Source organism: Geotrypetes seraphini, chromosome 5 (genome assembly GCF_902459505.1).
Source record: "Geotrypetes seraphini chromosome 5, aGeoSer1.1, whole genome shotgun sequence".
NCBI lineage: Eukaryota > Metazoa > Chordata > Amphibia > Gymnophiona > Dermophiidae > Geotrypetes > Geotrypetes seraphini.
This window is the reverse complement of record NC_047088.1, coordinates 16,006,215-17,159,647: the sequence shown is the minus strand read 5'-3', so window position 1 is coordinate 17,159,647 and position 1,153,433 is coordinate 16,006,215. Positions and strand designations below refer to the sequence as shown.

The following is a 1,153,433-nucleotide window of genomic DNA, read 5'->3' as shown; positions in this document are numbered from 1 at the left end:
GGGTCCACTGTCCGTTTCGGATCATTGCCCAATCTGGATTTACGTTTTATGCGGTGATGGCCAGGCCAGGGGGGGGACCTGGAAATTTCCAACCTATTTGGCTTCCAGTTCTGATTTCCAAAAATACCTTGCCCAGAAATGGGAGGACTATGTAGCTTTTAATTCTCAACATCAGGACACACCGCTTTTATTTTGGGAGGCAGCGAAATCGGTCCTTAGGGGAGATATTATTTCCTATGTAGCGGCGCAGCGAAAACGTCTTTCCAGGGGCCTGTTGCACCTAGAGAGAGAGTATAGGAGGTTGAAACGTGCATATGTTGCGAATCCAACCCCCCCTTCTCGGGAGGCGATGGTGGCTGCTCAAGTGGCATTGAATACTTTATTGCATGAGCGTGCTTTAAAATATCGCCATTACTCTCGCTTTCACTATTATAAATTTGGCAATAAAGCAGGCCGGTTACTGGCTGGACTGACGAGACCTCGGCGACCTCCTCGTTATATTCCTACCCTTGTGTTGCCTTCGGGCAGGGAAGTGACCTCCACTGATGAAATTGCCCATAGTTTTTTGAGTTACTACAGGGATTTTTATGCCTCTAGAGACCCACAGGGGGGACCTGAGGTGGATGATTATCTCGCGGATGCTGGGGGTCCCTCGCTTGACTTCACCTGACAGGCTCACACTGAACCGTCCGATTCAGGGTAAGGAACTCCAAACCGCGATTAAACAACTTAAATGCGGAACCTCCCCTGGCCCCGACGGTTTCTCTCCCGAGTTTTACCATTTGCTCTCTGCCTCTCTTTGTGGCCCCTTGGAAGCTTATTACACTGCCGCGCTAGCTGCGGGTCACTTTCCGGTGGGAGCTAATCATGCATTCATAACTTTAATTCCTAAGCCGGGTAAATCTGGAACGGATCTTGAATCCTATAGACCTATCTCGTTAATTAACGTGGATATCAAAATTCTTGACAAAATTTTGGCTAACCTACTGGCTGCGTTGTTGTCTGCCCTGATTATCCCCAAACAAGTCGGATTTGTCCCGCACCGACACTCTGTATTGAATGTCCGTAGACTACTTACGGCAATACAACGATCACGGGATGCTGGCATTAGGGGAGTTCTGGTGGGCTTAGATGCAGCTAAAGCGTTTGATCAGGTGAACTGGGTCTATCTTTTTCGAGTACTTTCCTTTATGGGGATTGAGGGGTGGTTTTCAGATATGGTACACCTGCTTTACACAGATCCCACAGCTTGCGTGTTGGTTAACGGTTCCAGGTCACCTACTTTTCCTATAGCCTGGGGTACCAGACAGGGTAGTCCGTTATCCCCCCTGTTATTTCTTTTATACTTGGACCCTTTTCTCCGCACACTGTTGAGGGATGATATATTACAAGGGCTGCCGGAGGGTGACACGCAGTTGCGGGTCCTGGCATATGCTGACGACCTCTTGTTGACTCTGGGGACCCCCACTATATCTCTCCCAAGAGCGCTGGACTTACTGGACGAATTCAGTATGTACTCGGGCCTGGCCTTAAATACACCAAAATCTATGGTACTGCCATTGTCCCCTGAGGTTCAGGCTCAGTGGCAGGGGCCGTTTCCGTTGACTTGGGCTCCAGGTGCTCTTGTATATTTGGGTGTTACAATATCCCCTGACCTTTCAGCATTGTATACACTTAACATAGAACCATTGGTTCGCTCCACTTTACACAAATTGGAGAACTGGAGGGTGTATCCACTATCTTTGTTAGGGAAAATAGCATTGTACAATATGGTTCTGGTGCCTCAATGGCTGTATATGTTTCAGATGCTACCTGTTTTGTTAACAGCTAAACACGATAAACTAATTGGAAAACATCTCCAAAAGTACCTGTGGAATGGAAAGAGGGCACGCATGTCCTTGACACATTTGGCACGTCCGAAAGATCTGGGGGGCCTGGGATTGCGCAGCCTTCGATTATTATCCCAGGCGTGCCAGATGAGACATGTCAACGACTGGTTCCGCAGGACTAGCTATTTCTCAGCTTCTCGACAAGAAACCATGCTCTGCGCTCCCTTTCATTTCAGCTATCTGCTCCACGCACAGAGTCTACCGCCAAGGACTTCCTCCGCGAGGGACCTTTTCTTGCGACCCCTGCGTCGAGTCTGGAAACTTCTCTGCCATCATCTTCATATTCCGCCACATGTGACTCCATACTTGCCCCTGCGGGGAAATGGGGGTTTTCCCTGGGGCTTGCTCCTGCTCCATCTAGTATATGGACTGCCGATGCTAACTTGTATATTTTTCAATTGGTCAGTTCTGATGGATCCTTGAAATCTTTTGCTGATCTCCAGAGGGACCACGGATGGAGAGCTTGTGATTGGCTCTCATACTTTCAACTATCTTCTTATATCCGCACCTTGCCCCAGAATTTTCTTACTGATCGGTGGATGGAGACCATATCTGAGGCCTTGAGTTTGTCTGCTCAGGTTTTGATCCCGATGAGATTTCATTACCGGCACCTTCAGGAGAGTATGGGCGAGATTTCCTATGAGACTTATGCTACTAAGTGGTCCATGGAGCTGGCTTGTGTGGTTACAGCCCCTATGATTAAGAGAGCGATCTCTGCAACAGCTCGGGCGACAATTAATGCAATATTGATTGAAATGAACTATAAATTTTTGCTGCGTCTTTATCGCTCTCCATCATATATGTTTCGGGCAAAGATGTGTACCTCAGCCCAGTGCCTTAAGTGTTCCCACTCTCCAGCTACACTTGGACATCAATTTTGGACCTGTGTGAAAGTGCAGACATTTTGGTTACAGCTTCAGGGACATATCCGGAAAATGTGGACTTACAATTTCACTTTTAGTCCAGTCATGTTATTCACGTTGGATCGCCTCCTGCTTGCTTCCCCAAGAGGGTTTCGGAGCTTCATGGCCCGTGCAGTATTGATGGGGAAAAAAGTGATCTTACACTGCTGGATTTCCTCAGATTCCCCTACTTTATCTCACTGGCGCACCTTGATGTTACAGCAGGCTTCCATGGACCGTTTGCGAATTGCTTCTCTGGATACATCACTTGGCCGGACTTTTAGTCATTGTTGGGAACCCTTCTGGCTTACATTGACTTCTAGAGCTCGAAGTCATCTGCTTAATGCCTGATTTATTACCCTGACATTGTTCTTGGAATGGAAAATGTATGTTTTGTACTGCTTTGGGATGGACTGGGGGGTGGGAGGGAGGGGATTTGGGGTGATGGTGAAGTTCGGAAGATTGTTGGTATTCATGTATTACTGTGAACACCATGTTTCTCCTTCTGTTGTGCTTTTTCTGAAACTTTAATAAAAACATTAAAAAAAAAAAAAAAAAAGTAGCTGCCACAAGTTCCCATGTCGGTCTCGTGAGTTCCCGCTGTTTTGCGAGACTGCTGCGGGAACTTTAAAGGTAAGCTGGGGGGGAGGGGTTTGGGAGGCGGGAGGGAGTCAGGTCGAAGGCCCTAAAATTATTCACGATTTTTTAATATTCATGAAGGAATTGTGCCCTTAACCCCTGTGAATATGAAGGGAGATAGATGGTTTATTTGCAAAATAAGAAATTTAAGCATTATAATATTTGAATAACGTACAATTTAACTCCAATGGAGTCAGCACAGTTTCACTGACTCCGACTCCACAACTCCGACTCCACAGCCCTGCTTAAAAGTTAGGAAGCCCAGCGATACCGTGGCCGGCGCTTAAAAACACGTTACGGTTTTGTAAAAAGGGGAGTAACACACTTTAGAAAAATGCCCCCTGCGTTACCTAAACGATTGTTTGCTTACAAGTTACTCAACCAAGAATTGCCCTAATGACTTCACTGTGCACAAAACATTCAAGTTCTCAGATTCTTCTGAACCAGCTAAAAGCGTAAAAGGTGCGTGGTTTAAAGCCTGAAATGTTCGTAATTGCTATGAATTTTTGTCACATAAATATTCCATCTCATACAATGACTAACAATAAATTTAAGAGAGACTGAATGAGCCCAGGGTGGGAGGAACGTAAGAGGTGAGAGAACTGGGTACAAAGTGTGACTGTTTGAGAAGATGATGGGAATTATAGATCAGAGGGTGGTGGAAGATGTAATAGGACTACATTAAAGGATTTTAAAGAGGGACTAGATAAATTTCTTAAAGATAAGGGGATTGAAGGCTACAGATAAAGGAGGACACAGGAGCAAAAAGGGCATATATAAAAGGGAAAAAGGGGTTTTTTTAGGATATAAGGGAATAGGAATCAAAGGGTTAGACAAAAGATCACTTACAGGTCATGGACCTGATGGGCCGCCGTGGGAGTGGACCGTTGGGCTTGATGGACCCTTGGTTTGACCCAGCGGAGGCAAATTCTTATGTTCTTATGAATTACAGTATTGCAGTATATAAGCTGTTATTGTTATTATTATTATTAAATGGAAATTTAAAAAGGTTATGGAAAAAATAGAATTTACCTAAAATGTATCTAAAATTGAATCTTATGATGCAAAATCACCAATACGTACAAGACTTTCAGGTCCCTTCCAAAGCCTCTAATTGTCTCGAAAATAACAAACAAATTTACAATTATAAAATCAGAAACCCTAATTATGGAGACCTAAGTCATTGAGTGGAATCCAGGCAGGGGCTGAGCAGGCCCAGCAAAATGCACAGGGAAGCTAAAAGCTGCATGCACCTGACACCGCCCACTCCTGGGTCCAGCATCGCTCTAGGCTCCACCCCCCTTCCCCTCCCAGGACTCTATAGATCAGGGGTGTCAAACTCAGGCCCGCGGGCCAAATCTGGCCGGCAGTGTAATTATATTTGGCCCATGAGACAATACCAAATGTGTACTAGAGCTGGCCCGCCGGTAGACTGTTTTTGGACCCAATCGGCTCACGTCCCCAATAGGCATGTCATCACATTTGACGGTTTTACAAGTTCCTGTGGCGTTCTCAGGCTCTCTTCATAGTCTCACACTGCATCGCAATTGCTTTTTTGGTAAGTATTGATTTTTTTCATCATTTTTTCATTCTTTTTAATCCCTCGTCGTATATAATCTTTTGATCACGTTCTAATTTTGGCGTTTTGTTTTCTGGTACTCATTCTTTTCCGGTGCTGGTGTTTTTCCGTTTTCTCTGCTTCACGTAATGGTTTTTATTAGAATTATATTTTTATGCTTTTTCTCAAACATATGTTGCTAATTCACAGGGTATTTTATTTTGTCCCTTTTTGGTTTTAATCCCTTTGTAGTTTTTCCATTTTAAGTTTGGCTCAGCTATTTTACATCATGGGCTCGTTGTACCTTGCGTCATTATTTTTTAAACATATTGTTTTAAAAAATATATTGTTTTCTTTTGGAGTTGTACACATTCTTATCAAGGTTGGCCCGCGACTTTGTCCAAGTTTTTAATTTTGGCCTACTGTGTATTTGAGTTTGACACCCCTGCCATAGATTGGGACAGAGAGAGCACTGAAAGCTATCACTTTGGCCAGCAGAGGGCGCAAGTCACAGCAGAGAAATTGCTCCACCAGTCAGGGTGGCACTTTCTCTGTCTCAATTCACTGCAGCATTTGGAGGTCTGGGGAGGACCTGGACCTGGGGAGTGAGATGGAGAGCTGCCAAGCTGGCAGGTGACAGGAGGAGGAGCAAAGGGAGAGAGCTGCTGGTCTTGGGGGGAGCAGAGAGAGAGACCTGGAGCAAAGAGAGGGAGAAGAATGGGCAGATTCTGGAATGGGAGGCATGGAGAGAAGAGATAGAGACTGGACCAGAGGAGAGAGAGGGACAGATGATGGACCAGCAGAGGGAGGTAATGATGCCAGAACACAGAGGATTGTTGGTTAGGGGGTGCAGGAGGAACTGAAGAGAGAAATGACATGGGGAGGGACAGGGACACAGTATTGAGAGATGTAATGAGTATTTTGGAAATATATTTTGAAGAAATGAAAGATATTTGATGGAAATTAATATGATGAATTTCAATTTACTGATAATGACTATTTTATTGTATTATATTATTGTATATTTACTGATTTCTTCAATAAAAATGTTATAAATAAAAATGCTTCATCCTTGTCCAAATAATACCCCCCCTTGGGGATTCCACTAATTGAATATTCCATAATGAACCTAAAAATAATAGGATGGCAGATCTTATTAACTGGAGTGGCCCCTTCATGAACCTTTGGTCTGACCCAGGGTGGCAATTCTTATGTTCTTAAGCAGGGGTAGCCTGGAACATTCCTGAAACTCCCAGAATCTCCTGCAACAAGTAGTTTTCTACACAGCTGCAGCAAGAAATACAGTACAAATGTCTGGAAAGGCTTCTGCGTGTCCTAGGATCAATAGCATGGAATCTGGCTACTACTATGAATTATTTCTATAGTGCCACCAGACGTGCACAGTGCTGTACAGAGTCACAAAGAAGACAGTCCCTGACCCAAATAGCTTACAACTAAACAGACAAACAGGATGTCATGGATACAGTTAAGGAGAATGCTTAATCAGCAGGCTGGGTTGGAGGGCAGAGGAATAGGGTTAAGGATTGAAAGCTATATCAAAAAGGTGGCTACCAAATAAAAGCAGATGAAATCATGAAACTAGTGATGGATGAACTCTAACAGGTGTCATTACACTTTATTTTAAAAGTATTTGCATATATGTCATATAGCAACCTGTGAACGATTAACACAATTACAGCCAGGGCCAGCTCAGGAGAATATATGCAAGATCTGAAGGCAAGTGAGCTCAAGGTAATGCTGGGAGATGTAGTCCAGGAACAGTAACTAGCCAGAAGTATGTCAGGATGGAGCCCACCCTGCCCCCACATTCAAATTAATACTTTGGTTGTCAGAGATCCTCAAGTTCCATCAGCTAAAGAGGTCCTCTGTGGAGCTGCCCCCTTCCCCTGATGGTGCTGGCACCCCCACATGCATGTTTAGCATAGGGGTGCCAGTATCAGTGGTCAAAAGCACAGTTGACTTACTCGCTGCTCAGGTGGCCTGGAGGGGAGGACACAGAGGACCTCTTCAGCTGGTGGAGTTTGGGAATCCCTGTCAGCAACACCTGCAATGTACAACTCTGCTGGGTGGGCCCCCGACCTCTTGGGCCCACCTGACCTTGACAGCAGCATGGAAAGATGTGGGAGTCCCTTGTATTTATAAATGGCTGGCTGGCTCTGCTACGCCGTTACCTATGAGATGGGAATAATAACTGCTATGACACATACAACCACGAATAAATGGGGAAAAAAGTGTGGATCATTTCTGGTTAAATCTACAAGAAACTTAAAGCTAAATGGTTATCTATTGATTAAATATATATAACAAAAACCATTAAAGAAGTCAAAATGAGCTGTAGAACATTTTTATACTTAAACAAACAGGGACAAGCCTCAGATTATGGAGTGAATTTATTTCTTCCAAGAGAAAGAAGACTTCTTTTCTTTTACTCCTGATACCATCCTCCCTACCATAGTTAAAACATTAATTAATTACTTATTTATTTAATATTGCTTTTATTAATTATTTTTTCCTTCAATTCATAAATTAGATAGTGAAATTTATGAATTGAAAGAATAATTAATTAAATCAATATTAAATAAATAAGTAATTAATTAATGTTTTAACTATGGTAGGGAGGATGGGTTCAAGCCGGTGATGTTATTTCTTTTCGACTTCCTTATTGATGCTTGCCAGTGCTTCTGCCGCTTCCTGATTTCTTCATCCAGAGCCTTCTCCCATTTTTGTAAGATGTTTGGTTGGCGTTCGATAGCCTCTTTCATCTCACTTTTTAACCATGTTGACAGTCATCTGACCTTCCTTCCTCCTTTTCTAGTGTTAAATTCTTTTATTAACAAAGGTTGAATGAAATACCAAAATAACATGTTATGTAACTATAAACAATACCATCGTTCAACACAAACCCAGACTACTTGCGATATCCCTTTAATCGTAAGGAGCAGAATTCCCTTTTTATATTAATGCCCTGGAAAATAATGTTCCTTTTCCCCAATTAATCTTGACACCATCCAGAACATTGCATATTAAAGTTTTATCGTCAGGAAGATTAAAGATGTCATTAGTTTGCTCTAGTTCAACAAAATGTCAACATGCTAGTTTTTTTTAGCAACCAAAATTTCTAGACCAGACCAGACATTTCTAGAACTGTCAGATAAGTATATTTCACTTATAGTTTTCACCCTTGTTCAATTAAACTAGCCCAAGGAAGAACTAGACACTATGGGCCAGATTCTGTATAGGACGCCCGGTCTCAGGGGCTTTTGAGAATCACACATGGACATCCTATATAGAATCACATCTGTCCCTAAGCCTCCTTAACAGCACAATTCTCTACTCGACAACCATGTCACAGGCACCAGTTAGAAAATCGGGATGCCTCTGAGCTGATTAGAGCAAGAGAATCTCCCTGCCATGATCAGTTTAGTAACCACAGCAGGGCACCCCCCCAGCAAAGATGACCAGCAGGAGGGATGCACTCTCTCATGCTGGAACCCCCAAAGCCCCCCACCACACACGTCGGTAGCAAGAGTGCCAAATTCTTCCTGCCGCCACCACCCTGATACATCCCCTGCCAGAACCCCCCTACCCCGAGACATCCCCTAGCACCCCGATCCCTCCAAGCCCACCCGGACCCCACCCAGTACCTTTTTTAGATGACCAGCTGGAGGGATGTTTACTCTCTTTGGCCAGCAGGCTCGCTTCCACTGAATGGCGGGCCTTCCTCTTCCCAGTGCATCGTGGGATGCACTGGGGAGGGGCCTAAGGCCCTGATTAGCCCAGGCACTTAAGGCCCCTCAAATAGGAGGGGCTTAAGTTCCAGGGCCAACCGGAATCTTAGGCCTCTCTCCCAGTGCATTCTGGGATGCATTGATTGTAGCCTAGGACTCTGGTCAGATCCTTTAGGCCAAGGATCTAACCAATCAGAATCTTAGGCCACTCCTAGAGCATCCCAAAATGCACTGGGAGAGAAGCCTAAGATTCCATTTGTCCTATTTGAGGGGACTTAAGCGCCTAGGCCAATAAGGGCCTTAGGCCCCTCCCTGGTGCATCCCATGATGCACCGAGAAGGGGAAGGCACACCATTCAGTGGAAGCGGGCCTGCTGGCCGAAGAAAGTAAGCATCCCTCCAGCCGGCTAACTAAAAAAGTACTAGTGGGCTTGGGGGGATGCATTGGGGTGGTGGTGGCAGGAGGAATGCGGCACTCCTCTTGCTGCATTTTTTTTTGGGGGGGGGCTTTGGAGGTTCCAGTAGGGAGTGGGCATCCCTCCTGCTGGTCATTTCCCTGCCTTGGCCGCTAAACTGATCGCGGCACGGAGATGCCATTGCCACAATCAGTTCAGCGGCCACGTCTATTTGAAATGTAGGCCAGCATTTTGTTGGCCTACATTTCAGGCGCCTATCGTGGTCCTAGGGAGATGTGTAGGGCCACCTAAGCTTGCCTAAGGCTACATCCGGGCAAAACCACGCCCCTGCCTAGCCTTGGGGGAGCTTAGGCAGGCCTAAACGCCTCCCTAGGCTCACAAAAATGGCTACAATGTAGGCAGCTTGCCTCGGGGTGGTGGGTTGGTTTGTTGTTATTTTTTTTTTTTTAACATGCTAGTTTGATCAGTACACTATTTATAGAATTTGTCCCTAAAGATTTTCTACCTTAATCTTTCGGGTGTCTCCAGGATTCTAATGTATTCCCTTATCTATAGGGATTTTATACCAGTTTTTTTCTTTTTGGCGTGCTGTGGACCACCAGAAGAACTAACAAATTGATTTTGGAAGCGATCAAACTGGTTATGTCACTATAAGCCCAAATGATGACATTACAACTATCTTATTTTGGTCACACCATCAGAAGAGAAGGACATTATATTTGGGATCGAAGGAAGCAGGCGAAGAGGGCGACCTGCAATCAGATAGCTGGACACGTTGAAAACAACCCTGGGGATGATGCTGGAGGACCACACTAGACTAGCCCAAAACCAATTTCTTTTTAGATCTATAATTCATCAATTCGCTAAAACTTGAGCACAAGTCAACGGCATCTATTTTTTTCCTTATCTTTCTTTTATTTCTAACTCTTTTCATATCTGTGCGCACACCTTTGTTCTTGTAGTCAATCACGTCATTTTCATTTGCTTCTTCTCTTCTTCCTAGGGCTCTCTGACAGCAAGTGCATCTCCAACCATCCCTCTCAGGCAACTGATTCTTCTGTTCTACACCCTATTATTGACTCAACCAAATCGGCAAAGAAAATCCTAACTCCTTCAGCACGTTAGTGTGTTATTGTGTTACTTGGGGTAAGTGGAATTTTTTGCTTTTGCTCTATGACTAACATATATAGTGATACCTTGGATTACGAGCATAATCCGTTCCAGGAGCATGCTCGTAATCCAAATTGCTCGTTTATCAAAACAAAGTTCCCCATAGAAAATAGTGGCAACAGCAACGATTCATTCTAGAACCTGGGGTCTATACCTGTCGGGTGCTGGGTGCTGCAGCGCCATCTCCTCCGTCAGTCATCTGAAGAACCCCACAGTGCCGCTTAGGGGGGGGGATGCCAGCCACCGGAGAACCCCACAGTGCCGCTTCAGGGGGGGATGCCAGCCGCCGGAGAACCCCATAGTGTCGCTTCGGGGGGGGGGGGGATGCCAGCCGCTGGAGAACCTCCAGTGCCTTCAGAGGGATGCCTCCTCCATCCGCCGGCCAGCCCTCCAAGTCAGATGCCCCTCGCATGCTGGAGAGCCCCCACCCGAGCCCACGCAGCCGAGCGCTGCTCCACCCGCACGACACGCTGTGACACCCACACGACCCGTGTGACACGCTCTGCGCGTCACACGCAACACGCAGGCAGGACAGCACCCGGCCGCGCAGGCCCAGATAGAGGTCCTCCAACCTGCGGAAGGCACCTGATGTAGAAGTCTGGCCGGAAGAGGAATCCCCTGTAAATGCTCGTTGATCGGGGCAGTGCTTGATTTGCGAGTCAAAAGTTTGCCCAGTGTTTTGCTCGTCTTGCAAAACACTCGCAAACCGGGTTACTCACAAACCGAGGTACCACTGTATTCTCCTTTGTAGCTAATTATCTCAATAAACAAAACAAAATTGTAGCTCTCCTTCCAAACTACAACTACTTATCACTTATATAGCGCTGAAAGGCGTTTGCAGCACTGTACATTTTGACATTTAGACAGTCCTGCTCAGAAGAGCTTACAATCTAACTTGGTCAGACAGACATGACATATAGGGTTGGGGATGCAGAACCCAAGGTGAGAGGAGTCAGGAGTTGAAAGAAGTCTAAGCTCGGTTATATTTGAGCGAGCAACGGGTAATTTACTCATTGATAAAAGCTTTCAGAGCTTTTCAGTTTCTTCTTGCTTACTTAGGCCTAGATTCACTAAACTCACCTTTCTGATCCGATCCATGGGCAATTCGTGGCCAAGTCTCGCCATGCAACTGATTCACTAAACAGTCCTCATGCAAATTATTTGATTGGAGGCACGCCCCACACCAACCGCTGCAGAGCAATCCAGGCGCATGCGCAGACCACACAAACAAGGTCAAAACAAAAGGGAGGAGGTGGGGGTGTGGCAGATGTTTTGAGTGGACAGAAGACGCTTTAGCCAGGACAGAACACGCAGCAGCCAGATGAAACAGAATACGCTTTAGCCAGGACAGAACACGCTTTTAGCCTGCAGGTTCAAACCATGGGCTTGCACTGCAGGGAAGGGCGACAGATAGCAAGAGAGTCGGCAGAGCTTGCCTTCTTGTGCTTTTTGCACACGGGAGATGTGTTTAAAATGTTTTATTTTTGTTTTGATGCTGGGATTTCAGGGCGGCAGAGAGCAGGACAGTCGGCAAGGACGTGATCGACTGGTCCTCAGCAGTCGCTTCTTTTTGGATCGGCCAGCCAAATCGGTGTTCCTTCTTCTGTTTAGTGAATCCAATCGCTGCCTTCCTACTTTGCATGCCATTTCCCCTCATTTGCATACACGGATCGGCTGGGGTGGCAGCTTGATCAGCCAGGAGGTTAGTGAATGGGGTCAGAGAAGGCTCGCAAAGCTTAGTGAATCTAGCCCTTACTCTTTTGGGGAAAAAATAATCTTCCAATTGTTCTAAGTAGTTTACAAATTTTAGACAAGAGATTTACGCAGCTAAGACAGACTAAAAACTTTGATCACAGCAAATCTGTCTAGGATTAAGCACAAGAAACACATTTTAAATTCCTTTTCTTTTCTATACTGTTACACATTGTATTTCTATTTTCCATTATACGTATTTTTAAATTTTAGTTTAATATGTAAACCGTATAGATGTTACTACCGATGTGGTATATATCAAATATAAATGAAACTTGGTTTAGTGTACATACAGAAAATATTCCTTTGTATATTACTTATACTCGGCTGACAGAAAATAAAACTTCAAGAGTTTTTGGGGTTATTTTGGATTCTGCCTTAACTATGAATGCTCAGATTAAATATCTATCTCAGCAGATGGTGGTTTGTTTGTTTTTTTTAATTAAAACAACTTCAACTAGTTTGCTCTTATTTTATTCCCATCTATTTCAAAGTATTGGTGCAACAGTTAGTTCTGTCACGGTGTCATTCCTTATATATTGGTCTTACTCAAAGGCAAATGCAGTTTGCAATCGATTCTGAACACAGCAACAAGATCTATTTTTTTGCATAACTAACTCTGAGCATGTCTCTCTCCTGTTCATCGACTTGCATTGGCTTCCGGTGAAAGCACGACCAATTTTTAAGTGCTTAACCACTAGGCAACTCCTCCACTCAAGCAGGGCTAGTTTAAGGGATTGGGGGACCCTAGACTAACTTCCCTCAGCACTCTCTCTTCTTGCAGATTCAGCATATGATGGTGGCGATGGATCATTTATAGCCTGCTTTATCCCTAAATTAGGTTCAGGGCAGATTAACAATACATGAAAAGGATACATAAATCACAGGGGTAGGCAATTCCGGTCCTCAAGAGCCAAAGGCAGGTCAGGTTTTCAGGATATCCACAATAAATGTGCACGAGATAGATTTGCATCTCAAGGAGGCAGTGCATGCAAATCCATCCCATACATATTCATTGTGGATATCCTGAAATCCTGACCTGCCTGTGGCTCTCGAGGACCGGAATTGCCCACCCCTGCAGAATTACAATAATCAGTGGCATACCTGGCTTGGCGGCCACCTGCCAGAGCAGGGCAAACCCCTCCCCCCATTCTCCCTATAATGAGGGCAATTTCAGAAGAGTTGGTAAAGTACGCAGCCACTTTAACACTGCACACTCCTTCATCCACATGACTTTGGACTGTTACCTCCACCTTCTATATCTTAGCACCACTATAAATTGGACTAGTTTCTCTCTTCTTGTATTGTACCATCTCTCAAACTGCTTGGTAATGTATTTCCTGTAGCATCCTTGTACTGTACTAAATTATAAGTCGTCTTGAACTTATTCGGGCATAGTGTGACTCATAAATCCCAGATGAGATTAGATACTCTAGTCATTTATGCACAGATGTGCCATATATGTCCATGCTGACTTCGCTTTGCTGGTGGGCAAGCACTTGGGTAGTGTGTGAGCGGAGCATCCATGTAAGAACATTATAAAAGATAATACGGGCACTTTGACTATTGTGATGTTAAACTGTTAGGCCCGGATTCTCTGAATGCCTTTGTCGGCGGCCACCTCATAAGTGGCCGCCGATTGCGTGTCAATCACGCCGTTTCCAGAACTGCGCCTCCAGCAAAAGGTAGGCACCAGAAATCTAGGCCACAGCTTCTTTTCCCTTCATTACTTTTTCCCCTGGGTCATTTAATAAAATAATGTTTCAAGACCCAGGCATCCAGCTAAGGAAAAAAAAAAAAAAAAAAAGGTATCACCACTTGCTAAATTTTATTTGCTTTTATTTTGCAGCTCCCGTGGTCAACCTGTAAAACAGAACTGGCATAGTGTATGCCTTTGCCTGCAAACCATTCACAGAAGGGGTACCAAAAGCCAGATGGAGCAATCTACCACAAGAACCAGGGGTACAGTTAAGAGATTTTAGCTCTCCGGGGTTAAAATACAATATACATACTCTCTGAAATGACAAGATATTGAATACAATACAGTAGTCACTTGAAATGGGACGAGAAAGGGATACGTCCCATGAAATGTAGAACCGAATCCATCCACTAACCGTTTCTTCCCAGCTTGCACAGGGAAAACTTGCTTATTTTATGGATGGATTGAAATGTTGCAGTTACCAGACAGCTGTATACATGTACGATGGTGAAGGAGGCATTCGTTCCTTAAAGACTGCTCAGAGCATCTACCCCAGGGAGAACTTTACCTGTTAGACGAGAAAAAGCAAATTAATTTTGCAGCTACTGTACATTCAGATTTAAAAGTTCCAGTTACTACCCAGCAGCAACACCTAGTGGCCAGACTCAGGATATAGGACTGCAAAGTTTCAGAAGGGCCCCTGGGCTACATGTGCTGTGAAAATAAGGGACCCCCCCCTTCCCTACCTGAACAGTCATGAATGCAGGTATATGGTGCCCAAGTTCCAGCCCCCAGCCTCCTACGGTACAAGTTACAGATTTCTCCACTTGCAAATGCCAGATGCAGTATCATCATCTCCCTCATGGCTTCCATAGCCATTTGCCTGAGGAACGTCTCTTTAAAGTAGAAAGTATCTCCATTCTTCTAATTGTGCAAATGGGATATTTCAGTCTTCAACTGGCACATTAAAATCTCCATTTCAAAATTCAAGCATATTTTTTCCACCTAATAAATCAAATCAAATCAATAAATTTGGTACAAAAAAGCACAATTACTTACCGTAACAGGTGTTATCCAGGGACAGTAGGCAGATATTCTCTACATGTGGGTGACGTCACTGACGGAGCCCCCTAGTGGACATTTTCGCAAGCAGATTTGCTTGAAGACCTTCAAGCTCGCGATTGGCCCGTGCATGTGTGCGTGCCCCTCCCGCCCGGTCTAGGGCATGCGTCTCCTCAGCGCGGCCTCAGTTCAGATAGCTAGCGAAGAAGCCAACCACGGGGAGGTTGCGAGAATATCTGCCTGCTGTCCCTGGATAACACCTGTTATGGTAACTGTGCTTTATCCCAGGACAAGCAGGCAGCATATTCTCTACATGTGAGTGACCTCCAAGCTAACCAAAATGGGATGGAGGGAGAGTTGGCAATTAAGGAGAACAGATTTTGCAAAACGGACTGGCCAAAATGGCCATCACGCCTGGAGAAAGTATCCAGACAGTAGTGCGAGGTAAAGGCAAGCGCAATGCCCATCTCCTCCAGATATTCCTGGGTATAACGGGACTCAGACTGGAGGTCCAGTTTCAAGGCCCTACCCATGTCAGAGATGAAACGAGTAAAGGAGGAGTTTCGAGAAGAAGACTCATCCTCCTGAGGAGACCCTGAGCGAGATCTGGGGGCAGCCGAGAAAGAGGGAAAAATTTCCCTCGAATCGTAAGCCAGGGCCTCAGAGTCCCGCGAATGGGAGACTGAAGAGGCTCTACTAAAGTGTCTGGGGGCGTCGAGGAACGACCCCGTGTTAGGTGGGCCAGGGAAGACCCCGGGGTCCGAGTAAGTAGCTGGCGACGCCTCGGGGAAGACTGGGTAAAGGAAAAGTCCTCTACCGGTTTCGAAGAAGGCCCCTTAGAGGCTGGTAGCTGTCTCGATGGGAAACACAACCCAGAGTCCAACTCGAGGACAAACGTGTGTCTAAAAGGTTTCGCAGTCGAAGACCGGCCCCAAAGGGCGGAGAAGCCCGGGGCTTTTTAGGAGGGGCAAACCTCGACAAAGTAGCGGGGGAAAAACGGCCCCCTGGTTTGGATCCCCAAAAAGTCACAGGTGATTCGGGGGATGAAGAATCGCTCGAGGGAACCCGGCGAGTCTTGCGGGCAGGGTCTCGAGAAACGAGGGGACGCTCAGGCTGGTCAGACCGAGGAGACTGGGTCGAGACCGAGGTCAGAGGCCTAAATCGGGACCAGTTGGCTCACCACCGAGGAAAGCTGCGTGGTAAGAATAGCCTTAAGCATGTCCTCGAACATAGGCACCGAGACCAAAGGTGATTAGGTCTTAGGTGCAGCAGTGCGCTCCTTCGGGGGCGACCTCGAGGAAGAGTATTCCCTACGTGAGGAGGCACGCTTAGAGTCTCGAAGATGCCGACGAGGCGGCACTGACATGAGACTCGGAGGTAGGCTTCTTTGCTGGCACACCTGAGGAGGAAAGAGGAGACTTACCTGAGACCGGAGTAACAGGAGGGGCCGAGGCCGGAGCCTTTGAGGCCGAGCTCAAGGCCTGTCCCGCAGGATCCATGGGACCAACGAGTTGGAGAATCTTGGCCACTCTCTGACGAAGAGCTCGCGGTTGCAAAGTCACACAATGGGGACATGACTCAGCGCGGTGCTCTGTACCCAGGTACTCCACACACCAACGATGAGGGTCGGTGATGGAGATAACCCGGTTGCACTTAGCACAGTTTTTAAACCCAGAACGAGGCTGGCACATAAGAAAAAATACGGCCGTGGCCCCGCGAGGCCAGGTGGCCAGAGTAAGACCGGGAATCCGGTCAAAAAGATATGAACCGAAAAACAAATAAAAAGAAGGAGAAAAACACAGACGCGAGCACAGTGACTCAAAAGAAACTAACCAAACAAGCCGCGGTGCAAGAGGGACAACGATATCGCGCGAAGCAAGGGAGCAGTGCTTCTGGCTCCGCGGAAAACAGAGAACTGAGGAGACGCATGCCCTAGACCGGGCGGGAGGGGCACGCGCGCATGCGCGGGCCAATCGCAAGCTTGAAGGTCTTCAAGCAAGTCTGCTTGCGAAAACGTCCGCTAGGGGGCTCCGTGGGTGACGTCACCCACATGTGAAGAATATGCTGCCTGCTTGTCCTGGGATAATATATTTTGTGTGTAGTGATAGTCCCATATTTGTTCTCTAAGCGCCTCTAATTGCAGGAGACAAAGGGCACTGAGCACTTTTCACTACACTGACTAGTCAGCATCGATTTGCTAGACACCATATGTAGAATCAGGGTCTATGTGCCTAATATTGAAAATCGGTACTGTTCTCTGCCCTACCTTTCTCTCATAGCCTTCTATTTTTAGATCCTAAATTTCAGTGCTTACCCCTACTAATCCAAAGAGGACAATTTAGGCTCAGGAAATGGGTTATTATAAGTATTTTAGGAACAGGTGGATTTTATCTCCCTGTCCTTCATTTTTCATGTGATATGTATTTTCCCTTTGCTTCATCGTGTCCCACAAAATGGGGACACGATGAAGCCATAAGCCTACGACTGTAAACAAAGTCACAGCAGCCTACATGTAACAGAAATGCACAAATTAAAGTTCCAAGTACATAAGCAATCTCATTTTCAGGCTGAGGGGCAGCAGGAAATGGCCCGGCCTTTACAATAGAGAAGAATTTCCTTCACTCATCCATGGAATTCTATAGAGAGCAAGAATTCCATGTCTCATCCCCTCCTTATTGATGCAGAACACAAGTGACCCACCATACAGCACAACCTATATCAAGGAATTTTAAGAACCTGTTCATTACAGGAAACAAGTTTTTCTATGGGGAAAAAAACCCTTTTCCCACATTGGCGAAACCCTTACCTACAAAATTTCACCACATGGCCAAGAGTAGTCACATACGTGAGATCCAGATTTGTTAGACTCAGCTAGAACCTGCCCCAATTTGGATTAATATGCCATGAACTTTTGTGGCCGAGGTTCTCCATCTGACCTGTAAAAACTGAAGCCCCTGTTTAATATATTTGTAAAAGTGCTTCTGGTTGGATTGTTAGCAGTACAGAATTATAACATAACATGCTTAACCCAGCCAGTAGGTGTCGCCACTGTGACTATCACCCCTAAGGGTTTTAAATTGGACAGCTGCAAGCACCTCCAGTTCTGGCTAGTTGGTGGGGCAGGAGGCAAGCATACAATACATACACTGCTCTTGCAGCTTTAAACAGATTACAGAGTATTTGACTTTCTTCAATATAAGTATATACTTATTTTGTAATTTCTCAAGCATTCTTTTATAGAGCTGCTCTGTTAGGCCTATTATGAAAATATTTATTCTGGGTTTTGTAAGAGAAATAATATTTTTTTTAAAAACAGCATTTAGTCTAAAGATGTCTGTAAAACTGATTATTATTTTTAAAAGACAGAAGGGCAAAATGTAAAACCAGAGTGACTGTTTACTGAAAAAACACCATACAGCAGGCCCCAGCACCTCCCGCTGGCTCAGCTCCTCAGTTAACAGCCCCAAAGAAATAGAGGGGGCTACAAAAAAATAACCTTTCCCACAAGAAGCAGACCTTTTCCCGCACCGACACACCACGATTGGCTCCAGTCGGTAAGAGAGACGAGTTTTACTATGCAGTGCCAGTATGTTCCTGCTCTGACACAGCTCTGTGTACATGAGTCAACTGCATCCATGACATCCTGTTTTGTCTGTTTAGACTGTAAGCTCTTTGGAGCAGGGACTGTCTTCTTTGTGACTCTGTATAGTGCTGCGTGCGTCTGGTAGCGCTATAGAAATAATTCATAGCAGTAATAGTGTGAAGAGTTTCAGTCTTTGGGAAGCAGAGCTGAGATTGTGATGTCATAAAGCCTCATTCCACCAATAAGAGCCCACCTCATCAGTGATGTCACAATGGCTTGATTGTCCTGTACTCCCCTCTGCCCTCTAACCCAGCCAGCAGATTAACCGTTCCCCTTAACTGTATCCATGATATCCTGTTTGTCTGTCTTGTCTGTTTAGATTGTAAACTCTTTCGTGCAGGGACTGTCTTATTTGTGACTCTGTACAGCGCTGCGTATGTCTGGTAGTGCTATAGAAATAATTATTAGCAGTAGTAGTAGTGTGTTAGCTCATCCCTGCCTCACAAGGCCCATGTATGTTAAGAGTGATACAGGCTCCAAGTGAACATTGTAAGTGTTTTCGCTCATCTATATAATAAAATGCTAAGCGCGCATGCAAACTCTTACCGTGCGCTTCCCTGATCTGTCAGGCTGTGGCCGCAGGAGTGCGCATGTGCGCTTAGGGGCTTTTTTTTCCTGTAAGACAGTTCGCCTACGGCGGCGGCGTCTTGGCCCCCCCACCCCCCTCCCCGGCACACCCAAACCCCCATTCAGCCTCCCATCTGACCCTCCCACCGTGGTATGACCCTCCCTTCCCACGGTCTGGCCGGCTCCCTTAGTCCCTTGCCGCCACCCCTCTTTCCTTTCCGTGGTCCTGACAAACCTCCTGATTCCAGCAGCGGCCGCAGCACTCTAAACACGCTGCTTTGCAGCCTTCTACTGCCCTGATTTGCTCTGCCCGTCTCTGATGATGTCATCAGGGACACGGCAGAGCAAATCACGGCAGTAGAAGGCCGCGAAGCAGCGTGTTTAGAGTGCTGCGGCTGCTGCTGGAGTCAGGAGGTTTGTCGTGACCGTGGGAAGGGAAGGGGGGGGCGGCAAGGGACTAAGGGAGCCGGCCAGACCGCGGGGACGTGTAGGTGGGTGGCGCGTGAAGGAGTTTGAGCAGTGGTGGCAGTTTCGCCCAGAGGAACGGCTGGAGGGTATCGTGCCGGTGCTGCAGGTGTCCCATGCAGGTAAAAATTCTCAAAGGAGGGGAAGAGGGAAAGGGGGCTGCTTTGGGGGAGGGGTGTGCTGGGAGGCAGACAGCTTTGCTTGGGGGGGAAGACAGAAGGGGGGCCACGGAGAGACAGTCAGGGAGGAACTGGAGGGGGAGAGAGAAAGGGGGCTGCTTTGGGGGAGGAGTGTGATGGGAGGCAGACAGCTTTGCTTGGGGGAGGGGAGATAGAAGTGGGCCACGGAGAGGCAGTCAGGGAGGAACTGGAGGGGGAGAGGGAAAGAGGGCTGCTTTCTAGCAGCCGTTAATGTAACGGGCTTAAACACTAGTATTATATATATTACATACACATACTGTAGATATCTATATTACACACACACATATCTGGGTACATGTGCATGTGTAGGTAGACGGAGATAGCACCAAGCAAATATATATTTTGTCAAGGTCCATGCTGTTTCACTGATAGCCACAAGGGGGTACTCTTTATTTAGAGATGGAGTGCTGGGACACAATTTTAGATGAGTCAGCGCACATAAAACGTGCCATCTGATTCTAGTTTCAAAACAGCGAAGTTGCTTACCTGTACCAATTGTTTTCTGTAGAGAGCAAGAGAGTGCAGCCACACTTGTTGGTGAAGTGCTCAGACTGATCCTGTGTGTCGGTACTCTCCCCTAGCAATAGTCGGCTTATGGCTTACTGAGCATGTGCAGGAACTTTCGCTTTCGGCTGCTGTCTACAAAGAACCCCTGTTACAGGTAAGCAACTTCACTTTCTCCAGAGACAAGCAGGGGAGATGCAGGCACACTAGTTGGCAAGCCCCTGGCTACGCTCTATAAAAGGGTGGTGGCAACTGATCAAGATTCTAGATGACAGACTGATGAAACAGCACTTCCATTGCCGTAATCTGGTCTTAGTAGGGAAGGTCAGTAAAAGTGTGAACTAAGATGCTCTGTTTCAGGGTGCCACTGAAGAAGTTAATTGCCCTGAAGTGGTGTGCATTAATTCCATGAAAAAACGATCGATGTGCTTTACAGATTAGTAACAGAACACTGTGTAATGGTGAAGCTGTGTGGAAATGGTTGCTTGGAAACCGAAGATCCTAGGTTAGCCAGGTTGCAAATGAGAATATACTGACTGGTTTGATGGAGGAATGCAGTTTCCCCCGAGATAGAACCTAGAGAATGACATGGTGGATGTTACCCGCGGCTAGCCACGAGTAACCCGCCAAAACGGTGGAGGGGGGAAAGGTGCTCACCGCAGGTACAGGGACAAGGCCATCCACCGCAGTTAAGGGAGGGAACGCACCTGATCGCATGCAGCCCCCTCCCTCCTTCCTACCTACACGAATCTATCTATTTCCCTTATCTTCGCAGCACATTTTAAGGTTTGAGATATGTTGAAAGCCAACGGAGCGTACGTGCAGTCGTGTGCGTGTGGGCAGAAGCTTCTCCTCTGACGTAACTTCCGGTTGCTGTAGGGCACCGCAGGTAGGAGTGCAGGTAGGAGTGCGCATGCGCGCAAATCTCTCTCTCTCTCTCTCCCCCAAGCCGGAGCAAGTGTGGATGGCTGAAGCTTAGCTGGAGGAGGACGAGGAGGAGCTGCGAGAGCTCCGCAGAGGCCAGGGGAGGGAGTGGGAGAAGGGAGAGATGTTGGACTCAAGTGAGGAAAGGAGAGAGAGACAGATGGATGAGAAGGACAGAGGGGCTACTAGGGGGACCAGGAGAGATGGTAGGGGATAGAGGGGGACAGGAAAGGGAAAGATGGCAAAAGGGGTGAAACAGGGCCAGAGAGAGATGGTAGAGGGTGTGAAAGGGGGAAAGGGAGAGATGGAAATGGTAGGACCACTGCTGCTTTGGGGCACTGAGGGAGGAAAGGTTGGTACGTCAGGACTGCTGCTGCCGCCTCGGGTAAGTAAAGACCGGGTCAGGTGATAAATGAAATGGAGGATCTAAGAGGGCCAAAAGGGTACAAAGGAAATGGTGAAAGGCGAGGTGGTGGGACTGGGATCAGTGGGAGGCAGGGTACGGGCATGATAGAGGCGGGGCATGGGTGGGGTCAGAGTCAGGGTCAGGGTATAGGTGGTGCTATTCTAGCACCCGTTACTGTAACGAATGTAACGGGCTAAAACACTAGTTATAAAATAATACAATCTTATGAGTGCACTACAGTTGGGACAGTATAAGAAATTTAAGGAGGTTTGGGACCCATTGACAACATTTTGTAAAGATTGATTGTTAGTTCTGCCCATTGATTGTACACATCCAGAAAGGATGGGGAATATGTACTTAATTTGTTTTTAAATTGTAATTTGTTTATCTTGGTCATTTGTCTTACTCTTGATTGTTTTTATACTGTATGAATGGGTGGGTGGGGGAGAAGGGATATTGGCTTATATTAACTGATGGAATTAGGTGTTGTTTATTTTGTAAACTGTTGCACTTGATGTTGGTTATTAAAATGAATAAAGATTAAAAAAAAAACCCCAAACACCACATATGAAAGACCTTTAAACCAACACATACCTAACTACATATATTTCAAGAAACAGAATCGTATTTTGGAAAGCTCTTCAAGACCCATAAGAGGGAAAATACATCTTAACTGAATTGGAATAGCATTGCACCGCCTTGCTGCTAAATAGGAAAAGGTAGCCGAGTGCAAAGCTTTCATATCTAGAGAACAGAGAAAATGGAAAGCAGATAAAGTGGCCTATCTAGTCGGCCTAACCATATAAAATCTCCCTTAGAGATCCAACGCACAAGTCCCAAGCTATCTTGAAACTCTGTCTCCACCTAGAGGCCACTCCACGCATTCAGTACCCTTTCTGTGAAAAAAGTATTTTCTCAGGTTGCTTCTGAATCCATCCCACCTTCATCCCGTGCCCCTATGGACCCAGCATTGCTAGAATTTCTTGACTGAAGCATAGCATGGAAAGGTGGCCATCCCCATTTTTGGGGCGCGTTTTAACAGGAAAGTAGAGGAGGGCGTTACCTTCAAGTAGCTCTAAGCTGGCCCCACCGCCAGTGCTCACGTGACTGACTTTATCCTCTGTGTTCCACTTGGCACAGCACGTAGCTGTGTCACCACCACCTGTAAGAGAGCAGAACGAGGAACAAATTGAACAGGTTTTTTTTTTGTTTTTTTTGGTGCTGCTTAAAAGCCCCAATCCCACCAGAAGACCTCCACAGATTTGCATTCGTTATTTGGCTTCTCTCTTTTTAGCAGCAGCAGCTCATGGCGAGATACATTCAGATACAATACACTTCTCCCTCGTTATTCGCGGGGGATAGGGGCAGAGCCGGACCGCGAATGGTGAAAAACCGTGAATATCCGGATCTGACCCACCCCCGCCTCCCTTCCGCCTTCCCCTGGCATCCCGGCCTTATCTGGTGGTCTAGCTGGTTTTTGGGGCAGGAGCGATCTTCCTACGCTCCTGCCCCGTGCAGATAGTCATTAAGTAATGGCTGTGGGGAGTTCCCGTAGTCTCTCAAAAGACTACGGGAACTCCCCACAGCCATTTCCTAATGGCTATCTGCACGGGGCAGGAGCATAGGAAGATCGCTCCTGCCCAAAAAAACCAGCTAGACCACCAGGTAAAGCCAGGATGCCGAGGGGAAGACAAAAATATGGGTGGTTTTTCCCTCCCACCCAAGAAAAAATTGCGATTATGTGAAATTGCGAGTACGGAAACCGCAAATGGGGAGGGGGAAGTGTACAATGTTATTTTTCTACATCTGGACAGCTCACAGACTTAAAAGTTTGTGCCTTTATCGGACAAAGAACAAATAATAACAACAACAACTTTGGGCTCCTTTTAGGAAGCCACGGTAGCTGTTTAATGCGCGTAATAGCGCATGATAAACCGCCGGACGCGCAAGCCGCTACCGCCTCCTCTTGAGCAGGCGGTAGTTTTTCAGCTAGCGCAGGGGTTAGCGCGTGATTAAAAGTCACGCGCGTTAAAGCCACTACCGTGGCTTCGTAAAAGGAGCCCTTTATTTTGTATACCGCAATACCACAAGCAGTTCAGAGTGGTTTACAGAAGAAGAGACTGTACACAGACAGAACGGAAAAACTTAAAAACTTATTATAGCTTGCAGATCCTTTGCTACCAGACAGATTTATTAGGACATCAGGCCGCCCAGTGGTACAAATTAATTTCTGAATTTTTGAATAAGAAGCCAAAAAATAGTCTTAGAGACTTGGAGCATCGAGATAAAACAGTATATTTCTGTATCTCGTTGGCCATGAATTTGGACTTGGAGGTTGAAATGTACAGCATCAGCATCTACGAGACAAACATAGTTATTTTTATTACATAGGACTTTTTGGACCCCAGTTTGTTTACAAAAACTAGACACGCCTGATAAAAGGGATGGAAAATCTTTCATACACTGAGAGATTGGAGAAACTGGGACTCTTCCCTGGAGAAGAGGAGACTTAGAGGGGATATGATAGAGACTTACAAGATCATGAAGGGCATAGAGAGAGTAGAGAGGAACAGATTCTTCAAACTTTCGAAAAATAAAAGAACAAGAGGGCATTCGGAAAAGTTGAAAGGGGACAGATTCAATACAAATGCTAGGAAATTCTTCTTTACCCAACGTGTGGTGGACACCTGGAATGCGCTTCCAGAGGACGTAATAGGGCAGAGTACGGTACTGGGGTTCAAGAAAGGATTGGACAATTTCCTGCTGGAAAAGGTGATAGTGGGGTATAGATAGAGGATCACTGCACAGGTCCTGGACCTGTTGGGCCGCCATGTGAGCGGACTGCTGGGCACGATGGACCTCAGGTCTGACCCAGCGGAGGCATTGCTTATGTTCTTAATAGATACTGCCATTGTCATATTAATATAGGGACTCTGGATCATCTGTTATATTTTTGTCCATTGATACTTAATTTCTGGAGGTCAATTTGGGGACAAATATATCTTATTCTTGAGTCATCTATTCCCTTAACTTATGAAGCCATAATTCGTGGTACGTTACTACACGTTAAGCCTACTTTGGATAAATATAAAAGCCGTCTTGATCATGACGGGAATAGCCATCCAAATGGTCACAAGTAACTGGAAGAGCCATGACAGACTGGTGGGCAATGAATGCGGAAGGTTTGGGGTTTAGTAGTTCATTTAATAAAGTGTGGAGCCCATTGACTACATTTGTTACCTCGCAATAAGGGTCATGTATCTCTCCTTTTCTTAGATTTCCTTACACATCCAAGGGGGGGAGGGAACTGTATTTTGAGGATTAAAATTACTTAAGTATAATATTGTAATCACATCATATGTCTTATTGTATTAATAATTGGGAGGAGGGTGGGAGAAAATGATTGTTTTATGTATTACTTGTGTAGTTAATAGTGCGTTTTATGCAGTATTTTATGTTCAATTAATTGTATTGCACTGTCAAAGTTTGAAAATCAATAAAGATTTATAAAAAACAAAAAATAATAACTTTATTTTTTGTATATCGCAATACCACAAGCAGTTCAGAGTGGTTTACAGAAGAAGAGACTGTACACAGACAGTGATGTTACAGAAAAAGACTTTCAAATTACATTAGCAAGCCGAGAGCAGTCAGGTATATCTGGAAGTATTTCAGAAATAAGACAAGGCAGGAAAGGAGTCAGAGAAATTTATCAAAGAGATAGGTTTTAATTGATTTCCTGAAGGTTTGGTAGGAGGGTACATTTGAAATGAGGGTGGTTAGACATTTATTCCATTTGCCTGCTTGGAACGACAGTGATTTACCGAGATCACTGCAAATCCAGCAGATCTGCAGTGAGGATGCAATAGGACAAAGACCAGAAAAGAACCGAAGAAGGATGTACAAGACGCAGGCAAAGTTTATTTAAAACCAGATCTATCACCACACTGCATGCACTCTTTTCTACGGCCTACGCAATGGCTTGGGTTTCACCATATCCACTTGCTCTTCACTTTTAGCTGTTTTTCAGTGATTCATATACACCTCCTTTGTCATTACAACACACACCACATATCTGTATTTGTTCCAAGCAAACAGACAGCAATCCTGGCTGGGAAACCACATAAATAAAGCCAGACAGACCTACAACGCATTCCGAAAATCAATTAAAACTGCTCTATTTGATAAATTCCTTGCCTAAGCAGAAGACCTGTCTCATGGATTCTTTCCCTATGTAACTTCAATTTATTATATAACATCTTTTCTTCATGCATTCTATAATTCGCTGATTGTCCAGCCTTCTTTCAATGTGAACCGCCTAGAAGTCATTTGATTATAGTGGTATAGAAAAATAAAGTTGTTGTTATTATTAATATATGCATATTATCTTAGTGATCATACTTACATTTCTTTATTAGGACCCCTGATGAAGACGTGTTGATCGAAACATGGACCGTGTTGGGTCCCATAATCTGCACCAAGTGGTTTGTTGGTTTTAAATAAACTTTGCCTGCTTCTTGTACATCTTAAAAGTTTGTGCCTACAGCCACAGACCATTAAGTGATATTGTTTATTGAGAGTTTATATACCACTACTAATGACTGGGGGGAGTCAATTCAGAGCCTCTGCAAACAAACTGCAATACATGAGCTTCGGTAAAGGTGTTACAATACATGGAGCTCTATGGTGGTGTTACCATACAGAGTTATTAATACCAGGATGATTATGCCATAATCAAACATCCTACTTAAATATAAGAACATAAGAATTGCCGTTGCTGGGTCAGACCAGTGGTCCATCGTGCCCTGTAGTCCGCTCATGTGGCGGCCCTTAGGGCAAAGACCAGTGCCCTATTTGAGTCTAGCCTTACCTGCGTACATTCTGGTTCAGCATGAACTTGTCCAACTTTGTCTTGAATCCCTGGAGGGTGTTTTCCCCTATAACAGCCTCCGGAAGAGCGTTCCAGTTTCCCACCACTCTCTGGGTGAAGAAGAACTTCCTTACATTTGTACGGAATCTATCCCCTTTCAACTTTAGAGAGTGCCTCTCGTTCTCCCTACTTTGGAGAGGGTGACCATGTTTATACCAAATCACTCATCTTATGTATATACACATGTAATAAATACTAGGTTTACTATTGCAGCTAAACATTCTATACCAGTGGTTCCCAACTCTGTCCTGGAGGACCACCAGGCCAGTTGGGTTTCAGGATAGCCCTAATGAATATGCGTGAGAGAGATCTGCATATAATGGAGGTGCCAGGCATGCAAATCTGCTCCACGTATATTCATTAGGGCTATCCTGAAAACTCGACTGGCCTGGTGGTCCTCCAGGACAGGGTTGGGAACCACTGCGCTATACACTATGCATCTGTTCAATCTGAATCCTAGCTTTTCTAGTAGAGAATGACACAGGGACAAATTTTTCCCCATTACCCATGGGAACTCATTTTCCTGTCCCGTCAAGCTCTTTTCCTGTCCCTGCCCCCTTCCTTCAAGCTCCGTCCTCATCTGCACAAGCCTCAAATGCTTTAAAATCCTAAGTAGCAACATTCTAGAGCTCAGACTGTGATGTCATAATGCCTCATTCCACCAATGCCTAAGCTCCGTCCTCATCTGCACGAGCCTCAAACACTGTAAAATCATAAGTGTTCGAGGCTTGTGTATTTAAGGCAGAGCTCAGGGACAGGGACAGCAATAAAACTCAAGGGGACAGGATGGGGAAATTGAGTTCCTGCGCTTCTTAGCCACTAGGCTATTCCACCACTCATGACCTCTCCCACCCCATCGCCATCCCAGTTATAGCCACCACAAAGAGTCCTTTCCCTCTCTCTCCCAATCAGGCAAACCATTCAGAGCCTGTCTACATTCCACAACTACTCCCCTGCCAGACAAATACCGTCCACCTTCACATCCTGCAAGGAACCTCTCCTCCAGCTATAGCAGGCCTGGGATAGAAAGATCAGCCCCTATCAGCCGCTTCGAATTCAGAGGCAGCTTCCATACTACAGGAATCAGGAAAGCAATGCCCAGCATGTTGAGGTGGGAGGGACAGATTTAGTAGCATATGGTCGCTCAGATATTTGAGCTGTAACTCTAGATCTGTTCCCAGATATGCATTAGGTAGTGCCAGTCTTCTGCAGAGAGGGGTTAGATGGCGGACACCTGCTCAACGATCACATCTTTCACAACATATTATGAGTTATTTTCACCTCTGAATGGCTAATCACCAGAAAGTAATTATGATCTATTACAAAAATTACAAAGACTAGGGGGGGGACACTCGAAGTTACAGGGAAATACTTTTAAAACCAATAGGAGGAAATTTGTTTTTCACTCAGAGAATAGTTAAGCTCTGGAACGCATTGCCAGAGGTTGTGGTAAGAGCAGATAGCGTAGCGGGTTTTACAAAGGTTTGGATAAGTTCCTGGAGGAAAAGTCCATCATCTGCTATTGAGACAGTCATGGAGGAAGCCACTGCTTGCCCTGGATCAGTAGCATGGAATGTTGCTACTCTTTGGGGTTCCGGAATCTTGCTATGCTTTAGGATTCTGAATGGAATGTTGCTACTCTTTGGGTTCTGGCCAGGTACTAGGGACCTGGATTGGCCACCATGAGAATGGGCTACTGGATTTGATGGACCATTGGTCTGACCCAGTAAGGCTATTCTTATGTTCTTATGCTCTACAGCCACCACAAATATCATCTGACTCTTCATCAAAGCAATACAAGGTTAAGCTACTTACCACCCAGGAAAACACACCAGAAACTCAACAGAGAGAGAAACTTCTCACCTATAATAGTGATACATTTCTTGCCAGTGACTTCAACCACTTTGTCCATGACAGCTTTGGTTCCTTTTGCGAATTTATCCCATTCAAACACACCGACTGGCCCATTCCACACAATCTGTTTGGCCCGGCCCACGGCCTCCACAAATTTCTTTACACTTTCTGGGCCGCAGTCCAAGCCCTGATGAAAGAAGAAGAACATAAACGCATCCAGATCCCGCTTCAAGACAAGAGTCACGATTTAACCTGTTGAAATCTAGTACCATCTACTCTAAACCTATCATTGTGAGTTTATCTCCTGATTTGCCCTATTGATGCGGTGTAGGAGAGCACATGAGCACACGCATGTTTCCCAGCTCGATGTAAGTAGGCCCTGGAGTGTGTGCAAGCTATTTCTTTTCTATAAATTATTGTAGCTCTTTTCCCTCTGATATAACTATTTCTTGTAAACTGCTTTAAAAATAGATTAGGTTCTTATCTTGCTAATATTTTTACTAATAGATGGGTGTGTCATTCTGGGTAATATCCCAATGCTCGCAAGCCATGCAGGAGGAATACACTCCAGCTTTTGAATCCCTCCTCCTCCACTAGAGGGCTCTGCTGCCCCCTTTGGTTTGTACCAAAGCAGGCGATAGCCCCATATAGAACTCTGTTCTGTTCTGAAATCATAACAAACATGTTAAACATTGCCATTGAACAATCAAATGGCAAAACAAACATGCTAAACAGAAACATTTAGAGCTCAAGAATTACCCCAATGTGTTATAGCAATAAAATATTTTTTATACCCAAGGTCTGACATCCAAATTTCAGTTTGGACTCGGAACATTCTGAGTGAGACAACAGGCAGGCACAGGAGATAACTAATAGGGTGAGGCACCAGAATAACACAACCATCTACTAGAAAAGATATTAGCAAGGTAAGAACCTGATCTCTTTTTCTAGTGCAATAGGTGCATCATTCTGGACGGATGAGAAGTACAAAAGCAGTCCCAGAAATCTAGGGTGGGACCACTGCATGGCTCATAACACTGAGGTCCCAAAGGTGGAGTGCTCCTGTGCTGCTACATCCATCCTGTAAAACTTGGAAAATGCCCTACAAATCTCCTCGCTAGAGAGCTCAGCTTCCGCCCATGAAGAAGCCACGCTTCTAGTCGAATGCACCTTTACAGAGACTTTGGACTAGTGAGCACAAAAAAAAAGGTCTGATAGCCAGAACCCATTGGTGACCTCAAGATATCATAGAGGCATTCTTCTCACATCCAACTTTTTTAGAATCCAGTCCTACTTAGAACCTTTGGACTGGAATGCCGACAATCTGACTTCTTGATTGACATGGAAAGCTGAAACAACCTTTGATAAAAAGGACGGAGTGGTGCACAAAGAAACTCTGGCCTCTGTGAATTTGAGGAAAAGCTCTCTGCAAGAAAGAGCCTGTAGCTCTAAGACTCTTCTTGTTGAGGTAATAGCTATAAGAAAAAACATAGTGTGTGTCAGATCCATTAAGGACGCTTCCTGCAGTGTCTCGTATGGAGCCTGAATGAGGTCTTGCAGGTTCCATGAAGGAAACAGGTGTTTTACTGGAGGCCTGAGTCACAGTGCCCACTTAAGGAACCTGGTTTTGTCCAGACGACACGCCAACGAAGTCTTACAATCTCGAGTCCTGAAAAAAGAGAGTCCCACCACTTGGAATCTGAGGGATGCCACTGTAAGCCTCTTGTCAAGGCTAATTTGGAGGAAGGCTATCACCATGGAAATCAGAGCTGAGAAAAAGACTCTGCCTTCTTTTTAATGCACCAGTGCTAAAAAGTTTCCCATAAGCAGAGACTGTCATGGGCTTTTTGGCTTTGAGCAGAGTAGAAATGACCATTTTATGAGTATACCTAGCGCATCATCCAAAATTCGGCAATCTGACTGATCTTCGGGCTGAAAAAATGGGAACACATATCTCCCTACTACCAAAAACTCCACTGGCTACCCATGGAAGCAAGAATCCAGTTCAAGTTTGCCTGTATCTGTTTCAAATCCATTCTTGGTATGGCCCCCTTATACCTGGTTCCCCATTTCTCCTTAAACTGCCCTTCCAGGCCCACCCGCAGAGCCCACCTCTTCAACCACCCAACTCTAAAGGCCTGCTGATACAAAAGTCACCTAAACAGAACACTTGCCTTCCAAGCAGGTCATCTAAAGGATTGGCTGAGCAGAATTATCTCGCACTCCTCATCCTACCTAAACTTCAGGAAATGATTAAAAACTTAGCCTATTCAACCGAACTATAACCTAGCCCTCTCTCCCTCCCCTGCTCCCCAAGTTCTCTTTCCCTACCCTTCGCCCTGCCCACCTTACTTTTGTCCCTCATATTTTACCCGTTCCCCGCACACGCATATTTATTGTATCTGTATTCGCTGACTGCCCTGCCCTTCTCTGTTGTAAACCGTATTCGCTGATTCTCTGTTGTATCTGTATTCACTGATTCTAACCATTTGCTGATTGTCCAGCCTTCTTTATTGTGAACCGCCACGGCTTTGGCGGTATATAAGAAATAAAATAATAATAATAATGCTGTGTGCTCAAGAGTCATTCCATAAGAGCAGAGTCTTCTATGACCACTGATCCCTGAGAAAGAAGGTCTGGTTATACTTGCAATCCAAGACTTGTGCCCCTCTGCAACTCTGAAGCCAAGAGAATGACTGTTCTGCGATGGCTTGCAATCCTGTGGAGTATGTGGCCTATCATGGGCCATGGAGGACACACGTACAAGAGCTTGCTCTTCGGCCACAGCTGGATCAGAGTGTACACTTCCAGGCTCAGATCTTTGACTGAAGAATCGGTTCACCTTCTTGTTTCTTGCCATCACCATCAGATCAAATATGGGCGATTCCAATGGATTGGAACAATGGCTGAACAATGGATTGGAGGCTGCCACAGTGTCCATTCTCCCGGATCCAGTGTCTGTGTGCTGAGGAAATCGGCCTGTACATTGTTCACTCCCACTGCATGTGCCGCTGAAAACGCCTGAAGATGAATCTCCGCCCACCTGAATAGTAAGTAGGTCTCCAGACTCAGCCAGGAACTCTTAGTGCCTCCTTAGCGATTGACATATGCCACCGCAGTAGCATTGTCTAAGAAGACTCTGACCGCTTGTCCCTGCAGACTCTGCAACGCCAATTGAATGTCACGAAGTTCCAATCTGTTGATCGACCACTTCCTTTGGGAGGCTGACAACCCCCCCCCCCTGGATTGGGCATCTGATGCAGTGAGCCCCCCAGCCAAACAGGCTGGCATCTGTTGTCACAATTGCCCACAAGATTAATCTGAGGGGCATGCCTTTGATAACACCAGTGGACATAGTCACCAATTCACACTGGCCCAGGCTTCTGGAGTCCACGGCAGAGACATGTGGATGGGTTCCATCCAATTGAGAGGACCACCTCAACAGTAACATGCTCTGTAGAGGACGCATGTGAGCCTTTGCCCAGGGAACCACATCTATCATGGCTGCCATGGAGCCTAGCACTTGAAGGTAGTGTCACATGGACAAAGCTGGTTTGGCCAATAAGCTCATTATCTAGGTGCAAAACTTTTATCTACGTGCCTCTGGAAGACAGATACAAACTTCTGCTGCATTGAAGACTCCCAGGTATTCCCAGGATTGGGATAGAACCAGCTGGCTCTTTCGGAAGTTCACTATCTAGTCCAAGCTCTGCAGAACATGAACCACGTGGGCTACCGTTTGTTCTCTTTCAGGGAACGACGAAACCTTGATCAGACAGTCGTCCAGGTTTGGGTAAACCTGCAAGCCCGCCTTGCATAGATGGGCAGCTACTACCACCATCACCTTGTCAAAGGTGTGAGAAGCTGTCGCCAGCCCAAAGGGAAGAGCCTAGAACTGATAATGGTTTTCCAGGACATGAAATCTCAGGAACCTCATGCTCCAGAAAGATGGATATGTGCAGGTAGACCTCCATCAAATCCAGCGAGGTCTGAAATTCCCCTGGTGCCACCACTGCTATGTCAGATCAAACTGTCTCCATGCAAAAGAGCGGCACTTTCAACACTGTATTGATGTAAGATCCAGAATGGGTTTTCAATCACCTGAGCCTTTCTTGGGCACAACGAAGTATATGGAGTATCTGCTGAAGCCCGAATTTCGGGTGGCACAAGAAACTCTATCTAACAGCTTCTGAACAGCAGCTATGAACTTGCTTGCTTTCTCTGGTCACCTAGCCAGGGAGACCACAAACCAGTCTGTTAGGGGCTGGGTGAATTCAAGCTTGCAACCACTCTGAATAATCTCCAGCACCCAACGGTCTGACGAGATACGTGCCCAGGCCTCCGCATACTCCAAGAACCGTTCCCCTTATCTTCAGGGGAACTGCTCTGGACCTGGCGTCATTGTACTTTCTTGGAGGTTGAAGCGGAATGAGAACTGCAGGCTTGGCTCCACCAGGGAGCTGAGAATCTGTCTGCAGGGAGCAGAGGGAACCTGCTGAGAGTCCACGTTTAACTCCCACAAAGAGTCTGCAATAAGCTCAACCAAAAGCTGAAGGTCTGAACATCTGGCAGACCATAGGATCATCCCCTTGATCAAATAGGCTCATCATCATCTGAGTATCCCCCGTAAAGGCCCACCAGATTCTGGCCAGGCTCTGACACTGAGGTAGATGTATTCTTGGAGCCCAAGCCACCCCCACTCCCCCATGCACCTCTTAGTGTGCAGCCAGACTTCCCCTGGAGATCTCATCCATCGAGGTAAGCTCTTCACATCAATTGACAAATTCTGGAGAAAATGCCACATTAGGCAGCGCGGAGTCTCCTTTAAATGACTTCAGCTTGAGTCTCTTGAGCTCCACGGCCTCCATGCTCCTGCGTTTCAAATGACTGCCACTTTGGGGCTCTGGAAGATATTTACTCCCAACCAAAAGACCTCTTGACTCTTATTCAGCCCTAAAGAGTAAATGGGAGGCTAAGCCAACCGCTCCTGCCCCCTTCACGTGTTGTGTGACATGTGCTCTTCAGGCACCCATCTAGCACAAGCCTGGTATGAAATAGGGGTAAAAGAACCTAAGGGAACTATCCCTGCTAATTTTGAGGCAAAACAAGTTGATTTGAAGCTTCTGAAGAATTTTTTTAAAATAATCATGGCAGCGTTTTGGAACCAAAAAACAGTTCCAAAACACTTTAGCTAAAACAGTGATTTTAGGATTTGGGAGATGGGGAAACCTAGGGAAAGGGGCAGAAACCAGAAAAAAAAAAAAAAGTTTTAAAGACTTCTGTAACAGCCTTACTCACTGTCCAGAAAATGTGCTGCAGCCTGCCTCAGCTGCAAAAGGTAGCTGGATCTGGGAGGAAAAAAATCACTGCCTCAAACAGATCACTCCTCTAACGATGAATCTTCAGGCTGCCAGTCGGACCGGTGCCTGACTAAGCCTGAGCATGAAAGGGGGATGCAAAATGCAACCGACACCCTGAAAAACCCGCCAAGCTCCCTAAGAGGGCCTGACAGCCTGCGCTCAATCCCCTGCAATGCAGTAAGCAAGCAAATCTACAAAGGGAACGGACCCCGAGTTCCAAAAAAGTTTCAGCAGGCTGGCCAAATGGTGCCACAGAGGGATTGGCTTGTTAGCTGCAGACCTCAGTCTGCTTTTCCTCCACGTAAGTAGAGCTGAACCCTTGAAGAGGGAAGCTCTGAGCACCGAAAGTCATCGAGAATTTGCAAAAAGACTGAAAGAATTAAAGAAAGAAAACAGAACAGATCAGGAAAAAAAAAAAAAAAAAAGAGTCCTTCCAGCTCGCATTTAGAAGGAAAAACTGAAGGAGGCAGCAAAGCCCTCTAGTGAAGGAAGAGGGATTCAAAACCTGGAGTGGATTTCTTCAGCACAGCTCACAAGCATGGAGATATTACCCGTCCATCCAGAAAGATATACCTATTGCACTAGAATAAGTTCTCCCTCCAAAATGGTATATTAAAATCTGAATAAACTTAAAGTAGGGATATATTACACAATACCTGCTGGTACAGGAGGACTAGAAGTTAGTATTCAGCTCAGTGTGATGTGAGCTAAAGCACAGGAACTCCTCTTGGCAAAGTTCAGCTCTGAAGAGGCAGGTCTCCCAACTTTTAACCAGAAAGGAGGCCTGAAATTGCTTGTCTTGGGAGACCAAAAAGTGAATAATATGGATAAATAACTTCAAAATTAAGATTAAATAAATAACTCTTATAAGTACCTAGGGCTTCCTGGTGAGTGAATGACTAGCTCTGAATCTCAGTGTTTGCTTTACTGGCTTTGCACTTGGACAGAGGACTCACCAGCCAGCCAGCAGGGATGCCAGATTTCACACTTGCTTCTTTAGTCGCGGCATGCTCATCAAATTTGTCAGCGATGGTAAAGTCCACTGGCAGTGTAATGACCACCCCGTTCTTCTCTGCCTTGGCCATCAGATCCTTCACGATCTTTGCCCCTTCTTCATCATACAGGGAAGAGCCAATCTGTGGGAGGGGATAGCAATGGGAAAATGATTTATCTAGAGGAAGGGGAAAAGAGCAGTGAACCTCCTACCCTTAATCCCAAGCATCACGCAGACCCCAGGGGCGGAAGCAGGACCCCCAGCCGCCTGAAGATAAGCCTTACACAAGGCAAAAACAAAATCAGGGGAAAAACCCCTGGCGGCCCAATGGGACTCACTGCCAAAGCAGAGGATCCAGCAGAAACCTCTCCAATACAGGGGGAAGGTCACCTGAGGCTACAGACAAAATGGAGGCACTTATTGCCGAAATTGGAGCAAAGCCCGCTGAAAAACATGCCCCCGAGGCCTGTAGCACCTGAGAAGCCTGAACCATCCCAGCCGCTAAAGCAGGCAAACAAGCAGCAGTGGTAAGGGAGTCCCCAGCAGCATCGGCTGTAAGGGAAACCTTATTTCCCTGACCATCGGCAGCTGGGGGGAATCCCTGTGTGGGCGGTGAGGGAAGCCCGGGCTTCCCCACTGTCAACTACCGGTGTGCGAGGCACTTGCGAAGGGGATCCCTGGAAGCTGGTACCCAAAGCCAAAGAGGATTCCCCTTTGTGGCGGCCGGCACACCACGAGCACAAACCAGCCACATCAACCTCTCGTCTGGAGCACGAGTACTTTTTCCCTTTAAAAGTGCTCATTGTGCAATATGCGACCTAGCTAAAGAAAAAGGTGCCAGTTAATAATAAAAATACAAGTACAGAGAATAGAGGGCTCTCTTCAGACCAACACTGCCTTGGGATTTTTTTTCCCAAACAGACTCTACTGGCTCTCTAAGCCATATATATGCCTTACCAGTATCAGTGGCAAGGCTTACACCTCTACAAAATTTTGGGGAGGTGGAGGAAAGGGGGGGGAGGGACTCAACTCGTGACCCGTTGAGTGTGACACCCCCGAGATCAGACGGACCCCCAATGAATCCCCCCCAAGCTCAGTCTGGCACCAGACAGGGACAAGGAGCACTACACAAGTTCCAACAGCCCTGCACTAACCAAGGGAAGACTGGCACAGCTTACCAACCACCTGCTGGAGACTGAGAACAGACTGGTTTTATAGAGGGAAGCACAGCTATTAGTATTACAGCCAAAAGTTTTGTCTCAGTCTCCACCTGCTGGTCATGGTAAGCTATTACCCCATCAGTGAACTGTATCAGTCTGGAGAGATACTAAAGAAGTGGACATTTTATGTAGACATAAAGTCACATATGTGTATTTAAAAAGTGCTGTGGAAATCACGAAGCAAAAAGAAGGGTATCCAACAAGACTGCAGTAGACGTCGAGCAACAGAGAACCAAGGAAAAATACTGCCGAGACGATGTACTCGATGCCAAGTCTTTTATTTCAATCAATGAAAATGGTTTTAATGTGGTCCACCTTAGGGATAAAGGAACACGGACCCGACATTTTGTCTATCAGGCACATACTGATACGCAGCTCTCTAAGACACTCATGCTCTAACATGAGTTTTGGCTCACCTATATGTTTTTGTGGCCCATCAAGGAACTATTTGAATAGGACTCCTGAGGAAGATGTGTTAATTGAAACACAGACCGTGTTGGGTCCCTGTTTCTTTATCCCTAAGGTGGACCACATTAAAACCACGTTCATTGATTGAAATAAAAGACTTGGCATCGAGTATATCATCTTGGCAGTATTTTTCCTTGGTTCCCTGTGGAAATTACGAACAGGCATGAACATTTTGGACATATTTTATAAGATGTGTTCAGTGGTCACAACTCCATCCACGCTCTGCCCAAAACCCATCCCTGAACACAATCACACCTGCGACACATAAAATATTTACTTCCTCTCGATGTCATGCATTCTTTTGCCAGGGGGAGGGGGGGATTTTTAAAAACAGCCTTTTACATGTATATACTGTCATAAACTCACAAAAAAATGCCTTTAAAAAAAAAAAAAAATTCCCTAAATGTCATCCTTAAGCTATGTACCACAAAAAAACATGGAAGAACTCTTGCTTGAAAAACTCAAGAAAAGTTGAAGCAAAAATATATAGTACAATCCCTTCGGCAAAATAGTTACTAGTAATAACCTGAAAAATACTGAATGATATATACCTTGAACAAAATTGTGCTCAGAGAACAATGTCCTTTCTATGTCTCTTATTTAAATCATTGCACATTGTTGTTAAGTTGCAAATAAAGTCCAAATTCTCTCTTTTCAATATAACAAAAAAAAAAAACAACCACCACAAAACCTTATCATGAAATGAGCTACGATTTGCCTCGGCCCCTATGTACAACTGCAAACCCTTCTCCACAGTGTCCTCAGAACTGAACCCAGGTCCCTCTTCATATCAGAGTATAAGACTATTACCCACCTCCAGACTGGCCCCACAGTTTGCTTTCTTCTTACCTCCATGTTGTTGAGTACTTTGAGGAATGTGAAGGCCATTCCACCCCCGATGATCATCTCATTGACTTGATCTAACATGTTGTCGATCAACTGGATCTTGTCTTTTACTTTTGCTCTGGAAAACAAAACACACACCAAAACAAAGCAGAAGTTGTTCAAAGGGTTTCCTCAGAGTATAGAGCTCATTATGAAAAAGATACCCCCACCCACAGCCTCCACGTGCAGAACTCACTGTGATGGACACTAGGACACACTTCAAACTGGTTTAGAAAGGGTGAATCTGACATAAAAGCTTTTTCAATCACTAAGAGTCAAGCTGTGTAATGCAAACTATTACAAAACACCCAACCAAAGTGGAACCAAAAATCTGGATGGAAAGCAGTTCATTCAACAAACAATAAATCCAGTCCAAATGAAGTTTGGTGTTATTGGGGATACACCCAACACAGTCTGTGTTTCGGTACCAATGCCTTCCTCACGGGTCCTTCTCTAAAGTACCCAATAAAATACCGTATTTGCCGGCGTATAAGACGACTTTTTAGTACCTTAAAATCCTCCCCAAAGTCGGGGGTCGTCTTATACGCCGGGTACTGTTTACATGCCCTTGTTGCATGCACAGCCGGCCAGGTTCCCTTACTTTTGTGGCACTTCCCCGACCGACCGACAACAGCCCGGGTCCGACAAACCTCCCTGCCCTTAACCGCGAATCTAAATTACCTTCTTACAGCTGCTGTAAGAAGGTAATTTAGATTCGCGGTTAAGGGCAGGGAGGTTTGTCGGACCCGGGCTGTTGTCGGTCGGTCGGGGAAGTGCCACAAAAGTAAGGGAACCTGGCCGGCTGTGCTGCAACCGGGGCGGGGCGGCCGCCCCTCTCTCTTGGTACCGCGAGGCTACTCTTCTTCTCCCTACCTTCTCTGCTTGCAGCACAGAGCCGAACGGAAGTCTTCCCGACGTCAGCGCTGACGTCGGAGGGAGGGAGGGCTTTGTTTAAGCTTTGTTTAAGCCCTCCCTCCCCTCCGACGTCAGCGCTGACGTCGGGAAGACTTCCGTTCGGCTCTGTGCTGCAAGCAGAGAAGGTAGGGAGAAGAAGAGCCGCGTACATCCAGAAGACTGAGCATCCAGCCCCGCAGGAGCCCCGTGACCCTCGGAGGCGTCCCCATGGGATCCCCGCGACCCTAGGGGGCGTCCCCACAGGATCCCCGCGACCCTAGGGGCATCCCCGTGCAGCTCTCTAATGCTGTTGTCGGTCGGTCGGGGAAGTGCCACAAAAGTAAGGGGACCTGGCCGGCTGTGCTGCACCCGGGGCGGTAGAGAAGGTGTGCGGAAGAAGGGGTAGTCTTATACGGCGAGTATATAACAAAACTCTATATTTTAACTAAAAGTTGGGGGGTCGTCTTATACGCCCAGTCGTCTTATACGCCGGCAAATACGGTATACTAATTTGGGAGCAAAATAAACTACCTAATGCAACCCATGAGACATAATGATGAGCCAATGACGACTTACTTGTGCTTGTAACTACCGTGCTTCCTCGAGACTACGACGGGAACTCCCCGCAGCCATTTTGTAAGAGTGACCCGCATGGGGCAGGAGCGTAGGAAGATCGCTCCTGCCCCGAAAGCCCGCTAGACCACCAGGTAAGCTCCAGGATGCAGCATTTCGTTTAAAAAAAAAAAATTGCGAATAACCGAATCAGCGGATACGGAGGGAGACGTGTATAAAAGTTGTTGAAAATAATAAAAAGAATTATAAAAATTTAAAAGATAAAGGCAAAGACTTTTTACATGTTAAACAGAAACAGAATGGGTTAGAAGACATTGAGCTTCTATTAATTTTTTTTTTTCGGCAGTGGAATGATGCTTGTTCTATTGCAGTGATAGGCAAACTCATTAGTCAAAAGAGCCAAAATCGGCTGTACAACAATTAAGATTTTTGTACCCCATGCCCGCTTGCGCTAAGATGACTACGTCAACCCGACTGACACCCCACTCACCCGCATGTAGTCGAAATCGATTTGTGAGAGCTTAGAGAATGACACGGGGAAAAATTTGTCTCCGTCCCTGCCCCGTCCCCGTGAGCTTGGTCCCCATAAACCATCTGATCCCATCCACACAAGCTTCAAATAGTTTTATACTGAACTTATTATATTAAAGTATAGAAAGAAACAATATTCTGTACAATTGTCAATTTATAAATCAGCGTCTTCTCCCCACTCTCTCTTCCCCATTTCTCTTCAGCGTCCTCAGCCCACTCTCTCCACTTCCCTTCAGCGCAAGCACATAAAAACAAGCAAGCAATTTTATATCAATCCCTTTGTCCTCCAGGTACCTATCCAAACCTTCTTTGAAGCCCTGTAGCGTGCTCCTGCTTATCACGTCCTCCGGTAGCGCGTTCCATGTATCCACCACCCTCTGGGTGAAAAAGAACTTCCTGGCGTTTGTTCTAAACCTTCCCCCTTTCAATTTCTCTGAGTGCCCCCTTGTGCTTGTGGTTCCCCATAATTTGAAAAATCTGTCCCTTTCTATGCCCTTCATGATCTTGAAGGTTTCTATCATGTCTCCTCTAAGTCTCCGCTTTTCTAGGGAGAAAAGCCCCAGCTTTTTCAGTCTATCAGTATATGAGAGGTCCTCCATACCCTTTATTAGTTTAGTCGCTCTTCTCTGGACTCTCTCAAGTACCGCCATGTCCTTCTTGAGGTACGGCGACCAGTACTGTACACAGTACTCCAGGTGCGGGCGCACCATTGCATGATACAGTGGCAGGATGACTTCCTTCGTCCTGGTCGTGATACCCTTCTTAATGATTCCCAACATTTTGTTCGCCTTCCTTGAGGCTGTGGCGCACTGCGCCGACGCCTTCAATGATGTGTCTACCATCACTCCAATGAATGCAAGGAAGACCAAACCGCAGCTTTACAAATGTTCACTGGAGGCACGAGCGAAGACTCAGCTCAAGAAGCTGACTGACCCCAAGTGGAATGAGCCTTGAGAAATTCTGGAACAGGCTTTTTCTGAAGTACAGTGGAACCTTGGTTTACGAGCATAATTCGTTCCAGAAGCATACTCGTAAACCAAATTGCTCGTATATCAAAGCGAGTTTCCCAATAGGAAGTAAGGGAAACTCGCTTGATTGGTTCCACCCCCCCCCAGGAGGCCACCGATGCTGCTCCCCCTCCCCCCCGAGAACCGGCATCACTCTTCCCTGCCCGCAAACGCCCCCGAGAACCGGCATTGCACCCCCGTGCTGGAAGCGGCATCCCCTGCCCGCCCAAACAAGCCCTTTACCCCATCTGGCACCGGCACGCAGCACCAACCCACAGGACATACCGGTACCAGTCAACGAAGATCCCACCTCTTACCCAGGCTGGGCCTTGAGCATCTGCGCATGCTCAAGGCCTTCTGGCTCTCGTTCCCCCCTGAAACCCCCTGGGCGCACATGGGACTCCCCAGCCACCTGAAAATAGGCTCTGCACAAAGAAAAAATTAAATCAGGGGAAAACCTCTTTGGTGTCCCATGGGACTCCCTGCCACAGCAGGGGACCCAGCTGAAACCTGCCCCTGTTTTTCCAATACAGGGGGAAGGTCACCTGAGTTTGCAGACAAAATAGAGGGGCCTGTCTGTTAAAATGGCAAAGTTCCTGCCAAAAATAACCTCTCCAGGGCCTGTAGCGGCTAGGAAGCCTGAACTGACCCAGCCGCTAAAGCAGGCAAGCCGGCATCAGCTGTTAACAAAAATCAGCTGAGAGGGAATCCTTCCAGGGGCGGTGGGGGAAGACCGGGCTTCCCCACTGCTCCCTGCCGACTCGCGAAGCACTAAGGCCGGGGAGCTCTGGACGCCTGCAGCCGCTGCCGACGGAGCTACACGATCGTACTGGCCCAAACAGCTGTTTTCAGGCCAGCTGCGAGTGCCTCGCACCTGGACCAAATTATTCACCTCTTCCCGAGAAGTGCTCAATTGCTCCATATGCGATCTAGCTAGAAGAAAAGTGCCAGTTAGTCAAAAAATGCAGTAATTTACAGCATAGTTAAAGGGAAAGCAACCCTTCAGACCGGCACTACCTCAGGATATTTTTTTTTTGTATAGAACAGACTCCACAGGCTCTCAAAGCAATATGCCTTGCTTGATTTAGGGGGCAAGGCTTATTGCTGAGGCCCCTCTAAAAAAATGTGGGGAGGTGGAGGAAATGGGGGGAGGGACCCAGCACGAGACCCGCTGGGTCTGACACCCCCGAGGTTGGAAAGACCCCCAAACAGGGCCCACTCAAGCTCAATCCGGCCAAAACCGGGGACTAGAAACCTCTAAACAAATTCCAACAGCCCTACCAAGGGAGATGGGTACAGCTCACTCAACACCTGCTGGAGACTGAAAGAAGACTGATAAGAATAGGGGAAGGTCTCTCTTATATACTATTCCACAGTTTTGTGTCAGTCTCCACCTGCTGGTCATGATGAGATATATACCCACTTGTAAGATTTAACCTCTACCGGTCTGGAGAGCGCTAAAGAATACAATACTTTGAAATAAGACAAAGTGTAAAGGATGCTTACCCTCCAAGAATGGCCAGGAAGGGTCGCTCTGGGTTCTCCAGAGCCTTAGCAAAGTAATCCAGTTCCTTCTTCATCAGGAAGCCAGCAGCTCTCTGGGGAAGGTGGACACCCACCATAGAACTGAAGGGCACACAAGAACAAAAAAGTTCAGAAATTTGGACAAAATAAAAAAGTTTATTCAAAACTGGGTCACCCTTCCACTAGGTTCCCAGCGAACAGACACAGCAGGAGGGAAAGTTGAGAAATGCACTGGGGGAACTTTAAATTAGTGTTTTATCAGTTACATCCTAAAATCAGAAGCCCTAAATATAAACTGGTTGAATAAACCTGGATGTTTGCACTGTAAATGTTGCCCCCACACTTAGAAGTTATAACTTAAACAGTTGCTTTTATTATGACCTGGCAGCTTCCTCTGCTCCGTAGGCCTTCATTTGCAATATTTGGGTTTCCTCCCCTCATTTTTATGTATTCAAGTTTCTATACCGTTCTCCCAGGGGAGCTCAAAATGGTTTACATGAATTTATTCAGGTATGCAAGCATTTTTCCCTGTCTGTCCTGGTGGGCTCACACTCTATCTAATGTACCTGGGGCAAAGGGGGGATTAAGTGACTTGCCCAGGGTCACAAGGAGCAGCGTGGGTTTGAACCCACAACCTCGGGGTGCTGAGGCTGTAGCTTTAACCACTGCGCCACTCTCTCCACATTTTAATCTTCCCCAACTCAAACCAGCCACTGCAGTGACTATTCTCAACCAGAGGCCACAAAACCAGGGCTCTTTCCATGTCTCTGCAGTTATGGAAATTTACTCCATCCACCCCCCCACAGCAATCAAACCTAAGTCTAGCACACAGAACATATAATCCCGCCGATGAGCCAGTCCTGGTCCTTGTATGCTTAGGTAGACAACATGAAGGCAAGGTAGGCGTCTTTTCAACCAAATGTTCAAGTCTTTATTCAAAATTAGGTAGTCCCAACAAGGATCCTAGTTTCGACCTATGGTGTACGCCTTCCTCAGGGGGTACTTGGCTGGTGGATACTAAGTCCAAAATACGCAAAGAGACTTTCTATCCTCTCAGAACTGAAGGTCTAGGTTTTGAGTACAATGGAGTTCTCACGGAACATGAGCATGAGGACAGGACAGAGCATGAGGAGTTCCGAGAGGATAAATTTTAGACATATGCACTTATTGAGATGGATAGGAGGAACAGCAATATAGTACGCCTTTCTAATGGTTTATGCAGTGATTGGATGGTAAGACTTTACATGTAGGGCTCCCGCACGGTCTCCGCGTCTCTGAGCATAGACTTAAGTGGTGGTGCATACTGATATCTGTTTAAGCCATTTTTCAAGCATATGGTTCAATGTTCTGGGGGGTTTTAAATGATATGTGTTCTTTCCCAGATAGTATAGAGAAGTGATTTTTTCGCAAAGTATCCCGGTATCTTTACAGACTCTAGTGCTAAACCAGGACAGTTCACCACCCAGCCCAATTAAGAAAGATGACAAAAGGTGACACTGAATAGGAGGTAGGAAGCAATTCCCAGTCTAACACTGCTCAATTATCACAGGCACACACGGAGAAGTATTTAATTAGGTACAGATAAATGAGCCCTGGGATTTCTCAGCCAGTAATGAGAGGAGCTGCAGGCTTTGAAGTGTTGGACCAGGTGGTGATGTATGTGAAGGTCCCACCTGGGACATCTGCTCCGATTATGGCTCTCTCTGATGAGGAATTTGGCAGTTAAAATTGAATAATCAAAAATGGACAGAAACCTCAAAAAATGTGAATAACAAACCGAACATACAGGTTTCAAGCACAACTGTGTTTAGATAAACAAGAGGAAAAGACCTCAGAAGCCTGTACCACAAAGAATATGAAATTCCGAACGTGGATAACAGCAGGACAGGTTCTCTATCATAGGTCTCCAAAAACCTCTTGTAGCTGATTAGCAAACTAAATAGGCTAAATATTAACGTGTATTAAGCACTTAATAATAATAATCAGCATAAAGCACACTTATTTCAAAAGAAGATAAGAGCCCGACGGGACCCGTTTCGCCAGAATTTTGGCTTCGTCGGGGGATTTTTTTGAAAAATGCATTCAGTATGAACCGTCTTGCATATCAAAAAATGGCGCCATAAGTGTGCCTGACTTTACTACAGGAAGAGGCGGTCGGAGCAGACCGCGAGTGATTTTCTTCACCTGCCGGTGCTCCAGCTGGCCTCTCCTGCCTCTTGACAGGCATTTGCATTTTTTTTGAAATTTGCGGGGGTTCCTGGAACAGATCCCCCGCGAATTTTGAGGGAGTACTGTACATAGCAAACGCTACCTGTTTGTCACTATTTCATGATGCATGTCTTTATGTAACCTGCTCAGAACTGTGGATGTGGTAGGATATCTTTTTTTTTTCAATTAAATAAATGTAAGCATTTAAGAGAACCTAGTTATCAGTAGCCCACAGTCATGCTGCCTGCTCCAATGGCTCCTTCTCTTGGAAAGCCAGCCCCGGATTACATTTACACGTACCTGTGAGCACGATGGGCTGTTCCAAAGGCATCGTTCACATACACATCTCCTAGTTTGGAAAGGGACGCTCGGAAAGCCTCCACGTGTGCTGCATCAGCCTTGATCTGAAACAGACAAGACAATTTCATCTACAAAAGTGGCACTTCAAACCGCGGGGGGGTCAGAGGCAGCTGACAGCAACCTTGTGGACACCATGCAGCTCTAACAAGACCTCTCTGCAGAAAAGACCAACTGCTATGCCACAGACCGAAGCCTTTCTATGTAAGGCCTCTCTGTTAAGAGCTTTGCTGTGTTAACATACGACTCCTTCCAGGAAGATTCTTCCATTTTGTATTAAAAGAAGTTTGGGGGGGGGGACTTGGAAAGGGCATAAAGCCACACTTTTTTTTTTAATTGTGACTTAGGCGTTTCCTCACGCTTTTACTGGTGAAAGCTATGTTGCTCTGTGGGATGATTTGCTAGGGATTATCAATATTCAATATCAATATAAGAAGGTCCAGAAACCAGCAAATGCTGCCTTGTAGGTTTTCACGCAACAGCCTCCAGTGGGAAGCAGGACAGGACCCAAGTCCTCCACTGAAGTGCTGCTCCAGATATTCCCCACGCCATCATTTTGCCACAGACAGCACAAGGAATGCCTAGGCCAACTCAGCCATGTAAAGGGAATGGCACTTGTATACCGCTTTTTCTGTGTGGTTTACACAATCGAAGCAGTACTTATTTTGTACCTGGGACTATCAAGTGTTAAGTGACTTGACCAGAGTCACAAAGCGGTGCAGTGGGAATCAAACTCACAACTAGAGAATGACATGGTGGCTGTTACCCAGCCCGCCGAAACGGGGGAGAGAAAAGAAGTGGTCGCTGCTGGTACGGGGAGAAGGCCATTCACCGCCCTGTGCAGTGGTGAATGGCCTTGTCTCCGCAGTGAAGGGAGGGACCGCGCGCGCTCATCGATCGCGGTCCCTCCCTTCATACTGATAGCTGCCACCGTCCGATTGCCGTCGCCGCCCAAACATCTCCCTCCCTCCATCCCTTCTGCTCGCTGCTGTCTGATCGCCACTGCCGTCTGAGCATCTCCCTCCCTGCTCCTTTACTTTGCGGCAGGCAATTTCTCTAAAAGCGCTTCCTACCAACAGCAGGAGCGTTGAAATCGCGTGTGGCTGCCATAAAGGTCATCCCTGATGCAACCGGAAATGGCATCAGAGATGACCTTTCCTGCAGCCACACGCGATTTCAACGCTCCTGCTGCTGGTAGGAAGCACTTTTAGAGAAATTGCCTGCCACGAAGTTAAGAAGCAGAGAGGGAGAAAGGTGGGGTGGAGAAGACGCTGAAGGGAACTGGGGAAAGTGGGTTGGAGAAGAACAGACACTGATTTTGATTGAATTATATTGTAAACCACTCTGATCCTTTCTTGGCTGTATATGCGGTATATAAAGATTTTAATAAACATACACAGAGGGAGTCATAGCACATTCCTGGGGTGGAGAACAGTCAAAGAGGGAGGGGACTGGCACCTATGCACTTAGGTTTATAAACTCAGCACATATGCAACAACTCTCACTAGCACAGTTATGCTTGCCAACTTTCTCTGGCACATTTGTTGTACTTTTATAAAATAGACGCAACACTTGCATTTTTGTGTCCTGTGGTAAAGATTACCCAGAGGGTGGTAGAACACTGGAACGCACTTCCGGAGTCTGTCATAGGGGAAAACACCCTCCAGGGATTCAAGACAAAGTTAGACCAGTTCCTGCTGAACCGGAACGTACGCAGGTAGGGCTGGTCTCAGTTAGGGCGCTGGTCTTTGACCAGAGGGCCGCCGCGTGAGCTGCTGGGCAATTCTTATGTTCTTGTAGTGCCGAATCCCCAACAAAATGACATAGAAAGTTGTTTCAAACTAAGCAGCTGGATACGAACCCCCCCCCCCCCCCAAAAAAAAAAAATCAAGTCATCCTAGAAGAAAATTAAAACCAGCATCTGGCACTATAAGACGCCTTTGAATAGCAATTGCTCTCTTAGAGACGCTGTTCAAAAGCAACTGTCCTCCTAAGGACATCTCATAGTAACATACATAGTAGATGACGGCAGATAAAGACCCGAATGGTCCATCCAGTCTGCCCAACCTGATTCAATTTAAATTATTATTTTTTTTTTTTATTTTTTTTCTGCTTAGCTATTTCTGGGCAAGAATCCAAAGCTTTACCCGATACTGTGCTTGGGTTCCAACTGCCGAAATCTCTGTTAAGACTTACTCCAGCCCATCTACACCCTCCCCTGCCCATCCTCCACCAAACGGCCGTACACAGACACAGACCGTGCAAGTCTCGACATCCCTTCTCTTGGACTTTTCCCTCACCTCTTGTTCTTTCCTTCAGTGTCTCTTTCCTCTATAATTTTGTAGTTCTACCCCTCTTTTCCTTTTGTTCAAGTCTGTCCATTTGGTTAATTGCTCCCCCAATTATGTTTATTTTACTAACTTGACTGTTTTTATCGATTGATGTACACCGCCTAGAAGCCTGATTAGGTGGTATAATAAATTTTTAAATAAATCTACTTTTATTAGTTAAGGGGGGGAGAAAATGAGTGTTTTTCAAAATTATTTGCATATTTAAAGTGCGTTTCTTGGTTTGTTTATGTTTAAATTCATTGTATTGCACTATTCATATTTAAAAATTAATAACGATTTACAAAAAAAAAGAAAGAAAGAAACTCGATAAGGCAAAGTTTCTGCTGCGCTCACAGGTCCGTGCTGGTCTAACCAGATCTGGATGCTATGGCGGCAGCAAAGATTCGGATTGGAGCACAATCGGCTGCAAGCCAAGGCAGCAAGAATTAACACCGCTGCCACCGCTCATGCTGTCCTTTACAGCGCTGGCCCTTGGAAGGAGGAAATGAATGCAGGTTTGCTAGTTTACTTCAACATGCAGAAAGAAAAGGTTTGGGGGGGGAAAGAAACATTAGAAATCTAATATGATAGAAATCTTGGATATATCAGAAGAATTGCTTCCACCTTTAACTCAGGTCTATTACCTGCCTACTCGGAAAATTGAAGGACAACATCAAGAACCACAATTACCTATACAGGTCCAACAGGACCTAAATGTTTCATTGATATTAGAACAGTCGGACAAGGAAATTGCGACACCTGCAACTTTACTTCTCACTGTTGCCTTAGCACCGGATAAAAACTGGTTGCTGAGACTTTACTTCAAAAATAAGTCCAAAAGAATTTTTGGGATTTAAAATACAAATATTTCCGGATCTGGCTCGAGATACCCAGAGGCGTCGTGGTGAATTTTTGATTTTGAAGCCGGGAGTTGTCGCTCTTGGAGCCTCCTTCTTCTTAAGACACCCATGTAAATGTGTGATTATATATCAAAAGCAAAAATATGTTTTCTTTGACCCTATACAACTGACAACCTTTCTGTCAGCTGCACACCGGAAATCTGGGATAAATACAACATGCGTGTTCATTGTTTGATTTGGTCACTTCCTTCAGCTAACTGTGTCCCTGTTTTCTTTTTTCGATATACTACTAAGATTTTTTGTTAGGCTCACTGTTTTACATCTCGGATCCATTAATTTGGGTGTCAGGTCAAAAGCGCGCCGGGATAAAGGCGCGCCCAGACAATTGAGCGCAGCGCGCGCCACCGCGCCGCTCTAAATTACAGTTTTTAGGGACTCCGACGGGGGGTTTTGTTGGGGAACCCCCCCAGTTTACTTAATAGACATCGCGCCGCGTTGTGGGGGTGTTGTGGGGGGTTGTAACCCCCCACATTTTACTGAAAACTTAACTTTTCCCCTGTTTTTAGGGAAAAAGTTCAGTTTACAGTAAAATGTGGAGGGTTACAACCCCCCAAACCCCCCATAACGCCGGCGCGATGTCTATTAAGTAAACTGGGGGGGTTCCCCAACAAAACCCCCCCGTCGGAGCCCCTAAAAACTGTAATTTAGAGCGATGCGGCGGTGCGCGCTGCGCTCAATTGTCCGGGTGTGCCTTTGTCTTTCGCGCCGTTGTCTATGAACCATTAATTTGAGGACTTGAGGAGGAGATTATGATTATTTTTGCTATGATTATAATTATTGCTTTGCTTGGAATGTGTTTTTTGTTGGGTTTTGTTTTTTTCTTTCTTTAATGCTTCTCCTTTCTGTACAAGTGTATACTTGATTGTTTATTTGAAAATTAATAAATAAATATATAAGAAAAAAAAAAAAAAAAAAAATGAAATCTAATCCCAGCATTGCAGGTTGATGATTAGTATTATTATTATTATTATTATTATTAGGTTCTTATATCCCGCCATACCCAAAGAGTTCTAGGCGGTTTACATTCGTTACATTAGGATCCGGTCTGAACCCGGATTTACAAAAAAAATTTTTTTCGGAATTGCAGGTAGCGCGGAAGGAGGCACAGGTTTATCGTAGTTGGGTTAGAGGATAAAATGGAGGGAGTGGGAAACCAGAAGAGGGGGGGGGGAGAGGGAGGTGGGGGTGGGGGGGGGGTTGGAGTGTATGCGGGGAGTAAGGACTAAGAGTCTTGTTCGCGGAAGAGGTGTGTTTTGAGAAGTTTTCTGAAGTCTAGGTAGGTCGGGGCCTCTAGCATCATTTGGGCTAGCCAAGGGTTCAGCTTGGCCGCCTGGAAGGCGAAGGTTTTGTCGATGAATCTTTTGAGCTGGCATGATTTTATGGACCTTACACCGAGTCTGTATCTTTACAAGCGCCCTGGTAGACTCAGCTTTTCGCGTGGGCTAATGAGAGACGATATTACAGTATAACTAAGATCAGAGGCACACAAGCACTGCAGGTCCATTACAGTAAGCAGATGGCATTCTTGAATGCACCGAGTACAGCACGGACAGATAAAATGGTTCCAGGTTTCTGCAAGCCCTAACAGGGAGCTCCAAAACTTTAGGTCCTTCTTCGCCAGCGAAATGCTAGGGAATCTTATCTCAGCAAAAAGCTATACGGATCGGGATGGTGCAGATGAGTTTGAAAAGGGGGGGACTTTTCTTGAAGCAGCCCAACGGCGAAACATGTCGATATGACAGGTCCCTTCCCGATAGGATAAGAAAAACAGACAAACGGAAATATTTAAGATAAGTTTTAAAAGATTAAGTTATTGATATTAGCATATACCACATTAAAGGTTTGGAAAAAATAAAAAAACATGGAAAAATAAGTATATAGAGGGGCTAGTGAAGAAGCCATAGCCATAAAGAAATATTTGGCAGCCATGAAGACCAAATGGCATGTCTGAAGCCCTGAAAAACTTAGAAAAATTAAGAAAAGAAGATATAGGACATTGAATGGTGTATATTACAGGGAATCTTATCTGGCATCATCTCCTTTCCAACCTTCCAGTGGACATGCAATACGCTCTGGCACACTGCCATGCTCCTTTTAGAAACTAAAGTGATCACAGCCAGGAGATTCCAGACGCAAAGATGTTAATGCTGATGGTACAGCGAAAGCAAGGGCTGCTCATGCCACACTTTCACCTTTCAAAGCAGGCAGCTAAAAAACCACAAGACCATCTATCACTTTCCTACTGCTAACTGTTCGCTCCTATGCTGCCCAGAGTGATGTGACCCAGGTTCAGGGTGTCTCGTGTCTTTCTTGTAAAGGTCACTTGACTTCATGTCAGCGTTCGGCCCTGCTCGTCTGAAAAGTGGCCTGAAGGCTGGAGATTAGGTGGGGTCAGCAGTGCTAAGAAAAGCACTCCCCTGACCTTCAAGAAAATGTCAGAGATAGAAAGAGGGAGGGAGGGAGGCCAGATTCCCACTTCATGCTGACCTAAAATTAAAATGAACCTAGTTCACATCAAACCCCTTCCTTTCTGAGGACAGTAGCCTTCAAACTGAGAAAAATAACACGCCACAGAACACGATTTAGCCTAAATCAGACCCATCAAGATACTCAGGCTACGTAGAGAAAACGATCAGTCTTTATAAAATGAATGGACTTCAAATTAGCTAAGGCGTATACGGTTCAAATCTGCCTTTAGCTACTATGTCATTAGTCCATAACTGCGCAGAAGTGCTTTAACCCTTTCAGGACCAAGGGACATATTTGTCCCATAACTTTAAAATCCTATAAATTTTGATTGGGATAGTCTACAGTTCTAAATTTGATATGTACGGATTCCATATGATACTGCCTTTATGTAAACAAACTGGTTCCGACATTCATTCATTAGCGTCGTTGCCAGATTGACGAGAAGATTCACTTGCCACACTGTCCATAAGCCAGAAGTGTGATTTTTTAAATAATAATAATGATATTTCACAAAAAAAAAATCAATTTTTTGGCATCTGCAAGCCCTTTTTACCATAAAAATGTCGTCAAAACCACAAAAATTGGCCTACGATCCTTATGGTCCTGAAAGGGTTAAAGTGTTCAATGTCTTTTGAACATCAAAACAACTCTTCAGCTTATCAAACAACGCTCAATTAAACCTTTTTTTCCTAAGAATTTCATCCGATGAAATGTACGGACGCTGAATGAAGAGTTCTTTGCTTCCTAGTGCAGAAATCTAAAACATGATCACGTCAAAGCTGAGGCTCTGCTTTAAAAAACACACAGTGATTCTTGAAGTAAATTAGAGTAAGAATTTCAATTCCCTCAAAAAAATATTTGACTGAAGGAGGCCACTGAGCACTTTAAGTGCCGCTGAATTGTATACGCTTTGATTAATTTAAGGTCCATTCTATTTACAAAGCCCGTTTGATCAAGTGTTACAGGGAAACACTTTTAAAACCAAAAGGAGGAAATAAGTTTTCACTCAAGAGAATAGTTAAGCTCTGGAACGCGTTGCCAGAGGATGTGGTAAGAGCGGATAGCGTAGCTGGTTTTAAGAAAGGTTTGGACAAGTTCCTGGAGGAAAAGTCCATAGTCTGTTATTGAGAAAGACATGGGGGAAGCCACTGCTTGCCCTGGATCGGTAGCATGGAATGTTGCTACTCTTTGGGGTTCCGGAATCTTTTGTTACTCTTTGGGATTCCGGAATCTTGCTATTCATTAGGATTCTGAATGGAATGTTGCTACTCTGGGGATTCCGCATGGAATGTTGCTACTCTTTGGGGTTCCGGAATCTTTTGTTACTCTTTGGGATTCCGGAATCTTGATATTCTTTAGGATTCTGAATGGAATGTTGCTACTCTTTGGGGTTCCGGAATCTTTTGTAACTCTTTGGGATTCCGGAATCTTGATATTCTTTAGGATTCTAAATGGAATGTTGCTACTCTGGGGATTCCGCATGGAATGTTGCTACTCTTTGGGGTTCCGGAATCTTTTGTAACTCTTTGGGATTCCGGAATCTTGCTATTCTTTAGGATTCTGAATGGAATGTTGCTACTCTTTGGGGTTCCGGAATCTTTTGTTACTCTTTGGGATTCCGGAATCTTGCTATTCTTTAGGATTCTGAATGGAATGTTGCTACTCTTTGGGGTTCCGGAATCTTTTGTAACTCTTTGGGATTCCGAAATCTTGATATTCTTTAGGATTCTAAATGGAATGTTGCTACTCTGGGGATTCCGCATGGAATGTTGCTACTCTTTGGGGTTCCGGAATCTTTTGTAACTCTTTGGGATTCTGGAATCTTGCTATTCTTTAGGATTCTGAATGGAATGTTGCTACTCTTTGGGGTTCTGGAATCTTTTGTAACTCTTTGGGATTCCGGAATCTTGATATTCTTTAGGATTCTAAATGGAATGTTGCTACTCTGGGGATTCCGCATGGAATGTTGCTACTCTTTGGGGTTCCGGAATCTTTTGTAACTCTTTGGGATTCCGGAATCTTGCTATTCTTTAGGATTCTGAATGGAATGTTGCTACTCTTTGGGGTTCCAGAATCTTTTGTTACTCTTTGGGATTCCGGAATCTTGCTATTCTTTAGGATTCTGAATGGAATGTTGCTACTCTTTGGGGTTCCGGAATCTTTTGTTACTCTTTGGGATTCCGGAATCTTGCTATTCTTTAGGATTCTGAATGGAATGTTGCTACTCTTTGGGGTTCCGGAATCTTTTGTAACTCTTTGGGATTCCGGAATCTTGCTATTCTTTAGGATTCTGAATGGAATGTTGCTACTCTTTGGGGTTCCGGAATCTTTTGTTACTCTTTGGGATTCCGGAATCTTGCTATTCTTTAGGATTCTGAATGGAATGTTGCTACTCTTTGGGGTTCCGGAATCTTTTGTAACTCTTTGGGATTCCGAAATCTTGATATTCTTTAGGATTCTAAATGGAATGTTGCTACTCTGGGGATTCCGCATGGAATGTTGCTACTCTTTGGGGTTCCGGAATCTTTTGTAACTCTTTGGGATTCTGGAATCTTGCTATTCTTTAGGATTCTGAATGGAATGTTGCTACTCTTTGGGGTTCTGGAATCTTTTGTAACTCTTTGGGATTCCGGAATCTTGATATTCTTTAGGATTCTAAATGGAATGTTGCTACTCTGGGGATTCCGCATGGAATGTTGCTACTCTTTGGGGTTCCGGAATCTTTTGTAACTCTTTGGGATTCCGGAATCTTGCTATTCTTTAGGATTCTGAATGGAATGTTGCTACTCTTTGGGGTTCCAGAATCTTTTGTTACTCTTTGGGATTCCGGAATCTTGCTATTCTTTAGGATTCTGAATGGAATGTTGCTACTCTTTGGGGTTCCGGAATCTTTTGTTACTCTTTGGGATTCCGGAATCTTGCTATTCTTTAGGATTCTGAATGGAATGTTGCTACTCTTTGGGGTTCCGGAATCTTTTGTAACTCTTTGGGATTCCGAAATCTTGATATTCTTTAGGATTCTAAATGGAATGTTGCTACTCTGGGGATTCCGCATGGAATGTTGCTACTCTTTGGGGTTCCGGAATCTTTTGTAACTCTTTGGGATTCTGGAATCTTGCTATTCTTTAGGATTCTGAATGGAATGTTGCTACTCTTTGGGGTTCTGGAATCTTTTGTAACTCTTTGGGATTCCGGAATCTTGATATTCTTTAGGATTCTAAATGGAATGTTGCTACTCTGGGGATTCCGCATGGAATGTTGCTACTCTTTGGGGTTCCGGAATCTTTTGTAACTCTTTGGGATTCCGGAATCTTGCTATTCTTTAGGATTCTGAATGGAATGTTGCTACTCTTTGGGGTTCCAGAATCTTTTGTTACTCTTTGGGATTCCGGAATCTTGCTATTCTTTAGGATTCTGAATGGAATGTTGCTACTCTTTGGGGTTCCGGAATCTTTTGTTACTCTTTGGGATTCCGGAATCTTGATATTCTTTAGGATTCTGAATGGAATGTTGCTACTCTTTGGGGTTCCGGAATCTTTTGTTACTCTTTGGGGTTCCGGAATCTTGATATTATTTAGGATTCTGAATGGAATGTTGCTACTCCTTGGGTTTTGGCCAGGTACTAGTGACCTGAATTGGCCACCGTGAGAATGGGTTACTGGGCTTGATGGACCATTGGTCTGACCCAGTAAAACTATTCTTATGTTAACCATTTAGCCTGGATATTATGAGTCACTATATCCTTAGCAAAAAAAAAAAAAAGGGAAAAGACAGCTGAAAATTCAGTTGCCACGTGCTTAGCACAATCATGACCCCAAGTAGCCTATACAGAACCAATGAATGCTGCAGAATTAAAACAAATAAAAAAAAAGTTAAAACAGAGATCCCCCTGCTGCTAACATATAAGCATGAAGCCTTACCTTGTTCCCAGATGCATCTTTTCCCTTCCCCTCCTCCTCCACGTGGAAACGCAGGTTTTCCAGAAGAATGACGGCACCGGGAGCAGGATCCGCACACGTCTTCTCTACCTCTGGCCCCACACAGTCTTTCAGGAAAATGATTTCCCTGAGGGGGGTGAAGAATTGGTTTAACGACCTGAAATCAGCTACAAAGCACTCGGCCCATAACCCACCACACGACCCACTCACCTTTTCAAAAGCGTCTTCAGTTCAGCTGCCACTGGAGCTAGGGAGTATTTGTCAGGCATCGGCACCCCATCGGGTCGGCCCAGGTGACTCATCAGAACCACAGACTTGGCACCATGGTCCAAACAGTACTGAATGCTCGGAAGAGCTGCCTTGATTCTGTCAGATCCAGCGGAAAATATACAGTCAAGATTTTTTTTTTTTTTAAACCCATTTTTATCTGTAACACCTGGTGAGGGGAACAATAAGAATTTGGGTCCACCTTGTTGTGGAGCCTGATGGGATTTCTGTGGCGTTCTTGTTTGCCTGTTGTGCTCAATTTCTTCAATAAAAGAGAACCAACTTAAAACCCATTTTTAAAGACCCTGAGGCCCGGATTCTACAAGCGGCGCCTTAAATGAGGGGCCTAACTTAAGTTGAAAACGCCATTTAAAACTGATTGAAAACGTTTTTTGGTTTGTTTTTTTTAATGTGGCACCTACCAGCACCTAAAAAAAAAAAAAAGGCACCGGAATCGCACCTACGGAGGTGTTTTACAACACCTAACACCACTGTAGGCATGGCTAATGCTGGAAGTGGCGTTAGGCGTCGTAAAACGCCCCCGTAGGTGCAATTCACGTCAAACATAGGCTGGAAACGTAGGACTTGAAAACCCTGGTCTACATCTTTTTGTACATCGCTTAGATTTAAGCAATTGACAAATTTTTTTAAAATAAACCAACTGCTTTGCTAAGCATGCTACGGCACAGTGAACAATTCCTCTAACACTCGGGATTAGGGGCTGTCCTCTATCACGAGCATGAACTGGTTCCAGACCAGCTGAGTTTTCAAGATGGCCAGCACCAGTATGGAAATCCTTTTTTTGATCGATACGGTACCCTCCTCTCCACAGCATCAGGAGCAGTTAGGCCAGGGTTTGTGAAGAAATCGCCCACCCCACAGCACCATCCTGCCACTGGATTTTCAAAGGGAAACCCTGCAGCGAGTTCCCCTTATGAAAAGTGACTAGCAAGCCAGCATGTGCTTTGTACACTAGAGCCTGTAGGGAGGGCAGTGTTTAGTTAAATGTGCAGACTGGGTCCGAATAAAGGACTTTAAATGAACTCTCAATACCCTGGAGGACCTTCTAACTCAGACCTGGCACCCTTGGAGGACATTTTTATTGTATCCATAACTGGAAAAGGCACAATCTCTTCCCATTGCTGTGTTATTGACTCAAAGATGCTCCACAGTTTATCACACTGCTTTCCTGTACATGAGAAAATGCCCTGTAAAAATTCCAAATGTATTAGCCTGTCATGGCTTGCCTACATGAAACCTTTTAAGGAGTGGTGCTCACCTTTGGTTGTTTGTGATCTGGTTATTTTTCATTGGAACATTAAAGTCGACCCTGAAAAATAATAAAAATGGAAAATGTGATTAAGCTGCAGAATCTCTAGCTGTTTCCAATTGACAGCAAAGCATCTGGTGATCAGAAATGCTGGTGACAATTTAACGATTACAGTTTAGAACTGAAGAACTTGGACTGTTTTCTAAAGCTCAGTTGTACAACCTTTCATGAGGTACCAAAGACTTCAAACATTAAAACACAAAGGGCCGGATTCTATAAACGGCGCCGGTTATCAGTGGCCACCGAAAAACAACAGCTGCCAATCGTGCATTATGCAACGGCGCATATGTAGAATTGCGACAAAGTGGAAGTTAGGCGCTGGAAACATAGGCCAGGATTTTAAAGGTCTACATTTCCAGCGCCTACCTTAAACGAGAATCACACCTATGGAGATGCCTTATGACCCCCTAAGGTGCAGTGGTTAAAGCTACAGCCTCAGCACCCTGGGGTTGTGGGTTCAAACCCACGCTGCTCCTTGTGACCCTGGGCAAGTCACTTAATCCTCCCCCCCCATTGCCCCAGGTACATTAGACAGATTGTGACTCACTGGGACAGACAGGGAAAAATGCTTAAGTACCTGAATAAATTCATATAAACTATTTTGAACTCACCTGGGAGAACAGTATAGAAAATTAAATAAAGTGTGAAAAGTTGTCTCTGGTAACCAGAGCTGAGATTGTGATGTCATAATGCCTCATTCCACCAATGCCTAAGAGCCAACCTCATCAGTGATGTCACAATGGCTCGATTGTACTATACTTGGCTCACTTTGAATACATTTTGATTTCTAGAGTGCTGCAGTAGTTAAAGCTACAGCCTCAGCACCCCGAGGTTGGTTGTGGGTTCAAACTCACACTGTTCCTTGTGACCCTAGGCCCCCCCCCCAGGTACGTTACAGGGATTGCGAATCTGGGAGAACAGGATATAAAATTAAATAAATATGATGTGGAGCCAAGAAACTTACAAGTTATTCTACACTAGAGAATGACGCGGGGACAAATTTTTCCCTGTCCCTGTGGGAACTCATTTTCCTGTCCCGTCCCAGCGAGTTCCACCAATGCCTAAGCTCTGTCCTCATCTGCATAAGCCTCAAACACTTTAAAATCATAAGTAGCAACATTCGAGAGCTCAGATTGTGACGTCATAATGCCTCATTCCACCAATGCTTCATATTGTGATGTCATAATGCCTCATTCCACCAATGCCTAAGAGCCAACTTCATTGGTGATGTCACAATGGCTTGGTTTCCCTATACCTCTGACCATTTACTAGATTCACTTGTGTGGAATAGAGAATGACATGGGGACAAATTTTTCCCCATCCCCACAGGAACTCAATTTCCCCGCCCTGTCCCTGCGGGTTTTGTCGCTGTCCTTGTCCCATTCCTGTAAGCTCTGCCTTAACTGCACAAGCCTCGAACACTTATGATTTTAAAGTGTTTGAGGCTTGTGCAGATGAGGACGGAGCTTAGGCATTGGTGGAATGAGGCATTCCTTTACTTCTCTCCCTCCCACCACCCTCTGCACCAGTCACAAACATGGACTTCTCTGTAAACTTTTCCATCTTAACACCAGTTTAGAACAGCTTCCAGTTGCATTTCATGACCGATTATAGCAATCTAAATCTGCAGAGACACCAGCAGCCCTCCCTGTAGAAGAACACCATCTTCCCTGTATAAAAGGACCAAGGGAGGATAGAGGACAGGTTCGCCCTGGGGTGCTGACAAAAGAGGCCCCACACTGCAAACTGAGCTGCCAAGGAAATTAATGTCAAGTATTCTGGCTCATGCACTGTACAAAAGAAAAAAACTCAACCCCACGCAGAGCAGAGCAGAACAAAAAACAAGAGTAGAAGGGATTGTGCACATCAACCTCTAGAACAGGGGTCTCAAAGTCCCTCCTCGAGGGCCGCAATCCAGTCGGGTTTTCAGGACTTCCCCAATGAATATGCATTGAAAGCAGTGCATGCACATAGATCTCATGCATATTCATTGGGGAAATCCTGAAAACCCGACTGGATTGCGGCCCTCGAGGAGGGACTTTGAGACCCCTGCTTTAGAACAATTATAATTTATTGAAAATGATCATAAAAACATATCACATATAAAAAAACACCAAGCCTTATATAGAGTTCGTTTGCTTATATCTTTGGACCCAACACGGTCCGTGTTTCGGCTTCCTCTAAAAAGCCTACCTCACGGGTATTCTTGTGATCCAATAGATGGCGCCGATATAATGTACACTTCTCTTTCTGTGTTCGCCGTTTCGGCAATTGCGGTTTCGATTATTCGCGGTAGAACCAGTATGAGGCAGACTTCTATGGTCTCTGCCCCAAAATCGGCAGGGAGAGAGAAAAATTAAGTAGAGTACACCAGCGTTTAATGATGATGAAGGGGAACCTGTGCAGAATGCCAGATTGAAGTCTGGCTAACTTGTTGGATAGAGTGGATGGACTCTGCTGACAGTTACTATGTCACTCTGAAGGAAGCCTCTTGTGAGAGCACGCTGTATACTTTGGATGAAAGTCAGGAGAGGGGAGATATGATAAGAGACGTTTAAATACCTATGTAATGTAAAGTGCGCACGAGTCATAAGAACATAAAAATTGCCGTTGCTGGGTCAGACCTGTGGTCCATCATGCCCAGCAGTTCGTTCATGCGGCGGCTCTTAGGTCAAAGACCAGTGCCCTATTTGAGTCTAGCCTTACCTGCGTACGTTCTGGTTCAGCAGGAACTTGTCTAATTTTGTCTTGAATCCCTGGAGGGTGTTTTCCCTATGACAGATTCTGGAAGAGATTTCCAGTTTTCTACCACTCTCTGGGTGAAGAAGAACTTCCTTACATTTGTACGGAATCTATCCCCTTTTAACCCTTTCAGGACCAAGGGACCTATTTGTCCCATAACTTTAAAATCCTATAAATTTTGATTGGGATAGTCTACAGTTCTAAATTTGATATGTACGGATTCAGCAATGTTACTTACCGTAACAGTTGTTATCCAGGGACAGCAGGCAGCTATTCTCACTAGTGGGTGATGTCATCCGACAGAGCCCCGATACGGACATCTTGCAAGCATGTCTTGCTTGAAGAAACTCAGAAGTTTCGAGATGCCCGCACCGCGCATGCGCCAGTGCCTTCCCGCCCGATGTACCGGGCGCGTCTCCTCAGTTCAGGTAGCTAGCCTGAGAAGCCAACCCAGGGGAGGTGGGTGGGACGTGAGAATAGCTGCCTGCTGTCCCTGGATAACAACTGTTACGGTAAGTAACATTGCTTTATCCCAGGACAAGCAGGCAGGTATTCTCACTAGTGGGTGACCTCCAAGCTAACCCCAATGGGATGGTGGGAGAGTTGGCAACTTAAGAGAACAAATTTTGTAACACTGTTTGGCCAAACTGTCCATCCCGTCTGGAGAAAGTATCCAGACAATAATGAGAGGTGAATGTATGAACCGAGGACCAAGTGGCAGCCTTACAAATCTCCTCAATCGGTGTCGATCTGAGGAAGGCTACAGAGGCTGCCATTGCTCTGACCTTATGGGCTGTGACCTTACAGGGAAGGGATAATCCAGCCTGGGCATAGCAGGAAGAGATACAAGCCGCCATCCAATTGGAGATGGTGCGCTTCGATACCGGTCGTCCCAACTTGTTTGGATCAAAGGAGACGAAAAGTTGAGGAGCAGTTCTGTGTGGCTTTGTGCGATCCAAGTAGAAAGCTAGAGCACGTTTACAGTCCAGAGTGTGCAAAGCAGATTCCCCAGGATGAGAATGAGGCTTTGGAAAGAACACCGGAAGCACGATGGATTGGTTGATGTGAAATTCAGAGACCACTTTAGGTAAGAATTTTGGATGAGTACGGAGAACCACCTTGTCATGATGGAATACGGTGAACGGTGGATCCGCCACTAGGGCCTGAAGCTCACTGACCCGACGAGCTGACGTGAGGGCCACTAGAAAAACCACCTTCCAGGTGAGATACTTGAGTGGAGCCGTGTTGAGAGGTTCAAACGGAGGCTTCATAAGATGAGACAGGACAACATTGAGATCCCAAACCACAGGAGGAGGTTTGAGAGGAGGGTTGACATGAAAAAGTCCTTTCATAAATTTGGAAACCACAGGATGAGCAGACAAAGGTTTCCCTTGTAGAGGCTGATGGAAAGCCGCAATAGCACTCAGGTGGACTCGTATAGAGGTAGACTTGAGGCCAGACTGGGACAGGTGTAGAAGATAATCCAATACAGAAGATAGGGAAGCTCGCTGAGGTTCCGTGGCATTGGAAATACACCAGGAAGAGAATCTAGTCCATTTTTGGGAATAGCATTGTCGAGTAGCAGGCTTCCTGGAAGCCTCCAAGACCTCCCTCACTGCTTGAGAGAACTGGTGAGGAGTTATGTTGAAAGGAACCAAGCTGTCAGGTGGAGGGACTGCAGATTGGGATGAAGTAGTGAACCTTGATGTTGAGTGAGTAGTGAAGGAAACACTGGAAGAAGTACTGGCTCCCTGCTGCTGAGTTGAAGTAGAAGGGAGAACCAAGGTTGTCTGGGCCACCGAGGAGCAATCAGAATCATGGTGGCATGGTCTAATCTCAATTTGACTAGAGTCTTTTGAATGAGAGGAAAAGGAGGAAACGCATATAGGAAACGTTTGCTCCAATCCAGCAGAAAAGCATCTGCCTCTAGGCGATGAGGAGTGTAGATCCTGGAGCAAAATTGAGGCAGCTTGAAGTTGTGGGGGGCTGCAAAGAGGTCTATCTGAGGTGTCCCCCACTGAGCAAAGATCTGATGAAGGGGGTCGGAGTGGAGCGTCCATTCGTGAGGTTGAAGTAGACGACTCAATTTGTCTGCCAAGACGTTGTCCTTCCCCTGAATGTAGACTGCTCTGAGGAAGGTGTTGTGGCGAACCGCCCAATCCCAGACTCGAAGAGCTTCCTGACAAAGAGGGGCCGAGCCCGTGCCCCCTTGTTTGTTGACATAATACATGGCGACCTGATTGTCTGTGCGAATAAGGACCACCATGTCGTGAAGCAGATGTTGAAAAGCTTGGAGAGCATTGAAGATGGCCCTGAGCTCCAGAAGATTGATTTGATGGAGTCGTTCCGCACTGGTCCAGAACCCCTGAGTGCGAAGACCATCCAGATGGGCCCCCCATGCATAGTTCGATGAATCGGTCGTTAGAACTTTCTGATGGGGAGGAGAATGAAACAGCAAACCTCTGGATAGATTCGAAGAGGTCATCCACCAGAGAAGAGACTGCCGTAGAGCAGGAGTGACCACAATGTGACGAGATAACGGGTCGGACACCTGAGTCCACTGAGATGCCAGAGTCCATTGAGGGATCCTGAGATGTAGTCTGGCAAAAGGCGTCACATGAACTGTAGATGCCATGTGGCCTAAAAGGACCATCATGTGTCTCGCTGAGATGGATTGGCGAGAAGACACTGACTGGCAGAGTAGAAGGAGAGCATGTAAGCGTGGAGGAGGAAGGAATGCTCGAAGTTGAATGGTATCCAGGACAGCCCCTATGAAGGGGAGAGACTGGGTGGGCTGAAGATGGGACTTTGGAAAGTTGATCTCGAAGCCCAAGCTCTGCAGAAAACAAATGGTAGTCAAGGTCGCCGAAATGACCTTGGGAGCGGACGGGGCCTTGATGAGCCAGTCGTCGAGGTATGGGAACACCTGGAGACCCATGTTCCGGAGTGCAGCGGCCACCACTACCAGACACTTCGTGAAGACTCTGGGCGACGAAGATAGGCCGAAGGGAAGCACTCGATACTGCAGATGCAGATGTCCCACCCGGAATCTGAGGAACTTGCGGGAGGCCGGATGAATCGGGATGTGAGTGTAGGCCTCCTTGAGATCCAGAGAGCATAACCAATCGTTCTGCTCGATTAGGGGATAAAGAGAGGCAAGGGTCAGCATGCGGAACCGTTCCCTGACCAAAAACTTGTTGAGGACCCGAAGGTCCAAAATGGGACGCAGATCGCCCGTCTTCTTCGGGACCAGGAAGTACCGGGAGTAAAACCCCTGGTTTTGTTGATCCACCGGTACCGGCTCGACGGCCCGAAGCCGGAGCAAAGCCTGAGCTTCCTGGAGAAGAAGAGCGGTCTGTGTGGAGTTGGAAGGATACTCTCTTGGAGGATGGTCCGGGGGGACCCGTTGGAAATGAAGAGAGTATCCCTCTCTTACGATGGAGAGGACCCAGAGGTCCGTGGTGATCGCCTCCCATCGATGACAAAAATGATGGAGGCGACCCCCTATGGGAAAATATGGGGTAGACAGAACGAGATCGGTTATGCTCCCTGGAGGAGAGTCAAAAAGGCTGAGTAGCCTTGGGAGCAGCCGGCATCTGAGGCTTTTGCTGAGTCTTCTGAGGCGGCTGTCGCTTTGCAGGCTGTCTCGCAGGAGGGGCCTGCCTCGGTTGATAACGCCTTTGGTAGATTATAGGCGGTCTAGAAGGACGAGACTGTTGTGGTTTAGGCTTAGGCCTCATGATAGACTGGAAAGATTTTTCGTGGTCTGACAGTTTTTTAGTAACAGTCTCGACAGACTCATCGAACAGATCCGCTCCCGCACAAGGCACATTTGCAAGTCTGTCTTGGAGATTCGGATCCATATCAATGGTGCGAAGCCAAGCCAGTCGACGCATGGCGACCGAGCAGGCCGCAGCACGAGCCGAGAGCTCGAAAGCATCATAGGAGGATTGCATCAATTGGAGGCGCAACTGGGACAGGGTCGCCACCACCTCCTCAAACTCAAACCGAGCCTCAGCATCGATGAAAGGTGTGAACTTGCGGAGTACCGGCAAGAAAAAATCCAAATAGGACGAGAAGAAAAAATTGTAATTGAGCACTCGAGTCGCCATCATTGAATTTTGATAGATACGTCTACCAAACTTATCCATCGTTCTCCCTTCCCTGCCAGGAGGCACGGAAGCGTAGACTTGGGAGGGGTGCGAACGTTTAAGGGAAGACTCGACTAGGAGGGACTGATGAGAGAGTTGAGCTCCCTCAAACCCCTTGTGGTGCACGATGCGGTATCGAGCATCCAACTTGCTAGGTACCGCAGGTATGGAATACGGTGTCTCCAAACACCGCATGAGAGTCTGGTCAAGTAACTTATGCAGGGGAAGCCGAAGTGTCTCCGCCGGAGGATGAGGTAAATGCATGGTGTCCAGATACTCCTTAGAGTACTTCGACCCAGTATCTAAGGTCACATCCAAGTCATCCGCCATCTGTCTGAGAAAGGATGAAAAGGAAAGTTGGTCCGCCAAGGCCGGCCGGCGAGACGGACTAGAAGACGTGGAAGCCTCCGGTTCCAGGGAGAGCTGGGAGCGGCATGGAGAGTATGAGGTAGATGGTTCTTCATACTCCGGTCCCTCTGGCTGGGATAAATCTGAGGATGAGTATCCCATACACTGCATTTTCTTCTGTGGAGACACCTCTGAATGACGCGAGGAGTGTCTAGAAGAATGTCGAGATCGATGCCCCTCCCGATGCCGGGATGGGGAACGTGATCTTCGATGCATCGATCGATCCCTTGAAGCCTCGAAGGAATGGATTGGACTCGATGCAGTGGAGCGCATGGGAGGCAACGATGCCGACTCACGCAGTGCCACCCAAGTCTGGTATGGAGTGCGAAAGAACTCCTCCTGCGATGCAGTATGCCCAGGACTCCGATTATCAGGGGCCGATGTAGTACCCTGGTGACGTGGAGGTGTAATGGGCTCTAAAGGCGGCATGTCAGAAAGGGAAGCCCGCCTAGTGGGTTCCGCCGCCCTCCGCCGCTCCCCCTCGTCGAGCAGGGAAATCGAACGACGAGGAGGAGGAGGAGGGGGCGGACCGCTCTCCGGGACCGGGACCGTAGTATCGCCCTGAATATTAGCGATAAGCCTCGGTCCCATCGTCCGCATGAGCTCAACAAATTGAGCTTCGAGCAGGGATTTAAGCGATGCCGATATGGAGGGATCCGCACCGAAAGGGGGTCCTCCTGCACGGTCATCGCGTTCCTTCGTGGTCGAGTGCTTCTGCTTGGTAGCTTTGGGCACTTTTATGACCACGGGAGGAACAGTGGAAGGCGGTACCTGAACCGAGGAGACGGGAGCAGGAACCGATGCTGAACTCGATGCAGAAGCCGGTGTGAACGATGCTGGCTTCACGATGCTCGATGCATGAGTCGCAGATGCAGGCTTCGAACAGACCGGTGAAACATCTGTCGAGGTCGAAGCAGATGGCTCCTTAGAAGACTCCATCTTAAACATGGACTCCCAAAGTAAGCAGCGCCGTTTAAAAGAGCGCGCTGTGAGCGTGGAACAAGGCCGGCACGATTTCGGAACGTGTTCTGGACCAAGACACTGAAGACAGCGCCGGTGTGGGTCCGTCAACGAAATCGCACGCTGGCACTTGCTGCACTTTTTAAAACCGGTGATAGGCCGGGACATAGGCTGGAAAAGTGACGTTGCTAGGTCGAAGGAGCTAGGTCGCAGCCACGAGGCCGGCCCGGCCGAACCACCGGACGAAATAATTGTAACTTTTTTTTTTTTTTTTAAATAGAAATAAAAGTCAAAGAAAGTAAGTAAAACAATAAAACGCGGGGAAAGAAGGCAAAATACTGAAATTTCAGTCAGCGCAGAATTGAAGAGAACTTCTCAGCTCCGCGGAAAGAAAAGAACTGAGGAGACGCGCCCGGTACATCGGGCGGGAAGGCACTGGCGCATGCGCGGTGCGGGCATCTCGAAACTTCTGAGTTTCTTCAAGCAAGACATGCTTGCAAGATGTCCGTATCGGGGCTCTGTCGGATGACATCACCCACTAGTGAGAATACCTGCCTGCTTGTCCTGGGATAACATATGATACTGCCTTTATGTAAACAAACTGGTTCCGACATTCATTCATTAGCGTCGTTGCCAGATTGACGAGAAGATTCACTTGCCACACTGTCCATAAGCCAGAAGTGTGATTTTTTTAAATAAAAATAATGATATTTCACAAAAAAAATCAATTTTTTGGCATCTGCAAGCCCTTTTTACCATAAAAATGTTGTCAAAACCACAAAAATTGGCCTACGATCCTTATGGTCCTGAAAGGGTTAACTTTAGAGAGTGCCCTCTCGTTCTCTCTACCTTGGAGAGGGTGAACAACCTGTCTTTATCTACTTTGTCTTGAGTCCCTGGAGGGTGTTTTCCCTTATAACAGCCTCTGGAAGAGCGTTCCAGTTTTCCACCACCTTCTGGGTGAAGAAGAACTTCCTTACGTTTCTACAGAATCGATCCCCTTTAAATTTTAGAGAGTGCTCTCTCGTTCTCCCTACCTTGGAGAGGGTGAACAACCTGTCTTTATCTACTAAGTCTATTCCCTTCATTATGTTGAATGTTTCGACCATGTCCCCTCTCTGTCGAGCCTCTTTCATTTGAAAGGAAGCCCTGGAATGAGAGGGCATAGGATGAAGTTAAGAGTAAACTAAGGAAATACTCTTTTAGAGAAAGGGTGGTAGATGCGTGGAACAGTCTCCCAGAAGAGGTGGTGGAAATGGAGACTGTGTATGAATTCAAGAGGGCCTAGGATAGGCAAGTGGGATCTTTCATAGAGAGAAAGAGATAATAGTTACGGCGGATGGGCAGACTGGATGGGCCATTTGGCCTTCATCTGCCGTCATGTTTCTATGTTCTATGTTTCAGTGCTGACTAGGCCTCCCACATAGCAATTCAGAAAAGACTAGGGAGCAGGTCACACATATATATTGGCATGTGGTACAGATCACACCCTAAGGAAACTACCTTTCACAATACTGACAAACTTTAGTCACAGGATGTGAAAACCCCCAAGACAAGGAACCAGAAGCAAGATGCTTTCATTCTGGAAATGATTTTAGTAACTGTGCACAACGGTACTGTACAACTTCTGCCACAAGCTCTGATTACTGCACATCCCTTTTTCCCCCATAGTTTTTATTAATTTTTTTCATTTCAATGACTACCAAGGTACCAAAACATACTCCAATCCAGCCAGCATGACAAACAAGAGACCACCCGCTTTATAGACAGCCCTTTTTAAAAATTGGTTTTCATCATTTGTACAGAATTCTCCTGAGCAACCTTCTGCACGGAAACCAAGCAGGCCAGTCAGTTCAAATTGCAGATGAGTCAACACGGCTGTATTTCAGCAAAACACATGCCTGTATCAGGAGTCCAAGAGCACTAAAGATGATTGGCTAATAAGTAGAGTCAAAAGATGAGAAGAAAAAATGTCAGACCATGCTAAAAGTGAAGCAATTGGAACCCAAATGCAAATAAAAACCATGGGCGAGTACAACCCTTTGCACCATGAAAATACCGTACCATATATTTTCATACTGCCAAGGATTGTACTCATGGGTTTTTTACACAGTTAGTTTCCAGTCGCTTCATTTTACCATGGTTTGCTTCTCATTATTTGACTCTACTTATTAGCCAATCATCATTAGTGTTCTTGGACTCCTGACAGACATATTTATTCAGTTTTCTATACCATTCTGAGCGAATGGTTTACATCAGAGTATCGCAAACTGTGTGCCTCCTGAGATTTCAGGTGTGCCGTGAGACACTGGGGAGGAGGAGAGGTGGAGGCACTGTCTACATCACAGGTGTCAAAGTCGGTCCTCGAGGGCCAGAATCCAGTCGGGTTTTCAGGATTTCCCCAATGAATCTGCATGAGATCTATTTGCATGCACTGCTTTCAATGCATATTCATTGGGGAAATCCAGAAAACCCGACTGGATTCCGGCCCTCGAGGAGGGACTTTGACACCCCTGGTCTACATGCTTCTCGTGGCGAGAGGCACATCCTGTAGGCAATCAGCCAACGTGTCTCCTTATCTCCACATGTCTTCCCTGCTGCACCTCCCCCCGCCCACCCCGGGCAGCTCTGGGCCCATCTGGAGGGCCTTTGTGCATGCGCAGATGTCAATATGATGACATCACATATGCGCATTTAGCGTGCCACAGTTTGACAAAGTTTGCGGGATACTGGTTTATATGAATTTATTCAGGTACTCAAGTATTTTCTCCCCTGTCTGTCCCAGTGGGCTCACAATCTATGTACCTGGGGCAAGGGGGGGGATTAAGTGACTTGCTCAAGGTCACAAGGAGCAGTTTGGGTCTGAACCCACAACCCCAAGTGCTAAGGCTGTAGCTTTAACCATTGTGCCACACTCTCAGCCGTGTCGAGTCGTTTGTAATTTGAACTTTCATTGATATTGGTATTAAAGTTGTTTTGACTTCACCACTGGACCATTTTGTCTTTTTTGGAATTTTCTTCCACTCTTTTGCTTGAAATCTAGGGAATCTCACTTCTTTTATTGATTTTATCATGTCTTCTGACCTAAGGAAAGTAACTTCACCTTCCAAATGCCTCGGGTAGAAACATTTAGATTTTTATGTCCTCTGGGATAAGGAAATTCATGCCGTTATCCAATTTAAAATGTAAAAATCCAAGCTCAAATCTTTATTAGACATGATTTATTGAATTTTAGAATGGTTAAGCTTTGTTCAGGAGAAATTTATCATCTGAAGTCAATATAACCTTAGATCTGGCTGTTTTGTGAACAGATCCTATTCCTGGTGGAGTTCTATGCAAAAGGTTTGAAAAGTTCTGTTAAAAAAAAACCTGACATGTTTTTATGTGTAACTTTTGCAGTGTGAATTTCTCCAGTTCAAAAGCCTGGCTCCTTTGAGCCCCAGATGCACAACCTAGCTTTTTTCCAGCTCAGGCTCATATCCCATCCTTACTCCCCAACTAGCTTGACCCCTCCTGGGAGGTTCAAATCCCAGTTTCCTCTTTGCTCTCTCTACAGAGGTTTCTCTTTTTTCTCCCTCTATCGAGGTTCACTCTCTCTCTCAAATGTTTCCCTGGCACACACATCCTTATTGCTCTCTCCACTCCCATCCCATAGAGACCTCTAAAGTTCTTTCTTACACTTCCTCCTCCAACACACAGTTTGGCTCTTTTTCTGAAATCCCTCTTGCCTCTCTGGCTTTTTCCTCTCTCCATAATTCTTGTGAATCCTTCCAATACCCCCTTCCCAGCTCCCTGTGTGCCCCCCCATAGTATCCCTGGCACGTGTATAGACAAACACCTCACTGGTGGCATCCCTCCCTCTTTCTGGCCCATCTTCTCCCCTCTTCCCATGGTATATCACCTGTGCAAACATGCGCTCTCCCATAGCAACTTACCCTGTTAATTTTCTCTCTCTCCCCCTCCCTCTCCAGCACTGCTCACAGTCGGACACTGTAGAGCCTCACACTTCAAATTCAGTAGTGAAAGCCAGTGTGTAGAAAGGACATGGCTTGACATGAAGCTTCTTTCTCCCTGTGATGATCAACACTAGGGGGAGCAAGGGGGAGGATGGGACCACTTCCCTATGAGGAAAGGCTAAAGCAGCTAGGGCTTTTCAGCTAGAAGAAACAACTCAGGGGTGATATGATAGAGGTCTATAAAATACTTGAGTGGAAAGGGTAGATGTGAATTGCTTGTTTACTCTGTCCAAAAATAGTAGGACTAGGGGACATGATGAAATAACTAAGTAGTAGATTTAAAACAAACCGGAGAAAATATTTTGCTGCCGGAGAATGTGGTGAAATCAGTTAGCTTAGTGGGGTTTAAAAAGGTTTGGATAAATCCCTAAAAGGGAAGTCCATGGCTTTGGGAAATCCACTGCTTATTCTTAGGATAAGCACCATAAAATCTGTTTTACTACTTGGGACCTAGCCAGGTACTTGGTTGGCCACTGTTGGAAACAGGATACTGGTCTTGATGGATCTTCGGCCTGCCCCAGTATGGCAATTGTTGGTTCTTTTGATGGTTCATGGCACACATAAAATCCTTCTCCAACACCAAAGCTCAAATGAGTCAAATCTTCTTTCTGTCTTGTTTCTAGCACATGGAAATCTCAAGTATCTGATGGATAGTACAGTGGTCATGCCAACGGCACATAAAAGACTGAACAGAAAATAGCTCCCAATGTCCCAATGTAAAAAAAAAAATCTGTGATGAAACTTAGCATTTTTTAATTTACCTTTTCCTTAATGCTAAATCTTTGTCAACTTGCTACATGAAGACAAAAGCTGCCATTTTCCAAGATGGTATTACTGGAGGTGCACAGAAGGGGTGGGGGGGAGGTTGCAGAGAGATTCACTGGATACTTTTTGTGGGACATTTGTGAGGATCAATGGGACTGTCATGATTATCTGGGAGGAGGGAATTCAGAGGAGGTCTGGTGCAAAAGTACTCCAGTTGACATGAGTGGTGTCTGGTACCTACGTACGCTATGCATCCATTGTCAGTGCACTTGTTTACGCTTGGCCCATATGCATACCATTTGGCTCCTGTACCAGGGAGGGAGATTTGGGTTATTAAACTTGCATTAGAAACCCGTGCACCGAGCTTTGGTGCACAGCTATAATGCAAGGTTACCGCAACAGCCCCTCAGAGTCAGAGCTGAGAAACCGTGAGCTCTTCCCAGCTATGCCGCCTAATGGCTGCTACTATGAGACCAAAAATACAGTGTGGCAAGCTGCATTTTTGGTCTTTTAGGCTTACTGCATTGTCCAACCTCTGACCCCCCCTCCCCCCCCATTGATAAGCATAAGAGCCAACTTTTCAAAGCTATTAGGGGTGCTAAACCCAGATGAAATTACCCCCCTCCATGGACACAAAGATTTTGCTCAATATTAGCGGTGCTGAAGCACCCACAGAGGTGGCTCCCCAAGTTTACAAGAAGCACCTTAAGCCAAAGAGAAATATCACCTTTTCTGAGATCCCCAGACCTTGGATCAAGGGCACATTGCCTTCCCCCCCACTTCACACAGGAAAGAGTCCCAGGGCAGCACTAGCAGCAGGGGAAGAAGATTCATTAGGGCAGGGAATGAACAGGTAAAGGGGAGGAGCCCAGGCCACGCCCACCCGTCACTCACACGCTTCCGCAAAAGCAGCAGCAGCCGGGCACGCCGCCAGCCCATTGGTCGGAAAGCTGCGCGCGCCGGCATCGCCGCTGCAGCGGGCGCGTGAGGGTATCAAAAGCGGGGAAATCGCCCCCAGCTCAAACCTGGGGGGGGGGGTGGGGGTGGAAATAACGAACCGCCATGGCTATTACGCCTCACCTCGAGGGAGGAAAGGAGTCGGCGCCAAGCAGCGCGCGCTAAGTAACGCGACAGGCGCGCGCGAGCCCTGTCCCGTGCGCAGAAAACGCCGTGGGGGGTGGGATCTCTGTGGCTGTCATGCGATGCAATACGTTCGAGCCTCACCTCATGACCACCCTCTTGCCCTTCACGTCCACCTTGTCCAGCGTGAGCTTGTTGGAGAGAGACATGGCTGCGGTGCTGCTTCTGCCGCCGGGACGCTGCAAAGTGCGGGTCACCTTTGCCTCAGCCCAGCCCGGCGCGTCCAGAGCCCGCCCCCGCTGCCGCACCATTGGGTGGCCTGGGGAGGAGCATGCGATTGGCTCTTGGAACTGTCATTGGACGCTGGTGACGTTAGCTGGAGAGCAGGTCACGTTGCTCACGCAGCCAGGGGGGAGGGGGTAGAGAAAAGGGATGATTCCCCCCCCCCACACTCTTCATGTGGCTAAAAAAATAAACCTATGGGCAAATAAAGTAGTAAAGCTCCTGGACACCTAACATGGCCTAGTTTCTTTCTGGAAGGGCTATGGTAGAAATATGGAATAGATGATTTTAAAAAAAACACAGCTTTTATTGTACACATAAAATGATAAAAAATACAGTTAAACGTCAATAAACTAAAACAAAACCAAAATTTGATTTGTAGACCCAGTGGTAGACATCTGGGACTATTTGTTGTTTTTGTTTTATTGACTTTTAATAATGTGTTTTTATCATTTTATGTGTACAATAAAACCTGAGTGTTTCCAAATCATCTTTACTGGCTTTTGGGCTAGATTCACTAATGCTTGGAGCGATCCGATCCCGATCATCCCATGCAAATTAGTAAAACCCCATGCACTAACAATTGCTTGGCTATTTTGAGTCGGGTTTTACTATTGCCAAACCCGACTGCTGCAGACCTGGGGGTAACTGAGTTACCATCAGGTCTGCAGGCTTTTTGACAGGCCTGCCTGTCATTTTTATTCATTTTTTTTTCCATGGTCCAGATATTTTGCATGTAACATAGTAACATGTTACACATGCAAAATATCTGTCCCATTAAAAAAAAATAAAAAAGACAGGCAGGCCTGTCAAAAAACTACCCCCCTCACTAAAACGCGCCCCCCACCCCTGACTGGAGAAAAACGCAGGAGGGATGCCAATTCCCTCCTGCAATCAGCGTTTAAAAAAAAATATATATATATATGCATGCAGAACTCCCCCTGACCGGCATGGCCCTCACCCCCCTCACCCCGCCGACCAGCACGGTCCACCCCTGGCAGTAAAAAGTTGTGAGCAGGAGGGGTGCTCAGTCCCTCCTGCTCCTAAGCCAACCACCCCCCCGACACACCCCTGCTCGGGCCCAACCCAGCCCACCCACCTGGTACCTGTAAAATAGTTGGGAGCAGGAGGGGTGCCCGGTCCCTCTTCCTGCTCCTACGCACCACCAAAATCTTCAGGAGCAGGAGGAAAGTCCACCTGCTCCTACTCTTCGACAGGCCGCCACCCAATAGCGGCCTTAGGCCCTCCCCGCCACATCATTTGATGCATGGGGAGAGGCCTAAGGCCCTGATTGGCTGAGGCGCCTCAGGCTCCTCCCTTTGGAGGGACCGGGGCCCCCCAGCCAATCAGGGACTTCTTTAAGGAGGAGTCTAAGGAAGTCCCTAAATGGCCATTTTGAGATCTTTTTTAAATCCCTTACCAGACTTAAAAGCTGCTACAGTCTTCTTTCTGAAGGCCTCAGGCAGTTCTTTTGATCTCACCATGGTGTTCACTCAGCAGTCATGAGCACACCAAACTAAATGTCTGAGGTTTTAGTAGGGCAAACCTCCTTCAAAATGCTGAGTAACGATGTTCTAATCATATGCACCTGATGTGATAAACCTGTGTGTAATTTGAGCCACTTTAAGTGGGAGGATATGGGGAGGCATCCTAATTTATTCCTCAGTTACAATACATATTTTTGTGGATATCTTTTGTTTCATGAGTAAATCAAGGAAAAGTTTTGCTGTTTACCTGCAATTAATTACATCACTTTCTTTTCCAGAGATAAAAAAATAAAAAAAAGATTTGACAGTGATATGTGAATATTTCTTAAGAAAGAACTCAATATTTCACGGAGTGTCCTAATTTTTTCACATGACTGTACATGTACTGAAGGATTCTTGATTTCTGCAAGAAACAGATTTAAACAAAAATATATGTAGTCTTTATTGGCATTCATACAGATTCTGTATTTCAGTACATGTCTGATGTACGCACAATGAACAGAGCAGGCTAATATCAGATTAGGAAGATTTCAATATGGATCTTGGAAACATGTCTCATTGTCACAGTGGCCCTTCACTACGCCACTGCCATAAATAAAACCAGGCTGGGAATGTGTAAGCAGATTGCCATTAGAAATGTAATTTCTCAGCCTCATGTCACCAACAGCAGTGCATCAGACTGGCAAAGAGTCATGTGTTAAGGTGAACGGTGAAAACTTAACAAGAACTACTGCAGAAAGGGACTTAGGAGTACTCATCCGGGACAATATGAAAGCTGCAAATCAAGTGGAGAAAGCTTCAGCAAAAGCTAGACAAACGTTGGGTTGCATCAGAAGGAGCTTTATCAGCCGAAAGCCTGAAGTCATACTGCCATTGTACAGATCCATGGTGAGACCTCACCTGGAGTACTGTGTCCAGTTCTGGAGGCCGCATTATCGGAAAGATGTGAAGAGACTGGAGTCGATCCAGAGAATGGCCACACGGATGGTCTCGGGACTTAGGGATCTCCCTTATGAGGAACGTCTGACCAGACTGCGCCTATATTCTCTCGAGGAGCGCAGAGAAAGGGGGGGGGGGGGGACATGATTGAAACATTTAAATACATCACGGGCCGCATCGAAGTGGAGGAAGATATCTTTTTTTCTTAAGGGTCCCACGGCGACAAGAGGGCATCCGCTAAAACTTAAAGGGGGAAGATTTCATGGGGACACCAGGAAATACTGCTTCACCGAAAGGGTGATTGATCGATGGAATGGCCTTCCACGCCAAGTGGTCGAGGCCAGCGGCGTGCTCGACTTCAAGAGACGTTGGGACAGACAAGTGGGGTCGCTGCAGAGTCATGCTTAAACGATGGACTCATGGGAGAGAGGACTCTAGAGTAGAGAAATTAGCTGAGGGAGGGTTCTTGAGTGGGCAGACTTGTTGGGCCACAGGCCCTTTTCTGCCATCAAACTCTATGCGGAAAAGAAAGCAATTCAACCAGCTTGGCCTGTTCTTAAATCATCCTAGCGCTGCTGAAGGAAAATAGTTAATGAAAATTATAATATGGCATTTTGTCTAAGGACCAGGTCATGCAATGTCCAATGATTAAAATACAAAGAATTAAGCCGTAGATATATATATATATATATTTTTTTTTTAACACAAACCAGAAAACTTGCATAAAGTAGCTGCTATCATGAAACATTAAAATAAATAGAATGAAATGCATTTTTTTAATACATAATTCCAGGTAAAACTGGATTTAAACATAATTTTATGTCAAATAAGGCGATTCTATACATTTAAGGCTCCTTTTACGAAGCCGCGTTAGCGGTTTAACACGCGTAATAGCGCCCTCTAAACTGCTGGGCCGCGCTAGACGCTAACGCCAGCAATGAGCTGGTGTTAGTTCTAGCCGCGTAGCGCGGGTTTAGCACGCGCTAAAAAACTGCGTACGCTAAAACCGCTAACGCGGCTTCGTAAACGGAGCCCTTAGTCTGCTAGAAAGTTACAACTAAACATTTAGCCCACTAAAAAGTTAACAAATCAACATTTAGTTTAACCCTACAACACATTCAGAGATAGAAAAGAAATCTGGTACTTTGGTTCAAAAACATTTTAAGCAAGCACACAGTATCTGCTCTTCATAAGGCATCAGGAGAATAGTAATGGCAAATACAAATGTCACAGAAAAGAAAATTCAGTTAAATACTTCCAAAACAGGAGCTTTCTTGCCATCTAATCCACCAAGACATTTGGCAGACATGATCTAACAGGAATTTGCTGGAGCTTCATCGCTCTTAGATTTAAAAATCTATTTAAATTATACTTTTAGGGGCCAATTTAATAAAATCGCTAAAAAACTTAAGAAATCAAAAATTTGGGTGCTCAGGTAGTGTTCTGTAATGGAACATTCTTGTACAACCACACTATCCCTGAACCCTCGGGTAGTCAATCCTGTCTAACGAGATTTTTTAATGGGTGCGTTACGGCTCTGCCCTATGCAAATGAAGCTTCTTACAAGAGATCTTGTAAGAAGGGATTGACTACCCGAGGGTTTAGGAATAGAGTGTGGGTTTTACAGGAAAGAAAATTAATGAGGTAAGAACCTAATCTTTCTTTTGTGCCACTGTTCCTTCTAAGCTGAGGAGCCCTCCAATTGCGAGTGACACTTAAATATTATGTTTTCAGTCACTAGGGACACAAATCCCAAAGGACAGCTAGCATCACCAGCAAAGATGTTCTTGAGCATATAAACCCAGAGTTGTCCCTGGAAGGCAAGATTACCAGACAGAAACGGACCTGTTTTGGACATGTGATGAGGGCAAATTCACCAGAAAAGGAGGTGCTACTCAGAATGGTCAGTGGTAAAAGGAAGCAAGGGAGACCATGAAAAAGGACACGGGAATGAACATCAAGCGGTTGAAAGAAGCCGTGGAAAACAAGGAAGCATGGCGAGGACTGGCCTACAGAGTATCCAAGGGTCAGACATGACTGATTGGATAGTAGTAGTAGTAGTAAGAGGGACATGTAGGCCTTCCTGAAGTGCTGCAGAGCTTCCTTGTCCCTCAGTATTGAAAATGTGATAGTGAAACAGCACCCCCCACTGGCAGGACTGTATATGGAGGACTCCCGATCAGCTTAGAGAGAATAATGGTTTGCACATCAAATCTGTCAAAGAATACTAGTAGCATAAGTACCCCATTACGTGCCCGACTTTAGGAGATACCTTTATGCCATGTCTATGGCTGGCATAAATGCAGCAGTTGCATGCATAAATGCAGGACTTCTATAAAAAAAATGCATGTAAAAATAGTGGCAGTGCCCATGCCCTACCCCTTTGGAGTTAGACATAAGTTCACTCAGGCGCCCAGTTACAGAATGGCCCTTAACTATTGTTATCTGCTTAACTTATGGCATATTATATAGAAACACCCCCTTACTGTGTCCTCCCGTTGTTTCCTTGGAAGCAGGTTCTAGTGAGAACTGCTTGCCCTTCACGCCAAGAAGTCATGACCATGTGAAATGAAGATCTACTAGTGAAAAACTGGAGAGAGCCAACTAAGAAAAAGATTTACCACACACACACAGGAACAAGATCATTTCCAAACTTAGTACATAATGGGGTTAGAGGCACTTGTGTGGGAGCAGCCTCCAGAAAGGACAGGCATGAGCTATCGAATACCACTCAGACTTTTTAACCATATAGAAATGAGGTCTTCTGAAACTCCAAAAGCTGTAAGCGTGTATGTCACAGATCATTCTAAACTATGTAAGGATCCCAATAATCCAGTATTCAAATAATGCATGGGAGTACCTTATGCTTGAAAACTGGCTTGATTTTTTTAGGGGGAGGGGGGGCTTAAAAGTATGAGTATCCTTCTTACTGTAAAAGGTGCCATATTAAGAATTTAGTAGTTAAAGCAAAGGCTCAAATCCCACTTCTCCCACTGAAGATCCTTTTTACCTCGGGGAAGTCACGTCACTCTCCACTGTCTCAGGTACAAAACTTAATCTACTTACTCTATCTCAATCAATAAAAACAAAAAACAGAACAGAGGTTAACCCCTAAAGGGTGCTACAAATCAGTCAAGTTCATTCATTTGACTGAAACAATGGTATTACCATCTAAAATCCAAAAAGGAGAGGCCAGTTGTGTTGTAAGTCTAAGCAATGACTATTATTCAGTGCTGTGGCAAACATGATGCCATCCATATCATATCTATTTTACAGCACCAAGGCAAGGTTTTGTTGGGTTTGTTTTTTTTTTGGGGGGGGGGGGTAATTTTAACTAGGTGCCTCCATTTAGGCGCTCTGAGGCTATATAATAGGAGCCTATTTTAAAACAGAAACAAGGAACTTATTCCATTATAGAGTACAAGCATAACATCTGGGCACCCGCACTTGCCGTAGCTCTAGTGCAGGGATAGGGAACTCCGGTCCTCGAGAACCGTATTCCAGTCGGGTTTTCAGGATTTCCCCAATGAATATGCATGAGATCTATGTGCATGCACTGCTTTCAATGCATATTCATTGAGGAAATCCTGATAACCTGACTGGAATACGGCTCTCGAGGACCGGAGTTCCCTACCCCTGCTCTAGTGTAAGTACGAGCACCTAAATGTGGCTGTTCTGTACGTTAGGTGCATAACTGGAAGTCCCGCCCCTTGCAAATACACACTAAGCAAGATAGGAGGCTGTTTACAGAACACCACTTAGGGGGAACATTGGCACGTGTGCACGTGTCAGTATTCTAAACATTTATGTGCGTCGATGTTAGCATCTCTTTTATAGATTTGCCCCTCACATGTCATGATTTTTTCCTAAGTTTGTTTTCTTTCCTCAGTGCTGGTTTGTGCATTGACAGTTTGCTTTTTCACTCATTTTTAAAGCACATCACGCAGTGCAGTCACTAGACAAGGCCCTATCTGAAAGCAAATGGCTCCTGGTAGTAAAAGTCATAATGGCTGGACATGTGTGATAAAGCATTAATCATTACTGGTCCTGTTTATATTTCCTACGGGCAGACTGGAGGGGAGCCTTAAGCCTCATTCTTACCGACATTTCAACTGACTAGAAATTTAAACTTTCCGAGGTCCATTTGATTCCTAACACCTACCTGCTGTTGGATCTGTTGGAGCAGGAATACCGGCCAAGTAGTCTGGCTCACGACATCCAAAGTCTGCTGTTTCTGGCCTCTGGGAGAAAGTTCACACCCCAGTGCACCACCAAGGTCCTGATCTCACCAGAAGGTAGCAGGGGAGCTTTGTAGAACCGGAGAGCGAGAACGATAGCAACATAGCGAAATCTTTCTGCTTCTACCTCCCTCTCCTATTTATTAAGCGCATTCGTTATTTCAAGTGTGCACAGATTGTACAACATAAGGCTGATGCTCAGCCAGATTTACTCAGTGAACTATTTGGCTATTCAGCCTAAAGTCATCACATCAGGCAAAGTTGTCCAGTTAACCCTTGGCCTGCTATTTGGCTGGCCAGTGTTGAATAGTAGTGCAGTCTGGCGGCCAAAGAAGACCAATGTTCCAGGAAACCCCCCAGCCCCTCTTTCCTTTTCAGCTGGGTAAAATTTGGCCAGGCAAGTATCTGCCTGGATAAAATTCCCTTAGTGATCTGGAATGCAGAATTACAGAAAAGCTAAATGACCATTGTCTTTCTCAGGCACTTTCTAAGCTAGAATAAATTAGATCCTTCAAGAGAGTTTACCGTTCTTTACTGGTCGTGTGCAACAGGTCTAATTTCCCAACAGAATATGTAGGTATGGAATTCAGTCTGGTTGTCCTAATTACCTTGAACCAAACTACATTCAAAGCGAAGACAGCGCCCCAGGCTCCGGTTCTGAAAGTAGACCTGCAGCATTACCCTACAATAACTCCACATGCTTGTTTGTATGGGTCCACGTTGATCCGGTTCCCTTTACCCTCCCTACTGTGGCTGCCTTTATTACAATACTGGAAGGTTTATGTTTCCATTACAGGCAAACTGCTTTCAGCATGCCAGAAGTGCCCTGAAATCCCCCCCCCCTTCCCCCACTGCTTCCTTTTTCAATCGAGCTGCTCAAATTTAAACATTTTGTCATTAGAGCACACAATCAAAATAAAGCTTTGAAAACCACCACAATCTAACAGTGCGTCATTTAGTGCATATGGAAATTCATGTCCCGACTCCAGTATGACTTGGAAGCTTCATACCACGGAGTCCCGTTCAGCGCCGAAATCTCCCATGAGCAGCGAGTGTTTATCTGGCTCAGTGAGAGCAATGCTGTTGTGTGAGCGTTTATCAGAGAGCAGGGAGTTTATCGAAGCCTGGCTGTAATTGACGAGGCGATCCAGCAGACTGAGTTTTGGGGAGCTCCGTACTGTTTCACTAATACCAATGTGCACGCTGATTTCGGAAGGAGTCCTCTGTCTCATTTGGTTGAAGGCACGAAGTTCTAAAGCTTCACGTGTTGGCTTCTGGTAACTAGAATGAGAAAAGCCCTTTTTAGCTTGAAGTAACCATATGGCATTGAATACCAAATCTCATTTTAGATTTTTTAAAATGCAAAGCAATCCTTAACATTTCCAGCAGTTCAAGACTAGAACCACCTCTATGTGCATTTTACATAAAATGAACTCCTAAAAATGATCAGTAATTAAACTAAACTTTAAGTTTATATACCGCATCCTCTCCATAAACATAGAGCTCGGCACGGTTTTCAGGAACTTTAAGATAAGGAAGGAAAAACATAATAAGAATTAGTGATTATAAAGAGGGTAGCGAGATTTACATTTTTGAGAATAGCCGAGTTTTCAGATGCTTTCGGAATAGTTGGAAGGAGCCCAGATTCCGCAGCAGGGCAGGAAGGTTATTCCAAAGCTCAGTGATTTTGAAGAAAAGAGATTTCCCTAATTTTCCAGCATAGATAATGCCTTTTAACGAGGGGAAAGATAGTTTGAGTTTTTGGATGGATCTGGTAGTGTCAGGTCTTGTAGAATTCCAAGATAGTGGAATTAGAGGAGGAAGAATGCCATGCAAGATCTTGAATGTTAGGCAGGCACACTTAAAGTGAACCCTAGAGATTACTGGAAGCCAGTGAAGTTTTGACAGAAGTGGGGAAACATGATCAAATTTACTTTTTGCAAAGAGAATGAGTAGAAATAAGCAAAAGCGATGGGGGTCTTTGCTAGAGTGCCAGGTCACTTTTCAAGATGTCCACAAGATAAATTTGCATGCACTGCCTACCTTGCATGCAAATTTATTTCATGCATAGTCCAAGTTTATTAAAGAATTTACTTGTCAGTGGGTATATGTCTAGGCGTCTTACAGGCTAAAATTAGAAGTGAACTTCTTAGCAGACAAGACAGTGACGGTGAAGGGGTAGGGGTAAAATAGGTCAAAAAGGATAGGGGGAGACAATACATTAGGAAGGGCATTGCAATGTAGCTTCACTGTGTGTAGCCTAAAAACCTAGCTGGCTGGGTTTTTGCCAGGTATTAGTGACATGGATTGGACACCGTGAGAACGGGCTACTGGGCTTGATGGACCATTAAGGCTATTCTTATGTTCTGAGATATTCTTATACATAGTAAAGAATCATTTCGCACAGAATGCTGATACTAATACTCAATAATAAATTAATATCTTGCATTTGAGAATATATATTTCTATAGAAGGTAATCCTAAGAGATGGTCTCCTTCCGGCCACCTCTAAAATACCTTCTATTTATTTTTTATATATATTTTATATATATTTTACCCGTCAGACCCTCAGAAATGTCACCAGGTGTTCAATAGCATTTCATAAAACAACCTAAAAAAGGCTAAATCATAAGTAGAAAGGGATTCTACTCAGAGCTCAAGGAGAGTGTTTTTGAAAGGGTCTCAAGTGCTCACGGTTAAGAGCTCGATATGTCTTACAAGCTAATAACTTTCGGGTGAGCTATCATCGATCTTTTATTCACTACTCCAATTTATGCTCTGTAGTATCAGAAACCCTCTATAAATAGTTTTAGTATTCAGAAAAAAATTTTTTATTTTTATTTAAATGTAATACTTCTATGAAATTCTAAAATAGAACTGTCGGAATTGAACTTCACTTAGCTATAATAGCAAGATATCAAAGTGACCTGTCGGAGTTAATAACTTCCATATATAGGTCTTAAATTACTTAGCTTCAATAGCAAGATGTCATAGTGGCTACGGAAGATCTCCGTTTCGCTCTTGTTAACTCAAACAGAGCTTCATCAGGAAAAAGCCGACATTCACACTATTTGTATCGGCTCTGGTTCTAACAAAGGGAACCGTTTAGGAGACACAGCCCAATTCAGACTTGTCTGAATTGGGCTGTGTCTCCTAAACGGTTCCCTTTGTTAGAACCAGAGCCGATACAAATAGTGTGAATGTCGGCTTTTTCCTGATGAAGCTCTGTTTGAGTTAACAAGAGCGAAACGGAGATCTTCCGTAGCCACTATGACATCTTGCTATTGAAGCTAAGTAATTTAAGACCTATATATGGAAGTTATTAACTCCGACAGGTCACTTTGATATCTTGCTATTATAGCTAAGTGAAGTTCAATTCCGACAGTTCTATTTTAGAATTTCATAGAAGTATTACATTTAAATAAAAATAAAAAAATTTTTTCTGAATACTAAAACTATTTATAGAGGGTTTCTGATACTACAGAGCATAAATTGGAGTAGTGAATAAAAGATCGATGATAGCTCACCCGAAAGTTATTAGCTTGTAAGACATATCGAGCTCTTAACCGTGAGCACTTGAGACCCTTTCAAAAACACTCTCCTTGAGCTCTGAGTAGAATCCCTTTCTACTTATGATTTAGCCTTTTTTAGGTTGTTTTGTGTGTTTCACAATTTTTTGAGGATATTTAACAATAGCATTTCATAACAACTGGCTTTACGCATCAGGTCTTCACCAGGTCACTTATAGATACTTTCAATAATTATGATATAGACTCCAATAACATGGATTATATAAATTGAGGCAGCGTAACTGCTTTCATACTTAACTTAGGTGGTGATAAGGGACAAATGCGCCAACATGTTTCACCCTTAGGGGGTTTCCTCAGGGCTACAATCCCTTAGTTAGGATCTGTTTCACGACACGCGACCACCCGGTATGCCTCAATTTATATAATCCATGTTATTGGAGTCTATATCATAATTATTGAAAGTATCTTTAAGTGACCCGGTGAAGACCTGATGCGTAAAGCCAGTTGTTATGAAATGCTATTGAACACCTGGTGGCATTCCTGAGGGTCTGAAGGGTAAAATATATAGAAGGTATTTTAGAGGTGGCCGGAAGAAGACCATCTCTTAGGATTGATACTAATACTCAGACATATGAATTACAATTCTATCAAGGCACCTACAGCTCCACGCCCCTTGTGGGGAGTGTGTGGCGCAGTGGTTAAAGCTACAGCCTCAGTACCCTGAGGTTGTGGGTTCAAATCCCACGCTGCACCTTGTGACCCTGGGCAACTCACTTAATCCCCTATTGCCCCAGGTACATCAGATAGATTGTGAGCCCACCAGGACAGATAAGGAAAAATGCTTGAGTACCTGAATGTGAACCACTTAGGCCATAAGTGGTATATAAAGACTAAAAATAATTAATGTATAAAACAGTAGCCCAAAAATGGCAGTGGAGCCCCTAAGCACCATTTTGTGTTGGCATGCATACATGGAATAACTCCTAAGTGCAAGGGGCGGGACTCCTATTACTGCGTATCATGCCCCCTGTCTCGTTTACATGACAACTGTTACACTAACCAATACTGCCTATAGTCTAGAGCAGGGGTGTCAAAGTCCCTTCTCTAGGGCCACAATCCAGTTGGGTTTTCAGGATTTCCCCAATGAATATGCATGAGATCTATTAGCATACAATGAAAGCAGTACATGCAAATAGATCTCATGCATATTCATTGGGGAAATCCTGAAAACCCGACTGGATTGGGGCCCTCGAGGAGCGACTTTGACACCCCTGGTCTAGAGGTTACTGTCGTATAAATCTGAATCAACTACCCACCCATTTGTGGACATTAGGGAACCTATGGCCATTTCTATAAGAACTGTGAGTCACACCAAACCTCTGACAGAGGAAAGCAGCTGTACTAAATCTATTATAGCTCCATGTACACACTAAAAAGTAAAAAGCCAGAACACTTACAGTTTCAGAAGCAGAGAAGAAAGTACCACAGAAACAGATGAAGCCGCCATTGCTGCCGACCCCATCCAGGGCTGCAAAATCAAGCCAACCGGCAGGAAGACACCTGTACAATGCAAACGTTCTACTGTCAGATCAGATACTTAAGGACATTAACAAGATGGAATGGTCTACAGACCCTGTACTGTGAAATGGCATGTCAGAACCTCGGGAGGTATTAACGTAGAACAAAATCTATTCCAGAGAAAGGAAAACGGTAAAACCAGAGGGCATAATTTGAGGTTGAGGGGTGGTAGATTCAAGACTAATGTAAGGAAATTCTTCTTTTACGAAGAGGGGGGTTGATTCCTGGAATGCGCTCCCGAGGGAGGTGGTGGAGAAGAAAACGGTGACAGAGTTCAAACAAGCGTGGGATGACCACAGAGGATCTCGAATCAGAAAATAATGGGTATACATTGAAGGAACTAAGGCCAGTACTGGGCAGGCTTGCACGGCCTGTGTCCCGTATATGGACTATTCAGTTGAGGACGGGCTGGGGAGAGCTTCGATGGCTGGGATGGTTAAGATGGGTTGGAGTGAGCTTTGATGGAGACTCCAGTAGATGGAACCTAAGCACACTACTGGGCAGGGCTCTGGATTTCTGGCCCAGAAATATCTAAGAAATAGGACCATTTCAACTAAATGAATTCATGGAGCATGTATGGTTGGGCAGACTGGATGGACCACGCGAGTCTTTATCTGCCGTCATTTACTATGTTACTATGAGAGGTACTTTTCGGTGACATATAAGATCAGCAGTGACCTAATATACTAGCTTGTAGGACCAGGACATTTTCTGTGCTTTAGTTGAAGAGAATGCAGAGGTTTCCTGAGAATGTCTGCAGTCCCTGATCTCCTGTTACTTTTATTAATAGAACTAGTCTTTAAGCCCGTTAAATTAACGGGTGCTAGAATAGATGTCTGTCTGTCTGTCTTTCTTTCTGTCTGTCTCTCTGGCCCCCTGTCTGTCATTCTTTCTTTCTCCCTCTCTATCCTTGGCTAGTGTTTGTCTGGGGGGGAGGTTTCTTTCTCTCTTTCTCTGCTGTCTGTCTGTGTTTATTCTATCTGTCTCCCTGGCCCCCTGTCTTTCTTTCTGTATGTCTCTCTGTCTTTCTCCCTGGCCCCCTGCCTACCTGTATTTATCTGTTGTTCCATGCCTGACTGTCTCTCCGTGGCCCCCTTCTGTCTCCCTACCCCCTCCCGAAAGCAAGCCCATTACATTAATGGGTGCCCTGTGCAGCAGCATTAGCGTTTCCTCTACCCCCTTTCCCTTCCCGCGGTCCCGACTACAAAGCTGGTGATTCCAGCAGCGTGTGCAGCAGTCTACACACGCTGCTTCGGCCTCTTCTACTGCCCTGATTTACTCTGGCACGTCCCTGATGACATCATCAGAGATGCGGCAGAGCAAATCAGGGCAGTAGAAGGGCCCAAAGCAGCATGTGAAGACTGCTGCACAAGCTGGAATCGCAAGTTTCGTAGTCGGGTCCGTGGGAAGGGAAGGGTGGGGTGGCAAAGGACTCGTGTCCCGGGCGGCGGGGTCAGTTTTTCGGTTCGTCCCGGGGGGGGGGGGGGGGGAGGAGGCGCTCTTTGTACCCCAGTCCCGGCTTGTGGGGGCGATCGTCGGCTGGCTGGGAGCAGGCTTGTGGAGGCGATCGTCAGCGTGTAAAGAAACTTCCGTATTGTGAGGTGGAGAGCAGGGAAGCTTGTCTGGCGCGCATGCGCACTCATGCCATCGCGACGGATCAGGGAACATGACTTTTGAGTGCGCATGCGCGGCCTAGCATTTTATTATATTAGATATGAAAACACTGGTACAAAAGCATGCAAATTAAAAAAAAAAAAATCCATAACAAATCCAACTGTACTACACTTTAATGTTTTCATTTACATACCAGCAGCTATAGGTACCCCAACCAGATTATAAATCAGGGCAAAGACAAAATTGATCCGGATTCTTTTGACTGTCTGCCTTGACAGGTCTATACTTGCCACAACATCCAACAGATCGTTCTGTAGATAAAAATATAATGTAGGTAATTTATATTTCTGCTTTTTGTTTTCTCTCTCTCTCCATACTTCTGCTTTCTGCCCACTAGCCCCAAGCACTCACAACGCTGCCTGGATTCAGTACACCTGCTATCTCATCCCAGGGACAAGCAGCCGCTTCTGGACCTGCCATGGAAGCAAGCCTTCCTTCTTTTCAACGCCCCCGCTAATGTATTTGTGCGCATGTGTAGAGGGGGTTGTTCCCACCTTTATAAACAAAATGTTGCCAATGAGCGCAGGGGAAGCAGGGGAGGCCTGTGCAAGAGTACCGGGTGCTCTGAGCAAATCCATCTTCAGCCATCTCTTCCCCCCCCCTCCCCTCACCCAAGTCCAACTTCTCCTCTTTCTCAACATGGTACCGTGAGCAGGTTCAAATTAGGTGGCTGTGGGACCGGCTGTTCCTGATGCTCTTCTCATAACGCACGAGATCAGCTTTAGGAAGTGCTGGGTTTGCAATTGCATATTTTTAACCCAACCCCTCCCCAATAGCACCACCACCATCAAGACTCAAAGCTAGCACTCTTAAGAGGCCTCCAACCCAAACCAGTCTGATAAGGTAGCACCCAAAATTGATCTTATATACAATCACAGTGCACAGACCACTGGGCCAATCGCTTATCTATAATAATAAAACACTAAGCACGCATGCGCACTCGCGCCGCATGTTCCCTGATCCCTGATCTGTCGGGATGTGGCGGCACGAGTGCGCATGCGCTAGATGGCACGGAGTGAGGGGCTGGGACTTAGGGGAAGGAGAGCAGGCCCGGGAGAGCGAAGGAAGCCTCAGTGACACTGAGCCGCGAGGGAGAAGGGGAGCGGAAGGGGGAGCGGCGGGGCCATCCGAGAGGGACCCAACAGGGTATCATCCTCCTTGGGGTCACCGGCTTGGGGGAGAGAAGCTATGGGCACCCGGATAAGCCTCCCTGCTCTCCACCTCGCTCCGCTGCAGTGGGTCCTCTCACGAGACGCGGCTGCCAGGAGGAGGGCTTCGAGGCGAGGCGGCTGTCGGCAATTTGCTTTTCATTGTTTCCTGTTGGAGCTCTCACATGATTTCTCCCCTCCGACCAATCCCGGCAACTCGCCCGTCGCTAGCGTTTTCGGATTTGACAGACAGAAGATGGCGGCGGAGCAGGAGCCTCCTCCGCTGGGGGATGGGGCAGCCGGACTTCGAGGAACTGGAAGACGGTGAGGGCCTAAGACCTTTTTAAAGCTGCAACTAGGGAGTCGCACGGAGTGAGGGGCTGGGACTTAGGGGAAGGAGAGCAGGCCTGGGATTCGGCCGGCCCCGGCCAGGCAAGACCCCCCCCCCCCTTCCCCGCCGCACAGCTACTCTTAGATTTACCCTTCTCCTTCACTGCCAATTCCATAGGGGACAGGTGAGGGAAGGAGGCTATACTAGCACCCATTAATGTAATGGGCTAAAAAACTAGTATATTATATGCCTTTGTACTAACCCCATGGAGCATCACACTGAAAAAGCCCCTTCTGCACTCAAGTGGTCCAAATAAATCCTTCTGTGATAAACAGAGGATTCCGTGGTATTTTCACAAATGCTTAGGACATAACAGAACACAACCCGCATTTAAAGGATTCAAACATATACGACACAAAAGGAATTGTTATGCATTCATTTCCAAAAGGTGAAATACTATACAATTAGTGACAGAAAGACAGACTGTATGGATGTAAAGAGAGAGACAGAGACAGTACAGACTGCATTTAAGAATGAGGAGGAAAGGAGTGTGTCTGTCTGTACGTCCACACTGCACTAACTTTAGGTTAAGATAGAATACTGGTCAGTGCTATACAAGGTTTCAAGGTTTTATTAAAATTTGATTTACCGTATTTTCACGTAGATAACGCGCACCCATGTAAAACGTGCACACGGGTATAGCGTGCGGGAAACCGAAATATGTAAAAAAAAATTTGTATACCGCGCATACTGCCCCGACTCTTCCGTCGCCGCCCGACTCTCCTTTCGCCCGCCCCGACTTTCCTCTGGCCACCCCGACTCTCCTTTCGCCTGCCCCGACTCTCCTCTCCCCCTTGAAGTCCTGTCCCCACCCAGAAAGCCTGATGCCCCCCCCGACGTCCGATTCACCCCCCCGCAGGACCGCTCGCACCCCCACCCCGAAGGACCGCTCGCACGCACTCCCACCCGCACCCGCACCCTGAAGGACCGCTCGCACCCCGACAGCCTCCCGACCCCCCCCCCCATCATGTAAACGCTCCTACCGGTGTCCTGCTGCTTCCTCTTGGCGGTCCCGGCCCTTCTGTGAGCCCTGCGCCTGCACTGCTTCCTCTTCCGGCGGTCCCGCCCTTTCTCTGTCAGAGAAAAGGCGGGACCGCCGGAAGAGGAAGCAGCGCAGGCGCAGGGCTCACAGAAGGGCCGGGACCGCCAAGAGGAAGCAGCAGGACACCGGTAGGAGCGTCTACATGATTGGGGGGGGGGGGGGTCAGGAGGCTGTCGGAGTGCGAGCAGTCCTGCGGGGGAGGTGAATCGGACGTCGGGGGGGAACTATGTAAAAAAAAATTTGTACAACGCGCTCACGTGTATAACGCGCAAGGTTATGCACGGTTTGTAAAATCGTGTATAACGCGCGCGTTATATGCATGAAAATACGGTAATTGCTTATCTAATTTCTAAGCGAGTTTACAATATATGTATAAAAAGAGCATGAACATAATAAAAATGCCATTAACAATACCATTAATACTTACAAAAAGAAAACAAATTAAAAGAAACATCAACTAATAATTGGCATATTAAAAAGGGATAAATGAGACAGACGGGAGACAAAAGGAAATAGGGTTAGAAATACAATTTGGATAGGGACGAAAGACAAATAAGGAAAAAAAAACCCAAAAGGAAAAGGCTCGTTACTGCTTAATTCCTTAAGGGAGTTAAAAAGGATCCTGTAAAATTTAAATGAAATGTTAAAAGCTTCTTTAAATAAATGACTCTTGAGTAAGCTCACATTCCCCTGTTCTATTTTGTGGCACTTACCCTAATTAAAACCACATCAGCTGCTTCAATAGCCACATCGGTGCCAGTGCCAATAGCGATGCCAACATTTGCCATGGCGAGGGCAGGGGAGTCATTGATGCCATCTCCCACCATGGCTACCCGTTTGCCTTCATCTTGTAGTTGCTTCACTTTGGCCACTTTGTGGGATGGAAGGACTTCAGCAAACACCTTGCTGATACCAACCTAAAGGAGAAGCAGAACCAACAAAAATGCAATTTTTTTTGGCTGTTTCTCAGCATGCTAATGTTAGTTTCAAATTTATTTAAAAATTTGATTTGATTGCAATATCATATTCCAATGCAATTAAAAAATAATAATAAAAACAGGGTTTAATTTAAAAAACACATACTTTAACACTGCGACACTACATGAAACGAGGAAGACGGGTTTAACTACAATGTATTAAAAAAAAATAAAGTGAACATAGAGGTTAAGACAATAGGAAAGGGAATTGTTACCCACTTAATTTTCATTTAAACTTGCAGGTGTCCAACCTTTTGGCTTCCCTGGACTGCATTGGCTCAAAAAAAATTTTCTGGGGCCGCACAAACACGCAAACGCTACAGCAAGACAGAGGAGGGAGCCGGCAAGACGGTAAACACCCGGGGGCAGCAGAGGAAAACACTGCATCGCCCTCGACCGGGGACGCACAAAATACTTCACGGGGCTGCATGCGGCCCTGAAAGGATTTTAGTCTACTGTAGAATGTCAGCTGAGATGGTGCAACCGAAAAACTGGTAATTATATCAAAGGAATTGAGAACATCTATCTATCTGTCCAGGGGCAAGACAACTCTGAAATTTAATAGAATGGGATGAAACTTTTTTTTACTGGTTTTTACCACGTAGCAAGACGGTCTGAAATTGAGCCAGATCAAAGCAGGCTAGGATTAACAACTGGCTAAGCTTTCTTCAGAATCCCGTCCTCCCCACAGAGCTCAGAACGGGTTGGTGACGGGACTAAATCGCGCGAGACAACGGCGCGCCGACAACTGAGCGCAAGGTAGTCGGCGCGCCAAAGAAAAGCACTATTTTAAAGGGCTCCGACGGGGGGTGTGGGGGGGGGGAACCCCCCCCCCACTTTACTTAACAGACATTGCGCTGGCGTTGTGGGGGGTTTGGGGGTTGTAACCCCCCACATTATACTTAAAACTGAACTTTTTCCCTAAAAAAACAGGCAAAAAGTTCGGTTTCAAGTATAATGAGGGGGGTTACAGCCCCCCAAACCCCTCCCCACAACGCCAGCGCGATGTCTGTTAAGTAAAATAGGGGGGTTCCCCACCAACACCCCCCGTCGGAACCCTTTAAAATAGTGCTTTTCTTCGGCACGCCGTCAACCTTGCGCTCGGTTGTCGGCGCGCCGTTGTCTCGCGCGATTTTGTCTATGAACCGAACGGGTTGCAGGGTCAATAGTCATAGCATTACAGTGTGTCATCACATAAGATTACTCTTAGAACCACGCATGGAGAGGCATCTTATCTTACAAGGAGTTACGACTATACAAAATCACAGTTACAATATAAGTTCTATCGGAGATTCTTGACCCTAGCAAGTGATCATACATTTTGATATTTGTGTTCAGAAGCTAGAAGGATAGCTAATATTTCTGAATATTTTTCAGAGTTTAACAGTTCTATCTGTAGTTCTCTAGTCACCCCCAAGTGAATGAACTGCCTTGCCCATTTCTAAGCAAGGTCCCTAGAAGCGATAACTTGTTGTTAGAATGCTACACAAGGCAGTGTCTCCATGCGGATTAGTTTTGCACATATCATGACAGTAACAAACCTCGCTCTTAAGTTAGGGTATGTGAAGTAGTTCTGAGTTACACATAGGCCTTACGATATATACAGAAAGTAAACATGTGAATAATGTTCTTTTTAAAACAAAATGGATTTTCAATCTTTGCTGTATGCAAAAGTTAAACTGGCCAGGAGCTTGCCATCAGGGGGAGAGTGTGGTGCAGTGGTCAAAACTACAGCCTCAAACCCATGCAGCTCCTTGTGACCCTGGGCAAGTCACTTAAGGCCCCATCGTTAGATAGATTGTGAGCTCACCAGGACCGACAGGGGAAAAAAATGCTAAAGTACCTGAAAAAATTCATGTAAACCGATCTGAGCTCCCCTGGCAGTAGGGCTCTGGATTTTTTTGTAGCCTGAACTGAATACTGCTGGCTAACTGATAGAATCTCAGGAACCAATTACCTTTTAAATAACTAAGTGTGTATAGCAAATTTAGTGGGTAATTTGCACACGCTTTGGTCTCTAGTGGAATAGATAGTGATTTCAACTACCCCAACATTGACTGGATAAATTTTACAAAAAGGAATGCTAAGGAGGTAAAATTCCTAGATTTGTAATGAATGCTTCTTGGAACAACCGGTCCAGGAACTGACAAGAGGGGGAGCTATTTTACATTTGGTCCTTAGTGGAATGCAGGACTTTGTATGGGAGGTAACTGTGTTGGGTCCGCTGGGAAACGTGATCAAATTGGAGCTGATGACTGGCGTGACATTGCTAAAGAAATCTACTGTAGCGGCATTTACTTTTCGCAAGGGTGACTACGATAAAATGAGGAAAATGATTTTTAAAAAGCTAAAAGGGTCTGTGGCAAAGGTCAGAAGTGTAAACCAGGCATGGATGTTGTTTAAAAAAACCATTATGGAAGCCCAGACCAGATGTATTCCATGTATAAAAAAAGATGGAAAGAAGAGAAAACGAGAGCCGGCATGGTTAAAAGGCAAAGTGAAAGAGGCTATTACAGCCAAGAAAACATCCTTTAAAGAATGGAAAAAGGATCCCAAGAAATAAAATAAGAAGAGACATAAGAAGTGGCAAGTTAGATGCAAAGCACTGATAAAGAAAAGCTAAACAAGAATATGACGAACAACTTGCCAAAGTGGCAAAAAAATAGTAACAATTTTTTAGGTACATCAAAAGCAAAAAACCTGTGAGGGAATCCATGGGACCATTGGATGAACAAGGAGTAAAATGTGTGCTCAAGGAGGATAAGGCCATAGTGGAGAGACTGAATGAATTCTTTGCTTCAGACTTTACGGAAGATGTAAGAAATCTTCCTGAACTGGAAATGGTTTTCAAGGTTGATGAGGCGTAGGAATTGAAAGAAATCTTGGTGAACCTGGAAGACGTACTAATTCAAACTGACACGTTAGAGTGATAAATCACCTGGACCGGATGGTATACATCATAGGGTACTGAAAGAACTCAAGCATGAAATTGCTAATCTGTTGTTAGTGATCTGTAACCTGTTGCTAAATTGTTTGTAGTACCTGAAGATTGGAGAGTGGCCAATGTTACGTCAATTTAAAAAAAGGGTTCTGGGGAGATCCAGGGAATTACAGACCAGTAAGCCTGACCTCAGTGCCTTTTATGTCATCAGTGACGCGGTACAGGGAAGGCTCCAGCGGGGTAGGCCACAAAGCAGCCCGTTCAGAGCTCTGCTACCGCTGCTGTTTGTGGAGGCCTCAGAGCAGAGGCATGTTGGTCTCACGGTGGGAGGGTCGGTGCACAGGGGGATGAGTGGGATGGAAAGATGCTGCAGAGGGAAGGCCCGGTCCTGGTGAGGAAAACCGCGAAGCAGCCCATTCAGAGCAATTCTGCCACCGCTTCTGTTTCTGGAGGCCTCGGAGCAGAGGTATGTCAGGTCTCACTGGGGTGGGGGGTTGCTGAATTAACGAGTCTGGTTTTTTTCAGTGAATCAGGCAGCACTAGTGTCAGGGATGGAGTCGGGAGGGGCTTCAGGGGTCGACCTTAACTAGGGCTTATTTTCAGGATAGGTCTTATTTTGGGGGAAACACGGTATTACTATATTGCACTGTAATCCACACTGATTCCTATTTGTGTGTATGTGGAATATAAATGCAATTTTAAATCATTTCTTTGGATTTTTTCATTATTATTTAAAATTTGTGTTGCCCCAGGTATAGTGTTTTATTTGTTATTCTTTTTGACCTAGAAGTTTCCTCCTGTTTCACTGAGTTCCAAGCTCAATTGAAACTAGAACTGGGGTCTGGTGCCACAAGACCATTCACAAATACTCAGCGATTTTTATACTGTATCCCTACACACATTAAAGTGACAGTCTAGCTCAGTGGTCTCAAACTCGCAGCCCGGGGGCAAGATGCGGCCCACCAGGTACTATTTTGAGGCCCTCAGTATGTTTATCATAATCACAAAAGTAAAATAAACAGTTTCCTGATCATATATCTCTTTAGCTATAAATGATAATATTATTATTAAGACTTAGCCAAAAGGAAAGATTTATAAACCATAAAGAGTTTTATCTCATGCAAAATTGTCATTTCTTTAATAAGACATTCACTATTTTTTCTGAGGCCCTCCAAGTACCTACAAATCCAAAATGTGGCCCTGCAAAGGGTTTGAGTTTGAGACCACTGGTCTAGCTGGAGTGCCTACATTTCACCACTAGGTGGCATGACTCCCTTTCTCATAGGAGTGTGAACGTTGCCACTGCAGCATCTGCAGTTCACCTAAGAAACCCAGGTCCCTCCGTATCATCTCTCTCTCCTGTTTTCTGATACTTTTTTTATTCCTGGTTTCCCCCCTTCCTTCCCTCATCCAATGTTCTCTCAGCTGACTCTGCTCCCTACCAGTCTCGTTCATGAATCGGTGGAATTGGGAAAGCAAGGAGCCTTGCCGAGACAATTGTGCAGGAGCAGTACAGTAAAATAAAATACCTGTGAGGCGATTGTTCTGGCAGTTTTGCTGTTGTCACCCGTCATGAGAACTACCTCTAATCCCATTGAGCGCAGAGTGTGAACCGCTAGTGCTGCCTCAGGCTTTACGGTGTCAGCGATTGCTACCAATCCGCAGAGTTCTCCTAAGAGAAGGATGCATTCACAATACAGAGCGTTCTTAATGCAAGTTCCAAACTCCTAGTCATGTAAACAAAACTCACAAGCAGACAAAGGGTGATGGCAGGAAAAGCAATCAGAAGCAGAAATCAAGATCAGCAGAAGTAATCTGTTTTAACTAAGCCATCATGCAATATTCAAAAGGGTTTAACTCCTGCTGAGCTGACCACCTGCTGTTTCAGCAGCACCTAATTGAGCAGTGGAGAAGCAATAAGAGGAGAGATGCAGGGGAAAGGGTCAGAAAGCAGCCAAGAATTTTTCAGGTGCTGACAAAATTCCGTGCCAATGGCTGCATAACTAAATGACTTGATAGGACTGCACATAACGCTAACCTGACTCTGGTCACTTAGCTATGTGGGTGTTGCCAATGAATATCAACTGGCACCCATATAACTTCCAGGTTCTCCACTCCCTCCTCCTCTCTATTAAGATCAGGCCTCCTTCCCAAAATCCTCTCCAGCCCACTCTGGGACCTCCCTCCCACCTCACAATAAAGCTTTTTGTGGAACCACCCCTGTTCCACAATAAGGCCTTCTTTGCCCCCCCCAAATAAGGCACTCCATCCTCCCCCAACCTACCTTGAGGTCCCTGGGGGTCCAGTCGCTTGTCTATGTTTTTTGTTTTTTAATATTAACAAATAATGTGGAACACTGAATGTTACATATAATGTGAACTTAAAACAGAGGAGAAAAGACCTCAAAAAACCCCTGGACCATAATCAAACAGATCATAACCTATTGGGGTTGGTTTTCATCACTGGTCAAAAACCCCTGTATATAAATTATTTTAATTTTTAATTTTTATGTGAATAAATTTTTCATGATTCAATGTGTGTAATTATAAATTAAGATAATAATTTATTTTCAAAATCTCTCTCATTTGCAATTGAGCATCAAAAAACCAGCTTCTTTGTGCTAAAACTCTCAAATGGTGTTATATATGGCTTTATAGTATCAGGCACTTATCTTAATGACCCGACGGAGGCCCCATCCGTTTCGCTCCAACGGGCTTCGGGGGTATTGATAAGGCTTATTATAATGCTGGACAATCTAATTGTGCTCAAAAATTCTGAAAAATGCTGATGTGTGATCACTGCTAAATTGCAGAATTTTTGAGCACAATTAGATTGTCCATAAGAACATAAGAACATAAGAAGTTGCCTCCACTGGGTCAGACCGAGGTCCATCTCGCCCAGCGGTCCGCTCCCGCGGCGGCCCATCAGCATTATAATAAGCCTTATCAATACCCCCGAAGCCCGTTGGAGCGAAACGGATGGGGCCTCCGTCGGGTCATTAAGATAAGTGCCTGATACTATAAAGCCATATATAACACCATTTGAGAGTTTTAGCACAAAGAAGCTGGTTTTTTGATGCTCAATTGCAAATGAGAGAGATTTTGAAAATAAATTATTATCTTAATTTATAATTACACACATTGAATCATGAAAAATTTATTCACATAAAAATTAAAAATTAAAATAATTTATATACAGGGGTTTTTGACCAGTGATGAAAACCAACCCCAATAGGTTATGATCTGTTTGATTATGGTCCAGGGGTTTTTTGAGGTCTTTTCTCCTCTGTTTTAAGTTCACATTATATGTAACATTCAGTGTTCCACATTATTTGTTGATCTTAGGATTTATATCTTGGACACTTGATTACGTTTCCATCTCTTTTTCCTTGTTTTTTAATATTTACATATCACTTATAGTCAAAGTGGTTTACATTCAGGTACTCAAGCTATGTATGAGTGATCCCCACTTGCTCTTGCCCATGATGGTTCCAGAGGATAAACATCAACTACGACCTCTAGTGGTGTTCTCATGATACTACTTCTAGGAGTTGGCCTTCACTGGAAGGAGAGGCGGTAGTGGGGATCCCCACCATGTCCTTCTTGAGAGGGGCTGGAAAGGGTCCTCTTATGGGAAGAGGGATTTCAGGAAGGTGTCTGGGAGGTAGATTTGGACAAATGTAAGATTAGGGTTCCTGCTCAGTAATCCTCTTTCTAAGTCATAGGATTCTGTACTGAAGTTGTTGTCCTCCTTTAGTCATGAACTTGGCAAGAGGATGTCACTCATATCTTTCAACTCCTCCCCTTCACCAGTGGAGAACAGCCCCTTCTTCACTTAGGCCCAGATTCACTAACCTGCCCGATCGGGCCTGATCCGGGCAGGAACGACGAATTCAGGAAAGACAAATATGCAGATGGGGGCGATCGGAGGAACGCCCCCATCTGCCTGCACAGATCGCTCTTGTGCGATCCACGCGCATGCGTGGACCATCTGTAGATGGTCTGCACATGCCCGTCTGAGTCGGGGCCGGGGTTTTTTAAAAAAAACTTTTGTTGAACAGACTGTGCTTTTGCAGACTAGCATGGCACCCTTCTGAACTAGGGCACACCTACTACGAGACACCATGCCAAGGATCACAATAAAGAAAGAACTTTTTTATTGTTTTTAGCCATGGGAGCCCGTGGTTTTAACCTGCTTTAAACCCGCGGGTTAAAACCACAGGCTCGCAGGCTGGGGAAGGGCAGGAGGGATTCAGGGAAGATTGGGGCAGAGCAGGGCGGCATTCAGCTCAGAGCTAAAGAGGTTCCGCATCCCCACAAGTTCACTGGAAATCTCCAGGCAGGAAGTGGGATTAGGAAGTGGGCCAGGAAAAAGACTCCAGGCAGACACTGCCGTATGTCGAGTTTTCTTTATAGCTAAGGGTGCATCAGTGCAGAGCAGGGCGGCATGAGTGGCGAGTAGGCAGGACAAATTGCAGGGCTTCCAGTTGGAAAGACATTTTCGACTGGTCCCCAGCAGTCGCTGCTTCAGTTGATCGGCCAGCCCAGTCGGATCGGATTGATTGTGTTGTGAATCGTGTCCCTGCCTACTTTGCATGCGTTTCACCTCATTTACATGCACGGATTCAAAGCGGATCACAGGAGAGGTAAATGAATCAGGCCGGAGGGAAATTTTCTCATAAAGGGGTCGCAAACCGATCGGTACACGATCGGTTTGCTTTGTGAATCTAGCCCTTTGTACCAAAGCAATCAAACTCAACGGAAACAGAAGAAAAGAGGAGGGGCACAGGGAACTTACCTGGAGACAAACTACATTTCTGTTCTGCTCTGTAACTCATGCACAGAATTGCCACACCCCTCCCCTTACCATCTACAGCCACCAGCACTGCAGTCCGACCTTTCTTCTCATGTTCAGCCATGCTGTCCTCAACATCATTTCTAAGGATGAGGCCATTCCTGTTCATCCACTCGCGGTTTCCAATGAGGACTGAGTAGACCTGTGAAGGATGGAGATCTACCCACAAATCAACAGATTCCTTTTTAGGTTATGCATCAATCATCATTTACCAATATTTATTCATAAATCATATGGATATTGCTTATTTATTGAGACAAGATTTATTTACACATCTTTCAGCACCAGATTTTTTAAATTAGAACAAAAGGTATTTTTTGTTAAAATTTGGTCTAGTTTTGCCTATTCCCTTTTTAAATTCAGTATATCCAAGAGTACTTGAAATAAGCCACAAAATTTATTAACAATATCCTGTTCTCTGTAAGTATGACCATAGTTACAGGGCTATAGGAAATTATTTTATCTACTTTATGTACTTTTTAAAATTTTATTTCATCTGTTCCCCTGATGAAGGTCTATTGACTGAAACGCTCATGTAAAAATAGAGTGTCGGGCAGTTACAATCTAACAAACCAACGTTGGATCAGCATTGTGCTGTTAAAAGATAAGTGTTGCTGATATAAATATAAATTTGAGATTTCACAATAGATACATAGATAGAGAATCAATTGATAAACATCACAGTAATTAATTGTTGATATTACATTAGAATTAATTGGGAAGAAGTTTCATTAATTTATATTTTTTTTAAAAAAAAATTTTAAATAATAATAATAAAATTTAAATAAAGGCAGTAGTTAATTAATTAAGGGAAGGAAAGGAGGTTTTGGTATAAATGATGATTTGAAACTGAACAGAATACGGACCTGGGATAATGTATGTTATGGGAGCTCCTATGAACTGAGATCTGTTTACATTGTATAATGTAATGTAATTTATTTGTAATGTAATTTATTTCTTATATACCGCTAAACTCCGTTAGGATTCTAAGCGGTTTACAGAAAATAGATAATAGGGTGCATTAAAATTATAAGTAAAATAGGTACTTAGAAATTCCCTTACTGTCCCGAAGGCTCACAATCTAACTAAAGTACCTGGAAAAATGACAATTAGTAGAGTAATGAAGAAATAAAATAGAGATAGATGAGAAAAAAATAAGAAAATAAACATTCTAATAAGACTACAAAGATCTAAAGGACTTTGAAAGGTTGAAAAAAATAGGGGAGATAGGGATAGATGCAGAAGGGAGGAACCGTTAAACAATAGAATTCTGGGGAAATTTAAATAATAAAATTTAAAAAAACAAAACAAGGGGCAAAACAATGAATGAAATACCTAGTTTACGTATTGAGGGTTTTTATGTTTAATTAAAGGTTTTTGCATTAATGATATAGTTCATGAAATGATGAAATAAAATTTTAAAAAGTACATGTGTGACTAATTTAAATAATTTAAAATAGATAAAATAATTTCCTATAGCCTTGTTACTATGGTTACCTTTTCTTGGGTAGGAACTTTTTGGAAAAAGATCCGTTTGTTTGTTTTTTGAATCTCTGTAAGTATGACGGCATTTAATGACTCTTCACTTTTACATGAAGGATCTTTCCAAAAATAAAAAAGTGTGGAAACTCTTTGAGCACTATTTATTAAATATCTCATAAGCAAATTACATCACTTGCCTGACTAGTCACATGACATCCTACAACACGCCTTCTTACCACTTATCCCGCCCCAACCATTTCCCATGAAAATATGAATGTCTGGAAACTTTTTGAAGAACCCTCATATATCAAATTAAACTCTTGCAGATTCCTACAAACTGGGCTAAGCGGAGCATCAGAAATACTCTCTCCAGGGTAAGTGAATTTTTAAAACTTACTAGTATTTAAGCCCGTTACATTAACGGGTGCTAGAATAGATGTCTGTCTGTCTTTCTGTCTCTCTCTCCTTGGCCGCTATCTGTCTGCTGTCTCTCTCCTTGGCCGCTGTCTGTCTTTCTTTATTTATTTCGGTCTCTCTCCTTGGCTGCTGTATGTCTGTCTGTCTTTTTTTGCTGTTTGTCTCCTTGGCCGCTGTATGTCTGTCTGTCTTTTTTTACTAATTGTCTCCTTGGCCGCTGTATGTCTGTATGTCTCCTTGGCTGCTGTCTGTCTTTCTTTATTTCTGTATCTCTCCTTGGCCACTATCTGTGTGTCTGTCTATTTTCCCTCTCTCTCTCTCTCTCTCTCCTTGGCAGCTGTCTGTCTTTTTATTTTCTGTCACTCTCTCCTTGGCCGCTGTCTGTCTTTCTTTATTTCGGTCTCTCTCCTTGCTTGCTGTATGTCTGTCTGTCTTAATTTTCTGTTTGTCTCCTTGGCCACTGACTGTCTGTCTTTTTTTCTGTGTGTGTCTCTCTCTCCTTGCCTGCTGTCTGGTTTGTTTTTTTTTCTATCTCTCTCCCTGGCCCCCTGTCCTTCTGTGTGTGTCTTTCACTCCCACCTACCTGTCTTTCAGTGTGTGTGTGTCTCTATTTCTGTCAGTCTGTCAATGTCCCTGCCCACTGCCTGTCTGTTTATCGTGCCCCTTCTCCCACCTACCTTTTTTTTTTTAATCCTGCGTTGTGTTGAAGGCAACCGGCACACAGTAACCTTGCTGGATATAGTCAACTGCCACCACTGCGCACACGATCTGAACGTACGCACGCGCTGAATGCGCACGTGCTGCACTCTTTAACATTTCCCTGCCGGCCATGGAGTTACGGATCATGGAGGCAGGGATCACGCAGGTAGGAGTGCGCATACGCGCTTAGGGTTTTATTATTAGTGATGGGCATGGTTGAAAGGGGTTGGAAAAAACAGTCTTCAACCTTAATTTGGGCCTGCAAGAGACAGCTGTGCAATCCTTGGCCCAACATGGTTCACAGTAGAAAGCAGCAGAGGTGGGGAAATGCAAGAGGAATGACTGTAAGGGGGAGTTGTTTATATGTAATCTGATGGAGCAAGCGGTGGGAGGAAAGGCCGTGAAAACTGCACTAGGAAATCAGGGGTGGCTGGCAGGAAAGAGAAAGGGAGAGGAGAGTATGTGGTATGCAAGCTATGAGACGGATGAGGGGAGATACGATTGAAGTCTACAAAATCTGGAGTGGAGTAGAACAGGTACAAGTGGATTGATTTTTCATTCCGTCAAAAATTACAAAGACTAGGGGACACTCAATGAAGTTACAGGGAAATACTTTTAAAACCAAAAGGAGGAAATTTTTTTTCACTCAGAGAATAGTTAAGCTTTGGAACACGTTGCCAGAGGATGTGGTAAGAGCGGATAGCATAGCTGGTTTTAAGAAAGGTTTGGACAAGTTCCTGGAGGAAAAGTCTATAGTCTGTTACTGGAAAAGACACGGAAGAAGCCACTGCTTGCCTGGATCGGTAGCATGGAATGTTGCTACTCTGGGGATTCCGCATGGAATGTTGCTACTCTGGGGATTCCGCATGGAATGTTGTTACTCTTTGGGGTTCCGGAATATTTTGTTACTCTTTGGGATTCCAGAATCTTGCTATTCTTTAGGATTCTAAATGGAATGTTGCTACACTTTGGGTTTTGGCCAGGTACTAGGGACCTGGATTAGCCACCGTGACAATGGGCTACTGGGCTTGATGGACCATTGATCTGACCCATATTCTTATGTTCTTATGAAGGAATTTTCTAATCTCTGAAGCTAATACAAAATGACATTGTTTACCACCAACTACCTTACAACTGAGATGTAATTACTTTTAGAGATAACTGTTTAACAAAGTGCCTCAAGGAGAAGCCCAAAAGGAGCCTGTTTTGTAAAAGTAACGCAGGCGCCTATTTGCCTTTTCTACAACAGGCTCCTAGAACCAGCCCTTGCGATGCGTAAAAGCCAGCGCATACATTTACATAGAAAGAGGCACATAGTAAATGACCTGTACAGTCCATCTAGTCTGCCCATCAAGGCAGCCAGAGTTGTTATTTGCTGTTTTATGCAGTTTAGACCTCTCTATACCAAGTTTAAAGTGCAACGGTCATTTAATTTTGCTTTCATTCCATCCTCTTTCCATACAGTACAGTTAGGGGGGTGAAGAACTTATGTGCACGACAAAAGAGCGGGACTTGGGTGAGATTGTTTGTGATGATCTTAAGGTGGCCAAACAGGTTGAAAAGGTGATGGCGAAAGCTAGAAGGATGCTAGGGTGCATAGGGAGAGGTATGGCCAGTAGGAAAAAGGAGGTATTGATGCCCCTGTATAAGACTGGTGAGACCTCATTTAGAATATTGTGTACAATTCTGGAGGCTGCACCTTCAAAAAGATATAAAAAGGATGGAGTCGGTCCAGAGGAAGGCTACTAAAATGGTGCGTGGTCTTCGTGATAAGGCGTATGGGGACAGACTTAAAGATCTCAATCTGTACACTTTGGAGGAAAGAGGGGAGATATGATAGAGACGTTTAAATACCTACGTAATATAAATGCGCATGAGTCGAGTCTCATTTGAAAGGAAACTCTGGAATGAGAGGGCACAGGATGAAGTTAAGAGGTGATAGGCTCCGGAATAATCTGAGGAAATACTTTTTTACAGAAAGGGTGGTAGATGCATGAACAGTCTCCCGGAAGAGGTGGTGGAGACAGACTGTGTCTGAATTCAAGAAAGCCTGGGATAGGCACATGGGATCTCTCAGAGAGAGGAAGAGATAATGGTTATTGCGGAAGGGCAGACTGGATGGGCCATTTGGCCTTTATCCGCCATCATGTTTCTATGTTTCTATATAGAGATCGTCTAAGGGCTCCTTTTACGAAGGTGCGCTAGCATTTTTAGCGCACGTACTGGATTAGCGCACGCGTTAACCCCCCGCACTGGATTAACGCATGCATTAACCCCCGCACTGGCCTAAAAATTACCGCCTGCTCAAGGGAGGCGTTAGCAGCTAGCGCGGCCGGTGGTTTAGCACGCGGTATTACACACATTAAACCGCTAGCGTGGCTTGATAAAAGGAGCCCTTAGAAGGGTATGCCAACTGAAAATTGGCCCCCAAATCCTTTGCTTCCTGCCTCATTGCAAGAAAAAGCTTCCTCCTTGCTTGGGTTTCCTTGTTGACATCAGTATATACCCAGACACGTTGTCCCAAGAAGGGAGTTTGTGCCTTTCTAAATTACATTCTCATTACAGCGTTGAGGTCTTGTGAAAAGACTAATGAGACAAGTAAAGTGTCCCTCTCATCAATTGCTGACAATGTCTCCAGAATCTGAAGAAATATTGCCAAGATCCATTGAGGCCTGCTGAGCTTCATTTATTGCTTCTGCTTCAGTCCCTCTTTTCTTTACAGGACTAGGCAGATAATAAATTTTGTTTAATAGAGGAATAGTGTCAGGGGTGAAACATAAATTTTCTATCAAATATTTTCTAAACAATTCAACTGGAGAATCTAATCTAATCTAATCCTATCCTTAGGTTTGTATACCGCATCATCTCCACGTTCGTAGAGCTCGACGCGGTTTACAGTAGGAGAAAGAGGAAGGAACTACAACAGAGGGTTAGAGGTAGAAGTGGGAAGAAAATTTAGAGGACTTGGGATGCCAAGATATAAGAGTTTCCTTGATTCCTAAGTTGGAGGGAGACTCATCAGGTGATCTTGGAAAATTTAATATTCTTAGATTTAACCTTTTGTTAAAGTTTTCTAATTGTTCAATTTTCCTATGAATCAGTAATTTATCTTTGACCAAAGTTTCATTAATAGTTTTTAAGGCTGTAATTTCTTCATTTACCGTCAAAAACTTAGATTCAGTGTCTTTTTTAGGACTTCAACTCTCTAATTATTGTTAAACACAAAAAAAAAGTTTTATAAAATTTTCTGCATATTTAATAGAGTACATACAACCCACAACTCCTTGAACACCCCTGTGTGGCAAATACATACAAGTATACCGATGCACAATTTTAGGAAAATAATCTAACACAGGAGTGCATTTCGCTTTCAAAGTCTAGATGAACTTGCCTGGAGGCCAGGAGTCCATAATCTTAGGGTGATACGCTGAGCTCTCTGCTAGTCCATCCATTTGCACCAGCACTGCATTCCGAGCATTTTTTTCCAGAGTCTTCCTGTCACTTCCATACAGCAGGGTTTCAATGCCCGTCACTTTGCAGCTGATTCCACAGCCTGGTACAGCCTGAAAATCGACACATTTACCAAGGGTCTCTGTGTCCAGCTCCTAATCAAGGAGGGAAAAATAGCAGAAAAAGTGACTCTTCCCACTTCTGAAGGAGGTGCTTAGAACTGCTTCCAATTTGCAAAACTGAACAAGGCAAAGGCCTGTTCAGTTTGACTGTTAACAGATTTGTCACTATGCGTGCCGCAAAGGAGAAAAAAATGGAGGGAGTTACTGCTTATTAATAATCTTCTTACCCCTTATAATCCTTCCAAGACTCTAAGATTGACAACCAAAAACCTTTTCTCTATTCCGTCACTGAAGTATATAAATACAATGAGGTCTACTATCTTCTCTATCACCACCCCCTCTCTTTGGAACAGTATCCCAAATTACTTACGCGAAGAATCAATTCTTAATAATTTTAAGACGAAGCTAAAGACATTTCTCTTCCTTGATGCCTTCAAGACCTAACATTATTTATAGCAGTCCCTCCTATTGTTCTCTTTTACTTTGACTATTGTAGCTCTTGCCTTTTGTTCCTGTTTGTCTTTGTTTTTAAAAGTCTTCGAAAGTTACTGTTACTGTTTGGTGATGTAATGTCAGCTTACATTTGTATTTTAGCTAACGTATGTTTTATGTTTTTATGAATTTGTACACCGCCTAGAACAGGGGTAGGGAATTCCGGTCCTCGAGAGCCGTATTCCAGTCGGGTTTTCAGGATTTCCCCAATGAATATGCATTGAAAGCGATGCATGCAAATAGATCCCATGCATATTCATTGGGGAAATCCTGAAAACCCGACTGGAAGACGGCTCTCGAGGACCGGAATTCCCTACCCCTGGTCTAGAAGGTTGATTGGGCAGTATAAGAAATTTTAAATAAACTTGAAACTTGAGCTGTATGGAGATAATTTGAGATATTCATGGCCTTTCACCCTTTTGAATCAGGTTCACAAAATATCTCGGGCAGTGTCTCGCAAACATTCCGGCCGGATGGAAGGCACCCGGACGTCGATACGATGACATCACGCGCGTGCGTGACATCATCGTGTCGACGTCCGGGCATGCGCAGAGGCCCATCTGGCCACAACCCCGCCGGTGGAGGGACCCGGGAGGTGCGGGAAGAAGAGAAGAGATGCTGGCCAGGAGGAGAGTCATCTGCGCCGGCTGACTTCCTACAGGTCGTGTAGGCAGGCAGCCAGCGTGGATGACTCTCCTCTTCGCCAGTGTGTCGCGGCACACCAGAAATCCCAGGAGGCACACTGGTCTATGGCATGAAATTTGGCAGGGTGCAGTCTAGGGAGCCTAGAAGTCACCGATGTGGAGGCGGATTAGAGACTTAGCAAACCAGCAAAGTGGCAGCTTGTGGCGAAGAGAGATGGAAAGAAGTTCTCCCTTAGCACAGTAAGACTTATGGCTTATCTGTTAATTTAGACTTAGGGCTCCTTTTACTAAGCTGCGTTAGGGCTTTAAGGCGCGCTACATTGCCGCGCGCTAGACCTTAACGCCAGCCTTGAGATGGCGTTAGTTCTAGCCGCGTAGCGTGCGGTATAGCGCGCGGTAATTTCCTGCGTGCGCTAAATACGCCAGCGCACCTTAGTAAAAGGAGCCCTTAGACTTTGGAAAAGACCCATAGTAACACAGTAGATGACGGCAGATAAAGACCCAAATGGCCCATCCAGTCTGCCCATCCTGATTCAATTTAAATTTTTTAATTTTTTTCTTCTTAGCTATTTCTGGGCAAGAATCCAAAGCTCTACCCGGTACTGTGCTTGGGTTCCAACTGCCGAAATCTCTGTTAAGACTTACTCCAGCCCATCTACACCCTCCCAGCCACTGAAGCCCTCCCCAGCCCATCCTCCACCAAAGGGCCATACACAGACACAGACCATGCAAGTCTGCCCAGTACCGGCCTTAGTTCAATATTTAATCTTATTTTCTGATTCTAAATCTTCTGTGTTCATCCCACGCTTCTTTGAACTCCGTCACCGTTTTCCTCTCCACCACCCTCTCCGTAAAGTAGAATTTCCTAACATTGCCCCTGAATCTACCACCCCTCAACCTCAAATGATGTCCTCTGGTTTTACCATTTTCCTTTCTCTGGAAAAGACCCACAATGGTATCAACTGTTTCCCAGAAGATGTCTGCAAAATTTTAAGCCTTAGGCAATTTATTAATTTAATACAATATTTCCTTTACAATGGTTGAGTCCAGCCCCACGCTCGACTTCAAGGGACGATGGGACAGACAGGTGGGGTTGCTCCAGAGGAATGCTTAAAAGATGGATTCTCGAAGGAGGGAGGGTTCTTGAGTGGGCAGACTTGTTGGGCCGTCGGCCTTTTCTGCCGTCATACTCTTTTTCTATGTTTCTATGTTAAAGTGACCCCAACACAGCTTTCTTAATTCAGTTAGCAAAAAAACAAAACAAAACCAAAACACCCAACCCAAAATATAAAACTCCTTTACCACACCTTATATGTGTCACAGCAAATAAATAGACAGTCTGGCGCCATCTCAATTCAAGTCCGCAAATGGGACATTTTTCTGCTACTAAACTCTTAGTGCACCGACTCCCACCTTCACTCATTATTCCTGGCATGTTCTTAAGAAAACATGAATACAGTCAAATCTCGGTTTACGAGTGCACTGGTTTGCGAGTGTTTTGCAAGTCGAGCAAAACATTCGCAAAATCGGCACCTCGGAAACCGAGTTTGACTTGATTTACAAGCGCCATCCCCCATGATCCACATCCCCCCCCAGCGATCCAGCATCCCACCCCCACGCAATTCTACATCCCCCCCCCCCGAGCACCGAAATGAAATCCCTTACCCCGATTGGGCACCGGCACCAGCACCAATGCATAGGACATGCCGGTGCCGGTGCCCGAAGATCCTCCCTCTTCTGGGCTGGGCGGTGCATCAAAGGAGATCCTCCCTGTTGCCTGGGCTGGGCTGGACTGGACTTTGAGAGAGCGAGATCAGAAGCGCAAATGCTCAAAGCCCAGTCCAGCCCAGCACAGGCAACAGGGAACATCTCCTTTGACGCACCGCCCAGCCCAGAAGAGGGAGGATCTTCGGGCACCGGCATGTCCTATGCATTGGTGCTGGTGTTGGTGCCCAATCGGGGTAAGGGATTTCATTTCGGTGCTCAGGGGGGGGATGTAGAATCGCGGGGGAGGGGGGGCGATGAGAGCGGGGGAGGGGGGCGATGGGAGCGGGGGGGGAGGATGCCGGTTCACAAAGGGAGATGCCAGATCGCGGGAGGGGGGTATGGAGCAGCATCGGTGGCCTCAAGGGGGGGGGGGGAACGGAGCAGCGCCGGTAGCCTCAGGGGGGTGGGACAAGGTGGAACGGATCAAAGCGAGTTTCCCTTACTTCCTATGGGGAAACTCGCTTTGATATATGAGCAATTTGGTTTACGAGCATACTTCTGGAACGAATTATGCTCGTAAACTAAGGTTCCACTGTACCAGGTGACCAAGTAGTAACTATGTCATCGACCAACATAGTTTCATCTTGCTTATATGGCCAGCTAGCTTGCCAAGCCTCTTGATTCAAGGTGGCCGAGTGCCTACACCCAGGTAAGAGAGACACCAAACTAAGCTTCCTGTAATGTATAAGAGCGATCATCCAAGGAAGTGGTTTTAAGAACGTTTTGGACAAGTTCCTGGAGGAAAAGTCCATAGTTTGTTATTGAGAAAGACATGGGGGAAGCCACTTCTTGCCCTGAATCGGTAGCATGGAATGTTGCTACTCTTTGGGGTTCCGGAATCTTTTGTTACTCTTTGGGATTCCAGAATCTTGCTATTCTTTGAGATTCTGAATGGAATGTTGCTACTCTTTGGGGTTTTGCCAGGTATTAGTGATCTGGATTGGCCACCGTGGGGACGGGCTACCAGGCTAGATGGACCATTGGTCTGATCCAATAAGGCTATTCTTATGTTACAATTTGATGCAAGGAAGTCAACACATTGATCCCCTAAGGTGAAGGAAGAAACGTTAGATTCAAAATCTATTTGCTCGATTTATGAGGGTCAGTGAAAAAGTTTTCAGCCTAATCAAGAAAACAACATTTTTTTGGGGAAAAATAAATTTACTTTCAATATAAACATAGAAACATAGAAGATGACGGCAGATAAGGGCCATAGCCCATCAGGTCTGCCCATTCTACTGACCCACCCCCAAGTCTACTATCCTAGGGATCCCACTCCTGGTGACAGGTTCCCTTGGCTTAACCCTCTAAGGGATCCCACATGGGCATCCCATTTGCTCTTAAATTCTTGCACGCTGTTTGCCTCGATCACCTGCACCGGGAGCTCGTTCCAAGGATCAACCACTCTCTCAGTGAAGAAATATTTCCTGGTGTCGCCATGAAATTTCCCGCCCCTGAGTTTGAGCGGATGCCCTCTTGTGGCTGAGGGTCCTTTGAGAAAGAGAATCTCTTCTTCCATCTCGATACGGCCGGAATATACTTAAACGTCTCGATCATGTCTCCTCTCTCCCTACGTTCCTCGAGTGAGTACAGCCGCTAATTTTTCAGCCTTTCCTCATACGATAAATCCTTGAACCCCGAGACCATCCTGGTGACCATCCGTTGCACTGACTCTACTCTCAGCACATCTTTTCGGTAGTGTGGCCTCCAGAATTGCACACAGTATTCCAAATGAGGTCTCACCATGGTTCTGTATAATGGCATTATGACTTCAGGCTTCCGGCTGACGAAACTCCTGCAGATGCAACCTAACAACTGTCTTGCCTTAGATGAAGCCTTCTCCACATGATCAGCAGTTTTCATGTCTGCGCTGATAATCACTCCCAAGTCTCGTTCTGTTGAAGTTCTAGCTAAGGTCTCACCATTCAAGGTGGAAGTTCTGCACGGATTTCTGCTGCCGAGGTGCATGATCTTGCATTTCTTAGTGTTGAAGCCCAGCTGCCAGGTCGAGGACCAAAGCTCCAACAAATGTAGGTCCTGTGTCATACTATCGGGTGAATTGCCATCTCTCACTATATTGCATAGTTTGGCGTCATCAAAGAATAACGTTACCTTACCTTGAAGCCCCTGAGTTAGGTCACCTATGAATATGTTGAAAAGGAGCGGACCCAAGACTGAGCCCTGCGGTACTCCACTGGTCACCTCCGATGTTTTAGAGAGGGTACCTTTAACTACCACCCTCTGAAGTCTGCCACTCAGCCAGTCATTGACCCATGTAGTTAGTGTTTCTCCCAGCCCCATTGATTTCATCTTGCTCAACAGCCTGCAATGCGGGACACTATCGAAAGCTTTGCTGAAGTCTAGGTATACGACGTCCACGGATTCTCCCAAGTCTAGCTGTTTTGTTACCCAGTCAAAGAAGCTGATGAGATTGCTCCAACATTTTCATGCCTTCTGTAAAGTGCGCCTAACTTTAGGCATGGTTTAGGCATCTGATTTAAGTGGATAATGAGTGAATTAAGGGTCTTAACAAGCGTTAATTGGGACTTAGACAGAGTTAGGTGTCAGGTAGGCATTCTCAGAATATAGACGCGAGCTGGATGTGAGTTTTGAGAAAACTCGCATCCAAGTATGTAAATGAGGACGTAACGTGGGCGTGGTTAAGGATAGGCACCACATAGATGCTAGTTGAGCGACAGACAGTCGCAAAAGTCATTCTCATTGTGCTTAAGACACATTTTCGAAATGTCCAATTGAGCTAGTTTTTGGTCGTCAGTTAACAAACAAGGCACCCATCGCGCGCTCAACTTCCTCATGCCTAAATATTTGTGTAGGTTGATGTGTACATGTTCTAATGATTAATTAACCATTCTGTCAGTTGATGAAGTTCACTGAATCGAGATGGAGGTTCAACCATTTTGTCGGTTATTGCTGTTTTTGGACATCTAGAGCATTTTCCATCAACAACGCTTGCCCAGTCATGTTTAAACTCAGCAGCCCACGCTTTCAACATCTTTATAAGGGACTTGGCAGAAGGGCTTCGAGGTAAAATAACATTATTCGCCGATGACGCCAAACTAAGTAATGTAGTGGGCAAATGCACAACAGACAAAGATTCAATGCCCGACAACATGATGCACGACCTACTCCTGCTGGAGCGCTGGTCTAGGACATGGCAACTCAACTTCAATGCCAAAAAATGCAAAATTATGCACCTGGGCAGCCAAAATCCATGCAAGTCTTATACCCTTAATGGCGAGATCCTAGCAAAAACGGTAGCAGAACGAGACTTGGGGGTAATCGTCAGTGAGGACATGAAGTCTGCCAATCAAGTGGAGCAGGCTTCGTCCAAGGCAAGACAAATCATGGGCTGCATACGAAGGGGTTTCGTCAGTCGTAAGGCGGAAGTCATTATGCCATTGTATAGATCCATGGTGAGGCCCCACCTGGAATACTGTGTGCAATTCTGGAGGCCGCATTATCGCAAGGATGTGCTGAGACTGGAGTCGGTGCAGAGAATGGCCACCCGGATGGTCTCGGGACTCAAGGATCTTCCATATGAAGAACGGCTTGACAAATTACAGCTATACTCGCTCGAGGAGCGCAGAGAGAGGGGAGACATGATCGAGACGTTCAAGTATCTTACGGGCCGCATCGAGGCGGAGGAAGATATCTTCTTTTTCAAGGGTCCCACGACAACAAGAGGGCATCCGTGGAAAATCAGGGGCGGGAAACTACGAGGTGACACCAGGAAATTCTTTTTCACTGAAAGAGTGGTTGATCGCTGGAACAGTCTTCCACTACAGGTGATTGAGGCCAGCAGCGTGCCTGATTTTAAGGCCAAATGGGATAGACACGTGGGATCTATTCACAGAGAAAGGTAGGGGAGGGTCATTAGGATGGGCAGACTAGATGGGCTTTGGCCCTTATCTGCCGTCTATTTCTATGTTTCTATGTTTCTATGTTTCATGATTGAAAAAGAAGGAGATGCATACACTGTATCTAACTCAGATTTAATTCCAGTAGGCGATTTTCCCTTCAAATGAAGGATTAATATCATGGCACGTTACTCAATTTTGTCTATTTTTTATAAAGTAGAGCAGTTGTTCACATTAAAAGGCTGACAAGACAAAACTAGATGTCAGACTGACTTGAAAACCTAGCCATAGGCCTTTGTCAATGCCATTTGTCAGATATTTATAGAATTGTGATGCTAATCTTGATTTTTCTTGGCCAGGCCAGAAACTTTTCAATTGACCTTCATAATTATTTATAGTCATTTGCTATACTACTTATCAAGCTAATTTAGACATTACCCAAATATAATCTACAGAGGATACTGAACTAATCAAATCTAACCCCCTGTTTTACTAAACGCTAACTAGAGAAGGACATGGTGAGCGATCCCCGTGGGAAGCTGCGGTGGGCTGCGGTTTGCCCGCGGGCCAAGGAAACTCTATAGCCAAATTGCCGCAGACACGGGAACAAAACTTTCACCGCCCGCAAGAACGGTGAAAAGATTTGTCCCCACATACCCCCTTCTTCGTGACCGCGATTTACCATGACTGATATTCAAGTTTCTCCGGCGGCCATGCTGTCTCCAATTCTCCATCACCGACTTGTGCTGTTGCTGCATTGACTCCGCCCCCTTTAATGTACCGACTCCTGATTGGTCACTTCTTCCTGCTCAAGCAGTGAGGGGACCAATTGCTACTGCCACACATGATTTGAAAACCCCATTTAATTGAGTTGTAGTGGCACAGCAGTAGCAATTGGGAACATTTCGGAGCTGCGAGCAGGAGGACAGGTTGCTGCCTGGACTGGAGTCACTGCGGACTCGGAGCTGAAATTTTGTCGGCGCTAGAACTAGTTCATTCTTTGCTCTGGTCGTCGGAGTCCGGTTGAGCTGCTCTTCCAGCACGGAGCTGGTTCTTTTTTTTTTTTTTTTTTTATTTAATCTACTAGTGTATCCATTGCTGCAGAGGAGGAATCCAGCCCGAAACACATTATCTGTATTTCGGGCTGGATTCCTCCTCTGCAGAAAGTTCAGCAGTTTTGCAGCAGCTCATAGAGGACAGACACTGCTTTCGAGTTTCGAACACGTGGTGGATGGTGACGGGGCAGTGAATGGGATGGCGGTGGTGGTGGTGACGGGACGGTGAAAGGGATGGCGGTGATGGTGATGGGGGGGTGAAGGGAACGGCGGTGACGGGGCGGTGAAGAGGACAGTGGGACGGGGACGGGGCAGTGACGGGGGACAGATTTTTTCCCCTGTGTCGTTCTCCAACGTTTGCATGTTAATCTATGGACGCGTTAGCGTTTAGCGTGCGCTAATTCAATTAGCGCTCCTTAGTAAAACAGGGGGGAAGTGTTCCAGTATGAACAGCACATTCAGTGTGTATATTGAAATCACTCAATACAAGATTTGACAAGTTTAAATCAGAAGGCATCAACTACTCGACAAATTTGGAATGCCTACTTTAGAATGATCCAGCAGGATATACAGTAAATACTTCATATTCCCAGAAGTTATTCATTAAATATTTATCTCAGCAAATTCAGAAACTAGAAATGAATTTGTCACAAATTAAACCTAGTATGAGCAATAGGACACCGTTCACTTTTGACCAGGATTGATACACTGATATATAACTACAGTAGATGGACAAAACCCTTTGTGAATAATACCAGCCAAGCTTCGGTCATATCAGTTTGCTCAGATTCAATTAAAAAAAATCAAGAATGAAACCTTACTATGGGCACACTTAGGACCTGTTTTACAAAAGCTGCACGGTAACGACCCCGAAGCCCATAGAGATTTAAAGGGCTTCGGGGCTGTTGCTGCGTGGCTTTGTAAAACAGGTCCTTAATAGTGATAGAATTAAGTTAAATTATAACATTTTACTCAAGTTGGATGAATGAGAGTACATGGGCCATACTGCTAAAATAACTAAAAATTGGATTCAAATTGCTGTAAATGCCTCTCTCTGCGATAACAGGAATAACATAAGATCCAGACATCTGCAAAACTAACACAGAAAAATCCAGTAAAACAAATGAAGCAAACTGTAAAAAAATACACAAAGCCTGACAATTTGCTTCATGGGCCACCCAAAAGGGCATACCCCCCCCCCCTTTCATCAGTGTGCCTACGGCAGCTCGCCATAAACTTCCAGCAACTTCAAGGTATGAGGATTGCAGAAAATAAGATCAGAGAGGGAGCAGAATTAATCAAACCTCCAACAATTAAAGGGCAACGTGCTAGCAGGGAACTCACATAGTCTCAATCGCAGCAGAGTAAAAATGTTCCTTTCTATGAGCTGCAAGGGTAGTCAATTCCGGTCCTCGAGAGCCAAAGCCAGGTCAGGTTTTCAGGATATCCACAATGAATATGCATGAGATAGATTTGCATCTCAAGGAGGCAGAGCATGCAAATCCATCTCATACATATTCATTGTGGTTAGCAGATCAGGTTCTCAGGATATCCACAATGAATATGCATGAGATAGATTTGCATCTCAAGGAGGCAGTGCATGCAAATCCATCTCATACATATTCATTGTGGATATCCTGAAAACTTGACCTGGCTCCGGCTCTCGAGGACCGGAATTGCCTACCTCTGCCTTAGACCAGACATGGGCAACTCCAGTCCGCGAGGGCTGTAATCCAATCGGGTATTCAAGATTTCCCCAATGAATATGCATGAGATAGATTAGCATCTCAAGGAGGCAGGGCATGCAAATCCATCTCATACATATTCATTGTGGATATCCTGAAAAGCTGACCTGGCTCCGGCTCTCGAGGACCGGAATTGCCTACCCCTGAGCTAAAGGAAGCCATAAAATACTCTTGAAAATAAAAATCTCTGTATCCAAGTTGCCTATCATGTCAAAGAAAGCATTTTCTACAAAGACACCGAGTACTGCAATATGAATGTTGTTACCTGCTTGCAATGTTTTGTTATTGCCGCGCCTAGCGGGTGTTCGCTGTTACTCTCTGCCGTCCCCACAATTGCCAGGATCTTATTCAGCCTCATGTCCTCCTTCTCCACTAGGACCTTCATTTGCATCACTAATGGTGTTCCGTGGGTTATGGTTCCTGTTTTATCAAACATCACAGTTTTCACCTGAAAAGAAATAGCAAGGGACATCAACATCAAAGTATGAGTTTGTCAGTTAAATCAATAAAGATCCCTCCAAATCGACATTCTAAAATGAGGCACAGTTGGTGCTGCTGAATATAGCAGGTCAAAGTTACTCATAACTGCTGATTGTGCAGTCCAGTTTAACCAGTTATCTTTGATTGTTCCGATACTATTTCATGTTAGGCCTATTACTAGGTTTCAATTCACTGTTTCCAAGTTTACCTCCTTGACTGTATTTTTTGTTTATATTTGGACATTTTACTATTGTTATACTGTTAAAAAATTGTAAGGAAAGATTAGGTTCTTACCTCTTAAGAACATAAGAATAGCCTTACTGGGTCAGACCAATGGTCCATCAAGCCCAGAAGCCCATTCAGGTCCCTAGTACCTGGCCAAAACCCAAGGAGTAGCAACATTCCATTCAGAATCCTAAAGAATAGCAAGATTCCGGAACCCCAAGAAGTAGCAACATTCCATGCTACCAATCCAGGGCAAGCAGTGGCTTCCCCCCATGTCTTTCTCAATAACAGAATATGGACTTTTCCTCCAGGAACTTGGACAAACCTTTCTTAAAACCAGCCACACTATCCGCTCTTACCACATCCTCTGGCAACGCGTTTCAGAGCTTAACTATTCTCTGAGTGAAAAAGAATTTTCTCCTATTGGTTTTAAAAGTATTTCCCTGTAAATTCATTGAGTGTCCCCTAGTATTTGTAATTTTTGATCCACTTGTACCTGTTCTACTCCACTCCGGATTTTGTAGACTTCAATCATATCTCCCCTCAGAGTTCACTAACTCAACTCTGCAGTCCTCTCTGTGAACCAGACACTGACTCTCTTCTCACTGTGCATTCCAGTAATAGCAATTATTCCACTTACCATATTATACCATTTTGAGGTACTGGATTTTTCTTAAGACGCAAAGCTGCCATATGTTCTTTGTAAACTGCTTAGGTTTTAAGCGGTGTATAAATTTTTAAAATAAATAAATATCCTGTGTCCCTTGTCCTCCTTTTCTTTTGTAATATATGAGGTGAATGTGGAACAGAGAATCCTTCACTACTGACCAATGGAAAAAAAACATAGATAGGAACAGCCAAAGCACCAATGTCTCTGGGAAAGACTGATTTCAGCATGAGACTATGATAGGGAGGAAGCCTTTAAACACGTTTACTCTCACTTCTTGCTCAGATTGTGGAATGAAATCCCGCCAACCATCAGATCACTGGCAGGATTAATAAACTTCAGGAAAAAGGTAAAAAGCCATCTTTTTACTTAATTACCATCTACAAAGATAACTCCTAACTCTAAACCAGTGGTCTCAAACTCGTGGCCCAGGGGCCACAAGCAGCCCACCAGGTACTATTTTGAGGCCCTCGGTATGTTTATCATCACAAAAGTAAAATAAAACAGTGTCTTGATCATATGTCTCTTTAGCTATAAATTACAATATTAAGATAGCCAAAAGGAAAGATTTATAAACTATAAAGTTTTACCTCATGCAAAATTGTCATTTCTCTAATAAGACATTAACTATTCTTTCTGAGGCCCTCCAAGTACCTACAGATCCAAAATGTGGCCCTGCAAAGGGTTTGAGTTTGAGACCACTGATATAAACCAACTTGACTCGGGAACCATCCCCGATGATTTATAAAGAACTGTTATAAGTGCCTTACTGCTCTAATAAGACCCAACTCATATGTTAAGATTTCTCTCACTATGTATAGAAACTCCTCCTACTGTAAAAAGTCTGTTCCTATACTGTTAAAAATTTATCCTATCTTTAATTGAAATCCTTACTCCAACTAACACTAACTTATATCATGTCTGTAAACTTGTAACCCGTTCTGTGCTCTTTTGGGAGGACGGGCTAAAAAAATTTGAATGAATGAAGAAAGAAAGACACTTTGCAAGGTGCATATTGAGATGGGAACACAATACAGTAAAACCTTGCATTGCAAGTAACTTGGCAAGCAAGTGTTTTTCAAGACAAGCAAAACATTTTATTAAATTTTAACTTGATATACAAGCAAGGCCTTGCAATACAAGTACATACAGTATACACACATCACAACTGGGCCGATGGTTCTTTTCTCGCTGACATGCAAGAGTGTGGTGACTGTACTAAACAAGCAAAGTCTTGCAATACGAGTACATACGGTATACACGCGTCACGTCATCACAACTGAGCCGATGGTTCTTCTGTCTCTGATGCTGCGGGAGTGTAGTGGCTGTCTAAACGAGCGAGGTCTTGCAATACGAGTACATACGGTATACATGCGTCACATCATCACAACTGAGCCGATGGTTCTTCTCTCTCTGACGCTGCGGGAGTGTAGTGACTGTTCTAAATGATCGAGGTCTTGCAATATAAGTACATATAGTATTTTGTATTAAAGTTTTTGGGTTGTGGAATGAATCGTCTGAGTTTCTATTATTTCCTACAGGGAAATTTGTTTTGATATACGAGTGCTTTGGATTATAGGCATGCTTCTGGAACAAATTTTGCTCGCATAATGAAACTCAGTTTACAGAATTTCCCAAAAGAGCTGAAAGATTCATTAACAACAAGGTAAAAATCCTTTCTAGCTTACCTTATGTGCCATCTCCAGAGGCTCTCCTCCTTTGATCAGTATCCCATTCTGAGCACCTACCCCTGTGCCCACCATAACTGCAGTTGGGGTTGCCAATCCCAGGGAGCAGGGGCATGCAATGCATAGGACTGTGATGGAAGCTTGGAAAGCAAAGCGGACTATCACCTCTCCTCTTGAAATGCTCTTATTGTACCCCTTAAAAACAAACAGAACATTCTCTGAATCCAAACAGTACAATCTCAGCGTAACATGCATGTATGACTTAAGTATTCTTGAAATAATCTTTACTCAAACTAGGAGTTTTAATAACTGTCATAAGAACTACACATAGGTGATAGTGGTTTGGTACAGAAGAATCTCCAGTTTTCTTTGTTTTTGGTTTTCAATATCATTCATCTAATATAAGGTTTGTAGACCGGGTCATCACCAATAGGAGCTCGACTCGGTTAACAATAAGAAAAATAATACATGGATGAACCACAGAAGACGAGAATAATCTAATTAGAAAAAAGGTTAATAAGATTAATTTTCAAAATATTTAGCAAACAAGATTGTCTTCAGAGCACCTCCGAAATGAAAAGAAGGGGCTTAAACTCCTTAATGGAATTCCAAAGTTCTGTCAATTTGAAAGAGAGAGAAAGTGGCTAAATCTTTGAATGGAATTATTTTTACCCTTAAAAGAGGGAAAGGAAAGTTTCAATTTTGGAGAGCTTCTGGCCTTCATTTGCAATTACACTTCCCCCTCCAAACCTGCGGTTTCAGCATCCATGTATTCGGTTAGTCACGATTTTTTTTTTTTTAGGGAAAAAAAAAAAGGTTTGAATCGGACCTTTCCCACCTCCCTCCCACCTTCCCCCCGGCCTTACCTGGTGGTCTAGCAGGGCAGTCGGGGCAGGAGCGATCTTCCTACGCTCCTGCCCCGTGCAGATCGCCAAGAGGAAATGGCTGCCATGAGCTGCCCCGAAAGTCCCGTTAGACCACCAGGTAAGGCCGGCACAGGCTGCCCAGCCCAGAGAGGAACGATCTTAGCTCTGCCTGGCCCGGAGCAGGGAAAGGAGACCGAAGCACCCGCACTGGCCCCTGCAAACACGCAACACACACGGAAGGAGGCGATCGGAGGCGGAGACCACCAGGTAAGGTCCGGGGGTGAGTCAGAACAGGCACAAAGTTATTCACGATTTTTCACACTTTGTGGTCTGGCTCTGCCCCTAACCCCCGCGAATACCGAGTAGGGATTTTTCCCACATTTGCAACCCCTTCCCAACCCAACTACTGCAGTGACCACAGCTCCCACTGGCACTGCCACTGTGCAACGGCTGAATTTCCCTTCCCCAGGACAGAGAACGCTACTTCCTAACCTCTCCAGCCATGGCTAGCTGAATAAGCAGAAGCATTTTTATTCAGATGGGAAGACACATTCTGCAAAGTGAGAGAACATAGTAATCGTTCATCCTTATGTTTCAAATGTGTTTCTTGTACTAAACAAATCATAGCTGAAAGTCTTTTAATTTGTTTACTTAAACAATGCCTCATAAAAGGAGAGTTCAAACCTCTAGCATTAAGGGTAATTACCTTAACATCTACCATATTGGAAATACTACCTCACTGATCATATCTATAGGAATACTTCTAAAGCACAAGAAAAAACCCCAAACCATCACTCTTGAACCCCCCCCCCTTCCATCTCACTTCCATAAGAACATAAGCAATGCCTCTGCTGGGTCAGACCTGAGGTCCATCGTGCCCAGCAGCCTGCTCACGCGGTGGCCCAACAGGTCCATGACCTGTGCAGTGATCCTCTATTTATACCCTTCTATCTCCCTTTCCATCAGGAAATTGTCCAATCCTTTCTTGAACCCCAGAACCGTACTTTGCCCTATTACGCCCTCTGGAAGCGCATTCCAGGTGTCCACCACACGTTGGGTAAAGAAGAATTTCCTAGCATTCGTTTTGAATCCATCCCCTTTCAACTTTTCCGAATGCCCTCTTGTTCTTTTATGTTTTGAAAGTTTGAAGAATCTGTCCCTCTCCACTTTCTCTATGCCCTTCATGATCTTATAAGTCTCTATCATATCCCCTCTAAGTCTCCTCTTCTCCAGGGAAAAGAGACCCAGTTTCTCCAATCTCTCAGCATATGAAAGGTTTTCCATCCCCTTTATCAGACGCGTCGCTCTCCCCTGAACCCCCCATATCCCTCTCCCTCCAACTCCCTCTATTACCCTTTCAACAATCAACCTCAAGCAAGAAACAACAGTTGAATGTAAGAAATTTGGAGGAAGGTCTTCATGCCACCAGGAAATAAAAATACACAATAAAAACTTTAAAAAATAAATGCTCATTAGAACATAAGAATTGCTATACTGGGACAGACTGAGGGTCTATCAAGCCCAGTACCCTGTTTCCAGGGTCAGCCCAGGTCCAAAAAGCACAGTTATTTACCGTAACAGGTGTTATCCAGGGACAGCAGGCAGATATTCTTAACGTATGGGTGACGTCACCGACGGAGCCCCGGTACGGACCTTTTTAACTAGAAAGTTCTAGTTGGCCGCACCGCGCATGCGCTGGTGCCTTCCCGCCCGACGGAGGAGTGCGTGGTCTCCAGTTAAGATAAGCCAGCTAAGAAGCCAACCCGGGGAGGTGGGTGGGTCGTAAGAATATCTGCCTGCTGTCCCTGGATAACACCTGTTACGGTAAGTAACTGTGCTTTATCCCAGGACAAGCAGGCAGCATATTCTTAACGTATGGGTGACCTCCAAGCTAACAGAGAGGGAGGGGGGATGGTTGGCCATTAGGAAAATAAATTTTGTAACACAGATTGGCCGAAGTGTCCATCCCGCCTGGAGAAGGCATCCAGGCAGTAGTGAGTAGTGAATGTGTGAACTGAAGACCAAGTGGCCGCCTTGCAGATTTCCTCAATAGGCGTAGAGCGGAGGAAAGCCACAGAAGCAGCCATAGCTCGGACCCTGTGGGCCGTGACAGCTCCTTCCAGCGACAGGCCAGCTCGAGCATAACAGAACGCAATACAGGCAGCAAGCCAATTGGACAGCGTCCGTTTAGATACAGGGTGACCCAGACGGTTAGGATCGAAGGTCAGAAAGAGTTGAGGAGAGGAGCGGTGAGCCCTGGTACGGTCAAGGTAGTACGCCAGGGCACGCTTACAATCCAGCGTGTGAAGAGCCTGTTCCCCAGGATGAGAATGGGGTTTAGGGAAGAAGACAGGCAGTACGATGGACTGGTTGAGGTGAAAGGCTGAAACCACCTTAGGAAGGAATTTAGGATGGGTACGCAGAACCACCTTGTCATGGTGAAAAACAGTGAACGGTGGATCGGCGACCAGTGCATGTAGCTCACTAACCCTCCTGGCAGAGGTGATGGCAATGAGGAAAAGCACCTTCCATGTGAGAAGTTTGAGCGAGGTAGTAGCAAGAGGCTCAAAAGGAGGTTTCATGAGGGCTGACAAAACCACATTGAGGTCCCAGACGACGGGGGGAGGCTGAAGAGGTGGTTTGATATTGAAGAGGCCTCTCATGAACCGGGAAACCAGAGGATGAGCCGTGAGGGGTTTTCCAAGAATAGGCTCATGAAACGCAGTGATGGCACAGAGGTGCACTCTGATTGAGGTCGACTTGAGGCCAGCGTCGGAGAGAGAGAGCAAATAGTCCAGTACAGCTTCCACCGCCAGGGAGGTGGGATTGTGATGATGAAGGAGACACCAAGCGGAGAACCGGGTCCACTTCTGATGGTAACATTGGAGTGTGGAGGGTTTCCTGGAGGCATCCAAAATGCGACGGACCGGCTGAGACAGGTTCGCTGGAGAGGTCAGCCCGAGAGAAACCAAGCTGTCAGGTGGAGGGAAGACAGATTGGGATGTAGCAGAGACTGATGTTGCTGCGTAAGCAGAGAAGGAAATACAGGAAGAAGAATGGGCTCCCTGGCGCTGAGTTGAAGCAGGAGGGAGAACCAGTGTTGTCTGGGCCACCGAGGAGCGATGAGAATCATGGTGGCCCTGTCCTTGCGGAGCTTGAACAGGGTCCGCAACATCAGAGGAAGTGGAGGGAAGGCATAGAGGAACCGATCCGTCCAGTCGAGTAGGAAAGCATCCGGGGCCAGACGATGTGGAGAGAAGAGTCTGGAGCAGAACTGGGGCAGCTGATGGTTGTGAGGAGCTGCAAAGAGGTCCACCTGTGGAGTGCCCCATCGAGCAAAGATGGAGTGGAGAGTGGGAGGATCCAGGGTCCACTCGTGAGGTTGAAGGATGCGGCTGAGTCGGTCGGCCAGGGAGTTCTGTTCGCCCTGGATATAGACGGCTTTGAGATACAGATTGTGGGCTGTGGCCCAGGTCCAAATTCGGAGGGCCTCCTGACAAAGGAGACGAGATCCGGTGCCTCCTTGCTTGTTGATGTAGTACATGGCGACTTGGTTGTCCGTGCATAGGAGAAGAACTTGAGGATAGAGAAGGTGCTGGAAGGCCTTGAGAGCATAAAACATGGCTCTGAGTTCCAGGAAATTGATGTGATGTTGACGCTCCTGAGGGGTCCAGAGTCCCTGGGTGCGTAGATCCCCCATGTGAGCTCCCCATGCATAGGGGGAGGCATCTGTGGTGATGATCATGGAATGAGGGGGCGGATGAAGAAGGAGGCCCCTGGAAAGATTTGAGGAGTTCAACCACCATTGAAGAGATTGCTGAAGAGACGATGTTACAGAGATGGGATGAGAAAGAGGATCCCTGGTCTGTGACCATTGGTTGGCGAGGGTCCATTGTGGTATTCTCAGATGGAGTCACGCCAGAGGAACCACATGGACTGTCGAGGCCATGTGACCCAGAAGAATCATCATCTTGCGAGCAGGGATGGATGGTTGGAGGAGTACCTGTCGACAGAGGTGAAGCAGTGTCCGGTGCCGGTCGGCAGGAAGGAACGCTCTCATGGAGTTGGTATCGAGAAGAGCTCCGATGAACTGAAGGCGCTGCGTGGGAAGCAGATGCGACTTGGGATAATTGATCTCGAACCCCAGGAGATGGAGGAAAGAGATGGTGTGGTGAGTGGATTGCAGCACAAGTGGAGCGGTTGTTGCTTTCACCAACCAATCGTCCAAGTAGGGGAACACTTGTAGGTTGTGGGACCTGAGAAAGGCCGCTACCACAATCAGGCATTTGGTGAACACCCTGGGCGATGATGCGAGACCAAAGGGCAGCACCTTGTATTGATAGTGGTGATTCTGAACCTGGAATCGGAGGTAGCGACGTGAAGCCTGATGAATTGGAATGTGGGTGTAGGCCTCCTTGAGGTCCAGGGAACATAGCCAGTCGTGTTGAGAGAGAAGAGGATAAAGTGTGGCAAGGGAGAGCATTCTGAACTTCTCCTTGACCAAACACTTGTTGAGGTTCCTGAGGTCGAGGATAGGACAAAGATCTCCCGTTTTCTTGGGTACCAGGAAGTAGCGGGAGTAAAAACCTTGACCCCTCTGGTCTTGCGGAACTTCTTCGATGGCATTGAGGAGGAGAAGGGATTGGACCTCCCGAAGGAGGAGAGGAACTTGGGAGGAGTGAGAAGCAGACTCTACGGGAGGATGATCTATGGGTAGAGTTTGGAACCTTAGTGAGTATCCGTGACGGATGATGTTGAGAACCCACAGGTCTGACGTGATGGCCTCCCAGCGGTGGAGGAAGATGGTGAGGCGGCCTCCGATAGGCTGAGGAAGAGGCATGGAAGGTTGGAGACTGGCTATGCCCTGGAGAAAGGAGTCAAAAGGGCTGAGGGTTTTTAGTCGAAGGGAGAGGCTTGGTCGCCTGGTGGGACTGAGAACGAGCCTGAGTGTGTTGTTGTTGTTGGTGGCGAGGCCGGCGGGATTGTTGCTGAGGAGGATTCAGCGGCCTGGCAGAGAATCGACGTTGATAAGAGGACTGAGGCCTGTATGGTCGTGCCGGTGGAGTCTTCTTCTTCGGCTTAATGAGGGTGTCCCATCTGGTCTCATGAGCCGAAAGTTTTTGTGTTGTGGTATCAAGAGATTCCCCAAAAAGTTCATCACCAAGGCAGGGCGCGTTGGCGAGACGGTCTTGGTGGTTCACATCAAGGTCAGACACCCTCAACCAGGCTAGGCGTCGCATGGCTACAGCTAGTGCAGAGGCTCGTGAAGTAAGCTCGAAGGAGTCGTAAATCGAGCGCACCATAAATTTTCTGAGCTGAAGGAGGCTGGAAATCTGCTGTTGGAAAAGTGGGATTTTACGCTCAGGTACATACTTTTCCAAAGCAGAAAGTTGTTGGACCAGGTGTTTCATATAAAATGAAAAATGAAACGAGTAATTGTTGGCTCTGTTAGCCAGCATGGCATTCTGGTACAGGCGCTTTCCAAATTTGTCCATAGTTTTTCCCTCTCTGCCAGGAGGGGTGGAGGCATACACACTAGATCCCTGAGATTTCTTCAGAGTGGACTCTACGAGGAGGCTCTCATGGGGCAATTGGGTTTTATCAAATCCCGGGATCGGGATGACCCGGTATAAACTGTCCAGTTTTTTAGGGGCACCTGGGACAGTCAGTGGGGTTTCCAAATTTTTATAAAATGTTTCCCGTAGGATATCATGTACGGGGAGTTTAAGAAATTCCTTGGGAGGTTGGTCGAAGTCCAAGGCTTCTAAAAATGCCTGGGACTTCTTGGAGTCGGACTCAAGTGGGATGGAGAGAGCCGCAGACATCTCCCGAAGGAATTTCGTGAAGGAGGATTGCTCGGGCTTGGAAGTGGTTTCAGCCATAGAGGGTTCCTCATCGGTAGAAGAGGCATCCTCTTCGGTACCGAGTGGGGATTGCTCCCACAGGTCTGGGTCCCTGACAGCCGGTTCAGTATGGCGTGTTTTAGAAAGGGACTTGCCAGATCGCATGGATACGGTGCCGGGGGATGAAGACCGGCGTCGATCCCTGTCCCTGGAGGAATGGTGTCCATCCCGGTCCCGAGATGACCGGCGTCGATCTGGGGCCTGGGTCGGGTCCTCTGCCGAGCAAGTCTGAAGTACAGGCTGAGCAGATAAGACCGGCATGGATGTGTTCAGCGGTACCGAAGGGGTGGATACCGGTGGGGCGGTACCAGGCTCGGTCTGGACTGGTACCGGAAGGAGCGGTGCCAGTATGGTTGGAAGGAGCTGTTGGAGTTGCTTCTGTAGCTGCTCCTGAAGTTTGTCCTGGAGGATGGCCGAGATCCGGTCCTCCAATGGGGGCACCGGTACCGCTTTAGATTTCTTCGGTACCATAGGTGCTGCTCGACGCTCCGGCGATGAGGAGGCCGATGAGGAGGCACTCACCGTGATCGGAGCGGAGCGTTTACGGGATCGGCGGGACGTCGGAAGAACCGGTGTCACCGCTGTAACAGGAGGTCGCTCAAGGGAAGTGGAAGGCTTCTTAGCCGGCTTACCTGGCGCTATCGACCCCGAAGGAGGATCAGGCGGTGTCGATGTGGCCGGTGCCGATTTAGGCGGTGCCGTCGACGTCGGGGCCTGCTCCATGGTAGAACCGGCACCGAAAAGAATATTTTGCTGTATTTGCCGGTTCTTAAGTGTGCGTTTCTTGAGAGTTGCACAGCGGGTGCAGGTGTCAGCCCGATGCTCTGGACCCAAACACTGAAGGCACCAGTTGGCATGAAGGGAAACACGGCCTCTGCGAAATCAAACCCGGAGGCTTGTATGATTACAACAGGCCCCGCCGGGGCCGGCTGCAAAAAAGCAAAGAAAAAGACACGAGTTTTTTTTTTTTTTTTTTTTGAAAAGGAAAGTAAAGTCAAAAGACAAAGTATAGAACAAAAAGGATCAAAAAATCGCGAGCGGGAAGGCAAAATAGAGTTTTCAACGGCCGTTGAAAGCACATGCGTCTTCTTCGCTCCGCGGAAACGAAGAAACTGGAGACCACACACTCCTCCGTCGGGCGGGAAGGCACCAGCGCATGCGCGGTGCGGCCAACTAGAACTTTCTAGTTAAAAAGGTCCGTACCGGGGCTCCGTCGGTGACGTCACCCATACGTTAAGAATATGCTGCCTGCTTGTCCTGGGATAACAGATTTTATGCTGCTTATCCTAGAAATAAGCAGTGGATTTCCCCCAAGTCAACTCAATAATGGCTTATGGACTTCTCTTTTAGGAAATTAGCTGAAGAAGCTACCTGTGTATCATCCAAAGTGGTCCTTGCATTCACAAGAGAAACGATTATGTACTTCCTCTGTGTAAATACTTCATCTAGAGTTTGCCTACCCCCAGTTTGTGACTAAGATGTGGAACCAACTCTCTTGCATCAGATCGCTAGACAATTTGATGTTTTTTCGAAGAGCTGTTAAAACACATTTGTTTGATTTCTAGATAAAGTGGCTAAAAACGACCATTAAGACATGCGGGTCACTGTGGGATGATTTTTTAGCCGATTTCTAAACAGCGATTGATGTTCAAATGGCTGCCCATGTAAATGAGTTTTGTAGAGGGCAGTTGTAATCCCATCCGATCACTCGCTTAGAAGCCGGCTCTCACACATGCACGAAGCCGGTTTGGGGAAGCCCGAACAGCTGAGTGGCAGGGGAAACTCCAAAGCAGTCTCCTGCCACTCAGCTGTCGGGGCTTTTTTCTTGTTTTTTAATGGCACAGTGTCACAGCAGCTCCTGATTGGTGAGGCCCGACTTTAATACAGGAAGAGGCGGTCGGAGCATACAGCGAGTGATTTCCTTCATTCGCCGGCGCTCCGGCTACCCTCTCCTGCCATCCTCTCCTGGTCGGCGGTTCACAGTCAGAAAATACCACAAATGACCGGGACCGCGAACCACCGACCGCGAATTCATGGGGGAGCACTGTATATTATATAAATATGTAAATATAGCCTCAGTGCAATAGTTAAAGCTATGGTGCTCTGGAATACCAGTGCTCCAGGCTTAATAAATTGTAGCCGGGCTATTTTTCAAGCCCCGCTGTGCACCATCACAGACCTACATACGTGCACAAATGATAATTATAAAGTGATACAAAAATCAATTAAATTTTCACAAAGTAAACATGAAATTGCAGTGCTACCAACGTTTCAGGATTAAGGCTCAAAAACCAGCGAGGTACGTGAAACTTATCTGCGGTAAATGCCTGAAAAGATCACATCCAGCGTTGTTCAAAGTGTCCCCTCAATTTCCAAACGAGGCATAATCAAATGGCCAAGTTCTCAGCTCAACCGGCCCAGTTTCAGGTATAATACCCTTCGTCAGGCGCTCAGGAAAGGATGGCACAAAATCACTTTTATCAAGCAGTGGCAGAGCTTTTTACCATGGGCCGTCGAGGTAAATTTTCCAACAGTCATTCAATTCCTATGAGCGTCGGAGTATTTACCTTGTCAGCCCCAGTAAAATTCTCTACCTCTGCTTGATAAAAGAAACCTACAAACTTTTCTGCATGTGTAAAGTCTGTTTTACATGCAGAAAAGGGCTCATATAAAGGCTGGCAATGGTCACACATTTGTTCATTTTAAAGAATGTGAATAAACTGAAGGTCACCTACAGGAAAATATTTCTCCACGATTTCAAAATCGAGATATCCTATCACAAGCCAAGCAATTAAGGTAATAACTGAGACAGCGACGATAAAAGGAACAAAATAGCCACTGATTTTGTCTGCAAACTGCTGGATAGGAGCCTGGAAAAGAACAAAAAAAAAAAGAAATAATTACAATAAGACATTCTACTTATAGGCCCTGTTTTCATCCACCCTTGCAGCTGCAAAGTGGGTTTCCTTCCTAAAGCATATTACTGCTCTCTGGTGTCCTCTACAGGTGAACCGCTCTCATATCTCCAAATTCTCTCTTTATTCTAATACCTTACATTCTTGATTAGAGAACAAACAATTAAAAAAACATTTGTAATTACAATAAATCCAAAAGAAACTTAGAAGAAAGTAGAAAAAAAATAGTCTGTTTGCAGGTTATGATGGTTTTCACTGGAGCAACATAAGAAAAAGATATTGCATGGTATTTTGAAATCATACGTAGGTCTTCCAAGAAGAATGCGATCTTCAACGCTTCTGTTCATCAACCTACAGAGAATGGTATTTATTATGGCACCAAGGTGGTGAAAGGATCTCCACTCTTTCAAATTTTTATTATGTATGTTTAATTGTTCTCCGCTCTGGATAAGGGTGGGCCACAAAATAATAAACTATAAACTTTCCTATTACAGCAGTGCTTATTGATTGTTTTGTGACCAAAAGCTGACAATCCCCGAATGATGTGAACTAATTATATCTTATCCAGGTAGCTACCGTGTTTCCCCGAAAATAAGACACTTTTTTATATTAATTTTGGGCCCAAAAAGGCACTAGGTCTTATTTTCAGGTAGGTCTTATTTTTTTTCAAGTACAATGATCATCTCTCCCTTCCTCTCCTCCACCTCAATTCTTCTTATTTCCTTTCCCTTCCTCTCATGTGCAACATCTTTCCTCCCCTCTCACCCATCCCCTTGTGCAGTATCTTTCTATCCATCCCTCCCATCACCCAGTGCAGCAGAACCTTTGCAGCTTCTATGCCTTCCATCCCTCCCTCCCTCCCATCCCTTGTGCAGTAGAACCCTTGAATCTTCTATCCCTTCCATCCCTCCCTCCCATCCCTTTGCAGCAGAGCCCTTGAAGCTTCTATCCCTCCCTTCCTCCCATCCCTCTGTGCAGCAGCTTTCTATCCCTCCCATTCCCCCTGCCACCGCCGCGCACCCCCCCTGCTGACCCTACCATCTCTCCCTCCCATGTGAACCCCAACCAAGAGCCAAAATGCCTGTAAACAAATGGCAGTGTCGGCAGCACAGGCTGAATCATGGCCTGCCCTTCTCACGTCCGGACGTTCCTCTGCCGCATCACTGATGATGTCATCAGCAACACAGAACGGCCGGGCGCGAGAAGGGCAGGCCACAATCTAGCCTGTGCTGCTGACACTGCCGTTTGTTTCCAGGTATTTCGGCTCATGGTCGGGGTTCACATGGGAGGGAGAGATGGAAGGGTCAGCAGGGGGGTGCGCGGCAGTGGCAGGGGGAATGGGAGGGATAGAAAGCTGCTGCACAGGAGGATGGGAGGAAGGGAGGGATAGAAGCTTCAAGGGTTCTGCTGCACAAGGGATGGGAGGAAGAGAGGGATGGAAGGCATAGAAGCTGCAAAGGTTCTGCTGCACAAAGGGATGGGTGAGAGGGGAGGAAAGATGTTGCACATGTGTGGTCGGGGTTCGCATGGGAATGAGAGATGGAAGGGTCAGCGGGGGGTGCATCAGAGCCACATGTTTACTGCTGTTTCAGAAGCCTTATAGTTTGTGAGGAAACTCGGGTCTCGTGAAGAACCTGCAGGAGACCCATCAAGTTCTACGACAAGGCAACTATGTACCCCATTATGAATGCTTGTGTAATAATATTGTTGACTTTCACAATGAGGAATGCGTGTTTCATCACATCATGTGAAAAGCATCCGAGAGCTGACAAATTTGAGTTTTATAGTGGAACTTTTTTTTATAGTAGTCTTTGGTCACCTGATGATCTTTCTTCCTATTTCAATGTTTATACCACTTATTCTAAGACTTCTCTAATTGATCCCTCAGTATACCAACACTTGGATCTCTACTTTTAGTGTAGAATAAATTACAATTCTACAGTGATGGGATTTATGCTATGGAGCGGCAAGCACAATGTTTGGCTTCTATTGTCCTTACTGGTAATGGATTCTATGCTCAATATTGTATGGGGATGTTTAGGTACTTAAGATGGGCATCAAATCTGAATCCTCAACAAGACCACGCCAGGTGCTACCTATGGGATATTCATCTCCTGCCCCAGAAACATTCTTATTTTCCTTCAAATTAATGCACCCTATGCCAAAAAACATAAAAATACCAAAACCTTTTGGGGGATTCTAATTTTCAAGAAATCATGAAGTCGATATTCAAAGTGATTTAACTGGCCAGAAATGGCTCCTGGACAGTTAAATCACTTTATTTTCAGCAGCATTTAGTCAGTCAGTGCCACTGAAAATGTCCAGTTAGCACCTATCTCAAAACCAGCTATTTTGTGGGTGTTCCGGGCGGAGTCCTCACTTAACCAGCCAAGGCAACCACATAAAGGTCAGTCCTATCTTTACGTGGTTCGCCATAGCCAGTTAAGCACTGAAAATCACACTTAACCGACTATGGTTTTGGCCTACTCAGTACACCTGGAAATTCAATGCCAGGAGCCTGGTCATGGCACGGCATTGAATATCTGGGCTTAATATTGGTGGCAGTCAGCAAAACACTGAGTGCCACCAGCTGAATACTGGGCCTGATGAGGGTACCACCCATTCTAAATGTATATGTGGAAGAGAAGTGCCATGAGCCACACAAACCAAACCACGCCCTTTTTACGTGTTTCTACAGAGCCAATCCACACAATCAATGCCACAGTGAAAAGACAGCTGACCTTGGATGTCTGAGCCTCTTCCACGAGTTTGACTATCTGGGAGAGGGTTGTGTCTGCTCCCACATGGGTTGCAGCGATGAACAGAGACCCGTTCTGGTTGATGGACCCAGCGATTACAGAACTACCAGGTTTCTTAGTGACTGGCATCGCTTCGCCTGAGAAATAACCGCAGTAAAAAAGATCAGTAGCTCAATAGGACTACCGTATGTCTTTATCCATTGCACATATTTTAATATACTGTACAATATATACATTATATTTCTAATCTCTCCTCAAACGATGGGATTTAAATGTTGATCCTGATTTGTAGCAAGGTTTCCCAGTCAGCCCGTATAACAAAGACATCTGACAAAAAGCCTTATTCTACACATAAAATAGGAGAACAGTTCAGTCCTAATTTTTACAACCAGGAAAATAAAATCCTTTAGAGTACAGCCCCAGATTGGCTGGGGCTCAAGATTCTGGTCCAGGGGCTGGAATAGGAGGGAGAGAAGAAATTGGCAGAGGAAGTCACAGTCGTCATTTTTATGTACCGTAGGTTTCTCTCATACCTTGCACATATTTTAAATATATTACTGGTAACAACTGTTAAGCAAAATTAGAGCTCATGATATAGAGTTCTAGAAGAAGCCCACTGTGTGTGCTTCTATAGCAGGGTGAATTTTTGGATCCAACAGTCACCTGGAGATCTGATCCTGGCTGCAGGGACAATGAGGGTCTGAAAGCCTGAGGAATGGGGCGGATCTCTCTAAGCTAAAGGGATGTGAGGAGGAGGTTTTTGATAACTTCACTTTCTACTAATTATATTTTTCAGATAGGCTGAAAAAATAAATAAATGCTCTAAGTTATCTTGATCTATACTTGAATTTTCCATTGATAGACCATCATATCAAAAAGTGCTTCATATATCAATCAATATGGCTTTTCAAATCAATATAATGTTCATTCTTTACCTTGCAAACAGAGATACATTTGGATAATCTCTCCCAATTTATATACAAGGCAAAGAACAGACATTCCCCTGATATTTAGAGACAGGAGATCGCCATCTCCCATGTTCCGCGGCAAACCCGGAAATTCAATGCCAGTGTTGTATCCGGCGACCAGCACTAAATTTCTGGTTTAGATTTGGCTAACTGAGACACAGCCGGCTAAGTCTCAGTGACCAAAGATCTTTTTAGGTGGCTCAATCTGGCGAGTCATGGAATGTCAACGGTGATTGGCTATGTCACGCATCACAGCTGGTCACCAGCCAATCCACTAAGCCAGATTTTCAACAGGAAATAGCTGTCTATCTCCCAGGATAGCTGGCTAAATCGAGCTGAATATCAGGCCCATTACATTAAATTAATACATAGGCCAAGAGTATCATTTTGAACTTTGATTGATGTCTCTTTTGTAATCAGTAGAATCCTAGATTTGATTTTTTTTTCTCAGTAAGATATATAAGACATTCATTCCGATCTTCCTGCAAAGAAACTACTTAGTACTGTTTGGTGGAGGATGGGCTGGGGAGGACTTCAATGGCTGGGAGGGTGTAGATCAGGGTATCCAACCTGCGGCCCCGTGAAGTATTTTGTGCGGCCCAGGTCAAGGGCGATGCAGTGTTTTCCTCTGCTGCCCCCAGGTGTTTACCGTCTTGCCGGCTCCCTCCTCTGTCTTGCTGCAGCGTCTGCACATTTGTATGGCCCCAGAAACATTTTTTTCGGCCAATGTGGCTCAGGGAAGCCAAAAGGTTGGACACCCCTGGTGTAGATGGACTGGAGTGAGCTTTGACGGAGACTTCAGTAGATAGAACCTAAGTACAATACAGGGCAGAGCGTTGGATTCTTGCCCAGAAATAGCTAAGAAGAAGAAGAAAAAAAACCCCAACAAATTTTTAGATTGAATCAGGTTGGGCAGACTAGATGGACCATTACATCTGTGTTACTACGTATAACAAATAAAGAAATCCATAAGAAAATGCAGCAAACTCTCCTTGCCTGTGATAAGAGACTCATCAACCAGAGAATGTCCTTCAACAACTCGTCCATCTACAGGGAATTTAGCTCCTGGTATCACTTTGACTATGTCACCACGTTGCACCAACTCAACATCCACCTGTTCTTCACTGACGCACCATTTAGGAAAGGGAGTTCAGGAATACGAGGTTGGGGGGGGGAAGAGAGAGAAAGAAATTTTTGGTACACAAATTCCAACTCTTACAGCAAACAGCAGTGATTCTCAGTACCCTTCACCATCTTAATGGCTGCAGAGGCAAAAAAAAACCCCAACCCTGCACGCAACAACATAGCAAAACAAAAAAAGCAAAAGATTTAGGCCTCCTTTTACGAAACTGCGATAGCAGTTTCTAGTGCGGGGAGCTGCACGGAATGGCCCGCGCTGCTCCCGACGCTCGTTGAGTTCCTAGGAGCGTCGGGAGCAGCGCGAGCCATTCAGCGCGGCTATCGCAGTTTCGTAAAAGAGGGGGATAGGCTCCAAATAGTCTTCTATTAGTAACATAAAACAGGTGGTCCCAGGTAGATATATCCAGACTTCAAAATAAATTTGAAAACTTGTCCAACATGTTTGACACATGCGTCTGGAGCATTAATTATGAATTAAATCTTGAGTCTGCTCTACAGTATATACATCCACCTCTCAAACTGCACCACTCCTTACATGAAAGCGCCTTTTCAAGCACTTAAAAAACAGCGTTTTGGGCATTTTGAGGGCTGCTTGATTATGATTTTTATTTGTTTGTTAGATTAAGATCTTTTGGTTTTGTATTTGTCTTTTTCGGATATAAAAAAAGTCACAAGAAAAAAATATTACATTATAAATTGCTTAATACCTGGTTGTCAATAGCAGTAAATTAAATTAAATCCAATCTAAAATATTTATGTAGTGCAACCCAGTACTTAATACAAAGTTATGTAAAATTCTCCATATGGATCTTATCTAATGCACTAGGAGTGCAATTTTCAAAGCTGACAACCCATGCAAAATTCTCTGCTAAAAACTGCCCTCTCTCTCTCTGCAGGTAAATCTCTGGCTTTACCCCACGCAAATAAGTGGGGAAAATACACAGCATGGCTTATGAAATTCTTTCAAATCCCTCGATGCAGAGAGGAGGACGGGTGCCAGCACCCGGGGCAGACTGCGCCCCTTTACTATGCCACTGGGTGGGGCAGTTTGCAAGGGGTAGCTTATGGGGATGAGGCAACATGAGCATTAAGGGGCAGTTGCAGGGGACAGTCTCTTGGGACTGGGGCAGTTTGCAGGGTGGAAAATTGTGTGAGAGGATAGTTTTTTGGGATAAGGGCAGTTAAAGGGAGTAGATTTTAGGGTGGCACAGTTTGTGGGGAATAGTTTACGAAGGTGGAGAAGTTTGAAGTGTGGAGGACAGCTGTAGGGGTAGTTCTTGGGAGTAGAGGTACTTTGCAAGATTGTAAGCTCTTCTGAGCAGGGGCTGTCTATTGTATGTTAAAATGTACAGCGCTACATACGCCTTTCAGCGCTATAGAAATAATAAATAGTAGTAGTGGTAGTTGCAAGATGGTGTGGCAGTTCTGAGGGGTGTCGTTTTGGGAGGCTGGAACTACTGTAGAGATAGTTTTAGAGAGTGGGAGTGTAGAGAAGGGGAAAGAGGTAGAATTCTTTAACTGCTAAGTTTCATTCTATCGAAGTTTCTTTGCTACATGCAGGAACTTGATTTCTCGTAGATATGCACTCAGGGGTTGGTTGGTGTTTTGAGGGGGGTGTTATTTCTCTGGAACCCTCAGTTTGATTTGGCCCATTTCAAAACCTGAGGTGTCTTTTTACTGGCTTTTGCCATCTTAAATTTTCAATTATTTTGCTCTGACAGACAGGTGGACATTTCTTGACCCTTTATTGTACAATTCTTTCCAACTTCTGTCATGCTGGAAAGAATAACAAGGGGCGAGTCCAGATCTGGGTGAGGGCGGAGCCAGTTGATCACGCACAGGAATTTCATTTGGAAATCACCACAGGTGGCTGATGCCATGGACTCAGGTAAAACAATTCCACAGGTAAATTAAGTGGTAGCTGTAGGCATAGCCGGCTCATTCACTCACTTCACTTCAAAATTGCCCCCGTTGATATTACACCCAAAGCACAGTCCAAATTGCTGAAATCCTCCTGCTGAAGAAGTTAATCGGAAATAGGAAAAGGTTAGAAATGCAACGTACCTCACAACACTGTTGTCAGCTGTGTGGGTGACAATAGTCGCTTCTGTAGCCTGCAGTGAAATTAATCTCGATAGAGCTTCAGATGTTTTGCCCTGTATAAAAACATACAAGAGCTGCAACACTGACAATAAGTTTTTTTTAAGTTTTTTAAAGTTTTTATTAGGATTTTATATACCGCCTATCAAAGTTATCTAAGCGGTTTTACAATCAGCATTTTCCCTATCTGTCCCGGTGGGCTCACAATCTATCTAACGTACCTGGGGCTGTGGAGGATTAAGTGACTTGCCCAGGGTCAAAGGAGCAGCACGGGGTTTGAACCCACAACCTGTCTTTATGTGGTGCCTCACAGCCGGTTAAGTGCTGAATCTGCATTAGCCAGCAATGTAAACCAAAACGTGGACATGGCCTGACATTGAACTTCCGGGCAAAACGCTGGTGGTGGTCAGCAAAATGCTGAATATTGGGTCCACTGATTTTTCAATGCCACCATATGCACGTTTAAATATCACAAGTCACATAGGGAGAAATTCTAGAAAGTGCCTAAACTTAGGCACCCCTATTGGAACCTAAGTTGGTTGACAAATGCCATTTAAAACAGCAAAAAAAAAAAAAAACCCCAGCAAGGTTAAAGCGCCTACCGACATCTAAATAATAGGCACCAGAAGGGGGATTGGAAGGTTCTGGCACTTAGTCACGGATAGGATAAGTGAGCTTAGGTGGGGGGAGGGGGTGGCGCGGCATCTTCGGGGCTCATAAGAGTCCAGGGCCTCGGAGTGCCTTTCCGCTCGCCCTGTGTGGAGTAGGATAGTGGGGGAGGGTTTGGTTGATGCTACTCTTCTTTTGTCCATGCTTGTTATGTTATTGTATATGATGCATCATTGTTTGTGCTGTGCACCTTTGGAGTGCCCTGGCGTTGTGTCTGCTGTTGTTGGCATCAATAAAAATGGTTTGAACCTAAATAATAGGCACCAGAATTGTGCCTATGTAGGCACTTTACGGCGATTAATGGCACTATGGGTATGGCTAACACCGGCTACGAAAGCTCAATTCATGACAAAGATGGTGCCGAAATGCAGGCCTGGAAACCCTGGCCTACAGTTCCGGCGTCTATCTTTCCCAGAGACGCAATTCACTATATGGTGCTATCACGTGACGGACACGTGATCGGCAGCTGCTATTATCAGCGCCATATAGATAATCCGGGTCATAGATTTAAAAAGGCAGACTCTGAACCTGCTTTGAGCAGTGCAAAAAATATACAGTACGGTAATCCCCTGATATTCGCGGGGGTTCCATTCCAGGAACCCCGGCGAATGCCGAAAACCCGCGAATATGTTTTTTTAGCGGGGGAGACAGGAGAGGGCAGCCAGAGCGCCGGCGAGGGAAGGAAACCACTCGCTGTATGCTCCGACCGCCTCTTCCTGTACTAAAGTCGGGCCTCACCAATCAGGAGCTGCGTGTCAAAGCAGCTCCTGATTGGTGAGGCCCGACTTTGGTACAGGAAGAGGCGGTCGGAGCATACCGCGAGTGGTTTCCTTCACTCGCCGGCGCTCCGGCTGCTCTCTCCTGCCCGATCATTCGTGGTCGGAAAATACCGAATGATTTTATATGGGAATACACATACATATACAGTCAAACCTCGGTTTACGAGTAACCCGGTTTGCGAGTGTTTTGCAAGACGAGCAAAACACTCAGCAAACTTTTGACTCGTAAACCGAGCATTGACTCGATTTGCGAGCCCCCACTCGACCCGACCCGACCACGGGAACCAACAGTATTGCTCCCCCCGAGGCCACCGGCGCTTCTATCACCTCTCCCCCCCCTCCCCGACTGGCCCTATCCTTACCCCTGCACCGCCGGTGATAAAAGTGCCTGCCGCCAGTCTGCTGCTGAGCCTTGAGCATCTGTGCATGCTCAGGCCTTCTGGATCTCACCCTCTCCGAGATTCTCATGAGAGGGGAGGGGAAAAGGAGATAGAAGCGCCGGTGGCCTCGGGTGGAGCATGGGAGTCGGGGTGCGTCTGGCAGGAGTGAGCCAGCACTTGAGAGTCCAAGCAGAGGGGTAGTGGCATCTGGGGGGGGGGTGCAGCGTCCGGGAGCGGCAGAGCCAACAGTGTCCAGTCGGGCTCTGTGGCGGCGGTGGCGGCATTTGCTTAGCGAGCACCACTCACAGTGAGAGGCAGCGAACAGCAGCAGAGGAGGAGAATTGGAGGAGCCGCGTGGATGGCAGAGGCAGCGGTGGAGGCGTCCCTAATGGTAATTAAGTTTTTGGGGATGTGGAACGAATTGTTCAAGTTTACACTAACTCTTATGGGAAAAGTTGCTTTGATATACGAGTGTTTTAGTCGAATTATGCTCGTAAACCAAGGTACCACTGTATTAAGAACATAACATAAGAACATAAGAAGTGCCTCTGCTGGGTCAGACCAAAGGTCCATCGTGCCCAGCAGTCCGCTTGCGCGGCGGCCCAACAGGTCCAGGACCTGTGTAGTAGTCCTCTATCTATACCCCTCTATCCTCTTTTCCTCCAGAAAATTGTCCAATCCTTTCTTGAACCCTAAAACCGTACTCTGTCCTATCACGCCCTATGGAAGCGCATTCCAGGTGTCCACCACCTGTTGAGTGAAGGAAAAACTTCCTAGCATTGGTTTTGAATCTGTCCCCTTTAAACTTGTTCTTATATTTTTTTAAAGTTTGAAGAATCTGTCCCTCTCTACTCTCTCTATGCCCTTCATGATCTTGTAAGTCTCTATCATATCCCCTCTAAGTCTCCTCTTCTCCAGGTAAGAGTCCCAGTTCCTCCAATCTTTCTCTCTCTCTCTCGCTATTTCTGTCTCTCTCTCTCTCTTTCTTTCTATCTCTCTCTCTCTCTATTTCTCTCTGTCTCCCTTTCTCTCTCTCTTTCTGTCCCTCTCTACTCTCTCTATGCCCTTCATGATCTTGTAAGTCTCTATCATATCCCCTCTAAGTCTCCTCTTCTCCAGGGAAAAGAGTCCCAGATTAGCCAATTAGCTTATGTGCAACTCATAGGAGGTACATAAGTATTAGCAAAGTGCTCACTATTGAAGAGGCAATTGTGCTTAATGGTCTGGTATTTAAAATGGCCTGAAAAAATGTAAACACTGGACTTTAGGAGCTTGGCATCAGTTAATATGTGTAGCTTTATGAAACTCATGGTACTTGCATGTCTAGGTTGCCAAAAGATTAGCACTTACACGCCTAATTACCCACACAAAACGTCAAATGATGCTGCTCTTTTTTTCTTCACACATATATCCTTCCAAAATGGTTGTTTCTACGTAATGTTTGCAGAAATACACACGTAGTTTACAAAGGCTCAGTTCCAAGTGAAATTTAAAAAAAAAAAACAGGCTGAAAACTGCAATTGTCTTGGCTGCCCTATCCAAAATTGAGCTTTTTGTAAAGTAGAAAGGTTTAAAAATCCAAACTGAGCAGCTTTCTACTTTTCTCTGCAACACACAGGGCCTAATATTCAGTGATTTAAGTGATCCACTTAAATCACTGTCCACTTGTCCACTTAAATCACTTCAAGTTTCAAGTTTAATGAGGTTTTGATTAATCACTTAATCATAATTCTAAGCGATGTACATAATAATAAAATTACAAAATTTGGGAAACAATACAATACTAGCAAAAGCTACGTCCTGTAGGACTATAGACAGACTTGACAAAACTAAAAACACAAGGAAAGGAAGGGAAAAGAACTACAAGTTATTTGAAAGAAAACAAGACGTTCAGGGGGAATACATGAGGAAAGGGAAATTTAAAATACTTCAATAAGATTATACAGTAAGGTTAAAATTGGCTAGGAAACTAGCTAGCTAATTATCAAAGGCATCTTTAAAAAGAAAGCTCTTTCATTTACTCTTGAATCTTTCCAAGTTGTTTTCTTCCCTCAAGTAGATAGGAAGCGAATTCCATGTGACGGAAAAAATAAATTGCCGTCTTGCATTGATAATTTTAAGAGAAGGAATCGTCAGCAAATGCTGTTCATTAGATCTCAACTTCTGCTGCTCAGTGGGAATATTTTGAAGCACTTAACCAGAGAGTGCCACTGGATATCCCCACAGACCGCCTAACCGGAAAGTGGGCGGGTCAGGAGTAGTGCTGCCCAATTCACCAACTCACTTTGGCGAATTGATTCAAATTGGTTTGTTGTTCAAAAAAGTCAGACTCGCCCATTCAGTGACTAACCCTCCCACCGTGAGAACTAACGGACCTCCAGGACTCCTAAAGCAGCAGCAATGGTGGCAGTGGCCAGCCATGAAGAGGCAGTGCTCTGAATGGGCTGCTTGCAGCCTGCCCTGACGGGACCTTCCCTCCGCCATGTGGTGCGGCAGAAGGAAGGCCCCCTCCAGGGCAGGCCGCAAGCAGCCCGTTCAGAGCACTGCCTCTAACGACCACCGCTGGACCACCAGAAATAAAGGATGGCCTGGGGAGATCTATCTGGACAGCTGAGGAACAGGGAAGGTGTTCCTGGGGGGGGCCTTTCTTATTGCTGCGGGCAGAGAAGGAGGGGGTCATTGTCGGGGTAGCTGGGAGGGGGTTCAGCTTATGTCATAGTCAAGAAAGGTGGGAATTCCTATGTTTATTTCTTATGTAATAGATTGCTCTAAGACTTAGAATGTCTGTGTGCGACATCTGATTTCCCACTTGCCACAGTTTGCTTATTGTGGTTTGGGGAGGGTTTGGGGTGTTTTTTTTTCTATTTTTCTTTTACAAATTCATTCACTTGTAGCTTCTGTTAAATGATTTTCTTTATCTTGCATCTCTCTTGAATTTCAGCACAGACTGCAGTCCCTTCTGCCAATTGAAACGCGACTAGACACGCCATTACCTTCGCCACATGCTCTAACCACCGGCCCAGCGCAATGAAGACAAAGAGCATGGGTGGAGTGTCAAAGAAAGTGATGGGGTTCACTTTCGCCTTCTCGTACATAGCAACCAACAGAATGACGAGAGAGTACGCAAATGCGATGGTGGTGGCCAGGACAATCAGCACATCCATGTTGGCCGTCTTATGTTTCAGCGCTCTGTACGCTTGAATGTAGAAGTACCAGCCTCCTATAATCTGCACCAATAAAAACGAACAAATTAAAACGTTGTTTTTTTACGCTACAGCTTCATCACTCCAAAGTACAACTAACTTTACTTTATTCAAAATGTTGACAAATCGCTCAATCGTGGTACAACCAAATCTAGCCCCCTCTTTTATAAAAGGTGCACTAAGCTTTATATTAGCGAGCGCTAAATGCTAACGCGTGCATGTTATCCTATGGATGTGATAGCGGTTAGCGCCCGCGTTGATTTAGCACAAAACACTTAGCGCGTCTTTGTAAAAGAGGGCCTAAGCAATAATAATTATAATAATTATTATTATTTTATTTTTTTATATACTGCCTAACCCAGTGGTTCTTAACCTTGTTGGAGGTACTGAACCCCACCAGTTTCATATGCGTGTTCACCGAACCCTTCTTTATTCCCTTAGTTTTGCCGGAGCTAGACTAGAATTACTCAAGTGGAAGATGATATTTTCTTTCTCAAGGGACCCTCGGCCACAAGAGGGCACCCGCTCAAACTCAGGGGCGGAAAATTTCATGGCGACACCAGAAAGTATTTCTTCACAGAGAGAGTGGTTGATCATTGGAACAAGCTTCCAGTGCAGGTGATCGAGGCAGACAGCGTGCCAGACTTTAAGAATAAATGGGATACCCATGTGGGATCCCTACGAGGGTCAAGATAAGGAAATTGGGTCATTAGGGCATAGACAGGGGGTGGGTAAGCAGAGTGGGCAGACTTGATGGGCTGTAGCCCTTTTCTGCCGTCATCTTCTATGTTTCTATGTAACTTGGCATTGCAAATCATGCAATTAGGACGCTGACTCCCATCACGTTCCGTTATACATGTGAATCCATATTGTAAATATTCGTCCGACCACTTTCGTACTTTGCTCGACATAGTTAGTAAGGGATTAAAATATTATGATAGGTATCACACGACGTACCATCACAACAGTTACAATTCGACTACTGTGCGCATCAAATCCCCTGCAGCACAGATAGGCCAAGCGATGTTGCGTGATCACCTGCAGCCAATTATGGACAAGCGGGGCGTATCATCACGAATCATAAGCGCTTCGGTCACGTTCAATCATCTATCAGTTAAATCACAAATTTTGATCAGGAATTGATTGATGTATATAAGGCGTTAGTTACAGATTGATAGATCAAGAAACCGAGTACACGATCAGTCTTGATCAAAATCACTGAATAACTGATAGATGATTGAACGTGACCGAAGCGCTATATGAGTCGGAGGTGTGTTTTGACCTCCGCCGAACCCGCGAGACTGACTCACCGAACCCCTGGGGTTCGGTCGAACCCAGGTTAAGAACCACTGGCCTAACCAAAAATGGTTCTAGGCGGTTTTACAACAAATAAGCACTAGTCATACAGTGAAGAATATGGTAAAATAATATATATAAAAATTCAACACAATTAAAAAGCAAAGCACGTACATATCAAGGTCATTCACACATATAACACTATCTAACAAAAACTATAAACCCTAACTAATATAAATCAAAAGCTAATGAAAATAAGAGCTTTTAAAAATTCACTTTAAACCAGGGGTGTCAAAGTCCCTCATCGAGGGCCGCAATCCAGTCGGGTTTTCAGGATTCCCCCAATGAATATGCATGAGATCTATTAGCACGCACTGCTTTCATTGTATGCTAATAGATCTCATACATATTAATTGGGGGAAATCCTGAAAACCTGACTGGATTGCGGCCCTCGAGGAGGGACTTTGACACCCCTGCTATAGAGGGAGGAGTCTGGACTGGATGGAAGCAGTGTGTTTCTTTAGAACTGCTGGGCTTAAAGGCAAGTTCAGAAGGTCTTGGGGGGGTAGGAGAGTGAGTTGCTGGAGTACGTGGGGAGGCCGCAATCGAGTATGCATAAATATGCATGAGATCTATTTGCACACACTGCTTTCATTGTATGTTAATAGATCTCATGCATATTCATTGGGGAAATCCTGAAAACCCGACTGGATTGCGGCCCTCGAGGAGGGACTTTGACATCCCTGCTTTAAACTGTTTCAAAGATGTCTCTAGAGCAGGGGTCTCAAAGTGCCTCCTTGAGGGCCGCAATCCAGTCGGGTTTTCAGGATTTCCCCAATTAATATGCATGATATCTATTTGCACGCACTGCTTTCATTGTATGCTAATAGATCTCATGCATATTCATTGGGGAAATCCTGAAAACCCGACTGGATTGCGGCCCTCAAGGAGGGACTTTGAGATCCCTGCTCTAGAGGGAAGTGAGAAAGGAAGAACTTATCTGTTTAATGATGAAACTTTCAGCTCTGAAATGTGGCAGATCAGGGACATCCATCTACAATGGAGAGAGGCCTGCCTTCATGATCTCTGTGACTCTGAACTGGACCTTTTGTATTAGATACTCTGCGTCATGGTGTGTGTACTACCACTGTGGAGTTATGTATATTTAGATACCAGAGGGGAAGTGGGGGGGGGGAGTTAAGTGGGGGAATGGGTTTTGCTGATATTGAACTATTTGAAGTGTCTGTATTTCTTTTTGCATCGTGTATTGTGTGATTTTTGGAAAATAAAAATATAACTGTGAAAAAAAACCAACAAAACTATTTTATTTTTTTTTAAGTGGGCTGGCGAAGGGAGAACTAATCTCTGATCATTTAATGATCGAAGTACTCTGGAAGGGGAGTAAGGAATTGTACAACGGGCAAGGTAATCTGATGTGCCCTCCCAAAGTGCGTGCAAAGTTAATAGCAGAACCCTAAATGTAATGCAGCATTGTATTGGCAGCCAGTGTAATTGTTTGAACAAAGGAGTTACTGAATCGTAGCTTTTAACACTATTCTGTAAAGATTAATTGTTTTAAAGATGATTTCGCTAAGGCTGCATAAATAATGTTACTAATTCATCATAAAAGAGTGTGAAGGGCTTTCTTATTTAGTAATAGGGGGAACATAGATGGGTTTAGAATATATAAGAGGGAATAGATCGATCTTTATTCTAGAGAGTTATAAGAATCAAAGCTCTCTACAAAGTGGGATTTTTTTTAGGATTACTGTTACTTAGAGGAATAAAAGGAAATGTTTAATTGTTGGAGATTCATCTTATATTTTTAGCAACACTTTGGTTGTTTCATAGAAACATGATGGCAGATAAAGGCCAAATGGCCCATCCGCAATAACCATCATCTCTTTCTCTCTCCAAGAGATTCCACGTGCTTATCCCATATATGTTCAACTGCAAGTCAACTTCATGCATAGGTCACAAGGCAATTTTAGACCTAAATATCATTACAAATCCCTTAACCCTCCCCTCCAGCCCTCACTTTGGTCAACAATGCTCTCTCCCTCCCTTCCCTCCAACACCCCATGGCAGCAATCCTCTCTCCCTCCCTCTTTCCATACCAGTACCTTACTTGTTTTGGCTGCAAGCAGCCAGCAATCCCTTCGAGGCTTCTTGCAGCCTGTCCTGGAGCCATCTCTGGCATACAATCATAGAATCCAAAAACTGCTCCTTCCCTCTATTCATTAATTCTGGACCTCAGCAGTGTCACTCAAAGGATACACTTCATTCACCTTGTCATAGGCCCAGTGTTCTTTATAATCAAGTGACTCTTTATTCTCTTCTCTATTAACATACCTTAATATTGTTTCATATTCAAAATCATTAAGTATAATATTTAAATGTTCATCTTATCTTCATATTCTCGGTTTCGAGCATTTTTGAAGACTTACCTCTTTGAATGTGCTTTCTCTTAATCCAGCAAATTAGTAGAGAACACTTTTTTTGCTGTGATGGACTGTGAAAGGTTTTATGTTTCTGTATGAAAGTGGTGCACTATCCTATCCTTTTTTATTTTTTTTACGTTTTATTTTATGTATTTTATTGTAAACCGCCTTCAATTATGCTGCAACAAAGGCAGTACCCGTATTTCCCCATGTATAGGCCGTGGCCTATACATGGATTTTAGAATCCCCTGCAGTAGGTGCAGCTTCCTTAAATGGGACGGCCTATCTAAAGACATCTTAGATAAGCTACCCCATTGGAAGAACAGCTGCGGAGTCCCCCATACCTGCAGCTCCCTCCTGGATGGCTGCCGGCTGCCTCATGGCCAGTGGTGCAGGGCAGGAGCAATCTTTTCAGCATCCAGCCGGCCACATACTGCTTCCTCAATGCCTGCACCAGTTTTCGAGTCCCGCGAGAACTGACGCAGGCAGTGAGGAAGCAGCACGGTGCTTGCTGGATGTTGAAAAGAATGCTCCTGCCCTGCACCGCTGGCCACGACGAGGCAGGAAACAGCCGGCGAAGGTATTTACTGGGGGAGGGAGGGATGTATAGGCCGCCCCATTGTATAGACTGTTTCAGGTCTATACAATGCTTAGATAAGCCACGGCTAGTAACATGGGGCAGCTTATCTAAGAGCTTTAAAATCCAAATCAGCATTTCTTGCCTATACATGGGGAAATACGGTATATCAAGTTTAATAAATGATAAACAATCTTATTGTGAAGATGCATTACTCTCTTACTAAGTCAGTCATCCCAAGGATTCCCCTTAACTTGCCATCCTGACTGATACACCTCCACTCTTCAAAACTCCCCCTACAAATTTTGTGTGTATATGCCTAAGTGCCAATTCCTCTTCAGCAGGACCTATTCTCTGCCCTACAAATGTCTGAAAGACTGTATTGCAAATTCCAACCTTATATTAACCATACACAAATCTCTCACAGAAGTACGCACAACTCATCAGTAGGCCATACCTTTGTGTGGGTATATCCCTAGAGAAATTTTGTAAAGGTTTACTTAAATGTGTAGAAAAGTACTCTACACACTTCGGTCGTTTATAAAATGATTGCCTAAACAATGGATTTGACTTGCCTAGACAGTACCTAAAACCTTTGGGGCCTAGTTATCAGTGTGGCCTACCATTAAGAGGTGTCATTCTACCACTAACTTATGCAATGGGATCTAGTTACCAATATCTGGGATTCATAGTAAAATAACACATCTTAAAAGTAGCCCCTTTTGACAGCTTCACCCCTCCCCCTTACCCCCCTTTAGAATATGTCCAACTTGCCTGCACAGGAACACAGAGTAGAAAAGACAGCAAGTTCATGATGGACAATCCCGGGAGAACCTGGCGCTCCAAGAACATGGAAGGGTGAAATTCTTCAATATCTTCCATGCTCATATTATGATGGTGAACTGGCTGATGACTGTCCATAACCATCATATATATCATTAAGCCCATTACAGGAATACAGAAACATAGGCTCACTAAGAAGGATCTTTTCCACCTTAAATGGGGGGGGAAAAAAAGAATACATTAGAATTCAGGAAGGTTTTCTTAACGTACATTATTCCAAAAGGTAAACCATATATGCCATAATTCATGGTTTCAGGATTTATTTGAATGAGAACCTGATTTACAAACAGAAGGTGTTTTCTGAGGCGCATCTAATCATAGGAGCCTAAAAACACAAGAACCACTGTGTTTCCCCGAAAATAAGACAGTATCTTATATTAATTTTGAGTTCAAAAAACGCACTAGGGATTATTTTCAAGGATGTCTTATTTTTTTCATGTACAACAATCATCTCTCCCTTCCTCTCCTCTACCCCAATTCTTCCTCTTTCCTTTCTCCCCCCACCCCATGTACAGCATCATTCCTCCCCTCTCACCCATCCCCTTATGCAGCAGAACCCCTTTGCCCCTCCCACTGTGAGACTGACCTACCTCCGCTCCGAGGCCTCCTTAAGCAGCAGGGGTGGGGGTTGCTGAATTGACGAGTCTGATTTTTTCAGCGAATCGGGCACCACTAGTGTCAGGGATGGAGTCAAGGAGTGTCGGGGACATTTTGGGGGGGGCTTCAGGGGTCAATCTTAACTAGGGCTTATTTTGGGGGCAGGGCTTATATTAGGAGTATCTTTATAAATCATACTAGGGCTTATTTTCGGGGAAACAGGGTACTATGTTAGAACAGGAAGCTTGGCTCACTGAATAATGACCAGACTGGCTCACTTAGAAGCATCTCTTTATATTATAAAGATTCATAGACCTCAGTGGTGTAATTGTGTGAAAATCCAATTTCAATACACACAGTATTCTACACCAAAATCGTCATCGGTCCAAAGGATTTTTTCAAAAGTGCTTAAAGTGCGATTTTCAGAAATAAGTTTGATAAATAGGAATACTCATCTCAAATGTGGAAGAAAACGCCACTCAGAGGTATATACTCCGACATAGAGCTATGTTTCGCCAGGATGGCTGTATCAGGGATTCCCCCTTTAAGTCGGCTGGGTCTATGTCGGAGTATATACCCCCGAGTCACGTTTTCTTCCACATTTAAGATGAGTATTTATTTCTGAAAATCGCACTTTAAGCACTTTTGAAAAAATCCTTTGGACCGATGACGATTTTGGTGTAGAATATGCTGTGTGTATTGAAATTGGGTTTTCACACAGTTACACCACTGAGGTCTATGAATCGTTATAATATAAAGAGGTTATTCTAAGATCTTATTCTGAACAAATGTGAATGCCTTGCTGACCTTAGTTAAGATCTTATTGGCCTGACTATTGCTGCATATCACTTAAAAGCAGCCAGCAAAGTCCATTTCCTTAGAGCTAATTTGAAAAGATGGATTACATTACATTACATTACGGATTTCTATTCTGCTTGTACCTTGCGGTTCTAAGCGGATTACATTGGAAGACAGCTGGACATTTCCAGGAAGATACATTGGAAGATAGTTGGACATTTCCATGAAATTACATTACATTAGAAGGTAGTTGGTTTCAAGTTACATAGTGAGGTTTCAGGTTATTTTGTGACATAGAGAAGAAGATTCCAGCATGATGGGATTCATGTTAGCTTAGGTTAACCGAATATGTTTTTTGAATAGTAGTGTTTTTATTTCTTTTCGGAATGCTTTTTAGTCCGTTGTTGTAGTGAATAGGTTGGATATGGAGGGGTCAAGTTTCGCTGCTTTAGTAGCTAGGAGGCTGTCGTATAGTTTTTTGCGTTGGGTACCTTTGAGTGGTGGGTAGGAGAATGGGGTCTGGGTTCTCCTAATTCTGGGTGAAAGGTTTCGATTTAGGCGATTGTTTAGGTAGGCATTGGTGATGTGGTCAAATGGATCAGTTGAAACGCTCTTTTTTATGTATATGACTAAATTGAAGCACTATATAGTGTTAAAATGCACACCTGGCTTCCCTCTACAGCAATCAGGGAATGACTAATGAAGCACTGAAACATAATTTCAGCAGGACCTATAGGGCTGTCCGAACAGAAACAGCTGCATTCTGTTTACCACACTGAATTGCTAATCATCATTTTCTCTTTCTGTTTTAACATTACATGTTCACATGAACACATTAATTACACCAGTACTCAGAATTAGCTGATTCGAGATGCATCTTGAAAGCAGTGCAATATGAAATTCTTTCAAAACTATTTTATTGCATCAATGCTAAGCGCACAGTTCAACCAACGCAAAAAAAAAACCCAAAACAAATACAGTGGTACCTCGGTTTGCGAGTGTTTTGCAAGATGAGCAAAACATTTGCAAATTTGGTGCCTCGTAAACAGAGCTTGCCTCGCTGTACGAGCGCCCCCCCCCCGAGAACTGGCACCCTTCCCCCCGCCGCCATTGGGCACCCCCCCCCCCCGCCGCCACCTGAGATCCCCCAACCCGGCATTGCTCCCCCCGAAGGCCCCCCCTCCCCGCGAACGGGCACCCTCCCCCCCGCGATCCGGCACCCCCCCGCCGCCATCATGCACCCCCCCGCCCCCATCGGGCACCCCCCACCGCCACCTGAGATCCCCCAACCCGAACCCTCTTCTTACTTCCCTCCGTATCGGCATCGCCGGCATCAGCATGTCCTGTGCCCGAAAATCTGCTTCCTGTGCCAGGCCTTGAGCAAGCGCGCATGCTCAAGGCCTGGCACAGGAAGCAGATTTTCGGGCACAGGACATGCTGATGCCGATGCGGAGGGAAGTAAGAAGAGGGTTCGGGTGGGTTGGGGGATCTCAGGTGGCGGTGGGGGGTGCCCGATGGGGGCGGGGGGGGGGGGCATGATGGGGGCGGGGGGGTGCCGGATCGCGGGGGGAGAGTGCCCGTTCGCGGGGAGGGGGGCCTTCGGGGGGAGCAATGCCGGTTCTCGGGGGGGGAGGGGGAGGGGAAGGTTTGGGGTGGGAACATATCAAAGCAAGTTTCCCTTACTTCCTATGGGGAAACTTGCTTTGATATAGGAGCATTTTGGATTACGAGTATGCTCCTGGAACGGATTATGCTCGTAATCCAAGGTACCACTGTATTTTAAAGATTGGGCTCCAAATGTGTGTTTTGGGCTTTGCATTCAACTTTCGTATGTTACAGAAGCATCACTCACTGTCTTATTTCGTGCCGATGGTCTAGGTGACTTGCCGATCTATCCTTCTTAACCAAAGTCGTTTCATAACCTAAATCCTGGAAAGAGTAAAGAATATCACACATTCAAGTTCTCATTCCACATGTCTCCATCACAGACAGACCCGAAGAAAAGATTCAGCAATTATGAAGAGCTAATGAAGAGCCTCTAGAACAGGGCTGCCCAAGTCCGGTCCTCGAGATCTACTAGCAGGCCAGGTTTTCAGGATACCCACAATGAATATGCATGAGAGAGATTTGCCTGCACTGCCTTCCTGGTATGCAAATCTCTCTAATGCATATTCATTGTGGATATCCTGAAAACCTGGCCTGCCTGTAGATCTCGAGGACTGGACTTGAGCAGCCCTGGTCTAGAAAGCTTGCAGAGTGGGTTTGTTTTACAAAACATCTACACTTCTCCCTCCGGATTCGCGGGGGATAGGGGCAGAGACAGACGGCGAATGGTGAAATACCGTGAATATCTTCTGGTCCAGCTCTGACCCATCCCCGCCTCCCTCCTGCCTTCCCCCCGGCATCCCGACCTTACCAGGTGGTCTAGCGGGCTTACAGGGCAGGAGGGATATTCCTACGCTCCTTCCCCGTGCAGATCGCCAATAGGAAATAGCTGCCGTGAGTTCCCGTAGTCTCGCGAGACTACGACGGGAACTCCCCACAGCCATTTTCTATTGGCGATCTACATGGGGCAGGAGTGTAGGAAGATCGCTCCTGCCCCGAAAGCCCACTAGACCACCAGGTAAGGCTGGGACGCCGGGGGGAGGCTAAACTGTGGGGGGTTTTTTTCTTTCTTTTTTCCCCCTCCCAAAAAAATCGCGAATATGTGAAATCGCGAATGCCGAAACCGCGAATGCCAGATTTTAAGAAAAGATGGGATTGGCATGTGGGATCTCTTCATGGAGGTAGTTAGGGAGTGGGCCATTAGGGTGGGCAGACTAGATGGGCCGTGGCCCTTTTCTGCCGTCATGTTCTATGTTTCTATTTGGCATGTGGGATCTCTTCAGGGAGGTAGTTAGGGGGTGGGCCATTAGGGTGGGCAGACTAGATGGGCCGTGGCCCTTTTCTGCCGTCATGTTCTATGTTTCGATGAATGGGGAGGGGGAAGTGTAGTGAAAATAAATAAATAAAATGCAGACAAGAACTGTGTCTTTTGGGTTAAAACACATATGAAAGTATTATTTAGCTATTTTTCTTTCTCTCGTTTCTATGCAACTAAGGGCCTGTTTTGCAAAGCCACGCGGCTACAGCCCCGAAGCCCTTTAACCTTTTCCTATCGTAATAAATTTTAAGTTACGCCGGTTCCAATCGTAACTATTGTAGCAAAGTTTTGTATTATTCACTGTTATCGTTTACGGCTATTGTAAACATAATGTAAATAAGTCATAAGTCTGTAAATTCAAATATTTTGTGTTCTTGGCTCTTTATTAGTCCATGCGGACTGTTTATCCACGATGGCAATGACATTTTTGGAATGTCCCGTCAACCGGGACGCACGATAGGAAAAGGTTAAATCTTTATGGGCTTTATGGGCTGTTACCACCCAGCAGCTGCAAGTGCAGCTTTGTAAACAGGCCCTAAAAGTCTTGTGCTGTTTTGATCTTGGCTTTATTTATTTGCCATGTTATAACTTCAGCAGGGACTAGATTGCTAAGAGTCGGAAAAAAAAGCACTGAACTATAAGAAAAAAAAAACAGACTGACTCAATAGTATACACAGCCTAAGAGGAGGGCTCGCTATACAAAAAACTTAGCTCAGAGAAATAAAACTCTGAAGAGGGAGAGGTTACCCCCTCTTGGGAAAAGAGTTTGTCTTCCAATCATTGCTTAATCAATGTTAAAAGCGAGACAGGCTCAAAGGTGTAAAAGTGTATCAACTAAGTTTGTAACACTTGATTACTTAATTGAAACTACTGTATGCAAATAGGTCAAAAGAAACTTTCTTGCAATTCAGGTTGCCACTAATACTTTCAACTTAGCTTAAGAGCTTGACTTGATTCAAATAGCAAAAGCTATGTGGGGTCCCGACGCGGCCCCGTTTCGGTGTCTGCTTCAGGAGACCCCGCCAGAAAAAGAAACTTGATTCTGAAGACAGGTAATAACCATAGCACTCAAAAAAACGTGCTATGGTTATCATATACAGTATACCATACAATACTTAGTCCAGCATCATTAAACCACAAAACATATAAACATCAATATCCACAATTAAACTAAAAGAAACAGTCAACCCCCAATTCCATAATCACAAAAATCTAACCAATTGGAACAACTAAGCTTTCCATAATTTGCTAAATTTCACTAATTCAGTAATTAAGAGGGTAATATTTAGCCGTGGTGAATCCGCAAAGTTTTCTCAATATCTTTACCTGGATTTTCAAATGGATATGCCTATATCTCAGCTCAGGAAAGAAGGTACCAAGCCTCGAACTACAGTAGAGCAAACAACACATAGAGGCACTGGAGATGTCAAATCCAACTCGTGGTCACAATGTCCTTTGTTAATGGTTAACATCATGAAACAATGCTAAAAAAATCTTAAAACAAAACAAAGTCCCGACTAGGATCCAAGTTTTGGCGACAACCATCGCCTTTCTCAGTGGACAATAGTAAACTTAAAACGTACTGCAAACAGCTCGTGTAAACGCGTCGGCATCTCTACTTCATGAAAGAAGCTGAAACTTGGATCCTAGTCAGGACTTTGTTTTAGGATTTTAGCATTGTTTCATGGTGTCAACCATTAATAAAGGGCATTGTGACCACGAGTTGGATTTGACATCTCCAGTGCCTCTATTTGTTGTTTGCTCTATATCTCAGCTCACACACACTTATATCTGGGTATCTTTTAGGCCTGCTATAACTATGGCTATAGTACCATAGTAAATGACGGCAGATAAAGACCTGAATGGCCAATCCAGTCTGCCCTGCAATCACAATTTCACGATTAAATTAAAATGTCTTTTTTTCTTGGACTTTAGAAGTCTACCCAACTACTAGCTCACTCCAGCCTATCCAAACCATCTCCTTTGCCCATTCATATTCTAATCAGCGATCCTCTGTGTTCATGTCATGCTTTTTTGAATTCCATCACCGTTTTTCTCTCCACCACCTCCCTCGGGAGGGCATTCCAGGCATCTACCACCCTCTCCGTGAAGAAGAATTTCCTAACATTTCTCCTAAGTCTATCACCCCCTCAACCTCAAATTATACCCTCTAGCGCAGGGGTCTCAAAGTCCCTCCTTGAGGGCCGCAATCCAGTTGGGTTTTCAGGATTTCCCCAAAGCCGTGCATGCACATAGATCTCATGCAGATTCATTGGGGAAATCCTGAAAACTTCGACTAGATTGTGGCCCTCAAGGAGGGACTTTGAGACCCCCTGCTCTAGTGTTACCATTTTCTCTTCTCTGGAAAAAAATTGGTTCTATATTAATACCTTTCAAATATTTAAATGTCTGCATCATGTCACCCCTGTCTCACCTCTAGAGTATACATGTTGACATGCAGCTCTTGATTGGCGAGGCTCGACTTTAGTGCACGACGAGGCGGTCAAAGCATACCGTGAGTGATTTCCTTCACTCGCTGGTGCTCCGGCTGCCCTCTTCTGCCCGGTCATTCGCGGTCGGAAAATACCGCAAATGACCGGGGGAGCACTGTAGTTTCTTGTTGTTCCATGTATTTCTCCATCCTCCTATGTACCTAAAGCCTGCTTGATGACACCAGGCTCTGAACCATCTATTGAAGATCTCAGTATTTTGTACTCTTTCCTCTCTGAACCTAAATTTTGCGCGTGGGTCCAAAAGTGGAGGCACAGCAACGAGAGGGTCATGGGTGGATGAGGGGCGTTTCTGCAATTTACATGCGTAGTTACAGAACGAGGGAGGGATCCACGCCTAATTTAGGTGCAAGGATTTACACCATGGCCAGGTCTAAAGTTAGCTGCGATTCCCAGTGCTATTCTATAAGCCAGTGTATCGCAAACCGTGTGCTGCAGCGAGATTCCATGTGTGCCGTGAGACTCCAGGGAGGAGGAGAGGCGCCGGCACTGGCTGCCTACGGCGAGAGGCACGTCTTGTAGGCAGTCAGCCGGCACCAGTGCTTCTCCTCGCCTCTTCTCTTCCAGCACCCCGTCACTGGTGGCTCAGGGCCCCGTCTGGAGGGCCTTTCTGGAGGGGAGACATGATTGAGACGTTCAAATATGTCACAGGCCGTATCGAGGTGGAAGAAGATATCTTTTTTCTTAAAGGACCCACGGCCACAAGAGGACATCCGTTGAAAATCAGGGGTGGGAAATAGAGAATGACATGGTGGCGGTTACCCGTGGCTATCCGCGTTTAGCCGCAGGTAACCCGCCAAAGCGGTGACCAAAAAAAATGGTCACCGCAAGTTCGGGGACAAGGCCATTCACTGCCCCTGGAGCGGTGAATGGTAGCACGGGGCGGTGAACAATCTTGAACGTGCGGTGACCGAGCGTTCGAACCGGCAGCCCACTCTCACCCGCCGTCCGTCCATGTATCTCCCTCCCTCCTTTTCCCTTACCTTTTCTTCTTAAAATGGCGATTTCTATAAGGCTACGAGCTGTATTACAGCCGGAGCCTTGAAGTCGCGTCGCGTTGCCTGCTGGTAAATGTCTCCTCTGACACAACTTCCTGTTTCCGGTTGCATCGGAGGAGACTTCTAGCAGGCAACCCAACGCGACTTCAAGGCTCCGGTTGTAATACAGCTCATAGCCTTATAGAAATCGCCATTTTAAGAAGAAAAGGTAAGGGAAAAGGAGGGAGATGCACGGCTGGCCGGCAGGAGGGAGCTGCTGGACCGCGTGAAGGGTGCTGGGGGTGGGGGGATGGAGAAGAGAAGACGCTGAAGACGGGGATGGGGACGGGGCGGTGAAAGAGACAGCAGGGTGGCGGCGGGGCGGTGAAGGGGACGGGGCAGTGAAAGGGACAGCGGGGACGGGGCGGTGCAGAGGATGGTGGTCTATGGATGGGTTGGTGACGGGGACAGAATTTTTCCCCGTGTCATTCTCTAGTGGGAAACTTCATGGCGACACCAGGAAGTATTTCTTCACCAAAAGGGTGGTTGATCATTGGAATGATCTTCCACTGCAGGTAACTGAGGCCAGCAGCATGCCTGATTTTAAAAGAAAATGGGATAAGCATGTGGGATCTCTTCAAGGAAGAATTTAGGGGGGTGGGTCATTGGGGAGGGCAGACTTGGTGGGCCGTGGCCCTTTTCTGCCGTCATTTTCTATGTTTCCGCATGCACAGACATCAGTGTTATGGGGTCACGTCATCGCGTCGACGTCTGCACATTTCTGGATGCCCTCAAGCCGCGGCCCCCAGTTTAGTGTGCCGTGGCTGCGCAAAGCTTGCGAGACGCTGCTATAAGTAGTGCCTGACTTTAAGCACCATTTATACAATAGCGCACAGCCCGACTTACAGAATTCAGTTCTAACATGCAACCAAAATGAAAACAAAAAGGGAGACTTGGTTCTGGTTACCTGTATTATTTTCATAATGTCCCGAGGACCAACGATCTCAGGGTCATATTTGATATGTGCTTTGTTGGTTGCAAGTGCGACCGAGCTGTACAGCACACCTTTGGTTTTCATTAGGGTGGATTCTATTTTGTGCACGCAAGAGGCGCAGCTCATTCCTCTCACCTGTTTCAAAGTGCAACATGAACATGAAACACATCAGAAATTTCTAAAAGCTGGGAAAACATTCTACCTTACAGCAGCAAAGGCACTGAAGCAAAAATAAATAAAACATGAAAGGAGAATTTGGGCATTTTATTTGAAATATGGTGTCTTTTGAAATAGCAGCAAAAATGAAATATGTTCCAACCTGTTCATTTCCTTTTCTTGAGTCCTGTTAGACTAATCCAGACAAGTAGGTTGTGCCCTCCAACTACCGAGTTTCCCCGAAAATAAGACAATGTCGTATATTAATTTTGGGTCCAAAAAACACACTAGGGGATGTCTTTTTTTTAAATGTACAATGATCATCTCTCACCCATCCCCTTGTGCAGCATCTTTCTATCCCTCCCTCCCATGCAGCAGAATCCCGACGACCCTCCCAGTGCGAGGCCGACATACCTCCGTTTCAAACAGCAGCGGTGGCAGCACTGAACAGGTTGCTTCACGGCCTTCCCCTTCGGGGCCTTCCCTGTGCTGCATCATCGATGACATCATGTGGCAGGGGGAAAGCCGCGAAGCAGCCTCTTCAGTGCTGCCGCCACCACTGTTTGGAACGAAGGTATGTCGGCCTCGCGGTGGGAAGGTCATCAGGGGTTCTGCTGCGCACGATGGGAAGGAGGGATGAAAAGATGCTGCACGAAGGGGGGTGGAGAAACACCACCGCCGGCGAATTGTGGAGTGTCAGGGACATTCGGTAGAGGCTTTGGGGGTCGATCCAACTAGGTCTTATTTTTGGGGAAACACAGTAGCAGACAGAGACAGAGAACATTGACTTTCAAAGGTATCATCACCGACAGAAGCACTGGTGCAGCCTTGGAATTCACCAGTATCCTATTGACAAAGTAGAGCTTCAAATCACACAGATCTAGGAATTCATTTTTTTCAGCAACAATTTTTTGGCACCATATACAGTATCTAGCCCTGTGTGTTTTATATTTTTTTCTTGATGTTTTATTGTTTTAACTGTAATTTGTTTCTGTATATGTATTTTATTATTATTTGCTTAGGTCGAATTCCCATTTCTGTCAAAACTTCACTGGCTTCCGGTGATTTCTAGGATTCACTTTAAATGTACCTGCCTAATATTCAAGATCCTACATGGCATTCTTCCTCCCCTAATTCCACTATCCTGGAATTCTTCGAGACCTGACACTACCAGATCCGCCCACAAACTCAAACTATCTTTCCCCTCGTTAAAAGGCATCATGTATGCTGGTAAATTAGGGAAATCCCTTTTCTTCAAATTCACTGAACTTTGGAACAACCTCCCTGCCCCGCTGCGGAACCTAGGCTCATTCCAATTATTCCAAAAGCATCTGAAAACCTGGCTTTTCTCCAAAACGTAAACTATCTATTTAAAATGTAAAGCTAGCTATCCTCTTCATAACCTCTAATTTCTTATTATGTCCTTCCCTCTTTTATTGAATTACCTGTAAACCGTGTCGAGCTCTGTCTTTATGGATATGATGCGGTATGCAAACTTAAGGTTTAGTTTAGTTTAGTTTCTCTTCCTGTTGTTTAATGTATTCATAAACGACCTAGAAGCAGGGACGAAGTGTGAAGTTATAAAATTTGCGGATGACACCAAACTCTGCAGCAGGGTTAGAACCACGGAAGAATGTGAAGACCTACAAAGGGACCTAAACAAACTGGAGGAGTGGGCAAGCAAATGGCAAATGCGTTTTAATATAGAGAAATGCAAGGTCATGCATTTAGGAAAAAAAACCCTGATGTTCAGCTACAAAATGGGGGGGTCAGTGCTAGGGGATAGTAATCTTGAAAAAGACTTGGGTGTACTGGTAGATAATACAATGAAACCAACGGCACAATGTGCAGCGGCCTCCAAGAAAGCAAACAGAATGTTGGGTATTATTAAGAAGGGCATTACGACCAGGAAGAAGGAAGTCATCATGCCGCTGTATCGTGCGATGGTTCGTCCGCATCTGGAGTACTGTGTCCAGTACTGGTCACCGTACCTCAAGAAGGACATGGCGATACTTGAAAGGGTCCAGAGAAGAGCGACGAAAATGATAACAGGTATGGAAAACCTTTCATACACAGACAGGTTGGGAAGGCTGGGGCTCTTCTCCCTTGAAAAGAGGAGACTCAGAGGAGACATGATAGAGACTTTCAAGATCATGAAGGGCATAGAGAGGGTGGAAAGGGACAGATTCTTCAGATTATTGGGAACCACAAGCATCAGGGGGCACTCAGAGAAGCTGAAAGGGGACAATTTTAGAACCAATGCTAGGAAGTTCTTCTTTACACAGAGGGTGGTGGACACCTGGAATACGCTTCCGGAGGTAGTGATAGGACAGAGTACACTACGGGGGTTCAAGGAAGGTTTGGATAAATTCCTGAACGATAGGGGGATTGAAGGATACAAATAGGGGTAAAGATAGGTTTTAGACAGAGTATAGATAGAAGGATAAAAGGGATCAGAGAAGGATCACATTACAGGTCATGGGCCTGATGGGCCGCCGCGGGTGCGGACTGCTGGGCACAATGGACCTCGTGTCTGACCCAGCGGAGGCAACTTCTTATGTTCTTATGTTCTTATGTTCCTCTCTCTCTTTTTTCTCTCTCTCCTTTTTTTTTCTCTCTCTCTCTTTTTTCTCTCTCCTTTCCTCTCTCTTTTTCTCTTCCTCTCTCTTTTTTCTCCCTCTCTCTCCCTCTCTCTTCCTCTCTTCCTCTCTCTCTTTTTTTCTCTCTCCCTTCCTCTCTTTTTCTCTCTCTTCTCTCTCTCTCTTCCTCTCTCTCTCTCTTTTTTTCTCTCTCTCTCTTCCTCTCTCTCTCTCTCTGTTTTTTGGCTTTTCTCCAAAACGTAAAGCTATCTATTGAAAATGTAAAGCTAGCTATCCTCTTCACAACCTCTAATTTCTTATTATGTCCTTCCCTCTTTTATTGAATTACCTGTAAACCGTGTCGAGCTCTGTCTTTATGGATATGATGCGGTATACAAACTTAAGGTTTAGTTAAGTTTAGTTTCTCTTCCTCTCTCTCTCTTTTTTCTCTCTCTCCTCTTTTTTTCTCTCTCTCTCTCTCTTTTTTCTCTCTCCTTTCCTCTCTCTTTTTCTCTTCCTCTCTCTTTTTTCTCCCTCTCTCTCTCTCTCTTTCTCTCTCTCTTTTTTTCTCTCTCCCTTCCTCTCTTTTTCTCTCTCTTCTCTCTCTCTCTTCCTCTCTCTCTCTCTTTTTTTTTCTCTCTCTCTCTCTCTGTTTTTTGGCTTTTCTTCAAAACGTAAAGCTATCTATTGAAAATGTAAAGCTAGCTATTCTCTTCATAACCTCTAATTTCTTATTATGTCCTTCCCTCATTTATTGAATTTACCTGTAAACCGTGCTGAGCTCTATCTTTATGGAGATGATGCGGTATACAAACTTAAGGTTTCGTTTAGTTTACTGCAGAATGCGCTCAGGCATCTTGTGGTAAGTTCCAAATCAGCATGCTATTTTTAAAACATTTTTCTGGGAGGGGGTGTGTCTAGTAACGGACAATAAGCATCCACATCATCGCACATTAACATTAGTACATGAGTTCTTACTGCCTACAAAATAGGTGTTGGCAAGTGCTCAAGCAATAATTATTTCAATGTCTGCAGGCTAATGGCAACAGAAAATAACCATTAATAGAAATAAATAAAAAAGTGGCCCTTTTCCTGCTGCAGTAAAAATGGCCTTAGTGCACATGAAAAATTCACGTAAAGGCATGCCAAGACCACTTTTTGCTGCAGCTTAGCAAAAGGACCCTTGTATGAATCGATGCATCTTTGTATAAACACAGATCAACTTTTTTTCTATCCGACATACTTACAAGAAGTTCTAGAACGCCATCTCCTTCATTATAGTTCTCCAGTACCGTTGCTCCAAAACCCAATTCTTGGATTAATGTCGCTATTGCTGGGGGATTTACGAGAGCAGAGTTGTATCGAACCTCTGCCTTTCCTGCCATCAGAGCCACGAGGACAGAGTATATTCCTAGAAATTTGCCATGCAAAAACAAAGAGTTAAAGGAGACCGAAAGTGCCTAACCCTCAACAAGCCACTTCCAGTAAAATACAGCACCATTCCAAGCCATTAAGATAATGAAAGAGGTGTAATCCACATTCCTTAAGCAGAGCCGGGGTCTTCCATCTCCAGTCCTGCCAATAGGGGGTGCTGTTTCACGATCACATTTTCAATAGTGAAGGACAGACAAGTTCTGCAGGACTCCAGGGAACACAATATTAAAGCACCATGCCCCACTGATAGCAATGCGGTTGGAGGACACCCGCTCAGCTTAGAGCAATGGTCTCAAACTAGTGGCTCGGGGGCCACATGCAGCCCGCCAGGTACTATTTTGAGGCCCTCATATCATATCATAATCACAAAAGCAAAATAAAACAGTTTCTTGATCATATGTTTCTTTAGCTATAAATAAAAATATTATTATTAAGACTTAGCCAAAAGGAAAGATTTATAAACTATAAAGAGTTTTACCTCATGCAAAATTGTCATTTCTTTAATAAGACATTAACTATTTTTTTCTGAGGCCCTCCAAATACCTACAAGTCCAAAATGTGGCCCTGCAAAGGGTTTGAGTTTGAGACCACTGGCTTAGAGGGAACAGTGGCTGCAATACATGGCCTTAAAACAGATCAAATCATAGTTTCTTCCAAGAAGAATCTGAGAGTGTGGAAAAAACCAGACAACTGAGGAAACTGATCTTGGTTATTGCAGCACTTCAATCAACAAGGCTGAAATGCTACCACTAAAATACAAACTATATTGTGCGATGAATCCACAGAGATGAAAATGAGAGAATGTTCAACTGCCGCTGGAAGAGGAGGTAAAAAATAAAAATAAAAAAATATGGATATTCGACACTACTATCCAGATAGTGGATGATGCTAAATATCTGGATAATATAGCCAGCACTAGAATTATCTGGACAGCGGGGATATTTAGCCTGCTATCCAGATTAGAGAATGACACGGGGATAAAAATGTTTCCCCGTGGGAACTCATTTTCCTGTCCCGTCAAGTTCTTTTCCTGTCCCTGCCCCCTTCCTGCAAGCTCCGTCCTCATCTGCACAAGCCTCAAACACTTTCAAATCCTAAGTAGCAACATTCTAGAGCTCAGATTGTGATGTCATAATGCCTCATTCCACCAATGCCTAAGCTCCGTCCTCATCTGCACAAGCCTCAAACACTGTAAAATCCTAAGTAGCAACATTCTAGAGCTCAGATTGTGATGTCATAATGCCTCATTCCACCAATGCCTAAGCTCCGTCCTCATCTGCACAAGCCTCAAACACTGTAAAATCCTAAGTAGCAACATTCTAGAGCTTAGAGTGTGATGTCATAATGCCTCATTCCACCAATGTCTAAACTCCGTCCTCATCTGCACAAGCCTCAAACAGTGTAAAATCCTAAGTAGCAACATTCTAGAGCTCAGATTGTGATGTCATAATGCCTCATTCCACCAATGCCTAAGCTCCGTCCTCATCTGCACAAGCCTCAAACACTGTAAAATCCTAAGTAGCAACATTCTAGAGCTCAGAGTGTGATGTCATAATGCCTCATTCCACCAATGCCTAAGCTCCGTCCTCATCTGCACAAGCCTCAAACAGTGTAAAATCCTAAGTAGCAACATTCTAGAGCTCAGATTGTGATGTCATAATGCCTCATTCCACCAATGCCTAAGCTCCGTCCTCATCTGCACAAGCCTCAAACACTGTAAAATCCTAAGTAGCAACATTCTAGAGCTCAGATTGTGATGTCATAATGCCTCATTCCACCAATGCCTAAGCTCCGTCCTCATCTGCACAAGCCTCAAACACTGTAAAATCCTAAGTAGCAACATTCTAGAGCTTAGAGTGTGATGTCATAATGCCTCATTCCACCAATGCCTAAGCTCCGTCCTCATCTGCACAAGCCTCAAACACTGTAAAATCCTAAGAAGCAACATTCTAGAGCTCAGATTGTGATGTCATAATGCCTCATTCCACCAATGCCTAAGCTCCGTCCTCATCTGCACAAGCCTCAAACCCTTTAAAATCATAAGTGTTCGAGGCTTGTGCAGTTAAGGCAGAGCTTACTGGGGCAGAGACAGGGACAAGATGGGGAAATTGAGTTCTTGCGAGGGACGGAGAAAATTTGTCCCCGTGTCACTCTAATCTGGATAGCAGGCTAAATATCCCCGCTGTCCAGATAATTCTAGTGCTGGCTACATTATCCAGATATTTAGCATCATCCACTATCTGGATAGTAGTGTCGAATATCCAGATTTTTTTTTTTTTTTTTACTTCCTCTTCCAGCGGCAGTTGAATATTCTCTCATTTTCATCTCTGCAGATTCATAGCACAAATTTGTTCCCGTGTCATTCTCTAATCCAAATCTCTTATCTGGATAACTCAGGACAGTCCTTTTACGTCCTAAGTAATCTGTCCAGCAGACCGAATATCGCCTCTACCTAGACACATTCATGGACTGCCCTGTCTCCATTCATGCTCTGTCCTGGCACTATTCAGATACTGCCAAGGTGTTTGGATAGTGCCTCTGAATATCCAGACATAAGTTACTGCTATCCAAATATGTGCTTTTGAGTAGCGAGTCATAATGGTTTTATTGAAAAGATCTTCTCTGTATTAGAGGTCTGCGTGGGAACGGGGATCGGGGATCATAGAAACATAGAAACATAGAAATAGCGGCAGATAAGGGCCACGGCCCATCTAGTCTGCCCACCTTAATGACCCTCCCCTACCTTTCTCTGTGAAGAGAACCCATATGACGATCCCATTTTGTCTTAAAATCGGGCACGCTGCTGGCCTCAATCACCTGAAGTGGAAGACCATTCCAGCGATCCACCACTCTCTCGGTGAAAAAGTACTTTCTGGTGTCACCGTGCAGCTTCCCTCCCCTGATTTTCCACAGATGCCCTCTTGTAGCCGTGGGACCTTTGAAAAAGAAGATATCTTCTTCCACCTCGATATGGTCCTTCTCTCTATGGGTTAGAGACCCATAGAGAGAAGGACCCATGCCCATAAGCCCCTGTAATCACTGCATTGATACTGAAACATGTGCACTGCCCTATACACCCTCAAAACCCTTTTTTACTGGCATATAAGTGGCTCCTGCAGCCATAAGGGCTATTGGGGTGGTAGATAAGTGGGTCTAGGGGATTCTGGAGGTGGTTTGGGGGGCTCATCATCACCTATAAGGGATATTTGAACGTCTCGATCATGTCTCCCCTCTCTGCGTTCCTCGAGAGAGTATAACCGCAACTTATCCAGCCGTTCCTCGTACGGGAGGTCCTTGAGTCCTGAGACCATCCGGGTGGCCATTCGCTGGACCGACTCCAGTCTCAGCACATCTTTGCGGTAATGAGGCCTCCAGAATTGTACACAGTATTCCAGATGGGGTCTCACCATGGATCTATACAATGGCATAATGACTTCAGGCTTATGATTGACGAAACCCCTACGTATACACCCTATGATTTGTCTAGCCTTAGATGAAACCTGTTCCACTTGATTGGCAGTCTTCATGTCTTCACTGATGATCACCCCTAAGTCCCGTTCTGCTACAGTCCTTGCTAGGATCTCGCCATTAAGGGTGTAAGTTTTGCATGGATTTTGGCTGCCAAGGTGCCAAGGTCCCCTAACCCACGGGACTCCCACGGGGACCCCCTTCTGGCCCACAGGACTCCCACGGGGATGGAAGGCTTTGGAAGCAGGGTTCGCCAATATAATATAATGGACACGTCAGCCTTAGTAAAAGAGGGGGTTTATAAGTTAATTATCTGAACAGAAAACAAAAAAAGGGTTTCACCAAAGAGATTCCACAAGGAAAACAGCAGCGCAAACACAAAAGAAACTGTAGAATTGATGATCCTGTCAGAAGTAATTGCTGCTTTTTATGGGGACAGCAGGGATGGAGGTAATTCCTTGTGGGGTTGGGTGGGGACGGAGAGGATCCTGGCGGGGACGGGTGGGATTTCTGTCCCCGTGCAACTCTCTACTCTGTATTTTGTTATTAATAAAGGTGTTTGCACCTTACTCTTCTAACTCATCTTCTCACCTCTTGGGCCTGCCAAGAAGCCCACATTCCCTGAAAGGCCCAGAAGACAGTTCCAAGGCAACATGGGTGGGTGTCCTCCTAGAAGAATCACCCCCATACATTACCCCCCTCATTACAGACTTCAAGTATTAACCCTGAAAATGTTCACGTTACCAACCATTATTGTGAAATTTGACCACAGGAGAAACATTGACTGCATGGGTCAATGATTGGCTAAGCGGTAGACTTCAGAGAGTAGTGGTAAACGGTACCCCTTCCAAAATGTTGGAGGTGACCAGTGGAGTGCCGCAGGGCTCAGTCCTTTTCAACATATTTGTAGGAGATCTGACTCAGGGGCTTCAAGGTAAAATCACATTATTCGACGATGACGCCAAACTATGCAACATAGTAAGTAAGAGCACTTTGCCCGACAGTATAACGCAGGACCTACTTCTATTGGAACAGTGGTCCTTGACTTGGCAGCTAAGCTTCAATGCTAAAAAATGTAAAGTCATGCACCTTGGCAGCAGAAATCCGTGCAGAACTTACACACTAAATGGTGAAACCTTGGCTAGGACTAAGGCAGAACGTGATTTGGGGGTGATCATTAGCGAAGACATGAAAACTGCCAATCAAGTGGAGAAGGCTTCATCGAAGGCAAGACAAATGATGGGTTGTATCCGTAGAAGATTTGTCAGCCGGAAGCCCAAAGTCATAATGCCGTTGTACAGATCCATGGTGAGACCTCATCTGGAATATTGTGTACAATTCTGGAGACCACATTACCAAAAAGATGTGCTGAGAGTTGAGTCGGTACAACGAATGGCCACCAGAATGGTCTCGGGACTCAAAGATCTCCCGTATGAGGAAAGGCTGAATAAATTGCAGCTATACTCGCTCGAGGAACATAGAGAGAGAGGAGACATGATAGAGACATTTAAATATATCACGGGCCGTATCGAGGTGGAAGATGATATCTTCTTTCTTAAAGGTCCCTCGGCCACAAGAGGGCATCCGCTGAAAATCAGGGGTGGGAAATTTCATGGTTGTTTGCACTGGTAAAATCCAGCATGGGTGTGTGTGCTGCAGTGGTTAGAGCTACAACCTCTGCACCCTCGCTGCTCCTTGTGACCCTGGGAAAGTCACTTAATCCCCTCACTGCCCCAGGTACTATAGATAGAGTTTGAGCCCTCTGGGACAGATAGGGAAATATGATAAAGTACCTGATGTGAACCACTTACGATATAAGTGGTATATAAATTATAAAATTAATAAATAAAAACAAAGACCACAACAATAAAACCTTCTGTAAGGGATCCACATTTCTCCTGCAGCCTAATTAATTTCCTTAACTCATTGACTCCAATGATCAAAACATAAATTTCCAACACTCAGGCCCCCTTTTACAAAGGCACGTTAGCGTTTAGCGCACGCGTGCGTAGATTTAGTGCTCGCTAAAACAGCTAACGCGCCTTTGTAAAAGGGGGGCCTCGGTCTATACTCTCCCTCCACAAATTTTTTTTCAGAACAAATTTAATATGCAACTACAAATTGAATTATATTCTCACCATCTTCTCCCTTTAGATTTCTTTCAATGTTTGCCACACACGATGCACAAGTCATGCCTGTGACCTGAACGAAGCACTTGGATGGCGTCTTCACCCCTTCCTTCTCATGCACTGGGGAGGTCTTAAACGAGAGCGGTCCCGTCTTGCCCAATGAACTGTCCGGGGATTCTAACAGAATTTCTGACGAGAGGTCAATCTGTAACAACAATGGGTCTGACTTCGCTGAAACAAATGCACGTAAAAAGTAGTTAGTTGCAATTAATGCAGATATCATAGGGCTGAGCATTTATGAGACCAACTAAAGACATAAAATTCAGACCACTAATGGTTAGAAATAGCCATGCAAGGAAGAGGGAAAAGATACATTTTACCAGAGGCCCAACCTGGCCCAGGCTGCAACCTTATTGTCGGGGAGGGGGGGGGAGGGAATCTAAGGCTAAATGTTAGCTCCCGCTTAAGAATACTTATGCATTCAGTTAGATTTATTAATCGTCCATGTTAAAAGGATTGATCCAGGCAAGGACAATTCTAACATATTACAACAAAACAAAATAAAACGATCGAGCCAAGAATAAAATTAAAATTTACAATAATGCTCTGGTTTAGGGCTTTGTCCGATGTGTGAATTTGTGCTTTATTTGAAAATCAATAAAAAATAGTTCTACCTTAAAATTTACAATAAAAATATTAAAACTATAAAATGAACCTAAACAAACAAATCTTAAATCAATATGCCTAGGAAACATAATTAAAATAATTAGGCTTTCACTTGTTTCCCAAAAACAAAATATTCCCCGTCAATCAAGCCAAACTTCAATTCTTAAAAAAAAGTAGGGAGTGTCAAAAGTTTATTAGCAGAGAAAGCGCAGCTCCTTACTTGTTACCAGGTGTTATCCAGGGACAGTAGGCCGATGTCTCACCATTTAAAGCAATCAATGGAGACAGCCCAGCCTACTTGAACAACCGCCTTATCCAAAATGACACAACCAGGCAAAGGAGAACCCAAACACCATTCACGCACCCCCCAATCAGAGGCGTCAAATGCAAAAAAAAATGTACGACTGGCCTCGCAGGCAGCGAAACTTGACCACCAATTATACAATCTACTGCCGACGACACCAGACTACAAAACCTTCAAAAAAGGAATTAAAATCAATCCCCAAAAGTAACCCGCTCAACTATGTACTCTCTTCTGGAATTGTCCAGATAACCTCTAATGTAATCCGCCTTGAACCGCCAAGGTAATGGCGGAATAAAAGTCACTAATGTAATGTAATATCTGAAATGTTAATTGCCATCTTGAAGCTATAGCATTCCTGTGGATGGCTGCAGATGTCAAAGTTTTGCTAACAGCTATAATCTCAAGGAATATGTTCTAAATAAAATAAAACGGAATTAACTGGGCATTCTCTTTATTTATCCACATTCACTTTTCTTGGAATCAATGCTGTTATAACATACAGGCCTAGATTCACTCACCTGTCCGATCCGTGGCCGATCCGAGGCAGGCCAACTGATTCACAAATGGGGGTGATGGGAAGAACGCCCCCTAGGATCGCTGGAGAGCGATCCTTGAAAATGTGCAGACCACCTTCTTTGCCTGTAGATGGTCTGCACATGCTCACCACGAAGGAAGAGCTGGAAACTTTTCAGAACCTGTGGTTTTAACCCGCAGGTTGAAAGCGGGGCTGCACTGCGGGTTAAAACCACAGAGTTGGGGCAGAGAGCAGGAGAATTGTGGCAGAGAGCAAGAAACTCACACTCCACTTAGGCATTCAAGAAAAATAATACTCCTAAATATCACTTGTAAAATCACTTCCTTAAACTATATCATGCCTCTTTGTAACTTAAATAGACTTAAAACACGTGGGGAATCTCAGAATACCACCTGTCCGATCTAGCACAGTGTGGTAGCAGTCGTCACTGGCTCACCCAATCTTGCATTTACTAACTAAACCTATATTTTCAAGATTTATTTTTCTTTTACCTATACTTTTATGTATAGTTTAAGTGATATTAGAGAGCAGGAGAAGGAGAAGCAGAATCAGGGCAGTCGCTTGTTTTTTGATCGGGCAGCCCAGTCGGTGTTCCTGAAATTGTTTTGTAAATCACGTCCTTCCTACTTTGGATGCCGTTCCCCCTCATTTGCATGCGCGGATCGGATCGGATCGGAGGATGATCGGCACAGAGGTTAGTGAATCAGGTCGGTACATGATCGCAAACACGATCGGGAGGCTTAGTGAATCTAGGCCACGGTATACTAAAACATTTGTGGTTGTTGATGTCGCACGAGTGTTTCCGCGCTAAACTTGTGGAAGGAAGAAGATTTTAACAGATAACCACAGGTTGGAGTGCATGTGTTAGTACTATACATCCAGTTATTTGCAAGACATTCCACAAGCACTGGAATATTTTCTTGAAATAAGTGACAGAGCTGATTTAAATGTCTCTGATTGAGACATTTAAATACATCACGGGACGTGTCGAGGTGGAAGAAGACATCTTCTTTCTCAAGGGACCCTCGGTCACAAGGGGGCATCCGTTCAAACTCAGAGGAGGGAAATTCGATAGTGACGTAAGGAAGTATTTCTTCACAGAAAGGGTTGTAGATCACTGGAACAAGCTTCCAGAGCAGGTGATCAAGGCCACCAGCGTTATTGACTTTAAGAATAAATGGGATGCCCTAGTGGGATCCCTACGAGGGTCGAGTTAAGGAACTAGGTCATTAGTACTCAGACTTAATGGGGTGGGTCAGTAGAGTGGGCAGACTTGATGGGTTATAGCCCTTTTCTGCCGTCATCTTTCTATGTTTCTATCATAACTGGAAATATCATTTTCATGCCTTTTGTTGGCTAGCTTTCGTTACAAACTTCTCTCAAGCAGAATAACAGACACATGATTTTGTAAAGCAAGGAAACTTCTCGTGAATCAGAAACAGCTTTCACTGCTATTACAGAGCGGCAGAAATCACGCCTTGTAACCCAATATACAGAGAACATAAGGGTGGCCCAGGCAGATTAAACCGAAGCCAACTGTTGCATCGAGAGTTGATGATGCCATCCTAGGAGGTCAGTTTCAGGCTGGATTAAGCCACACCTAAACTGCATCATTCTCCACTCACAACTGACTACACTGCTCTCAATAGGCAGCTGCTCTGCTGCTACCATGTTTCCCTGAAAATAAGCCCTAGCATGATTTTCGGGATAGATCCTAATATAAGCCCTAGTTCAGGGGCCTCAAAGTCCCTCCTCGAGGGCCGCAATCCAGTCGGGTTTTCAGGATTTCCCCAATGAATATGCATGAGATCTATGTGCATGCACTGCTTTCAATGCATATTCATTGGGGAAATCCTGAAAACCCGACTGGATTGCGGCCCTCAAGGAGGGACTTTGAGATCCCTGCCCTAGTTGGATCGACTCCCGAAGCCCCTCCTGAATGTCCACGACACTCCTCGATTCACTGGTGGCAAGCGCTTCCCCCCACCCATTTGCATCATCTTTCCTCCCCTCTCACATCTTTCCATCCCTCCTTCCCATTCCGCAGAAAAACCCTGCTGAACCCTCCCCACCGCGAGGCCAACATACCTCTGTTCCAAACAGCAACAGCACTGAACAGGCTGCTTCACGGCCTTCCCTGCCGGGGCCTTCCCTCTGCCACATCACTGAGAAGCATGCAAACAGCAGAGAAAATACAGCTAACCCAAATAATTGATAAGAAGCCAAAAGAAGATCAATGACATTTCAGAACTGGGTGAAAAGAGTGGGATCAAACTGCTGGCATCTTATTCTTAAATAGAGCAAAATAAGACAATGCTTCAAAAGGGTGAACAACAGAAAGAACATTGGAATGATCTAGCAATTGCAAAATGAGGCTCTAAAATCAGTCTCATCCTGTTCTTTTAGCTGGTATATATAAATAACAAATTAAAACAGCAGAGTGTGCAGTACAAGACCAGGCCTAAATTCAGATCCTCACTTCCTCTTCTTATGTAAAATAAAAAGTTGAAATAAAACACACCAACCCAACCAGAAACCACCAGCTGCCTTAAAACTCTTTTGGTGTAGTGGCAAAGCTTGAAAGTTAGCTTTGGATCTATTTTGAGAGGCCCTGCCTTCCACGATACAAAATCTGCCCTTCGGCAGAATCCCAACAAATAATAGTCCTCTTATAAAGACCTGGACAATCCGTAATTTCTTCCCTGAGCATTGTGTAACAACCCTTGTGCAGTATGACTTATCTGTAGTTCCTCATCTAAGCAGAAGGAAAAGCGAATGTCATTTTGAGAGTTGCTTGTATTATCGTTGACTGTATACTGTACAGTCTCTTCCTCTGTAAACCACTCGGAACTATTTGTGGTATTGCAGTATATTAAAATAGTTATTAGTAGTTATTATTATTAAATTCTGAACTACACTTCTCCCTCCGTATTCGCGGTTTCAGCATCTGCGGTTTCGATTATTCACGGTTTTTAGCTTGCTGGATCCTCCCCCAAATTACATCAGCTTGCATGGAGAAATCTTTGATTCCCGGCACTTTCTTCAGCGTGTTTTGCCTCTCCTTTAGGAACAGGCCAGGTCTCCCACCATGTTGTTCACGGTTTCACTATATTCACAATGGAGTCTGATCAATATTCCAATCCCCTCCAGAAAATAGATAACCACCTGCTGATGTGAGGAGGGGTGGCTGTTCCTGGAGGCTGAGCCACTGCAATGGAGGTTCCTGGAGGTTGAGCCACCAGCGAAACAGCTGTTCGAGAGGGATTTGGGATGGCGAACTGGCGCAATGACCAAGAGGTTGTCTAAATATTTGCCAAAAAGCGTCTGCCCCTGAACGGTAACTTGCTGAAGAGTGGCCTTGGCTGCCACCAGAAAATTTGCGCCAAATATAGCCCATTGGAACTGAACTAAAAAAAATAGTGAAAAGGGGGTTTTGGAGGTGGGGGAACTAACCCCAGAAACCCTCAAATATGATTTTTTATTCCCATATGTAATAATGAGAGAACTCACTGTGCCTGTCAACTCTCAGCAGCTTACTTGTAGGGAAAGGATTTCTGCCTCAAAGATAGCCAGTACAAGTCTTCTGATGGAGATCTTAGGGCTGCCGGTCAAGTGAACCCCCAACCATGAACTCCCACCCCTGGAAATCCACACATCGGGGGGAGAAACTTTGCAGCTGGCTCCCTGTTCCACAGAGACCACACAGCGTGCACTCAAGCCTCCTAGGGGAACGGACCCTGCGCTCCTGAAGGGACTCAAAGCAGGCCGGCTCCACAAGTACTCCAAGAGATTGGCCTGGGAGCAGCAGTCTACTCACATGGCACTGCATCCTTTCTCTGGCGGAGTAAGCCCTAGAAGGGGGTCCTCCGAGCAGAAAAATCCGAAGACAGAACACACCTTCTGAATTCACTTTCAGAAGGAAAAACTGAAGAGGGAGTGGTTCTCTACTGCAGAAAGGGAAGAAGAAGTCAGAGATTTAAAGTGATACCCTTCTGCAGATTTGCGACTGTTGGGAAGTTAACAGTTAACGTATGGCATCCCATGTCTTCGCTAAAGAATTTGTTTTTGAATGTTCATTTGTTCTTGTTTGTAACATTTACTGGATCACCCTCTTTCTCTTTTCCTAAGAATCCGGATTCTGATTTTAAAGGGTATGGATTTGCAGGTGGTTTCAACTTTTAATAAAATTTGATATATAGCCTATAAAACTTCTAGGTGATTATACATATTTAAAACTATAAAATTTGGGTAACAAAGATTATGAGAAAAAAGACATACTGCGACGATGGGGCTGGAGGTAAGAAGTACATTTCAAAATAGGAAAGAGAGCCATTTAAGGGAAGTACAAAAGGGAAACCGAAGCTAGAGCAAAGAGCAAAGCTCTAGAAAGGAAAGTCAATTAGAGGTTAAAAGTATCTTTAAATAGAAACGTTTTTAGTTTTCCTTTGAAATATTCGAATACAGTTTCATCCCGTAGATCAATCGAAAGCTTTCAATCCATAACCCTACTCCCCACTGCCCTCCAACCCAGCCAGCAGATTAACCGTTCCCCTTAACTGTATCCATGACATCCTGTTTGTCTGTCTAGATTGTAAGCTCTTTTGAGCAGGGACTATCTCCTTTGAGACTCTGTACAGCACTGCGTGCGTCTGGTAGCGCTATAGAAATAATTCATAGTAGTAGTGTGAAGAGTTTCAGTCTTTGGGAAGCAGAGCAGAGGTTGTGATGTCATAATGGCTCTTCCACCAATAAGAGCCAACCTCATCAGTGATGTCACATTGGCTTGATTGTCCTGTACTCCCCTCTGCCTTCCAGATTAACCGTTCCCCTTAACTATATCCATGACATCCTGTTTGTCTTGCCTGTTTAGATTGTAAGCTCTTTCGAGCAGGGACTGTTTTTTTAACTCTTTGTGACTCTGTACAGCGCTGTGTGCGTCTGGTAGCGCTATAGAAATAATTACTAGTAGTAGCAGATCATGGGGCATTGCATTCCAGAGAGAAGGTGCTATAAAAGAAAAGTTTGTTGTTCGTGTAGTACTAAGGATGCAGATAGATGGAATGGCTGGAAGATTTTGTGACTGTGATCTGAGCATTCTAGTAGGGGTATAAGGAATTAAGATGCTATTCAGGGATTTGAACGTTAAGAGAAAGATTTTGTAAGTTATTCTGCAAGGTATTGGAAGCCAGTGTGCTTTGATTAGGAGAGGTGTAACCGTCAAATTTGTTTGCATTGTCTATGAGTTTTATTGCACTATCCTATATAATAATACCCTTAGCGCGCATGCGCACTTCAATTTTCGTGGCTCCGTGCGTCTGTATGTCCGTGGCCGGCAGAGAAATTGTAAAGCGTGAGGCGCATGCGCGCACGACGATTTGCTTTGAGTGGCGGTTTAACCTAATCCAGCAGCGGTTAGTTACTGTGTGCCGGTTGCCCTTCCCAATACAACGCATGATTAAAAAAAAGGTAGGATGGGGCACGATAATTGGCAGGGAGAGAGATTGAAAGAAAAAAACAAAACAGATGGGACACTTAACAGACTGACGTACTGAAAGACAGATAGGTGGGAGTGAAAAACACACACAAAAGATCAGGGGGCCAGGGAGAGAGATTGAAAGAAAGAAAGAAAGAAAGAAAAAAACAGACAGTGGACAAGGAGAGAGAGACACACAGAAAAAAAGACAGACAGAAAGCGGCCAAGGAGACAGACAGCAAAAAAGAAAGACAGACAAAAAGCGGCCAAGGAGAGAGAGAGAGAGAGAGATTGAAAGAAAGAAAGAAAAAACAGACAGTGGACAAGGAGAGAGAGACACACAGAAAACAAGACAGACAGAAAGCGGCCAAGTAGACAGACAGCAAAAAAGAAAGACAGACAGAAAGTGGCCAAGGAGAGAAAGAGAGAGAGAAAGAAAGTAAGAAAAAACAGAGAGTGGACAAGGAGAGAGAGACACACAGAAAAAAAGACAGACAGAAAGCCGCCAAGGAGACAGACAGCAAAAAAGAAAGACAGACAGAAAGCGGCCAAGGAGAGAGAGAGAGAGAAAGAAAGACAGACAGACACATCTATTCTAGCACCCGTTAATGTATCGGGCTTAAAGACTAGTTTTGTATAATTTGCAAGCGTCTGATCTCTTTTGTGCGATGCCTTTATATAGTGAATTACAGTAATCTAAACATGAAATAACCAGAGAATGGAGCAGAGGGTTCAGTGCAGAAGACTCGAGAACTTTCTTTGGAGAGCGAGCGTATTAGGCGCAGCCTGTGGAAACACTTTTGAATGGAGGAAATGATTTGTACTTGTCCTGTATATACCTTCTGCCAAACGAGAGAGCGGCACAAGCGATGAAAGCAATATTGGGGAGGGGAACATCTTACACTGAAACTTAGCGAGTAAAATGAGTAATTATTGGTTTGTTACCTTGAGAATGAATGTGACTGTTGGGCTACACAGGACTCTTTATCTGCCGTCATTTACTATATGTTACTAGGTAGCAGCCTGCCTAGAATCCAAAGGACAGCGGTATGGCAGGTAAGCCAGATGAAAGCCTACCGAAGGGCTGCTGGGAAGTGGAGTAGGCTAATGCAGTAACATGGAAAAAATCAGCTATGCGACAGCCTAGCTGGCCAATGCAGTAAGGATGCAAGCTTTCGTTGAGTCCATATTCACCCACAGTTTTGTGATGGGCTCTTTCTGCTAGTTTAAGCCTTCCCAATTTTACCTGAAAGTGGTTTAAGAACATAAGAATTGCCGCTGCTGGGTCAGACCAGGGGTCCATCGTGCCCAGCAGTCCGCTCACGCGGCGGCCCTCAGGTCAAACACTAGTGCTCTTAAATGAGTCCAGCCTCACCTGCGTACGTTTCAGTTTAGCAGGAACTTGTCCAACTTTATCTTGAATCCCTGGAGGGTGTTTTCCCCTATAACAAGACTCCGGAAGAGCGTTCCAGTTTTCTACCACTCTCTGGGTGAAGAAGAACTTCCTTACGTTCATACGGAATCTATCCCCTTTCAATTTTAGAGAGTGCCCTCTCGCTCTCCTTACCTTGGAGAGGGTGAACAACCTGTCCTTATCTACTAAGTCTATCCCCTTCAATACCTTGAATGTTTCGATTATATCCCCTCTCAATCTCCTCTGTTCAAGGGAGAAGAGGCCCAGTTTCTCCAATCTCTCAGTATACGGCAACTCCTCCAGCCCCTTAACTATTTTAGTCGCTCTTCTCTGGACCCTTTTTGAGTAGCACCGTGTCCTTCTTCATGTACAGCGACCAGTGCTGGATGCAGTATTCCAGGTGGAGGCGTACCATGGCCCAGTACAGCAGCATGATAACCTTCTCCGATCTGTTCATGATTCCCTTCTTTATCATTCCTACCATTCTGTTCGCCCTTTTCGCTGCCGCTGCGCATTGCACAGACGGCTTCATCAACTTGTCGATCAGAACTCCCAAGTCTCTTTCTAGGGAGGTCTCTCCAAGTAACGCCCCAGACATCCTGTATTCGTGCATGAGATTTTTGTTACCGACATGCATCAGTTTACACTTATCCACGTTGAACTTCATTTGCCATGTCGATGCCCATTTCTCGAGCTTGATTATGTCGCGTTATAATATTTTTCAGGTAGGATAACCTTAATGCTGTAGTTGTGTCCAGAGGAAGGCTTAAGAAGAAAGGAGCATTATCATTTTTCATTACTGAACAGAGCTGTAACTATTTCAGTTTCATAGTAAAAAAAACCTTCTTGGTTTAGCTTGATATATGAATTTTGTATCTTGCCAATCTCTAGCAGTGGGTTAGAGGCACTGAACTGTATGATGGGAAAAAAAGGCTGCGGGAGCAAAGAAACAAGAAATGAATGATAATAAGACAGGGAAGGAAGGGATTTTTGAAACCAACATGTAGCAGTGAAGCTGAGGAGTTCTACGAGATTTTAAGTTTGTGAAACCGTCAGTTATATGGATAAAAGCCTAAGATGGAACCGGTCTTGGCACAGTTATGGACAACCGTTATGACAGGATGAGTCTGTTGAATGTCAGCCATGCACCTTTTTCTCCAAATATTGTCTTGTCCGTTTATTTATTGCCAGCAACGGAAAGCAAAGCATCTGGTTTATGAGCGGTTGAGTTTTCCATTGCCTGTCTGACATTATAGTGTTCATTCCAAAAAAGAACTTACCAATTCTAGTGAAATTAACAAGTATTATAAATGCTGCAGTGGAGTCATAAAGAAGACAAAAAAAAAAAAAAAAAGAGCTATGATTCACTATCTCACGGCATAAGTTCAATCCAAACATTTCACTTGAAATGAACTATAGCCCTGGAATAATCCTGCAGCCAGAGAAACACTACAATGGCACCACCCTTTCAAGAATTATTTGGGGATCATAATTCATTTCAAAGAAAATGTGGCCTCTTTGAGCAGCTTAAAGATGAAACGTGATATTGCCAGAACTTGTTTCATACTGGCAGAACTAGAATTATAAATCATATCCAAATATAACAGAACTAGTGCTCTAAAGCAAATATCAGAAAATATGTTTTCTAAAAATGCAGAGTTGCGGGAAGAGACCTCAAAATATATTTATAAGCCAACATTTGACGCCATTCCAGTTGCAATAAATGACTTGTAAATCCTCTATAATAAAACCATAAGTGTGCATGCGCACTTACGATGCTGTGATCCCTGCCGCCGTGATGTGTGCTTCCATGCCGCACATGCACACATCTGTCTGTCTGTCTTCTGCCCCAATCTCCGATGCTGGCTGACTTCCTGTGCTGCAGCTGCCGGACACCTCTTCTCACCCCTGGACTGCAAAACGCAGCAGCCGTGGTTTCATCTTGCAGCCACGGGGCATTTGCTAGGCCGGCCCACTTCGATAATGCGAGGTGGGCCGGCCTTGCAAAAGCCCCGAAGCTGCCTGGGCTAGCGGATGCTGGACAGGGGGAGCAGGGAAAGGATAAGGGGTACTACTGGACAGGGGGGGGAAGTAAAACGAAGGGAGAAGGGCTACTGCTGGACAGGGGGAGCAGGGAAGGGGTGGTGGTGGACAGCCGAGGAAAGAGAGAGACAGAAAGAAAGAAAGACAGACAGATTGTGGCCAAGGAGAGAGAGAGAGAAAGAAAGAGACAGACAGAAAGCAGCCAAGGAGAGAGAGAGAGAGACAGACAGAGAGAAAGACAGACAGATAGAAAGCGGCCAAGGAGAGAGACAGAAAGAAAGAAAGACAAACAGACAGAAAGCGGTCAAGGAGAGAGACAGAAAGAAAGACAGACAGAAAGCGGCCAAGGAGAGAGAAAGAAAGAAAGACAGACACACGCATCTATTCTAGCACCCATTAATGTAACGGGCTTAAAGACTAGTACTGTATAAGCCTATGTGTAGCTTTACTTGTGTTACAAATTATGGCTACTCCATGATCTCAGTCCCAGGAACACTCCCCTGCTCCCCAAATATTCAAACAAAGGTGCTCCAAACTAAACCAAATCTCTAATACAGTCTCTCTCAAACTTTCTCAAGCCGGGGCACACTAAAGGTAGTGGCCACGGCTTGAGGCACCCAGAAGTGCGCGAACGTCGCCGTGATGACATCACGCTTATGCCTGACATCATCACGTCGACATCCGCGCATGTGCAGAGGCCCTCCAGATGGGCCCCGAGACGCCAGTAGGGGGTGCCAGCAGTGAAGAGGGCCGGAGGGAAGGAGAGGCACTGGCGCCAGCTGATTGCCTACAGCAGTGTTTCTCAATGTCTTCGAGCTAAGTACCCCCTAAGTCTAACAAATATCAACCAAGTACCCCAACCGCAGTCCTCCCTAGGCCCACCCTAGCTCTGCCCCAGATCCCATCCCTTTTCCTAACTAATGCAATTTTTTCCATTCATTTTTCAAATACACACAATATACACAGCAGATATAAATTCTCAAAACTGACATATGTCAATCACTATATTGAAAATAAAATCATTTTACCTACCGGCGATCCTCTGCAGGCTACTGTCATTAGCTTTAAAGGTGAGGCCAGGGAAGAAGCTGGAGGATGCTAGAGAGAAGGGGAAAGCATGCAGGCATTTGGCGAATCGGGCAGCGCTGGCGCTGTACCACGTAGGGAAGTCAGCTGGCAGGCTCTTCCTCCTCAGTGTGTCGCTGCACACTTGGAATCTCAGGAGGCACACTTGGACACAGTTTGAGATACACTGATCTAATGTGTTGTGAATCTCCAGTATATTATGCCATATAAAAGTGTCTGAGATTAGCACTATATAAACTTATCTCTTTTTGCATTTCAGTTTAAAAATCTGTTGAAGAGTTTATGGCTGTTGACACAAAATAAATACTCTTCAAAGCAGTCACACTTATTTAGCCGAATAACATAACAAAATCACAACTTGTACATCTTTTCAAAACATCAAATAAATCATTTGGCAGAAGATGGGGGTCAGGGAACGAGGAGGGAGACTGTGTTAAAGGAGTGTGTGGTATGTTTGGGATGAGAAAGACCTGAGGGAATAACACAATTTGCACGGGAGGTGGGCAAATGAGAAAGAGAAAATTCAAGTTTAATAAAAATTGGATTTGATTGCAAAATCGTAATTCAATGCGATTTACAAACAATGATAAAATTGGGATAAGGAAAAAAAACAAAACACAATCAAACCAGACGGTTAATACAACTGTAGACCAAGAAAACACAAAAGGAAAAAAATAAATAAAGGGTTAAATACAATTAGTAAACTGAAAAAAAAGGGCAAGGTGATGAAACAATAGGATAGGGAAAAGGTTACTAGCAAGCATCCTCGATATATAAAGTTTGCGTAACTCAGTTAAAAGCAACCTTAAAGAACCAGCTTTTCAGGAGACTTTTAAACTTACTAAGTCATTTTTCTTCCCTTATATTGATTGGGAGCGAATAATATTGAAACCCGGGTGCCCAAACCTCCCTTCATGTATTTTCATTTGGCAATCTGCTAACTATGGACGGTGTTGTATAGCCCCAAGTCAGCACTACTTGCAGCTCAGGGCCCCCCCCTGGACTCAGTGGATTGCTGAAAACAGGGATTCGGACTTCCAGCGATTCCTAACTATACTCCCGGGGAATATCTACACTGAAAACTTTAAAAGTTTACATCTTTGACCAAGAAATTTATAGTTTCGAAGTTGAATTACTAATCACATAAGAACTGGGTCAGACCAATAACATAGTAACATAGTAGATGACGGCAGATAAAGACCCGAATGGTCCATCCAGTCTGCCCAACCTGATTCAATTTAAATTTTTTTTTTTTTTTTTTTTTTCCTTCTTAGCTATTTCTGGGCAAGAATCCAAAGCTTTACCCTATACTGTGTTTGGGTTCCAACTGCCGAAATCTCTGTTAAGACTTACTCCAGCCCATCTACACCCTCCCAGTCATTTAAGCCCTCCCCTGCCCATCCCCCACCAAATGGCCATTCACAGACACAGACCGTGCAAGTCTGCCCAGTAACTGGCCTAGTTCAATATTTAATATTATTTTCTGATTCTAAATCTTCTGTGTTCATCCCACGCTTCTTTGAACTCAGTCACAGTTTTACTCTCCACCACCTCTCTCGGGAGCGCATTCCAGGCATCCACCACCCTCTCCGTAAAGTAGAATTTCCTAACATTGCCCCTGAACCTACCACCCCTCAACCTCAAATTATGTCCTCTGGTTTTACCATTTTCCTTTCTCTGGAAAAGATTTTGTTCTACGCTAATACCCTTTAAGTATTTGAACGTCTGAATCATATCTCCCCTGTCTCTCCTTTCCTCTAGGGTATACATATTCAGGGCTTCCAGTCTCTCCTCATACGTCTTCTGGCGCAAGCCTCCTATCATTTTCGTCGCCCTCCTCTGGATCGCCTCAAGTCTTCTTACGTCTTTCGCCAGATACGGTCTCCAAAACTGAACACAATACTCCAAGTGGGGCCTCACCAATGACCTGTACAGGGGCATCAACACCTTCTTCCTTCTACTGACTACGCCTCTCTTTATACAGCCCAGAATCCTTCTGGCAGCAACCACTGCCTTGTCACACTGTTTTTTCGCCTTTAGATCTTCGGATACTATCACCCCAAGGTCCCTCTCCCCGTCCGTGCATATCAGCTTTTCTCCTCCCAGCATATACGGTTCCTTCCTATTATTAATCCCCAAATGCATTACTCTGCATTTCTTTGCATTGAATTTTAGTTGCCAGGCATTAGACCATTCCTCTAACTTTTGCAGATCCTTTTTCATATTCTCCACTCCCTCTTCGGTGTCTACTCTGTTACAAATCTTGGTATCATCTGCAAAAAGGCACACTTTTCCTTCTAACCCTTCAGCAATGTCACTTACATACATATTGAACAGGATTGGCCCCAGCACCGAACCCTGAGGGACTCCACTAGTCACCTTTCCTTCCTTCGAGCGACTTCCATTAACCACCACCCTCTGGCGTCTGTCCGACAGCCAGTTTCTGACCCAGTTCACCACTTTGGGTCCTAACTTCAGCCCTTCAAGTTTGTTCAACAGCCTCCTATGAGGAACTGTATCAAAGGCTTTGCTGAAATCCAAGTAAATTACATCTAGCATATGTCCATCAAGCCCAGTAGCCCATTCATGGTGGCCTATCCAGGTCCCTAGTACCTGGCCAAAACCCAAGGGGTAGCAACATTCCATTCAGAATCTCAAAGAATAGCAAGATTCTGGAATCCCAAAGAGTAGCAACATTCCATGTGGAATCCCCAGAGTAGCAACATTCCATTCAGAATCCTAATGAATAGCAAGATTCCGGAATCCCAAAGAGTAACAAAAGATTCTGGAATCCCAAAGAGTAACAAAAGATTCTGGAACCCCAAAAGTAGCAACATTCCATGCGGAATCCCCAGAGTAGCAACATTCCATTCAGAATCCTAAAGAATAGCAAGATTCTGGAATCCCAAAGAGTAACAAAAGATTCCGGAACCCCAAAGAGTAGCAACATTACATGCGGAATCCCCAGAGTAGCAACATTCCATTCAGAATCCTAATGAATAGCAAGATTCTGGAATCCCAAAGAGTAACAAAAGATTCCGGAACCCCAAAGAGTAGCAACATTCCATGTGGAATCCCCAGAGTAGCAACATTCCATTCAGAATCTCAAAGAATAGCAAGATTCTGGAATCCCAAAGAGTAACAAAAGATTCCAGGACCCAAAGAGTAGCAACATTCCATGTGGAATCCCCAGAGTAGCAACATTCCATTCAGAATCTCAAAGAATAGCAAGATTCTGGAATCCCAAAGAGTAGCAACATTCCATGCGGAATCCCCAAAGTAGCAACATTCCATTCAGAATCCTAATGAATAGCAAGATTCCGGAATCCCAAAGAGTAACAAAAGATTCCGGAACCCCAAAGAGTAACAAAAGATTCCAGAACCCCAAAGAGTAGCAACATTCCATTCAGAATCCTAAAGAATATCAAGATTCCGGAATCCCAAAGAGTAACAAAAGATTCTTTAGGATTCTAAATGGAATGTTGCTACTCTGGGGATTCCGCATGGAATGTTGCTACTCTTTGGGGTTCCGGAATCTTTTGTTACTCTTTGGGATTCCGGAATCTTGCTATTCTTTAGGATTCTGAATGGAATGTTGCTACTCTTTGGGGTTCCGGAATATCAAGATTCCGGAATCCCAAAGAGTAACAAAAGATTCCGGAACCCCAAAGAGTAGCAACATTACATGCGGAATCCTCAGAGTAGCAACATTCCATTCAGAATCCTAATGAATAGCAAGATTCTGGAATCCCAAAGAGTAACAAAAGATTCCGGAACCCCAAAGAATAGCAACATTACATGCGGAATCCCCAGAGTAGCAACATTCCATTCAGAATCCTAATGAATAGCAAAGATTCTGGAATCCCAAAGAGTAACAAAAGATTCCGGAACCCCAAAGAATAGCAACATTTCAAGCTACTGATCCAGGGCAAACTGGCTTCCCCCATGTCTTTCTCAATAACAGATTATTCCACAGGAAATTGTCCAAATCTTCTTAAAACCAGTTACTTTAACTGCACTTACCACAACCTCTGGCAATGTGGTGCAGTGGTTAAAGCTACAGCCTCACCACCTGGGGTTGTGGGTTCAAACCCACGCTGCTCCTTGTGACCCTGGGCAAGTCACTTAATCCCCCTGTTGCCCCAGGACAGGACAGACAGGAAAAAATGCTTGAATATCTAAATAAACTCATGTAAACCGTTCTGAGCTCTCCAGGGAGAACGGTATAGAAAATTGAATAAGTAGAAATAAAAAAATATTCTCTGAGTGAAAAAATGTTTCCTCCTATTGGTTTTAAAAGTATTTCCCTGTAACTTTGAGTGGCCCCTAGTCTTTGTAATTTATGACAGAATGAAAAATCGATCCACTTCTGTAGACTTCAATCCTATCTCCCTTCCGCCATCTCTTTTCCAAGCTAAAGAGCCCTAACCTTTTTAGCTTTTCCTCATATGAGAGTTCTATCCCCTTCATCATGTCGGTCGCTCTTCTTTGAACCTTTTCAAGTTCCACTATATCTTTCTTGATATATGGCGACCAGAATTGAACGCAATACACAAGATAAGATATGTACCTATATGTATGCATGCAGGCTCTCTTTCTTTTTGGCTGTCGCTGCACATTGGGCAGAAGGTTTCAGCGTATTTTCTACAATGACAATCTGCCGATGTCCAAGATGGACCCTGGCATGTGGTAACTATGATGTGGGCTATTCTTCCTAATGTGCATCACTTTGCATTTGTCCACATTAAATTTAATCTTACAGAAACTGGTTATGCTGCTATTTGATAAATAAAATATGCAGAATTATAAAATATTGTGCACAGAGTTTTTAATTTTTTTGCACAGCAATCCCCCAGGCAATGAGCATTTGGACTACCTTATTTGGATCACAATAACAGATTACAAATACTGCACCAAAGTGAATGAACACTTTTTTTTTGCACATCTTTGAGATTAAATGGGTCAGACCACCATCAAAATCCAGGGTGTCATCTTGGACCGAAGCTTGACTTTTGAAGATCACTCTATGGAAACTTCATACCATTAAACATTATTTTGATTTCTTCTCTTTTCGACTGCTGGTTCAACCTTTGATCTTAAGTATCTTAGACTACTGCAATATTATATACTTGGGATCTTTTAAGAAAACCATCAAACGTCTGAGAATCGTTCAGAATGCTGCAGTCCGTCTCATCTACGGTCTCGAGAAATCGGATCACGAAAGCCCTTATAACAAAAAACTTCACTGGCCGCCCGTGGAAGCGAGGGTTATTTTCAAGTTCGCTTGCCTTTGCTTCAAAACCATAACAGGTTCATCCCCAATCTATCTATCCCATCATTTTGAATTTCCAGGCACAACTTGTACACGTAGGCCCTGATTTTGCAAAATGCGTCTAAAATTAGGCATTCTTTGTAGAATCGCGCTTAGCAGAGTTCAGCACCGTTTAGGCATCTAACTTTTTAGGCGACCTTTAGAGAATCAGGTTTTAGGTGAGATTTAGACATCCAATGTCCTTAATCTATCTATATATATATATAAAATCGGAGGTATGTATGTGTGTAGTATGTATGTGTGTGTGTGTGTATGTGCCGCGATCACGCAAAAACGGCTTGACCGATTTGAACGAAACTTGGTATGCAGATCCCTCACTACCTGGGGTGATATGTTCTGGGGGTCTCGCGGCCCACCTGCACACGTGGCGGAGCTACAAACATAAAATCAGATTTTAACCATTCATGTCATTGGAAAGGATGTAAAAAGCTGCCATTCTCACAGTAATTCCAACTATAAAACACTTTCTATGACACTATAACCACTAGGGACATCGTTTCTATTCTACCACGGACACCATACATATAGAGTTTGTATGTTCTAACTGTGTTTGTAACTGTTTCCTTCATGCACCCCAGTTCATAATGTTATTACATTACATGAGTACTCACATATGCTGAACTAGGAACACAGGTTCCATTCTGAACCGGGAAAAAACTCCATGGAGTTTCTTTTCAACCTGAGTTTCCACATATTGAGTTGTTTAAATCAATACTGAAACTTTTGGATGCCACTTATTCCAACAGATCTTCCTTTTCAGTTTAAGAGATTGCTAATTCCAGTGAGACTTGCATTCTCTATCACAATCAACAAATCACAGGGACAGACTATTACATACTGTGGAGTGGATTTAAGATCCCCCTGTTTTTCCCATGGACAACTCTATGTTGCTTGCTCAAGGGTGGGTTCACCCAAGAATTTATATGTTCTTGCTCCTGAAGGTGAAACTAAAAATGTTGTTTATAATCAAGTTTTGTGTTAGTTGTGTTGTATTCATTTTGTCAAATATTTCACATTATAATTTGAATATTGTACTTTTTATAAAGCTGTTAAAAAATAATTTCATTCACCACTATAAAGTATCTTTATTTGAATCCATTTACTGTGTTATTGCTATAATTAAATACCCGTGCAACGCCGGGGCATCAGCTAGTGTTATAATATTTAATTGGCTCATTAACTACTTAGATTGGACGCCTAAAGCATGCATAACTTTAGGCATGACTTAGACGCCCTTTATAAAATCGGGACCGTAGAGCCTCGATGTTCACCTTTCCATCCTTAAAGAGATTCCTCGACAGAACATACACCGAGAGGCTGGATAAACTGGGGCTCTACTCTCTGGAAAAGAGGAGGCTCAGGGGGGATATGATAGAGACCTTCAAAATACTTAGGGGCATAGAGAGGGTGGACAGGGACAGGTTCTTCAGACTAAAAGGGACGACAGGTACGAGGGGGCACTCAGAGAAACTGAAGGGAGATAGGTTCAAATCAAATGCAAGGAAGTTTTTCTTCACCCAAAGGGTCGTGGACACATGGAATGCGCTCTCGGAGGAAGTGATCCGGCAGAGTACAGTACAGGGATTTAAACAGGGATTGGACAGATTCCTGAGGGAAAAGGGGATCGTGGGGTACTGAGGGAGGTGCTGGGATGTTGCATAAGTATAGACAGCTCACCAGGTCGTGCAGGTGTAAGGCCGGAGGGTTAGGACATTGATGGGAAGATAGGACTTCGATGAGAAACCTAGGGGGCAAGGGGGCCCCTTCTGGTGATTAAGGCAGGTCATGACCTGTTGGGCCGCCGCGGGGGCGGACTGCTGGGCGGGATGGACCTGTGGTCTGACCCGGCAGAGGCACTGCTTATGTTCTTATGTAACATTATCATTCCAAGCAGGCAAATGGAATAAATGTTTAACCAACTTCATCTCAAACACACTTTCTTATCAAACTTTTAGGAAGTCAATCAAAACTTATCTCTTTGATAAATTTCTCTGACTCCATTTCTGCCTTGATGCACTTTTAAAACACTTCCAGGAAAATTTGATTAATCTTACCATGCTAATGTAATTTTGAACGTTTTTTGCAATATCACTGTCTGTATGCAGTCTCTTCCTCTGTAAACTGCTCTGAACTGTTTGTGGTATTGCGGTATATAAAAATAAAGTTATAATTATTATTATCATCTTGTTTTTGAAGTCAGTTTTGCGCTATTCTGTTCTTTAAGCCTTCTTAAAGCCGAAGGTCTTGCAACAAAAGAAGTATCTTTCATTGTACCCCTGGTAAAGGGATTCATCATGTTAAAACTGTCTGTCCCTTACTCAGTCCAGTATGTGGCTTCTGGCTCACGTTTGAGTTTTTTATATATATATATATTCTTTATTGAATTTTCAAGTTACAAATTGTCAGCAACAAAGTCAAAGACATAGAAGCTGAAAATACTTTCCAAATAACAACTCTCTCACCTTAAATACCCCCCCACTCCCAAGACAGAGTTAGAGAACATGACAAGAGATTAAACCAAATCACAAAAAATATATGCAATACCACTTATTCAAAACAGTACACACCAGTGTTACTAGCCCTTAAAACTTTCAGGCTTTTTTTCGGCTTTTTTGGGGGCCTCAGAATCGGAGCCTACGCACAGCTGTTAGATCACAGACTGAGATGATCCGCGTAGTATTACCACTCCTGCTCCAATCATTGGCCTGCTTATAGTTGCTTTAAACAAAATAGCAACTATAAGCAGGCCAATGATTGGAGCAGGAGTGGTAATACTACGCGGATCATCTCAGTCTGTGATCTAACAGCTGTGCGTAGGCTCCGATTCTGAGGCCCCCAAAAAAGCCGAAAAAAAGCCTGAAAGTTTTAAGGGCTAGTAACACTGATGTGTACTGTTTTGAATAAGTGGTATTGCATATATTTTTTGTGATTTAGTTATTCTTACCGCTGGGTTGAGTGGTTTTAGGTTATATAAGAGATTAAACCAAACACATGAACATAATCTAGGCCGCTGCTACCTTCTCTGGTTTCCTCAACAAAACCCACATGTACTTTGTGCTAGAAAAGATCATTTTACCCTCAAGAATCACCGTTGACCATTGGTACAGTAAAATATTACATTTATCACATAATGCCAATCTCCAGTCACTGGAGCTAGCAGACTTAGGGCTCCTTTCACGAAGATTAGCGCATACTAGCCGAAAAACTACCGCCTGCTCAAGAGGAGTCGGTAGCGGCTAGCCCGCTCGGGGCATTTTCGCACGCGCTATTCCGCGCGTTAAGGCCTTAACACACCTTCGTAAAAGGAGCCCTTAATGCTGATCTTCAGGCATCAGAACCAAAGGACCTGAACCAACCTCCAGTCTCCTTCCACAGCTATGCTGAAGAGTTTTCAGGAAAAATAGTCCCAATTTCTATAACGAAAGAAGATTGTTTCTGAGGAACCAAAATTACTCCACACTCTATCCACTTACAGGGGCACTTGGGAACCACAGATATTTGCAAGAGGCATCTCAAAATGCCTCTTGCAAATATCTGGAGGCACACGACTTCTTTCCTTATACCTGTGTATCGCAAACTTTGTGCCGTGGCACACCAGTGTGCTGCCGGAGATTCCAAGTGCCACGAGACGCCGGCAAAGAGGAGAGGTGCCGTCTGACTGCTTACAGTGGCGAGAGGTACATTCTATAGCAGGGGTAGGGAAATCCGGTCCTCGAGAGCCGTATTCCAGTCAGGTTTTCCCCAATGAATATGGATTGAAAGCAGTGCATGCAAATACATCTCATGCATATTCATTGGGGAAATCCTGAAAACCTGATTGGAATATGGCTCTCGAGGACCAGAGTTCCCTACCCCTGTTCTATAGGCTTTTAGCCGGCGCCTCTCCTCCACCAGCAAAGGGACAAGTTCAGGATCCAGCCGTATGGCCTTTCCACATGTGCAGACGTCAACATGATGAGATCACGCATGTCATCACGTTAACGTCTGCACACTTCTGGGTCAGCCTTCCGGCCACAGCACCAGGTTTAGTGTGCCCCGGTGTTGAAAAGTTTGCGGGACACTGACTTATACTTTAATCCTGCCCTGATCACATGCATTAGAACAGGGGTAGGCAATTCCGGTCCTCGAGAGCCGGAGCCAGGTCAGGTTTTCAGGATTTCCACAATGAATATGGATGAGATGGATTTGCGTGCACTGCCTCCTTGAGATGCAAATCTATCTCATGCATATTTATTGTGGATATCCTGAGAACCTGACCTGCTAATCACAAGTTTCAAGTTTCTTGACTTTTAATATACCGACCATCAACAAGTATCTGGCCGGTTTACAAAAAAAAATTTAAAAAAAGATAAATAATTAAAAAATAATGAAAGTGCACACCAAGGACGTTAACTGGACAGACTTGAAAGTGAGGGAAGAAGGGAAAAAGGGGGGGGATAGTTACATATTAGAAGAAGAAAGGAGAAAGAGGGAAGAGGGTAAAACATATGGGGTGGGATTGCTTTATAAAAGCGGTTGGCTGAATAAGAAAAGGAAAAAAAAGAAGAATGAAAAAAAATTAAAAAATTAAAAAAAATGCTCTAAACACAGGAAAAGGCGTCGCTAAATAAAAAAGTCTTCAGGCTTATCTTAAATTTATCATGTATGTATGAGATGGATTTGCATGCACTGCCTCCTTGAGATGCAAATCTGTCTCATGCATATTTATGATGGATATCCTGAAAAGCTGACCTGGCTCCGGCTCTCGAGGACCGGAATTGCCTACCCCTGCATTAGAAGATTTGCTTACCGAGAGGGAAATAGACAGGAACATATGTCCTAGTAACCGCGGGAGTGGGCTGCTGGGCGCGATGGACCCCTGGTCTGACCCAGCAGAGGCAATACTTATGTTCTTATGTTTTTATAACACCAAACAAGTTACTTACAAGTTAGAAGAATGGAATACGTGATAAACAGTAGTTTGCGACTTACCTGCCAAGGAAGCATCAAATCCCATATCATCTACAAAGCCTCTTAAAGCTTCAGGGTTAGTCAGTGCTGGGTCATATTCTATTGTCCCACTGTGATTGGCCAGAGATACAGCGATTGATTTCACACCTGGCTTTTGAGAAATGACTCCTTTGATATTCTGCACGCAAGAATTGCACGTCATTCCTTCAATATTTAAAACCGTAACTTCCATCAATGGCTCTGGACTCGTGTTGTTTAGTGAAGCGGCTGTAGACTGTGCGTTGTCTGTACACTCAACGGAAAGTCGGACCCTATACTTTTCTGGCAACGCTGTTTCTATGGCTTCTCGGAGCGCATTTGGCGTGATAAGTTTTGAATTGTACTTCACCGAGGCTGAACTCTTCTCCAAGGAGACTCTTGCACTAGTGACCGAGGGCAGGGTAGAAATGCAGCTTTCAACGTTTGCAACGCAGGATTTGCAACGCATTCCATCCAGCCCAAATACTGCCATCTTTAAGTGATTCACATTGTCGGGACTCTTTGGCTGCACTTCCTCTGAACCTTTGGCTTGTGTGTTCTTCAGACGCTCCACATCAATTGACCCCAGTTTGAGAGGTTTTGGCTTGTTTTTAACAGATGCTGTAAAACCAGCACCTTCAATTTGATTTTTTATCTCTCCAACTGTAATGAGGGGAGGCCGATAGACAATAATGGCTTCTTGGCTGTCCAGAGACACTGAAAATGCACAAGAAAACATGAAAGGGTCATTTTCATTAAAACATTTTACAAACTTGAAGATCTAAAGCAGTGTTTCTCAATAGAGAATGACACGGTGACAAAATTCATCACTGCTCCCATCCCCGCGGATAACCATGTCATTTTTTAGCGTCTATTTCAACCTCAGTCCTTCTACACCAGCATTCTTCAAAGCAAAGCTTGCGGGTCAGTGGTTGTGGCCATTCATACTCTGATTCTTCCCGCTCTCCTTAAAGAATGACATGAAGATGGTTTCCCGCGGTTATCCACGGGGATGGGAATGGTGATGAATTTTGTCACAGTGTCATTCTCTATTTCTCAACCCAGTCATCGGGGAACACCCAGCCAGTTGGGTTTTCAGGAGATCTACAATGAATATGCAGGAGACAGAGGTGCACAAAAAGCAGGCAACACTTGCAAATCTATCTCATCCTTATTCATCATTGTGGGTACCCTGAAAACCTGACTGGCTAGTTGTGCCCCAAGGACCGACACTCAATCATACCGGTCTTTGCTGCTTCCTCTAAATCTGATTTGTGGCTCTGCTTTCTTTGTTTTAATAGATTTTATTTCTTCTATTTAAACACTAGTGTTATAGCCCGTTACATTAACAGGTGCTAGAATATATGTGTGTGTGTCTGTGTTTCTTTCTTTCTCTCTATCTCTCTCTCCTTAGCCACTTTCTGTATTTCTGTCTTTCTTTGTGTCTTTATTTTTCCTCGGCTGTCCACCCATTCTCCCTTCCTTTTACCTTCCCTGTGTCCATCACCACCCCTTCACTGTTCCCCTTATCCAGCAGCAGTCCTTCTCCCTTTTTTTATCTCCCCCCTGTCCAGCAGCACCTCTTTCCTGTCCCCCTGTCCAGCAGTAGACCTCCCTTCCTTTTTCTTCCCCCCGTCTCTTCCCCTGTCCATCTGCACCTCTTTCCTGTCCCCCTGTCCAGCAGTAGGCCTCCCTTCCTTTCCCCCCCCCCGTCTGTTCCCCTGTCCATTAGCACCTCTTTCCTGTCCCCCTGTCCAGCAGTAGACCTCCCTTCCTTTTTCTTCCCCCCGTCTCTTCCCCTGTCCATCTGCACCTCTTTCCTGTCCCCCTGTCCAGCAGTAGGCCTCCCTTCCTTCCCCCCCCCGTCTGTTCCCCTGTCCATTAGCACCTCTTTCCTGTACCCCTGTCCAGCAGTAGGCCTCCCTTCCTTCGCCCCCTTCTGTTCCCCTGTCCATCAGCACCTCTTTCCTGTCCCCTTGTCCAACAATAGGCCTCCCCCCCGTCTCTTCAGAGTTCCTGCTGCAGAGAAAGGCCCTCCCTCTCTAGCTCACCCACCACTTCCCCCACCAAAGCGCAGCTTCCCAATCTCTTACCACCTGAAGCCGACATCCGGGAGAGACAGTGAGGAGATTCGTGCGGCCATCAGAAGACGACAGCCTCCGCGCCGCCTGAAGCTGACATCGGGGAGAAATTTGGAGCTTCGGTCTGGCCTGCTCCCTGCTCGCCTTGCCGTATTGTACTTTTTAGTAAGATGCGGTGGCGGCTCCTCTCATGATCCCCACCTGCGTCGGAAGTCCGACGCAGGCGGGGATCATGAGAGGAGCCACCGCCGCGTCTTTCAACTTAAAAGTACAATATGGCAAGGCGAGCAGGGAGCAGGCCAGACCGAACAACAAACGATAAACAGAACCCTAAGCGCGCATGCGCACTCCTACCTGCGGGGCCCTACAGCTCACGGAAAACCGGCACACGCAGTGGGAGTGCGCATGCGCGGCTAGCCTTTTATTATATTAGATGAGGTGTGCTTTAAACCCCCTGTTTCTAAGATCTCCATTCTAGCGATACACTTTGAAAGTGTTAATGTGACGGTCGTGTGGCACTCTGGCACCTCAATTTACTTAAAAGTCACGTTTGCAGTCCTGCGGCACCTGAACGCTAAGGGCTCCTTTTACAAAGCCGCGTTGGTGGGTTTAACGCCCGCGACTTTTCGTCACACGCTAACCCCCCGCGCTGGCCGAAAAACTACCGCCTGCTCAAGAGGAGGCGGTAGTGGCTAGCACAGCCGGAAGTTTAGCGTGCGCTAATATGCGCGGCTTTGTAAAAGGAGCCCTAAATGTTACTTCATGAATTACACACACAAAAAAAAAAAGAATCAATGGTTGTTTTAATATCCAAAGCAATTATCCACAGAAATTGTTGCTTCATCTTTCACCTGACATTTTCCCTATTTCCACAAAGTATGAACAGTCTGAGCCAAAGCCCACATCAGCGCTCAGAAAGAGTTTTGACAACAGAAAGCCACTGTAGTTGCTGCCAGCATGAAGCATATCATGCGGGCAAAAAATGTTAGCCATTCTTATGTTATGTTGTTCTCCCTGGAACTCCTTGCTGGGTCGGATACGAAATTGCTGTGAAAATGATTAAAGACGCAGCTATTCGTACATTGCTAAAGTTGATGAACTATCCATGATCTTTATTATCCACACCATGCTATTTCTTTGAAGGTCATTTGTATGTTTATTTTATTACTAGTCTATAAGCCCGTTACATTAACGGGTACTAGAATAGATGTGGCTGTCTGTCTCTCTCCCTGGCCCCCCCTGGCCCCCTGCCTACCTCTCTCTGTTGCGCCATGCCTGCCTGTCTCTCCGTGGCCCCCTTCTGTCTCCTCCCCTCCTTCTCGGAGAAAGCGTGAACTCGCAGGCCTTGAGCATGCGCAGATGCTCAAGGCCCAGCAAAGAAGAGGACGCAGGTCTTCGGGCACCGGCACCAACGCACAGGACATGCCGCTGCCGGTGGCCAGATGGGTGTAAGAAGCATGTTCGGGTGGGTCTGAGGGATTTCAGATCGCGGCGGGGGGGGGGGGGGGGGGGAGGTGCCACGCGAACAGGGGGTGCTGGATCGCGGGGGGTGCTGCTCACAAATCGAGGCAAGCTCGATTTCCGAGGCGCCGGTTTTGCGAATGTTTTGCTCTTCTTACAAAAACACTCGCAAACCGGTGCACTCGTAAACCAAGGTACCACTGTATATTCATTTTAAATACTGCTTATGTAAATGATGCAGACCATTTAGTTTTAAACGGTATAGAAATTTTTAAACTAAATAAATGATGTTAGAGACTATTTCTTACTCTCATCCCCGTTGAATCCTTTACTGAAAAATGTGAAATAATAGATCACAGGTACAAATGAGGAGTATCCCCCTAACAGTAGTGCTACAGGCTCAGAACCAGGGAGGACAGGATTTAAATCCCATTTCTATTGGGTACTTTCTACTAAGAATGGCCCTCAAAAAATACAGACTTATGGCTATGGGATTTTTCTACATTTAAATTTTTCATCAACTTAAAGAGTTTCTCTTGAACTTTAACCATAACCTTATGTTTTGTGTAGGCCGGCCAGCAAAGCAAGCGGGGCATGAAGGTGGCCATAGCTAGAAAACCATCCGAATGAGGAGGCAGTAATTTAATGTGAGACCTGACACAGCCTGTGTTTCGGCAGATTGCCTGCATCAGGGGTCATAGAAAGGTTTCACTGATTAAATGTTTCCTACATCAAACAATATTGGTAGAAGTCATTCCAAAAAATAAGTACCCAATGAAAACACAGGCCCATGTCGGGTCTCTTAATCAAGAAATAAAACTTATGTTAAGCAAGTGTTTCTCTACTGTATTGTCTCTCTCGTTCCACCTCTAGCCAACCACACTTGCTTTGCTGGTTTATTCATACGCATTGCTATTTTCCCCTCTGTTTTGTTCAACTTGTACAGAATGGCAAGTCAGACGCTTTATATTTATAGCAGATTTTGCTATACCATCCTTTGTTATATGGGCTTATATCCACTAAAGATAAAGCCAAGAGGGCCATACTCTTTGCACTCCTGAAAAATTAGAGATCAGTATGTAGTGAAAGCGAATTACACTAGTCTGCCCCTGCCCTCCCTCCAAAAAACTGGTGTAATTCTAGATGGAACCCTGACTATGAAAAATCAGGTTGATTCGTTGGTTCAAAAGGGTTTCTATACTCTATGGAAACTAAGAATTATTAGAGCATTGGTCCTTAGTCAGTTGGATTATTGTAACATCGTCCATCCTGCTGGAGCTCAAAAAAATCTTCAAAGACTGGGCATAATACGGAATGCAGCAGTTATGATCTCTATTGTCCACTGCATTGGCTTCCGGTTGAAGCACGGATTAAATTTAAGTCTGGCTGTACTTGAAATAGCAGGCCCCTCTCGCACACGAAACGCCCATTTATTCACCTTTCCCTCCCTAAAAGGCTGCCTCTATAAGAGATTCATTGATAGAACCCTAGCATTCCAAGCGGGCAAATGGAACAATTGCCTAACTGACCTCATCTCCAACTCCCCGCCTTATCACCTGTTCAGGAAGTCACTAAAAACCTTCCTCTTCGACAAATTCCGCTAACTCTGCCTTCCCTCCTTCCCTGCTCCCTCCCTACCTCGATATGACCCTCTTACCCAATCTCAGTTTTGATCTAAAGGCCCCTCAGGCCTCCATAGCATATGCCTTTTCACGGCCTTATATTCAACATCGCTGTAAATGTAACACCGTTATAATTTGTAACATCGCGGTAAATGTACAGCCTCTTCTTAGCACATGCCTTTTCACTGCCATATATGCAACATCGCTGTAAATGTAACAACGCTGTAATATGTAACTTCGCTGTAAATGTACAGTCTCTTCTATTGTTAACCGCATAGAACTTCCATGGTATTGCGGTATACAAGAATAAAGTTATTATTATTATTATTATTATTAAGGATATCTTATGGAATCTTTCATCATCACAAATTCTAAACATTCTAGAAAATCTCACTCGCTATTTTCGTTTCCTTCTGCAAAGGATGCAACTATAAGAAATTCCAGGAACGATTGAAATTCCAGGCAACCTCATGGATTAGGGATCTGACTCACATATTTACACTTTCAAATTGGTATCAACAATATTGATGTGCTTTAAAGACGCTTCTTTTTATAGAATCTTTTGGAAGTTAGATACGGGTTGTTTATTCATTTGTATTGCTAATCTCTGTGAACCGCATCGAACTTAACGGAATTTGCAGTATACAAGTGAGTTTTTATGTCATGTTATGTTATGAATCATGGTATAGCTCTACAGTCAAACCAAGGCCTTCTGGTTCTCGCTCTCCTGGGCCTTGAGAATGCGCAGATGCTCAAGGCCCAGGCAAGAGGCAGGAACTTCTTTCACCGGCACTGGCATGTCCTGTGGGCTGTGTGCCGGTGCCAGATGGGATAAAGCTGAATGCTGTTCGGGCAGGCGGTGCTGGTTCATGCAGGGGGGGGGGAAGCGATGCCGCTGGCCGTGGGGGGTGGGGGGAGGTGGGAACGTATCAAGCGAGTTTCCCTTACTTCCTTCCACTTTGATATATGAGTAATTTGGTTTACGAGCATGCTTCTGGAACGAATTATGCTCGTAAACCAAGGTTCCACTGTATAACCATAATTTTTAATATGAGCACATCAAAAAAGCAGAAATCTATTAAAATGCAGCAATACCTTTAATTCGCTGAATCCCTTGCAGCTTGCCCACTTTTCCTTCAATAGTGCTGGTGCAGGAATGGCAGGTCATCCCTTCTATTTTCATCTTCACCATCACATCACTCGCGGAGGATAAGCGAGGGTCTTCCGAGGAGGATGGAGATTTTTTATCCTGGGCTGGAGAATCCAGAGCTAGGCCCGGGACCTGCTGGATGAGCTGACTGGTGCTCACAAGGGAGGGGATGAAAGTCACAACGGCAACATTTTGCTCAAGGGATGTTTTGACATTCAGAACCCCCCTGACATTGAGCAGTGCACCACGAATCTGATCAGCTGGGAGAGAGGATGGAGCAGAGATGCCGAGGGCAGCAGTGCTGGTTAACACAGGCTGGGGCGCTGAATTAGGAAGAGTAGCATCGAACCCCATGTCATCCACAGCCTCCCGCAATGACTCTGCTGTTTGAATGTCTGCATTATAAATAATGAAAGCAGTTTTTCCTTCTAATGTCACCTAGAAACAAGAGTAGAAATGTAAGAAAATAAGTAAGAGCCGTTAAAGTGGGATTCTGACAGAGCACAACAGTGTGATAAGAAGCATAATATGAAAAAAGTTAATAGGACTTAAATCATTACCAATTTAGCATCATTTATGCTATATACTGTGTTTCCCTAAAAATAAGCTCTAGCATGATTTTTGGGGTAGGTTTGAATATAAGCCCTACCCCTGAAAATAAGCCCTAGTCATAGGCAGCCACATTACTGATGGCGTCATGAGTACACAGAAGGCCCCAGCGAGAAGGCCGCAAAGCAGCCTGTGAGTGCCACTGGCCCGACGCTCCTCTGCCAGAAGGTATTTATGGTCACGGTCGGCGGGGATTGGTTGGGAGAGAAGGATGGAGGGTCAGTGGGGGTTCGGCTACGCAGTGGGGGGGGGGGGGGGTGCGGTTGCTCAAGGGTTCTGGTGCAGGAGGGATGGGAGGGAGGGAAGGATGGAAGCTGCCCATTCAAGAACCCTCCCTCCCTTGAGAATCCATCTTTTAAGCATAACTCTGTAGCAACCCCATCTGTTTGTCCCATCGTCTCTTAAAGTCAAGCACGCTGCTGGCCTCGACCACCTGGCGTGGAAGACCATTCCATCGATCAATCACCCTTTCGATGAAGAAGTACTTCCTGGTGTCACCATGAAATCTTCCCCCCTTAAGTTTTAGCGGATGCCCTCTTGTCGCCGTGGGACTCTTAAGAAAAAAGATTTCTTCCTCTTCTTCAATGTGGCCCGTGATGTATTTGAATGTTTCTATCATGTCCCCCCCTATCTCTGCGCTCCTCGAGAGAATATAAGCGCAGTCTGCTCAGACGTTCTTCATATGGGGAGATCTTTAAGTCCTGAGACCATCCGTGTGGCCATTCTCTGGATCGACTCCATTCTCTTCACATCCTTTTGATAATGTGGCCTCCAAAACTGGACACAGTACTCCAGGTGCGGTCTCACCTTGGATCTGTATAACGGCAGTATGACTTCAGGCTTTCGGCTGATTAAGCTCCTTCTGATGCAACCCAGCATTTGTCTAGCCTTTGCTGAAGCTTTCTCCACCTGATTGGCAGCTTTCATATCTTCCCGGATGATTATTCCCAAGTCCCTTTCTGCAACAGTTCTTGTTAAGTTTTCACCGTTCAAGGTGTATGTTCTGCATGGATTTCCGCTTCCAAGATGCATTACCTTACATTTTTTGGCATTAAAATTTAGTTGCCAAGTACTGGACCATTGTTTCAGTAAAAGTAGGTCCTGCTCCATAGTGTTGGGCCTGGTTGCGCTGTCAGGTTCTGATGCCCTGTCCACAACGTTGCATAGTTTAGCGTCATCAGCGAATAATGTCATTTTGCCTCGAAGTCCCCGAGTCAGGTCCCTTACAAACATATTAAACAGCATCGGGCCCAAGACCGAACCCTGCGGCACTCCACTGGTCATGTTCGACGTTTTTGAGGGAATACCGTTTACCATCACCCTTTGAATTCTGCCGCTAAGCCAGTCTTCTACCCATGCTGTCAGTGCTTTTCCTAGTCCTAACGTGTTCATCTTGTTCAGTGGCCTAAAGCACCTATGGAGGCGTGATTCACATCACAGGTAGGCGGCCGGAAATGTAGGCCAGTACCCAACGCCGTCGCGTGATTGACGTGCAATCAACAGCCATTTTTAAGGCAACCACAGGTTACAAAATCCGTGCCAAAATGTCCTGGCTCTTAAAAACGTTCTATTTACAATTGAAGGGCTTATTTTCCTATTGTTTTATGTTGGTCAAATATTGTTCAGTGGGTATTTGTTTATTGTCTCCCCCTTTTTAATACAAATTGTAAAACGCTTAGAAGTCTTCATTTGCGTTTTATCAAAATTTTAATCAACTTGAAACCTTCTAAATCCAATGCAACCGATATGGACTCAGCAGGTTTTTTGCTCACCGAATTCCTTTAGCTTCCCATAAGGCAGGGGTCGGGAACTCCGGTCCTCGAGAGCCGTATTCCAGTCGGGTTTTCAGGATTTCTCCAATGAATATGCATGAGATCTATTTGCATGCACTGCTTTCAATGCATATTCTTTGGGGAAATCCTGAAAACCCGACTGGAATTTGGCTCTCGAGGACCGGAGTTCCCTACCCCTGCCATAAGGTCTAACTCAGGACAGCAAACCAGTCGGGTGGACAATGGGGAACCCATAGACATCATTTACCTCGATTTTCAAAAGGCTTTCGACAAGGTGCCACATGAAAGGCTGCTTAAGAAGCTGTGGAACCACGGGGTGGGAGGGGATGTGCACAGATGGATCAAGCACTGGTTGTCGGGCAGACTGCAGAGGGTCGGAGTAAAGGGTCAATATTCTGACTGGCGGGGAGTCACAAGCGGTGTGCCACAGGGGTCGGTGCTGGGGCCGTTACTCTTTAACATATTTATCAATGACCTGGAAAAGGAGGCAAAGTGCGAGGTTATAAAATTTGCAGACGATACCAAACTGTGCGGCAGAGTTAGGACCAGGGAGGAGTGTGAGGACTTACAAAGAGACCTGGACAAGCTGGAAGACTGGGCAAACAAATGGCAAATGCGCTTTAACGTGGACAAATGCAAGGTCATGCATATAGGGAAAAAGAACCCGTTGTTCAACTACAAATTGGGGGGGGTATTGTTGGGAGACAGCAGACTTGAGAGAGACTTGGGTGTGCTGGTGGATGCATCACTGAAGCAATCTGCACAGTGCGCAGCAGCCTCGAAAAAAGCCAACAGGATGCTTGGCATCATAAAGAAGGGCATAACAACCAGAACACGGGAAGTCATCATGCCATTGTATCGAGCGATGGTGCGTCCACATCTGGAATACTGCGTTCAGTATTGGTCGCCGCACCTCAAGAAGGACATGGCGGTACTTGAGAGAGTCCAAAGGAGAGCAACGAAAATGGTAAAAGGGCTGGAACACTGCCCATACGACGAGAGGTTGGATAGGCTGGGGCTCTTCTCTCTGGAGAAAAGGAGGCTCAGGGGAGATATGATAGAGACCTTCAAGATCATGAGGGGCATAGAGAGGGTGGATAGGGACAGATTCTTCAGGCTGAAGGAGACAGCAAATGCGAGGGGGCATTCGGAGAAACTGAAGGGAGATAGATTCAAAACAAACGCAAGGAAGTTTTTTTTCACCCAAAGGGTCGTGGACACTTGGAATGCGCTACCTTAGGAAGTGATCAGGCAGAGTACGGTACAGGGATTCAAACAGGGATTGGACGGATTCCTGAAGGATAAAGGGATCATGGGATACTGAGGGAGGAGCTGGGATGTAACACAAGTATAGAAAGCTAACCAGGTAATGAGTATAGAAACCAAACCAGGTCGTGCATGTGCAAGACCGGAGGGTTAGGACTTCGATAGGAAGACAGGACTTAAATGAGAAACCAAGGTGGCAAGGGAGCCCCTTCTGGTGATACAGACAGGTCGTGACCTGTTTGGGCCGCCGCGGGAGCGGACTGCTGGGCAGGATGGACCTATGGTCTGACCCGGCGGAGGCACTGCTTATGTTCTTATGTTCTTATGTTTTCACAGTAACAAAATACGTCATATAATTCAGTTCTTTAAATCAAATACTGTATAAGCAAACCTTTTTCAAAACTTGTCTTAGAAAAAAAGAGGGCTGTTGACCCTCTAAAGACCCCTGGCTTGGTGCTTAACATATAAAACTTTAATATGACAATAACAATTCAATTCGTAACAAAACGCCTAGAGACACAGTATAATTTCAATATCCAAAAGGTCAAACTAATATACATGAAAAACAGTCCCATTATGATCCAATCTTACCTTTACCAGAGGCAAGAAAGCAGATTGGAAATCATTCTTCATTAAATTACGTATCCATTTAATCACTTTAAAACCACAAGTCCCTTCTGATCTCTGTTGCACAGCCAAATTAGTAAAAGACACCATCGTGTCATACTTTATTTGAAAAAGCAGGCTTAGAAGATTTGAAACATACTGAACATTCAGAACCAGAAAAGAAAATAATTAACTGAACTTAATTTATTTGCTACAGTTTTACAGGGAATCTTCTTCATATCTTAATGCATTCTGCTTCATTTTTTCAATCACGTTCCTTATATCTGTTCTATGTATTACTTCTTTCCCTGCCATGCCAGTATTTTCTGCATTATATTGTAAATGCTTTCTGTCTTTATCTGTTTTTAAGTCCATTATTCTAATTTGTATTTTATCTGAATCCCATGTATTAGTTCACCTTGTTGTGAACCACCTAGAACTTTTTCGGTATGGCAGTACATAAGAATAAAATTATTATTATTCTTTGAGATTCTGTATGGAATGTTGATACTCTTTGGGATTCTAGAATCTTGTTACTCTCCAGGATTCCGGAATCTTGCTATTCTTTGAGATTCTGTATGGAATGTTGCTACTCTTTGGGATTCTAGAATCTTGTTACTCTCCAGGATTCCGGAATCTTGCTTTTCTTTGAGATTCTGTATGGAATGTTGCTACTCTTTGGGATTCTAGAATCTTGTTACTCTCCAGGATTCCGGAATCTTGCTTTTCTTTGTGATTCTGAATGGAATTTTCTACTCTTTGGGATTCTAGAATCTTGTTACTCTCCAGGATTCCGGAATCTTGCTATTCTTTGAGATTCTGAATGGAATGTTGCTACTCTTTGGGATTCTAGAATCTTGTTACTCTCCAGGATTCCGGAATCTTGCTATTCTTTGAGATTCTGAATGGAATGTTGCTACTCTTTGGGATTCTAGAATCTTGTTACTCTCCAGGATTCCGGAATCTTGCTATTCTTTGAGATTCTGAATGGAATGTTGCTACTCTTTGGGATTCTAGAATCTTGTTACTCTCTGGAAGCTGGAATCTTGATAGGCTGGTATCTTAATGCATTCTGCTTCATTTTTTCAATCAAGTTCCTTAGATTCAACTTGATGTATTTGATCTGTTCTATGTATTACTTCTTTCCCTGCCATGCCAGTATTTTCTGCATTATATTGTAAATGCTTTCTGTCTTTATCTATTTTTAAGCCCATTATTCTAATTTGTATTTTATCTGAATCCCATGTATTAGTTCACCTTGTTGTGAACCGCCTAGAACTTTTTCGGTATGGCGGTATAGAAGAATAAAATTATTATTATTCTTTGAGATTCTGAATGGAATGTTGCTACTCTTTGGGGTTCTAGAATCTTGTTACTCTCTGGGATTCTGGAATCTTGCTATTCTTTGGGATTCTATATGGAATGTTGCTACTCTTTGGGGTTCTAGAATCTTGTTACTCTCCAGGATTCCGGAATCTTGCTATTCTTTGAGATTCTGAATGGAATGTTGCTACGCTTTGGGATTCTAGAATCTTGTTACTCTCTGGAATTCTGGAATCTTGATAGGCTGGTATCTTAATGCATTCTGCTTCATTTTTTCAATCAAGTTCCTTAGATTCAACTTGATGTATTTGATCTGTTCTATGTATTACTTCTTTCCCTGCCATGCCAGTATTTTCTGCATTATATTGTAAATGCTTTCTGTCTTTATCTATTTTTAAGTCCATTATTCTAATTTGTATTTTATCTGAATCCCATGTATTAGCTCCCCTTGTTGTGAACCGCCTAGAACTTTTTCGGTATGGCGGTATAGAAGAATAAAATTATTATTATTATTATAAAGCAGAAAAGGAGAAACAATTTAACTAGCATTTCTGTTGGACCTACAGTCACCCAATAGGATAATTTCATAACATTTTCAAACAAGTGTTTGATTTACAAAGCTAGAGTACTGAGCTGCATTAAGCACTACCATATGCTTTACACAGCTTAACATGGTGTTGCTTAGAAATCTCGAGTGGTATAGTAGAGACATATCTCCACAAGGCGACATACTGTTGCCACCCCATCTTACTCTTATTGTAGTAAGTATGAATCTTGCATCTTGGAATATCAGGGATGACCCAGAACAGCATCTTGTGTGGCCCAATTACGTAATATTATTTTCCTAATCAGTAGTAAAGCCACATATGGAAAGGTTCTAGAGCAGTTCTAGAGCACTAATCTTGCAGCCACAGCTGGAAGGCACCTAGATATGTGCGGACGTCAACAGGATGATGTCACGCACATGCATGTCATCATCACACTGACATCTGCGCCTGCCCTCCAGCCACAGCACTGAGTCTCCTATTATCGCTGGTGGGGGGGGGGGGGTGGGGGTGCTGCAGAAGGAGAGGTGAGGAGAAGGAGAAAAGGTGCCAGCGACGAAGAAAGGCACAGGTGCCAGCTTACTGACTACACGACGTGTAGTCAGTAAGCTGGCACCATGAGGCACATCATATAAGCAGTCAGTCGATGCCTCTCTGCCTTGCCAGCATCTCGCGGAATACCTGGAATTTGCCAGAGCACACAGTTTGTGATACAGTGTTCTAGAGCAGTGGTTCCCAACCCTGTCCTGGAGGACCACCAGGCCAATCGGGTTTTCAGGATAGCCCTAATGAATATGCATGAAGCAGATTTGCATGCATGTCACTTCCATTACATGCAAATCTCTCTCATCAAGCAAATCTTTACTCTGTATTTCACTTATTGTATATGTTTTAAAAAGGAATAAAGAATTTTGAAAAAAAAAAATCACGCACTAAAAAATATATGTATTTTTTTCTTGGAGGGGTGTGTCAGGAGGTAGAGTAGGCATTCCTGCGCTAAGCAATTAGTGCATCTATATTAACGTGGCTTTTACAAAATGGTAGCACGGTTTTTAGCGCCAGTCACGGCAGTAACAGCTCTGATTTCCTATGAGTATTGGAGCTGTTACTGCCTGAAAACCAGCTTGTTAGGGACTGAAGGCCCAAAAATGAAAATTTAAACAATTTTTTTTTAAAGGGAAGAAGGAAATTAAAATTTAATGAAAAATACTGAGGAAAATAAACATGGGAAGGCACCAAAAAAACCTCGAGATTGATGCCTTTGGACTGACTCCAAAGAACACAGCTTCTCAGCTCTGTGAAAAACTGAGAACTGATGGTCTCGCACACCAACATCAGACGGGAAGGCACTGGTGCTTTTACAGTACGGGTAGTTGAGACTTTCAAAAGATTTAAAGTGACAGTACACTTTTTAAATTGTCCGTACCGGGCAGTCACCCACATGTAAGAATATGCTGCCTGCTTGTCCTAGGATAACCAAGGCTATTTGCCACTGAAAACTGAATGACAGGACAATAATGGAGCTACGAAATGCATGAATTTTCATATTCTTCACTTTTATATTAACAAGAATTTGTCACATATTTAATTGTTCCCTGGTTATCAGATTCATTATGAACCTATTATATTGCAACCAAGGAGGCCACTTTAACACTTTCTTACCCATCAATATTCAGTTAATAATTTGCTAATCTTGCTTCCTCTGCATTTTTCTTTAACCTTCACCCCCTTAAATGTTTGTCTTTCATTTACCCAGTGTATCAGTCCGTAAGTCTGCTAGTTGTATTCATTGTTTAAACATTTTTTTAAATCATATCTATTGTTTAAACTATTTCTGCTTTTTTGTTTTCTGTTCCTTCTTTTTTTTTTTTTAATACCATGTTAAATTATATGTGTTACTCTTATATATTGTAACTCGCTTAGAAAATTTTAATTAAGCGATTAATCAAATAAAAATAAACTTGAACTTGAACTATTTTACAATTTATTTCAAAGCACATCTTTAGAGGATCACTTACCTTAATATGGTACACACCATTCAGTTTCCCAATCTTCTGCTCTATGGTCTCAGTACAGGAGGTACATGTCATCCCCTCCACAGAGATAATTATAGAGCTTATCCTGCTAGCCATGTTCACCTTGCCCCAATCTTCACATTCCTGTGCAATTTAATAACAATAATACTTCATGTTTGAATGGCTTCATCAAACAATATCCCAACTGAAACATTTCAGAAACAGGTCACACTTTCAAGGAGTAATGTCTGGCTATGTACTTTGGTTCTTGATCTGCAACGATGCAAGGTTTAAAGAATAAAAAGATAAAATAAACCAGGTTCCTAGACGATAAGGGGATTGAGGGGTACAGATAGGAGTTGAGGCAGGTTATAGGAATAGTCAGGGACCACAGCACAGGTGATAGACCTGAAGGGCTGTCGCGGGAGCGGACCGCTGGGCAGGATGGACCTCTGGTCTGACCCGGCGGAGGCAAATTCTTATGTTCTTATGTTCTTAATTTACATAAATTATTTAGAGTGCCATAGGGCTTATTCCTGGCTCAGTATGCAATGCAACAGAGACACAAATCGGAAACCGTGATCAACAGGATGATCCAACACAAATGGAAAGTCCAAGGTGAATAACCAATGATGGAAAGAGCAAAATGTGACACCCAACACCGCCATGTTTGGGCAATTGCCTGCATCAAGCATGCAATTTCCACTTTTTACAGCACTGAACTAACCAATGTAGATAAATAAACACCTCAGTCTACCCATGCGTCATACTGGCATCACAACGTGCCCTTCCATCATTGGTTATTCACCTGGACTCTGTGCTGGCTCATCCTGCTGATCACTATTCCTGTTCAGGTCATCTGCTCCCCATGCCAGCCAGAAATGTTGAAGAGGTAGCGTGATTGGGGCAACAGTCATCTCAAAATGCACCGGGAAGGAGCCTAAGACTCTTATTGGCCCAGACACATAAGGTCCCACCCACAGGAGGGCCCTTAACAACCTGGGCCAATCAAAGTCTCAGGCCTCCTCCCCAGTATCTCCCAGGATGCACCGGGGAGGGGAAGGCCCACCATTTTGAAGAGGCAAGTTAGCTGGCCAGAGAGACTAGGCATCCCTCCGGCCAGCCATCTAACCAAGGTAAGGAGGAGAGACTGTGGGTCGTCATAGGCGGGTTAGATTGGGCATCTCTCCTGCTGCCAGGGGTTGTATGGGGTTAGTGTCGGTGATGTGGCAGGAGAGAGTAGGCAACTCTCCCGCCAAAACTTCAATTTGGGGTTCTTTTTATTATTATGATTTTAATTTGCGGGGGTTGGGGGTGGGGTGTCTGAGCTGTCAAACCTTACTTTCCTGTCATCGTCTGAGCCAATCAGCACTCGGGCACTGATCAGATAGTAAGGCAACGAAAGCTCAGACCTGTTGGTAAATTTTGTATGCAAATGTGGCACAACCAGGTTAGAGAATCACTTGGCAATTATAGAGAATCGCTTGGAGTGATTATTTCAATATTAATGACCTGGTTGTACTAAATTTGCATGGCAGTATCGGAGACTGCAAGAAAACTCAGAAAAGATCTCCCTAAGCCATTTTGATAATCCACTGCTAAAATATGGGCATGCTAAATCAGCTGGGGGCCTATTTAGCGAGCACCTTTTTGTTTTGAGAATCCTTACTCAGATGCTTGATTCCCTAGAAAAAGCAGGGAGTAAAAAACTGCTGAGTGAATTATAGTACTTGGTTTTATGTTAAATTTGTACTGAATGTGTTGAAATTTCATTTGTGTTATGAATTATTATTAATAATATTTTGAAAAACATTTTAGGTTTTGGCTAAAGATAGATACATCAAGCAAAACCTATAATAAATTAATCAGTTTGAAAACAGATTGTCAGTTGGGCTAGGTTTCGCCACATTCACCGAGTGGTAATCTCTTGATGCCCATAATATTCCTGCTGCTAAGTAATGCTATTGAATGTTCAGAAATATACACTTAGGTATTGCATAATATGTAAAGATCTATTTTACAAACTTCTCAAAAAGTGCATTTGCAACAATAGTATTCATGTAGGAAGAAAAAGCAGGCCCTCTCTCAGCGATTATTGCAGGTTTAGAAGGATTAGCCAAACAAACCAACAAGCTGCATTATCCTGAGAAATCTAATACTGCCTTGGCATGACAATCATCAGGTCTCTTCAGTCAAGGATGTGGGGTTAGTGTTAACTGAAACGGGAAGGCTTGGCTTAAGGCGTGCTGTTAACAGTCTTTGTCAAGAACTTTGTCAGAATCTGTTTTACCGGTTCTCTTCTGGCTCGAACCTGGCCCACTGGCGTCAAGGAGTAGCCTAGTGGTTAGAGCACTGGGCTGACAACTGGGGAATCCTGGTCCAGATTCTGTTGCTGCTCCTCGTCATCTTGAAAAAGTCATGTAACCCTCCATTAGCTCAGGTACAAACTTAGCTTGTAAGCCCTCTGGGGATAAGGAAATACCTAGTGTACCTAGAGCTACTACTGAAAAGGATTCTCTCATTTGGAGCCTTCACAAACTTAAGAAAATGACTCTACTTGATAACAATTTTCACTTGCGTTGTAAGAAGCTGGATGAAGAATTTCATGCTTCTGCGAACTGAGGTAGTGTAAGACAAGAGCACCTGTTGTCAGCCTTCCTCCCAGGGTCCAAAACACATTACCTGTGCTCTCAGAATGTTGCATTTAAGGTGATGTTTCCCATGATCTTATTAAATCTTACTCTGAGCTAGATTCCCATGGTCCATGCAGTTTCCACTCAGCTTTTTCTTCTTTGTGGTCACTCCCCCATCATAAACCGTTTTGCATCCTGGAGCTTCCAGCATTTCAGCAACTCCATTTGATTAATTACATGTCTTACTACTACTTATCATTTCTATAGCACTATACATTACATTAACCATGTAAGAGACAGAAGATCCGGCTCAACCAGTTTCTAGCAAAAGCTACAGTTACGCAAGAAAATGGAGTAGGAAAGTATTTATGAGCAACTTGAAAAACTGAAAGTGGACAAAGCGATGGGACCGGATGGGATGCATCCCAGGATACTGAGCGAGCTCAGAGAGGTTCTGGTGGGTCCTATTAAAGACTTGTTCAACAAATCTCTGGAGACAGGAGTAGTTCCTGGAGATTGGAGGAGAGCGGATTTGGTCACAGAGATGAAGTGGGAAACTACAGGCCAGTAAGCCTCACTTCGGTTGTTGGAAGTGTTGCTGAAAGAAAGGATAGTGTACTTCCTTGAATCTAATGGGTTACAGGATCCGAGGCAACATGGCTTTACTAAAGGTAAATCTTGTCAAACGAACCTGATTGAATTTTTTGATTGGGTGACCAGAGAGTTGGATCGAGGACATATGCTAGATGTAATTTGCTTGGATTTCAGCAAAGCCTTTGATACGGTTCCTCATAAGAGGCTCTTGAACAAACTTGAAGGGCTGAAGTTAGGACCCAAAGTGGAGAAATGGATTAGAAACTGGTTGACGGAGGGTGGTGGTTAATGGAAGTTGCTCAGAGGAAGGAAAGGTGAGTAGTGGAGTCCCTCAGGGTTCAGTGCTGGGGCCGATCCTGTTCAATATATTTGTGAGTGACATTGCTGAAGGGATAGAAGGAAAGGTTTGCCTTTTTGTGAATGATACCAAGATTTGTAACAGAGTAGACACTGTGGAGGGAGTGGAAAACATGAAAAAGGATCTGCAAAAGTTAGAGGAATGGTCTAATATCTGGCAACTAAAATTCAATGCAAAGAAATGCAGAGTAATGCATTTGGGGATTAATAATCAGAAGGAATCGTATATGCTGGGAGGTGAGAAGCTGATATGCACAGGCAGGGAGAGAGACCTTGGGGTGATAGTGTCCGAAGATCTAAAGGCAAAAAAACAGTGTGACAAGGCAGTGGCTGCTGCCAGAAGGATGCTGAGATTTTTAAAGAGAGGCGTAACCAGTAGAAGAAAGAACATGTTGATGCCCTTGTACAGGTCGTTGGTGAGGCCCCACTTGGAGTATTGTGTTCAGTTTTGGAGACCGTATCTGGCAAAGGACATAAGAAGACTTGAAGTGGTCAAAAGGAGGGCGACGAAAATGATAGGAGGTTTGCACCAAAAGACGTATGAGGAGAGACTGGAAGCCCTGAATATGTATACCCTAGAGCAGGGCTGCCCCCAAGTCCGGTCCTCGAGATCTACTGGCAGGCCAGGTTTTCAGGATATCCACAATGAACATGCATGAGAGAGATTTGCATACCAAGAAGGCAGTGAAACCTGGCCTGCCAGTAGATCTCGAGGACTGGACTTGGGCAGCCCTGCCCTAGAGGAAAGGAGGGACAGGGGAGATATGATTCAGACGTTTAAGTACTTGAAAGGTGTTAATGTAGAACAAAATCTTTTCAAGAGAAAGGAAAATGGTAAAACCAGAGGGCATAATTTGAGGCTGAGGAGTGGGAGACTCAAGAGCAATGTAAGGAAATTCTTATTTACGGAGAGGGTGGTGGATGCCTGGAATGCGCTCCCGAGAGAGGTGGTGGAGAGGAAAACAATGACGGAGTTCAAAAAAGTGTGGGATGAACACAAACGATCTAGAATCAGAAAATAATAGTAAACATTGAAGAAGTAAGGCCAGTACTGGGCAGACTTTCACAGTCTGTGTCTGTATATGGCCGTTTTGTGGAGGATGGACTGGGGAGGGCTTCAATGGCTGGGAGGGTGTTGATGGGCTGGAGTGAACTTTGACGGAGACTTCAGTAGTTGCAACCTAAGAACAGTACCGGGCAGAGCTTTGGATTCTTGCCCAGAAATAGCTAAGAAGAAGGAAAAAAAAAATTAAATTGAATCAAGTTGGGCAGTCTGGATGGACCATTCAGGTCTTTATCTGCCGTCATCTACTATGCTACTATGATAAATAGATAAGAGCACGAATCCTGTTTCTTTCCCCTCGTGGTGACACATCGGAGGTAGGTCCTCAGAACCGTGCTGTACAATTTTTTTATTCTTTGTTAAGGAATGCTTTCCAATTGGATTTATAATTCTTGATCAGTTGCTCCTGTACATGTAAATTAATGGTCACTCTCTACAGCGTTTTTGAAAGCTGCATCACTTATTTAGTAATTAATATATAAATCACCTTTTTCATGCAACATACCTCATCATTAAAACAGAGTTAAAGTAATATTTCAATAATATGAACACAATACAATCATACAACACCATTATAAGTCTACATCATCATAAAACATTCCAATATTCAAAAATAGCATAAAAATGGCATACAGTACAAAATAATGTAAAGTAAACCAGGAAAGATTCAGCCGCACTACTCCGATAGCATCTGTTCCTGGATTAAGTAAACCTAAAACACTAATGGGGTCATTTACTAAGAGGTCTGGAATGACAGGGCATAGGATGAAGCAATGAAGGGATAGGCTCAGGAGTAATCTAAGGAAATGCATTTTTTACAGAAAGGGTGGCAGATGCGTGAAACAGACTCCCAGATGAGGTGGTGGAGACAGAGACTGTGTCTGAATTCAAGAAAGCCTGGGATAGGCACGTGGGATCTTAGAGAGAGGAAGAAATAATGGTTACTGCGGATGGGCAGACTGGATGGGCCATTTGGCCTTTATCTGCCATCATGTTTCTATGTTTCTGATAGTAAATGCCCCCTTCAGAGATGTAAATATATAAGAATAAAGAAAAACCATTAAAGGACCCCTTATTATATTTTTCTCTTCTTTTTTGACTTCATGTCTATTTTCTTCTCCCCAATAAAAAAATTGTATTTCCTTTTTAGACCAGTGGTTCTTAAACCTGTCCTGGGGGGATCCTCAGCCAGTCGGGTTTTCAAGATATCCCTAATGAATATGCATGAGAGAAATTTGCATGCCTACTACCTACTTTATAGGCAAATCTTACTCATATTCATTAAGGATATCTTCAAAACCCAACTGACTGGGGGTCCCCCAAGACAGGTTTAAGAACCACTGCTGTGGACAGTAAACCATCCTGATTATTCTATAGAAGAGCTATATTGAAAGAATCAAATAAGCAACAAAACCATCTATCAGTATAAAACCGCGTGAATCAAAGGACTAAAATAAGAAAACGAAAGACCAGAAGACAAAAGAAAGTCCTAAAAATCTGCTTGAATATCCCATCTAAACAGTGCATCTGAATCTCGCCTCTGTAATAATATGCTTAGGGAAGGGCTATGGCAAGTCCACTCAATTAAACTAAACTAAAGCTTAACTTTATATACCAAGTCGTCAACCTAAGGAAGCAACAATTAGAGCTCAAGATTCCTCATAGCAAAACTTGAATATGTGTTTCCAAAGGACAACAGCACAACAATACCCATTCCTCCACCATACCCCTTTTCTAAGTGCTTCAGCATGGATATGCAGGTCTAGATGGTATAGGAGTCTCAAGAGCTATCATGGTTTCCTCCTACCTGGTCTGGTTAGAGATTAGGTCCATTCCACTCATCAGGAAGGTAGATCCATTCCATGCAAGGAAGGTAGAAAAAGGGAAATTTCAACTTACCTATTAATTTCCTTGCCTTGAGTCCTGCCAGACAAGGCCAAAACCCATCCAAGGAATTAAGGGCTCTCAATCTGGCAAATCAGAAAGCTAAACATTAAGTAGTATATTGTAGTTATACCCTTGGTTTGTGGAATTCTTGTTCCCGGGTTGGTAATCCTGAAAACAGTACTTCTGGCTTAAACATAGAAACATAGAACATGACGGCAGAAAAGGGCCATGGCCTATCTAGTCTGCCCACACTAATGGCCCATCCCCTAACTACCTCCCTGAAGAGATCCCACATGCCAAATAGAAACATAGAACATGACGTCGGAAAAGGGCCACGGCCCATCTAGTCTGCCCACACTAATGGCCCACCCACTAACTACCTCCATGAAGAGATCCCACATGCCAATCCCATCTTTTCTTAAAATCTGGCACGCTGCTGGCCTCAATTACCTGTTGTGGAAGATTATTCCAGCGATAAGGTTTAGCTATTGTGTTGAACTGGAAACCCAAAATATAAATCGCCTTTGGTTGTTTTAGCTTTGACATAAGATACCAAGAAGATGAAGGCAGCACCAGCCCTCTATAAGGGCAGGGTTAGTTCTGAGCTTTTTTCTCTGGTTCCATCTGCTGTTGACATAACCCACTTATCTGAACTGGTCTGGAAAAAAAAAAAACCTCTCAATGAAAAAAAAAGGAAATTAACAGATAAGTTCAAATCTTGCCATGTTTCTGTGTGGTGACTATTAAGGCTCCTATAAAGATTGACTACCAAGTATACATAAACCTCAACTAAAAGATGATACACTGAGCTAGCTTATACTATTGGCTTAGTTCATGAAGGACAGATTTATATAATACGCTGTTTTTGTTCTTCCTCATTCCTTCATTTTCACATGACACAGATGTGGTATGACTAGTCAGGTGATGTTTTATGAAACATGCTGATTGAGAAAAACATAGCAAGTGGAAACCAATCTTAACGTGAAAAAAAAATAATGGAAAATCACATATGATCGCTTTAGTTCTGTTTTAAAACTCACTTTATAAAAATATTTGGGGAGGGGAGAATAATGAGCAGGGCAGGATTAACCTGCTGGTGGACCCTAGACAGACAAGCATGTTGGGCCCCCCTTTGAAGTATAAATATATTTTAAAACTCCCCAAAATTCTTTCCCTCCCCCCTTGGTTCTAACTGCTGAAGAAACCCAGCAAAAGAGGAGTCTTCAATCCCATTGTCTTATGAGGTGGTTATCTGTGGTACATTGTTGTCACCTAAACCTCCATTGAATGGATATAAAAGCAGACTATTTGCCATAATAATAATGATTTTTTTTAATAATAATTTTATTTCTTATATATCGCCTTGGTAGTTCTAGGCGGTTTACAGTAAGAAGAGCTGGACAATCAGCGATATAGTTACAATGTAGAATCAACGAATACAAGTACAAAGAATGCAAATGCAATAAGAAAGCTGGACAATCGGCAGCAATGTTACAATGTAGAAGAAAGTAGGAGAGGTGATGAACGGAAAAGGAGAGGGGTCATGAACGGACAAATTCTTAGGTAACAAATCGGTTGAACAGTTTCGTTTTTACTAATTGTCTAAAACTAAAATAGGATGCGGAGTGGGTGATAATGTTTCCCAGCCAATCGTTCAGTTTGCCTGCCTGGAAAGCTAGAGTTCTGTCCAGAAATCTTTCGTAACGGCAGGACTTTATTGTTGGGTGAGTAAATATGTGGATTCTGCGTGTGGGCCTGGTAGTATAACCCAGATTAAAGTGGGAAACCAGGTACATAGGGGCCAAACCAAAGATTGATTTGAAACAAAATTTAAACAAAATTTTTGCTTCGAGGGGCAGCCAATGGAGTTTTTGAGAATAGGGACTTATGTGTTCCCATTTTTTTAAACTGAAAATAAGGGCATACTGCCGAATTTTGAATAATTCGGAGTCCGTGAACCAAATCTCGGATATCGCCACCACATCTAGGTCGGCATTCCTCATTTCCGTCTCTAATTCCAGAATCTTATTGCCCAAACTGTAAGCATTAACGTACATAGCCCTCCATACCTTATGTTTGCTATGTCCCTGTGTAGATATTCCTGCTTGAGCTAATTGGACTCCTATAATACTGTTTGCAATGTGTGTACTTACCTCTGACTCGGAAATGCAGTGTGTACTTACCTCGGACTCAGAAATGGATTGGCAACTTACCTTGCCAAGTTGGTTACTTGCGCCAGCACGTGAATGGGTACCCTCCCCCAACTTACCTACTTTAAAGCCCTACGAAGTAGGCGGGCTAGTCGATGTCCAAAGACGTTCTTTCCCCTTCTGGTCAGGTGAAGTCCGTCAGGTCCCTGTATTCCTTGCAGCACCTCTCCATGGTTCAGGAATCCTAAGTTCATCTCCCTGCACCATCCGTGCAGCCAGTCGTTTGTCCTCTGGATACGATCCTCCCTGGCTCCCCTTGCCTCTCACTGGGAGGATAGAGGAGAAGACCACCTGCACTTCCATCCTCCTCAGCTTCTCACCCAGGGCTCTAAAGTCTACAGATATGTTCTCCGTGGTGTTCCTGGCAGTGTCGTTTGTTCCAACATGGATGAGAAGCATGGGGAAGTGGTCATGTGGCTTGATATGTCTGCTAGGCAGGCGGTTACATATCGGATCCTGGCTCCTGGCAGACAGCAAACCTCTCTGATTGCATATCTGGTCTGCAAATAGGTCCCTCGGTGCCCCTCAGCGGGGAATCCCTAATGACTACCACTCTGCGCTTCTTTGGGGGGAGCTGATCTGTTGTCTCCAGAACTGGAATCGTCTGGTGGACAACTTCCTGTACCTCATTGGCAGGTTCTTCGTGTAACAGCTGGAATCTGTTCCTCAAGGTGATTAGTGGGGTCAATGTTAAACTGTCCTGTGAACGCGTTCTACTTGCTTCCCGACTCAGAAGCGCCGAGCAGACCAACTTCTCCCACCTGACGTCAATTCTGACGTCGGAGAGGAAGTTCCAGGCCAACCAATTGCTTCCTGGCTGGCCCGGAACTTCCTCTCTGACTTCAGAAATGACATCGGGTAGAGGAAATCTGGTCGGCCCGATGCTTCTGTGTGGGGAAGCAGGGAGAGCTTGGGGTGGCAGTGGTTTGGAGGCCTGTTCCCCGATGGCGGCGATAGTGGCTTGGGAGCAGGCAGGGAAACTGAAAGAAGGGAGAGCAGGGAAACAGAAAGAAAGAAGGGAAAAAGAAAGGGGGGCCAGGAAGACAGAAAGAAAGGGGGCATGGAAAGAGAAAGACAGACAGAAAGAAAGGGGGGAAGGGAGACAGAAAGAAAGAAAGAAAGGGGAGGGGGGGCAGGGGGAGAGGAAGAAAAAGTTGGCTGAGGGAATGAGGTCTGCAAGCAAACAGCAGGCTGAAAGAAGGGAAGAAATATTAGATGCACAGTCAGAAGAAGAATGTGCAACCAGAGACTCATGAAATCATCAGACAAAAAGGTAGGAAAAATGATTTTATTTTCAACTTAGTGATCAAAATGTGTCAGTTTTGAGAATTTATATCTGCTCTCTATATTTTGCACTATGGCCCCCTTTTACTAAACCGCAATAGCGGTTTTTAGCGCAGGGAGCCTATGAGCATCGAGAGCAGCGCAGGGCATTCAGCGCAGCTCCCTGTGCAAAAAAACGCTATCGTGGTTTAGTAAAAAGGGAGGGGATATATTTGTCTATTTTTGTATGGTTGTTACTGAAGTGACAGTGCATAGAGTCATCTCCCTTGACCTCTTTGAAAAACCCCCGGAATATAAATGATAATTAACATTTTTCTCTGTGTACAGTGTGCTTTGTGGTTTTTTAAAAAATTTTATTGTTGGTAGATCATTTTGACTTGGTCATTTTAAAAGTAGCTCGCAAGCCCAAAAAGTGTGGGCATCCCTGAATTAGAACATCTCAAAATGGTCTATCCCAGTGGTCTCAAACTTCAACCCTTTGCAGGGCCACATTTTGGATTTGCAGGCACTTGGAGGGCCGCAGAAAAAAATAGTTAATGTCTTATTAAAGAAATGACAATTTTGCATGAGGTAAAACTCTTCATAGTTTATAAATCTTTCCTTTTGGCCAAGTCTTAATAATAATATTGTCATTTATAGCTAAAGAGACATGTGATCAAGAAACTTTTATTTTACTTTAGTGATTATGATAAATATACCGAGGGCCTCAAAATAGTACCTGGCGGGCCGCATGTGGCCCCCAGGCCGCGAGTTTGAGACCACTGGTCTATCCTAAACATTTAGAGTGTAGACACATGCCTAATTTACCAATGTTTCAATCCTGTCCCAGTAATGAGATGAATAATATGTAACTAAGTATGTGTCCCTGTATAGGGGATGCTTTTTTAAGCTTAAAGAAAAATCTAAGTGGTGGTAGATGCTACAACAGAAACTGTAGGAATAGTGTCTTTAGATTATAAACTCCTATATGAATCTCCGAAGTGATAAGTACATTGTTATTAGATGGAATAAAAGATTTAAAGTAAAAGGTATTAATAGATGGCAAAACTAAAAGAATTCTTAATAGAAAAAAGGGCTGCTTTTGAATTAAAGAGGGACTTTTATTTTATTTTTTCCTCTTGGAGGACAGACGAGAAAGGAATAGGCCAGCCTATGTGATGTCTTGCTGCTCTTAAAGGGAGTCAATTATCCTACTTAGGACAACAGGTGAACAAGTTATTACATATTCCTATTACATTTCATTACTTGCTAAGACTCAAACACTAAATAAAGCGTACAAATTATTTTGAGGATCTCCATACCAGTCCAACATACTCAGAATCTTAATAGGATTGCATTAAGCAGCTCAATAATAAGATGCAGACAGTAGTCCAGCAGCAAGAGGGGAGCTATCCAGTCTTTTGCACTGAGTGTCACATGTATGGTTATCTCCCAGTTGGTGAGAAATTATGTGTGTGTACTCATTGCAAAGAGCTCCTGGCTCTCAGAGAACAAGTCCGTTCCTTTGAGGCTAGAGTAGCAGACTTGGAGAAGCTGAGGGAGACCTATAGGGACGTTGTAGAGAAGTTCCACCTCCAGTCTGGCTTGGAGGAGGGAGGTCTCCTAAAAGTAGCTGGTGCATTTGTTGCTGCAAATTTCATAGGCTGTGAAGTGGAAGGAGAACGATATTGGAACATTGATGAGAGGCTTGGCTTGGTGTGAGAAAGACGCCATCATGCGGTTCGATGGGGGGTGGAGCCTAAGACAGAAGAGGAATCACATTGGCTGGATGGAGTGTTTCTGCTAAGTGATTTTTTTTTCTCTTTTTGTTGCCGTTTGGGTTTTGTTTTTGCGTTTTGGGGGGAAGTTTTGTTTTCTTGATTTTGTAAATTCATTTTTTTAAATCTGAATTGATGGGCCATTTGGCCTTTATCTGCTATCAGGTTTCTATGATGTAATAGCTCTTAAGATCTGAGATACTCAGGACCCCCAGTTTTTTGTGAATCAGTACTCCTTTAACTAACCTGGATTTTTCCCTCTATTAGTTAACTAAAATGAAGAAGCATGAACTGCCATTTGTTTAAATAGCAATCAGTAGGGCATGGAGTGTCTTGGTAAGAAATTCATTTTGATTATAGCTATTCTGCTCAGTCATGAAAAGGAGCTGAGATTCCAATCCTGGAAATTCTCTTGGATTTTCTCGAGCAGTGGAATACAATAAAAATGAAATAACAAATCTAGATCTCGTGATATCTTTACCCCTAAATATTTCAAATGACTGGAAACTCACTTGAAAGGAGCATGTTGTTTGATTAAAGAACTGAAAAAAAACACAATTGGGGGAGAGGGTTTGGGAACCACAAACCTAACATCTGGACTGAGTTTTGTGTATAAATGGAGCAAGCCACATCTTGTATATTAATGTTGAGAAAAGGGAGCAAGCTCGATGGCATTCTTTTGTATTTCTTATCTTTATAATGATTAGCTCAGGTGCTATTATCTAAGAAAGTCAGTGATCACCTTGAAGGTGGAGAGAACTTAAGGCAGGCAGGGAGTAAAGAGGCCACTGGTGTGTGAGGGAGATGGTACCAGTGAGGGAATGAGTGGTGGGAGTGCCACTTCTTCCATATCATTACATAACTGGAAAATGTCACTTCATGGTTAATATTTACACTGACGAGGATCAAAGTCGAAGTTAAAGGAAAGTGTACAGGCTGGAATAATTCTTGAAAAGAACTACTGATGAGATAAAGTACAATATGTCTACTGATTTTTCACACACTAGGTAGGTGAGAGAAGCTCTAGAGGGGGTTTATGCAAGATCAATTCTGTAGAAGGAACAAAGTAAAAGGGTTCTGGTGGGTACGAGAGGCAAACAGTCAATGTCTTCAGGAAGGAAAAGCAATCAACAAAAAAGCTTCCATAGAAGGAAATATTTTGTATAAAAATACCTTTATTTTGGGTATTCCCCAAAATAAATGGAAAAAGGTAGAGATAGAAAACTAAGTCAACTACCAAAGCAAAAAAGGAACAGAAGAATAGCCTTACTGAGTCAGACCAATGGTCCATCAAGCCCAGTAGCCTGTTCTCACGGTGGCCAATCTAGGTCCCTAGTACCTGACCAAAACCCAAGAAGTAGCAACATTCCATATGGAATCCCCAGAGTAGCAACATTCCATTCAGAATCCTACAGAATAGCAAGATTCCGGAACCCCAAAGAGTAGCAACATTCCATTCAGAATCCTAAAGAATAGCAAGATTCCGGAACCCCAAAGAGTAGCAACATTCCATTCAGAATCCTAAAGAATAGCAAGATTCCGGAACCCCAAAGAGTAGCAACATTCAATTCAGAATCCTACAGAATAGCAGGATTCCGGAACCCCAAAGAATAGCAACATTCCATTCAGAATCCTAAAGAATAGCAAGATTCTGGAATCCCAAAGAGTAGCAACATTCCATTCAGAATCCTAAAGAATAGCAAGATTCCGGAACCCCAAAGAGTAGCAACATTCCATTCAGAATCCTAAAGAATAGCAAGATTCCGGAACCCCAAAGAGTAGCAACATTCCATTCAGAATCCTACAGAATAGCAGGATTCCGGAACCCCAAAGAATAGCAACATTCCATTCAGAATCCTAAAGAATAGCAAGATTCTGGAATCCCAAAGAGTAACAAAAAAGATTCCGGAACCCCAAAGAGTAGCAACATTCCATTCAGAATCCTACAGAATAGCAAGATTCCGGAACCCCAAGGAGTAGCAACATTCCATTCAGAATCCTAAAGAATAGCAAGATTCCGGAACCCCAAAGAGTAGCAACATTCCATTCAGAATCCTAAAGAATAGCAAGATTCTGGAATCCCAAAGAATAACAAAAAGATTCCGGAACCCCAAAGAGTAGCAACATTCCATTCAGAATCCTACAAAATAGCAAGATTCCGGAATCCCAAAGAGTAGCAACATTCCATTCAGAATCCTACAGAATAGCAAGATTCCGGAACCCCAAAGAGTAGCAACATTCCATTCAGAATCCTACAGAATAGCAGGATTCCGGAACCCCAAAGAGTAGCAACATTCCATTCAGAATCCTAAAGAATAGCAAGATTCTGGAATCCCAAAGAGTAACAAAAAAGATTCCAGAACCCCAAAGAGTAGCAACATTCCATTCAGAATCCTAAAGAATAGCAAGATTCCGGAACCCCAAAGAGTAGCAACATTCCATTCAGAATCCTAAAGAATAGCAAGATTCTGGAATCCCAAAGAGTAACAAAAAAGATTCCGGAACCCCAAACAGTAGCAACATTCCTTTTTTTTGTTTGATTTCTTTATTTTTTTTTTATATTATTTATTTATAGAATTTTTTTACAAAATTTCCAAGCATATACATCTTGTACAGTAAAGTGAGATCACACAACATATTAAATTAACATTCCAAAATTAATATTACTACAAGGAACTTCTAATCTAGCTGATCTCACACTAGTCCTCAATATTATTAGATCCATAATTAAGAGTAGAACAAATATAATTCAAATTAGTTAAATAAGAAAAAAAATCCTTTTCTGACTAAAGTGCAGGGAATTAACCTTAAATAGACGTTATGTTGTTATTATTCCTTTTTCTAGACGTTTCACTGAGATAAAGCTAATCAGCTGAGATGGCTCTGTAAATATATACTTAAATGATAAATATCTAACTACACATTTACATGGATATCTCAAAAAGAAAATACCCCCTATTTGAGTTACTCCAGGCTTAAGAATTAAAAATTCTTTCCTTCTTTTCTGAGTCTCTCTAGAGACATCAGGAAAAATCTGAATATGCTGCCCCAGGAAGTCTTTGGATCTGTTTTTGAAGAAAAGTTTTAATATCCAATCTTTGTCTGGAGCCAAAGCGACAGACAACAAGAGAGTAGCTGGAACAGCCAGTTCCCTATCTGATTGTTCCAGTATTGCCGAAATGTCCATTGATCTCTCCCGGGGTTCCTCAATTTTCCCTTCTTCTTTGAATATGGGCTTAGCAGGTAGGTAATACACTCTTGTAAGAGGAGGTAAGGAGTTTTCAGGAATTTCCAAAATTTCCATAAAATATCTTTTCACCATTTCTCTAGGAGAAGTTGACAGGATTCTTGGAAAGTTTATAAATCTCAAATTATTTATACGACCATTATTCTCCTGCACTTCCAACTTCTTCCTGAGTAATATATTATCTTTAACCAACATATCTTGATTTTGTTTCAGTAAGATTAACTCCTTATTTGTATTTTGTGTCTCAGTTTTAAATTGTAACATATCCTGCTTTAAAACTTTTATTTCTTCCTTTTGTTCTTTTAATTCTTTATCCAAACTTTTTATTTGAGGATTTAAGGAATTCCCCAAATTCACTACCAAGTCCCATAATGCTTCGAGTGTGACTGTAGGAGGTTTTGTAGGTGAAAAAAGTTGTAATGGTGTAGTATCTAAATGTTCAGAAATTAGCTTTACCTCAGTGTGGTCTTGTATTCCTCCAACCTCTGTTGTTGTCCCGGTCGCAAGTCCCGTTGTCATATTCAGCAAGCCCTCCATACTAGCCTCTGTGGACAAAGAACTAGCCACCTCCTCAGGTGGATTCTGGTCCCGTGGAGAGCTAGTAGCTTGCGGCGTGGGTTGGAGGGGTGGCGTCCTAACGTCGGGGCTAAGAGTGACTTCATGCTCAGGGGAGCCCACCGTACTACTCTCCGGGGGTATCCCCAATGAGCTAGCACCCGACCCTTCTTGTTCCCGTTGTAGGCGTCGGAGAAAATCATCAATAGTAACCACTGGAGTTAGGGGTCGCCGGGAGGCTCCTCCGGCGTTCCTTCCTCGTCTTTTTGGCATTATTAAGAAAAAGAAGAAAAGAGAAAAACTTCAACGCCGTCCTCACTGCAGCAGTTAAGGAATATATACTTCTTGGATCCAATAATAGGGAGCAGGATCTGATCCGGATCTAAATAATCCATATGAATTTCCCACTACCGGCTCCCGGTCTCCACGTGGCTCCTAAGGGGCTCCCAAGGGGCCTTGCGTGCCCCTTAGGGCACGCCCCTTCGGCCACGCCCTGCGGCCGCGCGGCTGCGGCCGCAACCACGGCAGCGGCTGCTTTAAATAATATCGGAGACGGACCCGGTGACGTCAGGGGTCCGTCTCTGTTAGTGCCTGCATGCACCGCCAGCCAGCCAGCCAGGAGAAAGGAAAAGCCGTCGCCGTTCACTCCGGGGTCAGCACGGGACACCCCACAACTCCTCTCCGGTCCAGTAAGCTGCTCCCAGCACAGTCACAGCAGCGGCTGCTTTAAATAATATCGGAGACGGACCCGGTGACGTCAGGGGTCCGTCTCTGTTAGTGCCTGCATGCACCGCCAGCCAGCCAGCCAGGAGAAAGGAAAAGCCGTCGCCGTTCACTCCGGGGTCAGCACGGGACACCCCACAACTCCTCTCCGGTCCAGTAAGCTGCTCCCACTTGATTTCTTTATTTATACAGTAGCAACATTCCATGCTACCGATCCAGGGCAAGCAGTGACTTTCCCACGTCTTTCTCAATAACAGACTATGGACTTTTCCTTCAGGAACTTGTCCAAACCTTTCTTAAAACCAGTTCCTCTCTGTTTTAGCTCTTGAGTAGGCTCTTCTACTCTATTTTTCTTGGATCCTGGAAGCATTTCCACTTTATTATGTATCTACAGGGTCCCAGACTAGATATCCTATGCTCTCTAAAGTGATCCTGTAAGACTCACAGAAGAACACTTAAAAAAATAAATATCTTTTGCACCCTAGTGCTAGCATTCCTTAGACTCTCAACAGAAAAAAATCAAGTTTCAAGTTTATTTAAAATTTACTATACCGCCTACTCGAGACTTCTAGGCGGTGTACAAACATGTCATAATAATATACCGAAAGTAATTGCGGTGGGAAGGAAAAATCAAAATGGGCAAGTATGCCCCCATGAATCCAGAGTCAGGAGGAGGCAGCTTCAAAACAGAAGTGACGTGTCAGAGGAAAGGCCCTCCCAGGGTTGGACGCAAAGCAGCTTGTGCCTCCTGCTGATCGCTGCGCTTCAAGTAAGGAAGAGAGGGAGGGTGGGAGCGAGGGGGTTCACAGCTCAGGACCACCGTCTGTTTCTTCCACTTCAGGGCTTAAGGAAGAAGGGGGGCTTGGCGGCTCAGGATCACCGCCGCACTGGTGCTTCGGGGCAGGAGAGGGGGGGAATTGAGAGTGTGTTAGACAATGTTTCTAGCACACTCTCAATTAGCCAGAAAAACAATTATTTGGTATCCACCAATCCCAGTGGATGCTGGATAACTGAGATTCTACTGTATTTTGTTTATGTTAATCTTTCCCAGATGAATGTAGGTGTTTTTACATACATCCTTAACAGCCTGAAGGTAAGAAGCACAGGTGGCAAGAAAAGAATCTTGAGTTAGGCTTCTCCAAGCTTATTTACTGTATCGGGGCTGAGGGACCTTCGAGAGCTCAAACTCCATGAAATGTTAAACATCTCAGGCTGCTGGCTGATCCCATCAGAAGAACTTCATTCTTTATTGTCTGGGAGCTGTGCCTCTTTTCTTGGACACCTGCCAGTAGCAGTGGCTGGCAGTGCTACTCCAGGAATTAATGATATAGGTTCCCTTTATTGTTGTAACAACATTGTACAGCTCTGATAATGGTTACTAGGCATTAACCTTTATGATGGAACACCTCCAAAGTCTCCAGAGTGGGAATACAGGCAACAGTGAACATGATCCTTGAAAACAAAGAGTCATTGAAATGTCCTAAACATAGGGGGGGAAAAAGATTTTGAAGGGTGGACTTACAATCTCCTGGGCTCTTTCTTAAACAAGGAAGCAACTAGAAGGGAAGAAATACTCCACAGAATAGCACTCTTCAATGAGGGCTCTCGACAAAGGCAAGGAAATAGCACTCCAAACGAAAATCAGACTTGTCCACGCACTCATTTCTCAGTGGTCAAGTATAGATGCGAAAGGTGGACACTACGGAAACAAGACAGAAAGAAGACTGACTCATTTAAGATTTTGGTGCTGGAGAAAGATTTTATACTTGCTGTGGACTGCCAGAAGAACTAACAAATCGATTCTGGAAGAGATCAAACTGGCTCTGTCACTCAAAGTTATGACTGTCTTAGTTTGGTCATACCGTCAGAAGAGAAAGATCACTGGAGGAGGACATCATGTTTGGGAAGATTGAAAGGAACCAGACGAAGAGGGCTGGACATGTTGAAAACAACCATGGAGATGACACTGGAGCACCTTACTGGACTAATACAAAACCGAGTTCTTGTTAGATCTATAATTCATCAAATCGCTAGGATTCTAACATGTGTCAATGGCACCCAACAACAACTCACAGGCCAATATTCAAAAGTTTTTGTTTGCCAATGGCTGGTGAATGAAAAACTCCTCTAGTTGCTGATATTCAAAACGGATAGTGCTGGTGAAAAATTACTCTAAGCACTTTGCTTTTCAGCAGATTCTTTAGAGTAGGTGTGGTCAGCATATGACATGTAAATTCAGCCCTCTGAATATTTGTGTTCTTTTAAATACTAAGAACATAAGAATTTGCCGCTGCTGGGTCAAACCAGTGGTCCATCGCGCCCAGCAGTCTGCTCACACAGTGGCCCCCAGGTCAAAGACCAGTGCCCTAACTGAGACCAGCCCTATCTGCGTTCGTTCTGGTTCAACAGGAACATGTCCAACCCTGTCTTGAATCCCAGGAGGGTGTTTTCCCCTATAACAGCCTCCAGAAGAGCGTTCTAGTTTTCTACCACTCTGGGTGAAGAAGAACTTCCTTACTTTTGTACGGAATCTATCTCCCTTTTATCTATCCCGACAACCATGGTTCAATACTGACACAAGAATTTATAAGTGAAGAAATGTGTTTTCAGTGTACAAGAGTTATGTTTGATTCTCAGAGAGCTTTTATACCAACAATTTTTCCTTTCCGGAGCACTTCACATAATTATAACCCCTGGCATCAAATATTTAGGGTCTGCTCTCAGCCAGGGCTAGAGAGTGCGGTTGCCTCAGAACCCAGCACATATGGGGTCTGGGACTGTTTGAACAGTGACCGACACTCTCAATCCCCAGAAGCTTCAAACTCGGGGGTCTCCGAGAGGACAGCATCACAGTCCTCTGAATGGGTGGTATATCAAATATTGGATAAACTTGAAACAAACTCAGGAGTAGGTAAGTTTTGGGGGTGAGAGCAGTTGGCAGAATGCTGGGGCAACTGAGAGGTGGAATTTTTAGAGTGAGGGCAATTGGCAGGATAGTTTGGAGAGGTTTATAGGTGGTTTGGGGCAGTGAGGGAATTTCTCCTTTTAAACTGGTGTGATCTTCAGCTTCGCTTTGGACACAAGTTTTTTCACTGCTCCTACAGACGTCTCACCAGCGCTTTACCTAGAGTGTCAATACGCACTGTGCTAGACCTTCAAGACAGACTCTTGAGAAAGGCACAGACGCTGAAACACTGCCAGTGTCGAGTCTATGAGCTCTTGTAGCATATCCTATATAATAAAACCCTAAGCGCACATGCGCACTTAGGATTTCGTGTTCCCTGCCGCTGTGGCAGCCAACCCAGCGGCAGGGAACATTCTGGCCACTCCCCTCCTCCTGCCCTCACTCACCCTGGAAGCCAGGCAATCTCTCTCCCTGCCTGCGTCCTCGGCAGGGAACACACCTCAGCCCACACTCGCCGCTGCTGCCGCCACCTGTAAAGAGCAGCCTGCGTTGGTGGCCGGCTTTAGCGAACCTCGCAGGCCACTCTCCAACTCGGTAGCACGTTCCCTCTGACGCGATCCCGTGTGTCAGAGGAAACGTGCTACCGAGGTTGGAGAGCGGCCTGTGAGGTTCGCTAAAGCCGGCCACCATCGCAGGCTGCTCTTTACAGGAGGATCAGCAGTGTGAGAGGAGCCGCCGCCGGCACTTTTAAAACTTGAAACAAAAACCTTCGGCCGCAGCAGGCCAGCCCGCGGGAAGGGAAGGGGGAGGGGCCGAACGGAGCAGGCCAGATCGCATTAAGAGAAGGGAGGGCCGAACGGAGCAGGACAGCTCATGGTAAGAGAAGGGAATTGCTTCACAGGGACCTGGAGGGGAAGGGAAATACCGCTGCTGCTTCTGCAAAGGAAAGTGGGGGGGTGGGGGAAAATGCTGCTATTACTTCACAGGGACCTGGAGAGGAAGGGAAATACCACTGCTGCTTCTGCAAAGGAAAGTGGGGGGGGGAGGAGAGACAGAAAGAAATACAGACAGACAAAGGAGGTCAGGGAGAGAGACAGACAGAAATAAAGACAGACAGGGGACCAGAGACAGACAGACAGACAAAGGGTGCCAGGGAGAGAGAGAGAAAAATAGCAGGAAGGAGAGAGACAGAAAGAAAGGAAGAAAGAGACAGGAGCAGGGAGAGAGACATAAATAAAGACAGACAGACAGGCATATATTCTAGCACCCGTTAATGTAACGGGCTTAAACACTAGTTTATCAATAAAGTAACTTTTGAACCATATACCTGTGGCTGATTACTTGACATCTTATCCTCACGACTGCATCATTGTGTGAAAGAAGTCCATGAGCCATTCTCTGTATGCTATCACCTAGTTTGTTTTAGGCCTTGTATTGGGGGGGGGGGGGGGGGTAGAATAATAAAAAAAATATGTGAACAAATTTCTGCTTCAGACTGCTGGCAAAAGTCATTCCCAGCAGTACAAAGTCAGCAGCTCTACACACTTCACCAAAAGAACACCAAGGACAAGGCATGAAGCATCCACCCTATATCTCGGCAGTCTGGGTGCTGTGTGTACATGGATCAAGTGGAGTTGCGGAGTTAAACTTGAAGTTGTTTGTGCTTAATAGACCCATGAAACTTGTAGCCTCCTGAGATCTGCTCTATATTCCATTCCCAGAAGAACTGGAAGCAGGTGTGACTTGAAAAAAAAAAAAATTTGCTCAGCTTTGATGAGTATTTGAAAACATGTATGTACAGTGATAATGAAACAGCATAAATCTGCATTAAAAGGCCTTGGGCAAACTTTTATAGACGGGCTCCTTGTACCAATATTAAGGGAGAAGCTATCAATGTAGGCTACTCTTTTTTTTTTTTTTTTTTTTTTTTTTAATATGGAAAAATATTTTAATAACAAAAACAATCAGAAAACCCAATACACCAAATACAGTAAAACCTTGGATTGCAAGTTACTTGGTTTGCAAGTGTTTTGCAAGACAAGCAAAACATTTTATTAAATTTTAACTTGATATACAGTACAAGCAAGGTCTTGCAATACAAGTCCATTCAGTATACATGTGTCACATCATCACAACTGAGCCGATGGTTCTTCTCTCTCTGACGCTGCGGGAGTGTAGTGACTATTTTAAATGAGCGAAGTCTTGCAATACGAGTACATACGGTATACACGCGTCACATCATCACAGCTGAGCTGATGGTTCTTCTCTCTCTGATGCTGTAGTGTAGTGACTGTTCTAAATGAACGAGGTCTTGCAATAGAAGTACGTATAGTATAGTGGGAATCTCTGTGCTACATTTTTAAAATGGAACGTTCCATGGCCATACAGCAAGGGCGTTCAGAAAGTTTATGGATGTTTGGGAGCCATTGGCTAAATTTTGTAAGGAAAAATAATTGATTTTGCTTTATAGACTTATAAACGTACACATCCAGGGTGGGTTGGGGGGTGGGGAAAGGGAGTTGATTCAGGGTATATATGGATAGTTTCTTGTGGGTTTTATTTTATTTGAGTATTGGGTGGGAGAGTGGGGAAAAATTTAATTGTATATTAATGTCTGAAAGTTTATTGTGCTTGAATTACTTGTTGCGCAATTGTAGTTTGAAAATCTAATAAAGATATATAAAATTTTAAAAAGTATTTTGTATTAAAGGTTTTGGGTTGTGGAACGAATCGTCTGAGTTTCCATTACTTCCTATGGGGAAATTTGCTTTGATATGCGAGTGCTTTGGATTACAAGCATGCTTCTGGAAAGAATTATGGTCGTATACCAAGGTTTTACTGTATGTACCTTGGTTCTTCAACACACTGCTTATAATCAAATAAGATTCTCTAATTTCGCCTCCCCTGACTTCTCCATCCACTAAAACCGAGTAGGCCATGGCTGAACTTTTCACAACAAGGAATGTGGGCTACTGTTAAGTTGAGTTATTTTACCACAAGTCAGGCTAGCAGTAGCTCACGTTGATCATTTTTCCCGCCAAATGCATAATGTGAGATCTATCAAGTGGGCTGATATATCACTTCTGCCTTTTTTCCCCCCTTTTAGTTATTGCTTTAGGGGCCCTGCATTATGGATCCCCTGTTTTGCAGGGGGGTCTGGATCAGCTTTGGAGGGGTAGCCTAATGGTTAATGCAGCAACCTGGGAATCAGGGAAACTGCTATAAAGTTGCTTTTGGATTAGCTCCATCATATCTAGTTGATATATTTTTTATAGCACCTTACAATAGTAGAAAGTCACATGCTCTGTTCGAGTCTGCATCAGTTAAAGGATGTAAAAGAAAGAAATATCTTGACCACACGCTGGCCTATCAAGCACAACATTATGACAAAGATTTTCAATATTTAATACGTACATCTTTCTCCGACGAACAATTTAGAAAACAACTGAAAACTTTTTTTTTTTCCTTCAAAATTTCTTATGAATAATTTAGAACATAATTGAAAACTTTCTTTTTTCTAAAATTTCTGATCCTATATTTTCTATTGTATCTTTTTGGTAATATTTTGTAAACCGCATAGAACTTTTGTTGGTTATGCGGTCTAGAAGTCCGATGTTATGTTCTTGTTCCTTGTGACCCTGGGCAAGTCACTTAACCCTCCAACATAAATACCTGTATATAATATTTGTAACTACAGAAAGGTGGAATATCAAAATCCATGCCAAATCCCCTTCCATTTCTTGCATACAGTATTTCCACTAGCCAGGACTGCAGCAAGCTAGAAAGAGCATGCCGATGTCAGTCCAGCACGTAAAACCACCCTTCGCCATTAAGATTCACACCCGTTCCACCTTCACAAAGGACAGACAACGGCACAAGCTGAGTCAAGCAGAAAACCATGCATATTGTTTCATTTAAACTTAGAGAAATTCTTTTTAATAATAAAAGCATTTAGAGCAGTTTATTTACTAGGAACTGGGAGACATCATTTTTCTAAAACCACCTTATACTACCTAAACGTTTTGAAAAATAAGCAACCTACCAACAAAAGCTGAGAATACAGTACAAATGGTATTGAGAATGTTTGCATCTCTGAAAATTTCATGGAAACATGAGCAACATATGTATGTTTTATCCTCAATGAAGACCTTATTTCAACTTAATCGCTAACCTATATTATGAATGTGAACTTGTAACCCGTTCTGGGCTCTTTTGGGAGGACAGGCTAAAAAAAAAAAAAAAAAAAAAAGGAGTCAAATAAATAAACAGACATATTGAGTTTGAAAATGGGCCAAATTGGACTGGGGGGTTCCAGAAAAATATGTCCCTAAAAATTTACTCTATACATTTCCAGCTAACTTGGCATAACAATATAAACAGAACTAATGTAGTAGTTAGAAAACAAGGCAATTACCAGACGTGTCCTTGTCGGTGTCAGGTCAAAAGCGCACCGGGACAAAGGCACGAGCAGACAACTGAGCGCAGCGTGGAGGTGCATGCCAAAGAAAAAGACTGTTTTTAGGGGCTTTGACAGGGGGTGTGGGGGGGAACCCCCCCCCACTTTACTTAATACAGATCGCGCCGCATTGTGGGGGGTTTGGGGGGTTGTAACCCCCTACATTTTACTGAAAACTTAACTTTTTCCCTGTTTTTAGGGAAAAAGTTACGTTTTCACTAAAATGTGGGGGGTTACAACCCCCCAAACTCCCCACAACACCGCGCAATATGTATTAAGTAAAGTGGGGGGGGGCTCCCCAACAAAACCCCCCGTCACAGCCCCTAAAAACAGTCTTTTTCTTCGGCGCGCGCCTCCGTCTTGCGCTCAGTTGTCGGCGCGCACCTTTGTCTTCCGCGTTACTGTCTATGAACTGTCCTTGTCTTAGAGGAATATCCAGGTGCCCAGAGGGATTTACAAAAACCAGCAGTTTGTTCAGGTTTTTCAAGTCCCCGAGCTCGGGGCCACATCTGGAGGCCCTATGTGCATGCACAGACGTCATTATGATGTCATATGTGTGCTTGCTTATATATGACATCATCGTGTTAATGTCCATGCATGCACAGAGGACCTCAGGGAAGGAGACAGAAGGTTCGGCTGGGGGAGGAGGGGAACGAGACGGGGCCCTATGTCCTCTTTTTTTTTCAGAGAGGAAATCTGGCAACCCTACTCTAACCTTCCAAATCCCCAAACTGCTTCTACTGCCCAACCCCACTCCCATTTGCTTCCTTAGAACAAGATCTACTCACTTGCAACTTCCCCATCAGCCTGCCCCCCAAACAAAAACTATCTCCCTTACTAACCCCCCCCCCTTTTTTTTTTTTTTTTTTTTTACAAAAGTGCAGAAGATTTAAGCGCCAGCCAGTGCGTTGCTCCAACCCTCATAGGAACTCTATTACCACTGGAGCAGCACAGACCATTCAGCACGCCAGCTGGCACTAAAAACCTCTTACTTCCAAGTGGACTCTATAGGAAAGGGGGAAACACATAGATATATGATGTTGAAATTAAAATGGTTAATATCTTGATCCTTAACCCTTATGGCCACCTCCTCCTCAATGCTGTGCAAAAATCTTACTGTTGCTAATTTATGATTGATTTTGAATAAAGCATTGTTACAATAAGTTTTGTCACTTATCGCCAGCCCGATGGGACCCATTTCGCCGTACAATGGCTTATCAAGGGTTCTCGAGGACCTATTTGTATGTACGTTAATAACAGAAAGTATATTCCACCTCTCCCATCCCAAGTGAGTGAGCCTGTAGGATCCAGCCAATGGGAAAAGCAGTGGGGGACGGAAACTAGGAAGGCAGCTCCAGTCCCAGGAAAGGAGGCGTGATCTAGAGAGATGACTCCTCTTTCCTGCGAGTCCATTCGACTCTCTCTCTCTACACCAGGTGTGTCAAAGACCCTCCTCGAGGGCCGCAAACCAGTCAGGTTTTCAGGATTTCCCCAATGAATTTGCACGAGGTCTATTTGCATGCACTGCTTTCATTGTATGCTAATAGATCTCATGCATATTCATTGGGGAAATCCTGAAAACCCGACTGGATTGCGGCCCTCGAGGAGGGCTCTACACACGCCCCTTATTCCATTTGTGAATCAGCAATTGCCATCCCCCTGCAACTGTTTATCTCTTCCTTCTGAGCTAATGTAACCCCTTTTCCCCATCGCCTTATCTACCCAGGATGGCCAATGTTATACCAATTTTTAAAATGGGTTCTAGAGAAGATTTGGAAAATTTGCAGCTTGGTAAGCCTGACCTCTGTGCTGGGCAAAATAGTGGAAATAATTATAAAAAATATAAAATTGTGGAACATGCATAGGTTCATCCGAGGGAGGTCTTGCGTCGCCAATTTGCTTGACTACTTTGAAGGTTTGAGCAAACGTGGATAAAGGCGAGTTGGTTGATCTTAGTGTATCTAGATTTCTAGAAGGCTTTTGACAAAGTTCCTCATGAGAGGCTCCTCAGAAAATTAGAGTCATAGGATAGGAGGCAATGTTCAATTCTGGATTAAGAATTGGTTATCAGACAGAAAACAGGGTAAGGTTGAATGGCCATTTTTCTCAGTGGAGGAGGGTAAATAGTGGTGTGCCATAGGGATTGGTGCTTGGACCGGTGCTATTTAACTTTATTTATAAACGAACTAGAAATTGGAACTATGCGTGAGGTGATTAAATTTGCATGTGACAATAAACTGTTCAAAGTTATTAAAATGCATGCGGACTGTGAAAAACCTACAGGAAGACCTTAGGAAATTGAAAGACTGGGCGTCCAAATGGCAGATGAAATTCAATGTGGACCAATGCAAAGTGATGCACATTGGGAAGAATCAGTTGACCTGTACATCTCTTTCCCCTCAATAACGGTTCCCTTGACCTCTTAACCACTTTTCCTCACCTCCTTTAAGCTCAATCAATTTGTACCTTCTTTTAATCTTATGTAAACCGCATAGAACTTCACGGTCCTGCGGTATATAAACTGTTGTTATTATTATTATTATTATTACCCACAACAAAGACAGCCCAATCTACCTGAACGACCGCCTCATCCAAACTACCTCTACCAGGCATAGAAAAACACACACCCCATTCACTTACCCCCCAATCAAAGAAGTAAAATGGAAAAAACTATACGACGGCCTATTAGCCACTCAAGCTGCAAAAATAGATAACCAAATCTCCAACCTACTGATAACTACCCCAGACTACAAGATGTTCAGAAAGGAAATAAAAAACTATACTCTTCAAGAAATCCCTTAACAAAGCTTAATACCATGAATACCCCTTCTTACCTTCCCTTCCCCAACCCCTGATCCTTCTTATCCCTCTCTTGGAAATGATCTCTGATCTAACTTTGTAACCCTTCTTCCATAACTCTTTTTGTAATCCGCTTTGAACTGAAAGGTAATGGCGGAATAGAAATCTGTAATGTAATGTAATGTATCTTATGCTCATTGATGTGATGTAACTACTATTCCCCAAACTTCTTTATGGGCCTCGTAACTTGTAAATCACCTTGAACTTGTAACTGGATAAGTGCAATACAGAAATTCAGATTAGATTAGGGCATTTTTGTGCACCTGAGAGGGGGGGGGGGAGACAGATGGGCAAAGAGAAGAGAAATACACCCAATACATTTCACTGGGAGAAGCAGTCCCAACAGCTGTAGTATACATACATCGATTCACTACAGCTTAAGGAACTGCACCTTTCAAACGGCCTTCCCTCTCATCTCCTCTCCTGATCAGACACACATACATGCAAGCAAGCATGTTCAAACACAGATGCACTCACCCCAATGCCTTCCCCCCAAACACATATACATGCAAAGGGGTTGGGCATGCTTTACCCACTTGCAACACCTGGTCGGGGCTTATCAAACTTGCCTTACGGACCTCACAACTAATGGGTCTTCAAGATATCAACAATGGGTGGACGACATGTAAAAATATTTGAAAACGACAGATATTAGTGTCTAGCCCATAGTTTTTGGCCTCGCTGAGATGAATATTGACACTCACGATGCCGTTTAAGTACAAGTTGAGCTCCATACAGAGGGCCATTGGGATAAATAAATAGCCGAGTAATGCCGGGTGCTCTGCAGTGTACAAAAAACTCAGTAATATTAGACAGAGGGAATCAAGAGGCAACAAGATTAGGCAGGTGAATTCACACAATACAATTATTCTAACGGATTTGGCCAACAGCCCAGTGCAGCACTGTTGATACACTGAAAACACAGCTGGCTCTGGGAATCATAGACTAAGTTATAAAGCCCTGGCCAGCTGCACTGCCGGCTCACACAGCTGCGGAGGAGGGGGTAGAGGTGATGTCCTTTTATAAGAAAGTGGAAGAGTTAGACCTTACACTATAGTTTTATGGACTGAAATATTCCCTGTATCTAACTCCTTATCTTCTTTCTATTTTCTTTTTCACTAAACCCCTCCCCCCATCCTTTTACAAAACCGCAATAGCGGTTTTTAGCGCAGTCCAGCGCAATGAATGCTCTGCGCTACTCCCAACACTAAAGAGTTTCTATGAGCGTTGAGAGCAGTGTAGAGCATTCAGCGTACTGGCCTGCGCTAAAAACCGCGATTGTGGTTTTCTAAAAGGGCGGGGGGGGCGGGGTAAGAATACAACTGGCAGAATCTATATGGATTTTTAAGGTAAATAAATAACTGTGTTTCTCATCACTGTCAAGAAACGGTGTTTTAACCAGTAAGTGCTCTCTAGTAAACCACTGTTAATTTTTTCCAAGGCTGCTAATCAGCAATTAATAATTCAATTATGGTTAAAAATTGGTAAAATCCAACAGAATAATCCTGAAATTTATTGAACATAAGAAATGCCTCTGCTGGGTCAGACCTGAGGTCCATCGTGCCCAGAAGTCCGCTCACGCGGCGGCCCAACAGGTCCAGGACCTATGCAGTAATCCGCTATCTATACCCCTCTATCCCCTTTTCCAGCAGGAAACTGTCCAATCATTTCTTGAACCCCAGTACCGTACTCTGCCCTATTACGCTCTCTGGAAGCACATTCCAGGTGTCCACCACACGTTGGGTAAAGAAGAACTTCCTAGCATTCGTTTTGAATCTGTCCCCTTTCAAGTTTTCCAAGTGCCCTCTTGTTCTTTTATTATTCGAAAGTTTGAAGAATCTGTCCCTCTCTACTCTCTCTATGCCCTTCATGATCTTATAAGTTTCTATCATATCCCCTCTAAGTCTCCTCTTCTCCAGGGAAAAGATTTCCAGTTTCTCCAATCTTTCTCTATCTATCTTTCTTTCTCTCCCTTTCTCTCTCTCTCAATATTTCTGTGTCTCTCCCTTTCTCTCTCTCTTGCTTTCTATCTCTCTCTCTCTCTCTCTCTCTCTGTCTTCCTGTCCCTCTCTACTCTCTCTATGCCCTTCATGATCTTATAAGTCTCTATCATATTCTCTCTAAGACTCCTCTTCTCCAGGGAAAAGAGTCCCAGTTTCTCCAATGTTTCTCTATGTCTCTCTCTTTCTCTCTCTCTTGCTTTCTCTCTCTCTCTTTCTCTCTCTCTTGCTTTCTCTCTCTCTCTATTTTTATTTCTCTCTGTCTCCCTTTCTCTCTTTCTGTCCCTCTCTCCTCTCTCTATGCCCTTCATGATCTTGTAACTCTCTATCATATCCCCTCTAAGTCTCCTCTTCTCCAGGGAAAAGAGACCCAGTTTCTCCAATCTATCAGCGTATGAAAGGTTTTCCATCCTTTTTATCAGACGCGTCGCTCTCTTCTGAACCCTCTCGAGTAACGCCATATCCTTCTTAAGGTACGGCGACCAATATTGGACGCAGTACTCCAGGTGCGGACGCACCATCGCCCGATACAACGGCAGGATAACTTCTTTTGTTCTGGTTGTAATACCCTTCTTGATTATACCTAGCATTCTATTCGCTCTCTTAGCGGCCGCTGCGCACTGTGGGAAGTATCAGTACAACCTGAATGAAAGGGCAGATACACAGTACATCAGTCTGAAGAGTGATTTCCCACAGGGGCAGTTTTTTGTATCGGTGAAATCCTGTCAGGACTGTCAGACTGTGAGCTCACGAGGGACAGAGAAAGCACCCGCCTATCAGAGAAAGGCAGTAGAGCAAATCCATGACCCTTTCTATAAATCACTAACCCCCTCTCCCTTTTTACAAAGCCAAGCCAGCGGCTGCCACTGCGGTAACTGCCCCAAAGGGCTTCAGGGCTTTTGTCCCACGGCAGGCCCTAGCACAGCTTTGTAAAAGAGGGGGTAACTCTCATGGGCACAGATGGATCACAAATTTGTGGGCCTTTGGACCATCTAGCACACAGGGCTCCCCCTCCCCCTTCCCAGACACAACTGTCAAGTACATGGTTTTACTGTCCATCCATCACACAAAGAACATACTATACATGCAACTGTATTAATGTCATCCAAGTAAGCATATAACATTAAGTCATGTTTTAACAAAAAAAAAAAAAAAATCTGTATAACATCGAGGATGTAGCTCACTGGCTGTCATAATTAGTAATTGCTGTCTTACAGATTAATAGTAGGCCTATTGCTCAGGTAAACATAGGGACGTTTAACACTGCTGATTCTTTCTTCTTTTTCTTTCCAAAGTTTGTGCTTAGCAGCGCCACTTAAGATCAGTTTCAATAGACCTACTGGACGTTCCATCTTTTCACTCTGTGAAACTGAAGGGATAGAGGTCCTCTATTTTCTCTATAGTAGGGCCATAGTTATAGAATTTACTACCTTTACTCAGAGCAGAAAATAAAACTGCAAATATTTAAGAACATAAGAATTTGCCTCCGCTGGGTCAGACCAGAGGTCCATCCCGCCCAGCGGTCCGCTCCCGGGGCGGCCCCTCAGGCCTATCACCTGTGCAGTGGTCCCTGACTATTCCTATAACCTACCTCAACTGCTACCTGTACACTCAATCCCCTTATCCTCTAGGAACCTATCCAAACCTTCTTTGAAGCCCTGTAACGTGCTCTGGCTTATCACGGCCTCCGGAAGCGCGTTCCACGTGTCCACCACCCTCTGGGTAAAAAAGAACTTCCTAGCATTTGTTTTAAACCTGCCCCCTTTTAATTTCTCCGAGTGCCCCCTTGTACTTGTGGTTCCCCACAGTGTGAAGAATCTGCCCCTGACTACCTTTTCTATGCCCTTCAGGATTTTGAAGATTTCTATCATGTCTCCTCTAAGTCTCCGCTTTTCCAGGGAGAATAGCCCCAGCTTTTTCAATCTATCAGCATATGAGAAGTTTTCCATACCCTTTATCAGTTTAGTCGCCCTTTTCTGGACTCCCTCAAGTACTGCCATATCCTTCTTGAGGTACGGCGACCAGTACTGGACACAGTACTCCAGATGCGGGCGCACCATTGCACGATACAGTGGCATGATGACTTCCTTCGTCCTGGCAGTAATACCCTTCTTAATGATACCCAACATTTGGTTTGCTTTCCTTGAGGCCGTCGTGCATTGTGCTGACATCTTCAATGTTGTGTCTGCCATCACCCCCAGGTCTCTTTCAAGGTTACTTACCCCTAGCAGCGATCCCCCCATTTTGTAGCTGAACATCGGGTTCTTTTTCCCTACATGCATGACCTTGCATTTCTCTATGTTAAAGCTCATTTGCCACTTCTTTGCCCACTCTTCCAGTATCGTTAGGTCCCTTTGCAGGTCCTTGCATTCTTCCGCGGTTCTAACCTTGCTGCAGAGTTTGGTGTCATCCGCAAATTTTATAACCTCACATTTCGTTCCCGCCTCCAGGTCGTTAATAAATATATTGAACAGGAGTGGTTCCAGCAAGCCTTTGGGAAAAAAATGCAGGGTTTCTGTTTTGTTTTTGTTTTCCCCCCCTCCCCCCCAGATGTCCTTGATTCAGTTACTGCATTAATTTGATTTTAGAGGTCTTCATTCCCTCCCCCCCTTTTTTATCAAGCTGGTGGTGCATATTTTGTAGGTGGAGTGTACATGGGCTAGGCTTTGGCTGGGGCATGCATATAGTATGGCTGGGGATATAAATTAGAGAATTTTTTAATTTATATGCATTCTGGATAATATCTAGGTAAAGACATTTCTACTAGCTCTACTTTCCTTTCTAGAACAAGTATGAAACAGGTGCATACATATCCCGACTGCTCCGCTGTAGAATTATCTTCTGAAAACATTCCAAAAGAAACAGATTAAGACTAAGCTGTGTGAGCATGATAAGCTTTCCAAATACAGTGAGAAAAAGTGTTTTTGTTATAAAAAGGCATTATCCATGACTGTTCCAAAACCTGAGACTCTGTATGGTAGATTAAAGTTATCTTTTAAGCCAGTGGTTCCCAACCCTGTCTTGGAGGACCACCAGGCCAATCGGGTTTTCGGCCTAGTCCTAATGAATATGCACGGAGCAGATTTGCATGCCTGTCACGTCCATTATATGCAAATCTCTCTCATGCATATTCATTAGGGCTAGCCCGAAAACCCGATGGGCCTGGTGGTCCTCCAGGACAGGGTTGGGAACCACTGCTTTAAGCTATTTAAGCAATAAGAAGAGCTGGTGGAAACAAAGCTTGTATCTGAATTTTTAAAAAAGCTTAGGACAAGTATTACGCCTGGTGAAATTCTATGCTACTCCACAAAGTAAAATTTGCGCAGAATTCCCCGAGGTCTGCACAGAACTTGGTTATCGGGTCGCACTCTCTCTGAATCACTACCCGCAACAACTCTGGGCAGCCTAAATGGAATCGGCAGGTTTCTCTACCGGGCACCCCTGAGCTAGAGCGTTGAAGCTGTGCATTTCTATTTTATCCCCCCTTTTACAAAACTGGAGCGTTTTTCAGCGCCAGCCGTGGCGGTAGCAGCGCTGATGCTCAGAATTCTATGAACGTCAGAGTTGTTACCACCCTGGCTAAAATCCACACTACAGTTTTGTAAAAGGGGGAGGGGTTAGTTTGTGATGACATATTCCATACTAGGCGAAGGTATTTTCTGTGTTCGGAAGACATGGTTTTCGGTTAGGATTGACGGTGTAGGATTGATCTGTGCTGGTCTGGCTTGTTTAGTTTTTCAATGGGTGTATTGATGTTGTACTGCTCACCGCAGTATGTAAGATGCTGCCTTTTCCTAGGTACTCATGTGTGACATGTGGCTTGTTACTAAAAATCATGTTTTTCATACATATGGGGGGGGGGTGCCAAAAAATGATGGGCCCCGAGTGTCACATATGCTAGGTACGCCACTGTATGTAAAGATACCAGAAAGCTGGCGAAGCAAAAACTTTAAGTAAATTGTTATTCTTCTAAGTTTTGAGTATTTAACCCTCCCACAATCTCACGGGCACTCGTCCTCCGCGCCTGCTCATAAATTTGTGGAGTATGTAACTTGTTGCTCATGCATATTTTTTTTTGCACATACCTCATCAATCCTTAGAGGGAACATTGGTCTCACCCTCAGTGACGTCACTTCCTCTTTCTTTGGCAGGTCCGTGGTAGAGGGAAGCCTGCAGAGCTGGCAGCAGGCTGCCATTGACTGGAATAGGCGTCACTGAGGTAGTGGACTCAGGGGTGAGAGAGATGCTGGCTGGGAAAAGAGAACTGGTTCAGGGGGACAGAGAGAGCGTGAGATTCTGGCTGGGGATGTTGGGTGGGGCAGAGAGAGACGGATTCTGGCTTGGGGGAGGATAGGGGAGAGTGAGAGGGATGAGTGAGAGATGCAGACTTGAGGGAAGAGAGGCTGGCTCAGAGGTGGAAGATCCTGCACAGTGAGAGGCATAGAAACAGAGAAGATGTCCTAGATGGGGATTGAGCATAGAGACAGGAACAATGAAGCAATGCTGGGCATGAAGAGAGACAGACATCGATGGGGAGACATCACTGAGATGGGGGCATAGAAGGACTGCTAGACACAAGGACATTGCTTGAAAAAAGAGTGAATCTGACAGAAGGATGATGGATGCCGGGGAATGGAGAGGGACACAGAAAGGAGAAGCTCAGGATAGAGACAGGGGGGCACAGATACTGACCAGGACATATAGGGACAAAATGTAAAATGGATAGATGACCCTGGGAGAGACAGTTACAAAAAAAACCCCAAATAAGCCCCAAAATGCAAAAAAAGGACTGTGGGACCTAACTGAATTTTGCAGAATTTTTTGAAAATTTTATGCACAGAATTTGGATTTTTTTCTGTGTGTGTGTGTGTGCGCGCGCGCAGAATTTCACCAAGAGTAAATAAAGTATGTAGATCTCTAAGGGAGAGGTAGATTGTATGGATGGGCAAATTGGATAGGTCACATGATCTTTATCTGCTTTCAAAAAAGGTTCAAATAAGAGCAACTAAGATGATAAAGGGGATGGAACTCCCCTCGTATAAGGAAAGACTGATAAGGTTAGGGCTCTTCAGCTGAGGAGAGATATGATTGAAGTCTACAGAATCCTGAGTGGAGTAGAACGGGTACAAGTGGATCGATTTTTCACTCCGTCAAAAATGACAAAGACTAGGGGACACGCGATGAAGTTATAGGGAAATACTTTTAAAACCAAAAGGAGGAAATTTTTTTTTCACTCAAAGAATAGTTAAGCTCTGGAACGCATTGTCAGAAATTATGGTAAGAGCAGATAGCGCAGGTGGTTTTAAGAAAGGTTTGGACAAGTTCCTGGAGGGAAAGTCCACAGTCTGTTATCGAGAAGTACATGGGGAAGCCACTGCTTGCCCTGGATCGGTAGCATGGAATGTTGCTACTCTTTGGGGTTCTAGAATCTTGTTACTCTTTGGGATTCTGGAATCTTGCTAGTCTTTGGGGTTCTATATGGAATGTTGATACTCCTTGGGTTTTGGCCAGGTACTAGTGATCTAGATTAGCCACCGTGAGAATGGGCTACTGGGCTTGATGGACCATTAGTCTGACCCAGTAAGGTTATTCTTATGTTACATAATATATACTTGATATGTAACCGTTCGGTTTAAACGGGATAGAAATTTTTAAAATAAATAAATAAATGCATAGATGGGGAAACCAAACAGGCAACTGGAAAACTGAGTAAGACCACTATATGTATGGGACAGAGTGACTAAGGGTGAGAATGGTATCGATAGCAAATGCCTTAAGAACATAAGAACATAAGCAATGCCTCTCCTGGGTCAGACCTGAGGTCCATCATGCCCAGAAGTCCGCTCATGCAGTGGCCCAACAGGTCCAGGACCTGTGCAGTAATCTCTATCTATACCCTTCTATCCCCTTTTCCAGCAGGAAATTGTCCAATCCTTTCTTAAACCCCAGTACTGTACTCTGCCCTATTACACCCTCTGGAAGCGCATTCCAGGTGTTCACCACACGTTGGGTAAAGAAGAACTTCCTAGCATTCGTTCTGAATCTGTCCCCTTTCAACTTTTCCGAGTGCCCTCTTGTTCTTTTATTTTTCGAAAGTTTGAAGAATCTGTCCCTCTCTACTCTCTCTATCCCCTTCATGATCTTATAAATCTCTATCATATCCCCTCTAAGTCTCCTCTTCTCCAGGGAAAAGAGACCCAGTTTCTCCAATCTCTCAGCATATGAGAGGTTTTCCATCCCTTTTATCAGACGTGTCGCTCTCCTCTGAACCCTCTCGAGTAACGCCATATCCTTCTTAAGGTACGGTGACCAATATTGGACGCAGTATTCCAGATGTGGGCGCACCATCGCCCGATACAACGGCAGGATAACTTCTTTTGTCCTGGTTGTAATACCCTTCTTGATTATACCTAGCATTCTATTTGCTTTCTTAGCGGCCGCTGCACACTACTTGGGGGTAATGGTGGACATGACAATGAAGCCGACGGCTTCATTGTCGGCTTCATTGTCATGTCCACCATTACCCCCAAGTCCCTTTCTTGGGTACTCTCATTCAATAACATCCTTCCCATCATATAGTTGTACCTTGGGTTTCTGCTTCCCACATGCAATACTTTACATTTCTCAACGTTGAACTTCATCTGCCATCTCGCCGCCCATTTCCCCAGTTTGTTCAAGTCCCTTTGCAATTCTTCGCATTCCTCTTTAATTCCAGCTCCACTAAATATTTTTGTATCGTCCGCAAATTTTATTATCTCACACTTCGTCCCTGTTTCTAGATCATTTATGAATATATTAAGTAGCAGCGGCCCGAGCACCGAGCCCTGCGGAACACCACTCGTGACCCTCATCCAGTCCGAGTAGTGGCCCTTCACTCCTACCCTCTGTTTCCTACCTGCCAACCAGTTTCTGATCCATCTATGTACGTCTCCATCCACCCCATGATTCTTCAGTTTCCGGAGTAGACGTTTGTGAGGGACCTTGTCAAAGGCTTTTTGGAAATCAAGGTATATGATGTCTATGGGGTCTCCCCTGTCCATCCTTTTGTTAATTCCTTCGAAGAAGTGCAATAAGTTAGTTAGGCACGATCTCCCCCTGCAGAAACCATGTTGGCTTGTTTTCAGAAGTTCGTTTCTATCCAAATGTTCATCGATGTTTTCTTTTATCAGTGCTTCCGCCATTTTCCCCGGAACCGAGGTCAGACTCACCGGTCTGTAGTTTCCCGGGTCACCTCTTGATCCCTTTTTAAAGATGGGCGTGACGTTGGCTATCTTCCAATCCTCCAGGATCATGCCTGTTTTCAAGGATAGGTTGCAAATTTGCTGCAGTAGTTCAGCTATCTCCTCCTTTAATTCTTTCAAAACCCTTGGATGGATTCCATCCGGACCAGGGGATTTGTCAGTTTTAAGTTTTTCTATCTGCCTGTGTACATCATCAAGGCTCACTTCCATGGATGTTAATTTTTCTGCTTGATTTCCATTGAAGATTTGCTCAGGTTCCGGTATGTTGGTTGTGTCTTCGTTTGTAAATACAGACGAAAAGAACATGTTAAGTCTTTCCGCGATTTCTTTCTCCTCCTTCACCGCTCCCTTCCTGTCTCCTTCGTCCAGCGGTCCCACCTCCTCCCTAGCTGGCTGTTTCCCTTTAACATATCTGAAGAACGGTTTGAAATTTTGTGCCTCCCTGGCTAGCCTCTCTTCGTACTCTCTTTTGGCTTTTCGAACCACACTGTGACATTCTTTTTGATACTTCCTATGCTCTTTCCAGTTCTCCTCAGTTTTGTCCTTCTTCCATTTCCTGAATGAATTTTTCTTATTGGCTATCGCTTCCTTCACTATTTTAGTCATCCATACCGGGTCTTTTGTTCGACTCTTTTTGCACCCCTTTCTGAATCTCGGGATGTACAGATTTTGCGCCTCGCCCACCGTGTCCTTGAAAAAAGACCAGGCATGTTCTACCGTTTGCCATTTCTTGGAAGTGTTCCTAATTTTCTTCCTTACCATTTCCCTCATTGCTTCATAGTTTCCTTTCCTGAAGTTGAAAGTTGTCGCTATGGTTCTCTTTCCGTTCGGTATTCCTACTTCAACCTTGAACTTGATCATATTATGATCGCTATTTCCCAACGGTCCCACTACTTCCACTTCCTTTGCAGGTCCCATTAGCCCATTTAGGATTAGATCCAAAGTTGCATTTCCTCTCGTCGGTTCTCTAACAAGCTGCTCCTGAAGCAATCTTGTATAGCCTCCAGGAATTCTGTCTCCCTGGCGCATCTTGAGCTTCCAAGACTCCAGTCTATCCCGGGGTAGTTGAAGTCTCCCATAACAACCGTGTAACCTCTTTTGCATTCTCGCTTCATCTCGGCATCCATTTCTTTATCAATATCTCTGGTTTGCCCGGGTGGACGATAGTATAAGCCCATCTTTATTTCATGCCCTTTCCTCCCCGGTATTTTAACCCATAGCGATTCCAGTTAAGAGAAAAGAGAGAAAAATGAACATGGAAGTTCTTTTCTGTAGGTTCTCAGCCTTCCTTCTGTTGCAACATACCCGACAGATAACATTCATGTATGTGACACACCGAACACTGAACAAAGGGCTCCTTTTGCTAAGCGTGCTAGACGCTAACGCCTCCACTGAGCTGGCGTTAGCTTTTCCGCTTAGCACAGGGGTTAGTGCGTGCTAATCTGCAGCGCACGCTAAAAACGCCAGCGCAGCTTAGTAAAAGGAGCCTTAAGTTTAGTATGAATTTGTCTATTCCACAATAAAAAAAATTAATGCAACACATCAGCTCCAGATTTCTCACTTGTCATACAACAAAACAAATACATATTCAAATGGTGATGTCACCACCACAAAATCCCTCCACTGCCAGATGAAGCGACACAAAAACCTGTAAATACGCTACTCAGAAACTAAATAGCAACATTTTTGGTTTGGGCTGGCGGCAGAAGGGACCAATATAAGGATTTCAAGAACCTGACTCTCAAGATTCCTGTCTTCCCAGATTTCAGGCACTGATGGTTGTAAAGGAAACACAGGCTTGTAGTCTACACCAAATTTGTTGTGACATTGCACTAGGAGGTCCATACCTCTCGTATATATTTAATATCTATTATGAAAGTTGGGAAGCTTCATTATTCCATCCAAGACATCGTTTTAGTTCAGTTGCTGAATGGCTCGGGAACCGGCAGAAGAAAGCTCTTCCAGAGATGCAAAACGAGGTCCACGCATAGGTTGTTTCAACTTTGGAAAAGGTCAAAGTCTGGTGGACTCGTGTTTGGACCGTAGGGAGCGTCAGGTAAACACCTCCCAGCCGTATTCGCGTAGTTTTTCAATGACGACATTCCCTAAGTGCGGACAAGCGTTGTCGTGAAGAATGAGTGGCCCAGCCAAAAGCAACTGAGGTCGGGTTTTGTGCATTTTTCTGCACATTTTTTGCAAAAAAAATCACAATAATACACTGCTGTGATACTTCTTCCACATGGAACTTTGTCTGTGATGATGATGCCTTCATGATCATAAGCAAAAATCATCATTTGTTTATCTTTTGATTGAGCTCATTGAAATTTTTTTGGCCGTGGGGAAGATGGAGCTCTCCACTCGTCATTGAAAAACTACGAGAATACAGCTGGGAGGTTTGACCTCACGCTCCTTACAGTCCAGACATGAGTCCACCAGACTTCGACCTTTTTCCAAAGTTGAAACAACCTATGCGTGGACATCGTTTTGCATCTCTGGAAGAGCTTTCTTCCGCCGGTTCCCGAGCCATTCAGCAACTGAACTAAAACAATGTCTTGGATGGAATAATGAAGCTTCCCGGACGTTGGGACTCAATCATTGCAAAACAGGATTGTAAAGAAATACTTGAAAAAACATGTAAATTTTTTTAAAATAGTGTGCATTATTTATGAAATGACCCTCGTATAATCTTTAAGTCTAGCTCTGTTCACTTTCTTCTTTTCTGCACTCTGCTTTGTAACACCTGTGTTGAAGTTTGAAACATAGTGGGGGCCATCGGCATGTTCACAAAATACCAACTACAAAAGCTTTATTTCCAGAAGGAGAACTTCTAAACAAAAGAAATCATGTCACGTTGATTACCATCAACAGAGGCTAAATTGTTTTGCATTAAGTTATCTCCACAACCAAGGACAACCTTGGTAGCTCCCTGGCAGGTGTTGAACTCTGCCATGCTGAGGACCTGAGTTAGGTCTTCCACTCCATGAGTTTAATGAAATAAAAACAGACAAAATAAGTCACATAGAATATAAAGTGATAACTCCAAAAACTAGTAGTCCCAACAAAAAAGTTAAAACCTCCTTCCTCAGGCACTGACATCTTTTGCTCCCAACTGCCCAAAAATGTATTAAGGTAATCCAATAAAAATGGTAGCAGCAGATATTCTCGGGTTTATTTATTTATTCTGTTTTCATTTGATAAAACTTTAAAAGTGAACTAACTTGCACCCGACACTACTTTATTCCTCGATTTGGCAAACTTCTTTAAGCTGGTCAGGTATGTAGAATTCCAGCTCTCTCCTGAACAGGCAAGACAGCCGTCACCTAATCCTGGCTTACAACACAGCAGTAAGGCTTGAGGGGTTCAGCATTAACCCAATTATATTCTGTCCCAGTTAGAGTGCTGCACGGGAATGGGGACGACGGGAATCCCGTAGGACCTGCAGGGATCCCGCGGGTTCCCCCTTCGGGTCACGGGGATCACGTGGGGACGCCCCCTAGGGTCGCAGGGATCCCGTGAGGATGCCCCCTAGGGTCACGGGGATCCTGCGGGGTTCAATGCACTCGAGCCGCGAGACTCGTCTTCTTTTTCTTACCTGCCTTGTCGCAGCACACAGCCAACTGGAAGTCTTCTACGATGTCAGCGCTGACATTGGAGGGAGGGCTTAAGCGGCTATGTGCTGCGGCAGGGCAGGTAGGAAAAAGAAGACGAGCCTCGTGGCTCGAGCTCCATTTTGCTTGCAGATGAGGGCTGGGAGGCGGAACACAAAAGGGGGGAGGGAGAGCGTTTTTGGCACAAGGCATGAACTTGGGAAGAGAGGATGGAGGAAGGGAGGGAAAGAGGTGGGGGAGGGAGTGCGTTTTGGACACAAGGCATGAACTTGGGAAAGAGGATGGAGGAAGGGAGGGAAAGAGATGCTGAGGTGGGAGAGGGAGTGCGTTTTTGGACACAAGGCATGAACTTGGGAAAGAGAATGGAGGAAGGGAGGGAAAGAGATGCTGAGGTGGGGGAGGGAGTGCGTTTTTGGACACAAGGCATGAACTTGGGAGAGAGGATGGAGGAAGGGAGAGAAAGAGGTGGGGGAGGGAGTGCGTTTTTGGACACACAGCATGAACTTGGGAAAGAGGAAGTCCTCAGCTGACAGCTTGGGGGTTCTCCTCAGCTGAGTATTTATATTTTAGATTTACATTAGAGGCTCTGGTAGAAACCCGTTTACAAAGTATGTATTCTTCCCCATTAATATTTCCAAATTAATAAAGTCTCTTTGCTTATTTGTAAATGGGTCTCCACCAGAGCCTTTAATTAACTATTTCTGAAGTTTATAGGGACGGGTGGGGACAGAGGGAATTCCTCACGGGGACAGGTGGGGACGGAGGGAATTCCTCACGGGGACAGGTGGGGACGGAGGGAATTCCTCACGGGGACGGGTGGGATTTTGGCGGGGACGGGCACAACTCTCTAAGTCCCAGTCCTATTACACTGCTGAAAATCAAGTTGCTCACCGTCAGGCAGTCCAAAGGTAAAAGACGAAGAAAGATGTTGACATGAGCTATGGAAGGCATCCTGTCCCGAGATCCCTATGTCTCATAGGGGCTCCTTTTACGAAGTCGCAATAGCGGTTTAACGTGTGTAACAGCACACGCTAAACTGCTGGACGCGCTAGACGCTACCACCTCCACTTGAGCAGGTGGCAGTTTTTCGGCTAGCACGGGGGTTCGCACATGATTAAAAGTCGCGCACGCTAAAGCCGCTAACGCACCTTCGCAAAAAAGAGCCCATAGTTTCATAGTTTATTTAAATTTTGATTAAACACTTATCCAAAGATACAAAGCGTTGTACAAAGTAATTAAAAGTAGCTGGGAAACGAACATTTTTAAATTATTAGACATACACCAATTAAACAAACATGCTTATGACCTGAAAACAGTGGGAAAAAAGGGAAGAACTACAATTTCTTAGAAAGAATACATAAAAGGAAAATACAATAGGAGAAGGGAAAAGTTTAAAAAAAAGTGCAAAAGTAAGTATATGTGTAAAAAAAAATCAGCTACTGGCATCTTTTAAAAGCAAGCATTTTAGGCTGATTTTTAATTTTCTAACATGTACTTAATAAAGCTGCGACAAAAAGGACGGTGCTGTTTTAGGTCTATTCAGTAGAGTCAGAGATACTCATTTTTTTTTCTCAGAAGCACAAAAGGGGAAACCTCTACATCTGGCCCCATATATGTATCATTTCTTCTTGTAATAAATGGGAAAGAGCCAAGAATGAGACCTATAAATGCTGAAAACTCACCATGCCTGCAGCCAGACACTCACTTTCTGCTTATTTCACTTCCAGTCCTCTGGAGAGAGAGTGCTGCGCCACTGTGCTGGGCTTCTGGTGTTTAGTCCTTCCCTCACTTCCTGCAGACAGAAAAGTGGAACCCAGCTGCTAAGTGCCTCCTTTCTTCCTGCAACGAAAGGAAGGTGATGCTGACCTAGCACTGCCCTCTAGTGTTCAGGTTGTGAACTGGTCATACGTTGCAACTGGTGCGTGTAAACGTGTGAGCTATAGCAGAGATGCCAATGTGTTGCAACGTCTGACCAGTTTACAATTGTCCCCTGAGAAAGGCGACTGAGTTGCCAAAACTTGGATCCTAGTCGGGACTTTGTTTGTTCTGCATTTTAAGGATTCATCAATGAACTTTTGTATAAACTTTCAATAAAGCCATTGTGACTGTAGGATGAAATTGACATCTCCTGTGCCTCTTTGGTTTTTGTTCTGTTTTACTCCGAAGCTTGGCACCTTCTTTCCTTTATTTTTTTCCAACGTGTCCAGCCATCTGATTGCAGGTCGCCCTCTTTGCCTGGTTCCTTCGATCTTCCCAAACACGATGTCCTTCTCCAGTGATCTATCTCTTCTGATGGTGTGACCAAAATAAGATAGTCGTAACTTCATTATTTGGGCTTCAAATGACATAACATTATTTCATTTATTTTATTTTTATTTATTGTTTTCTCGGGTACTTTAGCTAGATTGTGAGCCTTCGGGACAGCTAGGGAAATCCAAAGTACCGTTTTTATTTATTTTAATGTATCTTTAATCTATCTTCATTGTAAACCGCTTTGAACCTCACGGTATAGCGGTATATAAGAAATCAAATCAAATTAAGTCAAATAACCAGTTTGATCTCTTCCAAAATCGATTTGTTAGTTCTTCTGGCAGTCCATGGCATGCAATAAATCCTTCTCCAGCACCAAAGCTCAAATTTGGCGATCTTCTTTCTGTAGTGTCAGTTAGCTTAGCAGGGTTTTAAAAAAAAGTATGGATAGCTTCCAAAAAGGGAAGTCCATATGCCATTATTGAGATGGTTTGGGAAAATCCAATGCTTATTCCTAGGATAAGCAGCATAAAATCTGTTTTACTCCATGGGATCTTGACAGGTACCTGTGACCTGGGTTAGCCACTGTTGTAAACAGGTTACTGGGCTTGAAGGACCTTTGGTCTGTCCCAATATGACAATTCTTATGCTCTTCTCTTGGCCGTCCCTTTTCCAAGTTGAAGAGCCCTAACTTCTTTAGTCTTTCTTCATACGAGAGGAGTTCCACCAATTTATCACCTTGGTCGCTTTTCTTTGAACCTTTTCTAATTCCACTATACCGAAACCAGAATGGAACGCAATGCTCAAGGTGAGGTCACACCACGGCGTGATACATTTATTCATTCAATTTTCTATACTGTTCTCCCAGGGGAACTCAGAATGGTTTACATGAATTTATTCAGGTACTCAAGCATTTTCCCTGTCTGTACCGGTGGGCTCACAATCTATCTAATGTACCTGGGGCAATGGGGGGATTAAGTGACTTGCCCAGGGTCACAAGCAACAGTGTGGGTTTGAACCCACACCCCTAGGGTGCTGAGGCTGTAGCTTTAACCACTGCACCACTCTAGAAATCAAAATGTACTGAAAGTGAGCCAAGTATAGGACAATTAAGCCATTGTGACATCACTGACAAGGGTGGCTCTTATTGGTGGAATAAGGCATTATTATGTCACAATAGCAGCCCTAGTTATCAGAGGCTGAAACTTGTCATACTATTTATTTATTCAGTTTTCTCTACTATTCTCCCAGGGGAGCTCAGAACGGTTTACATGAATTTAATCAGGTACTCAAGCATTTTTCCCTGTTTGTCCCGGCGGGCTCACAATCTATCTAATGTACCTGGGGGGATTAAGTGACTTGCTCAGGGTCACAAGGAGCAGCGTGAGTTTGAACCCACAACCTCAGGGGGCTGAGGCTGTAGCTTTAACCCCTGTACCACACTCTCCCCCTACAGAGGCATAATATTCTTGGTCTTATTTACCATTGTTTTCCTAATCCTAGCATCCTGCCACTGCACAGCGAGCACAAGATTTCAGTGTACTATCAACAATGACACCTAGATCTTTTCTTCGGTGCGGACTCCTAGGGTGGACCCTAGCATCAGATAACTATGATCTGGATTATTCTTCCCAATGTGCATTACTTTGCATTGGTTCACTTTAAATTTTCAAATCCAGAACACCAGGGCAGGGGGAGGGATTCCCTCAGGCAACTTTCCGCCATAACAATTACAGTACAAAGGAACATAACTTTTTATTTCAGCATGTTTTAGTTTGAAACAATTTTTATTGATGACAAAACAGAGCCAACAAGCAAAACAGAGAAGCAAATCAATACAGATCAGGAAACACAGGAGAAAATGATCAACCCAGAAGTCATCCAGGTTTCACTAAGTCCACCCCCAACCCCTCCCCCCCAAACAAATAGCAACACGTCCCTGGAGAAACCAAGAAAAGCCACAAGGTACTTACACTCTTAGCACCTCATGACAAACCAAAGCCCATAAACCCCACCTTCCCCCCAACCCCAAACTAACCTACCCCAGGTGGATGTGCACTCAGTTGCAGTTTGTTCAGAATGCGACTCCGGGCTCTCGAAGGCTAAACCTGCAAATAGCGAGACCAAATCTGCACAAAATTATAGCTTTTCCCACAAGAATAGGATGCCATAAGCGCTTCCCAACCCATCAACCCAATACCAAACCGTGGGCGCCTCCCCCGAAGTCCATTGGGTTAGGATACATTTCTTCCCCAATATAAAACATTTACCCAGGAACTTCCATTCGGAAGAACCAAGCATAGACCACGCAGAAAACTGAGAAAATAAGATAGGAATGGCAGCCACCGAAAGTGGCGTCTGTAATAGCCTCCGCCAAAAGGAGGCCAAAGCGCACCAAAAGTCCTGAATACAAGTACAAGACCAGAGCCTATGGAAATAAGAGTTCCCAACAACAGAGCATTTTTGGCATAATTGGATCTCCACACAGACCATATAATAAGCCTGACTTTAGGAGGCGTAGGCTGTCAACAAGGTTCGATAGTGACATTCCCAAAGCTCTGCACTGTACACTAGCCCAGGCGTCCCCTTAAGGGCACAAAGAAACAGATCAGCTGACAATACATGGCCCAGATCCCTCAGCCACAACAGTAAAATAGCAGAGAAATCAGGGAGGTGTCCGCAAACCAGTCAACTGCTTCTACCGAGGGCTCCCCCTCCGCCTCCAAAAATGAGAGAAACTGATCCCCGAAGGTCACCGACAAAGAGCCTGGGGGAAGAGACCCCACATAATGGCTCAGCTGACACCGGGCAAAAGAAAGTCCCAAGGGCGGCACCCCACGTTGCAACAAGGGTGCAGAAAGAAGCGTGCCACTCGCTCAAAACATGCTGGAACTGTCTCATCCCCCCCCCCCCCCCGGTCCTCCACTTATTTCATCATGTTTTAAAAGTACATTATTTAAGTTGGTTAGCAGAAAATACAATAAGAGCACTGACAGAATTTTTTTAAAAAAACACTAACCCAACCTTTGAAAACCTAGTACTGCAAATATGATATCATTTTTGGTAAGCTGGTAGGGAGGGGGATAACTGGGTTTAGATCAGGGGTCTCAATGTCCCTCCTTGAGGGCTGCAATCCAGTCGGGTTTTCAGGATTTCCCCAATGAATATGCATGAGATCTATGTGCATGCACTGCTTTCAATGAATCACTAGGCAATCTACTACTGAATATGAAAGAAGAATATTCGTATATACTCTCAGACACAATAGGACGTAATCCCACTGCTAACAATACTTCTTTCAGAGATGCTTACGTAATTATGTTTAGGGTCCTCAGAGGGCCACCACACACTCAAATCATTTCATTGTGTGGGGCTTTATGCTCCCATTCGTCACTGGGCCCATATTCCTTACTTTAACTTTTTAGGGTAATTTTAAATAGAAATACTAAAAGTACTTAGCTTTAGGTTGAACGTTAGTCGGGGGGGTAGAAATATCCGCCAACATGTTTCGCCCATACAACTCAGGGCTTATCGGGGGACGAAGGTCATCAACCCCTGAGGACACAGAACACCAGGTCCAGGAACAGAGGACGCGGTCAGGCGAGAGGCAGAGGAGCAAAAACCAAACCACCTCCCTAGTCACTAATCTCTCCCCCTCGACTATATTAACACCCAGCCAAATGGAAGTCTTGCAACTTGGACTTGGTTATGTGATTCAGACCAAACCAGACTTTTTCCAATTAAAAATAGCGTTTCACAAGTTCATCAGGAAATTGAGTCTCAAAATATTTTTTCAATCTACAACAGAGACCTTCACAGATACAGACTCTTCAATCATTAAAAAGGAATCCAAATGGGTTCCTCCTGGAACAATGGACCCTATTCTGACCACTTTTAAGGATCTGGTGTTGGAAGGTATCACCAAATTTGAAAAATCATCTAAGTCTTCGAAAAACCAATATAATCTATCCTATCAACAACACCTAGCGATTTGTCAACTTAGAGACATGGATCAGATTGTGATCACGAAAGCCGACAAGGGGGGCTCGATAGTAATTCAGGACATTCAATACTATCAAGCGGAAGCAGAACGACAACTTAATGATGCGGTGGCGTATAATAAGCTATCTGAAAATCCAACGGGTTCACTCATGAAAGAGATTTTCACTTTTATTACCCAACATTATGAAATGCAGCATATAACTCTTAAAGAATATCAATTCCTGTTGGAAAGACATCCGAGGACTCCCTCCATTCGCTTTGTTCCTAAAATACATAAAAAACTTGAAAACCCCCCTGGTAGGCCTATAGTCAACACCAGAAATAGTTTGCTTGAACCTTTGTCCAAATTTTTGGACGTTTTTCTTAGGGAAGAAGCTGTCAAAGTTGTCTCTTATCTTAAAGACTCCTCCCATCTACTAAGAATTCTTCAGGAGAGTAGAGTATCTGAAGGAGAAATTTTTCTGGCCACTCTCGATGTGGTATCACTTTATACAAAAATACCACAGGATGAGGCTTTAATGATTATCGAGGGGATAATGAATAATAGAGTTAAACATCTTAGAATACCTAACTCTTTTCTGAACCAATTAGCTAAATGGGTTTTAAAAAATAGTTTTTTCCAATATAATGGTCTCTTTTTCCAACAGGTAGAGGGGGTGGCTATGGGGGCCACTTTGGCCCCTTCTATAGCCACCCTTTACATGGCTAAATTTGAGGTAGAATATATATACCCCTCGGAACCCTTCAAACGCATTCCCTTATGGAAACGCTATTTGGACGACATCTTCTTTTTATGGGAGGGTACAGAGACAAGTTTGCAAGATTTCTTTGCTTGGATCAATACTAAAAACCCTAATTTGCAGTTTATTCCACACTATAGTACTGATAAGATCGAATTTTTGGATATACTAATAAGTAGACAACATCTGAAATTTGAAACCACCCTATATAGAAAGGAGGTGGCTCGCAACACTCTACTACACTTTGACAGCTATCATCCCTTTCATCTCAAGTTTAGCCTTCCCATTAGCCAATATCTTAGAGCTAGGAGAGTTTGCTCCACATTGCTGGAGTTTAAAAAAACAGCCAAGGACTTAGAGGGACGGTTCCTTGAGCGGGGGTACCCTAAAAGATTGGTTAAACAGGCCTACTGTAGGGCTCGTTATGCACAAAGGGAACTGCTCCTCATGGATAATCCTAAGACACAGGAAGAGGGACGAATTGTCTGTGTCCTTCCGTACTCAAGAGCGTCAGGGATACTGATTTCGTACATTAAACAATATTGGCATATATTAAATCTTCATCAATGTTTTATGGAACTTCCCCTGTTTGCATACCGTAGAGGTAAAACCATAGGTCACGCCCTGCGGAAACTCGAAAACCATTATGATAATAAGAAAGTGTTTAAACACACTAGATATCATCAGTGTCAATGGTGTGAATCCACGTTTGAAGGGCCCCAATGGAGAGACCCCCAACTAGGATATATGGTAAAATCTAGGTCTGACACTACTTGCAAAACTAAGAGGGTCGTATACGTAATTGTGTGCCCATGTAACCTTGTATACGTGGGACGCACTAAAAGAGCCATTAGCATGCGGTTAAACGAGCATAAATCTCGTATTAACACTGGTACGATGCAAGCCCCCATAGTCCAACATTGGCTGGATAAAGGACACGGAATTGAACACATTAAATGGAGGATTATAGATCATATATCTGAGACAGATTTAGAAGGAGATTGGGAGGGTAGGCTGAATCATATTGAACAACGATGGATTTATCGTCTTAATACAGTGGTACCATGGGGACTTAATAATGAGTTGGAATGGGCTTCCTTAATATGATGAGTGCCCCTGGGGGTTTTTCTGTTTATCATCCACTATTATATTCATTAGAACATAGATATAACTGATTGGAATGACCCGAGTACGACGTCAGTCCTCAACGTCTCTATGGTTGAGACGCTGACGTCTGGCTCACGTATAAATCAGCTGACACTGAATAAGTCCGCCATTACGCTAGCGACGTGATGGTGGCAGTAAAAAGATTACTAAAGATAACGAACGGTAAGAGTTTGGACTTATATTTAATTGACTATAGGCTTTATGGTATATTCGATACTTAGGTTTGTACCTTTTTTTATCTATTTAGAGTGAGTCTTGATAAAGCCCTGAGTTGTATGGGCGAAACATGTTGGCAGATATTTCTACCCCCCCCGACTAACGTTCAACCTAAAGCTAAGTACTTTTAGTATTTCTATTTAAAATTACCCTAAAAAGTTAAAGTAAGGAATATGGGCCCAGTGACGAATGGGAGCATAAAGCCCCACACAATGAAATGATTTGAGTGTGTGGTGGCCCTCTGAGGACCCTAAACATAATTACGTAAGCATCTCTGAAAGAAGTATTGTTAGCAGTGGGATTACGTCCTATTGTGTCTGAGAGTGCACTGCTTTCAATGCATATTCATTGGGGGATCCTGAAAACCCGACTGGATTGCGGCCCTCAAGGAGGGACTTTGAGATCCCTGGTAGATGATCCTGGGAGGTTACAAGAGTAACAGCCTCCTGTATAACACTGCTACTCTTCTTCTTCCTTTAATAGAGTTGAGATGCAGGGATGGGGATGTCGGGTGTGGGGGTTATTGGGTTAGGAGTCCGATATTGGTATCTTTCTTTTGGCGAGTCATACTCTCCTGTCTCTGATATGTTTTGGGCTTTGCAGTCCTCATCTGCATTTTTGCTTCTGAGCGCATAATAGATACAGCTGTGTTATAGGTAGGATCGTGGGGATTATGCTTTTTTGATAGCTGAACCGCCTTGTGATACCTGCAATATTCTCTCATACCACTGATATGTTTTGTCTATTTTGTTATGTAAGTTTAAGACATGAGACACTGTATTGTTTCCATGTTGTTTATTATTTTTGAATAAACACAGGCAAAAAGGAAGCAAACAAAGACAGCACCTGTCTTTATCTTACTAATACAACAGCAAACCAACACTAAAAAGCATCCCTCCCCACCACAGGGGCATCAACAACACTGCAAACTCTCATCTAAACCCCCTCTCTCCCCCAGCCTGCCACACTTAAACCGCATGAGCCTCAAACCTCCCCTTCACCTAATACACATTGTATACTATTCTGTTTAATAACAGACTGCGTCCTCTAGGACAGTGTTCTTCAACCACCGGTCCATGGACCAGTGACGGTCCACAGAAATTTCCTGCCGGTCCACAGGGCCAGCACGTGCATCAGGCCCAAAACAGTGTACTTCAACCGCCGATCCACGGTGCGATCGATGCGGCGTTATCTTCGAGCCAGCTCCCTCTTCCTCACTGATTCAGTGCACAAAGCCACGGGCAGTGGCTCCTATGGGCATCCTGCGCCTGAATCGGAACCCTTCTCTCTGACGTTGCAACGTCAGAGGGAAGGCTTCCAGATGAGGCACGGGACGTGCAATTAATACTATTATGGAGGCGGGGTCTGGGGTGGAGAATGGGTAGAGATGGGCGGGGTCTGGCCCACAACTTAGCCCAGTGTTCTACAACCACCGGTCCACGGACCGATGCCGGTCCACAGAATAATTCTTTTATTTCTGCCGGTCCATAGGTGTAAAAAGGTTGAAAAACAGTGCACAAGGAGGCAAAGATTGCAGATAGGGGTCCCAGGTTTGCAGGAATAAGAGGTTTTGTTTCTGGGTCCCCCTGGCACTCCAGCTCACCAACTGATGTAACAAATTAAGCCAATGCCAGAACATGGGAGAGTCCGCAATTGTCCATTGCTGCGAAATACATTTCTGAGCAATCAGACACATTTTACGGCACATTAGGCAGTGTCTGCTATACATAGGGATGTACGCCATGGGTATGTCCAACATGAGCTGGAGTGCCAAGCCCTGAATAGACCTGCCCATATAGGTTATCACTCGCATCCAAACCTGCTTGATTTTAGGACAGGTCCAAAAGGCATGCCCAAAGGAGTTCTCCATCAAACCACACTTAAGACACTATAACACAATTGCTTCTGTGTAAAATAGGCTCGCAGCAGAGTCAAGCACTCTACGTCAGACAGGCCGTTTTTTTATCTTACTCTATTTATTGTTTTTTTACCCAGTGGTGATTTTCTTAAAATCAAAATGAGAGGGAAGGGCTAATCTAATCTAATCTTTGATTTTTTATACCAATTCATCCCAACAGGAGGGCTCGACTCGGTTAACAAAATATTAATAAAATTATACAGGAGATTAGAACGGAAACTATTTCTTTTAGGCCAGAATGTTATCTTTTATGATTGATTATTTGAAAAAGAAGGATCAGTTAACGTGCCATTCTCTATGGAAGATTTGAATGCATAAGTTGCAGGAAAGGATGTGGTCTGAGAGACTACTTATAATCGGAGAATAGAGCACCAAGCTCAGAATCACTCAAGATTGTGGATGCACTTCCTATGTTAATAAGCAGGAATATATCTAATCAGGAAAGTACACTAGCACAATTAATATTGAAAATCTACAGGGTCACAGTTCACTCCTTATCTGACTTGTGAGATTCTGATTAGAGAATGACACGGTGACAAAATTCATCACCGTCCTCGCGGATAACCACGGGAAACCATCTTCATGTCATTCTTTAAGGAGAGAGGGAAGAATCAGAGTATGAATGGCCACAACCACTGACCCACAAGCTTTGCTTTGAAGAATGCTGGTGTAGAAGGACTGAAGTTGAAACAGACACTACAGAATGACAGTCTCTGGTATCCAGAGCAGATATTGTGATGTCATAATGCCTCATTCCACCAGTGCCTAAGAGCCAATCACATCAGTGATGTCACAATGGCTTCATTATCCTTGGCTCACGTAAGAATCAGAGTATGAATGGCCACAACCACTGACCCGCAAGCTTTGCTTTGAAGAATGCTGGTGTAGAAGGACCGAGGTTGAAACAGACACTACAGAATGACAGTCTCTGGTATCCAGAGCAGATATTGTGATGTCATAATGCCTCATTCCACCAGTGCCTAAGAGCCAATCACATCAGTGATGTCACAATGGCTTCATTATCCTTGGCTCCCATAAGAATCAGAGTATGAATGGCCACAACCACTGACCCTCAAGCTTTGCGTTGAAGAATGGTGGGGTAGAAGGAGTGAGGTTGAAACAGATACTACAGAATGACAGTCTCTGGTATCCAGAGCAGATATTGTGATGTCATAATGCCTCATTCCACCAGTGCCTAAGAACCAATCACATCAGTGATGTCACAATGGCTTCATTATCCTTGGCTCACATAAGAATCATAGTATGAATGGGCTCAGCCACTGACCCTCGAGCTTTGCTTTGGAGAATGCTGGTGTAGAAGGACTGAGGTTGAGACAGACACTACAGAATGACAGTCTCTGGTATCCAGAGCAGATATTGTGATGTCATAATGCCTCATTCCACCAGTGCCTAAGAGCCAATCACATCAGTGATGTCACAATGGCTTCATTATCCTTGGCTCCCATAAGAATCAGAGTATGAATGGCCACAACCACTGACCCTCAAGCTTTGCGTTGAAGAATGGTGGGGTAGAAGGAGTGAGGTTGAAACAGATACTACAGAATGACAGTCTCTGGTATCCAGAGCAGATATTGTGATGTCATAATGCCTCATTCCACCAGTGCCTAAGAGCCAATCACATCAGTGATGTCACAATGGCTTCATTATCCTTGGCTCCTATAAGAATCAGAGTATGAATGGCCACAACCACTGACCCGCAAGCTTTGCTTTGAAGAATGCTGGTGTAGAAGGACCGAGGTTGAAACAGACACAAAAAAAATGACATGGGATTATTTCCCGCGTTTATCTGCGGGGACGGGAACGGTAATGGTAATGAATTTTGTCACCGTGTCATTCTCTAATTCTGATTAGAACGGTTACTTAGGCTGGAGCTTCCTGAAAGGTAGTCATGAATGAACCTACCCTTGAAAGATTTGATTTCTGTCGCTTTCAGTTGATCTAAAACAAGATGTGGTTATAAATGCTAGGACACTGACTTTAGTTGAGAATTTTTGATTAGTTGATGGTTTTAGAAACTACTTTATAACACTCCACTGCAGAGAGGATTTGAAAGAAAAAAAAAAAGCTCATAGCCAATTGAGCAGGTTTATTTTTCTTAAATTATGCACTATGAAGACTATTTTCAAAACCTAAATGTACCCTCTATCCCTGCTGACTGGAGTCAATGGAATCTGCAAATACCTCAGTGTCACCACAAGATCCAGGAAGAAGTGACCTAGTGGTTAGAGCTACAGCCTCAGCACCATGAGATTGTGGATTCAATCCCAATGCTGCTCCTTGTGACTCTGGGCAAGTCACCCAATCCTCTGTTGCCCCAGGTAGGTTAGATAGATTATAAGCATGCCAGGACACATAGGGAAAAATGCTTGAGTACCTGAATGTAAACTGCTTAGACAACCTCCATTGATAGGCGATATATAAATAACTTAAATAGATAAACAGATCTAGCAAGAAGTAAGGAATAGCCATCTAACTCACCATCTATAACCTGAAACATGAGAGGAATCTGCAGCTTTAAAGGATGCAATGACTCAAGCCATATCCAGAACCTACTTACACCAATCTCCATTGTAGTAGCCAAATGAAAAGTGGCTTAATCAACTGGGAATCCTTCAGAAGTATGAGAGAGAAACAACAAACTTGCCTTCAGGTTTGCTCGTCTTGGATCCCTTATTTCTAAAGCAGCAACAAACTACTGTACATTTTCTTTTGTATACTGCCGGGCTGCAGCATTACTTGAGATCATGAAACTGGTTTGGTTTTGTAACGATTCGTGTTTCGTTTTGGTTTTAGAACTGACCTGAAGGGAGCTAATGATAACCACAGGAGCCAACTTTTCCCAAAATGATTGGTGGCGCTAAACCGAATAGACACCATCAATGGGTTTACTCAATATTGGGGGTGCTCCAACACTCACAGAGCTGTCCCCTATGATACAAACCTCAGTAACACCAGGAAAAATACTGCCCTCCAACCCAGCCAGTCGATTAACCCTTCCCCTTAACTGTATCCATGACATCCTGTTTCGATTGTAAGCTCTTTGGAGCAGGGACTGTCTTCTTTGTGACTGTACAGTGTTGTGTGCATCTGGTAGCGCTATAGAAATAATTCATAGTAGTAGTGTGAAGAGTTTCAGTCTTTGGGAAGCAGAGCAAAGACTGTGATGTCATAATGCCTCATTCCACCAATAACAGCCAACCTTATCAGTGATGTCACAATGGCTTGATTGCCCTGTACTCCCCTCTGCCCTCCCTGATTAACCCTTCCCCTTAACTGTATTAATGACATCCTGTTTGTTTGCCTTGGCTGTTTCGATTGTAAGCTCTTTGGAGCAGGGACTGTCTTCTTTGTGACTGTACAGTGTTTTGTGCGTCTGGTAGCGCTATAGAAATCATTCATAGTAGTAGTGTGTGTGTCTTACCTCAGCACAGACGGTTGCTGCTGGCATACTGGTCATTTCTGGAAGGACAACTTAAGCCAAATCTCAGCCGCGTCTCCTCCTCTCTCTCTTTTCCTTTGTACAGTCAGAACCGTCCAACCCACAGCAACGCAGGAACAGCTGGTGCCCTTGATAAACAAACCGGACGGCAACCAGAAACAATAAGAAACGTTCCCCGCTAAGGTGGGGGGGGGGGACACTTTAAAGGAGAACACCACTGACGGGAAGAAGTTTAATTGCCAAAATAAAGACCGGGTTGAAGAGAAAAAGGACCCGATGACTGGCAAGAAGGCAATATAAAGCAGGAGGAGAAAGGAAGTCCTCTCCGCGAAATGGGAGCGTCCCCACCTAAGACTGTCTCTGCTGCAGGAAGCAAGGTGACAGCCACCCCCAAAAAGTGCTAAACAAGTGCCATTCTGCAAGGGAGCAGTTCTGTTTTCCTTCTAGGTCTCCAATATTTTGCAAGCATGTTTCTGTGCAGGGATTTGTAGCAATCCTGTTTTTGTGGGGTGTGGTTTGTTTGTTTTTTAAACTAACTGATATATTGTTTTTAGGTCCCTGGTGTCATATTTACAGTGCTGCCTTTTCATGGATAACATAGTTGCACTTTGAGCCTTGGGAGTTAGTGCTGTTCTGTTGCTCCAGTGTTGTGTTGCATTCAGACTAGAGGTCTGCATGGGAACGGGGATTGCAGGGGTCCCGCGGGAATCCCCCCCCCCCCCCCGTAACCCACGGGACTCCCACGGGGATGGAAGGCTTTGGAAGCAGGGTTCGTCTATATAATATAATGGACACGTCAGCCTTAGTAAAAGAGGGGGTTTATAAGTTAATTACCTGAACAGAAAACAAAAAACGGGTTCCACCAAAGAGATTCCACAAGGAAAACAGCAGCACAAACACAAAAGAAACTGTGGAATTGATGATCCTGTCAGAAGTAATTGCTGCTTTTTATGGGGACGGGCGGGGATGGAGGTAATTCCTTGCGGGGATGGGTGGGGACAGAGAGGATCCGGGTGGGGACAGAGAGGATCCGGGTGGGGACGGGCGGGATTTCTGTCCCCACGCAACTCTCTAATTCAGACTTTTCAAATTTCCTACTTCAAGTTAGTGGTTGTTTCTCCTGTATTGGAGGCTCTCTATGTTTCACAGAAGTGAGGTAGTTTGCTGCTGCTTAGTATCTGTATATGTAGCAATCTGGCTCATTCAGTTTTTCCAGCATGAAGTGTATTGGTATTTTAGGGAAGAGGCGCAGAATGGTAAAAGTCATTTCTGTAGCAAAGTCACAGGATTCTGTACCGTAGCTGTTGCTTTCATTAGTTTCAAAACTCTGAACTCCTCTCCTGCAGAACAGCTCTTCAGTTTTTCCTTGTGCAAGCAAACTCAGAAGGTGCTTCCTGGGCAGAGTCCCAGGCTGTTTTGCCTGATGACATTTGTAGAGCAACTACTTGACTATTCTCCATACTTTACAAGGTTCTAGAGTGGATATGACGGCTTGAGAGGATGCCACTTTTAGGTCATTGGTACTGCAGGCAGGTTTATCTGTCCCTCCCTAGACATCTGGCTCAGCTATGATACAGAATCCTATGTCTTTGCTACAAAATGGAAGATTATGTTCTTACCTTGCTAATCTTCATTCTGTTATAAAACATAGGATTCTATAAGGCCTGCCCTGTGCAGTCCTTTGATTTGTCTGATTTCTGCCTCAAACATTGACGGTGTCTGTCTCGGGACCTCTTCTCCTGTTTCTAAGATTTAGCAGAGACAAAACAGAAACGTGTGGGCTCATATTCCCTTTTTCCTTTGGGGGGGGGGGGGATTATGGCTTCTACTAGTGCTGCCCAATTCACAATTTGAATTGATTCACCGATTTAAATCGATTCAATTTTTTTAAAAAATCTGCCTCCCGATTCAGTGGCTGACCCTTCCCCCATGCCTTCCTAAAGCAGGATCTGCAGCGCTGCCTCTTGTTGGCCATCTGCTGCTGCTCCTGCTTGAGGGGGGAGGGTCGGTCAGAAAAGCCTCCCCCAGATTGCCCGCTCTTACCGCTTTAGGCTAATAGGGCAGCTTGCAGGCTCGCTGGTGTTATAGCGATCCCTGCAGTTGCCCGTGGTCCTCAGCGGCCCATTCTCTCTGCCACGATCCTGCCCATGCCGTCAGAGAAGGGCAGGACATAGCAGAAAGAACATGCCGCTGAGGACCACGGGCAGCTGCAGGGTTCGCTATAACACCAGCGAGCCTGGATGGATAATGGTACTCATTCTGTATTGTTGTCCACCGTTGCATTTCTGTGAGTTGGTAACTCTTTTTCGAAAATCCAATAAAATATATTTGCAAAAAAACAAACACACCAGCGAGCCTGCAAGCTGCCCTATTAGCATAAAGGAGGTAAGAGCGAGAAGGTGCAGGCTGCGGGGGGAGCAGGCGTTCGTTCGTGGCAGGGGGGGGGGAGGAGAAAATGTGCCTTCGTGGCGGGGTGGAGCAGGCCTTCAGGGCAGGGAGGCAGGCCTGTGCAGAGGGAGGAGCAGGCAGAGTTCCTTTGGCGGTGGGGAGGCAGGCCTGTGCAGAGGGAGGAGGAGGAAGGAGTGAGAGGGGAGGGGAGATGCCAGACCTGGGGGGAAGAGAGAGACCAAAAGAGGGGGAGGAAAGCAGAGGAGAGGTGCCGAACTAACGGAGAGAGAAATGCAAGACCATAAGGGGAAGGGTACAAGAGGGACGGATACTGCTCCAAAGTAGGTGGGCAAGGATGGCAGGAGCAATAGTAGGAGAAAGCCTGTACCTGGGGAAGGGGATACAGAAGGTAAGGAAGAGAGAAAGAAGAAGCTGGATATGGGGAGACATAAGATGCTGGGCATGGAGGGAGCATAGGAGCAGGGACAAAGAAGAGAGATGCTGGATGAAAGGGTAGATGAGAAAAGGAGATATGGTGGATCTGTGTATGGTGGGATCCATCGCTGCAGCTGCGGGGGGATGGAAATGAAAAAAAGGAAAGATGCCAGACCTCCGGGGGAGGAAAGGGGAAACAGAAGGGGAGAACAGAGATGGAAGATGGATGGTTAGCACGGAGAAAGAAGGAGAGCCTGATCAGAAGACAACCAGACCAACATGGGACCAACAAGATTTGAAAAATGACCAGACAACAAAAGGTAGGAAAAATAATTTTATTTTCTGTTTTGTGATTACAATATGTCAGATTTGAAATGTGTATCCTTCCAGAGCTGGTGTTGGACCGCAAACGTGAGCTAGGATTTAATAGAGAGAGGAAAAGTATTTTTTGTTTGTTTATTTTGTTTACACCACAGGACCAGTGTGGGTAGGAGAGGGCAAAGAGGCTATAAAATAAACCCACCAGGATGTTTGGAAAAAACCACCCACTTAGGCAGAAAAATCGATTCAATAAGCTGAATCGAATCGAAATTTTTTTCCTGAATCGGGCAGCACTAGCTTCTACTAGTTGCACTTAGCAAGTTGGTTTCTAGCTACTCATGTGCTTAATTTGTTCAGTACTGTTGTTAATCATTTTTCTTTTCTCATAAGTTACAGAACAGACCATAATATAGTTTGTCGCTGGGGAAGTTCCCCATGCCTCTCCTTCTCTTTTCTTCTGTTTCAGTGGAGTTCAATTGCTTTGGAACCTACTGAAGAGAGAACTGTTAACTGCAGAAGGGGAGGCGTTCAAGAGGGGAGAGTGTGGCACAGTGGTAGAGAATGAAACGGGGACAAATTTTTCCCCATCCCCGCGGGAACTCATTTTCCCATCCCGTCCTCGTGAGTTCTTTTTCTGGCCCGTTTCTGCAAGCTCTGTCTTCATCTGCACAAGCCTCAAACACTTTAAAATTATAAGTGTTTGAGGCTTTTATGGTTAAGGCAGAGCTTACAGGAATGCAGGGTCAGGGACAGTGACAAAACTTGCAGGAATGGGAAAACTGAGTTCCAACAGGGAAAAACTTTGTCCTCATGTCATTCTCTATAGTGGTTAGAACTACAGTCTTAGCACCGTAAGACTGCGGGTTCAAACCCATGCTGCTCCTTGTGACCCTGGGCAAATCACTCAATCCCCCCCATTGCCAGGTACATTAGATTGTGAGCCAACCATGACATGGAGAAATGTTTGAGTACCTGAATAAATTAATGTAAACAATTCTGAGCTCCCCAGGGAGAACAATATAGAAAATTGAATAAATAAATAACCCCATTATGCAGATTCACAACTAATGGGAAGCAACAGCTATGGTACAGAATCATATATCTTATAACAGAAAGATTAGCAAGGGAAGAACCTAGTCTTCCATTTTATTAACATAAGCCTGATATGGTCACATTTCAACCAAGGGATAATGAAACTTATTGTCACTGAAGCCTCATGTGGCTTGAGTTTGTTCTTCATCAAGTGTTTACTATTTGAACATGTCTGTTAAATAATGAGCTAAATTTGCAATACGTAAACAATTTTTCAGATCGCAGTGAGAATGAAAACATCAGACCCAGAAGACCTGTCACAGGCTTTAAAAATAGAAAAAGCTGTTATGTAATTTGTTCCCTACTATTAAAGGCAAATAATGTGCTGCACATAAATATTCAAGAAATATATCTATCTGACCAATGTATCTACTCATTTCATTTCTTTAGGGCTTCAGACATGCCAAACGTTGTTCGTTGATACTTTTCACGAAACAACCAAGACCTTTTTATATGGTTGGCTATGGCTGTGGCTTCTTCATTTGCCCATATAATTTCTCATACATTCATGAATATCATTTAAATAATTTTTTATAATTTTTTTAATTTTATAGAAAGTGCTTTGAGTGCTTCGCAATAAATATTTATAAAAGTAACTTAGCTTAGCTTAGTGCATTCTCCTTAGTTGGATCGGGTCGGGGCTTGTCACATCGACATGTTTCGCCTTAACGGCTTTTTCAAGATATCAACCCCCTATTGTTCATTTTAACAGACCATCCCGATATCTGCTGCTTTTGATCTATCTTGGATAGATCAAAAGCAGCAGATATCGGGATGGTCTGTTAAAATGAACAATAGGGGGTTGATATCTTGAAAAAGCCGTTAAGGCGAAACATGTCGATGTGACAAGCCCCGACCCGATCCAACTAAGGAGAATGCACTAAGCTAAGCTAAGTTACTTTTATAAATATTTATTGCGAAGCACTCAAAGCACTTTCTATAAAAGTAAAAAAATTATAAAAAATTATTTAAATGATATTCATGAATGTATGAGAAATTATATGGGCAAATGAAGAAGCCACAGCCATAGCCAACCATATAAAAAGGTCTTGGTTGTTTCGTGAAAAGTATCAACGAACAACGTTTGGCATGTCTGAAGCCCTAAAGAAATGAAATGAGTAGATACATTGGTCAGATAGATATATTTCTTTGATACTAGACTAATGTGAACGAGATGACTTAAATTGGCACATAAATATTCAAACAGCTTATGGAGGAAAAGACCCTGCGTTGTACTATGTAATGTGTTATGGGCTTAAAAAAAACCCAAACCTAAATAAATATGTTAACTAACTAGTCTTGTTTTGCAATATCTACCATGTCAATGCAGTGTCCTCAGTTGGGATCTCTAGCATGAAATCTCCAAGTCCATTAGCAACAGCCCCTAGGCCAGAGGTGTCAAAGTCCCTCCTTGAGGGCTGCAATCCAGTCGGGTTTTCAGGATTTCCTTAATGAATATGCATGAGATCTATTAGCATACAATGAAAGCAGTGCATGCAAATTCATTGGGGAAATCCTGAAAACCCAGCTGGATTGCAGCCCTCACGGAGGGACTTTGACACCCCGGCCCTAGGCGTTCCAACACTCCAGGCAGCATTGATGTGCACTGAAGAGAAATGAAATACAGTACTGTAATTTCTGCTAGAACTCATAAGATAGTTGTGCGCCTGAAGCAAATAGGGCTCCTCCTTTTGGTGGGATAGAAGTCATAACACCAAGGAGTTCAAAAATTGATGCGTGCCTTTGACACGGGGACTCTGGGTGATGACAACAGACAAGACAGCTGGAAAGCTATAGGAATCAAATATTTATTTCATGTACTTAATGAAGAGGGAAAATGTAAGCCTGTCTCTTAGTTGAAGAGTATTCCCTTTCTAAATGAGACTTTTTGTGCACATTCAGCTTTAAACTTTATACAGCTAAATTAGACTCCGCTTCATGAGTCACTTTCAACTGCTTATACCAGGGGTCTGCAACCTTTAAGACATAAAGAGCCACTTGGACCTGTTTTCGAAAAGAAAAAAAACAACTTGGAGCCGCAAAACCATTATAAAACAAATCTAACACTGCATATATTGTTTCTTATCTTAATGCTATATACAGGATCACTAAATTGAAAATAAAATCATTTTTCCTACCTTTGCTGTTTGGTGATTTCATGAGTCTCTGGTTGCACTTTCTTCTTCTGACTGTGCATCCAATCTTTCTTCCTCCAGACCTCATTCTCTCCCCCAACTTTTTCTTTCTGTCTCCCTGTCAGCCCCCATTCTTTCTTTCTCCGTGCCCTCCCCCAAGCCACTCGGTTTGCTGCCACCGCCATCGGGGAATAGCCCCCAAGCCACCGCCGTCCCAAGCTTTCCCTGCAGAAGCGTCACGCTGACCAGCATTCCGCTCCCTGACGTCAATTCTGACGTAGGAGAGGAAGTTCCGGGCCAACAAGGCATTTCTCCTCATTCCATCCAGCCTGAGCCCCATCTCTCCTTGATCCAGCATTTCCCTTCTGTGTTTGACAGAATTATCATTCCACCTATTTTCCAGCATCACCCTTCTTTGTGTCCATCTCACTATATCTTCCTTTCTTTCAGCCTCCTGTATGTTTCCTCTCCTCCAGACCTCATTCTCTCCCCCAACTTTTTCTTTCTGTCTCCCTGTTCTCCCTGGCCCACGGGGATGCCCCCCTGACCCACGGGACTCCCACGGGGATGAAAACAGCCTACCTAAATTCTGGCGATGCAGGCATGCAGCTTACAAGTCCGGCGTCGCAGCAGGAAATAGCCATGCTGAGCAGTGAGCTCAGCACGTACACAGATGAAAGCCTTGCTTGCTGATTGGTCCGGCGGCACGGCGGGGCGGGGCCGCCGGACCAATCAGCAAGCAAGGCTTTCATCTGTGTACGTGCTGAGCTCACTGCTCAGCATGGCTATTTCCCGCCGCGACCGGACTTGTAAGCTGCATGTCTGCGTGACACACTACTGGAGCCGCAGCAAAGGTGGAAAAGAGCCGCATGCGGCTCTGGAGCCGCGGGTTGCCGACCCCCGGCTTATACCATCACAGCTGAAGATTTCCTTAAAATTTCACCATAAACAGCTCCAGGAACCCACCTCAATAGGTCCATCATCTCAGCCTTGGGTATTGGTTCTTGATACAGAAATGGATGAAAATTTATTTTCTATTGGTCACAAAGGACTGCGTTCTCATAAGGTCAATTTTAGTTGCTAGGAAATGCAGCATAAAATATCTCTGTGATTTTATGCATCTTCAAAGAAGGCATACCTGTTGAAATTGCTATGGTACCTTGGGTGTCTAAGTGCTTTAAAAATGAGCCCCATATTGTCTTAAATCTAGTCAATCAGAAACTATTTTCATAAATGTTTTGTAATTAGCTGATTCAAGTATTCTGGCAACATATACAGACTTCTATTTCTAATATTTGTTCAGTGTGATTCCAAATGAGCCCCAGAATGGTGTTTGGGGTCTGTCACAGGCCACGGGCTTGAAGAAAAGGATCAGTTATCTTTTTAAAGTGTTCCATTTTGATTGCTTTGAAGGTATACTACAGTTCTGGATGTTTTCAGAAACACCTGAATCCATCTGGCATTCTTACATGATTACCATTTATTCTGTAGAAAAACATAAGATAAACGACTTGACTTTTTATGGAAGGTGTTGCATTTCAAGCAACTTCGGAACGTATTAACAGTTGTTTGCTGTAGGATCCTTAACAAATAAAATGAGTAAAGAGATCAGCTAGAGACAGTGGGAAGGGGTAGAAATACGGTAAAGTTTAAAATTTGCATTTTTCTTCCTGCCTGTGGAAGAAGCAACTTACTCCATTTGAGGGGGTGGGAGTTTACGGGATAAAGGACTAGGAGATTTGTTAGCTAATTACTTAGTATAGGAAGAACCATGTCACAGGTACTGCTGCCGCTTATATTGGGCTAGCCCTCCAAGATGACATCATGGTGTGGCTATACAGAGCTCACCATTCCTTCCAAGGTGTCAAACAAACCACACATCAGCAAAGCTGCTCTCAATACACCACAGGGACTGCTCCGTCTTAAAAACTCAGCCAACCCTCCAATCTATTTAATTTATTAGCTGTCTTTTTGGTGATTCATCCGATTAATATAAGCTATACAGTACAGCACATACAATTTAATTAATTAAATCTTTACATGCCAGTCGGGCTTTATGAACTATTCCCAAAGAAAACTGGGGAAAAGACAGCAGTGGGACTTGTGGATTTTGGAATATCTATCTATTCATGAAGGCATCATGACTTGCTCCCTAGTGCACTTAAAACTTGCTATTAATTCTGACCATATTAAAATTTAGAATACAGTATAATGATACACAGTTGCAGCAGGACAAGACATGAAACAATGATATCTAGACGAATTAGCAAAATTAAAGATGTTAAAATATTTATTACACTTTCATATTAACAACTATGGCATGGTGCTAAGGAAGTAATGCCTTTATCTAAACAGCATAGTCAAGTTTGATTTTAACAGACAAGACAGTGCAAAATTGCTCCAGCACCAGAAGAGATGAATTTACTGATCCTTCCATTCCTTTGGTGTAACTCTGCCAACAGGGGACAAATTCCAAGTAATTCCAGTCTGTGTTATAACCTGAAAAACAAGAAGCCAATTTAATAGTCCTCAACCATACTGATGTGGACCATAAGTTCCATCCAAACAGCCCAATTCACTCCTAGTTTGGGTTTACAGTATTGCACTGATCTTGGTTCTCTGCCTCAACATTGTAAATCATTTGTGCTTATTTCCCATTTTGAGCAGACTTACCATCTATCTCTCCAGATCCCTTGGGAGACTTCCATGCACCTATCGCTACTTTTGCATGATGAGACAACATATATTATCCAGAGAAACCAATAGCTTAGTAACTTGCATGCTGTACTCATCTATGAGGATTAATTAAGTGGATAGCTCTGAACATATTCTCATAACAAAATTAATCCAGGCTATATTACTGCTGGCCTCAAGACTCCCTGAACTGGTTGGAGGGTTCCAAAATTATACAGGATATTTATTTTTTATTGGTACTTTCTATACCACCTTTAACTGCCCTGTTGCAGATCAAAGTTTACAGTCTAAAATCCAACATAAAGGAAAGCGCTACACAAAGTATTTGATAGGAAAGCCTAGGGTCAACCACATGAAGGTCACACAATACCTACAGTCAGGTACTATCATTCCAATATCAACCTTAGCAATGCATTTAAGCTACATAATAATAAATAATAATAACAGTTTATATACCGCAAGGCCGTAAAGTTCTATGCAGTTTACAATAGTTAAAAAAACAAATTGAATAAAACTAAAAAGGTAAAAGCCAATAACTAAAAAAACCCCTAAAAAGATCTGATTATTGCATGATAAAATTCTACAAATCAGCTTCCTAAGAATCTGATCAAGATGCAAGGCTTTTTCACCTAACTGCCAGTCTCTAAAATGCTCTGCAAAAAACAACCACCAAAAACAACAACAATCAGAGCTTAGACTTCTGTTCTACCACCTTATTCTCAGGTGTTTGCCTCTAAACATGTAATTATTGTACCTCTGAAGAAAAGAAATATCCAGGGAAATCTGCAAGTGTGTGTATTCATATATATTTAACTCAATTTAAAAATCAAACATTAACTTGCTTAGAAGATTAAATATGAAAGTGACTGCTGAAAGAAAGCAGGCACAAGATTAAAAAAAATAATAATAAATGGTTTAGTTGCCACACATCTTGATTTCTAAAGGTAAACGCATATCAGCACAACATTTGTTTAGCAAGTGTAGAGAATTTTTATTTTCTCTTGTTAGAACAAAGGGCTATAAATGGGTTATAGATAGATAAAAATAATTACAAAATACTATGAACCACCTTGATGAGTCATGCAGGCTTGTCCAACCTTTATCAGGGGCCACATTTTATATTTTCTACCATTCGGAGGGCAAAAACATGCATTTTTGTATTCTGCCATATGCTTTGTCAAATAGTGGCAAAATACAATAGTTTGTTGTACCCTCACAACCAGTCTCTCATCTTATCCACATCCTTCATTCAGTCTACCTGCTCTCGCTCATGTACCCCCTCCCTAGAGAGAGAGAGGACCACACCATTGTATTTTGCCACTATTTGATAAAATGAGTTTTGGTCCTCTGAATGTTACAAAATATAAAATATGGCTCCCAGTAGAAAAAGGTTGGGCAAGCCTGGTTTAAACATTTAAAGTAATATTGCACATGGCAATGTCTGAACTGAGTTCCATGGATGAAATCACCAACATATGAGAATATATGCTTGCAGTCCTTGGCGAACACTTGCTACAGGTAAGTAAGTATCTTTACTTTTTTATATTTATACAGATTAGAATAGTAGCCCATAATCTAGTTAGTAATAAAAAAAAAATATGTATTATAAAAGAGACAGGTTTTCCTTAACCATGTTTGTGTGCTGTTAACTTGGTATTCCAGGGAACTGTTCAGTAAAACTTTGTGCATACAGGGTAAAATAAAATCCACCGAGTGAAAAAATGAAGTACTGAAATACAGCAAGATGGAACCGACAATGAAGTCAATTCACAGCAGCAGAAAATGTTAAAACAACTGAAGAATTTACTGACTCAGGGGGTTATTTAACAGTTAACAATAAAACAGGCCCTGCAACAGAGTACATACTGTGTGCTGTCAGTAAACATCTCAAATCAGTGTCACATCTACCAAACATAAAATAGTGCAACCACTGAAAAAATTTAAAGACTAGACAGTTAAGCACAAAGCATAATTTCTATACTTTTCCTTACAAGATGGCAGATAAAGGCCAAATGGCCCATCCAGTCTGCCCATCCACAACCTGCGAGGGATGTCATGACAGAGGTAGTGTACACTGTCCCTAGTTTTGTGGAACACAGACACATACTGGGCTAACATCATTGACATCCAACCTAGCCATTTAAAAGCAAAAGTGTGTACCGCGGAACGCAGTAACAGATGTGCACACAAAGAGGAATGCCCCTTTGAGCATGGAAATGGACAAAAAAGGGAAATAATCTAGGAAGATCTGCTGTGGGGAATACTCAAGGTCTTATGGACCAGCATCAAGTCCCCTTCCAGAGTAAGTAGATCTTCCCTAATAGAGACATCTAACTTCAGTGAACAGACCAGTAGATTGCACGTAGGCTACTGTTACTATTAATGAGGCTAGTGGTTTTGTCTTTTCTTTGTGGAAACAGGTAACTGCCTCCATTCGGTTCTCTACAGCTAGTCAGCCTAAGAAATGTTAATTGTGGGAGGAAATAAAAAGGACTCCTAACATCTAAAGTTGGTGGCCGGTTTAGTAAAAAGGGAGGAGATTATGTGGAAGGATATTCTATTTCCCCAAATTGAAGCTTCATTATATGGAATTCTAACATAATTGAAGAGCACTTTTCCAAAACTCACTGTATTTTTTGTCAATTTTCAGCCATGCGATTAATTTCATCCATCAACGCAAGATTAATTTATTGTAACTTATTCCTGTGCCAAAACTCATGGATTTAGCCAGTACAAAAATGGGTCAGCTGATTAATTTTGATGTATTACTGTCTTATTTGTTCCAATTGGAAGTTGAAACATTTACATTAAAAGGTCAAGAGTATTTGTCCATAGATAAAAATTCCTCCAAAAAATTAACAGAATGGGATGAAACTTAGGATGTATGTAAAATGAGTTAAAAAATAAAGTTCCCTACAAAAATGGCCCAGTGCATTTCTATGGAAGCAGGCACTCCAGGATGCAAGCTTACATACTGTAAAAGTATAGTTTATCTCTCCTTTCAAACTGCCTCTGTTCTCTACTATCCCCACCCCCTGCAACTGCCCCAACCACAAGACCTACTCCCCTTGCAAATTGCTCTAAGCCCCCCAAACTACCCAATTTACAACATATACTTTAACACTGTCACATAAAGAGCATCAATAACACAAACATGCAACCACAACCAACACACAAATAGCCCACAAGCAACACGGATATGTGTACGTGGAGAGACATTTTCGATTGGATGCCCAAGTCTGAGTTTGGATGTTTTAGAAAAGGCGTCAAGAAATCCAATAGAGAAAACATCAAATTTTTAAAACAGCAAGATGTCCATCTTTTTCTTTTGAGAATGACCTATGTAGACATGAAAAACACAGAAAAGCAAGTTCTTAGCAAACTGTTCAGCCAGCTAAGCATAGCAGAGGGGCCCTTCTAAGAAGTACTGTACTGAATTTCACATTAAAAGTCCTAGGTACAGATGTCACATTTTACTTATATTGTATGGAGAGCCCTCCAAAATCCACCCAAAATCTACACCACATTATCCCTTATGTCTGCAGGTGTCATCTTAATGTATGTACATATGATTGACACATGACTGGTAGCTGCCAACAGCGCCGGTTACAGAATCCAGGCATACCCCCTATCAATTTATGCCAATAGTACTTACATATGCCCAGATTGAAGTACAGAATACTGCCCCAGAAACAAGGATCAGGTTGCCATATTTAGCATGGAAGTCATGTTCATTTTGGTGGTGGCACTGTCTTGATGCAATCCGTTGAACACTACGAGCTAAAAATGAAAGAATTAGAACCTTTTCACAATTAAACTTTATAAAACTATGTCCATTTAGCAAGCTTCAAGACAATTTGGCAGTTTATTCTTACTTATATGATTACAATAGAATCCCAATTAACTGTTAATCAAGCAACTGGCAGAAATTGTCCCCAAAGCAGCAGCGGCACTGAGCCGCAATCCCCCCTCTCTCCAGCTCCGAAGCAAGGCAACGGTCATCAGCCGCAATACCCCCCCCTCACCAAAGCAGAATCGACAGCTGGTCAGCTGAAAACAGGCTGCTGATGGCCAGCCCTGGCAGGGCCTTTCCTCTAAGATGTCACTTCCAACGTGTCAGCAGAAAGGAAGGCACTACCGGGGCTGGCTGTAAGCAGCCTGTTTTCAGCACTGCCTCTGCTGACCGGCTGCTGCTTCGGTAAGTGAGTGGGATCCAGGCTGCCAGACCCACACAGATGGAGGGAGAGAAAGCAGACTGTTTGGGGGAGGGAGGGTCCAGCAGGATGCAGGGGAGGAGAGATGAATGGATACAGGAGCCATAAGTGGGGGGAGAAGGGAGGGCGAGAAAGTGTCAAAAAGAAGGGAAAAATAGAAGCTTGACTTACAAGTGGGGGTGGGGGGGGGGATAATAGATTAAGGTGGGAAGGGAGTGAAGTGGGAAAGGAAACAAAACTTTACAATAACTCAAGCATCCAAAAACTACAGTTATCCAGCATCCACCAAACCCCATGGGTGCCAGTAACAGTTTACTGTATTACCAATGAAGGCAAAATAGGTTTACGTCATTGTGCAAATAGGAAGTTAAAACAGTGCACAGCACACTCTGGTTGATACATGGCTGCACATTTCAACTTTAATCACCAATAAAATTAAACAGGCAATCTGTGACCAATTTGGCCTTAACTTACATGTACATCTGTGGAAAAAAAAAAGTTTATTAAAAAAAAAAAACCCCAAAAAACAACAATGTACCTGCGAGAAGCAGAAATTAACCTCAAAGATCACTAAAGGAACTGCTCGCAATCTGTTTTTACAGCTAGACAAATACCCTTTTGCAAACTTTCTTCATAGTAACATAGTAAATGATGGCAGATAAAGACCTAAACTGTCCATCCAGTCCACCCATTAGTTATATCCATTAAAAATACATGATTAAATTAACTTGTCTTTTCTTTTATATTTCTAGGTCATAGACTGTAAAGTCCACCTGGTATTGGCTTAGGTTCCAAATGCTGAAGTTTCTGTCCAAGCTCACTCCAGCCTATCCAACCATCCTGTTTGCAGGATATCTACCATAAAGTCTGGCCAGTAACATCCTCAAGTTAGTGGAGTTCCCATTGATGCCCTTCCCAACCCATCCTATACCAAATCACCACACGTAGGACACAGATCAGGCAAGTCTGTCCAGTACTGGCCTTAGCTCTTTAATTTACAACCTTCGTTTTCTAATTAGAGATCCTTTATGTTTATCCCACCCTTACATCATGGGTGCTTGTCCCATACCTAAACCAGCAGTGGTATTATAAAGATCCAGAGGATCCTGCTTTTATCCAGGTCCGAATAGCAGCTTCTATTTCGTTTGTACACCCGGGGCATTGCTGACCTTCCTAAGAAAGCAGAAACGTCCTCTGTAATGCCTGGCAGGTAGGAAGTAAAACGAGCACGAACCTCATGGATCTCCCAAGCCCGCATTTTTGTCCTACAGGAGGGGCGTCAAAGTCCCTCCTCGAGGGCCGCAATCCAGTTGGGTTTTCAGGATTTCCCCAATGAATATGCACGAGATCTATTTGCATGCACTGCTTTCATGGTATGCTAATAGATCTCATGCATATTCATTGGGGAAATCCTGAAAACCCGACTGGACTAGGCCCTCGAGGAGGGATTTTGACACCCCTGACCTAAGGGAAGAACGCATGTTAGACCGATTCAATTGTAAGTTGAAATGCTTTCTTTTCAAAGATGCCTTGAACTGCTAGTATTCTTGTTCTGAATCATTCCTTAGGGCAGGGTGCCTAAGTCCCTCCTCAAGGGCCGCAAGCCAGATGGGTTTTCAGGATTTCCCCAATGAATATGCATGCATGAGATCTATTTGCATGCACTGCTTTCATGGTATGCTAATAGATCTCATGCATATTCATTGGGGAAATCCTGAAAACCCGACTGGACTAGGCCCTCGAGGAGGGACTTTGACACCTCTGACCTAAGGGAAGAACGCATGTTAGACCGATTCAATTGTAAGTTGAAATGCTTTCTTTTCAAAGATGCCTTGAACTGCTAGTATTCTTGTTCTGAATCATTCCTTAGGGCAGGGGTGCCTAAGTCCCTCCTCAAGGGCCGCAAGCCAGATGGGTTTTCAGGATTTCCCCAATGAATATGTATGCATGAGATCTATTTGCATGCACTGCTTTCATGGTATGCTAATAGATCTCATGCATATTCATTGGGGAAATCCTGAAAACCCGACTGGACTAGGCCCTCGAGGAGGGACTTTGACACCCCTGACCTAAGGGAAGAACGCATGTTAGACCGATTCAATTGTAAGTTGAAATGCTTTCTTTTCAAAGATGCCTTGAACTGCTAGTATTCTTGTTCTGAATCATTCCTTAGGGCAGGGGTGCCTAAGTCCCTCCTCAAGGGCCGCAAGCCAGATGGGTTTTCAGGATTTCCCCAATGAATATGTATGCATGAGATCTATTTGCATGCACTGCTTTCATGGTATGCTAATAGATCTCATGCATATTCATTGGGGAAATCCTGAAAACCCGACTGGACTAGGCCCTCGAGGAGGGACTTTGACACCCCTGACCTAAGGGAAGAACGCATGTTAGACCGATTCAATTGTAAGTTGAAATGCTTTCTTTTCAAAGATGCCTTGAACTGCTAGTATTCTTGTTCTGAATCATTCCTTAGGGCAGGGGTGCCTAAGTCCCTCCTCAAGGGCCGCAAGCCAGATGGGTTTTCAGGATTTCCCCAATGAATATGTATGCATGAGATCTATTTGCATGCACTGCTTTCATGGTATGCTAATAGATCTCATGCATATTCATTGGGGAAATCCTGAAAACCCGACTGGACTAGGCCCTCGAGGAGGGACTTTGACACCCCTGACCTAAGGGAAGAACGCATGTTAGACCGATTCAATTGTAAGTTGAAATGCTTTCTTTTCAAAGATGCCTTGAACTGCTAGTATTCTTGTTCTGAATCATTCCTTAGGGCAGGGGTGCCTAAGTCCCTCCTCAAGGGCCGCAAGCCAGATGGGTTTTCAGGATTTCCCCAATGAATATGCATGCATGAGATCTATTTGCATGCACTGCTTTCATGGTATGCTAATAGATCTCATGCATATTCATTGGGGAAATCCTGAAAACCCGACTGGATTGTGGCCCTCCAGGAGGGACTTTGACACCCCTGGCTACAGTGTCACATTTTTATCCCGCCTCGGTTTGAAAATCATCGCGCGACCCTCAGACTTTGCCGGCTCCTTTGCGCGCGCGCCTCTTAAAGCTTCGGCGAGGGCGAACCGCAGGCTGCCAAACACCAACCCAACCCATCACCCCCCTCAGTAAAACTAGGAAAGGCACGGCTAAGAGGATGCCCAAAAGCTCTCCTGGCAGCCGGCACCCCCGCCTCTCGCTTATAGGCGTTCTCCCCGTTAGCTGGCCTTACCGGTGAGCGCGAGCGCCGACTTGGCCAGAGGAAACATGATAGCCGCGCAAAAGGAGCCAAGGGCAGCAACGGTATCCTTGAGAGCGCGAGAAGAACCAAAGCAAAATGGCTTCCCGTACGCATGCGCCCTAGCACTCGCGCGGCACAAGGAGGAGCTAGGGAGCGCGCCCTGTCCGCTTATAGAACGTGCAGAGGACGCAAAGAAGGCGGGGCCTGGGGAAAAAGACGGGACTTGTAGTTCTTCATCATAGGTCTTTTTGACATCGTAGCTGAAAGTTGTAATGGTAAATTTTTCCAAACGCGATGAATTATGACGTTTTTCGATCAACCGGATACATTTATTTAATCAGAATGGTTTTTTGGTCAGGGTATATTGTACTTTTGCGCAATCAAGTAGGAGCCAAATAGGAGCGATTCTTTAGCCTTGGAATAAGCCGCCTGATAACAGCGTTTGGGAGAGCGAAAAGCAGACTATGCTTGTAAGGAAATGTAGACGTAAATTATTCAAAAAACAAACAAACATGGTAATAAAACCAGCCAGCATACCCAATTTAAAATCTTTAGGTAGACAGATTGAAACCATTTGCTCATCAGTGTCAGGATGGCCGAGTGGTCTAAGGCGCCAGACTCAAGGAATAAACTCCTTCCCCTGTAGGGTGTTCTGGTCTCCGAATGGAGGCGTGGGTTCGAATCCCACTTCTGACACGTCTCATTTTTTATATTTTACGTAAATGTTTGATGCTTACAATATTCTTACATTGTTTATTTTTTTTATTTTAACATGTTTCTAATCTGCATTTTAAAGCATTTTTACCTAACTATCGCCTTGCACTATCTATACCTAATAAGAGAGGGAAGCTACGTTAAAACACAATACAGGTACTTGAACGCTTTCATCTGAAAGCAGATTTGTTACCACAGCAGCTACACTGGGTAGAAAACGTTTTTCAATATTGCTTGTTTTTCATTTAAAGCAACAGTTCTACTAATTACAAAACTAATTTTTTGCAAATGATTACAAGCAGAGATAGTAATGTTGCAACTCTTATATATATATATATACTTCCCCCCTCCCCATTCGCGATTTCCACACTCGTGGTTTCGCAAATTCGCAATTTATTTTGGGCGGGGGCCCATATTTTATCACATTCCCACCTCTCTCCAGCCTTTCTCCCGGCATCCCGAGAGCCTACAGGAACTCACGGCAGTCATTTCCTATTGGTGATCTGCACGGGGCAGGAGCGTAGGAAGATCGCTCCTGCCCCGAAAGCCTGCTACACCACCAGGTAAGGCCGGGATGCCAGTGGGGAAGGCAGGAGGGAGGCGGGGGTGGGTCAGAGCCGGACGAGAAGATATTTGCGGTTTTTCTCAATTTGCAGTCTGGCTCTGCCCCTATCCCCCGCGAATACTGAGGGAGAAGTGTAAAGTGTATTCCTTTATTCATAACACAAATCCAAGGGCTCCTTTTACTAAGGTGCGCTAGCGTTTTTAGTGCACGCAGGAAATTACCATGCACTACACTTCTAGAACTAAAGCTAGCTCAATGCTGGCATTAAGGTCTAGCGCGCCTGGCAATGTAGCCACACTATTCCGTGCGTTAAAGCCCTAACATGGCTTAGTAAAAGGAGCCCCAAGTTTTCCCAACCCATAACATACCAATCACAGAGGATCAACTTTTGAACTACACAGCAGCAGTGGCATTGAATTTAATAATACAGAGCTGTACTGTGTCATAATTACAGAAGTACAGTCTTCAACATTTCTCCATGTTACTATACAAGTCTATTCTATCGTATTATAGAAAATATTGTGAATTTTGTGCAGACTCCCACAGCCTAAAGTATTTGTGATCAAGGTCTGGGGTTCAAGTTTCAAGTTTATTAACTTTTTAATATACCGACCATCAACAAGTATCTGGCCGGTTAACAATAAAATTTTAAAAAAGAGAAAATAATAGATATTTTAAAATGATGAAAGTGAACATCAATGACATTAACTGGACAAACTTGAAAGTGAAGGTAAAAGGGAAAGGAGGGGAAAAGTTACATATTTTGAGAAGAGAAGGAGAAAGTGGGAGTAGGGTAAAACATATGGATGGGGTCGCTTTTTTAAAGCGGTTGGTTGAATAAGAGAGGAACAGAAAAGAAAAAGAGAGCGAAAAGAAGGACAAAATAGAAAAATAAAAAAAAAAATTTCTACATCACAGGCAATGGGCATGGAATGTTGCTACTATCTAAGTTTCTGCAAAGTATATGTGATCTGGATTGTCCATTGTTGGAAGCAGGATACTGGTCTACACATACCATTGTCTGACCCAGTATGGCTTTCCTTATGCTCTTATTGTAACCCTGGTCCCATGCACACGGTCCTGGATGCCAGCTAAGCTTTTTGGGTTGAGCATCTAGACCAGGATCTACATAAATGTATTAAATCTGTTGAGGTGGGCACAAGCCGGGCTAAATCCCGTTAGCCGGGGGAGGGGAATTTGCCACCACCTTTCTGCTTTCTCCAATATAGTCTAATCACAAAAAAATTCTACATACCCTATACTTTTTATAAAAATACTTAAATTTTATTTAAAAAAAACTGGTCCAACAAATTACAACATTCACTGTAGGATAAAAAAAAAGTCTTCAAAGACTCCAGCTAATCCAGAATACTGCAGCCAAGTTGATCTTTGCAAAATGCAAGTCTGACCATGTCTCCCCACTCCTAGCCAAACTTCACTGGCTCCCAGTGATTTCCAGAATCCATTTCAAATGCTCATGCCTGGCTTTTAAGATCATTCACGGCATCCTTCCTCCCTAATCCCACTATTTTATAACTCCTCGAGTCCTGACTCTACCAGACCCGCCCAAAGGTATAAACCAGCGGTCTCAAACACGCGGGCCGCGGGCCGCATGTGGCTCTCCAGGTTTTATTTGCAGCCCGCGGTCTGGAGGCATCATTTTCTTCCTTTTGGAGCAGCAGCCGGCTCGTTCATTCAAAGCCGCGGGTTGGCGGCTCCTTGCGCTATCCACTCCTGCATTGGAAGCCTCTCTGATGTCACAACATCAGAGAGGCTTCAGACGCAGGCGCGGATCTCACAAGGAGCCGTCACCCGCGGCTTTGAACGAATGAGCCGGCCAGACACGCTGCTGCTCCAGTGGCGTACCAAGGGGGGGGGGGGTGTCCAGTGTTCTCTTCCCTGCAGGGCCGACCAACTCTGGCGGCCCGACATCAATTCTGATGTCGAGAGGACGTTCTGGCTAGCCAATCGTTGCCTGGCTGCTCGGAACATCCTTTCCGACATTAGAATTGACATCGGGCAGTGAGAGTTGGTCGTCCCCGTGCAGAAGAGAAACAGGAAGATGGCCTGTTCCCGATAGCAGCAGCAGCAGCAGCCTATTCCGTGGTGGCGGTGGCATGGGGGAGGGCAGGAAGGAAGGAAGAAAGAAAGAAGGTGGGGTGGGGACAGGGAGCCAGAAAAAAAAGCAAAAAATGGGGCACAGAGGAAGGAAGGAAGAAAGAAAGAAGGAGGGGGGACAGGGAACCAGAAACAAAGCAAAATATGGGGCACGGAATCAGAGAAAGACAGACATAGAGAAAGAAAGAAAAAGTTGGGGGAGGGAATGAGGTCTGGAGGAGAGGAAGCATACAGGAGGCTGAAAGAAGGGAAGAAGTATTGGATGCACAGTCAGAAGAATAAAGAGCAACCAGAGATTGATGAAATTACCAAACAAAGGTAGGAAAATGATTTTTTCAATTTAGTGATTGAAATGTGCCAGTTTTGAGAAAGAAAAGATATTGAACTTTAAATGTGAGTGCTGCAGAAAAAAATAGAGTACTTGGAGGGCCGCAGAAAAAATAGTTTATGTCTTATTAAAGAAATGATAATTTTGCATGAAGTAAAACTCTTTATAGTTTATATATCTTTCCTTTTAACTGTTAAAGGAAAGTTTTATAAACTATAAAGAGTTTTACCTCATGCAAAATTGTCATTTCTTTAATAAGACATTAACTATTTTTTCTGCGGCCCTCCAAGTACCTACAAATCCAAAATGTGGCCCCGCAAAGGGTTTGAGTTTGAGACCACTGGTATAAACTATCCTTCCCCTCTCTACACGGTATTCGCTATGCAGGCAAACTGGGAAAATCCCTTCTCTTCAGAATCATAGGTCTTAGGAACGACCTTACTATCCCGCTGCGGAACCTGTGCTCCCTCCAATTATTCCGCAAGCAAGTGAAAACCTGGCTTTTCACTAAAATGTAATTCTATCCCCCCTTACTCTTCTCTTCTATATATAAGTTCATGTAAACCTTTTTTTTCCCTTCTCTTCCTATATTTTAAGTTCTTGTAAACCGTGCGTGGAGATGATGCGGTATATAAACTTAAGGTTTAGTTTAGTTTAGATAAATATAGGCATAAATCACAGTAGTTACAATTTTCCAGTCCATCTCAACTTCTTGTAGTCCTCCCCTTTGTCCAATAACATCAACCCATGCCACCTAACATTCCCCCTCCAGCACCGACGTTCAACTGAGTGAGTTTCTGGAGTGTCCACCTTTTGCATCCGTAACTGACCACTGAGAAAATGAATGCATGGCCGTTTGCAGTGTTACCTCCTTGCCTTTCATTACCCCCCAGCAAGCAACACTGACAGATCCTGCTGTCCAGCTAAGTAACTTTACTAACCCGCTTGCCCCACCCATCAACTCGACTCCTCCTGCTCGCCGGAGAAACGGACCAATGGAACAGCAGCAGCACGCGCCCATTTTGATTGGTTGATAAGACGGAAGCGAGCCGACTCCGAGGCGCGTCGGGCTGGGGCAGCTACGTCACCACCCAGGAAGCGACCCGAGAACTTTGCGGCCGCTCAGGAAAGGCTCGTCATCTGAGCGTGACGTCACGGCCCTGTGGGCGCCTTTCCCGTTTTCCCGTGCGCGCGAGGGAGGGGGGTGAGGGGCGATGACTGGGCCGCGGGTGCTTCCTGTTCTTTTGGTGGTTTTGGTGATGTGCGGAATGCCCTCCCTCGGGCAGAAGAAGAAGGAGGTAATGGGGGGGGGTAGGGAAGGGAAGGAGTTTGAAAACTTGTGTGCGGTGCGCGCGGAACCGATTCTGTGGTAGGCTGGGCCCGGAGAGATGGACTAAGGCAGAGGTAGGGAACTCCGGTCCTCGAGATCCGTATTCCAGTCGGGTTTTCAGGATTTCCCCAATGAATATGCATGAGATCTATTTGCATACACTGCTTCAATGCATATTCATTGGGGAAATCCTGAAAACCCGACTGGATTGCGGTCCTCAAGGAGGGACTTTGAGATCCCTTAGTCCAGGGGTAGGGAACTCCGGTCCTTGAGAGCCCATATTTCAGTCGGGTTTTCAGGATTTCCCCAATGAATATGCATTGAAGCAGTGTATGCAAATAGTCTCATGCATATTCATTGGGGAAATCCTGAAAACCCGACTGGAATACTCCCAGGACTAAGGGATCTCAAAGTCCCTCCTTGAGGACCGCAATCCAGTCGGGTTTTCAGGATTTCCCCAATGAATATGCATTGAAAGCAGTGCATGCACATAGATCTCATGCATATTCATTGGGGAAATCCTGAAAACCCGACTGGATTGCGGCCCTCAAGGAGGGACTTTGAGATCCCTGGAACGAAGTCTGGTTTTCTCCCTTGTTCTTTCACTTCTGTTGAGCGAATGGAAGTCAGGCTTTGAGTTTGTGGAAAACCCAACCTAAAATGCATTGATGATGTCGACACCTGGATGCGAGAAAGGAGTGTGTCTTTGAGGGGACGTGTTATGTGTCCTCAAAAAGAAAACTCCTACCTCGTTTCCCTTGCCATGCTCGCCTGCTTAATTCATTGCAGTGGTGGTTCTCGGCTGAAGACACTAGTTTCTTTTGGCATTATTCAGTCATGGGTACTAAAGTCTGGTATCTGCAGCATCTCCAGTCAACCTAGGGGATGGAAGATATGAAAGAGGTGTTTAAAATGAGTGTTGCTGAGTTTGCCATTCAGCCTTTTTATAAATTTCAGATAGTAAAAGATGAGTTGGCCCATTCTGTCCTCCCAGTTAGATTGCACTACAAGGCAAGGGCATATGTGTATATATATATATATATATATAATCAGTTGCCATCTGTAGAACTGTACCTCACCATTTAGCAATAAAACTAAATAATGCATAGGCATTTATTTCATATGCTCAGCTTTTTTTAATGTTTTTGTAGCTGGTGTGTGTGTGTTTTTTTAGTAGCAGAACATCAGGTAGCGGTGACAGTTCTATAGCACACCATTGTGCTGGTTTGCTGTGTGGGAAATGCTGAATTAAACACCTACTGTTTTAACCAGTTAGGAGAGATTTGGCTTGGTCAGTGTTTCATCCTGTGGCACTCCCCTCCAAAGATCTCCAAAGTCTGTGAGATTGGAGAGAAATTCAGTGTTGTCAAGACAGGTTGCATTGGTTAAAGTCATGTTTTCCATTCTTGGTCTATACATTTTGGTGAATGTAATGTGTTTATATAATTGCAGATATTTATTGTTTTGACTTTATAGATGGTTTTATCAGAAAAAGTTGGTCAGCTGATGGACTGGGCCAGCAAGCGAGCTGTTATTCGAATGAATGGTGACAAATTCCGTCGTCTGGTGAAGGCTCCCCCAAGGAATTATTCTGTTATTGTAATGTTTACTGCTTTACAGGCTCAGAGACAGTGTATGGTGTGCAAGTAAGTGCTTTATCTTTAATACTTTCATCTTCAATATACTATTATCAGGATTTATGTGAACTATCTTTCATTAGTGAACAGAAGCAAAACAAACTACAGTTGACTGCAGACACAGAACAAAGATATCAACGTTGCCAAAATTGTTGACGTTCAATATACAAGGGGCTTTCAATAATTTATCTACCTTAGTAGGAAAGAAAAGTTTTCAAAAATGTTTTTGTTTTATTTTTTTTTTCAGTATAGTCCCCTGATAGCTCCATACACTTCATTCACTTTTCCTGCAAAGGGGACTGGTGGAGTAGTGTGGCGGATGCTGGGTGGACTTTTACGCCTGTGTTCCATGTGTGGCAATGTAGATCAGGAACAAGAATGCACACTTTTGCTACATTCATATATCTAGAGTACAAGTCTTGGCTGTCTCAGGGGAGAGGGCAATAACATCTAATAGTGGAACTTTGTAAATAAAATGGAACTTAGCAATTAAAATGAATAATTACTGGATTATTGGTTTAACATTGCCTCAGAAATGAATGTGACCATTGGGCAGATTGGATGACCACACAGATCTTTATCTGACGCCATTTACTATGCATGATACAGGGCAGGGTTACCATAGAGACTGTAAGCATACAAGCACTCATTCTGCACCCAGCACAGTGTTCCTGCTGGCTGCAGTCATTGCACCAAGCCCATTTCATATCTCAAGAATACCACCTGCAAGTTGCACACGAGTGGTATCCTTCAGGCTTGGGCAGTACACCTGGCTATGCTATGTTAATGATATAAAGCTTAACGTAATTGATATGTATCTGTTGTCATTAGTATGCCTTTGTGTTATGTGTGCTAACAGACAAGCAGATGAAGAATACCAGATCCTGGCAAACTCATGGCGATATTCCAGTGCATTTACCAACCGGGTATTTTTTGCCATGGTGGATTTTGATGAGGGGACAGATGTATTTCAGATGGTAAGATTCGGTTCCCTTTAGTTCTTCCCAGTTGTAGGGTTCCTTTTACAAAGCTGCGATTGCTGCTGCGGTAATCACTCCGACGCCCATTTAATGGGCTTTGGAGTGTTTGCCACACAGCAGCTGCTACTGTGGCTTTGTAAAAGGAGGATTAATTGGATTGAATTTGTTGCTTAAGAGAGTGGGTCTTCTAATGGTTGAAATAAAGGACTAGGGCGCAGGAGACCTGAATTTAGATCCAGCTTCTCCCACAGACGTTCAGATCAGTGTTCCCGCTAAGCTGCGTTGACGTGCGCACGCGCACAAAATATTACCTCGCAGCGCACATGTTTCTCGTCACAGCGCACACAGTGTAGAGCACAGTTCTTCAACCGCCGGTCCGCAAACAAAATCTTGCCGGTCCGCGAAGGATTCGGTCCCCGCCGCAACGAAAGGCCGGCGTCAGCTGACTTGCAACTTCCTGTTGCAGTCGCTGTGCCGGGACTCCTGCCTTCCACCGCGTTTGCCTCCTGCCTTGTCTCCGCACCTCCAGACCAGCAGCGGCAGCTGTGTATGCTTTTAACTTCGGCACAGAGCTGCCCCTAATCAATAGTTTAGCGCGGTTTCATAAGGCAGCCTCGGGGCCTTTGCTAGGCCGGCCCACATCGCATCATCGAAGCGGGCCGGCTATCAAAGGCCCCGAGGCTGCCTCATGAAACCGCGCTAAACTATTGATTAGGGGCAGCTCTGTGCCGAAGTTAAAAGCATACAGAGCTGCCGCTGCTGGTCTGAACTCTTGGGCCGCTGAAGGAGGGCAAAAAGCAGCTGTCCTGGAGGTTTCCCTTCCTCTCGCCTTTACAGGTTCCTTTTTTCCACCTTTTTTTTTTTCCTTCAAACGGCAACGGGCCCCAGCATCGACATCAATCAAGTAAGTTCCACTGTCAATCAAGCGGTTCTGCTCGGCCAAAGCTTCCCCTGTGACATGAGCCACCCTCAGGGGAAAGAAAGTGACCCACAAAGGTGAGGGGAAGGGGGGCAGATGATGGAAGTTGGGGGGGGGGGAGAGAGAGAGAGAGAGAAGGGGCAGATGATGGAATGGAGGAGATGAGAGAGAGAGAGAAGGGGACAGATGATGGAAGTGAGAAGAAGGGAGAGAGAGCAGAAGGCAGATGGATGTCAGTTGAGAAGGGAGAGCAGATGCTGAATGGAAGTGGGGAAAGAACACATACTGGATGGAAGGAGGAGATAAATAAAGGGGGAAGAAAATAGTAAGATAATGGAGGGGTGAGGGAAAGGGGTGACAAGCTGTGTGTAGACACAGTGAAAAGAGGGAAACGGGACTAAATAGTAAGAAAGAATTTAATTTAGATGGAGGCAGAAAATAGAGAAGGAAGACCAGAGAAGAAAAGGGAAGAGAGAGCAGAGAATGATCAGATCTGAGTGGAGGAAATGAGAAGAGAGATATGCTAAAAACCACAGGGGGGAGGGAAGGATAGAGATGCCAGACCATGAGGGGAACAGAAGGAAGATGATGGATGCTAGACCAAATTGGGGGGTGGGGGGGGGCAGGAGGAGAGATGGCAGGGAAAGACAGACAGTGAATGGAAGGGGCAGATGCTGGACTGAAGAGACAGAGAAGGTTATCATGCTGCTGTACCGGGCCATGGTACGCCCTCACCTGGAGTACTGCGTCCAGCACTGGTACTTTAAGAAGGACACGGTACTACTCGAAAGGATCCAGAGAAGAGCAACTAAAATGGTTAAGGGGCTGGAGGAGTTGCCGTACAGCGAAAGATTAGAGAAACTGGGCCTCTTCTCCCTTGAGCAGAGGAGATTGAGAGGGGACATGATAGAAACATTCAAGGTACTGAAGGGAATAGACTTAGTAGCTAAGGCAGGGAGAACGAGAGGGCACTCTCTAAAGTTGAAAGGGGATAGATTCCATACAAACGTAAGGAAGTTCTGTGGTAGAAAGCAACATATTTATTTGGCTCATAACTTGCTGGCGCCCGATATTTTTAGCTCACAGTGAAAAAAGTTTGCTCACAACACCCGCCCGCTTAGAGGGAACACTGGTTCAGATTATAAATTTTTGGGGGCAAGGAGTCATTGCATGTAGTTTAAAAGCAGACTGCAAACCCACCTTTTTGATATAGCCTTCAATCCTTAACCCTACTCCTCTGCCCTCTAACCCAACCAGCTGATTAACCGTTCCCTATAACTGTATCCATGACATCCTGTTTGTCTAGATTGTAAGCTCTTTTGAACAGGGACTGTTTTCTTCTTTGTGACTCTGTGCAGCGCTGCATGCGTCTGGTAGCGCTATAGAAATAATTAAGAGCAGCAGTAGTAGTAGTAATTTATATAAAGTGCTCAGGTTGAAATAATAATAGGCTTGGAAATTTATGTTTAAATGTTTCCCCAAGTGTTTCTTATTAAAATACAGTTCCATGTACCATTCCAAAGAGACACTAGCTTTCTGGGTAATTGGAAAGAGATTTCTAAATTGCAACAGAAAACAAAGTGGAGTACTAAACTGATTAGGTAGAGAGATTTTAAGTGGCCTGTTTCACTACATGTATAGATACTTATTTTTATAGTACTATTTGGAAATATGCAGTGATCGATAGTGGTGATAAGTTTTCAGGTACAATACGACCTGTCTAGAAAGCTTACAATCTAAGTGGGTACCTGGGGCAATAGGAGATGAAGGGACCTTTTTACTAAAGCTTAGCACACACTAAATGCTAAGCAGTCCATGAGTTTAAACTGATTTCTTAGCATTTAGTATGCACTAATTCTGTTAACACATGCTAAATTTTAGTAAAAGGTACTACTACTATTTATTATTCCTATGGCACTGCCAGATGCACTCAGCGCTATACATTAAACAAGCAAGAAATGGTCCCTGCTAGAAAGAGCTTACAATCTAATTACAACAGACACTCAGGACACAGGGTGGATCAATAATATATACTGTTCCATAAAGGGATGAAGAGGTAGAGAGTGTAGGGGCTGCAGAAGAAATGAGAAACAGATACACAGTGTATTACAAGTTGGAAGGGTTAGAACCTAAACACAGCTTTGAAAAAGTGAGCTTTGAGCTTGGATTTCACTTATCTAAGGTCACAAGGAGTGTCCCTGGCAAAATCAGGATTTGAACCCTAGCTTATTTGGTTCTCAACTCATTGCTATACTCCATAGGCCACTCCTACTACCTTTAGTCTCCATTTAGCAAGCTGATAAGATCAGCTACATCAGGCTTTTAATTCATGCTCACTTGTGCACTGCCCTGTTTTCTTCCATAGCTTTATATAATGTTTAGGCAGAAAATATGCTTGCCTAGAGTAGAACAGAGTGTATTTGCAGAGTTCTGAGTGCCATGTTGCAGGCCTCTCTCTGGGCTTCAGTAGCAATAGGTTGAACACTGCACCATCACCACTTCTCCAAGAAGACATTAGTATATTGTATAGTTTTCCATTTCATAAGCTGTTATATGTTTACCTTTTTAAAATACTAAGAAAAGAACTTTAAAAAAAGAGCTTTCCCTTGGAAGGCTGTATACTCCCATATACTCTTCAGGAAACAACTTAGCCTAAATGACTTTTGTGTCAACAATGTGTGGCGGTGGCCAAAAAAGCAAACAGTATGCTAGGAATTATTAATAAAGGGATAGTTAATAATAATAATAATAATAATAATAACTTTATTTTTCTATACCGCCATAGTCAGGCGACTTCTAGGTGGTTTACATTGTAAGAAGGCTGGACATTCAGCGAATAACAAAAGGTCTTAATACAATACAATAAGTCTACTTACAATACCGAACAATGAGTCTAAGACTAAGACTAAGAATGTTATAATGCCCTTGTATTGCTCTTTGGTGTGACCTCACTTGGAGTATTGCATTCAGTTCTGGTCTCTTTATCTCAAGAAAGATATAGCATCACTAGAAAAAGTTCAAAGAAGAGCGATCAAGATGAAAGGGGATAGAACTTCTCTCATATAAGGAAAGACTAAAGGTTAGGGCTCTTCAGCTTGGAAAAGAGACAGCTGAGGGGGAGATATGATTGAAGTCTACAAAATCCCGAGTGAAATAGAATGGGTACAAGTGGATCAATTTTTCACTCTTGTCATAAATTACAAAGACTAGGGGCCACTGAAAGTTATAGGGAAATACTTTTAAAACCAATAGGAGGAAATATTTTTTCACTTGGAGAATAGTTAAGCTCTGGAATGAATGCCTAAGGTTGTGGTAAAAGTGGATATTGTAGCTGGTTTTAAGAAAGGTTGGGAAAATTTTCCTGGAGGAAAAATCCATAGTCTATTATTGAGAGAGTTATTTATTTAAAATATTTTTAATCCGCCTTTATTCAAGGCGGCTTACAAGTTTCCATACACAATAAAATTGCAAAGTAAAAAGACATACATTTAAGTAGAGTAAAATACAGTTACAGTAATCTTATTTGCATTGTCACAATATGAATGCATTCAAACTGTTCTTGAATACCATTGGTCTTCACTTTAATAAACCATTTACCTGTTCAAACCACTGTTATGTATTCACTTAAAAAAAAAGCTTGAACAAATAGCTTGATGGACCATTGGTCTGACCCAGTAAGGCTATTCTTATGTTCTTATGTTAATGCTGTTTTAAATATTTTTTTGGGAGGGAGTGGGGGGTATTGATCTAGCTGTGTAGCTTGACCACATCATTGCTTACTGTGGAATGAGAGATCTGGAGTTGTGACTCATCATTTGTTGGACAGAAAGTCTCACTTTTGTTAACAGAAGAATAGCCTTACTGGATCAGACCAATGGTCCATCAAGTCCAGTAACCTGTTCTCACGGTAGCCAATCCTGGTCCCTAGTACCTGGCCAAAAACCCAAGAAGTAGAAACATTCCATGCTACCGATCCAGGGCAAGCAGTGGCTTGCCCCATGTGTTTCTCAATAATATATGGACTTTTCCTACAGGAACTTGTCCAAACCTTTCTTAAAACCGCTCTTACCACAATCTCTGTTTTTGATTTATTAACCTATCGCCATTTTTTAATTTTAATTTTTCTTAATTTGAGCATAACCACCATCTGATATACAGTTTTCAGTATTAACCTTTGTTTCTGTGCATTCAAGTGTCTACCACACTACTTCATCAACTGGAGGCAGGCCTTAGATGTGCTGCGGAGGTGGTATGATCTCTTTTGGGAGAGGGTGGGTGGAGATGGTTACAAAATTTCTTTCTTGTTTAGATCTTTTGATACTGTAATGAAAAACCCTTGTATGATTTTTTTTTAAATGCTTTTTTTAATGTTTTTATTCTAGTTAAACATGAATTCAGCTCCAACTTTCATGCATTTCCCTGCAAAGGGGAAACCCAAAAGGGTGGACACGTATGAGCTGCAGTTGCGAGGTTTTGCTGCAGAGCAGCTGGCCCGCTGGATAGCAGATAGGACAGATGTCCATGTAAGTACCATGCAGTAATAGCATCCTATTTGCTACAGTGGAACTTTTCATAGTTGAGTCAGGGTTGAGGACACTCTAGTAGATTTACTCACTGTTGTGTCCTTTAGAACTTTATCTATTCATTTAGCAATGCTAAGACAGCACAATTTAAATTGAGATTCCTTTTTAAAAATAGCAATACTAAATGTAATTTTTCTTCTTTCATTTATAATGATATATATTTTTTTTATACCCAGTGAGACATTTTTCTTTTTCATTTTTCACCTGCTCCTGCAATAGGGGACTTTTTCATACGGTTCATAGACAAAACCGCGGAAGACAAAGGCGTGCGCCGACAACTGAGCGCAAGATGGAGGCGCGCGCCGAAGAAAATGACAGTTTTTAGGGGCTCCGACGGGGGTTTTTGTTGGGGAGCCCCCCCCACTTTACTTAATACAGATCGCGGCGGCGTTGTGAGTGGTTTGGGGGTTTTAACCCCCTCAATATACTGTAAACTTAACTTTTTCCCTGTTTTTAGGGAAAAAGTGAAGTTTTCAGTAAAATGTGCGGGGTTACAACCCCCCAAACCCCCCACAATGCAGCGCAATCTGTATAAAGTAAAGTGTGGGGGTTCCCCCCAACACTCTCCCCGTCGGAGCCCCTAAAAACAGTTATTTTCTTCGGTGTGCGCCTCCGCGCTGCGCTCAGTTGTCGGCACGCGCCTTTGTCTTCCGCGGTTTTGACCTGACACCGTTTCATACATCCATGGACAATGTCACTACTACTAATGCATCTATTTGGTTAATCACCCTTTTCCATTCTGTGATGATGTATTTCAGAAGTATTCTAGTTTTGCCTTAGCCCAAGGGATAGAATTGAGCCTAGTAAGAATTTGCCTGCCTGTGTATATGTTAACTACTGCATCAACTGTTTGCAGGTTGACGATTTTGGATGATGTGCCATGTTATAACTTTTTAAAAATGTATTTTATTTCTAATATTTGGATATTCATCTATTATAATGGTGCTGCTCTAATGGTCTTGCAGCCACAACCTTACGTTCACAACTGCAATGCCACCAAGGTACATCATAATGACACCAATGTATGCCTGTCAGGTCATGACCCCATGTGGAGTCACAAACCATAGTTTGGGAAGTACTGTACTATAGAAAACATTGAGGGGAGGTAGAATTAGAAACTGAATAAATAAAAACAGCAGCAAAGAGGTAGTGAAGCATAACAAAATAGGCAATGAATTGCCCAACCACAAATTGTCTATGGCCTAAATTCACTAACAATAGCGACTCAATCGCTGATGGCTGTTTTTATGGCTAATTTTCCAATAGCGATTCATTCACTATTAAGTTTGCATGCAAATGATTTGCATGCAAACCCACTGACTCAATTGCTCAGCGAGCAATTGAGACATGTGCAGAGCCCTATTCCTGCTGTCAGGGCTTCTGCTGTTTTTTTTATTTTCATTATTTTTTTATGGCACAGATATTTTGTGTGTATTACACATGCAAAATATCTGCCCAATGAAAGAAAAAAACCTCCCAACACAGCGCCCCCTCCCTCCCTGAACCAAAAAAAAAAAGGGCAGGAGGGATGCCCACTCCCTCCTGTCATCGCCCCCCCTCCCCCCGGTGTACTTAAGTCTGGAGCCGGAGGGGTGCTCAGTCAGTCCCTCCTGCTCTGCCAATGACCGCTGTCAGCAGTGCGGGCCTCAGGCCCCTCCCCGGTGCCAAGGTGCCCTTGTCAGGGGCCTGAGGCAATCGGGGACTTCCTTAGGGAGGAGCCTGAGGAAGTCCCTGATTGGCCAAAATGCATCTATACACAGTGTCCAGGTGGGAGAATTACAGAGGGAATGATAAGACAGATATTGGTGCTAGAAGGTGGGTTGGAGTTTGGAACTAAAAGCAACTTCTAAGAAGTGGGCTTGAATCTGGATTTGAACACTGCTAGAGATGGAGCTTGACATACTGAGTTAGGCAGTTTATTCCAGGCATACAGTGCAGCAAAGTAGAAAGGATGGAGTCTGGAGTTGGCTGTAGAGGAGAAGGGTACAGATAAGAGACTTACTTGATGAGCGGAGTGCCTGGGGGAGAGATGAGAGATACTGAGGAGTTGCGGAGCAAATACACTTGTAGGTCATTAAGAGGAGTTTGAACTGTATGTGGAAATGGATAGAGAGCCAATGAAGTGACTTAAGGAGAGGGGCAATGTGGCCATAGGGACATTAGTGAAATATGAGGTGTGTAGCAGAGTTCTGAACAGATTGAAGGGGAAAGAGACGGTTTAGCGGAAGAAATCCTCCCTGTTTACCATTATTTTCCCTCATCCCTTATACTTCCTCTACCCCATTATAGCTAAATTCCCTTCTCCTTTTTGACATAAATGGTTTTGAAATGGATGCATTCTTTTCTGTTAAATTTTGTAGTTCTTTTCCAACTCTGATTGATTGATTTTATATTAGAATTGTGAACCACTTTGATCTGCGAGATAGCAAAAATAGTATAGAAAATCAATAAACTATAATTTTATCAACATCCAAAGCAGACACTGATATCATGGATTATAGGGAAGACTATAACACTGAAATAGGCTTATACCTGATCAATAAAGCAGTCAAATATTGCAGACAACCCTTCTGTAAACATGTAAGATCACTCAGAATTGGCAAAATATGATTATTCTTGGGTCTTTGATCCACAAGTGCTGCTGTACTTTGAAGTAGCTGCAGTCATTTAAGGCTAGCTCCAGGCAAGGCATGATGCAATAAATTACAGTAATCAGTCCTACAGACTATTAGATCGTTGTAAGGATCAATTAAGGTTATGATTGCTGGAGCTGCATTAAACAGAATGAGGCTTGCACCACTAATGCATCTTGTCTGATTGTTGTCTGATATCACCCCATAACTGTCTGTATCTGAATTGTCACTCTAAAAGCATTAGGGAATTATAATAATGGTCTGTCTTTTTGACTGAACCAGAACAACGCAAGATTCAATTTTAGATATCTGTGTTCCAATGAGTTTGGGACTGTGTCTAAGCAACTGTTTGTATTTGCTATATGTGAAACTTGGTCTATCCCAATGTAAGCTAATTGTGTACAAAGAAATAGTATACATTGCCATGTCCACATCCACCAAAGAGCCAGGTATAGATTGAGATATTTGGCAAAGCAGGGGATGGGCTTCTAATTAATCATGCTTCTAATGGACTAAATGGTTCCTTCCACTAAGAAAAGAAGCAAACCACGTCGCTATCACATCTGCCAGCCCATCCTCAGGTCAAGTATTTTGAACATGATAGTAATAACATAACAATTGCCATACTGGGATGGACTGAAGGTCCATAAAGCCCAGTATCCTGTTTCTAACAATGGCCAACCTAGGTCCCAAGTAGTTTCAAGTTTATTAGGTTTTTATATACCGCCTATCAAGGTTATCTAAGTGGTTTTACAATCAGGTACTCAAGCATTTTCCCTATCTGTCCTGGTGGGCTCACAATCTAGCTAATGTACATGGGGCTGTGGAGGATTGAGTGACTTGCCCAGGGTCACAAGCAGTGTTCCCTCTAAGCGGGCGGGTGTTGTGAGCAAACTTTTTTCACTGTGAGCTAAAAATATCGGGCGCCAGCAAGTTATGAGCCAAATAAATATGTTGCTTTCTACCACAGAACTTCCTTACGTTTGTATGGAATCTATCCCCTTTCAACTTTAGAGAGTGCCCTCTCGTTCTCCCTGCCTTAGCTACTAAGTCTATTCCCTTCAGTACCTTGAATGTTTCTATCATGTCCCCTCTCAATCTCCTCTGCTCAAGGGAGAAGAGGCCCAGTTTCTCTAATCTTTCGCTGTACGGCAACTCCTCCAGCCCCTTAACCATTTTAGTTGCTCTTCTCTGGATCCTTTCGAGTAGTACCGTGTCCTTCTTAAAGTACCAGTGCTGGACGCAGTACTCCAGGTGAGGGCGTACCATGGCCCGGTACAGCAGCATGATAACCTTCTCTGTCTCTTCAGTCCAGCATCTGCCCCTTCCATTCACTGTCTGTCTTTCCCTGCCATCTCTCCTCCTGCCCCCCCCCACCCCCCAATTTGGTCTAGCATCCATCATCTTCCTTCTGTTCCCCTCATGGTCTGGCATCTCTATCCTTCCCTCCCCCCTGTGGTTTTTAGCATATCTCTCTTCTCATTTCCTCCACTCAGATCTGATCATTCTCTGCTCTCTCTTCCCTTTTCTTCTCTGGTCTTCCTTCTCTATTTTCTGCCTCCATCTAAATTAAATTCTTTCTTACTATTTAGTCCCGTTTCCCTCTTTTCACTGTGTCTACACACAGCTTGTCACCCCTTTCCCTCACCCCTCCATTATCTTACTATTTTCTTCCCCCTTTATTTATCTCCTCCTTCCATCCAGTATGTGTTCTTTCCCCACTTCCATTCAGCATCTGCTCTCCCTTCTCAACTGACATCCATCTGCCTTCTGCTCTCTCTCCCTTCTTCTCACTTCCATCATCTGTCCCCTTCTCTCTCTCTCTCATCTCCTCCATTCCATCATCTGCCCCTTCTCTCTCTCTCTCTCTCCCCCCCCCCCCAACTTCCATCATCTGCCCCCCTTCCCCTCACCTTTGTGGGTCACTTTCTTTCCCCTGAGGGTGGCTCATGTCACAGGGGAAGCTTTGGCCGAGCAGAACCGCTTGATTGACAGTGGAACTTACTTGATTGATGTCGATGCTGGGGCCCGTTGCCGTTTGAAGGAAAAAAAAAAAGGTGGAAAAAAGGAACCTGTAAAGGCGAGAGGAAGGGAAACCTCCAGGACAGCTGCTTTTTGCCCTCCTTCAGCGGCCCAAGAGTTCAGACCAGCAGCGGCAGCTCTGTATGCTTTTAACTTCGGCACAGAGCTGCCCCTAATCAATAGTTTAGCGCGGTTTCATGAGGCAGCCTCGGGGCCTTTGATAGCCGGCCCGCTTCGATGATGCGATGTGGGCCGGCCTAGCAAAGGCCCCGAGGCTGCCTTATGAAACCGCGCTAAACTATTGATTAGGGGCAGCTCTGTGCCGAAGTTAAAAGCATACACAGCTGCCGCTGCTGGTCTGGAGGTGCGGAGACAAGGCAGGAGGCAAACGCGGTGGAAGGCAGGAGTCCCGGCACAGCGACTGCAACAGGAAGTTGCAAGTCAGCTGACGCCGGCCTTTCGTTGCGGCGGGGACCGAATCCTTCGCGGACCGGCAAGATTTTGTTTGCGGACCGGCGGTTGAAGAACTGTGCTCTACACTGTGTGCGCTGTGACGAGAAACATGTGCGCTGCGAGGTAATATTTTGTGCGCGTGCGCACGTCAACGCAGCTTAGCGGGAACACTGGTCACAAGGAGCAGCGCGGGGTTTGAACCCACAACCCCAGGGTGCTGAGGCTGTAGCTCCAACCACTGCGCCACTCCAGAGATTGTGATGCCATAATGCCTCATTCCACCAATGCCTAACTCATCAGTGATGTCACAACAGCTTGATTGTCCTATACACTTCTCCCTCCGTATTCGTGGTGGATATATTCCAGCTATAGCCGCGAATATGGAAAAACCGCAAATAACTATTGTATATGTTGTTCGCATTTTTTTGTAAAAGATAGCATGGAAGCAGAGTGAATATTGGTAAAAGTTAAACTTTTTTTACATTATAGCAAAAGGAAAGGAACTTTAATAATGACGTGCACGCTGTGAACCAGTGATTTTCAGGGTGAAAGTTTTGAGACTTCGATTTTGTAGGAAAAAGCATGGAAGCAGAGTGCATGTTGGTAAACACTAAACTTTTTTTTACAGTACAGCAAAAGTAAAGGAACTTTAATCATGATGTAATTTTGGGGGGTGAAGTCACCCGATGAAAAATCGCGAATATGTGAAACCGCAAGTGCCTAAATCGTGAATACGGAGGGAGAAGTGCACTTGGCTCACATAAGAACATAAGAGTTGCCAAACTGGGATCAAGCCCAGTATCCTGTTTCCCAAGTACCTAGCTAGATCCCAAGTAGTAAAACAGATTTTATGCTGCTTATCCTGGGAATAAGCACTGGATTTCCCCAAGCCATCTTAATAATGGCCTATGGACTTCTCTTTTAGGAAATTATCCAAACCTTTTTTAAAGCCCGCTAAGCTAACTGATTTCACATTAAGTGGGATAAAAATAAGGAGCATTAAATAGCTAGGTCAAGGAGAATCAGGAGGATCTTTCACTTAAATGTACCTGCATCTTAACATTATGCAGTAAACTCAAGAGGTACAATGTACTTCATGATGTTTATGAAACCCAGGTTGTGTCAAGATCGGTCATAACACTCTTTATTTTTGATAACTGTTTAGAAATGGAAGATTTCAGTACTGGGTGGTAATGCTTCAAATGTTTTGGATCTAGCCCTCCATCCGACAGAAGCTTTTCTAAAGAATTGAGCCAGCTCTCCCTGCTCTAAAGTGAGAGTAACAATCTGAACTAGATCTGAATAAACCTCATAACAAAACAACTTTAATAACTTGTGATGGGGGCTGTCTTGACACTTGTCATATTCCTTAAAAATATAATGATGTAACCAACCAAAAATTAAATAAAATATCTCCAAGGAACATCCTAAGAGTTCTGAACATTGTGCAGCTTTAAAGAAAAAGAAGGCATAATTTAGCAAATCATATTCCCAAGCACATCAGCAAAACTTGAATCTGATCAGAACCATTCATTGATCACATTGATGAACAGGAGGGTGACCTTTATGTATGTCCCTGGGAACTAGACTTTAGGTGAAGTATGTGCCCTATCAGTAAGGAAGACAGAATGAGAAAATTAGGGAGTCAGGATGGGCAAAGTTTGCCCAAGAACACAAGCAATTAGAAGCAGTGCAACTAGAAATTAGAAAGTTACTGAATATATAGAAACACAAGTGTAGAATTGTACTTCAAAGAGATAAAACTGTATAAATATGTATGCCTTTGTGCTATAGGAAACTTCCTAGAGTGCTCTTCCAAAGCTGTGTGCATCTATAATTTGTAATGGTAAACTGCAGACTGACATTTCTGTTTTATTTAGCTGGTTTAGGACTAACCAACTAATAAAGAACTCAAATAACTCGCTTTAAGAATTTTTCCTTAAATCTTTGTTTCTTCAATATGTTTAAATCTGTTTATTGAAAATTTTTCAAACAACCATCATTCTCAATACAAAGCCAACAGACATAGTGTACAGAACATCAGTGAACTTACCCATAATCCCAGCCACCCCCCTCCATATCCCAATAAAATAAATCCACTCTCTAACTTAGGGTACCATGCTCAGATGCCAAGACAGGCCAGAGTGCTATGGTACAATCGTAACCGGAAATAAAGCATAGGATACAATCACATAGTCTACTACCCGGAGCAGAATGCCCAGTCTTCATGTACCCCACCAAACCCTCAAAATGATAAAAACCATGAGTGAAATCCAAGAAAATACAGAATTTAGACCAACAATGAGAGCAATGATTGATCTCAGATCTTATTGTTAACTGCAGTAAATCCTTGTTGACAATTATGGGGTATAAGAATCTGTACTTGGTATGGTATAATATAGTAAAATCACTGAATTCTAAAGAGGAGGATGGTAGAGGTGGACAAGGAGATTAGGCAGTTGACTAAAACGAGAGGTTATCAGAGTAAAACCCTAATTGATTGTGTATTTTTACGGGGTGGTATGGGAGATAGAGTTAATGGGGTAGACTTTTATAATGAATAATTGTTGGTTTACTGGATTTATACTGTATAAATAACTTTTCATTCCACAAGAAAAGCTAGGAGATGATCTAGAACAGGGGTGCCCAAAAGGTCGATTGTGATCGACCGGTAGATCGTGAAGGCAACGCGAGTCGATCGTGTTGCCTTCGCGTTCTACTTGCTTCCCGACTCAGAAGCGTCGAGCCGACCAACTTTCCCCACCCGACGTCAATTCTGACGTCGGAGAGGAAGTTCCAGTCCAGCCAATCGCTGCCTAACTGGCCCGTAACTTCCTCTCCGACTTCAGAAATTATGTCGGGGAGAGGAAATCTGGTCTGCCCAATGCTTCTGTGTGGGGAAGCAAGGAGAGCTTGGGGCGGCGGTGGTTTGGAGGCCTGTTCCCCGATGGTGGCGGCAGTGGCTTGGGAGCAGGCAGGGAGACAGAAAGAAGGGGGAGCAGGGAGACAGGCAGGAAGACAGAAAGAAAGGGGGCATGGAGAGAGAAAGACAGACAAAAAGAAAGGGGAGGGGGGCAGGGAGAGAAGAAGAAAAAGTTGGCGGAGGGAATGAGGTCTGGAAGCATACAGCAGGCTGAATGAAGGGAAGAAATATTGGATGCACAGTCAGAAGAAGAAAGTGCAACCAGAGACTCATGAAATCACCAGACAACAAAGGAAGGAAAAATGATTTTATTTTAAATTTAGTGATTAAAATGTATCTGTTTTGAGAATTTATAACTGCTGTTTATATTTTGCACTATGGCCCCCTTTTACTAAACCGCAATAGGGGTTTTTAGCGCAGGGAGCCTATGAGCGTCGGGAGCAGCGCGGGGCATTCAGCGCAGCTCCCTGTGCTAAAAACCACTATCGCGGTTTAGTAAAAAAGGGAGGGGATATATTTGTGTATTTTTGTATGGTTGTTCCTGAGGTAACATTGCATAAAGTCATCTGCCTTGACCTCTTTGAAAACCCGCAGAATATAAATGATGATTAACATTTTCTCTGCGTACAGTATGCTTTGTGTTTTTTAAAATTTTATTGTTGGTAGATCATTTTGACTTGGTCATTTTAAAAGTAGCTTGCAAGCCCAAAAAGTATGGGCAGCCGTTTGCAGTAGTCTGAATGCCACCAGGGAGAAACATAAGAATTGCCGCTGCTGGGTCAGACCAGTGGTCCATCATGCCCAGCAGTCCGCTCACGCGGGTCATTAGTATGGGCAGACTAGATGGGCTGACTAGATGGGCTGTGGCCCTTTTCTGCCGTCAGTTTCTATGTTTATGTTTCTATGTTAACTGAGACTAGCCCTATCAGTGTACGTCCTTGTTCAGCAGGAACTTGTCTAACTTTATCTTGAATCCCGGGAGGGTGTTTTCCCCTATGACAGACTCTGGAAGAGCGTTCCAGTTTTCTACCACTCTCTGGGTGAAGGAGAACTTCCTTACGTTTGTACGGAATCTATCCCCTTTCAACTTTAGAGAATGCCCTCTTGTTCTCCCTTCCTTGGAGAGGGTGAACAACCTGTCCTTATCTACTAAGTCTATCCCCTTCAGTACCTTGAATGTTTCGATCATGTCCCCTCTCAATCTCTTCTGTTCAAGGGAGAAGAGGCCTAGTTTCTCTAATCTTTAGCTGTACGGCAGCTCCTCCAACTCCTTAACCATCTTAGTCGCTCTTCTCTGGACCCTTTTGAGTAGTACCGTGTCGTTCTTCATGTACGGTGACCAGTGCTGGACGCAGTACTCCAGGTGAGGGCGCACCATGGCCTGGTATAGTGGCATGATAACCTTGCCTTTGTTACTGCTATTATCATTTGTGCTGAAACTGAAGACTTATCTGGTTTAATTTTAGATCTTTCAGTTCATAAGAGCCATTGATTCTTAAGTTTAAGGCTTTATTTTATTGAACACACAAAAAAGGAAACAGTCAAGCAAACATTTGAGCTACTCAGTATTTTACAATATTATTCCTTGTCCAAGCTCCTCCCCCACACATTGACTCTTTTTATTGATCCCACATAAAAAAAACTTTCACCTTGATGGCTAGCAAGATGTGTACTACCCAATCTCTCCACATCCATAAATCATCAACAAATGGCAGCTGTGACACGCTTGTTCTTTGAAATCTCTTCCTTCACCTCAGTTGGTGATAAGTCTGTTTTGCTATTGCTTGTGAAATGAAAGCATACACTGAGTGCTTGTTGGTGTGATTTAAGTAACGTGCCTCGATAGAATTTGTCTGTTGAAGGAGTCCCTCCAATTGAAATTCAGCACTGCGGAGGAATGTTGCTCACAGTGATGACTATGTTGATGTGAGTGCTTTGCGTCGCTGGACAAAAAATCTAAAGATTGTGGACTTTCCTCATGTGAGACTCATCTGTGCTATCATCCCCTTAATTTTTGATCACACAAATCATTCAGCTCTTCCCATTCAGTCTTTTTATGTTTTTAGCCTGGTGATGCACTGCACTCGCATCAACACAGTCATCATCATAAACTGCATGTGGTGGTGAATTTCATTTGGAGGACATTCAACAGTTGAGACATTTTATTGTGGCACAAATTGTACCAGCAAAGTACTCGCTGCATGCTTCCATTTTACAAGCAGTAGCAAACCAGTCTTTTCACACAGACATTTCTCATCAACTGAGGTACATGAAGAGATTTCAGAGGACATATGTTAAAGTATCAGTGCTACCAATTTATCAATTGATAAATTATGGAGATGGAGACATTACTGTCATTCAACCATCATATAAATACGAGATAACAGAAGGAATGCTCAAGGTCCAGCAAGAAGAGGAGGCAGATCTTCAGGCACTGGCACCAACCCACAGGACATGCCGGTGCCGGTGCCCAGGCCCAGAAGACGGTAAGAAGCGGCGGGGGGGGGGGGGGGTGTGCCGGATCGCGGGGGGGAGGGTGCCAGATTGCGGAGGGCGCTCGTAAATCGAGCCACGCTCGGTTTCCGAGGCACCGATTTTGTGAATGTTTTGCTCGTCTTGCAAAACACTCGCAAACCAGTGCACTCGTAAACCGAGGTACCATTGTATTATTAAATGAAGCAGGATAAAGCTAGAACTGGAGTACCTAACAGGTTGTGTTGGAACATAAGAACTGCCATCTCCAGATCAGACCTTCGGTCCATCAAGTCCGGTGATCCGCACATGCAGAGGCCCTGCCAGGTGTACACCTGGTGTAATTTTAGTCACCCATATCCCTCTATGCCTCTTGTAAGGAGATGTGCATCTAGTTTGCTTTTAAATCCTAGAAAGGTGGATTCCGCAATAACCTCCTCTGGGAGAGCATTCCAGGTGTCCACCACTCGCTGCGTGAAGCAGAACTTCCTGATATTCGTCCTGGACTTGTCCCCCCTCAACTTCAGTCCATGTCCTCTTGTCCTTGTCACATTGGACATTGTAAACAACTTTTTTCCTGCTCTATTTTGTCGATTCCTTTTAGTATTTTGAAAGTCTCAATCATATCCCCTCGCAGTCTCCTCCTCCCAAGGGAGAACAGTCCCAGACTCATAAGAACATAAGAACATAAGAAGTTGTCTCCACCGGGATCAGACCAGAGGTCCATCGCACCCAGCGGTCCGCACCCGCGGCGGCCCATCAGGTCCATGACCTGTCAAAGTGTTCCCTGCCCTAAAAAAAACCCTATCCTTACTTCTATCTGTATCCTTCAATCCCCTTTTCCTTCAAGAATTTATCCAAACCTTCTTTGAATCCCTGTAGTGTCTTCTGCCCCACCACAACCTCCGGGAGTGCGTTCCATGTGTCCACCACTCTCTGGGTGAAGAAGAACTTCCTGGTGGACACATGGAACGCACTCCCGGAGGTTGTGGTGGGGCAGAAGACACTACAGGGATTCAAAGAAGGTTTGGATAAATTCTTGAAGGAAAAGGGGATTGAAGGATACAGATAGAAGTAAGGATAGGTTTTTTTTTAGGGCAGGGAACACGTCTCTGCACCCTCTCCAGCAGTTTTATATCCTTCTTTAGGTTGGGAGACCAATGTTGGACACAGTATTCCAAGTGTGGTCTGACCATTGCTCTATAAAGCGGCTTTATAACCCTCTCTGATCTACTCGTGATTCCCTTCTTTATCATGCCTAACATTCTATTTGCTTTCTTTGCCGCTGTCCAGTTAGCTTCTTTGTAATCCTAATGCCTAAACTGTAATTTTCCTGGAAATGTCCAGTTAGCTTCTTTGTAATCCGCCTAGAACTGCAAGGTACGAGCGGAATAGAAGCCACTAATGTAATGTAATTGTGCCAATGGTTTCAGGGTCCTATCTATCAGTACACCCAGGTCCTTTTCTTGTTCACTCTTACCCAGAGTTGCACCTGACATTCTATACTCGTGTTCCTTGTTCTTTCTGCCTAAATGCATTACTTTGCACTTTTCAACATTAAGCTTCATCTGCCATTTCTCTGCCCATTTCTCTAACTGACACAAGTCACTCTGGAGTTCCTCGCTATCCTTCTGCGATCTGTAAGCCCGACGTAGCTTTGTGTCATCTGCAAACCTGATGATCTCACTGGATGTTCCTTCTTCTAGGTCATTGATGAAAATATTAAATAATATGGGCCCAAGTACCGAGCCCTGGGGTACACCGCTAGTCACTTTCTCCCAGTCTGAGAACTTCCCATTTATGCCCACTCTCTGCTTTCTGTTCTCTAGCCATTTGCCTATCCATCTCAGTATATCTCCCTCTAATCCATGGCTTTGTAGTTTCCTGAGAAGTCTTTCATGTGGAACCTTGTCAAACGCCTTCTGGAAGTCCAAGTATATTATGTCCACCGGTTCTCCACTATCAATGAGTCTTCTGGTTCCAAGTAACAGCATGCATCTTCCTTGCTGGAAACAGAACCTGAGCTGAGGCAGAGATGTTGCTGGCTGGGTGTGCAGGAGGGGTGACTCTGCTTTGTTGGTGAGAAGATATATTTCAGTTTGGGCTGTTAGCTTGGTTTATTGTGTATTTACCTAATAGAATTCTTTTTTTTTTTTTAAATATCTTTATTCATTTTTACATTATACAATCAAGTGTAAAAGAAATCAAGTCATACTGTACATTCTTCACTTGAAACTCTGCAATCATTTTATACCATAGACTATCTCCCCTCCCTCCCTTTTCATATATTACCCCTCATAATATCATAAAACCCACTCATTCCCCTTCCCTCTACACATATTTAATGGGGATAAATACAATTATTTATTATAATACTCAATTAATGGTCTCCACACCACTTTAAATTTCTTATAAAAACCTCTCTTAGTTGCCAATGTTTTTTCCATTTCATACACCTGACAAACCGAACTCCACCAAAAACAGTAATTCAATCCCCTATAGTCTTTCCAATTATGTGTTATATGTTGGATGGCAACTCCTGTTAAAATCATTAACAGTTTATTATTATTCGATGAAATTTAACTTTTGGCCCTCATAGATATTCCAAACAAAACTGTGTCATATGATAGGGCCACAGGATTCTCTAACATACAATTTATTTGACCCCAGATCAATTTCCAAAAATTATTAATAAACGGACAATAAAATAATAGATGATCTAGAGTTCCAGCCTCAAGATGACAATGCCAACATCTATTAGACTTAGAGCAATCCAATTTTTGTAAACGAACAGGGGTCCAGAGTGCTCTATGCAACAGGAAAAACCATGTTTGCCTCATAGACGCAGACATTGTACATCTTATCCTCCAAGACCAAATACGTGGCCATTGAGATGCATTAATTTGATGCTTAATCTCAATGCTCCAAATATCTCTAAGTACAGTCCTTGGTTTTTTATTTAAATATCCAGATAATGTTTTGTACCACTGCGCGGCCTGGTGACCCATAAAATCTGCCTGGAAGCATAAGAATTCTAGAGTAAAATGAGTATTTAAAGATTTCCATTCAGGGAACCCTGCCTGAATGGCCTGCTTCAATTGCAACCATTTATAACTTTGTTTTTTATTAAGTCCAAATTTATGTTGTAATTGTGAACCTAATAGAATTCTTGGCAATTACAATTCTACTTATTACACATTATGGGGCTCATAATCGAAACTTAAAACACGTCTAAAAACCTGCCCAAGTCAGGACTTGGTCTTCCAAAAAGACAGGTCATCCAAATGCCGATAATTGAAATGGCTTTTTGGATGTATCTAGGGAATATTTAGGCCTCTGAATCCCACTGTACGCTCAGAGCTGAAAGGGTCATTTCTGGAGGAGTGGCTAGGGCTGGATGTGGGCCGACCTAGACTTAGTTGTTCTGCAGGGATAATAAAATGTTTGGCGAGACTTCCTAGGCGAAACTTATACGTTGTGAGTTAGACGATGTAAAAGCAGGTATAAGTGCCAAAAAAGTTTCAAAGGTGACCAGATAACCACTGCAGGGACAAAGTAAAGACCCCCACACACGCCCTCCGTGTTCATTAAACCTGTTGCACCCCCCACAAAATTCAGAATAAAAATGTACATACCTGCCTCCGGAACATCAGCACCTGCTATAGGAAAACCTAGTAGAGCTGCACAGAGGTGGCTTAAGTAGTCTGGGGGGTGGGCTAGTGAACCATAGAGAGAAGGACCCAGGCCCATAAGCCACTCTAACCACTACATTAATGGTGGAAAATGTGAGCCTACCAAAACCCTACTGTACTGCCATATAGGTGCCACCTGCAGCCATAAGGGCTATTGGGGTTGTAGACAGGTGGGTATATTGGGTTTTAGGGGCTCACCATAACCTATAAGTGAGTTCTGGTGAGATGTTTATGTGGCACCCTTTTTGTGAAGTTCACAGCAGTGCCCTATAAGGTGCCCCTCTGCTCTGTTGCCATGTCTGGGTAGGCATTCCATCACAAGGCAGGCCCCTCCCATGTCCAAAAGGTCTTGTTCTGGGTGTATGGGACTTGGACAGTTTTTTAGACGAGAATGTGATATAAAGATAGATGTAGTGGCAGTCTGGAAGAGATGACTTTTGAAAAAAAAAAAAAAATTTTTTTTGATGTACTTTTTGAGAATGGACCTTTTGCCACTGCTGACTTGGGGCAAATAGCGCCCTATGTCCAAATCGGTCTTAGATGTTTCTTTTGATTATGACCATCCACATATTTTAATGGAGAATGATCAAAAGGAGCTGTTATCTGCTGTTTTTTTTCCTCAGAATTAGCGCATGGTTATGATTAGATATGAACTTCATTAAAATTGATTTTTTTTTCTTCTTTTATATATAATTCTAAAAAGTAGGACTTTTTGATTCCTTCATAGCTGTTTCAAATTTCGATGTGTGCATATGCCATTTCTGTATATTTACAGATCTTTTTCTGGTTTCTTAAAGATTCGTGTGATGAGGCCTCCAAACTATGCAGGCCCCTTGATGCTGGGACTGCTGTTAGCTGTGATTGGTGGACTTGTGTATCTCAGAAGAAGTAACCTTGAGTTTCTTTATAACAAGACTGGCTGGGCCTTGGCCGCTTTGGTATGTGCAATAGAATTTTAGTAGCACTTTTAATATAACATGAAATGAAAAGGATTGAAGAATGTGTTAGTATACACTTCTCCCTCCGTATTCGCTGTGATAGCGGATTAACAGAACCGCAAATACAGAAAAACCGCAAATAACTTTATCATATGTTATTGGCTGTTTTCTATTAAAAACCATCGTGAATATAGTGAAACCGCGAATAACATGGTGGGAGACCTGGTCTGTTCCTGAAGGAGAGACAAAACATGGTGAAGAAAGTGCTGGGAATCAGCAATTTCTCTATGCAAGCTGATGTGATTTGGGGGGAGGAGCCAGCAAGCTAAAAACCGTGAATAATCGAAACCGCGAATGCTGAAACCACGAATATGGAGGGAGAAGTGTAATTCATACAGAGAAAGGGAAAGAGGATGGGTCTTGATATGTTTGTTTGTTATTATTTGATGAATTGCCCTTTTGACAAATATATCGCCTTTCCGTGGTTACAGTCAGTGGTTTACTTATTTCACAGCTGGGGCAATGGAGGGCGAAGGGACTTAATCAGAATCACAGGGAGCTGCAGTTTCCCAGGTTCTCAGCTGCTGTACTAACCATTAGGCTGCTCCTCCACTCGAAGCATATATTTAGTGGAGATTCATTTTGTCTACTTTGTGAATTTTGTGCAAAAAAATAAGTAACAGCATATAAAACATGATTCAGACATTCAAATACTTGAAAGGTATTAACATAGAACAAAATCTTTTCCAGAGAAAGGAAAATGGTAAAACCCGAGGACATAATTTGAGGTTGAGAGGTGGTAGATTCAAGAGCAATGTTAGGAAATTCTACTTTACGGAGAGGGTGATGGATGCCTGGAATGCGCTCCCGAGAGAGGTGGTGGAGAGGAAAACGGTGACGGAGTTCAAAGAAGCATAGAATGAACACAGAGGATCCAGAATTGGAAAATAATAGTAAATATTGAAGAACTAAGGCCAGTACTGGGCAGACTTGCACGGTCTGTGTCTGTGTTTGGCCATTTGGTGGAGGATGGACTGGGGAAGGCTTCAATGGTTGGGAGGGTGTAGATCAGGGATCTCAAAGTAGAGAGCTGCACGGGGACGATGGGAATCCCGCAGGAATCCCGTGGGTTCTCCCTTCGGGTCGTGGGGATCCCGTGGGGACACCCCTTGTGGTCTTGGGGATTCCGCAGGGTTCGATGCAACTCGAGCCAGGAGGCTCGTCTTCTTTTCCTACCTGCCCTGCAGCAGCACACATAGCCGACTGGAAGTCTTCCCCGATGTCAGCGCTGATGTCGGAGGGAGGGCTTAAGCAAATGGGTATTTGTATATTTGTAAATGGGTCTCTACCAGAGCCTTTAATTCAGTAGCATAATTAAATGAAATAACTATTTCTGAAGTTTCTAGAGAGAGATAGGGACGGAGGGGATTCCTCGCGGGGACGGGTGGGGATGAGTGGGATTTTGGAAGGGATGGGTGGGATTTCTGTCCCCGCGCAACTCTCTATGTCAAAGTCCCTCCTTGAGGGCTGCAATCCAGTCGGGATTTCAGGATTTCCCCAATGAATATGCATTGAAAGCAGTGCATGCACATAGATCTCATGCATATTCATTGGGGAAATCTTGAAAACCCGACTGGATTGTAGCCCTCAAGGAGGGACTTTGAGACCCCTGGTGTAGATGGACTGGAGTGAGCTTTGATGGAGACTTCAGTAGTTAGAACCTAAGAACAGTACAGGGCAGAGCTTTGGATTCTTGCCCAGAAATAGATAAGAAGAAGAAAAAAAAACCCAACAAATTTTTTGATTGAATCAGGTTGGGCAGATTAGATGGACCATTCGGGTCTTTATCTGCTGTCATCTACTATGTTACTATGTTAACATAATGTATGAATAACATAATTTCAAGGTAAGATCTATGATCTGCTTGTACATGCCCCTAGATATATTTACATATTTGTTTTGTTCATCTTGTCGCTATTCAGTATTCTAAAATGCTCATAACAGCCTGTGCTTCCACAGATATATTTTTTTAAATTGTCGGTAACTCTGCAAGTCATCCAAGCTTTACAGAGCAAGAACCTTGCTGTGTTTCTTCTTCACACATGTCTATGGGCAGTAGTACAAGTTCTACTTTATGTTCCATCGTCGGACCACAGAATTGACACTAGGCTTTTTAGATATCCTGTTTGGAATTTCTTATCATACAAAAATCCTTCTGTAGAATAACATGGAAGCTGCCATTTCCTGCATTTGGTTTTTTATCAGCTTGAACAGCAGGTGACCCTTATATTAAAGAATCCATTCTGGCAGTTAAAGCAGGTGAACTCTGCAATCTGTTCAAAACTCTGCTGCATGACTCATCTTTTACCAGCCTTGCTACACTCATGTTACTCCTCTACTTAAATCACTTCACTAGCTCCTTATCCGCCTTCGCATACAGTTCAAGCAACTATTGCTGACCTACAAGTGTGTTTATTCTGCTGCCCCTCAATATCTCTCCTCGCTTCTCTCTCCTTATCTACCTCCCAGAGAACTCCATTCCTCAGATCAGCTGCTCTTAGCTGTACCCTTCTCCTCCACTGCCAATTCCAGACTTCGTTCCTTTCATCTAGCTGCCCCCTATGCCTGGAATAAATTACCCGAGTTTGTCTGCCATGCCCCTTCCCTTACCTTGTTTAAAAGCAGACTGAAAACCAACCTTTTTGATATAGCCTTCAATCCATAACCCTACTTCCCACTGCCCACCAAACCTGCCAGCAGATTAACCGGTGTCCTTAACTGTGCCCATGACATCCTGTTTGTCTGTCTTGTGTGTTTAGATTGTAAGCTCCTTTGAGCAGGGACTGTCTCCTTTGACTCTGTATAATGCTGCGTACATCTGGTAGCGCTATAGAAAAAAATTAATAGTAGTAGTAACTCTCTTCTGTTGTGTGTATGAATAACTCTACTTTATTAAGTAGTAGATGAAATCTGGTGTGCTTGCTGCTTAAGCGTATTTCCCCTCCATCCACCACCTTTTTTTCTCCCCTCCACAGTGTTTTGTTTTGGCAATGACATCTGGCCAGATGTGGAATCATATCAGAGGACCACCATATGCCCATAAGAACCCACATTCAGGACAAGTGGTAAGAAACATATACCGGTGCTTAACAAGGTTATTCTAACTATTTTATTTTCCATTAAAGCATAAAAATACAACCACATCAACATCCCACTTGTCAGTGTGTGTTTGTTTCTAACACTCAGTGCCATATACAGACCAATATATAATCTGCTTTCTTTCTGCCCCAAAACTGAAACAGTTAGTGGTATATACAGTAAAATATGAAAATACATCAGAGTATAATGCCTACATCCAAAACGCCTTCTCTTCAACTTAGTTTCCCTTTCTCACAGATACTGAGAAAGAACTAAAACTCCCTAACTGCCCTAAACCTCAAAATATAACCATATTAGATGGAAACAGAAGCAGTGTACCCCCCAAACTAACAGATCCACTTAGAGTAGACTTCTCAAGTCCTACTGGGACCAATGGGGTGTTATGTTCAATCTCTTTTTCCCAGGGGCTGCCTGCTTGCCACCAAGCTGCGAAGCTGGCTGAACATCAATGCTCTATTCCCTCTCACTTACATGGGCTTCCCTTCAGTGAGGCAGGAGGTCTCCAAAGGGGCATCTCAAATGGACTTTCCTCAAGGGGAGCAATGAGAGGTGTGCTGTTCCTTGCTAGGGCAGTAATACAGCATGACAGGGTGCTATCTTTGTGTTGGTTTGTCCTGTTTATTGCTTTTTGCTCTTTTTTATGGCAGTAGGCTTACTGTAATAAAAAGTTGCATTTTAAGTTTAAATTTTAACTCTCTTAACTCATCCCTAGTTAGAGTGACATATATTTGGGGTGCCAGGGTTTTATTTGTGTTAATCTTGTTGTGAATTGTGACTTATTAGAATTTTGAATTCTTAGTAATTTGATTATTTTATAAATTAAAACTATGAATGTTATACTGTATAATCTATGTTATGAAATGTAAGCTGACTTGGGACCAGGAAGATCTCGGTATAAATTAGGGCAAGCCTTCTTTGGTGACGACCCCTTCTTTTCCCCCTCCTCTGCCAAACTGGCAGTGATATAGCTAGAGAGCAAGCAGGAACGTGGGACCCCTCCCTTTCTCTCCCATACACACACACTTGCCTTTGTTTCTGGCAGTGCCCCTGGGATGTTGTCAAATAGTAGAACAGCTCTTTTTCTTGCCTAATCAGCAGTGACAGTTGACATGACACTATATGGCCGGGGAAAAAAAAGAGAGATTTTATTCAAGATTTGGAACATTTTTATTTCTGTAAAAGTCTTAGGTCTGGATGGCGCTGGATATTTTAGCACCTATCCTCAGCTTTCCTCAGAACAAAACCCAATTAAAGTTAGACGTTCTCGACCTCTTTTATAATTCTTTCCAACTGGGAGCAAAATAACTTTCCAAAAAATGAACAGAATGGCATGAAATTTGACCCATCAGGAATAACCAGTAAAAATGACAGATCGAGTTCCAAAGTGGGCAAAATAGATCTAGGGCAGGGATCTCAAAGTCCCTCCTTGAGGGCCGCAATCCAGTCGGGTTTTCAGGATTTCCCCTATGAATATGCATTGAAAGCAGTGCATGCACATAGATCTCATGCATATTCGTTGGGGAAATCCTGAAAACCCGACTGGATTGCGGAGACCCCTGATCTAGGGGTTCTAAAGAAATAAGTGGTAGTCCACTGCATGTTTATGGGAAAAGGAGTTCAGCTGCTGTAGCATACACCTAGCATGCAGTAGACCAGAGCAGTTAAAGAAGTCCTCCTTTCAAACTGCTTCTCCCTGTTTTGTACTACTGTCTGGACCTGTCCCACCATACCAAAAAATGCCCCCAACCCAAAAAATTTATGCCCTGCATACTGTTCCAACCCGAAAAATACCCCCTACAACTACCCAACTCTCAAATTATACCCCACCCCACCAGAAACCAAGCATTTATAACATATACTGTAACACTGCAACACAAAGGGCTGCACTAAGGTAAACATACAGCCACAGCTTCCATGCATGTATACCCCCCACAACCAACAACCCATAGGCTAAATACATATATAGCAGGTTTGGCAAGAGCTACATGAGCCATGCTTCCCCACTTATTTTGCTTTGCATTGCTTATTCATTTTATTTTCTCTCTTATTTTTCTATGTTGCTAGTTTATTATATTATATTGTATTTGAATCTCCTCATGACTTTTTTTAACTTTTTTTTTTTTTTTTCAGAACTATATCCATGGAAGTAGTCAGGCACAGTTTGTAGCTGAAACCCACATTGTTCTATTGTTCAGTATCCTTTCTAAGAACTTGTGCCTACCCATCCAGTTTTACTGTCTTTCCTTATTTGCTGCTATTTCTTCAGTTCTGGTTTTCAGGAAAACTCTACCCCCCACCCCAAGTTATCAAGGTGCGATTTAAAGGTGAGCTTTTACTGCATCTTGATTTATCACAGGAGTCTGCAACTTGCAGTATAACGGTCCCAGTTGTTGCTGACTCCTGAGGTAAATGAATAACGTTGCTTGTGAGCCACCTCATAAGCAGCGTTATTCCAGCAGCCCAGGAACATTGGGCCTCAAAGCCATAATTCCTAGTGGTCGTTGGGCAGAAGTAATTCTCCAGTTGTCCCTGCCCTGCCTGCACCTTCCTTAAAATGGCAACCTAGTCATTGGCTTTAAAATGGTGAGATTGTGGTTGGGAAAAATTAAGCCATGTAGGTGATGGGTGAGGGAGGGAAACTTTGCTTGGAGAAAGGCCTCTGAAGAGCTTAATGAGAAGCACAGCCATTGGAGTGACTGAATGAGAGAGGTAGGGTGTATCTGTAAGTCAGATCTTTAATTTGCATGAAGCAATTACAATTAAAAATTATTTTAAAAATGTAAATTATCTTCTTAAACCAGACATCTAAAGAGCAAATGACTAACTTGGTTAATGGGATAGTTTTGTTTTTCATGAGCTCCTTTTACATGGTTTTGCAAATGAGTACATTTACCTACCTGTCTAACATAATGTTTGTGAATCTGTGTCTCGGGTTGAATGTTGGGAGACATATCTGCAAGATGAATCTTTAACAGTTTTTTCAGATGGTGGAGTTACTCTGGGAATGGTTCTTCTACATGAAGCTGCCACGTCCAACAGGGATGTTGGAAAACGCAAGAGTGAGTATGTGCTCCATATGTGCTAAGAGGTGAGAGGTTGATATGCACAGATGGGGAGAGAGACCTTGGGGTAATAGTGTCTGAGGATCTAAATGTGACAAAACAGTGTGAAAAGCCAGCAGCTGTAGCCAGAAGGATGCTAGGCTGTATAGAGAAATATGTAACCAACAGAAGAAAGGAGGTGTTGATGCTCCTGTATAAGTCATTGATGAGGCCCCTCTTGGAGTATTGTGTTTTTTTAGTTTTGGAGGTGAAGCAGTCCAGAGAAAGGGACAGAAATAGTCTGGGGCTTGTGCCAAAAGATGTTCAGAAAGAATATGTAGAAGAGGGACAGAAGAGATATGATATAGATGTTTAAATAATTGAAAAGTATTAATAAAGAAACAAACCTTTTCCAGAGAAGGGAAAATGGTAAAACTAGAGGGCATGAATTGAGGTTGTGGGGTAGTAGACTTAAGAGTAACATTAGGAAATTATTTTTCATGGAGAAGGTGGTTGATGCCTGGAATGCCCTCCTGAGGAAGGTGGTAGAGATAAAAACGGTGACAGAATTTAAAAAGGTGTGGGTTGAACACACAGAATCTCTAATTAGAAAATGAATGGTATAAAAAAAACCTAAACTTAAATGGTCGCATGTAGGTTTGATGTGCTGACTGGTGCTTAGATGGCATCTCCCGGCTGTGAAGAACTAAGGCAAGTACTGGGCATGGTTTGTGTCTCGTATATGGCAATTTGGTTTAGGATGGGCTAGAAAGAGTTTCGATGGAAATGCTAGCAATTTGGAACATGAGGACGGTGCTTGGTCTGAGTCCCACAAATGACAAGTTAGTTTGGATAGCCTGGGGGTGAGCTTTGATGGCAACTCCACTGGTTCAGACATAAGGTCAGTCCTAGCCGGTCTTCTATGGTCTGTCCCAGAAATGCCAAAGAAAGACTAATGATTGTGACTGTTTGGCAGACTGGATGGACCATTCAGGTCTTTACCATTATTTACTACTAGTGTGTAAGCCCGTTACATTAATGGGTGCTAGAGTAGATGTCTGTCTGTCTGTCTGATTTTTTTTCTTTGTCTCTTTCTCCTTGGACGCTGCCTATCTGTCTGTCATTTTTTCTGTCTGTGTCTCTCTCTATGTCCTTAGTGCCCTCAGTGCCTCCTTCCTATGCCCTTAGTACCCTCAGTGCTTCCTATGTCCTTAGTGCCCTCAGTACCCCTTTCTATCCTTAGTGCCCCTAGTGCCTCCTTCCCATGTCCTTAGTGCCCTCAGTGCCTCCTTCTCGTGTCTTTAGTGCCCCCCGTGCCTCCTTCCCGTGTCCTTAGTGCCCCTTCCTATGCCCTTAGTTCCTCCTATGTCCTTAGTGCCCTTAGTGCCCCTTTCTATGTTCTTAGTGCCCCTAGTGCCTCCTTCCCATGTCCTTAGTACCCCTTCCTACGTCCTTAGTGCCCTCAGTGCCTCCTTCTTGTGTCCTTAGTGCCCCTAGTGCCTCCTTCCCATGTCCTTAGTACCCCTTCCTACGTCCTTAGTGCCCTCAGTGCCTCCTTCTTGTGTCTTTAGTGCCCCCAGTGCCTCCTTCCCATGTCCTTAGTGCCCCCAGTGCCTCATTCCTGTGCCCTTTGTGCCTCTGTCCTGCTTAGTGCCCCCATTGCCTCCTTCCTATGTCCCCATCACTATCTTCCAGACTTTGTCCCCCCCCCCATGCCAGCCTGCCTGCCTCCATCACATCCTCCTAAGCATCATGTTTCCATTTAACCCCCCCCCCGCGCTGACCCTACCCGGCACACCTGAAATCCCCGTTAACCCTCCTAGCCGACCCTCCCACCGCTAGACGGCCGACAAACCTCCCGGCTCCAGCAGCATCTGAGGCACAGTAAACACACTACTTCGCGTTCCGTCTACTGCCCTAATTTCCTCTGCCGCGTCTCTGATGATGTCATCAGGGATGCGGGAGAGGAAATCAGGCCAGTAGAAGGACACGAAGCAGTGTGTTTACTGTGCCTCAGAAGCTGCTGGAGCCAGGAGGTTTGTGTTCGTCTCGTGGTGGGAGGTTCGGCTGGGAGGGTCAACGGGGGTTTCGGGTGTGCCGGGTAGGGTCAGTGGCGTGTTACCTGCCGCCGGTCGTTAGACTAGAATCCTAAGCGCGCATGCGTACTCTTACCTGCCAAGGACATACAGATCAGGGATCAGGGAACATGCAGGTAAGTGTGCGCATGCACGCTTAGCGTTTTATTATAGTGGATGTTGCTATGTAAACCCCTGTAGCAGCATGTTAGATAAGGTACTAGTGATATTAAACAAACACACCTAACCTTGAATAAAGGTGGTCTAATATCTAAATATTCATTAATTATAACAAAACCCACCTTTTTAATGACTAGTGATACTCTTTCCTTTTTAGGGGTGGAAAAAGCCTCAGAAATGGAGCTTAACACCCAATCAGGAGTCAAACGTGGTACATCACAGTGCTCCTACTCAAGTCATTGGCAAAAAAACTCCCCCTCTTCAAGTGTCAGTCTAAATTCTGTCTATCATTCATTAATAGTTCTAGCTTATTTGATTATCCTTATATTTCTTCACCAGTGCAAGCTTTCATTTCACATTACAATGTATCACAGAGTTAGGGAGCTCAGCAGTATTAAATTATTAAGTTAATAATAACAGAGTCCACTTATATCAGAATGAATCTTTTTTTCAGTCAAAATGCCAAACAATATCACGGCATGACCTCCTGCCACTTCTTCATCTAATGCATACTTGATCTTTGCTGCCGCTGTATTACTGCTGCCGCAGCCCATGTTTCATGTAAACATGTTAACACCGCTGCTTTGGGGTATGTATCCAGCAGCAAAGATCAAGTGTTTCACTCAAACCATGCTGTTTAGCAGTAAGTATACTTTTCAATATTTTTGTTCTTAATCACCCTTTGTAAGCCGCTTTGAATCCAGTAGGAGATATAGTGGTATATAAGATACCATTAGCATTTATTGGACTATTGTATTTGGGTTTACCAGTGTGCTTTGCAAATTGCACAGAATACAACAGCACACCTACTGACAAATATGCTTTGTTCTTTCTCATATTATGCCCATTTTGAAAGATCTGCATTGGTTACCGATTCAGTGGAGGATAAAATTAAAGATTTTAGTATTGATTCATAAAGCATTGAATGATGATGCACCTCTGGCTCTTGCCAACTCATTAAGGATCTACAGCCCTACTCATGCCTTATGCTCTGCAAATAAACTTTTGCCTGAAGTTCCTTCTTTCCATCAAACAAGACTGAATGAATATTGCTCCTCCATATTTTATATTAGGGATGCTATTTTGTTGAATACCCTTCCATTTGAATTGCATAAAATCCCCTTAATAATCCAGTTCCAGAAACAATTGAAGACACATATAAGAATAGCCTTACTGGGTCATACCAGTGGTCCATCAAGCCCAGTATCCTGTTCTCACGGTGGCCAATTCAGGTCACTTGGCCAGAACCCAAGGAGTAGCAATATAGCACAGTTACTTACTGTAACAGTTGTTATCCAGGGACAGCAGGCAGATATTCTCAACATGTGGGTGACATCACCGATGGAGCCCCGCAGCGGACAGCCTCGCAAGCAGACTTGCTTGAAGATCTTTTAAGAGCTTACGAGTGCTGCACTGCGCATGCGCGAGTGCCTTCCCGCCCGAGTTAGGGCGCGCGTCTCCTGTGAGGTACCTCAGTTCAGAAAACTAGCTAAAAAGCCAACCAGGGGAGGTGGGTGGGTTGTGAGAATATCTGCCTGCTGTCCCTGGATAACAACTGTTACGGTAAGTAACTGTGCTTTATCCCAGGACAAGCTGGCATTCTCAACATGTGGGTGACCTCCAAGCTAAGCATAATGGAATGGAGGGAGAGTTGGCAAATTAAGAAAACAAATAATTTGTTTGAATTAAAGAAGACACTGCTCCTCAAGAGCCAGGAAAAAGTTAGGCATTATTTTGAGGAAGTGATTAAAATAAGCAGTGAAAATGTAATTATAGTTGAGAATTCTATTGGTAATCATGGAATTTTGATAGAGCCTGCGGCCAAACTTGTCCATGGTACGGCCCTCCCTGCCTGGAGGAACTGCAGCGTAGATTTTAGATGGTTGAGCTTTCTTTAAGGAAGATTCCACAACTAAGGACTGGTGAGATAATTGGGATTTCTCAAACCCCTTACAAGGGACGGTGCGATACCTGGACTCCAGTTTAGAAGGTATAGCTGTAATAGAGTAAGGAGTTTCCATATTCCTAAGGAAAGTTTGTCTTAAGACAGGAGTCATGGGAAATCTCAATGTCTCCTTGGGTGGATGCTGTAACTCCATGTCGGCTAAGTACTCAGGAGTGTACTTAGAGTCAGAGTGGAGATCCAGCTGAAGAGCTTTCCCCATGTCAAAGACAAATTTTGCAAATGAGGCAGAGGTAGACGGTTACTCCGGAGAAGAAGAGTGAGACTTAGGAGCCGCAGAATAGGAGGGAGAAGCCTCTCTGGAATATTGAGAAGGAGTCTCAGAGTCCAGCATCATGGTCACTGAGGAAGCTCCACTATCTGCAATAGGAGGAGTCAGAGAGTGTTTGCGCTTGAGAAGCCTCGATGGTGAAGTCCACGGGGTCCGAGGAACAGAATGGGTCGAGGCAGGAGGAGAAATCTCCCTCGAAGGTGGTCTTGATGGAGGAGTCATTGACCTGGACGGGCTTCGAGGCGAAGCAGCAGGTGTAGAAGCTTTGCAAGACCGAGACTTATGCTTAGGTTTTGAAGGAGTCTCAACGGCCTTTGATAAATGAGGCATAGAAGACTCAGTACTGGGAGGAGGAGAGCCCTTGTGCTTGAAAGAAGAGTCCTGATTCTACTTGGTAGCAAGATGCCTCGAATGCCTCGAGTGATGCCTCGATCGAGGTTCAGGAGACTCTGTCCCAAGAGGAGGCAAAGAGTCACTGGATGATAAGCAACGAGACTTCCGAGGCTTGCCTCGAGGTGCTTCAGGAGGGTCGAGGCCGGGAGAAGTTGAGCCATGACCAAGGAAATCTGAGTGGTCAGAATGGCTTTCAACATGTCCTTGAACATAGGCACCGAGACGAAAGGATCAGGTCTCAAAGGTGCAGCAGTGCACTTCAAAGAGGGCGACCTCGATGATGAGTATTCCCTATGTTTGGAGATACGCTTACTGGAGGTCTCTTAGAGGCTGGCAGGACCATAGGCATGGCCTGGGATGCCTGAGACTCTGGAGGCTTCTTAGGAAGGGTACCTGAAGGAGAAACAGGAGACTTACCCACAGATGAAGACTTAGACGGGACTGCAGCTGAGGCCTTTGATGTCGAAGTGGTCGAGGCCTTGGTCGAGGCAATCACGGGTGTCGGGATCGAGGTCTTGGAAATCGAGGCCGTCCCCGAAGCTGAGGTCGAGACCCTCTTAGCAGACTGCTCCATAGTGCCAAGTAGTTGAAGAATTTTAGTACGGCGTCTGCAAAGAGCTCGAGGTTGAAGGATAGCACAGTGCGAACAAGTGTCAAGGCAATGTTCGGGACCCAGGCAAACAATACACTAACAGTGAGGGTCGGTGATTGAAATTACCTTGCCGCACTGGCTATACTTTTTGAACCCGGTAAGAGGCCGGGACATAGAAAAGAGAGAGACCGGTGAAAGAATGAGGCTCAGCGGCCAGGCCTAGGCCCAAGTGCCGCTGGCCGAAATAAAAGCAAGTTTAGAAAACTTAAAAAAAAAAAAGAAAGCGCAGGCACAGCGACTAAGAGAAAATAACAAAGCTGCGGTGCGAGAAGGCAACGGAGAGCTGAAGTGAAGAGGACTTCTCGGCTCCGCAAAAAATGTTGAATTGAGGTACCTCACAGGAGACACGCGCCCTAACTCGGGCGGGAAGGTACTCGCACAAGTGCAGTGCAGCACTCATAAGCTCTTAAAAGATCTTCAAACAAGTCTGCTTGTGAGGCTGTCCACTGCGGGGCTCCGTTGGTGACATCACCCACATGTTGAGAATATGCTGCCTGCTTGTCCTGGGATAATCCCTGCTACCGATCCAAGGCAAGCAATGGCTTCCCCCATGTCTTTCTCAATAGCAGACTATGGACTTTTGCTCCAGGATATTGTCCAAACCTTTCTTAAAACCAGCTATGCTATACCACTCTTAGCACAATCTCGTGGCCCCGTGACCCAGAAGTGATTTCAGAGGGAGCCAGGCTAGCATGAGTGACAGGCTAGAGTAGTTGCTCATGCTGGTGAAGATTTTATGGTCAAATATTTTTTATTGATGACAAATCCCAAACAAAACCAAACAAATCCAAAACCACTCTGCAGGAATACATACAAAGATAACAAGCAAGGAATAATATAAAACAAAGAGGCAGTCACCAAGAATTTTCAAATGGTAAGTGCCCCCCTCCACACCCTGCAACACCACCCCAACCTCCCCCCACAGAACCCCCCCCCCCACAAAAGAACCAGAGACCCCCCCAACAAACACAATAAGGTGGAACAGACCCAGAACAATGCTTGTCCCCCCCAAGATCCAATAGTAGAAAATATCCCCCAGAACGAACCTCAACCCCAACCCTCCAGATAGAAGAAAACCAGCAGGTACACTCGTCGGCAAGCTGTACTCTGATACTCCCTGGCAATCAATGAACGAAGACCCCCCCTTCCCCCCATGAGCTGGTGAAGATTTTAAAGAAGTACCGGGGGTGGGGAAGGGAGGACGCGAGTGTGGTGTGGGAGCCTAAAGGTGCCAGTGCCCCCACCAAGACGGTGCCTGGAACAGTCCACCCTCCTCCCCTTACTATGGCACTGATTGGAGAGTCTTGAGGAAGAGAAGATATTTAAAAAACCTATAGCAAATGTATGAAATCTGTGTTTGTTATTTCATTTCTTTCTCACACAGAGGACCAAAATGAAATCTTCCTTTAATGTTAGTATTGTATTCACATTTTGCCTTGAATATGTCTGAATAATGGTTGTATTGTGATATTATCCTACAGTAATGTGTGTGGCTGGGATAGGCTTGGTGGTGGTGTTCTTCAGCTGGCTGTTGTCTGTCTTCAGATCCAAATATCACGGCTATCCATATAGGTAAGATAACAGCTGACTTTTGAGTTGGTAATTTTTGGATTGTATTTTAAATCTTGTACACTGCTTCAGGTAGGTCCACTGTGATCTGGGAAGGTGGTTTATAAATTAGTAAATGAAATGAAATAAAATATATATAATCCAGTGACCTGCAGTAAGAAGAAGTACGGTGTTTGAATTTTTACATTTTTTGGGTGGTTAAAGGTAATTTCTCCATTTGCCCTCACTTTGTGCCAAGTAAACCATAATCTGATTGCTGACAGACCTATAAGGGAAGCTATGATCCCCTTGCTTTCCACTATAGATCACTGTTGGACATCAGCCCTTTCCCTGGAGCATGAGAATGCTCCTCCTTGTCTTGAATCCCACTGTCATTCAAAGAGCAATCCTGCTAGAAAACATGAGTTTGAACCAGGAATTAATTTTAAAAAAATTAAATTATATACCACTTAAAACAGTTTACAACCTCCAATCGTTTCCTTGTGTTTCATTTTTCCCACTTTTGCCTGCCTTCTTTCTTGACCTACCCTCACCCCACCCCCTTGAGAGAAAGGAGGAAGGGGTGATTTTTTTTTCCTGTTAGTGACCATTGGTGGTTGTTGTTGGTAGAGCATTCTGTATTGATTTTGCAAACCAGTATTATTTGTTGTTGAAACCAAAGATAGGAATGATTTTCTGTGGAGTCCCGGAATAAAGTTTTTTAGAGTTCTGTCCCATCCTACTAGTCATAGCACCTGCTAAAAGAGGTAGCTAGAGGGGTTACACCACATGAAAATATTGACCATACGGGTTGTCTCATGTTCTAGAGTCTAGAAGAAGAAACTGCTGACTGACAAGCAAAAATGAGAGTCCTAACCAAATGATTTTGTTTTGTTTTTAGCTTTCTGTTAAGTTAAAATTCCAAGGCACGTATCTGAAGTCCTACATGTGAAGATTTTCAAGCGTTAAATGGTCAGGATTCCATACTACCTCTGTTTAAAACAATTGAGAGAGTTTGAAACGAAACGTTGAACCAAAGAAGATACACAGTGCCTTATCAGAACAGCAAGCAACTTTTCCACTAAGCCACAGGAAGTATTTTCTCCAGAGCCTTTTACATTTTGTAGCAATGAACCAATTTACTTCAACTTTCAGTATGTTTTTCAAAGTTTTTCTTTCCCAGCCTGTTCACCTATATTGTGGTGTTAGAAACAGTATGCCTAAGTGCTTCAATGATAAACCGGCTTGAATATTCCAGTGTGTCTAATAGGAGACTCTAGAAGATACTCACAGGACAGATGTATAAGCCTAACATGATTATAACATCTGTGGGTTAAAAGGTAGACTAATATTTAGAGCACAGGACCTGGTAAACTGGAAATTAGAAATCTGCCTTTTTCTGGATAATATTGTATATATACATACTGTATATGTTAAGTGAAGTGCTTAAAACTGTAACAGTTGCTGAGACTCTGGATCGTTAAAAGCATAATTTAAGGATAGGTTTAACATTAGTTGTAATTTATCTTCCTGATTGGGCCATAATGTGTTTCCAAGGACCTAGGTAGTATGTGTCATGGAGGTGGTATCAGGTACAGGCCAACCTTTGTAACCTGTGATGCTGAAATGGTATTGAAGATTTCAGTTTTTTGTCAGTCTTTTGCGAGATGATTATTGGAAGGTGCAGAGATTAAAACAAAGAATGGGCTTACTATCTTGCTCTCTTCAGTGTTCCAGCAAGGAATCGTCTATTCTTTAATGTTGACTTGGCTCCCTGGGTGTGAAAGTGGAGGTGCTGCTGCTTTTGTAGCTTGCTGTCTCTGTGGCAGACTTGCATGTGATATTTTTAAAACAAGTTCGGTGACTCTTTCCATCTCTGGTGCTCCTGTAAAACAGTAGAAATGTACTCTTTGGTAACTTAAATAATAGCAAACATAATTGCAAGCAGGAGAATCTGAGATTATAAAGTTAAGATGGAATTGTGATAGATGAAGTAGTAATGGATAACATGCAATCCTTTTATTTGCCTTTACAATACAATTTGAATGTTTTGAACTGAATATTCTATATCAAATAGAATGTTATAGCAATGTTATTTTTATTAAAATTTGCTAAGTTTACTTAGATCAGAAGTGCCTTAACTGCACAACACTTTTAGTTTTGGATTGAAAGCCTTAAATTGAGCATCTGTTGGTAAGATGCATTCTTATATGGTTCCTATATAATCTGTCCTTGTGGCTTAGATAATCAAGTGATTTGAATGTGGAAATTTTTCAATAAAACATTTTACATTGTGTTTCAGGCTGTGTTATGTTGACTGCATATGTGCCTTTTTTTCCTGCTTCTGTATTCCTATATAGACTCACTCATGTTTATCCCTTTCTGTCCTGTGTTCATTAGAAATCCAAATAAAGCTCTACTCATTGAGGGGATGGTCCCAGTTAAACATTTAGCTATCTGATAAAGAGAATGTATAAGCAATATACACAGAGTTGGGGAGGATATTCCAGCAGCTATTGCAAGTCTCCATAGCGAGTAACTTGGTAGAAAATGGGTACAAGATGTACCAATGGATTACACCCCAATGCAGCTACAGTACATAAGATATATGGGGCTAGATTCATGAACCTATCACAATCAAAAGAATTGGTGAGTGACATTCCAGTCATCAATCTTTCCTCTGTTCAACTATCAGAGACACAGGTGAATGTGTTACAAAAAGGACTTTCTTTCATCCCTACCACTCGATATGATCCTTTTCAGACAAGGATAGATCTCTTCAAATTTAAACATAAATTACACATACACCATTTCTTCAATAATGATCAAACCATCAATCACTACATAGATTCATCCATACTTAAGAAGAAATCAAAATGGATCCCACCAGGCCCTTGCGATTCAACTATTATAACTTTCTATGAATGCATCCTTAGAGACAATGGAGAAAAAGAACAAATATGTTAAGTATAAACACAACTTAAGTCGTTTAGAATCTAGAGCCATTGACGAGCTTAGAAATAATAATGAACTAGTAATAAAACCTGCAGATAAGGGTGGGAGTATTGTCAACATGGACCGAGATACATACATTAAGGAAATTCAGGGACAAATTAATGATATGACATTCTACATGCCCTTAGATAACAATCCAAAACTAGACTTAATGGAAGACATTAAAGAATTGGCCAACATTGCGCATGACACAGGTCACATTACCCAAAAAGAAAAACAGTTTCTCATTAATGAACATCCGGTCACCCCCCACCCTGAATGTCTTGCCAAAAATACATAAATCATTAGACGATCCTCCAGGGAGACTTATAATCTCAGCCAATGGCTCAGTTTTAGAACCCTTATCAGATTTCACCGATTTCTTCTTATGTCCTTATGTACCGCTTATACTCTCGTATGTACGTAATTCAACCCACATTATCAATATGTTGGATGAATTTGATGGGGACCTAGAAGATCTGATATTAGTCGCACTGGATATAAAATGGAGGCCATACAGGTTATTAAAAATACATTGAGTGGAAGAGAAACACATGCTCGCATACCAAATAGATTCACCGTAGCAACCATGGCCCTCACACAAAACTATTTTTGTTTTCAAGAAAAATAGTTTTTGCAAATCAAGGGAACCACCATGGGAGCTTCAATGGCCCCAGATATAGCTAACTTATATGTGGCAGCATTTGAAGAGAAATTCCTCAGTGTTCATGAATTCCAAGAAGAGGTAAGGCTATATAAGTGTTATATAGATGATATATTCATCTTATGGAAAGGTAGCATTCATAAGTTACACTTGATTTTAGCATGGCTCAAAACGTGTGACAACAATCTTAAATTTAAAATGGAGTTTCATGACCACCACATTGCGTCCCTTGACATCATGATTTCTAAAGACCGTTACAGTGTCCGAACCACCATTTACAAGAAACCCACGGATAAAAATTATTATTTGCACTATACGAGTTTTCACCAAAAACCACTTAAGAGGAATCTTCCTTATAGTCAATTCCTAAGACTTAAAAGATTGTGCACCACACCAGAGGAATTCGAAAAACAAGCCCCGGTCATAGCCCATAGGTTTGCCAGAAGGGGATATCCCTTGGAAGACATACACAATGGCTATCACCGCTCCAAATGAAAACACCAAGAGGATCTACTTCAAACCAGGAACAAGGTCCGCAAACCACCAGACTTCACTTGTGTCCTTAGACACTCTAATTTATCAGGTGAGGTAAAACGCATCGTTATGAACAATTGGCGGATTTTGGAGCTACACCAGTGTTTCAGAGGAGTTAGACCCACGATTGTGCTCAATAGGAACCAGAATTTTAGAGACAAATTGGTGCCATCAGCTCTCCCCAAGCGTCTACATTTCAAGTCAACCACACAGGTCATCAATCCTGCTCTTCATGCAACGTTTGCCAATATTCTATTAGTTCCACCGTCTTTACACATCCCAGAATGGGCAAGAAGTACCACCTTAATTTCAGTGGTCTATATTATTATGTACCCTTGTAAATTCCTTTACATTGGCAAAACAAAGAGGAAAATTAAAACAAGAATTAATGAGCATCGAAGTTGCATATTGAGGGAAATTGCGACAGCACCTCTAGTAACACTGGAAAGAACCGGACCATACTATTAATGATTTATGTTTTTTTGTCTTCAAGACTTTTACACTGAGATGGAGAGGGGGAAATACTGATAATATTCAGATAAAAGCTGAACAAAGAGCAATATTTGAACTCAATACCATTACTGGACTGAATCTGGAAATTGATTACCGTTCCTTTTTATAGCTTGTCAATTTCATGTATATTTTACTCTTTTTGGACAATGAGATCCCTCCTACTGTCACATCTTTATAGTATTGTTTATAGTATTGTTCTAAATACATGGATATGTGTGCTGCTTTTTTAAGTTATGCTGTTTTTACTGTTAATCATATTTATATGATGTTTTTTTATTTAGAAATCCATTTCCCCTTTGATAGACTTTTAAGTTCATACTATCATCTAGATAAGATTTTTTTCACGCCTTTATGACTTATTTACAAAGTGTGATTCGTGATAAGATTGTACATATATTTTTGACACAGTGCCTCTTAGATTGTTATAAGTCCAGATTTTATACTTATTTTAAGTCTAGCTGTCAACATACATTCATGTATTAGTTTTAATAGTTCGTTTAAGGCGCTATACATGTTTATGCGACTACTTATTTTCTGTGGGATGACATTTTGTATATGATGCCATATTTTGTTACTTGCCAGCACATATAGATGTAACAAGCAATAATGGCCCATTTATGTATGTGTGGGGCTTATATATTCTCTTCACTCACAACCTTTTTTTGCTTTTCTGTCTTCAGTCAGCACACATCCATGCACCAGAGACATTCATTGACATCTAGCCCATCTTTCCTGAAACATTCTTTCTTAGATTTCTTAAGTTTTCAATTTCCATCTTTTTTACTATATCTTTTTACAGTTTTTTATTTTGTATTAAGATTCCTGCACTGTTACGATTTCCTACCTATCCAATGTAAGCATGGCCTGTCTGTCATTGAAAACACGCCCCTCAACTTCCTGCCGGTCCACGCAGGGCCGGCAAGATCAACATCTGAAGTCTGCGCTGGGCCGGAAAGATCTTGGGGAGCCTCTGACAGTGGCTTTCTCCCTTCTCTGCAGCTCTCCTTTACTTCCCAGCACAGCGATTCACGAAGGCAGCCTCGGGGCTTTTGCTGAGTCGCGGCTGCCTCTGATGATGCAACTTCCTCTTTCCTCAGAGGCGGCCTTCCTGAATCGCTGCACTGGGAAGTAAGAAGAGCTGCTGGGAGGGGAGAAAGCCACTATCAGAAGCTGCTGGGCAAGGGAAAAAAAGGGACAGCTGCTACTGGAGAGGGAGAAGAAGGAGAGATGCTGCTGGGAGGGGAGGAGGGAAAGGAATCTGGGAAGCTGCTGGGCAAGGAAAAAAGGGACAGCTGCTACTGGAGAGGGAGAAGGAGAGATGCTGCTGGGAGGGGAGGAGGGAAAGGAATCTGGGAAGCTGCTGGGCAAGGGAAAAAAGGGACAGCTGCTACTGGAGAGGGAGAAGGAGTGATTCTGCTGGGAGGGAAGGAGGGAAATTAATCTGGGAAGCTGCTGGGCAAGGGAAAAAAGGGACAGCTGCTACTGGACCTGGAGGGAAGGAGAAGGAGAGATGCTGCTGGGAGGGGAGGAGGGAAAGGAATCTGGGAAGCTGCTGGGCAAGAGAAAAAAAGGGACAGCTGCTACTGGAGAGGGAGAAAGAGAGATGCTTCTGGGAGGGGAGGAGGGAAAGGAATCTGGGAAGCTGCTGGGCAAGGAAAAAAAGGGACAGCTGCTACTGGAGAGGGAGAAGGAGTGATTCTGCTGGGAGGGGGGAGGGAAATGAATCTGGGAAGCTGCTAGGCAAGGGAAAAAAAGGGACAGCTGCTACTGGACCTGGAGGGAAGGAGAAGGAGAGATGCTGCTGGGAGGGGAGGAGGGAAAGGAGTCTGGGAAGCTGCTGGGCAAGGGAAAAAAGGGTCAGCTGCTACTGGAGAGGGAGAAGGAGAGATGCTGCTGGGAGGGGAGGAAGAGAAGAGAGTTACTGCTGGACAGGAGGAGGAGGGAAAGGAGAATGAAAAAAGGAAGGAAACAGCTGGCAGAGAGATTAGAGGAGGGGAAGGGGAGACACAGGCATGAGAAAGTAGAGAGATTGATGATAGGAAGGGGTCAGCAGAAAAATAAGCAGAGAGGGACAACTATGATAGATCTGGTGTAGGAGAGATAAAAATGAGAGCAATGAAGCTGGAATGAATCATGTAAAAAGGAGAGAGGGGTACAAGCTGGATGGAAAGGAGAGAGAGGCATAGAAAGAAGACAGATACCATATGGAAGGGGGCGAGGACAGACAGTGGATGGAAGGGGCAGATGCTGGATTGACGAGACAGAGAGGGCAGACGCTGGAAGGAAGAGAGTGAAAAGAAGATTGAAAGCAGAAACCAGAGACGACAAAGGGTAGAAAAAAATAATTGTATTTCTATTTTGTGATTAGAATATAACAGATTTGAAATATATATCCTGCTAGAGCTGGTGTTAGACATAACTGGGGACTGCAAAACCCAGGAAGTGCTTCTTTAGCTTCCAGCTGGCTTAGGACGCTCTCTGACCAGGAGGTAGTTGCCCTAGTTGCACTCCCCTAAAACCATTCCTGTCATGTGTGACTGCAGTATTCTGTTAGCATGATATTTCTGTGTAGCATTCTGTAATAATTTGGCTTGTTCAGTTTTCTTGATAGTAGAGGGGATATATGTGAAGGGGAGGGGAGACAGGGGTTTTGTTGATCCTTGCTCTGAATTATTTGTATTTATAAAATTGTACAGAATATTGTTTCTTTTTATACTTTAATAAAATATATTCAATATAAAATCATAACTGAGGCTTGTGTGGATGGGATCAGATGATTTGTGGGGACCGAGCTCGCGGAGATGGGGCGGAAACGGGGTTTTTAAATTTTATTCCTAGTAGTTTGCCGGTCCACAAAATAATTCTTTTTTTTCTGCCGGTCAACGGGTGTAAAAAGGTTGAAGAACACTGCTCTAATGGATGTAGATTTAAGACCAGAGTCAGACAAAGACAGTAGATAATCCAACACCAATTCCACTGCCAAGGAAGTTGGATCATGATGATGAAGAAAACACCAGAAGAAAACAGAGTCCACTTCCGTTGGTAACATTGCTGTGTGGCCAGTTTCCTGGAGGCATCAATAATTTGACGAACAGGCTGAGAGAGGATAAATTGAGAGGAACTCAGCCCGAGAGAAACCAAGCTGTCAGGTGTAGAGACTGGAGGTTGGGATGCAGAAGCGATTCCTGATTCTGAGTAAGCAGAGTAGGAAAGATTGGCAGAAGTATGGGTTCCCTGGAACTGAGTTGAAGTAGAAGGGAAAACCAATGTTGTCTGGGCCACCGTGGAGCAATGAGAATCATGGTGGCTGCTTCTCTCTTGAGCTTGAACAGAGTTCTCAACATGAGGAAGTGGAGGGAAGGCATATAGAAATCGACTCGTCCAATCCAGAAGAAAAGCATCCGCCGCTAGACAGAGAGGAGAGTAAAGTCTGGAGCAAAATTGGGGCAACTGATGATTGTGAGAGGCTGCAAATAAGTCCACCTGTGGAGTGCCCTATTGGACTGGAGAGTTACATGATCGAGAGTCCATTCGTGAGGTTGAAGGATTCTGCTGAGGTTGTCCGCTAGTGAATTTTTTTCTCCTTGAATGTAGACAGCCTTCAAGAACAGATTGCGAGCTGTCGCCCAAGTCCAAATTTTTTGGGCTTCCTGACACAACAGGAGAGAACCTGTGCTTCCTTGCTTGTTGATGTAGTATATTGCTACTTGATTGTCTGTGCAAAGGAGGAGGACTTGAGGACAGAGAAGATGTTGAAACGCCTTGAGGGCATAAAACATTGCTCTGAGTTCCAGGAAATTGATGTGAAATTTTGCACTCCCTGGCAGTCCAAAGACCCTGAGTCTGCAGATCGTCTATGTGTTCTCCCCATGCATAAGGAGACGCGTCTGTTGTGATGATCATGTGATGAGAGGCAAATGAAAGAGAAGACCTCTGGAAAGATTGGATGAGGTCAACCACCATCGAAGTGACTGCAGAAGAGACGATGTTACAGATATGTGTTGTGAAAGGCGGTCCGTCACCTGAGACCACTGAGAGGCCAGAGTCCACTGAGTACGCAGATGGAGTCTTGCCAATGGTGTGACATGAACTGTGGAAGCCATGTGGCCTAGAAGAACCATTGTGTCTGGCAGAGATGTTCTGAAGTGGAAGCACTTGTTGACAGAGACGGATGAGAGTCTGAAGACAATCCGGTGGGAGGAACGCTCTCATGAGAGTGGTGTCCAGGATTGCCCCAATGAACTAAAGGCGCTGAGTTGGAATGAGAAGCGATATGGGGAAATTGACTTCGAATTCCAGAAGCTGAAGGAAAGAAATGGTCTGAGATGTTGCTTGGACCACTTCCTGGGATGAAGGAGCTTTGATCAACCAGCCGTCCAGGTAAGGAAAGATTTGGAGGCCGTGAGAATGGAGAGATGCAGCCACTACAATCAGGCCCTTCGTGAATACTCTGGGAGAGGATGCCAGACCGAAGGGGAGTACCTTGTATTGGTAATGACAACGATTGATTTGAAACCTGAGGTATTTCCTGGAAGCCGGATGAATAGGTATATGTGTGTAGGCTTCCTTGAGATCTAGGGAGTATAGCCAGTCGTTCTGATTGAGGAGAGGATATAACAGGGCAAGGGATAGCATTCTGAATTTCTCTTTCACCAGAAATTTGTTGAGATCTCTGAGATCAAGGATGGGTCTCAGTCCTCCGGTCTTCTTGGGAACCAAGAAATAACGGGAGTAAAATCCCCTTCCCCGCTGATCGAGAGGAACTTCCTGCAGAAGAAGGGAGGACTGTGCAGGGTTCAAAGCAGACTCTTTTGGAGGACTGTCTGGTGGAAGAGTCTGAAAATTGAGAGAGTAACCCTGATGAATGATGTTGAGGACCCAAAGGTCTGAGGTGATGAGTTCCCAACGATTGATGAATAACTGAAGATGACCCCCGATGGGCTGAGGGCAAGAGTGTGAAATGAGAAGACTGGCTACGCCCCACAGAAACATGTCAAAAAGGCTGTGCAGCTTTGGGTTGCGCATCTTGCTTGTTCTGCTGCTGCTGATGTGGTTGCTGTTGCTGTCTTGGTCTACGAGGTTGAGGCTGAAAGGTCTGCAGAGGACGAGCAGTAAAACGCCTCTTATAAGAAGACTGTGGTCTGAAAGGACAAGCAGGTGGAGGCTTCTTCTTGTTTTAATCCAAGTATCCCACCTGGTTTCATGAGCCCAGTAACCATTGTTGGATGCCCATGAGCTGGAAGCAGCAGTGTTATGGTCTGGGGAATGTTTTCTTGGTATGGTCTGGGTTCCTTGATACTTCTGGAAGGTGCTCTCAACCAATATACTTGTTGATCAAGTACACCCATCTTACCTATGGCCGATGGGATCTTTCAACAGGACTTGATGTCATACCACCAGCATTGGTCGGGAATAGTTCACATTCTACTACTTCCCTGGTTTTCCAATTCCCCAGCCTTAACCCAATTAAGCACATTGGGGACCACTTTGATTGATGTGTTCGACAACTGAATCCACTGTCACACACATGTCAGCAACTGTCAGACACACTGCAGTCTGGCTCCAGATATTGAGTCACTCTCACTGTGTCTGGTTCCATCTGTGCTGCCAGAGGTGGTTATTCTGGATATTATTAGGTGGTCATAATAATGTGATTTGACCATGTAATACTACTAGCATAACACTTGGTCCTAAACCATGGTAATACTGTGGGTCTCCACCAATTTCTAAAGTTTGTAAATGCTCCTCTGTCTCTTGCCCCCTCCATCCAGCATTGCCATCTCTCTCTCTTCTATCTGTAACATGCAGCATCTTTCTGCCTCTATTTCTTTCCTTGCATCATCTGTTTCTCTCTCTCCCCTTCCTGCAGCATCTCTCTTCTTATCTCTGTCTCCTCCCCACTCCAACAGGCATTGCCTATTTCTCTCCTCCCCTTGCTTCTATCACCAATAAGCATTACTTTACTATGACTTGGAAAATCATGCTGGCGAGAACCTTGGATTCCAAGGTGCTACCACTGTGGCTAAACTTCATATTCAGTCATAGCTTTGCAAACCATGCATATTTCTCATAATGTTCAGGGCAATCATTACTGCAGGCAAAATTCTGTGCATGTGAAAGAGTGGTTCACATAAATAGTTAGGTCTAAGCCAACAAAGGAGGAGGTGCAGCAGTTACTTCCTCCTGTACTGCTGTGCAGAATTCTATGCATTCTGAGGGGTTGAGGAATTCTGCTAGGAATAAATCATGCATTCACAGCATTAGTTGGAATTCTTGTACCCAAAAGGCCACACATCACTTTGGGTTGTGGAACATTGATCTTCTTCCTTCCTCTCCCCTCTTGAGACCATGGAATTGTGTATCACTTAAAATAAGGCCTCTCAAAGCAAGGCCTAACAGGTGGCATTCACCACCCAGCATTGATCCTTACCATTCTGGCACTCAAAGAAGCTGACAAAGATTCTCTGTTCTGGACCGGTGTGGGATTTTGAGCATCTGCACATGCTCAAGGCCTGCCAACTAACACCTCTGGGATTCTTGTGTTTTAGTAAAACTCTGCTGTGGTTTCCACAATTCTGTGAATGAAAGTGTTTCTCTAGCTTTGCCATATTACTGCAGTACACATGCATCTAAATATGAATCCTGACCGTCGACCTGTCCTATGGCCCCAATGTACATAAGGTTCAGGCATAGTATGTCCTGCCTCTGCCAGTGCATACACCAGTTCTTTTTCCAGACATATGAGGTTTCTTTTCATGGCTTTGTGAAAGGGGCCCTTAATGCACTCTCCCAACAGGCAAGATTGAACTTAATGAACTTGCAGGACCTGGCGTTGAAGATCACTGTTTTAGCCTGTCTAGTATAGGCTGTTTTTGCTGCATTCAAAAACGCGTCAGCACTTAACCCAGCTTAGTTTTTGCATATTATAAATGTAAACCGCTTTGTTTGTACCATAGAAATGCGGTATATGAAAACCATAATCCTTTACCCTTTAATAAAAGGACCATGTCATATCAACTGTCTTCAAACCGATTCCACCTTGTCCTAATCCCCATTTTAGGAACACTCGATACAATAAAGCAGCCATGGAAAATACCTTTTGAGACTAGGCAGAATAAACGAATCGTGAGCCCAACCCCGCTAGTCCACCACATATAACGGTGGAGAAAAGGGGAGACTATACGTCAGCTCTCCTAGCGACAGCATTCGCGAAGACAGAAGGGCTGGCCAATGAGAAAAAAGGCTGAGAGAAGCCGGTGGCCAATGGGAAAGCGGATGGTGGTGGTGGAAGGACGCGCCAATTCAATAAGCCTGCCCGTTCGGTCCTCGACAAGATGGCGCTGCTGCTTTGTTTCTTTTGCCTCTGAATCATCAGACCGTATTTTCACTATGCGGTAGGCACGAAGCATTCTGAAGGAAACCCCCCTCCCCTCAGTTTCTCCTTTTTTTTCCCCTCCGTTTTGCTTAGTTTTCTCCTCTTTTTTTTTTTTTCTTGTGCGGTTTGGTAGCCCTCGGTGGAAGGTGCCGGCGATGAGCGGCCGAGCCGGAGCGTAGGGGTGCGCCGGAGCCGAGAGAGATGACAGCGGAGCCCATGAGGTAAAATGCGTGGAGAAGGAGGGGGGGGGGGGCGGGAATGGAGAGCGTTGGCTGGCAGCAGCCGTACCGCGCGCGCTCGTTTACCTCGCGCACCCCCTCCCCCTGCCGGCGGGACCTGGTCTGGTCTCCCGTGCGTTGTGCCTCCGCCCGGCTCCTTCAGCAGCAGCTCGCGCCGCCGCCATTGCTGCGGGAGCCGCCGGTGTCGGCTTGACGTGTTTTTTTTTCCTCTCTCTCTCACCGCTCCCTCTCTCTTTTTACCGGGACTCTTTATTCACAGCACCCACCCCCTTCCCTCCCTCCCGGGCTTTCCCTTTAATCCTGAGGGATCGTCGTTGCGTCTTCCTTCTCCATCCTTCCTTCCCTGTCTTTAGACGCGTCTCGTGTCGCCGGGAGGAGCTCTCAACCCCCCCCCCCCCCTGACGAAGCCCTGTTGAAAAGTAATTAGCAATTGCCCTGTCTTCCGACTGTAATCTCGGGGGATGGCGCGGATATAACCCGGAAGGAGGGCGTCTCGCGTAATCCGTTCGTAATTCTAGAGAACCGTATTGCCGACGGGAAGAAGCAAGTGGCGCTTCTCCTGAAAGGCGGACGGTTTTATTTTACTTCTCCTTAAAGCGTTTTCGTTTTAGTATTACGTGACGGGTCTTGGAATGTTGTATTTAACGCCTTCCATTAAGTAAACATTTGTAGCTCTATTTGAGGATAAGTGTGCGCGTCTTTTTTTTTTTTTTTTTTTTTCTTGTGTGTTTTGCCTTTCGGAGGTAACTTTTGTTCTTCGTCGGCGTGGCTCCTTTCCCATTCGACTTTTATTTTAGCGGGTCGCGTCTTCCCTTGACAGTTGTACATTGGAGCACAGACGAGGAGAAGAATTTTGCAACCAGTAAAGGCCCATATGCTCAAAACTCGCCATGTCTTTAATGATCGCGGCTATAAACCAGTTTTAACTTGTTTAGCGTCGAAGTAGTTAAGCGATCAAAATCGTGGTTTGTAGCAGTGTCTGATAATAGTATGTAAATAGATTATAACGAGTTTATCAGTGTTAAAATGAGCACTCGGATCGATGCCCGGATGCACAAAATGAAGCGCCGGTTTTTAACGCTCCGAAATCTCCGTCAGGTCTGGAGGTGCGGGTAGTGTTAAAAGCGCACAGTTGTGCTTTTACTACACATGTACAATATATATCTCCATTAATAATAATGGAAAAAGTTGTGCTGGGATTCCTCCCCCCAATGACATCCTACACCCCCAATCAAACAAAAAAAAAAATAAATTGGCAGGAGGGAAGCTCACTCCCTTATCGTTCAGCCACCTGAACCCCAACCTCCTGAAATTGAAAGTCAGTAGGAGGGATGCCTATTTCCTCCTGCTATCAGGCCCTTCTTCAAAATGGCAGGCCTTTCCTGTGCATCCTGGGATGCATTGGGAAGGGTCTAAGACTCTGGTTCATAGGCCTTGGGACTCTTCCTGGTGCATCCTGGGATACATTGGGAGGGGCCTAAGACTGGTTCTTCCCAGTAGAGAGTTGCGCGGGGACAGAAATCCCACCCGTCCCCACCCGTCCCCGCCAAAATCCCACCCATCCCCACCCGTCCCCGTGAGGAATCCCTCCGTCCCCACCCGTCCCCGTGAGGAATCCCTCCGTCCCCACCCGTCCCCGCGAGGAATCCCCTCCGTCCCCACCCGTCCCCGCGAGGAATCCCCTCCGTCCCCACCCGTCCCCGCGAGGAATCCCCTCCGTCACCATCCTTCCCTATAAACTTCAGAAATAGTTATTTTATTTAATTATGCTACTGAATTAAAGGCTCTGGTAGAGACCCATTTACAAATAAGCAAAGAGACTATTAATTTGGAAATATTAATTGGGAAGAATACATACTTTGTAAATGGGTTTCTACCAGAACCTCTAATGTAAATATAAAATATAAATACTCAGCTGATGAGAACCCACAAACTGTCAGCTGAGGACTTCCTTTGCAGTTGGCCTGGGGTCCCTTTTGCCAAGCTTGGCAGGCAGCAGTAGCGTCCCTGAGTCACAGATGCTGGCACCTCAGTGGCTCATGGATGCTGCCAGCGACTGCTGCGCTTGGTGGAGGGGAGTTCTGACCATCTCTAGAGGAGGTCCTCTGCTGGCGGTGCTTGGGGATCCCCACCAGTCACAGCAAGGGCCAACAAGTACTTCAACACTGTAGAAATAAAACCAGAAATGCATTTCCTTTTCTTTTGAACACAAAATAAAGATATCTGCCATATACATTTCCCAAGGCAGATGACTCTATGCAATGTCACCTCGGTAACAAAATACAAAAATAGACAAATACAACCCCCTCCCTTTTTACTAAACCACAATAGTAGGTTTTAGCACAGGGAGTTACGCTGAATGCCTCGCGCTGCTCTCAATGCTCATAGGCTCCCTGCGCTAAAAAACAATATTGCGGTTTAGTAAAAGGGAGCCATAGTGCAAAATATAGACAGCAGATATAAATTCTCAAAACAGACACATTTTGATCACTAAATTGAAAATAAAATCATTTTTCCTACCTTTGCTGTTTGGTGATTTCATGAGTCTCTGGTTGCACTTTCTTCTTCTGACTGTGCATCCAATCTTTCTTCCTTTCTTTCAGCCTCCTGTATGTTTCCTCTCCTCCAGACCTCATTCTCTCCCCCAACTTTTTCTTTCTGTCTCCCTGTTCCCCCTTCTTTCTGTCTCTCTGTCTGCCCCCTTTCTTTCTTTCTCCGTGCCCTCCCCCAAGCCACTCGGTTTGCTGCCACAGCCATCGGAGAATAGCCCCTAAGCCACCGCCGTCCCAAGCTTTCCCTGCAGAAGCGTCGCGCTGACCAGCATTCCGCTCCCTGACGTCAATTCTGACGTAGGAGAGGAAGTTCCGGGCCAACAAGGCATTTCTCCTCATTCCATCCAGCCTGAGCCCCATCTCTCCTTGATCCAGCATTTCCCTTCTGTGTCTGTCAGAATTACCATTCCACCTATTTTCCAGCATCACCCTTCTTTGTGTCCATCTCACCTATATCCGTATCTCACCACTTTTTCAGAATCTTCATTTGTCTCTGTCCTTGTCTTTACCCCATATTCACCATTTGCCCTTTCAATGTCTTTATCTCCCCCCCCCCCCCCACACACACACTTTTTCAGCATTACTTCTATGTCTCTATTTCACCTCCTCTTCATGTCCCCTCTGTATCTCTATCCTTATTCAGAAGGTCCTGCTTACCCTTTCTCTTCTTTGTGTCACTATCTCCATTTTCAACTTTCCCCCCTTTTCCTTTGTTAATGCACCCTGTAGCCAGAATCTTTCCACCCTCTCTCCACTCCGGCCCAGCCCAGTATGAAATATTTCCTTTTGTTTCTCTCCCCTCTCTCTTCTCCTCCCTCACCCACGAGTCCTGCATCTGGCCCTCTCCCTTCTACCTGCACCTGGCAACACCCCCCTGCTCCGCGGCTCTCTTCAGCAACTCGTCAGCAGCGGTGATCAAGACAAGCTGCCGACATCGAGGCCTTCCCTCTACGAGTCCCACCTTTGTGGAAAAAGGAAGTTGAAACAAGCGGGACTCGCAGAGGGTAGGCCCCGACGTCAGAAGCTGCTGCTGAGTTGCCGAAGAGAGCCGCAGGTAGAAGGGAGAGGGAGATAGGAAGGCTGTAGAAGCTCCGGAGCATGACACCGAACCCGGCCAGGATGATTTCTTTTTCAGGCTGCTGCTGCCGCTGCCATCCCCCACCCGAAATGACAAAAAACAGCCTAATGCCCGCGTCGGGAAATAGCCATGCTGAGCAGTGAGCTCAGCACGTACACAGATGAAAGCCTTGCTTGCTGATTGGTCCGGCGGCACGGTGGGGCGGGGCCACCGGACCAATCAGCAAGCAAGGCTTTCATCTGTGTACGTGCTGAGCTCACTGCTCAACATGGCTATTTCCCGACGCGACGCCAGGCCAGACTTGTAAGCTGCATGCTTGCATCGCCAGAATTTAGGTAGGTTGTTTTCATCCCCGTGGGAGTCCCGTGGGCAAGGGGGCGTCCCCGTGGGAGTCCCGTGGGTCAGGGGGGCATCCCCGTGGGAGTCCCGTGGGCCAGGGGGCGTCCCCGTGGGAGTCCCGTGGGCCAGGGGGGGAACCCGCGGGATCCCCGCGGGACCCGCGGGATCCCCGCGATCCCCGTTCCCGTGCAGACCTCTACTTCCCAGTGCCCCGGAAGGGGAAGGCCCCCACATTTTGAAGAGGTGGGCCTACTGGCAGGAGGAAGTGGGCATCTCGCTTGCTGATCTTCAATTTAGAGGGTGTATGTATGTATGGGAGGGGGATCGGCATCAGGAGGGAGTGAGCTGATCTTCAGTTTAAAGGTAGAAGGGGGAGTATCCAAGTGGCCAAGGCAGGAGTGGAGTGAGTTTCCGCCCTGATGATTTTTTTTTTTAAGTTCGGGGTGGGGGGTGGGGTTGCTGGCAGGCACTATATATATGTATGTATGTATGTATATATACATACATACAGTGGTACCTTGGTTTGTGAGCATAATTTGTTCCAGAAGCATGCTCATAATCCAAAGTGCTCGTATATCAAAGCAACTTTCCCTGTAGCAAGTAATGGAAACTCGGACGATTTGTTCCACAACCCAAAAACTTTAATAGATTAATTACCATTAGCGACGTTTCCACTGTTGTCTTGGCCACAGACCTATACGCATAGCTGTTCCAGTTCTCTTGGGGAGGATTCTGCCTCTTGTTCGCTGCCTCTCCAGGCAGACGATGAAGGTCTCGCTCCCGTGGAGGACCCCCAGCACCCGGCCTCCTCGTCGCTCTCTGCATCCCAGTCCGCCATTGTGTCCATGCTGTCGTCCAAGCTCCACCCCCCTTTTGACTGCACTTCCTGTTTCTGGCGGAGCTGGATGCGTCATATGCGGTGGTGGTGGCATGGGTTGGTGGTGTCCGCTGGAGGTAAGGGTATGACGGTGGACTGAGTTCACTTATTGAGTCAACATTTGTTTTACGACTTAAAGTTTGCTTGAGTGTTTGCTCGTCTTGCAAAACACTCGCAAACTGATTGGCAGGAACTGCTTCAGGATTTCCTCTGCTGCCCAACTGTTAAGGGGTTTTCTTTGCCAGCTCTGCGCATGTGTCGGTCGCTTTCTCCAATGATTGATCGGATGGAATTATGGCGGACTTCAGTGAAACTCATTTGCATGTGAAATTGTTTCAATATTGATCGCCGTTTTCAAATCAGACCATTTACCAGCATCACAGCGACCCACAGGATTTTTAAGGACAATTTTAGAGCATCCGGCCCCCTAAGAATTTGTATAATGAATTGGTTAAAAGTTAAACCCTAACCAATATTTGATTGCGTCTTTGAGCCTGTGCTTAGCAAAACAGCTCCCAGTGACACACTTATGTTTGTTTAGACAGTTGTCAACAAAATTAATTTGTCAATGAAAATGATGTGGATTGTAGTTCCAAGGAAAGCTGGTGGTTACTGCATGTTATACCTAATTGCTGTAGGCAAGATTTGGACTTTACATGTTTACTTTTTATATTTTATGATTCCTTAATTTCTGCTTGTATGCCTACTTGAGTTGATGTTGCACATCTTAAGATGAGCACAGTCAGCAAACATGAGCAACTACACTATGTATATATCAGAATCTCGGAGAGAGCATGAACTCGCAGGCCTTGAGCATGCGCAGATGCTCAAGGCCCAGCACAGAAGAGGAGGCCGATCTTCGGGCACCAACGTACAGGACATGCCGGTGCCGAGGCCGATATGAAAGTAAGAAGCGGGTTCGGTGGGTCTGGGGGACTTCAGATCGTGGCGGGGGGGGGGGGCCTTCGGCGGCCCAACCCGACCATGTGCCTCAGGCCGCGCCCCCAGGTGGGACCTAAGGCTCCAGGGCCTATTCTGATTGGCCCACGCGCCTTAGGCCCCACCAGTAGGCGGAGCTTTGGGACGGATGGGCCAATCCGGCCTCATTCCGTCGTTGGCTGCCTGCCGGACAGGCGGGTTTGGCTCCCGTCTGTCCGGCCAACTACCAAAGGTACGGGGAAGGGGGGTGGGGGTGTCGTGGGGGTCGGCCAGGGGGGTCGCGGGTCGGCTGGGGGGGGCGGTCGGAGGTTCTTGGGGGGGGCGGTCGTTGGAGGGAGGGGGGTTTGCGTCGAGGGCAGGAGGGCCTGGGATACCTCCTGCCCGTAATGTAGTGCGGGGTGGGGGTAGGGGGTCGCCGTGGCCAGGAGGGTTTGGGCTCCCTTCTGGCCCGATATTGTCGGGGAGTCGGCGGTCCTTCGGGGTGGGGGGTGCGAGTGGTCCTGCCGGGGGGGGGGATGTATCGGACATCGGGGGGGGGCATCAGGCTTTCAGGATGGGGACAGACCTTCAAGGGGGACAGGCAGACCTTCAAGGGGGGACAGCGCACGGAGAGGCGGGGCAGTGCACGGAAAGTCAGGGCGGGTGAACGGAGAGTCGGGACAGCGCACGGAGAGGGGGCAGTGCACGGAAAGTCAGGGCGGGTGAACGGAGAGTCGGGACAGCGCACGGAGAGGCGGGGCAGTGCACGGAAAGTCAGGGAGGGTGAACGGAGAGTCGGGACAGCGCACGGAGAGGCGGGGCAGTGCACGGAAAGTCAGGGAGGGTGAACGGATAGTCGGGACAGCGCACGGAGAGTCGGGGAGAGCGAAAGGAGAGTCGGGGTGGCCAGAGGAGAGTCGGGGCGGGCGAAAGGACAGTCGGGCTGCATGCGCGGTATACCCGTGAGCGCGGTATACAAAAGTTTTTGTACATAAAATCGTGGTTTCTGCGCGCTATACCCGTGTGCGCGTTTTACACGGGTGCGCGTTATCTGCGTGAAAATACGGTACAGTGGGAGTTGGTGGTAGGGGGAGGTGGAAATTTACATTTTTGAAAATAGCCATGTTTTCAGGTGTCTTCGGAATAGTTGGAAAGAGCCTAGGTTGTGTAGCTGGGCAGGAAAATTATTCCAAAGTTCTGTAGTTTTGAAGTGAAGAGATTTCCCTAGTTTTCCAATGTAGGTGACACCTTTTAGTGAGGGGAAAGATAATTTGAGCTTTTGGATAGATCTGGTGATGTCAGATCTCACAACATTCCAAGATAGAGGAATTAAAGGGGGAAGAATGCCATGCAGGATCTTGAAAGTTAGGCAGGCACATTTAAAATAGACCCTTGAAATTACTGGGAGCCAGTGGAGTTGTAGCAAGAGCGGCGAAACATGGTCAAATTTGCAAAAATCAGCCTAACTGCAGTATTCTGGATCTACTGAAGTGTTTGAAGACTTTTCTTGGTCAGACTTAAATAGACCGAGTTGCAGAAGTCCAGCCTCCAAAGAATGATTGAACAAGGACAGCAAAATGTTCATGGTGGAAACAGGATCTCACTTTCCTCAACATATGGAGGTTAAAAAAGCATTTATTTACTAGAGACTTAAGATGATCAGTGAATGAAAGTGTTGAGTCTATAATGATGCCCCAAAACTTTGCTTGAGAATTCAATCTGCAGTGAAGGTCCAGAAGGCAGTGGAATAGAGGTTGCTGATCTAACTTTGAGCTAAGCCAAAGTAGTTTTGTTGTGGACTCATTTAGTTTCATTTGTATAGTAAGGGCCCAAGATTGAAGTTTCGTTAAGAGAATAGGGGACAGAGGTGATCCCTGTGGGACTCCGCCTTAACGGCTTCCAGGGTGATGACCTGGTGCCATTAATATTAACAGTGTATTAGCGAGATGGTAAAAAGTTTGAGAACCAGTCTAAGACAGTAAAATCAATACCTTTCTCATAAAGCTGGTAGATCAGAATGTTGTGAACGACGTCAAAGGCTGCAGATAGGTCAAATTGTAATAGAATAGCAGACTTATTACAAGAGAGTAGTTGCCGAACCTTTGAGATTAGTGAGACTAGTAGAGATTCGGTACTGAAGTTAGGTCTGAAACCATATTGGCAAGGTAATAGAATGGAAAATCTCTATAAATATGATGAAAGTTGAGCAGATATGATAGACCAGGGGTGCCCACACTTTTTTGGCTTTCAAGCTACTTTTAAATTGACCAAGTCAAAATGATCTACCAACAGTAAAATTTTAAAAAACACAAAGCACACTGTACGCAGAGAAAATGTTAATTATCATTTGTATTCAGTTTTTTTTTTTCAAAAGTCAAGGCAGATGATTTTAAAATATGCAATGTCACCTCTGTAACAAATATACAAAAATAGACAAATATACCTCCTCCCCTTTTGCAAAACCGCAATAGCAGTTTTTAGCCCAGGGAGCTGTGCTGAATGCCCCTCGCAGCTTCCAAGCTCATAGGCTCCCTGCGCTAAAAACCACTATCGTGGTTTAGTAAAAGGGGCCATAGTGCAAAATATAGACAGCAGATATAAATTATCAAAACGGAAACATTATGATAACTAAATTGAAAATAAAATCATTTTTCCTACCTTTTTGTCTGGTGATTTCAGGAGTCTCTGGTTGCACTTCCTTCTTCTGACTGTAAATCCAATATTTCTTTCTTTCTGCCGCCTCCCTTTTCTTTGTCTCTCTTTCTCTCTCCCCCTGCCTGCCTGTCTTTCTTTCTCTCTCCCCCTGTCCCCCTCTATATTTCTGTCTTTCTCTCTCCCCCTGTCCCCCTCTATATTTCTGTCTTTCTCTCTCCCCCTGTCCCCCTCTATATTTCTGTCTTTCTCTCTCCCCCTGCTTGTCTTTCTTTCTCTCTCCCCCTGTCCCCCTCTATATTTCTGTCTTTCTCTCTCCCCCTGCTTGTCTTTCTTTCTCTCTCCCCCTGTCCCCCTCTATATTTCTGTCTTTCTCTCTCCCCCTGTCCCCCTCTATATTTCTGTCTTTCTCTCTCCCCCTGTCCCCCTCTATATTTCTGTCTTTCTCTCTCCCCCTGTCCCCCTCTATATTTCTGTCTTTCTCTCTCCCCCTGCCTACCTGTCTTTCTTTTGCCCCCTGCCCTCCCCAAGTCATTGCGCCAATTTCTCCACTTACCTGATTCTTTCTCTCTTCCTGCCCCCCCTTTCCCCAGCCACCATGCCAATTTCTCCCTGCTTCACCGAGCCAGGCCTGGTGTGTACAAGCACTGGCCCACAAGCCTTCCCCTCCCCCGACGTCAATTCTGATGTTGGAGAGGAAGTTCCAGGCAGGCAGCAAGGTGAAGGCTTGTGGGTCCCGGCGCTTGTACACACCTGGCCTGGCTTGGAGAGGCAGGAAGAACAAGATCGCAAAGGCAACGCGATCGACTCGCGTTGCCTTTGCGATCTACTGGTCGATCGCAATCGACTATTTGGGCACCCCTGTGATAGACTCTTAACATTTTGATCAGGAGGGGAATGTTCGCTATGGGTCGGCAGCTAGATGGTTAGGAAGGGTCTAGGTCAACTTTTTCAGTAGTGACGACCCATCTCTTCAGAAAATAGACCTGACAGTAAGGCTGAATTTATAAGTCTGGTGAGCGATGAGATAGCCTGAGTGGGAATTTTCTCATATAGGTATGAGGGAAATGGATCCAAGATGCATTTACAAGATCTTAATTTGTGACACAGTTTTGAAACCTGAGCCTCAGATATATACTCAAAGGTAGTCCAGGATCTGTCTACTGGGGTAGAAGTGGTGTCGCTGGGCACCAGAGAGTCGTAAGAAACCAATGATGGAAAATAGATTGTTATAGTAGCAACCTTGTCATTAAAAAATTTTGCTAGATCATCCGCTACTGGGGAGGAAAAATGTATGGATGAATCATTGTTAGAAGTTAAGGAGCACCAGATGTTAAATAGAGTACTACTTTGATTATTGGATCTGGTAATTTTGTCACCATAAACATTTTTTTCTAGCTTTTTTTAGTACTGTATTATAGAACCTGATACTGTCCCTCCAAGGCTGTCTATCCGTAGGAGATTTGGATTTTTTCCATTTCTGCTCCAGTACTCGGCATTTCTGCTTCAGTTCTCTGTGGTAAAGAAGGTACCAGGGGGCCTTGCGGGAATAGGAAACAGTCTTAGTAGATAGGGGGGCAGTTGGTCCTCAACCTGGCAGCTAGGCTTCAATGCTAAGAAATGTAAGGTCATGCACCTCGGAAGCGGAAATCCATGCAGGACGTACTTCTTGAACGGAGAAACTTTAACTAGGACTTCAGCAGAACGAGATTTAGGAGTATTCATCAGTGCAGACATGAAAACTGCCAATCAAGTGGAGAAGGCTTCATCTAAGGCAAGGCAGATATTGGGTTGTATCAATAGAAGTTTCGTCAGCCGAAAGCCTGAAGTCATAATGCCGTTGTACAGGGCCATGGTGAGACCTCATCTGGAGTACTGTGTGCAATTCTGGAGGCCACATTACAGTAAAGATGTGCGCAGAATTGAATCGGTTCAACGGACAGCCACCAGGATGATCTCGGGGCTCAAGGGTCTCTCGTACGAAGAGAGACTGAACAAATTGCAGCTCTACACTCTTGAGGAACGTAGGGAGAGGGGAGACAATGATCGAAACATTTAAGTACCTCACGGGACGTGTTAAAGTGGAAGATGATATTTTCTTTCTCAAGGGACCCTCGGCCACAAGAGGGCACCCGCTCAAACTCAGGGGCGGAAAATTTCATGGCGACACCAGAAAGTATTTCTTCACAGAGAGAGTGGTTGATCATTGGAACAAGTTTCCAGTGCAGGTGATCGAGGCAGACAGCGTGCCAGACTTTAAGAATAAATGGGATACCCATGTGGGATCCCTACGAGGGTCAAGATAAGGAAATTGGGTCATTAGGGCATAGTCAGGGGGTGGGTAAGCAGAGTGGGCAAACTTGATGGGCTGTAGCCCTTTTCTGCCGTCATCTTCTATGTTTCTATGTTCTATGAGATCAGTAAGAAAATGAGAAAATGGGATATTCACGTGGGATCTATAGGGGAGTAAAAGTCGGGGAGTGGGTCATTGGTATGGGCAGACTCGATGGGCTATGGCCCTTTTCTGCCGTCAATTTCTATGTTTCTAAGGAGATTTGGAGAGGGTTACCCATTTTTGCCAGTTGACTTCTGAGGCATCGGGCTTAGGGCAGAGAGGGAACTGCTCAAGAAATTGGGCCCAGAACTGATCACTTGCAGTTTTTTTTGCAGAAGGTAATAGGTTTTGAGGAACAGGATTGAACTCCCAAGTTGAGATGTAAAAACAGGAAGATCTAAAAGCACCTAAAAAGTGGTCGGACCAAGGGACTTGTTCCCAAAGAACATTTTCAACTAAAGTTTTATAATCGGTAAGGTTGAGAAAGCTGATAAAATCAAGAGTTCCCATTTTCATGGATTGGAGAGGTCTTAAGAGAGGGAAAGCCCAGAGAAGTAAGAAAACTGCTGAATTCAATTACATCCTTACTAGTGTTATCTCTAGATGGAGGTTAATATCACCAATAATCAGTAATCTGAAATTTTAGAAAAGCGCTTGTTATGATTTCAAAGACAAGTTTGGAGGATTTATTCCAAGCAATTGGAGGACGATAATAGTACCAGAATACCCAATGGGTGACGGTGGAGTTCAACATTGACAGAAGCTAGCATATCCGCTATAATAAAACCTTAAGCGTGCATGTGCACTTCAAACTCCTTGCGTCTGTGGTTCCGTGCTGCACATGCCTGCCTCAGCTGATTTCCTGCCCCGATCTCAGACGCCGACTGACTTTCTGCCTTCTGACTACACTGCTGCTGCCAGGACGCCTCTTCTCACCTTGGACCAGCAGCAGCAGTGGTTTCATCAAGCATCCGCGGGGCATTTGCTAGGCCGGCCCACTTCGATAATGCGAGGCAGGCCGGCCTAGCAAAAGCCCTGAGGCTGCCCGACCTAGTGGACAGGGAGCAAGCATTTCGCTCTGACCCCACTCTTCTGTGTGTGTGAGCGCTTTCAGCGCTGATTACAAGGCTCTTCTTCCCTGAGACAGCCATGAGGCAAAATGCTTGGCCATTGTCAGTGGGGTCGGGAGCCTGTGTTGGAACATAAGATAAGTCCCTGTTTCTGACAGTGTTTAGTAAGTTGTAATAACTTTAAATATTCTCAAGACTGTTCAAACAAGCTTTAAGAATTGCTTATTTCAAACCTTACGTGATGTAAGGAGATTTTTATGCCAATGAGGTTACCTGCCCTTTCCAGTTAGAGGAGCATTCACCCTGATGGGGTTCTGAGGCTTTTCCTCTTGTAATACATCGAAGTTTGTCTGTTTTGTTGTTCAGTTTTCAACTACCGTATTTTCACGCATATAACGCGCGCGTTATATGCGTTTTTACCTACCGCGCATACCCCTTGCACGTTATACGCGTGAGCGCAGTATACAAAAGTTTTTCTACATAGTTCCCACCCCGCCCGATGCCCGATTCACCCCCCCAGCAGGACCGCTCGCACCCCCACCCCGAACGACCGCTCGCACGCGCTCCCACCCGCACCCGCATCCACGATCGGAGCAAGAGGGAGCCCAAGCCCTCTTGCCCGGCCGACTCCCCAACTCCCCGACAATATCGGGCCAGGAGGGAGCCCAAACCCTCCTGGCCACGGCGACCCCCTACCCCCACCCCGCACTACATTATGAGCAGGAGGGATCCCAGGCCCTCCTGCCCTCGACGCAAACCCCCCTCCCTCCAACGACCGCCCCCCCCCAAGAACCTCCGACCGCCCCCCCACCCCCCTTCCCCGTACCTTTGGTAGTTGGCCGGACAGACGGGAGCCAAACCCGCCTGTCCGGCAGGCAGCCAACGACGGAATGAGGCCGGATTGGCCCATCCGTCCCAAAGCTCCGCCTACTGGTGGGGCCTAAGGCGCGTGGGCCAATCAGAATAGGCCCTGGAGCCTTAGGTCCCACCTGGGGGCGCGGCCTGAGGCACATGGTCGGGTTGGGCCCATGTGCCTCAGGCCGCGCCCCCAGGTGGGACCTAAGGCTCCAGGGCCTATTCTGATTGGCCCACGCGCCTTGGGCCCCACCAGTAGGCGGAGCTTTGGGACGGATGGGCCAATCCGGCCTCATTCCGTCGTTGGCTGCCTGCCGGACAGGCGGGTTTGGCTCCCGTCTGTCCGGCCAACTACCAAAGGTACGGGGAAGGGGGGTGGGGGTGTCGTGGGGGTCGGCCAGGGGGGTCGCGGGTCGGCTGGGGGGGGCGGTCGGAGGTTCTTGGGGGGGGGTGGTCATTGGCGGGAGGGGGGTTTGCGTCGAGGGCAGGAGGGCCTGGGATCCCTCCTGCCCGTAATGTAGTGCGGGGTGGGGGTAGGGGGTCGCCGTGGTCAGGAGGGTTTGGGCTCCCTTCTGGCCCGATATTGTCGGGGAGTCGGCGGTCCTTCGGGGTGGGGGTGCGAGTGGTCCTGCCGGGGGGGGGATGTATCGGACGTCGGGGGGGCGCATCAGGCTTTCAGGGTGGGGCAGGACTTCAAGGGGGAGAGGAGAGTCAGGGCGGGCGAAAGGAGAGTCGGGGTGGCCAGAGGAGAGTCGGGCGGGAGAAAGGAGAGTCGGGCAGAATGCGCGGTATACGGGTGTGCGCGGTATATAAAAATTTCTGTACATAAAGTTGTGTTTTTCGCGCGCTATACCCGTGTGCGCGTTTTACACGGGTGCGCGTTATCTATGTGAAAATACGGTATATGTTCACGGCTTTTTGTTATTAAATAGTGGGGTTCCCAAGTGGTTTGTGCTGGAACCGCTGGTTTTTTTTACATATTTATGAATGATCTAGAGATGGGAATAACTTGTGAGATAATTAAATTTGCTGATGACACAAAGTTGTTAATTCACAAGAGGATTGTGAAAAATTGCAAGAAGACCTTGAGACTGGGCATCAAAATGGCAGATAATGTTTAATGTTATCAAGTGCAATGTGATGCACATTGGAAAGAAGAACTATAGCTAGGTTCTATGTTAGGAGTCACTGCCCAGGAAAAAGATCTAGGCACCATCGTTGAAGATACTTTGTAACCCTCAGCTCAATGTGTGGCAGCTAAGAAAGCAAATAGAATGTTAGGAATTGTCAGGAAAGGAATGGAAAACAAAGATGATTTGAACATAAGAATAGCCTTACTGGGTCAGACCAATGGTCCATCAAGCCCACTAGTACCTGGCCAAAACCCAAGGAGTAGCAATATTCCATGCTTCCGATCCAGGGGAAGCAGTGGCTTTCCCCATGTCTTTCTCAATAACAGACTTTTCCTCCAGAAATTGTCCAAATGCGTTCCAGAGCTTAACTATTCTCTGAGTGAAAAAAAATTTCCTCCTATTGGTTTTTAAAAGTATTTCCCTGTAACTTCATTGAGTGTCCCCTAGTCTTTGTAATTTTTGACAGTGAAAAATCGATCCACTTGTACCCTTTCTACTCCATTCAGGATTTTGTAGATTTCAATCATATCTCCCCTCAGCCGTTTCTTTTCCAAGCTGAAGAGCCCTAACCTTTTTAGTCTTTTCTCAAACGAGAGGAGTTCCATCCCCTTTATCATCTTGGTCGCTCTTCTTTGAACCTTTTCTAGTGTCACTATAGCTTTCTTGAGATAAGGAGGCCAGAATTGAACGCAATACTCCAGATGAGGTCGCACCATGGAGTGATACAGGGGCACTATAATATTATTTAGTCTTGTTAACCATCCTTTTATTAATAATTCATAGCATCATGTTTGCTTTTTTAGCTGCCGCACATTGGGCAGAAGGTTTCATCGTATTGTTTACGATGACACCCAGATCCTTTTCTTGGGCGCTAACTCCTAAGGTAGACCCTAGCATCCAGTAACTGTGATTCGGGTTATTCTTCCCAATGTGTATCGCTTTGCATTTGTTCACATTAAATTTCATCTGCCACTTGGACGTCTGCCTGCAATTTTTCACAATCTGCATATGTTTTAACAAATTTGAACAGTTTAGTGTCATCTGCAAATTTAATCACCTCCAATTTCCAGATCATTTATAAATAAGTTAAATAGCACTGGTCCCAGTACAAACCCCTGCGGCACTCTACTGTGTACTTTCCTCCTTTGAGAAAAATGACCATTTAACCCTACCCTCTGTTTTCTATCCGATAACCAATTCCTTAACCACAACTGAACTTTTCCACCTATCCCATAACTCTCTAATTTTCTCAGGAGCCTTTTATGAGAAACTTTTATCAACTGACTCACCTTTATCCACATGTTTATTCACATCTTCAAACAAATCGAGCAAATTGGTGAGGCAAGATCTCCCTTGGCTGAACCCATGCTGACTCAGTCTTATTAAATCATGTTTGTCTACGTGATCCACTATTTTATTTTTTATAATTGTTTGCACCATTTTGTCCAGCACTGAAGTGAGGCTTACTGTTTTGTAATTTCCCGGATCTCCCCTGGACCCCTTTTTAAAAATTGGTGTAACATTGGCCACCCTCCAATTTTCAGGTATGTTTTCATCTCTTTGTATCACTCTATGGCAGCTCTGACATCGGAGAGATTTCCGGGTCAGCTAAGTGCAGGCATGAACGCTGTTTGTGCGCCCCTGCAATGATAGCTGCTGAAGGCAAAAGGAGCGAATGCGGCTCAAAGGAGGTAACTGGGAACTCCCCCCCCCCCTACTGATCCGTAAGGCTTTCCTCTGATGTCAGCTCTGACATTGGAGGGAAGCCCTGTGGGTTGGCTTTGGAGGGGGTGCAGGGATCCTTGGCAGTGGTTTCATAAGAGGGAGCGGACAGGAAGGAGAGATTCCTTGTGGCGGTGGCAGCTTGGACGGGCAGGTGGGCAGGGAATATCCTCTGTGTACCCCCCAACAAGTGGCCCGTGTACCCCTAAGGGTACACGTACCGCATGCTGAGAAACACTGCTCTATGGTATGGCCGCACCTCGAATACTGTGTGCAGTTCTGGTCACCATATCTCAAAAATGTTATACCGGAATTAGAAAAGGTACAGAGAAGGGCGACAAAAATGATAAAAGGGATGGGATGACTTCCCTATGAGGAATGGCTAAAGCAGCTAGGGCTCTTCAGCTGGTAGAAGAGATGGCCCAAGGCCCAGGGTTGATATGATAGAGGTCTATAAAATACTAAGTGGAGTGGAAATGATAGATGTGAATCGCTTGTTTACTCTTTCTAAAAATACTAGGGCTACGGGGCATGCGATGAAGCTACTAAGTAGTAGATTTAAAACAAACTGGAGAAAATATTTCTTCACATAACATGTTATTAAACTCTGGAATTTGTTGCCAGAGAATGTGGTGAAATCAATTAGCTTAGCAGGGTTTAAAAAAGGTTTCTTAGAAGAATAATTTCCTAGAAGAGAAGTCCATAGGCCATTATTGAGATGGCTTGGGGAAATCCACAGCTTAGTCCTAGAATAAAAAGCATAAAATTTGTTTTAATACTTGGAATCTAGCTAGGTACTTGGGACCTGGGTTCTTATGTACATTAAACCAAATGTTCAAATAGAAATTTTTGAAGCTTTAAATGCCAAATCAGCAAGTTGTTTCAGTTCATGAATGAACTGTAGATAAAATTTGAAAGATAATTATCAGGATTATATGGTACTTGCTGTACATTTGCCTTGGATAAATTTCTTCTGAAAGGAAGCACATTTATCTGTATTTTATGGCATTCAATGCTAAATGTACATAGAGATGAATGTGACAATGTTTTAAAGCATAGCCTGTCATTTGAACTGATGTATACTTGTGTGTTTGACAGTGAAAGCAAGTTGAATGCTCTTGTTCAGAAGCTTCATGAATTCTTAGCTCACTCTTCTGAAGATTCTGAAGAGACAAATTCTCCAACTGGGCAGTCTTTGAGCAAAGATTTAGGTAAGAAATGTTGTGATCAGCATACACAAAATACTTGGCTTGAGAAACTTTTTTAAAATGACTACTGACAATGTAATAATGTAGGTAAACCCCGTCAGTTTGCCTCATTATTTTGGTCTATATGGCTACTGTAGAAACTTGACTACTTGTAGCACATTGTTCATTAGTCATATATTATTCTCTCTCTATGTGGTTAGATGATGATAATACAAGTTTCCATTACATTTATATCATAGCAGAATGAATTATGTCCATCTACCTGTGGATAAAGACAGAGAAAAAATAGACACAAGAGCTTCACTCTTTATGGGTTTCATGCAGTATTTTCTGTCTCCATGCGGATGGTGAACGGATCACGCAGGTCTTTCTTGGTGCTTGTCTGATAGATCCTGGTCTAGTTAATTCCAGGTGGCAGTTGAGCAAGTGGTTATGCTGGTTATCTTTGTTCAGGTTATAATCTGGACTTTCTCATGAGCTTGGACGACACCCAGAGCTTCCGAGTCCCTCATCCCTCAGCTCGGGTGACATCTGGTGGTGCCAGTTTCCTCCCCAGTCCTCCTTTCAGATCCATTCCTGATCAACGAGGTGATTTTGGAGTGTGACATGAAGCTAAAGATTGTAACATCTGTTTTCCTGCTTCTAATTTTATTTCACTGAGGCAAGTCCCTATATATTTTTTTCTTGTTTGCTGGTGGACAAGAAGCTTCCATGTCTGTAATTTAAATTTTTAATTGCTGGTAACCAAAAAGAATTATTCTGTTGCTGTCTTTCCAGTATCTGTGTTTTCAGCTTGGCAGTTTTATTTTCTCCTCAGGACGGCTGGTTTTATTTTTTTTCCCTGCCATTAGCTGCTTCAAGTTTTGGCAATTTTCTTTCTGGCTGAGGGGTAAGTTGCCTCTCACTCTGTGGCAATTGTCTCAAACTTAAACACTTTGCAGGGCCATATTTTGGATTTGTAGGTACTTGGAGGGCCTCAGAAAAAATAGTTAATGTCTTATTAAAGAAATGACAATTTTGCATGAGGTAAAACTCTTTATAGTTTATAAATCTTTCCTTTTGACTAAGTCTTAATAATATTGTAATTTATAGCTAAAGAGATATATGATCAAGAAACTGTTTTATTTTACTTTTGTGATTATGATACTGAGGGCCTCAAATTTTACTTTTGTGATTATGATACCAAGGGCCTCAAATTAGTACCTGGCGGGCCACATGTGGCCTCCGGGCCGCAAGTTTGAGACCACTGGTCTGTGGTGAACATGATTTTGCAAATTTTTTAAAAATCTGCTTATTTCTAATGAGAAAATCATTTCTTGAGCACATGTTCTGTCTGAATGGTTTATTCCAGTTTTATAGCTGGGAGTTCAGTGAGCTGTCTCATCTGCACAGATTACCCACTTTCACGCTGTTTGTATGTTTTCTCTGCCTTTTGTCAGTAGTGCTCAATTACATTTGCTAATTCTCTCCTTAATGTGACAGTTAATGCTAAGCCCTTTTGTATTGTGCAAATAGAAGCTGTTTCTTCTGGAGTCCTTGGTCCAGTTTTGAGCTCTTTTGATTTACTGCTAATATCATTCTTAGGACTTTTGTTTGAATTTCTAGGCAGAGGTTTAGAAGTTTTGAATTTGTCTCACTGCCTTTGGCTAGTACTGTGGGATTATATTGTCCTGTGTGGGTTTATGGCTCGTGTCACTGAGATCCCACTCGAGTACCGTATTTTCACGCATATAACGCGCGCGTTATACACGTTTTTACCTACCGCGCATACCCCTCGCGCGTTATATGCGTGAGCGCGGTATACAAAAGTTTTAAAACATAGTTCCCACCCCGCCCGACGCCCGATTCACCCCCCCAGCAGGACCACTCGCACCCCCACCCCGAACGACCACTCGCACGCGCTCCCACCCGCACCCGCATCCACGATCGGAGCAAGAGGGAGCCCAAGCCCTCTTGCCCGGCCGACTCCCCGACGTCCGATACATCCCCCCCCCCCGGCAGGACCACTCGCACCCCCACCCCGAACGACCGCTCGCACGCGCTCCCACCCGCACCCGCATCCACGATCGGAGCAAGAGGGAGCCCAAGCCCTCTTGCCCGGCCGACTCCCCGACGTCCGATACATCCCCCCCCCCGGCAGGACCACTCGCACCCCCACCCCGAACGACCGCTCGCACGCGCTCCCACCCGCACCCGCATCCACGATCGGAGCAAGAGGGAGCCCAAGCCCTCTTGCCCGGCCGACTCCCCGACGTCCGATACATCCCCCCCCCCCCCGGCAGGACCACTCGCACCCCCACCCCGAACGACCGCTCGCACGCGCTCCCACCCGCACCCGCATCCACGATCGGAGCAAGAGGGAGCCCAAGCCCTCTTGCCCGGCCGACTCCCCGACGTCCGATACATCCCCCCCCCCCGGCAGGACCACTCGCACCCCCACCCCGAACGACCGCCGACTTCCCGACAATATCGGGCCAGAAGGGAGCCCAAACCCTCCTGGCCACGGCGACCCCCTAACCCCACCCCGCACTACATTACGGGCAGGAGGGATCCCAGGCCCTCCTGCCCTCGACGCAAACCCCCCTCCCCCCCAACGACCGCCCCCCCAAGAACCTCCGACCGCCCCCCCAGCCGACCCGCGACCCCCCTGGCGACCCCCCCGACCCCCCCACCCCCCTTCCCCGTACCTTTGGTAGTTGGCCGGACAGACGGGAGCCAAACCCGCCTGTCCGGCAGGCAGCCAACGAAGGAATGAGGCCGGATTGGCCCATCCATCCTAAAGCTCCGCCTACTGGTGGGGCCTAAGGCGCGTGGGCCAATCAGAATAGGCCCTGGAGCCTTAGGTCCCACCTGGGGGCGCGGCCTGAGGCACATGGGCCCAACCCGACCATGTGCCTCAGGCCGCGCCCCCAGGTGGGACCTAAGGCTCCAGGGCCTATTCTGATTGGCCCACGCGCCTTAGGCCCCACCAGTAGGCGGAGCTTTAGGACGGATGGGCCAATCCGGCCTCATTCCTTCGTTGGCTGCCTGCCGGACAGGCGGGTTTGGCTCCCGTCTGTCCGGCCAACTACCAAAGGTACGGGGAAGGGGGGTGGGGGGGTCGTGGGGATCGCCAGGGGGGTCGCGGGTCGGCTGGGGGGGCGGTCGGAGGTTCTTGGGGGGGGCGGTCGTTGGGGGGGGGGGGGGTTTGCGTCGAGGGCAGGAGGGCCTGGGATCCCCTCCTGCCCGTAATGTAGTGCGGGGTGGGGTTAGGGGGTCGCCGTGGCCAGGAGGGTTTGGGCTCCCTTCTGGCCCAACTACCAAAGGTACGGGGAAGGGGGGTGGGGGGGTCGTGGGGGTCGCCAGGGGGGTCGCGGGTCGGCTGGGGGGGGCGGTCGGAGGTTCTTGGGGGTGGCGGTCGTTGGGGGGAGGGGGGTTTGCGTCGAGGGCAGGAGGGCCTGGGATCCCTCCTGCCCGTAATGTAGTGCGGGGTGGGGTTAGGGGGTCGCCGTGGCCAGGAGGATTTGGGCTCCCTCCTGGCCCGATATTTTTGGGGAATCGGCGGTCCTTCGGGGGGGGGGGAGGGATGTATCGGACGTCGGGGGGGGGCATCAGGCTTTCAGGATGGGGACAGACCTTCAAGGGGGGACAGTGCACGGAAGTCAGGGGGGGTGAACGGAGAGTCGGGACAGCGCACGGAAAGTCAGGGCGGGCGAAAGGAGCGTCGGGCAGCATGCGCGGTATACCCGTGAGCGCGGTATACCAAAGTTTTTGTACATATCATCGTGATTTCTGCGCGCTATACCCGTGTGCGCGTTTTATACGGGTGCGCGTTATTTGCGTGAAAATACGGTATCATCTGCACGGGCTGCCTGTGGTGCTTGTCTCCTACTACTACTATACTACTATTAATTATTTCTATAGCACTACCAGACGTACGCAGCGCTGTACAGAGTCACAAAGAGTAAGAAACAGTCCCTGCTCAAAAGAGCTTACAATCTAAACAGGCAAGACAGACAAACAAGATGTCATGGATACAGTTAAAAGGAACGGTTAATTAGCTGGCTGGGTTGGAGGGCAGAGGAGTAGGGTTAAGGTTTGAAAGCTATATCAAAAAAGTAGGTTTTTAGTCTGCTTTTTTAAACAAGGGAAGGGACTTGACAGACAAACTCGGATCAAGGACATACGCTAGATGTAATTTACTTAGATTTCAGCAAAGCCTTTGATACGGTTCCTCATAGGAGGCTCTTGAACAGACTTGAAGGGCTGAAGTTAGGACCCAAAGTGGTGAACTGGATTAGAAATTGGCTGTCGGACAGATGCCAGAGGGTGGTGGTTAATGGAAGTCGCTCGGAGGAAGGAAAGGTGAGTAGTGGAGTCCGTAAGGGTTCGGTGCTGGGGCCGATCCTGTTCAATATGTTTGAGTGACATTGCTGAAGGATTAGAAGGAAAAGTTTGCTTTTTTGTGGATGATACCAAGATTTGTAACAGAGTAGACACCGAAGAGGGAGTGGAAAATATGAAAAAGGATCTGCAAAAGTTAGAGGAATGGTCTGATATCTGGCAACTAAAATTCAATGCAAAGAAATGCAGAGTAATGCATTTGGGGATTAATAATCAGAAGGAACTGTATTTCCTTAGCAACAGCAGCAGATGAATCCAGAGACCAATGGGATAGCACACATCTACCAGCAGGCGCAGATAGAGAAACTGATTAACAGGTGGTCCTATTGGCTGGCACTCCTCCTGTATCCCCAGCATGCTCTATCTTCTAGTAGGGGATGATCGCTATTCATCTAGCTCCTGGATTCTGGCTGTCTCTGGCTCCTTCTTTTCTCCTGTTGAGGTTTTTTCTCTTCAGTGAGCCCACAATGTTATTTCTCCTGTTGAGGTTCTCTCTTCAGTGAGACAGGGGTGTCCGGCTGAATGGTGCCGGCTTTAGAGGTTACACTTGGGCCCCCCCTTGTCCCTGCCTCACTTAGTCCCTGTTTTTTCTTCTGTTCCTTATTTAAAAAAAAAAAAAAAAAAAGGGGACGACACAGTTACATTTCTGCCCTGCTTGTGCTGAGCAACTGGCATTTTCCAGCACTACTAACAAGGTTGTGAGTACAGTGGTACCTTGGATTACGAGCATAATCCGTTCCAGGAGCATGCTCGTAATCCAAAATGCTCGTTTATCAAAGCGAGTTTCCCCATAGGAAATAATGGAAACTCGCTTTGATAGGTTCCCCTCCCCCCCCCCGAGGCCAGCAGCACTACTCCCCACCCCCCATGAGAACCGGTACCCTCCCCGTGGCCATCGGGCACCCCCCCCCCCGCGGCCATCGGGCACCCCCCTGCTGCGACCTGAGGTCCCCCCAACCCACCCGAACCCTCTTCTTACTTTGCTGTAGCCTCCGCACCGGCACCAGCATGTCCTGTGCGGTGCCTGAAGATCTGCTTCCTGTGCTGGGCCTTGAGAGTTCACATTCGACGTGAGAGTTCACGTTCGAAGTGAACTCTCAGGCCTTGAGCATGCGCACATGCTCAAGGCCAAGCACAGGAAGCAGATCTTCAGGCACCGGCACCACGCACAGGACATGCTGGTGCCGGTGCCGCTGCAGAGGCTACAGCAAAGTAAGAAGAGGGTTCGGGTGGGTTGGGGGGTGCCCGATGGGGGGGGGGGGGGCTCGCAAATCGAAGCGCGCTTGGTTTCCGAGACGCTGATTTTGCGAATGTTTTGCTCGTCTTGTAAAACACTCGCAAACCGGTGCACTCGTAAACCGAAGTACCACTGTATATGTTTACTTCTCTTTGTATTTGAGCTGTGGGGCTGTTTTGTGCTGGTCTGAGCGCTGGTGGTTCCCCTTTGAGTAGTTCTTCTTTTCTTTTGTTATACGCTGTTTTGTTGGGTTGAAAAAAAATAAAAAATAAAAAAATTTAGTTTTCTGCAGGGTGGCTTTGGTGAGGGACTACCCTCAGTTACAGGCGTGGGCGCCTTCCCGCGTGGCAGCAGCACGAACTTCTTTTCTTGCCCGGGACACGGGAGCTGCAGTGTTTGTGAGTTCTGGGGCTGTTCATTCGCGGAGTTGCTGCGGCCAGTGAGGGAGGCCGTGTTTGGATGGCTCCCAGTGTTGACTTGGGGAGTTGAATGATTGCACGACTCCCAGTATGCCCTCGGGGAGGTGTGCTCGGCTCCGGGGTGTTCTTCGGTCACCGGCCAGGATCCGGGTCTCTGCTGAGCGCAAGAGGCTCACGCTGGTTCTCAAATGCTGTTTGAGACCGCACAACTTTGATACTTTCTTCTCTGAGGTGCATTTTTCAAATTTGGGCCACGGCTGTGTGTCTGTATTTGTTTCATTGCGGGCTCCGGGGCTGTGTTTGCAGCGCTGTTCTAGGAGCCGGCATATTTTGGCGCAAAACTTCCCGCGCTTGGGTCTCCTACGCGAGCGGGACAGCCGCAGCGTTCAGGGAGCTATTTTATACTGGTGATTTCTTAGCGTGTACCACGGCTTCTACTTTTCAGAGTATGCTACATCGGGGCTGTTCAGACAGCTTGCCCTTTGTGGCGGTGCTCAAATTTGGGGTGTGTGTGTGTGTTTTCCACTTGCTTCCCTTGCAGATAAGCAGCTAGTTTTCTTGGGTATATTTTGTTATGTATCAGGGGACTTTAAGAAGGAGATTCTGCCTGCGCTTCGTTTTTTTCTACGTCATGGGTTGTCAGTAGGCACAGGGCAGTGCCCGGAGAGTTCCCGTGTTTCCTACAGGTAGTTCATTGTCTCTCTCGGGGTCCCTGAAGGGTGGATCTATGTAGGTTGGAGGTTTCTTTGATGTTTCTTCTTATGTGCAGCGCTGCGTGTGTCTGGTAGCGCTATTGCCCTACTTATTTAACAAATTTTGTCTGGTTTCCCAGTGAGGGGACTCTTTTGGGGCCTGTTGACTCTTCACTTTTTCCTGTGGGTATGGGTGTCTTTAAGTTTATTGCGTGCAGGTCGCCTTCTACTCCTGGCGCGTGCTAGGCAGTCCTCCTGTCTTGCAGACTGGTCTTTGAGGCTGCTGCTGACAAGGGGCAAGTTTCCTCTTCTTCCACATGCTTAGGGTGACACATACTATATACCTGGTGATGTCATCTCTGAGACTCTCTTTTGGCTTGGGGGAATTGTCTGCTATACGTCATGGAGCAGATCGTTTTCTTTTAAGAGGTGAATGCTCCTTATGGATTACGCCTAGGGCGTCTTGCCTTCCTGTGGCAGGCATGAAGTTGCTGTTTGCGGGCTTTCGACATGCTCCTTTTTACTTCGCCTGCTGGGGTCTTGTTAGAGAGAGTTTCTTTTTCTGAACTTTACCGCTCTCGACCAGCCCATTTCTTATTTTCCTGCGCTTCACTTTGAAGGGGTTTTGACTTCCTCTTATATCGCTTTAGGCTTCCTCGCGGAGGGGGGAATTCTCTGTTGTCTGGTCAAAGGCTTTGGCCATTCATCAGGAGGTTTACAACCTTGAATCCTCTTCTTCCCTTTTAGATTCTTTCTTGGGATCATGATGTTTTGGGCTTCCGACGATTATGTTGGTACGAGACCCCCATTTGCGTGTAACTGGAACTTGGAGCCATAGTTTTAGTTCTTCCGGAACTAACAAAATCATTCTATTTACTTCTTACTGCCCGAGGAGATGAAGTTGATCAGCTTTGGACTTGGTTCTCATACTGATCCATATGTTTTTCGGAGTTAGACATTTCCGCCCTGAAACAGTGAGTTTATTTCCTTCCTGGTGGCCACGGCATCAGCAATGTCTCCGCTTGTATGTTCTTGGGCAGCGCTATCTGTTTTGGCGCATACCATTTGTCCTAGCCACGACTCCAAGAACTCTTTATAGGTTGTGGCCCGTAGAGATGGCTTTTTGGCAAACGGGGAATTCAGGGGTTTGTTTTCTTGGACGTCTGCTTCTTAGGCCGTCTTGCCGCCAAATTTATTTGGTTGACGCCATCGGAGGATTTCCTTTCTTCATTCTATTTCCAAGGATCTCTCTTAACCTCTGCCACTTGTTGGCATGTCTGGCTTTGTTATTAGCCTAGTGGGGGCACGGTGTGTTTCTTCACAGATACTAGGGGGGTACAGGGTACGGTCTGAGGTTTCCCCTCTTGTTTAGTCACCTGAATCTACATTCTGCATTTCTGTTTAGGTGTTGGACTCTATAGTGATGTCTCCGCTGTCCCCTTTGGCTCGCCTTTGCATGGGCCTGCTGCTGCAGCCACTTTGGTTCCGGTGGTTTCCGGTATCTCAATCGTCTAGTGGTGGTACTTAATAGGCTCCTCACACTTTGCTTTGTGTAGTTTAGAGGCTCAGCGAGATCGGTGTTTTCACTTAAGCACATAAGCATTGCCTCTGCTGAGTCAGACCATAGGTCCATCACGCCAAGCAGTCCGCTCCCGCGGTGGCCCCCCAGGTCAATGACCTGTAGTGATCTATTACTCTACTATTCTATTACTTTACAGCCTTCTGTACTGTATAGTAACCCTCTAATTGTACCCATGGATCCCCTTTTCCTTCATGAACTCGTCCAATCCCCTTTTGAACCCCAAAGTCGTACTCTGCTCTACCACCTCCTCTGGAAGCGTATTCCAGGTGTTCACCACCCTCTGTGTGAAGAAGAACTTCCTAGCATTTGTTCTGAACCTATCTCCCTTCAATTTTTTTGAGTGCCCTCTAGTTTTTGCTGCCCCTGCTAGTCTGAAGAATCTGTCCCTCTCTACCTTCACTATACCCTTCATGATCTTATGAGTTTCTATCATATCCCCTCTAAGTCTCCGCTTTTCCAGGGAAAAGAGCCCCAGCTTCTCCAGCCTCTCAGCATGTCATGTTATGGTCTTTGCTGGTTTGTTACCTAGTAGCCCACTGTACCAAGCTGTCGGGTTCGGGGGTGCAGGTCTTTCCGTCCTCAGCTCCAGGGGGTCTTACGAGGCGCCTCAATACTTGTTCTTTTTCTTCTCTGGAACATGGTCAGGCGGTTTCGGGATCTTCGGGCCATTCTTCCGGAATGACGCTGCAGGTCCTTTCAGTCGGTGTTATGATGGGGGTATTTCGCTACAGCCGGGGCAGTACGTGCTATGTTCAGTTGGCGGTTAAGGTTGTGGTTCTACTTCAATGGGTGGACCTTCACCTTCCTCTTCTGTTGACAGATCATTTTATGGGTCAGGTAAGGAGTTTGGATAGACTTCTCTCCGTGACATCTGAGCATGGCCCATTTATTGTATGTTACAATGTCCAGTTCTGTGTACGCCCTAGCTTAATCTGTGTAACCCAGTCTTAATCGATAATAAGCCACTTAATCAAACTAACAACACAAAAATTTTGGGAGTTCTAATAGATAATAAACTCACGTTTTGTTCACACATCAGTGCATTGGTCAAAAATTGTTTCTACAGGCTGAGGATGATTCGATCACTTGTCCCCCTCCTTGATAAATTTTCCCTTAATACACTAGTTCATTCCCTAGTAATATCAAAACTAGATTATTGTAATTCATTATTAAAAGGGGCATATCTAAAAGACATAAGGCGTCTTCAACTTATACAAAACACAGCAATAAAGATAATTTCAGGTTCAAAAAAATTCGACCATGTCACACCTTTCCTGCAAAAAGCTCACTGGTTGCCAATAACATATAGGATTACATATAAAATAGCTCTTTTAGTCTTCAAGACATTAAAGACCAACACACCAGCATTTATAGACAGGCTTCTAATTCCACATAGTTCATCAAGAGTTCTTAGATCAACCTCACAGTTTACCCTTAACGTTCCTTCCTTGAAAATTATCGGAACACGCCGTGCTTCTATTTTTTCTGTAACAGTTCCAATGACTTGGAATTCTCTTCCTTTATACATAAGTCTCGAACAAGATTTGCAGAAATTTAAGAGTAGCTTAAAGTGCCTTCTTTTTAAAGAAGCCTTTAACTGAAAAAATAAAGTTCATTCAAGAAGTAACACTTTATGATTTCTACCATCCCCAAAACAAGATTTCCAATAGTTCTCTCATTCAATCCCACTTCTGCCACTAATCCTCTTCCTCCTACCCTCCTAATGTACTTCCCTTTTATGTACTTTTTCTTCAAAAATTGTATTTCTTCCCTTCTTTCCTATTGTTTCCCATGGTTTTAAAAGCAATTACCCTTAGGTCTGTTTAATATATTATGTATAAGTGATTTCTTTAAAATCATATTTTTATCTTTTGTACAACGCTTTGCAATTTGGAAAAGCGTTCAATCAAATAATATGAATAATAATAATATGAATAAACTTATATATCCTGGATATTGAACCTTTTGGCTCAGGCGTTCCGGATCTTTTTATGGAAGTGAGATCTCCTGGAACTAGTCCTCTTGGGCTCGTCTCGATATTCTACGCTTCCTAGCTTCTTCGGTGGACACGGGAAGTGGGAGTTAGAGGGGGTAGCATTGTGGCTTCTTTCTCGCCTCTGGTTTCTCTTTTTTCAGTGTTTTCCCCTGGCTGATGATGTCGTGGATTTGCCATCTCAAGCTTGCTTTCAGGGCACAGTATTTGTAGAATCTCTGGATTGGCTGCGCCATCCTTGCTATGCGGATCTGATGAGTCTTTCGACGGCCGGACTGTTGAGTTTTCTGGTATCTCAGGATTTGCTCACCTAGGGTCCGATCAACATGGATATTTGTACTACTTTGGTATTACGATCTAGCTTTTGAAAAGTCATGGCTGACGTGTAAGGGTTATGCGAAGCAGGTTGTTTTTTCTCTTATTCAGGCGATACAGACCTGTGGCTTCTGCTTCCCTTTGGAGGTTTTTTCCTTTCTTGGGTGCTTCTCAACATTTGTACCCTTCCAGAGTTTCTTTTTGGCACAAGTGTATTGCCAAGGGCTTAGCGTTCAATTCCCTTCCGCTTCAAGTGCCATTCTTAGCTTGTTAAATGGGCTAGGTATCTTGTTCTTCGCTTACTTCTCAGCTTCATGTGGTTCTGTTCCTAAAAAGAGTACGGTATATTCGTACACCTCTTGGAAAGCCCTGTCCGGAGTACAGTCTTAGGGTACTTCTTCGCAGTTTACCGAAGGCTTCATTTCATCCTTGTTTTTTGAGACTCTAAAGGGCTGTTCTGTTGAACACAGGGTTTCTTGTGGCCTTGGCTGCAGCTCGGCGGTTTTCTGAGTTGTAGGCCTTGTTTGACGTGGATTCCTATTTCTAATTTACAATATCTGGGGTGTCAGTTCGGACGGTGCCACAATTTCTTTCTAAGGAGGTGTCGTACTTTCTTTTATGACACTCTCACTTTTCTTCTTCTTCCTGGGAGGAGAAATGGGGAGCCGTGCTTTTATTCATGGCATTTTTTGAAAGTGCGTAGCGTTCTCCCTGAGCTAGGTTTCTAACGACATTTAGTTGTTTAGATCACCTTTTTTGTATTCTTCAAGGGTCACCTGAAACGGATGGGTGGCGTCCAAAGCCTACATCGCTCGATGGGTCCTGGAGGACATTATTTACGCTTTCTTGATGGCAAGGAAGCGTTTGGCGAAAGAGCTTCGTGCCAGTTCCACCAGAGTGATGGCTACTTCTTGGACTTGATCCAGAGGTTTTTTCCTTGGAGGAGTTTTGTCTTGCGGATACTTGGTCTTTCGAGAGTGCTTTATCTCAGCATTACCGGTTGGATGTGGGGGCGCATGCGGTGGATGCGTTTAGTGCTTCGGTTGTTGCGGAGGCGGCGTTTGCTTCCCACCCAGATTGAGGATTGCTTTGCTATATCCCATTGATCTCTGGATTCATCTGCTGCTGTTGCTAAGGAAGGAAAAATTATGTTCTTACCTGTTAATTTTCTTTCCTTTAGACGCAGCAGATGAATCCAGAGCCCCACCCTTTCTGGATATTGTCTGTCAGTTTTTTCTTTTGCAACTTTTGCAGTTTGTTCTTATTGATGATTGTATTCTGTATTATTTCCTTTTGGGATTTGTTACGGGAAAGAAGTTGTTTACATGCTATGCCTATTGCTGGTTATGGATGCTTGGGCAAGGAGCTATACTGGGGATACAGGAGGAGTGCCAGCCAATAAGACCACCTGTTAATCAGTTTCTCTATCTCCACCTGCTGGTAGATGTGTGCTATCCCATTGGTCTCTGGATTCATCTGCGTTTAAAGGAAAGAAAATTAACAGGTAAGAACATAATTTTTCCATGCTGGAAGGTGAGAGGCTGATATGCATGGACGGGGAGGACCTTGGGGTGATAGTGTCAGAAGATCTAAAGGCAAAAAAAAAACTGTGTGACAAGACGGAGGCTACTGCCAGAAGGATGCTGATATGTTTAAAGAGAGACGTAGCCAGTAGAAGGAAGAAGGTGTTGATGCCCCTGTACAGGTCATTGGTGAGGCCCCACTTTTATTTTGCGAAGGACGTAAGAAGACTTGTAGCGGTCCAGAGGAGGGTGACGAAAATGATAGGAAGTTTGCACCAGAAGATATATAAGGAGAAACTGGAAGCCCTGAATATATATACCCTAAAACAGGGGTGCCCAATACGTCGATCGACTGGTTGATCGCTCAGGCAACCCCAGTTGATCGTTGAGCTATGCGGTTTCCCTTCTGTGCTGTCCGGCTTTCTCTCTCGCCTCCCGCGCATCTCTTTACTTAATTTTATCAGGGAGCAGTCTGCAGAGACGATCGCCAGTACTTTAGGGATCCTTGCAGGTTGCCATAGGCTCAGGAACTGTCTTCCCTCTGTTGCGATCCTGCCTCTGATGTCAGAGGAGGGGTGGAACCGCGGCAGAGAGACGACAGCTCCTGAGGCCTATGGCAACCTGCAAGGATTGCTAAAGTATTGGTGATCGTTTTTGCAGGCTGCTCCCTGCTAAAATTAGGTAAAGGGATGTGCAGGAGGTCATGGAGGAATACTTAGGCCTTCAAGGGGGGGTACAGGCCTTCAGGGATGATGGTGTAGGCCTTCAGGGGGGACAGGCAGGCCTTTAGGGATGGGGTGCAGACCTTCGGGGGGGGGACAGGCTTTCAGGGGAGGAGGGCCCTGATGTGGAAGGTAGGGAGGGAGGGAATGGGGTTTCAAAGAGACGTGCATATTCTGACTTTGGGGGGAAGAAATAATGGGTCTAAAAACAGAGGAGTGGGAGAATGATGGTGGACAATGGGATTTAGGGAGGGAAGGAACAGAATGGACATAAGGGATGGTGTGGAGGGGGATGGAGATACTGGATAAGAAGGTAGTTGGGAAAAGAAAGGGAGAGATGGTGGACCCTGGAGTGGTAGGGAAGGAGGGAGAGATGCTGGATGAAAGGGTAGTTGAGAAAAGGTGGATCTGTGGATGGAGATGAAAAAAAGGAATGAAGCCTGACCTCTAGGGGAGGGAAGGGAAACGGAAGGGGAGGATAGAGATAGAAGATGGATTGTTAGCATGAAGAAAGAAGGAGACCCTGGCAAGCAAGTTATCAGAAGACAACCGGTGCCTGGGACCAACAAGATTTGAATAATGACCAGGCAACAAAGGTAGGAAAAATGATTTTATTTTTAATTTAGTGATCAAAATGTGTCCATTTTTAGAATTTATATCTGCTGTCTACATTTTGCACTATGGCCCCCTTTTACTAAACCACAATAGTGGTTTTTAGCGTAGGGAGCCTATGAGCATCGAGAGCAGCGTAGGGCATCAGCACAGCTTCCTGCACTAAAAACCGCTATCGTGGTTTAGTAAAAAGGGAGGGGGTATATTTGTCTATTTTTGTATAGTTGTTACTGAAGTGACATTGCATAAAGTCATCTGCCTTGATCTCTTTGAAAAAAACCCCAGAATATAAATGATAATTAACATTTTCTCTGAGTACAATGTGCTTTGTGGTTTATTTTTTTTATTTTATTGTTGGTAGATCATTTTGACTTGGTCATTTTAAAAGTAGCTCGCAAACCCAAAAAATATGGGCCCCTGCCATAGAAGAAAGGAGGGACAGGGGAGATATGATTCGGACATTCAGATACTTGAAAGGTATTAATGTAGAACAAAATCTTTTCCAGAAAAAGGAAAATGGTAAAACCAGAGGACATACTTTGAGGTTGAGTGGTGGCAGATTCAAGAGCAATGTTAGAAAATTTTACTTTACAGAGAGGGTGGGGACGCCTGGAATGCGCTCCCGAGAGAGGTGGTGGAGAGGAAAACGGTGATGGAGTTCAAAGAAGCGTGGGATGAACCCAGAGGATCTAGAATCAGAAAATAATATTAATTATCCCAGGACAAGCAGGCAGGTATTCTCACTAGTGGGTGATGTCATCCGACAGAGCCCCGATGCGGATGTCTCACAAGCATACTTACTTGAAGAAACTTCAGAAGTTTCGAGATTCCCGCACCGCGCATGTGCGAGTGCCTTCCTGCCCGATGGCCCGGGTGTGTCTCCTCAGTTCTTTTCTTTCCGCAGAGCTGAGAAGTTTGCTTCAACTCTCTGCGCTGAGTGAACCCGTGTTCTTGCCTTCTAGTACCACGGTTTTGAGTTATTTTTCTCTTAATCGTGTGTTTTCTTCTTTCGTTTGTTATTTAAAAAAAAAAAAATTTTTCCGGGAATCCGACCGGGTCGGCCGCGTGGCTCAGGCCACGCTCCTTCGATCTAGCGGCGGAGCTTTTTCGGCCTATGTCCCGGCCGATTACCGGTTTTAAAAAGTGCATCAAGTGCCAGCGCGCGATTTCGCTGACGGACCCGCATCGACGCTGTCTGCACTGTCTTGGTCCGGAACATCTCCCGAAATCGTGCCGGCCTTGTTCCACTCTAACAGCACGTGCGTTTAAGCGTTGCTGTTTTCTGTGGGAGTCGATGTTCAAGATGGAAGCTGCTAAAGAACCTTCCGCTTTGACTTCAACCAGCGCTTCGCCTGTTCCTCCGAAGTCGTCTTCTGCTCCTGCTGCATCGGGTCTTTTGAAGCTGGCCTCCTTCGTCCCGGACAGTTTGGCCAGAGAGTATTACAAAATTTATTCTCCTAAGTTGCCAACACTCCCACCGTCCCATTCTGGTTAGCTTGGAGGTCATCCACTAGTGAGAATACCTGCCTTCTTGCCCTGGGATAAAGCAATGTTACTTACCGTAACAGTTGTTATCCAGGGACAGCAGGCAGCTATTCTCACATCCCACCTACCTCCCCTGGGTTGGCTTCTCTGCTAGCTATCTGAACTGAGGAGACATGCCCGGTGCATCGGGCGGGAAGGCACTCGCGCATGCGCGGTGCGGGCAATTCTAAACTTCTAAAGTTTCTACAAGCAAATATGCTTGTGAGACGTCCGCATCAGGGCTCCGTCGGATGACGTCGCCCACATGTGAGAATAGCTGCCTGCTGTCCCTGGATAACACCTGTTACGGTAAGTAACTGTACTATATTGAACTAAGGCCAGTACTGGGCAGACTTGCATGGTATGTGTCTGTATATAGCTTTATCCCAGGACAAGCAGGCAGCATATTCTCTACATGTGGGTGACGTCACCGATGGAGCCCCTTAGCGGACGTTTTCGCAAGCAGACTTGCTTGAAGACCTTCAAGCTTGCGATTGACCCGCGTATGCGCGCGTGCCCCTCCCGCCCGGTCTAGGGCATGCATCTCCTCAGCGTGTCCTCAGTTCTCTGTTTTCCGCGGATCCTTGCTTCGCGTGATATTGTTATCCCTCTTGCACTGCAGCTTGTTTGGTTAGTTTCTTTTTAGTCGCTGTGCTCGTGTCTGTGTTTTTCTTCTTTTTCTTTGTTTTTCGGTTCATACCTTTTTGACCGGGTTCCTGGTTTTACTCTGGCTGCCTTGCCTCGTGGGGCCGCGGCCGTCTTTTTTCTTATGTCCCGGCCTCGTTCCAGGTTTAAAAACTGTATTAAGTTCAACCGGGTTATCTCCATCACCGACCCTCATCTTTGGTGTGTGAATTGCCTGGGTGCAGAGCACCACGCTGAGTCGTGCTCCCGTTGTGTGACTTTGCAACTGCGGGCTCTTTGTCGGAGGGTGGCCAAGATTCTCCAACTCTTGGCCCCATGGATCCTGCGAGCTCGGCCTTGGCGCCCTTGTTGGGTGTTTCGGCCTCGAAATCCCCATCGGCCTCGAAGGCTCCGGCCTCGGCCCCTGCTGTTACTCCGTCCTCGGGTAAATCTCCTCTTTCCTGTTCAGGTGTGCTGGCAAAGAAGCCTACCTCTGAGTCTCATACAAGTGCCGCCTCGTCGGAATGTTCAAGACATCACTCTAAGCATCCCTCCTCACGTGGGGAATACTCTTCCTTGAGGTCGCCCCCGAAGGATCGCATACCTACACCTAAGACCTAAACACTTTTGGTCTTGGTGCCTATGTTCGAGGACATGCTTAAGGCTATTCTTACCACGCAGCTTTCCTCGGTGGTGAGCCAACTGGTCCCGACTTCGACGCCTCTGACCTCGGTCTCGACCCAGGCTCGGTCTAACCAGCCTGAGCGTCCCCTCATTTCTCAAGGTCCTGGCCGTAAGATTCGCCAGGTTTCCTCGAGTGATTCTTCATCCCCTGGGGTTCCAGACCAGGGGGTCGTTTTTCCCCCACTACTTTGTCAAGGTTTGCCCCTCCTAAGAAGCCCCGGGCTTCTCCGCCTGCGAAACATTCTAGACACACGCTTGTCCTCGAGTTGGACTCGGGGTTGTGTTCCCCATCGAGGCAGCTATCAGCCTCTAAGGGGCCTTCTTCGAAACCAGTGGAGGACTTCTCCTTTACTCAGTCTTTCCCGAGGCGTCGCCAGTTACTTCCTCGGACCCCGGGGGTCTTCCCCGGCCCACCTTGTATGGGGTTGTTCCTTGACGCCCCCCAGACACTTTAGTAGGGCCTCTTTAGTCTCCCATTCATGGGACTCCGAGGCCCCGGCTTACTATTCGAGGGAAATTTCTCCCTTTTTCTCGGCTGCCCCCAGATCTCACTCGAGGTCCCCTCAGGAGGATGAGTCTTCTGCTCGACACTCCTCCTTTACTCGTTTCATATCTGACATGGGTAGGGCCTTGAAACTGGACCTCCGGTCTGAGTCCCGTTATACTCAGGAATATCTGCAGGAGATGGGTGTTGCTCATCTGCACCGCGAGGCGATACGCTTGCCTTGGCACCAGGTTCTCCGACAATCCTTTCTCCGGAACCTGGAGACCCCCTATGCGGTCACGGCCATTCCCTTCAATTAGTCCTGTTACCGGACGATTCCAGTTAAGGGGTTTAAGAGTTCTCAGCTTTCTCATCAGTCCTTGGTGGTTGAGTCTTCCTTGAAGTCCAACCCCTCTAAGGTTTACGGTGCCATCCCTCCGGGCCGAGAGGGCCGTGCGATGGAAAAGTTTGGTTGCCGTCTTTACCAAAACTCAATGATGGCGAATCGTGTCCTCAACTATAACTTTCTCTTCACATTCTACCTCCGGTTCTGTGTGGATATCCTCCGCTCGTTCCGGGAGGATGTTCCGGAATCTCGGCGTTGGGAGTTTCGCCTCCTCGAGGAGACCCTCTCCCAGCTCCGCCTCTATATGTTCCAGGCGGCCTACGATGCCTTCGAGTTGTCCTCAAGGGTCATGGCCTTTGCGGTTGCCATGCGTCACCTCGCTTGGCTCCGTCTTGTAGATATGGATTCGAGTCTACAGGATCTCCCATGTGTGGGTTATGAGCTCTTTGATGAATCTATGGAAGCGGCCACCAAGCGTCTGTCGGACCACGAACGGTTCTTTGCCTCTCTGGTGAAACTTAAGCCGAAGGCCCCCCCTGGCTCGGCAATACAAAATTCCTCTCCGGAGGAATCTACTCCTGCGTTCTCCTGGCCTCCTCCGAAGTGGCCTCAAAAACATCAGCAACGTCAACCTAAGGCCCAGCCGCCGGCTCCGGCAAAGCCTGGGCCTTCTTTTTGACAATTCCGGTCCGGGTCTTCGGGCTCCCTTCCTCATGGAGCCTTCCTCCCTCCCCATCGAGGGTCGTCTCCATCATTTCTATGCCCAGTGGGAATGTCTTACCACCGACAGTTGGGTGCTTTCCATCTTCCGGGAGGGGTACTCCCTTCACTTCAGTCATGTACCCCCATACCTACCTCCAAGAAAGTTTCCTTCTGCTCGATCTCAGCTGCCTCTCCTTTTGCAGGGAGCTCAGTCCCTTCTTCGCCTTTGGACGGTAGAGGAGGTTCCCCCGGACCAATGGAACACTGGATTTTATTCCCGGTACTTTCTGGTACCCAAGAAGACGAGGGATCTGCGTCCAATCCTGGACCTCCGTGCTCTGACCAAGTTTTTGGTCAGGGGAAAGTTCAGAATGCTCACCCTTCCTACTTTGTACCCCCTCTTGGACGAGGGGGCTGGCTGTGCTCACTAGACCTCAAGGAGGCGTACACGCACATTCCAATACACCTGGCCTCTCGCCGGTATCTGAGATTCCGGGTGGGGGATCTCCATATCCAGTATCGTGTTCTTCCCTTTGGCCTGTCGGCATCTCCGAGGGTCTTCACGAAATGTCTCGTGATGGTTGCTGCCGCCCTACGTCTCCACGGCCTGCAGGTGTTTCCCTACCTCGACAACTGGTTGATCAAAGCGTCCTCTCGCCACGAAGTTCTGCGAGCGACCAATGAAACCATCTTGCTCCTTCAGAGCCTCGGCTTCGAGGTGAACTTCCCCAAGTCTCAGCTCTGTCCGTCCCAGTCTCTGGAATTCATCGGAGTGGTCCTGGACATGGCTCGTCTCCGCTCCTTCTTGCTTCGTCCTCGAAAGGAGGCCCTTGTTGGATTATGCTGGTGGGTAGCCCATCTATCTTCGGCTCCGGCTCGTCTCATGATGGTCCTCCTAGGTCATATGGCCTCCACGGTTCACGTGACTCCTTTTGCCAGACTTCTCCATATTCCTCAATGGACTCTAGCGTCCCAATGGAATTAGGATCGGGATCCTGTCTCTCAACTCATTGTGGTGACTCCTTTGTTGAGGCAGTGTCTCCGTTGGTGGATGCTTTTTTCCAATCTTTCCAGAGGTTTTATGTTTCATGCTCCTCCTCCGCAGAAGGTCCTGACTACGGACTCGTTGACCTACGCATGGGGGGCTCATCTGGACGTTCTTCGCACTCGGGGTCTTTGGTCCAGTGCCGACCGACTTTGTCACATTAATCTGCTAGAGCTTCGAGTGATCTTCCTCGCCCTGAAAGCTTTTTGCCACCTGCTTCGCGACTGAGTGGTGCTGGTCCACACGGACAACCAGGACGCCATGTATTATATCAACAAACAGGGGGGAACGGGGTCCCGGTCCCTGTGCCAGGAGGCGCTGCGTCTCTGGGATTGGGCTATCCGCAGCAACATATTCCTTCAAGCGGTCTACATTCAGGGCCAGCACAATTGTCTGGCGGACAAGTTGAGTCGTCTTCTGCAGCCTCACGAATGGTCCATCCATTCCTCGACCCTGCGTCAGGTCTTTGCTCGTTGGGGAGCTCCGGACGTCGATCTGTTTGCGTCCCCTCACAATCACAAGTTGCCCCGCTTCTGCTTCAGGGTCTAAACCCCACTTAGACGCGAGGCGAATGCTTTCCTGCTGGATTGGACGAATCTGTTTCTGTATGTGTTCCCTCTGATTCTGCAGACTCTCGTCAGGCTCAAGTCCACGAGTGCCACCATGATCCTGATATCTCCTCGGTGTCTCTGACAGCCCTGGTTCTCCCTTCTGTTTCAACTCAGTTCCCGGGAGCCGCCTCTTCTGCCTGTTTTTCCTTTTCTGCTTACACAGAGTCTGGGTTCTCTGCTTCATCCCATACTTGCAGTCTCTGCACTTAATGGCTTGGTTCCTCGAGACTTAATGCCCTCGTTCCAGTTCTCACAGTCTATGCTGGACGTCCTGGAGGCGTCTCGGATGGAGTTCACTCGCCAATGTTACCAGCACAAGTGGACCTGTTTCTATTCCTTTTGTGCTACTTGACAGCAGGAGCCGTTTTCTGCCTCCTTATCTGCTGTCCTTGACTGTCTGTTACACTTGTATGGTGCTGGACTCAAGTCTTCCTCGGTTCGAGTCCACCTTAGTGCCATTGCTGCTTTTCATCAGCTGATTGACGGGAAGCCTATCTCTGTTCATCCTGTGGTTTCCCGCTTCATGGAAGCTTTTTTCATGTTCATCCGCCCCTTAAACCTCCTCCTGTGGTTTGGGATCTTAACGTGGTCCTTGCTCGCTTAATGAAACCCACGTTCGAGCCGCTAGCACAGGCTCACTTGAAATATCTTACTTGGAAGGTTGTGTTTCTTATTGCTCTCACTTCTGCCCGTCGTGTCAGTGAGCTTCAAGCCTTGGTTGCGGACCCTCCTTTCACTGTCTTCCATCATGATAAGTTGGTGCTTTGTACCCATCCTAAGTTCTTGCCTAAGGTTGTTTCTGAGTTTCACATCAACCAATCCATTGTTCTTCCTGTGTTTTTTCCGAAGCCCCATTCTCACCCTGGTGAAGTGGCTCTGCATTCTTTTGATTGTAAGCGTACGATGGCCTTCTACTTGAAGCGCACCGCTCCTCATCGTACTGCTCCCCAGCTGTTCATCTCTTTCGATCCTAATCGCTTGGGTCGTTCTCTTTCTAAGCGGACCATTTCAACTGGTTGGCCGCTTGTATCTCTTTTTGTTACGATCAGGCTGGTCTCTCCCTCCTGGGTCGAGTCACTGGCCACAAGGTCAGAGCGATGGCAGCGTCTTTTGCTTTCCTCCACTCGACTTCACTTGAGGAAATCTGTAAGGCTGCCACTTGGTCCTCGGTTCATATGTTTACCTCGCACTACTGTCTGGATACTTTCTCCAGGCGTGATGGCCATTTTGGCCAGTCTGTTTGGCAAAATCTGTTCTCCTAAATTGCCAACTTTCCCTCCATCCCATTTTGGTTAGCTTGGAGGTCTCCCACATGTAGAGAATATGCTGTCTGCTTTTCCTGTGATAAAGCACGGTTACTTACCGTAACAGGTGTTATTCAGGGTCAGCAGGCAGATATTCTCGCAACCCACCCATCTCCCTGTGGTTGGCTTCTTTGCTAGCTATCTGAACTGAGGACATGCTGAGGAGACCATGCCCTAGACCGGGCAGGAGAGTCACACGTGCATGCGCAGGTCAATCGCAAGCTTGAAGGTCTTCAAGCAAGTCTGCTTGCAAAAACGTCCGCTAGGGGGCTCCTTCGGTGACGTCACCCACATGTAGAGAATATCTGCCTGCTGTCCCTGGATAACACGTGTTACGGTAAGTAACTGTGCTTTTTGTTTGAGGATGGGCTGGGGAGGGCTTCAATGGCTGGTAGGGTGTAGATGGGCTGGAGTGAGCTTTGACGGAGACTTCAGCAGTTGGAACCCAAGCACAGTACCGGGTAGAATTTTGGATTCTTGCCCAGAAATAGCTAAGAAGAAAAATTTTTTAAAAAAATTTAAATTGAATCAGGTTGGCCAGACTGGATGGACCATTCGGGTCTTTATCTGCCATCATCTATTATGTTATTATTGGGGAAAAATTACTGTTTGCTCTGTAATGGGTGGAGTTCCCCCCCAATGGGAGCAGCAACATTTCTAAATAAAGTGTGTGTGTGGGGTTTCCCCCACACTCTTGGAGCGTTTTAAAATAGTGTTGAAATCCAGTGCAGTAACATCCTGGACACTGCGAGGAAAGATATTGAGGGGCAGCAGCAGAATGAATACACTTGTAGGTCAGCAGTAAGATCTTGAACTGTATATGGTGGCAGATAAGGGAGCCAGTGAAGTGACTTAAGGAGAGGGGTGACATGAGCGTGGCGAGGTAGGTAGAAGATGAGTCATAGAAACATAGAAATAGACGGCAGATAAGGGCCCACGGCCCATCTAGTCTGCCCACCTTAATGTCCCTCCCCTACCTTTGCCCTGTGAAGAGATCCCATGTGCCGATCCCATTTGGCCTTAAAATCAGGCACGCTGCTGGCCTCAATCACCTGTAGTGGAAGACTATTCCAGCGATCAACCACTCTTTCAGTGAAAAAGAATTTCCTGGTGTCACCTCGTAGTTTCCCGCCCCTGATTTTCAACGGATGCCCTCTTGTTGTCGTGGGACCCTTGAAAAAGAAGATATCTTCCTCCGCCTCGATGCGGCCCGTAAGATACTTGAACGTCTCGATCATGTCCCCCCTCTCTCTGCGCTCCTCGAGCGAGTATAGCTGTAATTTGTCAAGCCGTTTTTCGTATGGTAGATCCTTGAGTCCCGAGACCATCCGGGTGGCCATTCTTTGCACCGACTCCAGTCTCAGCACATCCTTGTGATAATGCGGCCTCCAGAATTGCACACAGTATTCCAGGTGGGGCCTCACCATGGATCTATACAATGGCATAATGACTTCCGCCTTACGACTGACGAAACCCCTTCATATGCAGCCCATGATTTGTCTTGCCTTGGACGAAGCCTGCTCCACTTGATTGGCAGACTTCATGTCCTCACTGACGATTACCCCCAAGTCTCGTTCTGCTACCGTTTTTGCTAGGATCTCGCCATTAAGGGTATAAGACTTGCATGGATTCTGGCTGCCCAGGTGCATAACTTTGCATTTTTTGGCATTGAAGTTGAGTTGCCATGTCCTAGACCATCGCTCCAGTAGGAGTAGGTCGTGCATCATGTTGTCGGGCACTGAATCTTCGTCTGTTGTGCATTTGCCCACTACATTACTCAGTTTGGTGTCATCGGCGAATAATGTTATTTTACCTCGAAGCCCTTCTGCCAAGTCTCTTATAAAGATGTTGAATAGGATTGTCGCGCAGCAGAGTTTTGCACAGATTGCAAGGGGGAGAGGCTGAGGGATACCATTTAGGAGTAGAGTGCAGTAATCAAAGTGTGATGTTATGAGAGCTTGGACAAGGGGCTGGGTAGTGTGCTCAGAGAGGAAGAGGCAAATTGTGGTGATATTGAAGAGATAGAAGCGACAGGTCTTAGCAGCATGTTGATATATGTAGAAAATGAGAGGTCAGAATCGAAGATGGCTCCAAGGTTGCAAGAAGAGGAGACTGGAACAATGACAGTATTATTTTTGGAGATGGAGAAAGGAGGAGGAGGAGTAAAGGGTTTAGGACATAATTAGTTTCAGATGAGGGCAGGACAACCAGGCACCGATGTCAGCTAACAGGCAGATACTTTTTCTTAGACTTTAGGTAAAATTTCAGTTGTTGAGAGGTAGAGCTGGGAGCTATCAGCATAAAGATGATACTGGAATCCATTGGAGGAGATCAGGGCACCGAGGGAAGAGGTGTAGAGAGAGAAGAGAAGGGGTCCTAAGACAGAACCATGGGGTACACCAACTGCTAGCAGAGTAGCAACAGAATAAGACCCACCAATACATACACTAGAGGTGCATTAGGAAAGGTTAGAGGCAAACCAGGAGAGAACAGAATCACGGAATCCAAATGAGGACAGCATATCAAGGAGTAAGTTGTGATTTACAGTATCAAAGGCAGCAGACAGGTCAAGAAGGTTAAGGATAGAATAAAGGCCCTTAGATCTGGCCATTAACAAGTCACTGCAGACCTTAGTGATAAGAACATAAGAAGTTGCCTCCGCTGAGGCAGACCAGAGGTCCATCTTGCCCAGCGGTCCGCTCCCGCGGCGGCCCATCAGGCCTATTGCCTGAGCAGTGGTCCCTGACTATTTCTATAACCTACCTCTACTCCTATCTGTACCCCTCAATCCCTTTGTCCTCTAGGAACCTATCCAAACCTTCTTTGAAGCCCTGTAACGTGCTCCTGCCTACCACAGCCTCCGGAAGCACGTTCCATGTATCTACCACCCTCTGGGTGAAAAAGAACTTCCTAGCATTTGTTCTAAACCTGTCCCCTTTCAATTTCTCCGAGTGCCCCCTTGTACTTGTGGTTCCCCATAATTTGAAAAATCTGTCCCTGTCTACTTTTTCTATGCCCTTCAGGATCTTGAAGGTTTCTATCATGTCTCCTCTTAAGTCTCCGCTTCTCCAGGGAGAACAGCCCCAACTTTTTTAGTCTGTCAGTTTGAGAGATTTTCCATACCCTTTATCAGCTTAGTTGATCTTCTCTGGACTCCCTCAAGTACTGCCATGTCCTTCTTGAGGTACGGGATACAGTGGCAGGATGATTTCCTTCGTCCTGGTCGTGATACCTTTCTTAATGATACCCAACATTTTGTTTGCTTTCCTTGAGGCTGTGGCGCACTGTGCCGACGCCTTCAATGTTGTGTCTACCATCACTCCCAGGTCTCTTTCAAGGTTACTTACCCCTAGCAGTGGTCCCCCCATTTTGTAAGTGAACATCGGGTTCTTTTTCCCTACATGCATGACCTTGCATTTCCCTATGTTGAAGCTCATTTGCCACTTTTTGACCCACTCTTCCAGTGTCGTCAGATCCTTTTGGAGATCTTCGCAGTCTGCCGTGGTTTTAACCCTGCTGTATAGTTTGTTGTCATCTGCAAATTTAATGACCTCACATTTTGTTCCCGCCTCCAGGTCGTTAATGAATATATTGAACAGGAGCGGTCCCAGCACCGACCCCTACGGAAATCCGCTCGTGACTCATTGCCAGTCTGAGTAATGGCCCTTTACTCCAACCCTCTGTTTCCTGTCTGCCAGCCAGTTTTTGATCCATCTGTGGACCTCCCCTTGCACCCCGTGGTTCCATAGCTTCTTAAGCAGTCTTTCGTGTGGTACCTTGTTGAAGGTTTTTTGGAAGTCAAGGTAAATGATGTCTATGGATTCCCCTTTATACACCTGGCTGTTTACACCCTCAAAGAAGTACAATAAGTTTGTGAGGCATGACCTACCCTTGCAGAAGCCATGCTGACTCGACTTTAGCTGTCCATTGTTTTCGATGTGTTCACAGATGCTGTCTTTAATCAGCGCTTCCATCATCTTTCCCGGGACCGAGGTCAAGCTCACCGGCCTGTAGTTTCCTGGGTCACCCCTTGAACCTTTCTTGAAGATGGGCGTGACATTTGCTATTTTCCAGTCCTCCGGGATCTCTCCAGTTTTTAACGATAGGTTGCATATTTGTCGAAGTGGCTCTGCTATTTCGTTTCTTAGTTCCTTGAGTACCCTTGGGTGAATGCCGTCCGGACTTGGCGATTTGTCGCTCTTTAGCCTGTCTATCTGCCTGAGGACATTCTCTTGGCTTACCTCTAGTTGGACCAGCTTATCATCCTGATCTCCATTTACGATCTCTTCGGGTTCCGGAATGTTGGTTGTGTCTTCCCTCGTGAAGACTGACGTGAAGAACTCATTTAACTTGTCAGCTATCTCTTTTTCCTCTTTTACCACTCCCTTTCTGTCTCCATCATCCAAGGGTCCCACTTCCTCCCTTGCTGGTTGCTTCCCCTTAATGTACCTGAAGAATGATTTGAAGTTTGTTGCTTCCCCCGCCAGTCTCTCTTCATATTCTCTTTTTGCTTTCCTAACCACTCGGTGACACTCCCTTTGGTGTTCTTTGTGCTCCTTTTGGTTGTCCTTTGTTTGGTCCTCTGTTGAGTGTTAGGGGCGAAAACCAGATTGTAGAGGGTTGAGAATCTGTCAAGTTAAAAGGAAGTCCAGGCAGTGACGGAGAATAGCACGCCTACCACTAGGGCAGAGGCTGGGTTAGAGGGCAGAGGGGAGTATGGGACAATCAAGCCATTGTGATGAGGTTGGCTCTTTTTAGGGGGAAGAGGCTACAGAGAAGGGAGGTGGGACAGTGTTCAGAGCCTAGCAGGGAGGGAGGATTGGTTCACAGCCTGGTAGGGAAAGAGAGTGAGGGCAGGGAGGGAAGAGGTCTGGGTGAAGAACTTGGCAGAGAGGGGGGCTGAGTGCAGAATCTGGCAGGGCAGGACACTTGAATATTAAGCCACCCGAATTATATTCGAGTCAACCATTTTTCCTCCTTTTTGTGGGGAAAAATGGGGGTCTTGACTTGTATCCGGATCGACTTATATTCGAGTATATACGGTAGATAGATTTTGAGAAGAAAGCAGAGTAAAAGAATGTTAAAAGTTAATGCCAAAGATGGATGTAGGGCAGAAAGGAGATTTTGAGAAGAAAGCAGAGAAAAAGAAGAATGTTAAAATTTCCCTCTGCTGCGGTCCCACCCTCGCAGTGAAGCCAGTTCCCACTTCCTTTTTCTTTGGTGGGATCATGGTAGAAGGTAGCCTGCAGAGCCGGCAGCAGGTTGCCATTAACTGTCACGTCCCTTCCGGATTCCATACGCTAGGTGTTCAATCCCAACCCGCAATGGGGAGAGATTGAGAGATGTTGGCTGTTGAGGACAGGGGTGAGAGAGATTTTGGTAGTGGGGCAAGCAGGTGTCTGGGGTTTTTTTGGTTCACAAGGTAGCCTTGCCTTCAGTTTTATAAATGCTGTTTCCAGCTCCAAAGATGAAGAGACAAGTTTTACATTGTTCAGTTTGATACCTTGTGCTAGAAGAAAGTCACTAGGCGAGAAAAAATTGAAGGCTCTTTGTTTTTGTCTAGTATAATTTAATGAAAATACTAAATTGTACTGAAATTCTGGATAATAATTTACAAAAATATTGTTTAAATGTCAAAATTGAAGAATTTAGATTTTTTTATGTGTGTATGTATATTCCAGCATAACACTGAAATGCATGGACAGATTTCAACCAAACTTGGTATACATATCACTTACTATCTGGGACCAAACATTATTGGGGTGGGAAGGGGTGACATGTAAAAATGATCAAAAACAACAGATTTTAGTGTCTACCCCATAGTTTTCATAGTATTCGGGCTTGCAGAGATGAATACTCACCATAACTCTGAAATACATGGAAAGATTTTAACCAAACTTGGTTCACATATGACTTACTACCTGGGGAAAATACTGGGTGGGGGAGGAAGGGGTAACATGTGAGTGGGGGGAATGGGGGACATGTACGTGGGGGGGCAGGGGGTGGGAAGGGGTGACATCAAAAATGACAGATATTGGTGTCTAATCCATAAATATATGGGTAGATTTCAACTAAACTTGGTACAAATATGATTTACTATCTAGGCACAAATACTGTGTGGGGGGGGAAGAGGGTGATGTGTGTGTGGGGGGAAGGGGTGACATCGAAAACAGATATTAGTGTCTAACCCATAGTTTTCAGGCTCACTGAGATGAATACTGACATTTCCGATGCCGTTTAAGTCCAAGTTCAGCCCTATAGAGGGACATTCCTGTGGGGGATGGGGCATGTGAGGGGTGGGACATTTTGGGATAAATATCTTGCCAATGCCGAGTAATCTGCTACTAATAAATAGTAGTATTAACTCTGTATTTGCTGTGGGAACTTCCTCGTATGTGGCCTCCTACTGAATTGGGGATACCTCAAAACTCATTCTTATGAAGTTCCCCTATTGTGGTTAACAAAAGTCAGTTTCCATGCAGTGGTGGTTGAATGCCTAGAATTTTATCAAGTGGAATGCCTCTGGAGGCACCAAGCTGGTTGGTAATCATGATAGATGCAAATGTCCTTGGCTGGAGAGCTCATTGTAAACAGTGATCTGTTGCATACTTGACGTGCATGCTATGTGGGTAGTTTTTGTACGATCAACTTTCTCAGTTAAATAGCTTTTGAAAACTTAACTTATTTATGGTTCTGTAATACATTTTTATGCTATTATGAGTTAATTATTCTACTGCATTCTGCTGGATATTTTTTGTACATTATTAGCCAAAGGCCTTTTTTCTACAAAACTGTAATAGTGATTTCCATGACAACAAATATGACACAGCCCATTTAGTTCCTATAGGCTATTGCATTTGCCATACTAGGATTCGCTACCGCAGCTTTGTAAAAAAGACCCCATATTAGGTAGTAGTGGATGTGAGAAGTGAAGTTAAACATTGTAGAGGAATAGCAAAATCAGCCTGTAAACACATAAGTGGGGTACTGAGAGTTCCTGAAAAGTGTTATGTGAATTTCCCTTTGACATCATTGAATTAGATTTGTGTATTATTTTTTCCCTTCTAGCTAAAGGTGACAAGTCTATCAGTGGACCTTATCTAATGGAGAACAATAAGGAAGAGGTATGGATGATAATAAATATTGACTGTCCTGAAACACTTAATAGCTTGCCACAACCTTTTAGACTGGGTTGATGATCTGTTGTAATACTAGATGAGAAGGTTTTTTTAGTTTTGTTTAAAAAATATTTCAGGGCAGGATCAGGAGTACTAGTTGGCATTGCTTTGTAGAAGATCTAGTTTCAAGTTTATTAGTTATTTGATATACTGTCTACCACAGGGGTGCCCAAATAGTTGATCGCAAAGGCAATGCAAGTCAATCGCGTTGCCTTTGCGAACTTGTTCTTCCTGCCTCCAAGCGCGTAGAAGTGCCAGACCCATAACCTTCACCTCCGACGCCAGAATTGACGTCTTCTGGATCCGGTGCTTGTACACGCTAGGCCTGTCTCGGGGAAGCAGGGAGAAATTGGCGTGGTGGCTTGGGGGGCACAGGGGGAGAGAAAGAATCGGGGAAGTGGAGAAATAGGTGCAAAGTCTTGGGGGGGACAGGGAGAGAGAGATAGAGGGGGGCAGGGGGAGAGAGATAGAGGGGGGCAGGGGGAGAGAGATAGAGGGGGGCAGGGGGAGAGAGAAAGAGGGGGGCAATTTCATAACTTGGTGCCCACATTTATGCTCCCTTTGCATGTGTAAGTGTACATAATATTAGCACTTATGCATGTAAGTGTATAAATATAACTTGGCATAGTGTGTAAACACAAGGGGGTGTATGCATGTGCAGGGCTCCCATATATATATGTGTAACAGGCAGAATTTTGCAATTTACTTATGTCCCTGCCACCATCTCTATGGCTGGTATAATTAGTTGTGTAAATTCAAGGTGTGTTGATGCTGGGTTATTCTCATAATGGTAACTGGGTGCTCAGATGGTATTATAGAATTGGTTCTCACTGCATGACATCAAGGCACCTAAATAGAGGTGCTCATTTATAGAATTGTTCCCATCCCACCATGCCCCATGGTGCTTTTGCTCTTGTTGTTAGGTTCTGGCTTAAGCTGAAAAAGCACAGTTACTTACTATAACAGGTGTTATCCGGGGACAGCAGGCATATATTCTCACGTGGGTAACATCATCCATAGAACCCAGCACGGACAGTGGTAAAAATGTATTGCCATTTTAAGTTTTCAGAAACTTTGTGACTGCCCACACTGCACATATGTGAGTGCCTTCCTGCCCAATGCAGGCTCGTAGTACCTCAGTTCTGTAAGCAAATTGAGAAGCAAACTAGGGAAGGTGGGAGGGATGTGAGAATTTCTAACTGCTGTCCCTGGATAACACTTGTTATAGTAAGTAACTCTGCTTTATCCTAGGACAAGCAGGTAGCATATTCTCAAATATGGGACCCCCTAGCTTACCGCAATGGGTTAGAAGCAGACATGTCAAACTCTGGCCCGCGGGCCAAATCTGGCCCGCATTGTAATAAAATTTGGCCCGCCAGACAATTTCAAAATTTCAGTTAAGTTGTACCTGTCTGCCAGCAGGTCAAGTGCTGCATCAGATGCAAAGGCTGAAAGCGCTTGAGGCATTTACCTAACAGTGGCGTGCCCAGGACCCGCGTCACAAAACTGACATCCAGCAGTGCCTGCACAGCAGCCAAAATCATATTTGCCCGAGTCGGAGAAATCACGAAGCCCACGATAACCAAGCCTGCAGCATACACTCCAGCTGGCCTAGCCCGCCCCCTTATATATGTACCCGGGAGGGTGGAGCTGCAGGCAAACTCCGGGTGATAAGCGCGTGCGCGGACACCCCCTTGCTCGATTTGGGGTTACTCAATGTGGCTACACAAAGTATAGGAGGAGGCTGCAAAGCACACGTCACTGCTGGGATCCCCTGGAGCCACAGCCGACACAAACGGTCGGTACCTGGTGGAAGTGAGTTGCAACATCTTCACTGTGAGGCGCAGTCCAGGAAACGAATAAGTGCCTCCCCTTTCCACCTAAAAAACAACCCTGAAAAGCGCCAAAGACAAACTTGTTTAGTGACTGGTGGATTGTATTGATGGGTGACTGCAATGTATGGATTTTTGAATTAGTGGTGCTTGTGTGTGTAAATAGGTGGGTTTGTGCCCCAATGAGGTTGTGTGTGTGTGTGAATGAATGAGTGATGGTTGTTGGAGGCCAATTCTCTTTCCCGTTCTCTGCTTCCTTCTATTTGCCCTCCTTCCTTCCCATTCAGTCTCCCACCATTCTAGTTATCTTCTTTCCCCTGCTTTCTTCCTCCTCCAAATCTCAGGCCAAATGGAAAGATGCCAGATCTCCCGGGGGGGGGGGGGGGGGGGGAGAAAGAAAGAAAGAAGGAAGGAGACCCTGGCAAGCGAATTATGTCAGGTTTGAAATGTGTATCCTGCCATAGTTGGTGTTGGACAGCAAGAGTGAACTAGAACCTAAAAGAGAGAGGAAAAGTCTTTTTTTATTTATATTGTTTACATCACAGAGCCGGCGTGGGGTTGGAGAGGTTGTAACCCTATACTTCTAAGACTAAGGGGTCCTTTTATTAAGGTGCGTATTTAACATGTGCTAAATTGGTTACCGTACCTTAATAAAAGGACACCTAAGTATCTTAATTAAAATTTCGGCCCACGACTTAGCCTATGTGTTAGATTTCGGCCCCTTATCCCAGAACAAGCAGGCAGGTATTCTCACTAGTGGGTGATGTCATCCGACTGAGCCCCGATACGGACATCTTGCAAGCATGTCTTGCTTGAAGAAACTCAGAAGTTTCGAGATGCCCGCACCGCGCATGCGCCAGTGCCTTCCCGCCCGATGTACCGGGCGTGTCTCCTCAGTTCTTTTCTTTCCGCGGAGCTGAGAAGTTTATCTTAATTCTGCGCTGACTGAATTTCAGTTTTTTCTTTGCCTTCTTTACCCGCGTTTTGGTTTATTTCTTTGAATTTCTTTCATTTTTACTTTCTAAAAAAAAAAAAAAAAAGTTAAAATTATTTCTTCCGGCGGTTCGGCCGGGCCGGCCTCGTGGCTGCGGCCTAGCGCTTTCGACCTTGCAGCGTCGATTTTCCGGCCTATGTCCCGGCCAATCACCGGTTTTAAAAAGTGCAGCAAGTGCCAGCGTGCGATTTCGTTAACGGACCCGCATCGACGCTGCCTGCAGTGTCTTGGTCCGGAACACGTTCCGAAATCGTGCCGGCCTTGTTCCACACTCACTGCGCGCTCGTTTAAGAGGCGTTGCTTGCTTTGGGAGTCGATGTTCAAGATGGAGACTGCCAAGGACCTGTCTGCTTCTACGTCTGCTGAGGTTTCGCCGGTCCGCTCGAAACCTGCATCGACGACTCCCGCATCCAGCATCGTGAAGCCAGCATCGTTTACACCGGCTACGGCTTCAAGTTCAGCATCGGCGCCTGCCTCCGTCTCCTCGGTTCAGGTACCGCCTTCCACTGTCCCTCCCGTGGTCATCAAAGTGCCTAAAGCTAGCAAGCAGAAGCACTTGGCCACGAAGGAACGCGAAGACCGTGCAGGAGGACCCCCTTTCGGTGCGGATCCCTCCATATCGGCTTAGCTTCGATCCCTGCTAGAAGCTCAGTTTGTCGAGCTTATGCAGACTATGGGACCCCGGCTTATCGCCAACATTCAGGGTGACATCCCGGCACCGGTTTCAGGGGGCGGTCCGCCCCCTCCCCCTCCTCCTCGTCGTTCGATCTCGCTGCTCGACGAGGGGGATCGGCGGAGGGCGGCGGAATCCTCCAGAAGGGCTTCCCTTCCTGATATGCCGCCTTTAGAGCCCATCACACCTCCACGACAACAGGGTGCTAGGGCGGCCCCTGATAATCGGAGTCCTGGGCATACTGCATCGCAGGAGGAGTTCTTCCGCACTCCATACCAGACTTGGGTGGCACTGCGTGAGTCCGCATCCTTACCACCTCTGCGATCCACCGCATCGAGCCCCATCCATTCCTTAGAGGCTTCAGGGGATCGTGCGATGCACAGTAGATCTCGCTCCCCATCCCGTCACCGGGAGGGGCATCGATCTCGACACTCATCTCGACACTCCTCACGCCATTCGGAGGTGTCTCCGCAGAAAAAGATGCAGCGTCTGAGATACTCATCGTCGGATGTATCCCAGCCGGAGGGACCAGAGTATGAGGAACCATCTACCTCCTATTCTCCATGCCGGTCTCAGCTCTCCCTGGACCCGGAGGCTTCCACTTCGTCTAGTCCGTCTCGTCGGCCGGCCTTGGCAGACCAACTGTCTTTCTCATCTTTTCTCCGACAGATGGTGGATGACTTAGATGTGACTTTGGACACTGGGTCTAAATATTCTAAAGAGTATTTGGATACTATGCATTTGCCTCACCCTCCGGCGGAGACTCTTCGGCTTCCTCTGCATAAATTGCTGGACCAGACTTTCATGCGCTGTTTTGAGACACCGTATTCCATCCCTGCAGTTCCCAGTAAGCTGGATGCTCGATACCGCATCGTTCACCACAAGGGGTTTGAGGGGGCTCAACTTTCTCATCAGTCCCTTCTGGTCGAGTCTTCTCTCAAGCGTTCTCACCCTTCTCAGGTCTACGCTTCTGTGCCTCCGGGCAGGGAGGGGAGAACGATGGACAAGTTTGGTAGACGTGTCTACCAAAACTCGATGATGGCGACTCGAGTGCTCAATTACAACTTTTTCTTCTCCTCATATTTGGATTTCTTCTTGCCGGTACTCCGCAAGTTCATCCCTTTCATCGATGCTCAGGCTCGTTTCCAGTTTGAGGAGGTGGTGGCGACCCTGTCCCAGTTGCGGCTGCAGCTGATGCAATCCTCCTACGATGCCTTCGAGCTCTCGGAACGTGCTGCGGCCTGTTCAGTCGCCATGCGTCGCCTGGCCTGGCTTCGCACTATTGATATGGATCCGAACCTCCAAGACAGACTGGCTAATGTGCCTTGTGCGGGAGCGGATCTGTTCGATGAGTCTATCGAGACTGTTACTTAAAAGCTTTCGGACCATGAGAAGTCTTTTCAGTCTATTCTGCGCCCTAAGCCGAAGCCTCAGCAGTCTCGTCCCTCTAGACCGCCTCAAATCTACCAGAGGCGTTATCAACCGAGGCAGGCTCCCCCGGCGAGACAGCCTGCGAAGAGGCAGCCTCCACAGAAGACTCAACAGAAGCCTCAGATGCCGGCTGCACCCAAGGCTACTCAGCCTTTTTGACTCTCTTCCAGGGAGCATAACCGACGTTCTGTCTTCCCCTGTTTTTCCCATAGGGGGTCGACTCCACCATTTTTATCATCGATGGGAGTCGATCACCTCGGACCTTTGGGTCCTTACCATCGTAAGAGAGGGATACTCTCTTCATTTCCAATGGGTCCCCCCGGACCACCCGCCAAGAGAGTATCCTTCCAACTCGACGCAGACCGCTCTTCTTCTGCAGGAGGCGCAGGCTCTTCTTCGGCTTCGAGCCGTCGAGCCGGTGCCTGTAGATCAGCAAAATCGGGGGTTCTACTCCCGGTACTTTTTGGTTCCGAAGAAGACGGGCGATCTGCGTCCCATTTTGGACCTTCGAGTCCTCAACAAGTTTTTGGTCAAGGAACGGTTCCGTATGCTGACCCTTGCTGCTCTCTATCCCCTCCTCGAGCAGAACGATTGGTTATGCTGTCTGGACCTCAAGGAGGCCTACACTCACATCCCGATTCATCCGGCCTCCCGCAAGTTTCTCAGATTTCGGGTGGGACATCTACATCTGCAGTATCGAGTGCTTCCATTCGGCCTGTCCTCGTCTCCCAGAGTCTTCACGAAGTGTCTGGTGGTGGTGGCCGCTGCACTCCGAAACATGGGTCTTCAGGTGTTTCCATACCTCGACGACTGGCTCATCAAGGCACCGTCGGCTCCAGAGGTCATTTCGGCGACCTTGACTACAATTTGTTTCCTGCAGAACTTGGGCTTCGAGATCAACTTTCCCAAGTCACATCTTCAGCCCACCCAGTCTCTCCCCTTTATCGGGGCGGTACTGGATACCATCCAACTTCGAGCATTCCTTCCTCCTCAACGCATGGAGGCTCTTCTTCTACTCTGCCAGTCGGTGTCTTCTCGCCAATCCATCTCAGCGAGACACATGATGGTCATCTTGGGTCACATGGCATCCACAGTTCATGTGACGCCTTTTGCCAGACTACATCTCAGAATTCCTCAATGGACCTTGGCATCTCAGTGGACTCAGGTGTCCGATCCGTTGTCCCGCCTCATTGTGGTCACTCCTGCTCTACGGCAGTCTCTTCTCTGGTTGATGACCTCTTCGAATCTATCCAGAGGTTTGCTGTTTCACTCTCCTCCCCACCAGAAAGTTCTCACGACCGATTCATCGAACTATGCATGGGGAGCTCATCTGGATGGTCTTCGCACTCAGGGGTTCTGGACCAGTGCGGAACGACTCCATCAAATCAATCTTCTGGAGCTCAGAGCCATCTTCAATGCTCTCCAAGCTTTTCAACATCTGCTTCACGACATGGTGGTCCTTATTTGCACCGACAATCAGGTCGCCATGTATTATGCCAACAAACAAGGGGGCACGGGCTCGGCCCCTCTTTGCCAGGAAGCTCTTCGAGTTTGGGATTGGGCAGTCCGTCACAACACCTTCCTCAGAGCTGTCTACATTCAGGGGAAAGACAACGTCTTAGCAGACAAATTGAGTCGTCTTCTCCAGCCTCACGAATGGACGCTCCACTCCGACCCCCTTCATCAAGTCTTTACACGGTGGGGGACGCCTCAGATAGACCTCTTTGCAGCCCCCCACAACTTCAAACTGCCTCAGTTTTGCTCCAGGATCTACACTCCTCATCGCCTCGAGGCAGACGCTTTTCTACTGGATTGGGGGAATCGCTTCCTATATGCGTTTCCACCTTTTCCTCTCATTCAAAAGACTATAGTCAAATTGAGATCAGACCATGCCACCATGATTCTGATTGCTCCTCGGTGGCCCAGACAACCTTGGTTCTCCCTTCTACTTCAACTCAGCAGCAGGGAGCCAGTACTTCTTCCAGTGTTTCCTTCACTACTCACTCAACATCAAGGTTCACTACTTCATCCCAATCTGCAGTCCCTCCACCTGACAGCTTGGTTCCTTTCAACATAACTCCTCACCAGTTCTCTCAAGCAGTGAGGGAGGTCTTGGAGGCTTCCAGGAAGCCTGCTACTCGACAATGCTATTCCCAAAAATGGACTAGATTCTCTTCCTGGTGTGTTTCCAATGCCACAGAACCTCAGCATGCTTCCCTATCTTCTGTATTGGATTATCTTCTACACCTGTCCCAGTCTGGTCTCAAGTCTACCTCTATACGAGTCCACCTGAGTGCTATTGCGGCTTTCCATCAGCCTCTACAAGGGAAACCTTTGTCTGCTCATCCTGTGGTTTCCAAATTTATGAAAGGGCTTTTTCATGTCAACCCTCCTATCAAACCTCCTCCTGTGGTTTGGGATCTCAATGTTGTCCTGTCTCATCTTATGAAGCCTCCGTTTGAACCTCTCAACACGGCTCCACTTAAGTATCTCACCTGGAAGGTGGTTTTTCTGGTGGCCCTCACGTCAGCTCGTCGGGTCAGTGAGCTTCAGGCCCTAGTGGCGGATCCACCGTTCACTGTATTCCATCATGACAAGGTGGTTCTCCGTACTCATCCAAAATTCTTGCCTAAAGTGGTCTCTGAATTTCACATCAACCAATCCATCGTGCTTCCAGTGTTCTTTCCAAAGCCTCATTCTCATCCTGGGGAATCTGCTTTGCACACTCTGGACTGTAAATGTGCTCTAGCTTTCTACTTGGATCGCACAAAGCCACACAGAACTGCTCCTCAACTTTTCGTCTCCTTTGATCCAAACAAGTTGGGACGACCTGTATCGAAGCGCACCATCTCTAACTGGATGGCGGCTTGTATCTCTTCCTGCTATGCCCAGGCTGGATTATCCCTTCCCTGTAAGGTCACAGCCCATAAGGTCAGAGCAATGGCAGCCTCTGTAGCCTTCCTCAGATCGACACCGATTGAGGAGATTTGTAAGGCTGCCATTTGGTCCTCGGTTCATATATTCACCTCTCATTATTGTCTGGATACTTTCTCCAGACGGGATGGACAGTTTGGCCAAACAGTGTTACAAAATTTGTTCTCTTAAGTTGCCAACTCTCCCTCCATCCCATTGGGGTTAGCTTGGAGGTCACCCACTAGTGAGAATACCTGCCTGCTTGTCCTGGGATAAAGCAATGTTACTTACCGTAACAGTTGTTATCCAGGGACAGCAGGCAGCTATTCTCACGTCCCACCCACCTCCCCTGGGTTGGCTTCTCAGGCTAGCTACCTGAACTGAGGAGACACGCCCGGTACATCGGGCGGGAAGGCACTGGCGCATGCGCGGTGCGGGCATCTCGAAACTTCTGAGTTTCTTCAAGCAAGACATGCTTGCAAGATATCCGTATCGGGGCTCTGTCGGATGACATCACCCACTAGTGAGAATAGCTGCCTGCTGTCCCTGGATAACAACTGTTACGGTAAGTAACATTGCTTCATGCGATTGAATTTGACACCCCTGGGTTAGAGGAAGAGTTGGCCATTAAAAAGAAAATAAGTTCTGTAATACTTGGCTGACACGACCATCTCATATAAATAGGATTCTAGACAATAGTGAGATGTCAGTTGAGGACTAAGTAGCTGCTTTGCAAATTTCATCGATGGTCATCAATGGGCGTGCAACGTAAGGAAGCTGCTGATGCTGCAGTATTTCAGACCTTGTGTGCTGTAACACGTCCCTCGAGCTTCAGCCTAGCGTGAGCAAAGAAGAACGAAATACAGCCACTAACCATGTGGAAATAGTTCTCTTGGTCACAGGCCGGCTCAATCTGTTAGGATCAAAAGAGATGAATAGTTGAGATGCAGTCATGTGTGGCTAGGTCCTTTTATATGTAGTAAACCAAGTCACACTTACAGTCCAATATATGAAGAGCTGTATCTCCAGGATGAGAATGAGGCTTTGGGAAGAAAACTGGAAGTGCAAAGGATTGATTTAGGTGAAATTCCGTGATTACTTTTGGAAGGAATTTAGGATGGGTCCAGAGAACCACCTTGTCATGATGAAATACTGAGTACGGTAGGTTGGAAACCAATTCTTGAAGTTCACATACTCGATGGCGGAAGTGACAGAAATCCAGACCACTTTCCAAGTGAGAAACTTAAGATGAATAAACACCAGTGGTTCAAATGGTGGTTTCATCAAACTTGCTAGGACTCTACATTAAGATCACAGACAACTGGAGGAGGCTTGAGTGGAAGTCCTTTCATAAACCTGGAAACAGGATGAGTGGCCAGAGGTTTATTGTTGTCTGGAACATGGAAAGCACTAATAGCACTTAAGTAAACGTTGACCGAAGTGGTTTTCAGTCTAGAATTGGATTAATGGAGAAGATAATCCAATGAAGGAAGAGAAGAGGAGGAAGCGTCTTGGTGGTGGAGAGTACACCACAAATTGAAGCATGTCCACTTTTGTTGATAGCATTTCTGAGTAGAAGGTTTTCTGGTAGCATATATAATGGCTTGTACTGAGTCAGAAAGATTAAAATCTGCTGAAGTCAGACTGTGAGGTAATAAGCTGTCAGGTATAGAGATTGCAGGTTGGGATGTAAAAGAGATCCATGACTGAGCAGAGATGGAAAGATTTGTAAAGGAATTGGATCCTTGGCACTCAGCTGAAGTAGAAGGGAGAACCAAGGTTGTGTGGACCACCGAGGAGTTATTAGGATCATGGTGGCTGATTCATGCTTGAGCTTGACTAATGTCTTGAGAATGAGAGGGATTGGTGGATATGCAAAGAGGAACTTGTTCGTCCAATCCAGAAGAAAGGCATCTGCTTCGAGATGATGAGAGTACTATCTGGAGCAGAATTGAGGAAATTTGTGGTTGTGGGGAGATGCAAACAGGTCTATCTAAGGAGTTCCCCCATAGTGAGAAGATGTAGCGCAATACTTTGGAGTTGAGAGTTCACTCATGTGGTTGAAGAAATCTGCTGAGCTAGAGAGTATTCTGTTTCAATTGAACATACATGGCTGTGAGAAATATGTTTCGAGCAATTGCATAGTTCCAAATTTGCTTGGCTCTTGACAGAGAGGGAGAGAGCCTATTTCTCCCTGTTTATTGATGTAGTACATCACTATTTGATTGTCCGTTTGAACAAGGACAACTTGGTTGGAAAGACTCTCTTGGAAGGTTTTTAGAGCATTTTGAATTGCCTGTAGCTCTAACAGATTGATGTGGAATGTCTCTTCTTGAACAGACCACCAACCTTGTGACCTGAGACCATTCAAGTGAGCCCTCCAAGCATACATAGATGTATCCATGGTGAGAACTCTCTGATGTAGGGGGATGTGAAACAGTATACCCCTGGAAAGGTTTGACTGATCCATCCACCGCTAAAGGGGTTGATAAGGAGATGAGGTGACTGTGATACTTCAGGATAAGGGATTGAGAGCTTGAGACCATTGTGATGCTAGGGTCCACTGAGCTGATCTGAGATGAAGTCATGGAAATGGGGTAACATGAACTGTGGATTCCATGTCAGTGTTCTCCCTATGGTCTTTTAGCCAGGTGCTCCACCCGGCTAATTTAGATGACCGCCCGGCTGTCACTCGATCGTGAATCCTGCTGCTGCCGCTGCTCAAGATTTTTTTTTAAAAAAACAAACAACCCTCTCACCGGCTTGGAGATTTCCTGGGCTGACTCGCCTGAATCGCCGCCGAAAGTGTTTGATTCCTGCCTGACTTTTTTTTTTTTTTAATTTAACCCCAGTGACTTGAACCCATGCTCTGGGGCTCTAACGTGTGCGTGCCGGCTTCCCTTTGAAACGGGAAGTTATGTCTGGGGGGGGGGCGGGGGAAGAGAAGGGAAGCTGGCACGCACACGTTAGAGCCCCGGAGCATGAGTTCGCTCCAGGCTAAGGTGAGAGACAGGTCATCGATGGAGGGAAGCTTACAACTTGCCTTAGTCTGTAGTGACTCTGCCAACGGGTGTTTGAGATGGGAGGGATAGGAAGATGGATGCAGTGGATGTGGCAGTGGAGAGCTCTCAGCCATCCAGGGTGCCCGGGACAGCGGGCTCAGGTGAAGGTCTGTCGGGTAGCTGAGCTGTTGCAGGTGACCAGCTCCTGCCAGCTCCCCGTTAGTTACGATAATCACTGTGGGACATGGAGAGAGACGTGTTGCCGTGCATTTGCTGCAATGCCTCCAGCTCCCTGGACAGGGCATGTACTGGGGGTTACTGCCCCTCCACTCTGCCTGACACCAGAGCTGAGTGAGGAGTTTGTTTATTTACATGTTTTACCCCGATTTGAATCTAAAGACTTGGCTTACGACCCTCCAAACTATGTTATGAGAAAGTGTTCAACTAGTATTTGCGCGAAATGATAATTCTTGATAAGGTCTGCTACTGCTTTGGATTTTGGCCCTTTTCCTGAAATTATGTTGTGACAAAATGCTGCTAGATTAGTTTAAAAGAAGTTGCGTGTTTTTTCTCGGGAGGTGGGATAGGGTTGTACGCTTTTTTGGTTTTGAATCTGTACAGCCAAATGTCTAGGAGATCTGGTGTTTCAAGGTTTGGGGATGAAATATAATTTGCTTAAATGTGTGAAGCATGTGAATTCTGCTTTCCCTGTTCTTTTTTTTTTTTTCCGCATCTGTAGTGCTTTAATTGTTAAATTGTCAATGCAACTGCTAATTCTTAGGTGTACGGTATGAATAATACCTGAATAACTGGCTTTGGCAAATTAACTTCCTAAAACTTTTTTGATTTGCTGGCAGTCAAACAGTGAGCATCCCTACTGCCATTTTTTTTCTTACATGGAAAGGGGGGAAGGGCATGGCAGGAGGGAATGGGTATCCCTCCTGCTTATTTTCACTAGCAGAGGGGGGTTGGGGGAGGGTGATACCTGGTGCACCTTCATCGTTGCTCATCAGGGAGGGCAGTCGTCAGCAGGGTAGGGGGCTTTTTTATGTGGTATATATTGTGAATGTGTAACACACATAGCATCTGTACCCATTAAAGAAGAAAAAAAGAAAAGGTTTCCTTCCCTGAACAGCTGAGTGGCAGGAGGCTTACCCTTGCTTCTCTCCTGCCTCTCTCCTGTTCGGGCTTCCCTTCTTTATCTGCGCATGTGTGCGAGTCGCTGTCACAGTGATAAATCAGATGGGAGAGCCTGAATTATTTGCATGCAAACTTTTTAGTGCATGAATAGCTCTTTTTGAATTGGCCAAAAATCAGATTGAAGCAGCCCCACATGGTCTTACTGATTTTCTTTAATGCATCTGGGCCCTAGTCCTTGAGTTTTTCAGGATGAATATGAATGAGAGAGATTTGTGTACACTGCCTCAAATGCATGCAAATCTAATGCCATTAATTCATTGTGATTATCCTAAAAACCTGATTGCATTAGGTATGCCTCGAGGACTAGGTTTGGGTATAGTTGATTTAGATTTGTGACTCTGTCTGGAAACTGAGAGTACTATACTGGTTTCTCTAATGTATGCTTTCCATTTCAGGGAAACAGTCCATTGGAAATCTCCAAATCATTAGGATCTTCACGTTCTAAAAGGTTAGTTTGAAGAAAGGAAGATATTTTTATTAAAAATAATTCACTGAAATATTGTCTAAAGTGAAACATTGGAATGATTAATACCTGCTACAGTAATAGACAGGAGGGGGGAGGTAGGATTGTTTGTGGCAGACATTTTATAATTTTATTTTCATGCTTTACAATAGCATTGTTATTTTGTAAAGATTTTTTTGATTATGAAGAGCTTTCCAGTGCAATAGGTGGTACATTCTAGATAGCTGGATTATTTCCCCATAGCTGGGTGCTGCTGCAGAATGAATCCACTCTAGATTTTTCTCTCTACCTCTGTACTAGGCTCTCTAGCTCCACTTACAGTTCTTTCCTGCTGTATGCGTGCCTGCAGAAGTGTTTGTTTTACTATCCCCATTTTATTATTTTTAATTTGATGTCATTAGTTCCTTTTTCGAGTAACTTGGTGTTTGAAGCGATTTTGAAGCTCTGCCTGCTTGAGAATTCAGACCGGTCTGTAGTTGACAGGCCGATCCCACTGTTTACCCGTTAGCTAGCCTGCATAGTTTTCTCTGGAGCTCAGGGCTGTGTCTGATGTGGTCTCACCTACTGTTAAGCAGTGATTGAGTGCAGGCTGTTAAGCGCCCTTAGGAGGCTCGGTGGTGTCTCACAGGGTGCCGGCTGTGTCGTTGTGTCTCCACCTGTCCCGGTGTGCATCCGTTGATCCGTAAGTGTGGAGGTGTAGTCAGATATAGAAGTTTGACTGGCAGCCCAAAGATCAGCTTTGCAGTAGCATTCCCAGTATTGTGGCAGTGAATTATCTCATCCAGCTATTAATGAGAGAGGTGAAAGTAGGTTGCAGCACAGATCCTGTCAGGTCACAGTGAGTATACAGGCTGATTGCCTGTGAGAGACATCGTGGGAGGTTGGAAAAGTGGGTTTTTGAGTGTTTCTGGATATTCTTCTGTGTTCCCCTTTCTGAAAAATCCTAAAATTGCCGTTTTTAGATTGTGGGAAGTATGAAAAATATTGTGATTCTGGGGCAAATTTTTTTACAACGGCCATTTTGGATTTTTATTGATCTTTTTTTTTCTAAATTTCCTTGCTTCTTCAAAACTGCAAATTTTGTCTGGAAACATGTTGGGATGGAGTCCTTAGGCTCTCCTCATGTGTATTCTTGCCAAGATTGTGCAAATTTAGCGCTTTTAGAGTGTCCTTGGCGCAGCTTGGGGGGGGGGGGGGGCGGACTGCAGCATCCAGCTTAGCTTCTCCCCTGCTGAAGCAAGTGACCAAATGCTCAGCTAGCCTGGTGAGGTGACTGTCGTTGCTTTTGGGGCACGGCTGGTACTTCCATTAGTCAGGCTGCGGACCATCTGCAGCCTAAGAAACGCAAATGCAAGTCATCTAAGTATGACTATGTCCCAAGACATAACATAATATATCTAGACCACATAACCATGAGTTATCCCAGGACAAGCAGGCAGCATATTCTTAACTGATGGGTGACGGCACCGACGGAGCCCCGGTACGAACAATTTTAGAATGATTGCACTCTAAGAACTTAGAAAGTTCTAGCTAGGCCGCACCGCGCATGCGCGAGTGCCTTCCCGCCTGACGGAGGCGCGCAGTCCCCAGTTTCTTAGTTTCCGCGGAGCTAAGAAGATGCGTTTTTTTCAACGGCCGTTGAAAACTTTTTTCTTTCCTTCCCGCTCACATATTTTTTGCTTGTTGGAAGCTTATCTTCCTTCTTTTACTTTGTTTCTAAAAAAAAAAACAAAAACTTTTCTATTTTACTTAATTTCTTTATTTTTTCGGGTTCGCCCTGGCGGGGCCTGTTGCCACCATCGAAGCCTCTGCTTTCGATTTGGCAGAGGCAGTGTTTACCTTCATGCCCCCTCAGCCAGGATTCAAGAAGTGCCAACGGTGTGCGCGCCCCATCTCCTTGACCGACCCGCACAATTGGTGTCTGCAGTGCTTGGGTCCGGATCATAGGGCTTCCACCTGCACCTGTTGTGCTACTCTTAAGAAGCGTACTTTAAAAAACAGGCAGCTTCAACAGAAAGAGAATTAATATAAATAGTATCCCAGTTTAAGGAATGATTCAGGGTTCATTAGTATGAACCAAGAATTATTGTCCTTTATATTTCTTGAACTTTACTTTATTAGAATAGCAAGATGTACTCCCCATTAATGTGGGCTTGAAAGGAACTATGTATGTATGATTTGATTATGTATTGTTTTATGTGATTCTCCTTTTTCTTTTGAATTATTGGATATTGTAATGTATTCAAAATTATAAATAAAAAAAAAGAAAACTCAGAAGTTTTAAGTCTGCCGCACCGCGCATGTGCAAGTGCCTTTCTACCCAGCATAGGGCGCTTCTCCTCAGTTTTCAGTTTTCTGCGGAGCTGAGAAATCCCTATTTGACGTTCTGCACTGAATTTAGTTTGTGTTTTATTTTTCTTATTACCGTGTCACTGAGCTTTTCTTTTACTTATTATTATTTTTTTAAAAAAAAAGTTTCATTTTTCGTCGACTGACTGGCGTGGCCCGTCGCACGTCCTCAACCTGCGGGCTTTGACTTTGCAGCAGCTATCTTTCCTTCTATGTCCCAGCCGGTCACGGGCTTCAAGAAGTGAAGCCAGTGCCAGCTTCCAATCTCTTACTGAGCCACACCACTGGTGCCTTCAGTGTCTCAAGCCTGACCATTGCCCGGAATCGTGCGTTAGCTGTGCTACCCTTCAACCTCGAGCCCTCAAACGTCATTGAGTTCAAGTGGAAAAGATTTTCGGTATGGAAACCTCGACTTCACCCTCAGACTCGGTCAGGCCTGCTACGGGGGTTCCTCCTGCTTCCATGACTTTATCCTCGACTCTCATCAGACCTTCCTCATTTGGAACGTCCTCAACCTCGAGTAAATCTGCCAAGTCTTCTCCTGAGCTTCCCTCAGGTCAGATACCTCAGCAGACAGTTCCGGCAGTGGTCTTCAAGCTACCCAAACATCATTCCTCCAAGTCGAAGCATTCTTCATCTTTGACCTCGGAGCCTTTAGCCTCAGCAAGTGGTCCAGTTTCAGACTCGGATCCACAATTGCAGGCTACCATCCAAACTATTTTAGAGCTGGAATTTGTTCAGTTACTGAGCAAATATAGTCCTGTCTCGATTCTGCTCCCTGCAGTCCATCCTGGGCAATCAGAAATCTCGCAAGAAGTCGAGTCCTTGCCTGTGCCTCGAGCTGAATCTACACACACTATGCAAGGAGTTGATTCTTTGCGAGTGTCTCTACTGGAATCTTCACACTGTATGCAAGGAGCCGAGTCTTTGCGAGTGTCTCGACTGGAATCCTCACACTCCATGCAAGGAGCCGAGTCTTTGCGAGTGTCTCGACTGGGATCCTCACACTCCATGCAAGGAGCCGAGTCTTTGCGAGTGCTTCGAGGTTCCTCAATCCAAACTACTGAGTCTGTGGGATTTCGATCTACAGCTTCCAGCCCTATATCCTCACATAAGGCATTGCCTGTTTTGAGGCATAGGATGAAGTCTCCTCGACCTCGTGTGAGACCTGCTTCCAGGCAGCACTCTCGCCGCTGGTAGAGGCATTCATCGAGGTGCAGGTCCTCATCCAGAGAGAAGCCTTCCTCGTCCAGGCCTTCCAATTCTTTGAGGCCTTCAACTCCTCGAGACAAGACACCAGTGGCAGAACCTGAGGGCTCAGCTGATTCCAGTGCCTTGCCCCAGTCTGTTTATTCGCTGGGATATCGGTACTCCAGAGAGGCCTCACTTTCGTTTTCCACTCGAGGCGCCTCGAGGTCATCGAGTCCCTCTCGAGGCCATGCTCTGGCAAATCAATTGTCCTTTTCATCCTTCCTCCGTCAAATGGCTGAGGACCTGGATCTTAAATTGGACGCTGGTTCTAAATACTTTAAGGAGTATTTAGAGGAAATGAGTATGCCTCGGCCTCCTGCGGAGTCTCTCTCTCAAACTTCCTCTGAATAGACTTCTTTTTCAGACTTTCAAATGAAACCTGGAGACTCCTTATGCCATTCCTGCTGTTCAGGCAAGCTGGAATCGAGGTATAGAACTGTACATTGCAAGGGCTTTGAGAACTCCCAACTATCTTATCAGTCCCTTCTTATGCAATCTTCCTTAAAGAGGAGTCATCCTTCCAGGATCTATGCTATCGTACTTGTGGCAGAGAGGGCAGGACCATGGACAAGTTTGGATGTTGATGGCCTCCAGGGTTTTAAATTATAATTTTATCTTTACTACTTATTTCAAGTATTTTTATTGATATACTCCCTGGTTTTTCTAAAGACCTTGGTCAACACATGCTTTTAGAGATCCAGCAAGTCATTGCTACCTTGGCGCAACTCAGGATGCACCTTCTTCAGTCCTCTTATTATGCCTTTGAACTATCCTCGAGGGTCACTGCTTTCTCAGTAGCCTTGCCTGGCTTCGCACCATTGATATGAATCCCAACATTCAGGATCGTTTGGCCAATATTCCTTGTTAAGGCAATGACCTCTTTGATGAATCCATAGAGGCCACCACCAAGAAGTTGTCTGAGCATGAGAAATCCTTTGCTTCCATCGTCAGACCAAAACCTAAGCCAGCTCCTCCTAAACCTTATCGGCCTCTTCCATCCTGTCGGAGGCGTTATCCTCCGAGGGCAGCTCCTTACATTTGAGCACCCCCCAAGAAACAACAACAGCAGAAGCAACAGAAACTTCAGCCTTCTGCTACACCAAAGGCGTCTCAGCCTTTTTGACTGTCTCAAACACAGCATAACCTCCATCGTTCTGCCTCTGTCCCCCCCTCTCCTCATCCCATTCGCCAACTCCATCTCGGAAACCATTCCCAAGGCATCCGATGCCATAAATGAGATGGAACAATGGATGACAGATTTCAAGCTCAAGCTCAACCCAGAAAAAACAAAATTCTTTGTTGCCTCCCCTCACCCGCTTGACAATAAAACCCCACTATGCATCAATAAACTCAACTACCCTATTCAGCCCACTATGAAAATACTAGGTGTTATTCTAGACCAGTGCCTAACAATGAAGGAACAAGTGGATTCCCTATTCAGAAAAGGTTTCCTTACTCTCTGGAAACTCAGAACCATTAAATCATACTTCGATACGTCAAGTTTCAAGTTTATTGACTTTTTAATATACCGACCATCACAAAGTATCTGGCCGGTTTACAATAAGATTTATAAAAGTTTAGTTATAAAATGTAGTGAGTGAACATTAAAACATAATTTGACTAACATGAACGTGTGGATAAGAGGGAAAGGGAGGGGGAAAGTTACATATTTTAGAGAAGAAAGGGAGAAGTAGGGATGGGAAAAAACAATTTGGGTAGGATCGCTTTTTTAAAGCGGTTGGATATATGAATTGGATTCAGAAGAGTTTATGAATAAAGTAGATGGGGAGAAGAGGGAAGAGGAAGAAAAAAAAAAAAAAAAATTAACTATAAAAAATAAAAACTAAGACAGAGAGAATGCATCCTGAAATAGAAATGTCTTCAAATTGATCTTGAATTTATCTAAATGTTGTTCTTCTCTAAGTTGTTGAGGTAAAGCATTCCATAGTGTAGGGGCAACAACTGTAAAATTAATTTTTCGAGTATTATAAAATTCTTTGATAGAAGGGATTCGTAATAGTTTTTGGTCGGTATTTACGTCAACATTCAGAATCCTAGTGCAATCCCTCATACTGAGTCAGCTTGACTACTGCAACATCGCCTATCTAGCAATCTCACAAAAGAATATGAGACGTCTCCAAATAATGCAAAATGCTGCGGTCAGACTTATCTTTGGGCTGAAGAAATTCGACCATGTGACACCCTACTATCGGCAGCTGCACTGGCTACCAACGGAAGCCCGAGTAAGGTTTAAATTTGCCTGCCTCTGCTTCAAAGTACTATATGGCCTGACCCCCAAGTACATAACGGACCTTTTCGCATTTTCTAATAACAAACTCAAGAGAAACACACACCCAAAACTAATTTCCCCTCCAGTTAGAGGCTGCAAAATGAAAAAAACACCACGAACACCTTCTCTCTCACCAAGCAGTCCTATGGGGCAAAGACTTAGACCAACTGCTTTCGCCCACTACATACGGGGAATTCAGGAAACGCCTAAAAACATACCTGTTCCAGAAATACCTAAACAATTGACCCGCTCTCCCTCTCCCTCCCTATTCCACCTGAACTTACAGCACTGTTATAAATATAATCTACTTTACGTTGCTATTTATCCCCAACAGGTCCTGTCGGACATTACCTACTAAAATGTACATATTACATTTTCGCTCAGCAAATTGTATTTCTATACTATTGCCTCCTGAGGTCTCTGATCTCTGTATTTCCTCTGAATATCTACTTATTGTATTTCACTGAATGTCCAGCACTCTTGATTATAAACCTCCTAGAAGTTGCAAGATTGTGGCGGTATAGAAGAATAAAATTATTATTATTATTATATCAGGTCATCTCCATCATTTTTACCATTGATGGGAGACCATTACATCCGACCTTTAGGTGCTGTCAATAATCAGGGAAGGATACTCTCTTCATTTATCTCGGATTCCAGTAGAGTATCCATCCAATCCATCCCAGACCGCACTTCTTCAGGAAGCTCAAGCTCTGCTTTGTCTCCGTGCCATTGAGAAAGTTCCCTTGGAACAGCAGAATAGGGGGTTTTACTCCCGTTACTTCCTAGTTCTGAAGATGACGGGCAATCTGTGGCTCATACTGGATCTCAGGGCTATGAACAAATTTTTAGTCAAAGAAAAATTTTGCATGCTGTCACTGGCATCCCTTTATCCCCTTTTAGATCAGAACGATTGGTTATGTTCTCTAGATCTCAAGGAGGCTTACACTCATATTCCCGTCAGTACCTCAGATTTCGAGTGGGGAATCTGCATATTCAATACAGAGTGCTACCCTTCGGCCTGGCATCATTTCCGAGAGTGTTCACCAAGTGCCTAGTGGTGGTTTCAACAGCTCTGCGGAATCATGGTCTCCAGGGGTTCCCCTACCTGGACGACTGGCTCATCAAAGATTCAACATCTCAGGGGGCTATTGTAGTGACCTAATGGACTATGTGGTTCCTTCAAAGCTTGGGATTTGAAATCAACTTTCCCAAATCCTACCTTCAGCCCTCTCAGAATCTGCAGTTCATCGTAGCTGTTCTGGACACTATCCAACTCAGAGCATTCCTTCCTCAGCAATGTCTGGATGCTCTTCTTCAGCTTTGCCACAAAGCGCCTTCCCTTTCTTCACTCTCAGCAAGACACATGATAGTATTACTCGGTCACTTGGCCTCGACCATTCACGTGACTCCTTTTGCCAGAATTCCTCAGTGGACCCTGGCATCTCAGTGGGCACAGGCTTGCGACCCACTTTCTCAACACATTACAGTCACTCCTTGGTTGAGACAGTTTCTCCACTGGTGGATGCTCTCTTCCAATCTTTCCAGAGGTTTACTGTTTCAGACACCCCCTCATCAGAAGATCCTCATGACAGATTCCTTGACCTATGCTTGGGGGGCTCATCTCGACGATCTTCGTACTCAAGGCCACTAGTCCAGCACGGATCGTCAGTGTCATATCAATCTGTTGGAACTCAGAGCGATCTTCAATGCTCTCAAAGCTTTTCAACATCTTCATGACCAGGTAGTTCTTATTCGGACAGACAGGTTGCTATGTACTATGTTAACAAGCAGGGAGGAATAGGCGCTCTCCCTCCTTGTCAAGAAGCTCAACAGGTGTGGGACTGAGTGATCATCACAACACCTTCTTGAAAGCAGTCTACATTCAAGGAGAGAAAAACTGTCTGGCGGACAAATTGAGTCATCTTCTGCAACCTCATGAATGAACACTCAATTCCTCTCCTCTTCATCACATTTTTTCTCAGTGGGAAACTTCTGAGGTAGATCTCTTTGCATCTTCCCACAACCACAAACTGCCTCAGTTCTGCTCCAGGATATACTCTCCTCATTGCCTCGAGGCAGATGCTTCTCTTCTGGAATTGATGAATCTCTTCCTGTATGCGTTCCCTCCATTCCCTATCATTCTCAAGACTTGTCAAGCTCAAGAACAATCATGCCATCATGATTCTGATAGCTCCTCGGTGTCGCAGGCAACCTTGGTACTCCCTTCTACTTCAACTCAGCAGCAGGGAGCCATACCTTCTACCAGTTTTTCCATCTCTGCTTACACAGAGTGAAGGATCTCTACTTTATCCCAACCTGCAGTCTCTGTACCCAACACTTTGGTACCTCTCAACATAACTCCCCTTCAGTTTTCTCAACCTGTTCGGGACATTTTAGAGGCTTCTAGGAGCCTGCCACTAGACAATGCTACCACCAAAAATGGACTAGATTTGCTACGTGGTGCATCTCTCATGATAAGGAGCCTCAAGATTCCTCCTTATCTTCTGTTCTGGATTATTTTTTGCACTTATCCACCTCTGGCCTCAAGTCTACATCGATCCAAGTCCATCTCAGTGCAATTGCTGCTTTCCATCAGCCTATTGAAGGGAAACCCCTCTCTGCTCATCCGGTGGTTTCCAGATTCATGAAAGGACTTTTTCATGTCAACTCTCCTCTCAAACCGCCTCCAGTGTTTTGGGATCTCAATGTTGTTCTTGCTCAATTGATGAAGTCTCCATTTGAACCAATGTCTACGGCTCTTCTGAAGTATCTCACTTGGAAAGTGATGTTTCTCATTGCCCTCACATCTGCTTGAAGAGTCAGTGAGCTGCAAGCGTTAGTTGCTGATCCACCTTTCACAGTTTTCCATCATGACAAGGTGCTCCTCATTCTAAGTTCTTACCTAAAGTGGTTTCAGATTTTCATCTCAATCAATCCATTGTACTTCCAGTGCTTTTTTCCAAGGGCTCATTCTTATCCTGGAGAATAAGTTCTTCATACCCTGGACTGTAAACGTGCTTTGGCCTTCTATTTGGATCGCACCAAACCACACAGAACTGCTCCTCAACTTTTTTCTCCTTCGATCCAAGCAAGTTGGGACATCCAATCTTCAAGCGTACCATCTGCAATTGGATGGCTGCTTATATCTCTTTCTGCTTTGCTCAGGCTGGACTGCATCTACAGATTCGAGTCACAGCCCACAAAATCAGAGCCATAGCGGCTTCAGTAGCTTTCCTCAGATACACTCCTATTGAGGATATTTGCAAAGCTGCCACCTGGTCCTCGGTTCATGCTTTCACCTCTCATTATTGTTTGGATGCTTTTTCCAGACGGGATGGCCATTTTGGCCAGAGAGTATTACAAAATTTATTCTCCTAAGTTGCCAATGCTCCCACCATCCCATTCTGGTTAGCTTGGAGGTCACTCATATGTGAGAATAGGCTGTCCTGGGATAAAGCACAGTTACTTACTGTTACAGTTGTTATCCAGGGATAGCAGGTAGCTATTCTCACAACCCACCCACCTCCCCTGGTTGGCCTGCTAGCTATCTGAACTGAGGAGACTCGCTCTGCGCTGGGCGGGAGGGCACTCGCGTATGCGCGGTGCAGCTGGCTCAAAACTTCTTCATTTCTGCAAGCAAGTCTGCTTGCAAGGCTGTCCGCATCCGGGCTCCATGGATGACATCACCCATATGTGAGAATAGCTGCCTGCTTTCCCTGGATAACAACGGTTATAAGAATTAACTGTGCTTTACAGTAAGTAACTGTGCTATATGACCTCATGAAAGTTTTGCCAAAGGTGTCGTTATACTACATTTCTGCCTTCAGAATGCTCTGGAATAGACATTGGGCTGGTGATTTCACTTCCAAGGCTACGTTGGCTAGACTGACTTTTAAGGGTTAGTTATTGCTTGGCAAAGGTCTGGACGATCTCATAGATTCTGTGATAGACCATTTCTCTAAGACTGCCTGTGAGAGTAGGTAGACCTTCCAGGGGTTTTGGTCGCTTTAATTTTTGTGGTACATGGTGCTCCAGACTGTATGCAAATGCCACGTTGCAAGGAGTTTCACATGGCTCCAAGTGACAATATATGGGCTACAGGCGTTTACAGCCTTTCACCTCCTGTTCTGCACCTTTGCCAGAAAGGCTCAATGATGCCATGCAGATGGATACCCTTCTTCAGATATGTGGCTGGCTCTCTGCATTTCTTCCTGCCTGGATGAGCATTATGTCCAACCAGTGGATCTTGGATATTTTTCGGGTAGGCTACAAGCTGGAATGAGCCGAACCTCTGACAAGTTGGTGCGTGGATTCTCCTAGTCGGTCGGACAAAGCGCTCAGGGTTCATGGCACCGTTCAGCGCTTGCTGGTATTCAAGCTGTACAGTTGATACCGCCTGACCTCTCTAACTCAAGCAGATTCTTTTTAAACTTTATCGTGCCAAAGAAAGCCTCATAAAATTGGAGGCCTATTCTGGATCTTCAATATGTGATTGCGGCTCTCAAGATTCTCCACTTCTGTATGGAGACCATGCATTTGGTCATTGCAGCAGTGGCTCCAGTAGAGTTTCTTGCCTCTCTTGATCTCACAGTAGTGTAGTTGCACTTTCCCATTTTTCTGGCCCACTGCTAATTTTTGCAGTTTCATGTTCTGGAATAGCATTACCAGTTCTTGGCCCTGTCCTTTGAGCTGGTGACAGTACCCCAGACCTTCACCAAGGTGATGGTGGTAGTGGCGGCTTACCTATGAAAGATGGGTCTCCAGGTTCAGCCTCACTTGGACAACTGGCTGATTAGAGCTCCCTCGTTGGCCGAGGGATTGCACATGGTGGAGCGGGTGCTCCAGGTGTTGGAAGTTCTGAGTTGGATTGTCAACTTCAGGAAGAGCCATCTGATGCGACCTAGTCGCTGGAATATCTGGGAGTCCTTTTAAATGAGTCTCTAGAGTCGGGAGTGGTACCGAAGGACTGGAGAAGGGCGGATGTGGTCCCTTGGAATGGGCCTCAAAGTGACAGGCTGGGTCAAGAACTGCTTGAGTGGAAGGCGACAGAGGGTAGTGATCAGTGGAGATCACTCTGAGGAAAGAGAGTTGACTAGTGGTGTTCCTCAAGGTTCTGTTCTTGGGCCTGTTTATTACATTTTTATAAGTGATATTTCTGAAGGGCTGTTGTGTAAGTTTTGCCTGTGTAATAGAGTAGATGGTGTGAATAACATGAAGAAAAAAAATTTGGCAGCTAAAATTTAATGCTAAGACATGCAAAGTCATGCATTTGGGCTGCAAAAACCTGAAGGAACCGTATAGTTTAGAGCAGTGGTCTCAAACACGCGGCCTGGGGGCCACATGCGGCCCTCCAGGTACTATTTTGAGGCCCTCAGTATGTTTATCATAGTCACAAAAGTAAAATAAAAGTTTCTTGATCATATGTCTCTTTAGCTATAAATAACAATATTATTATTAAGTCAGCCAAAAAGAAAGATTTATAAATTATAAAGAGTTTTATCTCATGCAAAATTGTCATTTCTTTAATAAGACATTAACTATTTTTTTCTGAGGCCCTCCAAGTACCTACAAATCCAAAATGTGGCCCTGAAAGGGGTTTGAGTTTGAGACCACTGGTTTAAAGGGTGAAGAACTTATATGCATGACAGAAGAGCGGGACTTGGGTGTGATTGTATGTGATGATCTAAAGGTAGCCGAACAGGTTGAAATGGTGATGGTGAAAGCTAGAAGGATGCTGGGGTGCTTAGGAAGAGGTATGGCCAGTAGGAAAAAGGAGGTATTGATGCCCCTGTATAAGACTCATACCTCATTTAGAATATTGTGTACAATTCTAGAGACTGCATCTTCAATAAGATATAAAAAGGATGGAGTCTGTCCAGAGGAAGGCTACTAAAATGGTGCATGGTCTTCATCATAAGGCGTATGGGGACAGATTTAAAGATCTCAATTTGTATACTTTAGAGGAAAGGCAGGAGAGGGGAGATATGATAGAGACATTTAAATATTCATGTGGTGTAAATGCTTATGAGTCAGATCTTTCATTTGAAAGGAAGCTCTGGAACGAGAGGGCATAGAATGAAGTTAAGAGGTGATAGACTCCGGAGATATCTAAGGAAATACTTTTTTACAGAAAGGGTGGTAGATGCGTGGAATAGTCTCCCAGAGGACGTGGTGGAGACACTGTCTGAATTCAAGAAGGTATGGGATAAGCACGTGGGATCTCTTAGAGCAGTGTTTCTCAACTCGGTCCTGGAGTACCCCCTTGCCAGTCAGGTTTTCAGGGCATCCACAATGATTATACATGAAATAAATTTGCATATACTGGAGGCAGTGAATGCAAATCAAGTTTATGCATATTCATTGTGGATATCCTGAAAACATTACTGGCAAAGGGGTTCTCTAGGACTGAGTTGAGAAATACTTTCTTAGAGAGAGAAATGATGGATTGTTACTGTGGATGGGCAGACTAGATGGGCCCTTTGACCTTTTTCTGCCATCATATACATAGTAACATAGTAGATGACGGCAGATAAAGACCCGAATGGTCCATCCAGTCTGCCCAATCTGATTCAATTTAAATTTTTTTTTTTTTTTTTTTAATTTTTCCTTTTTAGCTATTTCTGGGCAAGAATCCAAAGCTTTACCCAGTACTGTGCTTGGGTTCCAACTGCCGAAATCTCTGTTAAGACTTACTCAAGCCCATCTACACCCTCCCAGCCATTGAAGCCCTCCCCTGCCCATCCTCCACCAAACGGCCATACACAGACACAGACCGTGCAAGTCTGCCCAGTAACTGGCCTAGTTCAATATTTAATATTATTTTCTGATTCTAAATCTTCTGTGTTCATCCCACGCTTCTTTGAACTCAGTCACAGTTTTACTCTCCACCACCTCTCTCGGGAGCGTATTCCAGGCATCCACTATCCTCTCCGTAAAGTAGAATTTCCTAACATTGCCCCTGAATCTACCACCCCTCAACCTCAAATTATGTCCTCTGGTTTTCCCATTTTCCTTTCTCTGGAAAAGATTTTGTTCTACATTAACTACCCTTCAAGTATTTGAACGTCTGAATCATATCTCCCCTGTCTCTCCTTTCCTTCCAGTCTCTCCTCATACGTCTTCTGGCGCAAGCCTCCTATCATTTTCGTCGCCCTCCTCTGGACCGCCTCAAGTCTTCTTACGTCTTTCGCCAGATAAGGTCTCCAAAACTGAACACAATACTCCAAGTGGGGCCTCACCAATGACCTGTTCAGGGGCATCAACACCTTCTTCCTTCTACTGACTACGCCTCTCTTTATACAGCCCAGCATCCTTCTGGCAGCAGCCACTGCCTTGTCATACTCTTTTTTCGCCTTTAGATCTTCGGACACTATAACCCCAAGGTCCCTCTCCCCGTCCGTGCATATCAGCTTCTCTCCTCCCAGCATATACGATTCCTTCCTATTATTAATCCCCAAATGCATTACTCTGCATTTCTTTGCATTGAATTTTAGTTGCCAGGCATTAGACCATTCTTCTAACTTTTGCAGATCTTTTTTCATATTTTCCACTCCCTCTTCGGTGTCTACTCTGTTACAAATCTCTTGGTATCATCTGCAAAAAGGCACACTTTTCCTTCTAACCCTTCAGCAATGTCACTCACAAACATATTGAACAGGATTGGCCCCAGCACCGAACCCTGAGGGACTCCACTAGTCACCTTTCCTTCCTTCGAGCGACTTCCATTAACCATCACCCTCTGGCATCTGTCCGATAGCCAGTTTCTGACCCAGTTCACCACTTTGGGTCCTAACTTCAGCCCTTCAAGTTTGTTCAACAGCCTCCTATGAGGAACTGTATCAAAGGCTTTGCTGAAATCCAAGTAAATTACATCTAGCATATGTCCTCGATCCAGCTCTCTGGTCACCCAATCAAAAAATTCAATCATGTTCGTTTGGCACGATTTACCTTTTGTAAAGCCATGTTGCCTCGGATCCTGTAACCCATTAGATTCAAGGAAGTACACTATCCTTTCTTTCAGCAACACTTCCATCATTTTTCCAACAACTGAAGTGAGGCTCACCGGCCTGTAGTTTCCTGCTTCATCCCTTTGACCACTTTTATGAATAGGGACCACATCCGCTCTCCTCCAATCCCCAGGAATCACTTCCGTCTCCAGAGATTTGTTGAACAAGTCTTTAATAGGACTCGCCAGAACCTCTCTGAGCTCCCTTAGTATCCTGGGATGGATCCCGTCTGGTCCCATCGCTTTGTCCACCTTCAGTTTTTTAAGTTGCGCATAAACACCCTCCTCCGTGAATGGCGCAGAATCTACTCCATTTTTTCGTGTAACTTTGCCAGACAATCTCGGTCCTTCTCCAGGATTTTCTTCTGTGAACACAGAACAGAAGTATTTGTTTAGCACATTTGCTTTCTCCTTATCACTCTCCACATATTTGTTCCCAGCATCTTTTAGCCTAGCAATTCCATTTTTTATCTTCCTCCTTTCACTAATATATCTGAAAAAATTTTTATCTCCCTTTTTTACAGTTTTAGCCATTTGTTCTTCCGCCTGTGCCTTCGCCAAACGTATCTCTTTCTTGGCTTCTTTCAGTTTCACTCTGTAGTCCTTTCTGCTCTCCTCTTCTTGGGTTTTTTTTATATTTCACGAACGCCAACTCTTTCGCCTTTATTTTCTCAGCCACTAGGTTGGAGAACCATATCTGCTTCCTTTCTCTCTTGTTTTTATTGATTTTCTTCACATAAAGGTCCGTAGCCATTTTTATTGCTCCTTTCAGCTTAGACCACTGTCTTTCCACTTCTCTTATGTCCTCCCATCCTAACAGCTCTTTCTTCAGGTACTTTCCCATTGCATTAAAGTCCGTACGTTTGAAATCTAGGACTTTAAGTATCGTGCGGCCGCTCTCCACTTTAGCCGTTATATCAAACCAAACCGTTGATGATTGCTACTTCCCAGGTGAGCACCCACTCAAACATTAGAGATACTCTCTCCATTTGTGAGGACCAGATTCAATATCGCTTTTTCCCTTGTGGGTTCCTTCACCATTTGTCTGAGCAGAGCCTCTTGAAAGGCATCCACAATCTCCTTACTTCTTTCCGATTCCGCAGACGGAACATTCCAGTCCGCATCCGGCAGGTTGAAATCTCCCAACAGCAGAACCTCCTCTTTCCTTCCAAACTTTTGGATATCCACAATCAGATCCTTATCAATTTGCTGCGATTGAGTCGGAGGTCTGTAGACTACACCCACGTAGATAGAAGTTCCATCTTCTCTTTTCAGAGCAATCCATATGCTTCTTCCTCTCCCCAGGTCCCTTGCATTTCGGTTGCTTGGATATTGATCTTTTCATAGAGAGCTACTCCTCCACCTTTATGACCATCTCTGTCCTTCCTAAAAAGATTATATCCCGGTATGTTTACATCTCATCCATGTGATTCACTGAACCATGTCTCTGTGATAGCAACAATATCTAGATTTGCCTCTAACATCAGGGCTTGCAGATCATGAACTTTGTTGCTTAGACTGCGAGCATTTGTGGTCATCGCTTTCCAGCTATTTTTCAGCGATAATCTCCTTTTTCGTATGGATTTTTGTGTCGTTTCACTTTCCGTTGCAATACTAAGAAATGAGTTGCTGATATTGCTTATGTTGCAGCCTTTACTACCATCACATCTTTTCTTTTGCCGGGGGTGGTCTTTATAATTGTCCTTCGTACATACACCACCCCCACCTTCTAGCTTCTATAATTTTTCAGATGGATTAGGGAAATTATATCTTAAGCGTGCATTCTTAGAGAAGCGAGCTTATTCTATCAGAGAGGTAATAATATCTTAGGTGGAGTACTCTACTAGCTGATATTTGCCGTGTGACTACAGGATCAGTTCTTCGTACATTTGCTGAATTTTACAGATTTGATATAGGCATCTACTGTATTTTCACGCATATAACGCACGCGTTATACACGATTTTACAAACCGAGCATAACCATGCGCGTTATATGCGTGAGCGCGTTTTACAATTTGTTTTTTACATTGCTGGTTCCACCCCCCCAGACGTCCGATTCATCCCCCAGCCCTGAAAGCCTGATGCCCCACCCCGAAGGATCGCTGGCCCTCCCACCCTGAAGGACCGCTTGCACCCCCCCCGACGTCCGATTCAACCCCCAGCCTCCCCCGCACCGTTTGCGGTGGAGAAGCAGCCTACCGTGGGTTCGCGATGCCAGTGAGCCCTACTGCTTCCTCTGCCGGCGGTCCCGCCCCTTCTCTGAGCCCTGCGCTGCTTCCTCTGCTGTGGTCCCACCCCTTCTATGACATCAGAGAAAGGGCGGGATCACGGCAGAGGAAGCAGCGCAGGGCTCAGAGAATGGGCAGGACCGCCGGCAGAGGAAGCAGCAAGGCTCACTGGCATCGCAAACCCACGGTAGACTGCTTCTCCACCGCAAACGGTGCAGGGGGGCTGGGGGATGAATCGGACATCAGGGGGGGTGCGAGTAGTCCTTCAGGGTTGGGGTGTGAGCGGTCCTTCAGGGTGGGGGGGCCAGCGGTTCTTCGGGGTGGGGCATCAAGCTTTCAGGGTGGGGACAGGACTTCAAGGGGGACAGGCAGATTTTTAAGGGGGGACAGGCAGGAGCAGGGCGGCGATTCGGGGCAGAGCGGTAAGAGGAAAGTCGGAATGGCAAGGCAGGAGGAGGTTTTAATTCAATGAGCAGCATGCGCGGTATACGCGTGTGCGCGCTATCTGTTAATTTATTTACATAAATTTTGGTTTCCCGCGCGCTATACCAGTGTGCGCGTATTACACGGGTGTGCGTTATATGCGTGAAAATACGGTAAGTGGAATCATTTTTGGGGTAGAAGTCCTTTGAGCAAGGCTTTCTTTTTCTTGCCTACTTTAACAGCTTCGATACATCCCACAGGTTCAAGGCCTGGTAAGGTTGAAAGAACATAAAAATTATATCCTTATCTGTTAAATGTGTCTCCTTTAGTCCTACCAGAACAATCCAGAGTCTCACCTGTCTGCTATGTTGTCAATTTTGGCTGTTAAGGCTTGTTTGAAGTTTATTTCTTTTGTAATTACAAGTATTGTTTTCATATACAGTTTCATATTGTGGGGTGTTCTATTTTTTTAAATTTCATGCAGTTTAATTTGTTAGTTTTTGGTCAACCCAATCCCCATTGTTTTGCAATCTGAAACATTGGGTATCTATAGCTATACAACTTTTTTTCTGTTTCTTTATCTACTTGTTGACAGATACAAACCAATAGGTTCTGGACTAGTCTGGTATAATTTTTTCTTTGTGTTTGTCCGAGAAGAACTTGATTTAGTACAGGTACAAGATCCTTTATCTGAAATCCTTGGCACCAGCTATTTTGGTGTTTGAAACTTTTCGTTTTTTGAAATGGTAATGTTAATTCAGGAAAAATATAGACCATAAAATTGCCACCAAACTTTATTTCAAAATAAGGCAAGCATTAAACACTTCAAACACAAACATATTCCAAACTATGGAACTGATTCTCACTGCCTCCCTGAGTAGAATCTGTAGCTCTTTATCATTTTTCTAAATTTTGGTTTTTGGAGATTTTTGATTTGGATAAAGGATCTTGTTTGTATCTGTATTTCTATGGTGCTGACTTACTTCTTTATTCAGAAATGGGTTTTGTTTTGGCCATCTCCAGAAAACCTTCATTTGTAACCAAATATGTTGAATCGGATGATGAAGAAATGTTGGATGAAGTTCTTAATGAAGATGTGTCAAATGAAAACTCTGAAAATGACGTTGATGTGAATAGTTTACCTAAAGGTAATTTCATTTTTTTAAATGATGGATGATTTTGACATGCTAGTCCTATTAATTCTATAAATAGATATACTTTTGTTCCTCTAAGTATTTAGGGAGGCAATATTATAAAATACTTTTCTCTATGTAAATCTTATTATCCCAGGACAAGCAGGCGCATATTCTCAACAGTGGGTGACGTCACTGACGCAGCCCGCAACGGACAGCCTCAAAAGCAGACTTGCTTGAAGATCTTTGTAAGAGCTTCCGAGTGCTGCACTGCGCATGCGCGAGTGCCTTCCCGCCCGAGTTATGGCACGCATCTCCTGTGAGGAACTCAGTTTAGCGTTTTCCGTGGAACCAAGAAGTCCTCTTCTTTTCAGCTCTGCAGCCTTCGTTGCCTTCTCTCACCGCGGCTTTTTTATTATTTTACATTTAAGTCGCTGTGCTCGCGTTTTCTGTTCTTCTCCTTCCAAAAAAAAAAGAGAAAAGTTTATTCGATTTTTTTTTTTTTTTCTTTCTTTTTTCATTCAGATCAGCAGCCTTTAGGCCTAGGCCCGGCCGCTCACCTCGTTCGGTACGTCTGACTTTATTTTTTCTATGTCCCGGCCTCTTACTGGGTTCAAAAGGTGTAGGCAGTGCAACAAGACCATTTCCATCACTGATCCCCATAGTCGGTGTATGGTTTGTTTGGGTCCTGAACATTGCCCCGACGCTTGTCTGCGCTGTGCTACCCTTCAACCTCGGGCCTTTCAACACTGTGCCAATTTTCTTCAACTTTTTGACACTATGGACCAACCGCTTGAGAAGGCCTCGACCTCGGCTTCAGGGACGTTCTCGACATCTTAGTCCTCGACCTTGACACCAGCTTCTGCCTCCACTAAGACCTCGACCTCGACACCCTCGGTCTCGAAGGCATCGCCGGCACCTCCTCTGAAGTCATCTTTGACGGGTAAATCTCCTGTCTCTCCTTCAGGTACCATTTCTAAGAAGCCCCCAGAGTCTCAGGCATCCCAGGCCGTATTTACGGTCCTGCCAACCTCCTCGAGACCTCCAGCTAAGCGTGCCTCCAAGCATTGGGAATACTCATCCTCGAGGTCGCCCTCCTTGGAGCGCACAGCTGCACCTTCGAGACCTGATCCTTTTGTCTCGGTGCATATGTTCGAGGACATGTTGAAAGCCATTCTGGCCATTCAGATTTCCTTGGTCGTGTCTCAACTCCTTCTGTCCTCGACCCTGCTTCCTTCGAGCCAGCCTGAGCAGCAGTCTGGGACTCCTGTCAAAGCACCTCGAGGCAAGCCTTGGAAGCCTCGCTGGTTCTCGTCCAGTGACTCTTCACCTACTCATCGGACAATGTCTCCTCAGCCTCGACCGAAGCATCGCTTGAGACATTCGAGGCATCTAGCTTCAAAGCTTCTTAAAGAGACATCTCTGCCACAGAAACCTTCACCTTCTCTGGATACTGAGACTTTAATGCCTCGTTTATCCAAAGCTACCGAGACTTCTTCAAAATCTAAGCATAAGTTTTGCAAAGCTAGTACATCGGCTGCTTCTCCTCGAAGTCCATCGAGGTTGAGGACTCCTCCATCGAGACCGCCTCCGAGGGAGTCTTTTCCTCCTGCCTCGACCCACTCTGTGCCTCGAATTCCGGGGACCTCACCATCGAGGAGTTTGAAGCGCAAACACTCACTAACTCCGCCTCACGCAGGTAGTGCAGTTTCCTCAATTACTGTGCGCCTGGACTCTGAACCTTTGTCTCAATATTCTAGAGAGGTTTCTCCGTCCTACTCCGTTGTTCCTTGGTCTCGTACTCCTCCTCCAGATGTTGCCTCGACCTCGAAGTCTGCTTCTTTTGCCAGATTCTTTTGACATGGGACAAGCTCTTCAACTGGATCTCCATTCTGATTCCGAGTATACACCTGAATACTTGGCTGACATGGAGTTGCCTCATCCACCCAAGGAGACCTTGAGGCTCCCTATGACTCCAGTGTTGAAGCAAACTTTCTTCAGGAATATGGAAACTCCTTATTCGATTACAGCCTTTCCATCCAAGTTGGAATCCAGGTATCGCACAGTACCTTGCAAAGGCTGTGAGAAGTCTCAATTATCCCACCAGTCCTTGGTTGTAGAATCTTCTCTAAAGAAAGCTCATCCATCTAAGCTCTACATTGCGGTTCTTCCAGGCAGGGAGAGCTGTATCCTCCAGGCAGGGAGGACCGTACCATGGACAAGTTTGGCCACAGATTATATCAGAATTCCATGATGGCTAACAGAATTCTTAATTACAACTACACTTTTACTGCTTATTTCAACTATTTCCTCAAGTTGATGCCTAAGTTCTACCCGGCTCTTGAGAAGCAGAGTCTTCCTGAATTTAAACAGATCATCAGAACTCTGTCTCAACTTCGACTCTTTATGCTGCAAGCTACATACGATGCCTTTGAGCTTACTTCTAGATACTCTGCCTTTGCTGTAGCCTTGCGCCGTCTAGCCTGGCTCTGCATTGTTGATATAGATCCCAATCTGCAGGACCGTCTAGCCAACTTACCTTGCCAGGGGAATGAACTCTTTGATGATTCTATTGAAGCTGCTACAAAGCGCCACTCTGAACATGAGCGCTCCTTTGCTTCCTTGATTCGGCCAAAGCCTAAGATTCCTCCTTCTTGGCCATACAAGCAACCACCACGTCGTTATCCTCAAAAAACGACGCCAACTTTCTCCAGGCCTCCACCTAGAAGGCCTCCACAGCGACAGCAGAAAGCACAGCCTCCTACTGCAGCTAAACAAGCTCAGTCTTTTTGACATCCCCAGTCTGAGCATGCCAACCTCCCTGCATCCAATTTCTCTTCTGTCCATCGGAGGTCATCTTCACCATTTTTATCACCAGTGGGAGATGATCACCTCAGATCTCTGGATTCTCACCATTCTTTGAGAGAGATACTCACTTCACTTTCTTCAGGTGCCTCCAGATCGTCCTCCAAGAGAGTGTCCTTCCAATTTGTCGCAACTTCCCCTTTTTCTTCAGGAAGCTCATGCTCTTCTTCACCTTCAAGCTGTCGAGGAGGTCCCTCTAAACCAACGGGACATGGGCTTTTATTCTAGAGAGCTGCACGGGAACGGGGACGACGGGAATCCCGCGGGTTCCCCCTTCGGGTCACAGGGATCCCGTGGGGACGCCCTCTAGGGTCGCGGGAATCCTGTGGGGACGCCTCCGAGGGTCACGGGGTTCCTGCGGGGCTGGATGTACTCAGTCGCGCGGCTCTTCTTCTCCCTACCTGCTCTGCTTGCAGCACAGAGCCGAACGGAAGTCTTCCCACGTCAGTGCTGACGTCGGAGGGCTTAAACAAAGCCCTCCCTCCCTCCGACGTCAGCGCTGACGTCGGGAAGACTTCTGTTCGGCTCTGTGCTGCAGGCAGGGCAGGAAAGGAGAAGAAGAGTAGCCTCGCGGCTCGAGTGGCGTACCAAGGGAGAGGGGCGGTCCGCCTCAGATGCAGCACAGCCGGCCAGGTCTCCTTACTTTTGTGGCGCTTCCCCGACCGACAACAGCCTCGGTCCGACAAACATCCCTGCCCTATAGCCGCGAATCTAAATTATCTTCTTACAGCAGCTGTAAGAAGGTAATTTAGATCCGCGGCTACAGGGTAGAGAGGTTTGTCCGACCGGGCCTGTTCTGTTGTCGGTTGGGTGGGGAAGCGCCACAAAGGTAAGGGGTAGGGAGGGAGAAAGGGAGGAAAGGTGGAGTGGAGAAGAAAAGACGCTTAAGGGAAATGGGTAAAACTGAGGGGGGAGAAGGACGCTGAAAGCACTGGGGAAAGCAAAGGGGTGGAGAAGGACGCTGAAAGGCCATGGAGAAGACGTGGGTGGGTGGGTGGGAGACGGACGCTGAAAGGCACTGGGGAAGACGAGGGGGGGAGAAGGACGCTGAAAGGACATGGGGAAGACAGAGGGGGGAGAAGGACGCTGAAAGGACATGGGGAAGACAGAGGGGGGAGAAGGACACTGAAAGGAAATGGGGAAGAGAGAGTGGGGAGAAGACGCTGGCAGGGAAGAAGACAGAGATGCCAGTCTATGGGGGGAGCGGAGGGAAGAAGATGGGTGCCAGACCAATTTAGAAGGGGGGAGAAAGGGAGAGGCACAGTAACAGAGCAAATGGAAGACGCAGAGGGAAGAGAGACAGTGGATGGAAGGCATTGAATGAGAACATGAGGAAAGCAGAAACCAGGCAACAAAGATAGGAAAAGAATTCTATTTCTATTTTTTTTCGCTTCAGGATAAAGTAGTATATTACCGTATTTTCACGCAGATAACGCGCACCCGTGTATAACGCGCACACGGGTATAGCGCGCAGAAACCACGATATTATGTATAAAAACTTTTGTATACCGCGCTCACGGGTATAACGCGCATGCTGCCCGACTGTCCTTTCGCCCGCCCCGACTCTCCTCTGGCCGCCCCGACTCTCCTTTCGCCCGCCCCGACTCTCCTCTGGCCACCCCGACTCTCCTTTCGCCCTCCACGACTCTCCGTGCGCTGTCCCGACTCTCCGTTTACCCGCCCTGCCCTGCCCCCCCCCCCCCGGCAGGACCACTCGCACCCCCACCCCGAAGGACCGCCGACTCCCCGACAATATCGGGCCAGAAGGGAGCCCAAACCCTCCTGGCCACGGCGACCCCCTACCCCCACCCCGCACTACATTACGGGCAGGAGGGATCCCAGGCCCTCCTGCCCTCGACGCAAACCCCCCCCCCCCCCAACGACCGCCCCCCCCCCCCCCAAGAACCTCCGACCGCCCCCTCATAAATGCTTTTATTAGAAGCTTATGGCTTGCCCACTAAATATCCTCCCTTCTGGAAGACACAGCAGAGAGTCTAATAAGAGCCCACGAGATACAAAAGTTTTTCTACATAGTTCCCACCCCGCCCGACGCCCGATTCACCCCCCCAGCAGGACCGCTCGCACCCCCACCCCGAACGACCGCTCGCACGCGCTCCCACCCGCACCCGCGATCGGAGCAAGAGGGAGCCCAAGCCCTCTTGCCCGGCCGACTCCCCGACAATATCGGGCCGGGAGGGAGCCCAAACCCTCCTGGCCACGGCGACCCCCTACCCCCACCCCGCACTACATTACGGGCAGGAGGGATCCCAGGCCCTCCTGCCCTCGACGCAAACCCCCCTCCCTCCAACGACCGCCCCCCCCAAGAACCTCCGACCGCCCCCCCAGCCGACCCGCGACCCCCCTGGCCGACCCCCACGACACCCCCACCCCCCTTCCCCGTACCTTTGTGTAGTTGGGACAGACGGGAGCCAAAACCGCCTGTCCGGCAGGCAGCCAACGACGGAATGAGGCCGGATTGGCCCATCCGTCCCAAAGCTCCGCCTACTGGTGGGGCCTAAGGCGCGTGGGCCAATCAGAATAGGCCCTGGAGCCTTAGGTCCCACCTGGGTGCGCGGCCTGAGGCACATGGTCGGGTTGGGCCCATGTGCCTCAGGCCGCGCCCCCAGGTGGGACCTAAGGCTCCAGGGCCTATTCCGATTGGCCCACGCGCCGTAGGCCCCACCAGTAGGCGGCGCCTTGGGACGGATGGGCCAATCCGGCCTCATTCCGTCGTTGGCTGCCTGCCGGACAGGCGGGTTTGGCTCCCGTCTGTCCGGCCAACTACCAAAGGTACGGGGAAGGGGGGTGGGGGTGTCGTGGGGGTCGACCAGGGGGGTCGCGGGTCGGCTGGGGGGGCGGTCGGAGGTTCTTGGGGGGGACGGTCGTTGGAGGGAGGGGGGTTTGCGTCGAGGGCAGGAGGGCCTGGGATCCCTCCTGCCCGTAATGTAGTGCGGGGTGGGGGTAGGGGGTCGCCGTGGCCAGGAGGGTTTGGGCTCCCTCCCGGCCCGATATTGTCGGGGAGTCGACCGGGCAAGAGGGCTTGGGCTCCCTCTTGCTCCGATCGCGGGTGCGGGTGGGAGCGCGTGCGAGCGGTCGTTCGGGGTGGGGGTGCGAGCGGTCCTGCTGGGGGGGTGAATCGGGCGTCGGGCGGGGTGGGAACTATGTAGAAAAACTTTTGTATACCGCGCTCACGCGTATAACGCGCGAGGGGTATGCGCGGTAGGTAAAAACGCGTATAACGCGCGCGTTATATGCGTGAAAATACGGTAGTTGTGTTGATAAAAATTTATAAACATTAGAGGCTCTGGTAGAAACCCATTTACAAAGTATGTATTCTTCCCAATTAATATTTCCAAATTAATAGTCTTTTTGATGGGTTTCTACCAGAGCCTTTAATTCAGTAGCATAATTAACTGAAATAACTATTTCTGAAGTTTATAGGGACGTGCGGAGACGGAGAGGATTCCTCATGGGGACGGGCGGGGATGGAGGGGATTCCTCGCGGGGATGGGTGGGGACGGAGGGATTCCTCACGGGGAAGGGTGGGGACGGGTGGGATTCCTCACGGGGACAGGTGGGGATGGGTGGGATTTCTGTCCCCGTGCAACTCTCTATTTTATTCCTGTTATTTTCTAGTTCCAAAGAAGACGGGAGATTTGTGACCCATTCTGGACCTCAGCCCTCAACTAATTTCTTGTCAAAGAGAAGTTTTGGATGCTATCTTTACCAACATTATATTCCCTGATGGATCAGGGAGATTGGCTGTGCTCTCTGGATCTCAAAGAGGCTTACACTCGTATCCCGATTCATCCAGCCTCTTGCAGATATCTTCGATTCAGGGTGGGGAATCTTAATCTATAATACAGAGTTCTTCCTTTCGGACTCGCCTCATCCCCCAGAGTCTTCACAAAATGTCTTGTGGTGGTGGCTGCAGCCCTCCGTGCCCAGGGTCTTCAAGTTTTTCCATATCTGGACAACTGGCTTATCAAGGCCCCTCTCAACAAGGGGTTATTGCAGCGATCCAGCAGACTTATGTTCCTCCAAAGTCTGGGGTTTCGAAGTCAGTTTTCAAACATCCCAGCTGACCCCCCATCTCAGTCTCTCCAATTCATTGGGGCCACTCTAGAAACTCTCCAGCTCAGAGCGTTTTTACCTCCACCATGTCGAGATACCCTCATTCGCTTTTGCCATCAAGTGTCTCATCTCACATCAATTTCAGCAAGACAAATGATGGTTCTGCTCGGTCACATGGCTTCTGCAGTTCACGTGACTCCTTTTGCCAGACTTCACTTTCGCATACCTCAGTGGACTCTGGCATCTTAGTGGCAACAAGCTACCGACCCGCTTTCTCAACAAATTACAGTAACTCCTTCGTTGGCGCAGTCTCTCCACTGGTGGATGCTCTCTTCCAATCTTTCCAGAGGTTTACTGTTCCACAATCTTCCTCATCACAAGGTTCTCACAACAGACTCGTCAACCTATACATGGGGAGCCCATCTCGACGGACTCCGTACTCAAGGTCATTGGACTCCTGCGGACCGTCTTTGTCATATCAACCTGTTGGAACTCAGAGCGATTTTCAATGCTCTCAAAGCTTTTCAAAATCTTCTTCATGACAACATAGTCCTTGTCCGGACGGACAACCAAGTTGCCATGTACTATGTAAAACAGGGAGGGACGGGATCTCACTCCCTTTGTCAAGAAGCTCTGAAGCTCTGGAATTGGGCAATCCATTAGAATATCTTTCTCAGAACAGCATATATTCAAGGTCAGCACAACTGTCTGGCGGACAAATTGAGTCGTCTTCTGCAACCACACGAATGTACACTCAATTCCTCGCCTCTACATCAGACCTCTTTGCCTCTCCCCTCAACAACAAGCTGCCTCAATTCTGCTCCCGAATATACTCTCCCCAGCATCTCGAGGCAGATGCTTTCCTTCTGGATTGGACGGATCAGTTTCTCTTTGCATTCCCTCTGATTCTCGAGACTCTTGTCAAACTCAAGACAGAACATGGCACCATGATTCTGATAGCTCCTCGGTGGCCCAGACAACCGTGGTACTCCCTTCTACTTCAACTCAGCACCAGGGACCCTCTGCTTCTACCAGTTTTTCCCTCTCTGCTTACTCAGAGTCAAGGGTCCTTGCTACATCCCAACCTGCAGTCTCTACACTTAACAGCTTGGTACCTTTCAACCTGACGGACTCTTTACAGTTCTCTCAGTCTTTCCAGGATATTTTGGTAGCTCCCAGAAAGCCGTCTACTAGGCAGTGTTACGGCCAGAAATGGACTAGATTTTCTGCTTGGTGTTGCATTCACCATATGGAGCCATTATCCCAGGACAAGCAGGCAGGTATTCTCACTAGTGGGTGACGTCATCCAACGGAGCCCCGATGCGGACATCTCACAAGCATACTTGCTTGTAGAAACTTTTAGAAGTTTCGAGTTGCCCACACCGCGCATGCGCGAGTGCCTTCCCGCCCGATGTACTGGGTGTGTTTCCTCAGTTCTTTCTCTTCCGAGGAGCTGAGAAGTTTGCCTTTGAAACTCTCTGCGCGAAGTTCCTTTATTGTGCCTTCTGTGGCCCGTGGGTTTGGGGTTTTTTTTTGTGCTCATTCTTGTTGGCGTTTTGTTGTTTAATTAAAAAAAAAAATTTATTTCGATCGTTTGACCGGGCAGGTCGCGTGGCCGCGGCCCCGCAGCTTCAACCTTGCGGCGGAGCTTTTTCGGCCTATGTCACGGCCTGTTACCGGTTTTAAAAAGTGTGTCAAGTGCCAGCGCGTGATTTCGTTGACGGACCCGCATCGACGCTGTCTTCAGTGTCTCGGGCCTCAACACCTTCCAAAATCGTGCCGGCCTTGCTCCACACTTACAGCACGTGCTTTTTTTTTTTTTTTTTTTTTGAAAATATGTTTATTGGAGAGTCAACAAGAGAGACCAGTAGTACAAATAGAAAATAAAACAATAGGCCACACATATACAAGAAACTAAGCAGAAGTGTAAAACACAAATGACGTAGCCGCTGTTCATATTACATGGTCCAAATCAGAAATAGTATGACTCTGAGGTCGACCCCAACAAAATTTTTGTTTCATATATATAACAAACAACCAAATCCCTCAGCAAAACCCCCAAACCAGAAGCTAACCATTCACCCACTCATGCACTCCCTCCTCTCATACAAACATGCTCCACATCCCTACCCCCATCAGCTAGACACCCACCCCCCCCGAACCCCCCATGCTGGAGACTATAGGCAGCTGTAAATAAACCCGCCATAAGGCCAGGTAAGCCAATATCTCAGGATTGGTAGAGTGCTTGTAGTAACCAAGCTCAAAGCGGGCCAACTCATGCATTTGATGTAACCAACAGTCCAGAGGGATAGCCCCCGTCTATGTCCAATATTGCAAGATCAAAAGTTTAACGGTCAGCAGCGTCAGGTAGATAAAGCACCTCTGGGGAACTGTGAGGCCCTGCTCCTCCAATAAAGTTTGATCACTGAGCAACAATGTCTTATAATCCCAATCAATAGTGTGGTGGAGAACCAACCGAAGCTGCGCAAAGGAAGAGTTCCATAGAGAAAGCTCAGGGCATTCCAAAAAAGAGTGGAGGAATGTCCCTGGGGCTCTACTGCACTTAATACATGTGGGTTCCTCCCATAGACCCATCCGAGCACCCCGAACTGCAGTAATGTAAGCTCTATGAAGTATTTTAAATTGGGTCTCCTGCCAGGCTGCAGATTTCACAAAAGCATGAAGGGAGTGAAATAACGTCAGAAAAGAATCAGGGGTATACTGGGAGGCCAAGTCCTTGTTCCAAGCCTCGCATAACAAGTCAAATGCCCCTGAGACACAGACGAGCGCACCACTCGATACCAGAGCGAGAGAGAGCTCAGAGCAGACGGAATACGCAATAGGTGTACATCGAGGTGTCCACAAGACCACGCCGCACCATAGCGCGAACAAAGACTCTGAAAGTAATGACGGGCCTGTAAATAAGCAAAGAAATGAGTTTTGGGTATATTCCACTTATCCTGAAATTGGGCAAAAGAATCAAATACCCCCGTGTCCACATCCATCAGATGTGAAAGCGTCAGAGCCCCCCAAGCCACCCAATCAGCAAAGGGGGAGCCTCCCGCTCCCGGTAAAAATTCCGGATTGCCCTGCAGTTGTAGAAAAGGCGAAGCCCGATGAGATCTTGCCTGTACCCGACGCCACCACCTCCATGCCTGGCGAATAGGGCGCAAAAATCGAAATTTAGAATACAAGTCGCCTCGCAATCCCCCCGGGGAATGCAAAAGGTTCAAGAAAGTATACAGCACACTCCATCCCTCCTGCCACCCCTCCGGGGAGAATCTGGCCGACCCCGTCACTCCCTCATGAATAAAATGCATCAAAGCCGCCACGTTATAAGAACGGATATCCTGAAGCCCCAGCCCTCCCTCAAGCTTAAAAAGAGTCAACTTACAGCACGTGCTTTTAAGCGTCGCTGTATTTTGTGGGAGTCGCTATTTAGCATGGAGGCGTCCCCGGTGCTGCCCTCTTCACAGAGCACCACGCCTTCGACTTCCGATTCTACATCTTCGGCCTCGAGTCTGCTCAAGCCTGCCTCGTTCGTGCCGGCTTCGACTCCGACACATGCTGCGGTGCCTTCTGATGTCTCTTCAGGTCAGGTAGCGCAGACTCCCATCCCTCCAGTGGTGTTTAAGGTGCCCAAGGCCTCTAAATCCAAGCCCCCTGGTGGCCGTGTGACCGATGTCCGTGCGGGAGGTCCCATTGCTGATGCGGATCCCTCTTTGCTGGCGTCGTTCCACGCCCTGATGGAGAAGCGATTTGTCGAGCTCTTTACCAAAATTGGGCCGATGCTTCTCTCCCAGATCCAGCCTGGGCACGCGGATGCCTCCTGCGAGGTCGAGCCGCCTCCGGTTCCTCCTCGGCGCACACACTCGCTGCTGGGAACAGAGTCTTGGCGAGTGTCTGGTCTGGCTTCAGGGCATGTCTCGCAAGGAGCAGAGTCTTTGCCCATGCCACCTTTGGAACCGATACCCTCGATGCATGGCTTGCCTGGCCTGGACCTTTCCTCGGTGATGCCGGGCCTCGAACCTTGGGGAGCGCCTCGGGGGGCCTCGTCTCAGCCTCTGATGCTTCGATCCACAGCCTCCAGTCCCATCTACTTGGTGGCTGCCTCGTCTGGGCGTCGCTCGCCTCATCGCTCGAGGCCTGCTTCTCGACACAGCTCCTGTTGTCGATCGAGGCATTCATAGAGGCACTCATAGAGGCACTCGTCGAGACACGCCTCGCCTTGTCGGAAGCAACCTTTCCGGGAGTTTTCCCCGGAGTACTCGCCCCCTCCTCCTATGCCGGAACTCGAGGACTGCGGGGGTTCGTTCTCTCCGTGCCGGTCTTTGGCATCGGTGGACCAGACCGCCTCATCTTCTTCGAACCCGCCTCGAGGCCCGGCCCTGGCGGACCAGATGTCATTCTCGTCCTTCCTGAGGCAGATGGCGGTGGATCTGGATATCACCCTGGATTTGGGTTCCAAGTTCTCGAAGGAGTATCTGGAGACGATGCATCTTCCTCAACCTCCTGCCGAGTCTCTACACCTGCCTCTACATAAGCTTTCATGAGATGCTTCGAGACCCCATACTCCATCCCGGCGGTCCCGGGGAAGTTGGATGCTCGATACCGCACGGTGCATCATAAGGGCTTTGACGGGGCACAGCTCTCGCACCAGTCCCTCTTGGTTGAATCCTCTCTGAAGCGGTCTCATCCCTCCCAGGTCTATGCTTCCACTCCTCCTGGCCGGGAGGGCAAAACCATGGACAGATTTGGCAGGCGCATCTACCAGAGCTCAATGATGACTTCTGGAGTCCTGAATTACAGCTTTCATTTTGCAACCTACTTTGAGTTTTTTCTATCCATTCTTCAAAAGTTTTTACCTTATCTGGACTCTCAGGCTCGCTTCGAGTACTCGGAAGTGCTGGCATCATTGTCGCAACTCTGCCTGAAGATGATGCAATCTTCTTATGACGCCTTTGAGCTCTCGGCCAGAGCGGCTGCTTGTTCGGTGGCCATGAGACGCTTGGCGTGGCTTCGTACCATTGATATGGACCCGAATCTCCAGGACAGGCTGGCGAACGTTCCCTGTGCGGGAGCGGACCTTTTCGACGAGTCCATCGAGGCGGCAACGGAGAAGCTGTCCAAACATGAAAAATCTTTTCAGTCTATTCTCCGCCAGAAGCCCAAGCCTGCTATATCTCGTCCGTCTCGTCCTCCTATGATTTATCAAAGGTGCTACCCGCCGAAGCAGGCCCCCGCCATTCGGCCGCCAGTAAAGAGGCAGGATCAGCAGAAGCCCCAGCAAAAATCTCAGCCTTCTGCTGCCCCTAAGGCTCCCCAGCCTTTTTGACTGTCTCGTAGGGAGCATAACTTCCATCGTTCTGCCCTCTCCGCTTTTTCCTATCGGAAGTCGTCTCCATTATTTTTACCATCGATGGACGGCTATTACTACTGACCTCTGGGTCCTTTCCATCGTAAGAGAGGGATACTCTCTTCAGTTCCATCATGTTCCTCCGGAACATCCTCTAAGAGAATATCCTTCCAACTTAACCCAGACCGCCTTCTTCGGGAAGCCCAGGCTTTACTCCGGCTTCGGGCCGTCGAGCCGGTCCCTGTGGACCAACAGAACAAGGAGTTTTACTCCCGGTACTTCCTTGTTCTGAAGAAGATGGGTGACCTGCGTCCTATTTTGGACCTCAGGGTGCTCAACAAGTTCCTGGTCAGGGAGAAGTTTTGCATGTTGACCCTGGCGTCTCTTTGTCCCCTCGTCGAGCAGAACAACTGGTTATGCTCCCTGGATCTCAAGGAGGCCTACACTCGTATTCCTATCCATCTGGACTCCCGTCAATACCTCAGATTTCGGGTGGGACACCTTCATCTTCAGTACAGAGTGCTTCCTTTCGGCCTAGCTTCATCTCCCAGAATCTTCACCAAGTGCCTGGTTGTGGTGGCTGTAGAACTCAGGAACCATGGTCTGCAGGTGTTTTCCTACCTCGACGACTGGCTCATCAAGGATTCCACGTCTCAGGGGGCCATCTGGGCCACTCAGAGGACAATCTGGTTTCTACAGAGTCTGGGATTCGAGATCAACTTTCCCAAATCCCATCTTCAACCTTCACAGACTCTCCCTTTCATCGGAGCTGTTCTGGATACTATTCAACTCAGAGCGTTCCTTCCTCCTCAGCGCCTGGCGACTCTTCTCCATCTTTGTCACTCGGTCTCTTCTCGCCCGTCCATCTCGGCGAGACACATGATGGTGCTCCTGGGGCACATGGCCTCTACGGTTCACGTGACTCCTTTTGCCAGACTTCACCTGCGGATTCCTTAGTGGACCCTGGCTTCTCAATGGTCGCAGATCTCCGACCCTCTGACTCGTCACATTCAGGTTACTCCTGCTCTGCTGCAGTCGCTTCGCTGGTGGATGCTCTTTTCCAATCTTTCCAGAGGTTTGCTGTTTCACATGCCTACCCATCAGAAGGTCCTCACGACCGACTCCTCTAACTATGCTTGGGGGGCTCATCTGGATGGTCTCTGCACCCAGGGCTATTGGACGAGTGCGGATTGTCTATGCCATATCAATCTCCTAGAACTCAGGGCGATTTTCAATGCTCTCACTGCTTTTCAGCATCTGCTTCACGACATGGTGGTCCTCATTCGTACGGACAATCAGGTCGCTATGTATTATGTTAACAAGCAGGGAGGCACGGGATCGGCCTCCCTCTGTCAGGAAGCTCTGAAAGTTTGGGATTGGGCGATTCGCCACAACGCCTTCCTCAAAGCTGTCTACATTCAGGGGGCGGACAATGACTTGGCGGACAACTTGAGTCGTCTTCTCCAGCCTCACGAATGGACACTCCATTCCATGCTCCTTCATCAAATCTTCTCCCTGTGGGGAACGCCTCAGTTAGACCTCTTTGCAGCTCCCCACAACTTCAAACTGCCTCAGTTCTGCTCCAGGATCTACAGCCCTCATCGTCTCGAGGCAGATGCTTTTCTTCTGGATTGGGGGAATCTCTTTCTGTATGCGTTTCCTCCTTTTCCTCTCATTCAAAAGACTCTGGTCAAGCTCAAGTCCGACCGGGCCACCATGATTCTGATTGCTCCTCGGTGGCCCAGACAACCTTGGTACTCCCTCCTTCTGCAACTCAGCTGCAGGGAGCCCTTCCTTCTGCCAATGTTTCCATCTCTGCTTACGCAGCATCAGGGATCTCTGCTTCATCCCAACCTGCAGTTGCTACACCTTACAGCTTGGTTTCTCTCAGCATAACTTCCCTTCAGTTTTCACCAGCTGTGCGGGATGTTTTGGAAGCTTTGAGGAAGCCTGCTACTAGACAATGCTATTCTCAGAAATGGACTAGATTCTCTACTTGGTGTTTTTCTCATCACAAGGACCCTCAACACGTCTCCTTGTCCTCTGTTTTGGACTACCTTTTGCACCTGTCTCGTTCTGGTCTCAAGTCTACATCAATCAGAGTCCATCTTAGAGCAATTGCTGCTTTCCACCAGCTTCTTCAGGGGAAACCTCTTTCTGCACATCCTGTGGTTTCCAGTTTCATGAAAGGACTGTTCCATGTCAATCCTCCCCTCAAACCGCCTCCAGTGGTTTGGGACCTCAATGTTGTTCTTTCTCAACTTATGAAGCCTCCATTTGAACCTCTTAATAAGGCTCCTCTGAAATTTCTCACTTGGAAAGTGGTGCTTATCATTGGCCTCACTTCTGCCCGTCGTGTGAGTGAACTTCAATCATTGGTGGCGGATCCGCCCTTTACAGTGTTTCATCATGACAAGGTGGTCCTTCACACTCATCCTAAATTCCTCCCCAAGGTGGTCTCGGAATTTCATCTGAATCAATCCATTGTTCTTCCTGTGTTTTTTCCGAAGTCGCATTCTCATTCTGGAGAATCGGATCTTCACACTCTGGACTGTAAGCGTGCTTTGGCTTTCTACCTTGAATGCACCAAGTCTCACAGATCTGCTCCTCAACTTTTCATTTCCTTTGATCCGAACAAGTTGGGACATCCTATCTCTAAGTGCACCATCTCCAACTGGATGGCGGCTTGTATCTCTTTCTTCTATGCTCAGGCTGGATTACCCCTTCACAGTAAAGTCACAGCCCATAAGGTCAGAGCAATGGCAGCCTCTGTAGCTTTCCTCAGATCAACAACGATTGAGGAGATTTGTAAAGCTGCTACTTGGTCCTCGGTTCATACCTTCACTTCACACTATTGTCTGGATACCTTCTCCAGACGGGATGGACAGTTTGGCCAAACAGTGTTACAAAATTTATTCTGCTAAGTTGCCAACTCTCCCACCATCCCATTGTGGTTAGCTTGGAGGTCACCCCCTAGTGAGAATACCTGCCTGCTTGTCCTGGGATAAAGCAATGTTACTTACCGTAACAGTTGTTATCCAGGGACAGCAGGCAATTATTCTCACGTCCCTCCCACCTCCCTTGGGTTGGCTTCTCTGCTGCTAGCATCGGGCGGGAAGGCACTTGTGCATGCGCGGTGTGGGCAACTCGAAACTTCTAAAAGTTTCTACAAGCAAGTATGCTTGTGAGATGTCCGCATCGAGGCTCCGTTGGATGACATCACCCATTAGTGAGAATAGCTGCCTGATGTCCCTGGATAACAACTGTTACTGTAAGTAACATTGCTATGTCTACCTCCTTGGCTGCTGTTTTGGATTATTTACTTCATTTATCACAGTCTGGACTCCAGTCTACATCTATCTGAGTCCATCTTAGTGCGATTGCTGCTTTTCATCAGCCTCTTGATGGGAAACCTCTGTCTGCACACCCTGTGGTTTCACGCTTTATGAAAGGAGTTTTTAATCTTCATCCACCGCTCAAACCACCTCCAGTGGTCTGGGATCTCAATGTTGTCCTGGTTCAATTGATGAAGCCTCCATTTGAACCAATTGATAAGGCTCATCTCAAATACCTTACTTGGAAAGTAGTTTTCCTGATTGCCCTCACATCGCTTTGGTTGCGGATCCACCTTTCACAGTTTTCCACCATGAAAAAGTGGTACTCTATACTCATCCCAAATTCTTGCCTAAAGTTGTGTCAGAATTTCATATCAATCAAGCTATTGTTCTTCCAGTATTTTTTCCAAAGCCTCATTATCCCAGGACAAGCATGCAGGTATTATCACTAATGGGTGACGTGATCCAACGGAGCCCCGATGCGGACACCTCTTTGAAGAAACTCGAAGTTTCGAGTCGCCCGCACCGCGCATGCGCGAGTGCCTTCCCGCCAGGTGCACCGGGCGTGTCTCCTCAGTTTTTACTTTTCCGTGGAGCCGAGAAGTCCGTCTTCGACTCTCTTTGCAAAGTTCCTTCGCTTGTGCCTTTGAAGTCCGCGGTTTTGATTGTAATTGATTGTAATCGCTGATTTTCATCGTGTTTTATTGTTTTGAAAAAAAAAAAATTTCTTCTTACCGTTCGACTGGGCAGGCCACGTGGCCGCAGCCCAGCAGCTTCAATCTTGCGGCGGAGCTTTTTCAGCCTGTGTCCCTTGCCTATCACCGTTTAAAAAAGTGTGACAAGTGCCAGCGCGTGATTTCGCTAACGGACCCTCATCGTCTCGGGCCTGAACACATCCCGAAATCGTGCCGGCCTTGCTCCACACTTACCGCACATGCTTTCAAGTGCCGTTGCGTCCTGTGGGAATCGCTCTTCATGGAGTCCTCGATGGAGCCGTCGACATCAAAGGGACCTGCACCTTCGACATCATCCGCAGCTCCCAGGCTTCCACCTCTGCGGCGCTGAGTCTCATCAAGCCCGCCTCGTTTGTCCCGGCTCAGCCTCTAACGCCTGCTGCGATGCCTTCCTCAACCTCCTCAGGTTAGGTAGCCCAGCAGCCCATTCCCCCAGTCGTGTTGAAAGTGCCCAAGGCCTCGAAGTCCAAGCACTCACATGCTGCTCCGAGGGAACGCGAGTCCCGCGCAGGTGGTCCCATTTCAGATGCGGATCCATCCTTGCTGGCCTCGTTCCAGACCATGCTACAGAAGCATTTCATCGAGCTCTTTACCACGATGGGGGCCACAGCTTCTCTCCCAAATCCAGCCTGGGCACGCGGAGGCCTCCTACGAGGTTGAGCCGCCTCCAGTGCCTCAGCGGGGAACACACTCTCTACAGGGAGCAGAGTCTCTGCGCGTGTCTGGTCTGGCTACAATGCATGCATTGCAAGGAGCAGAGTCTTTGCCCATGCCACCTTTGGAGCCAATTCACTCGATGCAAGGAGCAGAGTCTTTGCGAGTGCCTCCGTTGGAGCCGATTCATTCGATGCAAGGAGCAGAGTCTTTTTGAATTCCTCCATTGGTTCGAGTCTCTACGGCAGCAACCTTTGCTTCGATCGACCGCTTCCAGCCCCATCCACTACCTGGGGGCCTCAACAAAGCCTGCCTCACCCCGTCCTTCGAGGCCAACCTCCCGACACCGATCGAGGCATTCCTCGAGACATTCATCCAGGCACGCCTTGACTCGATGGAAACAGGCATACCTGGACTATTCACCTCCACCGATGCCAGAACTCGAGGACACAATGGGATCTTTCTCACCATCTCGATCCCTGTCCCCAGCGGACCCGGAAGCCTCGACCTCATCGAGCCCATCACGGAGCCAGGCAACGGCAGACCAACTATCCTTCTCCTCGTTCCTCCGACAGATGGCTGAGGACATGGACATACCATTGGACACGGGCTCCAAATTCTCAAAGGAATACCTGGAGACTATGTGTCTCCCTCAAACATCCGCTGAGTCCCTTAAGCTTCCATTGCACAAGCTTCTGGACCAGACTTTCGCTCGATGCCTCGAGACACCTTACTCCATCCCTGCTGTCCCGAGTAAACTGGACACCAGGTACCACACGGTCCATCGCAAAGGGTTCAACAGCTCTCAACTTTCTCTCACCAGTCCCTGTTGGTGGAGTCATCATTGAAGCGATCCCATCCCTCCCAGGTCTACGCCGCCGTCCCGCCTGGAAGAGAAGGGAAAACCATGGACCGATTCAGCAGGAGAGTGTACCAGAACTCCATGATGGCCTCGAGAGTTCTGAACTACAAGTTCCACTTCACAACATACTTGGAGTTCCTCCTATCGGTATTCCAGAAGTTTACGCCCTACGTGGACACGAGGGCACACTTTGAGTACCAAGAAGCGCTGGCCTTGCTATGCCAGCTCTGGGTACAGTTGATGCAATCCTCGTACGACGTCTTTGAGCTCGTGGCTCGGGCAACAGCGTGCTCAGTTGCAGTGCGCCGGCTGTCGTGGTTGAGGACCATCGACATGGATCCCAACCTCCAGGACAGGCTCACTGAAAGCAAGTATTAATAAGAAGCGCTGGACGGTGAGCGATAAGTTACAATGTAGAATCAATGAATACAAGTACACTGAAAGCAAGTATTAATAAGAAGCGCTGGACGGTCAGCGATAAGTTACAATGTAGAATCAATGAATACAAGTACACTGAGAGCAAGTATTAATAAGAAGCGCTGGACGGTCAGCGATAAGTTACAATGTAGAATCAATGAATACAAGTACACTGAGAGCAAGTATTAATAAGAAGCGCTGGACGGTCAGCGATAAGTTACAATGTAGAATCAATGAATACAAGTACACTGAGAGCAAGTTTTAATAAGAAGCGCTGGACGGTCAGCGATAAGTTACAATGTAGAATCAATGAATACAAGTACACTGAAAGCAAGTATTAATAAGAAGCGCTGGACGGTCAGCGATAAGTTACAATGTAGAATCAATGAATACAAGTACACTGAGAGCAAGTATTTAATAAGAAGCGCTGGATGGTCAGCGATAAGTTACAATGTAGAATCAATGAATACAAGTACACTGAGAGCAGGTACAAATAAGAAGCGCTGGACGGTCAGCGACATAGCTATGAATTCGGTATACAGAATACGAGAGCTAATGAACAACAAATTCTTAGGTGACAAATCGTTTGAACAGTTTCGTTTTTACTAATTTTCTGAAACCTTGATAGGAAGAGGAGAGCATGATAATGTTACCCAGCCAGTCGTTCAGTTTACCTGCCTGGAAGGCTAGAGTTCTGTCCAGGAATCTTTTGTAACGGCATGCCTTTTTTGTTGGGTGTGTAAATAAGTGGATTTTACATGTGGACCTGATAGTGCAACCCAAGTTGAAGTGGGAGATCAGGTACATAGGGGCCAGACCAAAGATAGATTTGAAACAGAGACAAGAGAATTTAAATATTACTGTAGCCTCAAGGGGCAGCCAGTGAACTTTTTGATAATAAGGACTTATATGTTCCCATTAAAATTTGGTGGGGCTGCTTTCATAATTTCTGGGGGATAGGAGTCCAAGACGCAGTATGATTTAGTGTACTTGTTATATAATTTGTTATAATTATTCCATTCTAAATTTTGAATGGAGTTCCAAATCATATCCGCTGGTATTTCATTTCTTTGTACGTTAACTATTTGGTGTTCATGTATATCATTTGTCGAGCAGTTATTTCTTAGGTTTTTAATTTTTGAATCAAAATACTGTGCTAAATCGTTTGCTGAAGGTAGCTTACTGTTATGCATGGATTGAGTGTAGCGTGTGGTGTCGAATAAGTTCGTAACTAGTTCTTTTGTACTAGTTCTAGTGTACAGTTCTTTTGTATTGATTCCTTTTGAGCTAGTGTTGGATGAGTCAATTTTGGATGAGTAAAAAGCTTTGCCTTTTTTTTTTTATCAATTGTTTGTAGATTTTTATGTTGGATCTCCAGTTGTACCGGTCTGACAATTTTGCCGTTTTTTTCCAGATCCTTTCCAATCGTCTTACTACTTGCTTCATTTTTAGAAGTTCAGTGTCAAACCAGCAGCTTTTGCTATTTCGTTTAGGGGCAATTTCGTCTAAAATGGATTTGCTTGTTTTCATCCAGTGATTCCAGAAGTCAACCCCTTCTTCTATCTCCTCCCGTAATTCATATTGTGACCACTATTCCTCTGGATTGATATGGCCTCTTGTGAGATGTTCTTTTTTTTTATCCTTGGGTGTGTTTTGGATTTTAGACGAGTCCAGATTAAAGTAAAATAACAAGTAAAGTGATCAGACCAGATAACATGACACCAAGTACCGTCAGATATAGAGATAGAAGGTTCTAGAATCTCCTTTGTGGACATATTTACCACATCTAGATGATGGCCTTTTTCATGTGTTTGTGTGGTTAGAGGGAGATTATAATTAAGCAAAGATAGAAAGTTTTTAAAATCTTTCGCTTCTGGATTGTCCTCTTTGTCTAAGTGTAAGTTTATGTCTCCTGCAATGATGTTATATGAAGGAGTAATTGAATTATGTAGAACAAATTTGCAGAAGTCCTCTTTAGCTTTTGTCCAGCATTTTGGTGGGACATAAAATAATGTGCGAGAGAGGGATTCTTCTAGTTCCTTATTGCTAATTTTACAGGCTAATATTTCTAACTGATTGGTCATTTTGGTATCCAATAGTTCAAATTCAAATCCTTCCTTAATAATCACTGCTAATCCTCCCCCTCTTCTGCCATCACGATTTAGCATGTGAATTTTAAAATTATCTGGTAGGAGTTCATTTATTATTGGATCTTTGGACAATAGTCATGTTTCCGTTAGAAAAAGACAGGCTATTTGTTTGCTGATGATCCAGTCTTTGATTAAAAAAGCTTTATTCCTTACTGATCTAGTATTAAGATATGCGCAAGGAACAGAAGTGGATGTGATAGGTCTGTTAGATGTGGTGGTTCTAATAGGTTTTACTTCCCTTGCAGAAGTGGATGTGATAGGTCTGTTAGATGTGGTGGTTCTAATAGGTTTTACTTCCCTTGCTCTTTTTTTAAGAATATGTTGATGTCTTCCGTTTGTAATTACTTCAATATGATTTGCTTTGTCTTCCTGTTGGGTACCTCAGGATAATGGACTAAGTTTAGTTGTGGATAGAGTGAATTAACATCCTTAATGCTACCGCTTATTAGATAGGTTAGTAGTATCAATAGGAGATTCATGTTTGCAGATTAATGTGTCTCCTTCCTGTCCCAGTAACTATATTTTTTCCCTATCTCTCCCAGTTTCTAGGTCAAATTGACACTAATATACATTGACACAGTTATAAATCGACATTAGCACTCCCAATTTCTAGGTTATAAATTGACCCTAATCAGATTGCTCGTTCCTTAACATAGTCAGTTTCAGATAGTACTGATTATGTTGAGGGAGACAGCTCTTAGGGTTAGGTCTTTCAATTCGTCTTGGATAAGTCTTAATTAAGAGCTTTTCCTTAGCAGTACAATTGGTCTTGGCGACAATCCTTAGGCCTATTAGTACCAACCCTACCCCTGAAGAGGCAGAAAGTTCAAAGGTTAGAGCCGCAGGGGGTGTCTGGGAGGCGGAGCTGGTCTCCCACGCCGGCCCGATGTCCTTCCCCTGTAGCGGAAGGGCTGTCTTTCGTTGGGGCAGCTCCCGGTAGCAATGGAGCTGCCCTGAAGAGGCGGAAAGTTTAAAAAATCAGAGCTGCAGGGGGCGTCGGGAGGCGGAGCTGGTCTCCAAGCCGGCCCGATGTCCTTCCCCTGCAGCGGGAAGTCCTGCTGACTTAACTGACAGAATTTCCCTGCTGCTCATCTGATTGTGACTTCAGAGCCACGATAAAGATGAGCTGGAAGGGAGAGCAGGGGCTGCCTGATAACTCCTGTTTTTTTCTTGGGGGACGACGACTTGCACTTCCCCCCTCCATTTTTTGTATCACAAAGAAAGCTGATTAGAATACTAATAAGTTCCTTGTGATGCATTTGTTATAGGGTTTTCGGTGGCTGCTAGATCGGTAGCAGCCATGGAGAACCCTTTTGAACATTGGGAGCAGAGTTTCTATGCTAGCAAGACTGCTTTTATGAGTCTTATTGACACTGAAATCTTTTGAGTATCAGGGCCTGAGTATCCATGAAATATTTGAATATAGCCGATCTGTTGGTCATCATATTTCCGGGTCTCTTGAAAACTGCAATTTTTGCGTGCCCTTTGAGAACCCATTCTTTAGTCTCTTAGGGAAGTGTTTCAAGACAGCCCAGTTTTCATTCCATTGTTTTTGAAATGCTGTTTAAAACCAAATGGATTTAGAATAAATTTACCAAATGAGAGTACTAGTTAGAAGCAGCGCTTAGGTATTTTTTTAAATGACAGATTTGCCTACCTACTAAATAGTGTCTTCTTTTCTAATTAAATCAATTCAGGTACAGTGGTCGTGCAACCAGAACCAGTGCTGAATGAAGATAAAGATGATTTTAAAGGTCCTGAATTTAGAAGCAGAACAAAGCTTAAGGTTGAAACTCCTAAAAAACGTGCAGGTAAAAAAAAGTGCTACCTTTTTTAAAAAATATTCTCAACTTAGTTGAGCTGATTTCTTCAAGCAGACTTTGAAATTATCTCAGTTATGACGGTGAAAATTTAACAAACCGCCTTGCGTGAATCTCTTCATAAAGGCAATTAATAAATCTCAATAAATAAATAAACAAATTATCTTGAATCTAGCAGACTGAATTATAGAGGCTGACTGAAACTATCTTAAAGCTTTCATATGAACCCAAATGTGCAATCAAAACTGAATCTAAAACCAAAAACTTGTGTGAAGGTGAACCTGTGAAGGCCACTGGGAAATTGTCAGCTTGCAGTCTGCTTCCCTTTGCTAAACTCACAGTATCCAAGATAGACTATAATTTAAATAATGAGACTCTTATTTTACTGCTAAAATAGTCTCCGTACACATGGCTACAGCTAATGAAATGGAAACTAAAAAGTCGTGCTTTTACAGTAGCTGATTTTTTTTTTTTTTTTTTGCCACATTTGATTTGACTGCTTACATGATAACTTCACAGAGAGGCTAATTCCTAAGATGCTTATCATACCAAATTTAAATTCCTAAAATTTTATTACAAAAGCATATTTTCGGAGCACTCTCTTCACCATATAAACTTTTGTGCAAGATCGTAACTGCATTACTTGCAATCACAGTATAGAAACATAGAAAATGACGGCAGAAAAGGGCCAGAGCCCATCAAGTCTGCCCACTCTAATGAGCCGCCCCCTCGACTTTACCCCCCTAGAGATCTCACGTGCGTATCCCATTTACTTTTTAAATCTGGCACTGTATAAGAAAAACAAAAAATAAAAACAGAAGTGGCCCTTCCTTTCCCCCAGGACTACTTTACAATCCCTGATGGTCTAGTAGTGGTGTAGTCAGGGCAGGAGCAATGCCCTAGTCACGGCGGCCGTTTTGAGAGTAGATTCAGAATGGGCAGGAGTAACTGAGGTTGCTCCTTTCCCCACTTCATGCCTTACCCTAAGTTTATCCCAGGACAAGCAGGCAGCCTATTCTTGCATATGGGTGACATCATCCACAGAGCCTGGATGTGGACAGCCTCACAAGCAGACTTGCTTGTAGAAATGTAGAAGTTTCGAGTCGGCCGCACCGCGCATGCGCAAGTGCCTTCCCGCCCAGCGCAGGGTGCGTCGTCTTAGTTCTCAATTTTCTGCGGAGCTGAGAAGTGCGTCTTTGACACTGCGCCAAACTTGTCTAATTCGTGCCTTCTCTCACCGCGGTTTGTGTTACTTTTTGTCGCGAATCGCTGTGTTATTTCTTTTCTTTCAGTTTAAAAAAAAAAAAACAACCAAAAACTAAAGACTTTATTTTTCTTCGTTCAACTGGTGGGGCAGACTGCTTGGCTGCAGCCTGCGGGCTTCGACTTCGCTGCGGCCATTTTTCCTCCTTTGTCCCTGCCAGCAACGGGCTTCAAGAAGTGTAGTCTCTGCCAGCGTGCGATTTCACTCACGGACCCACACCGTTAGTGCCTTGGGCTTGACCATAATCCTAAGTCGTGCGAGCGCTGTGCTACTCTTCAACCTCGGGCCCTTAAATGTCATTGGATTTTAGTGGAGAAACTGTTCAGGATGGACTCTTCAATTACACCTTCGACCTCAGTCCCATCTTCCAGTGAGGGTCCTCCTGCTTCCACAACTCCGACCTCGAGCCTCATCAGACCTTCCTCGTTTGGGACATCTCTGATCTCGAATAAACCTGCTGTCTCTTCCTCCGAGCTTCCCTCAGGTCAGATACCTAAGCAGAAGGTTCCGGCGGTGGTCCTCAAGCTTTCCAAGACTTCTAAGTCAAAGCACATCTCCACTGCCACTTTGGAGCCTATAGCCGTAGCAAGTGGTCCGGTTTCAGACGCGGATCCATCTTTGCCGGCTTTCCTCCAGACCATGTTAGAGCAACAGTTTGTCCAGTTACTAACCAAATTTGGGCCGACACTGTCTTTTCTAATCCAGCCTGGGAAATCAGCAGTCTCCCGCGAGGTCGAGCCTCTGCCTCGAGCTGAACCATCACACTCTATGCAAGGAGCAGAGTCTTTGCAAGTGTCTAGTCTGGCATCTGTGCAAGGAGTAGATTCTTTGCGAATGCCTCGATAGGAATCCTCCACTCCATACAAGGAGCAGAGTCTTTGGAAGTGCTTCGAGATTCCTCCATCAAACCTCCTGAGTTTCGATCTACTGCTTTTAGCCCTATCCATTCACCTGTAGCGTTGCCTACTTCCATCTCTAGGACAAAGTCTCCTCGATCCTCGAGACCTGCTTCTACACACCACTCTCGTCGTTGATTGAGGCCTTCATCGAGGCATCCATCCAGACATAGGTCTTCTTCCAAAGAGCAACCTTCTTTGTCTAAGCCTCATTCCAGATCTTCCAGCTCTTCCAGACCACAAACTCCTCGATCGAGGTTTCCGCGTCCAGACCTCGAGGACTCAGCTGCTTCCGTTGCCTCGTCAAAGTCTCGTATTCCTTTGATGGTCATTTCTCCAGAGAGGCTTCACCTGCGACCCAAGCCGCCTTGGGGTCATCGAGTCCCTCTCGAGGCAAGACCTTGGCGGATCAGCTGTCTTTCTCTTCTTTTCTTCGACAGATGGCTGATGATCTAGAACTTCAACTCTAAGGAGTATCTCGAGGTCATGCATCTCCCTCAACCTCCTGCAGAGTCACTTAAGCTTCCTCTTCACAAGCTTTCGTCTCAGACTTTCACACGCTACCTGGAGACTCCTTATACCATTCCTGCTGTTCCAGGCAAATTGGACTCCAGGTATAGAACTCTGCATTGTAAAGGATTTGAGAATTTGCATTTGTCTCACCAATCCCTTCTTGTGGAGTATTAATATAAGAACATAAGAACTGCCATCTCCGGATCAGACCCATGGTCCATCGAGTCCGGCGATCCGCACACGCGGAGGCCCAGTCAGGTATACACCTGATGTAGTTTTACCACCCATATCCCTCTATGCCTCTCATAAGGAGATGTGCATCTAATTTGCCTTTGAATCCTAGCACAGTGGATTCCTTAATAACCTCCTGTGGTAGAGCATTCCAGGCGTTCACCACTCGCTGCGTAAAGCAGAACCTCCTGACATTTGTCCTGGACTTGTCCCCCCTTAGCTTTAAACCATGTCCTCTTGTCCGTGTCACGTTGGACAGTGTAAATAATTTATTTTTCTGCTCTATTTTATCGATGTCTTTCAGTATTTTGAACGTCTCTATCATGTCCCCTCGCAGCCTCCTCTTCTCAAGGGAGAACAGTCCTAGTTTCTTGAGTCGTTCCTCATATTCCAAGTTCTCCATACCTCTTATTAGCTTCGTTGCTCGTCTCTGCACCCTCTCCAGCAGTTTTATATCCCTCTTTAGTTTGGGAGACCAATGTTGGACACAGTATTCCAAGTGTGGTCTGACCATTGCTCTATAAAGCGGCATTATGACTTTCTCCGATCTGCTCATGATTCCTTTCTTTATCATTCCTAACATTCTGTTCGCTTTCTTTGCCGCTGCCGCGCATTGTGCCGACGGCTTCAGGGTCCTATCTATCAGTACACCCAGGTCCCTTTCTTGTTCGCTCTTACCCAGAGTTGCTCCTGACATTCTATACTCGTGTTCCTTATTCTTACTGCCTAAATGCATTACTTTGCATTTCTCCACGTTGAACTTCATCTGCCATTGCTCTGCCCATTTCTCTAACTGATACAAGTCGCTCTGGAGTTCTTCGCTATCTTTCTGTGTTCTGATTGTCCGGCATAGCTTTGTGTCGTCTGCAAACTTAATGATCTCACTGGATATTCCGTCTTCTAGGTCATTGATATAAATGTTAAATAGGATCGGCCCAAGTACCGAGCCCTGGGGCACACCACTAGTCACTTTCTCCCAGTCTGAGAACTTCCCATTTATGCCCACTCTCTGCTTCCTGTTTTCCAGCCATTTGCCTATCCACCTGTGTATATGTCCCTCTATTCCATGGCATTGTAGTTTCCTGAGAAGTCTTTCATGCGGAACTTTGTCGAATGCCTTCTGGAAGTCCAAATATATTATGTCCACCGGCATTCCACTATCAATTTGCTTGTTCACGGTCTCAAAAAATTGAAGCAAATTCGTTAAACATGATTTCCCTTTCCTGAACCCATGTTGACTGGGTTTCAGCAAATCGTGTATATCTAAGTGCCGGACTATGCTATCCTTGATCAGTGCTTCAACCATCTTTCCAGGGACAGACGTAAGGCTCACAGGTCTGTAGTTGCCCGGTTCTCCTCTTGATCCCTTTTTGAAAATTGGCGTGACGTTCGCTATCTTCCAGTCATCTGGTATCTGTCCAGTTCTGATTGTCAGATTGGCGAGTTTTTGCAATAACTCTCCGATTTCAACCTTCAATTCCTTTAAGACTCTCGGGTGAATTCCATCCGGTCCAGGGGATTTGTCACTTTTAAGTTTGTCGATCTGGTAGTATATCTGGTCCAAATCTACTTCAACTGTGGTGAGGCTGTCTTCTATTACTCCACTAAACACTTTCACAGCTTCTGGTATTTTTGCGGTATCCTCTTCCGTAAAGACGGACGCAAAGAAGGAATTTAGTTTGTCCGCAATTTGTTTATCTTCCTTAATGTACCCTTTTCTTCCCTGATCGTCCAGGGGTCCCACCGCCTCTTTTGCGGGTTTTTTCCCTTTCACGTATCTAAAGAAGGGCTTTTCAGTTTTTGGCCTCTTGCGCTATTTTTTCTTCATAGTCCTTTTTGGCATCCCTCACCGCCCTGTGACATTTCTTCTGATCGTCTTTATGTTTGTTCCATGCTTCGGTTGTTTTCATGTGTTTCCATTTTTTGAAAGAGTCCTTCTTTTCTTGTTTGGTTTTCCTCACCTGTCTGGTAAGCCATGCTGGTTCTCCCTTACCCTTTGTTCTCCTTTCTTTGGAGATCCTCGGAATGTATAGGTTTTGTGCTTCTGTGATAGTAGTTTTCAGTAGGGACCATGCCTGCTCTACTGTTTCAAGTTTATCCACCTTTTTTTTGAGTCGTTGTTTCACCATGGCTCTCATGCAATCGTATTTGCCCTTTTTAAAGTTAAAGGTTTTGGTTAAGGTTTTGGCACTTTTTCTATTCCCGATGTCAAGCTTAAAGATGATCACATTGTGATCGCTCGTCCCCAGCGGTGCCGTAACTTCTACTTCTTTTGTCGGTCCCGTGAGGCCATTTAGCACCAAGTCCAGGGTGGCGTTGCCTCTTGTCGGCTCTTTTACCATTTGTTCCAGGAAGCAATCCCCTAGCGCCTCCAGGAACTTGGCCTCCTTGCCGCAGTTGGAGGTTCCTAGTTTCCAGTCTATCCTCGGGAAATTGAAGATTTACTATACAGTTATTACATTAAACATCATTTTCTGCCCTTCTTATCTTAATTATAAACCAATAATACATATGATATGATTTCAATATTATCATGAAATAATTTAACTCCTCCACACATTTCCCACCCCCCACCCATCCACCCCCCCTGGATGTGCAAGAAATCTAATGAAAAAAAGAAAGAAAGAAACATATCCCTAATTTTAATGCAATAAAATTAGTCAATGGACTCTATACATCATTAAAGGTCTTATTAGTCCCCAAACGTTCCGCCATCATCCTTTCATACTTGTATGTGGTACACACGGTTACCCACCAAAAAGTAAAATTAATCCTATCATGGTTTTTCCAATTATGAATAATCAGTTGAACCCCTATTCCTGTCAAAATCAGAAAAAGGCGACTTTTATACTTATCTAAAGTAGGTTTAACATGAAGTAGCGTACAACATATTATCACCTCATATGACAAGGGGATAGAAGATTCAAGAATGAGATTAATTTGTCCCCAAATTGACTTACAGAAACCAAGTATCAATGGACAAAAATATAACAGATGATCCAAAGTCCCTATATTAATATGACAATGCCAGCATCTATTAGATTTAGAATTATCTATTTTTTGTAAACGAACTGGGGTCCAGAAAATCCTATGCAATAAAAATAACCATGTTTGTCTCATAGATGCTGACGCTGTACATTTCAATCTCCAAGTCAAATTCGTGGCCAACAAGATACAGAAATATACTGTTTTATCTCGATGCTCCAAATATCTCTAAGACTACTTTTTGGCTTTTTATTTAAAAATTCAGAAATCAATTTATACCACTGGGCGGCCTGATGCCTTAATTGATCTGTCTGGTAGTGAAGGAACTGCAAGCTGTACTAGGGTTTTAAATTTTTCCATTCAGGGAACCCATGCTGAATAGCCTGCTTCAACTGCAACCATCTATATTGTTGAGACTTTAAAATACCAAATGATTGTTGCAGCTGTGAAAAATCAAGCAGTTTTCCATTAGACATAACATCATCTAATGTCTGAATACCTGCCTGCATCCAATTCTTCCAGGCATCTCAGCACCGCCTATTTGAATCTTGGAGTTTAATCATAAGAACTGCAAAGTAGAATTCATAATCGGAACCTCTGTTAGTTTGTCAATAAATTTAATTGTTTTCCATGTATCCAATAAAATTATGTTGTCCTTAACATATCTAAGTAGTCTGATACTTAGTACATGAGATAGTCGCATAGGAGACATAATTTTCCATTCAAGATATAGCCAATCCAGCTGATGTTTCATGAGCTCAGGAGGATCCAATACATACCTTGACGCATTATATAGGCTTGATGATACCTATAAAAATTGGGAAAATTTACCCCACCCTCCGCAATTGGTTTTTGTAAAGATACTAAAGCAATTCTTGCATTTTTCCCCAGCCAAATAAATTTTGTCAAAATACTATTTAGCTTTTTGTAAAAGGACCCTTGAAAATAAACTGGCAACGTGCCCATTTGGTAACAAACCACAGGCAAAATCATCATTTTGACCGTTTGAACTCTCCCCCACCAAGACAAATGTAGAGGGTTCCATTGCTCACACATTTCCGTGACCTTTGACAATAAGGATTTTTCATTTACTTTCATCGTTTCTTCCAATGTTCTTTTTATCCAAATACCTAAATATTTTATACCATCTTCCTTCCATATAAAAGGAAACACATCAAATAATCCTTTTACACAATGTACATTTAATGGAAGAACCTCTGATTTACTCCAGTTTATTTTGTAACCAGAGAATTTTCCAAATCTATCTATCAAATCCAGTAAATGTGGAATAGTTGACTCAGGATTCCTCAAATGAATCAAAATATTATCTGCATATGCAGAGACTTTATATTCCCAGCCTGTGAAAGGAATACCTCGTATCTCCTATGCTTGTTGAATAGCCAAAAGTAAAGGTTCCAGAACAGTATCAAATAGCAAAGGACATAGCGGACACCCTTGTCTAACTCCCCTCTCCAGACAAAACCACTCTGAAAAAGTATTATTTATATACAATCTGGCAGAAGGGGAACTATACAAAGTTTGAATCATTTGTATAAATCCAGACCCAATACCAAACCAATCCATTGCCTGATACATAAAAGGCCATTCTACTCAATCAAAGGTCTTCTCCGCATCCAAGGATACAGAGAAAGCCGGATCATCCATTTATTTTGTCAAGTTTAACATATGAAAGGCGTAACATAGATGGCTTTTCAAGGGGCAGCAGAAATCATTTTGCACACGGATGTAAGGTAGCTAAGTAGGCTAAGAAAAAATGTAGGATCCATTTCCCCTCGCAGTTCTTACTGGATCTTCGTGTCTCTTTTTTGTTTTTGCTTAATTTGCTTAACAGCTGATCACATCTAAGTAATTGACAGAAGGTTCATTAAAAATGGGTGTGTGGGGGGGGGAAATCCTCCAACTTTATTAGGTTAAAATTTAATTTGAAACTTAATTTTCATGGTGGTAGATCACTGGCACTTTTGGCCGGAAAAAGTAGATCATGACCTGTTCAAAGTTGAACATACCTTTTTTTACAGTATTCCATCATGATATGGTGGTACTCCCCACTCATCCAAAATTCTTACCCAAATTTGTTACAGAATTTCATCTTAATCAATCAGTTGAACTTGCAGTGTTTTTTTCCAAGCCTCATTCTCATCCTGGAGAAACTGTTCTTCATACTCTAGACTGCAAGTGTGCTTTGGCCTACTATTTCCAAAGGACTAAATCACATAGATCTTCTCCTCAACTTTTTGTCTCCTTTGATCCAAACAAGTTGGGGCATCCAGTTTCCAATACGACGATTCCAACTGGTTCCTGGCTGCTTGCATCTCGTTTTGTTATGCTCAGACTGGGTTGTATCTGAAGGGTAAAGTCACAACCCACAAAGTTTGAATTGTGGCAGCTTCTGTAGCTTTCCTTAGATCTACTCCTGTTGAGGAAATTTGCAAAGGTTCCACTTGATCCTCGGTTCATACATCTCACATTAGTGTCTGGATTCTTTTTCCAGATGGGATGTCCATTTTGGCCAAACATATTATAAAATTTAATCTCTTAAAGGCCAACACTCCCACCATCCCATTCTGGTTAGGTTGGAGGTCACCCATATGTGAGAATATTTTGCCTTCTTGTCCTGGGATAAAGCATAATTACTTACCATAATAGGTGTTATCCAGGGACAGCAGGCAGATATTCTCACAACCCACCCACCTCCCCTGGTGGACTTCTTAGCAGTCTATCTTAACTTGAGGAGATGCACGCCTTATGTCGTGCGGGAAGGCACTCGCGCATGCGCGATGCAGTCAGTCGCAAACTTTCTAAAGTTCTTCAAGCAAGATTGCTTGTACAGCTGTACACATCGGGGCTCCGTGGATGACGTGATCCATATGTGAGAATATATGCCTGTTGTCCCTGGATAACACCTCTAACTGTGCTTTCTTGTGAGTGGAACATAGAGTAGGTATCTACAGAGTATTTCAGATAAATCATTTATTTTGTTCTGCCCTGTATGGGTTGTACCTATGGCTAAGAGAATTCAGACCAGACACTAATTTTTCTCTCTTTTTTTTTTTTTTTTTTTTTGAGTGCTCACAGGATCATCAGTAGTACGAGTTTGTTCAGCAATTAAACATTAGATACCTACTAATATATTAAATCTTTTTATGTTGTAGAGGAAGGTCTCCATGGAATTGTGAGTTGCACAGCATGTGGTCAGCAAGTGAACCATTTTCAGAAAGATTCCATCTATAGACATCCTGCTCTACAAGTCCTTATTTGTAAGGTGTGAAATAATTTTTCATTAATACTTGTCATGTTCAGCTGTCATTGCTTTTGCTGAACTGGTTAGAATAACAGCTTAGTCTGCATTAGAGCAATAGTCATTTTCTGCATAGGTGTCGACCTGGCACAACAGAGAATAAACAACTTTGAGCTCGCTAATCAAAGTAGGCAAACAGAGTTAAGCCCTTCCAAAATAAACTGTTTATATGTTTTAAGTGCATTCAGCAAAGATTTACTTTTAAATATTCTATCAAACTTGTCATTCACAGACATGTTACAAATATTATATGAGTGATGATATTAATCGTGATGCAGATGGAATGGATGAACAGTGCAGGTAAGCAAGTACGCTAGACTCTGAAATATTTGTCTTTGTTAAGTTCTGAAACTCCAGGAAAAGGGCAGCTGTATTGTCTCAGTATAGGAGGAATCATGTGAAGAACAAATGAGCATAAATATTTAATTTTACTTGTGATCTAAAAAATGTGTTAGAGGAAAATGTAAAGGTAAAATTGTTATTGGGAGCTCAGTTTTATTCTTAATGGGTTGTAATAACTAAGTGCTTTTTGTAAGGATGGAGATAGCTCAGGACAGTGGCTCCTAAACCTGGTCCTGGAGGCACCCAGGCCAGTCAGATTTTCAGGGTATCTACAATGAATATTCATGAGAGAGATTTGTATGCAGTGAAGGCAGTGCATGCAAATCTCTCATGAATATTCATTGTGGATATCCTGGAAACCTGACTGGCTGGGATACCTTCAGGACCATGTTTGGGAAACACGTGCTTAGAATATTTCCTATCCAAGCCAGTTTAGTAGTAAGTGTGTTAGAGATGATATCTGTTTTACCCACTGTTGTTGTTTGTGGGGAAGGGAGGAATATGAAGAGGTTGATTAAGCCTGAGGGATCATAAGTCCATGTTCTTCAGAGCGAATTATATTGCAATATCTTTTTCAGTGTTAGAGTGTGGGGGAGAGTTTATTTTTAGGGAGATATGGTATGATTGTGGGGAAGGTATGGATAGAAGGGGGGATGAGTTTGAAAATTGTAAAAAATTGGAACTTTAGATTCTTATTTTGTGTCACTGTATTTATCTTTTATTTGTTCAATAACTTTGTTTAAACATAAAAAATATAAGATTGTAGGGAATTATTTAAGTTAATAGAGATTTAGGGGAATAGAAACCATTTTGAATCATCACTATTGTTGATTTTACAATGCTTCTATCACTCCTTAGTGAAGTGGAAGATGAAACATTGAGTACTTTCTTAGAATGCTTTTAGGTGGATCTAGAACTGAAAACATAATCATTGTGAAATATTGTTTTAAATTTATAAATGTTTATTTTAAAATTGACTGGATTATTTAAGCTGATTTGTGTTAAAAAATTTTTTAGCAAGTTTTACAGCTCCTTTCGTTGTGAATTTCAGGTGGTGTGCTGAAGGGGGGAACTTAATTTGCTGTGACTACTGCCATAATGCCTTCTGCAAAAAATGCATCCTGAGAAACTTGGGTCGGAAGGAACTGTCTACTATAATGGATGAAAACAACAAGTGGTATTGCTACATTTGTCACCCAGAGCCTTTATTGGACTTGGTTACTGCATGTGACAGTGTTTTTGAGAACTTGGAGCAATTGTTGCAACAAAATAAAAAGAAGATAAAAGAAACTGAAAAGAGCAAAATATATGATCACATGCAGAAACTTTCTCAAAAGAAAAGTTCTAATTGTAATGGACAAGACAAAAGTTTAGATAACTCATATTCTGGTGCTATAACATATACATATAAAGCACTCATGGTGCCAAAGGACTTGCTGAAAAAAGCAAAAAAAATTATTGAGACAACAACAAACTTGAATGCTAGCTTTATAAATTTTTTGAAGCAAGAGACTGTAAATTCAGACATAAACTCCATGGTAAAATTGAGACAGCTTAAGGCTTTCAGATCTGTATTGGGTGATCTCAGAAAGGCTCATCTTGCATTAGAAGAAGGTCTCAATGTGGAGATTCAAAATTTAGATATTAAAAGCAAAGTGAAAAATACCAAAGAGATGTCTGCTGTGAATGATAAGCAAGAAAGAAAGAAAAAAATTGAGAAGGAAGAACAAAATGTAGCTGAAAATGTAAAGAAATATATTCATTCTGATGAAGACCTAGAGGGTGAGATCAATGCCAGCAATGATAGAGAACAGGCGGAGGAGACTAATGCTGATCAAGATGAGACAGAAGACTTTGGGATCAATGACAATAATGTTGAAAATGGAATGGCAAATAATGGTAAAAATAATTCTGATGCTGAAAAGAACAAAGCTGATGGAAAGAAAATTTATGAGAGAGAAGAGAATATGTGTAACAAGGGTCAGAAAAAAAGCAGTGAAAAGATCAAAACAGTTGATAGAAAAGAGAATAAAGATCCTGAGATGGAGAAGAAAAATGTTAGTAAACAGAAACACAAAGAAAGGAAAGTTGAAGAGAAAAAAGAACAATGCTCATCTAAAGCAAAAGATATTAATCATATGTCTGAGTTGGAAGAGGTTGCAGACAATCAAACAGTTGATCAAACTGATGGCTCTGAGGAAGAAATGGAAAGTGATGGGCCAGTTCAAAAATCTATAGCAAGCAGAGAGCCAAAATATGAACCCAAGTCTTCAGAAGGTCTAGACATGGACATCTTGTCTGTCCCATCCTCTGTTCCTGAAGATATTTTTGAAAGTCTGGACTCGGCTGTGGGTGGGAATGCATCCGATTCCTTGAAGAAAGGGAATACAATGCTACAGCAGGAAATGACACTAAAGTCACCAGCAGCATCTATAAAAAACATTTTGGTGCTTTCAAAGGGCAGCAGAGAATCCAAGTTAAAGACAACTAAATTAAGAAAAGAGTTGTTTGTAAAACTGACTCCTGTTTCACTTTCCAGTTCTCCTGTAAAAGTTGGCCGAACAGAAGAGGGAGAAGATGAAGGCCACTATGAAATGCATAAGGAGAGTGGAAATGATTCTATCAAACCTGAGGATAACTATGACTGCATTCCTAAAAATGATTCTCCATTGCAAGTAGAGGAGTTTGAACTTAGAAGATCCCCTCGTGTTAAAACAACCCCCAAAAGACGTCAAACAGATACAAATCCCTTGACATCAAATACAGATGTGGAAAGCAATGATACAGACAGTGACACATCCAAACAGAAATCAAAAGCACAATCAAAAGAGCAAAAGGAAAAGCAAAATTCTTCAGAAAGTATTGGTGAAAGTACCCAATTTAAATCGGAATCCAAAAAAGTAAGAATTGCAGAAAAAAATGAGAGAGGTTTATCTGATTCAGATGATATGCCAGAGATCCTAAAGGAAGCTGTTATGATGAGTCACAGTTCATCAGACCTTGATAGCAATAATGAGTTACTTGAAAGTGTTAAGTCTCCATGTGATTTAAGGAGTAAAACACAAAAGAGTAAAAAAGGAAAACGAAAAAGAAAAGGCTCAAGTTCAGATTCTGAACATAATTGTACAAAAGGCAAGTCAACTAGAAATTCTACTGTGACAAAGAAGAAACGGCAGAACATTTCAGACTACACAAATTATGACTCCGAGCTGGAAAAAGAAATTAAAAGTTTAAGCAAAATTGAAGCAGCAAAAAAACCCAAGAAGAAACTGCCTAAGAATGTAAAAGATGAAGAAAGTGCAAACTCTTCTCAAGAAGATTATAAAAAGCACGTAAAAGCAAAGCTTGAGAAGAAAGTTAAAAATGAATCTGTAAAGGATAAAAAATGTTTCAAGAAAGGGCAGAACGTATCCTCTTCCTCCTCCTCCGATGGAGAGGAGGATGATCAAGCAGAGGAAGAGAATTCATCAGGAGGAAGCAGTGATGAACAGAAGATTAAACCAGTGACAGAAAATGTCATGCTTTCTTCACCCGTTGGATTTTGTCAGTCTTCAGGTGTGCAAAAGCTGTTAATATTAGAATCCTAGATCACTAAAGGAAATAGGAACTGAGTAACTAACAGTTAATGGTATACTGGAGCTGAAATGTGCAAGAATCTATATTCTACTTGCTCTATATTATTTTTTAATGAGGTTTCTGTGCATGGCACTGAAATTTGGAGAAAACCCTTAAGGCTTGATTCAGGTAGTAATAAACTGTGTATACTTTACATGGTAAAACAGGCCAAGTAACTGCATCTGATTTGGACCTTTTGGTTCTGAAAATAATTTTGTGCAATTGAATGCTATGCCTGTTGGCCTTTTCTGAATTAGAGCCTTAAAGATTTTTTTTTCATAAGCATACTTATATACAGTGGAGAATGTAAATAGTTATACGTACTGTAGTTCCAATGAGACAACCACAGTGTGTGATTTTAATTATACCCTGTTCTACAAAATCTTATTATGAGAGCAGTTTGTAATATGAAAATGTGCCTTCTAAAGGTTTTACAAAGATGCTGGGGAAAGTAGAGCCATCCTCTGTCAGTACCAGTGATGACATTGTGAACATTGCAAGAAATGCAGAGCAGAGTTCTTTGAAAACTGTCACTAAACTAAACCTTAAGTTTGTATACTGTATCATCTCCATAAAGATAGAGCTTGGCACAGTTTACAGGTAAATTCAATAAATGAGGGAAGGACATAATAAGAAATTAGAGGTTATGAAGAGGATAGCTAGCTTTACATTTTAAATAGATAGCTTTACTTTTCTTATGGGGGAGAATTACTCATTCTGTATGTAGCATGATCGTTTCCAATATAGGAAAGAATTGGAACAAAGGCTGGGGTAGGCCAGCAATAGTAAGCAGAAGGGGATTATATTTTAAAATCATAAATACACAAGAATTTCCATACTTGGAGAGACGCCCAGTATCCTGCTTCCAACGGTTGTGAATTCAGGTCACAAGTACCTGACAGGATCCCAGAAGAGTAAAATGGTTTTCTGCTACATCCACTCAGGAGTTCATATGTATGGCAATCAATCCGTTCCCATGAACTACAAAAGTGTGAATGTGTACAGTTTTGATCACCTTCCACATGGAGGTAGAGCCCAGTGTCCCATTTTCGTTTTTCTTCTGCAACTGAACTGTGCAGAAGTGCTCTGCTGTACTTAGTTTTGTTTTCTTTTCGGCCTAAATTCATTTTTTCTGAGGCTTTAGTGCCCTGAGACCCCCTTTTTGGTGATCCTCTGCCTGGGACAGGGCGCAGGTTCCACTGAGTTGGACTGCAGCTCTGCAGGGTAAGCCTTCGGGTAGACCTGGGGAGCCAACCTGCTATGTGTCTTCAGGGCTCGTGGTCCGTCTACAAAACCCATGAGAACCCAAGGTGGAAAGATTGAGAGGGCACTCTAAAGTTAAAAGGGGATAGATTCTGTACAAACGTAAGGAAGTTCTTCCTCACCTAGAGAGTGGTAGAAATCTGGAACGCTCTTCCAGAGGCTGTTAATAGGGGGAAGCACCCTCCAGGGATTCAAGGAAAGGTTAGATAAGTTCTTGCTGAACCAGAACGTATGCAGGTAAGGCTAGACTCAAATAGGGCACTGGTCTTTGACCTAAGGGCCACCATGTGAGCGGACTGCTGGTCACGATGGACCACTGGTCTGACCCAGCAGCAGCAATTCTTATTTGATTCCCCTGCACAAGACTTCTCCCCAGAATTTGTAAATCTGATGTGGAAAGCTTTGATGAGACCAGGTCAGCACAGCCTGTGGGTGTGCAGCCGTTGACCCAGAGAGCATCTTCTTCTCCGGTGTCTGCTTCTCAGTTGAGCAGACCGGGCCTTAGCTTCAATGACCTTTTGGAGCCAGACTGCATAGATTGGCGGTCGCACTCCATGCCACTCTTGTCTTGGGGCTTGGATTCAGTTCTGGATGACTTTGGCTCTCTGTTTGGGTCCAGCAGTCAAGAGGCCTCCCTGGCTCCTTACCAAGGGAATGACCCTCAGATCCGCTGTTGCTTCAAGTTAGTCTCTGTCCACCACTTTATTGCTGATGATATTAAAGAGCTGAAGCTGGATGCTCCATCCTCCAGTTCCCAGTGCATGGTCATGAATGGCTCTAATGCTCAAACCTCCTTTTTTTCCTGCACATTCAGATATTACTACACTGGTTACAGAACAGTGGGAGACCCTGGAGGGCCAAAGCCATGTCTAGGCTTTATCCCATGGCACCAGAGTTCCAGCAGCTAATTGACCAGCCAAAGGTGGATTCGGTGTTGGCTCAGGTCACCAAACGTACAGCTCTTCCGAGTGAAGGTGGTGTTATGCTGATAGATGCCTAGGTCTGCAAGGTGTACATGATTTTGAAAAGGCAGTTTGAAGCTCTTGCTCTGGGGATCAAGGCTGCTGCTGCCTCGTTTGCTGCTTGGGCCTGCCTCAACAGCCCTCTTTAGAGGGGAGAATGCCTGTCCATAGCTTGTACTGGAAGGGGTGGATTACATGGTAGATGCCTTATGCAACCGTATCAGGGTCATGATCTAGGTGTGGGCTTATGCTGTCTTGGCTTGCAGAATGCTCTGGATTAGGCAGTGGGCAGGTGACTCGGCCTCCAAGGCGACATTGAGCAGACTGTTCTTTAAGGAACAAATGCTTTTCGGTAAGGGCCTTGATGACCTTATGGCCAGTGTGACTGATCACCACCCTAAGTCTCTGATGGAGAGTAGACTATGCAGACCTTCAGACAGGAGGAGGAGTAATTTTCATGTCTCCCGTCATCCTCAGCAATATTTCCAGGGGGCCTCTGTCTAGAGGTCATTCCAGGCTTATAGACAGCAATTCAGCAGCTGCAAACACCAGCAGTCCTCGGGCTTGTGGCAACTTTCCCTCCAAGAATTTCCAATGATGCCAGGTTGGTGGCCGCACCTTCACATATTAGGGAATGACTGGTGTTTTACGGGGAGTGGGAGAAGATTTTCTCAGACTGATGGGTGTTGGATATCACCTGAGAGGGTCACAAGATCAAGTTTTATCTCCTTTCTCTGGATTTGTTCATCGATTGGCAGGGCGGCTGGAAAAGGAGACCAAAGTCAGGGCCATGCTTCAGACTTCAGGATATTCAGGCCCTAGAACCTGTCCCTGACCTCGACTCAGGCAGATACTCCAGATACTTCATCATGCTGAAGAAAGGTACAGAGGACTGGAGGCCCATTTTGGATCTCAAGGTGGTAAATGCCTTTCTGAAGGTCCCCCATTTCCACATGGAAACAGCCTGGTTGGTTATCTCAGTGATGGCTCCTTTAGCTGGTTTTAAAAAAGGTTTGGACAAGTTTCTGGAGTAAAAGTCCATAGTCTGTTATTGAGACAGACATAGGGGAAACCATTGCTTACCCTGGATTGGTGGCATAGAATGCTGCTACTATTTTGCATTTTTGCCTGGTACTTGTGAGCTCTGACTTGGATTGGCCTCCGTGAAGGCGGGATACTGAGGTAAGTGAACCATTGTTCTAACCTAGTAAGACTATATTCTTATGTTCTCCTTGGACCTCAGGGAGGCATATCTGCATATTTCCATCTTTCCGAGCCACAGAAAATTTGAGGTTTCATGTACTTCAGCAACATTTCCAATTTGCTGCCCTTCTATTTGGATTGGCGAGAGCCCCCACACTTTCACTAAGGTTATGGTAGTGGTAGCGGCTCATTTCCCAAAGATGGGCAATCAAGTACATCCCTACTTGGTCGATTGGCTGTTCAGGGCCCTATCCAGACAGGACTGCAAGATGGCAGTGCAATAAATATTAGATTTGTTCCAGCGGTTGGGCTGGATTGTCGACTTCAAGAAGAGCCATCTGGAACCAACCCAGACTTCGGAATATTTGGGGAGTTCTTTTTGACACAGGTTGTGCCCACTTTTTTCTTCCAGAGCCATGCAGACAGAAGCTGCGAAGATTCTGTTCTCTTTGCGATGCAAATTTCTATAGTGTGCATTATCTTCAGGTGTTGGGCTCCATGGCAGTATCTCTGGAAGTGGGCCCCTCTCCAGGACTCTCTTCTGTCTCGGTGATCTCCGCAGAGGCATTTCCTTGAGATGTAGCTCCCATGGACAGGGACAGCGAGAAACTGCTTATGCTGGTGGCTTCAAGAAATCTTTTTGTTTAGTGTTATGCCTCTTCGAGTTTTGGAGTGGGTGACTCTCAAAGACTGTCTTTTTGGATGGGGAGCTTATTGCGGGGACCGCTTGATTCAGGGCCGGTGGACTCGAAATCAGAAGGAGTGGTGCACAAATTGTCTGGAGCTACGAGCCATCCGGTTGGCCTTGAAGATGCTGGAACAGCTCATCGAAGAAAAAGCTGTAAGGGTGTTCTCTGACAACACTATAGTGATGGCGTATGTGAGCATACCGGGGCACCTGAAGCGGCCCCTTATGCCTAGAGGTTCAGTTTCTCTTCCAGTAGGCGGAAGCACACCTTAAGGCTCTTTCTGCGGCCCATATGGTCAGTGGAAAGCGTTCAGGCCAACTTCCTGAGTCAACAGTTCCTGGATCCAGGTGAATGGTCATTCTCCCGAAGGGTGTTTGATCTCATTGTATGCCGCTGGGGCAGGCCAGTGATGGATTTGATGGCTTCTGCCAAAATCTCAAAAGTGAAGCTCTTCCTTAGTCAAAGAGAGAAAACAAGATACTCGGAGCTGGACACATTGGTCTAGCCATAACTGTGCAAAGGTTTCCTTTAAGTCTTTCCCCCTTGGCCAATGGTGGGCTGGATCATTCACAGGATCATGACTCATCCAAGTCTTGTGATTCTAGTGGTCCCAGAATGGCCTCGCTGGCCATGGTATGCAGATCTGGTATGTGTTCAATGGTACAGGAGCCTCAAGCTGCCTCTTCATCTCAGTCACCATGGAGAATCTATAGCGCTTTGGTGTTATGGCCTGGCTTTTGAACACGAGGCTGTAGCCTGCAAGGGATATTCAGATGTTATTATTGCCACGCTTCTCCAAGCTAAGAAGCTGTCTACTAAGGTGGTCTATGCTTGGAAGGCTTTTCAACAGTAGTGTGAAAAGGACCGGGTGGAGCCATTTCAGGCTTCCGTTCCAGCCATCCTTGCCTTCCTTCAGACCAGGCTGTGGTGACTTTCCTTAAGGTGCAAGTGGTTGGCCTTTTTGTGTTTCCTGTTGCAAAGCCACAGGATTTCGCTGGGGGCTCATCCAGATGTGACCAGATACCTGAGAGAGACACTCCAGTCCTTTCCTGCCATGGAATCTTAACATTGTACTGAAGAGCCTCTAAGACCCTGTACGAGCCACTCAAAGATGCTTTCCTTTTGGATTTTTTGTTAAAACTTTTTCTGGTGGCTATTGTTTTGGCAAGGCATATCTCGGAGCTGCAAACTACCTCCTAGAGGGAGCCCTTCTTTAGAATTATGGAAGCAGGTGTCGCTCTTCATCCTGTTCCCTCCTTTCTTCCATGCCAACCAGGAAGTTCGTCGGCCTGCGTTTTAATCTACAGGCTCAAACAGGATAGAATTTTGAGAAACTTGTAGAATTTTGCTCCAGTACTTGTTAAGGGCCAATGACTTTTGCCTTATTTTATTTATTTATTCAATTTTTAGCCCGTCCTCCCAAAAAAGCCCAGAACGGGTTACAATGAATATATTGGTGCATTAAAATTATAAGCATGGCAGGCTGGCTTCAAGGCCTCTATAGTTAGATGGATTCAAATGGCCATCTCTTTGGCATACATTGCCTGTGGTAAACAGCTGCCAGTCTTAAGGCACATTCCGCCAGAGGTGTCGCCTCTTTATGGGTGGATTCTTGGGTAATTCTTCCTGCAGAGATTTGTAGAGCAGCTACTTGGTCTACGTTGCATACTTTTTCCAGATTTTACAAAGTGGACATGGTGACTCGAGAGTACGCCTGCTTTTCAGTCTTGTGGGCAGGCTCTTCTGTCCTTTCCTAGATGTCAACCATTGTTTTAGTACATCACCATACATACGGACTCCTATGTGGATGTAACAGAATGGAAGATTAGGTTCTTACCTGGATAATCATCTCTCAGGAATCTGTATGGCCCGCCCTCAGTATTTACTGTTTCACCTGCTTTTCTGCCTCAGATGTTTCTAGATTCAAGTCCTGTAGCTCTTCTTCTGTCCGTCAGATGGCTGTATGTGAGGAAATCTAGATATATGTAAGTGTATTCTTCAGCAACTGGCTCTCTTATTGTTGGTGCATGCACTCAGCAGGTTGTTTCTCTAAGGTTGTTAAATACAAATTCCTGTTACTCTAATTGTTTCTAAGTTACAGAGCAGAACAGAGTTGTGTAATTTAAGCAGGATCATTCCCCGTCCCCCTTCTTTGTATTCTGTACCAGTGGAGCTTGATTGCTTTGAGATGTAACTGAAAGGCTCAATGGGTTCCACCTCCATGTGGGATGTGATTAAAACTATAAGTATTCATACTTCTGCAAGTCCAGTTTCTGGGAACCGTTTGATCACCATAAGTATGGACTTTTGAGAGAATTAACAGAAAAGATTTTCTATGTAAGAACCTAATCTTTCATTCATGCTACTTATCTTTGGAGTAAACAATGGATTTTTCCAAGTTCACGTAAATAATTGTTTATGAACTTAAGAATTTGTCCAAATCTGTTTTAGAACATAAGAATAGCCCCACTGGGTCAGACCAATGATCCATCCAGCCCAGTATCTTGTCTCCATGGTGGCCAATCTAGGTCACTTGTACCTGGCAAAAACCCAAATAGTTGCAACATTTCATGCTACTGGTCCAGGGTAAACAGTGGCTTCCCCCATGTCAGTTTCAAATGCAGACTATGGACTTTTCCTCCAGGAAATTGTCCAAACCTTTCTTAAAACCAGCTTACTTCAACCTCTGGTAACACGTTCCAGAGCTTAACTAATCTCTTGAGTGAAAAAATATTGTCTTTTATTGCTTTTAAAAGTATTTCCCTGTCCCCTAGTCTTTGTAATTTTTGACGGAGTAAAAAAAAATCAAACCACTGGTACTTGTTCCTACACTACTTAGGATTTTGTAGACTTCAATCATATCTACCCAAAGTCATCTCTTTTCCAAGCTGACGAGCCCCAACCTCTTTACTCTTTCCTCATACGAGAGTAGTTCCATCCCCTTTATCACCTTGGTCGTTCTTCTTTGAGCCTTTTCTTGTTCCGTTATGTTTCTTGAGATAAGGTGACCAGAATTGAACACAATTCTCAAGGTGAGGTGGAACCATGGAACAATATAAAGGCATTATAACATTCTTAGTCTTCTTAACCATCCCTTTTTTAATAATTGCTTTTTTGGCCACTGCCACATATTCACATTGGGCGGAAAGTTTCATCTTATTGTCCATAATAACACCCAGATCTTTTTCTTTGGCACTAACCCCCACGGTGAACCCTAGAATCTGGTAACTATGATTTGGATTATTCTTCCCAAAGTGCATCATTTTGCATTTGTTCATATTAAATTTCATCTTCCATTTGGATGCCCAGACTTTCAATGTCCTAAGGCAGGGGTGTCCAATGTCGGTCCTCGAGGGCCGCAGTCCAGTCGGGTTTTCAGGATTTCCCCAATGAATATGCATGAGATCTATTTGTATGCACTGCTTTCAATGCATATTCATTGGGGAAATCCTGAAAACCCGACTGGATTGCGGCCCTCGAGGACCGACATTGGACACCCCTGTCCTAAGGTCTGCCTTCAATTTTTCACAGTCTGCATGCATTTTAACAACTTGGAACAGTTTAGTGTCATCTGCAGTTTTAATTACCTCACTCATCATTCCAATTTCAAGATCATTTATAAATAAGTTAACCCTTTATTTGGCATTGTTGCTCAGTAGCAGCAAGTAGCATCTCCAAATACCTGTTACTTGGCACTGTTGCTCTCGTTCAGCATCAAGTTACATAAAGCAGCTGTTTTTACCATTAGCCAATTAAAGGGTTAAATATCACCAATCCCAATAAAGATCCCTCTGGTACACTGTTTACCCTCCTCCATTGAGAAAAATGGCCATATAACCCTACCTTCTGTTTTCTATCCGATAACCAATTCCTAATCCTCAGCTGAACATTCAGCTATCCCCTCAGATGGACTCTGCAGATGTCCTTTCCCTAGACAATAGAACCTGGGCCATTATAGACTGGTAGCTCTGCCCTCAATTGCTAACCGAGGGCATACCTCTATGCATAGCTCCTAGGTAATTGTGACAACAGATGCCAGTCTCTTCAAATGGGGAGCTCACTGCAGCTGTTGTCTAATTCAGGAACTTTGGTCGACCTCCCAGAGAAAGTGGTCGATCAGCAGGCTGGAACTTCGAGCCATTTGGCTGGCTTTGCAGAAACTGCAGAAGTTTCTGGAAGGTCAGGCAGTTGGAGTCTCTCAGACAATGCTACTGCGGTAGCCTATGTCAATTGTCGGGGAGCCACCAACTGTGCTCAGTTGAGTCTGGAAACCTGCTTACTGTTCATGTGGGCAGAGCTTCATCTTTAGATGCTCTGTTGTGCATGTGGCGGGAGAGGACAGTGTCCAAGCTGAGTTACTCTGCAGACAGAACTTGGATTTGGGTGAGTGGACGCTGCCTGCGACAGCCTTCCAAACCCCATTGTTCATTTCTGGGGTCACCCGACGTTCGACCTCATGGCAACAGCACAAAATAAGATTGTGAACAGATTCTTCAGTCAAAGATCCGAGCCTGGAAGTGTGGGTTTCGGATACCGTGATCCAGCCATGGCCACGGGGTGAGCTGTTGTACAGCCTATGAGGAAAATTGGTTGGGGGGGGGAGGAGGAGGATCTTTTCAAACTTTTTTATTTTTTTTTTTTTTAGGTTTCTGTCTCTTCCCTTAGGTTTTCCTACCTCTAAAATCCTAAAATTACATGGTGCTGTGCACAAGGGTTTATGAATGCCAGTGTGCCTCTACCTTGCTGGCTGCAGTTGGCCAGGCTCTAGGGAACATTTCCAAGGGAGATTCAGACGAGAATGGGTCTCTTACTATGCCCTTTCTGTCTCAATGTGTTCCCTTCCTATCAACGGATGCACTGTTGCAAACAGATGCGTGTGTGTTAGACCCTGTAATGGCCTTTGATTAAGGCAATGATCTCACGGTCTTCCATCTGTTCAAACCCTCTGCTCTGATTACTGATTCGCTGCAGAAGTTAAACTTGGACTTGCAGCAGGTCCTCTCTGCTTCTGTCTCTGTTGTGAGTGGAGTGAGAGCCCAGTTTCCTACATTTTCCTGGCACCCTGATATTAATATATTTGTTATGAAACATTGGGATGCTTCTGAAGTGTTCTTTAAAATTGCTAGGACTATGGCTCGGCTGTTCTCTTAACCCAAGATTGATTACTTTGTAGCATAAGTTGCAAAGTGCACATCCTTCTGTAGCAAGGGAAGCATAGTGTTAAAAGATAAGCAGGATTGCAGAGTGGATGTGGTTCTCAAGACAGTTTAAGGTTTTGGCCTTGGGAATCAGAGGCCACAGCGCCGTCCTTTGTGACCTGGGCCTGTGATACTGGGTTACAGTCTTGAGCAGGAGAGCGACAACCCTTTAGCCTGGCAGGAATGGATTACATAGCAGATGCTCTTTACGACATCAGTCATGAGCAAAGTTTCAGCTTATTAAATCTCAGCCCACAGGATATTCTGAATCAGGCAATGGGCTGGTGATGCCACCTCAGCAGACTTCCTTTCAAAGGGCAAATGTTGTTTGGCAAAGGACTGGATGATCTCACGATCATCGTAGAAGATCATCGTCCAAATTCTTTTCCTGACAGCAGACCCAGAACCTCTAGAGGCTCAGGCACTCTTAATTTTCATGGCTCCAGGCGGTTACAGCTGTACTCAGGAGCCACTTCCCAGATATGCTTCCAGGGATGCAGACAGAAAATTGTTGGGCCTCCAGTTCCCAGGCAAAACCAGTTCTCTTCCTGTTCTAGGTCTGGAGCGGTTCCCCTCAAGATTGGAGGATTGCTCTTGGATTTTATGCAGGCCTGGACTTGCACCATTCAGTTCCAGAGGTGGAATTTTTCTGGCCCTTAACGGACTGGTTTGTGGACTCCCCAGCAAGGAGACTAGAAAAAGCAGACAAGGTGGAGGTTATAGTGCGAAGGTTGTTGGATATTCAGGCCATTGAACCTGTGCCGCCTGAAGACTCTGGTTTGGGGAGATATTTTATATACTTCATCTTGCCAAGATCTTGCTCAGACAATTGGAGACCCATTCTGAATCTTCACATCAATGTGGTGGTCAAGGTTCCACTCTTTCGCACGGAGACAGTATTTACTGTCATAGCGGTAGTTGTGCTGGGGAACTTCCTAGCCTTTCTGGATCTGACAGAGGCTTATTTGCATATTCCCATATTTCTAGACCACAGAAGGTTTCTGAGATTTCATGTTCTGGAAGACCTTTACCAGGTCTCAGCCCTTCCCTTTGGACTGGCAATTGCGCCTTACACTTTCACCAAGGTGATGGTAGTAGTGGCTGCCCTCCACAAAAGATAGGTTTACAAGTTCATCCGTACCTGGATGACTGGTTGATCAGAGCCCTGACATGCGCTGAAGGACAACAAGCAGTGTCTCAAGTAATCTGAGCTCTGCAGAACCTGGGTTGATAGTAAATTTTTGAAAGAGCCATCTGACTCTGACCCAATTCCTATAATATCTAGGTGTTTTATTCAACACAACGGACAGCCGTGTCTTTCTTCAGGTTTCAAGTTTAATGGTTCTTTTGATTGATCGCTTATTCATACTTCTAAGCGATGCACAATTTAAAATACATTTAGTGGGAGACAATACAATACAAACTTAAATAGTAACATAGGGTTTAAAAATTATCTCATCATACTCATGACACTAGGCAAAAAGGGGATGTGAAATACAATTCAATATAGAAAGTAGAACAAAAAAGGGAAAAATACAAGAGAAAAACAAATAAAAGCATAATATAATACAATAAAAGCGCTAGCCTAAGGATAATTAAATTAAGTACCAAAGGCATCTTTAAAAAGGAATGTTTTTAGATTACTTTTGAATTTTCCCAGATCCTGCTCTTTTCGTAAATAAACAGAGACAAAGTAATGAGCATGCTAGCCAAACCAATTCTGTCAGCGTGGCATGATCTCCTAGTACTTGAAACTGTTTTTAAGCTCACAGTCGCTCATGCCTTGGGACAAGGTATCTTTAAAAGATATCATAAGAACATAAGCAGTGCCTCCGCCGGGTCAGACCATAGGTCCATCCTGCCCGGCAGTCCGCTCCCGCGGCGGCCCAAACAGGTCACGACCTGTCTGCATCACCAGAAGGGGCTCCCTTGCCACCTTGGTTTCTCATTTAAGTCCTATCTTCCCATCGTAGTCCTAACCCTCTGGTCTTGCACATGCACGACCTGTTGGCTTTCTATACCTGTGTTACATCCCATCACCTTTCTCAGTATCCCACGATCCCTTTATCCCTCAGGAATCCGTCCAATCCCTGTTTGAATCCCTGTACCGTACTCTTCCTGATCACATCCGATAGTGAGATTGCAATACAGGCCACAGTAGACCAAGTTTCCTTAAATATAGAGCAGGCTGATTTTAAATATTTCAAATTATCCATGCAAACTGCTGAGTAAGTTGTAAATAGATATGAAAAACATTGTTTGAAATATGTGTATGAAAATGCCAGAAGCGTAAGAAACCAGATGGGAGAGTTAGAATTTATTGCACTAAATGAAAAGATAAATATAATAGGCATCTCTGAGACCTGGTGGAAGGAAGATAACCAATAGGACACAGTCATACTGGGGTTCAAGCTATACTGTAGTGTGGATAGAATCGGTAGATACGTAGAGTTGTATGTTAAGAAGGGCCTTGGATCGAATAGACTAAAATTTCTACAGAAGCAGAAACATACCTTGGAATCCCTATGGTTAGAAATTCCATGTGCAAGTGGGAAAAATATAGTGATAGGAGTGTACTGCCATCTTCTGTCTGACCAGGATGAATGGACCGATGCTGAAATGTTATCAGACATTAGGGCGGCTAACAAATTGGATAACACAGTAATAATGGGTGATTTCAACTACCCCGATATTGACTAAGTAAATGTAAAATCGGCATGCTAGAGGAATAAAATTCCTTGATCAAGGACTGCTTTATGGAGCATCTGGTTCAGGAACTGACAAGAGGTGAATCAATTCTAGATATAGTTCTTAGTGGAGAACATGAATTAGTGAGGGAGGTAATGGTGCTTGGGTCGCTTGATAAATGATCATAACATAATCAAATTTGATATTATCCCTGGAATAAGTTTGCATAGGAAATCTTATACAACATCACTTAACTTAAAAAAAAAAAAAAAAAAAGGAAACTATGATAAAATGAGGAGAATGGTAAAAAAAAAAACTTAGAGGTGCAGCTGCAAAAGTCAAAAATATACATTAGTCGTGGATGTTATTCAAAAATACTATCCCGGAAATCCAGTCTCTATATATTCCATGTATTAAAAATCGAGGAAGGAAGACCAAATGGCATCCAGCATGGTTAACGACCGAGATGATGGAAGTTATTAGAGCTAAATGAGAGTCCTTCAGAAAGTGGAAGAATTTTCCGTCTGAAAATAATTTTAAATAACATAAGGAATGTCAAGTAAAGTGTAAGGTGCTAATAAGGAAGGCGATAGAGACCTTGAAAATAAGATTATGCTGAAAGCAAAATCACTCAGAAACCTTTTTTAGGTATATTAAAAGTATATTAAAAGCAAGAAGCCAGGGAATCGGTTGGACCTCTAGACAACCAAGGGATAAAAGGGGCTCTCAGGGAAGACAAGGACATGGTGGATAGCGGAGAGATTAAATGAATTCTTTGCCTCGGTCTTCACTGAGGAGGATGTGGGGAGATACCGGTGCCAGAAATGGTATTCAATTCTGATGAATCGGAGAAAAACAAATCTCTGTAATACTGGGTTGATGGGTCAGTTTGTCAAATTGAACAGTAGCAAATTGCCTGGACAGAGTGCTGATAGAATTGAAAAATGAACTTGTAGAGCTATTTGTAATTTGCAATTTTTCTTTCAAATCCAGGAAGACTGGAGGTTTGCCAATGGGGCACTGATTTTTAAAAAGGGTTTCAGAGGTGATCCAGGAAATTATAGATTAGTGAATCTGATGTTAGTGCTGGGCAAAATGGTAGAAACTGTTATAAAGAACAAAATGATTGAACATATACATAAGCATGAATTAATGAGAGAAAACCAACATGGATTTAGCAAAGGGAAATCTTGCCTCACCAACCTACTGCATTTCTTTGAAGGGGTGAATGAACATGTGGATAAAGATGGCTATTGTGTAGTTCAAAAGACATTTGACAAAGTACCTCAAAGACTTCTGAGGAAATTAGAAAGTCATGGGATAGGAAGTAGTGCTGCCCGATTTATGTCTCGAATCGGTTTACCGATTCACTTCGGGTGAATCGATTCAAATCTATTTAAAACAAAAAAAAAAATCGGCTTCCCGATTTGGCTGACCCTCCCCCCCTTAATGCAGGAGCAGCAGCACTGCTCTTACTGGTCAGCCGCTGCCACACCTGCTTTAGAGGGCGAGGGGGGGAGGGTCAGTCGGGAAGTGCTGGCGTCCGGCTTCCCCCCTGGCTTCCCCGCACCGTTTACCTTATAGGAGCAGCCTGCAGAGAAGATCGCGGTGCTAGCGATCTTTGCATACTGCTTCAGAGCTGTTTCTTCTGCCGCGATCCTGCCTCTGACATCAGAGGTGGGGCGGTACCGCGGCAGAGGAAACAGCTCCAGAGCAGTTTGCAAAGATCTTCTCTGCAGGCTGCTCCTATAAGGTAAACGGTGTGGGGAGGCCAGGGGGGAACACACAGGCCTTCCGGGGGGGGCGGGAGGGGGGGAGGTGGTGTGAGCTGTCCATCAGGGGGGGTGGGACAGGCCTTTGGGGGGAGACAAGCTTTTAAAGGGGGGGACAAGCCTTCAAGGATGGTGGCACAGGCTTTCAGGGGGGACAGACAGGCTTTCAGGGGTGGGATGCAGGCTTTTAAAGGGGGAGACAAGCCTTTAAGGGGGGGAGACAGGCCTTCAGGGATGGTGGCATAGACCTTCAGGGGGAGACAGGCCTTCAGGGTTGGGGTGCAGGCCTTCGGGGGGGACGGACAGACCTTCAGGGGAGGAGGGCCCTGATGTAGAAGTACACGGAGGGAGGGAGGGAAGGGGGGTTTCAAAGAGACGTGCATATGCCGGATTTTGGAGGGGGAAGAAATAATGGGTCTAAAAATAGAAGAGGGAGAGAAATGATGGATAATGGGATTTAGGGAAGGAAGGAACAGAAAGGGAGAGAAGTTGGACACAAGGGATGGTGTGGAGGGGGATAGAGATACTGGATAGGAGAGTAGTTGGGAAAAGAAATTGAATGATGGTGGACCCTGGGGTGGTGGGGAAGGAGGGAGAGATGCTGGATGAAAGGGTAGTTTAGAAAAGGTGGATCTGTGGGGGGAGATGAAAAAAAGGAAAGATGCCAGACCTCCAGGGGAGGGGAGGGAAGGGAAACGGAAGGGGAGGACAGATATGGCGGATGGATGGTTAGCATGGAGAAAGAAGAAAGAAGGAGACGCTGGCAAGCAAGTTATCAGAAGACAACCAGAGCCTGGGACCAACAAGATTTGAATAATGACCAGACAACAAAAGGTAGAAAAACTAATTTTATTTTCTGTTTTGTGATTGCAATATGTCAGATTTGAAACGTGTATCCTGCCAGAGCTGGTGTTAGACCGCAAACATGAGCTAGGATTTCACAGAGAGGAAAAGTCTTTTTTGTTTGTTTATTTTGTTTACACCACAGCGCCAGTGTGGTTAGGAGAAGGCAAATGATGTGAAGAAGCTATAAAATAAACCCACCAGGATGTTTGAAAAAAAAAAAAAAAAAAACAAACAAGCCACACAATTGGGCAGGAAAATCAAATTGAATCAAAACCAATTCAATAGGCTGAATCGAATCAAATCGAAATTTTTTTCCTGAATCGGGCAGCACTAATAGGAAGTAACGTCCTATTATGAATTAAGAACCGGTTGAAAGACAAAAAACAGAGAGTAGGTTTAAATGGTGATTATTTTCAATGGAAAAGGGTAAATAGTGGGGTTCCTCAGGAGACTGCTGCTTTGTAACATATTTATCAATGATCTAGAGATGGGAATAACTAGTGAGATAATTAAATTTGCTGATAACACAAAGTTGTTCAAAGTAGAGAATGACACGGGGACAAATTTGTTCCCTTCCCCGCAGAAATTCAATTTCCCTGTCCCATCCCTGCAGGAACTCAATTTCCCCGTCCCATCCCCTTGTGTTTTGTTGCTGTTCCTATCCCTGCTCCATTCTTCTAAGCTCTGCCTTAACTGCATAAGCTTCGAACACTTATGATTTTAAAGTGTTTGAGGCTTGTGCAGATGAGGACAGAGATTACAGGAATGGGGCAAGGACAGGAATATAACTTGATGGGATGGGAAAATAAGTTTCAGCAGGGACGGGAACAAATTTGTCCGTGTGTCATTCTCTAGTTCAAAGTTGTGAAATCGCAAGAGGATTGTGAAAAATTCCAAGAAGATCTTGTGAGACTGGGTATCAAAATAGCAGTTTGCTTTTTTTCTTTTGAATAAATTTTTTTATTAAGTTTCACACCAGTGAGGAAAGAACATTGAACAATACTACAATGAAACTAAACAAGCTAACATGATAAACTAGAGATGCAGCTCAGTGATACACATGACACCTCCCACCTGATTGGAAGGGCATCCAAACCTTCGTCAATAGAAATTTCCCCACCCACAAATGCCAGAAAGACCCCCCACCACCATAGACAACAAGACAGTGATTTAGGATGCAGATCTGCCATGACGTTCCACAATGAAATAGAACCCAATTTTGTATTTGTTAATTATCCCAGGACAAGCAGGCAGCATATTCTTTACGCATGGGTGACGTCACCGACGGAGCCCCCGGTACGGACCTTTTTAACTAGAAAGTTGTAGTTGGCCACACCGCGCGTGCGCGAGTGCCTTCCCGCCCGACGGAGGAGTGCGTGGTCCCCAGTTAAGATAAGCCAGCTAAGAAGCCAACCCGGGGAGGAGGGTGGGACGTAAGAATATCTGCCTGCTGTCCCTGGATAACACCTGTTACGGTAAGTAACTGTGCTTTATCCCAGGACAAGCAGGCAGCATATTCTTTACGCATGGGTGACCTCCAAGCTAACAGAGAGGGAGGAGGGATGGTTGGCCATTAGGAAAATAAATTCTGTAGTACTTTCCCTTCCCCCCTCGGCAATTAACGTTTAATGTGACCAAATGCAAAGTGATGCATGTGGGGAAAGAGGAACCCAAACTATAGGTAAGTGATGCTGGGTTGTATGTTAGATGTCACTGCCCAGGAAAAGGATCTAGATGTCATTGTTGAGGATATGTTGAAATCCTCATCTCAATGTGTGGTGGTGGCTAAGAAAGAAAATAGAACGTTAGGAATTATCGGGAAAGGAATGGAAAACAAAAATGAAAATGTTATAATGCCTTTGTATTGCTCTATGGTATGGCAGCACCTCGAATACTGTATGCAATTCTGATTGCCATATTTCAAAAACAACATAGCGGAATTAGAAAAGGTACAGAGAAGGGTGACGAAAATGATAAAAGGATTGGGACTACTTACCTATTAGGAAACGCTAAAGCAGCTAGGATTTTTAGCTTGGAGAGGAGATGGCTCAGGGGTGATATGATAGAGGTCTGAGAGGAAGTGGGACCGCTGGACGATGGAGACAGGAAGGGAGTGGTGAAGGAGGAGAAGGTAGTGGCAGAAAGGCTTAACATGTTCTTCTCGTCTGTATTTACAAACGAAAACACGTCCAACATACCGAAACCTGAGCAATTCTTCAACGGAAGTCAGGCAGAAAAATTAGCATCCATAGAAGTGAGCCTTGAGGACGTTCGTAGGCAGATAGAAAAACTAAAAACTGACAAAATCCCTTGGTCCGGATGGCATACATCCTAGGGTTCTGAAGGAATTAAAGGAGGAGAAGCAGAACTACTGCAGCAAATTTGCAACTTATCCCTGAAAACAGGCGAGATCCCGGAAGATTGGAAGATAGCCAACGTTATGCCCATCTTTAAAAAGGGATCAAGAGGTGACCCGGGAAACTACAGGCCGGTGAGCCTGACTTCGGTTCCGGGGAAAATGGCAGAAGCACTGATAAAAGAAAACATCGATCACCATTTTGAAAAACATGAACTTCTGATAATCAGCCATCATGGTTTCTGCAAGGGAAGATCGTGCCTAACGAACTTATTGCACTTCGAAGGGATCAACAAATGGATGGACAAAGGAGACCCCATAGACATCATATATCTAGATTTCCAAAAAGCCTTTGACAAGGTGCCCCATGAACGTCTACTCCGGAAACTGAAGAACCATGGGGTGGAAGGAGACGTACATAGATGGATCAGAAACTGGTTGGAGGGTAGAAAACAAAGGGTAGGAGTGAAGGGTCACTACTCCGACTGGAGGAGGGTCACGAGTGGTGTCCCGCAGGGCTCGGTGCTCGGGCCGCTGCTATTTAATATCTTCATAAATGATCTAGAAACAGGGACGAAGTGCGAGATAATAAAATTTGCGGATGACACCAAACTATTTAATGGAGCTCGGACTACAGAGGACTGCGAAGAATTGCAAAGGGACTTGAACAAACTAGAAGAATGGGCGGCGAAATGGCAGATGAAGTTCAACATTGAGAAATGTAAAGTATTACATGTGGGGAGCAGAAACTCGAGGTACAACTATACAGTGGGAGGGATGTTATTGAATAAGAGTACCCAGGAAAGGGACTTGGGGGTAATGGTGGACACGACAATGAAGCCGTTGGCACAGTGTGCAGCGGCCGCTAAGAGAGCGAATAGAATGCTTGGTATAATCAAAAAGGGCATTACAGCCAGAACGAAAGAAGTTATCCTGCCATTGTATCGGGCGATGATGCGCCCGCATTTGGAGTACTGCGTCCAATATTGGTCGCCGTACCTTAAGAAGTATATGGCGTTACTCGAGAGGGTTCAGAGGAGAGCGACACGTCTGATAAAAGGTATGGAAAACCTGTCATATTCTGAGAGATTGGAGAAGCTGGGTCTCCTTTCCCTGGAGAAGAGGAGACTTAGAGGAGATATGATAGAGACTTATAAGATCATGAAGGGCATAGAGAGAGTAAAGAGGGACAGATTCTTCAAACTTTCTAATAATAAAAGAACAAGAGGGCATTCGGAAAAGCTGATAGGAGACAGATTCAAAACAAATGCTAGGAAGTTCTTCTGTACCCAACGTGTGGTGGACACCTGGAATGCGCTTCCAGAGGACGTAATAGGGCAGTGCACTGTACTGGGGTTCAAGAAAGGATTGGACAAATTCCTACTGGAAATGGGGATAGAGGGGTATAGATAGAAGATTACTACACAGGTCCTGGACCTGTTGGGCCATCACGTGAGCGGACTGCTGGGCATGATGGACCTCGGGTCTGATCCAGCAGAGGCATTTCTTATGTTCTTATGTCTGTAAAATACTGAGTTGATTGGAAAGGGCAGATGTGAATCACTTGTTCACTTTTTCAAAAAATACTAGCACTAAGGGGCATGCGATGAAGCTACTAACTAGTAGATTTAAAACAAATCATTGAATATATTTCTTCACACAACATGTAATTAAACTGTGAAATTTATTGCTGGAGAATGTGGTGAAATCAGTTAGTGGGGTTTAAAAAAAGTTTGGATAATTTCCTAAAAGAGAAGTCCATAGGTTTTTATTGAGATGGCTTGGAGAAATCCACTGCTTATTCTTAGGATAATCAGCATAAAATCTGCTTTACTATTTGGAATCAAGCTAGGAACTTGAGACCTGGGTTGGCCACTGTTGGAAACAGAATACTGGGCTTGATGGACCTTCGGTCTGTCCCAGTATGGCAATTCTTATGTTTTTATGTTCATGGTGGCCACAATAGACGTGGTGAAAGATCACATGTGCCCTCTCCAAAACACATTATCATATTGGTCCCCTCAGATGGTCTCTCTGCAGATGTCCTTGCCCTGGTCACTGGAACCTGGGTCATTATGGACTGGTGGCTCCACCATCAGTTGCTACCAAGGGCATACCTCTATGCACAGCTTTGTAAGTAATTGTAACAACATATGCCATTCTCTTCAGATGGGGAGCTCACTGCAACCGTCGTCTGATTTAGGAACGTTGGTTGACCTAAAGAAAGTGGTCGATAGCAGGCTGAAACTTCGAGCCATTTGGCTAGATTAGCAGAAACTGCAAAAATCTCTGGAAGGTCAGACGGTCGGAGTCATCTCAGACAATGCTACTGGCATAATCATGCTCAAGAAATGGGCATCGACATGGCAAATGAGGTTCAACGTGTATAAGTGTAAAATGATGCATGTCGGTAATAAAAATCTCATGCACGAATACAGGATGTCCGGGGCGGTACTTGGAGAGACCTCCCAGAAAAGAGACTTGGGAGATCTGATCTGATTTGTGCGGTGGCGGCGAAAAGGGCGAACAGAATGCTAGGAATGATTAAGAAGGGGATCACAAACAGATCGGAGAAGGTTGTCATGCTGCTGTACCGGGCCATGGTGCGCCCTCACCTGGAGTACTACGTCCAGCACTGATCACCATACATGAAGAAGGACACGATACTTCTCGAAAGGATCCAGAGAAGAGTGGCTAAAATAGTTAAGGGGCTGGAGGAGTTGCCGTACAGTGAGAGATTAGAGAAACTGGGCCTCTTTTCCCTTGAAAAGAGGAGACTGAGAGGGGACAAGATCAAAACGTTCAAAATACTGAAGGGAATAGACTTAGCAGATAAATACAGATAGGGAGAATGAGAGGGCACTCTCTAAAATTGAAAGAGGATAGATTCCGTACAAACGTAAGGAAGTTCTTCACCCAGAGAGTGGTAGAAAACTGGAATACTCTTTTGGAATCTGTTATAGGGGAAAACACCCTTCAGGGATTCAAGACAAAGTTGGACAAGTTCCTGCTAAATTGGAACGTATGCAGGTGAGGCTGGACTCATTTAGAGCACTGGTCTTTGACCCTGTGAGCCGCCACTATGATGGACCACTGATGTGACCCAGCAGCGGCAATTCTTATGTTCTTAAGTTATATCAATTGCCAGGGAGCTACAAAGTATGCCCAGCTGAGTCTGGAAGCCTGCTTACTGTTCATGTGGGCAGAGCTTCACCTTCAGATGCTCTCAGTGATGCATGTACAGGGAGAAGACAGTGTCCAAACTGATTTACTCTGCAGACAGACCTTAGATTCGGGGGAGTTGACGCTTTTTGTTGCTGGGGTCACCCGACGTTCCACCTCATGGCAACAGCACAAAATAAGATTGTGAACAGGTTCTTCAGTCGAAGATCTGAGCTTGGAATTGCGGGTTTTGGATACTCTAGTCCAGTCATGGCCACAGGCTGAGCTGTTGCAGAGCCTATGAGGAAAATCGTGGGGGGGGGGGTCTTTCTTCTCTTAGGTTTCCCCACCTCTAAAATCCATAAATTACAGTGTTTTTGTTTTATTTAAAGCATTTTGGAGCCATTTTGTGGTGCCAAAACACTGCTACAGAAGCCATCATGGATTTTTTTTTCTTTTTTAGGTTCTTCAAATCACCTCATTTTGTCTGAAAACTGGCAGGGATAGAGTCCTCAAGCTCCTTTAACCTAATTCATGCCAAGTTTGCATTAGATTGGTGCCCAAACAGCATCCTTGTGTCATGTACCATGCAGGACATGAGGGGTGACAGGTGTGGCTGATGTAGACTCCCCTTTGCTCTCTAGGACCGAGGAACTGTTGAGAGGTCCATTGGTTGGCAGTAAATCCTTTCCAGAGCCCCAGAACTGTGGGAATTTAAATGCAGGGGTGCGGAGGTTACAAAGTCCAAGAGATGCAAGCTAGAGTCATCTAAAGAGTGTGCAGCTGAGTCTGATAGCTCGCTTACAGTTAAGGTGGATGGAGCTTCATCTTCAGGCTCTTTAGCAGCACACATAGCGAGCATGGGCAATGTCCAAGTCGATTTCATTAGCAGATAGATGCTGGTTCCAGACGAGTGGATACTGTCTAACAGCCATCCAAGTGATTGACGCTGGGGTTGCCCAACATTCGGTCTCATGGTGACAGCAAGAAACAAGAAGGTGGACAAATTCTTTAGTCGAAGATCAAAGCCCGGAAGCATGGGTCTGGACACATTGGTTCAGCTGTGGGCGAAGTGAGCTCTTGTATGTGTTTTCTCCATGGCTGGATTCTCTACAGGATTGTAAGCTATCCAGGAGCTCTCATTTTAGTGGCTCAAGATTGACCATGTATTGTAGACCATAGTATGCAGATGTAGTGTGCCTTCAGACAGGCTCAAGTCTCAGCTTACGAGTACAGTCAGTCCTTCTTTCTTAAGGACTAGTTGGTCTTTGAAGTTCTGGGTCGTTTTGCTGTTAGGCATGGTTCTTGAGCATGCAGTGTTAGTGCACAAGAGATTCTCGGAGGTAGTCCTTGCTATTCTGCTCAGATCAAAAAAGCCTACGATGGTGTCTGCTTATGTTAAGACATAAGATACTTCCTAGAAATGGTGGATTAAGGAAAAGGAGGAGCCTTTCTGTGGAGTTATCCTTCAACTTATTTGACCTTGACAAGAAACTTACAGTGGTGTCCCTCAAAGTCTAAGTGCCAGGAGATTATTGTTTCATGGTTCAAGGTTGGAAGGCTTTGTTGGAGTCTCATCTGGATACAGGCCGATTCCTAAACCGGGGGCACTGTCTCTCAGCCCTTGGTAAACACCCATTCTCTAAATGGAAACTTTTTGTGGTTTTACAAGGCCTCAGCCAAGCTCCATACAAGCCACTGAAGGATGGATCTGACACTCAAGACGGTCTTTCTTGTGGCTATTACCTAAGCAAGAAGAATTTCTGAGTTACTGGCTCGCTCTTGCAGAGAGCCTGTCCTCAAATTCACAGAGGCCGGAGTTTATTTGTGCACTGTTCCATCCCTTTTGTTGAAGGTTGTTTCGGCTTTCCATGTCAATTCAGAAGTCATGTTGCTGGCGTTCCAGTCCATAAAGTCTAAGGAGGACCAGATTGAGATGTAAGAAGAGTGCTTCTCTGATATCTTAAGGTCTCCAATGAGTTCAGGCTATCTGACCATCTTTTTGTGCTCACTAGTCAGGCTATATGCAGTATACTGGTCTCCAAGTCCACAATCTCCAGATGGATCTATAGGACCATTTTGTCAGCATATTTACCTGTTGAAAACAGTCACCAGTTTCCGTAAAGGTGCATTCCGCTAGAAGTTTGGCTTCTTTGTGGGCAGAAACTCGGCGGTCTCTTCCCAGGAGATTTGTAGGGCAGTGACTTGGTCATCTGTACATACATTGTTTTACAGAGTGGATGTAGCAGCAAAGAGGGTCCTTAGTGTTACGAGCTGGCACAGTGGTCTCCTCCTGCATTTCTGGGACTGCTTTTGTATGTCCCATCCGTCCAGAGTGACAACCTATTGCATTAGAAAAAGAGATTAGGTTCTTATTTTGCCATGAGGGTCGTTCAATAATTTATCTACCTGAGTATGAAAGAAAGTAGCAAGTTGAAATAAGTCTGTGCATGTTGTGACATGTCTCAAGGTTACGCATGTACAGTTGCGGCTCACTTTGAGTCTAATATTCCAAGAGATAAGATGTCAGGAGAGTCCTTGTGCAAATCAAATAAGAAACTGCTAGATTTGGAGCACTGTTCAGTGTTAAAATTTCTCAGAAAAGAAGGGAAAAAGCCAAATGAAATCCAAGACTGCATGACTGCAGTTTATGGTGAGTCTGCCCCATCATCCTAGAAAGTAAAATTTTGGTGTAAGCAGTTTGTGGGTAGAGAGTCCATTGAAGATGGACAGCTTGTGGAAGCAACTTCCATAGAAATGTGTAAGAATGTCAAGGATTTAATTTTGTCAGACAAATTAAGGTATCCTGAATAGCTGTAGAAATGGGCATCTTGGCAGCTGCAGTTTGGAAAATAATTCATGAAAAGTTGGCCATGTCCAAGGTTTAATGCGAGATGGGTTCCAAGAATGCTGACGCCATGTCAGACGGCCATGAGGCTCCAGTACGGTCAGGAGAACTTGAAGATTCTCTGTGAAGACCAAGTATATCACAGAGATCCTGAGTCCAAAATGGAGTCAATATAGAGCTGGAAGCACAAGTCATCCCCCACCCAAAAAAGTTCAGGACGGAAAAATCTGCAGGCAAAGTCATGGCAACTGTCTTCTGGGATAATAAAGGACTTTTACTTCTTGAGTTCATGCTACACAAGACGACCATAACCAGGGAGAGTTTATCCAACAGAATGATTGCTTTCTGGGAGTCAATCAAGGAGAAAAGATGAGGAAAACTCACAGCAGGCGTGCTGCTGCTTCATGACAATGTTATGACAATCACAGGCTGCCCTCTGAGAATGTGGGTTTCAGCAGCTGAACCATCTATCCTACAGTCCTGACCTGGCTCCCTTTTATTTCATAGTCCAGGTTTTGAAGAAATCTCTCCCTGGACAGTGGTTTTCAAATGATGAAGATGTCAAGAATGCTGTGATGTCCTGGTTTGAAGATCAAACATAAGAATTCTTTTCAAAGGGATTTAAGTCATTGTAGGAAATGTAAATGATGTGTATGGAGTTATCAGTAGACTATAATTAAAAATAATTTTTTGAAAACTTCTTTCCTACTGAGGTAGATAAATTATTGAACACCCCTCACAATATCTTTTCTAGTAGATAGGTGTGTCATTCTGGAGTCGCACCCTGTCAGTTATCTCCTGCGCCTACCTACTATCTTTCAGAAAAATCAAATCCAAACTGATACTTGCATGTCAGTCTTTAATTGTGTGTTTGTTTTGAGTATTTAATGGCAATGTTTTATGATTTCATAGAAGAATAGAGTTGTTGGAGTTTTCCTGTTTCTCTCCTTCACATTTGTTTGTCTATGTGGCTATCGTCTGCTTTGATACAAACTGAAGGGGGCAGCGTTGCCCTCTTGTGAAGGAGGAGGGATTCAAAAGCTGGCGTGGATTCCTTCTGCATGTGAGTACTGGAATATTACCTGTCTGTCCAGAATGACAAATGTATCTACTAGAAAATATATTAGCAAGGTAAGAACATAATCTCTTTTTCTGCTATATCTTTTTTTGAGATTCTTCTAGTTTTTGTGTTTAGTTTGTGATATCAGCTGACGTTTTAAGGGATAATTGTAGGGAGTTTGCTTTTAAAAATTGACTTGTGGGTCTACAGATATTTAGTAACTGTGGGTCTGCTGCACCATATGGAATCTCAGATTTACTCTAAGGGTATTATTGTACATCCTAATAGGCTATTCTCTTTTTTTTTTTTTTTTAGTATTTGTATATTTAATGTCTCAGCTTTCTTAAATCAGCAGCTCATGTGAGAAATTATTTTCCAATTCCCCTAAATAATGTGAAATTATCAGCTAATTATGTATGGCATGATTATGTGATACTCCACAGGAGCAATGTCAGAGTAGTAAATTCATGGAATGGTCTCCCAGGCTTGATGGTTTTAGACAGATGACCAGAATTCAGGAAATCCCTGAATAAGCCTAGAGGACACCTGAAGAAGACAGAAGTAGAGAGCCACATGGTGGTAGATCAGGGATTTCAAAGTCCCTCCTTGAGGGCTGCAATCCAGTTGGGTTTTCAGGATTTTCCCAATGAATATGCATTGAAAGCAGTGCATGCACATAGATCTCAAGCACATTCATTGGGGAAATCCTGAAAAGCCGACTGAATCGCGGCCCTCAAGGAGGGACTTTGAGACCCCTGTGGTAGATACATTTAAATACCTTGCAGTAATGCCTAGATCTACTAGGCATTACTGCAAGAACAAAATTGGGAGGTTCCTATCTGCGAGCATTTACTGCTTTAATTAGACACACAGCTTTTCAAATCAGTCCTGGTGACATCACATTTAGACAGGTCTTCAGGATACCTATAATGAATTTGTAATAATGCATAATGGCTGTGTGCTGTACTGTATACAGAGATCTAATGCATATTTGTTATGAAAATCTGATTGTCTGTGGAGTTAGCAGGGCTTGTTTAGGATGGCCTGGGTTATACAAAGGAGCTGTTCTCACAAATGTTCAGTGCTGTTATGGAAGAGTTCTAATGCTTATCTGTAATTTAAGTCCTAAGCTTGGAAACAATCCTTATCCCAGGACAAGCAGGCAGGTATTCTCACATATGGGTGACGTCATCGACGGAGCCCAGATGCGGACGCCTCACAAGCAGACTTGCTTGAAAACTCAAAGTTTCGAGTCGCCCGCATGCGTGAGTGCCTTCCCGCCCAGGGCAGGGCGTGTTTCCTCAGCTTAGTTTACCTCGGAGCCGAAAAGTCCATCTTTGACTCTCTGCATGAACTTTGTTACTTAATACCTTCTCTGAACCACGGTTTGTACTTCTTTTTCTCATGAATCGCTGTTCTTACTTTATTTTATTTTCTTTAAAAAAAATAAATAAATTCTTCCGTTCGTTTTCCGGGACAGGCCGCCCGGCCGCAGCCCAAGGGCTTCGATCTTGCAGCGGCTATTTTTTCTTCTATGCCCCGGTCTGTTACGGGCTTCAAGAAGTGTGGCAAGTGTCAGCGCACGATATCTCTTACGGACCCACATCGTCGCTGCCTCAAGTGTCTTGCCTTGTCAAACACTTCAGCCTCGTGCTTTCAATCGTTGTATCTTGGTGGACCAGCTCTTCGGGATGGAGTCTTCTTCTGATCCCTCGACTTCGAAGGCGACTTCGGCCTCGACTCCTACGAGGCTCCTCATGCTTCTACTGCTTCCACCTCGAGCCTCATCAGACCTTGATCGTTTGCAGCGGCTCTTTCTTCGACGACATCTGCTGTATCTTCCCCTGTTTCCTCGGGTCAGATAGCTCAGCAGTCAGTTCCACCGGTAGTGATTAAGGTGCCTAAGACTCTCAGGTCGAAGCACTCACACTACCTCGAAGGAACCTCCAGCCAAGGCAGGTGATCCGGTTTCAGACGCAGATCCATCCTTGCCGGCTTCTTTACAGACCATGTTAAAGAAGCAGTTTATTCAGTTCCTTACAAATATGGGACCCAAACTGCTTCAACACATAAACACATCTAAGAATGATCCGTTCCTTAGCTAAATTTCTCGACTATTCTGCTTTAAACACTTATTCATTCTCTAGTCATTTCCTGTTTGGACTACGGTAACGCCAAGAAAGAGCTAAGACGTCTACAGATAGTTCAGAATACTGCCATTAAAATCATTTATAAAGTCAAGAAATTTGACCATGTAAATCCTCTTCTAATTAAAGCTCACTGGCTCCCTATCAATCATCAAGTTACATATAAAACGGTACTGTTAATTTTTAAAACTAGAAAAACAGCTCAGCCGTAAATTATTTATTGACTTTTGATTCCATACACTTCATCTCGCACCCTTCGATTCTTTGATCAAAACTTGCTAGCCATTCCGTCACTGAACCATATAAATCATAGGAGAAATACTATCTTTTCCGTAGTTGCTCCCTCCCTTTGGAATTCAGCACCAAACTCGTTAAGAGAGACGACAACCCTTGAGAAATTCAAGTCTTTTCTTAAGACATTCCTTTTTAAGGATGCATTCCAAGTTTAACTGTCCTTATAAGGATTTTAAAACTTTCCTTGGTCCATTTCTTTTGGACTTACCTTGACCTCTTGTTTTTCTCCCAGTATTTTCTCTTTCCTTAAAATTACATTGTAGTTCTCCCTTTTCCCTTTTATACCTGTTTGTTCAGTCATATTATAATTTGTCTAGGTGTTCTGTTTGTAGTCCTTTTATGTTAATTGTTTTGATATGCTATTTGCATTACCCTAATTTTAATTGTCCAACCACCTTGAAATATACAATAAGATGGTATATTAATCAACTTGAACATTGATATTCTCAAGGCTTACTTGGATCCTATCACAAAGTTGTCCACTCCACATTTCAGTTCAGGCTTTGAGGGAACATGGTATTCTATTGTTCACAATGCACGGTATTCCACCGTTCACAGCGCAATAACTTAAGGTCAACATTTCCATCACGGGGGGACCTGTATCTGTTTTAGTACGACAAAGGCTAAATCTGTAAGGGAATGGTTCACCAAGAGCCAGTGTTTCATTAAGGGTGCCTACTGCTTTTGCAACCTAATATTGCTGAGATGTTCTTCTATTCTGATCTTTATAGTGTTTTTGTACTACCTATATAATATTTATCGCAGGGACATTTAACACAATATACCACTTGTGATGACATACAGTTAGTATTATCCCTTAGATAGAAAAAACGATCAGTACCCAGGGTTTTCACCTCCACGGTGCCCAAGCACCGAGCCCTGCGGTACACCACTCGTGACCCTCCTCCAGTCCGAGTAGTGGCCTTTCACTCCTACCCTTTGCTTTCTACCTTCCAACCAGTTTCTGATCCATCTATGTACATCTCCTTCCACCCCATGGTTCTTCAGTTTCCGGAGTAGACGTTCATGGGGCACCTTATCAAAGGCTTTTTGGAAATCTAGATATATGATGTCTATGGGGTTTCCTCTGTCCGTTTGTTTGTTAACTCCCTCGAAGAAGTGCAATAAGTTCGTTAGGCACGATCTCCCCTTGCAGAAACCATGTTGGCTGGTTATCAGAAGTTTGTTTCTTTCAAAATGTTCATCGATGTTTTCTTTTATCAGAGCTTCCGCCATTTTTCCCGGAACCGAGGTCAGACTCACTGGTCTGTAGTTTCCAGGGTCACCTCTTGATCCCTTTTTAAAGATGGGCGTCCTCTGGGATCACTCCTGTTTTTAGGGATAGGTTGCAAATTTGCTGTAATAGTTCCGCTATCTCCTCCTTTAATTCCTTCAGAACCCTTGGATGTATTTCGTCCGGACCCGGGGATTTGTCAGTTTTTAGTTTTTCTATCTGCCTGCGTACGTCTTCAAGGCTCACTTCTATGGATGTTAATTTTTCTGCTTGACTTCCATGAAAGAATTGCTCAGGTTCCGGTATGTTTGATGTGTCCTCATTTGTAAATACAGACGAAAAGAACATGTTAAGCCTTTCTGCCACTTCTTTCTCCTCCTTCACCACTTCCTTCCTGTCTTCGTCGTCCAGTGGTCCTACCTCCTCCCTAGCCGGCTCCTTCCCTTTAACATATTTAAAGAACAGTTTGAAGTTTCGTGCTTCCCTGGCTAGCCTCTCTTCGTACTCTCTTTTGGCTTTTCGAACCACACGGTGACATTCTTTTTGATTTTTCCTGTGCTCTTTCCAGTTCCCCTCAGTTTTGTCCTTTTTCCACTTCCTGAATGAATTTTTCTTATTGCCTATTGCTTCCTTCACTATTTTGGTTATCCACGCCGGGTCTTTTGTTCGACTCTTTGTGCACCCCTTTCTGAACCTGGGGATATATATATTTTGCGCCTCGCTCACCATGCCCTTGAAAAAAGACCAGGCATGTTGTACCGTTTGCCATTTTTTGGAAGTGTTCCTAAGTTTCTTCCTTACCATTTCCCTCATTGCCTCGTAGTTTCCTTTCCTGAAGTTAAAAGTTGTCGCTATGGTTCTCTTCCCTTTCGGTATTCCTACCTCAACCTTGAACTTGATCATATTATGATCACTGTTTCCCAACGGTCCCACTACTTCTACTTCCTTTGCAGGTCCCCTTAACCCATTTAGGATTAGATCCAGAGTGGCATTTCCTCTCGTCGGTTCTCTAACAAGCTGCTCCATGAAGCAATCCTGTGTAGCTTCCAGGAATTCTGTCTCTCTAGCGCATTTTGAGCTTCCAAGACTCCAGTCTATCCCAGGGTAGTTGAAGTCTCCCATAATAACTGTGTTACCGCTTTTGCATTCTTGCTTCATCTCGGCTGCCATTTCTTCATCGATATATCCGGTTTGTCCAGGTGGACGATAGTATAGGCCTATCTTTATTTCAGGCCCTTTCCTTCCTGGTATTTTAACCCATAGCGATTCTAGCTTGTTGGCCGTCTCTGCTGTGTATATTTTTGTCGATCGTATGCTTTCTTTTATGTATAGGGCTACTCCACGTCCCTTCTGTCCTGATCTGTCCTGGCGATAGAGCTTGTACCCTGACAGTGCTGTATCCCATTTGTTTTCCTCATTCCACCATGTTTCAGAGATTCCAATGATGTCTATGTCTTCTGCATTGGCCATGGCTTCTAGTTCCCCCATTTTGTTTCTCAGGCTCCTTGCATTGGTATATATGCAATTTAGATCCTGGTATTTTGTTGTCTTCATTTCCATTCCCTGTGCTTTGGTCTTTATTTTCTTCTCTTTTGGTACAATCTTTCTAACCTCCTCTTGCAATTTGTCCCTTGCTTCTTCCCGGCCTTTTTTCCCCTCAGTATCTTCACGGGATACCTTCTTCCGAATCGTCGGCGCTTGGTCGACTGTCGGCTTTCCCCTTCTTGTTAGTTTAAAGCCTGTTCTATTCCTCTCTTGACGTTGTTTACTAGAAGTCTAGTTCCCGCTGCGCTCAGGTGCAGTCCATCTCTCCTGTAGAGCTTGCTCTTGCCCCAGAACGTCATCCAGTTCCTCACGAAGTGGAATCCTTCTTCCTCACACCATCTCCTCATCCATGCATTTATTGATTGTAGTTCCTCTTGCCTTTTCACATCTGCCCTCGGTACCGGTAGGATCTCTGAGAACGCTATCCTCTGGGTCCTCATCTTCAGCTTCCTTCCCAGAATCTTGAACTGTTCTATCAGCGTGCTTCTTCTGTAGTCTCTCCTGCTGACATCGTTCGTCCTGATGTGGATCATTATTGTGGTCTCTTCCGTCTCCTCTCTGTCCAGGATCTTTCCAATGTTGTCCACGATGTCCTTGATTCTTGCTCCTGACGTTGTTTGCTAGAAGTCTAGTTCCTGCCGTGCTCAGGTGCAGTCCATCTCTCCTGTAGAGCTTGCTCTTGCCCCAGAACGTTGTCCAGTTCCTCACGAAGTGGAATCCTTCTTCCTCACACCATTTCCTCATCCACGCGTTTATTGATTGTAGTTCTTCCTGCCTTTTCACATCTGCCCTCGGTACTGGTAGGATCTCTGAAAATGCTATCTTCTGGTTCCTCATCTTCAGCTTCCTTCCCAGAATCTTGAACTGTTCTATCAGCGTGCTTCTTCTGTAGTCTCTCCTGCTGACATCGTTCGTCCCGATGTGGATCATTATTGTGGTCTCTTCCGTCTCCTCTCTGTCCAGGATCTTTCCAATGTTGTCCACGATGTCCTTGATTCTTGCTCCTGGGAGGCAGGTCACCAGTCGATCCTCTCTCCCTCCTGCAATGTGGCTGTCCACATGCCTCAGGATCGAGTCTCCCACTAGGATCGCTGATTTTCCCTTCTTCAATTTTCGCTTAGGTCTCAGGTCGATGTCCTTGGTGTGCTTCCCTCTTTCTTCTTCTGGGCCTCGACTAGCCAATTTCTCCCCTTCATGCGGTATCCCTCTGTGGATGTCTTCTTTGAGGTTATCTGCTTCTTGTTCTCCCTTCCATGTTGGTGTCGGGGTGACTTCTTCTTTCATACGAAGTTCGTTCTCTTCCACCCTCTTCCTGTATGCTTCCTCAATGAATTTCTCGAGTTCCCTGACTTCCTCCTCAATGTGTCTTTCTCTCGTGAAGACTTCAGCTGTCTTGATTGGGTCCTCCATGGTGTAAAGTCCTTCTAGTTCCTGTATCTTGTCCTCCAGTCGCTTGACTTCCTTCTTCAAGCTTTTCAGCTCCTGACACCGACCGCATACATATGACTGTCTCCCCGAGGGGAGGTAGTCATACATATGACAGTCCGTGCAGAACACTGGAAAGCTCATCTTCTGGTTTCCCTCTGCTTCCATTGGTGTCCTCTCTCTCTCTCTACCTGTTCCTGGTGTCCTCTCTCTCTCTGCCTGCTGCTGGTGTCCTCTGTCTCTCTCTTTCTCTACTTGCTGCTGGTGTCTTCTCTTGCTCTCTCTGCCTACTGCTGGAGTCCCCTCTCTCTCTCTCTGCCTGCTTGATGCCTCCTTAGTAACCTTGTGTGAAAGACTTGGCCCTTCTTGAGGCCGCGCGCCGTTGGCTCGACTCCTGTTATGGAGGAGCCCTGTCGATCTTCGATGACGCGGTGGGGGTGGGCGGAGTTACTCTCGCCGCTGCCCCGACAGTATTTTCACCTGCTCCTGCTTCCTTGGCTCTCCCCTGCCTCTCCTTCTCTCTTTCTCGCTTCTCCTTCGCTCCCCCTTGCTTCTCCTTCGCTCACACTGCTCTCTGCCGCTGACTCAACTCCTGTTATGGAGGAGCCCGGTCGATCTTCGATGACGCGGTGGGGGTGGGCGGAGTTACTCTCGCCGCTGCCCCGACAGTATTTTCACCTGCTCCTGCTTCCTTGGCTCTCCCCTGCCTCTCCTTCTCTCTTTCTCGCTTCTCCTTCGCTCCCCCTTGCTTCTCCTTCGCTCACACAATAGGGTGTTTATATCTGTATCTTTTCTAAAAATTGTAGTTTGAAACCCCCCTAATTCATATTAAATTTGAGTATCCAAGAACTGTATAGTTTTAACATCCCACTGCGCTGTGAACTGTATATGCTGATCACAACCATTAATCCATAATTTAAAAATCCTTCAAATCCTTCTCAGATCCCTGCCACATGAGAAATATATCATCTATAAACCTATACCAATTAGAGATATTTGAGAAATAGGACAAAGGATATACAAAACGTTCTTCAAAATCTCTCATGAAGAGACACATAATTGAGGAGGCTACCTTGGTTCCCATTGCTGTGCCCCATATTTGTCCAGGAACTAAAATTCTTTTTACAATACCAATTTACCCAATGCAACCAAAAATTCCACTTTTTCACGTGACAGTTCCTGATCAAATAGTACCCAAGAAATAAGGGCAACTGCTGCATCCTGTGATATATTTGTATATAATGCTGTTATAGCCATTGTAACTAATATGATTTTGTTGTCAATCAGGAACCTCACTGTATCCAATTTATTAATCAGGTCAGTAGAGTCTCTAATATAAGATCTTATTTTTGATACTAATGGACTCGGAAAGAAATCAAGATACTTAGACAGTGGCTCCAACAAAGAGCCGATGCCAGCTACAATAAGTCTTCCGGGGGGTGGGGAGGGGGGAGGGAGCATACAAGTAGTGACATGTATACCTTGTTTTGCTGACCTAAACAATACCACCTCAATTTCTTTTTGAAATTGACCCGTGCAGGTCACCTGCTAATTCCAAATAAGTTTTATTGTCTGTCAATTGTCTCATATCCTCCTGTTCATAATCCCTGTAAACTAAAATAACTATGGCCCCTCCCTTGTCTGCTCTTTTGATTACTATGGATGAATCTTGTGCTAGAGAGGTGATCGCATCTCTCTGACTCCTGGTAAGATTATATATACCAGGCAAGATTATATGTACCGGGCATTCTCAACTGTTCAATAATCTCCAGCTCCCTTACCCAGTTTCATTCTACCAGTTTCATTCTACCTTTACCCATTTCTATTGCTCGCTGACTGCCTCACCCAGTCAGGCACTCCTCACAACCCAAGCCGCACACCCTATCACACAACATGGCAATCTGCAATAAACAACAACTACTATTAGGGATACTATACCTATTATGCTCTAAATGCTGGGGCAATGAAGACAACCCCCCCCCAACCTATGCACACCTACCCTATCTCCTGGCTCAGACCAGTCGAACTAACTAAGCCCTCCAACCCTCTCCAACTCCTACACAACCAGCCAAAACAAGACCTTCATCAAATCACAGTTCTAAACACCACCCGCAAACACCGCAAACCTCACAGGAACAAGATCTGCAACAGAAACACAAAAAAACTAACATATTCTGAAATCCCTACAGCAAACAGTCACGAAAACATTAAGGGATACTACCTAAATACCCGTTCCGTGAGAAACAAAACCCACATAATATATGATTGGATACTACAAACAAAACCGGACCTCCTGTTTCTGACAGAAACATGGATGAACTCCGACACTGACACTATCATGAAAGAAATCCTACCTCAGGGATACAAAAAGGGATACAAAAAGATAGAAAAATTTAGTTTTTTCTGAGTTTAACTTTAATCTAAAAGCATCCAAAGTTCAACCTGATTCCACTATATCATTTCTGAGATACAGTAACGAAAATTACACACATTATTTGAGGTGCAGTCATACAATTGAGTAATACAAATTCATAGGCCTATGTGCTCTGCCCACACTCCGTCTATATACATGCCCACAGCAAAGTATACACCATCAAAGCATGCCACATACCAAAATTACCAATGCTGACGTCGGAGAGGACGTTCTGAGCCAGCCAATCGCTGCCTGGCTGGCCCAGAACGTCCTTTCCGACTTCAGAATTGACGTCGGAAAGACTTCCTGTCGACTTTAGCAGCTGCAGCTTGGCGGTAAGAGCAGGGGAAAAGGAGGGAGGCTTTTTTTTTTTTTTTTTTGAGCGGCAGGGAGGCAGCAGGTTGGCTATGGCTAGGGAGGGAGGCAGACAGGCTTCGGGGGTGGGGGTGGGACAAAGTGTGGAAGGCAGTGAGAGGGACATAGGAAGGAGGCACTTGGGGCACTAAAGATAGGAAGGGGCACTAAGGACATGAGAAGGAGGCACTGGGGGCACTAAAGACATGGGAAGGATGCACTGGGGGCACTAAAGACAGGAAGGGACACTAAGGATATGGGAAGGATGCACTGGGGGCACTAAAGACAGGAAGGGGCACTAAGGATATGGGAAGGAGGCACTGGGAGCACTAAAGGCATGGGAAGGAGGCACTGGGGGCACTAAAGACAGGAAGGGGCACTAAGGACATGGGAAGGAGGCACTGGGGGCACTAAGGATATGTGAAGGAGGCACTGGGGGCACTAAAGACATGGGAAGGAGGCACCGGGGGCACTAAGGACATGGGAAGGAGGCACTGGGGGCACTAAGGACATGGGAAGGAAGCACCGGGGGCACTAAGGACATGGGAAGGAAAGAGGGAGGGAATAGAAAGGGACAATTCTTGGGCCTGAGTGCAGAAAGAAAGAAATGAAAGAAAGGATACACAGACAGAAGGAAACGCAACCAGAGACTCATGAAATCAATCACCAGACAGCAAAGGTAGGAAAAATGATTTTATTTTCAATTTAGTGATCAAAACGTGTCAGTTTTGAGAATTTATATCTGCTGTCTATATTTTGCACTATATTTGTCTGTTTTTCTATAGTTACTGAGGTGACCAAGATCGCAGAAATGGGGTGGAAACGGGGTTTTTAAATTTTAGTCCTAGTAGTTTGCCGGTCCACAAAATAATTCTTTTATTTCTGTCGGTCCATGTTGAAAAACACTAATGTAGAGTATGATGGCTTTCTTTTTCACCCAGCCGCACGCGTTCAAAAAGCCGTGCACGCGCGTCTGCTCGAGTTGATCAATCTTCTCTCCTCTCCTGCAACTTCCTGTTTCCGGTTGCGTCAGAGTAGAATATTGAACAAATGAGCAGCCGTATGTGCGGCTGGGCGAAAAGAAAGCCAGCATACTCTACAGGAAATTATATATATATATATATATATATATATATATATATATATATATATATATATATATATATATATATATGAATTAATGTGTTACAAAGACATTGGATTGGGTCAAATCACTCCCCCCCAAAAAAAAATAAAAATAAAAAATTGCCAAAAATAGGACCAGGCTAAGAGGACATATGTGTTGTGTTGAAGAAAACATTTCCTTTCATTTGTGTGTATGGGAAAATGGCTTAATAAATCAGGTTATTAGGGCAATGGTGACAGCAAACAAAGAAACAGAGGAAATTTTGACTGATTTGAGAAAAAATAAATAAAAGTTTTCTACAGTTAAAATCAATGCAAGCTCTCATTTCAAGGACACTTGTTAATGATTTTGTTCTCCTAAATCCAGTATGCTGACTTTTGCAACACTTGAACAATTTGTAATTGCTTAAGTGGGAGGGGGGGATTTATGAAAGGGCGTTAAGCGTGTTATCGTTTGCTAACTCTAAAATTGCATCTTTGGCGGTTAGCGCACAATAATACGCCATATGCCCTTTCATGAATTTTCTCTTAATGGTCCTAAGCAAACACTGAATGTTGAGCCATCTTTCTGTCTCTCATATGTTCCTGATCCATTTAAACTATCACGTCTTAATCTGGGTCAAAGTGATGTGATTGGCTGATCAATAAAGATTAAGACCAAGTATTGATGATATGCCTAAATAGGTTGACTGACATAGGTATCTGATCATTTTTAAGACACAGTGAAGTTTTGAGAAGTTGTTGGGTGCCATCTACTCATGTTCGAGTCCTAGCGACTTGACGAATTGTGGATCTAAAAAGAAATCTGTTTTGTGATAGTTTGGAAAGGTCCTCTAAAGTTATCCCCATGGTTGTTTGAGAAGTAGAGATTTTAATATGAATAGTGCTTTTGTGTGATAAAATTTTTATTTCTTATTTTAGGGGATGAAGGAGAAAATAAATCGAGGCTTGCTGCCATAGAAGATGATGATGATGACGATGATCCTGAGAATAGGTATGATTCCATCCGTATGGACTTTAAAAAGGTTATAACACACCCTAAGCGTGGGCACAAACCAAAGCAACGGAACAGCAAGCAGGTTGTAAAAACCAGGACTTCCTGCCTTGTACAGACTCGCTCGCAGGCTGCCCGCTTCTTTGACCGTGTGGTCAGCAAACCACAGCCAAACCCCCGAAAAACAAAGCGTAAATAATATATTTTTGAAAATAACACACCTTGCATAGGGTGTGTTATAAAATGCACTGCAGCACTGTCAGTTGTATGTTCCCATGTATATGTGTAAAATAATATAATTTTTTTTTTAGTGGCTAGTGTTTACCTTGGCAAGAACTTTAGCTTTGATGAATGAGAATTTGCCTTCTTGACTAGGTTTTAAGCTTCTGGCAGTGACGAACAAAATGTTTATTGTTGAGACTTATATTGCTGCTACCTAACTTGTTATAGTTCTGTTTCCTTAAAAATGTATTTTGTTGAAAAGAACCAAAGAATGTGAGTTTACAGGGAAGAAGATTTTCATAGGTTTGTGTCTTTGTTCAGCATGCTGTCTTTGAATTCATCTGTGGATATGAAAGATTAATGACTAATGTGATTTTAAACATGGTCCATAAGTTCTACTTTATCAAATAAACTTCTGTAGGGCAGTTTAGCATTTCTAGTGTACATAAACCTGAACACCAAAGTAAATAGAAATCTTATTGTACTGTAATATAAACAAAATGAAATTGTGATTTCTAATGCAACAGATACTCCATTCCTAAACGTGTGGGTAGTCAGTTTATTCTCACAAGAATTCTTTTAGGGAGCATCATTAGCATTATTTTGCTCCACCTCCCTTCCTTCTGAGTTGTCCTCCAATTCCTCAGTTGTCTCTCTACAAACGAGATGGTAGGAGCTGGTCTTTTCTGCTCATGTTTATTAATATCTTCTTTTTTTGGACTGTTTGCTGTAGAGGATCCCACTCCTGGGACATATCTGGCTGTGAGAGAGCATAGACTCTTGAGATTGAGGCTCTTCTTCCAAAGGGCAGACTGCTTTGCAGTGCACCCACTTGGACAGCAAGCACTACCAATTTGGGGGCTCAAGGACTATTTCCTTCGGAGCAGGGCTTGCCCCAGGTTTATCCACAGTGGACTTGTGAGCAAGCTGAGTGACTCCATAGCAGTTTTTCCAGGATTGGGGCCAACTGCTTTCCTTCCCTCCTTTGCGTGCATGTGATCTGGTGGGGGTTGAGGTCTCTGGCTGCATCATTAGGTCCGAGGGGCAGTCGGAAGACACAAGCAGTTCAGATTCCAGGCTTGTTGAGGCAGAGGTTCTCTCTGTAAGTTGTTTGTAGCTTCCACACTTGCAGTTTCCAACACATAGCATAACACAGCCAAGTTTGCGGTGGATGGCTGTCTGAGGATCATCTGTGTTCTCTGTGATGAGCGGCATGTAAGGTAGACTAAAACCTCTGACTTAGCCTTATCTGGTCCCTTCGAGATGTTAGTGCTCACTTTTTTCTGAGGGCTCAGCAAAAAGTCCAGATTTGAACCAGGAAACTCCGGGTACTTTCCCAGCTAAACACAGATATGAGGCGGCAACAAAACTCCAGAAAGGAGGTTGTGAGCATCTGCAGGAGCTGTCTGGATATCTTGGTCAGGAGTTTCCCCTTGAATTCATCAATATGATCTTTGAAGCTTGTATTAACAAGGGCCACATGCTTGCCTTGGGTGTTTTACCTCCCCCTCCCCAATGAGCACAATTCACCAGCAACAGTGCCATGTGCAAGATGGGGAAGTTCAGTCTGAGGAAGACTGGGATAAAATAGGCTCTATTTCAGTGCCTTTATTCTTCCAATCAAGGCCCTCTGTAACAGGAGGTGCTGCTTCATCTCTAGGAGGGCTGGATCTGGTGAAGACCCCTGATCTCTGGGAGGACCTAACAATTCACAGGCTGTTTAAGCCTTCAGCATTTTTGGAGGTGATCACAGAATCCCTCTAAGAATTAAACAAAGAGACTCCAAAGTCCTCTGCTATACTGTGCTTGCTTATGAGCAGCACAAAGGCATAGACCACCTGTTTTCCTTCTTATCAAGACATTACAAAAAATTCTTATGGACCCTTAGGAAGTCCCAGAGGTGGCCCCTTTGGGTGACCAGAGCCATGGTAAAGCTCTATCCGATAGATATGGAATTTAACCAGCTCTTTGTTCTTCTGAAAGTGGATTCACTGGTGGCACAGGTTACAAAGCATACTTCCCTTCCCAGTGAGGGCGGTGTGGTATTAAAGATGCCCAGGACTACAGGCTGAATTTTGTTAAGATCTTTGAGACCGCGATCTCATGTTTGAAAGCTGCCACAGCTGTGTCTTGTCACTCAGGCTTGCCACTCCAAGTTGTGCCATGATCTGGAGACTTACTTTTGGGAGAGATCTCTGGCTTTTAATGTCTGGAGTGGATTTATGCGACTGATGCTCTGTATGACCTTTCAGAGTTGTGAGCAAGATGTCTGCTTATTCCATTCCATTTCTTTTTAAAAAAAAATATTTTATTTATAATTTTCAAACATTTGACAATATCAATCAAAAAGCAAAAAACATTGATCTCTGCTTTTAGGATAATAAACAGCTTATCAAAGTATGGTTAGTCCACAATTACAAAGAACGGAGCTAAAGAATAGACTGAGAAACATCATAGGAATAACTAAAAATAAAATAGACTCTGCTTGAAAACCCCAGAAACATTTATCATTGAGCAGAATTATAGGATTCAATCCTCTTGGTGAGGAGGTTAGTAACAATAAATGTATATAGCTGTTGCGGCTGATAGAAAACATATCTATTTTGTTGATATACCAGTACACATTTGCAAGAGTAGCGCAGAATGAAAGTTGCTCCTAACTGAAGACCTGCGGTCTCGGAACAAAACCAGTTTTCTTCGTTTCTGGGTATGCCTAGATACATCTGGGTACATCATCACTTTATAGGTCACAAAGGAAACCTCTCTGTACCTAAAAAAAAACCAGTTCAAGCAATCATTCCCTGTCTGAGTCAATAGCGAGGGAAACTAATAATGTTGCAGGGACCAGGGCATCCGTTTCTGACCTCTCCAGGAAATGTCAAGTCCAAACTATCAGCAGAAAGATTCTCCTGATTAGGACTCTGAGATTTTACCTTCTTAGGCAAGTAATACATTTTGGAGAGAGGTGGATATGATGTGGCAGGTACTTTCAAAATCTCATTTAAATACCTTTTAAACATATCCAATGCAGAAATAGACAATACTTTAGGGAAATTTATGATCCTAAGGTTGCACTTTCTAGTTGCATTTTCCAATATTTCATACTTGAAATGCAGATTTCAGCTATCTTTAACCCAGATTAGGGCTTGTGCCTAAAACATTTCAGCCTGGTATCACAGTCCAACAATTTGTTCTCCAGGGTTGAGACTTTATTCTTTAGCTCCAAATGTTCAAATAGCACCGATGTATACCGATTAGAAAGAGAACTGGACTTAGGGATATTTGGAGTATTGAGATTGGACAGACAATTTCTGCATCTCAATGGCAAAGATTTTGGTCCTGGAGGTTACGATCTACAAGGTCAGCATCTATGAGTCAAACATGGATGTTTTTGTTACATAGAGTTTTATGGACCCCAACACGTTTACAAAAAGTAGATAGCACTAGATCCAATAAATGCTGGCATTGTAAATTGGAAGTTGGAACATTAGATCATTTAATTTTTTTTTTGTCCCTGTATAAATGCTTTTTGGAAATTAATTTGGCCCCAAATTAATAAATTATTAGAAAACCATGTAGGACTCTCATATGATACTATATTATTTGGTACAGCAATGAGAACTCAGGGAGTCCGATTTCTGCAAATAATAAAAAATTATTATTAATATTGACAGGGGTCGCCATGCAACAAATCACTCAAAATTGGAAAGACTATACTAAATGAAATTACACATTTTGGTGGAATTCAGTTTACCATATATATAAGATGGAGAAGATGATTGCGTTACAACAAGGGAATATTCATAATTTTAAAAAAATATGGGGACCATTGACTAGTTACTCTAATGATCAGATATCTTAGCACATGGATAGAATATATAGAGGGTTAGGGAGGGAAATTTATTTTATTTGGATATAGGAATATTGACAAAAAGGGAAATGTTTATTTTATATTATAAGAGTATTTGAATGTAATTCAAGTGTGTTGAAATAATTGTCTTTTAATATGTATTTTCACTTGATGTAAGAAATAAAAAGGAATAAAGATTTTTTTTTTTAAAAAAAAAGAAAGTTGCTGCATCTGACTGCCCAAAGAAGACTGAAGGTTCGATATAGCCTCCCATCTCCATAGTAAAGACTTTAGGTCTCTGCATAGGAGCAACTTCTATTCTGAGCTCCCCCGCAATTGCCATTCCTTGAACTGCAGCTGCCAATAAAATCCTAATTGCGTCCTCATGGGTTGGATCCCCTTCCCCCACTGGCAATGTTGTTAACTTCTCCTGGCGCCGCTCAGGTTCGAATCCCCCAGCTCTGGTGGTTTATCAGTGGAACTTCTCGGGGCAGCCTAACCTCTGACTGCACTTCTGTCACCATGGAACGTGCCGGTGGGCTCCGCTCCTCCGTAGATAAGGTTGTGTCCTTAATGGAGTAACTGCACGCCTCAGTCAGCGTACCTCCTTCTGCCAAAGGTTAATCCGGCAACTAAAGGTGTCCATCGGTCCCGGCTGGCAGTAGTGATTCCTCTGGGAAAACCCGGAGTTTAGATTTTCTTCTTACTATCAGGTAAACTGAGGAAAAAAAATTATCCTGCTGACAGCAACTCTGTGTTGCTTCAAACCACCACCTTAGGTAAGCTCACTTATTCCATTTCTGCCCGTAGGATGCTATGGATCAGACATTGGGTGGGGGAATCCTCCTCTATGGCAACTTTGGTTAAATTACAATTTAAGGGACATTTATTCTTTGGGAAAGATCTGGATGACATGGTCAGCGTGCAGCATCGCAAGCCAAAGTCTTTACTGGATAGCAGACCTCGAGCCCCTAGAGGGTCAGGGTTGAGGTGATTTTTGGGCCCCCAGACAATATTGCCAGTTCTCTGGAGGGCTTTTGGGCCAGAGCTCCTTTCAAAACTCCAGACAAAGATTTGGGGGGGAGGCAGGTGCCCTCAGTCTTCAAGATCCTGCAGTTATGATGCCAATCCATCAACCAAGCCTCCACAGATCGGAGGGAGGTTTTTGGCCTATTGGGGAAGCGTGGGCAGAGATAACCACAGATATCTGGATGCTGGACATTATACGAGAGGGATACAAGCTTGAGTTCTTTTGCCCCTTCCCAGCCCTTTTTCTAGACTCTTTGACAGGGAGGCTGGGAAAGAGCAACCGGAATCAAAGCAATAGTGAAAATGCTGGATCTGGAAGCCGTAGAGCCCATACCGGTGGAAGACTTAGTCCTTGGCAGATATTCGATATACTTCATAGTGCCCAAGAGAGGCTCAGAAGACTGGAGGCCAATTTTAGATCTCAAATTAGTGAATGCGATCCTCAAGATACCACGTTTCTGAATGGAGATGGAGAGGTTGGTGATTGTGTTATTGGTGCCGAGGAAATTTCTTGCCTTCCTGGATTTGATGGAGGCCTTTCTGCACATTCCCATTTAGTTTTTGTGATTCTATGTGCTGGAGGAATACTTCTAGTTTGTGGCCTTGCTTTTCAAACTGGCTATGGCACCATGGACCATCACCAGGGTAATGGTGGTTGTTGTAGCACACCTGCGATTGGCTAATAAGAGCCCAGTCTGAATTCAATGACAGACTAGTGGTTCACAGAATGATTCAACTTCTGCAGAAGCTGGGCTGGGTGGTCAACTTTCAGAAAAGCCACATGGAGCCGACACAAATCTTGGGAGTATCTGGCAGTCTGGTTCGACACAAGAGAGTATAGTGTTCTTCCGGAAGCCCGCAGAGAGAAGCTTCTTCATCAGATATGGGAATTTTGGAGTGAGTCTGCTCCGATGACCTGGCATTATTTGCAGATACTGGGTTCATTGGTTGCGACCATGGATGTATTCCCCTAGGCAAAGGCGAATTTGAATCCTCCCCAGGATGTGCCTCCATCCTCTGGTGCGACAGCCTTTTCCAACGTTGGTGCCCACAGAGAGATGTGCTTCACCAGCAGCTGCCTTGGACAGCAGAAGCTCTTTGCAGTCTAGCCTGGTGGTTGGAACCCCAGTCTCTCACCAGAGGAGTTCCCTTTTGCATCTCTTCATGGATGACTCTGCTAACGGATGTCAGCCTATTTGGCTTGGGGGCACTTTGCTAGGGGCGTCCAGTTCAGGGATCAGTCGCTTGGAACTTCCAGCCATCTGTCTGGCACATTGCAGAACAAAGTGGTATGAATTTTCTAGGACAGCACAATGGCAGTAGCCTATGTCAGTTGCCAGGGGGCACCAAAAGTGTTGCTCTAAGCTTGGAAGCCCAGATGCTGTTTTGATGGGTGGAGACCCATCTTCTGGTGCTCTTGGCAGCGCTTATGGCTGAAGTGGACATTATGCAAGTGGATTTCATCAGCTGGAAGACCCTGGATCATGGGGAGTGGTCACTGTTTCAGGAAGCTTTCACCTGCATTGTGAATCATTGGGGGTGCCTAACATTTTATTTTTTAATTTATTTCGATTTCTATCCCGTTCTCTCAGAAGCTCAGAATGGGTTACAAGTGGACATTCACAATAGTTTGAAAACAGACTAGTCATGACAACAAATAGATTACAGTAGACAATAACAGAGCTTATTCTAGAGACCAGGCTGGTCATAGCGAAGAGTACTAGGAGAAGTATATTGAGGAGGCAGTTTTTAATGGCCCAATTGGCGGAAGAGGAAGGTCTTTACTGCTCTGTAGAAGGTCATTAGTGAGTCTAGCGACCTGATCTGTGTGGGTAGTTGGTTCCATAGCTAAGGTAGGAAATGGCAGTAGGATCTTTTGTATGCCGTACTCATTCTGATGGCATTGTATGATGGCATTGGTAGCCAACAAGAAGGTGGCTTGGTTCTTCATTCAAATACATGAGCCAGGAAGCAAAGGCCTGGGTGCCCTGGTGCAACCCTGTCCAAAGACAGGTCTTCATTATGCCTTCTCTCTGTGGCCCATGATAAGCCGACTTCTTTGTAGGATCATGGTGCTACAGGGGCTGATGATTCTAATAGCACCAGATTGGCCGAGGCGACCATGGCATGCAGACCTGGTCCATTTGTAAAGGGATCAAAGTCTCAAACTTCACGGTATTCCACAGCTGCTCACACAGGGTTCAGTTTCCCGTCAGGATCCAGAATGTTTGGATCTTACAGCATGATGCTTGAGTGCATGGCGCTAGTGTGTAAAGGCTATTCAGATGGAGTGGTCTCCACCCTTTTAAGATGTAGAAAGAAGGCAACTATAGCAGCAAATGTGAAAACCTAGAAGCAAATCCTAACTAGGTGTGCTCATAGGAGTGATGATCCAAGCTCAGCATTGATCTCTGTGGTACTCACCTTCCTGCAGAAAGGTCTGGAAAAGGCCTAGCAGTTGACTCCATGAAAGTTCAGATTGTGGGGCTCTCTTGTTTTGGGCCTAAGATTAATAATTGCACCTTAGCCGCACATCCAGATGTAGCCAGGTTTTTGAAGGATGCATTATGCCTTCGACCTCGGTGCGACAGACTTTTCCAGATTCTTAATCTGGTCCTCTGGGTACTGGTGAGATGCCCTATGAACCTCTAGAGTAAGCTTCCCTGATGGAACATGGTTTTTTCGGTACTGATTACCTCTGCCAAATGAGTGTTGGAACTTCAGGCTTTGTCCTGCAGAGATGCATTTTGAGGTATTTCAGATTCAGGCGTAGACTTATGCACAATCCCATCTTTCTTTACCGAAAGTGGTTTCCAGTTTTCACATCAGTCAAGAAGTCAGCTTACCTGCCTTCACTCCTTCTGGATTGAAAAAAGTGATCAGGTGTTGAAATTGTTGGATATGTGGAGACTCTTACTGCAGTATCTAGAGGTTGTGAACGAATTTTGGTTGTCTGATCATCTGTTTGTATTGACTGGGGCTGCATGCTTAGGTCAAGCAGCCTTGAAAGCGACCATTTCAAGATGGATCCATATGAAAATTTCTTCAGCCTATATTGGAAGTGGAAATATCTACCTATATCCGTAAAGGTGCACTCTACTAGAAGTGTCGCTTCCTCATAGGCAGAATCTTCGGTGGTGTCCCCAGACAAAATCTGTAGAGCTGCCACTTGGTCTTCTCTCCATGTGTTCACAGTTTTACAGTGTAGACATAGCGGCCAAACAGCACTCCACGTTCAGATCTTAAGTTCTGAGAGCAGGCTCATCTGTCCCATCTTAAACTCGGGGGACTATCTTGATACGTCCCCACATGTTCAGGAATGGAGTGTCTGTCACAATAGAAGGAAAGTTTAGGTTCTTACCTCAATAATCTTCCTCCTAGTAGATACACTCCATTCCTGAAGCCTGCCCTGTCAGATGTTTATTTGCCTGCTTACTGCCTCAAAGGTGCCAAGGAATCTGGACATCTTGTTTCTTTCCTTTGTCTAGCTTTGAGAAAAATGCAACTGCTGCGTTGAAGAAGCTAGAGAGTATCTATGAAATCTCCCACACTTTTAGTGCAGGTGACACTCAAGTTGATGATTTGTCTCTTTTTCACCTTATGTATTGCAATTGGTTAAATTTCATTTTACTGTTATATGTTTGATATGAGCAGAACAGAAGTGTTTTCTCAGGGAGTGTCCCTGTACCCCTCCTTCTTCTGGTCCCTCTCTAGGGCTGACCATATGCTGGTATATGCTTTGGTATGAACTGAGGAATTGAAGGATGGCCCAGAAGGATGGGAGGCAGAGCAAAAGAATGCTATTGAAGTTCCCTACAAGAATTCTCGCTAGAAGGGGTTGACTACCCACATGTTCAGGGATGGAGGGTCTTCTACTAGAAAGAAGATTATCAAGGTCAAAACCTAACCTTTCATTGCTTGACCAGCAAAGTAGAAGGCACAATCATGCTTATTAATTCATAATTCAAGGTCAGTTAAGTCTTCATGAGGCAAAATTCCACACCAGAAGATGAAGACCAAGGGCTGTACCTTTAGAAATAACAAATAGTAGTAGTAAATCTGAAATAAGCTATAATTTTTTATGCTTACTGTTTATGCCTGTAGAGAATGCAGAATTAAAAATATATGATACAGCTGCTCATGAAGGTTACGCCTAACTGGCTAATTTAACCCTGATACTGTAGAAATCAGATTAACTAGAACTTTGTTTCTGCATCATCTTGGCATTATTTTGTTCAGAAATATTTAGAAAATTGGAGTACATATACTCTGTGAATGAGTAACCTTATTAAATATATTATCTCAATTGTTGCTTTATTGTAGAGTTGACAGTGAAGGGTACTGCCTTGTGTCAGAATCCTATCTGTTTAGGATTGTACATTCAGTGTGTGTGCATAAGTTTTTTTTCATTACTTTCTGGCTATTTAAAGGAAGTGGGGAAAAATTTAGAACTACTTACTTTATCAGCTCATTAACAATCAAGACTAAATAAATATGAGATAATCCTAATCTTTTGACCTTCGCTGCATTTTTTTCTGATTTACTTTCTGTGCATGCTTTCTTTCATATAAAATAATTTTATGCTATATTCTAATAGTTTTTGATTCCAACTTCCCGCAAAACTGCAGAAGGGTATCGCTTTAAGATCTTGACCTCCTCCCTTTGTGCAGTGGACAATAGCTCCCTCCTCATTTTTTCTTTCTATTAGTAAACTCCGAAGGTGTGATCTGATCTGCTCTTCTTTATGTTTTTCTGTTGGATTTTTGTAATTCTTTGTGGCTTCAGTGCTCAGTGGTCCCCTTCTTTGGATTACTGTGCTGGGGAAAAGATGCAGTCCTACATGGGTAGACTGCTGATCCCAGGCCAATCTCATTAAGTACCTGTGGAGTCAGCCTGCTTTGGGTTCCTTCAGGAGTTCGGGGTCCGTCTCCTTGGAGGTGGCTTGCCTGCTGATTTCATCAGAGGCTTCAGCTCAGGCTGTGTGGCCCCTGAGTAAGAACCTCCTGGGTATCAGGGAACTGGCTTTGTTGCAGACTCCCACCATTACTTTGTTGCAGAATCTTGGGGGTGGGAGTCTGTGGTTGTGATCTGTCTGACTGGCAGCCAGAAGAATTCCTTCAATGGGAGATTTGAAATCCTTTCGCTGCAGACAGGCTGATTCAGGTAAGCAATGATCAGAAGTTACAGTGAGTACTCCCATTATTCCCTATGGGGACCATTGGGGGGGAGGGGGCCTGCAAATTTCTGTTGCTATTTTTTAATTTTATTGGTTTAGCTCCAATGGCCCGTTTTTGGTGTGGTTTTCTTGGCGGTGGCCCTCTTAGATTTTTAACAATCTATTTTCAACTTTGGTTTTTTTTTTTCCTGCCTCTAAACCACTTGTTTTTGCTAGAACCTACCTCTCATTGCTGCCCCAGGCCTCTCTAGTCCCAGATCCTGCATTTTTGTGCAGAGTTGCCGGTTGAGGAGTGGCCATGTTCCATGTGCCACGGGATGCAGGAGGAATGGGTTGGAGCTTTAGGCTCGACCCCTAGTCATCCTCCAAGGCCTTGGAACCTCTGCAATCCCGGAAAATCCGGTCTAAGGGGAAGACATCCTGCTCAGATGAATCGAGCAGTAATGGAGTGAAACATAAGCATGTGGTGACAGATGAATCTCTTCTTCCCCAATCTGGAGTTGTGTAAGGAATCTCGGGCCCCCTTTGCAAAGCTTCTTTGATTTTGTCAGCCTCTTATGCAAAGCCTACTTAACAGGAATGTGAAGTGCTGTCCTGCTCTATCTAAGGAGGGTCCTTCTCCCAGGCAAGTTTCCTCACCTCAACCATGCTGGCTTCCAGTGTCATAAAAACTGGTTCAAACCAATGATCCATCAAGTCCGTTCTCATAGTGGTCAATCCAGGTCCCTAGTACTTGGCCAAAACCCAAGGAGTAGCAACATTCCATGCTACCGATCCAGGGCAAGCAGTTGCTTCGTTTGGAGCAGAACTGGAATGATTGGAAGTCCCTTTCCATGCCTTCATTACCACAGGTCTCCTCTGTGACTGTGGATGATTTGGGATCCCTTATAAAGTCCAGTAACTAGGGGTGAGGAGTGGAAGCGGATCACATTGATGATCCCTTAGTGTGTCGCCTTTTCAGATCGGCTTCAGTTTCCCATATCATTTTTTACACACTGTCTATATTGAAGTTCAATGCCCAGCAGCCCCTCCACCTCCCCTCCCTCTATCCAGATCTTACCTCCTTAGTCTCTGGATAGCCGGAGAAGGAGACCAAAGTCAAAGTGACAGTGCAATGTCTCTTAGACATTCACACCTTAGAACCAGTTTCCAAAGAAGAATCAGGATCAGGCAAATACTCTTAATACTTCATAGTGCCAAAGAAAAGCACAGAAGATAGGAGGCCCATTCTGGATTTGAAATCTGTAAACGAGTCCCTACAGGTCCCCCCCCTTTCGAATGGAAACAGTCCACTCTGTTAATAGTGGCAGTGGCTCTGGGAGAATTCCTTGCCTCTCTGAATTACATCCCCATCTTTCCAGATCACAGGAGATATCTGAGATTTTGCATTCTCCAGTGACACTTTGAGTTTGTGGTTCTCCCTTTTGGTTTGGCCACAGCTTCCTTCACTTTTGCCAAAATGAAGGTGGTTGTAGTGGCCCACCTGTGCAGGATGGGTGTCCAAGTGCATCCTTACTTAGACGATTGGCTGATCAGAGCCCCCTTTCTGGGGGATGGCAAGCGCAATTCAGCAAGTTGTGAACCTTCAACAGGATCTGGGCTGTATAGTCAACTTCCACAAAAGTCAGCTGCAGCCAACTCAGTGCTTGGGATTATCTGGGAGTCCACTTATACATGGTGCAATTCCATTTTTTTCTTTCTGAGCCATGCTAACAGAAGCTTGTGAAACGATCCTAGAGATCTTGGCTCTTTCAAGCACCATGGCCTGGCATAATCTGCAGGTGCTGGACTCGATGCCAGCCTCCTTGGAAATGGTGCTTCGGGTAAGGGCTCATAGGCACCCTCTCCAGTACTCCCTTCTGTCCAGATGGTCTCCACAACTTCACTATCTGTAGACGCAGCACTTCTGGATGGCGAAGGTGAAGCACCTTCAGTGGTGGCTCCAAGAGGAGAACTTGTTGAGGAGCATGCCTTTCAGAATCGACATATGGGTGACCCTCACAACCGAAGCCTGCCTCAGTGGCTGGAGTGCTCTCTGCTGTGGTCACCCTTTCCAGGGCAGGTGGTCCCCATTGGAAAGCAAGCGGTTCATAAATTGTTGAGCCATTCGGTTGGCCTTGTTGCAGTCACAGTCTTTCCTGACAGGGAAAGCTGTCAGGGTGTCTTCAGACAATACCACCACGGTGGCTTATGTGAACAGACAGGGGGAGATACCAGAAGCAGTTCCCTTCACTTTGATACACAGATGCTATTTCAGTGGGCAGAACTTCACTTGCAGGCTCTCTCAGCTGCCCACATGACAGGAGTAGAGAATGTCCAAGCCAACTTCGTAGCCGGCAGACTCTGGATTCCGGAGAGTGTTCGCTGTCTCAGAGGGTGTTTTACCTCATAGTTCAGTTTTTGTACAGACCAGACATGGATCTCATGGCCACTGCCAAGAATGTGAAGGCAGTCTGCTTCTGCAGTCAAATAACCAAGCAGGGAAACGCATGGCTTGATGCCCTAGGTCAGCACTGGCCCATAGAGCAACTCTGATGTATTTCTGCCTTGGGCCATGGTAGGTTGGATCATGCACACAATAGCAAACCATTGGGGTCTAGTGATCCTAGTGGCCTTGGCCTGGCCCCGAAGACCTTGGTACATGGATCTGGGGTGTCTGCAGAAAGTCAGTTTCCTGAAACTGCCTGTTATCCAGGGCTCCGGAATGCTTTGTTCTTATGGCATGGCTCTTGAGCGCACGGTTTTGATTCAGAAGGTTATTTGGAGGTAGTGGTTACGACTCTCCTTAGGGCTAAGAAGCCTGCAATGGTTGCTGCTTATGCTAAGACCTGGAAGACCTTCCATTTATGGTGCACCATGGAGCAGGTAGAGCCAGAGAAGGCTCCCGTTCAGTGATCCTTGCTTCCCTGTAAGTCATTCTCGAAATAGGCTCTCGCAGTTTTGTGTCTCAAAAGTGTGGAAATCCGGTATCCCATGCTTTCAGGCTTGGAGTGACCAACAGATCAGCAGAGATGCAGTAAAGGTACTTATTATAGTGTATAAAATAACACTGATAAAAAGAGCTTTTTCCCCTGAAGAAACATACCAGTGAAACGGCTGGGTAGCCGTCAGGCCACAAGCTAAGTGCTCTTCTAAATTATTTATTATTATGTACAGCACCATAGAGATACAATACGGTATCATAGTCTGTATTAAAAAAAAAATCAAACAAGACCGATTGAATATGTCACCCCAGTAAGGACATGAAATCAGTTCAAGTAGTGTCTCGGGTGTTTGAGGTCTTGGTAAACACATTTATTAGCTGCTTGACAGTTTATTCATATCAAGTTACATGTGGTATGAATAGTTGAACAAGTTGTTTTTCCATTGATCCCTTAGGATTATCCTCTTATGCAGGGAGCCATTTCTCCATCTCACGGAATTGGGTGTTCTCTTCACACATTTCTTCCTTTCTTCCAAAGGTAGTTTCTGCTTTCCATGTCAATCGGGGAATTTTGTTTTCCTACCTTTCATCCTATGGGTTCTGCCAAACAGGACAAGCTTTTGTTCAAGCCGGATGTGCGCAGGGCCCTGCTTATCTATCTGGAGAGGACCAATCAACTGAGGAGGTAGCTGTTCTCCAGTGCAGAAAGGGAGGCGTTCAAGATCTTAGTGATACTCTTCTGTAGTTTCACAGAAATGGGAATCAGCAGCTAAAGACTCCCAGATTATCGAGGTAAGAACCTAATCTGTCATTCTGGCATTAATTGTAACTAATCCCCACCTCATTTTTTTCATTTGAGATTTCAGTCATTCCTTAAGCTAGTTAAGGCTAGTCAGTGTCAGTGACTTCTAGGTATTTTCTGGTATAATGGTGAAAAATTTCAGAAAGAGGCCTTTCAAGAGGCCAGGTTTCAAAGTTGTATACCTGAATTGGCCTGTCACAAATTTGCCCTCAGTGCAGCTAAAAAGTGTATTCAGGGTTCACATTAGAGAATGACACAGGGACCTCAATATCCCCGTCCCGTCCTCACAAGACTTGTGCAGATGATGACAGAGCTCGTGGAGATGGGACAGGAATAGAGAGATTCCACAGGAATGTGGAAAATGTGTCCCTGTGTCATTCTCTAGTTCACATATTGCATATTGGGAATTAGCTTTGTGGTTGAGTGGTACGTTCTGAGCATTTTCATTGAAAGGCCCCTGGTTAAGTACTGTATTTTTCGCTCCATAAGACGCATCTGACCATAAGACGCACCCTATATTTAGAGGAGGAAAACAAGAAAAAAAAACATTCTGAACTAAATTCTCCCTGCCAGGTTCTGCACCAACCCCACACTCCTTGCCAGACTCTGCACCCTGTTCCCCATCTGGTAGTCTAGTGGCAGGCTGGGGCAGGGTCAGGTCATAGGTCAGGCAGGGACAGGGCACAGATGTCAAGACAGATGACTTTTTTAAATATGCAATGTCACCTCAGTAACAACTATAGAAAATTAGACAAATATAGTGCAAAATATAGACAGCAGATATAAATTCTCAAAATTGACACATTTTGATCACTAAATTGAAAATAAAGTCATTTTTCCTACCTTTATTGTCTGGTGTTTTCTTTCTTTCTTTCCTTCCTCAGGCCCAACAATTGTTCCTTCCTCCCTCCCATGTTCCCCTCACTGACTTCCAGCCTTTGTCCTCTTCCCTCCAAACTCAGGCCCAGTAATTGTTCCTTCCTCCCTCCTATGTTCCCCTCACTGCCTTCCAGCCTCTATCCTCTTCTGCCCCTCCCCCCCAAGCCTGCCCGCCTGCTAGATTTAATTACCTCCCACAGCAGCAGGGAGGGGTGTTACTCTCAGCTCAGCAGCGTGGCACCAGAATTGAAAGAATTGCTGGGAAGGGCCAGGCGGGTGCAGCGATTGCACGCCGCCGGCTCAGAAGCTTTACCCCTGACGTCGAAAAGAAGGTCCGGACCTTCTCGCCGATGTCAGAATTGACATCAGGGGTAAAGCTTCTGGGCCGGTGACGTGCAATCACTGCACCCGCATGGCCTTTCCCTTCCTCTACTTTCCCGAGCAACCAGGAGTGGCGGCAGCAGGCTAGGGATAGGTGGCGATTTAAAAAAGGTAATGGGGTGTGGGGAGGGATTTGGGTATATCGCTCCATAGGATGCACCCTTTTTTCCACCCACTTTTGGGGGAAAAAAGTACATCTTATGGAGTGAAAAATATAGTAATTTTTTTTTTACTAGGGCTGTGAAAGCAATATGTTAACCATTTTCTAGGAGTTTCCAGAGGAGGATGGGGGTGGAGGGTAGGATGTAGTCGTGAACAAGGGCAACACCTGGTAGCTAGATTAGAACATGATACACATTACATCACTCTTGCAATGCTGAGAGGGTCTATTCAAATAGAATAAAAGTCCCTAAGTATTTGCCAGTGAAGGCCAAATTCTCAGTGCTAGTTTTGATTGGAACTGGAAGGAGAAACTACCAGGGCTTCATTCTTCGGCTTTACCTGTCTCAGAGTATGCTCTGGAGTTGTGTAGGTCAAATGAATAAAGCATACCAGGAATGGCAAGGTTCATGGGGAAACTGTGTTCCATTAGTGAAGTAAACAAATTCTCGAAATGTATGAGGGTTCTTCAGAAGTTTTCGCACTTTCATATTTTCATGGGAAGTAGTTGGGGGCGGGAGAAGTGGTAAGAGGGCATATTGTAGAATGTCATGTGACTAGTCAGTCAACAGGGTGATTACATGGAAAAGTGCTATAATTTGCTTTTTAGATATGTAATAATTAGTGTTTATAAAATAAGTGTGGAAACCTTTTGAAGATCCCTTATATATGCAGAATCAAATGTAGAATCTTGAGGGTGACGAGTCTTGAGAGAGTGACGCGGGAATAAAAAATGGGTAGATATCTCCTAGACTCTTTTTTTTTGGGGGGGGTTGGGGGGTGCTTCTGTCTTACATGTTCAGGGATGAGGCTAATTCTGACTATGTTCACATTGAACAGAAGAGTTGGAGGTTTGTATAGGTAAAAACAAAAATGAAACAGCAAGGCTGGAATAAGCATACAATGCTTCTGGGTAAATTTTGGCTTATTTTACAAGCGAAGGCAAAATATTAGGATAATGTATGTTCCCATTTGAAGTAGTACTGGTACTACTACAAAAAATATAATTCATTAAGCAGCTAAACTTTTGAAAAGTATTTTTCCTGGTGTTTTTTTTTTTAATTTTTTTTAAATTACTAAGGAGAAATGTGTTTAACATGATTTTAAAACTATTCCTATCTACCTGCTTCTAGTATTTTGAATTGGAATAACTGAAAATGATGGCATGTTGATCACCATCTTGAGTTTGTCGGCTTCAGTAAATGGGATTTTGGATTTAGCGCACACATTTTCAGCTGAAGGGAAGAGATTTTTATGGAAAGTTGTGGTTATAAAAGCTGTTCTATTTTTAAAATTTTCCCCTTTCTTTAGCTTTGAAAAAAGAAACCTAGAAATACTACCATTTAGGCATAGAATAAGAAAACCGCAGTTTAATTTTTGTTGTAAAGACCTTAACAAGTGCTACTTTTAAGAACTTGTGGTTCATTGGATTTGTTTTGAATTCTGAGTAGAGGATCAAATACAGCAACACAGTAGTTTGTTGTTAGTTCTAATTTACCTCTGATAGAATAAGATTACTTTAGACCCCAAAAGCAGTGTAAAAAGTGCTCAATTGACATAACTAATAGAGCCATGGCCAGCAACAGAGAAGGGTTCATAGTGATTATTTTGCTGCTAATACAGTATATGTAGGGAATCATTTTCTAATAGTTAGCGCAGACTAAGGCCTGGGCTCATAAGAATAAAATGGGCCCTGTAACTGATGGTATGTGCTAGCTATTAGTAAATAATCTCTCCCTCTCCTATAATGCCTTAACTCTGTTCCTCAACTTCATTAGTTTTATTGATATTATTATTATTTTTTTTTTGGATGAAAAATTCAGCCAGATGTTTCTTCCAGATTGTTTAATTTATATAATTAAATATGGAAATATCATCTGTGCATAGATGCCTAGAAAATATTCTTGTCACCACATCCCTGCTTTGATTATCTTATTTTTAAATACAGAATTGATGCAGTACAATAAGTGTTTAAGTTTAATTTGAATATTTTAAAGTATTTAGATACATTTGCATTTTCTTTACTTATCAACTTCTGTCTATCCACTGCTTTTGTGTTTTTAACTTTGAATAAGTTCTATATTTAGTTTTGTAAGAGGAGGGAAATGTTAAAACTAGAGATGTGCTGGTTAAACCCCGAAATGTGGTTTGTAAAAATAAATTGCCTATTGGATTATTCTGCTTCTTAAATGGCATATTGGGATTTGGGAGTTCAGTAAGAAGATTTTTGGTTTTTTTTTCTGAAGGGTGCTTTCAGTGTTAAAATAAAAATTTCAATTCCTTTAAAAGAGAACATTTATTCTCTTTGTTAGGTTATTGGTATCATATGGTCTAGTCTTTGGCTATTTAAAACTTCTCCAAAATAAAGTTTTCAGAATTGAGGTTTAGGTCTACAGCATGCCCACTGCCATAGTAACTGATGCTTGTTTACAGTTGTGATACACTTAAAAAGCCAAAGTGGCACAACAAAGACTTACCTAACCAGCAGAGTGGTTTAACACTTTTAACTGCACAATACTTGAAAATGTCTGGCTTTTGGTGGTAGTTTATCTAATTCAGTCCATTTTATTAGATTTCTGTGTCCCTTCAGATATATTATTGGATCAATTTCCCATAAGCAGTGAACACTCCAAAACTACAAAGCTATTAAGGGAATAATTTATTAAGATTAGTGCTGATTTCTGGAGTTTAACTCCAGTGTTGGTTTTAGAGATACAGTACTGCGCATCTCTGGTTGAAACAAATTCCTCTTGCAGATAATGACTTTTTTTTGAATATGCACTAAACTAAATGAACATTAAAATATTGATTTCTGAACATGTTTGAGTCCTGGAGTCATCTTTGCCAGTGTGTAGTTTCTGACTGGGTTGTATGACAGACAGTGCTGTGTGCTTCATTATTAAAATGTATATTTTTATTACTTAAAAAAGGCTTCTAGCATTTCTTATGTGGTAGTGTAAAATGTTTCCAATCTTTGTTAAAAGATATGTTATAAATGCATAATGCTTTTAAGCAATTGAATGGAATAAATTTTTATAAAACTTTTATTCTCGTCCAAGTTTTTAATTTTCTTTGCATCCTAATGCCTTTTTGGAGCTTTTAAAATGAACAGATAACGTGCTTTACCCAATCTATATTACCACTAATTAACATTTTTACAGAAGTAGCTTTTCTAAAGTTTGTGGCAAACTTCCTGTTTTTGAATAGTGCTAAGAGGCAATGAACCATTTTGGTTTTAAGAATGAATTTACCTTGGTGACTGAAATCAAACCTGAACTTTTATAAATGCATTCTTAACATTGGTATACAGTAGACTGTTAACCAGAACTCAAACAACCAGAACTCTCAAGCAACCAACAAAAAAATCATAGAAATACTATAATACTTTAAATAAAAATGAAAATAAAATACATTTTTGGCAGAAATTTAAGTGTAAACTTGGCACGACACATCTGAGTACACCCATGCTTTGCCTGCCACATGTCCAATAGGTTGCCTGGAACAGTTTATGGTATGGCATAATTATGGGATATTGTAAAAGGTGAAGTGGGGGAAATATAAATAAAGTAGTAAAAAAAACTCCACTTAAATGAAGCTGTGAACCTACTCAAATGGAAGAAAAGCATGATATATTTTGTTTTTCATTGCTAGTAGGATTAACACGCCCATTGTATAATGATTGAGCCTATCATCCAATGAGGAGAGGCCAGCACTTCCCCCTGCTGTTGACATGGAGGGGTGTGTTGGCTGTTCTTCCTTTGAAAATTGAGATGCTGAGGTTCAGCATGTAGGACACTCGCGAGATCGTGAGTACAACGCTGTCAGTAAGTAAACATTTTTAATGTATGCTGTCGTATAAAAACAAGAGGTTATAAAGTGATACAGATCATTTAATTACTTTTACAGCTCTGTGAAAATCCAAGCAAGGTCACAATAGCCCTGAAGAAACTGCTTAGTGCCTTGAAAAGTTGGCAATGTAACAGACTGCTTTAAACACTCTGTTGTTTCAGTTGTAAAAAATCTGTCCTCAACCATTTTTTAAATCTCAATAGCGGATTGGCACTCTATGGAAGTTTTTTGCCAATAAAACCTGAGGCTTTTCTTCCATTTAAGTAGATTCTCAGCTTCATTTAAGTGGAGTTTTTTTGTACTATAGTATGGGATATAGCAATAGGTCTGTTTTTAATAGTAACTCTCAAGCAACCAGAAACTACATTTATCCGGCATCTATCAATCCTCACGGGTGCTGATTAACTGAGAAGTCTACTGTAGATACTTTGAAGAAGAACTTGATCAATATTTTGGTGATTAAATTGAAACAACCAGCTCAAAATTTGGCCTAAAAATGTTTGACATAATATTCTGCCTATTTTTCTGAATTTTTATTGGGGGATTTTCCCCTCCATTATAAATAGGGCTTCTGATTTCAGGTTTCAATCAATATATACTGATATAACACCTATGGTGCTAATTTTCAGGAAAAACTCTCAACCCTTCCTGGCTTGTCTTGTATATTAGATTACTGCAATCTACTTCTAATGATCTTCCGCAGTGTCACTTCTCCCCCTAGCAATCTGTGCAAAACTCTGCTGCATGACTTCTACGAACCTTGTTACACTCATGTCACCCCTCTCCTTAAGTCACTTCACTGGTTCCCTATCTGCCATTGCATACAGTTTGAGCTCCTATTGCTGACCTACAAGTGTGTTCATTCTTATGCCCCTCAATATCTCTCCTCTCTTCGCTCTCCTTATACACCTCCCAGAGAACTCCGTTGCTCAGATAAGCAGCTCTTAGCTGTACCCTTCTCCACTGCCAATTCCAGACTTGTTCCTTTCATCTAGCTGCCCCCTATGCCTGGAATAAATTACCTGAGTTTGTCCGCCAAACCCCTTCCCTTATCTTGTTTAAAAGCAGACTAAAAACCCACCTTTTTGATATAGCCTTCAATCCTTTACCCTACTCCTCTGCCCACCATCCCAGCCAGCTGATTAACTGTTCCCCTTAACTGTATCCATGACATCCTGTTTCTATGTTGGCTGTTTAGATTATAAGCTCTTTCGAGCAGGGACTGTTTTCTTCTTTGTGACTGTACAGCACTGCGTATGTCTAGTAGCACTATAGAAATAATTAATAATAATAATAATAATAATAATAATAGTAGTAGTAGTACTATATTCCCATTAGTTGTTTATGCCTTTTCTCTTTTGATACCTCTTAAAGTATACAAATATAAGTGTTTGATTCCACTGGTTTAGGTCAGGGGTGCCCACACTTTTTTGGCTTGCGAGCTACTTTTAAAATGACCAAGTCAAAATGATCTACTAACAATAAAATTTTAACAAACACAAAGCACACTGTATGTAGAGAAAATGTTAATTATAATTTTCCTTAGCAACAGCAGCAGATGAATCCAGAGACCAATGGGATAGCACACATCTACCAGCAGGCGGAGATAGAGAAACTGATTAACAGGTGGTCCTATTGGCTGGCACGCCTCTTGCATCTTCAGTATGCTCTCTCCCAGCAGGTGATGGTCGCTATTTAACTAGCTCCTGAATTCTGGCTGTGACTGGAAAATTATTTTCTCCTGTTGAGGTTTCTTTTCAGTGAGACTGCCATTCTATTTCTCCTGTTGAGGTTTCTCTTCAGTGAGATGGCAATTTTATTTCTCCTGTTGAGGTTTCTCTTCAGTGAGATAGGGGTGTCTGGCTGAACGGTGCCGGCTTTAGGGGTTACACCTGTGCCCCCCCAGGTCCCTACCTCATCCTCCCTCCATTGCTAGAGGGTCTGACTGGGTCTCCATTTTTTCTTCTCTCCCTTCTCTGTTAAAAAAAAAGGAGACCACAGTTGCTACATTCTGCCCTGTTAGTGCTGCACAACCAGCTCTTACTGGTTTCAACCTGCTCTAACAACAAGCTTGTGAGTATGTATGTGTTTTTTACTGTTGTTTGAACTTAAGATTCTGTTTGGGAGTCTTAGTACTGTGGGTTTGGTCAACGTATGTTTAAGGAATGGATATTTTATTGAGGCTAAGTTTTATGACTAGAAATCCGTTGAGGGAGCCGGGACTTTCCCGCCCTTTGCATGCACGCGCTTGGTTTCCTTGTTGGTTACAGTGCGGCAGTTGCAGTGCGATTTCATGCTCGCACTTGTTCTCCTTGTTGGGTTTCAGTGCAGCAGTAGTAGTCCTGTTTATTCCGAGGCTCTCTTTAGTCGGTGTTTGTCGCAGCTATGTGCAGCTGATTGTGCAGGTGCCGGTTTATAGCAGCGCGCATGAGATGGGACATGTTTTTTCCGGCGCTGTGAGAAGCACCGCACCTTTCTTCTAGTTATTCCCAGAGTCTGATTTTCTTTCTATGCAGACCACGGCAGGGTAAATTTTGCGGGGCTTGAATCCGACTTTGTTTCTAGGAGCGTTGATGCAGCGGCCACGTGTTGGCGAGAATCAGGCCGCGCTTGGGTCTCCAGCAATGGCGGGAGAGCTGCAGCATTCCAGTAGTTTATTTCCAGTTGACTTTGGTCAGGGTATGCTGCGGCTTCTCTTCTTTCCGGTTCAGACAAGTTGGACTTGTTTCACCAGCTTTGGGACAAGCTTGGGCAGATTTATATGTCTATGTCTGTGTTCCTGCTGTATTCACTTGAAGGAAGCTGCTAGTTTAATCGGACTCTGGGGTTAGCACTTAAGGGGATTACCAGAGAGACTCTGACCTGTGCTAGGTCACCCAGTCTCGGTTTGTCTCCGGACTGGTTCGACATACGGCAAATCACGGCACAGTGAGATCAGCAGTAAGATAGTGCCCTGTATTTCACACGGGTATCTTATTGTCTCTCTTGTGGTCCCTGCAGATTGAGCCTTTGTCTGTTGGTAACTGTCCTTCTTATTTGGGCCTCTGTGCTGCGCTGCATGTGTCTAGTAGTGGCATAGGATATATATGTCTAAAGGTAGTACAAACAGTTTCCAAGTTCAGGCTGTCTCTATGGGCATAATGACACTTCGCATCTTCCTGCGGCCAGGACTCTCTTTCTGAGGGGGCCTGGGCTTCAGATTTCCATACTTATTACGCTGGTTTCTCCTGTCGCCATTTTCTCATGGCACAAGCTAGATGAACCCCCCAACCAGACAGGAAGGGCTGTACAGCTCCTTCTAACCAGGAGCCAGTTACCTATTCTATTAAAACCGCGGAGGAGCACGCGCTATGTGGCTGTTAGCCTCATCCCTGAAGCTCTCATTAGCGATGTGAGCTTTGTCTGATACCTGTTAGGATGCTGTTGTTTTCCACAGGGCGGTAGATGCAGCATCTTGATTGCTTCTAGTACGTATTCACTTTAAAGGACAGACTATTTCGCTTAAGTTGCATGGAGTTAGTACTGTTTTCATGGTTCCAGTATACTCCTCTTTACATTGCGAAACTTGGATTTTCCTAGGAGAATTTCTTTCTTCTTGCAGATCCTATAGTTCTCATCCTGCCATTCCCTGACCTTCTGCACTTCATTCTGAGGGGATCTTGACTTCTTCCAATGACACTTCAGGCTTTCTCATGAGGGGGAAGACGCTATAATATCAGGTAAGGGGGCTGTGAACATTTTTCAGGATGCTTTGCATCCTCCTCAGGTTTCCGGTTCGTTTTTGGAGTCTCTGATTTGTGTTTCCCTTTTAAGTGTTACTGATCCTCAGGGCAGTTCTTGTAGTTCTTCAGGAACTAAGGGGCGTTGTTCCACTTACTGCATGGTGCCCAAGACGGGGGCATTGGGCAGGCTGGATCCCATTCTGCTGAATTAGTTTCTCAGGGTTACAGATTTCTGCAGAAAAACTGGGAGAATATTTACATTTTCACTATGAACTTCGAATCGGCACTAGGTTTGCTTGCCTCTCTTGGAGTAGCGCATTCGGTTTTGGCATATGCCATTTCGCCTACCCAAGGCTTAACGAACATTTTAGTAAATGTGGGCAGTGGTACTGTTTTGGCGCTACCAGGCGATTCACCTACTTTCTTCTTGACTGACTGCTTGATTCGGATGTATTCTAGTCGGGCCATTTGACTGACTCGAGAAGGGTGGTTTCTTTTTCTCAGTTCTTTGGGCGTGAATGTTTGAATTTGCAAAGCGCTCTTTTCTCCTGTACTATTTATAGGTATATCGGGGAGATGTTTTCATTCATATAGGAGAGAAATGTGTTTCTTCCCAGAGACTAAGGTGATGGGTCACAGTCTCGGGTATGCATTCTTTTTCGGTCACCATGACAAAGAGTATGGGATTCTGTACAGGTTCTAGGATCCATGTTGCTGACTCCACTGGGAACTTCAGCTTGCTTTCCCATTATAATGCTACTGCAATCGCTTTTGTTCCGGTGGTTCCCGGTATCTCAGGGCTCCAATTATTTGGTAGACTCCTCAAGCATCGCTCTGTATGATTTGGTGGCTCAGTGAGATTTCTCTTTTCAAAGGCATGCCTTGGTCTTTGCTGGACCAAACATCCCGGGCTATCGGGTTGGGAGACTTGGTGCCTTCCATCCTCAGCTTCAGGAGTCTGGTTGTAAGAGGCGACTCAGTACTTGTTCATTCTTCTACTCTGGAGCATGGTCAGGCTACCTTTCTGGAGCTTCAGACCATTCTTCCGGAATGACGCTGAAGGTCTTTTCAGTCAGTATTATGATGAGGTATTTCTCTACAGCCTGGGCAGTAGGTGATGTACTCAGTTGGCGGGTAAAGTTGTGGTTCTACTTGGGTCATTCCATGTCAAGTGATCAGATTCTTGGAAAGTGCCCTGCATGACCATCACGGATTTTGATGAAACTTCATATGCAGAGTCCACCATGTCTCAAACGAACTTTGGTAAAGTTTTAGTTTCGCCTGTGGAATATTTGAGGAGATATAGCCATTTGTTTGACCCCATACCACAATGAAATACAGTACGACAATGACATTCTGACAACTTTGAGACACAATATCTCCCGAGCTGTGTTTCCAAAAAAACTGAAACTTAGCTACCCTGCACAACTTTTTGAGCTCTGTTCATTGCTACCAATAACAATTTTTGCCGAGCACTGATTGAATGCCTGAATTACAGTAAACTTGGCCGAAAAAATTAGTGCTCCAAAAAAAGTCAGTTTGACATTACTTAGCTCCCACAATAATTGAGTAATAAATGCGAAATTTGGCGCATAATGTCTCAGTACAACGTTGTTTTCAAACGTACAATTTCAACCTCCAAGCTCTTTCCATTAGTTTACAAATTAAGTGTAAAGTTGCTAATTTGTGTAAAAAGGCCAAAAATAGGGTATTTTCAGCCTGCTTTTACAGAAAAATACCTTTCAGAAACTCTTTCAAATCAGTCTCATTAGAGCATATTTCAAACCCCCTAGAAAAGTGGACTTCATTTTTCAACGCAGGTTAACAATGGCTGAAAAGGGGGACAAAGTTGGGAGACGTTGCCATGGCAACAACCTCTATTTCAACATAGTTCTGTCATTTTTAAAGTTACAGATTTTTATTGACGTAGTATTAATACTACTCTATTGCGTTGGTCCATGGTGACATTGTCACTACCAGTTCAAGAGTTTGAATTGGCAACCCCATCGCCATAGGGGTCACGCCCGATAGCTGTGCAATACCAGCCACGGGTGGGCCACTTCGTCCAGGTTCCCAAGCCTCGCATTTGTTTCTTTGTCAAGGTTCCAAAGCCTTTTGTTGGTATCTTTCTGGTTCCAAAGCCAATGATTAGGGTGTCTTATCCTAGGTTCCCATGCCTAAATTGGGTATCTTATATGGTTCCCAAGCCGAAGTGAAGTCCACTTTGATTTTAACTGCCAGCAATCTTTATAACATTTTGTTAAATTTTTGAGCCACTTTCTTCAATGCAGTTTCTGGAAATTGATATTGGCAGCCGGATGATGTAACTGAAGGGGCACAAAGCATGCAGATGAGGTGTTGCTCTGAAACCCAACAAACGTCTTGCCTTTCTGGCCAATAAAACGAATGAGCTGGACCGTGAGGATGCATAAATTTTATCAATGCATCATTTTGTTCAATTGAGACTTCAACAACGTTGCCTATCCACCATTGATTATCGTAAGTACAGGCAGCGTAGCAACCAGGAAAGATTTCAAACACTTTCAAATTTGGAATGGCAGTATCAGAAATTTTGGCAACAAAATTTATTGTGTCATTTGAAACTTTGCTAACGCGAACCGAGTTTGAGTCGACTGGTACAAATTGGTGGTGCTCTCTGGTACGGCTACTGTGCTGCCATCTTTCTTCTTGAAACTTTTTGCTTTCTTCAATTTCTTCTTTTGGAACATAAATGTATTTAACTCCGTGTATATTTTGGTCACAAAAGTTAAATAGATCATTTGGCGTCAATATTTGATCCGTTGATGGTCTTTGGAGGCTAGCCCGGGCAGCCAGTCGTTTAGTTGTTCTACCAACTCCATCGCAGGGTGATTTTCCGTGGCTAGTTCCAAAAAAATTCCATTCAGCCTCAATGTTGAAATCATTTCTGTGATTGCACAAATTCACAAAGTTCTTTTAGTTTTTATATTGTGCAGCTGAGCTGTCACTGAAGTAGTATATTTTGGTAATGTTTGTTTGAGTTACCAAAAATTCGATCAACTTTTGAATAAACAAGTGTAAAGATATCGTATCATGTTGCATATGATCAGAAATAATGCAACAGTTTACAACTTGCAATGTGCCCACTTCATTGAGGTAATATGCAACAAAAGGATGTACCGTAGCTTGTGAATTTTCCCAGTGAAAGCCTTGGGCGGCATCCTGTACAACAAATGAGTAATTTTCAGCGAAATCCATCAAAACGATCATTTCCGTTTCTTTTAAGCCTGTCTTCAACATCTTCAAATATTCACTTTGATGTTTTGAAATGAAATGGTGGCTTGTCAACTTCCAAATCTTGCTTGCAAGTCTTTCAATAAAGTTGTCCATGGTTAGTACGCTTGTTTCTAATGTTTCACGGTCAGCGTGAACCCATTGCTTAAATTCTATTGATTCTTCTGGATCTAAATCCTTGAATATTTCTTCCAGGTATGCTGTTAGTGCTTCTTCACCAGGGCAGTTTTGACATCGTTGTAGCATACAGTCCTTGACATTTAGGTCGCACACAGTTTTTTCCATAAGAACTTTGTAGTTCTCTTTGACATTGGCGCCTTGTAGCATGAGCTTTACATTTTGATGTATCGTGCAGACACACACGGAGTGTGCACCTGATGCATCAACGGTTACACACCACTTTGGCCTGAGCTCACATAATTTGGAAAAACCAATTTCAGTTCCGTATTTGTTATAGTACGCCACGTACAGCTCTTTTAAATTACACAACAGCAGCCGCTTTTGCTTTTGTACTTTTAAACCATTGAGGTGGACAGAAATGCAATCTTTTTTGCCAGGACATATTCTGCTGAATTCATCGTCTTCGTAAAAATCTTGAACTCTATTTGCAATTTCTTTTGGAAGGGACTTGCCAATTTTTGCATCAGGTATAGAACAAATGCCTTTCTCTTTCTTTACTTTTTGGGCTGTTCTGACCATGCGCTCTGAAACGCCAAACTTCATTGCTGTTTCCTTTATTGACCAACTTTTTGGGGCCATCGTCAATAATTGAACTTTCATTGACCTGTTGGATATTGCAATTTTCGTTTTCATTTCTTCAATGAGGTCAGTGTAATCTTCACATAACTTGCATTCTACAGACTGACGAGACGGCCCAACTTCTTCAGCTGAAACTCCAGCAGCAGATGTAATCTTCTTGGCTATCACATTCTGCACACGTTCAATTTTTCATATCACATAGCCGGCTTTATCTCTACTAGCTAACCTTCGAATTTTCAATGGAGAGGTTCCTAAAGCAGTCAAGCTTTGATCAACTGCATCGGAGATGCTGATATCAAAATCGTCTGAAGATGAAGATGCTGCAGTAGCTTCACTCATTGAAACGTATTGGGCTTTGCACCTACTGCAAAGTTTCTGACCTGGCTTGATATTTATTTTTGCCACTTTTCTAAAATCATTAGACATGGCAAGATCGACTTTTAACAATCCACTTTGAACAATGTGATTTTTCTTTTCAAATGGATTACAACACGTTGTTTGCTTTAATTCGTATTTGTCGAGATACTTTGCTTTGTGGTGGAGGCAGATTTGGTCTTTATCCATCAGTTCAACTTCAGAGCGCCGAGTGATAAGCAATTTTTCATCGGTTGACAAATTATGTAAAAAAATGAGCCCACATTTTTTAGAATAAAATGTGCCGTCATTACACTTTGACAACAATTTTTGCCCAATGGCACAGTCTGGCAGAAAAGGATTATTATTAGTCGATTCGTTGGCATCCATTTTAAACTGAATTAATAATAATGTGGATCTGAAAAAGAAAACAAGTTGTAATTTGTGATCTGCATGCAACAAAATTATCACCTCAATTTCTAGTTAGGAGTAATCATTAATTAAGAACACTATTATTGTACCCAAAGCTTGAGTAAAAATAAACAGGGAAAAACAGTGTGAAAAGTGACATAATTGTAAGTTGAAACGTAGGCCGTTGCCATGGTGACATCTCCCAACTTTGTCCCCCTTTTTTGGGCATTGTTAACCTGTGTTGAAAAATGAAGCCCACTTTTCTAGGGGTTTTGAAATATGCTCTTTCTAATGAGACTGATTTGAAAGAGTTACTGAAAGGTATTTTTCTGTAAAAGCAGGCTGAAAATACCCTATTTTTGGCCTTTTTACACAAATTAGCAACTTTACACTTAATTTGTAAACTAATGGAAAGAGCTTGGAGGTTGAAATTGTACTTTTGAAAACAACGTTGTACTGAGACATGCGCCAAATTTCGCATTTATTACTCAATTATTGTGGGAGCTAAGTAATGTCAAACTTTGACTTTTTTTGGAGCACTAATTTTTTCGGCCAAGTTTACTGTAATTCAGCCATTCACTCAGTGATCGACAAAAATTATTATTGGTAGCACTGAATAGAGCTCCAAAAGTTGTGCAGGGTAGCTAAGTTTCAGTTTTTTTGGAAACATAGCTCGGGAGATATTGTGTCTCAAAGTTGTCAGAATGTCACTGTCGTTCTGTATGTCATTGCAGTATGGGGTGAAACAAATGGCTATATCTCCACGAATATTCCACAGGCGAAACTAAAACTTTACCAAAGTTCGTTTGATACATGTGGGACTTTGTGCATAAAGTTTTATCAAAATCCGTGATGGTCATGTAGGGAGCCCTTGATCACTTGACATGGAATAACCCACTTCAGTGGGTGGACCCTCATCTTCCTCTTCTGTTGGCAGATCATTTTATAAGTTTGGATAGACTTTCTTTCTCTGAGCATGGCCCATTTATTGTATGTTACAGTGTACAGCGCTGTGTATGCTCTAGAACAGGGCTGCCCAAGTCCGGTCCTCGAGATCTACTGGCAGGCCAGGTTTTCAGGATATCCACAATGAATATTGATGAGAGATATTTGCCTGCACTGCCTTCTTCATATGCAACTCTCTTTATCATAAGAACATAAGAAGTTGCCTCCGCTGAGGCAGACCAGAGGTCCATTTTGCCCAGCGGTCCACACCCGCAGCGGCCCATCAGGCCTAATTGCCTGAGCAGTGTCCCTGACTGATTATGTAACTGCCTCTAATCCTCTAATTCTATCCCTATTACCTACCTCTACTCCTATCTGTACCCCTCAATCACTTTGTCCTCCAGGTACCTGTCCAGACCCTCTTTGAAGCCCTGTAGTGTGCTTCTGCCTATCGCATCCTCTGGTAGCGCGTTCCATGTATCCACCACCCTCTGGGTGAAAAAGAACTTCCTGGTGTTTGTTCTAAACCTTCCCCCTTTCAATTTCTCTGAGTGCTCCCTTGTACTTGTGGTTCCCCATAATTTAAAAAAATCTGTCCCTGTCTACTCTTTCTATGCCCTTCATGATCTTGAAGGTTTCTATCATGTCCCTTCTAAGTCTCCGCTTTTCCAGGGAGTCTGTCAGTGTATGAGAGGTCCCCCATACCCTTTATTAGCTTAGTTGCTCTTCTCTGGACTCTCAAGTACCGCCATGTCCTTCTTGAGGTACGGCAACCAGGTCCTAGAGTACCCCCCTGCCAGCCAGGCCCCCAGGACATCCACACTGAACCTGCATAAACTTGATTTGCATATTCTGCCTCCATTATATGCAAATGTCTTTCATGCACATTCACTGTGGACACCCTGAAAACCTGACTGGCAAGGGGGCACTCCAGGACCGAGTTGAGAAACACTGGTGTAGTGGTTAGAGATACACCCCCAGCACCCTGATGTCGCGGGTCCAAATTCCATACTGCTCCCCGTGACCCTGGGCAAATCCTCCACTGCCCCAGGTATGTTAGATAGATTGTGAGCCCACCAGGACAAAAAGAGAAAAATGTCTGAGTACCCGACTGTAAACCGTTTAGGTAACTTTGATAGGAGGTACATAAATACCTAAAATAATAATTTAAAAAAATATAAAGAAAAAGTGTTAAGGAAAATAAGTTCTTACTACATTGTGCTAAAAGGAAGAGGAAATCCAAGTATGTACTATCATATACAGTTTCAGATTGTCCTTGACCCTTAGAAGAGCCAATGTCATCACCTGACCAGAGGACAAAGAAGATAGATTCCATTGTATACAAATATTAAAAATTGTATAAAGTTGACTCCCTTTTGCATATGTTGGTCTGAATGTGTAAAACATCAGCTGGTTCTCTTCAGGATTCTAAAGTTTTTCTAATATACCATTATGCATATTCATTGTGGATATCCTGAAAACCTGGCCTGCCAGTAGATCTTGAGGACCGGACTTGGGCAGCCCTGCTCTAGAAGGTGTAAATGTTAGTAATAGTGAAATCTTCTATATCCTGGATATTGAGAATTTTGGTTCAGGCGTTCCAGCTCTTTTTTTGAAAGTGAGATCTCCTGGAACTAGACCTTATGGCCTCATCTCGAAATTCTAAGCTTCCTAGTTTCTTCGGCAAGCACAGGAAATGGGAGTTAGAGGGGGTAGCAGCGTGGCTTCTTTCTCACCTCTGGTTTCTCTTTTTTCAGTGTTTTCCCCTGGCTGATGATGGCTTGGATTTGCCATCTCAAGCTCGCTTTCAGGGCACAGTATTTGTAGAATCTCTGGATTGGCTGTGCCATCCTTGCTATGCGGATCTGATGAGTCTTTCGACAGCTGGACTGTTGAGTTTCTTGGTATCTCCGGAGGTGATCAGTGGAGTGCCGCAGGGCTCGGTCTTGGGCCCAATCCTGTTCAATATCTTTATAAGATATTGGCTGAAGGGCTTCGAGGTAAAATAACGTTATTCGCAGATGACGCCAAACTATGCAATGTAGTAGAAAGGAGTGCAACGGTCAAAAACTCAATGTCCGACAATATGACACACGAGCTACTCTTACTGGAGCGCTGGTCTAGGATCTGGCAACTAGGTTTCAATGCGAAAAAATGCAAAGTCATGCACCTTGGCAGCCAAAATCCATGCAAAAGTTACACCCTTAATGGCGAGATCCTAGCAAGGACTGTAGCAGAACGGGACTTAGGGGTGATCATCAGTGAAGACATGAAGACTGCCAATCAAGTGGAGCAGGCTTCATCTAAGGCTAGACAAATCATAGGGTGTATACGTAGGGGTTTCGTCAATCATAAGCCTGAAGTCATTATGCCATTGTATAGATCCATGGTGAGACCCCATCTGGAATACTGTGTACAATTCTGGAGGCCTCATTACCGCAAAGATGTGCTGAGACTGGAGTCGGTCCAGCGAATGGCCACCCGGATGGTCTCAGGACTCAAGGACCTCCCGTACGAGGAACGGCTGGATAAGTTGCGGCTATACTCACTCGAGGAGCGTAGAGAGAGGGGAGACATGATCGAGACATTCAAATATCTCACGGGCCGTATCAAGGTGGAAGAAGATATCTTCTTTTTCAAAGGTCCCACAGCTACAAGAGGGCATCCGTGGAAAATCAGGGGAGGGAAGCTGCACGGTGACACCAGAAAGTACTTTTTCACCGAGAGAGTGGTAGATCGCTGGAATAGTCTTCCACTTCAGGTGATTGAGGCCAGCAGTGTGTCTGATTTTAAGACAAAATGGGATCGTCACGTGGATTCTCTTCACAGAGAAAGGTAGGGGAGGGTCATTAAGGTGGACAGACTGGATGGGCCGTGGCCCTTATCTGCCATATGTTTCTATGTTAGGGTCCAGTCAACATGGATATTCATACCACTTTGGTATTACGACCTAGCTTTTGAAAAGTCATGGCTGACGTGTAAGGGTTACGCGAAGCAGATTGTTTCTTCTCTTATCCAGGCGATACAGACGTCTTCACCGGTAGCTTCTGCTTCCTTTTGGAGGTTTTTCCTTTCTTGGGTACTTCTCAACATTTGCACCCTTCTAGAGTTCTTTTTTGGCACTAGTGTATTGCCAAGGGCTTAGTGTTAAATTCCCTTCAGCTTCAAGTGCCATGCTTAACTTGTTACAAGGGCTAGATATATTGCTCTACTTCTCAGCTTCATGTAGTTCAGTTCCTAAATGGAGAACAGTATATTCGTACACCTCTTAGAAAGCCCTGTCCGGAGTACTGTCTTAAGGTACTTTTTCGCAGTTTACCGAAGGCTTCATTTCATCCTTATCTTTTGAGACTCTAAAGGGCTGTGCCATTGAACACGGGGTTTCTTGTGGCCATGGCTTCAGGTTGGCGGTTTTCTGAGTTGTAGGCCTTGTTTGGGGATTCCTATTTCTGATTTACAAAATCTGGGGTGTCAGTTCGGATGGTACCACAATTTCTTTCTAAGAAGGTGTCATCCTTTCTTTTATGACACTCTCACTTTTCCTTCCTTCTTCCTGGGAGGAGAAATGGGGAGCCGTGCTTTTATTCATTGAATTTTTTGAAATGCGTAGCGTTCTCCGTGAGCTAGGTTTCTAACGACTTTTAGTTGTTTAATCACCTTTTTGTATTCTTCAAGGGACGCATCCAAAGCCTCCATCGCTCGATGGGTCCAGGAGGACATTATTTACGCTTGCTTGATGGCAGGGAAGCGGTTGGCGAAAGAACTTCATGACCATTCCACCAGAGTGATGGCTACTTCTTGGACTCGGTCCAGAGGTTTTTTTCCTTGGAGGAGTTTTGTCTCGCAGCTATTTGGTCTTCTGAGAGTGCTTTATCTTTAGCGGTTAGATGTGGGGGCGCATACGGTGGATGCGTTTAGTGCTTCGGTTGTTGCGGAGGGGGCATTTGCTTCCCACCCAGATTGAGGATTGCTTTGCTACATCCCATTGGTCTCTGGATTCATCTGCTGCTGTTGCTAAGAAAGGAAAAATTATGTTCTTACCTGTTAATTTTCTTTCCTTTAGACGCAGCAGATGAATTGAGAGCCCAACTCTTTCTGGATATTGTCTGTCGTTTTTTTCTTTTGCAACTTTCAAAGTTTGTTGTTGTTGATGGTTGTATTCTGTATTATTACCTTTTGAAATTTGTTATGGGAAAGAAGTTTTTTACATGCTAAGCATATTGATGGTTACATATGCTTGGGCAAGGATCAATACTGAAGCTGCAGTAGGCGTGCCAGCCAATAGGACCACCTGTTAATTAGTTTATCTATCTCCGCCTGCTGGTAGATGTGTGCTATGACATTGGTCTCTAGATTCATCTGCTGCGTCTAAAGGAAAGAAAATTAACAGGTAAGAACATAATTTTTCCTTATTCAGGGTTTTTATCAGAGGTCAAGGCAGATGATTTAAAAATATGCAATGTCACCTCAGTAACAACTATACAAAAATAGACAGATATACTTCCTCTCCTTTTACTAAACCACGATAGTGGTTTTTAGCGCAGAAAGCTGCGCTAAAAACCGCTATTGTGGTTTAGTAAAAGGGGGCCATAGTGCAAAATATAGACAGCAGATATAAATTCTCAAAACGGACACATTTTGATCACTAAATTCAAAAAATCATTTTTGCTACCTTTTTGTCTGGTGATTTCATGAGTCTCTGGTTGCACTTCCTTCTGTAAAGCCAATATTTATTTCTTTCTGCCTTTCTTTCTCTTCCCCCCTGGCCCCCCCTTTTTATTTCTGCCTTTTTTTCTCTCTCCCCCTGCCCCCCCAAGCCATCGTGCTGATTTCTCCACTTCCTCGATTCTTTCCTTACCCCCAAGCTACCAACGTGATTTCTCCCTGCTGCTTCCCCGATCCAGGCCTGGCGCGTACAAGCGCCGGGCCCACAAGACTTCACTTCCGACGTCAATTCTAACGTCAGGGAGGAAGTTTCAGGCCAGCCAGGCAGCGATTGGCTGGCCCAGAACTTCCTCTCCGACGTCAGAATTGACGTCGGAAGTGAAGTTTTCTAAGTCCGGCGCTTGTACACGCCAGGGCTGGCTTGAGGAAGCAGCAGGGAGGAAAAGATTGCAAAGACAACGCGATCGACTCGCGTTGCCTTTGTGATCTACTGGTCAATCGCGATCGACCATTTGGGCACCCCTGGTTTTGGTACTCAGCAATATTGGCAAAGTTCAGTTGTGGATTAGGAATTGGTTATTGGATAGAAAACAGAGGGTAGGTTTAAATGGTTATTTTTCTCAATGGAGGAGAGTAAACAGTGGAGTGCTGCAGGGGTCTGTACTGGGACTGGTGCAATTTTTTTTTTAACTTTATTGATTTTCAAACTTTGACAGTGTACTACAAATAGTTTGAACACAAGCACCATACTTAACACACTTTTAAATACATACAATTAATACATAAACAATCATTTTCTCCCTCCCTCCTCCATATAACTAATATAATACACATACATAAGCTATGACAATGTTATAGATTAATAACTTTTGCAAATCAGAATACTTCCCCCTATCCCCACCCCACCCCCCTGGATATGTAGGGAAATCTGTTACTAGGAAAGATACATGTCAATCATTGCAATTCAATAAATGCAGTCAATGGGCTCCACACATTATTGAATGTCTTACTAAATCCCAAACATTCCATATTCATTCTCTCATATTTATAAGTGGAACATATATTTGCCCTCCAAAATGTGTAGTTAAGTCTGTCATAACTCTTCCAGTTACGTGTAACCATCTGGATGGCTATTCCCGTCATAATCAAGAAAAGCCGGCGTTTATATCTATCTAAAGGAGGAGGAAAGTAAACAGTGGAGTGCCGCAGGGGTCTGACTGGGAGTGGTGCTATTTAACTTATTTATAAATGATCTGGAAATTGGAATGACGAGTGAGGTTATTAAATTTGCAGATGATACCAAACTGTTCAAAGTTGTTAAAACGCTTGTGGATGTGAAAAATTGCAGGCAGACCTTAGGAAATTGGAAGACTAGTCATCCAAGTGGCAGATGAAATTTAATGTGGACAAATGGAAAGTGATGCACTTTGGGAAGAATAACCCTAATCACAGTTAGTGGATGCTGGGGTCCACCTTGGGGGTTAGCACCCAAGAAAAGGATCTGAGTGTTATCGTAGTCAATATGTCAAAACCTTCCACCCAGTGTGCGGCAGTGGCCAAAAAAGCAAACAGGATGCTAGGAATTATTAAAAAAGGAATGGTTAACAAGACTAAGAATGTTATAATGCCCCTGTATCGCTCCATGGTGCGACCTCATCTGGAGTATTGCGTTGAATTCTGGTCTCCTTATCTCTAGAAAGATATAGTGGGGCTAGAAAAGGTTCAAAGAAGAGCGACCAAGATGATAAAGGGGATGGAACTCTTGTATGAGGAAAGACTAAAAAGGTTAGGGCTCTTCAGCTTGGAAAAGAGATGGCTGAGGGGAGATGTGGCTGAAGTCTATAAAATCCTGAGTGGAGTAGAACGGGTACAAGTGGATCAATTTTTCACTCTGTCAAAAATTACAAAGACTACGGGACACTCGAAGTTATAGGGAAATACTTTTAAAACCAATAGGAAATATTTTTTCATTCAGAGAATAGTTAAGCTCTGGAACACATTGCAAGAGGTTGTGGTAAGGGGAGATAGTGTAGCTGGTTTTAAGAAAAGATTGGACAATTTCCTGGAGGAAAGGTCCACAGTCTGTTATTGAGAAAGATATGGGAAACATAGAGAAACATAGAGTATGACGGCAAAAAAGGGCCGACGGCCCAACAAGTCTGCCCACTCGAGAACCCTTCCTCCTTGAGAATCCATCTTTTAAGCATTCCCCTGGAGCGACCCCAGCAGCCAGTCCCATCGTCCCTTGAAGTCGAACATGGTACTGGCCTCAATTACCTGACGTGGAAGACCATTCCATCAATCAATTACCCTTTTGGTGAAGAAGTATTTCCTGGTGTCCCCATGAAATCTTCCCCCCCCCCTGAGTTTTAGCGGGTGCCCTCTTGTCGCTTGCCCTGAATCGGTAGCATGGAATGTTGCTACTCCTTTAGTTTTGGTTGGGTACTAGGTACCTGAATTGTCCACCGTGAGAACGGGCTACTTGGCTTGATGGACCATTGGTCTGACCCAGTAAGGCTATTCTTTATGTTCTTATGGCTAGCAGCCAGAGAAATTCGCTTTTAGGTTTGTTATAAAATGATGATCAGATAGTACATGTTCTAAAGCATAAATCTAAACTGTTAATTTTTTTTCTGCCACAAAGAAAGTGGTATGTCTACTTAAAAGATACTGTGTGAAAGTGCTTACTGCAAAGAATGTTAAAATGTTTTGTAGTAAGTAATTTGTTTATGTGCACAGTATTTGGAAGGAGCATGTCAGGCAGAGAATGGGTGTGGACATATTATCTACTAAATAAGAGGTGGTAAGTGCTTCCTTCATCAAGTTTTTTCTTGCGTTATATGTGCTAATTAGTACACGACCTGAAAAAGAAATATTGAAAAATTATTTCCTAAGCACACTAGCAATAGGCTTAGCATGCAGGATAATACTGTGTTAGAATATGCTAAGTCTATTTGCCAATGCACTTTAGTAGACATACTCTAAAGCAGGGCTACTCAATTCCAGTCCTTGAGGCCTATGGCCAGTTTTTCAGGATAACCACAATGAATGTGCATGAGAGAGAGTTGTAAGTGCATGCAAATCTCTCATATGCACCTTCATTGTGGGTATCCTGAAACCTAGCCTGGCTGTGGGTCTTGGGGACTAGAATTGAGTAGCCCTGCTTTAGGGTATGTCTTTTTAACTGATGTAAAACCTTCATTTGAAATTGAGAGGCACACAAGATTGAGTCTTAAATTTTAATTTATTGCAGCTCTGGTATAGATTTCTGAAATTTTGAAGGATAATCTTTATTTCTTGTGCAACAGGACTGGTAGTCTTGACCATTGTGTATTAACCCCAACTAGTTGTGAGGGTTGTAGAGAGCCCACTGTTTGTTTTCATGCTCTGGGATGAGCACCTCCCCCTCAGTCCTACTCTCTACAAGTGATGAGTAGGGAGCCTGCTGTTCTGCTCAAGTTTAATTTCTGTCTCTATAAATTATTATTATTTTTTAAAATCCGGTTGGAGGCTTTCAGTGCTGCAGAGGATTCCAGTCACCCTGGGGCATCTCTTAGTGTGAGAAGATAGATTCTCAGGGCTGAGGTCATGCCTTGCATGGGTCTTCTTTGGCCAGTCTGCATCAGTAGTTCTCGGAGCTTAGGATCTGTACCTTTGGAAGCAATCTCGCCCCAGGTTCGTCCGCAGTGGGCTGAAGCGCAGACTGAGCAGGTCCCTTGGAGGTTTATCCAAGATCTAGATCCCCACAAGGTCACTTGACTCCAGTAGGGGTCTAAGGGTCCAGTTCCACTTGGACATTGAACAGCAGCAGTCCAAAGAAACAAGCCATCTGTTGGATTTCAGGCTTGTCTGAGGCAGAAATCTTCTCTCACCTCTGATCTCGGACTTTCCTATGCAGCTCTAGCATAGCAGCATGGCACAGTGAGCAAGGCGATTGCAGCCTATGAGAGAAATCAGGGGTGGGGGGCCCTTAAAACTCTTTTTTGAAGGTTAACATATCACTGGAGCATTCCTGAGGGACACTTAGGGGTACCTAAGTCCATGGCTAAGCTTTACCCGATGGATGCTGAGTTTCAGCAGTGGATTGCTCCACCTAAAGTAGATTTGCTGTTGGAGCAGATTACGAAGTGAACTTCACTCCGTAGTGATGGGGGTACAGTCCTCAAGAACACACAGGACCACAGAGTAAATTTTGTCCTTAATAGATAATTTCAGGCTGCTTCACTGGAACTGAAGGTGGCAGAGGTGACATCTTATATTGCCCGGGCATGCCACTCATGTCTAAGCTGGGCTCTGGATTTGGACAGGAACCCTAACCCCCATTTTCTCTTGGAGGGGGTTGACTATGTGATGGATGCTCGCCAACATTTTCAGTGTTCTGAGCAAGGTCTCGGCTTATACTATCTCTACCCGCAGAATGCTTTGGATTAGGCAGTTTGTTGGAGTCTCAGCCTTCAAGGCAACCCTGAGCAAACTCCCCTTTCAGGGACAGTTGCTCTTTGACAAGGGCTTGGACGGTCTCATGGCTAGTGTGGTGGATTGAAAGCCGAAATACCTACCAGATAGCATACCCTGGAATGCCAGGGGATCTGATGGGAGAAATTTTTGTAGCTCCTGTGGTTTCGCCAGTATTCAGCAGTGTCCTCCAATCGGAGGACATTCCAGGGCCAGAGAGAGGTTTGGGAACACCAGGCATCCCTAAGGGTCTCGATCCATTCCTCTGCAGCTTCTAATAAACAGAAATGATGCCAGGAGAGAAGCCATTTCCCCGAGGATGGGGCTGACTGTCGGAGTACTTGCAGGCTTGGACACAGATCTTTTCAGATCAGTGGGTGTTGGAAGTCATTTGGGAGGCCCCTCCCAGACCTCTTTCTCATTTGTCTGGCAGGGAAGCCAGAAATGGCGGCCCGGGTGTGGGCAACAGTTCAGAGGCTAATTGATCTAGGAACCATAGAGCCAGTACTGCAGGGAGAATAGGCCTTCGGCAGATACTTAATATTCTTTATTGTGCTGAAAAGAGACTCAAGACTGGAGACCAATTCTAGTTCTAAAGTCTGTCAATGCAGCCCTTAAGATTCCCCATGTTCCCATGGAAACAGTGCACTCTGTCATTGCCTTGGTTCCGCCAGGGGAATACCTTACCTCTTGATTTCACAGAGGCATATTTGTAATTTCCCATCTTTCCGGCTAACAAAAAGTTCTTGAGGTTCCATATTCTGGACAAGTATTTCTAATGCTCTGCTCTTCCCTTTGGCCTAGCAACAGCTCCACAAACCTATACCAAGGTGATGATTGTTGTGGCAGCGCACCTCCATAAGGTGCGAATTCAGATGTATCCTTACCTGAATGGTTGGCTCATCCCTTGAGGGATGAGGGCGTGACGGTGGTAGAGCAAATGGTCCAGTTCCTACAGATGTTGGGCTGGGTAGTCAACTTCAGGAAGAGTCGGTTGATCCAGACTCAGTTCCTGGAATAACTGGGAATCTGTTTTGAGACGGCACAGAACATAGTCTTCCTCCTGAAAGCACACAAAATTAAGCTCTTGAAGGATAAATCAGGAGATTTGTGGCATGCCAGTCCCCACAGCTCGGCAGTATCTTCAATTACTAGGATCCATGGTATACACAATAGATATGATTCCCCAGGCAAGAGTGCACTTTGCCCACTTCAGGAGTCGCTCCTCTCAAGATGGTCTCCACAAGCGGATGCCCTGGACCGGTGAATGCAGCACGTTGGGGAGGCTGGTGTCTAAAGCGACTATATCCATGTGGATCAGGATGGCTATATCGTCTGCCTACATTGGGAGCAGAAAGCAGTCTCCAGTGGCAGTGACGGTTCACTCCACAAGCAACATCGCATCATCTTCTGCAGTCTAGAGCATTCTTTCCTGCAGAGACTTGCAGGGTGACCACTTGGTCCAATCTCCACACGTTCAGTAAGTTTTACAGAGTAGATGTGGCTGCCAGGCTGGACACCACTTCTGGGTCTGTGCTGGCAGCAGGCTCATTTGTCCCACCCTGGGAACTAAGGTCTGCTCTGATAATCCTGATGGTCAGGACTACCAGTCCTGTTGCATAAGAAGGAAATATTAAGTTCTTACCTTGCTAATCTTTCTTGTAAATAGTACTGGTAGTCTTGACACCCACCCTTTTTGATATCTACTAGCCTGTTTCAGACATGCCTGCTTATACTCAGATGTCTTATTTCTGTCATCTGCCAGGTAGAGTCAGGAATGAAGAAGGATTTGCTTATAAGAGTTAGAGAACAGGCAAATTGATAGGCTTAAAAATGATAAATCCCTGGGACAGGATGGCATCCATCCGAGGGTAATCAAAGAACTGAAATGCAGGCAGATTGATAGGCTTAAAAACGATAAATCCCCGGGACCGGATGGCATCCATCTGAGGCTAATCAAGGAACTGAAAGGGGCTATAGTTGAACTGCTTCAACTAATAGCCAATATGTTGATCAAATCGAGAAGGATTCAGGAAGACTGAAAAGTGGCAAATGTTACGCTGTTCTTCAAGAATGGTTCGAGGGGAGATCTGGGAAACTACAGACCGGTGAGTCTGACCTCCGTACTGGGAGAGATGGTAGAGGCGCTGATAAAGGACCACATCATTGATCACCTTGACGGACACGATCTGATGAGGACCAGCCAGCACAGCTTCAGCAAAGGAAGATCTTGCTTGACAAACTTGCTGCACTTCTTCGAGAGAGTAAACAGACAGATAGACAAGGGTGACCTGGTCAACACTGTATATTTGGATTTTCAGAAGGCATTTGACTACTTTGAAAAATTGCGAGCCATGGAATCGAGGGTGAAATACTCACATGGATTAAAAACTGGCTGGCGTATAGGAAACAGAGAGTGGGTATAAATGGACAATACTCAGACTGGAAAAGTGTCGCAAGGGGAGTGCTGCAGGGTTCAGTGCTTGGACTCTTGTTCTTCAACATATTTATAAACAACCTGGAAATTGGTACAACAAGTGAGGTGATTAAATTTGCAGACGATACGAAGTTATTAGGCGAAAAAGGCGAACAGAATGTGGGGAATGATTAAGAAGGGGATCACGAATAGATCGGAGAAGGTTATCATGCCGCTGTACCCGGCCATGGTATGCCTTCACCTGGAATACTGTGTCCAGCACTGGTCGCCGTGCATGAAAAAGGATACAGTAGTACTTGAAAAGGGTCCAGAGAAGAGCGACTAAAATGATTAAGGGGCTGGAGGAGTTGCTGTACAGTGAGAGATTAAGAGAAACTGGGCCTCTTCTCCCTTGAAAAGAGGAGACTGAGAAGGGGATGTGATCGAAACATTCAAGATAATGAAGGGAATAGACTTAGTAGAGAAAGGCAGGTTGTTCACCCTCTCCAAGGTAGAGAGAACAAGAGGGCACTCTTTAAAGTTAAAAGGACATAGATTAGGACAAACATAAGGAAGTTCTTCTTCACTCAGAGAGTGGTAAAAAACTAGAACGCTCTTCCGGAGGCTGTTATAGGGGAAAACACCCTCCAGGGATTCAAGACAAAGTTAGACAAGTTCCTGCTGAACCAGAACAAACACAGGTAAGGCTAGTCTCAGTTAGGGTACTGGTCTTTGACCTAAGGGCCACCGCATGAGCGGACTGCTGGTCACGATGGACCACTGGTCTGACCCAGCAGCAGCAATTCTTATGTACTTAACTCTTGGTGCAGATAGCATACAGGTAGGTGATTCCTCTTATTGCCACCTCTTATGTTTCGTTTAGTAGTGGTTTTAAAAGCACTGTTGTTTATTGTTTGTATTTAGAGTAGAGCAGGACAGAGTTATGTAGTTTCAGGGAGTTTCCCTGTATCCTCTCTTTTGTTTGCACTCTAGGTCTTGCTCGAAGCTTCAGTACCGACTGAGGGGGAAAATCTCATCCCAGAGTGATGAGAGATGGAGCATGATAACAAAACAGTGGGCAGTCTACAACCTTCACAACTAGTGGTTAAAACCTGATGGTCAGGACTGCTGTTTATAAGGGAGAAGATTAACAAGGTAGGAACCTAATCTTTCCATTAAACAAAATCAATATTTATAGAGTTTAGTTGGCATTAAACCATTTGATAGGTTATGACTGATTTTATAGTTTTGGGAAGAACACTAATGTAACGTGGTAGATGAGGGCCAGTAGGCTCATTCTTTTTCTTCTCCTTGGCTGTATAATTCATAATGCTGCAGCCAGATAATGGGAGGGTATCAACGGGAGAGTGCCAAAACCACTTTTGAATAAATTACACTGGATACTTTTGAAGGAAAGGATTCATTTTGAATTACTAAAGATCAGTATATTTAAAATATGAACTTACTGTATTTCCTATATTCCAAATCGACTGCTAAAATCTGGTCATGGAGCTTACTTCAGGTTCTGGGAGTGGACTTTGTTTAAAAAAAACCAACAGATTTCAGTTGAAGGCCTTTAATGGTTTGTTCTATTGTGATGAAAAACAAATTTCATGTCATGTAGGAGACAAACATTTTTGTTTCCCCAATTATTTGAATGTTTGCAGTAATATAGGGATTCATTGGGTTTTCTGGTTTTATTGTTAGTCTGATGTTACTTTTATTTGTGTGGGCTATAGTCCAGGAGTGTCAAACTTAATCACATAAGGGGCCGAAGAGTGGAATTGTCTTCCTCAATATATATGTCACCAGACAAGTTTAGGTAGTTCCAAAAAATTGTTAAAAAGATATATCTTTTGTATGATGAAATATAGACGCTGAACCATTTTTTGATTTGTTCGTAGGCGCTGGTTGCCTATTCTTTGAGATTTTATGCTCTTTGCTTTCATTGTGTATGTGTTGAAATTTTTGTGGTTATTGTTATGTATATGTTTTGATTTTGTATGTGCCATGTTGTAACCTGCCTTGGGAGAACCAGGATATAAATAAAGATAAAAGATAAAACACAGGCTAAGTTGTGGGCCAAATTTTTTTATTAAGAAACTTAGTCGTAGTAGAAGTATAGATCCTTCCTCATCCTGAGACACCATTCCAGTGGTACACCTAGTTATTTTCACCTAATAAATGTTACCATACTCAATCCCAAATTTATTCAAATAGTTATAACACTTTTTTTGTTTTGGGGGCCCTGAAAGCCCCTCCCCAGACCCCGGCTCCATAACAGTACTAATTGTAATACCATTTTTTCCGTTCATTTTTCATATATACACACACAATATAATCTTAACAACACATAATGGTTAACCACAAAATTAAACTACACAAAGTAACTATTTGCTTCTCAACATTCATTCCTACCAGAACACCTGGCCTTGGTCACACATGTAGAACACAGACAACTCCTATGCAAATATGGGACTACAAACTAAAAGTACTAATGCATACAAACAAAACCCTAAGATGCAAGACTCTGCATGCAGTAGAACCCAAGAAATAGAAACAACATTACATTACATTACTGATTTCTATTCCGCCTCAACCTTGCAGTTCTGGGCGGATTACAAAAGAAACAACTGCACATTTCCAGGATAATTACAGAGAGAATTCTGGTCATTTCCAGGAGAAGTTACAAGAATAATGGAGCTGTATATTTCAAGAGCTACAAGATGCTGTACAAATAGGAAATAGTGCAGATCCAGTATATATATATACTGTTAGGGAAGCAGATGCATTTCTTCCTAAACAGTGCATAATATATAGACAGTAGATGTAAATTCTTAAAACTGACACAATTCAATCACTAAATTTAAAATAAAATCATTTCCCCTACCTTTGTTGTCTGTGCTCTTAACTGTATATCCAGAGCCACCGTATCCATTTGCTGTTTTTCTTTCCTTCACTTTCTGCCATACATCCATCTTTGTATTATATATAAACACTCTCTTAGACCCGTCTTAATCTTCTAAATCCAATCTCTCTCCGCTACCTAATTCTCTATTTCATTTAATTTAATCTTCCATTCTTTCTCTCACTTTTTCTTTCTAACCCAGCAGAGCCATCAGAAGCAGCACTCTTGTGTATCAAACACATTCTATTAAAGAGTATATTCAGCCACTAGCACGTCCTTTTATCTTTTAAAGTGTTCAAAATTTGTACTTATCTTATATTGAATAGTGATCTAGTTATACTCGCTGCCGACATGCATGTTTTGTTTGTGATTAGAGCAAACTGCTTCAGGGCGCAGTGTTTATTTTTGTGTGTTTTCAAAGTTTCAGCAATCCCTTACCTGCCACACATATTGCTGTGCACTATCTCCTCCCTCTGTCTCCCCTTCCCCTCCATCCCTGTGCACCATCTCATCCCTATCCCATGGTCAGACATCTGTCTCTTCCTCCCCCCCCCTGCCTCATATGGTCTGGCATATTTCTCCTCTCCTTCCCATAGCCTTGAATCTCTCTTCTCTCCCCATGGTCTGGCATCTCTCTTCTGCCCTCCCTTTTCTTGTGGTTTAACATCTTTCTCATTCTCTCCTCTCCTTTCTGCAGTATGGCATCTCTCCTCTCTCCTTCCCATTCCAGTGGTCTGACATCTTTCTCTTCCCTCCTTCAATCACCCTTCTCAGAATCTGACATCTCTTCTCCCTCCCTCCTCTCCACCACTATCATGTCCAACAATTCACCCTCTTTCTTCTTTTCCTTATGTATACCATCTTTTCCCTCCCACTCCACGCACCTATGTCCAAGATTTTTCTTTTCCTCTTTCCTCACTCACTGGTAGCATCTCTTTCCCTCCCTTCATAACCTCCAGCCCATGCAGCCTCTGTCCTTCCCAACCCCCTCCCAACCCGCACATCATTTATTCTTGCTTTCCCCAACCCCCCCTTCCTCTGCAGCCTGTGCAGCATGTCCTTCCCTCAGTCCCAGTCCCAGCTCTCCCCTCTCAGCTGGAACCTCCGGTACAACCTGTTCCCAGTTCCCGACTCCCCCATCTGCCACTCCCTGCTGCTGAAATTTCTTCAGGCAGCCAACAGAAAGCCAGCCTCCTGCCCCAGAAGTGTTCTTTCTGTAGCACATCCTCTTCCCATGTAGCCAGGAAGCTGCAGAAAGAACACTTCGACTGCAGAACAGTGGCGTGAGGCTGGTTTCTCATCGGCTGTTTGAAGATTTTAAATTTCAGTGGTGGGGAGGTGGTAGGTGGGGGAGTCGGGACTCAAGGAGGTTCCTGGAGAGTGTAGTGTCAGGCTCACAGTCACCGTGGGCTGCATAATATGGCCATGTGATCTAGTCTAATCTAATTCTTTGATTTATATACCCCGTGATCTCGCCAAAAGGAGCTCAACTCTGTTTACATAAAAATTGATAATCAAATGAAAATAGATTAGAGAGAAAATAGCTTATTAATGAAGACCCTCATCTGACATCCTAGAGAGAAGATAACTAATTTTCCTTAAAACAATTTTCTAAGAACTGTTGAAATAAGTGTTTTCATAGATTTACGGAAAATCTGGAAGAAGAGTTCTAACACAAGAGGGAATCCCATTCCAAATCTCTGTTTCATATTTGTATTATTTTTTGTGTGTTTTGTAAACCATTTTGAATGATCACCAGATAAGGTATATAAATGTTAAAATGCAAGTAACGTAGGTTCCTATTTTGAAATCAGCACCAACTTCCTTTCCTTTACTGCTCCTTCACTCTTAAGCATTTCATTTGGACTCTCATCTCTTATTACTGTTATACTATATATCTGTCTTAAGCATATTTATGTATTACTCTAACTTCAAGTGTACCCTAGTCTTTGTAAATTTTGATGCAGTAAAAAATGGATCCACTTGTAAACGTTCTGCACTACTCAGGATTTTGTAGGCTTCAATCATATTTCCCCTCAGCTGTCTCTTTTCCAAGCTGAAGAGCACTAACCTTTTTAGTCTTCCCTCATACGAGAAGCGTTCCATCCCCTTTATCATCTTGGTCGCTCTTCTTTGAACCTTTTCTAGTGCCGCTATATCTTTTTTGAGATAAGGAGATCAGAACTGAACGCAGTACTCAAGGTGAAGTTGCGCCATTGACCGATATAGAGGCATTATAACATTCTTAGTCTTGTTTACCATCCCTTTTCTAATAATTCCTAGCATCTTGCATTCATGGCTACCGCCGCACATTGGACAGAAGATTTCAGTGTATTGTCCATGATGACACCCAGATCTTTTTCTTGAGCGCTGACCACCAAGGTGGACCCCAGCATCTGGTAACTATGATTTGGATTATTCTTCCCATTGTGCATTACTTTACATTTCGCATTAAATTTCATCTGCTATTTGGCCGCATGTGGTGTTAACTTTGAACAGCTTAGTTTCATTTGCAAATTTAATTACCTCACTTGTAGTTCCAATTTCTAGATCATTTATAAATATGTTAAATAGCACCAGTCCCAGTATAGATCCCTGTGGCACACCACTATTTACCCTCCTCCACTGAGAAAAATGGCCATTCAACCCCTCTGTTTTCTGTTCAATAACCAATTCTTAATCCACAACTGAACATTGCCTCCAATACCATGACACTTTAATTTTCTCAGGAACTTTGTCAAAAGCGTTCTGGAAATCTAGATACAGTACACTTACCCCTCCATATTCGTGGTTTTGCGGTCCGCGGTTTCGGTTATTTTCAGTTTCTTGAACGAAGGCCCCACCCCCAAATTTACATCACAGGAAATCGCTGCTCCCAGCTGCAGTTTCTTCACTGGAACAGGTCAGTTTATTGGCGGTTTGGGGTCTTTTTTTTGTTTTTTACAGAAAAACCACGAATAACATACAAAAAGTTATTCGCTGTTTTTCTCTATTCGCTGTCTTGCCATTCCCCTATCACAGTGAATGCAGAGGGGGAAGTGTACATTAACCAGCTCACCTTTATCCTCAGGTTTATTCACATCTTCAAAGAAGTCAAGCAGATTGGTGAGGCAAGACCTCCTTCAGCTGAACCCATGCTGACTATCTCATTAAATCATGTTTGTCTAGATGCTCCACATATTTATATTTTATAATTGTTTCCACTATTTTGCCCAGCACTAAAGTCAGGCTTACCGGTCTGTAATTTCCCGGATCTTCCCTGGAACCGTTTAAAATTTGGCATAACATTGACCATCCTCCAATCTTCAGGTACTACTGAGGTTTTGCCAAGCATTGTAATTGTTCACAGCCAAATTCTATATATAGAAGCATAAAAACTTGACTGCAGATAAAATGGTGCTGAAAAATGATCACTGTAGAAAATGAGCACTACAGCACTCCAAGGTGAGTGCTGTTTATAAAATAATGCATAGCATGGGGATGTGTACTAAAGTTTTAGACATGAGGGTTTACACCAAGTGAAATCTTGTGTAAATCCTTGCATCTAAATTAGTACGGACATGCCATATTCTGTAACATTGTATGCAAATTCTTGGAACTACTCTGACTTATGCTTTCTGTGGCCTTGATCTGCACATAAGAATTTACATGTGCATGTTTATGGAATAATACCTAGCAAGATACGTGCATAAATTCTAATTTATATATTGACCATCTTTATGAAGAGATTCACCCAAGGAGATGTACAGCAGATATAATTTAACATAAAACTTACAATTTTACTTTAGCATCCAATTATCAGCACTAATTGGTTCTTTAATTAATTTGTGCTTGCACAATTTTGAGCACCATATATAGAATCCAGGGGACATTGTGCAAAAATAGTAAGGCTATTGTTCAAAAACTGCTTTATGCTTATTGATAGAGAAAACTCTTGCCTCCTTGGAAGCCTAAAGTAATCACATTGTTGATAAATTTTTAAACTTGAATTACCATAAGCTACTATTGAGTAGGAAAGGTGGGATTTAAACGTCTTTGTGTTATGCATGCCATTCAATTGAAAGTCTACACCATAAATCCTGTTTTTGGTTAGAACCCAAACAAAAATGTTGTAAAAAATATTTTTTTATTTTGCTGTTAAGAAGATATGCCAATTTTAGGAAACTGGTTCTACTACAATTTAAATGTATTAGGACCCAGTTATTTTTATTTTTTATTTTAAATAAATGGCAAGTTTCTTAAAATGCTGTTCCTAAATGATTAATAGAGAATGTAGGTCAGGGAGCTTCTATTACCTTTTACATGCCCTTTTAAACCATATTTAATTCATATTGCTCGTGCGGGCCAGCAAAGTAAATGCATCAACACTCATAAGAATTCTATGAGCACTGGAGCATTTACTTCACTGGCCCACGGTAGAAACCTCTGCTGCAGCTTTGTAAAAGCCAGCATTAATCTTTAACTTTCCTGCAAAAGAAGATGTTGCTGCACCATGGTTATGGTAAGCCTGATACTGTAAAGAATGCAAATTAAATACAGTAAATTTAAAATACTACATATTGCTTGACTAAGAATTAAGTGGACTAATAGAGCAAGCATGCGCTTGTTGGCTCTGAACATAATTGAACGATACTGAATGAAAGCGGAGAAAATTCTGAAACTTGATATTTGTGCTGTCACTATGTAATGTGTGATAATTATAACTTTATTCTTCTATACCGCCACAATCGTGCGACTTCTAGGCGGTTCACAACGAAGAGAGCTGGACAATCAGCGAGTTACAATATGCAGATAGACAGTGAATTTACAGTATGCAGAATCTTAAAAATGCAGCGAATTACAATATACAGTTTGCTTAGACTTTCAGAGGGGCCCTTTTAGAAAAAGTAGCGAATTACAGAATACAATTTGTTAAGAAATTTCTTAAGAATGTGTATTGTTGAAACATAGCTTGTGGTGCTTTATACACCATGTCAGATATTTTATTATCTAATATAATAAAGCCCTAGCCCGCATGCACACTCCCACCTGCGTGCTCCTGTTTTCCATGAGCTGTAGGTCTCTTGCAGGTAGGAGTGCGCATGCACACCTAGCTGTGCCAGTGGCGTTCCTGCTCTCCACCTCGTGCAGTCCGGAAATAATGCCCTACAGCCCAAAGTTTATTTTAAACTCAGAACACGCCACGCCACGAGCCGCTCCTGCATCGGAGAAGGCTTCCAAAACAGGCGCGATCGTGAGAGAAGCCACCCGGCACCCTCAAACCCAAACTGTGTCAACGGGACCGCGGGAAGGGGGGGCGGCAAGGGACTAAGGGAGCCACGGCGCTATCCTTTCGGCTCCCAGACACAACCTACTCTTCCCGCGGCCCGGACACCGAACTCCACAGATGCAGTGTGGGCAAAACCAGCTCCCCGCGGCCCAGCAGAGGCCCCCGCGCCAGAATGCGTCGGCAAACGATGCAGAAGTCAGCTCCCCCGGAGCCCAAATCCCACCAGCGCTAGACGGAAATAGATCAGGTAAAGGGGAAATGGGATGTTGAATATGGTTAGGTAAAAGCAAGGGAGAAAGGCTACTGCTGGACAGGGGGAGCAGGGAAAGGGTACTACTGGACGGGGGAGGTAAAAGCAAGGGAGTAGGGCTACTGCTGCACAGGGGGAGCAGGGAAAGGGTACTACTGGATGGGGAGGTAAAAGCAAGGGAGTAGGGCTACTGCTGCACAGGGGGAGCAGGGAAAGGGTACTACTGGACAGGGGGGGGTAAAAGCAAGGGAGAAGGGCTACTGCTGGACAGGGGGAGCTTGGAAAGGGTACTACTGGACAGGGGGGGGAGGTAAAAGCAAGGGAGAAGGGCTACTGCTGGACAGGGGGAGCAGGGAAGGGGTGCCGCTGGACAGGGGGGAGTGAAAGAAAAAAAAGAAAAAGAAAATAAAAGCCTAAGCCTGCACATATATTATAACACCCGTTAATCTAACAGGCTTAAACACTAGTTCCTTCATAAATCAGTAACCAATTGTAGGTGCTCTGTGTTATGTACTTCTAACCACTGCTGAGCCTGCCAGGGCCACTACTGTTAGATTATTTGACATTGAAAGATACAATAGTACTGTTGGGTGGGGGATGGGAAGATTTGCTGGAATACAGTACTAACTGACAGATTCAGGATGTGTGGGGATTGATGGAAAAGCAATGTACTTTTTTAACATTGGTTTTCTTCAAGAGTTGAAACTTAACTAAGTAAGCATTCTAGTTACATAAATTACACTCTGAAAATGAAATCTTTGAATTGTCTGCTGTATGATTGTGATAGTATCTGTTAAGTATGTGGGCTAAAATCAGATCATGGGAGTGGAAATGTCCAAAAAAAGGTGGGCATAATTTGATTTTAAAAAACCTTTTATTTATCCAAAAATGGCTCAAAAACCCAGTGACTTGACATGTACATGTTTCGGCCAAACTGGCCTGCCTCAGGAGTCTGGTGAGTCTTCAGACACAAGGATATATTTATCCAAGTGCTTAATGAATATATGCTGTAAATACAGCTATTAGTAACCAAATACAAACTTGCAAGGCGAAAGATGCTGGAGCTGGGACAATCCTATACCCGCGTCTTTCACCTTGCAAGTTTGTATTTGGTTACTAGTAGCTGTATTTACAGCATCTATACATTAAGCACTTGGATAAATATATCCTTGTGTCTGAAGACTTACCAGACTCCTGGGGCAGGCCAGTTTGGCCGAAACATGTACATGTTGAGTCATTGAGTTTTTGAGCCATTTTTGGATAAATAAAAGGTTTTTAAAAATCAAATTGAGCCTACCTTTTTTGGTCATTTCCACTCCCAGCTTCACGTCTTTGAGTTTGTGGATTTGGTTCTCCTGTTGTATACTGTACTAAAATCAGATCATGCACACAGCTGTTGCCAATAAGTTTGTGGGTTAAAATCAGATCATGCACATAGCTGTTGCCAAGAAAAAAAATATTTTGAGATTTCTGTAAATTTCATTAGTCTATGTGGGATAGTAATTATCATCTGATATTGGCTAATTTATCACATGGAAAGCAACTATCCTGAACTCTCTGGTATTTCCTTTGCAGGAGTGTAAGTCAGTAAAAGTAACATAAGAGTGCACTAATCACAGACTTCCATACTTTCAGTCCAGAGACTTTATTATCAAAAGGACACTTTAGGTGCAGATTAAAAATATTTTGGTAAAACATATGTGCATTTAAGTGTTCTCTAGTATACATGTTTGAGCCACATACAAACCTATGTACTAAAATGCAGAGGTCTTAGGAAATAGTACTTTGCACACTAAAATATCAAATATGCACTGAGAGAGCATGTGCAAAAGAATTTCATAGCATTTTGTATTATACAAAATAATGTTTTACTATGGCATCTATTTAATAGACTAAATAATATATAATCAGAAAATCCTAAAGTCTAATAATTTTCTATCAGCAAGCAAGACCAAGTCCCAGAATAAGTGAGGTGACATTATTGTCAATCACTGGGATGGAATAGCTTCCCTCATGAAGTGGTTTTCCTCAGCTTCTCAGTTTTGTTCTTTCTGCTCTGTTGAACAGATATGAAAACCAAGTTTTCATCTATTTTTGCATTTCTGTTGTCGCCGTTTTCCTTGGGGGGGGGAAAAAAAAATCTATGGAGTCTGTGGTTCATTGCTGCCCACAGTGTGGAAGAAACTTCCTCATCCTCTCTGTCTGTCAGGTAAGGATTGCCTCTGTAGAACCAAAATCTGCAATAGGGTAGACCTTGGAAGGTGTGAGTAACATGAAGGGATCTAGCAAAACTTGAAGAATGGTTTGGAATTTGGTAGCTAAGATGTAATAGTACAGAATATAGTGTTTTTCTATTTGGCTGTAAAAACACAAAAAAGAACCCCACCCCCAAAAAACAAATGGAATAGTACACTATAGGGGGTGAAGTACTTCTCTGCCTAAAAGAAAAGCGGGCCAGGTAGTGATCATATTTGATGATCTTAAGTGGCCAAATGGGTAGCAAATGTGATTGTAAAAGCAAAGTATGCATGGGTGCATAGACAGGAAATACCACCAGGAAAAAAGTTAATAATTCTATATGTCTCTCACCAGTTCTTGTTTGGCGTACTGTTTACAGTTCTAGAGAAAACATGTTCAAAATGATATCAAGAGAAATGAAAACAAAAACAAAAAACTGTGGATACAGATGTTCTGGAGATAATTTATTAAACAGTGTTTAATAAATTAAAATAGATGTTCCATCAAGAGAAATGAGTCATTCCAGAGGACAGCTACTATAATGGCCGGTGATAGTAACACAGTAAATGATGGCAGATAAAGACCAATTCATGATTAAACCAACAGTGATATATATAAATGTGATATTTAATACTTAATTATGGTCTATCTTTGGTACTTCTGGGTCATAAACCATAAAAGTCTGTCCTGTCCTTACATTTCAACTAATAGAGTTGCCATCAAAGCCTACTCCGGTCTTTCCAAATCAATCTTGTCATTTGAGGAACACAGATTGTTAAAGTCTGCCTAACACTGTCTTCATGTTCCAGCTACTGAAATTGCTATCTAAGCTCTCTCCAGCTCATCCTAAACCAGATTGTGTATACTTGACACTGGCTTTAATTCTTCTCAGCCAAAGTAGCCATTCTAAGCGCCATCCACAAACATGCAGCCATTTAAAAAAAAAAAAAAATATATATATATCCATAATTTAATTTGTTTATCCCATGCCAGTTTGAATTCTGTTACTGTTTTTGTCTTTACCTCCTCCCTTGGGAGGGCATTCTAGGCACAACCACCCTATCTGTGAAAAAAATTTCCTGACATTACTCCTAAATCTATCACCCTGAAAACATTGGTTTCTATATTAATAACTTCTTCAAGTATTTAAACATCTGTATCATCTATATCATATCTCCCCTGTCCTTCCTCTCCTCCTTAATCTCCTCTCATACTACTTTTTATGTAAGCCCCATACCATTTTTTACTTTTTCCTCTGCACCGCTTCGTCTTTTTATATCCTTGGCAAAATACGGCCTCCAAAATTGAACACAATCCGCCAAATGGGGCCTCACCGCCAACTTGAACAGAGGCATAAACTCCTCCTTTCTTCTTATGGTTATGTCGCTCTGGCTGTAGTCACCATCTTGTTTCACTGTTTTGTCACCTTCAGATCCTCTGACACGTTTTCGGTCCCTCTCCCTGTCTGTGCATATCAGCCTCTCATCTCCTAGGACATAAGGCTCCCTTGGATTTCTGCTCCCTAAATGCATCACTCTGCACTTCTTTGCAATAAATTTTAACTGTCAAACATTGCACCATTTTAACTCTACAGATCCTTTTTTATGTTTATCACTCCGTCCATTCTGTTACAAATCTTGGTATCATCCGCAAAGAGGCAAACCATACCTTTTAACCTTTTGGCAATGTTTTTTTTGAAATTGCTTTCAACTCTTAACTCCCCCTCACTGCTTTCAGATACCTATACCCGCTATAATCTCCCCAACCCTGCTGCTATCAGATACCTATACCCAATTTAACCTTCCCAACCCTGAAATGTCCTGTCTAAATTAGATTGTAAGCTCTTCTGAGCAGGGACTGTCTATTGTATGTTAAAATGTACAGCACTGCATACGCCTTTCAGCGCTATAGAAATAATAAATAGTAGTAGTAATGTTGCTTACAAAAACCTTGAGGGGCACTCCACACTCGCCTTTTCGTTGAGTGATTTCTATTAATCACCACACTCTGACACTTGTCAACCAGTTTCTAATCCTGTTCACTACTTTTGGACCTAATTTAAGCCTGTCAAGTTTATTCAAGAATCTTCTATGAGAAACTATGTCAAAGACTGCTGAAATCCAAGTAGATTACCTCTAGCCCAGAGGTCTCAAACTCAAACCCTTGGAGGGCCACAAAAAAATAGTTAATGTCTTATTAAAGAAATTACAACTTTGCATGAGGTAAAACTTGTTATAGTTTATAAATCTTTCCTTAATTGCTTCTGATAATTTCAGCCCATGAGACCCCTTAAACTATTTATCTCCTCCCTGTAAAACCCTTGGGGGAGAGGGGATGTTAGGAGAAAATAATTTGAGATGGTGCCTTAAACAGAGATGGGAGGAGCTGAACGGGTCATTCAGCATAGGAAGGGGGAGCAGTAAGCTGAAATAGATAAGACTCAGGAAGAAATACAGCTTTAGTAGTTGAGCTAATACGAACAGACTTTCTTAAAGCAAGTGATGCTTTGGAATTCAATAATTTTTACCAGTGCTTAGGGACCACTTTGCATATTTGAAAGGAGATTGTCAATTTTTTTTTTGTTTGTGTTGTGCCTAGCAAAAAGAAACTGGGAATTGGCTTTGATGCAGTGGCACAATGCCAATTTGCCAGTCCTTATTTTAACAATTTATATTTAGAGGACCTGTTCTTATGTTTCTTTATTCTAATTGTGATATGCACACCGTATTTGTAGGAGATTTTCTGTTTTCCCTCCACTCCTAAGAAGGACATGGCGTTACTCGAGAGAGTTCAGAGGAGAGCGACACATCTGATAAAAGGGATGGGAAACCTTTCATACGCTGAGAGATTGGAGAAATTGGGTCTCTTTTCCCTGGAGAATAGGAGACTTAGAGGGGATATGATAGAGACTTACAAGATCATGAAGGGCATAGAGAGAGTAGAGAAGGACAGATTCTTCAAACTTTCGAAAAATAAAAGAACAAGAGGGCATTCGGAAAAGTTGAAAAGGGACAGATTCTTTTTTACCCAACGTGTGGTAGATACCTGGAATGCACTTCCAGAGGACATAATAGGGCAGAGTACGGTACTGGGGTTTAAGAAAGGATTGGACAATTTCCTGCTGGAAAAGGGGATAGAAGGGTATTAATAGAGGATTACTGCACAGGTGCTGGACCTGTTGGGCGGACTGCTGGGCATGATGGACCTCAGGTCTGACACAGCAGAGGCATTGCTTATGTTCTATGGCCAGCATTTTTTTGGCTGTCCCTCTTTTACTTTTACAAGAGAGGGGGGCGTACCGCTTTTAATCATGAGATGTAACATCTCAGCCCTGCCAGTTATGGCAGGATTGCAGAAGACAATACAATATAATGCAATCATTTTTTGAAAAATTATGGAGAATCAATGTTAAATGAGTTTGAATAAGAAAAAAAACCCAACAAACAAAACCCAACACTGTATGATAACATAGCTAGGTAGACCTGTGGTTGTAGGAACCAAGAACTAGTTTTCTGATCTACGTGAACAATTTATGTATTAATAGTTTTAGGATATCTTTTGGCTTTAGGAGACATTAGAATTTTTTTATAAAGCTGTGGTGTGTGACTTTTGCTAGTTTTTCACTTTCTACATGTTGCACCGCTTTCAGTTGTATATAGCTGAAATTATCAGAAGCAATTAAGGAAAGATTTATAAAATATAAAGAGTTTTACCTCATTCAAAATTGTGATTTAGATTCTAAAGTATCAACTGCAAGAGACAAGATTTTGGCGTAGTCCTCCAGGCTTTTTTGTAGAAGGGAGAATCAATATCCGACTTGTGCTTGGAAAACTTGTGCCTTAAGTGTTCGGTGATTGCGTCCGCTAGTGCTGCCCGATTCACTGATTCGAATCAGGTGAATCGATTCAAATCGATTCAATTAAAAAAAAAAAAAAATTGGCCTCCCGATTCGATGACCGTCCCTTCCCCCATGCCTTCCTAAAGCAGGAGCGTCAGCGCTGCCTCTTACTGGCCGTCCACTGCCACTCCTGCTTGTGAAATGTGTATTTTTCCAGAGCTGGTGTTAGACCGCGAACGTGAGCTAGGATTTAACAGAGAGAGGAAAAGTCTTTTTTGTTTGTCTATTTTGTTTACACCACAGGACCAGTATTGATAGGAGAGGGCAAAGGGGGTGAAGAGGCTATAAAATAAACCCACCAGGATGTTTGAAAAAAACCCACCCAATTGGGCAGGAAAATTGAATCGAAAAATCGATTCAAATAGGCTGAATCAAATCAAATTTTTTCCCCCTGAATCGGGCAGCACTAGCGTCCGCAACCGCCTTCATCTCTCACCTCCTTCAGCACCGGACATAACCAGCATCTTACATCAAGCAGTCACCACCAGGAGAGGTGCCAAATTTCGTGAGAGGGTTTATGAGATTACTTACACACACACAAGCTGCACTGCCTTCAGTGATTACCTTACGTTCTAGAACGTTGCCTGCCTCACTGCTGTAACCTCCTGTGTCTGTACGTGATTGTCCTCGCTACTGCACCTCACAATCACATACAGACGCAGGAAAGCACTTGCGTGAGGTCACAGCAGTGAGGCGGGCAACATTCTAAAACAATGGTAACATACCAAGGTCCTCAAAATAGTACCTGGCGGGCTGCATGTGGCCCTTGGGCCATGAGTTTTAGACCACTGCTCTAGCTCATGTCCTTGATCCATGTTGCCTCGGGTCCTGTAACCCATTGGATTCCAGGAACTTCACTATTCTTTCCTTTAGCAATGCTTCCAATAACCAAAGTGAGGCTTTCTGGCCTATAATTTCCTGCTTCTTTTCTGTTACCAGTTTTGTGAAGAGAGACCACATCTACTATTCTTCAATCCTGTGGAACCTCTCCTGTCTCCAAGGATATATACAATTTTTAATCATAAGCCATCAGCCATCCTATATCTTTACTTTTTTAAAAGGGAGCAGGGTCAGATAGAACACTGTTCTTCAACCGCCGGTCGATCCGCAGAAAATTTTTGCCGGTCCGCGCAGGGCCGGCGAGATCAAGTCGGCAGTTAAATTTCCTGCTGACTGCTGTTCCTCCTAGCCTCAGGCGATCAAGACAGGCTGCCGACGTCGGGGCCTTCCCTCTGTGAGTCTCGCCTGGTAGGAAACAGGAAGTTGAAACAAAATAGGTGAGACTCAGAGAGTGAAGGTCCCAACGTTGGCAACCTGTCTTGATCGCCCCCCCTGCTGAGTTGCTGAAGAGGGCTGCAGGGAAGTTGCAAGTAGAACGGAGAGAGCTGCAGATACAGGTGCAGGTGGAGGGAGGGAGATGGTCAGCGTGTGCGAGCAAGATCCTGGGGAGCCTTCACAGTGTCTGTCTCCCCTCCCACCAGCTCTCCTACTTGCCAAGGCAGTGATTTAGCGGCAACTTTCTGCAGGCAAGTACTGAGAGCTGCTGGAAGGGGAGGAAGCCACTGTAGGAGGCTGGGAAGCTGCTGGATAAAGGGAGAGCAGTTACTGGACTTGGAGGGAGTTAGAAGGAGAGATGCTGCTGGGAGGGGAGGAGGGACAGGGATGGGAAGAGAGTTAATGTTGGATATAGGAATGAGGGAAGGGAGAAAAAAAAGGAAGGAGGAAAGAAAAAAGGAAGGAAACAGCTGGCAGGGAGATTACAGGAGGGGAAGGGGGGTCAGGGTGGAATGGAGAGATCAGATGAGGGAAAGGGGGGAGAGAGGAATGAGAAAGTAGAGAGACATTGATGCTGGAAAGGGGGTCAGCAGAGAAATGAGAGAGATAAAGATGCTAGATCTGGTGTAGGAGAGATAAAAATGAAGAAGGCAGTGAAGCTGGAATGAATGATGTAAAAAGGAGAGAGGAGGCACAGGCTGGATGGACAGGGGAATGGGGCATAGAAAGAAGTCAGATACATATGGAAGGGGGAGAGGGCAGACATTGGATGGAACACACAGATGCTGGATTGAAGAGACAGGGCAGACGCTGGAAGGAAAAGAGTGAAAAGAAGATGAAAGCAGAAACCAGAGACAACAAAAGGTAGAAAAAAATAATTTTATTTCTATTTTGTCATTAGAATATATCAGATTTGAAATATATATCCTGCTATAGACATAACTGGGGACTGCAGTATTCTGTTAGCATGATATTTCTATGTAGCATTCTATAATAACTTGGCTTGTTCAGTTTTCTTGATAGTAAAGGGGATATTTGTGAAGGGGAGGGGAGACAGGGGTTTTGTTGGTCTGTGCTCTGTATATTTGTATTTATAAAATCACAATTGTTCAGAATATTGTTTCTTTTTATACTTTAATAAAATACGTTCAATATAAAATCATAACTGCGGCTTGTGCAGATGGGATCAGATGGTTTGCGGGGACCGAGCTCGCGGAGATGGGGCGTAAACGGGGTTTTTAAATTTTAGTCCTAGTAGTTTGCCGGTCCACAAAATAATTATTTTATTTCTGCCGGTCCACGGGTGTAAAAAGGTTGAAAAACACTGAGATAGAAGATGGGAGATATTTGAATTAAAATCAGAATCACAAACTTGATTCTTCTTTCCTCACTTGTTTATATTTGGAATTACTTGAATGTTAAGCGTGAGGTTTTATGCCTTGTAGTGTCAGTTTTGATTTTGTGTTGTACTCGCTCCCCTTCTGTGATCCTAAATTAAAAAATAAAAAGTTAACAAATCTTTAAGACCATCCAGAACCTCTGTGAGCTCCTTTAATATCCTGGGATGGATCCTGTCTGGTTCCATGGGTTTTGTTCATCTTCAATTTTTCAAGTTGTTCATAAAACTTTTTCCATGAATGGTGTGGTCTATTCTCATATGTACCGTATTTTCATGCATATAACGCGCGCGTTATACACGATTTTACAAACCGTGCATAACCTTGTGCGTTATACGCGTGAGCGCGTTTTACAACTTTTTTTTTTCATTCTGATCCGGCATTCCCCCTGCGAACCGGCATCCTCCCCCCCCGCTTGTGTCACCCTCCTCCCCCGCGATCCTACATCCCCCCCCAGCACCGCAAAGACAACTCTTACCCGATTGGGCAACGGCACCAGCACCAATGCACAGGATGTGCCAGTGCCCAAAGATCCTCCCTCGTTGGGTTGGGCTGGGCTGGGCTGGGCGGTGCGAGAGAGATCCTCCTTCTTCCTGTGCCGGGTTGGACTTGGCTTTGAGCATTTGCGCATGCTCAAAGCCTTCTGGTCTCGCTCTCTCCGAGATAATCTCGGAGAGAGCGAGACCAAAAGGCTTTGAGCATGCGCAAATACTCAAAGCCTTCTGGTCTCGCTCTCTCAGAGATAATCTCGGAGAGAGCGAGACCAGAAGGCTTTGAGCATGTGCAAATGCTCAAAGCCTAGTCCAGCCCGGCACAGGAAGAAGGAGGATCTCTCTCGCACCGCCCAGCCCAGCCCAACCCAACGAGGGAGGATCTTCGGGCACTGGCACTGGCACATCCTGTGCATTGGTGCTGGTGCCGGTGCCCAATCGGGTAAGAGTTGTCTTTGCGGTGCTGGGGGGATGTAGGATCGCGGGGGAGGGGGGGTGATGCGAGCGGGAGGGAGGATGCCGATTCGGAGTAGGCGGGAAGAGGTTTTAGCATACGCATGTGTGCGCTATATTAAAATTTTATTACATAAATTTCTGTTCCCTGCGCGCTATACCCGTGCGCGTTTTACACGGGTGCGCGGTATATGAGTGAAAATACGGTACTTTTGTCCAGCCGATCATGGTCCTTTAGTATTTTCTTCCGTAAACACAGAATAGAAGCATTTAGCATGTTTGCTTTTTCCTCATCACTCTCGCAACACCTTTCAATCTCTCTCAATTCCATTTTTATCCTTCCTTCTTTCTCTATTATACCTGAAAAAATTATTGTCTTCCCCTCCTTACATTTCTTCTGCTCTTGGTTTCGTCAGACGTGTCCCTTTTTTTTTGTGTTTCATTCTGTATTTTTTTTTTCTGTTACTCTTCTTGAGTTTTTCTAAATTTCTTGAATGCCAACTCATTTTGTTTTTTTCTCAGCCTTTATTTGGATAACTATCAGTTTTCTTTTTCAATTGCTTTTATTTACTTTCCTCTTGTAAAGGTCAGTAGCCATTTTTATAGCTCCTTTCAGCTTGGACAACTTGTCTTTCTGCTTCATTTATGTCCTTACATTCCATCAGCTCTTTCTTCATTTTACTAAAGTCAGTATGATCTTTCTCATAAGGTATATGGATTTAAAGATCTCAGTATGCATACTTTGGAAGAAAGACAGGAGAGGGAAGACATATGTTAGAGAAATTTAAATACCTCATGGCATAAATGCACCAGAGAACAAAGGTGAAGATCAAAAATGAATAAATTCAGGTGTAATCTAAAGACATTTTTTCTTTATAGACAGGGTAGTGGATTCATGGAACTGCTTTGCAGGGGAGGTAGTAGATGGAACTATATCTCATTTTGAGAAAAAGCATAAGATAGCCATTTTGTATGTTTATTTTGTTTAGGTGTTGGCCATGACCCTTACAATGCGTTTTCTGCATATCTACGTCTCTGCTATCACGGGGACCATCTTGTTTGACTCTGAAGATATCAAACAGATTCAGATAGATACTTGCAGATCATCAGCATCAAGAAAGACATGCTACTGTGCAGAGATTGGCTGATCTCCCCCTACCTGGAACAGCCAGTCACTTCCCTGCACAATGGTCTTGAAATCTTGATGCGCAGGAACAAAATTTTAGTACCACTTCAGTGGCTGCCTCTCTTGAAGGCTCCTAGGCCAAACATTCATTATTTCCTTTGCTTGCTGTGTCCGCATTGGGTCCTTGGCCATGCACACTGTATATCACTTGTTCAGTGCTAAGTTTAGAACAACTTCCTTGCTGTCCTAGTAGCTAGCCTGGGTCTCCATCACTGCAGAGGGATGAATAGCTCAGTATTTGTAGAGGTTTTGGATAATTTCCTCCTTTTGCAGAGAGCTAAATTGGAGTCTCTTCAGCAGAGCAAACTAGTTATATATTATGCACTAAGCGTTCTATGCACTATACTTGCTGTGAAGCCAGCAGTAAATCAACACAGCACAGTGATCTTGTTTTTCACCCAGCATAAAGGACTGGTTTCTTCATGGAGTGGTTCCTTCCACAAGTTTTTTTTTGTTGTTTTTTTTTTTTGTATGCAGATCACATGTTACAACTGGTTACTGGATATTTTTCTTTCTTGGTGTTTTTCCACTTGTCTTGTGGAGGCATAGACTGTGTCTGAATTCAAGAAGGCGTGGGATAGGCATGTGGAATCTCTTAGAGAGAGGAAGAGATAATGGTTAATGCGGATGGGCAGACTAGATGGGCAATTTGGCATTTATCTGCCATCATGTTTCTATGTCTCTTGTCACAGTTCTGGCGTGGCATATCTATTTTAAAATTCATAAGCCAGCCTTTGAACCACTTCCACCTTCATCTCTCAAACATCTTACTTGGAAAGTGGTATTTCTCATCTCTCTCAAGCACTTATCTCAGATCCACCTTAAACAACATTCTACCATGATAGAGTGGTTCTTCGCATTCATCCCAAGTTCCTCCCAAAAGTTGTTTCAGAATTTCTTCTAAACCAATCTATAGTTCTTCTTGTCTTCTTTCCAAGGCCACATTCTCACCCTGGTGAAGCTACACTCCACACATTGGACTATAAATGTGCTCTTGCTTATTACTTGGATAGAACCAAACCTCACAGAACTTCCACTGAAATGTTCCTGTCATTCGATCCAAACAGACTTGGAGTGCCTGTCACCAAGAGAACCATCTCTACATGGCTAGCAGACTGTATCTCCTTTTGCTATGCTTGGGCTGACGCTTGAAGACTGCGTCGCTGCACATAATGTTCGCACAAAGGCGACTTCAGTAGCTCATTACGTTCTACTCCCATTGAGAACATTCAAATCCCACTATTGTCTGGAGAATCTTTCCAGACGGGGTAGTTGGATTGGCAAAGCAGTTCTGCAAAATTTATTTTCTATTTGGATGCCAACTTCCCTTCAACCCTTTAGTTTCGCCAGGCTCATGGTTGTTCTCAATAACTCTCTTCTCAGTGGCATGATCCTGACAGCTTGGGAGTCCCACATGTGAGAATATATACTGCCTGCTTGTTCTCGGATAAAGCATAGTTATTCACCTGTAGCAGATGTTATCTGAATACAGCAAGGCAGATATTCTTACAACCCTCCCACCTCCCCTAGTTAACTTCTTTGCTTTACTACTTAACTGATGGTCACACAAGCTGACGTTGGGTGGGAAGGCATAATGTAAAAGTTTATTTATAAACCGTAAAACCTTACAGTTCGATACAGTTAGCAATTACATTACATTACATTAGGGATTTCTATTCCGCCATCATTACCTTGCAGTTCAAGGCGGATTACAAGATAATTATCCAAGATGTATTACAACAAGAACTTACAAAAAAAAATTTAAAAAAATTGGTCATTTTCAAAAAGAGTAAGAAATGGGTAAGGTTATTTGGGGTAGTTGGCTTTAGTGGGAGGTGGAGTTTGAGCAATAAAAGAAAAACTGTACAAACAGTAATATACAAACAAAAGCTGACAAAAAATGTTTATAAACATTCTGCCTTGAACAGCAAGGAAATGGCGGAATAGAAATCACTAATGTAACATAATAAACAGAAAAGAGTTAAGCAATTTTCTAAAATGTTTGATGTGAAATAGTTGGTTATCAAAATACTAAGTTCCTTATTCCACAATCTGTGAAAATTTCTTTTATGTGAACAACCTTTTACAGATGAAAGAGAGAACAAAGTAAAATTTTGTAGTGAACGTCTAGAATCTACAAACATGAAATGGTCAACAAGATAATCTAAACCAGTGTTCCTCATCAACCAGTCCGCGGACCGGTGACAGTCTGCAGAAATTTCCTGACGGTCCACAGGGCCGGCACATGCATTGGGCCTGAGACAGTGTTCTTCAGTCACCAGTCTGTGGTGCAGTCGATACAGCGTTATCTTCGGGCCGGCTCCCTCTTCCTCACTGCCACATTGCATAAAGGTGCGGACAGTGGCTCCTATGTGCGTCCTGTGCCTGAATTGGAAGCGTTCTCTCTGATATTGCAACATCAGAGGGAAGGCTTCCGGTTCAGGTGCAGGACACGCGAGGAGCCACTGCCTGCGTCTTTGTGCATTATGTCAGTGAGGAAGAGGGAGCCGGCCCGAAGATAACGCCAGGGGTGGCATAAAACGGCCAGACAGGAGCAGGCCAGAAGTTAAGACATGGAGGGAGGGAGACAATAAAGATAGGGGGAATAATTTTATTTTTTAATTTAGTGATTGAATTGTGTTAATTTTGAGAATTTATATCTGCTACACTGTTCAGGAAGAAATGTATTTATTTCTATTTCTCTGGGGTGCTGCATGCAGAGTCTTGCATCTTAGGGTTTGTATATATTAGTACTTTTAGTTTTTGGTCCCGTATTTGCATGGGGTTATCTGTTTTCTGGTAGGAATGAAAGTTGAGAAGCATACAGTGTGCTTCGTGTAGTTTAATTTTGTGGTTGCAATTAGTACTATTATGGGGGCGGGGTCTGGGGCGGAGATGGGTGGGGTCTGGCCCATGACTTAGCCCAGTGTTCTTCAGTCGCCGATCCGTGGACCGATGCCAGTCCACAAAATAATTTTTATTTCCGCCGGTCCATAGGTGTCAAAAGCTTGAAGAACACTGATCTAGACCACATGTTACCTTATAACAGATACATCCAAATTTGAATAAATCTCTTGTTTCAAATGGAAGCCAATTAAGTTTTCGATAATAAGGTGGCATGTGGTCTGTCTTCTTTGAATTAAAAATTAAACAAACTATTAAATCTATTAAAGGTTGGTTTTGGGTTTTTAAAAAAAATAAAATAATCTGCTAAATAAAAATATTACAATAATCAAAACACTCAAAATCAAAGATTGTACTAAAAGCCTAAAGGAATTAATATTAATACAAGATCTGTTAGTAGTTTCTGCAACATAAAAAAGCTTTTGCAAACTATGGCATCTAGCTGAGTACCTATTGATAAATTCTGACCCCTTCTATTAGAGAACTGGACCACCTATGGAACTTTAGGAACGCTGTAAAAACCTTCAACTTCACAAATCCAGCTCCTTGAAAAGACTAAGCCTTAAAAAAATACACCTCTTAATAGTCTCATCATCTAGGCTATATATCTAATTCCCATATCAAAACATGTGTTGTAAACCAATGTATCTCTTATGTGTGTAACTACTGCAACTAGGTTATTGTATTAGTTTATTACCTGCTATACAAATAATAATAACTTATTTTTGTATACCGCCACACCACAACAGTTCTAGTCGGTTCACAAAAGAGGCGACTGACAACCAGAGAAATACAAGCAATAGAGAAATGCAAAGGATTATCAAGTGATAAATTTATCAAAGAGATAAGTCTTTACTAATTTTCCAAAATAGTAATAGGACAAAGCTTTTGAAATGGTTTCACTTAACCAGGCATTCATTTTGCCTGCTTGAAATGAATGTTCTGTCCAAGAATATTTTGTAACAGCAAGATTTTAATGTAGGGTAGGCAAATAAGCAAGAACTGCGGGTAGACTTGATGGTATGAACCAGCTCAAAATGAGAGGAAAGGTAAATTGGAGCCAAGCCAGTTAGGGTTTTGAAACAAATGCAGGCAAATTTAAACAAAACTCTTGCCTCTACTGCCAGCCAATGTACGGTAATTGTTTATAATAACGGCTGACATGGTCACTGTCATATTTCTTCAGGCCAAAAATCAATCGGACAGATGAATTCTGAATAATACTTAATCATTTAAAGATTCTCTTGTAAGATCCCAAGTATATTATATTACAATAATCGAGGATGCTTTATATCGGAGACTGCACCAATAATCTAAAGGATGTTGAATCAAAATATTTTTTAATGGTACGGAGCTTCTATAACATAAAAAAACATTTTTTTTGTCTGAGTCCTCAACAAACGATCGCTAGAACTATCAATCACTAAGTCTGTACTTTGTTTATTCCATTCAATCTGTAACATTTCTAATCATTGTAAACCGCATAGAACTTCACGGTCCTGCGGTATATAAACTGTTGTTATTATTATGCTCATCAAAAGTTAGATAGCGATCTATAGTGACTCCAAGTATTTTAATAAAGGTAGTTATCGGATAGTCCTGTCGATTAAGTTGTAATGTCTCTTTGATTTTATCATTTGGACTAGCCAAAAAAACTTTTGGGTTTTTTTCAGAATTGAGTTTTAATTTAAAGTCAATTGTCCATTGTTCAACCTGGTTTAAGACAAATGAAATGTATTTCTTTATCTCCGTGGTGAATGTGGTAATAGGAATAATGATAGTGATGTCATCTGCATAGATAGAAAATTTCAAATTTAAGCTATGTAGTAATTTTCCCAGTGAGGCAAGATAGATATTAAAAAGTGTAGGCGACTATGGTGAACCCTGAGGAACTCTACATGGGCTTCTCCAAAGAATGAGAATAATTGCTTTCGCTGAAAACTTGATATGATCTTTTCTTCAAAAAACCTTTGAACTAATTCCATACATTCCTTGAATGCCCAGTTGAGTCCAAGCAACCAAGCAGAATTTCGTTGCAGGATTAATGCACTTTTGCCTAAACCAAATTGACGATGAAGATAATCAATCATTGATGCAAGGACTGTTTCCGTGCTAAAGCCTGTCTGTCTTGTCTTTGACCCATTCTGTGTACGTTCTCCTGTAACCCATTCTGGGCTCTTTTGGGAGGATGGGCTAAAGAAATGAATAATAAATAAATAAACCTCCAGAATTTTAATAGTGCAATTAATAGAATATAAGAAATGCCTTCACCGGATCAGACCTTAGGTCCATCTAGACCGGCGACCTGCACACGCGGAGGCTAAGCTAGGTGTTCCCTGATGAAGACCTTGTTAACCCGTATCCCTCAATGTGATTTGCAAGAAGGTGTGCATCCAATTTACCTTTGAATCCCAGAATGATGGTCTCCGTCACAACCTCCTCCGGGAGAGCATTCCAAGCATCCACCACTCGCTGTGTGAAACAGAACTTCCTGACATTTGTCCTGGGCCTGATGCCCCTCAGTTTCAGTCCGTAGACCTCTTGTCTGTGTCACATTTGACAATGTGAATAACGATGTTTCTTGCTCTATTTTGTCGAATCCTTTTAGTATTTTAAAAATCTCTATCATATCCCCTCACAGTCTTCTCTTTTCGAGGGTGAACAAACCCTGTTTTCCGAGTAGTTCCTTGTAGCTCAGATTCTCCATACCTTTTACTAGTTTCGTGGCCCTCCTCTGTACCCTCTCCAGCAGGGTTATATCCTTCTTTAGATAGGGAGACCAATGTTAGACACAGTATTCCAAGTGTGGTCTGACCATCGCTCTGTAAAGCGGCATTATGATGTCCGCCGATCTGCTCGTGATCCCCTTCTTTATCATGCCCAACATCCTGTTTGCTTTCTTTGCCGCCGCAGTGCATTGAGCCGACGGCTTCAGGGTCCTGTCTATCAGTACCCCCAGGTCTCTTTCTTGTTCGCTCTTGCCCAAAGTTACACCTAACATTTTATATTCATGCTCCTTGTTTTTCCTGCCCAGGTGCATTACTTTGCATTTTTCTATATTAAACTTTATCTGCCACATTTCCGCCCATTTCTCCAGTTGGTTCAAATCCTTCTGCAGTTCTTTGCTGTTCTTTTGTGTCCCAACTGCCCGACCTAGTTTTGTGTCATCTGCAAACTTGATAATATTGCTTGTTGTTCCCTCTTCCAGGTCATTTATGAAGATATTGAATAAGATGGGCCCGAGAACCGATCCCTGGGGCACACCGCTTGTCACCTTCTCCCAGTCCGAGAACTTCCCATTTACGCTGATCCTCTGCAATCTGTTCTCCAGCCATTTGCCTATCCATCTTAGTATGTCCCCATCTATTCCATGGGTTTGAAGTTCTATTCAGTTTCAAAATTCCTTCATTAATCTTATTAGATTATATTACATTACATTAGTGATTTCTATTCCGATGAAGCCGTCCGTGGAATGCGCGGCGGCAAAAAGGGCAAACAGAATGCTAGGAATGATAAAGAAGGGGATCACGAACAGATTGGAGAAGGTTATCATGCCGCTGTACCGGGCCATAGTGCACCCTCACCTGGAGTACTGCATCCAGCACTGGTCGCCATACATGAAGAAGGACACGGTACTACTCGAAAGGGTCCAGAGAAGAGTGACTAAAATGGTTAAGGGGCTGGAGGAGTTGCCTTACAGTGAGAGATTGGAGTAACTGGGCCTCTTCTCCTTTGAAAAGAGGAGACTGAGAGGGGGCATGATCGAAACATTCAAAATACTGAAGGGAATAGACTTAGCAGATAAAGACAGATTGTTCACCCTCTCCAAGGTAAGGAGAATGAGAGGGCACTCTCTAAAGTTGAAAGGGGATAGATTCCGTACAAACGTAAGGAAGTTCTTCTTCACCCAGAGAGTGGTAGAAAACTAGAATGCTCTTCCGTAGTCTATTATAGGGGAAAACACCCTCCAGGGATTCAAGACAAAATTGGACAAGTTCCTGCTAAACTGGAACGTACGCAGGTGAGGGTGGACTCATTTAGAGCACTGATCTTTGACCTGGGGGCCGCAATGTGAGCGGACTGCTGGGCACGATGGACCACTGGTATGACCCAGCAGTGACAATTCTTATGTTCTTATGAAACCATAATTTTTTAAGAAATATTTTCACCCCAAGCCACATTTACTAGCTTTCACTAATCAGGAACAGAATTAAGCTCTCAATTCTTTGGCATCATGGTTTGCTAGAAAACGAAATAATCCATTGTCGATGTGCCAGTATATGGTGACCTAACATCTGCTTTCAGCTATGTCCAGCTCTAGTATTCTCTAGTACTGGTCATGGCTGCACAAAAAAAATCCCTCTACCAAAATGCTACCTAGTAAGGCTCACTCTTCTTATACCATTTAGGCAAGAAGATATTCCAAGAAAAAATGCTTTCAGCCCTCATTATCAATAGGCTATGCCAGTGGTTCTAAAAATCTGTCCTGGGGGACCCTCAGCCAGTCGGGTTTTCAAGATATCCCTAATGAATATCCATGAGGCGAGGCAGATTTGCATGCCTGTCACAGCTATTGTATGCAAATCTGCCTCATGCATATTCATTAAGGATATCTTGAAAACCCGATTGACTGGGGAGGGGGGGTCTTCCAGGACAGGTTTAAGAACCGCTGGGCTATGGTATACCTCTAAAACCTTATAAGTTTTCTTTTAGAGGTTTTTTTTTTTTTTTTTCTTAAAACCATGAATACAATTGAACCTGGCAACTGTCTAAATAGTAGACTGTGAGGCAGTTACCTTGGTTATGCACATTTTGGCATATATGAGGACCATACCAAAATTTTGTGGTTGCCCAGGCATTGGTAGTTCCTTATTTGTAGATACCATAAAGGTGACTGGGTATCATAAAAGGCTTTACAACACTTATCAGTAGGTTCAGCCAGCTATGACTTCAAGTTATATTGGTGCTGCCTGGTATCATCAAAGTTGTTGTAATCATAAGAATCTTTTTATTTTCTATGTTGGAGACACAGAGCAAACTCAGTACCCTCTCTGTTAAGCCATGTTAAAGGTTCATAGACCAACTAAAGAAGGCCATGTATGCTTAACTAAAACAGCAGTTCTTTTTTGACTTGAATCCCCTGTTGTAGCCAGAGTTTTGTTCAAAACCTGTATCCTGTCTTGTGGAGGGTAAGAATCCCTTCTAGCATCAGCAGTAGAAGCAAGTTGCCATGGATTCCTGGGATCTTGGCATAGGGCAGACAGGTTACTGACTGAGAGGTCTTATGTAACCACCCAGTCAACCCATATAATAGCCTCATTTACCCCAGGCCCAATCCAGTTGGTTGTAGAAAGAGGTCATTCATTTCTTATAGTTTAGTGCTGTAGAACTATTGCCTCTTCATGAAAGGATTCAAGGCTTCTATTCCAGCTACTTCTTGATTCCTATTATGACAGGTACGCCATTATTGAAATCCTTAGATTGGCATTCTGTGGTTGGAAGAATCAAATTCAAGATTCTTTGTTCTGTATTTAAGATATTTTTTATAGCAGGTGTACAGCTTATTTATCTCATTTAGTCTTCCTACCTATCAATCACCATTTTAGTAGATTAACCAATAAGAAAAAGCTCTCACATGATACTCCATTCTTTAAATCTCATCTCCTGAAAGAAATCAGTTGTGGTTGCTGTATGATATTGGAACTTAATTCTAAATGAGTGCTGATTAGAACAGGTCTATTTTAAAATTCTGTAAATAGTTAAAAAAAACTTGTGTCAATAAATATTTAAATACTAGGTTATCCTCTGAGTGTTAGATCTTTTTTTAAATCTGTAAACCATTCTGAATTAAATAGTTTGACATGGTATGCAAAACCTGCTATGTTAAGTGATTTTATATAGGGGTGGGCATTTAATGCACTATTTGATTAATTAGTTAAAATTTTAATAATTTTTTAAATTTGTTAATATTTTAACTTTGATTACATTTTTTTAAACTCTGACCAAAACTTAACTTCTCTCTATTTTTCAGCATTAATTTCTCTCCCCTTGCCTATCCCACAGTCTAGCATCTCTTCCCACCTCTCTGTGTACACCTTAATAGACCTGGCTCTTCATAGGGTTGCTGGTAGAGGCAGCAATTCCCATGCACTGTGGCTGACTTGAAAGCTTTCCCCCTGCTGTGTCCTGTCCGTTCCTGACACAACTTCTATTTCACCTTCATTTGCTGTAATTAAGTACAGCATTTATTCTACTGCTACAGAAATGGCTATAAATAAGTTTAGATAATGATTCCGATTCTGTGCATACAGTTTTGTGAGCTGAATACACCACCTTGTAGGGTTGATGAAATATTAAGCCGTGAACTTTTTATTGGAGTTTAAAAGCAATTAATTAAAAGTTTAATACATTTTGCAAATAAAATTAACTTATTAGGTGGTATGAGGGAATTGGAGTCAGTGACGTGAGCAGGAGCAGTGAAAGTTGTTTACACAACAGCCCTGAGTGGGTGAACTAGTTTCAAATTCTGAGGCTCCTCTTCCGTAAAGAAAGTGCATAAAATTCAATATAAACTCACTTGTCTGCTATGCTAAAACTACGTGCACTTATCTTTAAGTTGTCTCGGCAATTTTTTCTCTCTTTTTTCTTTCTTTTACAAGTTAAATACTGTCAAAGTTCAAAGCCATTGCAGCTGCCTTAATTCATTCCTATGCAGTTTTGATACTTGATACCATGGGTGTCTGTTTTGTTGTATTCAATATAATCTGACCATTTCAGGCTTTGACCCTCATAATTGGTGTGTCCAGTGTCCTGAACATCGGGACATTAGCTGTGTCCTCTGTATCCATATACTAAAGAGGTCACTCAAAGCCCTAAAACTTCAGTTCAAAAACTTTAGTATCGCATCGACATCCAGCATGGTGAAAGTCTTGGAACCTGATACACAGCCTCTTATGACTTGGTCATCGACATTGGTGCGGAGTGCATTGACACCATATTCAGAGTGTTGGGCTCCTTACAGAGGCAGGACTCTGCATCATCTTCATCTATGCCTCGAGCATCAATGGATGTGGCACATAAGAAAGCTAAGAAGCACAAATATTCTTCCTTTTCTAGGCATGCCACTTAATCCTCCCAAGTGTCAACTTCCTCATAGTTAGTGTAGTCTCCCAGCTCTTTGTGCCTTTTGAATCTAACAGGTTCAGGATTCCAGTTATCAAGAAAACTATCTCCACTTGGCTAGCAGACTTTATCTTCTCGTATACTCAGGCTGGTCTGCTTGTCCTCAGAGAAAGCAAAGATACTTACCTATAGCAGGTTTTCTCAGAGGACAGAAGGCACATATTCTCATAACTTGCCCACCTCCGCTGATTGGCTTCCTAGCTTTGTTATTGAACTAATGATCCTGCGAGTCGACTTTGGGCAGGAAGGCACTAGAACGTGTGTGGTATGGGCACTGCCCCCCAAATTTTAAAGTGACAGTACACTTAGGGCTCCTTTTACTAAGCCGCATTACTAACGCGCTAAACTGCCGCACGCGCTAGATGCAAATGGCAGCATTGAGCTGGCGTTAGTTCTAGCCGTGTAGTGCGGGTTTAGCGCGCGTTAAAATACGTGTGCTAAAAACGCTAATGCAGCTTGGTAAAAGGAGTGTCTGTACCAGGTTCCATGGATGACTTCACCCATGCGAGAAATATATACCTGCTGTGCTTGAAGAACATCTGCCACAGGTAAGTATCTTTGCTTTATTGCCAGTGACCTGATTGTTGTCCACCCTAGTTTTATATTATTCCTGTGATAATAGGATGCCTACATCTCATCCTGGATCCCAGAGATTTTGCCCTCTTTCTCTGCAATGAACACACTTCATTTTACCTTTCCTGAAGCATGAAGACTGGCTGATGCTCTTTGGTTTTAACTCTGCAAGGAACACTGCCAGTAGTAGAAACAGTGAGGAATGGATTGGGATATGAGCAAAGTTCTTCTCTTTGGCCTTGTAGCAAAGTTTACCTTTACTAAACATATAAATAATCTAGCAGTGATGCCAGATACTAAACTCCAGAATTTTCTCTATATGCTTTATGAAGATGTGCAGCTTCAGCTGAAGACAAAGCCATCTAGTTTTTCCCTATCACAATGACTGGCTCCTATCGGTGTTTTTTGAGAACCTTACAGTACTCCTTAGTATTGGGGCAATTTATCTGCTTGAATCTGGATTTTTGAAATGTGAAGGAGTAGCCTAATGGTTAGTGTAATTGCCCGAGAATCAAGGGAACTGGATTCAATTCCTAATGCAACTCCTTGTGACTCTTGGCACGTCACGTCACCCTCCATTGCCTTAGATATTAAATAAGTACCTTTATATAATATGTAATCCACTTTGTAACCACAGAAAAGCAGCATATCAAATCCCATCCCCTTTCTCTTTATTAGCTTCTAGAAGTTATACACCTTAAAAACAGACTTGTATTTGTAGGGGTCACTCTAAATGCATATCAGCTTAGGGCATGTCTATCATCAGACTTACTATGCTTCTTGATGTTACATGTTTGCCATATACAGTATTTGGAAATCACAAGGGCCTATTTAATATTGGGTCACATTGCTGCTGCAGTATGTGTAGTTTCTGTTCCTCATTTGAATTGAGATGGTCTCGATAGGATCTCTGGTTCTAGTGGAACTAGTATATCTGACATCTGCCACCCTGCAGTTTGTCAGTTACAAAATAAGCTACAATGCTGAATATCTGACAGCAAGCTCACGTGAGGTGTTCCCTTAGCTCAGTCTGGAGAACAGATGCTTCCACCACTGGGTTGGGAGTCCACTTACTTTCTTGCCTTGCTCAAGGAATCTTTTCAGAGTCCCAATGATTCCTCCCATCTTGGACACCTGGACGTTCCCCATATTTTTGGACACCTTTGAGACTTTCACCATATTCTTCAAAGGCACTTGGTCTTAGTTCAGGCAGACAGCCGAGTGGTGGTATATTATATCGAAAAAAAAATATCAGGCAGGGGCAGGGTCTCTCCACCTCTGCTGAAAAATGGCACAGATCTTTAGTTCATAATGTCTTACATACTGGACTTCCTTCCTTCCTTCTTTTTATTATTTAAAAGATTTCTAACCTACTTAAACCTAAGCGGTTTACAAAATACAAATATAATGATCATATTGCTAACATACAGATACAATGGACAAATTCATCTGAAATATTCACAGTTGAGCTAACTCAGTTAAGAAAAAGCCTCTACAAAGTTGTTCTCAATACTTTCTTAAATTTTTGAATATCAAAAAGCAACCTCAGCTGTCCTGTCAGATTATTCCATAATAGTGCACCTGTAACTGAAATTATAGATGCTCTCATATTAGCATAGTGTACTTTTGATAATTCATTAGTTAATAATCGCAACATTCCCACTGATCTTAATGATCTGGGAAGCTGATAAAGCTTCATCATTTGCATCAAGTACCAGAGGATCTTATATTGAATAACTTTAAAAGTTAGCACGAGAACCTTGAAAACAATGCGAAATTAACAGGTAACCAATGGAGTTTTTTCAAACTTGGTGTAATATGTTCAAATCTATTTCCACCACATATCAAATGTGCAGCCACATTTTGAATTACTTGTAAAGCTCTGCGCTGTGATGGTAAAATTCCTAAATAAATGGTATTATAATAATATAATCTCTGAATTACTATAGTTTGAACCACCACATGAAACTCATGACCTGATAGCATATGCTTTAATCTGCTCAGATAATCGCCTATGGAAAATTCAGATTTCACAACTGCCTGAAACCAGACCAAAATCTTCAGCTGCCTATGGTTTATAAGTTTCATATTATTAATTTCAGCATCTTGGGGCCATTGTGGATCCTCAATCCTTCTGATCAACATCACATCTGTCTTAGCAAGGTTCAATACTAATTTGTGCTCTGTCATCCAGGTGTCTACAGCTTGCAGACATATCGACAGTGTCCTTTGTAAATCAGTTTTCCAGTCATCCATTGGAAAAAAAGAATTAAACGTTGTTGACATAAACATGATAATTGACATTCAGTCTCCGAAAGATCTTTCCCAAGGTTAAAAAGTAAAGCAGAAAGTACTAACACTTGTGTATAGATACTGTACTTGATACTTGACCATTGCTATGGACTTGAATCACACAATCTTGAAAATATGAGGCAAACCAGCCATGTACTTTACCACCTGTTCCCATCATCATCAACTTTCTTAACAAAATATCAATGTACTATATCAAATGCTGATGATACATTTAGCAAAATCACACAATGTTTTATTTTTGTCCATGCCCCTCCTTAATTCTTCAACAGGAGTCATTAGCAATGATTCTACAGTATGTCCCATCCGAAAACCAAGTAATCTTGATGATAATCAAGTAGATTTTCCCTTTCCACAAATTTCTCTAATTGTTCTAAAACTAATTTTCCTATAATTTTACCCAGAAAAGGCAAAATTGCTACAGGTCTATAATTTGCCAGAACTGTTTCATCCAAGATACTCTTTTTAGTTTAGGCTTAACTGTAGAAGTTTTCAATAACATAGGCATAGTGCTTGTTTGTAAAGACTTATTTACAATCAACGATAAAGATGGTGTAATCCTATCCCCCAGTTCCTTCACAACGGAAAGGGAGCATGGATTATCCATTGATTTTATTGGATGCAGGGATTGTAGTATAGATGAAATCTCAATATCGGATACCTCTTCAAATTTCTCCCATTGAATGGGCACCACAGATTGATCAGTTCCATCACTACCCTCAATGTCTGTAAACCTTGCCTGTAGTTTTTCAAGTTTCTGTGTAAAAAAAAATTCAAAAATTTCTCAGCATTCCGTCCACTCCCTTCCTTCCATTTTGCCCCTCTATCAAGTACTTCACTGTCTCAAATAATTCTTTTGGTCTATAAATTGCTTTTTTTATTTTCTCACAATAATATTTATCCCTCTCCAGTTCAAAATAGGCTCGATATTCAACTAGATGAAATTGATAATTGTCACAATTATATACATGTTTAGTTCTCCTCCAGATTCAATCAGAGTTTCTTAATTCTCATTGTAGATCTTTTATTGCCTCTGATTTCCATGGGCATAGATTAATAGCTGGAACCAAATTGTTTTCAGTGGAGAAATCTTAGTGTAATCTCCAAGATGTTATATAACCAAAGTACTAAATACATCTATACTAGTTGTCCTGGTATTTTATACATAAACTTACTGTATAAATATTTCATCCAAATGTATGGACCTTCAGACCACCATAAGGGTACATACCCCTGGTTGTATATCTCTTCGTCGGTCCACCTTTTATTAACAATTTATTAATTCAATTTTTTGTTTTTTCCTATATCAATCTACTTTACTCAATTTTCATTAAAAGAGTGTAACATCACTTAGCTTTGGCTTATAGTGATGCTATCCATTCTTCACCTCTCCCGACATGCATGTTTCACAAGAGGAAACTTTCTTCAGGGCCATCTTGACATCGTGAATTAGCTCCTGTTGTAGTTCCCTCGACCCTGAAGAAAGTTTCCTCTTGTGAAACATGCATGTCGGGAGAGGTGAAGAATGGATAGCATCACTATAAGCCAGAGCTAAGTGATGTTACACTCTTTTAATGAAAATTGAGTAAAGTAGATTGATATAAGAAAAAACAAAAAATTGATGTGTTGTTAAAAGGTGGACCGACGAAGAGATATACAACCAGGGGTATGTACCCTTATGGTGGTCTGAAGGTCCATACATTTGGATGAAATATTTATACAGTAAGTTTATGTATAAAATACCAGGACAACCAGTATAGATGTATTTAATACATTGAAGTCACAACTGAGGCACTTTTTTGGTCAATATAACCAAAGTAGACATACTCTGCATTAATATCTGGTTGTGTCAATGTGTTCACAAATCTATCAACACTGTATGATCAAATTTAGGATGAACAGACCTCTCTACTTTTCACCTGTTAATATTAGCAGGTACATTGGTAATTTTCAAAGTGAAGCTTAGAAAGGAATGATCTGTTCACAACATTGGTTGTACTGATGGAGGGACTACTAATTTTTCCATCATTTGTGATGGTATGGACACCAAATCCAGAATATGACCCCCCTCCAATTAGTCATTATATGGATTATCTGTATAAATGAATATGCCTCAAACATTTGAATTAAATCACTTTACTTCAATCTGATTGTCCTCAGATTAGCTGGCGATGGATATTTTAGCAATACTTGGAATTGGCTTTTACCATATGTTTTTCTCCCCATTCCACTCGCAGCATAGACTCTACATATGTTTCAAGAGGCCAAGCATGATTCTTGTAACACCTTATTGGTTTCATCAAAATTGTTTTCTTCTGTTAAAGCAGTATATGGTTCGCCCACAGCATAGAAATCTTTCCTTTTGTTAATCACACTAAACAAGGGCTTCATATGATGAAAATTTATCAACATTTAGGCTCTGCACTAGGACTTCCCAATGCATATTTAAGATATTATCCCAGGACTAGCAGGCAGCATATTCTTAACTGATGGGTGACGGCACCTATGGAGCCCCGGTACGGACAATTTTAGAGTGATTGCACTCTAAGAACTTAGAAAGTTTTAGCTAGGCCGCACCGCGCATGCGCGAGTGCCTTCCCGCCCGACTGAGGCGCGCGGTCCGCAGTTTATTAGTTTCCACGGAGCTAAGCAGACGCGTGTTTTTCAACGGCCGTTGAAAAATTTTTTTCTCTGCCTTCCCGCTCGCATACTTTTTGTCTTTTTGGAAGCTTCTCTTCCTCTTTTTATTTCTTTCTCTTTAAAATCTTAAAAAAAAAAAGTTAATTTTTTATTTTTTTGTGGGTTTGCTCCGGCGGGGCCTGTAGTCATCATCGAAGCCTCCGCTTTCGATTTGGCGGAGGCCGTCTTTACCTTCATGCCCCCTCAGCCAGGTTTCAAGAAGTGCCAACGGTGTGCCCGGCCCATTTCTTTGATCGACCCGCACAACTGGTGCTTGCAGTGTTTGGGTCCGGATCATAGGGCTTCCACCTGCACCCGTTGTGTTACTCTAAAGAAGCGCACTCTAAAGAACAGGCAGCTTCAACAGAAACTTTTGTTCGGTGCCGCGATGGCTGATCCTTCGGCATCGGCACAGGCGTCGACGGCGTCTCAGCCGGTGCCTACTTTATCGACGCCGCGTGATACCGCCCCGGCGTCGCATCCCTCAGGTAAGCCGGCTAAGAAGCCTTCCTCTTTGGAGTGCCCTCCGGTCGCTGTGGCAGAGAATCCAGTCCTGCCGACCTCGAGGCGCCCCCATAAACGCTCCGCCCCTATCGAGGTGAGTGCATCCTCCTCGGCCTCCTCATCCATGGGTGTCGAGCGGCACCGCAGAAAAAGAAAACGATACCAGTGCCTTCCTTGGATGACTGGATTACGGCTATCCTCCAAGTCCAACTTAAGGAGCAATTACAACAACTCCTTCCTGCTCTGTTGGCACCGAACCTTCCAGTCTCGGTCCGGTCTGAGCCGCCGGTACCGGTCGTAGAGCAGCCTCTATTGTCAGCTTCTACTCTGTTGGTACCGGTCCATTCTGCCTCATCGACTTCCATGCCAATTTTGTCTGCGGAACCGAGAGGTCTTCATTGGGCTGTTCAAATCACCGAACCCCCACTACTTTCTGATCAGTCCCGGCACCGACAACCTTTAACTTCCCCAGGTGCCGCCTCCTTGTGTTCCGAGAAATCGGTGCATAAGACCCGGTACGCTGAGCCTTCCACACCGGACTCCCGGGGCTGTGTCTCTCAGGTACGGAACCCTGATCTGTGGGATGACTCTGAGGAGCCTCTGCTCTCTGAGGACGAGGTTTCTTCAGTTGAAGAGGACCCCTCTCTACGGGAACCTTCTTCTAGACCAGAACATTCCTCCTTTACCTCCTTTTTAAAGGAGATGTGTGAGTCTCTGTCTATTCCTTTGGAGGCTGAATCCAAGAAATCTAAGGCATTTCTTGAAGCTTTGGACTTTGATCAGCCTCCAAAGGAATTCCTTAAATTGCCTCTTCATGACATTTTGAGGGAGAATTTTTACAAAAATCTCGACACCTTTAACAATCCCTGGTGCTCCTCGCAAGTTGGATACCTTATACAAAGTCATTCCCATTCCAGGTTTTGACAAACCCCAACTACTGCATGAATCTTTGTTGGTTGAGTCCACCCTAAAAAAGTCTGCGAGCACTAGTGTCAATGCTTCTGTCCCTCCTGGCAGAGAGGGGAAGGCCATGGATAAGTTTGGCAAGCGTTTGTACCAAAATGCTATGCTTGCCAACCGATCAGGAAATTATGCATTTCATTTTTCCTTCTATTTGAAACACCTTGTTCAACAACTGACTTCTTTTGAGAAGTACTTGCCTGAACAGAAACTACCTTTACGCCAATACACTTCCAGCCTATTACAGCTTAGGAAATTTATGGTCCGTTTAATCTACGACACCTTTGAACTCACCTCGAGGGCTACTGCGATGGCTGTGGCTATGCGCCGTCTAGCTTGGCTTAGGGTTTCGGAGCTTGACACCAATCACCAGGATTGCCTTGCCAATGCTCCTTGCCTTGGAGATGAGTTATTTGGTGACTCTCGATTCTACCACACAGAAATTGTCGGCACATGAGACTCACTGGTACACTCTTCTCAAGAACAAAAAGAAGCCTCCACCTGCGTGGCCCTTTCACCCACAATCTTCTTATAAGTGCCGCTACTCTGCTAGACATAGTAACATATAACATAGTAGATGACGGCAGATAAAGACCCGAATGGTCCATCCAGTCTGCCCAACCTGATTCAATTTAAATTTTTTTTTTTTTTTTTTTTTTTTCTTCTTAGCTATTTCTGGGCGAGAATCCAAAGCTTTACCCGGTACTGTGCTTGAGTTCCAACTGCCAAAATCTCTGTTAAGACTTACTCCAGCCCATCTACACCCTCCCAGCCATTGAAGCCCTCCCCAGCCCATCCTCCACCAAACGGCCATATACAGACACAGACCGTGCAAGTCTGCCCAGTAACTGGCCTAGTTCAATATTTAATATTATTTTCTGATTCTAAATCTTCTGTGTTCATCCCACGCTTCTTTGAACTCAGTCACAGTTTTACTCTCCACCACCTCTCTCGGGAGCGCATTCCAGGCATCCACCACCCTCTCCGTAAAGTAGAATTTCCTAACATTGCCCCTGAATCTACCACCCCTCAACCTCAAATTATGTCCTCTGGTTTTACCATTTTCCTTTCTCTGGAAAAGATTTTGTTCTACGTTAATACCCTTTAAGTATTTGAACGTCTGAATCATATCTCCCCTGTCTCTCCTTTCCTCTAGGGTATACATATTCAGGTCTTCCAGTCTCTCCTCATACGTCTTCTGGCGCAAGCCTCCTATCATTTTCGTCGCCCTCCTCTGGACCGCCTCAAGTCTTCTTATGTCTTTCGCCAGATACGGTCTCCAAAACTGAACACAATACTCCAAGTGGGGCCTCACCAATGACCTGTACAGGGGCATCAACACCTTCTTCCTTCTACTGACTACGCCTCTCTTTATACAGCCCAGAATCCTTCTGGCAGCAGCCACTGCCTTATCACACTGTTTTTTCGCCTTTAGATCTTCGGACACTTTCACCCCAAGGTCCCTCTCTCCGTCCGTGCATATCAGCTTCTCTCCTCCCAGCATATACGGTTCCTTCCTATTATTAATCCCCAAATGCATTACTCTGCATTTCTTTGCATTGAATTTTAGTTGCCAGGCATTAGACCATTCCTCTAACTTTTGCAGATCCTTTTTCATATTTTCCACTCCCTCTTCGGTGTCTACTCTGTTACAAATCTTGGTATCATCTGCAAAAAGGCACACTTTTCCTTCTAGCCCTTCAGCAATGTCACTTACATACATATTGAACAGGATTGGCCCCAGCACCGAACCCTGAGGGACTCCACTAGTCACCTTTCCTTCCTTCGAGCGACTTCCATTAACCACCACCCTCTGGCGTCTGTCCGATAGCCAGTTTCTGACCCAGTTCACCACTTTGGGTCCTAACTTCAGCCCTTCAAGTTTGTTCAACAGCCTCCTATGAGGAACTGTATCAAAGGCTTTGCTGAAATCCAAGTAAATTACATCTAGCATATGTCCTTGATCCAGCTCTCTGGTCACCCAATCAAAAAATTCAATCAGGTTCGTTTGGCACGATTTACCTTTTGTAAAGCCATGTTGCCTCGGATCCTGTAACCCATTAGATTCAAGGAAATACACTATCCTTTCTTTCAGCAACACTTCCATTATTTTTCCAACAACTGAAGTGAGGCTCACCGGCCTGTAGTTTCCTGCTTCATCCCTGTGACCACTTTTATGAATAGGGACCACATCCGCTCTCCTCCAATCCCCAGGAATCACTCCCGTCTCCAGAGATTTGTTGAACAAGTCTTTAATAGGACTCGCCAGAACCTCTCTGAGTTCCCTTAGTATCCTGGGATGGATCCCGTCTGGTCCCATCGCTTTGTCCACCTTCAGTTTTTCAAGTTGCTCATAAACACCCTCCTCCGTGAACGGCGCAGAATCTACTCCATTTTCTCGTGTAACTTTGCCGGACAATCTCGGTCCTTCTCCAGGATTTTCTTCTGTGAACACAGAACAGAAGTATTTGTTTAGCACATTTGCTTTCTCCTCATCACTCTCCACATATTTGTTCCCAGCATCTTTTAGCCTAGCAATTCCATTTTTTATCTTCCTCCTTTCACTAATATATCTGAAAAAATTTTTATCTCCCTTTTTTACATTTTTAGCCATTTGTTCTTCCGCCTGTGCCTTCGCTAAACGTATCTCTCTCTTGGCTTCTTTCAGTTTCACCCTGTAGTCCTTTCTGCTCTCCTCTTCTTGGGTTTTTTTATATTTCATGAACGCCAACTCTTTCGCCTTTATTTTCTCAGCCACTAGGTTGGAGAACCATATCGGCTTCCTTTTTCTCTTGTTTTTATTGATTTTCTTCACATAAAGGTCCGTAGCCATTTTTATCGCTCCTTTCAGCTTAGACCACTGTCTTTCCACTTCTCTTATGTCCTCCCATCCTAACAGCTCTTTCTTCAGGTACTTTCCCATTGCATTAAAGTCCGTACGTTTGAAATCTAGGACTTTAAGTATCGTGCGGCCGCTCTCCACTTTAGCCGTTATATCAAACCAAACCGTTTGATGATCGCTACTACCCAGGTGAGCACCCACTCGAACATTAGATATACTCTCTCCATTTGTGAGGACCAGATCCAATATCGCTTTTTCCCTTGTGGGTTCCGTCACCATTTGTCTGAGCAGAGCCTCTTGAAAGGCATCCACAATCTCCCTACTTCTTTCCGATTCCGCAGTCGGAACATTCCAGTCCGCATCCGGCAGGTTGAAATCTCCCAACAGCAGAACCTCCTCTTTCCTTCCAAACTTTTGGATATCCACAATCAGATCCTTATCAATTTGCTGCGATTGAGTCGGAGGTCTGTAGACTACACCCACGTAGATAGAAGTTCCATCTTCTCTTTTCAGAGCAATCCATATCGCTTCTTCCTCTCCCCAGGTCCCTTGCATTTCGGTCGCTTGGATATTGATCTTTACATAGAGAGCTACTCCTCCACCTTTATGACCATCTCTGTCCTTCCTAAAAAGATTATATCCCGGTATGTTTGCATCCCATCCATGTGATTCACTGAACCATGTCTCTGTGATAGCAACAATATCTAGATCTGCCTCTAATATCAGGGCTTGCAGATCATGAACTTTGTTGCTTAGACTGCGAGCATTTGTGGTCATCGCTTTCCAGCTATTTTTCAGCGATAATCTCCTTTTTCGTATGGATTTTTGTGTCGTTTCACTTTCCGCTGCAATACTAAGAAATGAGTTGCTGATATTGCTTTTGTTGCAGCCTTTACTACTATCACATCTTTTCTTTTGCCGGGGGTGGTCTCTACATACACCACCCCTTACCATCTGCTCCTCAGCAGCCTAGGCGTCAACGTCAGCAGCAACGCCAACAACCTCGTGCTCCGCAGCAGCAGCAGCAAGTGAAACCTGCTGTGCAACCGAAGTCAACTCAACCCTTTTGACTTCATTCTCCAGGGCCTAGCCAGTCTTCCATCATCTTCTCTTCTGCCTCAACCCATAGGAGGACGTCTTTCTGCTTTCCTCAGTTATTGGGAGCTCATCACTACAGATTAGTGGGTTCTAAACATCATTCGCCACGGCTATTCTCTCAACTTTCAGACTCTTCCCAGCCAAAGCCCTCCAAAAGAGTCTGCTTTGAACACATCTCAATTCGCTCTCCTCCTTCAGGAGGTACAATCCCTCCTTCTTCTGAACGCCATCGAGGAAGTTCCTCCTGATCAGAAGGGACAGGGATTTTACTCCCATTATTTTCTGGTCCCCAAAAAAACTGGGGCCTCAGACCCATATTAGATCTCCGGGATCTCAACAAATACTTGGTCAAAGAAAAGTTCAAAATGCTTTCTCTAGCCACACTTTATCCTCTTCTCATTCAGGACGACTAGCTATGCTCTCTCGATCTCAAGGAGGCCTACACTCACATCCCAGTCAATCTAGCCTCCAGACAGTATCTCCGCTTCATGATAAATCGCTGTCATTACCAGTACAAAGTGTTACCCTTCGGTCTCACCTCCTCTCCCAGGGTTTTCACAAAGTGTCTCATTGTGGTGGCCGCTTTTCTACGCACTCACCATCTCCAAGTCTTCCCCTACCTGGACGACTGGTTAATCAAGGCTCCTTCGTCTCAAGAAGTACTTCAGGCCACCAACCACACCATCCTATTTTTCCAAATTCTGGGATTCGAGATTAATCTGCCCAAATCACATCTCATCCCCACTCAGCGGCTTCAGTTCATTGGAGCGACCCTGGACACTGTTCTCATGAGGGCATTTCTTCCATCCAACTGCCTTCAGACTCTCCTTCATCTCTGTCAGCAGGTGCTTCCACAGCCTTCCATCTCTGCACAACACGATGATACGCTTGGGTCACATGGCCTCAACAGTCCATGTCACCCCCTTCGCACGTCTTCACCTGCGCACGCCTCAATGGACCTTAGCCACTCAATGGTCCCAGGCGACGGATCCTTCTTCGCAACACATATCTGTGACATCGTCTCTTCGACAGTCTCTGCAATGGTGGTTGAAATCTTACAATCTCTCCAGAGGCCTTCTGTTCCATCTGCCTCCTCATCATCTGGTCATCACCACATATGCGTCCCCCTATGCCTGGGGAGCTCACTTGGACGCATTCCAAACTCAGGGTCTTTGGACTGCCCAGGAAAAGAAACATCATATCAATTTCCTGGAACTCCGAGCGATGTTTTATGCCCTCAAGGCTTTCCAGCATCTCCTCTTTCCTCAAGTTCTACTACTTTGCACAGACAATCAAGTTGCAATGTACTACATCAACAAACAAGGTGGCACGGGCTCTCGCCTCTTGTGTCAGGAGGCCCAAAAGATTTGGTCTTGGGCGACAGCTCGTCATCTATTCCTGAAAGCGGTCTACATTCAGGGAGAACAGAATTCCTTAGCAGACAATCTCAGCAGAATTCTCCAACCACACGAATGGACTCTCGATCCCATAATCTCCAGTCCATTTTCGCTCAATGGGGCACTCCTCAGGTGGACCTTTTTGCAGCTCCTCACAATCAACTGCCCCAATTTTGCTCCAGACTCTACTCCCCTCACTGTCTGGCACCAGATGCGTTTTTCCTGGATTGGACAAATCTATTCCTTTATGCATTTCCTCCTCTACCTTTCATGTTGCGGACCTTGTTCAAGCTCAAGAGGGAACAAGCCACCATGATTCTCATTGCTCTACGGTGGCCCAGGCAGCATTGGTTCTCCCTTCTACTTCAACTCAGTTCCAGGGAGCCCATACTTCTTCCACTGTTTCCTTCTCTGCTTACTCAGCATCAGCAGTCCCTCCTACATCCCAACCTACCGTGTCTGCACCTGACAGCTTGGTATATCTTGGGCTGACCTCGACTCATTCACTTCTTTCTCAGCCGGTCCGTTCTATTCTTGATGCTTCCAGGAAGCCGGCCACTCTTCAATGCTATCAACACAAGTGGACTCGGTTTTCTTCCTGGTGCCTTCTGCATCATCATGATCCAACTTCGCTAGCAGTAGAACTGGTGTTGGATTATCTCCTTTCTTTGTCTAACTCTGGTCTCAAATCCACTTCTATCAGAGTCCACCTCAGCGCCATTACTGGTTTTCATGAGCCAATTCATGGAAAACCTCTTACTGCTCATCCTTTGGTTTCCAGATTCATGCGGGGACTTTTCAATGTGAAACCACCTCTCAAGCCCCCTCTTATGGTCTGGGATCTTAATGTGGTTCTTTCCGCCTTAATGAAGCCTCCTTTTGAACCACTGGCTACGGTGCATTTCAAATTTCTCACTTGGAAAGTGGCCTTCTTTATTGCTCTCACCTCTGCCAGGAGGGTCAGTGAGTTACATGCACTAGTTGCAGATCCACCTTTCACAGTCTTTCACCATGACAAGGTGGTTCTGCGTACACATCCAAAGTTGCTCCCTAAGGTTGTATCTGACTTTCATCTTAACCAGTCCATTGTCCTGCCTGTATTCTTCCCGAAACCTCATTCTAATCCTGGAGAACAGGCTTTGCATACTTTGGACTGTAAGCGTGCTTTGGCTTATTATTTAGAGCGCACTAAGCCTCATAGATCGTCTCATCAACTTTTCCTGTCCTTTGATCCAAATAAGTTGGGACATCCTGTTTCTAAACGTACGTTATCCAATTGGCTTGCTGCTTGCATCTCGTTCTGTTATGCTCAGACCGGACTGACACTGGAAGGTTCTGTCACGGCCCATAAGGTTAGAGCTATGGCAGCGTCTGTAGCTTTCCTCAGATCAACTCCTATTGAGGAAATCTGCAAGGCTGCTTCTTGGTCTTCAGTTCATACTTTCACATCTCATTATTGTCTGGATGCATTCTCCAGACGGGATGGACACTTCGGCCAAACTGTTTTACAAAATTTATTTTCCTAATGGCCAACCTTCCCTCCATCCCTCTTTTTGTTAGCTTGGAGGTCACCCATCAGTTAAGAATATGCTGCCTGCTTGTCCTGGGATAAAGCACAGTTACTTACCGTAACAGGTGTTATCCAGGGACAGCAGGCAGATATTCTTACGTCCCACCCACCTCCCCGGGTTGGCTTCTTAGCTGGCTTATCCTAACTGGGGACCGCGCGCCTCCGTCGGGCGGGAAGGCACTCGTGCATGCGCGGTGCGGCCTAGCTAGAATTTTCTAAGTTCTTAGAGTGCAATCACTCTAAAATTGTCCGTACCGGGGCTCCGTCACCCATCAGTTAAGAATATCTGCCTGCTGTCCCTGGATAACACCTGTTACGGTAAGTAACTGTGCTTTACTGCCAGATGGGCATATACTGTCAAGTGGAAGAAATTTTCTGTCTGGTATATTGTAAATGCCAATAATCCCATTCACTGAAATCCTAAGTTTATTCTAAACAATGGCATCTCTATCATATAAGACTTCAGTTGTCTTCCATGTGAGTGCCTTCTCAGCCTGTCATACTTGATTGATAGATGGCTGACTTCCGAGTATTCACTCATTTCTCAGTTTACAAAGGGGCTTCATGTCAAACCACTCTTGCAGAAAATACATTTGCCAGGGGACCTTTAATATTATTGCATCTATTATGAGGCTGCCATTTCAGCCAACGGAATCTGCCTTGATGGAAGTACTCTTTCTAGTGTCTGTTATCCTGGCTAGAAAAATAAGTGAGTTATAAGCTCTAATGAACTTCACACAGCATTATCATGGCAAGTTACTTCTCTGAACTTATCCCGAATTTTTACCCAAAGCAGTAACAACCTGTTGCTATATTAGCAGACAAATACTTTGCTAAAATCCCCATAGGAATCCATGTGAGAAAACCTTCCACATGGTGGACTCTAATCGGACTTTTGCTTAATACTTGAAAAGAACTGAATCCATCAGAAAATCTATGCAGCTGTTTGCCTTCTTTAGTCCTAAAAGAATTGATAGTCTAGTCACAAAAAAAATATCTTATAACAAATTGGCTAGTGTCAACTCTATTTCCGATATGAATAAAGCTGGTGTTTCTCTTTCTGAAGTGAAATATCATTAAATTAAAGCTAGCGCAGTACTGCAACTCTTCCAAACTCTACTTTGCTGGAAAATATATCTATGAAGCAGAGATTTTGTTTCTTTACATTTATTTAACAATTCTACTTGGACCGTCCACAATGAAGCCTTATGTTTTAGCTTAGTTGTGCTGACCAGTCTGTCTGTGATATTGCAGCTTTCACAACCCTTTCCTGATGTGCAAGCTGCTCCTGGACAATGAACAAAAATACTGTTGAGCAGTGCTGAGCTTGGGAGTTCACCCGCTTGTACGTATGCTTGGCTCTATTCTGTTTGTCAATGGAAAAGCTTGTTGGTGTTCCTTTAGCATGATCAAGCACATGATCCCTCTCACCTCACTGTGAGTTGCATTAATTCTTGTGCCATGGATTAGAGGATCTGGGGAGATTTCTACATACAGGAGAGGATGTGCGTGCTCAGAACTTTACACTAATTTCTGAACTCTGGGAATACAATATGCTTGCTTTTAAATATCATCAGAAGTAGGAGATCAACTGCTTTTACACCTAAGCAGCACCAAGACCAGCCGCCACTATCGAGAGCTTTTGTCCCAATCCAACCAGACGTGTATGCTCTTCACCATACAATTTTGTTGGAGAGATCAATCTGCCTGCTTTTAAATATCAGCAGCATTGGGAAAACAACTGCTTTTACACCTAAGCAGCAACGGGTCCATCCGCAACCACCAAGAACCCACAGACCCGAACCTGCCAGGAATGTGAGATCCGCCCCCCCTACAATCCGATAAGAAGATCAACTGTTTTTACACCTAAGCAGCAATAGGACCAGCCGCCACTACCGGGAACCCTTTGCCACGATCCAGCCAGACATATAAGATCTTCCCCCAGCATTCCATTGGATAGATCAATCTACCTGCTTTTAAATATCAGCAGCAGTGGGAGAACAACTGCTTTTACACCTAAGCAGCATTTGGACCAACCGCAACTACCAAGAGCCCATAGACCAGATCATGACAGGAGTGTGAGCTCCACACCTCCTGCAGTCCGCTAGGAAGATCAACTGCTTTAACACCTAAGTAGCAGCAAGACCAGCTGCCTATAATAGGAGCCCTTGCCCCGATCCAGCCAGGCATGTGAGCTCCTCCCCCTATATCCCGTTTAAGAGATCAATCTACCTGCTTTAAATATCAGCAGCAGTAGAAAAACAACTGCTTTTACATACAAGCAGCAGCGAGACCTACCGCAACCACCAAGAGCCCACAGACCCGATCCTGCCAGGAGTGTGAACTCCTCCCCCTGCAGTCCATTGGAGAGATCAATCTGCCTGCTTTTAAATATCAGCAGCAGTGGAGATCAACTGCTTTTACACCTAAGCAGCAACGAGACCAGCCACAACCACCGAGAGCACACAGACCCGATCCTACCAAGAGTGTGAACTCTTCCCCCCCTGCAATCCGCTAAGAAGATCAACTGTCGGCTCCGGGCGGCTTTCCCGCAGAGGAGAGAATCCTGCATTCACCGTGGGCCTCATCTGGGGCAGCCTCCTTGGAGCGGCTGAGGCATGGGCAGTGTGTCTGGGAGGGAATGCATGGATGGGAGAACATCGCAGGGAAGGAGACATAGGCATCCTGGGACTGTCGGCCAAGTCTCTTCCCTGAAGAAGCCCTTTCTGGAAACGTCAATCGCTCCTCCTAAACTTACTTGCTCCACTTCATCACTGACGCTGAAACCGTGGATTGAAGACAAAGTTTTATTTTATTTTTCTTTCCAGCTTATGATTTATCTTTAATCTTATCTATTGTTTTGCCTTTTGTCTTTGTTTTGTTCTATTTCTATCATTTAAATTTCTCCAGAATTCTACTGTGCAACGGCTCCCCCTTCTGCTTCTATTCCTTTCTCTCCTCTCTTCTACCTTCCAAAGTATTTAGATCAATGCTATCTTGTTAAAATGTTTATTTTATTTTTATTTTTCCTCTAACTCTACTTTTCACTTCTCTATTACCCTCCAGGTACTTTAGTTAGATTGTGAGCCTTCGGGACAGTAAGGGAATTTTTCAAGTACCTTTCTTATTTCTAATCTTAATGTATATTTTCTGTAAACCGCTTAGAACCTAACGGATGTAGCGGTATATAAGAAATAAATTACATTACATTACATTACATCCCAGCAACATCCACTTGTATGCCTGATCCACTCTGCTTTTGTGGGGAAACATCTGTTTAATACAAATATAAAACCAAACACTGAAAAAAACCATTAGGGAATATGAAAATTTATTAACTAACCCCCCCCCCAAAAAAAACCTACAATGAACCTGCATTCCAGAAACAACCAAAAAAGGTGGAAAAATGTGTGTGATTTTGCAGTACTATGATCATGTAACAAAACATCACCTAAACCAAAAGACTTATTTCTGATAGTTTTTGGGAAAATCAACATTCTGTAATGATCACACATAAAAGGCAGAGCTTATCATATAACTATGAAGCTGTTAGTCCAACATTTTATCCTTCATAGATGTATAACAAGACTTTTCCACACATAACACCATACAAATTTAGTCTTTAGCAGAGCAAGAAAATGTAGTGCTCCTTTTCCAGTCAAGTGCCAACTTTGGGAATAGAAAAGGAGCACTAAATTAATGTTTTTTTTATATGTTCAAGTAGTCTTGATATTACATAATAGTAATGCAAAAGATGCACATATTTTTTCCACGTTTTATGGGTTTGGGTTATTTTTTAATTTTTAGGAAAGATGAAAAACAATTTTTTTCCTGCTTATGTTGATTAATAAACTTTGATTTTCTCATTTATTTATATTGGCAGAGAATAAACTTGCACATTGAATTCTACAAGTAAAGCTCTATTCAGATTAATATGAGTTGCTGTGATGTACATGCAAAAAAATACATGCCAATTTAAGTTCATGGTCCAAATTTTGCAATATAAAACAAATGTACTATTCCTTTTCAGGTTTGACTAATCTTTTTTTTGGCAAAATTTCCTTTGTAAACTTTCAGGCAGAATTCATCAAACTGGATTTACTTACATATAAGTCTGCTAGAATGGATGTGGGGTTCACTTATTGTAATGGTAATTGTTACTGTATGATATGTTTTTAGAATTGTACACCACATTAATACTTCAGTTTTGAGTGGTGTATCAAGCATTACAATCAAATCCAAAGTATTTTGCAAATGGAGTGCTCTGGGTTGTGGTTTTTTTTGCACATTAGAGCCTGGCCCTCTTTAAAATGTGTTGCCTTCGTGAAGAGACACATTTTATTTGTGAAATTCTCTTACTTAAAACTAGTGGACCATTTAGGGCTCCTTTCACGAAGCCGTGTTAGCGGCTTTATCGCACACGACTTTTTAGCACGCGCTAACCCCCGTGCTAGCCGAAAAACTACCGCCTGCTCAAGAGGAGGCAGTGGCTAACACGACCAGCAACCGCTAATGCGGCTTCGTAAAAGGAGCCCTTAATCTTTAAATATTTACCTTTAGAGAAGCAACGGCCCCTTTTTACAAAATCACAGTAGAGATGCTGCTGCAGTAAATGTACTAAAGCCCTTTCAGTTCGTATGGGTTTCAGTGCATTTACCATGTAAAAGGGGCCCTAAATATGAGAAGGATGGAAACTACAGAGCTAAAGCTGGCACTAGGGGCATAGACTTCATCCAACGGAAAATCTTTTTGTGTACACATTACTGGAATCATTTTTAAAATTTGTAACTTGATTAGTGAATATAAATAAGTAAATGAAGATCTAATCTCAGAGTTGGTGTTTATATGACAAGTAAACCAATTTGATGTCTATCTCTCATGTTTTATTTATGAGAGCTGGATCTATACATAAAATATTTCGGAGCTTTTTTTTTTAAGCATTATGATATGTTGTGGCTTCTGGTTTTCCTTTTCTAAATAACCACAACTACTGAATTTGCTTATTACTTGGTTATATTTTGATTGAGCATCTGCTTTTTAAACATACAACAGCCTTGTATGACTGTTCTGATAAATGTAAACTACTTCTTCCTCTGTTGTCTACTTTTTTGATGGCGTCTTAATAAATTTCAGAACCAGGAACTGAAGGGCAAACAACTTTTTTTATGTCAGGTGCATCCACTGAACACATTTGTGCCCTGAAAAACTGTATTTATTTCTTTTTAAAGAATTGCCAAGAAAATGCTTTTGGAAGAAATCAAAGCCAACCTTTCATCAGACGATGATGGGTCTTCAGATGAGGAATCAGATATTGAGAAAAAGAAGTCTGGAAAGCCAAATGAGAATGCTGAAGATGGTGAGTCTCAAATCCAGCAGCATTTACAGAGTGTGGTTTTATATTAGCATTATGATTATCAATAAAAATAAGGCTACATTGTTCTGGAGTTCTAGAAATTGTTTTCTGTATTTTCTGCTTATTAAGCTCCCATCACCTGTCTATGGCATTGTAGCTTTTGACTACAAAAGAACATGAGTGCAGTTTGTTGCTCTTTCTGTTTATTCTTTTATTTATAGAGCAGCAAGGCAATGACAGCAAATCTTTTCCTCTTATCCACTACACTTCTCCCTCTCTATTCACGGTTTCAACTATTCATGGGTTTTTTCCCCAGGCCTCCCTCCCCCCCCCCGAGAATCATTCTTGGCAGCCCGCATTTAAAAAGATGGCCCTGGGACTTGGATCGGGGCAAGGAGGGAGGCGATCGGAGGAGGGGGGCGATCAGAGGAGGTGAGCAGCCGCCCCAGGAGCATGGACCTTACCTTCTGGTCTAGCGGTGAAGCGGGGCAAAAGCGATCTTCCTACACTCCTGCCCTGTTTAGAGCCATGCTGTGAGTTCCCGTGGTCTCATGAGACTACAAAAGGGAATTCCTATTGTAGTCTTGTGAGACATTGGCTATTTTCCAATCCTCCGGGATCACGCTTGTTTTCAGGGATAGATTATAAACCTGCTGTAGTAGTTCTGCTATTTCCTCTTTTAGTTCTTTCAATACTCTAGGGTGGATTCCGTCTGGGCCTGGTGATTTGTCAGATTTTAATTTTTTTATCTGCTTGTGTACGTCCTCAAGGCTTACTTCCATGGATGTTAATTTCTCTGCTTGGTCTTCTTTGAAGATTTGTTCAGGTTCCGGTATGTTGGATGTGTCTTAAGTCTTTCCGCCACTTCTTTCTCCTCCTTCACCACTCCCTTCCTATCACCGTCATCCAACGGTCTCACCTCCTCCCTAGCCGGTTGTTTCCCTTTAACATATCTGAAGAACGGTTTGAAATTTCGTGCTTCCCTGGCTAGCCTCTCTTCATATTCTCTTTTTGCTTTTCTAACCACGAGGTGACATTCTTTTTGATACTTCCTGTGTTCCTTCCAGTTCTCCTCGGTTTTGCCCTTTTTCCAGTACTGGCCTTAGTTCAATATTTAAGATTATTTTCTGATTCTAGATTCTCTGTGATCATTCAACGCTTCTTTGAACTCCGTCACCGTTTTCCTGTCCACCACCTCTCTCGGGAGCGCATTCCAGGCATCCACCACCCTCTCCGTAAAGTAGAATTTCCTAACATTGCTCTTGAATCTACAACCCCTCAACCTCAAATTATGTCCTCTGGTTTAAGTATGTGAATATCTGAATCATATCTCCCCTATCCCTCCTTTCCTCTAGGGCGGGGGTCGGCAACCTGCGGCTCCAGAGCCGCATGCGGCTCTTTTCCACCTTTGCTGCGGCTCCGGTAGTGTGTCACGCAGGCATGCAGTTACACGTCCGGCGTCGCGGCGGGAAATAGCCATGCTGAGCAGTGAGCTCAGCACATACACAGATGAAAGCCTTGCTTGTTGATTGGTCCGGCGGCCCCGCCCCGCCGTGCCGCCGGACCAATCAGCAAGCAAGGCTTTCATCTGTGTAGTGCTGAGCTCACTGCTCAGCATGGCTTGGCTATTTCCCGCCGCGACGCCGGACTTGTAAGGTGCACGTCTGAAAAAGAAATCATCCTGGCCGGGGTCGGTGTCATGCTCCGGAGACCTACAGCCTTCCTATCTCCCTCTCCCTTCTACCTGCTTCCGGCCACATCCCCTGCTCCGCCTCTCTCTTCGGCAACTCAGCAGCAGCAATCGACACAAGCTTCTGACGTCGGGGCCTACCCTCTGCGAGTCCCGCTTGTTTCAACTTCCTTTTTCCACAAAGGCGGGACTCGTAGAGGGAAGGCCTCGATGTCGGCAGCTTGTCTTGATCACCGCTGCTGACGAGTTGCTTAAGAGAGCCGCGGAACAGGGGGGTTTTGCCAGGTGCAGGTAGAAGGGAGAGGGCCAGATGCAGGACTCGTGGGTGGGGGAGCAGAAGAGAGAGAAAGAGAGAGGGGAGGGAAACAAAAGGAAATATTTCATACTGGGCTGGGCCGGAGTGGAGGGAGGGTGGAAAGATTCTGGCTATAGGGTGCATTAACAAAGGAAAAGGGAGGAAAGCTGAAAATGGAGATAGTGACACAAAGAAGAGAAAGAGTAAGCAGGACCTACTGAATAAGGATAGAGATACAGAGGGGACATGAAGAGGAGGTGAAATAGAGACATAGAAGTAATGCTGAAAAAGTGTGTGGGGGGGGGAGATAAAGACATTGAAAGGGCAAATGGTGAACATGGGGTAAAGACAAGGACAGAGACAAATGAAGATTCTGAAAAAGTGGTGAGATAGGGATATAGGTGAGATGGACACAAAGAAGGGTGATGCTGGAAAATAGGTGGAATGGTAATTCTGACAGACACAGAAGGGAAATGCTGGATCAAGGAGAGATGGGGCTCAGGCTGGATGGAATGAGGAGAAATGCCTTGTTGGCCCGGAACTTCCTCTCCTATGTCAGAATTGACGTCAGGGAGCGGAATGCTGGTCAGCGCAACACTTCTGCAGGGAAAGCTTGGGACGGTGGTGGCTTGGGGGCTGTTCCCCGATTGCGGTGGCAGCAAACCGAGTGGCTTGGGGGACGGCACGGAGACAGAAAGAAGGGGGAACAGGGAGACAGAAAGAAAAAGTTGGGGGAGAGAATGAGGTCTGGAGGAGAGGAAACATACAGGAGGCTGAAAGAAAGGAAGAAAGATTGGATGCACAGTCAGAAGAAGAAAGTGCAACCAGAGACTCATGAAATCACCAAATAGCAAAGGTAGGAAAAATGATTTTATTTTCAATTTAGTGATCCTGTATATAGCATTAAGATAAGAAACAATATATGCAGTGTTAGATTTGTTTTATAATGGTTTTGCGGCTCCAAGTTTTTTTTTTCTTTTCGAAAACGGGTCCAAGTGGCTCTTTATGTCTTAAAGGTTGCAGACCCCTGCTCTAGGGTATACATATTCAGGGCTTTCAGTCTCTCCTCATACGACTTCTGGCGCAAGCCTCCTATCATTTCCGTCGCCCTCCTGTGGACCGCTTCAAGTCTTCTTATGTCCTTTGCCAAATACGGTCTTCAAAACTGGACACAATACTCCCAAGTGGGGCCTCACCAACAACCTGTACAGTGGCAACAACACGTTCTTTCTTCTACTGGTTACGCCTCTTTAAACAGCCCAGCATCCTTCTGGCAGCAGCCACCGCCTTGTCACACTGTTTTTTCGCCTTTATATCTTCGGACACTATCATCCCAAGGTCCCTCTCCCCGACCATGCATATCAGCTTCTCACCTCCCAGCGTATACGGTTCCTTCCGATTATTAATCCCCAAATGCATTACTCTGCATTTCTTTGCATTGAATTTTAGTTGCCAGGAATTAAACCATTCCTCTAACTTTTGCAGATCCTTTTTCATATTTTCTGCTATCCCTCTTTGGTGTCTACTCTGTTACAAATCTTGGTGTCATCCGCAAAAAGGCAAACTTTTCCTTCTAACCCTTCAGCAATGTCACTCACAAACATATTGAACAGGATCGGCCCTAGCACTGAACCCTGAGGGGCTCCACTATGCACCTTTCCTTCCTCCAAGCGACTTCCATTAACCATCACTCTCTGGCGTCTGTCCGACAGCCAGTTTCTAACCCAGTTCACCACTTTGGGTCTTAACTTCAGCCCTTCAAGTTTGTTCAAGAGCCTCCTATGAGGAACCGTATCAAAGGCTTTGCTGAAATCTAAGTAAATTACATCTAGCATATGTCCTCGATCCAGTTCTCCAGTCACCCAATCAAAAAATTCAATCAGGTTCGTTTGGCGCGATTTACCTTTTGTAAAGCCATGTTGCCTCGGATCCTGTAACCCATTAGATTCAAGGAAGTACACTATCCTTTCTTTCAGCAACACTTCCATTATTTTTCCAACAACCGAAGTGAGGCTCACCAGCCTATAGTTTCCCGATTCATCCCTGTGAACACTTTCGTGAATGGGGACCACATCCGCTCTCCTCCAATCCCCAGGAACCACTCATATCCAGAGATTAGTTGAACAATTCTTTAATAGGACCCCCCAGAATCTCTCTGAGCTCCCTCAGTATCCTGGGATGGATCCTGTCCGGTCCCATCGCTTTGTCCACTTTCAGTTTTTCAAGTTGCTCATAAATACTCTTCTCCGTGAACGGCACAGAATCTACTCCATTTTCTCGTGTTACTTTGCCAGACAATCTCGGTCCTTCTCCAGGATTTTCTTCCGTGAACACAGAATAGAAGTATTTGTTTAGCATGTTTGCTTTTTCCTCATCACTCTCCACATATCGGTTCCCAGCATCTTTTAGTATAGCAATTCCATTTTCATCTTCCTCCTTTCACTAATATACCAGAGAAAATTTTTGTCTCCCTTTTTTACATTTTTAGCCATTTGTTCCTCCGCCTGCGCTTTGCCAGACATATCTCTCTCTTGGCTTCTTTCAGTTTCAGTCCTTTCTGCACTCCTCTTCTTGGGTTTTTTTATATTTCACAAACGCCAACTCTTTCGCCTTTATTTTCTTAGCCACTAGTTTGAAAAACCATATTGGTTTCCTTTTTCTCTTGTTTTTATTTATTTTCTTCATATAAAGGTCCTTAGCCATTTTTTATTGCTCCTTTTAGCCACTTCTCTTATGTCCTCCCATCCTAACAGTTCTTGCTTCAGGTACTCTCCCATTTCATTAAAGTCTGTACGTTTGAAATCTAGGACTTTAAGTATTGTGCGGCCACTCTCCACTTTAGCCATTATATCAAACCAAACAGTTTGATCGCTACTTTCCAGGTGAGCACCCATTCAAACATTAGAGATATTCTCTCCATTTGTGAGGACCAGATCCAATATCGCTTTTTCCCTTGTGGGTTCCGTCACTATTTGAGCAGAGCCTCTTGAAAGGCATCCACAATTTCCCCATTTCTTTCTGATTCCGCAGATGGAGCATTCCAGTCCGTATCCGGCAGGTTGAAATCTCCCAACAGCAGCACCTCCTCTTTCCTTCCAAACTTTTGGTTATCCCAGGACAAGCAGGCAAGTATTCTCACAAGTGGGTGATGTGATCCAACGGAGCCCTGATTTGGACGCCTCACAAACAATCTTGCTTGAAGAAACTCGAAGTTTTGAGTCGCCCGCACCGCGCATGCATGAGTGCCTTCCCGCCCAGCGCAGGGCGCGTCTCCTCAGTTCTTACTTTTCTGCGGAGCCGAAAAGTCCATCTTTGACTCTCTGCATGAAGTTTTTTCACTTGTGCCTTTTTAAGTTCGCGGTTTTGGGTTATTTTTCTCACAATCGCTGATTTTCGTCGTGTTTTATTGTTTAAAAAAAAAATTCCATCCATTCAACTGGGCAGGCAACGTTGCCGCAGCCCCGCGCCTTCGATCTTGCGGCGGAGCTTTTTCAGCCTATGTCCCAACCTGAGACCGGTTTTAAAAAGTGTTCCAAGTGCCAGCGCGCGATTTCATTGACGGACCTTCATCGACGCTGCATTCGGTGTCTTGGGCCTCAACACCTCCCAAAATCGTTGCCTCTTGTGGGAGCAGCTTTACAGCATGGAGTCTTCTACGGAGCTTTCGTCATCGAAGGGTGCTTCACCTTCGACCTCATCCGAAGCTCTCCAGCCTTCCACATCTGCTGCTCTGAGCCTCATCAAACCTGCTTTGCTTGTACCGGCTCAGCCTTCGACACCGGCTGCGGTGCCTTCCTCTGTCTCTTCAGGTCAGATAGCGCAGCAGCCCATTCCCCCGGTAGTGCTCAAAGTGCCCAAGACTTCTAAGTCCAAGCACTCTTACACTGCCTCAAGGGAGCACGAAGCCCATGCAGGTGGTCCCGTTGGTGACGCGGATCCATCCTTGCCGGCTTCGTTCCAGACCTTACTTGAGAAGCAATTCATTCAGCTCTTTACCACAATGGGGCCGAAGCTTCTCTCTCAACTCCAGCCTGGGCATATGGAGGTGTCCCGCGAGGTCGAGCCGCCTCCTGTGCCTCAGCCGTATACACACTCTCTACAGGGAGCAGAGTTTCTGCGAGTGTCTGGTCTGGAATCAATGTATGCATCGCAAGGAGCAGAGTCACTCGATGCAAGGAGTAGAGTCTTTGCGAGTGCCTCCATTGGAACCGATCCACTCGAAGCAAGGGCTCGAGTCTTTGCGAGTTCCTCGTAGTGCTTCCAGCCAACCACCTCTGCTTCGATCCACCGCTTCCAGCCCCATCCATTCTCTGGGGGCCTCAGCGAAGACACACTCGCCTTGTTTGTCGAGGCCTGCTTCCAGACACAGACACATCATCGATCGAGACATTCTTCGAGGCACTCATCCAGGCATGCTTCGCCTCATCGGAAGCAGCCTTTTCTTCAGTATTCCCCACCGGCTACTTTGCCTTCTCCACTGCCGGAGCTCGAGGACACGATGGGATCCTTTTTCCCATCTAGATCACCGTCCTCATTGGATCCTGAAGCCTCGACGTCCTCGAGTCCCTCTCGAGGCCTGGTTTTGGCTGACCAGCTGTCTTTTTCTTCTTTTCTCCATCAGATGGCAGCTGATTTGGACATTCAACTGGACACAGGGTCCAAATTTTCCAAGGAGTATCTCGAGACCATGCATCTCCCTTAACCTCCTGCTGAATCCCTCAAGCTTCCTCTTCATAAGCTACTTAATACTTGAAAAGAACTGAATCCATCAGAAAATCTATGCAGCTGTTTGCCTTCTTTAGTCCTAAAAGAATTGATAGTCTAGTCACAAAAAAAATATCTTATAGCAAATTGGCTAGTGTCAACTTTATTTCCGATATGAATAAAGCTGGTGTTTCTCTTTCTGAAGTGAAATATCATTAAATCAAAGCTAGCGCAGTACTGCAACTCTTCCAAACTCTACTTTGCTGGAAAATATATCTATGAAGCAGAGATTTTGTTGTTTCTTTACATTTATTTAACAATTCTACTTGGACCGTCCACAATGAAGCCTTATGTTTTAGCTTAGTTGTGCTGACCAGTCTGTCTGTGATATTGCAGCTTTCACAACCCTTTCCTGATGTGCAAGCTGCTCCTGGACAATGAACAAAAATACTGTTGAGCAGTGCTGAGCTTGGGAGTTCACCCACTTGTACGTATGCTTGGCTCTATTCTTGGATCAGACCTTTGTCCGCTGTCTGGAAACTCCCTTTTCCATCCCAGCTGTTCCAGGCAAATTGGATTCCAGATACTGGACGGTTCATCATATAAGGGGTTTGATGGTGCTCAACTATCTCATCAATCCCTTCTGGTGGAATCTTCATTGAAGCGGTCTCACCCTTCTCAAGTATATGCCACTGTTCCAACGGGCAGGGAGGGCAAAACGATGGACAGATTTGGTCATCGAATTTACCAAAACTCCATGATGACCTCCAGAGTCCTCAACTACAATTTTCATTTCATTACATATTTCAAGTTTTTTCTGTCCATCCTTCCCAAGTTCATGGCCTACTTGGATCCTCAGGCGCATTTTGAATTCCAGGAGGTTCTGGCCTCATTGTCCCAACTTCGGCTACAATTGCTTCAGTCCTCATATGATGCCTTTGAGCTGTCTGCTTGGGCGACTGCTTGCTCGGAGGCCATGCGACACCTGTCGTGGCTCAGGACCATCGACATGGACCCTAATCTACAGGACCGGCTGGCTAATGTCCCTTGTGCTGGCACTGATTTCTTTGAGTCCATTGAGGCAGCGACAAAGAAGCTTTCGGACCATGAGAAATCTTTCCAATCTATTCTCTGTCCTAAGCCTAAGCCAGCGCCTTCTCGTCCTTCACGCCCGCCTCTGATTTACCAATGGCGTTTTCCACCAAAACAGGCTCCTGCCACTCACCAGCCTGTCAAGAGGCAGCATCCACAAAAGCAGCAGAAGTCTCAACCACCTACTGTGCCCAAGGCTCTTCAGCCTTTTTGACTGTCTTCTAGAAAGCATAACGTCAGTCGTTCTGCCCTTACCCGTTTTTCCCCCTATCGGAGGTCGTCTCAATCATTTTTACCATCGATGGACGACTATTACCACCGACCTCTGGGTCCTTTCCATCGTAAGGGAGGGATACTCTCTTCAATTCCATCAAGTTCCTCCAGAACAATCCTCCAAGAGAGTATCCTTCCACATCTGCTCAGACCGCCCTTCTTCTTCAGGAAGCTCAGGCTTTGTTGCAGCTCTGAGCTATCGAGCCAGTTCCTTTGGCTCAACAGAACAAGGGATTTTACTCCCGATACTTCCTTGTTCCGAAGAAAACGGGCGATCTGCGTCCTATTTTGGATCTCAGGGTGCTCAACAAGTATCTGGTCAAGGTAAAGTTTTGCATGCTGACCCTGGCATTTCTGTATCCCCCTTCTCGAGCAAAGCAACTGGTTATGCTCTCTGGATCTCAAGGAGGCCTACACTCACATTCCCATCCATCTGGCCTCCCAGCAATACCTCAGATTTCGGGTGGGAAATCTTCATTATCAGTACAGAATACTCCCTTTCAGCCTGGCCTCGTCACCCAGAGTCTTCACCAAGTGCCTGGTCGTGGTGGCCGCAACGCTCAGGAACCATGGTCTTCAGGTGTTTCCCTACCTGGACGACTGGCTCATCAAGGATTCCACGTCTTAGGGGGGTCATCCTGGCGACCCAGTGGACTATCTGGTTCCTGCAGAGTCTGGGGTTCGAGATCAACTTTCCAAAATCTCATCTCCAACCTTCTCACTCTTCCATTCATCGGAGCTGTTCTGGATACTATCCAACTCGGAGCATTCCTCCCTCAGCAGCGTCTGGAAGCTCTTCTCCACCTTTGTTATTCGGTGTTCTCTCGCCCGTCCATCTCGGCGAGACACATGATGGTTCTTCTGGGCCACATGGCCTCGACAGTACACGTGTCTCCTTTGCTAGACTTCACCTCAGAATTCCTCAGTGAGACCCTGGCATCTCAGTGGTCGCAGGTTTCCGACCCTCTGTCTTGACACATCAAGGTCACTCCTGCTCTGACAGTCTCTTCGCTGGTGAATGCTCTCTTCCAATCTATCCAGAGGCTTACTTTTTCACACGCCCCCCCCCCATCAGAAGGTTCTCACGACCGACTCTTCGACTTGCGCTTGGGAGGCTCATCTGGATGGCCTCCGCACTCAAGGCTATTGGACCAGTACGGATCGCCAGTGCCACATCAATCTCCTGGAACTCAGGGCGATTTTCAATGCTCTCACTGCTTTTCAGCATCTGCTTCACGACCGTGTAGTCCTCATTCGCACAGACAACCAAGTCGCCATGTATTATGTCAACAAGCAGGGAGGCATGGGTTCGGCCTCCCTCTGTCAAAAGGCTCTGAAAGTCTGGGACTGGGCGATTCGCCACAACACCTTCCTCAGAGCTGTCTACATTCAAGGGGCGGACAATGCCTTAGCGGACAACTTGAGCCGTCTTCTCCAACCTCACAAATGGACTCTCCATTCCACGCCCCTTCATCACATTTTCTCTCTGTGGGGAACGCCTCAGATAGACTTCTTTGCTGCCCCCCACAACTTCAAGCTGCCTCAGTTCTGCTCCAGGATCTACACTCCTCATTGCCTCTAGGCAGATGCTTTTCTTCTGGACTGGACAAATTTCTTTCTATATGCGTTTCCTCCATTTCCTCTCATTCAAAAGACTCTAGTCAAGCTGAAGTCCGGTCATGCCACCATGATTCTAATTGCTCCTCGGTGGCCCCGACAGTCTTGGTACTCCCTTCTACTTCAACTCAGCAGCAGAGAGCCATACCTTCTACCAGTCTTTCCCTCGCTGCTTACACAGCATCAGGGATCTCTGCTTCATCCCAACCTGCAGTCTCTCCATCTGACAAGTTGGTTCCTCTCAACATAACTCCTCTTCAGTTTTCTCAAGCTGTGAGGAATGTTTTGGAAGCTTCATGGAAGCCTGCTACTAGACAATGCTATCACCAAAAATGGACTAGATTTTTTACTTGGTTGTTTTTCTCATCATCAGGAGCCACAGCATTCCTCCTTGTCTGCAGTTTTGGACTATCTTTTGCACCTTTCTCATTCTGGTCTCAAGTCTACGTCGATCAGAGTCCATCTTAGTGCAATTGCTGCTTTCCATCAGCCTCTCCAAGGGAAACCTCTCTCTGCTCATCCTGTGGTTTCCAGGTTCATGAAAGGACTTTTCCTTGTCAATCCTCCTCTCAAACCGCCTCCTGTGGATTGGGACCTCAATATTGTTCTTTCTCAGCTTATGAAACCTCCATTTGAACCAATTGACAAGGCTCATCTGAAGTATCTCACTTCGAAGTGGTGTTTCTCATTGGCCTCACTTCTGCTCGACGAGTCAGTGAGCTCCAAGCATTGGTTGCGGATCCTCCTTTTACAGTGTTCCATCATGACAAGGTGGTGCTTCGCACTCATCTGAAATTCCTTCCTAAAGTTGTCTCTGAATTTCATCTCAACCAATCCATTGTTCTTCCAAAGCCTCATTCTCACCCTGGAGAATCAGCTCTTCACACTCTGGACTGTAAACGTGCTTTGGCTTTCTATTTAGAACACACCAAATCGCACAGAACTGCTCCTCAACTTTTTGTCTCCTTTGATCCGAACAAGTTGGGATGTCCTATCTCTAAGCGTACCATCTCCAACTGGATGGCGGTTTGCATCTCTTTCTGCTATGCCCAGGCTGGATTACCCCTTCACAGTAAAGTCACAGCCCATAAGGTCAGAGCAATGGCAGCCTCTGTTGCTTTCTTCAGATCTACACCTATTGAGGAAATTTGTAAGGCTGCTACTTGGTCCTCGGTTCATACCTTCACTTCTCACTATTGTCTGGATACATTCTCCAGACGGGATGGACTGTTTGGCCAAACAGTATTGCAAAATTTATTCTCCTAAGTTGCCAACTCTCCCACCATCCCACTTTGGTTAGCTTGGAGATCACCCACTTGTGAGAATACCTGCCTGCTTGTCCTGGGATAAAGCACAGTTACTTACCGTAACAGTTGTTATCCAGGGACAGCAGGCAGCTATTCTCACATACCACCCACCTCCCCTGGGTTGGCTTCTCTGCTAGCTATCTGAACTGAGGAGACGCGCCCTGCGCTGGGCGGAAAGGCACTCGCGCATGCGCGGTGCGGGCGACTCGAAACTTTGTGTTTCTTCAAGCAAGATTGCTTGTGAGGCGTCCGCTTCGGGGCTTCGTTGGATCACGTCACCCACTTGTGAGAATAGCTGCCTGCTGTCCCTGGATAACAACTGTTAACGGTAAGTAACTGTACTATATCCACAATCAAATCCTTTTCTTTTTTTTTTTTTTTTTTAAATCTTTATTGATTTTTAAACTTTGGTAGTGCGATACAAATGATAAATGATACAAACTACATGGAAACACACTATTAACTATACAATTAATACATTAAACAATCATTTTCTCCCCTTATCTTAATTATTAAAGCAATAATACATATGATATGATTTCACTATTATAATGAAATAATTTAACTCCTTAACTCCCCCCACCCCTCCACCCTCCCTGGATGTGCAAGGACTCTAATGAAAAAAGAAAGAAAGAAACGTAACCCTAATTATAATGCAATAAAATTAGTCAGTGGACTCATACATCATTAAAGGACTTATTATTCCCCCAACGCTCCGCCATAATCCTTTCATACTTATACGTAGTACACACAGTTATCCTTTTCAATTTGTTGCGATTGAGTCGGAGGTCTGTAGACTACACCCACATAGATAGAAGTTCCATCTTCTCTTTTCAGAGCGATCCATATCGCTTTTTCCTATCCCCAGATCCCTTGCATTTCGGTCACTTGGATATCGATCTTTACATAGAGAGCTTCTCCTCCACCTTTTTGACCATATCTGTCCTTCCTAAAAATATTTTATCCCGGTAGTGCCATTGAATATCATCGATTAGCACTTAAGCTGAAACTGGCTAACCTGTGGGCATTTCAGGGGCAGAGTCAGCACTTAATACAGTTAATATTCAGCCCTTAACCGCATAAATTGGGGCCACATAAAAAGCAGTTCTCCCTTTTTATCCCAGGACAAGCAGGCAGCATATTCTTGACTGATGGGTGACGGCACCGACGGAGCCCCAATACGGACAATTTTAGTGATTGCACTCCAAGAACTTGGAAAGTTCTAGCAGGCCGCACCGCGCACGCACGAGTGCCTTCCCGCCCGATGGAGGCGCGCGGTCCCCAGTTTCTTAGTTTTCGCGGAACTAAGAAGACGCATTTTTCAACGGCTGTTGAAAATTTTTTCCTGTTCCGCCTTCCCGCTCGCGTAAACTCGTTGGGAAATATTGTTTCCCTCATTTTATTTTCTTTGTAAAAAAAAAAAAAAAAACTTACTTCGTTTTTTCTTTCATTTTTTTCGGTTTCGCCCCAGCGTGGCCTGTTGCCACCATCGAGGCTTCGGCCTTCGATTTGGCTGAAGCCGTTTTTACATTCACCCTCAACCCGGGTTTAAAAAGTGTCAGCGGTGCGCTCGACCAATTTCACTTACAGACCCGCACAACTGGTGTCTACAGTGTCTTGGTCCTGACCATCGAGCGTCCACCTGCACCCGCTGTGCCACTCTTAAAAAGAGAACTTAAAAAAATCGCCAAATCCAACAGCGATTATTGTTTGGTACCGAGATGTCGGATTCGGCGGCACCGGTCCCCTCTTCGACCCCGACGCAGTCGGCACCTGCCTCGTCGACACTGCGCCGGCGTCGCACCCATCAGGTAAGCCGGCTAAGAAGCCTTCCCCGCTGGAGCGCCCTCCGGTCTCGGTGGCAGCGAGCCCAATCCTGCCGACCGCGAGGCGCCCGTGGAAGCGCTCCGCTCCGATTGAGGTAAGCCCCTCGACATCGGGTTCCTCTTCGGAGTGTAGAGCGGCACCCAAGGTACCGCAGAAGAAAAAAGCGGTACCGGTGCCTTCACTGGACGAGCGCATTGCCGCCGTCCTGCAAGTACAGCTTAAAGAACAACTACAGCAGCTGTTACCTGCTCTCCTGACACCGAGCCTTCCAGCCCCGGTCCAGTCTGAGCCGGTACCGACAGTGGAGCAGCCTCCTTTGTCGGCATCCACCTTGTCGGTACCGATGCATACTACTTCCTCGGTATCTATGCCGGTCTTAGCGCCAGAACCGAGATCCTTACACTAGGCTGTTCAAACCTCGGCGCCGACACAGCCTATAACATCTCCCGGTACCGTTTCACAGAGGTCTGGGAAGTCGATGCATAAAACTCGACACCTAGAACCCTCCACACCGGAATCCCGGGACCGCAGTTTTCAAGTAAGGGACCCTGATCTGTGGGGCGATTCGGAGGACCCTCTTCTCTCAGAGGGAGAGTGTTCATCAGGGGAAGAGGATCCTTCTATTTTAGATCCGTCCTCTAAACCTGATGCAACTTCTTTTACTTCTTTTCTCAAAGAAATGTGTGAATCTCTCTCTATTCCCTTGGAGGCTGAATCCAAAAAATCCAAGGCATTTCTCGATGCTCTGGATTTTGACCAGCCTCTAAGGGAATTTCTCAAACTACCTCTCCATGACATATTAAGAGAGACATTTTACAAAAATCTAGAGACACCCTTGACCATCCCAGGAGCTCCCCGCAAACTGGACTCCTTATATAAGGTCATACCTATTCCAGACTTTGACAAGCCGCAACTCCCCCATGAGTCTTTACTGGTGGAATCTACTTTAAAGAAATCCACGGGGGCTAGTGTATATGCTTCTGTCCCTCCTGGCAGAGAAGGTAAGGCCATGGATAAGTTTGGCAAGAGGTTGTATCAAAATGCGATGCTAGCAAATAGATCAGGGAACTATGCTTTTCATTTTTCTTTTTACCTTAAGCATCTCATTCAGTCTTTGTCATCTTTTGAGAAATATCTCCCTGACCGTAAAAGACCCGCCTTTCGCCAAACTTCTTCATCGCTCTTACAACTTCATGGTCAGATCAATCTATGACACCTTTGAGCTGACCTCTAGGGCCATGGCTATGTCGGTGGCTATGCGGCGACTGGCCTGGCTCAGAGTTTCAGAACTCGATGTTAATCATCAAGATCGACTGGCCAATGCACCTTGTTTGGGGGATGAGCTGTTTGGAGAATCCATGGACTCCACTACTCAGAAACTCTCAGCTCATGACTCGATGGGACACTCTCCTTAAGACAAAGAAGAAGACCCCACCTGCTAGGCCTTTTCGCCAACAATCGGCCTATCAACAAAGGTACTCAATTTCCGGGGCACAGACTTCGCACGCATGGGAGATTTCGTCCATCAGACGCTGCAGGACCAAGCGGAGACCGATGATGTAGAAGCTAAGTGGTTAACACTGAAATCAACCATACATTAAGCAACTAGCCGCTTCATAAAATCAGTAAATAAACGACAAAGAAACAATAAACCCCAATGGTTCACCGCGGAGATCTCGCAACCTCATTAAGGAGAAGAAAAAAGCGTTTCTCTCCTACAAGCGCACGGAGAAAAGAGAGGCAAAAGTAGAATATAGGACCAGGTCTACAGCGGTCAAAATGGCAGTTAGGGAGGCAAAACTTCGAGTGGAAGAAATTCTGGCAAAAAACATTAAAAAGGGGGACAAATCCTTCTTCAGGTATATTAGTGACAGAAAAAGGAACACAGGCGGGATAGTACGCCTTAGAAGACCGGACGGAAGTTACGTGGAAGCAGATTCCGATAAAGCCGAACTACTGAATGAATACTTCTGCTCAGTCTTCACCTGTGAGGCACCGGGACACGGTTCGCAGTTGAAGGCAACACAAAGCACAGAAGACCCGTTTCAGAATTTTGAGTTCACACCAGGTGAAGTTTACAGTGAACTGGCAAGACTCAAGGTGAACAAAGCCATGGGACCAGACAATTTGCACCCAAGAATGCTCAGAGAATTGAGCGATGTCCTGGCGAAACCGTTGGCTGAGCTATTCAATCTCTCCCTAAGTAAGGGGAAAGTTCCCCTGGACTGGAAATTAGCTAATGTCGTTCCTCTGCATAAAAAGGGTTGCAGGGCAGAGGCTGCGAATTATAGACCGGTGAGTCTCACATCAATAGTGTGCAAACTCATGGAAACACTAATTAAAAGCAAATCGGACACGATCTTGAATGAAGGGAATCTTCGGGACCCCAGTCAGCATGGATTCACCAAGGGTAGGTCCTGCCAATCCAATCTCATCAGCTTCTTTGACTGGGTAACAAGAAAGTTGGACTTGGGAGAGTCTTTGGACGTCGTGTACCTGGACTTCAGGATAGCTTTTGACAGTGTCCCACACCGCAGGCTGCTAAGCAAGATGGAATCGATGGGGTTAGGAGAGCCTCAGGGCTCGGTCCTGGGTCCACTCCTTTTCAACATATTCATAGGGGATCTGACTCAAGGGCTTCAAGGTAAAATAACACTATTCGCCGATGACGCCAAACTATGTAATATAGTAAGTGAATGCAGTTTACAGAATTATATGGCGCAGGACCTGCTTACATTGGAAAGTTGGTCCTCAACCTGGCAGCTAGGCTTCAATGCTAAGAAATGTAAGGTCATGCACCTCGGAAGCGGAAATCCATGCAGGACGTACTTCTTGAACGGAGAAACTTTAACTAGGACTTCAGCAGAACGAGATTTAGGAGTAATCCATCAGTGCAGACATGAAAACTGCCAATCAAGTGGAGAAGGCTTCATCTAAGGCAAGGCAGATATTGGGTTGTATCAATAGAAGTTTTGTCAGCCAAAAGCCTGAAGTCATAATGCCGTTGTACAGGGCCATGGTGAGACCTCATCTGGAGTACTGTGTGCAATTCTGGAGGCCACATTACAGTAAAGATGTGCGCAGAATTGAATCGGTTCAACAGACGGCCACCAGGATGATCTCGGGGCTCAAGGGTCTCTCGTACGAAGAGAGACTGAACAAATTGCAGCTCTACACTCTTGAGGAATGTAGGAAGAGGGGAGACATGATCGAAACATTTAAGTACCTCACGGGACGTGCCGAAGTGGAAGATGATATTTTCTTCCTCAAGGGACCCTCGGCCACAAGAGGGCACCCGCTCAAACTCAGGGGCGGAAAATTTCATGGCGACACCAGAAAGTATTTCTTCACAGAGAGAGTGGTTGATCATTGGAACAAGCTTCCAGTGCAGGTGATCGAGGCAGACAGCATGCCAGACTTTAAGAATAAATGGGATACCCATGTGGGATCCCTATGAGGGTCAAGATAAGGAAATTGGGTCATTAGGGCATAGACAGGGGGTGGGTAAGCAGAGTGGGCAGACTTGATGGGCTGTAGCCCTTTTCTGCCGTCATCTTCTATGTTTCTATGTTTCAACGTAGATTTGTGGCTCGTCCTTTACCTCAGGACATGCAACAACCCAGGCGTCAGAGGCAACAACAGAGGCAAGCTGCTAGACCAGCACAGCAGCAACAGCAGGTGAAACCTCCCCCTTCGCAGAAATCAACTCAACCCTTTTGACTTGGTTCTCCAGGACATAGCCAGTCTCCCTCCTTCTGCCCATCTTCCGAAGCCCATAGGAGGACGCCTTACTCATTTCATAAGCCATTGGGAAATCATCACCTCGGATCAGTGGGTCCTCAACATCATCCGCCACGGCTACTCTCTCAATTTCCAGACCCTTCCTGCCCAAAGTCTGCCAAGAGAGTCTGCTTTGAACATTCCTCAGTCCTCTCTCCTTCTTCAAGAGGTTCAATCCCTCCTTCTTCTGAACGCCATAGAGGAAGTTCCTCTAGATCAAAAGGGGCAGGGATTTTACTCCCGTTACTTTCTAGTTCCCAAAAAGACAGGAGATCTCAGACCCATTTTAGATCTTCGCGATCTCAACAAATGCTTGGTCAAAGAGAAATTCAAGATGCTTTCTCTGGCTACTCTTTAACCTCTTCTCAATCAAGGCGACTGACTATGTTCCCTAGATCTCAAAGAAGCATACACTCACATACCGGTCAATCTGGCCTCCAGACAGTACCTCCGCTTCATGATCAACCATTGTCATTACCAATACAAGGTACTATCCTTCGGTCTTGCCTCCTCTCCAAGAGTGTTCACCAAATGTCTGATTGTGGTGGCCGCCTTTCTACGTTCCCACCACCTTCAGGTGTTTCCTTACCTGGACGATTGGTTGATAAAGGCCAATTCTTCTCAGATAGTACTCCAGGCCACCAACCAGACCATCCTGTTTCTACAACTTCTGGGGTTCGAGATCAATCCACCCAAATCTCATATTATCCCCACTCAGAGACTTCAATTCATTGGAGCGGTGCTGGACACAGTCCTCATGAGAGCATTTCTACCGTCCAACCGTCTTCACACTCTCCTATCTCTGTGTCAGCAGGTGGTTCATCAGCGCTCTATCTCTGCCAAGCAAATGATGATACTTCTGGGTCACATGGCCTCCACAGTTCATGTCACACCCTTCGCACGTCTTCACCTGCGCACTCCTCAATGGACCCTAGCGACCCAGTGGTCCCAAGCGACGGATCCTTCTCACGACACATATCTGTGACATCCTCTCTTCATCAGTCTCTACAATGGTGGTTGATATCCTCAAATCTCTCCAGAGATCTTTTGTTCCATCTACCTCCTTATCAACTTATCATCACCACCGACGCCTCCCCTTATGCCTGGGGAGCTCATTTGAACGAGTTCCAAACTCAAGGTCTTTGGACAGCCCAGGAAATGAAACATCACATCAACTTCCTGGAACTCAGAGCGATGTTTTATGCCCTCAAGGCCTTCCAACATCTCCTCTTTCCTCAGGTCCTTCTACTATGCACAGACAATCAAGTTGCGATGTACTACATCAACAAGCAAGGTGGGACGGGCTCTCGCCTCTTGTGCCAGGAAGCCCAGAAGATTTGGGCTTGGGCCATAGATCACCATCTATTCCTGAAAGCTATCTACATTCAGGGAGAACAGAATTCCTTAGCGGACAAGCTCAGCAGAATTCTCCAGCCTCACGAGTGGACACTCGATCCTTTCACTCTGCAGTCCATCTTCGCTCAGTGGGGCACTCCTCAGATAGACCTCTTTGCAGCTCCTCACAATCATCAGCTGCCCCACTTCTGCTCCAGACTCTACTCTCCTCACCGTCTGGCAGCGGATGCATTTCTCCTGGATTGGTCCAATCTCTTCCTGTATGCTTTCCCTCCTCTGCCTCTCATGTTCCGGACCTTGTTCAAGCTCAAGAGGGAACAGGCCACCATGATTCTGATTGCGCCATGGTGGCCCAGGCAACATTGGTTCTCCCTTCTACTTCAACTCAGCTCCAGGGAACCTATTCTACTTCCACAATTTCCTTCTCTGCTTACACAACGTCAGGAGACCCTTCTGCATCCCAACCTCCAGTCTCTGCACCTGACAGCCTGGTATCTCTCGGGCTGACTTCGAATGATACTCTTTTGTCTCAGCCCGTTCGTTCTGTTCTGGATGCCTCCAGGAAACCTGCTACTCTGCAATGTTACCATCAGAAGTGGACACGGTTTTCTTCCTGGTGTCTTCTTCATCATCATAATCCTACCTCCCTTGCTGTAGAGACCGTGTTGGATTACCTTCTTTCTTTGTCTGACTCTGGTCTCAAGTCTACTTCCATCAGAGTCCATCTCAGTGCTATTGCTGCTTTTCATGAGCCAGTCCATGGGAAACTCCTTTCAGCTCACCCCTTGGTCTCCAGATTCATGCAAGGACTTTTCAATGTGAAACCACCTCATAAACTACCTCCTGTGATCTGGGATCTTAATGTGGTTCTTTCAGCCTTAATGAAGCCTCTGTTTGAACCCTTGGCCACGTCTTCTTTCAAATTTCTCACTTGGAAGGTTCTTTTCCTGATTGCTCTCACCTCTGCCAGGAGGGTCAGTGAGCTCCATGCACTAGTAGCAGACCCGCCTTTTACCGTCTTTCATCATGACAAGGTGGTTCTGCGTACACATCCAAAATTTCTCCCTAAGGTTGTCTCTGAATTCCATCTCAACCAATCCATTGTTCTGCCTGTCTTCTTTCCGAAACCTCACTCGCACTCTGGAGAACAGGCTCTGCATACTTTGGACTGTAAGCGGGCTTTAGCTTATTATTTAGACCGTACTAAGCCCCACAGATCATTCTCTCAACTCTTTCTGTCCTTTGATCCGAATAAATTGGGGCGTCCTGTTTCTAAACGTACGCTGTCCAATTGGCTTGCAGCGTGCATTTCTTTCTGTTATGCTCAGACCGGACTGACACTGGAAGGTTCTGTCACAGCCCATAGAGTTCGAGCCATGGCAGCTTCTGTGGCTTTCCTCCGTTCCACACCTATTGAGGAAATCTGCTACTTGGTCCTCAGTTCATACTTTCACATCTCACTATTGTCTGGACGCATTCTTCAGACGGGATAGTCACTTCGGCCAATCTGTTTTGCAAAATTTATTTTCCTAATGGCCAACCTTCCCACCATCCCTCTTTTTGTTAGCTTGGAGGTCACCCATCAGTCAAGAATATGCTGCCTGCTTGTCCTGGGATAAAGCACAGTTACTTACCGTAACAGGTGTTATCCAGGGACAGCAGGCAGATATTCTTGCGTCCCACCCATCTCCCCGGGTTGGCTTCTTAGCTGGCTTATCCTAACTGGGGGCCGCGCGCCTCCGTCGGGCGGGAAGGCACTCGCGCGTGCGCGGTGCGGCCTGCTAGAACTTTCCAAGTTCTTAGAGTGCAATCACTCTAAAATTGTCCGTACCGGGGCTCCGTTGGTGCCGTCACCCATCAGTCAAGAATATCTGCCTGCTGTCCCTGGATAACACCTGTTACGGTAAGTAACTGTGCTATTTGGTTCATCTCTTGTGGTTGTGAGCTAAATATTGCACTTATCCATACAAGTTTTCATGGCCAACATGCAGATATTCAATGCTGATGTTCAAACATTGCATCTTGGAATTCAGCTTGTGGCAGACACCAACTTCCCATGCCATTGATTGCCACCAAATGAATATTGGCCAGAATTTGTTTAAATTGATGGAATTCTGTAAGATGTTACTCTTATCGCTGGTTGGCAATATTATTTTTTTCCTTGCATCAGAGAATTAATAGGTTAGAAGTTCTTATATCAAAATGATGGTATTTTAGGCCATTATCTTAATTTTAAAGAAACTCCAAAGAGCTTTACAATTATGTTTAGGAATATAATACATCAACCTGCCAAAGTGTTGACAACCTGGATGCACTTGATGGTCATTATCCATCAGTTGGCTACTGTGTTGTCTTTCCATAGGAAAGATTGATTTTTTTTGTTTGTTTAAATGTTCAACTGTAAAGTGAAATATATATAATGCCTCATTCTTCGAATGAGATGAAATTTGTTCTTACTGGTATTAACATATATTACATTAGTCATATACAGAATATGCCTATTGCTACCAAGAGCTGCTTTTTCCTTTCAGATATAAAATATCCCCTTAGAATTCTGTAAATTTAAAGTTGCTAACCTCAAATTGCTTTTCTTTGAAGTGGTTGCTGTTGGGTGACTGTGTGTTAACTTGCAGTGCATTATGTAACAGGTATCCAAAAGTTTAAAGTATTATACTGGTTTTGTGCATTTGTTCCAATAGGTGAAGATGAAGGAGGGGAAGACAATTCTGAGTCCGAGTCTGATTCTGCCAAGAAACCCAGATACAGGCACAAACTGCTGAGGCACAAATTAAGCATGAGTGATGAGTCCGAGGAAGAGAAAAAAGAGAGAAAATCAAAGGACTCGAAAGATAATAAGCGTAGGAACCGAAGAAAAGGTGAACATGGGTTGGTGGGGTAAAATGAAAAAAAAAATATGATGATCATGTTTGGTAAGCAAAATAAATAGCAGTTTGATGGAGGTAGACCAGAGTTTTACTTATTAAGTAAATGTGCTTGTTCCATATACTGTATGTAGGCTTAGTAAGTAACATAAATCAGTTGCGTAGCCAGCCTTTTTAGCATGAGAGCCTTATGAACATATCCCACCCAATTGCCTTAGTCACCAACTTCCCATGCCATTTCCCACCCATTTCTTCCCGTTGGGGTAGTGGGAGGTGATAAGGGCAAAGAAAGGTGATGGCTAGAGCTACAGGAGAGTAAGTAGTTAAACTTTTTATATGACTTACAGTTGAGAAGAGAGCCTTAGGTAGATCTCTGTAGGCAGGTACAACCAGATAGATTAGGTAAGTGAAGTGCTTATTTTCTACCAACATCCATTATTTCAATTTTATTTTCAGATAAATGCAGATGTATGAGCACTAGAAGTAGCTTTCCTATTCCTGAGATAGATTTTTAGTTGTTTTTTTTAAACTAGATCACATTGATGATTTTACAAAGAATACTTTTGAGATGCTCATGCTCTAAAGTATGAAAAGAGTATAAGAACATAAGCAGTGCCTCTGCTGGGTCAGACCAGAAGTCCATCATGCCCAGCAGTCCGCTCACGCGTTGGCCCATCAGGTCCAGGACCTGTATAATAATCCTCTATCTATACCCTTCTATCCCTTTTTCCTTCAGGAAATCATCTAATCCCTTCTTGAACCCCAATACCGTACACTGTCCTATCACACCCTCTGGAAGCGCATTCCAGGTTCCACCATCCTTTGGTGAAGAAGAACTTCCTAGAATTGGTTCTGAATCTGTCCCCTCTTAATTTTTCCAAATGCCCTCTTGTTCTTGCAGTTTTCAAAAGTTTGAAGAACCTGTCCCTCTCCACTTTCTCTATGCCCTTCATGATCTTCTAAGTCTCTATCATGTCCCCTCAGCCTCCTCTTTTCCAGGGAAAAGAGCCCCAGTTTCTCTAGTCTTTCAGCATATGAAAGGTTTTCCATATATAAGAAGATTAGAACCAAGTAGCCAGGGGCGTGGCTTCGCAGCATATGGGGATGGTTGGGTGAGTGAGCAGCTCCACAGTGAAAGGCCAATTTTATTAAAATAAAGCAGTCAAAACGTATGTAAGTCGGGTGGAAAGTGGAAATTTAGAGGGAAAATGGCTTCGGGTAAGCATGGTAAAAATAATACGGCGAATTTAAATGGGGGGAGTGTAAAAAGATCAAAATTAGATTTGATCTCCCCATCAACGGTCCCGCTGCCATCAGAGAAAATAGAAAACAAAGATCTGATGACTGAAATACAGAAAATTAAAGAAATTGTATTGGAAAGCGCTAAGAATATAAAAGAGGTTAAAGAGGAAGTGAAGAGGTTAAAGAGGAAGTGGAAAGGTTGAATAACAGAATGCAGGCAGCTGATTTTAAAATTGAACAGTTGGAAAAGCGCGCTGAAAAATCTGAAGCAGACTTGAGGGAATGCAAACAGGATCACAAGGAAATAGAGAGCTTAAAAAGGGATCTGGAGGATCTGTCAAACCGAGAAAGGCGAAATAATTTACGTCTGATCGGGGTGCCTGAAGGGGTTGAACAAGAGGATCCTATAAAATTTGTGATGTCCTTTATTTCAAAAATTTTGCCATTAAAGAGTCCTTTCCCATTAGAAATAGAAAGGGCACACCGGATCCCAATGAGGATATCAAGCAGTCAAAAGGGTCCCCGTCCAATTATTTTCAAGCTATTACGTTATCAGCAGGTGGTATAAATTATGAAGCTAGCCAAAGATAATAAAGATCTTAAATGCCAGGATTCAAAAGTTTTCATAGTTCCGGATTTTGCAAAAGCTACTGCTTATAAAAGAAAGCAGTTTCTGGATTTGAGACCTAGATTAAGAGCTTTGGGTGCAAGATACGGCTTGATATATTATGAGAGTGACCTATGAAAACAAAACATATAATTTTGAGGAGGCAGCTAAACTGAGAGAATTTTTGGATCAGTTTGATTTATCTATGGACTCTTGAAAAAAGATAGATGCTGATTTCTTGTTTATTTGATCTTTGTTTTTGATCATTTTATTATTAAACTGAAAACTTTTAAAAGTTTATAAGGGGAGGAAATGGATAAGAAGAATATGTTTTCCAGCAAGGATTTGATGCAGTTAACTTTTGAAAAAACTCAACATTCTGACTAGATCATGTGACCAGCCAAGAGGGAGGCTTTGCTGCAGTGTTGTGATGGAAAGTCAGAGAGATGGAAAATAACATCTTTTTGATTAACGTTTATATGGCAAAGGGTCAGCGGAAATTTAAAAGATGAACAAATATGGAAGATGGTGAATGATTTGACAATATGGAAAAGATAGTGGGATATGATGTGAAGTGCTGAGACTGATGAGGATCGCTTGTATGATATGGCTGGATCCTCACTTTGATTGCTATTTCACATTTGACCTTTGCCTAGATTTAAAGTTTGTGCTACATATGAATTTTTAAAAGTTGTATGGATGATGCAGCTTAGAATAAGAAGAACCTGAAGACGGATTCCAAAAAACTAGATGAACTACTGCATGGAAATGGATAGGTGAAGCTGAAAATAGAATGTTAAAACCTGCTGCACTTTGGAATAGATTGCTGGACTGCTATAATATTTATATAACATAAGCAATGCTTGGAGTTATGTACAAATGTTGATGTAGAGTGGTTTAGTTATGCATCATATTATGAACTTCCATGGTGGTATGAGCCCTGAAGTATCATAATAAATGGATTAACTGGTTAAAAAAAAAAAAGAGTAGGAGGGATGAAGGATAAGTAGATAAATAAGAAATATAATAAACAAGATATTAAGTATAGGTTGAAAATGAAAGACTATATTAGCTTTCTATTTATTTTAGGCGCTAAGGTGGTGATCCTGCAATTCTGGATATAAGTTTTATTAGTTTTAAGAGTAAATGTGAAGGATGTATGGTAAAATGAGTGAATGAATAAGGAAAATATATGATGAAATAATTTATTAACTGGATGGATTATAAGTTGATAAGAGATGATTTGAGTATATGAAGATTGGAATGTACTACCTTTAGAATGGAGAGGGAAATGAGGGTAAGGAGGAATATTCAGGAATATGAACTTTTATGGATTGCAGAAATCTTATGTTTAATGGAGATCTAAGTTATGAATTTAAGAAGAAAGTAAATACATTTTGTCATATGTGATTTATAACATATATTTCTTTTATGTTATTTGATTTAAAAAAAAAAAAAAGTGAGAAAATGGATTGGGAGTAGATTTTAAGTGATTTATGGTTAACTAAATGACTTACAAGGTAATATTTAGGATGATTTTTATATTTAGAAGAGTTGCAATGAATTTGGCCTGGGGGGAGTTTCTCATTTACTTGAGCTATGTATGTACGCTTCGAAGTTGACAATGTTATATTGGGAGGGAGGGGTGAGAATGGGTGGGGGGTGTAATGGGAGAGTATTTGGGAGTAGGTTGGGGATTGAATTAAATTTTCAATGTGGGGAAAATGATTATATAATAATTATAATGCAGAAATATGTAATTAATAGATTTTATTTTGTTTAAATGGATTTTAAAATTTTTTCTTTAAACGTTAATGGCCTCAATCATCCGATAAAAAGAAAGAAGACACTATTACAGTGGTGCCTCACACAACGAACTTAATTGGTTCCAGGAGCAAGTTTGTTATGCGAAAAGTTCGTTATGCGAAACGCGTTTTCCCATAACAATACATGTTAAAAAAAATAATTCGTTCTGTAGCATAAAATATGCTAAGATGACATAAAAAAAGATAAATTTTTTGTTATTATTTTTATTTAGATACATCTAAAAACATACATCTCCCTGTCCTTTTACTTCCACTATTTTCCTATCCCATCTCTATTCCCTTTTGTCCCTCTCCCCATGATCAATCATCTCACCACCTCTCTCTGCCCTCACCCTCAGGGTTCAAGATTGCTTCCACTCTTTTTCCTGTTGTTCTCTCTGCCTGTCACCCTATGATTTAGCATCCCTTCTGCCCTTGTCCAATATTTCCCCTTCTCTCCCTCCCTCTCATCCCCTGCTCCAACATGTGCTTTCAGCGGCCTTCTCCCCCCTTAAGCGTCTTTTCTTCTCCACTCCACCTTTCCTCCCTCCCTGCCTCCACCTTTGTGGCGCTTTTGCACCCGACCGACAACAGAACAGGCCCGGTCGGACAAATCTCCCTGTCCTGTAGCCGCGAATCTAAATTACCTTCTTACAGCAGCTGGATTATTGAAGCTGCTGTAAGAGGTAATTTAGATTCGCGGCTACAGGGCAGGGAGGTTTGTCGGCCGGGCCTGTTGTCGGTCGATCGGGGGACCTGACCAGCTGTGCACATTCTTCGGGGCGGACCGCCCCCTCCCCCCTCTTTCGTTCGCCATTGCCTTCTTCCTACCTGCTCTGCCGCAGCCGCACACAGCCGACCGGAAGTCTTCCTGATGTCAGCGCTGACGTCGGAGGAAGGGAGGGCTTTGCTTAAGCCCTCCCTCCGACGTCAGCGCTGACATCGGGAAGATTTCCGTTCGGCTGTGTGCTGCGACAGGGCAGGTAAGGAGAAGGAGACTACCCTCGCGGCTCGACCAACCCCGCTGTGATCCAACCCCGCAGGAACCCCGGAAGGATGCAGCTCGGGCGACTTCGTTGTGTGAAACGAAGTCCGTTGTACGAATCAAGACATAACGTTCGTTGTGCGCAGCGTTCGCTGTGCGAGGCGACCGTTATGCGAGGCACCACTGTATATCTAAAACAGCAGAATGCGGATGTCTGTTTTATACAGGAGACTCGCCTTACTGGAGATGAGTCAAAGAAACTAATAGGTAATTGGGTGAAGGATTGCTTCTTTGCTCCTGCGGTAGGGAAAAAAGCAGGTGTAGCTGTTCTGATTAATAAAAAATGCACTGCAGTGTTTAACTTGGTGGCTGCAGATCAATTAGGAAGGTGGATACATGTGAACATGAGTATGGGCAGTACTACTGTAGGACTTTTTAATGTGTATGCCCCTAATTCGAATCAAATTGAATTTTTTAAAACTCTGCAAAAAATAGTTCTATCACTGACTGCTAATCATTTGATAGTAGCAGGAGATTTCAGTGCTGTTATGGATCCTTATTAGATAAAAAACCTAGTAAAATTTTAAAATCATTAGGGTTGGATAATTTTGCAAATTCCTGTAATTTCAAAGATATCTGGCGCATTCTTCATTTTAATGATCGAGAATTTTCTTTATGTTCACGTCCATAAATCCTTTTCTAGAATTGATTATGTTTTTGTTTCAGATAAGTTAGTACAAAATGTCACTCAAGCTAATATAGATCCAATAATTTTATCTGATCATGGTGGTGTTTGGATAAGTTTAAATTTTGCTGATCAAGATAATGAGGCCTGTTTGGAGATTTGATAATGCATTGCTTGCATACCCGAAATTTTGTGAAGAATTTCAGACAAAGATAAATGAATATTTTCAAATCAATAATACGGAAGAAATCTCGTTAAAAATCTTGTGGGATGCTTTTAAGGCAACTATGAGAGGACAAATATCATTTTCAGCTTATTCTAAAAAACAATTAAAAAAGCAATTTATTAATTTAGAGCAAGAGATTAAGATTTTAGAGGCAAAATTGATAGAAAAATGGCAAAATTCCACATTACAAGCTCTCTTAAAAGTCAAATATAAATATAATGAGGTTTCTTCTAAATTGGTTAAGAAAGGTATTCTTTGTCAGCAAGCTTTGTATTATGGTAATTCGAATAAGGCGAGAAGATTACTGGCTAATTATTTTAAAGTAAAAAAAGAAGGTCTAAAATAAGTGCAATTAAAGATGAAAAAGGAGATACTCATTCTCAAAATGGACCTATAGTAAAACAATTTTTAAATTTTTATAAAAACCTGTATTCTTCTGAGTCTTATTCAGATAAAGAAAAGGATGGAACAGAGTTTTTAAATTTTATTAAAGGACCGAAGGTTCCGGATCATATAAAAAGAAGTTTGGAAGAACCGATATCATTAAAAGAATTGCAAACAGCGTTGAAGTCTCTTAGAGTAGGGACTGCTCCAGGTGGTGATGGTTTTACAGTAGAGTTTTATAAAACATTTCAAATTACCCTATTACCTTATTTATTAAATTTATATCAGAATCAACTAAATAAAGGTTGTATTTCAGGCACTATGGCAGAATCGTTGACCATTGTTTTGCCAAAGCCAAATAAAGATCTCTTGTTGGTTTCAAACTACAGGCCTATTTCTTTGATTAATGTTGATGGTAAGTTATTAGCCAAGCTTTTGGCCATGCGTTTGGCAAAGGCTCTTCCTCATATAATTGGTATGCATCAGACTGATTTTGTTGCTCAGAGATACTCTTCTAATAATACTAGATTGGCTTTGCAGATGTTATACCTAACAAAGGAAATAGGAGATCCAGCTTTCTCTGTATCTTTAGATGCAGAGAAGGCTTTTGATTGGGTGGAATGAACGTTTATGTATCAGGCTATGGAATGGTTTGGCATTGGTTCGGGATTTATACAAATGATTAAAACCTTGTATAGCTCTCCTGTTGCTAGATTATATATAAATAATAATCTTTCTGATTGTTTTAAATTGCAAAGGGGGGGTTAGACTGGGTTGTCCTTTGCTTTTTGATATAGTGCTGGAACCCTTATTGTTAGCTATTCAGCAAGTGAAGGAGATACAGGGTATTTCACGTTCTGGAAAGGAGTATAAAGTATCTGCTTATGCAGATGATATACTGCTTTATTTGAGAAATCCTGAAACAACTATTCCATGTTTACTAGAGTTGATTGAGAAATTTGGAAAATTCTCAGGATATAAAATAAATTGGTCCAAATCAGAAGTTCTTCCTTTAAACGTGCATTGCACAAGAGGATTATTTGATGCATTCCCTTTTATATGGAAAGAAGGAGGAATAAAATATCTAGGTATATGGTTAAAAAATACACTTGATAAGACAGTAAAAGTGAATGAAAATTTTTTTATTGCAAAAAGTAACAGTTATGTGAGCAATGGAATCCTTTGCATTTATCATGGTGGGGAAGAGTACAAACTGTCAAAATGATGATTCTGCCTGTTTGTTACCAAATGGGAATGATTCCAGTTTTTTTTTCAGGGGTCTTTTTATAAAAAGTTAAATAGTATTATTACTAAATTTATTTGGCTGGGTAAAATTGCTAGAATTGCCTTAGTGACTTTACAAAAACCAATTGAGGAGGGAGGGGTAAATTTGCCAAACTTCTATAGGTATCATCAATCCTATATATTGCGCCAAGGTATGTACTGGGTCCTCCCAGAACTCATGGAGAAACTTCCGGACTGGTTATGGTTGGAATGGCAGCTCATGTTTCCTATAAGGCTTCGTCATTTACTTAGTATTCAAATGCCTAAGATACGGAAAAGTAATAGGATAATTATGGACACATGGAAAACTTTAAAATATATTAATAATTTAACTCCTCTTACAATTCAAAAATCGACTTATCAAAATATATGGCTAAACTCCAAGATCCAAATAGGCGGTTTTAAGATTGTCTGGAGGGATTGGATTAAAGCAGGAATACGTACTCTAAATGATGTTATAGAAAATGGTAAGATGCTGGAGTTTTCACAATTGCAATCTAAATTTGGTCTTGATAAAAAACAAAGTTATAAATGGTTGCAATTGAAGCAGGCCATTCAGGCGGGGTTCCCTGAATGGAAATCTTTAAATACTCATTTTACTCTAGAATTCTTATGCTTCCAGGCAGATTTTATGGGTCACCAGGCCGCGCAGTGGTACAAAACATTATCTGGATATTTAAATAAAAAACCAAGGACTGTACTTAGAGATATTTGGAGCATTGAGATTAAGCATCAAATTAATGCATCTCAATGGCCATGCATTTGGTCTTGGAGGATGAGATGTACAATGTCTGCGTCTATGAGGCAAACATGATTTTTCCTGTTGCATAGAGCACTCTGGACCCCTGTGCGTTTAAAAAAATTGGATTGCTCTAGGTCTAATAGATGTTGGCATTGTCATCTTGAGGCTGGAACTTTAGATCATTTATTATTTTATTGTCCTTTTATTAATGCTTTTTGGAAATTGATTTGGGATCAAGTGAATTGTATGCATGCTTGAAAATCCTGTAGCTTTAACATATGATACCATCTTGTTTGGTATGTTTATGAGGGCTAAATCTCAAATATTTTCCAATAATAATAAGCTTTTAATGATTCTAACAGGAGTTGCCATTCAGTAGATAACTTTGAATTAGAAAGATTACACAAGATTAAATTACTCTTTGGTGGAATACGGTGTGTCATGTGTATAAAATGGAGAGAATTCTAGCTGTTAGAAAAGGATGTTTTAAGAAATTTAAGGATGTATGGGGGCCATTAATGAATTATTATAATGAATAATTAGTATTTTCCCCTTTTTCAGTGTGGATGGTTTAGGGAGGGTGGGTGGGTTTTAGGGTATTATATTATGGGATATCTAATATAAAGTTTGTTGTATATGGGATGGGAAGGTGTTAAACTTTTTTCTGTGAGAATTGTAGAAATTCAAGTGGAATTGTATATTATATGAATGATTTTCTGTACGCTTGTTGTAAAATTTAAAATGAATAAAGATTTATAAAAAATAAATAAATAAATAAATAAAAAAAAGTACCAAGTAGCCATATATCTGATGGCTCTATTAGAGCAGCAGAATTTTACAGTTTTTCAATTGACATTCTACTATTCATAAAACCATTAAAGTGGACTCAATATTGTCATGTGTTGACCTTGGCATTGTATACAGTATGTTACACATTTGCTTTTACTGGCAAAGTATAGATTGGCGTTAATGTTTTAATGAAGATATGTGCGAAATAGTTTTGAAGGAGTCACATAGTCTTAGGACCCTCAGCTGTAAATGTACTCTTTTATTGCTAACATCATTAAGCAGGTTCTCAAATTTATGGAAAAACTAATACTGTATTCTGCTTTGGTCTTTGTAATGCATTAAAAAGATTATTCCACATCTTCCCCAGTAATATGAGTGGAAGATGTGACAGAGATTCTAAACAGTACAGCAGAAGTCCTTGACACATTTTATAGTTAAACTGGATAAATCTGTATTTTGCCATCTTTGTATTCTGATTAGCAGAAATTCAGGTTCACCGCTGGTTCTGAAACTTAGTCTGCTTACTCATAATTTGTAACGCTGATCATGTTTCAGTGAGCAGTGAAGATTCTGATGATTCTGAGTGCCAGGAATCCGGTGTTAGTGAGACTGTGAGTGAAAGTGATTCAGAAGATGGGCAGCGTCCTAGAACAAGGTATGTACAAAAACATCTGTAACCTGCTAAATGAAAAGATACCAAAAGAGAGGTGTGTGACTTATTTATACCACAAGATAGAGGTGTATATGCTGCATATAATGCAAAATTTCAACCTCAAGTATGGCCTACTTACATTTTAAAAAATGAGAGTTCCATTCTATTTATCAAAAGTACTTTTTTTATTATTTGTGTGTGGGGGGAATGAATGCATTTGAAAAATAGCAGACTTAACACATCTACTGTATATTTCTGTATTAACATAGGACATTATGGATAACATTTTGACTCTATTGACCCTATAGTACACAAAACTTTCAAAAATAAAAGTTATCCAAATTTATCCCTCCAAACTTTTGTATCTTTTATCTCTGTTATTTATAACCCCATTTTTAGTACCTGTTCTCTCAGCAGGTCACATTTTACTCTAGATTGCTAAGTTGGCAGTTTGCTATTTATTAATATCAGAAAGTTTATAATTAGAAAGTTTAAACAGTGAATGGACAACACGCTTGTGTAGACTTTCATTTCAGCTGCGCTAAAGCCTTTACCTGGCTTCATTTGACTGGCTATTTTTTATTTGTATTGATTTCTCATGAGAATTGTACTGAATGACCCCTGATGCAGGCAGGTATGCTGAAACTTGCCCCGTGTGGGGTCCATCAATAAATAGAAATTTGGTTGCTCAGAACTTAAAGGCCTCTTGTGCTTCTTTTCATGCCTCAGAAAATTTATAGTAGACATAAACCTACATACACACTTGTTCTTATATGGATAAGTATATATTTGGTTTATGATTTATTATTTTTTTTTTTAAAATAAATAAAAATGGCTGTTTTGGCAGTTTACACTGAAATTACTCTACTTTTCAGACTGTTTCCTTGGAAAATACAGTAAATATTTTTACCTAACATTTTTACTCTCTTTAAAATTACACAGCTGTTACCCATGCTTCAGTTCGTTTATATTTTTGTTTAATCTACTATTAAGTATAAAAGGGTTAACTGAGTTCCAGGCTGGAGTATATTGGTGATAGAGTAGGAAGTAGGCCTTGTAAAATCTGGTGACTGTAATTACTTAATCTTATTTACTGAATATAATGAACAAGTACATAAAATTGCTTGGAAACTATTCAAGGTTTTGAGGTTTTATTAAAAATTTGATTAATTGCCTATTAATATTCTAGGCGATATACAATACAATTAAATTGAGGCTGAAAATTAAAATAATTAACGAGAAACTAAAGCATTGGCAAGACCCACAGACAAACGGAAAACAAGAGGGTAGAGGGTGAAATACAATATTTTAGAAAAGAAAACAGTTAGGGATAACACAAAGGGATAGGGGAAAATTAGTTGAGAGCTGGAAGGATTTGAACTCATTGGACTCTTGGGGTGCCCTCTAACCCAGTGGTTCTCAAACTTATCCTGTGGGCCCAGTTGGGCTTTCAGGGTTTCCTAATGAATATGCATATGTCACCTCCATTATGTACGCATTTTTCATGTTTATTCATTAGGGATATCTTGAAAACCTGACTGGCTGGTGATCCCCAGGACAGTTTTGAGAACCATTGTTCTTTAGCACTCTCCAGACTGGTATAGGAAATCTTACAAGCGGGTATATATCTCATCATGATCAGCAGGTGGAAACTGAAACAAAACTGTGGAATAGTACATAAGAGGTGCCTTCCCCTATTCCTATCAGTCTTCTTTCAGTCTCCAGCAGGTGTGAGTGAGCTGTGTCCATTTCCCTTGGTAGGTTTGTTGGAATTTGTTTAGGAATTCTAGTCCCCATTTTTGGCCGGATTGAGCTTGGTTTGGGGGTCCGTCTGACCTCGGGGGTGTCAAACCCAGTGGTCTCGTGCTGGGTCCCTCCCTTTCTTCCACCTCCCCACATTTTTTTTAGAGGATCCTCAGCAGTAAGCCTTGCCCCCTAATTCAAGCAAAGCATATTGCTTTGAGAGCCTGTGGAGTATGTTCTGTACAACAACAAAAAAACTCCTGAGGTAGTGCCGGTTTGAACAACTTTGCTGTATTTTACTGTATTTTTTTACTAACCGGCACTTTTGTTTTAGCAGGGGAAAAAGTGCTCATTGGGCTCCAGACGCGAGGCGCTCGCGGCCAGCCTATGCAAGCAGTGTACAGGCCGATGCAGTTGTAGAGCTCCATTGGCAGGGACTGCAGGCGCACAGAGCTCCCCGCCGCTAGTGCATCGCGAGTCGGCTAGAAGCAGTGGGGAAGCTCGCGGAGGAAACCCGCCCACGGAGGGTTTTCCTCAGCTTCCGATGGTAAGGGTAAAAAGGATTCCCTTTCTGCTTGTTCGGCTTGGGACTTCCTCTCAGCTGAATTTTTTAACAGCTGATGCCAGCTTGCCTACTTTAGTGGCTGGGACAGTTCAGGCTTCTGAAGTAAAAGGCTGCTTACTTTACCTCGCTGGGGATCCGTTGTGAAGGAAAAAAACCCCAAAAATAAAAATAAAATCCACAAGATTACATTATATTCCAAAGAAATAACTTTTTATTCTAGTAATAAGTATTATAGCAGCATTTGTCAAATTAGAAATGAATCAGTTTGGACATATACAACGGAGAGAAAAAAAACCTCATACAAACAGTGCCAGCTTATTTCTGTAAGTATGGCGCAGCTTCTCTAAAGAAAATTTTGCCAAAGCATGGGGGTTTTATGCAGAAAGTATCTGTGTCTTAGACTATTCTCCTGGCTGTGAATATGTATCGCCCTATTGGATCAGACCAACTGCCTATCTAACCCTCTCCTAGTCCACACCTCCATTCTTCCCTGGACAGTCTGGACCCTCCATTTTGTTGCAACCTCAGGTGACCTTCCTCCTGTATTGGAAAAACAGGGGCAGGTTTCAGCTGGGTTACCTGCTGTGGCAGAGAGTACTTTGGGACCCCTGGGGTTTTTCCCTCCCCAATTTAATTTTTGCATTGTGCAGAGCCTATTTTCAGGTGGCTGGGGGTCCCAAGTGCGCCCAGGGAGTTTCGGGGGGGGGGGGGGTGAGAGGGGTTTCCTCCGCACCCTCTGTGGCTTTGCCTCCCTCTTCTCTTTTGGCATCCCCTCTTCCTCCCTCGTCCAAGCGCCTGAGGGTGGCTTGAGTTGAGGATTGGTGGTCAGAGGAGCATGTCAGCCTGGATGAGGATCTGGACCCTTTTGAGGAATTCCAGGATCCTCTCGAGGGGATGGCCACTGGTCTCAGGTTGCGCCTTTTTCAGAGGGATGAGCTACCAGACCTGATTCAGCAGGCCTCATCGGTGCTGCATTTTGAAGTGCCACCGGAGATCCCGCATGTGGGGGACCCTCTTAGGGGGATCCGTACTGTTTCCCACTCTTTTCCTATGCATCAGGATATTCGGGATATTGTACTGCTGCAGTGGAATACGCCGGAGGCGCCATTTCGGTTAGCGCGTGCCATGGCTCGTTTGCATCCCATCCCAGAAGGGGATATGGCTACTTTAAAGTCACCAGTTATGGACGCGGTGGTCTCAGCGATTGTTAAATGGCATACCATGCCTGTTGAGGGCAGTTCTGCCTTATGGGACTCTAGAGGAGCATAAGTTGGCGACCATTCTTAAGCAGAATTTTGATGTCTCTGCCTTGGGAGTCCAGGCGGTTATTTGTGGGGGGGCTGGTGGCTCATGCTGTGTTTCAGTGGGCTGAGTGTGTCCTGGCTTGTGAGTCTGCTGATTGGTCCTTAGTGGATCAGGAGGTGGCAAAGATTGAGATGGCTGCCTATTTCCTCTTGGATGCTTTCTGTGACTTGGTGCGGATGTCGGCCAAGTATATGGCTTTTGGAATGGCCGCGCGATGTACCTTGTGGCTTCATGCTTGGTTGGTGGCTTCTGTGTCCAAAACTAAGCTTCCCAAATTACCCAGTTGGTTCAGACTCCGGATTCTAAGGTGCCCTGCCTTCCTGAGGGCCATGCCCACCCAGCATCTGCGGGAGTTCTGCAATTATTGCCCTGGGCATGGGACTGCTACTTTCCTGGCTTTGGGGTCTTCCTGGGGTCGGTTTTATCAGCACATACAGTCCTTTCAGAGGGCATGTCGGGGGGGCTGGGAATCCCTCCGCTGGTTCTCCTGCTGCCTGTCCTGCACAATGACTTTTTGCTGGCACCCCCTTTGGTTCCAGTGGGTGCCCGGCTGCACAAATTTTTTCCCAAGTGGGTCGAGATCACGTCCGATTAGTGGGACCTGGAGGTAGTGCAGGACGGTTATGCTCTGGAATTTGCCCGCTCTCTGTCAGATCATATTATATCCTCTCCATGTCAGGCGGCATGGAAAATGCAGGCCTTTCGCCAGACCCTTCAACACTTGCTAGATCTCAAAGCAGTTGTTCCAGTGCCCCCTCAGAAGTGCAGCACCAGCAGATACTCAATTTACTTTGTGGTGCCCAAGAAGGAGGGGACCTTTCGACCCATTCTAGATTTAAAAGGGGTCAACAGGGCTCTCAGAATTCCCTCTTTTCGCATGGAAACACTGCAATCTGTCAGTTTAGCCAGGGGAGTTCCTGACTTCTCTTGATCTGACGGAGGCCTACTTGCATGTTTCCATTCGGGCCTCCCATCAGCGCGTCCTTTATTTTGCGATCTTGGGTCAGCACTATCAGTTCTTTGCGCTTCCCTGTGGCCTGGCCACGGCTCCCCGGATGTACACCAAGTTGATGGTGGTCGACACAGCAGCCTTGCGGTCAGAGGGCATTCTGGTGCATCCCTACCTGGATGACTAGTTGATTCGGGCAAAGTCATTGCAGGAGAGCACCCGGGTTATGGCTCGGGTGGTGGAGTTTCTCCAGTCGCTGGGATGGGTGGTCAACCTTTCCAAGGGTCAGTTGGTCCCATCTCAGTGTCTGTAGTACCTTGGGGTTCTGTTAGACACCTCCTTGGGGAAAGGTCTTTCTTCCAGAGGCCCGGGTAAGCAAATTGCAATCTCAGATTTGCCTCCTTATGGCGTCCCGGTAACCTCTGGTGCAGGATTTCCTTCAAGTCTTGGGGTCGATGGCGGCTTCCATAGAAGTAGTGAGGTGGGCACGGGCCCACATGCGTCCTCTTCAGTTTGCTCTGCTCTGGAGGTGGTTGCCCCAGAGGCACAGTTTGGATCTTCCTGTTCCTCTGCGAGGCTTGGCATGCTGCAGTCTTCGTTGGTGGCTCCAGACCTTTCATCTTGTTCAGGGGACGAGCCTGGATCAACCACAGTGGACGGTGCTTCTCAGGGATACCAGTCTCTTCGGTTGGGGAGCTCAGTGTTTAGGTCACTCAGCTCAGGGCATCTGATCCACAGAGGAGGCGTTCTGATCGATCAATGTGTTAGAGACCAGAACCGTCCGTCTGGCACTGCTAGCCTTCTGCTCCTTCTTGTCGGGCAAGTCAGTCAGAGTTCTGTTGGACAATGGCACGGCGGTGGCTTACATCAATCGTCAGGGAGACACCAAGAGCATTCGGGTAGCGCAGGAGGTGGCTCTGCTCATGGCCTGGGCAGAGTCCCACCTTCAGGACATCTCGGCTTCCCACATAGCCGGAGTGGAGAATGTTCATGCAGACTTCCTCTGTTGTTACGTGCTGGATCCCGGAGAGTGGTGTCTAAGCCCTGTGGACTTTCAGTTGATAGTGCAGTCTTGGGATCAGCCTCTGATGGACCTGATGGCCATGAGTGTCAATGCCAAAATGCCCCGCTTCTTCAGTCATCACAGAGACGGTCAGAGTGAGGGTCTGGATGCTCTGGTTTAACTATGGCCAACGGAGGGGCCATTAGTGGGCAAAGTTTTTCTCTGCATCATTGGCCTTGACGTCCGTGGTATGCGGATCTGGTGAGGCATCTGGTGGTGGATCCTCTTCCTCTGCCTCTCTTGGACAACCTTCTTATGCAGATTCCCATTCCCATGTTCGATCCGGGTCCCTTCTGTCTTATGGCTTGGCTCTTGAAAGGTGTCACCTAGGTAAGAAGGGGTATTCAGATAAAGTGATCGCAACTCTCTTGGGGTCCCGGAGGCCTTTCACCTCTCGGGCTTATGTGAGGGTTTGGCGTCTATTTGAGGAGTGGTGTGATGCGTGTGGAGTGCTCTCTTTTCACGCTTCCCTGCCTAACATCTTAGAGTTCTTGCAGGATGGCATGAATAGGGGACTGGCTTGGTCTTCTCTCCAGGTTCAGCTTGTGGCCTTGTCAGCCTTTCGTGGGTTGTTGAAAGGTCAGAGTTGACTGCCATTCCTGATGTGATTCGCTTCTTGTGGGCGGGCAAATTGCTCAAGCCTCCCGTACGACCCTCTGTTCCATCTTGGGATCTGAATCTGGTTCTGTCAGTGCTAGTGCACCCTCCTTTTGAACCGTTGGGCAACTGCTCTTTGAAAGACCTTACTCTTAAAGCGGTCTTCTTGGTGGCCATTACTTCATCTAGACGTGTTTCTGAGCTGCAGACTTTGTCTTGTAGGGCTCCCTTCTTGGAGTTTTCTAAGGAGCAGGTTGTCTTGAGGCCTGTTTCTTCTTTTCTGCTAAAGGTAGTTTCTCCTTTTTCATGTCAATCAGGCAGTGGTCCTTCCGGTGTTGGGTAGTTGGGAGGGATCTTCTGAGTAGAAGCAGTTGCGTAAGTTAGATGTCAGTTGAGTTCTTCACTTTTATGTGCAGAGGATCCAGGAGATCCGGAAATCAGATCATCTGTTTGCCCTTCTAGCAGGTCCTCGTCAGGGGGATGGTGCTTCTAAGGCTAATATTGCGCACTGGATCAAGGAGACTATTGCTTCCCCTTATCTTCTTAAGAAGAAGCCTGTTCCAGAATTTCTCAAGGCTCATTCCACTAGGGATCAGGCAACTTCTTGGGTTGAGTCTTCGCTTGTGCCTCCAGTGGACATTTGTAAGGCTGTAGTTTGGTCTTTCTTACATTAATTTGTCAGACACTACCGGGTAGACGTTCAGGTGCGTCGGGATGCGGTGGTTCAATGATCGTGTTCTGGTGTCGGCTCTTCGGGGGTCCCACCCATGATGGGGACTGCTTTGGTATGTCCTGCTTGTAAGATTTCCTATACCGGTCTGGAGAGTGGTAAAGAAGAAGAAATTAGGTTTTTACCTGCTAATTTACTTTCTTTTAGCTTTTCCAGACTGGTATAGGACCCTACCCTGTCTATTGTTGTGTTATTGTGGCTGTTGTGCAGGCAGCTTTTGTTTTTTGTTGCGGGTTCTAGTATATTTCTAGGGCCGGGGAGCTGTGGCTCGGCTGGCAAGCTGTGGAGACAATTTCTTTCTGGGATATCTGCATTTTCCAACAGCATTTGGGTATATTAGTTATTACTCCTGTTTGGAGTATTGTTTATTTCTGTTTCAAGTTCTTAGATCTGCTTGGCTATCGGCAGACTGATAGGAATAGGGGAAGGTACATCTTATGTACTATTCCACAGTTTTGTTTCAGTCTCTACCTGCTGGTCATGATGAGATATATACCCGCTTGTAAGATTTCCTATATCGGTCTGGAGAAGCTAAAAGAAAGTAAATTAGCAGGTAAGAACCTAATTTCTCCTTCTTGCTCATACAAAGGATAAATATTTCTTATCAGTGGCATAGTAAAGGCGGGGGAGCAGACTGCCTTGGGCGCCATCACCTCTCTGCCCTCTGCTCCTTCTCACTCCTCCCCAGCTTCATGCATGCCTTTAATTCACCCCCACTGTGCCTCTATCTCTTTGGTGGCGTGAGCAGGAGCTCCAACCTGCTCCTTGTGCTGATTTCGGCACTCCCTTCTGACATCACTTCCAGGTCCTGCAACTAAGAAGTGACGCCGGAAGGAGAGTAGATGCTGGCACAGGCAGCAGGTTAGAGATGCTGCTCATATCGGGGATGCTAAATAGGTTTGGGGAAGGGGCCTCCCACCCTTTCTGCACCACTGATTTCTATTACTTTGATTTATCTGAATTTTCTATAATAATAATAATAATAATAATAACTTTATTTTTCTATACCGCCATAGTCAGGCGACTTCTAGGCGGTTTACATTGTAAGAAGGCTGGACATTCAGCGAATAACAAGTACAGTACAATACTAATACAATACAATAAATTCACATATAATACAGTAGAGTGAGTCCAAATTCAAAACATACAATAAGTTTAAATACAGTACCGAATAAAGAGACTAGATGTAGTACAATAGTCTAAATGGTAACTTACATATTAATTGGAGATCTAAGGGTAATGAGTGTCTGAAAGATTTAGAACATCCGTGAGAGGGGTCTTAGTGGGGAGGGGACCGTTTTAGCCGATGAATTTAGCGAATAGGGTGGTTTTGATCGATTTGCGGAAAGTATTATAAGTCATGTTTGGTTCGTTTATGTGGTTTTTCAGCCAGGTTTGCTGTCTGTTCGCTTGGAACTGGAAGGTTCTGTCCAAGAAGGATTTGTATCTGCAGCCTGTAATCTTTGGGTATGCAAAGATGTTTTTGTTTCTGGTCGTTCTTGTGGGGTTGTATAGGGTGAAGTGAGTTTGTAGGTATGAAGGTGCTAGTCCCCAGGCTTGTTTGAAACAGGTGCAAGCGAATTTGAATAGAATTCGCGCTTCTATTGGAAGCCAGTGTAGTTTTTTGTAGTAGGGGCTGATGTGATCGTTTTTTCTTAGCCCAAAAATTAGGCGAACGGCGGTGTTTTGTATTAGTCTCAGTTTTATTATTGTTTTTTGTGGGATGCCTAGGTAGATGATGTTGCAGTAGTCAAGGAGGGATAGGATCAGTGCCTGTACCAGCAACCTGAATGAAGAAGGGTCAAAGTATTTTTTTATGGTTCTTAGTTTCCATAGTGTGTAAAAGCATTTTTTCACTAGTGAGTTTGTGTGGTCGGTCATAGTTAGGTGAGTGTCAAGAGTGATGCCTAGTATTTTTATGTTTTTGGAAATTGCGTATTCGTGATTATTTATTTTTATCGATGTTCTCGTAATTTTGTCATTGGGACTAGCCAGAAAGACTTTTGTTTTTTCTGCGTTTAGTTTTAGTTTGAAATTAGTGGTCCATTTATCGATTTCGGTCATTGTGTTTGAGAGATTATCTATAATTTCTTTTGTGATGTCGTTTAAGGGTATGAGGATGGATATGTCATCCGCATAAATGTAGTATATTAAATTTAGTTTTTGTAGTAGGTGACCTAAGGAGGCGATATAGATATTGAAAAGTGTGGGGGATAGGGGGGAACCTTGAGGTACGCCTGAAGGGTTTTTCCATGGTTTAGAGTAGTTTCCATTGCTGATTACTCGGTAGGATCTATTTGTTAGGAACTCTTGGAACCATTTCTTTGCCTTTCCCGAGATTCCCATTGCTTCAAGGCACAGTAGCATGATTTCGTGGTCTACCAAGTCGAACGCGCTGCTGAGATCTAATTGTAGGATCAGTGCGCTTTTGCCCTTGCTAAAGAGATCATAAAGGTGGTTCAGCAAGGAGGCTAGGACAGTTTCTGTGTTGTATCCTTTTCTGAATCCTGATTGATGATCGTTAAGGAGGTTGAATTTGTCTAGGTAATTGACTAGTTGAAGGTTGACCAATCCTTCCTGTATCTTTGTGAAGAGGGGAATGCTTGCTATGGGTCTGAAATTGGATGTCAGTGCTGGGGAGGCTTTCTGATCTTTGGGGATTGGACATGTAGTTCTTTTGTAGTAATATATTTTGATGATATATTAATATTTCAGAACACCTGCCTATATAGTGTGCAAAGATTATAAATAGTTTTTATCATTGAGGCTGTTCAATTTTCCAGAGCCACAAAAAAAGAAGAAGAAAATCTGAGAAGTTACAAACAGAAGAAGAAAAGACGACGTATAAAGGTACAGGAGGATTCAAGTGAAAGCAAAGTAAGTTGTTCAGAGTGCTTGCAGATGGGGGAAGATTGGTTGAATGTCGGAGAAAATTAATCAGTTTAAAGTTGTTTGCAATCCATTAAAATTTGACCAATCATAAATGATTTTTCTGTTGAATGATCTGGTAGTAGACACAAGAAGAAGAGTTGTAGTGCCAGGGCTGGCTCAAGGGGACTGTAGTGCTCTGAGGCAACTTTTGCATTGGCACTCCCCACTCCTGCAATCTGGTATCTCTGTTCTGTCTCCCCTCCTGAACACCTGTGATCTGATGTCCTCTCTCTCAAGTCTCTCCCTCCTACTGGGCCAGGTGAGGCACTGGGTCAACATACTGAAGAAAAAGGGTGCCAAAATCACAGTCCAACACCTATCCCTCTAGAAGTTTGAAGGTACACTGGACTGGGATTTTGGCGCCTTTTATCACCAGTGTCCTGGGCCAGGGCCTCACCTGGTCCATATGTTGAGCTGACCTCGAGTAGTGCTGGATAGGATGTTGAGCTCAACCTGTGTACTATGTGGATAGAATGTTTTTTCAGCTTATAGTGTTTGCTTTTTTGGAGCTACCAGATATGTTCCTTTGTCACTTATTATTTGAATGGAAATAGATTTCATTACTCTTTTTTTTTTTAACAGAACAGCTCTGAGGATGGTGATGGTGAAGGTGATAATGATGACGACAACGATGATGATGATGATGATTCAAAATCTCCTGGGAAAGGCAGGAAGAAGATACGAAAGATTCTCAAAGTTGATAAACTCAGAACAGAAACTCAGAATGCTCTGAAAGAAGAGGAGGAGCGAAGGAAGCGTATTGCAGAAAGAGAACGAGAGAGGAAGAAGTTGAGAGAGGTATTTTTAGCAACTCTTTTCTTTATGACTATGAAAATAACTGCTGCTAGTTAAGTGTGCAGGGTTTTAGTTAACCAACTCATCAAATCCTCTTGTCTTTTTCTTTTTTCCCTATTACCTATAGTTCTTTGCTTGCTTTCTTTTTTTAACGATATTGTAGAATGGCTATCAGGAAATTTTTGCCATCTCAGAGGACAAGCAAGACATGGTTTCCAACATTTGAGTGAAATCATTCAATGAAGCCTGGAGCAGATGCAGCCCTGTGTTCTATAGCTTTAAGAAGCCTTTGGCAGCATCCCACCTTGCATGTATTCTTTCCTTCCCAATGTGAGCACATAGGACCAGTAGTCTTTGTTTCTCTGTGGAGCAGAGATTGCATCTAGTGAGTTTTTTTTGGAGCCACTGTCGATCTACTCCTTCAAATGTCTGACTTGGAAGATTTTCCTCATAGCCCCACATCTGCCTGCCGAATGAGTGAGCTTCAAGCACTTGTATCAAATCCAATATTCTACCATGAGTAGTCATTCAAACTCATCCAAAATTCCTGCCTATGTATGTTTCAGAATTTCATCTCAACCAATCCATAGTTCTTATAGGTGACATGATCGAAACATTCAAGATAATGAAGGGAATAGACTTAGTATATAAAGACAGGTTGTTCACCGTCTCCAAAGTAGAGAGAACGAGAGGGCACTCTAAATTTAAAAGGGAATAGATTCCGTACAAACGTAAGGAAGTTCTTCACCCAGAGAGTGGTAGAAATCTGGAATGCTCTTCCGGAGGCTGTTTTAGGGAAAAACACCCTACAGGGATTCAAGACAAAGTTAGACAAGTTCCTGCTGAACCAGAACATACGCAGCTAAGGCTAGACTGAGTTAGGGCACTGGTCTTTGACCTAAGGGCCATGGCATGAGCCGACTGCTGGGCACGATGGATCACTGGTCTGACACAGTAGCGGCAATTCTTATGTTCTTATTTCCATCCACGTGAAGCAGCTCTTGATATCTTGGACTGCAAACATGCTCTAGTGCAGTATTCTTCAACCGTCAGTCCATGAACCGGTGCTGGTCCGCAGAAAATTCCTGCCAGTCCGCGCAGGGCCGGTGAGATCGAGCTGCAATTTCCCAATTTCCTGCTGGTCTGCAGCGAGATTGATGAGCTGCAATTTCCTGCCAGTCCGCGCAGGGCCAACGAGATCATGGGGAGCCTCCGACAGTGGCTTTCTCCCCTCCCAGCAGCTCTCCGTACTTGCCAGCGCAGCGATTCACTAAGGCAGCTGTAGGGCTTTTGCTGAGTTGCGGCTGCCTCTGATGATGCAATTTCCTCTTTCCTCAGATGGCAGCGCGACCCATCAAAGGACCCAAGGCCGCCTTATTGAATTGCTGTGCTGGCAAGTACGGAGAGCTGCTGGGAGGGGAGAAAGCCACTGTTGGAGTCTGGGAAGCTGCTGGACAAGGGAACCTGGAGGTAGGGAGAAGGAGAGATACTGCTGGGAGGGAAGGAGGGAAAGGAGTCTGGGAAGCTGCTGGACAAGGGAAAATAAAGGGACAGCTGCTACTGGACCTGGAGGGATGGAGAAGGAGAGATGCTGCTGGGAGGGGAGGAGGGGAAGGGAAGAGAGTTACTGCAGGACAGGAGGAGGAGGGAAGGAAAAAGGAAAAAAAGGAAGGAAACAGCTGGCAGGTAGATTAGAGGAGGGGAAGGGGAAAGATAGGAATGAGAAAGTAGAGATTTATGATGGGAAGGGGATCAGCAGAGAAATAAGCAGAAAGGGACAAAGATGCTAGATCTGGTGTAGGAGAGATAAAAATGAAGAGAGCAGTGAAGCTAGAATGAATCATGTAAAAAGGAGAAAGGGGGGTGCAGCTGGATGGAAAGGGGAGAGGGGCATAAAAAGAAGGCAGATACCATATGGAAGGGGGAGAGGGCAGACAGTGGATGGAAGGGACAGATGATGGATTGAAGAGACAGAGAGGGCAGACGCTGGAAGGAAGAGAGTGAAAAGAAGATGACCAGAGACAACAAAAGGTAGAAAAAAAATAATTTTATTTCTATTTTGTGATTAGAATATATCAGATTTGAAATATATATCCTGCTAGAGCTGGTGTTAGACATAACTGGGGACTGCAAAGCCCAGGCAGTGCTTCTTTAGCTTCCAGTTGGTTTAGGGTTCTCTCTGACCATGGAGCAGTTGCCCTAGTGCACTCCTAACACTAGTCCTGTCATGTGTAACTGCGGTATTCTGTTAGCATGATATTTCTGTGTAGCATTCTGTAATAATTTGGCTTATTCAGTTTTCTTGATAGTAGAGGGGATATATGTGAAGGGGAGGGGAGACGGGTTATGTTGATCCTTACTCTGTATTATTTGTATTTATAAAATGACAATTGTATAGAATATTGTTTCTTTTTATACTTTAATAAACTACATTCAATATAAAATCATAACTGAGGCTTGTGCTGATGGGATCAGATAATTTGTGGGGTCCGAGCTCGTGGAAACGGGGTTTTTAAATTTCAGTCCTAGTAGTTTGCTGGTCCACAAAATAATTATTTTATTTCCGCTGGTACATGGGTATAAAAAGGTTGAAGAACACTGTACTTTCCAGTGCAAAAAGCATGAGTTCTAAACCTGTGAGTAGTGCATCTTCACCTGTGAGGTTTTCAGAAGGCAACCTCTACATTTTCAACTGTGCCTCGCTCCATTACCGAGCACAGTCCCCTCTCCCCAGTATTTTTCTTTTAGCAAGCAAGTTGTGAAGGTGTCTTTTCATCTGCTCTGCTAAATTTGTTATTTTAGAGTATTATCTAATGTTTTTTTCTTACAGGCTTTGGGTACCTTATAGGTTCCCAGTAATTTTGTGACAGCTCTGCCTGGGAGAAGCTGCAGACAGTATTCTGGGTCTCTAGCTGGGCATGCCAACCTTGCTGCAGGGCACCTGCCTGGCGAGCCTGTATAACATTTGTATCAGCTCGGGTTCAGCCCCTAGGTGTCTGCTATATTTGGGCTTCATACCAGTCTTCCCTTCTTCAGGAGGTCAATTCTCTACTTTCCTCATTGCCATCGAGGTTCCTCTGGAACAGCGGTTTTTACTCCCGCTATTTCTTTGTTCCGAAGAAAACAGGAGGTCTTCTACCAATATTGGATCTCGGGGCTCTCATAAATTTCTTTGTAAAGGAAAAGTTTTGAATATTATCCTTGGCATCTTTATATCCCCTTCTGGAACACGATGATTGGCTTTGCTCAAGGAAGCTTATAGTCACATTCCAATTCATCCAGCATTCAGGAAGTTCCTCAGATTTCAAGTGGACCATCACCACTATCAATACAAAGTTCTGACTTTCAGCCTGGCATCCTCTCCCAGAGTTTTCACCAAGTGCCTGGTGATAGTGGCATTGGCCTTAAGGTCTTAGGGCCTTCAAGACTTTCCCTATCTAGACGACTGGCTCATCAAGGATTGTTCTCAGGGTGTGCTCTTAGCAACACAACAGACTATATTATTCCTTCAGAAATTGGAATTTGAGAGCAACTTCCCCAAATTTCAACTTCAGCCATCTCAGAAGCTCCAGTTTATTGGAGCCCTACTCAATACCATTCAATTCAGGGTGTTTCTTCCTCAACAGCGTCAGGACACCCTAATTCAACTCTGCCATCAAGTTACCCAACTTCAGTCACTCTCAACAAGGCACATGATTGTTCTTCTAGGATACATGGCCTCCACAGTCCACATGACTCCCTTTCCGAGGCTTCACCTACGAATCCCTCAATGGTCTTTGGCATCACAGTGGTCGCAGTCTCTAAACCTACTTTCCCAACAAATTACAGTCACCGTGTCTCTTTGATTACTATAGTGGTGGATGCATTTTTCCAACCTTTCCAGAGGGTTGCTCTTTCAAATACCTCCTCACCAAAAAATCCTAACCACAGATTCATCAACCTTTGCTTGGGGAGCTCACCTGGATGGTCTGCACATTCAAGGTCTCTGGTCCATCAGGGATCAACACCATCATATAAATCTGTTGGAACTCGGAGCGATTTACAATGCCCTCAAAGCTTTTCAGCATCTTCTACAAGATGAAGTTCTCCTTGTCCATACGGACAATCAGGATGGCCATGTACTATATAAACAAACAAGGAGGAACAGGATCTCTCCTCTGTTGAGAGGCTCAAAAAATTTGAAATTGGGCGATTCCTCGCAACCTCTTCCTCAAAGCTGTCTACATTCAAGGGGAATAGAATTCTTTAGTGCAGTGGTATTCAACCCAGTCCTCAGGGACCACCTGGCCAGTTGGGTTTTCAAAATCTGTCATCCATAATAATTGTGGATATCCTGAATACCTGACAGGCCAGGTGGTCCCTGAAGACTGGGTTGAATACCACTGCTTTAGCGGACAAGCTCAGCTGCATTCTTCAACCTCATGAATGGACACTGAACTCAGCAGCTCTCTAGTCCGTCTTCTCTCAGTGGGGGATTCCTCAAATAGATCTATCTCCCCACAATCACAAGCTACCCCTCTTTTGCTCTCTAGGCTGTATTCTCCTCATTGCCTAGAAGCGGATGCTTTTCTCCTGAATTGATCACACAAGTTTCTTTATGCGTTTCCACCCATTCCTCTTGTTCTGAAAACGCTTGTCAAGCTCAAGCAGGAGTCTGCCACCATGATTCTGATAGCTCCTCAGTGGCCCAGACAACCATGGTTTTCCCTTCTACTTCAACTCAGTATCAAAGAGCCAATACCTCTTCCAATTTTTCCATTTCTTCTCATGCAGAGTCAAGGATCTCTTCTGCACCCCAACCTTCAGTCTGACACCTGACAGCTTGGTATCTCTCGGGCTGAATTCAACTATCTACAATTCTCTCAACCTGTCGGAGACATCTTAGATGCTTCCAGAAAACCGGTCACATGATAGTGTTATACTCAGAAATGGACCCATTTTTCTGTTTGGTACCATGATCCCGTCTCCCCAGCACTCCGCGCTGAACACTGGCTCCCAATTAGCCAGCGCTGTGCTTTCAAGGCCCTAGCAGTAGCCCACAAGAGAATTTATGCCACCACCCCCTCCTACATAAAATCCAAGCTTCCCATCTACACCCCCACTCGCACCCTCCGCTCAAAATCGGAAATACGCCTATGCATTTCCCCTGGAAGGTCCCTCCTCTCAGAAACTGCCCGCAAACGATCCTACAGCCACTTCATCCCACATCTCTGGAATCAACTCCCCCCCCAACTCAGGTAACAGAACTCTTTATTGACATTCCGTAAAATGGTAAAGACCCTCCTCTTCAACTAAAGGTCTCCCTCAGTCTACACCCCCCCTTAAACCCCACCTCTCTCTTCTCTCCCCTATTTAACTTCTCCCAAAATTTCAGTATAGTCCTCTCTTAGTCTGTACTCTGATAAATTGTCTGTACTCTGAAAAATTGTTTGTACTCTGATAAATACTGCACAGTCTTGTATGTCCAAGCATCTAAACCTATTGTACATCTTATTTGTCTAATTACTTCTACTGTGTATGTTTACTTGTAGACTGTTCTGAGCTACTGGGAGGACGGGATATAAATCTAAATAAATAAATTAATTAATTGAACACTAGGATCCGAAATTCACATATGTTTCATCAGTTTTGGATTATCTTCTTCATTTGCCTGACTCTGGCTTCAAATCCACTTCTATTAGAGTCCATCTCAGTGCAATTGCCGCTTTTTGTCAAAAAGTGGATGGAAAACCTCTTAATATGCATCCTATGGTTACCCGATTCATGAAAGGACTTTTCAATGTCAAATCACCTCCAGTAGTTTGGGACCTTAATATGGTATTTGCTACATTGATGAAGCCTCCATTCGAACCAATGTCTTCGGCTCATCTCAAGTATCTCACTTGTAAAGTGGTTTTCCTCATTTCTCTAATTTCTGCTCGCAGAGTAAGTGAACTTCAAGCTTTAATGGCGGATCCACCATTTACAGTGTTCCACCATCCAAAGTTCTTACCAAAAGTCATCACTGAATTTCATCTCAATCAATCCATTGTTCTTCCAGTTTTTTCCCCAAGTATCAGTCTCATCCTAGAGAACAGGCCCTTCATACTCTGGACTGCAAATGAGCATTGGCTTACTATTTGCAAATAACTAAATCACACAAATCATCTTTCCAGCTTTTTGTCTCTTTCAATCCAAACAAGTTGGGACATCCTGTTTCCAAGAGAACGCTCTCCAATTGTTTGGCTGCTTGCATCTCTTTTTGTTATGCTCAGGCTTGGCTGCTACTTGAGTTGTATCACAGCCCATAAAGTTTGAGCTATGGTAGCTTCAGTAGCTTTTCTCCACCCGACTCCTATTGCTGAAATCTTGGTCCTCGGTTCATACCTTCACTTCACATTATTCTCTGGAATTTTATTCCAGACGGGGTGGGCACTTTGGTCAAGCAGTATTACAAAACTTATTTTCTTAAAGGCCAACTCTCCCACCATCCTATTCTGGTTGGTTAGCTTGGATGTCGCCCATATGTGAGAATATACTGCCTGCTTGTCCTGGGATAAAGCACAGTTACTTACCTTAGTAGGTGTTATCCAGGGACAGTGGGTAGATATTCTCAAAACCCACCCACCTCCCCTGGTTGGCTTTTTAGCTAGTTTACTGAACTGAGGAGCCACACAGCTACATCGGGCTGGAAGGCATTCGCACGTGCGTGGTGTGGTCAGTGGCAAACTTTTTCTAAAGTTCTTAAAGTGTATGTACACTTTAGCAGCTGACCGTACCAGGGCTCCGTGGATGACGTCGCCCATATGTGAGAATTTCTGCCTGCTGTCCCTGGATAACACCTGTTATGTAAGTAACTGTGCTTTTTGGATTAGGCTTATACCTTTTTTGTTAGTAGTTTAATGCAAATTACATTCAGGTACAGTAATTTAATTTAATTTTGCACATTTATATTCCATCCAGCCTTAAGTTGAAGACCTCCAAAATGAGTTGTTGAACAAATGGTGATCATATCTAATGGTGTCTCCATGTAGGTGATAGTGAATGAAGATACTTCACTTGTAAAGTGCCCAATAACCACCAAATTGGTTCTAGATGAAGATGAAGAAACCAAGGAGCCATTAGTTCAAGTTCATAGGAATATGGTTACAAAGCTAAAGCCTCATCAAGTAGATGGTAAGGACTATACTGCATTACTGAAATATTCATAAATCCAACTCTCCTTTTCAAGAAAACTTACCAGGTGTATTATATGTGGGTTTAAAAATGGAGCTTTTACATGAGTATTGTCTGGTATGATACAGGATGTTGCATTCAGCTTACTATAAAGATAGCAGTTTTGTTTTTTGCGGGGTGTTTTTTTGCGGGGGGAGGGGGGGATAATTTTAATTGTGAATTTTGATACAGTATTATAGAAAAAGTAGGACAACCAACAAAACAAGCAAAAAAGAAACATCCAAAATCTCACATTAAAAGATAAATTCAAGCCCACATCAGGAGAAAAAAGTAAAATATATAGAGACAGGCAAAATACAATCTATCATAAAATAATGGTTTGTCTTTTGATCCCCCCTCCCGTACTTAGATGCCCTAAGGCAGTGGTGTTCAACACACAGCTCCAGGGCTGCATGCGGCCCCCGAAGTCCTCCATTGTAGCCTTAAGAACATAAGAAACATAAGAAGTTGCTTCCGCTGAGGCAGACCAGAGATCCATCTCACCCAGCGGTCCGCTCCCGCGGCGGCCCATCAGGCCCATTTCCTGAGCAATGGTCCCTGACTATCCCTATGACCTACCTCTACTCCTATCTGTACCCCTCAATTCCTTTATCCTCTAGGAACCTATCCAAACCTTCTTTGAAGCCTTGCAACGTGCTCCGGCCTATCACAGCCTCCGGAAGCGCGTTCCATGTATACACCACCCTCTGGGTGAAAAAGAACTTCCTGACGTTTGTTCTAAACCTGTCCCCTTTTAATTTCTCCGAGTGCCCCCTTGTACTTGTGGTTCCCCATAATCTGAAAAATCTGTCCCTGTCTACCTTTTCTATACCCTTCAGGATCTTGAAGGTTTCTATCATGTCTCCTCTAAGTCTCCGCTTTTTCAGGGAGAACAGCCCCAGCTTTTTCAGTCTGTCAGTATATGAGAGGTTTTCCATACCCTTTATCAGTTTAGTTGCTCTTCTCTGGACTCCCTCAAGTACTGCCATGTCCTTCTTGAGGTACGGCGACCAGTACTGGACACAGTATTCCAGATACGGGCGCGCCATTGCATGATACAGTGGCAGGATGACTTCCTTCATCCTGGTCGTGATACCCTTTTTAATGATACCCAACATTTTGTTTGCTTTTCTTGAGGCTGTGGCGCACTGTGCCGACGCCTTCAAAGTTGTGTTTACCATCACTCCCAGGTCTCTTTCAAGGTTACTTACCCCTAGCAGTGATCCCCCCATTTTGTAGCTGAACATCGGGCTCTTTTTCCCTACATGCATGACCTTGCATTTCCCTACGTTAAAGCTCATTTGCCACTTTTTGGCCCATTCTTCTAGTGTCGTTAGGTCCCTTTGCAGATCTTCGCAGTCTTCCGTGGTTTTAACCCTGCTGTAGAGTTTGGTGTCATCCGCAAATTTAATAACCTCACATTTTGTTCCCGCCTCCAGGTCATTAATAAATATATTGAACAGGAGCGGTCCCAGCACCGACCTCTGCGGAACTCCGCTCGTGACCCATTGCCAGTCTGAGTAATGGCCCTTTACTCCAACCCTCTGTTTCCTGCCTGCCAGCCAGTTCTTGATCCATCGGTGGACCTCCCCTTGCACCCCGTGTTTCCACAGCTTTTTAAGCAGTCGCTCATGCGGTACCTTGTCGAAGGCTTTTTGGAAGTCAAGGTAAATGATGTCAATGGATTCCCCTTTATCCATCTGGCTGTTTACCCCCTCAAAGAAGTACAATAAGTTTGTGAGGCATGACCTACCCTTGCAGAAGCCGTGCTGACTCGACTTTAGCTGTCCATTGTTTTCTATGTGTTCGCAGATGCTGTCCTTAATCAGTGCTTCCATCATCTTTCCCGGGACCGAGGTCAAGCTCACCGGCCTGTAGTTTCCCGGGTCACCCCTTGAACCTTTCTTGAAGATGGGTGTGACATTTGCTATTTTCCAGTCCTCCGGGATCTCTCCAGTTTTTAAGGATAGGTTACATATTTGGCGAAGTGGCTCTGCTATTTCGTTCCTTAGTTCCTTGAGTACCCTTGGGTGAATGCCATCCAGACCTGGCAATTTGTCGCTCTTTAGTCTGTCTATCTGCCTGAGGACATCCTCTTGACTTACCTCTAGTTGGACCAGCTTTTCATCCCGATCCCCATTTACGATGTCCTCGGGTTCTGGAATATTGGATGTGTCCTCCCTCGTGAAGACTGACGTGAAGAACTTATTCAACCTGTCAGCTATCTCTTTTTCCTCCTTTATCACTCCCTTTTTGTCTCCATCATCCAATGGCCCCACTTCCTCCCTTGCCGGTTGCTTTCCCTTCACGTACCTGAAGAACGATTTGAAGTTTGTTGCTTCCCCCGCCAGTCTCTCCTCATATTCTCTTTTAACTTTCCTTACCACACGGTGACACTCCTTTTGGTGTTCTTTGTGCTCCTTTTGGTTGTCCTTTGTTTGGTCCTTTTTCCATTTTTTGAACGATGCTTTCTTGTCGCTTATCGCCTTTTTCACTGCATTTGTTATCCACGCTGGGTTTTTTGTTTGATTCTTTTTTTTGCACCCCTTCCTGAACCTGGGGACGTACAGGTTCTGTGCCTCGTTCACTGTGCCCTTGAGTAGGGACCAGGCTTTTTCTACGGACTCCATCTTCCTTGCGTTGCCGTTGAGTTTCTTTCCCACCATTTTCCTCATGCCATCATAATTCCCTTTTTTGAAGTTGAGTGCTGTCGCTGTGGTTCTTTTCACCTTTGATGATCCAATTTCCAGCCTGCACTGGATCATGTTGTGATCGCTGTTTCCTAGGGGTCCTAGCACCGCCACCTCTTTTGCAGGTCCCCCTAGCTCGTTGAGGATTAGGTCAAGAGTGGCATCTCCCCGTGTTGGTTCCGTGACCAGCTGTTCCATGAAACAGTCCCTCGTGGTTTCAAGGAATTTGGTCTCCCTCATGCAGTTTGAGTGTCCAATACTCCAGTCTATCCCAGGGTAGTTGAAATCCCCCATCACCATCACACTTCCGCTTTTGCATACCTGCCTCAGTTCAGCTTCCAGGTCCTGGTCGAGTGCTTCCAGTTGTCCAGGTGGGTGATAGTACAGACCCAATTTTATGTCTGCTCCAGTTCCTCCCGGTAGCTTAACCCATAGCGATTCCAAGTCGTCCTGCTGACGTCATTGGTTCCAATGTGGATTATTACTGCTGTCTCCTCCGTCTCAGCTCCTTCCAGGATTCTCTCTATTCTGTCGATGACGTCCTTTGTTCTCGCCCCCGGGAGACATGTCACTAGTTGGTCCTCTCTCCCTCTTGCTATGTGACTGTCCACTTCTTTCAGGATTGAGTCTCCCACTACGATTGCAGACTTCCCTTCCTCAGTTGCCTCTCTGGTCTCAGGTCTGTATCAGTGGCGCGATCCACTAATTCTTCCTCTGGGTTCTGTTGGGTCTCCATCTCCTCTGCCTGTCCAGATCCTCCAAAAGGTCCTACTCCCATGGCGTCTGGTGGATTCTGTCGTCCAACTGTTGGTTCCCTTCTGATTTGCTGTTTGTCCTGTGCCGCCACCATCCTGCAGGCCTCCTCGATGAATTTCTCGAGCTCTCTAACTTGCTCCGTGACGTGACTCTCTCCGGTGGTGTCCTCCGTTGTCTAGCACGGTTCCTCTATGGTGCGCAGTCCTTCCAGCTCCTGGACCCTGGCCTGCAGTCTCCCGACCTCCTTCCTCAGGCTATCCAGTTCCTGGCATCGACCGCATATGTACGCCTGCCTCCCGGAGGGGAGGTAGTCATACATATGACACTCGATGCAGTACACTGGGTAGCTCCGCTGGGTTCCTGCAGCCTCCATTTCTTTTTCCTTGCTCCTATGGTCCCTCAGTGTGTATGAGTGGTGCCCGGCGTGCAGCTAGCTGAAAGAGTAGAGAGAGAAGAGAATAATGAGCGAAGAAAAGTACCCTTTTTTTAAAATTTTTTATTTAAGAGGTCAGATTTTGCTGCTGGCCTGTCTGGGCTCCTTCTCAAGGCTCCTTTGCAAATCCTGTAAATGTGTTAATTTCAATCTACTCACATGATTTAGCAACTGCAAACAATCACTTAAGTGTTTTACTCAGGTGTTTCATTTTTGAAATTTTGTATTGTTGACAATCCAAAATAGATTTAAAATACATCCTTGAATTGTTATAGAACCAATATTAGTGTTAATTTTGAATGTTTAATAGCTAGTCTGAACTAGCAGGTCAAGGTGGTTTAGCAAAGCCTTTGTCAAGTGTTTCACATAGGTGTCTAATAAATAAACTGGGTGCCCTCGGGATAGGCCCCAAAGTGACAGACCGGGTCAGGAACTGATGTCATTGATGGAGGAAATGACTTACCGCTCCCTTCCTTTTACTAATTGCAGTATAGAATTCCTGAGCATCAGAATATTTAGCGCCCCAGGCACAGTAGAAACTTTTACTGCAACTTAGTAAACTGTGTAAGCTGTTCTGAGCTTTCTTGGGAGAACAGTATAGAAAAATAAATAAATAGTGGTTAATAGAGATCTCTCTGAGGAAAGGGATGTTACCAGTGGTGAGTAGGGAGAGAAAGTTTTTAAATTCTTTCGTATCTGGATTGTCCTCTTCGTCTAGGTGTATGTTTATGTCGCCTGCGATGATATTGTAGGAAGGAATAATAGAATTATGTAGAACAAATTCACAAAAGTCCTCTCTGGCTTTTGGCCAGTTTTTTGTTGGGACATAGAATAATATGCAAGATAGGGATTCTTCTAGTTCCTTATGCAAGATAGGGATTCTTCTAGTTCCTTATGCAAGATAGGGATTCTTCTAGTTCCTTACTACTGATTTTCCAGGCTAATATTTCTAATTGATTGGTCATTTTGGAATCCAGTAGTGCAAGCTCAAATCCTTCCTTAAGAATAATTGCTAATCCTCCCCATTTTCTACCCTCACGGTTTAGCGTAAGGATTTTAAAATTATCTGGTAGAAGATAAATTATTATTGGATCGTTTTCAGATAATAGCCATATTATCCCAGGACAAGCAGGCAGGTATTCTCACTAGTGGGGTGACGTCATCCAACGGAGCCCCGATGCGGACATCTCACAAGCATACTTGCTTGTAGAAACTTTTAGAAGTTTCGAGTTGCCCACACCGCGCATACGTGAGTGCCTTCCCGCCCGATGCACCGGGCGTGTTTCCTCAGTTCTTTCTCTTCCGCGGAGCTGAGAAGTTTGCCTATGAAACTCTCTGCGCGAAGTTCCTTTTTGTGCCTTCTGTGCCCGCGGGTTTGGTTGTTTTTTTTTTGTGCTCATTCCTGTTGGCTCACGTTACATTTTGTTGTTAAAAAAAAAAAAAATTTGTTCGATCGTTCATCCGGGCAGGTTGCGTGGCTGCGGCCCTGCGGCTTTGACCTTGCGGCGGAGCTTTTTCGGCCTATGTCACGGCCTGTTACCGGTTTTAAAAAGTATGTCAAGTGCCAGCACGCAATTTCGTTGACGGACCCGCATCGACGCTGTCTTCAGTGTCTCGGGCCTCAACACCTTCCGAAATCGTGCTGGCCTTTCTCCACGCTCACAGCACGTGCGTTTAAGCGTCGCTGTATTTTGTGTGAGTCGCTGTTTGGCATGGAGGCGTCCCCGGTACTGCCCTCTTCCCAGAGCGCCACGCCTTCGACTTCCGATTCTACATCTTCGGCCTCGAGTCTGCTCAAGCCTGCCTCGTTCGTGCCTGCTTCGATCTCGACACAGGCTGCGGTGCCTTCCGATGTCTCTTCAGGTCAGATAGTGCAGCCTTCTATCCCTCCAGTGGTGCTTAAGGTGCCCAAGGCCTCCAAATCCAAGCCCCCTGATGGCCGACTGACCGACGTCCGTGCAGAAGGGCCCATTTCTGATGTGGATCCCTCTTTGCCGGCGTCGTTTCATGCCTTGATGGAGAAGCGATTTGTCGAGCTCTTTACCAAAATTGGGCCGACGCTTCTCTCCCAGATCCAGCCTGGACATGCGGAAGCCTCCCGCAAGGTTGAGCCGCCTCCGGTGCCCCCTCGGCACACACTCTCGTTGCTGGGAGCGGAGTCTCAGCGAGTGTCTGGTCAGGCTTCGGGGCATGTCTCGCAGGGAGCAGTCTTTGGCCATGCCACCTTTGGAGCCGATACCCTCGATCCATAGCTTCCCTGGTCCGGACCCTTCCTCGGTGATGCCGGGCCTCGAACTTAGGGGAGCGCCTCGGGGGGCCTCGTCTCAGCCTCTGATGCTTCGATGCACGGCCTCCAGTCCCATCTACTCGGTGGCTGCATCGTCTGGGCTTCGCTCGCCTCGTCGCTCGAGGCCTGCTTCTCGACACAGCTCCGGTCGTCGATCGAGGCATTCATCGAGACACACCTCACCTCGTCGGAAGCAACCTTTCCGGGAGTTTTCTCCAGAATACTCGCCCCCTCTTCCCATGCTGGAACTTGAAGACTGCAGGGGTTCGTTCTCTCCGTGCCGGTCCTCGGCATCGGCGGACCAGGCTGCCTCATCATCTTCAAGCCCGCCTCGAGGCCCGGCTCTGGCGGACCAGTTGTCATTCTCGTCCTTCCTGAGGCAGATGGCGGTGGATCTGGATATCACCCTGGATTCGGGTTTCAAGTTCTCGAAGGAGTATCTGGAGTCAATGCATCTTCCTCATCCTCCTGCCGAGTCTCTGCGCCTGCCTCTACACAAGCTTCTGGACCAGACTTTCATGAGGTGCTTCGAGACCCTGTACTCCATCCCAGCGGTTCCGAGGAAGTTGGATGCTCGCTACCGCACAGTGCACCATAAGGGCTTCGACGGGGCACAGCTCTTGCACCAGTCTCTCTTGGTTGAATCCTCTCTGAAGCGGTCTCACCCCTCCCAGGTCTATGCTTCTACACCTTCTGGCCGGAAGGGCAAAACCATGGACAGATTTGGCAGGCGCATCTACCAGAACTCGATGATGGCTTCTCGAGTCCTGAATTACAGCTTTCATTTTGCAACCTACTTCGAGTTTTTCCTCTCCATCCTTCAAAAGTTTTTACCCTATCTGGACTCTCAGGCTCGCTTCGAGTATTCAGAGATATTGGCATCGTTGTCCCAGCTCCGCCTGCAGATGATGCAATCGTCTTACGACGCTTTTGAGCTCTCGGCCAGAGCGGCAGCCTGTTCGGTGGCCATGAGGTGCTTGGCGTAGCTTCGCATCATCGATATGGACCAGAATCTCCAGGACAGGCTGGCGAACGTTCCATGTGCGGGGGCGGACGAGTCCATCGAGGCAGCTACGGAGAAGTTATCCAAGCATGAAAAATCTTTTCAGTCTATCCTCCGTCAGAAGCCCAAGCCTGCCATCTCTCGTCTGGCTCGTCGTCCTATGATTTATCAGCGGCGCTACTTGCCGAAGCAGGCTCCCGCCATTCGGCCGCCAGGGAAGAGGCAGCATCAGCAGAAGCCCCAACAAAAGCCTCTACCTTCTGCTATCCCCAAGGCTCCCCAGCCTTTTTGACTGTCTCGTAGGGAGCATAACTTCCATCGTTCTGCCCTCCCCTTTTTTTCCCATCAGAAGTCTCCATCATTTTTACCATCGATGGACGGCTATTACCACCGACCTCTGGGTCCTTTCCATCGTAAGAGAGGGATACTCTCTTCAGTTCCATCATGTTCCCCCGGAACATCCTCCAAGAGAGTATCCTTCCAACTTAACCCAGACCGCCCTTCTTCTTCAGGAAGCTCAGGCTTTGCACCGTCGAGCCGGTCCCTGTGGACCAGCAGAGCAGGGATTTTTACTCCCGATACTTCCTTGTTCCGAAGAAGACAGGCGACCTACGTCCTATTTTGGACCTCAGAGTGCTCAACAAGTTCCTGGTCAGGGAGAAGTTTCGCATGTTGACCCTAGCTTCTCTCTATCCCCTTCTCGAGCAGAACGACTGGTTATGCTCCCTGGATCTCAAGGAGGCCTACACTCATATTTCCATCCATCCGGCCTCCCTTCAATACCTCAGATTTCGGGTGGGACATCTTCATCTTCAGTACAGAGTGCTTCCTTTCGGCCTCGCTTCGTCTCCCAGAGTCTTCACCAAGTGCCTGGTGGTGGTGGCCGCAGCACTCGGGAACCATGGCCTGCAGGTTTTTCCCTACCTCGACGACTGGCTCATCAAGGATTCCACGTCTCAGGGGGTCGTCCGGGCCACTCAGAGGACTATCTGGTTTCTACAGAATCTGGGATTCGAGATCAACTTTCCCAAATCCCATCTTCAACCTTCACAGACTCTCCCCTTCATCGGAGCTGTTCTGGATACTATTCAACCCAGAGCGTTCCTTCTGTAGCAGCGCCTGGCGGCACTTCTTCAGCTTTGTCACGCGGTCTCTTCTCGTCCGTCCATCTTGACAAGACACATGGCTCCTAGGCCACATGGCCTCTACGGTTCACGTGACGCCTTTTGCCAGACTTCACCTGCGGATTCCTCAGTGGACCCTGGCTTCTCAATGGTCGCAGATCTCCGACCCTCTGACTCGTCACATTCAGGTCACTCCTGCTCTGCTGCAGTCGCTTCGCTAATGGATGCTCTCTTCCAATCTTTCCAGAGGTTTGCTGTTTCACATGCCTACCCATCAGAAGGTCCTCATGACCGACTCCTCGACCTATGCTTGGGGGGGCTCATCTGGACAGGCTCCGCACCCAGGGCTATTGGACGAATGCGGATCGTCTGTGTCATATCAATCTCCTGGAACTCAGGGTGATTTTCAATGCTCTCAATGCTTTTCAACATCTACTGCATGACATGGTGATCCTCATTCGTACGGACGATCAGGTCGCAATGTACTATGTCAACAAACAGGGCGGCACGGGATTGGCCTCCCTCTGTCAGGAAGCTCTGAAAGTTTGGGATGGGGCGATTCGCCACCACACCTTCCTCAAAGCTGTCTACATTCATGGGGCGGACAATGCCTTGGCGGACAACTTGAGTCGCCTTCTACAGCCTCACGAGTGGACTCTCCATTCCACTCCCCTTCATCAAATCTTCTCCCTGTGGGGAACGCCTCAGATAGACCTCTTTGCAGCTCCCCACAACTTCAAACTGCCTCAATTCTGCTCCAGGATCTACACTACTCATCGTCTCGAGGCAGATGCTTTTCTTCTGGACTGGGGGAATCTCTTTCTGTATGCGTTTCCTCCGTTTCCTCTCATTCAAAAGACTCTGGTCAAGCTCAAGTCCGACCGAGCCACCATGATTCTGATTGCTCCTCGGTGGCCCAGGCAACCTTGGTACTCCCTTCTTCTGCAACTCAGCAGCAGGGAGCCCTTCCTTCTGCCAGTGTTTCCATCTCTGCTTACGCAGCATCAGGGGTCTCTGCTTCATCCCAACCTGCAGTCGCTACACCTGACAGCTTGGTTCCTCTCAGCATAACTTCCCTTCAGTTTTCACCAGCTGTGCGGGATGTTTTGGAAGCTTCCAGGAAGCCTGCTACTAGACAATGCTATTCTCAGAAATGGACTAGATTCTCTACTTGGTGTTTTTCTCATCACAAGGAACCTCAACACGCCTCCTTGTCCTCTGTTTTGGACTATCTTTTGCACCTGTCTCGTTCTGGTCTCAAGTCTACATCAATCAGAGTCCATCTTAGTGCAATTGCTGCTTTTCACCAGCCTCTTTAAACCTCTGTCTGCACATCCTGTGGTTTTCAGGTTTATGAAAGGACTTTTCCATGTCAGTCCTCCCCTCAAACCACCTCTGATGGTTTGGGACCTCAATGTTGTTCTTTCTCAACTCATGAAGCCTCCATTTGAACCTCTTAGTAAGGCTCCTCTGAAATTTCTCACTTGAAAAGTGATGCTTCTCATTGGCCTCACTTCTGCCCGTCGGGTGAGTGAACTTCAAGCGTTGGTTGCGGATCCGCCCTTTACAGTGTTTCATCATGACAAGGTGGTCCTCCGCACTAATCCCAAATTTCTCCCCAAAGTGGTCTCGGAATTTCATCGGAATCAATCCATTGTTCTTCCTGTGTTTTTTGCAAAGCCTCATTCTCATCCTGGAGAATCAGCTCTTCACACTCTGGACTGTAAGCGTGCTTTGGCTTTCTACCTGGAACGCACCAAGCCTCACAGATCTGCTCCTCAACTTTTCATCTCCTTCGATCCGATCAAGTTGGGACGCCCTATCTCTAAGCGCACCATCTCCAACTGGATGGCGGGTTGTATCTCTTTCTTCTATGCCCAGGCTGGATTACCCCTTCACAGTAAAGTCACAGCCCATAAGGTCAGAGCAATGGCAGCCTCTGTAGCTTTCCTCAGATCGACAACGATTGAGGAGATTTGTAAAGCTGCCACTTGGTCCTCGGTTCATACCTTCACCTCACACTATTGTCTGGATACCTTCTCCATACGGGATGGACAGTTTGGCCAAACAGTGTTACAAAATTTATTCTCCTAAGTTGCCAACTCTCCCTCCATCCCATTGTGGTTAGCTTTGAGGTCACCCACTAGTGAGAACACCTGCCTGCTTGTCCTGGGATAAAGCAATGTTACTTACCGTAACAGTTGTTATCCAGGGACAGCAGGCAGCTATTCTCACGTCCCACCCACCTCCCCTGGGTTGGCTTCTCTGTTAGCTATCTGAACTGAGGAGACACGCCCGGTGCATCGGGCGGGTAGGCACTCACGCATGCGCGGTGTGGGCAACTCGAAACTTCTAAAAGTTTCTACAAGTAAGTATGCTTGCGAGATGTCCACATCGGGGCTCCGTTGGATGACGTCACCCCCCTAGTGAGAATAGCTGCCTGCTGCCCCTGGATAACAACTGTTACGGTAAGTAACATTGCTTTTCGGTACTACTCCTGATGCTAGAGAAGCATTGAAAAGGTCAGCCAGTGGAGCCACTAGAACTTCCCTAAGTTCCTTCAGTGCCCTCGAATGTGCCCTTCAGTGCCCTCGATCATGGTCTACCACACCTCTATCACTATTTTGTCTTTTGTGGTCCTTCTCCTGGTGTTTCAGCTGTGAATACAGAACAGAAATATTTGTTAAGCAATTCAGCCTTAGCTTTATCAGATTCTGCATATTTCTCCTATTTATCTTTGAGTCTCACAATGCCACGAGAGCACTTCTTCCTTTTGCTAATATGCCTAAAAAAGTCTTGTTCCTTCGCTTTACCGTGTCGGCTATTTTTTCTTCCATTTGTATCCTTGCTTTCCTGTTTACTCGACCAGCTTCTCTTAATTTTTCCAAATATTTTTCAGTGTTCTCCCCAGAAATTTTTTCCAGCTGGGTGGCATGAAAAAGTAGACGGGTGAGGCAGGACGGGGAAATTTGGTGGTTAGAATAGGGTCATTAAATCCAGTGGTGTACCTAGTATATATTACAGCCAGTACTGATCATTTTTAACAACCCTCTCTTCTATATAAAAAAGTTATTTTTAGTAATAATCCATGAGTCGCACAACAAGGGTGCACCTAGGAAAAGGCAGCATCTTAAACATTGCAGTGAGCATTAGAACATCAACACACGCATTGTAAAACTAAACAAGTTAGATCCTGCACAAAAAACCATGTCCTTTTCATACACACAGATACACCCTCGCCCAATATGGAATAATCACAAACTAAAAATAGAAGTAGGTAGACAAAAGTTAAACAGAAACCCGACTCTGCATACAATGCAACACCACAGAAACAGTGTCACTTGATCCTAATATTGTGCAAAATATAAAGACAGTAGATGTAAATTTGAAAAAACTGATGCATAACAATCATCACTTTATAAAAAAATTTTTTTAATTCTTCATTTTTTTAAAATTTACAATAAATGCAATATAAGATACAACCATTTTACACTTTAAAATCACTTAATATTCCATCAAAGTTTCATTCAGACCAAATATCCCTCCCACATACCCAATAACTGACTTTAAACATAAGACAACATAAAGTATCCTCCCCCCCCCCCCCCGACTTGGATGTGTATGTTCAAAAAGAAAACCCCAATATTCATTCTTTACAATAATTTGTTAGTGGCTCCCAAACATCCTGAAATTTCTTAAAATTCCCTTGTTGTATGGCTATTACCCGCTCCATTTTAAAGATGTGACATAAAGAATTCCTCCAAAAACTGTAATTCAGCCGGTCCCAATTTTTCCAGTTTTTCATAATATGCTGTATGGCAACTCCTGTCATAATGAGCAAAAGTTTATTATTGGTAAAAGATATTTGGCTCTTAGCCCTCATTGATGTACCAAATAACACAGTATCATAGGATAGTGCCACCTGATTTTCCAATAAATTATTTATTTGACCCCAAATTGATTTCTAGAAAGCTAGTATCAATGGACAATAGAATAGTAAATGGTCTAATGTCCCAGCTTTGAGATGACGGTGCCAGCATCTATTAGACTTAGAGCTATCTAATTTTTGTAAACGAACTGGGGTCCAAAATGCTCTATGTAATAAGAAAAACCAAGTTTGTCTCATAGATGCCAACACTGTACAGCTCATCCTCTAAGCCCAAATTCGTGGCCATTGAGATGCAGTAATTTGATGCTTTATCTCAATGCTCCAGATATCACGCAGACCCGACTTTGGTTTCTTAATCATAGAGCTTGATAAAAATTCAAAAATTGTTTTAAAATATTTCCAATTTGAGAATGAATTTCTCCCTTCTCATCTTTGATTGCAACAGTTTTTTACTTTCTTTGCTTTGAGATAATTAGCCAATAAACTTCCCGCTTTATTCGAGTTTCCATAATACAAAGTCTGTTGAGAAAACAAATCTTTCCTGACCATCTGTGAAGAAATCTGATTGTATTTACATTTAGCTTTTAAAAGAGTCTGCAAGGTAATTTGTTCCCACTTTTCAGCCAATTTTAACTCAAAAACCTTAATTTCTTGTTCCAAATTAGAAAATTCCCTTTTAAGTTGTTTCCTAATATATGCCATTTGCCCCCTCATGGCTGCTTTGAAAACATCCCACAAGGTTTCTAAGGAGATTTCCTCTGATGCATTGAATTGGCAATATTAATTTATTTTTAACTGAAATTCTTCAAGAAAATTTGAGTCTGCAAGCAGTGTATTATTAAATCTCCACACAGGTTTACTACTATCCTGTTAAGCAAATTTAATTTCATCCAAACTCCACCATGGTCTGACAAAATGATTGGGTCTATGGTGGCTTTTGTTACCTGCTGAACTAATTGATCTGAAACAAAAATATAATCTTTTCATGAAAATGATTTATGAACATGAGAACAAAAAGAAAATTCCCGATCATTAAAATGAAGGATCCGCCATATATCTTTCAAACCACAAGATTATATTAAATTTTCTAATCCTAATGACTTTAAAATCTTACTAGGTTTTTTATCCATCACAGCGTTAAAGTCCCCTGCCACTACTATATTAGAAGTAGCCAGTGGTAATATCAACCTCTGCATAGTTTTGAAAAATTCAATTTGATTCTAATTAGGGGCATATACATTGAGAAGCGCCAGCGTATTATTTCCCAAGTTTATATCCACTTGAATCCATCTGCCTAGAGCAGGAGTGCCCACACTTTATGGGCTTGCGAGCTACTTTTATAATGACTAAGTCAAAATGATCTACCAACAATAAAATAAAAAAAACACAAAGCACACTGAAAGGCAGAGAAAATGTTAATTATTCATATTCCAGGTTTTTTCAAAGAGGTCACGGCAGATGACTCTATGCAATGTCACCTCAGTAACAAAATACAAAAATAGACAAATACACCCCCTCCCTTTTTACTAAACCACAATAGTAGGTTTTAGCACAGGGAGTTACGCTGAATGCCTCGTGCTGCTCTCAATGCTCATAGGCTCCCTGCGCTAAAAAACGCTATTGCGGTTTAGTAAAAAGGAGCCATAGTGCAAAATATAGACAGCAGATATAAATTCTCAAAACAGACACATTTTGATCATTAAATTGAAAATAAAATCATTTTTCCTACCTTTGCTGTTTGGTGATTTCATGAGTCTCTGGTTGCACTTTCTTCTTCTGATTGTGCATCCAATCTTTCTTCCTTTCTTTCAGCCTCCTGTATGTTTCCTCTCCTCCAGACCTCATTCTCTCCCCCAACTTTTTCTTTCTGTCTCCCTGTTCCCCCTTCTTTCTGTCTCCCTGTCTGCCCCCTTTCTTTCTTTCTCCGTGCCCTCCCCCAAGCCACTCAGTTTGCTGCCACCGCCATTGGGGAACAGCCCCCAAGCCACCGCCGTCCCAAGCTTTCCCTGCAGAAGCGTTGCGCTGACCAGCATTCCGCTCCCTGACGTCAATTCTGACGTAGGAGAGGAAGTTCCGGGCCAACAAGGCATTTCTCCTCATTCCATCCAGCCTGAGCCCCATCTCTCCTTGATCCAGCATTTCCCTTCTGTGTCTGTCAAAATTACCATTCCACCTATTTTCCAGCATCACCCTTCTTTGTGTCCATCTCACCTATATCCCCATCTCACCACTTTTTCAAAGTCTTCATTTGTCTCTGTCCTTGTCTTTACCCCATGTTCACCATTTGCCCTTTCAATGTCTTTATCTCCCCCCCACACACACTTTTTCAGCATTACTTCTATTTCTCTATTTCACCTCCTCTTCATGTCCCCTCTGTATCTCTATCCTTATTCAGTAGGTCCTGCTTACTCTTTCTCTTCTTTGTGTCACTATCTCCATTTTCAGCTTTCCCCCCTTTTCCTTTGTTAATGCACCCTATAGCCAGAATCTTTCCACCCTCCCTCCACTCCGGCCCAGCCCAGTATGAAATATTTCCTTTTGTTTCCCTCCCCTCTCTCTTTCTCTCTCTCTTCTGCTCCCTCACCCACGAGTCCTGCATCTGGCCCTCTCCCTTCTACCTGCACCTGGCAAAAACCCCCTGCTCCGCGGCTCTCTTAAGCAACTCTTCAGCAGCGGTGATCAAGACAAGCTGCCGACATCGAGGCCTTCTCTCTATGAGTCCCACCTTTGTGGAAAAAGGAAGTTGAAACAAGCGGGACTCGCAGAGGGTAGGCCCCGACGTCAGAAGCTTGTGTCATCGCTGCTGCTGAGTTGCCGAAGAGAGCCGCGGAGCAGGGGATGTGGCCGGAAGCAGGTAGAAGGGAGAGGGCTTCTGGAAGAGGTAGAAGTTCCGGAGTATGACACCGACCCGGGCCAGGATGATTTCTTTTTCAGGCTGTTGTGCTGCCGCCGCCACGCACCCCCCCCCCCCTGAAATGACAAAAACAGCCTAATGCCCAGCGTCGACGTCTTTGACGTCAGGGAGAGGAAGGCTGATAGGCCCGGTAGATCGGGACGGCAACACGAGTCTATCACAGAGCCCGGGATGGGCTCTGCGATCGACTCACGTTGCCTTCCTGAGCTACCGGTCGATCGCGATCGACGCGTTGGGCACCCCTGGCCTAGAGGGTCTGCAGCAACCAAATTAAACATAGCCGGGCATTTCTTATGAACCAGAATAGCTACCCCAGCCTTCTTTCCCACAGCAGGAGTGAAAAAACTGTATTTTACCCACCCTCCCTCTAACTTTCTTGATTCTATGGCTGATAAGTGCATTTCTTGGATATAACAGACATCAGCATTTTGTTGTTTCAAAAAATTAAGCATTTTTTTTTCTTTTAATTGGATGGTTCAGGCCATTAACATTTAAAGAAAAATTTTAAACTCCATTGTAGCATTTTAATAAAAAGGAACCACAGCAAATACATTGAAATTATCTTTTGTCTTGACAAACCCAAACTTTCTATACACATCCAAGTCCCCCTTAAAAACTACTTCCTCCCCTACTCCATAAATGACTGCCTTCCTGACAGGAGTGGAAGCGGGTGTGTGATCGCTCAAATCCCTGACAAAGCATTTTGCTGCGAAACAGGGGCCCCTGTTGGATATTTTGGAAGAATGTTTTGACTGATAGCTTTTTTCCATAGAGCAGTTTTTCCTGCTTGCTTTACTCCAGGACTACACCTGAATATCAAAGTACTCAGATAAGTGACTTCTATTTTTGACAATTATTGTTTGAAGAAAAGTAAAAAAATATATAAAACTATAAGAAAATACATAAAACTATAAGAAAATTAGAATAGAGGTTCACGCACTAATTGGGAGTTTTTCTGACCAAGGATGTGTCTGCTAGGATTAAATTCTGTTTAAAACTAGCCTGTCTATATGGGAAGCTTAAAGAGCCCCTATTAGACACTGAGGTCTTTTCTCCCTTTTTGTAAGGAAAGGTGATTTTTTTTGTCCTGTATTTTGGAGGGTGCAATTTTTTGTGATTTATTTTGGGCATCCTTTTCTTGATTTTTTGGATATTTTTGCAACTGAAGCAAGCCATTCAGGCGGGGTTCCCTGAATGGAAAACTCTTAATAATCAATATAGTTTGGAGTTCTTATGTTTTCAGGTGGACTTTCTGGGACACCAGGCCGCACAGTGGTATAAATTGATAAATGGATTAGTTAAAAAGAAGCCTAAAACTGGTCTAAGAGATATTTGGAGCATTGAGATTAAGCATCAAATTATTGCGTCTCAATGGCCACAAATTTGTTCTTGGAGTGTCCGCATCTATGAGACAAACTTGGTTTTTTCTCTTACATAGAGCTTTTTGGACCCCAGTTAGATTGCAAAAGTTAAATAACTCTAAGTGTAATAGATGCTGGCATTGTAATCCTGAAGCAAGGACTCTAGATCACTTATTATTCTATTGTCCCTTTATCTTGGCCTTTTGGAAATTAATTTGGGGCCAAATAAATTGTTTATTGGAGAATCCTGTGGCATTATCGTATGATACAATTCTATTTGGTATGTCAATGAGGACACAGATCTAAATTTCATCTAATAATTACAAACTTTTATTGATTATGACAGGGGTTGCCATACAACATATCACATCTAATTGGAAGAATTGGAGTAGACCCAATTACTGTTTCTGGTGGATCTCGTTGTGTCACATTTATAAAATGGAAAGAATTATTGCGATACTAAAAGGAAATTATATGAAATTTAAATAGATCTGGGGGCCATTGACAAAATATTGTAATGAATAAATGACATTTTTCCATTAGACGTACTAGAACAGATGAAGGAAGGGGGGAAGTTTCTGAATTTGATTAAATATTTAGTTAATTAAATAAGAATACTTATATGGTTTACTTGATAGCGTATAGTATGGGAGGGAAGAGATTAAATCTTATATATTAATGTTAAATTGATAAGAAATTCAAGTGATGTATACAATTTCAATATGTCAATTATTTATACACTTGATGTAAGATGTAAAATGAATAAAGAATTAAATATATATATATATCTTTCAGGGCTCCTGTGGCTTTTTATTTCTTTTTTTAAGTTAGAGGAGCTAAATTAAAAGATATTGGATTTAAATAAAACAAAGGGCTCCTTATCAAGATTCGGTAGGGGTTTAACGCATGGAATATCGCGCATTAAACCGCTTGCCGCGCTAGTCGCTAACGTCTCTATTGATGAGGCATTAGTTTTTTGGCTTGCCGTGGGGGTTAGCGCGTGATGAAATGTCCGATGCGCTAACCCCGCTAGCGCATCTTGATAAAAGGAGCCCAAAGTGCTTTGGAACTAAAAAAAAAATATTTTCTTCTAAGTTTGATGATCAAATTTGTTTTAATCTATACAGGTGTTCAGTTTATGTGGGACTGCTGTTGTGAATCTTCGAAAAAATTAAAGAGGGAATCTGGGTCTGGATGTATCCTTGCACACTGCATGGGTCTAGGGAAGACCCTGCAGGTAAGTCAGAATAAGTAGCTAGAAATTTTGTGATGATTTAAAAATTGTTATAGAGGGTATAAATATATATATATATATATTTGTTTTCTAATTAGGGATCCTCTCTTTTCATCCCACACCATTTTGAATTCCATCACATTTTTTGTCTCCACCACCTCTCTTGGGAGAGCATTCAAGCATCCTCTCCGTGAAAAATAATTTCCTGACATAAAGTCTACCACCCCGTAACTTAAATTCATGTCCTCTAGTTTTAGCATGTTCCCTTATGTGGAAAAGATTTGTTTCCATCTAAATACCTTTCAAGTATATAAACATCTGTATCATATCTCCTCTTTCCCTCCTCTCCTCTAGAGCAATGTTTCTCAATTTTTTCAAGCCAAGTTAACCCCTTAAGCCTAACAAATACAAACAGAGTACCCCCGCCCAAGCTCTGCCCCAGACCAGCCCAAGCTCCACCACCAACTCCACCCCCATAATAATAGTACTAATTGTAATTTTAATATACACACAATATAATCTTATTAATAGATAATGGTGACCACAGAATTTAAAAAAGCACACTGTACGCAGAGAAAATGTTAATTATCATTTATATTTGGGGTTGGTTGGGTTTTTTTGTGTGTGGTTTTTTTTTTTTACAGAGGTAAAACTTAAGTCTAAGCCTCAATCGAGACCTTTCAGGCCTGCTTTCTCTTATCAGAGGTGTTTTTCAGCCAAAGCCTCTGCTGCAGTAAGGCTGCAGCAGAAGAAACAAAAGCAGCAACATTCTCCCAAGGCCCAACCTGCTGCTCCTACTAAGTCAAATCAGTCTTTTTGACCTGTTATCCTATAGCATAGTTGCAATCCCTCTGCTTCAGCCTCTTCCTCAGCCAATCAGAGGTTGCCTTTAAATTTATTTTCATCGTTGGGAACTCATCACCTCCGATCTCTGGGTTCTACCCTCCCTCCAGATCATTCTCCAAGAGAGTCTGCTTCCAACCTCACCAGTCCTCTCTTCTTCAGGAGGTTCATTCCCTTCTTCTCCTCAACGCCATCGATGAAGTTCCTTTAGATCAACAAAACCAAGGGTTTTACTCCCAGTATTTTCTAGTGCCAAAGAGATGGGAGGTCTTTGACAGATCTTAGATCTCGGAGCCCTCAATAAGTTTCTGGTCAGAGAGAAATTTCACATGCTTTCTTTAGCTGTCTATATCCTCTCTTGGCTCTCAATGATTGGCTATGTTTTCTGGATCTTAAGGAAACCTACACTCACGTTCCAATTCACCAGGCTTCTCAAAAATATCTCAGATTTCAAGTGGCATATCACCACTACCAATACAAGGTCCTACCATTTGGCCTGGCATCTTCTCCCAGAGTCTTTACAAAGTGTCTGGTGGTGGTAGCAGCGACCTTGAGATCTCAGGGTCCTCAAATCTTTCCCTATCTAGACAACTGGCTCATCAAAGACCCTTCATGTCAAGATGTTGTTTTGGCGACAAATCACATCATTTTGTTTCTCCAGAACTTGGGATTCGTGATCAACTTCCCCAAGTCACAGCTTCATCTCTCTTAAAGGCTTCAGTTCATTGGGCTCTTCTCAACACCACTCAAATGAGAGCAGTACTTAAACTCAGCTTTTTTATTTATTTTAATTTTATTCTTTTAATTTTTCTTTGGTATAATGTATTATCCCAGGACAAGCAGGCAGCATATTCTCACATGTGGGTGACGTCATCCACGGAGCCCTGATGTGGATAGCCTCGCAAGCGGACTTGCTTGTAGAACTTCAGAAAGTTTGCAACTGCCACATTGTGCATGCGCGAATGCCTTCCCGCCCAACCTAGGGCGCGTCTCCTCATTTCTCAGTTTTCCATGGATCCAAGAAGTCCTCTGTTCGACACTCTGCGCCAAACTTAGTCTTTTTGTGCCTTCTCTCACCGCGGCTCATGTATTGTTTTCCTTACAGGGTCGCTATAATTTTTTTTGCGTCTTTTATTTTAAATTTTTTTTTTAAACTTTTTTCTTTCTTTTTCTTTCGTGTCATAGCGGGGCCTGCGGGCTTCGACTTGGCTGCGGCAATTTTCCCTTCTATGTTCTGACCGGTCACAGGTTTTAAGAAGTTTAGCCGTTGCCTGCGTGCGATATCCCTCACTGACTCACATAAATGGTGTGTTTAGGGCCTGACCATCGTCCGGAGTCGTGTACTTGCTGTGCTAATCTTCAGCCTTTAGCCATTAAATGTCATCGAGTTCAGGTAGAGAAGATTTTTGGCGGTATGGACACTCCAACCCCAGCTTCGACCTCGACCATGAATCCGGTCAAGTCTTCTACGGGTATCCCGAGGTCTGCCTCGTCTTCGTCCTTAATTAAACCTTCCTCATTTGGAAAGTCCTTGTCTTTGAGCAAATCCTCTCCTGAGGAGCAGCTCTCCTCACTGTCTCCCTCAGGTAAGGTAGTTCTGCAGCCTCCTTCAGGCATGCCATCCTTAGAACAGATAGTCCTGAAGCTTTGAAAAGAATTCACTGCACAACAAAGTTTTTGCTTCCTGAACACTGCTGGGTGTTTCTTATAGAATTTTGGGTGCTGATCATGAATATTACATCAAAAATTACCCATCATGTACCATTTCAGAGAAATCTTCAATTTTGTCGTGATTTTTTCTTATATTTGGATGCAAACAATTTTTTCTCCCATAAGTGTCTTATCAACAACGGTTTGTGCCGCCTGGGTATGTCCATGCATAAAATCTAGCCAGGTTGGAAGCTGTTTTATGGAAGATGACATCCTGGGCATGTCTGGGCAGGTCTGAACGAGCTTGCGCTGTCTCACCATGCTATAATGGTGGCTTCCATACACCGATCCTGCTCATTTGGTTAATATAGATAGTCCGTGTGTGTATATAGTATCAGTATAGTAAAGTATAGTAGTATAGTAGCTGTAGCAATATAACAGTAAGTAAGCTTGATGCTATAGACGTTTTGGTGTCGGGCAATATGTCTCGTCGGTGTCGTAACAGCCGCGACACATTCTGCTATATCTGTGGGGAATATACACTTACGCCTCAGAGACGTTCGATGACTGCCCTTGTAAAGAAAGCCTATCATCTGTATTTTGGCTGCAAAATAGGTGATCAAGACAAGCAATGGGCGCCTCACATTTGCTGTGCGACATGTGCTGTTAGTCTGAGAGCCTGGCTCAGAGGTACTCGAAAGACGATGCCATTTGCTGTTCCGATGATATGGCGAGAACAGAAAGACCATGTGACGGACTGTTATTTCTGTTTGACTAATGTGTCTGGTTTCTCTGCCAAAAACAAGAAGTCAATTGAATATCCTAATCTGCCTTCAGCAATGAGACCCATGCCACATGATGACAGTCTTCCAGTTCCGAAACCACCAGAGGATTGGACCTTAGACGAACCAGATGAAGAAACTGCAGTGCAGGGTTCTAACAGTGACATTGACCCGGATTTTGAACCATCCTCATCAGGCGATCCACATCTGATAACACAGTCCGAATTGAACGATTTGGTCAGAGATTTGGGTCTGTCAAAAGCAAAAGCTGAGCTGCTAGGTTCGAGACTGCAGGAATGGTGTTTGCTATCACCAGGTACGAAAATTTCTGTGTTTCGAGACCGGCATCATGATATAACCAAATTTTTTGCACAAGTCGACAGTCTCTGTTTCTGTTGTGACATTGAAGGATTGTTCTCGGTCTTTGGTTGTGATCACAACCCGGAAGAGTGGCGTCTTTTCATTGATTCGTCAATGTTAAGCCTGAAAGCTGTTCTGTTGCACAATGGCAACGTTTATCCTTCAGTACCTGTTGGCTATGCAGCACATATGAAAGAAACATATGAGAATATGGAAATGTTACTAAAGTATGTCCAGTATACCAGGTATAACTGGAATATCTGTGGAGACCTCAAAGTCGTTGCTCTGTTACTAGGACTGCAGCTTGGCTATACAAAGTACTGCTGTTTCATCTGCGAATGGGACAGCCGAGACAGAGAGTCGCACTATTCTAGAAAGAACTGGCCACTCCGTAAAAAGTTAGTTCCAGGACAGAAAAATGTAGCACATGAATCGCTTGTTGACCCGACAAAGATATTTTTGCCTCCTCTTCACATTAAACTGGGACTCATGAAGAATTTTGTGAAAGCAATGAACAAGGAAGGGGAAGGTTTTCGTTATTTAAGACAGATGTTCCCAAGAATAACTGATGCCAAGATCAAAGAGGGTATTTTTGTTGGCCCCCAGATCAGACATGTTATGAGTGACAAGCGATTTGAAGATCTGTTAGTTGGGCCGGAAAAAATTGGCTGGAAAGCCTTGAAAGACGTTGTTGACAATTTTCTGGGCAATTACAGAGCCCCAAACTACATTCAGCTGGTAGACAAACTTCTCAAAGCATACAAGAGAATGAAGTGCAATATGTCACTCAAGATTCATTTCCTCCATTCACACTTGGACTTCTTCCCCGCAAATCTCGGTGCTGTGAGTGACGAGCACGGTGAAAGGTTTCATCAAGACATAGCTACGATGGAGAAACGATACCAGGGCAATTGGAATCCGTCAATGCTTGCCGACTATTGTTGGATGCTACAACGTGATGCACCAGACACTGAATATAAAAGAAACTCGGGAGCAAAACACTTTTAATTCTGTTTCATTTAGTCGCTTGTGCGAAACGTAAACTTGACTATATATTTTATTGTCAGTAAACATAAAAATGTCTATTTCTCATAGTTCTTACGTGATGCAGTAAAACCAAAACCATATTTGAGCATACCAAGTTGGTACCTGTCATAATCACCAAAAACTTTTCAGGAATCAAGACTTAACCAAAAAATTGTTGTGCAGTGGAACCAACCCTGCCAAGGTTTATGCTAGAGAATGACACGGGGAAAAAAATCTGTCCCTGTCCCCGCCGCCCCTTCACCGTCCTGTCCCCGCAGCATCCACCTTTCCCTCTCTCCACTTCGCCACCCTTCAGCGACCCGAGAATCTCCCTCCTTCCCTCTTACCTTCGCGGCGTGTTAGTAAAAAATTGAAACTTAAGGGAGGGAAGGCGCGCAGTCACCGATCGCGTGCGGCTCCCTCCCTCCCTCCATACCTACGGCCAAATCTATCTCCCTAAAGCTCTGCAGCCATTCTCCTGCCCTTATCCACAGCACAATTTCCAGCCCTGTCTCCCTCCCTTCCTGCACAGCTTTAGATTTTGAGGGATCAGTGCAATCAGTCACCGCTTAACATGAAAAGGAAGAAAAAATAGAAAAGGAAAACAATTCTCCTCCTCCTTTCCCCACCCTAGAACGATTCTGACCAATCGGTAACAGAGGAGGAGTATATTTCTCCTCTTTCCCCCTCCCCCACAAAGAAAGATATAGGGGAAGAAGGTTATATCTCATCCAGTAAGTAAGTTCCACGTTTTCACAAAATTATCTCCCTCCCTCCCCCTTACCTTCACGGTGCTTTCATAAAAAACTTACTGAAGCTGGTGAAGCCTGCCTGCCTGCAGTCGCATGTGTGTGGGCAGAAGCTTCTCCTCTGATGCAACCGGAAGCAACTCTGGGTAAGAGCGAACAAGAAAAGGACCTGGGTGTACTGATAGATAGGACCCTGAAGCCATCGGCACAATGCGCGGCAGCGGCAAAGAAAGCAAATAGAATGTTAGGCATGATAAAGAAAGGAATCACGAGTAGATCGAAGAAAGTCATAATGCCGCTGTATAGAGCAATGGTCAGACCACACTTGGAATACTGTGTCCAACATTGGTCTCCCAACCTAAAGAAGGATATAAAACTGCTGGAGAGCGTGCAGAGACGAGCAACGAAGCTAATAAGAGGTATGGAGAACTTGGAATATGAGGAATGACTCAAGAAACTGGGACTGTTCTCCCTTGAGAAGAGGAGGCTGCGAGAGGACATGATCAAGACTTTCAAAATACTGAAAGGCATCGATAAAACAGAGCAGGAAAATAAATTATTTACATTGTCCAACGTGACACGGACAAGAGGACATGGTTTGAAGCTAAGGGGGGACAAGTCCAGGACAAATGTCAGGAAGTTCTGCTTCACGCAGCGAGTGGTAGACGCCTGGAATGCTCTCCCAAAGGAGGTTATTAAGGAATCCACTGTGCTAGGATTCAAAGGCAAATTGGATGCACATCTCCTTACAAGAGGCATAGAGGGATATGGGTGACTAAAACTACATCAGGTGTATACCTGACTGGGCCTCCGCGTGTGGGGATCGCCGGACTCGATGGACCATGGGTCTGATCCGGAGATGGCAGTTCTTATGTTCTTATGTCCATACACACGTGACTGCAGGCAGGCAGGTTTTGCCGGCTTCAATAAGTTTTTACGAAAGCGCCGTGAAGGTAAGGGGGAGGGAGATAGATTTGGCCGGAGGGAGGGAGGGTGCCGCATGCGATCGGTGACAGCGCACCTTCCCTCCCTTAAGTGCTGGGACAAGGCCATTTACCGCTCCACAGGGCAATGGATGGCCTTGTCACCATGCCCGCAGTGAGCATTTCCACTACCCCCACCGTTTCGGCGGGCTACCCATGGCTAGCCGCAGGTAACTGCCACCATATCATTTTCTGCATTCTGCAGACTCCCACGAGGTCGAGCCTCTTCCCATGCCTCGGGCTGAGACTTTACACTCTATGCAGGGAGCAGAGTCTTTTCGCGTGTCTGGTCTGGCATCTATGCACTCAAAGCAAGGAGTAGATTCTTTGCAAGTGCCTCGACAGGAATCCTCACACTCCATACAAGAAGCAGAGTCTTTGGGAGTGCTTCGAGATTCCTCCACCAAGCCTCCCGAGCTTCGATCTACAGCTTCTAGCCCTATCCATTCCTTGGTGGCAACATCTGCTTCAATCTCCGAAGCGAAGTCTCCTCGATCCTCGAGACCTTCTTCCAGGCACCACTCTCGTCGTCGGTCGAGACCTACCTCGAGCGTCCTTCTTCAACTAAGCCTCGATCTACACTTTCCAGCTCTACTAGACCACTGGCTCCTCGATCGAGGTCTCCGCTTCCAGACGTCGAGGACTCAACGGCTTCTATTGCTTCATCCAAGTCTCCTTATTCATTTGATGACTATTTTCCTGCCGAAGCTTCATCTTTGACCGAGGCTGCCTTGAGGTCCTCAAGTCCCGCTCGAGGCAAGGCATTAGCGGATCAACTATCTTTCTCTTCTTTTCTTCATCAGATGGCTGCTGACTTGGACTTTCAGTTAGATGCTGGTTCTAAATACTCTAAGGAGTACCTCGAAGTCATGCATCTTCCTCAACCTCCTACAGAGACACTTAAGCTTCCCTTTCATAAGCTTTTGTCTCAGACTTTTACACGATGCCTAGAGACTCCTTATGCAATACCTGCTGTTCCAGGCAAGTTGAACTCCAGGTATAAAACTCTACATTGCAAAGGATTTGAGAATTCACAGTAGTCTCATCAGTCCCTAGTTGTGGAGTCCTCCTTGAAAAGATCCCATCTTTCCAGAGTTTATGCTACTGTTCCTCCTGGAAGGGAAGGGAAAACTATGGACAAGTTTGGACGTTGCCTTTACCAAAATGCAAAAGATGTTCTCCAAAGTCCTCAATTATAATTATCATTTTATCACTTATTTCAAGTTCCTCATTGATTTTCTTCCTAAATTTCTCAGCTATTTAGATACACAAAAGCACTTTGAATTTCAAGAACTCATAGCTACTCTGTCACAACTCACATTACATCTTCTCCAGTCTTCATATGATGCCTTTGAGTTGTCCACCAGGGCGACTGCTTGTTCTGTAGAAATGTGCTGCCTAGCCTGGCTTCGCACCATTGACAAGGGCCCTAATCTTAAGGACCGCTTAGCTAATATTCCTTGTGCAGGCAATGACCTCTTCAATGAATCTATCGAGGCAACCACCAAAAAATTGTCTGAACATGAAAAATCCTTTTCTTCTTTTGTCAGATCAAAGCCTAAGCCAGCTCCTGCCAAGCTTGCACGCCCTTCTCCAATTTTCCAGACGCGTTTTGCTCGGAGAGCAGCTCCTTACACTCGTCCACCTCCCAAAAAACAACAAAATCAGAAGCAACAGAAATCTCAACCTTCTGCTGCACCTAAGGCTGTGCAGCCTTTTTGACTGTTTAAAACAGAGCATAACCTCCACCATTCTGGCTCTGTCCTCTCTTCCCCCCATTGGAGGTCACCTCCATCATTTTTATCACCAATGGGAGACAATTACATCCGACCTCTGGGTGCTGTCAATCATCAGGGAAGGATACTCTCTTCATTTCACTCAGGTTCCAACAGAGCTTCCTCCAAGAGAGTATCCTTCCAGTCCATCCCAGACCGCCCTTCTTCTTCAGGAAGCTCAAGCTCTGCTTCATCTCCGTGCCATCAAACCAGATCCTTTGGAACAGCAGACAGGGGGTTTTACTCCCGTTACTTCCTTGTTCTGAAGAAGACGGGCGATCTGCAACCCATTATGGATCTCAGGGCTCTCAACAAATTTTTAGCAAAAAAAAAATTGTGCATGTTGTCCCTGGCGTCCCTTTATCCCCTTCTAGATCAGAACGACTGGTTATGCTCTCTGGATCTCAAGGAGGCTTATACTCATATTCCTATTCATCCGGCCTCCCATCAATATCTCAGATTTCGGGTGGGGAATCTGCATTACCAATACAGAGTACTACCCTTTGGCCTGGCTTCGTCTCCCTAGTAGTGGTAGCAGCAGCTCTAAGGAACCATGGTCTTCAGGTATTTCCCTACCTAGACGACTGGCTCATCAAGGATTCCACATTTCAGGGGGTTATTGTAGCGACCTAACGGATTACGTGGTTCCTACAAAGTTTGGGATTCTAAATCAACTTTCCCAAATCCCAACTTCAGCCCTCTCAGAATATGCAGTTAATCGGAGCTGTTCTGGACACTATTCAACTCGGAGCATTCCTTCCTCAGCAACGTCGGGATGCTCTTCTTCAGCTTTGCCACAAAGTGTCTTCCCTTTCTTCACTCTCAGCAAGACACATGATGGTATTACTCGGTCACATGGCCTTGACTGTTCACGTGACTCCTTTTGCCAGACTTCAGCTCAGAATTCCTCAGTGGACCCTGGCATCTCAGTGGACGCAGGCTTGCGACCTACTTTCTCAACACATTGCAGTCACTCCTTCCTTTAGACCACAGGTGTCAAAGTCGGTCCTCGAGGGCCAGAATCCAGTCGAGTTTTCAGGATTTCCCCAATGAATCTGCATGAGATCTATTTGCATGCACTGCTTTCAATGCATATTCATTGGGGAAATCCAGAAAACCCGACTGGATTCCGGCCCTCGAGGAGGGACTTTGACACCCCTGCTTTAGACAGTCTCTCCGCTGGTGGATGCTCTCTTCCAATCTCTCCAGAGACTTACTGTTTCAAACGCCCCCCCTCCCCCATCAGAAGGTCCTCACAACAGATTCCTCGACCTACGCTTGGGGCGCTCATCTCGATGGTCTCCGTACTCAAGGCCACTGGACCAGTACGGATCGTCATAAGAACATAAGAATTGCCGCTGCTGGGACAGACCAGTGGTCCATCATTCCCAGCAGTCCGCTCATGCGGCAGCCCTCCGGTCAAAGACCAGTACCCTAACTGAGACAAGCCCTACCTGCGCACGTTCTTGTTCAGCAGGAACTTGTCTAACTTTGTCTTGAATCCCTGGAGGGTGTTTTCCCCTATAACAGCCTCCGGAAGAGCGTTCCAGTTTTTCACCACTCTCTGGGTGAAGAAGAACTTCCTTACGTTTGTACGGAAGCTATCCCCTTCAGTACCTTGAATATTTCGATCATGTCCCCTCTCAATCTCCTCTGTTCGAGGGAGAAGAGGCCCAGTTTCTCTAATCTTTCGTTGTACGAGAGCACCTCCAACCCCTTAACCATCGTAGTCGCTCTTCTCTGGACCCTTTTGAGTAGTACCATGTGCTTCTTCATGTACGGCGGCCAGTGCTGATCTGTTCATGATCCCCTTTATCATTCCTAGCATTGTGTTCGCCCTTTTCGCTGCTGATGCACATTGCGCGGACGGCTTCATCGACTTGTCGATCAGAATTCCCAAGTCCCTTTCCTGGGAGATCTCTCCAAGTACCGCCCCGGACATCCTTTATTTGTGCAGGAGATTTTTGCTACCAACATGCATCACTTTACACTTATCCACGTTGAACCTCATCTGCCATGTCGGTGTCACATCAATCTGTTGGAACTCAGAGTGATCTTCAACGCTCTCAAAGCTTTTCAACATCTTCACGACCAGGTAGTCCTCATTCGGACGGACAACCAAGTCGCCCATGTACTATGTCAACAAACAGGGAGAGATGGGATCTTCCTTCCTTTATCAAGAAGCTCTTAAGGTTTGGGACTGAGCAATCCGTCATAACACGTTCCTCAAAGCTGTCTACATCTAAGGGGCGAAAAATAGCTTGGCGGACAACTTGAGTTGTCTTCTGCAACCTCACGAATGGACACTCCATTCCTTGGCTCTTCATCACATTTTTCCACAGTGGGGAATGCCTCAGGTAGATCTCTTTGCAGCTCCCCACAACCTCAAACTGCGTCAGTTCTGCTCTTGGACAGTGTTCTTCAACTACCGGTTCACAGAAATTTCCTGCTGGGTCCACAGGGCCAACATATGCATCCGGCCCAAAACAGTGTTTTTGTACCGCTGTTCCATGGTGCGATTGATGTGGCGTTATCTTCGAGACAGCTCCCTCTTCCTCACTGATTCAGTGCACAAAACCACAGGCAGTGGCTCCTACATGCGTCCTGCTCCTGAACCGGAAGCCTTCTTTCTGACGTTGCAACGTTAGAGGGAAGGCTTCCAGGTGAGGCAAGGGATGCACAAGGAGCTGCTGCTCACAGCTTTGTGCACTGCATCAGTGAGAAAGAGGGAGCCGACCAGAAGATAATACCGGGGCGGCATAAAATGGCTAGGCGGGAGTAGGCCAGAAGGTAAGGCATAGCATAGAGGGAGAGAGAAAATAAAGTTAGGGGGAAATAATTTTATTTTTGAATTTAATGATTGAATTATGTCAATTTTGAGAATTTACATCTGCTGTCAGTGTGCTTTGTGTAGTTTAATTTTGTGGTTAACCATTATGTGTTATTAATAAGATTATATTGTGTATCTTTGAAAAATGAATGGAAAAAAATAGTGTTACAATTAATACTATTATGGGGGCGGGGTCTGGGGTGGAGATTGGGTAGAGATGGGCGGGGTCTTGCCCACAACTTAGCCCAGTGTTCTTCAACCGTCGGTCCACAGACCGATGCCGGTCCACAGAATAATTATTTTATTTCTGCCGTTCCATAGGTGTAAAAAGGTTGAAAAACACTGCTCATCACCTCGAGGCAGATGTTTTCTCACTGGAATGGACGAATCTCTTCCTGTATGCATTCCCTCAATTCCCTCTCATTCTCGAGACTCTAGTCAAGTTGAAGAACACTCATGCCACCATGATTCTGATTGCTCCTCGATGGCCGAGACAACCTTGGTACTGCCTTCTACTTCAACTCCACAGCAGGAAGCCATATCTTCTACCAGTTTTTCCGTCTCTGCTTACACATAGTCAGGGATCTCTGCTTCATCCCAACCTGCAGTCTGTACACCTGATAGCTTGGTACCTCTCAACATAACTTCTTTTCAGTTTTCTCAACCTGTAAGAGACATTTTAGAGGCTTCTAGGAAGCCTATCACCAGACCAGGGGTGTCCAACCTTTTGGCTTCCCTGGGCCGCATTGGCCAAAAAAATGTTTCTGGGGCTGCACAAACGCGCAAATGCTGCAACAAGACAGAGGAGGGAGCCAGCAAGATGGTAAACACCCGGCGGCAGCAGAGGAAAACACTGCATCGCCCTCGACCAGAGCCACACATAATACTTCACGGGACCACATGTGGCCCTTGGGCCGCAGGTTGGACACCCCTGCACTAGATAATGCTACCACCAAAAATGGACTAGATTTTCTACGTGGTGCATCTCTCGTGATAAGGAGCCCCAACATTCCTCCTTATCTTCTGTGCTTGATTATCTTTTGCATGTATCCACCTCTTGGCCTCAAGTCTACATCGATCCGAATCCATCTCAGTGCAATTGTTGCTTTCCATCAGCCTATTGAAGGGAAACCCCTCTCTGCTCATCCGGTAGTTTCCAGATTCATGAAAGGACTCTTCAGTGTCAAACCTCCTCTCAAACCACCTCCAGTAGTTTGGGACCCCAATGTTGTTATTGCTCAATTGATAAAGCCTCCATTTGAACCAATGTCTACGGCTCATCTGAAGTATCTTACTTGGAAAGTGGTGTTTCTCATTTCCCTCACATCTACTCGAAGAGTTAGTGAGCTGTAAGCTTTAGTTGATGATCCACCTTTCACTGTGTTCCATCATGACAAGGTGGTCCTCTGTACTCATCCTAAATTGCTACCTATAGTGGTTTCAGAATTTCATCTCTACCAATCCATTATTCTTCCAGTGCTCTTTCCAAAGCCTCATTTTCACCCTGGAGAATAAGCTCTTTATACTCTGGACTGTAAATATGCTTTGGCCTTCTATTTGGAACGCACCAAACCACATAGAACTGCTCCTCAACTTTTTGTCTACTTCGATCCAAATAAGTTGGGACATCCAATCTCTAAGCGTACCATCTCCAACTGGATGGCTGCTTGTATCTCTTTCTGCTATGCCCAGGCTGGATTACAACTACAGAGTCAGGTCACAGCCCATAAAGTCAGAGCAATGGCAGCTTCAGTAGCTTTCCTCAGATCTACACCTATTGAGGAAATTTGCAAAGCTGCTACTTGGTCCTCGGTTCATACTTTCACTTCTCACTGTTGTCTGGATGTTTTCTCCAGACAGGATGGCCATTTTGGCCAAAGAGTATTGCAAAGTTTTTTCTCCTAAGTTGCCAACGCCCCCACCATCCCATTTTGGTTAGCTTGGAGGTCACCCATATGTGAGAATAGGCAGCCTGCTTGTCCTGGGATAAAGCACAGTTACTTACCATAACAGTTGTTATCCAGAGACAGTAGGCAGCTATTCTCACAATCCACCCACCTCCCCTGGTTGGCTTCTCTACTAGCTATCTGAACTAGAGAATGACACGGGGAAAAAATCTGTCCCCATCACCGCCCCGTCACCGTCCCCCCATCCTCTGCACCGGCCCGTCACCGCCATTCCGTTCACCGCCCCGTCACCGTCCCCGCAGCATTCATATAAGCCTTAGTACTGTAATATTTAGCTTATTCCTTTCTTATAAATCAAAGTTCCTGCTTCTGAACTAGAGAAAGAGATGTTCAGCTGGTAGGGCTTTGTTTATAAATTTTTATCAACACAACTAATATACTATTTTATCCTAAAGCAAAAAATAAATAAATAAATATAATTTTTTTTCTACATTTGTTGTGTGGTTTCTGCTTTCCACATCTTCTCATTCAATTCCTTCCATCCACTGTGTGTCTTCTCTCTGCGTCTTCCATTTGCTGTTACTGTGCCTCTCCCTTCACCCCCCCCCCCCCCAATTGGTCTAGCACCCATCTTCTTCCCTCCGCTCCCCCATAGTCTGGCATCTGTCTTCTTCCCACTCTGTCTTCCACATTTCCCTTCAGGGTCTGTTCCTCTCCACCCTCCTTCAATGTCTGTTCTATTCCTTTCCACCACCACCCTTCCCTCCCTCCTTTACCATCTGTTCCTTTCTACCACCCTTCAGCTCCTCTCATGTGGCCTATCTATCTACCTTCCTCCCTCTTATTTTCATGGCACGTTACAATGTAATTTGTGCAAGCCACTGGAGCCTGCGAGCTCGGTCCCTGTCCCATCCCCACAAACCATCTCGCTTCTGTGTTCCTATTTTCCCCATTTCTAATATCTCCCCTATATATGTGCCATTGCCCCCCCCCTGTGTCCATATACCATCCCCATGGCATGTCCCCTTTATGTCTCTGTCCCTATGCCCCATGCACATAATTTCCCCTCTTTCTGTTACTTTCCTGTGTCCAGATTTCCCCTTCCTCTTCCATATCAGTGTGTCTGCTTTTCAACCCCATGTAGCTTCTCTCCCTCTTTCTTCCCCCTCCCCTGCTTCCAGCATCTGGCTCACCTGCCTGTCCTCCCCTTTCTTTCCTGCTGTGAGTTTTTCTTTCCATCTTCATCCCCTTGGCCCAGAATCCTTTTCCCTTTCACTCCCTCCTTCCAGTGTGAGCTGGAACTGGCTGACAATATTATATTTTGAATAACTAATTTGTTTGAGGTGTTGGCTAAGGTTGGTTAACAGATCTTTGAGCAGGCCTGGTTCAGGACCTAAATGAGGAAAGCCTGCTCCTGCTTTCTGCTCAAACCCTCGTCTCACCACTATAAAGAGCACGTTGATTAGATAAAACTATTTCACAATTTTAAAAAAAACCCAAATACAGTGCTGCTGTCACGCTGAGGGATGAAGGTCAGAGAAGGAATTATAGGATTCCAGAATCATTGGGGGGGGTTATAAAAATCAGATCACCAATCTGACCAAAATGGGACAACATACTCCTACAAGAAATGCTAAACAGAGGCAGTTACACAGCGATCGCGCGGTCCCCATAGCCCCCACCCGCCCGATGGTAGCGTTTAGCCCGCTCCCTCCCTCCAGCTCACCTTAGTTTGCAGGCTTTCTTTTTCGGCGACCTGCACGCTTTCAAAGAGCAGCGCACGCGCGGTTACTCAGTGTTCAATCTTCTGCTCTGCTGCAACTTCCTGTTTCCGGTTGCGTCAGAGCAGAAGATTGAATACTGAGCAGCTGCGCAGGTCGCCGAAAAAGAAAGCCTGCAATCTAAGGTGAGCTGGAGGGAGGGATCGGACTAAACGCTACCATCGGGCGGGTGGGGCTGCGGGGACTGCGCGATCCTTGATGCCTCACTGCGGAGACAAGACCATTCACCGCTCCACGGGGCGGTGAATGGCCTTGTCCCCGTCCCCGCAGCCACTGCTATATTTCTTTCACCGTTTCGGCGGGTTACCCACAGCTAAATGCAGTAGCCGCGGGTAAACCGCCACCGTGTCATTCTCTAATCTGAACTGAGGAGACTCGCCCTGCGCTGGGCGGGAAGACACTCGCGCATGCACGGTGTGGCTGATTCAAAACTTCTAAGTTTCTAAAAGCAAGTCTGTTTGCGAGGCTGTCCGCATCCGGGCTCCATCGGTGATGTCACCCATATGTGAGAATAGCTGCCTGCTGTCCCTGGATAACAACTGTTACGGTAAGTAACTGTGCTTTGCCAACTCTCCCACCATCCTATTTTGGTTAGTTTGGCGGTCACCCACATGTGAGAATATGCTGCCTGCGTGTCCTGGGATAAAGCATAGTTACTTACCGGAACAGGTGCTATCCAGGGACAGCAGGCAGGTATTCTCACAACCGACCCACTTCCTCTGGTTGGCTTCTTAGCTATCTATCTGAACTAGGTTGGGCAGGAAGGCACTCGTGCATGCGCAATGCGGCAGTCGCAATCTTTCTGAAGTTCTACAAGGAAGTCTGCTTGCGAGGCTGTCCGCATCGGGGCTCTGTGGATGATGTCACCCACATGTGAGAATATCTGCCTGCTGTCCCTGGATAACACCTGTTACGGTAAGTAACTGTGCTTTATTAAACATAAACATTCCTTCCGCTGGATCATCAGGATACTTTAATTCAGCTTTGTCATCAAGTGGACAAGCTCCAGTCCATATCTGCCAGAGAAATAATGGTTCTTCTGGGCCACATGGCATCTACGGTTCACGTGACTGCTCTGGCGAGCCTCCATCTCAGGACACCTCAATGGACTCTAGACTCAGTGGTCTCAAGCAACAGATCCACTCTCACAACACATTTCTGTAAACTCATCTCTTCGATGGTCGCTGCAGTAGTGGATGACCAAGGAGCAAAAGGGATGCTCAGGGAGGATAAGGCCATAGCGGAAAGACTGAATGAATATTTTGCTTTGGTCTTTACGGAAGAAGATGTAAGAGATCTACCTGAACCGGAAATGGTTTTCAAGGATAATGATTCTGAGTAACTGAAAGAAATCTTGGTGAATCTGGAAGATATACTGAGCCAATATGACAAGTTAAAAGGTGATAAATCGCCAGGACCAGAACTCAAACATGAAATTGCTGACCTGCTGTTAGTGATCTGTAACCGGTCGCTAAAATTGTCTATAGTACCTGAAGATTGGAGGGTGGCCAATGTTACGCCGATTTTTTTTTTTTGAAAGGGCTCCAGGTAAGATCCGGGAAATTGCAGGCCAGTAAGGTTCACTTCAGTGCTGGGCAAAATGGTAGAAATGATTATAAAAAATAAAATTGTGGATCACGTACACAAACATGATTTGAGACGGAATCAGCGTGTGTTCAGCCGAGGGAGATCTTGCCTCACGAATTTGCTTGACTTCTTTGAATGTGTGAATAAACATGTGGATAAAGGTGAGCCAGTTGATATAGTGTATTTAGATTTTCAGAAAGCTTTTGATAAAGTTCTTCATGAGAGGCTCCTGAGAAAATTAAAGAGTCATGGGATAGGTGGCAAAGTTCAGTTGTGGATAAGGAATTGGTTATTGGATAGAAAACAGGGTAGGGTTAAATGGTCGTTTGTCGCAATGGAGGAAAGTAAACAGTGGAGTGCCGCAGGGGTCAGTACTAGGACCAATGGTATTTAACTTATTTATAAATGATCTGGAAATTGGAACGATGAGTGAGGTGATTAAATTTGCAGATGACACTAAACTGTTCAAAGTTGTTAAAATGCGTGCGGATTGTGAAAAAGTGCAGGCGGACCTTAGGAAATTGGAAGACTAGCATCCAAGTGGAAGATAAAATTTAGGGCTCTAAGGCCTTAACGCATGGAATAGCGCATGCTAAATTGCTGCACACGCTAGCTGCTACTGCCTCCTTTTGAGCAGGCGGTAGATGATGATAATAATAATAATTTTATTCTTATATACCGCCAAAGCCATATAAATTCGAGGCGTTTTACAGCAAGAGGCGCTGGACAATCAGCGAAGAGGTTACAATCAAAGTCAGCAATACAATTTCACATAATAAAGAATGTGAAAGCTATAAAGTTCTTAAGATTAAATAAGCAGTGCTGAGTAGATTCTTAGTTAACAAATCGATTGAACAGACTCGTTTTTAATAGTTTTCTAAAATTGAAGTAGGATGAAGAGAGCGTGAAAATGTTACTAAGCCAGTCGTTCCATTTGCCTGCCTGGAAGGCAAGAGTTCTGTCTAAGAATCTTTTGTAGTGGCAGACTTTTATTGTCGGATAAGTGAACATATATATTCTTCGTGTGGGCCTAAGATAACTTGCTAGATTGAAGTGGGAAACCATGTAGGTCATGGCCAGACCAAATATTGATTTATAACATAGACAAGCGAACTTAAACAGGATTCGCGCCTCTAGGGGTAGCCAATGGAGTTTTTGATAGTAGTGGCTAGCGCGTGCTAATCCGGTGCGTGCATTAAAACTGCTAGCGCGGCTTTGTAAAAGGAGCCCTTAATGTGGACAAATGCAAAGTGCTGCACATTGTGAAGAATAACCTGAATTACAGTTACCGGATGCTAGGGTCCACTTTGGAGGTTAGCGCCCAAGAAAAGGATATGGGCATCATTGTAGACAATATAATGAAACCTTCTGTCCAATGTGTGGTGGCAGCAGGATGCTGGGAATTATTAAAAAAGGAATTGTTAACAAGACTAAGAATGTTATAATGCCCCTGTATCGCTCCATGGTGTGACCTCATCTGGTGTATTGCGTTCAATTCTGGTCTCCTTATCTCAAGAAAGATATAGTGGTGCTAGAAAAGGTTCAAAGAAGAGCAGCCAAGATGGTGAAGGGAATGGAACATCTCTCATATGAGGAAAGCCTAAAACAGTTAGGGCTCTTCAACTTGGAAAAGAGACAGTTGAGGAGAGATATGATTGAAGTCTACAATATCCTGAGTGGAGTAGAACGGGTACAAGTGGATCAATTTTGCGCTCCGTCAAAAATTACGAAGACTAGAGGACACTTGATGAAGTTACACGGAAATACTTTTAAAACCAATAGGAGGAAATTTTATTCACTCTGAGAATAGTTAAGCCCTGGAACACATTGTCAGAGGTTGTGGTAAGAGCAAATAGGTTATGGTAAGTGCAAATAGCGAAATAATGATTACTGTGGATGGGCAGACTAGATGATCCATTTGGCCTTTATCTGCCGTCATGTTTCTTTGAAAGATTTGGACAATTTCCTTGAGGAAAAGTCCATAGTCTGTTATTGAGATAGACATGGGGGAAGCCACTGCTTGCCCTGGATTGATAGCATGTAATGTTGCTACTCTTGGTTTTGGCCAGGTATTAGTGACCTGGATTGGCCACCATGAGAACGGGCTACTGAGCTTGTTGGACCATTAGTCTGACCCAGTAAGGCTATTCTTAAGTTCTAATGGCTTAAGCCTCTAGATGGTATGTCTTGGAACTAAAGCACCACAATGATTACACTGAATAAAGTCATCTTGATTGGTTGGAATGAGTATTGACTGAGGAGTATTCTTGATTCTCCCAGGACAAGCAGGCAGCATATTCTCACTGATGGGTGATGTCACCGACAGAGCCCTGGTACGGACACTTCAAGAACTTGGAAAATTCTCGATAGCCCGTACCGCACATGCGCGAGTGCCTTTCCGCCCAATGTAGACGTGCGGTCCCTCAGTTTCTGAGTTTCCGCAGAGCTAAGAAGTCGCGTTTTCAACAGTTGTTGAAAATTTTTTTCCTTTTCGCTGCCTTCCCACTCTCGCGGTTTTCTGGTTTTTTAGTCTCTTCTTTTATCAACAAAATTAATTATATTATAGTTTGTTTATTTTTTCTTTAACCATTGTTGGTTTGGCTTGGAGGGTCCTTGTGGATTGCTGTATTGTTTTCTCCCCACTTTATGGCTCTTGTTCTGTGCAGGTTTCTCCTGCTTAATTTTCTTCCATGCGATTGTTTTGTTGTGAAACTTGTCTTCACCGACATCCTTCTGTGATTTTGGCATTGTCGGGATTTCGGCCTTGCCGATTTTTTTTTCTTCCCTTGCTTTTTTCCACATCGTATTTCCATGTGGATTCTTCAGAAGCAGTTTTCTGTCGACACTGCCCGGAATCCGGCACTGGTCGACTTCAGTGTTTCGGTGCCCAGGAATCCCTCACCAGCTGATGTCAGTGATCCGGTGCCCAGTGCAATTCCAGCACCGTTCTTCCAGTCCGCACCACCTGTGACCCGATCCTCTCTTGGTAAGTTGGTTCTGCTTTCTTCAGTAGGCTTCAGGTCATTGTAGCAGTGAGTCTAGTCCTGCCGACTTCTTTTCAGCCCTGTTTCTGGCTCCGCTTCGATGTCGATGCCTGCCTTGATACAGGCATGTTCATCTTGGAATTGTGGAGCGACACCGATGGTACCGGTCATGGGCCTAGGGTACCGGTGTTTTTTCTACTTGGGAGCGACACCTATGGTACCAGTCAAGGACCAGGGGCACCGGTGTTTTTTCTTTCTACTACCGGTGTTATTTCTTTCTACTCCGGAGCGACACCAATGGTACCGGTCGTGGGTCTGCTCCTTTTGTAATGTGTGCCTTGATACCGGCATTTTCATCTCTGGAGTGTAGTACAATGGTACCGGCACTGCATCCATTGGTACTGGTGCTTTCTTTTTCACAGTGTTTCTTTCATGTGCGCGACTCAAGTCGATGCCGGCATGTTTTCACTGTACCTGTCACGTCGACGTCTAGGATTGGTGTCAACCTCTATGAATGTTGTCAGCGCCTATGTCGATATCGACATATATGGTCCATGTCGATGTCCGCATCGACACCCTTGTCGATATGTGGGAGCTCTTTTCTCGACGTCGACATGCTCAGCTGTGTTTCCAATTGTTCGCGTCGTACTCCATGTTGACACCGTCTCTTCTGGTGCTGATCTGGTGGAGTTGTTGATACCTGTAGCATTTTCCCAGGAGTCTCCTTTACTTTTGCTAACTCCTACAACGCGACGCCAGTTGTCGTTGCGATTACTGGTGTTGGTATTGCTATGGTATCGGAAGGCTTTTGCAGTCATTGAGCTGTATTCGACCTTCGACATCAACTCCCTGACTGTATTGGGATTGTCTTGCTGAGAGGGTAGGGGTGTCTTTTGGCACTACATCCCATCTCTCTGAAGTGGTGGGTGCTTCTAACTCACATATTCTTTTTTCCCTTCCGTGGGGTTAAAAAAAAAAAGGAATACCATTCAATTTTTACAGATCCCTTTGGGATTTGTCTGTAAACGCATTCCTTTATAGGTTGACTCTGTTCAGTCATTTCCTTCTCTAAGGATTTCTTTTCCTTGGGTTGTAGTTATCTGCTGAAGGTTTGTTTGCTTCCCTTCCATGATATCTACAGGACTTTTTTGACACGTCTTTTGAAGCAGTCAACATGTGTCATTTTTTCCCTCCTAGTAGTGTTCTTTCTATCGGTTAGTGTGTAGGCCTCTGCCTTTCTGAGCAGAGTAGACTAGGGACCGGATAGCTTAATGGACTTGCTAGATTCCTCTTTTACCTGACTGGTTTTCTTTGGCATACATTTGTGCACACATTGCATGTAGCCACTTTTCAATTTCTCTCCATACAGTGTCTATGTTTTCAGTACCTTTTCTTGCAGATCTGGTCTGCAATTGAGTATCTGTTTTTATTCTCACTCACCAGGACAGGTTATTGAATATGTCTGATTTGGGGAACATTTTTTGGTGTTCCTGGGACTGTGCTTGGATATGTTTTCCTTCGCACAAAGGACCAGGTATGTTTTCTCTGGTCACATCAGTGTAGCAGTCTTCACTTTCACGGAAGCTGTCTTTTCTGTTCTTCATGTACTTCTATGAGCCTAGCCTCTATGAGTTTTGTTCATATGTTGATTTTTATATTTAATGTTTTCACTCTGATCTCTCTGTTTTCTCTTGAGAGTCTCCGTGGGATCTTATGCAGTCCTTCCTGTTTTTTCCTGCGGATTCTCCTTGAAAGGTTCTCTTCAATTACTGGAATTAGGCATTCTCATCCCTTCTTTCTGTTAATTTTCAAGGACACGGGACGACTGTGTTTATTTTATGGATCTCAGACCTCATGGCTCTGCTTCCTGGTTTTCCAGGTAGCCGCTACATGCTCTTATTCATACGGCTTTCAAGCTTTGCTTTTCAGTTCTACTTGCCAGTAGACTGGCATTTGCTTCCAGATTCTTTAGGAGCCGTCTGATTGTGCTGGCTGTTTTTTCCCCGGTTGTTTTTTTCCTGGGGTATGGTTCAGACGCTTTTCTCGGCCATCTAATTTTCTTTAGATTTTCAGTTTCCATACCCGCATTCATGTCTGTGTTTCATTGGGGTACTCCTTGATATCACTCTTCTGAGAGTGTTTCTTCTTTCGGATTGTTTTCAATCTCTCATCTGTCTGGGTCCGCAGTTGTTTCTTTTTTCAATCTTTTCCTGCCAGACACATGATGATTCTTTTGAGCAAAGGGGCTTCTCCTGTTTTCTGTTATGAAATGGGTCGGACTACCTTATTGTACTCCTCAGTGGTCTTTTGTTTTCCAGTGGTATCAGTGAGGGCTTGTCTCTCAAAGCATGTATATCTTTGATCTGCAATTGCTTCTATTATGGCTGATCTCCTCTAATCTATCCGGAGGTCCCCTTTTTTATTTGTCCCCTACTTGCATGGTCATCATGCCTGATGCATCTTTTTTCTGCATGGGTGGTTCATATGGGCAATCTGCAGCCTCAGGGTCTTTCGACTGTCAGGCCTCAGAAATTTCCCATCCATTTCCTAATTTTTCGAGTGATGTTTGTAGGTCATCATGGTTTTTTCATCATCTACTCTGTCCTCCAATCCTCCTCCCTTGCACAGTCAATTCAGTGGCTATACACTACATGTAATTGAGCAAGGAGACTAGGGCGCTCTCCTGTTTTGTCAAGAGGCCCTGTTTTTATGAGCTTGAGGGGCAATTTGCTATCTGCTCTTGCTGCTGTTCATGGGGAGCTGAATTTCCTAACAGACAATTTTAGCAGGATTCTTTCATCTTTTTTTACTTTTCTCCTGGTTTGGTCGGGCATATTGTTATGGGCATTTCCTCCGCTTCTTCTCTGAGCATTTTATTCAAGCTCACGAGAGATGTGATCACCATGCTGCTCTTTACTTCATGGTGGCCCTGCCAACATGGGTTCTCCCTTCTTCTTCAACTCAATTTTTAGGGAGCCCTGTCTTCTACTTTTCCTACTCGGTTCACTCTGACTCAGGAATCTTTGATTTATTCTAATCTTCATTGGTTTTTCCTTCTGCTGCGTCTGTTTCATTACATCTTTCTCAGCCCGTTTGTTGATTTCTGGATGTCTCCGGTACCCCAGCCACTCACTCTTATTTATATCAAAAGTGGTTTTGGTTTCTTTCCTGGGTCTTTTTTATCTGCCTGTTTCCACCTTCCTAGCGGTGGTATTTTTTCTCTGTTTGATTCTAGCCTTGAGTCTATATCTCTCAGACTTCTTTTTATTGCTATTGCATTTTTTCCCTTGATCTATCGAGGGGCAACCTCTTTCTGTTTCTCCTCTGGTTTCCAGATTCATGACAGGGGTTTTCCATGTGTGCAACCACACCTCATACTGTCCCCTGTCGTTTGGGCTATAGCCTTTTTAGGTTTCTGATACAATTTCTTTTCCCTGTGAAACCATCTCTACGGTCTCCTTCTGTTGTTTGGACTCTTCCTGTAGTTCTTTCCTGTTTATTGCTACTACCATTTGTAGTAATGATGTCAGCCCAACTTGAATTATTACCTGTAAAATGGTTTTTCTTTGTCTCTCACCTCGGCCAGGAGGGTCGGTGAATTTCATGCAATGCTAGCAGATTCATCCTTACCAGTTTTTCATCATACCAAGATGATTCTGTGTTCATGTCCACAGTCTCTTCTACTATTTTCATCTCACTCAGTTAGTTCTTCTGTCTGTGTTGTTTCCTGCACCTCGTTCACCTACGGGAGCTCTTGCTTTGTATACTTTTGGAATGTAAGTGGGTTTTTATGTCCTCCTTAATTCACAAGTCAAAACCACAGTGATTTTCTCCCTAACTTTTCTTTTGATTCAGCCCAGTTCGGGTATCCTATATTCATGAGAATGATTTTCACCTGGCTGATTGCCTGCCTTTCATTCTGCTATACTCAGACTGGACTGGCATGGGGATTTCATGTCCCAGTCTCCTGAGTTTGAGTTCTGGCAGCTTTTGTTTCTCCTTTTACCTACCTCTTTGGGTAACTCTGTACAGCTGCCACTTGATCCTCAGATCATACCTTCACTTCTCGCTACTGTCTGGATTTTTTCTCCAGATGGGATGGGCACTTTGGCCATTTTGTATTTCAAATTATATTTTCTTTGGCCAACACTCCCATGCACGGTTTGTTGGTTTAGTGAATCCTGGCCATAGTCAGCACAGTTTAACTAAGTAATTAAAGTTTAGAGACTAGAAATCAGGCAGCAAAACCTATAACCAGACAGTTTAAAATTAAGAATAGGATCAAAGAGCACTTATTAGTGTTATGGGTGGGGTTGTTCAAGGAGAGCACATAATGTGCAGGTAAGTGAATTTTCTGGTACTTAGGTGCACACATGCCAACTTTATGGTTGGCATAAGTGATTGCACCTAATTTATAGGCATGTTATTTTCTCTTGTTACATGAGTATTCTATAATGGAAAGTAGGTATCTGTGTTCCCCTTCATAGAATAGGGCACCCAGTTATAGATTTGCCACCATATCACATAAAAGCAAATGCTATAAAACAGGAAGCACATTCTTTTATGCATGTAGATGCCTCAGCAATTTTATAAAAACATATTTTCAAACTTTTTACAGGTATATATAATGTATGCTTCTCTATTCTCAGGTGGTAGCTTTTCTCCATACGGTTCTGCTATGTGAAAAGTTGGATTTTAGCACTGCCCTAGTAGTATGTCCATTAAATACAGTTTTGAACTGGACAAATGAATTTGAGAAGTGGCAAGATGGTTTAGAAGATGATGAAAGCCTACAGGTATTCTATTTTAAAACTTCAGGTTTATTGCCTTTGTCTTAAAGTTGGATAATTTTAATTTGATTACATTTTTCATCAGTAACAGGAAAAAAAAATCCACATTTATCCAAAAGATTTGTAAAACGCATTCAGTAGCAGTCCTCTTAGAAGCTGATATATTCCATTAAGTAACATACTGATTGCACCGGGTATAAAAAATATATTATTACTCTCTTGCTTTAGCTGGTCTAGGTTGCCTAGACTGTGCCTGGGATAGTTGGGCAAGAAAAGTTCACACTATTATTTACCGTATTTTCACGCATATAACGCGCGCGTTATACACTATTTTACAAACCGTGCGCGTTATAGGTGTGAGCGCGTTGTACAATTTTTTTTTTTTCATTCTGATCTGGCATCCCTCCTGCAAACCGGCATCCTCCCCCCCGCTCGCGTCACCCCCCCTCCCCCGTGATCCTACATCCCCCCCAGCACCGCAAAACATCTCTTACTCGATTGGGCACCGGCACCAGCACCAATGCACAGGACGTGCCAGTGCCCGAAGATCCTCCCTTGTTGTTGCTGGGCTGGGCTGGGCGGTGTGAGGGAGATCCTCCTTCTTCCTTGTGCCAGGCTGGACTGGGCTTTGAGCATTTGCGCATGCTCAAAGCCTTCTGGTCTCGCTCTCTCCGAGATGAATCTCGGAGAGAGCGAGACCAGAAGGCTTTGAGCATGCGCAAATGCTCAAAGGCCAGTCCAGAGCGAGACCAGAAGGCTTTGAGCATGCGCAAATGCTCAAAGCCCAGTCCAGCCCGGCACAAGGAAGAAGGAGGATCTCCCTCGCACCGCCCAGCCCAGCAACAACGAGGGAGGATCTTCGGGCACTGGCACGTCCTGTGCATTGGTGCTGGTGCCGGTGCCCAATCGGGTAAGAGATGTTTTACGGTGCTGGGGGGGATGTAGAATCATGGGGGAGGGAGGGGTGACGCGAGCGGGGGGGAGGATGCCGGTTCGCAGGCCAGAAGAGTAAGCGGGAGTGGGAGGAGGTTATAGCAGCATGCGCGGTATACGCGTGTGCGTGCTATATAAAAAATTTTTTACTGAAATGTTTTGGACCCGCGCGCTATACGCGTATGCGTGTTATATGAGTGAAAATATGGTATTGGTTGGGACTAGTGCTGCCCACTTCAGGAAAAATATTTCGATTTGCCCTGTTGAATCTTTTTTTTTTTTTTTTTAAATTTATTTGATTTCAATGTCATAGTTTTTATAAAGTTTGAACATTTTATTTAACCAAGGCAATACCATGTCAAAAATAGGAACATCCAATTAGAAACATGGGGTGGTGCCAGCAAGGAAGAGGGCTGGAGAGAAGGAGAGGCACCAGTGCCAGCTGACTGCCTACGAGAGGTACGTCCTGTAGGCAGTCAGCTGACGCTGGCATCTCTCCTCCTTCCTGGTACACTGCAGCACACCTGAAATCTCAGGAGGCACACAGTTTGTGATACACTGCCCTAATCTCTTGAATTGCTAAATGTTGTGGCTTGATATGAATTCATATGTCAACAGACTGCCTTCAACTGTTGGAATCCCTCTGCTATCCCACCTGTGCTATCTCTGCATTGTTCATCTCTCCCTCTCCCCATTTTGCGCTCTTCCTCCAAGTCCATCTCTCCCTCTCCCTTCTCCACCAGTCCATCTATCCTTTCCCCACCAATCCATCTCTCACTCCCCCACCAAGTCCATCTCCCCTCTCCATCATCTCCCCCATCTTGTCCAAAATAAAATGTCCAAGCTTGTGTATGAAGGGGTATACAAAGAAGTATGCTTCTTCACTTCTGAGACTAAAGCATGGTGCTGTAGTAGCACTGCCTGGAGCCGATCTTAAACAGGTTGATGGGGGGGGGAAGCTTACTGTTCTCCAGTAGCTAGGAACAGACAAGTATAGTACTATATGCAGATCTTGATTATAGACTAGCATTGAAAGCTGTCAGCTAGAGAATGACACAGGGGGAAAAAATTGTCACTATCCCCGCCCCGTCTCTGTCTCTGCCCTCTCCCTGTGAGCTCAGTCCCCGTTTCTGCCCTATCCCTGCGAGCTCAATCCCTGTCTCTGCCCCGTCCCCACGAGCTTGGTCGCCGTCCCCGCAAACCATCTGATCCCATCCGATCAAGCCTCAGAGAAATGTCCCATGCTGAGGAAGAAAAGCCCTTCCCTCCACTGAATCTAAGGGGGTGCGGTCTTCCTGCAGCTCAGGAACAGAGAGCTGCTTATTTTAGCTGCTATAAAATAGTGAAGCATTCAAGCAAAACAATTGTATTTTTGTGACTGCATAAAGCATGCCTAACATTTGACTCTGGTGAAGAGGACTGTGTATACTTTTCCGACTAAAGTCCAGAGTTGGCAACAGAGTTAGTTTGTTTTGAGAAATCTTTTCTTTTGGTTATGTTTTCATGTTTTTCATTGCAACCTGATGATTTTGAGGCCAGTGGCCAAATAAAGTTTACAGTGGAACCTTGGTTTACAAGCATAATTCGTTCCAGAAGCATGCTCGTAATCCAAAGCACTCATATATCAAAGCAAAGTCCCCAATAGGCCACAATGTAAACTCAAACGATTTGTTCCACAACCAAGGTTTTCTATGGTGGTCCAGGGGTGGGTACCTGCCTGAATGATGTCCGGGTGCTGTAGCCCCTTCAACAGGGTCACTTCCTTCCGTCGGGATCCCCGTACAGCTGCCCCCTGCTTCAGGACGATGCATTAGAGAATGACACGGTGGCGGTTTACCCGCGGCCACCGCGTTTAGCCATGGGTAACCCGCTGAAATGGGGAACGAAAAATAGCAGTTGGACGGGGACAAGGCCATTCACCGCCCCGTGGAGCGGTGAATGGTCTTGTCCCCGCAGTGAGGCATGAAGGATCGCACGGTCCCCGCAGCCACCACCCGCCTGCCCAATCGATCCTAGTGTTTAGCCAGCTCTCTCCTTTCTCCTCAGCTTAGTTTGTAGGCTTTCTTTTTCGGTGACCCGCACGCTATCAAAGAGCCGCGCACTCGCTGCTGCTCAGTTTCGATCTTCTCCTCTGACGCAACCGGAAACAGGAAGTTGCAGCAGAGCAGAAGATTGAACACTGAGCAGCCACACACGCGCGGCTCTTTGGGAAAGCGTGCAGGTCGCCGAAAAAGAAAACTTACAAACTAAGGTGAGGAGAAGGGAGAGAGCTGACTAAACACTAGGATCGATTGGGCAGGCGGGTGGGGGCTGCGGGGACCGCGCGATCCATCTGTAAGTTATGTTACATGCATTTCTACTATAGAGCATCGTTTTTTGGTTAACGCTGAGAACAACATGTGCCACATCAATCGCCTGTAATGCACTAGTTGCCATTGTTCATTATTTGTTGGAGTAGTGGTTGGTACTTAAGGTGTAAGAAGAATGAATGTTTTGTACTAAATAACACCATCTACCCTACCTGCTTATTTGGAACTTTGGTTATCTAGATGTGCAGTTCTAGAAACCGCTTTCACTATTATGAGCTGTCTACCTCTATTGCATGTTGAGGGAAGAGGAAGTGGTGGTTGCAAACTTACCAGGTGCAATACCATATTAATATAGCATATTACCTTGGAGATGAAGGAACAGCGCATTGCTTCTGCCCAACCAGGCTCAAACTGGAAGGAGGAAGTGAAAGGGAATAGGATTCTGGGCCAAGGGGATGAAGACGGAAAGAAAAACCCACAGCAGGAAAGAAAGGGGAGGACAGGCAGGTGAGCCAGATGCTAGAAGCAGGGGGGGGGAAGAAAGAGGGAAAAAAGCTAGATGGAGTTGAAAAGAAGAGACACAATGGTATGGAAGAGGAAGATAGGGGAAATCTGGACACAGGAAGGTAACAGAAAGAGGGGAAATTATGTGTATGGGGCATAGTGACAGAGACATAAAGGGGACTTGTCATGGGGATGGTATATGGACACGGGGGGGGGGGGGGCAATGGCAGATACATAGGGGAGATATTAGAAATGGGGAAAATAGGAGCACAGAAGCGAGATGGTTTGTGGGAATGGGACAGGGACCGAGCTTGCAGGCTCCAGTGGCTTGCAAAAATTACATTGTAACGTGCCATGAAAATAAGAGGGAGGAAGGTAGATAGATAGGCCACGTGAGAGGAGCTGAAGGGTGGTAGAAATGAACAGATGGTAAAGGAGGGAGGGAAGGGTGGTGGTGGAAAGGAATTGAACAGACATTGAAGGAGGGTGGAGAGAAACAGACCGTGAAGGGAAATGTGGAAGACAGAGTGGGGAGAAGACGCTGGAAGGGAAGAAGACAGATGCCAGACGATGGGGGAGCGGAGGGAAGAAGATGGGTGCTAGACCAATTGGGGGGGAGGATGAAGGGAGAGGCACAGTAACAGCAAATGGAAGACGCAGAGAGAAGACACACAGTGGATGGAAGGAATTGAATGAGAAGATGTGGAAAGCAGAAACCAGACAACAAAGATAGAAAAAAAAATTCTATTTATTTATTTATTTTTTGCTTTAGGATAAAGTAGTATATTAGTTGTGTTGATAAAAATTTATAAACAAAGCCCTGTCAGCTGAACATCTCTTTCTCTAGTTCATCAGCAGGAACTTTGATTTATAAGAAAGGAATAAGCTAAATATTACAGTACTAAGGCTTATATGGATGCAGCGGGGACGGTGACGGGGCGGTGAATGGGATGGCAGTGGCGGTGACGGGGCGGTGAAAGGGATGGCGGTGACGGGGCGGTGAAGGGAACGGCGGTGACGGGGCGGTGCAGAGGATGATGGGCCGGGGGCGGGGCAGTGACGGGGACAGATTTTTTCCCCGTGTCATTCTCTACGATGCATCTCCTCCATCCTCCACCAGGTTATACCGGTTCCTCACTGGCGTGTCTCATCTCCCCTCCCCTCTCAGCAGCACAGTCAGCGAAGCCCCAAACCCTCTCTTCTACTGCTGCCACCACCGACACCAGCAGCGAGGGTTGCTAGAAAAGACAGCCCTGGGTGGCGGACATGGTGCATCCATCCGCTCCTCCTCAGCCCTTTATCACAGCCACAAGTTAGTTAAACCTCCAAAGAGAAGGACTCGTACATGCCTCTGAGCTAAGTTTGAGTACTTACGAGTCCTTCTCTTTGGAGGTTTAACTAACTTGAGTCAGTCTCTTTTATTGCAATCCAGCCATTTTTCTGACTCTTACTGTTATATAGTCCCTGGTTATTGGAAACACAGCTTTATCACAGCCAAGCAACACGGAGAACAGTCCTGGGCAGAAAGGAACAGACACCTTCCCTCTCCGTTGATTTTTTGGGCATGCTCCTATACAGCTACAGCCGCAGCTCACCGGCCTGCGCTCATTGGTTAAAAGTGAGCGCACGTGGCTGGGGGTGCGACTGGCGGCGGAAGGGGAGGGACTTGAGAAAAAAAAAAGTTTGCTTGTTCGGAACATAGGCGCACGCACGCGAGAAGAGCACCTGCCAATTGCCAAAGGAAGCGTGCTGGAGCGTCAGGAGTAGAGGGAGACTGCTTTCGTTATCGGGACAGCGGATGGCTTAATTCACTCGTATATCGGGACGGTGCTCGGTTTGCAAGGTAAGAGTTTTGGGAGTGTTTTGCTCGTATTGCAAAACACTCGCAAACCGCGGTACTCGTAAACCGAGGTTTGACTGTATATTTTTTCCATACGGTCATTCTGACTAAAGGGTGTGCTTTGAAAGATCATTGAAAGAGAAATTCTAGGCTGTTGCCTTGGGAGTAATGTCCTGAGAGGCTCCCCTAGTTTCAGGGGAACCATGCCAGATTTAAGCAATGTGTCACTACCTAACTGTCCGCTACGCTCTTTGGGGGCACAGATGTGACACACTGTAACCCAAAAATGAGCAGGGAAAAAAATCCAAAAGTGTTGTTTTTTTTTTTCTTTTAGTTTGCTGATAAGTGTGTGCTGTTTCAAAAGTGTGTGCACTCTTTGTAAATGATGTACACACTTTCACAGTAGTGCTCCCATTGCACAGGCATAAACCACTGTGCATGCAATCACTACTGGGGAAAAAGGTATGCAGAAAAAGTACACACACTTGAAAGAGCACACAGTCGACAGCATTGTTCCTTTGATGTAATAAACGGGCAACAAAAACAATTGAATTGAATATTTCTGGCTGCCCATCCCAAATATAAATTAGCTTTCTCTTTTTTTTTTTTTTTAAGCAGTTCTTACCCTTTTTCCACTTCAGCTCATTTAAGACCAATGTTGAAGTCATGGCGCTCTTTGCTATCAATCAGAACTTTTTTTTTTTGCCTGTTTTAATAGACCTACTCAGCCAGTCTCCCATTGTTTTTAGGCTAATCATTGCACGAGGGTTCCAGACCCTAGTGTCCATGGGCTCTAAATCGGGCTATCAGGTGTTGCCCTCATTGATGGCCAGGGTTTCTTTCTTGGGCTGTGAACACTGCTTCTACATCATCAACTCGTGCCTAATTTGAGTATGGGAGACCCGGTATGGAAATTGAACATAGAACCTTCTGAAGGAAGTGCAGTAGACTTCACTTTTAACCGGAACTCTCAAGCAACCAGAAAAAAAAATGAAATACTGTAATACTTTAAATGAAAATGAAATCAATTTCTGGCTGAAATTTAAGTGTAAACTTGACACACCACAGTTGAGTACACCCATGCTTTGCCTACCATATGTCCCGTAGTTTGTCTGGAACAGTTTATGATGTGGTACAGTATGGGATAAAGTATTAGGCCTATTTTTAATAGTAACTCACAAGCAACCAGAAATCATTTAGCCGGCATCTATCAATCCCCATGGGTGCCGGTTAAATGAGAGTCTACTATATACAGCACTTGACAGTACAACTAAAATGCTGGCTAGAATTCTTTAAAAAATGAAAAAAACATATATTTTTAAGGAGGTACAGCACTTGCTGCTGAGCCAAAAGGCTGGCCTAGAATTCCATGTAAGCAATGGTATTGTTTTGTTCAGCAGAATTTGGTGGGCTCTATGATGAGAGAGCACAACACATTCTACAGATCAACTGCCAATCATCTTTCCTTCCAGACTGGCATAGCCTTTTCAATTCATGGGCCACCATCTGTAGATCCCCTTCTTGGTCACATTGCATGCTATTGTAGCTTTTGGCTGTATAACTTTAATATATTTTTATCTAGATAATTGTGTACTAATCTACAGATTAAAATAATTTTGAAAGGGACTTCTGTGACGTAGTGGAAGTGGATGGCTGGTTAGCGTGTGAGCTAGAACTAGCTCCACGTTTGACAAGGTGTAATTAGCCTTCTACACCCCCTCCCCCCACCTGAAACTCAATTAAATCTCCTCGGAGCAGTATTGAGGAAAGAGAAGTGTGTTTGGAAAAACTTCTTTCTTTTCCCTTTTCGTGCTGCCCTGCTCAGGACCTGGGCTGTTAAACTTACAAGTTGCAGTTGCTCCTCGCTGAGCTCTAGCTGACCCCACCCATAGGGGAAAAGACTGGTGGAACAAAATTGAAGCACAGATCCTGGTGTGCTGATGGAGACTTAATTTTTGTTAACTATGTGAGAAAAACCTGCCGACAATTCGTAACTGCTATCTGTGGGAGAGGTGACACTGAGGCGATGCCCTGCAGTCGGTGTTTGCTTTCGTTTGACCGACTTTGGGTTAGATTCACTAATCTGCCCAAATTGGAACAATCGTTTCCGATTCGGGCAGGTCTGACTGATTCACAAATCAGTCATATTTAAATGGGGGGCGAACGGAGGAACACTCCCATTTGCGAGCAGGGATTACAAATTTGTGATCCCCGCTCATGCGCAGACCCTGACAATAGTGACAGCAAAAGCAGCCTCCTGTCACTGCTGTCAGGGCTTGTAATTTTTTTTTTTTTTTTTTTTAAATCGGGTAGATATTTTGCGCCTCAGCCAATCAGGGCCTTAGGCCCCTCCCCACGCATCAGATGATGCATCGGGGCATGGCCTAAGGCCGCACTTGTCGGCGGAGGAGGCGTGGAGCAGGAGGGACTGATCATCCCTCCTGCTCCCAACAATATTAAGGTACAGGGAGGGGGTGGGCCTTGCCCAGTCATCGTGCCGGCCTCGGAGGAGGCCTGGAGCAGGAGGGAATGAGCATTCCTCCTGTTCCCAACGATTCTTAAAGGTAGGGGGGGAGCAGGTGGGCTGGGCCCGGCCAGCTGGCCGGCCTATGTGGAGCTACAGGCAGGCAGGGAGGGAGGTTGGCGGGCTGGGATTGGGTTTCACATGGCAGGATGGAGTTGGCATCCTTCCTGCCTTTTGTGGGGAAGAATGGGTGTAGGCCGTGACTTAAAAAAAAACAACTTTTGTAGGCAAGGGAGTCCGTGGTTTTAACCTGCAGGTTAAAACCACAGGCTCTCATTGTGGGGAAGGGCAGGAGAGATTCGGGGTGGCAAGCAGGAGAAATCTGGGAATGAGCATGGCAGCGATTTGGGGCAGAGCAGGCAGGAGAGATTGGGGAAGAAAATCAGGGCGGCAGGCAGGAGAGATTCGGAGCAGCAGAGAGCAGGGTTTCTATGGAGCAGGAGAGTAGGAAAGACGTTTGCGACTGGTCCCCAGTAGTCGTTTTTTCCGAGCCCAGTCGGATTTGAAAAAAATGGTTAGTGAATCGCGTCCCTGCCTATTTTGCATGCAGTTCCCCTCATTTACATGCGCGGATCGGAAGGAATACAATTTGTATGTGGAATAGAACTAGCCCTCAATAAATAGACTTAACAGCAAGAGAGGATTGCCCCTTTTGAATAAGTATTTCTTTTATCCTGGGTTGCAGGAATTGGACAGTATAATTAGACTTTAATTGTGACAGACTTGGAAATATGGCAAACAAAAAAACTAGACCAGATATCAAAGCTTTTGCTTTTCATGCGGGCGAACCGGTGGAAATGACGATTTCAAAATTGGCTCTATTACAGGAAGAACTGCAGCAAAATATTTTTGGAAAAGAATCAATAGAAATACTGTGGAACCAGTATTAGCCAGTAAACAAGATTTACAACAATGGATGGGAGATATCAAACTTTCACTAGCAATTTTTACTTCAGACATAAAAGCCAATATTGATGGACTACACAAAAAAAATGGATGATATGAGTCAAAATCTTCAGGAATTTGAAGGACGGGCCATTTTACATCATCAGTAAATATCTGAAATTCAAAAACATTGTAGTCACTTAGATTTGTCAATGGAGGATTTACTTCTTAAAATTGAAGATGGGGGGGCACTAGCGTGCCGCGTCGGTGATGGCTGCCTGAACGCGCGGCTCCGACACAAGGTTCCCTGAAAGCATCAAAACAGCTTGTCTAACCACAGAGATTAAATAAAAATACTCACCGGCAGCTGCAACAAAGGTATGGCAACTACTAAGGGGGGAAAACGCAAAAGTTTGGAGCCGGTTTCTCCTTCCAAACCGCCGCTCAAGCTCGACGATGTCACTGCGGCCTCACTGCTTGAAGAGCTGCGTGCACTCCGCTCCCTAATGGCCGACAACAAAACAGTAACGGACGAGATTCTCGCCGAAATCTCCACCTTCAAGTCCGAAATCGCTGATCTTAACTCGAGACTTGACACAGCTGAATCGAAAATAGCAGTGAATGCTGAAAATATTAAAACTATTCAGCGTCAGAATAAACGCATAACACAACTGGAAACTGATCTGGAAGATTATGGTAATCGCTCCAGATGGAGTAATTTCCGTATCCTTGGCCTTCCAGAAGCTCGGGAGGGGAGAAATATGATTCAATTCCTGGAAGAAACTTTACCTAAATTGCTAACTTTGAATTTCAAGCAGGCATTTGAGATAGAAAGAGCACATCGTATACCTACTCAGCAGCCTACTCACCCAGACAAATATCCAAGGCCAGTGATTGTGAAGTTACTTCGATATACGCAAGTGATTGAAATCATGCAACAAGCAAGATTACAGGCTCCTATCAAATTTGAAAGCCATACTCTGCTATTCGTCCCAGATCTTTGCAAGCAAACTGCGAAAGCGAGAAAAAAACTCCTGGAATACCGGCCTAAACTTAAACAACTCGGGGCAAAATTCGGAATGATGTATCCTGCAAAAATGAGAGTAACATTGAATAACTGCACCAAGGACTTCACCAGACCGGATGAGCTTGCTGACTACCTTGAAAAATTGTCTCCAAGTCCTATTGACAATACTTGATAAGTATACTAATTCAGGCGTAATGGTATCATATGCAGCTGATTTGACCTGAATTGAACCATAAATTCTAGATTTGGTTCTGTTTTATAACTGTGGTAGCCTTGTTGTTAATATTCTCAATATGTTTCTTTCGTGTTTGGGGTTGCGTGAGCTTTTGCCACGTGCTCACTAACCCGTGTTTAACTGCCATTCATGTTTAATGAGTTACCATTCTACTGCATCTTTTGTATTTTTTCTTCTCTCTTTTCAGATGACAATCTTCATGCTTTTTGTCACATATTTGAAATGTATGTTCACCTATATGATACTGCTTTTTTCATGCCAATTCAAGTTATATTGTACTTATGCCTTTACACTGTTTAACACTTAATGTTAAGGGTCTTAATAATCCTATAAAGAAAAAAAAGATGTTCAACTACGTCTCAAAATTTCAAGCGGATATAGTCTGTATTCAGGAATCACATTTAAATGAATCAGAAGCTAAAAAATGCCATCTTGCTTGGGCTTTTCCAGTTCTATATTCTCCGGCCCTGGGGAAAAAGAATGGGGTTCTGATGTTCATCAGGAAAAGGCAGGACATTACTATTTAATCACATATTACAGATTCGCAAGGAAGATGGATACAGGTATGCCTAGATGTTGCTGGCATAAAATTGATGATATTAAATGTTTATGGTCCCAATTTAGACGATCCCACTTTTTTCACTGACATAGCAGAATTAATAAATGACAATAGAGATAGACATTGTATCGTTGGAGGAGACTTTAATGTCATACAGGACCCATTGAAAGACAGAAAGTCCTCAATTTCTTACAAGAAATCCAAAAATTGGTTTGCACTTCAAGATATTATTACTCAGTTTAAATTAGTGGATGCTTGGAGAATTACTCATCTGGATGATCGTGACTTTACTTTTTATTCAGCACCACACAACTCCTATTCTAGATTGGATTTCTACTTAGTCAGTCAATCTTTAGTTCAATATATCAGGTCCTCAACAATAAAGGAAATTAGTGTGTCAGACCATGCCCTGGTTCAGCTCCAACTTAACTCATTTGGTAAACACTCATTGTCAGGACAATGGAGACTCAATAATTCTCTCTTGCAAGAGGAAGATTTTAAATTATATATCAAGTCAGCTATTGACGAATACTTCATTAATAACTCTCCTAATGACTCCAGATGGCCTATAGTTTGGGATGCTTTTAAAGCATACATCAGAGGCATGGTTATATCGTATGCCGCTTCAAAAAAGAAGAAGGAGATGCACGAAATGTTGGATCTTGAGACTGAAATTAAAATACTAGAAAGAGAACACTGTGCGGACCCTTCTAACATGACTAAATTGGTGCATTTAAGGGCCAAGCGTTTCTCTTACAATGTCATATTGAGCAAGACGGCGGCCAATCAAATATTTTCACAACATGCTAATTATTATACTGATACCAACAAATGCGGTCATAGCTTAGCCAATTATTTAAAGGGCAGAAGGGATAAAACGAATATAGCTGCACTTAAACTGGATGATGATAGCTTAACAACAGATCCTAAGGATATCCTGTCAACCTTTCAGAGTTATTATAGTAACCTTTACGCATCAGAACTGGATCCTTCGGGGAATCTAGAGGGCTTCCTTACTGATTTGCCACATGCCACCTTAGATGACTCAGAGAATACCAAATTGAGTGAGCCTGTCACACCCACTGAATTGTACGAAGTAATTAAGTCCATGGCGAAATCTAAAACCCCCGGGCCTGATGGTCTAACGAATGAGTTTTACTCAGTTTTTCATGAACAATTGGTACCTCACTTGATTGAATATTTCAACTACTTGATTACAACTAAAGATGTTGCTGGTACCTTTACTGAGGCCACAATAATCGTTTTACCTAAGCCTAATAGGGATCCCTTGAAAGTAACTAATTACAGACCACTCTCAATGATTAACTCCGATGCAAAAATATATGCTAAACTGTTGGCTACTAGATTACAATTTGTGTTACCTAAGCTTATTGCAACGGATCAAAATGGATTTATGATTAATAGATTCTCAAATGATAACACCCGAACTTTCCTAAATGTTATTCTCAAGGCTAAGGAAATAGAAGAGCCCCTGGTCGCTATGAGTTTGGATGCGGAAAAGGCCTTTGATAGGATTGAATGGTCTTATCTATTTCGAATACTTGAATGGTTTGGCTTCTCATCACATTTTATTGCCATGCTTCGTGTATTATATACCTCTCCTCATACACGGATTTATATTAATGGCCTATTCTCGTCTTCGTTTAAACCAGAGAGGGGTACTAGACAGGGTTGTCCTCTATCTCCTCTACTGTTTAATTTGGCTTTGGAGCCTTTACTTATAGCCTTGAGATCTGATACTAACATCAAAGGAATCTGTATTGGTGAAAAAGAAATCAAACTATCTGCTTATGCAGACGATGTTTTACTATACATTTCTGTGGATTCTATCTCCCCTGCTCTGCAAATTATTGATTGCTACTCCTCAATATCAGGTTACAAACTGAACCTTACAAAAACAGAGGTGATGGCATTGAACGCCCCTCAGGCGCTCACAAAGATTCAACAGTTGGGTCTACATTGGGCTGGAAGAAAACTAAAATACTTAGGTGTTTTATTCGCACCATCTATGGAAGAAATACTTCAACTCAACACAGACCATTTGATGGAGGTAGTATCCAAAATGACGACTAGATGGTCGCCGCTTCGGTTATCTTGGTGGGGGAGGTTAGAGACCATCAAGATGATGATATCACCTGTGATCAACTATACTTTGAGTATGATACCAGTATATCTCAATAAGTCTACTTATAAAATGATTGAGTCCGTACTCACTAAGTTTTTGTGGAACAAATCTTCTCCGCGTATCAGTCTTCAGAAATTAAAAAGGGATAAATTAGATGGAGGTTTCCGTTTTCCTAGTTTCTATGAGTACCATTTAGCCATGATGTTGAGACAATGCACTAATTGGATTCGTGAATCTACAGATGATGACCTTCCTGCATGGGTTATTCTAGAATCTGAAACAGCTGATTCAACAGACCTACTCCACTCTACATTCATACGTCCTGATCTTAGTAAGCAAAACACTCCAGTTTCTTCTTCAACTTTGGCACTTACAGAGACGGACAAACTGCTGAAAACAAAATGTAAAGACACTACTTACATTTACCTTTGGAACAACTCCAAAATAGTCATTCAGAACAAAACAATTAATTGGAGCTCTTGGAAAAGAGCGGGAATTGCTTTTATTGCACATTTATATTGTGATAGTTCTTGGATTCCATTTGAGACGTTAAGTAAAACGTATAACTTACCTTCTACACATTACTATAGATGGTTGCAAATTCGACATGCTATTGCAGCGGGTTATGAATTAAATTCACTCAAACAAATCACACCCTCTATCTGGAAGCTTTATGATTTGATGAAACTTAAGCAGAAGGGTCATGTAGCTGCTTGGTACACACTACTTATTAATCTCAAATTTAATAATGATTTGGCATTATGTGATACATGGGCAAATGATACTGGTGTCACTCTTGCGAGGAAAAAATGGCCACAGTTGTGGAGGGACACATACACTACGCTACATTCTGCAGCTATTACTCAATCTATGTTTTTTATGATGCACAGGGCATTTTGGACTCCCCATAAGCTTTCTAAGTTGCCCAATTCCGAGATCAATTGCTGATGGTCCTGCAGATCAGAAGTTGGTAAATTAGATCATATGATCTTTCATTGTCCCCCAGTTCATACTTTTTGGTTACGAATCTGGAAAACTATAACTGAGATTATTGATATTCAAGAACAATTAACCCTAGCTGTAGTGATTTATGGTGCATATGGGTTAACAAAGATTATTCCAGGCCCAAAAGCTAAATTGCTTAGATGTTTACTTATGATTGCGTTGAAACTAATATTCACTAATTGGAAAAATCCAGATAACTTATCGCATGCTCTTTGGTGGCATAACATTTGTTTAATTATGAGATACGAACGTAGCTTTGCTATCAAACATGACAGTGTTTCTAAGCATGACAATATCTGGAAACCTCTGTTAGATTACTGTGACAAAATACTTAAGAGCACATGATTTTTGGATAATTGTTAGACTTTGCACACTGTAGATTGATTGTCATCTAGTGTTCAATTTTTCTCTTTTCTTTTCTCTCTTATGACTCATTACATTCTTACAGTCTCTGCAAATATTTGTATTACTGTTTATTCATAAAACCAATAAAAAACATTGAACTTAAAAAAAAAAAAAAAAAGAAGATGGAGAAAACAGGGTGAAACAAAACAATTTAAGATTTTGTGGAATTCCTGAGGCTAAAGAGATTAAAGATCCAATGGCTTTTATACAATCTTTATGCCATAGGTTTCTGCAGGCGGAAGACCCCAAGATAAATCTACAAATTATAGAATTTGAGCAAGGCCACTAGGCTTTGGGCCCTCGTAAAGCAGAGAAGTCGAGAGACATAATAGTATGCTTTTTGCGATTTCCACAGAAAGAGAGAGTGCTACAAGCAGCATAAAAGTTGGTCACATCATGCTGAATAATGTGAAGGTAGAACTATTTGCAGATCTATCTTCAGCAACTTTAAAACACCGCTGGGATTGCAGAGAAGTTATCAAATGTTTACAACAAAATAACATTTGATATAAATGGCACTACTCATTTGGGATCTCCTTTATGCTAGAAAATAAGCAGCATAAAGTAACAGTCAGCAATAGAAGCCCAGCAGGTACTTACTCAGGCCAATCTTTGACTGAGGGAAGGAGAAAAGCAACACAAGGATTAATCACACACTCTGACTATGGGAATATCTTGTCAGAGATGGCATAGAATAGATCAGAAAAAGCGACTACAGAGACACCCAGAGTAATAGTAACTGATTTAGAGATGTTAAGGGCTAACTATAAGTCTGTTAATATTGGCTTGTTGAAGAATGAATATTGGTTGACTTGGGGGGGGGTAGATAATTGAGATGTGATGTGGGGATATTCTAACATTTCTGCTTTGGCTATGTTATTCGAAGTCGAACCTTATTCCTGGATTTTGGGACTAGGTGTTAGGGTTGGTATAGGGTGAATGGGTGCAGTAAGGATTTGGCGGGAGGGGAGGCCAGGAGGTGAGAAGTATGACTGGTGGGGATTGAAAGATGAGAGTGGTGTATATGTGTGTGATAAGAGTAGTAATATGGTCTTACCTAAAGAAAGATGTCTTGATTATCAAAATTGTTTCAATAAATGTTTGTGGATTAAATTCCCCAAGGAAATCCCAACTATTTTTTTTCTTTTTTTTAAGAAGCTGAATACATGCATATGTCAATAGGTTTTGTCCAAGAGACTCATCTGCTTCCAAGTTGTGAAAAGCTTTTTTCTCATAAAAACTTTTCTCAAATCTATTTTGCCTCTAATAAAAATAAATTTAAATCAAATGGGGTTGCAATTTTACTTGCAAATTCAATATGTCCAGTAGTTGAGAAGGTTATTAGAGATAAGGAAGGAAGATTTATATTATTAAAGGTAAAAATGGGAGGGAGATTACATACCCTCTTAAATTTATATGCCCCAATTCTAATCAAGGAAATTTTTTTTGTTAAGTTAAATAACCTATTGAAAGCCCCCTTAGAGGGAAATTTGATAATAGGGTGAGATTTTAATCTGACCCTTAATCCAAAGAGAGATAATTCCTCTCGTGTTCCTATGTATGGCAAAAAGGATAGGAAACATTTGAAAAAGTTTTTGGAGAATTGGGATTTAATTGATATTTGGCATTTTCAACATCCATTAGATCAAGAATACATATTCTATTCAGAATCTCATGACACCTTCTCTAGAATAGATTTTTGGCTAGTGAGTAAAGAACTTGTTCCCCAGGTAGATAGATCAAATATTTCTACCCGAACATGGTCAGACCATGCTCCAATAGATGGTACCGTTCGGATATGAAGGAGTTAAATATTGGAAAATGGATGACTCCCTATTGTTAAATCCACAAAATATAGAACAGATTGGGAAAGAATTTCAAAACTATTTGATGAATAATGTGGATGGGATTATATCACCGATAAGTATATGGGAAGCTTTGAAAACTGTATATATATATATATATATATATATATATATATATATATTTTTTTTTTTTTTTTTTTAATAAATTTTGAATATTTACAATATCCAGTAATACAAAAGAAAAAAAAGGTGATTTCATAAACAGTACATAATCAATCATACACCATTCTTTTTTAAGTCCACAAAAATGGGGAGGCATGATACATTTTCACAAATTATAGGAAAAGATAAAGAAAGTACTTCTTGACTCATCCACGTAAGTCTGAAACATTTCCTTACTTTAAAGGGATTCTTCATTTTTTCCTCAAAGACTCAGATCTGAAACTAAAGGAAAATTTAATTCATTTCTGTTCTTGAGTAATTAAAAATTGTTGTAGTTGAATGGGATCCCAAAAAACATATTCAATGTCTTGTAATTTAACAAGACATTTACATGGAAATTTTAGGTAAAAAGATGCCTCTAGAGCCAAAACTCTAACTTTTAATCTCAAAAACTCTTTCCTCCTTAATTGAGTAGCTCTAGAGACATCAGGAAAAATTCTAACCAAATCTCCACAAAATTTTGTTAATCTGTTTTTGAAATAAACTTTCATTATTAACATCTTATTTATCTCACTCATGCATGTTATCACCAGAGTTGACCGACTCTGAATCACATCCTGGCTATCTTCTAAAAATTCAGTCAAGTTAATTTCAGTTGTGACCAAATGGTCAACCTCCTGGGCAGATTCTATTCTTTTTTGAGGAACATAATAGAAATTATTAATTGGGAAATTCTCTGCATTGGGCAATCCCAGTACTTCTTTAAAATATTTCCTTAATAAAATTTCAGATGATAATAAGTGAGTTACTGGGAAATTGACCAAGCGGAGATTCCTTGTTCTAAACATATTTTCCATTAATTCCATTTTAGAATGGATCACAGTAGAATCTTTAACAGCAGATACTGAGACAGCTTGAAGAGTATTACACTGTGTTTCTGTCACATTTAAACGTCTATCCAAACAACTCAGATTGTTATCCACATTTACTAGTTTGTGAGAAATAGCCTGTGAAAAATCCACAGTTTGTTTCATCGTTGATCTGAGAAACCCTTCAACTCTAGTAATACCTAACCACAAATCTTTAAGGGTAATATCTCGTGTTTCCGCCATTGGTGGTTGTTCCTCCATTACACCTGAAAAATCAAGTGATTTAGGTATTTCCGTATAGACCAATTTATTTGTCTGAATGGAGGATACCACATGTTCGGAGGATATAGTAGGGTTTATATTCCCACTATCACTAGATACTGGATGAAGGGGAGGAGTCCGTTCGAGGGGACTCATTGAAGCACCTGACATAGAGGAATTTATATTCATTGGTAATACTAAAGGATTTTCAGTTAGTAAAGTTAAATGTTTATCCATGGGGCCAGGTACAGCTGGTGTAGAACTCTTAGGTTTTATTTTCCTTTTTCCCATGTTCAGTCTATCAAATATTTATAAAATGAAAAGATACGACCTTTAGTTCAGCTCCTCGTGGCTCCAAGGGGCCAGATGTGCCCCTTTGGGCACACCCTGCGGCCGCAACTGCAGCAGCGGCTTGAATTTAAGAGGTTGGAGACGCACCCAATGATGTCAGGGGTCCGTCTCACTCAATGCCTGCCCGCTGAAGGAAAGAAAAGCAAACGCTGCTGCAGGAAACTCTGAGGCTGTAATAAGTCTCCTCCGGTGTGTCCCTCCAACAGGTACCAAAGCTCCCAGATTAACCGCGGCAGCGGCTTGAATTTAAGAGGTTGGAGGCAGACCCAATGACGTCAGGGGTCCATCTCACTCATTGCCTTCCCGCTAAAAGAAAGAAAAGCAAGCGCTGCTGCAGGAATCTCTGGGGCTGTAATAAGTCTCCCCTGAAAGCTGTATTAAGAGGGAAACATTTCTTTAGAATCCTTTATTTATAAATCACGAATGCAAAAAAGGAGGGATTTACTTACTCAGATATATCATTTGGAATTAGTGCATAAGAAAAAAAAGAATGATAATAAGAACAATAAAAGAGAGTTTATAAATATAAATCAGATAGAGAAACTTAAACAACTGAGATTAGATCTACAAGAGATGGATTTGGAAGATATTAGTGTAAAACTGCAATCAGTACAAGAATATTTTGAATCAGCTAGTAAGATGGGGAAACAGCACATAAATTATGTAACAAATCTTTAAGAAATTATATTACTAAATTAAGTGATTAGTATGGTAAGCTATGTACAACTTCTCATCAAATTCAGGATGCTTTTATACAATATCATAAGAAATTGTATACTCCAGAATATGAAGAATCAGCTGATAATTTATCTAAATTTTTTGAACAGTTGAGTTATCCCTTCTCTGTCGAAAGGTGAATCTGAACAATTATCTGTCAATTACTGAAGAGGAGGTTCTGTGGGCTATTAAGGATATGAAAATAGGGAAATCACCAGGCCTGGCTGGCTATTCAACAAACTTTTATAAAGTATTTAAAAGTTATTTGGTTAAATCTCTTGTAGCTTTCCTTAAACGCCTAGAGAAGGGTTTTCTCTTACCACACTCATGGAGATTAGCTGGAATTACCATAATCTTGAAACCAGATAAAGATCCAACAAACTGTGGATCATATAGACTGATATCACTCCTTGGAGTGGATTATAAAATCTTTACTAAAATCTTAGCAAATAGACTGCAACGATACGTCCCACAGTTGGTGAAAGATGACCAGGCTGGATTTATAAGGGGTAGACGTACTGTTGATAATATTCATAGAGTATGTCACTTACTATGGAAAGTTCAACACTCAGGAGAATCAACTTTAATTCTAGGAATCGATGCCGAAAAGGCCTTTGATAGGGTCTATTGGCCTTATCTGTTTAAACTACTAGGAAAAAATGGGCTTGGGGGGGACTTCTATGATGTGGGTTCAAGCACTTTATTTATCTCCCCTTGCATGTCTAAGGATAAATGGAATATATACAGAAAGTTTCCAACTAGGACGAGGGACCCATCAAGGCTGTACCTTATCTCCTATATTATTTTCCATAGCTATGGAACCATTGGCCCAATTAATCCGTCAACATCCGGGCATATATGGTATAAAATATGGTAAGATGGAGCAAAAAATACTATTATTTGCTGATGACATTCTTTTTACTCTGGCTAATCCTGTTGATTTCCTCTCAGTAGTAATGCAGTTGTTAGATTTATTTGCTCAGGTTTCAGGATTTAAAATTAATGCAAGTAAATCTGAGATATTGGATCTCTCCTTAAATGATAGAGAAAAAATATATATAAAAGAAAATTTCCCTTTTAAATGGGCAAAACAATACTTATGATATTTGGGGGTGAATGCAACTAGAACAATATCTGAATTATACTTAGCCAACTATCCAGATCTACTTAATAACATCATGTATGATCTTAATAGATGGAAACATTTAAATGTTTCATGGCTAGGAAGAGTACATTTCATCAAAATGATTGTTCTCCCCAAGTTATTGTACTTGTTCTCTGGTGTTCCGGTATCAATACCATCTTCCTTTTTAAAAGGATTGGAGAAAAAAACTTTTTAACTATATTTGGAATAATAGACATCCAAGTGCAATATGTTATATCGGCCAAAAAAATTAGGGGGAATGGTGGTTCCGCACTTCCGGTCATACTATCAGGCAGCTCAACTGCAATATCTGATTAGTTGGAATCTCAAAAGAGCTGGGTAATTTTGGAACAAAATTTAATAGAGGAAATTGCTTTATGGGTAATTCCATGGCTACCTAGTGAGAACTTGAAAAAATTAGCTTCTAACATTAATCCCGTTTTACAACCTACTTTGTCATTATGGATTAAGATACGAACCAAACTGATGGGTACGTGGAAAAACTTTTTAATGAATCAGCTATAAGATATCTGCCTTTCTTTCCCCCTGGGAAAATAGATAAGGCTTTTTGCTATTGGAAAAAACAAGGTCTAAGGTCTTTAGGCCAATTAATAAAGGATGGAAAACTAATATCATTTGACTGTTTGAAAATAGAATATGGTCTGGAAAATCGAGATTTCTTTAGCACTCTCCAGACCAGTAGAGGTTAATCTTTACGAATGGATATATATCCAATCATGACCAGCAGGTGGAGACTGAAAACAAAACTGTGGGACAGTATATAATATACTCCCTTCTCTATTTACATCAGTCTTCTTTCAGTCTCCAGCAGGTGTTGAGTGATCTGTACCCATCTCCCTTGGTAGGGCTGTTGGAATTTGTTTAGGGGGTTTCTAGTCCCTGTTTTTGGCCGGACAGAGCTTGGGCGGGCCCTGTTTGGGGGTCCGTCCGACCTCGGGGGTGTCAAACCCGGCGGGTCTCGAGCGGGGTCCCTCCCCCCACTTCCTCCACCTCCCCACATTTTTTTAGAGGAGCCTCAGCAGTAAGCCTTGCCCCCTAAATCAAGCAAGGCATATTGCTTCGAGAGCCTGTGGAGTCTGTTCTGTAAAAAAAAAAAAAAAAAATCCTGAGATAGTGCTGGTCTGGAGGGTTGTTTCCCTTTAAGAAAACTGTATTTTACTGTATTTTTTCATCTAACCGGCACTTTTTTCTAGCTAGGTCGCGTATGGAGCAATTGTGCCCTTCTCCGGGGGAATGGGACACAATTAGGTCCAGCCGCGAGGCACTCGCGGCCGGCCTGAACTCGGCGGTTTGGGTCGGTGAGGTGGTGGAGCTCCGTCGGCAGCGGCTGCAGGCGCCCAGAGCTCCCCGCCGATGGTGCCTCGCGAGTTGGCTGGGAGCAGTGGGGAAGCCCGGTCTTCCCCAACCGCCCACGGAGGGATTCGCCGAAGGATTCCCTCTCAGCTGATTTTTTGACAGCTGATGCCGACTTGCCTGTTTTAGCGGCTGGGACTGTTCAGCCTTCTCAGCCGCTACAGGCCATGGAGGGAGCATTTTTGGCGGGAACTTCGCCATTTTCTCTGTCTGGCCCCTCCATTTTGTCTGCAACCTCAGGTGACCTTCCCCCTGTATTGCAAACACAGGGGCAGGTTTCAGCAGGGACCCATGCTGGGGCAGGGAGTCCCTGGGGACCCCCAGGGGTTTTTTGTCCCCAATTTAATTTCTTTCTTTGGGCAGACAATTGGGGGTCCCATGTGCACCTGGGGGATTTCGGGGGTGGTTTTCCCTCCGCGCCCCCTATGGCTTGCCTCCCTCTTTTCGTTTGGCGTCCCCTCTTCCTCCTCCCTCATCCAAGCGCCCGCGGGGGGGCTTGGATTGCGAATTGGTGGTCGGAGGAGCGTGTTGGCATGGTTGAGGACCTGGCTGCTTTGGCGGGCTTCCAGGATCCTTTAGAGGGGACGCCCGCTGGCAGCGGGGCGGCGGTTTTCTCGTCTTCCAGAGCAGATGCGTCCATGGTGCGCTTTTTATTCAGAGGGGATGAGCTTTTAGACCTGATGTAGCAGGTCTCCTTGGTGCTGCATTTTTGAAGTTGCGCCACCGGAGACCCCGCGTATGGGGGCCCCTCTGCTTCAGGGGGTCTGTCCTGTTTCCCGCTCTTTTCCTGTGCATCAGGATTTTCGGGATTTGGTGTTGGCGCAGTGGCCTACGGGCGCCGTTTCGTTTGGTCTTGGCTCATGGGTATCCCATCCCGGAGGGGGATAGGGCTACCTTAATTACGCCAATGGGGGACGCGGTGGTCTCGGCACTTCCTAAGCGGCATACCGTGCCTGTTATGGACGGTTCTACTCTTAGGGTCTCTGAGGAGCGTACGTTAGAGACACTTCTTAAGTATAATTTTGATGTCTCTGCCTTGGGGGTCCCGGCAGCTATTTGTGTGGGGCTGGTGGCTCGCACCGTGTTTCGGTGGTCTGAGCATGTCCTGGATCGTGAGTCTGATGACTGGTCCTTAGTGGATCTGGAGGTGGTGAAGTTTGAGATGACTGCCTCGTTCCTCTCGGTTGTTCTTTGTGACTTGGTGCTGCTAAGTCTGGGTCTTTTGGTGGCCGCACGCTGTACCTTGTGGCTTCGCGCTTGGTCGGCGGTTGCCACGTCCAAAACTGAACTTCCCAAAATTTCCCTTTCGGGGGTTGTTTTTTGTTTAGAGAGGACTTAGATCCGGTGGTTCAGACTCTGACGGACCCGGAGGTGCCCCGTCTGCCTGAGGACCGTGCCCGCCCGGCTTCTCGGGTTGGCATTGCCTGGGGGCGTCTGCGGGAATTTCGCAAGTTTCGCCTGGGGCATCGGACTGCTTCTTTCCAGGCTTCCGGTTTTTCCCCGGCGTCGGTTGGCTTAGCGCATGCAGTCTTTTTCAGGGGGCCCGTCGGGGGGCTGGGAGTTTCCCCCCCCGGTTCCCCTGCTGCCCGTCCTGCGCGATGTCTCTTTGCCGGCGCCCCCTTTGGTTCTCGGGGGTGCCCGGCTTCACAACTTGTTTCCAAAGTGGGCCAAGATCATGTCCGATCAGTGGGTCCTGGTGGTGGTGCGGGACGGTTATGTACTTGAATTTTATCCGCTCTCTGCCGGATCATATCTAGCCTTTCCATGTCAGGTGGCATGGGAGACGCTAGCCTTTCGCCAGACCTTCAGCGCTTGCTAGATCTCTAAGCAGTTGTCCAGTGTCCCCTCAGGAGTGCGGTATCGGCTGGTACGCCATTTCCTTTATGGGGCCCTAAAGGGAGGGGACCTTTCGGCCCATCCTTGGTTTAAACTGATGTCAACAGGACTCTCGGAATTCCCTTTTATTCGCATGGACACACTGCAGTCTGTCCTTCTGGCGGTTCAGCCGGGGGAGTTCCTGACTTCTCTCACTCTGGCGGAGGCCTACTTGCCTGTTTCCATTCGGGCCGCTCCTCAGCTCTTTCTTTGCTTGGCGATATTGGGTCTGCACTATCAGTTCTGGGTGCTTCCCTTGGGCCTGGCCACGACTCCCCGGACGTTCGCCAAGTTGATGGTGGTCGTCACGGTGGCATTGCAGTCAGAGGGCATTCTGGTACACCCCTTCTGGGATGACTGGTTGTTTCGGGCGAAGTCGTTGCAGGAGAGCGCCCGAGTTACGGCTCGGGTGGTTGAGTTTCTCCGGTCGCTGGGCTGGGTGGTCAACCTTTCCAAGAGTCGGTTGGTCCCCGCTCAGTATCTGGAGTACCTTGGAGTTCTGTTCGACATCTCCTTGGGGAAGGTCTTCCTTCCAGAGGCCCGGGTAAGCAAATTGCAATCTCAGATTCGCCTTCTTTTGGCGTCCCGGTGTCCTCGGGCGCAGGATTTCCTCCAAGTCTTGGGGTCGATGGCAGCGTTCCTGGATGTTGTGTGTTGGGCCCACATGTCTCTTCAGTATGCTCGGCTCCGTAGATGGTCACCCCAGTGGCTCAGTTTGGAGGTCCCTGTCCCTCTGTGAGACTTGACGCGCTGCAGTCTTCTTTGGTGGCTCCAGACCTCTCATCTGGTCCAGAGGATGAGTCTGGACCTATCGCAGTGGACGGTGCTTCTCTCGGATGCCAATCTCCTCGGTTGGGGGGGCTCAGTGTCTAGGGGCACCTGGTCCATGGAGGAAGCATCCTGGTCATTCAACATGTTGGAGACCAGAGCCGTCCCTCTGGCGCTTTTAGCCTTCCGCTCCCGCTTGAGGGGCAAGTCGGTCAGAGTCCGGTCTGACAATGCCGAAGCGGTGGCTTATGTCAATCGTTGAGGCACCAAGAGCGCTCAGGTGGCGGAGGAGGCGGCTCGGCTCATGCTTTGGGGCAGAGTCACGCCTTCTGGACCTCTCGGCTTCTCACATGGCCGGGGTAGAGGTTGTTCAGGCGAACTTCCTCAGTCACATTTTAGATCACAGAGAGTGGTGTCTCAGCCCTGTGGCTCTTCAGTTGATAATGCCGGCTTGGGGTCAGTCCCTGATGGACCTGTCGGCCACGAGTGGCAAGGCCAAGGTGTTCCACTTCTTCAGTCGTCGCAGGGATGGACTGGCCGAGGGTCTGGATGCTCTGGTTCAACCATGGCCAACAGAAGGGCGGTTGTGCAGGTTCCCTCCGTGGCCATTAGTGGGCAGAGTTCTTCTCCGCATTGTTCGCCATCCGGGTCTGGGGGTTCTGGTGGCTCCAGATTGGCCTCGACATCCGTGATACGCAGTTCTGGTGATACTCTGGTGGCGGATCCTCTTCCTCTGCCTCCCTTGGACGACCTTCTGACGCAGGGTCCCATTCCCATGTTCGACCCGTCTCCCTTCTGTCTTACGGCTTGGCTTTTGAAAGGGGTCGCCTTGGTAAGAAGGGGTATTCAGATAGGGTGATTTCTACACTCTTGGGGTCCTGGAGGCTTTCTACCTCTCAGGCTTCTGTGTGGATGTGGCACTTCTTTGAGGGGTGGTGCCAGGTGCGGGGAGTGGTCTCTCCGCGTTTCTGTGCCTAACTTCTTAGAGTTCTTGTAAGATGGCATGGATAGAGGCCTGGCTTCGACTTCTCTCCGGGTTCAGCTTGTGGCCTTGTCAGCCTTTCGGGGGTTTGTGACGGGTCAGCGTTTGACAGCCATTCCTGATGTGATTCGCTTTTTGCGGGCGGCCAAGGTGCTCAGGCCTCCCGTGCGGTCCTCTATTCCCTCTTGGAATCTCAGTCTGGTTCTCTCTATTCTGATGCACCCGCCCTTCGAACCGTTGGGCGGCTGCTCTTTGAAGGACCTTCCTCTGAAGACGGTCTTTTTGGTGGACATTTCTTCCGCTAGGCGTGTTTCTGAGCTACATGCTTTCTCTTGTAGGGCTCCCTTCTTGGAGTTTTCTAGGAAGCAGGTTGTCTTGAGGCCTGTTCTTCCCTTTCTGCCAATAGTAGTTTTTCCTTTTCATGTCAATCAATCTGTGGTCCTCCCGGTCTTGGGTAGTTGGGAGGGGTCAGCTGAGCATGTTGGATGTTGGTCGGGTCCTTCGCTCTTATGTGCACCGAACCCAGGAGATCAGGAAATAAAATCATCTCTTTGTCCTTCTGACTGGTCCTCTTAGGGGGGCTGGCACTTCTAGGGCTACTATTGCATGCTAGATCAAGGAGACTTTTGCTTCCGCTTCTCTTCTGGGGCAGCAGCCCGTTCCGGAGTTTCTCAAAGCTCATTCTACTCGGGGTCAGGCAGCTTCTTGGGCTGAGTCGTCGCTCGTGCCTCCAGTGGACATTTGTACGGCTGCGGTTTGGTCTTCCTTGTATTCCTTTGTCAGACTCTTTCGGGTAGATGTTCTGGCGCGTCAGGACGCGGTGTTCGGTGTGTGTGTTCTGGTGTCGGCCCTTCGGGGGTCCCGCCCGTGTGAGGGACTGCTTTGGTACGTCCCATTCGTAAAGATTAACCTCTACTGGTCTGGAGAGTGCTAAAGAAGGAGAAATTAGGTTCTTACCTGCTAATTTACTTTCTTTTAGCTTCTCCAGACCAGTAGAGGTCCCCACCCTGTCTATTGTTGTTGTGCTTGGGGCTGTTTCGCGGGCAGTTTTTGTTTTTTGCTGCGGGTTCTAGTATTTTTCTAGGGCCGGGGAGAATTAAAGAACAGCGGCTGTGGCTCGGCTGGCTTAGCTGGCGAGCTGTGGGGACATTTTCCTTCTGGTATTTCTCCTCTACATTTTCCAACAGCATTTGGGTATGTTATTTGTTACTCCTGTTTGGAGTATTGTTTTCTTTCTGTTTTCCAGTTCTTAGTTCTGCTTGGCTATTCGGCAGACTGATGTAAATAGAGAAGGGAGTATATTATATACTGTCCCACAGTTTTGTTTTCAGTCTCCACCTGCTGGTCATGATTGGATATATACCCATTCGTAAAGATTAACCTCTACTGGTCTGGAGAAGCTAAAAGAAAGTAAATTAGCAGGTAAGAACCTAATTTCTCCTTATTTAATTATAGACAAATGATTTTTATTATAAAAGAGTACTACAAGAACTAACTCAACCACCTACACTATTGGAGAAGGCATTTTTTCATTGAATAAGTAGGGGGAGTATTACACGATTATATAATGCTACTAGTCTTATAGCCCGTTACATTAACGGGTGCTAGAATATATGTGTGTGTGTCTCTCTTTATTTCTTTCTCTCTCTCTCCTTAGCTGCTTTCTTTCTTTTTGTCTTTCTTTTTCCTTGGCTGTCCATCGCCACCCCTTGCCTGCTCCCCCTGTCCATTCTCCCTTCCTTTTACCTCCCCTGTGTCCACCACCACCCCTTCACAGCTCTCCTTATGCAGCAGCAGCCCTTCTCCCTTTGTTTTACCTCCCCCCTATCCAGCAACACCTTCCTTCTCCCCCTGTCCAACATTAGGCCTCCGTTCCTTTTTCTTCACCCCCCTGTCCACCAGCACCTCTTTCCTTCTCCCCCTATCCAGCAGTAGTCGTCCCTTCCTTTTTCTCCCCCCTCCTCCTGCTTATCCCTATGATACACTTACCTTGCTCTGTCCCTGATCAGAGGCTCCCGACAGCCGCCCAGTTGCACCCATTGGAAAAGTTCCCTCTGCGGCATCCCGCACCCCTCCTGACGCGACTCCCGCTGTCTTTCTTTCTGTCTGTCTCTGTCCCCCTTTGTCTGTTTGTCTTTCTGTATATCTCCCTGCCCCTGTGTCTTTATTCTTTTCTTTCTGTCTCCCTTCCTCTCTCTGTCTGTCTGTCCAAAGCAGCATTCCCTCCCCCCACACCAGTTCCCTGTGCACCTGCCCCTGTGTCTTTCTTCTTGTCTTTCTGTCTCCCTTCCTCCCTCTCTCTGTGTGTGCAAAGCAGCATTCCCTCCCCCTTCCATTTCCCTCCCCCACACCAGTTCCCTGTGCAGCAGCATTAGCGTTTCCTTTACCCCCTTTCCCTTCCCACAGTCGCGACTACAAACGCGGGCCCGAGTCCTTTGCCACCCCCCCCCTTCCCTTCCCGTGGACCCGACTACACATGGCGATTCAAACAGCGTGTGCATCAGTCTTCACATGCTGCTTCGGGTCCTTCTACTGCCCTGATTTACTCTGGCATGTCCGGAGCAAATTAGGGCAGTAGAAGGGCCCGAAGCAGCGTGTGAAGACTGATGCACACGCTGCTTAAATCGCCAGTCAGGCCCGCGGTAAGGGAAGAGGGGGGGCGGCAAATGACTCGGGTCCCGGGCAGCGAAAAGTCGCTGGGCTCCTCGCTGGGTGCGCTGAGTGGCCGCGATCCCTCTCCTCCTAGACCCCCCCCCCCCACCGGAGGAACGGAGATCGAGTTGCCGCCATTTTGAAGATCGTTCTGCCCTGCTCCTTGCCTTAGTATATTTTTAATTTGAAAGACACAGTGGCGGCGGCTCCTCTCAAGATCCCCGACTGTATTGGACTTCCGACGCAGGTGGGGATCCTGAGAGGAGCCACTGCCTCGTCTTTCAACTTAAAAATATAGTAAGGCAAGGAGCAGGGCAGACCGAAGAACAGCAGAGTCGGATGGTGAAAGGAGCCGCTGTTACAGGGAACCATTGCGGCGGCGGCGACGACAAAGTTACTTTAAGGGGAGGTAGGAAGCAGGTTTTTATTGAAGAAGCACAAATAGGGAACGGTGGCGGCGAAGGAAGAGGGGGAGAGAGTACTGTAGGGGCATGCGGTTCCTAGGGAGAGGTCACCGCGCATGCGCACTTCCTATGTGTTGCTACAGCTCACGGAAAACCAGCACACGCATAGGAAGTGCGCATGCACGGCCTAGCGTTTTATTATACAACCCCCCCCCCCGCTTACATTACTACACCCCCCCCACCCACCCCCGCTCTTCCCCCCCTTAATTGCTCCCCTCTCCCCCATCTCCCCTCCGCCAGTCATCCTCTGTTAAGTTCGATTAACACTGCTTATATCCGATAAACTATTTACATCGGATAAATTGTCTTTACATGATAAAATGCTGTAAACCCCGCTCTTACATTTGTTTCTACCTGATAAATTGTGTACTGCTGATAAATTGTTTAAAATTGTTCAAACTGTTTGTAAACCTGCGTGTTAACGCAGATACTACTGTAACTGATGTAAACCGCCTAAAACTCTCCGGGTATGGTGGTATATAAGAATAAAATTATTATTATTATTATTATTAAGTTAGCTTGGGAGGAGATACTTGGAAAAACCTATGAACAAAATATCTGGAATAAGCAATTAGGTTCTTTATTATGTGTATCTATCTCTAGTAATATGATGGAGAATGGATATAAAATGTTATATCAGTGGTATTATACTCCTGAACGGATGAATGTTGGAGTATATGTGGAGCTCAAGGCTCCTTTATCCATATTTGGTGGAATTATCCCAAGGTACAAATCTTTTGGGAACAGGTGATGGATTTTATATCAGAGGTGTTAGGATTGCAGGTGTGTAAAACTAAAGAATGTTGCTTATTGAATATGGCCACATCGGTAATACCAGATCACCATAGGAAATGGATTGGCCTAGTTATGACATCAGCACGAATGGTACTGGCTGCATATTGGAAAAAAAGAGATATACCATCAATTAAGATAGTACAATGCAAGATAACGTTTGTCTATAATATGTAACTGCAATGAAAAGAAACCAGATACAGTATTTGCATTTCAAAAAATATGGTCTAAATATACCGTATTTTTCGCTCCATAAGACGCACTTTTTTCCACCCAAAAGTAGGTGGAAATTTTGGTGCTTCATATGCAGCGAAGATACAAAATTTGTACCCCCCATACTGCTATAACCCCCTCCCCCCCTCGCAGCTCCTTCTTGAAACACATACACCCCTCCCGCACCACCTTTTTAAAACAAACACGCCCACTGCCGCACCATCTTTTTAAAACATACACCCGCCGCCGCACTACCTTTTTGAAACAAACACCCCCGCCCGCCACTGTCGTACCATTTTTAAACAGCCTGGTGGTCCAGCGTGTAACCATCCCTCGCTAGATGGCTCTCCTATTTCCCGGCCAGTGGCGCACAAGTCAGGAGCAAGCTTTATGCGCTCCCGCTGCTTTCTGAATGGTTGGCATCGGTTCTCACTGGACTTGCAAGAACTGCCAGCAGCCATTCAGAAAGTGGCACAGGGCTAACAGGAACACGGAAAGCTCATGCCTGATCTCCACACTCCTGACCTGTGTGCCTGCTGGCCGAGAAATAGTAGGAGAGCCGTCTAGGAAGGGAGGGAAGAATGTAAAGTAAATCCTGGTGATCCCTCACATTCTGGCAGGGGCCTTCTGCCTTGTACACAGGAAACCTCTTCCTGGACTCCGGCGCGGCAAGTGCCTTTTTTACCGGGGAAGCAGCTGAGGAAGAGGAAGATGGCTCTGCGCTTCCGTTGGTGAGTAGTGCTTTTGGCGCAATAGTGACTCTGCTGGCACTGTAGAGCTAATAAAAATAATTAAGGCAAATAAATCACCTTCATATTGTAAAAAAATTAAAAACCCACAACCTGCATTTAAGTTTGTTTAAATTAATGGATTTGTGTAAACTTCATGCATGTGTATTCCTAAAAGAATAGATTACAAATCGGTGTGTACTAGTTAAGCTTATTTAAGCTATTTGGTGTCAAAATTTTGGCACTGTCTTAATGCGCCTATGCTGCTTAAAAATTTATAGTAGGTATTGCATTTTCACTTAATGTAACTAATTTTAGGAAACTATAATTGCTATATTTTTAAATAGTATTCCAGGGTTTAGTGTACTTGCACAAAAGTTTCATTGTTTTTCGTGTGGGCCTCGCTTATTTCTAAAGCAGAGCATCCCTAAGCCTGCCTTGGTTTACCACTTTAGACAAAAAAATTGGATTTATTCAGGATCTTCACAGTTAATATACAGTATATGAGAGAAACTGTCTACTTTGAGAAGCAGGCAATATAATGAATATCTTGAAAATCTGCCTAACTATAGAGTCAATGGATCAGGTTTGGGAAGCACATTCTAAAAAAGGAAAAAAAAAGATTTTACACTTAACCATATACTTCATAGTGTACAAATGAACTGAGCCTTTTTAAGATTAGTATAAAGGTACTGTATTTTTCGCTCCATAAGACATTCTTTTTTCCCCCAAAAAAATGGGTGGGAATAAGGGTGCGTCTTATGGAGCAAAAAATACAGTAAAACTTGGGAAGAATTTGTTATATTAGACTAGAACATGTTGGTTCGGATGCTTAATAGTTGTGTTACCTCCTGGCTTCGAGGGTAGGGGATATGGGGGAGGGAGGTTTGGGGGGGAGAGAATGATGTTATTTTTTATTGTTATTACATTAATGTATATGATTATTATGAATGTAGGATTTTAAAGTTTTTTAAATATTTTTTAATATTTTAATAAAGAATATATAAAAAAAATAAAATAATTTAAAAATGTATTGTTAATGTTTTGATCTTTAAATAGGTGGCTGAGCTTGCTACAGTGAAACGGCCTCAGGAGAGAGGTTTTATGATGCAAAAGTGGCAGGAAGATGGAGGGATTTTGATCATAGGTTATGAGATGTATCGTAATCTTGCACAAGGCAAAAATGTGAAGAGCAAAAAGCTAAAAGATATATACTACAAAACACTAGTTGATCCAGGTAAGATTTTCATTGCTAATGAAGAGAGATCTTTTTCCCCCAAAGGGGATAGGTTCCACTCATTAATCAGAGAGAGACACTTTCAAAATATAATTATTTTCTTTTACTTTTCCCAAAGAGCAATTCAGTTTTCTTCTTAATAGTCTAGGGGTAGAGTAGTATATAGCTTAACATCATCAATGTAAATAATGAAAACAGTTTAGAAAACAATTCTTTAATAGACTAAATAATTAGAGCAGGAGATAGCATTGAGATCTGGGGCAGGTTGCAAACAACTTGTTTTGAAAAAAGTTATGAGCTCAATTCTTGTGATATTTAGCTTTGAAATTTTCTTCTAGAAATGTAAAAAAAAAAAAAAGTACGAGTATTTAAGAATTATGATTATATGTATTGTGTTTGCAGTTTTTCTTTTATCATCCTTTTGCTTCAAGATGATTAAGTGCTAATTTCAGCATTTCTCCATTAGTTTGTTGGGATTATCTTGTACTACTTATGGTGTTGACTTGCATTCCTATGCATATATTTGGGAAAATAGTTTATTGTTCATGTACTAAAACTATCCATTTGTGAGGAATTTTTGGCTTCTAAAAGTTCCCTGTTTCAATCAGTTAATTGATTTAGGTACACCATAGAAGAGATGAGTGAAAGCTTGGGGAACAGAAGGTACTTGCCACAGAGACCCTTACTGGTCAAAGGGCGAGAGAAATTTAGTCTGAAACTTCCCTAGGAGAACGCTTGCTGTCGCAGAGGGAAGGTTTTGATTGGGTGACTGAAGTGTTTTACTTATCCCATTTATTGCCTTTATTTGCTGATGTGAAAAAACTATCCCTCTTCCAGGTTTCCCCTATTATTGTATATGTGTCACACTGAATGGTTTCTAATCTTTAAACAAAATATAATATTAGACAAAGGAAATCTGAGCAAACCCATAATGCAGGCTGCATTACTTTCTTGTTTAGCTGCTGGTTTGCCTGTTCATTCCTGTTCTGTTGGCTACTGATTAGGAAAGGGATTTCAGTTCTTGCCTGGGCTGCTTGTTAATTTGTTGACCCTAAATCTTGGAGCTCTAGATGACCATCTAGCTCGTTTAATGGAAGCACCAATCCTGGAGATTATTTACTCTGGGAACTAGACCCAGTGTCTCTCTTAGGAATTTATGCTATGGGGTCTACTACTACTATTAATAGACGGTCCCTTCTCAGAAGAGCTTACAATCTAAGTTGGACAGACAGACATGACACATAGGGTTAAGAATGCAGAACCCAAGGTGAGAGGAGTAGTTAGGAGTTGAAAGCAGTCTCGAAGATGTGGACTTTAAACTGGGCCTTGAACATTGCCAGAGACTGAACCCGCCATAGGGATTCAGGCAACTTGTTCCAAGGATACGGCGCAGTAAGGTAGAAGGGATGGAGTCTGGAGTTGGCAGAGGAAGAGAAGGACATAGATAGGAGGAACTTACCAGCTGAGCAGAGTTTGGGGGGGGGGGGGAAGATAAGTGATGAGAGATAGTGATGGGCTGCTGAGTGAGCGCATTTGTAGGTCGGTAAGAGGAGTTTGAATTGTATTCAGAAACGGATAGGAAGCCAATGAAGTAACTTTGAGAGGGGTAATGTGAGCATAGCGGTTCTCACGGAATATGAGTCATGGCAGCTGAATTCTGGATGGATTGGAGGGGGGAGCAAGATAACTAAGTGAAAAGGCCTGAGAGTAGCGAGTTGCAGTAGTCTAGGTGATGAGGGCATGGATAAGGGTTTTGGTAGTGTGCTTGGAGAAGAAGTGTTGGGTTTTGGTAATAATATAGAGGAAAAAGCGGTAGGTTTTAGTGATAAGTTGTATTTAGGCAGTGAAGGCGAGAGGGGAGTCAAAGATGACCCTGAGATTACGAGCAGACAAAACTGGGAGTATGAGAGTGTTCTCCACAGACAGAGAACTGGGGAAGTGGGAAGGTGAGTTTAGGTGGGAAGATGAGTAGCTCCATTTTAACCATATTCAGTTTCAGATGGCAGTGAGACATCCAGGTGGCAATGGCGGATAGACAGGCAGAGACTCTGGTCTGGGTTTCAGTAGAGGTATCTGGTGCGGAGACGTAGATCTGGGGGTCATCAGCATAGAGGTGATACTAGAAGCAACAGGAGGAGATCAGCGCTCCAAATGAGCAAGTGTAGATTGGGAAAGGAGTGGTTCCAGGACAGAGCCTTGAGGTACACCAATCAATAGTGGGGAAGGCTATGGAGGAGGAACCATTGTTGCATGCACTGAAGGTATGATGGGAGAGATAGCAAGAAAATCAGGAGAGAGCAGAACCCTGGAAGCCCAGTAAGGACAGCGTAATGATAAGATTGGCCCATAATAAAGACCTCGTGACAGTGACAGTTACAATAAGATAGGTTTATTAGCAATAAGCAAAAGGCAACTCGCATGAAATAGCAAAGTACAGCATATTGGCTATAAGGATAACATACATACGAAATAGCAATCTGATGTTCTTTTGGGTCTGACTCCTCACTCTCTCTCTCTGTTATACCATCGGTATAGTATTTATAGTAGCCTAGGGAACCTCCTAGTTATAGATTACATCACATTCATCATTTTTATTGGCTATATGGTGTATACACTTATCATGGAGCCATACTGAAACGTGATGTCATCTGGTGCCAAAACTGACCGTTCTATATTTCCCTGACAAATGCATTCCCAGTACTAAGGCTAATAACTTCAGAGAGCAAGCCCCCATCTTCCTGAATTACACTGTTCTTCACTAGTATTTCTTAGGAGGACTTCTTATCATGTATTGTGCTGTTCTGAAAAGTCCCAAAACAGTAATGTCACAGTCAGGAGATCTGACTGCTGGTTTCTGGAGCAAATGTGAATCTCTCTCTTACTAGCAGAGAGGAAAATGATTGCTTAGAAGTTTGAATTCATATGCACAATGTCTCTCTTAGAAATATAACTATTTGGGGTTCTCAGGGGTCTTCGCCTACAATATATGCAAGTCTTAGTCCAGATTCTCCCTCAGGTCTCAAGGGTCTCTCTGCCTACATTTTCATGCAGGTCTTATCTGGATTCTCCTAATTCTCCTCTGACATTCCCCTCTGTTTGGATTCTGCTTTCCATTGGCTGTAAGGAAAATTCCCCTCTTGAAGCCTGATAGAGGCTTCATCCCTCTATTTCAGGGTAAAGACAAGGTCTGTTGCTGCATCCACGAAGTCGTCCACATCCAGGAGGAGGAAAGGAGGAGGAGGGCCATTACTCAGGAATCAAGCTTAGTAAAATTAGGAAGACAACTGTCGCTACCACCTCTAATCTAATATGACACCAGGTTCAATAGAACTCATGATATCAGAATAAATAATATAAAACAAAATATGCATAACAATAACACATAAAAGCAAGAGAAAATAAACAAAAACATTAAGCATAGAAATATCTGAAAAATTCTTACATTGGTTATACATTTGACAATTAATGGCTGTATCCAGTTAGGCAGCTACCCCTCTAGGGGAATAAATTAACAAAACTTTTCAACTGCAAGCTACAGTATTTCAGGCTTAGAATGGTGCAAATAGGATGAAAATGCATAACAAGTTTCTTTTTTTTCCCTGTGGCACCTAAAAGATGCAATCAGGCAAGGCATACAGATAGGTGTAGATATCAGCATGGAAAGAGTATAGATAAAAACAAGGGGGCTATAGGGCTAAATCATGATAACCTGACAGGTCATGGACCTGATGGGCCACCGTGGGTGCGGACTGCTGGGCGCGATGGACCTTTGGTCTGACCCAGCGGAGGCAAATTCTTATGTTCTTATTGCATAAGTCCATAAAGAGGCTAAAATGCAAATCAACAAGTCCACATTTGCAAAAGTAAAAAACCCAAAAAACAAATCAAACCAAAACTTGTAAAGTCCAGTCTCTTGAATTTCATTGCAGGCCGACAGTCACGGTGGCAATAATAAATCAGGCAATCAGTCTTTTAGTGCTGGCAAACAAAGAAAAGCCAAGGTGTGTTGAGCCAATCTTGGATAGGCCGCAGGACTCAGCCATGTACAGGCATTCCAGAAATCAGGCACTTGTTAAGTCTCTTTCTTTATAGCACAGTTTTCTTCATGTGGAGGAACTCATTCCTTCTCTAGATACTCTGCAAATGAAAGTTCTCAACAGATGTTAAAGAGATGATTGTATCAAGAAGCAAAAGAGCAAATAGTAAAATGCATTCCGATTTTTAAACCGTTCTTAAGTTGAATTTATTTATTTCAATTTCTATCCCGTTCTCCCAGTAGCACAGAACGGGTTACAAGCCAACATTCACAATGGAAAACATTTTGGACAGTACAAGACTATACAGCAACTTAAGAACATTTTGGACAGTTCAAAGACTATACAGCAACTTAAGTATAGGAGAGTGCAGAAAGGAGGGGGAATATAAGGGGTCAAGGGTTAGTTTGCAGTTAGAATTTCAGTTGAAGAGGAGGGTCTTTACTGCTTTCCGAAAGGTCAGAGAGTTTTGTAGTCTGATTTGTGGGGGGAGTTGGTTCCATGTAACTTGGATCCTGTACAATACACAATCTATAAAAACATTAAACAAAAAAACAGTTCTCAAAATAAAGTTCTGTAGTATAAATGAATGAAAAAATTGGAGATTTACATTTACTTTTATTCTTCATCCATCCCACTGTTCCTCTCCACCACCTCATCCAACATTTCTCCCTCATCTCTCTTCCCCATGCATCTGTACTTTGTGTCTCTCCCACACCATATCCAATATTTCTCTGTCTCCCTATGCCCACTAATTCACCACTTTCTTCATTTCCCCATGTGCACCCTCTCTCTTTCCCTCTCACTCAGACACCCAGGCCCAACAATTCTCCCTTTCTATTCCCTCCCCATATTAGCATCTCTATACCTCACTCGCTTCATTGTTCTATCCTAGGTCCCAAGTTCATGCTCTCCTCCCTTCCTCCATTCTGTGTCCCAAATTCATGCTCCCTCCCTTTTTTCTTCCTTCCATCCTTTGTCCGAAGTTTGTGCTCCGTACCTTCCTTCTGTGCCCAGTGCGACCCTACTTTTCCCTTCTTGTGCCGATGTGCCCCCTCTTCCTCCCTTCCTGTCCCAATGTGGCTCTCCTCCTCCCTTCCATGTCCCAGTGTGCTCATCCTTCCCTCTGTTCTGCATCCCAAATTTGTGCCTCCCTCCCGCAAATGTTTATCTCCTTTGGCCAGCTCCCTTCTTCAGCTGCACTTCTCTTTGCAAAGCTGCAGCTGCAGTTCGTACAAGTGGGCTACAGTGGACCCAGAAGCCTTCCCTCATGTCAGAGGGAAAGCTTCCATTTTAACTGTGGGCTGCGTGTAGGAGCTGGTGTTCACAGCTTTGCAAAGAGAAGTGTGACTGGGAGGAAGCAGCTGGCCAGCGGAGGTAAACACCCGTGGGAGGGAGGCATGATCTTGGTACGGAGGGAAGGATGATGAAGGCTTTTCTATTAGAAAAGATATTAGCAAGATAGGAACCTATCTCTTAATTCATTGTTCATTTATTTTAAAAATTTATCTCTTGCCTAAAGCCTAGGTGAGTTACAAATAGCATTCATAAAAATCTACACACATCAAATAAATATCAACAATGTATCCAAACACAATCTAAATTATTACTCAATAATTGTAGAAGACGGGAGGAAGTGATGTCAGCCGACATGGCAGCAGCTTGATCCTGATCTCCATGGGCCCTGTAAGCGTATTTGCTGCTCTATATCGACTGCTGTAGCTGCAAACCACTGCAAAGGATAGACTTGATATAGCTAGCACAACTCTTTCGGTTCGTTGATGTTAAAATAGTGCTCAATCAATTTGGCTGATTTCACCTATGCTAAACAATGTCCGGTGGAGCGCTGGCAAGGCAGTATGATGTCCATGCAGTTGGAAGAGACTGTGAGTGCTCAGCAACAAACTGAACAACTGCCACCAACTAACTCTCCCTCCATAGATTATGGAGCTCCCAATTTGGAATTGCACATATGGATGGCAGAGATAAAAACAGATTTGTGCCACTTTCTGTTCCCCTTTCTATTTTTTTCTCCTTGAGTCCTTGGAGTGTCTCCCTCGCTTATACTCAAACTCGGCTGCCATTCTGGGTCATCTCTTTCTTTAGAGCCTCCCTGCATGTGGCTCCTCTTACATTGTTGCTCTTTCCTCTTTCTGAGGATGGTTGCATGCTTTATTTTCATTTCCTTGCCTTCCCTTATTCCACCTGCTAATATTGGACAATATTTGGCAGAGAGCTACATATTTGTGTTTTTATGTAGAGGCTAAGTCTCACCTCCATTTCATTTTGTAAGCTAGGGAGTCCCACATGTGAGAATATGCTGCCTGCTTGTCCTGCAAGAAAGCATAGTTACTTACTGTAATAAGTGTTAATCTGGGGATAGCAGGCAGATATTCTCACACCCTACCCACCTCCCCTGGTTGGCTTCTTCACTTGGACATAGAACTGATGATCTTGCAAGCCGATGTCGAAGGGAAGGCACTTGTGCATGCTTTGGTGCGGGTAGTCTTAAAGCTTTCTAAAGCTTAAGTGACACTTTTATACTGTCCGTACTGGGCACCGTGGATGATGTCACCCACATGTGAGAATATCTGCCTGCTATCTCCGGATAACACCTGTTAAGATAAGTATCTGTGCTTTATTTAGGACATCGGGCAGAAATTCTCACAACCCTCCCACCTCCCCTAGTTGGCTTCTTAGCTTTTTTTAACTGAACTGATGGTCCTGTGAGCCGAAGGGAAGGAAGGTATCGGTGTATGTGTGGTGCAGGCAATCTTGAGACTCTGAAGAGTTCTAAAATGACAGTACACTTTTTGTACTGTCCGTACCGGACTCTGTGGATGATGTAACCCACACTTGAGAATATCTGCTGCTGTTCTCGGATAACACCTGTTACAGATAAGTAACTGTGCTTTTTCTTTGAACGTTTATGTAGTGATCTTTACCGATTTCAGTGTAAACAACTGTTGAGTCATCTAGAATATCTAAAACAAACGCAATTAATACATGAAGATTTCATCAGTTCCACAATGAATAATTAATTTTAATTTAAAAAAAAACCCAACTAAAGTTGCTATGCAATCACGCATGAAGTTCTTTCTTCCAAAGCTGTACTGTAAACAGTAGAACACTGAATATATTAGTGGAAGTACATGACTTCTTATTACACTGTACAGTGATGCCATATTTCAGCACATGAATATACAGTTTTGTTGTTAATTTCTCTGTTAAATAATGTAAAAGTAGGTTCACTATTTTAAAGAAATTGGACCAGAGAGCTTTATAGTCATTCTCACACTTGGGGGTTGATCTTGTAGATATACTAAGGGCTCCTTTTAGTAAGCTGCGCTAGCAGTTTTAGTGAGCGTGCTAGATGCTAATGCCACCATTGAGCTGGCGTTAGTTTTTACACGTAGCACAGGGGTTAGTGCGCACTAATTAGCAGCGCGCTAAAAACGCTAGCGCACCTTAGTAAAAGGAGCCCTAAATGTTTGTGGTGGTTAATAATCTCCGATGTTGCAGAATAATCTTGTGTAGTTTTATATTTTGTGGAAATGAAGTATAAGATTAATGCAGAAAATAGATGTTTAATACCCAGAAAGCTAGCACATGTGAAAATACAATTTTCTTCTAGGCCCTGATTTTGTAATTTGTGATGAGGGACATGTACTGAAAAATGAAGCTTCAGCTATTTCCAAGGCCATGAATTCAGTACGAACACGGAGGAGGATTATCCTAACAGGAACACCACTACAAAATAATCTAATAGAGTGTAAGTAGAGCAATTTTCATTGTTTTATTTTTTTAGAAGTTTGAATAGGATAGGCAAATATTTTTTTTTTAATTGTAAGAGAGATTATCTCTATCAAACCAAGAGTACTAGGTAAGATTGTTCAAGATAGTTTGTTTCTTGGCTTAGATTTTCATGTATAAATCACCTATAATTACCAAAAGCGCTAGGCAGTATACAATCTTTAAACATAATATCATTAATAAACAAAATAAACACACAGACATAAAATCAATAGCATAAAACAGAAATAGCAATAGCAGAAACAAATATAATCCCAGATATTCAAGACTGTTCAAACAACCATGTCTGCTTTTATACATCCCACAGGTTTAGCACTGGTCTGGTGAGGATGCTAATTTTCTTTCCTTTAGTCTCACTCAACCAGTCCAGAGGCTCACTTTCATTTATTGTCTGTCATACAGTGTCTTCCCACTCCTCCATATCAGCGAGATATATGATGGTACTCCTGGATCACATGGCCTCCACGTGACTCCTTTTGCCAGATTTCACCTCAGAATTCTTCAGTGGACCCTGGCATTTCAGTGGACGCAGTTTGCGACCCACTTTCTCGACACATTGCAGTCACTCCTTCATTGAGACAGTCTCTCCGTTGGTGGATGCTCTCTTTCAATCTCTCCAGAGGCTTGCTGTTTCAAACGCCTCCTCATCAGAAGGTCCTCACAACAGATTCCTCGACCTACGCTTGGGGCGCTCATCTCAATGGTCTCCGTACTCAAGGCCACTGGACCAGTACGGATCGTCAGTGTCACATCAATCTGTTGGAACTCGGAGTGATTTTCAAGGCTCTCAAAGCTTTTCAACATCTTCTTCAAGATCAGGTAGTCCTCATTCGGACGGACAACCAAGTCGCCATGTATGATGTCAACAAACAGGGAGGAACAGGATCTTCCTCCCTTTGTCAAGAAGCTCTGAAGGTTTGGGACTGGGAAATCCGCCACAGCACCTTCCTCAAAGCTGTCTACATCCAAGGGGCGAAAAAATGCTTGGCGGACAACTTGACAACACCTAATAATGGCTGTGTATTAAATCTTGGAACTGAAACTCAATCTTGTCTCTCTTCAATATCCGTCACCAAGAATATATCTCTAAGAGTTCCATTAATTCTGCTTTCACTTCAGATGTTCATAACAATTATTAATGGGCCTCAGAACCACCCTCCTCCGACCGTTATTAGTTAAATTCTAAACGGGGAGCTCTTGGGTGTAAATCTCCTCACTGGTCCCAACAAATTTTAATATATTTAATAAAAATTTTTTTTAACTTTCTGTGCTTTAATCGTATTACTTAAGTATGTACTTATCTTATCAAATAATACAGCGGTAGGACCCGACATGTTTCGCTTCCGCTTCGTCAGGGATCCATGCTGTAAATGAAACGATATATCAATAAAATCGTACCATACTATTAATATCCTAGTGTGAAATAAGATTACAATTTTTCTTTATGTCCTTTACTCACCGTAACCACTAACGTCCAACCCGCTCTAAATTTAATGTGCAAGATGGCGGCGGCGTCTCTACAGTCTCTATTTAAAGATCTTATTGCGTGAGACCAACCCCCTGACGTTCTCTGCTAATGCCCTGTCACAAGAGAGTCTGAATTTAAAGGGGAACATCCCAACCCTACTAACCCTATCACACAAGGGTCTGAATTTAAAGGGAAACCTCACAAAGCCAAAACAGAATCAGAACAGTATAGACCACTCAATTTCCATATTTAAACCCATCGGGTCCACCGTGTTAAGCCGGTGGATCCAACGTTGTTCTTTTACATTTAGAGCTGCCTCGATGTTACCACCCACTCTCCCCTCACAAACATTGTCAATCACTCTCCATCTTAGTTCTGATACAGTATGGTTCTGCTCTATCATATGTTTAACCATCGGAGCTTCACTCCTTCTATTCTTTATGCGTGACTTGTGTTCATTTAAACGAACTTTCACCAGTCTGTTAGTCCTCCCTACATATAAGAGTTCACAAGGACATATGATTATATAAATCACACCCCTACTATTGCAATCTGTAATGGATCTGGATTCTATTCATATGTGTTTACCCGGAACCTCCCATTTGTCACCCTCTATGGTGCTCTCACACCATTGGCATTTCCCACAGGACTGATGCCTACCCTGTTTGTTTTCCACATAGTCATGGAACTTCTTAAAGTTTAACAATTGCCCAATAGTTCTACCTCGTTGAAAAGCTATCATAGGAAACTCATTCAGCCTGGTGTGTAACCCCAATATATGCCAATGCTTCCTCATAATTTGTATGAGCAATTTAGTAGCCCCCGAGAAAGGTAGTACACATATGAGGCGCTCATCCTCCTCCTTATTTCCCCTTTCTTCAATCAATAAATCCCTGTTAGCATACCGAGATCTCAAGAACGCTTTTTTTAACGCCCCCCTCGGGTAACCTCTTATCAGGAATCTTTCCTCCAAAATCTTAGCCTGATGTTTAAATTCATGTATTTCTGAACAATTTCTCCGTATCCTAAAATATTGGCTAATGGGTAAATTCAATTTTAAATTAACTGGGTGATGGCTGGAAAAATGCAAAAGGGTGTTCCAGGACATTGGTTTCCTATAGATGGTAGTGGAAAAACTCTCCTGAGTACGGGTCACTAAAAGGTCCAAAAATTCAATTTTTTGATGATGATATAAATATGTAAACTTGATTTGAGGATCCCTTGAATTTAAATAATCCACAAACTCTTTTAGTCCACTCTCCGTACCCTTCCACAGAAAAAAGATGTCATCTAAGAATCTAGTCCATAGCAAGATCTTCTCATATTGAATCAATGTGTATACATATTGATCTTCAAAATGAGCCATATATGTCCTCTTATTTGGCCTCTTCCTCGATTGTGGTGCCATGACCTTGTGATAAATTGGGGTGGGGTGGGGGTGGGCACCAAGAGAGCCGCTCTATATTTGGAAGCCCAGATGCTGTTTTGATAGGCAGAGACCTGTCTTTTGGCATTCTCGGCAGCACATGTGGCAGCAGTAGACGATGTGTAAGCGTATTTTGTCAGCTGGAAGACCCTAGTTTCTGGGGGAATGGTCACTGTTTGAAGCTTTCACCTGCATTGTGTATCAGTGGAGGCACCCAACATTTGATCAGATGGCATAGGCAGCCAACAGGAAGGCAGCTCGGTTCTTTGGTCAAAGATGTGAGCCAAGAAGCAAGGGCCTGGCTGCCCTTGTGCAATTATAGCCAAAGGCAGGTCTTCTTTACGTCTACCCTCTATAGCGCATGAGAGACAGACTTCTATGCAGGAGTATGACCCACTAAGGGCTAGATTCTAGTAGCACCAGATTGGTCGAGATTACTGTGGTATGTAGACCTGATCCCTCTGCAAAGGGATCAGGGTCTCAAATTTCCATATCATCGCCAGCTGCTCACACAGGATCCAGAACGCTTTTGGTCTTATGGCATGACTTTTGAGCACATGGCGCTAGCACGTAAAGGCTATTTGGATGGAGCGGTTTCCATCCTTCTAAGATGTAGGAAGAAGATAACTATAGTAGCATATATGGAAGCCTGGAGGTGCTTCCAAGCTTGGTGCACTCAGAGGAGTGAGGACCTGAGCTTGGTGCCGATCTCTGTGGTGCTCGCCTTCCTGTAGGAAGGTCTGGAAAAAGGCCTAGCAGTTAGCTCCTTGAAAGTTTAGATTGCTGTGCTCCTGTTTTAGGCCTAGGATAAATAAGATTACCATAGCCACACATCCAGATGTGGCCAGGTTTATGAAAGACATGTTGACACTTCCATTCTCTGAGGCATCAGCCTTTTCCGGTGGGGAGCGCCCTGGAGTAAGCTTCTCTGACAGTGATTTTGGTGGCATTTTTCTCCGCTCGATGAGTGTCAGAACTTCAGGCTTTGTCATGCAGAGATCCTTTCCTCAGAAACTTGCATTCAGGTGTGGTCTTGTGTACAGTCCCATCTTTCAAGTTTATTTAAAATTTCTTATACCACCCAATCAGCCTTCCAGGCGGTGTACAAATTCATAAAAACAGAAAACAAACTTTAGCTAAAATACAAGTTTAAGCTGATATTACGTCACCAAACTGTATCTTTCAATAATTTTTAAAGACTTTTAAAAACAAAGACAAACAGGAACAAAAGGTAAAAAGGCAAGAACTACAGTAGTCAAAGTAAAAGGGAACATTTAAGGAAAAAACAAGAGTTCGGGCTGCTATAAATAACGTTAAACTCAATAGTATTTGCACTCAATTGCCCTAAAAGGATAGTTAGGTCTCAAAGGCATCAAGGAAGAGAAATGTCTTTAGCTTTGTCTTAAAGTTATTAAGAATTGATTCTTTGCGTAAATAATTTGGAATACTATTCCAAAGAGAGGGGCAGTGACAGAGAAGATAGTAGACCTCATTGTATAAATAAACTTCAGTGACAGGATCCAGAAAGAGTTGAACTTGCTGGATGTGTACAGACTCACTGTGGTATCTAGAGTAGTGCTGCCCGATTTTCAGGGAAAATTTTTTTGATTCAATTTGGCCTATTGAATCAATTTTTCAATTCGATTTTCCCACCCGATCAGGTGTGGGGTTTTTTTCTTCTTCAAATGTTCTGCCAGGTTTATTTTGTAGCCTCTTCACCCACCCCCACCTCACTTTGCCCTCTCTAAGCCCACGCTGGCACTGTGGTGTAAACAAAATAAAAAAAGTCTTTCCTTTCTCCGTTAGGACCTAGCTCATGCTCGCTGTCTAACACCAGCTCTGGCAGGATACACATTTCAGATCTGACATGACATATAATCACAAAATAGAAAATAAAATTATTTTTTTCTATCTTTTGTTGTCTGGTCATTTTATTATTCAAATAATGTTGGTCCCAGGTTCTGATTTCTGTTTGTCTTCTGTTAACATGCTCACCAGGGTCTCCTGCCCATTTGACATTTTCTTATTTTTCTGTTCTCACCATCCATCTTCCATCTCTGTACCTTCCCTTCCACTGCCATATCCAATATTTATGTTTCTTTCCCAGTGTCTACTTTCTCTCCCCCTTTCCCTCGCCCTAGGTCAAACCTCTCTATTCCCCTCCATGCAGCATCTTTCCCTTCTCCCCTCCATTATCATGTGAAACATTGATTGATTGATTTTAGTATTTATATACCACTTATAGACAAGTGGTTTACATTCAGGCACTCAAGCATTTTTCCCTATCTGTCCCAGCGGGCCTACACTCTGTCTAATGTACCTGGGGCAATGGGGGATAAGTGACTTGCCCAGGGTCACAAGGAGCAGCATGGGTTTGAACCCACAACCTTGGGTGCTGAGGCTGTAGCTCTAACCACTGCACCACACACTCCCCATTTCTCTCTCCCCATACACCATATCTCTCTCTGCCTCCACCCTATTTTCAACGTTTTTTTTTCTCTTTCTTCTCTATGCATGTCTCCCTCCCCTCTACCATATGCAGGATTTCTCCCTTTCACCCCTTTTTACCTCTGTTACATTTCTCCCTTCATCTCTTTCACCCCCATGTCCAACAATTCTTCCTTTCTCCTCTCCTCCCACCATGCTGCAGCTTTCCATCCCTCCCTCCCATCCCCCTGAGCAGCAGCTTTCCATTCCTTCCCCCCACCCTTCTTTACAGAAGCCTTCCATCCCTCCTATCCTTCTGTGCAGCATGTCCCAACCAACCGCCCCCCCCCCCCCCCCCCCCCCCCCGCCAAAACCATGAGACTTGACATACTTTTGGGTCTCCTAAAGCAGCAGCAGAGGCTGGCAGGCAGAGGCAGCGCTCTGAACAGGCTGCTTGCGACCTGCCCCACCATGGCTTCCCTCTGCTGCATCATCAATGATTCATCAGTGATGTGACAAAGGGAAGGCCCTGGTGGGGCAAGCCATGAGTAGCCTGTTTTAGAGTGCTACCTCTGCTGGCTGGCTACTGCCATTACTGTTGCTGCTTTAGGAAGCCCAGAGGTATGTCAAGACTCAGTGAATCGGTGAGCCCAATTTTTTTGCAGAACAAATTTAATCAAATCACTGAAGTGAATCCATGAATCAGGCAGCACTAATCTAGAGGTTACAAATAATTTTTGATTATCAGATCACCTTTTCGTATTGGCGGGAGCTGCCCATAAAGGTCAACCAGCCTCGAAAGCATCCATTTCTAGATTAATGTGGACAAATGCAAAGTGATGAACATTGGGAAGAATAACCTGAATCACAGTTACCGGATGCTAGGGACCACCTTGAGGATTAGCGCCCAATAAAAGGATCTGGTTATCATAGTAGACAATACGATGAAACCTTCTGCCAAATGTGTAGCGGCGGCCGAAAAAGCAAACAGAATGCTAGGAATTATTTAAAAAGGGATGGTTAACAAGACTAAGAATGTTATAATGCCCCTGTATCGCTCCATGGTGCGACCTCATCTGCAGTATTGCGATCAATACTGGTCTCCTTAACTCAAGAAAGATATAGTCGCACTAGAAAAGGTACAAAGAAGAGCGACCAAGATGGTAAAGGGGATGGAACTCCTCTCATTTGAGGAAAGACTAAAACAGTTAGGGCCCTTCAGCTTGGAAAAGAGACAGCTGAGGGGAGATATGATTGAAGTCTATAAAATCCTGAGTGAAGTAGAACGGGTACAAGTGGATCGATTTTTCACTCCATCAAAAATTACAAAGACTAGGGGACACTTGATGAAGTTACAGGGGAAATACTTTTAAAACCAATTTGAGGAAATTTTTTTTCACTCAGAGAATAGTTAAGCTCTTGAACACATTGCCAGAGGATGTAGTAAGAGCGGATAGTGTAGCTGGTTTTAAGAAAGATTAGGACAAATTCCTGGAGAAAAAGTCCATAGTCTTACTGAGAGAGACATGTGGAAGCCATTGCTTGTCCTGTACCGGTAGCATGGAATATTGCTACTCCTTGGGTTTTGGCTAGGTACTAGTAACCTGGATTGGCCACCGTGAGAATGGGCTACTGGGCTTGATGGATCATTGGTTTGACCCATTAAGGCTATTCTTTCTTATGATCCAGCCATTTCCTTAGCCTATATCGGAAGTGGAAAATGTCCACCTTTATCTGTGAAGGTGCACTCCACTAGAAATGTAGTTCCTCATGGACGAAATCTTTGGCAGTGGCCCAGGAAGAAATCTGTAGAGTTGCCACTTGGTCTTCTCTCCATGCGTTCATGAAGTTTTACAGGGTGGACATGGCAGCTAGACAGCACTCTGCATTTGGATCTTCAGTTCTGACAGCAGGCTCATCTGTCCCCACCCTATGCTTGGGGACTGCTTTGATACATCCCACACATTCAGGAATGGAGTGTCTGTCTCTCTAGAAGGAAAAATTATGTTATTATCTTGATGATCTTCTCTCTAGTAGACAGACACTCCATTCCTGAAGCCTGCCCTGTCAGATATTCATTTGCCTGCTTGGGGAATCTGGATACCTTGTTTATTTTTTTTGTCTATCTGTGGCAAGGATAGAAGGGTGCAACTGCTGCGTTGAAGAAGCTAGAGGGTATCTATAAAACCTCCTGCACTCTTAGTGCAGGTTGCACTTCAGTATGGACTTGTTTGATTTTTTTTTACCTTATTATGTATTGTAAAAGGTTAAGTTTTGTTTATCTGATCAGCTTTTTTGACTGAGTAACAAGAAAGCTGGATATAGGGGAGTCCCTGGACGTCGTGTACTTGGACTTCAGCAAAGAGTTTGATAGCGTCCCACACCGCAGGTTATTGAGCAAGATGGGTTCGATGGGACTGGGTGTAACATTAACCGCATGGGTTAGGGACTGGCCTAGAGGTAGACTTCAGAGGGTAGTGGTAAACGGTACCCTCTCCGATACGACAAAGGTGATCAGCGGAGTGCCGCAGGGCTCGGTCTTGGGCCCGATCCTATTTAACATCTTCGTAAGAGACTTGACTGAGGGGCTTCGAGGTAAAATTGCATTATTCGCCGATGACGCCAAACTATGCAACATGGTAGGCAACCACACAATAGATGAAAGCACAGTGCCCGACAAAAGCTTAATGCCCGACAATATGACGCAGGACCTACTCCTGCTGGAGCATTGGACAAAGACTTGGCAACTAAGTTTCAATGCCAAAAAATACAAGGTCATTTACCTTGGCGGCAAAAATCCATGCAGGACTTACACCCTAAATGGTGAGATTCTAGCAAGGACCAGCAGAACGTGACCTGTGGGTGATCATTAGTGAAGACATGAAGACTGCCAATCAAGTGGAGAAAGCTTCATCCAGGGCTAGACAAATCATGGGCTGTATCCGTAGAAGTTTTGTCAGCCATAAGCCCGAGGTCATAATGCCATTGTACAGATTCATGGTGAGACCCCCCATCTGGAATACTGTGTACAATTCTGGAGGCCGCATTATCAAAAAGATGTGCGGAGAGTTGAGTCAGTTCAGCGAATGGCCACCAGGATGGTCTCAGGACTCAAGGATCTCCCGTATGAGGAACGACTGGGTAAGTTGCAGCTGTACTCACTCGAGGAACGCAGAGAGAAGGGAGACATGATCGAGACGTTCAAATATGTCACAGGCCGTATCGAGGTGGAAGAGGATATCTTTTTCCTTAAAGGACCCACGGCAACAAGAGGGCATCCGTTGAAAATTAGGGGTGGGAAATTTCATGGCGACACCAGAAAATATTTCTTCACTGAAAGGGTGGTTGATCGCTGGAATAATCTTCCACAACAGGTAATTGAGGCAAGCAGCGTGCCAGATTTTAAGAAAATATGGGATTGGCATGTGGGATCTCTTCATGGAGGTAGTTAGGGGGTGGGCCATTAGTGTGGGCAGACTAGATGGGCCGTGGCCCTTTTCTGCCGTCATGTTCTATGTTTCTATCTATTGTGTGTTTAATGATGTGAGCAGAACAGACAGGTTTCTCTTTGAGTGTTCCTGTACCCCTCCCTATTCCTTTCCAGGGCTGCCCATCTGCTTTCATATGAACTGAGGAATTTGAAGACAGCCCAGAAGGATGGGAAGTGGAGCATAAGAATGCTAATGAAGCTCCCTTCAAGAATTCTCATGAGGAGGGATTGACTACCCACATGTTCAGGAATGGAGTGTCTGCCTAGAAAGATAATCGAGGTAAGAATCGTTCCAAAAACTTCACACACATGTTATTTGACACCTGTAAAATAAAAAGAATTAATGAATAAATACTGTTGGCCTTCCCTGCAAGCTCAAATTCACCCATTTTAATTATTTTCTCTGGCTTTAGATGCTTGACCTAGACTATGGCACCCTTAACATTGCTCTTAGGTGAACAAGGGGATTGCTTCTTCAGTGGAAGCTATCTTTCCTTCCTCTTGAGGAATATTGATTCATTTCCCTGCTGGAGAGACAGTGTTCATAGCTTCTAGAGGAGGATTCATAGCCCTACACAATGGCAGCAACTTGTAACTGTGAAGAATCTCTGGAGCATGGCCCTTGACTGAGGACTCGGTGTATTATTGAGCTAAAATTAAGTTGGGGTAGATTATAAAATCTTTGAGTAGTTGTGAATTAATGACACTTGACACTAGATCTCAGGCTAGATTCTGATTGAGCTGTAGGTTCAGAGGAACAAGTGGAAAACTGTTAGCTCAATAAACGGTTCAGAACATACTTTTGTGATAACTTGCACTTTAAATCTTAAATGCTATTTTTTTTTTTAAATTTTGTTTTCAGACCACTGCATGGTAAATTTTATTAAGGAAAATTTGCTTGGTTCTGTGAAGGAATTCAGAAATCGATTTATTAATCCAATCCAGAATGGTCAGTGTGCAGATTCTACCATGGTGGATGTCCGTGTTATGAAAAAGCGTGCTCACATTCTGTATGAGATGTTGGCAGGATGTGTTCAGGTATGTTACTGCTTAATTTGCCTTTTCTGGTATCTTGGTCTACAGTATATGTACTTAAGTTGTAGTTTACCATCTGATTTTCATAGGGGTCATATTTATACAATTCAGAGAATTCTGCATCACACTCCTACTAAAATGGACAGATAGAATTCCTTTGAGCATTGTTTCTCAGGCTTATATTTCAGCAGGTGAACCTTGTATTCTATTAAAGTATAAAAAGAAACAATATTCTGTACAATTGTAATTTTATAAATACAAATATATAGAGCAAGGACCAACAAAACCCCTGTTTCCCTTCCCCTTCACATATATACCCTCTACTATCAAGAAAACTGAACAAGCCAAATTATTACAGAATGCTACACAGAAATATCATGGTAACAGAATACTGCAGTCATACATGACAGGAATAGTGTTAGGGGAGTGCTCCCTGGTCAGAGAGAGTTCTAAGCCAGCTGGAAGCTAAAGAAGCACTGCCTGGGCTTTGCAGTCCCCAGTTATGTCTCTAGCAGGATATATTTCAAATCTGATATATTCTAATGACAAAATAGAAATAAAATGATTTTTTTTCTACCTTTTTTTGTCTCTGGTTTCTGCTTTTATCTTCTTTTCACTCTTTTCCTTCCAGTGTCTGCCCTGTCTCTTCAATCCAGCATCTGCCCGTTCCATCCACTCTCTGCCCCTTCCAGAAACTGTCTGTCTCCCCCTGCCATCTCTCCTGTAGACCCCCCCCCCCTTTGGTCTGGCATGCATCATCTTCCCTCTGTTCCCCTGTGGTTTTTAGCATCTCTCTCTTCTCATTTCCTCTGCTCAGATCTGATATCTCTGTCTCCTTCCCCTTTCTCTGGTATCTCTCTCTCTCTTTCCTTTCCTTCTCGTCTTCCTTCTTTATTTTCTGCCTCCATTTAAATTAATTTCTTTCTTACTATGCAGTCCTCAGTTTACCTCTTTTCCATGTGTCTACCCACAGCATAGTAATAAATAAATTGGAGAAAAATTAAATTAAAAAATTCACCTAACTTATAATATATCAAAATAAAGTGAATGTAATTGTAAATTGTTCATCAAAAAATAAATATAAAATATATATAATAAAATATGTATTAGAGTGCTCAGTGTGAAATCTTATTCAAAACCAACAGGTTTAAGGAATAAAGATGTATTGTAACTACATCATTGCACTCACCTGCCTACCTACCATCAAATCTGACTCAAAAGATGTCAAACAGTATAACAAGTACTTAGCTGGATCCTGAAGAAGACGAGATCAATGATAAATACAAAGTCCAATAATGTTGCACTCATCTTCACATGATGGAAATATAAGAATATGTACTTGTAGGTTATTGCAGGTTATTGTAGGTTATTGCAGGTGTTAACAATCATGCAACGAACTGATCCATGTTGGTAATGTTGACTTTGAAAAAAATTTTTTTAAAAAAGTGAATCCCCCAAAAAACAAAAAGATTGTTTTAACTGCTTCTATAAAAATCACCATGTATCCAAGAACTCCAAGAAACTCCACTATGTGAAAAATTGAAATGTCCAAAATTTCCTCAACACCGATCGTGTTTCACTGTAAATTGCTTCATCAGGAGGAAACAATGTGAACTAAACAAAACATATGAAAAAATGCAGTTATCAATCAAAGAACATGTATCAAAAAGAACAAATGAACTCAAAAATAAAAGTTAAAATTTACCCTCAGAACTCCTAATGGAGGAAGCACGACGCCAGAGAATCTCAGCAGAGATGACTGAAAAAACGTAAAGACGTTTATAGGAACGTCAAATAGTCACGTGATAATCGACGTGAATTTAATGATCAATATATGTATAAGAGAACACAAATTGGATAATTATCTAATGGTCCATTCTATTTCTTTGTTAAGACCATTAGGTATTACTGTTTTCCAAGAATAAATTAAACGTTGTTCATGATATATTAAGGTGTGAGAGATATCACCTTGTCTATTGAACTTGAATTGCCTGATTACACAAAACTTTAGATCATTTAATGAATGACCCGTAGATTGCCAATGATCAGTTAAAGGAGCTTCTGATTTGTTGGTACGAATACTGCTCAAGTGTTCTGCTATTCGTAATTTGATGGCCCTCTTAGTTTGACCAATATAGATCTTATTACATGGACAAAAAATACCATAGACCACTTGAGCAGTATTACAATCAGAATGACCTCGTAAATAGTAAGGTTTATCCATATTAGGAACCACTATTTGATCAATGGTTAAAGAATGACAACAATATTTGCACCTGCCACAACTTGTGTGACCTCTTGGAAGATTAGCATCTTGATCGATAGAATTAACGTTAAAATATTCTCCTAGATTTTTATTTCTCTTATGTGCAAACATAGGAACCTCAGAAAACACTGAATGAAAACTTAATATGTTCCAATGTTTGCAAATGATCTTTTGAATATGAGAGGTTTTATTAGAAAATGGTAAAACACAAGTTATTCTTGAATTAGTTTGATTAGATTTATTCCTAGGTAGCAATAGCCAATCACGATTTGCATTGTTAGCTCTCTTATGTGCAATTTTGATACAATGATCAGGGTAACCTCTGTTGTGGAATCTTTGGCTCATGACCACTGCTTGAGATTTATACTCAGCAGAAGATGAACATAAACGTTTTAGTCTTAAAAATTGACTATTCGGGATACTATCTTTGAGTTGTTTCGGATGGAAACTCCTATAATGGAGTATGGAATTCCTGTCAGTGCTTTTCCTATGAATAGTTGAATGGAAATGGCCCGATGTTAAAGAGATCTGAATATCTAAAAAACTAATATTAGATCTCTCCATATTAGCACTGAATTGAATGTTATGATCACTTGCATTAAGTTGACTTATAAACTGATTTAATTCCATTATAGAACCGTTCCAAATAAAAATAATATCATCTATAAATCTTTTCCAAAACAAAATCTTGGAAAAAAATATAGAATTGTAAACATATTTTTCTTCAAATTGGGCCATGAATAAACATGCCACGGCAGGGGCTACAGTCGCTCCCATGGCAACACCCTTGCGTTGTAAATAATAAGAATTTTCATAAAGAAAATAATTGTTATTGATCACTAAACGAGCCATAAACATAAGAAGATTTAATTTATTACCTACTTGAGATGATTTAGTCAAATAGCTTTCTATAGTTTATACGGCTGCTTGTTGGGGTATACTGGTATAAAGTGAAGTAATATCCAGTGTGACTAACATCAGGTCATTATGATTGAATGATGAAATGTCTAAATCCTGGATCTGAAGTAACAGATCCATAGAATCTCTGATGTAAGAATGAATGGTCAATACAAAAGGTTGTAAATAAAAATCAATGTATTGAGACAGCGGTTCTAATAAAGAACCACAACAAGAAACTATGGGTCTGCCTGGGGGATTATTGCGAGATTTATGTATCTTAGGAAGAAATTTGATTATTGGCACCGAAGGATACTTACAATATAAGTATTTAAATTCTTTAGAAGATATAATACCATTGGTATTAGCTTGACAGAGTTTAGTATAGATGGTTCGTTGAAATTCACTAGTAGGGTCAGTTTCTAATAATTGATACACTGACATATCAGATAATTGATGCATAGCTTCAGTGTGATAGGCTACCGTGTCCATAATAACAACTCCTCCCCCTTTATCAGCTCTTAAAATTTTTATGGTACTGTCCTGAGTTAAAGTATTCAAAGCTAGTCTCTGTGCTCTTGTCAAGTTGTAATAATGTTTATGATTAACCATTTCCATTAATTCAACATCTCGTATAACTAATTTTTCAAACGCCCCTATCATGTTGTCAATAGGACCGGGCGGAAGCCACGAAGAAGGAACATGATGAGAGTCAGTGAAAGAGGGTTCCTCTTGAGATTGAGTTAAAGCTTGACCAAAAAACAATCTTAATTTCAATGATCTAAAGAATTTGTGTAACCAGGCTCGCGTATCATATAAATCATAATAGGTAAACGGAACAAATGATAAACCTAACTGTAATAATGATATTTCTGAAGGTGTTAACAATCTGGAAGAAATATTGAATACCAATGTTAACGCTTGTTCAGTTTCCGTGGTTTGAGTTTGTTTTGTATGCCGGAATCTGCCTGTTTTTCTGTTGTAGTTGTTATTCGTAAAAAAGAATCAGGAATAAGTGGTGTTGAAACATTATTAGTAAATTCAGAGTTTGGGATGGTAGATTTAGTCCCCTCATTGGATGATTCACTAGAGGAATTAATAAAAGTGATGTGTTTCCTATTTGGACGATTACGTCTTGATTTTCTATTTTTGTCCATCCATGGGTATATGTACCCTTTCGTGTAATCAAATTCATCCCTTTTAAACTTGGCTATTTTCTGTTTACGAATGTCCGTTTGATATAACTCCATAGATTTGAAATGTTCTTGATAATGTAATTCAAAATCTTCTGGGTTTTCTATTTTTTTGATGTTTTCTAATTTCTCAAGTAATTCCAAATCTTTAATGATCTTTAATCTTTTTTGTTTTTTTGGGGATTCACTTTTTAAAAAAAAATTTTTTCAAAGCCAACGTTACCAACATGGATCAGTTCGTTGCATGATTGTTAACACCTGCAATAACCTACAATAACCTACAAGTACATATTCTTATATTTCCATCATGTGAAGATGAGTGCAACATTATTGGACTTTGTATTTATCATTGATCTCATCTTCTTCAGGATCCAGCTAAGTACTTGTTATACTGTTTGACATCTTTTGAGTCAGATTTGATGGTAGGTAGGCAGGTGAGTGCAATGATGTAGTTACAATACATCTTTATTCCTTAAACCTGTTGGTTTTGAATAAGATTTCACACTGAGCACTCTAATACATATTTTATTATATATATTTTATATTTATTTTTTGATGAACAATTTACAATTACATTCACTTTATTTTGATATATCTACCCACAGCATGTCATCCCCTTCCTTCACCCCTTCACTATCTCACTAACTTTTTCTTTTTCCTCCCTATCTTCTTTATCTCTCAATCCATCCAGTGTATGTTCTCTTTCTCCACTTCCATGCAACATTTGCTCTCCCTTCTCCCCACTTCCATCATCTGCCTTCTTCTCTCTTCCCCTTCTCCCCACTTCTATCATCTGCCCCTTCTCCCTCATTCCCCCCTCTTCCATCATCTGTCCCCTTCTCTCCATCTACGACAGGCCCATCTCTCTCTTTTCATCTCACCTTTCTTTCCGATTTTGGCAACAAGATCGGCAAGGCCCCCCCCCCCCCCCACGATGACACTTAAGATTGGCAACGAGCCTCCTTCTCCCCCCGGCATCAACAGCACTTCGGATTGGCAATGCGGTGCTTAATCCAAAGCTTCCCTCTGACTCGAACTGCCTGGGCAGAAACAGGAAGCTGAGTCAGAGGGAAGCTTTGGGCTGAGCACCCCTTTGCCGATTTGAAGTGCTGTTGATGCCGGGGGGAGAAGGAGGCCCATTGCCGAACTTGAGTGCCATTGCGGGAGGGAGGGGGGATTGTTGCCGAACTTGAATTGTGTCGGGGGGGCGCCGATGCTGGTCGTCGCCATTGCAGCCCAGACGCTGCCAATGGCCCCAATCAAATCTTGCCGGCCCTGCGCAGACCGGCAGGAATTTTCTGCTGACCAGCACCGGTCCACGGACCGGCGGTTGAAGAACAGTGTTCTAGACTATTGCAACATACTCTATCTCCCCTACCCCACAACCATGATAAAACAACTACAAACAGTTCACAACACAGCACTAAGACTTATCTATTCACTGAGGAAACACAACCACATCACGGTGGCATACCTCGACTCACACTGGCTCCTAATACAAGCAAGAGTGCAATTCAAATTCTACTGCCTACTATTTAAAACCATAAACGGAGATAGCCCAACCTACCTAAACAACCCCCTAATCCAAACTACCTCAACCAGACACAGGAGAACTCACAAACCGTTCATGCATCCCCCAATCAGAGGCGTCAAACGAAAAGAACTATACAATGGCCTTCTAGCCACACAAGCAGCAAAACTAGACTACCAACTCTCCAATTTACTGATAACGACTTCAGACTACAAATCGTTCAGAAAAGAAATAAAAACAATCCTATTCAAAAAATCCTTGAAGACAAACTAACACCGCAAGACTCATCTCAATTCTCTGAAGCAACTCACTATACTCTTCAATTCCTCTGGAAATGGCCAGATAACTTCTTTTGTAATCCACCTTGAACCGCAAGGTATTGGTGGAATAGAAATCACTAATGTAATATAATGTAAATTTGCCAAAGATGTACAGCAGGTATAATTCAACATAAAACATTTATGAAAAGTCTTAAAACTTGGTGTTGACCTAACATTTGGAGAAGAAGACTAGACCCCTTAACTGTTGGTTGGCTCAAGGATGACAGAGACAATGCCTTTAAACTAAGTTGGATACTCCATTGTTACTTTTTTAATCTATAAAACTATAACTTGATGTATTTTGTATGTGTTTTAATTTCTTATGATACTTTGTGTTTTTCTTTTTCTTCTCTATTGTATATATTTACATTTTTTAGGTAGTATATCAAATTTTAATAAACTAATTTATTTTTTTTATAAATCTTTATTCATTTTAAATCGTTCAACAAGTGTACAATAAAATCATCATTTAATATACATCACTTGAAGCTCTACATTTTTCTCAAGAAAAAGATTATCTCACCCCACCCTTCCAAAATTATATTCAAATATAATATATATCATATAATAATTTAGATCATTTGTTTTACAATTTGATAATGAAAACCACAAAACCCACCCCCACCCACAAAACAATATACATTAAGTAAGTAGGGAAAAATGCTGATTATTAATTATAATACCTTATTAATGGCCCCCACACATCCTTAAATTTATTAAAATATCTATTTTGAACTGCAAGCGCTCTTTCCATCCTATACATGTGACACACCGAGTTCCACCAAAAACAATAATTTAATCTTGTGCAATCTTTCCAGTTATATGTTATTTGCTGAATGGCAACTCCTGTTAAAATCATTAAAAGTTTATTATTATTAGCAGATAATTGGCTTTTAGCTCTCATAGACATGCCAAATAAAATTGTGTCATATGACAATGCTACATGATTTTCTAGCATACAATTTATTTGATCCCAAATTGACTGCCAAAAAGCTTTAATAAATGGACAATGAAACAATAAATGATCTAAAGTTCCAGCCTCGAGATGACAATGCCAGCATCTATTAGACTTGGAGCAATCCAATTTTTGTAAACGAACAGGGGTCCAGAGTTCTCTATGCAACAGGAAAAACCATGTTTGCCTCCAAGACGCAAATACGTGGCCATTGAGATGCATTAATTTGATGCTTAATCTCAATGCTCCAAATATCTCTAAGTCCAGTCTTTGGTTTCTTATTCGAATAGCCAGATAATAATTTATACCACAGTGCGGCCTGGTGACCCAGAAAATCTGCCTGAAAGCATAAGAAATCTAAACTAAATTGATTATTTAGAGATTTCCATTCAGGGAACCCTGCCTGAATAGCCTGCTTCAGTTGCAACCATTTATAACTTTGTTTTTTATCAAGGCCAAATTTATATTGCAATTGTGAAAAATTCAGCAGTTTACCATTAGAAATGACATCATTTAAACTAAACTAAACTAAACCTTAGGTTTGTATACCGCGCCATCTCCACAAGCGTAGAGCTTGGCATGGTTTACAGGGTTAGGTTGAAAATTAGCTACAATGAAGGGTTATAGGAAAGGAGCTAGGAAGATAAAGAGGGACAGGGTACCAAAGAGCGGGAGGTGTTAGATTTTTGAAAAGAGCCAAGTTTTCAGGTGTTTGTGGAAGGATTGGAGGGAGCTTGAAATTCTGAGCGGGGATGTGAGGTTGTTCCAGAGTTCTGTGGTTCTAAAGGGGAGGGATGTTCCTAGTTTTCCTACGCGGGATATACCTTTTGCAGAGGGGAATGATAGTTTCAGTTTTTGGGAGGATCTAGTGGAATTAGGGTTAGAGGAGTTCCAGAAGAGTGGGATAACGGGAGGGAGGATGCCATGTAGGATCTTGAAAGCTAAACAAGCACATTTAAAGAGGACTCTGGAGTGAACTGGGAGCCAGTGAAGTTTGGACAGGAGTGGGGAGACGTGGTTGAACTTGCCTTTAGCGAAAATAAGCTTGGCCGCGGCGTTCTGGATTAGCTGAAGTCTATGGAATTTTTTTAAGTTAGGCTTAAATAGACGGAGTTGCAATAATCCAGTCTAGAGAGGATGGTGGATTGAACAAGGACGACGAAGTGAGAATGATGAAAGTACGATCTCACTTTCCTCAGCATATGAAGACTAAAGAAGCATTTTTTTACCAAGAAGTTGAGGTGGTCATTGAAGGAGAGAGAGGAGTCTATGATGATGCCAAGGACTTTGCCTGAAAACTCAAGCTGAAGAGTGGAGCCGGAAGATAATGGGATGGAGGTGGGTAAATGACCTAATATTGGGCCGAGCCAAAGTAGTTTTGTTTTGGGCTCGTTCAATTTCATTTGTACAGAATGTGCCCAGGATTGAAGGTTCATTATATATGCTGATATGTTCTCAGCGAGGTTAGTGAGGTTCGAGTCGGTCTCAAGGAGGATGAAGATATCGTCAGCATAGGTGTAGAGAGTTTCCAGGGGGAATAGATGAAGGAGTTTCAAAGAAGACATGTAAATATTGAAAAGGATAGAAAAGAGGGGTGAGCCTTGCGGGACTCCACATATCGGCTTCCAGGGAGGGGATGAGGTACCGTTTATGTTAACGGTGTAGGAACGTAAGCGTAGGAATTTTGAGAACCAGTCTAGGACTGTGGAACTTATGCCTATTTCAGAGAGTTGGAAGATTAGGATATCATGATGGACAACGTCGAAAGCTGCAGAGAGGTCGAATCGTAGAAGTACAGCGAATTTGTTGCGAGAATGAAGTTGTTGTACCTTAGAGATTAGTGAGGCTAATAGGGATTCGGTGCTGAAGTTGGGTCTGAAGCCGAATTTAAGGTTCGTATACCTGCTTTAATCCAATCCTTCCAGACAATCTTAAAACCACCTATTTGGATCCTGGAGTTTTAGCCATATATTTTGATACGTTGATTTTTGAATTGGAGAGGTGTTAAATTATTAATATAACGTAAAGTTTTCCATGTGTCCATTAATATTCTATTGTTTTTACGTATCCTAGGCATTTTAATACTGAGAAGATGACAAAGCCTAATGGGAAACATGAGCTGCGATTCTAACCATAACCAATCTGGTAGCTTTTCCATGAGTTCTGGGAGGACCCAATACATACCTTGGTGCATAATATAGGATTGATGGTACCTATAGAAGTTTGGAAAATTTACCCCACCCTCCTTAATTGGCTTTTGTAAAGACACTAAGGCAATTCTTGCAATTTTACCCAGCCAAATAAACTTAGTAAGACTACTATTCCATTTTTTATAAAAAGACCCCTGGAAAAAAACTGGTATCATCCCCAATTGGTAACAAACAACAGGCAAAATCATCATCTTAATAGTTTGGACTCTTCCCCACCAAGACAAATGTAAAGGATTCCATTGCTCACATAACTCTGTTACTTTTTGCAATAAAAGTCTTTCATTCACTTTCATTGTCTCATCTAGTGTATTTTTTATCCAAATTCCTAAATATTTTATTCCTTCCTCCTTCCATATAAAAGGAAATGAATCAAATAAACCTCTTACTCAATGTATATTTAGAGGAAGGACTTCTGATTTAGACCAATTTATTTTATATCCTGAGAATTTTCCAAATTTCTCAATCAAATCCAGTAAACATGGAATGGTTGCCTCAGGATTCCTCAAATGAAGCAGTATATCATCCGCATATGCAGATATCTTATACTCCTTTCCAGAACGTGGAATACCTTGAATCTCCCTTACCTGTTCAATAGCTAACAACAAGGGTTCCAGTACTATACCAAAAAGCAAAGGAGACAAAGGACAACCCTGTCTAACCCCCCTTTGCAATTTAAAACCTTCCGATAAATTATTATTAATATATAATCTAGCAACAGGAGAGCTATACAAGGTTTTAATCATTTGTATAAATCCCGAACCTATACCAAACCACTCCATGGCCTGATACATAAAGGTCCATTCTACCCTATCAAAAGCTTTCTCTGCATCCAAAGACACAGAGAAGGCCAGATCATTCATGTCTTTTGTTAAGTATAACATCTGAAAGGCCAGTCTGGTATTATTGGAAGCGTGTCTGTGAGCAACAAAACCTGTTTGGTGCATACCAATTATATAAGGAAGAGCCTTAGCCAAACGCACGGCAAAACTTTTAGCTAAAAGTTTACCATCTACATTGATTAAAGAAATAGGCCTGTAATTTGAAACCAACACAGGATCTCTATTTGGCTTAGGCAAAACAATCATTAACTACTCTGCCATAGTGCCTGAAATACAACCTTTATTCAGTTGATTCTGATATAAATTTAATAAATAAGGTAATAGGGTAATTTGAAATGATTTATAGAACTCTACCATAAAGCCATCACCACCTGGAGCGGTCCCCACTCTAAGAGACTTCAATGCTGTCTGTAGTTCTTTTAGCGATATCGGCTCTTCTAAACTTCTTTTTATATGATCAGGAACTTTTGGACCCTCAACTAATTTTAAAAATTCTAAACCATCTTTTTCTCTATCTAAATAAGGCTCAGAAAAATAAAGGTCTTCATAAAACTTTAAAAATTGTTTTAATATAGGTCCAATTTGAGACTGAATATCTCCTTTTTCATCCTTAATTGCATTTATTTTTGTTTTTCTCTTTTTTGTTTAAGATAGTTTGTCAATAATCTTCCCGCCTTATTTGAACTTCCATAATACAAAACCTGCTGAGAAAGAATATACTTCCTAACCAATTTAGAAGAAATCTCATTATATTTACATTTAGCTTTTAAAAAATCTTGCAATGTAGAATATTCCCTTTTTCTAATCAATTTTGATTCTAAGATTTTAATTTCTTTTTCTATAATAATAAATTGCTTTTTTAATTGTTTCTTAATATATGCTGAAAATGCAATAACTTGACCTCTCATGGTTGCCTTAAAAGCATCCCACAAGGTTTCTAAAGAGATTTCTTCAGTGTTGTTAATTTGAAAATACTCATCAATTTTTAATTGAAAATCTTCACAAAAATTCTGAGTATGTAAGCAATGCATTATCAAATCTCCAAACAGGCTTAGCATTATCTTGATCAACAAAATTTAAATCAATCCATACACCCCCATGATCCGACAGAATTATTGGATCTATGGAAGCTTGCGTTACTTGTTGTATCAACTTAACATAAGAACATAAGCAATGCCTCCGCTGGGTCAGACCTGAGGTCCGTCGTGCCCAGCAGTCCGCTCACGCGGCGGCCCAACAGGTCCAGGACCTGTGAAGCAATCCTCTATCTATACCCCTCTATCCCCTTTTCCAGCAAGAAATTGTCCAATCCTTTCTTGAACCCCAGTACCGTACTCTGCCCTATTACGCAATCTGGAAGTGCATTCCAGGTGTCCACCACACGTTGGGTAAAGAACTTCCTAGCATTCGTTTTGAATCTGTCCCCTTTCAACTTTTCCGAATGCCCTCTTGTTCTTTTATTATTTGAAAGTTTGAATAATCTGTCCCTCTCTACTCTCTTGTAAGTCTCTATCATATTCTCCCTAAGTCTCCTCTTCAGGGAAAAGAGTCCCAGTTTCTCCAATCTCTCAGCGTATGAAAAGTTTTCCATCCCTTTTATCAGACGTGTCGCTCTCCTCTGAACCCTCTCAAGTAACGCCATATCCTTCTTAAGGTACGGCGACCAATATTGGACGCAGTACTCCAGATGCAGACGCACCATCGCCCGATACAACGGCAGGATAACTTCTTTCGTTCTGGTAGTAATACCCTTCTTGATTATACCTAGCATTCTATTCGCTCTCTTAGCGGCCGCTGCACACTGTGCCGTCGGCTTCATTGTCATGTCCACCATTACCCCAAGTCCCTTTCTTGGGTACTCTCATTTAATAAGATCCCTCCCATCATGTAGTTGTACCTCAGGTTTCTGCTTCCCACATGTAATACTTTACATTTCTCAACGTTGAACTTCATCTGCCATCTCGTTGCCCATTCCCCTAGTTCAGCGATGGCGAACCTATGGCACGCGTGCCAGCTGTGGCACGCGAAGGCCTTGCAGCTGGCACGCGGGAAGGTCCACAATAGAGAGCTGCACAGGTCGCGGGGATCCCGTGGGGACGCCTCCGAAGGTCGCGGGGTTCCTGCGGGGCTGGATGTACTAAGTCGCGCGGCTTTTCTCCCTACCTGCTCTGCTTGCAGCACAGAGCCGAACGGAAGTCTTCCCGACGTCAGCGCTGACGTCGGTAAACAAAGCCCTCCCTCCCTCCGACGTCAGCACTGACGTCGGGAAGACTTCCGTTCGGCTCTGTGCTGCAGGCAGGGTAGGTAAGGAGGAGTAGCCTCGCGGCTCGAGTGGCTACCAAGGGAGGGGGGCGGTCCGCCCCGCCCCGGGTGCAGCACAGCCGGCCAGGTCCCCTTACTTTTGTGGCGCTTTCCCGACTGACCGACAACAGCCCTGGTCCGACAAACCTCCCTGCCCTTAACCGTGAATCTAAATTACCTTCTTACAGCAGCTGTAAGAAGGAAATTTAGATTCGCGGTTAAGGGCAGGAGAAGGACGCTGAAAGGAAATGGGGAAGAGAGAGTGGGGAGAAGACGCTGGCAGGGAAGAAGACAGAGATGCCAGACTATGGGGGGAGCGGAGGGAAGAAGATGGGTGCCAGACCAATTTGGAAGGGGGAGAAAGGGAGAGGCACAGTAACAGAGCAAATGGAAGACGCAGAAGGAAGAGAGACAGTGGATGGAAGGAACTGAATGAGAACATGAGGAAAGCAGAAACCAGGCAACAAAGGTAGGAAAAGAATTCTATTTCTTTTTTTCGTTGTTTTTTTTTTGCTTCAGGATAAAGTAGTTTGTTAGTAGATTAGTTGTGTTGATAAAAATTTATAAACAAAAGAGGCTCTGGTAGAAACCCGTTTACAAAGTGTGTATTCTTCCCAATTAATATTTCCAAATTAATAAAGTCTTTTTGCTTATTTGTAAATGGGTTTCTACCAGAGCCTTTAATTCAGTAGCATAATTAAATGAAATAACTATTTCTGAAGTTTATAGGGACGGGCGGGGACGGAGGGGATTCCTCACGGAGACGGGCGGGGACGGAGGACATTCCTCGCGGGGACAGGTGGGGACGGAGGGTTTCCTCACGGGGACGGGTGAGACTTTGGTGAGGACGGGTGGGATTTCTGTCCCCGCACAACTCTCTAGTCCGCAATTAAGATATGCGGCGCGGCAGGAGGCGAGTGTGCCGGTGTCTGCTTTGCAGCTCACCTGGCAACAGGGCCGGACTGGCCATTGGGAGGACCAGGCATTTTCCCGATGGGCCACGGCCCATCCTCCTGTGCTGGCTGCAGTCCTGTGAGTGGATGTTTATCCTGCCTATGAGCCAGGCAGTGTGTGAGGGGGAAGTGGGGGGAGGAAGAGAAGCTTCACACTGAGTCTGTCACAGGAACTCAGTGAGGCTGTAGTGTGACTCCACATGTGACATCTGTAATCAGGAACAGTTCCTAGTGCTCCCGTGCTGGAGAGGTGAGGATATGGGGGGAAGTTAATGTGTCTAATAATGTGCTCCTCTGTAAAAACCTCTGTATCTTCCATGGGGGACATGCTAAATTCGAGGAAATAAAAAAGCTGCTTATGATGATTGCATAAAGAAGTTCAGTAAGCTGAGAGGAGGGCTGGGCTCTCTGTGAACAACCAACACACTAATCCTCTGCGCTGTATCTTATGGAAAACTCAATATAGCAAAAAACAGTAACGTGTATATGTGGCCCTTCACAGTGCTTTTGTAAACATCATAATAAAATAACAAAGGCTCCAATAATGAAAAATAAAAGTCCTTTTCCCATACACTCAGGTTGCACAAGTCCGGTTTTCACCCGGACAGTATATTTTTTGACCAAAACGGATGTCTACAATTAGTAAAATTCCCCAATCACATATTTTTTTATGGGGACGGATTTGTATACAGCACTTCATTAGATTTTTTTTATTATACAAATTTTATCTTTTTGTAGACTTGAAGTCTTGAACAAAGAAAATGAGTACAGCAAAAAAAGCAAAAACAGATAGTGGAAGACCATTCCAAGAGGCCTGGACAGAGACATATGGAGTGATTGAACGCAGTGGGAAAGCATTGTGTATTATGTGTAATGAAAGTGTTGTGTCTCGCACATCAAGTGTCAAACGTCACTTTGAGACCAACCATAACAGTGTTGCTGAACTTGGTTTAGCTCAAAGAAAAGAGTTCCTTGTAGGAAAATTAAAGAAATGTCACTCCCAGTCTCTTAGTTTTAGAAACTATCTTTCAAAAACTAATCATCTTACAGTTGCCAGCTTTCAAATTTCACTGTGCATGGCAAAACATGGTAAGCCCCTCTCTGATGGAGATTTTATCAAAAAAGGCAATTTTGGCTGGGAGTAATTCACTCTTCCATGATTTCCAAAACAAGGATAAAATTGTGCAGCGCATCTCTGAGATGCTGCTAAGCAGAAATACTGCAAAAGATAGGGTTCTGCAAATGGCTGCTGATGTTAGTCAACAGCTTACTTGCGACTTACAAAAAGCACCCTTCTACTCCATGTGCTTGGATGAAAGTACAGATATTACTAACCATGCAAGACTAGCGCTCATTTTGCGTTATGCTACTGGTGACATCATGAGAGAAGAGCTGGTAAAACTGCTGTCTTTGCCTGGAAGAACACAAGGGATAGATATCCACAATGCTGTGATGGAGGCTTTTTCATCACTAGACATAAGTCCAGAAAAAGTAGTTTCAGTTACTAGCGATGGAGCACCTAGCATGGTGGGGACAAGATCAGGATTCATTCATTTCTTTGCTAAGGAAGCAAAACATCCACTGATTCAATTTCACTGCATAATACATCAAGAGGCTCTCTGCGCCAAAGAAAGCAGCAAAAAACTTGACGATGTCCTCAAAGATGTAACAAAAATGGTGAACTTCATCATGGCGCGTGCTCTTAATTTTCGACAATTTCAAGCCCTTCTTGATGAGGTTCAGGCACAATATAACACTTTACTGATGTACAATAATGTCCGGTGGCTGAGCAGAGGAAGAATGTTAGAGAGATTTGTGGCCTGCTTGGAAGAAGTTAGGCTATTTATGAACGAAAAGGGGGAAGACTATCCTCAACTCACCAACATGGCCTGGCTTACCAACCTCATGTTCTTTACAGATTTTACTAACCACTTTAATGTACTAAACAAAAAATTACAAGGCATGGGAAAAACAGCAGAAAGCATGTTTAGTGACATCAAAGCTTTTGAGAGAAAATTGCATGTTTTTGAAAAAGACCTTGAGAGTGGACAGCTAAAATATTTTCCCAACCTAAAAATACATTTGGATAATTCTGCAACATTTGTGGACAGTCATAAAAAACACCAGGAAATCCACAAAGCATATTCCACCATTGTAGCTGAAGCAAAGGAGAATTTTAGTAAAAGATTTTCTCAGTTCCGTAAGATGGAGACAACCCTTTCATTTATAACTTCCCCAGAAAAGTCCACATTTGAAGATCTTGATCTTTCCTGCTTACAGTGGTTGGATATTCAAAATAAAACAATTACAGACAGTGCAGAACACTGCCCTCAGAATGATCTATTCCCTTGGAAAATTTGACCACATCACCAACGCCTTCCTAGACTCACACTGGCTTCCAATACAAGCCCGCATCCAATTCAAACTATACTGCATGTTATTCAAAACATTAAACGGAACGGCACCCACCAACCTAAACAACCGTCTAAACAGGAACCTCTCAACCAGACAGAGGAGAACCCAATCCCCTTTCTCCTACCCCCCTTTTAAAGGAACTAAACGCAAAAAGATGTATGACAACTTACTAGCAACACATGCAGCTAAACTGGATCCCACTATCACCAACCTACTGACAGCTTCAACTGACCTCAAGGCTTTCCGCAAAGAAATCAAGACCCTACTATTCAAGAAATTCACCCAAACGTCCTAATCCCTCCCGTTTCCCCTCTCACCCCCTCTTAGAATCATCTCATCAAAATTGCTTTAGACCCTACGCCTTCACTTGTATTCCTTTACTGGAAAAGTCCAGCTATCTTTTTGTTGTACTAGGACCAACTTCTTTAATTGTATTTCTCTTCCTGGAAATGTCCAGCTATCTTTCTGATGTAATCCGCTTAGAACTGCAAGGTACAGGCGGAATATAAGCATGTAATGTAATGTAAAATTTGGAAATGGAGCTACTGGAATTTCAAGAAAGCTCTATCTGGAAAAGAAATTCAATGACCTGCGTGCGGCTCTTGAACGTATTGAGTGTGAAAGGGTGACAAATGAAATCACTGCTAGCAGTTCTGAAAATGAAATCCTAAAAGCATGGAATTCTCTGCCAGACAATTTTAAGTCCATGAAAGCACTTGGGATTGCTCTTATTACTTTGCTTGGTTCATCCTATGCTTGTGAGCAGCTGTTTTCGGCTTTGAATCATATAAAATCTGATGCTAGAAACAGATTAACGGATGACATGAGTGCTGTATGTGTTGCTCTGAAATTAACGCACTATGAGCCAAGGATTGACAGGTTATCAGCATGCATGCAACAACAAAAATCACATTAATTTTTTTCAGAGCATGCCCAATGCATATGTTTACATAAAGCAGTGTTTTCAGTTTGCAGTTAAGACACTTTCTAAGTTATTTAAATATTATTTAAAGATGTTATTTAAAAAAGGGACTTTACATGACCCTGTTGTATTCCAATCTGGAATTTCCAATAAAAACGGTTGGTTTAATTGAAAGCTCTTTTGTTTTCTTTACATCATATTATTAGAAATGTAATGATTTAACTATTTTCTAATTTGATTGTAAATTTTACAAAAAAAACATGTATAGACTCTTTGGAAATGCACACCGAGTCTTGACACAGTTAACAGTTTTAAGAAGTTTATCTTTTTTTTTACTCAGGATACATTTGACATGTTATGTGAATAATACATTTAAAATATATTGTGTAACTGAATCAAATTCTTCCTAAATTCATTAAATTGAATGAAATCATTAAAACATTATAAATTGCCAATAAATTGAAATGAAAACCAAAGGATTGTGAATCAAATTGATTCTCTGACAATACAAAGATTCCAACCTTTAAAAATGATGTTACATAGTTCAGGCAACTTTATAAAGAGTTTTTAGATACTAAAATCTTGTTATTAAGGTTTAATTGACGTGCTGGCACTTTGAGGAAATTCTTTGGTTTTGTGCAGCAGTTTGGGCACTCGGGCTCAAAAAGGTTAGCCATCACTGCCCTAGTTTATTTAAGTCCCTTTGCAATTCTTCGCAGTCCTCTTTAGTCCGAGCTCCACTAAATAGTTTGGTGTCATCCGCAAATTTTATTATCTCACACTTCGTCCCTGTTTCTAGATCATTTATGAATATATTGAATAGCAGCGGCCCGAGCACCGAGCCCTGCGGGACACCACTCGTGACCCTCCTCCAGTCCGAGTAGTGGCCCTTTACTCATACCCTCTGTTTCCTTCCCGCCAACCAGTTTCTGATCCATCTATGTACGTCTCCTTCCACCCCATTGCTCTTCAGTTTCCGGAGTAGATGTTCATGAGGCACCTTGTCAAAGGCTTTTTGGAAATCTAGGTATTTGATATCTATGGGGTCTCCTTTGTCCATCCGTTTGTTAATTCCCTCAAAGAAGTGCAATAAGTTAGTTAGGCACGATCTCCCCTTGCAGAAACCATGTTGGCTGGTTATCAGAAGTTCGTTTCTTTCAAAATGTTCATCGATGATCAGAAACAAAAATATAATCTATTATCCCAGGACAAGCAGGCAGCATATTCTTAACGCATGGGTGACGTCACCGACGGAGCCCCGGTACGGACCTTTTTAACTAGAAAGTTCTAGTTGGCCGCACCGCGCATGTGCGAGTGCCTTCCCGCCCGACGGAGGAGAGCGTGGTCCCAAGTTTCTTCGTTTCCGCGGAGCGAAGAAGACGCATGTGTTTTCAACGGCCGTTGAAAAACTAATTTTTGCCTTCCCGCTCGCGTATTTTTTCACTTTTTTCCCTTTTTTCTTATCGGATTCCCTTTATTTTTGTTTTCAAAAAAAAAAAACTCTTCGAGTTTTCCTTATTTTTTCAGGCCGGCCCTGGCGGGGCCTGTTGCCACCATACAGGCCTCCGGGTTCGATTTTGCGGAGGCCGTGTTTCCATTCATGCCCCCTCAACCGGGTTTTAAGAAGTGCCAGCGGTGTGCACGCCCGATCTCCCTCACTGACCCACACAATTGGTGCCTCCAGTGCTTGGGTCCAGAGCATCGGGCTGACACCTGCACCCGCTGAGCTACGCTTAAAAAGCGTACTTTGAAAAATCGGCAGATCCAGCAAAATATTTTGTTTGGTACCGGATCTGCCATGGAACCGGCTGCGACGTCAACGGCACCACAAAAGTCGACACCGACGACATCAACACCACCGGACCCTTCCTCGGGGTCGTTGGGCCCAGGTAAGCCGGCCAAGAAGCCTCCCACTTCCCTTGAGCGCCCTCCTGCCACGGTTGCGACACCGGCCCTCCCGGCACAGCACCGGCCCTGCAAACGCTCCGCTCCGATCTCTGTGAGTGCCTCATCATCGGCCTCCTCATCGCCGGAGCGTAGAGCGGCACCTATGGTACCGAAGAAGAAAAAAGCGGTACTGGTGCCTCCCCTGGACGACCGCATCGCGGCCATACTCCAAACACAGTTACAGGAGCAGCTGCAACAACAGCTCCAACAACTGTTGCCGGCGTTGCTGCCACCGCACCTTCCGGTACGGGACCGGTCCGAGCCTCACACTGTCCCATCGGTGTCGACCCCCTCGGTACCGATTAATATTTCCGATTAATATTTCCGGTGCTCTTGGCAGAAACACCTACAGTACATACCCGTGATGCTGCCGACCCTGTTCGGTCCCAGGAACGACATCGGTCTTCCTCACCCGGTACCGCCTCGGTGCGCTCAGGCAAATCTCTTTCAAAGACCCGCCATGCCGAGCCCTCCACACCGGAGTCCAAACGTACGCACCCCGACGTTAGGGACCCAGATTTGTGGGAAGACTCCCCTCACGGTACCGAGGAGGACGCTTCGTCAACCGACGAAGAACCCTCCATGACCGACACCGTCTCCAAACCAAAGCAATCCTCTTTCTCCAAATTCCTTAGGGAGATGTCAGCACCTCTTTCCATTCCCTTAGAGTCCGACTCTAAAAAGTCTCAGGCTTTCCTCGATGCCCTAGACTTCGAGCAACCTCCCAAAGAATTTCTGAAGTTGCCCGTCCACGACATCTTACGGGAAACTTTCTATAAAAACTGGGAAGCTCCCCTCACGGTTCCTGGAGCCCCTCGTAAATTGGATAGCTTGTACCGGGTTATTCCAATCCCAGGGTTTGATAAACCTCAATTGCCCCACGAGTCCCTCCTGGTGGAATCTACTTTGAAAAAATCTCAGGGTTCCAGTGTATATGCCTCCACCCCTCCTGTCAGAGAGGGAAAAACCATGGATAAATTTGGTAAGCGCCTTTTCCAAAATGCCATGTTAGCCAATAGAGCCAACAACTACACCTTCCACTTCTCCTTCTACATGAAGCATCTGGTGCAACAGCTCTCCTCCTTACAGAAATACCTTCCTGAACGTAAGGTCCCTCTTTTCCAGCAACATATTTCCAGCCTCCTCCAACTCAGGAAATTTATGGTTCGCTCCATCTACGACTCATTTGAGCTGACCTCTCGCGCATCTGCCATGGCAGTGGCCATGCGACGTTTGGCATGGCTGAGAGTCTCTGACCTGGACATTAACCACCAGGACCGCCTGGCTAACGCACCTTGTCTGGGTGATGAACTCTTCGGAGAGTCCCTGGACTCAACAACCCAGAAACTCAGCACATGAGACCAGGTGGGACACTCTGATTAAACCTAAAAAGAAGACTCCACCTGCTCGCACCTACAGACAGCAGTCTTCCTACCAGCGCAGGTTCTCGGCCAGACCTCTCAACCCGCCTCAACAGCAGCCTCGCCGACCTCGTCAACAGCATCAATCTCAGGCTCGCTCACAGTCTCACCAACCTGCCAAGCCTTTCCCTCCGTCAAAACCATCTCAGCCCTTTTGACTTTTTCCTCCAGGGCATAGCCAGTCTCCCCATCATCATTGCCTCTTCCTCAGCCTATCGGAGGTCGCCTCCAAATCTTCCTCAGCCGTTGGGAGGTCATCACATCAGACCAATGGGTCCTCAACATCATTCGCCACGGCTACTCTCTCAACTTCCAGACTCTTCCACCAGACAATCCTCCCGTAGAGTCTGCTTCTCACTCCTCCCAAACCCCCCTCCTCCTGAGGGAGGTCCAATCCCTCCTTCTTCTCAATGTCATCGAAGAGGTGCCTCCGGACCAAAGGGGTCAGGGATTCTACTCCCGCTACTTCCTGGTTCCCAAGAAGACAGGAGACCTTCGTCCCATCCTCGATCTCAGGGACCTCAACAAGTGTCTGGTCAAGGAGAAGTTCAGAATGCTCTCCCTTGCCAAGCTTTACCCTCTTCTCTCTCAACACGACTGGCTATGTTCCCTGGACCTCAAAGAGGCCTACACTCGCATCCCAATTAATCCGACTTCACGTCGCTACCTACGGTTTCAGATACAGCACCGTCACTATCAGTACAAAGTGCTACCTTTTGGCCTCGCTTCATCGCCCAGGGTGTTCACCAAGTGCCTTATTGTGGTGGCGACTTTCCTCAGGTCTCACAACCTCCAGGTGTTCCCCTACTTGGACGATTGGTTGGTGAAAGCACCTACGTCTCCACTTGTGCTACAAGCCACTCATCACACCATCTCTTTCCTCCATCTCCTGGGGTTCGAGATCAACTACCCCAAGCCGCATCTGCTTCCCACACAGCAACTTCAGTTCATTGGAGCAGTTCTCGACACCACACTAATGAGGGCGTTTCTCCCCTCCGACCGTCAACGGACCCTGCTCCACCTCTGTCGTCAGGTGCTCCTTCATCACTCCATTCCTGCCCGACAGATGATGGTCCTCCTGGGCCACATGGCCTCGACGGTCCATGTGCTTCCTCTGGCGCGACTCCACCTCAGGACACCTCAATGGACTCTTACCAACCAATGGTCACAGACCACGGATCTTCTTTCTCATCCCATCTCTGTGACATCGTCTCTTCAGCAATCTCTTCAATGGTGGTTGAACTCCTCAAATCTTTCCAGGGGTCTACTCTTTCATCTACCTCCTCACTCCATGATCATAACCACGGATGCCTCCCCCTATGCGTGGGGAGCTCACCTGGGAGATCTACGCACCCAGGGACTCTGGACCCCTCAGGAGCGTCAACATCACATCAATTTCCTGGAACTCAGAGCCATGTTCTATGCTCTCAAGGCCTTCCAGCACCTTCTCTGCCCTCAGGTTCTTCTCCTGTGCACAGACAATCAAGTCGCCATGTACTACATAAACAAGCAAGGCGGCACCGGATCTCGCCTCCTTTGTCAGGAGGCTCTCAGCATCTGGACCTGGGCCACGGCCCGCAATCTCTTCCTCAAGGCTATCTATCCAGGGCGAACAGAACTCCCTGGCCTACAATCTCAGCCGCATCCTTCAACCTCACGAGTGGACTCTGGACCCTTCAACACTCCACTCCATCTTTGCTCGCTGTGGCACTTCGCAGGTAGACCTCTTTGAAGCGCCTCACAACCATCAGCTGCCCCAGTTCTGTTCCAGACTCTTCTCTCCTCATTGTCTGACCCCAGATGCATTCCTGCTCGACTGGACGGATCGGTTCCTCTATGCCTTTCCTCCACTACCTCTGATGTTGCGGACGTTATCCAAACTCCGCAGGGACAGGTCCACCATGATTCTCATCGCTCCTCGGTGGCCTCGCCAACACTGGTTCTCCCTCCTGCTTCAGCTCAGCTCCAGGGAGCCCATTCCTCTTCCTGTGTTTCCTACTCTACTTACGCAGCAACGTCAGTCTCTACTGCATCCCAATCTGTCTTCGCTCCACCTGACAGCTTGGTTTCTCTCGGGCTGACCTCTCCAGAGAATCTGTCTCAGCCTGTCCGTCGCATTTTGGATGCCTCCAGGAAACCGGCCACCCTCCAATGTTACCATCAGAAGTGGACCAGGTTCTCCTCTTGGTGTCTACTGCATCATCACGATCCCACCTCATTAGCGGTGGAAACTGTACAGGACTATTTGCTCTCTCTGTCCGAAGCTGGCCTCAAGTCTACCTCAATCAGAGTCCACCTCAGTGCCATCACTGCGTTTCATGAGCCTATCCTCGGAAAACCTCTCACGGCTCATCCACTGGTTTCCCGGTTCATGAGAGGCCTCTTCAATGTCAAATCACCTCTGAAGCCTCCTCCTGTCGTCTGGGACCTGAATGTGGTTTTATCAGCCCTCATGAAACCCCCTTTTGAGCCTCTTGCCACAACTTCGCTCAAACTTCTAACATGGAAGGTGCTTTTCCTCATTGCCATCACCTCTGCCAGGAGGGTTAGTGAGATGCATGCACTGGTCGCCGATCCACCGTTCACTGTTTTTCACCATGACAAGGTGGTTCTGCGTACCCATCCTAAATTCCTTCCCAAGGTGGTCTCGGCTTTTCACCTCAACCAGTCCATTGTGTTGCCTGTCTTTTTCCCTAAACCCCATTCTCATCCTGGGGAACAGGCGTTGCACACACTGGATTGCAAGCGTGCCCTTGCATACTACCTTGACCGTACCAGGGCTCACCGCTCGTCCCCTCAGCTCTTTCTGACCTTCGATCCTAACCGTCTAGGTCGTCCTGTCTCTAAACGGACGCTTTCCAACTGGCTTGCTGCCTGTATTGCGTTCTGTTATGCTCGGGCCGGTCTCTCACTGGAAGGTGCTGTCACGGCCCACAGGGTCAGAGCTATGGCTGCTTCTGTGGCTTTCCTCCGTTCCACGCCCATCGAGGAAATCTGCAAGGCTGCCACTTGGTCCTCAGTTCACTACTCACTACTGTCTGGATGCCTTCTCCAGACGGGATGGACACTTCGGCCAATCTGTGTTACAAAATTTATTTTCCTAATGGCCAACCATCCCTCCTCCCTCTCTGTTAGCTTGGAGGTCACCCATGCGTTAAGAATATGCTGCCTGCTTGTCCTGGGATAAAGCACAGTTACTTACCGTAACAGGTGTTATCCAGGGACAGCAGGCAGATATTCTTACGTCCCACCCTCCTCCCCGGGTTGGCTTCTTAGCTGGCTTATCTTAACTGGGGACCACGCTCTCCTCCGTTGGGCGAGAAGGCACTCGCGCATGCGCGGTGCGGCCAACTAGAGCTTTCTAGTTAAAAAGTTCCGTACCGGGGCTCTGTTGGTGACGTCACCCATGCGTTAAGAATATCTGCCTGCTGAACCTGGATAACACCTGTTACGGTAAGTAACTGTGCTTTCTAGAAAAAGATTTATGAACATGCGAACAAAACAAAAATTCCCAATCATTAAAATGAAGAATACGCCATATATCTTAAATTACAAGAGTTTACAAAATTATCTAAACCCAGTGACTTCATAATCTTACTGGGATTCTTATCCAATAAAGGATCCATTACAGCATTAAAGTCTCCCGCCACTATCAAATTGCTAGCAGCCAGTGGTAAAACTAATTGTTGTAGAGTCTTAAAAAACTCAATTTGATTCGAATTAGGGGCATATACATTCATAAGCGCCATGGTATTATTGCCCATACTCATGTCTACATGCAGCCATCTGCCTAGAGGATCTGCAGCCACCATATTAAATGTTGCAGAACATCTTTTATTAACTAGGATAGCTACTCCAGCTTTTTTCTTTACAGCAGGTGCAAAAAAACAATCTTTCACCCAATTACCTATTAGCTTTTTAGATTCCTTCCCAGATAGGTGAGTCTCCTGAATGAAACAAATATCCACATTCTGCTTTCAAATATAATAACGTCTTCTTTCTTTTAACCGGATGGTTAAGGCCATTAACATTCAAAGAAAAGATTTTAAAACCCATTATATTGATTAATCACACAATACCATATAGCAATTATTATATAATCAATTTCCCTACTTTGAAAATTCAAATTTAACCCCAACCCCCTACCCATTCCCCATCCCCACCCTCCCTCAACCCATCCCACCCCACCCACCCATCTCCATAATGCTAACTTTGAAACGCCCATATCAGATCAAGTAAATCAGAAACTCCCCCAGGCCATATCCAAAAACCAATAAGTATTTACTCAAATCACAATTAGCAATATATGCAAGTCACTTATTAAAAGAAAGAAATAGTTAAAACTTAATAAATCTTTTATTTATTTATTTTTTTTTTACGAAGAATAATCTATAACATACTCTCCAAAAAAAATAACAATAAGATTATATTAAATCTCCTTTTCATTTCTCACCCCACATTTAGTTAAACAAAACCCAAATACATCCAACATGTACACTTTTAGTAATTACAGGCCATCAATTCCCATCTATCTTATGTTAACAACATGCAATTATTCCCACAACTTGGTATAAATACCATATCCAAATCTCTGTTCATCATCAGTTCTGCTCTCCATCATCCTCCTTTCTTTCTTTAAAAAAAATCTTATTTGTATATGTTTCTGTATGCTTACTCCAGTAGACTTCTTTAATACAGTAATCATCATACATTCATATAGTATCTGTATATATTAATCCATAACTCTATAGAATATAGCATATCCCAAGATTAACTTTATGGAAATCATCATACAGCTTTTGAGTTAAAAATCTGTATTTCTCATAGTCTTCTTTCCTCCAAATTAACTGTGCATCAAAATATATTAGGATCCATGGAAAACAAAAAATAACATCAGGGTATAAGATGAGAATCAGACCGTATCATACATGCACTGATTCCATTCATACTACAATACCCAACATCCTTTACTTCCCACCTTATTGCAGAAAACTCTTATTAATCTGCCAACCTTTTATGTCAATTTGCAAATCATTTGACATTCTATTCAGGTATAAGAATCCACTTCCTTCAGTACTTTAATTAAACCACTGCAGACTAAGATGTATACAAACATCTTTACTGTCATCTACTCTCCTGTACCTTGTAATGTATTTTTTGTAAAATTCTGACAGGAGAAGTACTGCAGGAATAAAAACAGTACATATAGGAAATTTTAATGCACTTGGAGGAATGAGTCTAAAAGTGCTGAAGAATCTCAAAGCACAACCTTGCTGTGGAAGATGCAGAGTTACCATTGCCAATTACTGAATAGCATTCAGAGTATTGTTAAATCTGTTCCTGCTCCAAATGACTTGTATCATTCTCAAACCCAAGCTTAGCCTTCTTTAAAATCTTCTCTCCAACCATTTAGGGAAATGAAAAAGTTCATATATTCCCCTTAATGTTATGTCATATTCACATCTATTATGCTCAGTTCTGGCATAAGGAAGAACTCTCCTTTAACACCTCTCACTAAACAGCCACATTCCATGCAGCTGCTTCCACTGACTACATTCCTCTGTCAGAATGTTGAGACAATTCAAAATTAACTGCATAGTTACCCAGGTTATATCCTTTGCTTTGAGTTTTAAAATATATTTCACCAACCACCAAAAGTAAACCAAAGTATTATAATAAACTAAAGAAATAGGAAAAATATATAAAACCCAGTTTCATTCCTATGTGGCCATAGGCATTTCACACCTATCCAGGAACTCTTTTAACTTAGCAGAATCTTCAAAGTTGTAAGTTTTATTTTCCTGAGTAACCCTCATAATTGCTGGATAAATTAAACCATATCTGGCTCCCAACGCTCTTAACTGTGGCCGTAACTCTAACAGTTGTTTCTTTTATAAGCAGTCTCCTTCGCAGTATCCTGTACTATATGTATCTTTGCATCTTGACATTTGAGGTTTCTGTTCTCCTTAGCCAATTTAATAATCTCCTCCACCTGTTGGTATCTGAGCATCTTAAAAATCAGGGGACGCGGTCCTTTTGATTACTAGACCGCTTTATTGGGACCTTGTGTGCCCTTTCCAGTTCCAATGGATACTTGCTTTTTATTGGCAGAATTTTCGGTAGAAAATTAGTGAGAGAGGCTATGGGATCATTTTTTTCTATCCCCTCTGGTAACCCAAGCACCCTTAAGTTACTCTGTCTTTCGCGATTAGACAGATCCTCCAGTTCTTTCTTTAATATCTCTATCTCCTTGTGATCATTTTTATATTGTGTTATTTCTGCCTCAGTTTTCTCCACACATTTTTCTATATGCTCAATTTTTTAATCTACTACTTGCATTCTTTTATTTAAATTTTCTACCTCTTCTTTGACCTCTTCTTTGACCTCTTATGTTTTTTGCGTTATTTAACACTATCTCTTTAATCTGTTGCAATTCCTTCATGAGGTCTCTGTTCTCTATTTTATCCGTTGGAAGCGGAACTAATGCAGGAGACGTCGGCTCCAACTTTGACCTCTTGACACTTCCTGCTCCTGTTCCCGCTGACGCGCTTTTACACTGCTTGCCCAAGCCATTCCGCTACCGAAAACAAAACTTTACTGATTTGACTCGCGATTTTTTAATACTTTAAAATACCATAAATAGCCTGATTTTACAGAGCTCCTCAACTACCCGACCATATCGGAACGCTCCAAAGCCATGCCCCCCTCAATGAACTAATTTCTAAGGATATCTGGAATCTGTATATTTCATGTGGCTGTTATTGAGAAAGAGCAACAAAAAAGGAAGGAGGGGTCCAACCTTATCTGCAGAAAAAAACCAACCAGGAACAAACAAAAACCAACTGCAGATGTGTACAAGATGCAGGCAGAATTTATTGTGACAAATACAAATTTATAAAAACCTTTTTCCCAAACAAGGGACCCGACACGGTCCGTGTTTCGGACAAACCTTCGTCAGGGATCCTATTGAGTACAAATGCAATACAAAAGTTTATTAATTAAATTATAAAAACAATATAAAATATCATATATATGGACAGAAGGATGTTGTTGTGTCATGCTAGAGAAACAAGTGTGCGCAAAGCATGCAATCTCAAAACTGCATGCATGAAGATAAGTGAAAAACAAACATTTGTGATAGAAAACACAGATATCTTCACAAAAACAAACAAAACACATAGATGGCATAGGAAAGACATGTACAGATGGAACAAAAAAATGATCCAAAGAGCTAAGAAAGAAAGGAGATAAAATACGTACCAATATGCAAAAAGGTTTGAAAAATATGCCACAAAAAATATGGAATAAAAAATCATAAACCTAATTTTGACAAACAATATTTTGACAAACAATATTTCATATATTTGTCATTGTTTATTTTGTTTCATACAACATTGTGCCTTTATTTTAGGTTTATGATTTTTTATTCCATATTTTTTGTGGCATATTTTTCAAACCTTTTTGCATATTGGTACATATCTTATCTCCTTTCTTTCTTAGCTCTTTGGATCATTTTTTTGTTCCATCTGTACATGTCTTTCCTATGCCATCTATGTGTTTTGTTTGTTTTCGTGAAGATATCTGTGTTTTCTATCACAAATGTTTGTTTTTCACTTATCTTCATGCATGCAGTTTTGAGATTGCATGCTTTGCGTACACTTGTTTCTCTAGCATGACACAACAACATCCTTCTGTCCATATATATGATATTTTATATTGTTTTTATAATTTAATTAATAAACTTTTATATTGCATTTGTACTCAATAGGACACCTGACGAAGGTTTGTCCGAAACACGGACCGTGTCGGGTCCCTTGTTTGGGAAAAAGGTTTTTATAAATTTGTATTTGTCACAATAAATTCTGCCTGCATCTTGTACACATCTGCAGTTGGTTTTTGTTTGTTGCTGTTAAAGACACAGGGGAAGCCACTGTTTGCCCTGTATCGGTATCGTGGAATATTGCTACACCTTGGGTTTTGGCCAGGTACTAGTGACCTGGCTTGGCCACTGTGAGAACGGGCTACTGGGCTTGATGGACCATTGGTCTGACCCAGTAAGGCTATTCTTATGATGGTTGGAAACATTAAATCAGCACTGTTATAAATTTTACTGCCAGGTTATAAGGCAACAAAAGATGAATATTTTGGAACAGAATGTAGATGCCATACAACCTCTTATGTTTAAAATTGAACTTCGTATAGAGAAAGTGTATAGCACCAGCAGCTAGTGGTAGTGAGATTATATTACATCACATGTATAGACCGCAAAACCTCACAGATCGATGCAGTTCACAAAAGACAAAAAACTGGACATTTCCAATGAACTACAGAATGAGCATTAATCATTTTAGTTGTCTAAAAATTTTATGAATAAGAATGATTTTATTAGAACTTGATGTTGACATTGCATACTTTGCTTATTCCACACACTTTAGAGAGAATTAACTCTTTTACAAATTTCTCTATTAAAGTTATTCAATATGCCCAATGGAAGGCCTGATCATTAATGATTGTGGGAATCACCTTTTATTTATTTATTCATTTATTTAGCCCGTCCTCCCAAAGGAGCCCAGAACGGGTTACAAGAGTACATTCATAGTATGGTTAGGACATACTTAGGTGAGAAATACAGGTTCTACAACATTTACAGTATAGACAAAGGGGTTAGATTACAGTATAGACATAAAATACTGACTTAGTGGGCATAGGGTGGATTTAATTTCAGCACATTAGTGGTATATAAGAAATAAAATTACATTACATTCAGTGTAGATATCACATGGAGGTAAGATAGCTTTCTTAGTAAGTGGGTGCATGTTTGTTGTCGGAGAATGTTTGTTGTTGGAGAATGTAGTAGTAATTCAGTGGATGACATCATCCATGGACAGCTTTAAAAGTGCATCGCTACTTTAAGAACTCAAGAAAGTTCACAAACTGCCCGTACTGTGCATGCGCGAGTGCCCTTCTGGCCGACGTAGGCTCATGGTACCTCAGTTCTTAGTTTTCCATAGAGCTAAGAAGTCGTGTCTCTGAACGTTATTCAAATTTTGCCATTTGCCTTCCCGCTCAGGCATTTTTTCTTCTAATTTTTCTCTTCAGTTAAGAGTACTTATAGTTAAAAAAAACAAACAAACAATAGAGAGAGAGAGCGCTTTCATCTCTTTTCCCCTCACAGTCTTCGGAAGACAAGGCATTTTGGTTTTCCTCAGCCATTGAGTTCAGTTTGGCAGAGGCGCTTTTTCTGTCGATGTCCCAGCCATTATCATGTTTTAAGAAGTGCTGCAGGTGCCAAAGGCCAGTTTCCATTACTGACCCACATAGTTGTTGTTTGCAGTGCCTTAACCCAGAACATCGGGTAGATTCTTATGTTCGGTATAGAGAATGACATGGGGAAAAAATTTGTCCCTGTCTTTGCCCAGTTCTGCGAGCTCAGTCCCGTCACCGTGAGCTCGGACTCCACTGTATGTAGATTTTTCAAGCCCGTGTATTTGATAGATTTGATCTCTTGAATTCCTCCAGGAGTTGAGGCTGAAGGCTGGACGATCTATCTCTGCGGAATGTTTTCCTCAAGAGTGATCTGAAGCCGCACTCCGCCACTTTTCCAGATCATCTGGACATAGTTCAGATTTTCATGGACATTTGGCAGGTGCCTGGAGGTCCCTTACCTTTTGATAGGCAATGTCTTGGCTCCACTCTATGACGGTTGTTTTTCACAGCATTTTGCTGGGACCTAAAAGATACGTGGGGGAGGTCTGGATGTCCAATTTCAGCAGGCACAGGAGGCAGAAGAGATTTCTCCTGTCCCACCCACCGCGAGGCCGGTGAGGACTTGGGGGGAAGGGGATTGGATACGGCTGTGATTGGAGACAGGAAATCCCTCATATCCTAGACCACCGAGTCCTGCGGTCTGGAGAGCCTGCAAGGTATCCAGAGGGAGGGAGATGGTACAGGGCAGGGAGGGAAGGGAGACAGGGTGCAAAGCCTGGCATGGGAGGGGGTGGGCGCTGGGTGCAGATCCTGGCAGGGCATTTGAATATTAAGCCCTCGTCTTATATTCAAGTCAACCATATTTCTTCCTTTTTGGGAGGAAAATGGAGTTATCCCAGGACAAGCAGGCTTTATATTCCCACATGTGGGTGACATCATCTATGGATTCCCGATACGGACAGCTGTACAAGTGCATCAGCACTTTAAGAATGTTAGAAAGTTTGCAACTAACCACACTGAGCATGCACGAGTTCCTTCCTGCCCAACGTAGGCGTGCAGTTCCTCAGTTCTTAGTTTTCCGCATAGCTATGAAGTTGTGCTTTTTCAACGTTCTTTGTTTTTAGCCCTTGCCTTCCCAATTGCACGTTTAATTTTTACTTCTTTTTTGATCCCCTTCTATTACTTGGATTAAAAAAAAGAAATTATAAGATTTTTACTTTCACATTTTCGCCTTTGGGCATTTCAATGGCGGGGCCTTCTTTCTGACTTTTGATTTGGCTGAGGCGGTTTTCCTGTCAAGGTCGCATCTGTTAACGGGGTTTAAAAAGTGTGGCATGTGTCGACATACAATTTTTATTACTGATCCTCACAATTGGTGTATATAGTGCCTTGGCCTGGAATATTGTATTGAGTCCTATGAACATTGTTCTACGCTTAAGAAGCGCTCCATTAAAAGCCACATTCTACAGCAGCAGAAGTTGTTCGGTGCCAGCATGGACGGAGCAGAGGAATCAAAGCCTTCGACATCAAAGACACCAACATCTTCCGATGCACCTGCATCGACTCCGGTGTCACAGGTCATTGCTCCTTCTGGTAAGCCAGCTAAGAAGCCAACAGCTTCCCAGAGAGGGGAACAGGCCACTAAGGCACAGTTCTTTAACCGCCGGTCCGCAGAAAATTCCTGCCGGTCCGCACAGGACCAGCGAGATAAACATCTTCAATTTCCTGCCGGTCCACGCAGGACCGGCAAGATTGAGGAGTGCAGGGCCGGAGAGTTAATGGGGAGCCTCAGACTGTGCTTTCTTCCCTCCCAGCGGCTCTCCTTACAAGCGCAGCGATTCAGGAAGGAAGCCTTGGAGCTTTTGCTGAGTCGGGCCGCCTCTAATGATGCAACTTCCGCTTTCCTCAGAGGCGGTGCGACCCAACAAAGGACCCGATGCAGCCTTGCTGAATCGCAGCACTGGCAAGTAAGGAGAGTTGCTGGGAAGGGAGAAAGCTGCTGGGCATGGTGGAAAAAAAAAAAAGGGACAGCTGTTACTGGACCTGGAGAGGGAGGAGAGATGCTGCTGGGAGGGGAGGGGGGAAAGGAGTCTGGGAAGCTGCAGGGCATGGTGAAAAAGGGATAGCTGCTACTGGACCTAGAGAGGGAGAAGGAGAGATGCTTCTGGGAGGGGAGGAGGGAAAGGAGTCTGGGAAGCTGCTGGGCAAGGGGAAAAAGTGACAGCTGCTACTGGACCTGGAGAGGGAGAAGGAGAGATGCTGCTGGGAGGAGAGGAGGGAAAGGAAAGGGAAGAGAGTTACTGCTGGACAGGGGGAGGAGGGAAGAGAGAAGAAAAAAGGAAGGAAATAGCTTGCAGGGAGTTTAGAGGAGGGGAAGGGGAGAGACAGGAATGAGATGGGAAAGGGGGTCAGCAGAGAAATTAAGAGGGACAAAGATGCTAGATCTGGTGTAGGAGAGATAAAAATGAAGAGAGCAGTGAAGCTGGAATGAATCGTGTAAAAAGGAGAGAGGGGCATAGGCAGGATGGAAAGGGGAGGGGGGCATAGAAAAAAGACAAATACCATATGGAAGGGAGAGAGGTCAGACAGTAGATGGAAGGAGCAGATGCTGGATTGAAGAGACAGAGAGGGCAGACGCTGGAAGGAAGAGAGTGAAAAGAAGATGAAAGCAGAAACCAGAGACAACAAAAGGTAGAAACAAATAATTTTATTTCTATTTTGTGATTAGAATATATCAGATTTGAAATATATATCCTGCTAGAGCTGGTGTTAGACATAACTGGGGACTGCAAAGTCCAGGCAGTGGCTTAGGGCTCTCTCTGACCAGGGGGGCAGTTGCCCTAGTTGCACTCCCCTAACCCTATTCCTGCTATGTGTGACTGCGGTATTCTGTTAGCATGATATTTCTGTGTAGCATTCTGTAATAATTTGGCTTATTCAGTTTTCTTGATAGTAGAGGGGATATATGTGAAGGGGAGGGGAGACAGGGGTTTTGTTGATCCTTGCTCTGTATTATTTGTATTTATAAAATGACAATTGTACAGAATATTGTTTCTTTTTATACTTTAATAAAATACATTCAGTATACAATCATAATTGAGGCTTGTGCAGAAGGGATCAGATGGTTTGCGAGGACCGAGCTCGCGGAAACGGGGTTTTTAAATTTCAGTTCTAGTAGTTTGCCGGCCCACAAAATAATTTTTTTTTTCCCCGCCGGTCCATAGGTGTAAAAAGGTTGAAGAACACTGCACTAAGGCATCGAGTCCAATCATGCCAGCCAAGCGAAGACCCTTAATGCGACTCATTTCCAAATTGAGGGGTGCATCATCATCCTCTCCGGAATGAGTTGCATCATCTTTGGTACCGGTGACAAAGCCACAGGTACCGGTGTTCACCTTTCAAGAGAAGCTCAATGCTCTATTTTGTGCAGCGTATGGGGATATGTTTCGGCTTATTATCCCGACACAGACTCTACCGGTACCAGCCCAGCCTGAGCGTCACAATACGTGGGATGCCGATACTGCCACTGCTTCATCAATGCATCGCCCTTGATTTTCTCAGTCTAGCAAGTGTTTTTGCAAATCAAAACATCTTTCTCCTAAAAGTCCCACAAAACTTACATGCACTGCATCACCATCCTCATCAGATTGTTACCGTGCCAAGCAGCATTATTGATCTCCATCACCACTTGTGGACTCGGATCTCAATATTGATTCCAATAACAATGTTTCTCCTTCAACTACAGAACCATATGACTCTCTGGAGGCACAATCTCCTCATAAGACTCTTCCTAAAGAATCATCTACAGAGCCACTTTCTTTTACTCGCTTCATTAGACAACTGGGAAAGGACCTGTCTTATCATGCTTGAAGCAGATTCCAGATATACTGCTGAATTTATGGAGACTATGGACTATAAACATCCTCCTAAGGAGTTTATCAAACTTCCTTTACATCAGGAGTGTCAAATTCAATCACATAAGGGGCCGAAATCTAAAACATAGGCTAAGTCGAGGGCTGAATTTTTTATTAAGATACTTAGGGGTCCTTTTATTAAGGTACGCTAACCAATTTAGCATGCACTAAATGCACACGCTAAAAAAAGGACCCCTTAGTCTTGGTAGAAGTATAGGATTACAACCTCTCCAACCCCACACCGGCTATGTGATGTAAACAAAATAAATAAAAAAGACTTTTCCTCTAGGTCGTAGTTCACGCTTGCTGTCTAACACCAGCTCCAGCTGTCTAACACCAGCTACGGCAGGATACATATTTCAAATCTGACATTTCAAATCTGACATAATCACAAAGTAGAAAATAAAATTATTTTTTGCTACCTTTTGTTGCCTGGTTATTATTAAAATCTTGTTTGTCCCCGGCTCTGGTTGTCTTCTGATAACTTGCTTGCTAGGGTCTCCTGCCCATTTGTTTTCTTCTTTCTTCATACTAACCATCCATCTTCCATCTCTGTCCTCCCCTTCCGTTTCTCTTCCCTTCCCCGGAGGTCTGGCACTACCCCAGGGTCCACCATCTCTCCTTTTCTAAACTACCCTTTCATCCAGCATCTCTCCCTCCTTCCCCACCACCCCAGGGTCCACCATCTCTCTTTCTGTTCTCATCTACCCTCCTGTCCAGTATCTCTATCCCCCCTCCACACATCCCTTGTGTCCAATTTCTCTCCTTTTCTGTTCCTTCCCTTCCTCCATCCCATTGTCCACCATCGCTTTCCCTCTCCTTTGTTTTTACACCCATTATTTCTTCCCCTCCTCCCACCCTCAGTCCGGCATTTGCATATCTGTTTGGACCCCTCCCTCCGTGTACTTCTACACCAGGGCCCTCTGCCCCCTCTAGCAGTCGGCCTCCACAGCATGTTCCCTCTGACGTACGGGACCACGGCAGAGGGAACGTGCTGCAGAGGTCGACGGCAGCCTGCTAAGATCACTACAGCCGACTGGCGATCCTCTGCAGGCTGCTTTGAAAGTGAGGCTGGGATGGTGGGAGGAAAGGAACAGAGGACCAAATCGTGGGCCAAATCTAATTATCCTGCAGGCCAAATTTGGCCTTCGGGCCTGAGTTTGACATCCCTGCTTTATATGGAATCCTGAGAGAAAACCCTTCATAAAAATTGGGAGTCCCCTCTCTCTGTTCCAGTTGTTCCTAGGAAATTGGACTCCCTCTACATGATTATTCCCAGTCCAGGATTTGACAAACCTCAACTCTCATCAGTCTTTAGTGGTAGAGTCCACACTAAGTTTAAGTTTTTAAGTTTAAGTTTATTAGGATTTTTTATATACCGCCTATCAAGGTTTTCTAAGCGGGTTTACAATCAGATACTCAAGCATTTTCCCTGTCTGTCCCGGTGGGCTCACAATCTATCTAACGTACCTATCTATCTAACTAAAAAAATCTACCCTGTCCAAAGTATATGCCTCAGTTCTGCCGGGTCAAGAAGGTCGTACTATGGACAAGTTTGGTAGATGTCTTTACCAAAACTCCATGTTGACAAATTGTATCATCAATTACAACTTTTATTTCATGTGTTAACATGAAACACCAGGTTAAATAACTGCCTAAATTTCAGAAATATCTTCCATCTCACCGGAGGACAGAATTCCAACACATAGCTAGCACCTTTACCCACTTAAGACAATACATGGTGCAGTCTGCTTATGATGCCTTTGAATTATCTTCCAGTGCTGCTTCTATATCTGTAGCCACGAGGAGATTTGCATGGCTAAGAATTGCTGATATGGATGTTAACCTCCAAGACTGGTTGGCCAATATTCCTGTCTGGGAGATGAACTCTTTGGGAACTCAATTGAGAATGCTATTCAAAAGTGCTCTGCCCATGAGAAGTCTTCGGATTCTTAAACCTAAACTCAAGCCATCCACTAAAAGGCCATTTAAGCCCTCTTTTTCTATCAGAGGCATTTTACAACAAAACCATCTGCTACTTCCAAACCACAGCAGAAGAAACAAAGGCAGCAACACACTCAGAAATCTGCTCCTTCTAAAACTACTCAGTGTTTTTGACTTGAAAGCATAGTTTCAATCCCTCTGCATCTGCCTCTCCCTCTGCCAATTGGAGGTCGTCTTCAACTTTATTTTCATCATTGGCAGTTGATCACCTCTGACCTCTGGATTCTCAATAACATTCAAGAGGATTACTCTCTTCATTTTGTTAACATCCCTCCAGATCATCCTCCAAGAGAGTCTGCTTCAAACTTTATCCAGTCTTCCCTTCTTCAGGAGATCGATTCTCTACTTCTTATCAATGTTTCTCTGGATCAGCAGAGCAAGGGGTTTTACTCCCATTATTTCCTTGCCCTGAAGAAAATGGAAGGTCTTCAAACCATATTGGATCTTAGGGCCCTCAACAAATTTCTTGTCAAGAAGAAGTTTCAAATGCTATCTCTGGCAACTTTGTATCCCCTCTTGTATCGCAACGATTGATATACTTTCTAGATCTAAAGGAGGCCTACACTCACATTCCAATTCATCTAGCTTCTAGGAAATTCCTCAGATTTCAAGTGGCACACCTCCACTGTCAATACAAGGTTCTACCTTTCGGCTTGGCTTCATCTCTCAGGGTTTTCACCAAGTGTCTTGTGGTAGTGGCAGCGGCCTTGAGGTCTCAGGGCCTTCAAGTCTTTCCCTATCTGGATGACTGGCTTCGTGTTATCCAGGGACAGCAGGCAGATTTTCTCACAAACCACCTACCTCCCCTGGTTGGCTTCTAAAATAGCTTACTGAACTGAGGAGCTACGCGCCTACATTGGGCGGAAAAGCACTCGTGCATGTGCGGTGAGTCACAAAATTTCTAATGTTCTTAAAGTACCAGTGTACGTGTACAGCTGTGCATTCCGGAGCTCCTTGAATGACATCACCCACATGTGAGAATATCTGCCTGCTGTCCCTGGATAACACCTATTATGGTAAATAACTGTGCTGTTTTGACTTATATTTGGATTGACTTATATTCGAATATATACAGTAACTTTTTGAATAGAGATCTTTCCTTATTTCCAATGCACATTTTGGTCACAGGCTCAAGCTACAGCTGAAATCACATTAGGAAAGATTTATGTTTTCTTTTTGAGGTGAATGTATTTTATAAGTTTTGGCATCTGGATTGTTGCTCTTTAGAATAACATTCTCATTCAAAGCAATAATATGCATGCCATTTGCATATTACCATCACATAGGGTTAGATTCACTAAGCCCACCGATCATGTCCCGACCGCTTGGCAAACCCGACCCGATTCACTAACCTTCCCCCTGATCCAATTCCAATCTGCACATGAAAATGAGGGGAAGGGCATCCAAAAGTAGGAAGACAGCGATTCATAAAAAAAATAAGGAACACCGACTAGGCTGGCCGATCACAAAAGAAGCGATTGCCGAAGACCAGTCGCTCACATCATTGCTGACTGTCCTTGCCCTGAAATCCCAGCCCTGCAGCCTATCAAACCATCAAAAAAGCCACCTGCTCTCTGCTCTGAAAGGTGGCGAACAGGGATACATCGCCGCACTTCCAGCCCTTCAAGAGCCATGCTCTCTGCCACCCTTCCCCGTAGTGCGAGCCCGTGGTTTTAACCCGCAGGTTTAAAGCGGGGCTGCACTGCGGGGAAGGGGTGGGTAGGGAGCAGGAAAGTTGGGGCGGCATGCGCTTCATTTCGGTCTTCTAAAAGTCTCACATCATGCTGGGCACAAGCCGCGAACTTCTCCTCTGCAGCCCCTCCCCCCTCGGTTCTCCTCCATACCCTGCAACAAGTTGACAGCACTCGCATATCGGCAGGAGGGAGGAGACCCACTGCTTGCTATGCTTGCCATATAGCCTATTGCTTGCTATGGAGCCGAAATGTTTAAAAAAGTTCCAGCGGAGAGCATTCGTAGACCATCTACAGGCAAAGAAGATGGTCTGCGCATGCTTCAGGATCACTCACTAGCGATCCATGTGGTCGGTGGGGAGCATTCCTCTGATTGCCCCCATTTGCATGCTAACCCGTTGTGGATCAGTCGGCTTGTCGCAGATCAGGCACGATTGTGCAGGTTTAGTTAATCTAGCCCTTAGTGCATTTTAGTAGAAAGGGAAAACACGTGAATATAATCTGTATAGTGTTGTTAGCAGAAATATGCAGATTTCCTCAACAGATTTGTTAACTGGCCGGTAGATTAACAGATAACTTTTATTTTTCTGTTAATTTGCAGAGAAAAGATTACACAGCCCTTACAAAGTTCTTGCCACCCAAATATGAGTATGTTCTAGCTGTGAGAATGACTTCAATTCAGTGCAAGCTGTATCGGTACTACTTGGATAACTTAACAGGTAGGTCAATAAAAGCAATTCATGTTGAAATGCCAAGTCACTATCACAACTGCACAGTCTTGGAATAAACAGCAAATGTTACTAACTGTTCCAGAAGTTATTGTATTCTCCAGCAGCAGCAATTGCATGTCTAGATAATGGTCCATCAAAATAATTGCGCTTTCGTAGTAAACGTTTAAGGTGTAAATTATTCAATTATAACATCAAGAGTAAACAAAGTTCAGATATCGCCCAACAGTGACACCTTTCCAAAATGTTGTGATCCTCAGAAACACCACTCTGTGTTAAATAGTTTTCATTACACAGAGCTTTATGTGTTCTGTCGTCATAGGATCCTTATCTATTTATTTTTATTCAGTATTTCATTAGGTTAAATGTAACTTAAAAAGTGTCACTGTCAGGGGGATATCTGAACTTGTAATTAGAGAGTGGTCCAAGCACATCTTATTTTATCAAGTAACTTTTATGAAAGAAGCGGAAACATCCCACAGCATACCTGCATTTCAGGTCTCTCCATGAATCCAACACTTCTGCCTTCTGCATGCTTTCTCTCTCCTTGCCTCTTCCTTCGAGTGATATCCCTCCTTCCCACCCCCATCACCATTTATCCCTCTCCCACCCCATGTCCATCTCTCCCTCTCTCATCACTTTCACTCCTCCTGCAACAATTTTCTTCCCTCCCCCAATCCCACTCGGAACAAATATGATCTCTCCCCATGCACCATCTCACCCTTCGTTCCACTGTGCAGCACCTTTCCTTTCCCTCCCCTTCTACCAGGTCCAGCAACACTTCTTCTCCCTTCCCTTTACCTCCCCTCCCCTCCCCTCTGTCCAGCAGCACATCTCCCTCTCCCCATGTTCAGCAGTACCTCTCTTCCCTTTCCCTCCTCTCCTGCCCAGCAGTATCCCTTCTCTTTCCCTCTTCCCCTGTACAGCACTACTTCTCCTCTCTAGCGGCAGCTCACTGTGCTTTTAACTTCCCCACACAGCTGCCACTAGCATTAGTTTAGACGCATATCTTATAAGGCAGCTTCGGGGCCTTTGCTAGGCTGGCCCGCCTCTTGATGAAAGAGGAAGTTGCATCATCAAAGTGGACCAGCCTAGCAAACGCCCCAAGGCTGCCTGATGGAACTGTGTCTAAACTATTGCTAGTGGCAGCTGTGTGGTAAAGTTAAACACACACTGAACTGCTGCTGCTGGTCCAGGGGTGGGGAGAGTAGATGAAGGCAGGAGTCCTGGGAGATACGCAATGGCAGCAGGAAGTCGCTAGAATGCTGCGCTGGTGCCATACTGCGTGTTGAGAACCTCAGGACCTACATGACGTGCCTCTTGTGGTGAGAAGCACATCCTGTAGGCAAGTCAGCTGTCCGGTGCGCCTCTTCCTCCTCAGTGTGCCACAGCACACTTGGAATCTCAAGAGGCACACAGTTTGCAATACACTGTTCTATTCTGTGGAATAATGTGGATTTTCATTTTTTGAAACTGGCATATGTAAAAAGCTTCAAAGTAGGCTGAAACAATGAACATGCTAAATAATTTCAAAGGTTAACCTTCTATGGATCCTGTAATAATGAAGCTATCCCTTTAATTTTTTGTCTTATTATTTTGTGACATGACTTTGTTCTCAAATATACAATTTCAATTTATAGGCTAATCTCATTACTTTACAATTTCACTTTTAAGTTTTGTGATTTTTCATAAGACATCTAAAATTGGGTATTTTCAACCCACTTTTACAAAAAAGAATCATCTAGAAAAATTTTTGAACCAACTCTATTAGAACATGTTTCAAAACCCCTGAAAAAGTTGGTTTTGTTTTTCAACATGAGCAAACAATACCTGAAAATAATGGTCAAAGGCCATAGAAGTTTCTGTGGTAGCAGCATATATTAGCACCCAAATATGGTAGCTCTTCAAATTGTACTTGTTATGTGACTCTTCTTTTGCATTTTTATTCTGTTACACTTTTATAAGGAAAATATTTGATTGTGTTAGTCCATATACTCTGTAAAGGATTTCAGATATTGGTTTCAAGTTTGTTTATTTTTGATATACCGTCTATCAAAACAAATGTCTAAACGGTGTACAATATAAAATAATTGTAGAAAACTGTTAAAATGGGTAAATAAAAACAATATTTTGTCATATATTAAAATACTACGCAAATTCACATTAACGTACATGAGACAAAAGGGAAGTTGGGAAAGGAGAAGTTGTTTAAAATACATCGAAGTAAAATTAATAAAAAGGGGGAGGTAAAAGGAGAGTGGCAAAACATTATGGAGGGGATTGCTTCAGAAGAAGCGTTTGATGTTTCAGAGCTTCACAGAAATTAGACGTTTGAGAAGTGGAAGCTGGTACTAAAGAGTAAAGGCATCTTTAAAGAGAAAAGTTTTGAGCTTGGTTTTAAATTTTCTAAGCGAGTTCTCTAATCGAACATCTAATGGGAGGGCATTCCACAAAGAAGGGGCAGTAACTGAAAAAAATGGATTTACGAGTAGTATCGTAAAACAGTTCGCATATTGACGGTATGGAAAGTAGGTTTTGATTGTTAGATCTTGGGGTGGGGGGAGACACTCAATGAAGTTACAGGGAAATGCTTTTAAAACAAATAGGAGCAAATATATTTTCAATCAAACAATAGTTAATCCCTGGAACTCATTGCCAATGGATGTGGTAATGGTGGTTAATATAGATGGGTTTAAAAAAAAGTTTGGACATGTTCCTGGAAGAAAAGTCCGTTGTCTGCTATTGAAACAGACATGGGGAAGCGATTACATGCCCTGGGATCGGTAGTATGGAAATGTTCCTACTATTTGGGTTTCTGCCAGGTACTTGTGATCTGGATTGGCCACTGTTGAAAACAGGATTCTGGGAAAGATGGACTATTGGGCTGACCCAGTATGAGTATTCTTATGTTTTTAAATCTGTTAATATGGTATCCACAAAATAACATGCAACATGTGTTTGAATACCCTAATTAACACATGCATTAGAGAGAAAACTTAACTGTTATTATTGGAGATTTACTGTGATAATAGTCACTGTATATAAATCACTTATTTATGTAGCTTCGTTTTGGCTTTGCTTTTCATTCACTAGATAAAGTTCCTTTCTTTCTTACATTTGTATTGTATTCGGTATGTTTTATATTAATGAGTGTAATGTAATGTAATTTATTTCTTATATACCGCTACATCCGTTAGGTTCTAAGCGGTTTACAGAAAATATACATTAAGATTAGAAATAAGAAAGGTACTTGAAAAATTCCCTTACTGTCCCGAAGGCTCACAATCTAACTAAAGTACCTGGAGGGTAATAGAGAAGTGAAAAGTAGAGTTAGAGGAAAAATAAAAATAAAATAAACATTTTAACAAGACAGCATTGATCTAAATACTTTGGAAGGTAGAAGAGAGGAGAGAAAGGAATAGAAGCAGAAGGGGGAGCCGTTGAACAGTAGAATTCTGGAGAAATTTAAATGATAGAAATAGAACAAAACAAAGACAAAAGGCAAAACAATAGATAAGATTAAAGATAAATCATAAGCTGGAAAGAAAAATAAAATAAAACTTTGTCTTCAATCCACGGTTTCAGCGTCAGTGATGAAGTGGAGCAAGTAAGTTTAGGAGGAGCGATTGACGTTTCCAGAAAGGGCTTCTTCAGGGAAGAGATTTGGCAGACAGTCCCAGGATGCCTATGTCTCCTCCCCTGCGATGTTCTCCCATCCATGCATTCCCTCCCAGACACACTGCCCGTGCCCCAGCCGCTCCAAGGAGGCTGCCCCAGATGAGGCCCACGGTGAATGCAGGATTCTCTCCTCTGCGGGAAAGCCGCCCGGAGCCGACAGTCGATCTTCTTAGCGGATTGCATGGGGGGAAGAGTTCACACTCTTGGTAGGATCGGGTCTGTGTGCTCTCGGTGGTTGTGGCTGGTCTCATTGCTGCTTAGGTGTAAAAGCAGTTGATCTCCACTGTTACACAAAACATACCAAATACAATACAAATGTAGGACAAGCATGTGAGGTCTCTTATAGTGGATGCTGTGAATGGGCATAATGGATGGACCATTTGGCCTTTAACTGCCTTCAAGTTTGTGTTTCTAAATTCATGAGAAAAGGTTCAGTTCACATAGTTTTTCCAATTTTAAGTTTTTCTGGGTCCAGTGGTTGGAAGAGTGTTGAAGCTTCATCTGGGTGGGAGGCTCGGGGTTTGGCGGTTGGGGGATTGTCAAGGGTTTGGGGGGCTGGTGGCAGGAGGAAGTGGTCATCCGTCCTGTCAATCGCCGATGGGGGTGGGGGTTATCAGGAAGGAGGGAGTAGACATCCCTCCTGCCGATTGGGGGGTATTCCTCTGCTACAGCCAGCTCAGCTAATCGCAGCAGGGGTATTTTCTCCCCAATCAGGCAGGACTCTCTGAACCCATGGCTTCAGGGAGTCCTGCCGGCTCAGCTGATTGGGGGTTCACGTGCTGCGATCGGCTCAGCCGGTTGTATATACTTTTTCAATGGAAAGGTCTCTAGCCAGCGCTGGGGGTGGGGCATGTTAGGCATCTGTTAGGACAGATGTGATTCTGCATCAGATGCTTCTTAGGCGGCTGTAGAAAATGACACGGGAACCGTTTACCGCGGTAAATTGTGGTCACCGCAATAAATCCGCAGGAATGGAGACATTTGCAACTGGTTTACCACAGGAATGAGGACAAGATCTTTTACCACCCGCCGGGAAATGGGGACAAGATCTTTCACCACCCCGTGGGAGTGGTGAAAAGTCTTGCTCCTGTGGTAAAAAAAATTGTGCCCGTGTCAGACTCGGCATCTTCTCCCTAGCTCCTCTTGGGCCTATTTTACTTTCAGGAGCCAGCTATGCCATGATGAAGACAGAAAGCAACCAAAGCCTGAGACCAATGTGATTTGAAGAATAAAATTACCAGACAACAAAAGATAGAAAAAAATTAATTTATATTATATTTTGTGATTAGAATATTTCAGATTTGAAATATATATCCTGCTAAAGCTGGTATTAGACATAATTGGGGACTGCAAAGCCCAGGCTGTGCTTCTTTAGCTTCCAGTTGGCTTAGGGCTCTCTCTCTGACCAGGGGGCAGTTGCCCTAGTTGCTCTTCCCTAACACTATTCCTGTCATGTGTGCCTAAAGTATTTTCTATGTAGCATTCTGTAGTAATTTGGTTTGTTCAGTTTTCACAATAGTGGAGGGGATATTTCTGAAATGGAGGGGAGACAGGGGTTTTGTTGATCCTTGCTCTGTATTATTTGTGTTTATAAAATGACAATTGTACAGAATAATCTCTTTTTAGACTTTAATAAAATAAGTTCAGTATAAAATCATAACTATTTGAGGCTTGTGCAGATGGGATCTGACAGTTTGTGGGGTGGGGACTGAGCTTGCGGGGATGGGGCGGGGACTGGGCGGGAACAGTGATCAATTTTTTCCCCGTGTCATTCTCTAGGTGGCTGCTGAAACTGACATCCTATAAAAAAACAGGCCCTAAGCTTGTATTCTGTGACAGTAAGTTTGTGCATGAAGGAATCATGTATGGAAGTCATGGAACCAAACGGTTCATAGACAACGGCGCGAAAGACAAAGGCGCGTCCGGACAATTGAGCGCAGTGCGGAGGCTCGCGCCGCTCTAAATTACTGTTTTTAGGGCTCCGACGGGAGGGCGTGGGGGGGAACCCCCCCACTTTACTTAATAGACATCGCGCCGGCGTTATGGGGGGTTTGGGAGGTTGTAACCCTCCACATTTTACTGTAAACTTTACTTTTTCCCTAAAAACAGGGAAAAAGTGAAGTTTTCAGTAAAATGTGGGGGGTTACAACCCCTCACAACGCGGCACGATATCTATTAAGTAAAGTGGGGGGGTTCCCACCCCACGCCCCCCCCCCCCCCGTCGGAGGCCTAAAAACAATAATTTAGAGCGGCGCGCGCCTCCGCGCTGCGCTCAATTGTCTGGACGCGCCTTTGTCCCGGCGCGCTTTTGACCTGACACCGAACCAAATAAGCGTAGCAGTTATTAGATGGCAACACCAGTAATTGAGACGCAAAGCCAGTCCTGAGCAGACTTCTATGGTCTGTTCCCTGAAAATGGCAAGGACGAATCAAGATCAAGAATGCCTTTGTAGTATCTAATCACATTTTATGGTATGAGTTTATCTTTTTGGGCAGACTGGATGGACTACAAGTTTCATCTGCCATTATCTACTATGCTACTATATAGTTCAGTTGGTATCTTAGTGCATGCTTGCCAACACATAATGAGTTCTGTTTCCCTTTGCAGTGGAGAGAGTTAGTATAATTTTGTATCTTAGTACTACCTCCTAAAATTTTATGTCGTCACAAACAAACGCTTGCATTGTCAAAATTATAAAAATCCAATTAATACAAAAATAATAATAATAATGCTATTAATACAAAAATAATAATAATGCAGAATACATTTATAAATCCAACTTTAAAAGCAAGGATAAGCCTCCCCCAATACACCCCCAAACAATAAGATGTATAATCTAGAAAAGTGTTTCTCTACAGTACTGCAACTGCATCAATAACCCCAGGACTACCATACTAGGAAAACAATACCTTCCTTGAATAAGTCAAAGGATACTAAGGAGAAAACATGTTTGTTCAGGTGCAGCAGAACAGAAAGATGCACACTAGTTCTATTCATGGTACTCAGAAAAAAACCCAACAAAACACATCCTTCAAAAAACGTGCTCAAGGTTTACAGTTTTTCCTCTATCTCCCTCAACAGCCCATCCTTCCAACTTTGTACACCATTCAAAACACAGATGTCATAGTCTAATGCACTTGTCTACGCCAGGCATCCTTGTCCATGCTGTACCAACCTGCTACAGATAAACTATAAAACTAAGCACAAAAACATTTTCCCATGCCTTGCCTCCAACAAATCAGCATATCTAAGACCATAATGCCTTAAAACCTCATATCGCTTATATAGTGTTTACAGCTCCACCTTTCCCCTTTCCCCCCCCATCCGCAAACAACCTAGCTAAATTTTTCAATGAAAAGATTACTACCTTACGGAGTTCTTTCCCCCCAGCAGTCTCTTACAATTCTCTGCCTCCCAACGATTTCAACCCTATCCCTGCTGATAGATCCTGGACTGCCTTTGAACTTGTATCCGAATCCCAGATCTCTAAACTCTGTCTCAAACTGAAATCCTGCAATTGCATCTTGGATCCTTTCCCTTCCTACATTTACGAAAACATTCCCGCGCAGGCCATGTCCTCCCTTACCAGACTTATAAATTCTGCTTTACTATCGGGCCTGTTCTCCACAGAAATGGGACACATTGCCTTGTCCCCTCTTCTGAAAAAAGCTGATCTCGACCTTTCCTTACCATCTAACTACCGCCCCATAGCAAATATCCCTCTCCTAACTAAACTACTAGAGGCCATAGTCACCACCCAGCTCTCTTCTTACCTAGAGAGATTCTCCATCCTCCATCCCTACCAATATGGCTTCAGACCCAGCTTCAGCACCGAATCCCTCTTAGTTTCCTTAATTTCTAAGGTGCAACAACTACATTCTCGTAAGAAATTCGCTGTCCTATTACAATTCGATCTCTCTGCAGCTTTCGATGTTGTCCACCACGACATACTACTTTATCAACTTTCCGAGATAGGAATTGAATCCACCATCCTAAAGTGGTTCTCAAACTTCCTACGCTCTCGCCATGTCCGTTCCTTGGACACCATCTTGCGGTGTCTCTCAAGGATCACCCCTATCCCCTATTCTCTTTAACATCTATATGTCCTCCCTGAAACTCCCCCAATTATCCCCCCTTGAAACAATTTACACTTAGGCTGATGACATCCTTGTCCTCCTTGAGACAGACCAGAACCTCACCAACCTCCACGAGAACATTACAGCTTGCATAATGAGACTCCATTCCTGGTCCTTCTCGGTACAGATGAAATTGAATGAATCAAAAACAAAATTACTCTGGCTCGGCCCAAAATTAAAACACCTGCCCACCCTCTTCGCACTACCCCCAGGCACTGCACTGCAGCTTGAGTTCTCAAGCAAGGTCCTTGGCATCATAAGAACATAAGAAGTTGCCTCCGCTGAGGCAGACCAGAGGTCCATCTCGCCCAGCGGTCCGCTCCCGCCCGCTCCCACGGCGGCCCATCACGCCCTTTTGCCTGAGCAGTGGTCCCTGACTAGCTCTATAACCTATCTCTACTCCTATTCCTATAACATACCTCTACTCCTATTCCTATAACATACCTCTACTCCTATCCCTATAACCCATCTATACCCTTCAATCCCTTTGTCCTCTAGGAACCTATCCAAACCTTCCTTGAAGCCCTGTACAGTGCTCCTGTCTACCACAGTCTCTGGAAGCACATTCCATGTATCCACCACCCTCTGGGTGAAAAAGAACTTCCTAGCGTTTGTTCTAAACCTGTCCCCTTTCAATTTCTCCGAGTGCCCCCTTGTACTTGTGGTTCCCCTTAGTTTGAAAAATCTGTCCCTGTCTATTTTCTCTATGCCTTTCAGGATCTTGAAGGTTTCTATCATGTCTCCCCTTAGTCTCCGCTTCTCCAGGGAGAACAGTCCTAACTGTTTCAATCTGTCAGTATATGAGAGATTTTCCATACCCTTTATCAGCTTAGTTGCTCTTCTCTGGAATCCCTCAAGTACTGCCATGTTCTTCTTGAGGTACGGCAACCAGTACTGGACACAGTATTCCAGATGCGGCCGCACCATTGCACGATACAGTGGCAGGATGACTTCCTTCGACCTGGTCGTGATACCCTTTTTAATGATACCCAACATTTTGTTTGCTTTCCTCGAGGCTGTGGCGCACTGCGCCGACGCCTTCAGTGTTGTGTCTATCATCACTCCCAGGTCTCTTTCAAGGTTACTTACCCCTAGTAGTGATCCCCCCTTTTTGTAGCTGAACATCGGGTTCTTTTTCCCCACATGCATGACCTTGCATTTCCCTATGTTGAAGCTCATTTGCCACTTTTTGGCCCACTCTTCCAGTGTCGTTAGATCCTTTTGGAGATCTTCGCAGTCTTCCATGGTTTTAACCCTGCTGTATAGTTTGGTGTCATCTGCAAATTTAATGACCTCACATTTTGTTCCCACCTCTAGGTCGTTTATGTAGATATTGAACAGGAGCGGTCCCAGTACTGACCCCTGTGGAACTCCGCTCGTGACCCATTTCCAGTCTGAGTAATGTCCCTTTATTCCAACCCTCTGCTTCCTCTCCGCCAGCCAGTTTTTGATCCATCGGTGGACCTCCCCTTGCACTCCGTGGTTTCATATCTTCTTAAGCAATCTTTCGTGTGGTACCTTGTCGAAGGCTTTTTGGAAGTCAAGGTAAATCAATTCTTCTCTCTCCCTCAATGACCACCTCAACTCCTTGGCTAAATCATGCTTTTTCAGCCTCCACATGCTGAGGAAAGTAAGATCCTATTTTCGCCAACAACATTTCGCCGTCCTTGTCCAATCCATCATCCTCTCCAAATTAGACTACTGCAATGCCATCTACTTAAGCCTATCAAAAAAAAGTCTTCAAAGACTCCAGCTAATCCAGAATACTGCAGCCAAGTTGATCTTTGCAAAACGCAAGTCTGACCATGTCTCCCCACTCCTAGCCAAATTTCACTGGCTCCCAGTGATTTCCAGAATCCATTTTAAATGCTCCTGCCTGGCTTTTAAGATCATTCACGGCATCCTTCCTCCCTTAATCCCACTATCTTATAACTCCTCGAGTCCTGACTCTACCAGACCCGCCCAAAGGTATAAATTATCCTTCCCCTCTCTACACGGTATTCGCTATGCAGGCAAACTGGGAAAATCCCTTCTCTTCAGAATCACAGGTCTTTGAAACGACCTTACTACCCCGCTGCGGAACCTGGGCTCCCTCCAATTATTCCGCAAGCAACTGAAAACCTGGCTTTTCACTAAAATGTAATTCTATGCCCCCTTACTCTTCTCTTCTATATATAAGTTCATGTAAACCTTTTTTTTCCTTCTCTTCCTATATTTTAAGTTGTGGTAAACAGTGCCAAGCTCCACAACATCCGTGGAGATGATGCGGTATATAAACTTAAAGTTTAGTTTAGTTTAGCTCACATTGGGCAGTTAAAAATTATCACATTCTTCAAGCATCCAGTCCCTGCTCTATTAAATAACATCAGTTACGACTCTCCCACTGCAGAATCTCCTTTTTTCGGTGGGGGGGGCAAAGTCGCAATGGTTCAGTCACTCGCACGCGGGACTTCAGCATGCCGACATTTCAGCGCAGACAAATCAGCATAAGACTCCAGCACGCCGCCTAAAAAGTTACTTTTAAAGAGCTCAGACACGGGGTGTGAGTGGGGAAACCCCCCCTCCCCCCAGTTTACTTCATTGAGGGGAGTTGTGGGGTTGGAAACCTCCATTATAGAGTAAACTTAACTTTTTCCTGATTTTTTGAGGAAAAAGTTCAGTTTTCTCTATAATGACACCCCCCCCAACGGCAGCGCAAAAAGTATGAAGTAAAGTGGGGAGGTGCCCCCACACACACCTCCGTCAGAGCTATTTAAAAGTAACTTTTTAGGCAGTGCGCTGGGGTCTGTGCTGAAATGTGGGCGCCGAAATCTCGCGCGCTTTTGTCCTATCACCGGTCGGAAGTAGCTTTCACTATGTTTTATGTTCCCAAATACCTGTAAAATTCCACTAGGGAAATAAATATAATAATCTGTGAGGATAACTAGAATCCACTTCAATACTCACAGCTCTAATAGTAATCAGAACTATTAGAGCTGTGAGTATTGAAGTGGACCCAAATACCTGTAAACATAAATAAATATGCTTAGACTTCCAGACTTGTGTGTTTAAAGTCTACGGTTGAATGGAAAAAGTTAATCCTAAATACCAGAAAGTCACAGGCAAATAATGAATCAGTTTAGTCACAGTGGCACTCGGTGTCTCACCTCCTGGGGCTCCGGCTGTAACGACCTTGGGATAGTTGTGTCTGTTTAGCGGTTCGGGGCTTGTGGGCGCTGCCATAGCCAAGCTGCGGTGGACAAAAGGAGCCGGGCAGCCAGAGCCATGGCTGTCGTGGTTCCAGCTCCGGTGCCGGGCATCTTCCTCCGGTAGCCACTTGACTTGCCCCAAACCGATGCTGCGCAGGAGCTGCCGAAAGCCTTGCACCGTTAGCAAGCTTTTGTCATCATAGCGTGTGAAAAGCACGTGCAACTGCCGCCACTGAGCCAGCAACGCTCGTTCCCGGTCCACAGTGGCCAGCTCTAGTTCTACACTGTTTTCGCCACCGGCCGCGCAACGAGATCAAGGGCGGCGAGATGAGCATCGACAGCATCAGCCCTGCCCATCCGCCCCTTCCCTTCCAGCTCACACATCTGTCGGCAAAGTTGCTAGGCAAATCGTAAGCTTCCCTCCATAGGTCAGCGACGGAGGGAAGCTTACAACTTGTTTTGGGCCTTCCTCGTTGCCGGGTCCTGCCTTTGTGGAAACAGAAAGTAGGCAGGACCCGGCAGCGAGTTGTAAGCTTCCATCTGTCATTGACCAGTCTCCTGCCTGTCTCCTAGATATCTTCTTTTTCAAAGGACCCACGGCAACAAGAGGGCATCCGTGGAAAATCAGAGGCGGGAAACTACGAGGTGACACCAGGAAATTCTTTTTCACTGAAAGGGTGGTTGATCGTTGGAATAGTCTTCCACTGCAGGTGATTGAGGCCAGCAGTGTGCCTGATTTTAAGGCCAAATGGGATCGACACGTGGGTTCTATTCACTAGGCAAAGGTAGGGGAGGGTCATTAGGGTGGGCAGACTAGATGGGCCGTGGCCCTTATCTGCCGTCTATTTCTATGTTTCTACCTTAGCCCGTAGCGAACTCATGCTTCGGGGCTCTAAGGTGTGCATGCCGGCTTCCCTTCTCTTCTCCCCCCCCCTCCCGGACGTAACTTCCAGTTTCGGAGGGAAGAGAAGGGAAGCCGGCACGCACACCTTAGAGCCCGAAGCATGAGTTTGCGTCTTCAAGCCGGTGAGAGGTGGATTTTTGGGAGGGATTTTTTTACGTTGAGCGGCAGCAGCTGCAGGATTCCCAATAGATGACAACCGGGCGGTCATCTAAATTAGGCTGGCGGAGCACCCGGCTAAAAGGCCCTGGGGAGAACACTGTGCTAGATGTAATTTACTTAGATTTCAGCAAAGCCTTTGATACAGTTCCTCATAGGACCCAAAGGGTATACATATTCAGTGCTTCCAGTCTCTCCTCAAACATCTTCTAGCGCAAGCCTCCTATCATTTTCGTCACCCTCCTCTGGACCACTTCAAGTCTTATGTCCTTCACCAGATACGGTCTCCAAAACTGAACACAATACTCCCAAGTGGGACCTCACCAACCTGTACAGGGGCATCAACATCTTCTTCCTTCTACTGGCTATGCCTCTCTTTATACAGCCCAGCATCCTTCTGGCAGCAGCCACCGCCTATCACACTGTTTTTTCACCTTTAGATTTTCGGACACTATCACCCCAAGGTCCTTCTCCCTGTCCGTGCATATCAGTTTCTCACCTCCCAGCATATACGGTTCCTTCCGATTATTAATCTCCAAATACATTACTCTGCATTTCTTTGCATTGAATTTTAGTTGCCAGGCATTAGACCATTCCTCTAACTTTTGCTGATCCTTTTTCATATTTTCCACTCCCTCTTCGGTGTCTACTCTGTTACAAATCTTGGTATCATCCGCAAAAAGGCAATCTTTTCCTTCTAACTCTCCAGCAATATCACTCACAAACATATTGAACAGGATTGGTCCCTGCACCGAACCCTGAGGGACTCCATTACTCACCTTTCCTTCCTCTGAGCAACTTCCACCATCCTTTGGCGTCTGTCTGACAGCCAGTTTCTAACCCAGTTCACCACTTTGGGTCCTAACTTCAGCCCTTCAAGTTTGTTCAACAGCCTCCTATGAGGAACTGTATCAAAGGCTTTGCTGAAATCCAAGTAAATTACATCTAGCATATGTCCTTGATCCAGTTCTCCAGTCACCCAATCAAAAAATTCAATCAGGTTCATTTGGCACGATTTACCTTTTGTAAAGCCATGTTGCCTCAGATCCTGTAATCCATTAGATTCAAGGAAGTGCACTATCCTTTCTTTCAGCAACACTTCCATTATTTTTCTAACAACTGAAGTGAAGTTCACCGGCCTGTAGTTTCCCACTTCATCCCTGTGACCACTTTTGTGAATAGGGACCACATCCGCTGTCCTCCAATCCCCAGGAACCATTCCCTTCTCCAGAGATTTGTTGAACAATTCTTTAATAGAACCCGCCAGAATCTCTCTGAGCTCCCGAGATTCTCGGCAAGAGGGAGAATTAGAAGTCCTTGAGCATGCGCAGATGCATGCTCAAGGCAGGCAGAAACCGGAAGATCTTCTAGGCACCGGCACAATCTGTGCCTGCGTGCCAGTGCCAGACGGGGGAGTGGGCGGGGGAGGTAAGTTTAAGTTGTTCGGGCGGGGTAGCCGGTTCGTGCGGGGGGGGGAGGGGTGTGCCGGTTGGAGCGAGGGGGCCTTTGTGAACTGGGGGGAGCGATGCCGGTTATCAGGGGGGGGGGGGACATATCAAAGCGAGTTTCCATTATTTTTTATGGGGAAACTCGCTTTGATAAACGAGCATTTTGGATTACAAGCATGCTCCTAGAACGGATTATGCTCGTAATCCAAGGTACCACTGTATTTTTTTTTTAATGTTGACCATTGCCCAATAGATTAGTTGTATTCAGTGCTGGGTCCTGTTCAGGCACTGGCATTGAAAATATGGACCAAATTGTAAGACTGTGGCAGCTGGAGCTTATGCGGGTCCTGGCTGAATGTTGCCCTGGACATGTATAACCTTCTCCCCCCTCAGTCCTGTGCAAGATATAAACATTCCCCTCCCCCCTTCCCGGCCTACCTGATATTCATGGTTGTTCAAGTGGGAGCAAGGGTGAAGTCCCTATGAGGCTGCCTTCAGAAACTGGCTGCCATAACTTCTTGCAGTATTTGTGTAGTACCATGAGACTGCTGTAAGAGGTTGCAGCAGCCATTTTCTGAAGGCTGCTGCAAGGGGTAGGAGCAAATGTGCTGTGCTTTGCTCCTGCTCCTGCTCCATGGCCCCGTCTTTGTTGATCAGAGATATCAGGTAGGTCCAAGGGGCCTATTTGGTCCCAAGAGTTTGAGGGCCATTCTGGGGGGGAAGAATGCTTAAAATACCAAAATTATATGAGTCCCGGCTGACCGCATACCTATTCTGGCCAAGTTACAACCAGGTTAGCTATGCAGGCCCCAGCACTGATTATAGCCAGCAATAACATAACCACTGGTTCCTCTTCAGTGCCAACTTGCCTACTTTTAATATAGTGAGAGATGGTATTCAGCAGTGCTACCTGGTTTAGGACCACTGAATATCAACAGTTGGACAGCTCAACACAGTTGAAGAGATCTGGAGCCTCTCCAGCCCATTTTAGCCTCTGAATGTTGGACCCCATAGTTTTTCTAAACTGCCAGTGGATCTTCAGAAAAAAATTATATATTAAGAAGGGTTTTTAAACATAGGTAAAGCAGATGTAACTGCTTAGAGAAAAACTTATAATTTGCAGAAACTAAACCAAACAATATTTAACCATGTTGTCCTAGCAGGGTATTATGGTATGCAGTGGCGTAGTAAGGGGAGGGGGAGACTGTCCCAGGCGCCGTCTTCGTGGTGGAGCTGGTACCTATCCTCCTCTCTGCCCCCCTGGTGTAACCCTTGAAATGTTTTCTGGTGCTAACAACGTCTTCCACCTGCTGCTCGTGCCATCCTTGGCTCCCTTCTGACAGAATTTCCTGGGCGCGGTACCAGGACATGATGTTAGAAGGGAGCCAAGGCCAGAGCGAGCAGCAAGTGGAAGATGCTGCTCATGCTGGCAAATATTTCAAGAGGTACTTGGGGGGTGGGTGCCTCATTCCCTAGCTACACCACTAATGGTACTTGACTTAGACGTATTCAATGTATTTGCTGACTCAGTTACAATTCTGATTTGTCATAATTTTAGCCCATAGGATATGTGCCCAATATTCTTTATAATATGGTATATATCTTTTTAAGCATGATTTATTCTAGGGTAGATATGTCTGTAAATATGACAGGTTCGGGCTGCAGGTAACAATTGATTTTGAGGAAATGGAGGGAGATATTAAAGCAAATCATGTAGTTTCTTTAATGGAATTGTGTGGTTTACAAGTACAGTAATAGGGTAAGTGCAGCTGCAGCAGATATGCATGTGCTGTACGCTTGGCTGTATATTTCTGTATGGGAATAAGAATGATGTATAACTTGGTATTTATTGTAGGTTATTAAAAAAAAAATCACTAAACTTTCTCTTAAGGTTTAAGTGGGAACAGTGAAGGTGGAAGAGGTAAGGCTGGAGCCAAGCTTTTCCAGGACTTCCAGATGCTGAGCAGAATCTGGACTCACCCTTGGTGTTTACAGCTGGACTATATTAGCAAAGAAAACAAGGTAAAGCAGATATTAAAATACATACTTCTGTTTCTGTTGCAAACTTTCCAAAGAAGCCATGCCAGATGATGTGAAGTATTTCAATGATATATTGGGAATGTCTTGAGTATATAGTGCAGAAGAACTGCCTGCTGTTCTTTTGCCTCTAGTCATGTTCCTTATATTTCAGTATAAAGTCATATGTATTAAAATGTAGTTTCAAATAATGTGGTGAACTGAACTTGAATTTATTAAGTGACTGAACAGATAGATGTTGAATGTTTCTAAATAGATGATATTTTAATGTTCTAAAATTTTGTAAGGACATCAAATGTGTTTTGCAGGGTTACTTTGATGAAGACAGTATGGATGAGTTCATAGCTTCAGATTCTGAGGAAACATCAATGAGTTTAAGCTCTGAAGAAGAATCCAAGTAAATTGTGGTTCTATATATAAAATGTATATTTAATCACCAGTGCTACTTAAACTGTAGTTTTAAAGCCAAACCATTATTTAGTAAATGTTCTAAAATTCATATTGTGAGGTGGTTATATATTTGATATCCTGCTAATGCAGACGGTATAGCAGCTTACAATAGTAAATAAAATAATTTAATTAAAACGGAGGAACTCCATTCATATCTGAAACATTTTTTCAAAAGTAGTACAGTGGGTTCGCGGTCGGCGGTTCGGGGTCCCGGTCATTCATGGTATTTTCCAACCGTGAACCGCCAACAAGGAGAGGGCAGCGGGAGAGGCAGGAGAGAGCAGCCAGAGCGCCACAAGTGGAGGAAATCACTCGCGGTACACTCCGACCGCCTCTTCCTGCACTAAGTCCGGCCTTATCCAATCAGGAGCTGCTTTGACACGCAGCTCCTGATTGGATAAGGCCCGACTTAGTGCAGGAAGAGGCGGTCGGAGCATACCACAAGTGATTTCCTGCACTCGCGGCGCTCTGGCTGCTCTCCTGCTGCTCTCTCCCGCTGCCCTCTTCAGGCTCCCCCATGAAAAACCGTATTCATGGTTTTTTGAGATTCACGGGGGTTCCTGGAACGGAACCCCTGCGAATATCGGGGGAGTACTGTATATTTAATCCCCACTCTCTTCATTCTTTCTCTGTACCTTCAGTATCTCTATCATTATTACTAGAAACTTCAGTCTTACAAACCAACTTGCTCCTCTCCAAGCAGCACTCAACATTAGTGGACCACTTCCCTTTCTCATGTTCTTTCATGCCCTCTAACATTAGTAGTATTGGTACATAAAACCTGTTTATCCCAGGACAAGCAGGCAGCATATTCTCACTTGTGGGTGTCGTCATCCACGGAGCCCCGGTACGGACACTTTAAAAGTGCATCACCACTTTAAGAAATTTAGAAAGTTTGCAATAGCCTGCACTGTGCATCTGCGAGTGCCTTCTCGCCTGACGTAGGCATGCGGCTCTTGAGTTCTTAGTTTTCCACGGAGCTAAGAAATTGGTGTTTTTTCAATTTCATTGGAATTTTTTCCTTGCCTTCCTGCTCTCATGTTCATTTCTTTCTTTTTTTTGTTGTATTTGTTTTGTTTATTTAAAAAAAAAAAAACAGTTTTCTTTTTTTCTTCATCCATCTAGTGAGTTTTATTAGGCAGGGCCTTGCGTATGACCTCGGCCATTGACTTAAATTTAGCTGAGATTGTCTTCCCATCTATGTCAAGCCCGCCGACGATTTTTAACTGAAATACAACTGTGCGCGATGTTCCACTCATCAAAAGCGCACTATAAAAAAAGCTGTATCTTTCAATAGAAAAAGTTGCTTGGTGTCAGCATGGAGAGAAGGGCATCATCGACACCTTTGGCATTGAAATCACCGATGACTAAGTCACTGACGCCGCCCAATATATCTTCATCATCTCCGGTATTGCAAGTCATCACTCCATCTGGTAAGCTAACAGTCTCCCAGAAGGGGTCGCAAGTCACTAAGGCATCGAGTCCATTGATGCCGGCCATGCGAAAACACCTTAGGCGACTAGTTTCTCCATCGAGGGGTGATACAACTTCTAAGTCCTCCTCTCTGGAGCATGTCACAGCACCAATGGTACCGGCGAGCAAGCCAAAGGTACAGGTGCTAACTGAGTGGAAGAGTTTTATTAAACAGATTTTAGATACTATTGCACCTTTAAAAACTTATTCTAAGAAAATAAGATGTACAAATAAACAGTATGATGCACAATTAATAGATTATAAAAAGAAATTATGGAAAATGGAAAAAATTTGGTTAAAATCAGGAAAACAGGAGGATAGGGATAATTGGAGACTGAAATTGAAAGAATATAAAACTCTAATTATGGGAAAACGAAGTAAATGTTATACCCCAAAAATTGGAGCAGCAAATATTAATAGTAGAGAATTGTTTAAATTAGTTAATAATCTATTTGATATAGAATCTAAAAAGTATTTGATTACGGATTGCATGCCATCTGCGGATATTCTTGCTTAATTCTTTAAAAACAAAATTATTCATCTAAGATCTAACTGATTGAATCCGATGCGAGTGTAATGATGCAAGTGGTTGGGGATTCGAGGGCAGATATGAATTGGACACAGTTTAATTCTCCAGACTGGTTATTTTTCTGTAAGTTATTTACGAAGTATGTGAAATCTAACTGCAGACTTGGCAATTGTCATCCAAATTTATTGAAAAATGCTCCTTTTGTTTTTAAAGCTGAATTATTTAGATGGATTATTCTCTCACTTAAAGGGTTTATTTCTAAAAGAGCTAGGTCATATTGTCGTTACTTCTGTCGTAAAAAACCTAAAAGAGCCCATTATCTGTGAATCCAATTATAGGCCCATAGCCAGTATTCCGCTGTTCACTAAACTAATGGAGGGACTGGTAAATGCAGATTTGGTAAAATATCTAGATAAATTTGATATCCTCCATGATTATCAATCAGGATTTCGCTTGGGTTATAGTACGGAAACAGTTTTGACATCACTAATGGACTATCTTCATGGGCAGTTCAGTTTAGGATCAAGCGTCTTGATTCTTCAGTTAGATCTAAGTAGTGCCTTTGATCTGGTTGATCATCAGATCTTATTGGCCTGCTTAGATGCTATTGGAATCACTGGGAACGTTTGGAAGTGGTTTAAATGCTTTTTGCAAAATAGGTGTTATCAAGTCTATTCGGCTGGGCAATAGTCGTCCTCCTGGAGTAATCCATCAGGAGTACCTCAGGGATCTCCATTGTTGTCCACTCTCTTTAATATCTTTCTGGTTTCCTTGGCCAATTTATTGCAAGACTTGAAAGTTAAATTTTATATCTACGCTGACGTTATTACTATACTATTACCAATGTTGACTTTTTCAGCGGATATAAAAGATCAGATTGCTTTTCTCCTGGCATAGATAGAACATTGGATGTTCAAATTTAAACGTAAGCTTAATCCAGGAAAAAACAAAATTTTTTCTTAAAAAGCTTCAAAACAAAGGTCAGAACTTTGCCAATTAAGATCTTGGAGGGTGACACTAGATCGTTACCTTGATAGATCACTGTCATTTCAAGCAGGCAAATGGAATAAATGTCTAACCATCCTCATTTCCAGCTCACCCTCCTACCAATCTTTCAGGAAATCAATTAAAACCTATCTCTTTGACAAATTCCTCTGACTCCTTCTTGCCTTGTAACTTCTCTCAAATACTTCCAGATAGACCTAGCTACTCCTGGCTTACCAATGTAACTAGAAACTTTCTCTGTAACATCGCTGTCTGTGTACAGTCTCTTCCTCTGTAAACCGCTCTGAATTGCTTGTGGTATACAAAAATAAAGTTATTATTACCTGGAAGACAATACCGATCAAATGATAAAAAAATATTTCGTGATTCTTTGGAAACTTTTAACTATCAAAAAATATTTTGACTTGGTATCTTTCAGATTAGTAGTTCAGTCCTTAATTCTTTCTGCTCTCAACTACTGCAACATTATTTACTTGGCATCTTATAAGAAAATTTTAAATCATATTCGAGTAATACAAAATATGACAGTGCGTTTGATTTTTGCGTTAAAAAATGTAACCATTTGAGGCCTTTCTATCGACGACTCCATTAGTTGTCATTTGAGCGAGAATCTTGTTTAAATTTGGCTCCATCTGCTATAAAGCTTTGTTTGGTTTGGCTCCAGGATACCTATCCTCCCAATTTAAGTTATATAAGTCGACTAAAAATATTAAAAATGCCTGCTTGTTTATGTATCCTTCTGTAAAAGCTTGTTGTTATAAGAGATTTTTTAGATAAGATTTGCTTTCCAGTTAGGAAAAAAGAATTCCTGGTTAAGTTAGGAAAAATGAATTCCTGGTTAAGTACTCTGATTCCTCAAATACAATCATATTATGCTTTCAGAAAGTTGTTGAAAACTTATTTATTCAATAAGTTTGTAACATGATTATTGCTGAATCTCTGTTTACATGTACCTTTTCACTGATTGTACAGTCCTTCTTGATTGTGAACCGCCTGGAACTCATGATTGGGCGGTATATAAGAATAAAGATTATTATTATTTCCAACAGAAGCTCGATGCTCTGTTCTATGAGGAGTATGGGGAAAGTTTTATCTTTTTACCCTGACGCCGACTCCTCTGGTACCGATCCAACCTAAGTCTTGACACTGCATGACCTGGTACCGTCGATGCTACATCGATGCACCGATGGGATTCTTGATACCAGTCATCACATCCATCCGTTCATGCATCGAAGCATCACTCATTCAAACTGCCTCTTTTGAAGCACTGGTATTCGTCTTCACTAGTGTGAGCTCATCTACACCCACTCATGGTTCCCCATTGAAAATTTTCTTCAAAACGTAAACATTACAAAGAACCTTTGACACCAGACCAGTACCAGTCAAAGAATCATTCTCCTTCAACGATCCCATTTCAGACTAAGGAGGATTCTCCTGCTTCCAAGTCTTCAAGATTTTCACCTAGCCCACCTTATTTGTCAGCTGGGGAAAGTTATTTCAGTGAGGTTGGCAGAAGATTCTAAATACGGACTTTTTTTTAGAAATTTTGTCTTCCAGACACACTGCCAAGAGTTCAATGAAGTTGGGGAAGGTCTCCCATGCTTTGACTCCCAACACTGGATCAGCACCGGTCGAAGCATCATTCCTCCTCTGCTCTGCTGGACTCGGATCTCCAGGATGACTCCAATCCAGATCCTTCATCTTCTACTACCGAAGCAAATGATTCTCCTGCATCGACGTTTCCAAACATCTTGAGAGAAACCCTGCTGTTTTTTCCAGCGGGAGACCATTCTTATTAATCACCTTATAGTCTTCATCTAAGGTCTATGCTTCACCGCTGACAGAGCAGAGGGCCATACCATGGACAGTTTGTCCTTCATTATTAACCGCCTTTTGCGAAATATTGAAATGGACTGAACTGTGGTGGGGAATCCTCCATATCTTCTTCATCTACTCATTTTCAGCACACACCTGACAATATTCAGTCTGCTTATGGTGCTTTACAGTTGACGTCCAGAGCTGTTTCTATGTCTGTGTCCATGCATTGATTGGCACACTTAACTTCTGGATGTTCATGTATCTCTTCATTGAAAACTTCAGGATTCCACCATGGGGTATCGAGCCTGCAAGCTGGCTCTCTTTTTTTCCTGTTGCTTTGTTACCAGGGGTGTAGAGCCTGTAAGTTAGTTTTCCTGCCACTTCAGCTCCTTCCTTTGGTTTTGCTGCAATGTAGGATCGACCAGGTGTGTTTAACTTCAATTCCTTCCACTGTACAAAGTTTTCTTCCCCTACGCTCCTTTTTTGTTCATGCCGGAGGTTTGGGAGTGGCTTTAGGGGAGGAGGAGGCCACTACATCCTTTTTAGAATGTTTTTTCCATATGTAAATTTTTCTTCCTTTTTTAATAACAGCACTGGCTTATGCTTGCTCAATCAGCTAGAGTTTTTATCATTGATTTCATGGTGCACCCTGCATATAGAACATTCCTTAGTTGTTCTTTGCATGATACAACCACCATTACCCTTTGCTTCCCATTTTAGGGTATTAAGGGCCGAGTTGAAGTTCCTTTGTTTCAAGTGGCATTCACCATTATCAAGTCAAGGTTTGAACTCTCAGCTGGGTATCCTCTCAAGAGGTTTTTACACCAAGGGCCTGGTGCTCATAGTACATCCTTGAGGTCTCAGGACCTTCCCGTTTCTCCTCTGGAAGCTTGATTCTTCAAGGATCCCTGCTCATAGGGTGTGTTCTTAGCATCATATCGCACCATATTGTTTCTTCAGGATTTGGGGTTCGAGATCAACATTCCCAAATCACAACTTCAATCTTCTCCAAATCTTCAGTTTATAGGGCCTCTGCTAGACACAGGGAGTGTCTCCCTCAGTATTGTCCCGTCACCCTTATCCGACTTGGTACTCCAGGTGTTCACTTTTTAAACGCTCTCAGCAAAGCGAATTATGGTTATTCTGGGACATGGTCTCTACAAGGCGTTACTTTCTTAAGAGCGTCAGGACACTTTAGTTTTGTCATCAAAGGACCTAGCTCCAGTCATCCTCGGCCAGGCGAATGATGGTTCTTCTCGGCCACATTGCCTTCACAGTCCACATGACTTCTTTTGCACGACTTCATTTCAGGACGCCTCAATGGACTCTACCTTCACAATGGTCTCAAGCGATCGATCCTCTCTCACATCACATTTTTTTATCTCCTCTCTTCGACATTCATTTCAATGGTGGATCAACTCTTCCGACTTGTCTAGAGGTCTTCCCTTCCACACACATCTTCATCAGAAAGTTCTGCACGGATGCATCAACTTATGCTTGGGGGGGGTGGGGGTTCATCTGGATAACCTTCAAACTCAGGGTCATTGGTCATCCAAAAATCAACAATTTCACATCAGTCTCCTGGAACTCAGAGTGATTGATTATGCTTTCCTAGCTTTCCAGCATTTGATGATTTTCGCACGGACAATCAAGAAGCCATGTACTATAACACTAAGCAAGGAGGCACAGGTTCTCTACTCTGCAGGAGGCCCAGATGACCTGGGGGTAGGCGATTGCTTGCAACATCTTTCTCAAACCTGTTTGCATTCAAGAAGATCAGAATTTCTTAGCACATAAACTTGGCAGAATTCTTCATTCTCAGGAGTGGACGCTCAATTCTGTTTTTTCTCAGTGGGGGACTGCTCAAATGGGTTTGTTTGCATCTCCCCACTTCTGCTCCAAACTTTACTCACCTCAATGTCTGGAGGCGGACATTTTTTCTTCTGGATTAGATGTACAAGTTTCTCTGCATTTCTACATATTCCTCTCATTCTAAAGATGCTTGTCAAAACCAAGCAGAAATCAGCCACTGTGATACTCGTAACACCTCGGTGGCCCAGACAGCCTTTGTTCTCCCTTCTACTTTGATTCAATATCAGGGAAACAATGCTTCTGCCAGTTTTTTCACTTCTTACACAGAATCTAGGATCGCTTCTGCACCCTAGCCTGCAGACTCTGTGCCTGACAGCTTGGTGTCTCTTGGGTTGAGCTCTGCTGATCTTTGTCTCTCTTAGCCTGTTCGATTTGATATTAGAAGCTTCCAGAAAACTAACCAATCAACAAAAGTGGGGACAGTTTTCTTCCTGGTGTCTTCTACATCATCATGATCTGAAATCCATCGCAGATTCACTAGTTGGATTCTCTTCTTCATTTATTTGCTCTCAAATTTACATCTATCAGAGCCCATCTCAGTGCTATCTCTGCCTTTCATCAACCAGTGGATGGTACACCTCTCACTGCTCACCCATTGGTTTCCAGATTCATGAAAGGACTTTTCACTATTAAACCACCTCTGAAACCATTTCCAGTGGCATGGGATCTCAGTGTGGTTCTTACTAAGTTGATGATGCCTTCTTTTGAGCTAATGTCTACGGCTCATCTCAAGTACATTACCTGGAAAGTTGTTTTCCTCATCTCTCTCACTTCTGCCAGAAGAGTGAACATCAAGTACTGGTGGCACACCCACCGTTTACAGTGTTCCATCATAACACAGTTGTACTTCGAACTCGTCCAAAGTTCTTACCAAAAGTTGTCACTGAATTTCATCTCAATCAATCGATTGTACTTCCAGTGTTTTTTTCCTAAGCCTTATTCTCATCCAGGAGAAAAGGCCCTTCCCACTCTGGATTGCAAATGGGCTTTGGCCTATTATCTCGACAGAACAAACCCATATACAGTATCTCCTCAACTTTTCATCTCTCTTGATCCTGACAAGTTGGAGCATCCTGTTTCCAATGATCGATTTCCAACTGGTTGGCTGCTTGCATATTGTTCTATTATGCTCAGACTGGCTGCAACTAGAGAGTCTGATCACAGCCCATAAAGTTAGAGCTATGGCAGCTTCAGTAGCTTTCCTCCGTTCTACACCTATTGATGAAATCTGCAAAACTGCTACTTGGTCTTCAGTTCATACATTCTCCAGGGACAGGCAGGGGATATGCAGCCCCACTTGATTGGTGAAGTCTCTGACTGAGCCAATTACAGTACTCTCTCCCTTAGCTATAGTAAGCTTTTGAGATTACTGAGCATGTGCAGGATTGCCTACTCCTCGAGCTCCCTCCCCTCCAACTGTCAGTTTTTTTTCTGACCCATCTCTCTCTTCAAAAAAAAAAAATCAAAACCCAAACATTTAAGACTTTGTAGTCAGAAAGCTTTTGCTTTCTTGCCTTTTGAGCAGTCTGTGTAAAAAAGAAAAGAGAAACTTCAGTACACTCACTATTTCTGCAGGCATGAAGATTTCTTTATTTCTTCAAACCGCAAGTACTATTCTTCCCCAGTGCCTCCTTCTCATGTCCTTAGTGCCCCCAGTGCCCCCGTCCTGTGTCCTTAGTGCCCCCAGTGCCCCCGTCCTGTGTCCATAGTGCCCCCGGTCCTGTGTCCATAGTGCCCCCGGTCCTGTGTCCATAGTGCCCCCAGTGCCCCCGGTCCTGTGTCCATAGTGCCCCCAGTGCCCCTGTCCTGTGTCCTTAGTGCCCCCAGTGCCCCCGTCCTGTGTCCATAGTGCCCCCAGTGCCCCCGTCCTGTGTCCATAGTGCCCCCAGTGCCCCTGTCCTGTGTCCATTGTGCCCCCAGTGCCCCTGTCCTGTGTCCATAGTGCCCCCAGTGCCCCTGTCCTGTGTCCATAGTGCCCCTGTCCTGTGTCCATAGTGCCCCCAGTGCCCCTGTCCTGTGTCCATTGTGCCCCCAGTGCCCCTGTCCTGTGTCCATAGTGCCCCCAGTGCCCCTGTCCTGTGTCCATAGTGCCCCCAGTGCCCCTGTCCTGTGTCCATAGTGCCCCCAGTGCCCCCGTCCTGTGTCCATAGTGCCTCCAGTGCCTCCGTCCTGTGTCCATAGTGCCTCCTTAGTGCCTCCGTCCTGTGTCCTTAGTGCCTCCGTCCTGTGTCCTTAGTACCTCCAGTGCCTCCGTCCTATGTCCTTAGTGCCTCCAGTGCCTCTGTCCTGTGTCCTTAGTGCCTCCAGTGCCTCCGTCCTGTGTCCTTAGTGCCCCCAGTGCCTCCTTCCCTTGTCCATAGTGCCCCCAGTGCCTCCTTCCCTTGTCCATAGTGCCCCAGTGCCTCCTTCCCTTGTCCATAGTGCCCCCAGTGCCTCCTTCCCGTGTGCATAGTGCCCCCGTCCCATGTCCTTAGTGCCCCCAGTGCCTCCTTCTTATATCCCCCCACTACCTTCCAGATTTTGTCCACCCCCAAAGCCAGCCTGCCTACCAATCTCCCTCCCTCCCTGCCACGCTAAAGCCAGCCAGCTTGCTTGCCTACATCCTTCTCTCCCTGCCGCGGGGAATATAAAAGCGCCTCTCTCCTTCCTTTCCCCCGGTCCACACCGCTGCAATCTTACCTCCCTGTTGCTACTGCTAATTGCCGCTGACAATTTCTTCTTTCCGACGTCAATTCTGACGTCGGAGAGGACGTTCCGGGCCAGCCAATCACTGCCTAGCTGGCCCGGAACGTCCTCTCCGACGTCAAGATGTCGGAAAGAAGACATTGTCGGCAGCGATTAACAGCAGCTGCGTGGACCGGGGGAAAGAAAGGGCAGGAGGACCCGGTTCTGGCAGGAGGACCCGAGCGGGTAGTAGGGCAGGAGGACCTGGACCTGCTGCGAGCCAGATGTGGCCATCAAAAGAGCCATATCTGGCTCGCGAGCCATAGGTTCCCGACCCCTGGTCTAAGCCGTAAAATACCTTGAAGCAAAAACAACTGAACTTGAACAGCCTCCTGATTCTGTTGGGGCCCATAGACAGAGTGCTTCAGCAACTTCCATTGAGGTCCATACCAATCCAGGACATTTGCAGAGCAGCTACCTGGTTGTTTGTACATACTTTTACCAAGCATTACTGCTTAGACCAAGGCTTGGCTCAAGATGTTCGCTTTGGACAATCAGTTTTACGTAACCTCTTTGCATTATAACCCGTTTCCACTTCCCTTATGCCGCTTCAGCTTGGGACTCACCAATCAAGTTGGGCTGCATATCCCCTGCCTGTCTCCGGAGAAAGTAAAGTTGCTTACCTGTAACAGGTGTTCTCTGTAGACAGTAGGGGAATGCAGCCACACTTGCCCGCCCTCCATCCCCTCATCTCTTGCTAGAGAATAAACTGACAGTTTGGGGGGAGGGGACTCAAGGAGTAGGTAATCCTGCACATACTCAGTAAACTCAAAAGCTTACTATAGCTATGGGAGAGAGTACCGTCATTGGCTCAGTCAGAGACTTCACCAATCAATTGTGGCTGCATTCCCCTGCTGTCTACGGAGAACACCTGTTAACAGGTAAGCAACTTTGCTTTCACCTCACATTACTGTCTGGATTCTTTTTCCAGACAGGATGGGTACTTCGGCCAGTCAGTATTACAAAATTTATTTTCCTAAAAGGCCAACACTCCCACCATCCCATTCTGGATAGCTTGGAGGTCACCCACATGTGAGAATATGCTGCCTGCTTGTCCTAGGATAAAGCACAGTTACTTACCGTAACAGGTGTTATCCAAGGACAGCAGGCAGATATACTCAACCCACCCACCTCCCCTGGTTGACTTCTTAGCTGGCTTACTGAACTGAGGAGCCGCACACCTACATTGGGTGAGAATGCACTCGTGTATGCGCGGTGCGGGCTATCGCAAACTTTCTAAATTTCTTAAAGTGGTGATGCACTTTTAAATTGTCTGTACCGGGGCCCCGTGGATGACATCACCCACATGTGAGAATATCTGCCTGCTGTCCCTAGATAACATGTTACGGTAAGTAACTGTGCTTTACCTCTACATCACTTAACTACTTAGTTATCTTAATTGCATTAAATTTTCAGAAGCACTCCAGGTGCTTAAAACTTGCCCTAGTACAGGGGTAGGCAATTCCGGTCCTCGAGAGCCAGAGCCAGGTCAGGTTTTCAAGATATCCACAATGGATATGTATGAGATGGATTTGCATGCACTGCCTCCTTGAGATGCAAATCTATCTCATGCATATTTATTGTGGATATCCTGAAAACCTGACCTGGCTCTGGCTCTCAGGGACTGGAATTGCCTACCCCTGCCCTAGTACATACAGGAGTGCTGTGAAATATTGAATGCCAAACTTTGGTTCATTCTTTCTAGTGCTGTTACAGGGGAGCCATATTTAGGTGTCCATGTGCAATTTCTTAAACATTTCTTTTCCACGCGTATGACACATTTTACCTTGCAGTTGTGGATTTTTCTATATCCTACATTATCAGCTGTTGTACAGGTTCATTTGCTCAGCAGCAGAGAGAATGCCAAGTATCTATTTATAGTGTGAAAATGCCTTCTGTGTCACCTTTCCACCAGAGATTGAGAGCATTATATCTTTTAAAACAGATTGTTACATAAATGCAGCAGGAGTCTGTGTGTTAGCTGTTGATTCCCATTTAGCCGTGAATCTGCAGAAGAGTATCACTTTAAGATTTTGAACTCCTCCCCTTCTGCAATAAAAAAAACAGCTCCCTCTTCAGTTATTTTCTTCTGCAAGTGAACTCGGAAGTAGAGAATAACATGGTGGCTGTTACCCGCATCTAGCTGCCGGTAGCTGCTGAAACGGTGGGGGGAAAAAGTGCTCACTGCGGGTACGGGGACAAGGCCATCCACCATCCCGTGGATCGATGAATGGCCTTGTCTCCGTAGTTAAGGGAGGGAATGCATTCCCCTCCCTCCTTCCTACCTACTGTCCACATCTAACTCCCTCCCCCGCTTACCTTCGTGGCCGCCGGAGCCTGCCTGAAATCACGGGCGGAAGCTTCTCTGATGCAACCGGAAGTTGTGTCAGAGGAGAAACTTCAGGTAGGCTCTGGTGACTTGAACAAATTAAATGCACCACGAATGTAAAAAGGAGGGAGATGTTCAGACTGCACGAGGGGTGCTGAAAGGCTGTGGAAAGGAACAGACCTTGAAGGGGGGTGGAGATGTACATACGCTGAAGGGGGGTGGAGAGAGAGAAGGGTGGTAGTGTAAAGGAACAGACGTTGAAGGGAAATGGGGAAGAGAGAGTGGGGAAGAGACGCTAAAGGAAAATGGGGAACAGAGAGTGGGAAGAAGACAGAGATGGCAGACTATGGGGGGGGAGCGAAGGGAAGAAGATGGGTGCCAGACCAATTGGGGGGGGTGGAAGGAGAGATAACTTAACATAATAACATAACTTTATTTTTGTATACCGCCATACCCAGGGAGTTCTAGGCGGTTCACATCAATTAATCAAAGTTCCAAACGGTACAATATCGGTTGATCAAAGTTATGGGCGACAAAGTAGTAGATGTTGTAAGGAGTAGGAGAGAGTGGGTCGAGGGGGAGAGGGAAGGGTAGTACCAATGGGGGGATGGGGTGGAGGTTTTGGTTCTTTGTGGAGGGGCATTAAGGGTCCTGGCCTTGGAAGAGGTGAATTTTGAGTAATTTTCTGAAGCCGAGGTAGGTGGGGGCCTCAAGGATCATTTGGGCTAGCCATGGGTTTAGTTTGGCGGCCTGGTAGGCAAAGGTTTTGTCGAGGAATTTATTGGAGTGACAGAGTTTTAGGGATGGGAAGGTGAACAGCTGAATTCTGCGGGAGTTCTTGTTGCTGGGGTTCAGGAGGAAGTGTGGGTTGAGGTAGCTTGGGGATAGACCGGATACTGTTTTGTAACAAAAGCAGGCGAATTTGAATAGAACTCTGAATTCTAATGGCAGCCAATGAAGCTTGCGGTAGAAAGGGGTGACATGTTCCCATTTTTTCAGGCCGAATATGAGGCGGACCGCGGTGTTCTGGATCATTCTAAGTCTTCTGATGGTTTTCTTCGTGGAGCTCAGGTAAATGATATTACAGTAGTCCAGTATGCTAAGAATAGAGGATTGTACTAGCAGGCGGAATGACGTGTCGTCAAAGTATTTTTTTATAGTGCATAGTTTCCAGAGTACCGAGACACTTTTCCTGACTGAATTATCAGTGTGTTTTTCCAGGGATAGATGTTTGTCCAGTGTGAGTCCCATTATTTTTAAGGTTTGTTCGAGGGGGAAAGTCGATCCTTTTACTAGAATTGTGGTGTCTTTGATTTTGTCTTTGGGGGTAGCTAGGAAGAATTTTGTTTTGTCAAGGTTTAGTTTTAGTCTATAGGATAACATCCAGAGTTCTATTTGATTGAGTGTGCTTGAAAGGGTGTTGAGGAGTTCTGGTGTGATACTGGTTAGCGGGATGACTATTGTAATGTCATCTGCGTAGATGAAGAATTTGAGCTTGAGGCTTTGCAGAAGGTTTCCCAGGGAGGCCAGGTAGACGTTAAATAGGGTGGGCGACAGGGGGGGAGCCCTGTGGCACACCATCTATATGAGAAAGAGTCGTTCTGGAATACCCTGTATGATCTGTTTTGAAGGAACCCTTGGAACCAATTGAGGACCAGGCCTGAGATGTCGATACTTGCTAGGCAGTCTAGGAGAATGTTGTGATCGACTAGGTCAAATGCACTGCTCAGGTCGAGTTGCTAAGATCAAGGCGCTTGAGCCTTGGCTAAAGAGTGTGTGTAGGTGATCTAGTAGAGAGGCTATAATGGTTTCGGTACTGTGGTCAGCGCGGAAGCCTGATTGATTGTCATTTAAGATGTTGAATTTTTCCAGGTATGTGGTGAGTTCAGTGTTTACCACCCCTTCAGCTATTTTGGTGAATAGCGGGATGCTTGCGATCGGTCTGTAATTGGAAGGGGTATTGGGAGGTTCTTTCGTGTTTTTTATGATTGGAGTAATCGAAATGTGGCCCTGTTCTGCTGGGAAACTGCCTGTGGATAGTAGGAGGTTTATCCATGCTAACATATTGGCTTTGAAGTAGATCGGCGCAGTTTTCATAATGTTTGGGGGGCAGGTATCCAGTCTGCAGAAGGAGTTGGTATATTTGTTGAAGTATTTGTTGAAGGTGAGCCAGTTGATAGTTGTGAATTGGTTCCAGCTAAGGTCTGTTCTGGACCCTAGGTCTGGTTTAGACCTGTCGGTGTCTGGGAGAATTGAGAAGTCCCCGTGGGGGTTGGGTGGGGCAGTTATTCATGATCTTAATGTCTGAATCTTGGAGTTGAAGAAGTCTGCTAGGGTGTTAGCGGTTAATGTGGGTTCTTCATTGCAGTTAACAGAGAGTGTCTCGAGGTTGTAAAGGTCATTTACCAGTTTAAAGAGGTTACTGCTGTTGATTGTAACATTTCCGATTTTGTGGGAATAGAAATTTTTCGTAGGGAGAGGCACATTAACAGAGCAAATGGAAGATGCAGAGAGAAGGCAGACAGTGGATGGAAGGAATTGAATGAGGAGAAGATGAGGAAAGCAGAAACCAGACAACAGAGATAGGAAATTTTTTTGTTGTTGTTTTTTTGCTTTAGGATAAAGTAGTACAGTGGTGCCTCACACAACGAACTTAATCCGTTCCAGGAGCAAGTTTGTTATGTGAAACGTTCGTTGTGTGAAACGCGTTTTCCCATAAGAATACATGTAAAACAAAATAATTCGTTCTGCAGCCCTGTTTTCCCATAAGAATACATGTAAAAGAAAATAATTCGTTCTGCAGCCCTACATTTCCCTCCCTCCACCTCACCTTATATGCAGAGTTTGCCAGCTTTCTTTTTCACCCAGCCGCACGCTTTCAAAAAGCTGTGCACGCGCAGCTGCTGAAGTTGATCAATGTTCTCCTCTCCTGCAACTTCCGGTTTCCGGTTGCGTCAGAGGAGAAGATTGAACAACAGAGCATGCGCGCATGTGCTGCTCTTTGAAAGTGTGTGGCTGGCCGAAAAAGAAAGCCGGAAAACTCGGCATCTAAGGTAAGGTGGAGGGAGATGATGGAACACTGCATTCAGACAGGAGGGTGCTGCTGTTCCCGGCTTCGGCGAGAGTAGTTCCGCCCCCCCCCGGGCCCCTCGGGCGACTTCGTTGTGTGAAACGAAGTTCGTTATAGGGAGCAAGACAAAAAGTTCGTTATGCGCAGCGTTCGCTGTGCGAGGCGTCCGTTATGCGAGGCACCACTGTATATTAGTTGTGTTGATAAAAATTTATAAACAAAGCCCTGCCAGCTGAACATTTCTTTCTCTAGTTCAGCAGCCAGAACTTTGATTTATAAGGCAGGAATGAGCTAAATATTGGAATACTGAGGCTTGTATGGATGCTACGGGGACAATGGTCAAGGGGACGGGGCAGTGACAGTGATGCTGGTCATGGGGACAGGGCGGTGACAGGGACAAATTTTTCCCCCATGTCATTCTCTACTTGGAAGTTGTGTTCTGACCTACTCTGCTTCTTTTTGTTATTTTAGGGTATTTTTCCTTCATTCCCCATGGAGAATCCACAGAACTTTGGTCTTACAGCATGGCTCTTGAGCGCACAGCTCCAATTCAGAAGGGTTATGTGGAGATTGTTCTTACAACTTCCTGTAGAGCAAAGAAGCCTGTGTCGTTTGCGGCTTACACTATGACCTGGAAGACCTTCCAGTTATGGTGTGCGAAAGAGCAAGTGGAGCCTCATAGGGCCCTCTTCAACCCAGTGAGCCAGTCTTGAAGAGGGCCTGGTGGTTTCGTCTCTCAAGGTGCAGGCAGCCAGTCTCATATTTTAGGGATCAGAGAGGCTTGCAGTCTCCAGCATCTCACTCAAACGTCACTGTTTTTTGAGTGGGGCTCTTAGTTTGCGACCCCCTATCTTGGAATCTGAATGTGGGCCTGAAGGGCCTGTCTTGTGGTCTTTATGAACCTCAGATAAAAGCTTTCCTGTTGGATCTTATGGTTAAGACAGTGTTTTTTTGGTTGCCATGGTAAGAAAGATCTCATTAAAGACCCTTTCATGTAGGGAACCCTTTCTCTATTTTACAGATTCAGGTATTTCTCTGTGGATAGCAGTTTCTGCCTTCCGTGTCAATCAGGAGATTAGTTTACCTGCCTTTCACCCTACGGATTCAGTGAAACATGACAGACTTTTGCAGAGGCTGGATGTGCACAGTAGCCTACTTATCTATCTGGAGAAGACTAATGATTCCAGACTTTCTGATAATCTTTTTGTGCTGACCAGCCACTCGAGACAGGCAAACCAGCTTCCAAGGCCGCCATTGCCAGATGGATTTGCATTGCAATTTCATCTTCCTACGTTGCCTGCCGGAAACAGCCCCCTATCTCTATCACAGTATATTCAACAAGAGGTTTTGCATTTCCTGGGCAGTGTCCCAGGCTTTCATCTGACAACATTTGTAGAGCAACTACTTAGGCTACTCTTCACACTTTCATGAGGTTCTACAGAGTGGATATCTTGGCTCAAGAGGATGCCACTTTTGGGATCTCTGTTCTGTGGTCAGGCTCAGCTGTCCCTCCCTAGACATCTGCCACTGCTTTAGTATGTCAGCTAACATACGGTATATGTGTATATGTAACAGAATGAAAGATTAGGGTCTTACTTGGAAAATCTTGTTTCTGTTAATATACACAGGAATCTGTATGGCCCACCCTGTTTAGACTTTTGATTTGCCTGATTTCTGCCTCAGACGTTTCTAGTGCCCGTCTTGGGACTACTGTATCTACTATTACTGATGGAGCCTACTAAAATAACTACAATCTGACTTATGCCATTCTGACAAACAATAAAATATCCTTCAATAGAGCACGCAGATTTAAAAACAAAAATAGCATCGACTCGAGTCAAGAACCCTAGCTAGACCTGATACTATCAGGAATGGATATACTAGGGGTCCCAGATGTGATTGTAGGAAATAGGAAGATGAAATCCATAATACTCCACCAATACAAGAGCAGAGATTGTAAGAACCTAAAACAAATTATATAAACTTCAGAATCATTACCAGAAGAAGATTATGTACTAATTGAGTGTATGTACATGAATGCACGCTCAGTCCTGCAACAAGACCTTAATAAAGGACCTGATAGATAGCCAAGCAGGGATAATATGTATTGGAGATATGTGGATACACAATGACGATTCTCCAGTGCTTACTGATCTTTGCCTACCTAGGTACAAAATAATCCATTCACCCAGAAAAAACAGAAGAGGAGGGGGCCTCCTTCTAATGTACATATTATTTTCTTTATGAAAACTAGACAGCTGAAATGACCATGGATTTGGAATACATGGGCTGCAACCTAAACAAACAAGGAGAGAAAGACACAAAACTGCTATTAATATATAGATCATCAGGTAACTGAAACACGGTAGAAGATAAAATCACTAACCTGATCTCTCACTACACCACAAACAACCCTAACTGGTAGTCATAGGAGACCTAAAAATACATTTAGAAGTACAAGATAATTCAAAGGTGCACATCTGCTAAAAAGCTTAATGGAACAACTAGAACTCATCAGTTCCCCACAGGTCCCTCACAAGCGGATACAGTCTAAATTTCATCTCACATTCAACAAATAGACCAAATCACAAGCTGATTGACTACGTAGAGTGGGAGCCAGTTATTTGGACAGATCATCATCTCCTGAATTTTTAAAAATACCTGGAACAACGATACAGGCAACTAAAGAAGCAAAATACATTTAAAAACATGGTAAAATTCCCACAGAGGAATTTTGGAAGGCATTACAGACTGTTCATATCTCATAAACACAGTTCTAGATAGAACTGTACCAATAAAAGCAAGAAAACTGAAACTGAAAAATAATCCATGGTTCACAGAATAGCTAAAGGATCTGGAGAAAAGAGCAAAGACTAGAATACTACATTAACTAGAGGAAAGAAATAAAACCATACAAACTAGCAGTAACCAAAGCAAATAAAAATCATAATAATCTGATTGCCCAATCTAAAAATTCCTCCAAATGTCTCTTTAGCATCTACAACTCACTGATATCCACCAAAGATACAACAGAAGGTCCAACCTCACAACAACCAGATACAGAAAATCTGGCACATTATTTTCAAGAAAAAAATCAGAACCTTGAAGACATCATTCACACACAACCCAGAAGATAATATAGATCTATACCCTGCCAAATACGAGACCAAAGGGATTCCAGCTGACAGATGCTGGTCAAAATTCACCTCAGTCAGCACACCCGTTATTTTTCTTTCTTTTTATACTTGTTTTTGTCATTGATTGATTGATTGATTTGTCCAGTTTATGAGAAAATCTCATTAATATTTTATCTATTTATTTTTCCCTATACTCTGATTCTCTTTCTTCTCTTATTCTCCTCTCTTTCTTTCAATTTGAACTCAAGATTGCTCTTTTTTCTCTTATTTGTACAAAGTTCTAATTATTATTATTTAATATAATTCATAATGTAAACTGCTGAGGTCTGTATTTGATATAATTTAGAATGTAAACTGCTGATGTCTGCAATATGGTGATGCGGTATAGTAAATGATAATAAACATAAACACACAAGAGATCTTAAGCTGGCTGAAGAGAATATCCAAAAAGTATTGTTACTTAGATATATGCCCAGCTTGCTTGCTAACTTATGCCTCCCCCCCCCTTAATTTTCTGTTATGGTTGACAAACCTAGTAAACACATGCTTAGAAATTGGGCTCTATCTCAAAACAATATCAGCTATAGCGTTGGCACCCATACCTAAAGCCGCAAACCTCGACTGACTAAAGTAGACATTTCAGGCCTGTAGCGGGAATTCCATGGCCTGCCAGACTACTAGAATTCTGTGTTAGTATGCAACCAACTAAATTCGTAAGTCAATCAGATAGATTCTACAAATCACAAAATGGCTTCAGGCCAAGGCACAGCATCGAGTTCCTGTTACTTTAACATCTCAAGTAAAATACTAACTCAGCAAAGGCAAGTCATCTACTCTATACTACTACAGTTTTGACATCTCAGAAGCTTTCAATGCAATAGACTACTCATTCTTACATATCAGATTAAATGAACTTGGAGTACAAGGTGTGGTTCTACAATAGTTTTCACAATTCTTAAAAAACAGAATATTTGAAGTTTGGAAAGACAAGAAATCCCAGCAACGGAAGGCCAAATGTGGTGTTCCACAAGGCTCTTCACTATCACCTGTGCTGTTTAACATCTATTTGAGAGCTCTGGGAAATCATCTGCCCTCAACCCAGGATCACATCCTCTCTTACACAGATGAAATCTTCATTCTTTGTATGGCCAAAAAAATCCTTTGATACCTTAAATTACTTGAAAAATACTATTGACGACCCAAGTGCATGGGCGATGAGAAACTTCCTCAAACAAAATGATGGGCTGGGTCAGGAACTGGTTGAGTGGAAGGCGACAGAGGGTAGTGATCAGTGGAGATCGCTCTGAAGAAAGGGATGTTACCAGTGGTATGCCTCAAGGTTCTCTTCTTGGGCCTGTTCTTTTTAACATTTTTATAAATTATATTGCTGAAGGGTTGTCTGGTAAGATTTGCTTCTTTACGGATAATACCAAAATGTGCAATAGAGTAGAAATGCCGGATGGTGTGAGTAACAGGAAGAAATACCTAGCGAAGCTTGAAGAATGGTCTGAAATCTGGCAGCTAAAATTTAATGCTAAGAAATGCAAGGTCATGCATTTGGGCTGCAAAAACCAGAGGGAACGGTACAGTTTAGGGGATGAAGAACTTATGTGCACGACGGAAGAACAGGACTTGGGTGTGATTGTATGTGATGATCTTATGGTAGCTAAACAGATTGAAAAGGTGACGGCAAAAGCTAGAAGGATGCTAGGTTGCATAGGGAGAGTTATGGCCAGTAGGAAAAAGGAGATATTGATGCCCCTGTATAAGACTTTGGTGAGACCTCATTTAGAATATTGTGTACAATTCTGGAGGCCACACCTTAAAAAAGATATAAAAAGGATGGAGTCGGTCCAGAGGAAGGCTACTAAAATGGTACGTGGTCTTTGCCATAAGGGATATGGGGACAGACTTAATGATCTCAATCTGTATGCTTTGAAGGAAAGGTGGGAGAGGGGAGATATGATAAGAGACGTTTAGATACCTATGTAATATAAATGCGCATGAGTTGAGTCTCTTTCATTGGAAAGGAAACGGCAATGAGAGGGCATAGGATGAAGTTAAGAGGTGATAGGCTCCGGAGTAATCTAAGGAAATACTTTTTAACAGAAAGGGTGGTAGATGCTTGGAACTGTCTCCCGGAAGAGGTGGTGGAGACAGAGACTTTGTCTGAATTCAAAAGGACCTGGGATAGGCACATGTGATCTCTCAGAGAAAGAAAGAGATAATGGTTATTGCGGATGGGCAGACTAGATGGGCTATTTGGTCTTTATCTGCCATCATGTTTCTATTATTCTATATCAAAGACAGGAATATTATGGTTTGGAGACTTTAACTCTCTACCTAGCACAGAGCTAGAACTGTCCACAGGAGAGAGACTAAAAATAGAAAATTCCTCCAAAGTACTTGGAGTTACACTAGACTCAGACTTAACCTTCAACACACATCATCTCTCTAGTGAAAAAATTCTTCTTTAAGATGAGGCAACTGATACTCCAGGCAGAATACTCCAGGAAGAACACTGCTCTAGCCCCTACTAGTTGCACTTTGCAGGTTGGCTCCTATTTACTCATGTATGTAATTTATTGTTCAGTGTTTGCTAGTTAAATGTTTATTGATCATTGTTCTATTTCATAAGTTACAGAGCAGATCAGAATATGCTTGTTGCTGAGCTCCCTGTGCTCCTCCTCCTGTTTTAGTGGATTTTGATTGCTTTGGTACCAACTGAAGAGGGAGCTATTCTCCATTGCAGAAGAGGAGGAGTTCAAAATCTTACAGTAACACCCTTCTGCAGATTTGTGGCTAATGGGAATCAACAGCTAACGTATGGACTCCTGTATATATTAAGAGAAACAAAATTATTGGGGTAAGAACCTAATCTTTCATTATCTGGAGTTATATTTAAACACAGAGACATACACACAGTCAGTCTCTCTCTCAGGGTAAACTGCTATTTAGAATGCTAATGTTTGTCTAGATTTTGTAATTTTATGGATTATTTAATATCTATAAGCTAGGCAAGTTCTATTTTTGATTTCAGTATTCTTTGTGGCATTGCCTTCTTTCTCATCTTGGCCAGAACATTAGGGAAATATTTTGCTTTATTTTCAGGAAAAAAAACTCCAAAGGGAAAAAAAGGAAGAGAGATTCTGATTCCAGTGAAAGTGGTAGTGATAATGATGTTGAAGTGATCAAAGTCTGGAATTCTAGGTCTAGAGGAGGTGGTGATGGAAATACTGAAGAAATTTCAAACAGCACTCCTGATGTAAAAACAGAAGAAAGTGAGTTTTAAAATACATGCAAAACGTTCTGGTGGAAGAAAACTACTTGTCTCTCTGTTTTGAGCTTGATTCAGAACTTTGTGTCAGATTACAGAAGGTGCTTTACATAATAAGAAAGTATAGATAAGCCAGTGGATCACTTTCCTGGAAGAAGTATTTGTTCCATGTCAGCCTTCATCTTTTCTTTCAATTATGATATTGGTGATATGCATGTATTGCTTTGGGTCTTTCATGTCTCACTTTCACCAAGACTTATGTACAGTTCAGAGTAATTGAAACCAGAGATTCTTCCTATCAAGACTGCAAACTTTTTCACCTGTAGATTGAAGTTGTTCTATGACATAAAGCTTAATCAGTGCTTCCTGCCTTATTTTACTTTGGCCTTTTCAGTAGTAAGACACTATGCTTCTTACTCATTTGCAGAATTTCAAACTCAGATTAAAAAAAAGAAAAATAGCCTGAAAAAGAGACCTGTACAGAATCTTGGTGCAGACTGTTTGAAAGTTACTGAAGTGTACTTGTAGTTCTGTTTATACCTATTTGGTGGTTATATGCATAGGAATATATAGATGTACTTCCCTACTCATATTATGTAATAAATACGTTAAAATTATATAACACCATTGGTGCCAGAAGCTTTTAAAACAATAATACTGAGTCAAGGAAATGTAGCATTCTGTTGATAGTTAATATGAAAAAAAGAAAATCTTTTTTTTTCCTCCCAACAAATTGAATTGCTGTTGAATGATAACTCAGTTTTAGAAATGATCAATAATGCTTGACTTTGTTTCCTAATTGACCTTGCTGCACAGTATATAGCATTTTGGATTTTAAATTCCAAAAAATCAGATATGGCCATTAAAATAGTGAGAAATATTTTATTAATTAGCATTGACAATGAACTACTTAGAGCTATTGATTTTTTAACATCAAGCCGCCTGTTATGTCCCTTCCGGATTTCATATTCTAGTTGTTCAATCCCTTCCCACAATCAGGGAGTTTAAGAAATCCAAACACTTTTCTGAGCATGTACTCCTTCTACCTTAGAGAGTTAGAGCCACCTATAGTTTTCAATTTCTGCAAGCAATCCATTTAGATGCTGTGCATCTTTTTCTTATTTCTTCACTTAAAGTTAGTTTTTCTTGGTGGCTTCAGTGCCATGAGACCCCATGCAGTATCTGCCAGAGGAAAGAACATAAGAATTGCCGCTATTGGGTCAGACCAGTGGTCTATCATGCCCAGCAGTCCACTCCCACCGTGACCCTTAGGTCAAAGATCAGTGCCCTAACTGAGTCTAGCTTTACCTGCGTACGTTCTGGTTCAGCAGGAACTTGGCTAACTTTGTCTTGAATCCCTGGAGGGTGTTTCCCCTATAACATACTCCAGAAGAGTATTCCAGATTTCTACCACTGTCTGGGTGAAGAAGAACTTCCTTACGTTCGTTTGGAATCTATCCTCTTTTAACTTTAGAGAGTGCCCTCTCGTTCTCTCTACCTTGGAGAGGGTGAACAACCTGTCTTTATCTTGAATGTTTCGATCATGTCCCGTCTGTCTCCTCTTTTCAAAGGATAAGAGGCCCAGTTTCTAATTCTCATTGTACAGCAACTCCTCCAGCCCCTTAATCATTTTAGTCGTTCTTCTCTGGACCCACGGAGACGGACTGCTGCTTCCCAGCAAAACTTTGGTGGACCTATGAAGCCAGCCTGTTGTGTGCCACCCTTTTCAGACTCTGGGTCCATTCCCTTGGGAGCTCATTTGCTCTCTGTCCCTGGGGGTTTATGCGTAGGCTATACAGGTATATGTCCTGAGTAAAAGTCCTTCTGGATTTCAGGGTGCAGGCTGCATTTCCCACTCCCATTTGCAATAGAGGTTCCGTAGAGGGGCAGTGATTACAGTCTGAGTCTGTTCGACAGGCAGTCCAAAAATCTTCATGTTTGCTCATTTGGAGCAGTTTCTGAGGCAGAAAATCTTTTTCCTCTATTCAGCTGCAGACATGATAGGCAGGCACTTCAGATTGTAAGTACACCTCCATTATTTCCCATGGAAGCTTTGAGGGTGGTCTATGGAACTCAGTAAAACTAATTTTTTCAGAGTTTCTGAGGGTAGGGTTCAGGTCTCTCACCTCCCCAAACCCCAAATCGCTATTTTTTATTTTTGGATTTTCGGCATGAATTCGCTTCTAGTGGCCATCTTTGATTTTAATTGATCTTTTTTTCAAAGTTTGATTTCTGCCTCAAAACCCCTCAGTTTTGTTGTAAATCAGTTGGGATGGACTCTTTAGCCCGTAAACTGTCAACTATATGTATGGCTTAGGTAGATACTCCTTATACTTCATCGTGCCAGAGAAAGGCTCAGATAACTGGAGACCCATTCTGGTTCTCAAGTTGGTCAATCACTTCTTGCAGATTCCTAATTTCCGAACAGAAACCGTGCGCACTGTCATAGCTGCTGTCTCTCCTGGAGAGTTTCTGATGTCTTTGGATCTCATGGAGGCTTACCTCCATATTTCAATCTACCCAGAGCATCACAGGTTTCTGAGTTTCCATGTTCTGCAACAGCATTTACAATTCATAGCTCTTCTCTTAGGGCTCATAACAACGCCCCACAAATTCATCAAGGTGATGGTAGTTTTGGCTTTTCTCATCAGGCAAGGTGTCCAAATCTATCCTTACTTGGACGTTTGGTTGATCTGGACTCCTCGGCAAGTGAGCAGTGGAGATGATGGTGTCTCTTCTACAATGCTTGGGTTGGATTGTCAACTTAAAGATGAGCCAGTTGTAGCTGTCACAGATGTTGGAGTATCTGGACCTTCTCTTCGATACCCTGTGGGGCCATGAGTTTCTTCCCGAGCTACACAGACAGAAACTTCAGAAGAAAATCAGAGATCTTCTGGTTTCCACAGCCTGGCCTCATTTGAAGGTGCTGCTGGGGTCTAAGGCAGCCTCCCTGATTCACCTCTAAGAACCTCTTATACCTATATAGGTACAATGTCTAGACGCAATCGGCATCGGAGGTGAGGTACTTGACTGGTTCCGAGGATTCCTTACGACCCGCACCTATCAAGTACGCTTCAACTGCAACCTCTCTAAAATATGGAGAAACCCATCAGGCGTTCCACAGGGGTCCCCACTATCCCCACTACTCTTCAACGTCTATATATCTTCACTAGGCATGCATCTGGCCCAGCGAGGTATAAAAGTATTCAGTTATGCAGATGACTTCACAATCATTATCCCGTTTAATGAGTCTCCCTCCGAAATCACCCCCATAACAACAGAAGCGCTAAACCTGATGGAACAATGGACCACAGAATTCAAACTGAAGCTCAATTCAGACAAAACTAAATTCTTTATAGCCTCACCATATGCACATAATACGACAAAATCATTACGCATTAACAATCTTAACTACCCCATTCAACCAACGATGAAGGTTCTGGGGGTAATACTAGACCAAGGTCTAACTATGAAAGACCATGTGGACTCCCTAATCAAAAAAGGGTTTTTCACTCTCTGGAAACTTAGGTCCATTAGAGCATACTTCAACGCTTCAGCTTTCAGAATTCTAGTACAATCCCTAATACTAAACCACCTTGATTATTGCAACATTACCCATCTGGCAATCTCCCAGAAGCAAATGCAGACAACTAATACAAAACGCAGCAGTCAGGCTGATTTTCGGGCTGAAGAAGTCTGATCACATAACCCCTTCCTACCGACTCCTGCACTGGCTGCCAATGGAGGCACGAACGAAGTTCAAGCTGGGATGTCTCTGCTTCAAGGTATTACATGGTCTAGCCCCTAAATACATAACAGACCTCTTCTCATTCCCAACCAACAGACATGAGAGAAGAACACACCTGAAATTCGTCTCCCCACCAGCAAATATGCAAATATAAGAGATACCATCAACAACTTCTATCGTATCAAGCAGCCTTATGGGGCAAAGACTTAGAAAAACTAATTACACACACAAATATGGAGAATTTAGGAAACACCTAAAAACTTACCTGTTCTCGAAATACCTAGGGAACGAACCAGGACAATAGCCCCCCTTCGTAATACCATCCCAAAACCGAACTTGTAAACTGTTAACCCCTAATCACTAACTATGAATACTCCATTCAATTTATGGAATTTTTCTAATTCTTTGTAAGCCGCATGGCCCTGCAGCATACGAACTGTTGTTATCACGATTAATGTTGTTATAATCAGATGTACACTGCTATACTCTGTAATTCGCTGTCTGTACAGTTTCTCTTTATTGTAAACCGCCTAGAAGTCGCAAGATTGTTGGCGGTATATAAGAATAAAGTTATTATTATTATTATATAGAGAACTTGAACTATTTGACCATTTTGTTATATTCTTTCTTTTTTTTTCTTTTTAAAGTTTGGATGTTTCACACTTTGATATTGTAAAAGTTATTGGTTAAATACGCTTTCTGTACAAGTTGTACTTGGTAAAAAAATTTTGAAAATAAATAAATAAATAATTTTTAAAAAAAAATCATTTGAGCAGTGAGCGGTGTTGCTGAGGACTGGGAGATTGATGAGAATTGCTAATATATAATCATACCATTATAAATATATTTTTCTGACTTGGGAATTGTGAAGTTTATATATATTTTGAATATGTATCCCAAGTATAGTGAATGAATGAAATTTTACATCAGGGGTGGAACACACGTATAGTATGACACAAGAATGATGCTGTTTTCACATGTAATGTAAATGTAATGTAATGTAATTTATTTCTTATATACCGCTACATCCGTTAGGTTCTAAGCGGTTTACAGAAAATATACACTAAGATTAGAAATAAGAAAGGTACTTGAAAAATTCCCTTACTGTCCCGAAGGCTCACAATCTAACTAAAGTACCTGGAGGGTAATAGAGAAGTGAAAAGTAGAGTTAGAGGAAAAATAAAAATAAAATAAACATTTTAACAAGACAGCATTGATCTAAATACTTTGGAAGGTAGAAGAGAGGAGAGAAAGGAATAGAAGCAGAAGGGGGAGTCGTTGAACAGTAGAATTCTGGAGAAATTTAAATGATAGAAATAGAACAAAACAAAGACAAAAGGCAAAACAATAGATAAGATTAAAGATAAATCATAAGCTGGAAAGAAAAATAAAATAAAACTTTTTTTGTGTAACTGATTACGTTCATTTATAATGAGTTATGTTTTCTTGGAAAACAATCTCGTTTTATGGACATATTGTATAATAGAGCATTTTTATAAACAGTTTATTGAATTGATTGAATTTGCGTTCTATCCCTGTTTATAACAGGGACGATTAATGATGTTTAGACACGTCTGTATTATATGTGGTGATTGTAGGGAAACAAGATTTTATGTATGTGATATGGAAACCGCATAGTTGCATGCGGTATATAAATTTTTAAATAAACAAAATTGTGATGATTCTAATTTCCACTTAACCTTCCCCACACATGACACAAAGCTCTCAGTGTGTGCTACTTAAGTTGGGTTAATTCACAAGTCATGCTAAAATAACCTGATTTAAGAGTATCCCATCTTGATAATTCCACACACCCCACTCCCCTTTCCTTAGTCTTGAGTAGCATTAATCATGAAGAATGCTAGGTGTAACTCGGTGTTTTGGGTTATAGCATGTGTGGTTGGCAGCCCTATTGCATGTCTTTTTACAAAGGACTGAAGTCTAGTGTGGGAGCACACTGCCTTATAGATATTTCTGTTGTATCAGATAAATTATTTGAGCAATGTATAAAAAACATATAAATTAATGTTAGGGAAATGAAAGGTATCCTTGTTTTTGTTCTAAAGTGTGTTTACAAGGTTGGCATTGCAGTCAGAAAGATTCAGAAGAGCTAGAGTCATTTTGACCAGCAGGAAAGAGGCCAAATGATGTTTACTATTTCTTAGCATCCAGACCAGACCGGTCTAGAACCAAGTGGGTTAAATTTGTCATCCAGTGGATGGAGACAGAGACGCAAAGTAGTTCTGTGTGAGTCACTATGCAGCCATTGAATGTCAGTATTCTCTGTCTCCAGCAGATGGTAACTGTATACCATGCAATTTTTGGGCTAAAAGGGCTTACTCAGCTCTGGAACTGCTTAAACTGGTTAAGTTCAATTTCTTCTCAGCATACAAAATAAACCTGATTAAAAGGACACAACAAAGTATTCCCTAGACCATTTACAAATCTTTCTTTTTCCTCTTACTTCCCCTTTCCCTGGGGTTGAGGTGTTCTCGGTTTGAGGATGATGTTATCTGAGGCTCTCTCCTTGGCCAGTTAAGAAACTGGCGTCTAATAAATAAACTGCATATGGATTGAGCTGGAGAGCAATGCTCAGAGGTTCCGAGTCCCTTTCCTCCCACTCCCTCACCGCATCACCATCACCTTTTCTCTCTGTGGACTTCAGGTTTGATCTTCAGAAACAGCAAGCACACTTTTTTCTTTAGTTTCTATTGTGGTGTGAATGAGCTGTATGTTACTTTAACTGATAGGAATGTAATTTTGAATGATTCTTCCTACTCATGGTTTGGGCAGCAATTTCTTTCTTCAATATTGACTGTTCCATGCCTTTCTGGTCTCTGCTTTTCATTTAGAATTCTGATCTTTAAGTGGCTTTGTGAGTTTGAGCTTTCAGGGCTGTTTTTCAGAAATCTAGCAGTAGTTTGCATGTGAGATCAAAGATGAGACTGAGGGTACTATTTTGGATCTGGAGGGAGCAAAATGAATAAATAAAAAAAAGCACGGGCTCTATTTGCAGAAGCAAGATTTCCCCGCTTAAGAAACAGTATTTTTTTTTCCCTTTTGAATAGAACAGTTTATGGGTTTTATCAGTTTCTCTCACTCATGGTATCGAAGAAGTAATTTTTTGGTTACTCCTGCTATAATTTTTGTCTCTTGGAATTCAAGTTCACCATTTTTATTTTGTGCTTGCTCAGTGACTTGCACAAAAATTAGAGTCCTGTATCTAATCTAATCTAATCTTCTATTTCTTCGTTGCACTTAACCTAAGCAGGCTCAAGGCAACTTACAAAAAGAAGAGAGCAGGGAAGGAGAAAAGGGGAAATATGGGGCAAGGGAAGATCTGAGAAGTTTAAGTGTCAAAGAGGCTAGTTTTCATTTTTTTTCCATAATGTGGTGTAGTTGGGTTCTGTTCTGGTCATTCCAGGTTTTCACTCCAAGGAAGGTGAGCATGGAGTGAAAGATTTGCTTATATTGGAGATTCTTTGTTGAAGGGAGGTTCAGTAGTATCCTGTTAAGGATTCTGTGGGAGGTAGACCATGCTTTTGAGAAGAGTTGGATGAGTGGAGCTGCTGAGTTTCCGTGAATTATTTGGTATTATAATGCATGAAGTTTTAAATTTTATTCATGATGGGATGGGTAGCCAGTGTAGTTGCCTGATGAAGGCTGATATCGAGTCGTATTTTTTCAGGTTGAAAATATCTTACAGCTGTGTTTTGTATGAGTTGCATTTTGTGGGTCAGTGCGCTGTTGATACCCATTTAAGCAGAGTTACAGTAGTCCAGTTGTGTTAGGATCATCGACTGTACAATCAGAGCAAAGTGATGTTGAAAGTACAGCCTGAAGAGTCTTAGTTGCCTCATGGTGAAGAGGGACTTTTTCCAAATATTAGAGATTTGGGCTTCCATGGTTAGTGTGGAGTCAAGAATACAGCCTAGGATTTTGAAGGTTTTATCGACAGTGAGGGTTTGGCCCGTTCCGAGAGTGATGCTTGTCGGTGCTGTCTGTTGGGCTGTGTGGAAATATAAGGTTTTGTTTTGGTTTAGTTTTAGCTTGTTGATTGTTGCCCAATTTTGGATTCTTTCAATATTGATTGATACTTTGGTGACATCTGACTGGTTGGTTGTGGAGATGAGGAGCAGAATGTCTTCTGCGTAGCACATTATGCTTTCATCATTGAATTTGATGTTTCCAAGGGAACTCATGAAAAGGTTAAACAGGATGGGGGAAAGTGGAGTACCTTGAGGCACCCCACAAAAGGCCTTCCAGAGTTTGGAGATCTCTTCGTTCTTTTTAACGATGTATTCCCTGTTTTGTAGGAAGTCAGAACTATTTTAGCACTGTTCCAGTTATACCAATTTCTGACAGTTTTGTTAATAGGTGATGATCCACGGAGTCAAAGGCAGCTGAAATGTCAAATTGCAAGAGTATTGCCTGATGTCCCATACTAAGTAGTTGTTTGGTTTTTGTGATTAAAGTGAGGATGAGAAGTTCAGTGCTGTGTTTTTGATGGAATCCGAATTGGGTCAGGTGGAGACATGAATGATGTAGATTGCAAGTGGTTTACTTAACGTGGGTCTCGATGATTTTTGTTAGAATAGGTATAGCGATGGGTCTGTAGTTGGAGGTCATGCCTTTGGATTTTTTGATTTGGGAGTAAATGTTGTTTTTCACCATTGTTTCTGGTAATTGGCCTTGGTTTAGGGAGGTATTGAGAAGGTTCAAAGAAGCATGGGATGAACACAGAGGATTTAAAATCAGAAAATAATATTAAATATTGAACTAAGGCCAGTACTGGGCAGACTTGCACGGTCTGTGTCTGTAAATGGCCGTTTGGAGGAGGATGGACTGGGGAGGGCTTCAATGGCTGGGAGGGTGTAGATGGGCTGGAGTAAGTCTTAACAGAGATTTTGGCAGTTGGAACTCAAGCACAGTACCGGGTAAAGCTTTGGATTCTAAGAAGAAAAAATTAAAATAAATTTAAATTGAATCAGGTTGGGCAGACTGGATAGACCATTCAGGTCTTTATCTGCCGTCATCTACTATGTTACTATGTTTGGTGATCGAGATGATGATTTCCTTGGGCGCGGTTGCAAGGAGGTAGGTGGAGTAGTTGTTTAGGGGACTGCGACGTGCTGACAGTTTGGATAGTAGTTTTGTTGTTTCTGAGATGGACAAGCCGGAGAATGAAATACAGATTTGGTCTGCATTTGTAGGTTCTGTGGAATGTCTTGGAGTGTCAAGAGAACGATGTTCCGTGGTAATCGCTTTGTCTACATCGGATTGAACTGTCTTGATTTTATGTAAAAATAATTCTGCTAGTTCTTGTGCAGTAATTTTGTTGGGGTGACCCATGGAGTCTTGGTTCAGTGGGGTAATGAGCTGTCGTACCAGGAGGAATAAATTTTTTGTGTTCAATCTTTGGGTGCCTAGTTTGGAGGCGTAATAGTTTTTTTTGGCCTCCGATAAGTTGAGTTTGTATTTATGTACTGCTTTGCACCAAAGTATTCTGTGTTCTTGCGTTCCGCTTTTTCTCCATTTCCTTTCCAGTCGTCTGCATAGTTGTTTGTTTGTTCTCAGTGATTTGGTGAACCGGGGGGGAAGTTTGATGTTGCTTTATTTTTCGGGAGTGGAGGGGGGTAAGGATGTCTAGAGTGTTGGTTATGGTATGGTTCCAGCTTGCTAGCATTGTTGTAGTGCAGTTAGAAGGGGTAATTAGGGATTTGATACTATGTTCCAGAAGAGGTTTGGTTGTGACCTTCCTTGAACTAATTTTTCTTTACTGGTGGCTTTATCACTTCGGTTCTCCGTAGAAAGGTTTAGGTGACAGTTTAGGAGGTAATGGTCGGTCCATTGTACAGGGGACCATTTGATGTCTGTAGTGAGATAGGCTGGAGTGGTTGCAAGTATATCTAAGGTGTGACCTTTTTCGTGTGTGGGTCCTGAAGGCATTACAGTGATTTTGCAGTCAAATAGTGTTTTGAGCTTATGGCTATCTTTGTTCTCCGTGGATTCAAGAGGGAGGTTGGTATCGCCGAGTATAGTCAGTTTCGTGTGTTGGCATGTCAGGTTGGTTATTAGTTCTGTCATTTTGAGGATAGAGCTTGATTGAGAGTTGGGGGGGTCTATAGATCAGAAGAATTCCAGTGTTGTTGAGTGTGGAGGTGGGCTTGTCTTCCAGTTTGCAGACGATATGTTCTAGATCTGGGTGGGCAGCCGAGTCTAATTCAGTGATGGTATATGAGCATTTGTATATTATTGCTAGGCTGCCACCTCACTTGTGTTTCCTGGGAAATTGAAGTATGTTGTATCCTTGTGGGTAGAGGTGTGGGAGTTCTGGGCCATCTGGGTCCTTTAGCCATGTTTCAGTGATGAAAAGTAGAGCCGGATTGTTAGATTACATCGTTTAAGAGGAATAATTTATTCATCACCGATCTAGCGTTGACGTACATGCATGGGATGGAGATGAAGGTTTTTCTATTTTTCAGTTCAGTTGTTAGTTTTATTGGTTGCAGATTGCTGTGGGGTTTGAGGAGAGGCTGTTTTTGCTGTCTTTTGTTTTTTGTTCCAGATTATCGGGATAGCATTTTGGTAATTTTCTTGGCATTTCATGGGTGAGCATTGCTGCTGAGAGGAGTGTTGTTTATTGTTGCGAGACTGGTAAGGCATAGTATCGGGAGAATTTGATTGAGTGGGGATTTCGTTTTGGGGTCTGAAGGTGGAGAAGGTAGTAAATTTATATTACCGTCTTGGGTTACTTTTTTTTAATTATTTTTTTATATTTATGTATACATATATATATATTTGTTTGTTTGTTTTATTTTCTTTGTTTGGGGGGAAGAAGTGTGAGAAAGAGGGTTAGCAGGAGTTTGAGGAGGTATATTAGTATGGTGGGTAAGAGGTTGAATGGATGAGTCTGGGGGGGCCTGAGGAGGCCAAATTATTTAAACTTGGTGCCGCAGGGGGTGGCTGGGGTTTGAGTTTGAGGAGGTATGCTAGTGTGGTGGGTAAGGAGTTGAATGGATAAGTCTGGGGGTCTGAAGAAATAGAAAAGTTTAAAGTAGACGCCGCAAGGGGTGTCAGGAGGCAGAGCTCGTCTCCCACGCCGACCTGACTTCTTTCTACTGTGGCGGAATGCCGGGCTATCGTAAGCACTCAGTTTAATTTCTCAACTGCCTGCTGCTGGGTGCTTCTCCCTGCGTTCTGATGCTGTGCTCTTGTGCTTGCTAATCTAATGGTTCATGATGAAGGATAATTCTCCGAAACTGAATCTCAGTTGAACCTTTATTCTGAAGCAGCTGTCTTGTTTTTTGTCGCATGCAGTTCCCGTTGGGCTTGTCTGCCCCGCTTCATTCTGGGAGTTCTGACATCTCACACTGAGCCCCGATTAAGATAAGTGATTTTTTTTCATGTTTGTGCAGTTCCTGTGTTGGGGCATCATTGGAGCTATTGTTATTATTATTAATTTGAGTATCACTGGTGTTTTACACTTTTTACACTGATGATTGATTATACAATGAGGTTTCCATGATGGTATGGTGTGTTGGGCGGGTGCCCTCACAAGGATTGTAATATTGAACGATTCATTGTTTATTTGATTTCACAATCCACACTGAGATTTCTAGTTTTTTTTAGGTTTGTTAGCTCCGATGCTGCCCCCCACATTCTGTCTCTCAGTGACACTATTGGGACTTTTTTCCTTTTATTGTTGGCATATGTCCTAATTGCTTTGGGTTCTGTTAACATTGATTGGGCTATCATTGGGGCAGCTCCCGGTAGCAGTGGAGCTGCCCTGATGAGGCAGAAAAGTTTAAAGTGGATGCCGCAGGGTGTGTCAAGAGGCGGAGCTCGTCTCCCACGCCGACCCGACTTCGTTCTCCTGCAGTGGAATGCCAGGCTTTCGTTGGGGCAGCTCCCGGTAACAGTGGAGATGCCCTGAAGAGGCAGAAAAGTTTAAAGTGGACGCCGCAGTGGGTGTCAGGAGGCGGAGCTCATCTCCCACGCCAACCTGACTTCTTTCTCCTGCAGCGAAATGCCAGGCTTTCATTGGGGCTGCTATGTTTGTTATACCCTTCTTTTGCATTCAGGCTCCTGTATCTCAAGATTGCTGGTTCTGGACTTCTTCTGGGAGGATTGGACAAGGGCAGGTGTGGTCCCTTTCCACAAAAGTGGAAGTAAGGCAGAAGTAGGGAACCTCAGGCTGGTAAGTCTGACTTCTGTGGTAAGTAAATTAATGGAAACACTTTTTAGACAAAGAATAGAGATGTTTCTGGAATCCAGTGGATTATAGGACCGCGATGCAACATAGATTCACTTGAGGCAGGTCTTGTCAGACAAATCTGATCAATTTCTTTGACTGGTTGACCAGAGAATTGAATAGAGGGAGTGCACTAGATATGGTGTATTTAGATTCTAGCAAAGTCTTTGACAATGTTCCACACAGATGTCTAAATAAACTGAGTACCCTCAGGATGGGTCCGAAAGTGATGGGTTGGGTCAGGAACTGGTTGAGTGGAAGGCAACAGTGATTACTCTGAGGAAAGAGATGTTACTAGTGGTGTGCCTCAAGGTGTGTTTTTGGGGCCTCTTTTTTTAATATTTTTGTAAGCGATATTGCTGAAGGGCTGACTGGTAAGATTTGCCTCTATGCAGATGATTCCAAAATCTGCAATAGATTAGACACCCCTGATGGTATGTAAAACATGAGAAAGTACCTAGCAAAGCTTGAAGAATGGTCTGAAATTTGGCAGCTAAGATTTATTGCTAAGAAATGCAAGGTCATGCCCTATTACTAATTCTTATTTGTTTTTCCTTCCTTATATTAAAGTTCCTGTAAACCATGCCAAGCTCTATCTTTATGGAGAGGATGCGGTATAAAAACTTAAGGTTTAGTTTAGGGGGTGAAGAACCTTTGTGCACAAAAGAGAACTGGCACTTGGGTGTGATAGTATGTGATGATCTTAAGATGGCCAAACAGGCTGAAAAGGCAATGGCAAAAACTAGAAGAATGCTTGGGTGCATAGGTAGAGGTATGGCCAGTGAAAAAAGGAGGTATCTATGCTCCTGTATAAGACTCTTGTGAGACCTCTTAATATTAATATGCAGTAATCACTGGATGCCAGATGATCACCCACTGTAACATCAGAAACACTTTCCCCGTTTGTAAGCACTAAGTCCAGTATGACCTCATCCCGCATGGGCTCCATTACCAACTGCTGGAACACTTCTCCTTGTAGAGAATCCAGAATCTCCCTACTTCTAGAAAACCCCGCAATAGGGATACCCCAATCAACATCTGGCATGTTAAAATCACCTGACTTCCCCTTTTTTTAGATATATTCTGAATGTCTACTATTAAATCTCTATCTACTTCTTCCGTCGTCTGTAAAGGAGGTCTGTATATCACATCAATGTAAATATATTCACCATTCCCTCTTTCCAAATTGATCCACAGTGCCTCTTCCTTGCCCTGCAGATCCTGAAATTGTGTGGCTTTACTATGATCTTTAACATATAACGCTACTCCCCCCCTCCTTTTCTTCCTACCCTGTCTATCCTAAACAGATTATAGCCCGGTATAACTACATCCCAGTCATGGTTCTCCATGAACCATGTCTCTATGATCGCCACTATATCCAACCCCTCTTCTTCCATCACAGCTTCCAGATACAGAATCTTGTTTCCCATACTTCGAGCATTAGTACATATTGCTTTCCAGACATTGCCCCATTTTCCCAATCGTGTAGAGGTATTCAGTGATTTACTTATCTGAGGGCTTATACTCACCTGGGAGCTTTGATCAATCACCCTGCCCCATCACTTCTAGTTTAAAGCCCTCTTCAGTAGATTAGCCAGCCTGCCGGCAAAGACACTTCTTCTTCTCTTTGATAGATGCACACAATCCCTTCTCAGCAGCCCTTGGAAAATCATCCCATGGTTCAGGAAGCCAAAACGCTCTCGACGACACCATTCATGTAGCCACGCATTAATCTCCAGGATGTGAGCTTCTCTGCCCAGGCCTTTACCCTCGACAGGGACGAGCATACCACCTGCGCACTTGACTGCTTCACCTTCTCTCCCAGAACCACAAAGTCACTTTTGATACGTTCGCAGGGGTACCTGGCAGTATCGTAAGTGCCAATGTGGATGAGCAGCATCAGATGATAGTCATCAGGCTTGATGAGTCTCGGCAAGCTCTCCGTAACATCTTTGATTTTGGCACCAGGTAGACAGCATACCTCTCGTGACATCATGTCTGGTCTGCAGATGAATGATTCTGTACCCCTTAGAAGGGAATCGCCAACTACCACTACCTTATGCCTCCTAGTGGTCACAAATCCAGTAATTTTGGGGATCTCAAGCTTTGGTCCTTGTTCTGCTTGGAATGCTCTCATCTCCTCCACTTCCAGGACAGCATACCAGATCTGGTAATGTAAAGGGCTTCATTTTTGCCCACAGTATTCTAATCTCTTATATCTCTGGAACTATTTATATTTGACTGCTGCTTCAATTTCTCTGCCTTCTTTTTTGCAATACGGTACAGAGGGTGTTGTCTTCCCAAATCCTTGTTGCACAGCTGTAAGTATTTATGGCACTCAATCTAGACTACAAAAGTTTTTTACTGAGAATCTTCTAATTTCCTCTTTCTATCTAGGAAGAGCCTATCCCTCTGTTGTTGGCTATTTTTTTCTACCATAATGAAAGTTATTTAGTCCAGTGGTTTCCAACCCTGTCCTGGAGGACCACCAGGCCAATCAAGTTTTCAGGATAGCCCTAATGAATATGCATGGAGCAGATTTGCATGCCTCTCACTTCCATTATATGCAAATCTCTCTCATGCATATTCATTAGGGCTAGCCTGAAAACCTTATTGGCCTGGTGGTCCTCCAGGACAAGGTTGGGAACCAGTGATCTAGTCCAGTGTTTTTCAACCTTTTTACACCTATGGACCGGCAGAAATAAAAGAATTATTCTGTGAACCGGCATCGGTCCGTGGACAGGCGGTTGAAGAACACAGAGCTAAGTCGTGGGCCAGACCCCGCCCATCCCTACCTAATCTCCACCCCAGACTCCGCCCCCATAATAGTACTAATTGCACCTTGCATGTCCCTTGCCTCATCTGGAAGCCTTCCCTCTGACGTTTCAATGTCAAAGAAAAGGCTTCCAGTTCAGGCGCAGGATGCCCGTAGGAGCCACTGCCCGTGGCTTTGTGCACTGAATCAGTGAGGAAGAGGGAGCTGGCTCAAAGATAACGCCGCATCGATCGCACCGTGGAACGGCGGTTGAAGAACACAGTTTTGGGCATGATGCACGTGCTGGCCCTGTGGACAGGAAGGAAATTTCTGTGGACCGGCACTGGTCCATGGACCGGTGGTTGAAGAACACTGATCTAGTCCATCTAGTCTGCCCAACACTCATCATCAGGGCAATGTTGAACCAACAATCTAGTAATTCATTTTTCTTGCTAAGCTCCTCTATAAGATGTCCTCTCTCCCCCCCAACCCCCATGATAGGCAAGACCTGTTCTCATGATATGATCTTTCTTGCCATATATGGGACATAGACTGTAGAAGTCCTTCCAGCAACAGCCACATTGCCTCAGTGCTGGAACTGCCATCAAAGCTAACTCCAGCTCGTCCTGATCTGTCTTGTAATCTGCTGATTCCCTCTTTCCCCATGTTCTCAGTAGTTTTTCTTCATGTTATGACTTACTATTTTTTGTTGATTGATTGTTTTGTTTTTACCCTAATTTTTTTGTTTCATTTTTCTTTTAAATTTTAATTTTTTTTATTGTAAACTGCTTTTAGATTTGCTGCTTGGTTTTATATTTGCGGTATATCAAATAAATTCAACTTGCAATATATGGGGCAAAGACCATAGAAGTCCATCTGTCATCAGCTTCATTTCCCCACTGCTGGGGCTGCATTTAAGCATCACTCCTGTGCATCATAAACAAAGTTATAGTTGTTATCTGATGAATATTGTGTCAAATTATTTTTTCCAGGGTTATATTATAAGGGCACATTCCCATTTCCTTTTATGAAATAAGAACTGAATTATTCTTTAGACAGCTTAGGGGAGATATGATTGAAGTCTACAAAATCCTGAGTGGAGTAGAACAGGTACAAGTGGGTCAATTTTTCACTCCATCAAAAATTACAAGAACTAGGGGACACTCCTTGTAGTTACAGGGAAATACTTTTAAAACCAATAGGAGGAAATATTTTTTCACTCCAAAGTTAAGCTCTGAAACGCATTGCCAGAGATTGTGGTAAGAGCAGTTAATGTAGCTGGTTATAAGAAAGGTTTGGACAATTTCCTGGAGGAAAAGTTCATAGTGTGTTATTGAGACAGACATGGGGGAAGCCACTGCTTTCCCTGGATCAGTAGCATGGAATATTGCTAATTTTGCGCTTTTTGCCATTTACTAGTGATCTGAATTTGCTACTTTGAGGATGGGTACTATGCTAGATGGACCATTGGTCTGACTCAGTGAGGCTATTCTTATGTTCATTCACTGTAATATCTCCAGCTTTCTAGCCTTTGGGTTTGGTCTTATTCAACTCCAGGCTTAAAGTTCCAATGACTTATGGGAACTACTTTGCTGTATCCTGGATTGTCATGGATGCTAAGAAAGGAAAAATGTTCTTACCTGAGAATTTTCTTTCCTTTAGTCCTACTAGATGATTCCCAGATCTTTCTCTCTACGCCCAAGATTTCACCTAAAATCCAAGAAAGTCTCAACTTGTCTGGCTGATATTACTACCTGGATGTCCCACCACCACCTGAAACTAAACATGTCCTAGACTGACCTGCTTCTCTTTCTTCTAAACCAGGGGTATCAAAGTCCCTCCTTGAGGGCCACAATCCAGTTGGGTTTTCAGGATTTCCCCAATGAATATGCACGAGATCTATTAGCATACAATGAAAGCAGTGCATGCAAATAGATCTCATGCATATTCATTGGGGAAATCCTGAAAACCCGACTGGATTGTGGCCCTCGAGGAGGGACTTTGATACCCCTGTTCTAAACCCTCTGCTTCTCTTCCCTCGTATTCTGTCTCTGTAAATAATACTGTTGTTGTTCCTGTCTCCTCTGCTCCTAACCTTGGAGTCATCTTTGGCTCCAACCTCTCATTTTCTACCCACATCCAACAGGCTGCTAAAACCTGTCACTTCTATCTCTACAACACCAGAATTCATCCCTTCCTTTCTGACCACACTACCCGAAACCTTGTCCACTCTTTTGTAACCTCACTCTTAGACTTCTGCAATCTACTTCTAACAGGTCTACTGATGAATTGCCTCTCACCCCACAGTCTATACAAAACTCTGCTGCATGACTTATCTTCTGCTAACCTCGCTACGCTCACCTCTTACCTGTCCTCAAATCATTTCACTGGCTTCCTATCTGCCTACACATACAGTTCAAACTCCTATTACTAACCTACAAGTGTATTCATTCTGTAGCCCTTCAGTATTTCTCCTCTCTTATCTCCCCTTATTCACCTCCCCTAGAACTCCGTTTCTTCTATCTGTACTTTTCTGCTCCACTTCCAATTCCAGAGTTAGTTCCTTTCATCTCACTGCGTGCCCCGGGCAGGATTAATTTGTTGAGGGCCCCTAGGCACACATGTCCACTGGGCCCCCCTGCCCCGCCCCACCCCCTCCACATCCCACCTGCCCCGCCCCTACTTCATTTCTTTTATTTTAAAATTCAAAACAAACAAAGATTACCATACCAGTGCCAGTGTAGTTTTTCTTCTATGCAACCTCCAAATATCTCTGAACAAATCCCCCCTTAGTATGTCATCCCTTTCTTCCTAGAGGAAGAGATATTCAGCCGGCAGGGCTTTGGGAAGCCCACCAATTTATATTATGCCTTTGGGTAGGAGGCATGGGGCATGGCAGAAAGAAAATTTAGTGCGCGCTATTTTATTGGACTAATACATTTCTCAATTAGCTTTCAGAGTAAAACCTCTTTCTTCAGGTGAGTAAACTATACTGCTGTTGCAGTATCCCTGTCCTGACCTGAGGAAAGGAGTTATGGTCTCTGAATTAGGAAAAAAAAAAAGTATTAAAATTAGTCCAATAAACTGGATCACCTTATTTCCATTTTCTATTAATAAGTATCAACACAGCTACAGTAATGCTTTATCCTAAAGTAAAAATAAATAAATAAATACACTTCTCCCTCCGTATTCGCTGTGATAGGGGATTAACAGAACTGCGAATACAGAAAACCCGTGAATAACTTTTTCATATGTTATTCGTTGTTTTCTATTAAAAACCATCATGAATATGGTGAAACTGTGAATAACATGGTGGGAGACCTGGCCTGTTCCTGAAGGATAGGCAAAACACCATGAAGAAAGTGCTGAGAATAAGCGATTTTCTCTGTAAATGCTTAGAATTAGCGATTTCTCTATGCAAGCTGATGCAATGGGGGGGGGGGGGGGGAAGAGCCAGCAAGCTAAAAACCACGAATAATCGAAACCGCGAATACAGAGGGAGAAGTGTAAAACAAACGGAAATTTTTTTTCTACCTTTGTTGTATGGTTTCTGCTTTCCTCATCTTCTCATCATTCTCTTCCATCCATCATTCTCTTCCTCCCCATCTAGTGTCCGCCCTCTCTCTCTCTTCCATATAGCATCTCCCTTCTTCCTTTTCCCTCTTCTGGCATCTCTCCCTCTCCTTCCATGGTCTGGTTTCTCCCTTCCTTCCTTTCCCTCTCTCCCATGATCTTGGCACCTCTCTTTCCCCTCCTCTCCCTTTCCTGGTCTTCCTTCTCCCTCCTTCTCTCTCTCTCTTTCCAGTTGGGTACAGCAACATTTCTTGCCCCCTCCCCTCTCTCTCTCTGTTCATACCCATTGGCAGCGCAGCCTTCACAGCCCACTGCTCTTGCTGGTTTCGGGCATTCCTCACGAGGCAGGATCTGGCAGAGTGGAAGGCCCATGCCAGCAGAGCAGCGTATTGTGAATGTTCCTCCTGGGGCCCTGACTGCGTGGTGAGCTGATGAAAGCTTCGACTCCCTCACTGCTGCCACTATCTGTAAGCGAATTGAATCCATGCTACCACGGGGCTTTAACACTGTGCGTGCCGACTTCCCTTCTCTGACAAATCCGGAAGTTACGTCATGAAGGGGAAGGGAGGAGAAGGGAAGTTAAGAGTCCCGTGGCAGCGTGGATTCAATTCGCTTACAAGCAGCGACGTGAGAAGTGAGGGAGCCAAAGGGAGGGAAGCTTTCATCAATTCACCATGCAGTCGGGGGCCCCCTGTAGCTGTGGAGTCCTGTTTGCTCCCCCCTAACTCTGGCCCTGAAAGGGGAAGAGATGCCCGGACAGCCTTTGTGCCTTCCCCTAATGCCGGTGGGCCCCCCTGATGTTTTTGGGCCTGAGGCATGTGCCTACTGGGCCTATGTTTTAATCCGACCCTGTGCATGCCTGGAATAAACCTGATTCCATCTGCCACGCCTCTTCCCTTGTTCAGTAGGCTGAAAACGCACTTTTTTGAGACAGCCTTCAACGTGATTCCCTTCTGCTCATCACCCTAGCCAGCAGTTTAACCATCCTCTCAACTGTAACCCCTACCCTGGCATTCTGTTTGTCTTGATTATTTAAATTGTAAGCTCATTCAAGCAGGGACTGTCTCCTTTGTGACTCTGTACAGCGCTGCATACATCTGGTAGTGCTCTAGAAATAATTAATAGGTCCAGTCCAGAAACCCTCCCTATTTGAATATTATTGAAATTATTCTCATTTAGCTTTTTTTTGTGTTCTTATCATTTCCTACTTACACGGGCTTCTGTTTTCAACTTCTGCTACTATTTTTTTCTCATCAGGTTCTTTATTCAGTTAAAAATACCGTTGAAGAGATTTGTTTTGTTATGGTACATACTTTATCTCCTATTATAATTAGAGTACTCTATATCAGAGCAGAACAATTATGGCAGTACTGTACAATGATACTTGCTACAGTTGAAGAGCTATGGAAAGCATAATCAAAACTTTGAAATGTCCAAAAACCCGCCTAAGTTGGCACTTCGACATCTTAATAGCAGGGACGTCCAAGTGCCGATAATCAAAACCAACTTTCTGTACTTTAGCAGCATTTCTAAGCTGCTGTGTGTCCAGAGCTCAAACGGGTGGGCATCTGGTAGGCTTAGACCTAGATGTCTTGAGGGAATAACCGAAGCTTTCCTAGGCAGAATTTAGACACAGAAAGTTAGATCTGTTGTTTCAAGTTCCCCAAAGGTGCCCAAACTGACAAGAAGACCACTGGAGGGTTTAAGGCATGACCCTCCCTTACTCCCCCAGTGGTCACGACCCGCTCCCAGCACCCAAATAGGACATCAACCTGACATCTCCAGCACACGGCCCTATAGGCAGGAAGGAGTGGGCTTCCTTCCTGCTTTTTGTCACCCAAAGGTGTGTGGTTGTTGATGGATGGGGGGGATGTCAAGTAGAAGAGTGTAGGGGATCGGTGGGTGGGAGGGACAGACAAATTTTTTTTACCCTGACAATTCAGCTGGTCCTGGTAGGAGAATCCACCATGAGCTGAGCTGGCAGGACTGTACTGAAACCAGCTGAGCTGATGGGGATTCCCCTTTCGCGATCAGACAAGGTAGTTAAGTATGTCTGCAAAACTTGCTTTTGTATGTTTTTCATGTGGATGTTTTTATTTTTGAAAATGGTCAAAAAGATAGACGTACTAAGGACCAAAACGTCTACATAGGTCATTTTCAAAAATTAGAGATAAGATGTCTGGCTATTTTGAAAATGGACATTTTTTCTACTGGATTTCTGAATGTTGTTGGTTTTTTTTCAAAACATCCAAATTAGACTTAGATGTCCTATCAAAAATGCTCTTTCACGTGTCTATGGAGAAACATTGTTGGTGTGAATGAAAGTGATTTTGTCTTCGGGTGAACGTGAGATCCAATGTTTGATCATTTGAAATGCTGAGCATTCTATGGCTGCATGGTGCCTTACAGGATGACATTGCACAAATCAGGGTGGAATTGTCCAGAAGAGAATGATGTGCACTAAAGAAGTATCCTCGTATTCGTGAAAATATGTGACCAAAATCAATCAAAGATAAATATCATCCTGCGTATAACATGGGAGATGTCGGCTTCCACCTTACGCGGTTCCATCTCTCTCTGATTGATTTTGGTCACATATTTTCACGAATACGAACATACTTCTCAAATCGTCATCCGTATTTTCAAGACTCCTGAGGCAGGCCTTGATGGCCGAAACATGTACATGTCGAGTCGATGAATGTATTTTATTGATGTTTGAACAATAAAGATCTTCAAATCATCAGACATATTGAAGGATACTTCTTTAGTGCACATCACTCTCTTCTGGACAATTCCACTCTGATTTGTGCAATTTTGTGATTGTGGTGGTTTTTTTTCGTGTTCGCCTTACAGGATGAATCACATAGAACTACTGTGCTTTGTTTCTCTGCTTTTATCCATTAATTGATAGACATAACCCACTTGATCTAGACTGGTCTAGTAGGACTTAGAGAGAAAATGATCAGGTAAGACATAATTTTTCCATGGTTTTTAATTCATTTGACCTTATTGTGTTTTTTTCTGTTTTGTTTTACTGGCAAAGCTGCACCGTCATCTAACCCCAGCAGTCCAGCTCCAGACTGGTACAAAGATTTTGTCACAGAAGCAGATGCTGAAGTGCTGGAACATTCTGGGAAAATGACTCTCCTCTTTGAAATTCTTCGTATGGCAGAAGAACTGGGAAATAAAGTGTAAGCAGTCTTCAGTAAATTGATGGAAAGGATATAAATACATTTTCCCCCTAAATACAGTGAAACCTATGAGATGAGCTGTGGTATCAAATAAAAATGCAGGCTGGACTATGAATACAACTAGCAAAAATCTAATTATGGTATTTCAACATATGTTGATACTTTTAGTCTACACTATAGAATCATGTCCCATCAGTGGTTAAAAAGGTGGTGAGGTAGCTCTAAATTTGTGTGATATAGCTCTTTCCAACCTGTTTTTATGCAAAGGCTTGATAAAATGTAAATAAACATATAAAAAGACAGTGGGTGATGGTACATCAGATGCGGTGCCCAGAAAAAAAGAAACAATAAATCTGGTTATATTCAAATTCTACTTAAAATCTCATACTTTTGAGGTTTCGTTTACTTTGTAAAAACAGGCACCAATATTCAAAGGTACTTTTTCTGAATAATAGCACCCATTGGCGAGATAAGTGCCTTAAACAATGCTATCGGTGGATTTTCAGTGACACTGTAGAAAGTGTTTGCTGAAAATCATTGCAGACTGCCCTGACACTATCTGTTTAGTGTTGGGGTGGAGTGTATGCATTCTGGAAAACCATATGAGGAGTGACAGTATTCAGCTTGCTCTGTTCATAGAGCTGTCTAATAACTTGTAGGATAGCTTTTTTTTTCTTTGCTTGTTTTAAATGTTTTTAGGACAGTATCCGGATAGCTGTACAGATAGCAGGCTGAATTATCACCTGCTCTTGTATAGATATTCAGCATCACCCACTATCTGGATAATGATGCTGAATATATATGCCATGGCTGGTTTTTAACAAAAAGAAAGAAGAAAAGATCTCTGTTTTTTTTAACAAATGCCACAGTGTCTAAATACCAGGTGGCTATTCTTCTTGATTATGGCCTTACTTGTTTTAACCATGTTTTTCATAAAAGATTTATTTCCTGAAGTTATTTTGGAATAGTCACTTATGTCTAGTAGTGCTATAGAAAGGATATACAGTATTGATAGTAGTTTTTTTTTTTTAGTAAAACACATTCAGTTCTATGAGTTAAACCACTATAAAGAAGTACATTCTAAAAAGACAAATAATGAGTACATTATTCTGGGCATCTGTCATCACAGAAGCCAATTGATGATAATTGTGAATATGTATTTCCACATCTATTGAAACAGACAAAGGAGAAGCCACTGCTTGCTCTGGGGTTGGAAGCATGGAATGCTTCTACTAGTTGGGTTTCTGCCAGGTACTTCTGACCTGAATTGATCACTGTTGGAAGCAGGATACTGGGCTAGATGGACCATTGATGTGACCCAATGTGGCTATTCTTATGTTCTTATAGCAGGATTCTTTAGTGTTAAAAGTAGCTCAATTTATCCCAGGATATTCTTGACTGATGGGTGACGGCACCGACAGAGCCCCGGTACGGACAATTTTAGAGTGATTGCACTCTAAGAACTTGGAAAGTTCTAGCAGGCCGCACCGCGCACGCGCCTTCCTGCCCGACAGAGGCGCGCGGTCCCCAGTTTCTTAGTTTCCGCGGAGCTAAGAAGACGCACTTTCAACGGCTGTTGAAATTTTTTCTCAAACGCCTTCCCGCTCGCGTAAACCTTTTTGGTATTTTATTCCTTTTCTTCTTATTTCCTTTAAAAAAAAAAAAAAAGGGAAAAGAATTTTCCTTTCTTTCTTTCTCATTTTTTCGGGTTCGCCTCGGCCTTCGATTTGGCAGAAGCCGTTTTTACGTTCATGCCCCCCCAACCCGGTTTTAAGAAGTGCCAGCGGTGCTCGAGGCCCATTTCTCTTACCGACCCACACAACTGGTGCCTACAGTGCCTCGGTCCTGACCATCGAGCGTCCACCTGCACCCACTGTGCCACTCTGAAAAAGAGAACTCTATAAAAAAACGCCAGATTCAACAGTGGTTGTTGTTTGGTACCGAGATGTCGGATTCGGCGGCACCGACCCCGACTTCGGCCCCGACGCAGTCGGCACCTACCTCTTCGACACCGCTCCGATTGAGGTTAGCCCTTCGACCTCGGGTTCCTCTTCGAAGTATAGAGCGGCACCAAAGGTACCGCAGAAGAAAAAAGCGGTACCGGTGCCTTCGCTGGACGAGCGAATTGCCGCCGTCCTGCAAGTACAGCTCAAAGAGCAATTGCAGCAGCTCCTGCCTGCTCTTCTGACACCGAGCCTTCCAGTCCCGGTCCGGCCTGAGCTACCGGTACCGACAGTGGAGCAGCCTCTTTTATCGGTATCCACTTTGTCGGTACCGGTACGTACAGCTTCCTCGGTGTCCATGCCAATTTTAGCACTGGAACCGAGGTCTTTGCACCAGGCGGTGCAAACTTCGGCACCGGCACACCCCATAACATCTCCCGGTACCGTTTCTCAGATGTCTGGTAAGTCGACTCACAAAACTCGACACCTTGAACCCTCCACACCGGAGTCACGGGACCGTAGCTTTCAAGTGAGGGACCCTGATCTGTGGGGTGATTCAGAGGAGCCTTTCTTCTCTGAGGGAGAGTGTTCGTCAGGGGACGAGGATCCTTCTGGTTTAGATCCGTCCTCTAAACCTGATGCAACTTCTTTCACCTCTTTTCTTAAAGAGATGTGCGACTCTCTCTCTATTCCCTTGGAGGCTGAATCCAAAAAATTCAAGGCATTTCTCGATGCACTGGACTTCGACCAGCCTCCAAGGGAATTCTTAAAATTACCTCTCCATGATATTTTGAGAGAGACTTTCTATAAAAATCTGGAGACACCTCTGACCATTCCAGGAGCTACCCGCAAACTGGACTCCTTATATAAGGTCATCCCCATTCCTGGCTTTGACAAACCGCAACTCCCCCATGAGTCTTTACTAGTGGAATCTACTTTAAAGAAATCCACAGGGGCTAGTGTGTACGTCTCTGTCCCTCCTGGCAGAGAAGGTAAGGCCATGGATAAGTTTGGCAAAAGGTTGAATCAGAATGCGATGCTAGCTAATAGATCTGGGAACTATGCTTTCCATTTTTCATTCTACCTTAAGCATCTCATTCAAACTTTGTCAACTTTTGAGAAATACCTTCCTGACCGTAAAAAATCTGCCTTTCGCCAAACTTCTTCATCGCTCTTACAACTTCGTAAGTTCATGGTCAGATCAATCTATGATACCTTTGAGCTGACCTCTAGGGCCACGGCTATGTCAGTGGCCATGCGGCGACTGGCCTGGCTTAGAGTTTCAGAACTCGATGTCAATCACCAAGATCGCCTGGCCAATGCACCTTGCTTAAGGGATGAGCTGTTTGGAGAATCTATGGACTCCACTACCCAAAAGCTCTCAGCTCATGAGACTCGGTGGGACACTCTCCTTAAAACGAAAAAGAAGACCCCACCTACCAGGCCTTTTTGCCAGCAGTCGGCCTATCAACGTAGATTTGTGGCTCGTCCTTTACCACAGGCCCCGCAACAACCCAGGCGTCAGAGGCAACAACAGAGGCAAGCTGCTAGACCACCACAGCAGCAACAACAGGTGAAGCCTCCCCCTTCACAAAAATCCACTCAACCCTTTTGACTTGGTTCTCCAGGACATAGCCGGTCTCCATCCTGCTGCCCACCTTCCGCAGCCCATAGGAGGACACCTTACTCTTTTCATAAGCCGTTGGGAAACCATCACCTCGGATCAGTGGGTCCTCAACATCATCCGCCACGGCTACTCTCTCAACTTTCAGACTCTTCCTGCCCAAAGTCCTCCAAGAGAGTCTGCTTTGAACACTCCTCAGGTTTCACTCCTTCTTCAAGAGGTTCAATCCCTCCTCCTTCTGAACGCCATAGAGGAAGTTCCTCTAGATCAAAAGGGGCAGGGATTCTACTCCCGTTATTTTCTAGCCCCCCAAAAAACAGGAGATCTCAGACCCATTCTAGATCTTCGCGATCTCAACAAATGCTTGGTCAAAGAGAAATTCAGAATGCTCTCTTTGGCCACTCTTTACCCTCTTCTCAATCAAGGCGACTGGCTATGTTCCCTCGATCTCAAAGAAGCATACACTCACATACCGATCAATCTGGCCTCCAGACAGTACCTACGCTTCATGATCAATCGTTGTCATTACCAGTACAAGGTACTACCCTTCGGTCTTGCCTCCTCTCCAAGAGTCTTTACCAAATGTCTGATTGTGGTGGCTGCTTTTCTACGTTCCCACCACCTTCAGGTGTTTCCTTACCTGGACGATTGGTTGATAAAGGCCAATTCATCTCAGACAGTACTCCAGGCCACCAACCAGACCATCCTATTTCTACGTTTGCTGGGGTTCGAGATCAATCTACCCAAATCTCATCTCATCCCCACTCAGAGACTTCAATTCATTGGAGCAGTCTTAGACACATGCCTCATGAGAGCGTTCCTGCCGTCCAACCGTCTTCAAACGCTTCAATTTCTATGTCAGCAGGTGCTTCCACAACGTTCCATCTCTGCCAAGCAAATGATGATACTCTTGGGTCACATGGCCTCCACAGTTCATGTCACCCCACTTGCACGTCTTCACCTGCGCACTCCTCAATGGACCCTAGCTACCCAGTGGTCCCAAGCGATGGATCCTTGCTCACGTCACATATCTGTAACATCATCTCTTCGTCAGTCTCTACAATGGTGGTTGATATCCTCAAATCTCTCCAGAGGTCTTCTGTTCCATCTACCTCCCCATCAACTTGTCATCACCACCGACGCCTCCCCTTATGCCTGGGGAGCTCATTTGAACGAGTTCCAAACTCAAGGACTTTGGACAGCTCAGGAAATGAAGCATCACATCAATTTCCTGGAACTCAGAGCAATGTTTTATGCCCTCAAGGCCTTCCAGCATCTTCTCTTTCCTCAAGTCCTCCTGCTGTGCACAGACAATCAAGTTGCGATGTACTACATCAACAAGCAGGGTGGGACAGGCTCTCGCCTCTTGTGCCAAGAAGCCCAGAAGATTTGGGCTTGGGCCACAGATCACCATCTATTCCTGAAAGCTATCTACATTCAGGGAGAACAGAATTCCTTGGCGGACAAGCTCAGCAGAATTCTCCAGCCTCACGAGTAGACACTCGATCCCTTAACTCTGCAGTCCATCTTCGCTCAGTGGGGCACTCCTCAGATAGACCTCTTTGCAGCTCCTCACAATCACCAGCTGCCCCTGTTCTGCTCCAGACTCTACTCGCCTCACCGTCTGACAGCGGATGCATTTCTCCTCGATTGGTCCAATCTGTTCCTGTACGCTTTCCCTCCTCTGCCTCTCATGTTAAGAACCTTCAAGCTCAAGAGGGAACGAGCCACCATGATTCTGATTGCTCCACGGTGGCCCAGGCAACATTGGTTCTCCCTTCTACTTCAACTCAGTTCCAGGGAACCCTTTCTTCTTCCACTGTTTCCTTTGCTGCTTACACAACATCAGGAGACCCTTCTACATCCCAACCTCCCTCTCTGCACCTGACAGCTTGGTATCTCTCGGGCTGACTTTGACTGATACTCTTTTGTCTCAGCCTGTTCGCTCCATTCTGGACGCATCCAGGAAACCGGCCACTCTGCAATGTTACCTTCAGAAGTGGACTCGATTTTCTTCCTGGTGTCTTCTTCATCATTTTGATCCCACTTCCCTCGCAGTGGAGACGTTGTTGGATTATCTTCTTTCTTTTTCTGACTCTGGCCTCAAGTCTACTTCCATCAGAGTCCACCTCAGTGCTATTGCTGCTTTTCATGAGCCAGTCCATGGAAAACTCCTCTCAGCTCATCCCTTGGTGTCCAGATTCATGCGGGGTCTTTTCAATGTGAAACCACCTCTTAAAGCCCCTCCTGTTGTCTGGGACCTCAATGTAGTTCTTTCCGCCTTAATGAAGTCTCCATTTGAACCTTTGGCTACCGCTTCTTTCAAGTTTCTCACTTGGAAGGTACTTTTTCTTATTGCTCTTACCTCTGCCAGGAGGGTCAGTGAGCTACATGCACTAGTTGCGGATCCACCTTTTACAGTCTTCCATCATGACAAGGTGGTTCTGCGTACACATCCAAAGTTTCTCCCTAAGGTTGTCTCTGAATTCCATCTCAACCAATCCATTGTTCTGCCTGTCTTCTTTCCGAAACCTCACTCGCATTCTGGAGAACAGGCTCTGCATACTTTGGACTGTAAGCGGGCTCTAGCTTACTATTTAGAGCGTACTAAGCCCCACAGATCATCTCCCCAACTCTTTCTGTCCTTTGATCCGAATAAATTAGGACGTCCTGTTACTAAACGTTGTCAAATTGGCTTGCAGCGTGCATTTCTTTTTGTTATGCTCAGTCCGGACTCACACTGGAAGGTTCTGTCACGGCCCATAGAGTTAGAGCTATGGCAGCATCTGTAGCTTTCCTCCGTTCCACGCCTATTGAGGAAATTCACACTTTTACATCTCACTATTGTCTGGATGCATTCTCCAGACGGGATGGACACTTCGGCCAATCTGTTTTGCAAAATTTGTTTTCCTAATGGCCAACTTTCCCTCCATCCCTCTTTTTGTTAGCTTGGAGGTCACCCATCAGTCAAGAATATGCTGCCTGCTTGTCCTGGGATAAAGCACAGTTACTTACCGTAACAGGTGTTATCCAGGGACAGCAGGCAGATATTCTTGCGTCCCACCCACCTCCCCGGGTTGGCTTCTTAGCTGGCTTATCCTAACTGGGGACCGCGCGCCTCTTTTGGGCGGGAAGGCACTCACGCGTGCGCGGTGCGGCCTGCTAGAACTTTCCAAGTTCTTAGAGTGCAATCACTCTAAAATTGTCCGTACCGGGGCTCCGTCGGTGCCGTCACCCATCAGTCAAGAATATCTGCCTGCTGTCCCTGGATAACACCTGTTACGGTAAGTAACTGTGCTTTCCTGCTGTTGGCATCGGTAATGTGCAATTATAGTTTATACTTGGAAATAATTAGTAAATTTGTTTTACTAGTTTGTAAGAGATGACTTTCATGCATATTTATTTATTTATTTCGATTTCTATCCCGTTCTCCCAGAAGCTCAGAACGGGTTACAAGTAGACATTCACAATTGTTTGAAAACAGACTAGTCATGACAACAAATAGGTTACAGTAGACAATAACGGAGCTTATTCTAGAGACCAGACTGGTCAAAGCGAAGAGTACTAGGAGAAGTCTATTGAAGAGGCAGTTTTTAATGGCCCGATTGGCGGAAGAGGAAGGTCTTTACTGCTCTGCAGAAGGTCATTAGTGAGTCTAGCGACCTGATCTGTGTAGGTAGTCGGTTCCATAGCTGAGGTAGGAAATGGCTGTAGGATCTTTTGTATGCCGTACTCATTCGGAGGGATCTCCCTGTGGGAATGCTGAGTCTTTGTTCTGCTTTGGAGCGGAGGGTGCAGTTAGGGGTGTATAGGCGTAGCTTGGATGCTATGTAGGCTGGGGTTTTTTGGTAGAATCTCTTGTGTGTCATGACCAGGGCTTTGAAGATGCATCGCTTTTTGACTGGTAACCAGTGAGCTGCATATAGAGTACTGGAGTAATGGGGTCCTGGTAGCTGAGGTTGTATAGGAGTCAAATTGCTGAGTTCTGGACTTTTTGAAGGTGTTTTAGATAGGTGACCTATTAAGTAGGTATCTCTTTGAGGATATTTCATAAAGACACTTAGGTGTCTGTGTGTATTTATAAAATACTAAGGACAAAGTTGCAGAAATCATACCAGTATTGAAGCTACAGATATTTATTAAGTACTTGCATATTTTACAACCAATATGCATAAAATTTGACTCCACTTATGCCCAAACTCTGCTCCTGATCACTCTTATATATGGGTTGAGTAGATGCCTTATTGTCATAGTGCATATTTCTATGCATGTAACTCCAAGTATAATTTAAATTTTTCAAGGTCAAGAGGATAGAATAGCCTAACATGGGTGATGTCGTCCAGTAGAGTCCATGCAGGAATGTTCTCCAACTTGTATAAAACAATTTTTTTTTTAGAACATTACACTACACATATGTGTGTCTTCCCACCTGTTGCTGTCACATTTTTTTCTATTCTTCCATCAGCTCACTTCATAGTTTATTTTCCATGTATTTTTATAGATGTCTGCTTTCCAGTTTGTAATTTCTATTGTCTTGTCATGTGAGGCCAATTCTAAATCCTTTATTTTCCCTATTATGCTTTTTGACAATTTCTCTTCCGTGACCCATTTAGGTCATATGTAGTCCTGGGGCACCGGTCAAGTAACTTTTAAAAATTGAGTGGTTTGATTCTATTGCAGTTGTTTTTCCCCAGTGACTTTAAAAAAATTTCCAAGTATTACAGGAGTAAATTCATCAATGCCTGGTACCTGATGATAATTCCTCCTTTTGTAATTTGTATTCACAGATGTCAAAAGGAGGAATTAAGGGGGGCGAGATGAACAATGCAAGTTGATTTTTGGTGCAAGTAAGTCTGGTCTGTGAACATGGGCACTGGAAGTACCGGTCTCCATGGTTCTGGGAGTCACACCAAAGGCTGAGGACACATCAATATCAGGAGTGCATTGATCATCTTTGATATCAAGTGGTGATGGAGACCACTGGGGTCAGTCTTCCTCCAAACCTTTGTCAAGGAAAAGAAAGGCTTAATCATCACCTCTAAGGGACAAAGATGCTGGTCATTGGATGGAGGTTAAGGTGCACTGACATTGGTCCCCTTCAAAATGCGGGACTGATAACATCAATGCACTGGGGTCACCAGTGCTCTCTGAACATTCTTGATGTGAGAACTGCTCATTGGCATTAGAGGGATTTACCAACCTCCAAGAGGCTGAGACATATACCCCAAGTGTCTTGAGTGGGGGGATGTGACCACAGTGATTATTTGTTTATTTAAAACACCTATAGCTCACTTGAAAACAAGTGACTATGTTGTCCTAGGCAGCATTAGAGGAGCAGTTCTTGAGGAAACTCAAAGACCTTATGGAACACTTCATTGCTTGATGTTAAGCTATGGCTTTGGGCTTTGTGTGCATCCATACTGAGATTAGAAGTACAGTGGTGCCTCGCACAGCGAACGCCTCGCACAGCGAACGCTGCGCACAACGAACTTTATGTCTTGATTCGTACAACGGACTTCGTTTCACACAACGAAGTCCGGGGTTCCTGCGGGGTTGGATCGCAGCGGGGTTGGTCGAGCCGCGAGGGTAGTCTCCTTCTCCTTACCTGCCCTGTCGCAGCACACAGCCGAACGGAAATCTTCCCGATGTCAGCGCTGACGTCGGAGGGAGGGCTTAAGCAAAGCCCTCCCTTCCTCCGACGTCAGCGCTGACATCAGGAAGACTTCCGTTCGGCTGTGTGCGGCTGCGGCAGGGCAGGTAGGAAGAAGGCAATGGCGAACGAAAGAGGGGGGAGGGGGCGGTCCGCCCCGAAGAATGTGCACAGCTGGTCAGGTCCCCCGATCGACCGACAACAGGCCCGGCCGACAAACCTCCCTGCCCTGTAGCCGCGAATCTAAATTACCTCTTACAGCAGCTTCAATAATCCAGCTGCTGTAAGAAGGTAATTTAGATTCGCGGCTACAGGACAGGGAGATTTGTCCGACCGGGCCTGTTCTGTTGTCGGTTGGGTGCAAAAGCGCCACAAAGGTGGAGGCAGGGAGGGAGGAAAGGTGGAGTGGAGAAGAAAAGACGCTTAAGGGGGGAGAAGGCCGCTGAAAGCACATGTTGGAGCAGGGGATGAGAGGGAGGGAGAGAAGGGGAAATATTGGACAAGGGCAGAAGGGATGCTAAATCATAGGGTGACAGGCAGAGAGAACAACAGGAAAAAGAGTGGAAGCAATCTTGAACCCTGAGGGTGAGGGCAGAGAGAGGTGGTGAGATGATTGATCATGGGGAGAGGGACAAAAGGGAATAGAGATGGGATAGGAAGATAGTGGAAGTAAAAGGACAGGGAGATGTATGTTTTTAGATGTATCTAAATAAAAATAATAACAAAAAATTTATCTTTTTTATGTCATCTTAGCATATTTTATGCTGCAGAACGAATTATTTTTTTTTACATGTATTCCTATGGGAAAACGCGTTTCACATAACGAACGTTTCACATAACAAACTTGCTCCTGGAACCAATTAAGTTCGTTGTGTGAGGCACCACTGTAATGCAGCTAGTTGTTGATACATGTTTACTGCCTGCAGGATACATATTGACATTGAGGCTTCAGAGGTTAATTGAGTTTTATGCAGACCACACTGGTGTCAGTCTCCAGCCCATTGGGGGAGGAAGTTTCCCAGTGCACAAAAGATCCTTGTTGTCTTTACACTGCAGGCCCAGGTTTGGTCACGAGGTCAGTCATTTGAGGCAGGGAAAGACTCAAATATCTCTTGCAGAGTACTTTTATAGGTCAGTTTGAGTATTCCTGAATATAAGAATCAGAGGTCTTCTTAGAGGAGGAGTCCACTGGTCTCCCTTCAAATCTCTCCTCGCATCACAAGGGATATAAACCTCTCCCAGAGGAGCTCTCATTCAGTGATTTTGTCAAGAAGGTAGCTAAGTTCATCCTATTCCTTTTAGAGAATGAGAATGATTACAGGGCAGAAACTGGACATCCTCCAGTATGATGATACTCCCCCTTCCTTTGGAAGCCATGGCAGTCCAGCTCACAGGATCCTGAGGCAAATACAGAAGAAGATATGGGAGACACCCCTCCCCCCCCCCTCTCTGTACAGCTGGTATACAAGAAAGTTGATTCTTTTTCCATCTATGACATCCTAAGCCCTCAAAAAACTCTTCATACTTGGTCCTCTAACCCGTCATTGTAGCTCCTTTCTTTCCCATCTCCTGTAAACCTCTACCTTTCATTGTAGTTCCTTTCTATCCCATCTCCTGTAAACCGTGCCGAGCTCTATGAATGTGGAGATGATGCGGTATACAAACCTAAGGTTTAGTTTAGTTTAGTTTAAAAGGCTCTTGGATTCAAAAAGCTGCAGCTCCCCCAATTTTCTTAAAAGAGCCAGGAGTTTGAAGACTTATTCCTCACTGCCCTTAGGGAGAGAGGTGAGGACCTTGGAATCTTTTAGCCCCTAGGGACTGAGGTAAGGACCTTGGAATCTTTTGGGATAAAGTTTACCAGAGTGCTATGCATATAGCCCACATAGCTTCTTACCAGCTCTTCATGAGCATGCACTTACAGAATACTGTTTGTAGTGTGGTGAGTTTGCTGATGCACTACTCTAAGAAATGATGAACTTCATCAGCTAGTAGCCAAAGGAGGTGAGCATGTGGGAAGATGCATGGTCTGAGTGACTTATGATATTTTTGATATGACATCCAGAGACTCCACAAGGAGGACTGGTATCTGCAGATTTGCATGATTGTGGACTTCAGACATCAAGCCAGAAGTACAGGAGACAGAAAATATCTTTGGAGAAAATATGCAAGAGGCCAAAAATCTCATCAAGCAGCATCCAGATGTGCTTAAGATCCTCTATAAGCCCACTCCAGAAGAAATTTTAGCAGGGGGAACAAAAATTCTAAATACTACTCTCAAAGACATCTTCTTATTCCTTTATTTTGGAATGTTTACCGATTCTCCTTTGCAAGAGGTATCCAACAATTTAAACTCTCCCTGCCTTCTAAAAAAGGGTTAAAGGAGTCAAGATCTTCAGTCAGTCTTAGGTCTTTAAACTCTCTCAACTCTGGAATTATCTCCCTCTTTTTTTAAGGAGTTCCAGTTCATTTCAATTTTTCTGTAAATCTTTAAAAAATACTCTGCCAAACATTTTGAAAATTAATTATTTTGAAATTTTGCTATTATCTTCTATTTATCATTTGTAAATCATTCCCTGTTTATTTAATTGCTGTAAACCAAGTCGAGTCTTTTCAGAATGATGACTCGGTATACAAAGTTAAGCTTTAGTTTAGTTTAGGTATCATCTGCCTTTCTGCTCCTTCCAAACAACTTAGAGACCTTGTTCTCATCCCAGATAGCATAAGGCCCAAAAGTCTCAACAGCTTCCCAGTCAAAACTAGAGATAAGATTTTGACTGGTTCCAGCAAAGCATGATTTCAAGCTCTGTATTTGTTGTAAACATTTTACAGTAGTAGGCAGTGTTATATGATAATTAAGTAATAATGTACTTAAGTAAAAGTCACATTTACTTGTAAAGAAACCTTTGTTACTTCTAGTGAAGTAATAATTATTACTTCATAATTTCACCAATTTTTACTAGTTATATCTGAGCCTTCAAGTTAAAAGTAAAAGTGAAAATGAGATGTAAATGATTTTCTTTGGTAAACCAAATGAAGCAAGAAAAATAAATGATTTTTGCAAATGTAAACCTCATCACACAAAAAACAAAGGACTAAAAAGGTTAGGGCTCTTCAGCTTGGAAAAAAGATTGATGAGGGGAGATATAATTGAAGTCTACAAAATCCTGAGTAGAGTAGAACAGGTACAAGAGGATTGATTTTTCACTGTCAAAAATTACAAAGACTAGTGGACACTCCATGAAGTTACAGGGAAATACTTTTTAAAACCAATAGGAGGAAATATTTTTTCACTCTTGAGAATAGTTCTCTGGAATGTGTTGCCTGAGGTTGTGGTAAGAGCAGATAAGTGTAGCTGGTTTTAAGAAAGGTTTGGACAATTTTCTGGAATAAGAATCCATAGTCTGTTACTGAGAAAGACACAGGGGAAGCCACTGCTTGCCCTGGATTGGTAGCATGGAATTCTGCTACTCCTTGGGCTTTTGTCAGGTACTAGTAACCTGGATCGGCCACCATGAGGACAGTCTACTGGGCTTAATGGATCATTGGTCTGACACAGTACGGCTATTCTTATGATGATATGCCTATGTTTATTGAACTGGCTTATGATTTCCTACCAAATAGAACAGTGTTAAATTGGGTCACTTTATGAAGGAGATGAAGCTTAAACTGGTTGCAGTTTTTGGTGAACTGACCTTGTATGTCTCTACAAATGAGCTGCTTGATCATCCCATGGAAAATTTTATATTGAGGGAACCGTCAATTGCATTGATATGAGTTTTTAGAAAAAAAGTCTTGTCTGATCTTAAGAAGATTTTTGAAGGGTTTGCACACGTTTGATGTTCTTGCATCAGTTCTCAAAGACATTCCTATGGTATTTTCTATTAAATGAAAATGTTAGAACAATGATTCTAACTTTGTGAAAGACTGCTCTTTAATTGGATATAATAATAACAACAAAGATGCCTTTCAGCGCTTTAGAAATAATAAATGAAGATACAAGGGATAATTAGCACTAGTTCTAATGCAGATGATAGTAACAATGATGATGATAAAGTTATAAGGAAGTCGTGTGTCTGCTATTGAGACATACATGGAGGAAGCCACTGCTTGCCCTTGTTCAGTTTTGCCAGGTACTTGTGACCTGGATTGGCCACCATGAAGATTAGATAACTGGGCTAAATGGGCCATTGTCTGATACAGTAAGGCTATTATTTTGTTTCATACAGAGATTCCTTTGACCATCTCCTACAGACCAGTCAGAAGACAAAACTTGCAGCCTGGTCTGATTTGAAGGAACTTGATATGAGATTGAACAATCTGCTTCCTTCCAGTGCAGTTGAATGCCTTTTTAGCTGTGCTGGCTTAATAATGCCTCACATGTGCACCTACGGAGGGATGGATTCATATCTCCTTTTGTCAGAAAACTGGGTTCAATTCCCACTGCAACTCCTTTGGGCAAGTCATTGTCCCATTGCCCCAGGTACTAAATAAGTACCTTTATATAATAACTGTATGTAAACCATTTTTATTGTAACCTTCCCTTTTCCTTTTCTGGGCTAAGAATACTGGACTAAGAATAGGGGAAACCTGGTTTAAATCGTGCTGCTGCTTGTGATATTGGGCAAGTCACTTAACACTCCATTGCCTCAAGTAATGGAATACCTAGTTGAACTGACTGTAACTCACCTTGAGGTGCTACTAAAAGTGTAGACCAAATCCAAATGAATAGTTTTGCAATCTTCATTAGTTGTCTTTATCTAAGGGCATAGCCCTCAGTTCCACTCCCGACCAGGATCACACAGCAGACTAGCCTCAGATGCTTTCCTCATTCATTGGAAGGGGGTATTCTGTATTTACATCCTCCAGTACCTCTCTAGCAAAAACTATTCTGAGGCAGAATTGAGCAATGGTTCTGATTGCCTTTTACTGGCCAAGTCAAACATGCTTCCACCTTCTTGAGCTTTCCTTCAAAGATCCATTAAGATTGGAAATTTTTCCAACATGGATAACTCAGGAGCAAGGATCCTTACTACATTCCAATCGGTCCCTACTAGAGTCCAATAAGTATTTGGATGTTGAGAGGGTATTAAAAGATGCACTGACCTTACCTAACAGTATCTTTCGAGTCCTGCTGGCTTTCAGAAGAGCTTTCACTAGAATGTCATAGATTTAAATGGAAGGAGTTTACAGTCTAAATATAAAATCATAGTAGAAACATAGAAATAAGATGGCAGATAAAGGCCTTATGACTCATCCAGTCTGCCCATTCACAGCATCCACTATCTCCTCCTCTCCCTGTGAGATTCCACGTGCCTTTCCCTCACTTTCTTGAATTCAGACACAGTCTTTATCTCTACCACCTTTACCGTGAGCCTATTCCAAGCATCTATCACCCTTTCTGTAAAAAAAAAAATTTCTTAGATTACTCCTGAGCCTATCACCTTTTAACTTCATCCTATGCCCTCTCATTAAGAATATAAGAGATGCCGCTGCTGGGTCAAACCAGTGGTCCATCGCATCCAGCAGTCCGCTTACGCGGTAGCCCTTTTGGTCAAAGACCAGTGCCCTTACTGAGACTAGCCTTACCAGCGTACGTCCTTGTTCAGTAGGAACTTGTCTAACTTTGTCTTGAATCCCTGGAGGGTGTTTTCCCCTATGTTAGCCTCCGAGAGAGCATTCCAGTTTTCCACCACTCTCTGGGTGAAGAAGAACTTCCTTGCGTTTGTACGGAATCTATCCCCTTTCAACTTTAAAGAGCTTCCTTTCAAATAAGAGACTTGCCTCGTCTACATTTATGCCATGTTTCAAGTTTATTTAAAATTCGATAGTATTTGCTTATAATACTTCTAAACGATGTACAATTTAAACTTTGGGATACAATATTACAAGTTTAGAACATATACCAAAACAAATAAGGACCAACATGATACAAAAGGGTTGGGGTAGAATTACAATGATTATAGGAAAGAAACAAACATGGGAACCACAAATTGAGTTAATAGGGAAAAGGTCTGGAGCCTTCTGTGATTCTTGTTTCTTTAGGAAGAAACATTATACATTTAGATATTTAAACGTCTCTTTCATATCTCCTCTCCTGTCTTTCCTCCAAAGTATATATATTGAGATCTTTGAGTCTGTCCCTGTATACCTTATGACGTAGACCACCAACCATTTTAGTAGCCTTCCTCTAGACTGACTCCATCCTGTTTATATCTTTTTGAAGGTGTGATCTCCAGAATTGTACACAATATTCTAAATGAGGTCTCACCAGAGTCTTATACATGAGCATCAATACCTCCTTTTCCCTACTGGTCATTCCTCTCCCTGTGCACCCAAGCATCCTTCTAGCTTTTACTGTCACCTTTTCAACCTGTTTAGCCACCTTAAAATCTTCACCCCTTAAATTGTACCATTCCCTCAGGTTTTTGCAGCCCAAATACATGACCTTGCAATTCTTAGAATTAATAAATCTTAGCTGTCAAATTTCAAACCTTTCCTCAAGCTTTACTAGGCCCTTCCTCATGTTATCCACACAGTCATGGGTGTCTACTCTATTGGGTCTGAAGGAAAGACCTCTGTACTTCACAAAAACTTCTTGAATATCTTCTACACCTGTCAGTCAAGTCTCAAGACCAGCTCTCTTAGGGTTCATCTTAATGAAGTTGAAACTTATTGCAAAGTAGAAGGTAAACCCAGGTCCAGCTAAACCAGATGAGGCTCTGGCCTAGGCGCTGGTTCTAAAGGGTGCCAAAAGCCCAGGGTCATGACATTACTGACCCATATGTTAAGCTGAGTTGTGGCTTGAATACTCTCCTCCAATGCTTCTGTCCAGTCCCAACAGCATATGGCTTCATAGGCTAGCTGCTGCGAGGGGGAAGGGCCAGCACTAGCATCATTTGAAAGGTCCTATTTTTGGTGGCAGTTGCTTCAGCCTGAATGGTCAGTGTGCTCCAGGCTCTAGAAGCTGATCCACCTTACATGAAGTTTTACAACACTAGAGAAGTCTTGTGAACTCACTCTTAAGTTCTTTCCTAAGGTAGTGTTGGGATTTCATCATCATGAGTCAATTATCTTACCAGCATTTTATCCCAATATCTCATGCCCATAAAGATGAAAGCACACAGCATACTTTGAACTGCAAGAGAGCCTTGGCCTTCTATCTGGAGCAGGCTAAAGTTCATAGAAAGAACATAAAAATAGCAATATTAGATCAGACTGATTCATCTAGCCCAGCACCCTGCTTTCAACAGTGGCCTTCGAAGAAGTGCAATAAGTTCGTTAGGCACGATCTTCCCTTGCAGAAGCCATGTTGGCTTGTTTTCATCAGTTTATTCCTTTCTAGATGTTTGTCGATGCTGTCTTTTATTAGCGCTTCCTCCATCTTCCCCGGAACTGAAGTCAGACTTACCGGTCTATAGTTTCCCGGGTCACCTCTCGATCCTTTTTTTAAAGATGAGCGTAACATTAGCTATCTTTCAATCCTCCGGGATCACGCCTGTTTTCAGGGATAGGTTACAAACCTGCTGTAGTAGTTCTGCTATTTCCTAGTTCTTTCAGTACCCTGGGGTGGATTCCGTCCGGGCCCAGAGATTTGTCAGTTTTTAATCTATCTATCTGCTTATGTATGTCTTCGAGGCTTACCTCCATGGATGTTAATTTTTCTGCATGATCTCCTTTGAAGATTTTTTCAGGTTCCGGCACGCTGGATGTGTCCTCTTTTGTAAAACCTGACGAAAAGAATATGTTAAGCTTATCCGCCACTTCTTTTTCCTCCTTCACCACTCCTTTCCTATCTCCTTCATCCAGCAGTCCCACCTCCTCTCTTGCCGGCTGCTTCCCTTTAACATATTTGAAGAACGGTTTGAAATTTATTGCTTTCCTGGCTAGCCTCTCTTCATATTCTCTTTTTGCTCTTCTAACCACTCGGTGACATTCTTTTTGAAGCTTCCTGTGCTCTTTCCAGTTCTCCCCGGTTTTGGCCTTTTTCTATTTCCAGAATGAATGTTTCTTCTCTCCTATCGCTTTCTTCACTTCTTTAGTTATCCATGCTGGGTCTTTTGTTCGGTTCTTTTTGCATCCTTTTCTAAATCTGGGGATGTACAGATTTTGCGCTTCGCTCAACGTGTCCTTAAATAAAGACTTAAATAAATAAAAGCTTGCTCTACAGTCTGCGATTTCCTTGAGCTGTTCCTAAGTTTCTTTCTTACCATTACTCTCATCGCTTTGTAGTTTCCTTTCTTGAAGTTAAAAGTTGTCCCTGTGGTTCTTTTCCCCTTCGATATTCCCACTTCAACTTTGAACTTGATCATATTGTGGTCGCTGTTTCCCAACAGTCCCACTTCTTCCACTTCTTTTGCAGGTCCTCTTAACCCATTGAGGATTAGGTTCAGGGTGGCAATCCCTCTCATTGGTTCTCTGACAAGCTGCTCCATGAAGCAGTTCTGTATAGCCTCCAGGAAACCAGTCTCCCTAGCGCATTTTGAGTTTCTAGGACTCCAGTCTATCCCGGGATAGTTGAAGTCTCCCATAACAGTCGTGTTACCGCTTTTGCATTCTCGCCTCATCTCGGCTTTCATGTTTTCATCGATTGCTTCGGTTTGCCCAGGTGGACAATAGTACAGTCCCATCTTTATCTCGGGCCCATTCCTTCCTGGTATTTTAACCCATAGTGATTCCAATTTGTTCGTTGTCGCCGCTGTGTCCACTCTGGTCGAGTGTATGTTATCCTTTATGTATAGAGCGATTCCTCCTCCTTTCTGGCCTGACCTGTCTTCGCGACAGAGTTTGTACCCTGGCAGTGCTATGGTCCCATTTGTTTTCTTCATTCCACCATGTTTCAGAGATCCTAATGATGTCTAGGTTCTCTTTTTTGGCCATGACTTCTAATTCTCCCATTTTGTTCCTTAGGCTCCTTGCATTAGTGTACATGCAGTTTATGTCTTTATGTATTTTCTTGTCTTCATTTTCTTTTCCTGTGCTACGTTCTTATCATCATCCTTTTCTTGGACTGTCAACTCATGTTTTTTGCCCGTTGTGTCTTCCCAGCATTTTTCCCACTCAGTATCTTCTCTGGATACCTTTTTCCTAAACATCAACACTTGGTCGCCTATCGGCTTTCCCCTTCTTCCTAGTTTAAAACCTGCTCTATTCCTCTCCTGATGTTGTTTGCTAGAAGTCTAATTCCCACCGTGCTCAGGTGTAGTTCATCTCTCCTGAAGAGCTTGTTCTTGCCTCAAAACATTGTCCGGTTCCTCACGAAGTGGAACCCCTCTTCCTCACACCATCTCCTCATCCATGCATTTATTGTTTGTAGTTCCGTCTGCCTCTTCACATCTGCCCTTGGTACTGGTAGGATCTCTGAAAACGCTATCTTCTGAGTCCTCATCTTCAACTTCCTTCCGAGAATCTTGAACTGTTCGATCAGTACATTCCTATTGTAGTCTCTCCTGCTGACATCATTTGTCCCGATGTGGATCATCACTATAGTCTCTTCCATCTCTGCTCCTTCTAGGATCCTTTCAATTTTGTCAACGATGTCTTTTGCTCTTGCTCCTGGGAGGCAGGTCACTAATCGATCCTTTCTCCCTCCTGCTATGTGGCTATCTACTTGCCTTAGGATTGAGTCTCCCACTAGGATCGCAGACTTTCCTTTCTTCAGTTTTTGCTCCGGTCGCAGGTGTGTGACCTTGGTGTGCTTTGCTGCTTCCTCTTCTAGGCATCGGTAAGACCTTCCCTTCCCCTCCTGTGGGCTTCCTTTATGGGCTTCTTCCTTGGGTGTATCTTCATCCCTCTTGTGATGATGGTGTTCTTCCACCCTCCTGTAGGCCTCTTCAATGAATTCCTCGAGCTCCCTGACTTGTTCCTCGATGTGCCTCTCTCTCATAGGGTCTTCAGCTGTCCTGGTTGGGTCTTCTGCAATGTAAAGTCCCTCCAATTCCTGAATCCTGTACTTCAGTCGACTAACTTCCTTCTTCAAGCTTTTCAGCTCCTGACACCGACTGCATACATATGACTGCCTCCCTGAGAGGAGGTAATCGTACATATGACAGTCCGTGCAGTACACTGGAAAGCTCATCTTCTGGATTCCCTCTGCTTCCATTGCTGTCCGCCTGTTTGGAGTACCTTTTTGCTTGTGTGTGTGTGTGTGTTCTTTTCTGTGCCTGCTGCTTGCTACTTCCCTATTCCCTAGTTGTATGTTTTTCCTTGTATACAATCCTAATGTGCCGCGTTTGACTAGTGTTATGGAGTTCTGTGTTGGTTAGTGTTGGTGTTCCTAACTTTAAGCCAGCAGTTTGCATACATCCTGCTGTAGTTTCGTATGTAATGTAATGTAATTTATTTCTTATATACCGCTAAACTCCGTTAGGATTCTAAGCGGTTTACAGAAAAATAGACAATAGGGTGCATTAAAATTATAAGTAAAATAGGTACTTAGAAATTCCCTTACTGTCCCGAAGGCTCACAATCTAACTAAAGTACCTGGAAAAATGAAAATTAGTAGAGTAATGAAGAAATAAAATAGAGAATAGATGAGAAAAATAAGAAAATAAACATTCTAATAAGACTACAATGATCTAAAGGACTTTGAAAGGTTGAAAAAAGAGGGGAGATAAGAATAGATGCAGAGGGAGAACCATTGAAGCAATAGAATTCTGGGGAAATTTAAATGAAATTTGAATGATAAAATAAAACAAAATAAGTGGTAAAACAATAAGTGAGATTAAAAAATATATCAAACTAAAAAGAATTGAAAATAAAATCAAAACAGTCAAAACTGAAGTCCAGCTTGAACGGACCCCCGAGCCAACCGTTGGTCCGATGGCCGGACTGCAGCCCTCCTCCGTCGGCTCTCCCCTGCTGGAATTGGGGAGGAGCGAAGACAGTGTTGGGTGCCCTACTGGAACGGGCCCCCAAGCCAACCGTTGGTCCGATGGCCGGACTGCAGCCCTCCTCCGTTGGCTCTCCCCTGCTGGCATGTATGTTTCTTCTGCGTTTACTGCTTTTACCGTGTTTTTGTTTTTATATACTTTGGTTATTTAGCTGTTATTTGTTGGCATTCTTACCTTGCTGTCCTTCCCTGGTGTCCTTAGGTGTACTGACTCTGCCCTTCTTGAGGCCCTTCACAAAAGCGCTCTCGCTAAGGCACCACGTGCCGAATGGCTGCGCGCTATTGGCTCCGCACCTTTTAAGGGGTAGTTCGGGCGGTGATTGCTGATGTGGTGGGGGTGGGCGGAGCTTACTCTCTCCGCTGCCCCTAGCTTCCTGCTCTCTGCCTGCTCTCTCGGCTCCTTGTTGTTTTTTTTGGTTTTTTTTTTTGCTTTTTCCTTACTTTTTCTGTCTCCTTACTTCTCTCCTCTTTCTTCCTGCTCCTTGCTACGTTCACTGCCCATGCTGAAGGGGTTTTCTCGATGCACTTTCCAACAGTATTGCTATATGTTAGTTGTTACTCCTTTTTGGAGTGGTGGTGTTGTTATAATTAGTATTTCTTAGTTCTGCTTGGCTATTCAGCAGACTGGTTATTTAGAGAGAAGCACAGCTATTAGTACTACAGCCAAACGTTTTGTCTGTCTCCACCTACTGGTCATGGTAAGCTATTACCCATCAGTGAACTGTACCAGTCTGGAGAGTCTAAAAGAAAGAAAATTAGCAATAAAGACCTAATTTCTCCTTTCTAATTGGCTTGAAGACTGCATTTACTAAACTCATATCTGGCGGGGCTATCTCTATGATCATGATATCCTTTATATTGTCAGATCCTGGAGCTATAGCTGTGTTAGTAGCACACTTCAGATCAGCCTCCATAGAAGAAATGTGATCTTCTGTCTGCACATTCACACTTTATTAATGTTTGGAAAGAGATTCCTGTCGTGACAGCCTGTTTGGTTATACAGTCCCCCACCACCTCTTGGCCCATTTATTTTCTGTTCCAGACTGGAGTGCAGAGAACAAAAATGTAAAAATTTTCTTATTACAGTATTTGTTATGAGTTTTATTCACTCTTGCTTGTTGCAGCGTCTTCTGCCGACTTGTCCTTTTATGTTAAAGGCAAGTCTATAGCTAGGGAGTCCCACATGAAAGGCTATTCTATCATCCTTGTCCTCAGAGAACACATACTACAGGTAAGTAACTTTCTAGTGCAAACAGGCACATTATTCCTGAACCTTCGGATAGCCAGTCTATTCCCATGAGAATTCGTGTAGAGAGCCTCATAATTTTTTTGCTTTGTCTCCCTTTTTTCTGGGCTATCCTCCTACTCCCCAGTTGTCTGTCTACATTTGAGATAGTAAGAGCCAGTCTCTTATGCTTATGCTCATGTTTATTTTTCCTTTCTTTTCGGTTTTCTTCTAACCGTTTGTGAGGCTTTCAGTACTGCAGAGGCTCCCAGTTCAAGGACATTCTGGCTGCGGGAGAGCTCAGACTCTGAGGTCAGAAGTTTGTAGCCAAGAGGCAGACTTCTTGGCCAGCATGCACTAACTGTTCAGGAGCTCAGGGACTGTTCCCTGTGCCCTAGGTTCTGTCTGCAGTTGGCGTGAGCACAGGCTAAGTGGCTCCATGGCAGTTTTATCCAGGATTGGAGCCAACTGCGTTTCCTCCCCACCAACTCTGCGCATGAGGTCTGGAAAGGGTTGAGGTTTCAGACCAGTTGTGGGGTCTGCGAGGCAGTCCGAAGACACAGGTAGTCCAATTTCCAGGCTTGATTGAGGCAGAAGTTTTCCCAATAAACTAACTCTAACTTCAGTACAGGCAGCACCCAGAACCCACATAGCACAGTGAGTACAAGACTGAAATTGGAGGGGGGGAGGGCTATAAAATTGTTTGGGGTTTTTTGCAGTTCCGAAACCCTATGGGCAGAGGAGATGGCAACTAGAAAAACAGTCTTCAGCTTCAAATCAAAGAGGGAAGCATTCTGACGAGGCTCAAAGGGAGCTTTGGCAAGGCCAGACAGCACCAAGTTAAGGTCCCGAGCCATGAAAGGATTCTTAACTTGCGGCTGGACCCGAAGAGCCCTCTTCAAGAAATGAGCAACATCAGGATGCGACACCAAAGAGAACCGACTGTCCCAGGATCTAAAACAGGACAGTCTAGCCACCTGGACCCGCAGGACAACCATGAGGCCTTTATCCAAACCAGCCTGAAGAAAAGCGAGACCGGAGCTGAATTAGGATCCACCTGGTGTTGGGCACACCAGTGTTGGAAGGGCTTCCGCATACATCTACCACCCTTTCTGTAAAAAAGTATTTCCTTAGATTACTCCTGAGCCTATCACCTCTTAACTTCATCTTATGCTTTCTCATTCCAGAGCTTTCCTTCAAATGAAAGAGACTCGACTCATGCACATTTATGCCACTTAGGTATTTAAACATCTCTCAAAAAATAGTAAATGGTAACAGAATACAAATAACTAAATACAAATTATGTCACCAGCCAGTGGCACAGTAGAAGTGGCACACTCCTTTTTTTGTCCTGTGCACAGTGGTGGGCTGTGACCCGATTTGAGAGTAACTATTATACTGTGACATTTTTTTATGCCGATGAGAAGTAAAAATGACCAGCTTATAATCTGTATTGATTGCTGTCAAAGTTACCAGTGTTGCTTTTTCCACATTTTCTGTTTAGTAATTCTCTCTCTCCACTGGCTGGTGACATAATTTGTATTTAATTATTTAAACATCTCTACCATACCTCCCACCTTTCCTCTAAAGCACAGTTGTCAAAGTCGGTCCTTGAGGGCCACAATCCATTCGGGTTTTCAGGATTTCCCCAATGAATATGCTTTAGATCTATAAGCATACAACGAAAGCAGTGCATGCAAATAGATCTCATGCATATTCATTGGGGAAATCCTGGAAACCCGACTGGATTGTGGCTCTTGAGGAGGAACTTGCTTTAAAGTATATATATTGAGATCTTCGTCTGTCCTCTATATGCCTTATGATGACGATCACATACCATTTTAGTAGCCTTCCACTGGACCAACTCCATTATTTTTATATCTTTTTTAAGGTGCGGTCTCCAGAATTGTACACATTATTCTAAATGAGGTCTCACAAGAGTCTTATACAGAGGCATCAAAACCTCCTTTTTCCTACTGGCCATACCTCTTCCTATGCACTCTAGCATCCTTCGAGCTTTCGCTGTAACCTTTTCAACCTGTTTGACCACCTTAAGATTATTACATACAATCACACTCAAGTACCACCCTTCTGTCGTGCACATAAGTTCTTCACTTCCTAAACTGTACTGTCCGTCCGGGTTTTTTGCAGCCCAAATGCATGACCTTGCATTTCTTAGCATTAGGTTTTAGTTGCCAAATTTCAAACCATTCTTCAAGCTTACGCTAGGTCTGTCTTCATGTTGTTCACATCTTCTAGGTTGTCTATTCTTGCAGATTTTGCTATCATCCACAAAGAGGCAGCCCTTCAGCAATATCATTTATAAAAATGTTAAAAAAAACAGGCCCAAGAACAGAACCTTGAGGCACACCACTGGTAACATCCCTTTCCTCAGAGCGATTTCCATTAACCACTTCCCAGACCTCATGCTTTCCCTCTCACCAAGATATTACTAAAATGTTAACAGACCACTGGGAAGTCCTAGAAGGGCCCTTTCAGATGTCCAAGGCCATGACTAAACTTTATTCAATGGATGCAGCCTTTAACCAGCTATTTACTCCACCAAAGGTGAATTTCTTGGTGGCACAGGTGACCAAGTTTACTTCTCTCCAAAGTGAAGGTAAGTAATATTGAGAGATACCCAGGACCACAGGCTGGATTTTATTCTCAAGGATATTCAAAGCCATGGACTTGGGATTAAAGGCAGCAGAATTTTACGTCGCATGTGCTTGTCACTCAAGTTATGCCACGATCCGGAGGCAGCTGCCAGACGAGATCACCAATTTCTAATGTCTGGTGTGGACTATGTAACGGATGCTCTTTATGATCCGTTCAGGGTATTGAGTAAGATTACCATCTGCTCTGTTTCTGCCCACAGGATGCTGTGGATCACACAGTGGGCAGGAGACTCGTTCTCTAAGGCAACACTGAGCAAACTGCCATTTAAATGGCTTTGATTTTTGGGAAAGGTCTGTACGATCTCATGGCCAGTGTGCAAGATTGTAGACCAAAGTCTTTGCCTGAGAACAGGCCAATAACCCCCAGGGAGTCGGGTTGAGGTAATTCTCATAGCTCCAGGTATTTTTGCCAATACTCATGGGGGATATAGGGGACTATTTGTCCACAGATCATTTCTTGTCAGAGATCTGAGGGGGCAGATGCCCCCAGTCTTCAGGTTCCTGTTCCGCTACTGCCCCCAAAAAGCAGTTATGAAGCCAGTACAGGAGCCGTACCTCTAAGAATTGGAGGGAGGTTTATGGCTTATTGGTAGGCATGAGCGGGGATTACTTCCAACCACTGGGTACTGGAAATTATTCAGGAAGTTATTTCATCCACTTTTGGACCTCTTTGTGGATTCTCCAGCAGGATGGTCAGAGTCAGAACAACTGTAAAGATCCAGTGGCCTTAGAAGCTGTACCAGACAAAGAATCTGGCTTAGACAGATACTTCATAGTGCCCAAAAAAGGCTCAGAATAATGGAGGCTGATTCTGGACTTCAAATCTGTCAACATGGCCCTCAAGATATCTCACTTCCACATGGAGACTTGGTTAGTCATTGCGCCAGTGATGTCAGGGGGATTTCTTGCCTCGTTGGATTGACAGAGGCCTATCTGCACAATCTCATATTTCCAGAGCACTGAAAAATCTTACGCTTCCATGAACTTCCAGTTCATGGCCTTGCCGTATGGCTTAGCCACGGCACCTCACACCTTCACCAAGGTGATGGTGGTAGTAGCTGCACACCTCCACAAGGTGGGGATTCAGGTACATCCATAACTGGATGATTGGCTGCTAAGAGCACCGTCTAAGTCCGAAGGAAGAACAGTAGTGCAGAGGGTGATTTAGCTACTTCAGAATCTGGACTGGGTGGTCAACTTTTGGAAAAGCCACCTAGATCCGATTCAGTGTCTGTTCAACACAAAGGGGAGCATGATCTATTTGCCAGAGACACACAGCGAATAACTCGTGCATCAAATCATAGAGTTTTGGGACAGTCCAGCTCCCACAGTTTGATGTTGGGCACATCTGCATCCTCTCCAGAAAGTGCTCCTATCTCAGTGGGATGGGTTGCAGATGTTGCTGCCTTAGACAGAGAAGGCGAAGCTACGGCTACAGTCCCTAGCCAGAGGAGTCCCTCTCCACATCTCCACATGGGTGATTCTGACCACAGATGCCAGACATTATGGATGGGGAGTGCACTGTGAAGGGCATCCGGTTCAGGGACGCTGGCTCCCCTTCTAGAGAAAGTGGTCAATCAACCAGTTGGAGCTGAGGCCATGCATCTTGTACTGCAGCCATTCGGAAGTGCGCTACAGGACAAAGCAGTGCACATTTTCTCAGACAATGCAACTGTTGTACTGTTGTGGCCTATGTCAACTGGCAAGGTGGCACCAAGAGTGCCTTTCTTTACGTGGAAGCTTAGATGAGGTAGAGATGGGATATAGAGAGAGTTTAGATAGAGACCAAGGGAATTTAAGGGTTCAGACAATGATCACCGTACAGGTCATGGGCCTGATGGGCCACCGCAGGTGCGGACTGCTGGGCGCGATGGACCTCTGGTCTGACACAGCAGAGGCAACTTCTTATGTTCTTATGTTGTTTGGTTGGTGGCGACCTACCTCAAAGCACTCGGTGGCACTTGTAGCAGGAGTGGGCAATGTGCAAGCGGATTTTCTCAGTCAGAAGTCTCTAGATCTCGGAAAATGGGAGCGGTCTCAAGACATTTAATTGCATTGTGAGCTAGTGGGGTTGCACAATATTCGATTTGATAGCTTTGGCGAACAACAAGAATGTGGCTCGATTCTTTAGTTGAAGATACTAGCCAAGATTCCCTGGGTGTAGCTGTGGCCAATGGCAAAGCTCCTATATGTGTTTCCTCCATAGCCCATGATAAGCAAGGTCCTAAGGACAATAATGTCACACCAAGGGCTGATAGTTCTTGTCACGACAGACTGGCCAAGATGGCCATGATATGTAAATCTTGTCCATCTACAGAAGGACCGATGTATCAGACTTCCAAGTCTCCAGAGATTGCTCACACACAGGCGGTCTGGACAATGTGGAATGCTTTGGTCTTATGACTTGGCTCTTGAGCGCGCAGCCTTGAAGCGCAAAGGCTATTCAGACATGGTGATTGCTACCCTCTTAAAATCCAAGAAAGTCAACTTTAGCTGCCTATGCAAGGGCTTGGAAGTGTTTCCAGGAGTTCAGTCTTGTCATAGCCCTGATCTCCGTAGTGCTCGTATTCCTGCAAGAAAAGCTAAAAAAAGGCTCGGAGGTTGGCTCCCTGAAAGTTCAGGTAGCGGGTATTTCATGTTTCTAACCCAAGGTTAACAAAAACACCCTGGTGGTACTTCAGATGTGACTAGATTCCTGAAAGGAGCTTTACACTTGAGTCTTCCAGTAAGACTGCCTTTTATACATAGAGTCTTAATCTGGTCCTGCAGGCGCTCACCAGGGCACCATATGAGCCTCTAGAGCAGACCTTTTTGATGGTCCTCACAGTTAAGATGGTGTTTTAGGTAGCAATTACTTCAGCTCAGTGGGTGTCTGAACTGCAGACATGGTCATGCAGAGAGCCTTTCCTCAGAATTCCAGTCAAGAGTAGTTCTGCGTACAGTTCCATCTTTCTTGCCTAACGTAGTCTTATCCTTTCATGTCAACCAGGAAGTCCGGTTGCCTGCCTTCATACTCGAGATACAAAAGTGACAAGGTCCTGAGATTGCTATATGTTAGCAGGTAATACTGCATTATCTGGAGTTAATAAATGAGTTCCGCCTGTGTGATCACCTCTTTGTGCTGACCGGTGCTGCCTGTAAAGGCCACCCATCTTCCAAGGCAACCATTTCCAGATGGATTTGTATGGCCATTTCTTCAATCTATATCAGAAGCAGGAAGTGTCTACCTGTATCCTTAAAGGTATATTCCACTAGAAGTGTGGCTTTCTTGTGGGCAGAGTCTAAAGTGGTGTCACCTGAAAAAATTTGTTACCAGTGGTGTGCCTCAAGGTTCTGTTCTTGGGCCTGTTCTTTTTAACATGCTCCTCTCTTCATACTTTCACAAAGTTTTACAGTGTGGATGTAGCGGCTGAATTGGATTCACCATTCAGATCATCCATACTTTCAGCAGGCTCATCTGCCCTGCTCATGATTCCGGAGACGAAGGTTTCAGAATGATGTGCATGTTGCACTAGAAGGGAAGAGTAAATACTTACCTCGATAATAATATTTCTAGTAGACAGGCACATCATTCCTGAAGCCCGCCCTGTCAGATGTTCTTTAGTCTGCTTTCTACCTCAAGACATTCTGGGACGACTGGATTTCTTGTTTCTTCACTTTGTCCAGTAAGGACATGGATGGGGAATGTCACTGCTACTTCATTGAATCCAGAGAGTACTCCTTTTACTCCAAAACGGTTAGGGCAAGTTGCATTCCGGTAGGTGACTTGTTTATTTTCACCTGGTTATGTGTTATAATGGGTACATGTTATTTTCAGTTTCAATTATTTATTTTTGTGATTTGAGCAGAACAGACATGTCTTGGGGAGTATCCGTGTACTCTTATGTTTCCTCTCTAGGGCTGACTATCTGCTTTGATACGAACTGGAGAGTTGGAGGACAGCCCAGAGAGATGGGAGGTGGAGCAAAAAATTATAATGAGGCTCTCTATGCGAATTCTCACGGGAAATGATCAGCTACCCGAAGGTTCAGGAATGATATGCCTGTTTACTAGAAAGAAGATTATCAAGGTAAGTACCTAATCTTCCCTGAGGACAGTAGGCTAAATAGCTTTACATACCCTCCCTCTTCCCCTATTGGAATTGACTTAAATCAGCTTAACAACTTGATTGGCTAGGTCCCTTGCAACAGTGTCAGGCGGGAAGATGTATGCACATGCACAATACGACGTTCTAAAAAATTGTTATAAACAAGCTAGAGAGCATTCCTGCTCAGATGACATCACCAACATGTAAGGCTATTTATTTTGCTGCCCTCAGAGAACACATGCCACAGGTAAGTAACTTTGCTGAATCCCTTTTACGCACAAAATGCCCTTTATAAAATTACTCTCTAAATGTCTAGATTAATTAGTACATTCTGGCCATTTTTATTTTTTGGGCTGCTTTTCTGAACCAATCTTTTTACAACATGGCAACCTTCATTTGGAACTGCATGGGGATTTTCCTCTGTTTTATAATACCAGCATAGCCCAGCAATTGCAGTAATAGTCCTTGGCCAAAAGCCATAGATGTGCTTCCCTCTAAAACCTAATTACATACTGGCCAGTAGATGTAATTGTTGACTGCCTAAGACTCTGCCTCAGGGTCTCTAGATGTAATTTCTGCAGAATTCTCATCCATACCCAACCCAAGAAGGGAAGATTTGGGCCTGAAAATTGAACCTAGGTTTTCCATTTGAAAGTGTAGACCAGTGAACTGCTGGTCTGCATTTTGTATATTTTGTTAGCAAGACTGAACTGGAAAGCATGTTGTTGGAACATGTATATATTTAACCTCTGTAGTTTTTATTTATTTTTTTCTGAACAATAGTACCTATGACTTTCAGAAATTTCATGTAGAGAGGAATTTAGGGATAAGGCTTCAGAATGAGTAAATCTTGTTTTGTGTTTCTTTTAGTCTAGTCTTTAGCCAATCGCTGATATCACTAGATTTAATAGAAGACTTCCTAGAACTGGCAAATAAAGCAAAATCAGAAGATACACCATCTATTTACAAAGGTAAGTATTGTGGTATACCTGGTAATTGTCTGTCTTCTAGTAGGCAGGGTGGCTGCAGAGTTAGGATTGAAGTCTTCACTGTTAGGCTAACAGAGTTAATTGAGCTAATCATGACTGACAGTTGTGCCCCAGCTATATGCATAGACCACATGTCTTCACTTTGCAAAATTTCCAAATATTAATCTCCTCCTTTTTTGGATAGTGACAGTTCTTCGTGAAGGGCCACATCTTTCCCTGGAGCATGATTTGTGTGTATATCAGGTAGCCACTAGGTGTCGAACTACCCCAGTGATAAGACACTTCAGCTGCCTCTGCTTCTAACTGATTGTCATTTGGAAAAATCTTTTTAGTTTACCCTTTGAGAAGGGTGTGTATCTAGCAATGTTTCTCAACATCTTCAAGCCAAGTATCCCCTAAGTCTAACAAATATCAACTGAGTACCTCAGCCCAAACTCCACCCTGACCTCACCCCCATAATAATAGTACTAATTGTAATGCAATTTCTTCCATTCATTTTTCATATACACAATAATAATCTTATTAATACATAATGGTAACCACAAAATTTTAAAAGCATACTGTACGCAGAGAAAATGTTAATTATCATGTATAACAATATTCATATCACAATTTAAAAGAATTAATTAATAATTTAAATAGTGCTCAGACCCACAACCTTAGTGTGCTAGTGTAAAGACACACAACACCATTTGCCATCAGACCATCATGGCACTATTAATGTCTGTACCGCCATATAACAATCCAACATCCATTTACTATAAAATAAACTTATCTTTGTGGTAGTTACTGCTTCCAGACATCTTGAACTGAAATACAGAGTTGAAAAGTTACTGCTTCCAGACATCTTGAACTGAAATACAGAGTTGAAAAGGCACCTGGACATGGTCTACAACAGTGGTTCCCAACCCTGTCCAAGCCAGTCGGGTTTTTGGGATAGCCCTAATGAATATGCATGGAGCAACTTTGCATGCTTGTCACCTCAATTATATGCAAATCTCTCTCATGCATATTCAGTAAGGCTATCCCCAAAACCCAACTGGCCTGGTGGTCCTCCAGGACAGGGTTGGGAACCACTGGTCTACAACATCTGCCACATTTCTCCATTGTCTCTGAGTCGGCTATTTATAAGCCAGAATCCTCAAAGAACTAATTCAATTCACCTCCAGGGAAGGATTACCGTTTCCTGGATTCGATTGTATGCAAGGTTTTATCAAGGATCCATGCTCACATCAAAAATCATGGCCCATCAGTTGCAGATTTTACATTTTTAACACTCCATTTTACAGCTATTGGACACTGCCTCATCTGCAGAAATTCAAAATCTCTACGTAGCATTGCAAGAGTCCATTTATCATTTAATCAAAACTAACTATGACACCTATGACATGAGTTCCAGAACAGCAGCAGTTGCCATTGTAGCTCGCCACACAGCCTGGCTCAAAGCTTCGGACCTTAGAATAGATCTTCATGATTGATTGGCAGATGCCCCATGTTTGGGAGAAAGTCGCTTTAGTAAACTTTTTAACAGTACTATCCTCAGAGGCGTTTTGCTCCTTATGCTAGAGTTGCTCCTTTGAGATCTCAGTCTTTTTCATTGCCTCAGAAACAATGCTCACGGGACTGTAAGCAACAATTAGCTACTCAACTCCCCCACTTAAACCTACTCCTAGTTTTTGACCCATTGCCAGTAGGAGGCGGCTAACCCATTATTTCTCAGTATGGCAGGCAATCACCACAGACAGCTGGGTTCTAACAATCATTTCTCAGGGCTACGCCCTCAACTTCCTTCCTCACCATCCCCACTCTTTATCTTCCCCCATCATCCAACATACCGCATCATCACATTCCTCAGCTGACAGAAGAAATCTTCCTGTTACTACAGAACAGTGCATTTTAGGAAGTTCCCAAACAACAACATTTCCAAGGATTCTATTCCAAGTTCTTTCTCATTCCCAAGAAGACTCATGGTCTTCAACCTATCCTTGACCTCCGTCCCTTAAACAGTTACCTCACAGCAGAAAAATTTCGGATGATTTCTCTTCCAGCAATTCTTCCACTTCTCAGACAGATTAGTCGCTTTGGAACTAAAGATGCATATATTCGCATCCCTATTCATCCTGCCCACTGGAAATTACTCAGATTCACGTACCTCAACAAACATTACCAATATAAAGTTTTACCTTTCGGCCTGTCATCAGCTCCACATGTGTTCACAAAATGTTTGGTAGTAGTAGCAGCTGACCTCAGGAAAAGACACCACATAGTATTTCCTTACCTAGATAACTGACTCCTGGTAGCACACTCCAAGAAGCAGTTGCTGCTTACCATCAAGCCATAGTGCACTCTACCAAGCACTGGGTTTTATAATCAATTTTGACAAATCAAAGCTCAATCCAGTGTGTTGCCTCACGTTTATTAGGGCAAGGCTAAACACAGTCACTGCAAGGGCCTATCTACCAGAGGAATGTCACCAAGCAATAATTGCCCTGGTAAATCAGATGAAACAGTCTTCCACTTTCCCAGTGCACAAGGTGTTACAACTCTTAAATCACATGTCTGCATTCCTTCCTTAAGTGCCACATGCTAGGCTGCACATGCGTCCTCTGCAATGACATCTCAAACTAAATTGGAATCGGCGAACTCAATCACTGGCCACCTTAGTTCCTTTACCACCCAAAGTCAAAGCTTCTTTTTCTTGGTGGAATCACTCTCTGTCCTTCAAACATGGATGTCCGTTCCAGTCTCCACCTCCTCTACTCACCATTACCACAGATGTCTCAAACAAGAGCTGGGGAGCGCATCTCAATCATCTCTAGACTCAAGGTCAGTGGTCAGGAAAAACTCAATTTTCACATCATTCTGCTGGAACTTTGAGCAATTTATTATGCGCCTTGAACATTCAGCCCTTGGATTCGCAACACACAGCTGTTTATTCAAAAAGACAATCAAGTAGTGATGTTTTATCTAAACAAGTAAGGGGGTTTGAGGTCTTTACCCCTTTGCAGAGAAGCCCATCTTCTATGGACCTTTGCTCTCTCTCCATGGAAATGCAAGCGGTATATATTCCAGGGAAGATAAACATCATTGCAGCCGCAAACTCGATCTTCACAAGTGGACCTTAAATCCAGAAGTAGTACAATGCATTTTTCAACAATGGGGCATTCCTACGATGGATCTCTTTGCTTCCACAATCAATGCTCAATGTGCTCATTATTGCTCCCTACGACCTGCCCCTCATGCAGTCGCAAGAGATGATTTTTCAATCCCATGGACTTCAAATCTGTTGTACGCTTTCCTGCTGATTCCACTAATTTCCAAGGTTCTTCAGAAGACCATCGGAGACAGCTCAATTGATCTCATAGCACCCTGTTGGACCAGATAGATTTGGTATCCCATTCTCCTGGACATTCTAGATGCTCCTCCAATCCCGTTAGGGGATAATCCATCTATTTCAACAGAACAGTCATCTGTTACATCCCAATCTTCACAGCCTCAATCTCACAGCATGGAAATTGAACGGTCAGTCCTTGTTGATATACCAGTCTCTTCATCAGTAAAAACAATTACATTACATTACATTAGTGATTTCTATTCCGCTTGTACCTTGCGGTTCAAAGCGGATTACATTGGAAGAGAGCTGGACATTTCCAGGAGGATGCATGGCATTGGAAAATTGCTGGTACAGGTTACAAATTGAGGATTCAGATTACATTACATAGGAAATTATTTCTGGTTACGTTACATAGAAAAATATCCTCCTTACATTAGTAGATAGCTGGTTTTGGTAGGAGATATAAGGTTTCAGGTTGATTACTTGGGTTTCCGGTTGCTTTTTTTGGACGTTGAAGATATGGTACCAGGGAGTGGGCTATACTTGGGAAAATTATAGAGGGGATAGGAGGAGAGGGAGATTAAGTAGATTGAATATACTTTTTGAATAGAAGTGTTTTGATTTCTTTACGGAATGCTTTGGGGTCAGATGTTGTGGTTAACAATTTGGAGATGGAGGGTTCAAGTTTTGCTGCTTGCATTGCTAGGAGGTTATCATATAGCTTTTTGCGATGAGTGCCTTTGAGTGGTAGGTAGGAGAATGGGGTCTGTATGCTCCTTGTTCTGGGTGGAAGGTTACGATTTAGGCGATTGTTTAGATAGGCAGATGCAGTACCGTAAATTACTTTGAAGAGTAGACTGTATAGTTTGAAATGAATTCTAGCTCAAATCGGTAGCCAATGTGAGTCTAGGTAAGCATTGGTAATGTGGTCAAATTTTCCGAGAGAATAGATTAGTCTGAGAGCTGTGTTCTGAACGGTCTGTAGTTGTTTGATCATGTTTGTGGGGCATGGTAGATAGAGGATATTGCAGTAGTCTACAAGGCCTAGTACAAGGGATTGAACTATGATCCTATATTGGTCTTTGTCAAAGAATTTTCTTATTTTTCTTAGGTTGTGCATTGTGAAAAATGCTTTTGGGATAGTTTTGTTGATTTGAGTCTGCATTGTGCAGCATCTGTCTATCAGCACTCCCAGGATTTTGAGTGAAATCTGTATTGGGTATTTGGTTGCTTTAATTTCCAGGTCTGTTATGGATGGATTTTTGTCCGTTTCTAGCATTAGGAATTTGGTTTTGTCCAAGTTCCATCTACAAGAAAATCTTATCAGCTGAAATGGAAATGTTTTTCCATATGGGCATGCTCACAAGCTCCGTTTCACTGCCCAGTTAACCACATTTTAACTTACTTGCTACACTTTTCAGATTCGGGTCTTAAGACTAATTCTGTACTTTTTCATATTTCAGCCATCTCTGTATTCCATCACTTTCTAGATGGGAAACCAATTTCACAAAATCACCTGGTTTCTTGATTTCTACAAAGTCTCAACAATCTCCGACCTCCACTTCGTACTCCACCTTTAGCCTGGGACCTCAACATTGTTTTGGACCAGTTGATGAAAGATCCTTTTGAACCTTTGGAATCTGCTACACTACAGTTCTTAACATGGAAGACCGCCTTTTTAGTGGCCCTTACTTCAGCAAGAAGTTAATGAATTGCAAGCTCTAGTCATCTACGCCCATATCTTCAATTTTTTTCCCAATAAAGTACTCCTTCATACTCTTCCAAAGTTTTTTCCTAAGGTTGTTACGGATTTTCACATTAATCAATCCATAACATTACCATCATTTTTTTCCTCCTCCACATCCTTCGTCTGCAGAGCAGAGTCTGCATACATTAGACTGTAGAAGGGCATTACTTTTCTACCTAGACAGGACTGCGGCTATCCACACCACTAATCAATTTTTTGTTTCCTTCAATTCAGCCACTCAAGGGAACACAATATCTAAATGGACTATACCCTCATTCCATCTCTTTTTGTTATGCTGGAGCTCAATCTCACCTATCTCATCCTGGACAGATTGGAGCACATCAAGTACGAGCCACTGCTTCCTCAATTGCCAGTTTGAAATCAGTCCCTATTCCAGATATTTGCGAAGCAACAACCTGGTCCTCTGTTCATATGTTCACTAAGCATTATTGCTTGGACCAGAGTTCAGTGCAAGATTTTCAGTTTGGACAATCGGTCCTCCGCAATTTATTTGCATTATAACTATTTTCCTCCTCCCAATTTTTGTTGAAGTTTGGGACTCACCAGCAAGTGTGCCTGCATTTCCCCTGCTTGTCTCCGGAGAAAGCAAAGTTGCTTAACTGTAATAGGAGTTATCCCAGGACAAGCAGGCAGGTATTCTCACTAGTGGGTGATGTCATCCGACAGAGCCCCGATACGGACGTCTCACAAGCATGTCTTGCTTGAAGAAACTCAGAAGTTTCGAGATGCCCGCACCACGCATGCGCCAGTGCCTTCCCACCTGATGGTCCGGGCGTGTCTCCTCAGTTCTTTTTCTTCCGCGGAGCTGAGAAGTTTACTTCAATTCTGCGCCCATTGAATCTGTTTTTTTGCCTTCTACATCGCCGCGGGTTGAGTTCTTTTTACTCTTTCCGTGCGTGTTTTCTTTTTTTCTTTGATTTCTTTAAAAAAAAAATAAAAAAATTTTTTCTTCTGACACAGGGTCGGCCGCGTGGCTTGGGCCCCGCGCCTTCGACCTTGCAGCGGAGCTTTTCCGCCTATGTCCCGGCCGATCACCGGTTTTAAAAAGTGTAGCAAGTGCCAGCGCGCGATTTCGCTCACGGACCCGCATCGACGCTGCCTTCAGTGTCTGGGTCTGGATCACTTTCCGAAATCGTGCCGGCCTTGCTCCACTCTGACAGCGCGAGCGTTTAAGCGCTGCTGTCTTCTCTGGGAGTCCATGTTCAAGATGGAAGCTGCGTTGGATCCTTCAGCTTCGACGTCGACTGGTGCTTCGACTCCGTCTGCGAAGCCCTCTGCCTCCCCAGCTGCTTCGGGCCTTCTGAAACCGGCATCGTTCACGCCGGTTTCGGCCTCGACCTCGGCGCCGGTGCCTTCCTCAGTGTCCTCGGAACAGGTACCGACCCCTATAGTTCCTCCGGTGGTGCTCAAAGTGCCGAAGGCTGGCAAGCAAAAGCACTCGGTACCGAAGGAGCGCGGAGACCGTGCGGAAGGGCCCCCTTTTGGTGCGGATCCCTCCATATCGGCTTCGTTGCGGTCCATCCTGGAGGCTCAGTTTGTGGAACTCATGAACACCATGGGGCCCCGGCTGATTGCCTCGATCCAGGGTGACCTCCCAGTTCCGATTCCAAGGGGCGGGCCACCCCCTCCTCCTCCGCCGCGCCGCACGACCTCGTTGCTCGGCGAGGAGGAGCGGCGGTCGGCGTCCGGTTCCTCGAGGAAGGCCTCTGGTAGTGCCATGCCCCCTTTGGAGCCTATTTTCTCGAGGAAGGCCTCCCTTAGTGACATGCCTCCCTTGGAGCCTATTCCCTCGAGGAAGGCTTCCCTTAGTGACTTGCCTCCCTTGGAGCCTATTACCCCTCCCCATGACACAGTGTGGCGTCCACCTTCGAGGCCTCCCAGTCCTGGGCATAGCAGGAAACAGGACGAGTTCTTCCGAACCCCCTATCAAGCCTGGGCGGCGTCTGGGGAGGCGCCGAATCTTCCGCCTCTACGTTCTACGGCCTCGAGTCCTATCTGCTCTTTGGAGGCTTTTGAGGATCAGTATCTCACAGGCGGGCTCGATCCCCATCCAGACATCGGGAGGGGCATCGATCCAGACACTCTTCGAGGCATTCCTCTCGGCACTCGACCGTTTCTCCTCAGAAGAAATTGCCTCGTATGGGGTACTCTGCTTCGGCTGGGTCTCCTCCTCTGGGACCGGAGTTCGAGGACCCCGAAGTCTTTTACTCGTTCGCAGGCCTCGGTGGAGCCCGAGGCCTCGACTTCTTCTAGTCCTTCTCGAAGACCTGTGCTGGCGGACCAACTGTCTTTTTCCTCGTTTCTAAGACAGATGGCGGATGACCTGGACATTACTCTCGATTCTGGTTCTCGATACTCCAAGGAGTACCTCGATATCATGCACTTGCCTCGTCCCCCAGCTAAGTCCTTACGCCTGCCGCTGCACAAGCTCCTCGACCAGACCTTCATGAGGTGTTTTGAGTCTCCTTACTCTATTCCGGCGGTCCCTGGAAAATTGGATGCTCGGTACCGCATGGTGCATCATAAGGGCTTCGAGGGACCTCAGCTTTCACATCAGTCCCTCCTGGTCGAATCCTCGCTCAAGTGGTCTCATCCGGCAAAGGTGTATGCTTCGGTGCCTCCGGGCCGCGAGGGCAGAACCATGGATAAGTTTGGACGATGCATCTATCAGAATTCTATGATGGCGTCCCGAGTTCTAAATTATAATTTCCACTTTGCCACCTATTTGGAATTTTTTCTCCCTGTGCTTCGGAAGTTCACGCCCTACATCGAGTCCCAGGCTCATTTTGAGTTTGAGGAGGTGGTTGCTTCGCTGTCCCAGCTTCGTCTTCAGTTGATGCAATCTTCCTATGATGCCTTCGAGCTCTCGGTCCCGGGCGGCAGCCTGCTCTGTGGCGATGCGCCGTTTGGCCTGATTGCGGACCATTGACATGGACCCGAATCTTCAGGACCGCCTGGCGAACGTCCCGTGTGCTGGGGCAGATCTTTTTGACGAATCCATCGAGACATCACGAAGAAATTGTCTGATCATGAAAAATCCTTTCAGTCCATTCTTCGACCGAAGCCTAAGCCTCAGCAGTCTCGACCCTCTCGACCGCCATTAATCTATCAGCGGCGTTATCAGCCGAGGCAAGCTCCGCCTGCGAGGCAACCTGCGAAGCAGCAGCCTCCTCAGAAAGCTCAGCAAAAGCCTCAGCCGTCTACTGTCCCCAAGGCTCCTCAGCCTTTTTGACTGTCTCTTTGAGGGCATAACCAGCCTCGTTCTCCCTCCCCCTATTTTTCCCATCGGGGGGCGCCTCCATCTTTTTTATCATCGCTGGGAGGCGATAACCACCGACCTCTGGGTCCTTACTATCATCAGGGAGGGGTACTCTCTTCAATTCCATCGGGTTCCTCCGGACCACCCTCCAAGAGAGTATCCTTCCAACTTGACTCAGACCGCCCTTCTTCTTCGGGAAGCTCATGCGTTGCTCCGGCTTCGGGCCGTCGAGCCGGTCCCGGGGGACCAACTAAACCGAGGGTTTTACTCCCGGTACTTCCTTGTTCCGAAGAAGACAGGCGACCTGCGAACCATTCTGGATCTCAGGGTCCTCAACAAATTCCTTGTCAAAGAGAGATTTTGCATGCTGACCCTTGCTTTTCTCTACCCCCTTATCGAGCAGAACGACTGGTTATGCTCTCTGGATCTCAAGGAGGCCTACACTCACATTCCCATTCATCCGGCCTCTCGCAAATTCCTCGGATTTCGGGTGGGACATCTGCATCTGCAGTATCGAGTGCTTCCATTCAGCCTGTCCTCGTCTCCCAGAGTCTTCACAAAGTGTCTGGTAGTAGTGGCCGCTGCACTCCGGAACCAGGGTCTTCAGGTTTTTCCATACCTCGACAACTGGCTCATCAAGGCCCCCTCGGCCTCGGGGGTCATCTCAGTGACCCTGTCCACGATTCTGTTCCTGCAAAGTTTGGGCTTCGAGATCGACTTTCCCAAATCTCATCTGCAGCCTACCTAGTCGCTCCCCTTCATCGGGGCGGTCCTGGATACCATTCGTCTCAGAGCATTCCTTCCTCCTCAGCGCATGGATGCTCTTCTTCATCTCTGCCAGTCTGTGTCTTCTTGCCAGTTCATCTCAGTGAGACACATGATGGTCCTCCTGGGCCACATGGCCTCTACAGTTCATGTGACGCCGTTTGCCAGACTCCATCTCAGAATTCCTCAGTGGATCTTGGCGTCTCAATGGACTCAGGTGTCGGATCCGTTGACTCGACACATCATCGTCACTCCTGCTCTTCGGCAGTCTCTACTTTGGTGGATGACCTCTTCGAATCTATCCAGAGGTTTGCTGTTTCACACTCCTCCCCACCAGAAGGTTCTCACAACCGATTCCTCGACCTATGCCTGGGGAGCGCATCTGGATGGTCTTTGCACTCAGGGATTCTGGACCAGTGCGGACCGACTCCATCAAATCAATCTTCTGGAGCTCAGAGCCATCTTCAATGCTCTTCAAGCTTTTCAACATCTGCTTCGCGACATGGTGGTCCTCATTCGCACAGACAATCAGGTCGCCATGTATTATGTCAACAAGCAGGGGGGCACGGACTCGGCCTCCCTCTGCCTGGAAGCTCTCAGAGTCTGGGATTGGGTGGTTCGCCACAACGCCTTCCTCAAAGCTGTCTACATTCAGGGGAAGGACAATGTCCTGGCGGACAACTTGAGTCGTCTACTCCAGCCTCACGAATGGACACTCCATTCCACACCCCTTCATCAGGTCTTTGCTCAGTGGGGAACGCCTCAGATAGACCTCTTTGCGGCTCCCCACAACTTCAAGCTGCCTCAATTTTGCTCCAGGATCTACTCTCCTCATCGCCTCGAGGCGGATGCTTTTCTGCTGGATTGGGGGAATCGCTTTCTGTATGCATTTCCTCCATTTCCTCTCATTTAAAAGACTCTGGTCAAGCTGAGGTCCGACCATGCCACCATGATTCTGATAGCTCCTCGGTGGCCCCGACAGCCTTGGTTCTCCCTTCTACTTCAACTCAGCAGCAGGGAGCCATTCCTTCTTCCAATATTTCCTTCACTGCTTACTCAGCATCAGGGGTCTCTACTTCATCCCAACCTGCAGTCTCTCCACCTGACAGCTTGGTTCCTCTCAACTTAGCGCCTCACCAGTTTTCCCGGGCGGTGAGGGATGTCTTGGAGGCTTCCAGGAAGCCTGCTACTCGTCAATGCTACTCCCAAAAATGGACTAGATTTTCTTCATGGTGTATTTCCAATTCTAAGGAGCCTCAGCGAGCTTCCCTATCGTCTGTGTTGGACTATCTTCTACACCTGTCTCAGTCTGGTCTCGTCGACATCTATACGAGTCCACCTGAGTGCTATTGCGGCTTTCCATCAGCCTCTCCAAGGAAAACCTCTCTCTGTTCATCCTGTGGTTTCCAGATTTATGAAGGGACTTTTTCATGTCAATCCTCCTCTCAAACCGCCTCCGGTGGCTTGGGATCTCAATGTTGTTCTTTCTCAGCTTATGAAACCTCCTTTTGAACCTCTGAGAAAGGCTCCACTTAAGTTTCTCACTTGGAAAGTGGTTTTTCTGGTGGCCCTCACATCTGCTCGCAGGGTCAGTGAGCTTCAGGCCTTGGTGGTGGACCCACCTTTCACAGTATTCCATCATGACAAGGTGGTCCTCCGCACTCATCCAAAATTCCTACCTAAAGTGGTCTCTGAATTTCATCTCAACCAGTCCATTGTGCTTCCAGTGTTTTTTCCAAAGCCTCATTCTCATCCTGGAGAATCAGCTCTTCACACGCTGGACTGTAAACGTGCTTTGGCTTTCTACTTGGATCGTACCAAACCACACAGAACTGCTCCTCAACTATTCGTCTCCTTTGATCCGAACAAGTTGGGACGACCTGTATCAAAGCGCACCATCTCCAACTGGATGGCAGCTTGTATCTCTTTCTGCTATTCCCAGGCTGGATTACCCCTTCCCTGTAGGGTCACAGCCCATAGGGTCAGAGCAATGGCAGCCTCTGTAGCCTTCCTCAGATCGACACCGATTGAGGAGATTTGTAAGGCTGCCACTTGGTCCTCGGTTCATACATTCACCTCTCATTATTGTCTGGATACTTTCTCCAGAAGGGATGGACAGTTTGGCCAAACCGTGTTACAATATTTATTCTCCTAAGTTGCCAACTCTCCCACCATCCCATTGAGGTTAGCTTGGAGGTCACCCACTAGTGAGAATACCTGCCTGCTTGTCCTGGGATAAAGCAATGTTACTTACCGTAACAGTTGTTATCCAGGGACAGCAGGCAGCTATTCTCACGTCCCACCCACCTCCCCTGGGTTGGCTTCTCTGCTAGCTACCTGAACTGAGGAGACACGCCCGGACCATCGGGCGGGAAGGCACTGGCGCATGCGCGGTGCGGGCATCTCGAAGCTTCTGAGTTTCTTCAAGCAAGACATGCTTGTGAGACGTCAGTATCGGGGCTCTATCGGATGATATCATCCATTAGTGAGAATAGCTGCCTGCTGTCCCTGGATAACAACTGTTACGGTAAGTAACATTGCTTTCTCTGTAGACTGCAGGGGAATGCAGCCACACTTGCCTGCCCTCCATCCCCTCTAACAAATTGTTCCTAAGCTTGTGACATAACTGAATATCCAGGGGGTGAAGCTCAGGAGGCAAGGTGTCTGCACACGCCCAGTAGTTTAAAAGAAAACAAAAAAATTATTGTACCTAGGGGAGAGCACCAGCATGCAGGCTCAGTCAGAGGACTTCACCAGCAAGTGTGGCTGCATTCCCCTGCTGTCTATGGAGAACCTCTGTTACAGGTAAGCAACTTTGCTTCCAGGTCAGCCACGTGCAGTGTGAAAGAGCTGCTGACATGTCCCTGCAACAAGTGCCGCTGAAGGCAGGAAGGAACAGCCCACCTGGAAGAAGGTAACTGGGATCCCCCGCTGACCCGGAAGGCTTCCCTCTGACGTCAGCTCTGCCATTGGAGGGAAGCCGCCTGGGTTGTCTTCGGTGGAGGGGCTAGGCAGGAAGGAGGGCATGGGATCCCCAGCTTCAGTGGAGGGGAGAGGGTGGGCAGGCAATAAGGAGGGCATGGGATCCTCGGCAGTGGCAGCCATTAAGGAGGAAGGGGGACGGGAGACCTGTGCAGTGCCACGTACCCCCAACAAGCGGCTCATGTACTGCGTGTTGAGAAACACTGTCCGAACTCCTTGGGAAACAGAGGGATAAGGAATTTAGAACTTGCTGGTATTTATTTCTTAGGGGTGAGGTAGAATACTATTCCAAACAAATCAAAAAAGCCAAACACAGCGGCCTTATGTGCTATAGCTAAATCACTAACAACAAAAAAGAAAGAAACTAATATGATCAATTCCCTTCCTACAGCTCAGGCTCTAGCAACATATTTCATCGATAAAATTAAGAAAATCAGAGAATCCTTTACACCAACTGACAATAACAATATTGACTCAATTGATTCCAAAGAAACAGCCTACCCTTTTCAAAATGTGCATGATTCATGCTTCCGTCTATCCAAGAAATCAAGAGGTGCCTGAATAGTCTCAACATCAAGGGAACCTTGAATCAATTCCTCCATCCTTTTGAAATGTTTTTTATCTTCGGTCCACTAATCCTAGATCTGGTCAAGACCAGCCTCAACTCTGGATCCTTGCCTAAACAATGGAAAGAATCAATTGTATATCCCATTGTCAAAGATCATAAAATGAGCTCTCTAGAATTATTCAAGTATAGACCTATTGCCAACATCCCTTTCTTAGCGAAACTCAATGAAAAAATCGTGTTTACACAATTAACAAATTTCATAGAAAATACCAAGGTCCTATATTAATCAAATTAGATTCCGCCAACATCATTCTACTGAACTTCCTCTTATAAGCTTAACAACAAAGATACTTTATCATCTTGATCATTATCAGTCAGTCTTACTTATTTCTCTTGACCTTTCTTCCGCATCTGACACAATTGACCATAGACTTCTACTATCATGTCTCTAAGAAATCGGAATTTTGGACCAGGTCCTGGACTGGTTCTCCTCCTTCTTCACAGACAGGTCCTCTAAGGTTGTTTTCAATTTTAACTCCTCAGAACCCTTTCAAAATAAACATGGTATTCCACAAGGCTCGATCTTATCTCCCTTACTTTTCAATATCTTCATGTCACCGCTCTTAACACTAGGTCAGTCTATAGGTTTCATGATGTTAGCTTACGCAGACGATGTCCAACTAATCCACCCAATAGATCTTAGTAACCCAGTTGAAATTACCAGCTGGAGAAAATAAAATCATGGCTAGATGCAAATAAACTGGCCCTAAATATTGAAAAATCAAAATTAATGATATTCCCCAGCAAAGAAGGCCTAACTTTACAGGCACCACTGAAACTCAAATCTCTACCAGTTAAAATTGTCAGTTCTTTGAAACTGTTAAGGGTCATTTTTGACAGCAAATTTACGTACCATCATCACATCAGCACAGTAGTCCAACATTGTTTCCATCGTTTATGAATGATCAGATCGCTTGCTAAACTAGAACATGCATCCTTAAACATTCTAATTCACTCTAGTAATCTCCTGCATAGATTATTGTAATGCCCTTTTCAAAAGCATAACCAAAAGGAAATCAGGCGCCTGCAAATTGTGTAGAACACTGCTATAAAAATTATATTCAATACTAAAAAATACAATCATGTCTCCCCCCTCCCCTTTTTTACAAAGCTCATTGGCTTCCTGTTGAATCCTCAATAAAACCCTAAGCGCGCATGCGCACTTAGGACAGTGTGTTCTCTGTGACCGTGGTGTCTAGGTTCATGCCAAATTCCATTTTCGAATACGGAGGCAGGGAACATGCAGGCGATTCCCCCCCTCCCACCCTCACTCACCAACCGCTGCCGCTCCTCTTCAAAGCAGCCTGCTGAAGTTCACCGGCCGGCTGTAACGAACCTCGCAGGCCGCTCTCCACCTCAGTAGCACGTTCCCTCTGACGAGGGCTTAAACACTAGTACAGAATAAATTCCAAACTTCTTCTGCTGACATTTAAAACTCGTTCAAGTAACCAACCTGAATTCATTAATAGTCTTATCATACCTTACTGTCCATCTAAAGTTCTCTGTTCAACGTCTCAAAATCTCCTAACGATTCCCTCCTTAAAGTACATTAATATTATCAGATCAAACAATTTTGCTGTAACCACTCATTCTCTTTGGAACTCTATCCCTAACCATCTTCGCCTAGAAGCATTCCTTCCCCATTTTAAAATCAATTTAAAAACTTTCTTATTTCAGGATGGCTTTTGATATTTAACTGCCTGTTAATATTCACTCAGATTCCCCTTCCTATCGTTTTTTTTTTTCCTTTTATGTTCATTTTCCTTTGATTATTGTAGTTCTCCCCATCTCTCCCTCTAGTTTTTGTTTGTCTCAAGATTGTGTATTATTCGTTTTACTAACTCCCCCGTGGTCTATTTTGTAAAGTTTTAACCTGTAATTCTGTTTTTTGTTTAAAATAAAAAAAATTATTTTTAATTGTGTACCGCTTAGAAGTCTGAGCGGTATAAGAAATTTTAATAAAATTTGTAACTTGAATTGGCATGTGAGTACAGTATATTTATTTTGCTGCTAATTTTTTATTATGTAATTTTGATGATTATGCATTTGATTTATATACTGCAGTTTATATATATTGTAATAAAACTGGGAGACAATGATATCTATAGTTATGATGTTCCCCATCCCTTCCTTAGTGACAGTGAGGAATGGATAGGACTGAATTAGGAGGTAAAATTATTTTATATATGCTGTACACATTATACTGATGTATTTTATCATATGTGATGTAAACCAGTTTTGGTTCTCTTTGGGCAACAATAAAATACATGCCTGGGATCAGTAGCCATAACTTCTTCCCCAGAGGGCTTTAAGCACACCCCCAAAGTATCTTATCAAGCAGCTGTCTGATCTGGGAATAGAACCATATTTTCTTCATGACTGCCTTATTGAGCAATGTTATATTTGTTTTACAGTTTAAAACCAATTAGAAAAAAATTGGTATTTTAAAATCCAAGCTTTATATCCCTTTATTAGGATTTAACATTTACATAAGCTTTACATGTCAGAATATAAGATATATTTCTAGATATTGGAAGTTGCATACTTCTGCACAATATTGAAAGGGCTTATTTAGTGTCAATGTTGTGCACTGTTTTGCAGAAAACTTGGTTTAGTTCCTATGCCAAGACTGCTCACTGGACTGATTGGGCCTAAGAGTGCCGAGGAAACAATGTTCACAGCATCTGCAAGAGAGGGATTCCCAGTCATTGTACAGCTGTAATACCTAGTGGCCAGACTTAGGGCTAAATTCTCAAAAATTTGTGTTAAAAACTGATGGGCCACTGTTGCAGCCATTGTAACGATTTTTAAAAAAGTGAGTTATTCTCCAAAAAATGCTCATGCAAATGAGGTTAGTGGAGAGTAGCAAAGGTTCGTTCAACTTGCTGGTGGTGATGTTGGGCACGTGCACACAGAATAAATGCAAAAACAAATCGAGCCACTGAAGTCAAGCAACCCTCCCCAACTGACACTCCCCCCCCCCCCCCAGCAGCAGCAGGAAAGATGCCCAATACCTCTATTCCCTCCAGCGCCCAGGTGTGGGTCTAGCACTTCTCCCTTCCCTTCAGCTCCACTCCACCCACCATGTGGGCCCAGCACCTCTTTCCCTTCCCCCAGACCAGATCCAGCAACAGTCTCCCTTCCTTTCAGCTCCAGCCAGACCAGCAGTCCAAGCAACCCCTTCCGCCCTTCACGAGTGCAGCAGCAGCCCCCCTTCCTCGCTCCCAATCACGTCCTCGCCTCCAGCATCGGTCCTACCAGCCTCTTAGAAACTTCGTGGAAGAAGATGCAATATCGCACGCAGGGCTGCTCCAGGACCAACTTCCAGCCGAGTCTCTCCTTCTAATGTAAATTCCTTGTGACCCTGGGCAAGTCATTTAATCCTCCACTGCCTCAAGTACATTAGATAGACTGTGAGCCGACCGGGACAGATAGAGAAAATGCTTGAGTACTTAATTTGTAACCTGTTCTGAGCTCCTTTCGAAGGAAGGGCTGAAAAATCGAATAAATAAATAGCATCATAGACAATGTGTCTTAAGGATGGAATCACTAGCAGATTTTGTAACAAGGAGTGCAGCTTTCAAGAGAGGGCATAAAGGATCAGTAATCGATCTAGAAAAGAGGGCATATGGTGGTGTCATATTTTGTATGTTAGTAGAAGAATTTTATACTCTATTCTATGATTGGAAGACAGTGAGCTGATTTAAGGAGTGGTGTCACATGATCATATTCCTTAACACCAGTAATTAGTTTTATGATCATATTTTAAGATAGGGTCAACACCAGTAATTGTTTTATTGCCATACTAGTCTTTAAGCCCGTTACATTAATGGGTGCTAGAATAGATGTGTCTGTCTGTCTCTCTGTCTCCTTAGCCGCTGTCTGCCTTTCTTTCTTTCTGTCTCTCTCCTTGGCCGCTTTTCTATCTGTCTGTCTTTCTGTCTCTCTCTCTGCTTGGCCGCTGTCTGTCTGCCTTTTTTTCTTTGTCTCTCTCTCTCTCTCTTTGACCGCTGTCTGTCTCTCTGGCCCCCTTTCTGTTTGTCATTCTTTCTGTTTCTCCCTGGCCCCTTGTCTGTCTGTCTCTCTCCCTGGCCCCCTGCAATATTCATACTTTTCAAACTATGCCACAGAAGATAGTTTGAAGTCCTGGTGTCACTACTGCAAGGATGCTTTGTTCACCTTGACCTGTTTGGCGTCCTTTGCCCCCTTAATTTTCTTCTTCGTGGCATTGCAGTTAAGAGTGAGCTCTGCATGACAATGCTTCAGCGTCTCCAGTTGGCAGCTCATCTCCTCACCGGCATCTATCTTGCCCTTAAAATCGCGCAGCAGCGCTTCATTGCCCAGCAGACTGCACTTCAAGCGCAACTTCACATTAATGATGCACAGGCAGTCACAGGCCTGCTTAGTCCTGGTGAGAATGTCTTTGGTGAGAACTATACAGAATGTCTTGGTGAGAACTATACTTGGTCTTGGTGAGAACTATACAGAAATCTTTCGCAGTCATGAGAAACCTAAGACAAGTTCGGAAATTCTTCAAGATTATACAATTCCAGCTCGTAGTACAATCCCTAATACTAGGCCTACTAGACTATTGCAACATCCTTTATCTCCCCTGCCCTGCAACAATAACAAAACAATTACAAACAATTCAAAACTCAGCACTGAGACTCATCTACTCATTGAGGAAACACGACCACATTACAGAGGTCTACCTTAATTCACACTGGCTTCCAATTCCAGCAAGAATACTATTCAAATTCTATTGTCTACTATTCAAAACTATAAACGGAGACAGCCCAACCTACCTGAACAACTGCCTCATCCAAACCACCTCAACCAGACACAGGAAAACTCGCACCCCATTCACACACCCTCCAATCAAAGAAGTTAAAAAGGAAAAAAAACTATATGATGGCCTCCTGGCCACTCAAGCAGCAAAACTTGACAACCATATCTTCAATCTACTGATAGTGACACCAGACTACAAAACATTCAGAAAAAAATAGACTATACTGTTTAAGAAATTCATGAAAAAGACCTAACACCACATGCATACTGCTCAAGAAATCCCTGGAAAAAGACCTAACACCACAAGTCCTCTTCCCCAACCCCCAAGAACAACCTACTCTACTCTTTATTCTCCCTGAAAATGACCAGACATCTTCTGTAATCCACCTTCTGTAACTCTTTTTGTAATCCACCTTGAACCGCGAGGTAATGGCGGAATAGAAATCCCTAATGTAATATAATGTCACGTCGAAACGCCACCTCAGCCAGCTGCTCCTTCTTGACCTGGTTCTCAGCTTCCATAAACTGCAGCTTCTCCTTCAGGTGGGCCAGAATGTGCACAGTGTTGATGATTTTCTGATGCAGCTTATGGACCTGGACCTTCAGCTTGATATTCTCAAGCCGCACCTGCACCGCGGTCTCTTCCCTGTGCTGCTCACGGGCCTGCATCTGCTCGAGCGCCTCGACGGCCACCTGCTTGCCTCCCCGCTGGCTTAGCACGTCCAGGGCCACTTGCTGGAATCCCCGCCAGTCGACGTCCACCCTCTCCGCTATCTCCTGACAGCGGAATTCCAGTTCTTCAGCCTGTTGCTGCAAATGGAACATCGCACGGAATCAGGAATCACGGCAGCAGGGATCATGCCATGTCAACTGCGCATGCGCGGGTAAGGGTTTTATTATAGAGGATTTTGTATCAGTTGCAATCGATGAAGGTCCTTCTGTCTTAGGCCTTGGTAGAAAGCATTGCATATTTCTTTTACCCAAACAGTAGTTTATCTCCCTTATTCATCTATGAACTTTTGCTTCCAGTAGCATATCGCATCCCATTTAAATATTTCAGTAGCATATCACATCCCATTTAAATATTTGATTAAATATTTTGTTCATCAAATTTTGCAAACAGTTTTCCAGTTTTTGTCTGATCTTTTGATTCTGTATGCATCCCATGGAGCCCTTTGCTCCTCTCAACATCATCTGTTTATTGCTCCGTCTGTCATATTTGGCTTGACATTATCAGACATACTTGTTTTCTGTGTTGCCCCAGCACTCTGGAACAATCTTACACTTGTTCTTAGAACTGAACTATCTCAGAAATTCAAAGCTTTGTTTAAGTCCCATTTTTCATCCATGCATTTCCACAACTTTGACTTGTATTTTCTATAAAGCCTAAGTTTTGTTTTGTAGCAGATGGTAAAATTCATTCTGGGGGGGTTTTCATTTATTTTCCCTTCTTAATGTTTGTGCATTGTAATTTTATAAACTGTACTTTTGTTCTTTTGAATTTTTTCTCTTTTTTCGTATCATTTTGTCTTACTGTTCCCTTGTTTGTCTGTCTTATGTATTTTGGTTTGGTTAAATTGTAAACCGCTTAGATATTTATGAAATGATTTAGCAGTCTTTCAAAATAAAATTGAAACTGAACTTGAATTTGAACTTAATGTACTGAATAGAGCATAATACTAAAGAACATGGGAGACCTCAGTTCATCTCCAGTAAGTCACTAGAGTCCTGGCCCACATTTGGATTGTAACTTGTTTGAGTAGGGAGATATTGAAATGTTGTGAATTACATACTGTACTTTATAGATGGATAATTGTTGTATTTGAACCACTGCTAAGTTTTTTGATTGAACTTTTTCAGGTGAAGGAAAATGGTATAGAAATATTGATTACTATAGATTAGATGGTTCTACCAATGCACAGACCAGGAAAAGATGGGCAGAGGACTTCAATGATGAAACAAATGTAAGGTAATGTATATTTAAATATGTCTATTGCATTTCAGTATTGTTACTTGCATAGCCTGTGAGCCATTGGCAGTCCCTGGGGACCCTTAGGATGGCCCCTGTTGATTCATCCTGTGCACTAGTCCAGCCCTCACCGAACATCCACCTGCCTCTAATAGTAGGAGCAATGCCCAATTGTCTCTTTTTCCAGAAGCACCTGACCCCTAGAGGTATGTGTGTCCAGTAGGGAGACCTGGGGAGGAGAAGAGGAATCCTGGATTTCGGAGTGTGAAGGGGAGGGAGAAGGAGAGATTGGTAGATGGGAGGGAGGAGGAAAGATGTTGGACCTGGTAGTGGGGAGAAAGAGAGAGTGAAACTGATGACATAAGTTTAGGTAATGCAGACATTTGAGAGAGAGATTGGTGGGGATGAATGTCATTAGCATACAGTGGTTAGTGTGGCCCTGTGTGGGGAAGATAACCTATCGGCTCTCTTTTAGTCCTTTTGGACCCAAAGTTGACCCTACCTTAAAAATTTAGGAAGTCAACATATTCCGTTCTTCTGATTGCCACTTTTAATGGACTTAAGTTTTCCCACTTCATTACAGCTCAAATCTGATTTTATATGCATATCAGTATCTGTTTTGGTTATGTAGGTGTTTTGAAGAATTGTCAGGAATTATGCATTATATAAGCAAAGTCTAGTCTGTCAATGTGATGTGGTGATTAGCAGTCCTATATATCTGACTTATGCAGTAGAGAAGGACAAGAATTCTCCTAAAAGACTCTCAGCAAACTGTTAGAAGTTTAGCTTTATTCCCTGTGTTAACTAAAGAGGGATGTGACCATTGGGAGGGTCATTGGGGTGGGCAGACTAGATGGGCCGTGGCCCTTATCTGCCGTCTATTTCTATGTTTCTATTGCTTAAGATTCTGTTGTGCACATACAGTACTACATATTACAAAAATAAAACTTATATTCTGCTAGATACCTTTGCAGTTTACATAAGAGACTGGTCAACATCAGAAAGGACAATAGTTCCGTAATAAAAATTACCCCAGCAAAATTAAAATAATTATAATGATTAAAAGATTTCTAAAATAATATGGTTTTTAATTATCAGAGACATACAATTCCCACACAGTTTTAAACGAAGCAGTAAATTCCAGATTTTAGCTATCTGAATTCATTGTTAATGCTTATAAGAATATAGAAGTTTATCATAAAAACTACTCTACTGGGATGGAGGCCAGTACTCAATTGAGGCAATGAACAACCAATGACATCTAGAAAATAAAAAGACCTATATAAAACTACTTTCAGCATTAAGTGTACATATCTGAAGAAGCTAAATCATGTTTAGAGGGTATTTCCTTTTCTGTGGTGAATTTAACTGTTTGACATGTGAATGTTACAGTATTTTTTGCTCCATAAAATGCACTTTTTACCCCCCAAAAAGTGGATGGAAAAAAGGGTGCGTCTTATGGAGCGAATACACCCCCCCCCCCCCTAAAGGTCCGGGCTGGCCAGTGGCTGGGACAGACCTTCTCTCCAACATCAGAATTGACGTTGGGGGGGGGGGTAAGGCTTCTGGGCCGGCGGCGTGCAATCGCTGCATCCGCCTAACCCTTCCCAGCAATTTGTTTCTTGCCTCTGTAGGGAGTGAAGCACCGCTGGGTCCCTGCTCATCCCTCGCTCTCGGTGCCGCACTCTTGGTGCTTTAGACAGGAGTCATCGTCCCCCTGCCGCTGCTACTTTGTGGATGTGCTCTCACAGCGGCAGCAGCGGGAGTCAGTTAAAACCAGAGGGCGGGCGGGCAGGCTTGGGGGGGGGCGGAAGAGGACAGGCTAGAAGGCAGTGAGGGGAACATAGGAGGGAGGGAGGAAGAGACAATTGTTGGGCCTGAGGATGGAAGGAAGGAAAGAAAGAAATCACCAGACAACAAAGGTAGGAAAAATGATTTTATTTGCAATTTAGTAATCAAAATGTGTCAGTTTGGAGAATTTATATCTGCTGTCTATATTTTGCCCTATATTTGTCTATTTTTCTATAGTTGTTACTGAAGTGACATTGCATATTTTAAAAAGTCATCTGCCTTGACATCTGTGCCCTTTCCCTGCCCGCCCTGTGCCCTGTCCAAGCCTACCACTAGACCACCAGAGGGGGAGGGACAGGGTGCAGAGCCTGGCAGGGAGGGGGGGACAGGGGACAGAGCCTGGCAATGAGTGTGGGGTTGGGTGCAGAGCCTGGCAAGGAGAATTTGGTTCAGAATGTTTTTTTTCTTGTTTTCCTCCTCTAAATTTAGGGTGCGTCTTATGGTCAGGTGCGTCTTATGGAGCGAAAATTATGGTAATTTGAAAGCAGCAGAAAATCCTTGAGCATAGATGTTGTCTTGGTACTGGTAATACTACATGCAACCAATTAAAAAAAGAAACTTTGGAATGTGTATTTATGGCCACCTTTGTGTTGCAATTGTTTCCTTCTGTTTTGTATACTTGAATTGAGGATGAATATACTTGTGTGGCCCAGTATCATTGTTTTTCTATAATGCTAGAGCAGTGTTTCTCAACTTCTTCAAGCCAAGTACCCCCTAAGTCTAACAAATATCAACTGAGGACACCTGGCCAAGCTCCACCCCAGACCACACACCCATAATGATAGTACTAATTGTAATGCAATTTCTTCCATTCATTTTTCATATACACACTTTAAAATTTTATTCATACATAATCATAACCACAAAATTAAAAAAAAAACACAAAGCACATTGTAAGCAGAGAAAATGTTAATTATCATTTATATTTGGGGGTTTTTCAAAGAGGTCAAGGCAGATGACTTTATAATATGCAACGTCACCTCTGTAACAACTATTGAAAAATAGACAAATATAGTGCAAAATATAGACAGCAAATATAAACTCTCAAAATTGCCACATTTCAATCACTAAATTGAAAATAAAATAATTTTTCCTACTTTTGTTGTCTGATGATTTCATGAGTATCTGGTTGCACTTCCATCTGACTTTGCATCCAATATTTCTTTCTCCCTCCTGCACACTTCGTCTCTTCTGGACTAGAGAGTTGCACGGGGACAGAAATCCCGTCTGTCCCTGCCAGAATCCCCTTTGTCCCCACCAGAATCCCGTTCATCCCTGCAAGGAAACCCCTCCGTCTCCACCTGACCCCGCGAGGAATCTCCTCTGTCCCCGCTCATCCCCCCCATAAAAGTTACCTGTCTCCATAAAAAGCAGCAATTACTTCTGACAGGTGTTATTTTTTAAGTCTTAGTTTATTTAAACCAACAATAAAATACAATATAAACAAATAGCAGTGAACAGAAATAAGAGATGCATTTGCATACATCACCAGAAACAATTAGAATAGACATTAGGTCATGTGACTGCAGGGTCGACCATTTCTTGTTAAAATGAATAAGAGTTGGAGCTTTCGGCAATATAAAGCTCATTTCTGTAGAGCAAACAAATCTGGTTCCACCATCTGGCATAGGTAACTTGTGAGAGGTCCTTCCAAGATCCACAGGTGGTTTTTAATGCAGCAGTGAGTAAAGAATCAATCAATACAGCATCAAATTCATTAAAAGCAGAATTGAGAGAGGCACTTTTCAGGACAATGGCTGCATAAGAAAAATGTGCCAAAACTGAACTGGAAACCCCAAAACAAAACTCAGCAAGTACTTCATTTTGTATTAAACACAATTGGTAGCATAACCATGAGAGGGAGCTGGGCCTCCAACTTTGAGCTTTTAGCCCACCTCAAAATGAACATCTCTCTTACTGTAGCTGGTGGGACATTTTGTTTTTCCATCATCTTGGTCCCAGTTTCTGCTTTTGTCTATCTTCTAATTCTCTTTCCAGGCCTCGGGAACCCCAGTTCCATCCCCGTGAGATTCCTGCAATCCCCGTTCCCATACAGACCTCTACTCTGGACCTCATTCCCTTCCCCAACCAACATCTCTCTCTTTCCCTCCATGAGTCCAACTTTTCCTCTCTCCTCCACCCCCATTGGCAACGTCTCCCTCACTTTCTCTCTCTCACTGTCCATCTGTTTTTCTCTTTCTCTCATTCCCTCCCTTGCTGCAAAGGGAGTGGGGAGAGAGAGATCCTGGGTGCATCTCTCCCACCCTCTCTACTGCTACAACCAATATTTCTCCCTCTTTCATCCCTCCGTATCCATGGTTTCAGTACCTGTGGATTCGGTTATTCATGATTTTTGCCCAGACTCCCCCTTGCCCAGACTATAATGAGAACTCACGACAGCCATTTTGATGATGGCTCTGCACGGGGCAGGAGCATAGGAAGATCGATCCTGCCCCGCGTCACCGCTAGACCACCAGGTAAGGCGGGGGTGGGTCAGAATTGGCCCAAAAGTTATTCACGAATATTCCATATTCACAATCGGCTATGCCCCTAACCCCCTGTGAATACGGAGGGAGGAATATACAGCATTTATCCCAGGACAAGTAGGCAGCCTATTCTCACATATGGGTGAAGTCATCGACGGAGCCCGGATGCGGAAGCCTCGCAAGCAGACCTGCTTGTAGAAACTAGAAGTTTCTAGTCGACCGCACCGCGCATGCGCGAGTGCCTTTCCGCCCAGCGTAGAGCGCGTCTCCTCAGTTCTCAGTTTTCCGCGGAGCCGAGAAGTCCATCTTTGACTCTCTGCATTTAACTTCGTTACTTCGTGCCTTCTCTGAACTGCGGTTTGTCTTTTTTTCTTCACGAATCGCTGTTCTTGTTTTATTTCTAGTTTTTAAAAAAAAATTTTTCAATCTTCCGTCCGTCTGCCGGGGCAGGCCACTCGGCCGCAGCCCAAGGGCTTCGATCTTGCGGCGCTTATTTTTCTTTCTATGTCCCGGCCTGTCACAGGCTTCAAGAAGTGTAGCCAGTGACAGCGTGCGATTTCCCTTACGGACCCACACCATCGGTGCCTCAAGTGCCTTGGGCTGGAACATCACCCGAAGTCGTGCGAGCGCTGTGCCACTCTTCAACCTCGAGCCCTTAAATGTCATCATCTTTTGGTGGAGAAGCTGTTTGGGATGGATTTTTCCTCCGATCCCTCGACATCAAAGGTGCCCTCGGCCTCACCTTTGACCGAGACACCTCCTGCTTCTACTGCTTCCACCTCAAGCCTCATCAGACCTTTGGCGTTTGCAGCGGCTCTCTCTTCGACGACACCTGCTGTATCTTCCCCTGTTTCCTCAGGTCAGATAGCTCAGCAGAAAGTTCCAGCGGTGGTGCTTAAAGTGCCTAAGACTTCTAAGTGGAATCTCCAGCTAAAGCAGGTGGTCCGGTTTCAGACACGGATCCATCCTTGCCGGCTTCTTTCCAGACCATGTTGGAGAAGCAATTCATTCAGTTCCTTACTAATATGGGACTGAAGCTTCTTCCTCTCATCCAGCCTGGGCATTCAGCATACTTCCGTGAGGTCGAGCCACTTCCTTTGCCTCAGTCTGAGCTTCCACACTCTTTGCAGGGAGCAAAGTCTCTGCAAGTGTCTAGTCTGGCATCCAAGCACATGAAGCAAGGAGCAGAATCTTTGCAAGTGTCTCGGCAGGAATCCTCACACTCTATACAAGTGGCAGAGTCTTTGGGAGTGCATCGAGGTTCCTCCATCAAACCTCTGGAGCTTCGATCTACAGCCTCCAGTCCTATCCATTCTTTGGTGGTATCAGCTGCTTCTGTCTCCGAGGCGAAGTCTCCTCGATCTTCGAGATCTGCTTTCAAGCACCGTTCTCACCGATGATCGAGGCCTTCATCGAGGCATACTTCCAGACATAGTTATTCTTCTAAAGAACGTCCTTCTTCAACTAAGCCTTCCTCTACTCCTACTTCGACTTGACTGCCGACTCCTCGCTCGAGGTCTCCACTTCCGAACCTCGAGTACACAGCAGTTTCGATTGCTTCGTCCAAGTCTCCATATTCTTTTGATGCCTTTTTTCCTGCTGAAGCTTCATCTTCGACCCAGCTGCCTCGACGTCCTCGAGTCCTTCTCGAGGCAAAGCATTGGCGGATCAGCTATCTTTCTCATCTTTTCTTCGTCAGATGGCTGTTGATTTGGATCTTCAATTAGATGCTGGTTCCAAATACTCTAAGGAGTACCTCGAAGTCATGCATCTCCCTCAACCTCCGGCAGAGTCACTTTTCCTCTTCACAAGCTTTTGTCTCAGACTTTTGGTCGATGCCTGGAGACCCCTTATACAATAACGGCTGTTCCAGGCAAATTGGACTCTAGGTATAAAACTGTACATCGCAAAGGATTTGACAACTCACAGTTATCTCATCAGTCCCTGCTAGTTGAGTCCTCCTTGAAGAGGTCCCATCCTTCTAAGGTTTATGCCACCGTTCCTCCAGGAAGGGAAGGGAAAACTATGGACAAATTCAGACGTCGCATCTATCAAAATGCCATGATGTCCTCTAAAGTCCTCAATTATAATTTTCATTTTATTACTTATTTTGAGTTCCTCATTTCTCTACTACCAAAGTTCTTGAATTATTTGGATACTCAAAAGCACTTTGAATTTCAAGAAGTCCTTGCTACTTTATCACAACTCCTATTACATCTCCTCCAGTCATTTTATGATACCTTCGAGTTGTCTGCGCGGGCAGCTGCTTGCTCTGTAGCCATGCGTCACCTTGCCTGGCTTCGTACCATTGACATGGATCCTAATCTTCAGGATCGCTTAGCTAATATTCCTTGTGCAGGCAATGACCTCTTTGATGAATCTATCAAGGCAGCCACCAAGAAATTGTCTGAACATGAAAAATCCTTTGCTTCGATTGTCAGACCTTAGCCAAAGCCAGCTCCTGCCAAACCTACACGCCCTGCTCCTATCTATCAACGGCATTTTGCTCCGAGGACAGCTCCTTGCAATCGCCCTCCTCTTAAAAAACAGCAGCCTAAGAAGCAACAAAAACCTCAACTTTCTACTGCACCTAAGGCTACTCAGCCTTTTTGACTGTTTAAAACAGAGCATAACCTCCACCGATCTGACTCTGCCTTCTTTTTCCCCTATAGAAGGTCGTCTCCATCTTTTTTACCATTACATCAGGTATTGACCATCATCAGGGAGGAATACTCTCTTCATTTCACTCAAGTTCCACCAGAGCTTCCTCCAAGAGAGTATCCTTCCAATCCTTCCCAGACCGCCCTTCTTCTTCAGGAAGCTCAAGCTCTACTTCGTCTTCATACCATCGAACCAGTTCCTCTGGACCAGCAGAACAGGGGGTTTTACTCCTGTTACTTCCTTGTTCCGAAGAAAACGGGCGATCTGCGGCTCATTCTAGATCTCAGGGCTCTCAACAAATTTTTGGTCAAAGAAAAATTTTGAATGTTGTCCCTGGCATCGCTTTATCCCCTTCTAGAGCAGAACAACTGGTTATGCTCTCTGGATCTCAAGGTGGCCTATACTCACATTCCCATTCATCCGGCCTCCTGTCAATACCTCAGATTTCGGGTGGGGAATCTGCATTATCAATACAGAGTGCTGCCCTTTGGCCTGGCTTCCTCTCCCAGAGTATTCACCATGTGCCTGGTTGTGGTAGCAACAGCTCTAAGGAACCATGGTCTTCAGGTATTTCCCTACCTCGACTACTGGCTCATCAAAGATTCAACATCCCAGAGGGTTATTGTAGTGACCCAATGGACTACCTAGTTCCTACAAAGTTTGGGATTCAAAATCAACTTTCCCAAATCCCATCTGCAGCCCTCACAGAATCTACAATTCATCGGAGCTGTTCTGGATACAACAACGTCTGGAAGCTCTTCTTCAACTCTGTCATACAGTGTCTTTCCGCTCTTCCATCTCAGCGAGACACATGATGGTACTTCTGGGTCACATGGCCTCCACAGTACATGTGACTCCTTTTGCCAGACTTCACCTCAGAATTCCTCAGTGGACCCTGGCATCTCAATGGACGCAGGTTTGCGATCCTCTTTCTCAACACATAACAGTCACTCCTTATTGAAGCGGTCTCTCCGTTGGTGGATGCTCTCTTCCAATCTCTCCAGAGGCTTGCTTTTTCAAACACCTCCCCATCAGAAGGTCCTCACAACAGATTCTTCGACCTTCGCTTGGGGCGCTCATCTTGATGGTCTCCGTACCCAAGGCCACTGGACTAATACGGATTGTCGGTGTCATATTAATCTATTGGAACTCAGAGCGATCCTCAAGGCTCTCAACAATTTCCAACATCTTCACGACCAGGTAGTCCTCATTCGGACGGACAACCAAGTCGCCATGTATTATATCAACAAAACAGGGAGGGACGGGATCTGCCTCACTTTGTCAAGAAGCTCTGAAGGTTTGGGACTGGGCAATCCGCCACAACACCTTCCTCAAAGCTGTCTATATCCAAGGGGCGAACAATTGCTTGGCGGACAACTTGAGTCGTCATCTGCAACCTCTCGAATGGACACTCCATTCCTCGCCTCTTCATCACATTTTTTCACAGTGGGGAACACCTCAGTGGGGAACACCTCTTTGCAGCTCCCCACAACTACAAACTGCCTCAGTTCTGCTCCAGGATATACTTTACTCATCGCCTCGAGGCAGATGCTTTTCTTCTGGAATGGATGACTCTCTTCCTCTATGCATTCCCTCTCATTCTCAAGACTCTGGTCAAGTTAAAGAACGATCATACCACCATGATTCTGATTGCTCATCGGTGGCCGAGAAAACCTTGGTACTCCCTTCTACTTCAACTCAGCAAGAAGGGAGCCCTACCTTCTACCAGTTTTTCCATCTCTGTTGACACAGTCAGGGATCTCTGCTTCATCCCAACCTGCAGTCTCTACACCTGATAGCTTGGTACCTCTCAACATGACTCCTCTGCAGTTTTTTCAACCTGTCGGAGACATTTTAGAGGTTTCTAGGAAACCTACCACTAAACAGTGCTATCACCAAAAATGGACTAGATTTTCTACATAGTGTTTTTCTCATGATAAGGAGCCCCAACATTCCTCCTTATCTTCTGTTTTGGATTACCTTTTGCACTTATCGACTTCTGGCCTCAAGTCTACATCGATCCGAGTCCATCTCAGCGCAATTGCTGCATTCCATCAGCCTATCGAAGGGAAACCTCTCTCTGCTCATCTGGTGGTTTCCAGATTCATGAATGGACTTTTCAATGTCAAACCTCCTCTCAAACCGCCTCCTGTGGTTTGGGACCTCAATGTTATCCTTGCTCAACTGATGAAGCCTCCATTTGAACCAATTGACAAGGTCATCTGAAGTATCTCACTTGGAAAGTAGTGTTTCTCATCGCCCTCACTTCTGCTCGATGAGTCAGTGAGCTGCAAGCTTTAGTTGCTGATCCACCTTTCACGGTGTTTCATCATGACAAGGTGGACTCCGTACTCATCCAAAATTTCTTCCTAAAGTGGTATCGGAATTTCATCTCAATCAATCTATTGTTCTTCCAGTGTTCTTTCCGAAGCCTCATTCTCATTCTGGAGAAGTAGCTCTTCATACTCTGGACTGTAAACGTGCTTTGGCCTTCTATTTGAAACGCACCAAACCACACAGAACTGCTCCTCAACTTTTTGTCTCCTTTGATCCAAACAAGTTGGGGCATTCTATCTCTAAGCGTACCAACTCCAATTGAATGGCTGCTTGTATCTTATTCTGCTATGCCCAGGCTTCATTGCCCTCCACAGTAGAGTCACAGCCCATAAAGTCAGAGCAATGGCAGCTTCCGTAGCTTTCCTCAGATCTACTCCCATTGAGGAAATTTGCAAAGCTGCTACATCTCGCTATTGTCTGGATACTTTTTCCAGACGAGATGGGCAGTTTGGCCAAACAGTATTACAAAATTTATTCTCCTAAATTGCCAACACTCCCACCATCCCATTCTGGTTAGCTTGGAGGTCTCCCATATGTGAGAATAGGCTGCCTGCTTGTCCTGGGATAAAGCACAGTTACTTACCGAAAAAGGTGTTACCCAGGAACAGCAGGCAGCTATTCTCACAACCCACCCACCTCCCCTGGTTGGCTTCTCTGCTAGCTATCTGAACTGAGGAGACGCACCCTATGCTGGGCGGAAGGCACTCGCGCATGCACGGTGTGGTCAACTCGAAACTTCTAGTTTCTACAAGCAAGTCTGCTTGCGAGGCTTCTGCATCTGGGCTCTGTCGATGACGTCACCCATATGTGAGAATAGCTCCTGCTGTCCCTGGATAACACCTGTTACGGTAAGTAACTGTGCTTTTTCACCACTGCCCACCAGCCCCATGCCCATTTTTCCTCTCACTCCTCTACAGCACCATGTCACATCTCTCCATCCATCACTGTGTCTAACATTCCTTCACCTTTCATCCCCTTAAATCTGTCCCTCTGTTCCCTCTCCACCACCATATCCAACATTTCTCCTCTAATAATGCAACTAATCTGTCCTATTCAAAATGCTCTCATTTCACCCTTCCTAGCTTGGAGGAAATACAAAAATGTATTAAGTCGCTTATTTTAAAAGGGACTAGTACAGAGGTCATCCCCCCCTTCATTTTAAAACGATTTGTCTCCATTTTTGGTCCGTACATCAGACCTGGTCAATTCAAGTTTATCATCCGGATCTCTGCCTAAGATTTGGAAACAAATCGATTATTTATCCAATTATTAAGGATCAAAACATTAGTACTCAGGACTTGTCTAATTACCGTCCCATAGCAAACATACCATTCATGGCAAAACTTACTGAAAAATAGTCTTCCATCAAATCTCCGACTTCATTGAGAAAACTTAACGTACTTCATCCTAATCAAACTGGCTTCAGTCATTGTCATTCTACAGAACTTTCTTTGCTAGGACTTACTACTAAAATACTATACCATCTTGATCACCATCAATCAGTACTGCTTATTTCCCTAGATCTCTCCTCTGCTTTCGATACTATAGATCATAGCCTGCTTTTAATGCGACTCTACGAAATTGGTTTGTCTGACCAGGTCATGGTCTGGTTTGTTTCCTACTTCACTGATAGATCATCAAAGGTCATTTTTAATGGCACATCGTCTGAATCTTTTTCCACTAAACATGGAATAACGCAGGGATCCATTCTGTCACCATTGCTTTTCAATATCTTCTTGTCGCCCCTTCTGACGGTGGGCCAATCCATAGGCTTTACCACGTTTGCTTATGCGGACGATGGGCAACTAATCCATCCCATTGATCTCAACAATACGGAAGAGGTAGCTTCCATTAACCATAAATTAGGAAAAATCAAATCATGGTTAGACTCGAATAAACTGTCTCTTAATATCAATAAATCAAAACTCATGATTTTTCCTTTTAAAGAAGGAACAACATTTCAGGCTCCCCTGAAGATCGAATCGCTCCCCATCAAAATTGTTCCTACTTTAAAACTACTAGGAGTTTCTTTTGACAATAAATTTTCTTATTTTCACATTAGCACAGTCATTCAGAAATGCTTCCTTCGACTCAGAATGATACGTTCCCTTGCTAAGTTACTTGAACTGGCCTCCTTGAACACATTGATCCACTCTCTAGTAATCTCTTGTATAGACTACTGCAATGCCCTGTATAAGGGCATTACAAAAAAGGAAATTAGACGGCTTCAGATTGTACAAAACACAGCTATTAAGATCATTTGTGGCGCAAAGAAATACGATCACGTTTCACCCCTTTTGATTAGCGCACATTGGTTACCAGTTGAACACAGAATCAGTTATAAAATCCTACTTTTAACATTCACAACAAAATCAAACTACCAACCAGATTTTATCAACAGACTTTTAATTCCCTATAATACATTAAAATCTCTTCGTTCAGCGTCTCAGAATCTTCTCGTTATACCTTCTTTAAAATTGATTAATACGTTGCACTCCAATAATTTTGCCGTCACTGCCCCTACTCTCTGGAATTCGCTGCCTAACCACTTGTGTGGTGAATCCGATTTAAAACAATTTAAAGTAAAACTAAAAACATTCTTGTTCCAGGACGCCTTTGGATAGCAACTGTCCTTTTAAGGACAAAATTAAAGTAAACTGTTACTTTTTACCCTAACCTATTGTACTTTCCTTTTATGTTGCACTTTTCTGTAACGATTGTAGTTCTTCCCCACTTTCCTATTGTGTGAAGTAGGTCCAAACGTTTTATCTGTGCTTTATTATGACACTTGGATTTTATCCAGTATCCCTTGTTTTTATATGTTTTACGTTTTAATATGTTTTTATGTAATTTTATATTGTACACCGCTTAGAAACCTGATTAAGCGGTTTAAAAAATATTTTAATAAACTTGAAACTTCCCCATGCATCTCTACTTCAGTCCTCTCTCTATGCCTAACAATTTTCCTTTTTCTTCCATTCCCCATGTGCACCATCTCTTTCCTCTCACACACTCATGCCCTCCCTCCCTTCTATGTCCCAAGTTATTTCCCCCTCCATTCATGCTCCCCTCTCCCTACCTTCCAGCCTTTGTCCCAAATTCGTGCCTCTCCCATATCCCAGCACACTCCATTCCGCCCGCACCCCTCCTTTCTCCCTTTGTCTCTCAATCATCTCCCCTCTCTCCCTTACTTCCTCGCTCCAGAGCCGCACTCGTTCCCTTTAGGGCCATCCAGCTGAGCTACTCCTTCCTACCTTCAGCCGCACAGGGACATGGGCAGTGGCTCTTAAATGCTGCACATTGCTGACCCACAAGCCTTCCCTCTGATGTCGGAGAAAAGGCTTCTGGGTCAGCAGCGTGTAAGAGCCGCTGCCTTGCATCCCTGTGCAGCTGAAGGCAGGAAGGAGCACCTAGAAGGAAGTAACTGGGATCCCCCACTGACCCGGAAGGCTTCCCTCCAACGTCAGCTCTGACATTGGAGGGAAGCCTTCCGGGTCGGCTTAGGAAGAAGGGGGGCATGTTAGGTGGAGGGCAGGAAGGAGAGCATGGGATCCCCAGTGGCATCCATTAAGGAGGAAGGAGGGGTGGGAGACCCACGCAATGCCGCGTACCCCCAACAAGCAGCTCATTTACCTCTTAAGGGTACACATACCGCTTGTTGAGAAACTCTGTGCTAGAGCAGTGTCCGCAAACCTTTCGGCACCGGAGCACCCTAAACCCGGTGCCATGGCAGGAAGGCATCCAGAAGTGTGTGGATATCGATGTAATGATGCATGAGGTCATCACATCGACATTCGTGCATGTGCAGAGACCCTTTGGCCGTGACCCTGAATCCGTCCTTTTGGGGGAGAGTCGTCAGCGCCAGCTGACAGCCTACAGCAGTGGTCTCAAACTCAAACCCTTAGTGGGGCCACATTTTGGATTTGTAGGTACTTGGAGGGCCGCAGAAAAAATAGTTAATGTCTTATTAAAGAAATGACAACTTTGCATGAGGTAAAACTCTTTATAGTTTATAAATCTTTCCTTTAACAGTTAAAGAATAAAGAGTTAAACTATAAAGAGTTTTACCCTAAGCAAAATTGTCATTAACTATTTTTTCTGCAACCCTCCAAGTACCCTATTTTTTCTGCAGCCCTCACATTTAAAGTTTAATATCATTCCTTTCTCAAAACTGACACATTTTAATCACTGTATTGAAAATAAAATCATTTTCCCTACCTTTGTTGACTGGTGACTATTTTTCTGTGCTTTTAACTATGTTTCCAGGGCCTTCTTGTCCTTTGACTGTTTTTCTCTCCATCTTCACTTTCTGCCTTGCATCCATCTTTGGCATTAACTTAATATTCAATTTTTCTGCTTTCTTTTCAAAATCTACCTTTCCATGTCTTACCTTCCCTTCTATCTCTCTCTTCTTCCGTTCCTATTTCCATGGTCTGACATCTCTTTCTTTCCTTTCTCTCCCTCCCTCCCTCCTTTCCCCTGGTCTGGCATCTGTGTCCTTCCCCAACTTTTTATTTCTTTCACCCTGCCCCCTTCTTCCTTTCTCTCTCTCTCTCCATGCTCCCTTTATTTCTATATGTCTGTCTTTCTCTCTCTCTCCGTGCCCCCTTTCTTTTTTTCTTTCTCCAGGCCTTTTCTTTCTTTCTCTCTCCATGCCCCTTTCTGTCTGTGTCCCATCTCTCTTCTTTCTTTATTTCTCCCTGTTCTTCCCCAAGCCACCACCATCGGAGAACAGGCCGGTGCCGAGTTCTTAATTCTTCCTACTTATCTTCCCCAGCACAGGGCTGACCAATTCTCGCCACCCGACATTAATTCTAATGTTGGAGAGGAAGTTCCGGGCTAGCCTAAAACTTCCTCTCCGATGTTAGAATTGACATTGGGTGGTGAGAATTGGTCGGCTCCACGCTGGGGAAGATAAGCAGGGAGAGCTAAGAACTCGGCGCCAGCCTGTTCCCCGATTGCGGCGGTGTTAGCCTATTCCCCGATGGTGGTGGTGGTAGCCTATTCACAGGCTGTGGTGGCGGCCTGTTCCCCAATGGCGGTGATTTGGTGGAGGGCAGTGAGAAGGGAAGCATGTTGGGAACCCCTGCTTTAGGCGAGCCACACTCAAGTGGCTAAAGAGCCACAGTTTGCCGACCACTGACAAAAGCCAATGTGAAGAAACACCACCACAGGAGAAATCATAGGGGGGATCAAAAAAATTTCTGTGTGACAAACAATTATAATAAATCAAAGCCTATGTGAAGAAACACCACCACAGGAGAAATCATAGGGGGTTAAAAAAAAAAAAAAATTTCTGTGGGACAGATAATTACAATTTCCAAAGAAACACATTTTTCACATACTTGCCTACAGCCCTACACTGGTTCTGGTGCTTGTGGGCGAGCTATAGGGCAAAGTGAGCTGTGCTGTAGGGCAGAGTGAGCTGTGCGCTCAGGATCCGGGCTGAGAGGAGGCAGAGGGAGGCTGAGATCGTGAGATGCACAGCACAACCCGGCAGCCGCTAATGCCGCCTAGAGACGAAAGCCAAAGCAGGTGGAGGGAGGCTGAGACTGGGAGAAGCACAGCGCCACCACGAGGCCGTTTGACCGACATTCCCTCCGACGCAAGTAAATTACTGCAGTCGTGATTTGTACGTGATTGTCCTTTCCACAATCGGAAAACTTGTGAAGTGGAGAGGGCCGCAAAATAGTCCCTGAGGGGCTGCATGCGACCCGTGGGCCGCGTGTTTGAGACCGCTGGCCTACAGGATGTGCCTCTCACTGTGAGACGCATGTCCTATAAGTAGTCAGCCGGCACCTGGTTAGACCACCGGGTTGACAGTCCAAGTTCAGATCCCGCTGTTGCTCCTTTTTAATCTTGGGCTAGTCACTTAAACCTTCATTGCCTTAGGTACAAGCTTAGATTTTAAGCCCTTCAGGGACAGGGAAATATCTACCTGAATATAATTCTCCTTGAGCTACTTCTGCAGTTATTGATCTTTAATTCTGGATGCCAACCTATGGCTTAAATGCTTTCAATTAAAAAATTTTTGGAACAGTCCTAACATTCTATAGTCCCACAAATGATTGTAAGTTAATTTACCACTATAAATTGGAGGTTTAATGCTGTGCTGTCACTGCAATAGATGCCAATATGAGATTGCCCTCAGCCACAACCATGACTTTCCCTCCTGTCTCAAGAGTCAAGATGACAGGCAACTCTGCTGTTTATTTTGCCTGCCAGTTTGACTTGAGGTCAGAGCAAAAAACTGTATGGCCCCTCTTCTCATTCTTTTATCAATCCTTCCTCCCCTTCAGCCCTTTTATACCTCTCTTCCATCTGTCATTGTCATTACTTCTGCGACCTGCAGCACCCAAAATTTTATTTGAAAAACACAAAGCCCCAGCATAAAGGTGCAGGTCTGTTCTATAGCCCACAATGCTGTGGGCTCTACTGGCTCTCCCCCCTCTGACATGGATATTCTGTTATTTTTAGGTCAGGACAGGCAAAGCCATCAGCAGTACAAGGTGTCCTTGTACATTGTTGCTGTTTGTTTTTGCCACTGCCAGTCCTGGGAAGTAATAGAAGTGGCTGCGGTAGAGAGGGGAAAGGAAGATATTGGACTAGGTAGGGAAAGAGAAAAAAAGGAGATGCTGGATCAGAGGAGGGTAGAAACAAAAATGGATACAATGATTTGGGAAATGGACACAGGAAGGGGGGAGTAGAGTGACACAGCGGGCATACTTAGGTGTTGGTAAAGGAAAGCTAGAATAAAGAGAAAAGGAGATGCTGGGGTATGAATAGTAAAATAAAGGGGATTCCTACCCTTGTATGACTCCTGTAATTTAGTTCTATTATGGGATGTTAGACTTGCTCTGTAGGTCCTGAGTGACTTTTATTGTGTTTTGTATTATATTACAATATATCTTTTATTGGAGAGGGTTGATATTAATAAGCATTGGTACAACCAATACCGCAATAAAAGCCAGCAGATCTGAAGCCTTGGCCATTTGGCAAGAAAAAATTATAGGCAAATCATATTCATAGTTAAAAAAAAAACCATGGTTACTGTCAAGGTGAGGCTGAACACTACTGTTCATGTGGTCAGTGCCATTCTGTTTAATATTGTAATCTGATTTTCTTGTACAATCCTGTTCTAGTCCTGGACAAATGGGTTAGTCATCCCATGTCACATGTTATTTACATAAATTTTTCAGACCTTCCCCTCTTACCTCAGTACTGCTCTCAGGGATCCAGTTGCTTTCCTACAAGCAAGACAGTAGGAGCTACTCTTTTCTGCTCATGTTTAATTTTTCTTGTACTCAGTATTTTTATGCATTTCACATCTTCGTAACTCAGAGGTTCTCAGCGGGGACAGTGAAAAGGATTAGGTCCCAATTCCTGCCCCATACTTTCTCTGTCTCTGTCATTTGGAAGCCAGGTACCTGGGGACATATCTTAAAGACCAGAAATCATCTTTCAAAGCATGTCTAATTTATTGTGAGCTTTACATCTCTTTTATATCATTCTATATGAATCAGTGTTGTCAGCATGTGACGTAAACACAAACCATATATGAACACAGGTCACATGAAACTTTAAAAAAATCAGCATTTTTTTCTATCTCAAGACTGGAGTCCAAAAGGTCAGAAGAGCCTTGGCCAGCAAAGCCTCTTAACTAAAGCTGTTTGCAAATATGGCTTTATGAAAACTATTGAAGTCACTTCACAACAAGATAACACACATCTTATCAAACATAAATGTCCTTGTACTATTTTTCAGCAAGAGAAGGCAAACAGAGTCTGGATTTACAGCTTTAAACAACATATGGAAAACTACAAGACGTGTCCCTTCAGACAGCTCTGGCTGTGGGAGATCACAAAATTTGTGGATAAAGTCTGTTTCCAGGGAGTTGGCTGCATTGCAGTGAGCCTTCTGGACAGCCTGCACCTTCAGATCAGGGATTAGGGACCATTCCCTTAGTTGCTGGCTCACCCCAGGTTTCTCCGCTTGTGAGTTTGAGAGCAGGCTTTGTGGAGGTGTGCCCGGGATCGGAGTCGAATGTGTTCCTCCACCAGGTTGCATGCACGTCATGTTCTGAGGGTGGCAGAGGTCCCCCCGGCTTGGTGAGTTGAGTCAGAGGGGCAGTCAGATCAGTAGTCCAGTTTGCAAGGCTTGTTGAGGCAGAGGATCTGCCTGTAAACTGTTTCAGCTTCTTCTACTGCAGCTCTCAGCACAGCATTGCACAGTGAGTTCAGGGCTGACAGCCTGTCACAGCCTTTACAAGCTTCATTTTTGCAAGAAAACCACTCAAATGGATTTCTCAGGACAGCTTACTTCAGATTCATGCCCTGTTTCTGCTGGATGGTTGTCTGGTGAGCCAGCTGTTTTCCACGTGTTCTGCGGCATGGGAGGGGGCAAGATTTTGTTGGCCCTGGTTCCCTCGACCCCTTTAGGGGATCCTGCCACTCATTCCAGTCGGGGCAAGTCCAAAAAGTTGAAATTGGCTCCTGGGGATAGCGCACTTGCAGTCCCAGTGAAATACAGCCGTGATTCAGCAGTAAAGGCAAAAAATCCTGCAGATGTTCCTAAAGGAGTTCTCAGGAGGAAGCTGCTGATCCAGATGAGGGTTTTCCCCCAGAGTTTATTAACATGCTCTTCCAGGCTTATCTGGCCAAGAAAAAGGCGCCATCTGCGCCTCTTTTGGCATCCTTGCTGGCTATGGGGGTTCCCGCTTCCCAGGACATAGACTTTAAATCCAGATTCACTGAGTTGTCTAGTGATGTTTTGCCAGCTGATGACACGGACGACCATGATGACTTAATTATGTCATTACTTATGCAGACAGGCACTACTACTGCGGGGGATACAGCAGTGTTCGCAGATCGAAAAGATCTGGATCTAGGAAAGGTACTGGACCTGGGTAAGAAGGATCCCCACAGTGTAGAGATTCTTTAAGCCCTTAGCTTTGATCAGTCTTATTTCTGAATCCCTCCAGGAGATGAAATAGGAAGTTGGGCAGTCAGCAGTAGTGGAATGCTCTCTTATGAGTAGCACAAAGCCACAATCTTCGCCCTTTCCTGATCATCCGGACATAGCTTACAGATCACTGGGAGGTGCCGGAGGGTCCTCCGAGAGTTACTAGAGCCATATCCAAGATCTACCTGATGGCAGAGATGTTTAATCAGTGTTTTATGCCCCCTAAAGTAGATTCTCATGTGGCACAGGTCACCAAGTGCACTTCTCTCCCTAATGATGGGGTTGTGCTGAAGGACACAGGACTGTAGGATTGATTTTGTCCTCAAACGGCTCTTTGGTCCGGGCTTAAAGCAGCTGCAGCTACTTCCTTTGTGGCCAGAGCCTGTCAATCCCCTCCATGATATGGACAGTATATTGCTCCAAGATCTCTCCTTTTTTATTTCAGGCATGGATTATGTAGCGGATGCCTTGTATGTAGACTAGACTACTGCAACTCCATCTATATAAGCCTAACTAAGAAAAACCTCCTTAGACTTCAGCTAATTCAGAACGCCGCGGCCAAGCTTATTTTCGCAAAAGGCAAGTTCGATCACGTTTCCCCACTCCTCTCCAAGCTCCACTGGCTCCCAGTATACTCCAGAGTCCTCTATAAATGTGCCTGCTTAGCCTTCAAGATTCTACATGGCGTCCTTCCTCCCGTTATCCCACTCTTCTGGAATTCCTCAAACCCGCTCTCTTCTAGACCCTCCCAAAAACTGAAACTATCTTTCCCATCTATAAAAGGTATATCCCGCGCAGGAAAACTCGGAACATCCCTCCCCTTTAGAACTACGGAACTCTGGAACAACCTCTCATCCCCGCTCAGAAATTCTAGCTCCTTCCAATCCTTCCGTAAACGCTTGAAAACTTGGCTCTTCTCAAAAATCTAATCACCTCCCGTTCTCTAGTTCCCTGCCCCTCTCTATCTTCTCAGTCCCTCTCCTATACCCTTTCTTTGTAGTTCCTTTCCTCTCAACCTCTGTAAACCGTGCCGAGCTCTGCGCACGCGGAGATGGTGCGGTATACAAACCTAAGGTTTAGTTTAGTTTAGTTTAGTTTAGTGAGCAAGCTCTCTGCTTACTCACTTGGTGCATCGGATGTTATGGATCCGGCATTGGTCCAGTGACTCATCCGCTAAGGCAACCCTGAGTAAATTGCCTTTTAGAGGACAATTACTGTTTGGTAAAAGTCTAGACAGCCTCATGGCTAATGTGCAGGACATTAAACCCAAGTCCTTGCCAGACCGCTGGCCCCAGTCCTCTCGAGGTCTGGGGCATTCTAGTTTTCATCCTTCCAGATGTTCCTGTCAGTACAATGGAGGTTCTGTAGGAAGAATTATGGTAGATACTAATCAATTACATAAACAAATTAGTGTTGTCTAGGGAAAACCATAAACGCTGATCCAGGTTCAAATTTCTTGGTCTATTTATACGACACAAAACCCAGGCTAATGAGAAATATCTTTATTATGAAAATAGAAAAATATAATTCACAAGCCAGCTGCAATATCTAAATATTGTTCACAAAATATCTGATTACATAAATGAAACTCAGTACATAATTATCACAATACACTTGTTAGAAACTAAGTAAAACTACTTGTTGCACACACTAAACAATTCCTTATAATAATAATAATCCCTGATTAGCAAATGATTACCTTATCACCAATGGAGCTTTACAAACCTTGTCCCATATCACAATCGGATTCTTATCTAACCCAGCTGATAAGAGAGTAAATTCCGTATTCTCACCATTTTATCAGGCCTCCGGCACAAATTAGGTGAAATGGAAACTTTCTCGTTGGCTTCAGGAGATGCAAGAAATTCCTTGTAACAGGCACACGTGTTGGTTAGTCCTGGGTAAGGCTATAATTCATCAGCAGACAAGTTTACTTTCAGTGCTGAATTCAGAGCTGTATTAGAGTCCTAATCACTCTCTCTGAGGCAGAGAGTCACACGAGGTAACTTCTCAGGTCTAATTATTAAAAGAAAAGTCGCGTGCAGAACACCTGTGGTAAGATGTGAGCTTTCTCGCACCTCAACACAGACTAATTAATAATTAGCACCTTCTTACTTGGATCTCATCAGATGACTTCCTCGGACCAATCCAGAAACAGAACTTAGATGAATAGCCTTTCTGTGTAAAGTATCATATAGGATGGGCTCCGCGATTGACTCACTTTGCCTTAGCGATCTACCAGTCGATCGCAATTGACGTATTGGGCACCCCTGCTTTAGTTATAAACAAAGTAAAACAAAATAGAGTATTCCTGGCAGGCAAAATAGGCCTCAATCAAATACATCACTTTTTATCGTCAACCAAATTAGTAGCTGAAATTTTCTGCACAGGTTTATCTTTCAAGAAATTTTCCAACTGTAATGGATCTACAAAATAAATTTGTCATTCCCATATGTTACAAGGCACTTACAGGGAAATTTTAGGAAAAATGCAGCTCCCAAAGCCAAAACTTGAGGTTTAAGCTGTAGAAATTGCCTTCTCCTAAATTGTGTCTGCCTGGACACATCCGGGAAAATATTCAATTGTTGTCCACAGAACTGTGCTTTCTTATTCACAAAGTACAATTTAAGGATTTGCTGTTTTTCCATCTCCAATTTAAAGGTTACCAATAATGTAGCACGTTTAGTTATCAAATCTTTAGAAGACTCTAAAAATTGGGAGATGTTCAGATTATCTGATGAAACCAGTCTGTCATTTTCCCCTTCTTTCCTTATTTCTTTGGAACTCCTAGGAATATAATATAGATTATCTGATATGAAAGAGTCTACCTGAGGGTATTGTAAAATATCCTTTAGGTACATTCTTAGGAGTTCCAGAGGTGCCAGATAGTGTGAGATAGAAAAGTTGAAGAATCTAAGATTTTTTTGCCTCATTAAATTCTGTTTTCTCCATTTGTATATGAAGCAAAGTACTAACCTTAATATTAGACATAGCTGTTTGCTGTAAAACTTTAGCTGTACCTTCCAGTTTTTCCACCTTATTTTCCAAAGACTTTATCTGAGATTGTTGCTCATTTACTTTAACAGTTACATCTGAGGAAAATTGACATAGATTAGATACAGTAGCCTATAATGAGTACTCAATCCGTTTTGCTATTTTTAATTGTTTCTGGGGCTGGGTCTAGGGTCCCTCACCTCTAAAACCCTTTCCTAGAATTTTTAGGGGGTTTTCCTGGGCCATTTTTAGTGCAACAATGCTGCCGTGCTGGCCATCTTGGATTTTCCTGATTTTGAATAAAAGCCTCCATCTGCCTCAAAAGCCCCTCGGTTTGGATTAAAAACACTTTGGATGAACTCCTCCAGTGGAGATACCCCTATATCATGCCAGAATTGCAACAGATGGCCGACTGAACAGTTGCCATGTGCTGTGTGGCATGTGAGGGAGGGGCGGGAGCCTCTGGCACCCTTAAGGTTGGGGGATCACAGAGGACCCCTTGTCCAGGGAAGAGAGCCATTTTGGCGCCTTGGGATGGAGCACGGGCGAATCGCAGGTGTGTGGACACTGCCAGGCTTAGGAAATAGCAAAGTGAAACCTGGAAGAGTGCCCCGGGGTCCCTAGTATCCTGGATTTTGTCAGTTTATTGAGGAAAACTTACTTAAACAGGGGTCTTCCACAGTGGTTGAAGGGGCAATATCCTCTCCAAGTGTGCTTGGTTCAGCAAAGATTCCTGAGCAGGGGCCAGAGGAACAGTCTGATAATGACTGGAGGGACTGGAAGTTGGCTTGTATGTCTTTACTATCCCAGAGTGAATTGTCCCTTTTGCGGGATTTAGGGTTGCAAATAGGGACTGGAGGCCAGAAGACTGTAGTCCTCTTTGAGCAAGGGGAAAACCCGACAGTACGCTGTTGTGGGAGTTAAACTTCTGTATCTAATCTATGTCAATTTTCCTCAGATGTAACTGTTAAAGTAAATGAGCAACAATCTCAGATAAAGTCTTTGGAAAATAAGGTGGAAAAACTGGAAGGTACAGCTAAAGTTTTACAGCAAACAGCTATGTCTAATATTAAGGTTAGTACTTTGCTTCATATACAAATGGAGAAAACAGAATTTAATGAGGCAAAAAAATCTTTGCACACTGTGGCAGCACAGTGCTTTGATTATGAGTGCTTCCCAGGTGCAGACTTAATTTTTTCTGTCACATCCTAGAGGGAGCTAAGGCAGTGACAAGGCTGTATCCCCATGGCTCCTGAATTTCAGCAGTTAATTGTCCAGCCTAAGGTAGACTCACTGGTAGCTCAGGTTACCAAATGAACTTCTGCAAAGATGTAGAGGCCAAACTGGAATACACTTTCTGGCGTTGAGGAGACTGGCACATTGACACCAACTCCACAGAGGGGGAGCAGTACTTCAGCTCCAAACTTCTCAGGTATCAGTAGTGACGATGACCTAGAGCTCCTGGCACCTCGTTTCGAGGAGGATCAATGTTGGTGCTTCTCTACCTTTGCTAAGTGCATAATATTTGGGGGTCCCTCAGTACTGACAAGGACAATGTTGAATCCATATGAATCCTCGATGTCAGGTCCAACACAGGTCAATCCAATGGGGCCCTACCTGTGTTCGATATCGAGGTAAGGGGTGACATCCTTAATGCTGGCGTGCTCCCAATATCTGATGCAGCTCCTCCAGCCACAGGGACTGATGCCAAAGTCAATGGACTAAGAAGAGCCAAAATATTTTCTTCTGTTGGGCGTCTCTACTCTTCTGTGCCGCCTTCTGCATTTTAGAACAGAGATCACAGTTAGAGACTGTGGGGTCAGGTTCTATGCAGTCAAATGCCCTCTGGGATAGTGACCACTCCTCCAGGTGCAAGGTCTTCCTGCTGAGATGGTCGGCTTGCACGTTGTCTACTCCTGCTACATGTGCTGCTATTGCTTGCAGATGGATCTCTGCCCAACCGAATAGCAGCTTGGCTTCCAGGCTCAGTGGAGCACTTCTGGTGCCTCCCTGTCGATTGACATAAAACACTGTCATGGTGCTATCTGAGAACACCCTGACTGCTTTGCCTTCCAGGTGTTTCTCCAGTTTGCAAGGTAAGCCGAATAGCCTGTAGCAGTAGCTCCAGACAGTTTATGGACCACTTCTTCTGTGTGTTAAAGCATATTCCCAAGTATTCCAACTGTTTAACTTGGCTCTAAGTGACTCTTGCGGAAGTTGATGATCCAACCAAGGTCCTGCAACAGTAGTTCCACTTATCACATTCTCTCCTTCCATTTTGGATGGGGCCCTGATCAGCCAAGAGCTTTTTTTCTCTCAGGAAGTTCCCAGGGCTGATTAGTGTTAACCATTCTACAAATTTAATTTTTCATAATTCTCTTTGAATAGAGTGAGTGCTGGTGCATACAGAATGTTGGGCATGATAAAGAAGGGAATCACGAGTAGATCGGAGGACGTCATAATGCCGCTTTACAGAGCAATGGTCAGACCACACTTGGAATACTGTTTCCAACACTGGTCTCCCTACCTAAAGAAGGATATAACCCTGCTGGAGAGGGTGCAGAGGCGAGCCACGAAGCTAGTAAAAGACATCGAGAATATGAGCTACAAAGAACGCCTTGGAAAACTGGGATTGTTCACCCTCGAAAAGAGAAGGCTGCGAGGGGATATGATAGAGACTTTCAAAATACTAAAAGGATTCGACAAAATAGAGCAAGAAATATCGTTATTCACATTGTCAAATGTGACTCGGACAAGGAGTCATGGACTGAAACTGAGGGGCAACAGGCCCAGGACAAATATCAGGAAGTTCTGTTTCACATAGCGAGTGGTGGATGCTTGGAATGCTCTCCCGGAGGAGGTTGTGTCGGAGACCACCATTCCAGGATTCAAGGGCAAGTTGGATGCACACCTTCTTGCAAAACACATTGAGGGATATGGTTAAACAAGGTCTTCAGCAGGGAACACCTGGATTGGCCTCCGCGTTTGCGGGTCGCCAGACTAGATGGACCTGGGGTCTGATCCGGTGAAGGCATTTCTTATGTTCTTATGTTCATAGTTGGAATAGAAGGAACTGAAGCAGGTCTGTGGGAGTGTACTAGATTTGAAATTGACCCCTTCATATTTATAAAGAACTTCAGGCTTTTTGATACTTTTGAATGGAGAAGGTGACAGAGTGTAGTTTCTGAGGAAAAGGATGTTACCTGTGGTATGCCACAAGATTCAGTTCTTTTGCCAGTTCTTTATACCATTTTTATAAGCAATATTACTAAAGGGCTCTCTGGTAAGGTTTGCCTCTTTGCAGACGATACCAAAATATGCAATAGGGTAGACACACCTGATGGTGTGGATTACATGAAGAAGAACTTCATAAAGCTTGGAGAATGGTCCTGAATTTAGATACCAAGATTCAATGCTTAAAAAAATTGTAGGGTCATGCATTTTGCCTTCATATCCCAAGGGAAAAATACAGTTTAGGTGGTGAAGAATTTTGTATATGAAAGAGGAGTGGGGTTTGTGTGTGATAGTATGTGATGTTCTTAAGGTAACTATTCAGCTATAAAAGGCAATAGTTAAAGCTGGAAGGATGCTTGTTTACATAGGGAGAGGAATACCACTGGGGAAAAAGGTGATGAGACATTATTTAGAATATTGTGTACAGTTCTGAAGACCATGCCTTCAAAAAGATATTACCAAGATGAAGTCAGTCAAGACAGCATCTGCATAATAAAGCTTATGGGGACAAACTTAATCATCTGAATATGTATACTTTGGAAGAAAGGTGGGAGAGGGGAGTTAAGATAGAAACGTTTAAATACCTGCATGGCATAATTGTACAGGACCAATTCACTAAACAGCACTCTAATTAGATTGAAAGTCTGGCATACATCCAGTGGTCAGTTACAGCAATGGCAAGCTTATTAAGGGATATGAGCCTTGAAAAACCCCCTTCGGGTGAAACATGTTGGCTGTAAAATCCCTGAAAGGAAGACCACAGTTTTAAGCTAAGTATTTAAATTATATATACACTGCAAAGGTGGTTAAATAGATAAAACATTAAAATTAAGCTATAAGATCCGGTGAGGAAGTAGTACATAAAGCCTGGGACAATGAATACACTTGAGTCCTAGGTAGTACTTCTGAGGTTCTGAGTATATATAAGATTAAATGTGAAGATTATATTGGAGGTGTTTAATTTACATACTCTGTTTTAAAGTAGACTTGTACAGGAGGCAATCTCTTTCAGTTGAAAGGAAACTCTGGAAGAGGGTGCATAGGTGAAAGAGGATAGACTCAGACATAACCTGAGGAAATACTTCCATATTGAAAGGGTGGTAAATTTATTGAACAATCTCCCAGTGAAAGGTGGTAGAGACAGAAATTATCGGCCTCTTTTACAAAGCCGAGCTAGCAGTGGCCGCACGGCAACAGCCCTGAAGCCCTTTAAATCTATATGGGCTTCGTGGCCATTAGCGCAATGGAGCCACTAGCGTGGCTTTGTAAAAGAGGCCGTATATCTGAGTTCATAAAAGCTTGGGATAAGTACATAGGATCTTATGGGAGAGAAAGGGTTAGCAGATGGCATGGATGGGCAGACTGGATAGACCATATGGTTTTTATTTGCCTTCATTTTTCTATGTATCCGTAATCCCCATCGCACAATATTGAACAAGACAGATCTGATTTCTCTCTATTTCTGGAGTTAGCCTTCAAAGATGCACAGAGGCTGGACTGCTTTCCGACTCATATCTCAGAATGAGGGGATTTCTCTTGCATCCCTACCTCAAATCCCTGCCCCTCATAGCTTGGAGAGCATAGAGTTGGCATCTCTTCAACTGTATGAGGGAGTCTCCAGAGTCCTGCTTGCTTCCAGAAATGATTCCACAAAGACTTATAATTTTAAATAGGAGAGGTTTGCTCTCTGGATTCTTTTTTTCTTTCCTACACAAAAACTACTTGAATACCTTCTATACCTTTCTGAATCTGATCTCAAAGCTAATTCTCTAATGGTTCACCTCAGTGCAGTTGGCACTTACCACCACGTGGAAGGTAAGTCCATCTCTATACTGCTTCTAGTTGTCCAGTTCATCAAGTTTCAAGTTTTATTAGGATTTTATATACCGCCTATCAAGGTTATCTAAGCGGTTTTTACAATCAGGTACTCAAGCATTTTTCCCTCTCTGTCCCGGTGGGCTCACAATCTATCTAATGTACCTGGAACGTTCATGAAAGATTTGCCCCCAATTAAAACTCCCACTGTTTCATGGGACCTTCACACCATGCTAATAAGGCTCCTTTTGAGGTGATTGACCCTTGTTACCTGAAATTTTTAGCCTGAAAGGTTTCATTTCTGGTAGAAGTCAGTAATCTTCAAGCCCTAATAGCTGATCCATCTTATACGAAGTACCATTGTAATTGAGTGGTTAGTTGCATGCATCTTAAGTTCCTTCCAAAGCTGGTATGTTCTTTCCAGTCAATTGCTCTATCAACATTTTTCCCAAACCCGCATACTCTTCCTGGTGAAAAGCACACTGCATATCTTGAACTGCCAGCCTTATCCTTTTATCTGAAGTGGACTAAAACCTTTAGAAAGTCCACCCAGCATTTTGTTTGTTTTGAACATCACAGGATGTGAGCAGCCATTGGTAAATGCACCTTGTCTAATTGTCTAGCAGATTGCATCTTCTTTACTTATTCCTAGGCTTGGCTGATTCCAGAGGATTATGTCATGGCTCTTGATATTAGAGCTATGTCTGCATCGGTAGGCCATTTGAGATCAGCTTCCATTGAGATTTGCAAAGCTGAAATGTAGTCTTCAACACATTTCCATCTTACTACTGTCTAGAATGAGATTCCCACTATGATAGTCTTTCCTGTCAGACAGTTCTGCAGAGTTTGGGATCAAAAATCTTAACTTCTAGGCCCATTTTATTTGTCCCAGGCAGAACTCTCAAAGCAAGTCTGTATATAAGTTTAGGTTGATTGATTTTTAATTGGCCTTGCATTTATAAGGGACCCTTGGTGGTTGATTTTAGTGAGCTTAGTAGCTAGAGATTCCCATATGTAAGATAGTATTCTGCTTGTCCTCAGAGGAAAGCAGTTACTCACCTATAGCAAGTGTTCTCAGATGACCTCTTACAGCAGCCTTGCGGAACTTCAGTAGTACTGTGAGGTTGCCTTTAGATGTTGTGGCAGATATTTTGGGAAGGGAGCCACTAGGGGCAGGAGTGAGTGACTTTTACTTATGCTCCATTGTCTCATTGGACTTTCATGAAGGTCAGGTAGGTTTGGAGGGTTCTATTCTGATTGCTGGGTGGGGATGGAAGGGGTGTGGACCTGTGGGGTAGGATTTGTGAGAAGGTGCTATGTGCCATCTCAGGAGTGAGGGCTATGGACCTTGTCAAAGTGTGGGAGGGGGGATTGGAAGGAAATGCAAATTTTTTAATATGGGTTCCTGGCCAATATTCTGTTTTGTGCAGGCTCTAGAAGAATATTAGCCATGACCCGCTGAAGCTCTGGCAGACATAGCTTTTGAAATTAGGCTCAGATTTTCAGTGCTATTGCTCAGACATGGCCTGGAATTGAATATCTGGGCCTAATTCTGCCTGTTCCTGTCTGCGGGCTGAATATCAGTCAGTATATATTTATATTGGTTAAGGATACAAATAAGAAGAAAACTGTTTTATTAATAGCTTTGTTTTTTGCTGTTACTTCTTTACAGAGGCCGTTTGTTTATTATTTCCACTAAGGCAGGATCCCTGGGAATTAATCTTGTGGCTGCTAACCGTGTTGTCATCTTTGATGCATCTTGGAATCCCTCTTATGACATTCAGAGTATCTTCAGGGTTTATCGCTTTGGGCAGAATAAGCCTGTCTTTGTGTACAGATTCTTGGCACAGGTAGTAATCAGTCTGAATTGGATAAGAACATGCTTTAATCTCCAAGATTTTGTGCAGAATTTTTAGTTTGTGTACTCTAGATTTAGAGATCATTATTTTCTTCGTGCTTCCTCTTCCTCCCCTGGTAATTTAGCAATGTACTCTGATAGTCAGATTTGCTTTAGTGTAGAGAGATTAAAATTCTAACAGCCTTGCTTGCTCAATGAGCCATATTGCCCACAATCTGTCTTAGTCATGTAGTCTTAACATGTGACCATATAACATTAGATGCATTCAGTGTTGCAGTATTCTGAGACATACTGTATTGCAATTTAATATAGCATGTTTAATAGCTTGTACAAAGTGAAACATCTGTAATGTATGCATCTGTATTCTGTGCCAGATCATTTCTGCCTTTTTAAAGATATATAAATTATGGAGTTTGTTACAGATTTTTTTTTATTTTAGTTTATTTTTTTTAAACAAAAGATACTTTGAAAGGCCCAGTATCTGATGACTAGTAAAAGCAGCATTCTGAACGTTGCCTCCTATTGTAGTAGCTTTGATCATCAGAGTGGGCATGAAAGCAGGAGAGTTATCAAAAAAATCTGAAGCAGCATACAGCAGTATAACCATTTATCCCAGGACAAACAGGCAACCTGTTCTCACTTCTGGGTGATGTCATCCATGGAGCCTGGATGTGGACAACCTCGCAAGCAGACTTGCTTGTAGAAAACTCAGAAGTTTTGAGTCTGCCGCACTGCTTATGCACAAGTTCCTTCCCGCCCAGCACAGGGTGTGTCTTCTCAGTTTTCCATGGAGCTGAGAAGTCTGTCTTTGACGCTCTGTGTTGAACTTAATTTGCTTCGTGCCTTCTCTCACCGTGGCTTGTGTTTTGTTTTACTTCTTACCGTGTCGCTGTGCTTTTCTTTTGCTCTTTGTTTTTAAAAAAAAAAGATAATTTGTTCGTCAAGTGACTGGCGGGGCCTATCGCACGTCCTCAGCCTGCGGGCTACGACTTTGTGACAGCTATCTTTCCTTCTATGTCCCAGCTGGTCATGGGCTTCAAGAAGTGCAGCCAGTGCCAGCATGCGATCTCCCTCACTGACCCACACCGCTGGTATCTTCAGTGTCTGGGGCCTGACCATTGTCCAGAGAAACATAGAAACATAGAAAAAAAGCAGCAGAAAAGGGCTATAGCCCACCAAGTCTGCCCATTCCAAGTATCCCCTCCCCTGAATTTACTCCCTTAAAGATCCCACGTGAGTATCCCATTTTCTCTTAAAATCCATCACGCTGCTGGCCTTTATCACCTGGAGTGGGAGTCTGTTCCAATGATCCACTACTCTTTCGGTGAAGAAGTACTTCCTGGAGTCGCCATGAAACTTCCCTCCCCTGATTTTCAGCGGATGCCCTCTGGTGGTCGAGGGTCCCATGAGCCAGAAGATATCATCTTCTGACTCGATGTGTCCCGTGATGTACTTATATGTTTCAATCATATCTCCCCGTTCTCTTCTTTCCTCAAGTGAGTACAGCCGCAATTTTTTAAATCTTTCTTCATACGTGAGATCCTTGAGCCCCAAGACCATCCTGGTGGCCGTTCGCTGAACCGACTCGATCCTCAGCACGTCCTTTCGGTAGTGTGGTCTCCAAAACTGAACACATTACTCCAAGTGAGGCCTCACCATGGCTCTGTACAACTGCATCATAACTTCAGGTCTCCTGCTGACGAAACCTCTGCGGATACACCCCATCATTTGTCTTGCCCTGGAGGAAGCCTTCTCCACTTGATTGGCAACCTTCATGTCCTCACTAATGATCACCCCTAGGTCGCGTTCCGCCGTGGTCCTAACCAAGGTCTCACCATTTAGTACATAAGTTCTACGCGGGTTTCTCTTACCCAGATGCATTATCTTGCATTTTTTAGCATTGAAGCCTAGCTGCCAAGTAGTTGACCATTGTTCCAGCAACAGTAGGTCGTATGTCATATTATCAGGTAATAAGCATTCGCTGTGCTACTCTTCAACCTTGAGCCCTCAAACATTGTCAAGTTCAAATGGGGAAGATTTTCGGTATGGAAACCTCGACTGCACCCTCAATCTTCAGTTCGGTCCAGCCTGCCTCCACGACTTCAATTCTCATCAGACCATCCTCGTTTGGAACGTCCTTGAGTAAATCTGCAAAATCTTCTCCTGAGCTTCCCCTCAGCTCAGATACCTCATCAGACAGTTCCAGTGGTGATCCTCAACCTACCCAAACATCATTCTTCCAAGTCGAAGCATTCTTCATCTTTGACCTCTGAGCCTTTAGCCTCAGCAAGTGTTCCAGTTTCAGACTTGGATCCACAATTGCAGGCTACTAGACCATTTTAGAGTAGGAATTTGTTCAGTCACTGACCAAATATAGTCCTGCTTCGACTGTTTCCTGCAGTCTAGCCTGGGCACTCAGCAGGCTCACAAGAGGTCGAGTACTTGCCTGTGCCTCGAGCTGAATCTACACACTATGCAAGGAGTCAAGTCTTTGCGAGTGTCTCGTTTGGAATCCTGACACTCCATACAAGGAGCCAAGTCAGGAGTGCTTTGAGATTCCTTGATTCAAACCACTGAGTCTATGGGATTTTGATGTAGGGATGCAGGTCTGATAGTTCTGAACCAGGGCAAGGTCAGCACACTGATCTAAGGCCCTGTGAAAGGATCTAAGGCCCTGTGAAAGAAGTATGGATCCTTCATCATTCCTTCTCCCCTAGCCATTCTAAAGCAAGGGAAAATGTTAGCACCTTGTGACAATGCTGAGGCATTCCCCCCTCCCCTTTCGTCACAAGACCCCTGTCACGCATTTACCTTTATCTTATTCCTTATCTTGTTTTAGTATTCCTTGTATGGGCAGCAAATAGAAAGTGCCTACGTGCCAAAGCAGGTCTCTGTCACGTGCTGAGTTTAAGTAAGGAGCATGCATTATAACCTTTAGACTGTCACATGCTTTTAGACATATTAGATGTGTACATAAGGGAATCACTTTATTGTAACCGTTATAATGTATTCAGATGTCACGTGAGACAGTAGCTTTGAGAATCACATTAGATATGTAAACAAGGGAGTTATCTTGGTATAATCCGCACTGTATATGCATGATGAAATTGTAACCTTGCAATGCATTAGCTAAGTAATTAAGGGAGTTAAGAAACTCAATAAAAGAATTAGCAGGCTCCCATTTAGGGTCGCCTCATCCCAATCTGAGTCTTATGTGAAGCCTCATTTCTACACTTCAATCTACAGCTTCTAGCCCTATATCCTCATTTAAGGCATTGCCCGTTTCGAGGCATAGGGCGAAGTCTCCTGCTTCCAGGCAGCACTCTCACCGCCGGTCAAGACCCTCATCAAGTTTCAAGTTTTATTAAAATTTTGATGAATCGCAGTATCATTAATTCAAAGCAATTTACAATTAAAAAGAGGGTCTTAATTATTAACTACAACCAACACAAACAGACTTGACGTACCAATACATATGGAAAGTAGGGAGAACTACAATAAGTATAGTAAAGAATACATACAAGGAAAATACAAATGGAGGGTAAGAAAGTTTAAAAGTAATTATAAAAGTACTAGTCTTTAAGCCCGTTACATTAACGGGTGCTAGAATAGATGTGTCTGTCTGTCTGTGTTTCTTTATCTCTCTCTCCTTGGCCGCTGTCTGTATCCTTCTGTCTCCCCCTCCCCCCCGAGCAAAGCTGTCTGCCCCCAGCACCCACTTCCCCCCAAATGTCTCTCCATGGCCCCTTCTGTCTTCCCCCCCAGAGCAAAGCTGTTTGCCCCAAGCACACCCCTCCCCCCAAAGCAGCCCCCTTTCCCTCTCCCGCTGACTCTCTGGCCCCCTTTCTCTGTCTGTCTTTCTGTCCCTCTCCCTGGCCCTGTGTCTTTCTTTCTTTCTGTCTCCCTCCCTCCCGCTGTCTATCTGTCATTTTTCCCCATTTCCCTGTGCAGCAGCATTTCCATCCCACATCCCTATGCAGCAGCAACAGCATTTCCCTCCTATCCCCCCCTTTCCTGTGTAGAAGCATTAGCACCATTTTCCCCCACTCTCCCTTTCCCTTTTCTTACCTTATCTTCCCTGCTCTGTTCGGCCCCTCCCCCTTCTTTTACTGGCGTTGTCGATCCAGCCTGCTCCTGACCCTTCCACCGCCGACAAACCTCGGGACTCCAGGCGCGTAGGCAGCACTTTAAACACGCTGCTTCGCGGCCTTCTACTGGCAATTTCCTCTGCCGCGTCTGTCTCCGATGATGTCATCAGAGACGCGGCAGTGGAAATCAGCAGAGAAGGGCGCGAAGCAGCGTGTTTATAGTGCTGCCTACGCCGCTGGAGCCGGGAGGCGACGGAGAGGGCAGGGGGTGCTAGCGGCCGGCAGCGGTGGAGAGCAGGGAAGGGCGCGCATGCCACTTGTCTTGCCTCGCGTGAGGCCAGACAGTAAGCCGCGCATGCGCACTTCCTATGTGTGCTACAGCTCACGGAAAACGGAAGCACGCATAGGAAGTGCGCATGCGCGGCTTACCGTTTTATTATATTAGATAGTAGAAAAATTAAGAACGTTTTTTCCCCCCCCCCCCCAAATTCTCAGAGCCTAAGAAAGAGAATTAATGAGTTTAAGCATTAAATGGGATCAGTAAGGATTCCGATAATTAGGTCTCAAAAGCATCCTTGTACAACTAGCATTTTAGCCGTCCTTTAAATTTACTCAATGATTTTTCTTCTTTAATAAATGATGGTAGGGAATTCCATATTCTGGGTGCTGTAACTGCAAAAATCATATTTTGTCTAGTATTTATTATACTAAGTGATGGAATTACTAGAAGGTTTTTGTCTTCAGATCTTAAGCTTCTAGTAGGAATATATGGAATAATGTCCAGGCATTCCAGTTCTTTGAGGCCTCCAACTCCTCGAGACAGGACATCAGTAGCAGAACCTGAGGGCTCAGTTGATTATAGTGCCATGCCTCAGTCTGTTTATTCGCTGTGTGACCAGTCAGGCATCGGGCCTGCCAAGGTCCCAGTAAAGGCAATCACAAAAGTGAATAGGAAATCCAGAAAGGGAGTTTGCAAGGTCTCCCCTAGCTCTGATCATGTTGATTTCCCGGCTAACCACCAGGGGGAGCCGGATATTCCTAAGAAACAGACAGACAGGCAGTATTTAGGTCACCACCAGAGGAGCCCAAGAGCTACCCAGTTCCCTGCTGACTCAGCTAGATTAGGGCGTGTCCCTAGAATAGAAAAGGCAGCAGTGGAGAACAGACAGGCAGGCAGGATAGGGAGAAGGTTAAGGCCTTTCTTCCCTGTTGACCTCCCTGGGCCAAGCAGAGGTAATAAGTGTACACCTATGGAGGTGGAAGAAGCTGGTGAAGCTCTGGATGTGTCCTCGTCTGTGGAGGAGATGCCGATGGAAGTACAGAAACCTTTGCCAGAGGAGGTGTGGAGCTTACCTGAAGCCATAGAAGTAGGCTTAACCACCAGCTGCAAGCATTAAGCTAAGAACAGTGAGTTTTGGATTGAACTGTTTTTCTTTTTGAACCCTGCATTTTTGTTTTGGTGTGCTTTATAAAGCTGAGAGAGTCTGAGGGAAAGGTTTGCAGTCAACCAGGGAGGGAATTTTGAAGGCCGTTTGAAAGGTTGTTGCAAGGCAAACCTTAGACTCTCTCCTTTTCCCAGCAGAGCCATTAATGCTGCTGGAGGCTTGACTTTAAGAAACTGTGAGTTGGTGAAACAGTGCAGAGAACTATATTGAGGTTTTTTTCTCATAACAACCTGCTTGGAGTGCAGGATGGGCAGGCTCTGAGGAGAGCCACGTCTCAGGCGCAGTTTTGACTGAGGCTAAGAGAAAAAGAAAGTTTGAACTTTGACGGAATTGTTGGTGTTTTTTTCTTTTGAATTTTACTTTGTATGCATTATTTTGCATTGAACATTATTGAATTGATCCGTGTCATCCTGACCTATATGTTTCAAGAAGTAAAATTGAAGTATCTTTTACTTAAGCAACATCTGTGTAATTTTGATTTTTGTTCCCATTTTCTGTGTCAGTCTGCAGGGTGACTCCAGGCCGGGTCGCACGCTGGTGTTATTTCTATGTCCAGCCACAGGGAGTGCTGTAGAGTCCCGGTCTGGGACTGCAGTGTGGCGACAGCTGGGATATCAATACTTCAGAGAGGCCTTACCTTCGTTTTCCACTCGAGGTCATCGAGTCCCTCTCGAGGCCATGCTCTGGCAGATCAATTGTCCTTTTCATTCTTCCTCCGTCAAATGGCTGAGGACCTGGATCTTAAATTGGACGCTGGTTCTAAGTACTCTAAGGAGTATTTAGAGGAAACGAGTATGCCTCGGCCTCCTGCGAAGTCTCTCAAACTTCCTCTGAATAGACTTCTTTCTCAGACTTTCAAACAAAACCTGGAGACTCCTTATGCCATTCCTGCTGTTCCAGGCAAGCTATAATCGAGGTATAGAACTGTACATTGCAAAGGCTTTGAGAACTCCCAACTATCTCATCAGTCCCTTCTTGTGGAATCTTCCTTAAAGAGGAGTCATCCTTCCAGGGTCTGTGCTACCGTACCTCCTGGCAGAGAGGGCAGGATCATGGACAAGTTTGGCCATCGTCTTTATCAAAATTCGATGATGGCCTCCAGGGTTTTAAATTATAATTTTACCTTTTCAAGTATTTTATTGCTATACTCCCTTGTTTTTCTAAAGACCTTGGTCAACACAGGCTTTTAGAGTTCCAACAAGTCATTGCTACCTTGGCGCAACTAAGGTTGTACCTTCAGTCCTCTTATGATGCCTTTGAACTATCCTCAAGGGTCACTGCTTTCTCAGTAGCAATGCACCACCTTGCCTGGCTTCGCACCATTGATCCCAACATTCAGGATCATTTGGCCAATATTCCTTGTGAAGCAATGACCTCTTTGATGAATCCATAGAGGCTGCCACCAAGAAGTCTGAGCATAAGAAATCCATTTCTTCCATCGTCAGACCAAAAACTAAGCCAGCTCCTCCTAAACCTTCTTGGCCTCTTCCATCCTATCAGAGGCGTTATCCTCCGAGGGCAGCTCCATACACTCGAGCACCCCCCAAGAAACAACAACAGCAGAAGCAACAGAAACCTTAGCCTTCTGCTACACCAAAGGCTTCTCAGCCTTTTTGGCTGACCCAAACAGAGTATAACCTCCATCATTCTGCCTCTGTCCTCCCCTCTTCCCATAGGAGGTCGTCGATGGGAGACCATTACATCCGACCTCTGGGTTCTGTCAATAGTCAGGGAAGGATACCAACAGAGCGTCCTCCAAGAGTATCCTTCCAATCCATCCCAGACCGCCCTTCTTCTTCAGAAGCTCAAGCTCTGCCTTGTCTCCGTTCCTTTGGGAAGTTCCCTTGAAACTGCAGAGCAGGGGATTTTACTCAAGTTACTTCCTAGTTCTGAAGAAGACGGGCGATCTACAGCCTATATTGGATCTTAGGGCCCTCAAGAAATTTTTGGTCAAAGAAAAGTTTTGCATGTTGTCTGCCTCCTTATATCCCCTTCTAGATCAGAACGATTGGTTATGTTCTCTGGATCTCAAGGAAGCTTACACTCACAATCCCATTCATCCAGCCTCCCGTCAGTACCTCAGATTTCGGGTGGGGAATCTGCATTTTCAGGAGTGCTACACTTCGGCCTGGCATCATCTCTGAGAGTGTTCACCAAGTGCCTAGTGGTGGTTGCAGCAGCTCTGCAGAACCATGGTCTCCAGGTATTCCCCTACCTGGACGACTGGCTCATCAAAGATTCAACATCTCAGGGGGTTATTGCAGTGACCTAACGGACTACATGATTCCTACAAAGCTTGGGATTTGAAATCAACTTTCCCAAATCCCAACTTCAGCCCTCTCAGAATCTGCAATTCATCGGAGCTGTTCTGGACACTATCCAACTCGGAGCATTCCTTTCTCAGCAACGTCTGGATGCTCTTCTTCAGCTTTGCTACAAAGTGTCTTCCCTTTCTTTACTCTCAGCAAGACACATGATGGTATTACTCGGTCACATGGCCTTGACTGTTCACGTGACTCCTTTTGCCAGACTTCACCTCAGAATTCCTCAGTGGACCCTGGCATCTCAGTGGGCGCAGGCTTGCGACCCAATCTCTCAACACATTACAGTCTCTCCACTGGTGGATGCTCTCTTCCAATCTCTCCAGAGGTATTCTGTTTCAGGCACCCCCTCATCAGAAGGTCCTCACAACAGATTCCTCGACCTATGCTTGGGGGGCTCATCTCAACAGTCTCCGTACTCAAGGCCACTGGTCCAGTGTCATATCAATCTGTTGGAACTCAGAGCGATCTTCAATGCTCTCAAAGCTTTTCAACAACTTCTTCACGACCAGGTAGTCCTTATTTGGACAGACAATCAGGTCGCCATGTACTACGTCAACAAGCAGGGAAGAACAGGACTCTCCCTCTTTGTCATGAAGGGTTAGGGTTAGGAACCCTAACTAGGAGATCCATCACAACACCTTCTTGAAAGCAGTCTACATTCAAGGAGAGAAAAACTGTTTGGTAGACAAATTGAGTCGTCTTCTGCAACCTCACGAATGGATACTTAATTCTTTGCCTCTTCATCATATTTTTTCTCAGTGGGGAACTCCTCATAGAGATCTCTTTGCATCTCCCCACAACCACAAGTTCTGCTCCAAGATACACTCTCCTCATCGCCTCGAGGCAGATGCTTTTCTATTGGAATGGACGAATCTCTTCCTGTATGCATTCCCTCTTATTCTCAAGACTCTTGTCAAGCTCAAGAACGATCATGCCACCATGATTCTAATAGCTCCTCGCGGCCCAGGCAACTCTGGTTCTCCCTTCTACTTCATCTCAGCAGCAGGGAGCCATATCTTCTACCAGTTTTTCCATCTCTGCTTAGACAGAGTCAAGGGTCTCTTCATCCCAACCTGCAGTCTCTACACCTGACAGCTTGGTACCTCTCAACATAACTCCTCTTCAGTTTTCTCAATCAAAGCCTGCCACCAGACAATGCTACCACCAAAAATGGACTAGATTTTCTACATGGTGCATCTCTCATAACATGGAACCTCGAGATACCTCCTTGGCTTCTGTTTTGGATTATCTTTTGCACTTGTCTACCTCTGGCCTCAAGTCTACATCTGTTCGAGTCCATCTCAATTCAGTTGCTGCTTTCTACTCATCCCGTGGTTTCCAGATTCATGAAAGGACTTTTCAATGTCAAATCTCCTCTCAAATTGCCTCCAGTGGTTTGGGATCTCAATATTGTACTTGCTCAATTGTTGAAGCCTTCTTTTGAACCAATGCATACGGCTCATCTGAAATATCTCACTTGGAAAGTGGTTTTTCTCATTGCTCTTACGTCTGCTCGCAGGGTCAGCGAACTACAAGTTTTAGTAGCGGACCCACTTTCACAATATTCCATCATGACAAGGTGGTCCTCCGTATTCATCCTAAATTCTTACCTAAAGTGGTTTCAGAATTTCATCTCAATCAATCCATTGTACTTCCAGTGTTTTTTCCAAGACCTCATTCTCATCCTGGAGAATCAGCTCTTCATACCCTGGACTGTAAACGTGCTTTGGCCTTCTATTTGAAACGCACCAAACCACACAGATCTGCTCCTCAACTTTTTGTCTCATTCGATCCAAACAAGTTGGGACATCCGATTTCTAAACGAACCATCTCCAACTGGATGGCTGCTTGTATCTCTTTCTGCTATGCTCAGGCTGGACTGCATCTACAGAGTCGAGTCACAGCCCACAAAGTCAGAGCCATGGTGGCTTCAATAGCTTTTCTCAGATCCACTCCTATTGAGGACATTTGCAAAGCTGCCACCTGGTCCTCAGTTCATATTTTCACCTCATTATTGACTGGATGTTTTCTCCAGACAGGATGGTCATTTTGGCCAGAGAGTATTACAAAATTTATTCTCCTAAGTTGCCAACACTCCCACCATCCCATCCTGGTTATTGGAGGTCACCCACATGTGAAAATAGGCTGCCTGCTTGTCCTGGGATAAAGCACAGTTACTTACCATAACAGGTGTTATCCAGGGACAGCAGGCAGCTATTCTCACAACCCACCCACCTACCTCACCTGGTTGGCTTCTCTGCTAGCAATCTGAACTGTGCTGGGCGGGAAAGCACTCGTGAATGTGCAGTGTGGCAGACTCAAAACTTCTGAGTTTTCTACAAGCAAGTCTGCTTGCGAGGCTGTCCGCATCCAGGTTCCGTGGATGATGTCATCCACATGTGAGAATAGCTGCCTGCTGTCCCTGGATAACAACTGTTACGGTAAGTAACTGCTTTCTGAGTAGCTCCTTGAATTAATTGATTGTAGGTTTTTGTTGTTTTTTTAATAAGTTTTTAAAGTAAATTTTACATAACATTCAAAGTGTCAGCAATATAAATCAAACAGAACATACATTATAACAAGTATCTCTCCAATATGGTACAGAATCATCGTAATCAACCTGTATATACTATAGTTTGTATGTGGTAAGATCCAACGAGAGAGGTAAAGAAAAGAAAAAAGAATTTTAAAAAAAAAGTCAAGAGGAAAGAATGAGGTTTTCCTTTTCATAGCAATCTAGATACACCCAGGGTGATCGAAATTGAGAGTTCATAGGGAGGCTGTTACATCTGATCATAATTGTCTGTTCATATTTTATATTACATTACAGATTTCTATTCTGCCATTACCTTGCGGTTCAAGGCAGATTACATAAGAATTGTTATGACATTAAGAAGTACTTAAGGAATAGTCTGAACATTTTCTAATTTGCTAAGGAGTAGATAGTATTTCAGGTGAAGTTTGGGACATGTTTGGTTGTGTTATATTGGTTTTATGTATTTTTTGAAGAGTTAGGGTTTTTGTTTCTTTTTTGAAGGTTTTGTAGTCTGTGGTCGAGATCAGTAGATTGGTGATTTGTCTGTCCAGTTTTGATGCTCTGGTGGCCGGAAGGTTTTCATACAGTTTTCTTCATAAAGACAAACAGAGTTCCACCAAAACATGTAATTCAACAGTGGTGCTCATTTCCAATTTTTTAGAAGATGCAAAATACCAATAGCTAGCAGGAAATCTATCAGTTTAGGTGGACAAGCAAAATTGGTAAAACAAGGATGTTGTTAACGAAATATTATCATATCAATGGTAATATCCGCAGAGCATTTGACAATGTCCTTGATAGTTGACCAAATTTGGATTCAGAACGGTTTGACCTTATCACAGTGGAAAAGCATATAAGCTAGGTTGCCCTCATCATTATTACAGTGCCAACAGGTAGAATTGGGTCTCAGTTTTGCTGTGCACATGCGAAGCGGGGTCCAATTGGCATGCCACATTAAGAAGTATAATGATTGTGAAATCCTAGAGGACAAGGAGGGACGGTTGGCTTTTGACCGGAACCTGTTCCAATCCACCGTCAGATCTGTAGCGGAAAGTTCTGTTAGCCAGTGTTGTGCGACCTCTGCTGAAAATTTGTAATGAATATCTTTCAAAATGTGATGTATGAAGGAAACAGCTTTCCCTTGGGTAATGGCCAAATCACACCATTTTTCAATAGTAGTAGAGGAATCCGTAACATTAAAATTAATAGTTGATTAATAGTACCAACAGAAGAAGTCGATGTATTCCATTGTGAGATGTGATGCTATATTCCAGGAAATTGTGTACTTATGGACTGAAAGGGTAGCAGTTTGTGAAGAAAAAAGTTGTTGTACATGACAGAGTCCTGCTTTTTGCTATGTTTTCCATGTAAATGGCTTATTTTTGTATTTAAGAGTTGGGTTACTCCAGAGAGACATAGAGGGTAAGTTATACATTGATATGTCAGCTGACTGGTTCAGAAAACAAAGAGCTTGCTGCGCTGCACTCAAGAGCGTAAAAATTTTAAGTTTTTTGGGAAAGAACATGGTAATGAGAGACTGTAGCGGAATTGGGAAGCATATAAATTTCTCAGCTTCTAACCATGCAGGTGGATTAGACTGAACATAATCCTGTGTCCAATACGCTCCATATTTAACCAGAGATGCTATATGATAAAAATGAAAATCAGGTATGTTCACTCCTCCATTCCCCTTGGATGCTCTCAATTTACTGATGGATATTCTTGGTTTTTTATTGTTCCATATGAAGTCAGTGAGCTTTTTATTTATCTATTGGTATGCCGAAGGGGGGCAGAGGGAAGGTAACATGGACAGTATGTATGTAATTTGAGGGGCTAGGGTAATTTTAATCGATAATATTCTACCCCATGAGAGGTATGGTAATCAATTTGATCACTAGATGTTTGATTCTAGATATATTCAAATACATTATGTGTGAGACGTCTTTATGTATTAGAATACCCAAATATTTAACAGCTTGAGAAGACCAGGAGAATTGAAACTGAGCTACATCTGATGAAAAGACTAAATTATTCAATGGGAAAATCTCAGTCTTTTCCCAATTGACTGATTATCCAGGAAGAGCAGAGTAGGTATGAACTTGTTGAATAAAAGTTGGTATGAAGAGAAGGGGATTGCATATGAAGAGGAGGGCATCATCTACATATGCCGCCAGTTTAACTTGTCTGAGACCTATAGGGATACCTTGAATCTGGGGGCATTAATGTATAGATAAAAGGAAAAGTTCTAAAGCAAGGTTAAACAAAAGTGGTGTTAAGGGGCACCCCTGATGGGTACCCCTAGATAAAAAGAAGGATTTAGATAAGGTATTGTTGATTAAAAGTCTCGAAGTAGGGTGCCAATACAATGTTTCAATCCATTTAATGAAATATTCACCAAAATTGAACCACCTCAGAACCCGCAGCTGGAAAGGCCACTTGACATGGTCAAATGCTTTCTTTGCATCAATGGCCAATCCCACTACAGGCTCTGAGGTGGATTTTGCTAGATTGTTAATATGAAATAATCTAAGATTATCTCCTATATGTCTCTGTTTAATGAAGCCTACTTGATTGGTATGGATTATTGAGTGTATTGCATTGTTCAGTCATGTGGATAAGATTTTAGCCAGGATCTTATAGTCTAGATTTAGTAAGGAGATTGGCCTATAATTTTTAATGAGAGTGGGATCTCTATCTGGTTTAGGAAAAATTATGATAGTAGCTTCAGCAAAATTATATTGTTTCTCAGGACAAAGGTGAACATAATTATAATATGACAAAAGGTGAGTAGCCAAGATATTGTTAAAGGTTTTATAGAATTCATTGGAGATTCCGTCAGGGTCCGGGGCTTTGTTATTAGCTAGAGAAGATATGGGGTTTTTTTAATCTCCTCTGTCGATAGTGGGGATTCCAAATCTAGCTTAATAGAGTCCTGAAGTTTGGGATGTAATATCTGATACAGATAAGTGTCTATGTTGGATGGAGAAAAATGGGATTCAGATCTGTATAAGTTAGAGTAGAATTTTTCAAAATGGGAGGATGTTAACGATTGGTTCATTTCTGGATGTCCAGTATCAGTCTGGATGGATGATAATATTAATTTTTTTTTTTTTTTTGCTTAACTTTAAGATATTTTGCCAGGGACTTTCCCATTATGTTATCTCCCTTATAGTGTCTGGATGCATGGACAAATAGATCTCTTCTAGCTTTATAGGAGAGTAAAGAGTTATATTCTTATTTAAGTTTTAGGGGTTGACGATATACGGTTGAGCTAGGGGAGGGATCTGATATGTGCTGTGACTCTAATTGTTTAATAGATTGTTCCAATGCCTTCTCTTTTTGAAGAGATGTTTTAGTCTTCCACGCAAAAAGTTTAATGGATTCTCCTCGAAGAGATGCCTTATACATGCCTCCCATACAATGGACGGAGCTACCTATTGGTCTTTCATATTGATTTCAAAGAATTCCAATGTGAAATCTTTGATTTTAGTAATAACATCTTCATCAGTTAGTAGATGATTATTTAATCACCATGAAGGGACCTTACATTTAGAATCTGGGTCAATCAAAAGATATAGGGAAATGGAAGAGTGATCCGTGAGTGAGATGGGGTGGATGACAACATTAGTCAGGGACTGAGCTAATTCAGATGATATAAGGAAAAAATCTATTCTCGAGTACATAGCATGGGGGGGAAGAGTAATAAGTGTAATCCTTACCCTTTGGATTCAGGAGCCTCCACAGGCCCAGCAAGAAGAAATTATCGATTAGATTGTGAACTTCAACGTGTGATCTTGATTTAGAAGGTTTACAAGTTGAGGACCTATCCAAAACCAGATCTAGAGTTTGGTTGAAGTCTCATCCAATGATAATGGAATGATTGGAATATTCAAGCAAGGTGGTTTGAAGATATCTAAAAAAAATTAAGGATGCTCGTGTACTGGACCATAAATTTTAAGCAATACAAATTCTGATGAGTGCAACACAACATGAGCCAGACACCATCTTCCCTCCAAGTCAGTCTTGTGAGAAAGAATGGAAATTGGTACAGTATTTCTAAAGAAGATACACTCCATTTTGTTTCCGGTTAGTAGCAGGGGAGAATATATGACTGGAGAAGCCTGGGATAGATAGTTTAGAAGCAGCAGCAGAGGGGAGATGTGTCTCTTGAAGAAAAATAGCATCTAGGCATTTTGATTTAAGATAGTTGGCTACCATGGTGCATTTGATAGGATGATTTAAACCATTGACATTAAAAGAAAGAATATATAAATCAACCATCTGGGTGTATATGCAAGTTGATTCTAGATAGTGAAAACCTCGTAGAAAAAATACAAAGAAGAGAAGTAAGGTTAAGGAAGAATCCAAATAAATAAGCCATGACAGAAAAAGAAAACAAATTAGATAGAGAGAAAATCAAACTCACAGCACTATACATACTCACTAAAAAGGGAGCAGGTAAGTACATAGGGCAAACAGTTTGTGGGTGTTCTGTAAGAACAGTGAAGCAGCGCTTCGGAGAAGTAAGCCACCTCCAAGAACAACTTCTTTTTAATCGAAACAGACCTTTGCAAGGCTAAAAAGAGCAGTATCTGTTCAAAAATGCAGGACAAAAACAGAACAGTCAGTGGAACAGAGTGTAGAGCCAAATCACTGCATTTTAAATGAGTCCAAGAAGTGTCTGAGTTCCGTCGGTTCAAGGTATGACGAGATGCAATTATTGTGCGTGACTCTCATCCTGGCAGGGTACATTAGCCCAAATTTTGCCCCAATATCTTTCAGATCTTGTCTCAAGGAAAGAAATTCTTTGCGTTTAGCAGCTGTTCTCTTCGCCAAATCTGGGACTATGTGAAGGCATTTCCCCTGAAAGAGTAGTTGAGAGTACGATTTTGCGGCTTCCATAAATTGAAGAACATGCTGGAATCGGAGAATCTTCACCACAATTGGCCATGGTGTTTTCAGCGAGGGTATTGGGTGAGAAGGAATTCGATGTGCCCGCTCGATCTCAAGCAGCTGTTTCAATTGTAGGCCAAGTAGTTTAGGCAAAATATCATGGAGGAAAGCAATGTTATTGGAGCCTTCCAGCATTCTCCGGTAGGCCTATAAGCCGTATATTGTTGCGTCGACTTCTATTCAAAGATCTTCTACCTCTCTCTGTAGAGCGAGTATAGTATGATTAGAGAATGACAACGGTGACAAAATTCATCACCGTTCCTGTCCCCGCAGATAACCGCGGGAAACCATCTTCATGTCATTCTTTAAGGAGAGAGGGAAGAATCAGAGTATGAATGGTCACAACCACTCACCCGCAAGCTTTGCTTTGAAGAATGCTGGTGTTGAAGGACTGAGGTTGAAATAGACACTAGAAAATGACATGGGATTATTTCCCGCGGTTATCCACGGGAACGGTGATGAATTTTGTCACCATGTCATTCTCTAGTGTTGATCCACTAAGGCTAGCTTTGATTTTGTCGATGAAGCTTGTTCTTCTAAAGCATCTAATTGATTTCTCGCGTCTACAAATTGAGTATTTATTGCTTCTAATACCTCTCTCACTAGTTTCATTTCTGCCACCTGTGCAGTCATGATCAATTAAATAATCTCACCTCAGCAATGAGTAAATCAAGTTGAGAGTCTGTGGGTTCCAGCTTGGGCTTTTTCCCTCTGGGCTGGGGTGTGGAGGTTTGATCTACCTTATTCAGTTTTGACGGGGTCATCCGTAGTGTAAAGAGAACCGGAGCAAAGAAATTGCTATATATAGATGGCAAAGGAGTAATATAATCTACGAAATTGTAAAGGTTCTGGAGGAGCTTCTACTCCATGCGTCTGCTCGCTGTGCTTGCCAGGCTCTGACCCCGATTGTAGTTTTTCTATTCATGGTCCTGTTCTAATAGGTCCTAGTGCTGTTGTACTAGTTATAACAGGAAGTGGGTTCACCACTCTTTAGTATCCAAAGTATAAATATGATGCAAACATACCGAGATATAATCTTTTTAGGAAGGACAGAGATGGTAAAAAAGGTGGAGGAGTAGCTCTCTATGTAAAGATCAATATCCAAGCGACCGAAATCAAAGGGACCTGGGGAGAGGAAGAAGCGATATGGATTGCTCTGAAAAGAGAAGATGGAACTTCTATCTATGTGGGTGTAGTCTACAGACCTCCGACTCAATCGCAGCAAATTGATAAGGATCTGATTGTGGATATCCTAAAGTTTGGAAGGAAAGAGGAGGTTCTGCTGTTGGGAGATTTCAACCTGCCGGATGCGGACTGGAATGTTCCTTCTGCAGAATCGGAAAGAAGTAGGGAGATTGTGGATGCCTTTCAAGAGGCTCTGCTCAGACAAATGGTGACGGAACCCACAAGGGAAAAAGCGATATTGGATCTGGTCCTCACAAATGGAGAGAGTATCTCTAATGTTCGAGTGGGTGCTCACCTGGGAAGTAGCGGTTTGGTTTGATATAACGGCTAAAGTGGAGAGCGGCCACACGTTACTTAAAGTCCTAGATTTCAAACGTACGGACTTTAATGCAATGGGAGAGTACCTGAAGAAAGAGCTGTTAGGATGGGAGGACATAAGAGAAGTGGAAGGACAGTGGTCTAAGCTGAAAGGAGCAATAAAAATGGCTACGGACCTTTATGTGAAGAAAATCAATAAAAACAAGAGAAAAAGGAAGCCGATATGGTTCTCCAACCTAGTGGCTGAGAAAATAAAGGCGAAAGAGCTGGCGTTCGTGAAATATAAAAAAAACCCAAGAAGAGGAGAGCAGAAAGGACTACAGGGTGAAACTAAAAGAAGCCAAGAGAGAGATACGTCTGGCGAAAGCACAGGCGGAAGAACAAATGGCTAAAAATGTAAAAAAGGGAGACAAAATTTTTTCAGATATATTAGTGAAAGGAGGAAGATGAAAAATGGAATTGCTAGGCTAAAAGATGCTGGGAACCAATATGTGGAAAGTGATGAGGAGAAAGCAAATGTGCTAAACAAATACTTCTGTTCTGTGTTCACAGAAGAAAATCCTGGAGAAGGACCGAGATTGTCTAGCAAAGTTACACGAGAAAATGGAGTAGATTCTGCGCCGTTCACAGAGAAACATAGAGGGAGGGTGTTTATGAGCAACTTGAAAAACTGAAGGTGGACAAAGCGATGGGACCAGACGGGATCCATCCCAGGATACTAAGGGAGCTCAGAGAGGTTCTGGCAAGTCCTATTAAAGACTTGTTCAACAAATCTCTGGAGACGGGAGTGATTCCTGGAGATTGGAGGAGAGCGGATATGGTCCCTATTCATAAAAGTGGTCACAAGAATGAAGCAGGAAACTACAAGCCGGTGAGCCTCACTTCAGTTGTTGGTAAAATAATGGAAGTTTTGCTGAAAGAAAGGATAGTGTACTTCCTTGAATCTAATGGGTTACAGGATCCGAGGCAACATGGCTTTACAAAAGGTAAATCGTGCCAAACGAACCTGATTGAATTTTTTGATTGGGTGACCAGAGAGTTGGATTGAGGACATATGCTAGATGTAATTTACTTGGATTTCAGCAAAGCCTTTGATACAGTTCCTCATAGGAAGCTGTTGAACAAACTTGAAGGGCTGAAGTTAGGACCCAAAGTGGTGAACTGGGTCAGAAACTGGCTGTCGGACAGACGCCAGAGGGTGGTGGTTAATGGAAGCCGCTCGAAGGAAGGAAAGGTGAGTAGTGGAGTCCCTCAGGGATCGGTGCTGGGGCCAATCCTGTTCAATATGTTTGTGAGTGACATTGCTGTAGGGTTAGAAGGAAAAGTGTGCCTTTTTGCAGATGCTACCAAGATTTGTAACAGAGTAGACACCGAAGAGGGAGTGGAAAATATGATAAAAGATCTGCAAAAGTTAGAGGAATGGTCTAATGCCTGGCAACTAAAATTCAATGCAAAGAAATGCAGAATAATGCATTTGGGGATTAATAATAGGAAGGAACAGTATATGCTGGGAGGAGAGAAGCTGTTATGCACGGACGGGGAGAGGGACCTTGGGATGATAGTGTCCGAAGATCTAAAGGCGAAAAAACAGTGTGACAAGGCAGTGGCTGCTGCCAGAAGGATGCTAGGCTGTATAAAGAGAGGCGTAGTCAGTAGAAGAAAGACGGTGTTGATGCCTCTGTACAGGTCATTGGTAAGGCCTCACTTGGAGTATTGTGTTCAGTTTTGGAGACTGTATCTGGCGAAGGACGTAAGAAGACTTGAGGCGGTCCAGAGGAGGGCGATGAAAATGATAGGAGGCTTGCGCCAGAAGACGTATGAGGAGAGACTGGAAGCCCTGAATATGTATACCCTAGAGCAGTGGTCTCAAACTGAAATCCTTTGCTTGGCCACATTTTGGATTTGTAGGTACTTGGAGGGCCTCAGAAAAAATAGTTAATGTCTTATTAAAGAAATAACAACTTTGCATGAGGTAAAACTCTTTATAGTTTAAAAATCTTTCCTTTTGGCTAAGTTTTAATAATAATATTGTAATTTATAGCTAAAGAGACATATGATCAAGAAACTGTTTTATTTTACTTTTGTGATTATGATAAACATACCAAGGGCCTCAAAATAGTACCTGGCAGGCCGCATGTGGCCCCCGGGCCGCGAGTTTGAGACCACTGCCCTAGAGGAAAGGAGAGACATGGAGATATGATTCAGACGTTCAAATACTTGAAGGGTATTAACGTAGAACAAAATCTTTTCCGGAGAAAGGAAAATGGTAAAACCAGAGGACATAATTTGAGGTTAAGGGGTGGTTGATTCAGGGGCAATGTTAGGAAATTCTACTTTACGGAGAGGGTAGTGGATGCCTGGAATGCGCTCCCGAGAGAGGTGGTGGAGAGTAAAACTGTGACTGAGTTCAAAGAAGAGTGGGATGAACACAGAGGATTTAGAATCAGAAAATAATATTAAATATTGAACTAAGGCCAGTACTGGGCAGACTTGCACGGTATGTGTCTGTATATGGCCGTTTGGTGGAGGATGGGCTGGGGAGAGCTTCAATGGCTGGGAGGGTGTAGATGGGCTGGAGTAAGTCTTAACAGAGATTTTGGCAGGGTAAAGCTTTGGATTCTTGCCCAGAAATAGCTAAGAAGAAAAAATTTAAAAATTTAAATTGAATCAGGTTGGGCAGACTGGATGGACCATTTGGGTCTTTATCTGCTGTCATCTACTATGTTACTATGATGTAAATGACTAAAGAAGAATCTCTAGGAAAATAGCCATTTGATTTAAGATCTTCCAAGTTTATTGAGAATTTGATATACCACCTTAACATATATTTTCAATGTGGTTTACAATAAATACAAGGCTGATACAAATAGTTAGCCAACCAAAAGGAGAACAGACAGGACATAAAACAGATAATTATAAGACTCGACTAACAGGTGCAAAAGGAAAATGGTAGAACTACAATATAATTTTATAGGAAAGAGAAGAGAACTGGAAAAAAACAAGGGGGCAGAGTAACAATGTGCAAGTCCAGCAGAAATGGACTAAAAAGGTTAAAAAAATAATCCTTATAAGGACAGTTAAACTTGGAATGCATCTTTAAAAAGGAATGTTTTTAGAGAAGATTTAAATTTCTCCAGGGTTGTTGTCTCTCTTAATGAGTTCGGGGCTGAATGGAAGGCGTACATCTTTTATCTTAGAAAACAGTAACTTTTAAATGACAAGTTTCAGTAAAAGCAAAGATTGACCTAAGAAAAAGACTAACAGATGTAAAAAATGCAATCAATATATAGGCATGATGAAAATAGATATTTCTTTTTTTTTTTTTTTTTTTTTTAAATGTCTGGGAAAGCTGCCATGCTGCTGCTTTCTCATGGGGATTAGAACTCAGTACATTCACAAAGGCAGTGTTACACACATAGTAGCAAAAGCATTTTTTTGTATGGAAATTTGGCCAAAGTAAGTTTTGTTGTTGTGCTTCATACATTGTTCGCAAAGCAGACTAACATTTGTTTCTTGCCTCTTTCCCATTGTGCTGTAATTGTAGTTCTGTTCTCTGCTCTATTCTTCCTATGTTAAAATCATATTGTAAGCCACTCAATTGGTTTATCCAATGTGGCAAAGTAACAAATTTTAGATAAACTTGAAACTTACTATTACACTTTTAAAGGAGATGCTGCTATATAGTGAATGAGTCATCTATTTTACCACATCCAGGCCATTATCTGGGGGTTTTTTCTTTCTTTCTTAGGGAACGATGGAAGAAAAGATCTATGATCGCCAGGTAGCCAAACAATCGCTGTCCTTTCGAGTGATTGATCAACAGCAAATTGAGCGGCATTTTACAATGAATGAGCTGACAGAGCTCTACTCTTTTGAACCAGATTTGTTGGATGATCCTAATTCAGAAAAGAAGAAAAAGAGGGACACACCTGTGCTGCCAAAGGTGAGCTGGTTAATTGAATTCTCATAGAGGCATGTTGAGCAACAAATTTGAAGCATTCTTTATGTTAGGGATAGGTCTCAGGATTTGAATTTAAAAATGGATTGACTAAGAGATGGTAGTGGTAAGTGGAATTGACTCAGAAGAAAGAAAAGTGAGTGGTAGAGTACTTCAGTAATCAGACTTGGGGCCAGTTCAGTATCTTTGATATCGCTGAAGGGTTAAAAGGAAAAGTTTTCATTTCTGGAGGCATCTTTTCAGCTCAAATGAAGAGATGGAAAGGACTGAGCTCAGTAAAAGAAAAAGACCCCCATATTGAAAATTACAGGCACAATAGGTTATATCAATGTCTGCTTCTGTTACTTCTAACTTTTACTGAGAAGTTTACAGAATCTTTTATCATATAACCCCTGACATAGGCCATATGCCAAAACATGGACCATTTTGGGTCTCCTAATAAATCTTTGTTTCCTCTGGTTCTGAGGTTCCATCATGAAGGGCATAGAGAGAGTAGTGAGGGACAGATTCTTCAAACTTTCGAATAATAAAAGAACAAGAGGGCATTCGGAGAAATTGAAAGGGGACAGATTCAAAATGAATGCTAGGAAGTTCTTTACCCAACGTGTGGTGGACACCTGGAATGCGCTTCCAGAGAACGTAATAGGGCAGAGTATGGTACTGGGGTTCAAGAAAGGATTGGACAATTTCCTGCTGGAAAAGAGGATAGAGGGGTATAGATAGAGGATTACTGCACAGGTCCTGGACCTGTTGGGCCGCCGCATGAGTGGACTGCTGAGCACGATGGACCTCAGGTCTGACCCAGCAGAGGCATTGCTTATGTTCTTATGTTCTTTTCAATCCAATCAAGTGTGCTCTCTTATAACCTGCTAAATCCCAATACTTTGATCCAGAATGGCTTTACAAAAAGAATAGGAGAAAAAAGTATTCATGAACATCAGCGAAGAAATTATTCAATTATTGTCTCAGATATTTCTCAAAGACATAAGTCTTATAAGATAGCTGAATTAATCTGAATTGTTAGCGCATTCCAAATCTACACTGCTTGGTAAGAGAGAGACCTTTCAAAAACCTTCATTGATGATACATATTTAAATGATGGTTTGCCTTATCTGCCCTCATGTTTCTATGTACCCCATTATTTCCTTTGGGAAAATAAGAGGGGGTCGGAAAAAGTCGTGTTTGAGGGTTTCCAAGGGTAGGGTTCAGGTCTCCCAACTCTAAAACCTCTATTTTCAAGATTTTTATCTTTTAATTTGGTCTCCATGAGCCATTGTTGGTGCGATTTTTCTGGCAGTGGCCATCTTGGATTTTAAACTAGCTTTTTCTAAAGCCTATTCTGCCTCAAAATCCCCCTCGATTTTTACAGTATCAATACGAATGGACTCCTCAACCTGTGCTAGCATAAATCCATGTGTTGGTTATGCCGGATTGCCAGAGAAGGAGCATCCATGTGCCATGGTGCATGTGATGAGGGGGCTGGAGCTTCAAGCTTAGCCCCTTCTGCTTCTTCCAGGGTCGGGGAACTGTCCTGGGTCGAGGAGATGGGGATGAAATCCTGCTGGTACCTGAAACTGTGAGAGTGCAAAGTGCTGTTGTGTAGATCCGTAGGTCCCCCAAAAGCCTTTCCAGTGGTCCATCAGAGGTCGATCTTTGCTCATGGGCAAGACTTCTCCCCGGAATTTGTCCAGCTCATGTGGAGAGCTTTTTTAAAAGACCCAAGCCGCGCTCTGCAGTCGGAGGGCACGTCACAATGTTTCCAGGGAGAGTGGCTGCTCACCTCCACAGAATGAGAGTCTTCAGTACACCCCTATCTAGACGAACAGCTCATCAGAGCTCCATCCATGCTGGAGTGCGAATGGACAGTGTGGACGATTGTGGCTCTCCTGCAATAGTTGGACTGGATTGTCAATGTCAAAAAGAACCAGCTGCAATCAACTCAGAGACTGGAATATCTATTCTATTAGACATGGCACAAGGCCGCATCTTTCTTCCTGAGCCACTCAAACAGAAACTTCAGAAACAAAAGTCTTGGACCTGTTAGCGCTTCAGAACTCCAAGGCCTAGCACTACCTTCAGATGTTGGGCTCTATGGCAGCCTCGCTAGAGGTTGTTCCCTGGGCTAAGGTGCACATGAAGCCCCTCCAGGAGTCTCTCCTGTCTTGGTGGTCACCTCAGCATCATTCTTTTCAGATGCAGCTCCCATTGACAGGGACAGCGAGGAGCAGCGTACACTGGTGGCTTCAAGATGCTTCCTTGCGAAGGGCATTTCTCTCTGGATCGCAGAATGGATGACTCATGACCAATGCCAGCCTTTTTGGCTGGGGAGCCCATTGGAGACCACTCATTCCAAGGCCAGTGGACTCTCCATCAAAAGGGGTGGTCCATAAACTGTCTAGAGCTCCAAGCCATAAGGCTAGCGTTGCGATATCTGGAAAAGACACTGGAGGGAAGGGCAGTAAGAGTGTTTTCTAACAATGCAACAGCAGTAGCATTTGTGAACTGGCAGGGAGGCACCAGAAATGCTCCTTTGCATCTAGAAGCACAGATGCTCTTCTGGTGGGCGGAAGTACACCTTCAGGCTCTCTCCGCTGTGCATGTGGCCAGAGTAGAAAATGTTCAAGTAGACTGGGGCAGACCAGCAATGGACGATGACTTCTGCCATGAACTCAAAAGTCAAGTGCTTCTTCAGTTGAAGAGCCGAACTCAGAAGCATAGGACTGGACATGTTAGTTCAACCCTGGCCAAGCTAGGATCTTTTTTTTATTAAAAGTTTTATAATCAGAAATATACATTCACTTCAGCATGTAACAAATACAACCAATGCACAGTAATCAACTAGTACAATGTTAGAATAAACATACCATCAGTGCAATTTTCACCCACAAACCACCCCTCCCAACCCCCCAACCCCACCCCACAGAAATAATATCCACGGACATATGACCACCAAGGCTCTCATGGCAGTACATTTTAAACCTAAATACAATTAAATGTGTGCATTTTAGGTAAGACCAACACTTTTAAAGTACAATAATTCTCTGAATTCTTTTTAATAACATTGTTATGCTGTTCCTAACCAATGATGAATAAAATACTTCTTACCATTAATGCGACTTTTGGTGCTGCATGGTTTTGCTGATGGCTTTGTTGTCTGGTTGATACGTGGTGAGGTTAAGTTTCATGCAGGCATTGAGACTTCCATCTGTTAAACGTGATTGTAGGTTGGTCTTTACTCTTAATGTTCCTTAGATGTGAGAAAGACTGCTCACATGCATACGTAGAGCCAAACATTGTCAGTACAGCAGTACTCACACGCTGCAGTATGTGATATGTGACGGGAAGCGCGTTCCAAGTTTTGATAATCAGCTGGTTCTCCGGTTGAAGTTTTTTCATTTCTCCCCACTTGTGTTTGCTCGCCAACTCTGCTTGCTGTCGTGCAAGTCTTTCCAAATCTTCATTCAGTGACTTGAACTTATTCACCCACATGTCTGAGACCTTCAGGTCAGCAGCTTGTAGCTCAAAATCTCTGACGGAGACACCGGGGATGTAACTCAAGTCGGCGCTGTCCACTGCACACTCGTGTGGATGGGTGATGAACTTAAAAAGACGAGTGTGCTCACGAAATTCTCCAAAGCGCGCTTTGAATGATTGCAGGAGATTAGATGTGAAGCCCGCTAGCTGCTGAAGATCAAGATGTTGAGCAGGGTCACTTGCTGTGCATACATCTTTAAACTCCCCAAGTTTTTCAAAGTGTAGTAAATGACCTGTTTCAAAGTCGGCGATGAAGAGTTCTAGCTTTGTTTTCAAATGCAAACACTGCTTGTTGAAGGGGTAAGACTGTATTTCCAACGCCTTGAATTTTCAAATTGAGCTGGTTCAGATGTTCAGTGATGTCCACGAGATAGTAAAACTTCAAGAGTCACTTAGTGTTAGCTAACTCAGGATGCTCGACGTTTTTCATTTCCAAGAAAAGTCCGGATTTCGCTCAGACAAGCCGCGAAACAGCTGAGCACCTTCCTTCTTGATAACCAATGCACATTGCTGTGCAGAAGCAGACCAGGATAACTATTCCCCACTTCTTCCAGCAGTGTTTTAAACTGGCGATCATTTAAAGCTCGGGCAACAATAAAGTTGACCACCTGAATGACCAGCGACATCACCTCACCAAGCTGCTCACCACACATCTGAGCATAAAGCGCCTCCTGATGTAGGATGCAGTGAAAACTTAGGATGGGTCTCTTTACATGTTCACGAAGAAACGCTACGAATCCTCTGTTTTTCCCCGCCATGCACGGAGCACCATCAGTACACACTGAAACAAGTTTATCCATTGGTAGATTTTGTTCTTTAATGAAATCAATGAAAGACTTGAATAAATCCTCCCCTCTTGTTGTCTCTTTCATAGGCAAAACAGCGAGACTTTCCTCACATAGTGTGTCACCGACAGCATACCTTGCAATCACACTGAACTGGGATAAATGGCTTGTCTGTTGATTCATCCAGAGTGAGAGAAAAGAATGGTGCTGCATTTATGTCCTTCACTTGTGTTGCCTCAATTTGATTTGCCATCATGATGGTACGATCGTGAACAGTTCTTGCCGACAGAGGCATGTCTTTTATTCGTTTGATTATCTTGTTTTTATCTGAAAAGTCGTCAGAAAGTTCATTGGCAACATCAAGCATGAATGTTTTGGCATACTCCCCATCTGTGAATGGCTTTCCGTTTCTCACAATTGCTAAAGCATCAGCAAAGCTAGCCGAATTCCAGTCACCTTGTTGGGTCCAAACACTGAGTTGCTGCTGACAGTAGCTCTTGACATGCTTTCTTCCTGCTGTCCCCCGCAGGATATTTCGATACAAATGTAGTATGGCATGTGTCGAAGTGCCGCTTTATATTTGACCGTTTCATCGATGCAATTTTATCATTGCATATTAGACACACTGCAGAACCTGCTCTCTCCACAAAGGTGAATTCCTCTGTCCATTCCTGTTGAAAAGTACGATGATACTCATCTTTTTTTTCTTTTAGCCATATTCTTCAATAAGAGGGCAGGGTAGCCAATTACAAGTATAGCTGGTGGGATGGACCCTTACAGGCTGTCAAGGCAGGTTAGGCCCAAGTCGGGGGCTTGATGTTCAGCCAATGGTGGAAAGTGGCATGATTTGTGGCTGCCTGTGTAGGCAGCTTCAGGCCCTTTCGGCCACAGATGCTGCGGGGGCCGCAACTGTAGCTAGGCCGAAGCGGGGGCCTCAATTTGTGGCAGTACGTTTTGCTGGCGGGCCACTGACTGTAGCAAGGCACAAGTGGGGGCCTCAATTTGTGGCTGTATGTTGGCTGCGGGGGCTACCAACTTTAGCTAGACCGAAGCCTCAATTTGTGCCTGCGGCCCGTTCTTCCGCAAATGCTGCAAGGTAGGGCGATGGATCGCCTGTGAATTTTGCGATGCCAAAGCCAGATACTGCGATAAAATAGACAAAGGTTAAACTGAACTAGTAAGAAGCTGTGTCCTTAGTGCCCCCAGTGCCCCCGTCCCGTGTCCATAATGCCCCCAGTGCCTCCGTCCCGTGTCCATAATGCCCCCAGTGCCTCCGTCCCGTGTCCATAATGCCCCCAGTGCCTCCGTCCCGTGTCCATAATGCCCCCAGTGCCTCCGTCCCGTGTCCTTAGTGCCCCCAGTGTCCTTAGTGCCCCCAGTGCCTCCTTCTTATGTCCCCCCACTACCTTCCAGATTTTGTCCACCCCCAAAGCCTGCCTGCCTGCCTGCCTACCTATCTCCCTCCCTGCCGCGCTAAAGCCAGCCAGCTTGCCTGCCTACATCCTTCTCTCCCTGCCGCGGGAAAAAAAAAATAGCGTCTCTCTCCTTCCTTCCCCCGGCTGCGCCACTGCAATCTTACCTCCCCGTTGCTGCTGCTAATCGCCGCTGACAATGTCTTCTTTCCGACGTCAATTCTGACGTCAGAGAGGACATTCCGGGCTAGCCAATCATTGCCTGGCTGGCCCGGAACGTCCTCTCCGATGTCAAGACGTCGGAAAGAAGACATTGTCGGCGGCGATTAGCAGCAGCAACGGGGAGGTAAGATTGCAGCGCCCCCATATTCCTGTTCCAACTTCACCCCCCACTTGTGTTCCCCCAGTTCCCAATCAAGCACTAGTTTTATCTGAGCTGACTGATAGTACCACCATAAATTAGGCACCCCTCTGCCCCCTACTTCTCTGGCTGCCCATTTGAGAGATTGCGATAATATAGGAGGCTTTCTCTGCCAAATGAAACTACTGAGCTCCGCCCCCAACTTCCACAGCTCCCCGGATGGCACTGGCACCGGCAACGTTTGAAAAAGGAATAACAACTGGGGAAGCACATTCATCTTTACAATAGCTATTCGGCCCCACCAGGAAAGCCAGAGGCCGTTCCACCGCTGTAGATCAGATCTAATACGCCTATAAATAGGTGGATAATTCTCCGCATATATTTGAGAAAGATCCTTGGGAATATAAATTCCCAAATATTTAAGCCCTTGGGAGACCCAGCAAAACGGGAAGCGCCCCCTGAGCCCATCCACCTCCAACTCTGTCAAATTCAATATTTCCATCTTATCTAAGTTTATTTTGAACCCTGACACTGTCCCATCGGTATCAAAAAGCTGTAACAGTCTCGAAATAGAGTCCTCTGGCGTTCCCACATACAATAAAATATCATCAGCAAAAAGCACTATGCGGTGTTCCTCCCCATTCTGTATGATCGCGACTAAGTCAGGGTAGTGACAAATACCCAGGGCTAATGGTTCGATAGATATAGCAAATAAAAGAGGCGATAGCGGACATCCCTGTCTGGTCCCTCGATATATAGAAAAAAAAATCAGTGTAGGATTGATTAATCCGAAGGTATGTGAGGATTCATACAGAGCTTTAATCCATGCACTAAAAGTGTCTCACAGACCCATATGTCTCATCACTTCCCACAGGGAACCCCACAAGACCCAATCAAAGCCTTCTCTGCATCTATTGCCATCAAGACAGTCTTGTCCTGTCTAGAAACCACCGCCCACAATAGATGTAAGGTGTGCCTGATGTTATCACTTACTTGTCTACGCTATATGAACCCATCTTGATCTTGATGAATCTATGAAGGCAACACCTTTCCCAACCGCAGGGCCAAAACTTTAGCCAAAATCTTAACATCTAAATTGAGAAGCGAAATAGGTCGGTATGAACCACAAGACAAGGGATCCCTCCCAGGTTTCAGGAGGATCGCTACCCCAGCTTCTCCCATAGTTTTCGGTAGAGCCCCTCCCTGAAGAACTCCATTAGCCACTCTAACCAGTAGAGGCCCCAATTGTGCCGAAAATTGTTTATATCGACTAGTATATCTGTCCAGCCCCGGGGATTTGCCATTTTTCAAGGACCGAATCACCCCTAAAACTTCAGATAATTTAATGGGTTCCTGCAAAAACTCTCTATCGGAGATCGAGAGCTCAGGTAGAGGTATTGAGTTGAGGAATCTAGACTGCGCCTCCTTGTCCGTCGGCTCAGGAGGACCATATAGCTGAGAATAAAAATGCATAAACTCCTGTTGAATCGCCGTATCCGTAACCTTTGGCTCCCCTCCCGCAACTTCATGAATCTGAATTATAGTAGCCCGGGCCTGTTTAATCAGGATGTACCTGGCAAATTGTGCACTAGCCTTATTACTATGTTCATAGATATTTAGTCTAAATCGCTCCTGCATTCGATCAGTCTCAGCCACCTGAAGTTGGTATATTTCATCTTTCACCCGCTGCAGTTGGACCAGTGTCTGGGGATCCTGCCCAGCCTGGTGAGCAGTTTCCAGCTGGAGCAGGTGCATTCGTAACTGGAGGAAGCTTTGGGCTCACTGGCGCTTATATCTAGATCCCCCATTTAATAAGTTTCCCCCGAATCACTACCTTTAGGGTGTCCCACAAAGTAGCATCAGAGACCTCCCCATTATCATTAAAATCCAAGTAATCCCGAATAGTGCGTTCTACCCCTCAACTATAGGCGGAGAACCCAATAAAGATTCATTGAGTCTCCAATGTCGCCTACCCCCTGGATCCAGTAACCCTTTACAGGCCACCCAGACTGGGGCATGATCTGAAATGCGCATCGTCTCTATTTCCGCCCGTTGCAGCCGTCCCATCTGGTTCTTATGAATCCACAACCCATCCAATCTAGTATAAGAATTTTGGGCGTGAGAGTAAAAGGTAAATGTCTTTTGGGACCCATGAAGCAGTCGCCAACTATCAACCAGTCCCAGGGAAAGCATCAGTGTTCTAAGCGCTTTGGTGGGGCTCCGAAGTGCTCTACGTCTTCCCCCCCGAGCGGTCCAAAGAGGGATCCGGTAGGACATTGAAATCCTCCAGTTCTTTTAGTAGCTCCCTCTCCCTGATGAGTCCATATCAAATCAAATTGGGGTCTGCGAAGAAGAGCTACATCTTGGGTCTCAAATGGGTCTCTTGTAATAAGCAACTTTCCCACTTCATGCGTATTACATCGTGAAAAACCATGCTCCTCTTGCCAGGACTATTCATCCCATTTACATTCAAGGACCCAATTAAAACCTCTGGTTCCTCTTCATCACGCCCCCTGATCCCCCCCCCATGTCTTCTTCCAATTCCCTGTCCTTTCCTCACCCCCTCCTTCTCTCCCCCCTCCAAGTAGCTGATCCCGCAAACCTCGAGTCAGCCAGTTTGAGAAAAATGAGTCAAGTCGAAGAAGCTCATTCATCCCACTCTCCCCTTCTCTGCAGTCATGCTCCCTATTAATACCCATCCGTATAATAAAGCCACCCATTCTCTCCTCTGCACGCATACCGTCTTATTCAGTGAAACATTCAAACACAGTGCGAGTTGCGGTTTCCCCATACCCTCATACAGTTCAACTCCTACAATTTACTTAACCATAAACAAGTAGTGAATCTCAGGAAGATATACAACAGAGCTAAAACTTTAAAACACATTGCCAGCATATCCTGCCCTGGGAAGGATAATGATCCGAGACACAGTAGCAAAGAGATGCAGAGCAGTTCAAGTAGCCGATGTTGAAGGCTGGCTAGTCTCATCAGGGACCCGGTGATCCCTCCCAACAGGCTCCGCACTCACGCTAGGCGAACTCTGCTCCAGTGAGTCTGCGGGCAAGCGACATCCCATTTCTTTTAGGGCCATCCATGCATCTGCCACTTTATGGTGTTTCCCATTAATAGTGAATAGCAGACCGAATGGAAAAAGCCATCTATAGCGATAGCCCTCAGCACGCAGCACTTGGGTAACTTCCCGAAAGGATCACCGTTTTTGCAGGGTAGCAGTAGCCAAGTCTTGATATACCCCTACTGCTATCCTCTGCCAGATGAAATTGGGGCATCGACGCGCTGCCTGGAGAATCTTTTCCTTCACCAAAAAGTCCCCAAAACAGGCAACAATATCACAGTTATCTGTCCCACGAGTCTGCCCCAAACTTCTATGGGCCTGAAGTAAAATAATAGGGGACTGCTTCCCCCTATCTTCCTCCCCAAGCAAATGAACACAAAATTCCTGCACCACTTCACGTGCATCTTTATAGCGCTCAGTTTCAGGGATACCCTTAAATCGCAAGTTCCATCGCAATCTGTTCTCCAAATCTTCGACTTGCCGCCGCAAGTCGTCAAGCTGTGTTACTGCCGTATCAACCACCATGGAGGTCTCCTGCAGGGATATCTCCAACCGCCCCTCGGAGGCTGAGATTCTGCCTTCCAGCTCTCCCACCTCCGCCCGGATCTCTGCAAGGGCCGCCTTCACATCCGAGCGCAGACCCACCATTTCGGCTATAAGGTCCCGGAACCAATGTTTGATGTTCCCCTCCGCTAGAGGTTCACCTGCTGATGAAGAAGTTTTAGAGATTCCGGCTTGTGGGGCCGCGAGTAGTTGCGCCCATCTTAGGTAAATTCGCCGGAGGGCTGTTCACATGCGATCGTGTTTTAACACTGGATGTGCCTGGAAATTGGAACCTTTCCAATTTTTTCTTACTCGCCATGCACTCAGCAATTGTACTCTCTAAAGAAAGACTCTCAAACTGCAGGAGAAAGTAAATATAATACTGTAAAGCTCGTGCCCCGACGGAGCTCAAAAATTAAGCAGCCATGCTTCCAAGTGACGTCACTTCCTCTCTCCAAGCTAGGATCTTCTTTACCTCTTATCCTCCCCCCCCTTCCCCCCTTGGCCTATGGTGGGCCAGGTCATCTTCAGGATCACGATTCATCCAGGTCTCATGATTTTAGTGGCCCCAGACTGGCTTCACTGTCCGTGGTATGTGGATCTCATTTATCTTCAGAGGCACAAGGGCCTCAAGCTCCCTCTTCATCATGGTATTCTCAGTCAGGGACCAGTTCTTATGGAGAATCCTTGGCACTTTGGTCTTACAGCATGGCTCTTGAGGGCAAGGTCCTGATTCAAAGAGGCTTCCCAGATGTAGTGAAAAAGCCTTCTACTATGGCAGCCTATGCCAAGGCTTGGAAGGCTTTGCAGCAGAGGTGTGAAAGGGACCAGGTGCAGCCATTATGGGCTTTCTTTTCAGTAGTCTTAGCTTTTCTGCAGGCCTGTCTGGAAAAAGGCCTGGTAGTGGCTTCTCTCAACGTACAAGTGGCAGGTCTCTTTCACTTTCGGTAGCAGTACTCACCCTGTGCGTTAGCCCAGAAGGAGAATTTCTTGCCTCCAATTCTAAAATTTTGATTATTTTATATTTCAACGTTGTTCTCCGCAATATAAAATAATTTTAATATAAATAGTGAGTATAAAACTTTTACTTAGCTTGTAAGCTTTATTTTAAAGAGGGGAGCGCCTCCCCTCTTTAAAATAAAGCTTACAAGCTAAGTGAAAGTTTTATACTCACTATTTATATTAAAATTATTGACATAAAAAGAATTAAAGAAAAAATATATATAAAAAAACGTTATATTTTGATCCAATGAGATCCTATGAAGATTGGGTTCAGTGAGCTCTGTTCACCAGAACCAACGGGAGATCAACCCTCTGAGGATCGAGTATCAAAGTATTTCCTTATAAATATCTATTTATGAATGTGTGAAGATTATATTCAACCGGATGTTTTTGATATAAATTCTATCCAATAGATTGGAGACATCTAATGGGGTGTCTCATGGATTTTCATTTCCAGATTGTTGCAGATCTAATCTCTTTGGTAAGTAATAGGCTCTTACAAGGGGAGGCATAGATTGTTCCGGTATGTTCAAAATTTCTTTAAAGTATCTTTTTATCATCTCTATTGGAGTAACAACAGATACCTTAGGAAAATTTAATATACGCAGGTTATTAACTCTGCTCATATTTTCCAAAGCCTCCAATTTTTTCCTTAAGAAAGTATTGTCTGTTATAAGTGCTTCTTGGATTTTTTTTGTTCCCGGAAATCAACTCAGTAGAAACTTTTAAAAGTCTGTTTTAATTGTTATAGTATCTTGTTTTAAATCGGAAAGTTCTTTTGTATGTATATTTAATCTCTCTCCTTGTTTATTTACTTGCGGAACATTTGAATTCCCAAGTTTTACTACCAAGTCCCACAAAGCGTCCAGAGTAACTTCAGGTGGTTTAGTTGCCAATGAAAAAGTTACAAGCGGTGAAAGGGAACTTTCAGCTCCCAGGCATACCTCTTGACTGCCTCGGTTCATCTCTGCTGATGGTCCTTCCTCAGGCGGTCACTCCGGGGGAATCAAAATCTCCTCGGGTACCTCCAGCAAGCCCTCATCAGCTTCCCGTGGCTCAATCACCACCTCCTCAGAAGTGTTGAGCATACGCGGAGAGCTTCCTCTCTGAGGTTGCGGGGGTGGTAATCTGCTTTCAGGGCTCAAGGTGGCGTCAAGCCAAGGGAAACCAACCACAGCGTCACTCTCCGCTTGTGCCTTCTGCAGGAGTTTCCCCTACTGTTCCAGATGTGACCAGGTCTTTAGAGTTTATAATTCTTTATTCATTTTCTTATGTTACAACAAGTGTTACAAATAAACTTATTAGAAACTTGAATATATATACTTGATTAACTCACATATTAACATCAAATTAACATTTCTTTAAAAATTAATATTATATAAAGTTATAATATTATGTAATAAATCTAAATTTATATGATTCTTATTGAATATAATAATTCCTCCCCCCTCCCTCCCTCCCAATCATTAATACATATAATCCATTTATTATAAATTCTTTCTTATATTGATACAATATATAATAATCAGAAATAAAATCCCTCCCCATTTCCCTCTTATTAAAAATCTTATCATGGGAAAAGTTAATCATTCATTACAGAAATTAGTTAATGGTCCCCATATTTTTTGAAATTTACTCACATATCCTTTTTGTGTTGCAATGGTGAGTTCCATTTTGTATATATGGCATACAGAATTCCACCAAAAACTGTAGTTTAACATATCATATTTTTTCCAATTGTATGTTATTTGCTGTATTGCTATTCCAGTTAAAATAAACAGAAGTTTATTGTTGCTTGCTGAAATTGACTTTTTGCTCTCATAGTTGTGCCAAATAGAATAGTATCATATGTCAAGGCTACCGGATTTTCCAACATCCTATTAATTTGAGGCCAAATTGATTTCCAAAATGATAATATAAATGGACAATAGAATAAAAGGTGATCTAATGTCCCGACTTCAACATGACAGTGCCAGCATCTATTAGACTTAGAACTATCTATCTTTTGTAAACGAACAGGGGTCCAAAAAGCTCTATGTAAAAGAAAAAACCAAGTTTGTTTCATAGATGCTGACATCGTACATTTTAACCTCCAAGACCAAAGTCGTGGCCATTGAGATGCAGTAATTTGGTGCTTTATCTCAATGCTCCAAATGTCTCTAAGACCATTTTTTGGTTTTTTATTTACAAGTTCAGATATTAATTTATACCACTGTGCGGCTTTATGATCTGTTGAATCCATCTGCAAACATATGAATTCCAAACTATGATAATTGGTAAGATTTTTCCATTCCGGGAACCCTACCTGAATGGATTGCTTCAATTGCAACCATCTAAAATATTGTGATTTATTAAGCTCAAATTTGTGTTGCAATTGTGAAAACTCCAGCAACTTACCATTTTGTATTACATCATTCAAAATACGAATACCTGCTATCATCCAATGTTTCCAGATGATTTTAAATCCGCCTATTTTGATCTTGGGGTTTAACCAAATCATTTGAGTTGTTGATTTACTTATTGGAATAGGAGTTAGATTACTTATATATCTTAGAGTTTTCCAGGTATCCATAAATATTCTATGTTCTTTATATAACCTTGGCATTTTAACACTAACTACGTGACTGAGACGCAAGGGAAACATGAGTCTCCATTCTAACCAGAACCATTCTGGAATATTATCATTGGGCTCTGGGAGGATCCAATACATACCTTGACGTAAGATATAGGCTTGATGGTACCTATAAAAATTGGGAAAATTTACCCCACCCTCCACAATTGGCTTTTGCAATGACACTAAAGCAATTCTGGGATTTTTACCAATCCAAATAAATTTTGTTAAAATCCTATTTAATTTTTTATAAAAAGATTTTTGAAAGAAAGCTGGTATCATCCCCATTTGGTAACAAACTACAGGCATAATCATCATTTTAACAGTTTGTACTCTTCCCCACCAAGATAAATGCAAAGGATTCCATTGCTCACACATTTCTGTAACTTTCTGTAATATGTACTTTTCATTACTTTTCATTGTTTCATCTATAGTTTTTGTAATCCAAATTCCCAGATATTTGATAGCCTCCTCTTTCCAAACAAAGGAGAATGTATCAAATAGTCCTTTTGTACAGTGTACCGTATTTTCGCGGATATAACGCGCGCGTTATACGTGATTTTACGTACCGCGCATACCCCTCGCGCGTTATATGCCTGAGCGCGGTATACAAAAGTTTTTAAACATAGTTCCCACCCCCCCCCGCCGCCCGATTCACCCCCCCAGCAGGACCGCTCGCACCCCCACCCCGAACGACCGCTCGCACGCGCTCCCACCCGCACCCGCATCCACGATCGGAGCAAGAGGGAGCCCAAGCCCTCTTGCCCGGCCGACTCCCCGACGTCCGATACATCCCCCCCCCCGGCAGGACCACTCGCACCCTCACCCCGAAGGACCGCCGACTCCCCAACAATATCGGGCCAGGAGGGAGCCCAAACCCTCCTGGCCACGGCGACCCCCTAACCCCACCCCGCACTACATTACGGGCAGGAGGGATCCCAGGCCCTCCTGCCCTCGACGCAAACCCCCTCCCCCCAACGACTGCCCCCCCCCAAGAACCTCCGCCCGTCCCCCAGCCGACCCGCGACCCCCTTGGCCGACCCCCACGACACCCCCGCCCGCCTTCCCCGTACTTTGTGTAGTTGGGCCAGAAGGGAGCCCAAACCCTCCTGGCCACGGCGACCCCCTAACCCCACCCCGCACTACATTACGGGCAGGAGGGATCCCAGGCCCTCCTGCCCTCGACGCAAACCCCCCTCCCTCCAACGACCGCCCCCCCCCCCAAGAACCTCCGACCGACCCGCGACCCCCCTGGCCGACCCCCCCACCCCCCTTCCCCGTACCTTTGGAAGTTGGCCGGACAGACGGGAGCCAAACCCGCCTGTCCGGCAGGCAGCCAACGAAGGAATGAGGCCGGATTGGCCCATCCGTCCTAAAGCTCCGCCTACTGGTGGGGCCTAAGGCGCGTGGGCCAATCAGAATAGGCCCTGGAGCCTTAGGTCCCACCTGGGGGCGCGGCCTGAGGCACATGGGCCAAACCCGACCATGTGTCTTAGGCCGCGCCCCCAGGTGGGACCTAAGGCTCCAGGGCCTATTCTGATTGGCCCACGCGCCTTAGGCCCCACCAGTAGGCGGAGCTTTAGGACGGATGGGCCAATCCGGCCTCATTCCTTGTTGGCTGCCTGCCGGACAGGCGGGTTTGGCTCCCGTCTGTCCGGCCAACTTCCAAAGGTACGGGGAAGGGGGGTGGGGGGGTCGGCCAGGGGGGTCGCGGGTCGGTCGGGGGTTCTTGGGGGGGGGCGGTCGTTGGAGGGAGGGGGGTTTGCGTCGAGGGCAGGAGGGCCTGGGATCCCTCCTGCCCGTAATGTAGTGCGGGGTGGGGTTAGGGGGTCGCCGTGGCCAGGAGGGTTTGGGCTCCCTTCTGGCCCAACTACACAAAGTACGGGGAAGGCGGGTGGGGGTGTCGTGGGGGTCGGCCAGGGGGGTCGCGGGTCGGCTGGGGGACGGGCGGAGGTTCTTGGGGGGGGGGCGGTCGTTGGGGGGAGGGGGTTTGCGTCGAGGGCAGGAGGGCCTGGGATCCCTCCTGCCCGTAATGTAGTGCGGGGTGGGGTTAGGGGGTCGCCGTGGCCAGGAGGATTTGGGCTCCCTCCTGGCCCAATATTGTCGGGGAGTCGGCGGTCCTTCGGGGTGGGGGTGCGAGTGGTCCTGCCGAGGGGGGAGAAGAATCGGACGTCGAGGGGGGGCATCAGGCTTTCAGGATGGGGACAGGACTTCAAGGGGGGACAGGCAGATCTTCAAGGGGGACAGGCAGACCTTCAAGGGGGACAGGACTTCAAGGGGGGACAGGCAGACCTTCAAGGGGGGACAGGACTTCAAGGGGGACAGGCACGGAGAGGCGGGGCAGTGCACCGAAAGTCAGGGCGGGTGAACGGTGAGTCGGGGCAACCAGAGGAGAGTCGGGGCAGTGCACCGAAAGTCAGGGTGAGTCGGGGCAACCAGATGAGAGTCGGGGAGGGCGAAAGGAGAGTCGGGGTGGCCAGAGGAGAGTCGGGGAGAGCGAAAGGAGAGTCGGGGTGGCCAGAGGAGAGTCGGGCAGCATGCGCGTTATATGCCTGAGCGCGGTATAGAAAAGTTTTTGTACATATCATCGTGATTTCTGCGCGCTATACCCCTGTGCGCGTTTTACAATGGTGCGCGTTATATCCGCGAAAATACGGTACATTTAATGGAAGAATTTCTGATTTATTCCAATTTATCTTATATCCTGAGAATTTTCCAAATTTTTCAATTAATTCGAGTAAATATGGAATGGTAGATTCTGGATTCCTCAAATATAATAGTAAATCATCTGCATATGCAGATACTTTGTATTCTCTATCTGAGTGTGGTATTCCTTGTATTTCCTTTACTTGTTGGATAGCTAATATTAAGGGTTCTAGTACAATATCAAACAGTAAAGGGGACAGTGGACAACCTTGTCTAACTCCTCTCTGTAAATTAAATTTTTCTGAAAAAGTGTTATTAATATATAATCTAGCAGAAGGGGAGTTATACAATGTTTGTATTATTTGTATGAATCCAGGACCTATACCAAACCATTCCATTGCCTGATACATAAAGGTCCATTCTACTCTATCAAAAGCCTTTTCTGCATCCAGAGAAATAGTAAAAGTAGGCTCATTCATTTTCTTTGTTATGTATAACATATGGAATGCCAATCTGGTGTTATGAGATGAATGTCTTTGAGCAACGAATCCTGTTTGATGCATACCTATAATATGAGGGAGAGCTTTAGCCAATCTTAATGCTATTATTTTTGCTAGTATTTTACCATCTACATTTATTAAAGATATTGGTCTATAGTTTGAAACCAAAGTGGGATCTTTATTTGGCTTTGGCAAAACAATAGTTAAAGATTCTGCTATAGTGCCTTTAATAGAACCTTTATTAAGTTGATGTTGATATAGATTTAATAAATAGGGTAATAGAAAATTTTGAAATGTTTTATAGAATTCTATTGTATATCCATCACCACCTGGAGCGGATCCAACTCTAAGGGATTTTAAAGCTGTTCCTAATTCTTTTAGTGATATTGGTTCTTCCATACTTCGTTTTACATGTTCAGGAATTTTTGGACCCTCTAACATTTTCAAAAATTCTAAACCATCTTTTTCTTTATTTAAATAAGTCTCGGAAGAATAAAGAGATCTATAAAACCTTAGAAACTGTTTTAAAATAGGCTCGATATGTGTTACTGTTTCACCATTTTCATCTTTAATGGCAATTATTTTTGATTTCCTTTTTTTCGCTTTAAGATAATTTGCCAATATTCTTCCCGCCTTATTTGAGTTACCATAATACAATGCTTGTTGAGAAAATATATCTTTTCTGATCAGTTTTGATGAAATCTCGTTATATTTCCCTTTAAGTTTTGACAATTCTTGTTGAATAGAATATTCCCATTTTTCTATAAGTTTTAATTCTAAAATTTTAATCTCTTTTTCTAAATTTAAAAATTCTTTTTTAGTTTGTTTTTTAAGATAAGCCGAATAAGAAATTATTTGTCCTCTCATTGATGCCTTAAAAGCATCCCATAATATTTCTCTAGAGATTTCATCTTTATCATTCAATTGAAAATAATCTTTCATTTTTATTTGAAGATTTTCACAATATTTTGGATCAGCAAGCAAGGTATTGTCAAATTTCCAGATTGGTCTATTTGTATTTTGATCAGTAATTTTAATTTCAATCCATACCCCACCATGATCAGATAAAATTATTGGATCTATGGCGGCTTTTGACACCTGATGTGCCAAATTATTTGAAATAAAAATATAATCTATTCTAGAAAAAGAATTATGAACATGAGAACAGAAAGAAAATTCCCGTCCATCAAAATGAAGTATTCGCCAAATATCTATCAAATTGCAAGATTGTATCAAATTATCTAGTCCCATAGATTTCATATATCTACTTGGGTTTTTATCCATTAGAGGATCCATAACAGCATTAAAATCCCCAGCTACTATTAAATTAGAAGTAGCCAGTGGTAATATCAGTTGTTGAAGAGTCTTAAAAAATTCATTTTGGTTCGAATTAGGGGCATAAATATTAAACAACGTCATGGTAGTATTTCCCATGTTCATTTCCACATTTACCCATCTTCCATATGTATCTGTTGCTTTTAATTTAAATGAAGCAGAGCATTTTTTATTTACTAGAATAGCAACACCTGCTTTTTTCCCTATTGCTGGTGAGTAAAAACAATGTTTGACCCATCCTCCTTCCAACTTGTTTGATTCAATATTTGAGAGGTGGGTCTCTTGTATAAAGTATATATCCGCATCTTGCCTCTTTAAAAATAATAAAGCTTTTTTCCTTTTTATTATATGATTTAGACCATTAACATTCAAAGATAAAATTTTAATATCCATTTAAATTGTTAAAATACCTTTTTTCCAAATATGAACTATGAATATTTGTTTTTATTAACTTATCCCAATATATTAAGAACATAAGAACATAAGAAATGCCATCTCCGGATCAGACCTTCGGTCCATCAAGTCCGGCGATCCGCACACGCGGAGGCCCTGCCAGGTGTACACCTGTCGTAATTTATAGTCCACCATATCCTTACATGCCTCTCTTAAGGAGATATGCATCTAGTTTGCTCTTGAAGCCTAGGACGGTCGATTCCGCAATAATCTCCTCTGGGAGGGCATTCCAGGTGTCAACCACTCTCTGAGTGAAGCAGAACTTCCTGACATTAGTCCTGAACCTGTCCCCCCTTAGCTTCATTACATGTCCTCTAGTCCGTGTCAAATTGGACAATGTAAATAATCTTCTCTGCTCTATTTTGTCGATTCCTTTCAGTATTTTGAAGGTCTCGATCATATCCCCACGCAGTCTCCTTTTCTCAAGGGAGAATAATCCTAGTGTTATAAGTCTGTCCTCGTATTCCAGTTTTTCCATACCCTTCACCAGTTTTGTTGCTCGTCTCTGCACCCTCTCCAGCAGTTTTATATCCTTCTTTAGGTAGGGAGACCAATGTTGGACGCAGTATTCCAAGTGTGGTCTGACCATTGCCCTATAAAGCGGCATTATAACTTTCTCCGATCTACTCGAGATTCCTTTCTTTATCATGCCCAACATTCTATTTGCCTTCTTTGCTGCTGCCGCGCATTGTGCCGACGGCTTCAGGGTCCTATCTATCAGTACACCCAGGTCCTTTTCTTGTTCACTCTTCTCTGTTTTATAATATCCCCATCCCTACCCTTACCCATCCCTTTATTAAATTTTACCCTCCCTTTCCCTCCCTCCCTCCCCCATATATATACGAGAACTTGGATACGCAGAGTGAGGTTAGGTATAGATAACTCCCACAAGCTATTACTTGTTTTAATTATAATTACTACAATTATTTTTCCCTTTTATTAAACTTAGATATAAAATCTCAGGATCTATTTCAATATTGTATAGGATTTATAAAGGAAAATTTTTTTTTTTCAATATTTATTTATTTATAATTTGTTTTCTATCTTTAATATTTTATAAGTTTTTCATCTAGATGAGTTAAGATGTATATTATATTGTTTTATTTATATTTATATATGATTATATGAATCATTAAAATATAGATTTCCTAAAATGAAAAATCAAGAATGTCATCATATTAAATATAAACAAAACAATAACATTGCTGTCATCTTGAATTATTAGTTAATTATCTGTGTATTATAAAGTTGTATGAGAATAGAATGTAAAGTTATAATCTATGATAATGCAATTTAACTAGATTTGCAGTATTCATATTTAAAATTAAGAATGTTATCAAACTTGAGCAAAAAAAACAGTTAACTGTTAACACACTGGGCTATTTTCCAATACTATTAGGAATTCATATTTCTATCTGGATTCCACATCTGCATTTATAAGATTTTATGATGTCATGTCTTTTCTATGTTTAGTTAGATTAATGTCTTATATGTCTTATGATGTCTTGTTTTTCATTTTGTGGTTTAGTTCCAGATTAAATGTTAAACTCTTGTCATTTTTCATTTTTTTTTTTAACCTTCTTATATATCTTTGTTCCGATGTATTAAGGCTTTTCTTTAATTGTGGTAATTTCTCTTTGCGATCTTGTTAAGAATATTCTTGAGATAATCCGTTCCATTGTAACAGGATCTTCCCTATCTTGTATCGTTGTTGTATATCTCTGTCATTTTGTAAAGGTTAATTTGTGTTTACGTTGAAAGGTTATGTTATTAAGTTGTATATATTTCCTCGATTATTTGAAACGCATATCTATCCGGAAGTATATTTTTCATCAGGAAATCTTTCAATTCAGCCAATGACATTTCGTTTTCATTTTTGATTTTATATTCTTTGTTTTGATTGAAGGAAATTTCTCTTTTCCTGTAAGTAACGCCCCTTGCGTTTCTTTAGCCAATCAGCAATTCTGTTAATTTATTGTCTATGAGCAGGGTTCTGCGTTTTGATCTTAAACGGAGTTTCTCTAGTTCCACGATGTCTCATGTAAGTCTGTTTTTTCTATAAATTCCAGAATCTAATTATGAAATTAGATAAGAATTATGTCTTTAAGCTGGCTTGAATGTGATGTTCTCTTCTTGCTTCTTAAAAAGAATGTTCCATGTTTTCAAATTATAATTCCATCCACGTGCAATTTTTTTTTCCGTTGTGTTAGATGTTTGAGATTTGATTTTTAACTGTATAAAGTTCTGTTCAAAGTTCAAAGTCAAAAGTTACAACTATGTAGAAATGAATTTTGACAATATTGCATTAGTTGTATTCAAGAAGACATTGGTTGTTCGTGTTGTTCAATAAATTCCTGTAGTTTCTTAGGGTCCGAGAAGTTTTGAGTAGTATTATTAATTGAAATTTTCATTACTGCCGGATATAATAGTCCATATCTAGCCATGGATCTTAATTGGGGTCTCATGTCTAGAAATTGTTTTCTTTTCAATGCCGTTTCTCTTGCGAAGTCAGGGACAATATGTATTTTTGTATCCTGACATTTGAGGTTTTGATTTTCTTTAGCTAATTGGCAAATTTCTACTGCTTGTTGATGTCTTAGAAGTTTAAATATTAAAGTTCTTGGGCCCTTTTGTGAATTTTTTATTTGGGTTGGAATCTGGTGTGCTCTTTCGATTTCTAATGCAGTTTTAAATTTCAATGGGAGCACTTTAGGCAAAAACTGTTCCAAGAATGTAATCGGGTCATTTCTTTCTACTCCTTCCGGCATCCCGATAATTCTTAAATTATTTCTTCGTTCACGATTCCTGCTGTCTTCAAGATCTCTTTTCATTTCTGTGACTTCTTTCCATATTGTTTTATTATGTCTCATTTCCATATTTATTTGTTCAGAGTTTTCCTCTAAAATAGTTATTCTATTTTCTGTCAATTCCACTCTCTTATTGAGTAATGCGGTATCGTCTATTGCTTTTTGTAATTTTTTATTGCTGTCTAAAACAATTTCTTTTATTTGTCGTAATTCTTCCATAACATCGGGGCTTTCGTCTGCTGGTAACGATACATTAGAAGGAGGAGTGCAGGGTTCCGGTTTTGATCTTTTGTTACTTCCTGTACCGGACCCTCCAGCTTTCTGTTCTCCTTTATTTTGTTTATTAGATGCCATCTCTAGATGATATTTAGTCTTTTTTCCTGTTTGAGTTTAATTATTTTGTAGTATTTCTATAATTTGGCTTGTGTATGCACGGAGCTATTCACTCACCCAACCATCTGAGTTTGCGTCCAAGCCACGCCCCGATGTGACCAGGTCTATGAAGGGGTGCTTCGTCTGCATCCTCCCTTGTATCTTCCATTCCCTTCGTAAAGTCTTAAAATCATGAATTTTTCTGGTCACTATTGTCTCCAAATGGTGTGTTTTGGAGCTTATGCTCTTTTGTGCAGGGAACTCTTGCTTTGTATTATGGACATGGGTGTTTTCCTCCGTGCTGTTACCTTCCTTCTTGCCGAAGGTGGTCTCAGCTTTCCAAGTCCACCAGGAGGTTAGGTTGTCTGCATTTCATCCAACAGGTTTGGAGTGCAAAGATCAGATCATATGGGAATTAGATGACCGGAATTAGATGACCGGAGGGTCTTGCTCCTTTATTTGGTAGGTCGGTGTCCAAGTCATCGATCACTCGATGCAAAGATCAGATCATATGGGAATTAGATGACCGGAATTAGATGACCGGAGGGTCTTGCTCCTTTATTTGGTAGGTCGGTGTCCAAGTCATCGATCACTCGATGGATTAAAATATCCATTTCCGCAACTTCAGCCACCGATCTTGCTTAAAGCCCATGCAGCAAGAAGGATGGCTGCGTCATGGGGAGTCTTGCGCGATTCATCCTAATGAATTTTGCAGGGGTGGTTTCTTGGTCCTCTCTTCATACTTTTGCCCGGTTTTACTGAGTTGTTGTGGCATTGCGTTCTGATGCCATTTTCAGGGCCTCAGGTATGAGAGCAGGCTCTTCTGGCTTCCATAGCTTTGGTACGTCACCTAGCGTATGGAATCCGGAAGGAACGTAACAGAATGGAAGATTAGTTTTATACCTTCAGTAATTTTCTTCAGTAATTTTCTTTCTGTTAGTCCCTGGAGGATTCCATACGACCCACGCACTCTGTCTTCATTCAGTTGTTTGGAGTAGCCTGCTCCTTTCTGCCTCGGTCACTTTCACTATAGGTTTGAAGCTTTTCCAGCCAGTTGGCAGATCTTGTGGGGAGTTTCTGAGAGTATACATATTACCGAAGGCCTTTCTTGGGGTACTCACTGCAGGTTAGTGCTACATTGTTCCTCAATGTTTTTCTGAGTTGCCTTTGTGCCTGTTATCACTTGTTAATATTTTATAGAGCAAATCAGTTCATGAATTACTTTTATTGATGAGGATTCTCTCCCATATCCCCTTGTCCTGGATTTGCAGGTATGTACTTGGCTTTGGGACTTAACTGGGATTGTTTACTAACTCTCAGGCTAAGGGGGTGGAGCAAGTGTAAAGAAAAGATGTAGATTCTGTTAACATCCGGACTGCGGGTTGAAATTGAATACCTAGCGTATGGAATCCTCCAGAGACTAACAGAAAGAAGATTATCGAAGGTATAAAAATATTCTAATCCTGTATTCTGTAATGGAATGTAAATGTAAAATTGATGAGAAAAAAAAGCAAACTGTATTACGAAAAAAAAAAAAATATCACTAGCTTTGGACATATGAACTTTTATCCTTTTTATTTTTGCCTTCCTTCCAAATAGGATACTTTGCTAGCAGAATTGCTTCAGATCCAGAAAGAGCATATAGTGACATATCATGAACATGATTCTCTTCTGGACCATAAAGAAGAAGAGGAGTTAACAGAGGAAGAGAGGAAGACAGCTTGGGCAGAATATGAGGCAGAAAAGAAGGTAAGTTTTTATTTAACTCTAAATGATCATGAATATGTCTACAAAATAAACCTAACTTTTAGTACTGTCTGGTTATATATATTTTTTCCTACTGCGGGGAGAAGTTATACCTGTCATAGGTTTTACTTGTATTACTGAGGGCGTAGGCAGCGGAACATTTTTTTGTTTAGGAGGGCCTGAAAGCTCTACCCTGCCCCCGTCCCTATAATAGTACTAATTGTAATACAATTTTTTTCCATTCATTTTTCATATATACATACAGTGGTGCCTCGCATAACGAACGCCTCGCACAGCGAACGCTTCACACAACGAACTTTATGTCTTGCTCCCTACAACGAACTTCGTTTCACACAACGAAGTCGCCCGAGCTGCATCCTTCCGCGCAGGCACTGCGCTTAACTGCCCTCTCTCCGCCTGGCTCCCTCTTGCCCCCCCGACTCCCCGACACGATCGGGGCAAAAAGGAGCCCAAGCCCTCTTGCCCCGCCGATTCCCCAACTCCCCGACAATATCGGGCCAGGAGGGAGCCCAAGTCCTCCTGGCCACGGCGACCCCCTAACCCCACCCTGCACTACATTACGGGCAGGAGGGATCCCAGGCCCTCCTGCCCTCGACGCAAACCCTCCCTCCCCCCAACGACCGCCCCCCCCAAGAACCTCCGACCGCCCCCCCAGCCGACCCGCGACCCCCCTGGCCGACCCCCACGACACCCCCAACCCCCTTCCCCGTACCTTTCTGTAGTTGGCCGGACAGACGGGAGCCAAACCCGCCTGTCCGGCAGGCAGCCAACGACGGAATGAGGCCGGATTGGCCCATCCGTCCCAAAGCTCCGCCTACTGGTGGGGCCTAAGGCGCCTGGGCCAATCAGAATAGGCCCGGGAGCCTTAGGTCCCTCCTGGGGGCGGGGCCTGCGGCACATCGGCCCAACCCGACCATGTGCCCCAGGCCCTGCCCCCAGGAGGGACCTAAGGCTCCCGGGCCTATGCTGATTGGCCCAGGCGCCTTAGGCCCCACCAGTAGGCGGAGCTTTGGGACGGATGGGCCAATCCGGCCTCATTCCGTCGTTGGCTGCCTGCCGGACAGGCGGGTTTGGCTCCCGTCTGTCTGGCCAACTACAGAAAGGTACGGGGAAGGGGGTTGGGAGTGTCGTGGGGGTCGGCCAGGGGGGTCGCGGGTCGGCTGGAGGGGCGGTCGGAGGTTCTTGGGGGGGGGGCGGTCGTTGGGGGGAGGGGGGGTTTGCGTCGAGGGCAGGAGGGCCTGGGATCCCTCCTGCCCGTAATGTAGTGCAGGGTGGGGTTAGGGGGTCGCCGTGGCCAGGAGGACTTGGGCTCCCTCCTGGCCCGATATTGTCGGGGAGTGGGGGAATCGGCGGGGCAAGAGGGCTTGGGCTCCCTTTTGCCCCGATCGTGTCGGGGAGTCGGGGGGGCAAGAGGGCTTGAGCTCCCTTTTGCCCCGATCGTGTCGGGGAGTCGGGGGGGCAAGAGGGCTTGAGCTCCCTCTTGCCCCGATCGTGTCGGGGAGTCGGGGGGGCAAGAGGGCTTGAGCTCCCTCTTGCCCCGATCGTGTCGGGGGTGCCAGGGACCACACGGAGTCACCCACCGTACCACCCGATTCGGGTAAGCGCAGGTATCGGTGGGTGGCTTATTTGCGGGGGGGGGGCCTTATTTTACATTTTTTTCTAAAAAGGGGGGGCTGTCTTATTTGATGGCCCTGCCTTATCATCGGGGAAACACGGTAGAAAAAAAAAAAAAATGAACAGTTAAGTCCCAGTTTTTGCCGCTGAGACTCTGCCCTCTCTCACTGTAAAATTAGACTCTACTTAGTCTGTCTTTAAATTTAAAAAATGTGTGTTGTTTTAAAAAACAATTATGTTTTAGATGTATCTAAATAAAAATAATAACCAAAAATTTATCTTTTTTTATGTCATCTTAGCATATTTTATGCTACAGAACGAATTATTTTTTTTAACATGTATTGTTATGGGAAAACGCGTTTCACATAACGAACTTTTCGCATAACAAACTTGCTCCTGGAACGAATTAAGTTCGTTGTGTGAGGCACCACTGTACACCGTAATCTTATTAAGAACACGTGGAAGGGCATAATCGAAAGGGATGTCTAAGTCCGTTTATGTCCACATTTTCATCCAACTTTTCGTCCGAGTCCAAAACACCTAGAACAAGCCCTGTTGGACATGGGAGGGGTCTGCAAAGTGATGGACTGCACACCCAGACATGGCACCTAAATAGTGGAGTACCTTACAGGGCACTGCTGTGAACTTCACAAAAAGGGTGCCATGTCTTCTCCTTCCTACAGCTCCCTTATAGGTTACGGTGAGCCCCCCAAACCACCTCCAGAATCCCCTAGACCCACTTATCTATCATCCCAATAGCCCTTATGGCTACAGGAGCCACTTATATGCTAGTAAAAAAGGGTTTTGGGGGTGTATAGGGGAGTGCACATGTTTAAGTATAAATGCAGTGATTACAGGGGCTTATGGGCATGGGTCCTCCTCTCTATGGGTCCATAACCCACCCCCAAGACGACTTAAGCTGCCTCTGTGCTGGACGACTAGGCTTTCATATGCCAGGGCCAGGTGATGATGGTCTGTAGACTGAATTTTAAAGATGTGATTAATATTTTTATGGGGGTGGGGGGGGTCGGTGATCACTGGGGTAGTGTGTGGGGGTCTGTGTTATGTGTTTTCAGTGCTTATCTGATGACTTCAGGTGGTTTTTTGTAACTTAAACCATGTTATACATGGTCTAAGTCACAATGTCCAAGTTCCGTCGATCGTGGGCTGTATAACTTTTGGTTTTACATGCTGTACGACTAAGTCTGAGCCGGCCCATGTCCCACCCAACTCCCGCCCATGATACTCCTCCCGAAACGCCCTGTTTAGCTTTGGTCATTCAGTGGCACTATGAAGGCCTAGGTTGTTTAGAAATACGTCCAAAATTCGTTTTTAGTATCATCACTTGGACATTTTTAGTATTGTCATTTGGACGTATTTCTCTTTCGATTATGAGCTCCATAATGGTTAAACCACAAAATTAAACTACACAGAGCACACTGTATGATTCTAAACATTCCCAATCACACAACTGGGTAAGATTCTGACAAAAAAGTCCCAAAAATTCCTGAACAAATCAGCAAACAAGAAAAAGGGAGTTTAGGTGAATATAATCCTTTAAACCAAGAAGGTGCTCAGAACCAACAAATGGTAAGAAAATCACAAAACCGGGGCAAACTCCTGTAAGTGTTTTCAGTAGTCTATCACTGCACCATCTTCAGTCAGTAGAAAGGTTTAAACTGTGTCTTTAACCCTTTCAGGACCAAGGGACATATTTGTCCCATAACTTTAAAATCCTATAAATTTTGATTGGGATAGTCTACAGTTCTAAATTTGATATGTACGGATTCCATATGATACTGCCTTTATGTAAACAAACTGGTTCTGACATTCATTCATTAGCGTCGTTGCTAGATTGACGAGAAGATTCACTTGCCACACTGTCCATAAGCCAGAAGTGTGATTTTTTTAAATAAAAATAATGATATTTCACAAAAAAAATCAATTTTTTGGCATCTGCAAGACCTTTTTACCATAAAAATGTTGTCAAAACCACAAAAATTGGCCTACGATCCTTATGGTCCTGAAAGGGTTAAAGTGTCCATTTCTTTATAAAACAGCAAACTCCAATAAGTTAAAGTGCAAGTTGTTTTTAGAAAACAACTTGAAATAAAGGTGAGGTAGTTGGGAAGTTTTCTCACTCCAGGGGGTCCTGATGTGTTTCGCCAGTGGCTTCCTCAGAGAACCCTCTCGCGCTGGCTGTAACAGATGAGTAAAACTCCTTCCTAACAAAAGAAGATAGAAAACACCATTCATAATGTAAAACAGTTAAATGCTTCAAACAATCTCCCAATGCTACCAGTGAAAACCTCACTCTTCGCCCGTAATTACTTCACTTCCTGTTGATGTCACTTTCAGCTGGTCTTCCAGTATAACAACTTTCCTAAGTGTCAATCTTCAGTGAAGAAACACCCACCATTCCACTTCACAATTCAATCCTGTTGGAACCACTGTCTGCCAATGGAAAATCCATGACTGCTCTTTCTTCCTTAACAGGGCCTGCTTATTCCCTAAAGTCCCTGCATATTCACCTAAAGTCCCTTTTTCTTGTTTGCTTCTAAACATTGCCTTATTTCCATTTCCTATTTATAATTTTTTATGAATACAGTTACAAGACTACTTGATTCTACAAAAGGCAACAAAAAAATTTATTTCTACCTTTTGTCGTTTCTGCTTTAATCATCTTCTCTTCGTTTTGTCTATACAGTGTTTGTCCTCTCTCCCTTCCATGCAACATCTGCCATCTCTCTTTGCCCCTTCCATCCAGCCTCTGCCTCTATCTCTACCCCATCTACTGTCCACCCTCCCTCTGCCCCTTCCATCCACTGTCCACCCTCTCTGCCCTTTCCATATAGTGTCCGCCCTCTCTCTTCCATACAGTATCTTCCCTCTTTCTATGTCCCTTCAATAAACTGTATATCCTCTGCCCCTTCTCTCCTTTGTACATGATTCATTTCAGCTTCACCCCCTCTCCATTTTTCTGTCTCCACCCCATCCCCTATGCTCTGGCATCTCTCTCTTCTCCTTTCCTTCCTTCCTTCCCACTCCACTCCATGGTCTGGCATCTTTATTTCCTTCCCTTTCCCCATGCCCTGGCATCTCTCTCCTCTCTTTCCTTTCCCTCTGGTCTGGCATTTGTCTTCTTAGTTTCCCTTCCCTCCCCCATGCCTTGGCATCTCTCTCCTCTCCTTCCTTTCTCTCCCTCCCCCTTCCTTCCTTTCCCCTGGTTTGGCATCTGTCTCCTTCCCTCCCCCCATGCCCTGGCATCCTTCCCTCCTCCTCTATGATCTGGTATCTCCTTTCCCTCCCTCCCATGGACTTGGCATCTCTCGTTCCGCTCCTCTCCCTTCCCTGGTCTTCCTTCTCCCTCTCCCCAATTGGGTGCAACAGCAGCAGCATTTCTCCCTCCCCCCTCATATGGTCTTCCTTCTACCTCTTTTTCCCTCTCTCTCCCCAATTGGGTGCAACAGCAGCATTTCTCTTCCCCTCCCCCCTCCTAGTCTTCCTTCTCCCTCTTTCCCTCTCTCTCCCCAATTGGGTGCTGCTGCAGCATTTCTCTCCCCCCACCCAGTCTTCCTTCTCCCTCTCTCTCCCGCTGCAGCAGCTTTCCCCCCGCGGTCTCACACAGCCGTCAGCAGTGCAGCATTCACAACTCACTGCTTCTGCTTGCATAGGGCCTTCCTTACTGCTGGGTCCCATCTACTTTGTTTCTGCGAAGGCAGGACCTGGCAGCGAGGAAGGCCTGAAGTAAGAAGGAGCAGCGAGTTGAAGCCTCCCTCCCTGCCCTTTCTCCTGCCGACGCTTCTGTAGCCAGCAAGCGACTTCACCCATGCTCCAGTGCTCTTACGCTATGCTTGCATGCTTCTCTTCTCCTCCCTCCCCCCTCATGACGTAACCTCCGGTTTCATCGGAGAAGAGTTGGGAAGCCAGCAAGCACAGCGTTAGAGCCCCGGAACATGGGGAAAGTCACTAGCTGGCTACGGTGGGACATAGGACTGCTACCCTGCTTGCTCCCCCCTAATGCCGGGCAATTTTTGGGGAGGCCACGGCCCCTATGACCCCCTCCCCCATTCCGATGCCAGTGACTGAGGGGCTCTTGCAAAAAGATATACGGTAGAGCCAGCACAACACACTAGATTCTACCACATAATAATTAAAAAAAACATATCCCACAGCAATGCTATCAATGAGTATGCAAATTACTGTCATATTAAAGCATAGCGGTAACCCACAGCTCATTGCTAAATGTCACCTTTCCTGTCAGTGCCTGAACAATAATTGGCTCAGGCACTAACAGGAAGGATAGCATTAAAAAAAATATCACCAGGCCTGCATTGACCCTGAGTTCCTCCCTCACCCTCTCCTCCTACACTGTTGCCCCTAATTTTAAATAAAAAGCTCCAGTAGTCTAGTGGCCCCTCTCCTCCCTCCTTCCACCTCTTTCCCTAAAATGCCCCCCTCCTCCAACATTAAACATTCCTGGTGATCTAATTGCCCCCTTCTCTCCCTCTTGTCTGTTCCCTCTGACCTGCCCCATCTCAGTATTAAACATCCCTAAAAGTCTAGTGGCCCCCATACCTCCCCCTAACCAGAGCCCCTATCCCTGGTTCAATAAAAAAGAAGAAATCCTTGCTGTCTAGTGACATGCCAGACCTGTACCTTTAAGACCAGTGTACTATACTGTGATGTCATCAGTGACTTATTTTATCTCACAACTAGCTTTTTGTGCTTTCTTACATCTACATATATAAAATACACAGTATCTGGGAAAAATGGGATCCCTTACATAGTTTCAAAATACTTTGAATTATTTTAACATTTAGTATAACCTTTGAAAATACATCAGTGTAATTTTTTTTCCTTAAGTTAATTTATAATGCATGGGGTAGACTCAGGGGATGCCTAAATAGAAAGAGGATGGAAACACAAAATGGCTGATATGTTATCTGAAAACATACTTGTTTGACACATTCCTCTCTGCAGAATAACTCTGCCTACTCTCCAAACCTGGCACCGACAACTATCCTTGCCATCTTGCCTGTTCCTTAATCTAATGGCAAACTTGTAACTATATTCTCCCTGCAACTGTACCCAGTCTTACTCTATGATATTGTATGTCTTCATCCCTTGGCCTGTCTGGCCCCCAAAGCAGCATCTTGTAACAATATAATCTTCCTCTACAATGTAATGTAACTTTCCCCATGTCCCTGCCTGGTCCTCTTTCTTATAAATCGCCTTGAACCTCTACTGGGTAAATGTGATTCAGAAATTCTGATTAGATTAGATTATTTTGAGCAGGAATAGTAGGAACTGAAAACAATGCCAGACAGACTTCTATAGTCTTTGTCCTGCAAATGACAAGAGATTAAAAAAATTAGCCAGATCCAGCATGGGTGAACTGAGGCCAAAGACATCCTAAAACTATACTGAAAGTGCACTGAAGCTCCCTCCCTCAAGACTGAACCTCTCCCGAGTGCTGCACTTCGCAGGGCAGCGGGCCCTGCCTTTTCTGCCCCCTCCCGCAAGACACTACCCCTCCCAAGTGCTGCTGCACTTCTTTGCAGGGCAGCCGGCCCTGCACGCTCCACTTGGCTGACACGAAGCCTTACCTCCAACGTCAGCTCTGATGTCTGGTGAAGACTTCCGGGTCGGCTACCTGTAGCATGATGGAAGCGCTGCATGCTGCAGGTGGGCAGCAAAAGATGAGCCACTCGGCTCGAGCTGCCTCCAAACACCGCGTGATCCCCGAGACCAAGAGGGGCGTCCCCACGGGATCCCTGTAACCTGAAGGGGGAACCCGCGGGATCCCCATCGTCCCCATTCCCATGCATCTCTCTATCTTGTTCCTCATTTTTCTTTGAATCATTCTAATAAGCCTACACGTAGAGTTCATTTGTTTGCATACCCTTCTTTTAAAATATGTTGTTATAAGAGGTTTCTTGAGAGAACCCTCTCTTTTCAGGCCGCTAAATTGAATGTTTGGTTTGGAAAAATCATGCTAGGACCTTTTTATTTCTGTTTTAGAAAATTATTAAAGACACAACTATTTGATAAATTTGTATCCTAATGTACTCTTTGCTTTTAAAATAATTAAGTATTTCTTGTATTTTACAATTTGATGTATTTCTATTATGAATTGTATTTTTCACTGCATGTTCAGCTCTATTTGTTGTGAACTGCTTAGAACCATTTCTGGTCTGGCGGTATATAAGAATACATTATTATTATTATCAGTGTTCGTCAATCTTTTTACACCTATGGTCCGGCGGAAATAAAATAATTATTTTGTGGACCAGCACCGGTCCGCGGATCGGTGGTTGAAGAGCACTGGGCTAAGTTGTTGGCCAGATCCCGCCCCCATAATAGTACTAATTGTAACACTATTTTTTCCATTCATTTTTCATATATACATACAATTTAATCTTATTAACAACACATAATGGTTAACGACAAAATTAAACTACACAGTCATTCTCAACAGTCATTCCTACTAGAACAGATTACCTCTATGCAAATAAGGGACCACAAACTAAAATTACTAATATATTCAAAGGAAACCCTAAGATTCAAGACTCTCCATGCAGTACAACCCCAGAGAACAAGAAACAAATACATTTCTTCCTGAACAGTACAAAATATAGACAGCAGAGGAAAATGCTCAAAATTGACACAATTAAATCACTAAATTGAAAATAAAACCATTCCCCCTATCTTTGTTTTCTTCCTCCCTCCATGTGCCATCCCTTCATCACGGCAGTTGGATGAGGCTAGGTGTCCTGCCCTCTCTTGTTTACAAACAAAGCTTGAGAAAGCCAGCTGTCTCTTGTCTTCTTCTCCCTCTGCAAGAAACATACCTGCGCTCCCACCTGGCCATTTTATGCTGCCCATGGCCGGCTCCCTCTTCCTCACTGCCTGCGGCTGGCTTCCTCTTCCTCATGGCCAGAACATGCCTTGGAACTGAGGAGATCAGTGCACAAAGCTACGTGCAGCAGTTCCTCGCGCGTCCCACGCATCATCCAGAAGCTTTTCCTCTGACATTGTGACATCATACAGAAGGCTGCCGATTCAGGCGCAGGACGCGCATAGGAGCCTCTGCCGCCCGCAGCTTTGTACACTGATCTCCTCAGGCCCAAGGCACGTTCCGGCCGTGGACTGCAGGAAATTTCTGCGGACCAGCAGCTGAAGAACACTGTATTAGATCATTTTATTGTTGCATACTGCGAGTGGGGCTGCTGTACAGTTTAGGGGGGAAGGGAAGGCATTTTGACTGGTAAATTGAATACTGTCAGCAATACTTGGAGTCTTGGTTATAATCATATAATCCCCATCATATGGTTGGCATAGTGGTGACTTCACAACCAGAACTTCAACATGGGTGACTGGGGCCTGCACAGAGAGGTGGGTACAACTCTGGCCACCTTGTTGGGCAGTCTGGATGGACTGTGAGGGTCTTTTTCTGCCATCATGTACTGTGTTCAAAGTAACCTGCTTCAGTCATGACACATTGACAAAGTCTTTGATGTCACTGAGCTGTTAGCTCCATTAATTCTAATTAAGAGCTCAATTGTTTTGCAAACTTGATGTGCTGGGGCTCCATCTTGTTGAAAAATAAAATACTCAGACATGTCTTGAATTTCAGCCAGAATTTTCTACTGCAGTAAGACATTTTTGGCCTATTTGTAAAATTGCTGGGAGTCCTGTTTTATTCCAAATAACATTTATATATATGTTCATTTAACTGTTGTACATGATTGCTTCAAATTTATGGTTCAAAGGCAGCAACTAACACAAAGAAAAACGTATCTGCTAGTTCCAGTGAACTTACACTGAAGTGAGAGAGAATTTGTTTGACATCACCATTAAGGCTTTCTCTGTATTAGCTAACTCATGAAAGAGGCTTTTATTTTCAGAAAAGTAGATTATAGTGTTAAGTTAGATTGCACACCTTATGTTGCAGTTCCCTGTCACAAAGCATGTGTGAACTTTGAACTGGTAAAGGCTCATTTAGCTTTGGGATACCTGATTCAGCCTCAGGCTTTGAGCTTACAGATCGCTCTTTCCAAAACTGATCTGAAAGTCTGAATTTGTTTTCAGGGGATATCCCTGGATTTCTAAATGTGCCTTGTGTTCAGTATGTGGATAATTTTATAAAGATTCTATTACATGTAAAACCTGTTTTTTTTTACAAATTGAAAAGGCTTTTTTAAATAAAATTATGTGGGGTATTCATATGTGGGGGCTTCATTTTGAGGGCCTATTTTATAAAGGTTCGAGCATCTCTGTGGCCTTTATAAAATAAGTTGACTTTTGACCAAGGTGCTCTCTCATAACTCCACTCATGTCTCAAAGCTTCAGAGATTACTTTAAAGCATCTGATTGTAAGATTGAACTGATAAACACTGATGAAACACTTGTGATGAAAAAGTTTAGATATGTTTTCCCTAGTTTTTATCCAGTAAAAACTACATACTTAGTAGTTTCTTACCCTCTCTTGGCTTGTATCCTCAACTCACTTTTTGTGCCTTTTCTACATTGATGTCTCCTAAATGGCAGAAATATACATATTTAAATCCACCATAAAAGGTACCTAACAGAAGTACTTGTGGTGTGAAAATTCTGATAACTACTGATTTTTTGTACCTCTAATTAGCTAGAAATTTAACATCTAAATTTCAATTTTATGATCACCTAAGAATAGAAGCCCTAGATATACTTCAGTGTTCCCAGACAGTTGCTGACTTTACTAGAGTGAAAAAATAAATGTAAATCATCAAAAGGGGTGAAAAAAACCCCCAACCCAAAACAGATTGTTAACCCATTTTTAGATTAAAATGTAAAACTGAGTAACTTCTTTACACACACAGTGGTGTTTTTGTGTGCCACCGATCTATTTCCCGAGTGTGAAAACATTTAAAGCTTTTAAATTAACATACAGTACAGGGCTGTTGACCTAGTAGAAAGGAATAAATAGGATGTGTCTGGGTGTTAGGGGGTTGTAGAATAGCATTATAAAAATAAATAAAAAGCTTGCTTTGGTTTTACTGCAATTTGATAGTGGCGTACACTCATGAGAGGCAAATTTACCCAAGTAACTAATTTCTTATTCTAGTTTTTCTAGCTAAGGTTTGACCATCAGAGAGCAGCTTACAGGTGGTAGCCTCCAGATAAAACAAGCAGGAACTGCATAAAGAATGGGCCATGGCACTTTTGTTCTTTAAATATACAAACTTCACAGTCTCTGACACTTCCACACTCCTAGGCTACCTGTTGAAAATGCAATGCAGAGTGAAACCAGGAATTTCTAAAAAGGCTCTCTTTGGTTGTTCTAAAGTACTGTCTGCTGCATCTTCAGTTATTACAGATTAACATTTGCTGCCTATTTACTCCTGACTAAAATATGATAAAAATTATAATAATTAACATTTCTAAGGACAGAATATATTTAGCATGTACAAAGACAGCGCTTTTATGTGTTGCTGTGGTGGAATAAGATCTTCATTTTATAATCTTACTACATTTCTGGATTCAGTATTCATAACTTTTAATGGTCTGATAAATTTAAAATCTGGAATTTTACCTAGACCATTGGAAAATGTACATTGTTTTAACCCTAATTACTTATTTTTTTTCTTTTTAAGGGTTTGACTATGCGCCTAAATATGCCACCTGGGACTACTCAACCTCAACCCAATTTTAACTCTCCATCTCCATATATGCCCTTAAACTTAGGAGCATTGTCTTCACTGAGTAATCAACAGCTTGAGGTAGGTATTGAACTCCAAATGGTTCAATAGATCTTTAGTGTTCGTTGTAGTTCAGAGTCCTAACATTATAATTAACGTAATTTGTCAAGGAAAGTACAGAACAGCCCAGTTAATGCCCATTACATGCCCTATAAAGTACTTTTCATATCTGCATGTGTTGTGACATGTAGTACTGTGCTAAGATAGTGTGAAGGAGAATGTGACTTTTGGAAGTTCCTTCTTACTACTGTAATGCTAGATCAGTTTGTAATAAAACACGGATTTTTCATGATCTACTTCTTGACAATGATGTGAGTCTTTTGTTTATAACTTGAGACCTGGCTAACCTTAAATGACTCATTTACTCGGAAAGAACTGTGTCTTCCTGGCTTTTCTGGCTATTTTTCATCTAGGGTGGGAAAACGGGGTGGGGGTTTTGCCTTAATCTATAAATCTTTTTTAGATATAAGTCTATATGAAGAAAACTGCAGTCCTAATTTAGAATATATGATTCTCACTGTGAATGACGAATTGCATACTCATCCTTTCGGCATTCTTCTCTTCTACCGTCCACCTGTAGCCTGCAATAAGTCTGAGAATTTTTCTGAGGTCATTTTAAAACAGCACTAAGATTTCCTAGGCTTCTATTAATTGGTGATGTTAATCTCCACCTAGAGAAATAACACTGAAATTTCTAATTTCAAATGCTGTTATTCACGAACATGGTCACACATTAGATATTTCTTACACAGATTCAAATTGCTTTAGATCTGCTATTTCAGTTATTGATTGGTTTAAACAGCCATGGACTGACCATTTGATGGGCCACTTTAGAATTCCTATTTTTTAAAATCTAAAATTCAGAATTGCTCCTTGAAAAAAGATATCAAAATAAAAAGTAAAATTAATGCTGATAATTTTTTAAAAAATTGAGCCATGTTTTACCAGAGTCTCCCTCTGAGCACGATGCCGATTCTATTCTAAAAATCTAGTTTGAAAACTCTCACGAAATCTTTAAGTTTCCAAGTTTTATTAAAATTTGTTGAAACGCTATCATAAATTCTAAGCGTTTTACAATATTTAAAGCAAGGGGAAGAGACTTACAAAGGCATATCGACAAGACAAATTATGGACTGGACATGAAAACAATGGGTAAGTAATGATAAAATACAATAATTACAAGAAAAGGATACACAGAAGGGGAAGAATACGAGGAGAGGGGAGTGGAAGGTCTTCTTTGTTAAATAAAAGATCCTTTTTTTATATTTTGAAAGAGGCTGAAAATAGAGAGCATTTAAAGAAAAAGAAAGTAAAAAATTTAAGAGTGAAGAGGAAGAGAATATTACTCAAAAGCGTCTTTGAAAATGAAACACTTTAGTCCGCCTTTGAATTTATCTAAGTTCTTTTCGGCCCTCAGGGTATTTGGTAGGGAATTCCAGATTGTGGGGGCTGTAACCAGAAAGGAGGTGGTTCGACAAGTGCCGATAATTTTTAAGGAGGGGATATGGAGAAGATGTTGGGAAGTTGATCTCAAGGCTCTAAGGCAGATGTGTCAAATTCTGGCCCACGGTGTCATACAATTTGGCCCGCCAGACAATTAAACATTTATGCCTGCCGGGAGGATGAGGCAGCCGGGAGCCAGGAGAGTGCAGGCGACCACAAGCGGCAGTAGAGAGTGTCGGGAGCACAGCGTCGCACAGTGTGGCAGCCACGAGACTTGCCTGCCAGAAGGCATCAGCTGTAGATTCACGTGCCAAGTTTGAGGCGCATGAATCTACAGCTGATGCCTTCCGGAGGGGAAGTCTCACGACCGCCACACTGTGCTACCAACGTTCTCTACTGCTGCTCGTGCTCCCAGCCTCCTCTCCCAACCTTCCCCATTATGGTCCAGCAATTCCTTGTCCCCTCTCCCTTTCCTTCCACCCCTATGGTGCAGCAGCATACTACTCCCCCCTTCCTCTCTCTCCCCCAGCCCCCCCAAAATTGCAGCTTCAATGTTCAGCAGGACAGTGGCTCAGAGAGGACAGCCTACTCTAGGAGACATAGCTACAGAAATCCCAATGCTGTGTGCCTTCCCAGATTGTGTAAGCAGCAAACTGCAGACCAGAAATAAAAGCTTGCTAAGTGTGTTGTACCGCCTATATAACCCATAAAGGAGCATGGAGACAAAAAAAGGAAAGATGCCAGACCTCCAGGGGAGAGAAGGGAAACGGAAGGAAAGGAGAGGACAGAGATGGAAGAAGGATGGTTAGCATGAAGAAAGAAGGAAAGGACAAATGGGCAGAAGACCCTGGCAAGCGAATTATCAGAAGACAACCAGAGCCTGAGACCAACAAAAGATAGAAAACTAATTTTATTTTCTGTTTTGTGATTACAATATGTCAGATTTGAAATGTGTATCCTGCCAGAGTTGGTGTTAGACAGCGAGCGTGAACTAGAACCTAACAGAGAGAGGAAAAGTTTTTTTTTTAAAATTCTGTTTACACCACAGAGCTGATGTGGGGTTGGAGATTTTGAACCCTATACTTCTACTAAAACTAAGCCTTAGTCACTTAGGGGTCCTTTTATTAAGGTGCGCACTAATTTGGTTAGTGTACCTTAATAAAAGGATCCCTAAGTATCTTAATTAAAAATTTGGCCTGCAACTTAGCCTTTTTTCACATTTCGGCCCCTTATGTGATTGAATTTGACACCCCTGCTCTAGGGGGATCATAGGGGATGAGGGCTCTATTAATGAAAGTAGGTTCGTTGGATTGTAGGGTTTTGAATATGAGGATAGCTATTTTGTAGATTATTCTGTGGGGAATTGGAAGCCAATGGGCTTTTTTAAGTAAAGGGGTAGTAACATGATCGTATTTCTTGGAATTAGTTATGACTTTTATGGCAGTGTTTTGGATTAGTTGAAGGCGTCTGATCTCTTTTTGACATAAACCTTTGTATAATGAATTGCAGTAGTCTATTTTTGAAATGATGAGAGAATGGATAAGAATATTTAAAGACTGTTGGTCCAGGATAGTTGCCAGAAATCTTATCATCCGTAACTTGTAGAAACAGTTTTTAACTACTGCAGAAATTTGAGGGCGATATGTTAACTTATTATCTATAAGTACACCCAGAATTTTTGTTGTACTGACCAGTTCGATTGAAGTGTTATTGATGGCCAAAGGTGCTATAAGTTGAGTATTCTCCTTCCAGGTAAAAAGAATACAATTAGTTTTAGAAATACTGAGAGCGCACATTTTCATTTAACCATAGCCTAATTTTATCTAGTTTTAAGTTGATACTGCTAATATCAGAAGTGTTAGATGGTAGAGAATGACACGGGGAAAAAATCTATCCCCGTCACTGCCCCGGCCCACCGTCCCCTTCACCGCCCTGTCACCGCCATTCCCTTCACCGCACCGTCACCGTCACTGCCATCCCCTTCACCGCCCCGTCACCGTCACTGCCATCCCCTTCACCGCCCCGTCACCGTCACTGCCATCCCATTCACCGCCCCGTCTCCGTCCCCGCAGCATCCATATAAGCCTCAGTACTGCAATATTTAGCTTATTCCTTCCTTATAAATCAAAGTTCTGACTGCTGAACTAGAGAAAGAGATGTTCAGCTGGCAGGGCTTTGTTTATAAATTTTTATCAACACAACTAATATACTACTTTATCCTAAAGCAAAAAAAGAAAATAAATAGAATTTTTTTTTACCTTTGTTGTCTGGTTTCTGCTTTCCTCATCTTCTCATTCAATTCCTTCCATCCACTGCGTATCTTCTCTGTGCTTCTTCCATTTGCTCTGTTACTGTGCCTCTACTTTCACCCCCCCCCCCCCCCAATTGGTCTGGCACCCATCTTCTTCCCTCCGCTCCCCCATCGTCTGGCATCTGTCTTCTTCCCTTCCAGCGTCTTCTCCCCACTCTGTCTTCCACATTTCCCTTCACGGTCTGTTACTCTTCACCTTCCTTCAATGTCTGTTCTATTCCTTTCCACCACCACCCTTCCCTCCCTCCTTCACCATCTGTTCCTTTCTACCACCCTTCAGCTCCTCTCGCGCGGTCTAGCTATCTATCTACCTCCCTCTTATTTTCGTGACATGTTACAATGTAATTTGTGCAAGCCGCTGGAGCCTGCGAGCTCGATCCCCAAACAATCTCGTTTCTGTGTTCCTATTTTCCCCATTTCTAATATCTCCCCTATGTATCTGGCATTACTCCCCCCCCCCCCGTGTTCATATACCATCCCCATGGCACATATGTCCCCTTTATGTCTCTGTCCCTATGCCCCCATGCACATAATTTCCCCTCTGTTTCTGTTACCTTCCTGTGTCCAGATTTCCCCTCTTTTCCTCTTCCACACCAATGTGTCTCTTCTCTTCAACCCCATCTAGCTTCTTTCCCTCTTTCTTCCCCTCCCTGCTTCCAGTATCTGGCTCACCTGCCTGTCCTCTCCTTTCTTTCCTGCTGTGGGTTTCTTTCTCTCCCTCTTCATCCCCTTGACCCAGAATCTCTGTCCCTTTCACTCCTTCCTAGTGTGAGCCGGGAACATGTGCGATCGCGTGGTCCAGCAGCCCTCTCCTGCCCGATTGCAGCTTTTTGTCATCTCCCTCCCTCCACCTCACCTTAGATGCCGAGTTTGCCGGCTTTCTTTTTCGCCCAGCCGCAAGCTGTTCAATCTTCTGCTCTGACGCAACCAGAAACAGGAAGTTGCAGCAGAGCAGAAGATTGAACAACTCGAGCAGCCGCGCGTGCACAGCTTTTTGAAAGTGTGCGGCTGGGCGAAAAAGAAAGCCGGAAAACTCTGCATCTAAGGTGAGGTGGAGGGAGGGAGATGGCGGAACGCTACGATCAGGCGGGTGGGGGTTGCTTGATTGCCTCACTGCAGAGACAAGACAATTCACCGCTCCAGGGGACGGTGAATGGCCTTGTCCCCGTCCCCTCAGGGACCCCTATTTTTTCTTTCCCCGTTTCGGCGGAACTTTGGAATAAGCCTGAAGTATCTTTATAGGGAAAGCAGGCAAGCTTAAATAAAATCCTTGCCTGTATAGGCAGCCTGTGTAATTAATTTTTTTTAAAATAAAGAAATTCTATCATATTTTCCTCATGAAAAGATTAACCGAACAGCACTATTTTGAATAGTTTGTAATTTTTTGAGTTGTTGGCAAGAGCAGCCTAGATAGCAGATGTTATAATAATCCAATTGTGTTAATAGTAAAACTTGGACTGTTAGTCTGAATTCATCAAGTGCAAAATATTTATGAATAAAACAAAACTTCTCCAGTGTCTCTCCAGACTGGCACAGCTCACTGATGGGTAATAGCTGACCATGACCAGCAGGTGGAGACTGAGACATATATTTTTGGCTGTAGTACAAGTGGGCTGTGCAGTCCCTAATACAGTAGAAAACAAACCTAAATACTGCTAATAACCAGCAATGCACATAGGTGTAGTTAGCCCAACAAATATGAAGGACTATGGCCTCAGAATCGGAGCCTACGCACAGCAGTGTGAATCACAGACTGAGAATGATCTGCGTAGTGAAATTGCTCCTGCTCCAATCATTGGCCAACACGCATTAATTTTTTTAGGAAATTTTTCAAAAGCATTTAAATAAAGCTATAAATCCAACCTCTACAGGGTTACATTGTGTAAGTGCAAGCCAGAGTATGAAAAACATAGACCAGAAAAAGACTTAGCTTTGTAGCTGACTTGTCTTTACAGGAAAATACAGTCACTAGTGTTTGTTTGCCGACGCGGCCAGCGTTTCGCGGGAATTTTATAATAAAGACCATCCGCTGCGTCAGGGCCACCAGGACATTCAAAAATCAAGGCTCACTGTAAAATAAAAGAATATATTTAGTTCCCAAGAACTTAAAGAGAAAGAAAAACAAAATAACAGCACTCACATTACTGCACTCGGTCACAGAATTTCAAAACATGTTAAGATGGCAGTCGGCTACGTTTTATAGCCGTTACGTAACATACCGTAATGACGTCACGAATCATTAGGCACACTGTAAACACTAGTAAAAATGTTGCCACTCAAATGATCTGTTAAGTCCCAGAGGCCACAATGTATTCAGCCTATTTATCCACCTCTGCTCCCTCTGTGCTAAATACCTTCTAAAGTCCCCCCCTCTGGTACTTGGCTGAACCACCTCCAAAATTAGAGCTTTCAGAGACATGAAATCATGAGATCTTTCAAGGCAGTGTTTAGCCAATGGAGGATTTGTTCCTCTAAAGGGGGACTTTAAAAAACAGGCTGATGTTCTAAAACACAGGTTTCTGGCCCGGGGCTACCCCCTAAAAGTTGTTTCTGCAGCATATAAAAGAGCACTATACTGCAACAGGGAGAGTCTATTCGCCCCTAAGAGATCTGATTCCCAGAGATCAGGTGAACAATGCATGACATGCGTTGTAACTTACTCCAGCCAGTGTCATCGGTTGGTCCGCTCGCTTAAAAAACATTGGGCGATTTTACAGACCTCTGGTACTTTTAAAGATTACAACTTAAGGATAGCCTTTCGTAGAACTAGAAATCTGAAAGAGATTTTATGCCCTTCTGTACTGCCCAATATCAGTTTTGGGCAGGATCAAGTATGGATGGGACATAGAGCGTGTGGAACATGTCAGATGTGCAAGCTCATGATTCCTACCAATTGTTTTTGTAATCCCAGAGACAAAAAAGAGTACAATCTACGTCATAACTCTGATTGTAAATCTTGCGGTGTGGTATATATTATACAATGCCCCTGTGATCTAGTATATGTGGGTCAGACCTCTCGTAAATTCACCACAAGACTCACAGAACATAAGAGCAATATCAAAAATAAAATATTTGGGGCTCCATTGGCTAAACACTGCCTTGAAAGATCTCATGATTTCATGTCTCTGAAAGCTCTAATTTTGGAGGTGGTTCAGCCAAGTACCAGAGGGGGGGACTTTAGAAGGTATTTAGCACAGAGGGAGCAGAGGTGGATAAATAGGCTGAATACATTGTGGCCTCTGGGACTTAACAGATCATTTGAGTGGCAACATTTTTACTAGTGTTTACAGTGTGCCTAATGATTCGTGACGTCATTACGGTATGTTACGTAACGGCTATAAAACGTAGCCGACTGCCATCTTAACATGTTTTGAAATTCTGTGACCGAGTGCAGTAATGTGAGTGCTGTTATTTTGTTTTTCTTTCTCTTTAAGTTCTTGGGAACTAAATATATTCTTTTATTTTACAGTGAGCCTTGATTTTTGAATGTCCTGGTGGCCCTGACGCAGCGGATGGTCTTTATTATAAAATTCCCGCGAAACGCTGGCCGCGTCGGCAAACAAACACTAGTGACTGTATTTTCCTGTAAAGACAAGTCAGCTACAAAGCTAAGTCTTTTTCTGGTCTATGTTTTTCATACTCTGGCTTGCACTTACACAATGTAACCCTGTAGAGGTTGGATTTATAGCTTTATTTAAATGCTTTTGAAAAATTTCCTAAAAAAATTAATGCGTGTTGGCCAATGATTGGAGCAGGAGCAATTTCACTACGCAGATCATTCTCAGTCTGTGATTCACACTGCTGTGCGTAGGCTCCGATTCTGAGGCCATAGTCCTTCATATTTGTTGGGCTAACTACACCTATGTGCATTGCTGGTTATTAGCAGTATTTAGGTTTGTTTTCTACTATATTTTTATATACTGCTGGGGTGATTAGTTTTAGGTTATACACCAGTCCCTAATACACTCAGTCTGCTATCATTCTCCAGCAGGTGGTGGTAAGCTGTTGCAGTATTCCCTGGCTTCCTGGCTTCTGGAGAATTCAATTTAAATGTGCTTGTGTGATATTTAAAATTCCGTATGGAATTTTTTCTCCTTTAGTTTTCTTAGTTTTCAATTTTCGCACACTATCTAACTCCAGAAGTATTCAGAAATACAAACTTGGCTTTCCTACTGTTTTGCCTTCTCATTTGTAAAAATTTGGAATGAGCTTCCATCTGAGATTAGATTACTGTATTTTTCACTCCATAAGACGCACCCAAGATTTAGAGGAAGAAAACTAGAAAAAAACATTCTGAACCAAATTCTCCCTGCCAGGCTCTGCACCCAACCCCACACTCCTTGCCAGGCTCTGCACCCTCTCCCCCTCCCTGCCAGGCTTTGCACCCTGTCCCCCCTCTGGTGGTCTAGTGGTAGGCCAGCACAGGGCAAGCAGGCAGGCCTAGTGACAGATAGGCAAAGATTCTGGGAAGTTTGTCTTCTAACATTAATTCTATAGAGATGAGGACTGTGATATTGTCCGCATAACTATAAGATAGATGACCTTTATTCTCAAGTAGATTTCCTAGTGAATGTTTGGAAATGTTAAACAATATTGAAGACAAAGGAGATCCCTAAGGGACTCCACATGGATTGGTCCACCTATCAGACAAAATGCCATTCATAATAACCCTTTAAGTTCCAAATGTTACAAAGGTAGAGATCCAAATTAAGACTCTGCCTGTAATTCTTAAATTTTTCAGAGATTGTGTTAGAGAATAGTATGGTTTACTAGATCAAACTGGAGTACTGAAACTTTTTTTCCTTTGCTGAATAGTGATCTAGCATGATCAGTTAAAGCTCTGTTTCTGTGCTGTACCAATAAGAAGTTATATTTTCCTAGCTGTGTTTGGCAGATTATTGGAAATTATTTGGAGTTTCTATTTTGTAATATGATACTTGTCAGGTTTTTGAAAATTCCAAAAATCACAGGGAGTTAAAAGAAAAAAAAAAAAAGAGGTACAGAAATGAGTTCAAAGAGCAGTGGTGTACCTAGGGTATGTGGCACCCAGGGCCCATCATTTTTTGACACCCCCCCATGTAAAAAAATATTTTTTGTAATAACCATGAAACGGAATAAATGGTCAGAATAGAAACAGGCAATGAAAATTTTCTTTTATTGAACCTCATATATGTAACCATTATTCCAAACATAACATAAATTATGTCTGAATTGTCATGACATCAGAAGTACATATGGAGTAGTTGCAGGTGATGCTTGGGACAGTTCTGATTGTGTTAGTTCGGTTTTATGTGTTTTTTGAATAGAAGGGTTTTTATTTCTTTTTTGAAGGTTTTGTAGTCTGTGGTTGTGGTCGAGGTCAATAGGTTGTAGAGTTGGGGGTCGAGTGTTAGGAGGTTGTCGAACTGTTTTTTTTTTCTTTTGACGATTTTGGTTGGAGGGTATGTGAATGATGCGTGAGTTCTCCTATGTCTGGTTGAGGTGGATTGAATTATTTAGCTGAAGAAATTAGTTACCCCCCCCCATTCCACACACATTAATTCACTTCCATTTTTGTTCCCATTATAAAAAACTGTGATAAGTTCCCAGAAAAAAATACATTAAAATAAGAAGTTAAAACAAAGGTTCCTACAGATGAGAACATAACATAAGAATAGCCTAACTGGGTCAGACCAATGGTCCATCATGCCCAGTAGCCCATTCTCATGGTAACTAATCAAGGTCACTAGTACCTGGTCAAAACCCAAAGAGTAGCAACATTCCATGCTACCGATCCAGGGCAAGCAGACACTTCCCCCATGTCTTAATAACAGACTATGGACTTTTCCTCCAGGAATTTGTCCAAACCTTTCTTAAAACCAGCAACGCTATCTGCTTTTACCATAACTTCTGGCCACTTCATTTTTAAGCTTAGATCTTTCCTTCCAAACAGAGACCTTGCTAGATGTCAAATACAGAAAGAACAAGGTAACTTCACAAGGACTTAGCTGTGCAGGAAATGTGAATCTCCTCATACACCCACCATATAGTGCAAAAATGTGCAAAGGTCTGGTTTTTTCTTTCGATCACTACATAGCCTAATGCCACACAAGCAGCGCTGTTACAAACATATTCTGAAGGTCAATGCTAAGGTTAACAAAGTTTCCTTCCTTGGACCACAAGGAGATACTGACAAACCACTGGAAGAGATCCCAAAACAACTACCCAGGCACAACACTCAAAGACCCACTCAGTGTGTGAACCAGTTAAGTGGAGTGGACTTACTGGAGGGTGGAAATGGGCCTGGAGTTTGCTCAGCAGAATTTCCCAGACCACCTCTTCCTCTCAACACATTGACACGCTGCCACCACCACCACCATTAGGAACACCTCACCGGGTAGGCCAGCAATGCTTATAAACTTTATAAAACACATTATTATATTTTCTTATAAAGCACATATTTTAACTGAACTCTCTGACATCCTCAGCCTTGCCATTCACAAAAATAGAAGGAAGAAAAGTTCCCGTTTCCTGCTGTCTCATGTCCCCGGCCTATACAATATTTTTCTTCTGCAGACCCTTCAAAAGTCTGACCAAATCCTCGTTTCACTTGCATTATAAAGTACTGAGGATGCCATCTCTCCCCAATCCCAGGTCCTAAAGTCTAAGACAGTAGCGCAAACTAGTGCTACCCGATTCAGGGGGAAAAAAAAAATTTGATTCGATTCAGCCTATTGAATTGGTTTTTCGATTCGACTTTCCTGCCCAATTGGGTGTTTTGTTTTGTTTTTTCAAACATCCTGGTGGGTTTATTTTATAGCTTTTTCACCACCCACCCACCCCCCTTTGGCTTCTCCTAACCACACTGACGCTGTGGTGTAAATTAAATAAAGAAACAAAAAGGACTTTTCCTCTCTCTGTTAAATCCTAGTTCACGTTTGCGGTCTAACACCAGCTCTGGCAGGATACACATTTCAAATCTGACATATTGTAATCGCAAAACAGAAAATAAAATTAGTTTTTCTACCTTTTGTTGTCTGGTTATTTTTCAAATCTTGTTGGTCCAAGGCTCTCGTTGTCTTCTGATAACTTGCTTGCCAGGGTCTCCTCCTTCCTTCTTTCTGCATGCTAACCATCCATCTGCCATCTCTGTCCTCCCCGTTTCCCTTCCCTCCCCAGGAGGTCTGGCATCTTTCCTTTTTTCTTCTCCCTCCACAGATCCATCTTTTCTTAACTACCCTTTCATCCAGCATCTCTCCCTCCTTCCCCACTACCCCAGGATCCACCATCTCTCCCTTTCTTTTCCCAACTACCCTCCTATCCAGTATCTCTACCCCCCCTCTCCACACCATCCCTTGTGTCCAACTTCTCTCCCTTTCTGTTCCTTCCCTCCCTAGAAACCATGGTCCATCATCTCTCTCCCTCTCCTCTATTTTCAGACCCATTATTTCTTCCCACCTAAAGTCCGGCATATGCGCATCTCTTTGAACCCCCCCTTCCCTTCGTGTACTTCTACATCAGGGCCCCCCTCCCCTGAAGGCCTGTCCCCCGCTTAAAGGTCTGCATCCCACCCCTGAAGGCCTGTCCCCCCCTTGAAGGCCTGCCTGCCTGTCCCCTTTGAAGGCCTGCCTGCCTGATCCCCTTGAAGGCCTATCCCCCCCTTGAAGGCCTGCCTGTCTGTTCCCCTTGAAGGCCTGTCCCCCCTTGAAGGCCTGCCTGCCTGTCCCCCCCCTTGAAGGCCTGTCCTCCCCCCCTTGAAGGCCTGTCCTCCCCCCTTGAAGGCCTGTCCCACCCCTTGAAGGCCTGTCTGCCTTGTCCCCCTTGAAGGCCTGCCTGCCTGTCTCCCCCCCTTGAAGGCCTGCCTGCCTGCCCCACCCTGAAGGTCTGATGCCCCGACCCACCCTGAAGGACCGCTCATCCCCCTGGCCTCCCCGCACCACCTACGGTAGAGAAGCAGCCTGCAGCGGGATCGCAATGCCAGCGATCCCTGTGCTGCTTCCTCCGCCGCAGTCCCGCCCCTCCTCTGATGTCAGAGGAGGGGCGGGACTGCAGCAGAGGAAGCAGCGCAGGGATCGCTGGCATCGCAATCCCGTTGCAGGCTGCTTCTCCACCGCAAACGGTGCGGGGGGGCCAGGGGGAGAATCCGGACATGGGGGGGGGGGAACCGGACACCAATGGCTTCAAGGCCGGGAGCACCCCTTCAGGGCTTGCACCCGGTGTGGACTGCCCCCCCCCCCCCATTGGTACACCACTGTCAAAGAGTAAAGTCAAATGGAAGGGGTGTGAATGGTAGTTTGTCTGGGGAGGAGGTGGTATATGGACAAGGATGAAGTGGATTAAAAGATGGACAGCAAGGAAAAGGGAAATAAAAATATAGCAAGATGTTCAGGCCTGGAGCATAACTGCTCTGGATATGAGTCACACCAGAAGGGCAAAACAATAATTGATTTTGATATATTGTGTTGAGTTGTTATTTTTAATATTTAACAATAAAACTTGAATTAATGTATCTTGGCTGATGAATAAATAAAATATTTTAAAAAGATAGTGTGAAGATTGTTTTGCACCTGTCTGTATTGTACCTAATAGTAATCTGTTCTGTTCATATCATGTTTTCACAAGTACACTTCCCCTCTCCCGATTTGTGGTTTTAGGACTCACAATTTCCTAAAACCAGAATCGCCCCACCTCCGTCCCGCTTCCTGGACCTCTCCGGACCTTACCTAGTGGTCTAGCGGTCTTTCGGGGCAGGAACGATCTTCCTACACTCCTGCCCCGTACTGATCACTCATCCAAAATGGCTGCCAAAGTAAACTACAGTACTGAGATTGTTTTCCTTCCTGTGTTGATTTAGTCAGAACTTGTAGGCTGTATATACAAGCCTAGATTGTCAGTCAGTGTGACCATTTTGTCATTCTTTTAAGTTACACTCAGAAAGGAGATTCTTGGATCAGGTTCTGTTTAATTCATTGTCTGTCTGTTCTCTCAGATGCAAAAACATAAGCCATGAGGAAAAATAATTTCCCAAGAAACCCTGCATCTGTTTTAAGTGATACAATTTCTGCTTTTTTTTTTTTTTACAGGACCTTATCAACCAAGGCAGAGAGAAAGTTGTTGAAGCAACCAACAATATAACATCAGTGAGAATTCAGCCTTATGAAGATATATTAACAGCTGTGGTAAGTAGAAGGGATGGTAAAATGTGGTTTGATTATGCAAATCACAAACAATTCTGGCACTTTGTAAAACAAATACCATTTAAGTATTCACACCAGTTCTTGAGGGCTATGGACGGGTCAAATTTTCAGGATGTACTTAATAAATATGCATCCCAATCAATACTGCTGACGGACAAATTCAAATACAAATCTTCCCCTATTTTTTGTTTAACCACATAACATACATTTAGAAGAAGAGAAGAACTAATACATCTAATAATAATAACAGTTTATATACTGCAGGACCGTGAAGTTCTATGCGAAATAACAAAGATTAAAAGATGGTACAAATTGATTGAACTTAACAGAGGTAAAGCTAGTGATTAACAGCTCTAGGGATTAGTTAGTGTGGAGAAAGAATTGTACGGATCAGCTGCCTAGATACTTCAGGAGCAGATATGTTTTTAGGCATTTCTTAAATTCTCCATAAGTAGTAGGCGTAAGCAATTCTAGATTTTTACCCCATAATGCTGCCTGATGTGAGAAAAGGTGTTGATGGTGTCTCTTCAGTTTACATCCTGTAACTGGAGGGGAAACAAAATTCAAGTGTGAGCTTCTCTTATGTCTGTTGGCTGAGAAAGAGAAAAGGTCAGTTATATATTTAGGGGCTAGACGAATAGTACCGTAAAGCAGAAACAGGCGAACTTAAACTTCACACGTGCCTCCATCAGTAGCCAATGCAGCTGTTGGTAGTAAGGTGTCACATGATCAAACTTCTTCAGCCCAAAAATCGGTTTGACCGCTGCATTTTGCATTTGTAATCGTCGCATATTCTTTTGGGAAATTGCTAAATAGGCGATATTACAGTAATCAAGTTGACTCAGTACGAGGGATTGTACCTGAATTCTAAATGATGACACATCAAAATATGCTCTAATGGATCGAAGCTTCCAAAGAGTGAAAAAACTCTTTCTGATTAAGGAGTCTACCTAGTCTTTCATGGTTAAGCTCTGGTCTAGTGTTACACCCAATACCTTCATAGTAGGCTGAATAGGATAACTAAGTTTATTGATGCATAGTGATGTTTTGGTGTCAAGCAAGTGTGGCGAAGCTACAAAAAATTTTGTTTTTTCTGAATTAAATTTCAGTTTGAATTCAGTCATCCATTGCTCCATCAGATTTAGTACTTCTGATTCCTTGGGAGTAACTTCCGAGAGAGAGTTAGCAAATGGAATGATGATCATAAAGTCATCTGCGTAACTAAATAATTTTATCCCCAGCTGGGTCAATTGCGCACCTAGTGAGGACATGTAGACATTGAAAAGCAATGAGATAGTGGTGACCCTTGCGGTACGCCATATGAATTGCTCCAGGTATCGGAGAGATCGTAATTGAAATGTACTTGATAGGTACGACATAAGGACATAGAGACATAAGGAAACCTCGAAACCAGTCTAACACCTCTTCCCTGATACCAATTGCATCTAGGCATTGTAGCAGTTTCCAATGGTCCACTAGGTCAAAGGCAGAGCTCATATCAAATTGCATGATTATACCATTAATAATTTATTAATCAACCTTACTTTTTTCATAAATATTATAAATATATTGAATGTACCACCCTCTGACTTATAACAAACACCTATTTCAACAGACAACCCAGGCAAATGCCCTTGTTGCTCCAAAAACCTGGATAATCAGTTCCATATTGTCCAGTGTTTTATTTAAAATTTCCTTGACAAACTGGTGCTTCATGGATTAAACTCCTGCTTTCATGATAAGATCTTGTTCTCTTCTTGAATAACAACTGATAAAATGTTCAAGCCAGCCCAACACAATCTTGTGTTTCGCCACACAGGCATCCTCGGGAGCTGAAGCCACTTCAGGTTTTCACTGTATTTTTCTCTATATAATCACATTTGTTAATTATGCAGCAACTGCAGCTTAGGCTCAAAAACCATGTCTCCCGTCTGGAAGAGGCAACAAGGGCATTTGCCTGGGTTCTCTGTTGAAATAGATGTTTGTTATAAGTCAGAGGGTGGTACATTCAATATATTTATAATATTTATGAAAAAAGTAAGGTTGATTAATAAATTATTAATGGTATGTGCATATATGTATTCTCTTCTTCTAAATGTATGTTATGTGGTTTAATAAATATGCATGAGATTTGCATGCATGTCTCTGTTATCTCCAATTATGTATTGTAAACTGCTCTGCTGTTTGTTTTTTGAAGGGCAGTATAGAAAGACTGTCTGTAAATTAAACCAAATTCTTGCCTCCAATTAAGCCACAGCCATCCTTTGCAGAAAGGGTAACTGTACAGCTTCAGATGGCATAAAAGCCAGTAGTATTTACAGTGGCTAAATAAGTCTTCATATTTCACTGTCTCTCCTAGAGCAGCTTCACTTATTCCTGCAAAATATGTTCAACAAATTTAACAGCTACTGTAAAGACTTGCCATCTCTCCAGTATCAATAACCCATTGTAACACAGTCTCAGGCCACATTTTAAAACAAACCACAGAAATAATGAAGTTCTGGAATTCATTTCTTGAGGATGCGGTAAAAACAGTTAGTATAGTTGTGTTTGAAAAAGGTCCATCAACCATTATTTAGACAGACCTGTAGAAAGCCATTGCTTTCCTCCAGAGACAAGCAGGGGAAATGCAGGCTGACTTGATGGTGAAGTCCTTAGACTGAGCCTGTGTATTGGTGCTCTCCTCTATCTACAGTAAGCTTTTTGCTTACTGAGCATCTGTCAGCACTGTAGCTTCCCTAGCTCTTCCCCCTGTTCTGACAGTTTTTTCATCACCTGCCCTAATAGTCACAGCTCTCCCCTGTGTCTCTCTTTTACCTCGTAGATTATATTTTACAGCATTGAATTTAGTTAGTCAACCCTCCCTCCCCATACACACAAAACTAAAAGGGAACAACCAGAGAAGGACGTTTCTTGTTCAATCTCCCTTTATGCTGGGACCTGGTGGGAAGTAGTTATCCCCTATTGCCAGGGGCTGTAGGAAACTTCAATCAATAGAATTGAGCCCCTCCCACTGTGCATATCTCCTGGAGCATGCTCTCTGGATCCAAGTTTTGTTTTCCTACAAGCGAAGCTGTAGGAGCTCTTCTCTTCTGCTCGTGTTTCATTTCTTGAAATTTAGTGTATTTTAATACTTTTTGCGGGTTTGTCCTTGTGCTGTGGAAATACTCTGCAGGGGCATCCTACTGGCGGGAGAGTGCAGACTTTGGAGTAGAGAGCTGCAAGGGAACGGGGACGACGGGAATCCCGCAGGACCCGCGGGTTCCCCCTTCGGGTCACGGGGATCCCGTGGGGACGCCCCCTAGGGTCGCAGGAATCCCGTGGGGATGCCTCCGAGGGTCGCGGGGTTCCTGCGGGGCTGGATGTACTCAGACGCGCGGCTCTTCTCCCTACCTGCTCTGCTTAAACAAAGCCCTCCCTCCCTCCGACGTCAGCGCTGACGTCGGGAAGACTTCCGTTCGGCTCTGTGCTGCAGGCAGGGCAGGTAAGGAGAAGGAGAGTAGCCTCGCGGCTCGAGTGGCTACCAAGGGAGGGGGGCGGTCCGCCCCGGGTACAGCACAGCCGGCCAGGTCCCTTACTTTACTGTAAGAAGGTTAATTTAGATTTGTGGTTAAGGGCAGGGAGGTTTGTCAGACCGGGGCTGTTGTCGGTCGGTCGGGGAAGCGCCACAAAAGTAAGGGGACCTGGCCGGCTGTGCTGCACCCGGGGCGGGAGAGAAGGAGGGGGGAGAAGGACGTTGAAAGCACTGGGGAAGACAAAGGGGTGGGGAAGGACACTGAAAGCACTTGTGGAAGACAGAGGAGGGAGAAGGATGCTGACAGGACATGGGGAAGAGGGGGGGGAGAAGGACGCTGAAAGGCCATTGGGAAGACAGAGGGGGGAGAAGGACACTGAAAGCACATGTGGAAGACAGAGGGGGGAGAAGGACGCTGACAGGACATGGGGAAGATGGGGGGGAGAAGGACGCTGAAAAGAAATGGGGAAGAGAGAGTGGGGAGAAGACAGAGATGCCAGACTATGGGGGAGCGGAGGGAAGAAGATGGGTGCCAGACCAATTTGGAAGGGGGGAGAAAGGGAGAGGCACAGTAACAGAGCAAATGGAAGACGCAGAAGGAAGAGAGACAGTGGATGGAAGGAATTGAATGAGAACATGAGGAAAGCAGAAACCAGGCAACAAAGGTAGGAAAAGATTTCTATTTCTTTTTTTTTTTTGTTTCAGGATAAAGTAGTATATTAGTTGTGTTGATAAAAATTTATAAACATTAGAGGCTCTGGTAGAAACCCGTTTACAAAGTATGTATTCTTCCCAATTAATATTTCCAAATTAATAAAGTCTTTTTGCTTATTTGTAAATGGGTTTCTACCAGAGCCTTTAATTCAGTAGCATAATTAAATGAAATAACTATTTCTGAAGTTTATAGGGACGGGCGGGGACGGAGGGGATTCCTCACGGGGACAGGCGGGGATGGAGGGGATTCCTCACGGGGATGGGTGGGGATGGAGGGGATTCCTCACGGGGACGGGTGGGATTCCTCACGGGGATGGGTGGGGACAGGTGGGATTTCTGTCCCCGCACAACTCTTTACTTTGGAGTAAAGTCTGCCTCTGGGAGGTTACCTGCCACTGCAGTAAGCCCCCAGGACCGCCTGCACATCAGATCAGGGCTCTGGGATCGGGAGCTAGCTCACCCAGGGTTTGTCTGCTAGCGGGTGGAGCGCAGGCTAAACGGTTCTGTGGAGGTGTGCCCGGGATCAGGACCAGATTGCATATCTTCCCTATGTAATCCGGAGATCTCGGAAGTCACTGGCTGGGGTGACCGGGCAGGTGAGGCAGTCAGAAGACTTGAAATCTAGTTTTCCTGCTTCCTGAGGTTAGAGATCTCTATGCCATTTCTTCCTTACAGCACAGAGCACAGTGAGTAGCTGTTTGCCTGCCTGATTTAGTGATTTAGGGGGGTCCTGAAAAGAGTTTTCTGGGTGGTTTCCCTGCATGCCCTGTCCCACCCCCCTCCCCACACACATCCCTCTAAAATCGCCGTTTTCCAGGGTTCCCTGTGTTTTTCCTGGGCTATTATAGGGCAAAATTGGCACCCGTGGTGGCCATCTTGGATTTTTTTTCTAAACTTTTTAAAAGTATATTTTTTATACTTAGAAACTTTGTTTTTGCTTCAAACATCTCAGATAGCCTCCTCAGGACATGATGACACAGATTCATGCCTTGTTTGCAGCAGATGGCTGTCAGATTCGCAGCTGTGTTCCACTTGTACCTTGGCCCACAAGGAGCATTAGGTGTGCACGGATTCAGTGTCTTCCACCTCTGAAGATGTCCTTCTTGGATCTACTGCTGCGTGCGCCGCGAAAATTGCGCATGGAGACCCTTAGAAGAATGACAGTGGCATTTCACTAAAATGCAAGCGCAGTTCCGGTGAAAAGCCTCATAAACCTTCTAAGCACTCCAAATCTGAGACGCACAATGTGGCCCTTGCAGGGGTGGGGGGGATTTTTTTTTCCCCCTGGAATCTGTGAATATGAAGTATCAGGCATACTTGGTTAAAAAGTCCATGCCTGCAGTGCCCCATCAGAAGCTGACGCAATATGCTGGTTCTTCTCCGCTGGACACTAGTCTGTTCCTGTGCTCTCAGGCAGGGACCCCAGAATGGAGACAGACAATGCTTGGTATCACTTTCAATCCCCCTCCTTTCACAGAGTGCCTCGGGGACATCCGCTGATGTGGCTAATCTAGCTGACCTTCATGATCAAGATTTGTGCAGCTCCCGAGATCTAGCATACGATCCCTCCGTTTGCAGATTCTTCAAGCCTAATCGTCTTGAGGATCTCATCTCAGAATCCCTATGGGAATTGAATCTGCATTCAGATCATCCTGCCCAGGCAGAATGTTCCTTGATGAGTGATCAAAGACCACTCTCTGCTGCCTTCCTGATCATCCGGATCTGGTCCGGATTCTTTCGGAGGTTTGGGTTAGACCGGAGTGTCCCCTTAAATGCGCTCGGGCCTTGGCTAAGCTTTACCCCATGGCACCAGAGTTTTCCAAGTGCTTTACTTCTCTGAAAGTGGATTCTGCTGTGGCTCAGGTCACCAAGCATACCTCTCTCCCCTCTGATGTTCAAGGCAGGCGAGTAGATTTCATTCTCAAATGCCTTTTTGATTCTGCGGCGGCTGGGATCAGCGACTGCTGCCACTTCATTTGTCGAACAGGCATGCCATTCTAAACTTCGCCATGATCCTGATGATGTGGTCCTCCGAGATCTGGATTTTATCCCAGGACAAGCAAGCAGGTATTCTCACATGTGAGTGACGTCATCGACTGAGCCCGGATGCGGACGCCTCACAAGCAGACTTGCTTGAAAAAACTCAAAGTTTCGAGTAGCCAGCACCGCGCATGCGCGAGTACATTCCCGCCCAGCGCAAGCCTGCGCGCATCTCCTCAGTTCTCAGATTTCCACGGAGCCGAGAAGTCCATCTTTGACTCTCTGCGTTTAACTTCGTTAATTCGTGCCTTCTCTGACCCGCGGTTTGTCTTTTTTTCTTCACGAATCGCTATTCATATTTTCTTTTATTTCTTTCTTTTTTTAAAAAAAAAATTTCTTCCGTTCATTTAACGGGACAGGCCACCCAGCCGTAGCCCAAGGGCTTCAATCTTACGGCGGCTATTTTTTCTTCTATGCCCCGGTCTGTTACGGGCTTCAAGAAGTGTGGCAAGTGTCAGCACACGATATCTCTTACGGACCCACATCGTCACTGCCCTCAAGTGTCTTGGACCGAATCATCATCCTAGGTCGTGCCTGCCTTGTCAAACACTTCAGCCTCGTGCTTTCAATCGTCGTCGTATCTTGGTGGACCAGCTCTTCGGGATGGAGTCTTCTGATCCCTCAACTTCGAAGGCATCTTTGGCCTCGACTCCTACCGAAGCCCCTCCTGCTTCTACTGCTTCCACTTCAAGCCTCATCAGACCTTCATCGTTTGCAGCGGCTCTTTCTTCAATGACATCTGCTGTATCTTCCCCTGTTTCCTCAGGTCAGATAGCTCAGCAGTCGGTTCCATCGGTAGTGATTAAAGTGCCTAAGACTCCCAGGTCGAAGCACACTCACACTACCTCGAAGGAACCTCCAGCCAAAGCAGGTGGTCCAGTTTCAGACACATATCCATCCTTTCCAGCTTCTTTCCAGACCATGTTAGAGAAGCAGTTTATTCAGTTCCATACAAATATAGGACCGAAACTGCTTCCTCTTCCCCGGACATAACTTATAGTTTCGGAGGGAAAAGAAGAGAAGCCGGCATGCACACGTTAGAGCCCCGGAGCATAAGTTCACTACAGGCTAAGGCGTGAAATCTCCAAGCCGTTTTTTTTAATGTTGAGCAGCGGCGGTAGCAGGAGAATTCACGATCGGATGATAGCCGGGCGGTCATCTAAAGTAGCCGGGCGGAGCACCCGGCTAAAAGGCCCTGCCTTGGAGATGGTCTTTTCGGAGAGAAAGTTAGACACTGTCTCAGTTGAAAGAGGATTCTACAGTTCTTCAAGAGTTGTCTGTTCATCCAATAGATCAGTCTCGGCACTATCACAAGCCTTCTTCATCAACCACTTAATGCAGACCTTACCATCAACAATTCTTCCAGCAGTACTACCCTAGAAGATATTTTTCTCCTTATGCTAGACCCGCCTATTAGTGTCCTCAATCTTCTACTTATTCACAGAAGCAACGCCCAAGGGACAGGAAGCAGGCTCCGAGTGTCCAGTTGCCTGTTATGAAATCTACTCCTAGTTTTTGACAACTTACCAGTAGGGGGCCAGATCAGCCATTTTCTTCCAGTCTGGCAAAACATCATGACAGACAGATTGGTCCTACAAATAATTTCCCAAGGATATCATCTCAATTTCCTTTACAAGATTCAAATTTCCAATCTGACCCAGTCATCCACAATTCTTCATCACCACATTTCCCTTTTGGCAAAGGAAGTTGCACAGCTAATTCACAACAACGCAGTAAAAATAGTTCCCCAACATAAATAGGATATGGAATTTTATTCAAAAGTTTTTCTAATTTCCAAAAAGACCCAAGGCCTTCATCCAGTTTTGAACCTCTGTCAGCTCAACACATATCTCAAGCGAGCAAAGTTCAAAATAAGAACTTAAGAATTGCCATACTGGGACAGACTGAATGTCCATCAAGCCCAATATACAGTTTCTAACAGTGGCCAATCCAGGTCCCAAGTACCTTGCCCTCCCTCCATTCCCGCATAAAAAAAAAGAACCAGGTTTGCATCATACCAGGAACGTAAGAACTCTGACAACTTATAACTGTTACCGTTTTTAACTAATGAAAGAATTGTCAGAACAGGAGGAGGAGCTAGGGAAGCTTCAGTGTTGACACATGCTCAGTAAGCGAAAAGCTTAATGAATCTAGTGGAGAGCACCGACACACAGGCTCAGTCTGAGTATTTCATCATCAAGTGTGGCTGCATTCACCTGCTGTCTACGGAGAACACCTATTACAAGTAAGCAACTTCGCTATCCCTGGGGGTAAGAGGGATGGTATCTGTCTATATTTTGGGATCCCTACAGATTCTTGTGAACTGGATTGGCCACTACTGGAAAGGGAATTGTGGGTGTGATAAATCTTTGCTTTAACTCAGTATTGTAGCTCTTATGTGCAAGTGCAAGAAAGGAACAGGCCGCAAACTGAAGTGTATGTACACAAATGCAAGGAGCCTAAGGAATAAGATGGGTGAATTAGAAGCTATGGCACAAAAAGATAACGTGGACATCATCGGCATCACGGAAATATGGGGAACTGAGGAAAAGTCTGGGACACTGTGCTACCGGGATACAAATTATACCGCAGAGACAGAGTGGCTCAAAAAGGTGGGGGCATTGCCAAATACGTCAAAGAGGGAATTAAATCTACTGGAGAGAACACGCCACAACAAACGGATAAGTTAGAGTCTCTAGGGGTCAAAATTCCGGGAACAAATGGACTGCAAACGAAGATCGGCATCTACTACCGACCCCCAGGGCAGTCTGAAGAAATTGATGGAGAAATGACGGACGAGATTAAACACAACTGCTAGGGAGACAACTATCAGGGGATAGACTGGAATCTAGGCACTTCTGGCTGCGCTAGGGAGACCTAGATCCTGGAAGCTGTAGGCGATTGCTTCTTGGAACAACGTGTCCAGGAAAATACAAGAGGAAATGCACTTCTGGACTTAATTCTAAATGGACTGCGAGGACTGGCACAAGGTGTAGAAGTAGAAGGGACGCTGGGAAACAGCGATCACAACATGCTTTGACCTGGACGCAGGGGCAAAACATCGGTCCAGAACGACGGCCACTGCCCTGAACTTCCGAAAAGGGAATTACAAAGAGAAGAGACTCATGGTGGGGAAGAAGATTAAGAAGAAGATAAGCACTGTAAAAACGCTAGAGCAAGCTTGGTCCCTTTTTAAGGACATAGTCACCGAGGTGCAAAATGTATATATACTGCGTATCAACAAGGGATTCAAGAGGAAAAAGAACAAGGAACGGCGTGGCTCATTGTAGAGGTGAAGGAAGCGATCAGAGACAAGAAAACTTTATTTAAGGAATGGGAAAGGTCAAAAACGGATGAAAACTGGAATAAGCACAAATAGCATCAACGCAGGTGCCATAAGGCGGTAAAAGGGGCCAAAAGAGACTACGAGGAAAAAATAGCCAAGGAGGCGAAAAACTTCAAGCCGTTCTTTCGATATATTAAGGGGAAACGACCTGTGAAGGAAGCGGTGGGACCGTTGGATGACCATGGAATAAAGGGAATGCTAAAGGAGGACAAAGCAATCGCCGACAAACTGAACACATTTTTTGCGTCTGCATTTACCGAAGAGGATATACACAGCATACCGGAACCCATCAGGCTATATGTTGGAAACAAAGACAGGAAACTGACAGGGTTGACAGTCGGTCTAGAAGAGGTATACAGGCAGATCGATAGGCTTAAGAGCGATAAATCCCCGGGACCAGATGACATCCATCCGAGGGTCATCAAAGAACTGAAAGGGACTATAGCTGAACTGCTTCAACTAATTGCCAATCTATCAATCAAATCAGGAAAGATTCCGTAAGACTGGAAGGTGGTGAATGTTACGCCGATCTTCCATAAAGGTTCGAGGGGAAATCCAGGAAACTACAGACTGGTAAGTCTGACCTCGGTACCAGGAAAGATGGTAGAGGCACTAATAAAGGACCTCATCATTGATCATCCTGACGGACACGGTCTGATGAGGACCAGCCAGTACGGTTTCAGCAAAGGCAGATTTTGTTTGACGAACTTGCTGCACTACTTCGAGGGAGTAAACAGGCAGATAGACGAGGGCGACCCGGTCGACATTGTATATCTGGATTTCCAGAAGGCGTTCGACAAGGTTCCACTTGAACTACTACTTCGGAAAATTGCAAGCCATGGAATCGAAGGTGAAATACTCACGTGAATTAAAAACTGGCTGGAGCATAGGAAACAGAGAGTGGGCGTAAATGGACAATACTCTGTCTGGAAGAGCATCACCAGTGGGGTGCCGCAGGGCTCCGTGCTTTTCAACATCTTTATAAACGATCTGGACATTGGTACGATGAGTGAGATGATTAAATTTGCTGACAATACGAAGTTATTCAGAGTAGTGAAGACACAGCGGGATTGCGAAAATCTGCAACGTGACAATCAAGTTCGAGAAATGGACATCGACATGGCAAATGAAGTTAAACGTGGATAAGTGTAAAGTGATGCATGTCGGTAACAAAAATCTCATGCACGAATACAGGATGACCGAGGCGGTACATGGAGAGACCTCCCAGGAAAGAGACTTAGGAGTTCTGATCAATGAAGCCGTCCACGCAATGCACGGCAGCGGCAAAAAGGGCAATCAGAATGCTAGGAGTGATAAAGAAGGGGATCACGAACGAAACAGAGAAGGTTATCATGCTGCTGTACCGGGCCATGATGCGCCCTCACCTGGAGTACTGCGTCCAGCACTGGTCGCCATACATGAAGAAGGACATGGTACTACTCGAAAGAGTCCAGAGAAGAGCGACTGAAATGGTTAAGGGGCTAGAGGAGTTGCCGTACAGTGAGAGATTGGAGAAACTGGGCCTCTTCTCCCTTGAAAATAGGAGACTGAGAGGGGACATGATCGAAACATTCAAGATACTGAAGGGAATAGACTTAGCAGATAAAGACACATTGTCACCCTCTCCAAGGTAGGGAGAACGAGAGGTCACTTTCTAAAGTTGAAAGGGGATAGATTCTGTACAAACGTAAGGAAGTTCTTCTTCACCCAGAGAGTGGTAGAAAACTGGAACGTTCTTCCGGAGTCTGTCATAGGGAAAAACACCCTCCAGGGATTCAAGACTAAGCTGGACAAATTCATGCTAAACTGGAACGTACGCAAGTGAGGCTGGACTCATTTAGAGCACTGATCTTTTATATGGGGGCCGTCGCGTGAGCGGACTGCTGGACATGATGGACCACTGGTCTGACCCAGCAGCAGCAATTCTTATGTTCTTATGACTCTTTGATCTCAAGATCTGACAGTGTCTCTCTCTCTTTATACTCTGAGCTCAAGAAGGCCATTTGCTACACCACGCTGAAAACTCTGGAGATTTCTCAGAAATGAAGGAGAGCTCTCCATGAATTAGTCATAACTCCCCATCATCTCTTTATCAAGCCATTTAGCCTCTCTTAAGGAAGGTTTACTATTCACTTAACCATTATTGTTACTCTTTGAACATTTTCTGGTTCTCCTATAACCCTTTTAGAGATTGGGTGACCCTGAGTGACCAGAACCTTACACAAGAGTCAAGCAGTGGGCTTTTGGCTTGTGTAAGTAATTAGCCCAAACTCGTTATTACTTGTATTGCTTACATTTTTTTTTAATTGAAATTTGCTGTGTTGTGCCATTAAAATGAAATTTGCTAAATGCTTTCAAGTTTATTTTAGGTTTTGATATGCATATGTAGTTACTACATTTATTAACAACCTTTTCATGAAGAGTCACCCAAAGCAGTTTACAATACATTAATTAGTAATTGGTTACTCTAAAGAATTTTCTCTATCTGTCCTAGCAGTCTCACAATCTAACTGTGTTACCTGGGGCAGTAGAAGGTCAAGTGACTTACCCAGCAGGCTGGGATCAAACTCACAACCTCAGGGTGCTGAGGCAGGAGCTCTAACCACTAGGCCGCAAACGTACACACACATACACACATTCATGTCCATATTGGCTCTGCATTTGTCCCTGGGATATGAAAGAAGGGGGAGGGCTGGCTGGCTGGCTTATAGAGCACTCCAGTATCATTTCTGTTTTGTCACATCATTAAAGTTTTCTGCATCTTATTTGGAAAATCACTAGTAAGAGTGAGAGAGACTAGAACCCAACCTTCCTGTATAATGATTTTCTTATTTCTTGAATCATAAGAAATAAGAAAATCATCGTACAGGAAGGTTAGGTTCTAGTCCCAACAGAGGAGGCATCAGCAGGTAAGATTGCAGTTCTGTTAGCTGCCTGTTGGTGAGTGGGTAGGAAAGATGGACTGCTGTGACTGAGCTTTACAGCTAGTTGCAAAGGTTGAGGCCTTGGTGAGAGTGTAGTGCAGAGATCTCAAAGTCCCTCCTTAAGGGCCATAATCCAGTCAGGTTTTCAGGATTTCCCCAATGAATATGCATTGAAAGCAGCGCATGTACATAGATCTCGTGCATATTCATTGGGGAAATCCTGAAAACCTGACTGGATTGCGGCCCTCGAGGAGGGGACTTTGAGACCCCTGGTGTAGTGTAATGAGCAGTTGCCTCCAATTCCCCTCTGGTAGACAGCTGTGCTTTTAGCAATGTTCAAATAAAAGCACATCTTAACTGAGGACTAGATTTTCAAAAAACCGACAGGCTGCTATCACAGCCGTTATAGTAGTGATTTTTAAAATGCGAATCATTCTCCAAAAAACACTCATGCAAATGAGGTTGACAAAGAGTAACGAAAACTCCCTAAATTTGCATGTGCCCATCGGAATAAACAGAAAAACCCCCAACAGCAGCAGGAGAAATGCCCAATCTCTCCCGCTGCCAAGCGACACCACCCAGTGGCGGGAGAGATGCCCAATGTCTCCTGCCACCAACCTACACCCCTCCATGCCCAATCTATCCCACCGCTAACCAACATCCCCCCCCCAACTCCCTTCGGCAGTGGGAGAGTTGCCCACACTCCCTTACCCCCCCCCTCCCCCAGTGCCTCTGACGATCCTTGCCTTCTTCCCCTTAACTTATTTTTAGATGGCTGGCTGGAGGGATGACTACTCCTTCCGGCCAGCTGGCCCGCTTCTTAAAAATGATGGGTCTTCCCCTTCCCGGTGCATCCTGGGATGCACCAGGGAGGGGCCTGAGTCTCTGATTGGCCCAGGTTGACTAGTAGGAAAAGGGAGGTGGTATTTTTATAAAATTACTGGCAAGGTATCATTCCTCTCCACCCCAGACCTGGAATACTATGTTTAGTACTGGAGGTTACCCTTTGTAAGGACATTCAAAGAATGAATAATCTTAATATTTTCCACAGTCCTGATCAGGAACCTGAACTGTAGCTATCCTAAATACAGCAACCATTTTTAGAATTCCTGTTCATGTTGGGCTAACTGATTAGTATGTTTTGTTTTGTTTTTAAGTGGAAAGAAAATCCAAACCTGACTGAGGTTCAAGTTCAGTCTTTGGCACTAAGTAGAAAGGCAAATATGGAAATGGAAATTAAACACCGAGAAGCCATCTACAATGACGTTCTTACAAAGCAACAGATGGTAAGAATTTTGGGTATCTCAAATAGTCTTATGTACCCAGAGGACTACATTAGCTGTTGGGAAGTTCTTGCCCAATAGTGGCAGTATCATGTCATCAAGAGGTTAAACGCATTGCTATATTTAAGTGTTTACATGCTACTTGAGTTCTTTAAGGATTCAGGAGGTTTTTTCTTTTAGACCTTTTATTTATACTATTTGCAGTTTGCTGTTACAGTGGGTGATCATCTGGCATCCAGTGATCACTGCATGGTACAGTTTAATATTAAGATGGGTATAGAGAGGGCTCATTCAAAAGCAAAGGTTCTAGGCCACAGTTCTTCAACCGCAGGTCCGCGGACCGGTGTCAGTCCGCAGAAAATTTCTGCCGGTCCGCACAGGGCCGGCGAGATCAAGTCGGCAGTTAAATTTCCTGCCGACTGCGGTTCCTGCTGACTAATGTTCCTCCCAGCCTCAGGCGATCAAGATAGGCTGCCAACGTCGGGGCCTTCCCTCTGTGAGTCTCGCCTGTTCGGAAACAGGAAGTTGAAACAAAATAGGCGGGACTCAGAGAGTGAAGGTCTCGACGTCGGCAGCGTGTCTTGATCCTGCCTAGTTGCTGAAGAGGGCCGCGGGGAAGTTGCTATTATACCGGATAGAGCTGCAGATTCAGGTGCAGGTGGAGGGAGATGGTCAGCGTGTGCAAACAAGATCCTGGGGAGCCTTCACAGTGGCTGTCTCCCCTCCCACCAGCTCTCCAATTTGCTAGGGCAGTGATTTACCGGCAACTTCCTGCAGGCAAGTACCGAGAGCTCCTGGAAGGGGAGGAAGCCACTGTAGGAGGCTGGGAAGGTCTGGAAAAGGGAGAGCTGTTACTGGACTTGAAAGGAGTTAGAAGGAGAGATGCTGCTGGGAGGGGAGGAGGGAAAGGGATGGGAAGAGAGTTAATGTTGGATAGAGGGAGGAGGGAAGGGAGAAGAAGGAGAGATGCAGCTGGGAGGGGAGGAGGGAAAGGGATGGGAAGAGAGTTACTGTTGGATAGAGGGAGGAGGGAAGGGAGAAGAAGGAGAGATGCTGCTGGGAGGGGAGGAGGGAAAGGGATGGGAAGAGAGTTAATGTTGGATAGAGGGAGGAGGGAAGGGAGAAGAAGGAGAGATGCTGCTGGGAGGGAGGAGGGAAAGGGATGGGAAGAGAGTTAATGTTGGATAGAGGGAGGAGGGAAGGGAGAAGGAAAAGAAGGAAGGAGGGTAGGGAGAAAGAAAAAAGGAAGGAAACAGCTGGCAGGGAGATTACAGGAGGGGAAGGGGGTCAGGGTGGAATGGAGAGATCAGATGAGAGAAAGGGGAGAGAGAGGAATGAGAAAGTAGAGAGACATTGATGCTGGAAAGGGGGTCAGCAGAGAAATAAGAGAGGGATAAAGATGCTAGATCTGGTGTAAGAGAGATAAAAATGAAGAAGGCAGTGAAGCTGGAATGAATGATGTAAAAAGGAGAGAGGATGATGGACAAGGAAGAGGGGCATAGAAAGAAGTCAGATACATATGGCAGGGGGAGAGGGCAGACATTGGATGGAACGGGCAGATGCTGGAAGGAAAAGAGTGAAAAGAAGATGAAAGCAGAAACCAGAGACAACAAAAGGTAGAAAAAAATAATTTTATTTATATTTTGTCATTAGAATATATCCTGCTAGAGACATAACTGGGGACTGCAGTATTCTGTTAGCATGATATTTCTATGTAGTATTCTATAATAACTTGGCTTGTTCAGTTTTCTTGGTAGTAGAGGGGATATATGTGAAGGGGAGGGGAGACAGGGGTTTTGTTGGACTATGCTCTGTATATTTGTATTTATAAAATCACAATTGTTCAGAATATTGTTTCTTTTTATACTTTAATAAAATACGTTCAATATAAAATCATAATTGCGGCTTGTGCAGATGGGATCAGATGGTTTGCAGGGACCGAGCTCACGGAGATGGGGCGTAAACGGGGTTTTTAAATTTTAGTCCTAGTAGTTTGCCGGTCCACAAAATAATTATTTTATTTCTGCCGGTCCACGGGTGTAAAAAGGTTGAAGAACACTGTTCTAGGCTTTAAAAAATCTAACTTTGTTCAGATGGGGGTTTACATTAAGGAATTGTGTGGATGGGAACATCTGGAAGGAGTGGAAATGCAGTGGGCAAAACTGAAAGTAGCAATTGTAAGGGCGACAAACCTTTTTTTGTTAGGCAAGTAAGTAAAAGTAAGAGGAAAAGAAGGCCGCTTTGGTTCTCAAAAGTAGTAGCTGAGAAGGTAAGGAATAAGTGGTTAGCTTTCATAAACTACAAAAGATCACAGAAAGAGGAAGACAGGCAAAAATATCTGGAAAAGTTAAGAGAGGCTGGTCTTGTAGTCAGGAAAGCAAAGTTGCAAATGGAACAAATGGAAGAAAAAATAGCTGACAAGCAGTGTTCCCGCTAAGGTGCGCTGGCCTGCGCACGCGCACAAAATATTACATCGCAGCGCAAAGTTTCTCTTCACAGCGCACACACGCGTCGCAAAGGTAAGGGGAGGTAAGGTAAGGGGACGCATTGGGGGGATTGCACTTCCCCACAATTGCCATGCTTCGGTTCCTCTTCTTCCTTCCTTCCTCCCCCCCCCCCCCCCCCCCGCGGGACCCTGCGGCACCATCAACTCTTACTCCCTCTAATGTCGGCCCTGCAGCTCCAGACTTCCTCGCACCTTCTCCCCTCCCCCTTTGGATCGCTATTATTTTAAATGTTATAGCCGCGGAGCTGTATCCATCAGTGGAGATGTCTAACCTCGGCCTGCCCCGGAACTCTTACTGCAACAGTGACTTCCTGTTCCTGCCTAGACGGGCGGCTGCTGCAGTAAGAGTTCCGGGGCAGGCCGAGGTTAGACATCTCCACTGATGGATACAGCTCCGCGGCTATAACATTTAAAATAATAGCGATCCAAAGGGGGAGGGGAGAAGGTGCGAGGAAGTCTGGAGCTGCAGGGCCGACATTAGAGGGAGTAAGAGTTGATGGTGCCGCAGGGTCCCGCGGGGGGGGGGGGGGGAGGAAGGAAGGAAGAAGAGGAACCGAAGCATGGCAATTGTGGGGAAGTGCAGAGCTGCAGGGAAGAGTGTTGCGGTACCCAGCTGGAGGGAGAAGGAAGATGAGGGAGGGAATTAAAGGATATGCCAGGGCTTGGAGCGTAGGAGGAAGGTATGCCAGTCTAAGGGAAAAGGAAGGGGGAGATGTGAGAGCATGGAGGGGGAGCGAAAGATGGAAGAAAAGGAAAGGAGAGAGATGCCAGAGAATCAGGGAAGGGGAGATACCAGACTATGAGGAGAGGTGTGGGAGAGGGAAGGCGAGGAGAGAGATGCCAGACCAATGGGGTGAAAGGAGAGATGGAAGGGGGAGGCATACAGTTTCTGGAAGGGGCATAGAAGGAGAGAAGATGCCATATAGGGGAAGAGAGACGGCAGACAGTGAATGGAAGGAAGAGAGTTACAAGAAGATGAGGAAAGGAGAAACCACAGAAGACAAAGGTAGAAAAAAATTTCTATTTATTTATTGCTTTAGGAGACATGTGTCACTGTTTCTGTGAAGCATTGTATGCAGAGTCCAGCTTCTTGCTGGTTCAATTTAACCTTTGTCTATGTATTTTTATTTTATCCCCCCTTTTACAAAACTGTGAAGCGTTTTTAGCACCAGCCTTGGTGGTAGCAGCTCTGATGCTCAGAATTTTATGAGCATCAGAGCTGTTACCTCCGTAGCTAAAATCCACACTACAGTTTTGTAAAAGAGGGAGGGGTTAGTTTGTGATTACATATTCCTTACTAGGCGAAGGTGTTTTCTGTGTTCTGTGTGTTCGAAAGACATGGTTTTCTGTTAGGATTGACGGTGTAGGATTGATCTGTGCTGGTCTGGCTTGTTTAGTTTTACAATGGGTGTATTGATGTACTGCTCACTGCAATATGTAAGATGCTGCCTTTTCCTAGGTACTCATGTGTGACGTGTGGTTTGTTACTAAAAATCATGTTTTTCTTACAGATGGGGGGGGGTGCCAAAAAATGATGGGCCCCGGATGTTACATATGCTAGGTACGCCACTGTATGTAAAGATACCAGAAAGCTGGCGTAGCAAAAACTTCTAAGTTTTGAGTATTTAACCCTCCCACAATCTCACGGGCACTCGTTTCAAGTTTATTGAGATTTTGATTTAAACGCAATATCAAATATTTTCAATGCGTATAACAAAAATAAATTTGGGGAAATAAATAAAACCATTTGAACCAGTGTTCCCGCTAAGCTGCGCTGGCGTGCGCTGGCGCACAAAATATTACATCGCAGCGCACACGTTTCTCGTCACAGCGCACGATCGGAAGAGGCGTACGGCAGATGGCAGGGCGGCGAGAGGAGAATCGGGCGAGTTGGCTCATAACTTGCTGGCGCCCGATATTTTTGGCTCACGGTGAAAAAAGTTTGCTCACAACACCCGCCCGCTTAGAGGGAACACTGCTGACAAGGTAAAACGGGGAGCTAAGACATTTGTAGAAGTGCAAAAGTGGCATGATGAGACTCAAAGGCGAAGGAGAGGAATATGTAGAAGCTGATAAAGAAAAGGCCAAATTGCTTAACAAATATTTCTGTTCTGTGTTCACGGCTGAAGCACCGGGAGTGGGACCGCAGATGACAAACGTGAATAGGGATGGAGGAGTAATAGACCCTAATCAATTTTCAGAGGGTTGTGTTTATGAGGAGCTAGCTAAAATAAAGATAGACAAAGCAATGGGGCCGGATGGTGTACATCCAAGTGTGCTGAAGGAACTTAGGGAAGTTCTGGTAATGCCGCTGAATGACCTTTTCAACGAGTCTCTAGAGTCAGGAGTGGTACCGGAGGACTGGAGAAGGGTGAATGTGGTCCCTCTCCACAAAAGCGGAAGTGGGAAGAAGGAGGGAATTACAGGCCGGTAAGTCTGACGTCTGGGATAAGCAAATTAATGGAAACGCTTTTAAAACAGAGAATGGTCAAGTTTATGGAATCCTGTGGATTACAGGACCCGGAGGCAACATGGATTCACTAGAGATAGGTCTTGTCAGACAAATCTGATAAATTTCTTTGACTGGGTGACCAGAGAATTGGATAGAGGATGTGCGCTAGATGTGGTGTATTTAGATTTTAGCAAAGCCTTTGGTATTGTTCCACACAGACGTCTAATAAATAAACTGAGTGTCCTCGGGATGTGTCCCAAAGTAATGGGCTGGGTCAAGAACTGGTTGAGTGGAAGGTGACAGTGATCAATGGAGATCGCTCTGAGGAAAGGGATGTTACCAGTGGTGTACATTATGGTTCTGTTCTTGGGCCTATTCTTTTTAATATTTTTATAAACAATATTGCTGAAGGGTTGTCGGGTAGGATTTGCCTCTCTGCGGATGGTATGAAAATCTGCAATAGAGTAGACACACTGGATGGTGTGAATAACATGAAGAAAGACCTGGCAAAGCTTGAAGAATGGTCTGAAATTTGGCAGCTAAAATTTAATGCTAAGGTCATGCATTTGGGCTGCAAAAACCCAAGGGAACGGTACAGATTAGGGAGTGAAAAGCTTATGTGCACAACAGAAGAGCGGGAAACAAAAAATGAAAATATACAAAAACCTGATAAAAGAAAAACGCACAAAGCACTACGCACAGAAAATATGCTCAACAAAAATAAAGAGTAAAGAACTATTCAAACTACTAAAAACGTTAACAGACACAACTCGAATCCTGAAAAATGACAATCGGCCCAAACCCTAGCCAACTTCTTTTAAAAATAAAATCTTAGCTCTAAGAGCAACTATACCTACACCCAAAACCAATACTCTTCACTACTTTGAACCTCACGATCAGGAATCCAGAGTAGACATGATCTGGGACCACTTCGAATTCCCAAGCTGGCACCAATTCCTAAATTTATTCAATAAATACACCAAATCAAACTGCCTACTTGACGAATGCCCCCCTAAAATCATGACAGTTGCCCCTCCAGACTTCAAAATGGAACTATTCACTTGGCTAACAACTACCCTAACAAACGGAACATTAAACGAGGATATGGGACACATACTGATTACACCTATCCCCAAAGATCTGAAAATCTCAACAGCACTGACATCCAACTACAGACCCATAGCAAGCATTCCACTATTCACAAAAGTACAGGAAGGATTGGTCAACCTATAACTAGTAAACTACCTAGACAAATTTAGCATCCTCAGTGAACACCAATCAGGTTTCAGGAAAGGATACAGCACAGAAACCGTCATAGCTTCCATACTAAACCACCTCTATGATCTTTTCAGCAAAGGCAAAAGCGCCCTGATTCTGCAACTAGACCTTAGCAGTGCGTTTGACCTAGTAAACCACGAAATCATGCTACTTTGCCTAGATGCAATGGGACTCTCAGGAAAGGTAAAGAAATGGTTCCAAGAATTCCTAACAAACAGATCCTATCGAGTAGCCAGCAATCGAAATTACTCCAACTCATGGAAAAACCCATCAGGGGTGCCCCAAAGTTCCCCACTATCTCCCACACTGTTCAACATCTACATCGCATACTTAGGTCACCTACTACAAAAATTAGACTTAAAGCATTACATATACGCAGACGATATAGCTATCCTAATTCCCTTAAATGATATCTCAACTGAAATTATAGATAACCTCACTCACACAATGATAGAAATCGAAAAATGGACTACCAACTTCAAATTGAAACTAAACACAGAAAAGACAAAAGTCTTTTTGGCAAGTCCCAATGACAAAATAACCAGAACATCACTAAAAATAAACGACCACGAATACCCAATCTCCAAAACCATAAAAATACTGGGTATCACACTAGACACTCACTTAACCATGGCTGACCACACAAACTTACTGGTGAAGAAATGTTTTTACACACTGTGGAAACTAAGGACTATTAAAAAATTATTCGACACAACATCCTTTAGACTACTGGTGCAGTCGCTAATCCTATCTATCCTGGATTATTGCAACATCATCTACCTGGGTATCCCAAAAAAAACAGTACAAAAATTAAGAATAGTGCAAAACACTGCAGTTCGCTTAATCTTCGGACTGAGGAAAAAAAACCATATTAGCCCCACTACAAAAAATTACACTGGTTGCCAGTGGAGGCGCGAATACTGTTCAAGTTTGCATGTATCTGTTTCAAACAGGTCTGGGGGCTAGCACCGTCCTACCTACTACCACACTTCACGCTACACAACCCCTCACGAACAACCAGAAACATCTTTACATACCGTAAGATCACAGGCTGCAAATACAAATTCTTCCTGGACAGAACCTTCATGTTCCAAGCAAGCAGACAACAATCCTGGCTGGGAAACAAACTAAATAGAGCAAGGCAGACCTACGGCGCATTCCGAAAATCAATTAAAACCGTTCGATTTGACAAATTCATTGCCTAAACAGATGACCTTTTCTTACTATGATATCTCCCCTTGGCAAACCTGATGTAATTCCTCATGCAACTCCTATTTCTTATGTAACTCTTCTTCGCTGATTGTCCAGCCTTCTTCCAATGTAACCGCCTAGAAGTCATTTTGACTTTGGCGGTATAGAAAAATAAAGTTATTATTATTATTGATTTATGTGATGATCTTAAGATGGCCAAACAGCTTGAAAAGGTGATGGCGAAAGCTAGAAGGATGCTAGGGTGCATAGGGAGAGGTATGGCTAGTAGGAAAAAGGAGGTATTGATGCCCCTGTATAAGACTGTTGAGACCTCATTTAGAATATTGTGTACAATTCTGGAGGCTGCACCTTCAAAAAGATATAAAAAGGATGGAGTCGGTCCAGAGGAAGGCTACTAAAATGGTGCATGGTCTTCGTGATAAGGCGTATAAGTACAGACTTAAATATCTCAATCTGTACACTTTGGAGGAAAGAGGGGAGATATGATAGAGACGTTTAAATACCTACGTAATATAAGTGTGCATGAGTCGAGTCTCTTTAATTTGAAAGGAAACTATGCAATGAGAGGACATAGGATAAAGTTAAGAGGTGATAGGCTCCGGAGTAATCTAAGGAAATACTTTTTTACAGAAAGGGTGGTAGATGCCTGGAACAGTCTCCCAGAAGAGGTGGTGGAGACAGAGACACTGTCTGAATTCTAAAGGGCCTGGGATAGGCATGTGGGATCTCTCGGAGAGAGAAAGAGATCATGGTTACTGCGGATGGGTCATTTGGCCTTTATCTGCCATCATGTTTCTATGTTTCTATCAGACCAAAGGTCCAGGAGGGTCATGTATGCAATGTGTCATCTATGCAAACATTCATCAGGATTGTCTCAATTGAAAAAGGTTAAGAATCACTTCTCTATGTATTAGACGACTTCATGGGTTAGTAGTCTACCCTTTACTGAGCACATTGGAAAGGCCTTCTTGGGATCTGTGTTCTTCAGTTCTTACAGTCTGCGTAATAAGATAAATGCATCTTTCTTTCTTTTTTTTTTTTGGGGGGGGGTTGTTTTATTTATTTTTTGACTGCTGTACTTTTTTCTTTGTAGTTGATCAGTTGCGTGCAGAGGATACTGATGGGCAGAAGACTACAGCAGCAATACAATCAGCAACAGCAACATATAGCTTATCAGCAAGCAGCATTGAGCCACCTCATGATTCAGAAACCTCCAAACTTGATCTTGAATCCCTCTGCCTACCCTCAGATTGATATGAGGGGAATGTACCAGACTGTGGCTGGAGGCATGCAGCCTCCACCATTGCAGCGTTCACCACCTTCCATGAGAAGCAAACATGCAGGACCTTCCCAAGGGAAATAAATGGGGAGTGGGGTTGCATTAAAAGAGTGATAAAATTGAAGAAAGACCTTTTTATTTTTTTAGGAATCAATGGCTTAACAGAACTCAGCTGTATAAATGGTTTGGTGTGCCCCTTTTAAATGCCAAACTGTATTCTGCATAGTTTGCAGACATTTTGTTTTTCCTTTTGTTTTTCGTTATGGAACATACCAATTCTCCCTGTCATGTTTAAGTGATGTTACTTGGAATATTCTTACACACTGAGTGCAGGAGAGATCAAAATGTTTTCAGTGAAAACAAGTTTGCCCTAAAATAATACCAGCTCCATTGGCATGCCCTTCAGAGCCTGTATGCCTGCCATTTTCAGCAGTCATCGAAGCGTTGTGAAAAGGAAAGTAAAAGTGTGCACATGTATCCATGTTTGATGTGCATAGAAGCAGCTTGTTATAGTATAAGAGAGATTGGGAGGGATCACTTGCTGGATGTACAGCAGCCAGTCCAAACTAGTGGGAAGGAGCACAGCACAAATAATTGTTACAAAAAGCGATGATCAGCAACAGAAGTTACTGTAGAGGTATTCTAAGTTTCCAGCAGGACCCACATACCACATGGCGCCATTGACCTAAGATTGAATCCATCCAAATAATCAGTATTAGGCAACATGAAAATCATTTAGGGCAGGGATCTCAAAGTCCCTTCTTGAGGGCCGCAATCCAGTCGGGTTTTCAGGATTTCCGCAATGAATATGCATTGGAAGCAGTGAATGCACATAGATCTCATGCATATTCATTGGGGAAATCCTGAAAACCCGACTGGATTGCGGCCCTCAAGGAGGGACTTTGAGACCCCTGATTTAGGGCTAGATTTACTAAAGAAGTGCTACAGCATTAATGTGCTTTAATAAGTAGGTCCCACCTGTGGTAAAGAACACATATTAATGCGTGTTGAAAATTTTTAGTGAACCTAGCTCTTAATGCCTTATACATACTGATGTATTTAATGTATTTATGCACCTATACACAATAACATGCGATTTGTTTTACTGAAACTATTTAATTAACATAGATATGTTGGCTGGGTTATCAAAAAATATTCATCTTGATCAAATGTGCCTATGGAATTTCAAGACCATACTTGGAGATTTACTTTTGTCACCATGCAGCATGGATCAGTTGAGCACATATGCCACAAAGTATGCCTGTTTGTTGGATTTTTGTTAATCTGGAAAATGTTTCAGCTAACACATGCTGCCTAGTGAAGCACAGTCTGCCAGGAAGAGAAAAAGATGCTTCCAAGCTACTCATCCATTGAATACATGAAGTGTCTATGGCTAAGATATTTTTCTTGCTTTACCATAAGGGCACTATATCTGCAATGGCAAAGAATCTGTAAGAGAAATAAAAATGTGTATGAAATACCCTTGAAGATGGAATTTGGATTAATGATAGTAAATTAAAAGCTTTTCAGTAAAGATTTTTTTTTTTTTTTGAGAATAGAGAAAATCTTTGTATATGACCCACATGATTATTGTAATGCATTCTTTGAATTTATGGTCATGTATTCTAAGAACGAGTGATGACATACTTTGGTAATGCCAAAAACAATTCTGTTTCAGGCTACATATTTTTTCATATATACCGGTAGTTACTGTGACACATTCACTAGCCATGTTGTTGAGAAAGGAAAGTATTTAGCTAGAAAGAGCACCGTTTGATTCTAAGAAACTTCCAGCTTGTAGTATGAAATTCTTGCATGTGTAAAATCTGGGTTGGGCAATTCTACCAGTGTATTTTCGGTGAAGCCTGTCACTAGAAGAGCAGTAAATTAGTTTCTGCTTCTCAGATCAGCTATAGGTGCTGGATAGTGTTCATAGCCAATATAGAGTCCTTGCCATTATACTATACTGACCCTCACTGTCATGTGGATGAAGCTGTGGTCTCTTGCTGTGGCTGAGCCAGATTTTTTTTTTTTTTTTTTTGGGGGGGGGGCTAGGTATCTGAAGGAAAATGGTACTGTGGTCAAGTGGAGGCTACTTCTGATTAACCAGAAGGGAACAAAAAAATGTCATGAAAATTCATGTCACCTTTAAAACAGTGTTCAGTCTTTTGGAGGTAATTTTCACACTGCTTTGGTCCAATGTTTGTAGATAACCTCTACTTGCAGAATTTACACCACATTTAAAGGGAAGGACCTTTGAAAATTACCTGGAGTACAAAGTACCTCTAGACTTATGAACCTGCTTTTTGCAAGGGTAGAATTTCTACACAACAAAAAAACTACTAGTGTTATCTGATTTTGCCTAAAACACACCACAGGAACACTTTACTTTAATACAGTTAAAATTTGGCACATTGTGGACCGCTATTCGCATTTCGAGATAGATTGAGGAAATGCAATTTTCAACTAAACAATTGCTGTTTACTTATTGTCTTCCCCAGGACTGGACATGAGTTGCAACACTACATAAACAGAAATCTGCTTCATAGCATGGAAACCTTTTGGAAAAATATCAAGCAGGAAAGGATAGTTCAGACATATGTAGTCTTAAGCATGTAAAATTCAGTGTGAATCAATATTCAGTTAAAGCACAAGTCCACAACTGAATATTTCCAGTAGGTTTAAGCTTGCTCTTAAGAGTTTTCAGTAGCGGATGGGTGTCAATCATAGAATATTAGGCATAGACTTTTTGTGGAAATGGCTTAGAATTAGTGGTGTTGCAGTAATGTGGTTTTCTGATAAAAACCATTTAACACCCATTTTAAAGTGCCCCTTTATGTAGCACCATGTGCTTAAGTTTGGGGAGGTTTTAAATCACTTTTGTACTTTCTTGTGGTTTACTTGTCCATTTTCCCTCTATTTGAAGTGGGTTGAGCAAGCAGTTTGAGAAACAGCATATTCTTGGTGTTGTAATATCTAAAGAAATATGAGTGGTTTTTGGCCAAGATTTCTCTTCTCACCTTGTAATGGTATACAGCACTCTGATTTAACCCTATTGAAATATTACCAGTTTTTGCCCTCGGTAAAAGTAAAGACTTTGTTAGTTTGTTCATACTCTCTCCCCCACCCCACCCCCACCGTATGTTTAAGATTTTTTTTTCCCCTAAGTGACTTGAAGTTTACTTTATCATTCAAAAAGTTTACTAAAAGATAGGAAAATAATGCTTACATACATTATCACTTCATGGTGTCATCTGTCCTGTTAATATAAAAACCATCTTAAACTGGCATTAATAGATTCACAATTAATACAAACATTGAGAGTCTGATATGATTTCATTGCCCTGCCAAAATTTGTTTCTCATTCAGGTTTTCTGCTCGTGTTTAGGACATCAGTATGTGATTTTTCTTTTTCTATCAGGAGTATATTGCTTCCTTGTGTTTGGACAGATGAGTTCTTTCTTAGAATTGATTCCTCAAATTACAGGATACTGTTCTATGCTATTCCTTGAAAGGTCTTTGCCTTTCAGGTGAAGGAAACCGAGACTTGCTTAGACTCACAAATTCTGTCTTATTACAAATTGGGAGATGAAGATTACCTTATCTACAACAATGTGCAATATTCTTTAATACTACTGTCCTAAAACTAGTCAGGGGTTCTGCAGTTATCTTAAAACTGTATACATAGCCTTAATTAACTTGAGAGAAGAATGCGTTTTAATCCTTCTCTCTTCTTTTCTGCCACACTTTGCTTTCCATTGTTTGCTGTAAAATGATTACTGACAAACACCTGAGGTTATAAGTTTTATCCTCCATGTAGTCCTTCTCTATGTGCCACTTCAGTGATTGTTAGATCTCCAGTTTTTAAATAAATTGCATTAAAGGAGCACTTTGTACTGATTTTAAAGATATTGGTAAGAGGCATGTGCTTCAGCAGTCTGCAGTACTGCCATAATTATGAAATAATGCCTGTATTCCTACAGATGAGTCTATTCAGCCTTTCTAATATTTTGTCTGAATTTTTTTTTTTTTTTGAAAAGAGATTGCTTACTGATCTAATTCTGAGCTAGAGTCTGATTTATTAATTACACTTCATGCGTGCACCTACTTTTCCTTGGGACTCTTTGCTCATGAAATTGAATCATGCACTTCACAATGCAGCAAGGATAGGGTTGCCATATGCAGCTTACATTCAGAGTAGTAGAAATACATTTAGAAAGAAGATTGATCATTCTTTTCTAATTTGGTTTTTAATATATCCCATTTTATAAAGGTAAAAGTGTATTATGCAAATAATTTGTTATTTTTAATATGTTTAAAACAGAGGGTCACAACAGAATGGGAATGCTCAGAAAAGAAGCAGGTTATGAGTGGATAATAAAGTTGAACATGATGTCATTGCATCAAATTTTCCGGCCGGCAGCACAGTAAACGCAGTACCCCGGCCGGAAGAGAACAAATGGAAAAAAAATAGAAAAATGACTTGTGCAACTTGAGACTGTTTTTAAATTATTTAACTGTATGTTTCTGGAGGAGACATAAATGTTACACCCCAATAGAAGGAAATTTTGTTTCAAAATAATGTTGCTAATAACTTCTGATGTGTTGTACAAGGTGTCTGTTTAGTACTAACAGAACAGTGCTTCATTTGAAATTGACCCCCATAAAAGCCATAAAAAAATGCCAGAGTAAAATGTCCATGGTGGGTTTTTTAAGATTTTGCCACATGTTTAATTAAATGTGATTTGGTTTTGGTTTTGGAGAGATGATAAATTACTTTCCAGGCACTGTAAGATAATATATTCTTTAAAAAAAATAATAATAATTTCCATTATACAGTAACAAGGTCAAAAGTTTTGGAATTTGAGAGTTTGTAATGCACTCATGTCTCATTTTTAGATTTGCAAGTTTTAGGCAACATTTTAATGGCACATTTTGTACCAAGGAAAACAAGAATAAATAAAAGGAAGGAATAGCTGAAGTCTGAAACATGAAGGTAAAACTTGGACCACATAACATAAAACTGTTTTTTCAGTAGGTGTCTAGCTGCTTTCTCTGTACTTTCTAAGTATTCATCAAGCTTTAACCAATATTTAAGGACAGAAAATAAAATCAATCCAGATATTAACAGGCTCACTTTTATATTTTTAGATGTTTTAACTAGTTGCAATGGCTTCAACAAAATGACAGTTTAAAATGTTGCTTATCCTACAGTTCTGCCTGCTAAATCCTCTACATTTTTGTAACTGTTTATTACCTTGGATGTAAAGCGTTTTTTGCTTAGTAATGTGATACTGTGTATGTTTTGTCCTGGTTGTTGAGTAATGTTCTGATCCCTTCCACCAGCACTGACTGCTGAAATTGTACAGCTGTGAAGATTTGCCTTTGTTTCTGTTAGAAGCCCTTCAGTTCTCTATTAAATATCGGACGTACTGTAGAAAAGGGTGTCACCTCTTCCTACAAGGCTGTTTTGTAATATATCTAAGGACTGGAATTGTGTTTTTAAAAGAGAACAAGCATTCAGATATGAAAATATACTATGTGTTTTCACCATTCAAAGTGCTGTTTAGTAGTTGAACTTAAAAGTATTTAATATCTCATTTAATAAAGTGACCAAAATGGATTATGTGCTGTTTAGTGTATCTTCAGGGTATTCATAGACTACAGTGGGAGGGAGGGGAGGAAGAAAAGCAACCTAAATGTAATTTTATAAATATGTGTAATGGGAATGTCCTAAGATTAAAGATTTTTGGGCTTTGATTAAAAAGGAAATAAAAATTTGCAGGTGAGAGTGGCATTGCATCCTAAATTGCATCTGTTAAGCTTATGGCAGGTTGGCTCCCACCATCAACCAGGTATGTATGCAATTTATGACTGAGTCTGGAAGCAAAATTTTACACTCAATTGTAGACCTTTTTTTGCTGTTTTGTTAAGGGAGCCTGAGCTAAATGGTCAAATATCCAGGGATGGATTTAGTGCAGTTAGTACCATGTGTGAGGCTTCATGTTCCTGTTGCATATACTGCTGTTTAGTTTTTCTGATTATTTGAAGCCTTTTTATGTTTATTTACATTTGATGTAAACCACTGTGATGTGAGACCACCAGTGGTATATCAAATCTATATAAAGATAGATTAGTTGTGTCCCATAATTGTACCACTTGACATGCAACTGCCTTACAAAGGTTTTGCCATGAAAGGAGGATTTGAAACCAGCCTGTAATTGGTCAAGACTAACTAAAGACAGCTTTCTTTAACGATTGCGTAAACACAGACCATTTCCATATCTCTGGGACTAATCCTCCTATTAAGGTATAATTCAAAATATCTAGATAAATTGGAGAAAATTCATTCCAACGTTAATCAACTTTGGAAAGATAACATCCACATTGATGAAACAATGTACAGTAGCCAATAATTTCTCCAATAAAAATAGTAGGGGATAAAACATGCTAATACTGTTTCTCTCTCCTTAACCTGGAAAATTTCTGAAGTGGATGTGGTTCAGATTTATGTGAAAGCGAGTGTAGATAAAACATGTAATGGTAACACTTATTTAGCAAAAACTGTGCAAACTGGATTGAGGAATCTCAATTGGAATAACTAATCTCTGTTCATCACTACAAGAATATACACTATGCAAAACCACAGATGAAAAATGTTTCCTCTGCATAAATCATTTGGGACACAAAACCTCATTTGCTAATCTTAACATTTGCTACTCAAGGTTTCCTTATAAAATTTAAGATTTTCTGATGTGGTATTCTTTCTCCAGCTATGCTCTGCCCAATGAAGTTGAAGCCTAAATCCCCAGAGACCTTTGGAAAACCAGGATTTCTTAAAAAATAGTTTCACCTTACATATAATAACTTTTGAGCAAGTTTACCTAACACAAAAAGTAAAGTATTAAATCAAGATTCTGCTTTACAATTGAGCTGAGCATCTTCCAAAAACATGACACCAGAATCCATTCACTAAAGAACTACTCTGTTCCTCACAGAAATTTCTCTCATTTAAAAATAAGTATTGCCTGATGATTATACATGACCTCTTTCATATGTTAAGCAATAGCGATCCATCCATGGCTTTGGGTAAGAGTATGGGTTCTAGACAGCAGAAGAGGCGAGAACAGCAACTAATTCAAGACAGTTATCAAGATTTTTTACTTGCAGAAATTGTAAAGAGAAACCTAAAGAGTCTTAATGATGTCAAAAATGCATGCTTATTGGGAGTGACTGAGCAGTTCAAATGGATGTAACATTGCCAAGGATAATCAGAGAGCCCTGAAAGAGGCTGAAATCCGCTATTAATGCAGTTCCTGAAGAGATGCTAAATTTGAAGAGGCCCTATAAAATTAAAAACAAAAGATTGGTTCTAGTCCTCCAATATGAAGTGTTAATGCTTCACATATAGCAATGCATAATGTGATGATGCTTTTGATTTTTAAATCACTGCATACAAATACAGCCAGTCTCCCATTTAAAAGTACAATTACAATCCTATATAATAAAACCCTAGCCACGCATGCGCACTTACCTGCGTGCTTCTGTGATCTGTAATCAGTAGGTCCGTGGCCAGCAGGAGTGCGTATGTGGCGGCCAGACAAATCGGAATGCGGAGAAACACAGCACAGCCAGCGACTCCCCCCTCCCGCCCTCACTCACCACCAAAGCCTCCTCGCCGGCTCATCCGCATTTAAATTCAGAGAAAAGCGCTGTACCGCGCTAACGCTGGCCTTGCCGTCTTCTGTCCACTGCGTCCCGCCCTCTCTGACTACTTCCTGTTTCCGCTAGGGTTGGCCGCAGTAGATAGAAGACGCCAAAGCCAGTGGTAGAGCGGTGCAGCGCTTTTCTCAATTTAAACGCGGCGGCTGGGAAGAGGGCAGCGGGAAATGCTGCTGCTGCTGCACAGGAAAGGCTGGGAAATGCTTGCAGCACAGGGAGGTGTGGGGGGGGGGGAAATGCTGCTTCTGCACAGAGAAGGCCGGGAAATGCTGCACAGGAAAGGGTGAGAGGGAAATGCTGCTGCTGCACAGGGAAGTGGAGGGGACGGAGAGGGAAAAGAGGCCTGGGAGCAATCTTGGTTTGCTTTGGAGGAGGGGAGACAGAAGGGGGCCATGGAGAGACAGGCAGGCAGCGTATTAGAACAAAAGACAGACACATAGTAAGACAGCAGGCAGGGAGAGACAGAAAGAAAGACGGTGCCAGAGAGAACCAGAAAGAAAGGACAGACAGCAGGAGGGAGAAAGAAAGGAAGGAAGAGAGAGACGGGCAGGGAGAGACAAAGAAAGACAGACAGACATATTCTAGCACCTGTTAATGTAACGGGTTTAAACACTAATAATATCTAAAACGGAAGAACTGGCTTATAAATATACAAAACAAAAGAAAGGCAAAGCCGATGTCACATTTAACCAGGGTTGGCTCCGTGACTGGATATACCGGTGGGGGGTGGGGATTGAGCTGGGTGTTTAGGCTTGGTTGAGAGGAAGGGGGTAATCTGGGAGTTTTGAATTATGATCCTTAGGATTGGATGAGTTAATTGAATGTCAGAGTTGTGGGAGGTGCTTGTTAAGGGACCCAAGCACATCGGGAACTATTCACTCAGCAGTTGAAGGTGCCTTGTGAAGCTGTTTCCTGCTGTCTGTTTTCTCTCCATCTTTCCCTTTTGATGGAGGGGTTCATGTTGTAATTTTGGGATGTGGTTATCACAGTTGGGTGGAGCCAGGAGATATTAAGAATGAAAATGGTTTGCTTAGTTGGGTTTGGGAATGTTTGTGGTTAGAGTTCTTTGGCTTGGACCTGGCAGGTGCCAAATCTCAATATTAGCAGTTCACAGCTAGTAATGTGGTGTGTAAACTACAGTTCAGAGGGTTTGAGCTGCCATGGTGGGACAGCAGATGGCTTGGGACCACATAGCTAGTGCATGGCAGGTGGAGTCCAGGGATGTTTGGTTTGTGATGATTTAAGGTTTATAGGGTTATGGCTCAGACTGTTCTATTTGTTATCTGGAATAAAGCTGCAGCCAAGCTTAAACCATATGATGTCACTATGTGTCTTTCTAGGCAACTTGATGGGATGCGGTGTGAGAAGGAGTGATTCCAAATCACTACGTTACTGTTATATATGTTGAATCATAGAAAAACCAAAAAAATGCTTATAAGGTCTATGTGATGGAGCATGTAAAGGAACATGACTTGCTCCTTGACATGCATAAGAGGCATGTGCATGCTGCTGCTTCAAGCTTTTAAATACTCTCAATCTGCAGTGGAACACAGGTCAGGGGTGGAGCTAGATAATGAGATGAACACAAACCAGGAACTGAAAGCAAAGAGAAAACTCTCAGGATAACAGTTAAAAACTTGCTGATTGCTGTAGTTTAAATACCCTCAATCTTTAGTGGAGCATAGGTCAGGGGGCAGAGTTTGATCACAACACAAAGACAAACCAGGAACACAATCTTGTTGGAAATTATCTTAATTACACAGAAACTTCTGATGTGTCTAAAAACTGATCAGATGATTCCTTCTTACCATGCAAGAGTTGCTGTCAGAAGCTGATGCCGGGATCAGCAGATGTAAATTGGAATAATCTTTATTTGTGTCTTATTTTGTCTACATTGTGCTTGGTGAGCCATTTTTGGAGGGAAGAAATATAGTAAATGATGGCAGATAAAGACCTGAATGGTCCATCCAGTCTGCCTTGTAACTACATGCATTACAATTTCATGATTGAATTGTCTTTTTTTTTCTTCTTCTTTGTTTCTTCTGGGCCTCAGACCTTAGAAGTCCACCCGGTACTATCCTTGGGTTCCAACTACTGGAGTTGTTGAAGCTCAGTCTATCCAAACCATGCCCTTTGCGGGATTCAGACTGTGAACGTTTGCCCATTCATATTTTAGTTAGAGATCCTCTGTGCTCATACCATGCTTTTTTTTTTTTTTTTATTCTGTTGCCATTTTCTTCTCCACCACCTCCCTCTGGAGGGCATTCCAGACATCCACTCCCCTCTCCATGAAAAAATAATTCCTAACATTACTCCCTAAGTCTATCATGCCTCAACTTCAAATTATGTCTTCTAGTTTTACCAATGTTCTTTCTCTGGAAAAGATTTGGTCCTATATTAATACCTTTCAAATATTTAAACATCTTCATTATATCACCCCTGTCCTTCCTCTCCTCCATAATATACATGTTGAGGTCTTCCAGTCTCTTGTACTTCCTTTGGTGCAGACCCCCTACTTTTATCACCTTCCTCTGGACTACTTCAAGTATTCTTATGTCCTTAGTCAGATGCAACCTCCAAAACTGAACACAATTCTTCACTAATGACCTGAACAGGGGCATCAACACCTCCTTTCTTCTGGTTATGCCTCTCTCTATACAGCCCAGCATCCTGGCTACAGCCATCGCCTTGTCACACTGCTTTTCGCCTTCAGATCCTCAGATATTATCACCCCAAGGTCCCTTTCGCTATCCATGCAAATCAGCCTCTCGCTTCCCTGCACATGATTACAAACAATAAAATTAAATGGGCCACCTCTGATTTCTACTCCCTAAATGCATCACTCTGCCCTTCTTTGCATTGAATTTTAGTTGCCAGACATTAGACCATACACTAGCAATCATCAGAAGCAGACATGCTACATTTGAAATGAAAGTAAGTCTGTAGTATGACTATAGCATAGAAACAAAGGAGTTTTGAAGCTGCGTCTTGCTGAAGAAAGCAGTGCAACTGTCTGGGCACTACTGTATGTTTCATAAGATAAATTTTATTAGTTTTTGAAAGTGAGCAGTCATTATATGATTTTCACTAATTTTATGGTCCCTTTTACAAAGCACATTCAATTCCTATGGGTTTTGATGCATTTGCCGTGGGAGAATTGCTAGAGCAGCTTTGTAAAACAGAACCTTAAAGACATTGGTGAAGCAGAGTTGCCCACGGGTTTGAGTGGGGATGGATATGTCAAGGATTGAAAAGAGGGGGTGGATTTTTAAAATATTATTTTTTCATCAAAACTTAGCTTTTAAACAGATTTATCAAGGAACAATTGATGGGTAACTGTATTTTTACTGTATCTAGGTTATTGCCCACCAGGTGCCCTATTGGGCAATTATTCAAATGTTTTAAATTTTTAAATTTCTCTTCCGGTAGATATGTGAAAAATTATTAATTACGGGGAATTTTAATTTACCAGTTGTATCTGTGATTTATTTTCCACACATGCTAACTGATGCTCTTGTTTCTCCAAATCTGCAACAAATGATTGATCTGGTGGGACATGTTCTTGATTGACATTTGTTCCAACAGAGATCACTGTTTCAGCAAATGTTTGTGTTCTGCAAGTGTAGACAGATCACTCTTTGTTGATTTTTTTATATCAATGTGAATGAGACAGGATTATGTCAAGAGTAAAAAATAAAATAGAGGAAAATAAGAGCAAATGTATCAGTTGATGATTCGAACCTCACCGACCTGTCTAAGAACATATCCTCTTGTATAATGAACCTACAATCCTGGGCCCTCACTGTGCAAATGAAATTGAATGAGTCCAAAACAAGACTTCTTTGGCTCGGTCCAAAACTAGATCACCTACCCACCTCCATCCCACTACCCTCTGGCTCCTCTCTGCAGCTTGAGTTCTTGAGCAAGGTCTTGGGCATCATCATTGATTCCACATTGTCCTTCAATGACCACCTCCAATCCTTGGTAAAAAAAAAAAAAATGCTTTTTCAGCCTTCACATGCTGAGGAAAGTTAGATTCTGCTTCCATCAAAAACATTTTACCCTCCTTGTCCAATCCATCATCCTCTCCAGATTGGACTATTGCAACTCTATCTACTTAAGCCTAACTAAGAAAAACCTCCACAGACTCCAATGGATTCAGAATGCCGCAGCCAAGCTCATCTTCGCTAAAAGTAAATTTGACCATGTCTCCCCGCTAGATATCTAAAATCCTTGTTTCAGCTTTCAAACATTTTCATTAAACCAAGGAAGGAAGGAATTCTACTTTTCTGTAAAAAAAATTTTTTTTTTTTTGGGGGGGGGCTGTATTCCAAAGCACCCACTCCCTCTAACTGTAACCCAAGTTTGTGCCTTCTTCCCTACCGCAGGAGTGTACCTGCTCTAAGATGTCTAAGTGGCTGCCTCTTCCTTCCAGCTGCACTTCTTCACAAAGCCACAAGCAGCAGTTCCTACATGCTGCCTGCGGCTGACCTGGAAGCCTTCCCTCAGAGAATAGTTAAGCTCTGGAACGGGTTGCCAGAAGTTGTGGTAAGAGCAGTTAATGTAGCTGGTTTTAATTTCCTGGAGGAAAAGTTAATAATCTTTTATTGAGATAGATATAAGGAAGCCACTGTTTGCCCTAGATCAGTAGCATAGAATGTTGCTACTATTTGGGGTTTTGCCAGATACTAATGACCTGGATTGGTTGCCATGAAGATGAGCTACTGGGCTAGATGGGGGACCATTGGTTTGATTCAGTAAGGCTATTATGGTCTCAATCCTAACATCATAGCAAGGATCAAGTGGGATGATGAAGAACCAATTGCCAGAGATTGAACTCGTATATCAGGAAATGATGTGAGAAACTGTCCCTTTCTCTTACCTGGACTTTAAAAAAAGGTAAAACTTGTACACAGTACGGCAGATGCTGAAAGCTACTGCACGCTCAGCTGCATAGATATCGCAAGGTATAGACTTCAACCTAGAGAATGACACGGGGAAAAAATCTGTCCCCTTCCCTGGCCCATCGTCCCCTTCACCACCCCATCACCCCCATTCCATTCACCGCCCCGTCACCGTCCCCGCAGCATCCATATAAGCCTTAGTACTGCAATATTTAGCTTATTCCTTCCTTATAAATCAAAGTTCTGGCTGCTGAACTAGAGAAAGATGTTGAGCTGGCAGGGCTTTGTTTATAAATTTTTATCAACACAATTAATATACTACTTTATCCTAAAGCAAAAAATAAATAAATAAATAGAATTTTTTTTTCTACCTTTGTTGTCTGGTTTCTGCTTTCCACATCTTCTCATTCAATTCCTTCCATCCACTGTGTGTCTTCTCTCTGTGTCTTCCATTTGCTGTTACTGTGCCTCTTCCTTCACTCCCCCCCCCCCCCAATTGGTCTAGCACCCATCTTATTCCCTCCGCTCCCCCATAGTCTGGCATCTGTCTTCTTCCCTTCCAGCGTCTTCTCCCCACTCTGTCTTCCACATTTCCCTTCAGGGCCTGTTCCTCTCTACTCTCTTTCAATGTCTGTTCTATTCCTTTCCACCACCACGCTTCCCTCACTCCTTTACCATCTGTTCCTTTCTACCACCCTTCAGCTCCTCTCGCGTGGCCTATCTATCTACCTCCCTCCCTCTTATTTTTGTGGCACGTTACAATGTAATTTGTGCAAGCTGCTGGAGCCTGCGAGCTCGGTCCCTGTACCATCCCCACAAACCATCCCGCTTCTGTGTTCCTATTTTCCCCATTTCTAATATCTCCCCTATGTATCTGGCATTGCCCTCCCCCCCGTGTCCATATACCATCCCCATGGCAAGTCCCTTTTATGTCTCTGTCCCTATGCCCCCATGCACATAATTTCCCCTCTCTGTTACCTTCCTGTGTCCAGATTTCCCCTATCGTCCTCTTTCATACCAGTGTGTGTCTTCTTTTCAACCCCATCTAGCTTCTTTCCCTCTTTCTTCCCAACCCCCTGCTTCCAGCATCTGGCTCACCTGCCTGTCCTCCCCTTTCTTTCCTGCTGTGGGTTTCTTTCTTTCCCTCTTCATCCCCTTGGCCCAGAATATTTTTCCCTTTCACTCCCTCCTTCCTAGTGTGAGCCGGGCACATGCACGATCGCGCGGTCCAGCAGCCCCCACCCGCCCGATCGCAGCGTTTAGCCAGTTCCCTCCCTCCACCTCACCTTATATTCCGAGTTTGCTGGCTTTCTATTTCACCGAGCCGCACGCTTTCAAAAAGCCACCCACACGCGGCTGCTCAGTTGTTCAATCTTCTGCTCTGACACAACCAGAAACAGGAAGTTGCAGCAGAGAAGATTGAACAACTCCAGCAGCCGCGTGTGCACGGCTTTTTGAAAGCATGCGGCTTGGCGAAATAGAAAACCGGCAAACTCGAAATATAAGGTGAGGTGGAGGGGGGAACTGGCTAAATGCTGCGATTGGGAGGGTGGGGGCTGCTGGACCACGCGATCCTTGATTGCCTCAATGCGGAGACAAGACCATTCACCGTTCCACAGGGCAGTGAATGGCCTTGTCCCCATCCCCACAGTGACTACTATTTTTCTTTCCCCGTTTCGGCGGGTTACCCACGGCTACTCGCGGCTAGCCGCGGGTAACAACCATCGTGTCATTCTCTACTTCAATCCTTAACCCTACTCTTCTGCCCACCAACCCAGCCAGCTGATTAACCCTTCCCCTTAACTGTATCCATGACATCCTGTTTGTCTTGGCTGTTTAGATTGTAAGCTCATTTGAGCAGGGACTGTCTTCTTCTTTGTGACCCTGTGCAGCACTGCGTGCGTCTGACAGCGCTATAGAAATAATAGTAGTAGTATACGCCAGCGAGCAGTACAGGAAGGGACTGGGTGTGGATTTATTTGGTTGTGACCTACACGGCTGCACCTTCCAGTGAGATCATCAAGTTTGCAGACGACACAAAGCTATGCAATCAGATCACAGAAGGATAGCAAGGAACTCCAGAGTGACTTGTGTCAGACATCCCGGTTTTGAAGGCGACGTTGGACACTTAGCTGCCTCTAACGCCGGCCCTGCAGCTCCGGACTTCCCCACACCTGCTCCTTCCCTACCCCCCCCCCCCCCCAGATCACTATTATTTTAAATGTTATGGCAGATGCGGCGCTGTATCCGTCAGAGGAGACTTCTAACCTCGGCCTGCCCCAGAACTCTTCCTACAGCAGCCGCCCGCCTAGGCGGGAACAGGAACTCACTGTTGCAGGAAGAGTTCCAGAGCAGGCTGAGGTTAGAAGTCTCCTCTGATGGATACAATGCCAAGGCTGCCATAACATTTAAAATAATAGCGATCCGGGGGGGAGAACAGGTGTGGGGAAGTCGGGAGCTGAAGGGCCAGCATTAGAGGGAGTAAGAGCTGATGGTGCCGCAGAGTCCCGAGGGGGAGGGAGGAAGGAAGAAGAGGAACCGAAGCATGGCAATTTGGGGGGAACAGGTGTGGGGAAGTCCAGAGCTGCAGGGGAGAATATTGCTGTACCCAGCTGGAGGGAGAAGGAAGATGAGGGAGGGAATGAAAGGAGATGCCAGGGCTTGGAGGGAAGGAGGAAGGTATGCCAGCCTAAGGGAAAAGGAAGGGGGAGATGTCAGAGCATAGAGGGAGAGGGAAAGATGGAAGAAAAGGAAAGGAGAGAGATGCCAGAGAATTGGGGAAGGGAAGATACCAGACTGTGAGGTGCGAAGGAAAGAAAGGAGAAGAAAGAGATGCCAGCGCATAGGGGATGGGATGGTGACAGAGAGAAAAAATGAGGAGGTGGCAGAGCTGAAATCAATCATGTACAAAGGAGAGAAGGGGCACAGGATAGATAGTTATGAAAGGAGCATAGAAAGAAGGAAGATGTATGGAAGAGAGAGAAGGCAGACATTGGATGGAAAGGGCAGAGAGGGCAGTGACTGGAAGGGGCGAGACAGAAGGTGAACAGTAAATGGAAGGGGTAGAGAGAGGGACAGACACTGAATGGAAGTGTGGGGGAGAGGGGGAGCAGACACTGGAAGGAAGTGGGGAGGAGAAAGAAAAAAAGGACACATGCTGGATTGAGGGACGAGGATAGAGTTAGATACTGGAAGAGGTGAGGGAAAGAGGTGGCAAGCTATAGGTAGGCACAGTGAAAGAGGGAAATTGAAGACTGAATGATAAAAAAGAATTTAGACAGAGACAGAAAATAAATTGAGAAGGAAGACCAGGGAAGAACCGGAGGAACGGAATGGAGAGAAGATGCCAGAGCAGGGGGGAAGGGGAGGAGACAGATACCAGACCTAGGAGGAGGAAAAGAGGAAGGAGACAGATACTGGATCTAAGGGGAAAAAAGGAGGAGATATGCTAAAATCTGCTGGGAGGGAGGAAGGAAAGAAGGAGAGAAAGAGGCAGAGAAGGGGGGGGGTGTTGTAAGCAGATTAGAAAGACTACAGAGATAAAGCCTGGACGAAAGGGGAAAGACAGGAGGAAGATGCAGGACTATGGGAGGTTCAGACACAGAGAGAGGGAGACCTGGAACAACGGTATAAAGGAGAACTGACACTGGATCTGGGGAGGGTAATAGAGGGAAAAGAGAGAGAGAGACCTGGACCCAAAGGGGATGGGGCTGGATTGTGAAAGAACTGTTGGATGCAAAAGAAAGAAGGGAAGAAAGATTGGATGCACAGTCAGAAGAAGGAAGTGCAACCAAGAGACTCATGAAATCACCAAAGGTAGGAAAAATGATTTTATTTTCAATTTAGTGATCAAAATGTGTCTGTTTTGAGAATTTATATCTGCTGTCTATATTTTTCACTATATGTGTCTATTTTTTTAGTTACTGAGGTGACATTGCATATTTTAAAGTAATCTGTTTGAGATCTTTGAAAAAATCCCTGAAACTCGTAAATGATAATTAACATTTTCTCTGCGTACCGTGTCCTTTGTGGTTTTTTAATATATTTTATGTTTACCATTATGAATTAATAAGATATTGTGTGTACATGAAAATGAATGGAAGAAATTGGGGGCAGGACTGGGGGTGGGGCTATGGCAGAACTGAATATTAATAGATGTCCCGTTTTGATGAAAAAAATAAATGGTCACATTAGTCTTACCTCCCCGCTACTGCTGCTAATCGCAGACAAGAAATCTTCTTTACGACATCAATTCTGATATCAGAGAGGACGTTCTCGGCCAGAGTTGACGTCGGAAAGAAGACTTCTTGTCGGTGATTAGCAGCAGCAGCAGCAGCGGGGAGGTAAGACTGCAGCGGTGCAGACCGAGGGAAAGGAAGGAGAGAGGCTTTTTTTTTTTCCTGCGGCAGGGAGGGAAGGATGTAGGCAGGCAAGTTGGCTGGCTTTAGCACAGCAGGGAGGGAGGGAGATAAGTAGGTAGGCAGGCTGGCTGACTAGCTGGCTTTGGGGATGGACAAAATCTGGAAGGCACTGAGGGCACTAAGGACACAGAAAGGAGGCACTGGGGGCACTATGGAGATGGGACGGAGGCACTGGGGGCACTATGGAGATGGGACGGAGGCACTGGAGCACTATGGACACGGGAAGGAGGCACTGGGGGCACTATGGACACAGGATGGAGGCACTGGGAGCACTAAGGACATGTGAAGGGGGCACTAAGGACACAGGACGGAGGCACTGGGGGCACTAAGGACATGGGAAGGAGGCACTGGGGGCACTAAGGACATGGGAAGGAGGGAGGGAGGGAGGGAATAGAAAGAGACAATGGGGCCTGAGTGCAGAAAGAAAGAAATTAAAGAAAGGATACAGTCAATTAATAGATGTCCCCTTTTGATGAAAAAAAATAAATGGTCACATTACCTCTGACTTACTTTCTCTGCAGCAGAGTCAGCAGCCGCACTGAGGTGTAGGAAGGTCCCGCGATGACTCGTCTGCTGACTCTGTACTGGAAGAAGTAAGTTACTCTGGAGGGGGTGGACCCAGCAGACGCAGTCATTGCGGGACATTGCCACAACTCCCTGTGTCTGCCGGGTCCACCCCTTCCGACGTAACTTACTTTTTCTGGAGCAGAGCTAGCAGACGAGTCATTGCGGGACCTTCCAGCATGCGGCTGCTGAATCCGCTCCAGAGCAAGTACGTCGGAGTGGGGTGGACTGGCAACCGGCAGCTACAGTCATAGCGGGACCTTGCTGCATGAAGGGAGAGAAAGGAGCAGGACTGCTGGAATGGAAGAGTGGTGGAGGGAAAGAAAGGGGGCAGGGTGGTATGGAAGGGTGGTGCTGATGGAATTGATGTACAGAGAAAGGGGAGAGACATAAGGGGGAAGAATGTTGGAGGGAAAGAAAGGGGGCAGATAAGAACATAAGCAGTGCCTCCGCCGGGTCAGACCACAGGTCCATCCTGCCCAGCAGTCCGCTCCCGCGGCGGCCCAAACAGGTCACGACCTGTCTAAATCACCAGAAGGGGCCCCCATGCTGCCTTGGTTTCCCTTCCTAGCCCTCCGGTCTTGCACATGCACGACCTGGGTTTCTATACTTATTTTCTGGTTAGCTTTCTCAATATCCCATGATCCCTTTATCCTTCAGGAATCCCTCCAGTCTCTGTTTGAATCCTTGTACCGTACTCTGCCTGATCACTTCCTCCGGTAGCGCATTCCAAGTGTCCACGACCCTTTGGGTGAAGAAAAACTTTCTTGCATTCGTTTTGAACCTATCTCCCTTCAGTTTCTCCGAATGCCCCCTCGTACCTGTTGTCCCCTTCAGCCTGAAGAATCTGTTCCTATCCACCCTCTCTATGCCCCTCATGATTTTGAAGGTCTCTATCATATCACCCCTGAGCCTCCTCTTTTCCAGAGAGAAGAGCCCCAGCCTATCCAACCTCTCGGCGTATGGGCAGTGTTCCAGCCCAGATGCTGATTGAAGAGGGGTGGATGGAGAGAGAAAGGGCAGACATTGGATGGTAATGGGGAGCCTCTGTTGGATGGAAGTGCAGATGGGAGAGATAGGGGAGCAAATGCTGGAAAGAAATGGGAGGAGAGAAAGAGGGTAGCAGACACTGGATGGAAGTGGACAGAGAGAGGAGAAGGTACTAGATGGAAGGGTTGGAGAAAGAGGGTACCTGATGGAAGGAGGGGATAAATAAAAGGAGGGCACATGATGGGGAGAAAAGGATTGAGTTAGGAAATACTGGAGGGGTGAGGGAAAGAGGTGGCAAGCTTTAGGAAGACAGTAAAAAAGGACATTGATGAGAGGGTAGTAAGAACGTAATCTAGACAGATACAGAAAATAAATTGAAAAGGAAAATGAGGGAAAAAGGGAAAGGGATTGCAGAGGAGAGGTGTGGGAGAGGGAAGGAGAGGAGAGAGATGCCAGACCAATGGGGGGTGAAAGGAGAGATGGAAGGGGAGGCATACAGTTTCTGGAAGGGGCATAGAAGGAGAGAAGATGCCATATAGGGAAAGAGAGACAGCAGACAGTGGATGGAAGGAAGAGAGTTACAAGAAGATGAGGAAAGCAGAAACCACGGAAGACAAAGGTAGAAAAAAATTTTCTATTTATTGCTTTAGGAGACATGTGTCACTGTTTCTGTGGTGCACTGTATGCAGAGTCCAGCTTCTTACTGGTTCAATTTAACCTTTGTCTCTGTATTTCTATTTTATCCCCCCTTTTACAAAACTGTGGAGCGTTTTTTAGCGCCAGCCATGGTGGTAGCAGCTCTGATGCTCAGAATTCTATGAGCGTCAGCGCTGTTACCTCCGTAGCTAAAATCCACACTACAGTTTTGTAAAAGACGGAGGGGTTTGTTTGTGATTACATATTCCATACTAGGCAAAGGTGTTTTCTGTGTTCTGTGAGTTCGAAAGACATGGTTTCTTGTTAGGATTGACTGCAGGATTGATCTGTATTAGTCTGGCTTGTTTAGTTTTACAATGGGTGTATTGATGTGCTGCTCATTGCAGTATGTAAGATGCTGCCTTTTCCTAGGTACTCACTCATGTGTGACATGTGGATTGTTACTAAAAATCATGTTTTCATACAGTTGGGGGGAGGGGGGTGTCACAAAATGATGGGCCCTGGGTGTCACATATGCTAGGTACACCACTGGTAAGAGCGAACAAGAAAAGGACCCGAGTGTACTGATAGATAGGACCCTGAAACTGTCGGCACAATGTGCGGTGGCGGCAAAGAAAGCAAATAGAATGTTAGGCATGATAAAGAAAGGAATCACTAGTAGATCGGAGAAAGTTATAATGCCGCTTTATAGGGCAATGGTCAGACCACACTTGGAATACTGTGTCCAACATTGGTCTCCCAACCTAAAGAAGGATATAAAACTGCTGGAGAGGGTGCAGAGTCGAGCAACGAAGCTAATAAAAGGTATGGCGAACTTGGAATACGAGGAACAACTTAAGAGACTGGGATTGTTCTCCCTTGAGAAAAGAAGACTGCGAGGGGATATGATTGAGACTTTCAAAATACTGAAAGGAATCGACAAAATAGAGCAGGAAAAAAAATTATTTACAATGTCCAATATGACACGGACAAGAGGTCATGGACTGAAGCTAAGGGGGGACAAGTCCAGGACAAATATCAGGAAGTTCTGCTTCACGCAACGAGTGGTGGACTCCCATCGGAAGTTATTGCAGAATCCACCGTTCTAGGATTTAAAAGCAAACTAGATGCACATCTTCTTACGAGAGGCATAGAGGGATATGGGTGGCTAAAATTACGCTAGGTGTACACCTTGCTGGGCCTCCACGTGTGCGGATCGCCAGACTTGATGGACCGAAGGTCTTATCTGGAGATGGCAGTTCTTATGTTCATTCAAATGAACACACATGAGGCCATTAAGTATGTCATGTTGATGCACAAAGCAAAAATATGGTCAAATATGCACACTTACTACTTGGATTTTTCCCACTAGGTCCAGGGCAGGCATAGCCTGACATGATGTTCCTGCTGTTTAGCACCCTCTATTGGACATTTGGGAAACTCCACTCCCACCCAACTCTGGTGTCCAAGGCACCCATTTGAGCCTCCCCAAATAAAATCTCCTCCAGATTCCACGATGCCTAGTGGCACCCACCCCTGATATGACTGTCCCCTCTTGTCCTCACCACCGAACCAGATCCCTGATGTCTAGCAGCACTGCCTACTGCCTCCTCCCTCTGACATTACCAGCCCGCCTCCTAAGCCCAAAACCAGATCCATGGTAACTAGTGACACCTCTTTCTCCCTCTCTTCCACCCACCTTTACCCAACTAACTGAAAAGAAAATGAGGGAAGGAATGAAAGGAGATGCAAGGGCTTAGAGGGAAGAAGAGATGCCAGGGCATGGAGGGAAGGGGGAAGGTATGCCAGACCAAGGGAAAAAGAAGGGGGAAAGGAAGGAGGAGATGTCAGAGCATGAAGGGGGAAGGAGAGATGGAAGAAAAGGAAATGAGAGAGATGCCAGGGAATCGGGGAAGGGATGATACCAGACCGTGGGATGGGAAGGAAAGAAAGGAGAAGAGAGATATATATGCCAGAGCATAGGGGAGGGGGTGGTGACAGAGAGAGAAAAATGGAGAGATGACAGAGCTGAAATCAATCATGTACAAAGGAGAGAAGGGGCACAAGATAGTTTATGGAAGGAGCATAGAAAGAGGGAAGATGCCATATGGAAGAGAGAGAGAGAGAGAGGGCAGACACTGGATGGAAAGAGCAGAGAGGGCAGTGAATGGAAGGGGCAAGACAGAGTGAACAGTAGATGGAAGGGGTAGAGAGAGGGAAAGAGACACTGAATGGAAGTGTAGGGGAGAGGATGGACAGCCTCTGAATGGAAGTGTGAGGGACAGGGGGAGCAGACGCTGGAAGGAAATGGAGAGGAGGAAGAAAAAAGGGCACATGCAGGATTGAGGGAAGAGGATAGAGTTAGTTACTTGAAGGGTTGAGGGAAAGAGGTGGCAAGCTATAGGTAGACACTGAAAGAGGGAAATTGAGGACTGAATAGTATAAAATAATTTAGACAGAGGCAGAAAATAAATTGAGAAGGAAGACCAGGGAAGAACAGGAGGAAGGGAGCGGAGAGAGAGATGCCAGAGCAGGGGGAAAGGAGAGAAGACAGATACTAGACCTGGGAGGAGAAAAAGAGGAAGAAGACATACTAGATCTGAGGGGGAAAAAAAAAGGAGGAGAGAGATATGCTAAAATCTGCTGGGAGGGAAGGAAAGAGGCAGAGAAAGGGGGGGGGGTTTGTAAGCACATTAGAAAGACTACAGAGAAAAAGGCTTGGACGAAAGGAGAAAGACAGAAGGCAGTTGCAGGACTATGGGAGGTTCAGACAGAGGGGGAGAGAGAGGGAGACCTGGAACAAAGGTAGAAAGGAGAACTAACACTGGATCTGGGGAGGGTAACAGAGGGAAAATAGAGAGAGACCTGGACCCAAAGGGGATGGGGCTGGATTGTGAAAGAAATGTTGGATGCAAAAGAAAGAAAGATTGGATGCACAGTCAGAAGGAAGTGCAACCAGAGACTCATGAAATCACCAGACAACAAAGGTAGGAAAAATGATTTTATTATCAATTTAGTGATCAAATGTGTCTGTTTTGATAATTTATATCTGCTGTCTATATTTTGCACTATATTTGTCTATTTTTCTATAGTTACTGAGGTGACATTGCATATTTTAAAGTAATCTGCCTTGACATCTTTGAAAAACCCTGAAACTCGTAAATGATAATTAACATATTATCTGCGTACAGTGTGCTTTGAGTTTTTTAAAAAATATTTTATGTTTACCATTATGAATTAATAAGATATTGTCTGTACATGAAAATAAATGGAATAAATTGGGGACGGGGCTAGAGCAGGGCTGGGGATGGGGTTAGGGTGGTTTTGGGGGCGGGTCTGAATATTAATAGATGTCCCGTTTTGATGAAAAAAATAAATGGTCACATTAGCCATGCCCCATGCATCCTACCTATATGCAAAATATAAATTGGTGGGCTTCCCAAAGCCCTGCCAGCTGAAGATCTCTTCATCTCGGAAGGAAGGGGGGATTTGTTCAGAGATGTTTGGGGGTTGCATAGAAGAAAAACTGTCCACTGGCACTTGTATGGTAATCTTTGTTGTTTCCAATTTTAAAATAAAAGAAATAAAGTGGAAATAAAGAAGTAACTAAGAAAATGGGTAAATTTGTGGGGGTTGGGCAGGGGCGGGGCATGGCAGGGGCGGGGCATGGTGGGGTGGGGTGGGGCAGGGGGGCCCAGTGTACTTGTGTGCTTAGGGGCCCTTGACGAATTAATCCTGCCCTGCCTATGTGATAGTTCCTTTCTACCTTTTAATTTGATTTTTATTGTAAGCTGCTAAGATTTGTGGTCAGCAATGTGAGAGGACATCAAAAATTTTAATATATATAATAAATATGGAGCCATAAATCATTTGCACAGTTGTGGCAGGACTATGGCCTGACCTGTATTGATAGGTTTGCATATTTGCAGATTCAACATTATGTGGTTTCTCTGAAGAAAGAGAATTTGTGTTTTAGGAGGCAGGAATTACTGTCTACCCTTTGCTCTCAGATGAAAGTACAGTCTAATCTCTTTATAACGGAACCTCATCTATAGAGGACAAGGTCCGCTGGTCCCGGCCATGCACCTTTATAAACATGCAAAAAATTATCGCTTATAGCGGACTCACATATAACGGGTTTTTGGATATAACAGGCAACCAATCTGGTTGCCAGAGCTGCTTTTAGCTGTAGTTTTGTCCGGCTATAATATACATACAGGCTTCGCCTACAAGGCGCATGGCGTGCCGGTGATATAGTATCAAAATGCAGCCCAGTTCAGTATGACATAATGCTTTAGAACAGTGTTCTTCAACCTTTATACACCTATGGATCGGCAGAAATAAAAGAATTATTTTGTGGACCGGCATCGGTCTGCAGACTAGCAGTTGAAGAACACTGGGCTAAGTTGTGGACCAGACCCCGCCCATCTCTACCCAATCTCCACCCCAGACACCGCCCCCATAATAGTACTAATTGAAACACTATTTTTTCCATTCATTTTTCATAGACACACACAATATAATCTTATTAACAACATAATGGTTAACCACAAAATTAAACTACACAAAGTACATTGACAGCAGATGTAAATTCTCAAACTTGACATAATTCAATCACTAAATTCAAAAATAAAATCATTCCCCCCTACCTTTGTTGTCTCCCTCCCTCCATGCTATGCTTTACCTTCTGGCCTTCTCCCGCCTGGCCATTTTATGCTGCCCCCGGTGTTATCTTCAGGCCGGCTCCCTCTTCCTCACTGATGAGCAGCAGCTCCTTGCGCATCCTGCGCCTCATCTGGAAGCCTTTCCTCTGACGTTGCGACATCAGAGAGAAGGCTTCCGGTTCAAGTGCAGAACGCGCGTAGGAGCCACTGCCCGTGGCTTTGTGCCCTGAATCAGTGAGGAAGAGGGAGCCGGCTCGAAGATAACTCCGCATCATTCGTAATGTGGACCGGCGGTTGAAGAACGCTGTTTTGGGCCTGTGGACCGGCAGGAAATTTCTGTGAACCGGCACAGGTCCATGGACTGGTGGTTGAAGAACACTGCTTTAGAACATCTTTCAGTGTTCTGGTTTTGCAATCGTTTCGTGCCATACCAATGTTTTGCTGAGTTTTGTTCTTGATGTTGCTGATATGGCTGTGCAGTGACTGTTGTTCGTTGATTGAACGTTGTTTCAAGTCGACCTAAATAAAGTTTTTTTTAAGAAATGCAATTCTGGATATAACGGACTCTGGATATAATGGACTGTTTTTCCAGGTCCCTTGAAGTCCGTTATAATGAGATTATACTGTACCCCTCAAATTTCATCATCATCATTTGACTCCCTTCCCTGATTATTGGGCACAAGATCTTAATGTTCTATTGCCTACTGACATTATAGCGAATGCTGTCACCAAATTGTCTGCTTTACGGAAATATATGTATTTTTGGGAAATGCAGTATAAGCTGATATTTCGTCTCTGTTTTGCCCAGACGGGCGCACTGGGCCAATTTTCAACCAACTGCAGTCTGTGATAAATGTGGTCATCCGGACGCTATACTTGGCCATATGTTTTGGTCCTGTCTGGCTGTTCAGGCCTTTTGGACTCAGCTTTTCACCTTCATTGGCCAGATTTGGAGGATGCATGTCCGCTCCTCGTCGGCACTATTGTTTGGCGTTCTCCCTTCTCACCACCCTTGACAGCCGGGTACAAGTGCCTTTCTTAGATGGTATATTCTGACTGCGTTAATATGTGGCTGGAGCCGGATGCCCCCAATTTGTCACTGTGGAGGATGATTCACCTGTTGACCTGGGAACGACAGGATGTTTCTGACCTTTCTACTTAGCAGGGACTGCGTTTTATGGCCACCTGGGAGCCTTTCTGGACTACCATGACTCCTTTAGCCAGTAGTTGCATCTTGAATTGCTGACTGTTACAACCCTGTTATTGTTCTCTTGTCATCTTCCAGTACACTTCCCCCTCTGTATTCGCGAATTCCATAATTATGGATTCGCTTATTCGCGGTTTTAAACCCAAGAACCCATTTTAATTTTTCGGGCCATTTTAAGCCCTGTAAACCCCCCCCCCCCTTAAGCCTTACCTGGTGGTCTAGTGGGTTTTCGGGGCAGGAACGATCTTCCCACGCTCCTGCCCCGTGCAGATCGCTCACAGGAGAGACTATGGGAGCTCAAGACAGCCATTTCCTGTGAGCGATCTACATGGGGTAGGAGTGTGATAAGATCGCTCCTGCCTGAAAACCCACTAGACCACCAGGTAAGGTTTAAGGGGGGCTTTTAGGGCTTAAATTAGCTGGGGGAAGTGGGGGTTAGGGGCAGAACCGGCCCGAATATTATTCACGGTTTTTTAATATTCGCGGGCTAACCCCTGTGAATATGGAGGGGGAAGTGTATACTGATTTTGCTGTTTATAGTTTGATGGTGGAGGGACTCCGGAAGTGGGGGGGATTTTGTATTGTTTGTAAACTTGTTAGAGCACTGCTTCTGTGGCTGACTATTCTGTACCTGTGATTTGTTCCTGGCTCAATAAAAAATCATTTACATTACATTACATTAGTGATTTTTATTCCGCCATTACCTTGCAGTTCAAGGCGGATTACAGAGGTTATCTGGACATTTCCAGGAGAGTTACATACGATCCTCCTCTAAAAGGTCTAATGCAATGTTTGCCAAACCGCTCTGAGGTCCTGACAGCCAGTTGGGTTTTCCTGGTTGGATGGAATGGTTAAATAGGAAATAATTGTTAAACCTGTCAGAGCATACAAACAAGAGTCCGCTCCGTGAAACTAATGACCAGCAGATTGAAACACAGCTTCATGTATTTGCTTAATTTGATACACCACGAATAACCTGGCCTGTTCCAGGGAAGAAAGTGCAGCTGGGAACAGCGATTTCCTATGATGTAAATTTGGGGGTGGGACCTTCGATCGAAAAACCGCGAATAACCAAAACCACAGACCGTGAAACCGGAAGGGGAAGTGTATTGCAGTGTTGATGTTAATTGTTGGTAAAAACTGTTCCTTACTCCAGAGAGGTAAGCGCCATCCTTTTAACTGTGTTTCAACCATTTAATTTGAACATTGTTTTAACTTCACATAGATTTATTTCATGTAGATATGTAACTAAATCTGTACATTTGTTTGGTTTTGTTGTAACCATTTCATGCCCCTGAGGCAGCCTGTTTTGGCGAAATGCATTGGGCACTGTTCCTGGTAGCATTTTGAATAAACCTGATTTGAAACTCCTTACTGTCTGCCTAACTTCTTTTGAACTGCCTATATGGGACACTTGAACCCAGAATCAGTAGTGTAGTACATGGGGTGCACTGCCCTGCGGGGCCATCTTGTTGGAGGCGTCAGCACCTCTCTGCCCCCCATGCCATGTAAATTCCCTCCCTCCCCCTTCCCATACCTCTTTAAATCTTTGTCAGCACAATCAACTTCTCTGGCCTGCTGCTTGCTCTGATGTCACTTCCCGATTGTGGGGCCAGGAAGTGACATCGGAGGGAAAGCTAATGCTGGCATGAGCAGCAGGCCAGAGAAGCTGCTCTCGCTGGCGAAGATTTAAAGAGGCATTGGGGGAAGGGAGGGTGCTAGTGTGTCATGGGGGGGCACCACTGCCCAGGATTACATTAATATACTTTCAAAGTATTAGATGGTAGCAAAAGCAAAAAAGCAAATCACCCATCATTTGGCAATTAGAAGAGACAACTTTAATCTTGTTAGCTCTTAAAATTCTTACAATTTTTAGACTCTTCTTTTGGGGGTGCCCATTCGCACCCTCCCCCCTCTATTTCAGTAGAACTTTTATTCTTTTTGATGAAAATCTGGACATAGCATCTGTTTAAAAAATAAAATTATTTAAAATAAATAAATACTTAAAATAAATATACATATTTTATAAATAGTTTCATCCATGCTTAGCATCTGCATAATATTCCCTGCGGTCAAAATAGCACTTTGGTCTTTTAATCCAAATAGTGTATTGCAAGACCTCTTGCTCAACAGGGCGTTTCTACGTTTCTATATACCAGTTCCAAGCTTAGCAGCAGCCATCTGTAGCAGTTCCGTGGTAGATTCTCGCCTCTTGCTTTGATGTTCCAATTGATCTTTCACACTCTGTGATTTTCCACCTCAGTCTCTTGTATAACCATTAGGTTCAAAACAAAACAACGGACTGAAAAGATTTTAAGTAGGGCCCTTTGCCCCCAGCACACACAGCAGCCTCAATATACCTTGAAAGCGGTCAGACATGTTGTGCCGAGTCACCTCTTTAAGCGCTTTTCTGTGGAATGTAGGACTGATTTAGAGCACTCCAAAGAGAAAGTTGACGCTCCCTTAGTCATTGTGTGCTTACACACCTCAAAGCAGCACCACAGACATCACCTGTAGTGGAAGAGGTCTCTGTACATGACGGGGGTTTTAGCAGGATCCACAGGCCTGGGTAAAAAATGGGTAAATTTCTGGTGTCTCTTAGTCCTGTAACCTTCTCGTGGGGAGCCATCTTTGTTCAGTGCCACATAATACTGTCTCTCAGGATCTGAATGCTTGTACAGTGTAGAGGCATAGGTGTTGTACCAGTTCTCTTCAAACTGCTCCCGGAAAACACATTCTCTCGTAAGTTTCTTCTGTGGAAAGAAAACACAAAGAGGTCAGTTTACAGGAACTACCTGGACTGAATTCCGTAATGGTTCTTAGTTGTCTACTCTGACTCAATTTTGCTGACATTTTCTGCTTTTCACGAGTACTTTGTCTGTTCCATTAACACAACTACTCCACTCCTCAGCTTGGTGGTGCTTGCTTGGATACTTAACAACAGCTAAAGTTGGATTATTGTTTGTTGAAAGCTTCTATACCACCACTAATGACTGGGGGAGTCAATTCAGAGCAGTTTACATGAGCTTCAGTAATGGTTTTACAATACATGAACTACGATTTATGAGCTTCTATCATGATGTTACGATATATGAGCTTTAGTAATTGTGTTATGATACAGACTTAGGGTGTTTCTGTGCTGGTTATCCATACATCAGCTTCCGACGGTGGTGCTTGATGGTTCTGATGCTTTTGGGCATTATGGTAGGATGCATTTACATATCCTTTACCAAGTATACAGTATTTACACACTATCTCCACCCTATATATGTGCATTAGGATTAGTCAACCATGGCCAGTAGCCAATCTAATTTCACTGCTATATTCAGCTGATTTCTCTTTAGGTAGGGTTAGCATATAGCTCCATATCAGAGGGACCAAGCTGAGCCAGTCCTGGGTTTACCTCATTTCATACAATGAGTCAGAGAAAGATACAGTCCTGTTTTCCTTAGGGAAATCAAACTTATGTTTTTACACCTACAGAAGGGCATAAACTAGACTAACTTAGCATAGTCCTGTAGACATGAAACTCTCTATGCATGAGAAAACAGAAAGGCTGCGTCAATGGGGAAGAATGTGGAAACCTGAAATTTGGTGAAGCATTCACTAGATCTAGGTATTTAATAAGACATATTGGGGGCATCTCCTTTTGAATCCCAGATGTAGCATGTGGAGCGCGTATTCTAACACATCTGTGCACACAAATTCCAGTTTAAGAATACTAGCGTTTAGGTGTACCCTCTTAGGCCAGGTCTAATTTCCTCTTTAATTAAGACAGGTTTTGCTACTTGAGACATCTATTTGATGAAAAAGTTTTACATATACGTATCTCAATTAGATTATGTTAATGCTTTATATGCAGGAACATCAACTAGTATCTTAAAGCGCTTATAAACATTACAAAATCCAGTTATTAGATCAGCGCCCTGAGCTTGTGGGTTCAAACCCATGCTGCTCCTTGTGACCCTGGACCTTAAAGACGTTGGTGAAGCAGAGTTGCCCAAAGGGGTTGGATATGTCAAGGATTGAAAAGAGGGGGTAGCTGTACAGTGCCTGAGTTTTGTGCGTTTGCCCCAGAGTACTGTTGTGTGAATTTCCAAGGTGTTCTTTCAACGTAATCACCTATATACTGTAATTCTGTTGGCAGGTCAAATGCGCTCAAGACAAATGCGCACGGTCAAATGTGCGAAGACAAGTGAGAGCAAGACATAGGAGCGCATGACAAGAGAGCGTAAGATAACAGTGCGAAGACATAAGCGCGCGGACAAATGGGTGCTGACAAGTGAGCGCCAAGACTAGTGAGTGCCAAGACATGTGAGCACAAGACAATTCAGCGTCAATGATTTCTATTGAAAAGCACAAGCATGACATTTGAGCGCATGACAAGTGAGCGCTGGCCACGCGCTTTTGTCCTGTCACCAGATAATCTAGTCAGGTTTTCAGTCAAATGCTAATGTAACCATGCCCCATTCAGTAAGTTCTGTTATTTACATTATTCTAAGTTTAGCACCTGTAATCATTTATTTGTGTTTGTCTTGCAGGATATTTTTGTTCTTTGAATTCTCAAAATGTATAAGAACATAAGAACATAAGAAATGCTTTCTCCGGATCAGACCTAGGTCCATCTAGTCCGGCGATCCGCACATGCGGAGGCTCATTTAGGTACTCCTTTATGGAGACCCGGTTTTCCCGTAACCCTCAATATGATTAGCAAGAAGGTATGCATCCAACTTGCTTTTGAAACCCAGAACAGTAGTCTCCATCACAACCTCCTCCGGGAGAGCATTCCAAGTGCCCACCACTCGTTGTACGAAACAGAACTTTCCGACGTTAGACCTGAACCTGCTGCCGCTCAGTTTCAGGCTATGACCTCTTGTCCGTGTCGCATCTGAAAATGTTAGTAATGCTGATTCCTGGTCTATTTTGTCAAAACCTTTTAATATTTTAAAAGTCTCTATCATATCCCCTCGCAGTCTTCTCTTCTTGAGGGTGAACAGTCCCAGTTTCTCGAGGCGTTCTCTGTAGCTCAAATTCCCCATTCCTTTGACTAGTTTTGTGGCTCTCCTCTGCACCCTCTCCAGCAGAGTTATATCCTTCTTCAGGTATGGAGACCAGTGTTGGAACACAGTATTCCAAGTGTGGTCTGACCATTGCTCTATAAAGTGGCATTATAACGTAACCAATCACAAAGATGATAGCGAAGGGAAGGCGGGCTGTTCTGAGCACAAGTCTTTGCGCTCATTTGTCTGCTCCCATTTGTCAGTGCGCTTATGTCCTGGCGCAGTTATCTTACGCTTAGATGTCTTCCGCTCACTTATCTTGCGCTCAATTGTCTACGCCCGTTTGTCTGTGTGCGGTTGCCTTGCACGTATTTGACTATGAACCGTAATTCCACTTTTATGAGGGGAACATGGCACAGTTGATGCATCATATCGGTAAAAGGAAACTCAAGAATGAGAGGGCTTGGGATGAAGTTAAGAGGTGATAGGCTCAGGAGTAATCTAAGCAAGTACTTTTTTTACAGAAAGGGAATAGTCTCCTGGAAGAGGTGGTGGAGACAGAAACTGTGTCCGAAGTCAAGAAAGTGTGGGACAGGCACGTGGGATCTCTCAAGGAGATAGTGGTTACTGTGGATGGACAGACTAGATGGGCCATTTGGCCTTTATCTGCCATCATGTTTCTATAATCAGAAAGTTCTATGACATCACAATGCAGGTGTAAACAGCCTTAGCCTATAGGAAGAGGGTATGCAAATCTTAAGAGTCTTAGCTAATAGGGAGAGGAAGAGATAGTGGATGCTGCGGATGGGCCATTTGGCCTTTATCTGCCATCATGTTTCTATAATCAGAAAGATCTATGACATCACAATGCAGGTGTAAACAGCCTTAGCCTATAGGAAGAGGGTATGCAAATCTTAAGAGTCTTAGCTAATAGGGAGAGGAAGAGATAGTGGATGCTGCGGATGGGCCATTTGGCCTTTATCTGCCATCATGTTTCTATAATCAGAAAGATCTATGACATCACAATGCAAGTATTACGAGTCTTAGCCAATAGGGAGTAGAGGAGATAGTGGATACTGCCGATGGGTAGACTGGATGGGCCATTTGACCTTCATCTGCTGTCATGTTTCTATATTGGGTTCAATATTCAGTATTTTGCTTACTGCCAACAGAATTATTCCCAGATATAAAAAGCTTTTGAGCCAGCTAACACACAGCCGCTTAAGTCGATATTCAGCACTTAAGCGGACATGGGTTAACTCATAAAGATAGGACAGACTTTTATGCAATCTTATGTATGTGCTAAACCCTTGAAGATAATGTCTAAAGACAGAGAAAAAAACCTTCTAAAAATATGTATAATATCACTCACAGAAGAGAGAAAAGGTCAATATATCTTAAAAGTGATTTTTGAGGAATAAAGACCCTTGGTCTTTTGTAGTAAACCTAATTCTTTGTTTTGTTTTTACATTATTTAAATATGAAATAATATATTACCAATCAAATTAATTGTGCACAAAAATGTCCAATGAAAACATCACTAAAATTTTAAAACATACATCCACATACTCATAATACTCTAGGTTGAATTGGACTCAAAACATTGGACTAAAAGGATTGGACCTACCAATTCACCAAAGGACCAGATTGGCCCAAAAGGATCGGACTTATAAAATGACCAAAGGACTACACAGCTGATCGCCAATAGGACTTCTTTGGAGGCTTTCCTGCCCTATTCCAATGTCAAGATACGCGCCTTTTGGAGTATTATGAGTATGTGGATGTACGTTTTAAAATTTTAGTGATGTTTTCATTGGACATTTTTGTGCACAATTAATTTAATTGGTAATATATTATTTCATATTTAAATAATGTAAAAATAAAACAAAGAATTAGGTTTACTACAAAAGACCAATCACTTTAATGATATATTGACCTTTTCTCTCTTCTGTGTGTGGCCACTTATTCATTTGGGTTTAGATCCCGTCGTCCCAGAAGAGCTCAGAACGGTTATAAGTTTATATACGTAATAAGGCGCATAACATCTTAAGGATTGAATATCAGCCCTTAAATGAGCAAGTGCTGACCCCACTCTGGAACACTCCCAATATGTGCGGCTTTGAGTTAGACCCTAACCACAAATTTCATTGGCACTTAGCCAGTTAAGTAACACTGAAAATTAGCGGTTAGCCCTAACTGGGAGATTTTACTGGTCAAGCAGCCGGCTAAATTGTTTGAAAAGTTTGCTCTGGTGAGTGGCACATATATTTATATCATCTCTACATAGGTATGCCAAGGGGCAGAAGCGGGATGAAGTACTGAGAATATACGCATGTTATAAGGCGTACTTAATACCCGATTACGATTCAGTGTATTGTAAACTGTTTTGGGTGAATCTCTTGATATCCAAGTTTCCAAGTTTATTAAATATTTGATTAATCGCTTATTAACATTCTAAGCAATGTACAAAGTATAAAATATTAAATTACAAAAGTTGAAGGGAAACAGACAATGTAAATACGACTGACAAGACAAATTAATGATACAGAGGGAAGGGAGTAGGTAAAGAAATATAATTTTAAAAAATAGTAAAGGAAACATATAAGGGCAAAACAACATAGGGAGGGGGAAGAAATAAAAAACAGAAAGTTTAAAGCATAGGGCTTAGTAGAAAACCCTAATCTAGTCCTACATTCTAATTATAGTAGCTATCAAATGCATCTTTAAAAAGCTCTTAAATCTCTCCAAATCCCAATAACTAAGGGCTCCTTTTACTAAACCACGGAAGAGATTTTTACTGCGGGATGGCGAGGTAAATGCTCCAATGCGCATTCATTTCCCATTATGGGGTAGTAGACTGAGTGGAATACAAGGCACTAGTATGTTTGTTTTAGTCCTTTTTAAACTATTTATTTATTGTGTTAATTGACGTGGTTTTCCTGGTTGATTGTAATATCTTTCCTTTTAACACTGGCACTCGATATATTTTTAACTTTGGAAGCCGCTTTGACCTTTTGCATTAAGCGAGCTATCAAATATACCAGTGGTTCCCAAACCTGTCCTGGGGGACCCCCAGCCAGTCAGGTTTTCAAGATATCCCTAATGAATATGCATGAGAGAGATTTGCATACCTGTCACTTTCATTATATGCAAATCTCTCTCATGCATATTCATTAGGGATATCTTGAAAACCTGACTGGCTGGGGGTCCCCCAGGACAGGTTTGGGAACCACTGAAATATACCATGAAGTTAAATATTTACCTTGCCGGCCCGCAGTAAGAAGCTCTTCCATGTAAAATCCAGTTTAACTAACTAACCCCCCCCCCCCCACCTCCCCTTTATGAAGCCATGTTAGGCTTTTTTTTTTATCACTGGCCGCAGTGGTTTTTGCTCCGACGCTCATAGGAATTCTATGAGCATTGGAGCTAACATAAGAACATAAAAACATAAGAATTGCCACTGCTGAGTCAGACCAGTGATCCATCGTGTCCAGCAGTCCGCTCACACGGCGGCCCTCTGGTCCAAGACCAGCACCCTAACTGAGACTAGCCTTACCAGCACACGATCTTGTTCAGCAGAAACTTGACTAACTTTGTCTTGAATCCTTGGAGGATGTTTTCCCCTATAACAGCCTCTGGAAGGGCGTTCCAGCTTTCTACCACTCTCTGGGTGAAGAATAACTTCCTTACGTTCGTACGGAATCTATTCCCTTTCCATTTTGGAGAGTGCCCTCTCGTTCTCCCTACCTTGGAGAGGTGAACAACCTGTCCTTTTCCACCAAGTCTATTCCCTTCAGTACCTTGAATGTTTCGATCATGTCCCCTCTAAATCTCCTCTGTTCGAGGGAGAAGAGGCCCAGTTTCTCTAATCTCTCGCTGTACGGCAACTCCTCCAGCCCCTTAACCATCTTAGTCGCTCTTATCTGGACCCTTTCGAGTAGCTAATACCGCCACAGCCAGCAATTAAAAAGAAAGCCTAATGTGGCTTCTTAAAAGGAGGGGGGAGGGTAAATAAATATATATCGAACCCATAGATTTTACATTTCAAATGTAATGTACTCTCAGCCTTTGTAGCCTACTTTATCCACAACAAATTAGTGTTCATAAAGATGTACATGAGAAAGTGATTAAAACAACAGTTTCAAGTTTATTTATTATTTGATTAATCGCCTATTCCAAATTCTAAGCGATGTACAAATCAGCAAAATACATATTTAAAATATACATGAAGTAGACGTACAAAATTTTTTTTTTTTAAATTTTTTAGACATACAAAATTAATAAAGGGATAAGTTTTCAAAAAATAATTTAAAAAAAACAACTAATTAACGCAATACATGACACAGTAGGGAAGGCAGGAAAGAAATACAATCTTAGAAAGGAAAGAGTCAACAATTAAAGGTTAAACACAAGAGGAATGGAAAGACTACTAAATAGGTAAATTAAAAAAAAAAAAAAAAAAGAGCAGTTAACATTTCAATTAAATATTGAATGCATCTTTAAAAAGAAAACTCTTAAGTTTGCTCCCCCTCCCCTTTCAAAAGTTGGCACAGGAAATCATTCTTTTTGGATAGAGCTAAGCTTTTAGGATTCTATCAAAAGATCAGGTAAGAGGAAGACTGCTTGATCTGCAATGGTACGACCAAACCAAAACTGCCCAATAGAAAAAAAAAAAAAATTCCCTAACTTTCTTATAACAAAATCAGTTTGAAAGAGGGAGGATTCAGAATCTCCAGCATTTCTGACGTTTCTATAATTTCATTAAGACCAAAAAAAATCCCCAAAACTTACCGACCCATACAGCTCTCCTCGTTCATTCATTCCGAGGTATAGTCCTGCATCCACCCCGCGGATGCTCACAAGCCCTACCGCCAGGCTAATAAACTCCAGGATTCCTACAAAAAAGGGACATTCGGTGTGTTAACAGAAAGCATTCAAATATAAACTATATATATATATATTTCAAGGATCCTCTCAGTCATCCTGTTTTGAGGTGCGAAGGTTACATTTTTATTCTAGGGTGACGTGCCTGAGCTCTCTTCACTCTCTACCTATAGACACAGTTAGCCAAGTGTAGAGCCTACCTCATGAGCGAGGAGTCATAAGAACATAAGACTTGCCACACTGGGACAGACTGGAGGTTCTTCAAGCCCAGTATCCTGTGGCCAACCCAGGTCCCAAGTACCTGACAGAAACCCAAAGAGCAGCAACATTCCAGAGCTGAGATTGTGATGTCATAATGCCTCATTCCACCAATGCCTAAGAGCCAACCTCAGCAGTGAAGTCACAATGGCTTGATTGTCCTATACTTGGATCACATAAGAACATAAGAATTGACACACTGGGACAGACCGAAGGTTCTTCAAGCCCAGTATCCTGTTTCCAACCTAGGTCCCAAGTACCTCGCTATACCCCAAGTAATAAAACACATTTTATGCTGCCTATGCTAGGAATAAGCAGTGGTTTTCCCCATCTCAATAATGGCCTATGGACTTCTTACATTGCATTAGTGACTTATATTCCACCTTTAACTTGCAGTTCTAAGTGGATTACAGTGTAAGACAGCTGGACATATCCAGGAAGTTACAATTCAGGGGAAGTATACAGATCAGGCGTAGAATAGAGAGGGATAGCTGGGGTTTTCTAGGAAGTTATAATTGGATGATGCTTACATAATAGATGCCGGAAATTACAATTTAGGAGAAGGGTTTAGGCTTCTCTTTTAGGAAATTATCCAAACCTTTTTTAAACCCCGCTAAGCTAACTGATTTCACCACATTCTCTGGCAACGAATTCCAGTTTAATTACACGCAAATTGATTAATCACATGCAAGGTCTTAGCAGTACTATAAGAGCACACCACATAAAAATATAGAATTTCAAAGTTTTATTCCTGAAAACTCAGCTGGTTCAATGAATTATTTTTCTCTACAAAACTTGCAAAACAAGTTTCTTAAATTTTTTTTTTTTTTTTAATACAGAAACTATTCAAGTTCTGATTTTCCTACGACAAAAAGTTTTCCCATAGAGTACAAGCTTATCATCAAAAACCGTTCTCAACAGGTTCACTTGTCAGATAAGAAATGCACATTACAAAGTTCTTTGTCTCAGTTCTAAGTTGAATTAGGTTTCCTCTTTCTTCTGTGCATTTTACAGGCTCAGATTTCAAAAGAATGCATTCATCAATCAGCTTTGCCACAATGTCTGTTTGTTAAGGTAAGTGGGTTCTCTGCATTTGTTTTTCCTGAGCTTTCAGCTACATAGTGCGATTCAAATGCGTAACAACCGCTTAGCTTTTAGGCTGTTTTCAAAAATCTCTCTTGTGGTGAAGAAGGTAAAAGATGGACCGGATTCCTCTCAGGGGAGTGCCCCTCTATCTTCCACTCTTCCTACATGATTTTCTTTATTTCACCTACTATTCTTAACTTAATCCAACTCAATACAGGAAAAACCTCTCTCTCTATTACGTGTAGACTGTTTTTGTGTTCTTCCCTTCTACTGTCACTCGGTGGCAGTATTTTGGATAGGCCTTTCCACAACCCTCCCCTCCAGTGGTATAGTGAGGGTGGGAGGCAACCAGGGTGCTCACGCCCCCCTGTCCTCTTCTCCGTCCTCACTTTAAGCACGCCCCTTCCCTTCCCCGATATCTCTTTAACTTCCTCTGGCGCAAACAGGCCGGAAAATTTCGCAAACCTTGGCTCTCCCTCTGATGTCATTTCCTGGTCCTGTGACCAGGAAGTGACATCAGAGGGAGAGCTGAGGCTGGCATGAGCTGAAGGATGGAGCTGATGCTTGCGCCAGTGGGGGGAGGGGGGGAAGTGAAGGCACATATTTTGTGGGGGAGGGAGTAGAGAGGAAAAAAGGTGCTGGTGCCTCCACCAAAATGGTGCTAGGGGTCGTCTGTTGCACCCCCACTATGCCACTGCCTCCCCAGGAGATATTTTTAAAAATGCAGGGTTTTAACATGCATCCAACATCTCTCTCCTCTCCTCTGCCCTGTCTACCCTCCTATCTCTCAAACCCGTTCCTCCCTGCTATGCCTTACACGAGTCCCCAGCGCCTGCAACAATTCATTTTTGCTACCACCACTGGCCCCAAAGGCTTCCCTCTGCCACGTTCCGCAACCATTGACATCACTTCCTGTTTCCTCTGTGGTGGAACATGGCAGAGGGAAGCCTTTGGAGCCGGGGCTGACAGCGAAAATGAATCACTGCAGGCACTAAGAACCCGTGTAAGATATAACAAGGAGGGACAAGGTTGAGAGCGAGGATGGCAAATGCCAGGACCGTGTGGAGAAGAGAGTGAAGAGGGCTGTGTGGTGGCATTGCTGGGTGGGCTGGAGCAAAAAATAAATGGGCCTGTGCTCACTTTGTCCCACTCCTAGATATGCCTGTCTGGGTTTCTTCCTAATTATTATTTTTTTCTAATAGTTTTCAATCATTCCAGGCACACCTTGAACCCAGAGCCGGGTCAGGACTGGCCTCAACCAGCATTTTATTGTAGGCAGCTGTGTCTTTAAATGCAGGTGTGTAAGACTCTAGCTACGGAAGCTCATAAACACTTCTGGACACAGTCGCTACCAGTCGTCACTCTGGGATTATTCTGGAAGTACTGGTGCTCCTGCCTCACAAGTAAAAGGAATTACTGTGGACCTTCCCTGCAGTCTGGCACAGGTTCCGTAGTACAGTCTCACAGGTCAGAAACATGAGCCCTTTGAACCATCAATCGGCTTTTATTCTATTGTCTGTCTTTCTCCGAAACCCTGGAGTCTGCTATTCCCTCTGGGACCGCAGGGCTGGCTGCTTCATCCTGACACTGACCTCCACAGCTTTGCCTCTCTTATTCACACAGAAACATCTGAGTGTTCCCTGAAGCCTCTGAGCATCGATCCTGCTGTTTTCAAAGTATTTTGGAGTTCAGCAAGAGGAACACTCAGCTCACACAGCTTCCCCTTCTGAAGGTTCCCTCCCACCTGCCAGCCAGAGCCCGAGCTCTGTTGCTTGATTCTCCTTCCAGACTGTTCTCTCAAAGAGCCTTTCCAACTAGCAATCCTTCCTTGCCAGGGTCTTCGTGCCTCTGCTGGTTCTCTCAGCAATGCTTCCAACTGCGGGACTCTGCACATAAGAGCCATTTCCTCTTGCATGCTCGCCAGCATGTATGCAATTGTTTCCCCGGACTCCCACTGGTAGCTGCCCCCATTGGCACTTACAGAGAGCTACATGGCACAGGTAGAAGACAGAACGGCTAGTACAGTTGGTACAAAATGTCACAGCTAGCTTAGTAATGGGAGTTGACAGGAAGGCGCCTATTACGCCAATTCTGAAGCAATTACTTTGGTTACCAGTTGTATTTCGGGAGCAACATAAAGTTGTTTGAATTTTACACCTGTGGCTGAATTATTGACATCCTCGTGACTCCTTTGTTGTGCCATGAAACACCGTGGTACTTTCGACAAGTTGTGGCACTCGATAAGCCTAATAGATCTTTACGATCCAAAAATTAAAAGCTATTAATTCCAATAGCGCAGGGAGATTATGCAGATACTAGAGCGATAACTTTCTGTATTGCTGGTGGCAAAATGTGGACCATCGTGGTGGGCCAATTGCGACTGAGTGTAAATCAGTTTCTTACTGCATTTATGTGATGTATTAGTCAGCATTTGACGAGAAGAAATTTGTTTAATTATGTAGATTTTATGACATGGTTTGTTTTATCTTATGTATGTTTTAATTGATGTAAACCATTTAGTTTTTTTGTAAATGGTATATAAAAAAATTTTAAATAAATGGATGTAGTATCAGCAGGAAGTTTTGGGACAATGTGGGAGAGAGAATAGGGATGGCGAAGAGTCAGTGGGGGCCACCACTGACCTTGAAATAAAGAAAATGTCCTTACCAGTCTGGTTACCAATTGCTAGCATCCACCTTGGGAGTCAGCACCCACGAAAAAAGATCTAAGGGCTAGATTCACCAAGGACACCAATCGTGTCCCAACCACTTTGCGACCTTGACCTGATTCACTAACCTTCTGGCCGATCCTGTCCACACCCGATCCGACCCATGCATGCAAATGAGGGAAATGCATGCAAATGTAGCAAGGCGGCGATTCACTAAACAATTTAAGGAACACCGACTGGGCTGGCCGATCAAAAAAGAAGCGAATGCTGAGGGCCAGTCGCTCACATTTTTTCCTGCTCTCTGCCACCCTAAAATCCCTTCCCTGCAGCAAAAACCCTGCTCTCTGCCGTCCTGCCTGCATCTCTGCCCCAAAAGAAGTCAGCAACAGACTCTCCTGCTCTGTCCCGAAAGGAATCAGCGCCCCGACTCTCCTGCTCTCTGCCGCCCTTCCCCGCATTGCGAGCTTCCTTTCTGCTAAGGTGATTCCCCTATGCCTCACATTTACAGTTTGTCCTTGTGCAGAGAGCATGTGCAGACCATCTACAGGTACAGAAGATGGGCTGCGCATGCATCGTGATCGCTCTTCAGCGATCCGTTTGGTCAGTTTGGGGTGTGCCACTGATTGCAATAATTTGCATGACGACGCGTCGTGAATCAGCCCTCCGGCCACGGATTGGATCGGACCACCCACGGATCGGATCCGTGGGCTTAGTGAATCTAGCCCAAAGTGCTGAAATCTTCTGCCCAGTGTGCAGCAGTGTCCAAAAAAGCAGACAGGATGCTAGAAATTATTAAGAAAGGAATGGTAAATAAGACTGAGAATGTTATAATGCCTCTGTATCCCTCTATGGTGCATCCTCACCCTGAATATTGTACACAGTTTTGGTCAAAACAAACAATGAGTTCTTGCCTCGTGAGAGGCCAGAAAACAAAAGAGAAAAAAGAGGCAAGGGAGATGCCTTAATCAACCAAAATGAGACCTGGATTCTGAAAATGTCCCAACAAGGATCCAAGTTTCGGCATGGAATGATGTCTTCATCAGGGGACACTGGGACACAGTCACATAGACATATAAGAGTTAGGTCACACTTCAGGAAAGTGAAAGGTCTCATTTTGGTTAATTAAGACATCTCCCTTGCCTCTTGTTTTTTCTTTTGTCTGTTGGTCTCACATAGTTCTGGTCACCATATCACAAAGAAATAGCAGATTTGGAAAGGGTTCAAAGAAGAGCAACCACGATGGTAAAGGGGCTGGAACTCTTCTCGTATGAGGAAAGACTAAAACGGTTAGGGCTCTTCAGCTTGGAAAAGAGACGGCTGAGGGGAGATAGGATTGAAGTCTACAAAATCCTGAGTGGAGTAGAACGGGTACAAGTGGATCGACTAGGGGACACTTGATGAAGTTACAGGGAAATACTCTTAAAACCAAGAGGGGGAAATATTTTTTTCTAGGGCTGTAGATCGATTAAAATTTTTAATTGCATGATAAATCACAATTAATCGCAAATTATAAAGCACCCCTTAAACAGTGCAATACAGATGTATATACTCAAAACTGACATATTTCAGTTACTAATCTAAAAATAAAATCATTTCCCTTCCCTTTGGTGATTTTCTTTCTGATCTTCTCACTTCTGTGCTGTCAACTATCTCTAGGACCTCCTCTCATCATTATTTCTCTTTTTTCTCCAGTGTTGTCAGGTGGAAGGTTATCGATATCCCAATAAATACGGCAGTACTATTGGGAAAATAAAGAAGAGAGGAGATAGGCAGAAGGAAATACACAAAAAGGACATTTGAAAACAGTTTTATCACATAATTGTTTAACAGCAACAGAAAGGGCTACCTGTGAAAGCCAGAAAAGAAAGAGTCCAGTGTTGAGAAGAACCTTGGAAGGAAATACTAAACCACCCAAAGCCTGAAAGAGCCTTAGATCAGCGATGGCTGAAATATCAATAGAGGTGTAGACAGACACCAGGCCATTCACAATGGCATTATGGACGCAAGGAATGGAAAATCACCAGGATTCAATATCTGTACAAATCTCTTGAAGAAAAGGTCAGATCTAATGATAGAAGGCGGTGGTGTAATGTGTCACGGAAAAAGGGAAAACCAGCAGATAATTGGAAAAAAGGAGGTCTATTGAACTACAATAGCCAGAGAGGAATCTATTATCTGTACCCCAAAGAGTTTGCCGCTGAATAAGTCATAGCTGGGTTAATGCTCAAATGGACAGCCTGTTAGGAGAAGAGCAAGTAGGGGTTAAGGCCCAACGGATCCTGAGCAGATCAAATTTCCACATTGTGCAGAGTATTAGAAAAGGTTCATGGATATAAAATCCCAGATCTTATAAATTGTGTGGCATTTTGAAAAAGCACCGAACAGAATATTATGAAATCATGTGGAACACCTGCTAAGCCTGTATGAGAACACTGAATGCAGTGTCAGGTACGAAAGGTCCAACACAATAACTGGAGTCAAACAATGTTGTGTATTGTCAGCATTGTTATTCAGTTTAGCCATGGATGAAAACGATCAGAGAGATGGGACGACTTCCCTATGAGGAAAGGCTAAAGCGACTAGGGCTTGTCGGCATGGAGAGGAGACGGCTCAGGGGTGATATGATAGAGGTCTATGAAATGCTGAGTGGCATGGAAAGGGTAGATGGGAATTGCTTGTTTACTAAAACTAAACTAAACGAAAACTTAGTTTTATAGACCGAGTCATCAACCAAGAGGAGCTTGACTCGGTTTACAATAATGTAATACATAATACATAAACTTGACAAGGAAAAGTAGACTGAAATAGTTAATTTCCAAAATGTTTAGCAAACAACAAAGTTTTCAGAACTTTCCGGAATAAAGCAAAAGAACCTAAACTTCTTAGTGTAAGCGGTAAAGCATTCCAGAATTCAGTTAATTTAAAAGCAGAAGAATGACTAAATCTCTCAAAGGTTCTGTTTTTACCACTGAGAGAGGGAAATGTAAGTTTTAATTTTTGAGAACTTCTGGCAAGATGAGATCTATGAACATTCCAGTCTAAAGGAATCAAAGTGGCAAAAATGCCAAATAGGATCTTAAATGCAATACAAATGCACTTAAATTGAATTCTGAGATACACTGGAAACCAATGTAATTCCTTGAGAAGAGGGGTTACGTGATCGAATTTACTCTTACCGAAGATAGGTTTAGCTGCAGTGTTCTGTATTAATTGAAGTCTCTGCAGACTGACCTTTGAAAGACCCAAATACACTGAATTGCAGTAATCCAGCCTTGACAAAATGATTGATTGAACCAATACAGAGAAGTATTGTTGGTGAAAGAGTGCTCTTTACTCTTTCCAAAAATACTAGGATTAGGGGGACATGCGATGAAGCTACTATGTAGCCTATTTTAAACAAACCTGAGAAAATATTTCTTCACTCAGTGTGTAATTAAACTCTGGTATTTATTGCCAGAGAATGTTGTGAAATCAGTTAGCTTAGCAGAGTAAAAAAAAACCTGGATAATTTCCTAAAACAAAAGTCATCCATAAGCCATTATTAAGATTGGCTTATTCCTAAGATAAGTAGCATAAAATTCTAGGGGTTATATTTGATTTAAAAAAAATGGACATTTCAAAAACATATAAGTTCTATAATCAAATCTTGTTTCTTTAAGTTAAGGATGATCTGGTCAATTTCTAAATTTTTAGAACCAAAATCTATTAATATACTGGTTCATTCATTAATGTTTGCAAAACTAGATTATTATAACGGTCTATTTACAGGACTAGCCCAGGATTTGAGAAGCCTTCAAATTATCCAAAACGCTGCAATTAAATTAATAACAAAATCTAGGAAATATGACCATGTAACCCCCCTGCTTCGGAATGCCCATTGGCTACCAATTAATCAAAGAATTTCTTACAAAATCGCTGTAATAACATTTCAAACAATCCATTCCAAATCACCCCATTTTATTAATAAATATCTTATTCGTAGATCATCTGATCGTATATTGCTTATGGTTCCTTCCCTTTGAATAATTGGAACCAAGAGGCACCACATTTTCTCAGTCGTAGCCCCACAACTCTGGAATACCCTACCGGCTCCCGTAAGGGAGGTGGTTAGCCTTATACGTTTCAAAGGCCTACTTAAGAGTCATCTATTCAAAGAAGCTTTCAACACTTGATTAATTCCTCAGTTTCTTTCCAATTCCTTCTCAGGAACAAGTAGTATTGCTCCCTTTCTTTTTTTCCCCCTTATTTGGCTTCTGTTCATATCAAATTTGTAGTTCCAACCCTTTTCTCTTTTGTCTCACGTCTGTCCGTGACATCTGTCCCTACTCATTATGCCATTCGTTAGATGATGTTTCTTTTAATAGTACTTTTCCTGTTAATGTCAATGGCATTGTTTTATTATTATTTACTAGTGTTTCAGCCTGTTACATTAACGGGTGCTAGAGTAGATGTCTGTCTGTCTGTTTTTTTTTTTTTTAATTTGTCTCTCTCTCCTTGGACGCTGTCATTCTTTCTGTCTGTGTCTTTCCCTGGCCCCCTGTCTGTCTATCTTTATTTCTAACTCTATTCTCTTCCCTCAATCCTGCATGTGGCCTTTTTTCTTTCTCCTCCCCACTTCCTTCCAACGTCTGCTCCCCCTGTCCTCCACACTTCCATTCGGTGTGTCTCCCTCTCTCTACCCCTTCCATCTACTGTTCACCCTCTGTCTTGCCCCTCTCTTCTCTTTCCATCCAGTGTCCGCCCTCTCTCTCTCTGTTCCATATGGCCTCTCTCCATCTCCTCCTTCCTTTTCCCTTGGTCTGGCATACCTTCCTCCTTCCCTCCAAGCCATTCTCTCCCCCTCTGCTCCCTTTCCTCATTTAACTACTTCATTGGTCAGCAGCAGCATTCACAATTCATTGCTTTTGCTGGCTTCAGGTCTTTCTCTCTGGCCGGTCCTGTCTTCATGAAAACAGGAAGTAGGCAGGACTGGCCAGAGAGGAAGGCCTGAAGCCAGCAACAGCAGCGAATTGTAAACGCTGCTGTTGCCTGAAGCACCCGAGGCAAACGCTTCTCTCCCAGCGAGATGACTTTAATATCAAACCTCCCTCCAGCGATGGCAGCCACAGCACGCTAAACAGGCTGTTTCGCGGCTTTCTTCTGCCGTTGAGTCCCTCTGTCGCGTCATTGATGATGTCTGTCTTTATTTCTGTCTCTCTCTCTGTCCCGCTGTCTTTCTTTCTGTCTGTCTCTCTCCCTGGCCCCCTTTGTCTGTCTGTCTTTCTGTGTCTCTCCCTGTCCCTGTGTCTTTCTTCTTTTCTTTCTGTCTCCCTTCTTCCCGCTGGTGCTAGAATATATGTCTGTCTTTCTTTCTGTTTCTCTCCCTACCCCTGTCTTTTTCTTTCTGTCTCCCTTCCTCCCGCTGGTGCTAGAATATATGTCTGTCTTTCTTTCTGTTTCTCTCCCTACCCCTGTCTTTTTCTTTCTGTCTCTCTTCCTCCTGCTGTCTGTCTTTCTGTCTCTCTCCCTGCCCCTGTCCCTGTGTCTTTCTTCCTATCTCCTTCCCTACTTCTCTGTGCAGCATCCGCAGCATTCCCTCTCCCTCCATTTCCCTGTGCATCATCATTTTTTCCCTCAGTCTAGCTTCTCCTGCCCCTCCTACACTCAGTACTTTAAACTTCAGCCCGGCCTGTAGGTCAGGGGTTTCTCGGGATGACCTCCACCCGCTGCTGGTGGCTCCGTGCTCCATGCTCGGCTGCCACGGCCTGCAGTCGCCAGCAGCCGACAGCTGCCACGGCCTGTAGCCGCCGACAGCCACTGCGGCCTACAGCTGCCGCGGCCTGCAGCCACCGACAGCCGCCACGGTCTGCAGCTGCCGACAGCCGCCGCGGCCGACATCCACCTTGGGGGGAAGAGAGAAAGAGAGAGAGATTTGCGCGCATGCGCACTCCTACCTGCGGTGCCCTACAGCTCACAGAAAACGGGAGTACGCAGGTGGGAGTGCGCATGTGCGGCTTAGGGTTTTATTATATTAGATTTTTTACCATGTTTTTGTTTTCCTTGTTTTTTATTCTGTAAATTTGCTTAGAAATTGGATAAGCGATTAATCAAATTTTAATACAATATGTTTTACTCTTTGGGTTTCTGCCAGATAACATAGCAACATAGTAAATGACGGCAGATAAAGACCTGAACGGTCCATCCAGTCTGCCCATTAATTATACCCATTAAAAATACATGATTAAATTAACTTCTCTTCTTTGATATTTCTGGGTCATAGACTGTAAAAAGTCCACCTGGTATTGCCTTAGGTTCCAAATGCTAAAGTTTCCGTCCAAGCTCCCTCCAGCCTATCCAACCATCCTGTTTGCAGGAAATCTACCATAAAGTCTGGCCAGTAACATCCTCATGTTCCACGTTAGTGGAGTTCCCACTGATGCTCTCCCCAGCCCAAATCACCACATATGGGACACAGACCGTGCAAGTCTAAGTCCAAGTTTGACGTTTCCCACTAAATGTCCAAAGTTGGAAGCACAGAAACATCCATTTTTGAACAGGACGTCTAAATATATATATTTTAAAATTTTTTAAATCAGTTACTTGGACATCTTGGCTGTCAAAACGTCTAGACCACAGCACATCTAACTTTATTTGTCATTTTCAACCACAAAAATGTCCAAATCAGCACATTTAGACATGGGAGGGGCTACCATTCTAATGGGCCGGCCATATCGATACGCCAACAGAGCAGTGGGGCATCTTAGAGGGCACTGCTGGGAACGTCACATAAAGGGTGCCAAATATTCATCTCACCATACACCCCTTAAAATGTCTGCTGAGCTCTCCATAACAGCACCGTGGAGAACTTCCGTATTGGTAATCCCTGCGGCAGCCAACCCCCAGCGATACAAGGCTCTTGTAGGAGGAAGTCAGCTGAACATGGATGGAGACATCTAACGGCAGCGGGAGGTGTTCAGACTTAGACATCTGTTGGTGAAGACGGTTTCCATGCTTTGCAGCTAAGTGGAAGTCTGTCTCGTTTTTCTTTTTTTCACACCCTGCGCACCGTGGTGGGCCTACGCCCGGGGAGAGATTGCCATGAAAGAATGCGTGGAGTTATTTTTATGCCAATGAGGGGTAAAAGAGCATCTTGAAATCAGTATTGTTGCTGCCAAATGGTTATTTTTTAAGCTTTTTCTCCACACTTTTTTGATTAAAGAGTCTCTCCTCGGTGATCCCACCGCTGGCTGGTAACATTTTATAATAATTTTGAAACTGAGTTGGTACTAATTATAATTTTGGAAGATGGATTTTATACCACATTCATATTATCAGAGTATAGGTCTGGCCTATCATGGGGGGGGGGGGGGGAAGAGGACATATTTTAGAAGAACTTAGCAAGTAAAATGAATAATTACTAGATTTTTGGTTCAACGGTGCCTTGATGATGAGCAGACTGGATGGACCATGCGGGTCTTTATCTGCCATCATTTCCTATGACACTAAAATATCTTGTGCTCTCCAGACTCTCTTCAGCCTTTCTCCATAGAGGTTTTGTAAGTGTTGGATTTCACAAAGCTGGACGTATAAGAGACACTAACTAAGTGCAGCTACAAAACACAGATTTTAATATTTTTGAGATAGTTTAAAATGCAGGAGAAGTTAGCATAGTAACATAGTAACATAGTAGATGACGGCAGATAAAGACTCGAATGGTCCATCCAGTCTGCCCAACCTGATTCAATTTAGATTTTTTTTTTTTTTCTTCTTAGCTATTTCTGGGCAAGAATCCAAAGCTTTACCCGGTACTGTGCTTGGGTTCCAACTGCCGAAATCTCTGTTAAGACTTACTCCAGCCCATCTACACCCTCCCAGCCATTGAAGCCCTCCCCTGCCCATCCTCCACCAAACGGCCATATACAGACACAGACCGTGCAAGTCTGCCCAGTAACTGGCCTAGTTCAATATTTAATATTATTTTCTGATTCTAGATTCTCTGTGTTCATCCCACGCTTCTTTGAACTCAGTCACAGTTTTACTCTCCACCACCTCTCTCGGGAGCGCATTCCAGGCATCCACTACCCTCTCCGTAAAGTAGAATTTCCTAACATTGCCCCTGAATCTACCACCCCTCAACCTCAAATTATGTCCTCTGGTTTTACCATTTTCCTTTCTCTGGAAAAGATTTTGTTCTACGTTAATACCCTTCAAGTATTTGAACGTCTGAATCATATCTCCCCTGTCTCTCCTTTCCTCTAGGGTATACATATTCAGGGCTTCCAGTCTCTCCTCATACGTCTTCTGGCGCAAGCCTCTTATCATTTTCGTCGCCCTCCTCTGGACCGCCTCAAGTCTTCTTACGTCCTTCGCCAGATACGGTCTCCAAAACTGAACACAATACTCCAAGTGGGGCCTCACCAATGATCTGTACAGGGGCATCAACACCTTCTTCCTTCTACTGACTACGCCTCTCTTTATATAGCCCAGCATCCTTCTGGCAGCAGCCACTGCCTTGTCACACTGTTTTTTCGCCTTTAGATCTTCGGACACTATCACCCCAAGGTCCCTCTCCCCGTCCGTGCATATCAGCTTCTCTCTTCATAGCATAACCACCTTCCTTATAATTCATCCAAATCAAAGGTTGAACTGAATAGTTAGCTGACACATGTGCTTTGGAACATGTATAAATACTGATGTATTTCTTAAAAGTACTGTATAAAAAATATAAGAATATAAATACTAGGACGGACCGAAGGTCCATGAAGCCCAGTATCCTGTTTCCAGCAATGGCCAACCCAGGTCCCAAGTACCTGGCAGAAACCCAAAGCAGCATTCCAGAGCTGAGCTTATGATGTCATAATGCCTCATTCCACCAATGCCTAAGAGCCAACCTCAGCAGTGATGTCACAATGGCTTCACTGTCCTATACTTGACTCGCATAAAAACATAAGAGATGCTATACTTGGACAAGCCAAAGATCCATCAAGCCCAGTATCCTGTTTCTAACAGTGGCCAACCCAAGTCCCTAGCTAGATCCCAAAGAGTAAAACAGATTTTCCTAAGTCTGTCTTAATAATGATTTATGGACTTTTCTTTTAGAAATGTATCGAAACATTTCTAAAACCTTGCTAAGCTAACTGCTTTCACCACATTATTTGGCAACAAATTCCAGAGTTTAATTATAGGTTGAGTGAAGAAATACTTTCCCTGATTTGTTTTAAATCTGCTATGGTTTGTGGTTTATTTGTATTTGATCAAATACTCCCTAGTTGTTGTTTTTTTTTAAAGTTCAATAAAGTTTATTGAATTTATAGAACTGTTTTCGAAAAGAGTAAACAAGTGATTCATGTCTACCCATTCCTTTCTACTCAGTATTTTATAAACCTCTGCTTATCTCCTCTGAGCTGTCTCTTCTCCAAACTGAAATATGTGTGTATGTCTTATTTATTTATTTACAAAATTTATATTCTGCTCTATCAGCATTTCCTTTGCATTCTTCTCAGGCCAAAACTGTGTGCACTGTGGACATACATATGGAAGCAGTATCTTTTTCAAGATCATTGTTTAGGATGGTGCACTGACCCATTTCCACATATAAAGACGCTGTTTTTGCAGTGTTTTGTGTTCCTGGTAATGGAAGAAGCTGGTGATGACAAGTATCGTGAAAATATCCTAGTCCAGTCCAGTCAGTTATTTCAGAGATTGTCTTCAGCCAAAATGATGTGGATTTCTTTTAATTTGATAATTTTATGTATTTCTTTTGAATTATTATTATTTTTTTTATTGTAGTTAAACCTGTCTTCCTCTTGTGTCCTGTAGTGTCATAGTTTTAAAATATGTGTGTGTTTTTTTACCCTGTTTTTATTAGTATTTGTAAATCGCATTGGAATATGATATTGTGATCAAATCAAATTTTTAAATAAACTTGAAATTTATTAAAATTTGATATCCCACATTATCCATATTCAAAGCAGTATTACAAAATTAAAATAACAAGTTTACAACTTAAAAAACCCTCAAAACTGATAAAGAACTAATTCAAAAGACATAAAAACGTAAGACATAGACAGACGATAAGACGGAGACTAATTGGAACGAGAGGAAAAAGGGGAAAGAGCTGCAATATTTGAGTAGTAAAGAACAATTAAGAAACAAACAAAAAGGAGGCGGACCAGAAGAAACGGCCAGACAGGCCTGACGAATGTTGTCTTCAAACATCCTTAAAAGGACGGTCAAGCTTCGAAAGCATCTTTAAAAAGAAATGTTTTTCAACTGGATTTAAAGTTATCTAGAGACGTAGTCTCTCTTAAGTGACTTGGGGCCGAGTTCCAGAGTGAAGGAGCGGTAACGGAAAAATGATTATTTCTCATGGTATTGATGTGCTAAAATGATGGGATGATTTCTGAAATAAATTTATAGTATGTGGGCCTGATTCTATAAACGCTTTCCCTGGCCTATCTCAAAGGCCTAGTGATGGCGACGTCTACCACGCCTATTCTCCCCTCCTAATAGTGGCATAGCGGGGGTGAGCAGGACCCGGGGCGGTGGTGCCCCTCTCCCACCCCCCGCTCCACATGTGCGCTCCTTCCCCGTACCTTTTTATCTTTGGCGCAAGCAGCCACGAACTGGCTGCTCACATCGGCGCACTGTCTGACATCACTTCCTAGCCGTGGGTCCCAGAAGTGACATCAGAAAGAGTGCTGAAGCCGATGTGAGCAGCCAGTTCGTGGCTGCTTGCGCCAAAGTTAAAAAGTTAGGGGGGAAGGGAAGGGATGCACACGCGGCAGGGAAAGGAGTGGGAAGAGGGGGGGCAGAAAGCAGGAGGGGTGCTAGCGCCCCGAGGAACACCGTATCTGGGAAGGACCACTCCCCGCCCCCTCTTATTATGCCACTGGCTCCTAACACATCTACTTTTCAGGTAGGTATCATCACGTGTCAGAGAGTGCCCTGACTTAGGCTTATGAACATAAGAAGAATATAAGAATAGCCTTACATGGCCAGACCAATGGTCCATCAAGCCCAGTAGCCCATTCTTATGGTAGTCAATCCAGGTCCCTAGTACCTGGCCAAAACCCAAAAAGTAGCAACATTCCATGCTACCGATCTAGTGCAAACTGTGGCTTCCCCCATGTCTTTCTCAAAAACAGACTATGGACTTTTCCTCCAGGAATTTGTCCAAATCTTTCTGAAAACCAGCTACGCTATCCGCTCTTACCACATCCTCTGGCAACACGTTCCAGAGCTTAACTATTCTCTGAGTGAAAAAAATATTTCCTCCTATTGGTTTTCAAAGTATTTCCATGTAAACTTCATCGAGTGTCCCCCAGTCATTTTTGACGGAGTGAAAAATCAATCCACTTGTACCCGTTCTACTCCACTCAGGATATTGTAGACTTCAATCATATCTCCCCTCAGCCGTCGCTAGGTGTCGCGTGGCTATCTGTGCGCAACTTACATTAGCAATTAAATTCCATGCCATATAACCCATTAAAAATCAATTAAGTTGCACGTGAATTTTAGTTAGGTGTTGCTAAGTGTTCACAATTAGAGCACTCAGCGATGACTAATGTATAAGGTTACCAGATTATGCATCTGGAAAGAGGCTGTGTGACCCTGCTCTGTTCCATATACTTCTAATAGCTACACCAGGAAGCCCCCAAAGACCTGCATGTTTTCCCCTTCTCCCCACCATCGTCCAGCTTCCTCCTGGTCTCCAGATATCACTTTAAAAACTAATTACGGCCTGCAGAGGATCGCTGGTGATGTAGCGATTCTAGCAGGCTGCCGTCAGCCTCCACTGCAAATTTCTTCTGCTGCGGCCCCGCCCTTCCTCTGACATCACATCCTGTTTTGGGCTGGAATGGATCACGGCAGAGGAAACATACAGCAGAGGTCAATGGCAGCCTGTAGACCGTAATTAGTTTTGAAAGTAAGACCAGGAAGCCAGGGAGAAGCCGGATGATGGTGGGGAGAAGGGAAAACATACCAGCCTTCAGGGAACCCCCTAAAGCTGTGGGGCCGAGAGTACTCACAGCAATGGCGCCTATGCAACACTTCCCGACCGACATCCCCCACACCCACATACACCCCCCCCCTCCTTGAGCTCTGTCATCAGACCTCTTAAAGCAGGAGCAGCAGCGGCAGTGGATGGCCAGCAAGACATAGCACTTAGGACAGGCTTTTCACTGCCAGAGGGCTGCTGCTCCTTTTTTTTTTTTTTTTTTTTTAGAAGGCCCGAAGGCATGCGGGGAGGAGGGTTTGTCAGTGAATCGGAAAGCCTGTTTTTTTTAAGCAAACAAATCAATTCAAATTGGCAAATTGGGCAGCACAAGTAGGAGGATGGGGCTTGATATTCAAAACTGTACAATTTTGTGCAGAATTGCCTGGGTAGATCCTCTGGCCGGGGTAAATCAGAATTTACCTGTATAAATGATTTTTTTAAACTGCTCTCCTTTGTCCAACAGAAATATTCCGAGAGGAGTGGTGGTCAGCTCTTAATTATCAAAATCTTGGGTGGAGTGGGAATAAGGTGGCCTCCAGGTCCGAAATCGATTGGAAAGGTGACGAGGCTCAAGACTGAAGGTTTGTCTAAGTTGGGGGGACCTAATGCACTAGAAGCAGTGCTGCTTATAATGTTTTTCTTCCTTCTGCTGGCAGGACATAAGAGTGTGGCGCAGTGATTAGAGCTTCAGCCTCCGCACCCTGAGGTTGTGGGTTCAAATCCCACACTGTTGCTTGTGACCCTGGGCAAGTCACTTAATCCCTCCATTGCCCCAGGTACATTAGATAGATTGTGAGTCCACCAGGACAGACAGGGAAAAATGCTTGAGTGCCTGAATAAAATCATGTAAATTGTTCGGAGCTCCCCTGGGAGAATAGTAGAGAAAACTGAATAAATAAATAGTGTGAAAAGTTTCAGCCTCTGATAACTACAGCTGTTATTGTGATGTCATAATGCCTCATTCCACCAATAAGAGCCAACCTCATCAGTGATGTCACAATGGGTTCATTGTCTTATACTTGGCTCACTTTTACAACATTTTGATTTCTAGAGTGCTGCAGTGGTTAAAGCTTCAGCCTCAGCACCCTGAGGTTGTGGGTTCAAATCCCACACTGCTCCTTGTGACCCTGGGCAAGTCACTTAATCCCTCCATTGCCCCAGGTGCATTAGACAGATTGTGAGCCCAGGGAAAATGTGGCTGTATAAGTAGAAAAAGGCAGTATACAAGTCCCAATGCCCCTAATGGAAATCTGACCAAAGCCTGTGGGCTTCAAATGCTTTTGTCTACTGAATCCAGCTAATGTTTCCACCCTGCCATTACACCATGGCCTCGCATCTTGGCTATGGTTCATCTTTATGCAACTCTTTCTGAACATCAGGATTAGATCCCAGCTCTCGGAAACTGGAGTCTTCAATTACTAGAAATAGCTCCATGTTGCACAGAGGCTGCTTCTATTTCACATCTGGTTTGCTGACTGCTAAGACCCTTCCAAGTTATGGGAAACAGCTAGAACTGTTTCTTGCCTGTTGACACTTAAAAGGAGAAATATTCTGTATTTTGATAAGTTTGTGCTACTACATTTAAATATATGGCAGGTTTGTTTGGGTGTTGTTTTTTTTTTCCCCCCAGTATGAAAGCTCACATAACAAAACAGTAGAACAGGGTCAGTGCCAAGGGGATTATATGCCCTGGGCATGCCGCAAGCCTCGCGCCTCCTACGCTTAACTTTTAGACCGTTTGTCTTATCCAGTAATCATGATCACCCCCCAACACTACCCTCCCCCAGAAGAATACAGATTATCTAAAAATGTCTTGCCAATCATCTCTACTGGTCGAAATAGCAGCTGAGTTTGTCTGGCTATCGGGATCGATCGGAGCAGTGGTGTAGCTGGGGCTTAGTGGGCACTGGGCGGGTGCACCGAGACGCCCCTCCCCCCCCCCCCAGTGCTCCACTATTAATCAAAACAGATGGTTCGTGGGATTAACTTGATACCTTCACAGCAAACAACCAAATCGCACTCGTTTGCATACAATCAGTGCTGTGTAGGGAGGAAAAGGATCTCAGAAACCTGCTCGATTTATCAGGAATAAACCTTTACCAAGACTTACAAGGTTCCATGTTTCTATCATCGATCCCCCCCAAAACTCTCTTATTTTTCTTTTCATGTTTTTCTATGTGAAATTTAATTTACATAACTTAATCAGTCCTATTACAATAACATTGCTGGAAGTGCTTAACTAAACAGCCCTTGGAGTACCCCTCACGTGCCCCCTGGGTCCAGCAACCCCTCCCCCCACCACACACACTCAGCTACTTGCCCATCCACTGGGTCCTCCACGCTAAAGGCTGCCGCTCTGATAGACAGGACCGCCACTGTGATGCAACTTCCTTTGGGAGGGACGCAGCAGAAGAAAGGGCTAAAGGCTGCCTTCCTGGTGAGCAGAACCTATCTGTGCCGCTGAAGTGTCTGGAAGATCTGGCGGGAAGGTAAGTAGAGGAGCATAGGGAGGGGGGGTGCCAGACCTGAATGCGCGGAAGGGAGGGTTCAGCTACAGGTGGCCTCTACCATTTGGTTGACCTGAGCATTGTTCCAGGCTTACTCAATAGTAGCTTCCTTCGCCACTGGTTCTAGGCCAATGCCTAGTTCTCAGGTCTCTGGAATGACCTTACTATCCCGCTGCGGAACCTGAGCTCCCTCCATTTATTCCGCAAGCAACTAAAAACCTGGCTCTTCTCTAACATCGTTCACAACTATACAGAACTTGTAAGACTTGGCTAAACAACTTTCCCAAGTCGAGTATATAATATGAACCCCTCAGATTCCTGCGCTGTTTAGTATGATTACTATAACAGCCAATAGCAGGTGGGCAGTTCTCATTCATTGGGTGTTCATATTTTGTTTTTTTCTTTTTTGAATTATATAGTAAAACTTTTTCTATTATAGTCAATATGTTATACGTGACTTGAAATACAAAATGTGCATATATAACTCAGCGGCACTTATCTTTTGTGCGAACCGCTGGTGTTTCCAATACACTCTGCCGTTGCTAATAAAGCCTAAGACCTGTTACACACAGGCGTAGCTGTGCACAGTGAGTAAATTCTAATAATGTTATTTGGAGTACTTGACTATATTTGTTAAGTTTTGGGTATTGAAAAACTGACTTTGTACACTCTCTTTTACAGTTGACCCTTGATAAAGCCATAGTCGGCGAAACGGGTCCCGTCAAAAAAGGGGGCTTTATTAGCAACGGCAGAGTGTATTGGAAACACCAGCGGTTCGCACAAAAGATAAGTGCCGCTGAGTTATATATGCACATTTTGTATTTCAAGTCACGTATAACATATTGACTATAATAGAAAAAGTTTTACTATATAATTCAAAAAAGAAAAAAACAAAATATGAACACCCAATGAATGAGAACTGCCCACCTGCTATTGGCTGTTATAGTAATCATACTAAACAGCGCAGGAATCTGAGGGGTTCATATTATATACTCGACTTGGGAAAGTTGTTTAGCCAAGTCTTACAAGTTCTGTATAGTTGTGAACGATTCAAATTGGAACTTGACACCATTGTATTGATAGTAGTTCTTCTCTAACATGTCATTTCTTTTCCCTTACTTTTCCGCTCGATTTATAAACTTATGTAAACCTTTTCCTACCCTTTCTCATTTTTAAGTTCTTGTAAACCGTGCCGAGCTCTACTTCCGTGGAGATGATGCGGTATATAAACTTAAGCTTTAGTTTAGTTCTGCCTAATGGTTGAGCCAGCTCTGTGGTTGAAAAGGATATATACCTTATCAGGAGTTTTATGAATAACCTACTAAAGTGGAAGATGTTTCTAAATTAACTCAAAGCTGCAAAAGTGGGTTCAAACCCACACTGAGGTTGTGGGTTCAAACCCACACTGCTCCCTGTGACCCTGGGCAAGTCACTTAATCCCCCCATTGCCCCAGGTACATTAGATTGATTGAGTACCTGAATGGTACAGAAAATTAAATGAATAATAAAAGTATTTAGTTAATGTGAATAATAATTGGCATTTGTACTGTGCCTTTTACTCAAACAGATAATATGTCTGTGAAATATTTATGTAGCCATCTTTGCATGGGTGTCTGCCACTTGGACTAAAATTTCCCCAAAGTCCAAAGCAAAAGGGGAACAGTATAAATTGTAGGATGATAAAGGCCCCCCTAATTCAGTGGTCTCCAACTCCAACCCTTTGCAGGGCCACATTTGGGATTTGTCAGTACTTGGAGGGCCTCAGAAAAAAATAGTTAATGTCTTATTAAAGAAATGACAATTTTGCATGAGGTAAAACTCTTTATAGTTTATAAATCTTTCCTTTTGGCTAAGTCTCAATAATAATATTATAATTTATAGCTAAAGAGACATATGATCAAGAAACTGTTTTATTTTACTTTTGTGATTATGATAAACATACCGAGGGCCTCAGAATAGTACCTGGCGGGCCACGAGTTTGAGACTACTGCCCTAATTCATTAGATGTTTCTCCTTGATACCTGATGGGACAAAAGCCTTAGGGATCCTTTTGCTGGGCATGGTAAAAATTGGGTCTGAGCTTTCTCTTACCTGTGTTTTTCCTTGGCGCTAAGGCCTTTTTTACTGCCCCAGTAAAACAGCCATTTTTCTGTTCCTTGTATTAATGGCCATGCATGAGTGTTACCATTAGCACGTGGCCATTAAAAGCAATTACCGCAAGAACCACATACCGGTACCCATTTTGCAGGCAGTAGGAGCATTTTGATCCTGTCCGAAGATAAAACAATTTTGGAGAGCAATACTACGTTACACCGAATGACTTTTTCAGTGCCCGCTTCTGTTGGCAGCAGGTCTCCTATTCGATAAGGAAGAGGCTTTTCACCTTCCCCAAGGACGGTAGGGGTATTGGGGATCAAAAAGTGATCTTCTCTGTCTGGGTCGGTGGCGAAACTTACTGGACTTGGCAGAATTGCCTGCATGCGCAGCCAGACTTAGCCCTAAACGCAAAAAACATTTCCTTCAGATTTGGGATTATCTCCTATATTATTCAACCTCTTCATAGCATCCCTCGGCATTACCCTAGACGCCCTAAACACAATATCATTCAGCTATGCGGATGATATAACAATCCTCACCCCCTTCAACATACAAGACCCCTTATCAACAAACCACCTGAAAATAATAATGGAAACGGTAGAAAAATGGATGTCAAGTCATAAACTGAAACTGAACTCGGAAAAAACTAAATTCCTACTACTAGAGAAGGAAAAAAAACCATCATGCACAGAACTGGAATTAAACACAATCAAGTACCCAATGCAAAGCACACTCAAGATCCTAGGAATTCAACTAGACAGAAATTGCACAATGCAGACCCAAATCCACAAAATCATCCAAAGAGCATTCTTCACAATGCGTAACCTAAGAAAAATAAGAAAATTCTTCATCAAGGATCAATACAAGATAGTAGTACAATCCCTAGTTCTAAGCATAGTAGATTACTGCAACAGCCTATACCTATCATGCCCAAACTACATGATAAAACAATTACAGACCGTTCAGAACACGGCCCTCAGACTCATCTATTCCCTCAGCAAATTTGACCACATCACCAATGCTTACCTTGACTCACACTGGCTACCAATAAAAGCAAGATCCCAGTTCAAATTCTACTGTCTACTATACAAAGTAACACACGGAACAGCACCCAGCTACCTAAACAAAAGACTACACCGTAATCTCTCACACAGATTAAAGAGAACTCAAAACCTATTTGCCTACCCTCCTCTCAAAGGTACACGACGCATGAAACTATACGACAGCCTTTTAGCTACACAGGCAGCAAAAATTGACACTACCATTTCCAATCTACTGATCAAATCAATAGACATAAAAGAATTCCGAAAAGAAATCAAAACTCATCTCTTCAAAAAATACTTTCCATCATCTTAACCTCAACATAGCACTAGAAAATACACACACGATCACCCCACCATAACTATACCTAAACATTGTACAACTCTCTTCATCAACCTACTATTCATCTACTATGAGCTCTAAATTTCTCCTGGAAACTTCCAGACTAACAATTGTAACTTGATACATTCCTGATTCTATGTACTGTAATATTCCTGAAATTGTCCAGTCTCTTAATTTGTAATCCGCTTAGAACCGCAAGGCACAAGCGGAATAGAAATCTGTAATGTAATGTAATGTATATCCAGTCTTTGACATCCAGGGCCCCTAGTGGTATTCTGAATTTGTTATACGGAAGGTGATCATCCTGGACTATTTAGTGACACAAGTTGTTGGTTGTGGAGGTTTTTTAGGGTGGGGGGGAGAGATATAGGGTTGGTTTTCAGTGTCTCTGCAATGGCTGATGGAGACACTTGCTAATTTACTATGGGGTGGGACAGCAACGGTGGGTGCTCTTGGATAATAGGTTCAAGGGGTCAAAGTATAACCATGTTGACCCGGTTTGCCCCTTCCCTTCTTGGCCCAGTATAATGTTTTGCCTTATTCTCTTTCTTCCTCAGTTGCTACACTATATGTAATCTGTGGAAGTTTTCATGTTAATATCCATCTATTTTCAATGGGGAGTGGAATGAGAGGGGAGGGGTTCGGTTTATTCCTTATAATATATTGGATGTTATGAGTTGTACTACTTTGACTGTTTATTGCCTTATTTTTCTGTATGACATCAAGAAGAATTGTTGAATCTTAATTGAAAACCCCACTTGACTATGTTTTGGGAGTGCCAAGAAAGGCTAACATTTAGCTCAGCCTTTTTGATAGTAATTGCATTCAGGTACAATCAGCCAGCTCTCCCGGCATTTCCTCTAATTCCTCAGTGAAGGAGATGGGGCTTCATATATAGCAGGGGTCTCAAAGTCCCTCCTTGAGGGCCGCAATCCAGTTGGGTTTTCAGGATTTCCCCAATGAATATGCATTGAAAGCAGTGCATGCAAATATATCTCATGCATATTCATTGGGGAAATCCTGAAAACCCAACTGGATTGCGGCCCTCTAGGAGGGACTTTGAGATCCCTGATATACAGGGTTTTGTTTCTGTGTGGTTACAATCAAAGCTGTTTATATATTTTAGACAGGAACTTATTTTGCACCTGGGGCAACAAATTGTTACGTGACTTGCCCAGAATCGCAAGGAGCTGTGGTGGAAATTGAACTCAGAACCTCGGGGTGCTGATGCAGATGCTCTAACCAGTGGGACACTCCTCTACTTCCAGTGGTCTCTCCCCCCCTCCCTACATTAGTGTGAAGAGTTTCAGTCTTTGGTAACCAGAGCTGAGATTCTGATGTCATAATGCCTCATTCCACCAATAAGAGTCAACCTCATCAGTGATATCATAATAGCTTGATTGTAAAGAGTAAAGGGAAATATACTGCTTTTTCTGTTTGTTTGCAATCAAAGCGGTTTACATATTTTAGACCCAAACTTATTTTGTACCTGGGGCAACGAAGTGATAAGAGACTTGCCCAGAGTCACAAGGAGCTGCAGTTGGAATTGAACTCACAAACGCAGGGTGCGGAGGCAGCTGCTCTAACAACTACCACTCCTCCAATCCAACATGTAGTGCCTCTTCTCGCATGCATCGTTTCACAAATGTTTCTTTTGCTTACATGAAAGTCTCACAAAAATGTGCCAGGAAAACTGATTTAGATCAGCTGCAGCCAGAATTATTATTTTTTTGACCGCCCTGAGAAGTGACAGGGCTGCGTACCACATACTCTTGATTATAAACAAGAGTGACTTGAAGCTGGCTTCAGATATGAGCTCACCAGCTTGGGACAAGTTGATAGCCTGAAGCCTGTACAGACACCTGCACTGCATGCCAAACTCTCTTCCAAATGGCTTCTCTGCCTGCATTTTTCAGGCATTGCATAGTCTGGCAGCACATTTCACACTGCAGGGCCGATTCTTTTACATGTCAATGGGACATGCTTTCTACCATAGGTGCCTACATGATATAAATGATCTCACTGGGCACAATGAAAGGGCTTAAAGTAAATGCGCATGAATCGAGTCTCATTTGAAAGAGAGCTCTAGAATGAGAGGGCATAGGATGAAGTTAAGAGGTGAGAGGCTCCGGAGTAACCTAAGGAAATAATTTTTTATAGAATGGATGGTAGATGCATGGAACAGTATCCCAGAAGAGGTGGTGGAGACAGATACTGTGTCTGAAATCAAGAGGGCCTGGGACAGGCACTTGGGATCTCTTAGAGAGAGGAAGAGATAATGGTTACTGCGGATGGGCAGACTAGATGGGCCATTTAGCCTTTATCTGCCATCATGTTTCTATAATCAGAAAGTTCTATGACATCACAATGCAGGTGTAAACAGCCTAAGCCTATAGGAAGAGGGTATGCAAATCTTAAGAGTCTTAGCCAATAGGGAGTGGAGGAGGTAGGGGATGCTGGGAATGGGCCATTTGGCCTTTATCTGCCATCATGTTTCTATAATCAGAAAGTTCTATGACATCACAATGCAAGTGTTAAGAGTCTTAGCCAATAGGGAGAGGAAGAGCTAGTGGATGCAGCAGATGGGCCATTTGGCCTTTATCTGCCATCATGTTTCTAATGGGGGTGCTCACTCATACAGGCACCCACAGAGCTGGCTTCTCCCTTCTTACTGTTCACTAGAGGTTTACAGTCACAAGATATTTCGACAGTACAACTGGAGGGAAAAGCAGCTGCGTGATCTTTCTCAAAATTTTTTGAAAATGCTAGCCAAATGTGCAACCTCCCCAGACTCTAAAGCAGCGGTTCCCAACCCTGTCCTGGAGGACCATCAGGCCAACCGGGTTTTCAGGCTAGCCCTAATGAATATGCATGGAGCAGATTTGCGTGTCTGTCACTTCCACTATATGCAAATCCCTCTCATGCATATTCATTAGGGCTAACCTGAAAACCCGATTGGCCCGGTGGTCCTCCAGGAGAGGGTTGGGAACCACTGCTCTAAAGAGCGCCCCCCCCCCTCCTCTCCGTTCTTCAAGAAGACAATGAGGCACATTTTCAATAGTACATCTAAGTCTGACTTTGGATATATCCCGCAAGGCATCCATATGTTGGGGCAGGGAAACATCCATTTTTTAAACCGTTAGACGTCCTATTTCGGTTGGTTTTTTTTTTTTTTAATGACCTAGTTCAAGTCATTCTGGTCCTCGAGAGCCAGAGCCAGGTCAGGTTTTCAGGATATCCACAATAAATATGCATGAGATAGATTTGCATCTCAAGGAAGCAGTGCATGCAAATCCATCTCATCCATATTCATGGTGGATATCCTGAAGACCTGACCTGGCTCCGGCTCTCGAGGACCGGAATTGCCTACCCCCGACCTAGTTGGACATCTAACTTTTGATTACAAAAACGTCCACGTTCAAAATGTCCAAATCAAGCCCATTTGGACATGGGAGGGACCAGCATCTTAATGGACTGGCCACGCAGACATCCCAACAGGGCAGTGCGGCACCTTAGGGGGCACTGCTGTGAACTTCACATAAAGCAGTGGTTCCCAAACCTGTCCTGGGGGACCCCCCAGCCAGTCAGGTTTTCAAGATATCCCTAATGAATATGCATGAGAGAGATTTGCATACCTGTCACTTCCATTATATGCAAATCTCTCTCATGCATATTCATTAGGGATATCTTGAAAACCTGACTGGCTGAGGGTCCCCCCAGGACAGGTTTGGGAACCACTGACATAAAGGGTACCAGGTACATATTTCACCAGAACTCTCCCAAAACTTACTATACCCACCTGCCTGCAGGTGGCATCTATATGGGAGTACAGTAGGTTTTGGTGGGTTCACACTTTCTACCATAAATGTAGTGGTTAGAGAAGTTAAAGGGCCTGGGTCACTGGCCCACCCACCAGGCTACTTAAGATACCCGCATGCAGTTCTACTGGGCTACTGTTCCAGAGTCAGGTATGTACTGTTTCATTCACATCTTTGAGGGGAGGGGGTCAGTGACCACTGGGGGAGTGTGTTCATCTCTCCAGTAGTCATCTAGTCAGTTTGAGTACCTTTCTGATCCTTTTAAAACTGGTCTAACGTCTTGAAAAAGCTTTGATTATCCCTGCAAGATGTCCATGTGCTGAGTCCGCCCAAATCCCACCCAAACCACGCCTCTTACACACCCACTTAATCTTTAAATGTCCTGGAGGGTGAGTTCCCTGCAATAAGTCTAAAACATTAGTTTCAAAAATTGGTACTTAAAACATCCAAGCGACAGTTTATGCCAGGTTGTTTTGGGGGTTTTTTTTTTTTTTAAACATTTTTCTCTTTTGAAAATAAGCCTCGATGTTTGTGCAATCAATAAAGGGATAAAAGGTTGGTTTGAATTTACTATCTGCAGGTACTTTTTCTGTCGCTAGTGGGCTCAGGGGCGATGTACCTGGAGGGTCAGGGGGACCACAGTGAGAATGGAGCCTGGCTCCCAAGATCCTCTTGGGCTACTCCACCCCTTCTCATTAGGGCATTGCCTCTGGTGGCCCTGCAGCCATGTCTGTCTGGGAATTCAAAGTAATAGCCGGCCCTGCAATGATTTCCATTTCCATTAGCAGTCTAATTAGTTCTTTATAGGGGGTGTTGAAAAGTTCTCAGCCCAACCCACCAACTTCCCAAATTCTGAGCGTTTTTTTGCCACTGTAGCTGAAAAGAGGGTCATCTTATTTCGTTAAGTGCCAATTTGCAGAAATGAAATTCTATGTCTTTGACATTGTTTCAGATCATTGGTTGAACCATATCCATATCATTCTCTTCTTGGTTGGGCTGAGAACTTTTCAGCACCCCTTGGTAGCAACATTCCAGAGCTGAGATTGTGATGTCATAATGCCTCACTCCACCAATGCCTTAAGAGCCAGCCTCATCAGTGATGTCACAATGGCTTGATTGCTCTATATTTAGCTCACTTTTAATACATGCAAGGGGGTGCTGAAAAGTTCTCAGCCCAACCCACCAACTTCCTAAATTCTAAACGTTCTTCTGCCACTGTAGCTGAAAAGAGTGTCATCTTATTTTGTTAAGTGCCAATTTGCAGAAACGAAGTTCTGTGTTTTGACCTTGTTTCAGGTCATTGATTGAACCATATTCTTGGCTGGGCTGACAACTTTTCAGCACCCCCTGGAAGTGTGAAGCGTTTCAGTCTCTGGTAACCAGAGCTGATACTGTGATGTCATAACGCCTCATTCCACCAATAAGAGCCAACCTCATCAGTGATGTCACAATGGCTTGATTGTCCTATACTTGGCTCACTGTTATTACATACAAAGGGGTGCGCAAAAGTTCTCAGCCCAACCCACCAACTTCCTCAATTCTGAGCATTACTTTGCCACAGTAGCTGAATAGAGGGTTATCATTGATTGAACCATCTCCATTTAGTGATGTAGCAAGAGTGAGTGGCATCCTCCCCCCTCCCCTCGCCATCTTCTCTGCTCCCTGCTCCTTCTCCACCCTCTGCCACAAGTGCACCCCCTTCCCCTTCCCCCTACCTCTTTAATTTTCCTGGCATGAGCAGCGTCACAATTTGCTGCCCGCGTTGTGTCACTTCCAAGGTGCGGGACCCAGAGGTGACATCAGAGCGCGCTGACACCAAGGCGGGAAGCACGTTGGTGAGGCTGCTCATGCCAGGAAAATTAAAGAGGTTCAAGGGAAAGGACATGTGTGGCAGGGGAGGTCAGGAAGGAGTGGGGGGGGGGGAAGAAGGCACCCCCACCAAGATGGCACACGGGGTGGACTGTCCACCCCCCTCTTATTACGCCACTGTATCCAGCCATTCTCTTCTTGGTTGGGCTGAGAACTTTTCAGCACCTCCCTGGTAAGAAACCCAGACAGCTTTCTCCTTTTCAACAGAGGAAAAACACCTGCTTTTTTTTTTTTTTTGGGGGGGGGGAGGTGGGAGGAGAAGTGGAGCCCGGAGGCGCTAGGAACTGACTTGCAAAAAGAAGGCAAAAAAAAGGGGATCCAATTGAAACTTTTAAATGAGAGAAGAGGGAGGACTACACTCGGAATCCCTAATGCGCGTCTGCATCTTGGATGTTAAAAATCGCGTCCAGTGGTGGGTGCTGGCCGGGGAAAGCGCCTTCTCCTCGCCGCTACGCGTTTTAACGCTTGCTTCCGTAACTTTTGCAGCCTAGCCTCTTCCTAACGTGGGCGCAAAAGTAGCAGAAATACCGCGCGAACGTAGCAGAAATAGCGCGCAAGTTTCAGCCCTAAAGCAGCCGATTCACCTGGCTAGAGACATGGCAAAAGGGCCGGGAGCTCTTACCAAACCTGCTGTGGTCCTGCCGGGTGCCCTGCACCGTGCCATTAGGGAAGATCTCCAGGTGGAAGCCCGTCCGGCAGTAGAGCTGCCTCCGCCGCAGAATCCCCTTCAGGTGGGCAAAATCCGTGGGAGACCCTCGTTGCAGCCGCCCGTCGATCTGGCCCAGCCTCTCGTTCAAAGCTCCCGGGGCCTCGGCCAAAGGCACGTGGCCGAGCGCCGAGGAAAAGCCGTGCAAGTCCAGCTCCAGAGAGCCCAGGAAGCCCCCGACCTCGCCCATGGCGGCGGGCTATTTTCAGCCTAGGCGCGCAAACCTGCGCGCAGGTCTCCGAACCAAAGCCGCGTCCGCTCAGCCGGGCAGCTCCCGCATCGCTCGGCCGTTCATCTTTTGCTGCTCCTTGGCAGATGAAACCTGCTCTTTATATAGATGCCCACTCCCCTTGCACACACATATCGGATCTGGAAATACAAGCCACACCTCGTTGGCATCCCCTTAGCTCGTTTTCATCCCCTTGTGAGTGGCAGAGAGAGAAAAAAAACACCCCTTCACTCCTTTGATTCTGAAAAGTAGTGAAGCATAAAAACGGTCTGGCAGGTTCTTCTGCGGCTCCTGCTGAAATGAGAGACCTAAGAGCAGGGAGCTGTCAAAATTCAGGGCTCTAATGCTCCCCCTCCCCCCTCCCCCCACCTCTCAACTAGCTGTTTTGGGTCAGTTGAGGGACAGGATCCTTTGAAAAGTTTAAAGTCAGGTAAAGTGCACCGGAACAGAAGCAGGTGTTCCACGGGATAAAAACGTGTAAAAAAAACACCCAGCATTTTGGCATTGAAGGGCAGCATTTCAGGCTAGAGAGAGGGACAAAAATCCCACCCATCCCTGCCCATCCCCGCCAGGATCCTCTCCATCCCCGCCAGGATCCTCTCCGTCCCCACCCGTCCCTGCCAGGATCCTCTCCGTCCCCACCCGTCCCTGCCAGGATCCTCTCCGTCCCCACCCGTCCCCGTCAGGATCCTCTTCGTCCCTAACTGTCCCCATCAGGATCCTCTCCGTCCCCACCCGTCCCCGCCAGGATCCTCTCCGTCCCCACCCGTCCCCGCCAGGATCCTCTCCGTCCCCACCCGTCCCCGTCAGGATCCTCTCCGTCCCCACCCGTCCCCGTCAGGATCCTCTTCGTCCCTAACTGTCCCCATCAGGATCCTCTCCGTCCCCACCCGTCCCCGTCAGGATCCTTTCCGTCCCCACCCGTCCCCGTCAGGATCCTCTCCGTCCCCACCCGTCCCCGTCAGGATCCTCTCCGTCCCCACCCGTCCCCGTCAGGATCCTTTCCGTCCCCACCCGTCCCCGTCAGGATCCTCTCCGTCCCCACCCGTCCCCGTCAGGATCCTTTCCGTCCCCACCCGTCCCTGCCAGGATCCTCTCCGTCCCCACCCGTCCCCGTCAGGATCCTCTTCGTCCCTAACTGTCCCCATCAGGATCCTCTCCGTCCCCACCCGTCCCCGCCAGGATCCTCTCCGTCCCCACTCGTCCCCGCCAGGATCCTCTCCGTCCGCACCCGTCCCCGTCATGATCCTCTCCATCCCCACCCGTCCCTGCCAGGATCCTCTCCGTCCCCACCCGTCCCCCGCCAGGATCCTCTCCGTCCCCACCCATCCCAGCAAGGAATTTCCTCCATCCCCGCCCGTCCCCATAAAAAGCAGCAATTTCTTCTGACAGGATCATCAATTCTACAGCTTCTTTTGCTGTTTTCCTTGTGGAATCTCTTTGGTGGAACCCTTTTTTTGTTCTCTGTTCAGTAATTAACTTATAAACCCCCTCTTTTACTAAGGCTGACGTGTCCATTATATTATATGGACGAACCCTGCTTCCAAAGCCTTCCATCTCCACGGGAGTCCCGTGGGCCAGAGGGGGGTCCCTGTGGGAGTCCCGTGGATTAGGGGGATTCCTGCGGGACTCCCGCAGGATTCCAGCGATCCCCGTTCCCGTGCAGACCTCTATTTCAGGCTCTTATGATTCTGGAAGCCGGGGATGACCTGGGAACCTTATATACAGCAATTATCAGTCAGAGTAGTGAACTCATTACATTTGCAATCAGAACTATTTATTAGTAATATTTGGGAATGGGGGAAGTGGGGGGATGGGAGTATTGAGAGGTACTTTATCGTGTTTGTACTGTGGTGATAACTGATTGTTGATTTCTTGAAATTTATATATCTACAATGTATTAACTGAGTTGAAATGATATTCTTTGGAAGATTTTTGTTATGTTTATTTTATTTTCAAAAACTCAATAAAAATGATTGAACGTTAAAAAAAAAAAAAACCCCAGCACGTTTTCTAGCTTTCTAATCGGGGTGTTTTTACTAGACATTAAAATATTGGGTGGTTGGAGGAGGGCAGAAATAACATTTAGGGCGCAGTAGGAACATTTGGTGCTGAATATGTAAAAACAAGATCCGAAAGTCATCTTTTTGGAAAAACGATACTGCAGATGTTATGTGGCTGCTTGAGAGCAGGATCTGTGTGAGGCGATCTGAAGTCTGCCGTGGGCTCTTTTCCACCTTCTTTCATGCTGGAAACAGGTGTTTCCTACCACTTTGCCCTGTGACACTGTAGCTGTAACAGCAGCTGCTGGGTAAATGCAGAAAGAAAGCAAATAGTAGTTACTAGCTAAAAAAAAAAACAGGGGGTGGGAGAGGGAATCTGGTGGTGCTGGAGTCTAAAAGTCGACCTCCCCAGACATGAATTGCTGCGCTGTCCCCTGCTCTGGTGCAGCTCTCCGCCCACTAGGTGGCGCTGCTACTGCAGGCTCAGCCTAAAAGTCGGCAATGCGCGGCTTACTGGGCGCTGCGCTGCCTTGGGCGTCTCTTTGGAATAGAGAATGACACGGTGACAAAATTCATCACCGTTCCCGTCCCCGCGGATAACCGCGGGAAACTATCTTCATGTCATTCTTTAAGGAGAGAGGGAAGAATCAGAGTATGAATGGCCACAACCACTGACCCGCAAGCTTTGCTTTGAAGAATGCAGGTGTAGAAGGACCGAGGTTGAAACAGACACTACAGAATGACAGGCTCTGGTATCCAGAGCAGATATTGTGATGTCATAATGCCTCATTCCACCAGTGCCTAAGAGCCAATCACATCAGTGATGTCACAATGGCTTCATTATCCTTGGCTCCCATAAGAATCAGAGTATGAATGGCCACAACCACTGACCCACAAGCTTTGCTTTGAAGAATGCTGGTGTAGAAGGTCCGAGGTTGAAACAGACACTACAGAATGACAGTCTCTGGTATCCAGAGCAGATATTGTGATGTCATAATGCCTCATTCCACCAGTGCCTAAGAGCCAATCACATCAGTGATGTCACAATGGCTTCATTATCCTTGGCTCACATAAGAATCAGAGTATGAATGGCCACAACCACTGACCCACAAACTTTGCGTTGAAGAATGCTGGTGTAGAAGGACTGAGGTTGAAACAGACACTACAGAATGACAGTTTCTGGTATCCAGAGCAGTTATTGTGATGTCATAATGCCTCATTCCACCAGTGCCTAAGAGCCAATCACATCAGTGATGTCACAATGGCTTCATTATCCTTGGCTCCCATAAGAATCAGAGTATGAATGGCCACAACCACTGACCCAAAGGCTTTGCTTTGAAGAATGCTGGTGTAGAAGGACTGAGGTTGAAATAGACACTAGAAAATGACAAGAGATTATTTCCTGCGGTTATCTGCAGGGACGGGAACAGTGACGAATTTTGTCACCATGTCATTCTCTACTTTGGAATCAACCCACTGCCTGGCTAGGGACCTCTTCCTCCCCATAAGACCTGGTGAAACATAGAAACATAGAAACATAGAAAGATGACGGCAGAAAAGGGCTATAGCCCATCAAGTCTGCCCACTCTACTGACCCACCCCATTAAGTCTGAGTACTAATGACCTAGTTCCTTAACTCGACCCTCGTAAGGATCCTACTAGGGCATCCCATTTATTCTTAAAGTCAATAACGCTGGTGGCCTTGATCACCTGCTCTGGAAGCTTGTTCCAGTGATCTACAACCCTTTCTGTGAAGAAATACTTCCTTATGTCACTATCGAATTTCCCTCCTCTGAGTTTGAATGGATGTCCCCTTGTGACCGAGGGTCCCCTGAGAAAGAAGATGTCTTCTTCCACCTCGACACGTCCAGTGATGTATTTAAATGTCTCAATCATGTCCCCCCTCTCCCTGCGCTCCTCTAGAGTGTAGAGCTGCAATTTGTTTAGTCTTTCTTCGTATGAGAGACCCTTGAGCCCCGAGATCATCCTAGTGGCCATCCGCTGAACCGACTCAACTCTAAGCACGTCTTTACGGTAATGTGGCCTCCAGAATTGCACACAGTATTCCAGATGAGGTCTCACCATGGTTCTGTACAGTGGCATTATGACTTCAGGTTTGCGGCTAACGAAGCTTCTATTGATACATCCCATAAGTTGCCTTGCTTTGGATGAGGCCTTCTCTACTTGTTTGGCGGCCTTCATGTCTGCACTGATGATTATTCCCAAGTCTCTTTCTTCTGAAGTCCTAGCTAGTGTTTCTCCATTTAAGGTGTAAGGTTTGCATGGATTTCTGCTACCGAGATGCATAACCTTACATTTCTTAGCGTTGAAGCCCAGCTGCCATGTCGAGGACCAGTTTTCCAACGTAAGCAGATCCTGCGTCATACTATCCTGCAGATTGCTTTCACTTACTATATTACACAGTTTGGCGTCATCAGCGAATAGAGTTACTTTACCCTGAAGCCCTTGGGTCAAGTCTCTTATGAATATGTTAAAAAGGAGTGGACCCAGGACCGAGCCCTGTGGCACTCCGCTGGTCACCTCCGATGTCTCAGAGAGGGTGCCGTTGACCATCACCCTCTGAAGTCTTCCACTCAGCCAATCTTTGACCCATGCAATTAGTGTCTCGCCTAACCCCATCGATTTCATCTTGTTTAATAGTCTACGGTGTGGGACGCTGTCGAAAGCTTTACTGAAGTCTAAGTACACTATGTCCAGAGACTCTCCCGAGTCCAGCTTTCCTGTTACCCAATCAAAGAAGCTGATAAGATTGGATTGGCATGATCTACCCTTAGTGAATCCATGTTGACTAGGATCCCTTAGATTCCCCTCATCCAAAATCATGTCTAATTTACATTTAAGTAGTGTTTCCATGAGTTTACACACTATTGATGTGAGACTCACTGGTCTGTAATTTGCAGCCTCCGCTCTGCAACCCTTTTTGTGCAGAGGAACGACGTAAGCTGTTTTCCAGTCCAGGGGGACTCTCCCTGTACTTAGGGAGAGATTGAAGAGCATGGTTAATGGTTCCGCCAGGACATCGCACAGCTCCCTGAGAACTCGTGGGTGCAATTTGTCTGGTCCCATGGCTTTGCTTACCTTGAGTCTTGACAGTTCGCTGTAAACATCAGCTGGTGAGAACCCAAGATTCTGAAATGGGTCTTCCTTGCTTGGCTTTGCTTCCAGCTGTGGCCCGTGTCCAGGTGCCTCGCAGGTAAAGACTGAGCAGAAGTAATCGTTCAGTAGTTTGGCTTTTTCGGAATCTGTTTCCACATAAATCCCATCTGCTGTTCTAAGACGTACTATCCCATTTGTGTTCTTCTGCCTGTCACTAATATACCTGAAGAAGGATTTGTCCCCTTTCTTAATGTTCTTTGCTAGAGTTTCTTCCACTCGAAGTTTGGCCTCCCTGACTGCTGTTTTGACCGCTGCAGACCTTGTCTTGTATTCAATTTTAGCTTCTTTCTCCCCGGTGCATTTGTATGAAAGAAATGCTCTTTTCTTGTCCTTGACTAGGTGTGAGATCTCATCAGTGAACCAACGGGGTTTCTTCTTTCTTTGTTGTTTATTTACCGATTTTATGTAGCGGATAGTTGCTTCGTGTAGTGTCCTTTTCAGTGTTGACCACATAGCTTCCACATCATCCGTTGTTTCCATAGCCTGTAGCGTCTGATGGACGAAATCACCCATTCTTGCGAAGTCAGTGCCCCGGAAATTGAGTACCTTCGTTTTTGTTTGTGATCTAGGGAAGCCCTTTCTAAGGTTGAACCATACCATGTTATGGTCACTGGTTGCCAGCGTTTCTCCTACCAAGACTTCCGTGACGCTTTCCCCGTTCGTAAGTATCAGGTCCAGGATGGCCTGGGCCCTAGTGGGCTCTAGTACCATTTGTTTGAGCTGTACTCCCTTCATGGATGTTAATATCCTCTTGCTACTACAAGTTGTTGCTGAGAATGTGTTCCAGTCTACATCAGGCATGTTGAAGTCCCCTAACATCCACCCTCAAACCAGGGCTAAGAATGAAAGCAAAGGCAAATATGAGACATTTCAGGAATCAGATAGAAATGCCTGCGGCAGGAGAGACGTTTTCCCTCCAGATCCTTCCAGTGATTAATCAGTTTTGTTTTTTTAAAACGACTGTAGTGTCCTATTCACACCATATTGTCGGGACACTTCCAGTGAGACATTACCTATCCCTGAATTTTTCTTTCCACATCTACACATACGCATAGTCTTGGGTTTCTACATCTCTCTTTTTATGTTATAAAGAGAGCATTGTCATTCCTCTCTCAGGGCTGGCATGAGGGGGTGGGGGCAGATAGAATATTTGCCCTTGGCCCTGAAACCATGAGGGGCCTCAAGCCTGCCAGAACTGAAAGAGGCACAGTCTGCTGCAAAGTTTGAGACCCCTTCCCAAATTGTGTTTCTGGCATTGTTACATAGCAGATGATGGTATGGTGAAAGGCGACTTGAGAAATGCTAAGCCCATCAGACAGAACTGATGTAAAAAGATTTCTAGTATTTTATCTGAAGCAAGTAATGCCGAGTCATGAATTTAAAAAAAACAACCCCCAACCAACAAATAAAGCTAAAATGAATAATTGTGGAATTTGTTATTAATTTTCTTTCTAAGCCATTGAGGAGGACAGGAGGGTGGGAACTGCCAGACTGAAGAGATAAGCGTGAATTACTCCCTGCCACACAAAGAGAGTGGAATGAAATGTGGCCTACTGGAAAGACAAGAAAACCCCAGTTTACCGATTTGAGTTCAAGGAGAGAATACAGGCCATTTTCCATTGTTTTCTCAGGCCTCTCAAATCTCACGTGTCTGGGTCAGCTTCATTACTCAAACATGTTTTCCAAATTTTTAACGTTGCTCTCGTTTTATCCTAGAGAATGACATGGTGACAAAATTCATCACCGTTCCCGACACCATCTCGATGTCATTCTTCAAGGCGAGAGGGAAGAATCGAGAATATGAATGGGCCCAACCTCTGAACCTCAAGCCTTGCATTGAAGAATGCTGGTGTAGAAAGACTGGGGTTGAAATAGACAAGAAAGAATAACACGGGATGGTTTCCCGCGGTTATCCGCAGGGACGGGAACGGTGATGAATTTTGTCACCGTGTCATTCTCTATTTTATCCAGGCTCCAAACAGTTTCATATCTCCAAAGTGGTTGGGTGACAGGGTGTTAACTCCCTCTAGTGTACAGGATTTCAGTCTCAGCAAAAAAGGCCAAACTTCTGGGCTCCTGTCTTACATTGTTCTATTGCAAATGCAAGCAGTGTCTCACTTCCAGCTCACCACATAATTGTTTCCCACGTATTCACCTTTATAGGACCCCCAGGGACCCCTGAAGAAGACTTTTTGTCGAAACGCGGACCGTGTTGGGTCCTGTATCCCTAGCGGACTAGGTCCTTTAAGGCTCTTATGTGGATGATTTCAGTGGACCTTTGACACTTTCAAATAAAGTCCATTTAGGAACATCGTCACTCCACAGAGTTTTTTTTTGGTTTTCTCGTGTCTTACATTTCATCTTAGCCAAAAAGAAGCCAAAATAAACCCAGCTGCAGCAAAAAAATGATTCTCTTTAACGGCTGGGACTTGCCTGAGCAAAATTGTCTGATTTGAACTTCTATGGATTTAATGAATATTTCCCTCAACATTAACTTAATGGGATAGCACTGGATTAGTGAAATGTCAGCTCAGTGTCCTCTGGTAATGGTCAACAGAGCCCTGACCCATAAAGAGTTTTTCCCCTCCTCCTCTGCAGCTGTAGCAAAGTGGGATTTTGATGTGAGCTCTTGGCTCCCTCTGCTCTACGGTAAGCATGAAACCATGCTGTCAGACTGGAGGCATCCCTGAGAAGAGGCCGAGGCCCCCTGTAAGCACAAAAGACCAATTCTGCCTCTTTAAAGAAAAGAAACACACAGCGTTTCCAGAGTTTTGTGGTTCCTCTGATTAAAATCCCAGCATGTGGTATTGACAGCTGAAAGCTTCAATTGCCCTGTTCGTCATCCAAAACTTAATCCCACTGTTATGTCTATCCCACTGTACTCCAAGGAAGTGGAAGGCCTACAGGACTGTACCACCAGGAAGAAATCACGGTTGTCTCTGTAGTGTTGAAGGATGAGGAACAGGAGCCCAAGGAAGGAGCCATGCAGAGGAGTTGTCCTTTTGCCCAAGAAGCCTGTTGCACTAGACGAGAGAAATGGAGGAGTCACCTCCTTGCTTGGCATTTTTCGTATGAGGGGGCAGCCCAGCCCTTACCATGCCACTGAATGCAGAAATCTTCCAAACTGTAGATTTTGCATCGTTGTACTTCAGGATGGCAATGCAGAAAAGGTTTCTGCATGAGTGTTAACTTCTGTAGAAACCCTGACTGCACACCGCATTGAAATGAATGCACGTGTGGTGCATTTGCTGTCCTGCGACAAGCAACATCATCACTTTGGCTGTGTGTAGCTAGCATGGGACTGGGGCTGGACAGAAGTGCAGAGCAATGCAAGAGTGATGGGCAGTCTAGGCAAACTTTCAACCTTATACTTCCCTCAGTTCAGGCTCCTAACCTCCCCCCCAAAAAAAAATCTGGACAAACTCAGTCACATAAGAATCCTATAAAAATGCAGGTTTAAGTCTTGTTTCTTTCCTATGGGTCACGTTTTTCCAAGTGTCTATCTTTACCCTGACTCTTTTTCTATAGTTAGTAATGTAGTTATTTTATTTTTTGATGTTCTTTATCTCATCAAGATCACTCATTTTGCTTTGCATGCAGTACATTAATATTGCATGTTTTTTTTGTTTTCATATCTATTTTCATTTACTAATTATTAACATGCACACTTGTCCTCTTGTTGTATTTAATACCATTTTGGATAAATATTCCAAAAACCTTTTTTAATTTATTTTATTATTTATCTTTTATTATGTGTAATTTTTAATAATAAATTTTATATTTGTGCCTATTAGGACCCCTGACGAAGGTTTGTCCGAAACACGGAACATGTCGGGTCCCTTGATTGGTAAAAGGGTTTGCATATATTTATTTTGTCACAATAAATTTTGCCTACGTCTTGTACAGATCTGCAGTTTTGTTTTGTTTGCTCTTGGTTTAAGTCTGTCTGTCAGGCTGCGTTTTGCTGCCCCCAAAAAGCAGCTGTCCAAGGTGGCTAACTAACCTTGCCTTTTGGTCGGGCCAGCCCTGTGGTAGAGGGGGAAAAAGGGGAGTCAGAGTACAGTATAATCTCGTTATAACGCACTTCAAGGGACCTAGAAAACGGTCCATTATATCCAGAGTTGCATTTATGTAAAACTTTATTTAGGTCAACTTGAAACAACGTTCAATCAGTGAACAGTCCCTGCACAAGCATATCGGCAACGCTCATGCGTAGAAAAAGCGCTGTAAAAAAAAAAAACCCCCACACACTCTCCAGCTGGCAGCAGGAGAGACTTTTATCAATCGCGCATAAAACATGCCTTTCTCTCCAAAAAACCTACTATAAGTCAGGTAAATCTTGTCATTTGTTTTGAATGTAAAATTGAATCAAGATTCACAGCCAGAGACACACAAGACAAGGGTATCATACACACGCTCAAGAAAAAACGTTGGTTTTTAACAAGGGCGCATGAAACATGCCTATCTCTCGCCAAAACTCAAAAGAAGCGTGATTTTACTACCCTCCACTAAAAATATATAGATAACACATTTTTTTTTTCATTAGTCAAGTTCAAAAACACAAGTGCTGGCACTGTAACGGCACCCCTGGATCAGTTGCTGCTTTTTGTCGCCAAAAGCCGACGCCGCTCTTCGAAAATGCCTCGGTGATTTTTAAGAATCCACTGGAGGACTCATTTCAATGTCAAAGAGCCCATTTGCATGCCATTGTCGGAGACTGCTAGAAACCTCGCTAAAGACGGAGATAATCCGTTTTGATAATCCGCCGCTAAAATGCGTGCAGGATAAACCGTCGGAAAACAGTCTAGCGACGGCATTAAAGTTTTGAGAATCTTGCCCTCAGTCCACCTGGAAAGCCCGGTGTCAGGTCAAAAGCGCGCCGGGACAAAGGCGCGCCCAGACAATTGAGCGCAGCGCAGAGGTGCACGCCGCTCAAAATTACTGTTTTTAGGGCTCCGATGGGGGTGTGTGTGGGGGGGAACCCCCCCACTTTACTTAATAGACATTGCACCGCGTTGTGGGGGCGTTGTGGGGGTGTGGGGGGTTGTAACCCCCCACATTTTACTGAAAACTTAACTTTTTCCCTGTTTTTAGGGAAAAAGTTAAGTTTACAATAAAATGTGGAGGGTTACAACCCCCCAAACCCCCCATAACGCCGGTGCGATGTCTATTAAGTAAAGTAGGGGGGTTCCCCAACAAAACCCCCCGTCGGAGCCCCTAAAAACTGTAATTTTCTTCGGCGCACGCCTCCGTCTTGCGCTCAGTTGTCAGCGCGCGCCTTTGTCTTTCGCGTCGTTGTCTATAAACCGGAAAGCCCATGTCTCAGGCTGAGCATTCCCGCTTTTAAATGATGTGTCCATTAATAGCATTCTCACGGGATTTTATAGGATATGTACGGCAAACTTGCAAACCTTCACTAACCCCATATCTACCCCTCAGCTACAGAGGGAATAAATTCACCCCCCCCCCAACAAAAAAACCCAGTGAAAAAGAATTCAAAGAGTGGGGTGCAGTGAGCTCCATTATTTTCTTAAATTTCACAGGAAAAGAACGATGGTAAAACAATCTCCCTCTTTTTTTGTCACTGATCCATTCCCCTCACTCCTCAGCTCTCGGCCCTTCTCTGCAGAGGCGGCAGTTTGGCCTGATGGATAAGGATGATTGATGGGAAGAAACACAAACCAGAGGCAACATCCATGCTGTCTGTCCTCTTCTGTTAAATGTGACCCCTCTCGCGCTTGGTGGGATTTTTCTTCTTTTTTTTTTTTTATTTTTTCCGACAGCCATTGTCCAAAGTGGGTTTCTATTTCATGGTGCGTTTAGCTTTCAAGAGGCAGCCTACAGATGACACTCGATCAAACCTGACAGCAATTTCTTTCTATTTTTTCTGTAGCGATGGTAGGGAGAGATGAGATTTTACGATGTGCTTTGAATAAAACAGTGTAACTGGGTCATCTCATCGCTGACCTGATGGAGAGGATACTTCTCGAAAGCTGGTCACAAATGTAAGAGAGTCCAATCAAAAAGCTTCACCTGCAGCTGTTTTTACATGTACTAACCACAGTTCTCCAGTTGATGACGGCCTGTCCCAGGTGCCATCTTGGTGGGGGTGTCGACACCTCTCCGCCATGCTAGCGCCCCCCTCTTTAAATCTTCGCCAGTGCAAGCAACTTCTCCGGCCTGCTGCTCGTGCTGGCCTGGTTTCCTTCTGAAATCACTTCCAGGTCACGGGGCTAGGAAGTGACATCACAGGGAAAGCCAGCAGGCCGGAGAAATTGCTCACATTGACAAAGATTTAAAGAGTTCGGGGGGGGGGGGGTAAGGGAGGGAGCGAGTGTGGTGGCAGGGGTGGGGATGGGGAGCTGGGGAATGGAGCAGAGGGGTTGGGGGGGCAGGAGGGGTGTCACCACCTCCTCCCCAAGTGACTCTTACCCTTGCTACACCACTGATGATGGCATATGAACATCACTGGCAAGAATCTTTGACCTCTTGGATTCCTTCATGATTTAGGGGTCCTTTTAATAAGATAAGCTGGAATCTGGGCTTAGTGCATTCTAATGCAGGAATTTCCTACGTGCTAAGCCTAGCTTTACCACTGCACAAAAGCTTGACGCTTTCTTTTTTGTTTTTGTCTTGCACTGTGTGTGCTAGTGTTGCCATAATCTTGTTGCACCTGCCCAAAAAATAATTAGGAGGCACTAACCTTTGAACTCTATAAAAAGCGCAACAATTACGCTGCAGATTTGTCTGTACACCCAATTTGAACGAGCAGCTTAATTGAATGATGGGCCAATTACCACCAATAATTGAGATCTTAGGGAGCAATTGCTGGTGCTAATTAGCTTTAATAAAATGTTATGCATGAGTCAAAACAGGGAGCATGACATGGGAGGGTGACGGGCAGATCGAGGGCATTCTTTGGATTTACACGTGTAGTTATAGAACAGCGACCCCCTTAGCGACCAAATTCCCCTCCAGCCCAATTCACTTACCTCTCTGCGACCGTCCTCCGATCCGCGCATGCAAATGAGGGGAGGGACATTCCAAAGTAGGGAAGGCAGCAATTCACCACACAAAATGCTCGATCCGACTGGGCTGGCCGATCAACTCCTAAAGTGACTGCTGGGGACCCGTCGTACACCTCTCTACCGACTCTCCTGCTCCATTGCCGCCCTGCACTCTGCTGTACCGATCTCGCTGCCTGTTCCAGGAGCTGCAGAAGCCCTGGGGCATGGGGGGGAGAGCAGTGCCTGTGGCTCCCTGACTTCCAATTATGCTGCGTCTAGCAGAAATCAATATTAGCAGCCACTTAACCACCTGCTTAGGCTGAGTCTGGAGAGTTTCAGGAAGAGAGTGGCAGAGGTGCTACAGGAGCACAAGGGGGTCAGCAGCCTGGAAGAGGGAGCTGCCTTTCTGAACACCAGCCAGGGAGGAGAGTGGGTTCTTTTTTCAGACGGTTAGGCCTAACCTAAGGTGGAAGAGAAGGAGGGTGGAAGAGGCTGAGAAACCAAGGGAGAGTCTGGAGCAATCTGCCTGTAAGGAAACTTCCCCAGAAGCAGGGCAAGTCACAGAGCCTCAGGGCTAGATTCTCAAAACCGATGGGCCGCTGTCGTAGTGATTTCTAAAAAGGCGAGTCATTCTCCCAAAAATGGGAATGCAAATGAGGTTGGCGGAGAGTAGCGAAGCTTCGCTAAATTTGCAAGTGCTCATCGCTGGTGATAGCGATCAGCACGTGTGTAGAATAAAAAAATACCCCACAAATTGAAGATCGGCAGGAGGGATGCCCACTCCCTTTCACTGCTGAAGTCATGCAACCCCCCTTCCCACAGCAACGGGAGAGATGCCTCTCCTATGGGAATGGCCTTAGGTGTCTGGGCCAGTCAGAGCCTTAGGCCCTTCCCCGGTGCATCCCAGGATGCACCGGGGAAAGGAAGGCCCGCAATTTTGAAGAGGTAGGCTTGCTGGCTGGAGGGAGTAGGCATCCTTCCGGCCAGCCATCGTAAACAAGGTAGGGGACAGGCGGTGGGGGGGGGGGGTCATCGGAGGCATGGGGGGTGTTGGTGGGGGGGATTACAAGGCAGCAGGAGGGAGTGGGCATCTCTCCCACTGCCAGGTGGTGTAAGTGGGGGTGGGGGTGGGGCACTGCTTGGTGGCAAGCGGGAAAGGGCATCTCTTTCGCTGCTGTGGGTTGTCAGGGGCATTGCTTGGTGGTGGGAGGGATTGGGCATCTCTCTTGCCACTGGGGGATGTCAAGGGCGGCATTGCTTGGCAGCGGGAGGGGTGTCGGGTGTCGGCAACATTTAATCAGAAAGCATGGCAACGACAGTTCAGATCGGTCAGCAAATTTTGTGTGGCACAACGAGATTAGAGAATCGCTCGGCGTGATCATTTTAATATTAATGACCTCGTTGTACTACATGTGCATGGCAGTATCAGAGACACTAGAAAACTCAGAAGACCATGTTAAGCCGTTTTGATAATCTGCCACTAAAATAGACTTTTAGTTTTAAGCATCTGCTCCTCAATACAAAGGTTCTGCCCGAACCCGGCTGCCCCAGAAGAGCTCTTTCTGTGAATCTCAAGAGGGCAAATGGGACTGCTCAGGTAAATCCAAGTTCTACAGTATCTCCCGAGAGATCTAATTCTGTGATGTGAGAGACTGATCTCCCCAGTACATCCCAGTTCCCAAGCACGGAGGCAAAAAGTGTTTTGAAAGAAGCTTTTAAGGAATTTCAGATGTTTTATGCTCTGGGGAAGAAAATTATTTCCCCAGAGAAGACATTTTGAAGGTGGTTTTCAGAGATTTTTAAAATCTAGAATCCAAAGCATGTTAATATTAGTCAAATCTATCAAGAGTGCTGAGGTTTGTAGATTTTTCAAAATGGAGTCTTAGGAGATCTTTGGGAGGTGCTGGGGTTCCCCACCTGAGAAGAGGAATATCTTTCTTGAACCTCAGAATAACCATTAGTTATAATAACCTGTTCAGGATCTGAGCACTGAGATTCTTCTGACTTTGCTTATTACCTTGAATTTTCACTTTTAGGTGATTTTCCCTGGACATATTTTATTTAGGGAATGCAATGTGATATATTATATATATTTTTTTTATTCTGAGCTTTTGAACTCGTGAATGTCATTCCCATGAAGCCCTGGGGCATTTTGCCCTCCCCTCTCCCAGAACCCTTTTTGTCCTTTCAACCAAATTTATCTTTTCTTTGCCCCCTCCTGGGCTACCCTCATCCCCTCTCTGAAAGGCCGGCTACAAAAATGTACCTAAATTTACATGAGGGCCCAATTAGGATTAGCTCGCAAAGCTATTTACAGAAACCCTTTGAAAATTGACTGCACAATCTATAACAGAGAATAGGGGAAGATAAGAAGCGGAAGAGAAATACACCCCAGAGCCATGTCAACTCCAGATACACAGAAAAGTCAGAACTGTTAATGGACATCTAAAATTGTCAGCAGAGGTAATCAAGGTTGTCTGTCTGTTCACAGACCAAACACAATATGAACCTCAGGGTGTCAGATTTAACAAAGAGTGATAGGAAAGGCTGGTTTCACCCCAGGGGTCACAGAGAGATGGGGCTAGATTCACTAAACCTTTGGATCCTGTACCAACGATTGCAAAAACAGTTTTTCTGGTTTTGCGATCTTTCCCAGACCCGATTCACTACACTGCTCCTGATCAATTTCCTCTCTGATCCGATCCAACCCATGCAAATGAGTAAAACCCCATGCAAAACAGCCAAGTGATTGATTCACTAACAATTGCTTGGCTATTTAGAATCTGATTTTACTATCCTAAAACCCAACAGGTGGGATTTCAGGGCGGCAGAGAGCAGGAGAGTCGGCGGGGACAGCAGTCGCTTCATTTTGGATCGGCAAGCCCAATCGGTGTTCCTTCTTCTGTTTAGTGAATCGCTGCCTTCCTATTTATGCATGCCGTTTCCCCTCATTTGCATGGGCGGATCGGATCGGGCAGAAGGTTAGTGAATCAGGTCGCGATCGGAGAAGGCTCGCAAACTGGTCGGGACACGATCGGCGAGCTTAGTGAATCTGGGCTGAGAGCTATTCGGCGGCCCCTCGTGCTGTATCAAATTTCCTCTCTCTCTCTGATATCCGAATTTCTCTGACAGTGCCTCAATTAACACCCAAACTCTGAAGTTCTCTCTAACTTAAAAAAAATATAACTCTGCTTCTGTGATCAGGTCTGCTGTGGGAATTAAGGAGCTGCCCCAGCTCAGAGTAATAAAACATGGCATGTCATAGTCAGAACTCATATTATACATGAACACACACAGCCTTAATGAATTATTTTTCAATTAACCAGCTTCTGATATTCCTTTCACTAGTTTGACTACTTTTAAAAAATTAACACTCAATTTATGTAGTTTCATTCACTTAGTAGTCATCAAGAAATATCAGCTACATCCCAACACTCCTTCAATCCAAGGAAAGCGTTAATTAAATTTCCTAATTAAAATTCCTTTCTTGTTAATTGTAATCTGAGTAGACAGTTCAGTTCAATTAAGCACTGTTAAATAGCCAAAGATTATGATCGAAACATTTAAGTACCTCACGGGACGTGTCGAAGTGGAAGATGATATTTTCTTTCTCAAGGGACCCTCGGCCACAAGAGGGCACCCACTCAAACTCAGGGGCGGAAAATTTCATGGCGACACCAGAAAGTATTTCTTCACAGAGAGAGTGGTTGATCATTGGAACAAGCTTCCAGTGCAGGTGATCGAGGCAGACAGCGTGCCAGACTTTAAGAATCAATGGGATACCCATGTGGGATCCCTACGAGGGTCAAGATAAGGAAATTGGGTCATTAGGGCATAGACAGGGGGTGGGTAAGCAGAGTGGGCAGACTTGATGGGCTGTAGCCTTTTTCTGCCGTCATCTTCTATGTTTCTATGTTTAGATTCATTAAGCTCACCGATCGTGTCCCGACCCGATTCACTAACCTTCTGGCTGATCAATCTCCCACCTGATCCGATCCGCCCATGCAAATGAGGGGAAATGGCATGCATAAGTAGGAAATCCTCAATTCATTAAAAAGAAGAAAGAACACCGATTGGGCTTGCCGATCCGAAATGAAGCTCACGTCCTTGCCGACTGTCCTGCTCTCTGCCGCCCTGAAATCCCAGTATAAAAAATAAAACCATCAAAATAAAACATTTTTGGGAATGTCTTAAAACACATCTCCCTTGTGCAAAAAGCGCAGTGCGAGCCTGTGGTTTTAACCTGCGATTTTAACCCACGGATTTAAAGCGGGGCTGTACAAGGCGTGTTCTGTTACGTGTTGTTCTATAAGAGTGCTCTGTTCCTTTCTGGACGCACAAAAAATGTCCACTCTTGGGGCCAGCGAGTGCAGCCACCCCGCCCCCTTTTCTTTTGACCTCAAGCTTGTGCGGAGAGCAAGCGCATGCGCGGATCGCATCTACAGGCAACGAGGATGGTCTGTGTAAGCGTCTGGCGATCCATGGGGTTGCTGTGGGGCGTGCGTCCGATCACATCATTTGAATGAGGACTCTGTAGTGAATCGGTCGCCCGGCAAGGCTCGGCCACGGATCGCCCAACAGCGGTGAGTGTACTAAATCTTGGCCTATGTACCCTATTTAAATCTACTCTTGGTATATTCCTTTCTTATATTTGTTTGATTTATTTTCTTATTAAATTGTTTGTATAAGCTTGAAATTAGAGAATGACACAGTGACAAAATTCATCACCGTCCCCGTCCCCGCGGATAACCGCGGGAAACCATCTTCATGTCATTCTTTAAGGAGAGAGGAAAGAATCAGAGTATGAATGGCCACAACCACTGACCCGCAAGCTTTGCTTTGAAGAATGCTGGCGTAGAAGGACTAAGGTTGAAACAGACACTATAGAATGACAGTCTCTGGTATCCAGAGCAGATATTGTGATGTCATAATGCCTCATTCCACCAGTGCCTAAGAGCCAATCACATCAGTGATGTCACAATGGCTTCATTATCCTTGGCTCACATAAGAATCAGAGTATGAATGGCCACAACCACTGACCCGCAAGCTTTGCTTTGAAGAATGCTGGCGTAGAAGGACTGAGGTTGAAACAGACACTAAAGAATGACAGTCTCTGGTATCCAGAGCAGATATTGTGATGTCATAATGCTTCATTCCACCAGTGCCTAAGAGCCAATCACATCAGTGATGTCACAATGGCTTCATTATCCTTGGCTCCCATAAGAATCAGAGTATGAATGGCCACAACCACTGACCCAAAGGCTTTGCTTTGAAGAATGCTGGTGTAGAAGGACCGAGGTTGAAATAGACACTAGAAAATGACATGGGATTATTTCCCACGATTATCCGCGGGGACGGGAACGATGATGAATTTTGTCACCGTGTCATTCTCTACTTGAAATCTCTTCAACCCCCTTTTTTGTTTTGTCTGAGTTATCACTGTCTCTCTCCAATTGTCAGTAAATAAACTTCACACTTCAAAATATTATATGCGTAAATACTTTGTCTTACACAACAGCTCATCAGATACAACCACATTGAAAAAGTATAACCACAAAACTTTGCAATATAAGCCAAGACAACAGAATAGATATTTTCTATTATTTCCTGTATTCCTACACCCCTTATCCCACCCTTCCCTATTCTCCCTATATGAGGGGCCGCTGAAAAGTTTTCAGCACAACCAAGAACAGAATGATGTGGGGCCATGAAACTTATATGTTATTCTACACTTTTCATGACACTTTGCATTTCAATGAGGCAGATACATTTAGTGAATGGGCACAAGGATAAGGAAGCCAAGCCGTTGTGCCATCACCATTGAGGTTGGCTCTTAGGCATTGGTGGAATGAGGCATTATGACATCACAATACAAGAGGCCACTGAAAAGTTCTCAGCCCAGCCAAGAAGAGAATGATGTGGAGCCAGGAAATTTATGTTATTCCACACTTTTCCTGGCACTTTTTGTTTCAATGATATGAAACAAATAGGGTCACGAAAAGTGTACAAACGTCGTCAGATAAAGACCTACACAGTCCAAAATGGGAAGAGTTGAATCTAGCACTCTGCATAGTTCCACTTCCTCGTGATTAAATACTGGTATACTTAATGTCTGCCTCTCCCTGCCAGTTTAGAGGCACAGACCATAAAAGTCTACCTGGCTCTGGTTCTACTGCCTAATTTGGTGGGGGTGGGGGTGGGGGTGGAAACAGTTAAAAGCATATAGAAATATAGAAACCTTTTGGCAGATAAAGGCCAAATGGCCCATCCGCAGCATCCACTAGCTCTTCCTCTCCCTATTAGCTAAGACTCTTAAGATTTGCATAACCTCTTCCTATAGGCTAAGGCTGTTTACACCTGCATTGTGATGTCATAGAACTTTCCGATTATAGAAACAGCCAAATGGCCCATCCACAGCATCCACTATCTCTTCCTCTCCCTATTAGCTAAGACTCTTAAGATTTGCATACCCTCATCCTATAGGCTAAGGCTGTTTACACCTGCAATGTGATGTCAAAGAACTTTCCGATTATAGAAACATGATGGCAGATAAAGGCCAAATGGCCCATCCGCAGCATCCACTATCTCTTCCTCTTCCTATTAGCTAAGACTCTTAAGATTTGCATACCCTCTTCCTATAGGCTAAGGCTCTTTACACCTGCATTGTGATGTCATAGAACTTTCCGATTATAGAAACAGCCAAATGGCCCATCCGCAGCATCCACTATCTCTTCCTCTCCCTATTAGCTAAAACTCTTAAGATTTGCATAACCTCTTCCTATAGGCTAAGGCTGTTTACACCTGCATTGTGATGTCATAGAACTTTCCGATTATAGAAACAGCCAAATGGCCCATCCGCAGCATCCACTATCTCTTCCTCTCCCTATTAGCTAAGACTCTTAAGATTTGCATACCCTCTTCCTATAGGCTAAGGCTGTTTACACCTGCAATGTGATGTCAAAGAATTTTCCGATTATAGAGACATGATGGCAGATAAAGGCCAAATGGCCCATCCACAGCATCCACTATCTCTTCCTCTTCCTATTAGCTAAGACTCTTAAGATTTGCATACCCTCTTCCTATAGGCTAAGGCTCTTTACACCTGCATTGTGATGTCATAGAACTTTCCGATTATAGAAACAGCCAAATGGCCCATCCGCAGCATCCACTATCTCTTCCTCTCCCTATTAGCTAAAACTCTTAAGATTTGCATAACCTCTTCCTATAGGCTAAGACTGTTTACACCTGCATTGTGATGTCATAGAACTTTCCGATTATAGAAACAGCCAAATGGCCCATCCGCAGCATCCACTATCTCTTCCTCTCCCTATTAGCTAAGACTCTTAAGATTTGCATACCCTCTTCCTATAGGCTAAGGCTGTTTACACCTGCAATGTGATGTCAAAGAATTTTCCGATTATAGAGACATGATGGCAGATAAAGGCCAAATGGCCCATCCGCAGCATCCACTATCTCTTCCTCTTCCTATTAGCTAAGACTCTTAAGATTTGCATACCCTCTTCCTATAGGCTAAGGCTCTTTACACCTGCATTGTGATGTCAAAGAACTTTCCGATTATAGAAACATGATTGCAGATAAAGGCTAAATGGGCCATCTAGTCTGCCCATCCGCAGTAACCATTATCTCTTCCTTTCTCTAAGAGATCCCACGCCTTCTTGAATTCAGACACAGTCTCTGTCTCCACCACCTCTTCCGAGAGTCTGTTCCACACATCTACCACCTATATGTTTGTCTATGGAAGACTTCTGAACAGCTATCAAGTTGCCTTGGATGGGCTACGGAACGCCAAGAGTACGTGCCAGAGACTGCTCATGTTCTAGGTTGCAAAGGGCTAGAGAGAAAATCTGAAGAAGTCGGCCTGCCCGTTGAGGGATCAATGCTGGGAACTAAAGCAGCTTCTGAAAGAGAGGGAACCAGTTCTGTTGAGGCCAGTGGGGTGCTTTGAGAATCACTGCACAATAGATTTGCTGGAACATGTGGAATTGTTGGAGCAGCTTTTGCAAGAAGTAGGGGAGAAAGAATAATGGAGCAATAGAGAGATGAACAGGAAAATAAGGGTCCATTAAATGTTGGAAATGCTCCTTGATGCCAGCAACGATGGATGAATCTTTTGCAGCAACAGTAAGATGCTTGAGCAGCTGGGCACATGATGGAAGGACGTTGCAGATGGTAGGAGTCTGATCAGCAGACAAGACTCTTGTTGCCACATCAAAAGGAGACAAGACATAAATGAGGTCATTTAACTGTAGTTCATTTAAATCCAAAAGCAGCTTCTGCAGTTCTTTTTTCTATCATTGAATTCAGTTGCCAATTGTCTAAGACGTGTTTTTACATATTGATCATAGTCTCAAGTTTTTAGAGAATGACACAGGGGTAAAGTTTGTCCCTGTCCTCATTCCTGTCCAGTCCCCGCAGTCAATCACGGGTACATGTTCGGTGTTCTCTAGTTTACGGGCCCTGGCTTTATATTGAATGGCACGGAGAATCGCAAAAAGAATAAATGAAGTGATAAGTTTAATATGTTGGTACTTTCAAAACGTTGGGGTATCCTGCTACACTATTAAAGAAAAAAGAATAAATAAGTTATTTTAAAAAAATAACTTATTCAAAAAAAATTAAGTTATTTAAAATAAAGGGTTTTTGGCCAATGACTGAAGTATAGGAGCAGAGTTGCCTAATTCTAATATGCTACACAGTTGGGTGGCATATAATATATGTTATTATTCTGATTATCTGGCCCATTCGGTCAGACTAATTGATATGTATATGTTCTATCATTTTGTTCTTTATAATAGTCTCTACCATTTTGCCCAGCACTGACGTCGGACTATAATTTCCTAGATCACCTCTGGAACCCTTTTTCAAAATTGGTTCACGTTGGCCGCCCTCCGGTCTTCCGGTACTATGCTGGATTTTAAAGACAAATTATAAATGACTAATAATAGCTCTGCAAGTTCATCTTTGAATTCTCTTAGCACTCTGGGATGTATACCAACTGGTCCAGGCGATTTGCAGTTGTTCAATTTGTCATCTTCCAGTGTTACAGAGATTTGTTTGAGTTTCTGATTCATCATAAATGAATACCACATCTTCCTCAGTGAAGACCGAACCACAGAATTAATTTAATCTCTCCGCTATGGCCTTGTCTTCCCTGAGAGCCCCTTTTATCCCTTGGTTGTCCAACTGATTCTCTTCCTGCTTTTAATATACCTAAAAAAGTTTGTACTGTGTGTTTTTGCTTCCAGTACAATCTTCTTTTTGAGAACTCTCTTTGCCTAAAATGAAAAAGACTGTAAATGTTGCTGTTCTGAATCGATAGAAAGTAAATCTGAAACATATAAACTGTCTGGATAACATTTTGGGGGTGGGGGGATGGACAAGAGAGACATTAACTCACAGTGTTTAATGGAGAGCATGTGGTTGAAGGATCAGGGCTCTGTTTAATATTTTTTTTTATTTTTATTGTGACTGCTCTTTACACATGTGAGCAATTTTGAATGCTTTTTTTATGTTGATAATTTGTACTAGACAGATGGGTTTGGTTTTATAATCCAAATAAATAAATTCATGCCATCTTTGAAATCTATAGCCAGGTTTGGCACCCACGGGAAGGGCACTCCCAGACTATGATTCAGATGCGTCTGTCAGTACTGCTGAACTGACCTTAAATTTATGTGTTGTTTGGCTTTGAATCAACTCTTGGCACCAAATGATTGAAAGTGATGAGAATGCCTGTGTATACTTTCTAATGGCACAAAGAAGGTTCCATGGGCTTTTTTCTGAGTATATCATTTTAGAGAATGGCAAGGGACAAATATTTCCCTGTCCCCGCGGGGACTCATTTTCCCATCCCTGACAGTTTTTTTTCATGTCCCTGCCCCATTCCTGCAAGCTCCGTCCTCATCTGCACAAGCCTCAAACACTTTAAAATCCTAAGTAGCAACATTCTAGAGCTCAGAGTGTGATGTCATAATGCCTCATTCCACCAATGGCTAAGCTCCGCCCTCATCTGCACAAGCCTCAAACACTTTAAAAGCATAAGTAGCAACATTCTAGAGCTCAGATTGTGATGTCATAATGCCTCATTCCACCAATGCCTAAGCTCCGTCCTCATCTGCACAAGCCTCAAACACTTTAAAATCCTAAGTAGCAACATTCTAGAGCTCAGAGTGTGATGTCATAATGCCTCATTCCACCAATGGCTAAGCTCCGTCCTCATCTGCACAAGCCTCAAACACTTTAAAAGCATAAGTAGCAACATTCTAGAGCTCAGACTGTGATGTCATAATGCTTCATTCCATCATTGCATAAGCTCCGTCCTCATCTGCACAAGCCTCAAACACTTTGAAATCCTAAGTAGCAACATTCTAGAGCTGAGATTGTGATGTCATAATGCCTCATTCCACCAATGCCTAAGCTCCGTCCTCATCTGCACAAGCCTCAAACACTTTAAAAGCATAAGTAGCAACATTCTAGAGCTCAGACTGTGATGTCATAATGCCTCATTCCACCAATGCCTAAGCTCCGTCCTCATCTGCACAAGCCTCAAACACTTTAAAAGCATAAGTAGCAACATTCTAGAGCTCAGATTGTGATGTCATAATGCCTCATTCCACCAATGCCTAAGCTCCGTCCTCATCTGCACAAGCCTCAAACACTTTACAATCATAAGTAGCAACATTCTAGAGCTCAGACTGTGATGTCATAATGCCTCATTCCACCAATGCCTAAGCTCCGTCCTCATCTGCACAAGCCTCAAACACTTTAAAATCCTAAGTAGCAACATTCTAGAGCTCAGAGTGTGATGTCATAATGCCTCATTCCACCAATGGCTAAGCTCCGTCCTCATCTGCACAAGACTCAAACACTTTCAAATTATAAGTGTTTGAGGCTTGTGTGGTTAAGGCAGAGCTTCCAGGAATTGGACAGGGACAGGGACAGGGACAAAACTTGCGGGGATGGCGAAAAATGGGTCCCCATGTCATTCTCTATATGACTCTGGTGAATTGCCACAGCAGATTCAAATACACTCAGCCAGATTCTAGAAATGATGTCCAGTATCCTGTTTCCAACAGTGGCCAACCCAGGTCACAAGTACCTGGCATGATCCCTAAGAGTACAACAGATTCTATGCTGCTTATTTCCCCCAAGTCCATCTTAATAGTCCAAACACTTTTTAAACCCTGATAAGCTAACTGTCTTCACCACATTCTCTGGCAACAAATTACCAGCAAGTGCATCGTTAAACTCTAGGCTCCTGAGGTAGGCTGTCGAGGCCGAAACACGTGCATGTCGAGCCATCGCGCTTTTAGGCAGAGTTTTGGGCTAAAGTTGCACATCAGGAACTTTGAGCATCTCCACTGCTGCTCCGTTCGTGTTTGCATTAGAGGAGTGTGTGGCGCAGTGGTTGGATCTACAGCCTCAGCACTAGAGAGTTGCATGGGGACAGAAATCCCACCCATCCCTGCCCGTCCCTGCCAGGATCTTCTCCGTCCCCACCAGAATCCTCTCCATCCCAACCCGTCCCCGTCAGGATCCTCTCCGTCCCCACCCGTCCCCATCAGGATCCTTTCCGTCCCCACCCGTCCCCGTCAGGATCCTTTCCGTCCCCACCCGTCCCCGTCAGGATCCTCTCCGTCCCCACCCGTCCCCGTCAGGATCCTTTCCGTCCCCACCCGTCCCCGTCAGGATCCTCTCCGTCCCCACCCGTCCCCGTCAGGATCCTTTCCGTCCCCACCCGTCCCCGTCAGGATCCTCTCCGTCCCCACCCGTCCCCGTCAGGATCCTCTCCGTCCCCACCCGTCCCCGTCAGGATCCTTTCCGTCCCCACCCGTCCCCGTCAGGATCCTCTCCGTCCCCACCCGTCCCCGTCAGGATCCTTTCCGTCCCCACCCGTCCCCGTCAGGATCCTCTCCGTCCCCACCCGTCCCCGTCAGGATCCTCTCCGTCCCCACCCGTCCCCGTCAGGATCCTCTCCGTCCCCACCCGTCCCCGTCAGGATCCTTTCCGTCCCCACCCGTCCCCGTCAGGATCCTTTCCGTCCCCACCCGTCCCCGTCAGGATCCTTTCCGTCCCCACCCGTCCCCGTCAGGATCCTCTCCGGCCCCACCCGTCCCCGTCAGGATCCTCTCCGTCCCCACCCGTCCCCGTCAGGATCCTCTCCGTCCCCACCCGTCCCCGTCAGGATCCTCTCCGTCCCCACCCGTCCCCGTCAGGATCCTTTCCGTCCCCACCCGTCCCCGTCAGGATCCTCTCCGTCCCCACCCGTCCCCGTCAGGATCCTTTCCGTCCCCACCCGTCCCCGTCAGGATCCTCTCCGTCCCCACCCGTCCCCGTCAGGATCCTTTCCGTCCCCACCCGTCCCCGCCAGGATCCTCTCCATCCCCACCCGTCCCCGCAAGGAATTACCTCCGTCCCCACCCGTCCCCATAAAAAGCAGCAATTACTTCTGACAGGATCATCAATTCCACAGTTTCTTTTGTGTTTGCGCTGCTGTTTTCCTTGTGGAATCTCTTTGGTGGAACCCTTTTATGTTTTCTGTTCAGATAATTAACTTATAAACCCCCTCTTTTACTAAGGCTGACGTGTCCATTATATTATATGGACGAACCCTGCTTCCAAAGCTTTCCATCTCTGTGGGAGTCCCGTGAGCCAGAGGGGGGTCCCCGTGGGCCAGAGGGGGGTCCCCATGGGAGTCCTGTGGGATAGGGGGGGATTCCCGCGGGAACCCCGCAGGACCCGCGGGATTCCCGCGATCCCCATTCCCATGCAGACCTCTACTCAGCATCCTGGAGTTGTGGGTTCAAACCCCGCGCTGCTCCTTGTGACCCTGGGCAAGTCACTTAATCCTCCATAGCCCCAGGTACGTTAGATAGATTGAAAATCCACCGGGACAGAGAGGGAAAATGCTTGAGTACCTGATTGTAAAAACCGCTTAGATAACCTTGATAGGCGGTATATAAAATCCTAATAAACTTGAAACTCTTTCTTCTTGTGTTGTTTGCCCTTAAGTGGACCAGACCATCTGTATCTGAGCGCGGTGCTTCAGAGGATCTGCTGAATTGCCCTGTACCAGTATTATTATATTTTCTCTTGCATAGGGTCAGTGGCTTATAAGCAATGGGAACAGAGAGGACTTGACCACTAGAGGTTAATACTCGAGGATGGAAGACTTGTTCCTTTGATTCACTTCAGCATAAATTTCAGCTCTCCCCAAGCCAGGATAGGAGAGTGAAATGGTAAGAAACAGATGGCTAAGGATGCGAACCAGACGGGAAGAGCTGCGTGAAGGAAGATGTCCTGTCTCGCTATCTCTGTGCCCACAACCCCCTGAGTTAGTGGAAATTGGAATTAGGCTGCCACTGCTTGGAGAAACAATGGAAACAGATGGGAAAGGATAAAGCCCGGCAGTCTTTAATTGTAAACTAATGCGGAAATGAAGTTTGACACCTAGAAAAGTTTCTCACAGCTTCCCAGGTATGTCTCCCCAGATAAAGGCTTGAGGTTGCGGGTTCAAACCCATGCTGTTCCTTGGGTCCCTGGGCAAGTCACTTAATCGCCCCTTTGCCCCAGGTACATCAGGTAGATTGTGAGCCCACTGGGACAGACAGGGGAAAAATGCTTGAGTACCTGAATAAATTCATGTAAACCGTTCTGAGCTCCCCTGGGAGAATAGTAGAGAAAACTGAATAATTAAATAGTATGACAAGTTTCAGCCTCTGATAACTAGAGCTGCTATTGTGACATCATAATGCCTCAGTCCACCAATAAGAGCCAACCTCATCAGTGATGTCACAATAGCTTCATTGTCCTATACTTGGCTCACTTTTACTACATTTTGATTTCTAGAGTGGTGCAGTGGTTAAAGCTACAGCCTCAGCACTCAGAGGTTGTGGGTTCAAATCCCCAACTGTTCCTTGTGACTCTGAGCAAGTCACTTAATTGCTCTAGGTGCATTAGATGGATTGTGAGCCCACCGGGATAGACAGGGAAAAGTGCACAAGTACCTGAATAAATGCATGGAAACCGTTCTGAGATCCCCTGGGAGAATAGTATAGAAAATTGAATAAATAAACAGTGTGAAAAAGTTTCAGCCTCTGATAACCAGAGCTGGTATTGGGATGTCATAATGCCTCATTCCACCAATAAGAGCCATCCTCATCAGTGATGTCACAATGGCTTGATTGTTCTTTACTTGGCTCACTCTAATTTCTAGAGTGGCGCAGTGGTTAAAGATACAGCCTCAGCACTCAGAGGTTGTGGGTTCAAATCCCCAACTGTTCCTTGTGACTCTGAGCAAGTCACTTAATTGCTCTAGGTGCATTAGATGGATTGTGAGCCCACCGGGATAGACAGGGAAAAATGCACAATAATGCATGGAAACCGTTCTGAGCACCCCTGGGAGAACGGTATAGAAAATTAAATGAATAATTAAATATAGATCAGACACTTGGTTGGGATGGAGTTACTCTGGGATCAATGGCTCTTTTTATAAAGGTTAGTCATTTCTGGAGTTTGGCCAGGCAGAGGACACTGATTAAGCACTGCCAAACTGAATCTAGCCTCTACCTTTAATGGAAAGCTCCCCTCTTGATTGTCATAACAGCCACCAAGAACCCTATGCAAATGCAACGCAAGGAGAGAATGCATCTCCCCCTTTTGTCATGGCTATTTTCTGGCAGGTGTGGACCTGCTGGTACCTGTTGTCTAGCACCTTCATATCTCCCTTCCCAGTTTAGATTTCATAGCATTAAAAAAAAACATTCGAAGACCAGGTTGGTTCTCTTTTCCGTCAGTAAAAGCATGCCGTGATAAAAATTTTTTTTAGATAGGCTGGAGTCATGAATTCATGTTTGAACGTTCATATTTCCCCCATCCCTTTCCTAGTATCAATTTTGGAAAGATCTTTAAAACGTATCTATTTCAAAAAACATGAAACAGAGAATTGATTTTCATTTATAACCTTTAGTAATCCATTTAAGTTTCTAATTGATTATTTGTATTATCATCCAAATTCCTCTTTGTAATAAGTTTTAGGATGCTGCGCTTAGGGCTCCTTTTACTAAGGTGCGTTAGTGCCTTAATGCACGGAATAGCGCGCACTAAAATGCCCCGCGCGCTAGCCGCTACCGCCTCCACTTGAGCAGGCGGTAGTTTTTCGGGTAGCACGCGCTAATCCGGTGCGTGCGCTAAAAACGCTAGCGCACTTTTGTAAAAGCAGCCCTTCGTGTTGTATTACTTAGATTTGTGTCATTTCCATTTTTAAACATTGCTGTATGACTCTGTACTTTTAATGCCCGGTGCATTATTGTTGTGAACCGCCATGAACTGATGATTTGGCGGTATATAAAAAATAAACTATTATTGTGCGCTCACACAGCATGTGCACAACAGCTGCTCCCCCATTAAAAAAAAAAAATTACGAATGAGCCAGCAGCCCCTGCTCTCCTTGCCGGCTCAGCTGATTACGGCAGTGGAATCTCTGATCAGCTGAGCTGGCAGGACTCCACGAAGCAGCCAATCAGCAGCTTTGGGAAGTCCTGCTGACTCATTGGATTGTGGATGTCTCTGCTGCGATCAGCTGAGCCAGCAGGGAGGAGCAGCAGCAGAAGAAAAAAAATTTACGTGACTGAAAAAAAACTAACAGATCTGAAATCAGCGTGAACTACTGATTTAGAAAAACGTGCTGTGTTGTCAGTAGATTCCGAGAATTTTTTGTTGCTGTTGCTTTGTGTTATGGGAAAGACCATGCGGGGCCATTTTGTGCACAGAAGCGAAAATACTTTGTTAAACTGGTTATAACTGGCTTTATCATCGATCGTTACATGTACGGGGCCTCAGTGAGGGAGCGTTCTTAGGTAAACCAGCCGCTATACCACTCATTTCCTCACCCCCCCCCTCAAAATCGGCAGCAGAGCATTCTGACTTCTTGTCTGTCAGCGGCAAAAAAAAAAAAGTGGAAAGGGAAAGAGGCCGCTCTTATTGCATGTTAGGCTTGGCGAAAGCGATTCCTATTTCATGCTTCTTTTTTTTTTTTCTGTATTTCAGCTCAGTAAAAATAACTTTCTTCAATAAGTAACTCTCAGTTTAACAAGTTTGAGGGTGTTGAACTTCAGTGAAAGCACAGCTGGAGAAATAAAGCCCGTGTGAGTAGCTGAAAAAAAAAAATGGGCAAGTTCCTGGCAGCGTTCCAAAAAATGCTAATCTCTGGCCCTCTAACATCTGCTTCAGGGTGGACTCTTCTGCTCAGATGTAGGAATTTACACAAAGCACTATTACCCAAACTAATTTCTGGACAGCTTCTTTCAGATCTTTGCTGTTTAAACTGCCCTTCTTCATACCTGCTGTAAGTATTAATGAAGGAAGTTTTGACCATCCGGGATATGTTCAGAATGCTTCATAGTCATCAAGGAACAAACAGAATTCTTCTTGAAACCACAGAGAAGTCCAACTGCATCTCAGCACATCAGATCATCAGTTCTATGGGCCTCAGTAATATACAGCTCAACATAAGTTTTTGTGAGTTGTAAGCTTGGAAACCCAAAAGGGTTTACATATTACATAGCAGTTTACATATTACATACAGGAACTTTCTCTGTCCCTAGTAGGCTCACAATCTACCCTCCCTCCCCCTTTATCAAACTACGCTCTGACGCTCATAGGAATTCTCACTGGAATTCTGTAAGCGTTGGAGCATTTACTGCACTGGCTCATGCTCTAACCCAGGGGTGTCCAACCTTTTGGCTTCCCTGGGCCGCATTGGCCGAAAAAAATGTTTCTGGGGCCGCGCAAACGCTGCAGCAAGACAGAGGAGGGAGCCGGCAAGACGGTAAACACCCAGGGGCAGCAGAGGAAAACACTGCATCGCCCTCGACCGGGGCCGCACAAAATACTTCACGGGGCCGCATGTGGCTCTCGGGCCGCAGGTTGGACACCCCTGCTCTAAACCTTTAGCACAGCTTGATAAAAGGGGCCCTACGTTTTGTACCTGGGCAATGAAGAGTTACGCAACTTGTCCTTTGGATCCTTGCTCATGCTCAGTCTTTTAAAGTGTTCCAGCTGAGGTAGCAGTTTGGATAACTTCACTGTTAAACTTGTTTTTGGATTGTGGGGTGGGGGTTCATTGAGTATAAACAGAACTATGCTAACGCCTCTTATTAAGTCATCTTCAAGTTTCAAGTTTAATGTTTTTTTGATTAATCGCTTAATCATATTTCTAAGCGATGAACAGTTTAAAATTACAATTAATGGGAGACAATACAATACAAAACTATATATAATGACATTAGGGATTAAAATTTTAACTTAACAAACTCATATACACAAAGGAAGAGGGGAGGTGAAATACAAAATCAATATAGAAAAGTAGAACAAAAAGGGAAAAGTACAAAAAGGGAAACAAATAATAGATATAATATGATACAGTAAAAAATTTAACCTAAGGACTGTTTAATTAATTACCAAAGGCATCTCTAAAAATAAATGTTTTTAAATTACTTTTGAATTTCTCCAGATTCTGTTCTTCTCTTAAATAAATTGGAAGCGCATTCCAAGTCTGAGGTGCGGTAACAGAGAAAATAAATTGCCGTCTTGTATTAATAACCTTAAGAGACGGAATAGTTAGTAAATTCTGTTCGTTGTATCTTAGAGTTCTATTTGGAGAATAAGGAATTAATAATTTATATATAAATGCTGGGGTTTTATTGAGGAGAGATTTGAAAGTGAGTAAGCATCTCAAACTGCTAATCATAGGCATATTGATATTCCTATTTCTATTAAACTTATGGACACTACGGAAATAAGACAGAAAGAAGATTGACTCATTTGAGCTTTGGTGCTTTGGAGAAGGATTTTATGCATGTCGTGGACCGCCAGAAAAATTAACAAATCGATTCTGGAAGAGATCAAACCAGCTATGTCACTCGAAGCCCAAATGATGAAGTTACGACTGTCTTATTTTGGCCACACCGTCAGAAGAGAGAGATTCACTGGAGAAGGACATCGTGTTTGGGAAAATCAAAGGAACCAGGCGAAGATGGCTGGACACGTTGAAAACAATCATGGGGATGATGTTGGAGGACCTTTCCGGACTAGAACAAAACCGATTCCTTTTTAGATCCGCAATTCATCAAGTCGTAAGGACTGGAACGCAAGTCGATGGCACCTAACTGAAAGGTCACTTGGATACACAAAGTCAGAGGCATGAAGAAAGTACGGTATACCGGACTCTAGTGCAGTTAATAGCCTGCCTACTAGAGTGTCAGAAACAGGAAATACACGGACTTTTATGCCCTTTTTGCAAACTAATATATGCAAAAACTACAATTTTCATTTGTTACTTCTATAACTTTTCTACAATTATTATTGGTCCTAAGCTCACACTAGCAGGTCACTTATCATCTAACTCTTACAGTTCTAAATGTTAAATGTACAGAAGGGCAGGGCACATCATGGCTCAAACTCTTATCTATTTAGCTTACAATGTGGTAAGGCAGGGACATACATTTTAGGCAGATGAAGTCAATAGATTGTACACTTTCTTCAGCTATGTAGACCAGAGCAATATTTTAAACAACAGTTAACCATTTCATGACCCTACATAACTAACTAACAACTTAATATTAGTTAATTAGTAGTTAATATTTATTGTATGAAATGATCACATGTAACCCTGTTCCATGGGCTGGAGATGAAAATGCAAACACAGGCGCATTCAAGTGGCTTTAGCCTCCCTGCAGCTCGCATCTTTCACTGGAAGGATAAAGTCTGTAGTGGAAATGAGACCAATTAATTAAGCTTTACTAATTAGAGCCAGGAGACCAAGACGTGAAATCAAAATGCGACAGGGCTCTTTATAATGCCAGTAGACATGCTAAAACTTTTTTTTTTTTTTTTTTTTCCTTTTTGTTAGAAAGAAGCATCTCAGATTTCCTTAAAATCATAAACTGTCAGGGAGCGATAAATGGAGATACATTTAGCTAATTGCTATGGAAAGTTCAGGCCAAGGCGATAACAGTTATCATCTTATTTAGACGAACCTTTCGTGCACAAAGCCTGGGAGAGCCCTTTCTTCACTTTTAACACAGATCAGTTTTCTTGAGGATAGATTTTTGCTTTGTACAAGATAACGAAAAGTATTTAAGGAATCCCAAGCCATATTTATATTTCAAGATAAAAAATAGCATGCACTCTAAGGGAAGATTTATGTTTTCTGTTTGGTATGTCTTCTTTAAGAGGACATAAGATCCAGTAAGCCATAGCCTGTGGTATTCCTCTGTAGTTTCTTTTTTAAAATTTATTCAATCAATCAATTTTCTATACCATTGTCCTAGGTGGAGCTCCGAACAATTTACATGATTTTATTCAGGTACTTAAGCATTTTTCCCTGTCTGTCCTGGTGGGCCCACAATCTGTCTAATGTACCTGGGGCAATGGGGGGATTAAGTGACTTGCCCAGGGTCACAAGGAACCCACAACCTCAGGGTGCTGAGGCTGTAGCTTTAACCACTGCGCCAATCTAGACATCAAAATGTAGTAAAAGTGAGGCAAGTGTAGGACAATCCAGCCATTGTGACATCACTGATGAGGTTGGCTCTTATTGGTGGAATGAGGCATTATGACATCACAATACCAGCTCTGGTTACCAGACAGAACTTTTCTCACTATTTATTTATTCAATTTTCTATACTGTTCTCCCAAGAGAGCTCAGAATGGTTTACGTGAATTTATTCAGGTACTTGTCTGTCTTGAATGGCTTACAATCTATCTAATGTCCCTGGGGCAATGGGGGGATTAAGTGACTTACCTGGGGTCACAAGAAGCAGTGTAGATCTGAACCCACAACCTCAGGGTGCTGAAGCTGTAGCTTTAACCACTGCGCCACACTCTCCCCTAGTAATGGAATCCTTTACCACAATATCTGGCTTTTTTTTTTTTTTGTATTAGTGAATGTTCCAGGTGTTAGCAATGATTTTATTTTGCACAATTCTGTCTAGCTAGCTCTGGGACTACCTCCCCTCATGAATTAGCTTATGGTTTCCCTGAGGCCGCAATGCCCTAGTGATTTTTATAAAGTCTAGGTGGGGGCTAGGGAACGGGAGACATAGAAAGGGGATGCTTATTATACAGTATTTTCCCACACTCCTATTGTACCCACAAACAAGGCAGGAATTATAAAGCTTTTCCTTCTCAAACTACAATACCCATGAGCTTTAGCGACCACACAAGTCCTTATCCCGGATGTAATGCCTGCAAAGTCATGGGAGCTCATGTACAATATCTATGAATAATTAAATTGTTATGTTAGTTCTGTCAAGGTGTACTTCATCGATTTTATGTAATCCACCTTTTAACTTACCCTAGAAAAATGCAAAATATTAAATTGAGGTAAGGACATAAGAATAGCCCCACTGAGTCAGCCCAGTAGCTCGTTCTGCTAGGATTCTGCACTCCATTGCATTGAGCGATTGCATTGACATGGGAATAACCAACTCAGGCCCTGGTGTTCAAAAGGTTTCCATGCCACTGAGACTCATTAACACTATTCAAAACTCAATCAGGGACCTCAACAAATTTATATGATCCTGTAGAAATAGTTTAGAGCAGTGATTCCCAACCCTGTCCTGGAGGAACACCAGGCCAATCGGGTTTTCAGGCTAGCCCTAATGAATATGCATGAGAGAGATTTGCATATGATGGAAGTGATAGGCATGCAAATTTGCTTCATGCATATTCATTAGGGCTAGCCTGAAAACCCAATTGGCCTGGTGGTCCTCCAGGACAGGGTTGGGAACCACTGGTTTAGACAAACCGGAAATATTTTAAATTAATAAATAAATGTGAAAGTGTAGCCTCAGTGTGACCATGAAAGCCATCAGAATGACAGCATACACCGAAGTTCCAGGCTTGTACGTATTTGGCAGGCTACACAGTGTGTGATATCCTATATAATAAAAGGCTAACTCGCGCATGTGCACTCCTATGTGCGTGCTTCCATGATCCGTAGGTCCGTGGCCGGCAACAGTGCGCTTACTACGGCCACACGCGAGGCAGAGAAATTTTAAAACGCGACACTCCCCGCTCTCCAGCAATGGCATTTTCTGCATGGCGGTTACCCTAGATTAAAAAAGAGACTACGGTGGTGGAGATAATAGGGGAAGCCGAAGAACCCAGCTGTTTGCAATGGCCCCGCACTCTGAATGGCTCCCTTGCTGGGGGTTTTCGTGGTGGCGGCTCCTCTTGCGTCTGGCCGCAGCTTTGGACAGAGGGGCAGCATTTTTGTGGGAGCCGGCCTTCGGAGAGGCTTGCAACGCGGGGACGGATGCGAGAGGGGCTGCTGCCGGAAGGGCTTTGGTAAAGGAGCTAGCCAGACCGCGCACTCACAGTCTGGCTGTCGGTGACGGCTCCTCAATCTCGCCTCTGCAGTCGGGCGGTGAGGGAGGCGGGGAAGGCAGCCACTGCTCCCGGAATCCACTGTTGTTGCCGTTGCTGCCACCACCTCCTCCCTGGCCTAGGTGCGCAGCGTGGGGAGCGGGGCCCGGCGACGGATGCAGCAGTAGTGGCGGCTCAGGGGGGCGGTGATGGCGGCGATTCCTCCAGCGCGGGGAGTCTCTGGGTAGGTTCAGGGATGCGCGGGTATGTTCACTAATCACCCATACCCCTAAACTCACACGCAGCCGACCAGCACGGAAGCCCCGCCCCGACCGGCTCCTCCAGGCCAACGACGCTCACAGGCCTAAGTCGGCCGGCCAAAGCAACGGATCCGATGCGGCAAAAATGGCCGATCCCCTAGCAAGTAGCCTGCATGCCGCTCCCGAAGCTGTAACTCAGGTTATTTCAGTGAAAGTGTGAAGGGGAAAAGGTGGAGAGAGGAAGGGAGAGATAGAAAGCAGAGAAGCTGCAGAAATCTCTCTCTCTATCAATTTCTCTATCATTAAACAACTTTCAAGATAGAAAGCAGGGAAGCTGCAGAATTTTATGACTTTTATTATGATTTAAAAATCCTGAACTTTACTTAAGTCTTTTCTTTGCAGTTTCCAAGTATCTGATCATTTTAAATGGATTATTTTAAAGTTTCCTTTTCAGTAGCGAAAGGGGGCCAGGGAGTGAACTTGCTTTGCTTTGGGGAGAGGGGTGTGCTGGGGGCAGGGAGCAATCTTTATTTGCTTTGGGGAGGATATAGAAGGGGGCCATAGAGAAAGACAAAGAAAGGCAGGCAGGTGGCCATGGAGAGATAAAGCCAGACAGCGCACAAGAACTAAAGACAGTGGGCAGGGAGAGAGACAGAAAGAAAGAAAGACAGACAGACAGGGGGCCAGATGGAGAGAGACAGACAGAAAAAAAGACCGACAGAGGGAAGGAAAGAGACAGAAAGAAAAAAAGAGACAGGGGCAGGGAGAGAGACAGAAAGAAAGACAGACAGAGGGAAGGAAAGAGACAGAAAGAAACGAAGAAAGAGACAGGGGCAGGGAGAGACACAGAAAGAAAGAAAGACAGATAGACATATATTCTAGCACCCGTTAATGTAACGGGCTTAAACACTAGTAAATAATATTGTGCAAATGATATTGTGAAGCAAAAGAGTTGCTTGTATCAGACAATTAATTAACTACCTTCATGTGGCTTTGGCCTTTCAAAACTGACATTCAAAGTGGCAGGCACTGGAGGATTAAGTGACTTGCTCAGGGTCACAAGCGTCAGCACTGGGATTTGATCTCACAACCTCTGGGTGCGGAGGCAGCAGCTCTACCAGTGAGCTGCACCTTCAGTCTCTCCTAGTATGGCAATTCTTATGTGAGCTTAGTACAGGACAATCAAGCCATTGTGACATCACTGCTGAGGTTGGCTCTTAGGCATTGGTGGAATGAGGCATTATGACATCACAATCTCAGCTCTGGAATCTTGCTACTCTTGGGATTTCTTCCAGGTAACATAGTAAATGACGGCAGATAAAGACCTGAACGGTCCAACCAGGCTGCCCATTAGTTATATCCATTAAAAATACATGATTAAATTAACTTGTCTCTTCTTTGATATTTCTGGGTCATAGACTGTAAAGTCCACCTGGTGTTGTCCTAGATTCCATCTAATCAAGCCATTGTGACATCACTGCTGAGGTTGGCTCTTAGGCATTGGTGGAATGAGGCATTATGACATCACAATCTCAGCTCTGGAATGTTGCTACTCTGAGTTTCTGCCAGGTACTTGGGACCTGGGTTGGCCACAGGATACTGGACTTGATGAAAGGGAATGGGGACTTGCAAATTGCCTTTTTCTGGCTTTGGCATTTCAAAGCTGATATTCAAAGTGGTGGGTACTGGAGGATTAAGGGACTTGCCCAGGGTCACGAGGAGCAGCACCGGGATTTGATCTCACAACCTCAGGGTGCAGAGGCAGCAGTGAGCCACAGCCCCGGAAATCTTTCTCTTGTTAATTTTGCCGAGCTATTCAGTCCAAATAAATTCAGGCTAAATATCCTGTCTGATATCCACTTGGCTGACAAAAGCTTTTGGGTAAATCTGGCCAACATGCTTGTGGATCATTAGGCACAGGTGATCATGGGATGTCTTTTGGATCAATATGAACTTAAGTTTCAAGTTTCAAGTTTATTAATACATTTGATGAATCGCCTATTAAAATTACTAAGCGATGTACAAAATCCAAGTAAAGAATAATAAAGAGAAACTAACATTTTAACAATATAATTACATAAAATACAAACATGAGTCGGGAGGGAAAAAGTAAAAGTTACAATTTTCAATTTTTGGTAGAAAAAGGAAAAAACAAGGAGGTAAGGGGTAGTTAAACCATAGCGCGATTAGAAACCTCACTAAAAAAATGTAAGAAATTTTAAATATTAAAAGCATCTTTAAACAGGTAGGATTTTAAAGATTTTTTAAATATTGTGACGTCTTTTTCATTTCTACTATAATGTGGCAGAGTGTTCCACCACTGAGGTCCCATCACAGAGAACATATCAGAGAAAACCAGGAACTGCCAAAATAATCCAACATGTCGGTTCCACTCTTGGCACCTTAAGTTATGGGATGACCATGTTGATTATTATGGTTCAGACTTCAGCCGTGCAAAATGCTTAGCAGACAGACATACAAACTCTGATAGACTCATTTTTGGATAGCACATATTAAGAAGTCTTTCAACCTTTGGATCCTTTGTTTTAGGCAATATTTATCAGTGAATGGGACAGGCTGTCAATTACCGTATTTTCACGCAGATAACGTGCACCCGTGTAAAACGCGCACACGGGTATAGCGCGCAGAAACCACGATTTTATGTACAAAAACTTTTGTATACCGCGCTCACGGGTATACCGCGCATGCAGCCCGACTGTCCTTTCGCCCGCCCCGACTCTCCTCTGGCCACCCCGACTCTCCTTTCGCCCTCCCCGACTCTCCGTGCGCTGTGCCGACTCTCCGTTCACCCTCCCTGACTTTCCGTGCACTGCCCCGCCTCTCCATGCGCTGTCCCGACTCTCCGTTCACCCGCCCTGACTTTCCGTGCACTGCCCCGACTCTCCGTGTGCTGTCCCGACTCTCCGTTCACCCGCCCTGACTTTCCGTGCACTGCCCCGCCTCTCCGTGCGCTGTCCCGACTCTCCGTTCACCCGCCCTGACTTTCCGTGCACTGCCCCGACTCTCCGTGCGCTGTCCCTACTGGTGGGGCCTAAGGCGCGTGGGCCAATCAGAATAGGCCCTGGAGCCTTAGGTCCCACCTGGGGGCGTGGCCTGAGGCACATGGTCGGGTTGGGCTCACGCGTATAACGCGTGAGGGGTATGCGCGGTAGGTAAAAACGCGTATAACGCGCGCGTTATATGCGTGAAAATACGGTAATGCTTGTATAACTTTCGGAACCCCTAATGTGCATTCGAGAACCTGAAAGCTGGAAAGTGTCTTTAAGTGCTATTGAACCAGGTTTTCCTAGCCAGTTCCATGATGGATTCTTGATTGTGTCAATGTGAGAAAGAAAGAAGCAGGAAAAGAAATGGTACTGCTCGCATCTGTTTACTATAATTGGTCCTGACTCATTTCTGCTTTTGGTTTGTAATGTGAGACATTCACCTGGAATTCTAGCAGCTGTATCCAAAGACCTGTTCAAGTTGTCTGTAACGTTTTGGATTTCTCTCTCCCGCCTCCCCGCCCCCATTATTTCTGGTTATGTGAAAGTTAATATTCTTATTTCACAGTGACATAGCGGATGACAGCATAAAAAGATCAATTGCCTCATCCATTATGCCTGATTATCCTTGTCTGCATTGCCAAGGATAGATTCCATCTGCCAGCCATTCGGTGTGACTTTACAGCAGGGGAACGCAAATGTTATGAGCGGAGTCCAGAAATTTTGGCTGTTTGAGACCCAGGGTCCAGATATCATCAGATGGGAGGGATGTGGCAGGGGAAAGGCTCCGCTGGCAAGTGAAGTAACTTTCAATGGTCTGTCTGTTATGGCCCGCTTCGGACTGTGGAGTACCAGCCAGGGGAGGAGAGCTGGGACAATGCTGAACTTGGGCATGGGGGGGGGGGGGGGGGAGAGGAGAAGCTGGAGCGATGCTGCACCGAGCCGGAGTGATGCAAAAAAAAAGAAAAAAAAACAACACAAAACACTCCAGTACCCTGGCAGTCCACATTGGAAGGTTTGGCAGACTGGATTGCAGACTGCAGTCTGCCCTTTCAGTAGCCTTTAGTTAACACAAAAAGTATCCCTCACCCGTCAAGGATTCTTGTACCATCAAAGTTGAAAAATGCTGCAACTATCACAGAGTTTTCTTAAATTTTGATTTGCTCATAGATCAGGGGTGGGCACCTCCAATTCTCAAGGGCCAGAATCCAGTCGGGTTTTCAGGATTTCCCCAATGAATATGCATTGAAAGCAGTGCATGCACGTAGATCTCGTACATATTCATTGGGGAAATCCTGAAAACCCGACTGGATTGCGGCCCTCGAGGACCGGAGTTGCCCACCCCTGTCATGGATACTTCAACAAGGCGCTGTGCAGTGATACGAGCTCACTAGAGGCGCATGGATTCTTAATCACAGCACATTGTATTGAGCGCTAAGGCTTCTGTTTAACGTTAGATTGTTCCATAGACCAAGAAAAATCACTTATCTGAGCTGGCATGTCATGGCTTATAGGATCTTATTTCCTTTCTTTCCACGCTCTCGCCTGTGTAAATGAGCACAAAGATTCCTTCTTGAGTTCACATCCAGCATTCCCACTTCCCACCCAGCTTGTCATAAAGCAAAGAGTTGAAGACCTGAATATGTACAGTATATCTAGAGGAGAGGAGAGACAGGAGTGATACGATACAGACAGGTATTGATTAGTTCTGTTAGGGAAAAAAGTGATAGTTCACTGCTGGATCTCCTCGGACTCTCCTACACTCGCTCATTGGCGCACTCTGATGCTACAACAAGCCTCTATGGAACGCTTACAACTTCCATCTCTGGACACCACGTTGGGGCGATCATTTAGTACTCACTGGGAGCCATTTTGGCACACTTTTACACCCAGAGCTCAGAGTCATTTATTGAATGTCTGACTTTTTTTTATGAAATATATTTTATTAATTTTCCAAAACAGAACAAAACACAGGAACGCAGAGTACAATACAAGTATTCAAAATGAGCACAACAGTCCATACCAGAAACACTCCCGTCCCCATAATCCCACCCCCCCCCCCACTCCCCAAAGGAAAAGTCACCAAAATTACTAAAGATATTCCAGTCCAGTGTGTCATATACCAGTGGAGATCAAACGTTCAACAAGTGGCTTCGGGCTCTAGGTGTCAAGGTGTTCCAGAATGGCTCCCAACAAGAACAATATGCTTTCCCCAGCACTGAATCCCAGGACGAGAAGCGCAAGCGTTCCATGGAGGCATGTTGGAGCATCAATACACGCCAATGTGTCAGGGTAGGCGTATCCGAGGATATCCAGCAATGAAGCACAACTTTCTTCCCCAAAAGGATTGCGCGGTCCAAAAAACTTCTGAATCCCTTTGGAGAGGCTCTGGGAAGGGACTCCAAGGTGAACAGCATTATCGGAGAAAAGGTATAGGTATAGCTCCACATCACCGCAATGTGGCGATGGACATGTTGCCAAAACCGCTGCACCCTCTCACAAGACCAAAATTGGTGTCCAAGCGTAGCGGGGGAATGATGACATTTTAAGCAGCAGTCAGAGACACTCAAGGACGCCCGATACATGTAGGAAGGTGATCTATAAAGTCGCAGCAAAAACTTATAATTCATTTCAATGAACGTCACTTGTGGAGTCAAGCGTGCCGTTTTATGAAGGCAATGTCTGACTTTTTATTTGTATAGGACACACTGGAATGGGGTATCATTTTTGGTTGGTTGTGAATTCTGTTTATTTGGGTGAGGGGTGGGGTGGGAGGACGGGTACCATAGTGAAGTTTGGAAGAGTATTGGTGACCATCTATTTCTGCTGTACACTATGGGGCTCATAATCGAAAGAGAAAAATGTCCAAAAACCGGCCTAAATCGGCACTTGGACGAACATTTCTCAAAAACGTCCAAGTGCCAATGATAAAACCGGGTTTTGGATGTATTTCTAAACGACCTAGGCCTTCATAGTGCCGCTCAACGTCCAAAGCTAAACGGGGCGTTTCGGGAGGCGTTTCGAGGGTGGAAGTTGGGCAGGACATGGGCCGGCTTAGACTTAGTCGTACAGCATGTATAACCAAAAGTTTAACAACAGAGCCTAGACGGAACTTGGACGTTGTGACTTAGACCATGTAAAACATGGTCTAAGTAAAAAAAAACCACCTACAGTCATCAGATAAGCACTGCAAACACATAAAACAGACCCCTACATACTACCCCAGTGATCACCAACCCCCCCCATAAAAATTTTAATCACAACTTTAAAATTCAGCCTCCAGACCATCATCACCTGGCCGCTTGGCATAGGAAAACCTAGTTGTCCAGTACTGAGGCAGCTTAAGTCATCTTGGGGGTGGGTTAGGGACCCATGGAGAGGGCCCTGTAATCACAGCATTGATACTTAATTTATAACATTTTTATTGAAGAAATCAGTAAATATACAATATTATAATACAATAAAATAGTCATTAAATTAAAATTCATCATATTAATTTCCATCAAATATCTTTCATTTCTTCAAAATATATTTCCAAAATACCCATTACACCTCTCAATACCCTCTCCCTAATTCCTACCCTCCTTTCCCTTTTCCTATTGACCTCTCCCCCCTATCCTCCCCCCAAATTTAGTTTTTAACTTTTTTATTGAAAGAATCATACTAAATCCCCCCAAACCCAATGAAAGTAATCACTGCATTGATACTTAAACATGTGCACTGCCCTATATACCCCCAAAACCCTTTTTTACTGGCATATAAGTGGCTCCTGCAGCCATAAGGGCTATTGGGCTGGTAGATAAGTGGGTCTAGGGGATTCTGGTGGTGGTTTGGGGGGCTCACCGTGACCTATAAGGGAGCTGTAGGGAGGAGAAGACATGGCACCCTTTTTGTGACGTTCAGAGCAGTGCCCTGTAAGGTACCCCATTATTTAGGTGGCATGCCTGGGTGTGCTGTCCATCACTTTGCAGACCCCTCCCACATCCAAGAGGGCTTGTTCTAGGCGTTTTGGACTTGGACGGAAAGTTGGACGGAAATGTGGTATAAAGATAGACGATTTAGTGGCTTGGACGATCAGATCGGCAGGACGTATAACTAGATGATTTTCGAAACGAAAAAAAATTTGAACGTATCTTTCAAAAATGTGTCTTAGGCTGTTTTTTTATTTTGGACTTCTTTCGGGATGGACGTAAACGGACTTAGACATCCCTTTCGATTATGCCCTTCCACGTGTTTTGTGCTTTTTTTTCTACAAAATTAATAAAATATTTTTTTTTTAAATTAAGGTATTGATTAGTAAATTATCTTTTTCAAAGTTGCAGAGCAGACATAAAATTAAACTGCAAGGGGGTGAACTTAAAAGCATCATCAGGAAATATTTTTCCACGGAAAGTGTAGTGGATACCTGGAATGTCCTCCTGGTAGAGGTGGTGGGTCAAATACAGTGATGGAAATTCAAAAAGGCGTGTGATAAACACAAAAATCCCTATCTAGTGAGAGGATGGGATCAAAAGAAAACAAATGAGAGCCGGGTGTAACATGCAAGGAGCAGCAGGAGCAATCCTTAAAAAACCAGGACGTACCCTGCATGTTTTGTACAGAGGAGCAAGTAAAACTCTAGCCACCTTGCTGGACAGACTCACTAGACGGACATGCTCAGAGTATAGTGAGGTCTGATCAACAAAAAAGCAGAATTTTTAAAAACAATGAAGTGTTGATTGGGCATAAATGTATTATGCAATTTGGGTTGCAGAAAGAATCTCCAAGTTTTTGGCATTGGAGGAATCAATTACATCGCTTATTTTTATTTGAGAGTTGGGAGGTTCGAGGTTCGCCTAAAAAAACTCGTCTTTTTATGGAGGTTTGGGATCCTTATATTCAGAATCTTTCACCAAAAATACGAAGTTTGGTTATCAATGATTTATTATGAAAATTAGGTTTACTAATTACATTCCAGTTATTTCTTTTAATTCTTTAATTTTGTCAACTTTCATCCAGGGTGAGGGATTTCACTTAGGGGAAGATGGTGGGTAGGGGATGGAATTAAGGGGGGTGTAGATAAGATTGAATTAATTCATATGGAAATTAAATTTGAAAGAATGATTTAAATTTGTATGAAATATTATTGTAATTCTTATTGTATTGAATGTATTTTTGTATTATCCTATTGTACTGATTATTTGATTCTTTCAATAAAAATTGTTATACATAACAATGAAGTGTCTTATAAAATTGTTGCTTCAGCTCTTTTAACCAATAAGAAACAGTCCATGTGTTCAAATGGCTCTACTATGAGACTCACAAATGAAGAACAAGACTCAACATGGTCGTGTTTTGACTTGAGTGCTTGCGCTAAAAGTCAAAGATTCCCAATTGTTTACGCGTTTCAATACAAGGCGAACAGTTATATCAACCTCATATATGCATTTTAAAAAGTTATTAAAACCCCATCTGTTCTCAAAATTCTTGAAATCCCTTCAAAGCAGCAGACTGATATGAAACTATCGTTAACGCATTGATGGCAATATTCTCGCTATTGTAGCTCACTGACAATGGTCAGCCCATCTCTTTTGTAAACCGCTTAGAACCTAAAGAGGGGCATCATCGAAAGGGACGTCTAAGTCCGTTTATGTCCATCTCGCAAGTTGTCCAAAGTTAAAAACAGCCTAAGACACATTTTCGAAAGATACCTCCAACTTTTTTTTACTTTCGAAAATCGTCTAGTTATACGTCCTGCCGATCTGATCCGTCCAAGCTGCTAAATCGTCTATCTTTATACCACATTTCCGTCCAACCTTCCGTCCACGACTAAAATGCCTAGAACAAGCCCTGTTGGACGTGGGAGGGGTCTGCAAAGTGATGGACTGCACACCCAGACATGCCACCTAAATAGTGGGGTACCTTACAGGGCACTGCTGTGAACTTCACAAAAAGGGTGCCATGTCTTCTCCTCCCTACAGCTCCCTTATAGGTCATGGTGAGCCCCCCAAACCACCTCCAGAATCCCCTAGACCCACTTATCTACCACCCCAATAGCCCTTATGGCTGCAGGAGCCACTTATATGCCAGTAAAAAAGGGTTTTGGGGGTGTATAGGGGAGTGCACATGTATCAATATCATACAGAGGCTTATGGGCATGAGTCCTCCTCTCTATGGGTCCCTAACCCACCCCCAATATAACTTAAGCCGCCTCTGTGCTGGATGAGTAGGCTTTCCTATGCCAGGCGGCCAGGTGATGATGGTCTGGAGGCTGAATTTTAAAGATGTGATTAATATTTTTATGGGGGTGGAGGGGGGGTCGGTGATCACTGGGGTAGTGTGTGGGGGTCTGTTTTATGTGTTTGCAGTGCTTATCTGGTGACTGTAGGTGGGTTTTTGTGACTTAGACCAGTGGTTCCAACCCTGTCCTGGAGGACCACCAGGCCAGTCGGGTTTTCTGGCTAGCCCTAATGAATATGCACGAGAGAGATTTGCATATAATGGAAGTGACAGGCATGTAAATAGGCTCCATGCATATTCATTAAGGCTATTCTGAAAACCCGACTGGCCTGGTGGTCCTCCAGGACAGGGTTGAGAACCACTGACTTAGACCACGTTTTACATGGTCTAAGTCACAACGTCCAAGTTCCGTCTGGGCTCTGTTGTAAAACTTTTGGTTATACATGCTGTACGACTAAATCTAAGCCGGCCCACGTCCCACCCAACTCCCGCCCTTGACACGCCTCCTGAAACGCCCCGTTTAGCTTTGGATGTTGAGCGGCACTATGAAGGCCTAGGTCATTTAGAAATACATCCAAAGCCCGGTTTTATCATCGGCACTTGGACGTTTTTGAGAAATGTTCGTCCAAGTGCTGACTTAGGCCGGTTTTTAGACGTTTTTCTCTTTCGATTATGAGCCCTATAGGCTATTGCGGTATATAAATAAAAATTGATGTTATGTTATAGTCTATTCTCTACAACTGAATGTGCGCTTAGTGCACGCTAGAAGCTACTGCCTCCTCTTGAGCAAGCAGTAGTTTTTCGGGTAGTGCGTGCTATAGCGCACGCTAATCCGGTGCTTGCGCTAAAAACACTCACGCACCTTTGTAAAAGGAGCCCTAAGTGATTAGTTCATGTCTTCTTTTTCATATGTATACCCTAGAGGAAAGGAGGGACAGGGGAGATATGATTCAGACGTTCAAATACTTAAAGGGTATTAACGTAGAACAAAATCTTTTCCAGAGAAAGGAAAATGGTAAAACCAGAGGACATAATTTGAGGTTGAGGGGTGGTAGATTCAAGAGCAATGTTAGGAAATTCTACTTTACGGAGAGGGTGGTGGATGCCTGGAATGCGCTCCCGAGAGAGGTGGTGGAGAGGAAAACTGTGACTGAGTTCAAAGAAGCGTGGGATGAACACAGAAGATTTAGAATCAGAAAATAATATTAAAGATTGAACTAGGCCAGTTACTGGGCAGACTTGTACGGTCTGTGCATGGCCATTTGGAGGAGGATGGGCAGGGGAGGGCTTCAATGGCTGGGAGGGTGTAGATGGGCTGGAGTAAGTCTTAACAGAGATTTCGGCAGTTGGAACCCAAGCACAGTACCGGGTAAAGCTTTGGATTCTCGCCCAGAAATAACTAAGAAGAAAAAAAAAAAAAAAATTTAAATTGAATCAGGTTGGGCAGACTGGATGGACCATTCGGGTCTTTATCTGCCGTCATCTACTATGTTACTATGTTACTATGTATATGAAGATTTCAGAGAATCATTAAAAACATATCTATTTGGTACATTTGTACAACGACTTATTAATTTATCACATCGATGATATTGTCGATATTATCTCATTGTATTATCACTGTGCTTGCACAGTTTCTCTTGCTGTTAACCACATTGAACTGCAAAGTATTTGCAGTCTACAAATAAAGTTATTATTATTCTCCTAAAGCAGGGGTAGGGAACTCCAGTCCTCGAGAGCCGTATTCCAGTTGGGTTTTCAGGATTTCCCCAATGAATATGCATGAAATCTATTTGCATGCACTGCTTTCAATGCATATTCATTGGGGAAATCCTGAAAACCCGACTGGAATACAGCTCTCGAGGACCGGAGTTTCCTACCCTTGCTCTAAAGCCTCTTTGTGACCATCCTGCCAGACCAACCCAACTCCTAGTTACGAGAATTTCTACATCACAACCTGTCAAAAAGTCCTGACCCCTTGATCTAGAACTTCCATTCTTAAATTTAGATTTCGGAGAACTCCTATCATAAGTGCTTTGGAAGAGAATTCCAGAGGATGGGGGCCCAAATGGAACAATTCTTACTCTTCTGCTGCTTTCCGCAAAGCCTTGCTGGGAGTAGAAACCTAAGACGTCTATGAGTTTTGAACAGTATATGCAAGGGTTCTCCTTCAATGTGTTGTAAGGGGTTAGAGGTACAGGCAAATATTACCAAAACAGGAACATAAGAACATAAGAAGTTGCCTCTGCTGGGTCAGATCAGAGGTCCATCGCGCCCAGCAGTCCGCTCCCGCGGCGGCCCATTAGATCCATGACCTGTAAGGTGACCAGCGTCTAAGCCCTTTTAATCCCCTTAGCCTTCTCTGTAAGCCCTTTCATAACTTATCTCTACCTCTATCTGTATCCCTCAACCCCCGTGTCCTTCAGGAAATTATCCAATCCTTCCTTGAAGCCCGGTAGGGTACTTTGTCCTATTACAACCTCCGGGAGCGCATTCCAGGTGTCCACCACCCTTTGAGTGAAAAAGAATTTCCTGGCATTGGTTCTAAACTTGTCCCCTTTCAATTTCTCCGAGTGCCCCCTTGTTCTTGTGGTTCCCAATAGGCTGAAGAACCTGTCCCTTTCTACCTTCTCTATACCTCGGATAATTTTATGGAGCACTTAAGGGCAAATTCTATAAGAAGCGCCCAAAAGTTAGGCGCCTAATTAGGCACCGTTGAGCGCGGTTCAAGTAAAATTGGGTGCTGTTTAATGAATCAGGCTGATCAGAACCTATTTTGGAGGCACCCATGAAATAGGCCAGTTCTAGGCACAACTAAAAGTTAGGCGCTCATGCGAGCGCTTAAGCACGCTTAAGAGCATCGATTCTGCAACAAGGCGCCTAACACGTAGCCACGCCCACGCTTAACGTGCATAGCGCCTCTTTTTTTGATGGCCGTCTAAATTTTTAAAGGCGCCTTGTTACAGAATCGCGCTTTCTTGATAGGCGCCTAAGTTTCAATCAGCGCTGATTAAAAAGCTTCATTGCGCTTGTTCTTCAATTTCGATAGGCGCCTATCTAGTTGGGCGCCTCCGAAATAGGTGCCTAACTTTAGGCGCTGGTTACAGATTTTGTGCCTTAGTTATAGTACGTAGAGGAGCTTCAAGCGCAAAAAGAGACTAGCAAAGTAATTGGGCAGAGCAAATATTTGGGACAATATTATCTCTACTCAACATGAATTTACACGTGGAAAAAAAAACCTGGAAAACTACTTCTCCCTCCCTATACAGGGAAAAGGGATAGTACTAGAATAAGATCATCTATTGCCTATTTTACCCTTTATCTAGAATTAGAGGCCATATTTCCACTAACTTAAGCTGAGACTAGAGAGGCCTGCAGTTCTTTGGATGTTCTAGTGCAGGGGTAGGCAATTCCGGTCCTCGAGAGCAGGAGCCAGGTCAGGTTTTCAGGATCTCCACCATGAATAGGTATGAGATGGATTTGCATGCACTGCCTCCTTGAGATGCAAATCTATCTCATGCATATTCATTGGGGAAATCCTGAAAACCCGACTGGATTCTGGCCCTCGAGGATTGGCATTGCCCACCCCTGTGTCAGCTAACCCAGGGGTAGGCAATTCCGGTCCTCAAGAGCCGGAGCCAGGTCAGGATTTCAGGATCTCCACCATGAATAGGTATGAGATGGATTTGCATGCACTGCCTCCTTGAGATGCAAATCTATCTCATGTATATTTATTGTGGATATCTTGAAAACCTGACCTGGCTCTGGCTCTCAAGGACCGGAATTGCCTACCCCTGCTCTAATCGGATGAAAGGAAGAGTGTCTCTGTCACCACAGCTCAAAAAATGATATAGAGGGGCATTTTCAATATGACGTCTAAATCTGAGTTTGGACATTTGCGGAAAATGTCCAAAAATCCAGTAAGGAACACAACCATTTTCAAAACAGGGAAAAAAGGCCATTTCTTAGATGAAAAGATAAGTCAAGTGTGAAGTTGTGCTTAACACAAGGTCAAAAGGTATAATGGCAAGACCTTCCTTTCTGCTCTCAAATCCATTCAACTTTTCATCAGACATTATCCAGCAGAACAAAGTCTTAAAATCTACTTTTTCCAGAAATCTTTAGGACCATTGTTCTTCATTAATCCCAGGCAATGGGCCAAGTAGAGCAGGGTCCAGGACTATCTAATCTTCCTAATTTTGGTTTTATTCTTTACAATACATTCCAATTTCTTTTTATAATTTCTTTATTTATGCTCTAATATTCACATTTTTACTGTGATTTGTAAGCTGCTTAAATGGCTGATGGGTGGAATCCTGTACAATCCAACCTTTCCTCTCTGAGCACACTACCAAGACCCTAATCCAAACCCTTATCATCTCTTGCCTAGACCATTGGTCCCCCAACCCTGTCCTGGAGGATCATCAGGCCAATCGGGTTTTCAGGATAGCCCTAATGAATATGCATGAGAGAGATTTGCATATCATGGAAGTGACAGGCATGCAAATCTTCCCCATGCATATTCATTAGGGCTATCCTGAAAACCCGATTGGCCTGGTGGTCCTTCAGGACTGGGTTGGGGACCACTGGCCTAGACTACTGCAATTTGATTCTCACAAGTCTTCCACAGAGCCATCTCTCTCCCCTTCAATCCTTTCAAAATTCTGCTGCATGACTTATATACTTCTCTTTCCGGATTCGCAGGGGATAAGGGCAGAGCTGGACCGCGAATGGTGAAATCCCGCGAATATCTTCTGGTCTGGCTCTGACCCACCCCCTCCTCCCTCCCGTCTTCCCCCCGGCATTCTGGCCTTACCTGGTGGCCTAGCAGGCTTTCGGGGCAGGAGCGATCTTCCTACGCTCCTGCCCCTGCAGATCGCCAATAGGAAATGGCTGCCGTGAGTTCCCATAGTCTCTTGAGACTACGGCGGGAGCTCATGGCAGCCATTTCCTATTGGCGATCTACAAAGGGCAAGAGCGTAGGAAGATCGCTCCTGCCCCGAAAGCCTGCTAGACCACCAGGTGAGCCCAGGATGCCGGGGGGAAGGCTAAACTATGGGTTTTTTTTCTTTTTTTTCCCCTCCCCCCAAAAATCATGAATATGTGAAATTGCGATTGCCGAAACCGTGAATGAGGAGGGGGAAGTGTATTCACTATGCTCACATCACCCCTCTCCTCAAGTCACTTCATTTGCTCCCTATCCATTTCCACATACAGTTCAGATTCCTCTTATTGACGTACAAGTGCATTCACTTTGGGGCTCCTCAGTATCTCTCTTATCCATCTCTGCTTTCCTGCCTGGGAACTCCGTTCATTGGCCAAGTCTCTCTTATCTGTACCCTTCTCCTCTGCTGCAAACTCCAGACTAAAGTTCCTTTTCTCTTGCTGCACCGTATGCCTGGAATGGACTGCCTGAGTCAGTATACCAAGCTCCATCCCTAGTAATATTCAAATCCAGGCTAAAAGCCCACTTTTTTCGAGGTTGCTTTTAACTCCTAACCCCCACTCACTTGTAAAGTACCCATGCCTGAGAAAGTCCCTAACCCACTACTTGTCATGTATGTTTGATTAATTTGTAAACTCTACTGAGAAGGGACTGTCTCCTGAATGTTTGAATGTACAGTGCTGTATACGTCTAGCAGTGCTATAGAAAAGATAAGTTGTTGTAGTATAAAAAACCAAAACCAAACAGCAGGAATTGTACAAGAAGCAGGAATTTATTCAATAAAAAACATTAAAAACATAGCTAATAACAACAATAAAAAAATAATAAAAATTGTATACAAAGATTGGTCCTTGCTGTAAAATGTACCAGACCCATCCTCTATAATAAAATCCTAAGCTCGCATGCGCACTTACAACTCCGTATTCCCTGACAGCATGATGTGTGCCTCCGTGCGGAATTTGATTTCAGGTGCATGGGGCGGCTTGCGGCGCATGTAGCGATTTGAGCGGCAGTGGCAGTTTGACTCCCATGCTGCCGGGACGCCTCTTCTCATCCTCGGACCAGCAAACGCAGCAGCTGTTGGGCATTTGCTAGGCCGGCCCACTTCGATAATGCGAGGTGGGCCGGCCTAGCAAAAACCCCGAGACTGCCCAGGCTAGCGGATGCTGGACAGGGGGAGCAGGGAAAGGAGAAGGCCTACTGCTGGACAGGGGGAGCAGGTAAGAGATGCTGCTGGACAGGGGGGAGGTAAAAGGAAGGGAGAAGGGCTATTGCTGGACAGGGGGAGCAGGCAAAGGGGGGTGGTGGACAGCCGAGGAAAGAGAGAGACAGAAAGAAAGACAGACAGACTGTGGCCAAGGAGAGAGAGAGACAGAAAGAAAGACAGACAGACAGAAAGCAGCCAAGGAGAGAGAGACAGAGAGAAAGACAGAAAGACAGAAAGCGGCCAAGGAGAGAGAGAGAGACAGAGAGAAAGACAGACAGATAGAAAGCGGCCAAGGAGAGAGAGAGAGAAAGAAAGAAAGACAGACAGACAGAAAGCAGCCAAGGAGAGAGAGAGACAGAAAGAAAGAAAGACAAACAGACAGAAAGCGGCCAAGGAGAGAGAGAAAGAAAGACAGACAGACAGAAAGCGGCCAAGGAGAGAGAGAGAGAGAAAGAAAGACAGACAGACAGACAGACACATCTATTCTAGCACTCGTTAATGTAACAGGCTTAAAGACTAGTATATAATAAAGAACTTGAAATTAACCCCCTCTTCTAAGAAACTACGATAGCAGTTTCTAGCGCAGAGAGCCGCGCTGAATGGCCCGCTCATTGAGTTCCTATGAGCGTCGTGAGCAGCACGGGCCATTCAGTGCGGCTCCCCACACTAGAAACTGCTATCAAAGTTTCATAGAAGAGGGGATAAGTTGTCTTGTACTACTTTTGACTGATTCTGAAATACACAGAGTATAGATATAAAAAGCCTTCCAACTTCATAATGGCATTGTGTTATTCCTGATATGATTATTGATAATCTTTATCAAACCTAATATTTGTCTTTTTTTCTTTTTAGCACTACAGAATGGGGTTAAGTGTTCGGGTACAGTTATGTCCCTACCTCAAAGAGCTTTCAATCTAAATTAGAGATAGTGTGACTTGCACAAATCACAAAAAATATAAGGACGGTATTGGAATAACCAGACTAATAAAAAGCTTGCCCTGGATCGGTAGCATGGAATGTTGCTACTCGTTGGGGTTCCAGAATCTTTTATTACTCTTTGGGATTCCAGAATCTTGCTATTCTTTAGGATTCTGAATGGAATGTTGCTACTCTGGGGTTTCCGCATGGAATGTTGCTACTCTTTGGGGTTCCGGAATCTTTTGTTACTCTTTGGGATTCCAGAATCTTGCTATTCTTTAGGATTCTGAATGGAATGTTGCTACTTTTTGGGTTTTGGCCAGGTACTAGGGACCTGGATTGGCCACCTTGAGAACTGGTACTGGGCTTGATGGACCATTGGACTGACCCAGTAAGGCTATTCATATGGTTCTTATGAAAATGGAGGATAAAGATCTCAGTATAATCCTCTAGCTATACTTGTGCATTATATGTTCCTTTGCAGCTGAGTATCAACCTCTATATATGTTCCATAGTTCAGGCAGACATTTTTTTCTGGGTTTGAGTGAATCTATTTCTTTATCACTGACAGCTGGTATATGTTGTGTCAGGAATAAGAATAATACAGTATAAGAGCATAAAGGATGTTTTCCCACTTTATGGCCTTTGTGAAGAATTTAATTGTATTCCTTATCTGCTGTTTATAAATTGGCTTGCCAACTTTCTCCAGCCTCTAATGGATCAGAGATGGCTGACACCTGGAATTTTGAAAGGATACTAAAAGTGCTTTTAAAGATCATCACTCATTCCCTACAATTCGTAAAGAATTTTTTAAAACATTGACCATTAGAAACCCTCCCCCAGACATTTATGTAATCAGGAAAAAGAAAGCAACAACCGATTATGCAGCTCTTTCTTTCAACCATGTTCATTATGGTATTTTCTGAACCATTTAAAGCAGTCAGACAGTAAGGCCAGCCTTACCACTAAGTGGACTAGGTGTTTGCCTAGGGTAGCAGACTTTGTTGTCAGCAGCAAGGTGTTGGCATAGCCGGTAAGACAGTGTAGGATTTGCACTTTCACAGTGGTGTAGGAGAGATACTGGACACCTGAAGGAGAGAGATTCTGAACAGCAGAGGGATAAGGTACGGGAGAGATGCTGAACGCTATGAGAAGGGAAAGAGAAAAAAATGTTGGACATGGGGGGGGATAGAAAAGAGGAAGCAATAGAGATCTGGGGAGGAGAGAAGAGAAGGGAAATGCTAGACAATTTGGAGAGTTACAGAAGGGAAGCAGAGATGCTGGACATCTGGGGGGGGGAGTACGAAAGGGAAGAGGAATTGCTGGCCACCTGGGAGGAGAACGAGCGATACTGGACACCTGCAGGGAAAGGGAGATGAATCAGTGGCATGCAGTCTTGGTCTTCACGGGAATCTGGTGATTCCCCAGCCGTACAGCTATGCTTTTTAAAAAAAAAAAAAAAAAGTGGAGGAGGGGGGTTGGGTTATATATGGAATGTTGCTTCAACGTGCCCCCTGTTGTAACTCCAATATTTCTGTCTAGAGATGCCACTGGCCCCCAGCCAGGGATACTCAGGTTCCCATAACAGAGAAGGGAAGAAAGAGACTCAGCTCAGCCTATGCCTATGCCTATGCCCTCCCACAGCACAGACGATTATTTTATGAGAAAAGTAGCAACAAAGCCACAGGTCTAAGGTCCAAATAATGTTAAAATTGAGATTAATATCTCCATGTCCCTGGGGTTAGGATCAGTCCCAGTGCACTGAAGGTCTAATCTCTGTAAGAAAAGCAGCACGGGGGGTGACCAGAACTGGGTGATCCTATGCCAGAGGACGTGGAACATTCTAGAACAGATTCTTGTTGCCTCATTATTTGGACCTTTAGAGGCCTGGTTTTGTTACTTTTCTTATGACGTCACAATCTGTAGTGATGTCCTTTCATCTCAGTGGTCAGAGGCTTCTAAATGGTTAAAGGGGAAGCCAGGGAGGGGGCCCAAGGTCAGGCTTTCTTCCGACTGTAGCATTGTGACTGATGGTAGGTAAAGATGGTAATTTCCCTCTTTGGAAATTACCTCCCCCCCACCTCACCTTTGTTTATGGTTGTAACTGATGTGCTAAGCGGGTTAACCTCCTTTTCTGTTTTGATTAGGTTTGTAATCCAAGTTTATTTACAGTTTGATATACCGACCATCAAACAAACATCTGGACGGTTTACAATTATTAAAATTGGAGTTTAAAAAAAGAGTAATAATAATAATTAAAAAAAAAAAAAAGTAAAACAGGGCAACATAAAGACCAGACAAAGACAAAGATACGGACAAAGTTGATACAATAGGCACTGGGGAAGGGGAAGATTCAAAATTACATCGAAGTCAAAATGAAAATAAAAGGAGGTAAGAAGAGGAAGGGAGAGAATGAATAGTGAAGGGGAGGGGGGTCGCTTCTTAAAAGCGGTTCTCTTTATTGTTCAGTGAAGGTCAGTGGCGTCGTGAGGGTGGGAGGCACCCGGGGTAGTGATGCTCCTCCCCTGCCCCCTCCTGCCACATGCACGCAATCTTTCCTTTCCCCCTTATCTCTTTAACGTTCCCGGCTTGAGCAGCCCCCCCCCCAACCTGCTGCTCATGCCAGCGTCAGCTCATCCTCCAACATCACTTCCTGGGCATGGGTCCAGGAAGTGACATCAGAAGAAGAGCCAATGCTGGTGTGAGCAGCAGGTTGTAGGGGCTGCTCGTGCTGCGAATGCTAAAAGCTGTGGGGGAAGGGGCAGGTGCGCTGTAGTGGAGGGGAGGGGGCAGAGAGGAAGGCAGGTGCTGACGCCCTCACCATGAAGGTGCCAGGGGTGGACAGTGCCCCTGCCCCCCCTTACTATACCACTGGTGAAGGTTACCCCTTATGACTTTTTTGAAGTTTCAGAGACTTTTAAGTTTTTCTTTTGGCAGAAACGCTGTATAACAAGAAGATAGAATCAAATTATAGAGCATTTCTACCAGTGGTGCAGCCCAGAAAGCATGGGGGAGAGAAGAGGCAAAAATACTCCCAATGCCCGCCAGAAGGAATGTGGAGCCCTGTGTGTGATCTTTTCTCAGAGATAGATGACACTCAGCAGCAGCTTGACACGGGCACCACTAGTTCTCATGTGCAAACTGAGCGCGCTCATGGTGCCACGTTGGCGCCACTAATTGGCATGCCTCAGAAAAGCAAGAGGGGCTTGTCAGTCCCAACCTATCGTCTCCCATTGAGAGATGATGTGACAAAGCCATTTTCCCGGGAGGAGGGGGGTTGAGAGATAATATGCTTGGGCTGCTGAGCCCCTCTTTTTGCTTCTCTGGGAGGTGTTTTATGTTGAGCATATTTTGACATGTCAGCATTCAGAATTCTGGTACAATCCCTTGTACTGAGTCAACTTGATTACTGTAACATCGCCTACCTAGCAATCTCCCAAAAGAATATGTGACGATTACAACTAATACAGAATGCAGCAGTCAAACTGATTTTCGGACTGAGGAAGTTCGACCACGTGACAGTTGCATTGGCTACCGATCGAGGCACGCGTAAAGTTTAAGTTCGCCTGTCTCTGCTTTAAAGTACTATATGGCCTAGCCCCGAATTACATAACTGACCTTTTTTCCTTCTCAGCCAATAGACCCAAGAGAAGAATACACTTGCTCTTCGTTTCCCCCCCAATTAGAGGATGTAAGCTCAAAAGACACCACCAATACCTCCTCTCCAACCAAGCAGCACTATGGGGTAAAGATCTAGAACAATTGCTCACGCCTAAAAACATATCTGTTCCTGATGTATCTAAACAACTGACCCGTACAACTCTATCTCTTCAATATCGGTTACCTTGAACTATTAACTCGATCTCTCTCCTCTTGTCAAGTTCATTCAACCTGTACCATCTTTTAATCTTTGTAAACCGCATAGAACTTCACGGTCCTGCGTTATATAAGCTGTTATTATTATTATTGAGGTTCTATTAACTGGTTATGTTTCATGTCCCTACGTCCTACCTCCCATAATTTGCTCTCAGTCCCCTCACTAAGACACATAAACACAATGCCTTCCCTCTGGAACTCCACACCAAATCATCTACGGGAAGGAACTTCTCTAACCTGTTTGAAATCCAAATTAAAAACCTCTTTGCTTAAAGACGCTTTCAATCTATAACCATCCTTTTAAGGATGCTGCTTTTGGTTCCAAAGATTCCACTCTCGCTCCACCACCTTATGTATTTCCCCCATTATCTTCTGCTATAAATAATGTATTTCTTACCTCCTCCCTTTCATTCCAGTTCGTCCAAATGTTTAGTTTGTCCTTAAATTGTTTACAGACCTTAATGTATTCCTTTTTTATTATTATTATTATATTATATACACCACCTTGAAGCCTGAATAAGCGGTATAACAAATTTTTAATAAACTTGGATATCAAAGGCAGCTGTACCATCGGTTCAGCCCAAAGCCACGGGATTTGCGATCTTGTTAACGGGTCGTGTTTCCAGCGTTAAGGACATTTTCATGGAGTTTTCAGGCAACTGTGCTATCAGTTTGGCTCAGGAGACAATGACTTTGCACTGTCACTCCTATTTGAGTATGACCTGAAGAAGGAATGAGTGACAAGGCGAAGTTTATTTTAATGTAATGTAATGTAATGTAATTTATTTCTTATATACCGCTACATCCGTTAAGAGGAGTGTTCAATAATTTATCTACTTCAGAAGGAAAAAAAAGAGTTTTCAAAAAAATTTTGTCTTATTTTTCATTACAGTCCCCTGATAGCTCCATGCACTTCATCCACTTTTCCTGCAATGACTTTAATCCCTTTGAAAAGAATCCTTCTGTTTGACCTTCAAAACAGGACGTCACGGCATCCTTGACATCTTCATCACTTGAAAACCGCAGTGCAGTGTTCCTTGTGACCCTGGGCAAGTCATTCAATCCCCCTTGTGACCCTGGATCCAAATTCTGTAACCAGCACCTAATGTTAGGCATCTATTTTAAACCTAGAAACATAGAAAATGACGGCAGATAAGGCGATAGCTCATCAAGTCTGCCCACTCTACTGACCCACCCCCCTTTTAGTCTGCTCTCTTAGAGATCCCGCTCCCAATGACTCATCCCTAACTCCACCCTCTTAGGGATCCCACATGGGCATCCCATCTACTCTTAAAATCGGGCACGCTGTTGGCTTCGATTACCTGCACCGAAAGCTTGTTCCAATGATCAACCACTCTTTCGGTGAAGAAATACTTCCTGGTGTCACCATGAAATTTCCCGCCCCTGAGTTTGAGCGGATGCCCTCTTGTGGCTGAGGGTCCCTTGAGAAGGAAAATATCTTCTTCCACCTCGATACGTCCGGTGATATATTTAAACGTCTCAATCATGTCCAACTAGATAGGCGCCTATCTAAATTGAATAACAAGCGCAATTAAGCTTTTTAATCAGCAATAATTGAAACTTAGGCGTCTATCAAGAAAGAGCGATTTTATAACAAGGTGCCTCTAAAAATTTAGGCGGCCTTCAAAAAAATAGGCGCTATGCATGTTAGGCGTGGGTGTGGCTTTGCGTTAGGCGCCTTGTTACAGAATCGCTGCTCTTAAGCGTGCTTAGGTGCTCGCATGGCTGCCTACATTTTAGTTGTGCCTAGAGCTGGCCTATTTATAGGGCGCCTCCAAAACAGGTGCCGCTCAGCACGATTCACTAAACAGCATGCAATTGTACTTGAATTGCGCTGAACGGTACCTAACTTTTAGGCGCTTCTTAGAGAATTTGCCCCTTAATCCCCCATTGCCCCAGGTACATTAGATAGAATGTGAGCCTGCAAGGATAGATAGGACTAGACTAAACTAAACTAAACCTTAAGTTTATATACCGCATCCTCTCCATGAATATAGAGCTCGGCACGGTTTACAAAAGTTTAATAAAGGAAGAGAATAGCACATTGAGTTTGGTGGATTGAGAATAGGGGGGGAGGAGAGCATTACGTTTTTGTGAAAAGACTGGTTTTCAGATGCTTACGGAATAGTTGGAAGGAGACCTGAGTCCGCAGTGGGGTAGTAAGGTTATTCCAAAGCCCTGTAATTCTGAAAAAGAGAGATTTTCCCAATTTTCCCGCATAGAGGATACCTTTTAGTGAGGGGAAGGAAAGTTTAAGTTTTTGGGTGGGCCTGGTATTGTCGGGACTTGGGGAGTTCCAAGATAGAGGGATTAGAGGAGGGAATATGCCGTGTAGGATTTTAAAAGCTAGGCAGGAGCATTTAAAATTGCAGTAATCTAGTTTGGAAAGGATGATGGATTGAACAAGGACGGCAAAGTGTTGTTGGCGGAAGTAGGATCTCACTTTCCTCATCATGTGGAGGCTGAAAAAGCATAATTTTACCAGGGAGTTGAGGTGGTCATTGAAGGAAAGAGAAGAGTCGATGATGATGCCTAGAACTTTGCTTGAGAACTCAAGCTGCAGTGTGGCTCCAGAGGGCAGTGCGAAGATGTTGGGCAACTGTTCTAATTTTGGACCGAGCCAGAGAAGTTTCGTTTTGGACTCGTTCAGTTTCATTTGAGTACCTGAATGTACACCACTTAGGTTATAAGTCGTATATAAATACTAAAAAAAAAATAAAAAATTTAAGATTTCTTCAAAACTCGGAACAGAGAATAATTTAAGGGAGTCAGGTCAGGAGTATAGGGTGGATGGTTCAGTTGCTGAAACCCACATTCTTGGATGACAGCCTGTGATTGTTGTGACATGTGCACAAACTCTGATTGCCCTCCCAACCCCCAACCGCTACACACAAGCTCCAATCTCCCTCCCAGTCCTTCTGATACAAGGACCAATCCCTTCCCCCAGGTAATAGAAGATCCCAGGTCTACCTTAATCTCTGGTGGTCTAGTAGGGTGATGGGGGCAGGAGGGAATCCCACTCACTCCTACCCTTAGTGGCTTCATAGTATAAATGGGTGCTATGATCTCTACTGAGAGTCTTGTAGTAATAGCTGTTTTTCATCTTTAACCAGTTCCCGATCTATAACAGAACATTGTCCTCTATATCATGACTTTTCAATTTTCTCAGGAGTCTCTCGTAAGGGACTTTGCAAAAGCTTTCTGAAAATCTGGATACACTACATCAACCGGGTTGTCTTTATCCACATGTTTATTCACCCCTTCAAAAAAGTTGTGTTGGGATTGTAGTTTGGGATGGGGATGGGTCTGGTAAGTGGATGTTTACTGACTGGTGTGCGCATGTGTTTGGTGGGTTTTGTTTTTTTTGAGGCTTGAAGGCTGGAGTCAAGGTTTCAGATGGAGCTAGTGTGATTTTTGGGGGTGCCTTGGGTTTGTTAGGGTAGGTTTTTTAACAGTTTGGTGGGGATATCGATTGGTGTATTTTATGGTTCACATGGAGTATGTGCTTTACCTCAGCAGGGTTTTGTCTATCCTGAGGCAGATGAGAGGGAAGGGAACCAACACCTGTGTTGCAAGACTTCGAGAAAGAGTAGGTGGACGGGTTGTCACATAAGAGAGTTGACTTATCTTCTACTAGTTGAAGATTTTCATGTTGCTCCCTCTGCCTCTGACTTCATGTTAATTTATGTTAATACAAGATCAGTGTGGAAGAAAGCTTCAACCATTGCAAATTTAATTTCTAAAAATTCCACTGACATATGCTGTATTATTGAATGCTGGCATTTGGATTCAGATGCCCATCTGGTTATTTTTCTTGAACATCAGCAAATGACTGGTAAAAGGGTGAAGGTTTTTCATTCCCCCCCCCCCCCCAAAGTTGCTTTCGAGCGAGCCAGGTCGTTCCCTTTGATTTTATGGTGGTATGTGTGTTTTATGACCCCTCCCCCCATGCCGGTGCAATTGCTCTCTAGTTTTTGGTCACATCTGGGTCTGATTTAGGAGCAATAACGATGCTGGGTAATTATGATCTCCACATGGATGAAAAGCAGAGGGATTTTCTGGCATCTTGTTGGTGCTTGGGTTTCAACAGCTCCTTGTTGGTCATGCATACTAATGAGCATACGCTCAATTTATGGTTTGTACCTGTGATGAGGGGGGGACCTGAATGCTTCACTGGTGTTTTGTTACTCTGTGCCCTGATCTGACCACTTTGTTGTGGCTGGAAGTTTACGTGTGGGTAGAATTGTGGACTGGAGTTGATCACGTTGAGTTGAACTTCGCTTCTTCTGAACATTGGGATCTTGGTGTTATAATAGATGACTGGAATGCTGCTAGGGTAGAAGCCATGGAGAATGTTATTCCTTTGAAGACTGAAATTTTGCCTAAGGGGGAGAGGAGTCACCCTCCTTAGCATTCTGGTGGTTTGCATGAATTTAAATAAGAGCTGTTGGTGAAGTTCTCAGACTGCCGAGGATAAATCGTAGTATCCCCTGCTACTGAGTAAACGATTATGCTGAGACTTGGGGTCCTTTTACTAAAGCGCACTAGGATACAATGGATGCATTAACACGCGTTAGCGTGCGCTAAGATACACTGGGGCGTCTTAGTAAAAGGACTCCTTAATTGTATTGGTAACGGGCTTCTTACTCTTTGGATCTGAATGTCCACAAGTCAGAATTGTAGATATATTAGTCTCTGTCCCTGTGCCCCTGTTGGTTAAACTAAACTAAACTAAACCTTAAGTTTATATACCGCATCCTCTCCATAATTATGGAGCTCGGCGTGGTTTACAAGAGCTTATTGTAAGGAAGGAACAGCATAATGGGGTTGGAGGTTGAGTATAGAGGGGAAGAGAGCCTTACATTTTTGTGATTAGCCTAGTTTTCAGGTGCTTTCGGAATAGTTGGAAGGGGTTCATAGTCTAAAGCGCGCCGACAACTGAGCGTGCACAACTGAGCGCAGGACTTCATCGCGCCGAAGAAAAACCTTATTTTAAAGGGCTCCGATGGGGGGTGTTGGTGGGGAACCCCCCCACTTAACTTAATAGAGATCGTGCTGGTGTTGTGGGGGGTTTCGGGTTTTTTTTTAGTATAATGTGGGGGGTTACACCCCCCCCCAACATGGCAGCATGAGGCAGTGCAACCCCTATTAAGTAGAGTGGGGGGGTTCCCCCCACACCCCCCGTCAGAGCCCTTTAAAATACGGGTTTTCTTTGGCACGATTAAGCCCTGCGCTCAGTTGTCCGCGCTCGGTTGTCGGCGCACCTTTGTCCTCGCGCGCTTTTGACCCGTCACCGTATGGAAGGAGCCCAGATTCCGTAGTGGGGCAGTAAGGTTAAATATTAGCACTTCAGAAGTTTAGTCGGAATGCAATACTAAAGGGGGGACTTCTTGATAAAGCCCTTGGCGAAACATGTCGGAGCAGACAGATCCCCTACCTGATGCTTTAGGATCAACAAACATTTTCTCACGCAATCAGCATGCATGAAGCTAAGTACAAAGTTTTCTTAAGTACCAAATATCAAGTTTTCAAAGACTATTTATTACACTATTTATAAGCACAAAGCACAGAAATTTCTATTAAAACAAGTCTGATGAGGATGAACTTGCCATGAGATGTCTCAGCCTGGAATCAATTGGCTGGAGGTTGGCACATTCTGAAGACAACAAAAATTTGTTTTAAAGTGTTTTGCACTGAATCTATATATATAAAATCGGATGTATGTATGTATGTGCCACGATCACGCAAAAATTGCTTGCCCGATTTGAACGAAACTTGGTATGCAGATCCCTCACTACCTGGGGTGATATGTTCTTGGGGTCTCATGGCCCACCTGCACACGTGGGCGGAGCTACAAACAGAAAATCAGATTTCACCCATTCAAGTCAATGGAAAAAATGTAAAAAGCTGTGGGACCGATTTGAACGAAACTTGGTATGCAGATCCCTCACTACCTGGGGTGATATGTTCTGGGGGTCTCGCGGCCCACCTGCACACGTGGGAAGGGTGGGTTCACCCAATAATGTATATGTTCTTGCTCCTGGAGGTGAAACTAAAAATGTTGTTTATAATCAAGTTTTGTGTTAGTTGTATTGTATTCATTTTGTCAAATATTTCACATTATAATTTGAATATTGTACTTTTTATAAAGTAAAAAAATATTTTCATTCACCACTATAAAGTATCTTTATTTGAATCCATTTACAGTGTTATTGCTATAATTAAATACCCGTGCAACGCCGGGCCATCAGCTAGTCTTTGATAATAATCTAAACGCTGCTTTATTCACTCAGAGTGGTATCCAAAATGTAGGAGTTTTGATGGAGCCTCAGATGTCTTTTAAAATCCACACCTGGTTCCTGCTTGTAATTCTATTTTGTAAGCTGTGGCTCTGGCATCATTTGCTGAAATTTTTTCTCTGGTATTACAGTCTTTGGTCATAGTCTTTCTTGATTATTGTAATCCATTGCCCTTAGGTTTTCCAGTGTATATGTTGTGCACCTTCAACTGATCCACTTTTAGCTTGAGTTTTCACACTAGTAGCTGATGGTCGGCATCACAGTTGGCTCCAGGTTTTGTCTTGGATGGATGTTATCGAGCTTTTCCATAGCCAACGTCCACATATGTAGTCGATTTGATTTTTGGAAAATACACTGGGAAAAATGTGGGCGGGTGTGGCGCAGTGGTTGGAGCTGCAGCCTCAGCACCCTGAGGTTGTGGGTTCAAATCCCTCACTGCATCTTGTGACCCTGGGTAAGTCACTCAATCCCCTTATGGCCCCAGGAACACTAGATAGAGTTTGAACCCAACAGAACAGAGAGGGAAATATAATAATAATAACAGTTTATATACCGCAGGACCGTGAAGTTCTGAGCGGTTTACAAAAGATTAAAAGAATGTACAAATTGATTGAATTTAAAAGAGGTGAAAGAAAGTGGTTAATAGGTCAGGAGAACCGATTATTGAGGAGAAAGAGATGTATGGGTCAACTGTCCAGATACTTCAGGAACAGGTATGTTTTTAGGCGCTTCCTGAATTCCTCATAAGTAGTGGGCGTGAGCAATTGTTCTAGATCTTTACCCCATAATGCTGCCTGATGTGAGAGAAGTGTTGATGGTGATTTTTCAGTTTACATCCTCTAACTGGGGGGGGAAACAAAGTTCGAATGTGAGTTTCTCTTGTGACTGTTGGCCGAGAAGGAGAAAAGGTCAGTTATGTATTTAGGGGCTAGTCCGTATAGTACTTTAAAGCAGAGGCAGGCGAACTTAAACTCTACGCGTGCTTCCATGGGTAGCCAGTGCAACTGCCATTAGTAAGAAATATGATAAAGTACCTGAATATAAAACCACTTAGGATATAAGTGATATATAAATAATTCAATTAAAGTTCATATATACAGTCGCCAATTGTGTTGCTGGAAGAAGTTGTTTGAAAAGAACAGATTTTAGGTCTTTCAGAATTCTATCAAATGCTCTCTATCTTCATTCCTGTTGTCGAGCCCATATTCCCAACATTTGTGTTCCATTTGCCCCTGACTGTCCATAGACAATATTTTGTTTGCAAGTTCTGTTGATTTCAGCTCGTACTTGTTTGTAGAACCGTTCGATTCTGTTCTCTTCTGCATCTGTGGTTGGCACATATACCTGAATATTAGTTGTATTGATGGGCTTTCCTAGTAGAAGACTAGAAATTAACCACCCGATATTTAGTGCTGGTGCCTAGATATGGCCTAGCATGGAAAATCCAGGACTAATTCAAAGGGCTCTGGCCACAGGAGCTTTTGCAATTGGTTGATACTCAGTTGGCGCCCATATATACAGGTCCTGGCGAAATGTCGTCAGGGACCTGCATACATTTTTTTAAAATTGTCCCTTCTAAGCTCCCTGCTGGCTCCTCAAACAAGAACCCCTCCTCAAATATACTCTTTCCCTAGTCCACAATAATAAGAACCTCCAACCTCCAACAAGAATATCCCCCAACCTCCAGTCTAGATAGGTTCCCCCAGGCCTACCTCCTGTCCCTAGTGGTCTAGTGGGTATGATGGGGGCAAGAGTGAAGCCCACTCATTCAAGCCCTTTTCAGGTGCCACAAGAAAATGGAAATATGACTCCTAGCAGTAGTTACATGAGACTACTACTAGAGACACCATTTTGAAGGAGGTGCATGAGCAAATGAGCATCACTCCTGCCCACAGAGCCCCTGGACCACAACCTTAAATGTTGGCATACCTGTTTTGGAAGCCTGTGAAACTAGAATTTTAACGATAGCAGTCATGTCCTCTCATGAGTCACCCTCCAAAGTGGTGTCATTCAGCTGTTGGCATACCTCTAATAAATATTGCTTGCTTCGACGGAATTGTAACAGCTCTTCTTTTAGCCACGTGAAAAATAATGCTCTATGGGGTAAAGACCTAGAACAACTCCTATTGCCCACCACTTATGAGGTATTCAGGAAACGCCTCAAAACTACCTATTCCTGAAATACCTAGACAGCTGACCCACTTCCCTCTTTCCCCTCTCTTGCCCTTTCTTCCCATTGTTCCCACATCCCTTAAGTTAACTCAACTTGTACGTCAACTCAACTTGTACTCCACTAATCTTTTGTAAACCGCATAGAACTTAACGGTATTGCGGTATATAAACTGTTATTATTATTAATTATTATTATTATTATTATTATTATTATTAAATAATCAGCTCAGTTTGTTGACGTAACTGTTGTAATTGTGGCTGCACAAAGTATCCTTGCTTTTTATGCCTTTGGGATAGTAGAGCCAAACATGAAAATTGTACGAAAAATAGATTGGCCTCCGAGGAAATATATGGTGGCTGGAGGACAAAATGTGGTAGCACGAGATAGAATCCTACTGCCACTACCACATATAAAGCTAGGCCTGACGAAAACAATTTGTAAAGGCTTTGAATAAAGACGGTTCGTGCATTGAATACATGGAGGGGCAAAATCAAAACATATGTCTAAGTCTGATTTGGACATAGGGCGCTAGTCGCCCAAAGTCGGCAGGGCACAAATGTCCATTCTTGAAAAATACATCTATAGTATACTTTTTTTTTTTTATTGTCCATCTGTACGTCCAGGCACTTGATTGTCCAGACCGCCACAATGTCTGTCTTTATACCACATTCTCATCCAAATATTTGACCAAGTCCCAAATACCCAGACCAAGACCTTGTAGATGTGGGAGGGGCCAGCAATGCGATGGACTGGCCACCCAGACATGGCAACAGAGCAGTGGGGCACCTTACAGGGCACTTCTGTGAACTTCACAAAAAGGGTACCACATAAATACCTTACCATAACTCCCATATAAATAATGTTGAGGCCCCCCAAACACACAATACCCACCTGTCTATAACCCCAATAGCCCATATGGCTGCATGTGGCACCTATATGGCAGTACAGTAGGGTTTTGGTGGGCTTACATTTTCCACCATGAATATAGTGATTAGAGTAGCTTATGGGCCTAAGTCCTCCTCTCTCTGGTTCATTAGCCCACTCCCTAGGCTACTTAAGAGACCTCTGTGCAGCTCTACTAGGCTTTCTTATAGCAGGTGCTGATGTTCCAGAGACAGGTATGTACGTTTTTATTCAGATTTTAATGGCAGTGTGAGGGAGTCAGTGAGAACTAGGGAAGTGTGTGTGTAAGAACATAAGAACCTAAGCCGTGCCTCTGCTGGTAGAGAATGACACGGTGAAAAAATTGGTCCCCGTCACCGCCCCGTCCCCGTCTCACCATCCTCTGCACCGCCCCGTCACCGTCATTCCCTTCACCGCCCCGTCACCGCCACTGCCACCCCATTCACCGCCCCGTCACCGCCACTGCAACCCCATTCACCGCCCCGTCACCGTCACCGCTGCATACATAAAAGCCTCAAACGGGTACGATTTTATATACTTTTCTAATATCTCCCCTATGTATCTGCCATTGCCCCCCCCTGTGTCCATATACCATCCCCATGGCATGTCCCCTTTTTGTCTCTGTCCCTATGCCCCATGCACATAATTTCCCCTCTTTCTGTTACCTTCCTGTGTCCAGATTTCCCCTATCTTCCTCTTCCATACCAGTGTGTCTCTTCTTTTCAACCCCATCTAGCTTTTTTCCCTCTTTCTTCCCCCCCCCCTGCTTCTAGCATCTGTCCTTCCCTTTCTTTCCTGCTGTGGGTTTTTCTTTCCGTTTTCATCACCTTGGCCCAGAATCCTTTTCCCTTTCACTCCCTCCTTACAGTCTGAGCTGGGAACACGGGTGATCGCACGGTCCTCGCAGCCCCCACCCGCCTGCCCAATCGATCCTAGTGTTTAGCCAGTTCTCTCCCTTCTCCTCACTTATTTAGCAGGCTTTCTTTTTCAGCGACCTGCATGCTTTCCCAAAGAGCCGCACACGCGCGGCTGCTCAGTGTTCAATCTTCTGCTCTGCTGCAACTTCCTGTTTCCGGTTGCGTCAGAGCAGAAGATTGAAACTGAGCAGCAGCGGCTCTTTGATAGCGTGCGGGTCGCCGAAAAAGAAAATCTACAAACTAAGGTGAGGAGAAGGGAGAGAGCTGGCTAAACACTAGAATCGATTGGGCAGGCGGGTGTGAGCTGCGGGGACCGCGCGATCCTTCATGCCTCACTGCGGGGACAAGACCCATTCACCGCCCCGCGGGCGGTGAATGGCCTTGTCCCCGTCGCCGCAGCGACTGCTAGTTTTCTTCCTCGTTTTCGGCGGTGACCCGCGGCTAAATTGCGGTGGCCGCGGGTAAACCGCCACCGTGTCATTCTCTATCTGCTGGGTCAGACCTGAGGTCCATCATAACCAGCAGTCTGCTCACGTGGCGGCCCATCAGGTCCAGGACCTGTATACTAGCCTTCTATCTATACCCTTCTATCCCCTTTTCCTTCAGAAAATTGTCCAATCCCTTCTTGAACTCCAATACCGTACCCTGTCTTATCACTCCCTCTGGAAGCGCGTTCCAGGTGTCCACCACCCGTTGGGTGAAGAAGAACTTCCTGGGGGGGGGGGGTTGTACTTTGTGTCTGCTGTGGTTAACTGGTCACTTTGGATACCTTCTGGGCACTTAGACCTGGTTTTAAATTGCCTAAGTCACAATGTATAAGTTCTGTCCAGGAAGTCTCATAAAACTTTCAATTATTCCAGCAATATGACTAAGTTTAGGTCGGCCCACATCCCACCCAAATCCCTTCCTCACTAGTCCTCCAAAAATGCCCCTTTCAGCTCTTGGTGCACAGCAGCATTCAGAGGCCTAAAAAGTCCCTGGATACATCTAAAAAACCATTTTGATTATCGGGACTTGGATGACCTGTCTTTTAGGTTGTCCAAGTGCTGAACTGGGCAGGTTTTCAGAAGTATTTCCATTTCGATTATGCTCCCCATAGAGCATATGTTACCTGGACTTACCATGGAAAATCTGAAGTAAGACATAAGAACATAAGCAGTGCCTCTGCTGGGTCAGACCTGAGGTCCATCTTACCCAGCAGTCCGCTCACGCGGCGGCCCAACAGGTCCAGGACCTGTGCAGCAACCCCTCTATCCCCTTTTCCAACAGGAAATTGTCCAATCCTTTCTTGAATCCCAGTACCATACTCTGCCCTATTACGCTCTCTGGAAGCACATTCCAGGTATCCACTACACGTTGAGTGAAGAAAAACTTTCTAGCATTCGTTTTGAATCTGTCCCCTTTCAACTTTTCTGAATGCCCTCTTGTTCTTTTATTTTCCGAAAGTTTGAAGAATCTGTCCCTCTCCACTTTCTCTATGCCCTTCATGGTTTTGTAAGTCTCTATCATATTCCCTCTAAGTCTCCTCTTCTCCAGGGAAAAGAGACCCAGTTTCTCCAATCTTTCTCTTTCTCTCTCTCTCGCTATTTCTGTCTCTCTCTCTCTCTTTCTTTCTATCTCTCTCTCTCTCTCTCTCTATTTCTCTCTATCTCCCTTTCTCTCTCTCTTTCTGTCCCTCTCCACTTTCTCTATGCCCTTCATGGTTTTGTAAGTCTCTATCATATTCCCTCTAAGTCTCCTCTTCTCCAGGGAAAAGAGACCCAGTTTCTCCAATCTTTCTCTTTCTCTCTCTCTCGCTATTTCTGTCTCTCTCTCTCTCTTTCTTTCTATCTCTCTCTCTCTCTCTATTTCTCTCTATCTCCCTTTCTCTCTCTCTTTCTGTCCCTCTCCACTTTCTCTATGCCCTTCATGGTTTTGTAAGTCTCTATCATATTCCCTCTAAGTCTCCTCTTCTCCAGGGAAAAGAGACCCAGTTTCTCCAATCTCTCAGCGTATGAAAGGTTTTCCATCCCTTTTATCAAACGTGTCGCTCTCCTCTGAACCCTCTCGAGTATCGCCATATCCTTCTTAAGGTACGGCGACCAATATTGGACACAGTACTCCAGATGCGGACGCACCATCGCCTGATACAACGGCAGGATAATGGCATTTTCGATGGTCCACAGATCAGACAACTTATAAATGACCCACATTTCAGAGCATCAATGAATGAAACTGAATCATGTGCCTGGTCTCCATTTGTTCTTGTTGTGAAAAACTTTCCTGGCACCAAGAAGGCAGACAACTACACACAATAAGTAGAGGATATGCTCTGTCATTTCAACAGGCTTAGTTGAAACATGAGTGTTAAAGTCCATTATCTGCGCAGTCACTTAGATCGCTTTCCAGAGAACCTTGGTGACTTAAGTGAAGAGCAAGGTGAAAAATTTCACCAAGACATAAAAACAATGGAAGCCAGATCCCAAGGAAGATGGGATGCACACATGATGGCAGCCTATGGCTGGAATCTTATGCAGGATTGTCCTGGCAGATCCCACTCTCGGAAGTCGAACGAATGGAAAGTTTGTAGCATAAACTTGTGATTTTGGTAAGGAATAAGTAGATTTTCGTGTTGTACACGTTTCTTTTAAATTTTGATATGTTTCCTTCATGCTTTAAACATTGAGGGTGCAAATTCACGCCCAAAAGTTAGGCGCCGAAATAGGCACCGTTCAGCGCGATTCATGTAAAATTGGGCGCTGTTTAGTGAATCACGCTGAGCGGCACCTATTTTGGAGGCGCCCAAGAAATGGGCCAGCTCCAGGCACAACTAAAAGTTAGGCGGCCATGCGAGCGCTTAAGCACGCTTAAGAGCAGCGATTCTGTAACAAGGCGCCTAATACGAAGCCACGCCCACGCCTAACGTGCATAGCGCCTATTTTTTTGAAGGCCGGCTAAAGTTTTAGAGGCGCCTTGTTATAGAATCGCTCTTTCTTGATAGGTGCCTAAGTTTCAATTATTGCTGATTAAAAAGCTTAATTGAGCTGGTTATTCAATTTAGATAGACCCTTATCTACTTGGGCGCCTCCAAAATAGGTGCCTAACATTAGACGCCGGTTACAGAATTTGGGCCTGAGTTTTTAACGGGCAAGCAGAGTAAAGAGTGGTGCATGGCACATGTTTCGGTGTCAGGTCAAAAGCGCGCCGGGACAAAGGCGCGCCGCCGCGCCACTCTAAATTACTGTTTTTAGCGCTCCGACGGGGGGGACGTGGGGGGGATCCCCCCACTTTACTTAATAGACATCGCGCCGCATTGTGGGGGCGTTGTGGGGGGTGTGGGGGGTTGTAACCCCCCACATTTTACTGAAAACTTCACTTTTTCCCTGTTTTTAGGGAAAAAGTTCAGTTTACAGTAAAATGTGGAGGGTTACAACCCCCCAAGCCCCCCATAACGCCGGCGCGATATCTATTAAGTAAACTGGGGGGGGGGTCCCCAACAAAACCCCCCGTCGGAGCCCCTAAAAACTGTAATTTAGAGCGGTGCGGCGGCACACGCTGCGCTCAATTGTCGGCGTGCGCTTTTGTCTTTCGCGCCGTTGTCTATGAACCCATGTTTCTGATAGGCTGGTGTCTTAATGCATTTTGCTTCATTTTTTCAATCAAGTTCCTTATATTCAACTTGATGTATTTTATCCAAGTGTAAAAATTTACGTGCACGTCTTTATAGAATACTGATTCCATAGATGCATGCGTAAATTCAAATTATTAACAATTAGCACCCAATTATCTACGCTAATTGGCTCGTTCAATTAAATTGCGTGGCCAAATTGGATACGTGTCCACAGTTGATTGCACAATTTTGAGCACTATATATAAAATTAAGGAAGAAAACTGAAGATCAGGGAGGTGAAGGTGGCCTTCTCTGAGATCCTCCCAGTACCAAGAGCGGATGGAAAGAGACAAGGGGAATTGCAAGTAATCAACGCCTGGATGAGACGATGGTGCGAAGAAGAAGGCTTCGACTTCGTGCGCAACTGGACGGCGTTCTGGGGAAAAAGCAAGTACTACAGAAGGGACGGACTACACCTCAACAAGGAAGGAGCAAGAGTTTTGGCAGGCAACATGAAGAAGGCAATCGAGAAGGCTTTAAACTGAAAGATAGGGGAAAGCCGACAGTCGACCACTGGTCGATGGCACGGATACCAGGATGCCCCGACGAAGAAGCCAAGGAAAACTACTCCTACACAAGAGAAGACAACCTCACGGCAAATAAGGGAGAAAAAGCAGGAAGGGACAATTCAGACACAGGAGGGGACGACCACACAGCAAACAAGGGTGATAACACAGGAGCAGTAAAGGATACCGTAATTGAAACTACAGGGACGGCCAAGAGTAGAAGGTCCAAAAAGGTAACACGAAGGGAACTTAGATATATGTATACGAATGCTAGAAGTCTAGGTAACAAAATGGGAGAACTAGAGACAATAGCAAGACATGACATATTGGATATCATTGGCATAACAGAAACATGGTGGAATGAAGAAAACAAATGGGACACAGTACTACAGGGATACAAGCTGTATAGAAGAGATCGAGTAGGGCAGAAAGGTGGAGGTATTGCTCTATATGTTAAGGAGGGAATAGATTCTGTTGAAATGGTTACAACAGAAATGAAAGAGAAGCTTGAGTCACTCTGGATCAAGATTCCTGGTCAATATGGCGCAGATACGAAAATTGGCCTTTACTATCGTCCCCCAGGACAGGCGGAGGAAACTGACTCAGAAATGATGGAGGAAATCAAACAAGAATGCAAGACAGGCAATATAATTATATTGGGAGACTTCAATTTCCCAGGGATAGACTGGAAACTAGCAACCTCCAACTGCGGCAAGGAGGCCAAGTTCCTGGAGGTGCTAGGGGATTGCTTCCTGGTCAAATGGTAAAAGAGCCGACAAGAGGCAACGCCACCTTGGACTTGGTCCTAAATGGCCTCACGGGACCGATAACAGAAGTGGAAGTCATGGTTCCACTGGGAACGAGTGATCACAATGTAATCAACTTTAAACTTGACATCGGGAAAGGGAAACATGCCAAAACCTTAACCACCACCTTGAACTTTAAAAAGGGTAAATACAATCGCATGAGAGCCATGGTAGAAAAACGACTCGAAAAGAAGGTGGACAAACTAGAAACGGTAGATCAGGCATGGTCCCTACTGAAAAATACTATCACAGAAGCACAAGATCTCTACATTCCGAGGATTTCCAAAGATCGGAGATCAAAGAGCAAAAGAGAACCGGCATGGCTTACCAAACAGGTGAAGGAAGCCATAAAAGAAAAGAAGGACTCTTTCAAAAAATGGAAATACATAAATTCAACCGAAGCCTGGAACAAACATAAAGATGATCAAAAGAAATGTCACAAGGCGGTGAGGGATGCAAAACAGGAATATGAGGAAAAAATAGCCCAGGAGGCCAAAAACTTCAAGCCCTTCTTTAGATACGTGAAAGGGAAAAAACCTGCAAAAGAGGCAGTGGGACCCTTGGACGACCAGGGAAGAAAAGGGTACATCAAGGAAGATAAACAAATCGCAGACAAACTAAATTCCTTCTTTGCGTCCGTCTTTACGAAGGAGGACACCTCAACAATACCTGAAGCAGAGAAACTGTTTGCAGGAGAAATAGAAGACAGCCTCACCACAGTTGAAGTGGACTTAGACCAGATATACTATCAGATCGACAAACTTAAAAGTGACAAATCCCCTGGACCGGATGGAATTCACCCGAGAGTCTTAAAGGAATTGAAGGTTGAAATCGGAGAGTTATTGCAAAAACTTGCAAACCTGACAATCGGAACTGGACATATACCGGACGACTGGAGGATAGCGAACGTCACCCCAATTTTCAAAAAAGGATCGAGAGGGGAACCGGGCAACTATAGACCTGTGAGTCTTACGTCTGTCCCCGGCAAGATGGTTGAAGCACTGATCAAGGATAGCATGGTCCGGCACTTGGACGCACACGACTTGATGAAACCCAGTCAACATGGATTCAGGAAAGGGAAATCATGTTTGACGAATTTACTCCAATTTTTTGAGACCGTGAACGAGCAAATTGATAGTGGGAAGCCGGTGGACATAATATACTTGGACTTCCAGAAAGCATTCGACAAAGTTCCACACGAAAGACTTCTCAGGAAACTACAAAGCCATGGCATAGAGGGGGATATACAAAGATGGATAGGCAAATGGCTGGAAAACCGAAAGCAGAGAGTGGGCATAAATGGGAAGTTCTCCGACTGGGAGAAAGTGACTAGTGGTGTATCCCAGGGCTCAGTACTTGGGCCGATCCTTTTTAATATTTATATCAATGACCTGGAGGAAGGAACATCCAGTGAGATCATCAAGTTTGCAGACGATACAAAACTATGCCGGGCGATCAGATCGCAGGAGGATAGAGAGAAACTCCAGAGCGACTTGTGTCGGTTAGAAACATGGGCGGAGAAATGGCAGATGAAGTTCAATGTGGAGAAATGCAAGGTAATGCATTTAGGCAATAAGAATAAGGAATACGAGTATACAATGTCAGGTGCAACTCTGGGGAAGAGTGAACAAGAAAAGGACCTGGGTGTACTGATAGATAGGACCCTGAAGCCGTCGGCACAATGTGCGGCAGCGGCAAAGAAGGCAAGTAGAATGTTGGGCATGATAAAGAAAGGAATCTTGAGTAGATCGGAGAAAGTTATAATGCCGCTTTATAGGGCAATGGTCAGACCACACTTGGAATACTGCGTCCAACATTGGTCTCCCTACCTAAAGAAGGATATAAAACTGCTGGAGAGGGTGCAGAGACGAGCAACAAAACTGGTGAAGGGTATGGAGAAACTGGAATACGAGGACAGACTTATAACACTAGGATTGTTCTCCCTTGAGAAAAGGAGACTGCGTGGGGATATGATCGAGACCTTCAAAATACTGAAAGGAATCGACAAAATAGAGCAGAGAAGATTATTTACATTGTCCAATTTGACACGGACTAGAGGACATGGAATGAAGCTAAGGGGGGACAGGTTCAGGACTAATGTCAGGAAGTTCTGCTTCACTCAGAGAGTGGTTGACACCTGGAATGCCCTCCCAGATGAGATTATTGCGGAATCGACCGTCCTAGGCTTCAAGAGCAAACTAGATACATATCTCCTTAAGAGAGGCATATAAGGATATGGTGGACCATAAATTACGACAGGTGTACACCTGGCAGGGCCTCCGCGTGTGCGGATCGCCGGACTTGATGGACCGAAGGTCTGATCAGGAGATGGCAGTTCTTATGTTCTTATGTTCTTATGGGTATACCGTGATGTAATAATTTGATGTAAAATAGAAAGAAGCATTTCTGGAGGAGGGATAGAGGTAGGGGGTGGAAACCTACATGTGATTTCAAATTTTCAAATATACAGTACTTCCCTGAAATTCGCGGGGGTTCCGTTTCAGGAACCCCTGCAAATTTTGAAAAACCGTAAATGCAGTTTTTTGCCTGTCAAAAGGCAGGGGAGGCAGGAGAGGACAGCTGGAGCGCCGGCGGGTGAAGAAAATCACTCGTGGTCTGCTCCGACCGCCTCTTCCTGTAGTAAAGTCGGGCTACACCTATCAGGAGCTGCTTTGACACGCAGCTCCTGATGGGTGTTGCCCGACTTTACTACAGGAAGAGGCGGTCGAAGCAGACCGCTAATGAGCGAGTCCGCGATTCGTGAACCGCGAATTCACAGGGGAACACTGTATATTACTTGAAAGAGATACCTGTGCAAAAAGGAGATGCAGGTGTGTCTCAGCATTTTTCTAAAGCAAATTTCAAAGTGAATGCATGTGCATATACTCACTTTGCAGAGACGCACCCCCCCCCCCCCCCACCCAACACACACTTATGAGGCTGTTTTCTTGCCAGATATGGCGGTATTAGCTCTGATGCTCATAGCCGGAGATAAAAAAAAGGCCTAATGTAGCTTCATAAAACAGGGGACAAGTTAGCCAATTCCTGGCTGGAGATTTTGGGACAGTCCCGGATTTCAGACAGTCCCATCCTGGTGCATTATGGGCCTTGCAGCGCTGATTTCAATAGGCAGGATCAGGCACTACAAATCGCATACTGCTTTGGGATGAAAATTCAAAACCAAGACTATCTCATAATCTCCGGCCTGGAACCGGGTAGCTTGATGATTTTAACTTTGAAAACTTACAAAGTTACCTGTAGGCTTTGCAGATTTGGGGGCACCTTGAAAGCCGTGCTCTCGAAAAAAAATTGTTAGAACGGCAAGCAGGTAAGTGATGTTTACAGAACCACCTTGCCAAACCAAAGCATTTAAAAGATGGACCTCTGAAAGCAACAGGGAGCTGAAGGCTTTGGTTTCATTTGGAAAATTCAAACCTAAGCCATCTGAATGGACTGCAGAGCTAGGCAGTTTTTCTAAAGCAATTCCCGGGGAAGAAATCTTAGACAGCTCTTAGTCAAAGGCAGAATGTTCATGTGGCTTTTTAGCAGGACTTCAAAAGCTCATTTGTGAATGTTATTGGTGAAGTGCTTTAAATCTCCTTCTGCACCCTCTGTAGAGAGCTTTGACCGTGGGCCTCTGGACTTTTTTTCTTTACTGCCTGGCTTGGAAAGGAAAACACCATTTAAATGCCTCAGCAAGTGTTAACACAAGGCAAAGGTTCGGTAAGTGCTTTCCCTATCAACCCCGACCTCGAGCAGTTTAATAATCTCTTATCTGTGATGGGATGTAATGAGACTGAAAGGAAAAGAGCGGCAGAAAAATACATTTTTTGGCCCCAGCTTCCCAAACCTGTCTTCGAATACCACAGCCAGTTGGATTTTCAGGCTATCCACATGGAGGCACTGGAGACTCTGATATACTACCTGTTCCCCGAAAATAAGACCTATCCTGAAATTAAGCCCTAGTTAAGATTGATCCCCCCCCCCCCCCGACACTCCCTGACACTAGTGCTGACTGATTTGCTGAAAAAAATCAGACTCGTCGATTCAGCAACTCCCACCCCTGCTGCTTTAGGAGGCCGCAGAGCAGAGGTATGACAATCTCACGGTGGGAGGGTCAGTAAGGTTCTGCCGCACAAGGGGATGGGTGAGAGGGGAGGAATGATGCTGCATACGGGGGGGGGGGGGGGAGAAAGAAAAGAGGCAGAATTGGGGTAGAGGAGAGGAAGGGAGAGATGATTGTTGTACATGAAAAAAATAAGACATCCCCGAAAATATTGGATGCCCTAGTGCGAATTTTGGACCCCAAATTAATATAAGACACTGCCTTATTTTTGGGAAAACAGGGTAATATGCTTCATGCATGTTCCTTGTGGATAGTCCGAAATCCCGACTAGTTGTGGGGTCCCCAGGACCCAGGAGCCTTGGCTGAAAGTGCAGAATCCTAACTTTCCTTGGCAGTCTAGAACCGTCTCTAAATCCCATGAATTTGTGAAAAAAACATTGTATCAATTCAGTAGTCACTGTAGATCAGGGGTGGGCGACCTCAATCGTCGAGGGCCACAACTCATTCAGGTTTCAGGAGTCTTCCAATGAATACACAGAGCCATCCACACAGCCAAGAGTCGTTGCTTGTGTAGTGCTGTCATATTAAATCTAAGAAACTCAAGTAAGGGGGGGGAAGGGCGAGGGGGCATGTTGATAGGGGTTCCAGCACACCCCTCCTCTCTGCCCCCTCTGCCTTTTCCCACTCCTCCCCTTCTCACTTCTCCCCCATACTCAACTTCAATGTGCTCCTCATGAACGCGTCGGGTGTCACGCATAGGTCGTGATATCAGAGGGAGAGACGCCGGGGTTGCGATGAGCCCGTTGACGTTGTTGATCGTGACGGTGAATGACTAGAGGTTTGGGAGAAGGGAAGGGGAGATGCTCACGTGGCAGGGGGGAGGTGGAAAGGAGCGGGGACAGGGGGCAGAGACGAGGGTGGGAAAGGGGTGCCTCTCACTCTCCTACACCACTGAAGATACTTAAATAATTCTTCATAACCGTGATGCCACAGGATAGGCAAGGGTTACCACGGGGCCATCAACGGTGCTATTGAAGAGGATTTGGACATCTTCCTAAAAGTAATAGCCAGAAATAGGTAAAATAAAAATGTTACATTTGCATTTTGATGATATTATTTGATTATACACTTCCCCCTTCCCATTCGCAGTTTCACATATTTGTGATTTTTTTTTGGGGGGGGGGAACCCATAGTTTACCACGTTCCCGCCTCTCTCCAGCCTTCCTCCTGGCATCCCGGCCTTACCTGGTGGTCTAGAAGGCTTTCGGGGCAGGAGCGATCTTCCCACGCTCCTGCCCTGTGTAGATTGCCAATAGGAAATGGCTGCCGTGAGCTCCCGTTGTAATCTCGAGAGACTAGGGGAACTCACGGCAGTCATTTCCTATTGGCGATCTGCAGGGGCAGGAGCGTAGGAAGATTGCTCCTACCCCGAAAGCCTAATAGACCGCCAGGTACAACCGGGATGCCGGGGGGGAAGGCGGGTGGGAGGCGGGGTTTGGTCAGAGCCGGACGAGAAGATATTTACGGTTTTTCTCAATTCGCGGTCCGCCTCTGCCCCTGTCCCCCGCGAATACCGAAGGAGAAGTGAATTCAATATTGATGGGAATTTAGATCAAAAATAATTGTGGGTTGTTTTTTTTTTTTTTTTTTTTTGCAAATAATTTTTATTGAAAAAGCAGTCAATACAAACAATAAACTCCAGTCATGAAACAAAAGAACTGGTACAGCAGAAGAACAGAACAGAGTCATGGACAAATGCTATGCAACAGAGGAAGTGCAAACAGAACGCCCACCGGAGAAAAATACAGAAACAGTCTAGAAGAAAGGGAAAACCCCTCCAAAAATGAGTCCTAGAAGGTGTATCAGGAAGTCAACCTCCGAAATATAACTAAGACTGCAAGAACATTTTCATAAAATTATAAACCCCGCTCACATCATTCACCCACCCTTCCTCTCCTCAGAACATTCCAGCCCATGCAGCACACGCGAACCACAACATCCATACACCAAGCATACCACAGTCAGGCATCAAGCACACTAGCTTGAGAGCAACCGGCTGTGCTAGTAAGGCGAGGTCCCATAAGGTAGACCTCCCAAATCTGTAAAAACAAAATTAGGGCGAGGCAGCAGATACAACGGATTCGCCCGCAACATGAAACGCCCTCCACAGTGAAACATAAAGCTTTTTATCGCTACTCAGGGGAGCGGTGTAGGTCTGTAATTCTGTAAATGTTGCAATCTGCATTTTATGGAGCCACTGGCTGAAGGGGGCCGGAGCCACCTCCACCCGGTGCAGGAGCAAGAGCTTTTTTACCACTAGGAGTGCAGTGTATGGTTTTAATCTGTTTGTTTGTTGTAGAGGGCATTCCTTCCTGATGAAGCTATCTGTAGCGAAACTTGAGTTGGGTGGAGTCTTTTAAGAGAATGCATGGTGTGGGATGTTAAAGCCTCAGTGACAAGGCAAACCGTGGCAGCAGTGGAACCACCAGTCACACTAGCGAGATAAGTACTTTTTGACACAGCTATATTGGTTGGGATTTAATGCATTGTGTGACCTTGGTTTAGTGGATCAGGGACTTTGATGTGTCTATGATGGTCCCCTGGTAACCTTTGCCTATCTAATGGGTCTGAGCACCTCTTATAAGCACAAAACTGGTTTGATCAGGAATTATTTAAGTATCATGGACTTGGCCTTGTGTTTCTTGGATTTAATATTACAATTAATATACGAGATCTATTTGTTTGAACTGCCTTGATTGTAAGTAAATAGATCTCATGCTTGTTCATTGGAGAAATCCTGAAAACATGGCTGGATTGTGTCCCTTGAGGACCGAGGTTGCCCACCCCTGCTTTAGAGCAGTGGTTCCCAACCCTGTCCTGGAGGACCACCAGGCCAATCGGGTTTTGGGGATAGCCCTAATGAATATGCATGGTGCAGATTTGCATGCCTGTCACCTCCATTAGATGCAAATCTCTCTCATGCATATTCATTAGGGCTATCCCAAAAACCCAACTGGCCTGGTGGTCCTCCAGGACAGGGTTGGGAACCACTGCTTTAGAGTATTTGTAAGGCACTTAAGGCATCTTGCAATGAATTATGTCAGTTGAAGAGCAAATTTATAATCTAGGTCAGGAATGCCCAAAAGGTCGATCGGGATCGACCAGTAGATTGCGAAGGCAACGCGAGTCGATTGTGGAGCCCATCCAGGGCTCCATGATAGAATTGCGTTGCCTTCGCATTCTACCTGCTTCCTGATGTGGTAAACAGAAGCAACAGGCCGACCAGCTTCTCCCCCCTTGACATCAATTCTGACGTCGGAGATGAAGTTCAGGGCCAGCCAGTCGCTGCATGGCTGGCCCAGAACTTCCTCTCTGATGTCAGAATTGACGTCGTGGGGAAGGCTGGTCGGCCCAGCGCTTCTGTTTACTGCGTCAGGAAGCAGGGAGAGCTCACAACTTGGCGGTGGGCTGCTTGGGGGTCTGCTCCCTGATGGTGGTGGCTTGGGGGAGGGCAAAGAAAGAAAGGGGGCTGGCAGAGAAACAGAAAGAAAGAAAAGGGGGACAGGGAGACAGAAAGAAAGAAAGAAAGAAAGAAGGGAAACAGAAAGAAAGAAAGGGGGCATGGAGAAAGACAGAAAGAAAGGGGGAAGAAAGATAGAAAGAAAGGGGGCAGAGAGACAGAAAGAAAGAAAGGGGAGGGGCAGGGAGAGAGGAAGAAAAAGTTGGGGGAAGGAATGAGGTCTGGAGGAGAGGAAGCATACAATAGGCTGAAAGAAGGGAAGAAATATTGGATGCACAGTCAGAAGAAGAAAGTGCAACCAGAGACTCATGAAATCACCAGACAACAAAGTTGTCGGCGCGCGCCTTTGTCTTTCGCGGGGTTGTCTATGAACCGTTTCCCTATCCCAACTTTTGGAAGTCTTGTTGAAAAATCCAAAGTCAGACTTAGACGCGCTATCGAAAATGCCCCCCGTGGCTCTAGGACCTAATTCAGTAACACCACATGGCTGCCTAAGTTCCTTTTTTGGAATAGGTTAAAATGTTGCATATTTCCACTTCTTACATAGGTGTCATATAAAATCAGGCCCTTAAAGAGTTAACAGCTCCACAAGTTAAAGCAGTCAGTTTTCCTGCTACACACATGATAACAATAAATGTTAGTTATTCCCCCTTTTCCCAGTGGTGACTGTGTTTAATTTACTTCTTCAAATGTTTCAGCCTATATTAAAATGTCAGGGAAATGACACAGAACAACCTTGTATATCAAACTTTCATAAAGAGCAGATTATTTATTGTACAAAGAACAGATTTATTATCCAGACCAAGTGATGTTGTAACAAATTATTTCAGACCTACACGTGTGCTTTATTCATGTGCACTTTATACAGATTTTTATAGGGAAACAACGCAAGTGGTTTTCAAGTAAAATAACCAGGAGAGAGCAGAACCAAGTATAGGGCAATCAAGCCATTGTGACATCACTGATGAGGTTGGATCTTAGGCATTGGTGGAATGAAGCTTTGTGACATCACAATGAAACTCTTTACACTAAGAGGCCCTTTTACTAAGCTACACTACAAAGTGGACTGCACTATTTTCAGCGGGTGGGTTACCCACTTTTTTTGGTGACGAACAGAGGAGATCACTAAGGGGTTTCTACTCCAGGAACCCCCGCGTCACCATGGACAAGGACAACGCTCGTTCCTGGATCTCTGTAAGCTCAACAGATGCATACACAAGGTCCAGATACACTCTCTGGGTACAGTCTTGGCCCTGTTACAGCCCGAGTATTGGCTAGTATCCCATGCACCCAGCCCACAGGAGGCATTGTTGCTTCTAAAGCCAAGACAAACACCTCCAGTACAAGGTCCTGCCCCTTGGACTCTCAACAGCTCCAAGAGCGTTCACAAAGTGCGTGGCAGTGGCATATCCTCGCCTTCAAGGGGTGCGCGTCCTATCTTATCTCGACAGCTGGCAGCCCCGTCAACCACCATAACCCTCCTCCAAGAACTGGGGTTCCTCATCAACTACATGAAATCCCACCTGATACCCACCCAGGGGATATCGTTCATCTGGGCAGTCATCGACACCACGCAGTCCAAGGCCGTCCTACGGGACTACCAGATCGACGCCATGACATCCCTGGCCCAGTGCATCCCTGCCAGCAGCTCATTGTCAGCACGCTCCGGTCTTTGTTGTGCAGCACACCAGACTACTCATGTGATCCCTGAAAGGGCACCTCAGACGTCACTGGGACCAGTGTACCCAACCTCTGACCACCCACCTACTGGAGCTCAGGGCCTTAGGGAATGCCCTCGAAACCTTCAAACAGGCAGGGCAGTCCTCACCCAAACAGAAAACCAGGTGGCCTTGCACTATATCAACAAACAGGGAGGGACAGGGTCAACCTCGCTATGCAAGGAAGCTTGCCACATGTGGGAGTTCTCCAACTCCATTCAATGCTCCATCCAGGCAACTTACCTCCTGTGGGAGCAGAACGACCTGGCAGAAAGACTCAGCCACCAGCTGGATCCCGATGAGTGGTGTCTCAACCCAGCGGCGATGAAGAAGATCTTCAGCACCTGGGGCACACCGAGCATCGACCTGTTTGCAACCGAACCGAACTCAAAATACTCGACCTTCTGCGCAAAGAGATCAACCCATCGCCGTCTCAGCCCCGACGGTCTGTCTGTGAGTTGGAACACCCTAAGTCCTGCAGAAGATTCTTCAGGACAGAGCAACGGTGATCATGATTGCCCTGTTCGGGCTCCTGCAACCATGGTTCCCGTTCCGGCAAGGGATAGCGGTTCACCCACCTCTCCCCGCTCCCGATCAGTGCAGTTCTCATTACACAACGCGGGAACCTTACCCTCCACCACGACCTGCGTTCCTTAGCCCTGACCGCATGGATGATGAGAGGATGAACCTACCACAAGACGTGGAGCACACTCTTATGGCAGCCAGAAGACCTTCAACCAGAAAACGCTATGGGTTGAAAGGGAGAAGGTTCCGCTACCAGTGCACAGACACGCAGCGAGACCCCTACAACTGCCCCATACCAGACATCCTGCAGTACATACTGAGCTTATCTCAGGGGGACCTAAAACCCACTTCCATCAAGGTCCACCTAAGTGCAATCACGGCATACCACGCTGGCCTAGACAGCAAACCAGTGTCGACGCATCCAGTAATCACAAAATTTCATGAAGGGACTGTCCAATCTGCACCCACCGGTCAGACCACCACCGCCCGGATGGGACCTCAACTTGGTGCCGCATCATCTCACCTCGACCCCTTCAAACCTTTGGGGGAGGCAGATCCCGTATTCCTGGCTGGGAAAACCCTGACCATCGTGTCTACCAACACACTCCCTCATGAGAACAGGGTGGTACCCAGAACCCACCCCCGATTCTTGCCGAAGGCGGCTTCAGCGTGCCTCCCGGCACTCTACATCTCCCCACAGGGAGGCACACTGCCACCTCAGCAACACCTCCTGGACTGTGTGCGGGCCCTGACTATGCAGCAGATTAGACAAGCCTCAATTGTTCATCTCCTACGACCAAAACAGACCAGGACTTCCGGCCACCAAACGCAGGCGCGCGCGCTGGATATAAGAGTGCATCCCCTTCACCTATAGAAAAGCGCAGCATCAACCGCAGGTGGGAGCCAACGCCCACCAGCGCAGAACCATAGCCAACACAACGGCACATCTGCACCACACACCAATAGGGGACATCTGCGATGCAGCCACTTGGTCCTCCATGCACACCTTCACCAAGCACTACTGCCTCGACATAGCATTCCACGCTCCAAATGCATTCGGCCGAGCAGTCTTGGAAGTGGCTCTTCCCTCCCGGGAGGGACAGCAACCACTAGTACAGCCTTGACAAACACTGATCAAGTAGGGTGTTATAAATATCGACAAACACTGTTCAAGTAAGGTGTTATAGATATTGATTAAGTAGATCTTCCAGCACTCCTTCCTAGACTGAATGTGGAATAGGTAAGTATGAATTCTCACATGCAAGTACGATATGTCACTGTTGACCAGTTGGTTTCTCACTGTTCATTGATTGTCATTGACCAATTTCACTATTCTGTGAGTTAAGTAGGTCTTCCAGCAATCCTGTCTAGTCTGAATGTGGAATAGGCAAGTATGAATTCTCATATGCAAGTACGAATTGTCACTATTGACCAGTTATAACATAAGAACATAAGAACATAAGCATTGCCTCCGCTGGGTCAGACCCGAGGTCCATCGCGCCCAGCAGTCCGCTCACGCGGCGGCCCAACAGGTCCAGGACCTGCATAGTACTCTTCTATCTATACTCTTCTATCTATATGAATTGTCATATAGAATTGTGAATTGTCACCGTTGACCAGTTGGTTTTCTCACTGTTCATTGATTGTCATTGACCAGTTTTCGCTGTCCTGTGAATTAAGTAGGTCTTCCAGCACTCCTGTCTAGACTGAAGGTGGAATAGGCAAGTATGAATTCTCACATGCAAGTACGAATGGTCACTGTTGACCAGTTGGTTTCTCACTGTTCATTGATTGTCATTGACCAGTTCATTGTTCTGTGAGTATTATTGCTCAGTTAACACAGCACTTTATCTAAAACCTTATTTCCACAACTTTACCTGCTTTGCCTGATTACCCTGCCCGGCTCGGCCTCCACAGCCAGGCAAGGGATGCACAAAGCGCTAAGGCGCAGGTCCAGTCGGTACATCCCTCGGCTAGGGAGTCACCCATATGTGGCTGACTCATCCTGCTTGTCCTAGGAGAAAGTGTAGTTACTTACCTGTAACGTAGGTTCTCCGTGGACAGCAGGATAGTCAGCCACACAACCCACCCGCCTCCCCATACGGCTGACCCGGCCACAGCTAGGAACATCCTGGGGATTAGGGGGAAGCAGGGGGAAATGGGTAGGGCTCGGGCTTGCCCAGTGGGGCCCGGGCACTGCACGTGCTCAGAGAGAAAAAAAAAAAAAAAATCTCTCTGAGCTATTGGAGAGCTTATCCGCAAATTGGGAAGTGTTGGGACAACACCCATATGTGGCTGACTATCCTGCTGTCCACGGAGAACCTACGTTACAGGTAAGTAACTACACTTTATCTTACCTCTAACTGGTGCTACTTTAGCATAACTGGAGGTTCACAGTAAAACAACTCGTCTTGAAAGGGGACAGATTCAGAACCAATGCTAGGAAATTCTTCTTCACCCAACGGATGGTGGACACCTGGAACGCGCTTCCAGAGGGCGTGATAGGGCAGAGTACGGTATTGGGGTTCAAGAAGGGATTGCACAATTTTCTGAAGAAAAAGGGGATAGAAGAGTATGGATAGAGGATTACTACACAGATCCTGGACCTGATGGGTCGCCGCGTAGGCGGACTGCTAGGCATGATGGACCTCTGGTCTGACCCAGCGGAGGCACGGCTTATGTTCTTATGTTCTTATAACTGGTGGCATACTAATGGTTGGAGGAGGGTGGTCCGCCCCGAGTGACATCTTGCTCTGAGTGCCCTCTTCCTCTCCACCCCTGTCTTCCTGCTGCACGCATGCCCCTTCTCCCGTACTTTTTTAACTTGCAGCCGCCGGCGCGCTGCCTGCGTCATCTTCGGCGGTCTCTCTGATGTCACTTCTGGGGCCCGCGGGTGGCAAGTTGGTGGCTGCTCATGCCAAAGTTAAGAAAGTATGGGGAAGGGGGGTGCAAGCATGCGGCAGGGGGGCGGGGGAGGGACTCCTCCCACCCTCATTAAGGAAAAAATGACCATCTGTAGCAATGTTCCTTCTAAGATCCGAGTTCATATGAGCAAAAACTTTTTTTCGTGAGCGAAGGACTGGGTTGATGTGAGCAAAACCTTTCTGTTACATTACCCTGATGATATTATACACACTGTCCATTACAAATTAAGAATGATAAATATACATTTTAAAAACTCCCTAAGCCCCTGTTGTCTGTTAATTTAATTGTAAGCTTTACTGAGCAGGGACCGTCTCTTTAATATGTTGTTGTACAGCGCTGCATATGCCTATCAGCACTACAGAAATGTTAATTAGCAGTAGTAGGCATATAACTGCGTGCAAATCCAGGTATGCCTCTGATCCCCCCATGCTCCTTCCAAGGCCATGCCCCCTTTTTAGATCATGTCCCAGCACTTAAAAATGTCCACACAAATTTTAATTAATGGCAAATAGAGCCGATAATAGATTATTAGTGCCCAATTATCAGCGCTAATTGGGTCATTTATCCATTCAATTGCATTGGGTGCTCGCCCATATTTGCACATACAGTTTTGAGTGTCATAAATAGAGTTAGGGTGTCTGTGCTCATTAGGGTGACCAGGGAGACTTTTTAGCCAGTCCTGGATTTCTGCCAACCTCATCCTGGTGCATTATAGGATCTGCAGCACTGATTTCAATGGATATAGATAGAGGTAGAGATATGACCATGAAAGGGTAGAGATAGAAGAAAAATGGGGCTTAAAGGGTTTTAGACAAAGGATCACTTACAGGTCATGGACCTGATGGGCCGCCGCGGGAACGGACTGCTGGGCGCGATGGACCCCTGGTCTGACCCAGCAGAGGCAGCTTCTTATGTTCTTAACTACACTACTTTTGGGACGTAATCTTAAAACCAGGACTGGCCAAAAAGTCTCCCTTCTGGAATTGGTAATTTGGTCACCTAAGTGCTCTTTCACTTTGTTCTTCCTAGTCTACCAGGTCAGCTCAAGGACTAAAGAATCTAAAGCTGGAAAGGGAAGGGTGCAAGAAATCGCTGTAGTCTAGAAATTCAGCACACCTACTGCTTTCTTAGCTATGGGTTTCTTGACTTTCCTGGCTTCATCTCAGCCAGCAGTGCCGGTCTACCAGTCACGTGAAATTCCTGAAATTAATTATTTGGTCCATTTGCCCAGTCATAGCCAAGAGAAGAGAGAAGCATGAAAACCCAGACTCCGTTCAAGGCTTTCTGCTTTCTACAGTAGAGCAAAGCCTCTGTCTGTAGAACTCTCTCCCTTGAATATTGGTGAGTGACTAAGCAGAGCCTCTCTCTACCCCCTCTTCCTGTTCCACTCTGTGTCCAATACAGAGATGCCAAGGGCGAACCCTCCCAAAGAGTGAGATTCACCAAGCCAAGGAGTGAGATTGAAGACCAGTGATTTAAGTGTGGAATTGCTTTGCACATGAATCAAGACAGTTAATTGTGAGCCGGAGTAAGCAATCCTTGTCTGCTATGAAGTTAGTTAACCCTGGTGAGGGCATCCATATTACACAGCATTAACTTATGCTGGGACCAGCGAGGTGATGTGTCAAGAATGTAATGCTGAGATTTTCAGCAGTGAGCCAAGAATGGGGCTCACTTAACCCTTTATTTGCCATTGTTGTTCAGAAGCAACGTGTCTTCGACGGCTCTTATGGGAGATCTGCAACTCCAAATGCCTGTTACTTGACACTGTTGCTCTCGTTCAGCATCAGGTTGCGTAAAGCAGCCGTTTCACCATCTGCCAATTAAAGGGTTAACCCACCCCATTGGCCCAAGTACATTAGATAGATTGTGAGCCTGCCAAGACAGACAAGGAAAAATGCTTGAGTACCTGAATAAATAAATGTAAACCGTTCTGAGCTCCCCTAGAACACAGGTGTCAAAGTCGGTCCTCGAGGGCCAGAATCCAGTCGGGTTTTCAGGATTTCCCCAATGAATCTGCATGAGATCTATTTGCATGCACTGCTTTCAATGCATATTCATTGGGGAAATCCAGAAAACCCGACTGGATTCCGGCCCTCGAGGAGGGACTTTGACACCCCTGCCCTAGAAGAACAGTATAAATTACAGGGCTGCCCAAGTCCGGTCCTTGAGATCTACTGGCAGGCCAGGTTTTCAGGATATCCACAATTAATATGCATGAGAGAGATTGGCCTGCACTGCCTTCTTGGTATGCAAATCTCTCTCTCATGCATATTCATTGTGGATATCCTGAAAACCTGGCCTGCCAGTAGATCTCGAGGACCGGACTTGGGCAGCCCTGGTATAGAAAATCAATTTAATGAATGAATTAATTAAATGATATTGGTTTTTCTTCTGAGCCTCTGAAAGAATACAGACAATTTAGGTACATTTTTGGAGCTAAAAATTGTCTTCCACCCAGTAGTTAAAAGTATATACTTTATTTTTCATTCCATAAGACGCACTTTTTTTCCCACCCATAAGTGGGTGGAAATGTCAGCGCGTCTTATGCAACGAAGATACAATTTTTACCACCCCTCGTGCCTTTTTAAAATCACTCCCCGCCCGTGGTACCTTTTAAAATGCACCTTATAGCCTGGTGGTCCAGCGGTGCATCGGCCGGCAGGAGTGTGTTTTTCACGCTCCTGCTTGGGCCTGCGCCGCTTCTGAATGGCTGCCATAAGTTCTCGCGGGACTCTATGGAAAAGAAATAACGCACTGAAGGAACTAACTAAAAGCTCACGTGATTTCAAAGAAAAAATTTTAGATTCTGAAATAAAAAAATATAAAAAGCTAAACAGTATAAAAATGTAATGAAAAATATCAATAACATAGTAACATAGTAACATAGTAGATGACGGCAGATAAAGACCCGAATGGTCCATCCAGTCTGCCCAACCTGATTCAATTTAAATTATTATTTTTTTTTTTTTTTCTTCTTAGCTATTTCTGGGCGAGAATCCAAAGCTTTACCCGGTACTGTGCATGGGTTCCAACTGCCGAAATCTCTGTTAAGACTTACTCCAGCCCATCTACACCCTCCCAGCCATTGAAGCCCTCCCCTGCCCATCCTCCACCAAACGGCCATAAACAGACACAGACCGTGCAAGTCTGCCCAGTAACTGGCCTAGTTCAATCTTTAATATTATTTTCTGATTCTAAATCTTCTGTGTTCATCCAATGCTTCTTTGAACTCAGTCACAGTTTTACTCTCCACCACCTCTCTCGGCAGCGCATTCCAGGCATCCACCACCCTCTCCGTAAAGTAGAATTTCCTAACATTGCCCCTGAATCTACCACCCCTCAACCTCAAATTATGTCCTTTGGTTTTACCATTTTCCTTTCTCTGGAAAAGATTTTGTTCTACGTTAATACCCTTTAAGTATTTGAATGTCTGAATCATATCTCCCCTGTCCCTCCTTTCCTCTAGGGTATACATATTCAGGGCTTCCAGTCTCTCCTCATACGTCTTCTGGCGCAAGCCTCCTATCATTTTCGTCGCCCTCCTCTGGACCGCTGGATCGATGTAGACCTAAGCAACCAACAATATGTTGACCAATACAAAGAGTTAAAAGAAGCCGTTGATCGTAAACGGTGCTATTTATCTCCTCTTCAAGTGTGAGAGGGTCCAGTATTGAGATAAGGTAGTACTAGCACGATTTGTGTGGATTTGCAAGTTTGGTACTAGGCGGTGTGGCACAAGTATTTTGGCACATATGAAGAAACATTTTGAAGTTCCTCTTGACAGGGAGTTCCAGAGGGAAGTTCCGGCATATGACTATACAAAGCTTATAAAAATATCCCCATCCTTTTTTTTTGTATTTTTCTGGCAGAATATTCTTTTTCTTTGACTGGACCTACTATTTGCCACCCCTCAGAAGCCTGCTGCTCTAGGCCATCTCCTAGTTTGCTTATGGTGAAACCAGCCCTGCTATAATGTGAAGGGCATTTGGATATCTCCGCTATATGAGGGGATTGAGGGTTACCGATAGATGTAGAGGTAGGTTACAGAAATGGTCAGGAACTACTTCACAGGTCACAGACCTGATGGGCCGCCGCGGGGGCGCGATGGACCTCTGGTCTGACCCCAGTGGTGGCAACTTCTTATGTTCCCTGTCAATGTGTGTAAACATATGCCCTGGTCTTCCTTATTTAATTCCAGTATCTTGCCACATTCATTCATTAGGCCAGTGCTAGATTAAATGAGGCGGTGTTGTAACCAAATCAGCTAATATTATTTCAGTTGAGCACTAAAGTGAGAAAGCTACGGACGCTGCATTCACATGTTTCTAACCCACAGTCACATTCTTTGACTCAGGATGACTCATCCGTGTTCCTGCTAACACGTAAAAAGCCATCCGGTATCTGGATGATTGACTGGCTTAATTTATTTTGAAAAGGTAAGGAAAAGGAATTGGGGGATAGCAAGAGTGTTGAAAGGCAACTGTCCGCTGTTGCAGAAATGTACAAGTTGGGATTTTTTTGGCATGTCAGGTTGGGTGATGTCATTCGGTGGGAATGTGGACTGGCCTATTATTTCGCAGTGGGGACTGATTTTCTGAGGCCTGCAGAGTCCATGGCACTCGGTGTTCTTTGCAAGTCTAACCTGACCGGAGTTGCCCTTTTAATTCTTTCTAACCCGGTGGATTGAGAATGTCTGTCTGTCGGGGGGGGGGGGGGTGGGGAAATAACTCTGTGAAAATTTAATGGAACCAATCTAAATTTGATATGGGAGAAAACAGTGAACATATTGAGTTTGACATCGACCAAATTAGACTGAGGGCTCCGGAGAACTAAATTCCCCCAGAAATGGTCCTTTGGGAGAACAAGTCCCAGGTTCTGTTGCACAGAAACTTACATACAGTGAAACATAGCAGTCATGGAATTAATCCTTGCAAACTGCACACACGATAAAAAATTACACACACACACAGATATAAAACAAAGACATCCATGCACACACAATAAAACACTGTGAAATGCTTAGGCTATAAATTTGATTACCCTTTTGTTATATAAATATTCACCATAAAACTGTGCAATCATTTATTTCTTCATAAGCCCCATTAGCTAGGTCATCAGATGTGCTTTTCCATTTAATGATCTCTCTTGGTCATCGGAAAAATATGCACTGCTTACGTAACGATTTTTCAATGTTAGTCGTTACTCTGCACTTCTCATTGACCAGCTGTTTTGCTGTATATTTTTAGTTTTTTCATTTTTTTCTTTTGTATAACAATTTTTATTCTGCTCTTCAATAAACTTTTAACAATCTATATACAGTATATAAAATCAGAGATATGTATGTATGTTCCAGCATAACTCCAAAATGCATGGCCAGATTTCAACCAAACTTTGGTATACATATCAATTACTATCTGGGGAAAAAATACTGTGGGGGTGGGAAGGGGTGACATGTACAGAATCATCGAAAAAGACAGATATTGCTTTGACCAATGGTGTGAAGCTTGGGGAATGATGTCACACAGCCCAAAGTCGGACATGTCCAAAGTCCATTCTCGAAAAATACGTCCAGATACATTAGATCAGGGGTGTCCAATGTCGGTCCTCGAGGGCCGCAATCCAGTCGGGTTTTCAGGATTTCCCCAATGAATATGCATTGAAAGCAGTGCATGCAAATAGATCTCATGCATATTCATTGGGGAAATCCTGAAAATCCGACTGGATTGCGGCCCTCGAGGACCGACATTGGACACCCCTGCATTAGATAGATTCCAAGTTTATTTCAAATTTCATATACCATTTATCACAGAATAGATAAGCAGTTTACAATAAGAATAAAGTAAAATAATAATAATAATAATAATAAAAATAAATCAATGGTAATTAAAACTAGATAAAGGCATAGTGGGCATGACTGACAGGACTTACCAGAATGAGGAAAAGGACATAAGGGAGTAAAAAAATACATTGAGATAAAAAATATATATATATTGAGAGGGTGTTGGAAAGTACATGACAGTGGAGGTGGGAAACATTTTGTTGTTCTCTGCAGAGAGGAAGTTTTTGTATGGAAAAGAGGGGAACTTGGTAAATAGACAAAAGCACGTGAGACAAAGACGCACCAACAATGCCACCAAGACAATCGCACGCAGGACGTCTGCGTGCTGGATTTAAACAGTATTTTAAAGCATTCTGAGGGGGGATGTGAGGGAGAACCCCCCACTTTACTTAGAACTGTTGGCACTCCCATTGTGGGGGGTGTTGGGGGAACACCCCATTATAGAGGAAACAGCCTTTTTCCCTCTTTTTTTAGGGAAAAATGACAGTTTCCTCTGTAATGGGGGGGTTCTTCCCATCCCCACAGGAGCACCAACAGTTGTAAGTAAAGTGTGTGTGGTGGGGTTTCCCCCCACACACCCCCTCTGAGCGCTTTAAAATAGTGTTTAAATCCAGTGCGCAGACATCCTGCGTGCGATTGGGTGGCATTGTCGGCGCATCTTTGTCTCATGCGCTTTTGACCCATCACCAGGGAACTTAGGTGTTAAAGAGGAAAGTTTTGATTTTGAATCTGAATTTTGGAAGAGAAGGTTCTAGCTTGATATGGAGGGGAAGGGAGTTCCAAAGTGTAGGAACAGCAACTGAAAAAATGGCCTTTCAGGTGGAATCATAGAATATTTCATGAGTGGAAGGAATTACTATCAGATTCTGATTGTTGGAACGTAGTGTTCTGGTTGCTACTCTTTGGGGTTCCAGAATCTTTTGTTACTCTTTGGGGTTCCAGAATCTTGCTATTCTTTAGAATCCTGAATGGAATGTTGCTACTCTTTGGGGTTCTGGAATATTTTGTTACTCTTTGGGATTCCAGAATCTTGCTATTCTTTAGGATTCTGAATGGAATGTTTCTACTCTGGGGATTCCGCATGGAATGTTGCTACTCTTTGGGGTTCCGGAATCTTTTGTTACTCTTTGGGATTCCGGAATCTTGCTATTCTTTAGGATTCTGAATGGAATGTTTCTACTCTGGGGATGCTAATGGGCAGTGATAGAACGTCTTTATCGGAAGTAGGAACCAGTTTAATTTTGTTTCTGTGACATTCGATGCTAACGTATTTTTCTTGAATGTCATCTGTAATAGATTGTGGGCCCACCGGGACAGGCGGAGAAAAATGCTTGAGCACCTTAATAAATTCATGTAAACCATTCTGAGCTCCCCTGGGAGAACGGTATAGAAAATGGAATTCATCAATAAATAAAATACTGGCACACTAAATCGTCTGGAACCGGTTCGGCGACCATCAGTATAGGCACGGTAAGGTTTGAGCATCCGGCCCTAAATGCTTAGATTCAGCTATAGGCACCAAAATATGGAGCTCAGTAGGCTGCAACCAGTTCATGAGTTCAGGCCTGAAGTTAAACAAACGGGGAGCATACCCCAAAGCCCACCTGCAGAGTATGCTTCCTTCTATTTAAGGCAGGTTGTAGGCCCCTGTGTCATGGGAGCCCAGGGTAATTACCCTGTTTGCAGTGCTGTAGTCTGGGGAAAACGGTTTAATCAGATGCATGCGCTTCGTGGTATATAGGGACTTGGGACTTGGGAGTTCTGATCGGCAAGTCGATGAAACCGACCATGCAATGTGCGGCGGCAGCAAAAAGGGCAAACAGAACGCTAGGAATGACAAAAAAGGGGATCATGAACAGATCGGAAAAGGTTATCACGCCGCTGTACCGGGCCATGGTATGCCCTCACCTGGAGTACTGCGTCCAGCACTGGTCGCCATACATGAAGAAGGACACAGTACTACTCGAAAGGGTCCAAAGAAGAGAGACTAAGATGGTTAAGGAATTGGAGGAGTTGTTGTACAGCGAAAGATTAGAGAAACTGGGCCTCTTCTCCCTTGAACAGAGGAGATTGAGAGGGGACATGATCGAAACATTCAAGGTACTGAAGGGGATGGACTTAGTAGATAAGGACAGGTTGTTCACCCTCTCCAAGGTAGAGAGAACGAGAGGGCACTCTCTAAAATTCCGTACAAACGTAAGGAAGTTCTTCGTCACCCAGAGAGTGGTGGAAAACTGGAACGCTCTTCCGGAGGCTGTTATAGGGAAAACACCCTCCAAGGATTCAAGACAAAGTTAGACAAGTTTCTGCTGAACAAGAACGTGCGCTGGTAGGGCTAGTCTCAGTTAGGGTGCTGGTCTTAGACCAGAGGGCCGCCGCGTGAGCGGACTTCTGGGCACGATGGACCACTTGTCTGACTCAGCAGTGGCAATTCTTATGTTCTTAATATTACTTCTATTAGTGGCTTCTATTCCGCCTGTATCTTGCAGTTCTAAGCATGTGTTTTCAGGTAACTGAATCAAAGGCAACCCCGAATCAATAAAACTGGCCAAAAGTCAAATTTACAAATCCATTACAGTTTAGAGGTACACCCAACAGATTCTCTTTTCGGGACATTTCACTTTAGTAGCGGCATTGGCGGCAGGTCTGGAATTAAAGCTGTTTTCATGAGTTTCCGTTTTCCTTCACGCAGTTCTGCATGGAATAAAGGAAGACAAGGCACCTTGTCCAGCTGTACACTCGGACTCGGTATCCTCTTGCTCATCGTCCTTTCCGCTGAAAAGCCAGGCTTTACCTACAGAGACAGTCTGTGCAAAAAAAAAAAAAAAAGGTTCTCACACCCAAGGGAGCATTTGAGGGGAAGGGGCTGAAGTTAACTAGAAGTCAGGGAGAGGTTGTTGGGTTTTTTTCCCCATTCTCTTCTGAGCTAAGGTGACTTTCAGCAGCTGCCCAGAACCCTGAAGGGATTCCCTGCCATGGAGTCACAAACTAAACATCTGTTTCAAAGATTCTTTCACAGCTCACTGCCATGCCTTGCATAGACACTTGCACAGATGTTAAGATTCATTTAGAATTACTGAAGGAAATCATACACAGAACCGTGCAGTTACATTCTGGGCACTTTCAGGGCTTGGAGCTTCCAATACTGTGAAAGGACAGCTCTATAATTCAATGTCTAGACTTACGAGAGGGCGCGGAAAAGTTCTCGGCCCCGCCGAGAAGAGAACGGTTCAATCAATGACCTGAAACAATGTCAAAAACAGAGAATTTCGTTTCTGCAAACGAAATAAGATGACACTCTTTTTAGCTACAGTGGCAAAAATAATGCTCAGAATTTAGGAAGTCGGTCGGTGGGGCTGAGAACTTTTCAGCACCCCCTCTTCTTATTTGGGTTTCTGCCAGTGGCACAGTGGTTAGAGCTACAGGCTCAGCACCCTGAGGTTGTGGGTTCAAACCCCCGCTTCTCCTTGTGACCTTGGGCAAGTCACTTAATCCCATTGCCCCAGGTACATAGATTGTGAGCCCACTGGGACAGACAGGGAAAAATGCTTGAGTACCTGAATAAATTCATATAAACCGTTCTGAGCTCCCTTGGGAGAACAGTACAGAACATTGAATAAATAACTAAATAAATACTTGTAGCTTGGATTGGCCATGGTTGGAGACAGGATACATTGGTCTGACCCACTATAGCTGTTCCTTTGTGAGCCACTGTGACATCACTAATGAGGTTGGCTCTTCCGCTTCGAACTTAGGGTATAGCGGTATATAAGAAAAATTATTATTATTAGACACTGGTGGAATGAGGCATTATGACATCACAATACCAGCTCGGGAATGTTGCTACCAAGGGGTGCTGAAAAGTTCTCAGCCCAACCAAGAAGAGAATGACGTGAATATGGTTCAACCAATGATCTGAAACAATGTCAGGACATAGAATTTCATTTCTGCAAATTGGCACTTAAAGAAATAAGATGACACTCTTTTCAGCTACAGTGGCAAAAGAACGCTCAGAATGTAGGAAGTTGGTTGGTTGGGCTGAAAACTTTTCAGCATCCCCCTTGTAGGTGCTTGGAAGGGGCACACTAAGAGCTTATAAAGGAATATAGGCACCTGTGATCTTTGTGAAATGCTGGCATTTAGGCTAGAGAGTTGCACGGGAACAGAAACTTCGCCTGTCCCCAATGGAATCTCACTCATACCCACCCGAACCCGCTAAGATCCATTCTATCCCCATCCGTTCCCACATCATCCGTTACAGATTCACAACATTTTATACAAATCAAACTGGGAAGTGATTTTGGCGACATAATCAAGCGATACAAATGACTCAACCCTGTTTGTCCCAGGCTTGTACATATACGTTGGATATGTTATTGGCTATGACTGCGTTTATTGTTAAGCACAATGATTTTAAATTTGATCAGCAATTTTATTTGCAAATTAAGGGGGGTGGCTATGGGAGCCACAGCAACCCCCATCCATATTTGTCTGCCTATTCATTTTTGGGATATTATACTGCAATTATCCTCGCGGTCCCTTGAGACCGTATGGCAGCCAATTAGCTAGCGGCTCTGTATGGCCAGGAGCAAAACAAGGTCGCTCCTGCTGCAATTCACCGCTGGACCACCAGGGAATACTAAAGGTATGTGAGGGAGGTGGGAGGGAGATAAAAATAATTAGAATCGGCTGAGACAGGAGGCGGGAGAGATTCTTGCTGTCCCGGCCACCGCTTGACCACCAGGTCTCATGGCAGGCCCAGCAGAGGCCTGCAAACAGTTCTGACCTGAATATAAACCGAGATCCCCATTTTTGGACCTTTTTTTAGCCCCAAAATCTTAGTTTATATTCGAGTATGCACGGTAATCTCTAGAGTGATCCGTTCACTCTGGAACATTTTAAGAGTACATTTGTGTTTTTAGGCGCATCCTAAGTTTGCTATTGTCTCCTTCTCGTATAGGGGATGATCAAGCTCTTCTAAATTGTAAATCGCATTGAACTCCTTCTGGGGATATTAGTGATCCATAAATACTAATATTACATAATCAGTTAGTGGAACATTTTTAATATGCACGGTGTATGAATTACTCTCATGTATTGGAAATTGCTCAAATTAAATTTCCTAATAGCGATTAATTCTTTGCCACAATTTCCAAGTCATATGTTGCATACAATGTCTACGAGGCTTATATTGTATTGGACAAACTAGCCGCAGGATTAAGTTTTGAACTGCAGAACACTTGAGTGCTATCCGCACATGGATAAAAGAAGCCCCGTTGATTGAACATTGGTTGCAACATCAACATAGCGTTATGGACATTAAGCTCACGGTGTTGTTACAAATTGATCTCTCATAGGGTGGAGATTTTCAAAAGTATTGATCCAAAATAACAATGGTTCATTTATTTGTGGAACACAATATATCCTGATGGTTTAAATAAAGAAATAGAGCATATTTATGAAAATATGCAAATGATCTTGGCTGTTGATCAATCACATACCCACACATAACTGCGTACAAAGATCACGAGTTTACGAAATATCGGTGTTTTTTGCCAGTTAGTGACACAATACTGTAGTGAGTTATAAGAGTGCCCACATGGCATATAGACAAAATTCAGATGATATAAAAGTTATTTTTTGAATGGATGATATTATTTAAGAATTTTTTTATTTTATAATTTTTGTGATGTAATTCAATCAGGATGAGTATTATTGTGTTTGAATTTTTATTTTAGATTATTTTCCTCCTGATGAAGCCAAAGGCGAAACTCAGATCTCCGTCGAGGAAAATGAATTTTTCCAAGACATGAGCCTTTGTTTTAACTCACATGGGTAACAGCATGATTAAGGAGGAAGATACATGGTGAGTACTTGGATCCATCTTTAACAACCTGCTAACACAATTTAAGGACCTCCTTCAGATAAGCACACCGTTATTATTAGGTGATTGATTGTTTATTCCTCAATTTTTGTGGGACCTTGATCATTTATTCCTGTTGAGAGCCTCCGTAATAATTATGATATCTTGCTCTGCATTTCGTGCAGAAATTTATATTAAAAAAAACAACAAAAAACGATAGGACAGGATAGTTCCATAATAGATCTTCATGCTTGTTGGTAATCACTTGGCAAACTGAGCACATTATGACATAAAATTATTATGTTTTATGTAATTTAAGATAATTGAGTAATTTTTGCATAATAGTTTATAGAATAAACAGCACCACTAGTTGACAGCATTAATATTTGGTGTCATGTGTGTATTTGTTTCTCCCTAATATATAATTTTTGCATACTTTGCAAGTACACACTCTCATGAGTGAAGTCTTGAGGGAGTGTTAGCAGGGCACTTGCTTATACGTCTAACATGTGGAATACTAAAAGTTTATCCACACATCTCCTGCCTCTAGGTTTGAGTATTTATAACAAATCTATGGTGTGTATTTGACTTGTTATCCTAGTATTACATAAGGGAAAGAAGGTGCCTACCTTCCATTATAAAATAAGCCTTCCTGTATAGCAGTGTCTCTCAAATCTTTTCGAGCCGGGGCACACTAAAGGCAGTGGGCATGGCTTGAGGCACCCAGAAGTGCGTGGACGTTGCCGTGATGACATCACGCTTATGCATGACATCATCACGTCGACATCTGCGCATGTGCAGAGGCCCTCCAGATGGGCCCTGAGACGCCAGTAGGGGGCGCCAGCAGGGAAGAGGGCCGGAGAGAAGGAGAGGCCCTGGCGCCAGCTGATTGCCTACAGCAGCGTTTCTCAACGACTTCGAGCTAAGTACCCCCTAAGTCTAACAAATATCAATCGAGTACCCCAACCACAGACCTCCCTAGGCCCATCCAAGCTCTGCCCCAGATCCCATCCCCTTTACTAATTGTAATGCAATTTTTTCCATTCATTTTTCATATACACAGCAGATATAAATTCTCAAAACTGACATATTTCAATCACTACATTGAAAATAAAATCATTTTACCTACTGGCGTTCCTCTGCAGGCTGCTGTCATTAGCTTTAAAGGTGAGACCAGGAGGCCAGGGAAGAAGCTGGAGGACGCTAGAGAGAAGGGGGAAACATGCAGGCCTTTGGCGAATCGGGCAGTGCTGGCGCTGTACCGCGAAGGGAAGTCAGTTGGCAGGTGCCTCTCCTCCTCCTCAGTGTGCCGTGGCACACTTGGAATCTCAGGAGGCACACAGTTTGAGATACACTGCTGTATAGAATTAAATTCCATTTGCTGACCTTATGTTTTACTCTATGTTGCAGCAAATACACTCTGGTCAAGCTTCTGGTCAAGCTTTGACTAGCAATTTATTAGGCACTTTGGCCCAGATTCTGTAACCAGCGCTGTTGTCGGCTGCCACCTTAAAAGCAGCCACTGATCACGTGTCAATCACACGAAGGCGCCGGATACCATATCGCCTACATTTTTGGTTCCTACCTTTGCCGGATACCATATCGCGCCTCCGGCAAAGGTAGGAACCAAAAATGTAGGCCAGGGTTTTCCAGCGCCTACCTTTGATGTGAATCACACTTCCATAGGTGCTTTAGACTGCCTAACGCCACTTCTGGCATTAGCCATGCCCACAATGGTGTTAGATGACCTAAAGCCACTGGCGTAGTAAGGGGGTGCGGGGGGGGGTCTTGGTAAAGGGAGCATGCACCCATCCTCCTCTCCGCCCCCTCCTTCCTGCCCCCCCCACCACACGCATGCGCCCTTTCCCTGCCCTTGTACCTTTCATTTTTCCTGTGCGAGCAGCATTACGAACTTGCTGCCCGCATCGGTGTTGCCTCTCTCTGATGTCACTTCCGGGCTCCGAGCCTAAGAAAGGACATCAGAGGGACAGCCGACATGACGCGGGCGGCAACTTCGTGCTGTTGCTCTCGCCTGGAAAATTAAAAAAGTACGGGGAAGGGAAGGGAGCAAGCACATGGCGGGGGGGGGGGGGTCAGGATGGAATGGAGAGGGGAGGAGAAGAGGGCGGAGGAGGGGGGCACCTCTACCCTGGGTACCACTTACCCTTGCTATGCCACTGCCTAAAGCATAAGAACATAAGAATAGCCTTACTGGGTCAGATCAATGCTCCATCAAGCCTAGTAGCCCGTTCCTATGGTGGCCAATCCAGGTCCCTAGTACCTGGCCAAAAACCAAGGAGTAGCAACATTCCATTCAGAATCCTAAAGAATAGCAAGATTCAGGAATCCCAAAGAATAACAAAAGATTCCGGAACACCAAAGAGTAGCAACATGGCTTCCCTCATGCCTTTTTCAACAACAGACTATGGAATTTTCCTCCAGGAACTTGTCCAAACCTTTCTGAAAACCAGCTACGCTATCCGCTCTTATCACATCCTCTGGCAATGCATTCCAGAGCTTAACTAGTCTCTGAGTGAAAAAATATTCCTCCTCTTGGTTTAGAAGTATTTCTCTGTAACTTCATTGCGTGTTCCCTAGTCTTTGTCATTTTTGACGGAGTGAAAAATCGATCCACTTGTACCCGTTCTACTCCACTCGGGATTTTGTAGTCTTCAATCCTATCTCCCCTCATCCGTCTCTTTTCCAAGCTGAAGAGCCCTAACCGTTTTAGTCTTTCCTTATATGAGAGGAGTTCCATCCCTTTTACTATCTTGGTCGCTCTTCTTTGAACAAAGCACATATTCCAGTGCCGATTGCGTGATTCCAATGCCAATGTTATAGGCACCAGAAGGCACTTTGAAATGCAGTTAAAAACAGCATTTAAATGGCATTTTTTACTGGACTTGAGCACCTACCAGTACCTAAAAATCTGGGCCTAAATAAATGCCCTACTATGTCCTGGTATTTGAATGTTTGTACTGCTATAATTATCTAGGGGCTGATTCTATAAAGGGTGCCTAAAGTTAGGGGAGAAGCGGTTAAAGTGTGTGTGGGGGGGGGGGAGGGGATAAATAATTTATAAATCATAGGGCATCAGACAGAGATTTAGTGCTTGAAAATGATACCAGATGGGAGGCTGTGTGGTGGCTTGAGGGTCACAGCGCCATCTACTGTTCTCAGTTATGGTGACATGTGAGGATGCGCAGGCCAGTGTACAGTAGATACTGAGGATAGCCTGTATCCATCAAAGGCTTCGCTGGCACACAGCATAACCTGCAAAGGGGGGGGGGGGGGGGGGGGGGGTTCTGTGGGAGGAATTCAGAACAGTTCTCACAGTATTTAGGATATTTCCACGTATAAGCACAAAGAATCTGCTCTTTCTGTGCATTTGGGGATACATTTATAAGGCATTTTCCAAATGCAAAGATGTCTGACATGCAGGAAATGGATTTTATAAAAACTGGGTCCTTTATTTTTACACATGTAGAAAGTAGGTAGATGGAGAGAGTACTTTTGCTCTTATGCAATCCGGGGGGTGGGGGGGGGAGGAGGGGGAGAAGGCATAATTTGAGCAAAGCAGGGACAGAGTGGTGGTTCCTGTGTGAATTTTATAAATTAAAGGAATATGCACACAATCAAATCTCCTTCAGAGAACATTAAATTGGTGCATTACAAAGACATATAGAGGTATATAGAGACCTCTGTTGCTTTTATAAAATAGGTTTCTCTAAAAATTAGAGGTTCCTGTTTGGGTCTTTATTTATTTTGCTTTTTATGTTTGATGTATGTTGCCTTTTCTTTGTAACGTTGACTAAGAAAAAGACCTCTACAAAATTTTTTTCAAAGACCTTTTTTGGAACTTGCATATACGTATCCTTTTTTAAAAATACTCCCTTTATGAATCTTTTAATTTCCAGCAGGGAATATAGCTAGTAGGTATCTCTTTCCAGTAGTGATCGGGGCAAGTACGAGGGGGTGTTGAAAAAATTCTCAGCCCAACTAAGAAGAAAATGATGTAGATATGGTTCAATCAATGTGTTACCTGATTTTGTTAAGTGCCAATTTGCACTTAAAATTCTATGTTTTGACATTGTTTCAGATCATTGATTGAACCATATCCACATCATTCTGTTCTTGGCTGGGCTGAGAACTTTTCAGCACCCCTTGTAGTGTGAAGAGTTTCAGTCTCCAGTAACCAGAGCTGAGATTGTGATGTCATAATGCCTCATTCCACCAATAAGAGCCAACATCATCGGTGATGTCACAATGGCTTGATTGTCCTATATTTGGCTGAGCCATAGTGAACCAGACCAATGGTTCATCTAGCCTGTTTCCATTTGTGACCAATCCAGGTTACAAGTACCTGGCATAAACCCAAATAGTACGAGAGGGTGCTGAAAAGTTCTCAGCCCAGCCAAGAAGAGAATGGCGTGGATATGGTTCAATCAATGATCTGAAACAAAACATAGAATTTCTTTTCTGCAAATTAGCACTTAATGAAATAAGATGACACTCTTTTCAGCTACAGCGGCAAAATGAGTTGGTTGGTTGGGCTGAGAATTTTTTAGCACCCCTTCGTTGGCATATAGCATTACAACCCGTCCTACGCGGCTGCATATTTAATATCAAACACCGAAAAAAAAGAGAAAGTCCTCTACAACAAAAATAGAGAAGGACCAACAAAAAAGTGACAAAAAGAAATCTTAGAACCAAAACATGACAAATCTCTGTTCTCCCAGGGGAGCTTCCTGTCTGTCCTGGCAGGCTCACAATCTAATGTACAATGGGGACAATGGGGGATTAAGTGACTTGTCCAAGGTTACAGGGAGCAGTGGGTTTGAACCCACAACCTCAGAGTGCTGAGGCTGTAACTTTAACCACTGTGCCAAACTCCCCCCCTACTCCCTGTGTGCAAAGCTTATTGTAAAAAAAATAATAATAAAACGTAGACCAACAGGTCTGCAAAAAAACAAATCCCCAAACATAATAAGAGTTCACAGGAAGGACTCAACACGGTGATGAGTTTAGGCCCAACTTCCTGCCTCAGGAGTCAGAATGATCTGAAAACGTGTAGTCTGCAGGTTAAATAATCCTCAAGGGAAATTATCGGTTAAAATGCTTTCACTGCTAAATACTCTGTAAAGATTTAGGGAAGGGGAAGAGAATTAGTTAGAATTCTGCCATTGTGGTCTTGACGCACCAAGATAGGAAGGGATCACAACCCAAGGAGTTCCTAAACTGAGGCGAAACCAGCCATCCTGGGAAACTGCAGACTGTACTTAACTAAACTAAAACTTTAAGTTTATAGACCGGGTCATCTGCATGAAAAAGGAGCTCGACTCAATTAACAATAGTAATCGAATAATAACAACACGTAATATTGATGAATAAACAGAAAGATAAACTGAAGGGTCTAGGACAGACATGGGCAACTCCGGTCCTCAAGGGCCGGAATCCAATCGGGTTTTCAGGATTTCCCCAAAGAATATGCATGAGATCTATTTGCATGCACTGCTTTCAATGCATATTCATTGGGGAAATCCTGAAAACCCGATTGGATTCTGGCCCTCGAGGACCGGAGTTGCCCATGTCTGGTCTAAGAGGAATGAGATGACAGATGCTTAGAGCAGTGGTTCCCAACCCTGTCCTGGAGGACCACCAGGCCAATCGGGTTTTCAGGCTAGCCCTAATGAATATGCATGAGAGAGATTTGCATATAATGGAAGTGATAGGCATGCACGTCTGCCCCATGCATATTCACTAGGGCTAGCCCAAAAACCCGATTGGCCTGGTGGACCTCCAGGACAGGGTTGGGAACCACTGGCTTAGAGAATAATGTTTTCAGTGGTCTTTTTTTTTTTAATCTTTACTAATTTTCAAGACTAATACAAAGTGCCATGAAGTATACAAATGTTTTCAGTGTTCTATAAAATGATTGAAATGAATTTAAGTCTGTTATTATAAGTGGAATAGCATTCCAAATTTCTGTTAGCTTAAATATATAAGAATTCGCTAATGTTCCTTTAGATCTAATTCCCTTCAAAGCTGTGGATTTTGTCACAGTAGATGTGGTAAAAGCAGTTAGCATAGCTGGGTTTAAAATGGGTTTGGACAAACTCCTGGAGGTAAAACCCATAATCCATGCATTCCCTTTATGTTATATATATATATATATATTTTATATTTTAAACTTTTTAACACTTTGTATTAATTGGAAACCGCTTTGATTATAAAAGCAGTATATCAAGACTTAAATAAACTTGAAACTTGTCACATAAAGGGCCGCGGTGTAAATATATCCATTTATAGCAGTTGTCTAAAACCTGCAGCCTGCCAGGTACTATTTTGAGGCCCTCGGAAAGTAAAATAAAACAGAAAAATAAAATAAAACAGTTTCTTGATCATATGTCTCTTTAGCTATAAATGACAATATTATTATTAAGGCATAGCCAAAAGGAAAGATTTATCAACTACAAAGAGTTTTATCTCATGCAAAATTGTCATTTCTTTAATAAGACATTAACTATTTTTTCTGAGGCCCTCCAAGTACCTACAAATCTCAAATGTGGCCCTGCAAAGGGTTGGAGTTGGAGACCACTGGCCTATAGGAAGAGAAGATGCAAATGTTAAGAGCCTTAACCAATAGGGAGAGAAGGAGATAGTGGATGCTGTGGATGGGCCACTTGGCCTTTATCTGTCATCATGTTACAATGTTTCTATAACCATAAAGCCCTATGACCTCACAATGCAGGTGTAAAGAGCCTTAGCCTATAGCAGCGGTCTCAAAGTCGCAGCCCGCCAGGTACTATTTTGAGGCCCTTGGTATGTTTATCATAATCACAAAAGTAAAATAAAACAGTTTCTTGATCATTTCTCTTTAGCTATAAATGACAATATTATTATTAAGACTTAGCCAAAATGAAAGAGTTTTAGCTCATGCAAAATTGTCATTTCTTTAATAAGACATTAACTATTTTTTCTGAGGCCCTCCGAGTACCTACAAATCCCAAATGTGGCCCTGCAAAGGGTTGGAGTTGGAGATCGCTGATTTATAGGGAAGTCATGTAGGCAAGAAGGGGGGGGGGGGGGTGGACAAAGATCCCTAGGAACTTAAATTTGTATTGCTTTTGTAAGGACTGTAAATTCAGACATATTTTTCTGTTATTTCAACTTTTTTCTTCCATTTTTGCAGCAGTAAATCTTTGTTTCATTGGAACAGAATGTGGTAGAGACTTCTCTTCTTTCATTGTACCATAATTATTGTAATAAATCTCCTAAAACAAAGTCCTTATTGCTTTTGGTGAACACACCTGTGATTTTAGCAATCATGTCCAAAAATATGAACCTACTCTGAACAGAAATAACCAATGTGTGTGGGTGTCAGGTCAAAACCTCGGAAGACAAAGGCGCGCGCCAACAACTGAGCGCAGCGCGAAGGCGCGCACCGAATAAAATAACTGTTTTTAGGGGCTCTGACGGGGGTGTGTGGGGGGGAACCTCCCCACTTTACTTTTTACAGATCGCGCCGCGTTGTGGGGGTGTTGTAGGGGGTTTGGGGAGTTGTAACCCCCCACATTTTACTGAAAACTTCACTTTTTCCCTAAAAACAGGGAAAAAGTTAAGTTTACAGTATAATGAGGGGAGTTACAACCCCCCAAACCACCCACAACGCCGCCGCGATCTGTATTAAGTAAAGTGGGGGGGGGCTCCCCAACAAAACCCCCCGTCGGAGCCCCTAAAAACTGTCATTTTCTTCGGTGCGCGCCTCCGTCTTGCGCTCAGTTGTCGGCGCGCGCCTTTGTCTTCCGCGGTTTTGTCTATGAACCATGTGCGTGTAGCTAGCTCATTTTATATCCTTCGCTATATATGTAGGAGTCAATACTCGGTGTGATTTAACTGGTTGCTTCCTGGTTGAATTACACGTTCAGGGTTAATCAGCAGCATTTAGGCTTCTTGTCCTCTCTTGTTGATTATGGACATCATACTTTAGAGATCGGGGTGTTTTATTTTACTTCTGCATTGGCTGCCGATGGAGGTGCGTGTGAAGTTTAAGTTTGGATGTTGTTGCTTTAAGATACTATTCGGTTTAACCCCTAAATATATAACTGACCTTTTCTCTTTCACAATCAATAGACATAAGAGAAGCTCACATCTGAATTTTGCTTCTCCACCGGTTAGAGGATGTAAATTTAAAAGACATCATCAACATCTTCTCTCACATCAGGCAGCATTATGGGGTAAAGATCTGGAACAATTGCTTATGCCTACTACTTATGGGGAATTTAGGAAAAACCGAAAAACATATCTTGTTCCAGAAGTATTTAGGTAACCGACCTGTACAATCTTAGTCCACAATCTCTTGAGCTGTTTATCACTAGCTCTTAACTTTCTTAATTCTACTTAATCCGTAGCATCTTTTAATCATTGTAAACCGCATAGAACTTCACGGTCCTGCGGTATAGAAACTGTTATTATTATTATTATAACTGGCTCCTGAAGAAAGGAACATTCCTGAAACTGGGCACAGCTGAGCCGGGAAAATTTAAGGGGAGAATTATTATTTGGAGACTCGTCAAGTGATTGAGGACTGCCTGAGATAAGTACCTTGAAATCACTAGTTTGAGCACCTTTTTGGGGTTGGTGGGTTCCAATTTTGTACTATATAGTTAAATAATCACTCTGCAACACTTTTGTATGGGTTTATTATTATTTCAAAGCACTAGATGTTTGCCTATGATGGTGCTAAAGTAGCTTGAGAAATAGCCCCTTTCACATTGTATAAGCCTGGAACTCGGGTTTCCCAAGGCCGATAGCTTTTACCTTTGCACTGAGGTTACATCAAAAAATTATTATAAAATTATTCTTAAAATAGCCTTGAATGTGGCCTTTTGCCTTATAAAGACTGTACAGTCTTGCAATCCACCATTCCCAAAATGGAATAAAGGGAAACCTATATTGTTATCTCTATTTACCCTCTGGGACGAATTTGATTGTGTGAAAATAACCGGTTAGCACCAAACTAAAAATTGGTTATTTTAGGGGAATTCTGGAGGTGGAGTCAGTCCTTGGCTGATAATCACAACTTAACCAGAATTAGAAAAGGTTCAAAGAAGAGCGACCAAGATGGTAAAGGGGATGGAACTCCTCTCGTATGATTGAAGTCTACAAAATCCTGAGTGGAATAGAACGGGTACAAGTGGATCGATTTTTCGCTCTGTCAAAAATTACAAAGACTAGAGGACACTCGATAAAGTTACAGGGAAAAACTCTTAAAACCAATAGGAAGAAATTTTTTTTCCCCACAGAGAATAGTTAAGCCAGAAGATGTGGTAAGAACGGTTAATGTAGCTGGTTTAGAAAAAGGTTTGGACAAGTTCCTGGAAGAAAAGTCCATAGTCTGCTAGTCTGAACAGTGTCTGATTTTGGACATAATTGAACTGAATCTACTTATATGTGTTTGGATCTGAAATCCTGGAGGAAAAGTCCATAGCCTGCTAGTCTGAACAGTGTCTGATTTTGGACATAATTGAACTGAATCTACTTATATGTGTTTGGATCTGAAATCCTGGAGGAAAAGTCCATAGCCTGCTAGTCTGAACAGTGTCTGATTTTGGACATAATTGAACTGAATCTACTTATATGTGTTTGGATCTGAAATCCTGGAGGAAAAGTCCATAGCCTGCTAGTCTGAACAGTGTCTGATTTTGGACATAATTGAACTGAATCTACTTATATGTGTTTGGATCTGAAATCCTATAGGAGGTCCCCTGACTTGTTCATTTCAAACTCTAAACTATGCCTGCTCCATGCTCTGTTTGAGTTTGTATTTGAATGTTGAATGTCTATGGCGAAAAGAGCTTTTGTGCCTGTTTCTGTTAATCCTGCAGTTTAAAAAAAACAAAAATCCTACTTGGAACCTGAAATCTTTATCTTTATCTGCATTGGAAGCTTCTAGCCCACTATTAATGACTGGGGAGTCAATTCAGAGTGGGTTTCAAAGACATCTTTAATGGGTTTGAAAATACAGATTCACCGTAATTGTCGTCGGCCTCCGAGCTGCTTGGCTAGGGTACCATATGAGTTCTAGTGGTTATTGACCCACTTGCATTATGGCACTATTATATAAACTGTGAAATAAGGTGTGGTTTAATTATGCACAGGTTAACCCCCTTATGATACCATTGCTCTTAAATGGACTCAGGAACTTTCATGCGAGGTTACTCCCTTCATGATACGTAGGGGCACCCCTTGGACGGCTCGGGGGACCCGTAGTGTGACACTGTTTGAAATGAACTACAAATTTCTACATCGGCTCTACAGGTCTACTGCTTACCAGTTTTGGGCAAAAATGAGTCCGTCTGACCAATGCCTTAAATGTTCTCACTCCCCATCTACATTGGGTCATCAGTTCTGGACCTGCACTAGGATTTCTTCCTTCTAGCAGCAGCTCGGTGCTCATATTCAAGCTACGTGGAATTACAAATTTGCACTGAATCCGATGATGTTGTTTACACTGCATCATATTCCTTTGTCTGCCCCGAAGGGATTTTGTAGCTTCCTGTCTAGAGCGATGTTGCTCTGCTGGATCACTGCTGCGTCCCCGACAATATCTCGGTGGCGAACCTTGATGATACACCAAGCCTCCATGGAGAGACTGTGTTTTTCCTCCTTGGACTCTGAGCAGGGCCGATTATTTTGTCTTTGCTGGACACAATTTTGCGACACCTTAACGCCTAGAGCTCGTACCAACTTATTGAATGTATGAGATTATGGTAGCGACTACACTGGAATGGACCGTGTGTTTCTCTTTTGGTTTAGGTTGGGGGAAGAGGGGTGGGGAGGAGGGAGGGGGGGGGACCTTTCTGATGTTCGGTGAAGTTATGAAGTGTTTTGGTGCTCATACTTTCTATTGTACACCTGGCATTCTGAATGTTTGAATTTTCTGAAAATGCAATAAAATATATTATTTAAAAAAAAAAATTATGCACAGGTTCAGAATACTGAAGCTAGGGCAAAATAACTTCTTAAATATAAAATGTATCTGTTGCCTTGTAACATAACATAACATCGTACTTATAAACCGTGTAACCGTAAGTTCAGCGCGGTTAACAAAAAAGTAATAAGAAAATAACATAAGAAACATATAGCTTAATTCGCCAGATACTTTGAGAAGAGGTAAGATTTCAATTGAGTTCTAAAATGTTTATAAGAACAAGCACTACTCAATAATGGTTGAAATTCCTTATCATAGAAATCAGCCTGGAATGCTAATAATAATAATAATAATTTATTTTCTTATATAGCGCCCTACCAGTAGTTCTGGGCGGTTCCCAACAGGAAAAAGCTGAGACATTTCAGCACAATTTCGAAACACACAAACCGCATACATCAATCTAGTATTACTTAATAAAAGATTACAAAAAAATTAAAAGATTAAAACATGCATTAAAAAGAATAAGAACCGAAACACCTCATTATAATATCAAAAACAGCATTCTTGTATGTCAAATAAATGGGTTTTTAATGTTTTCCTAAAGGTAAGATAAGAGTGCCGTTGTACAGGGCCATGGTGAGACCTCATCTGGAGTACTGTGTGCAATTCTGGAGGCCACATTACAGTAAAGATGTGCGCAGAATTGAATTGGTTCAGCGGACGGCCACCAGGATGATCTCGGGGCTCAAGGGTCTCTCGTACGAAGAGAGACTGAACAAACTGCAGCTCTACACTCTCGAGGAACGTAGGGAGAGGGGAGACATGATCGAAACATTTAAGTACCTCGCGGGACGTGTCGAAGTGGAAGTTGATATTTTCTTTCTCAAGGGACCCTCGGCCACAAGAGGGCACCCGCTCAAACTCAGGGGCGGAAAATTTCATGGCGACACCAGAAAGTATTTCTTCACAGAGAGAGTGGTTGATCATTGGAACAAGCTTCCAGTGCAGGTGATCGAGGCAGACAGCGTGCCAGACTTTAAGAATAAATGGGATACCCATGTGGGATCCCTACGAGGGTCAAGATAAGGAAATTGGGTCATTAGGGCATAGACAGGGGGTGGGTAAGCAGAGTGGGCAGACTTGATGGGCTGTAGCCCTTTTCTGCCGTCATCTTCTATGTTTCTATGTTTCTATGAGTAGGATTGAACAATCCTCGGACTTAACCAGGAGTTCATCTTCCCTGCTTTATACGCCAAAGTCCTGTCCAAAAAAGTCTTATAACGACAGGCCTTTGGGGTAGGGAAGATAAACTTACCCGAATTTCTAGTACCTTTAGTTGAATAAGAGAATTTCAAATAGGAAGTCAGATATGAGGGCAATAATCCGAAAAGCGCCTTATAACAGAAGCACCCAAACTTGAAAAACACTCTGGCCCCAAAAGGCAGCCAATGCAGTTTGGTATAAAAAGGACTAACATGGTCGTATTTTTTAAGATCAAAAATCAGGCGAACTGCAGCATTTTGTACCAAAGATTTCTTACTTTCACAACCCTAAGTAGATGAAAAAATAAACAAAGCGTGTGATCCTCGTCTGTGTTTATAAGATGCTATAAGGAATCTATCAGTCATATAGATTGGAGCGATACCATACACGACTTTGTAGCAAAGACAACCCAACTTAAACAGAACGTGAGCTTCTACCGGTAGAAGGGTAATACATGAGTACCCCAAGTTACATTACTCTATAAGTCTCTCGCTGTATTTTCACTGTATAAATATCTCCGCTGTATATGTACAGTCTCTTGCATTGTAAATCTGCATTGTATCTTTGCTGTATAAACACCTATGCTGAATATGTACAGTCCCCTGCATTGTAAACCGCTCTCAACTACATAGTACATTCCCTTGCATTGTATCTTCACTGTGTATGTACAGTCTCTTGCATTGTAAACCGCTCTGAACTGTTTGTGGTATTGCGGTATACAAAAATAAAGTTGTTATTATTATTACTATTACAAAAGAATTTCAATTAGCAGAGAGTTCTTCTCTGATAGCACACTTGTAACCAAATTCTTACTGAAATGCATTGTTTCCATGCAAAATGAATAACGAAGGGGTATAACCCATTTGCAAGTTCAGTATTGTCTGAGAATTGCATTTCTTCAATATTACTACAATTTGCTTTGGCAAATGATTGGAGTAGATATCCATGGAAAGCCCTGGTGCTTGGCCAAGGACCTATTTTTGTCCTGAATCAATATATCTTTCAGTTCGTGTCCAGGATCAACAAACCTTCATGGAAACTTGTGCAACGTGCCTAGTAGCTAGAGCGTTCTCCCTTCCAGAAAACGTGGTGTCTTTCTCATTAGTAGGTTCACTTAAACAGGAGGAATGTAAAAGGTGGAAGGTGCTCAGGAGAATTGATATGAGGTTTTGTTTTCTGGCACTGGAATTCTCTATATGTCAATCATACTTAACAGCAGTGTTGGACATATGAACCCTCTGGAGCCACTGGGAGCATACATCCATGTCCCATTTCAGTTCCTCTGTTGTTGACGTCTGGTTATGCATGTAGAACACCACCACCACTACTACTGCTACCAAAAATACTACTACTACAGGTACTTCTCCTTCTACTACCACTATTACTTCTACCACCACTTCTACTTCCACTACTACTACCACTTCTACTACTATCACTTCTACTTCTACTACTACTACCACTAACACTATTCTATTACCACTACCACTATTACTTTTACTACCACTATTACTTCTACTAACTCTACTACTTCTACTACCACTACCACTATTACTTCTACTACCACTACCACTATTACTTCTACTACTACTATCACTTCTACTTCTACTACCACTTCTACTTCTACTACTACTACCACTACCACTATTACTTCTATTACCACTACCACTATTACTTCTACTACCACTACCACTATTACTTCTACTATTACCACTACCACTATTACTTCTACTACCACTACCACTATTACTTCTACTATTACCACTACCACTATTACTTCTACTACTACTACAACTTCTACTACTACTATCTCTACCACTATTACTTCTATTACCACTACCGCTATTACTTCTACTACCTCTACCTCTTCTACTACTACCACTACCACTATTACTTCTACTACCATTTCTACCACTACCACTATTACTTCTACTACCACTAGCACTATTACTTCTACTACCTCTACCACTTCTACTTCTACTACCACTTCTTCTACTACTACCACTTCTACTACTACTACCACTACCGCTATTACTTCTACCACCACTACCTCTTCTACTTCTACTACTACTACCAGTACCACTATTACTTCTACTACCTCTACCACTTCTACTTCTACTGTGAAGGAATCTGTGGGACTGTTGGATGATCAAGGAGCGAAAGGGGCACTCAGGGAGGATAAGGCCATAGTAGAAAGACTGAATGAATTCTTTGCTTCAGTCTTTACAGAAGAAGATGTAAGAGATCTACCTGAACTGGAAATGCTTTTCAGTTCAATAAGTTTTTATTGGTTTTTGATAAAAGACAATACAAACATAAAATGCTTTTCAAGGGTGATGATGCGGAGGAACTGAAAGAAATCTCGGTGAATCTGGAAGATGTACTGAGCCACATTGACAAGTTAAAAAGTGATAAATCGCCAGGACTGGATGGTATACATCCCAGGGTATTAAAAGAACTCAAGGTAATGGCAGAATAGAAATCCCTACTGTAATGTAATGTACTGTAATATTCTTATATTCTTATGTTAGAATCCGAAAATCCAAAGAACCAGAAATCGCTCAGGCAATGTCACAAGGGACCATAGCAGAAAATTGCTACACACTGACATACTAAGTTTATTTGACATCTGGTGCCAATCATTTTTAAACCCCCCCCTCCCGCCCCCTCTTCTAGGAGAAAAAGGATTGTTAGTATTAAACCACAAGTCACACAACAAGAGTGTACCTAGGAAAAGACAGCATCTTAAACGCTGCAATGAGCACTAGAACATCAATGGTAAAACTAAACCAGCCAGATTAGTACAGATCGATCCTTCAGTCAATGCTAACAGAAAACCACATACACAGAACATAAATACATCCTTGCCCAGTATGGAATAAGTATTCGCAAACTAAAATTAGAAATATATAGACAAAACTGAACTGGCAAGAAGCCAGACTGAGCTTCCAATGCAACACCACAAAAACAGTGACACATAATCCCTAACAATATGAAAAAAATAAATGTAAAAACAACAGATATAAATTTGAAAAAAAAAAACCTGGCAATTACCAATCACCACTTTACAAATTAACAAACAGAAATAAAAAGTGGAAAATAAGATTATACCATTTTACTGGACTAATGTGTTTTTCAAATAGTTTTCAGAGGCCAAAATCTTCTTCCTCGGGACAATACAGTATACAGTACACCCCTGCGAATTTGTGGTTCAGAATTTGCGGACTCAGTCATTCGCGGTTTTCCCCCACGGAGCAGCCAATAGCTGGAAAGTTCACATCTCCCCAACCAATCCTGACAGAAGGAGAACCGCGAATGACAGCCGAGCCCCGTGTGAGGTGAGAGGGCGGGCCGGAGCCAGAGACGAGGAGGAGGGGGCGTGCCGAGAGCGCGAGGTTTAGGTCACTGGCCGCGACGAGGGGATATGACTGCAAGCTCTTCGTGCGGGACAACTGGCTGTTCATGCTTTAAAGCGCGTCCAATATTCACGGTTTTTCCAAATTCGGGGTCATGGAATGGAGGGGAGAATCACAATTGGTGCAAATCTTTTCCGGTGCCTATTTCTGAGCACAGTTTATTGAATCTGGCCCCAAATATCTTTCTCTGCAGATAACCTAGTAAACGACGGCCCATCCAGTCTGCCCAGTTACATTGTTATGATTGTAACTCTCACTCCATGTCACTTAGCCCATTTTCCTACGGTTGAGGTTACCCCATTTTATGGACCCAACTCTTTGTGCAGGTTACTCCCTTTTTTCATATAGGGTTGTGATTGCCGCTCTGAGCAGGCTACCCCTTTTTTTTCTACACGGTCGTAACTGCCACTTTTCATACGTTAGTCCGTCTGTGCTTTTTTTTTGTAGCGTGAAAGTCACTTAAGTTTGCTTAGAGTGGAAATGGAGATCCTCTGTGTTTATCCCCTGCCTTTTGGAATTCAGTCCCCACCAGCTCCCCCTAAAGGCGAATACTGCTTTACCCATAGCATAGAGAATCCCTTTAAAACATATCCTCTAGTCTTCTACCACTAAGACTCCACGGTGCTGTGAACATTATCTCTGCAAAATCTCCTTAACACTGGTAGGTCTGAAGAACAGAAGAATAGCCTTACTGGGTCAGACCAATGGTCCATCAAGCCCAGTAGCCCGTTCTCACAGTGGCCAATCCAGGTCACTGGTACATGGCCAAAACCCAAAGAGTTTCATTCATTCAGAATCCTAAAGAATTGCAAGATTCCGGAATCCCACATAGTAACAAAAGATTCCGGAACCCCAAAGAGTAGCAACATTCCATTCAGAATCCTAAAGAGTAGCAAGATTCTGGAATCCCAAAGAGTAACAAAAGATTCCAGAACCCCAAAGAGTAGCAACATTCCATTCAGAATCCTAAAGAATAGCAAGATTCTGGAATCCCAAAGAGTAACAAAAGATTCCGGAACCCCCAAAGAGTAGCAACATTCCATGCTACTGATCCAGGGCAAGCAGTGGCTTCCCCCATGTCTTTCAATAACAGACTATGGACTTTTCCTCCAGGAACTTGTCCAAACCTTTCTGAAAACTGGCTACATTAATCGCTGTTGCCACATCCCCTGGCAACAAGTTCCAGAGCTTAACTATTCTCTGAATGAAAAAATATTTCCTCCTATTGGTTTTAAAAGTATTTCCCTGCAGTTTCATCGAGTGTCCCCCTAGTCTTTGCAATTCTTGACAGAGTGACAAATCAATCCACATGTACCCGTTCTACTCCACTCAGGATTTTTGTCATTCAGTCGGTTTTGTTGCAGTCTGGAACACACTGACTAGCTTATGAAACAGCATATGCCATCTTGTGTTAAGGTACTGAAAGAAAATGAAACTGAACATTAACCCCTTCCTTTACAAAGCCATGCTGGCATTTTTAACGCCGGCCGCCGCAGTAGAATTCCTTTGAGCGTCCAAGCTGTTACCACGGCGGCCGGCACTAAAAACGCTTGGGTGGATTTGTAAAGGAGGGGGTAAAAGCCCAAATCTAAATGCACCCTCCCCCCCACGCAAACCTAAGTCTTCCACGCACTGTGTTGGTTTCCATTTTTCTTTTTCCTTTGAGACAGGATAATTAGCAACATTGGTTACTTATGAATTCTATAGTGCTGAGTCATAGGACCAGCTCTCCTGTATTGTTCCAGTTAAATTTGCATATTGGTTGAAAATACACTTCTCCCTCCGTATTCGCTGTGATAGCGGATTAACAGAACCGCAAATACAGAAAAACCACGAATAACTTTTTCATATGTTATTCGCTGTTTTCTATTACAAACCGTCGTGAATATAGTGAAACCGCGAATAACATGGTGGGAGACCTGGTTTGTTCCCGAAGGAGAGGCAAAGCACGATGAAGAAAGTGCCGGGAATCGGTGATTTTTCTCTGTAAACGCTTGGAATCAGCGATTTCTCTATGCAAGCTGATGTAATTTGGGGGAGGAGCCAGCAAGCTAAAAACCATGAATAATCGAAACCACAAATGCTGAAACCGTGAATACGGAGGGAGAAGTGTATTTGTATGGAAATCCAGCTCTTTCTCAATCAATTCTAGTGAATCTTTTTTTTTTTTTTTTCGTTTCAGAGGGCCCTTCTCTCACAGTTCATGCAAAATTTAAGATAAAACATTAAAACGGCAACCTATCCAACTGATTTATTTTTTTTCTGCGGGTACCACCGATTCACATGCATCAGTATTTATAAAGTGCAGCCACTGATCCATTATATCATAGAATTGATAAGCATGACTAAGAAACCCACTGTGGGTTACAGAAGGATGAGGGTTCTAGAATCTTTGCCACAAATCCCAATGGATGAAAGGACAAGAAAGAAGTGAATGTAGTAACATAGTAAATGACAGCAGATATAGACCTGAACGGTCCATTCAGTCCATAAGTTATACCAATTAAAAATACATGATTAAATTAATTTGTCTCTTCTTTGATATTTCGGGGTCATAGACTGTAAAGTCCACCTGGTATTGTCCTAGGTTCCATCTAATCAAGCCATTGTGACATCACTGCTGAGGTTGGCTCTTAGGCATTGGTGGAATGAGGCATTATGACATCACAATCTCAGCTCTGGAATGTTGCTGCTCTTTGGGTTTCTGCCAGGTAACATAGTAACATAGTAAATGACGGCAGATAAAGACCTGAATAGTCCATCCAGTCAGCCCATTAGTTATACCCATTACAAATACATGATTAAATCAGCTTGTCTCTTCTGTGATATTTCTGGGTCGTAGATTGTAAAGTCTGGTATTGTCCTAGGTTCCAAATGCTGAAGTCGCCATCTAATCAAGCCATTGTGACATCACTGCTGATTTAGCACGTGCTAAAGATTAGCGCATGCTATATACTAAGGCATCCATTATTTTCTATGGGCGCCTTAGCATTTAGTGCACGCTAAATCGGTTAATAAAAGGGCCCCTTTGTGGTTTAAGATTCCTACAGCCTGTCTATTGATGTTATCTTTCATTATGCGAAGTGCACCCGCACGCACACGCTCACCTGCGTACATGCATTTATTATTTATTTGGATTTCACTCCCACCTTTTCAGGTGAGGTACATTCAGATATACCAGGTATTTCCCTGTTGCTAGAGGGATTACAGCAGGGGTGTCAAAGTCCCTCCTGGAAAGCAGTAATCCGTCGGGTTTTCAGGATTTCCTCAATGAATATGCATAAGATCTATTAGCATACAATGAAAGCAGTGCATGCAAATAGATCTCATGCATATTCATTGGGGGAAATCCTGAAAACCCGACTGGATTGCGGCCCTCGAGGAGGAACTTTGACACCCCTGGCTTACAGTCTCATTTTGTACCTGAGGCAATGGAGGGTTAAGTGACTTGTCCAAGGTCACAAGGATGAGTATGCTCTTGATCCAAGGTCACAAAGTCCAAGGTCACAAGGATGAGTATGCTCTTGATCCAAGGTCACAAGGTCCAAGGTCACAAGGATGAGTATGTAGATAGCTTTCAAATGGCTCTTGATCCAGTGCAGCTCTGATGAAAGAAGGGCAAACACTGGTTAATTCTCAGTCGAGCAAGTTGCAAACTCCTGTGAATTTTTTTGCGAAATGTTGTTGACACGGTGATCTTTTCATGTGGACTGCAGGGCTCTGAAGGCAGGGAATGCATCATGCGATGTGCTAAGACTTCAGATATACATTATTCATTTTTGTTATTGGACATCAGTGAGAACATCTTGTTTCCCGGTGGCTGACATTCTTTGATTTCATGGAAAGAGGGCAAAGCGTGTTCAGTTTTCCAAATTTTTTTCAGAATCCTTGGACATTTGAACTGGCAGGAATTGTTTTCCCCTGCTATTACTAGTGTTTGATTTGGCATGGGAAGCCCTTACTGGAATTGCTTTGTAATAGAAGCATTCCCCCAAGAGATAAAAATATGTGATTTATTAATTCTCAGTAATTTTTTTTTTTTTTAACATACAGTTGCTGGCATCCTCTTTCTCTCTCTTCTCACTTGACATGTGCATGGTGTTTACTTATTGTCTCTGCCGAGATTAGAATTAATGTGATTAAACCTTAAATCAAGTTTAGACTTGGATAGAGTTTAGATTTGGACTCAGCCAGATGTTTAAGGCTAAAAATTGTTTAAGAGTTGCAAGAATGTTTGGAGCTGATAGACTGTTTCCCCCCCCCCCCCATCTGTGTGTCTAGTAGCCATCTTGGCAAAGCACAGAATGGTCCAATGAAAGCTATAGACTTTGTCCTTTATCAAATGTATTCAGTTAATTGGCATGATAATTATTTCTATTTATAGGCAATAAATCCTTGCTTGTGCATTAATACATCCCAAAGCAAAGAGGTTCAAGTGAGGTATTGCTCAATCAGGAAAGTTATACTAAGGGGACCCATTTTATTCCTAACATAGTAGATGACGGCAGATAAAAACCTCCTAAGATTGTTATATGTTTGCAAATATATTACTGAAAAACAACAGAGAGAAAAGTCCACTCTGCACAAAACCCGAAGAGTCCAAAAGAAGAAGCAGAGAAGGCCAGGCCGTCATACATGTTTGGGGACAACAAAGGTTTTCCGAGGGAAAAGTGTACATTTAGCTGTATACATTTTATTGTTTTGTGCTTTTTAACTGAAACCCCTCTTTCTGTGGGAGTGACAATTACGGACTTGCTGGCCCCAGAGAAGTTTCAAGTTTTCAAGTGGATTAAAAATTTGTTGTATACGCAGTTTAAAAATAGGGGACAAAAATAAAACAATTGTATTACCAATAAACATAAGGTATAAACGTACAAATTTAATTACCGATACAAAAGGAGAGGGGGATGAACGACAATCTTTAGAGAAAATAAAGAGACATTTAAGGAGAACACATCTGGAGGGAAACAAAGAATAAATATAAGAAAATGGATAAGTTTAGAAGAGAAGGTGGAAAAGTTGGCGACCTATACATAAGGTCTGATAAAGATTAAGTGTTAGAGCATAAGATTCAAGGCTCCTTTTACAAAGGTACGCTAGCGTTTTTAGCACACGCACTGGAGGCGGTAGCGGCTAGCGCGCACGGCATTACAGCGCGAGCTATTCCGCGCGTTAAGGCCCTAACGCACCGTCGTAAAAGGAGCTCTTAATGTTAGACGAGTTATCCTATCTATGTCTCAAATGCGTCTTTATACAGGAAACGTTTTAAAGAACTTTTGAATTTTTCTAATGAGGTTCATCGCGTAAGTAATTTGGTAGGTTGTTCCAGAGCTGGGGGTGCTAGAACCGAAAAAATAGTAGATCTCCTAGTAGCTATTACTTTTAAAGAAGGGATAGTCAATAAATGCTGTTCTGATGATCTGAGTGTCCTAAATGGAGAATATGGTATCGAAAGACGATCCAGAAATATTGGTGCATTAGATTGTCGGATTTTAATAATAATTACATTACATTACATTACATTACGTGATTTCTATTCCGCCATTACCTTGCGGTTCAAGGCGGATTACATAAGATTTACCAGGAGGTTACAAGAATTGTAACTTTACATAAGAATTGTTATAGGAATTACATAAGAATAGTCGGGAGCTTGAGGTGATACATGTTGGATAATTAGAAACATTTTAGATTTGAAAGGGGTAGAGATTGTGGTAGGTGGAATTTGGGAAGGAACTGGTCGTGTTAAATAGGTTTTATATATTTTTTGAAGAGTAGGGTTTTAGTTTCTTTTTTGAAGGTTTTGTAGTCTGTGGTCGAAAACAGCAGATTGGTGATTTGTCTGTCTAGTTTTGTTGCTTTGGGGGCCATTAGATTGTCATACAGTTTTCTTCGTTTGACATTTTTGGTTGGTGGGTGTGTGAATAGTGAGTGGGTTCTCCTGTGCCTGATTGAGGTGGATTGGGTTAGTCGGTTCTTCCAGTAGGATGGGCTTTCTCCATTATGTTCTTATGTAAAGGACCATGGTTGGACCATGGTTCTGATTTTTCTTTATTTGTTTTAACCCTGTAGGTTAAAACAAAGTGTGAACAATTCTATCAGAGGCCTTCCGGGAAAAAGACCATTCCCCTAGATCAGTGGTCTCAAACTCAAACCCTTTGCAGGGCCACATTTTGGATTTGTAGGTACTTGGAGGGCCTCAGAAAAAAAATAGTTAATATCTTATTAAAGAAATTATAATTTTGCATGAGGTAAAACTCTTTATAGTTTATAAATCTTTCCTTTTGGCTAAGTCTTAATAATAATATTGTCATTTATAGCTAAAGAGACAAAAGATCAAGAAACTGTTTTATTTTACTTTTGTGATTAGGATAAACATACCGAGGGCCTCAAAATACTACCTGGCGGGCCGCATGTGGCCCCCGGGCCGCGTCTTTGAGACCACTGCCCTAGATCTAAGATCTGCCAGCTGACATAAGCAGTCTGCACATTGTCCACTCCCATGAATACAAAACAGTAGGGCTTCTTGTTTTCAGGGAATTTATTATTAATAATAATAATAATAATAACTTTATTTTTTCTATACCGCCATAATCTTGCGACTTCTTGGCGGTTCACAGTGAAGAGAGCTCTACAATCAGCGAATTACAGAGTACAAATAGGGAAGATGTCACTGAGCAGTCAGTGATTTTAGAGTTCAGAATAGTATGAATTATAATATTGATATGTTACAATGCAATATTAACAAGTTACAGTGAAGGGGGCTGGATAGCCAGCGAATTTCAGAATACAGAAGGTGAGGAAGAATACCATTACTGGGACTACGCAGTATCAACATGACGACTATTAGCTTTAAAAAGGAGGGAGTTGTCTGACTAGGTAATAAATCTATGGAACAGAGCGGCCTTAATTTCTTTCCGAAAAGCGCCGTAGGTCGACCTGGCTCTATCAATGAAGTTGCCTAGCCAGGATTGCTGTCTGCCAGCTTGAAACTTAAAAGTTCTGTCCAGGTTAAAGGTTAACAACACGATTTTATAAGTAATTCTATGCGAGATTGGTAACCAATGTGCTTTTTGCAGAAGTGGTGTGACATGGCCATATTTTTTTTGAATTAGTAATCATTTTTATTGCTGTATTTTGTATAATTTGTAGTCTTCTTATTTCTTTCTGGGTTATACCATGATATAATGAAGTTGTACAAATGCAAAATAGTAGATTCTGGTGATGGGAAGGAGGAGGGGGAGGCAGATGCCCTAAAGCCCTGCCTAACGAAAACTACAAAACTAAAAAAAAAAAAAATCTAATTCACATCAGGAGATATTTTTCCTTGAAAACCCTGTTTTTAGGTGTAATCCCAATACATGAAATATTTACAATCAAGGGCAAAACAATAGTAGCAAGAGTCATGTAGACGATTTGCTTATTTTAAAGTGACTTGTACTCAGGGCCGGATTTTCCTATAGGCTAACTAGGCTTTAGCCTAGGGCCTCAAGATCAAGAGGGGCCTACATTCAAATTGTTAGCAAAATTAAAATTACACTATTCTAAAAACAGTGAACACTAAAACACTGAACCGAAAATAAGGAGAAATTCTACGCTTCGGGATCGGAACCGGCTCCGGCCGCAACGGGGCGCCGACTCGGCTTCTCCCTTTCTTTTTCTCGCCCTGGGAGGAGGATCGGGGTGGGAAAGACGTCAGTCCGGAAACAGCTGGGCAAAGCCCAGCCCTGCGGGGAGAGAGGCAAAACGTGGATCCGTCAGGACAGGGCGGCCCAGACTGGCATCGGGGGTGGGGTGGGGGGTTTCAGTGGAAGGGGGATGGGAGGCAGGCAGGCTGGCATCGTAGGGGGGGTGGGGGGGGTTTAATTGAAGGCAGACAGGCAGGATGGCATGGGGGGTGTTCAATGGAAGGGGGATGGGAGGCAGGCAGGCATCGGAGGGGGGTGAGGTGAGGAAGGACGCACTGGGGGCACCGGCCCCCCATTACAGCTCGAGTTCTCAAGCAAAGTTCTGGGTGTCACCTTAGACTCTTCTCTATCCTTCAACGAACATCTCCAATCCCTGGTGAAGAAATGCTTCTTCAGCCTTCACATGCTAAGGAAAGTCAGACCCTATTTTCACCAAAAACACTTCGCAGTCCTAGTACAATCCATCATCCTCTCCAGATTGGATTATTGCAATTCTATCTACCTCAGCCTAACCAAGAAAAGCCTCCACAGACTTCAGCGGATTCAGAACGCCGCAGCTAAGCTTGTTTTCGCGAAAAGCAAATTTGATCACGTCTCACCACTCCTGTCTAAGCTCCATTGGCTCCCAGTAATCCCCAGGATCCACTTCAAATGTGCGTGTCTGGCCTACAAGATCCTACATGGCATCCTTCCTGCCGTTATCCCTCTATCCTGGAACTCCCCAACCCCTACTTCCTCCAGATCCTCCCAAATTTTTAAACTATCCTTCCCTTCCATAAAAGGTATTTCCCATGTAGGCAAACTTGGGTCATCCCTCCCCTTTAGAATCACTGAGATCTGGAATAACCTCACCTCCCCTCTCCGAACCTCAAGCTCCCTCCAACTCTTCCGCAAACACCTAAAAACCTGGCTATTCTCAAAACTGTAACACTTCCCCCCTCTCTTAGGCCTCTCACCTTCCCCCTTTACACCTAACTCTTTAATCTCTCCACTGTAGTTCCTCTCTCATCTTTCTTCCTGTAAACCGTGCCGAGCTCCGCATTCGTGGAGATGGTGCGGTATATAAACCCAAGGTTTAGTTTAATTTAGTTTAGTTTATGTTTGATTAGTTATTGTTACAAGTACTATATATGGTGCTGAGAATAAATGTCCAAATAAGTGTTCTCGACTTTTTTTTATTTATTATCCGTGTCACATTTTTTATAAAGGTTAGTACCAATAACAACATGTTTCATTTAACATATTGATATATATCACAGTAATGATGTATTTTATTATCTCTCATGTAATTTACAAACTTAAAAATGGGAGGTGAAAGGGCCTCATAAGTGGAATAGCCTAGGGCCTCTTTTCCTCTAAATCCAGCCCTGCTTGTACTCCTCCAAAGTGCACGTAAGTGCAGGAGTGGAAGAGACAGAAGCCTAGTAGGCCTTGGCACCAATATTGGAACTCACGCCTGCACACAAGTTGAATTAGTGGACAAGGAAACTAGAGTAAGAGAAATTCTTGAGGCCATTAAGCAGCTGAAAACGAAGAAGGCTCCTGGCCTAGCTGGCCTTTCTTCTAAATTGTGCAAGCAATTTGCCTGCATTTTAATTCCTCGTCTTCAGAACACAATTTAGGATGGCAGGGTGCTGGGGATAGGATAATTGAGGCGGGAATTAGGTAATCCAGGTTTCCTGTACATTTAACATCGTCCTATTTTCTTCCATTCCTCCTCGACATCTGTCTGGCAATGATCTTTCTGTTTCAGTTTTCCTCCATATTCTTTTCTGCTTCTCTCTAAATTCACATTTTTTCCTCTTCTCCCCGTCCAGCCCTCAGTTTCCCCATTTTGACCTTTCCCCAACTTCCCATCATTCCAGCTACTTTTATCACTTCCTTGCTTATCCTCTCCCAAGCCCCCTTCTCCCATTCCCAGCCCCTCTATCATCCCCAGTCCTTGGCTCCTGGTTAATTTTAAAACAGCCATTTATGTGGTGTGACTTAAATGGTTAAAGTTTACCAGATAACATTCAAGGGCAAATTCTATAAGAAGCGCCCAAAAATTACGCGCCTAATTAGGCACCGTTCAGCGCGATTCAAGCACAATTGGGTGCTGTTTAGTGAATCACGCTGAGCTGAACTTATTTTGGAGGCGCCCAAGAAATAGGCCAGCTCTAGGCACAACTAATTAGGCGCCTAGCTGAGCGCATAAGCACGCTTAAGAGCAGTGATTCTGTAAGAAGGCGCCTAACACGTAGCCACGCCCACACCTAACGTGCATAGCGCCTATGATTTTGAAGGCCGCCTAAATTTGTAGAGGCACCTTGTTACAGAATCGCGCTTTCTTGATAGGCGCCTAGGTTTCAATCAGCGCTGATTAAAAAGCTTCATTGAGCTTGTTCTTCAATTTATTCTTTTATTTATTTATCATTTTATTAAAAAAATTATCAAGAATAACTTCTTGTACCATGTATGATCAAGACAACCAACTAATACACAACAAAGAAACTAAAATAATATGAAAATTTTAACGGACCCCCAGCGCTCCTTACCCGCATTGTTGGAGAGCTTGCGGGAATATGGAGATTTCTTGGGCTTTGCTCTAAATTTATCAAAGGCGGAGGCTTTGGCTTCTTCGGACCAACTTCGGCAGCATTGGGGGGGGGGCAGCTTTCCGTTGCGCTGGGCAGACTCCTCATTTTGCTACTTGGGGATCTGGCTGACTATGAATCTTCCCCAATTGTATCGACTTAATATTGATAAACTTCTCGCAGACACTATATTGCTGTTAGTCAAATGGCAAGATCTGCCGCTTTTCCTGATGGGTAGAATATACTTATTTCGTATGGTTGTATTCCCGAAATGGCTTTACGTTCTCCAGACTCTTCCCCTCTCTTTGTTGCAGAGAGATGTTAAGACCTTGGCTTCCTTGTTATCTCGGTTCTGTTGGGGGGGGGGGGCGGAGGCCCAAAATGCGCTGGTCTTTGTTAGTTGGACCGACTACCAAGGGCGGTTTGGGGGTGCCTGACATCCGGGTTTATAATCAGGCTTGCTTATTACGTCATGTCAGTGATTGGGGGTTGAGCACCTCTTTTTATACTGATCTTTCCCTGGAGCGGGATTATTTTTATCCTCTTCATCTTTTGTATCTTCTTCATGCCCCTCTATCCAAGTTGCCGAGTCCCTGTAAACGGAGTATTCTTTTTCGGTCTTTGTGGATAGTATGGCACCAGATTCTTGGGTTGTGGAATCAGGATTCCCATGTTAATGTATTTTTGCCATTGGTTGGGAACTTAGCTTTCCCTCCGGGGGTGGGCCCATCCATTTTTGGTCGCTGGCGGGCTGGGGGAGTGGAGCTGTTACGGCATGTTCTGTAGGCTGATGGGACCCTTCTTTCTTGTGAGGCTTTGGAGAGGAGGGGGGTTCCGGGGCTTGGCCTTCCTTTTGCTTATTGTCAACTAAGGCATTATGTGAGCTCTCTCCCGGGGGGCTCCCTGGGCGAGGACTTTGGGATCCGTCTCTGTGCTTTTTTGACAGCTGAGCAAGACACTAGGGTCTCGATTTCATATTTTCATAGCCAGATTATGGCCCTTCGCCCGCCTAGGGTTTTTCCCGGGGTTTTGGACGCTTGGCAGCGTGATTTGGGCAGGGACTTGGGGGGCACTTTTTTGTTAACGGTGTTGAAGAGTACAGCTAGACTGGTCTATAGTGCTGAATTGGGAGAATGTCACTATCGCACAGTCCTGCGGGCTTATGTTTCCCAAAGTCAGGCGTACTATATGGGCTGTACTGACTCTCAACTCTGTGTCTGTTGTTCTGTGGAGGTTAACTCTTACTTTCATGGTATGTGGAGTTGTGTGGGGATTCAGGCCTTTTGGAAGGCGCTGGCTTCCTTCTTACAGGACCTGGTGCAGGTTCCCGAGCCTGTCCTGGTGCTTCCTATGTTATTTGCTCATTTTTCTATCTTCTCTGTGTACACTTCTTCAGAAAAACTGTTTCTTAGTAAGTGTTTCATTCTGGGGAAGAAATGTATCTTATGTTTTGGCTCTCTCCTGAGCCCCCTTCCTTTTGGCTTTGGCGGAATCGACTTCATGAACTTATGGGCTGGGAGGCCCGTTTGGCATGTTCTTCTCGTCGCCGGAGCAGAGACTTTGTCAACACTTGGACTCCATACTTGAACATTTTGACCCCTGCGAGTCATAGCCATATCCTGAATAGACTCCAGATGTAATGGCATATCTCTATTTGACGTATCTCCTCCCTCTGTTTGGGTGTTGGGGTATATTTTTCTTGGTGGGGGTGGGGGGGAAGGGGGGAGGGTGAGGTTCTATCTGGGGGGGTTGGGATATTGCTCTGGATCGTGGAGGACATCAGAGTCCAGTCCTCCGCAGTAGTTGGTTGTTATTGTAAACCTTGTTTTCTGCTTTGGTTATACCTGCTGTTGTCATTGCTCAATAAAAAGATTTACACATAAAATAATATGAAAATAATTTTTCTGCTTAATCAATTTTAAAGTTCCATATAGAGGATCCAAGATGATAATTAGAGTGAAAGTAAAAAAATAAGTGTATCAATTTTATCAAAAAGCCTTGTTCTTCAATTTCGATAGGCGCCTCTCTAGTTGGGCGTCTCCAAAACAGCTGCCTAACTTTAGGTGCTGGTTACAGAATTTGGGCCTCAATGTTAACACTGTCCATTTAACACTTTGCCATGCTCCCTTTACCGCATGGATCCAAAACCAATAGGGATGTATATAGGCCAAAAAGATTTGGTCTGTTTCTGTTCCATGTGCGCTAGAAATGTTTTCCTGCATTTTGGAATGGCAAGTGGCTGCTCTTGCAGAGTACATTTTGCGAAGGTGCGCTAGCGTTTTTAGCGCACGCACCGGATTAGCGCGCGCTGTAGCACGCGCTAGCCGAAAAACTACCGCCTGCTCAAGAGGAGGCGGTAGCGGCTAGCGCGTGCGGCATTTTAGCGCACGCTATTCCGTGCGTTAAGGCCCTAACGCGGCTTCGTAAAAGGAGCCCTTAGTGATGTGAGCAATTTCCGTGAGCAATTTCCTCCATTTAAAGAGCACTACTTATACGATGTTATATGTTTCCCCTGAGGAAGGCTTGTTTGAGCCGAAACATGGGCAGTGTCGGGCCAAGGTATTTTAAATTAATGAAATCTGATTGGAGGAATTCCTCTTCTACTTGAGTTTCATTGGTGGGCCTTTCCCCAGTTGCCCTTTGGGGTTCCATCCCCCTTTTTGAACTTTCTTTAGAAACATTTTACATATGTGGAGAAGTATTTTGGAAAAGTCAGAGTTGGGATGTTTAGCTCATATAATAGATAATAGAAGAGTTACTGGTTTAGCCAAATCTTTACCAGATACTTCCAAAATTGCTGTCAAGTCTAATTGAGGTTCCTGCTTGGCCTGAATCTGATCCTCCACTTGCTGTTCCAATACTTTACCAGGCAAATAATACACCTGAGGAAAGGGAGGTATTGAGACCTCGGGAATATTCAAAATCTCCATGAAGTACCTCTTCATCATTTCCCTTGGACTTTCAGTAAGCGCAGATTATTGGCTCGGTAGCTATTTTCCATTGTTTCCAATTTCCTTCTTATAATCTGATTATCTTTTATTATTGTTGATTGAACTTGTTTAATCATAGTCACTTCTTTCTCAATTTCTCCCATTTATACTTTTACATTGGAAATTTCTTGTTTGTTTTCTTCTATTACTTGTTTTGAGTTTTCAAATTCTTTTCACCATCTGTTTAGTTAATGAATCTCCTAGTTTGGAAACCAAGTCCTATACTGAATCGAGGGTAACTTCGGCCGGCTTCACAAAATGAAAAGAAAGTTCATGTAAACTTTGTCTCGGCTCACCTTGACCGCTTTCTATCTGCAGTTCCTGGCTTTCTCCTCCTGCTGGTATTCTAGCCGCTGGTGTAGTCTCTGGCTCCCAGATGGTTCAGCCTCTCGGTCAGGGAGTTCTGCTGCTTCTGGCTTACTCCCTACGCGTGGTGAGCTAGCACTCAGCGGCAGGGGAGGTGGATTCCTTAGGTCAGAGCTCAGAGTAGTTTCTAGCCCTAGGACTTCCGGGTCAGCATCACTCTGTGCCAATGGATCCAGCGGGCGACTCCCCGCCATTGCTGGCTCCCTCTGTAGTCATTGTAAAAATTGCTCGATTGTGGCAAGAGGGGGATTTTTGGAACGCCGCAAGGCTTCAGCAGTACTCCTACCCCTTCTCTTCGGCATCGCAGGAAAAATTGGCAGGGAAATCCGCTCGAACAAACGATAATTTTTACAGCGTCTCTCCAGTCAGCAGGTAACCAAGCGCCATCTTGGATCGTAATTCCCTACACTTATTTTAATCTGACCCAAGGCTCCCCTTCCCACTGCCCACTCCTGTAGGCCCACTGAAGCCTACCTGTAAATACTTGGTGGTCCAGTGGGGTCCTTTGGCCTACTCACTCATGTCCATCATGGCAGCCACAAGCTTTATCAGAAGCCTCGCAGTACTGGCATCAATGTGTGATATTGTAAGGGTGCATTTATACCCTCAAGAAAATAAAACCTTGAATGATACAGAAAATATTAAAATATAACAATGAACTGATTCACAGAAAATAATTCAACTCTTTTTTTTTTTTTTTAAATAGAGAACTAGTGACTGACTAGGAGGGAGGAGGGGGACAATGAAAACACGAGACAGGAATTGTTTTGTAAGGGAAAGTTTTTTAGATAATAATTTTATTTAATTGGGAACCTGCCTTGCTACTGTCATGCGCTGGTTGCAGAATTGAATCACATATCGAGAACCATATGGAGTACAACAGTTTGGCATAAAATCCGAGGGATACAGATGATGGAAAACTCCCGTTCTGGCTCATCCTGAGTAGCAGCATATGGTTCTCGACATGTGAGACACTGAGTATCCTGGGCCTCTGAGGAAAAAGTGTTCTTCGAAACACGGACCGTGGCGGGTCCTGTTTTCTTACAAATGAGAACCATCTTTTTGAAAAACAACATTTTAATGACTGTAATAAAAGTTCCTGCATCCTGTACATCATCTTCTTTTGGTTTTTGTTGAAAGAGTTCTACTGTGACATCATCTTCATATCATGGCTAAATTGTCTTATCTACTTCTATATCTCTTACCAGAATATGTATGCCACAATGCCAATCAATATTTTTCCACTGCTTTGATGTCATAGTTCCAAACTGCAAGGCCCATTCTGCTGCCCACTACAAGAATTGTAAGACCCTCATAACCCTCATAAAGGATTTTGGTCTCACTGAAGAGTTGAACTTCTTTGACACCAGTCTGTAAAATCACCATGTGATGGCGCTACAAAACAGTTGACCGCACAAGCCTGACTTCAAAGGCCTACAGAAACCCAAATACTCCCGTCACTAGATCTGTTCAAGTTTTGAAATCAGAATGTAAGTGGAACCAAATATTTCTTTGTCTCACAAGAGAAAACTGAAAAAGCAAGACCAGCTCAGGAAGAGAAAGGCTTAGCGGAGGCCAAACTATAGCTGGCACCAGAGAAAATCATTAGCTCAAGCCACTTGATGAAAACAGAGTTTGTCTTAAGGGTTTCAAATTATGCCACATCTTTTGTGGTCAATGATTTCCCCCCAAACAGTTGAGGCATCTGTTCCAAAAATACAGTCAACCGATCTTCAGCCTTGCCAGTGTGTTGCTTGCAGATTTGATAATCGTTGGTGGGTTGGAAATGTGTGTAAAATTTCAGTGGAAGAATGTGATGACTTAATCGGTTTCAGGCATCCACACAGGGTTGGGTGTTTCTTGTATTGGCCAAGTTAAAAAGATATATGTTGGATTCCTGAACAGAAGCCTGCTCGGGTGAATCATCAAAGATTTCTATCCCGAAATGCAGGAGAAGGTATCATTCATCAAGTACAGTGTAAGCAAAAATATAACAACTAAATTCCGTGTTCAAAGAAACTTAGAAAACAAAATATAAACGTGCCAGAAAAACTCAAAAAAATAACACTTATCTTAGTGCAAGATGAATTCATTGCAGCATGATTTTAACCCTATGGGGACCCGTTTCACCAATTAAGGCTTCATCGGGGGTCGAAATTGTGCCGGTTAGCTCAGTTGATGAGACAAAAATGGCACAATTTCGACCCCTGATGAAGCCTGAATGATACCTTCTCCTGCATTTCGGGATAGAAATCTTTGATGATTCACCCGAGCAGGCATCTGAGAGTCAGTGAAGCACCTGAACGTTCTTTCACACACAAGTCTTGGTCTTAGTGGAATATTATACTTGTGAGACTTGTTCCCATTGATATTATTTGAGGATTCCTGAACAGCACATTACTGGAATCCTTCCTGCCCCTACAGCAACTACACTTGGAAGACAATGCAGTTATCCAGACACCGTTCTATCTGGTGTGAAAGTCAACGTGTCTATAGAAGGCCATTATTCTTCCACTGATTTTGCCAACTTTGGTGATGTCATGAATAAATTTGGCTAGGCCTCCATTCACCTGCAAAAGCTAAGCTAGGACAGATGATTTTCAAGCAGTTTTATTGAGCAAATATTTCTATATTGTACTTAGGAGAATAGTAGAACATAGAGGTCCTTTTACTAAGGCGCGCTAATCAATTTAGTGCGCATTAACCCCCCTGTTTTACTACGGCGTGCATGTTAATCGAATGACTTAAGCGCTAAACGCTAACGTTTCCATAGACTAACATGCACGCGTTAGCATTTAGCACGCGCTAAATCAATAAGCATGCGCTAATCGGTTAGCACACCTTCGTAAAATAGGGCCTAAATGCTAAGGCGCCCATAGGATATAATGGACGCTTCGCATTTAGTGCGTTCCAATCTTTAGCATGTACTAAATCAATTAGCGCACGCTAAATCGGTTAGCGTGCCTTAGGGCTCCTTTTATAAAGCCATGCTAGCGGGTTAGGGTTAGGACTTTTCATTATGTTCTAACCCCCGCGCTGGCCTAAAACTACTGCCTGCTCAAGAGGAGGCGGTAGCGGCTAGCGTGTCCAACAGTTTAGCATGCGCTATTACGTGCATTAAACTGCTAGCACGCACCTTTGTAAAAGGAGCCCTTATTGCACGGATTAAATCATTTGGGTTAGTTTTGGACTGATTTTGGGCTACAGATCTTTCTGGTCCCAAAACAAAAAAAACAAACAAACTTGTCAACAGGACTGGAAAGAAAAAGGTCTGAATAATGCCTACTGGGAAATTTGCAGCCAGAATTAGGGCAAAATTCTCCGTAAATGTGTTATGCTCGTTTTCAGCTAAGTACATCTTGATGGACAAGTATCCAAAGTCAAGGGTTTGTTCTCCCTTGAGAAATGGAGACTGCGAGGGGATATGATCGAGACTTTCAAAATAGAGCAGGAAAAAAAAATATTTACAATGTCCAATGTGACACGGAGAAGAGGACATGGACTGAAGCTAAGGGGGGACAAGTCCAGGACAAATATCAGCAAGTTCTGCTTTGCGCAATGGGTGGTGGACACCTGGAATGCTCTCCCAGAGGAGGTTATTGTGGAATCCACCGTTCTAGGAATTAAAAGCAAACTAGACGCACATCTCCTTACGAGAGGCATAGAGGGATATGGAGGACTAAAATTACGCCAGGTGTACACCTGGCTGGGCCTCCGGGTGTGCGGATCGCCGGACTTGATGGACCGAAGGTCTGATCCGGAGATGGCGCTTCTTATGTTCTTATAATTCCTCATTCCACAGTGCCTCAGAGCCAACCTCATCAGTGATGTTACAATGGAGTAGCAACATTCCAGAACCCCAAAGATTCTAGAATCCCAAACTGTGGTAAAAAGTGGTCTTAGCGTAGGGTTACCATATGGCTCCAGAAAAAGGAGGACAGATTGATTTTCTTGATTTTTTGGATATTCCAGAAAAAGGAGGACAGATTGAGACATCTGGGTTTTATTTCCAGTGCTTTCAATGAAAGAAAAACCCAGATGTCTCAATCTGTCCTCCTTTTTCTGGAATATATCTCCAGTCCCAAGTATTCAGCAGTGTTATAGCGCAGAAGTAGGCAATTCTGGTCCTTGAGAGCCGGAGCCAGGTCAGGTTTTCAGGATATCCACAATGAATATGTATGAGATGGATTTGCATGCCCTGCCTCCTTGAGATGCAAATCTATCTCATGCATATTCATTATGGATATCTTTATTATTATTCTTGAGAGAAACTCTTTATAAACTTTAAATTTCCTTGAATCTCCCACAGACCCTCGGAAACACCACTCGCCGCTCAACATTTCTTTCTGTACTGATATCAATGGTCTCATGCATGAACTGGGATATGAACATGTTTCTGACGAATGGAGACTATTCATTGATTCAAGCAAAACAAGCCTTAAAGCGGTACTTTTACAAATGGAAACCAGAAGCCACCAGTTCCTGTTGCTCATGCAGTTGGGTTGAAGGAAACGTACAACTCGATGGAGACACTTTTAGAACTCACACGCTATGTAGATCACCAGTGGAACCTCTGTGGTGATCTCAAAGTTGTGTCACTCCTTCTGGGTCTGCAGCTGGGGTACACCAAACACATGTGCTTCTTGTGTCTTTGGAACAGTCGTGATGATGCCACTACAGGCAGAAGCAATGGCCAAACCAAGATGAATCCGTACCTGGAAGATACAATGTGAAGCACCTGCTGTTAGTACATCGTGAGAAAATCTATCTTCCTGCACTTCACATAAAACTCGGTCTGCTGAAAAATGTTGTCAGGGCGATGGAGAGAAATGGTGATACGTTTCAGCACCTAAGAAATACGTTTGGTTTTGAGAAAGGTGAAGCCAAAATCAAAGAAGGTGTTTTTGTTGGACCCGAAATCTGTGAACTGATCCTTGAGGATGTGTTCAAACAGAAGCTGAATCAGCAGCATGGAAAGCATTTGTGCTGGTTGTTCAGAATTTTCTTGGTAATCACAGATCAGAGAATTATGTTGAGCTTGTGGAAAACATGCTGACAGCATATCAGCCAATGGGTGCCAGAATGTCACTTAAAATGCACTTCTTACATTCTTACCTCGACTTCTTCCCACCCAATCTTGGTGATGTCAGCGATGAGCATGGGGAAAGATTTCATCAAGATATCAAGGTGAAGGAAAGCAGATATCAGGGAAAGTTCAGTCCCAGTATAATGGGAGACTATTGTTGGTTCTTGTAAAGAGAGATAAATGTACAGTACAAGCGTAAAAGCAAGTGTCTCAAACATTTCTGAACACGCTGACATCACTTTTGTGTGAGTTAAGAGAGGTGTAAATATATGCTGTAACTTGTCTCCTTATAGTCTTCGTGTTTGTTTTCAAAGTATACTCCTTAACACAGGTTTGGTGGGACGCAGTTCATACTCGCAATATTGTGCCGATATGGCAAACTGTCTAAAAAAAATCAGTAACGTGTATCTCAGAAACCTGATGTGCTGGCTGAATTTCAATTACAGATCTGAAATCAGCGTCATTAAATTAACTAAGAACACTTCTTATGTTCTCAGTAGCAAAGAAAAACTTTTTTTTTTTGGTTGTGTATTGTGTATTGAAAGTATTGTTGTTTGTTTTTTGTTGTCTTCTGAATTATTGTATTGAAGGTATTGTTATGTATGTTATCCTCTGAACCATTGCGAATGTTTTAAATTGTAAACCGCTTAGCCCAGCATCCTGTCTCCGATGGTAGCCAGTCCAGACAACTTGAAATGTCCTTTCTAATACTGTTTCCAGGACTGTGAAGTTCTATGCGGTTTACAATGATTAAAAATGCTACAAATTGAGTAGAAATAAAGTTGAAAACTAGTGACTAACAGCTCTAGAGATTGTACAAATCAGCTACCAAAGTTCTTCAGGAATAGATATGTTTTTAGGTGTCTCCTAAATTCCCCATAAGTATTAGTAAGCATAAGTAGGAAAGCATAAGTAATAATAATAATAATTTTATTCTTATATACCGCCATACCGAAAAAGTTCTAGGCGGCTCACAACAAGGTGAGCTAATACATGGGATACAAATAAAATACAAATTAGAATAATGGGCTTAAAAACAGATAAAGACAGAAAGCATTTACAATATAATGCAGAAAATACCAGCCTGGCAGGGAAAGAAGTAATACATAGAACAGATCAAATACATCAAGTTGAATCGAAGGAACTTGATTGAAAAAATGAAGCAGAATGCATTAGGATACCAGCCTATCAAGATTCCAGAATCCCAGAGAGTAACAAGATTCTAGAATCCCAAAGAGTAGCAACATTCCATTCAGAATCTCAAAGAATAGCAAGATTCTGGAATCCTGGAGAGTAACAAGATTCTAGAACCCCAAAGAATAGCAACATTCCATACAGAATCTCAAAGAATAATAATAATTTTATTCTTATATACCGCCATGGGATACAGATAAAATACAAATTAGAATAATGGGCTTAAAAACAGATAAAGACAAAAAGCATTTACAATATAATGCAGAAAATACCGGCCTGGCAGGGAAAGAAGTAATACATAGAACAGATCAAATACATCCAGTTGAATCTAAGGAACTTGATTGAAAAAATGAAGCAGAATGCATTAAGATACCAGCCTATCAAGATTCCAGAATTCCAGAGAGTAACAAGATTCTAGAATCCCAAAGAGTAGCAACATTCCATTCAGAATCTCAAAGAATAGCAAGATTCCAGAATCCCAGAGAGTAATAAGATTCTAGAATCCCAAAGAGTAGCAACATTCCATATAGAATAGCAAGATTCCAGAATCCCAAAGTGTAACAAGATTCTAGAACCCCAAAGAGTAGCAACATTCCATACAGAATCTCAAAGAATAATAATAATTTTATTCTTATATACTGCCATACCGAAAAAGTTCTAGGCGGTTTACAACAAGGTGAGCTAATACATGAGATACAGATAAAATACAAATTAGAATAATGGACTTAAAAACGGATAAAGACAGAAAGCATTTACAATATAATGCAGAAAATACCGTCATGACAGGGAAAGAAGTAATACATAGAACAGATAAGGTAGGAAACTTATGAATTGCAAATAATGATTGATTTATTTAAAAGATTTATAAACCGCTTACAATCCAAGCAATGTACAAAGTAACATATATAACATCTACATAGCAGGACAGTGAAAGGAAACCTCTTGCTTATTTCTCAACATCCCTTCATTGAGGCAATATGGTGCCAAATTATAACAACATACCAGTCAATCCATGTTACATAAATGCATCAACGAACAATTGAGAGGCACATTCAGTGTCAACTGGGTTATCGGTGAGTGAGCCAACAAGGCCAGCAGTGGTTTTTCAGCCAAGATGGAGGCCGTCGTCTTACTGGTCCTGTTGATGCAAAAGCAGCTCTAAGTTTTCTTTCCCAGTCCTTAACCGGCTCATGATCCTATGTCGCCTGAGCACAAAGTCCCCAAAAAATAAGAGGGAGGTTTCCTGTCTGGGGAAATCATTTTTATCTAAACTTCCTCTTCATTTATTATCAATTTTGATGTTGATTGACATTGAAAGGGAAAGCACGGAACACAGAACCACATTCCAATATGGCTCATGCCACATGGAAAGGTTATACCAGAACACTTATGGATCAATGAAGAATTCAGCCATTTTTGAGTTATATACTCTAATGGTCATCTGAAGATCCTTAATGTTCTATACTAGTATTTATAACAGAAGATATATATACAGGCAGTCCCTAGGTTAAGAACAAGTTACGTTTTTAAAGCTGTTCTTAAGTCAGATTTGTATGTAACTCTGAACGTGTAGATTTTAAGATTCTGCTCCCAGCTGACAAAAGGGCCAACTGTCCCTACCAGTGTTTCCTCTAAGGTACAGCACGCACAACCACACACTGTTCTTAATGAGGCCAGGCATCGTTCCTGAATTTGTGTAGGAATCTATGCCACTGGAAAGACTGCTCAGTGAAATCAAATGAAGCCACAACTGCGTTCTTAAGTAGCAACATTCTAGAGCTCATATTGTGATGACATAATGCCTCATTCCACCAATGCCTAAGAGCCAACGTCATCAGTGATGTCACAATGGCTTGATTATTCCTATACAGACAGTCCCTGGGCTAAGAACGAGTTACGGTTTTAAAGCTGTTCTTAAGTCAGATTTGTATGTAACTCTGAACTTGTAGATTTTAAGATTCTGCTCCCAGCTGACAAAAGGGCCAACTGTCCCTACCAGTGTTTCCTCTAAGGTACAGCACGCACAACCACACACTGTTCTTAATGTGGCCCTGCATCAGTCCTGAATCTGCTCCAGGAGACGTATAAGAGTCTATGCCACTGGTTTTCTGTTTTGCAAACCAGCCCCTTAATCTTTTAATAAACATAAACATGACCCTGCCAAATTAAATACCTACCTAGCAGAAAACCCAACCCTGAGCAGAGACCTCTTGACCTCTTAACCCCTCCCAGGCATTCTATTTAATTAAGTGCATTGAGGAAAGATTAAATGAGATCTGTGCTATAATTGCTGGCTCTTAAAATATCACGGTTCATTTGTTACTGTCTGTACACATGCAGATTGCCTGATTATCTTACTAAGAAATACAGGTGCCAGATTACAATGAGTGCTGTTTATTGATTTGGAAGTGGTATTGCACGTATGTGATTGAAAAAGAAGTGGATAAAATCCACACTAAAGACAGAACCTCTCTGGGCCACCTCAGAAGTGTGGGCTGTTGGACTCTGCAGTCCAGCGCACAAGACCTGTGACCGAGTCTCTTGTTCGTCAGGGTTACCAAAGTTCAAATGCGTCCGTAAGGTTATTCACTCAAATACTGACAGGGACAGTGATGGCCGTTAGTTTGATGACCTCAACAAGAGGAGACCACTCTTTGGTACTTTATTAGCTAGGGAACTGGTCCTCTGAGAGCGAGGTAGAAAAGCAAGGAGGAAAAGGGGACGGTTTCAACAGTCTGTTCAGATGCTGACCGAGGTTGGGGGACCTCATTCTTTAACAGAAGGTCTGCTTGGTCAAGCTTTGCATAATGAATATTTAGGAGATATATGTATATACATTTGATGTAAGAGATTAGTGAGGGGTATAGTATGTGGTGGTCACCCTAACACAGTGGTCTCAAACTCAAACCCTTTTCAGGGCCACATTGTGGATTTGTCGGTACTTGGAGGGCCTCAGAAAAAATAGTTAATGTCTTATTAAAGAAATGACAATTTTGAATGAACATAAGAACATAAGAAGTTGCCTCCGCCGAGTCAGACCAGAGGTCCATTTCGCTCAGCGGTCCGCTCCCGCGGCGGCCCATCAGGCCTAATTGCCTGAATAGTGTCCCTCACTAATTCTGTACTGTCTCTAATCCTATCCCTATAACCTACCTCTACTCCTATCTATACCCCTCAATCCCTTGGTCTTCCAGGTACCTATCCAAACCTTCTTTGAAGCCCTGTAGCGTGAGATAAAACGAGATAAAACGCTTTATAGTTTATAAATATTTCCTTTAGGCTAAGCCTTAATAATAATATTGTCATTTATAGCTAAAGAGACATATGATCAAGAAACGGTTTTATTTTACTTTTGTGATTATGATAAACATATCGAGGGCCTCAAAATAGTACCTGGTGGGCCAAATGTGGCCCCCGGGCTGCGGGTTTGAGACCATTACCCTAACAGATGGGCCGGAAGACTTGAAGTTAATCTCGGAATGGAGCAGCAATGTAAAAACACTCATTTTTGAAGACAGCGTCCTTTTCTTTTCTTTTTTTTTAATATGGCTCCCTTTATTTTTACAAACATGAAGACTAACTAACACCGTATGAAACATTTCAATCCTCTGAAGCAACCCGCTCTACTCTGTAACACCTTTGGACATGTCCAGAAATCCTCTTCTGTAATCCACCTTGAACCGCAAGGTAATGGCAGAATAAAAATCACTAATATAATGTAATCTCACCGTACTCAAGATACAAAAAGTACACGTGACAAACAAAAACTAAAAATATTGACAAATTTTTTTTTTTTTAATAGAACCATCATTGGATTTTGCACTATGAACTAAGGCAGTTTAAAAATAGAATAACTCAAATTTGGACTAACATCCAAATTTCCCCTGGGGACTCTACACAGCCTCATATTACCTCCATTTATGTTTCTCTTTTACAATCATCAAAATCAGCATCTATTATATATAAAATCCTTTAGGCGTCTAAAAAACGGTCTGGGATTGATCATTGTTGGAATACACAGTTGGGCAAGTAATTAACCTCTTCAAAGTGGGGAAAATTTGGGACTAAATCCATTCGCCCTTCTTCATCTGCAGCTTTATTGCAATCTTATTTTATTTTACATAATGCTTACTGGACTCCTCCTAAACTTGGAAAACTTTCATGGAAAACACCTTATATATGCTGGACTTGTCAGCTGAATATGAGAGGACATAGCATGAAGTTAAGAGGTGATAGGTTCAGGAGTAATCTGAGGAAATACATTTTGACGGAAAGGGTGGTACATGCGTGGAACACTCTCCCAGTAGAGGTGGTGGAGAAAGAGACTGTGTTTGAACTCAAGAAAGCCTGGGATAGGCACGTGGGATCTCTAAGAGAGAGGAAGAGATAATGGTTACTGCAGATGGGCAGACTGGATG

General features: G+C 44.1%; 6 protein-coding genes and 1 non-coding gene across 15 annotated transcripts; 3 read left to right on the top strand and 4 right to left on the bottom strand.

Moving 5' to 3' along the window:
• Positions 1–13,896: 13,896 nt before the first annotated feature.
• On the bottom strand, positions 13,897–70,018 carry PGK1 (phosphoglycerate kinase 1). The gene is made up of 11 exons (XM_033946476.1): positions 69,870–70,018; positions 55,553–55,603; positions 54,217–54,372; positions 53,989–54,133; positions 44,293–44,396; positions 41,767–41,886; positions 37,220–37,334; positions 34,645–34,824; positions 28,338–28,515; positions 22,608–22,706; positions 13,897–14,341 (listed from the first exon to the last, which is right to left on the bottom strand). The coding sequence occupies exons 1-11, from the start codon at positions 69,932–69,934 to the stop codon at positions 14,301–14,303; spliced, it is 1,254 nt and encodes a 417-aa protein (XP_033802367.1). The 5' UTR covers positions 69,935–70,018; the 3' UTR covers positions 13,897–14,300.
• A 5,691-nt stretch (positions 70,019–75,709) lies between these two features.
• ATP7A (ATPase copper transporting alpha) lies at positions 75,710–248,570 on the bottom strand. 3 transcript variants are annotated; one of them, XM_033945021.1, is made up of 24 exons: positions 248,428–248,442; positions 236,375–236,484; positions 195,317–195,457; positions 187,102–187,594; positions 180,846–181,559; positions 159,031–159,252; positions 153,238–153,401; positions 149,229–149,390; positions 143,704–143,780; positions 140,388–140,607; positions 135,090–135,323; positions 130,233–130,324; positions 128,025–128,152; positions 126,043–126,197; positions 123,122–123,256; positions 113,618–113,812; positions 110,823–111,005; positions 100,796–101,009; positions 94,819–94,965; positions 91,482–91,624; positions 86,748–86,951; positions 83,587–83,704; positions 81,659–81,761; positions 77,676–77,952 (listed from the first exon to the last, which is right to left on the bottom strand). In XM_033945021.1, the coding sequence occupies exons 2-24, from the start codon at positions 236,375–236,377 to the stop codon at positions 77,676–77,678; spliced, it is 4,524 nt and encodes a 1,507-aa protein (XP_033800912.1). In that variant the 5' UTR covers positions 236,378–236,484; positions 248,428–248,442. The 3 variants fall into 3 exon arrangements, with proteins under 3 accessions (XP_033800910.1, XP_033800912.1, XP_033800911.1); XM_033945019.1 differs by lacking the exon at positions 236,375–236,484 and having other exon boundaries at positions 75,710–77,952; positions 248,428–248,570; XM_033945020.1 differs by lacking the exons at positions 236,375–236,484; positions 248,428–248,442 and adding an exon at positions 215,856–215,891.
• An 8,509-nt stretch (positions 248,571–257,079) lies between these two features.
• LOC117361645 (cytochrome c oxidase subunit 7B, mitochondrial) lies at positions 257,080–265,116 on the bottom strand. Its single transcript, XM_033947271.1, has 3 exons — positions 264,957–265,116; positions 261,166–261,290; positions 257,080–257,315 (listed from the first exon to the last, which is right to left on the bottom strand). Exons 1-3 carry the CDS (start codon positions 264,991–264,993, stop codon positions 257,238–257,240), a joined length of 240 nt encoding a protein of 79 aa, XP_033803162.1. The 5' UTR covers positions 264,994–265,116; the 3' UTR covers positions 257,080–257,237.
• A 435-nt stretch (positions 265,117–265,551) lies between these two features.
• On the top strand, positions 265,552–265,661 carry TRNAL-CAA. The gene is made up of 2 exons: positions 265,552–265,589; positions 265,616–265,661. It is a non-coding gene; the product is annotated as a tRNA-Leu (tRNA).
• A 4,120-nt stretch (positions 265,662–269,781) lies between these two features.
• On the top strand, positions 269,782–308,855 carry MAGT1 (magnesium transporter 1). Its single transcript, XM_033946193.1, has 10 exons — positions 269,782–269,988; positions 271,497–271,666; positions 272,517–272,634; positions 277,939–278,079; positions 293,132–293,272; positions 296,308–296,397; positions 298,562–298,625; positions 299,416–299,490; positions 306,488–306,578; positions 307,456–308,855. The coding sequence occupies exons 1-10, from the start codon at positions 269,905–269,907 to the stop codon at positions 307,469–307,471; spliced, it is 990 nt and encodes a 329-aa protein (XP_033802084.1). The 5' UTR covers positions 269,782–269,904; the 3' UTR covers positions 307,472–308,855.
• Positions 308,856–318,512: 9,657 nt separating this feature from the next.
• On the top strand, positions 318,513–961,799 carry ATRX (ATRX chromatin remodeler). 7 transcript variants are annotated; one of them, XM_033946347.1, is made up of 36 exons: positions 318,513–318,653; positions 318,768–318,855; positions 335,503–335,615; positions 363,483–363,538; positions 376,033–376,085; positions 393,673–393,797; positions 415,927–416,040; positions 425,112–425,221; positions 425,490–425,557; positions 426,651–429,154; positions 464,720–464,792; positions 553,675–553,802; positions 574,440–574,616; positions 583,927–584,026; positions 593,759–593,852; positions 594,489–594,704; positions 601,715–601,856; positions 619,480–619,589; positions 643,493–643,639; positions 674,222–674,399; positions 682,068–682,205; positions 691,920–692,095; positions 729,680–729,797; positions 745,209–745,339; positions 745,663–745,751; positions 766,873–767,042; positions 788,406–788,559; positions 817,525–817,625; positions 837,028–837,136; positions 865,148–865,325; positions 885,931–886,125; positions 909,174–909,323; positions 920,594–920,719; positions 933,515–933,610; positions 947,324–947,452; positions 955,991–961,799. In XM_033946347.1, the coding sequence occupies exons 2-36, from the start codon at positions 318,836–318,838 to the stop codon at positions 956,258–956,260; spliced, it is 6,858 nt and encodes a 2,285-aa protein (XP_033802238.1). In that variant the 5' UTR covers positions 318,513–318,653; positions 318,768–318,835; the 3' UTR covers positions 956,261–961,799. The 7 variants fall into 7 exon arrangements, with proteins under 7 accessions (XP_033802238.1, XP_033802239.1, XP_033802236.1 ...); XM_033946345.1 differs by lacking the exon at positions 318,768–318,855 and having other exon boundaries at positions 318,633–318,653; positions 788,412–788,559; XM_033946344.1 differs by lacking the exon at positions 318,768–318,855 and having other exon boundaries at positions 318,633–318,653.
• Positions 961,800–983,116: 21,317 nt separating this feature from the next.
• FGF16 (fibroblast growth factor 16) lies at positions 983,117–1,019,856 on the bottom strand. Its single transcript, XM_033944183.1, has 3 exons — positions 1,019,457–1,019,856; positions 991,076–991,179; positions 983,117–984,037 (listed from the first exon to the last, which is right to left on the bottom strand). Exons 1-3 carry the CDS (start codon positions 1,019,728–1,019,730, stop codon positions 983,792–983,794), a joined length of 624 nt encoding a protein of 207 aa, XP_033800074.1. The 5' UTR covers positions 1,019,731–1,019,856; the 3' UTR covers positions 983,117–983,791.
• Between the last annotated feature and the right edge of the window lie 133,577 nt (positions 1,019,857–1,153,433).

What these genes read in the sequence shown, in the direction of transcription:
- PGK1 (XM_033946476.1), bottom strand. Translation starts at nt 69,934, where the DNA reads ATGTCTCTCTCCAACAAGCTCACGCTGGACAAGGTGGACGTGAAGGGC. An exon ending in GGCAAGAGGGTGGTCATGAG is followed by an intron (nt 55,604 to 69,869) that starts GTGAGGCTCGAA and finishes ATTATTTTTCAG; the next exon opens with GGTCGACTTTAATGTTCCAA. An exon ending in CAGCTTAGAGCTACTTGAAG is followed by an intron (nt 14,342 to 22,607) that starts GTAACGCCCTCC and finishes CTCGTCTAACAG; the next exon opens with GTAAAGTTCTCCCTGGGGTA.
- ATP7A (XM_033945019.1), bottom strand. Translation starts at nt 248,463, where the DNA reads ATGACCAGTATGCCAGCAGCAACCGTCTGTGCTGAG. An exon ending in AGGGATTCAGCGAATTAAAG is followed by an intron (nt 181,560 to 187,101) that starts GTATTGCTGCAT and finishes GTGCATTTTCAG; the next exon opens with TGTCTCTGGACAGCCAAGAA. An exon ending in TCGTGGAGAAATATTTTCCT is followed by an intron (nt 113,813 to 123,121) that starts GTAGGTGACCTT and finishes TTTGTTTTTAAG; the next exon opens with GGGTACAATAAGAGCATTTC.
- LOC117361645 (XM_033947271.1), bottom strand. Translation starts at nt 264,993, where the DNA reads ATGTTTCCTCTGGCCAAGTCGGCGCTCGCGCTCACCG. An exon ending in GTCGGCGCTCGCGCTCACCG is followed by an intron (nt 261,291 to 264,956) that starts GTAAGGCCAGCT and finishes TTTCATTTTTAG; the next exon opens with CTCGTAGTGTTCAACGGATT. An exon ending in GTACTTCAATCTGGGCATAT is followed by an intron (nt 257,316 to 261,165) that starts GTAAGTACTATT and finishes CTTGTTTTTCAG; the next exon opens with GTTATAACACAGACTGGAAT.
- MAGT1 (XM_033946193.1), top strand. Translation starts at nt 269,905, where the DNA reads ATGACTGGGCCGCGGGTGCTTCCTGTTCTTTTGGTGGTTTTGGTGATG. An exon ending in TCGGGCAGAAGAAGAAGGAG is followed by an intron (nt 269,989 to 271,496) that starts GTAATGGGGGGG and finishes TTGACTTTATAG; the next exon opens with ATGGTTTTATCAGAAAAAGT. An exon ending in ACCCACATTCAGGACAAGTG is followed by an intron (nt 296,398 to 298,561) that starts GTAAGAAACATA and finishes TTTTTTTTTCAG; the next exon opens with AACTATATCCATGGAAGTAG.
- ATRX (XM_033946347.1), top strand. Translation starts at nt 318,836, where the DNA reads ATGACAGCGGAGCCCATGAG. An exon ending in AGGATTCAAGTGAAAGCAAA is followed by an intron (nt 593,853 to 594,488) that starts GTAAGTTGTTCA and finishes TTTTTTTAACAG; the next exon opens with AACAGCTCTGAGGATGGTGA. An exon ending in AGAGGAAGAAGTTGAGAGAG is followed by an intron (nt 594,705 to 601,714) that starts GTATTTTTAGCA and finishes GTCTCCATGTAG; the next exon opens with GTGATAGTGAATGAAGATAC.
- FGF16 (XM_033944183.1), bottom strand. Translation starts at nt 1,019,730, where the DNA reads ATGGGCGAGGTCGGGGGCTTCCTGGGCTCTCTGGAGCTGGACTTGCAC. An exon ending in GCAGGACCACAGCAGGTTTG is followed by an intron (nt 991,180 to 1,019,456) that starts GTAAGAGCTCCC and finishes CCTTTTTTGTAG; the next exon opens with GAATCCTGGAGTTTATTAGC. An exon ending in GAGGAGAGCTGTATGGGTCG is followed by an intron (nt 984,038 to 991,075) that starts GTAAGTTTTGGG and finishes TTCTTTCCACAG; the next exon opens with AAGAAACTTACGAGAGAATG.